The 1,153,433-nt window shown below is 45.7% G+C and overlaps 9 protein-coding genes, 2 long non-coding RNA genes and 1 other non-coding gene across 19 annotated transcripts in view; 5 read left to right on the plus strand and 7 right to left on the minus strand.

Annotated features, from left to right (window-relative positions):
* Positions 1-3,201: 3,201 nt before the first annotated feature.
* LOC132438773 (uncharacterized) lies at positions 3,202-36,473 on the minus strand. Of its 2 annotated transcripts, none has more exons than XR_009522220.1 (4): positions 36,337-36,473; positions 35,818-35,989; positions 24,839-24,952; positions 3,202-3,660 (listed from the first exon to the last, which is right to left on the minus strand). It is a non-coding gene; the product is annotated as an uncharacterized lncRNA (long non-coding RNA). The 2 variants fall into 2 exon arrangements; XR_009522219.1 differs by lacking the exon at positions 3,202-3,660 and adding an exon at positions 21,365-23,094.
* Positions 36,474-36,639: 166 nt separating this feature from the next.
* Positions 36,640-47,162, plus strand: SNN (stannin). The gene is made up of 2 exons (XM_060031757.1): positions 36,640-36,790; positions 43,934-47,162. The coding sequence occupies exon 2, from the start codon at positions 44,024-44,026 to the stop codon at positions 44,285-44,287; it is 264 nt and encodes an 87-aa protein (XP_059887740.1). The 5' UTR covers positions 36,640-36,790; positions 43,934-44,023; the 3' UTR covers positions 44,288-47,162.
* A 40-nt stretch (positions 47,163-47,202) lies between these two features.
* On the minus strand, positions 47,203-113,308 carry TXNDC11 (thioredoxin domain containing 11). Of its 5 annotated transcripts, XM_060031756.2 has the most exons (13): positions 112,961-113,308; positions 112,485-112,588; positions 105,590-105,806; positions 102,314-102,411; positions 98,776-98,905; positions 87,736-87,829; positions 68,216-68,328; positions 65,941-66,141; positions 59,257-60,049; positions 56,822-56,964; positions 55,767-55,876; positions 51,851-51,931; positions 47,203-47,845 (listed from the first exon to the last, which is right to left on the minus strand). In XM_060031756.2, exons 1-13 carry the CDS (start codon positions 113,192-113,194, stop codon positions 47,203-47,205), a joined length of 2,961 nt encoding a protein of 986 aa, XP_059887739.1. In that variant the 5' UTR covers positions 113,195-113,308. The 5 variants fall into 5 exon arrangements, with proteins under 5 accessions (XP_059887739.1, XP_059887734.1, XP_059887735.1 ...); XM_060031751.1 differs by lacking the exon at positions 112,485-112,588; XM_060031752.1 differs by lacking the exons at positions 51,851-51,931; positions 112,485-112,588.
* A 6,027-nt stretch (positions 113,309-119,335) lies between these two features.
* ZC3H7A (zinc finger CCCH-type containing 7A) lies at positions 119,336-154,187 on the minus strand. Of its 2 annotated transcripts, XM_060031758.1 has the most exons (23): positions 153,901-154,187; positions 142,443-142,544; positions 141,388-141,427; positions 139,564-139,761; positions 138,223-138,381; positions 137,905-137,985; positions 137,771-137,809; positions 137,089-137,122; positions 136,322-136,602; positions 134,754-134,958; positions 133,587-133,651; positions 132,837-133,023; positions 132,019-132,180; positions 130,507-130,703; positions 130,124-130,224; positions 129,513-129,694; positions 129,025-129,101; positions 127,769-127,902; positions 127,252-127,357; positions 124,585-124,693; positions 122,801-122,934; positions 121,046-121,209; positions 119,336-120,239 (listed from the first exon to the last, which is right to left on the minus strand). In XM_060031758.1, the coding sequence occupies exons 2-23, from the start codon at positions 142,508-142,510 to the stop codon at positions 120,050-120,052; spliced, it is 2,913 nt and encodes a 970-aa protein (XP_059887741.1). In that variant the 5' UTR covers positions 142,511-142,544; positions 153,901-154,187; the 3' UTR covers positions 119,336-120,049. The 2 variants fall into 2 exon arrangements, with proteins under 2 accessions (XP_059887741.1, XP_059887742.1); XM_060031759.1 differs by lacking the exons at positions 119,336-120,239; positions 121,046-121,209 and having other exon boundaries at positions 122,806-122,934; positions 127,314-127,357.
* Positions 154,188-204,900: 50,713 nt separating this feature from the next.
* Positions 204,901-218,033, minus strand: RSL1D1 (ribosomal L1 domain containing 1). The gene is made up of 9 exons (XM_060031760.1): positions 217,876-218,033; positions 216,905-217,044; positions 214,981-215,119; positions 213,760-213,908; positions 213,571-213,672; positions 212,193-212,286; positions 211,982-212,107; positions 209,294-209,566; positions 204,901-207,135 (listed from the first exon to the last, which is right to left on the minus strand). The coding sequence occupies exons 1-9, from the start codon at positions 217,972-217,974 to the stop codon at positions 206,809-206,811; spliced, it is 1,449 nt and encodes a 482-aa protein (XP_059887743.1). The 5' UTR covers positions 217,975-218,033; the 3' UTR covers positions 204,901-206,808.
* A 9,952-nt stretch (positions 218,034-227,985) lies between these two features.
* Positions 227,986-263,988, minus strand: GSPT1 (G1 to S phase transition 1). 2 transcript variants are annotated; one of them, XM_060031761.1, is made up of 15 exons: positions 263,363-263,987; positions 250,340-250,384; positions 250,180-250,221; positions 248,990-249,217; positions 247,492-247,525; positions 245,777-245,854; positions 244,503-244,683; positions 243,425-243,579; positions 243,105-243,245; positions 241,969-242,062; positions 241,043-241,123; positions 235,889-236,062; positions 234,972-235,061; positions 234,653-234,821; positions 227,986-232,742 (listed from the first exon to the last, which is right to left on the minus strand). In XM_060031761.1, exons 1-15 carry the CDS (start codon positions 263,709-263,711, stop codon positions 232,690-232,692), a joined length of 1,914 nt encoding a protein of 637 aa, XP_059887744.1. In that variant the 5' UTR covers positions 263,712-263,987; the 3' UTR covers positions 227,986-232,689. The 2 variants fall into 2 exon arrangements, with proteins under 2 accessions (XP_059887744.1, XP_059887745.1); XM_060031762.1 differs by lacking the exon at positions 241,043-241,123 and having other exon boundaries at positions 263,363-263,988.
* A 268-nt stretch (positions 263,989-264,256) lies between these two features.
* Positions 264,257-274,418, plus strand: LOC132438774 (uncharacterized). The gene is made up of 4 exons (XR_009522221.1): positions 264,257-264,390; positions 265,714-265,952; positions 273,695-273,743; positions 274,284-274,418. It is a non-coding gene; the product is annotated as an uncharacterized lncRNA (long non-coding RNA).
* A 63,332-nt stretch (positions 274,419-337,750) lies between these two features.
* Positions 337,751-340,531, plus strand: TNFRSF17 (TNF receptor superfamily member 17). The gene is made up of 3 exons (XM_060033051.1): positions 337,751-338,045; positions 338,400-338,531; positions 340,036-340,531. Exons 1-3 carry the CDS (start codon positions 337,751-337,753, stop codon positions 340,323-340,325), a joined length of 717 nt encoding a protein of 238 aa, XP_059889034.1. The 3' UTR covers positions 340,326-340,531.
* A 3,394-nt stretch (positions 340,532-343,925) lies between these two features.
* SNX29 (sorting nexin 29) lies at positions 343,926-892,732 on the plus strand. Its single transcript, XM_060031763.1, has 21 exons — positions 343,926-343,993; positions 361,588-361,652; positions 363,718-363,770; positions 386,878-387,002; positions 405,945-406,125; positions 409,194-409,264; positions 410,444-410,692; positions 412,840-413,215; positions 419,987-420,105; positions 426,128-426,203; positions 427,920-428,002; positions 473,381-473,444; positions 475,593-475,721; positions 546,569-546,651; positions 617,767-617,873; positions 688,916-689,032; positions 715,812-715,867; positions 718,876-718,957; positions 804,849-804,989; positions 838,115-838,254; positions 890,529-892,732. Exons 1-21 carry the CDS (start codon positions 343,987-343,989, stop codon positions 890,656-890,658), a joined length of 2,454 nt encoding a protein of 817 aa, XP_059887746.1. The 5' UTR covers positions 343,926-343,986; the 3' UTR covers positions 890,659-892,732.
* TRNAG-CCC (transfer RNA glycine (anticodon CCC)) lies at positions 383,857-383,929 on the minus strand. Its single transcript has one exon. It is a non-coding gene; the product is annotated as a tRNA-Gly (tRNA).
* A 74,252-nt stretch (positions 892,733-966,984) lies between the features above and the next one.
* On the minus strand, positions 966,985-1,081,192 carry CPPED1 (calcineurin like phosphoesterase domain containing 1). Its single transcript, XM_060031765.1, has 4 exons — positions 1,080,988-1,081,192; positions 1,057,018-1,057,236; positions 1,006,383-1,006,805; positions 966,985-967,319 (listed from the first exon to the last, which is right to left on the minus strand). The coding sequence occupies exons 1-4, from the start codon at positions 1,081,055-1,081,057 to the stop codon at positions 967,090-967,092; spliced, it is 942 nt and encodes a 313-aa protein (XP_059887748.1). The 5' UTR covers positions 1,081,058-1,081,192; the 3' UTR covers positions 966,985-967,089.
* A 65,973-nt stretch (positions 1,081,193-1,147,165) lies between these two features.
* Positions 1,147,166-1,153,433, plus strand: part of SHISA9 (shisa family member 9) — a 293,858-nt gene continuing 287,590 nt past the window's right edge. The window contains exon 1 of the mRNA XM_060033052.1: positions 1,147,166-1,147,743. Within this exon, the coding sequence (XP_059889035.1) occupies positions 1,147,181-1,147,743 (563 nt within the window). The 5' untranslated portion in view covers positions 1,147,166-1,147,180. The remainder of the gene's footprint in view (positions 1,147,744-1,153,433) is intronic.

Raw genomic sequence — 1,153,433 nt, forward strand, 5'->3', positions numbered from 1 at the left:
CTGGACCCTTGTCCCTTGTGGAGGGAGAGAACCAGGTCATGATACCCAGAAGAGCCAGGCCCACTAGGTGCCTATAGTGCTGAGTCCTCACCTCCACCCTCATGAAATGGGCAGAACTGTCTTATCTCCACAGATGCAGAAACAGGGCTCAGAGAGGTTGAGGGCTCTGCCCAGGGTCACACAGCTGGCCAGAATTACCTCGGGGCTGGAACTCCAGAGCCTTACACGCAGCGTTCCAGCTGATCGCAATCCACACTCCACCACGTGCCAAGTGTTTAGAACACATCACAGCCTTTAGTTTTTTTTACAACAAACCTATGAGCTACGTGCTATTGTTAGCCCTGTTTTACAGAGGAGGAAACTGAGGCTTGGATAAGGGAGGCCATTTGCCCAGAGTCCACAGTCGGGGGCTGACAGGGGTAGGATTTGAACCCAGTGCATCTCCAGGGCGCATGAGCTTCCCTCTGCACCCGACCTCCTCCTTCATCATCGACTCTTGGCTTCCGCACAGTTGGGCAGGAGCAGGCGGGCTGACCCACACTGTGACCTCTGGGCCAAGGACACGGGTCTGCAACCACCTTCCTGCCCCAGGACTGCTCTCCCAGGCCTCCGGCTCTCCTAGCATTTGTGTAACTGGTCATTTTATTCACTTGTATGGCCTCCTGCCTTGGCCCTGCCTGATCCCCCATCCCCAGGAGCCCCTTTGAAAGAGTAAACGGAGCTGGAATGAGGGACTGACGCTGACGGATGGACAGATAGCCAGACAGCCTGGAGGCAGATGAGGACACAGCCGAGGGACCCAGACGGCTACGGTGAGTGTGAGAAAGCAGGTGATATACACGTGAAATGCTGGCGACAGATGTGAGCAAGGCAGATAAAGGAACCTGGGTCACTGCAGAGCAGAACAGAAATAAAAATGCTGATTTATCACCAGCTGGACACGGCCCCCTGGAGGCTAAGTGTGTGACTTTTAAAGAAATACCCTGAAAAATGGGTCTGGCTCAGCCGAGAGCCTTGGAATCCTTTTTTTTTCCTAATAGCTGAGATATGATTCACATACCATACAGTTCACCCATTGAGTGTACATTTCAGTGATTTTTAGTATATTCAGAGTCGTGCAACCATCACCCAGTCCACTTTAGGACATTTTCATCACCTCAGAAAGAAGCCCCGTACGTTTTATTATCACCTCCCTGTTCCTTGTGCCCGCTCCCCATAGCCTTAAGCACCCACTAATCTTTTTGTCTCTATAGATTTGCCTATTCTGGACATCTCCTATGAGTGGAATCATGTACTTTGGGGCCTTTTGTGTCTTTAGCATAATGTTGTCAAGGTTCACCCATGTTGTAGCACGTAGCAGTACTTCATTTCTTGGGGAGGGATAAATTAGGATTAACAGATACATACTACTATATATAAAATAGATAACCAACAAGGACCTACTGTATAGCACAGGGAATTCTATTCAATATTTTGTAATAACCTAAAATGGAAAAGAATCTGAAGAAGAATATAGATATATATAAGTATAACTGGATATATATAGAATATATATAGGTCACTTTGCTGTATACCTAAAACTAACACAAAATTGTAAATCAACTATACTTCAATAAAAAAATAAAAATAAAATACTTCATTCCTTTTTATTGACCAGTAACATTTCGTGGTACAGATACACCACATTTTGTTTATCTACTCATCCGACTGACTGACAGGGTTGTTCCCTCCTTTTGGTATTACGAATAATGCCGCTACGAACCTCCCTGTACAAATTTCTGTGTGTTTCTACTTCTCTTGGGTCCACACCTAGGAGTGGAAGTGCTGGTCATATGGGAAAGAACCTTGGAATCTTCTTCCAGATTTAGAGATCCTCCATAAACACATAGGCAAGAAATTCTACAAATAATCCCAGCACATCTTATGCAGGCTTCCTGCATGCCAGGTCCTGTTCTATATTCACTTGTAGAATCTTCACAGCAATATACTGATGAGACACTAGCATTATCTCAATGGTACAGACAAAGAAACTGAGGCACAGCTCTGCCTGGCTCCTGAGAACCTGCTCTTAACACTAGACCAGAACAAGGTTTGTGATGGGTGAGAATAAGACCAAGGGCACCCGTGAGTCACACCCCAAGGACCTGAAGCAGTGGCTTCCCCTCCCTTCCTGGTGTGACCCCAAGGGACAAGCATCTCCCCCGGGGAGGAGCCCACTGAGGGCCCCCAGGCCTAGCCACACCCCTCCATCCTGGCTGAGATTTTTCAAAGGAGGGGAGGGGGTGGGCTGGGGGAGATCTTTCCTCTGCCATCAGCGAATCTGACCACTTCCCTCTCCCCTCTCCCCCACGTCAGGACAATGGTCAAAAACTCAGTCCAAAAGCATTTAGTGAGCACTTACTACATGCCAGGCACTGTGCTGTGCACAGAAGATCCTGCCAGGAGCAAAACAGACACAACCCCTGGAGCTGACACTCTAGGCGGGAGAAAGACAATACACTGCATAATAATAAATATATACGGCCCCCATAGCAGCGGGTTCCTCCTGGCAACCGATACACGCACCCCTCCTCTGTCGCACAACAAAGGACCCCATTTCCTCCCCACAGGGGATGGGTACAGCAGTGGGGTTCGCCAGGTGCCACGTGACGCACGCACACACTTAAGCAGGGCAAAGGGGCACACGTTGGGTCTGAAACAGGAAAGACATCCTCACACAAGGCGATGAGGCTGAGGGGCCTCTTTAGTTCCTGGTAAGGAAGTGTTCTAGGCCCAAGGCCATTCTGTGAGGCCAAGTCCAGGTTAAAAGACTGCACACTCAAGGCCCCTTCTCAGCACAAGGCAATGCAGATCAAACCCAAACATCTACAGCTGGAGGCAAACGCAGAGATGAGCTTAGTCCAGGGTTTCTCAATATCAGCCATACTGACATCTGGGGCTGGAGAACCCTCTGCTGTGGAGGGCTGTCCCATGCACCGCAGGGTGTCGGCAGCATCTCTGCATTCTACCCACTAGATAACGGCAGCGCTCCCCACCCTGCAGCTGCAATAGCCATCCAAGTCTTCGGAGTTACAATCACCACCCCCACCAGTTGAGAACCACTAATCTAGATAAACCGTGTCCGATTACAGATGGGGAAACGGAGGCCGAGAGAGGTTAAAGAATCAGAACAGCTACCACAGACTGGGCACCTACCTGGTGTTGACCCGACGCCAAGGGCTCTAGACGTTATCATCTTGAATCTTTGGCACCATCCTAGGAGGGAGGCGTTACCACCTCCCTTTCACACATGCAGAATCTGAAGCTCAGAGAGGCCAAGGGACTTTCCCCGGGCCACATAGCAGGTGAGTGGCCATCAGAACAGGGCATCCCTGACTTGGGGTCCAAGCAGCCGCCTCCAAGAGCTGAAGGTGAAGTTCACTGAGGGAGTTTTGGTAAACAGGCAACAGCTGCTGGCAAATTCTTTCATTCCATCTGTTGACATGTCTGTCATCAACTGCAAACATCTGTGGGTTTCCACCGGGGTCCGCTTGACTCCTTCCCGTCCCCGTGGTCTGTCAGGCATGCGCAGAATTACAGGTTTCCGAGCTGATGGTCCACCTTTGGCCTGTATTATCCCGGGTCTCAGTGGGCAGGTGGCCCTGGTGAATATGTAACCATCTGTCATAATAAAATCATAAGCTGTCAGAGCTGGATGCAGCCTCAGAACGTACCTGATTCAGCATCTGTGTTCTCCAGGCAGGAACTGGGGGCCCGGGGGTGAGGGGAATACCATGCTCAAGGTTACATAGGGAGCTGGGGCGGGGCCAGAAAGAGGACCAGCTGAGATAGAATGCACATACCATACAATTCACTCTCTCACACGTACAGTTCAATGGCTTTTAGTATATTCCTAGAACTGTGCAACCATTCTCACAATTGAGAACATTCTCATCACCCTTCCCAAAACCATTGGCAATCACCCCACCCCACCCTCATTTTCCTCCCCCAACTCTCCAAGCCCCTGACAACCACTAATTTCTGTCTTTATGGCTTTGCTTATTCTCAATGTTTCATGTAAATGGAATCATACAGTCTCTGGTCTTTGGTGACTAGCTTCTTTCACTTCGCATAATGTTTTCAAGATTCATCCGTGTCTGTAACAGGGCTGCATTCCTCTTTAAGGCTGAATAATATTCCATTGTATGGATAGACCACATTCTATGTGTCTGTTCATCCATTGATGGACATTTCCACTGTTGCCACTAGACTGTTTTCTTGGTAACTTCCATTGATCGAGAGCTTCCTATGTGCCAGCCTGAGCACCTGACTTGCAGACAGATCAAACAGCCCTGGAGGAGGCAAAATTTTTCCCATTTCACAGTCAGGGAAACCAAGGCTCAGAGGAGCCAAGGGACCAGCTCAAGGCTCCAAATCAGAGGTGTTCTCAGAGGCCCCAAACTGGCAGCCTGGGGGCCAACATGAAATGCACTCTGGTTTGGCCTGAAAAGCATTTCATAGTTGCTTGAATTAGCTGCAAACATTTGAAACTTCAGGGTTTTTTGTGTTAAAAAAAAAAAAGGATTTCTAGCTTCTCTTGAAAAAAATAATAAAAAATCACAAGATCTAGCCACACAGGGCCTGTCTTTCCCTTTCCAGGAGTTTAGAGACAGCTGCTGAGAGATGTGCTGTCCCCTCAGGACAGGACTGTGCTCTCTCCCATCCCCCGGCCCACCTGCTGGGTTAGGGTGACCCACCATCCAGCTTGCCCAGGACTGTCCCAGTTTTAAAACTGAAGGTACAGGGCCCAGGAAACCCCTCAGTCCTAGGCAAGCGGGATGGCTGGTCACCCTACTGGCCTGGAAGCCCCATCGCCTTCCAACCCTGCCACCCATCACTCCCCCCAAGACCCTTACACTATAAGTCACACATCAGCTTTGGTCCAGCGTCTGGTGTTCTCAGCTATGGTTTTCTTCTACCATTTCTCCCCCTGCCCACATTCTCCAGGCCCCAACTTCTCATGCGTCCTGGGCAAAATGAGAAATATAAAGAGTCTGAATTCCTCATTAACCTGGACTAACTCCATTTCAACTCTTGTCCATTCTGAGATGGAGGCCTTCCTGCTGTGATGAACCTCCTTTCTTCTATGAAACAATAGGGGAGGGGAGATCGTTGGTGAGGTTTTTAATGTCTTCATTAGGTAAAATAAAAAGTTAGCCATCTCATGTCCAACCTCAATTTTTTAAAATAAACTTTAAATTTGAGAATAGTTTTAGATTTAGAGAAAAATTGTGAAAGGAGCACAGAGAATTCCATCTACTCATATCCAACTTCCCCTGTTATTAACATTGATACATTATTATTTACTAAGGTCTGTGCTTTATTCAGATTTCCTTAGTTTTTTTCCTAAAGTTTTTTTTCTGTTCCAGGATCCCATCCAGGACACCACATTACATGTAGGCTCCTCTGGACTGTGACAGTTTCTCAGACTTTCCTGGCTTTTGATTACCTTGACACTTTTCAGGAATATTTATCAAGTCCCTCAACTGGGATTTGTCTGATGGTTTTCTCATGATTAGAATGGGGTTGTGGGGGCTTCCCTGGTGGCACAGTGGTTAAGAATCCACCTGCCAATGCAGGGGACATGGGTTCGAGCCCTGGTCCGGGAAGATTCCACATGCCGCGGAGCAACTAAGCCCGTGCGCCACAACTACTGAGGCTGTGCTCTAGAGCCCGCGAGCCACAACTACTGAGCCCATGTGCCACAACTATTGAAGCCCGCACGCCTAGAGCCCGTGATCCGCAACAAGAGAAACCACCGCAATGAGAAGCCCACACACCACAACGAAGAGTAGCTCCCGCTCGCCACAACCAGAGAAAGCCCGTGTGCAGCAACGAAGAACCAACACAGCCAAAAATAAATAAATAAATTAATTAAAAAAAAAAAAAAAAAGAATGGGGTTGTGGGACTTCCCTGGCCGACGGACTTCCCTGGCCGTCCAGCGGTTAAGACTCCACTTCTACTGCAGGGGACACAGGTTGGATCCCTGGTCAGGGAACTCAGATCCCGCACGCCGTGCGGGTTGTGTATTTTGGGAGGAAGACCCCAGAGGTGAAAGGCCATTTTCATCACCATCATATCAAGGGTACGTGCCCTGAAGATGACCTATCATGATTGGTGGTGACCTTGATCACCTGGCTGATCGAGGTAAATAATTTGGAAATCTTTTGTGTGGGAAATTCATCTCTCCTCCAAATTAAAAAAACTTATATATATATATATATATATATATATATATATATATATATATGATATATATATATTTTTTAACTTTCTATCAGCAAAGCCCTAATCCTGGCTTCACCACTGCAGGCTCCAGCTGGCCATATGGGATTTGCCAGAGAGAGACAGAGCCCCCTCTGTGTGCCAGGCCTATGTGGGGTATTTTTATTTCACATAAAAGGGTGCTTTCTGGCAAAATGGGGCTCAGCCTCCCCAATTTACAGAAGAGGCTCAGAGAGGCGAATGGAGCCCCAGGTCACACGCTGTGAGTGGCAGCTGCTGGGTTTGAACCCCCTTCTCACCTCCCTCCCCAGCCACCCCTGAGCTGGCTTGCTAAAGATAACTGCTAGCAGCAGGAAGACACCCAGGCCACGGAGGCGGGGAAATTATACCAGCCTGGATCCTCCGCTCTCAACCCACGGGGTCCCACCCACCCGCACGGAGACATCCCACGGCGCGGACCTTCAGCTGCTGCTGCTCCGGAAACCTGGAGTTAGAAAATGGAAAAGGTCTGGAGATGAACCGCAGGACGCCCCAGCCAGAAGGGCGCCACCTGGCGTCGCCCCTCCCCCAGCGCCCTTTATACGGGGCCTGGTGGGCGCCCACCCATTGGGAGAAGCCTGAACATGTCTTTAAGGGAGTCTTGGCTTACTCCCCGGACCACATCCTGAGGCTCATCTTCATCATCCCCCTGCCTCCAGCGGGGCTGGGCTGGGCAGTGGTGAAACCCGGGGGGCTACTCCTGAAGGAAAGTCTGGGAGTCCTGGACCCCACTCTTGACCTCTAAGGTTCCCCTGGTGCCCTGGGAAATGCAGCTCAGGTTCCCCGGCAGGAGCACTGGACTGGGGGGGTATCCTGAGAGGCTGATCTACCCCTTGGGAGAGCCCTTCCTGCTCTGTGGGCCTGGGGGTTCTCCTCTGTAAACTGGGGGTAAGAGCTGACTCCCCGGGAACTGCCCAGTCCCCTGCTTCCAACCCCGACGCAGCTGGCCCAGCCGCCTCTGACGGGGTCCTCTCGGCCTCCGTGGCGCGTCCCCTGCTCTCTGCCACCCCCTGCAGGTCATGTATGGAAGGGCAACTTGGCTGAAAGCACCCAGAAGGAGACTGAGAACTAGGTTTCTAGACCGGCATTCCTGGGTTCCCATCCCGGCTCTACCACCTGCTAATGGAACCTCAAGTGTGCCACTGAACCCCTCAAAACTTAACCCAATGCTTTGTCATTTATAAAATGCATATAAACAGGTGAGGAGGACATCTACGCATCTCTGTGGTAACATTTGCCCAGGAAATTATTGCCTGCAGCCTTGTCCACTCTGCATCCTCAATGCTGTTGTGTCCACCCACCCACCTCTGCCCGGGCTGGGCCTTCATCCTCTCTCCCGAATCACTGCCTAGACCTTCAAGTGGCCTCCAGTCTCCACTTTAATCCACCCTCCTAACTCCACCCAGGGTTCTCTTTCTAAAACACAGATCTCATGAGTAACTCTCCTGCATGCAATACTCAGTGGTCCTCTATCGATAAAGTCACACCCTTCACAACATTCAAAACCTTTCCCCTCAAAGCTGTCAGAATGGCTATTATCAAAAAGACAAGAGAAAAAAAAAAAGACAAGAGATAACAAGGGCTGGCGAGGATGTGGAGGAAAGCGAACTCTAGTGCATAGCTGGCGGGAATGCAACTTGGCTCAGCCACTATGGAAAACAGTATGGAGTCTCCTCAAAAAATTAAAAATCTAAATACCATATGGTCCAGCAATTCCAGTCCTGGGTATATATCCTAAGGAAATTAAACCACTATCTCGAAAAGATATCTGCATGTTCACTGCAGCGTTACTTACAGTAGCCAAGACATGGAAACCACTGAAGTGTCCATCGGATGAATGGATAAAGAAGATGTGGTATACATATACAATGGAATAGTACTCAGCTATAAAAAAGAACGAGATCTTGCCATTTGTTACAACATGGATGGATCTTGAGGGCATTATGCTGAGTGAAATAAGTCAAAGAAAGAAAACTACTGTATGATCTCACTTTATAGGTGCCATCTAAAAAAGCTGAATGATACAGAAAACAGATTGGTGATTGCCAGAGGCCAGGGGGGCAGGTAGGACTGGGGAGGCATGAAATGGGTGAAGGGGGTCAAAAGGTACAAACTTCCAGTTATAAGATAAATAAGTTCTGGGAATATAACATACAGCATGGTGATTATAGTTAACAATAATGTATTGTATAGTTGAAAGCTGCTAAGAGAGGAGATCTTAAAAGTTCTCATCACAAGAAAAAAAAATGTAACTATGCGAGGCGATGAATGTTAACTAAACTTATTGTGGTGTCATTTTACAATATATACATATATCAAATCATTACGTTGTATGCCTGGAACTAATACAATATTACATGTCAAATGTATCACAAAAAAACCCCAAAAAACAAAAAACCTGTTAGACTGGGGCCTTGTCTTGTCTCTGATCCAATCATTTACCATTTCTTTTTCCATCCTGGGCTCCTGCATATGAATCCACTGGCACCCTCTGCACCCCCTCACCCTATGGTGATTCCCAAATCTGGGCCTTTGCATGTGCTATTCCTGCTGCTGGAAGACATTGCCTGTATCTCTGTCCACTATTTGTCATTCAGGATACAGCTCAAATGTCCCCACTGCTGAAAAGCCTTCTTTCCTTCCCACTCCCTGCCCTGCCCTGCCCAGAGAAGAGTGGGTCCCTCCTTTGACTTGTCCTTCAGGCATCTGCTCGGGATCCACCTCCTCCAGGAAGCCATCCCTGACCACCCCATACCCCCAAGGTCTTGAGTTGGGATAGTGTGCCTTTGGTCTGTCTGACCTTGGGTACTGAGCGCTGTGAGGTCAGGGGCTGTGTCTGAGTACTCGGGCATCCCTGACCCAACCACGGCTCGGCATGGAGGAAGAAGTCAGTTGGGGTTTGGTGGATGGGTGAATAAATAAATGAATGAATGAACGAAAGAATTTGGACAAGCAAGTTAGAACTGGTGATCACAGGAAGGGTTCTTGAGTGCTACTTGGAGGACCCCTTGGCTTCATGGGAGGTAGAAAAGGCTTTGCTCTGACAGAGATCATGGCTCCTTTGACCCCATCTAAGCCTGTTTCTCCACAGGCAAACTTGGGAAAATATTAAGCCATTGCCCAGGTGGTTATAAGGATTGACTGGGATCACACTGCTATTGGTTTATAGCCTGGAACCCGAAAGCCTTATGTCAAAGCTCACGGGACCTTTAGGTGTTTAGGCTTCATGATGGGATTCTAGGAGGGAGTGTCCAGGACACACAGTGCCCAAAGTCTCCAGTGCCCACCCTCCACCCCTTCCACCCACCACTGGGCCCTCTGTGCCTAACACTGGCCACCAGTCTGCTCTTCCAGCTGAGCCCCAGGCAGGCTTTTCCAGGGTCTGGGCTTTAGCCTCTCTCGGCCCCTCAGTCTCTGCAATCCTCCCTGCATCCCAGCTCCCCCGGGACATCCATCAGCGTCTGGCCAGCTGCTGTCCAGAGCAGCCACTTCCGACCGGCCCCCCCATCCATCACCGCAGCCCAGGGGACTTCAGCCCAGCTGCAGCCATCAGCCCCAGCACCCACCCAGGGGCTGGGGTTCCCGGCAGCCTCTCTGCTTAACCCCAATTCTGGAAATGGACAGCAGCTGGGTGGGGGCGGGTAGGGAAGACCCTCCACTCCAGCTGTTAGGAGGGGACACCCCTACAGCTGACCTGCTGACAGAGGCCTTTTGCAGGCCACCCAGTCAAAGGGAATAGGAGCCTGATTTTCACAGCATCAATGACAGCTGACCTCTATTGAGTGTTTACTGTGTGGTCCGATCCTCCGCCAAGCATATTCCCTGCCTCTGCTAATTCAATTGTCAAAACAAAACAAAACAAAGACAACCCATGAGGGGGAACTTCCCTGGCAGTCCAGTGGTTAAGACATTGCCTTCTAATGCAGGGGGTGCAGGTTCGACCCCTGGTCGGGGAGCTAAGATCCCACATGTCTCGCAGCCAAAAACCCAAAACATAAAACAGAAGCAATACTGTAACAAATTCGATAAAGACTTTAAAAACGGTCCACATCAAACAAACAAACAAACAAAAACAACCCATGAGGTTGGTTCTGTTATCATCCCATTTCATAGGTGGGGAGACAGAGGTTCAGAGAGATGCTGTGACTTGCCCACAGTCACGCGGCGGGGAAGTGCCACAGCTGGGATTCAGACCCAGACTGAACGATTCTGGAATCCACGCTCCTTCTACCCTACACAGATGCCTGAGTGGAAGTACATGGAAGACAGAGGGAAATAAGGACCAGGGTGGAGGGGAAAGAGGGATTCCTGCTCAGAGAGGCATTCCTTGGGAGCTTTGAGAGATGGGCAAGATGTGGGTGGGCAGAGGACTGATGGGGATGTGTGCTTAGCAGGGGAGCACCTTGAGCAAAGGCATGGAGGTGGGAGCCTGAACCACCATCAGTGCAAAAGAGCGAGAGTCAGCGAGATACACAAGACACACACACAGTGTGAGGCTCGTAGGTGATGTGGATGTGTGTGAATGACTGCATTTGTTAGTGATTGTGACTGTGTGTGTGTGTGTGTGTGTGTGTGTGTGTGTGTAAAATTTTGAAAGGCTTTGAAATGGGCAAAAAAGATGACTGGTGTCTTGCCTAGTGCACCCTTCTGGGTTATCTTGGCCTTTCATCATCTTCAAGGTATTTCACACAATGTAGAAAAGCGACTGTAATGCAAATTATTCTCCTCCATAGAAATGCAAATTACTCGCATCCGGTAGAGACACAATTGATTTCTGCCCTGGCACACTGACCAGTTTTGCACCTATTTGTAAGTTCATTTCAGCACTCCTAATTGCCTGCGTTTGTGTGTGCGTGCGCTTTTTAATCCTCCTTTGAATTGGCTGTAACATCTTACTAGTTCCCTCATAAATTCATGAGTCAAATAAAATCTTTGACATATGTTCAAAGATTTTATATTTGTATGAGAGCCCTGAGTTTCCTTTCTTAAAAATATGTTCCTTTACCAGGGCCTATGTGCCTGCCTGCTCAGGGGCTGCAAAGCCTGCACACCCCCTGCCCCCTGCCCTGGTGCCCCTCAGCTGGCCTGTCCAGCTGACCACAGACAGTATGCCCCCCTGTGGGATGCCCAGACCAATCATGGTTCTTGTGACATTAGTCAGCACTTACTACATGCCCAGCACTGGACTGAGCAAATTAAATGTCTGAGATCGATTCTTTCTCCCAACACTGCTGTGAGGCAGGTGGTCTCATCACCCCCATTTGACAGATGGGGAAACTGAGGATCAGAGAGGTGAAAAAGTCAGCTAGAGAGAAAATGCCAAGGCCAGGATTTGAACCTCAGCCATCTGACTCCCGTGCCCATGGGTTCCTCCACTATCTACAAGTGAGTGGGTTTCTCTAGCTGCTCCAGCTCAGAGAAGGTAGGAACAAGGGCTCCCAAAGGCCAAGCCCCAGCCCTCCCACAGAGCAGTAGGGGAGGCTGTTCTTCAGTGGGGAGCACCTACTATGTGCCAGGCCCCAGCCAGGCACTTCACATGCACACTCCCACAGTGTCCTCACCAGAGTGAGGCAGGTCCTGCCTCATCCCCATTGGACAGAGGAGGAAACAGGCTCAGAGAGGTTAAGCAACTTGTCCAAGGTCACAAAGCAGAGCTGGGATTTGAACCCAGGTCAGTGTGTCTCCCAAGTCTGGTGCAGGTTCAGTCTGCCTTCCCCTGGTCTGCAGGGGGATCACTTATCCCAGCTGGGGTTCAGAGGGGACTGCAGTCAGCAGTGGTGGACATTGGTCCCCTCCCCGACCTGCTTCCTGCCTGGGAGATACAGACAGTCCCTTCAGAAGGAGCTGGAGTTCGGAGTGCCAGGTGTGCCAGACCCACCCTGCCCCCTTGTCCAAGAACGGTCTGGGGCCTCCCAATCAGATGAGACTGGGGCTTCGCTGCTGTCTGCGTGCTCCTCCATGCCTCAGCCTCAGTTCCCACACCCGGAATCCTGCTCCCGCCACCGTGCACAAGGCCTAGCTCACTTGTTAAACCACATAGCACAAGGTTAAAAGGGGCCCGCCGGTGCTTCCTGTCTCAGTAAGTGGCACCTCCACCCACACACGAGCACAGCTGTTATGCATGCCCATAGCACCGTGAACTCCTGGGTAACATGTATCACAGTTATGACTGAAAATCCCACGAGGTCCTCTCAGTTTCGCTGTGAACCTGAAACTGCTTCAAAAAATTAAAGTCTTAAGAGACAGTTTTTTTTTTTTTAATCCCATGAGAGTATCTACAAATCTGTCCCCGAAATACAAATCCATGTATGCACAAGGTTTTGTTGTTGCCATTGCAGCACTAATAGTATCAGCAAAGACTGGAAACAATACCAACATGTACCAAGAGGAAACTGGTTGAATAAAATGGACATCCACAGAAGAGAGCGCTACACAGCTGTGAAAAGGAACAAAGATGCTCTTTTTTTTTTTTTTTTTTTTTTTACGGTACGCGGGCCTCTCACTGTTGTGGCCGCTCCCGTTGCGGAGCACAGGCTCCGGATGCGCAGGCTCAGCGGCCATGGTTCACGGGCCCAGCCGCTCCGCGGTATGTGGGATCTTCCCGGACTGGGGCACGAACCCGTGTCCCCTGCATCAGCAGGCGGACTCTCAACCACTGCGCCACCAGGGAAGCCCCCCAAAGATGCTGTCTTAATCCTGCACTGGAGTGATCTCCAGGATGTATGATTAAGTGAAAAAAGCAAAAATAGAATCCAAGGAGCAGAACTGTATATGCAAAGTATTCTATCTTCTGAATATGTGTGGGGTGTGTATACATTTGCTTATATTTTCAAAAAGAAACAATGGAAAGATAAAGCAGAAGCTAACAAAAGTTGTTACCTATGTGGAGAGAGGTAATTAGCCAAAGGGAAAGATGTGGAAGCTGGATTTCACTGAGTGTATCTGGTTTTAGAGTAGTTTGTAAATGCAAACTTACAAAACTGTAAAGCCAAGACAAAAAAAGCAATCCCTTAAAATAAAAATACCCAACAGAAATGAGTAAACCTGACTAAATGTCAACTTGGCAAACACACTAAGAAGGATTATTGGAAGTGACTTTAAAACAGCATTTTGATTGTACATCCCTAATGGGCTTTAACCTAAGGACCACAGAATCACAAAGAAACAGAAGCACAACGAAATCTTCAACAGCGCTCAGTTATCTTACAGGTAGTGATTATATCGGTATTATTAGGTTGAAACTGTCTGCTTTATAATATAGGATAAAGAAGATAAGAAATTGGATTAATATTGTTAGGAACAAAGATTTTCTGTGTAAAAATAAAAAAAGAGATACATAAAATCAAATAAGTTAACTGAAAACCTTGTAACCTTAAATGTGAATGATAATTATCATTGCCTCCAGCTTTAAGCCTAGATGCAGTGATAACCCAGTGGCAATGAACATCCCTAATGTCTAGATTGTGATTCCTAACTCCCATTTATTGCCAAAAGGAACAGGGCTCCTCTGAGAAACAGCTGAGTCCAGGTAGAAAATGCATGAGATGAATCTGGGACATGTCATCCATAAATCAAGAAAACTGTCAAAGACTACAGAGGTCATGTCGAAAAGAAGCAGGGTGCAGGGGGAAGAGACTCCCATTTACTTGTGCTGCGTACGGTTCTAAGCACTTTACAAGTATTAACTCACCCTTAGGAAAATTACTTAACATCATTTAATCCTCACAATAAGCTTGTTATGAGATTTGTATGATTATGCTCGTTTTACAGATGAGCAAACTGAGTCCCAGATGATGAAGGAAATTGCCTAAGATCACGCAGCAGTTAGACGGCTGAGTGAGAATTTGAATCCATGCCCTTAGCCATCTTCTAAGCTGTGTCTTCATTAATGCAGGATGATTAGCATCGAAGTAGAAAAATAAAGAAAATGGCCCAAGGCTTGGTACAGGCCAGTCTGGGGATTGTTTAGAACCACAGAGAGTACCCCCAGTCTCTCCTTGTTGGGCCACCTGTGCCAGGGTGCTCAGAGGCTGACCCCAGTGGGGATCAAGGACCAGTTGTGATGTGCTCGGCCCCATACCCTGGTCAGCTGCAGACCACGCTCCCATAATGCTCAGCCTCCCTACAGCCACGCCTCACATCCTCCTGACTCTCTTGGGGCCACGTGGGCTCTCTTCCTCAAGACCACCACTCAGAGCAGCTCACCATTTACTTCCTCACAATGCCCAGCCAGGTGGGAATGGGCATTCCCATTGCTCAGATGGGGAAACTAAGGCTCGGAGAGGTATTGAGCTTTCCAAGCTCATGGCGCTTGGGAAGAGGCTGATTCTGGCATCCGTGCCCTTGTCCCACCCTCTCTCTTTCCTCTGTTGGCTCGTTCTCTTTGGAAGGCTGAGCATGGGGTGCTGGTGGTCCATGCTGAGGAGTGAGTTACCCTCATTTTGGTGTGTGTCATCTCCCCAGCTTCAGCTGGGAGCTTGGAGGAGGGGTCTGCGTACATGAGCTTGAGGCAAGAAGGCTGCTTTCCCCAAAGAGAAAGGAGCCTGCCATCCAAAGCACCCTGGACATCTCCTGCCCTCCGTGTCCATACAGCCACTGCACCCAACCAGTCCTACCTCCAGAACACTCCTGGAATCTGTTCCCTCTTCACCTAAAGCCACCACCCTGGCCCAGGCCACCAGCAGCTCTCACCTGGACTGTGGAAGCCTCCCACCCAGCACCCCCCTCCCCGCTTCCTCCCTCATATCCTCCAATCCACTGCAAGAGAGAAAGGGCAGATTCCAGACGTGTTTTGAAGGTGGGATTGACAGCATTTGTGACAAATGGGAAAATGAATATATTTCGTTTCTGCCATCATCAATGTGCCTCCCTTTTCTACCTAGGCCTGATTTTATTTCTTTTTAGGTAACCAGTAAGGTGGAAATACCAGGCTCTCCACAAGGCCTGGAGGCTGGGCCAAGCCCCCACCATTCCCTGCCCGCTCTACCCCCCAGCCCAGCCCTCCACTTTCTGCTGAAGGCTGTTTAAGAGGCAGCAAATCAATGCTTAGGAGCAAGGATCTCACACTCTCTGCAGTGACTAAAAGGCAAGGAAGTAAAAGAGAGAATCGTTATAGCTTACAAGGGATTTAAGAGAAATACCAGCCAAATGCAATGTACAGACTTTGTCTCTTGATTTGAACCATTAAACACATTTAGAAAACAAACGGGGTCGGGTGGGAAGATGGGATTTGAGAGGATATTACAGAACCATGAACTTCTTGTAGGTGTGATGTGAAAGTGGTGATTAAAAGAAAATGTAGTTATTTCAGAAAGCTCACATCACAGAGATACATTCTGAAGAATTTATGAATGAAATGCTTAGATGATATGATTTGTGATGGAAGAATCCAGCGGGGAAATGGGTGGGGGCAGAGCTGCAACCAGATGATTTAGAGGAAGGTGCACCTTTCTCAAAAGATATGGAGGCTCCTTAAAAAACTAAAACTAGAGCTACCATATGATCCTGCAATGCCACTCCTGGCTGAAAGTCATAATTTGAAAAGATACATGCACCCCTATGTTCACTGCAGCACTATTCACAATAGCCAAGACATGGAAGCAACCTAAACGTCCACTGACAGATGAATGGATAAAGATGTGGTACATTTATAAGATGGAATACTACTCAGCCATGAAAAAGAATGAAATATGCCATTTGCAGCAACATGGATGGACCTAGAGATTATTATACTAAGTTAAGTAAGTCAGACAGAGAAAGACAAATATATGATATTGCTTATATGTGGAATCTAAATAAATTTGATACAAATGAACTTATATACAAAACAGGAATAAACCCACAGACAAAGAATACAAACTTATGGTTACCAAAGGGGAAAGGGGTCGGGGGGAGAGATAAATTAAAAGTTTGGGATTAACACATACACACTACTACATATAAAATAAATAAACAAGGACCTATTGTGTAGCACAGGGAACTACATTCAGTATTTTGTAATAACCTATAAGGGAAAAGAATCTGAAAAAAATAGATATATATGTAGGTATAACTGAATTACTTTGCTGTACACCTGGAACTAACACAACATTGTAAATCAAATATACTTCAATTAAAAAATAATTAGATATATACAACACTATGTATAAAATAGATAACTAATGAGAACCTACTGTATAGCACAGGGAACTCTACTCAATGATCTGGGAAGGAAATCCAAAAAAGGGGATATGTATACGTGTAACTGATTCAATTTACTGTACAGCAGAAACTAACACAACACTGTAAAGCAACTATGTTCCAATAAAAATCTTTCTAAAAATCATTAGAAAAAGATATACTTCACATGATTCCAGTAGAAGCATGGTGTCTAGAACTAGAGCAGCCTGTGGTTTACCGATGCTGAACATGGTGGGAGCACTCTTGGGCTGGGGACACTTATTGATTAAACTCTTATCCTGTTTACTCTTGTCTAAATCAGGGACGGATGTGAGGATATTGGAGCTAGACTGTGGAGTTCAAACCTTGCTCTGACACTTCTTTGCGTGTGACCTTGGCCAGGCACAGTGCCACTGTGTGCCTCAGTTTCCCCATCTGTCAAGGGGGGTGTAATAATGTCTGCCTGACAGAATTGTGGTGAGAGTCACAGGAGTTAACCAGCATGTCACCAGCACTAAAGAAACGTTAGCTCTGATTATTGCTATCAGGTATTATTTGAGTGTTCCCATGGTTTTTTTTTCACATTTCATTTGTCTGAGCCGATCTGGACCCCCTGGGGAAGACACAGAACACCTGGCTTTGTTGTTCTTGTTTTAAATAGATATACTGAGCTATAATTCACATACCATGCAATTCCCCCACTTAAAGAGTAAAGTTCAGTGGGTTTTTCTTGTGTCATCCATCACCATAATCGGTTTTAGAACGTTGCCCCCAAAGAGGCCACTGCTTCAAGGAAAGGGTGGGGTAGTGACTCTGAGCCCCCTGTGACTTCTCTTCTAGCAGAAGGGGTGGGCTGTGGGGACCACCACCTCCCCACAGCTCCTCTGGGGTGGGAGCAGCCAGCCCGTCCTGCAGTGTTCTTTAGGGACACCAGGGACCAGCCAGCCGGCCTGGGCTCCAGACCCACTGCATTTACTGCAATCATGCGAAGTACCTCTTTAGAGAAAGGTGACTGCAGACCTCCGTGCGGCTCTCTCTAGGTCGATGATAACCTGCCACAATTTAATTTCCTCCTTTTTTCTCAGGAGGGAGGGAGAGAGAACCGCTAGCCAGATATGCTGGGTGTTAAAGGTGCAACAAGGCCCGTCAAGGGGCATTTAATGACCGGCCCCTGGAAAAGGGGGGCAGCCAAGGGATCAGAATGGCTCTGGGGTGTCTGGCCCAGCAACTGGGGAGCTGGTGGCGACATTTACCGAATGAAGGGAGGCAAGCAGGAAAGGGGGGGAAGAATCTGGATCTCCCACCATCACGAAACTCTCACGAGGCTTGAATAGGATTTGACAAACCTTCCAGATGAGACTGAGCTGGGCTCAAATCTTGGCTCCTGCCTTCGGGCCACATGGCCTGGGGCAAGTCACACTGCATCTGGTCTCCTGGTCTGTAAAATGGGCTGTAAAACCTGAAGGGTTCGTGTGAGGGGCCAGGTCAGAGCACGCCCAGCATGAGGCATGGCTCACGGTAGGAGGTCCATGCACAGTGGCCTTGACAATGATGGGTGTTAGTTCCCCTCCCTAGCTGCACATCTTGGGGAAATTCCAGCCCAGGGAGTACTTGTAATGGGGGTGAAGGAAGCAGAGGGGCTAGAAAGGGCTAAAATAGGGAACTACGGGTAAGGGGGTTTCCAGGCTGAGCAAGAAGGGAGATTCTGGTAGGTCAGGGGCATGGAGCCCATCACCCCTGCCTGAAACCCGCCAGGCCTCCCCAGTGCCATGCTCACAAGTGCCGTCCAGGACTGGTCCACCCCTCGGTCCCCTTCTCCCACCACTTCTTTTCCTCCCAGACGCCCTGGCCTCTTTGGTCCCCCTTCAAGCCTTTGCCTTGACTGTTCTCCCCACTCCCCCGCCAAACAATGCATTTCCATGACTGTCTTCTTTGCATCCTCAGATGAGGCATCACCCTGACCCCCTCTCTCACGTAGCCCCCACCCCAACCTCCCCGAGTCTCTATCACATCACTGGTTAGAGCATTTATCTGTTTCTGAAGTTATATTGCATGATGTATTTATCAATGTGTTTTCATGCTCCTGGCCTCCCCCTCTAGACTGTCAGGCCCCTGCGGGCAGGGATCTTGTCTCCTTTTTCACGTTCTCTCCCCAGAACTTGGCATGTGCATCCTGAGTGGTCTAACGGACATTCCCAGGGGTGGGGCTGCGCTGAGCCTGGGTGGGGACTTCCTGGGAGGAGACCTCTAGGAGCCCTTGATCCCCAAGGAAGGGAATGAGCCTCTGGCTCTCAGCCAGCAAGGCAGGCAAGGCTCCAGCGCAGAGATGGTCACTCAGCAGCTCCAGGGCAGGGCGGGGCTCAAAGGAGGTAGAAGACTCTTGTCTCCTGGAATGGCAGGGGCAGCGCTCCTTGTGTCCCCAGGCCCATGGCTCTGGCCAGGGGGCTCTTGGCGGGTTGGTGGCCAGTGGGTAGCCAGGGCCCTGGAGGCTCGTCAGACCCTCCTCCTGAGAACAGGCTGCTCCCAGCTGGCCCGGCCCTGCTTAGGGCATGACACCAGGCCTCACCCTGAATCCCCGCTTTGCTCTCTCTGCAGGCTCCCCACGGCTGGGCCTGCCGGCTGGCTCTTTGCTAAAAATCCTCCACACCTGACCGTCCCTGCCTCAGTCCAAGTCCTTCATGGGCTGCAGGGGCCTCCTCCCTGCTCTCCCGGGCCCTCTGATCTGTTCTCCAGGAGGCAGACACAGCCAGCTCTTTAAAATTTAATCTGGGTCCCACCCATCTTCCCAGGGAGGATGAAACCCTTTAAAGTCCTTGCATTGCTTTGCGGATAAAGCTCAGCCACCCTCCCCGCTACCTGACCTTTCCACCCTGACCTCGACCTCCGTGGCCAGCAGCGTCTCACACATTACTCCCCTCTGGGTGTTTCTTGACCGCTGGGCCTTTGCACATGTGGTTCCCCCTGCCTGGAAAGATCTTTCTGCCTCTCTGCTCAGTTAGTTGTCCTCGCTCAGCTTTCAGATCAGGCCTCAAACATCACATCTTCCAGGAAACCTCAGGTCCCTGTCAAGGTCGCATCCCTCTACACAGTCTCACAGCACCGTATTTGCCCTCGGGGATTGTTCAGGGTGACTGTATAGTTACGTTTAATGTCTGCCTCCCCTTAGACTGAAATGTGCTGAGACTGGGAACCTTCTCTTACCTGCCTCTCTCAGCACTGCACCTGGTGCATCAAAGTCTGGATGCAGCAGAGACATGCACGTTCCTTCGTGCATTTGCTCTCCATAAGCATTTGCTGAGAATCCACTGTCTCTGGGCTACCAAGTTGGCACAGACCTGATCCTGGCCCTCAGGGGGCTCAGCCTGCTGGGGATCACACACTACAGTGAGACCCGGGCTGGGCAGCGGCCACAGAGCAGGACCTCAGGGAGGGCTTCTCAAGACTTGAACAGCGAGTGGAAATCTGAGAAAAGAGGGGGAAGGGAACCCCAGTCGTGGGAACAGCCTGTGCAAAGGTCCTGAGACAGGAGGAGACAGGAGGCATCAGGGAACTGTAGTGGCTGAGCATGGCTGCAGTGCAGGGAGGGAGGAAGGGGTGGAGGATACAAGGGCTGATGGAGATGCTCAGGACCCTGAGCTACCTTCCTGCCTCACTCCCCTGTGGTCTCCCCCCAGGACAGGTCAGAACCTGCCAGAATCACGCTCACCAGCTCCAACTCCCTCCCTCTGGGGCCAGAGCAGCAGGGACAGGGTTTGGTAGGGGCAAGGTTTGGCAGGAGCCGGGTTTGGCAGGGGTCGAGGGCAGTGTGGGAGGATTTTCCTCCATGCATTGGGAACCAGGGAGCCCCAGGAGGCACCAGCTCTGTTCAGAAATGATTCTCATTTTCTTGCACAACCCTCGCTCTCAGCCAGTTCTCACCAAGCGCTCAGCTGCCTGTGTACCATGTCCATGCTACAGATAGAGAAACCGAGGCTCGGAAACTGGGGTCTTGGAGCTGAGATGAGTCAGAGCCGGGCTTGAACCCACAGGCTGTGTGACTCAGAGCCCAGAACGTGTTCCTTGCAGAGCCTGTTCCACGTGGGGCAGTCTGGTTCCAGCACAGCGCCCATCAGGCTCAGGACTATCAAAATAGCATCAGTTCCCTGTCTGAGGGGATTGCTGGCTCTGTTCCGAGGCAGGTCCTATGGCTGCACACCGCATCAGCCCGTTCCAGAGTTACAGGCGTTCTCTGTCAGGCAGGCACACTGCCTGGAATCCCAGTCTTTGCAGAGGCCCTGAGGATGCCCTGACAGAGCTGCTGGTGCAGGACCCCCATAAACAGGAGGGAGCACCTTGCCGGGTGCAGAGGGTTCTGGGGCTCAGAGGGTGGGTTGTGGCCTTTGCCCACCTCTCACCTCACATGGGGAGGCTGGCAGGCAGGTTCCATCTTACTTCCTGGTACCACTTTTCCTTCTGGAAGCTTCTCCTCGATTGGAGTGAGATCCAAGGGGGCAGAGTCCTGCCTGCACCCCTGGACCCCAGGGCCCCATCCACAACCTCATCCCCAAGCACAGCCCCAGGGCCAGCCCTGAGCCTGCGGGCTCCAGGCTCAATTTGTGCGTGAGCAACCTCTCAGCTCTTCCTGGCTTTGTTGTTTTCCCAGTATTTTCTCTCAATTATTTCTTTTCCTCTAAATATTACTGTGTAGATTTTGTTATAGATATATTAACTATTTTCAATAAATTGCATATCTATTTTCATTATATATTAATATAATAGGTTAATATATTATGTTAAGATATTCCTATATATTATAATGATAATGCATATTAATGTAACAATAACACTACACATTAGAATTTTATTATTCTGTTAACTTCAACAGGAAGATCTCTCAGACCCTATCATTTGTTAGTACTGTAATCTGGGACTTAAAATTTCTCTGAAGTCAGTAGTTGTTATTATCCACCTGTTTATAAAAGCTGCCCATGAACTGAAATTCTTTTCTGGAAACAGCACCCACCTTACGAGGTTGTGGGGAGGGTCAGATGAGGTGACTGGCGCTAAGGACAGTCAGCGCTCAACAAACACCAGCTTGTCATTCTGGCTCAGCAGAACTGTGTCTTCATATGTTTCAAATTATCCTTTAAAATCAGTAAATCAAAAAGAATAAGGCACGTCTATGTGTGATGATAAGGAGTGAATTTCAAGCTATATTTTCAAGTGAGAAAAGCAAAGAATAGAATACCATGTATAGAATATTACCATCTGTGCTTTTAAAATAGGGATATATCTTTATCCATCCATCCATTCATCCATCCATCCATCCATCTCCTGCGTTCAAACAGGATAGCTCTGGAAGAGAAGAGAAGATGGAGCATGCACACCTGGACCCCCACCTCCTCCCCTTTTCCTCTGGTTTTCTCCAAACGTGTATGGTACGTGATGCATGATACTTCTGTATTTACTGTCCATCCCCTCCAGTAGAATGGAAGCCCCATGAGGGCAGGGATGTCCGCCTGTTGTGTTTGCTGTTGTGACTCCCACACCCAGAACTTTGCTGTCCAACGGGTCAATCACCAGCCACATGTGTTGCTTGAGCCCTTGACACTGGGCTGGTTGGAACTGAGATGTGATATGTGAATCAAATCCACATTGGGTTTTGAAGACTCAGTGTGTCATGGACTGAATTGTGTCCCCCCTTCCAAATTTATATGTTGAAGAACTAAGCCCCATTTCCTCAGAATACGACTGTGTTTGGAGACAGGGCATTTAAAGAGGTAATTAAGGTAAAATGAGGCTATTAGGGTGGGCCCTAATCTAACCTGACTGGTGTCTTTACAAGAAGAGGAGATTAGGACACTGAGAGAAACCAGGGACCACACACACAGAGAAAAGACCATGTGAGGACACAGCAAGAAGGCAGCTGTCTGCAAACCAAGGAGAGAGGCCTTCCTCAGAAGAAACCAACCCTGCCAGCACCTTGATCTTGGACTACCAGCCTCCAGAACTGTGAGAAAATAAATTTCTGTTATTTATGCCACCCCACCTGTGGTATTTTGTTATTGCAGCCTGAGCTAACTAATACACCATGAAAAGATCATTAAAATTTCATTAATAATTTTTGTATTGATTCCATATACTAGGTTTGGATATACTGGGTTAAAGAAATATATTATTATTTCAAGAAAATTAATTTCACCTGTTTCTTTTGACTTTTTAAATGTGGCTCTTGGAAAATTTTAAATTTCATGGGCAGCTCTCACTGGTGGCTGACATCATACTTTCTGATACCATAGCCTGGCACAGTGCCTGGCACATAGTATGTGCTCAATAAGTATCTGTTGAATAGATCAATTAAAATAGCTGTCTTTGGGAAGTGACTGGAAGATGGGAGGAAGGGTGACTGGCTTTGCACTGTATTCCCTTTGAGTTTACCATGAGCAAGTATCTTCTTAAAAAAAGAGAGAGTGGGCTTCCCTGGTGGCGCAGTGGTTGAGAGTCCGCCTGACGATGCAGGGGACACAGGTTCGCGCCCTGGTCCGGGAAGATCCCACATGCCGCGAAGCGGCTGGGCCCGTGAGCCACGGTCACTGAGCCTGCGCGTCCGGAGCCTGTGCTCCGCAAAGGGAGAGGCCACAACAGTGAGAGTCCTGCGTACCGCAAAAAAAAAAAAAGAGAGAGAGAGAACGAGAGATCTAAAATAAAATACGATGAAACACTCCCTTTGTGATGACTTAATATATTAAGACAAAATAAGAGTTGCCCTCATACAATTAAAAGTGCCTCTTGGACTTCCCTGGTGGCGCAGTGGTTAAGAATCCGCCTGCCAATGCAGGGGACACGGGGTTCGATCCCTGGTCCGGGAAGATCCCACATGTCGCAGAGTAACTAAGCCCGTGTGCCACAACTACTGAGCCTGTGCTCTAGAGCCCACGAGCCACAACTACTGAGCCTGTGTGCCACAAGTACTGAAGCCCATGCGCCTAGAGCCTGTGCTCCACAAGAGAAGCCACCGCAATGAGAAGCCCGTGCACTGCAACGAAGAGTAGTCCCCGCTCACCGCAACTAGAGAAAGCCTGCGCGCAGCAACAAAGACCCAGCACAGCCAAAAATAAATAAATAAATAAATAAAATAAAAGCTGCCTCTCGCAGGTATGCACATAATAGTCAGCCACCAGGTGCCCTCAGACGGATGAGTGTGTCAGCCACGAACTGCCGGAAAGCTGAGTCTCGGATGATGGGGGAGATTCCTCTCCACACCCCAGGCTCAGGCAGGGAAGCAGGTCCCAGAGTCTCCTGCACAAGCCCCCTCCCCAGGATGAACAAAACACAGGGCTGGGCCCAGGGACAGCCCCCCAGTGTCAACAACCTAAGGTGCCCCCTGAGTCCCTCCAATCCTCCTGCCTGGGGTTTGCTTTGTCCCTCTATACAATGGGCACATTGGACTCACTCCATTTTTCAAACTTTTTTTTTCGGCCACACCGCAGGACATGCAAGATCTTAGTTCCCCAAACAGGGATCGAACCCACACCCCCTGCAGTGGAAGCACAGCGTCCTAACCACTGGACAGCCAGGGAATTCCCATTTTTCAAACTTTTTACCATGGAAAATTTCAAACATATACAAAAACACAGAGAATAGTAAAGAGAGCCTCCAAGCACTGTCCCCTCCCCTCCCCAACCGTCAACTCATCATTTTCTTTCACATTTACCCCCTCCCCACCCTGACTATTTTAAAGCAATTCCCCAACAGAGTATCACTTCATCTGTAACTAGTCCAATATGTTTCTCCAAAAGACAAAGCCTCTTTTTCAAAACATAACCACAGAACCACTATCACACCAAATAAAAGTGAACAATAACAGCTTAATATCATCCAGGATCCCCTTGGTGGTCACATCCCCTAAATATCAACTTAAAACAAAACAGTTAATATGTTCAGTCAGGATCCAAACAAGGTCTGCACATTGAAATCAGTTTATGTTTCTTAAACCTCTTTTATTGTAGACTTTATTTTGTTGTGGTGGTGGTTCTCCTATTTTATTTTTTTATTTTAAAATTTTTACTGGGGTAGAGTTGATTTACGATGTTGTGTTAGTTGCAGGTGTACAGCAAAATGAATCTGTTATCCATATACATTAAAGTAGACTTTAGATTACTCCAGTATATCCTTCTATTCCCTCCCACGGCCCATCTCTCCCCTTCCTGCCAATATCCACCATATTAGTTATCTATCTGCTGCATAATGAATTTCCACAGAACGTAGCACTTAAAACAACAAACATTAATTATCCCATAGTTTTTGTTGGGCAGGAATCTGGGTGTGACTTCCTCCAGTGAGAACCCTTAAGAGTTTCTCCCTGCAATCTAAGTGTCGGTGGGGCTATGGTCTCACCTGCAGGCATGACTGGGCAAGGATCCAGCTTCCAAGCTCCCTCAGTACACGTTGGCAGCATTCAGTTCCTTTCCATGTGGGGCCCTCCAACGTGGCAGCTCACAACATGGCAACCTGTGTCATCAAAGTGAGCAAAGGAGAGGGAGCAGTGGGTCTCACACTTGTGTATGTGCCAGACTCTCCCAGAGGACCTGTTAAAACACAACTCACTAGGCTCCACCCCCAGAGCTCCTGATCCAGCAGGCTTGGGTGGGGCCCAAGGATGTGCATTTTTTAAAAATTAACATTTATTTATTTATTTTATTTCGGCTGCGCCAGGTCTTAGTTGCGGCACGCAGGATCTTTGTTGGGGGAAGCACAATCTTTTAGGTGCGGTATGCGGGCTTCTTAGTTGCAGCATGCGGACTCTTAGTTGCGGCATTCAAACTCTTCAGTTGCGGCATGCACATGGGCTCTAGTTCCCCGACCAGAGGTCTAGCCCAGGTCCCCTGCCCTGGGAGTACAGAGTCCTACCCACTGGACCATCAGGAAAGTCCCAGGATGTGCATTTCTAACAAGCTCCCAGGTGATGCTGGGGACCACACGTTGAGAGCTACAGAATTATAGGTACCCCCCTCTATAATTTTTTATTTCTTCATTGCATTTTATCTGTTGAGGGGCCACTCTTAAGAAGTCCAAGGTGAAGACAATGGTTTCAATCCTGGATGCAAATGAGAATTACTTGGTGAAAAACTAAAAATACAGTTGCCATATGATCCAGCAATCCCACTCCTGTGCATCTATCCAAACAAAACTGTAATTCAAAAAGATACATGCACCCCTACATTCACAGCAGCACTAGTCACAATAGCCTTTTGGCTATTGTGAAACAACCTAAATAGCCATTGACAGATGAATGCATAAAGAAGATGTGGTACATATACACACACATACACACCTACATATAATGGAATACTACTCAGCCAGAAAAAGGAAATAATGCCATTTACAGCAACATGGATGGACCCAGAGATTATCACACTAAGCAAAGGAAGTCAGAAAGAGAAAGACAGATACCATACGATATCACTTAAATGTGGAATCTAAAATGCAACACAGGGCTTCCCTGGTGGCGCAGTGGTTGAGAATCTGCCTGCCAATGCAGGGGACACGGGTTCGAGCCCTGGTCTGGGAAGATCCCACATGCTGCGGAGCAACTAGGCCCGTGAGCCACAACTACTGAGCCTGTGCGTCTGGAGCCTGTGCTTCACAACAAGAGAGGCCACGACGGTGAGAAGGCCCGTGCACTGCGATGAAGAGTGGCCCCCGCTCACCACAACTAGAGAAAGCCCTCGCACAGAAACGAAGACCCAACAACACACCCAAAAATAAATAAATAAATTTATTAATAAATAAATAAATAAAATGCAACACAAATGAACCTATCTACAAAACAGAAACAGACTCACAGACATAGAGAACAGACTTGTGATTGCCAAGGCAGAAGGGGGTGGGGGAGGGAAGAATTGGGAGCTGGGGATTACCAGATGCAAACTATTATATATAGGATGGATAAACAACAAGGTCCTACTGTATAGCACAAGGAACTATATTCAATATCCTGTGATAAACCATAACGGAAAAGAATATGAAAAAGAACATATACATAATTGAATCACTTTGCTATAGAGCAGAAATTAACACAACATTGTAAATCAAGTACACACCAATAAAATTGAAAAAAAATTACTTGGTGAACTTTAAAGGGTCACACCATCTCCACATCCCCAGCAGGGCCTGGGAGACAATCACTGAAAAAGCAAATGTCACAATAGCAACTCTGATGCTCAAGCCCAGCTATGGGCCACTCATGCATCTAGCTGTAGATTATTTCTAAATCTTTTAGCAAAGTGGGGCCAGTTATTCCCATTTTACAGATAAGGAAATTGAGGCCCCAAGAAGGTAACAGGAAAGTGGCAGAGCTGGGCTCAAACACAGCCCCAAGTGCTTTGTCTGTCAGTGGGTCGCAGGCCTGTAACTCATGCTGGAGTCTCCGTCCCCTCTTGATGGAAAGTCCTCTCCCCTCAGATCTAGAGAAGAAAGTTGCTTGTGGTCAGGCTCAGCTGTGGATAAAAGCGCCTAAGAGCTGGGCCTTGGGAATAATTCCTGCCTGACCCCAAAGCAGCCCCAGGCCCGGGATGGCAGCTGTGAATAATGGATGACACCGGGGAGAACACTGTGGCCTGTGATTCATCTCCACTGTGATGGACAACTACCTCTGGGGATGGGGAAGATAGATGGACTTCCCCAGCAGGAGGCCCCGCCTCTCCCCTCCATCCCCAGCCTCTCTCCAGCCTCAGAGTCAAAGGTAGGGGCCACCGGGGAATCAGGGGTCAACCCCACTGCCTATTACTTCCTCATTTCAACCTCTAGACCCTTCCTCCTGTAGAAGCAGGGCCCAGAGACTAGATTCTGGAGGGTGAGGGAGGGAGGGAGGGAATGGCTTTGATGTGTGGTGGTGACAGATGAGGGCTCTGTAGCCAGACTGCCAGGGTTCAAGTCCTCTGACATATGCTAGCATTGTGCTCTTGGGGGACTCACTCATCCTATCTGAGACTCAGTTTCCTCATCTGTAAAGTGTGGAAAATACCATCAACTTCATGGAGTTGTCAGGGGTTAAGTGAGTAAATAACACATGTAAAGTGCTTGGCATCACCTGGCACATGGTAAGTACTCAATAAATGCTAGTTAGTGTTCTTATGCTGTGTACCCGGCAATGTGGGAAGCTTCCTGTGTAATTTGTCTTATGCAATCCTTATGGCAACCAAGGGCAGTATCTGCTATAATTCTCATTTTACAGATGAGAAAACCGAGGTCACGGAGATGAAGTATAAGATCGCAAAGGCAGTCAATGGGAGGAGCAGAATTTGAACTCAACATCCAGTGAACAATTCCCAGTACACTCAAGAGTCCCAGTCAAACATCCTGCCCCACTGTCCCCAAAATACACTTGTCACCTTACAAAAGCTCCTAAGATTATACGACCCATCCCTCCTTAGACAAAAATCAACTCCAGATTAAGGGCTTAAATGCCAAAAACAAACAAACAAATAAAAACCACTTTAAAATTTTTAGTAGGAATTAGAGGTAAATATCCTTTGGAACTTAATGATGGAAAGGTGATAGATTATGGACTTAAAATGTCAAAACCAAAGCTTCAGAACCCTTAGTAGGAAATATAGGTGAATATATTTTAGACCTGTGTTGACAAAGATGTTCAGCATCATTAGTGATCAAGAAATGCAAATCGGGCTTCCCTGGTGGCGCAGTGGTTGAGAGTCCACCTCCCGATGCAGGGAACACGGGTTCGTGCCCCAGTTCGGGAAGATCCCACATGCCGGCGAAGCGGCTGGGCCCGTGAGCCATGGCCGCTGAGCCTGCGCGTCCGGAGCCTGTGCTCCGCAGCGGGAGAGGCCACAACAGTGAGAGGCCCGCGTACCGCAAAAAAAAAAAAAAAAAAAAAAAAAGACATGCAAATCAAGATCTCAGCTGGCAACAATTTCACACTCAACTGGAAAACATTTTTAAATCTAATAATACCAAGTGTCGGAGAGGATGTGGATCATACATGCTGCTGGTGGGAGCGTAATTAGTGCAACTGCTACATAAAGTACCTTGTTATCATCTCCTGAAGTGAAACATTCACGTATTCTGAGTCCCAGTGATTCCATTTCTGGGTAAACATCCCAGAGAAACTCTTGCACGCGCACCAAGAGCCACTTATGAGAATGCCCAAACAGCACTGTAAATTAGCAGACACCTGGACACTACCCAGAAGGCCACCCACAGGACAGCAGATGGGTCAGCCATGGTACACAGACCTAGTGGATATATGACACAACAGTCAAAACAAGTGAACCTCAATATGGGCCAATCTTAGCTATACGTAGACTATTAAAGAAATTAAGCCCCATAAGAGTCAGACAGCTTGATACTCTTTTTTAGGTTATCTGGATTCCCTTTGTTATGGGTTGAATTGTGTCCCTGAAGAGAAACACTGAAGTCCTAATCCCTGGTACCTGGAAATGTGACCTTACTTGGAAATAGGGTCTTTGCAGACGTGATTAGTTAAGTTTAGATGAGGTCCTATGGGTTACAATGGGCCCTAAATCCAATGAATGGTGTCCTTATAAGAAGAAGAGGAGGTCCTAGTCGTAACAATCAGGCAAACAAAAGAAATAAAAGGCATCCATATTGGAAAGGAAGAAGTAAAATTATCTGTTCGCAGATGATATGATCTTATGTATAGAAAACCCTAAAGACTCCACCCAAAAGCTATGAGAACTAATAAATGAATTCAGTAAAGTTGCAGGATACAAAATCAACATATGAAAATCATTTGTGTTTCTATATACTAACAATGAACTATCTGAAAGAGAAATTAAGAAAGCAATCCCATTTACAATAGCATCAAAAAACGATAAAATACTTAGGAATAAATTTAACCAAGGAGGTGAAAGACCTGTACACTAAAAACTATAACACAAAACAAACAAACAAACAAAACCCTGATGAAAGAAACTGAAGAAGACACAAATAAATGGAAAGCTCTCTCGTGTTCTCGGACCGGAAGAATTAATACTGTGAAAATGTGCAAACTATCTAATGTGATCTATAGATTCAATGCAATCCCTATCAAAATTCCCATGGCATTTTTCACAGAAATTTACAAAACTACCCTAAAATTTGTATGGAACCACAAAAGTCAAATAGTCAAAGCAATCTTAAGAAAGAAGAACAAAGCTAAGGCATCACACTTCCTGATTTCAAGCTACGTCACAAAGCTATAATAAAACATACTGGCATAAAACTAGGTGCAGAGACCAGTAAAAATGAATAGAGAGCCTAGACATAAATCCACATATACTGTATGTCATACAGTTGACATACAGTCAACTGATTTTTGACAAGGTGATAAGAACATACAATGTTTGAGGAAGGACAGTCTCTTCAATAAATGGTGCTGGGAAAACTGGATATCCACATGCCAAACAATGAAACTGGACCCCAGTCTTCCACCACTCACAAAAATTAACTCAAAATGGATCAAAGGCTTAAATGTAAGACTTGAAACCATAAAACTCCTAGAAGAAAATATACGGAAAAAGCTCTTTGACATTGGTCTTGGCAATGATTTCCTGGATAAGACCCAAAAGCACAGGCAATAAAAACTAAAATAAACAAGTGGGATTACATCAAACTAAAGAGCTTCTGCACAGCAAAGGAAACAATCAACAAAATGAAAGGCAGCCTACAGAATGGGAGAAAATATTTGCAAACCATATATCTGACAAGGCGTTGATATCCAAAATATACAAAGAACTCACACAGCTCAATAGCAAAAAAAAAAAAAAAAAAGTAAATAATACGATTTTTAAAATGGGCAAAGGACCCGAATAGACATTTTTCCAAAGACATTCAAATGGTCGATAGGTACATGAAAAGGTGCTCAACATCACTAATCATCAGGGAAAAGCAAATCAAAATCTCAATGACATATCACCTCACACCTGTTAGGATGGATATCATCAAAAAGACAAAAGATAACAAATGTTGGGGAGGGTGCGGAGAACAGGGAACCCTCTTGCGCTGTTTGTGGGGATGTAAATTGGTGCAGCCACTGTGGAAAACATTACGGAGGCTCCTCAAAAAATTAAAAATAGAACTACCATATGATCCAGCAATCTCACTCCTGGGTATATATCCAAAGGAAATGAAACCAGTATCTTGAAGAGATATCTGAATTCCCATGTTTACTGCAGTATTATTCATGATAGCCAAGATATGGAAACAACCTAAATGTCCTTCAGTGGATGAATGAATAAAGAAAATGTAGCATATATATACATACACATATATATATGTATATATGTGTATGTGTGTATATATATATATATATATATATATATATATATATACACACACACATACACACTGTAATATTATTCCACCAGATGTTACGTGAAATAAGTCAGACAGAGAAAGACAAATACTGTATGGTTATCACTTATATGTGGAGAAGAAAGAGAGAAAGAGGGAAAGAGAGATAGAAGGAAAGAGAAAGAAAGAGAGAAAGCTGATTTCATAGAAACAGAAAATAGAACGGTGGTTGCCAGGGGCTGGGGGAAGGGGGAAATGAGGAGATGTAGGTCAAAGGGTACAAGAATAAGTTACAAGAATAAGTTCTGAGGATCTAAGGTACAGCGTGGTGACTATAGTTAATAATTCATTATTGTATACTTGAAAGTTGCTGAGAGTAGATCTTAAACATTCTCACCACGTGCACACAGGTGTGCGTGCGCACACACACACACACACACACAAGGAGTTAACTATGTGAAGTGACAAATAGGTTAATTATATTGATCTGGGTAGTCATTCTGCAACGTGTATTATATCAAAGTATCACACTGTATACTTTAAATCATATTTGGCAATTATTCCTCAATAATGTTGGGGGAAAAAAGAAGAGGTGATGACACATAGAGGAGAAGGCATGTGAAGACAGAGGCAGGGGCTGGAGTGATGCACCTACAAGCCAAGCATTGCCACGGATTGCTGGCAACCACCAGAAGCCAGGAGAGAAGCATGGAGCAGATCCTTCCCTAAAGCCTGCAGAGGGAACATGGCTCTGCCAGCACCTTGATTTTGAACTTTTCGCCTCCAGAACTGTGAGAGAATAAATTTCTATTGTTTTAAGCCATCCAGTTTGTGGGAATTGCTTCCAGCAGCCAGGGGAAGCTAATATAGCCTTTTAATAAAGTTAGTAAGAAGAAACTAACATAAAAAAATATACTTTGAGGGACTTCCTTGGTGGTGCAGTGGTTAAGAATCTGCCTGCCAATGCAGGGGACACGGGTTCGAGCCCTGGTCCGGGAAGATCCCACATGCCTCAGAGCAACTAAGCCCATGGGCCACAACTACTGAGTCCTTGCGCCACAACTACTGGAGACCGCGCGCCCAGGGCCCGGGCTCCGCGACAAGAGAAGCCACTGCAATAAGCCCGTGCACCGCAACGAAGAGTAGCCCCTGTTTGCCACTGCTAGAGAAAGGCTGCGCGCAGAAACAAAGACCCAACGCAGCCAAAACTAAATAAATAGATTTTAAAAAAACCCTATATATATACATATATATACACACACACACTGAGGATAAAACCATACAAGAAGGAAAGCAGGGAGTAATGAAGACAGGACCCAAGGTGATGGGGACCACAGGGTGGGGGATGGGATGGGGAACCTCAAGACTGGACTTGGGCCATTGTTAGGGTTCTGGCTTTTGATAAATGGGTGACTTGGTGCGTATCACGTGAGTAAAATAACTGTGGAAATTTTTAAGAAAAGCAGGTCATGTAAGACCAAAGAGAATACGCCATGATCTGGATTATGATCAGTCCATCATTCTCTGCACCTGAAGTTTCATTAGAAAATTACTTAAAATCAAAATAAAAGGGATCCCTGCTCAGCTCGCTGTCTGCCTGCTTCCACGTCTGTGAGATTCTCTGGTGCCAGGACGAGGCTGCATCCTCCCAGTTCAGGGCACACCTTCTCAGAGAGCCCCTGCCACCACACCTCTCACCTTGCTGTCTTTCCGTTTTTCCCTAGCGCATACACTGTCTGATAACCCCTATAGTGTACTCAGTTCTGTGTTTATCATCTGTCTTCCCCCAGGAGACTGTGAACCCCGTGAGAGCTGAGTTTCCCATCTGATTCATGCCTGTCTCCCTGGGAACTAGCACAGTGCTTGGCACAGAGGAGGTCCTCCATAAAGATTGGCTGAATGAATGAAAAAGTGAGTGAATAAATGAATGATTCAGTGAATGGGTGATTAAGGGGCGCCAGTGCCCAGGTGTACGTGTGTGTTTCGGGGGGTGGGTACCGCACGTGGGAATGCAGGGCAGGCTCAGGGCAGGGAGCACCTCAGGACAGCCCTGCCTTCCCCCCTCCCCAAGTCTGCCCCTCATCACGCTGATAACACAGACTACAGGAATGAAGACCGGAGCCAACCCCGGCCGCCCTCAACCCATGACAACCCAGCTGGACTCTTCCGGTCAACACAGGAGCCCATGGGATATCTCCGTCCCGGTGAGGGGCTCTGTCTGGTCCTGCAGTAAGAGGACTGGGCTGCGAGCGGCTGTGGGGTTCACCTCTGGCAGGTTCCCCACTTCAGCCATCCGTCTTCCACTGTACTCACTGCTTCCATACCCCCGTACCATCTCCAGTTACTTCTATTACATTTTGCTTTAAATTAACTCACTTAGTTTTTTCCCCTGAATAGACTGAATTAAAAAGGAATAGGGGGGAACTCCCTGGCACGCCAGTGGTTAGGACTTGGTGCTGTCACTGCTGTGGTTCTGGGTTCAATCCCTAGTAGGGGAACTAAGATCCCGCAAGCCATGCGGAGTGGCCAAAAAAAAAATTTTTTTTTAATAAATAAATAAAAAGAAATGGGTATGTCACTATCAAAAATGGAAAAGCAGTATCTGCGCCCAAAATAGAAAGTAACATAAACTGCAGAAAAACAACACGTTGTTAAATTCTAGATCAAGACTGTGGATTGCCCAAGACTGTCAGCCCAAGGTCTGCTCCCTCCTGGTTATAAGGGAGCCAAGCCAGTGCTAGAGAGATGCTAGAGAGATCTTAAAGCCACCCACCAGCAAGGGAGGATTTCTCTCCTTGACCAGGATTGCTGTGTGATTCAGAACAAGATGGCGCCCTCTCTGTGTCCCATCTAACCTCGCCCTGCAGAACTCACCAGCGGCTCATTTCTCTCCCTTTGGGGAACTTCCCTCTGGCCAAGCAGTTTTCATTTCATTTTTAGGCCTGGAACCCTAAGAGCTGTGGGCTTGGCAAGGAGGCCCCACTGGAGTCTCCCTGGAGGCTGGCTGAGGCCTCTCTACTCCCCAGCAAACCCCTCCCTTGTCCCAGTCCCTCCAGTGCCCCAAGGGAAGCAGGCACAGGGCCAGCCTGGCACAGGGCAGGCCCGGCTGGGCCCCGGCAAGCCCCAGGGAGCCAGGGTGATCTCAGCCCTTGCCCTTAATTATCTTCCTGGCTAATGAGCATCTGAAAACCTCCATGTCATCTACAGGAGGACCCCTGGGATGCTGGGGGCAGGGAGATTCTACGGGCCAGATGTCACCCATGGAGGGAGGTGGTAGGGGCCCCAAGAGAGGAAATGGGCTTGGGGAGGAGAACTATACTTCCTGCCTCTTTGTAGGGGAGAAAGCTAGGGCTGGGGCAGGCACTTACGGTGGCGGTTAAGTGCAGGACTCGGCAGCCTACTATGCGGGCTCAGATCCAGGCTTGTTGTGCACCACCTGTGACCTTCAGCAAATGCATTAGCCCCTTGCTGCTCAAAGTGTGGTCCCCAAACCATCAGTACCACCTGGGAGCTTGTGAGAAATGCAGAAGCTCGGGCCCCGACCTACTGAGTAAGTATCTACATTTTAACAAGACCCCCAGGTGATTTCTGTGCACATGTGCCACTCTGTGCCTCAGTTTCCCCATCTGTAAAATGGGGATTAAAATGAATTTATGCATACGTAGTGTTTAGAACAGGGTTTGCTGCTATTATTATTCATTCATTGTTATTATTATCGAAGCAACTCACTCTGGGCAAGAGGGATGGCTGGACCCAGGTGGGCTATTCCCAGTCCCCCACCTCTCAGGGGCCCAGAGATGGGTTGTCACTGTGAAGACCAGGAGCCTGAGGCTCACAGAAATGCAGTGATTTGCCCAAGATCCAAATGGGGGAGCCCAGGTTCAACCCCATTACTGTTCAACCCTATTACTAATGTTAAGAGTGAGTGAAATTGTTTCCTCTGCACAAGCACTTGTGGTGCTCACAACCGCCCTGTGAGGTCAACTTACTGTCACCCACATTTTTCAGATGATGAAACTGAGGGACAGAGAGATTAGGGTGCTTTTCTAAAACTACCCAGCAGGAAAGGCTGCACTGCAGCCGGGCAGTCTGACGCTCACCTTCTATGCTATGCTGCATTCCCCCTCTGCTTTTTTCCTCCCAGAACCTGTTCCCCCAAAGTGTCCCTGCTTCCCCTGTCATTTCTTTGACAACCCTAGCTCTGGGGCTCCGAGCCTGCTCCTCCCAAGTGCTCACCACTAATGAGGTCTTTGGCTACTTGAGGCTGGAACCGCAGAGGCCGCTGAAACTGTCTCTGTGGGAAGAACCTGCTTCCTTTCACCCTGGGCTCCCAGGTGTGGCTAATGAGGCAGGAGCCCTTGAAGGCCGCGCTGCCCAGACTCAGGAGCAGGACTTGTTCTGGGCTGTCTGACTCTGGTGTCTGCGGACCTGGCCTGGAGCTGGAAGCTCCTCTGCCTCTCTGTCCCCTCTTACTTTCCTCTCTTACAGCTCCCATCCTGGGCCTGGCCTCTTGGCTAGGGCACAGCAGGGCCAGACCTGGACGTCTGCAGTCTGCCCATTCATTCATTTACTCGACTGGCACGCATCATACTCTTGCAAACGTACAATTTTGAAATGCACAGGCGGGAAAATAACAAAGGGACCGCGCTAGGTGGAGATCAGGGAGGGCCCTCTGAAAGACAGGAGTGGAAGAATGTTTCAGTTGAAGGAAACAGCACAGGCAAAGGCCCAGAGGTGGGAAACAGCTTGGCACATTTGAAGCAGGAAGGAGAGACCAGCGACAGCGTGGCGACTATGGCCTTGAGAGCTGGGCCCTCCATCTTCTCCCAGAGGCCTCTGCTTGAGGCTGGCAAAGACATTTCCAGACAAGACTCCCAGCTTCCAGGATGAGGGGCACCACCTCCCCCCTCCTGCCTTCCAAGCCAGAGGTGGCGATAAAGGGAACTTGGGCCACAGAGGCCTTGAAGTACCCACCCTTGCCCCTCTTATGGGCCCCGGCTGGCCACAAGGGGGAGTGTCCTCCTGCTGGACCCCCTTCTTGGGTGGACAAGTGGACTAACCGGCAGTAACTCCCAGGCAGACAGGCGTGGCCTCCAATCCTGTCTTCATTATATGCGGGCTGTGGTACTTCAGCACTTCGGAGCGTCTGGAAAATGAGTAGCTCTTCCTTTCCCCGTTGTCTCCATGAAATGTGTTGAGAGCTGAGTACAAGGCATAGCTCTTGGTGAGGGCCTAATCGCGGGGTTATTAAATTAAATAACCATGATTATAAGAGGCCAAGAGGCTGCAAATTCCCCACAGCTTCAGCCCGCAGCAAAATGAGTGCTCTGTGACGGCAGAGTCCTTATTTGTCTTGTTCGTGGCTGTACCCGCGACCACTGGTGTACCCGGCACATGGTCGGTGTTCCATAAATATTGAATGAATGGACAGATGGATGATGAATTAATGAACTAATAAACGAGTGAACAACCAGCTCCCTCCCCACGGAAGGACATTTAACTTAGGGGTCCTGCCTATCTTTTGCTCCTGCCCGGGATGCTGCCGCTCCCTGCTTCCGGGCAGCGTGCCACACTCTTACCTGCTGTGCGCCTCAGTTTTCCCCTCCGTAAGCTGGCGGGAGTAAGGTGAGCCTCTGGGGGGGTTGGAGGCAGGGCCCCCAGCCCGGGCCTCGCACCCACCCGCGCCCAATCGGCGCGCTAGGAGGTCGAACCCGCGCCCCGCCCCCAGTTCTGCCAGCTGCGCTCAGCCCCCGCCCCGCGCGCACGTGACCCCGCCCCGGCCCGCCCCGCCCAGCCGTCCCAGCGCGGACTCCCATTGGCTGTTCTAGGAGAGCCCTGCCCCCGTCCGGAGCGGAGCCGGAGATACCCCGCCCGCCGCAGAGAGGGGCTCCTGCGTCCGGACTGTTCGCTGCGGCCGGACCGGGCTGGCTGGCTGGCTGGCGGCTGGCTGGCTGGCGGGCGGGCGGGCGGAGCCGGGCCCGCGGGGCTGCGGGACGATCGGGGAGATCGGGCCGGGCTGCGGGCGGCGCCATGGTGAGAGGGGTCGGGCGGGCCGGGCGCTCGGGCCCGGCGGGGGCCTGCAGGAGGGGAAGGGGCCGCCCCGGATGGGGTGGGGGCGCGCGGTGGGGGGGGGGGTCTCTGCGGCGGGGGAGGGGCAGCCCGGGCGGGGGCGCGGCTTCGGGGGGAGGGTCTGTTCCGGGGGGCCGCGCCCGCGGGCGGGGGTTCTTTGTCCGCTGCGCTGCGGCGAGATCGGGACAAAGGAGGCGGCGGGGGGCGGCGGCGGCTTTGCAGGGAGCTGGTGTCCCCCCAACCCAGTGCATGCCCCTCACCGCGGCCCGCAGTTCTGCGCCCCAGGCTGGCCGCGGGTCTCCTCCGGACACTTAGGGATTTTTAAAAATAACAGAAGGCGGGGATCCTGGCAACCTCCAGAGTGGTCAGGAGAGCTGCAGAGGTTAGGGGTGGGGGTTCTGGCGACGTCTGGCGCCCATTTCGCAGGTGGGGAAACTGAGGACGGGCCGCGGCGTTTGGTGCCCGGTTCCGTCGGTGGTGACTGTGCGGCGTGGGCATGACTGAGTCTCGTAGTCCCCCGTCCCCTAAGCTTCCCCCGCGCCAAGTCAAGCCGACTGGAGTTGCCTCTCCAGCTGTCGTTTCCCCTCCAGCTGTCGCCCCCTGGGCCGAGCTCCCTCCACCCTCCAGCCTCGCTTAGCTCTTTGGTAGAGTCGGGGAGACAACGGAGTCGCCTGGCAGGGTTAAATGAGAGGGTGCGTGGAGCGCGCCTGGCACTGCGCCTGCACGTCGCCCGCGCTTGGCACGCGGGAGCTGCCAGGGCGCTTATCATCCCTGTGTCCCCAGCATAGAGCCGTCCACCCCAGTCACCCAGACTCTTTGGGTGGGGGCGGACTGGGGTTCACTTGTCCCCCTCGTCCCCTCAGGCAAGGGAGCGGGGAGGCGGGGGTCAAATAATATGACATTTTAGTGTCAGAGTTGAAATCCCGGATTCTGGATCCAGGCTGCCTGGGTTTGAATCCCTGCGCAGTTACTTTCGGGCTGTGTGACCTTGGGCAATTGGTTTAACTTCTCTGAGCCACAGATTCTTTATCTGCAAAGCGGGCATAGTAATAAATCTAGGGTTGTTTTGATGCTGAAAGGAGATTATCTGTGTGAAGTGTTCAGCCCAGTGTCTGGCACATAGTAATTATTGCCAACTTTTGCCAGGCGTCTACTGTTATTACCAAAGTTGTTTGGCAAGTGAGCTGAGCCTAGGGCAGCCTGTGAGAATAGCCAGTGGCTGATTCACAGGGTGGGGGCACAGGAGACTCGGACTGACCTTGGGGCAGTCCCTGGGGTTCTCTGCCTGTGCCAGCTTCCTCTTCTGCACAGGGGAACCTGGGGGGTGCTGGTGCGAGTTTCCTCTCCGGGAGGACCGTGGTGTAATGGGAGGCTGGTGGAGGGTGAGGTGACACTGGCTGCAGAGCTGGGCACAGCCCAGTGATTGTCAGTCTCCCATCCGCATCCCCACTGTTCCTGCCCAGGCTTTTGGAGGGCAGGGGCCTGTGTGATGCTTCCTTGGGTTCCAGTGCCTGCTCAGGCCTGGCACAGAGCAGATATGCCACCTGCCCCCTTGTCATGCCCCGTCCTCCCCACAGTCCTATGTTTCTAATCAGAAACTGGGCAGGAAATGTTTCCGGTTTGTGAAGTGGGGTCCCCCGAAGAGACAGAGCCTGGTTTGCTGGCATACCTGATGGCTTTGTTGGGGGAAGGGGCATGGCTTCACCCCTGCGGAGGTGGTGCGTCCCTGTAAGCAGGGCAGCCCCAGAAGGTGGAGGCTGCAGGGGGGGAGGGGTGGCAAGCTGGTGTCCAGCTGGGCTGGGTGACACTCATGATGTGCCCAGTTAAGCGAGAAGAAGGTAGCAGCGGCGTGTCCCTGAGGAAGGCGCTATTTGTGGCACTGGGCCTGGACCAGGCCCTGTACCCTCCTGGGAGCAGGTCCTTTCGGGGGGAGTGAGGGGCGACCCTGTAACACCCAGGAAGGTGTGGTACCTGGTGACACACAAACCCGGTGGCCCCATAGCCCTTCTGTTTTCACATTTCTTATCACTTCTCAGCCTCCCCACAACCTGGCTGCTGAGGTCAAGGCCTCTTTCCCATTTTGCAGGCTGAGAAACTGAGGCCATTAGGAGCAGCTTGCTTGGCTGCGTCACAACAGCTAATTATAGTGAGTGGAGGGATGGTGTGGGTCAAAGGAGGGGACTCTAATCTGCTCTGCTGCTGGCTGGGCTCCACTGGGCCTTGAGTGTGAGAAGGGACCTGTGGAGTGGGGTTAAGGCTTCATTTTGGGGTCCCCTGAAGAGGCAGGGGTAACTAGAACCCAACCCAACATTGGAGAAGACCTAAGCCGTGGGCCTCCGCGGGCAGCAGGACAGTGGGGGACGCCTGCGCTCAGCTTGCTGGTGGCTGATGCAGGGTCTGTCCTTTGAACCCATCGTGGTTGGGGGTGGGGCACGGGGAGAGGTCAGAGGGGTGGTGTCCACAGACGCTGGGCTTTAGAAAGCTTGTTGAGATCCATCTGAGGGAGGTGGGAGCGGGAGGGTGGAAGGAGGGTGGAGGGTTGGCACTGTGTGTTTGGGGGATCCAGATGGCCTTGGGCTTCCAGTGCCAGCTTTCGTCCTGAGGGAGCTGGCAAGGAGATGCTACAGAGGTTGGGGGGAGCATGGCCCGTCGCCCACCCCTAGAGTGCCCGGAGACTACAGTCCTCGGCTGTGCTCTGGCTCCCAGGCTGGCCTGACCCTCTGCACTTAGAAGACCCCTCCCTTTATTCTGCTGGGCCCCACTTCTGGGTCCCATCCTCCTTTATTCTGTCCAAGTTCACTCTTGGATGATCCATTCAAGCTCTCCACGCCTTAGTTTCCTCACCTGTGAAACTTGGATGGTAGCAGTGAGCAGCGCTAGCCACGGGCTTGTTGGGAGGAGTAGATGATGGTATGGAATAAGTGTTAACTGCTTTGGTGATTGTTCTAAGGGGGTCCAGGTTTCCCATGTGCCATCCTGGGCGTCTACCCAGCCCAAGCTGTGGTCCTCCGCGTCCTGCCCTGTGTGCTTTCCTGGATCAGGGTGAGGGGTCAGCTGACTTGCAGGAGACATCTTAGCTCGGAAGGGTAGGAGGGAGGCCCTGAAGAGATGAAGCAAGGGGTGGGGTCCAGCCCAGGCCAAGAGGGTTCAGAGGGAACTGGCCGGCCGCCCTCATGCTTCAGGTTCCTCTGGGATCTGCATCACAGTGGCATCTTCCCTCCCCTCCCCTCCCCACAGCTCGTGCAGGGACAGCTGCCCCTCCGTGGGCTTGGGCCAGGCCTGCCTGGGACCCACTTGCACACGTGGCTCCTACCCCCATGCTCAGCCTGCAGTCTGTCCTTCCACGCAGGCTGCCAGCTCCCTTGAGGGGACCCGTGGTGGCTTCAAGATTCGGGGGCATTCGGGGTGGGGGCTGCTGACCGTGATCCCCATGCAAGCAAGGTCTCCTCTGATTACTGCCTCCCCGGGCTTGGAGTGGTCGGTCAGCAGACATTTATTGAGCACCTGCTGTGTGCTGGTAATAGGGCTGGGGATCCAGCAGTGGGCAAGATGGACAGTGTCCTCCTACAGCCTCAGAGTCCACTGCGGGAAGGAGACGGCAGCCAGGGAAACACCTTCCCTCACCCAAGAGAATTTCAGGTGGCAGAGCGCCAGGAAATAAGAGGAAGTAGTACGAGACGATGGCCAGTGGGGGTGGGCTGTGTCTGGCTCCTGGGTGATCTGGGAAGGCAGCCCCCAAGAGGCACCTTCTGAGAAAGTCCCGTCTGATGGGAAGGAACCAGTCACGGGACACTCAGGGAAGAACACTCCAGGCAGAAGGAACAGAACGTGCAGAGGCCTTGAGGTATGAGGCAGAAGGGTGTGAAGAAGCTGGGGAAGTAGAGAATTTGGATTCTCTGCTGGTACCAGGGAGGGTTCTGAGCAGGGGATGACATGATCAGATTTTTTAACAGATAGGTTCTCAGGAAATACTTGCTGAGTGAAGGAACAAACACATTCAAGGGAGGGCCAGGGACTGCAGGCAAGGCATGACTGTGGCCTGGTCACCTGGCTCTACCCGCTCCTCCTGACCTGGGGCAGGGGCAGCAGACAGGGTTTTGAGGTCACCACTCCTCTCAGAGGGTCCTTGGAGCTGGGGCTACCTCTGCCTCAGTTTGCTGGTTGGTGGTTGGTCGTTGGTCCCGGGACCGCTTGTCCCCCACCCCCAGGACTCAGAGGCACTTCCTGGGCTCCTCAGCTGGTTTGGCCCCTGGGGTCCCCCCTCCCCAGGTCTTGCTGCCATTGTTTGATTTCCCACTTCCTGTCCCTGAACCACCCCCCTCCTCCCCAAACATACACACTTCCCCTTCTGAATTGATACTGACTTGCCTTCCTGTCCAGGAACCCAGGGGGAGGGCAGGCACCCCAGCAGGCGCTGGGCACAAGGGCCAGTGGAGAGGGTGAGGCGGGGAGGGACAGGCAGCTAGGTGTGCTCCCGAGCGGGACGAGAGCACAGGGGTTGGGGCAGGTTCACCCAGCTGCAGCCAGCAGGCTCTCTGGGGGTTGGGGGCATCACCTGCTCCATGCGGAGGCCCAAGAGGACAGGCTGAGCAGAGTTGTGGGAGCTGATGGTAGCCCTGATGGTGGCAGGGGAGAGGCCAGCAGGACCTGTGCACTGGGTGGGCACAGAAGTGTGCAGGGCCACTCACGGAGCACACAGCCCAACAGGGGAGGCAGGTGCCAACCCGATGGCCCTGACACAGACGCCAGGGTTGCACGTTGAGGCTGGTGCCCTGGAGGGAGGGAAGGAGTGAGTGCAGCCACAGGACGAAGAGGACTTCCTGGACCATGGGGTCAGGAAGGCTCCCCGCCTGAGCTGGAGTTAACCAGGGCAGCCTCCACATGTTGATGTTTGTCTGGGGTCTTTGGGGAGCTGTCCCATGCCATGTGAGAGGTTTACCAGCATCCCTGGTCTCCATCCACTTGATACCAGTAGCACCTACACACACACCAGCTGTTATAATCAAAAATGTCTCCAGACGTTGCCACATGTCCCCTGGGGGGCACGGTTGCCCCCACTTGAGAACCACTGCACAAGTGTAAGGGGAGCAGAGCATTTGGGCAGAGGGACCTGGCTGGGCAAAGGTCTGCAGGTAGGAAGGAGCATGGGGTCAGCAGGAGAGGAGCAGGGGTGGAGATGCTTCATCAGGTCCCGTAGGTGACTGTAGGGACTTGGGATCTTTCCTCTGAGTGACAGGGGCACTGGCTGCAATGGCCCCCACAGGTGGACCAGGGAGCCTGTTGAGAGTGATGGCAGCGGCTTGACCCTGGGGGCAGTAAGAAGGGGGAAGACTCCAGGGATGTCGCCCCCCCCCCCCGACTAGGACCCCTCTGCACAGGTGGGCGTGGGAGCAGGGCAGTTCTGGGGGTCTTTAGGGTTTTCTCAGGGCCCGGTCCCCGGACAGACTCAGGGGTGTTGACTTAGCTGCCTTTGACCTTCAGGCGAACCTGGCCTTGGGGTGGGGGTGGAGGGCTCCCTGGTGTGGATAAGAATCATTTCTAATTAAGGCTGTCATTGCTCAAGGAGGGCAGGTTCCATCCTGTCTGGAGGGAAAACCTTCCGCTTCCAATGATGTCTACCTGCACTGATGTCTGTCTTCTCCAGAAAAACCAGATTCAGACAGCTGAGCATCGACTCTGCCCACCCTGTGCCCAGGTGTTGCAGGCATCCTCGTAACCACCTGGGTGTTAGTTACTATTATTTGCTCCGTTTACGGTCAGGCAGGAGAAATTTTAAAAGTGCAAGGTCTTGGCACCCAGGGGTGCCACCACCTCCAACCTCAGTGGGTTGTTGCTGTCTGGGCCTTGGGGCATGTACACCCCTCCCCGCCGCCACCCAAACCAGCTGATCTCCAGCTGCAGCCACTCCTCGCACTTGCCAGTGGGCCCTCCTGTCTTCAGAGCCTTAGCAGACAGTGTTCCCCTGCCGGGAAGCTCTTCAGGGTCTGGCTTTCCCGCACATCTCGGCATCAGCATCACCTCCCTGAGTTTTGCCTGCCCCGCCCAGTTTAGCATCAAGGCATCTGGTCCCCTATGTTCCCAGCATTACATTCCTGCATTTGTAGCGACAGGTGTTTGGCATATTGATCCGTTTGCGGTCTGGCTCCTGCACCAAGACGCCGGCAGCGGCTGGTCTGTCCCACTCTCCCCTGCCCTCCCCTAAGTTTTTCCAGAGCCAGGTCAGCTACAGCTTCTTTGTGGGCAAAGACTGTTGTCGGCTGCACTCTCTCACAGGTGCTCCTGAAGACTCGTTGAGCTATGTATGTCCCGTTGTCCCGTTCACGAGAGGGGCTGATGTCATTTCCCTGCTTTTGAATCCCTCATCTCTGGCCGTCTTGAAGCACTTTATTATTATTATTTTAATTTATTTATTTTTGGCTGCATTGGGTCTTCGTTGCTGCGCACAGGCTTTCGCTAGTTGTGGCGAGCGGGGGCTACTCTTCGGTGCGGTACGCGGGCTTCTCATCGCGGTGGCTTCTCATGTTGCGGAGCATGGGCTGTAGGCGCACGGGCTTCAGTATTTGTGGCTCGCGGGCTTAGTTGCTCTGCGGCATGTGGGATCTTCCCAGACCAGGGCTCGAACCCGTGTCCCCGCATTGGCAGGTGGATTCTTAACCACTGCGCCACCAGGGAAGTCCTTGAAGCACTTTCAAGCTGTGAGCAGTTACTGAACACCTAGTGGTGCTGGACTTCTAGAACATTCACCTTAAACAGACCCTCTTTCAGCCTCTGCTGCAGTGGTGATGGAGGTCTCGGGTGCCCCCTCTCAGGTTCCTGAGAAGCCTGTCAGGTTCCTGGCTGAGCGAGGATGACTGCCTGTCTGGTAGCAGAGGCACTGAAGGTATTAAATGGAAGTGGCTGGGTTGAGTGAGGAGAACGCTGGTAGCATCGTAAACAAAAACACCCAGCAAATGCCAACCAGTCTGTTTCTCACTAGGATGCGGGCAGGATGGTCAGGCTTAAGAACTGATTAAAAATAGACCCCATGGAAGAGCAGGCCCGAGCGTGTGAGCTGTCAGGGTCCCCAGCGGAGTCCCCAGTGTAGCCTCATCTTGCTCTTTCTTTCAGGGCTCTCGTGTCCAGCCTGGGTTCCAGCCTCACTGAGCCGTCCCCACCAAGACCTTCCTGCAGAGGGCCCCCCCCGCTCAAGCGCTAACCATGTCCATCATGGACCACAGCCCCACCACCGGTGTGGTCACGGTTATTGTCATCCTCATCGCCATCGCTGCCCTGGGGGCCTTGATCCTGGGCTGCTGGTGCTACCTGCGGCTGCAGCGCATCAGCCAGTCAGAGGACGAGGAGAGCATCGTGGGGGATGGCGAGACCAAGGAGCCCTTCCTGCTAGTGCAGTACTCGGCCAAGGGACCGTGCGTGGAGAGGAAGGCCAAGCTGACCCCCAACGGCCCTGAAGTCCACGGCTGAGCCGGGATGCGGAGGCTCCTGGACCTGTCTGCCGCCAGCCAAGAGGCGCAGTAGGGGCGAAACCACAGACGTGCTACCATCTGAGAGGAAGGGTTGACGCTTGCTGGCATGGCCTCACCGGACTTCGTCATCGCATGCACCGACTCCTGGGGTCCCGGCGGTCCTGAGCCAGGGCTCAGTGGCACTGGGCAACCCCTCAGCCTCCTGGTAGGACTGCCCATTGCAGGCAGTGGGCAGGCCTGACCTTGCTGGGGCTCATGGCCCCACAGCGCTTTTGTTACTTGAATGTTTAGCTGAGCCTGTTTTTGATGGAGCTACTACTGTAACGCGTGAGCTCACAAGCCTGTGAACTGTAAATAGGCCCCAAAAGCACGTGCTTAAGCCTCTCTTGCTGATTTTTTAAAAAATATAGAGCACATGGGACTGTCCGTACTAACGCTGAGCTGAGTCAAGGCGGGAGGGGGGGTCTTAGACTTGTAAGGCCCACATTGCACTTGGCGGGGGCCTCAGATACACGTGTGTATGTAGAGAACGTGACACGTCGGCTTTAAGTCTCGCAGCTAACCTGTTGGGGTGCTTTGGCGATTTCTGCTTTGTGAGCAATGAATGGGAGCAGCAGCACGTCCCGCCCTCTCCTGCTCTAGGTAGATGAGGTTGTAAATGCCAGTTCCTGTTGCTAGTGGAGTGATTGCAAGGAAGCTACTGCAGCTGCTTGGGAGCCGGTGAAGGACGAGTCAGGGCCCGAGGCCCGAGTCCCAAGGCTGCCAGGCGTCCTAGTGGCCGAGCAGTTTCTGGCCCCCGTGGTCTTGAGCATGCTGAGCACCCTGCCCCCCACCCAGCTTTACTGAGCACAGGCTTCGCTAGAAACACCAGAGCCGCGGTGGCTACCTGAATCCCAAACTCAGTTGGCCCAGGAAGGACAGAACATTGTGGTTTTTGTTTGTTGTTGTATTTAATATCTTCTGCACTGGAGGGGGTGGTGGGGGGTGCTTGGTTTCTTCCCCCTGCCCTTTTCACAAATTCGCTTCCTTTCCTCCCAGATTCCCACCCACCTGCTGGGTCCTGGATTTCATTTTCCACCTCCTAGGTGGGCCACCTAGGAGGGTACCCTGACCTTACTCTGAGAGCGCCAAGTGTCACCCTTGTGTGCCTGTACACACAGGAGCCCCCAGCAGCCTGTGCTTAGTGGGCACCCAGGGGAGGGGGCTGGGGGAAGAGGGAGTTTCAGGTTCAGGATTTGGTTTTCGAAAAGGTGAGGAGTTTGGTGGCTCTTGGTCAGGCCAGTGATTCCCACCCTGCCCCTCCGAGATGTCCCTTGTGTATACTTCAGTGAACTTGCTTAGGTTTTTAATCCCACCACTGTAAGCACACCCTAAACTATCATGATTAAAATGTGATTTGTGTCTGCATCCTCGGGAATAAACTGGAGGCCAGCTCTGGGTGAGCTGGGGAGCGCTGGCCCTCAGCACTTGAGCTGCCTTGCCAGCAGCATGGGCAGGGAGCTCCCAGGTCGCCAGGGGCTGCCCCCTATTCCCAGCTCCCCCTCAAAGCTCTGGCCTCCTGGTCGGGCGGAAGGCGGCTCCTCTGGCCTCATCCAAATCTCCTCTAAAAAGCATGTTGAACTAATCAACTTTCTAGAACCCCTAGTAGGGAGCTTAAGGAACACTCCTTTTAGCGGCGTACCCCTAAATTAACGGTCAAACATTAAGGTGTATAGCTTGGGGGGAGGGGAGGAGTAGCTAGTTAGGCCATTTGAGCTGAAGGCAGGATTGAGACAGCACAGGTGGGCTACTAAGGAATCCTTAGGAGGCAGCCGGGCTTTAGTACAGGGGAGGAAATGCCTTTGGCCCCCACCTGGGGATGGCCAAGCATGAGTCAGGTTGGAGACTAGCAGAAGGCCCTGTAAGCAGCACACAGGGTGTGGGCGGGAGGAGGGGTCAGAAGTTCTAAAGGGGTCAACTGGAAGGTCAGGGAGAAGGTGTGTTTCCTAATGAAGGACATAAGAAAAATGGGGCAGGTGTAGGGGTGTTCGATCCATTCCCCTCACATTTCAGAACTTCAGGCTTTCTACCTCTACTTTCTGCAGCCGGCAGCCTGCACCTAAGGCTGTCTGTCCTTTACCCAAGTAACCGAGGAGCTCCCGGGCCTTGCATTTTCAGTCCCTGAGCCTGACCCTGAAAATGACCATTGCTTGACTGTCAAACTCACCCTGAGCTTCTTACCATGGCCGGTGCAGTTTCGGTTTTGAAAAGATGAGGCATCACTTTCTCCTCAGTTTCAGTCCTGGAGGTTCCTTATCCCACGACATCTGTGCCATTTGCATCAGGCCCATCAGCACGGTGTCAGTGCCAGGTGAGGGTCAAGGGCATGGTGGGGCACTAGTGGGGTCTCTGGAGGCAAGTGGAAGTGCCTGCAGAACTGGTGACCAACCACATAACACCTCTCACTGTTCTTGGTCAACAGCTACTTTTTTTTAGCATAGACACCAGAGCCACACACTCAAATGGCTTAGTTAAGTTATGACCTCTCATTGAATTCTTTCTGAATAGCCCAACTGTTGTGTCCAAGTTTTCTGACTAGTCAGTCAGGACATTAGCCTTTCATTCTGCATGTCATCGCAGAAGCAACAGCAGGGGGATGGGGAGGGAACGCCGACGCTGAGCCACTAAAATATGGACTAACTTTTCAGACAAATCTTCAAGTGGACTGTGCTACTGTTTTTGTCTCAAAGCTACCAAGTTTGTGCAATAAGTGGAGGGGATGTCATCCCTGTTCAATAAAAGCTGAATGACATTCAAGCTGATTTTCTAGACCACTGAGAAAATCTTTATTTACAATAAATTTCAATAAAATTTGCATAAATATATTCGCAATGTATAGTCTTCACCTCTGATTTCTTCATGTTATTTTCAAAGTTAGTCTGTCCTGTTCTCAGTGCTCCTTTCGGAGGCCAGCGTGGAGCTGACGTTGGAAGGCGGAGGGGTGCTGGCTGGTAGCCGGGGGGTGCCCGAGGGCTTGTGGTAGTCCAATCGCACCTCATCCAGGGGAGCACGGTCTTCGGCCCCGTCCCTGCCCTCCAGTTTCTGCTCCATGGTGGCCACCAGGATCTTGAGCCACGTGTTCTCGGTGAGGAGGTTCTCCGAGGCGTCGGCCAGCTCCTGGAGCTTGCGGGCCACCTCCTCAAGCTCCCGGGTTTTCTGCTCGTACAGGGCCTGCAGCTGCTCGCTGTGCAGCTGGAGCAGGCTGTGCTGCCTCTCCAGCGTGTGCTGCTGCCGCCGCAGCTGCTGCTCATCCCTACGCGCGCTCGAGAGCCGGGCCTCCACCTGCCCCTGCGCCTGCTGCAGGGCGCTGATCTCCGCCCTCAGCTTCTGGATCTCTCTCTCCAGATGGGAGATGTGCCCCTGCTGCAGGACGGCCTCTCTCTGAAGACACTCTTTGGTAGGAGGGTTAACCAAGTTCTGGGGGGCAGAAGCAGGGTCTGAGTGATGCAAAATGAACCTCAGCAGATTTGGAAGGGTGATGGGAAGGTCTTCGGGGTATTTCACACTTAGGTCCTTTCTGGAGAGAAAGGGAAAGGAGTCAAAGATAAGAGAGTCACACCAACATTCTTAGTCCAAAACCAGACTGCCGCCGAAGGTCAAGCTGCTTATTTCCTACCAAAAGGAAGTCAGCATGGAAAATGTCATCTGGCAAAAAAATTTCTACAAAGCTGAGGATGTCCCATATGCTGCTTCTGTAATTAAGGTGGTTTATCTCAAAGGTGTGTCTGTTCCTGAGGACAAAGAGCTCAGTTTCTGTTCACAACCTTCCAAGAAAGATAAGAACTCGGGGCAGAGCGGCCTCCCTGTGCTCTCAGACGCCCAGTGGCGCGTCAGGAAGGGTGTCCGGGGGCAGGACTGCCACCCATGTCACTATTGTGGCCATCGACAATGCTTGACGAGATAGGAAAAACCTCCAACACTCAGCCTGGCTCTTCAGCAAGCATTTATTACACATTATCCGAGGCAAGAGTTCTCAACTGGGGTAACTGTACCCTCCCTTCCCCAGGGGACACTGGGCAACATCTGGAGACACATTTTATTGTCACGATGGTGGAGGTGCTACTGGAGCCCCACCCTTGACAAACAGACCAAGGGGCTCTGAGGAATTAAGGTTGCCGGGCCCTGAGAGCAGAGAATAAGGAAGGAGGGTGACATATGAAGGGGATTTTCCCCAAAGCTTTGCTGCAAGTCCTGATGTACAAATTTCCTTTTTAGAACTTGTCATCCAATTGTCTGATGACCAAAATTTCTACCACAGATACATTTACCTGTGTATACACCACCTGGCTGCAATAAATCCAAACCAGCAGCTTTAGCATGAGGGGGGCAGACACCATCCAGTGTTAAAGGAGTGGAGGTGAAGGGCACGACTCCGGGGCCCACCCGCCTCTGGGGCCTCACAGGACTCCTCTGTGGCCTGCACTGCCTTGTCTGTAAAGGGGGGAATATGAGTCTCATCTACCTCAGAGGACTGCTGTAAGGACTGCATGAGTTACCTGAAGGCTCAGGGAATGTTAGCTTGAAAAAAAAAAAAACCAACCACATTGTTCCTTAGAGAAACTGACCAGAAATCCCTCATTAAGAGCTTGCACACCCTCTCCACACACAAAGCCAGTGGCCAAACACCTAAGAAAAGACAAAAGGTGTTCTATCAAAGAGTAGCCCTTTCCCTATGAAATAAAAATCACAGGGAAATTAAAGTCAGGTATGTCCCATTTTATATGTTTATGGAAACTTTCAGGTAAATGGAACAATTTTTAAACTTTGGGGGTAAGTATATAACCACGTTTTCCTTTAAAGCATCGTTTTCTTAACATGTACGCTTTCTCCAAGTGGGGCCTCCCAGTCATTCAACTGACAACTAAGAACATCCTGGCCCCTGTGAAGTGTGGGTGAGGATGGACAAGCAGAGGCTGGATCCACCCCTAAGTTCTGCAACACAACCTGGTCTTCTAGGACAGAGCAAATGTGAATCATCCCCAGCAAAGAGCTTAGTGCGTGTATCTGGAGACATTTATAGGACAGAAAACGATACTGGTAAACATGCTATTTTAGAGTTTCTGGAGCAATCTCCATGAACCTACCTGATGGGTGTGCTAAAATGCTTTCAAACTTCTTAGAAGTAGCAAGGATACAGAGCGTCAACAAACTGCTTCCAAAATGGTAATCATTTTGAAAGTGTAGTGGTAAAAGGTCCCACTGTTTATTTGACTCTGGTCTAAGTTCACCAGGAGTATGTGTACGCACCTCTAGCGTGTAAAAGGCTAAATACAAGTTGACCAATGGGGTATAAGTTATCTGCTCCAAAGAGGGGCTATAATACTGAGGGAGGGTGGGCTGCTCCTCTAAAGAAGTGAGGTTCTTCCCCAGGGGACACATCAGAATGAACCCCCCACCCACTTCTGATCTCCTGGCCCAGGGCCGGGCCAGAGCACCTGCATTTTGGAACGTCACACAGAGTGGGAGAAGAAGAGTGGTTCTAAGGTGCCCCTGCACAAGAAGGCAGCCTTGCTGGGAGCAGGAGGTAGTCCAGGCTGTGCACTGTGGCAGAGGACAAGCTCCTTCCTATGGTTTCTTTCATGATCATAAAATACAAACAACGTGCTCACTGAGTACAATTTGCAAAGGATATAAAAAGCATACAAGAGGCAACCCTGTGACCATTGGTAACCTTCACTCCTCCAAAATTATCGTCAAAATCTTGACACCTTCCCTTCTGCACACATTTTAACCCAGTGCATGTGTAAATTTATATTTTACCAAAACGCATATATACTTTTATATTCTTTTCACTAAAAATAAGCATGTGCCCTGTGAAGAAGGTCTTACTGCTCGTTATCAGTTTTTCGTTTCCTCTTTTGTGAGCTGTCAGCTTTTTGCCCTTTACCTTCTGAGTGAACTGAACACTCACTTTAGACCAGTTAATGAAGAGCTTGCTTCACTTCTGATTACCATTTATTTTTAGGAAATAAGAAAAATTCCATTCCAAAGCAGTAAGGCTTTGGTTTACCAAGTTCTCTGCATTAGAATGGAACTGGACAGTCTACTATTCAGTATTTACTTTCTTGACTTTTCAATACAAGGGAACTAGGAAGAGGCTGTAGCAGCGACCTTCCTGCAGGGCATGGAAAATGAGCTCATCTCTATGCTGACTCCATCAGGCAACCTCAGAATGAAAGGCACTCAACCCAAACGCGAAACAATTCCAGCTGCTGAGAACCTCTTTGTGCAAAGGCATGTGCTGGGTGTTACGACGTCAATGTTTTTTCCAACTATGATTGAAATTTGAAAATTATGGTGTGTTAAACTTCATGCCCCACCTCTGTCCCACACACAATGAAATTACTTGTGTTATTGTCCACGGTTCCTGGACCGTGTGGCACCTGCCTGAGACACTTCTTAAAAAGAAAAAGGCTCGTCACAATACAGTCCGCAGTAGAACTGGGTGAGTCACACTCTGTTTTTAGTGTGTGATTTGACAAGACCCTACTACCACAGGAAGTATTCCAGCAAAAATTCTTTGAGATAAGGGGGAAAAACCAAGGAAATGATTCAGTACACATGAAGGAAGCACTCTCCTAGAGAAGCATGAAGAGCATGGCAGTGGCTGCAATAAACGGTAAAAGCGAGCGCCAGAGAATAAAAGACATGTGAGTTAGGGAACGTCACTAAAATCATCCTGCAAATGCTTTTCCCTATAAAGATATTGTCAAAGCCATGTGACTGGGTCCCTGAGGACCCATCCTTTTAAAAACAAACAGGAATCTGTACCAAGAGAACATCTGGTTTATCAGGCTTTAAAAGGCCAAGAGTTAATTTCCCTTCTACCAAAACATCTGGATCCACATTCGCTAACTGCCAGGTCACATCCCCTTGCTAACGGCCCATCCCTGCTCGCTGGGCTTTCAGGGAAGCTGCCCTGATCACTCACCTTGGAGCACCACTTAGACAAATGTGAAGAGATCAAGGTGACAGCCCCGTCAGGTGACATTCACAGAAGTCTGCACACCTGGGGAGAAGGCTTCTTGAGCCCCAGTATGCGGGTGCAGTGGGTAGAAGGGCCTCTGTTTCCTCCTTGTACCAGGGGGCCGAGGTGGCCATCCGCAGGGCTCAATGACAAATGACTCATGTAGAAGCGGGCAGGCCGGGCCTGACTCCCTGTGAGGCCCAACAGTAAGCTGTTGTTTTGCCCCACGTGAACCTGGGGCTCTTTGCTGTCAATCTCAGCACTCACTGTGTGCTCATAAGGCCAAGAAGGTGAACAAGTTCCAGTGGCCACATTCATACTCGTGTAAAACACACTCTGGGAGGGGGCAAACTTAAAAAAACTTCCACACCTGACATCATGACACCAAAGTCCTTTTACCCTTGGTTCCCAGTGGCACATTTTTTGAACATTTTATTCTAAATACTTTAGTAATAAGTAATGATGTACACTTCACTTCTGTGAAGTACCTTAAACCCATTTCATGTTCAGCAAAAGAATCTCATCTGCCCAAATATTGAAAAACTTCAGCTTTACCTGTTACAGGGAAAAAATAAGACAGTAGGAAGACGGTCAACCATAAATTCCCAAGGAAGATCATTCTGAGATACATCAATCCTGGCAAAGGGAAAGAACAGAAAAAGCAAAAGATCAGCCCAAGAAACTCCAACTTGAAAGGATCTTCTCAAATAACTGAAGAACCCAGGGCACTGTCTGCGCCCACACAAGACTGGCCCCTGGCAGTGAGTGCACCACTGGGTATAAGGCAGGCACAGCTTGTGGGAGAAGCAGCGAGACTTCCAGGACGTGCAACTGTCCACCTAACTCACTGAGGGAAATGTCATGTCTTGAAAGTAAATGTAGAATCCCCCCTCAAAAAAGCCTCGCTGACACCTCAGGAGTAGCCCACGCACCTGACCAAATCTGGGCAAGTACCTTAACCGTTGGATCAGCTCTGGAAAAAGGAAATCATTGAGCAAAACACATTGAGCCTCTGAAAACGTAAGAAAACAAGATAAGGAAGATTATATTCTATATTCTGTTAAGTCTAGACAGAGGCCAAGAAAGTTGTATTTTCTTAGCAGATTTTAGATGAATTTTCTAATACAGCAAATGACATCTGTGCTAAATGAGCCAACCTGTGCTTAATTACCACTGAACTAGGTGGGGGCCCCTCCTGCAGTCCGCACTAAGCTGGGCCTGCAGGAATGTCTCCCCACCTGCCCCCAGGGGCTGCTCAGTTGCAGCAAAAGGAACATCCCAGGAGGAAGCGAAGCAGCAGGGCTGCTAAGCCAGGTGTCAATATTCACAAATAGTGCATAAAAAAGGTGGAAATGTTTTGAATCATTAACTTGACAGGAGTCTTCAGAGAAGTATAATTGGGGGCAGAGTGGGGAGGGGGGGAAATCAGTGCCTTGAGTTTGTCCAAAAGGATGAAATACACTTTAAAAAAAAACTGACATAACCATGGCTTCCCTGGTGGCGCAGTGGTTGAGAGTCCGCCTGCCGATGCAGGGGACACAGGTTCATGCCCCAGTCTGGGAGGATCCCACGTGCCGCGCAGCGGCTAGGCCCATGAGCCATGGCCGCTAAGCCTGTGCGTCCGGAGCCTGTGCTCCGCAACGGGAGAGACCACAACAGTGAGAGGCCCACGTACCGCAAAAAAAAAAAAAAAAAAAATGACATAGGGCTTCCCTGGTGGCGCAGTGGTTGAGAGTCTGCCTGCTGATGCAGGGGACATGGGTTCGTGCGCCGGTCAGGGAAGATCCCACATGCCACGGAGCGGGCTCGCTGAGCCTAGGCTCTGCAATGGGAGAGGCCACAACAGTGAGAGGCCCACGTACTGCAAAAAAAAAAAAAAAAAAAAAAAAAAAAAATGACATAACCAAATCATAATGGTTTTAAATAGCTTCATTAACAGAACAGTACTCCTGCCTCTCTGTCTGTGAAAGCCTACCTAGAACATCAGAGTTTCTATTTTATTTATTTATTTATTTTTTTGCCATATGCGGGCCTCTCACTGTTGTGGCCTCTCCCGTTGCGGAGCACAGGCTCTGGACGCGCAGGCTCAGCGGCCATGGCTCACGGGCCCAGCTGCTCTGCAGCATGTGGGATCTTCCCGACTGGGCCACGAACCTGTGTCCCCTGCATCGGCAGGCGGACTCTCAACCACTGCACCACCAGGGAAGCCCAGAGTTTCTATTTTTTAAACAAATGGTGTTGAACAGTTTATTCTATAATCAAGTGTTTCTTTCTCCTGATTTTTACTTCAAAGAAAAACCAAACTGTAAAATTAAAAGAAAAACATTTGTAAACATCCACTCAGAATCCCATTGTGCTGATCGGGACCTTCTTTCTGGGATTCTCATTCAGGATTTGGTGTATATGCCTACATACTGATAAGAGCAGAAATCATATTTCATACTCTATTCTTTTCAGTTAATTGTATGAAAAGCATTGTCCTAACGAAGGGGTAAAAATCCCATCAAATGCCCAACCATAATTTACTTAACCATTTTTCTACTGTTGGACATAAATAATGCTGCAATGACCAGCACATGCTTCTCTGCAAGTCCTACTTCCTTAATTCCCCAAAGTGAAATTAGCTGGATCAAAAATGTATAACCATTTTTGCTAAAATGTTGTTAAAATGCTTTCCAAAAAGTTTATGCCAATTTACTTATTCTGTTAGCTACATCTGACTGTGCCAATTTTATTTTATCAACACAAGATTCTACCACTTAAGAGTATTCCTTAATTTAATAAGTATAAATGACACTTTGTTATTGTTTTGATTTACATTTACTAGATTATAATTTCCCCACTTGTTTATTTACTCTCTTCTCTTACATGAAAAGCTGTTCATGACCTTTCTTCACATGGCAGTCCTCAGCTGTTTCTCCCTCCATCCCCCATTTTTTAAAATTGTGGTGAAATATACATAACATTTACCATCTCAGCCATTTCTAAGTGTACAGTGCAGTGGTATTAAGTACATTCATAATGCTGTGCACCCATCACCACCATCCATCTCCAGAGCTCTTTCATCTTGCAAAACTGAAACTGACCCCATTAAACAACTCCTCCCCCTTCTCCCCTCCCCCCATCTCTTGGCAACCACCATTCTGCTGTCTCTATGAATCTGACTACTCTTGGTGCCTCATATAAGGGAAACCATACAGTGCTTGTCCTTTTGTGACTCATTTCACTCAGCATTAATATCCTCAAGGTTCACTCATGTTGCAGCATGTGTCAGAATTTCCTTCCTAATTTTTAGGGTGGAATAATATTCCATTATATGTACAAACCACATTTTGCTCTCAGCAGTTTTCTTAAACCATTTTAATTTCTCAGGGTCTGGAGCATGAACACCTGATTCTGAATCCTGCTCCCTCATTTACAGGTTGTGTAACTCTGGGCAAGCTGCCTAATCCTTTTGAGCCTCAGTTTCCTCCTCAGTAGAAAGAGAGTGGTAATCATACCTGCTCCACTGAATGCTCTAAGGATTAAGTCAGATAATATGTATATACAAAAATCTCGCAGCATAGTAACTGCTCAAGTGTGGCTCTAATCATTACTTACAGCATACACAAAAGGTAAGACATATACGCTGTAAAATACAGCTATCGTCCTTTTGTCAGTTTTATTTTCGTTGCACATTTTTCTAGTGAAATCTGTTCATCTTTCTTGCATTATTTTTTCAACTGCTTCATTTTGGCAAGTTTTCACCTCTCAAAGGAACTAGCAAATCCAATATTCTAGCTTCTGTTATTTTTTTCTATGATTTGATCTTTTATATTTAAATTCTATCTGAAGGTTTTTTTTTTTTTTTGGGTGGTGGGGAGAAGATATAGCTTAAATCTAAATAATTTTCATCTCAGACTGCCTACTACCTGATCCAAAAACTCTTTGAGCCTTGTTTTTACAAAACAATGGTTTAACATTTTTTTGTTTGCTACACATACACATACAGTACCAAGGAATCACAAAACTAGAACATGCAGGTATCAGCCAATCTTGCCTCTTACTTTTAGGAATGAGGAGGGAAAGGAGACCTGGTGGGGAGATTTGCTCCAGGTCCCAGGGCTGGTTGGCAGCACACCAGGGACTGGCCCCCTTTTGCTGGGCCAAGGCCCCAGTGCCATGTATTCCAGAAAGCTGGCCACTTGGGGGGCTATCCGAGCAACCAGGTCAGCACTAATCCCTCAGAACTGCACTCACCCTCCTATGAACTCAATCAGGACTAAATACACTCAACATCATGGAAGAAACACTTAGCATTCATCAGGAAAACTTTGGCTCCAATGAGGTTTTGCTCACAGCTTTAAGCTGACAATCAACCAAATCTTACCCAAGGTCAACAGAAAATGGGCAGACCCTTGCAGGCCATAATGGCTAAGCTGTAAGGAGGAGTGAAGGCAGGCACACAGCGCTGCAGCACGGGCTTCCTTACCTTGCCACAGTGAATGTATCTGCAGGCAGGAGCCGAGCTAGCTGGATAAAGATGTGATTGAGGGCTGGACAGAAGCCGCACCACTGTGCATAATAAAGCAGCAACACGTCCTATGGGAAGAGGAAGACGGCTGTTACTGGGCTGCTCAGGTCCTCACTGTGCTTAGAACCGGGCAGGCATTCAATGAATGTTGCTCATGCACAAATTACAGTGAAAATTTAATCTTCAGGTATTTTCAATTATGTGATTTTTAAAAAAATAAATTTATTTATTTATATTTTTGGATGCATTGGGTCTTCGTTGCTGCACGCGGGCTTTCTCTAGTTTCGGCGAGCAGGGGCTACTCTTCGATGCAGTGCGCGAGCTTCTCACTGCGGTGGCGTCTCTTGTTGCGGAGCACAGGCTCTAGGCACCCGGGTTTCAGTGGTTGTGGCGTGCGGGCTCAGTTGCTCTGTGGTATGTGGGATCTTCCCAGACAAGGGCTCGAACCTGTGTCCCCTGCATTGGCAGGCAGATCCTTAACCACTGCGCCACCAGGGAAGCCCTATGTGCTTTCTTAAGGACGTTTTACAATCACAAAACCACCATGTAACTCACATGTTCTGCAGTAAGACTGTCATGTGGTCAATCTTTTGTACATCAAAACCAACCACCCCCTGGTGGTGCAGTGGTTAAGAATCCGCCTGCCAATGCAGGGAACACGGGTTTAAGCCCTGGTCTGGGAAGATCCCACATACCGCGCAGCAGGTAAGCCCACAAGCCACAGCTACTGAATGAAGCCTGCGTGCCTAAAGCTTGTGCTCTGCAACAAGAGAAGCCACCGCAATGAGAACCCTGCGCACCGCAATGAAGAGTAGCCCCTGCTCGCCGCAACTAAAGAAAGCCCACGCGCAGCAACAAAGACCCAACACAGACAAAAATAAATAAATTAATTAATTAATTTAAAAAACAAGCAAACCAAAAAAACCCAACTGCTCACCCCGATGACTGCAGCTTTGGAAATTATTATAATAGGGACAGATGGCTTGATTTTTGCCTCGCTCATGATTCTATACCTGTTTTTGAAGGACTACTTCCCAAAAGGTATCCGTTGTCACTTCAGTGATTAAACGCTGAGATGGGAACTGTGAAGAGTCACTTCCAATAAGATGCCTTTTCAAGGGACTGTAGAGAACGCTGAAGTTTTGAATGAAAGACTCTGAAAATAAGGAGAAAATGAGATCAGTTCTTCTCTCAGTACAAGGAGAGTAGTTGGCCTACTTTAAACTCCACATCTAAAAAATTGGGCTGGCTTCGCAGGCCCACATTTTTAACACTTCACCTACAGGCAAAACCCTGAACGAAGCCACCCGGGGGGACAGGGGGTAGCTTTGGCAGTAGTAACTCAGCAGACAGCACTTTAGCTAACAAAGCACCACTCGGTGTCCCGTGTTCTACTATGCAGGGACTAGGAATTCGATGCTCCTTTTAAAAACAACACTGGTCCACAAATGGACACCTGAGCCTGTATAAGTCATCAACACGCCACCATGGAGATTTCAACTGTACCAAGACCTTTAAGCATAACTACCGATGCAGTAATTGCACAAGCTACTGTAATGGGGAAGGTGTTTAAATACTCATTAATTTAAAGATAAGGAGCTATGGTTTTTGTTTCCTTTATTAAAGTCCTTCAAGTTTCTTTCTTAAAAGGTTAAGAAAAATAAACTCAATTATATTTAGTGGAAAAACACATAAATAAAACCCATAAATAATCCCAAACCCTAACCTGAAGCAACAGTTTTACCCTCCCCACCAACTCTACTATCTTCAGATTCCTTTGTATCATCTGAAGCAGCACTAATCTGAGTTTCACTTCTTTTTTTCTTCTTTTTTCTCTCCATTGCGAGGCCCTAGTGAACAATGATATGTTCTGTGGAGGGTGGAGGAAAGGAGGAAGGTCTTGTGAAGAGAATCCGTCATCAACACCTGACTGATACTTAGTTGGCTAGGTTTTTGAAACATAAAACCAAGAATTATTTACTAATCTGAATGAAGCCTAAATTCTGAAACTGACCCAGAGACAGCTGACTTAAGAGTCAACTCTCCAAAACAACAACGATGCACAGTGAATGTTTTTGGATGAGGACCCTGACAAATTTTGTCACCAACCACAGCACAAAGAACAACGGAGCTAGATGTTTCAGAGGAGATAAGAGAAGATGAAAAGAAATCGGAAGAAGGCTTTTTTCAGATTACCATTAAATTCAGGATGCACACATCACAAGCTAGCTCACTGAATGCTTGAGTATTAGAACAGAATGCAGGAAAATCCAATAAACACTTACGTTAAAAATACAGGCTTATTTCATTTTCAGAAAACTCAGTACAGTAAAATGTAACTAGGAAACATGAATTAGGAGCAATTTGTAGTATCAAAAGAGTACACACTTCATAAAGTGACTGATCACAGGGTTCCTCTAAGCACTCAGGAGGCTTTGTGTTTATAACATAAAGCCTTTTATTAACATAAGCCTTTTAACGTGTCTAACATAAGAAACGAGCTTCACCTGGACTTAAAGGACGGCAGCTAAAATGACTATCATTTAGGGGCTTTGAGTTTACTCTTGCTTTCATACTCTCCAAAACTTGAAAATAAAAGGTTTCCCTCCCCACCAAATTCCTCCTGTCTCCATTTGGCAAATGCTAACTTTCCCCCATGTTTCCAACGAGGCTGAACTAACACGGCTTTTGAATTCTCACTTCCTTGTGTGCACATCAAGGATGGCAGCAAAGCCCTGGGAAAAGGACAGCATCGGTTAGTTCACTGCTGCTGCCAAGCCTAAGGGCAAGCTCTCGGATGCACTCCCATAATGGGGACTTACCCGCCACCCCCCCCCAAAAAAGTGGGTTTTGCTGGTTTGCAACCTGAGACGTATTGCACTTGACACTTGTTTGTTACAATCTAGGCACCCAAGGTCAGAGCAGCATTTCTCAACTTGTTATGAAAGAGCAGCAGAACAAACTAGGTCTGGTGGCCTTGATGCCTAGACAGCTAAACCTGTGAGACAAAAAGGGGGGCCAGGTGGTTCTATCGTTTCACTGCTTTCTGTTTAAGTACCTTTCGAATGAAGCCGCTGTTGGGGCTCACGTTCATCAGTCCCTGGGGAGTTACCACCCGACCCACTCTCCACCACCCTGTCCGTCACAGAGGCCAGGTTCCCCCCCGGCCGCAGCTCGTGCCACCATGGAAATGCGGCAGGCGCTGCCGATCAGGAACGCTGGACTCTTAGCCCCCAAGGGCTAAGTGAAAAACTTATCCAAAATTTGGAGTTAGGAAGTTTCTGTTCCATTTAATATACAAAATTAGCTTCTTTTAAAATTATGACCAGCTGCAGTCTAAAGATTTCAAATGCGCTAAGAGCCAACCGTAATGAGATCCCTAAATAAAAGTTACCTATGTTAAGTTAAGCAAAGCATTAGGTTTGGGGAAGGAAACTGCCCACAGTACCTAGGGTGAACTTCATAAGAGCTTGTTTTGGATCCAGGACATAATGAGACTCTTCTTTCACGTCAACAATTGCAGCAAATCCTTTCACCCGAGCAGTGCTCGGAGCACCCAGCCTCTCTGCATACAACCAAAATAAATTGGAATCCAAAAGGTAGATGTTCAGGGTCTTGTTGGTTCTGCAGCTCAGGCCTATGAAGCTTGCGTTATCCACGTCCAGTTCAGGAAAGAGATACCTGTTCTCCTCAATGTGAGGAACGGAGCTTGGGGTATCAACCTCACATTTCTTCTCAAGGGAAGAAAATGCAATGGTCGGGGTTTCAAAGACATCTTGTTCAGAATCAATGAAGCCTGTCACGCCCCTGTTTATGGTCCTGCAACATGCAGTGTAGTAGCTGAAAGGGCTATAGAAACTTAGAAAATTCCTGCATTCTATGCTGTCTGATGCCACATGATAAAAGGTCTGCTCCTTGAGGTAGAAAGAATCCAGAGCTGCTGCCATCTCAAAAAAGCTGCACTGGGGCATGCCGACCGAGCTTGGCCTGAGGCCGCCGGCAGTCTGGTTGACACACAGTTCACACACGTTGTGGGTCCTGGAGATGGAGTGCCACTGGGGCAGCACCACGGTGTTGCAGCAGGGGGACTCCGTTATCAGCGGCGGGTCCGGCAGCTGGGCTGGGGGCTCAGGCGCCAGAGACTTGAACACCGGGGCGTCCACTCGCCGCAGGTGCTGAAGGAGCCGCTCCACCACCTGGTCCCCGTGACAGTTGTTGTACTCCAAGGCCACTTCGGTGATCTGAAACACAGGGCAGAGCTCATGAGAGGTGTGGGGGTGACTGAGGGACAGACCCCGTGGCTCTTAGACCTGGAAAGCATCTTGTCTGATTCACAAGAAGGAACCCTGGCTGGAAACACAGCACCAAACAGGAAGCTGTCACACCAAAAGCTATTAATAAAGAGGTTTGGGTTATTTTTCAGATCCTGTCACTCTGTTAACAAATACTGAACCGCCTGTTCAGAGACGGAAGGGGTCTTAGAGGGAGATGTCAGTCTACCCCGTGATGGGGTGAAGTGGCTCACGCCACAACACACATCGAAGAACCAGGAACAGAATTTAAATCTCAACGCCCAGTTGAGTGCACTTTCCTTTACATCCTTAAAACTCCTCGAGACGATGTCTTCTTTCTTCATCTTAAGTAAGTCTAAAAATTTCCCAAATATTTGATCCACTTGTTGATCCACCTAACAAGTGGATCAAATATTTCACAGCATATGTTTCCAAATAAATTCATGCCTCACAGGAGGCTACGAATTCAGCCTCTTCCAAACCATACTCAACCATCTCGCCTTCCTCCCCCTGTACCACCCTTTCTAGAAAATGGCATCAACAAACTGGAAAAATCAGCTAACCCTCAATTTCTCCTCTGCATCACCCAAGCCTCCAATCCAGCCAGCTCTGACTTCAGCATCACGAAGCGGCCCCCCTTTGCACCCTCACAGTCACTGCCTCAACTCAGGCTCTCATGTGTCACAGAGTGCCCCCGTTTTCTCTCCCCTGCCTTAACTGAGCCTCCACACTGCCAACACTTATTTTTAAAAATACACCCTAAGCAGGAGACTCCTCTGCTAAATGACATTCGACGGCTCCCTATTACCTGGAGGGTAACCCTAACATAATCTGACCTGAGTCTGCCTTTCCGGTGTCACCCCACCACCTTTACACCAGCCAGGCCCTTCCACAATGCCTTGCCTTCAGAGGCCTGGCCGGGGCCTCCTCCATCTGACAAACCTCAACACTCTCCCCAAGACCCTGCACCAGGATGGCTGCTCCAACAAAGCTAACACCCCCACCCTCCCCCATGAAGAGTCTACATCTTCAGGGTTACTCCCAGAAGCCCTTCCCAGACAGTCTCCCAACTGTCTGTCAAGACATCCCTCTTTCCCACAGGCTTAAGGATCCTCAAGGGCAGGGACCATGTTTGATTTATCCTGCTATCCCCGCAGCCTAGCTCAGAGCCTGAAACATAACAAATGGTCGATAAACAGCTGGTGAACGAAGGGCATCTCAGGATAAGTACATGCTCCCGCTTCTCGGGGAGATGAACCCCTTTGCGCTCAGACCAGTGTTAGCCATTTAGATTCACATTTCATTCCAAGGCTCTTCCATTTCCGAACTGAGTACCTTTCACCACCCAACAGCCACCCCAGGTCAATGAAAAAGATGAGCAAGTCATCATAATCCAAAGGCATTTATACTCCCTAAAATAGAACTGTGTGCTAACTTAAATCCCACCAAGGTTAGTTAAAAGGTGTCAAGTCACTCAGGATTTTGTTTCATTAAAGAGTGTGGAGGGGGGACTTCCCTGGTGGCGCAGTGGTTGGGAGTCTGCCTGCCGATGCAGGGGACACGGGTTCGTGCCCCGGTCCGGGAAGATCCCACATGCCGTGGAGTGGCTGGGCCCGTGAGCCATGGCCGCTGAGCCTGTGCGTCCGGAGCTTGTACTCCGCAACGGGAGAGGCCACAACAGTGAGAGGCCCGTGTACCGCAAAAAAAAAAAAAAAAAGAGTGTTTGTGTGTGAGAAAACCATTTAATAAGTGCTTTTCCAATTTCAAAGAAAACCCAAATTTTATAACATATGATACTTATAGACAGAGTTAATTTAAGACATATGCGTTTGTACAGAAAAACAGATTGTTTGAATAGTTCTTCAGCATAAAAATGGTTACTTCAGATGATAAACCAGTGTTTTGGTTTTTTGCCCCCACACAAAAACATCTCAGCCCTTTTTAAAGGATAAGGCTCTGACAGCACATTACGCTAAAAAGGTCAAGCCCGTGTGATTCATAAATAGCCCAGCTGCCCTCATGCCCCATCCTGGTACTACTTTATATTCAAAGACATAATAGATTACCACCCCCAGTCCCCCCCACCAAAACCCACAAAAATTCAAGTACAGTCACCCCTCCATATCCTCAGGTTCTGTATCTGCAATTCAAACAACCATGGATCGAAAATATTCAGGGGGAAAAATGCCAGAAAAGAAAGCTTGAATTTGCTGCACATAGGCAACTATTTACATACCATTTATATTATATCAGGTATCATAAGTAATCTTAGAGACGATTTAAAATATACGGAAGATGTGCATAGGTTATATACAAATACTATGCTATTTTACACATGGAACTTGAGTATGTTGGATTTTGGTACCTGCAGGGGGCCTGGAACCAACCCCACTGTGGATACCAGGGGACGTCTGTATTTGCCATGGATTTTTATGAAAAGTCCAAGTAGGAGTACACTGAGGAGAGCAAAACTCCTTACGGGGTCTTCCTTCCTCATCTCTTTCATTCTTAATGTCTCTCACAAACAAAGCAGCCGTGTAAAGGATATTCTTAAGTGAAGAAAATATTTTATACAGTAATGCCCCTGAAAAGTGAGGAGTTCTTAGTTTTCTCCTATAAACTGAACCAGTTTTTACTGTTATATTCCGTTTTCATAACAGGCAGTTTTGAAAAGGCACTCCAGTTACATCCCGTATATGAATCACTTGATGTCACATTTAATTGCATGTGAATAAGGAAAATTTGGCAAAAAACTTTAAATGTTTGCACTATAAATGCTTCCTTCCATTTTCGTTAATCGGAGAAATCTGTAAGTCTGGACAAGGTGCCTTTGTCCCCTAGACTCGTACGCAGTGGACGCCTCAGAGCAGCGCTGTGAAAGCTAAGAACCCGGGACTTCCCTGGTGGCTCAGTGGTTAAGAATCCACCTGCCAATGCAGGGGACACGGGTTCGAGCCCTGGTCCGGGAAGATCCCACATGCCGCAGAGCAGCTAAGCCTGTGCGCCACAACTACTGAGCCTGCGCTCTAGAGCCTGCGTGCCGCAACTATTGAAGCCCGTGCGCCCAGAGCCTGTGCTCCGCAACAAGAGAAGCCACCGCAGTAAGAAGCCCACTCGCTGCAACTTGAGAAAGCCCCTGTACAGTAACGAAGACCCAATGCAGCCGAAAATAAAATTAATTAATAATAAAAATAATTCAAAAAAACAAGCTAAGAACCCACACAGAGTCTCTTCTGGCTGCGCTAAGAATTTCTTTTGATAAGCACACTGAGATGTCTCATGAGCTCTCCGGGACTCTCTGGAGACGCTGGGGTCAGGGGCCTGACTCCGTGCGCGGTGCAGGCTGTGCTCTCCCGGGGGCAGGGTGGGGCACATGTGTGGAAGAGCAGCTGCCTGGTGCTGGCCTGGGCCTCACAGGGCAGTCCCCACATGGCCGTCCCTTACTGACTGACTCCCCTGCCCCGACTCTACAATGACCACTCTCTTCTCGACAAGGCAGGCCTCCTCCATCGCCTGCCCAAAGTTGGGCCTAAAAGCATAAATGGAAAAATAAGGCTTAAGGCTTAAATTCTTTTGGGGTCAAGGAGCCTTTGAGTTTAGAACTCACCCTCATGTAAGGGAGGTGTTCACCCCTCCCACCCTGCCCAACCCCAAGGATGACTTCCTTACTTCTAGTCACTGTGTCACACTTTCCATGGTCACACCCCCACTTCCCATCCCCAACACCACTGTCCAAGTTCAGCATCTTCCTACTTCTCACTTTTCTGGAACACGGCTGCTAGGAAAACTTTAATAATGGTAACACAGCTCTGCTGACAGCGCTCCATTATCAGACTTTGACGGCTACGATTAATCCTGGAGTCCTCAAAGAAGCACCCAAAAGCCTCTCCTCCAGCGTTTTTTTTCTGGGTCTTCTTCAATCAGTTCTTTATGGAGACCATACAACCTGTCCTATTTCCTAATATCTAAACCCGTCGCCCCCTGCCCACCCCCGTGCCTTTGCTCAGGCTATTCCTTCCCTTAAGTTGCTCTCAGCCCATCACAATTCTAGCCACCCCTGAAGGCCTGTCTCAAACACTCATCCCTCCCACAGCCCCCTCCTGCCTCCCTCCTGCCCAGCCCCCAGCTTCCCAGGACAGCACCCACTCTCTTCCAGTTCCTCCTGGGGCTGAGCACACTCTGCCTTGAATTACAAGCAGGTTCTTGCTCCCCTACCAGACAGGCCTCTGAGACCATGAGACCAAGGCTCTGCCTTCTCCATCTTTCTCCACCGTGGCTCCCGGGCACAGTGCTCCATAAACGTTTGCTAAAGGGGCCTGAAATGAACAGGGAAATAATCCATAGTGTTATGAGTAATCCATAACACTAAGATGCCGCCTGGTTTAACCACAGGCTGCGATTAAGGGACTCTCTTCAGCTCACAGGGACACTAAGAGCCTGGAGGAAAGGAGCTGTGGGCAAAACCTTGATAAACAAAGACAGAGGAGTACAGGGAGATGGGGGAGACACTCACCCAGAAACAAAGAGTTGGAAAGCAAGTGTCTCCCACCAGGTGTCTAAATCCAAGCACAACCCCCCAGAGAAACTGGGCTCCAGTCACAAAATACCACACAACCCAGAACCCCGACATGCCCAGACAAGACAGAATTCTCCAGGAGGAAACTTTAAAAGTTAAAGTAAAAATCCACAACCATGGCTAATACCTTGGTTGAAAACCCCACCTTTCCTACAAAGAGCTTTAAGGGCTCTTAATACTAGAGTGCCTTAGTTCATAAAATAACTGTGTAGTGAAGATTTTCTAAAGAAATTAAGTCTTATTACTTCAAGTCCTCCCTAATCAGAGAAAAAACAAAGCTATTTCACCTTCTCTCCTTTCCCCCTCTAAGCCATGGGAGCAGCGCTCACTCAGAAGGCCCCCAGCAGGGATACTAACTGCAACAAAGAGGCTCCAGAGCAGCCAAGTGAGGGTCTGGCCTGGCCTCCCGGCTCCCTCAGGAAAGGAGAATCCTGCCTCCCGGCTCCCTCAGGAAAGCAGGCCATCAGGCTCATGTGGAGGGCTTGGGAGAGGCCGCATCTAGGCAGCCTGGCCAGTGATTCACTGGCTGTCTGAAATTGGTTTGGGCCAATTAAGGGATCCTTGAGGGAAGGAAAAAATAAAACTCCCAGTAAATCCAATTTAGCAATCCCAGGCGTTCTCGGCTGATTGTTATTGCTCTAAGTGCCTCGAACAATCCCATGTATAAAATAAACTCACACCCAGAGACAGTGAATGCACCAGATGAAGCAGAAAAGGCAGCAGGGAGGGGCTGACTCCTGATGGCGGTTGTCTCCGAAAACTGCTCTGTGAGACATGCAAGGTTTAGAAAAACATGGGATCCCAAGGTCACCACCACTGCTGCTGGCTGCTGGGCTGAGAGTGGCCAGGGCCAACAGTCTGATCAAACCCCCGCGACAACAGAATCCCAAAGGCCACACTAAACCCTGCCACACTAAACCCTACCATCCCCTCTGCCCCTCTCCCGGGCATCCATCACCGCAGGAAGAGAGCCATCTGGTCCTTTTCCAGAGAGGCACAGTTTGCCTTCCCTGTCCCCTCCGACTCAGCAGACCTGAGCAGCTGTCAGTAATGTGGCCAGAGAGGCTGTGGTGAGTCCTACCCAAGGCACGGGCTCTCCTGCTCACTTACAGGAGAAAGAAGTAACGCCACAGAAACGCAGCAGCTGCTCCTGGCGGCCGCTCGGCGGCTAGGGGAAACTACTCTGATCGCGGAATGAGAAAAGGCTAAGTTAATGAGTTTCTCCGACTCCTTATGAGACACCTTTTACCATTATGACTCTTACCTCATCTATTAAAGGATGACTTTCGGCTAAGGGATTAAAAGGTATAAATACAAAAAGTGCTGGTCCCTTCTTCAGTTCATTGTTCAGCAGGAGACTCTTGCCGCCGTGGGGCCGCAGCCATCGAAGGAGCATCTCTCGGTTTTCTAAGGCCCACTTATAGATGTTCTCAGCTGTGTAGTTGATGACCTCCCTGGGAAAGACCTGGGAAGGACAAACGCACAGAGGATAAAAGGCAGGGCAGGATCAAAGCACATCCTCAGCCCCGTCCTCAACCCCACACTTCACAGGTGAGGAAAATGAGGCTCAGAGCAGTGACACGACCTGTCCCTGCCTGTGCAGCTAAACCCTGGCTCTACTTCTCCAGACAGAGCGCTTCCTCACAAGCAGCTCGGAAAAGCAAAAGCAGCTGTAAGAGGTGACTTGCATATCATGTGGTTCATCTTTTTCCCTTTAGACAGACTCGTCTATCAACAAATAAGCCTCCTTGCCTGCTGCTGGCAACAATGACCTCTACCACCCTGCGCAAGGGGAGCTCTAAGGGAACAGAAATGATGGAGTCAAGGATAATTTTTACCTTGGTAAAATCATGTTTAACTTGGTCCCTGGGGACCCTCTGTTAGGGCAGAAGTTTGGATCTGCCTTGCTCACATGTACCCCCAGTGACCAGAACACCTGGCACAGAGCGGGAACTCAACAAATATTTGCATGAATCCATGAGTAACCTAGAACTTGTACAAGGCCACGGGTCACATTTTATGTGTACAGAATGAAGGAGAGATACACCTAGATTTTTTGCTTTGTTTTCCTATAATAATCAAGAGTACGTCAACATAAAATTATTTTTGAAATTCCAGTGATATAAATCACTGGGTTTCAAACAAAACTCCCCACAGAATGCTTTGGAGAGTTCCACAAAATGAGGTATTTTACACTCCCCAAAATACAGGTTTAAATTGGCTTACAACAAAGATGTCTACTGCTTTTATTTTTTAAAAATACTGGTATCCCAGTATTATTTCATTTGCTAAAAGGAATTCTGCTGCTACACCAACCAACCAACCTTAAAAAGTATGGAACTGATGCAGTAAACCCAATATCTTTTTCAGTATCATTCTCAGTCCTACCTTCTTTTCTCCGTCTATTTTAAATTTCTTCCTGAGTACCCTTTACTATACATAAACATGATATATGTTGGTTGTATAGCATGCTATAAAGGAAGGATGAAGGAAAAGGATAGCAAAGGCAGATGAAGTCAAAAGAAGCTTAGACAGAGAAACAAGGAGAGTGGGTGGGTGGTCAGAGAAACCATCACAGCAGTGATTCCCAAAGTGGGATGGCAGGAGTCTGAAAAAACATAATCAACATTTCTATCTGGAAAACACAGAAATACATTTGACTTTGGGAATATAAACTGCGAGAAGTAAAGCCATCTGGGATACAGAGATATGCAGAAGCCAGGGTGACTGGCACTGAGGGCGCCCCACAGGAGGGTCTAACAGCATGAGGTCTGCACACTGAGCCGAGGGGAGTGTGGGATTAAAGGGCTGGGCACACTGGGTACGGGAGATCTGGTCTTCACTCGACCTGTAAGTCACTGACACCATCAATGAAGTCAGAGAGAGAAAATACTGAAGAAAAATAAACTCAGTGCTGAGACTGAGGAAGTAGCAATAAACAGAGCAGAAGCACAGCACTAAGCAGGATACAGGTCAAAAGCTCAGAAATAGCTGAGTTGGGGCTGGTCCACCAGAAAGCAAATAAAATCAGGGAACAAAGACAACAATGGAAAACGAGGCTCTCTGGGGCGGAAAGCCAACAACTTCTCACTGTGACTTGACAAGAACTTCAAAATCCATTTCATCAGCTAAAGGAGAAAAGCATGTCACATTACTACTCTTGATAAATGGAACAAATGAAGAAAGAACATTGCCCAAAGGAAGCTTAACCTCTGAGAACATGGGCCCAGAGTAACACTTCTCCAACAGAGTAGCTGCAATTTCATCCAAGAAGGAAAACTAACAAGGCTGTATCAAAATCTAAGAATATAAACAGAATTTCTAGATGTTAAATCCAAGAGCCCTCTAATGCATGAGTTCTAAACCAGGGGCATGGGCTCTACAGAGGGGCTGTAGGGACTCTCAGTTTGCAATATAAAATCATGTGCACTCCCCTAGAGAGAGTATCCATAGATTTTATCCAATTCTCAAAGAAGTCTGTGATCCAAACAAGGTTTAGAACCACTGCGCTAATATAAACGTGATTTCAAAATACTTACAAGTGATGTGTTGAAATGTCTATGTAAATACACACTTCCAGAGTGTACTAAGGATACCAGTTTCGCAAGATGTTTATTTGTGATAACCCCAAATCGTACTGTTCCTAGGTAATCTGAAACAGAAAATTTTCCTTTATTAAAAAGAAAAAGCCTATGCCTTAAAACAACCACAAAACCCAGTGATCAAATCCTGACGCACAAATTCCCCAGAGCAAAGCTCTTTTTGGGCACCTAGCCTAGACAGAAAAGGAGAAGCCGAAGAAACAACCTCCTGAAACAGACCTCATGTCTACTCCTGTGCACCTGTCTCTGACAAGCACTTGCACTGTGTCCGTCCGTGTCCCCCCGACTCACTAGCCCCACCTGGAAGCCCAGGCACATGCTGTTCTGTCTGGACACTTCCACGGCCAATTCCTTCTCATCATTCAGATCTCAGCTCTGACCCCACCTTCTCTGAGAAGCCCTCCCTGACCACCCGCCTCTGGGAAAACACTCAGAGGATGGTCTGGAAGGGGAAACTGGGGCTCCCTCCTGACTCAGGTCCTCTCTCTACCATTACTCTAATTTTTTTTGTTGTTGTTGTGGTACGCGGGCCTCTCACTGTTGTGGCCTCTCCCGCTGCAGAGCACAGGCTCTGGACGCGCAGGCTCAGTGGCCATGGCTCACGGGCCCAGCCACTCCGCAGCATGTGGGATCTTCCCGGACCGGGGCACGAACCCGTGTCCCCTGCATCGGCAGGTGGACTCCCAACCACTGCGCCACCAGGGAAGCCCTACTCTAATTTTTTAATAGCACTTATTAACTGGTACATAATCCTACTGATTTATTTAGATTTTCTTTGGTCTAACTTCCTCTTAAGTTCTGTGAAATTAGAAACCTTGTTTATTGCTGTTACCCCAGCACCTAAAGCAGTGTCTGGGCATCTGCATATTGACCTCTTGATTAATAAATATTAGTTAAATGAATCAATCTAGCATATATAGTAACTCATATAAATTAGTAAGAAAAAGAAAGCAGTTAAAAATGGTCAAATCACAGAAAAAGAAATATAAAAGGCTAAAAATACACTCAACCTCACTATTTCAGAGGAAAGCAAATGAGAACAAAATGCCACTTTTCACCTTCAAAATGCCCAAAATTTGAGACACAGGAAATATCAAATATTGATGACCAGCAGAGAAACGAGTACTCTGATGCAAAGCTGGTGGAAAGGGTAAAATGGCAGCCGCTTGGGAGAGCATCTGCTGTAGTGACCACAGTGGGACAGGGACACAGCCTGCAGCCCCACAGCTCCACTTCTTAGTGTCTACACATGTGCACCAAGAGACAAGCAAGGACAGTCACCAAGAAGTACTCTGCAGCTGTTAAAAACAGTGGGGCAGGGCTATCTATACAACATGAATAGATTTTCTAAGACACATACAAGAAAAAAAGCAAGCTGAAGAAAGATAAAGTACACCTTTTATGTGGAAAAAAGCGTCACATAAAATGTTTTCCCCTTCAGGCATGTATGTTTAGAAATGTATACAGAATCTGAAAGGATAATAAAAATTGCTTCGTGTTGGGGGATGGAGATCAAAGGGGACTTTATCCTTAGGTGTGAAGCTTTCTTTTCCCCCCCCAAGGAGTATATTTAATGTAATATTTGTGTGATTAAGAACTGACTAAAATATCTAGTATTAAAGGAGGTGGATAAGACAGTGTAGGAAAAGGTGCATTCTTTCCTATCCCCTTTCTGCTTTATTAGCAAACATTAAATAAAATATCAGTTAAACTTTAAATGCTACCAACTGATATCTAAGTAGTTAAAATATGTAGGTGCTAAACACACGAAGTTTCTAGCTTAACCACACGGCCCATCTTCCAGCAGTGGCGGCATCTTCCTCTCAGAGGAGGAGTGGCTGTTGAGGATGAGGTGAGAGTGACTGTGTCCCTAACAGCGGCTGGACAATCTAGCACAAACCTGATGAGTTTAAAATGGCACAAAACCAAAGAAACACAAGAAGAGGAAATCAGAAATGGGGCTTCCCTGGTGGCACAGTGGCTAAGACTCCACGCTCCCAATGCAGGGGGCCCGGGTTCAATCCCTGATCGGGGAACTGGATCTCGCGTGCCGCAACAAAGATCCCGTGCATCACAATTGTAAGACCTGGCACAGCCAAATAAAAATAAGTAAATAAATAAATATTAAAGAAAAAAAAGAATAAACCAGAAATGACGGAAATGGCTTACTTACAGGGTGGGTGGCAAAGGGGGGGGTGGGTAATGGGAACTGGAGAACAGGGGTGAGGCAGCCTGACCTTCCTCTGAGTATCAGAACCACGGCAAAGCTCACAGCCTTCACACACGCAAAAACTAAAATCATGATACCAACCAGCATGTGTGGGGATCCAGTGGGGAACACAAGCACTAACAAACCAACCTAGCTGTACTGCAAATGCATCACACCTCAGTGAAGGGGTGGTGAGTGGGGAGAAAGAACTGAACCAGAAGAGAACAGCAAACGGTATCTTGACTGAATACTGTAAAACTAAAGACGATGAGAGCCAGGCTTCTCAGGGCAGGAGAAAAGTTACATACGAAGAGGGGAAATCTAAAATAAACTCTGTGGTGTTAAACTGGAATCAGAAAAAATTAGTATAAACTTATGAACTTTTGTATAACCTTACGACTTATGACACAGATAACAGATATAGAACTATGGAGGCATGCATGTGTGTGGGTATAAATACATATATGTCCTAGCTCTTTCTGCTGAAAGGGCCTAGAAGTAATGACACCTAATACTGAAGAGCATATCTTGTACCCAGATCTGGGTTTCTAAATGTCACTCTCCAATAAAAAGAAACCAGGGCTTATTGGAGAAGAGGCTGATCCCAGAGCTGGGGCAAAGGAAGTACAAGATGAGCCTGAAACATCTTGTCAAGTCAGAACGAAAGATGTGCTCATAAAAGGAGGGGGATATGTTCAAAGGACACAGGCGCCAACCTAAGATGCTCCTAATGGCCAAAGTCAGAACAATTTGAGCAACAAAATAAACAACCAGTATTTTTCAAAAGTGTCAATATCATGAAAGACAAGGAAAGAGTGAGGAATTGTTATAGGAGGAGACTAATTAAATGTGATGTAGGATCCCAGATCAGATCCTGGAACAGAAAACAGTCATTAGTGAAAACACTGGCAAAATTCAATAACGTCTGCAGTTTAGTTAATAATCCTGCACCAATGTTAATTTCTTAGTTTTGGCAAAAGCACCCTAACAAATGGTTAAATAATATGTTAACAATGGGGGAAGCTAAGTGAAGGCAGGACGTTAGGAAACTCCCTGTTCTATTCTTCCAACTTTTCTGCAAGCATAAAATTAGTTCAAAATTTAAATTTAAAAAAATGGCATAGGGCTTCCCTGGTGGCACAGTGGTTGAGAGTCCACCTGCCGATGCAGGGGACACGGATTCGTGCCCCGGTCCGGGAAGATCCCACATGCCGCGGAGCAGCTGGGCTCGTGAGCCATGGCCGCTGAGCCTGCGCGTCCAGAGCCTGTGCTCCGCAACGGGAGAGGCCACAACAGTGAGAGGCCTGCATACCGAAAAAAAAAAAAAAAAAAAAAAGGCATAACATATAAGTTCAGATTCCAAAGCTGTCAGAAGAAAAAGCAGGACCCAAGAGAGGATATGAATTGGTAGAAGCAAAGACACCACTCTTCAGGAGAGGGCTGAATTTTGGTAGACTGGCATCAATAAAGAGAGGAGTGAAGGAAAAGCAGCCAGTAGGAAACTCATTTGATAGTCCGCCAAAGTCACCAACATGATTTATTGGAGCAGAGGAATAAGTAGTGACAGCTTGACTCAAAAGTTGAAAGGGTTCATTCAAAAACCTGTTTAACTGCATTAATAAGAATGGACAGGGCTTCCCTGGTGGGCGCAGTGGTTGAGAGTCCACCTGCCGATGTAGAGGACGCAGGTTCGTGCCCCAGTCCGGGAAGATCCCACATGCCGCAGAGCAGCTGGGCCCGTGAGCCATGGTCGCTGAGCCTGCACGTCCGGAGCCCGTGCTGTGCAGCGGGAGAGGCCACAACAGTGAGAGGCCCGTGTACCGCAAAAAAAAAAAAAAAAGAATGGACAGCCGCCTGCAAAGAGCAGATTCTAACATGCCCAAACATGTTATAATTTCAAAATTTTATTTTTTACAGAGAAATTTACAAAAATCACACATTTTTAAAGTTCCTGCATACAGTGGAAATCTTGCTGGAAGAAGCAGCTTAAGTTTGCAGTCCCATGTGTACAAGGAGTACATGAATTAGCAGAGAAAGTTTACAGTGTCAAAATGACACAAGAAAGTAAAACTTCTCATCTCCATATCCAGAACATTCTGTTAAGCAGGGCTCCAGGGCTTTCTACAATAGGGGCTTTTGTCATTTATAAAATGAGTAATTTTGTCCTAAAATGAATGAAGCTTTAATACTTTAATTAAGGTCTTTGAATGTGTTAATAATTAAAAATAAATTCAGAATCATGCTCTCCCCTCCCCCAACAATGGTCCAACACAATAGCATGATCCTATTCAGTTAATAATAATAATAATATGGGCTTCCCTGGTGGCGCAGTGGTTGAGAGTCTGCCTGGAGATGCAGGGGACATGGGTTCATGCCCCGGTCCAGGAAGATCCCACATGCCGTGGAGCAGGCTAGGCCCATGAGCCATGGCCACTGAGCCTGCGCGTCCGGAGCCTGTTCTCCGCAACAGGAGAGGCCACAACAGTGAGAGGCCCGCGTACCACAAAAAATAATAATAAATCAATAAAATAATAATAAAATTTCCAAACTTGCACAAGTCTCTTAGATAGCCTCATCCACCACAGTACAGACAGCAGAAGAACTACAATCCTGCAGCCTGTGGAACAAAAACCACATTTACAGAAAGATAGACAAGATGAAAAGGCAGAGGGCTATGTACCAGATGAAGGAACAAGATAAAACCCCAGAAAAACAACTTAATGAAGTAGAGATAGGCAACCTTCCAGAAAAATAATTCAGAATAATGACAGTAAAGATGATCCAGGACCTCGGAAAAAGAATGGAGGCAAATATCGAGAAGATGCAAGAAATGTTTAACAAAGATCTAGAAGAATTAAAAAACAAACAAACAGAGATAAACAATACAATAACTGAAATGAAAACTACACTAGAAGAAATCAATAGCAGAATAACAGGCAGAAGAACGGATAAGTGACCTGGAAGACAGAATGGTGGAATTCACTGCTGCAGAACAGAATAAAGAAAAAAGAATGAAAAGAAATGAAGACAGCCTAAGAGACCCCTGGGACAACATTAAACGCAAAAACATTCGCATTATAGGGGTCCCAGAAGGAGAAGAAAGGACCCAAGAAAATATTTGAAGAGATTATAGTCGAAAAGTTCCCTAACATGGGAAAGGAAATCCAGGAAGTGTAGAGAGTCCCATACAGGATAAACCCAAGGAGAAACATGCCGAGACACTCAGTAATCAAACTGGCAAAAATTAAAGACAAAGAAACATTACTGAAAGCAGCAAGGGAAAAATGGCAAATAACATACAAGGGAACTCCCATAAGGTTAACAGCTGTTTTCTCAGCAGAAACTCTACAAGCCAGAAGGGAGTGGCATGATATACTTAAAGTGATGAAAGGGAAGAACCTACAACCAAGATTACTCCACCCTGCAAGGATCTCATTCAGATTCGATGGAGAAATCAAAAGCTTTACAGACAAGCGAAAGCTAAGAGAGTTCAGCACCACCAAAACAGCTCTACAACAAGTGCTAAAGGAACCTCTCTAAGTGGGAAACAAGAGAAGAAAAGGACCTACAAAAACAAACCCAAAACATTTAAGAAAATGGTCATAGGAATATACATATCAATAATTACCTTAAACATGTATGGATTAAATCCTCCAACCAAAAGACACAGGCTTTCTGAATGGATACAAAAACAAGACCCATATATATGCTGTCTACAAGAGACGCACTTCAGACCTAGGGGCACATACAGACTGAAAGTGAGGGGATGGAAAAAGATATTCCATGCAAATGGCAATCAAAAGAAAGCTGGAGTAGCAATACTCATACCCGATAAAATACTTTAAAATAAAGAATGTTACAAGAGACAAGGGAGGACACTACATAATGATCAAGGGATCAATCCAAGAAGAAGATATAACAATTATAAATATATATGCCCCCAACATAGGCGCACTTCAATACATAAGGCAACTGCTAACAGCTATAAAAGAGGAAATCCACAGTAACACAATACTAGTGGGGGACTTTAATAACACCTCAGTTACACCAATGGACAGATCATCCAAACAGAAAATTAACAAGGAAAGACAAGATTTAAATGACACAATAGACCCGATAGATTTAATTGATATTTATAGGACATTCCATCCAAAAACAGTAGATTACACTTTCTTCTCAAGTGCACACGGAACATTCTCCAGGATAGATCACATCTTGGGTCACAAATCAAGCCTCAGTAAATTTAAGAAAACTGAAATCATATCAAGCATCTTTTCTGACCACAATGCTATGAGACTAGAAGTGAATTACAGGGAAAAAAACGTTAAAAACAAACACATGGAGGCTAAACAATACGTTACTAAATAACCAAGAGATCACTGAAGAAATCAAAAAATACCTAGAGACAAATGACAATGGAGACACGACGACCCAAAACCTATGGGATGCAGCAAAAGCAGTTCTAAGAGGGAAGTTTATAGCAATACAAGCCTACCTCAAGAAACAAAAAAATCTCAAATAAACAATCTAACCTTGCACCTAAAGGAACTAGAGAAAGAAGAACAAACAAAACCCAAAGTTAGCAAAAGGAAAGAAATCATAAAGATCAGAGCAGAAATAAATGAAATAGAAACAAAGAAAACAATAGCAAAGATCAATAAAACTAAAAGTTGGTTCTTTGAGAAGATAAACAAAATTGATAAACCATTAGCCAGACTCATCAAGGAGGAGAAGACTCAAATCAATAAAATTAGAAATGAAAAAGGAGAAGTTACAACAGACACCACAGAAAAACAAAGCATCCTAAGAGACTACTACAAGCAACTCTATGCCAATAAAATGGACAACCTGGAAGAAATGGACAAATTCTTAGAAAGGTAGAACCTTCCAAGACTGAACCAGGAAAAAATAGAATATATGAACAGACCAATCATAAGTAATGAAATTGAAACTGTGATAAAAAATCTTCCAACAAACAAAAGTCCAGGACCAGATGGCTTCACAGGTGAATTCTATCAAACATTTAGAGAAGAGCTAACACCCATCCTTCTCAAACTCTTCCAAAAAACTGCAGAGGAAGGAACACTCCCAAACTCATTCTATGAGGCCACCATCACCCTGATACCAAAGCCAGACAAAGATACTACAAAAAAAGAAAATTACAGACCAATATCACTGATGAATATAGATGCAAAAATCCTCAACAAAATACTAGCAAACAAAATCCAACAACATACTAAAAGATCATACACCATGATCAAGTGGGATTTATCCAGGGATGCAAGGACTCTTCAATATATGCAAATCAATCAATGTGATAAACCATATTAACAAATTGAAGAACAAAAACCATATGATCATCTCAATAGATGCAGAAAAAGCTTTTGACAAAATTCAACACCCATTTATGATAAAAATTCTCCAGAAAGTGGGCAAAGAGGAAACCTACCTCAACATAATAAAGAAAAAAAAAAATCTCAATAAACTGTTAGCCAGGTAACTGGCCAGTTATAGTCTCTATTAACCATCCAGTGCAAGGTGTCAGAAAGACACCTGCAAGATGTAACAACATCTTGAAAGAACACCTGGGTGAAGGCAGTAGTTACTGAGCAGTTTCTGTAGCAGGTCACATAGACACTAAGTAGGTCAAGGTGACCACAGCATGAAGACTGCTGCCTGCTACAAAAGGTGCTGAGTCCTTGGCCCTGTGTCCCTCAGCTACAAGGCAACCCACTGCACACACAGCCACCACTAGGCTCCCCATGAGACGTGGGGTGAGCAGAATGAATACTATCATGCTGATTCGCTGTCTGTGTGCTTTGAGTAACAAACAGCCTTTCTTTGATCCATTAAACATTGTCTACTTTTAGCATGTATTGTAGGTTTACCCTTTGCTATCTTTTATGAGACTAGGGTTCTTTTCTGCCACTAACAGAATGCTCTACCCCTGCTTCCCACGCCCCCATAGGTGGAGCTTCCGCTGACCTTCTTGTACCTTCGACACGCCACTGTCACCATTTACCTCATGGCAACCACCAAGGATGCATCGAGAATGGAAAGATCTGAAATTCCATCTGGTTTCCATTCAGATTCATCTGGCTCACTTGTGACCTTTCTGGTGTGCATTCAGGTTTTTTGTTTTTGGCCACTGCCTAATGTTTTAATATCAGACTACTTCATTTTGCTGAAAACCACTGCTTTAAATTCAATTTTTAATATTAAAACTTCAGTTCAGTATTAAGGTAAAGCAAACACATTCTGAGGCAAGACCTCAGTGAGGCAAAATATTAAAATTCTCAAACATTCCAGAAAGAACAAGAATTCGTTTCTTCTGTTAGCAAAAGAGAATAGTTTTTTCTTTTTATTGAAGTACAGTTGATTTACAATATTGTATGTTTCAAGTGTATAGCAAAGTGATTCAGATATGTACATATGTATATATATATTTATTTCAGATTATTTTCTACTAATCTATTTTTAACTGTGCTTTAAAGTTAATAATAAAGCGTCCTGCCAGAAGCAAAGCTACACAATTCGCACTCAGCAACTACCAGATTACCAAGACTACCAGGAGGACACTCTGAAGCATTAACTCAAGGATGTGCCTGCAGGAAGGAGACTCAGTATCTTAGGAAATAACTGTTTTCCCCAGGATACTTGGATAATGAGGCCTAGGCCCTGAGTGCACTGTCCTATGTCATAGCCACTAACCATATGTGGCTAATGAGCACTTGAAATATGAGCAACCGAGGGACTAAATTTTAACTTTGATTTTAATTAATTTAATTTAAAAGTGATACTCAATTCAGTTATCAGAAAATGTTTAAGTATGTTTAAGACAACATGGGTATGTAACCTGAAGCTAATATAATATTGTAAATCAACTATATTTCAATAAAATAAGTAAAATGAAACAATATAAATATTTGGTATATAAATCACTTTTTCAACTGTAAATTTTATGAACTCTAAATACAGATCAAGTATGTCCAATGAACATTTAGCAGCTGAATTGAGATGGGGCTGTTAAGTATAAAAGACTTGGTTCAAAAAAAAAAAAGTTAAATATCTCAATAGTTTTTATGCTGATTACATGTTGAAATGCTAATAATTTGGGTACACTGGGTTAAATAAAATATAAATTATTAAATTAATTTTACCTATTTCTTCTTAAATTTTAACACAGCCACCAGGAAATTTTTAAATACCTCCATCGTTCATCTTATAGTTCTACTGGACTGTGCCAAGGTGGCAATGATGAAAAAGCAAGATTCATGTAACTCAGGAAGAAGATTAGGCTAAGATAATAAGCCCATTAGCCAGTAAATCTTAATAATGGACAATTATCTGGGAAGGAAACATAAGACAAAGATTTTTTCGTGAATGATTATTTTAAAGAATGTGTCCCACTCTCTCCTTCGGAAAGGAAAAGGTGGGACTCTAAACCTTGTGACTCTGGGTATAAACTGCCGAGCTTCTGAAATTAATTCTCTCTCAGAGGGCTAGAGTAAACAGCACTTGGTGTCCTACAAAGTAAGGTACCCAAGGATACAATGAAATAATGAGCAGAAATGCTGGAACTGAACAACATGGAAATTTTTACATCAGGAATGGCCATCTGCTCTCCAGGAGGCTTTCATGTGAGCTAATCTCTCAGGGATCATAGGACAAAATGGAATATCAGGTCAAGAAAAATACTGATAAAGGAAACTGCTAACAAATAAACCATGAAATACTTCAAAACTGAATACCACTGGGTTAAGTCACATGGCTTTTAATCTACATGGCTAAGTTATTTACTCCCTGGGAAAAATTCTCTCACTTCTTTTTTTTTTTTTTTTTTTTTTGCGGTACGCGGGCCTCTCACTGTTGTGGCCTCTCCTGTTGCGGAGCACAGGCTCCGGACGCGCAGGCTCAGTGGCCATGGCTCACGGGCCCAGCCGCTCCGTGGCATGTGGGATCCTCCCGGACCGGGGCACAAACCCGTGTCCCCTGCATCGGCAGGCGGACTCTCAACCACTGCGCCACCAGGGAAGCCCTCTCTCACTTCTTTACTCTGGGAAGTAGTGACACCCCCAAAGGCAAACCTGTATTGTGGTACCTTCCACCCTGGCAACGATTCTCATTTTACTCTATACTCTGCCATTTTTATTAACTTCTGCTTTCCCACTCTTCTTTACAAGGTTTTGGACAAGGAAGAAAAAGGAAAACGACAGGATTATATAAGAAGGAATAACAACAGCCCCTCCAAGATTACTCAGCATTTACATGGTGATTCATCATCATTCGCTAGATGATTTCACACACTTTAAATACATTCATTAAAATGAAAAAATCTTCAAAGAAATGCAGTAGTTTATAGAAATGTTTGTTTTCAATGTATGAACTATAGCTATTGCTTGCATTTTTTCCCACAGAAATCTGACTGAGATTTGTATACTGTCAAAATTCTCTTTTCTTTTTTCTATTTTTGGCTGCGCCACATGCCTTGTAGGATCTCAGTTCCCCAACCAGGGATTGAACCCGGGCCACAGCAGTGAAAGCACTGAATCCTGACCACCAGACCACCAGGGAACTCCCTCAAAATTCTTAATATAAAGCACAAAGCAATTATCTAGAAAAAAAACTCTGGCATATGGGCACCAGAGATACAATATGCACATTCTGGTACATGCCAAAATACTGCTAAACTCTAAGTAAACATTTAACTCCTTAGCTGTGATTTTTCTTTCTTGTGAGTTAGAGAGGAGGGCAAGAAAAATATAGTTCCAAATACATCATTTTAGGGGAACATAAACTATAGAAATATGCACTGTTCTATATACTGACATGACAGTAAACTTAACACCCTCACACCATTGTTCTCATTTAACCAGAGCATAATATTAAAATGATCAATTCAAATATGTCCCTTGTGTGTATTTCAATTAAATTCCTTTTTAAAAAAAAAAAACAAAAAACCCTCAGGGAGGCAAAGACTTCACAAAAGAAACACATCTGCTTAGAAATCCCTCCTCCATCCCCTCTTATGCTGCTCTTAGGGTCTAGCATAGGTGTCACATATTCTTCTTTTTTAAATAACTCTTTACAAATATAAAAACAATTCTTAGCTCCCAGGTCTAAAAAAAAAACAGGCCAAGGGCCAATGCATTTTCAAGCTGAAGTTTCCTTTAGAGGCAACTGGGGCAAAGTTCCCTTATCCTGCAGATGGGGAACCTGAAGACCAGTGAGAAGGGGTGACTGGTGAGCTGTGGTCACACAGGACAGCTGCCACTAACATGACTGATCAGGACAGTCAGTTTCTGCCTACTTGTTAGGAAGATACTACTAAAGTCTAAGGGAAAATCAGAAAACAACGTTGGTTGCTAAGTGGGAGACACAGCCAACGAGTGCAACAGGAGTTCCAAGAAGGGAGCCAGTGGATGGAAATCTCCACTTGATGTCCACAGTGTGCCAGACATCATGCTGGCTGGGCAATATTTACAAATCCCAGAGGACTTCAGTTAGGCCTTGAAAAATTAGGAAGGCAGATAATAACTAGGGCAAGGCATTGCATTTTAAGCAGTATCATGGGCAAAGACCAGGAGGTAGGAATCACCATATTGTGCCACCTGTCCCACCTCCGGAGATTACAGAGGCAGATGGAGTGATGTGGTCCTGGATTCCTATCTCACTCCTCATTTACTGGTACGTGACTATATCAAGTTGCTATTTCTGCTGTAACAAATTACCACTAACTTAGTAGTTTAAAAAAACATAAATTTATCTTACAGTTCTGGAGGTCGAAGTCCAAAATGGGCCTCATTGGGCTAAAATCAAGGTACAGCAGGTAATGTTCCTTCTGGAGGCTCTAGGGGAGAATGCATCTCCTTGCCTTTCCTACCATTTAGAGGCTACCTGCATTCCTTGGCTTGAGGCTACCTGCATTGGCTTATGGCCCTTTCCGTTTCAAAACCAGTAATGGCCGGACAAGTCCTTCTCATACTGCATCACTCTGACAATATTCTTTGCCTCTCAATGCCACTTTTAAGAATCGTTCTGATTACACTGGGCCTACTCAGATAATCCAGGATAATCTCCCTTTCTCAATGTCAGCTGATTAGCAACCCAAATCCATAGGCAACCTCAATTTTCTCTTGCCATGTAATGTAACATATTCATAGGTCCTGGGGATTAGAATGTGGACATCTCTGGGGAGCCACTGTTCTGCCTCACAGCGTCCTGGATTCTGTTAACAACCTCCTCCAAGCCTCAGCTTCCTCACCTGAGACAGTAACACTGAGATAATAACAGTTTCTACTTCAAAGAGTGGCACTGAAGACTGGATCATCCAGGTAAAGCCCTCCGTCCAGTATCAGCTTATCACGCTCAGTGTTACATAACAAGTGGTCAAGTGGAGACCAGAACGGGGTTTGTCTGCACCGAGTCGAGTCGTTTCACTATAAGTTTGTGACTTTATTATAGAAGGTGATCCCTGAGAGGTTTCTAAGATTTTAGTGTTTTTGGTTCTTTGTCTAGGAGTCTCATTTCAGCTTAAACAAAACAAAAAAACCAAAACCCCCCAAAAACCTTGAAGAAATAGGATCAAAAATCAAAACACACACATACACACTACTAAAACAGGACACCTTTAAAAAGGTAGAAAATACCACAAGACAATCAGAAAGTAAAGATGGTGTAATTTTTCAAATACACGGGTTCAAGGAATCAAAGTTTCTACAAATGGGCACTAAATTTAGTTCTGAGCTCTCCGCACTCCTTTTGCTCTTCTCAACACCGCCTATCTTCCACTCTCCCGTTTCTTACACACTTACCTGAAGGCTGACCCCTCATTCTCCTGGGAAATCCTCCCCACCTCCAGTCTTCCCTGAACTGATCCGGACGCCCTACCTCCGTGCTCCGACGAAGCCTGTCACAGACGTGTCACTACACTCACATTGTGGGTAAGCCCACCTGTTGGCCACACTAGCTAGTGGCACCCCGATGGTGAGGAACAAGTTTTACTCCTCTTTACAGCTGTAGCACAAAGTGGATCCTCAAATGTTTGTTGAATTAATAAGTCATGCTTCTGAAGCTAATTCAAAGTGCGGGGATGTCTGGTTTTGGCCTTAGTGCTTATCTAGCAGCACTTACAAGGCTTAAGAGATGTCATAATAGGAATAAAGGCATTTCCTATGAAATATGATCACATCCTTGCTAAAATAATAGCAACATAATTAAAAAGTCAATTTTAGGTATGGGAACAAAAGGTATGGAATTTCTAATGTGTATTAATCAGCACCCAGAGGGCCTCAGAACACAGGCAGCTAGTTAGAAAAAGATTTCCCTCTTTAAGCGAGTACAGTGACAACAAATGAGATTATGTGGGAAAACCAGTGACCTAGAACCTGTTTCATTCACGGAGAATTGTTAAACCCAATGCTTGGTCCAAACTCCCAAGAGTGAGACCCAGGAACCTGAGAAAATAAAGCAATTTCAGAGTCAACCTTGCCTAAGAAGTCAATCCCTTGTCTTTCCAATGACTTTAAGAATGTCACTTTCAGGATAAGAAAATCCTACTTTTCAGACCTCTTGATGTTGTACAAAGTTTCACAATCTAACAGAAAAGTGCTCCAAAAAAGCTTTATTTGTGAAAAAGGATATGGAGGAGGGAGCTTCTTGTGCCCTGACTCAATTCTACCAGCAAATCACAGCACCATCAGACGCCACCTAGTGGAGTAGAGGGACCCTACACTGGAATTACTTCTTCCTCTAAAAAATTCATTACAACAGTATTTTCCAAAGGTGTTCCTTAGAAAACTAATGCCACAAGGTTCCCTGTCAACTATGTTTAGGAATTCCTAAAGGTGAATGAAGGGAGTGGAAACGATGTCTTTAGTTAACAGTTTAGTGTATTTTGAAGATGACATTTAAGTATCATGTGAATTTCAATTCAATCCATGAGAACTCTAGTGTCGGGATGGCGAGAAGCCAAGAAAAAAGAGTAAGGAGAATGAGCCAGGCAGGGACTCCATCTAGTCCAGTGGGAGTGATTCCTGCACACTGGTCTATGGAACCTGAAAGGCCAGGCATGAGGAGAGGTGGTGGTGGGAGGGGATCCAAAATGACTCAACATCCCTCTGCCAAAATCACTCCAACCTGAGCAATTTCAAGGTAAAGTATCATTTAACTAGTCATTCATTCAAACTTTTAGCTAAATTGTTAAGAGTTGTAGGAGAAAGACAATAAAACCTTGGCCTCAAGGCGCTCAATAAATACTGTCTGAACAAACCAGCTCAAATTTTGGTGGGACAGATGTGCAGTCAGTTCCACAGCAAGAACACCATGCAGTACTGTCATCCCTTGGTGTCCACAGGGAATTGGTTCCAGCCCCCCATTCCCCTTGGATACCAAAATCCATGGATGTTCAAGTCCCTTATATAAAATGGCATAGTGGGCTTCCCTGGTGGCGCAGTGTTTGAGAGTCTGCCTGCTGATGCAGGGGACACGGGTTCGTGCCCCGGTCCGGGAAGATCCCACATGCCGCGGAGCGGCTGGGCCCATGAGCCATGGCTGCTGAGCCTGTGCTCCGCAACGGGAGAGGCCACAACAGTGAGAGGCCCGCGTACAGCAAAAAAAAAAAAAAAAGGCATAGTATTTGCATGTAACCTATACACGTCCTCTGGTATACTTTAAATCACCTCTACATTACTTATAACAACTAACAGACTATAAATGCTAAGCAAACAGTTGTAATTACAACATAATGCTATGGAAGTAGTTGCCAGGTACATGATACATTCAATTTTTGCTTTTTGGAGCTTTCTGGAATTTTCTTTTCCCTAATATTTTCGATCCAGGATTGGCTGGATCCAAAAGTAAAGAACCTGTGGATACGGAGGGCCAACTACACAAAAAACAGCAGATACAGAGTGCTCCAGGAAAAGGGAAGAGGAAGACCTGTGTCTGCTAGTCGGTCAAGGTACATACTATCTGGTGTAGATGCTTTTAAGAAAACAGACACAGTACTTACTTCAGGTGCTTTCAGCCAAAGGCTTTCTCATTAAACTGCTACAGATTTTCAGACTATTACTTTATTCACACACAACATACTTCACACATGATGTGGCCTTGTAAAACAAGCATTTACCCTTACCTCCACCCTCTCCAATTTTACAGACAGAGAAACTCAAACACAGAAAAGTTAAATGTTTTGTTCAAGTTTATAACCCTGCCAGGGGTAGACAAAGGCTAAGGACCAGATACTGCCAGATTCCAGGCCACTGCTTGTCCCCCAGGCGGCACTGCATTCCTTTTGAACAAAATTTGTTGCAAATTTTCTCTTTTAAAAGGTCACTGGGGCTTCCCTGGTGGCGCAGTGGTTGAGAGTCCACCTGCCGATGCAGGGGACACGGGTTCGCGCCCCGGCCCGGGAGGATCCCACATGCCGCAGAGCGGCTGGGCCCGTGAGCCATGGCCGCTGAGCCTGTGCATCCGGAGCCTGTGCTCCGCAACGGGAGAGGCCACAACAGTGAGAGGCCCGCGTACCGCAAAAAAAAAAAAAAAAAAAAGTCACTGAATCATAACAGAATATAACATTTTACCAGAACACATTTTTACAGTAAATAATGAAATAATCATAAGATGGAAGAAAATCAAGTAAGCAACTTAAAAATATCAACCCCTCTACCAAATTTTCTTTAGGCCTGTCTGCCAAGATCAAAGGTGGAAAGGCTCCAAGAAGAACAGGCTCTGCAGTCTGGGAAGAGTGAAGAAGTACAGAGATGGGCTTCCCCAGGATCCTGAAACACACAGACTGCCAGCCCACAGTTAATCATTCAGCACTTTAAAAGGATTAACCATTAATGAGGGATGTGTAAGACCTTTTACAAAAAATTGAAAGGAAGGTTTGAATAAATTAATATCATGCTGTGATCCTAGAAAGGGAAGCTAAGTTTTATGAACATGTCAATTACCTCTAAGTCAACTTAAACATTTAACAAAATTCCAACCCAAATTCAGCCAAATGCATAGATGGATATAAAAGAATATTCCATAAAACACCAGAACTAGAGGACACTGAGTCCAGAGTTCACCAGGTAATTACTTAAACAACGTAAAAAATGAAATTATATTTACTCATATAAAAAGAGGGATCTAGACCAAGAGAAAACACAGAAATAGACCCAATTACATATTAGAAAATATTTTGTGATAAAACAGGCATCATCAAGATGAAGGATAAAGAAAGCATTATTTTGTGAATGGTGCTAATTGATTAGCCAATAAGAAGGGAGGAAAATCAACTGTGTTCTGTATTTTAAGCCAAAGTAAATCCAGGCAGCATAAAGTGCCAAATAACTTTAAAATTCAAAACGAAGTGAACTAATTAGTGACCAGATTTTTCTTAAAAAAATAAATCAAGAAAAAGAACCACAGATTTAACTACATGAAAATATAGAACTGCTAAATAAAAAATGATAAAGGTAAAATGGCTAGGAAAATAATGGACAGAAATATAACAAAAGGGTTACTGCCCACACCACCTAAGAGGAGGGCCGACATCAACTGACATATCAGCACCAAGTTGGAGAGCAATAGGTAAAGGACACAGGTAACTGAGATGTCCCCTCTCAGCAACCCCACAGCACCCAGGCAGGATGCTTCATATATGGTACCTTCTCCAAATATCTGTAGACTGATGGCCAGCTAGCTTCAAGAAACGAATGTTAGAGAGTATCCTGGCTATTTCTAAGGCAATTAAAAAAAAAAAATTTAGGCAATCGAAAGATGTGTATTTTATATATGCTTGTGGCTTGGTGAACCAGGATATCTGCTTTCTACCACAACAGACTAAACACTTCGTCAGTTAAGCTCTCTATAACCAAATGTTAAGTTGTGTCAAATGTTCCTCAGGCCTCAATTTGTGTAAACAATAGAAACACAACAATGACCTAGAACTTACATTCCAAACTGTCCCATTAAAAAAAAAATGTGCACATGTTTCTCTTACTTAACACTGGTTATTAATAATAAGTAAAATACCATTTGACTCCAGGGTGGGAGAAAGAAAAGGGGAAAAAAACCCAGATGCTCAAGGCAAGATTTATTTTAGGTAATCCTTCCAAATTTGTCTTTTTCTTCTAAAAATGGTTCATTAAGCTCAAGTGGGAGTTTACCCAAAAAAATGGGGTATAAATTATTAATTAGAATGAACTCAGTTCTTGCAAAGTTCATATGCAGCAGGATTTTATAAGACCCAACCAGAATCACAAGAGAGTGAAGAAATGTAGTACAGGTAAATTGAGCTAGATTTATTCTGAGAAGAAATTTCATGTAATCATTTGTCAAAATTAGTGATTTGACCAAAAGGTTCATTTTGTACCTTCAAGTAGTTTTTATCCATTTATTACCTTCCTTGCTTAAAAAAAAAGAAAAAAACAAGGGTAAGTCAACTATACTTTAAAAAAAAAAAAGGGAGGAAAAAAGGCTACTATCTTATACTTAGAAAGGTTTTTCCAAAAAGAAGCAAAATTTTGGAAACCTCTGAATGAAAAAGATGAATCATAAACACACAATATAAGCCAACTGGATAACAAAACATCCTTCCAAATCTTGAAATAGCTTCTCTAACTCAAGTACTTGAATGCTGTCATCATTTTAGTGACTGACTCTAGGCTACCCTTTTATACATAATCTTCGAAGGACTTCATTTAGTTTTCTAAGAAGATTTTTGAACATCTATCTGCTTAAGCTTATTTAAGTTGATAGTACTTTGTTTTCAAAATTCAAACTCTGACTCACTGAGCCTTCTTAGTCACCTGAAGCTGTGCAGCTCAAAGTCTTTCAGGTGGACAGAAGACACACCTAATGTGACAGCTTCAGTTCCTCTCCCAGAGTCCCCTGCATGAAAAGCATGAATACAGTAGATTCTCTATGTATAAAACCTTAAGACAATGGACATATTAAAATAGCCAGTAGTATAATTATTTGATGTATTAATAGTATACTATTATAATACCCCCCCAAAATATTGAAGCAATGTAATATCCAGTAATAGGAGGATGACTACATATTTTTGGCTGACCTACTGAGGGAAAGATGACATGGCCATCAATCTGATCACTCATTTGGCAAATAGTGATTGAGCCCCTGCTATGTGCCAGATGCTGGAGAAAGAACACTAAACTGAAGACAGACAATCCCCACCCTCAGAAATCTCTCAGCCCAGGGAAGACAGACAGTAAACAAATCATCTCATAACTATACACATATTGGGTGGGCCAAAAAGTTCATTCAGGCTTTTCCGTAAGATGTTATGGAAAAACCCGAACGAACATTTTGGCTAACACAATAAATACAAACTATGTTGAATGCTGTGAAAGAAAACAACAAATCTCTCTCCAGGGGGGTAGACTGTGGATGTGATATTTGAGCTGGAATCTGAAGGATGAATAGGGGTTTGACAAGTGGACAGCTGGGCCCTGGGGAATGGGGAGGGAGAGGGCACATTTCAGGAAGAAGGACTAGCACAAAGGCCCTAGTGTGAGGAAGGAGGGGCGAGACTGGATACCAGTTAAGTGCCCACTGGCCTAGGGTAGGGGTGGGAAAGGGGCTTGGACCAGAGTGGTAACAAGGAGATGAGGAGCAGATCAAAGTATCTAGAAGAGAACTGACGTAAGGTCATGGCTGATACAGAGAAACAACATGGAGCAACACGAAAAAATGGGCACATGAAAAATGTTTAATTTAAAAAGTAGGACACTCAAATAATACATGATTTAGCTAAGTAAAAAAATATATATGGATTTGAGAATAGTGAACCTGGCAGTAGGCTTATCCTGTAATGTGACATGACTTTCATCCTTATAGAAATACTTCTTGAAGAAAATGTATTCCTAAATTATGATACATCCAACTGACAATACAACCACTGAAAACTTTGACCAAAATTTGTAACGCCACACAAAAAAAGAGATTATGATATAATAAAATTTGAAGTGCAAAATATATCATTGCAGATGCTGTGTGATCAAGCTACATTTAAAAAAATAATAGTCTCTAAACATTTAAGAGGCTATACTTGAAATAGCACAAAATTTTGTTTGCCAGTGAACCATAAAATAATGTAATTATTTAACACAAATACAGAGAAAAAGAATCAAGAAAACTAAAATATATAATCATAAAGATAACATATTTAACAGAAAATATCAATATACAAACATTTCTGTTCAAGTACTAATGTCTTAATATGAATCATGTTTACCTTTCTTTAATGAATGTAACGCTGAAGTGAAGAAGGTCAAATAACCAGGAGGCTGGGGTGAGCCACTGAACTCAAAGTACCCGAGTACTCCAGGCTGCAGAACAAGAGCAGAATTAGTTGCCTGGGGTATCATTGGTCACTGCGTAAAGGGAAATATTTCAAAACAAGAAAGACATGCCATTATAATTTAACAAATTCAATTTGTTGCATTTCGTTTTTTAATAAGGCTTTGAAAAAAGTTGCCGGTTAGGGCTGACCTTTCCCTTCATTTAGACAACAAACAGGGCAGCTTTTACAGAGGCAATTCAGAGCTGAAACTTCCTAAGCAGGTCTTTCCACCCTCTGTGGACAGTTCTCCTACATCCCTGGTTTGAAACCTCACTGTCAAGTTCAAGCACTCACTTGCTTTTGTTTAGCAACTCCAGGCAAACTAGGTCAATGATCTGTAACCTTTCTTACATTTCTTCCTCAACCTCTTCCCCGCCTCACTCCAAACACACCTTCACACTTACTGGAAATCAGGCTACCTCTGACTGGCTCCACTGGTGCTCAAGGTCATCCTTTAAGGGGCTCCTTCTTCCCCACCACACGCAGAACCCAGCATTCCACAATGGCACCCCTCCTCTCTTGTCAGGTCAGTCTGCTGAGAGCCCTCTAGCTCCTCCACCCCAATTTCCACCTGCTCATTCCATTTCTCTAAGCTTAGCACAGAATACCCCACCATTCTGCCAAACCAATTAACTGTCCTCACCAGACACATTCTGCCTTCTTGTGCAGAATAATTTCTTCCTTATTAGAAGGCCTTGTGGGCACTCGTTCTGTCTGGTTTTGTTCTATATGTTTTAAAAGCCCAACTGTGAGATTCTTGAGGAAAGAGTGCTGGGCTTGGAGTCAGAAGACCTAAGCTCAAGTCTGACAGTTAAATGATCTGGAGTGAATGCTTCAATGTGAAGCTCAGTTTCCTCATCTGGCAAATGGGGACCATTCATCATGGGGTTACTGAGAAGAATGAGCTTGATGAACTATAAAGCACTTGGCAAATGTAAAGGGTTCTTTCTAGCCCTAAAACACACAGCACTATGTTTTTAATAAATAATTTTGGAGCTGATTTGATCATTGGGACAACGTCAGATCCAAAAAGTACAACAGAAATTTAACCTGTTGGTAAAGTTTAAAATTGGTATGTTGTATAAAAGTGGAAATTTCTGATTGTAGTGGAATATACTATACTATCTTTCAAATCTAAATCACCTGTTAATTCTAGTAAGATTCCATTTTAAATAGATCAATTGGTTTTCACTCTGGTAGAAACTGAGATAGTCAGAATGTTTAATCTTAACATCTAAAAAAATCTAGCAAATAACTAATTTCTCAAACAACTGAGGAAATCAGAAAGTAGTCATTGAAACAGGATTTTCTTTTTTTCTTTTTTTTTTTTTTTTGCGGTACGCAGGCCTCTCACTGTTGTGGCCTCTCCCGTGGCGGAGCACAGGCTCCGGATGCGCAGGCTCAGCAGCCATGGCTCATGGGCCCAGCCGCTCCACGGCATGTGGGATCTTCCTGGACCGGGGCACGAACCTGTGTCCCCTGCATCGGCAGGTGGACTCTCAACCACTGCGCCACCAGGGAAGCCCCGAAACAGGATTTTCTTTTGCTAAACTCCTTAAAATGTTTTCAACAAGCTGATCCAGAATTGGCTCAATGTAGAATTATACAGTGTTTGGGTTCTTAAGGTTTCAAACCCAGGCTATGATGGTGTATAAGCCTTTCTACCATGAACAAAGGAAGATAAGATCTTCAGAAATTTTAGTCACTTAGTTAATACTGGATACAAGATAGAAATGAAAAGTAACAGAAAGAAAATAGACTCATTAGTTTCTTTCAATTCTGACCAATCTCCTAAACGAAATGGAATAAATTGGTTCTAAATATTAAGAAATGTTTCATGGCTAATAATTAAATGAGGTGAGTTTCAACCTCTTCTCCCATCATGTTATCTCAGGCGGCTTCACAGGAGGAGACATATGGCCCATAAACATGTATCTCTCTACATGCATGTATGCAACTACATATGTGTTTATGTAAATACACATCAATGGAAGTAAAAACGATGTGAATTCCAAGTCTTCATGAGAAACCCAGATTAAACATTTAAAAATGAATAAAGGTTAGACCATTTGCAGGGGTCCTTTACGGACCTTTCTACAGTGTAAGGGTTTATTCTTGTTGATGGCACCACTGCTACAGTTTTCCAAGGGGCTACATAGCTTCTATGAAAGAGCCTGTATCCTCAGAAGACCTCGTACTAAAATTTCCAAGTAGTTTGACCAAAGAAATTCCACAAACAATACAAACAACCCCATAAGTAAAATTATTTTTACTTTTCATTGCCAAAGAAATGAAATGAAGATCATAAGATTAAACAACTATATGAGAGGATTAAAGGTTGTATAAATTATAAAATACTAGCTCTTTGAAAAACAAGACGGGTTTCCCGGGTGGCGCAGTGGTTAAGAATCCGCCTGCCAATGCAGGGAACACGGGTTCGAACCCTGGCCCGGGAAGATCCCACATGCCGTGGAGCAACTAAGCCCATGTGCCACAACTACTGAGCCCGTGCTCTACAGCCTGCAAGCCGCAGCTACTGAAGCCTGCACGCCTAGAGCTCGTGCTCCGCAACAAGATAAACCACTGCAATGAGAAGCCCGCGCACCACAATGAAGAGTAGCCCTTACTCTCCACAACTAGACAAAGCCCAAGCCCACGTGCAACAACGAAGACCCAATGCAGCCAAAAATAAATAAATTAATTTAAAAAAAATATATATATATAAAATAAAACACAAGAAACAGGCAAAGTATATTTTAGGTACTATTTTTCAAATATTCACAATACTGTGAGTCTGTATTAAATTTTGAAAAGTGGCATGTTTAAGGATATAACTTAAAATTAACATTTCAAAATAATAAAAAGAGGAAATAACGTGAAGTGATAGTTATCTGTTTATTTCTATTGCAAATTATCATTTAAAAGTTATTAAACTGGCTCTGGTTACACTTTAGGTAAAATAAATTTTGCAATCATTTCCCCAAAGTTTCAGTGTCTCTCCAGGCAAAGCTGTATTTGAGAAATGATTACACATTTCAGAGTTCCCTCCATAGTTCTTTCTTAAATCTGGAAAAAGGGAAGTTTGGGGAACAAAACACATGTATATTCACATAGGTCTACACCCCTTGTTTGCTGGGTTGCAAATAAACCCAGGGGCTGGTTCAAAGCAGACACCTTGGCCCCTGCCTCTTACTTTTGAGGTTCTCTTTCAGATGAGCAGGCCAAGCACGTGAGCCAGCCTGACCCTGGGCTGAGGTTGGAGTGGAAGGCTGCTGGCACGCAGGCTGTCCCTCTTCACTCTGATGCTCACCAACATGTAAAGATGGTCCAACCGCAGGTTCCAGCTGCAGTGTTTCCATCAGTCCCTCCCAAATGCCTGGATGGCTGCCAGGTGAATAGAACAGCCACAGGAACCTAACTGCCAGCATTCCTCTTTCCTTCATTTGCCCAACAAATCAAAGGTGTAATCAGGACACACCACAGTCACAAGACACCTCCGTGCCCTCATCTCCTACCGCTCTCCTCTCTGCTCCGCACCCCCCATCCTGTTCCTCCCTCAGGACCTTTGCACTTACTGCTCCTGCTTCCTGGAGGGCTTTCCCCAAATTTCCTCAGGGATGGATCATAGCACACAGGCTTCACTCTAAGTATCTGTTCAAATGTCATGTCCTCAGAGAGGTCTTCTCTGTCTTCTAAAATAGTTATGCCCACCCTCCCTGCTCTCATATCTATCTTATCACCCGTCTTTATTTCTCTTTGTAGCACTTATTACCTAATATTACCTTGTATGTTGTTTCCTAGGGCTGCCATAACAAATTATCACAAACTTGGTGGCTTAAAACAACAGAAATTTATTCTCACAGTTCTGGAGGCTAGCAGCCCCAAATCAAGGTTGCAGCAGGACTGTGCTCTCTCTGGAGGCTCTAGGGAAGAATCCTTCCTTGCCTCTTTCCTAGCTTTTGGTGGCTCCAGGCATTCCTTGGTTTAAGGCTGCATCACTCTGGTCCCTGACTTCATGTTCACAGGGCCTTCTTCCCTGTGGATTTAGGACCCATTCTAAATCCAGGATGATTTCATCTTGAGATCCTTAATTAATGACATCTGTACAGACACTATTTCCAAATAAGGCCACATTCTGAGCTTCTGGGTGGACACAAATTTTGGGGGGATACTACTCATCCCCCTACATCTTGTTTATTTATTTTCCTGTTTGTTGTCTATCTCCACATTTTTTTTCTTTTTTTTGGTGCACTGCGCAGCACGTGGGATCTTAGTTCCCCGACTGGGATCAAGCCTGCGCCCCCTGCATTGGAAGTGCAGAGTCTTAACCGCTGGATTGCCAGGAAAGTCCCCTATCTCCATATTTTAACTCCATGAAACACAAGCTCTCACTTGTTCATCACTACATTTGCAGCTCAGACAGTGCCTGGCACAAAGCAGGCACAAAATAAACATTTGTTAAAGATTGAATGGGGATAAAAAGATAAATAAGACAAAGCTCCTCCTCACCGAGTTTACAATTTAGTGAAGAACAAAACATGAGTACCAGATTATAACTTGACCCAGTCTGTGTGTTTCAACTCCATTTAATGATGTACAGTATATTCAGTACCTCCTATAATGAGGAGGCTGGAAATAGGCTATTTATAGGAGGCCAGCACATCCTCACCAGTATAAAATATTTATTTTCCTAAGTGAGCACCATTTGCAGTATGGCATAAATTTCAGCAGATGGTGTACATGCCCTCTAGTGGCCAAGAGAATAGTTACCTCAGTGTGTTTTTTTCCTCAGTGGCAACTGAAATATTTCTGCATTAATGTTAACTCACACTTAGAAAATTTAAAGCTACTTAATTCACAGTCGTATAGAACTATGAGTTAACAGAAACAGTATCAAGTTATGTGTGCAACATTCAGGGTACAAACAACCCTCTTACTAACAAACAACAGGATAACAGCAGGTACCAGGCAGTCTACTAGGTTTTTCTCCGAAGTGCTCAGGTTTCTGTCACCTGGCAATTTACCCAATGCCCTGCTTCTCCCTCCAAACAATCCCCAAGCCTTCTCCTATCTCACTTAAAACAACTTGGTTTACCAAAACTGCTAAGAACAAATGAATGGATGTGTGCTAAATCACTGCTCTTAAATAAATTATAGAAATTCATGAAAAGATTTCAAAAATATTTTGGCTACAGATATAAGAGTTCTAAATAATACTGTTGGCATTTGGTGGGTAGATTATAAGGTACAAATCAGATAATTCTGTCACATTCTTTAAAATATAAAAAAGAAAGCATTATTGATGTAGAAGCTACCCACATTTAAGGCAAGTATGTCTAAAAAATACTGACAAATGAGCCCTAAAACTGTGACCGTGAAAGTGACATTACCATATTTGGTTCTATCCCCTTTCCAATCAACTTAATGTCTATCCAAAATAAAAATGACACTGGGTTATGTTTGCCTATGTTGTCCACAAGTAATAAATTAAATTGTCCTGTCTGTATCTTAAATATGCAGAAGAACTTTCAAGGAAGAGGAATTCTACAACTGGAGTAAATGAAAGAAGCAGAATTTCTTAACATGGTTTGCAACAAGATGACTTAAAGTTCCTGATCTCCCTCTGCGGTGTCCACCAGAAAGTCCATTTAGTTTTTAGCTACATTCATTATTTATAAGGCAGGTATGATTTTAGTGTATATCTGGGAAGAAAATTCTGGACTCTACCCAGCCTCAATACTGTGATTATCATACATAGAACACTCCCAGTTCTGCAGAATAAATGCTAATGACCCAATTAATAACAGGAAATGGTAAAACTCTACTGCTTTAACAGTAAGTCAATAGCCACGGCCCATCCTTTATCACTAATTATTCTTAGAACCATTCCTAAAGATGAAGGAAAAAAGTTACAGTCAAATTAAGAAGCTGACTTTCAAAAGTTTTCTTTCATGAAAAAGGAAGATTCAAAAATGACATTAAATAATTAAATATTCAAAGTTTTAACCTCTAGATACATAGTGAAGTTTCAAGTCAGAGACCTTAAACATTCCTTTGTGTACAAGGAAGAATTTTGGGAGCCAGAAGACCTAGGCTACAGTCCAGTCTCCACTTAGGGTACATCACACCCAGTCTGTACCTTATCTTCTTAATCTGTTGAAAGGATCTACAATTTCCATCTATCTCACATGGCTGTTGGGAAGATTAGAAGTAAAAGCACTTGAAAACTGAAGGGCACTTACCAATGAATAGTCTATTCATTTTTTATTTGCTAATAATGTCTAAAGTATTTTGGAATCTACAGAATAAAGTATTTGAACCATCACTCTTTTTTTTTTTTTTTTTTTTGCGGTACGCAGGCCTCTCACTGTTGTGGCCTCTCCCGTTGCGGAGCACAGGCTCCGGACGCGCAGGCCCAGCAGCCATAGCTCACAGGCCCAGCCGCTCTGCAGCATGTGGGATCCTCCCGTACCAGGGCACAAACCCGTGTCCCCTGCATCGGCAAGCAGACTCTCAACCACTGCGCCACCAGGGAAGCCCATAATCATCACTCTTTTAATGTCTTTCTACAATGTTCAGTAAATTAAAGGCAAAATTGTTTTCCTAAAAATTACATCTCGGGGAACTAAGATCCCACCTGCTGTGGGGCAACTAAGCCTGTGTGCCACAACTAGAGAGCCTGTGCACCAGAACTACTGAGCCCGCTCACTCTAGAGCCCCCGCGCCACAACTAGAGAGAAACCCGTGCACCACAACAAAGAGCCCGTGTGCTGCAATGAAAGATCCCGCATGCTGCAACGAAGATCCCACGTGCCGCAACTAAGACCCGATGCAGCCAAATAAATTAAAAAAAAAAAATTGCATCTGGTTTCAGTGTCATATTTTATAAACATAAAAGTATGGAGAATGATGCGTAATCTGATTTGGGTAGGTTTGAGATATCTAAGTCAAATAAAATATTTTCCATTGGTTAAAAACTTCTACTCTTCTAGGTAATTCATTATCAAATCATCTGAAACAGGCTTTTAAAAGGATTCATCTGTAGGACTTATAAAAATTCAAACCAAGCTAGAATTAGAGCATTCCTGTTTATAATAGCAATAGAAGCGTATGTGAATAGAGTTCAGTATACGTATAATAAAAGTTTATGTCAATATGGGAAGTTGTTAATTTCAGGGTATCATCACTTCCCAAGTAATAAACCCTAACTACACAATCTTATGATGATCCAAACTGTTCGCAAATATCTGGATTAGAGACAAACTTATGAGTAATCAATGTGTGTTTTTAAAATGAGGGGAAATTTATCAAATGCACTCCTATAAGACGTCACAAACACATCTAGAGATAGAAGCAAAAAACAAAGCCATCCTAACAAACCTTAGAAGTGCCACAGAAACATTAAATAATTATTTCAGCCCAATTTTGGTATACCTAAATTTAAACACATTTGATATTGAAATCTATATAAAAATATAAATTAGGAGACAAGGCTCTTGATCAAAACAAGTATCTTTCATACTAAGACTTCTTTAAATCATCAAGACCCTTAACACATTTAGGATGCATACTTTTTAGGGGGGTGATTGTGGTACAGACAAACAATTTGAGTAGAAAGTTGAATATCAGGGACATCTATTGATGACAACATAACTCACTCCTGGCTCTAGCTCCCCACAGGTAACACTCCAGAATTTTCTAGTTAAGGCACTGCTTAATTTTCATCTTCTTTCTACTGATACGTTATAAGCAGATAAACTTGCAACAATTAGATTGTGGTATTCTGTGTGCTACATGAAAAAACGTGTTTATACTAGGACCTGTGGGGCATCCTTAAGGCCTTATTTGGGGAAACAATAATTGAGAGCAGTGGCTCTCAACTGAGGTGATTTTGCCCCCCTAAGGGGCATTTGACAATGCCTGGATATTTTTGGTTGTCACAAGTAAGAGGGGGGTGCTACTGGTAACTAGTAGGTGGAGGCCAAGGATGCTGCTAAACATCCTGCAAAGCACAGGACAGCCCCCAACAACACAGAATTATCTGATTCCAAATGTCAATAATGCTGAGGTTGAGAAACCTTAACTTAGAGGAATGTCTGAAAGTATATTATGCTCCAGAGTGGGGCCTCCCAAAATTCCTTTATCTTTCCTATTTATTTAACTATCAAAAACCATGACAGTGGTTTCATTTCTGGATCTGGAATTTTGTCTTTATGTTATCTTACAGAGAGTAAATGAAATTGATATCACTTCTTCCTAGGCAGTATTTGGTATGTTTCACAAGATAAATGGCTTCACATTTGAAACCACGCTGGGCATGACTCCCGAGTTCTTTCACAATTAATCAAATACTGCCTCTTGCCAACCCAACAATTTCATCTCCGTGAAAAGAAGCCCAGCAAAGATGATTCTAACGTGATAAAAGCCATCTACAGCTTTCGGGAGGCACTTGAAAGGCTGACAGAAGCTATACAGCGTCCCAGCTTGGCAGCACTCTCTTGGGTCTCATCTTAAAGGCAGTCTCATCATTGCTGTACATCTTCTAATTAAGTGGGCTGCCAAAAAACAACCTTGAGTAATGTTGTATGGACTCAATGTCAGACTTGGAGCATAATCTCTGAAAGTGCTGCTGGAAAGCAGGTACAAAGAATGCAACTGCTCAAGGTCAGGAATCATCCTGGCTGCTCAGTCATAACCATGCACTTGTCTCCCCTGCAGATCCAACTACAAAGACACTACAAACATCTTAGAGGCAATAAATAAAAAAGGAGTAGAAAGATCTCTGATACAGATGCTCAAAGGCATTGTGTCAAAAATACTTTCCCAACCACAAATGATGAAACTTCTTCTGTCTGCCTCTTTCCAGCCTCTAAACTTCACCAAAGCCAGCAGTCAGGAGGGATTATGAGCCAACTCCCTTATTTCAGAGATGAGAAATCTGCATAAAATGCAGAAATCACAGATTTCTGTCAGGGCCAAAACCCAAGCGTCCAGAGTGCTAGCTGAGTCCGTCTTATCACATGACCTCTGCTAAGAACTGTCTCAGAACTCTCTGGATACAAATCTCTGATAGAGCTGGATATAATAATAAAGCCACCTCTCTGTGCTCTTTTAAGGCTAAGCAATCTCAATTTTTTCCACACTCTTTTGGTGTAGGGTAAGTACATGCTGTATGCTATTTGATGTTCCACAGCTCTTCTCCCATTTCTTTATTTTTTAGAAGATACTGACTGAAAATTTAAAGAAAAAACCAGAGGGTACCAATCTGGGCATGGTGTTCTATAAAAGTCCCAACAGAAGCTAAGCTGGAGGAAGAACTCTTGGCCCTTAAAGGTCATTTTTTATCACCTTAATTACAAAACAAACAAAAGGTGTTTATATCAATATAAGTTGGGAATTCCGGCAGGTGCTGTGCACATTTTGAGCTCTCTCAGTAGTGCTAAATATCCAGGATTTTTCCACAATGTCATTTTCACTGATAAAATTTCATTTATTAGGACTACATCCTAGCAGGCATTTCCTTTTTTTTTTTTAATTTCATCCCTGTTTTACAGATGAGGAAATGGAGGCATAAAGAGGTTAAGTATAATACCAGCCGGAGGCCACACAGCTAATAAGGTGGAGATGAGTTTGGATTCAAGTCTGTCCAAGTCCTGATTCTTCACCATTTTGCTGGACCACCTCCAGTGACTGCTTGTCATCTGGTGCAAATCTATGTGAAAACCCACATCATGCAATCATTGCACCTAAAAGTTAAAAGGAATCTCAAGAAAACCCTGTTCCCGGGCCCTGACGCCTGACAGATGAGTGACCTGCCCCAAGTCACAGACCCAGTTAGTGCTGCCAAAGGGACTAGGCCCAGGCGCCCTGCCTCCTACTATAGCTCCTGCCCAAGTGCCTCCCAGGCAAAACGGGAGCAAGCCCATGAGGGGCACAGAAACCCACCCTTTATAAGAGTCAGGAAGCATTCACCCTAATGCACATCTGACAACTACAAGCAGAATAACTAGATAGTAACACTGCTGCTTAGAGAATCTGCTAATAGTTAACATAAAGTGTTCCTAACATAATTGAAAAAAGCTGTAAATGATGTTCTAGGGAAAGAAATTCACATCCTACCTACATAAAATATACATAGTGTAAAAGGTAAACTTCAACCAAGTGGTAATTGTTAAATTCTGAATTACTGAGGTGTGGATTCATATGGTTTTTATCTCTGTCAGGTACTTATGGTCTTGATTTTGTTGTAGCTAAGTATCATTTTTACTTGTGCCCCAGTATGATTTTATACTTGATCCAATGAATTTTTTTGTGGAACTATTTTTATAATTTACTGAGATTGTTTTAAGCTTTATACTGGCCTCTCAATAAGCTGTCCTGAACACACACTGAGGATCCTACCAAAATAATCCATCAGGGGTTGACTGGCAATGGGAAAGCAGTAGAGAAGCCATGTTAGGAAACTTTCTGTTAATGAACCTTGAAATTGTTATGCACTTAATAAAACAGAAAGGAACATATTCCTAGTTTTGTTTTGCTTTTTTAAAGCTAAACTACAACTGACAAGAAAAACCATGGATCTGAGTAAAATGCTGTAAGCAACAAATAAAATTTTTGGAAATCTGTAGCTGCATAAAAATTATAAGTTAATTTTTACATACTCTAACTTAATTGTGAGACAAACTGAAAGTTTGTTAAAAATTCCTGAATAAAAAATAGATAAGGTTTTGCAAGTATTTTACTCTCTAAAAACTCACTTGGCCAAACTATCCCTATAATCAAGTATCTCAAAAAGCATTTAATTGGGGCTTATCTCTAATGTGATCTTTTAATTGCTACAAATCAGGAGGTATAAAGACTCTTCTAATATAAACAATCCAATGCAACCCAGTGAAGCCTGGGGGAATGGGAGAAGATAGGAAAGATAGGTACCTCATAGTTTGAGAGAAAATCTAGTAATTCTGATTGAGATGGGATGTAGAGAAGTGGTTTCATCACACGGCGGACAAACTTCTCAATGTAAACAGCACTCATGGGGCCTTTGTATTCGATTGGTCCAAAACTAGTACCAAAAAAATAAAAATTAAAAATAATACACCACGCATTAAACCTGTAATATATACCTGAAATCATCAACATCACAAAATGAAAAAGTCTTGCTTCAGGATCCCAACTGTTTCATATGTAAGTAGCCTTCCTTGTCTCAGGAGGTAACTGGAGGGCCAATTAAGAACAAGCATTTTATGTAAGGGGGGGTACAAGGGGCCGTTACATTTTATATGAGCATAATTCTGCAAACTGAATTTCAGATCAAAGAACATTCATTCTAGTCTCTGAAAAAAATTAATTCTCACTATATTTCTTTAAAAAACAAAACAAAACAAAACAGACAGACGACCCTGGAAACTGACCAAATGCCAAAGGACTCCAGGATCTTAACTACACAATTCAATTGGGGGTGGGGGGGACGTAGGGGCAGACTTTCCAAGTCACTCCAAAATAAGGAACAAATTGAATAGTTGGTCCTTGGCCTACTAAAAAGTAGTTATTAAATATTCTTAGATGCACTTACACAAAGGATCACTAAATGAAACTTAAACCTATTTAAAGCTTTATTACAACAACAAAAAATTATATGAAGGTATGAAATCAAGGACCTATACAAATGATCTTCCTTATTTTCCCCTCCAGTTGTGCTTGGGAATGCACAGGAATTTGATTTAGTATTGCTAAGCAATGCTTCCAACATTCAGGTATCCTAAGCTAATCAGAATCCTCACATGGCTTTCTTCAATCTTGCACAAAAGAGACATTGCTCAAATATAATTGGATGGTATGTGGTGGGGGTGAGGGAGTATGGTGAAATTCACCAATTCCATAACCATTCTTCTCTCTAAATAGAAATTGACATTAAGCTTACCTTTAATAGCAACAATAGAGCACAGTAAAGAAATGTATAAATGGTGATCACATAACTATAATATATGGTTACAGAAATTAACACACACATATAATGTGATGAGATAAACACAATTCTTCGGTGTGCACTGCAGAATATGATACCAGACAGAGGAATAGTAGCATGAAAAAAGTAAAAATAGCATTCTACATGCACAGCTGAGAGACTGGGTGAACAATTCTGTCAATTCAAGACTTACTACAACTCATTTGTTAACTAATTCAAGTTTTAAAATTACTACCACCACCAACCCCATCAACCATCACCAATTTTTAATTTAAAGGAAGAAATCAAAAAAATCATCTGATAACCTATTTTGTTGAGCAAAAAGGAGGCAAGTGATCTGGAAACCTCGTTACTCAAGCAAACAGGCTCTGCTGAGGTTCCCTGGTACCGTGTTACAAGGGTCCCAGTGACTCGTAATGAGACGATCCCAGGATGCAGGATGTAGGACACGTTTTGCCAACACACTATAGCCATTGCCTTAGGACAAGCTGATCTAGGGCAGCTGAACTCTGCACAGAGTGTTTTGAGAAAACTACTTCCTGCTTCAGAGCCTTTTATAAACTGCCTTTGTAACTGGCATCAATACAAGCCAAAAAATGGAATCTACTTTCACAAAACAGAAAAGCCTGTTAATTTCTGTAAGCAGCTACTACTAGTTAAGCCATTACACAAACAGTAGCAGCAAGAACACACACAAACAGCAGCGGTCTGTCCAGTGATGAGACTCAAGGGCCATATTTGCAACCACCATTAGCCAAAAGAACCTCAAGACTACCAAATGCTCACAAGAGAGTTTAGTTGAAGGAACACATTCATTCATATGTGTATGTATAAAACAGAGGACTTGAAGATTCTTAAATAGAATATGAAAAGGCTACCTTTTGGGTACCTCTGCGCCTTAGCACTTTCTTCTATTTTTGGAACATCGGGAATGGTAGATGTTGAAACAGGTATTAATGGGTCTGAACTGACTTAAACAAGTAAAAGTTTAACAGGCAAAGATGAGGGGCAAGCACTTCAAGGCAAGTACCAGCCTCAAATTCCTCATGTGTAAAATGAGACGGTTGGACTAAGTATTTCTAAAGTTCCTTTCGTGTCCTTCCAATCTTTCTATAAAACTAAGAAAACAAATAGTGCAAGACAATGTTACACACCCACATATCCCAAAATGACATCTGTATTCAATTCAAGGGAACTCTTGTTATTTTAATGTCACATCAAGTTAAGTCTACCTCTGGGCAGCTGGCTTGGTTACATACAGTTGCACGACCTATACTCCCTGCTAGCCATCTGTGCCATATTTCCTATTTCGAAAAAAAGAAGCGCAGGGATCTCTCCAGGGGAAGCTTATCGCCCATTACACAGCACTGACTTTGAGATCCTTCAAGTATAACACCTTATACTTACCTTCCGGAAAACAAAAAAAGGTAACCATCAGAAAGTCACTCTGAGAAACTGTTCTTATACCCAGAGGAAAATTTGAGGGTGGAGATAGGGTAGGAAAGCATGTTTTTGCCCAAATACTATTTAATAGCTCCTGAGAAACAATACTCTGTTCCACACACAGTTTATGTTAGAGACATGGGAATGAGCTGAAAGATGACAGATAATCCACAAATGATAGTCTGTTGATGTTTGTAATAAATCCCCATTGATTAAGGCCCAGGAATTTTAGAGGGAGGAAATAAAGCCTAAAAAAGTAAAGCTCTTACTGGTGAACTCTTCTTAAACCATTTTACAGTAACAAACTTTAAGCCAATTATACTACACAGAGTCCAGAATCCCATCTCCTGTCTCCAAAATCCTTCAAGTCAGATTTTAGACATAACTTAACACCCACAGCAAGGTCTGGGCAGTTCTCCAAAATGACACACCAGTATTTCTGCAGCAAAATGAGTACAGTGGCACCTGATGTGGTATAAAGACTATAGGTGGCCCCTTGCTACTTCAGGCCAGATGAATGCATTTGGGGACAAAGTTCATGGAAGTCTTTCAGGTTTTAAAAGCTCTCTGGATTTCAGAATGATAGATTATAGGATTGCGGACTTGTAGTCTTTTTCTTCCCAATTTGAAAAGATGTTAGATACCCTCTTGACTATGCTATGCTGCCAGGTAATGGGATAAGGACTTCTGTATATTTTTATACCATAAAATACTTTTCAAACATTTGAAATGTTCAGCCACACAATGGAGTAACTGGTATAATAAAAACAATGCTATCGAATATGTAATGACATGAAAAAGTGTTCACAAAATAAAGAAAAAGCAGTTGAAGAGATAGTATTACTACATGATCCCATTTTTTAATTTAAAAAAGGGGGGGGTGGATATGTATATTCACAGGAGGATATAAATCAAAACACACAGTGATTATGAATGGCTAATAAAATCACAGATCCTTTTATTTATTTTTGCTTATCTGTATTTTCTCAATTTTCTACAGTGAATATAACAAAAATCACTTTGAAACTGATAAACTTAATTGGAATTAGAATCGCTTCTTACCTCCGATGATACAGATATATTACAGGAAAATAAAAGAAGTGTTTCTGTTTTCTGCATTTCCCCTGATTCCACCAACAGTTAACTGCAACAAACAACACCTGCAAGCCAAAGAAGGTTTCAAATAACTATAAACAGCAACTGAAAAATTGCCAAGATTTAAAAGATAAAATTATAGAAATGGAACAATTCCTCTCTGAAACAGAAAGTATTAAAAAAATTGTTTTTTGAGTGTTCAAAGAAGGTCATCATTTACCACGACAAGGACAAACAAAGACACCTGTCCATAGTGTCCAGCTAGGACTCTGAATATTTTGGAGTCTGGCCCAAGAGGAGAATGATTTCCTTCAAATTCTGAAGTGAATGACACCAGCAAACTTTTTCTAAGCATGGTTACACTAAAACTCAGTAGTAGGATGTGTCTTTTGTTAGTCAAACTGAGCATCTGAGAAGGAAAAAAATCTTACCTACAGATGAAATATCACAGATTTCAAAGGACCATTTTCAATTTTTTAATAACTATATTAAAAATGAATAAATAGATGACTAGAGCTATGCTCTAAAATGTACCATTAGATAGCAAAATATGGATTAAGTATGTGTTTATAGGTAAATGCTAAAGTATTTAAGGAGGAGTATCCCAATGTCCACAATTTACTTTGAAATGTACCCAAAATAAGATGGATTAACAGTTAGATTGTAGCAGAGTGTCTCACCTTTGCTACTACTGACATTTTGGGCTTGAATTGTTACAGGGTTTTTTGTTGATGTTATGTTTGTTTTTGTTGGGGGTGGGGTGAGGGGAGGCTCTTCCACACGCTGGATGCAGCATGGTGTAGGATCCCTGGCTTTTACTCCTTAGATGCCAGTAGCATCCCCCTCAAGTAGTGACAACCAAAGACCTCTCCACAGTCCCAAAGGTCCCCTGAGAGACAAAACTGCCTCTAGTTGAGAACCACTGATTAGAGGGATGGTAAGATGAACAAACACATTATAAAACAAGTGTAATAAAATGGTGATAGAATTTAAGTGGCAGGTATATGACCTTTGCTATATATTTTAAATTTTTTATAATAAAATATTGAAAACATATGAAGACTACAAATGAAAAGTCACTTTCAGATGCCTTATATTTAGATAGCAATATTGCTCAAAACTTAGTGGAAACTCACAAGAGCTCCTTTTCTAGTCTATCTATTAGAAAGAAGAGCAACAATATCTTTACTAAGGTTGACATCTCAAAAATAGGGCACAATCTACCGTGTATGCTAATTTTATTAAGTAATGTGGCACAAAAAATTTTTGCCTGTTTCCAAAAATAAACCCAGTCCTTTTCCCTACTGAGAACATAGAACAATAAGCTCTCAATTTAGAAGAAGCTGAAAAAATTTTTTGAAAAAAGCAGAGCCCATCAGCTGTGGACAGCACTGTAACCTCTACCATTTGTCCCGTGACCTTTAACAAACCACTCTGCCCTCTAAACCTGAGGTCCTGCTTCAGAGGAACCAGGCTACCAGCATCAGCTTGCAGGGCTGTCCTGAGGAACAGCACGGGCCTGCACACCAGCACACCATCCCTATAGTCACTCTGAAGGATATATTCCCTAAGCTGACAGTAAAATAACAAGTAATTGACACTTACCCTAAAATGAAACAGATTCTCCCCTTTTCCCCCACAAGTTCTCTAAATTTAGAAAACTTGGGGAGTGACTTACAAAGTGGTGATTTCCTTTAAGCTTACCTCCTAGTGCTCCCTTAGAGTCCTTTCCTCCCTGCAAGTGCTGGCTTGGTTACTATCAGCCATTTTTAAGGGGGGTGAGAGAGAGGGGTAAAGGGAAGACAAGGAATAGATCAATTCCATGGGTCCAAAGCTGGAACACAAAATCACAGCCCCCTCAGAATCAATGTTATACGGAATGAAGAGTTCTATTTAAATACTACTTGGTACTACACATTCAGGGATATAAAACAGTTAAAAAGGCTTTGGCAGGCTGGGCAGGAAGCCTAGTCACCATTTATAACATTGTTTCTAAGAAAAACCAACTGAGAGTTCCAAATGAACTTCTGGAACTCAGCTGCACCACAAGTTACCCCAGATCAGTGGGTGTCAGTAGCAGCCTCTTAGAAATCTACGGGATGCTTTTCTGCTGGTTGCAATGACTGGAGGAACTATAGGGCATGTAGTGGGCAGAGGCTGTGGTACATATCCTGCAATGTTCAAAACTGCTCTGCACAGGGAATAGTCATCCGCATCACCCAGAGCAGTTTTAAATGTCCTGCCAAATACTAATGTTGAGGGAAACCTGTTTGTTATTATTCAAGCTCAGAACCTAACTCCATTTTATATGTGAATCCAAAGCATGGCTTTTGTGTTCACTGAATTTCTTGGAAGACAACTTCTGTTTAATTGAAGGCAGAAAGTACTTTGTTTGGTTCAGAACTTACCAAGAGCTGTTCACCATTTAGAAAAATCAAATCACTGAGAGCAATGCCCTCATAGCACCTAAGTTGTCAACACATCCTACTTTTATGGGCCTGCATTTGTAACTGTCCCATTCACAGTGGTTCTACATAAAGGTACAGCACTTACATACTGAAACAACATGTGATTTAATTATACACCACTTTTCTTTTTCCCCCATCTTTGTGTTACAATTAGCACATTAGATTGGCTATTTTGAAATTATATGTATAGGGAAGTTTTATCATCTATGAATTCCTTTTGAGGACAGAAAAAGGGACATCATAAAATACATACATAAGGACAATGGGGATCCACTGGATTAAAAACCACTGCCAGACCGAAGGCATATATATCAATTGCCTATATATCCCTCTTATCTAACACAAAGGTGGCATTCATTAAATATTTGTTGAACATAGTTCTGGTCCCGGGATTTAAAAGGTCTGCCTAGTTACACTGTACTCATGACACATAAATTTCTCTTACATAAAATAACTAATCAGCAAATATCAAATGTATATTCAATGAGGATTTTCAGTCTTCCCACCGAAGCCAAACAGCATGGCACCCTGAGATAAGCACTGGCCTGCATCACAAGGAATTGCAGAATCTCCTCCCTCTCCTGCCTCTGACCAACTATGACCGTCACAGTCAGAAATTCTATTTCTTTATAGAAGGCTTTACAATTTACGAAGAAAGGCTCCTGGCCTTCACCCTGGCAAAATCAGCCATCTGGGTAAGGTGTCTCTATGGGGATAACCAGCCCTGCACAGGAACTGACGGTCATTTGATTCTCAGGCTGAATGTCAGCATTACCTGGTCTGAAAGCTGACTCGCTACTTGTTCAATTTCTGCCCTGGCGGCGATGGACTGTCCACACCACGGAGCGTAGAAGAACAGGAGCACCACCTCCGAATCCTGGCGAATGTGCTCTGCGTAGTCCAGCTGCCCCTGGAAGAGGTCAAGAACCGGAGACCTCGAGGAGAAAAAGCTGACCGGTGGCTTTGCTGGAATTATCACATCTTTTGCTCGACTAAAAAAAAGAGCAAACACAAACAAGATTGTTTAGTTTATCTTCTTCTAACAACAGCTCTGTGTGGAAGAAGAATGAAGCTTAAAAGAAAAGTCTTCTTTTGAAAAAGAAAATGAAGTTCCCAAAACACTGACCTGGAGTACAAAAGTAATATTTTGTGCTAAGTTAAGGCAACACTTGGCTGAGAGAATGCAAGATATGAATAACACGCTAAAACAATTCTTGGACTTCCCCAGTGGCGCAGTGGTTAAGAATCCGCCTGCCAATGCAGGGGACACGCATTTGATCCCTGGACCGGGAAGATACCATGCCTCGGAGCGACTAAGCCCGTGCACCACAACTATTGAGCCTGCACTCTAGAGCCTGCGAGCCACAACTACTGAGCCTGCGTGCCTAAAGCCTGTGCTCCGCAACAAGAAAAGCCACAGCAATGAGAAGCCTGCGCACCACAACGAAGAGAAGCCCCCACTTGCCGCCACCAGAGAAAGCCCGCACACGGCAACGGAAACCCAGTGCAGCCAAAAATTAAAAAACAAATATATAAATAACAAAAATGATTTTTTAAAAATTTATTTTATTTATTTATTTTTGGCTGTGTTGGGTCTTTGTTGCTGTGCGCGGGCTTTCTCTAGTGGTGGTGAGCGGAGCTACTCTTCTTTGTGATGCGCGGGCTTCTCACTGCGGTGGCTTCTCTTGTTGCGGAGCACGGGCTCTAGGCTCATGGGTTTCAGTAGCTGTGGCACGCGGGCTCAGTAGTTGTGGCACATGGGCTTAGTTGCTCCGCGGCATGTGGGATCTTCCTGGATCAGGGCTTGAACCTGTGTCCCCTGCATTGGCAGGCGGATTCTTAACCACTGCACCACCAGGGAAGTCCACAAAAACGATTCTTAACAATGTCTGCCCAGGTATGGGGTGGGAGGGCAGTGGAGAGCAGAAGAGAAGGGTGTCTTTGAGAGAGCGCCAAATCCTAACCACCAGACCACCAGGAAGAGTTGAGAAGGGTGTCTCTGAATAATCCAGATCCTTTCCTCCCCCACCCAAAAGACTCCATCCTCATCTCTCTGCAGCCTTGCTCTCCACAAAAGCCACTGATCTCCAGGGTTTCAGAGCCACCAGTGAGTCACTCAGAATTAAGGGGAGGGAGCACACGTGGCACCACTAACAGGCATCGGAAATGCTTACTATCAACTCACGTTAAGTTTATTGGCTGGAGCTGGCCTGTAGTTACCCAGGGCACTGAGGCAAAAGTAATAATTATATAATAATGTATATTTCTCCAGATATATGTTATGATCCGAAGGTTAATAACGATGAATAACAAAGCAACAGCCCATTTTACTGGAAAACAGGTTCCCTAAGTATGTATTTGAGATTCCCAGAAGGTCAGGAGGAGAAAGAAAATAAAACTAAACAAGTAGTCAGAAGTCACAGAGCTGCCACTATTTCCCCATCAAGACAAAAAGGTCTCGGCTCAAGCTGCATCCCACCAAGTTAAATAGTCCTAGTAAATGCCTTGAGCTGTCCACATTATCTGCATTAAAATAGTATAAAACCATTATAGCAGCTTAGCTAAGAAACCAATAGAGGAAATAAAAATGGAACCCTAAAAAATATTCAATTAACCCAAAAGAGGTAATTCCCTGGCAGTCCAGTGGTTGGGACTCTGTGCTTTCACTGCCGAGGGCCTGGGTTCAGTCCCTGGTTGGGGGACTAAGATCCCGCACGCCCCAAGGTGCAGGGGGGGAAAAAAATGCAGAAAAGGACCAAGAAAGGAACAAAAACCAGAAGGTACGAATGGAAAACAAATAGCCAGATGGTAGACATAAACCCAACCATATCAATAATTACATTAAATATGAAAGGACTAAACCACCCAATTAAGAGGAAGAGATTGCCAGGTTGGATAATGAAGCAAAACCCAACCATATGCCATCTAAAAGCATTTTGAACATAAAGACATAAGGATGGGAAAAGATAAACCACATGAATAGTAAGCATAAAAAAGCTGTAGTAACTCACTAGGTGAAAGGATAAATAAACTGGGGTGTATTCTTACAATTAAATGTTACTCGGCAATATAAAAAAAGAACTGATACACACTATAACTGGATGAGTTTCAAAATAACTATACTGAATGAAAGAAGTCAGACACTAAAGAATACATATGAGTGCATTTATATGAAATTCCAAAACAGGCAAAACCAATCTATAATGAAATAAATCACATCAGTGGTTGTCTAGAGCTGGGAGTGGGGCAGTAAGGCTAACCGCAGAGGGGTACTGAGGAAATTTTCTGGGGACAAGGACATCTTCTATATCTTGACTAAGAGAATGGAGGTGGTTACATTTGCCAAAAGTCATGGACCTATACATGTAAAATGTGTGAATTTTACTGAATGTAAATTATACTACAATGAAGTTGAGTAGCAAAAAGCTTTGCTGGTGTGTCACCTCCTTGGTGAGGATTGCTCTGATGAGTCTACCAGAAGCAGGCGGCTCTCAAATTTTTTTATCTCAGCTTCCCGTTGAGAAGTTGCTTTCATAGCCCTCACCATAATCTGTAACTTACTTATTTTACCTGTTTATTAACTCCATGAGGGCAGGGATCCTGGCTCCCTTTTTCACTGTTATATCCTCACTGTTTGGCAGTCCCCAGTACTCTGAAGTTCAGTAATTTGTGAAATGAACAAACCTACCCTACACCTTACTTGAACCTTTGTGAAAGCAAATTAAACATAAATCCATACAGACGTATATTATATTATTAAGGACAATCTGAAAGAATCAAAATGTCAAGGACTTCCCTGGTGGTCCAGTGGTTAAGAATCTGCCTGCCAATGCAGGGGACATGGGTTTGAGCCCTGGTCCGGGAAGATCCCACATGCCACAGAGCAACTAAGCCCGTGAGCCACAACTACTGAGCCTGCGCTCTGGAGCCCGCGAGCCACAACTACTGAGCCCACATGCCACAGCTACTGAAGCCCACGCACCTAGAGCCCGTGCTCCGCAACAAGAGAAGCCACCGCACTGCAAAGAGTAGCCCCCGCTCGCCACAACTAGAGAAAGCCCACACGTAGCAACACAGACCCAACACAGCCAAAAATAAGTAAATAAATAAATACAAATGTCAGAAGGTCCATTTGCCTTACTAGGGGTGATTCTAAGGAACACCTAATTGTGTTCTAATTTTACACGTGTGCAAATGAACTTGCTAATCTGGTTTCTCAGAATATAGCAAAGTAGAAAGGAGGAGGAACAGGAAGGAATGTGCTGCTAGCTCTGAGATACGCAGCAGACAGCCAGATATTTAGAATCAAAAGAGAAATCACACAAATACCCAAGACCTAAGCTACTCTAAGAGCCTTGGGTCACTTAGTTTGAGGAAGAGAGTCCACCCCCTTCTCTACATCTAGAAGGTGTCAGCTTCCTGAGTTAAGCCGGTTTTAAATATATTGCTTCCCCATTTTAACCAAAAATTATTAACATCATAAAGTAATGCTGTTAAAGGTTGCTATTAAATGCAAATCTCCTATTTATGCACTCACACTAACATTTTAACTCTGCAATCAGGGAGGTCTGTCTATGTAAAATATCTTCACAACCTGAAAACCAGTCACTTACACAATAATTCAAAAAAAAAAAGTTCAGTAAGCAAATGCTACTGTGCTTCAGGCACTGCTCTACAGGAACCAAGGCTATAGGAGGGAACACATGTTCTCAAGGGGCTTCCTTTCTCAGGAAGGGAGACAGGCAAACAACCAAACGTGTAAACAAACATAAAACCACACAAAATGATCATGTTCTGTGGAGAATTTAACACAGTGATGAGACAGGAAACCTAGAAGCTCCTCAATGGGGTGGTGGGCAGGGTGGCATCTGTTTTTATAAATTTATTTATTTGGCTGTGTTGGGTCTTCATTTCTGTGTGCGGGCTTTCTCTAGTTGCGGCGAGCAGGGGCCAGTCTTCATCGCGGTGCGCGGGCCTCTCACTGTCGTGGTCTCTCTTGTTGTGGAGCACAGGCTCCAGACGCGCAGGCTCAGTAGCTGTGGCTCCCTGGCCCAGTTGCTCCGCGGCATGTGGGATCTTGCCGGACCAGGGCTCGAACCCGTGTCCCCTGCACTGGCAGGCAGATTCTCAACCACTGTGCCACCAGGGAAGCCCAGGGTGGCATCTTTTAAGCTAAGACCTGAGTGACAAGAAGACAGTCACGCAGAAGGGAAGGAGGTCTTGCAGTGAATAAGTGACACATTTCTCAGCAAGTCCAAAATGCTCCTGTTTGGAGGTTATTATTTTTGTACTATTCAAATTTCGTCTTAAAAGTCAGATACCCAATCTGAGGGAAAATGTAGGTCTGTGACAATCAAACAGAGGATAATCATCAACTTAGTACCGTTGCTCTGCATGTTCAGAGCAGCTCCTCAAGTAAATGAGCCAGATAAACCCATGGCCCGTCAAAAACCAAACATTAACCAGGGCAGAGAAAACATATGCCTCTGCCCCAACAGAAACATTCATGCGTTTCCATTTAACTCCTAAATTTGCTCTCGTTTTTGAGAAACTACACCTAGATCAAAGATTTCCTGCAGCTTTGAAGTGTAAATCTCAGGCACCAAAAACTCAAGAGATGGTTGCAAACAAGGAAGGCCTGTTGCAACTCCCAATTTTTGTATGAGACTCATACTCTACACTTCCTCCCAAAGGATCTAAAGCGGCTTTGAGCTTACAAAACGAAATAAAGCAAAATGAATATATAAAGCAAAATACATATAGAGGTAATAGAGACAAACACACAAACACTCACAATTTTTTTCCCCACAAAAAAACACACCCACAAATCAGGGTAAAAGGAAAGTGAGGATGAAGTCATGGAGATTCAATGCACAGAAAAGCAGGTAGCACAGAGATTTAAGTTCCCAGAAATGCACAATTATTCATAGTGTTTCAACCCCAAATCAACCTTTTCTTAATGTTATCTGATTTGAACTCAGCTAAGCAGCAAGACAGTGAAGAGGGCTGTCACCTATTTCAGGCCTGGAGCTATTAATAAAAATTAATTTAAAAAATTCTACTCTCCTTTAAGCCTCTGTCCTCATTAACACAAAGATCTTAAAAGTAAAATAGGAAAAGAGTGGCAGAAATGTTAGAGTCAGTTGTAGAGCGATAAAGTAGTATCATGACACCATTCCATCAAAGAAGACTCTAAAAAAATCAATCTGAGTCTATTAAAAGACTGAAATTCGCCAGTGGCACACAAAGAAGCTGGACAGGCAAGCAGCCTGTTCACTGGTTCACTCTCCTTGCCTGAAGTAGGTGGGGACCCTGCTCAGTCTGCTCTAGTAATTGGGTTTACACTCTTCCATCTTCCTGAAATCTCAAAGCACTTTCATATCTATCAAGCCCTGTTCTCTCAGAGCGAACACCGCACGTTATTACTATAGATGGACAAAGTGATGCAAGTAAGCCCCCCAACCCTTACAGGAGAGAAAACCTCTCCTCCTAATTTGAATCCAAATACTACCTTGCAATATTCTACCTTGTAAAATACTTTAATTTCCTTGTGCAGGACGTGATAAAGAACAAGGTAAAGAGACTAATTCCTGACAATAAAGGATTCAAATTCCAGTTCAGCCACTTATTAGGTGGATGTGATTTGGGGCAAGTTTTGCATCACGACCAAAGCTCCACTCCTTCGTGTGTAAATTGGAAGGGGAAGAGTATGTATATCCAGACTTCACTGGATTGAGACTTAAGTGATCCATATTAGGCTCTCAGATCATGTGTTAAGTGAATAAATGCATTCATGTAATCGGTAGTTCTCAAATAGGCGATTCTGTTCCCCAGAGGGCATTTGGTACTGTCTGGAGACACTTCTGGTTGTCACACTGGGGTGGAGGGGTAGGAGCAGGTAGTAGGTACTGGCATGTAGTAGACAGAGGCCAGGGATGCCGCTAAACATCCCATAATGTACAGGACAGCCCGCCACAACAAGGATTATCTGACCCAAGATATCAACAGTACCAAGGCTGAGAAACCCCGCTGGTAGTATAGCACCTGGCACATAGCAAATGCTCAATGATAGTTATTATAATTTTCTTTCCACTACAATCCCCAATCCTTTGCCATCTCTTTGACAACAGGGGCCACATATTGTCTTCAACAGACTCAATAAAAATGTTCCAAGTTGAAATCTTCCTCGTGGCCAATATGCCAGTCAGTGGCACCACAGATTTATAAATTGGAGTCCCAGGAGATACACTGTGGATTTGGGAGCCCAAAAGTACTCTTGAAATTTAAAGTAAATTTTCTATTTGTGTCCTTTCCCAAAGAGAGACATTAACTTTCACTCTTCCTGCTCACTACACTCCAGCCTACTCAGGCCTTCCTTCCAGTTCCAGGAAAACACCAGCCTTGTCCAGCCTCAGGTCAAAGGACCTTTGCACTTGCTCTTTCCCCTCCCCTGGACGCTTCCCCCAGATCTCCCCAATGCTGGCCCCTTCCCCTTCGTGGGTGCCTTTCCTACCTAGCTCCCTTAGGAAGGCCTTTCTGCCCCACGCTCTTCGCTTCTATTCCCTGCACAGCACTTACTGAAGCTCTTTAAAATTATATTAAGTTTTCTTATTTACTGTCTGTACCACCCCCTGGAATGGAGAACAGGGATTTTTATCTTCATCGCTCACCTGGATGAGCGCTCCGCACACAAGAGGTGCGGATAAATAATCGCTATATCGATGAGTGCACGAATTGTCAACATGTGGGACGCTAAAGGTTGTCTACGCCTAGCCTAGGCATAAGGGAAACAAAATGGGTGATAAATGAGGGTCCTGCAGCCTGGGCAGAAGTGACAGGGGCACCCCCAAGAAACCCCAACAGCTGACAAGCAGCTCGGAACCTGGCCCGCCTTCCTCGGTATTAAAATGGGAGGAAGGGGCGCCGGGCAGCACCCCAAAACCTCGCCTTAGTGCTCGCTGGCCGGAGAGAAGGAACGCGGCGGGCATGGCCGCATGCTGGAGGAGGGTCAAGTCCATCGCTCCAGGCAAAGTCAGGCCCGACTTCCCCGGAGGCCGCTACGACCCTCGACCCCGAGGCCCAAGACAGCTACGCGCCGCCCACCGGGCCGAGGGGGCGCCGGGCCCGGGGGTGCGGGCCGCCTCACCTGCAGGTGAATTTGAGTGCGAGGAGCAGCGCGCAGCCGAGCGCCACGGCCCCGCAGAGCAGCTCGGGCCGCCGGCGCGCCATGAGAGAGGCGCCGCGCAGCCCGCGGCGGAGCCGGCCCTCTGAGGAAGCAGCCGGGGCCGGGCTGAGGGAGCCGGAGCCCGCGGGGCCGCCGCCACCGCCACCCTCGTCTTCGGCGTCGTCGCTGCTTCTGCCGCCGCCGCGGCCTCCGCATTCCGACATTACATGCTCCCCGTCGCCGGCTTTATACCGCCGCCGCCGCCGCCAAGGGCCCGAAGGCCCGGCCCGGCCCGTCGCTCCCCAATCCCGCAACTCGCCGGGCCAGCTAACCCGTACGGTCCACGTCAGCCTCGCCGCAGCCGCGGCGCCCGCCCCCGCGCAGACGGCTCCGCCCCCACCCGAAAGGCTGCGTGGACACCACCCATCAGCCCCGCCCCCATAGAGCCACGCCCCCTCGCTTACGGAGTCTGCGCGGATCCGTTCTCCGCTGGCGGCGGGGCAGCCGCGGCGTAATCCAACAGGCCCCGCCCCCGTCCCTGACGTACGCGCCGAAGCCGCCGTAGCCACTTGCTCGCTCCGGTACCCAGTCCGCTGAGTCTGCGTAGGCGCCGGCGCCTAGCGTCCGGCCACTCCTATCCCTGCATACAGCCAGCGCAGACCTCGGCAGACCCGGGCTACGGGGAGTCTCCGCTTGGCTCCTTGAGTTTAAAGAGCCGTGATGGTGACAGCAGTCGTGTCTGCAAATATCACTACAGGCTCCAGAGGATGTAGGTGCCATTTATTGTCCCCGCTTAATGAAAGGAAAACACGTACAGAGGCGAGAAGTGCCCGGGGATCCAGGAGTGAGGCGGGAGAGGTTACGGCCTCCGTTTACACATCTGTAAAATGGGGGTGATATCAGTACCACCCTCACAGAACTGCTTTGAGGATTTTTTTTTATATATTTATTTTATTTATTTGTGGCTGTGTTGGGTCTTCGTTACTGTGCACAGGTTTTCTCTAGTTGCGGCAAGCGGAGGCTACTCTTTGTTGCAGTGCGTGGGCTTCTCATTGCAGTGGCTTCTCGTTGCGGAGTACGGGCTCTTTCTAGGTGAGCGGGCTTCAGTACTTGTGGCACACGGGCTCAGTAGTTGTGGCTCGTGGGCCCTAGAGTGCAGACTCAGTAGTTGTGGCACATGGGCTCAGTTGCTCCACGGCATGAGGGAACTTCCCGCACCAGGGCTCAAACCCGTGTCCCCTGAATTGGCAGGCGAATTCATAACCACTGCGCCACCAGGGAAGCCTTGCTTTGAGAATTAAATGAGGTCATTGATGGAAACTGCCGGGCCCATAGTGAGTACTCAAATTTTAGTGACTGTTGTCTCCCAGTGTCCATTTCCTGCACCAGTGAAGTGCTGTGCGCCTGAGCACCACGTCCCTACATCACACCCCTGGGAGGAGGGTCTGTACAGCCTGTGCTCACTTCACAGATGGGAAAACCGAGGTTTGGAAAAGCCACGTGACTGCGGCCACAAAGCTAGTAGGTGAGGAATTCAGGCTCAAAGGCAAGGTTAACAAGTCGCTCCAGCGACCCACTGTCGACTCTAAATCCTCTGTGACTCTAAATGTTAGGTCCTTTCTAAGTAAGTGGTTTTTTTTTTTAAATTTATTTTTGGCCGCGTTGAGTCTTTGTTGCTGCGCGGGCTTTCTCTAGTTCTGGCAAGTGGGGGCTACTCTTCGTTGTCGTGCGCGGGCTTCTCATTGTGGTGGTTTCTCTTGTTGCGGAGCATGGGCTTTGGGCATGCGGCTTCAGTAGTTGTGGCACACGGGCTCAGTAGTTGTGGCGCACGGGCTTAGCTGCTCTGTGGCATGTGGGATCTTCCTGGATCAGGACTCGAACCCATGTCCCCTGCAGTGGCAGGCAGAGTCTTAACCACTGCGCCACCAGGGAAGTCCCTCTAAATAAGTTTTTGTGATTAAAAACAAGTCGGAGAAGGATGAAATATGAGTTGAGAGTGACAGGAAGGGATTGTTTCCCTGGGACAAGTGTACCTGGAGCTAAGACAATGTCCGTAATTACCAAATTGCTGGGGCCACAGATCTAGACTCGACTTCTGTTGTCAATAACTACAAACCAGGCAGATAAAACTCGGAGGGAACTAAGGCAGTTCCCTTAGTTCCACGCAAAAAAACACGCAAAAAAACAGGAGATGAGACCCTACCTGTGCCGCAAGCCAGCTGCATGACCCCGGTGCAGATTTTCCAGGGATGTAAAATGTGCTATGAATGGTCACCTTCGTAGGTGACCCAGAGCGTTAAGTGTGTTAACTGCAGAGGTCCAACATGGTAGCTCATATTCACCTGCCATTTTGCTCTTTGGTTTCTACATCTCTTTGTTCTTTACTTCCTTCTTTTGTATTAAGTGGATCTTTTCTAAAACATTATTAATTCCTTTAATGATTTAAAACTTTTTTTTTTAGTTACTTCAGATTTATACTAACTTAATTTCAGTAAGATAGGGAAACTGCTCCAGTACAGCTTCGTTTCCTCCTCCCTTTTTTATGCTATTATTACTCTTTTTTTAATCTACTACAAACTGAATAATATAGTGTTACATTATTGTTTTATATAATCTTATTGGAAGAAGCTAGAAGAGAAAAAATGTATTTCTAGTTTTTAAAATAATATTAACCTTATTTACCGTTTCTAGTTCTCTTGATTTCTTTGTGTAGATTTGAGTTACATAGTATATTACTAACAAAAACAAATATGGTCTGAAGTCACCAGTACCCATTCACTGTAGGTTGCTAGAACAGAATCCACACTACTCTTCCGTAAGACACCTGTCGTTTGCACAGGCCTTTATAAGGTTCAAAGTACTTTTGCTGCCTGTGGGTTATCTCATGAGACCCACAATATCTTATGGCAATGCAGGGCGGCGTCTTACAGGCCAGGAAACCGCCCTGGATCAATAAAAGGATGTTTCCTTTACTATTCTCTTTCTAGACATCCGGCTGCTGCTCTGGCCCTAGGTGTTCTCCTGAAACAATGATAAATTCATTTCGGATTACACCAGGCCATCTGGGTCAGGCTGCACTGCTCTTCAAGGCTATGTCAGCCCTAACAAGTCCACATCAACCAATATCTGAGCTTTCATAGCCACCACTTTTTATACCATGATCAAGGTGGTGGCATTTGAGTAGGGGGCAGGGGGAAGATTACATATATTTCTCCCAGGTATTAATCCTTTTCTTAGAATCGGAGAGAAATAATGCTTGTTAATTTTTTTTTTAATCAGAGTTTTTTTCCTTTCGTGTGCTAATAATCATTTTTCCCCTGCCCCAAATTTTGTAATTCTGTCTTGTTAACTGTCTCATTACTATTGTGTCCAAGCCAAATTTGGTTATTTTTAAAGTGAGTTACTATGGTAACTCAGTATCACTTGCTTCAAATATTTTATTCTACTTTGTCCTTTCAGCAGTTTCCTTTTTTTAGATATATAAATTTATTTATTTATTATTTTTGGCTGCGTTGGATCTTTGTTGCCGCGTGTGGGCTTTCTCTAGTTGCGGCGAGCGGGGACTACCCTTCATTGTGGTGCGCAGGTTTCTCATTGCGGTGGCTTCTCTTCTTGTGGATCACGGGCTCTAGAGCGCAGGCTCAGTAGTTGTGGTACACGGGCTTAGTTGCTCTGTGGCATGTGGGATCTTCGCGGACCAGGGGTCGAACCCATGTCCTCTGCATTGGCAGGTGGATTCTTAACCGCTGCGCCACCAGGGAAGTCACTCACCAGTTTCCTTAAATCTGAGTCTCTGGTTTGGTATTGTCAGTGTTTCTTACACAAGAAAACCCGCATTTTACATTCTGTAGTTTCAACTAAATTTTTTAAAAGTTGAAGTACAGTTGATTTACAGTATTGTGTTAGTTTCAGGTGTACAGCATAGTGTTTTTTTGCAGATTATGTTCCATTATAGGTTATTACAAGATATTGGGTAATTCCCTGTGCTATATACAAGGTATAGTAAATCCTTGTTGCTTATCTATTTTATGTATAGTAGTTTGTATCTGTTGATCCCATACTCCTAATTGTTCCTTCCCTCCCTCCCTCTCTCCTTTGGTAACCATAAGTTTGTTTTCTGTGTCTGTCTGTTTCTGTTTTGTATATAGATTCATTTGTATTATATTTTTAGGTTCCACATATAATGGATATTATATAGTATCTATCTTTCTCTGACTTAGTTCTCTAAGCATAATATCCTGTGGCCCATCCATGTTGCTGCAAATGGCAATATTTCATTTTTTTATGGCTAATATTCCATTGTACGTATATATACATATATATAGCATATATATGTATAAAACATCTAATGCTTGTTTTTTTTTTTTAGTTTTATTTTTTGGTTGCGTTGGGTCTTTGTTGCTGCATATGGGCTTTCTCTAGTTGTGGCGAGCGGGGGCTACTCTTCGTTGTGGTGTGCGGGCTTCTTATTGCGGTGGCTTCTCTTGTGGAGCAGTGCTCTAGGCGCACGGGCTTCAGTAGTTGTGGCACGTGGGCTCATTAGTTGTGCCTCAATGCAGTTGAGCAGTTGCCCACAGCTTGAAAAGCAAGGGGAGTGGGTAGACTAGGGTGTGGGTTTGGTTTGGTTTGGTTTCAGGTAATGAAATACTCTAAAATTCATAGTGGTGATTATAGCACATTTGGAATCTACTAAAACCATGGATTTGTACTTCAAAATGGTAAAACTTTTGTTATAAAAATTGTATCTCAATTTGTTAAATGTTGAAAAAAGTCCACCCTGGAGGAGATAAGGAGATAAACATGTCCAAGTAGACATGCCAGTTATTAGTTTCGTCTGCTGTTAATATTTGGGTTTTGCTCTTTCATACTTTTTTTTCTTGCCCTTTCCCCCCCCCCCACACCTCATTCTCCTCTTCGCTTCGCTTCTAGGGTGGAGGTGTGACTTCACCGTGGAATAATTAGCATTGACTTCCTGATGCTGAGACTAAGGCTGTGGCCAGGGGGGTTCTTAGCCGAAATGAGGCAAAAAACTGGATGATTTAGGCAGAAATGGAATTTACTGAAAGGATAGTTCAGAGCACAGAGAACTACAAGAAAGCCCAGGCACAGAGAATTTGAGGTGGGGATGTGGGTGTGGAAAACAAACAATTCTCGTCTTGACCGGTCAAACTTTAAGTTTCTAGCCTAGATTCCAAAGGTTAAGACAACCAACTTGTTAAACTGCAAGCTAAAACAGAGCACCAGAGACAGCTTTTTAACATCTATGCTCCCTGGAAAAAAAGGATAAAAGGAGCTGGGAAGGATGGAGAAGAAAAACATCATAAAGGCCATCAGACTAGGGAGACCCAGCAGAATGATAACACTGCCAGTCTGCTCTATAGAAACAGATTACTTATTTGGCAAATAAGATACACTGCTAACGCACCTGCCAAATAAAACTGGTCCCAACTGCCTTCCATTCATGGAGGGAAACCAGTCTCCTGCGGTCTTCAAGGAGTCCCCTGGGCTTGCCTTTCACTCTGCAGCCTCTGGTTCTGCTGAAGGCACTGCTTCTCTCTCATCTCTCTACTTGCAGCCATGCTCCCCCCACCCAGGCTGGACTTGCACTGAACAAAGACCCTTTTCTGTTTGCCCCAAACCCCACTGACTCAAGGTTGTCATGAAGAAGTGACTTTCGAGTCCATCAGCCCTTCCTTCTGACTCCCACCCCCAACAGGGACTCTGCACTGGCAGTGTCCTCATGAGGTGGCGGCCCCCAAACCCTGACAGTGACTCTTCTCCCTAGCTCGCCAGGTCAGGAGTAGATCTGGGTCTCAGGACAGCTCAGCCCTTTCCTTGTCTCTGCCAGCCCGTCCTGACCACACCTTCAGTGGTCTTTCAACAACCAAAATGGCCCTATAGAAGGCGCTGTGCTAAACAGTCGTGTCTGTGGAATCCCACAGCCCACGTCTTAGCTGACCGTGTGTCCCCTTGCTGGGCATTCATCTGAATGAGACACAGAAGAGCCCCCAGAGGGGTTAGCATGTCAGTCAATAAGAGAAGCCTCTTAGCAACCTGAATCGGAGGAGAGCGGGACAGAGTGAAAGTTGCTGCCATGTCTCTCTAATTTGCCTTCTGTCATTAATTGCTTAAATGAAAGTGTTTTTTAAAAAAATCTAGGGAATTCCCTGGCAGTCCAGTGCGTAGGAGTCCACGCTTTCACGGCTGAGGGCCCAGGTTCGATCCCTGGTCGTCGGGGAACTGGCATCCCGCAAGCCGAGCGGTGCGGCCAAAAAAAACAAACCTTGTGTTTTTAGTACCCAGTTTTAACAATTCTTTAAGGAACTGGCAAGGACCACACCAAAAAAATGAAAGACATCTATATATAAAATCTTTATTACGGGCAGTATTGGTCCATACACTACACAATACCAACAGTATAAGTTTAATCTTTCAAAATCATCATTTAAACAGCAAAAGACCAAGAAATAAAATTTGAGTCAACGGATTATTTTTCAAAATATTCTCAATGCACATTATCCTCAATTCCCTTATTATAGTGAAACATACAAATACAGAAAAATACCCCATTTAACATATACTAGTGTTAAATGGTTATTTGGCTTAAAATCTGAGTTAAGAAAATCCTTTTTAGCAACCTACATACAGATAAGTAGCAAACTTTATTATATTAGACAAATTTATTCCTCTTAAAACATGTGAAGAACTTCATCCATCATGTGTTCTGATCCTAGTACAGTGTTTCTCTCTCACCATCGTGATTCTTATCTGAAGGACCAACTCAAGAAGTCATCCTCAACATAACCTTATCCTCTTCCCCAACACAAGTCATCCAAAAGTCTGTTCAACAGATGGCAACCAGTAGCGGTCACTTTGCTATTTGATGCCGTGAGAGCCTGGCCAGACCTGTCAAACAGCCCGTTTTCCTACCTACTGTGGGTTGCTGCTCAGGAGGGACGAGAGACGCCAATACAAGCAGAAAATCTGCAGCTCCTCTGCTACGTGCCTTACAACACTTTCAATTTTTCTGGTCAATGCTCTGATTAGGTAACATACATAAAAGCCAGCATATTAGTTTAAATCTTTAAACAAAAAACTATATTTTCCAAAGTCATTATCATTGGGGGCAATTAAGTGATCTTTTCGTGCTTTGTTGAGCTTCATCTTTAGGGCATCTCTTCTCTCTTCCCATTCATGAAGTTCAGCATTGCCATGTGCAAATTTACAGCTGCTTCCTTCCGTGCAGGTACCATTCATATACCTGTTAGGACAAGTCAGCTTGGTAAGCGTCCACCAGCTTGGTAAGCGTCCACCAGTTGTTTATAAAAATCTTTAAAATGTGCTCTTCACTACCTTTATGGTTTGCATTAAACTTTTAGCTCGAAATCTTAATCCTAGAAAAATGAATATTTTATTGCCTTGACATCTACAATAATTAGTACTTTAAGCTATTTAAATGCACTATTTAATGAAAAATACAGATTGCTGGGGAAAAAAAGACTATGCTCCTTCTTGATGCAGTGGAAAGAAATCAGAAGGGGCAGGAAGTAAAAAATATCTTCAATAATTCTCTGTATCACATGGCTCTAAGTCTGGAAGTCAAATAGAAACAGCAACAACAAAATGAGGAGCAATTCAAAATGATCTAGCTTTTCACTGAAAAATTTTCTAAGTAAACTTAAAATACTAATGTTTTCCTTTGACCTGAGAAAGTTCCAGATTTATACTTGGAATATAATTCAAAGGCAGTTTCAAAACTGATGAACATCTACTACGAGAAAGATTATTGTGAAGGGTCAGAGAATCTCCACTGCCATCTCAGAGATCGTTTGGGCAAGACTGAATGAACTTATTTCCCTATTTGGTTGTCTTTAAGACTTTCACACCAGTACCGGCAGACTAGTGAATCTTTTCATGTAACGCAGAAGAGTGAAGAAATGTTCAAGGAGCAACTAAACTTTAAGTTCAAATCCTAGCATCCAGGATTAGAAGATTTTATCACCCAGATACTCTGTCTACTCACAAGGTCAGCAGTTTTCATGTGGGAAACTGAAGAGACCCACGTACCTATCGCAAATACTAAAATATCCTGTTGGAAAGCGGTGCTGCCAGCAGTACTGGTCATCTTCAGTGTGGAAAACCTTCTCCTTGTGCTTCTCTGAGGAGATGTGGCCCTGCCACTGCTTCTCACTGTTACAGTTCTTCCCACACATCCAGCAGTGGAAGTCCACCTAGAGTGCACGGAAGACACGCATCCCATCAGTGGCTGCTGTCTGTGTGGCCCCTGACGGGTCACATGTGTTCAGGCACCAGAACAACTAGAAACGACTCCACCTAAGACCCAGACTCTACTCTTGGGGAGCCCGTCCAGTGGGGGAAGCTGGGTGAGAACATAAAACTCAAAGTCAAAAGCAGGACCAAGGAGAGGGTGGCCAGCACACAGGAAACAGAGAGCAGGGGCGATGGACTGGGCCAGGGGTCCAGGCAGTCTCTGGCAAGGAGCTGGTGTGCAAACAAGGGAGTCTGTGGGCAGGACAAGGGGCCAGGTTCAAAAAAATTCCGGGGAGGATTAATACCACGAGGGAAAGCAGAGAGGATGTGAAAACCCGGGACTCGCCCACTGCAGAAGGATGAGCAACTCGATCCCTGCACATGAACTGAGCCCCTACTATGGGCCAGGACTTGTGCCAGGGGCCAGGGAAGTACACGTGCTGGGAAGACACCACCCTGGGGGCAGAGACTCACACATTAGGAACCCTGTGCTCCCACATATGCAAGCATGCAGTAGTATTTGAGTAGTATTGACTATTTCCCAAATGCCCTGTAACACTGGGTAAGGACAGGTTCGCAGAGACAGGTCAACCTCATGACCCAGCAAGTTGGGGTGACCCTGGCTCTGGAAACCCTGGTAGTACTTAAGAAAAGGTGGTGAGGGGATCAGTGCTGAGCCTTGGCAGAGAAAGCAGAGTTCACAGGGCGTATCATGCACAAAGACGTGTCCATGACCCGCATCTGAATGACTCAATATGGAGAGGGGACAAAAAACAAAACAAGAAACAAGGAGCAGAGTAACGCATACGCCTGTTAGTTTAAAAACAACATGGCAGGCAGAGCAATAGGTTAGGAATAAACAGTCCAAGATATGTAAACATGGCCTGGAAAAATATACACTGGATCTGGTCCCTCTGGGAAAGGGGGACAACCGGGGTTCCAACTTTATCTGTGACATTTTATTTACTTTACAGAAGCAAACACAACAAACTAACATCGGTTCACCTGGGATGGTGGGTTCAAGACAGTCATTATACTACCCCCTTCACTGTTTTGAAACATTTAAAAGACAGACAAAACAGTAAAAGACCACAGGTGACTAAATGTCTCTGTAGAACCCAGAGGCAGAGGCCAGACTGCAGGACGGTGATAAGAGAACAAGAGGACTTGGGGGAGGGGGGATCCCACATTTCCTGAGCACTTTCCGTGGCCCAGCACTGGGATAAACCCGCAGGCTCATCACACTTCGTGGCTCCATCACAAGCAGCCCCCTCAGAGACGTTCAGTAACCTGCCCAGTGTCACAGGCTAGTAAGGAGAGGGAAGCAGGACTCAGACTCACAATTTCCTGGCTCCAGAGTTGGAAAGAAGATCCAGGAAAGCCATTTTTAGGATGAAGAGACTTAAAGTAACAGTGGAGAGCCAGCACGGAGAGAAGATGGAGATAAGGGGGAGGGCAGAGCGGGGGCGAGGGAGCCAGATTTTGGAGAAGGTGGGAAAGAAAAGAAAGGCCTGGAAGCAAAGGTGAGGGGCACCAACCTGGGGTACTTACAGTGACTTCTGCGTAATCGGTCGGCATGTGAATTTGTTTTCCATTTTCTTTGTTTGACTGACTGGCTACATCATCGCTTTTCTCATTTTTTTGGCTCTTTAGCCAGAGTTCATAAAACTGCTCCATATCTTGTACTAAAGAAAAATGAACTCCTTTCAGCAGCAAATATTTAAATATGCCATTTAAATACACACAAGAACACGCGCTCTTTCTGTATCAGTCGGTGCAATTTTCAAAAGAAACCTGAGAGGGCTCAACGGAAACTGATCGTATTTAGACACGGAGAGACAGTCCATTTCCAGACTCTCAGGGGTAAGAACCAAGTTCAGGACTGTCAGACCACAAAAGTTAGTTTTCTTTTTTTTTTTAATAGTTAGTTTTCAAGATTAACTCCCCCCTGCATTTGCAAGACACTATGCGGGTGTTTAAAATTCAGAAACCATTTCAAGGGCATTGCTGAAAAGGAAGGCCTCGGCACCGCTTCACGATGCCCCATGTTAAACACTTGCTACCGCTGCTGTAACCACACTGGCTACTTACACAGCTCCTCACTGTCTACTGAGAAACCTACTGTAAGGACCGAGATTCTGACCCTGATGGGAGCCTGTCAGTTGAGCCACAGTCCCAGAAGACCGACATGCTGAGGTGCAACTTACAACAACACAGCCATGACCAGGTGCTGGGCAGTGGCTGCAAGCTACTGGAACAAGTGTAGCTGGCATTACCGTCAAGCGATAAAACCACGGTTTCTCAACCTCAGCACTGCCAACGTTCTGAGCCAGAAAACTCTTCACTGTCGGTGGCAACCTTGTGCGTGTAGGATGTTTAACAACACCCCTAGCCTCTACCCACTAGCTGCCAGTAGCACAGCCCTACAAGTCATGACAATGTCCAGACGTTGCCAAGTGTCCCCAAGGGGAGAGAGGTGAGTGTGTGGCAAAATTCATCCCCAGTCGAGAGCCACTGAGTTTAAAACAAAATCTGGTAATGAGGATCTGGTCAAAACTCGGCTTTACTGCCTGCCTAAGTGTTTCTAAGATTAGAGGTAAACTAGGAAATTCTTCTTCCTTCAGACCAGTGGTAACAGGAATCACTGCAAGAGCCCTGATTTGCAAGGACACCTTCAGTAAGGCCCAACTCTATGTCCCCACTCCAAGCAAGAAGGAGTCCTGTCCACACAAGTCACTGCATTTTTACATGGTTGAAATACGGTAGGTGACATGCTTAAATCAGATGGCTTCTTGTAATCCAGAGATCACAGATCTTAAGCAGTCGGTAAATTTCCATCAGTTTACTTAAGACTGAAGAAAAATAATCCTGGTAGCAAAACCTTTCCTGGTTGGAAGTGAAAGTTTGTCTGAGGCTCCTCTCAAAGGCTCTCACAATAAACCTGACGTTTGACCAAGACAAACATTCTCTCCTCGGGCCTTCGAATCTGGGCCTGTTCTACCAGGAAGGGCTCCTTGAAGAGACCTCCAGTTATAACCTGATTAATTCAGGGGTGACTGTTCACAAAAGGAGCTCACGGAAGGACGGAACTTCCCCAGACCATGAATCACGCCTATGACATCAGAGGATGCTGACCTATGTATTTGTATCTGAATCTGACCTAAGCAAACATGATCGGAGGTCAGACTCTGCTTCACTGATAAAATGGTATAATGGTTTAGAACGCAGACTGCTTTCTGTGTGCACAGTAAGTTGGCCTATTTACAGAGAGGAAAGAGACTTTCAGGCAAGCTAGATTTCATGGGTGTCAAGGCCACGGTTAATCATCAACTTACTCCCGTTCTCTTTCATGTAGGTCCACACTTCTCGTTCCTCAGGACTGTGAGCAAAGGAACAGTTTCCAACATACTGACATTTTTTCCCAGAAGCAATATGATTGCACAGCTGTATTAGAAAAATAAGAACATGCTTTAAGACAGAGTACCCTTAGTAAAACTGCCTAATTTTTACATTTAAGCAAAATAAATATTATTATCCATGCTGATGCCGAGAACATAATTTTAAAAGATTAATTTGCTTCTATTCAAATTGACTATAAGCCCCCAATACATGAGATGATATTAAGCTTTCTGTCTCAAAACTTTTCAAAAGAAAATTTCCAAAAGAAAGTTAAGTATGAAACTGGAATATGGAGCATTTTCTTACAAGGAAGTGTCAACAAACTCATTGATTCAGAGTATCTGCTTTTAACACAGCAGAACATTTTATCTCTGCAATGCAAGTCTCTGGCCCCCTCAGTCTGAAGGATCCTACTCTCCCCTACCTGACACCCAGGATGCCTCCCTGTCAGCGCTTGGGAAGCGATAAAGAAACCGCAGACTCCTCCAAAGGTACTAAACAGTGTCAGAAAAAATCTCTCGGACATTTACTTATCACCAATACTGGCAGCTAATCTTGGCCATCATTCACTAGCTATGCGTTGTTCAAAGACAATTATTCCACTAACCAGGCCATCCAGTTATACAGCGTTCAAATAATACCTCTTCTGGTTATTTGCATTTTTATTTTACAGAGTAAATACAGTGTACTGGTAGGAAAATAAAGTGAGAGCAATCAGCAGAACACAGACTCCCCTAAGACCCATGACTATTAAGAACTAGGAAAACCACTGTCACCAAGAGCTCAGTCTTAGGTATCATCAATGTACTTGTCTCTATAGAGCATAAACCCTAGTATAATTAATTGTTAGCCTATTTTAATTTATCCGTGTTTCAACAGGAGCTGGCCCTATATACTAGTTTACATAATAGTAGATGCTTAGCATTGACTTTCACTAAAAATCAAGAAGTAGTCAACACTTAACACTGCTCCTTTCCTCCCTCGGACCAACGTCAGGGACCCCCACCCCTGCAACCCTTACAATTTTCTGCATGAAGTCAATAGTCAACAAAACATTCTTGTGATAGACTGTATTATATTCTTTTCCCAGTCAATCCCCATTAAGTACTTAGGTATTACTAGGTAGACATTTACCATCGTCTTTCAAAACTCAACGATAAGGAGCAGGGAGAAGAGAAAATAAAGGAGAAGGCCGCTCTGTGCTGGGTTTGTACACAACACCATCTCCTGTATCTTCCCTAGGATGCAATTATTCTCATTTACAGATGAGCAAACTGAGGCTGAGTAACTTGCCCTTCGGGCAGACTCTGAAGCACATGCTCTCTCCACCTCACCACACTGTCTACGCACATACAAACAGAGTACTATTTCTTCTTTTAGAAAAAAGATCCCTTAGCAATACCTAGTATGGTAGGAAAAAGAGGAAATAAGCTCCTGTAACATTGCAAGGTAGAACACCACGTCCAAGATGAGAGAATAATCAGTGGTCCTAGGCAGCTGCCTCATGAGCTAGAATTGTTCCCAGTCGTCTTAGCAAAGTTTTGAGGAATACGCCCATAATCTCCACTATCTTTTGAAGCACAAGATATCAATGGTTCCAATAAACCTTCCTCCCCTCCTACATAACCCACGGATTAAATCACCCAAATCTGGGGCTGAAACCACTGTGGATAAACACAAACACACCACCTCCTTCAAAGACTGTCCTTATAACTTGTATAAGTTTTACAAAAAGCAAGGTACCCTGGGTGATGGGAAATTAACCCTCCTCTTCCTCAACTCTCTGGCAATTGGGAGAGGGAGCCTCATTACATGGGGATTCTGCAATCCACCTGCACTGCTTCTCTGGGCAAAAGGCTCTCTCCATACTTCCTCCTCTGCGGCAGAAAATTTCCGCCCTATCAGCTCCAAGTGTCCCTTGCACAGTGAAATCCCTCCAGACCCTCTCTCTTGTGAAGAGGCAAGCTGGGCCAGCTCCAGGGCTTTGCCCAGACAATCATCTTTAAGACCGCGTAAGGCACCAGGGGGACCAAGTTGAAACGTGCTACCTAGTGAGTGAAATGCTACCCACACATTAACACCACACATTGGTGTTTTCATTCTAAGGGCTTTTGAGGAACATATTGCTCTAACATGGAGCATTTTTCCTTTGGGTTACTTCAAGAAAATCCTATAATGTTGGGCATCCTTTAGCGAGCATCCATTGCTTCAGTGAAAGAAACAGGCGTGATAAAAATAACTCATCAACAGCATCCATAATAATACGGAAGGCCCTGGGTTTGACGGCAAAGTTGAGGAATCAAATTTAAATGAAATTCTCTCCCGTTTGCTCCCAAAGTAATTCATCTGGAATATAAGCTGAGCCTTTTCTCTAGTTCATTGTCTACTTACTTTTCCTCAGTAACTCATACGATTCCAATCAATCTAAAGACTGTCCCAGAACCACATATTCAAAAGGGGAAGGAAAACGAAAGGACCACTTCGATTTCATTAACATGATGAGCATTATTTAAAGGGTACCAGTTTCCATCTGAATTACTACTACTTTCTAATGATTTGAAATGCCTAATAAAAAAAAAGTGGCTTAAAAATTACGTATGTACATCAAACTGTAAAGGCATTTGTTTCTTTGTGGGGAGAGGACGGATGTTCATCCACTTCTTACGTTCAATAGACATCACTCTCATCGCACGACGATCTTTGGTCCACCTAAAAAAAATGGAGTTCAGAAAAAACAAAAACACACTGGCAAAGGCATAATATAAAGGGGCAGGTACAAAGTTTGTACCTAAAGGACCAGAGATTTTTTTCCTCAACCCTTCTAAAAGAAATGCCTTATGATTCTGTCATTTCATTTCCTGTCAATAATTATAAACAAACATTCCCTACGAATCCTACACACGGAAATGATGAAATACAGGCAAAACACTTGAACTGTGTGCAGAATTCTTAGCTACTAAATTCTAAAAATCTCTTCCCTTTTGCTTTGCAATTATTCCTAAATTGTCTACTTTCCTTTGCTCTCTTCAAAGTCTTAATCTTTTTTCTTATATGCATGATTTTACACCCATGAAACAGATCATGATGATCAGGCACTATTTCCACACACACACTACTTACGAATGCCTTGCTTTTGCACTACAATATTTTCTGTTTTTGTCTGGTTCAATGACTTGACCATTTCTCAGACACTGAGCACATACAAATTTTATCTTCATGTTAAGGGATCCAGGCATTATTTGATTGCCAAGTACCTTAAATAATTAAAAGATTAGTTTTAATTTAACAGAAAACCAGTTTTCTGAGAACACAATCACCATGCATTTTTTTCCATAAAAGCATACAATTTCCGTTTTTGTCTGGTTTGATGATTTGACCACTATATATATATGATCTGATACCTAAAATCTCCAGTTCTCCACCCAAATGCAAGAGAATATGATAAAAGCAGATTACAGATGCCAAACCTCAATTTATGAAAGTCAGCTTTGGAGTTAACGACTAGGATTTTTGGCAGGTAGGGGAAGGAGGGTAGTTGGGTAAAGCAGTTTGGCTGGCCGGTAAGCAAAACTACAAACACAATCCACCTTCCTTATTCCAAGGATCCCCATAGTGCGAGACCCCAACTGTTTTGCCAATTAAGCTGAATAAGAAAACTGTATCCTACAGTCTTTTTTTGGCCATGGCGCTCGGCTTGCAGGATCTTAGTTCCCCAACCAGGGATCGAAACCGTGCCCCCTGCAGTGGAAGCACAGAGTCCTAACCGCTGGACCTCCGGGGAATTCCCTATCCTACATGCTTGGTGGGTATTATGGGATGCCTTTTTTTCTTTTATATGATCAACTAAAATTCAGAATTTCTTTTTCACATTAAGAATTACTCAACTGGGGCTTCCCTGATGGCACAGTGGTTAAGAATCCGACTGCCAATGCAGGGGACACAGGTTCGAGCCCTGGTCCGGGAAGATCCCACATGCCACAGAGCAACTAAGCCCGTGCGCCACAACTACTGAGCCTGTGCTCTAGAGCCCGCGAATCACAACTACTGAGCCCACATGCCACAACTACTGAGCCTGTGCGCCTACAGCCCATGCTCTGCAACAAGAGAAGCCACTGCGATGAGAAGCCCGTGTACTGCAACGAAGAGTAGCCCCCTGCTCGCCGCAACTTGAGAAAGCCCGCGCGCAGCAACGAAGACCCAATGCAGCCAAAAATAAATTAATTAATTAATTAATTTTTAAAAAATTAATCAACTCAATAAACTTTAAGAAAGTAACTGGACTGTATGTAAGTTTTAACTGCATCTGCCGACAACTAACATCAATTAGGCCGTTCCAGAAAGGATCCCAAATGCAGAAAGTACACAGGAAAAAATACCTGAGCTCCGGGTACGTTTGCTTCCAAATTTTGCCAATATCGTTTAGATTCCTGGGCAATAGCATCATGTGAGATACCTGGGAAACACAGAAGCCTTTTTTTAGGTCCTCTACACAATAACAGGCCACCAATCTAGGCACAGTCAGACTCAATTCTTTAATTAACCCCACTTGGCATAATCTGTTGCCAAGAATGAACATCACATTATTCCTTCAAAATGGAATATTTACAAATATAGCTCTTGGTGTCTTCCGAGGAATATTTCTTCCTCACAATTCCATACTTCATACATGAACTTGTATCAGCAATTACTTATACAAGACCACACTCAAAATAGGCCACTCTAAAGATGAAGTGACTACATGGTTTAAAGCTCAGGATAAAATCAACAGTGTTGCCACACCAAGTTGTTGGAGAAGGGTCTCCAATACCACTTCATAAACCCTGACGCTCTTGGGGAGACATTTCTCAATCACACACAAACCTACTTGTTTCATTTTGCAATATCCAGACTTTCAATTCTACAAGACTGTGTGCATAAAAGCACTCGTCTTCCCTTAAACAGCCATATCGAACCTCATGTCGGCATAAATCAAGCTGACATTGACCATGGAAAGAACGTATTTTGGAGTATTTTACTGTTGTCTCTCGCAAAATGTGGACAAGGCACCTAAGAGGAAAAGGGAGTGACACTTTACTATTGTTCTGCCATAGCTTTAAAAGAAACGTACATACACATATAAAATGTAAAGCTCTAGACTGAAAACACATGTTAAATCTTTATCAGAAAAAATAAATCACTGTGTGCAATTATTTTACTGGGGAGGGGAGGGGATAATTATATGTTAAGCTATAAAATACCTAAATCCATGTCATGAGAAGCTATAAATCAGTATTGCTTTTCTATATTAAATTTCAATTAAATAATTCATTTTAAAATTCTCAGCAAAACCTATCAGCCATTTAAAAATAGTCACCATCTTTCAAAACAACAACAAAAGGAGAGGGGGAATGCCTGAGCGGATACTACTCTGGTTTTATTTGGATCTAAAAAGAGACTCTGTGTTGTCACTATAAAAATTAGAAACTACCAACATACTTATTGTCTTCAAACTCATGCTTTGTAACCGGATGAGAACAAGAAGTAGAATTATCTTTGTTTCTTTTACTTATCATTCTAGGCTTATGATCAAAACATTTCTGAAACAGAGAAGAAGAATTATCATGAAAACATAATATGAGATAGAACTTCCGTGCCATGCTTATGATGTACATACCTATACATTACAATGCTTACACCAAATAACACTCAGTAAGTACGAAGTCTTAACAGTATTCTTTTGGATAACAGCAGTAGCTACCATTGCTGAGCAGATGCTTTATCATATGGCAGGACAAGAGCTAAGTACTTGATACTTCTGGGCTTGCGGGTAGGAAGCTACCACCAGTTTCACGGCAGAAAGTAAGGTATGGAGAAAGTACCTCACAAAGGAATATAAATTCTCCAAGATGCTCTTGGAGCAGTTTGAACACGCTAAGGTTGATCTTTCCGTTGCCACCAAAGAAAGCCTCCCTGCTGAATGCTCCCTTTCGCTCTAGCGTCCAGACATCTATCTCTTCCTGGCAATAAGCGAATGTGCAGTGGCCCAAATATCTACATTCCTCCTCGGCAGCAACATCTAGAAAGACAGGGAATTAAAAGACATTTAAAACACAGACCGTTGTTTTTTCAAAGCCAATGAATATTAAACACGCTTAGGGAGACTTCCCTGGTGGAGCAGTGGTTAAGAATCCGCCTGCCAGGGCTTCCCTGGTGGCGCGGTGGTTGAGAGTCCGCCTGCCGATGCAGGGGACGCGGGTTCGTGCCCCAGTCCGGGAAGATCCCACATGCCACAGAGTGGCTGGGCCCGTGTGCCATGGCCGTTGAGCCTGCGCGCCCGGAGCCTGTGCTCCCCAACGGGAGAGGCCACAACAGTGAGAGGCCCGTGTACCGCAAAAAAAAAACAAAAAACAAAAAGCAAGAATCCGCCTGCCAATGCAGGGGACACAGGTTCGAAACCTGGTCCGGGAAGATCCCACATGCCGCGGAGCAACTAAGCCCGTGTGCCACAACTACTAAGCCTGCGCTCTAGAGCCCACGAGCCACAACTACTGAAGCCCACGTGCCACAACTACTGAAGCCCACGCACCTAGAGCCCGTGTTCTGCAACGAGGAGCTATCGCAATGAGAAGCCCGCGCACCTCAACAAAGAGGAGCCCCCGCTCGCCGCAACTAGAGAAGGCCCGCACGCAGCAACAAAGACCCAACGCAGCCAAAAATAAATAAATAAATAAATAAATTTATGACAACAACAACAAAATATCAGAAAAGTTTTTTTTTTTAAAAAAAACAACACGCTTAGGGCATCACTTGAATTTTTATAACAATTCATGGATAGCTTCAAACCATGATACGCATATTACAATGTAGGGATGGTATTAACTCTTAAAAAAGAAACCAAAAAACCAGCACCACAATTCTAAATTATTTTTATTTCAGACGGAAAAAAAGCCTTGATACCCGGATGTACGCCACCTAAGTTTGAAAAGTCATTTAGGTACATTCAAAGCTCGTTCAGGTGAAGTGGTCTGATAAAAATGAAAATACGAAGTTCTCTCAAAAACAACTTAAAAGAGCAACATTTTCAAAGCCTTAGTTCAGTGTTCTGATTCTGTTTAGACCATGTCAGAGAACCCAAAGTTTGAGACAGTTTTCTGTTTAAAACCTGGGGAAATCCCCATTTCCATAAATAACTATAAAACACCCACAAGACAGCAAGTTAAAAACAAAGGTAAAAATGATATAAAAAATACTAATGTCTCAATCCAAGGAACTTTCTGTTAACTCTATCTAAAACACTTCTAGTTACAGTAATACTGGAACCATTATAACAAATGTAGCAAATCATTTCCCGCTTAGGCGATGTACACCAATTAAGTAATTATAGCATATACCTTTACATATGTAATAAGGTCCTTCGTAATTTGTTTTTGTTGGTCTTGGACGTATTTTTTTCCATGATTTATCTTCAACATTCTTTATCCTACCAATTAAAATATCTTTCTTACATTTATGATCTATATTAGCATGGTAAGTGAAATCCATTAACTTAGGGCCTGAAAAAGATGTAAAAAGGATTGCTCATATGCACAAAAAGTATCATTTCATTTTACAGGCACATTTATAAGCAGATGTGAGCAGATGGATTATGATTATTAAATTCCCATTAAAAAATCCCATCTTCATAACCCCCAAATGTAAACAAGCTATGGCAGTAACTTTTGCCTTTCGTGCTGTTTGTCAGACAAAACAAAGATCAGGACAAAACACCAGTCTTCCCAAAACATAACCCTTATTTAACTATTAGCATAGGAGTTTTGACGGCTTTTAAAGGTAAAGAACGCATTTAAATAAGCAACTAAGAAAGAAAATTAACTTGGGTCGAGTTTAGAATAAATTGTGTTCGTATCACTTGACTTAGGGGTAAAGATATGAAATAATCCAACAGAAAGTACTTTAATTTTCACAAACATTATGGTCAGGTAAATATTCTATTCCATATGATTCTATACATAAAATTTTATCAAAGGAGAGCAGCGGCCTATCCTATTAGACTCCAAAGGTCCCTAATCAATAACTGCTGCTTCTTTAGAAAGAACTCAGAGATTGAAGAATCACAAGGGCTGGTGTTTCCACAGGTATCTACAAATTCCTAAGAACTCTCAGGTTACTGACTGCTTTAATCCTGTCTGCTCCTTTGTTTGGTCCTGACCTGATTTTACGAAACAGATCTGGCAAGCTTGTCTCAGTTCATGGGTTCCTTCAAGGGGATGTCTTGGGGTCACTGAAGAAGGTGGTTTAGTTACTGCACTTCCAAAAAAGTTTCCGAAGTCATTCCTAGGGTGACTTGACATTCCCAGGAAACTCTCAGAAGCAAACAAACTGCCTGGTCCATTCATCTGCAAGAAGAATTAAGAAAACAAAAAACAAAAAACAAAAAAAACAAAAAACAGCCAACAAATATTGCACTATCACTAAAGAAGGAAACAGATGCATCTGAAAAATAAGACATTCTGCACAGACTGAAGTTGGGACTATTCTGTCCTTACTGCGTTTCTATTTAAAAACCATTTCCTTCTACATTTTCCTCTTTTGGGTCTCTAGGCCCCTCCCCCACTTTTTTGGATGCTCTATGAGTTGTTATAAGTGACGGGTAGTTGTTCTGCTTCATCAGCCAACACGTTTTTCACGCCCTGATTTTGTATTTCCTTGTCGTTCAAGCTGTGCTAAAGCCTCTTACACTGCCTGCGACTGTGATTAATTTGCTATGACAGATCCAGCCTTAAACACAAAGCATTTATTACTGGATGTTCCAGAAGAGTCTTATTTTAGCACTCTTTCCCACAGCACACACAAAACTTCAGGGAGATTGGTCACGTTCATTCAAATAACTCAGTTACTTAAGTAAAAGACCTATTTGCAATTTAAGCGACGTATTTACAAAAGAGGAAGTGGCACTTACAAGTAAAAGGGAAGAATTACTGTTGTTAAGCGGTGTTCCCTCTCTAGAAGTTGAGGTGGACAGATCTAAAATAATAAAAAAACTTCAACAGACCTTTTCATTCTAATCATGTAATAAGAACATCAGGGCTTAGTAGCTAACTGTGGCTTCCCACGTTATTTTCCCATCCCAATTCCAAGAAGCTTTCTTGCTCATGATTGACACCAAAGAGGGCTATGGAGTCTTTCCTTTCCTCTAGAAACCAAGGGCATAAATAACCCTTAGACAAACAAATTTAGATAAAAAGTGATTTTCAGAGACATAAGCTAAGGCAGGGCCTACCAAGTGGGACTGTTAAAAAGACTAAGAAAATAATTCGTATTCAAAATGGGAAAGGAGCCTCTCCTTTTGAAAATAATGAAGCAGGAATTCATCATAACATTAAGAAAATCAATAAAGTTCAATTACTTTCTTTTTCTTAGTCTACCACTCAGTTACCTTCTCTCTGCCCTTCTGTCTCCCACAAATTTTAGTTTCTTCAGTTGTCAATCTTTAAATCAATTATTTTGATTTTTATCCCTTTAACCATAACAAAGCCTCACCCAAATATGAAGATTTTTATTGTTATTGTTTAAAGTATATATTAAGCCTAGGATTACAGAAACAGGAGTCAGGCCAAAACCTCAGCAATCCCTTGCAAAACTAAGGCACCAGGCATACTTTGCTGAGCTCAATGGATGAAGCCTAAAATAGATGGACCTATTATCATTTTAAACACTGATTTTAAATTAGTCTTAACTAAGTATTTGCCTAGTTCAGAATTTAAAAGGATAACCTGTCTTTAAGACCCTTTAGATGGGGTATCCCTTTTTTAGAGAACACATTAAAAGTCATTTCACCCCCCAAAACAATAGACACCCAGCTTAACAAACTATCCTACAAAAAAAAAACCAGTGCCACATACATTCCTACTCTCAGGGCTTTGATTCTTGATCTCCACAATGGCACAGTTAAGTCCAGGTGAATTTAAAACAGGAGGGTTTAGATTTTAGACCTACAATGTATTTTCAGCTACAATAAAAATAATTCAAGTACCAACTATCTGGAGTCAGTTAAACAACAGTCAAACCAAACTGTCTTTTTTAGAAAATGAACTGTAACTGTTTATATAAGTGGCTCGAGTCTTACCTCGTTTGGATTCGCTCATTGAAAATGAATTTAGAGAAGAACAGAAATCTTCTAAGGATGAAGTCAAAGGCGGATACAGCTCCGAGAAGGAGGGTGCAGGCGCGTACCTCGCACCGATGGGCAAGGCGCCCAAAAGAGACGCTGAGAAGGGGATGCTCGGAGCGACGCTGGCTGTTGGGAGGGGGCCTCTGACTAAGGCTGATGGCTGGAGAGGAAACAAGACCGGATTAAAGTCCATGAAACTCAGTTCCAAGCGGGCCAAACTGCTTTTAATATCAGCGTATAAAAACGATTTACTTCACTGGGTGATTTTGTTACATAACAAAGTTGAAATCAGTATCAAGACTCAGTGGCAGAATCCAAGCTACAGAGCTGATTTCTTCTCAAGCCTACTTTTTAAAAAGGATGGAGATGTGATGTCTAATATTGCTGTCATCCAAATAAGACGTTCATGGTTCATTTTCAAAACTTCCTTAGGATTCCCTACGTGAGAGCTGGCTTCATCAAAGAGGAACTGTGAGGATGTGTGTGGGGCTGGAGTGGAAGGAAGGGTCCTGAAGAGAAGGGAGCTGGAGCAGCCTGGAAAAGTGGGGACCATCTTTCTGGAGATGTGAATGTACAACCTCACAAGAACAAATGGAACACTACCTTGCCCCTCCCCCACACAGCGAGGATTTTTGGAGAGCTTCCATGTGCCTTATACTATGATAAATCATATACCATCTATTTAATCCTCCTAACCCTCTGAGATGTATCCTACTAGGGCTGCCACGGTACAGATGAGAAAACAGAGGGACTGAAAGGTGAAATAACCTGCCCAAGATCAAAGTGGTAGGAACCAACCCCCCATCTGTCTGCCTTTTACATCTTCTCTCTGTCAGCTCCACAGGGACATCGCTGGTTTCACCAACCCTGGAAACCAGCTCTGAGTTTCCCCCCCCATCATCATCCTACTGCTGCCACTATTTTAATATACTTCATGGCAGGAGTCAGTGAACTTTTCTATAAAGGGCTGGATATTAATATTGTAGGCTTTGTGGACTACACGGTCTCTGTTACAACTAGTCAACTCTGTTACTACAGTGTCATGAAATATTTTCATGTGTCTTCAAATATTATTATTATTTTTTTTTCTTTCAACCATGTAAAAATCTAAAAGCCATTCTTAGTCCGTGGGCCATACAAAACAGGCAGCAGGCCAGATCAGGCCTGTGGACCAAAGTCTGCTGACACTTGCTTTATGATACATGGTTACAGGAGAATTATCCTTAAGGAATGAGAAGTCCTTAATCCATGAATTCATTTTGCCTTACATGTCAAATGCCTATTCTTTGTCAGAAAGTTAAATTTACCGTTCCTACCGTTCCTAAATTCCTAGCATGCTTCCCTTTTTTATTTAAAGAAATGACCAAATTAACCAGTTACCACTGGAAAATGACAAAAGTAATTTTCAAGAAACCCAAAGCTTACTCTATAGTCAATACTAAAAATATCTAGCAGGTTATACTACGATTAAAAAAAAAAAAAAAAGCCTGCCTTCAGAAGAAAGGAGTCACACTGAAATTTACCATAACAGTTTCATTAGTTTCAGGTGCAGAATCAAGGAGGTCATCTATTTCATCTCCAAGGACCATATCTCCATCATCTAAAAATGCTTCCGGCATACTGTAGGGGATCTTTCCTCCATTTGCCAACACTGTCGATGGCAGAGACTCTTCCACTTGCAGTGGCAAAATAGAAGTTAAGGGCATAATGGGAACTGAGGCCAGCTCATTTCCAACTTGGTGAGAAAAACTGGATGCAGGTATAGAAACAACAGGAACAGCTTCTTGCCTCGGAGTTAATAAATCTGTAACGTGGATGGACATGTACTCACTTATTTTCAGTGTATCTATGTAATACTAGTGTTAATAGACAACAACAGAAAAAATGAAGAGCTAGGTGAAAATATGAAAGCAATTATAAAAATAAATAGATACAACAGTGAAAGCAATTCAAATAAAAGAGTACAAGTAATCCTAAAAATAATTTGTTTTGCACAGGAATAGATATATTGACTTGTGAAAACTTCTCCTTCTTTCTCAAAACTCCTAGGCCCCTTTTGGATGGAGCTACTAGAGGGTGGTGAAGCCACAGCGGGTATCGAACGACTGCTCACTGACATCCAGTACTGTCACTCACTCACTGGCACATCCAGAGGCACAGAGGTGGTTTCTGAAGTTACTCTTGTTTTAATACTAATAACCACACAGCAATCTTATTTGACAACACTATAATGTACATAACGTCTAAGGCTGGCACTTTTCAGATTAAGAGGATGTGTGTGAAAACGTACCTGGCTCAATATCTTCCACAGAACAGTTCAAAGCCTAGAAATTAAACCAAATAATAGATCATAGTATTTTCAGGACTCTAAACCATAAAGCAAGCTATAAAACTCACTCTAAGAGAGCAATGCAGGTTCTCACATTTGACTTCCTTCCAATTAAGACAGAAATAAACAAAACATGTAAACCTTTGTAATACATGGCGTTAAACGGTGCTGGCCTACTGGCACTTGCTTCTTGTGGCCCAGTATTTCTCAAAGGATAGTCAGGAGGCTTCTAGTTCCAGAGGGACTAGTCTAGCCACCACTCTCTCCCCAACTCACAGTGGCATAGTCGCAGCTCTAAGAACACTTACCTTTAAAAAACAACTTGTTAATTATGTTTAACCCAATGACTCCTAAAATTAGTATGTGGCCCTGACCCACTTTTTCTAATAAAACCTAACATCTATTAAAATCCTGTAAAATGCTCCATTGGCCTTCAGGAAATGCTGATGGAGAGTAACAGATATTACTTGAGTTGTTTGTTTTCTTTTTCTAGGGCAGGAAGCTCTGGCCACTTTTGCGTTTGAGGAATAAAAAGGTCTCAAAATAGACACAAACCAAAAATATTAGAAACAAAACTACTAATGCTTCTATCTTTTCTTCTTTTTTTTTTTTATTACGATTCTTACAAGAGTAATAACCTTACCTTTGTAGCCCCATCCCCAGGAACTGTTTTTAGTGAGAGCTGAAAGAAAATTAAGAAGCTAATTTAAAACCAGAACTGACTCCAAGCTACAAAACAAAACAAAAAAATACCTTATGGAGAGAACTCCACCTTACCTCAGTTCTAACATATGCTTTTCTTATTTTAAATCCCAATTTCTGAGCTAGTTCTTGAGTTAGTTTTATTACATGTTCATCCTGAAAAAAGTGAGAATATATGATTAGTGGAGGGCTATATTTACTAACTGTAAGGACGAAGAGGCAAAACAGTTCTAACTTATACTCTGTCAAGACACTTGTTTTATGGGCAATTATTCCCAACTGCAGCAGGTGGGTGGCTGGCTGGAAGATGTAACTTGTTAAGGCCATTTCTCTACACAGAATCAATAAAATGGTTATGATGTAAATGAATGAACTAAAACATGAATTCCATACCTGAGGCACTGCCAAGGAGCACTTTGCCACAGCGTCATAAGCCTCTTTGTACCTTCCTAAATCACTTAGAGCCTTAGATTTCCGATAGAGAGCTTTGCAGTTACTGGCATTTAAACTGAGGACTGTATCACAGTCTTCTAATACTTTATCATGGAAACCCTGGTGAGGAAGACCAAATAAAGTTAGCAATCAAACAGTTCACGTCTTGTGATGATGTCTCCTTGCAAATGGAAACAAATTCAGACTCTTCCTTTAAATTGAAAGTTAGTGGTATTATTTGTCTTTTGAAAAATTATTTTCATTATGAAATTTCAAATACACAAAAGTAGAAGGAATATCGTGGCTACCCATGTAACCACCACCCAGACATCTGGCCATAAAATACCCCAGATCTTCGAGAAATAAAACTTTCCAGGTATGGCTGAGGCCCCCATGTGTCACTCGCCTGTCCTATTTTCCTCCCAGTTGTAGCTACCCCCTTTTTGGAGCTCATTAAAATGTTAAATGGAAATGTAACTCCCAAGCAGCTAGTTGAGGAGGAATATACTATAGAAAACAAATCATCAATGAATGCTTGTTAGCAAAGGACTAGGTGACAACATGGATACTTTTCTTAAATTCATGGTTAAATTTTACTGAATGTCTATAGTGAAAATTATAAGCACATCAAAATATTGCTTTCTAAGTTCAGACATGTGAAGAGCTTGTGTTAATTCTTTTGAAGGCTAACTACTGTTTTGTGCTATAAAAAAAAAAGCTCCTAAGAGAATCTTGACTAAGAAGCAAACTGTCAGCAGAGATACCTGATGGGTACCCTGTACCCATCTGTGAACACCTGTATCTTCCTAGGCTGATTTTTTTATGAGCAGACACCCCCCCACCAAAAGCCATACTCAAAAGGGAATCTCCAAGGACCAGTATCTAAGAAACAAATTATTTTTAAATCCCTAAGCATTTGGCCAAAGCTGGTTTTTCAAAGCTTGAGGCCACTCTAAAAGCAGTTAATACATCTTTCTTATAAACTGAAACTAGGAAACTGACTTTCACCAGTATACTATGTTATTGAAAACCTTTTTTCTCTCTAGAAACATTGCTTTAAAAATCACACCTCGGGCTTCCCTGGTGGCACAGTGGTTGAGAGTCCACCTGTCGATGCAGGGGACACGGGTTCATGCCCCGGTCCAGGAAGATCCCACATACCACGGAGTGGCTGGGCCCGTGAGCCATGGCTGCTGAGCCTGTGCGTCCGGAGCCTGTGCTCCGCAACGGGAGAGGCCACAACAGTGAGACGCCCGCGTACCGCCAAAAAAAAAAAACAACAACAAAAAACCCACAACTCACCATATTAGAATAGCAAGCAATACGATTTATATATAGTTTTTCAATGATTTCTTTAGGGATTAAAATTTCTTCAGACTTTGCATAATCAGCTATACTCAAAGCTTCTGAATATTGGCTCATAGAGTTGTTCCAATCACGTTCCCGATAAACATCATTTCCTTCGTTAAAAAGATTTCTCACAAGAGCACGTAAATATACCTAAGAAAAAGAAAGTTACCACTTGAAACCCTTAAAGGAACAAGTCAGAGTGTAAGCAAATTTTAATTTTCGTATCTAAAACTTCAGAGGAAATAATTTGACAGAGCAAGAAGCACTGTTGTAAGAAATGATCAAATCCAGGCCAAGTCATTGCTATTTCAGCTAGTGTTTCATCTTGCTTGCTTTTTCCAAGAAAAAATTCAATGTCTCATTATTAAGAGAAGTGCTGCAAAAGCACCTTGTCAATATTTGCTGACATTGCCAACTCTGTGCCTGGGTTAAATTCCTACAAGTGGAACGAGGATTTTAAGGCTTCTGACTAGTATTTCTAAATTGTCTTCCAAAAAGGCAACAACAATGAATACTTATAGCGGCTTGCTTCAGAGCACCTCCACCAACACGTGTGCACACGTGCGTGAGCATGCACACATAAAATCTACACATTTCTAGGTGAGAAACGGTATCCTTTTTTATTTGCGTATCTGATTACCAGCGAGGTTGAACTTCTCCACATTTTTATGGACCATTTGTGTTTCTTCTTTTGTAAATGTTCCGGTCATTTACTGATTTATGGGGAGGGGATGGCAAACCTTTTTCTTACTGTGTAAGTATACACACTCTTCTGGTGGGGGCAGATGTTCTTACGTCTCCTTCAGGACTTCTATCATTGCTTTAAGATTTTAAAAGTCCTTTCCTATCAAAGTCCTATTCAGCTCTTCTTTGTCTCATTTTACGAATTCACGTCTAAGCTGATAAAAGTAATAAAGAAAACTGTCCAGATCAACCTTTAACAGCTGAGGTGACTTGAGAGACAGGCCGTTTCACCTCCCTGGACCCCAACTGCACGTTTGTAAAGTGAAAGGATTGCTCCATGTGATTGCTAGTCCTCATACTTTACAGTTCTACGTCTGTTTGGAGAAAAGGAAGGAAGGAAGGGAGAGACTGAAATGAACGGAGAGGGAGGGAGGGAGGCAGAGAGAAAGGAGTGACATTCAGTAGCACCAAAACCCACAGAGATGCAAAGCCACAGGGGAACTAACAGTCTGCAGAACTGAGGGCCTTTGGTCCAAGACCCAGTCAGCTGGGCTTTCTCTCTAACTAACTAGATTCCTCTCTAGCTCTTTCCCCTAAATATCCAGTTACCTCTTTACTTCTGTTACAACTTCTCTTCTAAGGAAGAACAGAAGATACTCTGCACTCTCCCTCTCAGCATATTCTGTCCCCCTCATTTTCGATGAAATGAAAGCCTAAATGTAATTGTCAAGGGGCTCAAAAGAAATTAATTCAAAACTACACTAATAGAGAAAAGAAAAAATAGGACAACTGTCCAAGTACGCCGGAAAAAAACAACGTTGTCTTATATACACACGGGTCAGCAAACTTTTTCTGTAAAGGCCCAGATAGTAGGGATTTGAGGCTTTGTGAGCCATAAGGTCTCTGTCTCAACCACCATGTCGTGAAAGCAGCCACAGATAACACATTGACAAATGGGTGTGGCTGTGTTCCAATAAAACTTTATTTATGAAACAGACAGGGGGCCACATCTGAGTTTGCCAACCCAGGCTACATGTGGCAGTTCACAGGCTACTTGTGGAGTTCTCAAGCAGACCTTCCCTGAGTCCTTACCGCATACTGTTCCTGTGTTCCTGGATACGACAGCGGTGACCTAAGAAGAAGAAACAAATCAATTCTGATGATCAGGTTCTTATCAGGATTTGTTCACCCAGGAGTCATCTTAAAACTGAGGTTCTCGGGCTTCCCTGGTGGCGCAGTGGTTGAGAGTCCGCCTGCCGATGCAGGGGACACGGGTTCGTGCCCCGGTCCGGGAAGATCCCACATGCCGCGGAGTGGCTGGGCCCGTGAGCCGTGGCCGCTGAGCCTGCGCGTCCAGAGCCTGTGCTCCGCAACGGGAGAGGCCACAACAGTGAGAGGCCCGCATACCACAAAATAAACAAACAAACAAACAAAAAAACTGAGGTTCTCATGAGCTCACCACTGGTTCAAAGCACATTTTAAACCTACTTCTCCTTTATGACCATTATTCACATATAACCGTAGTCATGAAAAAAAAATCTAAAACTATTCCTTTGTATTTTCTTAAGTATAACATTTTCCCTGCAAATCTACTCCTAATTAAAGACAGCCTAATTCTTCAAATGCCAAAAAAGTTTTAAAATAGCATAGAACCACTAGTACTATTTGATTCAATTTACTATAGAACAGAGGGGAAGAATGTCCCCTTCCCAGGAGGGACAAAGAGGCCTTTCTGCCTGGACATGGCCACCCGGGCTGTGGTCCTGTCACTGACGTGCTTCATGAAGGCCAGTTAGAGACCGAGCTTCTTAACAGAAAGAGTGTGATCACAAAAGCCCTGTGTGCTGACAGATGTTGATTTTCACTCATCAGAACTGTTCTTATGAGATTAGGTTCAAATTCCTCAGTCTAACATTTTAGAGGATACTTAAGGATTTCAGCCCTAAAAATCAGCGACAGCAAGATCCAGTTCCGAACACAAAGAAATCAATGTCCAAGAGCAGAAAATACTGCTGGAACAAAAATATCTAATTTCTAACCCAAAAGAACAGGACTTCTGAAACATAACTAAAGGTTTCCTAATCCCTGCTACGTGCAGAGCCACACCAAAAGGTGACGAGAACATGAGGCACGCAATGAGCCCTTACTGTATAAACTGTAGTCCTTCCTTAATGTTCTGCTGCCTTTTTCTTCTCTCCTCGGACACACTGGACATGTTATCCCACACATCCACTTTCTAAAGGAGAAATCTGGAAAGAAACAGGCAAGAAATTACACAAGGCACGGGGCTCCTGGACCCCAGTTAAAACACCCATAATCTAGGTCTTGTCGCACGATTAGCTGTGGACACGTCCATCTCCACCGCCTTGACTAGGGTCCTGGACGCCGAGGACACCACCTGAGTTGTGTCTGTGGTCCCCACCGTCTCGTGCGCCGCGAGCAGAGGGCTTCCACACTCTGCTCTCTCCACTTAACAGCCGCGCAGACGCTGTAGGCCCCTCCTGAACAATCCCCACGCTAAAGTCATCTCTCTCTCCCCATTTCACCTTCCTTCCTTCGACGACAGGTTTTGTTCCCAGTCTGTCTCTACGCACACGGAAGCAGCCACGAGAACAGTCCTGGCCTTGTTTTGCTTCTGGAAGCTTTCCAGAAGCAAAATGGTTTCACGTCCGCTTGCCTCTGAGGGGTTTTGACTTCCTTGTGAGCACAGTCTAAACATTATCTGTGTTTTTTGAAACAATCCTTCTTCGTACAACTGATAGAATAAGGATCTAAGTGAAGTTACTTTAATTGGAATTTTCTGGAAGGTAAGGGTTTACCTTCGATGTAACACTGGCAAATGTCCACACTGTGAGTATTTAACCTGACTAGTCGACGTTCATTAAGCAGTTCTCAGAAAGCAACGGGAGAACCACAGAGAAGAGATCTCGGATAAAACATTGTCTCCCAATGTCCTAAACTAGGGTTTCTCAACCTCAGCCATTCAGGCCAAATAGTTCTCTGGTACGGAGGGCTGTCCTGTGCCCTGCAGGATGCTGACAGCATCCTGGCCTCTACCCACTGGATGCCAGTGGAGGAGGTAGAGCACCTCCTCCCCTCAGTTGTGACAAACTAGTGTCTCCAGATATTGTTAAATGTCCCTTGGCGGGGGTGGGGAGGGGCTGGGGGGTCCACACAGTCACTCCTGGATGAGGACTACTGAGAGCTAATGCTGAGAGGACATCGTGTCACATAAACCATGTACTTGGACCCACGTGACAGGGAAATGGCACCCATGTTTCAAGTACGGAGCTGAAATGTTTTCGTTTCATTATTGCTTACCATTTGTAAGCAAGTTTTATTTTTAAGTCTACCTTTTTTCAAAGTGTAGAGTGGGAAGGGAGGCTGGAATACCCTGGAGGCTCATAACTGGTGCTAATACTTTTTGTCCTTTATTTTTTCTCCTTCCAGTTTTATTGAGATTATCATTGAAATACAGCACTGTATAAGCTTAAGGTGTAAAACATAATGATTTGACTTACATACATCATGAAATGATGACCATAATAGGTTTAGTGAACATCCATCTTCTCATATAAATACAAAATTAAAGAAATAGAAAAAAAAATTTTTTCCCTTGTGATGAGAACTCATCTACTCTCTCAACAACTTTCATATATATCAACAGTGTTAATTATATTTATCACATGGTACATTATAACCCTAGCACTTGTTTATCTGATAACTAGAAGTTTGTAGCTTTTGCTTTTTGTCTTTTAAATATTTGTCAGTTCTAAATATTTTGATCTTGTATCTAAAAGTTGGTTACTTTACTGAAGTATTACTGTTTACATGTGTACCTGGTATTTGCCTTAAAATACTGTGTTTGAAATTATCCAGAATTAAAAGTTTAAAAAGCCCATTATACTGAAGTAAAACAGCATTGTTTCTGGAATTTGTTTTTAAGATAGTCTAGCTTAAAGGGGGGTAAATGGGTGAGCATGAAACAAGAGTAGCAAAAACATGGGACACTGCTCCAGCTGGATGAGGGGAGGGTATGTGGGGTTCATTCTTCTACTTGAACATGTCTGGCCATTTCCATAATAAAAAATTGTTTAATTCATACGTATGAATATTTACAAGGTTCTTTAAAGAGGCACTATTTCTAAGAGAAAAAAGATGGGAAATTAACTCAATGCCTGTCAAAAAGGAAATGGTTGAATAAACTGTGCTGGAGGGAAAAAAAGGCAAAGTGCAAGTGTCCACAGTAAGACCCTGTTCTGTTATTTTAAAAGGGGGAATGGGTATATGTTCATATTTGTTTGTGTATACACAAAATAGCTCCAGATGGGATCACAGAAAGCTACAGCAGTGAGAGAAACCCAGGGGTTCAGGGAAAGGGGTGGGACAGTGTCTTTTCACTGCAAACCTTTAAAACTTTTTTTTTTTTTTTAACCTTGTAAACAAATGATCTCTGGGAAAAGAAATAAAGTATTAAAAGAAGTCTACAGGCCCTCCCTGGTGGTGCAGTGATTGAGAATTTGCCTGCTAATGCAGGGGACACAGGTTTGAGCCCTGGTCTGGGAAGATCCCACATGCCGCGGAGCAACTGGGCCCATGAGACACAACTACTGAGCCTGTGCGTCTGGAGCCTGTGCTCCGCAACAAGAGAGGATGCGATAGTGAGAGGCCCGCGCACCGCGATGAAGAGTGGTCCCTGCTTGCCACAACTAGAGAAAGCCCTCGCACAGAAACGAAGACCCAACGCAGCCAAAAATATAAATAAACAAATGTGGGGTTTAAAAAAAAAAAAGAATATTAAAAAAAAAAAAAAGAACTCTACGTAGCTTCTGAGCCCTTCCTTAGAAAGATGACTTACCGGGTCACCCAGCCTTTTTCTTCCATTTTACTTAAAACAGAGTCAGAACCTTAGAACTCAAAGGCACCCAGAGCTGCACTTGGGGGTCCAGGGCGGTCAGGCCAGAGGGACTGGGAGAAAAGAAGTGAAGCCAAAGACAAGAAGCATCCCCTCTCCTTCCGTGAGGGACACATGTCTCCCAACCCCTGTCTGGTGGGGTGGGGAATCAGTTTGAGGTTCACTCAAAAAGTAAATCTGTTGGCTCAGAAGGAACTCCGGGGTAACGATAATCCGCCAAGTTAAGAGCCTTAGAGCTATTCCCCCAGAAAGTGCTCGAAAAGCCTTGAACCTTGCCCTCTTAAGGACAAAGGGCAGGTGGAAGAGAGCTGACAACTCAAGCAAGTGATTAAGAGAAAATAAGACACAGATTCTTAGCAGCATGAAATACCATGCCTCCTTTAAATGTTTAAAGATTTGAGGACATAACATCAGGTGATGTCTAAACATAATATGGCAGGGCATTTCATGTTCTGTAGATTTCCCCCCTAAATTTTATTATGAAGAATTTTACACACAAATTTTTTTTACAATGAACAACATATATCTCTATACTACCTATATCCTACAATCAATATTTTGCTATATTTATTACATCTGCCCACACTTCCGTCCATCTACCAACCCAATTTTGGTAAACTGCAAACTGAGTAGCAGACATCAATTATAATTTACCACTAAACACTTCAGCATACATATCATTACCTGGGGTTCCACATTTATTTACAGTTTTTTAAGGTAAAATGCACACAATTTAAGGCAACTTTTAACAAACTATACACTCATGTAACCCAGACCCCGGTGGTGAGACACACCATCACTGTCACTCCAGAAAGTTCCCCCAGGCCCCTTCTCTAGCCAATCCTTGCCCCACCCCCAGCCCAGGAATCATTGTTCTGATTTTTTTCCACCATACATTAGTTTTACCTGTGAAATAAAGCCTCCCCACCCCCCATCTCATTTTAAAAGAAAACAATAAAGGCTTTATATACCATCTTATTTTCAGATCCAGTCAACAAAATCTGGCCTCAGTTTTCAAGTGAGAAAGTATTTGATAAAGTTAATCCAACAATCACTTTCCTTCTTCAAACTCAGCAGCACATGACAGGTGTCCACTGTCTCCTCAAAACAGGGGCTTCATCTCCAGCTGACCTCTAAACGTGAGGGCCCTGGGGTGTCATCAGACCCCCCTCCCCCAGGCACCCTCTCCCCTCAGGGACCTCCTGCTCTGCCCAGATGTTAAATACACTCATCTAGGGTCCGACAACTCCCGACATCTGTCCCCTGGCAGAGCTTGCTAGATACCCTCTACCTGGTAGTTCTACTTGGGTGTCCAGACATCATACACTGTTCGGAGAGCAGGAGTTTAAATATTATGACAGTGAAAAGGAATGTCGCCTTCCCAACCCTGTCATTCAACCATCCATTTGCCCTGTGAAGGCAATCAGTCAATACCATTGTCACCAATCTGTTTTTGTGTCCTGACAAAGACACTGTGTGAACCAAGCTGTATCTTGATTGTAATGGTAGTTACATGAATCTATACATGGGATAAAACTGCATAGATACACACACACACACACACACACACACAGGCGCGCGCGCGCACATACACACACGAGTCAATGTAAAACTGAGTCAGGTCTGTAGTCTGGTTAACAGTATTATGTGAATGTCACTTTCCTGACGTTGCTATTGCACTACGGTTAGGTAAGATGGCACCACTGGGGGAAGCAGATGAAGGGTTCATGGGATTCTATATACGACTTTTGCAATTTCCTGTGAGTCTATAATTATTTCAAAATAAAAAGTTAAAAATATCCTGTGCATACGTTATTTTTTATACAAACTGGGGCTCCTAACGCGTTCTGCACCTTGCTTTTCTCGATTGGTACCTCGTATCTTAAAGGTCAGTCCATATCAGCACGTATCAAGCTGCATTACCTTTAACAGCCGTGCAATGTGCTCCGTGATATGGCTGCCCCATAACATCACCAGCCCCCTAGTCACAGACATTCCGGTTGTTTCCAATCTTTAAAAGTTCACCAGGTACACAGAACATTTCATACATGCATATCCTCAAAGAATTTCCGTAGGAGGAAGGGTATGTACATTTCTTTATTTTGCCAGCTACTGCCAAGCTTTACCAGATGACCCTACCCACCACCAGTGCACGAGGGTTCCTATTTTACCCCTTCACCAAGAAATTATCAGATGTTTCCATCACTGTCAGGGAGACGAGAAACAGTGTGACAACTGTGGTTGGGGTCCTGCTTGTTCTAGTCTATCATTAGTGAGGCCGAACACCTCCTCAGATTTAAGAGCTGTTTGCACTTCCTTTTCCATGAACTGTTTCATTTCCTTCACCCATTTTTCTTCCAGGTTGGGCTTTTCTTACTTATGGAAGTTCTTTATGTGTTGAGGAAAGCAGTCCTTTGTGATGTTATTATTATTTTCTCCAATGTGATGTCAATCTTTTGACATTGGTTATGGTAATATATATATACATTTTTGGCTGCATTGGGTCTTTGCTGCTGCACACAGGCTTTCTCTAGTTGCAGCAAGCAGGGGCTACTCTTCATTGTGGTGCGCGGGCTTCTCACTGCGGTGGCTTCTCTTGCTGCGGAGCACGGGCTCTAGGTGCGCGGGCTTCAGTAGTTGTGTCACGTGGGCTCAGCAGTTGTGGCTCACGGGCTCTAGAGCGCAGGCTCAGTAGTTGTGGTGCACGGGCTTAGCTGCTCCGCAGCATGTGGGATCTTCCCCGATCAGGGATGGAACCCGTATCCCCTGCATTGGCAGGAGGATTCTTAACCACTGCGCCACCAGGGAAGTCCCAGTTTTGGTACTTTTTGATAGCAAAAGTTTTATTTTTAAGTAGCTGAGTTTATCAATACTTATTTTTATGGCTTCTGGATTTTGACATACTCAGAAATGCCTGCACCACTCTGAGATCATAAAATAATTCTCCACGTTTTCTTCTACTATTCTCACTGTTCCATTAAAAAATTTTTTTTCATAAACTGGATATGTGTGTGTGTGTGTGTGTGTGTGTGTGTGTGTGTGTGTATGTATTTCCCTCCCAGATAGCTACCAGTTGCCCAAACACCATTTACAAAAAGGCCTTCTATCCTACACTGATATGCATAAGGCGCATACAAAATTCTGGGTCAGTTTGTGACCTTTACTCACCGTTTTTAACTAGAATGCCCCCTAATCCTATGCCCTCCTCCCAAGACTAACCTTTTGCCCAAACTTACCTTCTTAGCACTAAAACCACCTTCTGGCCAATTGCTCAAACCGGAAACCATTCTCTCACCACATCCAGTCAATCCACCGACAAAGGCTCCATCAGTGATACCGTCAAAATACATGCGGGACACCCCAAATCTGTCAGTTCTCAAGCCTCCTCTGCCACCTCCGCCTGAGCCGCAGGTGGATGTCGAAATACTCTCCTCTCCCACCTCTGCTCTCAGCTCCCTATCCTCTCCACTGTCCCCTCCCCCATGCAGTTCCCACACAAAACTGAAAGGAATGCTCTTTAAAAGCACAAATTGGTTATTGCAGCCCTGCTTAAAATTCTCTGCTGGCGTCCCCTGGGCACCCAGAATCAAATCTAGACTCCTGCCTGTGACGCCGCCCTCACCCAGCCCGTCGCACTGGCCTTCTTCCTGTGGGTTCCTGGGATGAGTCAAGGGCTCTGTGCTTCTGGGACCTCGTGCCTGCTGTTCCCTCTGGCCACGACACTCTCCCCAGATCTGCAAGGGCCTTTCACCCCAGAGTCTTGGCTTCAGTGTCAGCTTTAAAGGCCGTCCCTCCCCCCCAACTCTGTCGCCACACCCCACTCTCACCCCATCATTCCCTTCCAGGGGCCCCCTATCTTTCTTAGTCCTGATCACCTTACACTCTCTGGGTCCAAGTCAATGAAAACTTGAATGAAGAATGAATGAAGTGGCCAAGCGTAAAGACGACGCTCCGTATAAAGTACCTGGTACAGCTGTTCACTCAAGGCAAGCGTGACAAACCAAAGGACGGGGCCAAGAGGATGTGACCAGAGGCCAGCAGGGCCGGCTGAGGTGGACCCCACCTCCTTAGGGAGCAAAGCAGGGAGTAAATCAATAGGGTGGGAATCAACCAGAGACAGTGACAGAGAAAAACCTGAAACCGTAAGCAGCTCAAGGAGTGCGGCGAAGGGTTTCATTCATTGCCAACAGGGGAAAAGCAAGTCAGCCACACCTTCTTCTCCTTAAACAAAAAGGAAAAGAGATGGGGGTGGGAGCTTTGAACAGTAAAAATAAATAAATAAAATATGCCAGAAACTCAGATAGGAATTTCATTCAATTAACTAAACTCTTGCAAGCTGGAACATTTATCACCTTTCTGGAACCAGCTGATTTTAAGTTCCTTACTCACTCTGAAGCTTTACAGGAGCAAAGGTCCCCTGGTTCTCCAGTATAATTCCTTACATATTTATTCCATACTTGTTAGGTGGAACCCATTATAGTGAAGTCCAGTACAAAGCTATCACTAAACCATGAAATGCTAAACTGTGAAATTTTGGCCTTACATGGTAACTTCATAAACTAGCTCCCCTTATCAGAAAACACCAAGGAAACAAAATGACTACAATATCCGGTAGACATGGAAATAATAGCTAACACTGAAGCCTCTTAGTGGACACCGGGTATTGTTCGAAGTTCTTTACACATATTAAATCATCTAATCCTCCTAAGAACCCTGCGAGGTAGGTACTTAAGAGGAAACGGAAGCACAGAGAAGTGGCGCACAGTCCAGGATCACACAGCCTGGAAGTGGCCGAGCCGGCCACGCTGGCTCCGAGCCTGAATTCCTATCCACAGAGCAATTCCGCACCGCGCATGCCAGGAGGTTGAGCACAGCTACGCTGGCCCTGGGCTGGGCTCTGAAAAACACATGCAGCTGCGACAGACAGGTGGGCACGTCAAAGCCACTCGAGAGGAACAGGACAAACACACGCCTCTGCACACGCAGGCACACACAATGACGTGTGCAAGGGACATGATTTAAAGCAACTCAGACAAGCAGAGGGTGTCCACGGTGTGGACACAGAGAGTTAGGATAGCACTCCGGGGCCAGAGCTTTGAATGGAAATATGCTCCGCCCACAACATCACGTGTGTAGATGCAAGGAATAAATATTAAACAGCCTTACTTCCGAGATATCTTCACACAGAACCAGAGAAGGTGACCCAGGGAATGCGGCACAGTGCCTGTATTTTTGCCTAAAAAGGTATTCCTAAGTTTCAAGTGAAAAATTATAATTTCCAGTCTGTATTCAATGCTACCCCCAGACTCAAGCCTGTCATGGTAATGGCATAAACAAACACGCACGCAAAGTAGTTAAAGTTCCTGTCACCCCAGCTTGCAGCAGTGTTCGTGCACTCTGGTAATACTTACAAAAGCGCATGGATATATTACATCCCTCAGTGACCGCAAACCCAGGGAGGGAAACATTATTACAGATGTTCTATCACTTTCTTGGAACACTCAAACTCCTACTGGATACTTTATGAGACAGTTTTCCCCTTTCACTGAAAACAAAACTCCCATGAGGAAGGCTGTGCTAAACGACATCAAGACGGAAATTTCATATTTTTGCCACACTCCCACCCCTGCCCCCGAGCTATCCATTTTGAACTTGCTGTCAGATATAGTAACATGTGCCAGGTGCCCATTATAGGGCCCAGCCCTCCTAAGGCCCAGGGAACATCTCACCTCATACAGGAACCCTGTATGGGAGGAATGAACAAGAAAGATGTGAAATCTTCCAAACAGCTTGCCCAGGGGCGCCCAGTGACACGTCCAGGACTGCAGAGGAGGTATTCTGAAGTGCCAGATTACTCTCCTGCTCCAGACTCAGGTATTCTAATAAAATACAAAGGTTCCACTTCCTTATTTGTGAAACAGAAAAATTTCTGCCTCTCTCTTACTGCATCCATTACCTGGTTCCCAAAGCTTTGAAAGATATGTGAAATTAATAGTAATCGATTAACTAAAAACACATCGTTAAACTCATAATAAAATTAAAAAGCAAATTTCTTGTTGGGGCAAAACCTGGTAAGGACAGGTGGCCTTGTTTCTTTATATCAAAGAAAATTTTCACCTCCACTTAATATGCTTCATGTGTGTATGAATTAAAACAAACGTATTGGGACTTCCCTGGTGGCAGAGTCGTTAAGAATCCACCTGCCAATGCAGGGGACATGGGTTCAAGCCCTGGTCCGGGAAGATCCCACATGCCGCGGAGCAACTAAGCTCGTGCGCCACAACTACTGAGCCTGCGCTCCAGAGCCCGCGAGCCACAACTACTGAGACCGCATGCCTAGAGCCCCGTGCTCCGCAACGAGAGAAGCCATTGCAAGGAGAAGCCCGCACCCTGCAAGGAAGAGTAGCCCCCGCTCCATGCAACTAGAGGAAGCCCGTGTGCAGCAACGAAGACCCAATACAGCCAAAAATAAATTAAAAAAATAAAATTTAAAATAAAAATAAAACAGATGTATTGTCACAAGCATAAACTTTTAAACTTCTGGATTAATGTTTTACTATTTCTTCCCCCTAAAAATACTATCTAAAGTTTTCCTCTTGATTTGTAAACACATCACACTTTGGAGAAAACAAATTTCACTTCCAACCCTAAGATTCCGGAGAAAAAGTATTTTCATTTAAAAACAAACCAAAAAAAACCACCTCAAGATATTATCTGGAAGTCGTCTCCACACATCATACTTTCTCTGGAAAGCCCTTCTAGAGTAACCAAGGCAACAGAATACAGACATATTGTTTCTACCTTGTCCTTTATTGGAATGCTCACAACTTTCCAAAAGTCACTCTCACCATTCCTAAAGTTGAGGATTTATAGGAATTGATTCTCTCCCACTTAACATTGATTTAACCCTCCCAAACTGGCAAGTTTTATAGTTAATCAAAATTAAGAATTAGGGGACAATATGGTTGACAACCACCATATTTATTGGCAAAAACTGACAGCATCTGAGGGCTGGGAAGGGAAAAGAGTGTAGGTCAGGGTATGACAAGCGCCCAAGAAAAAGCCACAGTAACTTGGAGGAAGGCATTTAGGTGGCAGAGGCCCTGAAAATTAACATGCTCTTTGCATCACACACTCAAATATTGAAAATATTCAGCTTTGATAGCTCATGATCTGATTCTGAGACGAATCTTACACAACTATTTCCAGACTACAATACACAGTATACAGACATTTTTTTCAACAAAGAAAGTTCTGTCCACTAATTTAAATTATTCTGCAAATTAGAACAAGATCCTCATTAAGCAATCAGCTCGACAGTTCAGTTGAGGGTGAGAAGGAAGAAGCAGGGGGTTCCTTGACAGGCTAAGAGAGAGGAGGCCACATGCCATCAGAAAAGCAGTTAAAAATAAGCAGATGCCATAGGCTCCCAGCTACCCCTGCCCCCATTCCGATGCTCTGGCTGAACACTGTCCAATAGAAATATAATGCGAGTCATATATCTAATTTTAAATTTTCAAGTAGCCATGTTAAAAAAAAGAGTAAACTGAAACCAGTGACATTAATTTTAATAATATATTTGCATTAACCCAATATGTTGAAAACATTATCATATCAACCTGTACGATTTAAGTAGAAAAAAAATTACGAATGAGGTATTTTACTTTTTTTTCCATACTGTGTTTAAAATCAGGTGTGTCTTTTTCACTGGGAGCGCATCTCCATTGGGTCTAGCCACATTCCAAGAGCTCAAGAGTCCCTTGCTATCAGTGGCCACCTTCCTGGGCAGCTCACATCGCCTTTAGGCAGACCCTTGGTTCTTAAATACCTAACTACATATGCGGGGACGGGGAAAGTACCCGACTCCAGAAAAATTCACCCAATCAGGGTGCAGACACAACCTCTCGGGACCAGCCGGAGCTTTCCAGCTGACCACACCCCTGCAATGACCGTCCCCAACAGGAAATTCACCCTAATGAGACCTGACAGGTCTTCATTCTTTAAGGGTGGGGAAAAGAAACCTAAAGCCCGGCCGTCTCCGTATCCACAATATAAGACAGGAAACCATTCGCCGCGCGTCCTAGACGTGCGCCCCGGGCAAAAAAAAAAAGGGGGGGTGGTGGTGGGGAGTAACCCGAAATAAACGAGCCAAGAGCCCCGCGAGCATCCTTCCCGCCCCCAAACCCAAGGTACTGAATTAGGGGTCCTAGATCACCGAATCAGATACAAAAAATAGGAAAAAAGAATCTTTTTTTTTTTTTTTTTTTAGTTAACCAGGGAGGAGGTATTCTGCCAACGGAAACACATGCTGGGACGGAGGGAGCGGCAGCCCTCTGCACCCCACTTGGCGGAGACGCGCCCCCAGGGTGAGCCCCGCACCGCCCCCAGGGAGGGAGGGGACCGGGACCCGCCCGCCTCCGTCGACTCGCCCGCCGGGCCCGGGCGGCGGCGCGCGCTCGGACCGCCCCTCCGCCGGGGCCGCGCGCCCTTTGTGGCCGAGCCCTCCGCCCCTAGGGCCGCCGCTTCGCCGCGGGGGGCCAAGCGCGCTGCCCCTCCCCCGCCCGGCGTCCGTTACCGACCGCGCGCGAGCACGAGGCGGCGGCGGGCGCGCGCCGGGCGGGGGCGCTGGACGGGGAATCAGGGCGGCGCGCGGGCCAGGCGGGCGGCGGGGCCCAGTGGCGCCCACCTACCTGCGGAGACGGCCGCGCCGACGGGCAGGCAGTGGCGCGCGGTGAGCGGGCAACGGCGGCGGCGGCGGCCTGGGCGCTTGCTTGCAGCTTCCCTTTGCGACCGGTGGTGGCGGTGGCTCCACTGCCCCCGCGCGGCGCCCTCTGGCGGCCGGAGGCCGCGCCCGCCGCTCGGGAGAGGCCGCCATTGGCTACGCCCGCGAGCGTCGGCACCGGGGGCGGTGGCGGCGCCACGTCGGGCCGGGCGGCGGCGACCCTCGGCTCTGGGCTCCGGGGCCGCCCTTGAAGCGGGCGCGCGGTCCCCGCCGGGCTGGGGCCGCGGGGTGGAGCCAATAAAGGGCCAAGCGGTTCCGGGACGCACCCATCCTGAGAACTGATTGGGGCGGAGATGCAATTCAAATTAATGGGCGCCTTGGGTGTTTTTTCTGGGCAGCGGCCCCGGGGCAGAAGAGCAGGGAGTTAGAACAGCGTCTAACATGGAACTGACCTAGTTTCGGGTGTCGGGAGGCCTCCCCTGAGATACTGTTTATTTAGCAAATCCTTATCCGGTACTTCCTACTTTCCTAGTTGTAACTCTGTGGAGCCTCTGGGCAACCATTGTTGTCCCCTTTCCCGCAGATGAGGAAGGGGAGCACGGAGCTCCGCGGCAGCTCTGTGATGGACCCTAGAGGGCCTGGCCCCCTGTCCTTCAGACCCGCCGCCCCCCAAATGCCACCTCATACACCTGTATTTTCAACAACCAGCTGTGCTCGGGGCTCAACAGCGGGCAAGGCAGAGTCCCTGCCCCATAAGGGGATGGGGGGTGGCAGTGGGAACCCACAAGGATGCAAAAAAAAAAAAACAGTTTCGGGCAGTGAAAACCAAGGAGACTAGATCAGGGTAATGAGACCATGATGGGAGGGCTCCACTTAAGGTGGGATGAGTGAGGGCGGGGTGGAGATCTGAGAAGATGACAGCCGTGCAGAGACGGGGAATGTGCTCCAGGAAGAGGGAAGGTCAAGTGCAAAGACCCTGAGGCTGGAGCTTGGTGCCTGGGGAACAGGAGGGGCCTCTTTGGTGGGTGTTTTTGAGGGTAGAAAGGTCTGAGTGACCGAGGGGCCACAATTTGGAATTTGGAGTTTCTTCTGTGTGGTGCTAATGAGTCTGAATTGGGAGTGACACAATGTGATCTACATTTCAGGAAGTTCTCTCTGACTACTGTGCAGAGACTGGGCGGTAGGAGGGACAAGAGATGAAGCCGAGGCTGGGAGACTAGCTGGTGGCTCTGACAGTCGTCTGGCTGACGTAGGTTTACAAACCAGATGTACTAGCTCAGGCCGCTATAACAAAATACCACAGACCTGGAGGCTTAAAGAAGAATTCATTTTCACACCGTTCTGGAGGCTGGAAGTCCAAGATCAGGGTGTTGTGTTGGCAGGGTTGGTTTCTGATAAGAACTCTTTCCTTGGCCTGCAGGTGGCCACCTTCTCACTGTGTCCTCACATGGCCTTTCCTCTGTGCACAAGCATTTCTCTTCCTATAAGGACACCTGTCATTTTGGATTGGGGCTGCACTCGTATGACTCCATGTAACCTTAGTTACCTCCACAAAGGCCCCATCTCCAGATACAGTCACTTTAGTGCTTCGGGTTTCAACATATGAATTTGGAGAGGACACAGTTCAGTCCATAAGACCAGGTAAGCACTGTGACAGAAACATTCAAGGAGAGCTGATAGGAAGTGGCTTTAGGGGAGGCCCTCTGAGGAAGGAGTTCTGCTCATCACTCAGGTCTCAGCTCAGACATCTTCTCTTGGAGAGGCCTTCCCGGACAGCCACCTAAAATTGCCCGTTAACTCAGCACCCTGTTTGGTCATCACTCTCTGGAATGACCTTGTTTAATCATTTGGGTGCTTATTTGTGGTCTTCCTCCACCCCTCCTAGGACAGCAGAGACCCTTCCTGCTTTGTTCTCTATTCCCAGCCCCTAGAATAGTGCCTAGAACTCTATAAACATTTCTCAAATGGATGTCCCTGTGAAACTTGGAGCTAAGATCTGCAGGATGAACAAGAGATAATGAGCTGCAGGGGTGCGTGGAGAGAGAGGAAACATTTTAAGTCAGAAGATGCTGAAAGGCCAGATTGGCTGGATCACAGAGAGCTGGGTAGGGTCCCAGGGAGGTGAGACAGGAGATGAGCAAGGGCCAGGCCCTGAAGGCTACTGTAAAGCTACATGAAGCTGGACATCATTCTGCCAGTACAAGGAAAAACTCTATGGGACTGTATAAGTTTCCTATGGCTGCTGTTACAAATCACCACATACTTAGTGGCTTAAGACAACACATATTTATTATCTTACCTTTCTGGAGGTCTGACGTCTGAAATGGTTCTCACTGGGCTAAAGTCAAGGTACGGGCAGGGCTGGTTCCTTCTGGAAGCTCTAGGAAAGACTCTATTCTCTTGTCTTTCCCAGCTTCTAGGGGCTGCCTGCCTTCCTTGGCTCATGGTCCTTCCATCATCTTCAAAGCCAGAAACGATTGGTCAAGCCTGTCTCAGGCTGCATCTCTCCGATTCAGCTTCTGATGTCACATCTCCTCTGACGCTCCCTCTTTCTTCTTTCCCTTATAAGTACCCTTGTGATTATACTGAGCCCATCCAAATAATCCAGGATGATCTCCATATGTATATATGGAAGAGTTCTTATGAACAGAACATATGTATTCTAAAGAAGAGAAGGCAAACAAGGCCTGTTCTTTTTAGATAGGTTTTGTTTTTGCTAAGGTACGTTGAATTAGTTTGTGATCCCATTCTTCCTACTCACCTTGGATTCTCTACTCCTCTGTAGGTTGTTCTGTCAATTCTTAACTGTTTAAGGAGTCAACATATAAGTCTATCTTTTGTTGCCTTGGTTTTCCTTTCAGCTGGGCACCAAATTAGGAATCTTAGTTTAAGAACCTCATCTCCTAGCACTCATCTGGAAATACGGGAGTGAGTTCTTGGGCCGTGGACATCTCTGGACAGCAGCTCTTGTTACTATCCAGGCAGTAACAGCAGTGGTAGTTCTGTGTCATGTATAAAGTTCCCCAAGATTCTCAGCTGAAGCTGGCATGCACACTTGACAAAAGTGGTTTTTGTTTTATACATTCACATCCTAAGTCCCTGCCAAAGGAAAAATGAAGTGTTTATATCATTATAAACACCATTCTCTCTCATCCAAGCTCCTCCAAATAAACATAAAGTGAATGTTCTAGAATGAATGTTTGTGTCCCCTCTCCCAAATCCATATATTAGAAATCCTAACCCCCAATGTGATGATATTAGGAGATGGGCCTTTGGGAGGTGATTAGGTCTTGAGGGTGGAGCCCTTATAAATGAGATTAGTGCCCTTATAAAAGAGGCACAAAGGAGATGATTTCTCTCCCCATCATGTGAGGACACAAAGAGAAGACAGCCTCCTGCAAGCCAGGAAGAGGGTCTCACCAGACATCAGATCAGCTGGCACCTTGATCTTAGACTTCCCAGCTGTCATATCTGTGAGAAATAAATGTCTCTTGTTTAAGCCACCCAGTCTATGGTATTTTGTGAGAGCAGCAGTTACGAACTAAGACAGTGAACATCTAAGATACAAGCATCTGGTCAGTATGGGGTAGCACAGTGGTGGAAGGAGAGGGACTTTGGAGTTTGGGAAACAAGGGCTAAATCCCAACTTGCTCCTTACCCATCTGGACGGCCCTGGGCCAGTTTCTTACATCTGTCTTGAGCTCATCATCTTTTTTTTCTTTTCTTTCTTTTTTTTTTTTGGCTGTGTTAGGTCTTTGTTGCTGCGCGTGGGCTTTCTCTACTTGCGGCGAGCGGGGGCTACTCTTCCTTGTGGTGCACGGGCTTCTCATTGCCGTGGCTTCTCTCGTTGTGGAGCACGGGCTCTAGGGCGTGTGGGCTTCAGCAGTTGTGGCACACAGGCTTAGTTGCTCCGCAGCATGTGGGATCTTCCCAGACCAGGGATTGAGCCCGTGTCCCATCCCCTGCATTGGCAGGTGTATTCTTAACCACTGCTCCACCAGGGAAGTCCCCACAGCATCTGGGCAGGGTGCACTTGCACCCCACCCCACGCCCAGACACTGTGAGGCATGCTCCCCAGTACCCCTGGGAGCTACTGCATTTGGAGAAACTATTCTTGAGGGGCGTGACGGAAGGGTGAGAGATCTCTTAGGTATCCTGCGGTGGCAAAATGCTTGAGAGTCACTGGCTTAAAAATGGAACCTCAGAGATATACCCACAACTTGAGGCCACTATCATGGTATTATCTACGGAAATGGATTGACCACAGGGCCAACCTCAAATAAGAATGAAAATAAAAACGATCCATTTTCAAATATTACACACCTGCACCAGAAAAGGAAAACCTTCAATTTTATAGCAACTCAGAACACGAAAGGCATGTGTTAAAATATTTGCCAAATGACCCCATGATACTGTGATAAGCCACATGTACTGAATTTTGTCAGCACTCATATGGAAATCTGTTCTGGAACCTACATGTGCAGCATAAAAAAATGTTTATATTATTACATTCCTTCTTGAATAAGCAAGTAAATTGATTAATCACTGCGAATCACCTGGGCTACATTTCTTCCACATTCTGCTTTGATGAAATGCTGAAGTATAAGAAAGATACAAAAATTATTGACTGGATTCTTTTATTTGGGTTTTTAGGGTGTATATGGATTAGGCGTTTGCTTCCTCTCCACTTTCTCTTGGTATTTACCTTGCGTTATTCAGCCTTGAAGATGGCTTGCTAAAACCCCTGCCCATGGGCTGGTTGCATGGACATCAACTTACATGTGTAACTAACTGCAAGCAGGCTCCTAAACATTGTATAAGGCAGGAGAGCCCTAATTATCCAAGGGAAAAAAAAAAGGAGCATATACATAAATAATCGGGGGAATAATGAGATAGACTTTATGTTTTACTTGTCAGCACTTTTTCCAGGAATCCTTTGGAGCTCCCCTCCCCCGCATACTAAGTTTAGTGCCACAATGTATAGCATAGTTCCTTGCTTTTATTTGAGGAGACATATTTGACATTCAGAAAAAGAGTTGATCCAACTCCTAGTCGCTTCTGGGGATAGAGGAGCATGAGAAATCAGGAGTGCTGCCTTCCCAGTAGGAATTCTTTCCAATTTTTTCCCCAACTTCTTTCTGCCCCAAGTTGGGAATACAGGAGTCCCTTTTCCATGCATTCTATCTTCCACTCCATACCTGTTCCCAGCTGGCTTTTCCTCCCCCATCCTCTGATTAATCTTGCCCATAATTTCTACTGCCTCCAGCCTCTGGGACTCAAGCCACCTGGAACTGGTCCTTTTGGAATGGTGGATGGGATCCAGGGAGCTCCGTTCATCTGTTCAACAAATATAAGTGCCAGCTACATTCAGGGCACTTTGCTGAATTCCAAAACCTACAAGTCACGGTTCCTACACTCAAGATACTTAAAATTAAACTTGCTGTTTGATCCCCCAAGAGGTGGGCTTGGGAAATAGAAAATTAGAACAGGAAAGCACAGGGACCACTATGATGAACCAGAAACACAGGTTAAGGGAACCTGATCTGTAGGATGTAGGGTCCAAGATCTTTGTCCTTTAACATGTGAGATTCTCAGGACATGTGTAAATGAGGAGAATTAACATGAAATCAGAAGAAAACTTACCACCGACACTGCAGTTTAAAAGGTACTTTCTGCCTCAATTAAAGGAAACTGCTGTCAGGCTCCTTTAATCCAACTAATCTACAATAGAGTGTTTTTTTTTTTTAAACATGTTGAAGGATCAAATTTTACTCAGTCTTTTATAGCCTTTGGCAGGGTGCCAAGACTTATTAGGAAATTGCAGAAAACATAAATATAAAAAATGTACAAGTTCTCCCTTGAATAACCACACGAATGTTTCCAAAAACATGTCCAAAGCCATTTTTCCCTTCTGTGAAGTTGTTATAAAATGTACTTAGCACAGACCTACATCTGCTGCTCTAGACTGATTTATAGCAAAATTTAAATGAATGTATTTTAAAGACATTTGCAAAAAGGAATAAATGTGAATAAATTCTAAATCTGAATCATGGTCATCTGGTTGTGCTGTAAATTTTAAATATCAAAACAAAACAAGGGCTTCCCTGGTGGCGCAGTGGTTGAGAGTCCGCCTGCCGATGCAGGGGACACGGGTTCGTGCCCCGGTCCGGGAAGATCCCACATACCGCGGAGCAGCTGGGCCCGTGAGCCATGGTCGCTGAGCCTGCGCGTCCGGAGCCTGTGCTCCGCAACGGGAGAGGCCACAACAGTGAGAGGCCTGCGTACCACAAAAAAAAAAAAAAACCTGAGCCAGCTCTTCTCCCTAACATTCAGCATCCATCCTTCAGGCATGATATTTAAGGCATGTGTCTTCATTAGGAGAGATGTTTCTAGGAGCATGCGTGTGTGTGTATGTCGCAACCAAAAAAATTCATATAGGGACTTTCCTGGCGGTCCAGTGGCTAAGGCTCCACGCTCCCAATGCAGGGGGCACGAGTGTGATCCCTGGTCGGGAAACTAAGATCCCGCATGCTGCACCATGTGGCCTAATTAATTAATTATATTCCTATGGAAATACAAAAAAAACTTTCATGTATTTCACACAAATTTATTATAGGATGGACTTAAATCTCTTGTTTCTTTTCTAGAATAAACATATCTAACGAGGTTGGTTTTTTTTTTTGGCTGCATTGGGTCTTCGTTGCTGCACACAGGCTTCTTATTGTGGTGGCTTCTCTTGTTGTGGAGCATGGGCTCTAGGTGCACAGGCTTCAGTAGTTGTGGCACACAGGCTTAGCTGCTCCACAGCACATGGGATCTTCCTGGACCAGGGCTTGAACCCGTGCTCCCTAAATTGGCAGGCAGATTCTTAACCACTGCACCACCAGGGAAGTGCAACATATCTAACTAGGTTTTAAATATTATTGGGTTCAACGTAACTTTGTAAGAGCTTTCTTTGATTCTCAATTCAAATGTTAATTTTCTTCACCTCATCTACAGTATGCACAAAGTCTGTCTTGCTTTTCTTCAGCTTTGATCAGGGGAATTGGTTTCAAGTCTGCTAGTTTATCTCTAGGGAACATTAGAGTAGTGTGGCACCTTTCTTTTTGGGAGGACATCAAATTCTAGCAAAGAAGTCCCTCTAATCAAGGGGACCCAAAATCTTAGTGATTCAGTTACCTTTTGGGGGGCGAGTTCCTTCTCCAGCAAAATATTTTACTGGTATTTTCTTTCTTTCTTTCTTTCTTTTTTTTTTTTCTGGCCGAGCCATGCGGCTTGCAGGATGTTAGTTCCCAGACCAGGGATTGAACCCGGGCCCCCGGCAGTGGAAGCTTGGAGTTCTAACCACTGGACCGCCGGGAAATTCCTTACTGGTGTTTTCTTTAAAGAAGTTCATGAATGGGTATGTCAAGAATTTTTTAGTAGCAATGATCTTTAACTAGTGAATCCTGCTTACCCTAGATTAAGGCAGAAAACAAATTTATAAGCACATGTAACTTAATCATCCAGGTAAAGCCAGCTTCGATGTCAAGAAAACCTAGTCTTTCTCCATCTGTCAACTCTGCTTTTCATTCTCAGGCAGGTCCTCCGCTTGTGGGGGCGTTCCAGGCTTATGGGGCATATTCTCAGCAACCGCCACAAGTCCCGCAAATATCCAAGGCCTGACTCTCATTGGCCAGAACTGGGTCATACGACCATCTGGAATCAATCACTGAGACCAGGGGGATGTTATACAATTGTGTTGTTATACACTTACATTGTATACAATTGTGGTAGACAGCGATGACTTGGGCTTCAACCATATACTCACCCCTGGAACTGGGGATGGTGTCAACCCCACCAAGAAACGGAGAAGGATAGTTCCTGCAAGGAAGAGTGCTAGTACCTAAAGAAGGTTATGAGTGGATAGTACCTATGTCCAAAACAGGGACTCTATTTCTAGTAAGATAATAAACTGATATAGGTCTTGTCTGTTCCAATTCTCTACTCTCCTAGGCAATCTCATTCACGGCTCTGGCTTCCACTGTCATTTATGTGCTGATGGCTTTTCCAACTACATCTCTAGCCCAGATCAGTCCTCTGAACCCATACACAAAATATAGTCCAACTGCCTACTTAGGATCTCTTCTTGGATATCTCAGAAGCATTTCCAACACAGCATCTCAGAAGCTGAACTCATGGCCTCCTCCACCCCATGTGACACTTTCTCAGGGATACCTTCCCTAACTTTCCCAGATAGATCAAATCTGCCCAGCAGAGGCATTCAGCGTACCATGTACCTCCCTCCGCTTGTAACTGGATACAAGTGCAAGGTTACATTTGTTTGTATATTATTTGATTCATGTTTGTCTCCCTCACTAGACTGTAAGCCCCATAGGGTAGGGACTGTATCTTTTTTCCTCAACATCATATCCCATAGAGACCGGAACACAGATATTCAGTAAATATTTAATTGACTACATTAGTATTTATTGATGTATAGCTATTTACTGAGAAACATGTCCCACTGCTACATAAATACTCTCTAAAAAAGACAGTTTGCTAGTAAGAAATTAATCCAAAGTACAGCAGATCAGATGGGTGGTGGTAGATAGAAAGACATTGGTTATGAATACATGCTCCTAGACACCCACTGCTCTGAAACACAGAGATCCTAAGGGGAATTTAAAAGGCCACCTTGAGGGACTTTCCTGGTGGTCTGGTGGTTAAGACGCTGCAGTTCCACTGCAGGAGGTGCAGGTTCGATCCCTGGTCAGGGAAATAAGATCCCTCATGCCACGCGGCCAAAAAAGAATACAAATTAAAGTAAAAGGCCACCTTGAAAGATTTCCATGAGCATGAAGGCTCTTGGAAGACATGCAAGTCAAAAAGGATACATGCAACATTTTATATATATTTTTTTAAATTGCATATGCATACACTTATATATTCTAATATTTTCTATTTCTATTCAATATTAAAGTATATCTATTTATTCAAATATATTCAAATATATTCAAATATATCTATTTGGGTTCCTTTATTTTTTTTTGCGGTACGTGGGCCTCTCGCTGTTGTGGTCTCTCCCGTTGCGGAACACAGGCTCCGGACGCGCAAGCTCAGCGGCCATGGCTCACGGGCCCAGCCGTTCCGCAGCATGTGGGATCTTCCCCGCTCGGGGCACAAACCCGTGTCGCCTGCATTGGCAGGCGGACTCTCAACCACTGCGCCACCAGGGAAGCCCTACATTTGGGTTCCTTTAAAGTGTATATGGCATTAATATTTTTCTCTAAGGTTTTATATAGAGTTTTTGTTACAATTAAAAGGCTATAACTTTTCATTAAGTTTTCTAAGCTATTAAAAAAATTTTATTGAATGATTCTTTAAATTCTATAATGTTTTATAATTTTCAAAAGTTTCACACACGATTTCATATAATCCCATAATAACCCTTTATCTCCCCACTCCTATATTGCCCCTCACCACTTCCCTCTCCCCACTCGTTTTTTTTTTTTTTTTTTTTTTTTTTTCGGTATGTGGGCCTCTCACTGTTGTGGCCTTTCCCGTTGCGGAGCACAGGCTCCGGACGCGCAGGCTCAGCGGCCGTGGCTCACGGGCCCAGCAGCTCCGCGGCATGTGGGATCTTCCCAGACCGGGACACGAACCCGTGTCCCCTGCATCGGCAGGCGGACTCTCAACCACTGCACCACCAGGGAAGCCCTCCCCACTTGTTTGTTCTCTGTTTCTGTGAGTCTGCTTCTTTTTTGTTTTATTCACTAGTTAGTTGTATTTTTTAGATTCCACATATAAGTGATATCATAAACTATTTGTCTTTCTCTGTCTGACTTATTTCACTTAGTATAATGTCCTCCAAGTTCATCCATGTGGCTGCAAATGGCAAAATTACATTCTTTTGTACAGCTAAGTAGTATTCCATTGTATATGTATATACCACATCTTCTTTATCCATTCATCTGTTGATGGCCACTTATGTTGCTTCCATACCTTGACAATTGTAAATAACGCTACTATGAGTTAGGGTGCATATATCTTTTTGAATTAGTATTTTGTAACATTTTATATTTAGTTATGAAAATCAAGCAATTATTAAATAACATTCTATCCATCGTGACTGAGATGTCCCTGTGATAGAAGTCATCCTCCCAGGAGGAAATAAAGCACAAACTGATAAGATCAGAGAACAGGTCAGGCAACAAAATGCAAAGACAAGGAAGGAAAAGTCAACAATAAGAAGTGGTCAGCCAGGGAGCAAACTGGGAGCAAACTGTCCTTCAAAGAAGCCAATTCTGTGACAAAGTTCAACATGTTTAATAAACAAAAGTAGCCGTTCTGGTGGAAATTTTTGTGTTATGTGCTTTTTACCAAAAAAAATTTTTTTCAAAGTAGAAGCTCTGGAAATTATTTACTTCATAAAAGCAATTAAGTAAATTCCTAAAAGGCTGTGAAGTAAAATAGCTTTTAAAAAGTGAGGAACTGTTAACTGTATAGATAAAAGCCATTCATATACTAAAAATCCATTTTGGAAGGCAAAAGACCCCAGAGGAATACTAGAATATTATAGGTCAAATGCAAAAGTTAAGAGAAAGGAGATGGGAAAAGTGAACAGCATTCACGAACTGCAGGAAGAAAATAAGGTGGATCTAAACAACCACAATATCAAGAAATTAAAAAGTAAAAGTGCTAGGGAAAAAAAAGTAAAATGTTTCCCCATTAAACCCTGAAAGCTTTACTTCAGAATATTCTGAGAACATCCTGGTAACATTTGAAACTACCTGCTTTTAGGCATTTCAGCAACTCCAATCTAAAGAGAGAAGGTGACACCAGGTATCTTCTTGGAATTCAGTAATTATTAAATGATCATAGAGAGGACTTCCCTGGCGGTCCAGTGGTTAAGACTTCGCCTTCCAATGCAGGGGGTGTGGATTTGATCCCTGGTTGGGGAACTAAGATCCCACATGCCTCACAGCCAAAAAGCCAAAACATAAAACAGAAACAATAGTGTAACAAATTCTATAAAGACTTTAAAAATGGTCCACATCAAAAAAAATCTTTAAATGATCATAGAATATATCATTTTATTTAAAAAATCAACAGGTTAGTTTAAACCATTATTGATGTTTCGGTCTAAGTTTCTAAAACGAGCTATCACTAAACTTTTTTTTGCAAGATCAGACCAAAGTTTGACGTATAATAAACATGGAATATAATTTACATATTTTATGTGTATACACATATATGTGCAAACATATTTTGTGGGTATAATTAAGCATTTTGCATGAACCATCAACTTGTAATATTTAATCGAATCCAGGTTAACATTATAATTCTGATTTAGTGAGCTCCAAATTAGGACTTTTTTTTTTTTTTTTTGGCTGAGTTGGGTCTCCGTTGCTGCTCATGGGCTTTCTCTAGTTGCGGCGAGCAGGGGCTACTCTTCGTTGTGGTGCACAGGCTTCTCATGGCGGTGGCTTCTCTTGTTGCAGAGCATGGGCTCTAGGCACACAGGCTTCAGTAGTTGTGGCACATGAGCTCAGTAGTTGTGGCTCATGGGCTCTAGGGCGCAGGCTCAGTAGTTGTGGCGCACGGGCTTAGTTGCTCCGCGGCATGTGGAGTCTTCCTGGACCAGGGCTCAAACCCGTGTCCCCTGCATTGGCAGGCAGACTCTTAACCACTGCGCCACCAGGGAAGTCCCAGGACGGTTTTATTGTATTGGCAGCAGCTGGTATTTTCCAGGCCTCCATTTATTTTCTTTGGTCCCTTCTAGATTTTTACTACCCAAAGTGTAGTCGGTGGACCAGCATCATTGACACTTTGAGCTTGTTAGGAATCTAATTCAGTACACCTGGGGTAGGGCCTGAGGTTTTTTTTTTTTTTTTTTTTTTTTTTTTTTGGACATCTTACAAATTCTTAGGCCATGCCAGCACTACTGGTCCATGGACCGCACTTTTGGGAAGTGAAATTCCTCTAGAGACTGCCCCATTTGCTTTCTTTAAACTCTATTCCTTTTCTTAGGGGTTTCCGTGTTTTCACCTTAAAAAAGAGTGGGATATTGGGATTTCCCAGTGCTCCCAGTCAGAAAAAACTATGTTTGAATATGGCAGTTTTATATTCTTTATTCTTTAAGTGGCCAGTTGGATGAAGGTGGTCAAAAGGTACAAACGTCAAGTCATAGGATAATAAGTACCAGAGACTTAATGTACAACATGATAAATATAATTAACACTGCTGTATGTTATATTGGAAAGAAAGTAAATCCTAAGATTTCTCACCACTGAGGAAACAATTTTTTATATGTCTTTAATTTGTATGTATATGAGGTGATGGATTCTCACTAAACTTATTATGATAACTGTTTAATGAGGTATGTAAGCCAAATCATTACACTGTACACATTAAAGTTATACAGTACTGTATGCCAATTATATCTCAATAAAAGGAAAAACAAAAAAAAAAAAAAAGAAATTGTAAACTCCCCCCCCCCCACACAAAATAAAAGCAAGTCCTTTTCTTCCTGAATAACATCTTGTATAGAGAGAGGGGGGAAAAAATTTCAGAGGGCTATGGCAGACCACTAGTGACACCCTGTGGCCAATTCTTATAATTACAGTAGCATTTCGGGAGTTTCTTTCCAATGTAAAATTAGACAACCTGACCTTGGGTTTTTAAATGTCAATAGTCTGTGTTTTAATATTACTTAATTTTTTAACTTATTACTTTGAAATAATTATAGATTCAAAGGAGGTTGCTAAAAAATGTATAGGGAAGTCCCGTGTGCTCTTCCCCAGCCTCTCCCAGGGTTAGTGTATTATACTATCAAAACCGAGACAGACATTGACCGGATTTCACCAGTTATACATGGACTCATTTGTGACAATAGCAATTGACATGTCAAAGAAACCACAACAGGCCTATAAGATTATTTTATTTTGGTGCTTAAATAATATTAAATGCAATGACCAACTGGAAATCCTACTTTAGCATTGTAACAACGTAAAAAGAATCTTGTATTCTAAAACACACAATTTTATTGAGTCAAATATTGCAAAAAATGTGAGATAGTGAAATAAGCACTGGACTGAGAACCAGAAAGCTCAGGTTTGACTTTTTGACTGAAGAGAGCTGAAAAACCTTGGGCAGAGTGTGTAATCTCCCTGCATCTCCTATCTCAATAAAAAGCTTTTATTTGTTGGTTTCAGGACTTGTTTCTGTGAGGTTTCTTGAGAAAGAGTACATGTCAAGCCAGTGTTTCTGACCTTGCATGTCTGAAAACATCTCTCTTCTAACCTCACATTTGATTGATAATTTTGCTAGGTATAGCTTTTTGAGGTAGGAATTTATTTTCTGTTGGAAATTGGAAGGCATCCTGCATTGTTTTTGTTCTTTCCTAGTTCCATTTTTTCTTCTTGTTTGGGTGGCTCGTTCATAGTAGGGCTTTCTTCAGATGTCTGTAATTCTTTGCTTCCTGTATTAAGAATAAAGCATCGAAGAGCCAATCAGGAGCTCTGCGAACAGCCTTGTCAACTGGTGAACTTTACAGAAGAAGCATAAAGAGGCCAACCAACTTTTCACTGAGTGAGCCTAGGTCTCTTCTTTTTAAGGTGGTAAGTCTCCTTAGAAAGGAATCTCCCAATCTCCCATGAGAAGTTGGGGGCTGGTAAGAAGGATGGACAAGAAGCCTGATGCCCAGTTGTCATGGATGAACTTGATTTTAGATCAATACGAGTCAGTTAAAGCATAATGTTTAGCTGCCTCAGTACAGACACCTAAGAAATAAATTCTTATATTGACCAAGTTTCATATATTTTAGGAAGCAAGTGGAGGGGGAGAGATAAGGAGAGTTGGAGGGTATTTGAAAGGGAGCGATGATGGTGGGATATGGGGTCTCAGTTAGATGAGGGGGGACATGAAGACACTAGAAGATTCATGGAAAGTGAGAAAATTGGGAGTTTTTGAGTTGGAGGTCTCATGAGAAAAGAATTTCAACAGTGGGAACAATAGTACAAAGGACCTAAGATATTGGAATGACTAAAAGTGAGAATTCAGGGCACTGTGTTATGGGTGATAAGGTCTGGACAAGCCAAAAGGTCATTGGATAGAGAGAGAGCCAAAAACCAAGCCATGGGACTTCCATGGTGGCTCAGTGGTTAAGAATCCGCCTGCCAATGCAGGGGACACGGGTTCGAGCCCTGGTCCGGGAAGATCCCACATGCCGCGGAGCAGCTGAGCCCATGGGCCACAACTACTAAGCCTGCGCTCTAGAGCCCACGAGCCACAACTACTGAAGCCTGCGCACCTAGAGCCCAAGATTGGCAACAAGAGAAGCCACTGGAGTAAGAAGCCCGCGCACTGTGAGGAAGAGTAGCCCCTGCTCGCCGCAACTAGAGAAAGCCCACGTGCAGCAATGAAGATCCAACACAGCCAATAAATAAATAAATAAATAAATTATTTTTTAAAGAGCAAAGAAAACAAAAGGTATACATATTCTTTGGAGGTGCAGTCCTGAAAAGTTTTCTCTGCATGTTTAATAACAAATTTATAATATGTTTTTCTCAGTCCATTGGAGCTGCTATAACAAAATACCACAGAAATGGCTTATAAACAGCAGAAATGTAGTGATCACAGTCTAGGGGCCGCAACTCCGAGATCAGGGTGCTAACATACACCGGTGAGAACCTTCTCCTGGGTTGCAGATTTTTCCTTTTATCACCACTTTGGGGAAGGGGTGAGGGAGGCCTGTGGGATTTTTTTTTTTTAATAAATTTATTTATTTATTTATTTGTGGCCGCGTTGGGTCTTCGTTGCTGTGCATGGGCTTTCTCTAGTTGCGGCGAGCGGGGGCTACTCTTCGTTACGGTGCGCAGGCTTCTCATTGCAGTGGTTCCTCTTGTTGCGGAGCACGGGCTCTAGATGCGCGGGTTTCAGTAGTTGTGGCACGCAGCCTCAGTAGTTGTGATGCACGGGTTTAGCTGCTTTGCTGCATATGGGATCTTCCCAGACCAGGGCTGGAACCCGTGTCCCCTGCATTGGCAGGCAGATTCTTAACCACTGCGCCACCAGGGAAGTCCCTGTGGGATCTTTTCTAAGAGCATTAATCCCACTCATTAGATCTCAGTCGTTATGACCTAATCACCTACCAAGAGCCCCACCTCCTAATACTATCACCTTGGGGGGCGAGTAGGATTTCAACATATGAATTTGGGGGAGACACATTCAGACCATAGCAATGTTGTTTTGATCACATGTATACTAATCGTAATTGTAAACTAGTTCAGAAAAAGTTTTACTGTTAGAACATCATGGTCAGAAGAATTTGCCTTAAATCCAAGTTTATCTATACGGATATACCTTTGTTGTAGGGAACAATGATATAGGTGATCAAAAAGGACTTGAAAACAACATTAAGATACATTTCAGGAGAGATTGAATGGAATGGAAGAACAGATTAAAGAAAAGGAAATGAAGAAAAACTTCAGACTGTTAAAGAAGAATTTGTTTATGTGTATTTCAAATGCATGATGGTGAAGATTCAAATTTATATATACATTTAAAAGTAGTATTAAGGGGACTTCTCTGGTGGTCCAGTGGTTTAGAATCTGCCTTCCAATGCAGGGGACGTGGGTTCGATCCCTGGTCGGGGAACTAAGATCCCACATGCTGTACCCACGCCACAACTAGAGAGGCTGCGTGCTGCAACTACGGAGCCCATAGTTGCAGCTAGAGAGAAGCCCAAGCACCGCAACGAAAGATCCCACATGCCATGATGAAGATCCCACGTGCTGCAACTAAGACCTGATGCAGCCAAATAAATAAATAAATATTTTTAAAAAGGTTAAAGTGGTAAATTAAATAAATAAATAAATAAAAATAGTATTCAAATGGAGCAGGACCCTGTGGTCCTTCCCTCCCATATCCTCAGCCTGCCTTTTGTCTGTGGAAAAACTTTAGACAAAGAATAAGTTTAATCAGAGAAGTGAGAAAATGCAGAAACAAAGGAAAATAGTCCAACAAGACTAAATAATAATAGTTTAGTCATTAAGCATAGTCAAGGACCTTTAGTTCCTCTTCGAGGGCTATAGATAATATTCTGAGCCTTATCCTGTGAGCTGTCTTATAGATACTGAAACCTCCACCAGGTGGAAGAAGTTAATTACGTGATGGCCAGACTGTAGCCATGATATAAGCTGCCGCAGTTCCAAGAACTGGCCTCAAGAAATGGAAACAAACCGACCCTGGAACTGAAGATTAACTGTACTTAAAACCATCAAGATGACACTGGTCAGACCACCGATGACCAATTTCAAGATGACTGTCAGAGCTGACTGTGCTCTTTCTGCATGTAGCCCCCTCCATTCACCTATAAAAGCTCTTGCCCCATGACTGTTGGGGGGAGGGGGGAGCCGGCCTTTGGACAGGTTGCCCACATCCAAAATAAAGCAAGCTTTCCTTTCCACCAACCTTGCCTCTTTATCGGCTTTTAAGCAGCGAGCAGCCGGACCCGACGTTCAGTTACAGTATAACAGTTATTTTGAAGGGTCAGCATTTACAAAATTCCAGAGAGTGCATTCTTTGTGACTACTTAACGTGATGGAAACCTTTAGAAGTGCAACTTAATGTACAAGTAACTATGGAGTTGTCTCCAAAAATATTATGATGCATGAGATCAAAGAAATTGAAGAGCTCAAACGCGAGGAGAATATAATTGAAAACTGCTTCGCTTCATAGATTACCTTTAGAGCAAATGCTTTGGTTATTTCACCATTTCTTACATTCTTTGCTGTTAGCAGATTCTCTTTTTTAGAATCAGCATCTCCTTTCTTCTTTGAGAATTTGTCATAAGAAATTGCTAGGGAATTTTGCCAAATGCATTTTCAGCACTTGTTGGTAAATGTAAGTTTCTGCTTTCCTTTATTAATATGATGAGGTTTATCAATTTTCCTCATTTAGACCTATCCTTGTGTTCTTGAAATAAATACTCATGGCCATCTTTGTTAAATGGTACAAGTAATTTTATTAATCAAGGTGGTCTCCAGTTTTCGTAGGAGAATGCCTTCTTCACAGGAGAGGCAGGTTCAAGCATTTAGGCATGCAATTCGTAAAGTCTGCCACTGATTCTCAAGTGATTCGGCAAACCATAATAATAGCAATAATAATAATAATAGCAACAAATGATGTGAACATGTACCAAAGTTACAACAAAATGTTAATTTGTTGATATTAAGGAAGGTAGATGGGTGTTCATTGTGTTTTAACATTTTACACAACAAGATGTTAATTTGTTGATATTAAGGAGGGTAGATGAGTGTTCATTGTGTTTTAACATTTTACACACTTGGAAATTGAGATTAAATGTTTTTAAAAGGTAAGATTTTATTTGCTCACTAGGTTAGGAACTTTACAATGTAGGTTTTTGAGTTAGACGATGCCCCAGTTTCATCATGGAGATTTTTATGGGTGCTGGGGCTGAGGTAACATTACCTTTGGAAAAAGGTGCCTTTGGAAAGCTTCTAGAGCGCAAAGCAATAGGCGCTCAGGCTCTTTAGGTGGTGGTGTGAATACATTTCTCATATCTTCTAGAGTGATTTATATGTCTGCTGCAACTTTCTGTCGCTTCTTGAATCCATTTTGGTAACTTTTCAAGGAAACCATCCCTTTAACCTAAATTATCAGGTATTTTGATATGAAGTTGTACATTACCTTTTTTTATAATTCTTTTTACCTGACTATATTTCTTGTATTGTTCACCAAATACTTTTTTTTTTTATTGTTTTGACAGAGTTGATCTATTTGTCACCATTTACAAGAGCAAGCTTTTAGTTTTACCCATCAGGCGTGGTATTGTACTTGATTTTAATCTAGGCTTTTAAATTTCCTCCTTTATTTCCATTGATTTTATTTATTCTAGTTTCTTAGACTGAATGCATATTTTCAGTCTTGCTAAGTAAGGAAAGCACTTATGCTTTACTCAAAAAATGAAATAGAGATGCCTTAAAAGAAAAAAAAAATCTCTTGGTGGGCATGACATCACAAAGTTATGGTAAGTGACCAATTAAGAGAATATATTTTACACACATAGAGGATAAAGAGTTAATATCCTTCATAAACAAAGAACATCAACAAATTAAGGAAAAAGAAAAACAGACAAAGGACGTAACAGGGAACTCACATCTGAGGAACTGCAATGATCAATGAATCTAAAAACACATCCCTGACCTCATCTAGTAATGATAAAAAGAGCATCCTACAATGATTTCCAAGCACACCACACAGTTATATGCAAAAAATTGTAGGTTCCTTTACCTGGTATGAAACACAGCTCTTGAACCACCAAAAAAGTCAAACTCCTTTCAAGATGAAACACCAAGCACAGCTCTTTGTGTTTCTTTTATGGGTGACAGCATCTTGATTGGATAATTGCAATAACATGAATTCTATGGAGAGAATCTATTGTTTTTCACCCATCTGCTTAGCTTTCTCCCAATTCATCCAATGATGTAAGATGCTGGGGGGGGGGGGGGGGGGGCTGAGAATGTTCCTTAAAGGAGAACCTGGTAACAAACCCTTGTTATATAGTGGTTAAGGATCATGTACTTGTGTGAAACGCTAGGAAATCATAGGTTTGTTTTTCCCTGTCTGTTGATGGTGGTGGTTTCATTTGTCTTCACCTGATAATGGTTTGGTCAAGATGAGGGAAATCTCCTTCTCTTCTACCACCCACTTTATACCAGGGTTTCCCAATTGCCCTGAGCTTGAGAATCCCGGGACCCTTGTTGAAAGCACAATTCATCTGGTGCTCCATGGAGGACTCAGCAGCAGAACCAGGTGTGTGGACTTTCCACGGCACCAGGGGCTTCTTAATATCAGCCAAGGTTGGGGAAACACGGCTTAAAATCATTCACTCTATGCTTCTTTATTCACAGCTTCATGAATGTACAAATGAGGTGCAAAAAGCAGCACATATTTAAAGCGTACAGTTCATTGAATTTCGGCATGTACGAACCCGTGACAGCATCAGCTTAATTAAGATGAAATAAACATACCCATCACCCCGAGTTGGCTTGTGCTTCTTTGCAATTTGTACCTCCCTCCTTCCCACTCGCAGACAACCACCAATCTGCTTTCTGTCATTAGAAATGATTTTTCATTTTATATAAATATAAAATATAAACATCATCCAGCATGTACTCTTCTCTGTCTGGCTTGCTCCCTCAGAATAATTATTTTGAGATTCATTCATGTTGTCCTGGGTATCAACAGATTGTTTTCATGTTGAGTAGTAGTCCACTATATGGACTACTATAGTAGTCCATAGTTTGTTTATCAAACTATGATAAACATAGTTTATGTTTAAAACATAAATCATAGTTTGTTTATCCATTCCCTCTGTAGATGAATATTTAGGTTGTCTCCAGTTGAGACTATTAAAAGTAATTCTAGATAATTCAAGAGGTACAATGAAAGAGAAATGACTTTTCCCTTTTCATTTGAAAAATTTCGCTAGGAAAAAGTTGAATATGACGGATGGTAATAAAGAAGAGAAAAGAAACACCCTATGCACATGGAGAAAAAGACTGTCAGAAAATGCACCATCCTTATGTTTGGGAGGTGGGGACTTGAATATTAGTTTCTCACAGATTTTCAATCTCAAAAGTGTAAGACACTTCAGGGCTTCCCTGGTGGCGCAGTGGTTGAGAATCCGCCTGACGATGCAGGGGACACGGGTTCGTGCCCCGGTCCGGGAGGATCCTGCGTGCCGCGGAGCGACTGGGCCCGTGAGCCATGGCCGCTGGGCCTGCGCGTCCGGAGCCTGTGCTCCGCAACGGGAGAGGCCACAACAGTGAGAGGCCCGCATACCGCAAAAAAAAAAAAAAAAAAAAAAAAAGTGTAAGACACTTCAAAAACATCTAGGTGATGTATTGGTAGTTCAATGGTGAAAAATTCAAGGAAAAAATTTATAGCTGTTTAAAAAAAATGTAGCAAATATGAGAGATTGTCACAACAGCTGGCATCCATACAGCCGGCTCTCCCTCCCTGCTTCTGGACAGCACAGGAATTCTCCCTTTTGGAAATGTACTTTCGTGTCCTGTATCCTTTAACCAGGTCACCTGGATACTGATATATATATATATATATATATATATATATATATATATATATATATATATAATAGAAATTTTATTTTTTAACATTTTGTTTTGATTGCAGAGTCCTGGGAAATTTGGGAAAATAAAATATCCAAGTACAAAGAGGGTCATTAGTTATTCCATCTCCCAGAAACAATCACCATTAATGATGGTTTCCTTTTTTGTTTCTATCTTTTTCACATCAGTTAGGGATGGTAAGATATTTCATTGTCTAGTTCTATTGTATCAAGATTTTGAACAATTCTCCATTGTTGGACATTGTTTTCAGTTTTCCCCAATTGTAAATGGTTGTCCTTGAATATATCTCTTTACATTTATCATACATAACTTTTTTAGATTTTTAAGTTCTGCTCTCATTTTTTTAAGATTTTTTTTGATGTGGACCATTTTTAAAGTCTTTATTGAATTTATTACAATATTGCTTCTGTTTTTTTATGTTTTGGTTTTTTGGTCACGAGGCATGTGGGATCTTAGCTCCCTGACCAGGGATCAAACCCGCACCCCCCCCCTCTCCATTGGAAGGCGAAGTCTTAACCACTGGACTGCCAGGGAAGTCCCTGCTCTCATTTTTAATTCAAGAGCTCCTGCTTTTTTCTTACGGATCCCTTATAGCACCCTATCGTTGTTTCTATTATGCAGTATGTTCTAAGCGTCTGAAAATGTCAATTACATAGTTGAAAGATATTTCTGTTTACTGCTCCCCGCACTCTCTGTGCCTTCTAAAGTCTTTTGAGTTTGCAAGTCATCGCAGAGGCATTCCCAAAGGGTCCTAGTTTCTGGGCTTTCCCTTCTCATTTCAGAGAGAGGACTTCAGGGCTGTTGAGTGGGGCTTGTTGAATGGCAGGATTTCCATGGTGAGTAGGTTGAGCCACTGTTTTCATTACGGGATCCCTACATGTTAGGGGAGAAGGAACAGTTTTTCTTTGGCCAGTTAACTTAGGAAAGATTCTTGCGATCTCCCGCCTGAACTGTAGGACTGGGGACACATAAGAAAAGCAGGACAGCAGTGGTGATTCCCCTTTGGTGAATGATCATGATTGAAAGGAAGCAGTCGCCTTTACTGAGTGATTACCTCCTTGGATTCATGTACACAGGGGGATAGCTTGGTTCAATTAAGTTCATGTGTCACCAGGCATGTATAGTTATAAGGGGAGGAAAAGGTAATTCCAAGAGGAAGCCCAACAGAGACAAGAAGTCGAGGCACTGTGGGAGAGTAAGGAGACCTCAGCATCAGAAAGGTGGACGACACCATCACATTGGGGAATGGTCGGGTGAGGGATGCTAGGGAAATTGACCAAGGATGATAGGGGCTGTGTGGTGCAAGAAAGGGATGTCTGAAGGGATGTTCTGGGGACTCACAGGTAACAGTGATGAAAAGTCACAGGACAGGACCATGGACAAGATCGGGGCATTGCAAGTGAGGAGGGCCATGAGCTGGGCACCTGTGGTCTTGGGTGGGTCAACTGTGTGCACATGAAAATCTGCAGGAGTTTCGTGGAAAGCCAGAGCGAGAGGCAGCAGGTGGATCTTCAGTGATCGTTGGAAGCGAGCTGAGGAAACAGGGAAGAGAAAATTGGTTCATTTATCTGGTGCAAACTTGAAAGAACAGGAGCTTCTGCAAGAAGATTTCAAAGAGGCAATAGGGAACAGAAACATTCCAAAATCAAATAAGCTTTTTAAAAGCCAGAGTTTATTTTTATTTAAATCTTTAAATTGTCCCAAGTCCCAAGGATTTCCAGGTTTAAGATAATATTACAATCAGGTGATAACTGTTGGTTCCTCCATTTCTAAAGCCTCACAAGGATCCCGAACACTTCTACTCCTTGAAAATTTTTCGTGTATGAAAGCTGATATCTTGTTAGCTTCATGCAAGTACATCAGTCCAGTGAGGAAGAAAAACACAATGCCTGTAACAATCACTGTCTTTACAAGGGAGAAAGGGGTATGGCCAGAGAACAAAGTGATCAAAACACCGCCGAGTAACAATATTATTGTTGCAGCATAGAACAAATAGAAGCATATCCAGAATCTATGTGAAAACTCTTCTTGCGTTATTCTTTGAAACCAGGTCCACTGGCGATTAGCTTGAAAAGATGGGATCATGATGAGTTTTAGCTGCAGGGATTAGAGGAAGAAAAAAGTTAAGTTCAGATAAATCAAAAGGTTGACCGTGTGGTTTTGCTTTTATTTTAGATGAAGTTTCAAATTCCATTCATCCTAAGTTAAAGTGTCCTGGTGATATAATACAAAGGGCTAGTGATTAAGACAACCTGGGAGTTGGCTTCCAAGGAACGTTGCTAGAAAATCAGGGATGATTGGTATTTAATCCTTATTTATTTTAAATATTTCTTTCAATATCTTCATGAACTTATTTATCACAAAATTCTGGATCCTTTTCAGAGAGACCACTAGTGAATTGGTTATATCATGTAGTCCTGAGGTTTGCTAGCAGGTATGTAAAGACTCGGAACACACGTTGCATGTTATGGGAATATCAACATTACTTGGCGGTATACCTGAGATTGTTAATCAGATACAGATGAAATGGAGCACAAAGCAAGAGCCCCATTATTCAATTTAGACACAGATGGAATAGAATGGAATGGAATACGTGCTAAAAGCAACATGCACTCCAGATAAAACATAACAAGGGAATTTTGACCTGCAGCACAGGGACCTGTGTTTTCCTCTCCTCTGCCAGTAGGAGGACCTGAGTGCAATGTTCAACCTGCAAGACTGAAGGAAGCTTCCAGGTGTTTCCCACTGATGCTCTTGTCCTTGCCTGAGTGAATTGAAGAGGAGTCTTGAGTTCACCAGACTTCCAAAGGGCCACTTGGGAGGGGCAGAGTTAAGGAAAGAGTCAGTAGGTAACTCTTGCCTTGATTGGCATTTTAACAGACAGATGGACTGCCTGCTGTCTCTGGACCATGCAGGACCCACCTGATGATGGACATGATTTCTAACTGATGTGGTTAAGAGCCACGATCTCAACTGAATCAAGGGGTTTACTTCTCCCCATCATTATGTTATTATTATTAATCATTTTTAAAAGATTTTTTTTGATGGCCATTTTTAAAGTCTTTAATGAATTTGTTACAATATTGCTTCTGTTTTATGTTTTGGTTTTTTGGCCACGAGGCATGTGGGATCTTAGCTCCCCGACCAGGGATCGAACCCCAACCCCCTGCATTGGAAGGCAAAGTCTTAACCGCTGGACCACCTGGGAAGTCCCTTATTATTAATCTTTAGTTTCTGAGGTATATAGTCCACTTGATCAACAAATCCTGGTACTGGCACATTTTGTTACATTTCAAGAAACACTTAAGAGGCATACCCAACCTCAAGATTATAAAGCGTTACATTTTAATAACTATGGTATTCATTTTAATCCATGGAAAATTTTTGTACTTTTGCATGTAAAGGAACTCTATATTCCCCCCTAAATGAATAGCCAAGTAGTCCTCTACCATTTATGGAATATTTCATCCTTGCACATTATTTTGAAATCCTGCTACCCCTATCATATTAAATAACTCTATACTACAAGATGTGTTTTGACACCCTATCTTCCTTTTACATCTAGTCTTTTGCCAGTCCCAAATTGTACTGATTTAGATCCCATTTTGTGATCTCGTTGAAAGTATTCCTCAACAACCTGTCTGTTAGACTTCTCCTGGCACAGGAAGAAAAGTCAGGGCTTATAACTGAAATTGTGACAGAAACAATTTCTTAGAAAGATATTATGTTGTATAAGAAGTCTTCCTTTTCAGGAAGGGCCCCTACTGAGTTCATCTTTCTAGTCCTCATTACTGTTTTATGCGCATTTCTTATTTAATATTTATGCTCCTGTGTATAACACAACTACATAATTATATCAAATGACGTGATTAACTTTATATAATGATCGAGAATTTTATCCGTTCTATTTCTAACTGGCAATTACTGCCATAAAAGAAAACTACTGAAGTTGTATACCATTGCTTATCACCAGCCATTGAAATTTGTTGCTCTAATTCTAAAACTCTTCACTTGAATCCTGGATTCTCCAGGTATACAGTCATAGGAGTCATTTTTACTATTTACATTTTACTATTTGTTTTTCCTATTTTATTACATTGTCTAGAACAGTGGTCTTCAAATGAACCCACGTGTACCCTCAAGGGACACAAAGACCATCCATTCATGTTTGGAAAGCTCCGTCAAGCTCCACATTCTCAGTCCCCTGTTGTCCTTCCTACAGCTGCTCTGCCTGCAATCAGGGCATCCCTTTGGCAGGTGCCCTTCTCCCTCTTCAGAGGAGAATCATCCCTCTCATATTTATCTTGCTGTGGTGCATTGCATCAGGGTAGGTATTAAAAAAATATGCAGGGCACCAAATGTAGGCACAATTCAAAATATGGACATCTATCTTAATAAATGACTAATAACTGGGTAACAGATAGTTTTACAAGCAGAAGTCACTTTTTTTTTTTTCTGTTAAAAACTGGAGGAATCAATGAAGTTTTCAGCTCAGGAAAAACAACTCGATAAAAGATCATTTTGTGATTTCTGCATGTAACCTTGAAGGAGTCCAAAATATCAAGTGACATCACTATACCTTCCCATCTCTCTATATGTGTGAACAAGTTTCTTTCGTTTGTCTGTGAAAAAATAAAAGCAAGAAGTGTAATGATGCTGAAATTGGTCTCATCCTAGCAGTGAGAATTCTCTATGTAAACGTGAATTTTAAAAAGGGAAAAGAAAAAAAGAAAGAACATGTTAAAGAAAGAACATATTAGGGACTTCCCTGGTGGTCCAGTGGTTAAGAATCCGCCTTCCAATGCAGGGGATGCAGGTTTGATCCCTGGTCAGGGAACTAAGATCCCACATGCCACGGGGCAACTAAGTCCATACACCACATACTGAGCACGCGGGCCACAACTAGAGACAAGCCTGTGTGCTGCAACAGGGAATCCCACGTGCCGCAACGAAGATCTGACGCAGCCAAAAACAAACAAATAAATATTAAAAAAAAGAAAGAACATATTATTACATCATTGAAAATGAAGCCCTTACCAAGTGTCCTTTTCATGTTAATAACACGATTTGTAGTACATTGTTTTGATCACATGTATACTAATTGTATTTGTAACTTAGAAGAAACTTAACACCTAGAGTCTTACAGTCAAAAAAATTTTAAATTTAGGCTTACATACACACTCTTACTGCAGAGAACTATGATATGTTGATCAAAAAAGATTTAAGGCATAACGTATTACATTAGGACACAGCTCTAGGTGGGAGTGCATGGAATAAAAAACAAGTTGAAGAAAAAGGAATGATGTGAAGTTTCAGATTGTTGATGAAGAGCTCAGTTCATGTATATTTCAAACAGTTGATGGAGTTAAAGATTAAAATTCAATGCATTCATTTGAAAGTGGTGTAGCAGTTACTTTGAAACATCAACATTTATAATATGTCAAAGCATCCATTGTGAACAATTTAATTTATGATGAACTTTAGAAGTCAACTTAATATATAATGAAAGACAGAGTTGTCCTCCAAAAATGTTATGGTTCTTGAGATCAAAGAAATTGAAGATCTCAAACACAGTGGCGAATAAGAACACTGGAAACCATAGAACTGTGTATATTACATTTCTCGGAAACCCTCTGTTCATTTCTCATGCTCTTGATTCTCTTTCGCACATTTAGAGAACATTTCTATTCTTCCTTGACAAACTGTGATGAAAATTTCTAGGGAATTTTTTCAAATACATTCTCAGCATTTGCTGATAAATGGGACTTTCTGCTTTTTTTTTATTAGTACAATGACATTTGATGACTTTCCCAATTTGGATTCACCTCTGTTCCTGAAAAAAACCCTCATAGGCATCCTGATTATATTAAAACTATTCAATAATTGTAGGAGAATGCTCTTATATGTAGAAGATGTAAGTTCAAGTGTTTAAGGGTGAAATGTTATGAAGTCTACAACTTTCAAATCATTCAAATAATAATAATTATGTACACATGTACCACAGTTATGACCAAATAATTTGTTGCATCTAAATAAAGTGTGGGTAAGCAATCTTTTTATTATTTAAACTTTTGTGAATGAAAACTATTATGACTAAGTTTTTTTTTAAAAGGTAGGAATTTATTTACTTGTTAGGAATTTTTACATGTATGTTTTAAACTTAAACAAGGCCCCAGTTTTGTCGTGGGGATTTTTATGTGTGCTGAGACTAGGGTAAATCTACCTTTGTAAAATAATTGAAAAGCTTTCCAGCACCTCAAAGGAATCAGCTCCTTAGGCCATCCCTAGGTGAATGTGTGACCAACTTTTAAAATTCTTTGAAGAAAATGGGCTGTTTGGAGTTTCTGTTCTTTCTAAATTTAATTTTGGTAACGTCTGTTTTCCAGAAAATTATTCATGTAAGCTAACATGTCAAGTATATAGGTATGAAGTTGTTCATTATCTTTTTAATAATTTTTTGTACAATATTTCTTGTCTTATTCATAATAACTAAGTTTTTTATTGACTCGACAGTGTTCACCTATTTCCAAATAGAATAATTTCCTTTTCCAAAAACCAGCTTTTAGTTGTATCCATTAACCATAGTGTTTGCTTTCCAATTGGTTAATTTTAGATCTTTCCATATTAAATTCCTCCTCCATTTCCAATGTTTAAAAAGCTTTTTTTTCAATTCCTAGGTTGAATGCATGTTTTGTGTAATTTCAATCTTGCTAAATAAAGAAAAACGTTCGAGTTTTTACTGAAAAAAATTAGCACAGCTGCCATAAAGAAAAAAAAAACAAAAAACACTAGAGATGAAGTTAAAGTGACAGGATGGGATGAATCTATTTTCAACGTGGAGAAGACAGAGTTAAAATCCATTACATACAAAGAATACCACAAATTAAGAAAAAACTAGAAAAATTGAGAAAGGGCATGACAGAAAACCTACATCTGAGGAATTGCAATGCTCTGTGAATCTCAAAAGATATCCCTGACCTTACCTAGTCAGAAGAAAAAGAGCATTCTTAATGACTTCCAATCACATCACTACTTCTATATAAATATTTAAAAAATTGTAGCGTGCTTTCCCTGGCATTAAATGCAGCTCTTTCACGACAGAAACCAGCAAACACCCTTCAAGGTGAAATGCTAAGCACAGCTCTTTGTGTTTCTTCTCTAGGAGACAGGATCTGGACTGGATAATTGCAATAACACGGATTCTACGGAGAGCCATTTTCACCTATCAGCTTAGCTTTCTCCCAATTCATCCAATGATAGAAGATGCTGGGGGACTGAGAAACTTCTTAAAGGAGAGACTGGCGACAAACACCTGTTATACGGTGGTTAAGGATAATGTGTCATGAATAAAGCCTAGGAAACGGTCGTTTTGTCCCCTGAGCTGTTAATGGTGGTGGTTTCATTCGGCTTCACCTGATGATAGTTTGGTCAAGATGAGGGAAGCCTCCTTCTCAGCTGCCATCCAATTTGTACCAGGGTTTCCCAGCTGCCCTGAGCCTGAGAATTCCCGGGACCCTTGTTGAAAGCACAATTCACCTGGTGCTTCATGGAGGTTCCGGCAGTGGGACAAGGAGCATGGACTTTCCACGGCACCAGGGGCTTCTTCATATCAGCAAAGGTTGCGGAAACACAGCTTAAAATCATTTACTCTGGGCTTCCCTGGTGGCGCAGTGGTTGGGCGTCCGCCTGCCGATATAGGAGACACGGGTTCGTGCCCCGGTCCGGGAGGATCCTGCATGCCGCGGGGCGGCTGGGCGCGTGAGCCATGGCCGCTGGGCCTGCGTGTCCGGAGCCTGTGCTCCGCAATGGGAGAGGCCACAACAGTGAGAGGCCCGCGTATGGCTAAAAATAAAAAATAAAAACTGATTTACTCTGTGCTTATTTATTCACAGCTTCATGGAAGTATAAATGAGGTTTAAAAAACAGCACAAATTTAAAGTGTAAAGTTCAATGAGTTTTGACATATGTGTATATCTGTGAAAGCATCAGCACAAGTAAGATAGACATATCCATTGCCCCCCAAAGTTTCCTTATGTCCCCTTGTAATCCATGCCTCCCTCCCTCCTATATTCAAGCAACAGCTAGATCTGCTTTCTGTTTCTAAAAATCACTTTGCGTTTTATGTAAACAGTATCAAGTATGTAATCTTTTCTGTTTTGTTTTTTTCACTTAGGATGATTATTTTGAGATTCATCCGTATTGTTTTGAGTATCTGTAACTTGTTCCTTTTTGAGAAATATTGCAAGGTATGGATATATCACTGTTGGTTTATCCATTTTCTTACTTATATCAGGTTGTTTCCAGTTTGGGGCCACGACAAATCATTTAGGAAATTAAAGAGATAGGATAAATGCCAGTTTACTATGTTTTACTGAAAAGGAAATTTTATTGACAAAAACTTGAATACACATAGACTGGAAATATAGATTAAAAAATTTAAATCCTATATATTTGAGAAAAAGATGATCAGAAAACCAATCATCCTTATGTTCGGGAGTTGCTGGGCTTTGAATATATTTTCTTACAGAACTTCCATTCCAGAAGTACAAGATATTTCAGAAATATCATGGGGATGTTTCCCCATTTCAGTGGTGGAAAAGCCAAGACAAAAAGTTTATGGTTGTGTTTAAAACAATACCAAGGAATGGTCTGTATGCGATGTCAGCAGAAAAGCTGGGTACCATCTTCTAGCTCCTTACCACTTTTGGGGGGAGTATATTTTCATTTCCTGTAATGTTTCACTGAGCAGCTGAGATAGATCAATCTATCTATATATGTATGTATGTATATATATGTACATACATATATGCAATTTTATTTTTTAAACCATTTAGGTTTTTTTTACTACCACGTAATAAAAAAGCCTTAGTGAAACTTTGGGAAAATCCAAAAAAATTCAACTAGAAACAAAGTTCATTACTTACCGCACCACTCAGAAACAATCACCTTAACGTCAGTTTCCTATTATGTTTACTTCTTTTTGACATCAGTTCAGGGATGGTAAAATGTTTCTTTATCTTATTCTATTGCATCTTTAAAAAAAATTATTGGACTTGTTTCCAGTATTTTTCATTGTAAATGATTCTTCTTCACTTTATCCCCTCACCTGTATGATACAAAAGTATTGGATTTTGAATTTTTGCCCTAATTTTTGATTTCCAAGAGCTCTTTTTTTTTTAGTGATGCTTTATAACACTCTATACTTACTCCATTTATACACTGTGTTTCCTACATGTCCAAAATGTTAAATGCAAGTTGAAAGATATATTTTCTGTGTGCTGCTCTCTGCACTGTTTCTACATCCTCCAAAATCCTTCGAGTTTGCCGATCATGCCAGAAATATTCCTCAATGGTCCTAGTTTCTGGGATCTCCCTTCATATTCCAGAGTGAGGCACTCAGGGTTGTCGGGTAGGGCTGGTGCACTGGGGAGATTTGTAGGGTGATTAAGTGAGTAGGTGGCATAAGTCATCATTTCATTGTGGGAACCCCACACATCTGTTGAGGGAGAAAAAACTTCTCTTTGGTCAGTTATATTAACAAGATTTCACTCTCCATTAGGGCTGAAGGAGTGGGAGACACCTCAAAAAGGTGGAACAGAAGTGGGCAGTGCCCTCTGAGGCAGTGATCGTGATTTTAAAAGAAGCCAGTCAATGTTTTGGCACGACTTGCTCTACTCTATAGAGTCACGTACACAGGGGGTAGCTTAAGTGGAGTTCCGATGTCCCCAGGCCTGGAGGGTTAGAAGGGACAAAAAATTAGGGGTATTCCTAATGACAAAGTGTCTCTCCTTGACCAAAAGCTCCTCTGAGTCCTCTTCCCAACCAGGACTCGAATTCTGCATTTCTGTGTTGGTCTTTGCATCACCCAATTTGAGTAGGACTCTTGCTAAGTCAGTTTAGTGAGAAACCGCCACCCTTGACGGCTGATCAAATTCCTCCTCTCCCTACCCCCCACCCCCAGGTGATGTCTGATCACCTTGGCCTGCCTTCTGCAGGAATCCTGTTAGGTCGGTTTAGCCAGAATCACCGCCCCCCCAAACACACACACACCTAGTGTTTCCTCAGTAATTTTCTATCCAGTGACCACCACCCCCCCACCCTTCTCCTGGGCTATAAATCCCCACTTGACCATGTCGTATTCAGAATTGAGCCCAGCTCCATGCTGAGGTCTCTTCTCTCTCCCCTGTTGCAGTAGTTCCTGAGTAAACACTGATCTTACTGCTTTAACTAATTCCTGGCTCTGGTTTTCTTGGACATCAAGAAGCAGCCCAGGACTTCCCTGGCGGTCCAGTGGTTAAGACTCTGTGCTTCCACCACAGAGGGGACGGGTTCCATCCCTGGTCGGGGAAGATCCTGCATGCCGCACGGCACAGCCAAAAGAAAAAAAAAGAAGCCCAAATGGGACAAGAAGAAGGTGAAGGCACTGTGAGTGAGGAGACCTAAGCAAAGGGTGGGAGAGCTCCATCACAGTCAAGAGTTGTCATGTGAAGGGAAGGAGAGAAATCAGGAATGGTAGGTGAGGTATGTGTGGTGAGGAGGGATGTGTGGTGAGGGAACGAGGTGCCTGCAGTGATGTTTTAGGGGTCTCACAGGTAGCACTTATGACAAGATACCCACCTCCATGGTCATGTTTTGCATCTGGTGGGGGAAGAACAGGACATGGCATGTGAGGAGGGCTGTGAGCCGGGCACCTGTGGTCTTGGAGGGGTCAACTCTGTACTTGTTAAAATCTGGAGTTGACAGTGAAGACCCAGATGACAGGCAGCGGATGGACCTTCATTGATAGTAGGAAGAGAACCAGAAGGTTGGGAGCTGCAGAAACAAGCAGGACAAAACTAATTCCAACAAGAATGAGAGAGAGAAGACTTCTGCAGGAAGGAAGATTCCATACAGGCAAGAAAGAACAAGCACATTCCAAACTCCAATAACAAAACCTTTTAGAAGCCAGAGTTTATTTCTGCTTTAACAATACTCAAGGGACTTTCAGAAGGTTAAAAGACCCAGTGATATCTGGGTTTAATATAATATCATAGCCAGGTGCTGATTGTTGCTGCCTCTGTTTCAAAATCCTCAGGATGACCCTGGGCAGTTCGATGCCTCACTGATTCTTCTGGTCGAAGAGGGGCGTATTCTGAGTTTCGGCATAATCTGTACAAAACCATCCCTCCAGAAATGAGGACAAAAACAATGCCTGAAGCAATCATTGTCATTGAGAGGGAGAAAGGTAAATGATCAGCAAAAAAGGCCACCACAGCAATTTCAAGGAGCAAAATTATTAATCCAGTATAGAACAAACAGATGCGCTTGTGGAATTCTTGCGTTATTCTCTGAAACCAAGTCCACTGACTACGAGCTTGAGTTGCTAGGATCATGATGAGTCTTATCTGCAGGATGAGGGGTAGGAAAAAGTTAGGGTTAGATAATTCGAAAGGTTGACAGGAACCTGTCTCCCCATTTGGCATGACAGTGCTTTCGGATCAAATTTTCAATTATATTCACTGAGTTGCCAAGTATCCTGATGGTATAAAACAAAGGGCTACCTCCTGGACAACCCGGGAATTGACTTCCAAAGAAGACTGACAGAAAATCCAGGAGGATGAGTACATATTCTTAATTTTCTTTAACTATTTCTTTCAGTAACCTTCATGAAGCCATCTATCACAAACTTCTAGATTATATCCAGAGAACACTATGGAATTGGAGCATGACCCATAGACCTGAGGTTTGCTAGAAGACTCAGGTTGCATTTTATTGAACTATCAGCCTAAGATGATAGTCATATTCGAGGATTATTATATAAATTAGATATAAATTAAATGGAACACAAAGAAAGTTTAGACACAGATGTAATGTAATACATGTTAAAAGCAACGTGCACTCCAGACAAAACATAACAAGGGAATTTTGACCTGCAGCACAGGGACCAGTGTTTTCCTCTCCTCTGCCAGTAGGAGGAGCCGGGTGCAACGTTTGACCTGCAAGAGAGCAGAAAACTTCCAGATGTTCCCCACAGATGCTCTTGTCCTTGCCTGAGTGAACTGAAGGGAAGTCTTGAGTTCTCCAGACTTCCAAGGGCCGCTTGGGAGGGGCAGAGTTAAGGAAAGAGTCAGTAGGTAACTCTTGCCTTGATTGGCATTTTAACAGACAGATGGGCTGCCTGCTGTCTCTGGACCATGCAGGACCCACCTGATGATGGACATGGTTTCTAACTAATGTGTTTAAGAGCCATTATCTCAACTAAGTCAAGGGAGTTTCCTCTCCCTTTTATTTATTATTATTATTTATCTTGGTTTCTTAAGCATAATGTCCTTTGACAACTGAATCCTGGTGCTGGGCATGTTTTGTTACATTTTAAGAAACATTTAACTATATTCAATATCTTATAATAACCTATAATGAAAAGAACAGGAAAAAAATATATGTATAAGTGAATCACTTTGCTATACACCAGAAACGTTGTAAATCAACTATCCTTCAATTAAAAAAAAAAAGAAAAACATTTAAGAGGTAATGCCTAACTTCAAGATTATGAAGTCTTATATATGTTCCTTATTCATTTTCATCCATTGGTAATTTTTGTACATTGCTTGAACGAGAATCTATATTTTCCCTCAAAGGAAGAGAAAAGTATATGTAAACCATTTGTGGAATATTTAATCCTCCCCTATTACTTAGAAATGCCACCTTAATCATATGGACTAACTATATATCCTTGGACATGGTTTGCCACATGCTGAGATTTTCTAGTCCTTTGCTACTTCCAAATTGTAGTGATTTAGATCCTGTTTTATGATCTGGTTGGAGTGTTTCCCTATCAACCAGCAGATTGACTGGGGTTTTGATTGTATTATAGCAAAATGATTTCTTAGGAAAAAGTTACATTTCCATCGTCTTCCTCCTTAAAGGGCTCTACTGATTGAATTCATCCTTATAGCCTTCATTATGATGTTATGCTTATTTCCTGCTTAACATTTTACTTCAGCTCAACTCATTTCTGTATGTATGCATGTACGTGTATAAACACACTTTTTTTTTTTTTTTTTTTTTTTTGTAGTACGCGGGCCTTTCACTGCTGCGGCCTCTCCCGCTGCGGAGCACAGGCTCCGGACGCGCAGGCTCAGCGGCCATGGCTCACGGGCCCAGCCGCTCCGCGGCACGTGGGATCCTCCCGGATCCGGGCACGACCCCGCGTCCCCTGCATCGGCAGGCGGACTCTCAACCACTGTGCCACCAGGGAAGCCCAACACACATATTTTTTAAGTGGAATTTTTATCAATTCTCTAACTGCTAATTATACCCGTAAAGGAAAACTGCTGAGTTTTTGTACCATTACTTTTAGCTAGCCATTTAAATTTGTGGCAAGAATTTTAAAACTCTGCATTTTAAACCTGGATGTGGGGACTTCCCTGGTGGTCCAGTGGTTAAGACTCCTCACTCCCAAAGCAGGGGGCCCAGGTTCGATGTCTGGTCAGGGAACTAGATCCCGCATGCCTCAGCCAAATAAATAAATAACAAAATATTATTAAAATAAATAAACCTGGATGTGCTTGCTATATGGTCATCTCCATAAAGAATCATTTTCCCGGGACTTCTCTGGTGGCACAGTGAGTTAAGACTCCGAGCTCCCAATGTAGGGGGTCCAGATTCAATCCCTGGTCAGGGAACTAGATCCCACATGCATGCCACAACTAAGGAGCTGGCGAGCTGCAGCTAAGGAGCCCGTGAGCAGCAACCAAGACCCAGTGCAACCAAATAAATAAATAAAATAAATATTTAAAAAAAGAATTATTTTCCTGACATATGCCATTTAATTTTCCTATTTTATTATGTTACCTAGAACACTGGTCTACAAAGTGATATACTACACATGTACCCTCAAGGGACACAAAGACCATCAGCGTGGCTCATTGTCAGGGAGCTTCCTCAGACTCCACAACCTCAGCTTCCTGGGATCCTTCCTACAACTGCCCTGCCTGCAGTCAGGGCATCCCTTTGGCAAGTGCCCTTCTCCCTCTTCACAGAAGCAAAGCATCTCATTCATATTTATCTTGCTGCGGTGCAATGCATAGGGTATTAAAAATATCTGGGGCACCAAATATAGGCACAATTCAAAATGTAGGTGTTTATGTTAAGAAAGTGAATGCTTAATGATTGGGTAACTAACACTTTTGCAAGTAGGTGTCTCTTATTCTTACCTATTACCAAAAAAATGGAAGAATTAATGAAGTTGCCAGCTCAGTAAGAAAAGCTGCCTGGATGATTATGTGATTTTTTTGCACATAACCTTGGCAAAATTCAAAGAATTTAGTGACACAGCTATAATCAGACTCTTTCCATTCTTATCGTTTTATGTATGTGAACAAGATTGCTTTTGCTTCTGTTTATGAAAAATAAAAGTAACAAGAGAATGGATCCCGAACCTGGTCTCATTCTAGCAGTAAGTTACATGCAAACAGGTACTAAAAAATGACAAGAGAGCAAAGAAAAGAAAAAGTGTATATATTGTGTGACTAGAGTTGCAGCTCTTAAGCAAATTTCCCTTTTTACATTTAAGACCATAGTTTGTAATATGTTGTTTTGATCACCTATATATTATTATAGTTGTAACCCAGTTCAGAAGAAATTTTACATTAAGAACCTTATGGTCAGAAAAAATTTTAAATTAAATCTATATACATAATTTTGTCCCAGAGAACTAACTATATATTGTGATGTTTTTTAAAAGACTTTAAAGCATAACATTACATTAGGACACAATTCTGGAGGCAGTGAATGAAACGGAAAACAAGTTAAAGAAGGAAAAGAAATGAAGCAAAGTTTCAGAGTGTTAATGAAGAGCTTGTGTATGTGTATTTCACATGGATGCTGAAGGTGAAGGTTTAGATTCAATGCATACTTTTAAAAGTGGTGTAGCGATCAGAAGTATCAGCACTTTAAAAATGCCAGATATTACATCCATCGTGACTAATTTATGCTGAACACCGGAAGAAGTCAATATATGGGAAATAAGAGTTGTTCCCCCAAAATATCATGGTCCTTGGGATCAAAGAGGTTGAAGATCTCAAACACAGTGGAGAACGCAGAAACCACGGAGTTTTGTACGTTGCCTTCAACAGAAACGTTTTAACGATTTCTTATGCTGCTTGTCATTTGCTGTTCTCTTTTGAATATTTTATTTCTATTCTTCATTAAGAAATTTTAATCAGGAATTGCTAGGGAATTTTTTCCAATACCTCTTCAGCATTTGCTGATAAATAGGGCTTTCTGCTTTCTTTTGTTACTATGATGAAGTTCATTGATTTTCCTAATACAGAACCATCCTTGTGTTCCTGAAATAAACCATCATCAACATTCCTTATTATAGTAAACCATACAGGTAATCTCCTTGTGCAAAGGTGATATTGAGATTTGTAGGGGACTGTCCCTAGCTGTAGGAGATGCATGTTCAAGAATTCAGGAGTGCAATGTCATGGTGTCTGCAACTTATTCTCAGATGATTCAGCAAATAATAAATTATATACAACTGTACCAGTTACATCAAAATATTAACAATGTGTTGCACCTAAGTGGAGAGTAGGGAGTGTTCATTGTGCCTTTTTAAAACTTTTCTAAGTGTTTGAAAATTATTATGATTAAAGATTTTTAAAAGACATGATTTGCTTGCGTTGCTAAGAATTTTTACATTATATTTTTAGTTTTGTCGGGAGGATTTCTATGGGTGCTGAGGTTAGGGTAACACTGCTTTTGTAAGATGACTGGGAAGCTTTTAGAATTAAAAGCCCTTGTCCTTTCAGGCCAACTTAGGTGGATGCGTGACCACCTCTCTCATTTCTTCTAAAAAGGTTGGTTTGTTCTGATGTTTCCATCTCTCCTTGATTCAATGTTGGTAACTTTTGGTAACACTCTTTGGTAACTTATTTAAGAAAACCATACATTTTAGGGTATTAGGCTAAGTGAAATAAGTCAGACAAAGACAAACACTGCATGGTCTCACTTAAATGTGGAATCTAAAAAAATAAAACAAACAAAATGAAAACAGACTCAAGGATACACAGAACAAAGGGATGGTTGCCAGAAGGGAGGGAGGTGGGAAGTGGGTGGGTGAAAAAGGTGAAGGGGATTAAAGGCACAAACCTCCAGTTATAAAATAAGCCACAGGGATGTAATGTACAGCATGAGAAATATGGTCAATAATATTCTAATAACTTTGTATTGGGATAGATGGTTCCTAGACTTATTGTGGTGTTCGTTTCATAATGTATGCAAATATCAACAGTACACCTGAAACTAACATAATAGTATTGCATGTCAATTATATTTCAATTTTAAAAACTCTAAAATATGGCCAGACACAGATTTAATGTATTAGCATTTGTTTAAATAAAGGCTAAGAAAAAAAATAGAAAGAAAACCATACGTTTTGCCTAAAATGCCAAGTATTACAATGATCTTTTTATCTGACTATATTTCTTGCCTCATTCATAAAATGCTAAATGTTTTGGCTTGCCAGGTTTAACAACTTGTCACCTTCCTCAAGAACTAACTTTGAAACTAACACAACATTGTAAAGCAATTATACTCCAATAAAGATGTATAAAAAAACAAAACATTATGCTAAGTGGAAAAAAGCCAGACACACACAAAGAACTAATTTTGAGTTTTATCTATCAAGCATGGTTTCAGTTTTCCAATTTATTTTGTTTCCTTATTAAATCCCTCCTCCATTTCTATTGGTTTTATTACTTTTTTTCCCCAGAGCCTTAGGTTGAAGACATGTTTTATTTTGAGTCTTGCTAAATAAATAAACTCTTTCAAGCTTTTCTTGGAAAAAGTGAAAGAGATGCTTTAAAGGAAAAAAAATTCCTTGAATAGCAAGAGACATTACAGACAAGTTATGGTAAATGACCAACTGGAGGAATACATTTTACACACATAGAAAATAAAGAGTTAAGATCCTATATACAAAGAACATCAACAAATAAGGAAAACCAGACAAAAGGCAAAACAGGAAACGCATCTGAGGAATTGCAATAGTCAGTGAACTTTTTTAAACATACTTGAGTTCACCGAGTAATAAGAAAAAAGACATCTTTAGTGACTTTCAAACATTCCACAACATATATTTTTAAAAACGTAGTTTCTTTTACCTGATTAAATGAATCTCCTTAACAGCACAGAGGCAAACACCCTTCAAGATGAAACGTCGATCAGAGCTATTTCACTGCGTTTCTTTTCTAGGAGACAGGATCTTGATTGGATAATTGCAATAACATGAATTCACCCATCAGCTTTCATCCCAATTAATCCAATGATAGAAGATGCTGAGGGGCTGAGAAACTTCTTACAGGGGAGATGGGTAGGACACGTATTATATGTGATTAAGTATCAGGCACTTATGTGAAACACTAGGAAATCATACGTTTGTTTCCCCTTGGCTGTTGATGGTGGTGGTTTCATTTGTCTTCACCCGATGATGGTTTGGTCAAGATGAGGGAAACCTCCTTCTCAGCTACCACCCAATTTGTACCAGGGTTTCCCAATTGCCCTGAGCTTGAGAATCCCGGGACCCTTGTTGAAAGCACAATTCACCTGGTGCTTCATGGAGGTTCCGGCAGTGGGACAAGGAGCATGGACTTTCCACGGCACCAGGAGATTCTTAATATCGGCAAAGGTTGTAGAAACACTGCTTAAAATTATTCACCCTATGCTTCTTTATTCACAGCTTCATGGAGGTATAAAAAACAGCACACATTTAAAGTGTGCAATTCAATGAGTTTTGACATATGTTATATACAATGAAAGCATCAGCACAAATAAGATCATAAACACATCCATTGCCCCCCAAAGTTTCTTTGTGCCCCTTTGTAATTCACATCTCCTTCCCTCCCATCCCCAGGCAACCACTGATCTGCTTTTTGTTACTATAGATTACTTATCATTTTATATATATGACATCATTCAGTATGTATTCTGTCTTGTTTCTTTCACTTAGGATAATTATTTTGACATTCATCCTTTTGCTTTGTGTATCAATAGCTTCTCCCTTTTTATGTAGTATTCCACTGTTGGGTATAGTATATCCCAATGAATTCATTCCCCCACTAATGGATATTGAGGTTGTTTTCATTCTGGGACCATTACAAATAATTGTAGATAATGAAAGAAGTACAGTTAAGAAGAGATAACTTTCTTTTCATTAGAAGAAAAATTTTATTAACAAAACTTGAAAAATATAAATGGTAAAAAAGAAGGAAGTGAAAAACTCTATACATATGAAACAGAGACAGAAAATACACCATCATGCTTGGGAAGTGGGGCTTTGGATATTACTTTTCTTACAAATCTTCAGTCATTTCAAAAACATGTATTCCTATTTCAGGGATGGAGAGGCCAAAGCAAGGAGTTTATAGTTAATATTAAAATAATACCGAGGAATTGCCTGTATGACAGATCGGCAGAACTGCTGGGCACCCACATATTATCTCCTAGCTCCTTGCTGCTGGACGGCACAGAAACATTCTCTACTTTTGGGAATGTATTTTTATTTCCTATAACCTTTCCCAGGTCAGTGGGATACTGACACAGATAAAGGCAATTTCATTTTGTAAAAAAAAAAAAATTTTTTTTTTTACGAATACTTATACATTGGGGAAATTTTGAAAAATATAAAATGATTCAAGTAGAAATAAAGATTATTACTTACCCCACTACCCAGAAATGACCACTGTTAATGATTTCCTGTTGCGTTTCCTTTTTTTAATTTTTATTTATTTATTTTTTGCTCTGCGTTGGGTCTTCATTGCTGCGTGCGGGCTTTCTCTAGTTGAGGCGAGTGGGAGGCTACTCTTCGTTGTGATGCGCAGGCTTCTCATTGCGGTGGCTTCTCTTGCTGTGGAGCACAGGCTCTAGGCACGTGGGCTTCAGCAGTTGTGGCGCACAGGCTCAGTTGCTCCGCGGAGAAAATTATTAGGTCTGAGTACTAAGAATGCTACTTTAGTAAAACAAACTGGGAAACTTCGATTTACAATGCACGATATGATGTTGATGGTGATGATGACGATGATAGATCTCACGACCTTTATTCTCCAACTTTTTAGGTTTTTGTCTCTACATTCAGTTTTGATAATTAATATGTTCCCAAAATATTCATTCCGTCTAGATTTTCAAATGTGTTGGTAGGAAGTCAACCATAATTCCCTTTGATTTTTTTTCCAGCCTATTTTTCCCGTCTTGGTTATTAAATAGTGAACGTTTATTTTGTTTGGCTGTACAGGGGTTTATTGATCTGTCACCTTTTTCTAGAAAGAGCTTTCGGTTTTACCTGTTCATTTGTTATTTTTAGCTTCCTTCTTTTAAAGCCTTTCCTGCATTTTATTAGTTTCCTCCCAATTCCTTAAGTTGAATGCATATATGATTTTCAGTTTTTGTTCAAAAAATAATTGCAAGTTTACTTAGAAAAGTGAAACCCAGAACCATAAAGGAAAAAAGTATTTTAGTATGCAAGATTCCATTAATTAAAATAGGGTAACTGTTATATTTGGATTATTAACACACACACACGTATATAACACATGTAGACAAGAGACATATAAAACATATGTAGATCCCTAAAATACAAAGAACTGCAAATCAAGGACAAAAATCCAATAGCCTAATAGAAAAGTAGTCAAGGCGTAAGAATAGGAGACCCACCTCTGAAGAAATGCAAATGTAAGTTAATACACATAAAAAGATATGCAGCTCAACCAACAATAATATTATAAGAAGCACCTTTAAGTGACTTTCAACACACTAAGCAAAAATCAAGCTACTCATTTTATAGAAGAAATGATAGTTTCTCACACCTGGTCCAATAGGCAACTGTTTAAATTTTTTTTTTGAATATAAGAAATAATTTCCCCCAAACAGCCAGTTACCTTTCAAGCGAAATATCTTTAGATGAAAAGAGAGTCAACATGGTTCTGTGTTTCTTTTTTATGATTTAGGCTCTTGACTGGATAATTGAAATAACATGGGTTCTCATGGGGAGCAATTTTCACACATCAGATTATTTTTTTTTCTGGTTTAATCCGATAACGTAAATACCTTGATTCTATAGATTTGAAGGAAATTCCTAGCAGTGAGAGACTAGGGCCAAATGCATATAGTTCATTCAAATGTCCAATGTAAAAAAATAATAAGAGGAAGTAAAAACTCGTTTACTCTGTCTTTTACTTGGCTGTTTCATTTGATTTCACCTGCTGAGGATTTGGTAAAGATGTAGTGGAAGCAACTTTTTACTACCAGGTTCATTATACCAGTGTTTCCCTACCTCGCTGAGCATAGGACTCATCTGGCCTCTTGTTAAAAATACAGATTCCTGAAACTTCCCTGGTGGTCCAGTGGTTAAGACTCTGCGATTCCACAGCATGGAGCATGGGTTTGATCCCTGATCGGGGAACTAAGATCCCGCATGCCACTCAGCACAGCCAAAACCCAAAAAAATACACAGATTCCTATGTCCCACCGTGTGTAATTCCAGTGATTAAGTAGGCCTGCAATGGAACCAGGAGTGTGCACTTTTCAAAAGTGCCACCCCTCACCCCCAAGAATTTCCTATTTCCTCTGTGCTGTCAGTGATAGACATTTAAGGGAGTAAAGTACAGGAGTACTGGCGTTTGTCCACTGCAAAATAATTTCAGTAAAGAAATGTTAGAAAATATAGTTTAGAAGAAAAATACTTATGCATAGGAAAAATATTGTAAGAAAATATATCAAAATATTAAAACATGAACTGTGCTTATGTTTGAGAGGTGAAATTATGGGTATTATTTACAGATTTTCAGACTAAAGACTGCAGAGCGCACTAAAAATAGTTCATGGCAGTATTCCCATTTCAGAGATGGAAAAAACAAGCACAAATATTTATGGTTGTTTCAAAACAGGATACCTCAAGAGAATGAGAAGACAAGCCACAGACTGGGAGAAAATATTTGCAAAAGACACATCTGATAAAGGACTGCTATCCCCCAATATACAAAGAATCCTTACAACTCAACAATAAGGAAACGACCTGATTTTTAAAATGAGCCAAAGCTCTTAATAGACACCTCACCAAAGAAGATGTACAGATGGCAGATAAGGACATGAAAAGATGTTCCACATCATATGTCATCACGGAAATGTAAATTAAAACAATGAGATGCAACTACACACCCATTACAATGGCCAAAATCCGGAACACTGACAACACCACTGACGAGGATCTCTCATTTACTGCTGATGGGAATACAAAATGGTGCAACTAATTTGGAAGACAGTTTGGCAGCTCCTTACAAAACTAAACATACTCTAATGATACGATAAAGCAATCACACTCCTTGGTATTTACCTAGAGGAGTTGAAAACTTACGTCCTCACAAATAGCTGCACATGAATGTTGATAGCAGCGTTATTCACAATTGCCAAAAACTTGGCATACAATAATGCTAATATTCCGGGCAATGGAATATTATTCAGCACTAAAAAGAAATGTGCTATCATCAAACCATGAGAAGACACGGAGGAATCTTAAGCACCTACTACTAAGCGAAAGAAGCCAGTCTGAAAATCTACCAACTGTATGATTCCAACTCTATGACATTTTGGAAAAGGCAAAACTATGGAGACAATAAAAAGATCAATGGTTGCCAGGGGTTCTGGTGCGGGGAGGGGAGAAGGACGACTAGGCGGAGCACAGGTGATTTTTAGGGCAGGGAAAATACTGTGTGTGATACCATAATGGTGGCTACATATTATCAACATTTATCCAAACCCATAGAATATACAACATCAACAGTGAACCCTAAAATAAACTACGGACTTTGGCTGATAATGACGTGTCCGTGTAGGTTCATCTGTTGTAACAAATGCGCCACTCTGGTGGGGATGTTGGTGATGGGGGAAGGCTATGCATGGTGGGCATGGGGGTGGAGGTGTATGAGAAATCTCTGTACATTCTGCTCAATGTTGCTGTGAACCTAAAACTGCTCTAAAAAAATTGTCTTAAAAACAACCACCACCAACACAGAAGACTTACATGCATACACGTAAGAACTGCTGATATGTAAGATTCATGAGGAATGACCACGTGGTACTCTGAGATGGAAAAACTAGATGTCTTTGCTCTACTCTCTAGCTCTTTGTCATGAGGGTTGAGGGGTGTCTTTTGACAAGTTTCACTTCTTGTAACTTTTCAGTAAGTCATGAGAATAAGGAGAGAAACTCAGTAATTTTCCTTTTATTTTTTAAACACTTTTTTCTGATTATAAAACTAATTCCTGTGCCTTTTGGAAAATTTAGAAATTATAGAAACACAGAATAAAAACAACCTATAATTCACCACCCAGAGATAACCGTTATTAGCATTTTGTGGAAATTAGCTTTTCCAAGTCTTTTGGTGCACATATTAACTTTAAGACAGAACTGGAAAGAGATTGTATATCATGTAACTTTCTCTGTGCCATTAATAATAAATAGTAAACACCCACGTTTATTAATTTAAACATCGAATTTAAATATTTCTTAGCATACTTTTCTATAACATTTGTAATGATTGCATAGGTTTTCAATGAATTGCTCTGTGTCCAAACCATAAGGATTTAACCAAATCCTTATTGTAATACTATATTAAATTTGTTTTCTGTTATTTTTCCCATATTAAAAATCAGTACACATTACATATAGACCATGGCATGCAACTTTGATTGTTCCACTAAAATAATTATCTATTCCTAACAGTTTAATTGCTGTGTCAATGTGTCAATTGCTGGGTATGAACACTTGAAAGCTAAAGCCATTCTAGAATGCAGGCTTAAGGCTTCATTGCAGGCTCTAAAGGGGAACGTCAGTTATACTTGTCATCAAAATAGATATGACTTATTAAGCACCTACTACATGCCACTTTTTTTCAACTTTGCTTACCTTTATTTATTTATTTACTTAATAGATATTTATTGGAATATAATTGCTTCACAATACCGTGTTAGTTTCTGTTGCACAACAAAGTGAATCAGCCATATGCATACACATGTCCCCATATCCCCTGCCTCTTGAGCCTCCCAGCCATCCTCCCTCTCCCACCACTCTTGGTCATGGCAAAGTATCGAGCCAATCTCCCTGTGCTATGCTGCTGCTTCCCACCAGCCAACTATTTTACATTCAGTAGTGCATATATGTCGGTGCTACTCTCACTTCGCCCGAGCTTCGCCCTCCCACCCCATGTCATCAACTCCACTCTCTATGTCTACCTCTTTATTCTTGCCCTGCAACTAGGTTCATCAGTACCTTTTTTTTTTTTTTTAAGATTCCATATATATGCATTAGCATACGGTATTTGTTTTTCTCTTTCTGACTTACTTCACTCTGTATGACAGACTCTAGGTCCATCCACCTCACTGCAAATAACTCAATTTCATTTCTTTTTATGGCTGAGTAATACTCCATTGTATATATGTGCCACAATCTTCTTTATCCATTCATCTGTCGATGGACACTTAGGTTGCTTCCATATCTTGGCTATTGTAAATAGTGCTGTAGTGAACATTGTGGTGCATGTCTCTTTTTGAATTATGGTTTTCTCAGGGTATATGCCCAGTAGTGGGATTGCTTGGTCATATGGTAGTTCTATTTTTATTTTATTTTTATTTTTTTTGCTGAACGCGGGCCTCTCACTGTTGTGGCCTCTCCCGTTGCAGAGCACAGGCTCCGGACGCACAGGCTCAGCGGCCATGGCTCACGGGCCCAGCCGCTCCGCGGCATGTGGGATCCTCCCAGACCAGGGCACGAACCCGTGTCCCCTGCATCGGCAGGCGGACTCCCAACCACTGCGCCACCAGGGAAGCCCTGGTAGTTCTATTTTTAGTTTTTTAAGGAACCTCCATACTGTTTTCCATAGTGGTTGTATCAATTTACATTCCCACCAACAGTGTAGGAGGCTATCCTTTTCACCACACCCTTTCCAGCGTTTATTGTTTCTAGTTTTTTTGATAATGGCCATTCCAACCGGTGGGAGGTGATATCTCATTGTAGTTTTGATTTGCATTTCTCTAATAATTAGTGATGTTGAGCAGCTTTTCATGTTCCTCTTGGCCATCTGTATGTCTTCCTTGGTGAAGTGTCTATTTAGGTCTTCTGCCCATTTTTTAACTGGATTGTTTGTTTTTTTGATATTGAGCTCCATGAGCTTTTTCTATATTTTGGAGATTAATCCTTTGTCTGTTTGTTGTTTCATTTGCAAATGTTTTCTCCCATTCTGAGGGTTGTCTCTCTTTTTTTTTTTTTTTTTTTTTGGCCACGTTGGGTCTTTGTTGCTGCACACAGGTTTTTCTTTAGTTACAGAGAAGCCGTGTGGTGCACGGGCTTCTCGTTGCAGTGGCTTTCTCTTTTTGCCAAGCATGGGCTCTAGGCGCATGGGCTTCAGTAGTTGTGGCACGCAGGCTCAGTAGTTGTGGCTCACGGGCTCTAGAGCACAGGCTCGGTAGTTGTGGTGCATGGGCTCAGTTACTCCGCAGCATGTAGGATCTTCCCAGACCAGGGCTCGAACCTGTGTCCCCTGCATTGGCAGACGGATTCCTAACCACTGTGCCACCAGGGAAGCCCCTGTCTTTTTGTCTTGCTTATGGTTTCCTTTGCTGTGCAAAAGCTTTTAAGTTTAATTAAGTCCCATTTGTTTATTTTTATTTTTATTTCTGTTACTCTAGGAGGTGGGTCAAAAAAGATCTTGCTGTGGTTTATGTCAAAGAGTGTTTTTCCTGTTTTCCTCTAAAAGCTTTATAGTGTCTGGTCTTGCATTTAAGCCTTTAATCCATTTTGAGTTTATTTTTGTGGATGGTGTTAGGGAGTGTTCTAATTTCATTGTTTTACATGTAGCTATCCAGTTTTCCCAGCACCACTTATTGAAGAGGCTGTCTTTTCTCCATTGGACGTTTTTGTCTCCTTTGTCATAAATTAGGTGCCCATATGTGCATGGGTTTATCTCTGGGCATTCTATCCTGTACCATTGATCTATATTTCTGTTTTTGTGCCAGTACCATACTGTCTTAATTACTGTAGCTTTGTGGTATAGTTTGAAGTCAGGGAGCCTGATTCCTCCAACTCCATTTTTCTTTCTCAAGATTGCTTTGGCTATTCAAGGTCTTTTGTGTTTCCATACGAATTGTAAGATTTTTTGTTCTAATTCTGTGAAGAATGCCATTGGTAGTTTGATAGGGATTGCACTTATTCTGTAGATTGTTTTGGGTAGTATAGTCATTTTCACAGTATTGATTCTTCCAATCCAAGAACATGGTATATTTCTCCATCTGTTTATGTCATCTTTGATTTCTTTCATCAGTGTTTTATAGTTTTCTGAGTACAAGTCTTCACCTCCTTAGGCAGGTTTATTCCTAGGTATTTTTGTTGTTGTTGTTGCAATGGTAAATGGGAGTGTTTCCTTAATTTCTCTTTCTGATTTTTCATTGTTGGTGTATGGAATATCTTTTTCCATCCCTTCACCTTCAGTATATATGTTTCCCTAGGTCAGAAGTGGGTCTCTTGTAGACAATATATATATGGGTCTTGTTTTTGTAACCATTGAGCCAGTCTGTGTCTTTGGTTGGGGCATTTAACCCATTTACATTCAAGGTTATTATTGATATGTATGTTCCTACCATTTTCTTAATTGTTTTGGGTTTGTTTTTGTGGGTCTTTTTCTTCTCTGTGTTTCCTGCTTAGAGAAGTTTCTTTAGCATTTGTTGTAAAGGTAGGTTATTGGTGCTGAATTCTCTTAGCTTCTGTTTGTCTGAAAAGCTTTTAAGTTCTCCATCAAGTCTGAATGAGATCCTTGCTGGGCAGAGTAATCTTGGTTGTAGGTTTTTCTCTTTCATCACTTTAAGTGTATCCTGCCACTCCCTTCTGGCCTACAGGGTTTCCACTGAAAAATCAGCTGATAAACTTATGGGGATTCCTTTGTATGTTACTTTTTGTTTTTCTCTTGCTGCTTTTAATATTTTTTCTCTGAATTTAATTTTTGTTAGTTTGATTAATATGTGTCTTGGTGTGTTTTTCCTAGGGTTTATCCTGTATGGGAGTCTCTTTGCTTCCTGGACTTGGGTGACTATTTCCTTTCCCATGTTAGGGAAGTTTTTGAGTATAATCTCTTCAGATATTTTCTCAGACCCTTTCTTTTTCTCTTCTTCTTCTGGGACTCCTATAATTCGAATGTTGGTGAGTTTAGTGTTGTCCCAGAGGTCTATGAGATTGTCTTCAATTCTTTTCATTCTTTTTTCTTTATTCTGCTCCTTGGCAGTTATTTCCAGCATTTTGTCTTCCAGCTCACTCATTCGTTCTTCTGCCTCCGTTATTCTGTTATTGATTCCTTCCAGTGTATTTTTCATTTCAGTTGTTGTGTTGTTCACCTCTGTTTGTTTGTTCTTTAGTTCTTCTAGATTTTTGTTAAACATTTCTTGTATTTTCTCAATCCATGCGTCCATTCTATTTCTGAGATTCTGGATCATCTTCACTATCATCACTCTGAATTCTTTTTCAGGTGAATTGACTATTTCCTCTTCCTTTATTTGGTCTTGTAGGTTTTTACCTTGCTCCTTCATTTGTGACATTTTTTGCTGCCTCTCTCTCTATATTTTTTTTTTTAATGAGTGGGATTGTGTTCCTGTTTTACTGGTCTTTTGGCCTGAGGCTTCTAACACTGGAGTTTGTAGGCTATTGGGTGGAGCTGGGTCTTGGTGCTGAGATGAGGAACTCTGTGAGACCTCACTCCAGTGAATATTCCCTGGGGTCTGAGCTTCTCTATTAGTCCAATGGTTTGGAGCTCCCACCGCAGGAGCCTCCGCCTGACCCCGGGCTGGTGAATCAAGATCCCCCAATCTGCGTGGGGTGGCAAAAAAAAAAAAGAGAATAATAACAAAGTAAAAAATAAAATTAGACTAGGAAACTAACAGATATGTTAGAAAGAATATAAAAATAAAATATAGATGAATCAACCATCAGAAGGTACATCAGTTCCACAATAGTAAAAAAGAGGAGGGAAAAGAGAAAACAAACAAAAAAAACGGGGAAAAGGCCTTGGTTGTGGGGGGCGGGGCTTAAGCAAGGGCGAGGTTTGGGTGGTGGGCGGGGCCTATGCGCAGGACCCACAGGGCTGGAAAAGGTCCTGGGGGGGTGGGGGGTGGGGCTTAGGCTCCAGGAACAGAAGGGGGCCAGGTGAACCCCCCACCCCTGGTCTCAGAGGGTGGGGGACCTCACCTGGGAGCCCAGCAGGCTTCCTGGGCTCGAGTGGGTGGGGCAAACACCCTCTGCTCCTCTCCCTTTCCTCCCGGAGGGCCCCTCCCGCCTGCCTCTCTTGATCTCCCTGGCCTCAGGGGTGCCGATCTTGTCTGGCCTCCACTTTTTCCTCCCCCCCTCAGTCCCCCTACATCCTACCAGTTCACTCTGGGGTTCCTCCTGTCTCCTTGGGGGTCAAAGTCCCCCAGCAGCGGCTGGCGGGTGTCCTAGTTGTGGGGAGACGCTAACTCCGCATCTTCCCACAGCACCATCTTGACTCCTCCCCTCTACATGCCACTTTTATAACTCTAAATCTTGTGAGTACCCTCTACAGTAAGTACATTAATTCGCATTTTATAAATTAGAAATCTGAGGCTCAGAGAGGTTAGGGTTGAGTGGTGGTGCAGAAACAACAGAATTAGGATTGAAACTCAACTCCATCTGGCTCTAGAATTATTCCCTTTCTGCTAACCCAGTAGATACATAGTTTCCTCACGTTAGGGCGTACTTGGAACATGTCAGTATCTGTGTGGTACACAGAGAGAAACTGGAAGGGATTTAGAGGCATCCATACGAGATTTGTGGGGAAAATGCAAAACATTCTTTACATTCTAGAATTATATTAAAATAAAATATACCCTGTTAGGTGATATTAAATATTGAATAAAACTCCCAAATGTTTTTATATTTGTAAATGAGAAGTTTGAACTTGCTTCTGTGAACATAAATTTTTCTTATCAAAGCTGTGTTGAGATATAATTCATGTAACATGAAATTTACCCTTTGCAAGTGTACAATTCAGTGGTTTTTAGTATTTTCACAGAACTTTACAACCATCACCTCTAATTCCAGGACATTTTCATCATCCCAGAGAGAAACCCTGTACCCATTAGTGGTCACTTACCATCCCCTCCCTGCCCCTGACCTTGGCAACCAATAATCTACTTTCTGTCTCTATGGCCTTGCCTATTCTAGACATTTTATATAAATGAAATCTTACAATATATGGTTTTTGTGTCTGGTTTCTTTTACTTACCATAGTGTTTTCAAGGTCCATCCATGTTGCAGCATGTATCAGTAAGTCATTCCTTTTTGTGACTGAATAATATTCCATTGAATGGATATGTTACATTTTCTTTATCCATTCATCAGCTGGTGGACATTGGGTTGTTTTCACTTCCTGTCTACTAAGAATAGTGCAGCTATAAACATTCAGGTGCAAGTCTTTTTGTGGACCTATGTTCTTAATGCTCTTGCGTGTATACAAAGGAATGGATACAGTAACTCTACGTATTAAACCCTTTCAGAAAATGACAGACTTTCCCAAAGCAGCCACACCATTTCATATTCCCACCTACAATGCAATAAGGGTTGCAATTTCTCCACATCTATCTTGTTATTGTCTTTTGGATTACAGCCATCCTAGTGGTGTGAAGTGGCACCTCATTGTGGTTTTGATTGGCATTTTCCTGATGACTAACAATGATCATCTTTTCACGTGCTTGTTGGCCATTTGTATACCTTCTTTAGGCAAATGTCCATTCTGATCCTTTCCTCATTTTAAAAATTGGATCGTCTTTTTATTACTGAATTATAAGTTTATGTATTCTAAATACACATTCCTTCTCAAGTACGTATTTCCTTTCATTCTGTAGGTTGCCTTTTCACTTTTTTAAAAAAAAATTTTCTTTATTTTTGGCTGTGTTGGGTCTTCACCACTTCGCGCGGGCGTTCTCTAGTTGTGGCGAGCAGGGACCACTCTTCATTGTGGTGCGCGGGCCTCTCATTGCGGTGGCTTCCTATTGCAGAGCACGGGCTCTAGGCACGCGGGCTTAGTAGTTGTGGCTCACGGGCTCTAGAGCACAGGCTCAGCAGTTGTGGGACACGGGCCTAGCTGCTCCACGGCATGTGGGATCCTCCCAGACCAGGGATCGAACCCATGTCCCCTGCACTGGCAGGCTGATTCTCAACCACTGCGCCACCAGGGAAGCCCCACCTTGTCACTTTTTTGATGGTGTTTTTTAAGGCACAGAAATTTTAAATTTGGATGCAGTCCAATTTTTCAACTTTTCTTTTAGCACTTGTGTCTTAGGTAGCATAGCTAAGAAACTACTGCCTTACCTAAGGTCATGAGGATTTACTCCTGTGTTTTCTTTTAAGCATTTACATTTAGGTGTAGGATCCCATTTTATCTTCCATTAGTTGAAGACTGTCTTTTCCCACTGAATTGTCTTGGCACCCTTGTCAAAAATCAGCTGAGGGCTTCCTTGGTGGCGCAGTGGTTGAGAGTCCGCCTGCCGATGCAGGGGACGCGGGTTCGTGCCCCGGTCCGGGAGGATCCCACATGCCGTGGAGCGGCTGGGCCCGTGAGCCACGGCCACTGAGCCTGCGCGTCCGGAGCCTGTGCTCCGCAACGGGAGAGGCCACAACAGTGAGAGGCCCGCGTACCACAAAAAAAAAAAAAAAAAAAAAAAAATCAGCTGAGCTTAAACGCAAGGGTTTATTTCTGGATTCTCTATTCCATTCCATTGGTCTATATGTCTGGTTCTTTTTCTAGTCCCTTCCTACGATCTCCACTAGCACTTCCTTCTAAAAGCATATTCTACATTTAAAACATTTGACAGACATCAAGAGAAGTTCCCTAACCCCTGGGCCCACCTCCTTGCAGCCAAACTGTGCCCCTGTATCAAAATTCTGAGGATGCCACTCCACTAACTAGACTAGGGCATCTCTTGAAGGGCAAAGCTGTGTTTTGTGTATTAGTTTTTCAAATCTAGTACCTTGGCAGTTTGTAGAAACTTAATGGTTAAAGGGTATGTGGGTAAGTGGCTGGCTGAGCGAATGAAATAAAAACTTGGTAGCTCAACAGCTGAGCTCAACAGTTTTTGAGACTGTTAAGGTTGAGTACACTGGAGGAATAGATTTTGAGGGAAATCTGTAATGAAAAGTTGATTGTTTGATTCACATAAGCTAACATCTTTTAGATAGCTAAGAGACATCTTTTTAGGTGAGTCAAAATCATACACATGCCCTATTTCCTGTAGCTTCTAGTATAGAAAATGCCCCAGGTTATACAAACAAGGATTAATCCTTTCAAGATAGTGTTAACTAAGATGTAGAATCTGGGATTAAACATATCCACCTAAATAATTTGCCATTTTCTCTCCAGGACCATTATACAGAAATCACTATAAGCAAAATTTTATTTGTGGTCTTTTATCACATGCATTCATTCCTTTAAGATCCAAGCACCGATGAGGGCTTCTCGCATTTCTTAAAGTCCTAATTGGGAATCTTGGCACTGCGACTACTAACACACTAATTGCAGGCAAGGAAAACATAGCAAATTTAAGAGATAAAAATGCACGTAGTGCAGAACCTTCAAATATTTAATTAAATGACAAAAGACTTCTTTGCTAATTAAACCCTAAACATCCATGAACTGAATGAAGTACATAAAGTGTTTTTGGTCTGGTGACAAGACAAAATGACTTAGCAATTTCTTTGCATTCAAATATTTCTCAAGACCATGAATAAAATGTAACCTTTATTAAACACTTGGACAGTCTTAAATACATTCAAGGCATTTAAAATATTAAAATTTCCATGCTTATTACAGTTCCTAAAAAACAAATTAACTAAGATTCAATTACTTCTTCAGAACAAAAACATGGCAAATTTCTCCCACCAGATCTGGTTTTGTCCATTAAATCTCTACGGCATGGAGGATGAATCCAGAAAACCCAGTGCTGACTTCCACTGAAACATAAGCCACATACTCGACCTCTTATCCGACAAAACAATGTAATTTACTGCACAGATTTCCAGTACTCCTCTTGGCCCCTGGATAGGCCATTATTGGCTCCCAGCCCTCGCAGCCATGAGGTAAGGTGCCTCCCAAACTTAAGCCTTGGAAATCTAGCACCATGATGTGAACATTTTCATTACAATTCAGAATTATCTCTAACTCAACTGTGGCCTTCAATTGTCAAAAAACTATCATCCTGCTCAAGAAACTTAAGTAAATCTGCTCTTTTCAACATAGAGAGCTATGAGAATTTCTACAGAGGGAAACTAGACGCACAGTGGAATAGGAAGGTAAACATCTGCTTCGTATTCAACAGGGACTAAGCTACAGGCCAAAGAACCACTGGGTGTTGCAAAATCTTTAGCTGGCTAGAGGATGGGATTAAAAAAACATACAGCTAACCCCAGAAAACTGTCATGGAGAGCACAGACTATATGATTAGGTAGGTAAGTTTGCCCTAAGCAAAGCAGTAGACTTAAATCTTCATCTTTGACTAAGTTAAGTTTCTATGGTAAACAAATCAATTACACTAAAACCCTACATTAAATGTAGTATACTCACTTTTACAGGCCTAAAAGGACAGTAGAATGAAAAACAAATTATTTTGTATTTCAGAGGTTTTCATGATTTAAAAAGCTGTCTCAACTCCTTGACTTGCTGGAGAACCATCTGAAGCTTTGATTCCTTTAGTCGTTATGTTCATGAACCCTATTACCTTTGAAAGCATGCCTCACTGGCCTTTCCTATACTACACTGACTATGTCACTCACTATTAGAGATGTGTACCCCAATTCAAATGCAGGGAAAGGCCGAGTACCTGAAAAGTCACGTACTGCCTCAGGATATATTTGACAATGACCCGAAGTTTAAGAGTCTACTCTCCCAAGCTTCCTACCCTAGAGCTGTCACATAAAAATAGGTCTGTTTAGGGTGAGGAGGAATCTGGAGGAAGATGGAAAGGCTTATGGAAGACAAATATTTTCTTGCCTCCAGCGTTCAGGATTCGATCCAGTGCCTCTGTGAATGACTGCATGTTAATCTCCCCCAACAAATGTATGCTAACTCAGTGATCTGCAACCTTGGCTCATCACCATCTGGGTCCTGGAATCCATTATTTTAATTTCGATTCCAAGGCCTTTTCTAAGACCCATCTCAGCATGAGGGCCACGGCTGACTTGGACGCAGTGAGCCCATCAGTGGCCTGCAAACAAGCTTTGGATGTGTCTGCACAGATTACTGTGATGGAGCTGTCATGTGAACAAATGGCTTAAAGCAGATGAGGAAAAGGGTCACATCATAGGCATTCAAGTGAAACCAACAAGACATGGGATGCCAATTTTATACTGAGAAACAAATGTTTACTTTAATAATAAAAAAACACAACCACAGAGAAGCACTGTATTTTCCCTCTACTGCATTAGCAAATACAAAGAGCAATGAAATAAATGGATTTACTTCAAACTACTGGTTCTTACACCCATGAACATGTATGAGAATTACTTGTGGAGGTTTTAAAAACTATTTAAGTCTAGGCCTCACTCAGCGGTTCCAACAGGGGTCAGGACCCAGGTATTTTTTACAGGCTCTTTAGATAGCTCTGATGAGTAGCCTGCTGGTTGAGTCTCTGATTTTAGGTTGACTGGGGTACTTTGGGATTTTTGGGCCACTGTTTGGGGGTACGGGGAGCTTTTTTCGCAGATTTACTAGCACTAGTGAAGAACTTGGCCTCTGGCTTTTTAGGAGTCTGTCTTGGGTCTTTTTTCCCCAGCGAAGAGGTTCTTTCTTTCTCCAACTCTTCTTTGATTCTTGCCTTCTTCCCTGGGCCTTTACCTGGGGTCTTGGACTCCAGAGCTGTTGGGGTCTCCAAAGCTGGGGAGGCCTTTCTCTTCTTCCCATGAGGTGTGTTGGGACCAGGACTCTTCTTTGGAGACTTCTTTCCTGCAGCACCTTTTTGTGTCTAAGAAAAAGCAAAAAGTGGGTGTGGTGTGGGACAGACAACTGATGATGTAACTCTAAGAGTCACTGTTTTTAAAATTTAGGGAACCCCTAAGAGGGAAACTGCAGCACGATGAATGAGGAATGGCTTTTTCCTCCTGCCTCAAAATCATTTTGAAAGGCAGCTGTACTCCACTATTAATGACTGTAAAAAGGACCCTGGCACCTCCCTGGTCTAACCATCTTTCCTTATGGCTGCGGCTAAGGACTCCTAGAAGCACTGGGAGCACAGTGGGAAGACCTGTGACCTAAATACTGACTCTTCTTCACCTCCAGTTGTAAATTCCTCGCATGTGGGTTACGGCAGGGGGTTCCGTAACAGTGTATGTGAAAACCAACTGGGGTGCCCGTTAGCAAAAGGGAGGACCGTGTTCCAGACTGGAAATCCTGGATTTTCCAAGCACCCCAGATGATGTGGCTGATGATCCAAGGACAACATTCCAGCAATGGACTCTGTCCCACACAGAAGGAGGTTATATAGACAAAACAACCAACAAAACTTTGTTTTTGAGTTAACATAAAACAGATGGAAAATTTGAAAAACATTGAAAATATAAAAAACAAAACTCTCTAATAACTTTACCACACAATATTAATATTATTTTCCCCATGAAAATAATATTATTTTCCCCTTTTCCCCATGAGTATGTATTTAAAAGCCAAGTATTATGCTCTTTCCCCAACTATCTCATTAGTATTTCCTAAGCACTATAAACTCGTACTAAACGTTATCTTGAATAACTTTATAAAAACTACTGCAAGGGTACATAGCATTTTCTCACTTTTGCTTCTACAGTGAACAATGCTGAAACTTTCATATCTTTCCCCTCGTCAAATTCCCTAGATGGGTTCAAAGGGCATATACACTTCCACACTCTTTTTTAGGCCTCGCCTCGTCGCTTGTGGTATCTTAGTTCCCTGACCAGGGATCGAACCCCGGCCCCTGGCAGTGAAAGCGCTGAGTCCTAACCACTGGACTGCCAGGGAACACCCAACACTTCTACACTCTCGATGCGTATCACCCACTCAGGAAGCTATGCTCTCCACTCTTTAATTTCCAACACATTACCTGCCAGTCCCATTATAACAAATATAGCTTACTTTTTCTAGAAACAATTATACTGCCTACAGTTAATATACTGATCAACATTAATTTCAAATATTTTTTAAAAAAACCTCACTAGCAGCTTGGGGACACTGTAAAAGGAATATTTCACTAGCAGAGGAAAATTATAACTCCGTTGAAGATGTTAAGGATTACTGTGAGGAAAAAATACCTAATAGGTAAAGTGCAGTAACAGCCCTGGGTTGACTCTAATGGGCTGTGCCGAGGGGCCATGTGTCTCATGCGCACATGGTGAGGGCAGCCCTCTACTCTCTTAGGGACCCATTTCTCTCCTTATTTTCAAGAGGTCTCCCCCCAATATTTGGATAGATACTATGAGTATGAGCAAAAACATTATCAAAATGGGAATTCCCTGGCTGTCCAGTGGTTAGGACTCAGCGCTTTCACTGCCATGGGAACGCGGTCGATCCCTGGTTGGGGAACTAAGATCCCGCAAGCCTCGTGGTGCGGCCAAACAAAACAAAAACAAAAACACATTATCAAAGCACCCCAAAACAAAAAAACTCAGTTCCTTTAAATCACCTCCTCTGAAACCCATGAAGTCAGATTTCTGTAAGAACCATGCAGGGTGGGGTGTTTGAAAGGTTTCAGAGGCAGACTCCAGCACCCAAGTTTCCCTTGGCAAATTTTCTGAAACTAATTATGCGGTGACTGAGGACTCACCTTCAGAAACTGAACCTGCTTTTCAAAACCACAGGCAATGTTTTTTAGAATTATTAATATGGCCGAGTCTCCCTTGATTCCAAGGTACACAAAAGGCTGTGCTGACTACACATCGCTTCACTATTTAGGAGGGGGACAGAGTCAGTCGGGGTTCTTGGGATTTACCCTAGTATTTTTCATCCATGACTTCACATCTGTTCTCTGGCAGAACAGATTTTTATAAACGATGCCTCCCAGCTGCGTAGCACTTCCCGTCCCTCACCAAGTGCCTGCCTGGCACACGGAGCCCTGGAATCCGTCCATGATGGATATTAAATATTAATGAAAATACCTCTATGCTTCTTGCAGCTGGAGTTTCCTTCACTGGTACCAGCAGTGGGATTTCATCTTCAGACTCGTCTTGAGCTTTAGCGGGGGTGCTCACCCCACCGGTCTCCTTCTGGGGTCCAGGGTCCTGGGCTGGAGCACCACCAGTTTTGGGGGCCGGTGCATCTGTAGTCGGGGCTGGTGCAGCCTTTCCAGCCTGTTTCATAAGCTTCTTGTTTCCTTTCTTTTCCTGCTGTCTTTTAAGACGTTCTTTCTTCTTTTGGCTTTTCTTTGATACCTACCAAAAAAAAAAAAAAACAAGCATAATTTTAATGGGGGACTCTTTTGTTGGTAAATAAATGGCACAGACTTAGCACGCGCAGTCAGGTCATCCATAAGATCCCTGAAAGGGCCTTGACCTGTACAAGATCCAAGCACATGAGTCCCATCGCCAGCACTTGAACCCCAACTCTGCTTTGCCTGAGTCCCAGCCAAAGATGCATTTTATGTGGTAAATTATATTCAGAATCTGGGTATCTGAAGTGTGCAGTCACCAGCTGTGTGGAAGTCAACCTCATTTACAGGCGAGTTACGAATAATCCAGAATTGTATGGTATGTGATGTGTTGAACTTCCATATATGCAGGTTCCACATCTGCAGATTCAACCAAATGTGAATCAAAAGTATTCAAGGGGGCTTCCCTGGTGGTGCAGTGGTTGAGAGTCCGCCTGCCAATGCAGGGGACACGGGTTTGTGCCCCGGTCCGGGAAGATCCCACATGCTGTGGAGCGGCTAGGCCCGTGAGCCATGGCCGCTGAGCCTGCACGTCTGGAGCCTGTGCTCCGCAACGGGAGAGGCCACTACAGTGAGAGGCCCGCGTACCACAAAAAAAAAAAAAAAATTCAAGGGAAAAAAAAAATTCCAAAAAGTTCCAAAAAGCGAAACTTAAATTTGCTGCACTCTGACAACTATTTACATAGCACTCACATTGTATCAGTCATAAGTAATCTAAAGATGATTTAAAGGGCGTCCAGTGATTAATACTCCGTGCTCCTGGGAGTGCTGGGGGCCCGGGTTTGATCCCTGGTTGGGGAACTAGATCCCGGATGCTGCAACTAAAGATCCCGCATGAGGCAGCGGAGATCCTGCGTGCCGCAATTAAGACCCGGCACAGCTAGATAGCTAGCTGGCTAAATACACAGATAGATAAATAAATATTAAGAAAAAAAAAGATTATTTAAAGGATGCCAGAGGATGTGGTGTAGTTTATGTGCAAATACTATGCTGCCTTATATAAGGGACTTTAGCACCCACAAATTTTGGCATCCTTGCGGGGGATCCTGGAACTAATCCCCCCATGTATGAGATGGGTGACTGTACATCTCCGTGAAGCTGCTACAAAAACAAAAAACCCTGATATTTTTTTCCTGCCTGAGTTTGTGGTTGAGAGTTAACACAGTAGCAAGTTTACATAGCTAGAGGTCCATTATCCTTACCACAGAGTACTGTTAGATAACATCTATAACTGTGACAAAATTCCATTTTAACCAGCAATTCCAACATTGTCACCAAGCCCTCAACTGAATCTGACAAACAGCAAAAAATTCAGACTTCTTGTTTCCAGTAACAGCAGTTTATGTTATTTTGGATTATGAAAACAAGTAAAAAGTAGGGTAAAATATTAACAACTTTTTTCATAAAAGCACTGATGAGCTGATTACACTGTAAGAAATGTTTGCCCCGAGAGTATTTGCTGATCCCTAACTTTTAACAGCTGTTATGACTGGGCACAGGAGGGCAGGGGTGTGAAGTGGAGAAATCAAATCCTAATGTCCATACCAGGCAGGGATTCTAAGTAAAAACCTCATTACAATAAGCTGGGACCCCAATGAGTCGGACCCTCAGGATAGAGATGAACAGGGGGCAGAGTCGTGAGGATCTGTCACTGTGGGTGGATTTGAATCATTCAGGGAACCTCGAGCCTTGAGTGTGCTTCTAGGTGGTTCTGGGTTGAGAGTGCCCCAAGGTGGCTGGCTGCCATAAGTCTAAATCCTCTCGGGAAAGATCTTCATCCCACCCCTCAGGTTACTTCTACAAATAATTTTCCAAATGGACTATCCACGATACAGTCCACAATAACTAAGTACACAGGAACCAGCAGGTAGCGACAACCCGCTACATCACCAATATGGCTAATGGTCTGAATTATCAGACAATAAAACAACTATGCTTAATGGGTTCTAAGAATTAAGACAAACTGGAAGACTATTTAGATAACAGAAAACCAAAAAAAGGTAACGATAATTTGAAAAAGAACAAAACACAGAACTTCTAGAAGACAAAAAATTAAAAGACTGAGTCTAAAAACTCATTGGACAGATCGATGAACATGGCTGGAGAAGGACCAAATGAACTAGGAGATTGGTCCAGCCAATAGCAAAAAGTTCCACTTTCTCTCATGCGGCTTTCTGCAATATTACCAGCAGCACTGAAAACCTACAAACCAAAACCAAGAGGTATGCCAGCCTCATACGATCTTGAATTTCGCCCATAAATAACCACGTATGAATACTGAATAGACTCGATTTCGGTTTTCCTCTTCCTCTCAGCTCCTCCTGACACTGCACAGGCCCCTTCTGAGCCTTTGTTCTCTCTTCCTGGGCTGCGCTTACAGCCTTGATTACACCTGCCTGGGATGTGAACTTCTACTAACCTTTTTCTTCTGACTTTGTATGCGTAGTCCCCTGGCTTCACCACGACTGCTGACAAATGAAGAAAAGACAGGCAAGGAAACCGATCTCTCAGTCTTCACGTACAAGAGCTTCACGCTCTCCCACTTCTGAAACAGAGAGAAGAGTAACATCATTTGTAGGTGTTTTGTTCCTTTAAACGAACGGCCAGTGGAAGCATCTGCGAGACCGTACCTCCGGCAGTTTCTGTGAAAGCCTTCTTGTGACAGCAACAACGTTTTCCACGATGTGCTGAACTTGCATCCCAGTGTGACCAATGCGGATGGTACTGAAATTTAATAAAGCATTAGACACAGAGAGCTGAAAAAATAACTTGGTTTTCAAAATAAAGCATAAGCAGGTATGTGAGAAATACACAATCCTAAAAAAAATTTTTTTTAATGTAAAATCATTGAAATCTTTAGGTTCTCAATTTATTTTAAAGGAAGCTGATCATCCTTCATGTTCTAGAAGTGCCCTCGTCCTGAAGTATGCCCTACCATCAAGAGGTGACTGAGGAGCTGGCACCTAACCATGTGAGGCTGGGAGGGGCAGCGGGGAGGGCCAAAGGGAATTCCACCTTCATTCTGGAAAACACAGGTCACTGAGTCAGCCCTCAAGCTTTCCTGAGGGCAATTACCCCCTGCAGCGGCTGTTCTGAAAAGGACCACCCCCAGGAGGACTGCTTGCTACCTTTATAGCTCCACTGACCTGACACAGCGGCCACCTCTAAAATGAACAGTTGCTCGTGTAATAGCATCTTCTGGCCAAGAGCAAAACCATCCCCTCAGCTGAAGCAGAGGGCAGCCGCAAGCCAACGGGGAAGCCCAGAAATGCCCACTGCTCAGCCACTGGGTCCGCTGGTCCTGGCAGCCCCCACTCTCCCCACCATGGGAGCTAAAAGGCAGGCTGGCTGTCGGCAGGATGAGTGCAGAATGAGGATGAGACAGGCTGATGCTCCTACCTCCCCCCAGACAAAGACGGGGCTCTGCCCATTCTGTGCGCCCACTGTCACTGACCTGCACGTACACCCTGAACCAGGCTTATTCTCCTGTTTTCCTAAACATCTAAAGGTGCCCTGTACAGGGACTTCCCTGGTGGTCCAGTGGTTAAGACTCCATGCTCACAATGCAGGGGGTGCGGGTTCAATCCCTGGTTGGGGACCTAAGATCCCACACGCTGCATGGCACATCCAAAAAATTAAAAAAAAAAAAAAAGGGTGCCCATCCAGTACAGTAAAAATCAGCAGACGTGCCTTTTAAAATTTAAGTTAGTTAAAATCAGGTAAAGTTAGAAGTTCAGATCCTCAGCTGTGGAAGCCATGTTTCAAGTGCTCAGCAGCCATCTGTGGCTCATTCTTCTGCATGAGACTACACAGCTATAGACCATCTCCACCACTTTGGAAAGTTCTAGGGGGCAGCACTGTTCTAGAGAATTGAATACTTCTAAAGAATGAATTTTAGTTTTAACAGAAGAGTCTGGTTTCATTAATACTATCTTATTTTAAAAAGTTTATAAAATCATTATTAAATATAAAATGAAACAGAGGCACACCTTAATGCCTTTTACCTACCTGCAAGAACCACTTTTAGAGATGTTTAAGACAGTTCCCCCTACACAGTCACTGATCTCTCTGGATAAATTCTTGGCCTGAAGGTTTACAGGTACTGGAACTCTAAAACAATACAAAGGCGTTTACAGCAGCACATACACACCCATAAATTTCACGCTACTAAAGTCCAGTCATTGCTGAGAAACTTACTTCTTTCTGTTGTAGAAATGTCTCCCGAGGTGTGAGGGTAAGAGCCGCCTGATTCTGGCGTCTGTGATGAAGAAGTCGAAACTACCCAAGAGGCGGAGCTTAGCTTCATAGGCTTTGTATTCCTTTTTTAAAGTTCGGAGGGGGATAATCTAGAAAATGTAAAAACATGAATCTATATACAAAACAGAAACAGACTCACAGACACAGAAAACAAACTTATGGTTACCAAAGGGAGGGCAGGGACAAATTAGGAGTTTGGGATCAACAGATACAAACTGCTATACATAAAATAGATAAGCAACATGGATTTACTGTATAGCACAGGAAACTATACCCAATATCTTATAATAACCTATAATATAATCTGCAAAATAAACAAACAAAAAACCCTGAATCACTATGCTGTACACCTGAAGCTAACAATATTGTAGACCAACTATACTTCGATAAAAAAGAGAGAGAGAGGAAAAAAAAGGTATAAAAACAAAAAATTAAGAACCTGAACAACAAGAAGAAGAAATACCGGGGCAATTTGTATTTGGATTTTAAAATGCCCTGGGGTCACAGTTTAGTGAACATGTGAGTATCTAAAACAGCACAGGCACAGGGGCAAATGAGTCGGGACCTCAGCTAAAGAAACCGAACCAATGACTACAAAACGGGGGAGGGGTGCCAAGTCAGAGGCAAACCCAGGATGCTCTGGAAGGAGAGAGAAGTGACACAATGGAGCAGCGTTCTATAAAATCTTCAAGATATAATCATTACTGATGCACGTGTTGAGCTTTTAGGTCAACATACCTCAACAGCCCATCTGTCACAGGGAAGAGGGAATATGCCCTACCTAAAGCCAATGAGAATTAAATTAAAAAGAGAAAATTAAGTTAAAAATTAAATTCCTAGGAGAGAAACATGTACCAGGAATGTCACTTTAATTGAATCCAATCTTTTAGTTGTCTTGAAAATATTAACCTGCTCCCTACCTGAGAAATGTGCTTTTTTCCCATAACATATTTTATTGAACACAACAGATCTAAAATACCATGTTTAACTGTAATTTACAGAAATTATTTTATATTCTTTTTCCATGTTAAGTCCTTAAGATCCAGTATTTGTGTTACATCTTAATTCTGACTAGCCACGTATCAAGTGCTTAATGCCATGTGTGGCTAGGTGCTACCATGATGGACAGCTTAGCATTGGTCAGTTACAGCTATTCATTACCTGAGAAATGATTTTAACTCCATGCTTGTTCAAAAGCTTCTTATAAAAACGTTCTGTCTGTTCGGGAGTTAAATTAGGTTCATCTTTGGTAAATAAACAGATATCTGCTAAATCTGATCGAATACCATGAGGCAAGGACCTGCAAAATACATGAGAACGAACCAAGGAATAAAGCATTATAACTGATAACATGTATGTTTATATGCCACAGAATACACAATAAATTCACTGTCATCTCAATAAACTTCATTCATGCTTTTAAAGCAAATACACTACTGAGAACATTTAAAAATATATCTAGGGCTTCCCTGGTGGTGCAGTGGTTGAGAGTCCACCTGCCGATGCAGGGGACACGGGTTTGTGCCCTGGTCCGGGAAGATCCCACATGCCGCGGAGCGGCTGGGCCCGTAAGCCATGGCCGCTGAGCCTGCGCGTCTGGAGCCTGTGCTCCACAACGGGAGAGGCCACAACAGTGAGAGGCCTGCGTACCGCAAAATAAATAAATAAATAATCTAGTTTTCAGTGGTACAGAGGAGAGATTTAACATTCAAATACTAAATCACCACAAATATCTGCAGGCCAAAACATCAACTAATATTTGGGATACAATTAAGACTTAAAATATAATCAACGATACTCAAAGTAGTGCACATGTAATTATTATTATTTTACGTGTTGCTATATAAGCATACGTACTACCATGTGCTAGAATAATCTAGTTTCATCAGGACAGTTCTGATTCAGAACTCTACCTTGCAGAAACCCCTGGGCTCCATAAACATAACTCTCAAGACCAGAAACAGAAAACGGAGCAAACCTACAGGGACCAGCAAACATGAATTATGTTGAGTCTCAAAAAGGTTTAGCTCACTTTCTAGGCCTACATGTTCTGAGGAAACATTTCCTCAGTTTAAAAAGAGAGCAATCCGCAGTAGCAGGACTTGGCAAACGAGATGGCAAGTGGCAGAAATCACCAAGAGGTGAGCAGTTGGAAAAACACCGCGGAGAAAGTAAGGGCTTTCCAGAAGCAAAAACCCGCCTGGGCAGAGGTATGGAATAAAGAACGCACCCAGATACATAAAGCAATAACTAAGGCAATCTGGCTGGTGCGGTTTGTGAGAATGAGTTAAGAGAGAGTCTGAGGGTCAAAAGGGTCTTTCCAATTTGTAGTCATTCTTAACCCCTATCACCCATCTTTATGGGGAAAAGAAAAAGAAGTTATCCCACACACTGCTTTCTATAGCACAGCTGGCTTTTTAACACCCAAGAAATGAGAGACTCCACAGAGAGGCAGGGTTACCAGACAGAATATAGGACATCCAGTTAAATCTGAACCATTTTTTAAGTATAATTATGTCCCCAACATTACATGGGACCTACTTATCTAAAAAATTGCTTGTATTTTTATTTGCTAAATCTGGCAACTCTGCAGAGAGGGCATCTCTCACCTACGAGTCCTAGCAATAAGAATGTGCTATCACCATGGGTTTTTTTCTCTTAGGAAATCACGGCCAAATTTTTAATTGTCTGTATAAAGGAGTGAGTTCAGGACCTCAGGGATTTTAGCTTGCAACTAACTTGACGTGGAAAGATAACAGATCCTATGAAAATATGAAAGCTGTTGCATTTATTCTAACCTCTGTCCTCTCAAAAACCAGGTTTTCAGATTCAATAGAACAGCTTAGGTCAAACTGTCCACCAAACATCCAGAAAACTGGTGACATTTCTAGAAAACTTAAGCACATCTGAAATCCTAGAAAACTTAAGAATGTCTGAAGACCTATGTTTTTGGGGGGCACAATTATTTCAACTCAAGATATCCTGAGTTTGCAAAGTTTCCACCAGAAACTAAGCTGCCGTTTGTTAAAGTTCCACGGAATGGCCAAGCCGATAAAAAGAGCAAAGGTAGAAAATCAGAACTTACAATCTGACCCTCAGTTCTTTACTTGGAATTTTCCATAATACCACCATTAAAAAGAAATTTTCATTCTCATTCAAAAGCAATCCATTTGCGTTTTTCCTGGATCTGGAATGTGCCAACAGAGCTTCTACTGCCTTTTTAATCTGCAAGGTGGAGATACACAAATAAATTACATCTCAATCGAATTTAAAACTTGCCCCCGCCCCAGAATTTGTCCCTGATAAATTTCTATTTTAGCAGGTAACCTCCACAACCGTATCCATTAGGATCCTGCAATTTGTAATCAGAGGAATGTAGCCACCTAAGTATCCGCTAATAGCATCGTCTACAGAAACGAGCCTCTTCTAAATGTAACATCGAGACAGAGAGAACGTGCTTCCCCTGCCCTGGATGATGAAGGCAGTAATACCAATAAAAACGCAATACACCTGCATCTAGTATTTCCTGAGCGCTTATTATGTGCCAGGCTCCCTGGGTACCGCGCTTTAGGTGCATCACCTCCTCTCAGAGACCATTTTAAATGCGAAGTTACTGAGGCTGGTAAAAATCAAGCGACTTGGCCAAAGTCAAAGGCAGGGACGCACAGCCAGGTGGACCTCACCCCAGGATCCCAAGTTATACCTGCAATCCAACTCAAGATAAGAGACTTCCCTGGTGGTCCAGTGGTTAGGACTCCGCGCTTCCACCGCAGGGGACACAGGTTCGATCCCTGGTCGGGGAACTAGAATCCCGCAGGCCGCGCGGAGCAGCCAAAACAAAAAAATCCAACTCAAGAGAGCCAGGCCGCAGGGCTGGAGGAGGCGGGCGTCTACCCGCGAGTACAAAGCAGCGGGCGAGCCGAGGGCACCGCGAACGAACGACCCTCCCAAAGCTCCGGAGGCGCCCACACCGGCCCGGAGCCCGCATTCCGCACCCGCGCCGCCCAAGGCCACGGCCATCCCGCTTCCGAACGCCCCTCCCCAGAGGCCACTCACCTGCTCTTCGTCCAGCTGCTCCAGGCCGGCCGGGGTCGCTGGAGTCGAAGCTGAAGTTGCGGTTGAGGTTGACGGTGGGGTAGAAGCCGAGGCCTCCATTTCGCGTTCACCTCGTGGAGACGCGCATCCGGATCCCAGGAGCTGGTTCCTGAGGCGCACGCGCGAAACCAGGCCCGTAGCCGGAAGTCGGGGGGCGGGGACTAGGCCCTCGAGTCACTTCCGGGAGCGCGGGGTCGAGTCTCTTGGCGTTGCGGCGACAGAGTTTGGCGGGCGAAAGCAAACAGAGGTAGGTATTCGCCCCGCCTGTGGTCTGTCACTTCCCAGAGGGATTACTTCTCTTTCTCTTCTGTTCCCGGTGTCTGTGAGGCGCGGGGAGCAGCCTGGTGACATCTCGCTCTCACTCTTCCACCGAAGAAATCGAGCGCCCGGAGGCGGGAGATGAGGCCTGTCCGCCCACCCCGTGGGGCCACCTGCTGTCAGTGGACTCCCCCCGCCCTCGACTTTAGGCTGGCGGCGTGGGGCGTGGGGAGCGCGGGGAGTGCGGCCTCATCACTCACCTGCCCGGTGACCTTGGGCGAACCTAGCCACAGTCCCCGCCATGGCCAGGGTGGCGGGCCCCTCCCCGCTGACTGGTGAGGATTCCGTGGCCTCGTGCGCGGGAAACACCAGGCGCGTCGTTAAGCGGTGTGGAGCCCGAGCGGTGAGCCGGAGCCAGTCTCCTGAGCTTCGGGGCTCACAGAGGGGGGAGGTAAGAGCATGTACACGTAAAGGTGCAGGCTGGAGAACGGGAGGAAGCCTCCCTTCCTCCCCATGGCCCCAGAGGTGACCACTGTTACCTGTTTCTCCTGGAACCTTCCAGGGATGTGCTAGGCATGTTTAGGAAATACTTACACTTTTTTCTCTTTAGCGATGGCTGGGTTTCAATTTTCTTTTCTTTTCTTTTTTAAACACAAGTAGTAGCCTGTACGCCCATTGTTCTGTACGTTGTAGAACATATAATATGTTGGAGGTTGTCCAAGTCAGTACCTAAGGCTATGCCTCTTTTTTAACAGCCGTATGGCCTTTCACCATGTAAATAAAGAAGAGGTAATTTAGGAACTTTTTGATGGATATTCAGGATGGTTATTTTTGCAATTAGCTACAGAAGATTTTGAGAGATCAAAGAATGGGAGTAGGATGCTTTCCGTGTCAGTTGCTTCCAAAGAAATGCTCCTTCCATATTGCCAAAGCTGGAGGGAGGGGTGTTTTGCTGCTGATCTGTAATACTGGCTTTGTCTTTTTTTTTTTAATTTTAATTGGGGTATAGCTGATTACCAGTGTTACGTCTGGCTTTGTCTTTTTATTTTAATTAATTAATTAATTAATTTTTGGCTGCATTGTGTCTTCCTTGCAGTGCGCGGGCTTCTCATTGTGGTGGCTTCTCTTGCTGCAGATCACGGGCTCTAGGCGCACGGGCTCAGTAGCTGTGGCCCATGGGCTTAGTTGCTCTGCAGCATGTGGGATCTTCCCGGACCAGGGCTTGAACCCATGTCCCCTGCATTGGCAGGTGGATTCTTAACCACTGTGCCACCTGGGAAGTCCTGTCTGGCTTTGTCTTTAACCAGAAACTTGTAGGAGAAGTGTTCTAAACCTTTGGCACCTACTCGCACTTGTCTGTTTTAGAATCTAGTATAAGATGGAATTCGTTTTAGCATGATATTATGAATTGTCACGTTAGGCTTCATGTATCTGTGTTTCCTAGTATTCTGAAGAGAGCATCGGGGCTGTCACATGTTGTGTCACCTGAATTCAAGTTTGAGAACCAGACTTTCGGGCCAGGGGAACAGCATGAATTCAGGTGAAAGAGGATGGTGGTGTTTGGAAGTAGTAAGTGGCTGGAGTAGGGATGGCAGAGGAAAGAAATGGGAGATGAGGCTAGAGTGGGGAGGTTAAGGAATTTATTATCAAGCTGAAGGTTTATATTTTGGAGAAATCATACAGATACAAGGTTTTTGAACTGGTACTAGGGAAGAAGAGGAGGTGATGAATTATGCTTTAGGAAAGCTAATATTGCTGTGGTATTGTAGTGGTTAAAAAAAAATGTCATATGCCCACAAATTCTTTGAAACTTAAGTGATGGAGTTTCGTTCCCCTCCCCTTGAGTATGGGCTGGACTGAGTAGACTTGCTTCTAGCAAATAGAATAGAGCAGAAGTGATGGGATGTCACTTTGGAGATTAGATTATAAAAAGACTATAGTTTCCACCTTAAGTGTTCTTTTCCCCTCCATCTTCCCCCCCACCTCTCCCTCCGTCTTTCCTTTGTTCAAAATTACTTTCTCTGGGTGAAGCCAGCTACCAAGTCCTGAGACTACTCAGGCAACCTGCCAGCAAGTGAGCTTGGAAGTGGATCCTCCTCCAATCGATCCTGCAAAGTTTTTTTTTTTTTTTTTTTTTTGTTTATTTATTTTTGGCTGCGCTGCGTTTTCATTGCTGCATGCGGGCTTTCTCTAGTTGCGGCGAGCGGGGGCTACTCTTCATTGCAGTGCATGGGCTTCTCATTGCGGTGGCTTCTCTTGTCGCAGAGCATGGGCTCTAGGCGCACGGGCTTCCGTAGTTGTGGTTTGCAGGCTCTAGAGCACAGGCTTAGTAGTTACGGCGCACGGGCTTTGTTGCTCCGCGGCATGTGGGATCTTCCCAGACCAGAGCTCGAACCCGTGTTCCCTGCATTGGCAGGCGGATTCTTAACCACTGCGCCACCAGGGAAGCGGATCCTGCAAAGTTTTGAGAGATCCTGAGCCAGAACCATCTAAGCTATGCTGCTTCCAGATTCCTGACCCACACACATAAACTATGAGATAATAAATGTTTGTTATTTTAAGCCACTAAATTTGGGCTTGGTAATTTGTTATCCAAAAATAGATAACTAGTGGAAATGTGTAGCCCTCCCATCTTCAGACCCATCAGCTGTGTTGATGTAAAAGTCCTGTTAGGACCTCACACCCAAACCAAATTCCACCATGAACTCATTATCTTCCTCTCAAACCTGCTCTTCGTATGTTTTCTGTCTCAGTTCATGGCACCACAAACTCACTGCCTAGTTGCCCAAGCCAGAATATGGGAATCCTCAATTCTTTTCTCCTCATCCTCCATATATGGTCAATAACAAAGTCCTGTTGTTTATTTCTTCTAAATATTTCTTGCATTCATCCAATCCTTTTTATCCCTTCCAGCTTGTGATGCAAACTATCATTACTTTTTTTCCTAGACTACTGTACCAGCCTCCTAAGTTGTCCTCCTACCTCCAGTTTTGCATATTATAGTCCATTCTTTGCCCTTCGGTGGGAGTGATCTTTGTAAAGGGTAGATGTGGTCCTATCAAACCTGATCATGCTTAACCAACTTCCTTGCAATATCATTGTCATTAGGATGAAATACAGATTCCTTAATTTGCCTTCTACATATCCAAGTGTGCATTTGTTTTCTTGTGTCCCATCTGGTTTAGAATTTGTCCTGGAAAAAAGTGTCCCAGTTTGAAAAATAAATTTTATGGTCAACCTCAACATATTAGGCACTCTTCATCTGCTGCCTCCCTTATTACCTCCCTGACTTCATACCCTGCCTCTCACCCCTTCAGTCTTTAGATCCTGGTTTCAACTCTGCAGTTCCCACTTGTCTTCATACCTTCTAACATGCTGTAACTTCTTCCTGGAGCACTACCACCTGCAATGTCGTCCTACCATAATTGGCTGTCCCCTGCTTGAGAATAAGCTCTGAGAGGGCAGGGGAGAGCCAATTAATGGTAGGAAAACTATAAATGATATCTTCACCATTGTATCCTTAGCACCTAGCCCATATATAACATAATGAATATTCACTTGAAGAATGAGTAATGCATTGTAATGGCCTGAGACAGGGCTTAGGTTGACAAGAATAGGAAACTATTGTGGTTTTCTAGGTATTGATCTAATAGCGTGATAGCAGTGAGGACAAAGTATAAGACTTGAACAAAAATTGGATAAACAAGAAGGGAAATTCAGATTATTCCCAAATTCTGAATAACTGGGCAAATCGGTGGTTTTGTTAATAGAGCTTGGGAAGGCAGGAGGAGCAGTAGATTTGGAAAGAAAAATATGATATTCTTTTTCAATATTGAGTTTGAAGTTCCAGGGGTACATCTATGTGGATCTGGAACGTGGAGGAGAAGGTTCCTGAACTTAAATAGGAAATGTGAAAGTCATGGAAATGATGGTTAAAATTGTGGAGAGACTTCCCTGGCGGTCCAGTGGTTAAGACTCCACACTTCCACTGCAGGGGGCACTGGTTCGATTTCTGGTTGGGGAACTAAGATCCCGCATGCCATGTGGTGCAGCAGAAAAAAAAAAGCTTTGGAAATAGATGAGATAGCAAAGAGAAGAAGCATAGAGTCAGAATAGGGCTATGGAGAAACCCTCAGTAGGGGACAGGAGGAAAAAGAGCCTGTAAAAGAGAACTAGTTGATGTAAAAGAGGGTGCTTAGGAATGGAGAAGAGAGGATGTGTTAATACCGTCAAATACTGAAGAACTTCTAAAAGGCCAATTTGTTGGGCAGTTAGGTCATGCCGACCTTACAGAAAGCAATTTCAGTAAAGGATTATGAGGAATGTGAGTGAGAGAGGAAAACTGGAACATTGGTATATTTTAAACTTTTACCATTAAGGCAAATGAAGTGAAAATATTTTTGTGTCCCAGGGAATTCTTTATATTGACAATTCTCTTTACTATCAACGATAACGTATATAATAGCACTTGCCCATCTCTCTATATGGCATTTATTTTTAAAATTTTATTTATTTATTTATGGCTGTGTTGGGTCTTCGTCGCTGCGCACGGGCTTTCTCTAGTTGGGGCGAGCAGGGGCTACTCTTCGTTGTGGTGTGCGGGCTTCTCATTGCGGTGGTTTCTCTTGTTGTGGGGCATGGGCTCTAGGCATGCGAGCTTCAGTAGTTGTGGCACACGAGCTTAGTTGCTCCGTGGCATGTGGGATCTTCCCGGACCAGGGCTCGAACCTGTGTCCCCTGCATTGGCAGGCGGATTCTTAACCACTGCACCACCAGGGAAGTCCCTATATGGCATTTATTGAGTTGTTAGCATTTTTGATTTCTCCAAAGTTTGAACGTCTGTGGCCTTATCCTATTCACTTTCAATCCATAGGGCCCAACTCATGTGTAGGTGCTTACCACCAGTGAGCTTACAACTTAACAGGGCAAAATAAGGCATACGAGGCAGGAAGTGATAAATGCTGAAAGTGGTATAAGATGCCACATGAACTCAGATTACTTAAAAACTGAAAGAATAGCAGTAGGAAGAAGAGTTCTTAAAATTAGTGTTTCACCTGCTTTGATAATAACTGTTGCTTAGTTTGTTTTCTCTATGTACTAGATTGAATCTTTGAGGACCAGAACTAGAGTTTAGTTATTTTGGTACACACAGGGTATGCCTGGCCTGAGGTGAGCAGACACTGCGTCTGTGAATCCCTTTCTGCTGCCTTAAGGCTTTACTCTTAATTTTCCTCTTCCTGTTCTGTTTTCTTCATTTTCCCCTTCTCCAGTAGCTGTCTTTGTTTCATGTGTGTTATTAAGAGGTAGTGTCATGCTACTTCTCCTTTTTTCCCTCTACGTTTTTTTTGTCCTTTTGTAGTCAAGTGGTTTCTCCTGACCCCTTGGTTTCAATCACACTATTCCTATTCCCTTTAAAGTCACCAGTGACCTTTTAAGTCAAATAATTTTAAAAAAATCCTTGTTCTTCTTGACCTGTTGTATTTGAAACCATTCTAATGTACACTGAAATTTCTCAAGGAATTTTATCCCTTCCTAAATATCCGTGCCTGCTGTTTATTAAGACCTGGGTTAGCCATTAGTGAGCACTAGTTTTAAATCTGAAATGTACTCAATTTTTTCTGTGTAAGTATAGTTGCCGTAATATGTTATTTAACTTTGGGATTTATGTTGGAAAATATTTTACTCCACCAGTTCGTCTTTTATTTTTATTTATTTATTTTTGGCCACACCATGCGGCATGCGGGATCTTATTTCTCCCACCAGGGATTGAACCCAGGCCCTCTGCAGTGGAAGCGTGGATTCTTAACCACTGGACCACCAGGGAAATCCCCCAAATGGTCCTTTAAAACAAGCTAATCTGAAAAACTAATCCATATTATTTTATCAAATTTCACTCAATAGCCTGAGGGTAGATAGTTCATTAATAAATTAAATAACTTAAAATTTTCTTAAACTGCTGTCAGTTCTACCTTTTCATTTTAAGGCTTTTCAAACTCAAGATACTGCAGAGCACACACAAGATTAATACTATGTAAACTCTCTCTATCCAGACTCCACATATTAAATTACATTATTTATGCCTGTCTATCCTTTACCCCCTAAAAATAATGAATTTTTAAAAGAATTAAATATGGTAATTGCCAGCCAAAATGAACATAGTATTGTACTTGTAAAGGAATACTATAGGTAGTCCTAATAATGGAGATTGAGTTAAAGGAAAACTAAATGTAATTAAGTATCCTGAACCATGTATGTGAATTACTTTTTAAAAATTAATACATACATTAACATCTGGGAAGAAATGAAAGTAATTAGCATGTACATTTCTAATGGAACAATTACTAAGTTTTGTGGTATGATTTCTTTTTATAGTAAACATACATTAAGGAAGAGACATTCAATATTTTGAGTACCCAGGTCTCACTGAATACCATTAAGTTGTTTCTCTGAAGGTACTGAAAGAGGTTTCTGTTTAAACTTCTTGAAATTTTTTTTTTTTTTTTTTGCGGTACGTGGGCCTTTCACTGTTGTGGCCTCTCCCGTTGTGGAGCACAGGCTCCAGATGCGCAGGCTCAGCGGCCATGGCTCACGGGCCTAGCCACTCTGCGGCATGTGAGATCTTCCCGGACCGGGGCACGAACCCACGTCCCCTGCATCGGCAGGCTGACTCCCAACCACTGCGCCACCAGGGAAGCCCTGAAATTTTTTTTTTAGTAGTTGCAAAATCTGCCTGCTTAACAAAATGGCATTAACTGTATGCAAAGTAGTATAAATCATAGTGCAACTACCTGCAAAGAATGTATGAAGATGTTGCTAGACGGTAAACAAAGTTTAAGAAACAGCAAACTTAATAATGGAGCTCAAATTCCAGTTATTTGAAAATAAATATTTGCTAGAATCAACTAGTAAATCTAAACAACCCTGCAAAATTAGAATAATTACAAATGACAGAACAACAACAAACAAGCCATATAATTATCCATGTCTGTGTTATCTAAAAGCAATTTTAAAAATCTTAGTGTCCTCAAGATACTCATCCTGGTATTGAAATCTGCTAGGAGATATTAACCTAGACGTAGTAGAATTAAGAGGTGAAACAATATTGCTCAAATACAGAATGTGACATTTTAAGGAAGGTAGGAAGAGCATGGTCTTTTTGGTCAGAAAGATCTGAGTCTGAATCCCAACTCAGCGATATACTAGTTATTTAGCTTTGGACAAGTTAGCTAATCTCCCAAGCCTCAGTTTCTTTATCTGTAAAATGAAGCTAGTTCTCCATTGGAATTGTAAGAGATTAAATGAGATATCATATATATCAACATAGTACCTGGCACATACATAATAGCACAGGGCCCTTTGCTGAAAATAATCATTAAATGGATTAGAAAGTGAAATGTGCATCTTAGGGCCTGAAAGAGGGGAGGCCTGTACCTAAACTCAAGCAGGGAAGAAGAGGCTGGTAAGTCAAGAAATTTTTATTAGATTCTAATTTAAAAAAAAAAAAAAAAAAATGGGGAGGGCCCTAGGGAAGGAGAAGCAAGAGAACAATGAGATCACCAGAAAGGAGAGAAGAAAATGAAAAGGTTTTCAGTAGAGAAACTTTATCAACCTGTTTGCTGTTCCTCTTTAGCTCTCTTCTTGTACCTATATAGCTGTGTGGGTACCTTGAGCACCTCTTGTTGCTCAGTCTCATGATGTACACCAACCCTTCCTTGTACACCATTTAGGTAGACAACTTTTTAATCCAGTCAGTCTCAATTTAGAGGAATTATATTCCTTGAGAAATGTTATTAAGGCTATTAAAAAAAAAATCTTATTTATCTGGCTGTGCCGGGTCTTAGTTGTGAGATGCGGGATCTTTAGTTGTGGCATGTGGTATCTAGTTCCCTGACCAGGTATTGACCCGGGCCCACTGCATTAGGAGCGTGGAGTCTTAGCCACTGGATCACCGGGAAGTCCCATTAAGGCTATTTTAAAAAGTGACCTCTAGGCTTTAAAAAGAAAAAGCCTTTTCAGTACCACTGATCATCTTTTATCTTTGAAGATAAGCAGCTGACAACTTCTTGGAGGACTGTGTTCTTTTAACCATACCAGTATATAACTGGTGAATGTTACTGACAGTTCAAAGTGCATCTTTACTCAAATTAGGAAGGTTTTCAATAGCCACTGAAAGTATTATGCTAGGTCATCAATAAGGGATCAATAAAAGAACTTCTAAAAGTTATTCATACATGTAATTTAATAAAATAAATCTACCAAAAAAGAAAACAAGGACTTAGCCCTGAGGTTTAAAAGAGTTAATCAGTAGAGGTACAAGTCAGGTGAATTTGCCTCTAGCAACATGAAAGTGTGATAGGGACAATCCAGTTTTATAATTGACAGGGCACATCAAAGGGAACAGAGTGAAGCAAGCACTCAAGACTGATAGGGAGATCAGAAGGGAGCTCACGTTTTTTCACCTTTGGGGAGGCTAAATAGTCTGTTTCTGTTTGGTAACAGCTTTACAAAAGCAGATAAAGGGAGAAGAAGTAAAGCTTTTCTCTCTGGTTTATTTACTCATTTGCATTTCTAATGATAAATTCAAACGAGGCTGTTTGTATTTGCAACCAACAGGAGAAAAAATCCTAATTGGAAAACAAAATTAAAATTTTCAAGGACGGACAAAAATTTATGGGATATACATCAAATAAAATTATTACCCAGCAAATATAAAGAGAATAAACTGTTAAGACATGTGGGTTAATCTCTAAAACATGCTTAAAAAAAAGACAATTGGGTGCATAATATGATTCCATTTATGTGGAGTTCATAAATGGGCAAAACTGGGACTTCCCCAGTGGTCCAGTGGTTAAAACTCTGCTCTTCCACTGCAGGGGGTGCTGGTTCCATCCCTGGTCGGGGAAGAACTAAGATCCCACATGCCACAAGGTGAGGCCAAAAAAAACAACCAGGCAAAACTAATCTCTGGCAGAACCGTGATTGCCTTGGCAGGAGGAAGGGATGGATTGGAAACAGGCAGAAAGAAACTTCCTGTAGTGATGAAAATGTTCTATATGTTGATGGGGGTGTTTACATAATTGTATACACTTGACAGACTCGTTGTAAACTTGAGATCTGTGCATTTCACTGTATGCAAGCTTTATCTTAATTAAAAAACACTCTTGTGTACACCTTCTGTTTGCTGGACCTTCTTTAAAACAGTAATTACTCCTACGAACCTAATCCTTTCAAAATTGCTTTCTCACCCTAAAACTTAGTGTATTTGCCAGGGAAATAGCAAAGATGGTGGAGATTGCTTTTGTTCTAAGTAACTTGTGTAGTTTGGAAGCAAACAAAGTCCTTTAGGAGGATTGTACTACTCAATTCAGAGGGGTGAAATCTCAACCTAAATATAATCACAAATAAGGGTGCAAAGCAAGTTCAGTATATGTTTTCTTCCATTATGCCCTCTCTAGCTAATCTATTTTGCCAGTAGACATATTATCAGTAGCCTCACTCTTCTCTAAACTCAAAGAATACAACTTATTTCATTGTAATTTGGCCATCATTTATTCTAGACTGGGAGATACAGTTCTTCACTACAAAGCTACAACATCCAGGGTACTGATGCTATTTTTCTGCTTTAAGATACATTGATAGAGAGAACTTGTGTATCTGAAACTGGTTCCACAGGCCATGAAGTGTAAAATCTTGTACACACTGCAGTACCATGCCTATGTGTGGTCTGATGCCCAAACACGACATTGAGCATTGTAGAGAAAACAGGTTCACTCAGTGTATGATACGATACAGGTGATATAAAGAGACAAATCCTTCAAAAGGGAAGATGACAATTTTTATTGTTATTACAAAAGCAAATTTTTTTTAACATCTTTATTGGGGTATAATTGCTTTACAATGGTGTGTTAGTTTCTGCTTTATAAAAAGCAAATTTTTTTAACTTCAGTCATTTGAATAATTGCAAGAGCAGACTAAGGGCTTAATCCTCACACAGGCACCAAGTCAGGCACAGTAGGTAGCTACAAATCATAAGAAGAAGGTTTCTTTACCTTGGATTCCTGTAATTCCTACCTAGAGCATTCTGCCATGCTTTGGAATTAGTTAAAAACCCAGCAAACCTAATCAGTTCCCTTTAATTCTGCTTTTTAAAAAATGAGAGCTAGGTATTAACCTGCTGTCTAGTGAAAACTAGTCACTAAATCCTGGCCTGAGAGAGAGCCACATTTGTTTTAGAGCAAAGAGAAGAAAGTAGTTAACTAAGAGGTGTGTCAATTTCTGAGAGCCCCATGTGAGTCCTTAAGATATAGACCTTCTGGACTCAGACCTCAGTTTCACCTAATGCATGTGGATGGTCACCTGAGGAGTGCAGGAGCTCCAGCTCCAGCACAGACACTCTTTCCGGGGAAGCAGGAAAGGAGGTAGCAGGGACTTGGGCTGACATCTGAAGCACTAAGGTAATGTGCCTGGCAGAGGGTAGCCTCAGGAAGCACAAAATGTAATTCTACCTTTGCTGTCCACAAACCTGAGGTTTAAAGGGCACAGTGGCATGTGTGGCAAGGCAGAAAAGACAATTACCATTCTGAGAATTGATGAAGAAATCCTGCCTAATTTTCTGCCTAATCAGACATGGTGCCTATCTGCTTCTCCCTTATTTTGGAGAACACTCCCAACACTCCCACACCTCCAGGCCCTTAAAACATTTCTTAGTAAACAACTCAGCTAGCATATTACTGTTTCAAGGAAGCATAGGATTAGAGGTATGTGAAAAGTGTATTTACTGAAAGGAAGACTCAATATGTTCTAGCATATTGAAAATTAAGAATATCCTAGAGCCAAAACCATCACAAGTTGAACCATATTTACCCTACCTGAAATTTGGCAGTAAACTGGTTCAAATGGAATCCACTGAACTACAGGAAAATAACACTTCCTATTCCATTTACCATGAAATCTAATATAACCAACTGACTGCTAAAGTTAAACCTACTAGGTTTTTGAACTCAAAGTTGTGCATGTGTAATTACATTTATATAACAAGTTGCTGCCATGGCAAGATTTCTAGAGAAAGAAACAAGATCATAAATGTATTAGATAGCATCTGCTATAATCACTGAAAAATTAGCTGGAGGAAATATAAGCCATATTATTTGGAGACAGAAAATCGTCCCCTAAATTCTGTTGATTGCTATCTACCTTAAGTGTATATGTCTGTGAGAGGATTAATGGCACAGTTTATTCTGATAAGATAGGCCAACGCTGAAAATTTAGTCATCCTACAGTCAGAGCTATAGTGCTGTTACCAGAATTTTCACAAAGGGTTTTTAAAAGCTGAAAGTTGCGTGACGTTAAGAGCTACAATAAAAACTGTCCCTTGACTACCTTAAATTCCTACCCAAAGCAGTGAAGCTGTCATCCACGAAGCAGCGGTCCACAAGGAAGTCCATGCCAATGAGGAAAGGTGCTAGAGTGCTGTCATGTGGAACAGCCATCAAAGACCACAGAGTAATTACAGTCGTAACTAGTGTTTTCTGAAGATTGCCAGGGAGTTTAGTTGATTTTTTTCAAAAATTCATCATGGAAGCAGTTTTCGACCATAAGTTCACCTTTTTCCTGGGTTGCAAAACTGCGGCTGGTTGAAAGTATGACCCAGAGTATCTGCAGTACTTCAGCTGAGGATGCCTGTAACTGTTCAGTTGCATCACGTTCAAAGTCCATCCCATATTGTAAAAGCAGTTCTTGTAGTTTATGTAACTAGCAGACAAGTATGAATTACCTCGTTACAGTGAACAACCTGTATCCTTTTATAATTTACAAAATTTTTACATTCAATTATCACATTTCAATTCAAAACAAATATACATGGGCTTATTTACCCAAGAACACTTTACTATTTGTCACTTAGTTTCGTGGCATTATATACTCAGTCCATCTCTTTTGGTTTGATTTTACATAATTTTCATTGGATGAGTTGTTTGCAAATTAAAAACAAGAAGCAAATGCTGTATTTCTCCTTCTCCCACAGTAAGAAATAGGATTTAAAATGGCCATTACTTAGATGTTTATTTCAGTATCTTTCTTAAATTCATTTCATTAATTTAAAAAACTATAATTAAATAATATATCATGAAAGCTGTATAAAGAACATCATTAATGCAAAGAAAATTGTGATTCTAACATATCTATGCTAAAGAGGAAAAAAATGTTTAGGTCTGTAATATCCTAAGTCTACAGCCAATTACCCTATTTTTGCCTTGTCAACAATGTAAACACGTTTGTACTTACAGAAGACAAAATGACAGCGTAGGAATCTGTATTGCTTTTTAAAGGTCCAACATCTCCACACACTCCCAGTTCACTTCAGACATTATATTTGCCCATCCAAGTAACCAGGCAGTGTAATGAGTTTAAAATGCATCAAGTTTAAGTGAGCATTCTTCCCAAAGAACTTAAAAGCCCATAAAAATGTATGGTGTTGGTTAACAATGAGGTTTCTTCTAAATAATCTTATTTGCATAAATATACAAGAATCCATTGAATTTTATTTCATAATTATCCTTTTTTTTTTTTTTTTTTTAGAGGTAGGCCCTTCACAGTTGATATCCATGTCATTTTACTTGAGTCTTGGCAACATACACATAATATCCTAAAAGTGTAAATGTTTTAATAGCAAACATAACTGTTTTTTAAAAAATGTGTTCAGTTTAAAAATGGAAATCTATCTCTGGAATTAATTTCAATGACTCTTGAGCTTTTAAAGATTCATTAAAATCCAAGCAATTGCTAGTATTTTGTTCTTAATAACTTGGAAGTAGAAAAAGAGTTACTATGCACTGATTAAAGCTCCCACATATCCCAGAAAAATAAAAGCCCAGAGATTTGCAGACATAATAAATTTTATTTAAATTTCATGCAGTTTTAATAGCCATGAGTATAGTTATAGGAAGCTGGAGGACAGTAACTATGCTCTGTCCATAAGATGTAGCCTCATTCATGAAATGAATGGGAATTTTACAGTTAAGAAAACAGGATTAGATTAATTTTTATGTTTTGTGACTGGAAATACAGTCTGACTAGGCTTTTCTTTTCTGAGGCAGATGATTACATGGAAGGGACATGTCATTAAATACACAATTACAAAGTATCTTATTTAGAGATAAACCAATCTAAAAGAGGCCAAGTCTTTGATAAAGGGGGCATCCAATAAACCCAGAAAGTGTCCCCTCCATTTCCCATTTATTCTCATTAAAAAATTTCAAAGTTGTGACACAGTTTTAACAGAAAGTCAGCCTTTGATCTAAAATCCACAATGCTGCATTGCGGTTCATCCAAATCATAATTTAGCAAATTTCAAGAAAACAGTCAATTTCGAAAAATTGAGAAAAACTTACACTGTGCTTGATTCTATTTATCACTGTTAACTTTAGTCTGTGCAGATTCTGATGGTTCTAAAAATATGTTCATTTAGTTGCTGGATGAGATTTAGCTTTAATCAGCAAGAATCATCCAGCCTTTAAAATTACTAATACAAACAATAAACTGAGTAATTTGTAGAACTGGCACTTGCAGTTGATACAGTTTTCATATTAGATGCATGCAGCTCTTATAAATACTAATGGAGGCATTTCTGCCACGTCTCAACATGCTGTCTTTATTGTAAATTCCATTAATTTAACAAGTTAATGGAATTTTTCGTAGGGGTACAATTTTATTATGCTTTATACTTATAAAAACTACAGTATGCTGTTCTTGTATTTTAAAACCACTTACTGTGTTTAAGAAATCATGTTAAAATATAAATTGGCAGAAACTGGTAGACCTAATAAAGCAGTGTCACAGTTGCATAAAGATACTGTATGTATGCATTAACCATCAAAAGAATGGGGTCAAACTAATTCTTTCTTTTAATACAAACTTGAACATTGTTTGTAAATGCCTCATTTAAAGTAGTGGATAAGGAAAGTTTAGAAAAGTCCAAGTAATAAAATGTACTCAATTACTTGGTAAAGTTAAAAAGCTAATGCAACAATGTTACATCCAGATAAAAAACATTATTCAAAAGCAATTCAAATACCGAAAAGGGTTTCAAATTGAATATTTTATTAACATGGTAGTTGTCTTTGTAACATGTGCACACACACTCGCACACTCAGAATGATCTGCCTGGGGGAAAAAAAGACTAAGTATGCCTAAGGGAAATGAAAAATTAAAAAATTCCTGGTAGGTTTTCATTATTGTAGGCAATTATGTCCACATCACTTACAAAGCTATTGCCAAATCTGTCCAAGGAAGCAGAGTTTGAGAGGGGAAGAAAAAAATCTTGGGAAAAATTCAACAGTGGCATAGCAGAGCTCTCAATATGAGAAAGCTGACATAATGTGGACTTTTGCTGTGAATTTTTGTCTTTGCAAAACATGGGGAGAGGTTTGTCAATGGGCAGAAAATAAGAGTAGGCGGTGTGAAGTAGGCTTTTGCAGTCAGTTTTCCTCACAGTATTGTGCAGGGTCATCAAGAAAATGCTTAGTCTTTCTCTGGAACCAGTTTCAGAACTTTTCCAATTGCAATGGTCTTACCTAGAAATGAAATTTTTAAAAAACCTTTTCAGTAGTTAACAGCAAGGCTATGTAAGATATTAAAATTTATTATTTTAAATCATATTTTAAATCATTATTTTACAATGTAAATGACTAATTAACTGGCTTTACCATCAAAGACATGATTTCTGATTAATGGAGGGGAACTGAAGATACGATTTTCTTTCAAAAATCTATGCTTGGAGAAGTAAAATGTGGATATCCGTACAATGGAATACTATTTGGCAATAAAAAGGAATGAATTACATACAGTACAAGCCATAACATGACTGAAGCTCAAAAACATGCCGAGTAAAATAAACTAGACACTAAAGGCCACAAACTATATGATTCTATTTTATATGTCGTGTCCCAAAAAAGGCAAACAGAGAGAAAAAGTAGGTTTATGGTTGCCTAAGGCTAGGGGTGGGAATAGGTGGTGACTTTGTAAACAGGTATTAGGGTTCCATTCTAGATGTTATAAAATTAGAATGCGGGGATGACTGTACAACTCTGTAAACATATAATTCACTGAATTGTATACTTAAAACAGGTCAATTTCATGGTATGTAAATTATCTCATTAAAAGCTGTTAAACAGGGCTCTCAGTCCTATTATAAGAGATAGAAAACCCATGTACATCTTGTGAAAAACCTAAAAGCCAACTATTCTTTAGAAAGAAAAAAAATTCTGGGGTTAAAAATTCTTGCTACATTAATTTCTTCTGCCTGATTTTATCAGGTAACTAAAATTCTCGTTTTGTTATATTAATGGGACAAACCCAGTAACCAGTTTCACCAAGAAGAGTTTTAAGATAATGACTTCAAATGGATACCACCTTTACACAGATTTCTCCAAAATAAGGCTCAGGGACCATATTCATCATATTCCCAGTGCTTGGCATGGCTCCTGCCATGCAGTAGATATACAGTAAAGTTACTGCTGAATGAAACTGGAACTAATATGTGAACTGACTATTCTATATTTCAAGTGAACCATGAAGTTTTATGTAAAGTTTTCCATAGTCTTAAAAGTTATCTAAGTTAATATAATAATCTATAGAGAAATGTCATTTTGTTTCCATAATACCAGAGTTTCATGGCTGTGAGATAAGAAAATTACAGCTGTTCCAATCCACTCAGATAGGCAGAAATGGACACACACACAAAAGAACATGAATATTAAACTTCTGAAATATTAGGTGTTAAGACTATCAATCTATGTACCCCTTTTATCTCCCCCCATTTCGATGTGGTTAATGTTTATCATATTTGATTTTAAAATGATTTCTTCTGAGCATAAAAAAAGATGTCTACCTCAGAGGCTTGCTTAGTAAAAATTTTCTCTACAGGATAGAGTCCTTCAAGATGAGGTTTTTTTTTTTTTTTTTTTTTTTGCGGTATGCGGGCCTCGCACTGCTGTGGCCTCTCCTGTTGCGGAGCACAGGCTCCAGACGCGCAGGCTCAGCAGCCATGGCTCACGGGCCCAGCCACTCCGCGGCATGTGGGATCCTCCCGGACCGGGGCACGAACCCGTGTCCCCTGCATCGGCAGGCGGACTCTCAACCACTGCGCCACCAGGGAAGCCCCAAGATGAGTTTTAATCACACATATTACAGAGGATTTCATCATAGAAATGTCTTATTTAGTAATAAATAAAATGACTCTCAAAATCCACTGCTTGCAAAATATTAAAATTAAGATTATTCATCTAGAGCATCACTACTAAGATGTGTTGTCAAGTCTGTCTGCTGTTCAACTCATTCAACTCATAAAACATTTATTATATGAATATATTATAAAACAAGTATCCAAGTTTCCTATGAACTTGCAATGTGCGCTGCACTCAGATGAAGATTACCAAAGCTAAGCATCTTAGATATAACACTAGACATCAATTTAAAGGCTTACCCTCATCTCTTAAAGTAAAACGACCCATCTGAGGGAAGTCTTTAAAGGTCTCAAGGCAGATGGTTCCTGCTGTTCTCAAGCGGGCAATGCATACTTGATCTTGTTTCACAAAGCGGGGTCGAGTCTTACTTTTTTCTCCTGATTTTTTGTCTACCAAGCAGATTAAGGCCTATCCAAGAAAAAAGGATGAGATTGGAATAATGTCAAATAAAAATCTTTAATACTAGAAGTGCAAATAAGAATACATCACTGTTGCTGATCAAAAATTATCAAGATGAAATGGTCTTAAAACAAAAACCTCAGTTATCTTAAAACTCACTGTTATTTCGACTTCTTCAATACAGGTATGGATATGCAGCACCGCATTATAACCTGGGCAGATGATGGATTTGTGCTCTATAATCACTATCTGTCAAACAAAAAAATTCACATCTTTATCCCTAGGTAAAAAAGAATTGAATGTGTAACTCACAATCTCAGTAGGGCACCAACTTATTTTTGTGTTGGATCAGGTTGCCTTACCTCCAAGCATGAACTTTGTATCCTTACCTCACTGATCTTCTTGGCAAGCACACAAACTTTAAAGACACAGGCAGACTTTCTTCTCTGGGAAGGCTTTCCTCTATACTCCCCACCAAGGAATTAATCATTGCTGCTCACATGCTAGGTTTTTTCCTCCTAGATGTGAACTTATAGTTTTATCCGTTTCCCAGTATCCAAGGTCCAAAGTTAACAACCTTGTATCTGACATCAAAATCTAACTTGATTAGTCATCGTATCTTAGAACTCAAAAATTCTGCGAGCTGTACCAATCACTTACTCTTTCATTGTCCTGGGGAGGTCAGGTTGCTAATAACATCGAGAAATTATGTGTGTTTTTCTGTCTGGAAAGTTATTTGCTCTGAATGAACAGACAAACCATGACTTCCACAGCAACTACTCTCTACTTAAAGTGAAAAACACCTTGAGCAAAATGTAAGTATCAATATATATTATCAACAGGAAATAAATAGGGAACTTACAAAGCATACTACCTACCCAGTACTTGTACCATCTTAAAGACTTTATGTGTATGAGATATACATCACAGTTGTGATCTCTATATATGGTTTATTCTATTTTAGTTCCCCTTCTGCACACAATGGCATGTCACCAATAATCAGGACAAAGGAGATTTAAATTCTAGTTTCATTTAGACAGGGAACATCATCATAATAATTACAACAATTGGTTTACCTGGGCATCAAATGTGCGACCAGAATGACAAAGATTATTAGGATCACAAAGTATGAACCCTGGAAGAATCTCCTCCTCTTCAATTCCTTTCAGTCTGATTTTGAGGTTTTCACCTGGGGCTACAGAATCAGTTTCTACATCATCAGAAAGGATTCCAAGAACTTCCACGTTGTGCTTAAAAAGAAACCAAGATTGGAGATTTTTTGACACATTCACTGCATTATAGAACAGAAAATTATCTGTTTGCTGAAGACTTGCAAGTCACATTTTTCTGTGGTTGTTGATTAGCCAAAATAATTCTTTGAGTGTGAAACTTTGTAACATTTGTATGACACGAACTTAACGAAAAAAATCATATCCTAGAAGTACAAACTGCCAATTAGAAGATTTATCTGTCACATCCTAATAATTTCCAAATAGAACAAGTATAAAGTAACATTTGTCTTTTTCAAAATTACAACATTAAATCTAAAATTTGGATTTTAATTTTATGGATGTAATTATTATTATTATTATTGTTAAATTCCCGGAGTTAACAGACATAGTTTCCATTACCTATCAATCCCCCAAACATCCAAAGAATGTACTTTTCTAAGGTTATTTGAACAGCTAAGCTTTAAAGCACATTGACTGTTTAATAGGTAGTTTCCTTTTGGGGTGATGAAAATGTTCTGGAACTAGACAGTGGTGACGGCTGCACAAAACTGTGAATGTACCTAAATGTCATTAAATGGTAAAATTTATATGTCTTTTACCACAATAATTTTTTTTTTTAAAGAGCATATAGATGGGGAAAAAAATGTTAAAAGCAATACTCACTAGTATTCCCTCATTTTATTCCACTTCTGCCCTTAGAAGTAATTCATATTTTTAAAACACATGGCAGAAAACAAACAAAATAAAGCCTTCAGGACAAAAATGAACTTTCTCATGATGGTGGACATACAGTAGAGAATCCAGAATCACTATATTCCATACGAGAATTCTACAAACTGTCACTTGCTAAACTCTAGTAGTTTCCCCATACACACACATACACAAATAATGGCTTTCTTTCCCAAAAGGCAGCTTATACCTTACTGATACCTGTCTGTTGAAATTCATTCCAAGAACTGGTAATATAGCCATATTTGCTAGCAAATTCTTTACAGTAATGGGATAAAGGGGTAGAAACTAGCAGTTCCACCATACACAACTAAACAAGTATTGTTTAATACTTTTTGCCCAAATAATCCAGCATAATTAATTCCTCTCCCCAAATAAGGACTTTTATAGCTAGACAAAATAGAGCAAGTCTAATCTCTAATCCATACTTATGAAAAATTAAGACCAACAAATTCTTAGTTTATGAAAGGTATTAAGGATTTTACCTACTCTAAGTACCTCACATAAGTGGAGTCATACATGATTTATCTTTTTGTGTCTGGCATATTTCACTTAGTATAATGCCCTCCAGGTTCATCCATGTTGTAGCCTATGTTAGAATTTCCTTCCTTTTTAAGCTGAGGTAGTATTCTGTTGTACGTATACACCACATTTTGTTTGCTTATTCATCCATCAATGGACACTACAGGTTGCTTCCACATTTTGGCTATTATGAATAATGCTGCTATGAACATCAGTTCTTTTAAAATTTATTTTTGGCTGCGTTGGATCTTTGTTGCTGTGCGCTGGCTTTCTCTAGTTGCGGCGAGTTGGGGCTACTCTTCATTGCAGTGCGCGAGCTTCTTGTTGTGGAACACGGGCTCTAGGTGCACGGGCTCTAGAGCGCAGGCTCAGTAGTTGTGGTGCACGGACTTAGTTGCTCCGCAGCATGTGGGATTTTCCTGGACCAGGGCTCGAACCCGTGTCCCTTGCATTGGCAGGCGGATTATTAACCACTGCGCCACCAGGGAAGTCCCTGAACATCAGTTATTCAAGGTCTGCTTCCAGTTCTTTAGGGTATATACCCAGATGTGGAACTGCTGGATCATGATTATTCTATTTTTAATTTTTTTGAAGAAATGCCATTATGTTTTCCACAGCAGCTGCACAATTTTACATTCTTGCCAACACTGCACAAAGGTTCCAATTTCTCCACATCCTCACCGGCATTTGTTATTTTCTGGGGTTTTTGATAGTAGCCATCCAGATGGGTATGAGGTCTCACTGTGGCTTTGATTTGCATTTTCCTAATGATTAGTGACGTTAAGTATCTTTTCATGTGCTTTTTGGCCACTGTACATCTTCGTAGAAACGTCTATTTAAGTTCTTCGCTCATTTTTTAGTCAGCTTGTTTTTTTTTTTTTTTTTTTTTGCGGTACATGGGCCTCTCACTGTTGTGGCCTCTCCCTTTGCGGAGCACAGGCTCCGGACGCGCAGGCCCAGCGGCCATGGCTCATGGGCCTAGCCTGCTCCGCGGCATGTGGGATCTTCCCAAACCGGGGCACGAACCCGTGTCTCCGGCATCGGCAGGCGGACTCTCAACCACTGCGCCACCAGGGAAGCCCAGCTTGTTTTCTTTTTGTTGTTGAGTTGTAGGAGTTCTTGATATATTATGGATAGTAACCCCATATCAGATTTATGATATACAATTTTTTACCCACATTCTGTAGGGTGCCTACCTATTAATTTTTAAATGTAAAATAGCCTGGCATCTACATCTTTTAAAACATTTCATTCTATTCCACTGAGACTCAGGGGACTAGTGAACTCAGTGAACAGAGTTTTTAAGGCTTGATTAACAACTGTAAGATATGCTACATTGACCTGCTTAGTCATTAGTATAAAGGGACAGCTTCTACAAGAACTAGTATATTAAGGCCCTTTACCTTTAGCTATAGCCCAGCTCTAGGTTCACTTGCCCATAATAAGTACTTTTCTTTTCTTTATTGTGATAAAATACTCATAAAATTTACCTTTTTAAACCATTTTACATTGTACAATTCAGTGGCATGTACGTTCACAATGGTGTACAACCATCACCAGTATCTGGCTCCAAAACACCTTCATCACCCCAAAAGAAAACTCTATACGCATTAAGCAATCACTCCCCATTCTTCTTCCCCAAGCCCCTTGCTTCCATCTCCACAAGCAAACTCAACTTCTGTGACTGCTGAACAAAATAGAGCAAGGATTCAAACTGACCATTATTTCCATTCATTTATCATTGACCTTCAAGTTGCAGAGGTAATTACCTTAGAAAAAAGATTCTATGATAGGATACTCTGATCTCCAAGGCATCAAGAAACCCCAAAGTAGGGCTTCCCTGGTGGCGCAGTGGTTGGGAGTCCACCTGCCGATGCGGGGGACACGGGTTCGTGCCCCGGTCTGGGAAGACCCCACATGCCACGGAGTGGCTGGGCCCGTAAGCCGTGGCCGCTGAGCCTGTGCGTCCGGAGCCTGTGCTCCACAACGGGAGAGGCCACAGCAGTGAGAGGCTCGCGTACAGCAAAAAAAAAAAAGAAACCCCAATTATACCTAAACAGTACATTGACAATTACATTTTGTAATTCACTGTGCCTGGAATAAGCATGGTAAAGAAATTCTCGGGACCTCCCTGGTGGCACAGTGGTTAAGAATCCGCCTGCCAATGCAGGTTCAAGCCCTGGTCCAGGAAGATCCCACATGCCGCAGAGCAACTAAGCCCATGTGCCACAACTATTCAGCCTGCGCTCTAGAGCCCACGAGCCACAAATACTGAAGCCCATGTGGCTGGAGTCCGTGCTCCACAACAAAAGAAGCCACCATAATGAGAAGCCTGCACACCGCAACAAAGAGTAGCCCCCGCTCGCCACAACTAGAGAAAGCCTGTGCGCAGCAGCAAAGACCCAACACAGCCAAAAATAAATAAATTTATGAAAAAAAAAAAGAAAAAGAAATTCTCAGTTAAACCTTAACAAAGTCTCTATTTGGAAGTTCTGATGATTCAGGCCTGTTTTCCTACATAACTAATACCTCTAGATTGTTAGAGAAGTCCTCTGGAAAACAGGTAACAGTTTCTTAGTAACACGTCATGTGCAATTATCAGCAACTGAGCAGTCAGAAATAACACAAAGGAATAGCTTGAGATTTTTGCATGTTACTTAATGAAACCCTCTCCAATAATGAAGAAATTACAATAAGGTAGAAAGAAAGAGTTAGGAACAGACCCATTTATGATAAAGGCAAATCTTCTTCTCCCAAAATAAATCAGGAACATAGGTTAGACACATTATTTTATAGTACCCAACATAACAACGTACAAAAAATAAAAGGAAGCTAATTATATCATGATTAAAGCTGAGTTTTCATCCCTGGCTCACTTACTAATCCAGTGTGTTAACAGAAGCAAGTCACTTAATCACTTCAGATTTCTATTTACTTCCTGTAAAATAATGGAGTTGGGCTTCCCTGGTGGCACAGTGGTTAAGAATCCGCCTGCCAATGCAGGGGACACGGGTTCAAGCCCTGGTCAAGGAAGATCCCACATGCCGCGGAGCAACTAAGCCTGTGTGCCACAACTACTGAGCATGTGCTCTAGAGCCCGCGCACCGCAACTACTGAGCCCACGTGCTACAACTACTGAAGCCCATGTGCCTAGAGCCCGTGCTCCACAACAAGAGAAGCCACTGCAATGAGAAGCCTGCTCACTGCAACTAAGAGTAGCCCCTGCACGCAGCAACGAAGACCCAATGCATTCAAGAATAAATAAATAAATAAACAAAAACGGAGTTGAAGCTTTCATGATGATGAACCTTTTTTTTTTTCTTTGCGGTACGCAGGCCTCTCACTACTGTGGCCTCTCCCGTTGCAGAGCACAGGCTCCGGACGCACAGGCTTAGCGGCCGTGGCTCACGGGCCCAGCCACTCCGCGGCATGTGGGATCTTCCCAGACCGGGGCACGAACCCGTGGTCCCCTGCATCGGCAGGCGGACTCTCAACCACTGTGCCACCAGGGAAGCCAGATGGTGCACCTTTTAACTCTAACATGGAGCTAATACTGTCCCTTCTCCATTTGTCAATAAATAACATCACATATTCTTGATTAAATTTTGTACTTGACATTAATAAAACATAATCCTGGATTTAGAAAGTTGTTTCTTTTAATGAAATCCCTAAGACCGAAAAGTTCTGGCTCCTTGCTAATATTTTCAAGAGAAAATTTAAATGAGCAAGAGCATTACTAATTCTTACCTTGTTTGGCATCATAACAAGCTGCTGACCTTTACAAATAGATCCTGATTCTAGCTTTCCCAGGACCACAGTGCCCATATCCTGTTTAAATTTAAAATGAAAAACCAAATGTCAGACTTCTATTACTACTCTACAGCAGTTCAACAACCCAAAGTGAAATCTTGCAGGGCTTACTCATAAAAGAAAATCTTTAGCTCAAGTGGTAGAATGCTTAGGATTAATCTCAAACACAGGTAAATACTCTATATCTGTGTCATAAGCATATGTATAATTATAATACTGAAAAAAAGGAGGCTTAGGATTTAAAAAGAAAGCACACTGCAGGAGACAGGGCAGAATTTTGTTTGAAGATCTGAATTATTTGTTCAAATTCAGGTTCTCTCAAAAATATCTGAGACTTTTCTCTCTTTTATAAAATTGGAAAAATACTTGTTCAAGAAATTTAACATGAAGCTAATCAAAGAATGAAGTGTTTGAGAAGGGCAAAATATTACATATTGATAGTGCAATACTTAAAAACCTAGTTAAAAATAGTGAAGCTTATTTTTTTAAAGATTAACATCCAGTTGGTTGGTGAGGCTATGGGAAAACTAGCACTCATATACTGCTTGCTGGTGGTCATGTAAGTTAGCACTGTATTCTGGAAGGCTGTTTGTCAGTATCCATCAACGTTAATACACAAACCCTTCCAGCAGTTTTACTTATAGGAGTCTCTCTCTAAAACTGATCATTGGCTCACTGGAAAATAGCTGAAATAAACTAAGTTTGTTGATTAAATTATGGTCTATCTATATCACTGAATAATATATAACCATTAAAAAAGAGACATCTATGTTATGTTGTTAATTATTAAAGTTATTTCATAATTTAAAACAAAACAATTTATCACCTCCCATAAAACCCAAGTTCTTGAACATTTTGGGTACCTTGTACTTATCCACAATTGGCAGCCTGATTGGTCCATCAACTGATCTACTGAAGTTTGGCAAATTATCCAGATATGGAATAAATGGTAATCCACTGAGAACATAACAATATCCATTAAAGAGAGTCAACATAAATGTTAAAGTTTTAAGAAATTACATGACTCTAACTTTATACAAAAAAAAGTGGTTATAACAATATTTCCATTCTACCCATGTAGTCTTCTCATTCAACCTTTTTATTATCCAGTTCATTTCACTTATTCCTCAGAAAAATTAAAAAAAATAACAAAATAGCTCAATATAATGAAAAAGCTTCCCCATAAACTTATTTTATTAAAATTGAGAAAACTATTTTATGGCAAATAGCCCACATGTAATAAAATGACTCCACTCTATTACTTAATTTTTATGGAGTTTTCCAGCTCTGAAATCAGGATTCTATAAAATATTAATAGTTTCCCCTTTAAAACTACAGTATATGGATTGGGAGGCTTAATATTGCCAAGATCGCAATGCTCCCCCCAAACCAATCTACAAATTCAATGAAATCCTTAGTAAAATCCCAGCTGCCTTTTGGCAGAAATTGATGAGCTGATCCTAATATTCATATGGAAATTCAAGGGACCCAGAACAGCCAAAATAATTTTGGGGGAAAAAATAACAAAATTCAAAGACTCACACTTCCCAATTTAAACACTCATGAAGCTAAAGTAATCAAGATGTTACCTTACAAAAAATTAATCCAAAATGAAACACTCCCCTAAGAGCTTCAATAGGCTTAAATGAAAATAACAGGGCTCACTCTTTATGACCGGATTAGGCAACACTTCCCTAGGCATGACACCAAAAGCACAATTAAGAAAAAAAATAAACTAGACTTCATCAAAATTAAGACCTTTTGTGCTTCAAAGGACACCATCAAGAAAGTAAAAAGCCCACAGAATGGGAGAAAATACTTGTAAATCGCATATCTGATAAGGGACTTGTATCAGGTGAGTAAAGTACCCTTAACAACTCAATAACAAAAAGACAACCCAATTAAAAGACAAAGGTCATGGTATTTTTAACGCCAAGGTTACAGTCAATATTTTCTTAAATTACTTACTAAGACACAAACTTTTAAAAAGGTTACTTACATGTACCAAGGACAGAAATCTGATTGCTCTTTAAGATTTGCTCCAGTCAGTCCTGAGCAGGGCATGAAGTGAATGTCCTTTTTGGGATTGAAGCCAACTTTTTTCAAAAACGGCACTAGTTTCTCTTTACATTCTTCATATCTATTAATATTTATAAATAACTCAATTATAATGTAAAGCAACTGAACTCTAGTTTCAACACTACACAAATTAAGGTTTAGAAAAACCCCAGGGGAAAAAAAGCATACAGTAACAAAACCATCCTTTATTCCACTAACATGTCTATTAAAAAAAAAAAACAGTAAGACATCCAAACTTACCTCTCATTGCTCCAATTTACTGTTGGATCATCCATCTTATTAATAAGCACAATTAAGTGTTTTACACCTGCTGTCTTTGCCAACATTGCATGTTCTCTCGTCTGTCCTCCTTTTTCAAATCCAGTTTCGAACTCTCCTTTCCTGGCAGAGATTACCTATTCCAAGAAATTAAACAGTTTATTCTTACACATTCAGGTACACTCTTCTAGCAATAAAACATCTTTCCTTTCAGTTTTATTAGAAGCTTCTTCCAAGAAAATGTAAGTAAATTAGTTCTAACATACATACTTTTGAACATCACAATGTCTAAATGCTTTAAGATTTTGGTAAATGTTTCTTGATTCCCAATTTTCCAAAATCTAGTACGCCTTTATATTTTAAAATTCTATGTATGTGATTTAGTGCTAGTACACTGACCACCCCCGCCAAAAAAAATTGCAAAATGACTGAAGACCTTAAAACGGATAATTTCTTATTCATTTTTGTACCCACAGTACATTTATGGACTACAAAATGGATTAGGCTTGGCAGTCAGTGGACACTAATTTCTGGCACAGTAAGAGGTAATAAAGGGCAGAGAAAAACTGGAACATTTTCATGAGTAAATCAAATTATGAAGATTTATTGGGCAAATTAGAGAGACAAAAGTGAAAATTGTGACTATGTATATATTATAGTTCACTGTAACCTAAATTCTAGCTTTTAGAAGGTAAGTTCAAATGTTTACATTTTAGGATTTCCCTGGTGGCGCAGTGGTTAAGAATCCGCCTGCCAATGCAGGGGACACAGGTTCAAGCCCTAGTCCGGGAAGATCCCACATGCCACGGAGCAACTAAGCCTGTGTGCCACAACTACTGAGCCTGCTCTCTAGAGCCCGCGAGCCACAACTACTGAGCCAATGTACCTAGAGCCCGTGCTCCTCAACAAGAGAAGCCACCGCAATGAGAAGCCCACGCACCGCAACTAGAGAAAGCCTGCGTGCAGCAACGAAGGCCCAACGCAGCCAAAAAAGAAAAATTTACATTTTAAGTTGGGCTGTTAACAAATACACAGATGAATTGGAAATGTCTTCCCTTACCAGTACAGCCAAATCTGCTTGAGAAGCACCACCAATCATATTTGGGACAAAACTCTTGTGGCCAGGGGCATCTAGAATTGTAAAATGCTTCTTCTCCGTTTCAAAATAGGCACGACCCACTTCTACTGTTTTACCCTTGTCTCGTTCTTCCTGATTTGTGTCTAAGGCCCAAGATAAGTACCTGAAATAATTTTAAAATAAGAATAATACTGGTAAGTACATGAAAGTTTTAAAAACATTCTTCTACCAACATTTAAATCATGAACAAGACTGGGTAGAAATAAAAATTAAATGACTAAAACTTGTATTCTTGTGACTCAAACACTCAGTGCTTTTATATATATCCAGTGTCAATTATATATTCTATAAGCAAACATTATGTATGAGAACAAGCTGACAACAAAGAAAGATTATTTAGTACCAATGCCAATATCACCATGAGTTAAGTAATAAGTTCCTTTATATTTCATTTTAAAAATCATCTAGCACAAAGTATAATACAAATAGGGCTGTCTAAGGGTATCTTTCAAAAGTAAAGGCCACTAATCCACCATTTGGGAGCAATGGTTACTTGCTAAAAATTATTTTGATATTTCTTCGCTATATAAGAATTACTTATATAAATTTAAACCATCTCTAACAGTAGGTGTTAATTTAGATGACATCATCTGTATTTCATAGTAAGTAATCCATTTTTTAGTATTATACTGATTAGGATTTTTTCCCTGAACACAGAAATACGATTAAAAAAAAAAAAGACCATCAATGTCCTATTTAGATAAAGCTTGTTAACTTAAATAAGGTTAGAAAGAAGAAAAAAGCTGACCCTTTCTCTCACCATGCAAAGGCAACCACTGTCAATAATTCCATCTATTCTTTTTTCATTATTCACATAATGATCATACCCTAAAGTACTATTATGTTACCTGCTTTCTCCCCAAATTCCACTGTAACATCAGTTCTATTCCTGGTTCCTATAAATTCTATAAATGAAATTTTAGTGGCCAGATAATGACTTAATTAAATAGATATTTTATAATTTATCCCACAAGCCTCCTATTATTATCCTGGATGTTTGGATATTTCCAGATTTTCTCTGGGTAAAGTTATGAAGTCATCAGGAACTGATCTACTAGGTAGTATGAGGGGAAGGGAAACTTTTCCTTTGTTATGACACCATTTTAGACCTCATGAACTTACATCTTAGTAGACTACAAAAGCATTAAGTAGGCAGAGTTTCCTTAAAAGTAATTTATAGTGTCATAAAAGTTTACCAAGTTTCTCTGTTTTTTTCTTTAGCTTCTCTTTCATATTTCTCAAGTGTCCTCTTGTCAACCATTCCAGTCAAATACCTGAAAATGTTGAAAGAAAAGAGAACATTTAGTTACTCGCAAATTATTCAGTTGTGAAGTGAGGAAGCCTTTAAACCTCTTTTGAGTGGAATTTGAACTCCACAAAAAGCTACTTTAAAGTACAAGTACCACTGGGATAGATGCTGAATTAACGTTTCAGTGGAAAAGATATTTACAGTCTCAAATTACTTCCCCCAAGATAATGGGGAAAAAAATAACTTTCCAGTGGAGAATTCTGGCAGACAACACCTTAACTAAGTAGTCATGGCTATTATCACCAGTAATAAATAAAACATACTGAATATTGCTATTTTGTGCGCCCTGATAGGATGCTCTGTTAAGAGCACAACATACCTTCTGTGACATTCTTATCCAAAATGCATACCCTCTATCTAATTGTTAACATCAGTCAAACCCAAATTGAGGAACATCTCATAAAATAACCAAATAACACTCTTCAAATTATGAAGGTCATGAAAGACAAGACTGAGAAAATGTCACAAGTTGGAGGAGACTAAGGAGACGTAACAATTAAATGCAATGTGGAACTCCAGAACAGAAAAAAATGACACTGGTGGAAAAACTGGTAAAATTCAAGTAAGATCTGTAGTTTAGTAAACAGTATTGTGCCAGTGTTAACTCCCTAGTTGTGATGATTGTACTATGGTTATTTAATATGGTAAAATTAGTTGTATAGCAACTCTGTACTGTTTTTGCAACCTTTCTGTTAAGTCTAAAATTATTTCAGAATAAAAGTTTAAAAAAGCAAATGTAAATACTGTATAAAATAATTCCAACTGTTGTCCAAGCAATTATGTCTTACTAATACATTTCAATATTTAATATTTTAAAAATATTAGTCAAAATGAGATTATAAATTTTTAAATAATTCTTTAGTAATACCTAACTGCTTCCCTTGACTCAATCCAAATCAAATCCTGTTCTTAGCTTTAGTCTCTATGTGTTGTTCTCTGCAGAGTCATCTACAGTGCATACTTCTAACCATTTTGGTATAGAATCTTGGTGAAATGCCAATGAAAATTCCAGCCCATAAGCAAAAAATATACACTCTCCTAAAACACAACATCAACTGGGCCTGTCACTTCCTTCCACAGAGCCTTAGGTAATAAGGATTCCTGTGTAAGGGCCTGCTTTAGGGTCTGTTGTGGAAATTTTCGAAAGTAATTGGCAAGATTACTGATTAAGATTACTTAACAAGGCAAGAAGACAATGAAGATATGCCCTCTGGATCCTCTGATGACACAGTTTAAAGAAATGAGTCTAATTTAGGAGATTAAAAAGACATTTTAATTATTTTTCAATTCTAGAACACATCACTAAAAGTCAACCATGGCATTGTCATACCTAGATACCTTCTGTATGTGTGATAAAAAAAACTATTCAGCATGTTAGCCAGACTGTCTGATTAAATCCACATATATTCAAGGAGTTGATGAATGAGGAAAAACCAGTTCCCCAGATTCATTATTCCCAAGAAAATCATATTTAAAGCAGACTAAGATTTCTTATAATCTAGGGTTCTATATTTTTATACACAAATCTAAAAGACAGCTATTAGAAATACATTTAATTAATGTTCCATGAGTCTTAAGATATTTAACAAAATATATACTTACATTATTTGTCCTCCAATGGTTGACTTGCCAGCATCTAAAAAGTAACAACATCATCAACAATAGGCAAACCACAGGTGTAATAAAAACAAAACAAAACACCATCACTATATAGGAATACAACTAAAGTGGTTTAACATCATAATTACAGCTTGAAAAAGCAACTGCAATGATAGGAATTTGGGTCATAAGCTCTGGTTAGTCACCTTCTCCCTTTGAAGCTAAGACCCCCTGCAGCTCTACAGTGACTTAGCGCTACTTTACTGATAAAGAAAGAAAGACTTTAACAGATTGCTCCTTGACCTTCTGCAGCAGCAACAGAATATGAATTACCCAAGAGGAGCCTCGAAGGAGAAAAAAAGTAGCCAAAGACCCATGAACTACATTTAGGTAGTCTGCTTTTTCACTTTTAGCCAGTATAGATGTTCCTTTACAAATTTCAAAGGAGTTCTTGCTACTAAAAAAAAGTAGAACGGTGTATCGTCAGGTCAAGGCAGAGATAAGATAAAGGGAAGAAAAAGGGGCACATAATTCCCTTATTTTCTTCTCACTTCACTCTGGCAAGTGAGATTGGCAGAGAATATCTGAATAAATGAAATAGGGTTTTGTTTTGTGTGCTAAACCAACAAGCTGACAACATCCAGAAGTTACTCCAAATTATTCATTTTTTGCACACACAAAATTAAACTACCTAGTAAAGTTAATACCGCAAAATCAACTGAAGTTCACACAAAAAATATAGGTACATTTTCTATATTAATTAACAGATGTCGTAATATGTTGAGCCATCATCAGTGGTCTATAGACCAGTTACTCATTACATACAAATATACTGAAGCTTATTTTCTTCCAGCTTCCATGCCATCACAACCTTCAAAAATAAAGCACTGGCAATGTCTTGCCAGCTAAAAAAAAAATCTATTGAGGGCTTCCCTGGTGGCGCAGTGGTTGAGAGTCCGCCTGCCGATGCAGGGGACACAGGTTCGTGCCCCGGTCCGGGAAGATCCCACATGCTGCGGAACGGCTGGGCCCGTGAGCCATGGCCGCTAAGCCTGCGCGTCTGGAGCCTGTGCTCCCTAACGGGAGAGGCCACAGCAGTGAGAGGCCCGCGTACCGCAAAAAAAAAAAAAAATCTATTGAGTTAAAAATCAAGACATTTTAGGGCTTCCCTTGGTGGCGTCGTGGTTGAGAGTCTGCCTCCCGATGCAGGGGACTCGGGTTCGTGCCCCGGTCCGGGAAGATCCCACATGCCACGGAGCAGCTGGGCCTGTGAGCCATGGCCGCTGAGCCTGTGCATCCGGAGCCTGTGCTCCGCAACAGGAGAGGCCGCAACAGTGAGAGGCCCGCGTAACACCAAAAAAAAAAAAAATAAAATCAAGACATTTTAGATTAATTTAGTTCAGTTTCACGAAACACTTCCAAGTAGCTAAATAAGATGTTCTATGTTTGACGTACCCAATAACTTTGGTCATTTCTTATCACTGCTATGAGTACAACTTACCTACATGCCCAATGAATACTACATTTACGTGTTCTTTCTTAGGAGCACCTGGTGGTGCAACCACAGATTTAGGTTTTGGTATTTCCTCTTCCTCCTCCATCATTTCCTGGGCACTTTCCTCTGTGGGCCTTCCATCTCCCAAAGAACCACCCCCCGGCTCTGCTTCACTTATTTCTTCTTTGTGCTCCCATGATTCTTCTGGGGACATTTCTGTCTCCCCGTTTTCTACTGAAATAAGACATTTTAGCTTAGTATTCCGAAAAACGTTTATCATCTGTACTTTAAAACACAGATGCTTTCAAATAACAAATAGAACTTAACATATTCAGTTCCATTTCCTAACCTCTAGTGACACACAAGCAAGAAAATCTCTTTCACAACAGAAACGGACAAGCTAGCCTCCTCACTGCTGACATCAGAGCTCTGACTCAGAGACTAGAAGAGACTATTTTAACGTAGCATCTTCATAAGGACAAACAAAACATGAACAGCAGATCCAACATTCCTAACAGCCCAGTTATTCCATCGTCAAGATGTCCTGACAGTAGAAGAAAGGGGAAGTTCCAAATCAGAATACAAAAAAGTGTGAAAAGATTTAGATCTTTTCTTTCTCCTCTGCAAGTAACAGAACTTTGATATCGACGTTATTAATCACCTTGGGAATATGAAACCCTTAAGGGTAAGAACATTACAAAAAAGAAGAAAATTTTCACAAAGTAAATGGATCAAGTACAACTATTCAAACTGACTTTTGCATTTCCTCCATTCAATTCTTTTATATTTGCTATCAATAAATTTATCATGGGGCTTCCCTGGTGGCGCAGTGGTTGAGAGTCCGCCTGCCGATGCAGGGGACACGGGTTCGTGTCCCGGTCCGGGAAGATCCCACATGCCCCAGTAGGGGCTGGGCCCGTGAGCCATGGCCGCTGAGCCTGCGCATCCGGAGCCTGTGCTCCGCAATGGGAGAGGCCGCAACAGTGAGAGGCCCGCGTACCGCAAAAAAAAATAAATAAATAAATTTATCATGGCAGTATTAATGCCCAATTAGTTCTGTTTTCTAAATCCTAACAGCAAAGATTCAGTTTTAAATGTAGGCATTATAATAAGCATAACACTTACATTTGTACCTTAAATCTTGAGAGTGAAAGAGTTTCATATTACTGTATTAATATGGTCAGAAATTTTCTTACCAACAGGTTCTGAAAGTTCCATGCTAACAGCTGAATTTGAACCTAGACAAGAAATTGAGATATAATATATATTTACAAAATAGTATCTAGCTTTACACACCACAGACAACTTAATGTTTTCTGAATTAGATGTTCAAAGAGTCACATCATAGAAAATTACCTTCACACAACAACGACTGTTCCTCTTGAGAAGGTTCCACAGGTGCTGTTTAATAGAAATACCTTCTATTAAAAATTGAGACCTATACATCCATTTTACTTATCTTTTAAAATACAGGAAAAATAGAAGTTCAATAACAAAACAAAAACCTCAATAATTCAGAACAATGGCAACTAATTTAGGCTTTCAAATTAGAAGCCTCTGTTTAACTTATTAAAAAATCTACCCATCACAGCCAATTTTAAAACATTTTCAGTAACTAAAATGTATTCACAAAACCATGTTTATTCTCTGAATTTGCTTCATAAACTTTTCCTTTACAGATATTATAAAAGTAATCTACAGCCCAGCACAGATCAAATAAGTAAGATTCTGCTCAACAAATACACATTACTTCTCTAGATTCTCCCTTGGTAGCTCTAGCCCAAGAAGGCAATGATCAGTCCTTTTTAAGATTCTATAATCATATGTATTATCAAGAACCTTGAATAAATTCTATTCAATACCAATAAAATTAAAAGGACATTCATATAGTCTCTGAAATGCATATAGGCCCTTACATCATCTCATAAAAAGTGACTACAATGATGCCAGTTTTGTCATATATTAGAATTCTAAGGTCAAGCAACAATCCAGTTTCCACAAGTGTCATACTGCAAATCTTATGACATCACTGGAAGAGATGTATGTGAAATATACTCTAATACCCCAATACATAAGTTTATTTTTTATATCTGATAAACCTAAATGATACTCCAATATCTAAGTACTCTTGCTTTAAAGAATACACAAGGGCTTCCCTGGTGGCGCAGTGGTTGAGAGTCCACCTGCCGATGCGGGGGACGCGGGTTCATGCCCCGGTCCGGGAAGATCCCACATGCTGCGGAGCGGCTGGGCCCGTGAACCATGGCCGCTGAGCCTGCGCGTCTGGAGCCTGTGCTCCGCAAAGGGAGAGGCCACAACAGTGAGAGGCCTGCGTACCGCCAAAAAAAAAAAAAAAAAAAACACAAGATGCACAAAGACATCAAAGAATTTGAAGTCACATGAATCCTGCACACCAATAAAGAATAACCTGCAAAACTCACATTTAAAATCATTGCTCAGAGGACACGGTGGGGGGGAAGGGTAAGCCGGGACTAAGTGAGAGAATGGCATGGACATATATACTCTACCAAATGTAAAACTTATAGCTAGTGGGAAGCAGCCGCATAGCACAGGGAGATCAGCTCGGTGCTTTGTGACCACCTAGAGGGGTGGGATAGGGAGGGTGGGAGGGAGATGCAAGAGGGAGGAGATATGGGGATAGATGTATACGTACAGCTGATTCACTTTGTTATAAAGCAGAAACTAACAAAAAAATTAAAAATTTTTAAAAATAAAATCAACACTAATATTGTATTATGGAATAGAATCTGGAATTCTACAGCTGCAATTTTATTAGATCTAAAATAACTGAAATACATTGTTGATTTGTGTGAAAAAAATAAAATCAATGCCCAGAAAGTATTAACACCCATAAGTCAACAAAATTTTGGGCCCAATCTTCAATAACATGAAGTGCTGAAGAAAGTAATTCCTGGGAGTTCCCTGGTGGTCTAGTAGTTAGGATTCCAGGCTTTCACTGCCATGGCCCTGGGTTCAATCCCTGGTCAGGGAACTGGGATTTTGCAAGCCAGCACGGCATGGCCAAAAAAGAAGAAAAAAAAAAATGTAATTCCTATCCCTGAAAGGTAAAGGGCAACCAATTTTTTGAGGAAAGAAGTGACATACCAGCCAAGTGTTACTTAGGAGGATCATTCTATGGTAGTGCATAGATGAACCAGAGAGGTAAAGACTACAAGGCAGAAAGACCAAAAACACTACTTATAAAAAGTATGCCATCAGGACAAGTAAGCAGTACAGTTAGAGGAGGTGTTAAGTGCAAAGATAATGGGAGCAATATCTGACAGGAGTAGGAAGAAAGGAAGTATGCAAAGTCTAAGATGACCCCAACTTATGTGGTTAAGCAGGGTATTTTAACAGAAACTGGGGGGAAAAAAATCCTTTGAACTCGGTTTGGAAGGTAACAGGAATTGTACTTCAGACGTAATATACTTATTTTGTTTTCCTATTTAAAAAGTTTATAGGTAAGATAAGGAAAAACTACTCAATTTTCAGAGAAAGCCAGGCAGTGCTATAAATGAATCAAGTTCACATACCACCCTAGGGATGGAGGAGGTGGCACAGGGTAGTAGCAAGAGGGCAGAACTGAGCTGACTCCTGGCTTTAAATCCTGGCTTGTCATTTATAAATTATGAGATACAATTATTTCACTGGAATCATGGAAATGGCATGCCATCTGCCAGACAAGATTAAATGAGAGAATACATTTGTATAGTATCAATTAAATAACTTGTGGCACCTAGTAGATATTCAACAAATATGAGTCTCCACCTCCAAACATGACTGAGTATCAATTCAATTCTATCAGCTAACATGCACTGAGTGTCTATTATGGGCTAGACAAGGATAAGAAGCACTCACCAATCCATGCAGTGCTGGAGATAGGGGTGAAGTTGGTGGCAAATTACCCTAACTCCAGTTAATTTTTATTGAGCCCTTATGTGCTAACTGCTATCTCATTTAATTTCCCTGAAGACCCTATGAAATAGATAACTACTATCTAACATATCAGACTCAACTGGGCTTTTCCAAGTTATGTAAGTGTCATCTTGCCCTTCCTCAGACAGCCCCTGTTGAAAATCACTCAGAAAAAGTAAACCGAGGGCTTCCCTGATGGTGCAGTGGTTGAGAGTTTGCCTGCCGATGCAGGGGACACAGGTTCGTGCCTCGGTCCGGGAGGATCCCACATGCCACGGAGCGGCTGGGCCCGTGAGCCATGGCCGCTCAGCCAGCGCGTCCGGAGCCTGTGCTCCGCAACGGGAGAGGCCACAGCAGTGAGAAGCCCGCGTACCGCAAAAAAAAAAAAAAAAAAAAAGAAAAGAAAGAAAAAGTAAACAGAGTAAGTGATGATGTACAAATATTTTAAGGCAGGAAAAGACTGAGATGACTGGTATGGTGGTCTCTCCTGTCACTTATTAAGATGACCCAAACTGCAAGTGAGCAATGAAGTAGTACATACACCTGATCACCTAGTTCTAGAACCAACTCTTAAATTTACAAGTATACAATACATGCATTAGGCTGTAAGGCACTTCTCATGACAGTGACATCAGTCATGAAATCACCCCCATGGATGCATAATGCAAAATCTGGTCATGGTTTTTCAAAATATCTTAACTTTTATAGTATGTTTGTTTTAAGTTTATAAAGCTTACAGAGTCAAGTACCAAAAGCAATTAAATGCTTAATATACACCTCATGATATTATTAAAGGGGCCCCAAATAAGAAGTTGACCATAGTTTTCCCATAGTGGAAAAAAGCTTTCCATGCATTCAGACCACGGATAACATTATAAACTTAATAGCAATGCTAGAGACATCTGCAAAGTGATGGATGTTTTTGGAATAATGAACCAGAAAAATCACAGATATAATAATAAGATGTTCCCTAAATTTAAGCTTCTCAGTATGGCTGTACCCAGTCTCCACACACACACACACACACATGCAACCCCTTCTTGTTCATTCTACTCTGGTCTTACTCAAAGTGCATATCACATCCAGATTTACTGGCTACTATTGATCCTGGACTTAGAATTCTACTAGGCCCAAAGTCATTTGTTTATGGTTAGCAAACAGGTGACTATTAGTGCTTGATTTCTCAAGTCCTGCATGGTTCATATCTGTTAGTGAAAGAGAAGTAAACCTCCCAAGGAATGAAATTATGGTTTCATATTTTCCAATGGTATCTCCATGTTCAGAAACATAACCTTATCAAGTGTTCAAAGGAATAATTCTAATTAAGTAGGAAAGTTATCAGTGTATGAGTGAATAAAACTGCCACACCCTAAGTTAAAAAGAGAAGTAACTGTGGTAAAATTATTACCACAATTTTTAAAACAAGAAAAGATTTTACCAAAAAACAGTCGGGCAACAGTACTGACTGTGGTTTAACACAGATGATAATCTGGGTCTTAAAATTGCTAGTTAAATTTGACCATGGTGAAATAAGCCAGTCACAAAAGGTCACATGTTATACCATTCCATTTACAAGAAATATTCAGAATAGGTAAATCCAGAGAGGCAGAAAGCAGATTGGTGGTTGCCAGAAGCTGGAAGGAAAGGGGAATGGGAAGTAACTGCTTAATGGGTACAGGTTTCCTTTTGGGGTGATGAAAATATTTTTAAACTAGACAGAGGTGGGGACTTCCCTGGTGGCGCAGTGGCTAAGAATCCGCCTGCCAACGCAGGGGACACGGGTTCGAGCCCTGGTCCAGGAAGATCCCACAAGCCGCGGAGCAACTAAGCCCATGCGCCACAATTATGGAGCCTGCGCTCTAGAGCCCGTGAGCCACAACTACTGAGCCCATGTGCCACAACTACTGAAGCCCATGGGCCTAGAGCCCATGCTCCACAGCAAGAGAAGCCACCGCAATGAGAAGCCCACACACTGCAACGAAGAGTAGCCCCCGCTCGCCGCAACTAGAGAAAGCCCGCGTGAAGCAACAAAGACCCAACGCAGCCAAAAATAAATAAAATAAATTTATATATTAAAAAAAAAACTAGACAGAGGTGATGGTTTTTACAACACTGAATGTCACTGAATTGTTCACTTTAAAATGGTTAATTTTATGTTATATGGATTTCAGCTCGATTTTTTTAAAGAATATAAAAGTTTTTAAAGATTTGATCATGGATCAAAGGACTTCAACATGGAGACTCCTATTTTGCCAGTTCACAGTACAGGTTAGTCAAGAACATACATGTGTCAGGTAATGAAAACCATGTTTTAATTCCGGCTACATGTTTTAAACACAAACGTATGGCCAATTCTTTTTTTTTTTTTGCGGTACGTGGGCCTCTCACTGTTGTGGCCTCTCCCATTGCGGAGATCAGGCTCCGGACGCGCAGGCTCAGCGGCCATGGCTCACGGGCCCAGCCACTCGGCAGCATGTGGGATCTTCCCAGACCGGGGCACGAACCTGTGTCCCCCCCTGCATCGGCAGGCAGACTCTCAACCACTGCGCCACTAGGGAAGCCCCAAACGTATGGCCATATATTTCATATATGGGCTTAATCCATATATTTCATAAATAAGCAATTTAAATCTGCACTGCTTTAGATATAAAACCAATCTCTAATCCTCTTTACACACTAAATACAGATATTTAAAATAGCCATCCTAACTAAAATATCTTACGCCTGTTAGCTAAATGGTGTGTTCATTAAAGAAAAAAATAAAAACTTCAGTGTTGTCACAGAAGTCACAAATGTCCTACACTGCATGGAAGTGAGAAACAGTGTGACAATTCTGTCCAATACGAGTTTCTACAATGGTGGAAATGTGCTATATCTGTGCTGTGATGATAGTCACTAGCCACATGTGGCTATTAAAGCACTTGCAAGGTAGCTACTGTGACCGAGGAACTGAATTTTAGATTTTATTTAATTTTAAAATTAAATAGCCACATGTACACAGTTCTAGTTCCTCTGAAGGAGTAGTCTCCTCAATTGCGGTAGGAACTTGCCTTATCTGGTTTTCCACTTCTATCCCATTCCCGGTCCACCCCACCACCCCGAAGGGCTAATGAGCTCTCTTCTGAACTCCTCTAGGATATGACCCTTCTTTCAATTATAGACCCACCTACACACATAGCTTAGTTCTTGTTCCCTAGGAGATTATGGACTGCCAGAATGACTGGTTTTCTGAAATATGGAGGCTTTTTTGTCTCTACTCTTGTAATCTCCACAGGTTGGCACAGTGTACTGTATAGAATAAATATACAGTTAATTTTTACTGAATTAACTCAAGCAGTTTCCGTTAGGGTTCAGTAGAGTAAAAACAATTTTATATGTGCCAATTTTCTAAGAAAGGAGCTAGAGAAACAATACCCAAGAGGTGTTAAAGTACAGCTTGAATAAAAAACTAAAATTCTCTAGCACACAGGTGACCATATAGTCTTACCAAAACTGCACGTTGAGGCATTTTTCTCCCACAGACAACACTGTTAAATAGTAAAGGCAGACATCAGAAAGAAAAGCCCACAGAACATATACAAGTGTCCCTGGTTTTGCCTTAACTACCTAACACTCTAAAAATAAAAACACACAATGTTACAGACAGTGGTGAACAGAGCTGTTTAAAGTATTCTACATGATTTCCTAAAATGTATGAAGAAGTAATTTCAAAATATTACTTTAAATTAGAGCATTGCCTACTTATGACAATGTCACCCAGCTACTACTGAGAAAGAACATAGAGACGGTGCCATAGTGCACAAACTCATAGGCCCAGTTTCTGAAAAAGTGTCTCAGCCAAAAAGGTCTTTTGATATCCAATCACAAGGAAACTAGGAGTTCCTATTACTAGGAATAAGCTTTGAAATCAGACCTAGATTCTAATCCTAACTCCTCCATTTATTCATGGATGTCACCTCACCTGTTTATTTAGCTTCTCTGAACCTTAATTTTCTAATCCGTAAAAATGGGTCAACAGTACCTATACCTCAAGAGGTTGTTGTGAAGATAAGGGCATATTAACCACATGGTAACTGCTCAATAAATTTATTATTACGAGGGCTTCCCTGGTGGCGCAGTGGTTGAGAGTCCGCCTGCCGATGCAGGGGACATGGGTTCGTGCCCCGGTCCGGGAAGATCCCACATGCCGCAGAGCGGCTGGGCCCGTGAACCATGGCCGCTGAGCCTGCGCGTCCGGAGCCTGTGCTCCGCAACGGGCGAGGCCACAACAGTGAGAGGCCCGCGTACCACAAAAAAAAAAAAAAAAAAAAAAATATTATTACAAGCATTTCAAAGCCCCGTAATAATTACAAAAACTTTTAAGAATGAAATAAAGAAAAGCAAATTCCAGGGCCACTCTCTCAGAAAATCCATGCAGGTTGTAGTAATTAGCTCTAGGCATGCCCTTTTTCCCCATTATTAAACAGCATGGTGTGGCAGTGAGAGCACTAAATGAGCGCTGGCAAATTTGGATTCTAGACTCAACTGTGTCCTTAAATCTGTGAGTGACCTTAGGCATTCACTCAGCATCTGTAGGGTTCAGTTTCTTCATCTGAAAATGAGGCTGTATTACTGCCAGGTCATTTCTAGCCCTAACATTCTAAGAACCTATTTACTCAGTCACTAAAGCAATGCCACATATCAACCTGATTAGGCTTTTCTGTAGAGTAACTAAAATTCCCCTCTTTTAAAACAAACCTAAAAGATAGTCTTATTTATGATTTATATCCTATCTACTGCAAAAACAATGAGATATTTAATTTCAGATACCACAAAAAAGTACAAAGGAAACAGAAAAACACCCATGTGCAACCAAACTCTGCAAAGAAGATGGACACAGACTACTTAGCAGTACAGTAACCCACTGGAGTTCTATAGAACTAGTCAACTGGGAATTTTCCCCAGTGACATCCTAAGGTACGCACTTTTTTTTTTAATTGAGGTAGAGTTGATACACAATATTACATAAGTTTCAGGTGTACAACACAGTGATTCACAATTTTTAAAGGTTATACTCCATTTATAGTTGTTATAAAATACTGGCTATATTCCCTGTGCTGTACAATATATCCTTGTAGTTTATTTATTTTATACATAGTAGTTTGCTAAGGTATGCTTTTTTTGTTTCAAGTGAAGTGACATACAATTACTTTTTCAGAATGTGGTCTGGAATTTGGTGTGACCACTCTCAAGCTAGGCTAGTGAAAGATGCTCAAAAAATCCTTGCTAAGTGTTTCTCTCACCTAGGAAGTAGAGTATAATGGGCACTGGTTTAACTTAGAGTACTGTAATGACTAGGTTTCCTTAGAACAAAGTGATTTATGGAAAAAACCAACTACATATCTGTAGTCCAGCCACGCTTTGTTAAAATCTACTGAAAACAAGGACACACCTTTTAAGAAGCTTTGGTATGAATCAGCAACTGACAGCTAAAAAAGGAGTCTGAGGACGGCAGAAAGATCAAGGACCTTCAACTAGTAGCCAAATTCTTGCTTCCCCAACATTTCTAAGAACTGTGAATAGAATGATGAAATTCTAAATTAACATGCCCAATAGACAGCCAGAATCACAGTAACTCACTCCTGTTTGATATGAAATAAACAAGCTTCTACTTACAAGTAGTGTAAAGATGACTGATGCTCTACTTTAGCAAATTTCTAACAAACTTAAAGGATGAATTTTATATGTTAATTATAGCTCAAAAAACTCACCCCCAATCTTATGGTATTCACAAAGAACACTTAGTAGAAAACAGATCTTTGGTTTTAAGATTTCACGACTGAATATATACAAGGGTACCTGTGAACAATTCTTCTCAGCTTTGAAAGCCCTCTACACCCTGTACCTGGCCCTCTTACCAAGAAGTGTCTTCCATTAGAGTAAACTGGGTATCTGATTCCCTTTTAGACTCCTTGAGAAACAGTTCTCCATTTTGGTGGTACCACTTCAAGTGCCTAGCACAGCATCCTGCCTTCTGTAGGCAGGCAAATGTCTGTTCACTAATTGCTATACATATATCTGAGCAAAACCAGAGATTCATATCTCAAAAAATTTCATTCTAATACTGCTAACTCACCCCAAAAGTTTATCAAATCTCTTCTTCCTTCCTTTCTCTCCAATCAGAAAGACAACGCTATTTTAACTTTCCTCCCCAGCAAAAAAAACAAGGCTAAAATCTGTTCTCTACAATATTTCCCTAACTCGCTGTGATATGTTTTAATTGTTATCTTTTCATGCAGTACAATTCCAGAAAAGGTGAAAAATAAACAAAGGACACACACACACACAGAAGCAAAAAGCACTGAATAAAACCTGCTCTAAAGAAGGTTTATTCCCATGGGATTTCCCTGGCGGTCCAGTGGTTATGACTCTGCTCTTCCACTGCAGGGGGCACGGGTTCCATCCCTGGTCAGGGAACTAAGATCCCACATGCAGTGACATGGCCAAAAAAATAAATAAATAAAAAATAAAGAAGGTTTATTCCCAATCAAAATTTCTAACAGTTTAAACAGCTGCTCAACATGGCATAGCACTAGCGGATGCCCTCACTTGTTCCCTATATCCTCACACCTGAGCCGTTCCAACATGTAAAATCATGAAACAAGAGCCAAAACCGAATGATCTCTAATAATCAGTAAGTCAAGGTAGGAAAAGAAATAATACTCCAGGAACAATACTTTCTCTAATCTCCTCAACCCACGTATCCCATTCACTGTCCCATCTGAAAAATCCTTTCTATTAGAATTGTTATTGCAGGCATTTCAGTCACATAAGAAAAGAAAAACAAGTGTCAAGTGGAGAACCATATCTATCATCTATGTAAACTTAACTATCAGTCAGCTGGTGTTCTTTAACATAAAGTGTAAGAGCCCTTCTGGACAAAACAACCATTACTTTGACTCTGGATCTTCTCTACTCTGGTGGCCCTGAGGAGGTCACCTTTGGGAAAATTCAGTGATTAACAAGCATCCACCAAGTGGGGACAGTAGCACAACTTTGTGAATATACTAAAAAACCGCTGAACTTTTAAAAGGTGAATTTTATGGTATGTGAATCGTAACAACCATCAAAAAAAAGTCCCTTCTCCACAAGGCATTCAGCAAAAACCAAACACTACAAAACAGAACATTTCTCTTTAAAATTCAATATAATTCGTTATATTTGGGAGATAAGCCCCCTCTAAGGGCTCACTGGGGACTGCTACTTTTATTCTATACCCATTTTACAACCGCAGAGTTTTGAGAGGCATTGAGGGTGGGATGACAGAAAGAACTGTACGAACTCTACACCATTACTTTAGAAGCTCTGGCAGTGTCTAAAAGTCCAGATTCTATGGCCTGAATGTTTTGCGTTCCTCCCAAAATTCGTATGTTGAAATCCTAATGCCCAAAGTGATGGTATTAGGTGGGGCCTTTGGGAGGCCTTAGGTCATGAGGGCAGAGCCCTCATGAATGGGATTAGTGCCTTTCTAAAAGAAGCCCCAGAGAGCTCCTTTGCCTCTTCAGCCCTGTGAGGACACAGAAAGAAGTCAGTATGCATTCTGTTATCCAGAAGAGGAAAGAGGGCCCTCACCCATCCAGCCTGGCACCCTGATCTCAGACTTCCAGGCTTCAGAACTGTGAGCAATAGATTTCTGTTGCTGACAAGCTACCAAGTCTACAGTATTTTGTTATAGCAGCCCAAACAGACCAAGACACCAAGTAACCCTGATTAACATTGCTGAACCTGTTTCTCATTTCAAAAGACAGAGCAAGACTGAACTTGGTGCAAATTGAAACTGAAAATAAGTACATTCGATCACAGAAAATGTTTGTTCTAGCACACACAACCCTTGTCTACATTTTCATTCATTTCAGGGATTCTAAACGACCATCACTTAGCCACTTTACTTGCATCTGTAGAGAACTGCTCTTAAGTGAATTATACTTAATTACACTTACATGAGTTCTACTTAATCATTTCTCTGGAAACCTATATTAAAAATTTTCAAAGGGATCCAAGGTCAACACTGAATCCCAAGTTCTGACTCGAGATAGCTGGATATAAGCATTAACCAGCAGCCTGCCAGTGAAAGTGAATGACGCTTTGTGCCAAAGCATCTTCCTCTACCTGCTGCTCAAAGCACCACTGAAATAATTTAAAAAAAAAAAAAGAAAGAAAGAAAAAAGAAAGGAAGAGAGAAAAAGAGAAAACTAGCCCTCTTTCCAGAGAATGACAGATATTCATACTAGACACATACATTTTAAAAGTCATTCATTCATTTTAAAAGTCATTCATTCTAGTGCTCTACCTCTAGACTCCTTCAAGAGCTCCCCTGGTATCTAGTTTAAAAACACACCCACCACCAATTTCAGCTATGGGTTAACAACAGAAGAAAACATGCTAGCCCTACAGTCCGTTTCCTCAGTATAAAAAACTTGCAAACTTTATGGTTTCCCCTTTGTAAATTTCAGCCTAAGTGCTATTTCCAATTTTTTCCCTGCTTCTTCCATAGTTCTCTGCTCTGATGCTGGTAATTTATGGACCTGAATGAGCTGGAACATGCAATCCAACGGTGCCACATTAACTCTGGACCTCAATTTAGAAAATCCATTCTTTTCCAAACAGACATCCTACAGAGGATGGGTGGTTGTTGTTGCTGTTGTTGTTTTAACATTAACTGGCATTTTGCAGAAGCAGCTGATAGAGTCAGTAACACCAAGATAGGTTTCTGATTAAAAAAAGAAAAAACTGACCACAATGTAGGGACCATAAGGTAGGGACAACCACTTTCCTATACATTCTTACATCTCCAATTTCTAGCAGTGTCACAGAGCAAAGGATTAAAACTGCAAATTGGCAAATACCGGGAAGAGAAAAGACAGTCCTTCTACATAAGAGGTAATGCCTACTTACTCAAGAATGACCACCATTCCAGACCACTGCTCTAAGGACGATGGTCCCTTGATGACTGGCAACTCCAGAGTTAGGAGGGAGGGCCAAAAAATAAAATGGCTGGATAAAAGCAAACTTCATGATAAGGTTTGGGGAAAGAGGCACTTTTAGGAGTTAGTAAGCGAACTAGTTTATGTGGCCCAAAGGACTTGGTCTAAGCAAAGCTAAGCTTCCTTATTCAAAGGGCAAACTTCAACGGCTTCACACAGTAAAAGAAATACCAGTCAATAAAACAAGCAAATCCGAACTGTGTGCTCACAGACATACTTCCCAGAAACATTTCCCCAAACTCGCTTTTTGCCTCTAGAGAGAAAACTGTAGCCAAAGTCTCTGAAGAAACTAAACTCCTAGAGCACTTTTACAATGTCTACTTGTCCAAGAAGTGCTACAATATAGAACTTTAAAGAGAAATCAAGTTCACTCATTTGACATTCCTACAAAATCAGTACCTGAAAGCATGCCATCACTTAGGCAGCCCCTAAATACTCAGAGTTTTGAAGACAACTTAACTTGAAACCACAGAAAGCCTATCTACTCGCTATGGTCAAAACGACGTGTGACACCTAATAAGTTTGAACAGACTAATTCCTGACACAGGAGCACAGAGAGAGAGTTACACCAAGCAACCTTAATAAGGCAAACGATTTTAACGCAATAAAAATTCTAAACGTGTCACCAACTAAGGAGAAGAGTCCAAATCCCACTTATAAAAAGGGCACACAAATCAGCGTAGTCTCCTACACACTTTAATGTTAAGTGAGGAACTCTAACTTTGGGACACTGTGAACTTCACAAGCTTACAAAATGCTAAGGGTGAAAAAGATCTATAGATAGCCAACAGTTTCTGCCCCATCGCAAGACTGCAATGCATCCTGGGATTCCTTCAGGACGGTTCGGTGCCGTAGATCTGTTAAATGTAATTACAGTTTCAGTAATAGAAATTGCAGCGAGAGACGCTCTCTCGCCTAGGCCCAAGGTGAAGGGAAAACTCGACCAGTCGTCCTCCCCAACTCCTCATCTCTCTCAACGCCCATCCGGCCGACTCCTCCTGGCTCCATCTGTCCTCACTTCTAGGCCTCGTGGCACTGACCCGCGGCCGTCCCCCTCTCCGTCCCATACTGTTCCCACTTCCAGCGGGGAACTGCGGCCCCGGGGGGGAGGAGCGGACACCAGGCCCCTCCGGTGTGCCCGGCACCCTGCTCCCGCCCCGACCGGCCCTCCGCCGCGGTCAGCCTACGCAGTCCGCCTCCCCGGACCGGGGCCGCCCCACCCAGGACAGCGGGCGCCGCTGTCAGCACCCCACGTGCCGCCCAGCCCCACGGCCACGCGTCCCCGGCCCGGCGAGGCGCGCCCTCGACCCCATCCCGGGCCCCATCCCAGGTGAGCTCCGGCCCCCAGGCCGGCTGCTCCCGCTCTCGCAGCCCGGCTACCTCCCGCGTCCCGGGGCTGCCCCGCGTCCCGGCCCTTTACCCGAAGGGCCTCCCGCGCCGCTGCCGGCTCCGTGGTTGTTGGCGGCGACGCCAGGTGGGGGTGCCGGCGACTGGGCCGGGCCCCGCAGGAAGGACGGCACGAACTCGGCGGCGTGGACGTTGGGCACGAAGGGCTTGGCGTTGACGTTGAGTTGCCGGCTGAAGGCCGCGCTGAGGTGCTCACGCTGGGCCTCGGCCGCCGCCGCCAAGAGACCGCCGGCGCCGCCGCACGAGCCTGGCCCGGGGGCTTCCATGTCTGCCTGGTCCCAGCAGTCCGGTGCTGAGTCGCTGCTGCTGCTGCTCCCGCCGCCGCCACCGCCACCACCGCCGCCACCACTGCCAGGATCCATGATCGGGGGGGCCGTGTGTGTGGTAAAGCGAGGGCGGGAAATGGAGGCGGGGGCTATGGGCCGGGGAGGAGCAGGCCGCGCTGACCCAGGGAAGCGGCGAGGCAGAAAGCCCGGGGGCTAGCGGCACAATTCCCGGCGTCGTCGCGGCAGCAGCTCCAGTCCCGACTCCGCACTCGCGACGACAACGGCAGCAGCGGCTCAACCCTCCTCGTGTGTGCGAGCGGATCTCCTCCCACCCAGCCCCAACCACCTCCGACCGTCTCAGCGCCAACCCCACGCCCGGAGCAGATTGACCCCTCGCCGCTACCCGTACCTTCGCCTCGGTAGTTCTCGGCCCCGGTCAACCCCGTTTCCACCTATGAAGCGCGGCAGAAGGCGGAACTACGAGTTCCGACAGGACCCGCGCGACGCCTCTGCGGTTTTCCCGGGGGCCGACGGGAGTCGGAGTTCGGGGCCCGGAGCAACCGGAAGCGGCGCCGGCTCCCGGCATGCAGCGCGAGGAGGCGGAGGTCTGGTCGAAGCTCGGCTGCCCCACCTGTCACCGGGTGGGGGCAGGGGTGAGAGCGAGCCCTGGTGCGATTCGGCGCGGGGCGGCGGACCGTGAGTCTCTCAGCTCGCGGGGGTGGCCCGCTCCGTCCTGTTCTACACAGGACGCGGGAAAACGAACAGCAGTTCTAAGGTGGAGAAAAAAGCTTTCAACTCCTGAAAATTCCTTCTTTCTCTTTTCATCAGCCCTCTGCGTTCCCTGCCTTACAGTCTCCGTACAGTGTTCTCTTTCTTTCCACCTTCCTCCTCCCCGCCCCAGCCAGAGTTTGCCCTACATTTCAAAGGCGACGCAGGGCGTCCTTCATTTTCTGTATTCATTTGGTGGAAGAGACAATAAAACCGTGACCCATTACCACTAAAACTGCAAAGTGGCTCATAAAGCGCTCTGGCCCAGGTTCTACCCCGGCAGAGGGGATTATTAACTGGAAACTTACAATGACTCACTGTCTGTATGACTAGTCATTTAAAGCCTTCACTCAAACTTTTCCGTCCCTTCCTCCTCCCGGCCAAGGGCTTTGCAAACTAAACAGAAGTTTGCCATATTCCATGATGTAGCCAGCTGGACCCAACTGACAGGGTTATTTTTGTGCGTCCAGCGTCGTTATACACCTTCAGGTGAAGTGGTTTTCTTTTGAATGGTCGGATTTGCTCAGGTTTTCCCGAAATACTTGATTGACTGCATCTCACGCTGCCAGGTTGCGGTTCCGTAAACATGGGAAAAGAAAAAAAGCGAAAGACAAATACGTAGACCCAACTGCTCGAAGTAGGAAAGTACCTGTTAAGTTTTCTTTTAATTCACCCTCGTGGAGCCCAAGACAGAGAAAAACATATTGTTGATATTTTTCTGCAAGAAGTCTAGACAGAGTGCAACTAACCTGTTAGCTAGAAATAACAGAGTACGGGGGGGAACACAGAAAGAATGTTTCTTAACAGCCTTATGTTAAGGTCCAAAATCTAGATCTAGGTATTAATTTTAAACATCTATTTTAAAGGTAAAAGAGGACTCAGCCTAATGAGACAAATCAAAAACAAAGCTGTCAGTTACCTTTGAAAACCAGTCCTAAGTGGTTTGAAATTGTGTTTAATATTAAATTAGCAAATTTGATGGATGCTTTGTTTCTTTAACACATAACACTTGGGAAATTGAGCTCTATAAATGTAAAGAAACCAGCGACCTCCATTACCACAAGGCTGGCTTTGAGCTTCTCGACAGCTCTGTGGCTCATGCTCCCTGAAATCTTCTGGACATGGACATTTTTTTCCTCCCCACAACAGAGGATTTATTCCTTTGATTAATACAAAAATCTGCTTACAGCCTATTAATATAGTTCTCTGAAGACCCCACTGGATCTTTCTTATGTGACCTGCTTTAAAGTCGGTATTAAGTGATTGCCCTCAGGTTTACAGAGAATTTACCGATGATTGATATAAAAATCAGACCTTCTTCCATATATAGGAGACCTGCCTTGCTATTGACTCAGAGTCACAAGAAGAAGAAAACACAATGTGTCAGAAATAAAGTGCCTAAAGTGACTTCTGACTCAAGATTTGCTCTCCCCAACCTACTCCTAAGAAAGTGTCAACACAAGCAACTGACTCAGATGGTGAACCACACTGTCCTTCTTCAACCCTTGTCATCAGATACCATACTTCAAGAGGAATCACCCGGAGGGCACTGGGTGATCACTCTGATAGGTTAGTTCTTCACATCTAATTAAATTAGCAGAGTTTCTTTTGGTGCTTTTTGTAGGGACAAAGAAACTGCTAAGACTGCAGCTTAGAAAAGTTGATGTCATTAACTGTCCCTGAATAGGATAATTATTCAGGAAAGAATCCACTCTGTTTGTTTTCAAAAGCTTTGACCTGCCTGAGTAGAGACACTGTTCCAAGCAGGAAAGGGAGAAGCTCTTTCTTTTTTCCCACGTTTTTCTTTTTTTTAAAAAAATTGAAATATAGTTGATTTACAATGTCTTGGTAATTACTGTTGTGTTAAGACTGGGCAACTTGAGGTCAGAATCTTTTATTCATCTTCTTTATATTTGTAATGCCCAGTATAATGCCTGGCATAAAAAACATTCTTAATAAATTTTGAATGCAGGAATCAGTAGGGAGTCTGGGACGATACTGCCCTTTTACATTCATCTGGGGCTGTTGAGACACAGGATTGTCAACTTTAAGAGATAGTTTTCCAAGGACGTCCTGCTATTCCCTGTGATACACACACAGGGTTAGCTTGACAACAGCTTAACTTTGCAAAGCTATGCTTGTTCAAGTCTGAGCCATTTTACCACAGATATTCCCATCTTCCAATGCAAATCCCCCCTGCTGGCATTCCTAGTCTCAGTCTCTCTCTCTCTCTCCCTCTCTCTCTCTCTCTCTCTCTCCCCCTCTCTCTCTCTCTCTCTCTCTCTCTCTCTCTCTCTCTCTCTCTCTCTCATTCTCTGTGGTCATCCAAGCCCCCCGCTTAGTTATTCTGCCTTTAAATCAGGGTCACAGCATTAGCACCTTTAATCAAATACACAGTAGTTTGTTTTGTTTTTTTAACCTAAGAGTTTATCTTTTATACTTCTGAACATGAGACTGATATGAAAAGTCAAAGCTGTCCCGGGCTTTTAGTGGGTGAAAATGTGTGCACACAAATGGACACTGATGTAGCAGTCCCACTCCACGAGATGTTTTCTACAGAAATATGAACACAAGTGTGAAAAGCTGTTCTTTCCAGCATTTTTTGCAGTAGCTCCAAACTGGAAACAACCTGAATGTCCATCAACAGGGAAATGGTTAAGTGATGGTGTATCAATATTATGGAATAACATGCAGCTATTAAAAAGAGTGAGAGGCCAACATGGAAATACATGTATAATATATGGCAAAGTAGGGGAAAAGCAAGATATCTAACATGTGTACATTGTACCTAGTGGATCAATGTACCTAGTGGATCAATGTACCTAGTACACTCCTATTTCTGTAAAGATATCTAGCTTTTTTTCCTCTCCCTTGAATGCTCTTTCCCTAGATCTTCACTTCTCTAGCTTGTTGTCATTCAGCTCACATGTTGTGTCCTCAGCTCAGAGACCTCTCCTAGCCACCCTGGCCCTCCGCCAACCATCACTCTCTACCATCTTATCTACTTTTAGTTTTTCACATTTTTTCACAATCTGAAATTCATATTCATTCCCATGCTTACTGCCCACCTCTTACTAGAAAATTAATTCCATCAGTCTGTCTTATTCACCATGGAGTTTCCCATCAGGTACAACATTGCCTGCCTGACATGGATAAAGTGCTCAGTAAACATTCAGGAGAGAAGGAAACATATGTATCTCTCTGTATGTTATAAAGCTTTTTAAAACATGGGCTGTTACCTATTAAGCAGTTAAGGGAAGGTGTATTTGTGCGGTGGGATTGGATGTGGAGAGGCGAGCAGCTGGGAGAAGAAAAAATTGTCAATTTTTGCTCATACTTTTATGTTTGGACTTCTCTACAACAAGCAAATTGCTTTTAAAATGTTTTTATTGAGATGAAATTCAAATAACATAAAACTGACCATTTCAAAGTGAACAATCCAGTGGTATTTAGTGCATTTACAGTGTTGTGCAACTACCACCTCTATATAGTTCCAAAACATTTTCATCATGGCATAAGGAAACCCGTAACTGTTGTGGTAACGGTTCCCATTCCCATGGGAACATGCTCCCCATCTCCTCTCCCCAATGCTGCTGAAAACCACCAATCTCCTTTCTATCTCTAGGATTTACCTAATCTGGTCATTTCATATAAATGGAATCATACAATATATAACCTTTTGTATCTGGCTTCTTTCACTTAGCAAAATGTTTTCAAAATGTTGTAGTATGTATCAGTACTTCATTCCTTTTTATGGTGGAGAAATATTCCCTTGTATGGATGTACCACTTCTTGTTTATCCATTAATTCGTTGATGAGCAAATTGTTTTTATAACTTAAAGACATTAAAGGGAGTTCCCTGGTGGTCTAATGGTTAGGATTCCGCGCTTTCAGCTTTTACTGCTGTGGCCCAGGTTCAACCCTGGTTGGGGAATTGAGATCCTGCAGGCTGTGCAGTGCAACCAAACAGGTGAAGTCCCAGTAAGGTATAGAATCTACTTAATTGTATTGTGGCAATGTCGATTTCCTTGTTTTGATAGTGTACTATAGTTATGTAAGATGTTACCATGGGGAAAGCTGGGTAGTGGGGACATAGGACCTCTTGTAATATCTTTGCAAATTCTTATGAGCCTCTAATTACCTCAAAATAAAAAGTTAAAAGGTTAAAAACTCTCATACTAACAAAAAGCCATGTTTTCTGAACTCTTAGAGCCCACTTGTAATTATACAGACGTTAGCCTCAGTTCCCAAGTCTTTACCAAAAGAATGTTTTTTTTTCTGCCTTTCTTAATTAAATTTGTTTGGGCCAGGGGTAGCATTGGGGGAGGGAGATTTTTTTCCACCTTTGAGGATTTTATAAATATAGAATGTACAAAGAATCACAAACACTCACATAGCTACATACAAGCGCAGGATTGTCAATTTCTTTTTCACTTTTTATTTTGTGTTGGAGTATAGTTGATTAACAGTGTTCTGTTAGTTTCAGGTGTACAGCAGAATAATTCAGTTATACATATACATGTATCCTTTTTCAAATTCTTTTCCCATTTAGGTTGTTACATAATACTGAGCAGAGTTCCCAGTGCTAAAAGTAGGTCGATGTTAGTTATCCATTTTAAATATAGCAGCGTGTGCATGTCAGGATTGTCAATTTTTTTTTAATCCTTCTTCCTTCCTTCCTTCCCTCCTCTCTCCCACCACCCTCCCTCCCTCTGTCCCTCCCTTCCTGTGTTGGGTCTTTGTTGCAGCGCACAGGCTTTTCTCTAATTGCGTTGAGCAGGGTCTACTCTTCATTGTGGTGTGCAGGCTTCTCATTGTGGTGGCTTCTCTTGTTGTGGAGCACGGGCTCAAGGCATGCGGGCTTCAGTAGTTGTGGCATGCGGATTCCAGTAGTTGTGGCTCACAGACTCTAGAGCGCAGGTTCAGTAGTTGTGGCACATGGGCTTTGTCGCTCCGCGGCATGTGGGATCTTCCTGGACCACGGCTCGAAACCGTGTCCCTTGCGTTGGCAGGCGGATTCTTAACCGCTGCACCACCAGGGAAGTCCAGGATTGTCAATTTTTAACATTATCTTGATTCATGTTTTAAGATCAGAAATAGAACAATTTCAGTGCACAGGCCACCTCTTTACACCCAACCCTGTCCTATTCTACCCCCTCAAAAAAGGCAACCACTCATATATTTAATGTGATCCATTGAATCTATTTAAAGACATATTTATATACATATAACATACAAATCAATGAAAGATACACTATGTTGTTTTAAGATTTACATATAGTATACAAAATCTCTTTTATGTGTTTATCTTTTAACTGCTATACAATAACTCCATCTATTTATACATTTTTTTTTTTTTACCCATTTCCCTATTGATAGACTTTTAGGTTATTGCCAGTTTTTTGTTACACTGACAGTACTTGTACACTGACAGTACTTGTACACACTTGTACATACTTGTCAGGATCCTTGCAGAAGCAAGTTACAGAAATTTCAATTCAAACTAGATTTAACCATGAGCAATGTATTATCTTACATAACTATAAACCCTAAGGTAGGACTGACTTCTTAGTCCATTTGTTTGGGAGCTTAATGACATCACCAATGACCTACATCTTTCCATCTGTCTGCTGCTCTGGGTGTTGGCTTCATCCTCAGGCTGGTCCCAAGATGGCTGCAGGACTCCAGATAAGAGTTCCAGATGCCATGTCCAGAGAAGCAAGAGAGAGCATATCATCCTGCAGCCCTCTTCTAGGAATGAGGAAACTTTTCCCAGAAGGCCTCTATGAGGTATCTCCTCTCATGTCATTGGCCAGAATTTGATCACCTTCGCATTCTTTTTTTTAAAAATAAATAAATTTATTTATTTATTTTTAGCTCCATTGGGTCTTCGTTTCTGCGCGAGGGCTTTCTCTAGTTGCAGCGAGCGGGGGCTACTCTTCGTTGCGGTGCGCAGGCTTCTCAGTGCGGTGGCTTCTCTTGTTGCGGAGCACGGGCTGTAGGCGCACGGGCTCGGTAGTTGTGGTGTGCGGGCTCAGGAGTTGTGGTGCACGGGCTTAGTTGCTCCGCGGCATGTGGGATCTTCCTGGACCAGGGCTCAAACCCGTGTCCCCTGCATTGGCAGGCAGATTCTTAACCACTGTGCCACCAGGGAAGTCCCCACTTTACCATTCTTGAAAAGAATATATATATATTCTTTTTCAGTTTCTTTTCCCTTATGGGTTATTACAAAATACTGAGTATAGTTCCCAGTGCTATACAGTAGGTCCTTATTGATTATCTATTTTACATATAGTAGTGTGTATATGTTAACGCTAAACTCCTAATTTATCCCTCCCTGCCCCGCCAGAGTTTTTGTTCTTGCTAAATGTAGCCAACTCTGAATTATTCATAGAAATTTGGAACCAGAGGGGCATGCCAGCCCAGATAGCAATAATGAATAGAAAGTACACTGCTTGCTGCTTGATTTCCTCACCCAGCAAACATTTTGTTGAAATTGGCAACAAATACTGTGGTAAATTGACTGGTTCTGCATTTTGGCTAGACTTTCTCATTTTGTGTGGTTTGTTTGTTTTTAACAGCTTATTGAGATTTAATTTGCATGCCATACAATTTGCCTATTTAAAGGGTACAACTCAGGACTTCTCTGGTGGCACAGTGGTTAAGACTCCATGCTCCCAGTGCAGGGGGCCTGGATTCGATCCCTGGTGAGGGAACGAGATCCCACATGCATGCTGCAACTAAGAGTTTGCATGCCACAACTAAGGAGCCAGCAAGCTGCAACTAAGGAGACCGCGAGCTGCAACTAAGATCCAGCGCAACCAAATAAATAAATAAAATAAATATTTAAAAATTAACAATAAAGGGTACAACTCAGTGGTTTTTAGTATAGTCACAGGTGTGACACCATCACCAAACTTCGTGGTATTTGTTTGGTTTTTATTTATTTATTTTTAAATATTTATTTATTTATTTGGCTGCGTCGGGTCTTTGTTGTGGCATGGAGGCTTCTCTCTAGTTGTGGCCTGTGGGTTTTCTCTCTCTAGTTGTGGCGCGGGCTGCAGAGCACGTAGGGTCTGTAGTTTGCGGCACATGGGCTCTCTAGTTGAGGCACACGAGTTCAATAGTTGTGGCGCACAAGCTTAATTGCCGCATGGCACGTGGGATCCTAGTTCCCTAACAAGGGATCGAACCCACGTTGGCAGGCGGATTCTTTACCACTAGACCACCAGGGAAGTCCCTGTTTGTTTTTTAAGTCTAGATTAATGGAAATGCAGTTTGAAATGAAATGACCTAAGAGGTGACATCAAAAGGGGTCTCAATGAGTCACAAATGCATAAACAATTCTTCACAAAGAAGACTGCATTGTAAAAGATTTAAAAGGTAAGGGAAAAGGGCTTTCCTGGTGGCGCAGTGGTTAAGAATCTGCCTGCCAACAGAGGGGACACGGGTTCGAGCCCTGGTCCGGGAAGATCCCACATGGTGCGGGGCAACTAAGCCTGTGTGCCACAACTACTGAGCCTGCGCTCTAGACCCGCAAGCCACAACTACTGAGCCCGCGTGCTGCAACTACTGAAACCCACGCTCCTAGAGCCGGTGCTCTGCAACAAGCCACTGCAATGAGAAGCCCGCGCACCACAAGGAAGAGTAGCCCCTGCTCGCCGCAACTAGAGAAAAGCCCGCGTGCAGCAACAAAGACCCAACACAGCCAAAAATAAAATAAATAAAATAAATAAATTAAAAAAAAAAAGGTAAGGGACTGAATTGATAGCAGATGACGATGATGATGATGACAGTGATATTGTTACCTGAAAAACTCGATTCTCCTCTGGGTGGGTGTCCAGCCAAAAGACACAACCAAGCCAAAGAGCAGGGAAAGGAAGGATTTATCATCTGCAGCAAGTATAGAAAACACCGGGGATCTTTCCCAAAGCAGTGTCTCCCTGAACAGCAAAATTGGGGAGGTTTTAAGCTAAGGGTACATGCATATTCATGAAGGAGCTTGCGCAGAGGAGAAGTCAGCATAGAATTGGGGCCAAGGTCAACAGAGTCCAATCTTCAGTTGATTGAAGTCACGAGGGTCAACATCATTCTGTCCTCCACCTGAGTTCCTGCAGAACTCAAAGACGGTATTAGATTGTGATGTGTATCCCTTGAGAAGGAACTAGGACTCTGTTTTATCGCTGAACTATTGTTTCTTGACTGTTTTTCCTTTGTTCCTGCATTCCCTCACTTCTCTTAAGATCACTAATTACTGAGACCTGTTCAAGGGCAATCCTTGTGGCCAGGCTTAGATCACAAAATGGCTTAGACCCAAAATGCCTTCTTTTATGTCAAGACAGCCATGCCTGTTTCTGTTTCTCTGGGGACCCTACCCTATCTACTTACAATGTTGTTAAAACTTGGTGATGCCAACAAGATCACAATGACTTTGAGCCTGAGAACTCCGTCTTGGTTAATCAACTGGTTTTTGTCCTGAAATTGGCTTCCTCACCGGCTCCTGTGTGTTAACCACCTTCCCAATGAACTGCTAGGAAAACTCGTTGTTCTGGTTTCCCCAGGAATCAGAGATGCTTCTGTGAGTAAATCTTTTACGTCACTTTGTCCATTCATCTGAAGGAAATGCTTCTATTCAGAGATCTTAGCCAAGGTAATCCCAGTGCCCTCCGTGGCCAAAATCCAAGAAGTTTAATGATCGCGGACCTCCTGGGGTTCCCTGTAAATGGGTTTGTCCCCCTGAAGCAGAATGAAACTACCAGGACCACCCTAAGAGCTGCCTGTTTCCTCAGCCGGCATGGCCCAACTCTCTCCCTGGGTTAGCAGAGGTTGGCCATTAAAAGGTGTCTAGGGCTTCCCTGGTGGCGCAGTGGTTGAGAGTCCGCCTGCCGATGCAGGGGACACGGGTTCGTGAAGATCCCACATGCCGCGGAGCGGCTGGGCCCGTGAGCCATGGCCGCTGAGCCTGCGCGTCCGGAGCCTGTGCTCCGCAACGGGAGAGGCCACAGCAGTGAGAGGCCCGCGTACCGCAAAAAAAAAAAAAAAAAGGTGTCTAAATAGCAGCAGTCCCCAGGTTCCACGGGCTTATTGATTTACATTTGAAATAGCTGTCTGAGGGCTAATGATTATCTCATTACATTCCCTTTGTGAACGTAAAAGACCCATAACAGAGAGCACAGAGAAAGTCTGATAGTAATCAGCTGACTCAGATGAAAAGTTGATTCATTCTGCAGAAATCAGCGTTCGTTATTCCTGAGGTATTACCGTAGTGCTTGTGATGTTTTACACCTAAGAGCCTGCACCTTTCTTTCCAGGGTCCCCGCACGTTTCTACAGACCCCTTGCTGAGAAAGGTCTGGTACAGGTAAGACGAGGAAAACTCCGACTAGGTTCAGTAGTTTTAAGCTGCACAGCTAGCCTACAAATCATGTATATATTATACAAATATGTAATGACAGCAATTATAATTTATTAACAAAAATAACTATCTTTATTATCTTTAATTTTTTATTTTTAAAGAATTGGGGTAAAATATACCTAACAAAAATTTACCATTTTAATCACTTTTAGTTCAGTGGCATTAAGTACATCCATACTGTTCTGCAACCCTCACCACCATCCATCTCCAGAACTTTTTCATCATCCCTAACAGAAACTTTGTAAACCATAACTCCCTTCCCCCAGCCCCCGATAACCTCTATTTTATTTTCTGTCTCTATTAATTTGCCTATGCTAGGCACCTCATACGTAGAATCATACAGTATTTGTCCCTTTGTGTCTGGTGAATTTCACTTAGCATGTTTTCAAGGTTCATCCATGTTGTATCAGAATCTGATTCCTTTGTGAGGCTGAATAATATTCCATTGTAGGTTTATACCACATTTTGTTTATCCATTTGTTGCAGGAAGGGGGACGCCTTCCAGGGCCCCAGAGTGGGCTCTTGTCTAACACTTGGAAATGAATTGTCCGAGGAGACACACGTGCTGATAAAGCAAGAGACTTTATTGGGAAGGAGCGCCTGGGAGGAGAGCAGCGGGGTAAGGGAACCCGGGAGAACTGCTCTGCCATGTGGCTCGCAGTCTCGGGTTTTATGGTGATGGGGTTAGTTTCCAGGTTGTCTCTGGCCAATCATTCTGACTCAGGGTCCTTCCTGGTGGCGCACACATCGCTCAGCCAAGACGGATTCCAGTAAGAAGGATTCTGGGAGGTTGGTAGGACATATGGACTAGAGTCTCTCCTTTTGACCTTTCCCGAATTCTTGGTGGTAGCTTGTTAGTTCCGCTTTCCTTACCAGGACCTGCTGTTGTAAGATAACTCATGCAAGTGGCTACTATCTTGCCTGGCCAGGGTTTCAGTTAGTGTTTCCCCTAACACTTTCACCTGTTGATGGACACTCGGTGGTTTCCACCTTTTGGCTACTGTGAATAATGCTGCTGTGAACATTGGTATACAAGTATCTTTGAGTCCTGGCTCTCGATTCTTTTGGGTATATACCCAGAAGTGGAATTGCTGGCTCTTACGGTTATTATCTTTACTGTAACTTCAAAATTTATTTATCTTTAGTGTCACAGCAGCCCTGAAGGGTCATATCTCCGTTGTCAAAGGGAGAAAATTCAACTTCAGAGAAATTGAATGACTTGAACCCGGATCTGTCAGACTGCAAAGCTGGGGCTCATCCTCCACATCTTCACACATAATGCTAACATCACTCGTGTGTCTTGCATAGGGACTCAATCAGAAACTGCACAAACTAGCTCCTGTAAAGAATCTTTTAAAGCTTTGCTTTAACAAATAAGCTGTTTTCTGATCAGTTGGATTAAAAACAAATCTGTGGTTTTAAAACCGTCACTGATTCCAACAGGATGGCCGCACATTCTAAAAATGTCACTGATTCGAAACCCTATCAATTTCCAAAGATTGGAAGCATTTTACAATAAAACAGTAGGGACAATAATGCCAAAAAGCATGAAACAAGAGAAAAGTCAGAAACCAAGATATAAAAAGGGGAGAAGGGAGAAAGGATATCAAGATTTGTTGATTGAGGAAGGCTGCATGGACTTATCACAATATTTAGGTCCAATTACTCAGCACAGGGAAATGATCCTCAATATAAACTCTGCATAATATGCATAATTCATAGAGACCTTGGGGAAGTGTATGGTCCAATAATTCTATAGCAGAATAAGTTTTATTTATTGAAAATGACCTAATTATTGAAGGGTAGCAGAATGTCCACCCAACGTGGACACAGCATGACAAATGCCAGGGCATGGCTACTGCCTGACAAATGCCACGTCATTTGTCCCCTCAGCCAAACTAGCAGAATGTGATCCTTCCTGGTTTGTCATTCATTTAACAAATGTTATTTCACATCTACTATTTTCAGGATTTAAATAATATTAATATGCTGTCGGTTATACACTGAACCGACTCTTGCTGATTACAAACTTTGCAAATAAGAATAAGCCGTAGAGACTGACTCTATTTATTTATTTATATTGGAATATAGTTGATTTACAATGTTGTGTTAGTTTCAGGTATACAGCAAAGTGATTTAGTTATATATATATTTTTTATATTCTCTTATATTATAGGTTATTACAAGATATTGAGTATAGTTCCCTGTGCTATACAGTAGGTCCTTGTTGGTTATCTGTTTTGTATATAGTAGTGTGTATAGAGACTGACTCTTGATTCAACCTGTACAGGGCAAGGTATGGGGAACAAGAAAAGCCACCTAGTTGTTTATATATAGATAAATCAGGTTATTGTGACCATCCATAAAGAGAAGTGTTGAGAGTCTGTACGTTTGAGAAGAGCCAGGGGAGGGAAGTAGAACATAACAGAAAGAGTTCAGCTTGGAGTTAGATAGAACTGGGTCTGAATCTTCCTGCAGCATTTAGCTGTGTGACTTTTGACAAGTTACTTAACCTCTCTGAGCCTTTCCCCTTAAAGCTCTTAGCATATTGCTTGTGCTCAGAAAGTGCTAATTGTAATATGTTAAGGAATTGTAATATATTAAGGATGGTGATGGTAACTCCCCTATAGTGTTACTTAAGACAACAGAAAATGGATTTGAATTGTTGCAACACTGATTTAGGTTATACATAAGAAAGAACTTCCTACTTGTTAGCATGCCCAAGGTAGAGAGAGAGCAGGGTCTGGGCTGCCAGGGGGAGCCAGCCAGGGCTACTTGGGAGGGTCTATCAGAGGTAGGAGCTGAGGGTAGGACCATGGGGGTGGCCAGAAAGGAGCCCCTTGTCTAGAGGAAGATCTGAGTTTTATATAGGTGATGGGCCAGGATCTATGTGGGCTTGAGGACCAACCCACCCCAACCTCACTTCTGCAACTTCATCTCCTGCCTCTCTCCCCATCACGGGCTACTCTCTACACTTCAGCTGCTCCTTTCTGATTCCCCGACTCGCCAAGCTTTTTTCTTTCTCCCGTCCTGTACTCTTGCTGCTCCTTCTGCCTGGCACACTGTGTCCCCTGAACCTCACATGACTGGCTTCATCTCATCATTCAAGTTTCAGCTGAGATGTTACCTCTTCCTCAGAGAGATTCCCCATTGAAAATTGAAACCTCCTCCTCCTCACTCTCTATCACATCACACTAATTTACAGTTAGTCCTCATTATTTGCAGATTTGATATTGCGAATACGTCTGCTCACTAGAATTTATTTGTAACCCCCAAATCAATACTCGAAACACTTTCTTGGTCATTCTTGGACACGTGTAGAGTGACAAAAAATTTCTGTCATCTGACATGCACATTCCCCGCTGAGCTAGGGAAAAGCTGTCTTCTGCCTTCTTGTTTCTGCTCTCACATTGTAAGCAAGTGTCCTTTTCAGGAGGAGATCAGGGCACAAACTATCTGAAAGTGTTCCATGTCTGTGTCTTCTTGTTGATTACTGCTCATCTGCATTCATCCGCAGTGGAGGTGCTCTGAGAGCTGCGGCTTGGCTTCCACGGTCAGTGCTGTCTCCCCTGTGCCTGACAGGCGCTTAATAAGTACGTGTCCCATTAATGAAGAAATGAATGGAAAGATCGGGCTGTCTGCACTCAGGAGGGAAAGTCAGGAGCTGGGAGAGTCCACTGATGGATAACCATGGAAGAGATGAAGGCAGAGAGCATCCAGGCGTGCCAGTGTGGGGCTCATGCAGAAACAGCCTTTTCTGTGTTGCTTATGTGGCCAGGGATGGACCCTTGTGGGGGCAGACTCCTCAGTCTGGAAAGCAAACACAGCTTGTGGTCCAGAGTTAGGCGGGGCAATAGTCATACCAAAAGTATCCATTGAGTGGGCTGCTTTTATGAGTCTCATACCTTGCTCGGTGATGCGCTTCCATATTTAATCCATGCAACTACTCCCTAGGGAATGGATTATCCCCTCAAACAAGTGAAATAACTGGCCCAGGATCCCAGAGCTACCAAGTGGCACAGCCAAAATTCAAACCTAGGCCATTCTTTTTTGTTTTTTTTTTTTACATCTTTATTGGAGTATAATTGCTTTACAATGGTGTGTTAGTTTCTGCTGTATAACAAAGTAAATCAGCTATACGTATACATATATCCCCATATCCCCTCCCTCTTGCGTCTCCCTCCCACCCTCCCTATCCCATCCCTCTAGGGGGACACAAAGCACCGAGCTGATATCCCTGTGCTATTGCATCTGACCCCAAACCAGGACCCCAGCTTCAGTCTTCACATTTTTGCCATCTGTGCTTACCATCTGTACTATTATTTACTTAATGCTTTTTTCTTTAAATGGACACCCTTTCTTCACCAAGTTTATTTTAAAAGGAAACTTTATTTACTATAGTAAATAGAAAACAAGCCTCCCGTACCATGAAAAAAAGATAATTTAAAAACTACATACAAATGAAACAAAATATTATTACATTTTGGCCAGATACTGTTACCTGCTTGAGTTCCACTTTCTCTGTGTTCAAGGTGGAGGTTAGCAGGCCTTGGAGATGCATTAAAAACAGGGTAGAATTCACCAGGGACTGTCTTCTAGAACTGATCAAAGGGTAATTGAATGGAGAATAATTGTCACACTGTGTGACTTAATGTTATTTAATAGCATGCCTCTTTATCATACAGTCTTCTCATATTCCTCCTAAATCATTTCATGTACCATGCCAGGCTTCTGGAAATAGCAACTGACCTTTGTGGCCTGAGACCCTGATGATCTTTCACTCCTGAACAGTGTGAGTAGGCAAAGTTTATGTTATGGAAAGTTGTAGAGGGAATTTAAGGAGGTAGAAATGCAACTCCTTGAGCTGACATCTGATTCAGCCCCAGAGAACAGTCCAAGGGATCAGTAGCCCCAGACAATGAGTACTCTGCTGTGTTTGCTTTCTAGGGATGCATCCAGGTCATGATGTATGGCTTTGAGAATGTTGATAAGGGTCATCAGAGGACATCAAAATTCATACTAAGGGCACAGCAGGGGACTGGTAATTGTGGAGTGGCACACAGTCAGTCCGTAATAGGTGGAGAGTCAGTTTAGAAGATCTACAAAATATCTCTGTTTCCCACTCTGAGTCTTCCTCTGCAGACCTGGAAAACAAGTCAGTTATTTGATGTGCAAAGAGGAAGTGAAGTCACACCCAAATGAACAAAAGCAGAGAGGAGGGGGCGTCATGTGAAGCTGGAAAGGCTACAGGATTCCTCGTGGAGTCTTTTTTTTTTTTAAATTAATTAATTTATTTTTGGCTACATTGGGTCTTTGTTGCTGTGCCTGGGCTTCCTCTAGTTGCAGCGAGCTGGGGCTACTCTTCTTTGAGGTGCGCGGTTTCTCATTGCGGTGGCTTCTCCTGTTGCAGAGCACGGGCTCTAGGCGCATGGGCTTCAGTAGTTGTAGCATGTGGGCTCAGTCGTTGTGGCTTGTGGGCTCTAGAGCACAGGCTCAGTAGTTGTGGCGCATGGGCTTAGTTGCTCCGTGGCATGTGGGATCTTCCTGGACCAGGGATCGAATCTGTGTCCCCTGCATTGGCAGGTGGATTCTTAACCATTGTGCCAGGGAAGTACCCCCTCATGGAGTCTTAAGTTACAGAGCCTGATGTGAGATGTGTTATCAGAGAATAAGATGCCTTTGTGGTAATTCATGTGAGACTGGGGTTTAAGTCAAGGGTGATCTTGCGACATCTCAGTACTGGGAGATAGCTTGGATGGTTGAGGGGAGAGGTTGCTAGAAAGGTTTTGCGGAGAGAAGAAGGGGTGTATTTGTCTTCTACTCCTCTCGCTCATACTCCTCACCCTTAGTCATTTTATAATGACCGCGCCATCAGTTAAAATGTGAGATAAGGAGATCCGAGGCACCTCTATCTGTGTTCCATTATAATTTAATTGTTCAGCACATAATATCATTCAGAGGTTATTAGACTCAAAGACTGACTCATAATTACGAAAATCTTAAGAACCTGATATAGAAAGAAATATGTCAGTTCATTACTGTACCTAGAAAAATGTCACTGCTGAGGCGATTGGAATCCTGTGCTGGTTTGATCAGCAGATCTCTGCTCTACAGAAAAGGGTACATGGGAGTCATAAAGTATTTACCTTTTTTGTGTTTGGCTTATTTCACTTAGCAGAATGTCCTCTAGGTTCATCCATGTTGTAGCGAGTCCCTGCTTTCAGTTCTTTTGCGTATATACCCAGAAGTGGAAATGCAGAATCATATAGTACTTCTAAGTTAAAATTTTGGAGGAATCACCATACCGTTTCCCACAGTGGCTGCACCCTGTTATATTCCCACCAATAGCGCATAAGTGTTCCAACTTCTCCACATCCTCATCAACACTTGTTTTCTGTTTTGGTTTTTCTTTTTTTTTTAATAGTAGCCATCCTAGTGGGTGTGAAATGGTGTCTCATTGCAGTTTTGATTGGCATTTCTGTAATGATTAGTGATGTTGAACATTTTTAAAGTGTTTGTTACCATTTGCAGATCTTCTTTGAAAAAAAAGTCTCTTCTTTATGCGTCAGCGTATCTAGTTCTGTAGCATCTTTTTTCACAGCTACATAGTACTCCATTGTATAGATGCTCTATACAGTTGATTAAACCAATTTCTCACAGTTTTAAACAACATGATGATGAACATTCTTGTAACCAAATCTTTGACGGCTTCCTTAATTCTATAAAATAAATTCCTGGATGTGAACTTCTGGGTCAAAGAATATATATTTTTTCAGACCCTTTCAACCCACATTCCCTAATGCCTCGTGGAGCAGTTGCGCTGCTTACACTGCTGCCCACAGTGTAAATTATAATTATGTCCTGTTTCTTTGGGGTTTCAATTGCCTTTGTCAGATTAGCCCAGCTGGCGGGTGCTAATCCTCGAGGCTCTTACTAAACACTATTAATGTCACCAAGCTAATAACAGCAGCAGGGACTTCCCCGGTGGCACAGTGGATAAGGATCCACCTGCCAATGCAGGGGACACGGGTTGAATTCCTGGTCCGGGAAGATCTCACATGCTGCGGAGCAACTAAACCCGTGCGCCACAACTACTGAGCCCGTGTGCCACCACTACTGAAGCCTGTGCACCTAGAGCCTGTGCTCCGCAACAAGAGAAACCACCACAATGAGAAGCCCACGCACCGCAACGAAGAGTGGCCCCCGCTCGCCGCAACTAGAGAAAGCCCGCATGCAGCAACAAAGACCCAACACAGCCAAAATAAGTAAATAAATACATAAAATTAAAAATCTTAAAAAAAAAAAGAATAACAGCAGCAGTATTCGACTCAGCAAGCTTGCATCTCACTTCCAGACAGGCGATTAGAGTCTGTTTATAATTGCTTGGTGGAAAGACTGGCTGATTTCCAGTTAGCAAACCAAACTGTTCATTTGAAAGGTTTGTTTGTGTATAATAAACTGAGTGTTTCCATAATTCAGTTTCTAATTAAACATAAAATCAGAGAATGATAATTTGCCTGATATTTTCTGATACTTCCTGGATAAATATTTGTACCCTTGTTATTGAATATTTTTTTCTGAAGATGCATTTGGTTTTTGTCTCCACTTGCCCATAGTTTTTCAGCCTTGAAGTGTTAGATGTAGCAGGGATACAAAAGACTTGTGCAGATCTGGGCAGTGATATTCAAATGAAAATGGCTTTGTCTTTGTGACAGTGAACCGGCTTCCCACTTTTCTTGTATCTACATGACATTTATTTTATTCTTTTGCATCAGCTGTCATGAATGGATGGTCCAGTTCTAGGAAGATAGCATAAAAAATAGGGGTCTACAGTCAATTAAGATTCTGGTTGAATTCTGAGGTTGAACCCAAACTTCAGTGTGTGCCTAATGTTTGTTTATTTTGTAACATGTCCTATGCCACTAATATATTATGTACATTATAAAACATACACAACAATTTTAAATTAGGGACTTCCCTGGCAGTCCAGTGGTTAAGACTCCATGCTTCCAACTCAGGGGGCATGGGTTCAATCCCTGGTTGGAGAACTAAGATCCCGCATGCCAGCGAAGCGTGGCCTAAATAAATAAATAAATGAATGAAAGGATTTAAAAAAAAAAAAGCTCCAATCTGATCCTGTCACTCCCCTACTAAAAAAAAATTTTTTTAATTAAAGCATAAGATAGAGAAAAAAAAATAATGGTCTAAAGCCCTAGACTCAGAGAGATTTTGTTCTACCGTGTACCAGCCTGAATAAGTAATCAAATCTCTGTGTGCATCAGGTTCATCTGTAAAGAGACACAATAATAATCATAATCATAGCCTCCCTTTAATGAGAAAACGAATGTAAAAATGCCTAGTAGGCATCAGGGATATAAGACTAATCCCTCTGTAAATATTAGCTATTATTATTGTTGCCATTATTATCATCATTGTTGTCAGTGCCTTCGGGATCTTCCTGCAGAAATTTGCAGTAGAACATCTGAGAAGGAAATAGTACAACAGGAACTGTATTCATGGTGATACAGTTTGCTTCAGGTCTGTTAATGCTTTCTTGGGTGCTAGCGTCCCTGGACCAGAGACATTTGAACCTGTTTTGAACACAATCAAGGCTCTCAGTTCCTGTGAGGGATGTACCTTATCAACTCATAGTCTTTATGTGGGTTAAGTAGAATAGCTGAACCATTGGCACTGAGTTTAAACTCTGGTGCATTCACAGAGTAGGTGCTCGATAAAAACCTGTTGAATGTTGTGCAGGGATTTAGTCATTGGCGCTTTGGGGCACACCATCATCATTATCTCTCTCTTCCTCCCTGTTTTGGGTGACTTTCTTCTTCTTCTTTAATCTTTTGACCGTGCCCCACGGCATGGCATGCGGGAACTTAGTTCCCCCGACCAGGGATCAAACCCGCGGCCCCTGCAGTGGAAGTGCAAAGTCTTAACCACTGGACCACCAGGGAAGTCCCAACTTCCTCCTTCTTTGGAAGTACCCACAATATGCTTTCAAAAGGGGTGCCCCTAGATGGTTGTGTTTGTACTAGTTATTCCACCTACTTACCACGGATGGTTGGACTAAGGATGGTTGGACTTGGCTCAGAAGCTGCCATTCTTCTAAGGAAGAATCCTTCCTTGCCTCTGCTAGCTTCTGGGGATGGCTGGCAACTCTTAGCCTTCCTTGGCTTGTAGAAGCATTACTCCAATCTCTGCCTCTGTTTCCACAGGGCCTGCTCTCTGTGTGACTATGTCCAAATTTCCCTCTTCTTATAAGGACACCAGTATTGGATTAGGGGCCCCCTAATGACCTTATGTTAACCTGATTATATCAGTAAAGACCCCACTTCCAAATAAGGTCACATCACAGGTACTGGGAATTAGGGCTTCAATATATCTTATTCTAGGGGGACACAATTCAACCCATAACGAGGGGGGTGCATACTGCTCTTTTGGGTTGGGTGCTCTGTGGGGGGACAATTGACAGAGACCAGGGAAGGAGGGCTCCAAGAACAGATTGAGTATAGGACAGGGCCTCTGTCCTTTGTTGGAAAGGAGCGGGGTATGTCTGAGCAAAAGCCTAGAGGACAATGTGGCAGGAACAGAGTTCAAGAAGGAACTGAGTTCAAACAGGTTGAGGGGTGAGGGACCCAGAGGGTGGGGCTCAGGCCTCCGCTAATGGTGCAGACCCTTCCCCCTGCCATGGGGTAGTCCTGGCCCAGGACTACCAAAGTGCCCACATTTTTAAGAGAGGCTAGAAATCTAGATATTTAAAGTGTGCAACCTCTCAATTTTTAAGTGTTAATAACAAAATTCGTTTGAGGCTGGCAGTTTGCAGGATGGAATTGGAGGAGGGGAGGGAGTCAGGAAAGGCATCTCAGAGAAGGTTTGGGATGGTGAATTGGAATGAAAAATAAAGGACAAGTCAAAATGTGGAATGGGTTGGCTCTCTCCTCCATCCCCTCCCCCACCAGTGGCCTTTTCCCTTTTCCTTTCTCCTTTGAAAGTCTGGCGTCATCTTTTCAAGTATCCCCACTTGCCAGCTCTGTGATCATGGTTAAGTCATCTAACCTTGCTGTACCTCAGTTTCCTCATCTGTGAAATGGGGCAAGTCCTTTAACTTCTTTGGGCTTCAGTTTCTGCTCCAAGAAATGAACTAGAGTGAGAGGAGGAGTGGAGGGCGGGGCAGCAGTTGTGAGGATTTAGTAAGATTCGGGTGGTTAATAAAAGCCAGTTCTTGTGGTCTTCTGCCCCTTCCTCTTTACACCACCCCTCACCGGCCCAGCTGTGGAAGGTTCATCAGCCTCCCAGGCCCCTGAATGGAGGGCAGCTGTCTTCCAGCTCTGCCCTCCCCCAGAGGCATTTAGGTACAACCATGGAGACCTGGCAGAGGCTGGTGGAGAGATTTCTTGGCTGTTTCCAGCCGTTTGCCGTGTTTTCCTAGAGAACTGGCAGTGGTCCCAGCATCTCTGCCTAGTGGGCAAACGCATAACCAACCAGCCGTTCCTGGTTGGGGAGGAAGGTGGGATTGAAGATTGGATGCCCAGGTACTCCTGTTGCTCTGCCTGGATGACTCTCCGGCCATCAGGTACTCTTGGCTCTAATGCTTTTGAAAGCTTTATCTCCGTGATGGTTAATTTTATGTATCAACTCAAGTGGGCACAGGGTGCCCAGATATTTGGTTCAAGCTTATTCTGAATGTGTCTGTGAGAGTATTTCTTTTTCTTTTTTTAAATTTTATTTGCTTATTTATTTATTTATTTTTGGCTGCGTTGGGTCTTTGTTGCTGTGTGCAGGCTTTCTCTAGTTTCCGCGAGCGGGGGCTACTCTTCGTTGCAGTGCGCAGGCTTCTCATTGTGGTGGCTTCTCTTGTTGCGGAGCATGGGCTCTAGGTGTGCGGGCTTCAGTAGTTGTGGGACGCGGGCTCAGTAGTTGTGGCACACAAGCTTAGTTGCTCCATGGCATGTGGGATCTTCCCAGACCAGGGCTTGAACCCATGTCCCCTGCATTGGCAGGCAGATTCTTAACCACTGTGCCACCAGGGAAGCCCTGTGAGAGTATTTCTGAAGGAGATTCACATTTGAATCCATAGCCTGAGTAAATTGGATTGCCCTTCCCAGTGTGAGGGGCCTCATCCAATTCTTTGGAGAACTACTCAGTTCTCCAGACTGAGAACTGGATAAGTAAGGGAGAATTCATGCTCTCTGCCTGGCTGTTTTCAAGCCAGGACATCTGTCTCTTCCTGCCTTGGGACTCAGGACTCACGCTGGAACTTACAACCATCGCCTCTCCTGGGTTTCCAACCCACCAGCTGTAGACATTGAGACTTCTCAACCTCTGAGATCATGTGAGCCAATTCCTTAAAATAAACCTATGTGTGTGTGGGGGGCATTTTTATTATTATTTCAGGCATACCTTGTTTTATTGCATTTCACAGATACTGCGTTTGGTGGGAGCGGGTTGTTTTTTGATAAGCCTTTTTTTTTTTTTTTAAATATATGTCTCCTATTGGTTCTATTTTTCTGGAGAACCCTGACTAATGCAACCACTTTCACTTACTTCACAACCACTTACTTGAGGCTTTTTTCCTTTCTCCCTGTCATGATCCATAGAGAAATCTTCCAAATGAAATGAGTCTGTGGCTGGTTTGGTTTGGGGACTGGAGCTCATTCTTTCATCCATTTATTTGACAGATCTGTATTGATTGAGTGCCTACTGATAGAGTTCCCTATGTTGTGCACTTCTTGGGGGATGGGGTGCAATTCACAGAGGATGCAAAGTACATGGTGCCCCTGGGTTGTACAGCTTGGCAGCCTCATGCCGTGTGCTGGGTTCTGAGGACATAGCAGTGAGCAAAACCGCTTCCTGCCCTCCCAAGCTCACCTTGACCTGTGGAAAATTGCTGGAAACCAGACCAGTTCACTGGTCCCAGATGCTTCTGGCCTAAACATAAGGAAAATTACTAGTTTTGATCACAAGCAGAAGGCTTGCAATTTCAGGAGCCTGTAGGTAAACATTTTCTGACCCTCTTTATTCCCCCAGTCTGAGTTGGATGCCCCCTCTCTTTGCTCCCGTCTCAGTCTCTGCTTCCCTGATCACAGCACTTACCTTCCTGTTTGAATTTGCAGACAGAGAGACCAGTTAACAGAACCCAGAAAAAAGAGCTATAGATGTACAACAGGGCTGCCTGGCAAGAGCTGTGGCTTTTGGTAGAGGAATGCAGCCAACATGCTGTGTCTTGGCAGGGAAGGAGCTAAGGATATTAATACCCCAGCCTCTTTCCTCCTGTGGGCTATTCTCCTGCCAATGTCTTCAACTGGCTGAACCCAACTCTGAGCAAGAGAGCAAGGATTAACTACTGTTGATGTGGTCCACACTTCTCAGCATCCTGGGGCAGAAAGCAGGGTAAAGGAGGTAGAAGGTGAATCTGGATGGGTAAATGGAAACCATTCAGCACAGGAAGCAGCTCCAAATGTCCTCAGCAACAAGGTAGAACTTCCCAATCGTCCAAAAGATGGAACAGGCCACCTGATGGAAGAGAATGGTGTTATAGACAACCTAGTAGGATCAAACATCAGCTGGGAGATTGGGCTACATGACAAAGTCCTTATCAAGGACTTTATGAGATTAAATGATTCTGTGAAAGCTATTGCCACCAGCTGCCCTCCCGCTTTATCCTTAGATGGGACAACAGTAATAGTAATAACAACAACAACAATGACTGCTAACATGTAATTAACATGTAATGGATGCATAGTATGTGAGGCACTGTGCTAAGCCATTTGCATGCATCACCATATTTATTCCTCATGACAACCCTATTAGGTAGCTGTAAACTGAAGCAGTAAACTGAAGCTTAGAAGATCAGTAACTTGCTGGAGGTCACACAGCTAGTAACTAACTGTCAGAGCTGGGATTTGAACCCAGGTTTCCACGATGGATAGAGATAGCCTGAAAGCCAGCAAACAGTAGTGGTCTTGCAGCGAGAGTGGGGAAGATGTGTGGAGTTCCTCTGAACAGAATGAACCCCACAGGCATAGGCATCTCTAAGAGTGGGACCCAGGGTTTGCTGTGGTCTCTCTCCAGCGTATGGATGCAGGGGCTTCACTGCCTTCATCTAGTCCAGATATGTGTGTGTCACTCAGACACCAGCTGGGGACCTTCCTGCCACAGTAGAGCTAGATGAAATATGAAATTGTCTTAGAAACACCTTCCATCCTACACCCCAAGGCATGTGGAAACCCAAAGTCCTCCTCTTGATTTCTGCTTCTTCCCAGGAGGTTTACATTTTCCTGGTGTCCGCTGTCTCTTGGGGTTCTGGTTTGTTTATGTGCTGTCTCTTTCCCGCACCATGTCAAACCCAATGTGAATTCAACTTCTTCAGTTTCCACAACAGCCAATCAAGCAGAGATTTTAGGGGAAATTGTAGAGAGTGGCCCCATCATATCGTGCATAGCTTCCTACCATCTTACTGGCTTTGTATCTCCTCTCCCCTTCCTGTCTCTGCCCCCCATCCTCTCCCTCTAGGATTCCCCTGGGGAGTCTAGCTTCTTCTCTTTCTCTTCTTTTGGGTAGTTTCCACTTCCTCTGAAGCCTTGGTACCTAAGGCCTGAGAAAAAAGAGGAGACTCACTTTCTAACCCAAGCACTTATCTAGTCATCTTTACCAACCAAGACAGTTCCCTCCCTAGAAGGGATTCTTAATTTGCTGTTAAAGTCATATAATTTTCTCCATCTTATTTTATCTATGCAACTATTGGGTATTAATTATCCAACATCTAACCAATATTGGGGCTTTTGGGACTTTATTAAGATGAGAAAAGGATAAATAGAGAATGACTGAACCCATACTATGGAATGAAAACTGTATAACTTAAATAGAAAGGCACGCAGTGGATTATGTGTTCTATAGAATGGGATTCATTCTGATATTTCTTGTATTTTCTCACGAAGGACCTTTACGCATTTCTTAGCTTGGGCTAAAATAATATTCTGGTTGTGGTTCAGTTTAGTGTTCTTTTCTTCAGCTTCCCACTTATAGCTCATTCTCTTCTCTTACCTTCCTTTATTCTTATTCCTTGATCTCTCTGCTAGAAGCAGTTGCTTCCCTATGTCAAGTCCTTTGTGCTATTTGCATTGAATCCTTTGTCCTCACCTCAGCACGCATGCAAAGTTCACTCCAAATGCTTGGTCTTTGCTTCAGAATTGATAAGGAGGCCTGGGTGAGCCAGAGCCTCCGAATCAGCGGCTCCTTTAACCCCGTCCTGTCTGAGCAAAGAACAGACGCCCTCCGGCGACCTACACGCACAGGAGGGGCCAAATCCAAAGCTGAGCCCCTGGGAACTGTGAGAACAAAGAAGAGAAAGGGAAATCTCTCCCAGCAGCCTCAGAAGCAGCGGATTAAAGCTCCACAATCAACTTGATATACCCTGCATCTGTGGAATACCTGAATAGACAACGAATCATCCCAAATTAAGGAGCCCTGTGGATGAAAGGCTCTTGGTGCTGCAGCCAGGAGTCAGTGCTGTGCCTCTGAGGTGGGAGAGCCAACTTCAGGACACTGGTCCACAAGAGGCCTCCCAGCTGCACATAATATCAAACAGCAAAAATCTCCGAGAGATCTCCATCTCAACGCCAACACCCAGCTTCACTCAACGACCAGCAAGCTACAGTGCTGGACATCCTATGCCAAACAACTAGCAGGACAGGAACACAACCCCACCCATTAGCAGAGAGGCTGCCCAAAATCATAATAAGTCTACAGACACCCCAAAACACACCACCAGACGTGGACCTGCCCACCAGAAAGACAAGATCCAGCCTCATCCACCAGAACACAGGCACTAGTACCCTCCACCAGGAAGCCTACACAACCCACTGAACCAACCTTAGCCACTGGGGACAGACACAAAAAACAACAGGAACTACGAACCTTCAGCCTGCAAAAAAGGAGACCCCAAACACAGTAAGATAAGCAAAATGAAAAGACAGAAAAACACACAGCAGATGAAGGAGCAAGATAAAAACCCACCAGACCTAACAAATGAAGAGGAAATAGGCAGTCTACCTGAAAACGAATTCAGAATAATGATAGTAAGGTTGATCCGAAATCTTGGAGATAGAATGGACAATAGAATGGACAAATTGCAAGAATCAGTTAACAAGGACCTAGAAGAACTAAAGATGAAACAAGCAACGATGAACAACACAATAAATGAAATTAAAAGTACTCTAGGTGGGATCAATAGCAGAATAACTGAGGCAGAAGAATGGATAAGTGACCTGGAAGATAAAATAGTGGAAATAACTAATGTAGAGCAGAATAAAGAAAAAAGAATGAAAAGAACTGAGGACAGTCTCAGAGACCTCTGGGACAACATTAAACGCACCAACATTCGAATTATAGGGGTTCCAGAAGAAGAAGAGAAAAAGAAAGGGACTGAGAAAATATTTGAAGAGATTATAGTTGAAAACTTCCCTAATATGGGAAAGGAAATAGTTAATCAAGTCCAGGAAGCACAGAGAGTCCCATACAGGATAAATCCAAGGAGAAATACGCCAAGACACATATTAATCAAACTGTCAAAAATTAAATACAAAGAAAACATATTAAAAGCAGCAAGGGAAAAACAACAAATAACACACAAGGGAATCCCCATAAGGTTAACAGCTGATCTTTCAGCAGAAACTCTGCAAGACAGAAGGGAGTGGCAGGACATATTGAAAGTGTTGAAGGAGAAAAACCTGCAACTAAGATTATTCTACCCAGCAAGGATCTCATTCAGATTTGATGGAGAAATTAAAACCTTTACAGACAAGCAAAACCTGAGAGACTTCAGCACCACCAAACCAGCTCTACAACAACTGCTAAAGGAACTTCTCTAGGCAAGAAACACAAAAGAAGGAAAGGACCTACAATAATGAACCCAAAACAATTAAGAAAATGGGAATAGGAACACACATATTGATAATTACCTTAAATGTAAATGGACTAAATGCTCCCACCAAAAGACACAGATTGGCTGAATGGACACAAAAACAAGACCCATATATTTGCTGTCTACAAGAGACCCACTTCAGACCTAGAGACACATACAGACTGAAGGTAAGGGGATGGAAAAAGGTATTTCATGCAAATGGAAATCAAAAGAAAGCTGGAGTAGCAATTCTCATATCAGACAAAATAGACTTTAAAACAAAGACTATTAGAAGAGACAAAGAAGGACACTACATAATGATCAAGGGATCGATCCAAGAGGAAGATATAACAATTGTAAATATTTATGCACCCAACATAGGTGCACCTCAATACATAAGGCAAATACTGACAACCATAAAAGGGGAAATCGACAGTAACACATTCATAGTAGGGGACTTTAACACCCCACTTTCACCAATGGACAGATCATCCAAAATGAAAATAAATAAGGAAACACAAGCTTTAAATGATACATTAAACGAGATGGAGTTAATTGATATTTATAGGACATTCCATCCAAAAACAACAGAATACACATTTTTCTCAAGTGCTCATGGAACATTCTCCAGGATAGATCATATCTTGGGTCACAAATCAAGCCTTGGTAAATTTAAGAAAATTGAAATTGTATCAAGTATCTTTTCTGACCACAACGCCATGAGACTAGATATCACTTACAGAAAAAGATCTGTAAAAAATACAAACACATGGAGGCTAAACAATACACTACTTAATAATGAAGTGATCACTGAAGAAATCAAAGAGGAAATCAAAAAATACCTAGAAACAAATGACAATGGAGACACAACGACCCAAAACCTGTGGGATGCAGCAAAAGCAGTTCTAAGGGGGAAGTTTATAGCAATACAAGCCCACCTTAAGAAGCAGGAAACATCTCGAATAAACAACCTAACCTTGCACCTCAAGCAATTAGAGAAAGAAGAACAAAAAAAACCCAAAGCTAGCAGAAGGAAAGAAATCATAAAAATCAGATCAGAAATAAATGAAAAAGAAATGAAGGAAACAATAGCAAAGATCAATAAAACTAAAAGCTGGTTTTTTGAGAAGATAAACAAAATAGATAAACCACTAGCCAGACTGATCAAGAAAAAAAGGGAGAAGACTCGAATCAATAGAATTAGAAATGAAAAAGGAGAGGTAACAACTGACACTGCAGAAATAAAAGAGATCATGAGAGATTACTACAAGCAACTCTAGGCCAATAAAATGGACAATCTGGAAGAAATGGACAAATTCTTAGAAATGCACAACCTGCCAAGACTGAATCAGGAAGAAATAGAAAATATGAACAGACCAATCACAAGCACTGAAATTGAAACTGTGATTAAAAATCTTCCAACAAAGAAAAGCCCAGGACCAGATGGCTTCACAGGCGAATTCTATCAAACATTTAGAGAAGAGCTAACACCTATCCTTCTCAAACTCTTCCAAAATATAGCAGAGGGAGGAACACTCCCAAACTCCTTCTACGAGGCCACCATCACCTTGATACCAAAACCAGACAAGGATGTCACAAAGAAAGAAAACTACAGGCCAGTATCACTGATGAACATAGATGCAAAAATCCTCAACAAAATACTAGCAAACAGAATCCAAGAGCACATTAAAAGGATCATACACCATGATCAAGTGGGGTTTATTCCAGGAATGCAAGGATTCTTCAATATACGCAAATCTATCAATGTGATAAACCATATCAACAAACTGAAGGAGAAAAACCATATGATCATCTCAATAGATGCAGAGAAAGCTTTTGACAAAATTCAACACCCATTTATGATAAAAACCCTGCAGAAAGTAGGCATAGAGGGAACTTTCCTCAACATAATAAAGGCCATATATGACAAGCCCACAGCAAACATCATCCTCAATGGTGAAAAACTGAAAGCATTTCCACTAAGATCAGGAACAAGACAAGGTTGCCCACTCTCACCACTCTTATTCAACATAGTTTTGGAAGTTTTAGCCACAGCAATCAGAGAAGAAAAGGAAATAAAAGGAATCCAAATCGGAAAAGAAGAAGTAAAGCTGTCACTGTTTGCAGATGACATGATCCTATACATAGAGAACCCTAAAGATGCTACCAGAAAACTACTAGAGCTAATCAATGAATTTGGTAAAGTGGCAGGATACAAAATTAATGCACAGAAATCTCTGGCATTCCTATATACTAATGATGAAAAATCTGAAAGTGAAATCAAGAAAACACTCCCATTTACCATTGCAACAAAAAGAATAAAATATCTAGGAATAAACCTACCTAAGGAGACAAAAGATCTGTATGCAGAAAATTATAAGACACTGATGAATGAAATTAAAGATGATACAAATAGATGGAGAGATATACCATGTTCTTGGATTGGAAGAATCAACATTGTGAAAATGACTCTACTACCCAAAGCAATCTATAGATTCAATGCAATCCCTATCAAACTACCACTGGCATTTTTCACAGAACTAGAACAAAAAATTTTGCAATTTGTATGGAAACACAAAAGACCCCGAATAGCCAAAGCAATCTTGAGAACGAAAGAAGGAACTGGAGGAATCAGGCTCCCTGACTTCAGACTATACTACAAAGCTACAGTTATCAAGATGGTATGGTACTGGCACAAAAACAGAAAGATAGATCAATGGAACAGGATAGAAAGCCCAGAGATAAACCCACGCACATATGGTCACCTTATCTTTGACAAAGGAGGCAGAAATGTACAGTGGAGAAAGGACAGCCTATTCAATAAGTGGTGCTGGGAAAACTGGACAGGTACATGTCAAAGTATGAGATTAGATCACTCCCTAACACCATACACAAAAATAAGCTCAAAATGGATTAAAGACCTAAATGTAAGGCCAGAAACTATCAAACTCTTAGAGGAAAACATGGGCAGAACACTCTATGACATAAATCACAGCAAGGTCCTTTTTGACCCACCTCCTAGAGAAATGGAAATAAAAACAAAAGTAAACAAATGGGACCTAATGAAACTTAAAAGCTTTTGCGCAGCAAAGGGAACCATAAAGAAGACCAAAAGACAACCCTCAGAATGGGAGAAAATATTTGCAAATGAAGCAACTGACAAAGGATTAATCTCCAAAATTTATAAGCAGCTCATGCAGCTTAATAACAGAAAAACAAACAACCCAATCCAAAAATGGGCAGAAGACCTAAATAGACATTTCTCCAAAGAAGATATACAGAGTGCCAACAAACACATGAAAGAATGCTCAACATCACTAATCATTAGAGAAATGCAAATCAAAACTACAATGAGATATCATCTCACACCAGTCAGAATGGCCATCACCAAAAAATCTAGAAACAATACATGCTGGAGAGGGTGTGGAGAAAAGGGAACACTTTTGCACTGCTGGTGGGAATGTGAATTGGTACAGCCACTATGGAGAACAGTATGGAGGTTCCTTAAAAAACTACAAATAGAACTACTATATGACCCAGCAATCCCACTACTGGGCATATACCCTGAGAAAACCATAATTCAAAAAGAGTCATGTACCAAAATGTTCATTGCAGCTCTATTTACAATAGCCCAGAGATGGAAACAACCTAAATGTCCATCATCGGATGAATGGATAAAGAAGATGTGGCACATATATACAATGGAATATTACTCAGCCATAAAAAGAGACGAAATTGAGCTATTTGTAATGAGGTGGATAGACCTAGAGTCTGTCATACAGAGTGAAGTAAGTCAGAAAGAGAGAGACAAATACCGTATGCTAACACATATATATGGAATTAAAAAAAAAATGTCATGAAAAACCTAGGGGTGAAACAGGAATAAAGACACAGACTTACTAGAGAATGGACTTGAGACTATGGGGAGGGGGAAGGGTAAACGGTGACAAAGCGATAAAGAGGCATGGACGTATATACACTACCAAACGTAAGGTAGATAGCTAGTGGGAAGCAGCCGCATAGCACAGGGAGATCAGCTCGGTGCTTTGTGACTGCCTGGAGGGGTGGGATAGGGAGGGTGGGAGGGAGGGAGACGCAAGCGGGAAGAGATATGGGAATATATATATATATATAACTGATTCATTTTGTTGTGAAGCTGAAACTAACATACCATTGTAAAGCAATTATACTCCAATAAAGATGTTAAAAAAAATAAAAATAAAAAAATAAAAAAAAATAAAAAAAAAAAGAAAGGACCTTTCAGATTCAGAAGGAAAGACCTTCTCAATAAATTGTCATCTAATAATATCATAATCCCTACCCATCGCTGATTTATCAGTCCCCAAGCACCTCTCACCTTGTAAGTACCGAATTTGTCTTGCTTATTGCCTGTCTCCTCAGTAAGAAAGTAAGCCCCAGAAGGGCAGGGATTTGGTTTTGCTCTCGTTTTTTTTTGTCTTGTTCTCTGCCTGGCACATAATGAATAATCCATAAATATTTGTTGAATGAATAAATGTGTGTGTATTAGGGTCACCACATCAGCCAGTGAAGGACATTTAATCGCTTGCATTTTGCAGACTAGGAAACCAGAGTTCAGGCACTGACTTGCCTAAGGGTGACCCAGCTAGAGAATGACAGAGCCCGGATTCTGATTCAGGACTCCTCAGTCACGGCACCTGTACACACCAGTCGGGCAAGAGATGCCCAATAAAGGCACACGGCAGGTCAGGAGGTGAGGGTCACTGAGAGCCACCCTAAAAAAAAAAAAAAAAAAAAAAAGAATTGATAAGGAAATGTGCCTTTCTCTACTCTACTCAATAAAATGCAAGTTGAAGAAAATCCATCTCAAGCTGGCTTAAACAATACGAAGGATTTCTTGGCTCCTGTGACTGAAGGAGTCTGGAGGTTGGATGGACTTTGAGTACTGTTTCATCAGTGCTCTGAAACTGTTCCTCTGCGTCACTTGGTCCTAGAATAATGGGAAGGTCACGGACCCCACATCTGTTTAGAAGAAACAAGGCTGCTCTTTCTTCATGCCTTGCTCTTAAGAGTGAGGATGTGCTTTATGAAAAGATGCTAAACAACATTCAGCCTTACAGAAATGCAAATTAAAACCACGAGATACCACTGCATATCTACCAGGATGGCTATAATCAAAAAGACGGAATTAACAGATGGTGAGTGTGTGGAGAAACAGGAACGCTCGTACGTTTCCGGTAGGAATGTAGAATGGCGCAGCCACTTCAGAACACAGTTTGGCAGTCTATTAAAAACGTCAACATAAATGTACCGTATGATCAATCAATTTCCTAGGTATTTATAATTGAGAGAAATAAAAACATATGTCCCCATAAAGACTTGTACAGAATGTTCACAGCAGCATTACTCATAATAGCCAGAAAATCAAAACAACCCATCAACTAATGAATGGATAAACAAAATGTGATACATCCTTATGATGAAATATTATTTGGTCATCAGAAGGAGTGAAGTACTGATACCTGCTACAATGTGGAGAAACTTCAAAAATATGCTAAGTAAAAGAAGTCAGTCACAAAAGACCGTGCACTGTATGATTCTATTTGTATGAAATGTTCAGGAGAGGCAAATCCATAGAGACAGAACATAGATTGGTGGTTGCCTGGGGCTTGGAGTGGGACTAGAGTTGACTATAAATGAGCATGAGGGATCTTACTGGGGTGATGAAAATGTTCTAAAGCTGTATTGTGGTGATTGTTGCACAGCTAAGTAAATTTACTAAATATCATTCAATTGTGTGCTTGAAATGGTTCATAGTATGTTGGAAAAAAAAGAGAGAGAATGTTTTCCCAATGCCCCTAGCAAACCACTTCTTGGGATTCACTGGCCCAAGCTGTGGCTTGGGGAATGGCATGTACTTACTGGTCTGGGCCTTGGTTCTGGAAAGGGAAAGCCCATCCCTGGAGCTGGGGCTGTGGTCAGCTCTTCTGAAGCACTGGGGATGTGAGTAGAGATCACTACCTAGACAAAAATCAGGGTATCGCAAGGAAGGTAGAAATGAAGCTGAGTGGGCAGCCACTGTGTCAACCACACCCAAGACTGGCTGCTTAATACAGCGGCCCTACCCCTGTATTCTCTGATCTGTTACCCACATTTGGTCTCTGAGTTCTCTGCCCAGTATGGCAAAGGGAAGGAGGGGGTCATGGGAAGAATCACTTCTTGAGAACATGGAACCTCAGCTAGGGTGACCAACTGACCTGGTTTCCTTGGAACGGAGTGGTTTCCTGGGATGCAGGACTCAAGGTAATAACACTGGGGAAGTCCCAGGCAAACCAGGAGAAGCTGGTCACCCGATGACCTCACCAAATAGAACTATAGAAGCAGTCCTAATGAATTGGTGGATCTTGGCATCAGTGGCTTCTAACACCACAGAAAGACAGTCAGTCATTGTGTGCCTGTGATGAACACACTCAGCACCATTTCTGAAATAATTTTTTGGCAAAAACCTTGAACCTAAATATAAAGAAGGCTATAGATCTAACTTTCAGTTAATAGGAAATACAGAGGACCATGGGGGATATGAAATGACTCCACGTAGGCACTCTATAGGGCAAATGACAGATGACCTCATTCTTCAACAAGTAAATTGGAAGGGGCAAAAAAAAAAGAGACAGAGGGAGGACCTGTAGATTAAAAGACACTTAAGAAGCATATCAACCAGTTGCAATGTGCGGATCCTATTTGGATCCTGATTTGAAGAGACTAAGAGAAAGAGAGAGGGAATGTGTGTGTCAGGAATGTCTAATAAGATATTTGATGATATTAAGAAATTATCGGTATATATAAAATAGATAAACAACAAGGGTTTACTGTAGAGCACAGCAAACTATATTCAACATCTTGTAATAACCTATAATGGAAAAGAATTGTGAAAAAATTTATATGTATAACTGAATCACTTTGTACACCTGAAACTAACACAATATTGTAAATCAAATATACTTCAATTTTAAAATTTATTGGTATAATACTATATTTTGGCTAGGTTTTCTCAAAAAGAGTCCTTACCTTTTAGACATACATTCTGAAATATTTACAGTCGAAATGATATGATATCTGGGCACTGCTTGAAAATAATCCAGGTGGGGGTAAAAATAAAGACAGCTTGGCCCGTCGTGGATAATTTTTGAAGCCAGGTGATGGTCTATGAAGGTTTGTTACACTGTCCTCTTTACTTTTTGAAGGGTTGACGTGTTCCTTCATCAGGACAATTAAAGCAGCAGTGCGGTGCTCTTATCCTGCCTGTGTAACCCTCCCTGCTTGGGGGCTGCTCGTAGTCACAAGTAGGTCAGGGTCTCCCCAGAATTTAGAATTTCACAGATCCGTGAATTTTCCAAAAACTTGGATAAAGGACAAAGTCAACTTTTCCTTATGCCAAATTAAAACAAAAGAAAACCAAACAAAACTTTAAAACTCCCATCTACTCCATCATCATTTCATAAAAGGAAGATCATATAAACATCAATAACATCTTTTCAGAAAAGTCCAGCCTTTCAACTGGGCACAATTAGCCTTATGGACAAACTTGTTCCATGTCCCTCTTTTGTCAGTTCACCCTGAAACTGGTGACACAAACACCCTGGGGAGAGGAAGGAAGACTTGAGGGCTGACTGCTCTCACTTCCCTTCCTGCTAATGAGGGAAGGACTTGTATGCTGCTGTCATTACAATGTGCAGGGCTCTCAAACCATCAGCCTCTCAAAGAGTGCAGGTGAGGATCCCCCTAAACCAGGAACTCATGGATGCACTTCCCTTTCATCTAATCCTAGTGATGTGTCCCCGGTGGGGGAAGGGAGCTGCAGACTCAGGGAGGGCTTTCCTGCTGGATGAAATGCTTTGTACTTGAATGGAAAATAACAGCTGGGCCCAAGGCAGCAAGGGCCCTCTGTCTGTGCTCAGCTGGTGGTGAGGGCCCCTTTGAGACCTCAGGAGAGCAGAGCCAGCCTTGCGGGTGGCATCAGTTGGCTGCATGGCTGTGCTCCTGAGACTTAAGCTACCACCTGATACACTGTGACTTGCTCCTCTTTCCTTCGCTTCCTCCTCTCTCTTGCACCCCACCTACCAAGGGGTTCTGGTTTATTTCTTAAGGCAATAAATTTCAGGATCAGATATGAGCGTCCTTTTCCTTGAAACTCAGGCACATGGAAGACAGATTTTTTGGGGTGGAGAAATGTTCTGGAGGTAGATAGTGGTGACAGTTGCACGCACAATGTTATAAATGTACGAAATGCTACTAATGGTAAATTATATGTTATGTGTATTTTACCACAATTAAAAAAATAAACAGACTGTTGGGGGGCAAAGTGTCACCAGGGAAGACACGTGTTCAGCAGCTGCCGTGTTGCCCGGATCGTACTTCCTCCATGTTTCATACTACTTGGGGTCATTCTCCCTTTCTGCTAGCCAGAGTCTCTTTCTGCTGTTTGCAACCAAAAAAACAAAAACAAAAACAAAACCTTCCAGTATGTAATCTCCCTGAGCCTCAGTTTCTTCACCTGTAAGATAGGGGTAATAATAGTACCTTCCATTTATTCATTTTAACAAAGATTATATCAGTAAACTCAATCAGTGTTCACCAAGATAATGACGAACAAGAGGAGGAAGATGGTACCATGTGTATTTCCTGTTGCTGCTGTAACAAATCACCATAAACTTAATGGCTTAAAACAACCAAATTTATTCTCTTATAGCTCCGGAGATCAGAAGTCCAAGTTGGGTCAGCAGGGCGGCCTTCCTTCTGGAAGCTCTAGAGGAGAATCCATTTCCTCACCTTCTCTAGCTTCTAAAGGCCGCCCGCATTCCTTGTCTCGTAGTCCTCCATCACTCCAACCTCTGCTCCGGCTGTCACCTCTCCTTCTCTGACTCTGACCCTCATGGCTTTCTCTTATAAGGACCCTTGTGACGGCATTGAGCCCATAGTCCATGATAACCTCCCTATCACAAGATCCGTAACTCAATCTGCAGACTCATTTGCCAAGTGCCTTTTACCATGTAAGGTAACACTCACAGGTTCTGGGGTTAGGATGTGGATTTCTTTGGGGGATTTCTTTGGGGGGCTTTTATTCAGCCTACCACTCCATGTGTCCAAAGTTTTGATTTATAACTATTTATGTGGTTATGTGGAAGATTCCAAGGAAAATAAGTTATCTTCCCTGGCTTCAATGCTTAGAATACTGTTGGGGAAACAAAATATTTACCAGGTCCACAGAGCCCCAGGCGGTGTGGTGGATGCTACTTTGGGAGGTGAAGTGATGTTTTGAGGATATGAAGATGAGTGCAGGGATCCTTTGTTTCCGCTCTGAGGAGAGGTATCTCCTCTCTTTAGAGCTGTGTAGGCTGTGCCTGCTCAAATCGGGGCGCCACTTTTCCAGGAACAATGATCTGAATGTTGTCTCCTGGAGGTGTGTGACACAGCATTCCTGCCTTCTCCTCACAGGAAGTGGGAGCTTTTGGACAGGCAAGGTGGAATCTCTTCACTAGATCAGCAGACATCTTTGCTTTCTACTTTTATAGATTCCTATGGTCTGAGTGTTTGTGTTTCTCCCAAATTCATATGTTGAAATCCTAACCCTAAATAAGATGGTATCAGGAGGTGGGGTGTTTGGGAGGTGCTTAAGTCATGAGGGCCAAGCCCGTGTGAATGGGATTAGTGCCCTTTTAAAAGAGGCGCCAGGGAGCTCCTTTGTCCCCTTTTGTCTTGTGGGGACACAGGGAGAACTCTGTACCACCTTACCTGATCATGCTGGTCCCATGATCTCGGACTTCCAGCCTCCAGAACTGTGAGCAATACATTTCTGTTGTTTATAAAGCAGCCAGTCTATGGTATTTTGTTATAGCAGCCCAAACAGACTAAGACACTGATGATTTGCTAAATTTCATTTGGACCCTAGGGAGGGTTAATTTTAATGTTAGCCTTAATTTTGGCTTAAGGTCTGACAGGTAAGTTGATGGTGAAAAGGGGTGAGGGGCAAGGGAGAAGGCATGTCCCCCTCCTCCAGCTTTCCAGAGTCCTGGAGAAATTGTATCAGTTAGAAACAGGACAGGATGGTCCAAAGAATAAGAAATCAGCTGCTAGATCATCTGCTGTGATACAGTTGCTGGAAAGCATGAACCATGCCCATCTTTCATCAAGAGAGTAAACCGCCACTGAACAGCAATAAAGACAGTCTGTAAGCAATTTAATTGAGGTATCTAGAAGGGAGACGTACCACTACGTGTCCAACTAGGCTTTGCCCAGCCCCCAGCCCTCAGGTAGCTGACTCTGGGTCTGGCATGTTACTAGAATGAGTTGGGTCATTTGCTGGTGAGTTCTTAGTTTTTCAACTGGTGTCTGTCCTGGGACCTGGCCCATGAACTCTGCTTTCCCAGAGTAAAAATTGTGACATGTGTCTCAGTAAGGATTACTTGATGTGTGTGAACTATGTGACAAATACAAAGGTCTTAAAATTTACTTATACACTGAAACTTTTTTTAAAAAGAGATTTATTCACGTACCATACAATTCACACATTTAAAGTGAACAATTCAATTTTTTTGTGTATTCAGAGTTGGGCAACCATCAGTACAACCAATTTTAGAACATTTTCTTCATCTTCTTAATAATTAGCAGTCACTCCCCATTTCCGCCCAACATCTACTCCTCAGTCCCTGGCAACCGCTAATCTACTTTGTCTCTATGAGTTTGCCTGTTCTGGACATTTTGTATAAATGGAATCATAAAATGTGTGGTCCTTTGTGACTGACTTCTTTCACTGAACATAATGTTTTCATAGTCCATCCATGTTATAGTATGTATCAGTATTTCATTCCTTTTTATGGCTGAATAATATTCCATTGTGTTGATATACATATATACATGTATACATATATACATACACTATTTTGTTTATCCATTCATCAATGGATGGATATTTGGATTATTTCACTTTTGGGCTATGAACAGAGAGTAAGGGTAGTATATTCATGTACAAGTTTTTGTGTGGACATATGTTTTCGATTCTCTTGAGTATACACCTGGTATACTGGGTCATATGTAACTCTATGTCAATTCTCTCGAGTATACACCTGGAAGTGCTGGGTCATAGAGTAACTCTATGTTTAACCTTTTGAGTAACTACCAGCTTGTCTTGCAAGCTGGCTGTACCATTTGACATTCCCATCAGCAAGGTATGGGGGTTCAAATTTTTCCAAATCCTCACCGACACTTGTTATTTTCCATGTTTGTTGTTGTCCGTGTTGCCTGTTTGTTTTTATGGTCATCTTAGTGGATCTGAAGTGGTATATCATTGTTTTGATTTGCAGTTCCCCAATGGCTAATGATGTTGGGCAGTTGGCCATCTTTTCATGTGCTTACTGACTATTTACTGGCTATTTTATCTTCCTTGGAGAAATGTCTATTCAGATCCTTTGCCTCTTTTTTTTGGCCTGCACAGCATGAAGGATCTTAGTTCCCGACCAGGGATGGAACCAGTGGAAGTGTGGAGTCTTAACCACTGGACCACCAGGGAAGTCCCTGGGTACATTTAATCTTGAATGGCCTCCTAAACAATTTCATACAGGAGCCACTATAGAATAGTGATTCACTATGGGAGCTCTCAGGTTGATAGCCTGGATTTGAATCCTAACTTGGCTGTATATTAGTACACGACCATGACCATTCCCTACAGACCTCAGTTTTCCCCAACTACACAATGAGGATAGAAATATTAGTGACTTCATAGGGTTGTTGTAAGGATTTTAAAAGGCAGCACATGTCAAAGGCTTAGTAAAGACTCAGTAAGTGTTACCCATAATAGTAACAACATCAACACTTACCAAGCCATTTCTATTTTATGTGCACATAGGAATCTCATTTAATCTACACAGCAATCTTGCAAAATAGGTATCATCATCTCCATTTTACGAGTGAGAAAAGTGAAGCTCAGGGAGATGAAGGAATGTGTCCCGGGCTACCCAGATGTTAAGAGACAGAGTAGAGATTCCTACCTGCATCTGGATGACTGCAGGGCCCTCCGCAAATGTGTCTCAGGAGAGTTTTTAGGCTTCTGCTGTTCAAATGCAACTGTAATTAAGCAAATGCTACAAGAAAGGAATCAGAGAAGAACCCAGTAATGAAATCGTCACCCGCTTATTCAGGCAGAGAGAAGCCATAGCACCCCTGCCCCCTCCACCAAGGATGTGTTCATTTCGCTTTGAGTGGGTTTTTGAGTCGGAGGGTCTTTTCACACAGCCCTGGCAAGCTCTCCCTGTTTAGCACGGCCTCCCTGAGAACCTCATGGAGTTAACTGAAAAACGAAGAAAGGCAAGCATCCAGTAAGGCTCCCTCTTCTGGAACCATCGTTTAGGATTTCTTTGTAGTTCCCCATAGCGACATTGGGTGTCACCTTCGAGTTGACTGAAGCCAGTCTCCCAGAAATTGTCAAAATGCGACGTTTTGTTCCAAGAGTTTCTGCCTCTCTAAGATCCAGTTTGGAGGCATTCATTACCAGCACTCCTGGCCCCAAGTCAGGCTGGATAATCTGGTTCTCATTTACAGAGCCAAGCGATGTTCTTAAAGAAGAGGGCGCCCAGCAGCTGGATAAGCTTTGAGTTTGAAAATGAGCTCCATGGCCATGACTTTTGCAACTGACTTCTCTTCTGTTGAAAGGGAGGTGATGACACAAGGATGAGAGACAGTTTATGCAAAGATCCTACTAACTCGGAGTCCTTTTCTCCCAGAGTTCTTTGCGCTGCCCTGTCTCATCTGCTCACACCTGTATCTACACTATGCTGTGAGCAACTGTGGGCGATGAGTGGGCTGGGACTCTCCCTCTCTCTCTTCCTCCCTCCCTTCCTTTCCTTCCTTCCTTCCTTCCTTCCTTCCTTCTTTCCTTCCTTCCTTCCACCCTCCCTCCCTCCTTTCCTTCCTTCCTTCCTTCCTCCCTCCCTTCCTTTCTTCCTTTTTTCCTTCCTTCCATGCCATACATATTAATTGAGTATATATTATGTGCCAGACACTGGAGCTAAAATAGAAACAAAACAGCAAATTCCTCTTCCTTCATGGAATTGACATTCTAATTCCTTATTTATCTGTATGTTCTCGGCACCTAGCACATAGTAGGCACTTAATAACTGCTTTAATGGATTGGTGTATACTCTTCTCTTCCAATTTTTTCCTATGCATATACTAACACAATACATGATATTTAAATTTTAGATAGAAATGAGAGCATGAATTAATACTATTCTGTAACCTTTCCCCCAACTTAATAGTGTCTCACGGCCGTCTTTCCATGTTAGAACATAAAAGTCGACTTCAGGGTTTACATGTCCCGAAGTGCTATCTGGAATCACTCTGCCCCTTGGAGTCTAGAAAAGACTGGCTTGAGCCCAAATCCATTCCCTGTGAATTCTCAGGGTCAGGTTAGGATTGTGAATGGACCAGGGTGCTCACGTTCTCATGGTCACTTCTGGTCACTGTTTATGCTTCTGCTGAATTAATTTCATCCCAATTTATTTAACCAGTCTCCTATTGTTGGACATTTAGGTTGTTTCCAGTCTTCCTATCACAAACAGTGCTGTAGTGAAAAAGCTTGTTCATCCTTTGTTTTATGCAAATTGAATAAATTGCTAGAAGTGGTATTGCTGGGTAAATTTAGCAATAAGTATTGCTATAGACACAGATATTGCAATATCTGTGGATACTGCTAAATTTTCTCCACAGAGTTTGTACTAATTCTCATTCCCAATAAGATGTGTTACCAAATTGTGATCTTTGCTTATCTGTACAAATACACATAACACACACATTTCCTTTTCATAGTCTTTGCCTTTTTTTTTTTTTGGTGAATTGTTGATCTGCAGGAGCTTTTTCATATGTTAGGGAAATTATCCCTTTGTAACTTAAAATACAAATATGTTTTCTTAATTTTTATTTGTTTCTCATCATCTTTTTCTTTAAACAGCTGCCTAGTATTCCATAAGTATTCTTTAAACAGTTTCTTGTTGCTAGACATCTTGGTTGTTTTCAGTTTTTTGCTGTTATAAACTACACAGCTCTTTCCGCTAATCTGCACTGCATCTTTATGCTAAATTCCTAAAAGTGGAATTTCTTGTTTAAAGGATATTGACTTTAAAAAGCCTTTTCATACATGTTGGGTATTGAATATTATATTTAAAAAACCTTTTTATTATTTAAAAAGAAACATTTAGTAATTTAAAGAAATGCCCCCCACATCCCAATCGTGCATCCACTCAGACTGACTAGTCTAATCTATCCTTCCACCCGCTTCCACTTGCTCTGTATTACTTTGAAGCAAATAATCTCATCTATAAAGATTTAAGGATGTAGAGAGATGCTGTCTTTGGATGGGAGATTCACCATCTCTCCCCCTCGTTCTTCTAGGTAGCGGCAATGGAAAGTTACCCAACAATGCTGTTTAGCAGCCTTCCTCTTGGAGGCTGCTGGGGGGCAAACGTTTAATCACATTCGTGTGCCCCTTCTCTGGAGCTCTGCTCTTGTTTTGCAGACAGGACAAAACGTTCACCCACATGGATGACTCAGCCAGCCCCAGGCCTCTTTGGTCCACGGCAGAATCTCCACAGACCCAAAAGCTTTGCTTCAACCATAAGTTTTCACTTATTTTCTATTCATCCCAAGAGGCAGGCAGGAAATTGCCCTTGGTCCATGAATCTCACAGGAATCTTTCCTCTGCCCTTTCCCATTTGGATGTTGCTTCCTTGAACAATACCCAGGTGGATGGGCACTTTCTCCATGCGAACTTATCTTGATGCGCACTGACATCTGGCTGGTGGGGGGCTCTGTCTTTCACGCTGAGCCCCTGCGACTCAAGAGTGTTGCCTATGGCCTACCCAGGACTCTCCCAGGATCCTGCAGGCCGTATTCTGAGAACTCCCCTTGCTCCTGACAGGCTTCCAGTTTCCATCCTTAGTTGGCTTCACCCTGGGGGTACCGGGCACTGAGGGGGTCAGGGTGGGCACTGCCAGCCAGGCCCTGCTTTCTCATTTATGCAGCACCAATTATTGCCAAGATACCCTTGGGATTTGGGAAGCAGAGAACCCATAGGGGTGCAGCAATATCTAGAGTGGCTGCTGGCAGCCTGGCTCTCTCCACACAAATGACTTGACCCTGTGCTGGCCTCCATGGTGCTGGGGCCTTACCCACCTAGCTCACTGAACCCTCCAGCGCCCTGCAGATGGGGATTTCATTATTCTTATTTTACCCAAGAGGAATAGGAGGCTCTCAGAGAGACTAAGGGACTCAATGAAAGTTACATAACTTGAGCAAGTCCCAGTACTGAGATTTTGAATCCAGGTCCTCGAGCTGGAGTTTTGACCCTAAGGCCATCGTTCTTACCTTTTGATTCATTTTTAAGAACAAATATATCAGGTAGAGGTCATAGCAGAAAGGCTGCCCAATCAAATCCCCTTCTGAGGCCCAAGCTGGGAAATCCAAGGGAAGTAAGATCACATTGGGGTTGGCATGAATACTGGCTAATCACACTTTTCCAGGCATAAAGTAGATTCCAGGCAATGGAGGCTTCTACAGGGAAAGTCTGCTTGTCAGTAACAGCTTCTGGCCTCTTTGGGCTGCTATCTGTTTTACCGAGTTCAAGCTCGTCCTGTTTGCCACACGACAGGCCAATAAAATAGAGAGATGAATTGTTGGGGCAAGGAATAGCAACTTTATTCAGAAAACCAGCAAACTGAGAAGATGGTGGACTAGTGTCCCAAAGAACCATTTTCCCTGAGTTAGAATTCAGGTTTCTTTTATACTAAAAGGGGAGAGGGTAAAGTCCTGGTTCCAGTCAGACTCCAGAGGGGATGTGCTAATTTCTTTCCTGCAGCCATTCACAGGTGGGCCTGGTCAGGAGGTTTCCTATGAGCTAAATAAAGGTACTTTAGCTTAACGTTCTTTATGTGGGAGGCAGGGTTCCCAGAGATGGGCCATTATGTATGATTTAAGCTTATAGGCAACATCCCTTTCGAGATCAACTTGTAGCAAAAGCAATAGAATACAAAGGTTAAAGTAAAAGAAATAGATCCAATATGGAGTCAGATTTGTTCTTCCCTATTGGATCTAGAAATGAGAAGGGGATTTCCTAGTTCACTGATGGGCAGCACTGGTGGCTTTGGAATGTTCTCCATCCCACCGAATGGACAGCCCTGTACATCCACGCAGAGTCGAGTACTTTGCCCAAGTGGGGGTGCTGGGGCTGTGGTCTTCTCTGCCACCAGGACTCTGTGCCACCAGGGGAACTATGGAATGTCAATGGGGTAGAAAGAAATTTGCCCTCCTGAGTGTTAAATGCTGGATAATGACCAGAGACTGGATTTCATTGTTCCCGCTCAGACCCATTAAATAGAGGCACCTGATGGGCAGATTTCCAAATGGGAGCTTCCACGTGTGTCAGGGCTCAGTCATCATTCTGCACTGAAGCCCTCCTTCCCCAACCCCAGGCCCTTTGGTGAGTTTGATATCACCCTTCATCCGGGCTCTCAAATGACAAACTCACGCCGCTAACCTTCACCACCTCCCCTGTAGCCAAGCACTCACCACTGACCTCTCCATTCTCTCTACATTGTTTCAAAACTTTCAGGAAATCCTATTGGTGTTTCCTTGAAAACACACCTCACATCTTTTGACTCTTCTGCATGTCTATCTTACACCACCCTGGAGGCTCTTGCTCAGGGTCAGGGGCAACAGTCCCCTCATAACTGTCTGCAGCTTCCCCCTTTTTCCCCACTGCAGTCTGTTCTCACAACACAGGCAGAATGAGCTCTTGTCAGTCTTCTGCTTAAAATCCTTCAATGGCTGTCTTCCCATTGCATGTAAGAAAAATCCAAACTCCTTCCCTCGGCCTCTAAGACCCTGCCTGGAACTGGTCCCTGCCTGCCTACCAGGACTTTGTTGCAGACATGCTGGCTTTCTTTTAATTCCCACCTGTTAGCACAGTTTATCCAGCCCCAGGGCATTTGCACTTGCAGCTTCCTCTGCCTGGGCTGCTACGAGTCTGGCCCTTCCTATTTATTTATTTACTATTTAAAACTTTAATTGAAGTATAGCTGATTTATAATGTTATATTAGTTTCAGGTATACCATATAGTGATTCAATATTTTTATAGATTATACTCCATTTAAAGTTATTACAAAACAACGGCTATATTTCCCTGTGCTGTACAATATATCCTTGTTGTTTATCTATTTTATACATGCAGTTTGTACCTCTTAATCCCCTACCCCTAACCTGCCCCTCCCCACTTCCCTCTCCCCATTGGTAACCACTAGCTTGTTCTTTATATCTGTGTCTGTTTCTGTTTAGTTATATACATTTGTTTTATTTTTTAGATTCTGCATATAAGTGATAACAGAGTACTTGTCTTTGACTCATTTTACTAAGCATAATACTCTCTAGGTCCACACATATTATTGCAAATGGCAGAATTTTATTCTTTTTGCTGAGTAATATTCCATTATATATTATATACACCACATCTCTTCATCCATTTATCTGGACACTTAGGTTGCTTCCATATTTTGGAAAATTTATATGGAACCACAAAAGACCCTGAAATGCCAAAGCAATCTTGAGAAAAAAGGACAAAGCTGCAGGTATCCCGCTCCTCGACTTCAGGCTATTCTACAAAGCTACAGTACAGTAAGCCCTCTACATATGAACCTTCAAGCTGCAAACTTACAAAGATGTGAACGTGTGTTCGCATGTCCAGTCACGTAAGTTAGTTCACGTGTCTGATGTATGTTGTTATGTGTGTGCTTTGTGTCCCATGGTTGTGCTTTTGTGTACTTTACAATACTGTATAGAGTACAATAGTACAGTATCTTTATAGATAGAATTGAATCCAGCAGGGAACCAGAACCTGTGCCATCAGCATCAGGCGTGAGTGAAACTGCAGCTTGCCCTCCGCCTCCTATTGCTGACCATCCTTCAGCTCTACCATCTCCCACCTCCTCTCCCTCCTCCGGTCAGTAACTCTTCTTGCCTGTTCACTCGATGATGCCAGCCCCCGTATGCCAGCTGTACTACTGTACTTTTCAAGGTACTGTACTGTAAGATTAAAAATGTTTTCTTCATTTTTTGTGTATGTTTGTTTTTTATGTATTATTTATGTAAAAGTAGTATAAACCTATTACAGTACAGTACTATATAGCCGATTGTGTTAGTTGGGTACCTAGGCTAACTTTGTTGGACTGACGAACAAATTGGACTTACAAACGTGCTCTTGGAATGGAATTTGTTTGTATGTAGGGGGCTTACTATAATCAAAACAGTATGGTACTGGCACAAAAACAGACACATAGATAAATGGAACAGAATAGAGAGCCCAGAAATAAACCCACACACCTGTGGTCAATTAATCTATGAGGGGGGGCAAGAATATATTGGGTTGGCCAAAAAGTTCGTTCGGGGTTTTTCTGCAAGATGTTATGGAAAAATCTGAATGAACTTTTCAGCCAACCCAATATAATAGCAAAAAGACAGTCTCTTCAATAAGTAGCCCTTCTTATCTTTTGGTTCTGCTTAAGTGTTAGTCCCACAGAGAAGCCTTCCCTGATTATCTAAGCAGGTCTCCCTCCTTTTAAAGTAATAGCATCCCTTTCATCTCCTCCCCATAATTTATCACTGGGTTAAATTACGTGCTCTAAAAAGATATGTCCACGTCCTAACCCCCAGTACCTGTGAATGTGGCCTTATTTGGATATAGGCTCTTTGCAGATGTAATCAAGTTAAGATGAGGTCATACTGGATCAGGGTGGGCACTAATCCAATGACCAGGGGCCTTATAAGAAGAGGGAAATTTGCACATGGAAGAATACCTCTCAAAACAGAGGCAGAGATTGGACCCAAGGAATGCCAAGGGTGGCTGGCAGCCCCCAGAAGGTGGAAGGAGTGAGGAAGGATTCTCTCCAGAGTCTCCAGAAGAGCCAACCCTGCCAACACCTTGTTTTCAGACTGCTGGCTTCCAGAACTGTGAGAAAAGAAATTTCTGTTGATTAAGCCACCCAGCTGTGCAAGTTGTTACCTAGGAAACAAATACAGTTGGTTAATTACTTTGTTTGCTTATTTGTTTATTTTTGTTTATTTTTTGTTTATTTTTGTTTATTTTTTAAATTTTTCTTCCACTTGACAAGCCTTTTATTTCTTTATTCTCTCTTGTATCCCTAGTGCCCAGCTGTGGGTCTAACACAGAAAGAACTCACCAAATATTTCTGGATGAATCAATTCCCCCACATAATCAGCCATAACATCAACTGTAGCTTGTCTTGTGTTCATTGCTCTGTATCATGTCCATCCCTCCCACTTTTGGTCGTCATTTCTCTCTGAATTTTTGCAAGAGCCTTCCATCTGGTCTATGCGCTGCTTAACTTTTCCTCCCCTTTTTAACAGAAATCCGATCTTCTCACTTTTCCACTTTAAACCCTTTATTCTTTCCCCATTGTCCTATACTAGCTATTGGACCTTGGGCAGTTGCCATAAACTGTCAGCCTCAGCCTCAGTCTCCTCATCTGTGGAATGGGAGTAGTAATTGCACCTACCTCACCAGGTTGATGTGAAGATTAGCTGAGAATCAATGCAAAGCACAAAGCACAATGCCCAGCGCATCACAGGAGCCCTGTGAATGCTGGCTTTCACTATTATGGTTAGCATTTCTGTTGGATTGAGGCTAGAGACCCGAGGCTTTATAAAATGAATCCTTTGTTAAGATGGAGAAAAGCATTTTTTCCATCTTGTTTAGTGATTGGATCCTTAAACTAGCAGCATGCATAACTTAGAATTTTTTCTAAGTTATCTAAAAATCACACATTCAAAGTTGGCTTGCCCAACAAAGTGATTAAAAAGCAGAGTTTGCCTAGCCTTTTGGCCTGTTGAAGTTTGGAAAAGACATCTATTTTGAAAGCGTGAGTTTGCATATCATTAAACACACAATGAAAATACACTAAGTGAAAAACTTAATGTAGGCTCACATTTATATTAAAATTATATCATTTGTACCATAGACATAATCTTAAATGTAGAAATAAAGGAATTCATTTTAATCATGGCTCAGAACTTACGACCTCCATTTCTGAAAACCTCTTAATCAGGAAATTTCCGAAAGAAAAAAATTGTTTAAAATACATGGTAACACATTTCAGAGCAATTCCAAAATTTAATGTGTGCAAATTATTCATATATTCATAATTTCATTATAACACATCAGATTTGGGGAGTCAAGCACAGGGTGAAGGGAATATCCATTAACTGCTAAAAAAGGCCCATAAGTGAAATGAATTTAAATATTACAACTACCTTCTTATCGACCCAGAGATCTCACTAAAGCACCAGCTATTTAATAAGATAGGAAGGGCTCGTTGATTTGAAAGGCTAAATTGGTGAGAACCTCTCTTTTTAAAAAAGCTTTCTTTCAAAAAGTCAGGCTTTCTGTAGAAATGAACAGTACTGTGATGTGGTCCACTGCTCTTCTGAAGCTGCTTTTGTTTGATATGGCAAGTTTTAAAAATAGTGCCAGCAGGGAAGGTAGTAAATGATTGAAAATGGAAATATGAACATGGCTTGATAGTATTATTATTTACTATTTATTTATTTATTTTTATTTTTATTTTTTTTGCTGTACGCGGGCCTCTCACTGCTGTGGCCTCTCCTGCTGCGGAGCACAGGCTCCGGACGCACAGGCTCAGCGGCCATGGCCCACGGGCCCAGCAGCTTCGCGGCATGTGGGATCCTCCCGGACCGGGGCACGAACCCGCGTCCCCTGCATCGGCAGGCAGACTCTCAACCACTGCGCCACCAGGGAAGCCCTACTATTTATTAAAATTAGAAATTCTCTTAAAAGTTAATAGGAGAGACAGAGAGGCTTTTGGCCAAAGGACAGCAGCCTGGGAGGGCACCCTCGTGTGTGTGTGCATGTGTGTGTGTAATGACCTTTCTGCCTTGTGATATATCTATTTCTGGACCCATCCCAGCAGTCATTGTGGGTCCTTGGGTTCCTAGAATCACTGAGAGGAGGTAGAGACTGTTTGACAGGAAGACTAGAGATTTTACTAACACTTGGGAACATACCAGGCCATGAGAATTGAACCATGACCTGGGCCACGCCCAGTAGGAAAGGAGAACTCTCTCCACTGTCTTACTTTATTAAAAAGTAAAATCTTCTAAAATGGTCTTTGGTTGCACAAATATATCTTCACTTTGTATACGATAAAAATAATACGGATAAAATGAGTGTTCCTTGACCCTCTTACTCTCCCGTAACCCTCTCAACTTGGGACCCTAGTTCCTCTCATTCCAAGTTCAGCAGGCTTCAGTGTTACTTCAGTGTTACCACTTCCATGCATCTCCTCCCAGATATTTTCTATACATTTGTAAACATACATATGCATAGAGAAACAGACGGTTTGTGCACTATTTCTAATTTACATTAAAAAAAATTCTAAGTTATACATGCTGCTAGTTTAAGGATCCAATCACTAAACAAATTCTGCAGGAAGAACAGCAGGCCCCTCCCCATTCCTAGCTCCCTGTTCACACTGCCCTAAGGTAAACACTTTCAACTTGTTCCTGAACCCTCTCTAATTCTCAATAATGTGCTTAGACTTCTACTTCAGATTTTTTCATCTTCAGGCATTGTCTTTTGACTTCCCAGGATGGAAGACCAGGCTTTAGACTTCAGTTTTATGCCACCGCCAGCATCCCCCCTACTTTTGTCCTCCTGTCATCGTGGTACCAAAATCTTGGTTAGGTCAATATTTGCATTGTTATAAATATGGATGTGCCTTTCACAGCTGAGCCATGTTGAATACCATGGAGTTTTGGGGCCCATTTTTTAATTTACTTTCTTGACATTAGTAATTGTTAAGTTTTCCCATGTGTGTCATGTTCTGCATACTTACCACTAATTAAGCTGTAAGCTCTCTCTCCCAGCTGTCCCCACCGCCTCTCCTCACCGCCATGTGCATTAGGTTTTCCATAGCCTCATCTTGGAGTGACTCTCCAGGAGCCTTTTGACCTGCTCCACTTGGGACTGTCTTCTCTCTAAGCCCAGTGCACAGACGTTATCCTGGGAACTTTCTTCTCATCACCCCGAGATTCCTTCCTCTTTCTCTTGAGTTCGGTTTCCTGTTGCCTGGGTCCCATATCTTCCTCTTTTTTGGTTTGTTTATTTATTACCCCCTCCAGTAGATTTCTGAGAAAGGATACACGGGTAGGGTGTGTGCTTTTTCTGTAAGTGGGATCTTATTAGACAATTGTTCTGTATTCTTCCTTTTTTCCCTTAACCTCGTGTTTTGACAATCTTTCTCCATTGGTGTGAAAAATTTCCCTCTTATTTTAATGGTTGAGTAGATCATAGAAACCCTGTTAACTGAAACAATTGGCAGTCTCCACTGAATACTTAATTGAAAGTTAGGATCGTAAGAAAGACACAATATGGCAAAGAGTAGCTCAAAGCTCACCAATTCCATCTCCTCACAAGAAGGCTGTGGGTCCCAGGCTCCCTTGCAGTTAGGTTAGGGGCCAGGTACCAGGGAGTGACCAAAGCTATGTGAAATATGTAGATGTGTGTATTAGGGTTCTCCAGAGGAACAGAACCAATAGGATATATAGAGAGAGATTTATTGTAAGGAATTGATCATGCGATTATGGAGGCTGAGAAGTCCCAAGATCTGTTGTCAGCCAGCTGGACACCCAGGAAAGCCAATGGTTTAGTTCTAGTCCAGGTATGAAGACTGATATCCCAGCTCCAAGACAGTCAGGCACAGGGCGGGTGGGATGAATTGGGAGATGGCGATTGACATATATACATTATTGATACTATGTATAAAATAGATAACTAATAAGAACCTACTGTATAGCACAGGGAACTCTACTCAATGCTCTGTGGTGACCTAAATGGGAAGGAAATACAAAAAAGAGGGGATGTATGTATACGTAGAGCTGATTCACTTTGTTCTACAGTAGAAATTAACACAACACTGTAAAGTAACTATACTCCAATAAAAATTAAAAAAAAAAAGACAGGCACAGAGAGAAAATTCTCCCTTCCGGGTTTTCGGTGGATTGGATGAGGCCAACCCACATTGGGAAGGGCAATCTGCTTTACCCAGTCTGCCAACTCAAATGCTCATCTCATTCAGAAACACCCTCACAGACACATTCAGAAAAATGTTTGGCCAATATCTGGGCACCTGGTGGCCCAGTCAAGCTGACACATAAAATTTATCATCACAGTGTGACAGGTCACTTGCAGACCTAGCCCTAATGTCCCCTGTGTACTCTTCTGTGTAGTCTTTCTTTCCTCCCTGTGGTGCCTGTGGAGGCCACATGTTAGAGGTGGTGGAGTCAGATGGAAGGTGCCTGGAGCCTTGGTTCACCATTTGTCCATAATGATATTAACAAATAAATGAATGAATAACTGGGTAAGCAGGGAAAGCTCTTCCTTACAGAACAATGCCAACTTATACATGTGCAAGGAACGATGGAATTAGAAAGTCACCATCTGGCAGCCACCACAGTGATGAGTGTTTCAGGCAAAAACCTTCAGTGGGTGCTAAAATTAGTAGGTGAAAGATTGACGAGAAACTGGATATTTGCATAGTTTCAAAGTAAATCCGAGCAAGATATTTATAAATCGGGAAGGTTAAAAAGTAATAACTTTAGAGTGGAGAAACCTGGCTGAGACCATCTTAACCAATAATCCAAATTAACATCACCAGCGATGTGGCAAATATACATCCTGTGCCTTTGATATAATGCACTGAGAAGCACCAATATCAGATGTGTGGTATTCTGACCATACGCGCTTAACCTGAATCTAATCAAGGGAAAAAACATCGGACATTCTAAAAAATAATGGGCCTGTGCTCTTTGATTATTTATTTATTTATTTATAGGCCATGCAGCTTGTGGGATCTTAGTTCCCCATCAGGGATCGAACCCGGGCCCTCGGCAGTGAGAGCATGGAGTCCTAACCACTGGACCACCAGAGAATTCCCAGGAAGAAATTTTACGTTATTTTTTTTAATAGATCTTTATTGGAGTATAATTGCTTCACAATACTGTGTTAGTTTCTGTTGTATGCCGAAGTGAATCAGCCATATGCATATACCTGTCCCCATATCCCCTCCCTCTTGAGACTCCCTCCCATCCTCCCTATCCCACCGCTCTAGGTGGTCACAAAGCACCGAGCTGGTCTCCCCGTGCTATGCTGCTGCTTCCACTGGCTAATTATTTTACATTTGGTAGTGTAAATATGTCGATGTTACTCTCACTTCACCCCAGCTTCCCCCTCCCACCCCATGTCCTCAAGTCCATTCTCTATGTCTACACCTTTATTCCTGCCCTGCAACTAGGTTCATCAGGTACCATTTTTGGTTTTTTTTTTTTTAGATTCCATATATATGTGTTAGAATACGGTATTTTATTTTCTCTTTCTGACTTACTTCACTCTGTATGACAGACTCTAGGTCCATCCACTTCATTGCATATAACTCAATTTCATTTCTTTTTTTTTAACATCTTTCTTGGAGTATAATTGCTTTACATTGTTGTGTTAGTTACTGCTGTATAACAAAGTGAATCAGCTATAGTATACATATATCCCTATATCCGCTCCCTCTTGCGTCTCCCTCCCACCCTCCCTACCCTCCCCTCTAGGTGGTTACAGAGCATCGAGCTGATCTCCCTGTGCTATGCGGCTGCATCCCACTAGCTATCTGTTTTACATTTGATAGGGTATATATGTCAGTGTTACTCTCTCAGTTTGTCCCAGCTTACCCTTCCCCCTCCCCGTGTTCTCAAGTCCATTCTCTACATCTGCATCTTTATTCCTGTCCAGCCCCTAGGTTCTTCAGAACCTTTTTTTTTCTTAGATTCCACATATATGTGTTAGCATACGGTACTTATTTTTCTCTTTCTGACTTACTTCACTCTGTATGACAGACTCTAGGCCCATCCACTTCACTACAAATAACTCAATTTCATTTCTTTTTATGGCTGAGTAATATTCCATTGTATATATGTGCCACATCTTCTTTATCCATTCATCTGTCGATGGACATTTAGGTGGGTTCCATGTCCTGGCTATTGTGAATAGTGCTGCAATGAACATTGTGGTATGTGTCTCTATTTGAATTATGGTTTTCTCAGGGTATATGCCCAGTAGTGGGATTGCTGGGTCATATGATAGTTCTATGTTTAGTTTTATTTTATTTATTTATTTATTTTTTGGTGGTACGTGGGCCTCTGACTGCTGTGGCCTCTCCCATTGCGGAGCACAGGCTCCGGACACGCAGGCTCAGCGGCCATGGCTCACGGGCCCAGCCGCTCTGCGGCATGTGGGATCTTTCCGGACCGGGGCATGAACCTGCGTCCCCTGCATCGGCAGGCGGGGGGAAGCCCACTGCGCCACGAGGGAAGCCCTATGTTTAGTTTTTTTAAGGAACCTCCATACTGTTTTCCATAGTGGTTGTATCAATTTACATTCCCACCAACAGTGCAGGAGTGTTCCCTTTTCACCACACCCTTTCCAGCATTTATTGTTTCTAGATTTTTTTGATAATAGCCATTCTGACCGGTGTGAGGTGATACCTCATGGTAGTTTTGATTTGCATTTCTCTAATGATTAGTGATATTGAGCATCTTTTCATGTGCCTCTTGGCCATCTGTATGTCTTCCTTGGTAAAATGTCTATTTAGGTCTTCTGCCCATTTTTTAATTGGATTGTTTGTTTTTTTGATGTTGAGCTCCATGAGCTGTTTGTATATTTTGGAGATTAATCCTTTGTCTGTTGTTGCATTTGCAAATATTTTCTCCCATTCTGAGGGTTGCCTTTTTGTCTTGTTTATGGTTTCCTTGCTGTGCAAAAGCTTTTGTTTAATTAAGTCCCATTTGTTTGTTTTTATTTCACTAGGAGAAACTCTAGGAGGTGGGTCAAAAAAGATCTTGCTGTGGTTTATGTCAAAGAGTGTTTTTTCTATGTTTTCCTCTGAGAGTTTTATAGTGTCTGATCTTACATTTAGGTCTTTAGTCCATTTTGAGTTTATTTTTGTGTATGGTGTTAGGTGGTGTTCTAATTTCATTCTTTTACATGTAGCTGTCCAGTTTTCCCAGCACCACTTATTGAATAGGCTGTCCTTTCTCCATTGTATGTTCTTGCCTCCTTTGTCGTAAATTAGGTGCCCATATGTGCGTGGGTTTATCTCTGGGCATTCTATCCTGTACCATTGATCTATATTTCTGTTTTTGTGCCAGTACCATACTGTCTTGATTACTGGAGCTTTGTGGTATAGTTTGACATCGGGAGCCTGATTCCTCCAACACTGTTTTTCTTTCCCAAGATTGCTTTGGCTATTTGGGGTCTTTTATGTTTCTATATGGATTGTAAAATTTTTTGTTCTAATTCTGTGAAGAATGCCATTGGTAGTTTGATAGGGATTGCATTGAATCTGTAGACTGCTTTGGGTAATATAGTCACTTTCACAATATTGATTTTTCCAATCCAAGAACATGGTATATTTCTCCATCTGGTTATGTCATCTTTGATTTCTTTCATCAGTGTTTTATAGTTTTCTGAGTCAAGTCTTTCACATCCTTAGGCAGGTTTATTCCTAGGTTTTTTATTCTTTTTGTTGTGATGGTAAATGAGATTGTTTCTTTAATTTCTCTTTCTGATTTTCTATTGTTGGTGTATAGGAATGCCAGAGATTTCTGTGCATTAATTTTGTATCCTGCAACCTTACCAAATTCATTGATTAGTTCTAGTAGTTTTCTGGTGGCATATTTAGGATTTTCTATGTATAGTATCATGTCATCTGCAAACAGTGACAGTTTTACTTCTTCTTTTCCAATTTGTATTTCTTTTTCTTCTCTGATTGCCGTGGCTAGGACTTCCAAAACTATGTTGAATAAGAGTGGCGAGATTGGATATCCTTGTCTTGTTCCTGATCTTAGTGGAAATGCTTTCAGTTTTTCACCATTGAGTATGATGCTTGCTGTGGGTTTGTCATATATGGCCTTTATTATGTTGAGGTAGGTTCCCTCCATGCCCATTTTCTGGAGAGTTTTTATCATAAATGGGTGTTGAATTTTGTCAAAAGCTTTTTCTGCATCTATTGAGATGATCATATGGTTTTTACTCCTTAATTTGTTAATTTGGTGTATCACATTGATTGATTTGCATGTATTGAAGAACCATTGCATACCTGGGATAAATTCCACTTGATCATGGTGTATGATCCTTTTAATGTGTTGTTGGATTCTGTTTGCTAGTATTTTGTTCAGGATTTTTGCATCTATGTTCATCAGCTATATTGGTCTATAATTTTCTTTTTTTGTGTGATATCTTTTTCTGGTTTTGGTATCAGTGTGGTGGTGGCTTTGTAGAATGAATTTGGGAGTGTTTCTCCCTCTACAATTTTTTGGAAGAGTTTGAGAAGAATTGGTGTTAGCTCTTCTCTAAATGTTTGATAGAATTCACCTGTGAAGCCATCTGATCCTGGACTTTTGTTTGTTGGAAGACTTTTAATTATGATTTCAATTTCATTAGTTGTGATAGGTCTGTTTATTTTTTCTATTTCTTCCTGGTTCAGTCTTGGAAAATTGTACCTTTCCAAGAATTTGTCCATTTCTTTGTGGTTGTCAATTTTATTGGCATATAGTTGTTCGTAGTAGTCTCTTATAATCCTTTGTATTTCTGCGGTGTCAGTTGTGATTTCTCTTTTTTCATTTCTAATTTTATTGACTTGCGTCCTCTCCCTTTTTTTCTTGATGAGTCTTGCTAAGGGTTTATCAGTTTTGTTTATCTTCTCAAAGAACCAGCTTTTAGTTTTATTGATCTTTGCTTTTGTTTTCTTCATTTCTATTTCATTTATTTCTGCTCTGATTTTTATGATTTCTTTCCTTCTACTGACTTTGGGTTTTCTTTGTTCTTCTTTCTGTAGTTGTTTTAAGTGTAGGGTTAGGTTGTTTATTTGAGATTTTTCTTGTTTCTCGAGGTGAGATTGAATTGCTATAAACTTCCCTCTCAGAACTGCTTTTGCTGCGTCCCGTAGGTTTTGGGTCGTGTATTTGTTGTCATTTGTTTCTATGTATTTTTTAATTTCTTCTTTGATTTGTTCAGTGATCTCTTGGTTATTTAGTAGTGGACTGTTTAGCCTCCGTGCATTTGTGTTTTTTACATTTTTTTTTCCTGTAATTGATTTCCAATCTCATAGCGTTGTGGTCAGAAAAAATGCTTGATACGATTTCAATTTTCTTAAATTTTCCAAGGCTTGCTTTGTGACCCAAGATGTGATCTATCCTGGAGAATGTTCCATGTGCACTTGAGAAGGAACTGTATTCTGCTACTTTTGGGTGGAATGTTCTATAAATATCAATTAAATCTATCTAGTCTATTGTGTCATTTAAAGCTTGTGTTTCCTTATTTATTTTCTGTTTGGATGATCTGTCCATTGGTGTAAGTGGCGTGTTAATTCCCCTACTATTATTGTGTTACTGTCGTTTTCTCCTTTCATGGTTGTTAGCATTTGCCTTTTGTATTGAGGCGCTCCTATGCTGGGTGCATAAATGTTTATAATTGTTATATCTTCTTCTTGGATTGATCCTTTGATCATTATGTAGTGTCTCTTGTAAGAGTCTTTATTTTAATGTCTATTTTATCGGATATGAGTATTGCTACTCCAGCTTTCTTTTGATTTCCATCTGCATGGAATATCTTTTTCCATCCCTTCACCTTCAGTATGTATGTGTCCCTAGGTCTGAAGTGGGTCTCTTGTAGACAGCATGTATATGGGTCTTGGTTTTGTAACCATTGAGCCAGTCTGTGTCTTTTGGTTGGGGCATTTAACCCATTTACATTCAAGGTTATTATTGATATGTATGTTCCTATTACCATTTTCTTAATTGTTTTGAGTTTGTTTTTGTGGGTCTTTTTCTTCTCTTGTGTTTCCTGCCTAGAGAAGTTTCTTTAGCATTTGTTGTAAAGCTGGTTTGGTGGTGCTGAATTCACTTAGCCTTAGCTTGTCTGAAAAGCTTTTGATTTCTCCATCGAATCTCAATGAGATCCTTGCTGGGTAGAGTAATCTTGGTTGTAGGTTTTTCTCTTTCATCCCTTTAAGTATAGCCTGCCACTCCCTTCTGGCCTGCAAAGCGTCCACTGAAAAATCAGCTGATAACCTTATGGGGATTCCTCTATATGTTATTTTTTCTTTTTCCCTTGCTGCTTTTAATATTTTTTCTTTGAATTTAATTTTGGTAGTTTGATTAATATGTGTCTTGATGTGTTTTTCCTAGGGTTTATCATGTATGGGAGTCTCTTTGCTTCCTGGACTTGGGTGACTATTTCCTTTCCCATGTTAGGGAAGTTTTTGAGTATAATCTCTTCAGATATTTTCTCAGACCCTTTCTTTTTCTCTTCTTCTTCTGGGACCCCTATAATTCGAATGTTGGTGAGTTTAGTGTTGTCCCAGAGGTCTATGAGATTGTCTTCGATTCTTTTCATTCTTTTTTCTTTATTCTGCTCCTTGGCAGTTATTTCCACCATTTTGTCTTCCAGTTCACTTATTCGTTCTTCTGCCTCAGTTATTCTGTTAATGATTCCTTATAGTGTATTTTTCATTTCAGTTATTGTGTTGTTCATCTCTGTTTGTTTGTTCTCTAGTTCTTCTAGATCTTTGTTAAACATTTCTTGTGTTTTCTCAATCCATGCCTCCATTCTATTTCTGAGATTCTGGATCATCTTTGCTATCATTACTCTGAATTCTTTTTTGGGTAGATTGCCTATTTCCTCTTCATTTATTTGGTCTTATATGTTTTTACCTTCCTCCTTTATCTGTGACATATTTTTTTGCCATCTCATTTTTTTTTTTTTTTTTTTTTTTAATGAGTGGGATTGTGTTCCTGTCTTACTTGTTTGGCCTGAGGCTTCCAACACTGGAGTTTGTAGGCTGTTGGGCAGAGATAGGTCTTGGTGCTGAGATGAGGACCTCTGTGATACTTCACTGTAGTGAATATTTCCTGGGGTCTGAGGCTCTCTGTTAGTTCAGTGGTTCTGACATGCAGCTCCCACTGCAGGAGCTTCGGCCTGATCCCCGACTCCCGAACCAAGATCCCACAAGCCATGTGGGGTAGCAAAAAAAAAAGAAAGAAAAAAAAAAGAACAGTAACAAAGTAAAAAATAAAATTAGACTAGGAAACTAAGAGATATGTTAGGAAGAATATAAAAATAAAAATATAGATGAATCAACGACTGGAAGGTACAACAGTACCACAATAGTAAAAAAGAGGAGGAGGGAAAAGAGAAAACAAAACAAACAAAAAAAACGGGGAAAAGGCCTTGGCTGTGGAGGGCGGGGTCTAAGCAAGGGCGAGGTTTGGGGGTGGTGGACGGGGCCTATGCTCAGGACCCACAGGGCTGGAAAAGGCCCTAGGGGTGTGGGGTGTGGGGCTTAGGCTCCAGGAACAGAAGGGGCCCAGGTGAGCCCTCAACCCCTGGTCTCAGAGGGCGGGGGACCTCACCTAGGAGCCCAGCAGGCTTCCTGGGCTCGAGTGGGTGGGGCAAACACCCTCCTCTCCTCTCTTCCTCCTCTGGTCTGGGGTCTGGGAGGGCCCCTCCCACCTGCCTATCCTGTTCTCCCCTCTGCCTTCTTCTTATGCTCCCAGGACCAATGTGGCCAGGGGGCGTGATGACCTTGGAGGGCAGGGAACCGGCCTGGGTGTTCAGCAGGCTCCCCGGGCCTGAGTGGGCAGAGCAAGCACCCTCCGCTCCTCTCTTGCTCCTCCCAGAGGACCCCTCCCACCTGCCTCTCCCTGATCTCCCTCCTATGACCGCCAAGGACCTACAAGGCCTGGAGGGGGCTTTGGAGGGCAGGGGACCCGCCTGAGAGCTCAGCAGGCTCCACGGCTCGAGTGGGCCAGGCGATCGCCCTCTGCTCCTCTCCCTCACCTCCTGGAGGGACTTTCCTGCCTGCCTCTCCTGATCTCCCCTCGGCCTCCTTCCTATGCCCCCAGGACAAATGTGGCCAGCAGAGGCAGGGGGGCCTTGGAGGGCAGGGGATCGGCCTGGGGGCTCAGCAGGCTCCCTGGGCCGAGTGCACCGAGTGGGCTGGTCGATCACCCTCCGCTCCTCTCCCCTCCTCCTGGAGGGCCCCTCCTGCCTACGTCTCCTGATCTCCCCTGTCTCAGGGGCACCGATCCTGTCTGGCCTCCACTTCTCCTTCCCCCTCTGTCCCCCAACGTCCTACCAGTTCACTTGGGGGTTCCTCCTTTCTCCTTGGGCATCAGGGTCCCCCACCAGTGGCTGGCAGGTGCCCTAGTTGTGGGGAGATGCTAACTTGGTGTCTTCCCACACTGCCAACTTGACTCCACCCCTGTGTTATTTAAAAAACATTTTTTTTTCTGTTTTTTGGCCTCACAGCACGGCATACTGGATCTTAGTTCCCCAGCCAGGGATGGAACCCGTGCCCCTGCAGTGGAAGTGCGGTGTCTTAAACACTGGACTGCCAGGGAAGTCCCAAGGGCCTGGGCTCTTTGAGAAATGCCCAGATTGTGAAAGACAAAGACAGAGGCAGAGTTCCAGATTCAAGGAGACCAGTTCCAGGATAGGATTCTGGACCAGGAAAGTTTTTTTTTCCTTTTGCTGTAGACATTAGTGGGAAATTGGTGAAATCTGAATAAGGTCTTAGATGATAGTATCAGTATTAATTATTATCAATATTAATTTCCTGATTTTGACAATCATACTGTACCTATGTGATAGAATGCCTGTTTGTAGGGAAGACACATTGAAGTATTTAAGGGTGAAGGAGTATCATGTCTGAAAGTTGCTTCTTAAATCGTTGATAAAAATGACAATAATTATGCATATAAATAGAGAGCATGCTCTAGCGAGAGGAAGGTTACAGAGCAAGTGTAAAATGTTAACATTTCTATAAGTATGAAATTATGTCAAAACATAAAGTTAAGGGAATGCCCTGGTGGTCCAGTAGTTAGGACTCAGCGCTTTCACTGCCAAGGGCCTGGTTTCAATCCCTGTTCGGGGAACTAAGATCCCACAAGCTGTGTGGTACGGCCAAAAAAAAACCCCCAAAACAAAAAACAAAACAAAAACAAAACAAGAAAAACGCACATAAAGTTAAAAACAAAACAGCATAGATAGGGAAAAGTCTGCCATCATAAATTCAATGTTGATTTCACTACAGTGAGTTTTCTGAAAAGTATTTTTCAGGTAAGATGTACTTTTTAATCACATAATGACAATTATCATTGTATTTTCTTTATTCTGTGAAGGGATGCATTAATTAAACATTTCTGCTAACGTTAACTGTGTCAAAGAAAATATATAGCAAGTTGCTTTTTTCAAATGCCTAATGCATTTAGGCATTTTTGTGCATATTTTGGGTGGTATACTTGTTTCCACTCAGCCTGAGAGGTTTGGGTTTATGGGGCTTACAAAATATCCCACGATACTGATAGAAACAAAAAATTTATGAAACTAGGAAAACTCAAGAATTGGTTTCTACCAAGAGAGAATATTTAACTAAATAAAAATTGATGTGCTTTTATCAAGTCTTTCCAAAGCAACCAACTTAGTTTTCATATACACACTAACTCTTCTTATTTTTCACATTTTCACTGGTTTATGTGATATTTACACAAACAATTATAAGAACAAGTACAAATGTAAATAGGTTTGGAAACACAGACAGTTAACTTTTGGGATAAGCATAGAGCTCAACTAATAGGAACAAACGTTCACCTACGTGTGATAGCTCAGTATCTCCTCCCATTCTTGCTGTGGGCATCACAGTGACTGGTGAGAGCTGATTAATCCAGCTAGAAAGGTAATTGTAGATCATTAAAGAAAATTCATGTTTTATTAAATAGTATGCATTTACTGTACTTTGATTAATCATTCTCCTACTGATGGGCATTTCACCAATATACTCTAGGCCCTGATAACACAGTGTGTTGTAGTTATGACCCATCTCTACGGCAAAACAGCTAACAAGAGGGGAAAGGGAAGTGGTCCCTGATGCTATCTCATTCAGGGGTTTTCAATGCTCCAAGGTTGGCAAATTCAGCATGATTATTTAAAGAGCCTGTTGGTAACATTTTCAGTTGATTGGATTGATTGTCTATCAGAGAAAGCCAGAAATAGCTCAATTGTATTGGTAGGACTCTTTAAGGTGCAAGAGACAGAAAAGAAACTCACATGTATTTAAAGGAAAAGGAATTTATTGGCCTATATATCTGAAAAGTCTGTGACTTTAGGCACTGCCACCTCCAGGAGTTCAAATTGGTAAACATTTCCATTAAATGTATCTCTTCCCCCCAAATACTGAGATTCATTAAAGGGAGTGAATCATTTACTGGCTGGAGAAATAACACTGATTAGTCACAAATGCCTGTACATTTTAGCCTATGGTGTGTACATCTCTAACAGCATTTCCCAAAATGGGTTCCTTAGGACATCAGTTCTGTTAATGGATGTTCTGTGAAAAGGGGTCCATGATCACCTATGTTTGGGAAACACTGAGCTCCGCAGTATTCTCTATGCAGAATATTCACAGAATATTTAATATATTGTCGATGAAAAGTTAATCATCCAATATAAGAAAGAAATGGAAAATCTTATTCGAGCCAAATTTGAGGATTATAACCCAGGAAAAGCATCTCAGAAAGCTCTGAGAACTGTTCCACCTGTTAGAAGTGAAAGCACAGTTATGTTAGTTTTTTGAGACAGGGGGCTGTACATCAAATCACATATTATTGACAGTTTACATAATCCAGATCTAAGCATCATTGTGATGGGTCATGTGACCCCTCACAAGCTCAAGAGGAATGTCATCTTTTAAGTTGTCTCGGTGATGCTGGGAGCATGTTGCTCTTTATGGCTGAGCAGGTATTGCTGCTGATGGGGAGGTCTGGTCAATGCATAATGCAGAGACACAGTGCACAGTAGAAGGGAGAGAGGTGGCCGAAGGGCAGGCAAGAATGTTTTATGTTTAAATTTTTCTTGTCTTGGCATAAAATATGAATTTTATTTCACAATGTACATTTGCATTATAAGTCTACAATATGTGGCATACGTCCTTTTCTTACACTTTTTTGAATGTGAGATCTATTTCTCATGGAACATCTTTTGGGACTTAGTGTTCCTTAAAAGCCATTTCAGGAAACACTGGTCTCTGGCTATGGATATGATACCCTTGGAGGTGAGGTAGTTGTGGAAACAAGGAATTGTTGACTAAGATGAAAACCATGGTGAATAATTAAATAAAATGATGGCAGTTCAAAAAGTTAAGCATAGGGACTTCCCTGGCAGTCCAGCGTTAAGGCTCTGCACTTCCAATGCAAGGGGCGCAGGTTTGACACCCGGTCGGAGAACTAAGATCCCACATGCCAAAAAAAAAAAGTTGTATGTAGAGTTACCATTTAGCCCAGAATTCTACTCCTATGTATACACCCATGAGAACTGAAAATCTATGTCCACATAAAGACTTGCACATGAATGCTCATAAGCATTATTCGTAATACCTAAGAAGTGGAAACAACCCAAATGTCCATGAACTGATGAATGGAGAAAGAAAATGGGTCTCGGGTGGATCAACAGAACATTATTCAGCCATCAAGAGGAAAGACATACTAACACCTGCTACAACACACATGAACCTTGAAAGCATTATGCTAAGTGAAAGAAGCCAGACGCAAAAGGCCATATGTTGTATGATTCCATTTGTATGAAATGTCCAGAATAGGCAAGTCCATAGAGACAGAAAGCAAATTAGTGGTTGCCAGAGAATGGAGAGTGACTGCTAATGGGTAGGAGGTTTTTTAGAGGGTGATGTAAATGTTCCGGAATAAGATAATGGTGATTGATGTGTAACTCTGTGAATATACTAAAAACCACCAAACTGCACACTTTAAGAGAATGGACTTTATGGTATGTGAACTCTATCTCCATAGAACAGTCGTTAAAATAAAATAAGGTAAAACAATGACATGAACTGAAATTAAATTGAAATTTGTTTTCTTTTTTGGCCACGCCACATGTCTTGAGGGATCTTAGTTCCGCGACCAGGGATTGAACCTGGGCCCTGGCAGCGAAAGTGCCAAGTCCTAACCACTGGACTGCCAGGGAATTCCCTAAATTGAACTTCTAAATGACTGCCATCTATTGAGTCCATACTGAGTGCCAGGTACTGAGTTTCAGTGGTGTCCCAAGACAATTCCAAACAATATCAGTGATTGAATACTTTCCCTCTGGGTGGACCATTCCCACCTCACAGTCGCATCCCTGGTGTCCTAAGTATTTTCTCATTTAATCTTCACGACAACTCACGTGTCAGGTGATTTCATTATTGTTTCTTTTTTACAGAATGTGAAATAAAATTCATATTTTATGGCAAGACAAGAAAAATTTAAACTTTTTTGGGAACCCATGTGTGCCTCCTCCCTCTCCTTTAGTGTATATTGTGCATCTGCATTAACCAGACCTCCTTAGGAGATAACCTTCCTTCTTAATCTTGTAAGGGGCCCTGATGACCCATGACCTACCACTCAGTGCTTTATATGTGAGGTCTGGATTGTGTAAACTGTCAATAAGACGTTATTTGATTCTAACCCTTTGTCTCAAAAACTTATATAATTGTGCTTTGACCTCTAACGGGCGGAAGAGTCCTCAGAGCTTTCTGAAAGACTGTCTCCCTGATTACAATTCTTAGGTTGGCTCAAATAAGATTTTCTATTTCTTTCTTAGTTGGACTATTGATTAATTTTTTTCGTTGACACAGAGTAAGTAGCCAAATCTCCAAAGCTCCAACAAGTTAAAGAAATTTGACAAAGCCACGTGACTAGTAACAGGTGCTTTGCCAGGATCCTAAATCAGGATGTCTGACTCCATGATGTGGTAATTCTATGCAGGAACGTTCCCTGTGGTTTGAAGTCGCTCTTGCATCTAAACGGGAGCAAAGGTCAGGAAAAGAAAGTACTATGTATTAAAAAGGTGAATCAAAAGAAGATGCATGACAGGCACCTTTGCAGTCTGTGTCCTAGAGAGAGGGACAGTCACCTTGAGTCATGGTCATGGCAGGGATTCACTCTTCTCCCTCCCTCCCTCCCTCCCTCCCTCCCTTCCTTCCTTCCTTCCTTCCTTCCTTCCTTCCTTCCTCTATTTATACATACTTTTTGCCGGCCAGGGATTGAACCCACGGCCCCTGCGGTGGAAGCGCGGAGTTTTAACGGCTGGATCACCAGGGAAGTACCCACTCTACATTTAATCAGAGGCATCTGTTCTGGGGCTTTCTACACCCCTGAGAGGAAACATTACGGAAGATGATTGTGATTAAATGGCAGTGCATATGTATCACAGAACACAACCACTGCTTGGGGCTTGGGATTCCTTCTCAAAGTCAATTTCCTCAGTGCATTTTTTTTTGGTTTTTTTTGGCTGTGTTGGGTCTTTGTTGTGGTGCGTGGGCTTATCGTCGTGGCTTCTCTTGTTGCAGAGCATGGGATCTAGGCACTCAGGCTTCAGCAGTTGTGGCACGTGGGCTCAGCAATTGTGGCCCGAGGGCTCTAGAGTGCAGGCTCAGTAGTTGTGGCGCACAGGCTTAGTTGCTCCACAGCATGTGGGATCTTCCCGAACCAGGGCTTGAACCCATGTCCCCTGCATCAGCAGGCGGATTCTTAACCACTGCGCCACCAGGGAAGCCCCCTCAGTGCGTTTTGTACCCAAATCTCCTTCATGAAGAAACTGAAGTGGAGCAGTTGTGAAACACACACTTTTGCTTTAGATATTTGAATGACTTCACAACAGGAATGGAGGAAAGCCCAGTCTCACTCTGCTAATTAATTCATCGAATCACAAATGTGTAGGTTTTAAAATTATTTATAGCTTAAGAAAGAGTATTTTCCCAAAAGTACAGGAGAGAACGTAAAAGTTCTTGAACTTGACGGGAGAGAGAAACAACCATAAAATAATTATGCCATCTCTTTTTCTAAGCCATAGGATATTTATAAATAATTTTCTTGGCATGTTAACTGATACTCTTAATCTTTTTGAGGTACAATATGTCTAGGTTATTAGACTCCATGTAATACCATTAAATATTTGTAGGTGATCATTGATTGGTGACAAGGTACAAATTGTATTAACAATGATTCTGATATTCACCCAGGTGATGTGGAAGTTGTAGATTATGGAACTACTCAAACTTCAAAAATATTTATCAAATAACATGTATGACGAGCCACTTAGAGATTATTTCTATGCTCTAGGCCCTGTAATAATTGTATTATATAGATTGCTTTGCAATAGTCTTACAACAGCCTTATGGGGTAGATGTTGGCCCCTTTGCAGAGGCGAAGAAATTTGCTCAGGTCAGACATCTAAAAGGTGACAACAGCTGGAATGTAACCAGGCCTGCCCGATTCTAAATACTATGATCTTCACCTGTATACCACACTGACTTTATTCTATATGTCATTGGTTAAGATTTTAAATAAGGGACTTCCCTGGTGGTGCAGTGGATAAGACTCCGTGCTCCCAATGCAGGGGGCTGGGGTTCAATCCCTGGTGAGGGAACTAGATCCCACATGCATGCCACAACCAAGAGTTCGCATGCCACAACTGGGGAGCCTGAGAGCCGCAACTAAGGAGCCCGCCTGCTGCAACAAAGACCTGCTGCAACCAAATAAATAAATATTTAAAAAGATATTAAATAATTTTTATTTGAAATAACATGGTATATAGATGGATTTTGTTGGATTTAAACCTAAGGTATCTCAAATTGTGTGCTACTAATAAATACTATTACTGTTCCAAGTACTTTACACTTAAAAAAAATCACTTGAAAATGCCTATTTAAAATTTTATAATTAAAATAACTTTTTTATTATTGTAAAAGTAATATATATTTATTGGGAAAAATTAATTAATACAGACAAAAATAAGAATCACCCATAAAAGGATACTCAGAGATATGCTTTCTTAATACCTTGGAATAAAGTCTTTCATATACTTTTTTTTTTTTTAAATACATGGACTCCCGTATTTTTTTTTTAATTTATTTTTATTTATTTATTTTTGTTTGTGTTGGGTCTTCATTTCTGTGCGAGGGCTTTCTCTAGTTGCGGCAAGCAGGGGACACTCTTCATCGCGGCATATACTTTTTTTTTTTTTGTGGTACACGGGACTCTCACTGTTGTGGCCTCTCCCGTTGCGGAGCACAGGCTCCGGATGCGCAGGCTCAGTGGCCATGGCTCAAGGGCCCAGCAGCTCCACGGCATGTGGGATCTTCCTGGACCGGGGCACAAACCCGTGTCCCCTGCATCGGCAGGCGGACTCTCAACCACTGCGCCACCAGGGAAGCCCCGGCATATACTTTTAAACTAAAATTTTAAATTTCATAGTATAAAACTTTCATAACATATGCAAAATAGAAAAGATATTATAATGAACCCTAGATACCCATTATCCAATTCAAAAAGCAGTTTCCCCTCATAAGAAAGGCCCTTGGAAATCATGCAGGGCTGCTCCCCAAACAATCCTGTAGGCTGATGGCCGTGTCGGTGACCCCTGGGAGCCTGCCTGCCTGACTATTCCAGCTGCTACTGCTCACCACTGCTTTCCCACTGAGACTTGGCTTCCCCGGGCTGCCCCCAGCCAGGCCCGAGCACGGCCAGGGGACTAGTGCATTGGGCCCATTCCTGTGAGACCCAGGACTCCTCCATGAGCAACTTTGGCTCAAGAACTACCCCCCCACCCCCACCCCAAATCAGCGTGACCTTGCCCTGCAGCCTGAGACACTTGCTACCCAAGTCCCTTCCTTGCCCTTCTCCTTCAGTGGTGTTAGACCTGCATTATGGTCTGAAGGTTCTTCCCCCTTCTCTGGCTCCCTCCCTGTGTTCTTCACAAGTGTTTCCCCCCCCTCAAAACCTGTCGCAATCTAATTCCATCTTGGTGACTGCTTCTCAGAGGGCCCCCGACTAACAGAGGAGTTTCTTTCCCCTGTACCCTCCACCCTCACTCACCTCCTTTCAGGCTCCCTCAGCACCGTGCTTTTTCCTTAATAGCACTTTCACAATTGTAGGTACTTTATTTATTAGTTTCTTTTTTTTTTTCTGTGTCCCCCATCAGACTGTAAACCCCGTTAGGGCAGGAACCACATCTAAAATGAACTCACTGGTGTACCTCGGTGCCTGGCATAGTGCGTAGTACATAGTGGGCACACAATCAATATTTATGGAATGGGAGGATTTGTTTCTGCTTCTCAAGTCATCTAATGATGCAGGCAGCACTATCAGCAGGCTGTGTCCTGTGGTTTTTGGTATTTACAGTGGAGACAAAAAGTGTCACGAGGAGAAGTCAGTGGTTGAAAAACAAGAAATCAAACTTCCCTGATATGACGAGTCTTAGAATTGCAAACAGTCAGGACGCCCTGGAAATCAGTGAACCCACTTTGAAAAGTTCTAAAGAGCTGTCATTTCTGATAGGGCTGAGGGATGGCAGGAGTTCAGAGGAGCAGGTCTTCAAAGGGAATCTTCTTGGAAGACTAACAGACGGCCTTGAGACTTGGCCCCATATCAAATTAGCCTTTTCATGTCCATGAGCAGACAGGCTTCTGAGGGATGTGCAGAGATCTGAGTATGAGGGAGAGATGGGAGGCGAAGGTCTTTGCATTGGAATCTGCCATCGCAGGATTCGCCCAGCAGGAATGCTTCCTTAGAACCTGGCTCTGAGCTGTTTCATCTCCTCCACCTCCCCTTAGCACAAGCCCAGACTCCCCCAGGCTCTGTTTCAAGTTGAATAAGAAACCAAATCATTGGCAGTTTGTGAGTACACCAGAGGGCCAATGTTTCTGCCTTAATGTTCGCTGTTACTTTGTGTCCTTGTTAGTTTTGTGTTCTTTTGAGGTTTCTTTCATTTTGGACTGCAGTACACTAGCAGAAGTTTGTTTGGAAATATTTAGTGCTCATAAAGAAGTTTTCAGTGGTAGTGAAGAGGCAGTGCTGCACCACGGTTAGTACCATGGCTCTGGACTCTGTTTCAGTCAGGATAGACGAGGTTGTGTTGCAGTAACAAACATCACCCAGATCTCATTCATGCAACGTGTCTCAGGAGGCATGGGTTGCTATCACAAAATATCATAGGCTGGGTGGATTAAACAACAGAAATTTATTTCTCACCATTCTGGAGTCTGGAAAGTCCAAGATCAGGGTGTCAGCAGATTTGGTGTCTGATGAGAGCTCCCTTCCTGGGTTGCAGTTGGCTGCCTTCTCCCTGTGTCCACCTATGACACTCGAGTGCTCGAGAAAGTTCTCTGGTGTCTATAAGGCATTGATTTCATCATAAGGGCCTCCTCTCTCATGACCTCATCTAAACTTAATCATCTCCTAAAGGCCTCACCTCCAAATACCATCATTTTGGGAGTTAGGGCTTCACCAAATGAATTTGGGGGCACAAACATTCAGCCCATAACCTCCCACTGGGTCAGCTGGGGCTGTGCTTCTATTATCCTCCCATTGGAACCCAGGCCCACGGAGCTGTCACCGGCTGGGGCATTGCTCTTCAACATGGCAGAGAGAAAGAGAATGTGGTTGAATTAAACACTGGCCTCTGTCTTCAAGTGACACATGTCCCTTCTGCTCACATTCAAAAACAAGTTACTCATCTATGTGTAACTTCAAAGAGGGGCATGGAAAGTACAATCCTCCCTTGTGCTCAGAAGGAGAGAACTGTATTCTTAGGAACAGCTCCCATGATCACCAGAGTTACACAGTCTAGGTGTTGTTGTGAAGATATTTTCTAGACACGACTCACATTCAAACCAGTGGACTTTGAATAAAGCAGATTACCCTCCATAAAGTGGGTGGGCCTCATCCAATCAGTTGAAGGCCTTAAGAGCAAAGACTGAGGTTTACTCTCCCTCCAAAAAGTTTTGGCCTCAAGCCTGCAACATAGAAACCCTAGAATTTCCAGCCTGCCTTGCTTGCTGCCTGGATTTTGGACTCAATACTGTAACATCAACGCTTCCCTGCATTTTTTGCCTTCTGGGTTCTGCCCTGTGATTTTTGGACTTGCCAGCTCCCACAGCTGCATGAGCCAATTCCTTGAAATTCCTCTCTCTCTCTCTCCCTCTCATCTCTTTATCTATCGTCCTTTCTGTCTCCTATGGGTTCTGCTTCTCTGGAAAACCTTGACTAATACATAGTTATACCCCAATTATAGAGTTAACCCCACAACCAGTCAACATCCAGTCCAGAGCTAAGCCTGTTTCGTTGCACCGGCTCCCGAATCACCTAATCCAAATCCAGATCCTGTAATAAGAACTGTCTAACCTTCTCTAATTAAAGGAAGCACTAAATAATGATTCTCAAAATAATGTGTCATAGTAAATAGCATGTACATCCACCAAAGTAAATGACATTAAAACATCTAGATGTTGATGCAGTATTGCAATGATATTTGAATTTCTGGAAGCTATTTTTCTACTTTGGGAAAAGGTAAGGGTTTTGGACTGCACTTGTAGATTTCCTATAGGCCACTATGCCTGCTCTGTGCTACACATCAGACATCCTGTAAAAAGAGAATGCTACTTTTGCCTGCTACTCATTACCTTAGTACTAACCCCTTGCCTTAACCCATCTCTCAAACTTAAACACATTCTGCCTTCCACCCTTGCAGTGCCCCTTTGCTTCATCATCCCTTGAAATTCTAGCATTTTAATTAATTTGTTTGAAATTCCAGCAATTAATGCATAATATTGGTTTCCTGACTTTGGTTTGGGGATGATCCCATTTATGTGGGGTCTCCCCCCGGTTATACTGCTCTAACTAAACTTGGGCAAACAACCTTCCCAGAGGTTGAATGGCTCTGAGCTTCCTGTTAATGATAACAAAATCACTAAAGTTTGCTGAGCACTTCCTCTGGTCTAGGAACTGTGCTCATAAATTATTTGCACACAAATTTATTATTTTTTAAAATAAATTTATTTATTTATTTTTGGCTGTGTTGGGTCTTCGTTGCTGCACGCAGGCTTTCTCTAGTTACAGCAAGTGAGGGCTACGCTTTGTTGCGGTGCGCGGACTTCTCATGGTGGTGGCTTCTCTTGTTGCGGAGCACAGGCTCTAGGCGCGTGGGCTTCAGTAGTTGTGGCACGTGGGCTCAGTAGTAGTGGCTTGCAGGCTCTAGAGCGCAGGCTCAGTAGTTGTGGTGCACGGGCTTAGTTGCTCCGCAGCATGTGGGATCTTCCCAGACTGGGGCTTGAACCCATGCCCCCTGCATCAGCAGGTGGATTCTTAACCACTGCATCACCAGGGAAGTCCTGCACATAAACTTATGAGTTCTAGAGATCATCTTACTTAATCCTGGCAACAATCCCAGGAAGTTGATATATTATCAAGGACATTGTTACAGATAAGGAAACTGAGGCTCAGAGAGGTTAGACCACTTGCCCAAGGCCACACAGGATCCACTGTGGTGAAGCTGGGCTTCAGATTTTTCTGGCTCCAAAACTTCTGTCTTAATCATAATGCTGTGCCACTCTGCGGTCAGGATCTGGACAGTTCTTAGTGAATCATTTCAACTGTAGGTTCAAGACAACAAGATTAAAGAGGTGTATCAGTCAAGGATGGTCAGGGGAGCTGAGCCACCATGAGTGGTGCCGTGTAAGGGACATATTGTAGGAATCAGACCTTCCACAATTGTGAGAGGAGCTGGGGAGGTGAGGACCAGTGGAATCACTGACCAGTTGATCTGAGAAGTCAGGAACATCCAGTTGCTAACAGAGGGCCGTGAGGGAGAGCTTGTACAGTTGTGTGTGGCCCCCGCCTCTGTGAATCAGCAGGTAAGCTGATGGCAAGATGGTGGGGCTGGGGCTGCTGTTGTTCAGCAGGGCCAGCAGGTGGGAAGAAGAGCTGGATGTAGAGCAAAGGAGAATGAGGATGTACCTGAACCCATTAGGCATCTTTGTGACCATCCGTCACTGCATGTGACTGTGATGTCCTTCGGAGAACAGTGGCTGCTGCTTCCCATCCGCTTTCCCAGTCTCATTCATGTTCCTCTGTTGGCCAGCTCTATCCTGGAGCCGTGCAGGGATGGGGATTCTGGGAGACACAGCTCCCACAGTAACCAGGTAGCACAGCATAACACAGAGGTTATTCAAGGAGGTCAACAGAAGGCAAGGATTGGATGTGTAGTCAAGGGCCTTGTGATGGTTAATTTTATGTGTCAGTTTGATGGGGCCCAGATATTTGGGCAAAGATTATTCTGGGTGTGTCTGTGTGGGTGTTTTTGGATGTGATTAGCATTTGAATGAGTACACTGAGTAAAAGTAGACTGCCCTCATGCAGAGAGTTGAAGATCTGCCTGACTATTGAGCTGGGACACCAGCCTTTTCCTGTCTTCAGACATTGAAACATCAGCTCTTTTTGTGTCTCGAGCTTGCTGGCTCTTGGACTGGAACTCACACCATTGGCTCTTGAGCTGGAACTTCAGACTTGGACTGAAACTACACCATCGCTGTTGACTTTCCTGGGTCTCCAGCTTGCCAACTGCACATTTTAGGACTTCTCAGCCTCCATAATTGTGTGAACCAGTTTCTTAGAGGAAATCTCTTTCTCTCTATATGTACATTCTGTTGGTTCTGTTTCTCTGGAGAACCCGGACTAATGCAGGTCTAGATTTCCCTCTCCAAGTGAAAAATCTACTAAAGTCCTGGGAAGAACTTGTGTACTGTTGGTTTAGAGTTAAGAGCTAAAAGGTCAAAGTGTTCTGGTGTGAAAGCTTGCTGGTAGTTTAGTAATTTGGATAAAGGATCTTTTAAATGGATGGAATTTTCCTTGCAGAACACGCTAATGGCTTTGGAAGTTTGAGGCAGCGTCTCTTCGCTTCTTTAGAGCGTTGAGTGACTGCTGAAGCTTGATGCTGACTTGGGGATTGGTTTTCCTCCCTGTTCTTTCTGTGTAGAGCGAGGTCAGACCCAGCACTCTTTTGGTGATGTTATCATATCAACAAACTTTATCACGAAACTTAAAAAAAAAAATCCTTGCTTTAAAACCATGCTCCTTCTGTTTTACTGTCACTATGCTAAATCCCCAAATCACAGCCTTTGAGAACTGGAGGAAATTGTGGAGATAATCTGGTCTGATTTTTCCCAAATTATGTTCCATAAAACATATATTCCTAGATGTTCATAGGTGGCCCTTGAAAAAAGGAATTCAATGACCAAGTAGGTTTGAAAAGACTGCATACATTCTTTCCCTTTTGAAGAATCCAAATGCACTTTGATAAAGTTTGAGATGCCTCTTAGACTTGAAACGGATGTACCAAGTAGGCAGTTGGTAGATAGGTTTGGATTTCAGGGCCAAGGTTGGAGTTGGATATATAGATTTGGAAGGTAACACGTTTCAAACCATGGGAGCAGGGAATTCCCTGGTGGCCCAACTCTGCGCTTCCACTGCAGGGGGCATGGGTTTAATCCCTGGTTGGGGAACTAAGATCCCGCAAGCCACATGGCATGGCCAAAAAACCAAAAACGAAAACAAAACAAAAAACAAAAATCAAGCAAACAGTAAAACATGGGAGCAGATGAGATGATGAGGGAGAGTTTAGAAGGAATTAGTGTGTGAGGGCTGCAAGTGCTGCAGCTCTCTTGTGACCATGAGGAATATACCTGGGAATGGAGCCAAGACCCAGAAGATGGCATTGCTGAGGCAAGTGACAGAGAGAAACTTGGACAAAAGTCGAGCTACTAAAGCTGATTTTACCATTGGACTTTTCAGCAATAATACCAGTAAATTCTTTTTGAACTTCAGTGTTTATGTCATTTCTTATGGAAAGAGTCCTGACTAGTATGACATCTCCCAAATCCTTTTGTACACTTATCTCTATCTGTCTGTGTTTCCCCACCTCCTTCCCTGTCATGGAGGAGAAGCAGCTGAGCCTAAGATGCCAGAATTCACCAGTCACCCCTATCCTGAGGAGCAAAGGGGAAGGCCCTCAATCAGTGTCTATTGTTGACATTTCAGGCAAGAGTGGAGGAATTAGTTAAGAATGGGATAAAACGGTTAAGGATTTTATTTTTATTTTTGGATTGTTAGCAACCAACCCAAACTGACTCTGGCTAACTTAAGCCAAAATGGGATTTTATTGGAAGGATCACAGGTTTTCCTCACAGAATCAAAGAGAGAGCTGAACAAGCTGAACAGCAAACCTGGGGAAGGGGAGGGACCAGAGCTACCCTGGGGAGTCTCAGCAGGATGGCATCACCATCCTCTCTGGGCCGCCCATCCATTGATGTGGTACAGCTCCAAGGCCTGTGCTCTCTGGTTCAAGCTTGAAACAACTGGGGGAGAGGAGGTGCTTGTGGGGAGAGAGCCTGAGGCAAGATGAAGCCTCCCAGCCTGATCCCTGGAAGCCCACCCAGCACATCTGAGAGGCTTGGCAACATGCCAGGAGATGTCTCAGGTGACCTCTCTGAGGATGGAGCCATTCCTGGGCTTCTTCAAGATGCCCGAGGCCTACAAGGGATTAAGAGCAACCTCACTGCTCGTAAGGCTCAGTGAGGGTGCCGGGGAAGGGCTTCCTTGGTGCTTTGGCTTTCAGGCCTCACACTGTCTCAGACTTTGCCCATCACTGGTTTCTCTGACTTCTTTAATCTTTACTCTTCCCCCCTTAGCCTATGCTCTTCATCTTTGGGAAACTTTTCTTTCACTCTGCTCTTTTCCCTCCTCCAAGCTCCCCAGTTGCTGTGGACTGAATGTTTGTGCCCCCCGACCCCAAATTCTTACATTGAAACCTAATCCCCAGTGTGATGGCATTTGGAGGTCTTTGGGAGATTATTAGGTTATGAGGGTGGAGCCCTCATGAATGGGATTAGTGTCCTTATAAAAGAGACTCTAGGGAGATCTCCTGCCCCCTCCACCATGAGAGTTTATAGTGAAAAGACAGCTAGCTCTCTGTGGGCTCTCACCAGACATCAAATCTGCTGACACCTTGATCTTGGACTTCCCAGCCTCCAGAACCGTGAGAAATATATTTTTATTGTTTGTAAGCCACCCAGTCTATGGTATTTTGTATGCAGCCTGAATGGACTAAGACACCACCCTTTAAAAACATGATTCTTATTAAAAAAATAATCATTATTATTAAAAAAGTTATTCAAGCAGTACCAAAGATTTTTCAGTGAAAAGTAAGTTTTTAACATTTTCTTCCACCCTGGACTTTATGTCTCTTGCCAGAGGCAGTGATTATTATCAGTCTCCTGAGTATCTTTCCAGATGTAGCGTATGTTTATATCTCTATATATAGACCCTACATATTTTATTTTGTAAACACAGGAGAGAAGATTATAAACACACTGTTCAGTACCTTGAATGTTCCACTTGGTGATGTAGTGTTCATATCAGAGCACATTGGTCTCATTCTTTTTGATGGCTGTGTCATATTTTACAGTGGATTCCCCACTGATGGACAGGATCTTGTGAATACAAATGATGTTGCAGTGAACGTCCTTCTACATGGGACTGCAGGCACCTGAGCCAGTACATCTGTCAGAAACAGTAGTGCTTTCTTTTCCAAGAGATATCAAAGCTCAGTTCTGGTTTCCACCAGACTTCCCAGGCGTGGCCCACCTTGGCTACCTCCTCTTTCTCTCCACTCCTTAAATACCTACAATATGCCCACTGACATACTCAAAGGCCACCAATGACCCCCTTCCTTAGTGCACCACCTCTGACTCTTCTGCAGAATTTGACCCTACTTCCTACCTTTCCTGAAGCTCTCCTTGCTTGGCTGATAGGAGGGGTAATCTTTGTCCTCACCTATCTCTCATCATGCTTTTCCTGTGTCCTTTCCTGTCTCCCAAAGGTCACCATTTGGCAGGAGCGTGAGGGCGTGGGACCTGCTGGGCCAGCCCTTTCAGCCCCTGGTTGTCCCACCCAGGGTGTCACACCCACCCGTTGACCTCACTGCCTGGACCCTAGAGGAATGTAAGATTTTGATTTATTTTTCAGTATGGTTAGAAACAAACGCATGTGATTCCATTTATGTAAAAAGGAAAATGCACCTCCCTATATATCTATCTATTTATCTGTCTATCTATCCCTCCATCCACCTACAGAGATCCTCCCAGGAGTTGGCCAAATAGAACACATTGGCAATAGCACAGAGAACGCTACTCAATACTCTGTAATAACCTTTACGGGAAAAGAATCTGAAAAAGAATAGATACAAGTATATGTATAACTAAATCACTTTGCTGTACACCTGAAACCAACACAACATTGTAAATCAACTATACTGTAATATAAAATAAAATTAAAATTAAAAAAAAAACACACTGGCAGGCCTGTTTGCAAACTCTGTGTGATACACCAAATACTAACAGCGATTATTTCTGGATGCTATGATTGTGGATAATTTTTCTACATGCTCAACTGTTTTTTTGTAAAATTTCAACAATGGAACATAGATATTAATAATATATTAATATTCATATATTATTATTATGTCCCAAACCTATCTTCCCCCCAACCCTCCTGCCAATTTAACTTTTACCCTAGAAATTCCTATTTGTCAGAATTCTGGGACTCTTCCTAGGTTTAAAACCTGGTAGGCATGCTTCGTATTCCTTCCCTCTCATATTCTATCTTCCTACTACACTTTGTGGTTATTCGAGTGAATTTCTATCTCCTCTGTTAGATTTTTAGTTCTTAAGGGACACAGACCTTGTCTTATCTCTCTCCCTGGGGCCCATCACACAGCACAGCTCACAAACAGATGCTCCCAAAATGGTTACTGAACCTTCTGCTTGATGCCTCAGGCTTGTTGACATCCTGCAACTGTCACCTGCCTGAGAAATTTCCTCTATAAATAAGCAGTTTCTGTTTCAGGTATAAACCATAGTCCTTGCTACATATGCCCCATCTCTTACCCCACCCAGGCCTCAAACTTAGAAACTGGAATTAGTGTTGGTATTCAAATCCTTAGCCATGGTACCAAGAGTCAGCCCCCATAAGAACCAAGTCATTGATGTGAAGTTCTTTTTTTCCCTCGACATTCTAGCAGCTGTCATTACATTTGCTGGGGAATTCTCGACGAGATTTTACTTGTCCTCCCATGCTGTTCTTTCTGTGGTTTCCTTGTTTCTTTTTGCGATCCGGTTCCAGATGGCTCAACAGTGCTTCCAAAATGAATATTTTGACAGATTGCTGAATGCTTGCAAACCGTGTCACCTTCGATGCCCTAATACCCCTCCTCTAATATGTCAGCGTTATTGTAATACAAGTAAGTAATACTGCTCGAACAATTCCTCATTGGTGTGAAGTCTTCTCTCTGTATTGACTTTATTCAAAGAAGAAATATTACGGGGAAGGTGGTGATATTTTCTGGATCAAAAAGAGGAAGAAAATTAGGCAATCATTTAAATGCCAACAGGAACGAACAATTATTCAGAACTGAACTCAATTTTATTCTGCAATGTTAACAGCAGAGATTTTTTATCAGCTCTCCTAATTAAGTATGGTTTAGAATTTAAAAGTCAGTGCTGAGGAATGAGGGGAATTGGACGGCAAATAATCTTTACTTGATGTGGTTATGATGTTATCAGTTCATTATTTCTCTGACATTCTTTTAATTCAGTGAAAGGAACAAATGCAATTCTCTGGACCTGTTTGGGCCTCAGCTTGATCGTTTCTTTGACAGTTTTCGTGTTGATGTTCTTGCTCAGGAAGATGAGCTCCGAGCCATTAAAGGACGAATTTAAAAACACAGGTTGGTTTGATGGTTGATCTTTGAAATCTGTCTCCAAGAGGTGGCTATGGTGAATTTCAGTTCCTTTTCTTTTTTCATGTTGAGTATCTCGTCCGGTAAGGGCCCTTTTGAGTGTGTTAGATGACAGGTTAAAAGAACTCTTGGAAGAAGCGAGCTTTCTTTTCGAATTTTACACCTTCTTTGCTGATGTCCTACAATGTCAGCCTTCCCCAACATTTTTTCTAATTACTCTTTTGAAGTACTGAGGCTTCCTTGGGAAACATCCATCTCTTTGACAAAGTTAGCACATTGATTAAACGTCATGCTATCAGAAACAGCTAGCCAGGTTTGGTACTATTGGGAAAAGTATATTTGGCAAGATCCGTGGCCATATTTTCATACAAATATAAGTGTTGTTTGCTTGAGTGAACATTTTACTGCGAAAAATGCTAGAAATGAATACCAGTTGCTCCTGGATTATTTAAACAATCATCTCAAAGATTTTTATCTTTATTAAGCAGTAGAGAACCAGTTCCAGAGAAGTGGATGTTCTACTTAAAGGCTTTGTAAGATAAAAATATTTCAGCACCTTTGCCCATGATCTAATTCCCGAACACTTTGCAGCCATTGCCCTATTTCTTTATGCGTGTATTTTCCATGCATAATCTGTAAAGCATCCACCTTATTTGCTTTCTAGTGCAGTAAAGGGAGGGAGATGGCTCTTCCATATGATTGACTCATTTCTCGTTTTTTGCCTGGGGTCTGAGAGACAGGTGGGGAGTGACTTTAGTGTGACGTTTTGGAAGATGGAGTTACACTGCAGAAGGTTGAGGAAGTAGTAAACGTGCCTTCATAGACACATATGGGGATGTAGTGGAGACTCCTTCCTTCTGTGATCATGACAGATTCATTTTAAAAAAAAAGTAATCTGCCACAAAATGCTCTGCAAGAGAAGCATCTTTACTGTGAATTCTAAAGTGTCACCCAAGACTGATTTTGGTGTGCTGTAACATATGGTAATTTGTCATTTCACATGTGTAAAAAGGCTCAGTACCTTAATGCATCCAAGGGCCAAGTGTGTGAGAAATGAACGTAGTGGGCTGCTTGAGGCTTCGGCGATAGGGGAGCCCATGCCCTGCTTGAAGGAGACAGGTGCTATCGACTCCCAATTGTTTCCATGTAGGAATGTTGGCTCCTAGTGGCCACATTTTGTTTTCTTAAAAAAAAAAAAAAGAGGCCAGTTGTCTAGATTTGTATGTAAAGTCTCTTGCTTTTCAAATGTGGGCCAATGTAAAACAGACAAGCAAACACTTAAAAACACTGTACGCCCTAAACCAAGCATGTCTTTGAACCCAATGTGGCCCACGGTCTGTCAGTTCATGACTTCTAGTGTAGGACCCACTTATTGGTTCTGTGGGAAGAGACACATCTCACGTTGCTTTGATCCCGGATGTGTGCTGTTAAGTCTGGCACAACCACGCGCCCTGAAAAGTTTAGGTTAACAGTTCTGTTTCTGCATAATCAGGACCGGCTCTCCAGAAGGATGCGAACGCAGACCTGTATGAGAGCGACGATGGCGGGACTGGTGCGGAAACTCTTCTTTCGAGAGGCCTCGGGTACACAGTGGAAGAATGTACGTGTGAAGACTGTGTCAGGAGCAAACCAAAGGTCGACTCTGACCATTTCTTTCCACTCCCAGCCATGGAGGAAGGTGCAACCATTCTTGTCACCACAAAAACAAACGACTACTGCAACAGCCTGCTAGCTGCCTCGAGTGTCACGGGGATGGAGAAATCAGTTTTCCCAGCTAATTAACCATTTCAATGGTATAGAGCTACTTGGAAAACCTTTTGTCAGAAGAAAAGGATGATGTGTCGGATCTGTTTAGGATGATTGTACTTATCAGTGGATGATATGGCTTTTTGTTCTCTAATTCTGGAAAATCTTTGTTAGATATATTTTTCTACCTTACTGTTGGGAGCTTAGCTGTGGAAACTTCCTTGGTTTCATGATTAAATTGACTCACTGAAAAAAAAAAAGCACTGCAATGTGTGGATTCCATAGTCACACGTTTCTGTGGCTAGACCACTTCTCTCCTATACGTGTACACACACATTTCACGACAGACTGGATTTCTTTTTATTGTTAAAGGAAAGCAAGGTTATCCTATGTACTTTCTATCTACAGGAGAAGCCTAGAGCCAGCCACACTAATTCAGTGTGCAGTGCATGGCCAGTTCCTGACCTTGTGAGCTTTCAGCTTCATGGAGGCATCAGGCATTATTACAATCATATAAATAAACGTGTAGTTGCAAACTGTGATAAATGGGTACTAGGTATCGTTCTTGCATCTACACGCAGGTAATAAGGATAGCTAGCACTTATTTACCCTTACTAATGTGCTAGGGGTCGTTCCAAGTGTTTTACCTGTACTAACTCATTTAATATATACAACAAACCACAAGGTAGGTGGATCATTATTATCTGCCTGTTACAGATGATGACAGAAACAGAATCAGAGCAAGATCACATAGCCGGTAAATGGCAGGGCCAGATTTAAACCCAGACATTCTGATCTATTCCCTTTTTTCTCTTCACATCAATTTAATTCCATTTCTGAGTTTCCTCATCTCTTTGGGCTACAATCTTAGTCATTATTGGGAGAGGGCGGCCTTCCTTGGGTTGTGCAAAGGTCCTGAGCTGCTATGGAAAGGGCTGTGCAATAGGCAGTGCCCTCTGGTAATCTGTTGACTTTGATCATTGTTAAGATGCCCACTGGCACCACAGCAGAGACCCTCAAGGTCTTGGGGCTTTGTGGCTTTTGTGTCAGGTTTGGGGTATGGGGAAACTTGGTGGGAACTTTTTACCCACTCAGGGCCCATTATGGCTCCATTCCAGGCCTTTGAGGGCCATAGGAGACAACGCAGTATAGTGGTGAAGGCACTGGCTCTTTGAGTTTGACTCCAGACTCTATTACTAGGAAGTTATAGACATTGGGTAACTGTGAGAGTTACTTAACCACTCTAGGCCTCAGTTTCCCCATCTGTAAAATGGGGATAATTATAGTATCTATTTATAACGTTGTTTTAAGGATTAAATGAAAATATACACACACATACATTTATTATTCATTTATTCCCATGAAAAGTTTCTGGTTCATGTTAAGTACTTTGTGTTAGTTACGTTGCCATCATGGTTTTTATTAGTGCTTTGAGGTCTAGTCTCTTTGAGGGCAGGCACACACTCCTTTTCTGTTATATGGCCTGGGAATATTCCTCCTAGTTTCTCACAAGCCTTCTTCCTTCTCCCCTCACCCCCCTCAATGAGTTTAGATTTTTTTCAAAAGCCCAGAAGAGCTGCTGACCTTAGGCTTTTGATTCTTGGTCCTCCAGTACCAGGCTAAATCTCAGGAGGAAGGAATTACAATACTTAAAGGAGGGTGGCTGGTGGTGGAAAATGTAAAGCACCCTCTACAAGTTCAATAACCTATCCCATCTCAAGTGCCATGAAGAAAGGGTACAGGGCGCTAGGAGAAGGTATAACACGTATCCTCATGACAATTCCATGAAGCAAGTATGTGATGTCTCACCAAAAGTTACAGAGGCAGACAGACCTAAACTAGGCTTTCTGCGGGGGAGAGGAGGGATTCAGACACACTGACTCTTTAACTAGAATAACAAATTAGCAAAAACTACAAAGTACAATGTTGAAAATGGGGAAAACAACCCCCCAACCAAACACACAAGTATTTTCATTTTTACATTCTATCATAGTCCCTGCACATGGCTGTATTTTGACTTTGACACATGTAATCATGGTGTACAGACCATTTTGCATGGGGCTTTGTGTTTTTTTTTTTTTTTTTTTGCCAAACCGTGTGGCATGTGGGATCTTACCAGTTCCCTGACCAGGGATCAAACCCATGCTCTCTGCAGTGGAAGCATGTAGGCTTAACCACTGGACCACGGGGAAGTTCCCTGCATGGGGCTTTTTTAAACTTATTCTATTATCACTGGCCTTTCCTCGCATTTCCATAACCTTTATAATTAGCACTTTAAACTACGAGATTCTTTGTGAGGTGGGCCATGATTTGCTTAGCTATTCTTCTGTAACCTGGCTTTGGTGCTTTTCATTTTTTCTCTATTATAAATAATGCTGCAGAGCATCCTTCTCCAAAGATCTCTTGATTTCTGCTGAATCCAAAAGGTAAATTTCCAGGGGCCAGAGAGTATGTGTTGAGAGGCAATGTAGTAGGAAGACCATGGGGATGTGGGTCACGCAGAACTCGGCTGGAATTCTGGCTCCATTTCCCCGTGGGGGCCTCAATTCAGTGTTTTGTGGATCAAGACTTAGGAGTGGATCAATCGTCTCAGTCAGCATTGAAAAAAAGAAAAGGCGAAGAGAATACATTACCTACAGAATTGTTTTGTTAAACAGCTTCTTAAATGTATGTATTTGTGTACTGGGTTGTGGTGTAAAATGCATTTTCTTTTACTCTGGGTTGTGGGCAAAACAAGTTGGGAAAACACTCCTTTAACCTTTCTGAGTCCCCTTTCCCTTATCTGTAAAACGGGGCAGTAACCTGACCTTCTTTCAAACACGACCCATCTACGTTCACACCACTGCCACCACCCTAGCCCCAGGCACTAGTATCTCTTGCCAGACAATTGCGGTGGCCGCCTAACCAGCTGACCCTTCTCCACCCTGCCCCACTACAATTCATTCTCAACCCAGGAAGAGGAATCACCTTAAAATTCACATTGCATCACTCCCCTACTTAAATTCTATAAAGATTTCGCATTCTCTTATCTCCTTAGAGTAAGGCAGGAAGTCCAACCCATTCACCATGGTCTGCAGGGCCCTCCACCTACCTCTTCAGTCTCCTCTCTCACACCCTTTTCTCGCTCACCCTTTCACTCCAGTCAACCCCTCCTTCTGGAACACCCTTCCCGTCGATCTTCCCGGGCCGTCTCCCTCTTACCATCCAGGTCTCTGGTCTCTAAAGTCGTCTCCAGAGAGTGGCCCCCCGGGACTGCCCACTTCCCCTGTCCCCACGCTTTGGCTCATTCCTCTTTTAAAATTTCCCCGTTCCGCTCCTAGCGCTCTCTGGAACCGCGTTGTCTCATTTCTCGTGGCCACCGTCCCGTCTGGCTCGCCGACAGAGGTGTGAGCCCAGGATGGCGGGGAGGCGTCCCGTCCGGTCCCCGCCTTGCGGATCGCGAGGCGTCGCTGCGGGGGTCTCCGGTCTGCCTCGGGCGCCCAGCAGCCTCGGCTCGTGTAGCATCGCCCCAACTCTGCCGCCCGGCACGGGTGTTTACGTTCCGGGTCGGGGGCGGGGCCGCGCCGGCTGGGCTGTACTTCCGGGGCGGGGCGGCAGGCAGGGCGGGGCGCGCCGTCTCCTGGCCTGTCTGGAGGGCGGCAGCGGCAGTGGCGGCAGTGGCGGCGGCACGGCAGGCACCGGCCCGGGGAGCGGCACCATGAGCGGTGAGTGGAGGCCTGGCCGCTGTCACCCGCCCAAGCCGCCCCGGCTCCCGCCGCACCGGCTGCACACTCCGGCCCCCGAGTCCCCGCGTCCCGCTCGCTCGCGGACCCCGTCCCATCGCTCCCAGTTTCCTGACCCCCATGTACGCCCAGTTCCTGGCTTCTGGTCACCTGCACTTTTCTGGCGTCCCCGGTCCAGGCACTCCTAGTCCCTTGACTCCTGTCCATCACTTACAACCAGCTCCTGGACACCTGTCCCCCAGATCCCCCAGTCCCTCCCAATCCTCCGACCCCCCAGTCCAGTTACCGACCCCCAGTTCTCAGACCTCCTGTGTCTCAGTCCCTCCTAACTCCTAGACTCCCTGAGTCCCAGTTCCAGTTACTGATCCCCCTGCTCCCCAGTCATTCCCACTACCCAGGCCCCTGGTCCCAGTCACTCCGATCTACACACAGGCAAAGAGTGTCTCATTCTTAGTTTGCTGCCCCCTGAGCCTTGTGTCCCCCGCTAGCTCTCGGTTTCAGAGGACGCTTGGTTCTCCTCATTTTCCCTCTCTGGTTCTGCTTCTTGTATTTTGGTTATTTTTTCATACTCCAGCTCCTTCCATTTCTTTTCCTAGCTCATTTGAGGTCTCCCTAGTCCTGCCCGGCAGCCCTTCCCCTCTTGTCCAATGCTGAGCTCATTTGGGGACCTCTGCCCTTCCCAGTCTGACCCTGTCCCTCCCACTGGGGAGTGGGGTGGTTTTGGTGGGAGGCTTGAGTTATGTGTGGACAGCTTGCCTTCAGTGTTTCTGAAGTTTAGTCCCTAGACTTGGATGCGTGTTCTCAGCCCTTTCCACTCATGAGGTCCGTTGGTGTTTTGGTGCTAAGTCATTCCTGGGTGTAGTATGTAGAGATGGGAGTGACTCAGGGAAGCCTCGCAGCTGCCCTGACTGGGATCTGGATTTACTTAGGAAGACCCGCCTACCCTCCTTCTGCCTGTTTTCCCCTCACCATGGAATAGCCTCTACAGAATCCTTGCAACCAGCCCAGCTGGCCCTGGCCTCGGACTCAGGCATTTCTGGAGGTTGAGGCAGGGCAAGGTGAAGGCCATGTGTCTCTCTTCATCTTTAACTTCTAAGTTAACTCTGTGGATCACTTTCCATAACTTAGGTGCCTTTTGTTTTGCTATTCATGAGCAAGATTTGTGAAATTGATGGTCCTGATGCGGGAGCTGGGGAGGGGGGTTTTCCTGGGAGATGGTCCAGCTTCTGTTGTCAGATGATTTTTGGCCGCACTAGAGTTTCTGGTCCTTGAACATTAGTGATACCACAACAAAGATGCAATGAACTCGTTTCCACCCAGGAGGTAATACAGCCTGGAATAAGTGCAGACCTTGGGGGCAGACAGTTTGGGTTCAAATACTTGCTCTTCCACATAAACCTGTGTGATTTAGAGCAAGTTGCTCTGCCGTTCTGAAGTCTCAGCAAAATGAGGATAAATAATAGTACCTGTATCCTAGGCTTGTTGCAATGACTAACGTTACTCACGTAAAGCGATTGGTACTGTGCTCCTTACATGGTATGTAGTCAGGAACTTGAGAGCTGCTATTGTTGTTTCTGTAAGGACCCCTGTGGGGTTCAGGTGGGGTTGTTTTCTGGCCCAGCTCTGGGACAAGGGCTGGGGTAAGAACACCCTGAGAAACTCTTCTTTTTAATGTGACCATGGAGTCTGCCTTGAGCTCACAGTTCTGGACCATTCTCTCTACTGTCTTCACTGGGAGCAAGTGAAATTGACAAGCCAAGGGAGACGGACCAATGTATACTTTAAGGAGCAACTTAATATCAAAACTAAGGAAGTTTTAAAATTCAGTTAAAAAACTCATTAGGTCTAAGGTTAAACAAATTACAGAAGGAAACCAACACATGGCTCTTTTAGGAAAAACCATGAAGGATGAAAGACTTCTTTTGGAAAGATTGTAATTGAGGGAGAAAAAGTGGTTGCTGAGGATTGGAAGGGGAAGTCCAAGGTATTTTCCATCTATGGGATTAATAATTGGCACATAAAATAATGTGGCATGGAAATATTTACTCTCTTTTGCTTTTTTTTTTTTAAAGAGAATTTCAAGCAAAAAAGAAAAGTGGAGAGAATAGTTTAATGAACAATTACCAACTCATGACACTTCACCCATATACCTGTGTACTTCCTACCTCTCTCCCCAGTTTATTTTGAAGCAAATCCTAGACACCCAGAAAATCCTATCATTTCTTCTTCTTTTTTTTTTGGCTGCGTTGGGTCTTCGTTGCTGTGCGCGGGCTGTAGTTGCGGTGAGCGGGCTTTAGTTGCGGTGAGCGGGGGCTACTTTTCGTTGCGGTTTGCGGGCTTCTCGTTGCGGTGGCTTCTCTTGTGGAGCATGGGCTCTAGGCCCTCAGGCTTCAGTAGTTGCAGCACATGGGCTCAGTAGTTGCAGCACGCAGACTTCAGTAGTTGTGCGTGGGGTCAGTAGTTGTGGTGCACGGGTTCTAGGGCACAGGGGCTTCAGTAATTGTGGCGCACGGGCTCAGTAGTTGTGGCTTGCGGGCCCTAGAGCTCAGGCTCAGTACTTGTGGTGCATGGGCTTAGTTGCTCTGCAGCATGTGGAATCTCCCCAGACCAGGGATTGAACCCATGTCCCCTGCAGTGGCAGGTGGATTCTTAACCATTGTGCCACCAGGGAAGTCCTATATCATTTCATCTGTAAAGTTTTTAAAAAATATTTCTCTCTGAGATATAGGGACTCCTTTTTAAAAAAGCATAACTCAATTCCATTATACGTATAGGAAATGAGCAGTAATTCATTAATATCAGATATTCAATGTTAAATTTCCATGATTGCCTTATAATTTTATTTTATAGTGTATTTTTTTTTTTGGCCACGCTGCGTGGCTTGCAGGATCTTAGTTCCCTGACCAGGGATTGGACCCAGGCCCTGGCAGTGAAAGCACTGAGTCCTAACAACTGGACTGCCAGGGAATTCCCTATAGTGTATTTTTAAAAGTCAGGGTCTAAATATGGTTTAAACAATGCAAATTGGTTTGTCTTTTAATTTTTTTAGGTCTCTTTCTCTCTTTTTAAGGTTTTTTTTTAATGTTTAACATATTTACAGAATTGTACAAACATCACCATAATAAATTTTAGAACATTTTCATTACTCCAAAAAAAGAAACTTCATACCCATTAATAGCTGTTCTTCATTTTCTGTTCCTTCAGCCCCAGGCAACTACTAATCTACTTTCTCTCTCTATGGATTTGCCTATTCCGGATATTTCATATAAATCAAATCATACAATATGTGACCTTTTGTGTCTCTTTTCACTAAGTATCATGTTTTTAAGATTCATCATGTTGTAACATATCTGTACTTCATTCCTTTTTGTGACTGAATAATATTCTGTTGTATGGACATTCCACATTTTGTTTATCCATTCATCATTTGACAGACATTGACTTGCTTCCACTTTTTGGCTATCATGAATAATGCTGCTGTGAACATTCATGTACAAGTTTTTGTGTGGATAATATGTTTTCATTTCTCTTGGATAGATATCTAAGAGCAGAATTGCTGAGTGTGTTTGAAGAACTGTCAGACTGTTTTCCAAAGCAGCTGCATCATTTTGCATTCCTGCATCATTTACAGTACTGTAAAAAGGTTCTGGTTTCTTCCCGTCCTCACCAATAGTCTTTTTGATAATAACCATTCTAGTGAGTGTAAAGTGGTATCTCTTTGTGGCTTTGATTTGCATTTCCCTAATGAGTAATAATATTGAGCATTTTTTCATGTGCTTGTTGGCCATCTGTATATTTTATCTGGAGAAATGTCTGTTCAGTTTCTTTGTCCATTTTTTTTTTAAATTGGGTTGTTTTTATTGTTGAGCTGTAAGAATGCTATATAATTTCTGGCTACAAGTCCCTTATCAGATATCTTTACAAAAAATTTTCTCCTGTTCTGTGGGTTGTTTTTCACTTTCTTGATGGTATCCTTTGAAGCACAAAGTCTTTTTTTAAACTATGGGTTCCCCTTTCTTTCATCTCCCTCGTTTTTTTTGCCCCCTTGACATTTTTTTTTGAAGGAAACAGTTTATCCTGTTAGGTTTCTTTGTGGGATTTTGCTGATGGAATCCTTTTGGTGTACTTTGACATGTTTCTCAGTTTCTCGCGTAGCCTATAAATTGGCAATTAGAGTCTGTTGTGTCTTGCAGCTGAAAATATTAGAGTGGAGGCAGAGGTAAGATGGGTACAAGGCCAAATACATTAAGTGCAAATAACCAGGAAGTGGAATGGTTAGGTAATGCATGCACAAGATAAATGGGCATCATGGGGCCAGGAACAACTAAGATGACCGTTAATAGGGGAGTGGACAAATATATGCGGTATGGTCACATGATGGAAAACCTCAAAGACGTTAAAAGGAATAAATTAGATTTATACACATCACTGTGGCTATATCTCAACATTAATGTTCTCTAAAAATAAGCAAGGTACAGAATTATATTTAAAATATATACCTTGATGCACATCAAAACATGCACATAAAACAATGTTTATGGATTCACGTATGTGTGTAGAAGTACACAAATTGCTAGGAGGATGGATACCTGCCGGATGCGGTGGTTGTGTCAGTGTGATAGTGTGATGATTTACTTGTTTCTCTTTAAAGAATCTAGTAGGTGGGAATACTTGATGATCAGCCTCTACTAGCTAAGGAATTCTGATTTTCAGATAATGCTTTTGCTCTTACTGGGGAAAATAGGACTTGTAGAGTCAGAAAGTCATTATGATTCTCAGGCACTGTCTTTGGTAAGACTTTACAGTTGAAGCTACTTGATGCTCATTTCCATCAATAATTACTCTGTCACAAATCCTTCTTAAGTTAGAAAGACCCTGAAACCCCCATTTCAAGGCCTGGGGAAAGCCAGACCCAGAGAGGTCAAATAATGAGTGAAGCAGACAAGCTGTAAGGGCCTGAAACACCAGAGTTGGGGGCTTAGTGGGTAATTTACTGCTGTGTCTTGTCTGATGTTTAGGTTCATTTTGGCAGCTTTTTTCTTATTCTTCTGGAATGTTGAAGGTCATGATTTTTTCTTTGGCATTGACTGCGTCATCTCCAGCAGTGGCTTGTATTTGGAGTAAAGGATCAGCTGATGGTGGAGGGGGAGATAAATTAGGAGTTTGGGAATAACATATACACTAATATATATAAAACAGGTAAACAACAAGGACCTACTGCATAGCACAGAGAAGTATATTCAATATCTTATAATAACCTATAATGGAAAAGAATCTGAAAAGGAATATATATATATATATATATATATATATGCCAAATCACTTTGCTGTACACCTGAAACACAACGCCGTAAATTAACTATCCTTCAATTTAGAAAATGGTTAAAAAAGAATCAGCTGAAATGAGTGAACGGAAAAAAGAATAGCTGTGGTCATTCAAAGCAGAAAAAGTGATGATATCACCATTTTCTCCCCCAATGAAGGCACTGGGCTGATCTGTTACGGCAGATTGTAAGAAGAAACTGTTCCACTGTCAGCAAACATTTGACTGCCCGCCTCTCTTGTGAGCCAGTGGCAGTGGACTCAGTCCCACGGATCTCCACTCTCCCACTTCCCGGTTGCATGGCTCTGCCCGGGTGACCAACAGGAAGTCAGATGCTCAGAGGTCTTGAATTTTGGAACTAAATTCTCTAAATTCTGGCAATGTGAACATAATCCCGGATAAAGCACCTCCTGTCCTGCTACCGTCTTGCCTGCACACAGGCCATGCACTCTCAACGGGGTGATATCACCCCTGTGGGGGAGAAACATCTATTCTTGTGTCTGAAGCACAGATATGCATGATGTATGATATATCTGTGGTATTAAAATTTCATGGCGGGGGTGATTAAGGAAAAAATGTCTAAAAAGCATCCTGATGGAGAATGAGAAAAAGCTGGAGAAATGTTGACATAGGCTGAAGTAATTTTATCACTATCATGTAAATTCACATTTTGCTTTTACCCTTAACATTTCTGGATAAAACTTTATCATATTGCTACATGGTCTTCATCTTGGTCACTTTTATGGACTTCATAATCCATCAGTAATCCATCATTACACATATGGCATAACTTTTAAATTACTGACTTTACTTGTGGAAACTTATCCCCCCCCTTTTTTTCCTTTTTGTTCCTATTATACATAATGATGCAGTGAACATTTTTGTTCAAGGTAGTTTTTCTTCCTTTTGATGATGTCTTTGGGATGATTTCCCTGAAGTAGTGTTAACATGAAAGTGTTGATGGTTCTTGATTGCTCTTTCCGCCAAAGCAATAGCACCTGTTTAAAACGCTACCAGTGAGGGGCTTCCCTGGTGGCACAGTCGTTAAGAACCCGCCTGCCAATACAGGGGACACGGGTTTGATCCCTGGTCCGGGAAGATCCCACATGCCGCGGAGCAACTAAGCCCGTGCACCACAGCTACTGAGCCTGCATGCCACAGCTACTGAAGCCCGCGTGCCTAGAGCCCATGCTCCGCAACAAGAGAAGCCACTGCATTGAGAAGCCTGCGCACTGCAGTGAAGAGTAGCCCCTGCTTGCCGCAACTAGAGAAAGCCCTCGCGCGCGAAGCAACGAAGACCCAACACAAAAAATGCTGCCAGTGAGAGTGAGGCACTGGTAGCAGCAGAGCCTGGCCAGAAATTCAGGGTTCAACATTCAGCAGTCATTTGTTGGATGACAGTTGGGTGCATCTTCTTAGCAGAGGGCTGTACTGTCAGTGTTTGTTGAAGGGAATTGAAAGAATGTACCCAAAATGTTAGAGTAATGGGTACGTTAACCAGGACTCTTCCTCCCACACACCCGGCCGTGCCACGCAGCCTGTGGGACCTTAGTTTCCCGACCAGGGATCAAACCCGGGCCCCAGCAGTGAAAGCACCGAGTCCTAACGACTGGATCGCCAGGGAATTCCCCAGGACTCTTTTTTCAATTACATGTGGTGGAAGCTGATTCCAGCACAATAGGAGTTTAAAGCATCTTGTGCTGGAAAGGTCTAGGGATAGCCTGGCTTCAGCCTCAGCTGGTGCTTAGAGAGTCATCAGGATCACCTTTCTGTCCGGCTCGCAACTCTCAATACTTTCCTCTCTGTTGGCTTCACCCTCAGGCAGCCTCCCCTCCATGGAGGCAAGACGGCCACTAGCAGCTCTTGGGTCACATCCTACAATGTAGCAACACCCAAGTGGGCAGGCCTTTTCCAGTTGCTCCGGCAGAAGTCCTGGGGCTGACTCATAGTGGTCTGGCTGGCCTCGCGGCCATCCTGGAACCAACCCATCACCGTGGCTCTGGCTGCCTATGCCTGGATCATATGCCCAGTCCAGAGCCCAAGGGTGGCGTCTGTCCCACTTGTTGTCTGGATGGAGGATGAACTGAAGGGGGAGGGTGGCGTCTGTCTCACTTGTTGTCTGGATGGAGGATGAACTGAAGGGGGAGGGAGGGCTCTTGTCATTTGGTGGGGGAGGTGGTCAAGGAAGACCTTGCAGGGAAGGTGATGTCTCAGCAGAGACCCGAGGGAGGCGAGGGTGACTCCTGAGCAGCTGGACAGGTGAGGATGCCTTTTGCTGAGGTGGGAAAGGCTGTGGGAGGAGCAGCCTGAGGCCTCCAGGGGGAGTGAGGACCCTTTCCCAGCCCTGACTTCTGCTCACCCATCCAGAAGCCCTCAGAGGCCTGTGCTCCCCGGCTTCCCACGACGGGGGAAACTTGCCCACTGGCACCCCGTTTCTCCTTGCCTGTGACTGCATAGTTTGGAATCTGCTCTTTCCTCCTCCACCTTAAAAAAAAAAAAAAGCAAAACCCCCAAATGACATTAAAGACTATTGTGAAAACAATATACCTATAACTATACCTTTCTAACATATTAAATATTCAGATTTTTAGGTATTCCACTTCTATGTTCAAAGCATATGCATTTTACCTAATTGCATTGAGTCTACATTTGAATTAGCGTTTTCACTTATTATAGCATTTACCCATGTTCCTTCTCTTCACAATTATTTAAAAATGCTACGTAACGTTCCACTAAATTGACATGCTGCAGTTATTTAACCTTTCTCTCATTGTAGGAAAAGAAAGTAAATTCCGTTTATGATGTTCTAGGATGGAGTTGGCAAGCGTTTTCTGTAAAGGGCCAGATAGTAAATATTTTCTGCTTTGTGGGCCATGTAGCCTCCATCCCAACTACTCATCCCTGTTGTATAAAAGCAGCACTCACTTTCACTTCCATTTTCTGATGAGGGAATTAAGAGTCGGAGAAGTTCAACAACTTGCTCTGGTTCTGTTTTGTAAATAAGTTCATTTGTATAATTTTGTTTTTAGATTCCACATATAAGTGATAACATATATTTGTCTTTCTTTGTCTGATTTATTTCACTTAGTATGATAATCTCTAAATTTATCCATGTTGCTGCAAATGCCAATATTTCATTCTTCTTTATGGCTGAGTTGTATTCCATTGTGTATATGTGCCACATCTTCTTTATTCACTCATCTGTCGATGGACATTTAGGCTGCTTGCATGTCTTGGCTATTGTAAATAGTGCTACTGTGAACATGGGGTGCATGTATCTTTTCGGATTAGAGTTTTCTCCAAATATGTGCCTAGGAGTGGGCTTGCTGGATCATATGGCAACTCCATTTTTAGTTTTTTAGGGACCCTCCATACTGTTCTCCATAGTGGCTGTATCAATTTACATTCCCACTGACAGTGCAAGAGGGTTCCTTTTTCTTCACACCCTCTCCAGCATTTGTTATTTGTAGACTTTTTGATGATGGCCATTCTGACCGTTGTGTTTCCCCGGAGCTTTGCCAGCAATGAGGAATTTCAGTTTAAATGTTTCTTGGTGAACTTAGTAGTCATACAGTGGTAACATGTGGTGGTTGATTTGGTAAGCTTATAATTTGCATTTCTCCAACCATGAGGGAAGATACACTTTCTCTTCAAAGTATTTGCACACTGCAGTTATTCTTTTTATTTTCTGCAGCAAGGATTGGGAAACTGGGCTGGCCACCTGTTTTGTAAATAAAGCTTTATTGGAACCCAGCCACGCCCATTCTTGCTGTTGTCTCTGGCTGCTTTTGCACTCTGATTGAGTAGCTGTGACAGGGACCATCTGGCTTGAAAAGCCAAAAGTATTTACCATTTTGCTCTTTACAGAAAATATTTGCCGACCTCTGCTCTAGAGGGAATTCTTTGCCCATTTATGAGTCCACTGTTGACCCAGTCTTTGTTTTTATGCATCACAAGTCCACTTGGGTGGCCCGAGCCCATCTGCCTCCAAGCAGAGTCTGCCTCTTTCCATTGTGTGGTGAAGGAAGGTCTGTCCTTTTGTCCTCCTCCAGCTGTGCCACTTTACCCCACAATGCTGGGACCCAGTGCCCTGCCTTTGGGGGTGAATGATTGTCCATTTTATCTGTTCATGTGCTAATGCAGACAAAACTAGTGCTTCACTCATGCAATATGCGTTGCATGCACGAGGGCATTCTGGTCCTCTCCATTTAAAGCAGCCGCTTGAGGGACTACAGAACCGAACCCCGGAGTCTTGATCCAACAGTTGTCGAGTTCCTTCTGTGAGGAGGGGAACCAGAAACACAAATCATCTGAGACAATGCTCCACATGCTTACAGGGCTCCATAGAAATGCCACGTTAATTGCAGTTTTGCAGGGTGCATTGAACAAATCATATAATATCATTGAATGTATCATGTGTTTGTTATATAATGTCAGTAAGTCATTTGTTGTGTTCCAGATGTTATGGCCCCTGTGTAGATAATTCGGTGCAGGAGGAGATGGGAACAAAAGGGCCTTTGGCCAGAGCTGGGAACAGCCATTGTGGAAGGGGTGGCCCTCACAGAGGGCCTGGCTGCTCTCGTGAAGGAAGAGCTGTGCTGGACAGGGCAGCAGAGAAATGAACTGGAGGCTGGAGCGGCACGTGGGAGCAAGGCACGGCTTTTATTAAACTTGGGGGAGGTATTATGACATCCCCGTATGCTGTAGGGATTGCATAGATGATAAGAAAGAATTGACGATGTGGGAAAAAGAGGGACCGTTGCTGGAGTATGTCCTTGAGCAGGTGAGAGGAGATGGGGTTCAGAGCACAAGTAGAGGTTTAAGTTTTTTAACTTCTCGGAGCCTCAGTTTCATCATCTGTGAAATGGGACAATCAAACTTAAGTTAGGGCAGAATTTCCCAATTGTGGCACTGTTGACATTCGGGCTGGATGATTGTCACGTGGGGCTGTCCTGTACACTGTAGTAGATGCCAGGAGCAGCCCCCTAGTTGTGCCAAAAATGTCTCTAGACATTGCCAAATGCCCTTTTTTTGTGGGGGCGGGGACATGAAATCCTGGTTGAGAATCGCTTCTCGCCACCACTTCTCTGTAAGGCCCTTTTAAGTAAACCTCCTTGAAGTCTCCTTATTTGAGAGTGCCTGCTGTTTCCTGTTAGGTGCCTGAGTGATGCAGAAGTTAAGGACTTACTAGCCTCAAACAGACACTCCCGTCAGTGTAATCAGAAACATGAGAGAGAAGTGAGCTTGGCTTTTCTTCCCTGTGTTTCAGTGGGGGTCTGGGCACTACCTGAAGTCTTGTCCCACCCCTAGGGGACTCTGCTGTGGTGGCTTCTTTGGCTTAGAATGTGCTCTAATCTACCTGTTGCAGTCCTTTCCATACAGTATTTTCTTACGGAGGTGAATTTCAGATAATGTGAAACCATGTATGCTTTTAATACAATTAGAACAATTAACAACTGTTAAGTTAGAAATTTAACAGTTATAAAAACAATTAACCATTTAAAAGTGAACAGTTCAGTGGCAACTTAGTACCTTTGTAGTGTGCAACCACCATGTCTATCTAGTTACAAAGCACTCTCGTCACCCCCAGAGGACACCCTGTACCTATTAAGTAGTAGCCTTCTATCTTTATGGGTTTACCTACTCTGTATTCTAGTTCTTCCTGTTTTTTTAAGCGCAGTTCAAGTTCCCGCTTTTTCAGTCAGGCTTCCCTGGCCCCCAGAAGGCCAGCAGTGTGCTGTGGAAGAGGTGAGGCAGATCAGGGTCTCAGCACTGCTTTGCTGCCTGACCTCGGGCAGAATTCCTGGCCTGCAGTGGGCACCCAAAGAACCTTACCATCTTTTTCTTTTCTCCATTATGCCCGCTGAGTGCACTGCAAGGATTGGCCTTCGAGCAGAGAAATGACTTTCCCTCTGCCACTGCATAGAGAGGCAGGGAAATACCGTTGTGTGTGTGTGTGCAGCCTTGCCCAAGTGACCTAACTCCCTCTGTGGATGGGCACCATGATTACCTTGACCTCCTGGGTTGTGACAGGGATTGGAGAAGGATATATGTAGAGTGCCTTGGGGGCATCTTGCTGGTTTTCCCCTCCCCACATGGCAGAGAAGCTTTTTCACCTTTATACTCCCCCAGGGCAGTGAACACAGAGGCCAGGATTGGATTGCTTTGCCTGTGCTCTGGAGAGAAGGAAGCCTGATGAAAGGACTTGTTAGAGCCAGAGGTATAGGATTGCCCACAGCAACAGCAATAAGAGTTAATATGTATAAAGTGTTTGGTGTATACCAGGCACTGTTCTAGGTGCATGGTATCCATTCACTCATTAATAGCTGTAGGAGGGGACTTCCCTGGTGGTGCAGTGGTTAAGAACCCATCTGCCAATGCAGGGGACATGGGTTTGAACCCACACTGTGCGCCACAACTACTGAGCCTGCACTCTAGGGCCCACGAGCCACAACTACTGAAGCCCATGTGCCGGGAGCCCATGCTCCGCAACAAGAGAAGCCGCCGCAATGAGAAGCCTGCGCGCCACAACTAGAGAAAGCCCACGCACAGCAACAAATACCCAATGCAGCAAAAAAAAAAAAAAAAAAGCTGTAGGAGGTGCAGAGGGGTTAAGTAACTTGTCCTTGGTCACATAGCTGATGATGTAGGATTCAAACCTGCCCTGTCCTACTCTGAATCCCCGCTCTCTCTCCCCAGGAGGTCACTGAAGGCTAGAGATTTGTGGGAAAAAATAGTGTAGGATCTTAAGGATTCTAAACATGAAAGACAACAGCGATGCACCTGAACCAGATGACTGACTTTCAAACGCAGGTGATTTCTAAGTTAGAGCCTCAGGAGATCACTGCATTTCTCTGACAGGTTTGTGGACCCTGGGTGTATTCCCCGGGGTGCCTTTCTGTTTTCATTTTGATGGTGCTCTATTTTCATTTTGATGGAGCCTGTTCTGTGAATCACTTTGCTGTATACCTGAAACTAACACAATATTGTAAATCAACTATACTCCAATTAAAAAAAAAAAAAGAAGCCTATTCTGGCTCATCTGGTTGATAGTGTTGACTCAGGGCTATCCTGACAGAAGGGAGGAAGCAGAAAGGCTGGGGTTTCATAGAGAAATCATTCCTGAACTGGCAGTGGGGCTGTCACTGCAGGTTTGTTACAGGGGTTGAGGGTGAGCAGGATTTCACAGATGGCTGAGCCAGTGGACTTGAAATTGAATCCTTCCTTAAGCACTTCCATGGGTGAAGGTCTTTTCCTCTCAGCCCCAGTGCTCTGTTGAGTGGAGCCACCTTTCCTTCTTTGTCAAGGATTAGATGCCAGTCAGTTAATGGCTTAGCCCACAGTTGAGGCTCAGTAGGTGGGCACTGGCTCCCTACTCCTCTTGAGTGGTTGCAGCCATTGAGGCTGGAAGATTCTTCTTGCCCTGGGAGGGGTCCTGTATTCTCCTCTTGGTCCCTGGGAGAAGGTAGGAAAGAGCCCGCTAGCATCGATTGCTCTGCCTGCCTGTCTCCACAGACACCCCACACTCGCAGACTGCAGAGCTAGGAGGGTGTGATCTCATGCAGAAACCAGTGCCCCGAGAAGGGAAGTGACTGTCCGTGTCACGTGTCCAGCAAGCAGCCCGGCCGGGATGAGAACTCCCGATGCCTTGTGACTTCCCACTAGCACTCCTTCCACTGTTCCTCAGGGCCATGGGCCTCCTGGGCACCCCTGCCGTCGGTGAATGCTCCCAAGGCCACCCGTACTCCCTCTGCCCTACGAGACCCGCTTCTCTTCATCCCTGTTCAGGCCTGGGATGGCCACAGGTGCCTTTTCAGGGGTCAGGACTGTCTTTTTCAAGTGCACTTCTTTTTTTTTTTTTTAACAGTTTCCCCAAAGGAATGTGTCTTGCTTATTACTGACATTTCGTATGTTTCATTCATTGGAATATTTCTTTTTTTTTTAAATTTTATTTATTTTATTTATTTATTTTTGGCTGCGTTGGGTCTTCGTTGCTGCATGCGGGCTTTCTCTAGTTGTGTCGACGGGCTTCTCACTGCGGTGGCTTCTCTTGTTGTGGAGCACGGGCTCTAGGCGTGCAGGCTTAAGTGTTGTGGTGCATGTGGGCTCAGTAGCTGTGGCTTGCGGGCCCTAGAGAGCAGGCTCAGTAGTTGCAGCGCCCGGGCCTAGCTGCTCTGCAGCGTGTGGGATCTTCCCGGACCAGGGCTCGAACCCGTGTCCCCTGCATTGGCAGGCGGATTCTTAACCGCTGCGCCACCAGGGAAGCCCCAAGTGCACTTCTTGTCTGGGGAGAGATCGCGTCAGCGAGGGTGGGTGTGTGGTGGATCGAGACCTGCACCACCTCAGGCTGTTTCTCTCTAGAGAACAGGCTTTCTTCCCACGGTGGAGAGGCTTTGCAGGGTGAGGCAGAGGAGGCTGCTGACCTTTCTAGAAAAAGCAGTGGAACAGTTCCATCACAGAGATCTGGGATCATCATGCATGTCACTAGGGGTAGCTGCTGTATCCTTGCTCTTCACGGTGGGTCAGGCACCAGCAGCAGCAGCAGCATCATCTGGGACCTTGTGAGAGATACCGAATCCCAGGCCCCGCCCAGCCCTTCTGAATTAGAACCTGCTTGGAGATGCGTGTGCCTGTGAAAGCGTGAGAGTCACTGCGCTAACAATTACCAGTAGTGAGATGATGGAGATTTTTATTTTCTTTGTTTATTTCCCCCTGACTTGTCATTATTGTATTTTTTCACATGAATTACTCTTTTTTTTTAAATTGTGGTAAAATACACGTAACATAAAGTTTGCCATCTTAACCATTTTTAAGTGTAGTTTGGTGGTATTAAATACCTTCACATTGCTGTGCAGCATCCCCACCATCCGTCCCCATGACTCTTCATCTTGTTAAACTGCAGATGTGTAGCTATGAAACCCTAACCGCCATTCTCTCCCCTCCCCTCCCCCTGACAGCCACCATTCTACTTTCTCTCTCTATGATTTTGATTGCTCTTAGTACCTCATATAAGTGGAGTCATGTGGTATTTATCTCTTTGTGTCTGGTGTGTTTCACTTAGCATAAGGTCCTTAAGGCTCATCTGTGTTGTAGCATATTGCAGAGTTTCCTTCCTTTTTAAGGCTGAATCATATCTATTGTATGTATATGCATACATATTTTGCTTATCCATTCATCTGTCGGTGTACACTTGGGTTGCTTCCACATTTTAGCTACTGAGAATAATGCTGCTGTGAACATAAGCATACAAGTATCTCTTCAAGACCCTGTTTTCAATTCTTTTGTGTATATACCCAGAACTGCTGGGTTATATGATAGTTCTATCACATGAATTACTTTTATGATCAGAAAGAATAGCAAAAGCACTTCAGGGGGGAAAACCTTGTCGAGTTTCCAGTTGGCGTTGCCCAAGGGCAAGTAGAGTTGTTGGGTGCAGTACTTGGAAAAAGGAGGAAAGCAAGCCTGACTTCCCAATTCTGGTGTTAGAGAAGAGCTGAAACTAGACCTGCTGCTAAACGAAGAGCAGGGTGTTTTGATAGACACAGGTGTCAAGAGCAATGTTTGAGGGCCTAGGGTCGGTGGGGTCTCTAGCCATCCTGAATGACGCTTCAAGATGGCCTCTGGTCTGGTGGGAAGGATGCGTGAGCTATCCTTTCTCAAGACCTCTTCCAGAAAAAATAGCAGTGGCAGAGCTTGGGAAGTCAGCTGTATTACTGTGTGTCCATGGAGAGTCGACTGACTGGTTTGATCTCCGGGCCTGGGGTGAGGCAGGAGCCCGTGTGGTAGTCCTAACAACGCTTGAGGGGCACGATCTCCAGTCGGGGTCACCATTCCACCTATTTTTTTTGATGTGTTTTTTTAAAAAATTAATTAATTAACTAATTTTTGGCGGCATTGGGTCTTCATTGCTGTGCGCAGGCTTTCTCTAGTTGCGGTGAGCGGGGGCTACTCTTCATTGCGGTGCGTTGGCTTCTCATTGCGGTGGCTTCTCTTGTTGCAGAGCACGGGCTCTAGGCTCGCAGGCTTCAGTAGTTGCAGCATGCGGGCTCAGTAGTTGTGGCTTGCAGATCTAGAGCGCAGGCTCAGTAGTTGTGGCACACGGGCTTAGTTGCTCCGCAGTGTGGGATCTTCCCGGACCAGGGCTTGAACCGGTGTCCCCTGCATGGGCAGGTGGATTCATAACCACTGTACCACCAGGGATGTCCAACGGTTCCAACTATTAGTATTCAAATACAGAACAAAACCTAAACCCATTATCATGGTCTACAAGACCTTTGTTACTGGCCCCTGCCTGTCTGTCTTTGCCTCCCCTTTTCTTTTCTTTTTCCCCTTTTCTGCTTTTTGCTCAAGTCATAAGAGGCTTCCTTTGGGTCCTGGAAGACCAGAAGCCAAACTGTTCTTTCCTCTCTTCCCTGGCCGTTTGCTCTGCCTGGATTGCTGGTCTTCTATATCTTTCCATGGCTGCTCCTTCTTGTTACAAAGGGCTCAGCTCAGATACTACGTGTGCAGAGAGGCCTTCCCTGACTGCCCTGGCTGACGTGGCCCTCTTGCTTCCTCCCTGTCCCATCACCCCATTTTGTTTTTCTTTCTAGTATGACTCTCTAACATCATCTTTATTAGTTTACTTAGGAGCTATTTGTTTCTTCCTAAGAGAATTTTCGCTCCATGAGAAGATGGTTCTTTTATACCATTTAACTCCTGTGTCCCCAGCACGTAGAACATTGCCTGGCACACAGTAGAAGTTAAATAATTACCGAGTGGGTCAATGCATGTAATTGCTTGTCTTCTCTGAGCTTCAGTTTCCCCATCTGCGACTCAGGGATCCTACTACCTGGCTGGTAGGGTGGTCGTGAAAATTACAGGGCACAATGCATTCAGAGGACTCAGTTTTGTGCCTGGCATGCAGGAAGTGCTCACCACACAGTTACAATTGTTAGCAACCGGGTGGCCCTGGCGTGACTTACATGAATCACTGACCATCTCTAAGGTGATGCCCTGCTGGTACTCCCTGGTGAAGCCCAGGCTGAGTTGCCCAAGAGAGAAGCAGCTCAGTGGCAATTCAAGGCCTGCAGTATGGAGCATCTGCCCTTGTACAAACTCTAAATTTGGGTCTCCTTTGAAACAGTTGTGTTCTGTGTCTGGTGCATCACAATATGTAGCTGTGGCTCTGTTGATTGGAGTCACTGGATCTCTTGTGGAGCATCATATGTGGTTCTGACAGTGGTCTGCCTGGGGCTTTGAAGTGTCCTTGCCCCACACCCTCTTAAATGGGAGTTTGGTGTATGCCATGTGTATCAGTTGAGAATGCTTTTGGCTGTAAGTAACAGCCCAATCAACGTACAATGCTTGAACAAACGGAACTGTTTGTTGTGTGAGAAGTATGAGATTTCTAGTATTGGTTCAGCAGCAAAATGACATCGGGGCTGGTGTCTCTGTGATTCTCTTGGCCTTCGCTGCAGGCTTGTTGCCTCAAGGTAGCAAGATGCTGCTCTGGCTCCACCCGATGTGTTTATGATTAAGGCATGAAGGATGGAAGAAGGAACGAAGCCCTTAACATCTGTTCTTTTATAAGGATGGCATAATTTCCCCAGATCCCTCCCAGTGCTCTCTGCTTACGTGTCATTAGCTAGAACTTCTTACGGGCAGCCTTACAAGAGAGGCTGAGAACAGGAGTAATTAGGTTTTTCATGGAAAAATAATATTGGAGATGATGGTGAGGTCAGCCAACAAGCAGTGCCTGCAGTACTAGGAAACTTACATTTTAAGTTAGACTATTGGTTCTCAACTGGGGGCAATTGTGTTCCCCAGAGGACATTTGGCAGTATCTGAAGACATTTTTGTTGCCACAGCTAGGGTGTGTGTGTGTGTCTGTGTCTGTGTGTGCACACGCTAATGGTGTCTAGTGGGTAGAGGCCAGAGATGCTGACAGACATCTTAACAATTCACAGGGCAGCCACAGAGAATTATCTGGTCCAAATGTCAGTGACACCAAGGTCGAGAAACCCTGAGTTAGACAATTCCAGTAACATCATCCAAATTTGGGGAACACAGTTTAGCTGCTTTCCTGAGTTGCAGTAACAGGAAAGTGGTCCAACTTCATTGTAATGATGTAGATTATTGATACCTGGTCTTGTTATTGATTTTACTAAAGAGAAGGCTGATGCTACTTGGGCACAGCCGTACACTACATGTCAGAGGGTCTTAACAGAAAGCGAATGTCAAACAAAACTAATTAAGCCTCATTGCATTTTAGGATCACAGAACAATGACATGAAAAGACAATTTCTGCTGGAGCGACTGCTGGATGCAGTGAAACAGGTAAGAAGAAAGCTGACGTTTGACTTTGTGGTCAGGTCATAGTGTCAGATGATCAATGAAGAAGTCATTTCCGCCCTTCTATCTACACAGACTTCCTCCGGCTTTGTATCTGGGAACGGTGAGGCCAATCATTTTCCCCAGCAAATGATAGTGATCAGTGGTAGGGACAAAGGAGCTCCTGCGTCCTGACTTCCTGGAGACCCCTGGAGGACCCGCCCCATCCTTCACAGATGTCCCCTTGAGAAGGGCATTGAGTGGGTTTCAAGCCTCATTTCTAAGCAGTTGTGTTTTAGGGCAACTCCTAAGGGTGCTGCAGTCGTGGTTGGAGTTAGGACCCCGTGAGCACAAGAACAGAAGTGAGGCTGTGCTCAGGACTGTGTGGATCCCGCGGGTGGGCTCTGCTTGCTTCGGCTGATGCTATTTTCGATGCCTGGCTCTTGGCTGGGCGTGGAAGCGAGCTTTGACACGAGGCTGGCGTCACTTCGCTTGCTTGCAGCTACCAGACAGGCATCATTTCTTGCACATTCATTGCGTGCCTGATTCTCTGCTAAGTGCTTTACATCTAATCCTTCCAACCACCCCGTGAGATAGTTCTTGCAAATATTGCCATTTTACAGATGAAGAAACTGAAGAACTGAAGCTCAGGTCTGATAACTTGCTGCCGACGTCATAGTTAATAAGCAGCAGAGCTAGGATCCAGCCCTAGGAATTCACATTTTGGAAGGGGCGACTGGCGATTATCTGCGTGTAATCACGATATAGGGAGATAAATATGTACTTTAATGGAAATGTCTGTTAAGTGTCGATATGAGTCCAGAGAATTTAGCATCTGCCCAAGCCTCGAGGCGTCCAGGTGTGGTGGGAAGGACACAGATTCAGGTGTAGCTGAGGTTGAAGGCCAGCTTCATCTCTTCACAGCTGTGTGTGCTGGGGCAACTCATCCAGCCTCTCTGAGCATCCTTCTCTTTAATTGGGTTACCGATCTCTATAGGGCTGTTGATGGAATTGCATTTGTTAAAGTGGGTAAAGGGCCATGGCCAGCGCCTGTTCCACAATAAATGCACAACCCACATTATTAGTTTCTTCTTTCTTTGCTCCAGAAATGGAAAGTAAAATAAGAAGATGAAGGGTTAAGTCAAGCCACGTCAAATGTAGCAGTTAAGCAGAAATAACTTGGATCTTCTGCCTAGAGCTGCTATTATTATTTTGGGGGTGAAAGTGTTGTATATATGCCTTTTAAAAATCAACTTTATTGTGGTGTAATTTGCATACAATAAAATATACCAAATTTAAGTGTGCAGTTCCATGAGTTTTGACAAAAGTATCATTTAAATGTCTACACACACACACACACACACACACACACACACACACGATAATAAGGAATCTTGCGAACGTGCTACCACAGTGGAGATTCTACACTTTTGAAGGAGTAGTGGAGAGGGGTGATGGTTGCACAGTATTGTGAAGTGAATTGAATTGCATAACTAAAAATGGTTAAAACGGTACATTTTATATTGTCTATATTTCAGCACAGTTAAAAAAAAAAAAGAACAGTTTGCTTTTGTTTCCACCCTCCCTGGGTGAATTGTGGTTCAGCACAACCAGATGACTTGTTTGAAGCTCGATTTATGCTGTCATAACTTTATAGCCAGCCGTAACAACTTTGGGCCCTGTCAGAAGGGACCCATCTTCACAGATTTGTGGAATTTTTTATTGCTGCCTGTTAAGAGCTCTGTGTTATTGACAGTCAGCTGCTGACAGATAGAAGAAGCTTCCTAGATAATCTGCAGGAAGCCGTGTGCTTCTGTTTTCCTCTCAGCGTTGTCTTTGCACAAGGCTCACTCCTCTGCAAGCTGGAGATAAGGGCTTCCTTCAAGTGGTGGCTGGAAGGCTGGAGTGCCCGCCGTCTTAGGTCTTGGGCTGACACCCAGGGCGTGGGGACACCCTGACTTGGCACCCAGAGTTCCTGGCCTTGTGTCCCTCTTGACCCTGAAGGCCTGTGGGGGAGGTTTTGTATGTCCCATCCCAACAGCTGATCTCAGCAGCTTCTTTTTCCGTGCAGTGCCAGATCCGCTTTGGAGGGAGAAAGGAGATCGCCTCAGATTCTGACAGCAGGTAAATATGTAGCTTTTGAAACCCTTTACCATCAAAGACCAAAAAGGTGGCCAGAGATTGACCAGCTTCTATAGTCTGCCGCTGCAGCCAGGTGGTGCAGTGATTGCATTTGGGGGATCTGTAGATCATCTCTGCAGTGACTACTTGTCTAAAGTATTTCCAGCTTCCTGTCATCCTCCTTCTAGGAAACTACTCTGAGTGAATTCCTTGAAATGACTTTCCGCATGAAGTTATTTTCACGGTAATTTAATAATGATGAAAACTCAGAAATCTGAATGCTCAACAATTGGGAAATGGTGAATAAACTACAGTGCATCGGTAGAATGGAGTGTTATAGAGCCATTACGTTGATGTCCGTACAGAATTTGTTTTAAGCAGAAAAATGCAAATGTAGTGATTTAAAAATAATGTATTTAGTAAAAATAAAAAGAGCAGGATACAGAGTTAATATGGATTCAGAGTGATGCTTGCTATGTTAAACAACAACTCTGGCAAAAAACATACCAAAATGTGAATAGAGGTCATGTTGAGGTTAAGACTTGGGAATCTTTATACTTTCTGATATTTTTTTCATATTTTATACTGTGATCGTGTGTCCCTTCTATAATTTAAAAAAAAAAGTCCTAAAAATGGACATTGACCTTCATGACCCTTCATGACCTGACATGACTGCATAAGCTTATAACACCGCCTAGGAGGAGAAGCAAATGTTTTGGCAAAGGTAAGAGACACAGGCATTTGCTGGAAATGCCCAGTGAAGTCGTTCAGGGGTAATTCATGCTCTGCAGCCTTGGAGGGGCAGGAGGAACATTCCCGCAAAGGAAGGGGAGGGAAGGGAACTCACTTGCTCAGCATTCACCTCATCCTGGAGACTGCAGGTGTTCCCCACCCTCTGACCCTGACCCACCCAGCCCAGCCAGTTCCCTTCTCTGTCCTTCCAGAACCTTTCTCTTTGTGACACTTTACCAGCCATGAGCAGCGTGTGTAGTGCTACATTTTAATCGCGCTATGGGGACTATTTGAAACTGTTGCAGATTTACAGTTCTATTCCCCACCCTTACACTCTCTGCTTCTTCTTTCTCAGTTTTTCTCCATAACACCAACTAACAACTGTCCACTATGCTTTTTAATTTTGTTTCTTTCTGTCGCCCATACCATAACAGCGGGCAGGGATGTTTGGCTGTCTTGTTCGCGGGTGTATCCCCAGTGCCTAGAAGCATCTAGAAGGTGCTCAGGGAGATTCGTTGTCTGGTTGAGTGTGTGCGTGGCTTTGTACCGCACATGGTCAAGTGTTTTTTAATTTTTAAATATTTATTTATTTGGCTGCCTCGGGTCTTAGTTGCAGCATGTGGGATCTTCGTTGCAGCACGTGGGATCTTCGTTGCAGCATGTGGGAGCTTTCATTGTGGCGCGTGAGCTCTTTGTTGTGGTTTGTGGGCTCCAGGGTGCATGGGTTCAGTAGTTGTGGCACACAGGCTACCTAGTTGTGGCGCACGGGCTCTAGGGTGCGCGGGCTCAGTAATTGCAGCACGTGGGCTTAGTTGCCCCGTGGCATGTGGGATCTTATTTACCCGACCAGGGATTGAACCCGAGTCCCCTGCATTGGAAGGCAGATTCTTAACCACTGCACCACCAGGGAAGCCCCGTGGCATGTAGGATCTTATTTCCCCGACCAGGGATCGAACCCGAGTCCCCTGCATTGGAAGGCAGATTCTTAACTACTGCACCACCGGGGAAGTCCCTGGTCCAGTGTTTAAAGAGGTTGTGAGCTTGGAGGGCAGAGGGGCAGCTTCTCTATTTTTTTCTTTCTCAGTGTTTTGCACAGACATTCTGTGCCCATCACACATTAGGTTCTCTGTATGTTTGTGGCATTAGATCATTAAACTGAATTTTTGCTTCAGTTCTTGCTGAGAGCCTACTATGGGGCCTGGCCTCCGTCAGCACAGGGGTTCTCATTTTGGAACCCAAGGTCCACCTGTGTGAGAATGAGAGGCTTATTAATTAATCATGCAATTCTGTAGCCCATCCTAGATCTCCTGAACCAGGAGGTGTGTATGTGCGAGTGTGTGCGTGCATGTGTGTGTGTATGGGTGTGTGCGTGTGTGGGTGTATGTAGTCAGGAGTTCTTTATCACTTTTCTTCATAATTATTCTTTTCATTTCCTGAGAGAGAGAACCCATTTCTGAATGTTAGGTTAACATGTTGTTATATAATAGAGCTTACTATTACGACTTTTATTATGTAAACTATTGTGTTTTATAGTAGAATTAACAAAGTTAATTCCTTCCATGGTAACTGGTTTCCGGCTAAAAGGAATATCCTGCTTAATAATGATAATGATAGTTACTGTCTCTTACTGTTCCAGCTGCCCTTTGTTTGTGTCGACTCTTAGTCTCAGTGCAGCCTCAGGAGAAGCAGCGGTGTAATTCTTTACAGATAGGAAAACAGAGGCTCAGAGAGGGCAAGTCAGACAGCCTAGGTGAGTCATCTCGGGAATGTTAGAGTTGGAGGTTGGACCCTAGTTTCTTGGGCTCCAAAGTATATTCTTCCAATGTTATATCACCGTTAGCGATTATATCGGTTTTGAAGCTGGGTTTAAAAATTTTTTTTGTTTTCTCCCCCCTAGAGGGTTCCTTCTCAATATCAGAGTCTTGGTCTCATCTTGCAATGTGTTTGGCTAAAGGTGGCATCACCTTCACGTAGGAAAGGTCACATCATCCTTATTCTGTGAGAAAGTTTAACCTCAAGAGGGAAAGTCAGTGAATATTTTAAAACAACTGTCGTGAAGTCTGAAAAGAAAGATAAGTCACCTCTCTCCTCACCCCTGACAAACGGCCTGGCACCAGAATGGATCTCAAATCCATTCGCTTCTCTCCAGCTCTGCAGCCATTGCCCTGTCCCAGTCACCACATGGCTCACAGGACAGTTGCTGTAGACCCACTACCGTCTTCCTTCTTGTCCTGCCTCCTGTGCATTGAGAGGGTTCTGCAGAACGCAGATTCCCACCTGTCACTCCCCCATGGAAAACCTTCCACTGGCTTCTCTTTGCTTTGGGAAAAAGACCCACATCCTTAGCAGCCTGGAGGGCCCAATACCTCTCCCCTGGCTCTTTGCTCCTGCCACCCTGCCCTGGCCTTTCTGTTTTTTTTTGTTTTTTGTTCTTAAAGCCTTTCAGTAATTTTTCAGGGGAACCTTCCAGACCCCTGATATGAATCCTCCACACTCCTCTCCAGCCCTGGCCATCTGGACCTGTTTTCCTTGCTCTGTACCATGGACTGGCAAACTCTTTCTGTTAAGGCCTGGATTTGGCCTCAGGCTGTATTTTGCTGACCCCTGCTCTGTACTGTTAGATTCTATAAACCTCTGTTTCTCATTACAACACGTCTGTGTGATGAATCGATTACATCTGTCTGCTCCACTGGATGACCAGCTGGAGAGAAGCCTGTTTTGCTCACACTACGTCCACAGCGCCTGACACATAGTTAGTGCTTAGTAAGTACTTAGTGGATTACTCATTTGTTTAACAGTTAGTCACAGACTACTTGGTGTCACAGATACTGGGGCTTTCCAAATATTTCAGACAGATTTCTACCCCTCAGGTGGCTTCGTGTCCACCTGGGAAGATAGTCCAGTGAGGCAGTGATCACAACATGCGGTGCCGAGGGCCATATCCAGGGGGCTGTCAGATGCCCTGGGCAGGCTGGTGTGAAGGTTCATGGGCTCTCAAGGCCTGAATCTGGCGCTTCCCCTTTCCAGCTGCATCACTAACTTTTCTAAGCCCAAGAATTAGGTCTACTGTGATACTGTGACTTATAATAAGAAATACACATGATTGTTCTTTGCCCCATTCCTGGTACTGACCTCCTAAAACCCCTGGAATTTCTGAAGTGGTGATAGCCAGAAAGGTGTCTTTTGTTATGTTAATGTAGTGATTTCTGGAAAACACCAGAAGTTGGAGGCTGGTTGCCAGGAGAACCAACCACGTGATTAGAGGGTTGGAACTTTCAGTCCCATCTCACCACCACTAGGGAGGGGAGAGGGGCTGGAGATGGAGTTCAGTTGCTGATGGTCAATGATTTAATCAAGCCTATATAATGAAGCTTCCATAAACACCCAGGAGGATGGGGTTCAGAGAGCATCTGGGTCGGTGAATACTTGGAAGTGCGAGGAGAGTGGTGTGCTGGGAGAGGGCCTGGAAGCTCTGTGCTCTTTTCCCATACCTTTCTTCCATCTGGCTGTTCCTGAGTTATATCCTTTTTCTTTCTTTTTTTTTTTTTAACATCTTTATTGCAGTATAATTCCTTTACAATGGTGTGTTAGTTTCTGCTTTATAACAAAGTGAATCAGCTATATATATACATATGTTCCCATATCTCCTTCCTCTTGCGTCTCCCTCCCACCCTCCCTATCCCACAACTCTAGGTGATCACAGAGAACGGAGCTGATCTCCCTGTGCTATGCAGCTGCTTCCCACTAGGTATTTGTTTTACATTTGGTAGTGTATATATGTCCATGCCACTCTCTCACTTCATCCAGCTTAACCTTCCCCCTCCCCATGTCCTCAAGTCCATTCTCTACGTCTGCATCTTTATTCCTGTCCGGCCCCTACATTCTTCAGAACCTTTTTTTTTTAGATTCCATATATATGTGTTAGCATACGGTATTTGTTTTTCTCTTTCTGATTTACTTCATGCTGTGTGACAGCCTCTAGGTCCATCCGCCTCACTACAAATAACTCAATTTCATTTCTTTTTGTGGCTGAGTAATATTCCATTGCATATATGTGCCACATCTTCTTTATCCATTCATCTGTCAATGGACACTTAGGTTGCTTCCATGTCCTGGCTATTGTAAATAGAGCTGCAATGAACATGGTGGTACGTGACTCTTTTTGAATTATGGTTTTCTCAGGGTATATGCCCAGGAGGGATTGCTGGATCATATGGTAATTCTATGTTTAGTTTTTTAAGGAACCTCCATACTGTTCTCCATAGTGGCTGTATCAGTTTACATTCCCACCAACAGTGCAAGAGGGTTCCCTTTTCTCCACACCCTCTCCAGCATTTATTGTTTCTAGATTTTTTGATGATGGCCATTCTAACTGGTGTGAGGTGATACCTTATTGTAGTTTTGATTTGCATTTCTCTAATGATCAGTGATGTTGAGCATCCTTTCATGTGTTTGTTGGCAATCTGTATATCTTCTTTGGAGAAATGTCTATTTAGGTCTTCTGCCCATTTTTGGATTGGGTTGTTTGTTTTTTTGTTATTGAGCTGCATGAGCTGCTTGTATATTTTGGAGATTAATCCTTTGTCAGTTGCTTCATTTGCAAATATTTTCTCCCATTCTGAGGGTTGTCTTTTGGTCTTGTTTATGGTTTCCTTTGCTGTGCAAAAGCTTTTAAGTTTCATTAGGTCTCATTTGTTTATTTTTATTTCCATTTCTGTAGGAGTTGGGTCAAAAAGGATCTTGCTGTGATTTATGTCATAGAGTGTTCTGCCTATGTTTTCCTCTAAGAGTTTTATAGTGTCTGGCTCAGCGGCCATGGCTCACGGGCCCAGCCGCTCCGCGGCATGTGGGATCTTCCCGGACTGGGGCACGAACCCGTGTCTCCTGCATCGACAGGCGGACTCTCAACCACTGCGCCACCAGGGAAGCCCATTTTGAGTTTATTTTTGTGTATGGTGTTAGGGAATTTTCTAATTTCATTCTTTTACATGTAGCTGTCCAGTTTTCCAAGCACCACTTATTGAAGAAGCTGTCTTTTCTCCATTGTATATTCTTGCCTCCTTTATCAAAAATAAGGTGACCGTATGTGCGTGGGTTTATCCCTGGGTTTTCTATCCTGTTCCATTGATCTGTATTTCTGTTTTTGTGCCAGTACCATACTGTCTTGATTACTGTAGCTTTGTAGTATAGTTTGAAGTCAGGGAGCCTGATTCCTCTAGTTCCATTTTTGTTTCTCAAGATTGCTTTGGCTATTGGGGGTCTTTTGTGTTTCCATACAAATTGTGAAATTTTTTGTTCTAGTTCTGTGAAAAATGCCATTGGTAGTTTGATAGGGATTGCATTGAATCTGTAGATTGCTTTGGCTAGTATAGTCATTTTCACAATGTTGATTCTTCCAATCCAAGAACATGGTATATCTCTCCATCTGTTTGTATCATCTTTAATTTCTTTCATCAGTGTCTTATAGTTTTCTGCATACAGGTCTTTTGTCTCCTTAGGTAGGTTTATTTCTAGGTATTTTATTCTTTTTGTTGCAGTGGTAAATGTTTCCTTAATTTCTCTTTCAGAATTTCTCTTTCAGATTTTGTTGCAGTGGTAAATGTTTCCTTAATTTCTCTTTCAGATTTTTCATCATTAGTGTATAGGAATGCAAGAGATTTGTGTGCATTAATTTTGTATCCTGCTACTTTACCAAATTCATTGATTAGCTCTAGTAGTTTTCTGGTAGCATCTTTAGGATTCTCTATGTATAGTATCATGTCATCTGCAAACAATGACAGCTTTACTTCTTTTCTGATTTGGATTCCTTTTATTTCTTTTTCTTCTCTGATTGCTGTGGCTAAAACTTCCAAAACTATGTTGAATAATAGTGGTGAGAATGGGCAACCTTGTCTTGTTCCTGATCTTAGAGGAAATGGTTTCAGTTTTTCACCATTGAGAACAATGTTGGCTGTGGGTTTGTCATATATGGTCTTTATTATGTTGAGGTAAGTTCCCTCTCTGCTTACTTTCTATGCCTACCCATCATAAATGGGTGTTGAATTTTGTCGAAAGCTTTTTGTGCATCTATTGAGATGATCATATGGTTTTTCTCCTACAATTTGTTAACATGGTATATCACATTGGTTGATTTGCATATGTTGAAGAATCCTTGCATTCCTGGGATAAACCCCACTTGATCATGGTGTATGATCCTTTTAATGTGCTCTTGGATTCTGTTTGCTAGTATTTTGTTGAAGATTTTTTTTTTTTTTTGCGGTACGCGGGCCTCTCACCGTTGCGGCCTCTCCCGTTGTGGAGCACAGGCTCCGGATGCGCAGGCTCAGCAGCCATGGCTCACGGGCCCAGCTACTCCGTGGCATGTGGGATCTTCCCGGACCGGGGCACGAACCCGTGTCCCCTGCATCGGCAGGTGGACTCCCAACCACTGTACCACCAGGGAAGCCCTGTTGAAGATTTTTGCATCTATGCTCATCAGTGATATTGGCCTGTAGTTTTCTTTCTTTGTGACATCCTTGTGTGGTTTTGGTATCAGGGTGATGGGGGCCTCATAGAATGAGTTTGGGAGTGTTCTTCCCTCGCTGTATTTGAGAAGGATAGATGTTAGCTCTTCTCTAAATGTTTGATAGAATTTGCTGGTGAAGCCATCTGGTCCTGGGCTTTTGTTTGTTGGAAGATTTTTAATCACAGTCTCAATTTCAATGCTTGTGATGGGTCTGTTTATATTTTCTATTTCTTCCTGGTTTGGTCTCGGAAGGTTGTGCCTTTCTAAGAATTTGTCCATTTCTTCCAGGTTGTCCATTTTATTGGCATAGAGTGGCCTGTAGTAATTTCTCATGATCCTTTGTATTTCTGCAGTATCAGTTGTTACTTTTCCTTTTTCATTTCTAATCTGGATGCCATTTTAAATTTACCATCTTAGGAAAAGTTCTAGGCAGGACTGTGAGGGATTGGCTTCTGGTTGCAGCTGGTGAGTCTAGCTGGTTGGATGAATATCAGTAGGAACCTTGGAAAGGATGGTGCACTGGTGTATCTGCCAGGGCTCTTTGGTAAGAGGCAACAGAAATTTACTCCAGTTGAGGATATTGTGAGGATATTGTCATCATGGAATTGATGACAGGTCAGGTTTGGAAACAGGAAGGAGTCAAAGCAGCTTTGGAAGTCTCCTAACCTGGAAGCAGGGTCCACTAAATGGTCTCCTAGCAGGAATGGTCCAGTTAAGGCCCTGCTGCAGGAGTGGACACCAGCTGTTTTCTGACTCGCTCTCATTCTGCCCAAGGTTGGCGTTCCAGGGAGGAGGCACCTGAGTGACCAGTCTCAGGTCATGTGGCTGCCTCCTGGCCACCAGCAGAAGGATTGGCTGATGGAGCTTCCTGGGACCCTGTTGACTTACATAGTGCGACGTTGTCTACTTGGGTTCATCATCATCCCCCCAAGACAGTGTCCAGTAAGGAAGAAATAACCCTCCAAAATGAAATCTGGGTGCTGTTATGAAGGTGGAGTGAATATAGGGTGGCCAAATGCACAGCAGTTATCCCTGTCACTGCCATATTATAATCTTTCCCATGACAGTTCTGTGTGGTTTGAAAATACCTTTAGGCAGTGGAATGGGGCTGGAGCACAGACTGCATATTTTCCCAGCTTGGTCCTCACTCTCTACCACATCCCTTCTTGTTTTCCCAGCACAGAGTTTCCCCAAATGAGAGATTTGTGTCATTGCAGGTACTTAACATTATTTTAAGTGTTAAATATCACAGCATTACATTCTTTTCAATTGCCCAGTGGCTCAGTTATTCTCCTTTCAGTTCCTTTTAAATTGCAGTGATATTGGGGGAAAGACTTGGTTTGGTATTAATATTAAGCTGAATTAAATTAAATTGCCAATATTTGATCATTTTTTGACATACCAGGATAGTAGTATCATACAGTTGAAAACAGTATCTCAAACACCCCCTGCCTCTCTGTAAACAGAGCTTACAGGTTTCAAGCACAGTCCTCCCCTGACAGCAGCAGAGACAGGATTTTATACTTTATTTGGATGGTATTTACTTTTAGGGCTACTCTGTTGAGGGCCCACAATGTTGGCTTTACATTTGCAACTGCGATAGAGTTTTTCCTTTTAAAACAGGTTTATACAAGTCGAAAAAGTGAGTCGGACTCAAGACAAGTAAGTAATAGAAATATCGTCACGAGTGACAGAAGTGGCCGAGGTGTCTGTGGACAGCAGACGTTGAGGAAAGAAAAAGCGGGCTGGACCGCAGTTGTTGGGTATGGGGGCCTACGTGATATACAGTACTATTCTGTGAAAATCCCAAATGTGAGTATGCTCGTGTGTGAGTGTGCCTGCCCGAGTGTGTGAGTGCTTGCGTGCCTGAGAGATTTGTTGGTCTTGCGAGATTACCCGGCAAGATGCAACAGTCCCCACGTGAAGTATAAAACAACATTGACAGGAAGAGAAGTGACAGGCAGCGCTTGTTTTTTCCCATCAGATTTTGTCCTCAGAAACTGGCGGAAGTGGTGGCAGTCATGATGCAAGGGCTCCTTGTCCCATTCTGTTGGCCTTGTTCTCCTGCTTTGTTTTCCCCTAAGGACGACCCGTTCTTGTGCTTCGTTAAAATTATTCCTCATTCTATCAGTCAGACTGGCCTGTGGGGAGGCTGTCTTGTATCTTCTGAATAGTTTGCCTTCTAGAAAGAATGGCCCAAGAGCCCAGCAGGCACTGGAAGTTACCTCTAGATATGCTAGTGCTCCACAGATGCTGCTTCTTCCCATGTGGAATTACAGAACATGCTGAGTTTTCCCGTTGAGTTAGAAAGAGCAACCCAAACTGTGGGGCAGCAGAGTGAGCGTGGGATTTGGAGCTCAGAGTTTGAATCCTGGTGTTGCCAGTTCCCGGTGTTGGACTGCGGGCAAGCTTCTGACTTGCTTGTGCCTCAGTGTTCTTGTATGTAAATGGGGAGAGTAGTGATAATATTCACTTCCTAGAGTTGTGAGTTAGTTCATGTGCAGCCCTTAGAACAGTGCCTGGCAGCTAGTAAGTTTCTAGAAATTGTTAGCTGTTGTTACTGCCATTATAATTTTGTGTGAAGTGTCTTGACACTCTGCCATTATGGGTGGCAGTGAGTTGGCTTTGGGTGTTTGCCTCATTTAGAAATTGTAAATTTTTGTTACTCGTTCAGGTGACTATGTCAGAAGAAATCAGAGAGGAGAATTTCTTCTCCTTCCAAAACATGCCAGGGAAGAGAGCTTTGTTTTGGTGATTTTTCTTTACCTGTTAAGGAATTCAAAACAGTTTTGAACTTTTTAGGAAGCTAAACAACAAACAGCTGCTCTTTGCTGTTCCCTAACGTTGTTTCTTAGAACAGTTGAAGACTGTCCTGTGTATTCCTCTGGACGCTTATGAAACTGAATGGCTTTTTCAGACATTCCTTTTCCTCTTTTAAATGTCTCTAGATTTCATCACGTGATTTTTTAATCTTCAGTTTGTCACAGGTTTCTCACCAGCCTCTTAGTGGTTTGAGGTGTTGACTGGATGTTCTAATTCTTCTCATCCTGGCAAAAAGCCCTGGGGTTCATTAATTGGATTTCTTATCTCCCCAGCCCTGTGCACTTGGTTTCCACTTTGAGGCTCTGTGGTAGATAATTCCACATTGCATATTCTTTCATTTTACTTTATTGATCAAATGAATTGATTTCTTTTTGAAAAAGATAATTTTTAGCAAATGGGGAGCCCTAGGGCATTTAGCAAATCTGAGCACATTTCCATGTGAATTTTAATATTTATATTGTTTATATTGATAGCTGCTTAGAGCAGTGCTTGGCCCATAGGAAATCATATGTAAGCACGGTCATCATCAGCATCACCCCTATCCTGGTGTGGAGAGAGGCCTTGAGCATGGAGTATGAGCTTTGGAGTCAGGCGTACTTATCTTCATGCCCACTCGGTCCACAAATCACCAGTTACCAGCTGTGTAATTTAGGACTTGCTCAGCTTCTCTAGGCCTCTCTTGCACGATCTGTAAAATTAGATGACGATCGTGGTACCCACTTCCTAGGGTTGAAGTGAGGATTAGATGTAATATTATTTGCTTGATACACCCAGTGAGAACTTAGTAAGCGCAATACACTTTCTTCTATGACTAGACATACCAGTGTTTTGGCTAATTTGGAAACTAAAGGCTGGAATGATTGCTCATTAATTCCTTCATTTAGCAGATACTTGTTTATCGGTCACTGGGTTGGCACTGGGGCTGCAAGCTGGATGAGATGATTGCTGTTCTCAAGGAACTCAGAATTGAGCCTGGGCAATGGACATGTAAATTGCAGACAGGCATGGTGGCCCGTGGTAATAATTACATAGTATAGACGTGAGAGGCGAGTACAGGGTCTTTAGTGGTCAAATGGGCAGGATGGGACTTCCAGGCAGCAGGAGTGGCAAATGTGAAGATGCAGGGGTGTGTGAGAAAGTAGTGGAATCACGGATGATGTGCTGTATGTGTTGGGAGATGGGCTGGAAGGTCAGTAGGTTCTTGGCTTGCTGTCATGGGGAAGTGTTTGAACCTTATCCACTAGGGTGTGATTTCTTAAACTATGGCTATGTGTATACTCTTTTCACAATTTTTGCCGTTTCCGTATACCATCTGAGCCAGAGATTGGCTTGAGGTGAATTCAAGGCCTTGTCTACTCTGGTCTTGTCATAAGCCGTCAGTGAAATCAAAGATTGATGGCTACTTCTATTTTTTTCTTTTTTTTTGGTACAGAGGCCTCTCACTGTTGCGGCCTCTCCCGTTGCGGAGCACAGGCTCCGGACGCGCAGGCTCAGCGGCCATGGCTCACGGGCCCAGCCGCTCTGCGGCATGTGGGATCTTCCCGGACTGGGGCACGAACTCGTGTCCCCTGCATTGGCAGGCGGACTCTCAACCACTGCGCCACCAGGGAAGCCCTCTATTTTTTTCTTGACATAGTAAAATGATTAACCTAAAAATGTGTATTTATGGTCCCCCTAAAATTATGTCATGTACCATATACCCATAGTAAACTGTGGTAAGAAAGATAATGACGTTGTCAGATTTGCATTTCAGGAGAGTAGCTGCTGATCAGCATGCCAGGGGGCTGGGCAGGTGAGATGGGACCTGGGGTTGGAGCCAGAGGCCGTGGCTCTGTGCAGTAGGCAAGGAAGCTGAGTGGAGGTGGTGGTATTGGGAGAAGGGACGGAAGGCTTAGGACCGAGGCTTGGTAAGATTGACTGACATGGGGGATAAGACATAAATGCTCTGGCTCTAAGAGATGACCAGAAATCAGAACAAATGTATATTGTTTTAAATTTTGTTTGTTTTATTTATTTTTATATTTTTGGCTCTAGTAACAGGCTGTACATTTTATTATGAGTGGCCTTTGCTTTTTCAAAGGTACATCTCTCCTTCAGAGTTGCCTGCATCTTATTTGTTTTTGTTTTTTTAACTGGAGTGTGGATGATTTACAACGTTGTGTTAGTTTTTGCTGTACAGCAAAGTGAATCAGTTACACATATGGATACATCCACTGTTTTTTAGATTCTTTTCCCATATATGTCATTACAGAGTATTGAATAGAGTTCCCTATGCTATACAGTAGGTCCTTATTAGTTATCTGTTTTATATATGGTAGTGTGTATGTCAATCCCAGTCTCCCAATTTATCCCTCCCCACCACCCGTAACCATACGTTTGTTTTCTACATCTGTGACTCTATTGTTTGTTTAAAGGAGGCTTTTGGTGTGGAGTTTTCTTTCTCCTGGGCTATGGACTCTGACCAAACTTGAAGATCCCTTGGCCACTGACTTTGGTTTTTTTTTTTGACCACACTGCGCAGCATGCGGGATCTTAGTTCCCCAACCAGGGATCGAACCTGTGCCCCTGCAGTGGAAGCTTGGAGTCTTAACCACTGGACCACCTTGGCCACTGACTTGATACACATTAACCGTTTCCTCACCGCTTCTGCATCGAGGGGCTCTTACTTTTCCCCATCCTCTTTTTTCCTTTTGATTTACCAGCTTCTTCAGCTGACTCCTTCTCAGCTGCCATCTCCTGTTCCTGACTTTGAAGCCCCTCATCTGCCAAAAGCATCCCAAGCGGTGTTTGTGTCTAGACCAGAGCTGGAGGGTCTGTCCACCCCAGAGAAGACAGTTACTGTGTTTATATTAGTAACTTTAAAAAATGGTCAGAAATGATGATTTAACCCGTTTAAAAGTTGGTTATTTTTCTAATTTCTGGTTCCTCTGGTAGAACATTCATTTGACTTCATTTTACATGCCTGCCTGCCATCCTCAGGCCTTCACACGAACAGTATCTTTTTTTTTTTAATCAATTTTTATTGGAGTATAGTTGCTTTACACACACTGATAGTATCTTGAAAACTACTGCCTTGTGAGTTTTCACTGTTACCAAGCTTGCATTTTTTCTGGTTCTTTGTCAACTGTTTTTTTCCCCCTCTTTTTTCTCTACCATATCCTCTTCTCCCTCCCTCTGGGTAACTTATGTTAATGATCAAGAATCGTTTGTTCTGTGTGTTTCTCCACATTCATTTAACCTTTTACAATTAAAATACATGTGTATACATACACACGCACGCAGGTTTTATTGCCATTGTCTTACAAAAATTGAATTATATATAATGTTCTGCATCTGTATTTTCTCTCTTGGCACTACCCTGACAAAACCTTTCCAAGCTAGAGTTCTAAAAATTCTTTTTAAAAGCCTGCATTATATTGCATGATGCAGATATACCAACAGTTGCCTATGAAGTAATACTGACTTTGTTTCCAATTTTTACTACTATGGACAGTGAAACAACAGACATCCTTGAGCATGTTTTCTTATGTACTAAGGATTTTTTTGGGCAGAGATTTCCAGGTTGGGTTGCTGGGCCAAAGAGAATGTGTTTATTTTTAATAGTTGTGGTCAGGTATCTTTCTAAAAATGTCTACTGGCAGTGCATGAAACTACCCTTTTCTTCCTTCCTAATAATAGTTTTGAGTGTTGTTTTGAAGTTTTCAGTCTGATGGTTGAAAAGTGGTGGCTCACTGTCATTTTAATTTGCATGTTGATTGCTAGTGAATTTCAGTTGTTTTTTTTTTTTTTTTTTAATATTTGTGAGCTATTTGGCTTTGCTCTCTTGTGCAAAGCTGCTTCATATTGTTTGTCCAATTTCTTGTTGGATTATTTGTCTCCTTGTCAGTTCGTGAGAGCTCTTTGTATATTATAGTAATTAATTAACCTTTCGTCTGTTTCCTGCATTGCAAATATTTTTTTTCAAATCTGTCCATTATCTTTGTAGGCACAGGTAATAGTATCTATTACAATACTACATTTAAAAATTTTTACATGGTTAAATGTCTTTTTACTGATTCCATATACCAACCTACCAGTTTCTGTGTTTTCAGTGTTTTAAGATCTTCCTCAATGTTAGAGTATGCATGTGGTCTTTTACATTGACTTACAAGATTTTTCATGTGTACAGTTAAGCCTTTGATCCATCTGGAATTTATCTTTGTAGGGTTTCTGAGATAAACTAAAACCAATTTTGGTTTCTTCTAGGTGGCTGCCACCTTTCTCAGAGATCTTTTTGGCTCATTATCTCTGGGCTGCAATTTACTTTCGTTCCATTTACTTAGCACAGAGAGAGGGTGCTCTAGGCCAAAGCACGGAGGACTAATTGAGAGCCCTGCGCTGATCTGATGCACTGGTCCCAGCACCCCTGGCACAGCAAGGAGTGGGAGAGAGCCTTGTACGCTGGTGCCGTCAGGCTGAGGAGGAGGAGCCCAGCTTAACCCCAGCCCTCATTATCCTTGCTCTAGATGAGTTTGCCTGAATTTTCAAGGATGCTTGAAAATTCTACCCATCTGATGGTAGATGATGCAAATAATTGAGAGGACAGGCTTATGGAAGCCCAGTGCTCTTCCTCTTTCTCTCCCTCCTCCTTCAAATGGGAATCATACCATTTATATGACACTGTAACTTGCTTTTTTTTTTTTTTTTTAAATAACTTGGCCATGTATTATGGACATTGTTTCAGGTCCCTAGGTAACATAATGGTGCAGCCTACCATCCATGGCTTCTTTATGTGTAATTAAGAAAGAAAAACTAGTGCCAGTTTTAATTGGATAATTTCATCAATTATGAGGCACGCTTGGATTTCCGAGACCTTAAAATGTGGGGAAGAAAGGTGCTTCTAGGTTGTTTAGGTTTGGCATCTCATTCTTTTAAAATTTCTACATAATATTTTGTAGTGTGGAGGTGCCGTAACTTATTTACTGTTTTCCTGTTAATGGACGTTCAGGTTGTGTCTAGTTTTGTTTCTGCTTTTACTATTATAACAATGCCGCAATAAAAATATTTGTGTACATGTATGTCTTTGCCTACTAATGCTTTTATATTTAATTGTTTATTTCAACTTTAAAAAAAATAAATTTATTTTATTTATTTTTGGCTGCATTGGGTCTTTGTTGCAGTGCGTGGGCTTCTCATTGTGGTGGCTTCTCTTGCTGTGGAGCATGGGCTCTAGGTGCGCAGGCTTCAGTAGTTGTAACACGTGGGCTCAGTAGTTGTGGCTCGCAGGCTGTAGAGCGCAGGCTCAGTAGTTGTGGTGCACGGGCTTACTTGCTCTGTGGCATGTGGGATCTTCCTGGACCAGGGCTCGAACCCATGTCCCCTGCATTAGCAGGTGGATTCTTAACCACTGTGCCACCAGGGAAGCCCTATTTCAACTTTTAATTTTGAGATAATTATAGATTCACATGCAGTTGTAAGAAATAATGTAGAAAGATCCCATTTACCATTTACCCAGTTTTCCCCAGTGGTCACATCTTGTAAAATTCTAGGCCGGCATTTCAAATTTCGCTAGTTTTACTTATACTTATTTGTGTGTGTGTGTGTTTAGTTCTGTGCAGTTTTATCACTCTGTAGGTTCATGTGTCCCCCACCACAGTCAAGATACAGAATGGTTTCATCACCACAGGGTTCCTCCTGTTGCTTTTTTATAACTATACCCACCTCCCTCCTGTCCGCTCCCTCCCCATGCCTAACTCCTGGCAACTACCAATCTGTTCTCCATTTCTATAATTTCATCATTCCAAGAATGTTATGTAAATGGAATCATACAGTGTGTAATTTTTGGGATTGGGTTTTTTTTTTCCCTCAGGGTAATTTCCTTGAGAGTCATCCAGATTGTTGTATGTATCCGTAGCGTGTTTCTTTTTATTGCTGAGTAGTATTCCGTGGTCTGGATATACCACAATCTGTTTATTCATTGAAGAATATCTGTGTTGTTTTCAGTTTTTGGCTACTGGAAATAATGCTGCTATAAACATTTATGTACAGGTTGTTTGTGTGAACATAAGTTTTCATTTCTCTGAGATAAGTACTCAAGAGTACAATTGCTGGGTTGTATGATATTTGCATATTTAGTTTTATAAGAAACTGCCGACTGTTTTCCAGACTGGCTGTACCATTTACATTCCCACCAGCAACGTGTGAGTGATCCAGTTTCTCTGCATTCTTGTCAGCATTTAGTACTCTCATGATTTTCTATTTTGGCCATCCCTATAGGTGTGTAGACATATCTCACTGTAGTGTTAATGTGCATTTCCCCAATGGCTAATGATGTTGAATGTATTTTCCTGTTCTTATACGTGTGTATCCTCTGGTGAAATATCTGTTCATGGTTTTTGCTCATTTTCTAATTAGTAGTGCTTTTATTTTTATAGGATAAATTCCTAGACCTAGGATTGCTGGGTCAAAGTGTACAGGCATTTGAAAAAATTGTACTGCCTGGTCTCTTTGCAGAAGGATGTAGGAATTCACGTTTATATTCCAATCAGCAGTACCCATTTACATGCACTCTTGCTACGTCTGTGACTGGTTTGAAATTGATAGTCCTAAGTTGATATCTTAGTATCTGTGACACTTTCCTGGTCACTAGTGAGACTGGATATCTTTTCCTATGTTTATTGGCCAACTGTATTTCCTCCCTTCATGGTTTGTTGGTTCACCTTCTTTAATAATAGTCTTTTAATTTTTTGAGTTGCATGGCTTTTTTTTGTCCATTTGTGGAAGCTCTTCGTGTACTATGGCCCTTAATTTTTTTCAGTTGTGTGCTGTACATATTTTCTCCGGTCTATCATTTATTGTTTTACCATATTTATATCTTTTGCCGTGTTGAAATTTAAACATTTTATGTGGTTAATTCTATGAATCTTTAATAAAATTTTGCTTTGAGAGTATTCTGTCCTGAGGTTCTTCTGTATTTTTCTCTATCATTTTTTCTCCACTTATATATATTTTTTATCTTAACCCATCTGGAATTTAGCTCTGTGATGGTTTGAGACAGAAGTTTATTTTTATTTTCTTTCAGCCCTATAACCACTTGGGTCAGTGCCGCTGGTTAAATAGCCCATTCTTGCCCATCTGAGTTGAAGTGCTACCATTATTATATATAAAATATTTCCATATTCATTTGGACTTTTGGAGGACGGTTCTCTATACTGCTTCATCAATTTGTTTATCTCTGTACCCAAAACCACACTAGGCCAAGTCCTTCCTGTGATTAGTATTGGAATTGTATTAAATCTATACATTAATTTGGGAAGAATTAACATTTTTATTTTAATAAATCTTCCCATTTAGGAAAATAATATTTCTATTTATTTTGAGCTTTACACCTTTTAAGAATGTTTTTCTTCATATAGGACGTGTCTTTCTTATTAAAAATATGATTTATTTTACTGTTGTTACTGTTGTGAATGTAGTGTGCCTCCACCATTTTGTTGACTTAAAAAAATCAACTTTTAATGTTAGTTTCTTTTATTGCAATATTTTAAATTTGTGGGTTAGAAACTTTTTTATATCTTTTTGTAGATATGCTTTTTTTCACTTAACATTATAATCCGAGCTTTAAAAAAAAATGCCATTTCAAGTTTCCAGTAAGCCTTTTAATAGTTGCATGTTTTTTTTCTCACCATAACTTTTTCTTTCCCCTTTTTTTTTTTTTTGCGGTACGTGGGCCTCTCACTGTTGTGGCCTCTCCCGCTGCGGAGCACAGGCTTCAGACGTGCAGGCTTAGCGGCCATGGCTCACGGGGCTAGCCGCTCTGCAGCATGTGGGATCTTCCTGGACCAGGGCACGAACCCGTGTCCCCTGCATTGGCAGGCGGACTCTCAACCACTGCACCACCAGGGAAGCCCTCTCACCATAACCTTGATGCCATATTTTTTGATTCTTTTTAGCTCAAGGTAGCAATATTTCTGGTTCTTGAGACATGAATACTTTTTAAATGCTTGTTTTAGAAAAAAAAGCTAAGTCAGAAAAGCATAGAGGCAAGAAAGACATCAACAGTAATTATTTTACCAAGTTGCTCTTAATTTTTCACATAATCCCCTTCAGATTTTTTTGTGTTTTTTTAGCATAGTTGAAAACATACTTAATATACAGTTTTGTACCCTGCTTATTTTTCATTTTATGTAATAAACCTGTTGGCTTATCATTATAAGCTCTTGGTAAATAAGGGCTAAATGGCATTCGATTTTGTGTTGTATTATCGTTTAACCAATTCCCCAAGTGTCAAATCTTTGTGTTTTTAACTTTCCACAGTTGTAAATAATGTTTTGAATATTTTCATTCTTAAATCTTTATCTGACTTGCAGATTACAACTGAGGATTGATTTCTGCCAGTAGAATTCAGCAGTTAAAGGATGTGAACCTTTCTGAAATTTATAACACATAAATGTAGGGCATGGCCCATTTCAAATGACTGTCATGTGATGGCCTTGCTGTAGTTGATGATTGTACTGTCTTAAATCTGAGGTATGGCTAATGCTGTTAATGGCCCGTTTTTATGGGTACAGTCGACTCCGTTCTAGGTGACATGGGAGCTTTCCACACGAGGATGATCCAATCCATTTTCATGATTGTACTTTTCACCAAAAGGTTCTAGTAAAGCTGTAACATAGTGAAAGGATCAATTTGAAATTATGCTGTTAGGAGGTTAATTTGATGCAGTTCTTAAAATGCAGTTTTCATTGCTGATCCTTTCTGTCTCGCATTTGCCATAAATGTCTAACATTTGCCATAAAAAAGTACAGGATTCTTAGGATTCTTATTATAGATTAATGTGGCAGGTTAAGCGGTCTTGAAATTTAGGACACAGCTGAGGAAAACCAGTGCTTGCAGAATTTTAGCAGCAAACCAGTTAAGCTCGTGCAATATTCAGCTGTGCCGGCCGCCGTGAGAGAGTTTTAAAGTCAGCAGGAGGAGGTTATTTCATTTTCCACTCGTTAACTCCTTCAGCAAGCTTTTCCCGGGACCTCGAGGGCAGGTTTTTTTAAAACAGCTTAACTGAAGTCTAATTTACTTACCATAAAAATCTACTCCTTGTACATGTACAATGCAGTGATTTTTTTTAAAGTAAATTTATAGAGTTATGTAACCATCACCACAATTCAGGTTCAGAACATTTTCATTGCCCCAGAGAGTTCCCTTGTGCCAATTTACAGTTAATTCCTGATTTCAGCCTTAGGCGACGCTAATCTACTTGCAGTTTCTATGTATTTACCTTTTCTCGACATTTCATGGAATCATACAACGTATGGCTTTTGGGTGTGACGTCTTTCCCTTAGCATGATATTTTCAAGGCTCATCCTTGTGTCAGTACTTTATTCCTTTTTATTGCTGAATAGTAGTCCATTGTATCGATATACCACATTTTATTTATCCATTCATCTGGTAAACAGCTATATGCATAAAAACTTGAAGTGATTTTCTTGGCTGGTGCTTTTTAAAAAAATTAAAACATTCACTGTTAAGTGCCCTGCTTAAATTAAGAACATGGCCAATTCATTAACTGATAGTAGAAGTTAGATGTGAGAAAATGCCGTGGAGGCAGCCAATCCTCCCACCGCCTCTCCTCCCCTGCCGCGTGTCAGAGAGCACTCAGCAGAGAGCATTCTGGGAAACAGGAGAGACTGAGCTGAGAAAATAATGAGCTCCATGAAAGCAGGTGCCCCTTTCATTTTTGCAGAAAGTATCATATGCCTGAGTCAAGGTGAGAAGAAATGGAAAATCTTCAGGTGACATGATTATAAATCAGTGCCCAGAGCGTGCTCACTACAAGCTGAAGGGCTTAGATTCATGTAGTTGGACCAGTGTGTTCTCCTTGGTTCCCTAGTCTTTTTAAAAAAAATTTTATTTATTATTATTATTAATTAATTAATTAATTTTGGCAGCACCAGGTCTTAGTTGCAGCATGCAGGATCTTTTAGTTGCGGCATGTGGACTTCTTAGTTGCAGCATGTGGACTCCTAGTTGTGGCATGCATGTGGGATCTAGTTCCCTGACCAGGGATTGAACCTGGGCCCCCTGCATTGGGAGCGCAGAGTCCTACCCACTGGACCACCAGGGAAGTCCCTTGGTTCCCTAGTCTTAACTGACCTGGATTTGGATTCCAGATTATACAAGATCTCCTGAGATGCATCTCTCACCTAAGTATACATAAAGTCCATGTTCTGAGTTCTTCGAGGGGAGGGACCATATTGGTCACATATACCACAGATGGCAGGCATTGTGCTAGGTGCTGTCGCCACTAAGGTGAATGAGGCGTGATTCTTGCTCTCTGGAAACTCAAGTTAGCAAGAGGAGACAGCTGTGGAAAGCAGATTATTAACAGAGGTTGACCAAGTGTTGCAGCAGAAGGAAGCTCAGCATGAGGAAGCACTCAGGAAGGCTTCCTGGAGGAGGGGACCCTTGAGCTAAGTCTTGAATGACCTGTAAATATAAGCTCAGGTCAAATGGGGAGGTGAAAAGGGGACATGGAAAGGGTGTTAAGTAGAATGGCCTTCAGCAAGGCAGGCATCATAATAAACTAATTATAGGACTAACGCCCACCTGGGTTTTCTGCTGTGTTGGGTTGATTGTGACCTATGTGCGTCTAGAAGGGAATGCTGCTGATGTAAGCAAACCTTGGGGACTGGGTTTGTGTTGTTCACCTGTATTCCATTCCCCTTAGGGGCCAGATGTTATTATAGAGTTGGTGGGGCAGTTACTGACTTGTGCACTGGAGCCAAACAAACCGATGGGGATTGTTGGGTTAATCATTCTATTTGCAGATGATTCGTTTAAAGATGTGGTTTATTATGGAGAACTCTAAACACAGACCAAGGTTTTTGCCCTCCTCCCCACCCCACCCTGAAACAGGGCCCTGGTCAGGCTCCGTTTTGCTATGCCTTGCTTTTGGTTCCTGTGGGATTTAGATAGTTTTGGCGGGTGTCCCAGCTTTCAGGGAGCCCTCAGATGTGTGCCTGTGTGGATATGCAGAGAGACTAGCATATGCACATCTAATATTTAAGAGTGACATCTGCCACAGCAAAAAGGGTTGTATCAATGTGAGGGAGTATTCTGGGACCCAGGGTTCAACGTTAATCACCTTTATACCTATCCACTGAAAAAGCATTTACGGAGCACACACTGTGTTCCAGGCACTGAGTGAGCTAGGTGCAGGGGAGCCAGGAGGACAAGGTAGGAGTTGGAAACCAAATAGTGTAGTTGAGGACGAGTTCAGTTTGGGATGCCAGGTAGGGCTCCTTCCTGTGGAGGACGAACTTTTTTTAAAAAAGTTTTTATTTTATATTGGGGTATAACCGATTAACAATGTGATAGTTTCAGGTGCACAGCAAAGTGACTCAGCCATACATATACATGTATCCATTCTCCCCCAAACTCCTGGAGGGCTAACTTTGATTATTGGCAGTAGTAGCCTAGAATTCTGGGATGGATTAGTGATGTCTGTGATGGGCACAGACTAGAGGATAAATATTCATGTGCTGTGTATTTGCTGATGCTGGGTTAGCGTTTTCTGGTGTAGACAGAAGACTTGAGTAAAGGTGGCATATGGGAGGGAGTTGACTTTTGTCTTAGAATAAAGCATGTTTGTCTTGGTGGCATGGGGTGTAGTGGAAACTACCTTGGATCAGCATGGGGGTGGGTAGGGCTGGAGTACCCATGTTGCTGCTAATTATGTACTTACTAGGTACTGTCTCTTAAATGTCTCTAAGCCTCAGTTTCTTGACGTGTAAAATGGAGATAATAATACCTGCCTCAACCATATCATAATGTTGATGGGAGGAGCTAGTGAGATCATGGATGTGAAGATGTTTTACCACCCACAGAGTGATAGACACTTGTAGTATTATAACTACAGGTGTGGGGGTGGGTGGAGCAGGAAATGCCTGCAGTTACGCAAGGATGAGCCAGATGGTGGTGGCTGCAGGGTCTTTGCACTGGGTCTGTCTGCCCAGCCTGCTGCCTCTTGTCATATCCAGGTCATAAGGTTACCTCCATTCGGGCCACAGAATCTAAGCCTGTTCTTGCCCTGGCTCCACCTGCCACCTCATCCTGTTTTATTTTCTTCAAAGATCTCATCAACTGATATGGTCTGGTTAGCTTATTTGTTTGTGTATCTTCCCCTGCTAGAACCATGGAAATGTGGTGAGGCAGAGACCTTTTCTGTCTCACTCCCACCTTCATATCCTCAGAGCCTAGAACAGTGCCTGGCACATAGGAGAAGTTCAGGATTTCTTAACATTTGTTGCATGAATGATTGGAAGGGTCTTTGAAGTCCACAGACCCAGTTGGGCTGGGGGCCCAGGATCCCTGTGAGGATTGTTAAGAATTGAGTGTAGTTGCTGTGACCTCCTCTCTCTGTGAACATGTTCCTGAATCTCCCATTTCTTTGGTTACTGATAAATCAATTCAGTTAAATGCACAGTAATTGTAACGTAATTGACAATTCCATCAACTCCGGATCTGACTTCACAATGTAATCTCTTACAACAAAATAAAGGACAGGAATCAGAATTCATATTATTTTTTAGGATATGTAACAGGCCATGAAATTACACAGTGTTTCCAATTTGGCAGGCTGGTGAATTCAATCTCTTAAAAGATAATCTTGTTTCATAAAGGACATGATATGAATGAGAGTTGAAACTTGTGAATTGGATACAATTAACACCCAACCCCTCCCCACACAGAACTGATTTGTTTTTAAATTGGCTTTTTTTTTTTTTCTTTTCCCCTGCTGGCTGGCACCAGTTCCATTTCCCCTTGTTTCTTGTGAATTGTTACTGTGCTTTCACCAGTCTGATGAACTTGGCTAGACTGTGCCGGGCTTCCCTAAGTTATGTGAAATGAACATGAATGGAGGTGGGTGTGGAGTCAGTTACATGTCAGTTACCTGTCTGTAAATCCAGGTGTCTAGTGTGTACCCTCACCAGCTCCCTGGAGATGCCAGGGCCGCCCTGTTGTTTCTCTGCCTTCACAGGGTGGATTGATGAATCATTGGTTCTCTCGCAGGGTAACCTGTCTGTGTGCCCAGTTTGAGGCCGTCCTGCAGCATGGCTTGAAGAGGAGTCGAGGATTAGCACTAACAGCAGCCGCGATCAAACAGGCAGCAGGCTTCTCCAGCAAAACCGAAACAGGTACTGCTCGGCCTGATGCATCCCGGAGGATGTTCCTTTCTCTTGTTCTTTTAATTTGTGTTTATTTTTTAATAGCGGGCAAGGCAATCATCGTGCGGGACTGGTGGGGGCCAGTGGCACGTGGTGGTGCAGAAATCCGTGGTAAGGATGTCTTACTTGCAGTCAGTTAGGGTGTTGTCTGGTTTCTTAATTTAAATGAAGTCAGCCTTTGTGCAGAATTCTCAGAGCCATGTGTTGTGGTCTCCGAGGGGCTTGGGGGACCTGCAGCTAAGGTGCTTATCTCACCGACATGGTGTGGCAATTGCTGTGAAACTAATAATCTGTTCTAACTTCATGCACAAGGATAGCACAGCATTTCATAATTAAATCTGTCTTCAATAACAGCAGCAGAAACCAGGCAGGTCTCTGAGCTTATAGTTCCGCTGCCATCCATTTTAACATTGTCACAGCATTTCCCTTGTCCTGTGCTGCTGTGTCTCTGATGACAGGGATAATGCTACTAATAATAATTCAACACTCATGGGTACTGGTGCTAGCCTAGCACTTTGTTAGTCTTTTATATAAATTAACTCGCTCAGTTCACACAGTAGCCCTGTGAGTGGTGGGGACCTTCATCTCTCTTCTCTGTGGTACAGATGTGATCTGTCTGAAGCGGTTTGCTTTGGATCTGAACTTTGAAGTGTGTCATGTCATATAAACAACATCCTGTGTTCCACCCCACTCGCACATTTAAAAGAGCAGGTTCTTTCAGACCCTGCTTGTGGCTGCCGCCCTGAATTCCCAAATCCTTCTTGTTACTGTGACATCAGTGTCACTGCTGAGTAAAATATGTCACCTTTTGCTAGTTCACCTCCTTTCACAGCAGAAAATCAGTGCTCACCGTGTTTGGTAGAGGTGTTTGTGGAAATTCTCTGCCCACTGAAGCGAACCCTTTGCCTTTCCCTCTCATGTTGGCGTGTCTCCTTTCCCTTTTCTCTCACCCCTTCAGCAGATCTTTCATCCCTGTTCATCTCACCGGCTTTTCATTTTCAGAAATGAATGTGGGTCCTGTTGGGGTCAGGGGATGGCTGCAAGAGGGATTCCTGTCATCGTTGATTTCTCTTCTGTGTTCCCAGGTCCCTTCCTTAGAAGTCAGGGACATAGGGGGCCAGTTCAGAGAAGAGCCGGTGTCAAGGGCCTCAGTCCTCGTAGAAACCACAGCCAGCTGCCTTGGCCACCTCGGATGTCAGCCTCAGTCGTCTCGGTGACATTTTATGTACAGGATGCTTCCCTGAGCCTCTGTGTGGGGATGCCGTAGGGCTGGTTGATGGCTGTTTGAGGACATGGCTTTTCCGAGAGTCCTCCTTGGCTTGCTGGGCCCTTGTGTTTCTTCTCATTTCCTTCTTACCTGTCTGTGGGGCAGCTACCTCAGAGGAACTGGTGTGGAATAGACCACCAGGCTCTGGGCAGCTCCTGGGCATGGCAGAGGCAGCCTGGCTTTGGAGTCAGACTCTGAGGGTAAGTCTGGCATGACCCTGGGAAAGTGCCCCTCTGTGCCCTCATTGTTTGCACCTGTAAAGGCAGAGCATCTGGTCTCCCTGCCAGGCTGTCAGGAGGCTTCAGTGAGACTCTCATGTGAAGCACCTGCTTCAGTTCATAGACCCGCCCCCCCAATAAATGTTTAACCAGCTACCCTCTTCTCCCAAACACCCTTTAAACTTTTAATCTCTTTCTCCACCTCACCCCCTCTTGAGGCTCTGACCTTTTTTTTTTTTTTTTTGCGGTACGTGGGCCTCTCACTGTTGTGGCCTCTTCCGTTGCGGAGCACAGGCTCCGGACGTGCAGGTCCAGCGGCCATGGCTCACGGGCCCAGCTGCTCCACGGCATGTGGGATCTTCCCGGATCGGGGCACGAACCCGTGTCCCCTGTATCGGCAGGCGGACTCTCAACCACTGCACCACCAGGGAAGCCCGAGGCTCTGACCTTTTAACCATGAAGAATGGCTCTACCTATTCCCATCCAGACTAGAATTCTTATCTTTTTGTTACTTGGCCCTGATAATCACAGAAGCACCTACACGTTCGCAAGACATCGCCAGCCTTCACCTTCTTGCTGTCTCCCTGCATCTTAGCATGATTTCTACACTTGCATCCTGAAGAGACTGATGAGCAGTCTCTGGCTTTGCTTTTGTCGAGGAGGGTGTGCTGGGCAGCTTCCTGGCCAATTAGAAGCGAAGGAAAGACCAAACTAGCTTAGCTCTGGAGTAGTTGCCGAGGGCTTGTGTCATCATTGTTGGCAGCGTTCATTAACCATTCCCGGGTGTAGGATGGTCCTTGGCTGATTAAAACCTCTTTCCTGCCCTTGAATGTTTGATTAAAAACCTCATGAGAGAAGGGGCAGGTGTTTCTTCAGCTGCTCAGAGTTGGAAAAGATAAGATCAATGACTTCTTATGGTTGTTCTTAAAGCCATTGGAATGACCTTGCCATGCAGAATGAATAAAATGAAGTCTGAAGAGAAGGATCCGACGGGAATGAGCGTTGCTCTGCTCCCTTGTCTCTGCTGGCTGCTGGGCTGGGCCCTCTATGTAGCTTGGCGATCGGACGGCAGGGTTGAAATCCCCGCTCAGCGACTTGTCACACATGAGCTCTCTGGGACACCTCCTCTCTGAGCTTCTGTTTCCTCGTGTGTAAACTAAGGGTGATAACGGGATCCGCCTCACAGGGTTGTGGTGGGGGCTTGAGGCCTTGGTACTGGGCTGCCCGAGCTGGTGCGTGATGTTAACATGCCAATAACATTCCAGCATAGGTGATGGTGTCTTTACTTTTCAGATGATGACACTGAGCCTCAAGTAAGTTAATACGTGGCCCAAGTTCCCATGGCTGGTAAATGGGCAGAGCTGAGGATTCCAACCCAGGTCAGACTGATGTCAAGAAGTTCCTGGCTCTTCCCCGCTTCCCACCTCCCCTGGCAGCAGGTCTGATGCCCATTATTGCCCCTCTGTAGACCACTCTAACTCAGTGAACTGAATTGAAAGTGACAGGAGAGAATGAATAACGGTGAATTAATCCACAAGCCTGTTTCATTAGCTCTGTTTCTAGATGAAGAGAGAAAAGCTGAACTTCAGAGTAATGACTGAAAAAAATGACATTGTTGAAAATCACAATACAGTAGATAATACTGAGAGTCTGCCGGGGCATGACTGCATTTGGTTGTCTGCGGTTAGGGAGCCTGTAGGACTGAGTTTGGAAACTGGTGCCCTTGCACAGCGTATTAAAAAAACTTTTTTTTCAAGTTGCCAACATTTAAAAATTATGAGATTTTATGTTGAAATATAGATTTCTAGATTTTCTTAAACTTGAGGGTCTGTGACTCTGGGCCTACGTTTACTGTTGACTTTGTTTGGAGCCCAGCACCCCTGCCCTTTGTAGATGGGGCAAAAGTACTCCAGGTCACCACAGTCTCCACCCCTCCCTATCGCCCCGACACTTGAGACAGAATGTCGGTTGCCATTTATTGTTGTACCGTCATTATTGTTCCCACTATTCTAATGGGAAATTCAGCAGTTTTCAAGGGTAAACACCTCTCAAGTTGTAAGCCTTTGAAGCCAGTTTCTGGAGTGCTAAAACCGTTGTTTTTGTCAGTTTTGTTCAGTTTTATAGTTGCTTTTTGGGGAGAGGATTTGTTAACCTTCTCACTGGCCTGTAGCCAAAAGTCCCTTATTTCTTGTTTTTGTTTTGATTTTGAATACATTCTTGTCTTCGCATGTATCTGGTATTTTCGACTGAATGCCAGATGTTGTGTATGAAGAATCGTAGAGATAATTTGAAGTTTGGAATGATGGTATCTTTTTACAGAGATGATTTACTGTTGCTTCCAGACAGTTAGGGTAGAGGGAGATCAGTTTAATCCAGTCACGGGATCAAGCCAGTTCACACCTGGCCTTTAGCATTTGTGATGCCTGATGTATTTCTAGGATGTAGTTCTTCGGGGTTTCCAGCTTATACCAGTTTCCTGGAGTTGCCATAGCAAATTTGCACACCCCGGGTGGCTTAAAACAACAGAGAGAAATTGACTTTTTCACAGTCTGGAGGCCAGGAGTCCAAAATCTAGGTGTCGGCAGAGTTGGTTCCTTCTGGAAGGCTCTGAGGGGAGGGTGTGTTCCTAGCTTCTGGTGCTTGTTAGCCATTCCTTGGCTTGTAGCTTTATCACTCTAGTCTTGGCCCCTCTCTTCACATGGCCTTCTTTCCTCTGTGTCCCCGTCTCTCTGTGTCCCCTCCTCTCCTTAGAAGGACACCAGTTGTGTTAGATTAGGTCCAGTATGACCTCATCTCAATAAATTACACCTGCAAAGAGGCTTTCCCCAAATAAAGTCTCATTCTGGGGTTCCAGGTGGACACGAATTTTGGGGGGCACTATTCAGTCCAGTACACAGCTGAATCCCTGAGGTGTTTTCCAGTGCCCTTCCTCATCTGCAGGTCCCGAACTCTAATTTTTTTTTTTTAAAGACCCTGTGGGAATTCTGAAAGCTCCACTTAACTTCTCATCAGAGAAGCTCTGTAGTTGGGAAAAGCCTTAGGGCAAAATAAGGCCCTATAGACAGAAGTCATGTCTGTCGACTTCCCTTCTCTTTGGGATCTGAGTTCCTCCTGTCTTTCTTGCCTTTGCAGAGCTCCTAGTCCTTCACTTTTGCTTTAATTAAAAAAAAAAAAAAAGGCTGGCATTTTCAGTTGCTGTTTTTTTCGTGGGGGAGTTGGTCTGGTTCAAGCTAATCTTTCACAGCCGACAGTGGACCCTTAGAGTGATGCTTTCAGCTTGTGCCTTTTCCGGTGGCCAGATGTGCCCCCTCTGTGCATGACCATCTTCTGTTACTTTTCTATAAATCAGGTACCAGCTTTTCCTTCTGAGGTCAACTGTAGCCTGGGAAAGGGAGTTTGCAGGCAGTTTTCCTTCAGTTTTGTGATGATTTTAATCAGTACCCACATACATCCCCCATTCCCTAGTTTGCTGTCTATTAGGTGGTTTTGTATTGTTTGTTTTTGATTTTAGCTTGGTATTCAGGTTTCTTTTTTTGTGTGTGTGTTACGCGGCCTCTCACTGTTGTGGCCTCTCCCGTTGCAGAGCACAGGCTCCGGACGCACAGGCTCAGCAGCCATGGCTCACGGGCCTAGCCGCTCCGCGGCATGTGGGATCTTCCCGGACCAGGGCACGAACCTGTGTCCCCTGCATCGGCAGGCGGACTCTCAACCACTGCGCCACCAGGGAAGCCCCTCTTTTTGTTTTTGACTTGGGAGGTTTTTACCCAAACATCCCTGACCTGTGAAATGTTGGTGAGGTAAAACATCATTCTAAGCAGTTATGCTGCCAGCTCAGCAGTTATGCCGTCTTGGCGGGCATGGGAAACAGTGTCCATCCCAAACTGCAATCCCTTTGAATAGATCGTCCAGTTAGTTGAGTTACACAGGAGCCAGAGAAGTTTAGAATAAGATCACCTGGTGTGTCTTCTTTAGAATTCAGACCCCAGAAGTGAGAGCCTACTGTGCCCGGTAGAGCCGTTTCCTCTGACTTTTGACAAGTGACTGGATTTATCTGCACAGTTGATTTGCCGGTGGTGAGGTGGGAGCCTGCATTTTCCGAGCCTGTCCTGCAGTTTGTTTAACCTTTCCATTCCAGTTATGCAAGGTAGCGTGAATCATTACAGCTGACACTGGTTATTCCCCACCCAGCAGTTCTGTCCCGTCTTTCTTGCTAATAGAACTCTGGTTTTGTTCTGATGCTGGGTGGCCATGAGCTTCAGGCCTGAGGCTAACCACAGGAGGAGTAAATCTGGATCAGATCAGGCCAGCCATAATAATTTCCAGCCTGCCAGTAGTTGGTTTAGGAATAGACATGTGATGCAATTCTGACCAAAAGGAAAGGTCTGCTGAGGGGCTTCTGAGAAAGCTTCTTGCTGTTTAAACAGAGACACAAGAAGTCTTATTTTATGGCCTTCGGTTGTTTTGTGAGACTGTGATATTTGGAGCTATGGCAGTGATGTTGTGACCATGAGGCGGGACCAAGTCTGAAGATGAAAGCTGGTACATTCAGGATGGCAGCTCAGAAAGATGGAAAGTACTTGGACCCTGATAATGTCACTGAGCTACTGAATTAACCAACTCTGGAACTGCCCTACCTCTGGACTTAATGTTATGTGAGATAATTAGTTCCCTAATATTTTAAGGCATTTTGAGTTGGATTTCTTTTTACTTGCATCCAAAATCATCCTAACTTAAACAATAGAGAAAAGCAAGACAACTTAAAAAAAGAAAGAGACCTATGCTCCAGAAATGGGAGGAACAATGTGATTAGCACATTCATCCTGGAAATGACACTTGGGTGTTTTCTGCTCTTTTCAGTGAACCACAGGTTTGGCTTTCTTAGTGTTTGCTACTGACTCATATTGAGCAGCTCTTGTGACCCAGGGGATTCGTTAGACCATTCACACCCACTGTTCCACTTTACTGCTAAAATGATTATGCATAGTCAGTAACAGTGTTCCCATTTTACAGGTGAAGAAAATGAGGCTCAAAGAAATGAAATAATTTCCTTAATGTTCCAGAGTTAAAAAGTGGCAGAGCTGGGATTTCTACTCAGGCAGGCCTACATGATTGTGATTCTGAAGCTCCTACTCTTATTTATAATGGCATATTGTTTCCAGAAAGAGGGCTGTCTGAAAGATTGTGACCCCCTTCCCCCATTTGAACTCATGAGTAAATTAAGCAGCATTTTATTATTTATTTATTTTGGCTGTGCCGGGTCTTAGTTGCTTCATGTGGACTCTTAGTTGTGGCATGCGGACTTCTTAGTTGTGGCATGTGGGATCTTTAGTTGTGGCATGAAGACTCTTAGTTGCGACATGCATGCGGGATCTAGTTCCCCAACCAAGGATCGAACCCGGGCCCCCTGCATTGGGAGCACGGAGTCTTACCCACTGGACCACCAGGGAAGTCCAAGCCACACGTGTTGAGTAAGTTAGGAGCACTCAGAGCAGAGCTCAGCAAACTATGTCCTACCACCTGTTTTGTAAATAAAGTTTTATTGGAACACAGCCACAAACATTCATCTACTTAGTGCCTAGGGCTGCTTTTAGGCAGAGTTGTGACTGAGACTGTCTGGCCTCCTGACTTTCTAGCTCCTAGCATAGTGTCTAGAAGTATATGGGTTCTTCAGTAAAAATATGTTCAATAAATACCTTCTGGTTGGAAGGAAGGGCATCATCCAATGTGCATAGTACTATATTTCATGATTCCCGAGGTACCTGAAACCAGGATCACTCCAGAGTACTTCCTTTTCCTGGTTCATAACCTGTGCCTTCTTGCTGTGTCTTCACACGGTGGAAGGAGCCTCTTTTATCAGGGCACTAATCCCGTTCATGAGGGCTCCACCCTCATCACCTAAGGGTCCACCCAAAGGCCCCATCTACTAATACTATCATCTTTGTGGGTTAGAATTTCAAGAGATGAATTTTGAGGGGACACATTCCAATTATAGAAGTGGCATTTCAATGGCATAACCTTGGAGTTTGATGTTCTTGTTAATCACTAAAATATCATCATCAGGTTATGTGTCAGCAGTCTATTACAAGGTGATAGGCATGATTCAGAACATACCAGAGGCACATTTATTATTGAGGTGCCTGTCTTGTAAAATTTAACTGTAACTTTCCTTATCTGTTCAGCAGCCTTTTGGCACCTCTGACCTTGACACTTTGTCTCCCCCTCTCTTCTGTGTTGCCACAACCTCTGGGCATACTTTCTACTTCTTTGCAGATCCTTCCTGGCATATCCCTTCTACACCCTCAAACATTAAATATTATTTATCCTCAGATTCTGTTGTTGACTCCTGTTTCTACACATCCTGTCTGAATTCCTCGGTGAAAATCGCTCTCTGTGTGTCGATTACTCTTAGTTACACCTCCCGCAGATCACTCCTGGTCTTCCTCTTGAGTGTCGCTGTTTGGATGTACCATGGGCTTGTCAAGGTCTGCATGACTGAATTCTCATCCCTATCGCACCCCCACGTTTGCTCCTGTGTTCCTTGCTTAGTGAATGGCTCTGCCCTTCACCCAGGTCCCCTGACCAGCCTCGGGCTTCCTCTCAGCCACCTCCTCCTCCTTCCCCCACAACCGCTCAAACTTCTATTTTTTTCTCCCTCTCTTTTAAAAATTGTCATAAAGTATACATAACATAAAAATGACCATTTTAACCATTTTCAAATGTACACTTCAAAGGGATAAAAGTACATTCACATTGTACAACCGTCATACCATCCATCTCCAGAACCTTTTCATTTTCCCAAATAGAAACCCTGCCCCCATTAAATAATAACGCCCCATTTTCTCCTCCCACTAGCCCCTGACAACCACCACTCTGCTTTATGTCTCTATAAATTTGATTACTTTAGGTACTTCATATAAGTAGAATCATACAATATTTGTCCTCTTGTATTTGGCTTATTTCATTTAGCATAATTTCTTCAAGTTTCATGCATCCTTTTTAAGGTTGGATACTATTCCATTGTATGGATAGACCACCTTTGTTTATCCACTCATCTGTCGATGGACACCTGGGTTGCTTCCACTTATTGGCTATCGTGAAAAGTGCGGCTACGAACATGGGTGTACAAATAACTGTTCGAGTCCCTGCTTTCAATTCTTCTGGTTACATACTCAGAAGTGGAATTTTTGGATCATACAGTAATTCTATGTTTAATTCTTTGAAGAACCACCATATAGTTTCCTGTACTGGGTGCTCCATTTTATTTTATTTTTAATTTTTTTAAAATTTATTTATTTATTTTTGGCTGTGTTGGGTCTTTGTTGCTGTGTGCAGGCTTTCTCTAGTTGTGGTGAGTGGGGGCTACTCTTCGTTGCTGTGCTCAGGCTTCTCATTGCGGTGGCTTCTCTTGTTGCCGAGCATAGGCTCTAGGCACGCGGGGTTCAGTAGTTGTGGCTTGCAGGCTCTAGAGCGCAGGCTCGGTAGTTGTGGCGCCCGGACTTAGTTGCTCCGTGGCATGTGGGATCTTCCCAGACCAGGGCTCGAACCCGTGTCCCCTGCATTGGCAGGCGGATTCTTAACCACTGCACCACTAGGGAAGCCCGGGGTGCTCCATTTTAAATTCCCACCAGCAATGCACAAGGGTTCCAATTTCTCCACATCCTCACCAACACTTGTAATTTTTTGTGTTTTTGATAATAGCTACTCAAATGGGTGTGAAGTGGTGTCTCATCCTGTTTTTTGTTTTGTTTTTTGTTTTGTTTGCGGTACACGGGCCTCTCACTGTTGTAGCCTCTCCTGCTGTGGAGCACAGGCTCCGGACGCGCAGGCTCAGCGGCCATGGCTCACGGGCCCAGCCGCTCCGCAGCATGTGGGATCTTCCCGGACCGGGGCACGGACCCGTGTCCCCTGCATCAGCATGCGGACTCTCAACCACTGCGCCACCAGGGAAGCCCTCATCCTGGTTTTGATCTATTGTCTCTTGAAGTTTCAGATTTCTCTCTAAAGTCATTTCATGAGCTCCCTACCAGTTCAGCTGGATGGTGCCCCTCCGATTGGTGATGACCCTCCCCCACCTTGCAATGGTCCTGAGTCCTCTTCTCACCAGACCTCTGTGTGGCACCACCGTTTTCTTGTCTCCCTCTCTCGGTGGTCAGGGACTGGGTCCATCCTTGCTCACATTTGTAGCTCCAGTGTATTGCAAGGAGCCTGCAACTACATTCAGAATAATGACTCGAGGACCCAGATGTCAGGTCATGCTGCTCGTTCTCCTGGGATGCCAAACCCCGCCCCCTTCCGTCTGTACATCCTCACAGTTGAAAGCATGTGGTATTAGTATTAATATAGCCCCAACTGTAAAATTAGAGAAACCTACTTCCTTGATCCTCAGGGGGGATTTTTGAAAGTGGTTGATTGCATTTAACTGAAATTGGAATTTATATTTTGCTTCACCGGGGTACCTTGGGTAACAGTTTCATTTCTGTAGAAAATTGATTGCAGAGGAAGCTGCATGTGCCAGGAGAACCCCAGGCCCATCCTTTTGATCGTGAGGGGAAGTCCACTCCCTCACCCTCCCATCCCTATCATGTTTTCAGTTCCCTCTTTGTGTTTCTCTATTGAATTCGCTAACTTGAAAATCAGCTAGTTCTGGTGAAAGAGAGTTGGGAGGATGTCTGCCAAAGGGGCAGAGAAGATGTCCAGGGTGGCGATAAAAATGTTCAGCAGCTGGTGGGGAAGTGCTGGTCTTAGGGAGGGAGCCAGGGCCAGAGCGCTGTCCCCCACGGGCGAGGTGTTAACCCATGAGTCACTGGATTCGGGCAATGTCCATAGGGTCCTGGGAGGGTTCTTGACTGCTGGAGTGGCTGAGGGCTTGGGCCAGTGGCCATTTATTAAGGGGGATGAAAATGTGCCGGCATATTAGGATTTGTTGTAGCCAGACTGATGCCTCTTGGCCGAAGGGGACCTCTGGCTGTTTCAGAGGTATTTAATCTTTTTTTTTTTTTTAAATGAATGAATTTATTTTTGGCTGCGTTGGTTTTTTTGTTGTTGTTACTGTGTGTGGGCTTCCTCTAGCTGCGGTGAGCGGAAGCTACTCTTTGTTCGGTGCAAGGATTTCTCATTGCGGTGGCTTGTCTTTGTTGCATTGCAGAGGCTCTAGGTGCGCGGGCTTCAGTAGTAGTTGTGGCTCACAGGCTCTAGAGCGCAGGCTCGGTAGTTGTGACGCACGGGCTTAGTTGCTCCGCGGCATGTGGGATCTTCCCGGACCAGGGCTTGAACCCGTGTCCCCTGCATTGGCAGGCGGATTCTTAACCACTGTGCCACCAGGAAAGTCCCAGGTATTTAATCTTGATGTCCTGTAAGTTAAGACTCAGACCTGGCTTCGGCGTTGTCAGTTTTGAGTTATCATCCAGCCTGTTGGTGTCATGGGTACTTTGCTTCGCTTCTGTCAGCATGAAAATGGCTCTTGCGCAGAGGATGGAGTACACGCCTAAAAGGAAACAGGGCACAGGTTTTAGAATGGTGGAGAAAGTTCCCACTTGTTCATAAAGGAGGCACCATAGGCCCTTGTGTCACGTGGGTAAAGGCCAGGTGCGCTCTGTTGAGGTGTTAGAGCTGGGAACTCAGCCTTCAGACGATCACAGGGGCCAGACAGCTGACAGAGATGCGTGAATCGGGCTGGTGAAGGATGCCAGGGAGTAGTGGCACCTGAGAGTCACCTGGCCCCTGCAGAGCAGGCTGGGATGTGTAGTCAGTCTGCAGATTCAGGTGGAAGAGAGGATAAATTTGGATGAGCAGCTAGCAGTCCACCACGGTGGAGCTTTTCCCCTTCTCTGTAGAGTGGTCAGAGACACCTCTTCACGGGGACATTTGAAGAGAGACCTAAGGAAGCGAAGGAATTAGCCATCCTGTTATTGGGGGAAGGAATCCCAGGCGGTTCAACAGGTTCAAAAGCGTGTAGCAGTCAGTCTCTTGTTTGCTCTCAAGTTGACTCCCTGCCCTTGCCCTGCAAACTCTATTTCCCGGGTCCCCTTGCCCATCATTTCAGTGGGAGGTGGTGATACGGTCAGCAGGTGAGAGGAAGAAGGGAGCTGGTATATTTCTTCCTCTCAGCCCTGCTTCAGGGGGCGTCTCTAGCCGTGGCTGTGCTTCCTTCCTGGTCCTTGGAGGTCCCCCGTGGCTGCCAGTCAGGCCTTCCTCGTCCCCCCACTTTCCTCCCAGGTGCCTCTGCACAGTCCAGCTGTTGCCTGCAACCCTGGTTACACCGCCTGGAACACCTTTTGTTCCTCTGGCATTAGGGGTGGACTAGCCTTCTGACGTCCGTTATCTCTGGGTGCCCTCATTATCTCCTGTTTGGCTTTCTGGCTCTTCCAAAAGCTCTGTAACAGATGTCCTGTTTGAAATTCCTTCAGTGGCCTAGCTGGTGTGGTTTCTGTTCTCACGGCTGGGTGGGCCCTGAGGTACAGCAGGCTTGGCTGGTTGGAGGAGCAGCCAGGACACCAGTGAGGCTGTTGCAGGGTGAGTGGCAGGGAGAGTGGGACGAGGTGAAGTGGAGAGGTAGTGGGGAGCCCAGTCACGTCCGGGCAGTAAGTGGTAATGTATTCTCCTTTTCTTGCTTTTTTTTTTGTGATCTCCTTTCACCTCTACCAAGATAATTGGCACTTGTTCTGTAGAGTCAGTAGGGGAGTAGGGGTTTAAATCTACTGAAGTCTTCCAAAGCAATCCAGCATCTCAGATCATGGTGCATTTATTCATTCTTTTTTAAAAAATTTTTTATTGGGGTATAGTTGATTTACAATGCTGCTTTAGTTTCAGGTGTACAGCAAAATGGATCTATATTCATTCTTTAAAAATGTATCATGTTCCGGGACTTCGCTGGTGGTCCAGTGGCTAAGACTCCGCGCTCCCAGTGCGGGGGGCAAAGGTTCGATCCCTAGTTGGGGAGCTACATCCCACATGCCACAACTAAAAGATCCTGCATGCTGCAACTAAACGTCCTGCAAGCAGCAATGAAGATCCTGTGTGCCACAACTAAGACCCAATGCAGCTAAATAAATAAATATTTAAAAAAGGTATCAAGTTCTGAATTGTACACTTTAAAATGGTGAATTTTATATTAAGTGAATTTTACTACAATTAAAAAAAAACTGGAAGTGGCTAAGTTACCTTTAACTGGCAAGTTTTAGTTTTTTTCTGAGTGAAGGGAGTTTAAAAACTAACTGGAAGGAAATTTAATAGCAGAGTTAATTTCAGTTGCAGAGAAATAAAGACAATTCCATCTTTACTCAAAAAAAAAGTATCAATGTAAAATGATACAGCTGCTGTGGAAAATAATTTGATGGTTTATCAAAAAGTTAAACATAGAATTACCAAACGATCCAGCAATTCCACTCCTAGATGCATACCTAAAAAAATTGAAAGCAGGGACTCAGAAACTTGCACACAAATATTCATAGCAGCATTATTCACAAGAGCCAGAAGGTAGAAACAACTCAAATGTCTATCAGCAGATGAATGGATAACAAAGTGTGGTATATACTATATATAATGGAATATTATTCAGCCATAAAGAGAAATGAAGTACTGCTACCTACTATAACATGGATGAACCTTAAAAACATGCTAAGTGAAATTCGCCAGTCACAAAAGGTCACGTGTTGTGTGATTCCACTTATACGTAGAATCTAGAATAGTCACATTTGTAGAGACAGAAAGTATGTGGAACAGAGGTTACCAGGGGGTGTGGGAGGGGAGGATGGGGGGATTAGTGTTTAATGGGTATGAAGTTTCTGTTTGGGATGATGAAAAGTTTCTGGAAACGGATAGTGGTGATAGTTGCACGACCTTGTGAATGTACTTCATGTCGCTGAATTAGACACTGAAAAATGGTTAAAGTGGTAAATTTTATTATGTATGTTTTACTGCAATTGAAGAAAGCGAAAAAAAAGTCCCAAGTTTACATACTTCATACAAGTCTTAATTATATGTTCTTCACAGTTAAAGCACAGCCCCTGTGTTCTAGTTCCAGGAGGCGTCTTGTAGCTGGTTGGGCGATGGCCACGTGACAGAGCCACAGCCCCTCATTGGAAACTCTGCTTTGCCCCTGCGTTTGTTTCTTGTAGTCAGGCTCCTGCAGATTGGGGTGTGACTGGGATCTGGGGGCACCTCTGCTCACCCAGGTCTCAGGCTGGAATATGGAAGCACTTGGTTTTGCCTTTGGTTCCTGGAATGGTTGATACGATGTATGGCTGACTCTGTTAGCTTCCTGCCTAGAATCCTCTCCCCTTTTCTACTTTGGCTTAACAGAACCTTGATTTTGCTTCCGGCTGTGGGATGTCCTTCTCTAGGTCATGGCTCATGAGTGATTTAGCCAGTCTTGACATGTTCTCCACTCCCTTGTGCTTTTCTGGGGTAACTTATCCTTGCCTGAAAAGAGGGAGTGATAGAGCTGGCTTTATCTTCTTTTTTTTTTTAAATTATTTATTTATTTTTGACTGCACTGCAGCATGCGGGATCTTAGTTCCCCAACCAGGGGACGAACCTGTGCCCCCTGCAGTGGAAGTGCGGAGTCCTAACCGCTGGACAACCATGGAATTCCCAAGAACTGACTTGTATCTTAACCTCTTTCTTCTGCTCCAATTGTGAATGTGAGACCCAGAGTGTAGACAGTCCTCAGAGACAGCGAGGGTAGAGGGTAGAGATTCTGCCCATGACAGAGCCTTTGAACCAGCTGTCTACCTCCAGACTAAGTAATTAAGAAAAGTAAGCCTTTCTTTGTTTACAAGGAGCCTAGCTCCTTGTAGTTGGGTTTTCTGTTTATTGCTGAGCGATGCTTTTGTATGTGTGTTTATTTTTGAGGGATGCCATCACCCCTTGAATGTGTGCATGCATTGCTCAGGGCCTGCCATGTTCTCGGCCCCCAAAATGATTGTCAGATGGTTGAAGAACCTGCCCTAGCTCCCTGCATTAGGCTTCTTCTGGCTGCAGGTGACAGCCAAAGGGCACTTACTGACTGAAGTACCCAAGAAAACTAGGGGTTGAGCTGGGTCCAGTGGAGTAGCATCCCCTACATCTGTCCCTTGGTCTCTCCCAGTTCCGCTTCTGTGTGGGTTGGCATCTTTCCCAGGTGGGCCACTCTACCTGACAGGGGAAATGGACCCAGGAAGCGCCAGATTTACATGACAGTTATAGTTCCTACTTCTAGAACGGAGGTTGGCAAATTTCCTTAAGGGATCAGATAGTAAGTATTTTGTGGGCCATAAGTTTCTGTAGCAACGTCCCAGCTCTGCCTTTGTAGCAGGAAAGCAGCCACAGGTGACTTGTAAACAAATGGACGTGACTGTGTTCCAGTAAAACTTTATTTACAGGGCTTCCCTGGTGGCACAGTGGTTAAGAATCTGCCTGGCAATGCAGGGGACACAGGTTCTAGCCCTGGTCCGGGAAGATCCCACGTGCCGCGGAGCAACTAAGCCCGTGTGCCACAACGACTGAGCCTGTGCTCTAGAGCCCGCGAGCCACAACTGCTGAGCCTGTGTGCCACACAGCTGAAGCCCGTGTGCCTAGAGCCCGTGCTCCACAACAAGAGAAGCCACCGCCATGAGAAGCCCCCACTCGCCCCAACTAGAGAAAGGCCGTGCAGCAGCGAAGACCCAACACAGCCAAAAATAAATTTAAAAAAACACAAAAACTTTATTTACAAAAAGAGGGGTGGGGTTGCTGAATTTGGCCCTTGGGCCTTTGTTTGCTGACTTCAGTTCTGGAGGGAGACAAGGCTTCTCTTCTAGCATTTCAGGCAGAAGTTGTGGGGAGGGCCCCGTGGTCCAGGGTGAGGCCAGTGAAGCACTCACTTCAGCCACAGAATTTAAGGGAACACCAAAAGCTCAGCGATCAAGATAAATAATATTTTCATGCAATATTTAAAAAAAATCAAAGTTAATACAGAAAATAATCCATCCTGCAAAGGTCACGCAAAAGTCCCACAAAATATCAAACAGGACCGGGATGAGGGGCTGCTGAGTGAGGCACGTTGAGGCGCCCGCCCTGCTGTGGCCAGGTGGTTGACCAGCTTGGGTTACCTGCCCACCCCTGTGGGAGGGAGAGTTTGGTAGTGCTAAAAGCAACTTCACAGGGAACCAAATGGAACACGGTTCCCCTAGGAAAGAGGGGTGCAGCTGCCAGAAGAAAGGGAAAGGGATGCCGTTTGCCTGCCTTGGTTCTAAGCACTTCATATCATGCTTTGTTGTCTCATTTTTTTTTCCCTCTTAGCAAACCTCAAAGGCAGGTAGTTCTCCCCATTTTACAGATGAGGAAAATGAAGGACAAACTATGTTGCCGAAGGTCACGCAATGCCTGAAGTAGAATTCGCGCCAGGGATTTTGCCCTCAAAGTATGCATTCTTGAATTCTTGGCATCGATTAAAGTTGAGGCCTGTTAGAAGCTTTGCCAAAGGCCCCGTGCTTTCATCATCCTCTGTCAGCAGGTGCCCCTAGGTAGCTCTCCTCAGTGCCCCTTTCTTGGCTCTTGTTCTTGTCGGCAGATGGCTTTAAGGAGTTGGGGGAACCAGAAGCCCTCACCCACTTTTGGAATCAGCCTCCTGTGTAAAGCAACAAGAGATAAGTGTATATTCCCAAAGTAAATTATGGACACTGCAAGTGTTAAGTGGCAGGTGAGCTGTGCTTTAAATAGACCACAGTAATTCTGGCAGTGGAAGCGGAGCCCTGCTGGGATAATAATGATCGTCAGCACATCACCCAGGCAGGCTTTAGAAGGATTCTGTATCGGTAAGCAGTTTGCGAAATTGAAAGGTGAAAACACACTTTGAGGTGTGTCATGTGTACTCAGGTCAGAGGGAAGTGACTGCAGTTTTAAGGAAAGACAATGCAGGTGAGAGTCACTTGATTGGAATCGTGACGGATGTACTGGTGGTTGTCTGGTGGGTTACAAAACAAGTTTTTGGCTGGTCAGCTGGCCGGCCCAGAGTGGTACTCTTACCAAATTCCAAGAGAGGCTTCCAGTAGAAAGAAGGCTGTTTGCACTTGTGCGGTTTGGGCTGATCTAATGGGTTTCGGAAGGGGATTAGTTTGGCTTTTAAGGATTGAGACAGAAGGTATTCTGAGTAAACTGCCCTGCTGGTGGTTTTACCAGTCGTTCCTGAGATGTTTATTCTAAATGATTTCAGAGGTTGACTTGATACACAGATGCACACACACTCATAAGTACATACACATTTACATGCTGTTAACAGAAAAAGGAAAAGAGGAAACAACATGAATGCTCTTGGATAAAAAGATAATTATTTAGCAAACAGTGGTTCGTCATCATGGGCTGGACGTCATGCTCCGTGTTCTACCCCCCTTTTCTCCAGTTACCCCAGTAACCCTAGGTGATTCTGCACTTTGGGGCTTACTTTAAGGGAGAGGAGTCTGAAGCTTAGCATGGTTGAGGGGACCTGCCCAGGGTCCTTCCGCTGAAGACCTCCTCGCCTGTTGTCCTGCCTGCTAGACTGGAAGCTTGTTAGGAACGAGTCCTTCTTGTCTACCTGGCGGCCCATAGCCTCGCCCAGCTTGTGGCTACTGGGAAGAATACAGCCTGTGCTACTTGAGCCGAACTGCAATCTTAGAGTGAGCTTATTAACTTGCTGTCCCGCTTATGGAGATGTGTGTATTCACATCCTTCTGGAAGGAAGGTTCAAAGCTCTTGTCACCTTCTCAGAGGGGTCCGAGCCTGTTTAGCTCCTGGATTAGAATCCCCATCTGGCAGCAGAGACTCAGCAGTTTCCCCCTCGGGATATCGAGCAGTTGTGAACATGATCCTTTTCAAGGAGGCAGAGCGCCCCTCACTTTGCAAGGCAGTGTGATGAAGTGGTTTTCAGGGAGACAGCTCTGAGGTCCCTTTCTGCTGTACCACTTATAACCGTGTGTCACTGGGCCAGTTACTTCACTTGTCTGGGCCTCAGCCTTGTCTTTGACATGGAGATGGCCTTGGTGGTTGTGAGGACTGAGGTCGGATGGAAAGTGTTGGGTGCAATGGCTGGCACGTAGTTAATGCTCAATAAGTAGTAGCCGCCATCGCTGTTGTTGCCGTTATTATTGGCAGCATTGAAAAGTGTTGATGACTGTCCTTAAGTAAAGAAGGTTGGTTACAAAATTAGGTATACACTAGAATTACACCTGTGAAAAACATCTGTGCGCATGTAGACAAGAAAAGCAGGATGTGAGGCGACACGATGACTATTTTATGGATAAAAACAAACTTCTTAGCTTTCCTTAAAGCCTTAAATCTGCTCAGACCTATGGAAATCTCCCCTAAGGAACTAGAAACAAGAACAGTGAGTTATGTACAGGGATGTCCAAAGCATTATACAGGGAAAATTGGCATTATATTATGTTCCCAACAGTCCTGAAATAAATTGTGTTTAACTGGGGAGCTATCAAAAATCACGTTCTCAGAGATCTTTACATGTTACAGGAAAATGTTCATGATCTAGACAAGAAAAGAAACAAGTCAGGATACAAAGCTACGTGTGTGTGTATTTATATATACACACATACATACATATACAACACACAATGTGATGGTGTATTAATTTCTTATGGCTGCTCTAACAAATTACCACAAAGTTTGTGGCTTAAAACAGCACAAACTAATTCTCTTATAGAGGGTAGAAGTCCAAAGTCAGTTTCACTGGGCTAAAGTCAAGGTGATGGCAGGGCTGGTTCCTTCTGGAGGCTCCAGGGCAGGGTCCGTTCCTTGCCTTTTCCGGCTTCTGGTGGCTTCTGGCATTCCTTGGCTGTGGCCACATCACTCCAGGCTGTGCTTCCCTGGTCATGGCACTGCCTTCTCTTCTGCATCAGCTTTCCTTCCCCCTTACTCTTTTAAAGACACTTGTGATTATGGCAGGCCCCCAGAGACTACCCAGGATAATCTCCCCGTTTCAAGATCCTTACAGGGGTCATTCTGCTGTAAGGACACACCTGCACACCTGTAATGACATGACCTGTCACATCTGCAAAGTCTCTTTTGCCATAAAAGGTAACATGCACAGGTTCCAGGGACTAGGGTATGGCTATCTTTGGGGGTCATAATTCAGCTCTCACAGATGTCAATTTTGTATAAAAAAGCAAAGTGCAGGCAAAAAGACTGACTTGAAAATGTTAATGTTGGTCGTCACCTCTGGATGGCGGATGGGGGGTTCATTTTTATTTTCAATATACTCTCGGGTATCTTCCTTTTTGGTGCTAAGAAGTAACTCTTTAACAACCCTCAAAACTGCCCATGGACATATATACAATTCTTTTTTTTTTTTTCTTAATGTTCTTCTCCATTGTGGTAAATCAACTATACTTCAATAAAAAAAACAAAACCAAAAACTGCCCAAGGGTGTTCCTCTTCAAACGATGCACGTCCCACAGCGCGGTCCCACTGTCTCCACAGAGCCCGTGTTCTGGTTCTATGTGAAGGAGGTCCTCAGCAAGCATGAGCTGCAGCGCTTCTACGCCTTGCGCCACATCGCCTCGGACGTGGGCCGCGGCCGCGCCTGGCTACGCTGCGCCCTCAACGAACACTCCCTGGAGCGCTACCTACACATGCTCCTGGCCGACCACAGCAGGCTCAGGTACCCCAGAGGGGCTTGGGGAGGGGGTGCGCCGAGGGGTGACCATCGTAGTATCTGCCCGCCTGCATCTGGGGCAGCTGGGTTCCCCTATTCCAGCCCCAGCTTGTCCAGCTGTGCTGTGGGGACAGTCGACCAGAGACTAAATGAGGATGCCTGTAAAGGGCTCCCTCCGCATGACAGCTGCATGCAGCAAGCACTCAATAGATGCTTGTTATTATTAAGGCCTGGGGCGTGGAGAGAGCTGTTGTCTTAGGACACAGCCTGCGCCCCACTTGCTGGAATTTTAATCTGGGTTTCTTTTGGATTCAGAATTTCTTTCTCTTTAGATGTTGGGTGTTCAGTGCCCAGTTTCATGGTGTGTCTCACCTTGCGTGCTGCGTACTGTACAGCTCCTTTTGGTTTTTTTGAGGTTAATCAACCCTAAACTGATGGAAAGAAATAAGGAAGTTTTAAGTTGGGGAGACAAGTCATTTGTTATTATAAAACAACATCTCGTTTTATTTTGTTTTCTTTTTTCTTGATCATAAAGTTCACTCTGTCAGTTCGTATAGGCCAGGTTATGCTATCATAACAAGCATCGTATAAAACTCATTAGCTTGAGACAGCCGAGTTCATTTCTTCCCCCTGCTGCATGTCTGTCATGGGTGGGAGGTCTCATCTCAGGGACCCAGGCTGACAGAGGCTCCGTCTCTACATATGCTTTCTTGATTGCCAAGGCAGGACAAGGGGCTGTGGCTGAGCGAAACTCTGGGGCTCTTAAAGCCTCTGCCCGCTGTGATGCTCACTCCCGCTCATATTTCACTGGCCGGCAAGTTACATGGCCACAGGCAAGCTCAGCAGGGTGGGTGAGGTATGGTTATCCCACAGCCATGGGGAGACGGCATTGAATGTGCATCAGCGACAGTACAGTCAGCCATATTCCCTTCAGAAACATTTGACGATGCTGTAGAACCCTCTGGGACAAAACTTAAATCACTCATAAATTGCACAGACACAACTCTGCTAACATGTTGGTATTTTTTCTGTCATTTTGCTTGTATGCTGGTGTTTGTGACCTTTTTCTCCTCTCCCTGTCTTCCTCTCCCTGTCCCTTTCTCTCTCTCTCTCTCGCTGTTATTTTCCCTCTGAGAAGGGTGGACTAGACATGTTGTTTTGTGTCACCTGATGATGCAAAGGGACAGTGGTCAATTCTGCCCTTGACCCTTGAATAACTTCCACATCAGCCCAGATCCTCAACATTGAAGTGTCAGCTAATTCATTAAGCTGGCGTTTCCTCAGTGCCGTGATGCATTTCCGTGATTTCATATCTTGCTGTGCGTTCCCTGGCTCAAGTCTCCTCTTCTGTTTCTCCTGTTGCTTGTGGTCACCTCTCTACCAGTAGTTTGTTAGGTGTTCTGGGATTGTGCACTAAGGCTGTTAAAGATACCCTTGAAGTTCTCCTATTGATGTTGCTTGTGGTACCTGGTCCGGTTGTGTGTTCAGACCCTGTGGATATGAAATGGTAGGGATGGGGGCCAGAACGACTGGCATCAGCTGTACCTGTGTGCTGCTTAGGGTCTGAGTTGGGAGGCTGCGAATGTCTGTGTGTACATCTGAGCATTAACCAGCTTTCATTAAGGAAAACATACCCATGTTTCTTATAATAGTTTTTGTGTGTGTGTGTGTGTGTGTGTGTGTGTGTGTGTGTGAAGCTCTTAACCGGCAGATCATTTACAAGTGCAGTCTGCCCTCTCTATCCCCAGGTTCTGCATCTGTGGTCTCAGCCATCCGTAGATTGAGTATCGTGTTTAAGATCTGTGGTTGGTGGAATCCGTGGACGCAGAATCTGCAGATTTGGAGAGCCAATTGTACTACACTATTTTATATAAGCATCTGCAAATCTTGGTATCCGAAGCGGGTCCTGGAACCAATCCCCCATGGATACCAAGGGACAGCTGTAGCTCAGAGTTGTGCTCTCATTGTCAAGGTTGAATGTAAGAGTGAGCAGTTGAAGTGAATCAGCTGTTAAGAATCAAAGTTGAACTTACCTGAATCACTAGCCACTCTAACTTGATGTGGGAAAACCAGATTCATTTACATGCATGAAAACTGGCTCCAATTTGCAAAGAATCACGCATTTGGGACTCAGAGGTCTAGTTGCAGTGCCACCTTGAACATGCAGTCTGTGCTTCCGTTGACATTTTTGCCAGGTTGAGTATGTTGAAAATGATGTGTTTCTTTTCTCTTTCTGTTAGTTGTATTCAGTCGCTTCAGCAGTTATGTATCCAGTCTCTTGCTGAACTCCAGGTCACCCGTCACTGACTGTGCTTCAGTGAAATTGGGTTTTGACTCCGTTAGTTTAGGGTTCTCTGACCTGGCGGGGAAGTCTGAGGGGTGAGGGTATTTGCTTGTTATTGCTTAACGGGGGATCAGATAAAGAGCTGGGGAATAAGGCTGGGAGACCTGCTTTGGAGCCCTGGCTGTACCATTTATTGCTGAATGACCTTGAACAATGGACTGACCTGTAGGCCTTTCTGTCCCCCTCCTCCCCCACTGCTGTTTAGATCTGTGGGCCTTTTTAGCCTCCCAGCCCTTTCCAGGGGTAACTTGGGCTTTTGGGCTGCAGCCCAAGCTGGTGTTATATACAAATGCCCTGGTTGATGGAGCCATGGAACTATAATTTCTTACTGAAATTGTCTCTTCTTGTATTAACCCAATCAGGGGGGCCTTGTGGGCCGGCTTGGATTTCCTGTCTGTCTCTTAGAGACATAGCTTGAGTGGAAGTCACCCCTCTGTCTGTCCCCTTCTCCTTTTCTGCTTCAGAAATACCACATGTACATCTCATGCCTATCTCAGTACTTTCAAGCTCAGGGGACTCTGAAGATCTCAGGGGACCAGTGAGGAAGTTGTAGGATATGTGCGCTCAATCCTTTGTTTATAACCAGACGCCTCAGCCCAGCAGAGACCTCGTATATCCACTCTGGGACACCCAGGCGTGGATTTTCCAGGGAACCATGTGTAGGAATTGTTTGGCTGACAGATGCTGAGAACCACTGTTCAGAGTTTTTCCCCTGTTTTCCAATTTGCAGCACTTTTTATGAAGACTGGGCTTTTGTGATGGATGAAGAAAGGTCTAGCATGCTTCCTACCATGGCAGCTGGTAAGCCTGGCCAGGGCCAAGGGCGGGGGCTCCTGTGAAGCTTGGTGAGCAGAAGAGGCTGCCTGGGAGTGAATTTATAACTCCAAGGGATGCTCTGGTTTTCCCTCTCCTCACCGAATTAATAATGAGTCACTTGCCGCTGTCCTTCCTTTAGTGGTGATGAGCAATTGAGTCCATTTATCTAGAATTTGGTGCCCTGGCTGGGAAAGCATGGGGTTGAGGGTGTTTGGCCGTGGCTTTGCAAGTGTAATATAAAGATCCAGGGAACTGGGGGAGGAGACCTGCCTTTGAAGCCTAGCTCTGCCCCTGTCTGGCAGGTGGCCTGGGGCAGATCCTGTGAGCTTTTTTACCTTTACTTTTCTCTTCTGTGACGTGGGAATCCTGATAGCACGGCAGTCACCTGTATAGGGCTGTGAGAGAATGCGATGTGAGAAAGAGTCAAGTACATGATTTGTTACCATGAAAGCCCTGCATTGATGCTAGTTGATGAATTGTTAAATTGTTAAACATTTGACTGTCACTCAAAGGGTAAAGTGGGTAACTTGTTTCTTTCTTCCACATCCTTTGTTGCCTCCTTTTTCTCTCTTCCCTCAAAGTTTGCACTGAGTCCCACCTACTGAGAGTTATGTTAGGCTTGTCCATTGATGAGGAAAAGTCAGGTGACCATGATGTCCTGTGTGGGCCATAGGAGACCAGGGCAAGTTTTTGCCTAAAGTGATAATGGTAATGATACTGGTACACATTTTTTGATTGCTTACTGAGCTGTTTTCGATGGGTGATGGTCTTTAATACTCTGTAAGGGATGCTGCTGTCCCCCTATTATAGATAAGGAAACTGAAGCTCAGAGGTCATGAATGGCTTGACCCAAGGTCTCAGAGCATGTAAGTGGCAGTGCTGGGATTCAACCCAGGCAGTCCGACCTCAGAACTTACTCCTTAACCTCCCCACGGTTGACTTCTTATTTGCATTTGTCTTCCTGACGGATAGGGAGAGAATTTGGAAAGACTCAACTCCAGTGATAGCGGGTATCTCCTGACCTCAGTTTTGTGGGTGGTTTTTATTGCCATTTGAGACGAGTGTGTACCCTCTTGTGTACTATAACGTCTGCAGCTTGTTTATTGTGTTGGAGTGTGACTGTTGAACAGCAGACACACCAGGCTTTTCCCTTTTTGGGGGCAGGTCTGAACTCCATACTCTTCGCGATTAACATCGACAACAAGGATTTAAACGGGCAGAGTAAGTTTGCTCCCACCGTCTCGGACCTCTTGAAGGAATCCACGCAGAATGTGACCTCCCTGCTGAAGGAATCCACGCAAGGAGTGAGCAGCCTTTTCAGGGAGATCACGGCATCCTCGGCTGTCTCCATCCTCATCAGGCCTGAGCAGGAGACCGATCACCTGCCCGTCGTGTCCAAGCACATCAGTGCCGGTGAGCGAGAACGAGGGGAGGACAGAGGGTCGGGTGAGGATGACAGATTGTGTCATCTGAAAGCGCCAAGGGGAGTGAAATCTGATGCACTCATATTTTCAGTTCATGTTTGTGTTTATCTTTTTAATTTTTTTTTGGCTGCACTGTGTGGCATGCAGGGTCTTAGTTCCCTAGCCAGGGATTGAACCTGTGCCCCCTGCAGTGAAAGCACGGAGTCCTAACCACTGGACTGCCAGGGAAGTCCCCATGTGTTTATCTTTCTTACCCTTATTCACTTGGAAAGGGATCTGAGAGCCTTCCTGAGATGTGAAGATGATAGGGTAACCAAGCCAGCAGCTCAGTCAGAGCAAACTGAAAGGGAGGGTGTGATGGTCACGTGAAGCCAGGGGAAGTTGATCTTCATTCCTTTATCCATTCATTTCTTTAATTATCCTTCTGATAAGTGGGGTGAAAGCCCAGCTCAGGGTGCTGTGGAGAATGTATACCGTTGCGGGGATGACATTTAAGTGGAGGCCGGGGGAAGGAGGGAGTTGGTTAGCTTTGACTCTAGGCTGTGAGGAGGCAAAGAAAGTTGATTCAGTTCTGATCAATTTTGTGAGAAGTTTACAATACCCCTTGAACTTTCTGGGACATCCAGAATATTGCAACAGCAAAACTGGAAATTTTGGGTATAAGAGCTTAATCCTGGTATTCTCAAATCCCTTAAACAAAGCAGTAATCATGGTCATCCCTTTGGAATTATTAATGATGGTGAAGACTCAGAATCCCATGGAGTCTTTGGTACACACTGGCTTTATCTGTCTTGCCCTCTCTTTCTCGAGCAGAGACCCCACGCAAATGACATAGAAACAGGACTGTTGATAACTTTGTGTACCAGAGATGCTGGAATTTGCATACCCAAAGGAGTATCTTGGGACTTCCCTGGCAGTCCAGTAGTTAAGACTCCGTGCTTCCACTGCAGAGGGTGCGGGTTTGATCCCTGGTCAGGGAACTAGGATCCAGCATGCCATGCAGCATGGACAAAACAAATAAACAAGCAAACAAAAACTGGCCAAAGGAGTATCTTTTCTGTCCATTTTGGGAACCTGCTTCTGACACTGTCTCAGAGTTGGGACACACTGTTGAAGCGTCACCATGTCACACCTTGGTTTAGATGGATTTGACTTTATGGAATCGGCTCCAAAGTGCCTCACACCCAAGGTGGATGATTAAGATGGGTGAACAAACCGGCTCGTCTAAGTGCTGGTCACCAAGGCAGTCTTGACTTCTGTTTTAGTTAGCCTTTGCTGTGTAACAAACGCTCCAAAATGTAGTGGCTTAAAACAAACAACCACAACTTATTATTTTTTTATGATTCTGTGGGTTGGCAGGATGGTTCTTCTGGTGGTTTCACCTGGGCTCCCTCATGGGGGTTCATTCAGCTGGTGACTGAGCTGGAAGATTCAAGATGGCCCCACTCATGCACCTGAAGTTGGTGCTGACTCTTGGCTGGGGCATCTCAGTTTTCCCCCACATGGTCTCCCATCCTCCAGTAAGCTAGACCGGCTTCATGGTCATTTCAGGGCAGCATTCCATGGGGGTAATGCCTAGGCTCTAGAACTCACACACTGTTATTTCTGCCACATTCTGTTCTTAAAAGCAGAGCACTAAGTCAGCCTGGATTCCAGAGGGTGGAGAAATAGATAGCACCCTTGATGGGGGACAGCAAAGCCCCACTGTAAAGGGGCATCGTGCTGGGCTGGGAGGAATTGTGGCTGTTAAACTGTCGACTACAATCCCTAAACTGATTTTCTTGGTCTCATCTCCCAGCCATGAGAGTATCTTCCAAAGATACTTCCATTTGCTACAATACAATTCATTTCAATAATGATTCACCCTTTTAATCAAAGTGCTTGGAAGGATTGCTTAGAAGGAATGAATGTAATATATGCTCTAGGGCGTATATGTTCACATCAGAGGTAGAGGCTCACATCCATTTTGCTTGGTCTCCCGTAGACAAATTTTTTTTCCAAGGGTTAAAAGAAATCTGAGTTTATCTCAGATCTAGTTTTTAGTAGAACAGTAGAGATTTTCCACAGTCTAGAGGCAGGATGGCTCCATCATCGCTTTATCTTGCCTGCTTTTTCTTATCTCATATCTTTTGCCAGATGCCAAGTGTAAAAGGGAGAGGAAGAAGAAAAAGAAGGTGACTAACATCATCTCGTTTGATGACGAGGAAGACGAGCAGAGCTCCGGGGATGTTTTTAAGAAGATCCCTGGGGCGGGGGAAAGCTCGGAGGAGAACTCCGACCGCTCCTCGGTCAATATCATGACGGCCTTTGAAAGCCCCTTTGGGCCAAATTCCAACGGAAGTCAGAGCAGCAACTCATGGAAAATCGATTCTCTGTCTTTGAACGGGGAGTTTGGGTACCAGAAGCTCGATGTGAAAAGCATCGATGATGAAGACGTGGACGAGAATGAGGACGACGTGTACGGGAGCACACCTGGAAAGAAGTGCCCGGGCCGCTCGGAGTCGCCGGAGAAGTAAGTTCTGCGTGAGCTTCTGAGGAAGGGTGGCTGGCTCTTTCTATAGTATTGGGTGAAATTAGACTGCAAGTTTTCTGTTTGTGTGGCGCATCATTCATTTTTCAGATCTCGATTTCAGAAGAAGGAGCATGAGTTTGCTCCACTCCTGAGAACTAAGGAGAAGGGAGCATATATACTATTTGAAGGTACCTACTGCAAAGTTGGTGTCAAGATGTAGGCCTTGAAATTCTTGCTTTATGTCTGTGTCTTTCATTTTTGTTGCTTGGATTTTGCTTGCATCCCTTACTTCCCACTAGCCCAGGAAGCTCAGGAGAGAGGCAGGGTATTCTAGAGAATAGTCTCCAGCTGGTAATTTCTGTGTTTATTTGCAGGGGTGTGAACGGCAGTAACTGGCCTGCACTCGCCGCCTTAACACTGGAGCTGCGGTGCATGTGTACCTGCAGGAGGGGCTTGGTGCAAGTGAAGGCGTAAAACAGAAAAGCATAGTTAGGAGCTTGGATCTTAGAATCAAGGCAACCTGGGTTCTCATTTACTAGCTGCGTGGCTTAGGTTAGACTAGGTTGGGGGAGCTTCTTCACCTCCCAGAGCTTCAGGCCTCACGTGAGACCTAGAGAAAAACAGCATCTGCTTTGTAGAGTTGTTGTCCAGTTAATGGGACCCTGCGTGTTGGGCCTTGGGCACGGGTGCTGGCACTTTAAGAAAGAATGCAGGCAGCTGTGGCCGCTGTTATACTGTAACTCGTAATAATTCCTGTGCTTGGTCTTACTCTTAGTGTCGAATAACCTAGGAACCTCTTCACCTGAGCTCTGTAGTGTGCAGTGCAACCCTAGTCACGGCTGGCTTCAAAACCAGCCCGTGAAAGTGTAAAATGAAGACCCCGACACCCCCTGGTGCAGCGGAGGGGCACAGCGTGCCTCTAGCCCGAAGCTTTGCGTGTCCATGTGTTGAACTGGAGTTTTTTTTCTTTCTCATGAGACTTTCCCTGTTTTTGTCTTTGATTTTTACTCTCATCCTCATTCACATGCATATCCATGTTAGTAGCATTACCTTGTCGATCATCTGGGACAGGCCAGATGAGGCAAACTGCAGATTCACGGTATCCCAATACTTAGAGCTGCCCCGGGGGGTTTGCGGTGCCAACCCCACCTGATGGATGAAAGGCGAGTTTCTTTAGTTAAGATTTGTCAAACCAGTGGGAAGAACTGGAATTAAGGTTAGGCTGTGTTCCAAAGCTTATAGTACTGTCAGGTATTTTCCATGTTTCTACACAGCCATGAATCTCGATTGGTTGATACTCTGTCAGATCAACGTCATGATTTGCTAGCGGTTCCCCTGTCGTTGAGTATTTAGGTTGTTGGCATTGTTTTTGTTTTCTGTTACCAGCCATTCTGACATGAACATTTTCGTGCACAAGGCTTTTTTCTCCTACTAAAGTATGTTAGGGTAGCTTCCCTCCAGCATTGTTCTTGCGTACTGTGTACGAATGATTTTGTACCTGCGTCCAGTCTTGTGACCTGCTATATTAGGGTTCTCCAGAAAAACAGAACCAATAGTGTGTGTGTGTGTGTGTGTGTGTGTGTGTGTGTGTGTGTGTGTGTGTGTGTGTGTTTCTCGTATGTATGTATGTATGCATTTATCTAGAGAGATTTATCTTAAGGAATTGGCTCATGTGATTGTGGAACTTGACAAGTCCAAAATCTGCAAGGTAGGCTGGCAGGCTGGAGACCCAGGGAAGAATTGCAATTTGAGTCTGAAGACAGTGTGCTGGCAGAATTTCTTCTTCCTTGGGGGAACCTCAGTCTTTTTCTGTGAAGGCCTTCAACTGATTGGATGAGGCCCACCCAAATTATGGAGGGTGATCTGCATTATTCGAAGTCTCCTGTCTTAAATTTTAATCTCATCAAGACAAATACCTGCACAGAAACATCAAGAATAATGTTTGATCAAATGTCTGGGTACCACGGCCTAGCCAAGTTGACACATAAAGTTAACCATCACACTCGCCTACAGTTCTTCCTCTGGGCCTTTTAGGAAATGCCATTTGCATTCTCTGTCTCTGTAGATGAGTGCACCTCTGAGTTGATTCACTCCACGAATCAGTGTTTTGGCCTCAAACACAGTCATTTCTCTTCCTACTGGACTGGTGACATTGAGGGGAGGCTGGAGCTGGGAGGCCAGCTTGCGAGCCAGGATAGCTGCCAGCATTGTGATGTGTGAAACACAAAACAGTGCAGGGTGACCTTTACAGGGCCTGGGCCCGTTGAGGCCATTGGGCCCCCTATGGGTTATGGACAGCCACTCCCTGGCGTAACGAGGGGCTCTTGAGTCAGCATTCTGCAGAACCTCTTGGGGAAAGAGAGAGAAATGATGAGATGGCCTACTGAGTAATACCTTCGTTTTGCTTCTAAGCTAATATTCACGTGAAAGGTCTAGGATCCTGGAGGGGCCAGAACTTTAAAAGTTTAATAGCACAGCCAGGTTTGTGGGAGGAAAGGGGCCAGGCTGGGAGAAGCACATGGTGGGTTGCAGTGGCCTTTGGCAAAGTCGAATGCTCTGATGGTCTTTTAGATGCTCTGTTGGCCAAAGGTTTACACCTCTACTTGCTGGCAGTTAAACCCCTTCTTTGATGACTGAGGAAAAATGTCCGAGGACTGAGGAAAAATCTTGTCCCTCCTACCTCAGTATTTTATTTTTTTTAACATTGCTTTACAATGGTGTGTTAGTTTCTGCTTTGTAACTAAGTGAATCAGCCATACATATACATATATCTCCATATCTCCTCCCTCTTGCGTCTCCCTCCCACCCTCCCTATCCCACCCCTCTAGGTGGTCACAAAGCACCAAGCTGATCTCCCTGTGCTATGCAGCTGCTTCCCACTAGCCATCTATTTTACATTTGGTAGTGTATATATGTCCATGCCACTCTCTCACTTCGTCCCAGGTTACCCTTCCCCCTCCCCGTGTCCTCAAGTCCATTCTCTACGTCTGTGTCTTTATTCCTGTCCAGCCCCTAGGTTCTTCAGAACCATTATTTTTTGACTCCATATATATGTATTAGCATACAGTATTTATTTTTCCCTTTCTGACTTACTTCACTCTGTATGACAGACTCTAGGTTCATCCACCTCACTATAAATAACTCAAGTGCGTTTCTTTTTATGGCTGAGTAATATTCCATTGTATATATCTGCCACATCTTCTTTATCCATTCATCTGTTGATGGACACTTAGGTTGCTTCCGTGTCCTGGCTGTTGTAAATAGAGCTGCAGTGAACATTGTGGTACATGACTCTTGTTGAATTATGGTTTTCTCAGGGTATATGCCCAGTAGTGGGATTGCTGGTCGTATGGTAGTTCTGTTTTTAGTTTTTTAACTACCTCAGTATTTATAAGTGTTGGCCTTGCTTTTGTTTTTTTCTTAAAGTATTTATTTATTTATTTATTGGCCGCACCAGGTGGCATGCGGGTTCTTAGTTCCCCAACCAGGGATCGAACACGTGCCCCCTGCAGTGGAAGCACAGAGTCTTAACCATTGGACCGCCAGGGAAGTCCCTGTTTTTTCTTAAAAGAGGATATAATATCTTTATTATAGAAAGGGGTTTTCCTGTCACTTTATGTGTGCTCCATGACACCAACAGGAAAGTGGGGTGAAAATATAGTTCAACAAGAATTACAAACATGAAAAACTTTGCACTTCACCAGCAATTAAGCAAACACAAAGTGAAACCAAACACTCTGTTTTGCCCATCATCTTCGTCAAGATTTAAAAAGAGAACTGGGTGGGCTTCCCTGGTGGTGCAGTGGTTGAGAGTCCGCCTGCCGATGCAGGGGACACGGGTTCGTGCCCCAGTGCGGGAAGATCCCACATGCCGCAGAACGGCTAGGCCCGTGACCCATGGCCGCTGAGCCTGCGTGTCCGGAGCCTGTGCTCCGCAACGGGAGGAAAAAAAAAAAAGAACTGGGTGAAAGGCAGCCTTGGGTGAGCGCCCTGCCTGGAAGGCTTGCTCTCAATGTGTCCTCAATGGTTGGAATCTTCCAGACACATAGCAGGCGTTAACTGTGGAATAATGATGAAGTATGGCTGGTGCTAGGGTCATCCTGATAGAGCGCTGGTCATGTCCACAGCCCTTGGGGAAAACAGTTTGACACGATGTCAGGAGCCTTAAAAATGTTTATCCCCCTTGATTTAGTAATTCCACTGCTGGGAAACTACCCTGAGGACCAGCCTCAGGAAAAAGCTTGCTGCGTCTAGATACCAACATGCTAATTTAGAAAAGCTAAGCAGTGAACCTGACGAAAATGTGCAACCACAGAGGAACAGTTAACCGTGGAATATTTTGTAGTCTAAATCTTAATGTTCCGGATCTGAAACATCTTAAATGACATCTAAAAGTATCTAAGTAGTATGAAGATGAAATTATGAGTTAATATCGAATGAAAAAAGCAAAATATAAAAACCTACATCTAGCTTCATTACAACCTCATAAAGGAAAGCACGTGAGGAAAGAAAGAAAAAAAAGACACTATGGAAATCGTGTCTACCTCAGTTGTTTTGGGTAATGGTGCTTTGGGTGTATTTTTCCCCCTCCTCTTTATGGCATTTTGTAGGTTTTAAAATAAGTGTCTTACTTTTCTAATGAAAAGCAACACCGGTTCTGTTTCTAAGCCCAACTCTGACCCCGTATTCTGAATTGGTCTCTGCTTTAGGAATCACTTCAGTGTAACTCCTTTTCTAGGTGGAGGCCTTTGGCCACTTTTACTCGGGTCCGAACCTTAGTTCGTGGGACCTGACTTCACTTTGTGCTCTGCATGTGTTACTGGAAAGTGGCAAGATGTCCCCTTAGAAACAACAGAAAGTCCCACCTGCCTGGAGCTGGTGCAGCGGCCGGGAAAGGCCTGTGGTTTTGCTGCCGTGTCCCGAGGGGCGCCCCTGGCCACCTCTGGGTGTCTGGGAGTCCCCTTGGTTGCCAGCTGCTGGATCAGAGCCCCGGGCGGGCGGTTCTTTACAGATTGTAGAGGCAGAGCCAAGTTCACCCCAGAACCTGGCTCTGCGGCTGGGCACACAGGTCGGGGGCGCTTCCTCTTCTGTGCCGCGTCCTGGGCGTTACCTGCAGGACTAAATGACACAGGTGGCAAAAATCTGTTAGGGTTATTACCTGATGTGTGTCCTGCTCCGTGTCAAACGTGCGACCAAAAGCTCGAGAGTGCTCAAAGGAGAATGTCTACAGACAGGCCTTAAAAGAGGAGTTGACAGGCCTTCCCTGGTGGCGCAGTGGTTGAGAGTCTGCCTGCCAATGCAGGGGACGCGGGTTCGTGCCCCGGTCTGGGAAGGTCCCACATGCCATGGAGCGGCTGGGCCCGTGAGCCATGGCCGCTGAGCCTGTGCGTCCAGAGCCTGTGCTCCGCAACGGGAGAGGGCACAACAGTGAGAGGCCCGCGTACCGCCAAAAAAAAAAAAAAAAAAGAGTAGTTGACAGACTAGCCTGCCGGCCAAATCTGCCCCCAGACGAGAATGGCTGTTACATTTTTTAAAGCGTTGTAAAAAGCAAAAACCAACCAAACAAAAAACCAACAAGGAAGTATACTTATGGCCACAAAGCCTAAAACTGACTATCTGGTCCTTTCCAGAAAAATTTTGTTAATCCCTGCTCTAAATGAAAGAAGAATTATATACATCATGTCAGTGATGGGGCAGTGGCCAGGAGACCTCATTGTAATTGGATCTGGAAGACCTGGGCTGAAGCCTTGATTCTGGCCAAGTGATGAACTTGGACAAGTCGCATGATCTCTTTGAGTTGTCTTCCTACCCCCTCCCTCCCCTCCCTCCCCTTCTCCCTCTCCCTCCCCCTCCTCTTCCTCTTCATCCCTCCCTCCCTCCCTCCCTCCCTCCATTAAGTAGGTATGATTATGATCTGCTTTGGTCTTCTTTACAACTGATTTACTACGTGATTTTATAAACTTTCAAGTACTGCACAGATGCTTCCCGGTATTTGTCAGTGGTGCTTGATTGCCCAGAGGCAGATGCTGCAGTGGGCAAATACTTTCTCAAATTTAACTGGACCAGCCTGGCGTTACAAAGACGGCTCAGGCTAGTTTGGTGCTTGGTGGATAAGGTGGCAGTATAACGGATCATATGAGCCTGGTTAATATTTGAGCTGACCCCCTTTCTTGGAAGGGACCCAGACACCATCCGGTCTGGTTCTGTCCTTTTACTTGTGAGGGTTTGAGAACCAGCGAGGCATAGGGACCCTAGCCCAAGGTCATTTCAGAGCCTGGAGCCCACGGGGCCTCCTCCTGCTTCAGCACCAGAATGTGCTGCCCCCACCTCCCGCCCCCGTGACTCTGGCTCTTCCCTCCGTCCTCACCTCAAACCTCCCTTCTTCAAGGAAGCCTTCCACCACCTTCCCGACCAGCTCCACAGACCTGAGCTGCCATTTCACACCTTCCTGTGGGATTACATGCCTCATGTCTGCTTCCCCCAGTAGACTGTAAGCTCCATGAGGGCAGGATGGACCCTGTTGTCTGGTTCTTTGCCAGCACAGAGTGTGTGCGCACTGCCGGGCAGGTAGGAGGTGCTCAGTAAACACGGGCTGAAGGAGTGAGCACCGGAGGGCTGGCTCCCGACTCCCACCCGGGCCTGCTTCTGTTCTCATCCCCCTCATGGCTTGGCTGGTTCCCAAGAGGGGGTTGTGGAGGCCCATCAGGTGCTGTACTACTCGGGGCCCTTGGGGCTTTCGGCCCTGATGTGCGCTGTGTTCTCCCCCCGCAGGCCGCTAGACGGGGCTGCCTGCCTCTCCCAGATGCACAGCTGGGCTCCACTGCACGTGCTGCATGGCGACGCCGATGTGCTCTTCCCGGTCAGTGGCGTGGGCTCCTACGGCCCTGCAGGTAGGTGTCTCCCGATTCCTCCTTTCCTCCTGTCACAGCTCTGGCTCGAGAAGCAGCAGGAGTGGCTGGGTTACGTCTGCGGGTGGTGGGGTGGGAGAGTGGGAGAGAGAGCACGGAGGCCAGGGCTCAGGGCAGTCGGGGCCTGTTGAGCTCAGGAGCGACAGAGGCTGCTCTCCTTGCTGAGCCTGGGTATTTTGAGGTGCTCTCACCTGAGTGAGTGTTGACAAACCACCAGGGAGCCCTTGGGGCCTGTTTTTCTTCTTGGCAGTGATGTGTTGAACTTGGTCACATGCAAGCTGATCACAAATGGTGACCATTATTTTTGCCTCTTAGGAGAAGGGAGAAGGTCACAGAACCCGTAGCTCTAAAGGTCCTTGTGCTCTTTGCAGCCAAGTGCTTGGGGGTGAGGGAGTAGCTTGCTTAAAAGTGGCTAAGCATTTCTGACCTGTTCCTTGTGGTCGAGCAGGCTTGCCTGTGGTTCGTGATTGTTTTCTTTAGCTAGAGCAGGTCACGGTGGGGGGTATTGGGGGGGTGGGCGGTGAGGCTGGGAGCATGGATGAGCCCGGCTCCCCTGGTGGGGTAGGTGTTTGCAGCGCCTGGCGCAGTGAAGTGCTTGGTCGCCGTCACTGCCTCACAGCACCAGCGTGTCACGGAGGCCTCGGCCCCCTTGTGTAGGTGCCCTTCTCACCCTCCTAGGCCCGGGTTTAGGGAACCGTGGGCCGGGGCCCACCGACTGCCCAGGAAGCTGTTGACATTCTGAACCGGATGATAGACCGTTGTTGTGTCACTGTGTCAGGAACAGAAACCCACTCAAACTAGCTGTGGCACGAGGCAGGGCGGGCACGCTGACTGGCACAGTCTTGGGGCAGGTGGTCAGCTCAGGCCCAGTTCTAGAAGTTGCTGAGGGAGGCACGTGCCCACCCTGTGAGGCAATGTTCCCGGTGTAAATTGAGGCTAATGAGAGTGCGGCTAAGTGACTTACGTCCGCCAGGCTGTTCTCTTCTGGAAAGTATGGATGGCGGTGATGACAGTCCTTGAAGTGAGTCCAGGACTGTCAGGTGATGGATCTGGGTTAGCTCATCCACTCGTGACCACAGCCCGCGAGGGAAGGGCTGGTTATTGTTACACCTCCTCCTTCTGAGACTTGTGGCAACGGTTCCCTGAGTTAATCTGGGACAAGGTGCCGGGCACATGTGAAGTCCCCAGGCAGGCTTCCTGCAGGCATTGCACTAGTGAGGTCGCCTGCGGGCGCCCATGGGCTGGAAACTGGGACTTTGGGATGGAGGGATTCCGGGCCCGGCGAGGTCCTGCTGTCATTCTGGTTCTGTGCCCCACGCTTCCTTGTGGGGATCTGCCCCCACCTCCTCTCCCTCCGGGTCTGTCTCTGCTCCCTCATCATTCTCCGCCCTCTTGTTTGGCCTCTTTGGCTGAGGTGCCAACACTACTGCCTCGGCTGTGTCCTTCCATACCAACTAGAGCTTCTGTCCAGGTGTTGATTGAAACCCCAGAGAGGGACGGTCCGGTGGGCCTAGCTGGTGTCTGCAGGCCAGGCCGGCCCCTGCAGCTGCTTCCGTTCGGGTGACCAGCCTTGGTCTGAGCCACTGCGCGTTGGAGGTCTGGCCACCTCGCCCTTGCCCGTTCAGCAGCAGTGCAGACGCGAGCAGAATGTCTGAGAAGGCGGGGGGTGGGGTGGTGGCTGGCAGAGAGTAGGTGGTCCCACGTTCGTCTGTGGGACCGCTGGAGGCTTTCCAGTGCTTGTTCGGGCATCTGAGTCGGGGTCCGGTTCCCCGTTCCCCTTGCCCTGCTCCCCACGGGCGGCCTTTTGTTTGGGTCATGAGCTGTTGCTCGTTGCCGCGTCAGGCTGCTCCTGGGGCTTGGCGGTGTGCCCTTCGCATCAGGGGTTTAGTCACGGAACGCAGCATTCTGGCCGGCCTCCAGGATCCTCGCCAGGAGCCACCCCTCCCCCCACAGATTTCCCACCCTCCCTCCTCGGGCCGTCAGCCTCGCAGACCCAGAGGCTCACCTAGTCACTGTGATGGGAGCCCAGCTCCAGCTGGTCTCGACTGTCCTCACCAGAGGCGCTGCATGTGGGCTGGTCTGCCAGCTTTTAAACTTACTGTTAACAAAGCTGCCAGGAGTCATGGAAGCTTGTGACCGCCTGAGGGGCAAACTCATCATGGTGAGAACACTGCACGGGAAGGCGCGTTATTCTAGGGCTGCCGGAAGATACTAGAATCAGCTGGGGGAAGCCGTGTCCTGGCTGGAGTGCCGAAGCGCATCGAGTCCCTCCTGGCCTGACGCCCCATGTCCGTGGAGGTGTGCGGGCTGGTGGTGCTGAGGCTGGCCTGGCTGCCGGCCCGGCCTCTCCACGGGCAACCCTGGGCGTGCACGGCCAGATTTCTCCCCAAGATTCCTTCTCTTTCACTCCATTTGACTAGTGTCCCTTCTGATTGACACTTGCCTACTTTAGTGACGTTCAGATCTCCTTTCTCTTTCTGGCCTGGGAGTCATTTCATGTCTTTACCTTGGGGGTTATTTAGAGAAAGAGGGAGGGGATAAAAAAAAGGGAGAGAGGCCTGTGGCGGGGAAGTTTGGATGTTTTAGTAGCTAAGTCTGGGGAGGGAGAAGGCGGCAGAGAAGGGGACCCTGAACACAGGATCATTATCCTTCTGAACCTTGGGAGAGGCGCCTCTGTGGTTTGGGGGGCCATGCCTTGGGCTGCATTTTTGGGGTTAGGGAGGGGCTCAGAGAAGGGAGACACCAGCCCAGGGTCACCGAGACCCTGACAGGCAGATGGAGGATTAGATCCAGTCATTCCTCCGGGCATGTCATTACCTAGAGCAGAGCAAAGCACATTTACCAACATCTGTTTGAAGCTGCCAGGGAGAAAAAGTCCCCGAAGTTTCTTTCAACTGAGAATCATAAATTGAGGGGGACAGAACACCCATTCCTGCTGACTATGTACGTGGAAGTGTTACTGCTCCTTGCTGAGGGCCTGTGCTTGGAGTTGGGTTTTGGCAAATGCGGAGCTGGTTCACTGGACAGCTTGGGTCCTCGGCCCCTTCCTCTCCCCATCAGGTCCAATGTTCCCCGACTTCTCCCAGTCCTGCCATTGGGTCTGGGGTTGGGGCGCTGCCAGGCTTTGGGGGATCTAAAGGCGAGTCCCCTGGGAGTGCCACAAGGCAGGGAGGGGACAGCGACATCATTTTAATCCTCCGACGTAGAGGAGGAGGAATGAATGGTCGAAGTGTCCTCTGAATGCTTCCACCACCCTCTTCTAACTCATCCTTCTCTCACTGGGCTCGTACAAAATAGCCTCTCAACAGCTCTCTATCCCTGTCTGCCATCCATCCATCCTTCTTTCAGCAGCCAGAGTGATTTTTTAGAATGTACATCAGATTGCCTCATTCTCCTGCTCCAAATCCGGAACCCTCACTGTGCCCACCCGGCCCCCACTCACCCCGCAGCCTCACCTCCTCCCGTTTCCCCTCTGCCTGCTGCCCTGGCCATACCAGCCAGCTTTCACTTCCTCCTCCCCTCGAGCTCCTCCTGCCTTTAGGCTGCGGCCCAAGGGCTGCTGCGTTAGAGAACACCGTGGCCCGGCCGCCCACCACACCGCACGCGGCGCGGGCCTTGGTTTCACTCTATTGTAACCCTAGGTGTCTCCACTTCTCCGACCTCGGTGTACCACCTGAAATTGTGTATTTGTGTAATTACCTGATAACGCCTGTCCCCGAACCCCTACCTGCACTAGCCTTTGAGGTACGTGAGGGCAGGACCATGTCTGTTTTGCTTCCAGTGTGACCCTGACCCTAGTCAGAGCCAGGCCCGCAGCTGGGATTCAGGGGAGCACATCAGTGCCGGGGTGGGGTGTGGGCATGCTGAAGGGAGTGGACGTCTGGCAGTTGGAAAAATGACGTCTGGCTGGGGGCAGAGGGAGAGGGGCCTCGACAGTGTCTGCGATCGCTCTGTGGCCCCAGTGCATCAGGCCCGCTGCAGCTGGCACAGGGTCAGGGTCGTGTATTATGACGGGAAATCCACTTGGGCCGGGTAGGCGTGGTGTCCGGAATCCTGGTGGGTGATGCTGGTCTTTACTCCACCCGTGGATTTGCGTTGTGTAGTTGGAGTCCTGTCTTTGCTTCAGGGAGTGGAATCTGACGGCTGTGTGTGAGTTAGATTGGAGGCTGAAGCAGAGCTGAGGGGACCTGCTGCAGAAGAGCCCAGGGAGGGCCTGGAGCCCTCGAACTGGGGGGTGGGGGAAGTGGCTGGAGAGCAGGGAGTGGGAGGTGACTGGGTGGGACTGCCTGGTCTTGGGCACCGACCAGCTCTGGGATGGGAGGGAGGGTGGTACCACCATCTTCTGAGGTGGGAGCGGTTTTGAAGGTCATGATCAGTTGGGGGGCCAGTATGGTATCCCAGTAGAGCTTTCTGGCGGGCGGTTATAAACGTGGGTTTAGTTATTGAAGATTGAGGGCCTAGCCAGAGGTGAGGGCTCGAGAGCTGTCACCTTCACGGAGCCGAGAGCTGGAGCCAGGACCTTTGCTGGGTTTGCCAAGGGCGTCAGAGGCCACGGAGCCGTGATCCAGCGACACCTTCACGCAGGAATCAGAGAAAGAGACAGTGAGGGGAGGAGGACCACTGTGTTCTGAAGGCTGAGAGCAGAGAGCTCCTAGGAGGACGAGGGGAGGGGTCTTGGTTTCAGGGCGAGCTGATACCAGCCCCCGCTCACTGCACGCTCTCACCGAAATGTATGTGTAATAAAATGTGAAATTAAATTATGTGGCGGGCGTTATTAAAATGTATGAAAAGGGGGCATATATGTATACGTATAGCTGATTCACTTTGCTGTGCAGTATAAACTAACACAATGTTGTAAAGCAACTATACTCCAGTAAAAAAAAAAAAAGCATGGTTGGCACTAGTGTCAGCCCATTTCAGAGAGGAGGCAGCCGAGTCACAAAGAGGCTGGGTAACTTGCTGGATTGAAGTTGGGGAGCAAGGACTTGAACCCAGGCCAGTGGGCGGAGCCTGTACCCTGACCTCACCACGATGCTGGGGAGCGAGAAATAGGAGGCAGAGAGGTGGACACTTTCTCTTCCCTCTGTGAACTTCTTAAAAGAGGTAGCAGTGAGTGGAATAGTTTGGTGGGGACAGCGGGGTAGAAGGAAAGGTGAGAAAACCCCTTAAGGTTCCCTTAGGTCAACCTCTTAAGAGCTGGGGAATCTTGAGCAGGACCAGACCAGGTGTAAGCAGAGGAGGAGGTCACACGACAGATGACTTAGGGCAACGAGACGTGCGTCCTTCCGTGACTTGAACAGCAGCTAATGCACCTATGAAAGTCTTTAGTGCCTCTTGCCTGTTGTTTCTAGAGATGACATAACGGCCTCACTTCTTCCAAATGCCTTTCCTACTTGATGCAGGGCAAGTGGCGCTGTAGAAAGCAGCAGTCAGTGGGCTGTGCTGCCCTCGTGTGTCCATCTTCAGACACTGCAGGTGGGAGCGGATCTAGCAGCTCATTTATTATTCCCTGGTTCTGAGGTTGGCTCTGGATATGGACTTCATGCATAATTCCAGGTGGCTCCAGATCAAAGAGGTTAATAAGTATGTCATGGGATGTAACGTACAGCGTAGGGAATATAGTCCATAATATTGTAATAACTTTGTCGGTGACAGATAAGACTACATTTATCCTGGTGATTAATTTGTAGTGTATATAAATGTTGAATCACTATGCTATACACCTGAAACGGATATTATTGTATGTCAGCTATACTCAGTGAAAAAAAAAAGGTTAAGTGGGAAAATAGGGCCTCCGGTCAGGGACTGATACCAAGTCTGAGATTACGGCCCAAAGAGATGAAACAGGGAGCAGATGAAAATCCAGTGTGCCAGACGGGTAAACATTTGTAAGTAAACTGATTTAGCAGGTGAGCCAGTGTCTGCACTGTGTCCTTGTCTCATGGGGAAAATGAAACGAGAACAGAACCCTGACTTTCTCTCTGTGGTTGCTGTGTGTGCGCAGATACCCCCCTCGGGAGCCTGGAGAACGGGACAGGACCCGATGACCACGTCCTTCCAGAGCCTGGACCTCGGTACAGGTGAGTATTCAGACCCCAAGCTGCCTCTGGGGTTGAACTGTCCTCTTTACAACTCTGCCTTCTATTCTTTTTTAAAGATGGGTGGGCGCCTGCTGGGACTGAAGGGCAAGGCCTCACTTCACGTTAATTTAGTTTAGGTTTGGTCTAACGTCCCAGAGTGCGAAGTGCCCAGGGGTCTCAGGCCCGAGACTTGGTATGTGTCAACTTTCACTTGCATACCACGTTTACTTTTTCCACTTTGGGAACCATATCTGGGTACCTCTACCATCACAATTTGCTTGATTTTACTATTTGATAATGATAACAATATTACAATTTATAATTGTAATATTACATAATATTTAAACCACTTTGATATTATGTATCTGTGAAGTGCTTAGTCTGCCATTCAGTAGCAAGCACCACGTTGGTTTTCTTTTTTTCCACATGAAAGTATCTCAAGGGAAAGCTGAGTTGTCCAGAGTCACTGGACATTTGGTGGCAGAGCTGAGGTGGACACTGAGGGCTCCCTGATGCCACCGCGATCCTTGTTGCTCTTACAGCTTTTTCCTTCTTCTCTCCATGGGTTTAAATTGGTGTCCCCAGGGTGTAGCATCTGCATTTTCAACCTTGGCTCCAGAGTGGGGTCATTGTTTACCTCCACCCATGCTTGGTGTTCCAGTCTTGCCCTGTGCTCTGAGAATGGCACTCCCTGTAGGAGGCTCGTCCGGATTAGTACGATACCAGGAAGGGTTGGTGTCGCCAGATGCATCCAGGACGCTGAGTCCTTTCTGATGTTTATTTTAGAAAATTTGGAAAATGCAGCAGTACAGGAAACTACATCACTCTTAACCCCACCTCCATTTCATCGGTGATGTTTTTGGTCCTTTTCCTCCTGGTGTGTGGGTGTGGCTGTGGTAACCGGATTATGGTCTTGCCATTTTCATGACAGATGTGAAGTGCTGTTTTTCCACGTTGCAAATTCTTTGTAACTACACAGTCAACTCTCGTTATTTGTGGTGGTCGTGTTCTGTCAAGGTGGAACCATTGCTCCTAGGTTCCTGGGAGTGTCTGGTCACAACATTTTTGTCAACAGATCAACAGATCTGTCAACAGATCAGTACATACCTATGTTTTATGCCAGTTCCTGTTTAAAGACACCTTATTTAACTGTATGTTGTTGATGCACTTACAGTGAACTCGAGGCCAACAGCCCTATCCTTAGGCCTGAACAAGGGCCACCTCACACGTGTATTTTCTCCTCAGGCACTTCGCAGTCTTGCCTTCAGGAACACCAGGCAGCACTTCAGCACTAGCTTGGGGCCATTTTAGATGCAAAATCAGCAACAAAAAGCACAAGAATGTGAACAATGTGGTGCTGAATAGCTCGCCAGAAGGACAGAACGATAGTTGAAAGAAGGCAGAGCTTGCCTTGTTTGGCCTGAGGTGGGAGCACGCACGTCCATGACTCAGCCTTTTGACCGCTCTGTGCGTGTTCACGGGTGACCATGTTATACCTGAGAGCTGGGAGTTTTGGGGTTACAAATAAACTGCAGGGAGTAGGCGAATTTGCAGCTGTGGAACCCACAAATGAGGACCGACTATAATTTCAAAGGGCATCCTTCCCTTCCTTCTAGTTCGTAAACCTGAACAAGCGTAATGCCTGCTGGTTTTTGAATGGTGAGGAGGTGTGTTTTAAGTGGCCGACTATAACTTCTCTCTGCCTGCCTTTCCCAGTGTGGAAGCCAGTCCTCCAGGCCAAGGAAGTCCTCTGAGCAGCCTGTTACCTTCTGCCTCGGTGCCAGAGTCCATGACAATTAGTAAGTACTTTCTGAGCAGCTTCTGCCGATGCCAGGATGACTCTTAGGCCTGCACATCGAGGCAGTGCCTTTGTGCTTGCTCCTGTGTGACCGTGGACTTTACAGAGTGTGGGATGAAGTCAGGTGTGTGTGTGCCTGGTCGTGGACTTGGAGTGTGGTGCGTGGTCGTAAACTCCCTGAGCTGTAAAACTTGATACTTGGGTGTGTGAATGCTCTAAAGGACGTGCTTCAGAGGTGGAGCAGGATTGAGGCAGAGGGAAACTTCTGTCGTTCACGGTTTCCGGGTTTGTCTCCTGCAAGGCCGTCAGCTACAGAGGAACTTTCTAGTTGGGTTTCCTTTGTAGCTCTGGAGGAATCACTTTTGTAGGTAAGGGAGAGAGTGTCTCTCAAAGATGAATGAAGGTTGCTAATGATCAGGTTCAAACTGTTTGCAACCTCACCACTCAGTAAAAGTATTAGCGATACAGCAATTACGGTTAGGTTTTAATTTATTTTATTTTTTTTTTTTGCGGTACGCGGGCCTCTCACTGCCGTGGCCTCTCCCGCTGCGGAGCACAGGCTCCGGACGCGCAGGCTCAGTGGCCGTGGCTCAGGGGCCCAGCCGCTCTGCGGCATGTGGGATCTTCCCGGACCGGGGCACGAACCCGTGTCCCCTGCATCGGCAGGCAGACTCTCAACCACTGTGCCACCAGGGAAGCCCTACGGTTAGGTTTGAGTGGCTTTATGTAATAAAGAATGAACCAGCAAACTGTGGCTTAATGTGATAGGAATTCATCGCTCTGTCCAGAGGTAGGAAGGCTGGGCCGGTATGTAGCTCCATGGTCATTGGAGACCAGGGCTCCTTCTATCTTGCCTCATAGTCCAAAATGGCTGTTTTAGCTCCAGCCATCCCATTCTCATCCCAGGTACCAGGAAGGAGGAGGGGGCAAAGGAGAGACTTCTTCCATTTCCACAGGTAGGATTCAGGGGTCTGAACTTGCACAGGGGAAGAAATGATGACTTTTTTCTCTAACCTCTGACTGAAATTTAGTATTTATTTTTTATTGTTTTACTTGATTTTTCAATTGAAGTGTAGTTGTTTACAATATTATTAGTTTCAGGTGTACAACATAGTGATTCAAAATTTTCATAGATTATACTTCATATAAGTTATTGTAATACATTGGCTATAGTCTCTGTGCTGTACAATATGTCCTTGTAGTTTATTTTATCCATAGAAGTTTGTACCGCTTACCCCTCCCCCCATCTTGCCCCTCCCCCTTTCCTCTCCCCACTGGTAACCACTAGTTTGTTCTCTGTATCTATGTCTGTTTCTGTTTTGTTATATTAATTTGTTTGTTTTATTTTTAAGATTCCACATATAAGTGATATCATACAGTATTTGTCTTTTTCTGTCTGACTTATTTCACTAAGCATAGTACCCTCCAGGTCCACCTGTGTTGCTGCAATGGCAAAATTTCATTCTTTTTTATGGCTGAGTAATATTCCATTGTGTGTGTGTGTGTGTGTGTGTGTGTGTGTGTGTGTGTATACCACATCTTCTTTATCCACTTATCTGTCCATGAACAGTTAGGTTGCATTTTCTTTAATTATGAAAGTAGCAGCAAACCATAGGAACCTTAGTAGCCTTGGCAAAATGGGTGACTTGGTCACTGATAGAAGTCACAGGCACCTGTAACAACAGTGATATGGAAAAATCTCACAATGTCATTTCTGCTTGAAAATACAGTAGTTTTTTAATGTGATAAAAAAATCCTGTATATTAGTGTGTCACTTTTCCTTTTTACATTTTAATAATTCTATTTCAATTTAATCAGTTTCCTTTGTAATCTTGGGTGTTTTATTTTATGTATTTTAAAACATTTTTCTGAGAAGAGGCCCATGGGCTTCATCACCAGACTGCGGAATGGGTCTGTGACACAAAAAAGATAAACTTCTCCCCTCCCCCAAGCTGTAAGGACCCTTCCTAGAAGGTGCACACAGGTTCCTACTTGTGTGGCCAACAGCCATCCCGAGGCCTCCCCTGGCTGCTAAGGAGGCAGTGTGTCCTATCCGTCCACCTGCCCACCCCCAGCCAAAAAAAAAACCACCCATGGCTAAGGAAGGAAGAGGGCTTCGGGGGGCAACCAGCATTCTGATTCAAGGGTGAGGAAGGAAATGAGTAGGCGCTGTGAGGTTGGGGTGTGGGGATTGGGTGGTCTCACTGTGTAACCAAGGCATGTGGTTTACGCTGGTACCTCTCAGCTTCGGGTTGAGCTGAGCAGATATTTCTGTATCTGCCAGTGTGTGGGACACACGGGCCAGAAGAGCACTAAGGTCACTGGTTTTCAAATTTCAGTTATTTTTTTACCTCTGTACTATTACCTACCCTGCCATTTTTTAAGAATGGGTGCCCCTAAAAACCTGAATGTCTTTATTTAAAAATAGACTTTTATATGCTTACTGTGAACAGAGAGCCACTCTTAGTTGACCTAAATAGCAGGGAACTGTGAAAGTAAAGACAAGAAAAGGCGCCAGTGTTAATAATTCGGCCTGGATGTGGTTGCCTGTCTAAGCATGAGAAGATATCAGTGCTAATCCGCTCAGGTGTTTTCCTGCCATCATCGGAAGGAGTGGGAAGGGAAGAGGAATTCTCTCTGCGGCGCACGGTTAGTTGATGCCTTGTCCTTCTAGCACCTGCAGTGCTGCCTCTTCACGTGGGTCACACCTTGACCTAGAGGGGTGAGACTTTACCCTGGCCCTGAAGTGCATCTACTCTAAAGACCCCGAAATCGAGGATGTGGAGGCCAGGCTTCATGGGCACCTCATCCTAGGCACCACTTGTAGGGATACAGGCATCTCCACACCGCCACTTCCCCCCACCCTGTGGTACCTAGCACTGTGCTTCCGCATAGGTCTCCTGCACCCTGGCATGAGGTCCCGCCATCTCAGACACAATTCTCTTTGTCAGCTGCTCTTGGGGTCGACAGAGATCGTGGTCTGTAGGTCTCCCTCAGCCATCTTCTGACCTTGAGGAGGGTGCTGGCCCTGCTTGTGTGTTTTCACTAAGGACATGCCTCTGAGCACACTGGAGTGATGTTGATGGCAAGGATTTAGACTGTTTTTCTTGTTTTTAGTCGTACACTTTTCTAAAAATGTAAATCCGGTGTTCTTATTTGGTATCTTGGCAAACAGAGGCATACCCAGACTCTACAACCTGCATCTCTGAAGAAAAATGTCACTACATCCACATTTTGACCCTCGACACCCTGTAGCGGTGTGGTTTGTGGGTGATAAGTGTGTATGGCGGGAGGGGGTTCTGTTTTCTGCGGTGGCTGTAAATTTCAGGGAACCTTCAGGGGACAGCACTGTTGTCTGTCCTGTGGGTGTTCCAGACGAGAGATCAGAATCCTGAGAAATTTTGAGCAGTGGGTGGTTTTGACTTGTACCCTCCCCATCCTGCCCCTGCCTCCTGTGTCATCGCAAAAAAATAAGAAGAGCAAGTCTGTCTGGGTATCCAGGGTGTGCTCCTTTGCTAGGGTTGTTGTAACAAAATACCACAGACTGGTGGCTTAGACAACAGGAATTTATTTCTCATAGTTCCGGAGGCTGGAAGTCCCCCAAGATCAAGGCGCCGGCAGTCTTGGTTTCTGGCGAGGCCTCTCTCCCTGGCTTGATGACCTTCTCTCTGTGAGCAAGCATCCCTGGTGTCTCTTCCTCTTATAAGGATGCTTTAATTACCTCTTTAAAGGTCCTACCTCCAAATACGGTCAAAACATATGAATTTGGGAGGGATGCAATTCAGTCCATAACAGCGGGTGTCCCAGGAGTGGTGTCCCAAGAGATCTCCAAGTTCAGGATGAGAATTGCATCCCAGCATGTGAAGCATCTAGGATTGCACTGCAGAGGAGATGCCCGACTCTCAAACCCCAGAAGAGCTTGGCAGAGGAACCCCAACTCTGTTCCCTGGAGCGGAGAGTGTTTCCCTCATGTCCCACCAAGTGGATCCCGGCCTGCACTGAATAATCGGGCCAGGTGGCTGTCTCGGCCCTGTCATCGAGCTGGAGCTTGTGTACTTAACCCTTGGTGCTGCGGGTAATTGACAAGTCCTCTGCCAAGCAGCCTCCCCGCCTTGCATGTCCCTGAAACGGCAAGGGGTTTTGTCCCAGGCTTTTGGGGCATATATTATTGTTATTTAGTGCCCAAGAGAAGATGTGTGATCCCACCCCCATTACTGCTCTCTCTTCAGGCTCTTTGGTACTTAGGAAAACACAAAAGCCTGTTATGAAAAACTAGTTATTGAGGGGAGTAGTAAAGACAGTTACGAGTAAACCCAGACACCCGTAATTCTGCCTCAGGGGTCCTTTCCATTCCTGCAGGTGAATTTGCGATCCTGGATTTGGGGCGTGCAGAGTTGTAGCTGGTTGGAATACAGCATGCCTGTTGCTTTAGGAGGACATGCTCTGAAACCAGGCTGCCCAGGTTCAAGTTCTTAAACCTCCCAGGCTCTTGTTTCCTTGTCTAAACATAAGGATTCGATGAATACTTGTCTCGTATGGTCTGGTCGTTGTGAAGGTTAACCGTGCTGTGCTTAGAGAAGTACTTAGATCACAGAGTTAAGAGCCATGAATGTTAGCTGTTGTGGATGTGCTTATTTTGTATTCAGCTCTTAACGTATATCACAGTTGCCCTTTTTTCCCTCATCTCCCCGTTGTCCTGTTGAATGTGTTGACTGAAGAAAAACGCACAACCTAAAAGTTGTGAGTTGTTTTATTCGGATATGTTACTGAGGACTCTAGCCCAGGACGCAGCCTCTCAGGTCGCTCCGAGAAACTGCTCAGAAGGGGTAAGGGAGGAGTTAGGATATATAGGAGTTTTCTGCTGGAAAAAAAAGCATGTAGTTGAACATCAGGAGACTACTGCTAATCGCAAGAACCAAACATCTCAAGTTAATGATTCTAGTGCTTTTCTATGCATGGGAAGATGCAAGCGTCTGGCCTCCTCGAAATGATCCCTTAGATATGCATCTTATCTAGGGCCAGTATCCAAAGCACAGAATTCTTCCTGTTTTTCTCCATCCTGGATTGTCCTCAGGGTAGCATTCCACTGCAGGGTCGGCTGCAGTTGCCAATGGCTTGACCCTTGTAGAACTAGACTGGCGGGCAGCAGTCTCTGTTCACAGATGGCTGCATGATATTCCATCACTTGATTTATTACGATTTGCTAGGTTATTTTTTGGGAGGATCACCAGCCAGAGTGTTTTTCTCCCCAGTGAGTTTCTTCATTCATTGCAAGGAAGAATTGAAGAGTGCTATTAGTAAGTGCACTCTGAGAATATTGGCTATTATTTTTTCTGCTTAAGCATTTCTTTGTGGTAAATTTGTGGGATAGGAGGGCAAGGTTGGGCCATATTTATGGGCTAGTTCTCAATAGCCACTTGTGTTCTGAGTTAGTGTGTTGCCAGGAGTATGAAAGCTGCATTTCTTTACCCTCTGCCAACGCTAGGTGCTAACATGGTAATGCATTTTTTCTACTTGGAAAATTATCCTTTGTGGTTGGGTGGCTTTGCATTCCCTCCAGGGCAGCCTCTCTTCCCACTTTTGCTTAACATTTGTATCCCCGGTGTGAGTTGTTGGCTTGGGGCGTGGTCCCCCGTTGGGTGTTCTGCCTGACTTGGGAGGGCAAAGGAGAAAAGGGGGGATGGGACTCCAACAGTCCATCCTGGCTGCTCTTGGAGCTGGTGGCTCGGGGAGGAGGTCGAAAGGAGGGGCCAACAGTCATATTGTGTAAGAATGTGACCTAGTTAAATAATAACATGCTTTAGTAGATCTACGGTGTGCCAAGCATTGTGCCTAAGCGTTTAAAATGCTGTTTTCTCATTTAATCCCTCAGCAGCCTCCTGCAGATAACATCACTCTTCTTGTTTAAGAAAACAGGCTGAGTGAGGTTAAATAACTTGTCGAGGGCTTACAGCTAGGATATCATTCAATTTATTGAGCATCTACTGTGTGCAGGGTGTGGTTGCTAGGACGAGTAAGTGGTGAAGCTGGTGATGGACCCAGGCTTCCTGACTCCCAAGTCCAGATGACCTAAAGAGTGTTCTACCATCACCCAGCCAGGGCATGCAGTGCTGCCAGTAATGGGGTGGGCATCTAGGTCTGAGAGCCTTAAATTATTTTCATCATTATTTTTTTAATAGAGCAAGGGATTCCTGGGTGAGGACACTAGGTTTTTAGGATGAGCATACCAGACTTGTTTATTTTCAGGGGCACTTTTCACTCTGAGTACTGGAGTCTGAATGTGTCCCCTCCCCAAGTTTATATTTTGAAATCCTAATGTCCAATGTGATGATATTAAGAGATGGGGGCCTTTGAGGTGTGATTAGGTCCCGAGGGCAGAACCCTCACAAAAGAGGTGCCAGAGAGCTCCCTTGTCCCCTTCTGCCGTGTGAGGACACAGCGAGGAGTCCGCAGCCCTCACCTGACCACGCTGGCGCTCTGACCTCCGTCTGCCGGCCTCCGGAAACCGTGAGCAACACATTCCTGTTGTTTGTAAGCCACCCGGTCTGCTGTGTTTTGTTACTGCAGCCCGAGTGGACTGAGACACTGAGGGTTAGTGGGGCCGTGACGCTGGGACTGCTGACCTCTCATCCATTACCAGCCACTCTTTGCAAGTTGCTGCTTCTCCGCCTTCCAGTTCACCCCTTTCCACTAACACCCCAGACGCCCCAGGTGACGACTAAGTTGTCCAGGTTATTGTGCCACCTAGTGGATGGTCCAGGAACTAGCCCTGTAGTTTCTCTTCCCCATCACCACCTTTTCCTCCTCAGAACACATGACCTTTGCAACTCTTGGTGTGCTTCTCCTTGTAGATGGTTTAGGGAATTTCACTAGAGGTTATCATTTTCACATCTACCTGAAATAATAAATGGTGATGATTGTTATTCAAATCCTTTAAACTCCCTTTCCCTTTCTTATTTCTCCACCTTTATCTCAAAAATCTTTGTCTCTCTTTTATGGGATCAAAAATATGACCTTATTTTATTTTATTTTTTTAAAGAAGATGTTGGGGGTAGGAGTTAATTAATTAATTTTTAAATTTTTAATTATTTTTTATTTTTTTATTTTGGCTGTGTTGGGTCTTCGTTTCTGTGCGAGGGCTTTGTCTAGTTGTGGCAAGCGGGGGCCACTCTTCATCGCGGTGCACGGGCCCCTCACTATCGCGGCCTCTCTTGTTGCGGAGCACAGGCTCCAGACGCGCAGGCTCGGTAGCTGTGGCTCACGGGCCTAGTTGCTCTGTGGCATGTGGGATTCTCCCAGACCAGGGCTTGAACCCGTGTTCCCTGCATTAGCAGGTAGATTCTCAACCACTGTGCCACCAGGGAAGCCCAATATGACCTTATTTTTAATGGGTACATAGAAAAGCAGTTTGCCTAATATACTGAAATGGAAGCAAAAGAAAGTCGTGTACTTTTGAAGTGAAATTAGACACAAGAAATCCGTGTTGTCAACCTCTAATGCCTTTAAAAATACCCAGCAGGCCTTCTCATACCATCTTGGAATTGGCACAGAATAGCTTTCCACCTTGTCATCATTTGCTGTTTAAGATGACTTACTCAAGACACCAAATTTTATCATGAATAAAATTCCATTTTCTATTTTGCAGTTCCATTTAACTTTTGGCATTCTTTTAAACTCAATTTGTGGTAACAATGTTTCAACAGAGTTTTGGATTAAATAGTCCTAGGGTCCTAATCTGGGGTCCAAGAGGGTGCAGATGGGGGTCGTGGGCAAGAGAGAAGCTATGTGAGCTGTCGTGATGGAGACTGACCCAGACCCAGAGCCATGAGTCTTTTGGAATAACAGGTGTCTCTGCTTTTGGCCGGGAGTGCTTTAGTCTGTGTGATAACAAGCAGAATAGCTAATACTGAGGACTCATAGGCAAATGTGGTTCATGGGGATGGCATAGGAGGGGCTCTTGGTGGTCAGTAATAATTATGATAATGATTAATACTCATTAAATGATATCACCACAGTCTATGCCATAAACATATCCATCACCTCCCAAAGATTCCTCCCACTCTATTGATCAATTGATTGAATGATTAAGAACACTTAACACCTGATCTGCCCTCGTAGCAAATTTTTGGGGAGTGCTTGTCCTGACGAAGAAAAAAGTGCACTTTCTTTCTTTTTATCCTTTTTTTCTTTCTTTCTTTCTTTCTTTCCCTTTCTTTCCTTCCTTCTCTCTCTTTCTCTGTTAGATTTTTTTTTTTTTTTTTTTTTTGCGGTACGTGGGCCTCTCACTGCCGTGGCCTCTCCCGTTGCGGAGCACAGGCTCCGGACGCGCAGGCTCAGCGGCCATGGCTCACGGGTCCAGCTGCTCCACGGCATGTGGGATCTTCCCGGACCGGGGCACGAACCCGTGTCCCCTGCATTGGCAGGCAGACTCTCAACCACTGCACCACCAGGGAAGCCCTGTTAGATGTTTTTTCATCCATTCCAAAACTCTTTGTGCCCGTGCTGACCAGATGACAGACACTGTGCTGCTCCTGGCCTGTGAACTGCTGAGCAAGAGGCCAGAGTCCTGCCCTGGGGACTCGCCACACCAGTGGGAGGACAGACACATGTGGGGGGCTGTTTTAACGTGGGTTACCAGGGAAGCTCTCTCTTGGGAGACAGTGGGACTGAGGCTGCGCGATGAGGGGACTGGGCCGGGTTTGGTGGCTTCTGGGCAGAGGTGAGGGGGGAGAGCCGAGCAGGAGGATGCTGGATTTTATTCCAAGTGCAGCAGGCAGCCGGCAGAGGGCCTGAAGCAGGCGTGACGTGACTCTCCCACTTGGCCTTGCAAAGGGCAGGCTGTTCACTTGTGTGCCTTCCTTCCCCCTTTCTGATGGCCCTTCCTCGCCTGAGTGGTTGTTGGAGGGCCTCCCTTGTGCCTCACAGGGTGGGGACTCCTGGGTTGACCTGGGTGTCCTAACTCTCTCACGCTGCTGACAGTCCCTAGTGGGTGCCCCAAGTGTGGTGTGCTGACACCCGTAATTCAGAGAGACGTGCTAAGGGCTGCAGGGGAGCAGAGTGGGGGAGCTTTGGGGGGCGTGATCTGGAGCCCCTACCCTGGGGTCAAGCGCCAGCTGCAGTACTTCCCAGCTAGGTTGCTCTTCCTTTATCCCCAGATGCTCTGGGCCCTGTTTCCTCATTTGTAAAATGAAGACACTTAACTCTGGCTTTTCAGGGCCGTTTGGAGGGTTAAATGCACTAATGCCGGAAGGCACAAAACCTGAGCCCCCAACCAGGTGTTGTACGGTAGGTCTTGTATCGAGAAGCTTCCACAGGTGGTGAGCATTGCCATTCTAGTTCTTCAGAGTCAGGTCATTGCCTGGGGAGGCCAAGGACCCAGGTCGGTGAGAGAATCAGCGCCGTGTCCAGCGTCATCTCACCATGTGTGGGTGTCAGCCGGTGGCATCCCTCCAGGGAGGCCAGCTCTTCCTGAAAGCTTTTCTGGAGACCCCCTTTGGAGACCAGTTCTGAACCTGTTCAGTAGCCCCAAGGGTCCACGCTGTAAACCCTAGTCAGAGCCAAACCCCCAGGATTCTGGAGTCTTCACGTTTCCATGCTGGTTCTTTCCAGATGACATTTGGCAGGCTTCAGATATCAGATCCAGCTGCAAGTTCATACCTATTTCTGGGGCAATTCCAGATCTTCTTTCAGGGAGTGCCTGGAAAATATTAATAATATGGATAGCTCCTCATTTATTTTCCTCCTGTGAGTCAGGCTATACCTCTACTATCACTCAGTTTTCACAGCATCCCTGCAAAGTGGGAGTGTTGGCTTCATTTTATAATTGGAGAAGCAGAAGCCGAGAGAGGCTGCAGTGAAGGTCCCACTGTGAGCGTGTAGGGGAGCTGGGGTTCACCCCCACCCCCCTGCTGTTCCTGGACACCCTCAGCTTCTGGAATTCTCTGCCCTCAGAGGGAAGCATTCAGGTCTGTTGAAATGACCCTGTTGCAGAGGCTTCCCTTCCCTGACTGCCCGTCTGCTTCCATCACCCACGCCTTATCACCCACTTTGTGTCTGAGGGCGCCAGGCTTCCGAAGCCCCTGTGGCCTGAGTGTACTGTTTGTTTCCTTTCCCACCCCTGGAAGGTGAGCTCCTCCAGGGCAGGCGCCTGGCCAGCTTGTTCACTGCGAGGCCCCGGTGCCTGAAACCCTGCCTGCCATGGACTTGCTGCTCAAGACACTTTAGTTGAAGGCGCGAGGAAGGAAGGAATGAATGTTTATTCTAGTTCTAACACACAGGAAAAATTTACAAAGGCTTCTGTAGGAATGAATTGAAAGTGAGTTCCCCGAAGGTGGGCCCACGTCTGTTTTCATCACCTTTGCATCTCTAGCTTGGTCCGCGGTAAAAACCTAGAACTGTGAGCTGCCCGCGGAGTGAAGGAGTGAGTGAATGTTCCGCCTTTCCCCCTGTTGCGTCAGGGAGTGGGCAGCTGGGGTGGAAGGAGCACCAGCCTGGGTTTCGGGAACACTTGGCTCTGATTCCGGCCCTTATAGTAGTGGGTCCCTGCACCTCCCTGGGCCTCAGTTTCCCCAACTGTAAAGTGGAGGAGGCCACCCTCCAGGATTCCTTGCGCTTCTAGCCGTCTGTTCTGAGAAGAGTCATGATACTCACATCTTCCTTCTGCAACCATTCCAGGACCAGGTTGTGGAAGTCTGGATATTTCTAGGGTCGTGCCTGGCCTTGTTGGCTGTCCCAGTAGCAAGGCAGGCGTCTTCATTTCCCTCTTGCTGACTGTCTCCTTTGCAAATGTGTTGACTGTTGCCTTGACTTTGAGTGACCTTCGGCAGGGCGAGCGGGTATCCATAAACATACTGGCTCTGACATTTGGCCTGTAACTTCTTCTACTCTGGGCCAGGTGTTGTTCGATGTAGGAAGCGTGACAGGTTGGAGAGACAGGATGGTATCTGTGTGCGGGTCCAGGCTCCTCTCCTGGGGACTGCTTTGAAACGACGTTGTTTTCCAGAACGTGTAAAGGAGAATAGTCTTTGCGAAAGCAAATGTCACCTTCAGGTTTTCATTCTGCGAGGCCAGCAGCCCTTATATCGTCACTGCCAAATTTCTGTCATCAGTGCTGCTAGATCAGACGTGTAAATCCTTTCTGTCCTTTGCACATCCTTCATTTCTGTAGTGCCCTGGAGTGGGGTCGTGGACGAATTGAGTTGTGAAGGCAGCCTTTTGAGGAGGAAGGAATGCTGGAGTCAGGCAGACCACAGTGCTGCTGTTCCAGAGCTGTGTGACCTTGGGCAAAGGCCTTAACCTCTCTGAGCTCAGTTTCCCAATCCATGCAATGGAGGTCGTATTACCTGCTTGCAGGACTCTTCTGAAGTCTATGTTGTGTCTAGCACAGAGCCTAGAATATATTGTCTGGGTGCTTCCCGGGAGGCCCATAGATAGTTTGGGAGACTTCAGAAGCCTCTTGCACTTGTGTGCAAAATTATGTTTGTGTGTTTGTGCTCATATGTGGATTTTCCTGGGGAGAAGGTCCTTTGCTTTCATCACTCTCCTTCAAAGGATTGCAGACTTTAGGAAAAAAAAAAAAGAAACACTTTGTGATAATTGCACCTAGTATCTGCCGCAGCCCTAATAATTGCGATATCATTATTCTCGCTGTTGCCATTCTGCTCTCTGACGATCTTTCCAGCTAGACTGGCTGTGTTTTTAGCCACCTCCACTCACAGATTAGCAGTGGGAAGTTATTTAACCTGTCCATGCCTCAGTGTTCTCCTCTATGTAAAATGAGTCTGCTAATAGTACACATCTGACAGGGTTGTGAGGATTAAATGAATGACTACATGAGAAATGCTCAAGATAGTTTGTATAAATTACGCCTCGATAGGAAAAATGGAAAAGAACGTGAACATGCAGTGTGCCTGGCATAGTAAATGCTCACTGACTGGTAGGTGCTATTTTATTGTTAACGTCCTCAAAGGGTACACTGCTGGCTAGTCATCCCGAAAACAGTATCTGGGCCTTCTTGTTGAACCTGCAGGTGGATAGATCCGATTTCCTGTTTTAGTGACACCATCCCTCCTGCAGAGGCCCCTCAAGGTGCCTTCCCGTGGCATCTCCTCCTTAACTTCCCTCTCCTCTAGAGGAGATGAAGCTGTACACACTTTCTGTGAGGCCGGTGGTCTCGAGAATGGAAGTGTGATCAGATAGGACAGTGATTCTCAGCCAGGGGCGATTTCAACCCCCAGGGGGCATTTGGCAGTGTCTGGGGACGTTGTTGGTTGTCACCACTGGGGTAGGGATGCTACGGCATCTAATGGGTGAGCCCAGGGACGCTGCCATACATCCTACAGCACACGGGACAGGCCTCACACTGGAAAACTATCCAGCCCCAAATGTCAGTGCCAAGGATGAGAAACCCTGAACAGGCAATGGGGCTATTTTCCAGGAATCATAGTTTATTTTATGCATTTTTTTTTTAACCACTTGACTCCTCCTGCATGGTTCAGGGAATGAAACAGGATAAAAACGAACCTGAATGAAATGACAGATCCCAGAAAGCGTTGGTTCAGTGTGTACTTGGGAGCTGTTTAGTTCCATCACCCCTGCACTGAAGGTGATTTAGGGGGGCTGAAGGGCACATAAGGATAAACACCTGTAGAAGCTACCAGAATAAATGATCCCAGCCCGATAGCTGTAGTCACCCTCAGCATGTGCAGCTCATTGGTGCTATTTTATTGGAACTTATTGAAAATTCCTTCAGTTGATATTTATTGGCGTTCCTGTCAGCCTTACATTCCTTCACTTCCTCTTTAGAAAATGAGTTTCTACTCTCAAATTAATTTCTTTGAATATATCAATATGATGACCTGGGAGCTGGAAGTTGCAAGAAAGTGGCTCAGTGTGCATCTCTGCCTGTTGCAGGAAGAGCAGCACGGAGCCACCAGGGGGCGCCCTGACCCTTTCTCTGCCTCCCCCTCCCCGCTTTCCTTCTGGGGATTGTTGCTGGCTCAATTTTTGATGTCCAGCGCTGGTGCCCTGTTTTAACGGTGAGGGGGTGGGGGGGAACGATGGTCTTTTCTAGGTGAAAACATCACCCACACACAGACCATCCTACTCGCCATTAGCACAGCTATCGCCGTACATTGCCAGTGGCTTTCTGAAGGGGAGGTTTAGGTGTCTGGTCCTGTTTTGAAATGGAATATACAGTTAATTAGAAAATAGTTCTCCTTTGTAATTGCTTTTCATGAGATATAATTGATTATCCAGGGATATTTATTCAGCACTTGAATCCTAATCATTGCCTTCTTTTTCCGATTTGGGGTGTGTGCAGTGATAGGTAGTGGAGAGAGTTAAGCCCAGATAATCAGCCTGATTGTTCCCTTTTGTTTTTGTTTTGGTTTGTTTTTTATTTATTTTATTTTTGGCTGCGTTGGGTCTTCATTGCTGCGCGTGGGCTTTTCTCTAGTTGTGGCGAGTGGGGGCTACTCTTTCTTGCGGTGCGCGGGCTTCTTATTGCAGTGGCTTCTCTTGTTGCGGAGCACGGGCTCTAGGTGTGCGGGCTTTAGTAGTTGTGGCACATGGGCTCAGTAGTTGTGGCTCGTGGGCTGTAGAGCGCAGGCTTAGTAGTTGTGGTGCATGGGTTCTGTTGCTCCTTGGCATGTGGGATCTTCCCGGAACGGGGGCTGAACCCATGTCCCCTGCATTGGCAGGCAGATTCTTAACCGCTGCGCCACCAGGGAAGCTCGTGATTGTTCTCTTTTGATTTCTCCCCACTTTTGATCTTGAGCCAGGGCAGAGGGGGCAAGAAAAACATCCTCAGTTGTCAGTAGGCCTTGTTCTTCTCCCGGCTGTTGTTGGAAGGGATTCTCAATACTAGTGAGGAGGTCTGGCTTGTCGCCTGGCAACGCAGTTCCAAACACTCGGCAGCTTGGAGAGTGCTGTAGTAAGTGTTCCCAGGGAGATGGCGAGGTCCCCAGCCTCCGCCTTCCTGGCTGAGGGTTTCATGATGCAGGTTAGGAGGAGGTGGTGGGGCAGCAGCCGTCACATTGGTTGTGCTCGAGCCCTCTGGCCCTGAACCACAAGGAGGGAAGCTAGTTGGTGCAACCAACCCAAAGCCTCGTGTTGGGCAAGTTTCTTGAAAGGGGAAACGTCCCACTGAATTTTACCTACTAGATCTTCAGCGACTGATTTGGTAATTGGAACGTTCCAGCTGGAATTTAGACATGTCTCAATTCTTTATTGATCTATTATTCAGCCCACAAACATTTACTGAGTCTCTGTCACATGCCACACCCTGGGGAGTCAAGGTGAAGGTGATCCAGCTCTGCACTCAGAAGCTCTGTGCTTGAGTTTCACCATCATTCAGATGCGGATTGTAAGAGAGTCAGCATCAGCGTTCTGAGGACCAGACGAGTTAACACAGATAAAGCGCTTATGCCAGCGCGCTCGCTCCCTAGTTGATGGGAGCTCTTACTGCGCAGACCCTGCCCACAAGGAGTTTAAAATCTAGGGGAAATAACCGTGGTCATAAAATACAGAAGCCAAGAGCCATTGGATGGGGGAAAAGGAAGGCAGTTGGGGCCCTCGGGGGTGATGGGTTCTTTGTCACCTGTGGGCACTGCGTGACCTCCCTGGTGACCTTCCCCCACCCTCACCCTGAATGAGTCCCCCAGAAGTGGGAAATCCTAATCTGAGTTTCAGATCAGTAGTACAGCTTCAGCCCCTTACCTGGAACCCCAGAGGCCTCGAACCTACTGCCGGTGCCGATTGTAAGCAACACAGGCTTTGTTTCCTTGCTCCGCAAGCAGCAAGGGGGAAACCGGTGACAGTCAAGAGGGTGAGGGTACCAAGGATGTGGCCTGGCTGAGGAGAGGATGGTGGAGGAGGAAAGGGCTCGGGTGGCTGCCGGGCAGTGAAGGAAGCTTGACAAGGGGGGGAGGGTGCTCCCCAGGGAGGGGCAGCCTGTTCAGAGGCCCCACGACAGAGTAACTCTGCAGGACGCCCAGCCGGTCTGGAGGGGCTTTTCCCATCTCCAGAAGAGATGGGGATGCTGCTGCTTCGTCCCTTGCCATGTTCACTTGCCCTCCACAGTGATCCCAGGGGAGGGGCTGCTGGTACCCATGTTACAGAGGGGTGAAGGGGCTTGTCCGGGAAGGCCGTGTAGCCTTGCCTGGAGCCCCTGCCCAGCCTGCTCCCTTGGGCGTTTCCATGAGCTTCTCTTGCAGGGCGACTGCCTGCTTTAGGGGGTGTCACTGCCCTTGCGAAACTCTCCCCCGACTGCAGTTAAGCAGGCTGTGAGCTCCCCTCATCTCAGCATCGTGTCTGTGCTCGTGGTTCTTTTTTGAGCCAAACATGATTTTTTATTTTTTCCTTTTGAATTTCATCCTTCCAGTCGGGGTCTCTTGCATTCCTGCTGACCCCCTTAGCAACTCAGACTCCTAATTTGTTTGCACACGTTGCAGTGAGGGCGCTCGTGACCCCTAAGCCAGGATGACTTTGGACTTGAGCCCTCCCATTCTCTGTCTCTCTCAGCTGGGCTGGTAGCAGCTTATGTAATGGCTTGATGCAGTTCAGAGCGGATCCAAAACAGGCTTCTTGCTCAGCGGATGAGTTATTAGTCACACTTGTTTGAAGTGTCAGCTTTGTTTGAGACATGCCACCAGAAGAACCAGGGTAGCTCGCTTTGTAGAGTTGCGAGAGGAGGGCAGTTACGAGGCTTGACTTGGGGGTGGGAGTCTCCTGGCTGGGCATCGGTGGAACTGGTGACACCGGCCTGTGTTATGAAAGTGGGGGGCAGTGAGAACGCCCCAGCTCCCACAGCCCTGGCCCTGCTGTCTGCTGCGCTCATTCCTTACCCTCCCTGGACCCCCTTTTCCTTATTTCTAAAAGGAGGTAGTAACACCCACCCGTGAAGAGCAGCAGCTCGGCTCAGGGGGCCTGATCTCAGCAATGGAAGGGGGCGCTTGTGTGTCACTCCGGCCCCATTCTTCCCCCTCCCCCTCCTTCAGCCCCCCTTCCTCCGCCTCCCCCTCCTCCCCTGGATCTTAAATATTAACTTTAAAAATTACTATTAACATTTTTGTATGGTATATCAATACATTTACTTGGGGAAAAGCCTCAACAGATACTGCTGGGCACAGTGAAGTTTCCCTTCCTGCCTCGTCTCAGCCCCAGCTCCCCCTGCAGGGCTCTGACCTTTGCGGTTCAACATCTGGAAGAGCACAGCTGCCAGACCGAATAGGCAGCCAGACGGACAGAGCTGGCACTTGCCTTGGGCCATCCCCATGCCCTTTGCTGGAAGCCACGATGTCTCAGCAGGTCTAAGCTGCTCCAGGTCTCTGCAGCTATCAGATTCATGTGCTCGCGACTCTGTCCGTGCTAGTCTGTATGCCCGGGGCACGCTTCCCACTCTCCCTTTTGTGTCGTGCTTCTTCATCCTTTAAGACTCAGCTTAGATGTCGCCTCTTCTAGACAGACAGAAAGATGCAGATCAAAATGGTAGCTTTGGTATTAACTAAGCAGACTGGGAAACAGAGCTTTAAGCCTGTGGGCAGGCAGGCACGCACGCAGAAACGCCATCCCTGAGTTCACTGGTCAGGTGGGCACCCCCCAGGGCAGCTCCTGAGCATACACCATGGTGGGTGGACAGCGGCTGGGCCCTGAGAGAGAGAGAACCCACAGGGGGCTGAGCTGAGCCCGCCCAGTTCCTCCTCCCAGGCTCCTGATTGGGACCAGTCACCCTCCCTCCTGGGAGCAGTAAGTGAGGGGCAGAGAGATGGGGTGGGGAAGGGGGGGCACTTGTTCCATGTGGAAATGGAAAGTCAGGGACTTGGCAGTTCCCCTCCAAGCTCCTTGCTTGGGAAGAGACATTGAGATTTCAAGCCTGTTTTTTTTTTTTTTTTGCGGTACGCGGGCCTCTCACTGCAGTGGCCTGTCCCGTTGCGGAGCACAGGCTCCGGACGCACAGGCTCAGCGGCCATGGCTCACGGGCCCAGCCGCCCCGCGGCATGTGGGATCTTCCCAGACCGGGGCACGAATCTGCGTCCCCTGCATCGGCAGGCGGACTCAACCACTGCGCCACCAGGGAAGCCCTCAAGGCTGTTTTTTAGGTAGGTGATCGAGGGTCAGTGACTTTCCTGAGGCTCTGTTTTCTCTTCTGCAAAATGGAATCGCTAACCCATCCCTCCCAGATTTGCTGGGAACGTTTGGTAAAATAAAGCACGTAAAGCATGGTGTCTGGATCTGCGAGGTGGGCGGCTGTGTGTTCAGTCCTTGTCGTCGAGAGCTTGGCTCCATGTTCTCATGCCACCCTTCTCCCTGACCTTTCTTGAAACCCAAGTCTCATCCTCTCCCTGGAAGCGCAGCTGCTGCCTGGGGTGCGTATCTAGTAGGGAGCAGGGTTCAGTTGAGGAAGGGCCAGCGAGCTGGTGCTGCGTGGCCGGGGCACTAGGTGGCAGCCTGTGGCTTAGCGTGTGGCGGCCCTGACGTGGTCCTCCTGGGTGCGGGTGTTTGGGGAGGCCACGGCCGGGGCAGGTTTTGACCCACACGTCCACACTCCCCAGCTGAGTTTTCTGACTTTATTTAGCCAAGAATTCAGAACTTAGTGGGAACAAGGAGGCCGCAGGGAACGGGAACAGGTGCAACCTGTCCGAGGGCGGCTTTCCCTGGCCCCGGGGTTCCCTCCACAGCGCTCTGCCGGCCTTGATTACCAGTGCGGGGACATCCTGCCAGCTTGAGAAGGCAGCCGGTCTGGCCTGGGCCATGGCCCTCTTGTCCAGACTTCCATCGGATTTCGGGAGAAGCTGCACCGGCCTTCTGGGCACTTTTGATTCAGGGGAGGCTCCTCAGTGGGGCTTTCCTGGGGGAGAAAGCCGGGTTCCCAGGTGTGCCTGTGTCCCCAGGAAGCTGGCCTGCCCGCCCCCTGCCGGCCACCCCCTCTCTGTGATTTAGTACCCTGGCACCTGGCTGATTCAGATGCAGGCTTTGATCTGAGGCCCCCCGACACACACCCATTCCTCCGGGCGGCATTACGAACAGTAAATGCCAGGTGTAAGGGACTCGTAACAAGTGATAGTAGGTACCTGATGTGCACTGTGGGCCAGGCACCGTTCTGAGGCCGTTATGTTTATTCCTTATCTAACCTCACGCCAGCTCCACGAGGTGGCTCTGTTGTCACCCGTCTTATTGATGAGCAGAAGCTGAGGCTCGGTGATGAGGGGGCTTGCCCAGCATCACATGGGGAGTCCTCGACAGGAGCATGTGGGACCTCATCGCCCAGGCTCCCAAACCTGGCGCCCTGCTGCTCCAGCTCGTCAGTGTTCACGCAGGCATCCGTGCAACAAATATTTACTGAGGACCTCCCGTGTGCCAGGCACCGGGTGGGTCTCTAGGGCAGGAATCTCAGCCTCGGCACTGTTGCCTTTGGGTTGGGTTATTCTCTGTCTTGGGGCTGTCGTGCACTGTAGAACGTTTACCAGCATCCCTGGTCTCTTCCCACTTGATGCCAGTACCCTCCTCCCCTCAAGCGGTGACACCTGAAACTGTCTCCAGCATTGCCAAATGTTCCTTGGGGGAAAGGTTTTCACCACCCAGGTGAAAACCACCATTCTAGTAGGTAACATGGAGCTTATGTTCCAGTGGGGGAGCATGGAGACCACAAACATATATCAAGTGAGGGTCTGTCTGAAGCAAAATGAAGCCAAACAAGAGCATAGATGGAGAGTGGCCAGAGGGGCTGCTGGGTCCTGCTGTCTGTGAAGGCCCATCTGAGAAGGTGACTTCCAAGTAGAGGCCCAGAGGAGTGAGGAAGGGTGTTCCCAGTAGAGGGGGCAGCCAGTGCAAAGGCCCTGGGGTAGGAGGCTGCTGGGCGTGGCTTAAGCAGAATAAGCCTCGGACAGTAGGAGGTAAGGGTAGGGCAGGTGGGGTGGCTTTAGGTTTTACTCTAAATGAGATGGGAACCTATTGGGGACTTCAGAGCAGAGGAGGGACTCCATCTGACCTGTGTCCACTGAGTGGAGAGTTGACTGCGGGGAGTGGCTGGAGGGCCAGGGAGATGGCAGGGGGAGCAGCTGGTCCAGGCAGCAGATGTTGGCCACTTGGAGGCGGGTCTAGGACTCTCTGTGTAAGAGGATGACCTATGGGGCTTTTTCCAAATTCAGATAATCAATGCAATACAAGACCATGGTTGAAGGACTTGGCCCACTTCTTCTCTATCCTAGCCCTGTTCCTCCCAGGATTAAGAGAACCTCTTCATCTTTTAGTTGTTACTTCTGCAGGTCAGCAGTCTTCTCGAACCCCCATTTCTTGAGTGAGCACTTTTCAGCTTTGTATCACTTAGCTTCCCACTAGGTTGGAGAGGGACCGCGCTTCCTGATTTGAGCCCTTTCTGGGCTGAAGGAGGCAGCCTCTTTTGTTCTCCTTGCTCAAGGCTCTGCTGTTTTTTCCTCATCTAAATTGAGGCAGCCTAAGGTAGCTTTCTGCCCGATTTTGCCTTTCAGAACCTTTAGTTTCTCTCTCATTGTATTCCTCCCTCTAATGAACAGCTGACCCCTAATTAATTTTAATAATTTTACATTGGCAACTTTAGTTAGTCACAGCTGTCCCTTGATGTCTTTTTAATGCATTCTTGTTTCCATTTGTCATCTCTCCACGATGTTCTTGTAATCATTAATTTATTCATTCATTCCTAGAGACCTAACTGTGTGATTACGGCCCTTCTAACGTTTACTGGTAAAAAGATGAAATATACTTGAAAAAAATGACTTCTCCTCACTTCCGTTTCCTGGAATTGGAAACCCATGCCTGGAGACTAAGGCTCTCACTCCAGAGGAGGCAACCCCAGATCAGAATTTGTTTCCTTGAAACTGTGGCTACTCCTTGATCCCAGACCATCTGACAGTTAGGAGCCTCGTTTGAAAATCAAGGTGTCCTTTGATGCTTGTGGGCACTTAGGTGCCAGGAGAATCTTCTCAACGGACACCGGACACAAACATCACCCTTGCCGGAGGTCTCTGAGGCCAGCGCTTTTGGCAAAGTTCTTGCCACCTGAGTTGCCTGGCCGTGTGGCTTCATCCAGGATTACTCCGGGCTTAGCTTTGGGTTTGGGCATCATTTTCATGCACTGTATTTGGGAACGTTCTTTGTAGCAGACGGAATAGGTGACACACCGATCACCGTGAAAATCGGTTACCTTTTCTGTGAAAATCATTGATAACAATAGTTGGTGACCCTTAGCTTTATTGCTGTATATCATAGAACCTTCTTTGCCTTGCAGAGGTAGGTCCCAAAGACAGATTATGCCGAGGAGAGGGACTTGGAAAGGATGCCAAAGGCTTGCACCACATCCAGTGTCTGCCGGGAACGTGGGGTTGGTCTGACTCCTGCAGGCGTGTCTGGTTGGCTCCAAACTCAGACCTGCTTGCATTTTATCAACGTTTCTTTTTGCCTGTTCCTGGCCATTCAACCCAGGGAGAAGATGGAGGCTTACACTGAGTTTCTGGGAAGTCAGCCTCCATCCTCAGAATGTGAGAAGCACAGCAAACAATTGTCTTCACAGTTAGAGCCACAGTTAACCCAAGTATGAAGCCAGACTGTAATAAGAATCCAATTTTAAAAGAGTATTTTGGAAAAAAATCCACCAACAAATTTTTGATGAAGTTTGACCCTTGAGTCTAAGTTAGATTTTTCTTTCCTCTTCTGAGTAGCACTGATCACTTAACACAGCAGGTGTCTCTTTTCAGGTAATAAGTTAGCAATAGAAAACTCAAAAAATGGTGACAAGTGCCGTCTGTGTTTCCAGGGATTCCTGTTCCCCTCCCTTCCCCAGATTCATCATCTGGTCCTGTCGCGGTCCTTGAAGTGGAGCAATCAGTCTGCAGAGGCGAGTTGGCAGAGTTCTCTTTGTGTGGATAGTTTGTTTGTTTGTTTGTTTATAAATTTATTTATTTATTTATTTTTTGGCTGAGTTGGGTCTTCGTTGCTGTGCGCGGGCTTTCTCTAGTTGTGGCAAGTGGGGGCTACTCTTTGTTGCGGTGCGCGGGCTTCTCATTGCGGTGGCTTCTCTTTGTTGCGGAGCATGGGCTCTAGGCACGCAGGCTGCAGTAGTGGCTCGCGGGCTCTAGAGCGCAGGCTCAGTAGTTGTGGCGCACGGGCTTAGTTGCTCCGCAGCACGTGGGATCTTCCTGGGCCAGGGCTCGTACCTGTGTCCCCTGCATCGGCAGGCGGATTCTTAACCACTGTGCCACCAGGGAAGTCCCCTCTTTGTGTGGATATTAAGTTGAGGCGACTGAGCTGAGAAGTTGGGACCAAGGGACCCCGACCGTACGTATTTAATGCTTTTTGGTCTGTGTGGGAGGAGATAGAGTGACTGCTTTCCGGAGGGGAGCCTCCATATCTGCCTTCGCTGAGACGGCCCCTCCGCGGGGACAGCGCGTCTCCACCTAAATCACACGGGGCAGGCGGCAGAGGCACTGAGGCGAGCTCACAGCTTAATACAAGATGCCTCCACCCGGGACCCGAGAGGCTTGGCCTCTGTAAATTTCCCCTGCTCTTCCTGGCTCCCGTGGGCTGAGGGATGGGACTGGACAGTCACTCTGCTAACACATCGGTCACTTCGTCAGGAGATGCATATGTTAGCATATCGGGCAGGAGGTCGCTCCATGACAAGGACCCGGTGTAACACTGGTTTAAACGGGACAGAATTTTATTTCTTCTCACATAGCCAGTTGGGACCCGGTGTCCTTTCATGTGGTTGCTCCGTCGTTTATCTCATGTTGCCCTTGTCCTTGTTGACATTTCCGCCGGAGAGGAGGCCTGGCCCCTTCTCCTGAGGGCACAACACCAGGCTTCCAACATCGCTGCCACCCACCTCACTTCACCTGGTGGTAGTTAGAGGGTCACATCCAGCTGCAAGAGAAGGTGGGAGATGTTTTTATTCCAAATGGTCGTGCGGCCACCTGTGCAAGAGAAGCATGGCCCCTGCTCCAGATGGAGGACAACACGGTCGATCTGACCAGCACACTTTTTTGGGGTGTATGTATATATGTATGTGTGTATACATACACGTGAACGTATGTACACATGTATGTATCCTCCCAAATTGTGTGTATACACACACACACACACACACACACACACACACATATATAAAACTTTCTATTTTGAAAGACTTTAAGCCTCACAAGCATTTATAAATTGTAGTAGAGAATGTCCATGTGCCATTCCCCAGGCTACCCCCGATAACATCTTACAGAACCATAGCACATTGGTAAAACCAGGGAACTGACACTGCTACAGACCTTCTCTGGATTCTGCCGTTCTCATGTGAGCTGTTGCACATGTGTGCACGCATGTGTAGCAGTGAGAGGTGTTATCACTGGTGTAGGTCCACGTGGCCAGCACCGTAGGTGGCACTTCTGAAAATCCCTCTGGAGGCAGCCCATACTCGGGGATCGAGTCTGGGACCTTCCGTGAGCAGCCCCTGCCTCGTCTCCCACCATTCCGTGTTCTTGGCCCTCATGTAAACAGCTGGCCGTTCTCTGGCGCTTACTGTGTGGTCCCCTCACTTTCCGCATTCCCTTATGCCCATAGGGGCCAAACTGGTGGTCTGCAGAGGGGTTTCGTCTGGGCTGCGCGGTGTTGAAAACGTTTTTAGAAATTTAGTTGCCAACACTGAATCATTGGGAGATTTTCATGTTAAAAACAACATCAATAAACCAGTACATCTGACCTCAGTGGAAAAATCAGACCGTCTGTGGTCCCTGGGCATGTTTGCATAGCACCATCACGGTCGCCGGAGAGTGGCTGCCCCCTGTAGCAGGCCGTTGCCGGTTCCTCGCAGCCCCACCCGCTGGCCCCAGGGAGTTGAGTGTGTACTTCCTGACAGAAGCAGTTTCCTCTGTTATGGGGGTCTTACCCAATTTGGGGGTAACTGCTGCTCACCCTCCAAGCCTTTGTGTGGCATCTTTCCTCTGAGGAAGGATTTCTTGGCCCTCCCCAGCGCACAGGCTTTTGGCGGCCTCTGCCGTCTTTGCTGGTCTCCATCACTCCACTCCACTCCACGCTTACTGTTTGCCTGGCAGCCGCCTCAGCAAGTCTGCAAGCTCTTTAAGGGCGGGGTGGGGGGGAGCTCAGAGGTTGAGTCTCATCTCTCTTCTCTCATCCACTGTGGGTGGGCAACGTCGTGCCTGGTGCCCCTCGCAAGTGATGCATCATTGTTGGTCTAGTGAACAGAACAGAATCAAGGTGATGAATAGGCAATCAGTAGGTGTCAGTGTGTTGACTGCCCACCTCTGGCCAGACTCTGCCTTCGCATCCTTGCTTATCCTCCCCATGATCCTGTGGGAAGGTGTTCTTTTGTCCATCTTGTGTGTGAAAAAGTGCAGCCTGGAGAGATTACAGAGCTTGTTTTCAGTGATAGAATGAGGTACTGGTGAAGCTATGACATGACTTTGGCCATGGGCTTTTCTTTTTTTAAAGGCCAAGGATTGACTGACAGCCCTGGAATGAGACATAAACATAGAAATGTATTAGGAATTGCTAGAAAAGCATAGGAAATAGGGAAAGGTCAGTGTTAAGCCACAGAGATTTCCTGTTGATGCATCGTGCTGTTTGCAGTCCCAGAGAGGATAACGATGCCACTGCAGCTGAGATGGCAGACAGGCTTGGCATGGAAGGTCAGGCTCTTCCTGGACGATCCTCAGGGCATGAGAAGCCCTCCTGGTGGCACAGGAAGTTGACTTTTCCTGACCTTCCCTGACACTCTTGAGAAGCCCTGATGGAAATGAGGAAGGGGCTGCGGTGAGGCTGGGGAGAACGCCACCTGGCTGTTAGGGCTAGCGTGCTGGTCCAGGTGCCTGTTTAGGGGAAGTGCAAGGCCAGGCCCTGGGAAGACTTGGTCGGTGACTTCTGTAAAGCAGGGTGACCTGACCACGGAGACCACGGCAGCAGGTGCTCTGGGAGCACCTGGATGCTGGTTCTGGCTCCGCCCCTTAACCCTTTGGGTCTTGGAGGTGTCGTGTCCTCTCGTCTTTAAGGAGAGGGTTAGAGGTGTCCAGGCTTGTGGGGCACCTGCTGTGGGGCAGAAGCTTTTGTAGCCTGTAATTTATCTCAATCCCCTCGGCAACCCCGTGAGTTGGGTGATCGTATCCCTGTGCCCAGATGACACCGCTGGGGACCAGGGAGGTCGGTTTGCTACTCAGAGTTACACAGCTGGTACTTGCTGGAGCAAGGATTGAACCCAGGCTCAACCCTGAAGCCTCCGCTCCGTTCAGCACCTGCTTCATGGTCCTAACCGCGTACGCGGGGCCCTGTGCACGCGCTGTGGAGCTGCACTGCCTGGAACACGGAGAGGACACGGAGGCAGGAAGCTGTCCAGCTGAGAAGCCCGGCCCTGGCTCCAGGAAGTTCTCACGAGAGAGACGTGGACATCCTTACAGACCCCAGGGCTAGCCTCTTTAGCTTCCAATTTCCTCACCTTGAAAATGGAGTGATCTCATCTGCCTGCTCTCCGCACAGGGCAGAGTGAGTGTGGGGTTTGCAGGTGTGCTGGAAGCCTGGAAGGGGCTGTGGGCCGTGAGCCGGAGCTGGTGGGGACTTCTCAGCCGCGGCTTGTTGGTCTCAAGCTAAAGACGGTCTCAGGTGACTCTCTTCCCATGTCCCTGCTCGGGGACATGCTCCCCCCCCACAAGGTTCCCAAGGCAGGATAGAGGTGGAAATATTATTTGTTTACTTCTGCTCAGCCAGTCCCGGCCCTAATGGGGTCCACCCTCCCCAGTTTAATATCTCTTGCCGCCCACCACGGTGCCTGTGTATTCGTCTGATTAAAGACTAATTTTCTAGCTTTCAAGGTAGAACTTGGCCCAGATTTTCTTCTCTCCAGATGAGTGGGTTTTACACAGATGCCTCAGACCATAGGCTGTGAGGAAGCCAGAAGCAAGCCTCCAGGGCCCCCTCCTGGCCTGCTGAGCCCCGCCACGGGGACCATGGGGACCACGAGGGCCCCGAGGACGGGAGGGCGTCGCCCTGAGGGGGGCAGGTGTGAGGGGTTGGCTGCTTAACCCCCTGGTCTCCAGAAGGCTTTTGAAGACACACAGTCCGCCGTCACTTCCCACCAGACCTGTGCCTAAAACCACCTCTGGGGTCTGTAGGCCCCGGGCCCCTGGAGGACGGGCGGGCGGCCTGGGGGAGCAAACCTGATTATTAACGGAAAAGGGTATTTTCCCCTCGGGTACCAGGATTTTAATAAATGGAACGTGTACAAGGACACTTAGAAAGAGGTACTGAAGACTTGTCTGCTGCACACCTGTCCTCGGCGGGAGGGCGGTTTACCAGGCCAGATGGGATGCGGACACATGAACTCCCGCCCTTCCCTGCTCTGATCCCTGCAGTGGCCTTTTTCTGCATGTGGGGCAAAATCTGAATTCCTGCCACGGACTTTAAAACCTGTCTGCCCTTTCTCATCCCTGTCCCCTGTGCTTGTCACTCACTGTCCTACCACACTGGCCTCTGGGCGGTTCTCAGACTCGCCAGGCCCTTCCCTCTGCTTGGATGCTCTCCTCCCCCCACCCCCTCTGCCCATCTGAGGACTCTTGCTTCATCACCTCCAATTTTCACTTTCATTTTCCTCAGCCTGGCCCGGCCACGCCCCCTCACGTGGTTCACGCCCCCTCACGTGGTTCTCGCTCCCTAGTCTTTCCCTTCCCGGCAGCAGTTTGTGACGGTTTCTTTCTGTGTTTAAAGCCTGCTTCCCCTGCTGGTCTGAAGCTCAGAGAGGGCCTGGTTTCTGCTCCTGCCTCTCCTCGCCTCTCCTCTCCCCTCCCCTCCCTTCCCGTGGTTTTAGGAGCAGCCTGGGCAGATGGACTGTGGCCGGAGTGAGGAGGGCGCCTGCTCTGGGCTCAGGCCTAGCACACTTCTCTTTGTGGCCTTCGGGGACCCCTACCTTGAGGGGTGCCCGCCTCTTGCCTGCTGCTCCTTCTAGCGCCTGGGCCCTTCCTTGTGTGTTCTCATTGGGAGGCCTGCCAGCTGACAGTCTGTGGCCTCCACCTTGCACCCTCCTCCCTCCTTCGGGTTTCATTGGGGGTTTGGAGTCTCACTGTGAGGAATCGATGCAGCCCGGGAGTCGTAACTCTCAACACGAAGAGCGCCCAAAGAACACCATCATTCCTCATGCCGCCTCCAGGCTGGCCTCCAGGTATGAGTCCCAGGCCTGCTGCACCATCCGAAAGCAGGATGGCCTGCCTCTGTGGCCTTTTTTTTTCTTTCTGCGGTACGCGGGCCTCTCACTGTTATGGCCTCTCCCGTTGCGGAGCACAGGCTCCGGACGCGCAGGCTCAGCGGCCATGGCTCACGGGCCCAGCCGCTCCACGGCATGTGGGATCTTCCCGGACCGGGGCGCGAACCCGTGTCCCCTGCATCTGCAGGCGGACTCTCAACCACTGCGCCACCAGGGAAGCCCTCTGCAGCCTTTTAAGTCTTGGGGACAGGGACTCAGCATGAAAGAAGGGAGCTCATTCTCTCGGGCTGCTTTCTGTTAGGTGCAAATCCCCAGCTGAGTCGAGGGTGACCATTTCCACCAGGAGGAGGTTTTCAGCCTGTTCACCCGGGGCAATGCTTTTCCTTCCTGACCTTGTCCAATGTTGGGGAAAGGGAGCCGGAAGGAACTTAGCTGCACAAACTTGGCTGCTCTGAGGCGAGGATTTGCTGTTGTTACTGAACCAGACTTGGGTCCGCTTGCGCACATGCGGTAAAGCCAATCTACTGGCGCCGGGTTGTGCTGAAGGGAGGTGCAGGGTGTACTGTAGGCACCAGGCAGGGAGTCCAAGCAGCTAGTGCTCGAAAGGCCTGAGCTCCCGGATGGCTTTCAGGGTGGGAGACGGGGGTTGTGGGCTATGTGATCAGCTCCTGGACATTCTTCTGACTGGTTGGTGGTGGGGTTCAATTAGGTTCGACATCATCAACTTCTGGTTGCAACCTGGCTGGAGTCTAGGAGCTGGCGGTCAGCATGCAGTTAACTTCTTCCACCTGGTGAGAGTTTCAGTCTCTGCAAAACAGCGCAAAGGATTTGGCTCAGAACATTATCTGTAGCCCTTGAGGAGGAACTAAAGGTCTTTGACTTTGTTTAACGGCTAAACTATTATTATTTTGTCCTGCTTGGCTGTTTTCCATTTTTCACTTCTCTGATTAAGTTTATTCTTTGGAACCTGGGGAAGGCCTAGGAGGCTAAAGTTTTTCTGCAAGCAAGAGGCAGGCAGAGGACATGGTGGTGGTGGAGGTCTGTCTGGGAAGGCCCCACAGGGTCCTGCTTGGTTATACTGTGAGGTGATTCTGCCCTGGAGTGGGGGGTGTGAATAGGATGGAGAGAGGGGATGGGCCTTCCGGCTCCTACTGGTGCCCGATGCCTTCTACTTATTCTCCTCTAATTCCCACAGTAGCCGAAGGAGGTGAGTTTGATCTCCCCATTTTACAGGTGAGGAAATGGCTTCAGAGAGGTTAATTCATCTGCCTGAGGTAGAACAGCAGGTACTGACAGAGCCAGGTGTTTCAAACCTAAGCCCATCTGAGCACCAAGCTGGAGTGTGTTTTGGCTGTGCTGTCTCCCAGGGAGTCAGGGAATGTTGAGGCCCTGCTGTGTGCAGATTGTCACACCCCATCAAGTATTTTATCTCGTTTACTCCCCAGGGCCAATCCGTGGCATAGGGAGTGTCACCCCATTGTAACAGGGGACACTGAGGCTCAGGGAGGACAGGTAGCTCAGCTCCCAGTGGGATCTGGGCTCCGTGTGCGGCTGGTCCCAGAGAGGCCTTCAGAGGCAAAGAGGTAGACCCAGGTGGGGTGCTGCGTGGAGGCTGTTAAGTCAGTGAGGAATGCTTTCAGCTGCAAGTAGTTGAAAATCCACTAACAGTGGCTTAAGCAGGCATTTATCTTCCTCCTAGAATGGGAAGTGTGGGCGTCAGAGGTTGCCGGCCTGCTTCAGCAGCTCAGTGCTGCCAGGGAAGCAGGTTCTTTCTGCCCGAACCCCTTTGGTTGTTAGTTTTCATCCTAATGTTGGTCGCCTCATGTTTGCAAGGTGGTTGCTGCGCTTCCGGCAGCCATACCCATTTTTGAGCAGGAAGCAAGGGAGAAGGGGTAGCCCTGGCTATTTCTTCCCTTTATCAGCAAAATAGAAGCCTTCCCACAAGCCCACTTGGCAGACTTCTCTTTACGTCTCTGCAAGCAGAACCGAGCCACACGGCCCCTCCACTTTTGAGAACTGTCAGGCAAAGCAGCAGGCCGGGCGTGGAGGGAGTCAGAGGTGACAGGCTTACTCCTCCTCCCACAGAATTTGCCACATAGCAGGGGAGGTGGTGAAAGGTCAAGCTGAGGCCCTGGGCCGCCCCAGCGGCTGAGTTGGGTTTTCAAGGTGCAATAGGAGTGAAGTGTTACATCCGTGAATGTGAAAGGCCACTGCTGGGTCGGTTTCCAGTGATGCTCTTCCTCCAGCGGGGTGGCTCTGAACACCCTCCTGATCTGAGCTTGGGAGTCTCTGTTACCTGTGCTGAGGGCAGCTTGACCTGTGACTCCCGTACCCTGCCCGGTGTTAGAGGTCGCCTCTGCTCCTGAGTCACTGGGACGCTCGGGGGAGTGTGCGTGGCGTTGGGCAGTGGCGAAGGAAAACAGGACGCCCAGGGACAGCGTGGTGGACTCGGCCTCGGGAGAGCCCAGCTGTTTGCATGGTTTCTCGGCCACTTGTGTCCTGGGTGTGTCTCGGGTGTCACTCCACCTTTCTGGGCCTCACTTGCCTCAACTGTAAGACGCGGGAGCATCGTTCTGCCTCGCTTCCCTGTGTTCATGGCTTGAGGGGTGACAGCTCGGCAGACATCAGCTCACCTTTGGCTGCCTGAGCTCCGCGTGCCTCGTCTCCCTCTGTAACCTTGGAGGAGGATGAGGTACCATCATGCCCACTTCCGAGGAGGGGAAGCAGGTTCAGAGAGGGCAGGTGACACGCCCATGGCTGCACAGGATGTAAGTGGCAGAGCTGAGCCTGGAACCCGGTCCATCTTGGCGACAGGGAGCTTGTGTTCTGTGTAGCAGACATCAAAGCGTCCAAGCGTGGAGCAGGACGGTGTAGCGTTGGTGTGACTCCGTCTGGCGTGAGGTCTGCCTGTGCCCGCTCAGTAGCCACGTGCTTCTAATTAATTGCAGATTACGTGTGTGGGTCTGTTTGACAGTTGCCTACACATATGATGCCACAGCCTGAGGGTGGACGGAAGCTGTGCAGCTGATGTCCTGATTATTTATGGGTATTTCACATGCAATTAGTCTTCCTTGCCGTCAGTTAACCCCACCACCCTGCTGTGTGTGAGGCCAGTCTCAGCAGGTGCTGGTGTTGCTGCCCCCGGGGCAGACCCGGGGCTTTAGCCAGGTCTGCTGGTTGCACTTGACAGTCCAGCCAAGTGCAGGCAGCCAGCGGGTAGAGCAGATGAGGGGGTTGCCTGGTGCTTCCCGTTTGCTTATTGGAGCCAGAAGCTAGGGAGGCTCATCTGCTACCCATGATGATCACAGCCTCCCAGAGCCAGGAGGGTTCCAGAGGGTCAGCTTGTCTAACCTCCTCACCTTATAGATTAACATCTCAGACCCAAAGTGGGTGTGACATACTTAAAGCACAGCTGGACCAACTGTGGACCTGGCATCCTTACCTGTTCTCGTTGTCACATTGCACACCTTTTCCTGTCCTCTGTGTCTCAGCTTGCTGGCCACACTGACTCCAGTGCCACCTCATGTACGTTCCAAGGTGCAGCATGTGAGGGATGATTCATTTGGTCACAGGTGCCAGAAACCAGCTTGAACCTGCTTAAATAAATTGAGGGAACGTGATTGCCCTCAGACCTCCAGCATCCAGGGGGCATCTTGCGTTTAGGCAGCACTGGATCCCCAGGCTCAGTTGGTCTCCAGGGCTCCTCCTGAGGGCTGTTAATGGAGTGATGAGGAGAAGCTGGGGCAAGCACGTCCACGACCTCTGGCCAAGCTGACTCTGCCCAGAATCTGCCGAGGCTTGGTTCTTCTCAAGATGAAAATCTTGAGAATGTTGATTTTTGGGGATAGAATACAGGGCTGGCAGGAGCACTGGCCTCCTGTCTCTGAGATCCCCTGGTGGGGTTGGGAGGAGAGTATCACATGGTAGTTATGGTTGTGGGTCCCAGTGTCAAATGGCTTATGTTCTGATCTCTGTGTCTGTTTCCTTATTTATTTATTTATTTTTATAAATTCATTTATTATTTGTTTTTGGCTGCGTTGGGTCTTTGTTGCTGCGCGCAGGCTTTCTCTAGTTGCGGCGAGCGGCGGCTACTCTTTGTTGCAGTGCGTGGGCTCCTCCTTGCGGTGGCTTCTCTTGTTGCAGAGCACGGGCTCTAGGCGCGCAGGCTTCAGTAGTTGTGGCACATGGGCTCAGTAGTTGTGGTGCACGGGCTTTGTTGCTCCACAGCACGTGGGATCTTCTGGACCAGGGCTCGAACCCGTGTCCCCTGCATTGGCAGGCAGATTCTTAACCAGTGTGCCACCAGGGAAGTCCCTGTTTCCTTATTTATAAAATGGATTTGATTTGAGCACCTACTTTGTGGGGCCGTTTGGAGGGTTTAATGATACAATTTACGCACAGAGTTTCACCCAGTGTCTGGCACGTGGCATGTGCCCTGCTAGCAGCTGCTATTAGGAAGGTCATTTAATGTCTTGGTTTTCCCACCTGTAAAACAGGGGCTTGGACACCACCCGTTTCTATGAAATAAGGAACTTGGCTCCTTTAATACAGCCAAGCCCAGACCTATGCTTCAAGGTTGGTAGTGGATGAAAAATTGCCATGTGCAAAGGGGCAGCTAGACCCTGAGGCCCTGTCTCTCCTCTCCATCGACTTTTCCCTTTTGGGTGCTCCTGTCACACTGAAACCCCATGCCTTCTCTTGGGGGCACTCTGTCGCCTTTAACAGTCTCGCGGTGCCTTGGACGGAGGCCAGGCTGGAATAGTTAATAGGGCTTGTCTGAATGTTGGGGTATAGGTGTCAGCCCCCTTTCTGCAAACAGTTCCCCAGAGAAACCACTGTGATTGTTCAGGACCAAGGACAGAGGCCTCTGTAGCTGGCTCTGCTGCCTAGTGGTGAGGAACAGGCGCTAGGCCTAGCAGGTGCCCTAGCTTCCTAGCTGTGTGTCCCTGAGAAGATTGTTTGACCTCTCTGAACCTTGGTTTGCGCATCTGAAAAATAGGAACTGAGACAGCATGTGCTTGTTCGGAGTATTGATGGAAGTAATGTCTGTAAAGTTCTCTGGATGTCGCCTGGCCCACAGTAGGCGATTTTGAACGTTACCTGCTGCCACTGCTGCCATGCTGAGTCATCTTCAGCTTGGGGTCTCCTGCAGCCCTGCTTCCCAGCCGTGACTGCACACTGGAATCAGTGAGGAGCTTTGCACAAAAACACTGCTGCCTGGGTCTCACCCCAATTCTGGATTAGCTGGTCTGTGGTACAATCAGAGGTTTGGTTTTTGGTTGTTGTTGTTGTTTATTAGCTTCCTAAGTGGTTCTAACATGCAGCCCAGCGTGGCTGGAGAACCATTTCACTAATGTCTGCCATCTGCTCCATCCCGACATGGCCAAGGCCACCTTCCCCCCCCCGCCCCGGCACCGCCCCACGTGGGTGCTCCCGTACCCACTCTAGGCTCTGCCAGGTCCAGACCCTGGAGAGAGAGATCTGGGGGAGAGAGAGGCTTTCCTTTTCCCAGAGCCTGAAGCCTGGAAAGTCACCTCTTTCAATGGAGACTTCATTCTCTGTACCTGTAATCCAGCACCCTGGACAAAGCTTCTGCACCCATGAAGGAGCTGCAGCAGGCAGAATGGGGTGGGTTGCCCTCTTGTCTCGTGATTAAGGAGGTCCATGGACGTCAGGGATGCTGACAGGATCTTGTCAGCCTTGAGAGACCATTCTCTGGGGAGGAACTACTTCTGATTGACTAATACATACCTGAAGTGGTGGGGCCAGAGGATTCTGCCGGTGGACTCTTTGAACTAGTGGGGAAGGGCAATGCTACCAGCATTGTTTTCCTCTTGGTTGGGAATCCTGTCCTATGATAGGGATTGGAGTCTCCTCCACACCCCAAAGGAAGAAGGTGGCTCCCCGGTTTACCCAGGGATTATAGACCTGCCTGGCTTCAGGAGCGGGTGGAGGAGACCGGCACGGGTGGGACCCAGCTGGATAGGACATGCTCTGTCCAAAGAGATGAGTTTTTGCTGACCCCTACTGCACGGCACAGATCGTGTGGGGGGGGGGGGGGGAGGGGGGAGGGGGGCGGGGGATGTTACTGAGTGGACTCATGCTGTTATAGCAATAGGATGGCCTGAGTTCTTCAGTAGTGCCCACGTGAACACCTGTGTAGGATGTACCGTCTCTCTCTGGGTGCCTGCTGATTGAGCCCCTTTGTAATACAGAGCAGGTAAGCCCTGCTTTCATGGCTTCATATTTATCTAATACTATCTAGTTAACACCGGTATTCCACTTGTCACCTTAACCCAGACACTTCACTGCTTCTGCTACGTGTTTCTCACTGGGTCTTTCTCATAAAATACTTTTGCACATAACTAGCATCTCCTTGCCTGTTGGTGAAGGAGAAGAGGGCGACCTTGGTGTATGACGGCCGAGTGCACACCCTGCTGCCCCTGCAGTAGCACCTCACCCGGGTGAGCAGCTGGCTTCTACCCCTTTCCTCCCAACCCCCTCCATAATTTATTTTTCAACTATATCTGTAATGTCTTGTTAAAAAATATTTGAAGAGAATATGGCAAAATAATAAGAACTGGCCATGCTGGGTGGTGAGGACGAAGACATTCACCATACAGATTTCTGAACTGTTCCATGAGACGTAGTGATTTTAAGCCACGATGCCTGCTCACTGTGGAAAAGTTTGGCAGTTCTTCAGAAAGTGAGATAGAATCACCACTTGTCCCCAGAATTTCACTCGCAAGCAGAGACCCAAAAGAATTGAAAATGGGGACTCCAGTACATGTACACAGATGTTCACGGGGGCGCTATTCACAACAGCCCAAAGGTAGGAACAGCCCAGATGTCCATCAGTGGTTGAGTGGACGGACAAAATGTCTCTCCGTACGACGGAACATTATTCAGCCATTTAAAGGAATAAAGTGCTGACACCTGCTACGTGGATGAACCTTGAAAACATTATGCTCAGTGAGAGAAGCCAGGTACAAAAGGTTACATGTTGTAGGATGCAGTTTATGTGAAGTAGCTGGGATAGGAAATTCCACAGAGCCGGGAAGCAGATTAGTGGCTGTCCGGGTTTGGGGAGGGGGACACATGTGGGAGAAGCCGCTTCGTGGGGGAGGGGTTTTACTTTGGGGTGCTGGAGGTGTGTCAGGACTACACAGAAGTGGCGATTGCACAAAACTCTGAGTGTACTAAAATGCCACCGAATTGTTCACTTTCAAATGGTTAATTTTATGTTATGTGACTTTTACCTCAGTACATTATTTAAAAAAACCGCAGTTATCCCCCCACCTCCACCCCACCCGCTTCTTACTGCCCACAAAACTCACTCGGTTCCATTTCTTCTCCTTGAAGCAACTTCACCTTAACAATTGTTTCTGATTTTAGTTCTTCTGGTGGATACCTCTTTAAAGCTGAATGATGTACTGATCCTTTTTTTTTCTTTTTAATTTTTAGAGAATGAATGTAGGCTCTTGACTCCTTGATATGCCGAAAAGCATGAAATTAAGACCCCCCCCCCATTTACCCCTTCTAACCTTCTGACGATTTCGTGTGTTCTCAGGTGCTCTCTTTTCTAGGCCTTTCTGAGTGGGGCAGGGCAGGGGTGCTCAGACCCTTTTTGGTCCCTGAGTTAATCGCTTTGGGGTTCTTGGGCAGCTGCCCTGGAGGGTCCAGCCCCTGCCCTTCTCCCCATCTCCTGGGGGTCTCTGCCCCCAGTAGAGCCCCACTCGGGCCCCGTCCAGCTCTACACTTTTGACATTCTCTGACGTGGAACAGAAAGCTGATTTTTCAGAAGTGGCTCTGTGTTGTTGTGTGCCACTTACCTTGACGTTTTCAAAATAATTGGCTGTCAGGAACTCAAACTTCAGGGCAGAGGGTCTCAGATGGGGGCCTGGAGCCATGATGTGTTGGGCCAGCCTGGTAAAAACCTTTGTTAACAGCCTTTAAAATCAGATTTGTGTAGAAACGTGGGTGTTGGCTTCTCAGAGCAGGGCTGCGTCCCTGTGTGGGACAGTGGACTGGAGGCAGGAGTGCTGCCTTTGCTGGGCACATCTGCCCCTCTTCCCACTGTCCCCACGTCCCTTGGAGCACATTACTGCATTCACTAGCATTACTTTTTGGTCCTGTCTGCATTTGCTGTGGGGACACCTGCCTTAACATTTGTATTACAAGTCATTATAAACAAACACTGTACGTGTGTGCGTGTGCACCTATGTGTGTGAGAGAGTGCACACACACCAATGAGTAAGAAAACCCACAATTACACACATGGAAAAGTTCACAAAGATTTAGAACTTTCTCAAGATATTGAAAGAGATGTTTCTTATCCGTTGTGATTTTCTCATTTCTCATTCTGTTTCCATGGGTTCCTCAAACCTTTCCTCTCCTTTCCAGATTATGTAGAAACAATTGTTTTACAGTGGGAGTGGGGTATTGGAGGGGCAGAATTTAATCAGATTCCTGATTTTCCTGGAGGGCAGAGAAAGGTTGGGAAAGTTGTTGGAGGCCATGCACCAGGAGCTGGTTGAGTCTCTAGGGCGTGTGCTCCATTCCAGTGGACTGCTAGGCATGGTGCCGTGGCTCGGGGACAGGCTTTCGAGGGAACCTGAGCAGGCTGGGTCCTTGCCCAGCCACCTCCTGGTTGTGTGGCGCGGGACAAGTCCCTTCCCTTCTCTGAGCCTCTTTCCTGATTCATATAATGGGTGTAGTAAACTTTGCTCCTCGGGGATGTTGTGAGAATCCAGTGAGATTGTGTATTTCAAGGGCTTTTCGCCTTGCTGGGCGTACAGAAAACAATGCATAGCAGCCACTGGGCATGTGTCCTGGGGTATTTTAATTTTTTCATTATAACAAATTGCAAGACAGAAACTCTTGGTGGGCAGGGGAAAAGGGGAGGCAGGAAAGAGAAACAGGACAAAAAGCTAGACTGGGCCCGAGAGCGATTTAAAAAGTTATGTTTTGGGCTCAATATAGTTCATCCTTTCTTTTAGAGATAAAAGGAAAGGGAGTGGGTAGGCAGAAAAAGATATAAAAAGCAGTATAAGTTTGGAAAACAGCGGTGTAGGTTAAGTATATATCCACAGAAGAACGCTGTTTATTTCTGTGCATGTGCCCTCGTGAGCCCTCTCTTTAAATATAACTGAGTACGGGCCCCAAGGGAGTGTTTGTAAAGGCTCTCTGAGGTCTTTGCAAAAAGATGCTATATAAAGCCAAAGAATTATTACACAGATCTATGAATATGGGAGAGAGCGCGTGCGTATGCTTGCACATGCCCGCACGTGCCCAGATATCTAGTTACAGTCGTCGAGTTTTCTCCCTTTAATCTTGAAAAGGGAGTTGAAGATCAATTGATCTCAAGATGATTTCCCTCCTGGAGGGCCTTTGATGGCTGGAGATGGGAAGGCTCCTACCTCCACCCTCGATGTCACTTTCAGTACTTTATGTAGCGACCTCTGACGCCCATTCTCATTGTGAGAATAGAGCGTTCTCTGTAGTGTGTGTCTTTGTTTCCGTTTGGGTCCTTGGCCAGTGGAGGTTGGCCGCTGCTGCTCTGCTGATCTTGGGACTCGTGTGGTTGGATTCGTGTGCCAAGGGGGAGGGAATGGTTTTGCAGGCTTGCCCCGTTTTAGGTCATGGTCGTGAAATATAAGAATTCGTCCCTTCCCTCCCATGTGTATCCATTCATGAGACACATATTGGAAAAAGCTCAATCTGAGCCTGAAATCCTGTCACTGGGGCAGGAACTTACAGCTGTGAACTGGTGGTTAGGTCCTCTGGCGAGGCCGTGAATTTATTATTAAACGCACTAGATATTTCTGCCTGGCCCATCCCATGCTCAGTTCCTGGAGGTGAGGGGCAGATTTTAGCGGCGGGTGTCAGTCATTCACTCGTTTATTAATCTATCTATTCATCCGCCCCTTGACTCATTCTGCTGGTCTTGTGGGTACTGTGCCCAGGGACCGTGCCGGTCCCCGGGGTCCCCGCTGGCAGGGGCTCACAGGCTTGGGGGTGGGGCTCTGGTAGCCACAACTGCAGAAGAACAAGTCCACCCCGAGGGACAGAGCTTTCATGGGACTCAGGGAAGGAGGGGTCCATTGAGCTCTCCTTGGCTTGATGGGCTGGAGCTCAGAATCTTCTCAGGTTAGCACAGCAGGGTGGAGGATGTGAGGGCTCACGGGGGCCTGGGTTCTGGGTCCCGGCGTGCCTGCCTCATTCCTAGGGCCGCTCCGTCTCTGCTCTCAGAGAGCTGTCTTGGTGGTACCAGTACAGCAAGAGACCGAGCCAGCCAGTGGCGAGTTTACTGAAGCAACAGGGATCCTTTTCAGAGTCTGGGATCCCCTGTGGCTTTGCCCCATTATCAGGCTGAGGGCTCTGTGGCTCATGCCTGGCATTTCAGATGCTAGCCACTTGGCTAAACTCAGCTTCTCTCTGCATTGAGTGGACTCGTCATCCCGGAGGGGCTTTATTGGCTCTTCTCTTGGGTGGGCTTCCTCCTGGTGCCTGCGTCTCATGTTTCCCTGGCCAGGCCTCTGCACCTGGCAACAGAAGCTCAGCAAACCGTCCCTGGCTAAGCTCTCAGCAGGTGGATCTTGGTGGAGCGACTTAGAACTGTTTGCTCTTGGGCCAGACGCCTCTGCTCCCATCCTCCTTTGTCGGACACTGTGGCCCATCCCAAACTTCTGGAAGTCTCTCTCAGGGTCAGCCAGCCACCCTCGGTCTCAGCACCACCTCACCCTACAGACGCCTGAAGCTCCAGCCCCTGTGCAGTGCGGGCCCTCGGCTGGCTCGCCTCTGGGGAACCAGTGAGGGTAGAAGAAGATGATCTAGGGCAGGAGGCTGAGCAGGGACAGCTGGAGGGACAGAGGCAAAGCTGAGGGACCTTTGACGAGGCAGGAGGGATCCGCAGTGTCTGAGGCAGCAGCTGCTCCAGTGCTGTGTCGCATTTATTAAAGCTGGGCCCCCAGCCCCTTGGGTTCCAGTCATGGGGCCCCACCGTCGGCACCGGTGCCTGGCAGGCCGCACACCTAACCGCAGAGGGCCCGCAGTGGAGAAGGCTGGCATGGGGAGCGGGGGCAAGAGCTTCTGCATGTTCCCCTAACTTTTGCTTGAAGGACCAGCTGGTAAATGTTTTGGGCCGTGCGGCCCCTCGGTCTCTGTCACAGTAGCTCAGATCTGCCTCAGTAGCATGATAGCAGCGTAGACAATATGTAAACAGACAGTGGGGCTGTGTTCCAGTAAAACTGGTGCCGAGCCCTGCCCTGTCCGGGGAGGTCGGTGATATTAGCACCATTTTTGCAGCTGAGGGGACGAGAGGCGAGGAAGGACCGAGAGCTGAGACCTGTGGGATCTGGGATTTGATTAGAAGACCTGTGTTCTTTCCACTCTGCCTGTTCGCTGCCCCGAAGAGCTTAGGAGCTTGGTTTCCACAGTGGACCAGTGTTTTGTTAGATTGGCCCTCAGTGTGCAAAAGCTTTTTTTTTAAAAAAAGCAAAACTATCATTTCCTTAATGGACTTGTTCTTTGCTTGCATGTTAAGATGGGCTTGTGCTGCTACATATGGCATAAATGTTTGTTCCCATATTTATATTGTTTTTATTGCTGCATTGCACATTTAAATTTTTCTGTCTGAACTTTATTTCCATATGTAGTAGCTGCAGAGATTTAAGTCTAGTTTCTTGCTCCCAAAATGGTACCTTGCCTTGGCAACATTTATGGACAAATCCACCCTTTCTGCAGTGATTCAAAATGCTCTGTATCCCAGACTGATTTCCTCCGGTTAACGTTCTCCTGTGTTCTTGACTGGATTTGCTGTTCAGTTCTCTGAAGCCGGGCCACGAGCGGATTTCGAGATGGATCGTTCTTTGCCTTTCAGCCTTAGGAGAGGGAGACCCCCGATTCAGCCGGGCTCTGCAGAGACTGCAGTACAGAAAGGCTGCCCTGTTTCCCTCGAAATGTGTGCTGAGGCAGGTAATAAAGAGGAAGGAAATCACAATGATAGAGACTAGCAAATAATGGGATGCGCGGTGCCGGGGAGAGGAAAGAAAATTACAAGTTAGGGAGCGCCTCTGCCAGTGTGTGTCCCTGGAGCTTGGAGAAGTAGAATGTTTATGGGATGTATGGAAATCAATCCCAGCATTACCTATGCAAGGAGAGTCAGCAGAGCGACTGCATAGAAAGTTAAAGCCTGTCAAAAGGGTGATTTTTTTTTTTTTTTTAACGGCGGTGCGCGGATACCAGCTCTCAGGCCGTTGCCTTTTTCACCGTTAACCATGAATATTCTGTGATGGTAACTTGGGGAAGGCGGAGAGGACAGTCTGACAGCGATGGATTTTTTTTTTTTTTTTTTTTTTTTAAAGATTTGAGGTATCAGAGTACTGCTTTACCTGTATTTGTGTCCTCAGTCATTTTGATGTCCAAGAGGCTGGAGAGGCACAGCGTGTGGGACGGGGGAAGGAAGGGTTATGACAGGATGATGGTGTGCATCAGTCAGCGATGGCCATCCCCCTGCTTCTGTGGCTTCTGTGCAGTGTGATTGTGGCCCCTTCAAGGTGAACTTGTGGCCAAGACGTCTCATCGCAGCTACTCGTGGCTGTTCTTTGCCCAAAGAGCATTCATACCTTTTCTGGGTCCTCCTGGGAAACACTTCCTCCTCCAAGTTTTCTTTCCCCTATGGACTGTACGCTTTTCAGCTGCAAAAGCCTGGGTGGTGATGTTTGGGATCCCTGCGTGCTGTGCCTAAAAGTCCAGAACCTGACCTGACACTTGCAGTCTCCTCCAGTTGGCACCTCACTCTTTGGGTCTGATTTCCCACACTGCCCATGCCGAGCTGGTTTGATGGTTCATAAAATTCTATTGTCTAGTCTGCTGCTCTAGGGCATAGACCACTTAAAAACATTCCTTTTTATTTCCCAAGGTTGAGGTACACAGGAGCTCAGTAAATCCTGTAACTCCTGAAAATGTGACCAGTGGAACCCACTTGTGCTTGGATGGTCACTGCTGGCGCCCCCGCCCCGTCTTTCCGGCCCATACCATTGAAGGGAAAGGCACTAATTATGGTGATCAGTAACATTTGTTGAATGCTTTCTATGTGCTGGGGGTTGAATCCTTAACAATGTTTCTGTGAAAAACAAAAATGCTTCTGTGAGATAGAGACTGTAAAGATCCCATTTATAGATAAGGGAGTCAGGTGCTCAGAGAGGGTGGGTAACTTGCCCAAGGTTACCCAGCTGCAGAGGCAGGATTCGAACCCGAGTCCTGACTCTAGAGATCATGCTCTGAAATACAGGACCCTGAAACCTGCATTCGCTGCAGTGTGAACACCACCGGCAACTTCAGTTTCCTCTTTCAGCATCCCACAGGAAACGTGGCTTTATCCCCTTTTGTATTTTGCTGAGGCGGAAACCTGCGCGAGGTTAACAGGCAGTAGGTGGCTGAGCTGGGGCTTGAACACAGATCTCCCCAGCCCTGGGACCTGTTGGTAGCAACCTTCCATGGGTCCTGCTCCTGTCTTTGGAATGGAAGCTACTGGAACCCACACCTGACCTTCTTCTTGCCCCTGGCAGGTCCCCGCTGAAGCACTTTATTTTTCTCCAGCTCTTGGACCTGCTCAGGGCAATTTCCACAATTTTTGGCCTTAGAGAGGGTTTGGAAGGTGACTTGGGGCCCCGCGGGCAGCTTGGCTTGTCCCAGTGTGGGTTCCTGCACTTTGTTTTTGAGTGTCCTCATTAGGTGGTCGTGAGAATTGAAACGAGGCTTTGGTGCTGACGTGTTACTAGACACGGAAGTACCCACCACGTGACAGCTGGTACGTTTGCCCTCCATTTTAGTTGTGTTGTACTCAGATAGGAATCGTCTCTCTGCATCACTTATTTTCCGTAGACCTTGACCAAGCTCCTGGCATGTGGGAGCTCTGGGGACCCCAGATGCATGGCATGCTGTGCGCCTTTAAGGAGTTGTGAGATGATTGCAGGAGACAGAGGCAGTTAGCTACTGCACACTCTGCAGCTTGCTGAGGGGTAGGAGAATCACGGAGGGCTTCCCAGAAGAGGTGCCTTTTCATCTGGCCTGAGTAGATGGGTTTTATCATATTGGGTTGGAAGGGATTGGTGAACACAAGGAAATCCATGAAACAACAGTGTGTTGGAATATCATTCAGCCTTAAAAAGGAAGGAATTCCTGCCATAGGTGACAACATGGATGAACCCGGAGTACATTATGTTAAGTAAAATAAGCTGGACCCAGAAGGACAAACACCGCCTAATTCCACTTATATGAGGAATCTAAAATAGTCGAACTCTGAGTTGCAGAGAGTGGAAGGGGGGTTGCCGGGGGCTGGGGCAGGAGGGAATGGGAGATGCTGTTCACCAGGTATAAAGCTTCAGGCAAGCAAGACAGGTCAGCTCTAGAGACCTGCTGTATAGCATTGTGCCCGGGCATAGCCATTAACATATATGAAGAGGAGAGAGCTCGTGTGAAATGTTTGCACCATAATGAAAAACTCTGTTGGGTTTATTCAGGGAGAGGCGCTCACATTTGTGGGGAGGGACCAAATAGTACAGTCACATCACTCGGGGAAAGTCCCTCGAGAAGGCTCTGTTACAGGCTCCTGGCCCAGGTGGATTGCTGTTTGCAGTAGAGGCCAGGTAAAGGGGTTGGTGACGTCTGGTGACGCCAGGAGAGGGCATGACACCAACTTCTCAGCATAAGGATCCTGTTCGTGGGCAGTGAGCTGCTCCCTCCAGGACAGGCTCGGCACAGCCACGGGACTGAGGGCCCTGGAGCACGACCCTCCTGTCCTGTCGGGTCCAGGGTACCCGGTGCCAAGCGCCCTGGTGGTGGGTGTGCGTGTGCTGGGCACATGTGCTCTGCCGAGCGCTCATCCCACTTACATCCAGTGCACGTGGCTCATTAGTGTAAATCAGGCACGCGTGTGCCATGCGCTGCAGAACAGAAGGCTGGCATGATTCCCTTGATTAAGAGGAGATTTCACCAGGGGTTAGTGGCGAGGGAGGATGAGCAGGCAGAGCACAGAGGATTTTTAGGGCAGTGAAACTATTCTGTATGATACTGTCATGGGGGATACATGTTGTCACATAGTTTTCCAAACTCGTGGAATATGCAACACCAAGAGCGAAGCCTGACGTGACTGTGGGGGATTATGATGGGTCAGCATGGGTTCATCAGTTGCAGCAAATGTCCCACTCTGGTGGGGGGTTATTGATAATGAGGGAGGCTGTGCGTGTGTAGGGGCTGCTGGTAGACGAAAAAACCTCTGTACCTTCCTCCCGATTTTGCTGGGAACCTAAAACCGCTTTACAAAATAGTCTATGTTAAAAAAAAAAAAAAAATCACTTCTTCTAGCCTCGTGTTGCAATGATGACTATCCAGTCCTTTGCTCCCATAAGAAGTTTGGGCCAGTTGAGAACTCCAGAAGAAGTCCTCGTTAGAAGATTCAGATTTCAAACAGGCCTTGGAGTAAAGGAGCATTTCCTGAGGCTGCGTCTCCAGTACCGGCCTGCAGCCTTGCCACCTGCTCTGGGTTTCTTGAAGCTAAGAATGAAAGAGACACTACCTGGCCTGCCTTCAATGATATATTGTCTTGAATTTTTGTTTTTTTCCCCCATGGCTGTGGTGTCATGGGATTAAATTACTGGCTGTTTTCTGTTTTTACAGATTTATCAGTGTTTTTAGTTAGAAATGTGAAATCTAGCATTACGTTGAGTTCTTCTAGATTATCAGTGCTCCCCACTGCCGTCCACGACAGGCAGTGCCCTGACTTAGTTAGTGCTGTCCTGTCTGGTCTCTCCTCTGAACCTTACAGCATCCCAGGGAGGTGGGAAGGTGGGTGCGTTCACCCCTTGTGCCTGCCAGGAAGGCTCAGAGAGGCTGAGAACCGGGGCCCTCATTACCTGGTCATGTTCAGAATGCAAAGTCAGACAGACTCTGTCTCCTCGTAGGCACACGTGAATGTGTGTGGTTTTCCTCCATTAAGAAATCCTCTGTCAAGGACTCCTTCCTAAGGTAAGTCGGGAGCCTGGCTCTCCCCTTGGGAAGGTGCCTTGTAGCCAGTAGTTAGGTGCTCAGTAGATGTTTACTAATGAATGAATGTGTGAGCTGGGGGGGCCGTTGTAACCCCAGGCAGCCCGTGGCCGGGCAGGTAGCACATGGGGACTTTATCTGTGTCTCTGTCAGCTCCCTTCCCCCCTGGACTGAAGGGCAGCGGCTCGGCCTCTTTCCTATCTCTTTAGGCTGATAAACTCTGCTGAGGATAAAATAGATGACTAGTAAGGGCCTACTGTAGAGAACAGGGAGTCTTCTCAGTACTCTGTAATGAAGTATATGGGAAAGAACCTGAAAAAGAGTAGATATACGTATATGTATAACTGATTAACTTTGCTCCGCATCTGAAACTAAAACAACATTGTAAATCAACTCTACTCCAATAAAAATTAAAAAACAAAACAAAACAAAAATCTCTGCTGAGGGCCTAACCCTCCTTCCCTCTGTTCTTCCTAGTCTCGCCCTCTCTGCTCTTTCTAACCTTTAGTAGTATCTTGTCTGGAAACGCTTTTTCTGCCCATTGTTTCCCTTTTGCAAATTTTCAGACCTTGCGAAAAGTGCAAAGGACCCTGTGTGGCTCTAGTCCTACAACCTGTGCCAGGAACTGAGCCCCAGGGGTCCTGTTTGCAGCCTTGTTACCTGGCCCCGTGCCACTCAGCAGCCTCGGTTCTGGACACAGCACACACATCCCACGGGCCAGTTGGAGGCCTCGGTTTCCCTCCTGGCTCTGACATGTAAAGGTGTGTGGTTGTGTAGCTTATTTAATTACCTCTCAGGTTCGTTCTTCTGACTTAATGTCACTGTGCGCTGTCGATGAAATTGTAGCTCTTACGTCCCTGCATGTGAGTGGTGGTAATTATCGCTGTTTCCTGGGGTCGAGTGCAGAGGTTGGAATTGGACAGATTTGGACTCAGATTCCAGTTGTGTCTTTACACTTCCTCCCCCTGAGCCTGTTAGCAGACCTGTGAAAGGGACTCAGAGATAGCTTCCATAGAGTTGCCCTGCGGCACCAAGGAGACAGTGTACCCCGAGTGCTTAGCTGGTGGGTGTTAGAAGCTCCCTGAGGGCAGGGCCACGTGGGCCTCCCCGCCTTCCTTGGGTCACCCTGCCCTCCTCATGTGACCAAGCTCACGCCTGTCCCTGCGCCTTTGCACGTGCCGTGTGCCTTGTGGAGTGTTTCCCTCCACAGAGCAGCACGCTGGTTCCCTCCCTTCCTCGGGCCTGTGCTGTCATGTCTTCCCCCAGAGAGGCCTTCCCGGAGCACCCAGGAAGTGGCACCCTCCCACCACCCATCTGTGTACCGCACCAGGCTTTCCTCCTGGCATGTCTTGTCGCCACGACTGCTCCATGCTGCTTTGCTTGTCCCCCTTCAGGGGAGGAGGCCTGCCTGCTGCAGGTAGAGACTTTGATCTCCTCTGTTCACCCTCTGCCCACAGTGCCGAGAGCAGGGCTTGGACTTTGTAGGTGCTCAGTAAGTTCGCATCGACCCAATGAATTTTGAATCTTCCTTGGTGACACCAGGAGAGGGACACCTCAGACACGCCTCCTCATCAGCACCTTAGGAGGCCCAGTTTCTCACTGTGTGACCTGCAGGTTTCATGCTGTCACAGGTGCGATGGGGAAGCCAGGGCCTGGACCTCCTAGTCGTGTCCTTGTGATGCCCACGTGGCTGCTCTGGGTCAGAAAAGCCAGGGAGGGTCTATTTTTTGTCCCATCTCTTCTGAACAGAGTGGCTTCTGGTGTCTGACCCAGAAGCTGAGGAGGAGCCCCCATGATTCCCCTCCTTCTCTTTCTTCCCCTGGGGCCTGGGCTGTGGGCTTTTATCTCCTCTGTAGCAGCCTGAGGGCAGCATGGGTCCTGGGACCTATTTCTTGCCTCAGGGTCTTTGGTGGGCCTCTTTGTGCCTGGGCATCCTGAGTATAAGGGGACCGAGGGACCTGCCTATTTATCTGTGTCCTCTTCCTCCCCCATTTCCCCCTTCTTTCCAATTTATTTGTACCCCAACAGTGTGGGGTAGTGTTTCTTAGGTGTGTGTAAAGGACTAAACAAGATAGCGCCAGTATGGGCTTTGAACAGAGCTTGGCAAGTAGAAGCGTTCAAATTTTAGCTAAAAAAAAAAAAGAAACCAAAAACCATACTTCTTCCCAAAAGAGGACTTGAAGCAGCATATTAAAACAGATTGAAAAAAATAGAGTGAGATGGGTTATATGTAAATTGGCACCAGGTGGAAATACAGGTTGGCGATCAGAGGGGAGGGTTGGGACATGTCGTGGTGGCCACAGGGCCACGTGCACTCACTGGACTTGTAACTTCGGCTGTCTTCCTCACAGCCAGTCCCAAGAGGGACATAAAGTTCACAGGGTTCCTTAGGGAAAAAAATAAAACAAAACTGGCTCTCCAGGAGAAATTCACAAGTTCCTGGTCTTGAGATCTGAGTGTTACGGTAAACAGTCCACCGTGGGTGGACAGTGACAAGTTTTTGATGTAGATAGGAAACGTGGGCGCTTACTGATTTTAAAGGGGGTGATTTTCTGTCAGTGAATGCTTTCCAACGTTGAAGATGTCGGGAGAGTCACTCCTATAGGTAATTATGGACTGTGCATTGGAGAGGCCCCACCCCCCTTCAGAGTCTATGGGAGTCAGCGCAGGAAAACCAGATCTCTTAGTGAACTTGAGAATTTCTGTGTCGGTATGGAGTCAGTTGTCATGTGATCTGCTGTCTGATCTGCGGTTGATAAACAGCTGTAACTGGGAACATACTCTTGTTCAAAACAGTTGCTGTCCGGTAGCAGAGACTTGGAAAAGTGCTTAGAAATTACCAGCCTGTTTCTTCTGCAGCGGCTGATTATATTCGCTAAGGAAACGCCTCCACAGTTATTCTCATCCTGCTCTGCCTTTGGGTTTTGTGTGGCTAATGAGAGTGATTGACTGAGCCCACTGGATCTCTTAGACTGTATAGGAATTATTTTTGAAAGGGAAAAGGGAACTTGTCTAGACAAGTGGCCCTAAATAGCACATAATCCAGACCCGTGTGGGGCGGTGTAGCAGGCGGGATCTGCCGGTTAATTTGGACTTGGCTTTCTTCCTTAGGTGAACTGCGACAGGCCATCGTGGCCATGATGACCAGGAAGGATGAGCTGGAAGAAGAGAACAGGTATCGAGAGCTCCGTGCTTGAGGGGCAGTCTGCCGTGGACATTCTACATCTGGGGCAGAGAGAATATCACCGTGAAGGAAGTTTTGCTTTATTGGCAGAGTTGTGACCAGTGATTTCTTATTTTTTGGTCAGATATACCACTTTAGCATATATATTGTGGCTTGAGTGTTAGCAAGGAATGAAAACCGTATGATCCTCGCACTATCTTAGAACAAACTGAGAATTTGTAAAGCCATCTTTTTTATTTTTTAATTCTTTTTTTAAAAAAAACAGCCTTTGAGATAGAATTCACATATCATTCACCTATTTAAAGTACTCAACTCAATGGGTTTTAGCATATTCACAGATATGTGCGACCATCACCAGAATTTTAGAACATTTTCACTACCTCAGAAAGAAGCTCCATCCCCATAGCCGTCACCGTGCGACCCTCCTTAAGTAGTGGGTGACCTTTAATTCAGGGTCTACCCGTCATGTTCCAAGCACTAGAATACTTAAAATTTTCTCAAGTCAGGGACACATAGGGCAAAATGGCATTTGGAGTCTTTTGACTTCCCCAAAAGCCTAGTTGCAGGCACCGAGAGGCCAAAGGGTCTTATTCATTTTGATTCCCTGTTGAAACCAGGGCTAGATACCAGCCAGGTATTAGCCATGCTGCTCCTGCTCGGCTGCCCAGACGTGAGCTGCTCCACTGCCAGAACCTCGTCTTGGCCACAGGGTGCTCAGTAGAGGGGTTTGCATGCAGTTATCTGCCGAGGCTCTGCGAGCATGACGGGCTGCCTCCCTGCGGGCCAGGGGACGGGTGTGTGTGTGCGTGTGTGTGTGTACGCTCGTGTCACCCTCTTATTCTTGTGCTCAGAGCAGGAATTGTGTCCCTAGTGACATGCAGTCGTGATTCTCCTTTTGAAGCCTCGATCTGGGCCCCGCTTGACAAGCTTCTCCCTCATCCTTTATGGAAACATATGAAAGCAAATAAGCGTGATTTGGAAAACAAAAGAGTTTTTTAAAAAAGGAATCTTCAGACAGTGCTATTTTGCAATGAAAATAAATTCCAGTGACAGGCTGTAGACAATGTAGGATGCTTTTTCCTTGATCCAGCTGGGGCCATTATCCTGGAAAAAGCCATAGGTTTTGTCTTACCTTGTAAAGAACAGTCATCACTGTCTGGTAATTTCTTCTTCCCAGCGAGAGAAAAAAATCACACTGTGTTTGTGTTGGGGGGTTTCCAGGCCCCAAGAGGGGAATTTTCTCAAAACTTTCCAGGAACACACGTCTTGGCGTGGGGGTGGGGTTCAGTGAGCAGTGAGGGTGGGCAGGTTCAGACACTTTTGCTTATGTGCTGATGTCACGTGGCAAGTGTCCTCTAGATTTAGGATGTAGCTGCACCAGAGTTAGTAAATGTTCTATAGAAATAGCCATCTGAGGTCCAGCGACGTAGATGGTCAGAAGAACCCTGCTTGGCTCATTTCTAGGTGGTAACTTGTGATTATTTCTGGAAGAGCTTCTGTCTTCTCTGCTGTTTAAGACCAAGGATGACAGATACGCAAGTGAATGTGTTCTGGAGGTTAACACACTCCAAATATAATATAAAACACATTCTATGCAATGTCAGATCGTATAGCTCCATGAGATACTCTGTATGCTTGTTTAACCTGGAGGTGGCGATGGAGCAGGGGTAAGGTGCGCTTTGTGGCAGGAGAAATGAGACTCCCGTTGTCTGTCAGATAACCGGAGCCTGTCTTCTGCTTTTGTGGTTTAGGTGGTTCTTTTGGCCTGTCCTGGCATCCTTTCCTTTGTTGAATCTCCTGCGCCGTGCGGCTGTGACAGGATGTCTCGGTTGAATGGGCTGCACCTCTGCGTGGGATGTCTTGAAGGGGGCTTGCCTGGGATTGGCTCAGCTCATTGTTTTCCCTTGATTTAAGCTGCCCACAGGCTCTCAGGGCCACAGAGCCAGGCCACAGATGGTTCCCGGGGACTCATCCTAATTTTGCTTCAGAGGCTCTTGAGCAGAGTTTGGTATCTCCTCAAATCAGTTTATATGAGATGGACTTGAACTGCAGTTTATGCAGAGCCTTGTGGAAGATGAATGAACTAAGATTTGACTTCATGGACTCTGGGTTGACAGCAGGTGGGCCTCCTCTCCCCAGGTCACTGCGGAACCTGCTTGACGGTGAGATGGAGCACTCGGCCGTGCTCCGCCAAGAGGTCGACACCTTGAAACGGAAGGTGGCCGAACAGGAGGAGCGGCACGTCACAAAGATCCAGGCGTTGGCAAGGTAGGGGAGGGCAGAGGGACTGGGGGGGAGGCTTTGTTCAAACCCCAAGCACACCTTTCATCAATATTTTTTAACTAAAAAAAAAAGTGACCAATGGAAATAAAATTTATGCATCTGAAATTTAACTTACTACATTAAATATTGAATAGTATGTATGCACGTGGTTCAATATCCAAAAGATACAAATGGTTAAACTCCGCCACCACCAGCTACCTGGTTCGCCCCTGGAGGTGGGCAGTGTTGCCGTCCCAGAGATGCTCTGTGCATTCCGTGAGCAGATGCGTACATTCGGACGCACAAACTTTCTTCCTTTCACTTCCCTCCCTTCCTTCCTTTCTGCCTTGGTACAAGTGGTCATGTATCCTACACCCCACTCCCTCCACAGCTTAGAGATTGTTCTGCGCTGGGTACACGGAGCTGCCATCTTTCTAACAGCCCGCGATACCTCATTGCCCGCCTGCACCAGGATTCATTTGGCTGGCACGCCAACAGCCAGGCACCCCGGTTGTTTCTAGCCGTTCGCCTCTTCTAATAATAATAACCTTCGCATTTGTTATTTTGTCCCAATATGACTCTGCTTGCCAGAGAAATTCCTGGAAGTAGAATTGCTGGGTCAAAGCGCAGTGCCTTTCTGAGTTGGATAGAGGTTGTCAAGCTGCCCTCCAGGGAGGCTGGGCCTCACCCAGCACAGCCCTGCGCCCTGGGGCGGATCCGACTTTGGGGTCTTTGATAAAATCACAGGTGAAAGCAGCGCTGGCAGAATATTTTTCACTTGCATTCCCCTAATTCAGAGTACGGTTGAACCTCTTTTTTTTTTTTTTTGGGGGGGTAGGAGTTTATTAATTTATTTATTTTTGTTGTGTTGGGTCTTCGCTTCTGTGCGAGGGCCTTGTCTAGTTGTGGCAAGCGGGGGCCACTCTTCATCGTGATGCGTGGGCCTCTCATTATCGCGGCCTCTCCCGTTGCGGAGCACAGGCTCCAGACGCGCAGGCTCAGCAGCTGTGGCTCACGGGCCCAGTTGCTCCGCGGCACGTGGGATCCTCCCAGACCAGGGCTCGAACCCGTGTCCCCTGCGTTAGCAGGCAGATTCTCAACCACTGCGCCACCAGGGAAGCCCCTGAACCTCTTTTTATCTGAGCCATCTTATTATATTTCCTTGCCTGTGACTTTGTTTATATCTTATTAATGATGAGAACTGTAAAGCAACCGCCCCCCGCCAAGCTCCAGCTCCCATAATAACATGCATTGTTACTGAATTTGTTCACATGCAAACGTATCTTTATGTACTGTACTTAAAATCTGCAGCCTGTCACTCCTCAGGCCACCTCCCTCCACCACTGAAGCTTCATGGTCACCATTTCTATATGCCTGGATGTGGCATTTCATTGAGTTAACGCACCATATTAAAGTCAGCATTTCTGATTGCTGGACACTGGAGTTCCAGTTTTTTTTCCCCATTTTAGGTAAAATAAGCAGTTTATCAGGTCATTCTTTAAAACTACTTTAAAATTAGACCAGGAGATAAACCTGACCTGTGGATGTGCAGGGGATGTGCAGGGGAGCCCAGGGTTAAGTAAACCGACAGAAGCAGCGTTTACCATCCTCGTGCTGTCAGCACGTGAGTGGCACTAATGTAATTGCTATATACATGTAACTGAAAGTTGGCACCGTGATCCCATATTTAATTTTGATTTGAACTTCTCTCCTTTGTTCACATTTGAAAAGGACATCTCAAGAGCATCACAGTCCGTTAAATGACTATGATAAATACAGTCCCAGGTGCCTAACTTGGCATTTTCTCAACCAGACCCGCATCTTACCTGGCCATGCTAGGGTTCTGTGTTGTAATTGCGTTTTACGTTGTCATAAAGACTGAAGTCTGTGGAGTCTTGGGTTCTGAATCATCGAAGAAAGACAGACTTCTGTCACCTGTCATTTTTATTGTGTTAGGAGCCAGCTCAGCCTTGAGTCCCTGCTCCATTGCTTGCAAATTGTGCGTTTTGGGTGAACTGCTTCACTGCCACAAGCATGCGCTTCCTCGTTTATGAAGCGGAGAGGATGATCTTATCCCCCTGCGCGGGCCCAATGAGGAGGAGTGTGTGTGAAAGCACATAAGGCGCTGGGCAGCGATGTGCTATTGGAGTGTGTTTTACAGTAAATGTATTTTGAGTATATGATAATTTTTGGGTAAATTTTATTTAGCCCATGAATGGAATAGAAAAAAAGAACTTCTTAACTGAGCAGGTTTGTAATCTGAAGCCTCCCCATTTAAGCAGTGGGTAGCTGAGCTTTTAAGGTGCCTGGAAGTTTGCAGTTTGCAGGTAGAAGGAACATGTATAAAGCAGGCAGACACTTTAGAAGGAGAAAACAAGAAGAAAGCAAACGGAGCAGTGGGATGTGTAAGTTTTGAAAAACTCAACTGCTGACGTGTTGCAGACAGACTTGACCTCTGCCAACTGTCAGAACTTTCTCCGGGCTTCTGGCTGCAGGAGGAGCAGCTGTCAGTGTTGTCAGGTGGTGGACCTGCTTGGTCAGTTGTGGCTTGGGGGCTGGGGGGTGCTGTCACCGAAGGGACACAGGCAGGATGTGCAGGGTCACAGGCTGGAGGCGAGGCCCACATGCATGCACCAGGGCTGCTCTGTTCTAGGTCCCCGTGTGTCCAAGTGGCAGGTTTCATAATGCGGGTGGTTTAGCCTAGTGGTTGGTGGCACGGATTCTGGCGTTGGATCCTGCGGGTCCGATCATGGCTCTGCTGCTTAGTAGCTGTGGGACCTCGAGCAGGTTACTTAACTTCTCTGTCTCTGTTTCCTTGGCTATGAAATGAGGATAAGAGAAGTCTCCACCTCGTAGAGTGGTTAAATGATAAAAGGACAGACCATATGTCGGCTCCATGAATGTGCTTCATAAATGCTCAAAAATGTTAACTATCATTATCATTTTTCTCTAGTATAATAATTATATTACTAAGAAACCTTGCCTAATCAATAGTTGTATTTTAACGTCAGTGGTGCAGAAAGAATTAAGAATTAGGCTATTTCCGACTCAAGAAAGTGAAATTATTTCTGCCGTGAGTATGCTAATGCTAAGAAGCGTGTTTGGGTGTATGTGGGGCTTACTGGCTCTGAGTGTAGAATTGTAAAAATGGGAACATCCCTGAGCAAACCTAGCGTTTTAGTACACGTTCATTTTGCTCAAAATTAATGGCTTTCCTTTTGTGCTATCATGGCTCAACAAAGAGCAAGGTCATATAACCAGCCCAGTGCCTTTGTGGCGCCAAGCAGCTGCTCCTTGCTGGGCGGAGGCATTGTAATCAGTTGCTGTTCAGGGTCGGTAAGTCTCATTCCTTGAATAATTGATTGCCTTATTTCCTGTGGAATTAAGAATACTCAAACTAAACAGCAAGGTCCTATGGTATAAGCACAGGGAGCTATATTCAATATCCTGTGATAAACAGGCTATGAAATGGAAAAGAATATGAAAAAGAATATATATATATGTATAACTGAATCACTTTGCTGTTTAGCAGAAACTAACACAACATTGTAAGTCAACTATATATACTTCAAAAAAAAAAAAAAAAAGCAAGCTCAAGCTATGAGACAGGTGTTAGCAGAAAGAAAACACACATTTACCTGAGCAGAAGTACCTCTGAGGGAAGCAAGTGGACAGGGTTGTGGGGTTATTGCAGGGACATTTTCTGCTTCTGCTCTTTGTATTATTTACCCCTGGCTGTGTAACAAATTATCTCCAAACTTGACAGCTTAAAACGGTGAACGTTGAGGATCCTCTACGGTTTCTGTGAGTGAAGAATGTGTGAATGGTGCAGAGTTTCTCATAAGGTTGCGGTCAAGCTGTTGGCCAGAGCTGTGGTCATCTGAAGGCTTGACTGGGGCTGGAGGGTCCACTTTCCAGCTCCCTCACGTGGCTGTTGGCGGGAGGCCTCAGTTTCCTGCCATGTGGGCCGCTCTACAGGGCTGCTCACAGCCTAGCGGCTGGCTTTCCAGAGTGAGTAACCCAAGAGCAAGGGAACACACCCAACATGGAAGCCACCACAGTGGCTTTTGTATCCAATCTCAGAAATGACACATGATCACATCTGCCATATTCTGTTGTCACACAGCTCAGCCTGGTTCAGTGTGGGAGGGGTCTGCACATGGTTGGAATACCAAGAAGCAGGGGTCATTGGGGGCCACCTTGGAGGCTGCCTATCACACCCACCCTGGGACAAACACTACCCCAGTCTTCCTTGGCTGGTTTATCCTTCTCCCCATTCTGTCCCTGTGGTTTGGCAGGAATGACCCCACCACTGCCCCACCTGCACTCCAGAGCAGGACGGATGATGCCGGCCTGGTCAGTCAGCTTGTTCCATCCCTTGGCCACGATGATTGGGTCACAGGATGGTGTGTGGCCAAGCTGATCTGGTAAGAGCCAATTCTAGCATTCTTGGGAGCATATGATGGAAGCCAGGGGTTGCTGGCAGCTGTCCTTGCTGCCGTGCAGGAAGATCCTGACCCCACATGGTGACAACACACTTGTGGAGGGAGGGAGGAACCAACAGGTCCTAATGATACTGTTTGAGCTCCTGGATCCCGTCCTCCCTGAATCTGCTTTTCCTCTGGACTTGTCAGTTATGTGAGTCGATAAATTCCTTTTGTTACTTGAGCCAGGTTGTTACTTGAGCCAGGTTGTGACTGGTCTCTCTGTCGCAGTCCTGAGTCCCGACTAACCAGGCTGCCTTGTGTGGTTATTAGGGGATCAGAGCGAGTTGCTCTCTCTGTGCATGAGTAAAATCGCTCCCTCAGTTACCAACTTGCCAGGGCCGTGATGCAACCTCCTTGTTGTGATTACCGAGGAGGTGAGGGAGGTGTCTCGAGGAGAACCCGCTGGATCATTCCACAGAGCACTGCTCAGGGCCTCTCCTGCCTGTGTCTCATGTCGGAACCAGCCTTCCGAGCGCCCTTTTGTCACGGCTTTTCTCCTCCTGAGGCGTTCTACTAGATGTGTGACTGGGGTCATTCCCTCCCCCTTCTGAGACTCTGGTTCTTCCTCTTTAAATGTTTGAAGGGGTAGTGGGTGTGGGGCCCTGTCCACACCTCATGTGCAGAGACGTTAAGCAAGATGCTGTGCATGTGTCTTGGTCACTGCTGGTGTGGAAGGGCCATGTCTCATCCTCAGCAGGGGAAGCAGCACAGACTCCTGGCTCTGCCACTCACTAATTTCTCAAATCTCCGGTTACAACCGGGGCATAATAATCTTAACTAATATTCATGCTTTTGATGGCAGAAACCCAAACCAAATTAGCTCGGGTCCGCAGGGGAATTTTGTGTTGCTGGAACTGGTCCCGGGACCTGGGTGCTCCCGTGAGGTCAGTGCTCTTCCCCCCTGCTCTTGGCTCCGTGTTAATGTCGGTCTTAGTGCCTCTGCACTCAGCAGCAAAGATGACCTGTGTGACACCAAGCCCCCTGCAGGATCCAGAGAGAAGAGACTCTTTCTCCAATGTCCATATGTAACATTTCAGGAAGACTCTTCCTTGGGCGTGTCGTGGCCAGGAGTGAGCAGAGGCCATGACTGACAGCCTTGCCAGGTCCCCAGGGCAGGTGAGGGGGCAGATGAATCCTGTCTGTTATGCTTCCTCGTAGGATCTTGGGGAAGATGACACGAGCTCATGCTCCTAAAGCACTCAGCGCAGCTCGAAAATTATCACAAGTGCTCAGTGGGCGTTCCCTGATTTCTTCTTCCTAGCTGCTGCCTTGGCCAGGCATGGCGAGGGGTGCTGAGCCTTGGCCAGAACCTCGTGGGTCCTTCACTTGACCCATTTTCCCCTGCAACGAGCATCTTGGAGCCTTTGACTACTGGCCTTCATTTACCTTCAGGCCTCCTGGTGTTATTTTTCCAGCCCTGCCGGCCCAGCATGTGTCCCTTTGTTTATTTGTCCCTGTTGGGCTGCCGAGCAGTGATCTGATGTGACAGCGTTCTGCATGTGAGACAGAACTGGTCTGCACGATCTGTAAGTGAGGCTGGACCAAGGAGCTTGGGAGCCCTGCTCGTACCACTCCGTCCAGCCCCCTGGGAGGCCTTTATTGGCTTTCTATGAAGGTTTTAAATCTCTGTTTCTGCCCTAAGGCTCAGTCTCTTGTCTTTTTTTTTTTTTTAATTATTGGAGAAAGATGAAGACTGCTTTTTGTGAAAAAGAACAATAAACATCTTGTGTCCATCTAAAGACATTGATTATGTTTTTAATCGAAAGAGGCAAATGGTCAAAGTTGAGAAAGTCAAACATGGAGGATACTGGCTTGAATTCTGAGCCTGTCGTGGGTTAGGGATGGCATTTGGAACCAAGAGTTGGTTCTTTTCATCGCCAGCTCCCAGTTGGAATACATTCTGTGACAGGGAAAGCCAATAGTAGGTTTCATCCTGTTGCCAACTCTGGGAGTGGCCGACTGGGGTTTTGGGTTGAGAAGGATTCTGGGGTCTCATCTGGGCTCAACAGGAGGGAGTGCTGAATTGGTGATGTCTGTCATGGACAAGAATTTGCCATCCCTACACTAGTGCTGGTATAAAGTCCCGAAGCCAAGAGGGCAGAGTCATACATGAGACTGAAAAAGGAAGAATCTGTCATTCTTTTATGATGTCCTGTTGTTCAGTTCTGTCTCATGAAAGAAACATGCTCTGGAGGACTGTTTCAAACCCATTACGTAAAACAAAGCAAAACTGTAGCCAGGGTGAGTAGAGATCAGAAATAAGGTCCAATTTTTGTCTATATATATTTCAGAAAATTAGCACTTGGTTTGTTGTCTGATTCTAAAAGCCCATGGTTGAGAACTGAGAGTTGGGAAGGCAACTGAGAGTGGGGTTCTTTCACGAGAAGAAGAGTTGCTATAGTGGACATTGTATTGTTTCCTGAAAAGCCCTCCCCTGCATTTTTCCCACACTGGAGAATCATCCATGGCTTGGTTTTTCAATTCTTTTCCTCTTGGTTGGTGGTAGGGGTTGAACTCTCCCAGACACCAAGGGTCAGCCCTGATTTGTCTAATCTGGTCAAGATAATTCCATCTCCTTTCTGAAATGATTGGTTCAGGTAACCATGGCTTGACCCAGCTAGGTGTGGTGATTGGACTTGGTTCAGGAAATGGGCACGTGATCTAATTCTGGAGATGTGGTTGAGGTTTGCTAGGGCTTTGGAAGAAGGTGGTCCCTTGGTTGTTGGATGGCTGGAGTGGCTCCCTTTAGAACGTGTGCTGTGAGGGTGTAGAGGCTGGAACTGCTGTAGCCATTTTGCCACCACGAGGGAGACAGCCTGAGGGTGAAGCTTATGCTACAGCTTGGAATGGAGAGGAGGGGCGAGAGAACTGGTTCTTCCTTATAGTATCAAAGGGCTGTTAGATCAACCTCCCCTGGAAGCCAGATTTTCCCCTTGTGTTGCCCAGTAAATCCCATTTGCTAGTTAAGCCATTTTGATTCAGGTTTTCTGTTTCTTGCTTCATCAGGAACACTCACCGACACAGAAGGCTTTGTCCACCATCTCCTGCCCCACCACTGGCTAGGTCACATCCCTCTGTGGCTGTCCTTCCATGGGAACCAGTGTCCCGCTATAGTTGTATTAGTGTCAGTTGTGTCTCTGTATTGTGTTTGCTTTTAGGCTGTAAGCTCCACGAGGTCAAGGACCATATGCCTCTGTGCTTTACCTTGTTTGTCTTCCTTGTCTCTGGCATCACACCTGGCACACAGTAGGTGCTCTGTAATAGTGGTTAAATGAGGGAGGGCAGGGACCATGGGACCAGTGACAGCGCCACTTGGTCCGAGTCTCACTGAGGAACGTCAGCTCTTTGGTCACCTGACAGTTCTCCTCCTGTTAGTGCCTTCCCTCAGCACAGAACTGTCGCACTGAGCTTAGCTTCAGATCTGTCGATGGTTGTCATTTGCCCCACGGTGATGTTCTGGTCAAGCTTGGTGACTTGTGGCTTTCTGGAAACCCCTCAGCCGTCTACTTAAATCTTATCGATTAAGATAGGTAGGTAGTGTGAGATCTCTCAGTATGAAGTGATGGAAACCCGCTGAAAACTGGTGCTGTTGATTGGCTTGTATAACTGAAAATTTCGGAGAAGAGCTAGCTCTCCGCCCAGCTGGACCCAGGGCCTTGGGGGGGGGGTGCCTGTGGGACCTGCTTCCTTCCGTGTCTCCCCTTTCTTTCCTTCGCTCACAGCTTCATTCTCAGGCCTGCTCTTCTCTCGTGGTGACAAGAGGGCCCCCCGGCCGCACTAGGCATAAATCCCGTCGGCTTGGTACCCAGTGGAAGGAGAGCATGTCTTCCCGAAAGCTGGGGAGAAAGTCCCGGGATTCACTCTCAGTTCCCCAGCGGGATGTGTTACTTTTGCTGCCGGGCCTGGGTCACGTGCCCACTGGAGCCAGGAGGCGGCTCGCTTTTCCTCACCTAGCCACGCGGAGCAAGAACAAGCGACAGAAGCGTTTCCTCAAGAGGACAGCCGGGGAGCATGTCCCATCAGGTGGGGGTGGGTGGTGGGGAGGCAGAGCGTGGGTGACCCCTGCGGTGGGCGCAGCTCCTCGTCACATTTGCAGACTGTAGGTTTCCTGCAGTAGAGGTATTGTCGTTCTTGAGCCAGCCCTCCCGTGAGTGATGGTGAAATCTGGGCTTCAGGTCATCCCAGCGTCTCTGCGTGTCTCTCCTTGGTGGGATGTTTACGTCTGATATAATTTGGCCTCGTTAGCAAGCACCTAGTCCAGCCACTTTGGCATGGTTAGACATACAGTTCACAATTTTAGCCCAGTATCCCTTAAAAAAAACCCACCCCCTTTACTATCCTGAAATGAAGTTCATAGCTAACATACCCTACCTGCACAAATAATTTAAAAAATCAGTATAACACCCTAACTCTAATATGAAGGAGAAATAATAGGAAAGTAATTTATAATATTAATACAAAGTATATTACAATATATATTAGCTGGGCATGAGCTTTGCTAGAAAATAATGATGCAGTTAAGTGCTCATACCTACTTAAAATGCATGTTTGGATTTAAAGGCGGTAAGATCAGAAGTCACTCTTTAGAAGAAGTACAGAAAATGAAAGAGCAGAGCATGGGTGGACCCCAGGGTAAAAACTGGTTTATTCAGTGTATAGTTAATGAATTCAAGGACAGGCTGAGATTACAAACAAGCTTTGCACCCACGTAATGGGCCATCGGGACCACTGAAAGCATGGCAGGATGTGGTTTGCTCTTGGTTGTGTGCAACTGTCTTGTCTTTCAGGACAGTTCGTAGCCTTAGTGCTCCCAGTGCTGGTAGCACATTATCCTTGTGGTGACCGAAAGCATCTCGACACTCTGGCCTTGCTTAGGCTTCGCTATGCTTTACAGTCACCCGGGGAGCTTTACAACTGTGTCCACGCCCAGTGAGAATCACCGCTTTAGCCCTTGCTGCAGTGTTCTCATCTTCAAGTTTGTAAACGTACCTTCAGAATTGTGTGTTCAAGAGCCTTGTGGTCCATGTTCACGTGGCCCCTCTTTTGGACCGAACCCTGACCACACGGAATTATCCGTTGAGCTCCTGGTGTCCTGGCCCACCTGCCCCTCCTGTCCTTCACTTTTCCTTGGGTACAAAGCGGCCTTCCCCAAGGTTGCTGGCGCTCGCGCTCCGCTGAGTCTCACTAGCTGAGTGAGTTGTGCTCTTCGTCATTCTCCCGCACGTCCTTGTCAGCAGCTGACAGGTCCTTGGTGACTCACACCAGAGCAGCCAAGGAGAGCGGAGTGCGTGGGGGCGGGACTGGCGTGTGGGGACAGGGGTGAGGACAAGACGCGCCTGTCAGGGCAGGAGACACCATGGCACAGGAGGAGGAGCTGGTTTCCTGAGGTTTAATGCTGCCGGGATCCAGGGAAAGATGGTTGGTTAGTTAATACTCATTTGTTCATTGGTTGATTCACTTGTCAAACACCTATTCTGTGTGAAGCTGGATCAGTCAGAGAAACCAGAGACAGCTGACTAACCTCTAGGTGCTGAAAATCAGGGGAGGACTATATAAACACAGACTTTAACCTTTTGGCCAGTAATTCCCTGTGCTCCAGTTGAGGTGGCCATTCTTGGAAGGAAGTACTGGGCAAGCCTGGACTTGAGTCCAGCTTCTGAAGGCCGGGACTAGAGTAAGGTGGGTGAGGCCCCTAGCGTGCAAAAAAAGGGAGGCGCTCGCTCTGAGGGGCCTGCGAGCGCTCCTTCCACTTCCAGATGTGTGATCTCAGCTGGTCATTTCACCCCTGGTGCTTCTCATCTAGAAAACTGCAGCATAGTAGTCTCTCTCTTCCAGGTACTATCAATACACAAAAGATAACGCACGAGAAGAGCTCCGCACAGCGAGCACCCTTCATAAGTACTTAGTAAAAGCCAGCTGTGACTGTTATTACCGGTTTTGCGCAAGTAAATTATCCCTCCATTCAAGGCTGCAAAGAGCCACTTTTGGCAGTTAATCTAGCCCGCCGTTGCTCGGATGTAACTATCTAATAAAGAATTCTCTGGGCTGAGGAGCTAAACGCCTTATTTAGACTTGGCTGTAGATACATTGCAGTCACCAGGGGAGCTTTTTTAAAAAAATTGTTTATTATTTATTTTTGGCTGCGTTGGGTATTTGTTGCTGCGCACGGGCTCTCTCTAGTTGTGGCGAGTGGGAGCTCCTCTTTGTTGTGGTGCGCGGGCTTCTCATTGCAGTGGCTTCTCTTGTTGCGGAGCACAGGCTCTAGGCACGTGGGATTCAGTAGTTGTGGCACGTGGGCTCAGTAGTTGTGGCTCGCGGGCTCTAGAGTGCAGGCTCAGTAGTTGTGGCGCACGGGCTTAGTTGCTCCGCGGCATGTGAGATCCTCCCAGACCAGGGCTCGAAGCGTGTCCCCTGCATTGGCAGGCAGATTCTTAATCAGTGTGGCACCAGGGAAGTCCCAGGGGAGCTTTTAAAACTGCTACAACCAGGCCGCTGTCCAGACCAATTACATCAGAATCTCTGGAGGCAAGACCCAGACTGCTCAGGTGCGGCCGAAGTTGACAGCCCGTGGCTCAGAGCAGCGCATCTCAAACCGTAACGTGTCCACCAGGCACCTGTGGGTCATGGTGGACCTCGGACTCCTATTCCGCAGGCCTGGGCGGGGCCTGAGAGCGAGTATTTGTAACAAGCTCCCGGGTGGTACTGATGCTGCCCGAGGCCACATGCCGCTATGAGTGTCCAGGGCTCACACAGATGCTGGTGATGATCTGAAAGGGAAATTTCAGTGGTTCGAAACCCCTGGGCTCTTAGAACGATGTGAAGGCACTTGTGATTTTTTAAAAATCTCAGAACCAAGTTTGGAGTTAGTTTTTGTTTGTTGGCTTGTTTGAAGAAGGCAAAGCATGCTATGGTCCACTATAAGAATTAGCACTATTAACATTTGTCATGTTTGCTTTTCATTTTATTTTTAACTGAACTATAAACAACATGCAGGCTTGCTTTTTGTGGGTTTTGGAGGATCTGCATGTGGGCTTTTAACACGAGCCCATCATTCTGCAGCTTGCCTTGCTTGCCCACCGTCAGGTTGAATGCTTTTTGGTTAAGATGCCCACAAGGGGGATTCTGGGATGGAATTCAGTCATGACTGGCCAGTGTGAGATTTCTTGAGAAAGATCTTGTTTCTGTGCTTAGAAAAATTACTTTTGGGACTTCCCTGGTGGTGCAGTGGTTAAGAATCCGCCTGCCAATGCAGGGGACATGGGTTTGATCCCTGGTCCGGGAAGATCCCACCTGCTGTGGAGCAACTAAGCCCGTGCGCCACAACTACTGAGCCTGCGCTCTAGAGCCCGCGAACCACAGCTACTGAAGCCTGCGTGCCTAGAGCCCGTGGTCGGAAACGAGAAGCCACCGCAATGAGCAGCCCGCGCATGGCAACAGAGACCCAACGCAGCCAAAAATAAATACATTAATTAATTTAAAAAAAGTTGGAAAAGATAACTTAAAAAAAGTTACTTTTAAGTTGTAAAAGCAACATAACAACTTGAAATGAAAAAAAAAAAGAGTCCCAAATCTCACGACCCTAGCATGACAGTTATTTCTTAGTTCATTTAAGTACAATTTTTACATAGTTATACCACCATTAGTGTGGCCATGCAATTTTTTTTTTTATAGAAGCATAGTTGATTTACAGTGTTGTGTTAGTTTCTGGTGTACAGCAAAGTGATAAATTTTATGTATGCATATATATATATATATAGACACAAACAGAACACGTATATGTATATTCTTTTTCAGATTCTTTTCCATTATACCTTATAACAAGATATTGAATATAGTAGGACCTTGTTATTTATCTATTTTATATGTAGTGGTCTGTATCTGTTAATCCCAAGCTCCTAGTTTATCCCCCACCCCGCTCCCACTTTCCCCTTTGGTAACCATAAGTTTGTTTTCTATGTCTGTGAGTCTGTTTCTGTTTCATAAATAAGTTCATTCATGCCTTATTTAATTTAATTAATTTATTTTTGGGCACATCATGCAGCATGCGGGATCTTAGTTCTCCGACCAGGGATTGAACCTGTGCCCCCTGCAGTGGAAGCGTGGAGTCTTAACCACTGGACCGCCAGGGAAGTCCCTCTGTCATATTTCAGATTCCACATAAAAGTGATATCATATGATATTTGTCTTTCTCTGACTCACTTCACTTAGTATGATAATCTCTAGGTCCATCCACTGTTGCTGCAAATGGCATTATTTCATTCTTTTCGTATGACTAAGTAATATTCTATTGTGTATATATACCACATCGTTATCCATTCATCTGTCGATGGACACTTAGGTTGCTTCCATGTCTTGGCTATTGTAAATAGTGCTGCAGTGAACATTAGGGTGCATGTATCTTTTCAAATTAGAGTTTTCTTCAGATATATGCCCAGGAGTGGGATTACTGGATCATATGGTATCTCTATTTTTAGTTTTTTAAGGAACCTCCATACTGTTTTCCATAGTGGCTACACCAGTTTACATCCCCACCAACAGTGTAGGAGGGTTTATACAGGCAATTTTTATTTTGTTTATAATATTTTCTTGTGTTTCCCTGTAGACTTCAAACTATGTTTAAGTAGAGATTTTTACCCTTAGAATATAAAAGAAATGCACAAATTACAATCCTTAAGTCTGGGAAGAACAGAAAAGTTTAAAGAAGAAAATCACTTGGACACAGTTACTGTTAATGTGTTTTATTCCAGTTTATTTTATGTGTACATTCACTTTACATAATTCAGATCATTCTGAATCCATAAATTGATGGTCTGCTTTGAAAACCAGTAAAGTATAAGTAAATGTAAGTAGAATATCCCTATGCTGTTCGCTTACGTGGATGTTACTGTTGACGGCCGTGTAGAATTACATGTTGGGTTATGTCCTTGTTTCTCACACCATTTCCTTTTCTAACCATTTCCCCCTTCCCCTCTTTTTAGAGTTAGTATTTTCATGAACATATTTTTTTGTCCACTCCTTCTTTTATTTAAAAAAAAAATCTTGAGCTGGATTTCTGGAAGTGGAATTCTCATTTTAGAAAGTATGAGTATCTGTAAAGACTCTTATTTTTTTTATAGTAATCTTTTATTTATTTATTTATTTTTATATTTTTATTTTTGGCTGTGTTGGGTCTTCGTTTCTGTGTGAGGGCTTTCTCTAGTTGCTGCAAGCGCGGGCCACTCTTCATCGCGGTGCACGGGTCTCTTCATTATCGCGGCCTCTCTTGTTGTGGAGCACAGGCTCCAGGTGCGCAGGCTCAGCAGTCGTGGCTCACGGGCCCAGTTGCTCCGCGGCACGTGGGATCTTCCCAGACCAGGGCTCGAAACCGTGTCTTCTGCATTAGCAGGCAGATTCTCAACCACTGCGCCACCAGGGAAGCCCTGTAAAGACTCTTGATTCCTATTGCCAAAATCCTTTCCAAGAAGAGGCGACTTGATCCCCCCTCCCCCATCAGCCTGTGGAGGTCCTGCTTCCTTGGCATTTTTAATGGCTGTGTAGCACACCACAGTTTACTTCGCAGTTTTCGCGTGGGTTAGTGTTTAGGCTGCTTCTAGTTTTCTGAGATTGTAGATAAAGGCTCGGATGATATCCCCTTGTCTGTAGCTCGTTCTGCCTCTGTCAGTTTCTTTCCTCAGGCTGTATTCCAGGACTGAGGTCATGGGGCAAAGGATACTAAGGCTTTAATGGCACAAGTTATGTGGTTCTGGCTCCAGGGTGAGGCAGGAGGACCCACCCACTAGAGCTTTAGCTGGTTCCATCATCATTCGTCACCACTAGGCTTCTGCTTTTGGGCTGTGGAAGGTGCAGGTATCCTTGGCATGAGTGATTTCCCAGCTGATTTTTCTTTTGGGAGCAGAGCCGTGGGAATCCCTCACAGGCCAGAGAATGGAAATGCCAAATGCATTCATGTCTGAACTTAGAACCATGAACGCTGCTGGAGAGCCGTATACATTCCTTCGTGACCCTTTCAGAAGTTTGTGACCTGTGTCAGTTTCCTAGATACTTTTTCCAAATGAAAATGATGGGCAGGAACAGACAGAGGAACAGGAGCCCTGTACCATCTCTTAAAGCAATCGCGCGCAAGGGAGAAAGCCACGTGCTTGTTTATTTTCTCTAATGCTTCTCGAATCCAATCAAAGACTCAGGTTTTGTTGACGAACTAAAATTTTTAGGGAGTAAGCAGCAAGGTATATTTGCACGCACATCTGCATTTTGAAGCACGTGCCACCGTGGAATGGTTCAGTGTCAGAGCCGTTAGTAGTCGGCGCCAGATGTTCCCCACAAAATGTGCACCAGACACGGAATTGGGTGGTTCATCAAGATGCAAAAAACAGGCAGCTGTTAAGGGAAAAGGGAGGTGGTTGTGTCTGAAATGTTTCTTAAGCCCATCACTTTTCCCCATCAAAGCACAGAAGCAGGAGGAGATAAAAAATTACCCAAACCAATCAATGTAATAGAACTTTCATTAAAAGGTTATGATAATTGTCTGCTGGGGAGGGAAATGTGTTTGCCATTCATCAATGCTCCATTTGCTGTCTTTTTTTTTTTTTTTTTTTTTTTCAATACGCGGGCCTCTCACTGCTGTGGCCTCTCCCGTTGCGGAGCACGGGCTCCGGACGCGCAGGCTCAGCGGCCATGGCTCACGGGCCCAGCCGCTCTGCGGCACGTGGGCTCCTCCCGGACTGGTGCACGAACCTGCGTCCCATGCATTGGCAGGCGGACTCTCAACCACCGCGCCACCAGGGAAGCCCCTATTTGCTGTCTTTTCTAATGAGAGGTAGGTAGAAAAGTCTAGAGGAGTAAACACAAATAACAGAATGGCTTTGAGGGATAACAGAAGAGCCCAGGAAAGGAGACCAACGGGGGGAGAGATGATGCTACCAAGCAGACGTCGGTGTTCGTGTTACTTGAGAGAAATGGTTGAAATTAAACAGCTAGACCTCACTGATCCCGGGAGCTGGGGCCCTTTGCTCAGTTTAACGCCCTGGCTTCTTCCTCTTTGCCTTGGAAGAGGCAGAGTTGGTAAGCTGGTTCTCCGTAGAAAATAATTTTTCAAACCTTGCCTTTCCGGTACGATTCACAAGGTGGCAATTTCCATGTCACTGAACATGAAGTCTGGGTCTTAAATATAGCCAGCATGTGAATGCCCTGCAGGCGGTGACAGTGGCAATGACATCACTGCTAAGCAACTTCTTGTTATTTTGGAGCCGGGGAGGGGAGCAGCAGGAAGCTCAGTGGAGGGGAGATATTCTTGGCAGCAGCAGTAATGCACTTTAAAGAGAGACAACTGTCAAGTCTAGTGGCTCTGGAAGTTTGCAAAGTTTATTTGTTCCGCGAGCAAACAAAAGTTCACCGAGTTTGTCCCGGGTGCCAAACGCAGACAAGGCACAGACACAGACATGTGAGATGCTCACCTACCATCACGCGGCTCACACCAAACAGCCATCACAAAGATGTTTTATTTTAAGCAGAACTGTTTCTTCAAATGCAGTCTTTCTTGGGAGCTCCGAATGTAACCTTGCTGAGAGCTGAGCTGCACGGTTGGAGTGGAGGGCGGGGGTCCTGGAATACCACCTGCTGAACTACTAAACCCCCATGTGAGCCGCACCGAAAAGGCAATTCACAAATGATCAGCTAGTGTGGAACAGGTTTTCCTTTGAGTTCGTTTCTCTCGTTTCTGGTAACGTGGAATAAGGAGTTGTTAGGGCTGAACTAAACCCGCAGATGGTCCCTGCAGCTCTTCTCCATCTTGTGAGGCTGTTTCGTTTCTCAAGGTGGTTTCGCTAGGAGTGGAGTTAACTGTGTCTTATGAAATATTCTTGTTTTCCTCCTCATTTAGTCATTGGTCTGTCAAATCTTATAGTGCAATCTCTCCCCTTCCCCTCATTCTTTTTTCTTTTTCTTTTTGTAGCATTTATCATCTTCTGATACGTTACTTATTACAGTCAGGTGTTACTGCATTTTTCTCTTACGCTGTAGGCCTTGTGGGGGCAGGGAGCTTTGTCCCATCTGTTCACAGATGGATCTATCTTGGGGGCCTGTGCAATGCCTGGCACATAATAGAGCTCAGAAATTTGTCAGATGAACAAATGAGTATTTGTCAATTACTTCTCTGTTGTTGCTCTGCTGTGTTTCTGGCTTAAGTTTCTAAGGTCCTTTATGGTCTAAGATGGCTGCTAGAGCACTAGCCATTACATCTACATTCTCAGCAGCAGGAAGGGTGAAGCAGGGGAAGGGTAAAAAGAGTGTGTGCCAACTGCTTTTAAGGAGGTTACGTGCAAGTCACTCAATATAGTTTCTCCTACATTTCAGTGGCCTGTACTTATTCTGTTAGGGATGCTGAGAAATGTTTTTTTGTTTTTTAATAGGATACATTGTCACCCTAAATAAAACAGAGGAAGGGAAGAACAGGTATTTTGGAAGGTGCATAGCGGTCTGTGTTCAGTGCCTTGCACACTGTAAGCTCTCACAGAACTAAACTAAACATAGAAAACCCCACTTCTGTTGTTACATAGAGTGACGAGGTAGCTTAAGTTCTGTTCTGTGGTCATCAGTATATCAGATTGACCCCGTGGTGATTAACAAAACAGCTTTTGAGTCAGAAGGACCTTGGCTCAAATCCCTGTATGAGCTGTGTGACCTTTGGCAAGTTACTTTAGCTCTCTGAGCCTCAATTTAAAAAAATCTATAAGATGGGGATAATATAAAACTTCCTCAAGGGTGATAGAGAGGATTAAGTGATATAATGCAGGTAAAGAAACGTGGCCTGGTGTCTGAAGCCTGGAAAGTTAATAAATGGAGGTTGTTATATGTCATCCCAAGACTTTTATCACTGTCCTCAGTCAGGTGTGTTTTCTAGATGTCATCCACAGATGACAAAGACATGATCTCTGTGTTCCAGAAGCTCACAGCAGGGCATTCCAGGAAGAGAGAACCGTTTGTGCAAAGGGAGAGAGGCAGGAAGCAGGAGGACATGCTGAGAAAGCTTCAGGTAGCTGCAGCGCAGCATCCTGGAGTCTGGGGTACACGTGGGGAATGACTAAGGAAGGGTCTTGAAAGGCAACCTGGGGACAGAGTCCAGAGGTCCCAGTGAAGCGTTTGGTCAGTGGGGAACTAAGGAAGCCTTTAAGGAGGAGGGTAATGCATCAGATCTGTTCTGTGGACAGTTCCCCCTCCTGGGCTCCACAGAGAAGTGGATGGAAGAAGGCCAGCCTTGGAGGGGAGAGTCTGGGCTCCAGGTGCTTTGAGCCATTCAAGCAAGAGACGATGCTGGTCACATCTAAGCCGGGCCAGCAATTCCAGAGAGAAGATGTGGTGGGTGAGACAGAGGGTGGCATCAGCACTGGCTGGTGTGATGCTAGTTGTCCCTTTCTTGGCTTAGAGTCTGTTTTCCCAGTCGACGTTGTTACGTGGGGGTGAAGGGAGGATAAACAGGATGTAAACGAAGTACTTCACATGCCCAGCGTAGCTTCTCGAGGTAGCAGACTAGCTCCAAGCCAGGTCCTTGCTGGCACCAGTATGTTTACTGCAGACGTTTACTTCATTCCTGAACCTGTACATCTTTGTTAACCTGAAGCCGTTAAGTGGCAAGTCCTTTGAAGAGCGAGTCAGCATTGCAACTTTAAAAACCTGCATCCGGTGCCCAGGAACGACCGCTAATGAGCTAATTATTGCCCATCAATCATGTCTTGAGATCGTGTGTGCAAACTGCATCCCTTTGTGATTACCACGGTCACAGGGTCAGCTGGCCCCAAACTTTCGAGAAGGAGGTTGTCCCTGGGTCACCAGTGGGGGTCAGACTGTGATTTTGGTTCATTTGTGCAGATTGGGGCTAATTTGTTTCGGCTGCTTTATCTGAAATAGAAATTGCTCAGCAGAGACGAGAGATGTGGTCATTTAACAAACAGATGTGCTGGGATGGGGAGCATGAGGTGGGATGTGACCTGGGTTTTCCTCCAGGTTCATTGCTGAGGGGGATATGACCTTGGCTTTGAGAGGACCTTAACCAGGCCAAGATGCCTTTTCCCCCTCTGCCACATGGCCATAGAGTGAAACATTTAATAACGGATTGCTTATGTTGCTTATTTAACCTTTTTTAAGGCATCTTTCAAATACATACTAAAGTAGACGGAAGAGTGTGACAAACCCCCATGCACCCGTCACCCAGCCTTTGCACTTACCCACATTCTATCACTTGTTTCCACCCCATCCCACTGTCTGCTTTGTTTTCTGCTAGAGTACTTCAAAGCAAATCCTAGATATTATGTCACCAGTAAATGATTCATTACATAGGAGTCTCTAACAGATACGGATTTAAAAAACATAACCACATAGAACGCTATTATCACACTTACTAAAATGAGCACCAATCCCTTGGTATCATCTAGTGTGTAAGTTCAGAGGTCCTCGGGTTGTCTCAAAGTTTTACAGCAGCTTCGTCTGAATTAATTCTGAATTCACTTTCTAAAGTGTAAATCAGCTCCTGTCATTCCCATGCTTAAGACCCTGTGTTGCACACAGAAGAAAAAATCCACACTCCTTCCTGTGGCTGAAGCCCCGCGCCCTCTGACCTGCACCTCCCACTTCCTGCCGAGGAGCTCTCCTGTTGCTCCCGGAGCACCATCCCCCCCAGGTCTTTGTGTGGCTGCCCCTGCCCCTCATCTCTGAAGAGAGGGCCTCCCCCTTCCTCCCCCAGGCATCTTCTCTTACCCTATTCCTCACACTAACTGTTGTCGTCCATTTCTCTGTGTTTTTGTTGGGTACAGACCTTCCGCTCATGGGTGCCGGTTCCCCAAGCTTGGCCACCGCTGTTCCCCCAGTGCCTGGCACCCAGGAGCTGCCCAGCCAGAGTTTGTGAAGTGAGTGGACGATGTACAGCACAGCCCCCTCTGCAGTGTGTGACCTGGAAGCCTGCAGCACTCACCTCTTGGGGAAAAGTACTAAAAAGGGAGTTTCTCCTCCATTCCTGTTCCTCTTCTTTTCTTTCTGTTTTGTAATGGCAGTGTTGGCAAGGGCGGTTCAGGCTCTCAGAAGCTGTGCCCGTGGTGGTGGTGGTGGTTCACATGAATAAGACACTCTAGACACCACGTCATAGAATCCTTGGTTTCAAGAACTTTTTCCTTTTAAGAGGAGGTCCCAAACCCGCCCTTGAATCATCACTTCCCACATCCTGGACAGGAAAGTTCTTTACAGGTTGGGAAGCCAGCGTACCTCCAGGCGGTCATTTCAAGGTTCTGCCTCAGGTGGCATCTGGAGAGGAGTCACTTGCCTTCCCTGAACCTCCTGTTGCTCGTGCATAAGTGGGGCGAGCCATCACCCCCAAACCAGCAGGCGGCCAGGCCTTCCTCGGGCTCCTTCTGTGCATCCTGCACAGAGAGACCAGTTTGTTTTAATTGGTGACCGTGTCAGGCCAAGAGATGAAAGCAGCACAGGCCCCACAGGTCCCTGGAACAGATGCTGCCCATTAATTATGGGCAAAATGTATTTAAAATTAAAAAAAAAATTTTATACAGTTTTTTAAAGGTAACTTTCCATTTACAGTTGTTATGAAATATTGGCTCTATTCCCCATGTTGTACAATATGTCCTTGAGCCTGTCTTACACCCAAGAATTTGTACCTCCCACTCCCCCACCCCTATACTGCCCCTCCCCACCATCCCCACTGGTAACCACTAGTTCTCTATATCCACGCGTCTGCTGCTTTTATGGCAAAGCATATTGTGATAGCTAGCTTTTCAGTGTTTTCTGTGCATCAGGGATTGTTCTGTCTCATATACATCTGCTCAGTTAATCCGCACAGCAGTCGAAGCTGAGTACTGGGGTTTTCTCAGGACCGATGAAGCAGCTTGCCTGAGGTCACACGCACGGTGGCAGGGCTGGGGCTTGAACCTCTGTCTGCCTCCAGACCCTGTTGTCAGGCCCCCTTGACATCCACTCTTCCTGGTCATCAGATGGTTTTTGTCCTGTGCAACTGTCACTTGTGACAAGTGTCTCTTGTCATGTCTCTTTCTGTAGGGTTTCTTGGTCCCAGCCCTGGCTGTTTTTAGTCAATGAGAATGATGGTTTAAAAGGGGCCACGTCCTTCATTTTCAGCTGCAGGGAGGGACATTTCATCTTCCAAAATTGCCTGATTCTGAACCTTCTATCTTGTTCCCCTTTCTAAACTACTCGGCCAGGCTCATGCCAGGTTACAACGTGGGCCAAAAACTTGCCCACATTTTGCCTTTCCCTGAATCTTTATGGCGAATGCATGTTCTTCAGAAAGTTTTATGTAGCGAGACATTGTGATAAGAAGACCAGTTGTTGAGCTTTAAATTGAAGAAAAACAGAAGGCAATTTGTCCGATGTGTTCCAGTTCTGTTCTTCTGCCTTCTTCGAGTTTGAGTCATGATTTCCTTTCACTTTGAAGGTTAAGCTGCTGGGAGGTGGTTTCTCGGGGGAATGTTCTGTTAAAGCATTAAGAACAATTACATGTAAAGTCCTTTTTCTATTTCTACGCATTTTGACATGTAAATAATTGGAAGTGTGGTTCTCTTTTGCTCTTCCTTAGAAGACTTCTAAAAGCACTGGAATGAAATGTGTTTTAGGGGGCACTGGGCGCAGGCTGACCGTAGTTGCCCAGAGAGAGAAAAAACATACTTATTTTTGGAGGTTGAAGCTGATGGCCTAGGCCCGAGTGGTCTTGATATAGGGCAGGCCGTCCCCTCCCCTCAGAGGCCCCTGAGTCGGAGCAGGCTGTTCTCCTCCTCCTTGCCTCACTCTGGTTTATGATTGCGTATTTGTGTGCATCTGTGATGAGAGTGCGTCTCCTCTGCAAGACTCGGAGTCCCGTGAGGGAGGGGGTCCTGGCTCTTCCCCTCATCTCTGGCTCTTCATCCTCAGGCCTGAACCTAACGCATAGCGGCTGATTGGCGTCTTTGGAATTTGGAGGATGATCGATTAGGCTTTCCCTCTTACTCCCCACCCCCTTGCCCTTCCACCAGCGATTCTTCCTGCTGGATGCCCTCGTTCTGGCTTTTCACCTGTCCACTTCCTGTTGGTGCTGGCTGGCTCTCCCTTCCCCACCCCAGGCCGCGCCGGTGCTTGTTGCCATTGTGCTGATCAGAAGCGAAAACTCCATCCCAGAGGATACGGATTCCGTTGGGAGCTTGGAAATATTCTGTGTGTGATGTTTGTAGAAAAACATTGTATTAAGTCAGGGAATGCAGAACACGTACAATTTATCGAGCCTTTGGGAGGAACAGCTGATATTAAGAGTTTATCTTCTTGAGAGCCCAGGGGTGGGGCGAGCCAAGGATATAGCCACTAACAAGTGGAGGAAAGGGTCTGGCTTGGGTGGAAGTACCCCAGACCCCTCAATGGCCTGGTACAGGCCCACTTCTCCAGTGAAAGGCGGCCTCGCTTGGGTTTGAGTAGAGGTTGGTGCCGCGCTTCGATGGAAGATAAAAGGGTGGCCTGAGCTGGGTGGCTTGGAGCGCCTTGGGCCCGGAACTTTCTCTGGTTTATCCTGCTTGAGTGGCCACACCAGCCACCAGGCACGATGCGATATGTGCTTCACAGTCAGGCTGACCTGGGTGGAGTCCTGACCCCTCACTTCCAGCTGTGTGACCCTGGGCACCTTTGAGCCTGGTCCTTCGTGTGTAAAATGGGGGTGTGAGGATGAAACGAAATGGAGCCCGTAGCCCTGTGCTCAGACCTGGTTATTGGCCCTGAAACGTAGACCCTGCCCCACTTTCCCCAGTTTGTGCTCAGGGAATTGTTAACTTCATCCCAACTCAAAGCGAAATCTTTTTGTTCTGTGGGGTTAAGTTGTTTCCCTCATCATGGTGGGTGGATTCAGAATGGGATGTGTTCAGTCCTCCTGTCAGGAAAACTCTGGAATTTATATGGCGTGGGTGTTGGTAGAGAGCACATCTTGTTCATTATCTTAGCAATTAGCCCAAACGGTGGTTCCAGGTGACCCCTGATGAGGACACCAGTCCAACAAAGGGCTTTTTTGGTTCCAGCAATGGCTGGCTTCTCTACAAGGGCGTGAGGATTCCCTGCCAAGTTAGTCCGCAGCTCTGCCTAGTCCCCAGTTGCAGGCAGAGGCTGCAGAGTATTACTGGGAGTTGGCTGCGTTCCCCACCCCTCCGTTCTTTCAGAGCTGGTGACTCAGAGCGCTGTGTGTTTGGCTGCTTCTCTGAACAGAGGCAAGGCCTGAGCTCTAGTAATCAGAGAGCCCAGCACTGAGCAGATGCAGGAGGATCTGGAGAATTCTCACTATTTCACTTGCTAGGCTTTGGCTTCAGATGCCTTGGACTAAACTTTTCCCTCCGAAGATGGAGAAATTTCACCAAATGTGTTGATGAACACATCATCACATTTGTGATGTAGGCCCCCTGGATCACATCTCTTTGGAGACAGAGTGGTGTATTAATTAGAGGAGTTTATCTCACCAGTAGGAGAATAGAAATCTCCACTGACTAGGAGAACTCACGCCTTGTAGATATGGGACTCCTTGCCCCTGGTGAAGACCTGGAGGAGGGATGGAAATACAAGGTCATTTGCTGCTACTGCTGCATCCCATGCCCGTGGCAGACACGGTTAATCAATCTCTGCTCTCTGCCACAGCCCCAGAATCCAGTATCCCTAGTATCTAGTATCCCCAGAATCTAGTATCCCTAGCATCTAAGTGCTCCAGTAACTAGGTAGTCACTTCTGATCAGAGTTAGTTCTTCAGTGAAAATCTATTCTTTGTCTTTCCTATCTCTGTGAACCCTTAGAAGGGCCCTCTCTGGAAAGGGCAGAATAGACAAACATCTCAAACAAACAGTTCTGAGACCGTGTGGGGATGACGAGGCTCACCACAGCTAGGGGCGCCGAGATCGTGATGATGGGCGGGTGTGGTCATGATGCCAGTGAGACTGCGTGTCCCCAGTTGGTTCTATTCCCAGTTCTGTGGGCCCCCAAGAACTGCCTCCATGCCACTTCCTCTCCGTATTTGCACTGCAGGTGGCCATCACAGGAATAAGTGTCAAGTTTACAGTGAAGAATCTCTTGTCTGGGTGGAGAATGCTGGGCCTCCATTTGGTTTGGGTCCATCCTCTCAGTCCTCTAAGCTGGGCTCCTGGGTTACATAGTGTATGTGCTCTGCTGACCAGCCCACCAGCTTTGAAAGGTCACAGCCAGAAAGATGGTTGGAACGAAGCAGTTAAGAATCACGTGATGGCCAGAACAGGCAGATTTACTGGGATGGAAGGATGACTGGTTGTCAGGCGCTGGGAGTGGGGTGGGGCAGCTGGGAATGACTGCTGACAGATACGAGTTTCTTCAGGGGTGATGAAAATGCTCTGGAATTAGCGGTGATGGTTGTAGAACCTTGGGAATATACTAAAGACGACTGAATTGTGCTTTTTAAAAGAGTGAATTGTGAATTGTGTATATCTCCATAAAGTAGAAAAAAGTCCATGGGGATTTTAAGCTAAACAAAATCAAATGTTCATAACAGCTACCATTAGTCAAACCCTTAAAAAATAACTTTGCACAAGGGTTAGTGCCATTCCCTGTTTCTTGATGACATTAGAACGTCAACCTGGGCATGGTGGCTTTCTCTTTTGGGTCCGAAGCAGTAGAGACTTGATTGCTTTCATCTCTGGCCCTGTGCTGGGAACAGTTAATGTGTGTGTGATTTTAAGATACACAGTCATCCTTTTCTTGCTTTCCTAATTCCACTCAGGAATGCTGACGTGTTATAAGTGATCAGAGCACATGCCAATTATATTTTTGACAGAGATGCAGTAATAACAATGTCATCTTTCATTTACTTAATACTTTTCCTCCGAAGAGTGTGTCTGTCTGGTACATCACAACAATCTTGGGGTTGATATGATTAACCCCGCTGACGGCCCTTGAAGTGACGCCGACCTATTTTCTGACCTTGATGTACAAAGGGTGCCACATAGACAGTGTTTTTCCCTCTCAATTTACTGTCCACTCTTTACCTTGTTCTGAGCCCCAGGAAGTGCACCTTGATGGGCTGGGTCCCTGGGCTCCCTTGCCCCCAGCTTCCGGTGGTGCTCGGGTGCTTTTGGTCCAGTGGGAGGCGCTGGCAGGAGGAAGACAAGGTTGGGGCATTTGTTCCTCCAGCTCCCTGCCTGCCAGACCGTGGGTTGTGTTCCTGTCCTGGGGGCCGCAGCTCCTCACATGTCTGCCCGTGTGCTGCTGGGGTCTGGGAACCGCTTCCTCCTGCCCCTTCAGGCCTGGCAGAGTATGGGGGAGGGGTTTCCACCATCGCCGGCCCCTGAGTCCCTCCCCATCCCATGCTGGTTTCCCTTCACCTTGCCCCTTGGTAAAGAGTCTCTTCATTAAGTCCCATGACCTCCCCCTTTGTGCCATCTGTTTTCTGCTGGGCTGTGACTGAAACGCCAGGCCTGGTCTAACTTCATGACTTTGCACTTGGCTGTTCCCCTCCAGGAACACTCTTTTCCCAGATCTTGGCATGGTTGGGTCCTTCTCAGGGTCCCCAGGCTCAGTGCAGCTGCCACCGCCTCAGAGGGGCCTTGTCTGTCTGCCCTCCCAGTCCCTCTGTCCTAGTCCCAAGACTTCCTTTCTTTACAGTACTTTGACCTTGGAATCATCTTTGACTTGTTGGGCTGGCTGGCCTCATCCAGGGCGTCCTCCTGAGTTGACCAGGGGTCAGCAGACATTTTCTGTAAAAGGCCAGAGAATAAATATTTTCAGCTTTGCAGGAACACTGTCTCTGTCGCAGCCACTGAAGTCTGCCTTAATAGTAAGAAAGTGACCGCAGACAGGATATGAGCGAATGGGTGTATCTGTGTTCCAGTAAAACTATATTTACAAAAACAGGCAGAGCAGAAATTTGTGGTAGGTAAATTTCATCTCAATAAAGCTATTAGTGAACAGCAACAAAATCAGCAGTGCATTTGGCCTGTGGGTCATAGTTTGAGAAGCCTGAACTAGACCGAGAACTCTGTGAGCATTGAGACCTTATTGTTTTACTCACTTTGGGCCCCGGACTATGAATGGGGCCTGTCCCATGGCAGGTGTGTGATAAATGGTCCCTGAATGCACACACTTACGGAATGCCTCTGTGTAGGTCATTGTGCTGGGCCGTGGCAGCAATGGAAAAATCAGACAAAACCCCTTGACTTTGCAGCCCTGGAAGACACCCAAGTGTGTGTTTATCGCACAGCACAGCTGTTGGTTCTGATGACAGAAGTGCCGTGCGGGAGCTCACAGCTGGATTGACTCATCTGCTGGGGAAATCAGGGACCGGTCTTCAAGGGGAGGATCCTTGAGCTGCATCTTGAAGGATGATCGGGGGTTTGGCAGGTGGACGGCGGGGGAGGGCAGGGAGGAAGGCTTTTCGAGAAGGGTGGGAGGGTGTGGTATGTTCAAGGAACTGGACTCTGCAACCCAGCGTGACAGAGTGACCAAGAGGAACATACTGGACAGAGGCCAGGTTGTGAAGAGTCCTGTGTACTGTGCTTCGGGGTTTGGTGGTCGTTGTCCTGTGGGCAGTGGAGGGCACTGAAGGAGGCTGGGCTGCAGTACCATGATTAGCGAAGCATTGTCATCAGGGGTGGTATGGAGGGAGGCCTGGGAGGGGTGGTAGCAGCGGGAGACAGACCGTCTAGAAGTTTCTTGCCCAAGAGTGGGGTCCTGGTCTGGAGTGGGGTCTTGGGACGATGTATAGTTCTTAAAGCTGAACTTTATGTGCAGCCGGGACCAGGGACTGTTCCCTCCCTTGAACTTAGTGTGGAAGAGAATGGACCGGAGGCTGATGCAGATTCCATTTCTGCCTTGATGGATGGCAGTACTCTTGGTGCAGAAGGGTGAGCAGGTGTGGGTGAGCAGTGTTCAGGTCTGGACTTTCTAGTGGGGTGGGGAGGGGAGGAGAGGCAGTAACAAGTACTGTTGACCCTTGAACAATGCGTGTTTGAACCGCATGGGTCCACTTACACGCAGATAGTTTTCAGTAGTAAATACTACAGTACTACACGGTCCATGGTTGGTTGATCCCACAGATGCAGAGGGACCGTGGATACAGAGGACTGACTATAAATTATATGCATATTAACCCCTGCGTTGGTCAAGGGTCAGCTGTACCTGAAAAATCGCAGAGTGCAATTGTGAGTACTGAGAAGACAGTAAGAGATGGTTGATGGGAAACTGATGGGGTCATATGGGAGCAGCTGCTTTCTAGTTAGGGAAAGGCTTTTTGCAGGGGAGGTTCGGGCACAGGGGAGCTGGGACTGGGAAGGTGAGAAGGAGCCAGCTTTCCCAAGATTGGGGGCAGACTGGTCCAGGTGGAGGGAAGGGCACACACAAAGGCCCTCAGGTAAGAGTGAGCGTGAGGTGTGTAAGGAATGCAAAGAAGGCCAGTGTGACCAGAGCAGAACCCTTAAAGGGGAGTGAGGTACAGAATTAGGCTGGTGACGCTCCAGGAGCCCCATCCTGGAGGCCGCCATAAGAAGTCTGGGAGAGAGAATTTCCAGTTAATTGCGATTTCTAGTGAATAGGATGCTAGTTAGGCCAGTTTAAGAAAGCTGGTACAATCGTGAATTGCTGCATAATGGGGATTTGTAAGATGTACTTGGGAATCCTTGATTGTGTAGGTTGGAGGCTTTCAGAAGTTGAGCCGCGGGACTTCCCTGGTGGTGCAGTGGTTACAAATCCGCCTGCCAATGCAGGGGGCACAGGTTCGAGCCGTGGTCTGGGAAGATCCCACGTGCCGTGGAGCAAATAAGCCTGTGCACCGCAACTACTGAGCCTGTGCTGTAGAGCCCACGAGCCACAAGTACTGAAGCCCACGCGCCTAGAGCCTGTGCTCCGCAACGAGAGAAGCCACCGCAATGAGAAGCCTGAGCACCACAACGAAGAGTAGCCCCCGCTCGCCGCAACTAGAGAAAGCTCATGGGCAGCAACGAAGACCCAGTGCAGCCAAAAATAAATGAAGGAAGGAAGAAAGGAAGGACGGAAGAAAGAAAAGAAAGGGAGGGAAGGGAAGGGAAGGGAGGAAGGAAAGGAAGGAAAGAAAGAAGACGTTGAGCTACTGCGTTTTTCCTTCTGGCCTAGCGTTACAACTTTGAGAAGATCTAGTACTGTTTACAAGTGTGTTCCTTTTTGGTTGTTAATATTTTTTTAAACTTCTCACTTTGAAATGGGCTGGCAATCGAAAGCTCTGTGAGCAGTCTGAGCATTTGGCTTGTTTTTAATCCTGGAATTTTCTTATTTGGGGCAGTGAAATTCACATGGAGTGTGTTTATTCATGCTTTCTTGACTCACTTCTCCCACGGCTGTTCTTGAATTTGCATTGCCACCATATGAATGAATCAAGAATCCATCAGGTTCAGTCTTTTGAGGATCAGATAAGGAGCATTTATCAGAACTTTTGGAGAGGCATTGACTTATTAAGTGGAAAATACATCGTTTCACACGGGAGTGAGTGTAAATAGAGTAGGCCTGTGTTTCTGCTTTGGAGTCATCATCACTCAGTCTGCCTTGCAGAACATGCTTTTTCTGGGTAATTGTCCTAAAGCATAGAGTAGCTTGAGCGACACCGCATCTGCAAACACCTTTTTCCTATCGCACTGCACTTTCTAGTTATGAGGTGGCACATATATGGCTTGTCAAGCCGTTCAGCCTTTTAATGGCATGAAAAGGTAACTTGCTGTCATTTTTTGTCTCAGGTCAACTCACTTATGCCTAAGGAAAGGGGAAGAATGATCTATGAGTCAAAATTGTCCTTTAGTTCCTGAATGCTTATTCAGCTAAACATTTTTTTGTAGGCCTATTTTTATCATTCAAATATTAAAAGTAAACGTTGATTCCCTGAGCACTTCTGGAGGGCCTGTGTGTCATTTAGGGCTCATGACGGTGTCGAAAAATCCAATGCAAATTGACAGAAGCAGAAACGGGATTCATGGGCTCCCATGACCCAGTTAGATTTTGGCTTCAGGCACAGATGGATCCAGGGTCCACCTCTGTTCTCTGTCTGGGCCTCGTTTCTAGAGAGTTTCCACTCTCCACGTCTTCCAGGCATGAGATGGCCGCAGGAGCTCCAGACCTCCCTTTTTCTCAGTGTTATGTCCAATGGGCAAGACAGAGCTCCTGGACTCACTCTGAGCAGTCATCAAAAGTCTCGGGCTTGACTCTCATTGGCTCATATTAGGGCCAAATGTAGGCCCATCCCTGAGTTGGTCCCTATTGCTGGGGAGAGTGGAGGCCTGATTAGCCAGCTCCGAATTCTACACCCACCCCTGGAGGTGAGGCGGGTGGAGGGGTCAGCTCCCAGGTGAGCATCCTGGGGGAAAACCGGGCATAGAGGTAATGTTCCTGTTGAGAGCAGAACAGGAGCTGCCCCCTAAGATGTATCCTGTTCACGTGTGTATCCCTCCTTGCGCCCCACAAGTGCCCAGTGCAGTGCCTCACCTGTACTGGTTAGATTCAGTAAATGACCTCAGAACCTGATTACACGCCCCATGAGAAGGTGCAAGTGAGGCTGTGCTGGCCTGAGGGGGCGCTGTGGTGCTGGGCTGTGTTCCTGAGTTTGCAAACTAGGATGGTTTCTCTTGCTATATGGATGAATATTTAAGTTTTAGAAAATAGAATATAACCTGTCAAATCTGTGACTTTTCAGATTCCATTGCTTAGGGCAAGGTGATGTCAAAAAGTGGGTCAATTAGAAAAATATTAAGGAAATGTTAGTGTGGTTTCCATAGGATATGGTAAAAAGCTTGAGAGTGACTGACGTGTATTCAAGCCGGGCTCACTGGCAGGTAAGGGGTGGGTCTTGAGCCAGACTGCCCAGAGTCCCCCAGCTCTGCGCACACGGGCTGTGTGACCTTGGACTCCTTGCCTCACCTCTCTGGGCCGTTCCGCCTGTGAAGTGGGGCTTCCATGGAGGGTGGTTGGGAGAATTGTATGACGTGCTTACGATAGTTCTGATCACATGGTGCATGTTTAGTTAGTATCGGGTATCAGTAATAGTGGTAGTGCTCGTAGTACTAGTAGTAGTAGTATAGATGTGGCTCAAGGTTAAAAATGCGGTTTGGAGGGTCAGTGAAGTACATGCGTTAGTTCATTAATGAAACAGGTGTTCACCAAGCCTCTGCCATGTGCCAGGCACTGAGCAGGGCACTGGGGATGCGGAGGTGAGCGGGCAGGGCTCCTGTTCCTGGAGGGCAGCCATCCAGTGGGAGAGACAATGCGGAGGCCACGATAGGAGTGCAGGGCGGCGGGTCTTGGAGGGTGTTGAGAGGAGGGAGCTGTGGGAGCAAGAGGAAGAAGCCTCCGGAGCTGAGCCTCGACGCCGGAGGAGCCAGCGGGTGCAAAGGCACGGGGCACCCACCGCTAAGTCTCCTGGGTGCGGGCGGGATTCAAGCGCCTGGAGCTGAGGAGTGGGGCACGCATTTTGGTTGGAGATGATTATGTCATTTGGGTCATTTCATCATCACATCCGTTCCCCAAATCCACGACTCATGGAAAGTGTGAAAACCCTGGGTGTCTTTCCTCCCTCTGAGGCTCTCTTTTTGTTTGAGACTGCCACCAGTCAAACATCAGAGTGTGTGTGTGTGTGTTTTAAAAATCAGGAGGACATGTTATACTTTTATTAAATGATTCCAGAGACTCTCTGGTCTAACTTAATGCTGTGAATTTCGTAAACTGTAACTCATTATGTAACTTACATCCAAACTCTGTTTGGACCTTTTATTTATGTTTATTTTGAAAAACAAAATTAACTTTGGACTGCTGCATGGACCTCCCCTTTGGAGGGGTCTGCCAGTGGTCAGTGATGGCGGTCAACCGGGGACATTCTGTTAGGACTCCCCACGTGGTTCATTAGCTTGATGCCTGTCTCTTTTGCATCCAGAGGAATGTTTGACTTTATGGGGAACCCTGTAATGAAGTCTTAGCTTTGCTGGCTGAACCAGAAAGACTGACTTCCTGGCCAGCTCTCAGCAGGTGAGGCCCTTGTCCTCATTTGGGAATTGAAGTGCCGTGTCATTTCCCTGGTCTCCCTGCCTCTTGAGAAACCTGACTTCAGTGACCTATGACTGTACCAGCTGGTTGGGCGGCCCAGAGCTGGAGTCACCCGATGGTCCTTGTCTGAGCTCTGCCAGGGAAGCAGGTGAGTCAGCTGAGAGAGGTGACTGGAGGGCCACCTGTCTGGCCATGTATCAGATGTCATAGAGCCTCTGTGCGCCCCAGAAGAGTTCTTGACATCTCTCATTCCTCCCCTGGGCTCGCCTGGTTGCCTCTCTCTCTGTCAGGGTTGGCTTCATCCTCCTCTGCTTCATCAGTGTGGTCACCGTTATGGCAGCCACCACTGACTACGTGCCTGGGGTCGGGAGGTGCAGTCGTTGATCCTCTTATCCCACCATCATTAATTAAGACTTTAATGATTACGGCAGCTCACGTTTATTGAGTGCTTACTGTGTTCCAGCTATTGTTTAATCCTCCCAAAGCCCAGTCTGATTTGACTGATGAGACTGAGGCACAAAGACCTTAAGCCACTTGTCCAAGGTATTGATACCGTTGCTGGGGTGCAGCTTAGCCCGGATTCGAACTCACATACCGTGACTCTAGAGCAGGAGGTGTCACGCTGTGGCCTGTGGGGCCACCATCTGTTTTTGTAAAGAAAGTGTTACTGTAACTCAGCCACGCCCACCTGTTTATGAATTGTCTCTGGTGGCTTTTGCTTTGCAGCAGCAGAATTGAGTGGTTGTAAGAGAGACCTCTGGCTCTTTTCTGAAAATGTTTGTCAACCCCTGCTCGGACCCCAAGCTCTCGGCCACCATGCTATGCTGACTCTCAATGAAAAATAAAAGCACAGAGTTCCTACAGCGTGCCCAGCACTGTGCCAGGCCCTGGGAGCCAGTGATGAACCGGTGAACACGTGTCACATTCTGGTGGGGGGGCAGATGGTAGTCAGGTACTCACCCTAGTAAATATATGTTTATAAACAGAAGTGCTGTGAAAGGAGAGTGTAGGCTGTATGAAAGCAGAAAAGAGACTCTTAATGCTGGAACATACATGGTGGAGGGCGGGAGTCAAGGAAGGTTCTCTCATGGAAGTGATACTTGAGCAGATAAAGTTTGAGGGAGGAACCCTCAGGGAGAAGCAACAGGATGTGCAAAGGCCTGGGGGTGAGCAACAGGGAGTAGGAGAGGACAGCTCTCCTTCCCGGTGAGGAAAGTGAGGCTCAGAAGCTGAAGAAACCCTTGTCCCAGGTCACATGGCAAAGGTCATGCAGAGAACTGAACCCAGGTTTGATTCTCGACCCCATATTGTTCCTCCTGTTCTGTTCCTCTACTCACAGTGTCCACCTCCTTACATACAGTGTCCCAGCTGGAACCATCTTCTCATAGTGGGCAGGCCCGTGTCCTTGGGACACAGCCTGGACTCTGGGTGGGCAGTAGCACCGGTGAACCAGGGCCTTGAGAGCCAGGTGTGCCTTTTGGAACCTGACCCACTTTGCGTTCCTTGTTTCTTCCTTGAGAGCGACTTCTTTTCATCCCTCATCACAAGGAGGCAATTCGAGCTCAGGAAGTCATTCCTGAGTTCACCTTTGCTGCTAGAATTTTTTAATGGTAACATCTTGAGTTATTATTAGATGGTTACATAAATTCCTGTTCATGCACTTTGGTAGCTTGCCCTCTGAAGTGATCCCTTAGAGGGTAAAAGAAATTCACAGGAGAATGACGTGAGAGAGTTAAAGTTGCTTGTGTGTTGGTTTCCTCTTGCGTGGAAGCATCTCGAGAAAGGGCTGAGCAGTTGGCACCTGGGGGTCAGGTGGGGAGGGGGCTGCCCCACTTCTGAACAGTACCCACTGGGGAGAACAGTCACAAGAAAGGGTTTCCCCTCCTCAAGATCATGGCTGTAACTGAGGGATGACTTTGGAGGTGACCTCAAAACTTCAGCTCACTGCTAAGGGCTGCGGGTTTTGGAGGGATGAAATGTTCTAAAATGGATCGTGGTGCTGTTTGCATTAGGACTGACATAAATACACTACCGTGTGTAAAATAGGTAGCTAGTGGGAACCTGCAGTATAGCACAGGGAGCTCAGCTCGGTGCTCTGTGACGACCTAGATGGGTGGGATGGGGGTGGGTGGGAGGGAGGTCCAAGAGGGAGGGGATATATGTATACATACAGCTGATTCACTTCATTGTACAACGGAAACTGACACACATTGTAAAGCAATTATACTCCCAAGAAAAAAAAATTAAATTATACACTTGAAATGGGTGCACTGTATGGTATGTGAATTATATCTTCATAAAACTGTTATTTAAAAAAGAGACTAGAGGGGAGGGAAAACCACTTCAGCTCATTCAGGCTTGATGAACTAGAGGGTGTATGAGGGGCAGGCTGGGGATTTGTTAGTTTAACGGGTTTCCAGGGCGCTAGTTGTGGAGGTGGCGGGAATCGGGCCCTGGTTTTAGAGAGGGCACCTCTGATGCTCTCTGGAAGCAGGGCAGCACCCGTAGGCTCAAAGCACAAGCAAGGCCAGCTGCGCACGGGCCCCCAGAGCCACGCTCTGACATCGCATAAGCCAGAATGCGCCTATGGTGTGCGGAGCTGTCATGGAATTTCTTCCCAGAAACAATCCCATGAGGCTATGTAGGGCTTGTCGATGGGGCAGGCTGGGGGGAGTCTGGGCCTGGCTGGGGTCTGCCTCTGCGGCCCTCACCTGAGGGACCTTGGTGAAGTGGCTTCACCTTTGGGTGGGACACATGTGGACGTGCTTTGTGAAGGGGAGAGCTTGGTGGGCATTTAGAGGAATTTGTTCATTTAAAAAATATGCGAACGCCCACTGCACAGGGGCACTGGAAGAAACGGGAGAGGAGACAAATGGGACCTCTCCCCCGGGGCTTACGGTCTAGAGCAGGGTTTCCCAGCCACAGCCCTCCTGACTTCTGGGGTTGTGATTCTGTGTCATAGGCTGTCCTGTGCAGTGTAGGAGTCGGTCAGCATCTCTGGCCTCCACCCGCTGGATGCCAGTAGCGCCCCCAACCCCATTCATGACAGTCAGATGTCTTCAGACATGGCCCAGCGTCCTCTGGGCTTGAAATTGTCCCCGATCGAGCCGCAGCGCTCTCGATGGCAGAGCAGCCACGTCACGTGGCGGAGGAGCCCTGGTGACCACGTGGGTATGAGAGGGGCCGCGAGGGTGACGGCAGGTGGGCGCAGAGGACCCGGGCAGGTGTGTGGCCGTGGAGAGCTGCGGCGGGAAGTCACGGGCAGAGCCTGGTCCGCTTGTCCTCGTGACCCTGGGTGGGGGTCACTTCCCTCTGTGGAACCCCTCACGAGAATGTGGGCTTAGAAAGTGCCACCGAGCTCTGTGGGGTGAGAGGCCAGGTACCGAGGGTGGCACTCAGTGGCCTCTGCCCCACACCTAGCACTTCCACCACGTCCACGCCGAGACTGCCGCGTGGGGTGTGGGGCAGCACGTACTGTGCCCAGGGCTTGGGGAGGTCTCAGGAGGATGCGATGTCTGATTGGTTGGAGCACCAGGGGGTGACGGGAGTCATGGGGAGAAGGTGGCTGGTGGGAGGGCGTGGTGGGCACTTGTGTGCCCGTGTGTGGGCCTGTGCCCCTGGGCCTTGGGTAGTCGTGTGTGGGTATGTACTCGTGTGGGAGTGTGCCCTTGCGTGCAGGTGTGTGCGTGTATGCACGCCTGCTCGGTAGCAGCGAGGGACGTCTTCTCAGGCACTCCGGTTGTATGACGAGTGCCTGGAGACCAGAGAGCTGGTGGCACGTTCCGGCAGCTGCTTACGGTTCAGTCCAGCGTGTACGAGGCGGGCCTTTGTCCGTGGGGACGACGGCAGTGCTGTGTGGGAGAACGGCCGCGGTGGCCCCGGGGTGGGGCGGGGAGGGGAGGCCAGTGAGGAGAGGTGGCCGTGATCCAGGAGGTCAGGTGGGCTGTCCCTGAGGGGCGCTGGGGGGTGGAGGAGGGCACCCAGAGGGGAGATGGGAGGCGGGCTCCGTGATGTGGGTTGGTTACGAAGCGGGAGCTGTGGAGGGTGATGGCCGGGCTTCTCCGGAAGGTGAGCGTGCACGCGGGTGTGTGTGTGCACGTGTGTTTTGATGGTGACAACAGCTGAGGACTCGACTGTTTGTGGTGCCCCTGAGACGTCCAGGAGCGCTGATGCCCAGGTAGACAGTGGTAGGAGTTATTTATGGCTCTGGAGCCCGGGATAAAAACCAGGGCTGGTACTGTTGGGGTCTTGGGGAAGTGACGTGATTTTATATCTTAGGTTACTCTGGCAGCTTGGAGGAGAGCCGGGGAGACCTTTCACGAGGGCCGCGGGTGCCTGCTGGTGGCCTGAATTCCTTCTCCAGTCCCTGATGGACCCCAGAGGAGGGCTCTGACCCTCCTCCCGGTTGGCAGAGGCTCTTGGATGATCTGAGGGGGTTCCTGCAGAATTGCATCACTCCTGCGGTTAATGGGGGGTTTCACACAGCTGCCCGCATCATCTGCACGTGACAACTGAGGGCACCCGAGTGAACCCGGCTCTGGGATCTGCTGTTGCATAAGCCTTTCCAAAAGGCTGAAGTTTATAAAAAGGGGGGCGGGCAGTCCCTCCCAGTCATTTCCATCTGGTGATGAGCCCGGGTCAGGTAGCAGTAACGGTCTGGTCTAGGTGCGTCTTTCTCAGAGCGTGGGTTTGATGGGTGGAATCGGTGGCCTCTCTCATCTTGAGTCTGTGCCGTTGCAGAGAGACTGCGAGAGAGGGTGGGAGCCCCCGGCTCTGGCTGTAGCGTGTTCCAGAGTCCATGTGGTGGTGGTTCTTTGCTGAGGAGGGTGTAGTTCAGGGCTGTAGCCGTCCTCTGTTGTCTGTGGGTGTTCGTTCTCTCGAGGAACGGTGACTGTAGGGGAAACAATGCGTGTGAGGATTCCGGGTTGTAAATCAAATGAGTTTATATAAAACACAGAACCAAAAACCAAGGAACGTGCCAGGTTAATATAATTGGGAACATCCAAAGAGATGGTGTAGGCGTCCCAGAGATCTGGATCCAGAGCAGTGCTGACGTCACCGGCCTCTGAGTCTTTCCCCTCCGCTTGTTTTCTGGGCTGACGTCATGCTCAGGTGGGCTTTCTCCAGAGGTGGCAAATGTAGCCTTTGGCAGAGCCAGGCTTCCGTTCTTCTTGTTAGGTCAGGGTCTCAGCGAGGCGAGCACATGTGTCCCTCCCCAGAAGGACTCCGGCTACCTCTGTATGGGTCATAGGGCCTCCCCAGCTTGGCTCAGTCTTCAGTTCCAGAGGGGTGGGCCAGCCAGGGTCAGATGCCCACCCCTGGTAGGCTGTGTGATTGACAGGCCCACTAGAGTCTCATGAGGGGCAGTTCCCAGAAGGAAGAGGAATGGGATGACCCCAAAGTAGAAGAGTTCCCTCCACCTTGGCAAGTGCCAGCAGCCACAGGATCCCAGATTGCAGGTTTATGAAGCAAAGAATAGAGGAATACCGTCTGGCTAAAATGGTAGGGAGCCTTGTTTTTAGGCATAATGCAGCGTTTGGATCAAATTCATATTTCTCCAATGGTGGTTATAAGTACACTTTCGAGATGTCTCCTGTGTTCACAGCTCAGGGCATGGTGGGTGGCCCAGCTGTTAAATTTGGTCGAGGACTTAATTTTATTTAATTTAATTTATTTTTATTTAATTAATTAATTAATTTTTGGCTGTGTTGGGCCTTCGTTGCTGTGCACGGGCTCTCTCTAGTTGCGGCGAACGGGGGCTACTCTTTGTTGCGGTGTGTGGGCTTCTCTTGTTGCAGAGGAAGGGCTCTAGGTGCGCGGGCTTTAGTAGTTGTGGCTCACGGGCTCTAGAGCGCAGGCTCAGTAGTTGTGGTGCATGGGCTTAGTTGCTTCGTGGCATCTGGGATCTTCCCGGACCAGGGCTTGAACCTGTGTCCCCTGCGTTGACAAGAGGATTCTTAACTGCTATGCCACCAGGGAAGCCACCGAGGACTTAATTTTAATCCTCAGCTCTGCTCCTTGCTGGCTCTGTGCCTTCAGGCAAGTCTCTTGACCTCTCTGGGCCTTGGTTCCAATGAACACCAAGCCTGCCAACCTCTCACAGTGCTTTTGTGAGGATCACATGAGAATCCTGACTTTGTAAACTGTGCAGTTCGTAGCAGACATCCCTGCTGCTACTTACTGGTGTAATCATTCTGGGACACGTGTGCTTTTTCTTTTTTTGAAATTGCATCAGAAACTTTGAATCTTTATTCTGGAAGTGTTCCTCGCTCTGATTTTAAAATGTTTTGTTTTTTGTTTTTTTACCTACTTCACAGTGTGAAGTGTTGCATACGAATGAAATGCAGATCAGCACCTGAGGCTTTGCTCACCAGCTGAGGACACAAGATGGCAAACTCTTCTTGGCAACTTAAATGGGGAGGGAGTAGAAGGAAGGAGAGGGACAGGGCTGGAGGGAAAGCGTGGAGGCAGGCCAGGGGGTGCCATGTGGGGCTAAGATCTGTCACTTCAGTGCTCTGGTGGTCAACAGCTCCAGCTCCCGAATCCCCAGGACCTGAAGGAGCAGGGGGTGGTGGATTGGTTAGGAGCTGGGATTGAACCCCAGCTCCACTGTTGACTAGAGGTGTCATCTCTGTGTCCTCATCTATAAAATGGATTCATAATATTACCTTCTTCAAAGTGTTGTAAGGATTAAATAAAATAATCCAGGCAAAGTGCTCAGAATCTTGTCTGGCAGATATCATGGGCTCAAAGACTTGTCATCATCATTAGTATGATGTTTTAATGAATGAATTTGATTTTTATAACCCTTTGAGATACACAGGACGGATGGTTATGCACTTCTTATTTTAAGGATAATGGACACAGATTCAAAGATATAAAATAACTTATGTGAGGTGTCACGTCTGGTCCACGGACTTTGTCTGTAAAGGGCCAGATAGTAAATATTTTCAGGTTTGTGGGCCATCTGGTCTCTGTTGCAGTGACTCAACTCTGCCGTTATAGCAGCAGCCACAGATGACATATCAACTAATGGTCATGACTCTGTACCAATAAAACTTTATTTACAAGAACAGGTGGTAGCTGGATTTGGTCTGTGGGCTGCAGTTTGCCGACCCCTGATGGAGCTGGTAAGTGGACAGATGCTGAGTTAGGTCTCGAGTCTGGGTTTTCTGGCTTGGAATTCTAGCCCTGTCCCCTGTGACGTACAGCTTCCTCCACATTTGGGTCAGGAGAGGTTTGTCCTCCAACTAGGAGCCAAACTCCTGCTTCTGGAGCCAATTAGATAGAGCCTTTGGGAGAAGGGAAGGCTTCATCTTCCAGCCTGTGAGATGCCTGCAGAGACATTTCCTATCTTATGACTTAATGTGTTGTGAGTTCCTCGATGCTCGGGTGGGTGTTGCTGCCCCTCTGCTGCTTGTTGACAGTTCAGCAAACGTGAACCCTAGGAGCTCGGAGTCTTAACCTGGGCCAGCAGGCCCATCTCAGAGTGCAGGGCAGGTCAGCGGCCTCCCTGCCCACTGCTACTGTGCAGCCACCAGTGATGGCATCTCCTGGGAGGCAGCTGGGCATCTCTGTGCTCCTGAGCTGCTGGGATAACCACATGGGAGGGATGGTGGAGTGAAACGCATCAAAGAGAGCAAGCGGCCCACAGCTATCCTGTGGCCACTCTGACTGATGAAAGTAAGGGCAAGGAGAAGAAGTCCCATCTTGGCAAGAGGAGTCATTGGAGACTTTCAGCCTTGACCTCTCTGTTCAAAGGAAAGGGCGGACCCACTCGGTTGTTGCTGCCATTGTCAGCTCCCGGCAGATAGGAGGCAGAGAGGTTTGTCGTTGGATTTTAGCCAACCCCGCAGCAGCCTTAGCACTGGTTGGCCTCGGCTGGGCTGGGAGAGGACTTAACGGTGACAGACCAGCTTGCATGGCAGTCACCAACTTTCAAGGCGGCATTTGAACCAGCACAAAAGAATTCACAAAGCTCATTTAAAAACCAGAGGAATAGGTTTATTTTCCACACGACAACTCTGTTGGTGCTTTTATACATAACAATAAAAAGATCAGGAGGCTGTAGAATAACATGAAAATGGAGTCTGTGCTGGGTGGCTTGTTTGAAAGTTGCTGTGTTCTCCCTCCTCTTAGTAATAAACAGTATGTTTAAGGAGATTTTGTGTTTGGTGGTTTTGCTGTTTGGATTTTGTGGGGGAGGAAAATGGTTCTGTAAATTGAAAGTATTGCTAATATTTCAAAAATCTCAATCCTTTTGTCCCTGAGGTGGGAGGGTTAATACATGGCTTAGTGTCCTCTCTTGAGAAGCCTAATAAAAAACGTTCATTATATTTCATTTACCGCTTAGGTAGTTTCTAAAGGGAGATTGGCTTGGGAATAGTTATTTGGGGATTATTCTGTTTTTAGGGTTGTTGTAGAAGGGTTACCTAAATTGTTCCTAATCTATTTCTAGACTGCGTTCTACTCACTGCCTCAGTTATAACATTTGCAGCAGGCTTTGGCCCCCTATTGGAAGTGGGTCACTATTTGCTGTGGACTGCATTGTATCCTCCCAGAATTCATATGGTGAAGCTCTAACCCCCAACGTGACTGTATTTGGAGATAGGGTGTTTAAGGAGGTGATTAAAGTTAAATGAGGTCATGAGGGTGGGACCCTACTCCAACATGACAGGTGTTTTTATTAGAGGAAGAGCTGCCAGGAGTGTGCACACACAGGAACGACCGCGTGAAGACACTGAGAGGAGGCGGCCGTCTGCAAGCCTGGTAGAGAGACCTCAGGAGAATCCAAACCTCCCATACTGTGGTCTTGGGCTTCGGGTGTGCAGAGCTGTGAGAAATAAATATCTATTGTTGAGCCACTCAGTCTGTGGCGTTTCGTTATGGCAACCCTAGGAGATGAACACACTCTTTTTTAAAAAAGTAAATTTATTTATTTATTATGGGCTGCGTTGGGTCTTCGCTGCTGCGCGCGGGCTTTCTCTAGTTGCGGTGAATGGGGGCTCGCTGCTGCACGCAGGCTTTCTCTAGTTGCGGTGAATGGGGGCTACTCTTTGTGGTGCGCGGGCTTCTCATTGTGGTTGCTTCTCTTGTTGTGAAGCACGGGCTCTAGGCGCGTGGGCTTCAGTAGTTGTGGTGCATGGGTCTAGAGCGCAGGCTCAGTAGTTGTGGTGCAGGGGCTTAGGTGCTCTGCGGCATGTGGGATCTTCCTGGACCAGGGATCAAACCCGTGCCCCCTGTACTGGCAGGCGGATTCTTAACCACTGCACCACCAGGGAGGTCCCATGAACACACTCTTAACTGCTGTCTCTTCTCCCAGTTTTTGACAGGTACAGGTTCATCCTGGGCCCAGTGCTTACCAGCTGTGAGTACTTGGGGCAAGCTGAGTAATCTCTCTGAGCTTCACTTTTCCTTTCTGTAAAATAGGGACTGTGTCCCAGAAATTAGGTGTTATGTGTATATGTGTTGTTTTAGAATTGCAAAAGGGGTTGACTCCAGCTGAGCCTTGCTGTGTCAGGGTAATCCACATTCTGAGGTCCAGTGTCCCTGTGGGATCCTTATATGTTTCCAGTGACTCACATTTGTCCCTGCTGGAGGCAAGCACCTCACTAGGATAGATGACCAAGGCGTTGTGGTATGGGGGGAAGTGTGCTGGTTCTGGGGTCAGGCTGCTTGGGTGTTCATCTCAGTTCTGCTTCTCTGTTGGCTGTGGCCATTGGCTAGCTGTGGTCCTACTCACAGCCTCAGTGTACTCAGCTGAGAAATGGAGGTGGGCCTGGAGTTGGGCTGGGTCACTAGCATTCTTTTTTTTTTTTTGCGGTACGCAGGCCTCTCACTGTTGTGGCCTCTCCCGTTGCGGAGCACAGGCTCTGGACGCTGAGGCTCAGCGGCCATGGTTCACGGGCCCAGCCGCTCCACGGCATGTGGGATCTTCCCGGACCGGGGCACGAACCTGTGTCCCCTGCATCGGCAGGCGGACTCTCAACTACTACGCCACCAGGGAAGCCCACTAGCATTCTTGTATATGAAACAAACTCTGATTTTATGACTCCATTTTAATAACCCAAGCATGACTAGGCCCCTCATAACTGTCCTTGTGGTTTTTCTTCCCTCGTGTAGGTATTAGTCTGTATAGGGTCTTAAATGAAAGCCATATTGATCTTCTCAAGAGGCAGACCTTGTTGGTTATATTCTCTCACATCCCTGTGTTTGTCTCAGTGTCTGGTATATAGCAGATGCTCAATTACATTTTTGTTTTTAAACAGCTTTATTGAGATACAGTTTGTACATTATACAATTTATCCACCTAAAGAATGCAATTCAGTGATACTTTTAGTATGCATACAGTGCTCAATTATTTTCTTTTCTCGGTTTTTTAAAATGAATGAATGCTTTATCTGTTGCTTCATATGTAGTGTTCCTTCTTTCATTCATTCATTCAGTGTTTGCTGGGTGCCTGCTGATTGTAAGGTAAGGTGCTAGTTGCAACACTGGGAATGCAGCAGTCTCCCAGTCAGATGAAATTCCTTGCCTTCATGGGGCTCACATTCTTGTCAGGAGGACACTGTGAGCCAAGAGTTGGTAGCATTGACTTTGCTTCTCTCACTAGAGTAGCTTCTCTCTAGCTATTGAGCAGACCTGCCTCACAGTAACCCACAGTCTCTACCCTGTCTTAGACTTCCTTGTCCCTGCCACTCCCCAGCTTGCCAGTATAGGCTCTATGTCATCGTATTAATAGTTTTCATCTGATCAGTATTCGCTGGAGATGGGGAGGGGCCCAAGGGCAGGAATATGAGGCTGGCGCTTACATGACTCTGTGAGCTCCAGAGGGTGAGACGTAACGACCTCTCAGGAGGAGCAACTTTTGGTGATAGGGCGTGGCTGCGCTGGGGGGGGTCAACTCCTCTAGTCTTTTCTGAACCTGTTCCCTTCCCTTTGCCGTGATCTGTGAATGGTTCTTGTGCTGGAAGGGGCTGGTGTAAGCTGTTACTACTGTGGGCAGAGGTGGGAGGTCGAGTCGTGCTCATTAGAGACAGGCATTGCTTTGGTCCCATGGAGCACAGCCCTCAATCCGGACATCAACCAGATCTCAAGGTTCCACAAACCAGCTTGGCTTTCATCCTCTTTTAAGTCAACCCGGGATCACAAAGGGCCAGACCTCCTTCAGAAAAAGGCCTTGTGCTCCTGCAAACAATATGGAACCTGGAATAATCAGGAAGCTCGTTTAATAGGCCTTTTGGTCTTTATTTTGGAGAGGAGAATGGTAGGTGATTGGATTCACCAAAGATGAAACAAAACATAATTTTCCAGTGTATACCATGGGGTCCTCTCCTTTTTACCTTCTCCTTTGCTTTGCAACAGTGATCATCTGTCTTTGTGGACCCAGAGATAATGTCCAAGTCATCACCATTTGTACAGTTCAGACTAACTTGGATGGTGTTTGGTTTTCTTTGTACAATTGTGTAATTGCATAGACATGTGTAACTTGGATGTAGCATATTTGGCTAAATGGACACATAGACTTCTTGAGTCTCTACGCTGGTAGTATTGTTATTCTGAGACTGCTGTGTATCTATAGTGGTATAAAGCATACAACTTATGATGGTATATCTTAATTCTGTTATCCTGTGCATCCTTGGTATACATACTTTGAAGAGAAAAAGATACACAATTGTAATATAAAAGAGGTTAAGTAAAAAACTCATCAAATTAGAATTGGAAATACTATGAATAATGAGGTATTTTATCTTAAATAGGTTTGTGTATCTGTGTATATATTCCTATGTATAGCTCATCTGTAAAGTCTCAGAATATAACACAATGTAATTGCTGAGAACAGATAAAAAATTTTGCATACGCTTTCTCCATTCTCCTCCATTCTTAAAAAATATTCATTCTATATCTACATTATCTGAGTGCATAGCCAACACATACTTTACTCTTTCCCTTTCATCCTTGTTTAGTCTTAGTTCTGTAAGTTTTCCCACCAGTTCTGTTGCTACCCTGCTAATGGTTTTGTCTATCTTAAGCTCATCCTCTGATAGATTCTGAGGAGAGGGCTTACCGGACCAGTATTCCCAGAGTTCTTACATGTTGTTACTTGTTTGTACTTGAAAATCAATTTGGTGGCTCTAAAATCCTCAGGGTGCCTCTTCTTGAGACCCTTAAATATGTAACTACATTTGGGGAAGCATTGTTGTCGAAGTTGGATGATAATCGAATTTTTCTTTCCCTTAGAAGTCAGTTGCCCAAAGGAGTTCTTCCCTTTGTTTAAAGTTCAGTAGTTTTACTAGGATGCCTCTTTGTATTAGTCACTCGGAATTAGCACTCTCAGGTACCTGGTGGGCTCTTCCCATACATGATTTCAAATCTCTTTATTTCAACAAAGTTGGCTTGAATCACAGTTTACTCTCTGTTCCTTCCCTTTGCTTTTCCTCCCCGTTGGTTTTCTGTATGTTGGATCCTGTCTTTAATGTTTGTCACTTTCTCTCCGGTCTTTATTCTTTTCTTCACTTCCTTTTAGTCTTTTCTTTTCACCTTCTAGGTGTTCCTTCTAGCTTGGTCTTCATTTCTGAAAATTTTCCTTTAACTTCCTGAGCTTTGTCACCTCATGATTGAGTTTTTCTAATTCTGGTTCGTGTTGTTCTTTCATGTCTCTTACCGTTTCCGTGTTGTCTTTTAGCTTGGATTGAAATAGAAGGCTGCAGTTACGTGGATATTTCTGGCGTGCCTTCATTGTCTGTAGAATTGTTCTACTTCTTCCTCTCTTTTTTCTTACAGCTTCTGAATGGGATTTTCTCTGGCCACTTCTTTGTTGCTCTTCTTTTTTTGTAGTCAAGAAACTAAACTTTTAGAGGGGAGTGAGGTTGAGGGCAGCTTTTCGTACCTTCCCTTGTGTTCATGGAGGAGCCAGGTGTGTCGCAGCTCTGAGACCTCCTGGTTCTTTTCTCCCTGACTTTTATCTAGATCTTGTCTTCCCTTTGCCTCCAGCATCTCTGTATTGCCCAATTATGATTCCACTCGAGTAGTTTTTCTTTTTTTCCCCCTCATTGTGCGGCCCTGTCCTGGAACCGAATCCATGGGGGCCAGTTTGGAGAACGAGTAGAGGCCTGCCTGAGGTATCCCCTTGGACTTCACCTTATGTCCCTTGCACTCCCCTGCTATTGGGAGAAGGGAAATCCCTTCCAGTTTTATTGTAGTTCTCAACTTGATCCAGCATGCTTTCCTTTCCAGAAATACTAGTTGGTAATTTTGGGGTTCTTTTCTCAGGGTGTCTCATCAGATGCCCTGTTGCTGCTTCCCTCTGCATCCTCCTACACAGATGCTGATGCCCTGCAGGCTTTGTGGCTGTGGGTTTGGCCTTACCTGCTTATATTTTGGGGTTTCAGGGCTTCCTTGTCACGTAGCTTTTTTTGTATTACCCATAGATTTTTGATTTTGCTATATATATTTAGAGAGATTAAAAATTAGTCTGCCATCATGCCTGTCTTCCCAGAATCCCATTCTAAATAGACTTTTAAAATAATACAAATAAACACTCCCTTGATATTGATCCCACCAGACAGGGCATGAAAAGAGGAAGCTGCCCTGAGGGTGAAATTGCAGGTGAACAGTCAGCTGGTAATAGGATGATTGATTACAGGGTATCAGAACTGATTTTGCTTCACAAAAGTGGTTACCCTTCTGGCTCCTAACAACCTTGGTTCATTCAGAGCAGAGCTTCCCAGCCAGGGTGCTGCAGAGGCTCATGGGGCCGAGATCACGATGCCTTCGGCCCCCAGTACTGTCAGAGGGACCCAGGCGGCAGGACCCCTGCCAGTTCCTCCAGCCTGAGTGGCTTCATCTGTTCATCCTCAGTGGGGTACAGAAATATCATTCCGAGCCTTGCTTATGGATATATTTATTCATCAAATATTTCTTATTTTTTAAAAATTCCCTTAACGTTTAATTTTGAAAAATTTCAAACTTACAGAAAAGGTGCAAGACTGGCGCAATGAACTTGGGTACAGACACCCTTTACCTAGATTCACCAGTTGTTAATATTTTGCACATTCATCTTTATTTTCACTTTTTCTTAATAAACAAATGAATAAATGTGTGTATACCTATATATTTATACATATGTATTTTTTTCTGTACTGTTGAAAATAGAAGTTGTTTCAGACATTGTGATTCTTTACTCCTCAATCCTTCTACATTTCTCTCCCAAGAACAAGGATAGTCTACCATATTATCATAATATCATTATCCTACCCAAGGAGATTCACAATAACTCCATAATCTCTAATATGCTGTCCATAGTCACAATTCCCTAATTGTTCCTAAGGTGTATTTTCTAGCTGTGTCCCCCCTAGACTCAGGATCCAAAAAGGTTTATGCATCACCTTTGGTTGTCACGTCGTCAGACTGCAGCCCGAATCCTGTGCCATGTTCTGTGCCGGATGTTGGGGATACAGGAGTTAGGTAGACCCCAGCGCCTGCTTTTAAGGAGCTCGTGGTCTGGAAGCAGCCAGGTTAAAGTAAGAGCAGGACAGATTTGGACTTCCTAGGATCTTCGTGCTGGTAGCTATAATCCTAAGAGTTTCAATTCACCTTTGTCACCAATGGCGTCCGGTTCCCACCTGGTCTTCAAGCCCGCTGTGCCTGGTCAGCTTCCTGGAATCCTTGGGAATGCATTCATGTTTGACACTGACATGTATAAAGCCATCTTAAGAGCCTTTCGGGCACATTGTCTTGACCCTCTTGAATATTCTGCCGGGAGCCTGGAGGCCAGAGAACAGACCCTCCTTACTTACGTTTAGTAATGTCTTCTATAGCTTTTCGATAATTTATCACCGGGCTTCCCTGGTGGCGCAGTGGTTGAGAGTCCGCCTGCCAATGCAGGGGACAGGGGTTCGTGCCCCGGTCCAGGAAGATCCCACATGCCGCGGAGCGGCTTGGGCCCGTGAGCCATGGCCGCTGAGCCTGAGCGTCCGGAGCCTGTGCTCCGCAACGGGAGAGGCCACAACAGTGAGAGGCCCTCGTACCACAAAAAAAATAAAATAAAATAAAATAATTTATCACCAAGGTGTGCAGTGGAATTGAACACATTGAAATGTTTTAATCAAGTGAAGGCAAGCAGCAGTGACAGACAGGTTGAAGGAGCCTCATTTTCTTTTTTGCTTTGTCAACTTGCAGTCGCTAGCTGTTGACAGGGAAATGATTGTGTTTTCTCAGAAACACGCTTTAGTTGGCTAGATCTTTTGGGACTCGTTTTGCATCAAGGCAGAAGTGCCCGTTTGAGCAGGCCAAAGGCAGTTCGCCGTAGTCGCCGAACCATAAGCTACCACACTGGGAGGGCTATTTGTGTGAATCTGGACTTAGAACACGGTGGTGGCCTAACTCATCTATCATGTTCATGTTTTGACCCTGCAATCCCCATCCCACAGCTGCCTCTGGAATTTGTCGAAGTGCAGTGTTCATGTGCACTGCGGGGCAGGGGCGGGGGCGTGTCTCAAACAGGAATTCCTACAAAGGGCCAGGTGGGTAATGGCAGTGGATAGGAATGGAAGCAGGCCACATGTGAGAGGATGAGGCATGGAGCCCTGGAAAGCACTTGTGCTGTCTGAAGAAGCAGCAGTGCCAGCCACAAGTGGCCTCAAGGGCATGTGGGTTTATGTGGTCAGACACTTGGATTTTTCAAGATAAGGTGGAAACATAGATCTTTTTTTTTTTTTAGAAGATATTGGGGGTAGGAGTTTATTAATTAATTTATTTATTTTTGCTGTGTTGGGTCTTCGTTTCTGTGCGAGGGCTTTCTCTAGTTGTGGCAAGCGGGGGCCACTCTTGCGGTGCATGGGCCTCTCACTGTCGCGGCCTCTCCCGCTGCGGAGCACAGGCTCCAGATGCGCAGGCTCAGTAGTTGTGGCTCACGGGCCCAGCTGCTCCGCGGCATGCAAGATCCTCCCAGACCAGGGCCCGAACCCGTGTCCCCTGCACTAGCAGGCAGACTCTTAACCACTGCGCCACCAGGGAAGCCCGGAAACATAGATCTTTATGGGAAATATCTTGATTTTTAATTATTTACACCTAATTAAAAAACCACGTCAGATGCGCGCGCGCGCGCGCACACACACACACACACACACACTCTCGCATATGCTCTGAGGGGCAACAGAGCATGTCTACAAGCCAGATGATCCTTGGGGCTGGGATGAGCAGTAATATCCACCCTCCTTAGGTAACCTTGGTCTTTCTCTCTTTCTCTGCTGCTCGGCCTCCATTGCTGTATTTTGTTGTTACCTTTTTATTTTTGCTTCATTCACAGTCCCTGTTTGCTGCCTGTGGTCTCGAGAGGCTGGGATTTGGTGAGACTATTGTGACTTGTTCAAGAGCCAGTTGAGTTTTGCACTTGGTAGTCAGATGCCGGACGTCTGTCTGTCCAAATGCTGTGTCAGTAACAACAGCTCCTCTGTGGCTGATCAGATCTCCAGACACCATGCTGCCTCGTGGAAAGAGAGAGGCCCGTTCTTGGCCTTTACCCCCCTTTCCTGATGTGCGGGTTGTGAGATAATAATAGTGATTGAACACCCCTATTCCCGAACGCGGCACAAAGTGTCTTCTAGGTTCTAAGTGGTCCTGCCAGCGCTGCCACAAAGGAGGTGGGTGGATTTCGTGAGCTGCACCCGTCTGAGCCACAGTATTTATCAAAGTAATAATAGTGGCTGGGCCTTGTTATTCGCACATGCTCTGTAATATCTAATGTGCTGTATTTATATTTACCAAGCAAATTTTCTTGGCTTTTCAGTGCCAGTTACAGGCTATTCACTTAACCCTTGCAACCCTACTGCGTGGGCTGTTATGATAAGCCCACGTTTTATTGGTTGGGAGTCTTTCTTTTTCAAGAGTTTCTTTTTAAAAAACGTATTATTTTCAAATAATCTTAAATTTGCTGAAGAATTGCAAGAATTGTAGAAGAATTCCCATGTATCCTTTACCTAGATTAACTAGTTAATATGTTGCCGTACCTGAGATAGATTTATCTAGCATCTGTATCTGCATTTAGCCCTGTAAGCTTTTCTCCTGACCCATTTAAGAGTTAGTTGTGAACATGATGACCTTTTACCTTTAAGTACTTGTATTTCCTAAGAACAAGGGCACTTTCTTACATCACTACAGTGTGATGATAAAAATTCAGGAAATTTAACATTGATGCAATATTATTATGTAAAGTACAGGCCATATTTGTTTTTCTCCAGTTGGGCCAAAATTGCCTTTTATGGCCATTTTCTTTGCCTGATCCAGGCACTGGTCCAGAACCAGCCATTGCTTTGAATTGTCCCTTCTCTTTAATCTCCTTTAATCTGGAACACTTCCACAGCTTCTTCGTTTTTCATGGCCTTGACATTTTTTCATTCCTCTTCTGGCCAGTTGCTTTGTAGGACATCCCTCAATTTGGGTTTGTCAGCTGTTTCCTCATGATTAGATTTGGGTTATGCACTTTTGATAGGATCTCAAGAGTTTTAAATCCATTTCCTCTTGGCCTAAGAAAGGAACACAAGCTGGGAGTAGACTTCTGGTCTTATAGTTCGCAAAGCTTGATACCAAGAGGTCAAAGTCAAGGGCAGAGGTAGCACGTGGTGGCCCCAGGTGGAATTTAGCTCACAGATGTGCTCTCCTTGGCATATGAGATTTTTAAAAAATGTGAATTAGTGTCTTAAGACTTCTAAACTTCACAGAGAAATCCAGATTTCCAGCTATTCTTGAAGAGTTTGACGACCTGGCAACATTGGGGCCACCCTCCCATGTGCCTGTGTTGAGCTGTGGATGTGCCCTTCATACAGGCATGTGCTCTTTACTGTGACCTTCACCCCTTACACGATGCCTGCCATGCATTGCTCCCAGCCTGATTCACTCCTTTATGTTACTTGCCTGCCTCCTGTAGGTCCATAACTCGGAAACCTTTGAGATAGTTGTGTGCTCTCTGTATTCTGCTCTTATACGCCGTATACATTCTTCTTGGGGCCCATTAGCCAAACAATTTGCCGTTTCATATCTACTCCTCTTACCTATTCTTCCCTCTTTTGGGGAGGTTGGTTTATTTGAATATCCATTCTTATGCAGTGACACTGTTTGCATTCACTCTTCCCCAAGGGAGATTGTCACATGGGGGACCTTCGGGTACTCCAAACTGGCTCCCGTAGAAGCCCAATGCAGTGAGAGGCTCCTTTAGCTTCCAGTTAATGTGGGAAATGTCACATCCCTAGAGGGACCTATACCAGTCTGGGAAATCAGACAAGTATTTTTGAGGAAGTGAGGTTGAATTGGTAATGCATTGAGTCAGCCGGGCGACAGGCTGCAGGAAGAGGACTCAGTATGGATGCCTGACCTGGAAATCCTTCTAGGGACAACTTAAACATCACTCTAGGTCTTCCCTAGCCCTTAGCTTCCATGGGGAAAACAGACCTCTTTGGGTTAGAATATAGTGACAGTGGAGCACTAGTTTACAATTTATGCCTAATGATAATAATAACAGTAGTAATGAAAATAACAGCTAACATTTATTTAGTACTTATTAGTGCCAGATACTTCTGTCAACTTTAATAAAGCCAGTTATTTTACCATCAGAAGGAAGTTTATTTGGGAGTAGCCAGATGAATTGGAATTTGGGATATGTAAACTATGGTGGACCATAGGCAGATCTGAAGAACTTGCTTTTATGGGGAGACGGGGGAGAGTTGGGAGGGCCTCTAATAATCAAAGAGCCCATTGAAGGAATTTAGGAGTCCAAAGTATGGAGGCTTCTTATTGGTTGGGCTACTGCAGTCTCTGATTGGCTGGGCTGTCATTGGGTGGAGAGAAGTTTTCTTCTTCCTGCTGGATAGTGAAATAGGCAGCACCTTTCTGTTTGGAGTAATTGATGATGCATGGTGGATGTGAGAGCTTCCCCTACAGGCCTGTCCTGACTCTAATTTTAGCTGAGGTTTCTTAAATTAATTCCACATTTCCCCCTTTTGATCAAGATCTTTTTTCAAAAGCATTGCTGATGAAGAGTCAGGATCTCCACATGTAGTGGTTTGTCCCTCGGTGCCAGGAGGGGCCTTCTCTGGTTGTCATGTCCCATATTGGAGGGAAAGTACACAAACCAGAACCCCCGTGAGGCCACATTTGAGTAAGAAGGCAAGGTGGTAGGGAGAACTTTCATATTTGGAGTCTGCTTCATCAGTGTTGTAAGCACTAGAAATTATCTTGAAATGCTGAGCTAGCATTACCTTGTTAGGCATCTCATTTTTACAAAAGTTCAACAAACAATATGTGCAGAACTTAACAATAAGTATACGTAGCAAAATTTAAAACAACATTCCAGGGACTTCCTGGTGGTGCAGTGGTTAAGAATCCACCTGCCAATGCAGGGGGCACAGGTTTGGGCCCTGGTCCGGGAAGATCCCATATGCTGCGGAGCACCTAAGCCCATGTGCCACAGCTACTGAGCCTGTGCTTCAGAGCCTGTGAGCCACAACTACTGAGCCCACATGCCACAGCTACTGAAGCCTGCATGCCTAGAGCCCTGCTCCGCAACAAGAGAAGCCACTGCAATGAGAAGCCTGTGCACCGCAATGAAGAGTAGCCCCTGATCGCCACAACTAGAGAAAGCCCACACAAAGCAATGAAGACCCAACGCAGCCAAAAATAAATAAATAAACTTATTTAGAAAAAAAAAACCAAAAAACCCATTCCAAACCTAGTTAGCAAGATGGTTCCAAACCAGGAGCCCAGATCTTAAGGAAGCCAGCTGAATAAATCAAAAGACGGTGGATTGTCAGGTGAAATTTGCTGTAACCAATGTGCTTATTCTTTAATTTTACGTAACTGCGTCTCTACCTGCCAAAAGGCATTTTTCTACCTCCAAGAGGTGTTTGCTATTACACAGACACTTCCTTGCTCAGCAAGTAGACAATCAAGGGGTCTGCCATTATCCAATGAGTTGAGTGGCCATTGCTGAGCTGGAACTGTGTTGGCTGTGGAGTCAGCTAACTCTCCTAATGTCAGAGAGAGATTTCTGCTTATTTGTCGGTGCACACTTCTATTTGTGGGAAGAAAGCTCTCCCTGCAGAGGCAAAGCCAGTATCACATAAGCTCTCACTTAAGGTAGTTATAGAGGTTTAATGGGATGAACCAATCTGAGGCTTCTGTCTGGTTGTGTAGGGAGAACAGGACGGTGAATACAGCAAGGGCACCCTGTCCTTGTATTCTCCAGCTGTCAAGGCTATGAGTGGCTTAAGCATAAAGGCCATTCCCCGAACTTCTGCACATGAAGTTGTGACCGGGGGTGCACAGAAAGCCCTTGCATACAGTGGTGGTATCTGATGGACTCATTCATTGGCATAGAGGCGTTCGCATTATTTAACCAAGCCTCAGACTTTATGTTGTTATACCCTGAGCAGTTATCTAGATATGTAGATATGTCAGCCAGTTTACGAATGACCTCACTTGCACTGCCAACTCCACAGAACCTTTCATACCAGTATTCACCCAGGGCTGGGTAAAACTGAAGCAAAGAATAATTGCAGGCAGGCTCAGCACCCTGACACTATAAAATGGGCCTGTGGAACAATTTGGAGAGAAAAGAATATCTTGAACCTCAGTGAAATTACCTGTAGGATGAACCAAAGGGTCACTGCTGTCTTGCACAGACTGAGCTTTCTGATGGCAAATCCAGTGATCAGAGAGTTTTCTCCCTTTTGTAAGGGATTGGGAAATATGGATGAGGGCATTTCTCATGGAAAAGTGGCAGAAAGCAAGGTAAGAGACAATATTGCAAGAAAGGTATACAGGCCTGGTCCGGACATCTTGGGAAAGCTGTCAGCTTAAGGTTACTGGATGGTGTGCAGGTCCAGTAGGGTTCGGTGCTTTCTTTAGGTGTGACATATGGATCTAGGAGTCTACTCCCTGGAGTTTGGCAGCACAAGGGTTAGTCAACAGGACCTGATAGGGGCCCTTCTAGTAAGGCTGGAGAGAGAGTCCTTTTGGAGGTGCTTTTTCAGTATACAAAATCTCTAGGTTGTAGGGTATGACATCTGGGATCTTTGTCTTCCAGGAACACGCTGCAAAAAGAGTGCTCTACCAGAGCATGGTTATGTTTAATAGAAGCAATTAGGCCTTTACAATGTAGAATACATGCTTTCCTTTGTTAGTTGTGGATCAAAAGAATCAGGAGCTAAATACATTGGGCATCCTGTGATTATTTCAAAGGGTGAGAGTTTACGATTCCTGAAGCGGGCTAGGCCTAAGAGTCAGAAGGACTAGTGGCAGTGCTTTTGGCCAGGGTATCTGGAGAGCCTCTGCAGACTTCACCAGTTTATTCTTTTTTTTTTAATTTTATTTTTTTATATTTTATTTATTTATTTTTGGCCGTGTTGGGTCTTCATTGCTGCACGCAGGCTTCAGTAGTTGTGGCACGCAGCTCCGTAGTTGTGGCTCACGGGCTCTAGAGCGCAGGCTCAGTAGTTGTGGCACATGGGCTTAGTTGCTCCACGGCATGTGGGATCTTCCCGGACCAGGGCTCGAACCCATGTCCCCTGCATTGGCAGGCAGATTCTTAACCTCTGCGCCACCAGGGAAGTCCCTTCACCAGTTTATTCTTAATGATGCCATTAGTATGTGTGACTAGCCCAGAGGATTGAGGATGATAAGCACAGTGAAAGTGGTGCAGAACTGGCCAAACAGCACAGACCTGCTGTAGTATTTGGCCGGGGTACTGAGTTCCCTGATTACTGAAGTTCAGAAGGGGTTCCCCAGGTAAGAATGAGCTTTTCCAGCAGGACTTAAGCCACAGCAAAGACAGTAGCTTGTCTGCAAGGGAAGGCTTCAGTCCAGTGAGTAAACATACAACCCATGGCCAGAACGTATTTATATCCATAAGATGGGGGAAGCTGGATAAAAGCCAGTTACCAAAACTTGAATGGTCCATTGGGTAATTTAAAATGTAGGAACAGGAATGACAGGTTTCCCCGAATTGTGTATTGGACAGGTAGGGCAAGCAAAATAAATGCTTTCTACAGGTTTATTGATATTTCCCCACCATCGTTGATGCATAAAAGTTAGCCTTTATTGGTGGACCAGTGATTTCAGGGCATGTACAGTGGGCAGAAATGGGAACTTGAAAGTCTCTGGTAGGACCGAGTGGTTATTTGGTCTGAACCAGAGCTGCTTTTTTTGGTCAAACCGGCAGTTTTTGAATTTTTGATCTTGTTTTTCTTTTTCTGAAGCAAATTGTTGGGTTTACATAGTCAGTTTTTCTAAGCTTTCATTCAGAAAAACTTCCCTTTGGACCATGACAGAGGTTTGGCTGCAGTTGGCTCCTTTTTTGCTGAAATGTCAAGAGATGGTTTCTCTTAGTCTCCAGGGAGTCAAGTTTAGAATGTCCTGGCATCTGAATAATAGCCAAAGTAGCAGGTAAGATTATGACGTCCAGTAGTTCCTGAACGTAAGGACTGTTCTTGACTTTATCTCCACTGGAAGTGAGGAAACCACTTTGCTTCCAGAGCATCCCAGAGTCACGGGCTTCTCTGAAAGCATACCTGCTATTGATATAAATGTTGGCAGCCTCGCCCCCTGGCTAGTGTACAGGCTTGAGTAAGTGCGTATAATTGGCCTCTTGGGCCCAAGTAGCCAAGGGCAAGGGTGTCACTTCAGTGACATATATATATATACTGCACATCCAGCACAATATTTGCCACTGTCACATTTTAAATAAGAACCAACAGAACACCGTGAGATGCCAGCATTACTCAGAGGAGTTTCTTGTAGGTCCTGGTAGGGGATGGTGGTGGTGTTCAGAAGGTGATTCATCCAGGTTAAGCAGTTGTGAGCGATTTCGTTGGTAATGGGAGAAGAGTAGCAGGGTTAAGGTTATTACAGTGGGAGTTATATGAGGAGTGGTTAATAAGAGAATCTCATAAGAGGTGAGATGGCTAGCAGAAAGATGCTGTGTGTGGTGAGAATTTAGAAGGGTTTCTACTACATGCGGTACAAAAATGGTCAAAGGAGATCCTACAACTATTTCTTCAGTGGCCTTAACCAAAAGGGCAGTGCGGGGATGGCTCTAAGGCAGGGAGGGTATCCTTGTGCTACAGGGTGTAGTTGTTGGCTGTAGCACCTTCTGGGCCAATGGTGTTCTCTGTGCTTTTGAGTGAGTATCCCAAGAGCATCCCCTTCTTTCTCACACATGAAAAGGAAAGGTGGAAGCTGATATGTGGGATGTCTAAGTATCAGGAGTGTTCATTAAACTTTCTTTTAAGGCTATAAAGGCTGTGTCATCCCGTTCTCCCCATAGAATCGAGTTGGGATGGTCATTTTTTTAGTAAAAGGGTACAGGGATTTTGCTGTAAGAGAAAAATTTGGAATCCAATTCGGACAACAGCTAGCCAGCCCGAGAAAACCTCTTAACGGGCATTTAGTTTTGGGTTTTGAGAAGCTCAGGACGCTATGAACCCGGTCTGGATCTAGGTGTAGCCTTTGTTCTGGTATCAGGTGACCCAAACACCAAACCTGGGTTTGGACAAACTGCAATTTCTTTTGGTGACCTTGTGTCCTTTTAGGACTAAAAGTCTTGGTAAATGGATGCTGTCTTCCTGGGAGGGAGAACAAAGAAGTAAGTTGTCTAAATGTTGTGACAAAGTAGAGCCTCTGGGAAACCTTACATCATCCAGGCCAACCTTCAGGACTTGTGAAACGTAAGAAGGACTTTCAGTAAAGCCCTGAGGCATTGCTGTCCAGGTAAATTGTTTCCCCCCCACCCCAAGTGAAAGCCAAAAGGTACTACTGGAAGCCTTCATCAACCAGAATGCAAAAGAAGGCACTGCATAAATGAACTATTGTGAAGAATTTGCTTCCAGCTGGGTGGATCCCAGTAATGTACAAGGGTTAGGAACAACGAGGATGGCCATGATATTTATCACTTGCAGGTCCTGGACAAATCTCCATCTTCGGCCATTGGATTTCTTTATGGGTAAAATAGGGATGTTGTAGGGACTAGTGCAGGGTGCAGTAAGGCCTTGGGCCTTCCATTTCTCCATTGTCAGCTTAATGCTCTAGAGGGCCTCTTCATTTATAGGGTACTGGTTAATTTTGGGGAGAGGCTTTCCGGGATCTCTTTGGATTTTGATAGGAGGTGCACTGTGGAGTCTGCCAGTATCTGTTGCAGACTTTGCCTACGAGGAGGGCGGCAAGTGATCTAACAGGGACGAATGACTAGTGTTCGAGTTACTTTTGCTAACAGAACAGATAAAAGATGTTTTAGGATCATTTAATTTACCCAAGTGACTATTTTGGTTGTTGCTGTCACTGCTGTTATCAGACTCTGGGATTATTTCCCCCTTTTGGGAGAAAGCAGTACCAGCATGGTATTTTTCTAGGAAATCTCAGCCCAACAAGTGAACAGGAGCAGAGGGACTAAGAAGAAAAGGGTGGGTATCTCTCAAAGGGCCCAAACAAAAAGGAATGGGTGTAGAAACAAGGATTGTTGAGGTTTGTTTGAGACTCACCTGTCTGAACTGTTTAGTGCTCCAAGGCAGGGCTGTTGAGTGGCAGTGGGGTTGAGTACCGGTACCTCCATGGACAGGTAAAAAGGTTCAAAGATTCATTCTCAGTCTGGAGAGGGGTTTCCCTGAGCTGATTAACGGGAAGGATTGGGACAAGCTTTGGTTCCCGGGAGCCTCGTCATTGGGGGTTAGGTTGGTTAGAGGGCTGAAGGCATAGTCCTTAAGCTTGTAACAGTGCTTTTTTCCAGTGTGCTGGCGTCTTGTAATAATGGCAGAGACTAGGAAGGTTTTGATTTTGTTTAAGGGTGTCCATTTGGTGTAGTCGAAAATTTGTGTATATTGCCATTTGTGTATGCACTTATTTTCATTCTTTCTAGTTTTTTTTAATTAGTTTTTATCAGAGTACAGTTAACTTACAATGTTGTGTTAGTTTCTGCTGTACAGCAAAGTGAATCAGTTATACATATACATATATCCACTCTTTGTTAGATTCTTTTCCCATATAGTTCATTACAGAGTATTGAATGGAGTTCCCTGTGCTATACAGTAGGTTCTTATTAGTTATCTGTTTTATATAGAGTAGTGTGTATATGTCAATCCCACTTCCCAATTTATCCCTCCCCCTTGGTAACTGTAAGTTTGTTTTCTACATCTGTGACTCTCTTTCTGTTTTGTAAATAAGTTCATTTGTACCATTTTTTTAGGTTCCACATATAAGCAATATCATACGGTATTTGTCTTTCTGTGTCTGTCTGACTTCATTCAGTATGATAATCTCTAGGTCCATCCATGTCGCTGCAAATGGCATTATTTCATTCTTTTTTATGGGCTAGTTTCTGAAGTAGGTACTTTCTGATCACCCCATTTTATAGTTGCTAAAACCAGGATGAGAGAGGTCAGGTGACTTACCCAAGATCACACAGAGGCAGAGCCAGCATTCATATTTAGGCCTGTCTGACCTCAAAGCAAACACTTTTTTTTTTTTTTTTTGCGGTATGCGGGCCTCTCACTGTTGTGGCCTCTCCCATTGCAGAGCACGGGCTCCGGACGCGCAGGCTCAGCAGCCATGGCTCACGGGCCCAGCCTCTCTGCGGCATGTGGGATCCTCCCGGACTGGGGCACGAACCCATGTCCCCTGCATCGGCAGGCGGACTCTCAACCACTGCGCCATCAGGGAAGCCCAAAGCAAACACTTTTAATGGCACAGAGGACTGAAGTGAGCAGTGAGCTGCCTGCTTGATATATAAATGCACCAAGAAGTAACTTTGGAAACACTTTTGAGTGAAATGACAGTCAAATATGATTCCGGCTGTTAAGTTTGGAACCCTGTGATTTTCCCGTTGTACTCAGGATATTTTGGGTGTGTGTCATCTGCAATTAATTACCTTCATGAGTTGCTGGAGTTATTTGGGCTCTTTCCCTGGCTCTGGATATGAAATGTGGGGGCCAGTGTGCCATTCTGAGGGGAATTTACCAGGTGGCTAATGAGATGGGGCTTATCAAAGAAATAGTGAAATGATGGGAACAGGGGAGCGAGCACTAAAAACCAAACAAGCTTTTTACGGCTCCCCAACTCTCTCCAGCTGGCAGATGAGATGCCGCACAGCCCAAGTGAGAGAACAGTCAAGGAGAAATGCAGACTTCCTGGAATTCGAGTTCCCTGGCAGCCCTGGCCCTTGTCCTTTTACTGAATACAGTTGCAAAGAAAGGAGAAGTAGTCAGATATCTTGTGAGTGAGAGGAGACCACTGTTTTCTGCAGACTGTTAGAGGCAGGATCATTGTCCTTGTCTGGGTTCTCATTCTGATCAGGATATGGCAGGAGAGCACAGGGCAGCATGTGGTTCTTGGGCTCAAGCGTGGCCCAGAAGTGTCCTGGAGGCTGGTTAAAATGCAGATTCCAGGCCCACCCCAGAGCATGTGACTGCTGACAGCAGAGCCTGGAAGTCTGCTTTCTACTTTCCACTTTTTTTAAACCACAGAATATTAGGGTGCGTTTCCTACAAACAGAATGTTCTCCTTCATAATTGCACACACCAATCGAAACCAGGAAATCCACAGCAATATGTTTTTACCATTGATTCCTCCCCTTCCATTCAGCTCTCACCAGTTGTCCCAGTAACGCCTGTTCTGGCAAAATGATCGAGTCCAGACTGACTTGTGGCCTGTAATTGTCAGGTTTCTTCTGTCTGGAACAGTTTCTCTCCTTCCCTGCCTTTCGTGACCTTGACGTCTTTGACGATTACAGGCCAGTTTATTTTGCAGACTGTTGCTCAGTTTGCTTTGTTCATTGTTTCCTCAGGATGAGATCCAGTTTCTGCGTCTGTGGTATTAATATCACAGAGGTGATGCGTGTTCTTCATAGAGCATCCTGGCGGGTGGTGCCTGGCTTCAGTTTGTTCCTACGATCATGCTAACTTTGATCTCCTGATTAAGGTTGTGTCTGCCCCCTTTCTCCACTGTGAAGTTACTCTTTTCCCCTTTGCAGTATTAGTATTTTGTGGGGCGGTAGTTGGAGCCTGTGTAAACATCTCATTATACATTAAACGCTGCATTTATTCATTTTTGGATTCCTGGGTTCCTGTTTCATTCAGTAGGTCATAATCTATTACCATCACTGTTTGGCTGTTCAAATTGCCCCAGATTTGTCCAGTGGGAACACTTCTGAACTGGCTTCCAGGTGCTTCTGAAATGATCCCGTGAGTTTACACCAACACCTTGAATTCCAATCCAGCACCACGGTGTTGACTCCTGGTTTTCTCCCTGTACATGTGTGTTACTCCCTCCTCTGACAGCATTGTCTGCAGTGTATTGAGGTATTTGCCCACTCTTCTCATATCTGCAGCAGCCTTCAGTGAACAGTTCAGGAAGGGACCAGCAGGCCTTGCAGAGACCTACTTTCTGAATAAGCTTCTCCAACTGATTCCACTGTAGGAGAACCTCCTTCCTCTGACCCCACTGCAAGAACCCTGGCTGAGTGCTTGAGGGTGTGGACTTTGAAGTTGCCCAGATGCCAATTCCAACTCCTCTCCTGAGTGACCTTAGCCTGTCACCAACCCCCCTGAGCCTCTGTTTCCTGTTTGGTCAAGTGTGGACAATGGTGATACCTACTCCATGGTTTCAGAGGCTAAAACGAGTAGATAAGGTCCAGCTTCTCTCCTCCAGGTCTCACAGCCTAGCTGAGGGAGATGAGCACAGGCCAGGGCTATTAAAGTCTTAGACTTGAGCGCGGAGCTTGTCTGGGGTGAGGTGGGGGCAGAAGAGGGAGTGGTCGCAACCCCAGATGGTGGACCTAGAGTTAGCCAGAAGGGCTTCGGAGAGAAGACGGCCTCCGAAGAGACTCTTGCAAAAGTCATAGGCGTTCACCAGGGAGCTGGGGCAGATAGGAGAGTCGGGTCAGCCTTGGCGAGAGCCCAGCTGGTGTGGGCGCCGGTGAGGAGCTGATGGCCATGTCCCAGGGTCGGGGTAGCTTCTGTGTTAGCCCATCACCTGAGCTGCCAAGCTACTTCCGGAGCCCTGGGAGCTGCGAGAGGAGGGGTCCAGCCTGAAGTGCACTGTGTGTTGGGGTGGGGAGCAGTAGCCTGTGGGAAAGCCTGGGCCAGGCTCCCCACTGCGACCTGGACGTGGCGCTCTGAAGGGCATCTTTTGCTTCCTACCCTGACCCTCACTGCCTGGATGCTGACTGGCGGCCTGGGTTTTATTGCTCCAAACCTCTTGTGATGGGTTCCTGTTTCACAAAGGGAGTAGAGAGGAGTGGTCGGGTTCTCACTCCGGAGTCACACTGCCCGGCTTAGAATCCTAGCTCTGCCTCTTGCCTGCTTGTCACTGCCCAGAGAATTACCGAGTCTCCCTGGAGGTGTCTGTGTCTGGAGGTGGCTGAGAGCCTGCCTGACCCGCTTCCGCCTCTCCTCCGCAGTCAGTGCTGGACAAGTGTTAGCTTCCAGTCACTGTTGTGGGGAAGACGGTGTGAATGCAGAAGTGTCCTGTGAAAGACGTTGCAGAAATACATGTGCTTATTTTAGCAACAGGCGTGAGAGGTTATATGCTCCCCAAAAGGAGGTGGGGCTGGAGTTGGGGGTCTGAAGACACTAATGGGAACGCACACAGTTTTGGGAAAATGGCTTTTCCACTCTGTGTTGTTTTGCAGTGAAATTGGTGGTGACTGTGAACACCTCAGAGCCGGGGGATTTATGCCTCCCTTTCTGTCTTTTGTTGGTGGCAGCTTGGGACAGTCATTTTTTGGATCACTTGGTCACCTAGCCACATTCTTCTAGTAATCAGGTGTGGTTATGGTTAGTGCCTACTTGGTACCCACCAGACCGTTGCTTTGAGTGGGGTACCCTCGTGCCAGTGTCTGGCGGGGGAAGGCAGAATACCTGTAGGTGTGTTTCACTGCAATGTTTCGATGCCTGCAAATTACCAAAGGCGCTTCACAGGTTCCTCGGTTCTGTTTTGAGTAATTATCCTTTGAGCAGTGCTGTCTGGGGTTGCCGGTTGTTTGTTCTGACAGTGGGGCAGGCATGATTGCTTTGACTTACAAACATTAATTATTGCCGTCACTGGAAGCGGTTTGAGAGGTACTTGCCACCTCCCAATGATTTGCTTCCTTTCCTGATGCTTTTAAAGAAAACTGCAGGGTGGCCAACAGGCGTATTTGAGGCTGGGGGTGGGAGCCGGCAAGGCTTTCTGGAATCCTCGAGTTGAGATCTGAATAGTCTCTCTGTCTCCACTGCCACGACCCCAGTCCTCCCGGTCCTGGCCGTCATCATTTCTTGCCTGGATGGATGGTCACAGTAGCTTCCTTCTGGTCTGACACTTGTCCTGTTTCCAGCCCACTCTTTGTTTTCCCACACAGCCTGCCATTCCCCTGCTTAACACCTTTTATCGGCTGCCCTTTAAGCTTAGACTAAAGTTCACACTTTGGGGTCCCACATGATTCCTCCCTGTTCCAGCCTCCTTGGCCTCCCTGAGTTCCAGGAACAGGCCTGGCACTGTTGGGGCTTTTCCCTGACTTGTTCCTTGTGGTCCAGGGTCCGGTGATATTGGCATCCCCAGAGGGCCTGGTAGGAGTGCAGTCTCAGGCTCCACCCAGACAAGCTGAGTCAGGATCCGCATTTTTGCAAGGTCTCCGGTCGCCCCCTTCCCCACTGTCACACAGTCCGCTTCCTTTAGGTCTTGCCTCTTTGTCACCTTTCAGAAAGGCCTTCTCAGATGACCCTACCTAAAATACTCTTTACTGTGCATCTTTTTCTCTTGCTTCATTTATTTATTTATTTTTAAAATAAATTTATTTATTTTTGACTGCGTTAGGTCTTTGTTGCTGAGCGCAGGCTTTTCTCTACTTGTGGTGAGCGGGGGCTACTCTTCGTTGTGGTGCACGGGCTTCTCATTGCAGTGGCTTCTCTCGTTGCGGAGCACGGGCTCTAGGCGTGCGGGCTTTAGTCGTTGCGGCACGCGGGCTTCAGTAGTTGTGGCTTGCAGGCTCTCGAGCACAGGCTCAGTAGTTGTGGTGCACGGGCTTAGTTGTTCCGCGGCATGTGGGATCTTCCCGGACCAGGGCTCGACCCCATATCCCCTGCATTGGCAGGCGGATTCTTAACCACTGCGCCACCAGGGAAGCCCCCATTTATTTATTTTGAAATTAATAGACTTTTGGGGGAGCAGCTTTAAACGTGAACAGAAAGTCCAGAGTTGCCGTGTACATCACTCCCACCCTCCCCAGTTTCCCCTGTATCAGCATCTTGCGTTGGTGTGCTGCATTTGCTGCAGTTGATGAACAACATGGATCCATTATTATTAACCAAAGTCCCTGTTTACATTAGGGTTCACTCTTGGTGGTGGACATTCTGTGGGTTTGGACAGGTGGGTGACATGTGTCTACCATTAGAGTATCTTACAGACTGATTTCCTTGCCCTGAAAGTCCTCTGTGCTCCACCTATTCACCCCTGTCTCCTAACCCCTGGCAACCCCTGATCTTTTTACCGTCTCCATAGTTTTGCCTTTCCCAGAATGTCATGTAGTTGGAATCATAAAGTTAGTAACCTTTCAGATGGGCTTCTTTCACTTAGTATGCATTTCCTCCATGTCTTTTCATAACTTGGTAGCTCATTTCTTTTCATCGCTGAATAATATTCCATTGTCTGGATGTACCACAGTTTGTTTATCCATTCACCTATCAGAGGACATCTTGATTGCCTCCAAGTTTTGGCAATTAGAATAAAACTGCTAAATATTGTGTGCAGGGTTTTGTGGGGTTATGTGTTCTCAACTCCTATGGGTAAACACCATGTGATAAGGGTATTTTAGTTTTGTAAGAAGCTGCCAGACTGTCTTCCAAAGCGGCAGTACCATTTTGCATTCCCACCAGCAGTGAATGAGAGTTCCTGTTGCTCCACAGCTTCGCCAGCATTTGGAGTTCAGTGTTCTGGGATTTAGCTGTTCTTACACGTGTGGCTTTGGCTTTTATAGTCCTCACTGTTATCTGAAGCCTGTTCCTTGACTGGTTTGACCACCTCCCCTTTGTGAGTGTCACTTCGTGAGTGTAGAGACTTAGTCTTTCTTGTTCCCCCCTCCCTTTCTGTGTTCTAAACAATACCTGGTACATAGTGGGTTTAGGAGGGCCTTTGTTGAATAAATTACATACTTTCTGCAACAATCCTGTGAGGCCTCAGTGTTCTTCCATTGTTTGGGGGAGTAGCCGGAGCTGCAGAGAAGGACGTCCACCTTGTGCACGGTTGGCTAGATGTGAAATCACTCAGGCTGCAGGACTTTGACAGATGAGGGAGTCGAGGGTCAGGAATGAGTTGCCTTCGGCATGTTATTTGTCCTCTTTGTCATTCTTACCTCTCTGTTCCTTGGCCCAAAATTGAGGATCAAAGTACCTCACAGAATAGTTGTAAGGATTAAATGAATTAAGGTATGTAGAACTATATTAGTTATCAACTGTGTAACAAATTACCCCCAAATTCAGCAGATTAAAAGAACATATTTATTATCTCAGAGTTTCTGTGTGTCAGGAATCTGGACACGGCTTAGCTGGTGCCTCTGGCTCAGGGTCTCTCGTGAGGTTGTAGTCAGGACATTGGGTGGAGCTGCGGTCATTTCAGGGCTCTGCTGGGCTTGGAAAATTTGCTTCTAAGTTCACTCACTGCTGGCAGACCTCATCCCTCACTGTGTGGGCCTCTTTCAGCCTGCCCAGGTGTCCTCAAGACAGGGCAGCTGGTGACCAGAGAAAGGAGGAAGAGGGACGAGCCTGAGAGCATCCCAAGTAGATGTCATAGTCTTTTTATAACTGATCTCAGAAGTGACAGCTCATCCCTGCTGTTAGAAACAAATAGTGAGACCAATCCGAACTCAAGTCAAGGGGCGGGCATTTGAGTTGTTTCCAGTTTTTGGTGATTATGAATAATGCTGCTGTAAACATTCATGTAGAGATTCTTGTGTGAACAATAAAATTCATTTCTCCAGGAAAGATAGAAGTGAGTTTCTGGGTCATATGACAGGTGTCTGTTTAACTTTATAAAAAGCTGCTCTGCTGTTTTCCAGGGTCACCGAGCTGTTGTGCATTCCTGCCAGCAGTGTTAAGAGGGTTTCAGTTGCTCCAGATTCCCCCGGCACTTGATACTGTCATTAAAAGTTTTTAAAGCTATTTTACTAGGTTTGTAGTGCTGTTTCACCGATTTTGATTTGTATTTACCTAATGACTAATGATGATTAGCATCTTTTCATGTGCTTATTTACTGTCTATCTTCTTTGGTGAATTGTCTGTTCAGATCTTTTGCCCTTCCCCCCCTTTTATTGGGTAGTTATGTTTTGTTTGTTTGTTTTGAGAGTTCTTTATTTCAGATACAAGTCCTTTATTGTTTGTCCGATTTGTTAGTATCTCCTCCCCATCTGTAGCTTGTCTTCTGCTCTTAACAGGGTCTTTCACAGAGCAAATCCAGTTTAACTTTTTTTTTTTTTTCTATTCTGGCTCATGCTTTTGGTGTTAAATCTAAGAACGCTTTGCCTAACCCCAGGTTAGGCATGAAGACTTCCTCAGGTTTTATAGTTTTATATGTCTTCCAGTTCGAGTTAATGTTTGTATAAGATGTGAAGTATTAGTTGAAGTTTACTTTTTGGCGTATGCATGTCCAGCTGTTCCCAAACTGTCTGTTGAAAAGACCATCCTTTTTCCTGAATCGCCTTTGTACCTTGGTTAAAAATTATTTGGCCATATTTGTATGAGTCTATTTCTGGACTCTTCTTTCTATTGGTTCTAGAGCTATCATTTGCCTCTACTACATTCCTTGATTGCTGTCGCTTTATAGAAAGTCATAAAATTGGGTAGTGTGCATCCTTCACATTTTGCTTCTATTTCACGATGACTTTGGCCACTGTACTTTGTTTTTTGGCCTTTCCATATGAATTTTAGAATCAGGTAGTGTATATGTATAAAATACCCTGCTGGGATTTTTACTGGACTTGCATTCAACCTATAGATCAGCGTGCTGACATCTTAACTATTTTGAGTCTTACAGTCTGTGAACCTGGCATTTACATCGACGTACTTCTGTTTTGATTTCTTGCATCAGTGTTTTACAGTTTTCAGCGTACAGATCCTGCATGTGTTTTGTTGGATTTACACCTGTGTATTTCATCTTTTGGAACTACGATGAATGATTCTTTTTATAATATTGCTTTCTAATTGTCCATTGTTAATATATAGAAATACAATTAATTTCCATATTTGACCTGGAAAAAGTCACTTATTCTAGGATTTTTTTTGGTAGATTCTTGGAATTTTCTCTGAAGAAATCAGGTCATCTGCCAGTGGGGACAGTTTTAGTTTTCCCTTCATTCTGCATGCCCTTTGAAAAGAAACCTCATTTCACTGGTTAGAACCTCCAGTAGTGTGCTGAATAGGAGAGAGAGGCAAGAGAGACTTCCTAGCTTGCTCTCAGTCCCATGGGGAAACATTCGGTCTTTCACCACTAAGTATATGTTAAGCTGTAGGGTTGCTTTTGTTTTCTGTAAGTCTGACCTTACTCTTCATACCTTGTTTTTTCTAGTGTGCTAGTAAAGTGTGTTGACAGCATATTAAATTCTTTTCTCCTAATTTCATCGTTCAGAAATAAGCCCTGTTAACATTGTGGTATATATATATTTCTAACGCAAACATATACCAATAAATATACATGAGGGGTTACAGAGTTCTTTGTACTCTGCCACATTCATGTAATGGTGTATTGTAAATGTTCATCTATGTTAATTAACATGCATATTCATCACAACTTCAGCAGCTTCATAGTGTCCTATTACTGGTGGATACACCATAATTTATCTCTTCACTCCCCCCGTGTCAGACATTTAATTTGTAACCAGTTTCTTTCTGATATAACATTCACAACATCCTCATGTGTATTTTTTTTTTTTTTCTTTTTTTTTGCGGTACGCGGGCCTCTCACTGCTGTGGCCTCTCCCATTGCAGAGCACAGGCTCCGGACGCACAGGCTCAGCGGCCATGGCTCACGGGCCCAGCCGCTCCGCGGCATGCGGGATCTTCCCGGACCGGGGCACAAACCCGAGTCCTCTTCATCGGCAGGTGGACTCTCAACCACTGTGCCACCAGGGAAGCCCTCATGTTTATGTTTTGAGCCTTTTGCTCCTTCTTATTTCCTGGGCATAGTTTTCTCGAAGTGGAGTTGTTGGGTCAAAAGGTGTACAGTTCTTGAGGCTGTTGATTCATATTTGGAGAAAGCTCACCTCGGACCAACTGCTTCCATTTGTGAGATGTCTGCTGATGGGCAGCAGAGGCTGTGTAACCCTAGGACAGTTCCTTAACCTCTGAACAAAGCTTGCTGATCAGGAGAATCGCGTTCACATTTGCACAGCAGTCTGACCAGCCGAGAGATTCTGCAGACCCATGCTTATCCGCCCTCATTTCCCAGTGGACTCTTTCAAGGCTTTAAGTTTTCAACTTTATCCAGTTCATTTAATTCCCTAAATTTATATGAGCGCAGCGAGAGACTTTGGAGTTATAGGACATGGGTTGGAATCCCAGGTGTGTGTGTATGTTGTTTCACTCTGCGGGCCTCAGCTTTCCTATCTGCAAAATGAGCCCAGTTAAAACCAACCTTGTGAGGCGCTGTTGATGATCCACTGAGACCAAGTATGTGGCGGGGAGGAGGAAGGAGGCACGGGCTTGGAGATGCTGAAGTGCACGTTGTGGCCGTGCCTTGTATAGCTGCGTGAATTCGTTGATCGACCGCTGAGCCTCTCTGAGCATCAGTTCCTTCATCTGTATAATGAGAGTAATAACTCTCGCAGAGTTGCCATGCAGGTTGAACGAGAGCACGTTGTGTCTGCAACATCTTGAACATTCAGAGCCCCACTCGGAGGCAGATACTCTCGTGTTATGGGTAGAAAAGCGTATTTCCTATTACACGTGTAGGGAGGTTTTGAATGAGGCCCCAGTTTTACCCGTAGGAGGTCTTGGCACTGAACTGCTTCTCACTTCTTAACTCACACAGAGGGATTTCAAGGAGGTATAAACATCTCAAATGCCCACCTCTGCCACAGTCCACGTGGGCAGTGTTTTTCTAACATAGATGTGGTTCTTTTCCACCGAGATTTCTCTCCCGCTCATAGAGAGCTGTGCCCAAGGTGAAAATGCAGCATTTCACAAACTGTGAGGTTTGAGGAGTTAGTAGGTGGTCAGTGTACATAAATATATTAAAGGCTTGAGGAGCCCTGGGGAGGAGGGGGAGGGAGAGGGAACTTTCCTAATGTTGATTAGCGCCATCGTTTCCTAAACATACTTAACTCTACTCTCCCGTCCCTGCCTGAGAGCCGTTTGTCATCCCCGGGAATACAGTGTGGGAAGTACACTGTAAGAAAATATCTTCTCCTTATAACCTTATTTTATGTAAAGCAAAGATTCTCTTCCTCAGATCTGTCGCTGTGCAGTGCCTTCACGTGTACCGTCTTCGTGTGTACCGCCCATGTTACTCATTCCTTAATATTTGTCTTTCAGTCCACTCACTTTTGAAAGCCTTCACATTTCTTTCCAAAGGATTCTTTTTTTTTTTTTTTTTTTTTTGCGGTACGCCGGCCTTTCACTGTTGTGGCCTCTCGCGTTGCGGAGCACAGGCTCAGGACGCGCAGGCTCAGCGGCCATGGCTCACGGGCCCAGCCGCTCCGCGGCATGTGGGATCTTCCCGGACCGGGGCACGAACCCGTGTCCCCTGCATCGGCAGGCGGACTCTCAACCACTGCGCCACCAGGGAAGCCCCTCCAAAGGATTCTTTATATCACTACCATTAATGGAAAATCGGTTTTTAAAAAACATACTGGAAGAAATGCTTAAGTGTTAAAATAGAAAAAGTTTTGTGAACCCCTTAAATGATCTCGAGCATGTACCACGTTTGGGAGATTCTGTTTTAGTTCATTCTCTTGGCGTTTTTTCTCCTTTCATTGAACTGCGAGGAAGTTGGATCCCACTGCCCTTCAGAGTTGAAAGAACTGGATGATAACTAAAGAGGCGGCGGGGAGGGGTGTTTCTGCAGGGTTATCTTCCCTAGTGGGGTTGGATTCCCACGCAGTTGCCTGGGCCACGAAATAAAGACTGGACCCCATCCCCATCCCCCCTCGCCCCATGGCTTTCTCATCTTCAGCCTTGTAAAGCAGTCGCTGAGGGCATCCCCCATCCACATCCTCCTTTGAGGCAGATGTGGAAATTGCAGCTGAAAGGCTAAATCCTTGGGGAGAGCCCAGCTGTTCTGAGCACTGACACTTCCTTTTCAACAAAGCACTCCTTCCCCCAGCTTTTCTAGATGGTTTTCCAGATGGAGTGTTAGGATTTGATTAAAAGACTCTGTTGGTTGCAGAAGGAGCCAGGTGTCGTGGGTGATCACCTGGGCTGTGTACTCCGAGAGCCGGGGAGGGGGGCACCGCGTGCAGTGGAGAAGAGAGAGTTGCCCTAAGATCTGGCCCACGGGGCTGCAGCCACCTGTGCTGCCTCCCGCAGAGGTCTCATCCTCCCAGGCTCGTGGAGGTGGACGGTGCCTCCCCCCAGAGGGGGAGCAGGTGGAGGGGGGCCCTGCCCCATAGCAGCCTCATCATCACTCTTAGCAATGAAAAGTTCTAGGCAATGGAAGTGTTCTTTTGTTTTCAAACATTATTTTGTTATGGACAACTAGAGAACATAGCTGAACAACAGCAACCAAAAAAGTTAAAAGTCAGAGCCCTGTGACTGCACTCAGAGATGAGTCTGGTCAATCCCACCTGTGTGCGTAGCCTCCCGGGCTCTGTGGCCCTCACTTTACCACACATGTGTGTGCTCACGTACACACACACACACACACACACACACACACACACACACACACACACACACACACACACACACACACACGATAGGCACCCAGGCTCTGAAGCCGGACTCCCTGGGCCTGTGGTGGGTGCTGATGCCTCGGGGCCCTGGGCAGAGTTTGGTCCGCTGTGCTCACCTTGCCTCTGGCCTGTTCAGACCGACGGGCACCCGTGATGTGACTTGTGCTGGGTTGAAGACCCCTGTTGGGATGAGCGTCAGCCACAATCCCGATCTCGTTCGCACACTCGGAGGGTTTCTGAGGCCTTTCACAGTCAGGATGCTCTTAACTCTTGACGCATCCTGTTGTATCATGAGGTGGCAAATAAAATGGCATTCTTACTTGATCGCCAGGAATGGTACTTGCTATACGGTCCTCTGTCTACAAATTAAAGTCCTGTTGCTGGTTGCAAATTAGTCGTTCAGAGCCTGGGAATTATTTTCTTGGGCCATTAACATGTTACGTTTTTAAAAAATACCTTTTGGTGGGACCACAACTCTCTGGTTGGCCACAGCTCCCACCCCTTAGACCCTCTTGTCTTATGGCTGGTTTGCGTTCCTCATGGTCCTCATCTCTCTGCCTGCTTTGGTCATCTGAGTCTGTATCCCATCGCAGATTGTTATGACCATCAGTTAAAATACCAGGCTGGATAGAACTACACACACGATGTGACCGTGTCGGAGTCCTGGATTTGCCATCGGACTGTAGTTATGGAAGATGTAACCATTGGGGGAGGCTGGGCCAAGGGTATACAGGATCTCTCAGTAATATCTTTCCAACTTTCTGAATCTATAATTACTTCAAAATAAAAATTAAAACATAAAAGGCCTCATCTTGCCTGGGGTCAGGAGCTAGTTGCCTCTCTGGGGCGGTCAGTGTACCCTCCAGGTGTTTGAGTCAGGAGCAGTTCTACTGACCTGAAAGTTCATTTCCCATAAAAGGCAAACAAGTTCATTGGCACAAAGTTGGCTGGGATGAATTTATGTTCCTAACGATGTCCGTCCATGGTATATTCTCCATGACGTCCCGTCATTTCGTTGGAAGTTGGATTTGTATTAAAGTTTTTGGTCTTTATCTGTTAGGTCTGATGTTTAGAAAGTCGTAAGATCCTATTAAAAGATGGCTCCACACCAGAAGAAAAGCAGCCACTTGACTACCTTAGTGCTGGCTACAGAGTTGAAGGTGAACTAGGCAGCTAGGGTGGGCCTGGATGGTGTGAGCAAACGAGCTGAGACCTGGCAGCCAGACACGGACACGACCCACCTGTCAGTCTGCCTGAATGATCCTGCCTCTTCTGCCTCTCGGACAACATTCTGCATGAACCGTTGTTAAATTAGGCCATACAGAAATGCACATCAGTTGCTTTCTCTCCCTTGTTTTAAGGTACTATGTGCCTGGAATTCACATGTGGGGATTAGCAGTAGGTTGGGATGAATGACAAGATCCGGCTTACGGGATCCAAGAAAACCAGCTGTACCAGCACGTCCATCAGGGAGTGTTTTCCCTCCCACAAACCTTCTCAAGACTTGTTAGTTGTTTGGCTTCAGACGTTCACTCTTCGTATCACAGAGAAAGTGCGGCCACGGATAGAAACACCTGTGACAGGCTATCTAGGAGGAGGGCGATAATTAAGGGACTCCATGTTTTACTTTCTCTCCAGCTTCTGAGATGAATGCACAGATCTCAGGCGACACCTAAGTATATGGTAGTGTCTGCAGTCGGTACTTACGTTCTTTCTGACAAATACAGGGCAGAAAAGCAAAATACAAACAAAGTGCTGTCTCTGTGGGCTGAGGTATAGTCAGGTGCATCGAAGACAGAGAGAACCTGTGATGGGCAGTCTGCAGTTTTTCCACTGAGCAAATGTGTGGCATATTCGTACCAAGGAATGGCATCTCCATCCATAAATAGACGGAGTCAGAAGCTTACCGTGGTGAATTGTTAAATGAGACAAGCCAGTAGCAGAAAAATTTATAATAGGGTCTGGTTTCATAAAGTAAACTCTGTTTAAGTGTACCAGGTTTGTAGTGACTATGTGAGCATGGAGGAGGCGTGAAATGTGTGTACCAGGTTTTTAACGTTGGTTACCATGGGGAAGGATGAGTGTGACAGTAAACAAAGGAGAAAAGACTTCAAACAAAAAAATTTAGAAGAGTGTGAAAGGTGTTTCATCTGTGAATAATTATATACAGTGTGTGTGTATGTGTGTGCATGCCTGGAGAGGGAGCTGATAGGACAGATAGAAAAATGATAGTGGGGTTTATTTCAAGGTGTTGAATTTTTAGTGGATTTTTTACATTTCTTCTTAAATGTTTTCTGATGGTTTGAGTATTTTGCAATGAGCGTTTTATTTTTTATAGTCATAAAAGACACCCAATCTTAAAGCTCTTTTCTTTGTGAGGAAATATTCCAGCATGTGTAAGAGCACACAGGCTCAAGACCTTGTTGGGGGAGGAGCAGGAAGAGAAGATGTGGAAGAGGCACCTGTCTCTGGGGTAGCCAGTGAGAAACCAGTTCTGAATCCCAAAAGAGACAGGGAAGGCAGAGAGACCTGGGCTTGTGTCCGGGCCGTGAGCCTTACGTATGACCTTGGCATTGGCCATGTGCCCTTTTCCATGCCCCAGTTCCTCTCCTGCAAAATGAGGAGAATTCTACAGGGTCATTGTGCCTGACATATCATTAGGTACTTAACATTATTCAGTGTTACCATCGAATGAAGAATGGGTGAATGAATACACGTGTGCTTGATTCAGTGAGGTCACATGTGTAAAGTCTGAGCTATGTGGGTAAATACTCAACAAATGGTAGTTTTCTCTCTGACCCTCATGTCCTGTTCTGCAGCTGGGGTACCTGGGGAGTGAATTTAGTAGAGTGGGGTCTTGTCATCACCTGAGTTCCACGTTTCATTCTGCAGTCTTACATGGGGTGCTGCTGGAGTTGGTCAGCTGCTTCTCATTATACCTCACTTTCCTCATCTGTAAAGTGGGTGTTGTGATAATATATATCTTGGAAGGATTAAATGAGATACATAAAGACTTCACGTGATGCCTGGCGAATAGGAAGTTTTCAGTACATGTAGTAGTTAATAAAAATACTGAGTGTTCCCCAAGTAAACAGTACCTATTATGTGCTTCTGTAAATGGAGAGGATGCTACAGAGTGCCTGGCACAGAACAGGCCTCTAACAGATTGATTCAAATAGCCTGAGGGCAACACATGTCAGCATCCTGAATCTGTGGGCACCGCAACCAATTAATGCTTATTTCCATCACGAATGAACAGTTCTCGAAGGCATTCTGCAAACGTGCCTTTGCTAACGTAGTCTTTTCCAGCGATGATCTCTAAAACAGAATATATTAATATTTATAAGATGCACATTGTGTATTTTTCTTTACACAGATTCTCCTCCTTCCTTGGGTCTAAGTTGCCAATTTTTAAATATATTTTTCTAACGTTCTTGTACCTGCAGAGAAAACGAGGTGCTCAAAGTCCAACTGAAGAAATACGTGGGAGCTGTCCAGATGCTGAAAAGAGAAGGTCAAACAGCTGAAGGTGAGGGGCAGACGGAGCCTGGGTGGGGAGGGGGCCACACCTTTTCATCTTCATCGCCCCTGTGCCTGGCATAGCAGACACTCAGCATGGGATGAGTGCACGTGCAGATGAATTAGAAGAACGGGGCTGGCTAGGGTTCCAGAAAATCAATTAAATGGAAAACCCTGCTCTGTATTCTTGCTAAATGCATAATATTATAAGACTTACTTGCCAGATTATTAGCAATACTGTATGAGTTTGTGTACTTAGGGAGTTTTATGTCTAGAGTCTTGAAACATTTGCAAGGTAGTGAACCTTCAGCACGATTGAGTCACATCAGGCCAGGGGTGAAAGCAACAGAACGCCAGAGTGGCGGAGAATCAGAGCTATGGACTTAGGCTGATCAGGCGCCAACCCCAGCTCTGGTTAAATTTCTTAATCTCTGTGTACCTCAGTTTTCTCATCTGTAGAATGAGGTTAGTTGACAGTGCCTACCTCATGAGGCAGTCCATGTAGACATCTTAGCATAATGCCTACTTAGAGTGAGTACTGAGTAGATTTTAGCTATTATTATTAATACTCTTAATCAGAAATACAGGTAGATAGAAAAATGATCGTTTGACCAAGATCTCACTGAATAAAGTAGTGCTATATGCTTCCTCCCTGTGCGTTTTGCCTGCACTTTAACTGTCATGCCTCTACTAAAATGTTTCTCAGGTCAGCCTGAAGAAGGGATAGTTAATTACCTTTGGCTCGAGGGTCTTGCAAACTTCAACCAACTGACCATTACAAGATTTTCTTAAAAATGAGCTCTCAGAGTGTGGACATTTTAACAGAGAGGTGGATGCTCCACGCTCACAGGTCTTGGGAGTCAACCAGACCTGGATTTGACTTCCGGTGCACCCTCCATGACTTGACCTCTTGGAGTTACTTTGCCATCTGGAAGAGGAAACGCCACACTAGTGTAAGAGGAAATGACACCAATGTCACGAGGGCTGTTGTGGGATTTTCGAAAACAATGACTGCAAAGCTTCTAGTATGGCACCCGGTGTATAGTTGGTGCTCAGTCAATGGTAGTTATTTTTCTGTGTCAGAGAGAGAGAGATAAGATCGGAGTCTGGATTTGGCTTGCGTAGCAATATCATAAAGACTTGAATTTTCTTTGGAGCTTTTGTGCTCGATCAGGTTCAACATGTTGATTTTTTGGATAACATACCTCGCCTCATTCTTGCTAGGTCTGTAACAGTTACCGGTCTGGGGGTTTCCATTGCAGAGTTAATCGTGTCTTGATGTGAGGGCTCATCCCCCTCTTCATACAGATACTGCTCGTGTCTCCCGGAACCCATCTCATTACGTGGAGTTACGTCTGCCCTGACCTTCTGCCTCTTCACTTCTTCTCAGCTTTGTTCCCCCAGCACCTGGCTTTTACAGTCATTCATTCCATTCACTGTATGTTTCAAATGAATAGTATATGTTTAGCCCTTTACCCTTTCCAAGCAAGTTCAAGTATATTCACATTTGATTCAGTAGCGCTGTGATGAGTAGGTATGTTCCCTCTATTAAAAAAAATTCATTATTGGAGGCTCAGGAGAGCTTAAGGGGGCTTGTCCATGGATCTGGGGTGGAAATGAACTTGGGTTATTTTCTTCCAAATCCCTCTTCTTTGCCTTATGAAGTTCTTAAACTAGCGTGCAGAGGCTTTTCCTGGGGCGCCTGTTAAATATGCTTCTCAGGAGATCTGGGTTGAGGCTCTAGATTCGCATGTCTAGATACGTGACTCTCCTGCAGCTGATCCATGGACCACGCCATCACCTCTTGAGAAATCTACACTCTACCCACACAGAGCTTTGATTTGATGCAGTAAGAAAATTAAACCAGAGGGTGTGGGAAGCACCACTGGGCTTGCATTTGGTTTAAAAACCACAATACTATAAAGTACATTTCTGAGTAGGAGCATTTTTGGAATGAGTCCCCCCAAAACGGGTACACAGAACCTACAGCGTACAGAATGGTTTCTCACGGCAGCCAGAGTCCCTTTTCCTAAGACCCAGCCTGAATGCTCTGAGCCAAAGCTAGGTATGAGATAGCCCTTAAATGGAACAGAGCAGAGATAATGAAGCACATTTTGCTATTTCTTTGCTGTCCCTTACCCCTCGGTTTCTTACTGGGTCGTTTAGGACCATTTACCTTATCTGTGAGTCATCCTTAGTGGGAGGTCTTTATGAAAGCCCTCAGATGCAGGCACATACTGGCCGATGCCCTGCGTTTGCTTGTTTAAGTCCTGCAGTTTATTCCTTCTTCCACTTAAGTAATATTCGTGAGCACCAGCTGTATGCCAGACACTAGGAAGCAGCCTCATTAAAAGGCATGCTTTCAAAAATTGCACTCTGGCCTTTCCAGAGCTTTCACCTAATTTTTAAGTGTGTCATCTACTACTCAAAGGAATTGGGGCTCATTCCTCAACCCCAGCCAGATGCTGACTCAGTTTGTTGAGAACTATTGAGTATGTGCCCTGGCCAGGTTGGGGTGCCTTGGGGTGCCCTCGTCAGGCTTTGGTAGCTTGGGGTGTCCTGGCCAGGCTAGGGGGGGCTTGGGGTTTCTGGGGAGTTGGAGGAGCAGGGGCAGGGAGAGGTTGGAGAGGGAGAGTCCTTTCTTTCTGATGTAGGATTTCCTTGGCTCCTGACGTTAGGTGGACATAGAGATGTGTACTAGCTTCCCAGATTCAGGTGGGAATTCAGAATGCATTTTCCACGAAAGAAACCTTTTAGTTTGAGGATAAAAATTTTTCTGTCTTTTGGATGACAGATGGTTTATGAAACTGAGCTCATCAGTAGGGGAAAGAGTGAAGAGTCATTTAAGCCCCAAATGCCTTCAGGGCTGAATAGATGGCTGAGGGCTATATTGGGATCATTATATTCATAGTTGTTGTGGGAAGTGCCTTCAGGATTAAGAAAAAAAAATCAGCTTAAAATGGACCTTTAGAATAGACTGTTGACAAACTTTAAGAGGTTAGTAGGTAACTTTGTTTCAGTTCTGAGGTTATAATTAATCATGGCTATTCTTTCCCCCCAAATTCTCTATGAAACACCGATGTAGGAATCAGACAAAAAGTGATCAAAATAACATTTTTTTAAAAGAATTGTGTTTATTTATTTTTGGCTGTGTTGGGTCTTCGTTTCTGTGCGAGGGCTTTCTCTAGTTGCAGCGAGCGGGGGCCACTCTTCATCGCGGTGTGCGGGCCTCTCACTATCGTGGCCTCTCTTGTTGCGGAGCACAAGCTCCAGACGCGCAGGCTCAGTAGTTGTGGCTCATGGGCCTAGTTGCTCCGCGGCATGTGGGATCTTCCCAGACTAGGGCTTGAACCCGCGTCCCCCGCATCGGCAGGCAGACTCTCAACCACTGCGCCACCAGGGAAGCCCCCAAAATAACATTTTTATTACTGTCAGTTGATTGGAAACTCCAGCTTGACCTGAAGCCAGAATCACACTCCCCAATACATTGCCTCCCAGGTGTAGACCCAGGGCCCCCCACTGTGAGGCATTGTTGGATCTGCAGAATTACACTCACCCAGCGGGGACCAAGAGGGAAGACAGTCCGTGGAGCTGTTTCCCTTTTTAATACATCATCTCCATTTGATTCAGGATCTCACCAGTCGGGTGGGAGGTGGGGAGTGAGGCCCAGAGCATATTATGATGGATGTCTCCCCGTGGAAACATGGGCCAAGGTGGCGGCCCTTCGCTAAGAGCTGTGATGACCGCAGCTGCTGGTGCCTCCTGAGGGAGAGGCCAGGGCAGTGGGGCTGGGGCAGGAGTGTGGGTCAGTGAGTGGACACCTCCTCCATTACACCTGTCCATCTGGAGAAAGGCTGTGTCAGTGGAAGGAAGGCTTATTTCACCTGTAGCTGCGACTGTTCTCCAAGGGGGTCACTTCATCCTATTCCGTGTACATGTCTCCATGAAAAAGGTAGTCACGGCCAAAACGTTTGGGAAACACTGTGCATTCTACACTCTTCTTGCACGTCATGATGAATGTTAGTGAATGAATGACCTCTGTGCCAAAGACACTGAGCACTGCCCAGGGCTACTGACTTAGAGGCCATGTAACTTTCTGTGCCCCAGTTTCTTTCTCTGTAAAAGGGGAATTGAAATAGTACCTTCCTTATAGGGTTTTGGGGGAAGATGAGATAGATGAGTACATGGAAAGCCTTTAGAATAATGTCTGATATGTAGTAGCCACTCAATAAATGTTATAATTATTATTATTACTATTTTTACTATCTCACTTTACCTCTCCTGGCCCCTTTGAACAATTGTAAAATTAGGATTTATTAAAATAGTATATACTTTATAGCTTGTTGTTGTTGTGGGGATTAGCTGTTAAGAGGTGTAATTCAGATAACATGCTGGGATCTAGAAAATGCTGTGGTGGACAGAATGTTGGTCCTCCAAAGATGTCCATGTCGTGATCCCCAGAATCTGTGAATATACCCCCTTACATGGCAAAAGGGACTTTTCGGATGTGATTAAGAATCTTGACATGGAGAGATTATCCTGGTTTATCCACATGGCCCCAGTGTAATCACAAGGGCCCTTCTAAGAGAAGGGCAGGAGGGTTGGAGAGGGAGAAGGAGTGACAACAGGAGCAGAGGTAGGAGTGATGCACTTTGAAGATAAAGGAGGGGCCACAAGCCAGGGAATGCGGGCATCCTCCAGGAACTGGAAAAGACAAGGAAACAGGTTCTCCCCTAGAGCCTCTTGAAGGAATGCAGTCCTGCTGACACCTTGAGTCTAGCTTATAGGACCCATTTGAGCCTTCTGACTCCCTGAACTTCAAGATAGTAAATCTGTGTTATTTTAAGCCACTAAGTTTATGGTAACTTGTTACAGCAGCCATAGGGAGCTCATATAAATATTCAGTTAAGTTGAGGTATTGCCTGGATGGACATGGGGATCATCTAATCATCTTATGGAGCTTGTGGTGGGAGGTTGATGTCTTAAAGGTTGGTTTTCTTGGTCAAAGGTCACCTGGTGGACAAACTTGGGACCTCAAGGGAGAGCTGTGGTCTTTGATTTGCAGCCACATCTGGGACAGGAAAGCACACCACCCCTCTGCCACACCCCTTTGTGCAAGGTGTGTTTGGCCAAGACAGGGAAGTCCTTGTCCCAGGTCACACTCACCCCACCCCGGGGGTCACTTGTGTCAGCCCTGGTGGATGATTCCTGTCACCAGCCAGCTCTGGACATTGGAGACGAAGCCTCCAGAGCTGTATGGTTGTGGCCTTACTGTCCGGTGGACCCTTGGTGTTACTGTTTGGGTGTGGTCATTGTTGCGTGTGCAGCTGGGGAGTCTGGGTTCTCTGAGTGTCCCGCGGCGGGGGTGGGGCTATTCTCATGAATGCTTTGCTGCATGTTGGGCTTCTCCCAGGCTCTCCCAAGGAGCATTAGCCTGTGAGTTGGAGCTTGCTCTCTGTATTAAGGAAGAGGTTCTCCTACCAGGGGCAGCTGAACGTGGGATTCCGGAAGTGCATGAGTCTGCCCTTGTCACACGGCTCCGGTTGCCTCTCCTGTCTGCCTGTGCACGGTGGACATCTGCGGCCTCACGGTGTCAGGTCCCACGTGCTCCAGTTTTCATCAGACCAGCGTCCTCGCTCAGGGTCAGCCCAGTGAGGTAGGTGAGGCTCCACCCTCCGTTCTGCACTTGACCTCAGCTGACTGGCTCCAGCCGGGTCTCGGGACTCTACTAGGCTGTCAAGAGTTCTTTCTTTCCTGTTGGGCCTGGAAGGCTGGGGCCACTGTGGTTACCTTGTCTCCAGGTGGAGCCTGGGCATGAGGCCGTCACACGGAGAGAGAAGCTGGGCTGAGAGGCAGAGAGGAATCAGGGGCTGATCGTGTCCTTCGAGCCCCTGAATCCAGCAGTGCCTGGCGTGACTGTTCAGCCCCGAACGTACTATTAACAGGAGCAGTAATTCACCAACCTCCCCTGCCCCTGTTTTTGAGCTTGAGTTGGGTTAACAAAGCTCGTATGCTCCACGGCAAAAAATTAGCTCTTTACTGGGTGCAGAGTCCATTCTGTCTTCATGAAGCACTGTTATTTCTCTGGAGTCTTTCCCAATCCACAGTGTCTGTCTCTGTGGTGTGAGGCCCTTCCTCCCGGCCGCCCTCTGTCTCATTAGGTCCACTCCACTGGCATCACCTGTCCCGGCCACCGCAGTCCTGTTCCGTGGTGATGGATTTTAACACCGCAAGTGCTTGTCGGCATCGCCATTTAATTCACCTGCCGTAGGCTCAGGGGCAGAGGGAGAAGAAATGGCCTGTTGCTGGTGGCAATCAGAGTAATTGGCAGTGAGGGTAGGAGATCCAGTGGGAGGAACTTGACAGATGAGGGAGGCTTGGGAACAGTTTTTAAAATTTAAGAAAAAAAAGAAACAAAAAAAGGAAGTCATCAGCCTGTCTCCCGTGTCATGTCTCTGCCTGCGTGTGTCATGCCCACTGATGCCCACTCCACTGCTGCCTCTGCTTCATGCCCTCCCTGGGGTCTCAGTTTCCCTGGGCTCCCAGAAAGTGGGGAGGGACAGTTGAGAAGCCTAATGCTGTGAAGATGGACGGTCATGGGCGAGAGGATTCCTGGAGCTCGCATGTTTCAAGGGTGCGTGCCGTGCTGTGTACCCTTTTGTCCTTCAGTTTCAGTCACCGCAGGTGTTGGCGCCTCCCCTTGGGTGGCCGCACGTTCTTGCCTGCTGTGTGCACGGAGGTAGAGATGTCTTTGTTTGAGGCAGGCTACTTTGGTTGCAAGGAAAGCAAGGTCATGAGTCTTGTGTGTATGTGTCTGTGTCTGGTTCTAGTGGGATAAGCGTGGGACCTCGTGGAAACACTGTTAAGGTCTCATCACTCTGCTGTTTAAAACTCAGTCCAGACTTTCTGACCATGGCTTGCGGTACTTGGTGTGATCTGGCTCTTCCCTACTTTCCAGCCCCACCTCCCCTCACCCTCTTGTTCCCTCTCTCGGCCCCGGCCACACCGGGCTTGACTAAGTAATACATCAGGGCCTTTGCACTTGCTGTCCTTCTGCTGGAAAGCTTCTCCCTCAATCTCTGAATGGCTGATTCTGCCTTGTGAGGCAGTTTCCATTCAGATGTCAACTCCTCTGACCTCCCTGCCTCTCCTTCTTTCTTTGTTCCATTACTTCCTTTATCTTCATCACAGCAGCTTTATCAGTACCTCACAGTATCTGGTTGTTTATTCCCTTCCTTGTTCACTGTCTGTGTTCCACCCTGCAGTGTACAGTCCACAGGAGCAGGGACCTTACCTGTTGTTCTTCCCGGCTGTGTTCACAGTGCCTTGCACAGTGCTTGACCCAAGGGATGTGCTCCATTAAAGTTTATAACATGGGGCTTCCCTGGTGGTGCAGTGATTGAGAGTCCGCCTGCCGATGCAGGGGACACGGGTTCGTGCCCCGGTCCGGGAAGATCCCACATGCCGCGGAGCGGCTGGGCCCGTGAGCCATGGCCGCTGAGCCTGCGCGTCCGGAGCCTGTGCTCTGCAACGGGAGAGGCCACAACAGTGAGACCGCAAAAAAAAAAAAAAAAAAAAAAAAAATGTATAACATGAATGAACAGAAATCCAAGAGGAGCTATTGTAGGACCTGGCCTCCTGGCATTTAGGTGATTGAAAACCCACGGCAGCCAGGGAGAGCTCAGCAGTGGGCGAGGTCACGGGTCTTCATTCTAGGGCTACAGATAATGTGCTGTACCCTGTGTAACCGCTTCCTTCAGTTGTGCCTCCAACCAGATTCTTCTGATCACATACAGTTTTGGCTCCTTGTGACTACAGTTAGCACATGACTTTGACTCTTCCAGGGTTTCATCATTCAGAGATGTTTTGACTACAAGAGTCATAAAGTCCAATTCAATGTTTTTTAAATGAAAACAATGGAAGTCCAGGAGTGCCTGTCTTCAGGAATGGCTTGATCCAGGGCCTCAAACAATATCATTAGGAGGATTTTTTGGTTTTGATTTTTTTCATTTCTCGACTCTGTCTCCCTTCCCGCTCGCCCACAAATATTGGCAGTGTGGTGCTGGTGAATGTTTAACAGCTAGCTCTCTAAGGGAAGAAGGCTCTGATTTAAAGTGCTTGCTGATGTCCATGGTGGCGGTGCTCCATTGTGGCTGATTTCAAGCTGTCAACACGATGTCACTGAACGCAGAATTGGGAAGAGGTACATGCACTGGGCTCCTGTGAGCTGGTGTGCCCCAGCTTTACACCCGCCCCCCATGTGTTGGCTCCATTTTCAGGCAGGTGTTCTTATGCTGGCAGAAAGCTGCCAGCAGCTCTTGGTTTAATCTTCCCAGCAACCCAACTGAAGAGAGAGCTCTTCCCCACTAGTTTCCTTATAAACCACTCTCCCATCTTCCCCCAGGAGGAGCAGTGCTTCTCAATCTTGGCTCCATATTCAGTCACCTGGGGAGTTCTAAAAAATCCCAGTGCTTGGCCACTTGGAACCACTGCCTTCAGATTGATGAAGTGATGTGTGCTAATGTGTTTCAAATGTGTCAGTACTCCTTGATTCTTGGCCTGTGGTAGATACCTTGAATCTCATTGACACAAGAAATTAATCGTTACAGTCATCCACCTCTAAAGTGGCTGAGCCAAAATTCCTACCCAGATGTAAGCCAAGTGCACGCTTCCCCCAGTGCCCTGAGTTGATTCTCCCGGAAATGTTCTAGGTGATGAGATACGCTGCATCCCTCTGGGCCTCAGAGGTGGTGTATGGCAGGTGACCGAGAGGTGCTTGGTAGGGGCAGCCTCTGCCTGGGATGCCTGGCTTGATTGGTTCGACTCTACCCCTTAACTTCATCCTGAGAAAAACCCACTCTGTGCCCCTGTCTTTGGTGGGTGACCGAAACCCAGTCATGGACCACATGAGGAGCCGGGTCAGAGCATGAGGTGCTTGGAACTGGACATCAGCTGGGGACAAACAGAAGCGCTGGCTCACCGCTTCTCAGTAGCAGTGGTGTGTGTGGACCAGGCGTGCTGTAGACGTTTTCTTCTTCCTCAATGAAGGCTCCTCCTTCCACGGTAAAGAGAAGCCTTTGCCTTGAGAAGGAGCATGGAGAAGGCGATAGCAGGGCTTGGAGGCAAAAGGCAGGCACACGTTTTCCAGTTGGGGGGAATCTGGGTTGAACCTCAGCCCTATCATCTACCAGCTCCGAAGTCTTGGAATGAGTTTTAATCTCAGAGCTTCAGTGTTTTCATTTGAACAGAGAGATAATAATGTTGACTTCCTAGCATATTTTGAAGTATAAAAGAGATGACATATATGAAGTACCAGGCAATTGTTGACATTATTTTGGGTTGGAGATGCAGTTTGAGGGGCATCCAGGCTGTGGAAGGTCAGGGACCGTTAGCAGAACACCTGTACATTAATTTCTGAAAGTGGGTGAATAATTATGGTGATAATTGTAGAGTAAATCTCTTTGAAAGCTTTGTAGTCCGTTATGCTGGTAGAACAATATTTGTGTGATTAGCCAGTTTCCTCACCTTTAAATAAAAATCCGAACAGGTAGCCCCAGTACCTGGCCCTTGCTAAGCACTCGGTACTGCCAGCACCAGGAAGATGCTCCAGGGACAGTGACCAAAGCTTTGATATTTTAAAATCAGGACTTGCTGGAGAAGTCCAGGAAGTAAGGTACCCATCACCCAATGTACTCACCACCCAGGTATAACACATACATTTCCATATTGATTGCAGATTAATGAAAAGACTTAAAAGTTGCAAATGCAGTTGAGGGTGTCCTTACTGACTGCACGCACAGATGTTTCCAGATTAATTCTGATGGCCCAGCTTGGGTGGCAGGCCTCACTTAAACGAATTCTGGGGACTTGAGTGGCATGGGCGGGTGGGGGGAGAGTTAGAACTCTGATAGGCCTAGCCATGGTCACATGCCCTTTCCTGGAAGGGAGGACGTAAGGTGGGAGCAGCCCCATCCAAACATTCTGAATTGAGAATGCAGAGGGGCAGGTCCCCAGAAATAAGAGATGAATTCTGACAAGAGAGGGTTTGGGGAGCAAAAACAGATGATCTTGCATCTGGAGTGATGTGGGAAGTGGAGGTAACACCAGAATTTTTATGTAGGAGGGGTTTGGTGGTTTTGTTGGAAGGGGGTTGGAGGCATTGTCTTGCTCTGTTTTTATGGAATTTGTAGGTTTCCTTGGGATAGTGTCTCAGGTAGAACTAGACTTGGCTGCATAAAGAAAAGAAACCTAGACAAGACTGACTTCCATAACGTTTTTCTCTTATCCCACACAAGTCTAGAAGTAAGCAGTCTAGTCCAAGGCTAGTGTGATGATTCCATAGCAGTTGGGAGCTCAGGCTGCTGTTTTCTTTTTGCTCTGCCATCCTCAGTACACGGCTTCTTGTCTTCATGATTGCCTCATGGTATCTATCAACGTATTGCGGCTAGTGCTCCAGCCATCACATCTGTATTTCAGGCAGATAGATGCAGAAGGGGGAAGGGAAGAGAGTGCATTTCACAGCTGAATTCTATAAGGATGTAAAACTTTAAGGATCATAAGCTTTCTTTAAGCAGCTTTCGCCCCAAATGACTTCTGCTTAATGCTGTTGGGCCTCCCCTACTTGTGGGGAAAGCTGGGAAACGTGGTTGCTTAACTGGCACATAGGGAAGGAGGGACAGTGGATATCGGGTAGGCAGCCCGCAGTCCTTGCCCCAGGTGGCTTTGAGGAAGGTGAGGCTGATGACAATTTTGCCGGGGTGGGTGGAGGAGGATGTTTCTAAAGTCCCCCCAAGCCACCCCTTACTAGCCATCACTACTGGGAAAAGCTTCATCAGCGATACAGGGTCATAGCTGCAAGAGGATCCATTCCCTGGTTCTAAAAGTGGCCCATGTCTCTCTGGAGACCTCCATACGAGATAATGTTTTATTTGCTCCACCTGATTTTATCCCCTGCAGGATGCTTTCCTCTCATAAGTCATTGCAAAGACAATTGCCTGAAAACGCCAAGTATCGATTCATGAGTTTTGTTCATTTCCTTTTTATTGTTCGGTAGGAAACAAAGGCCCAGAAACAGAACAGGAGTACTTGGAGTGCTTCAGCTCCCTCCTTAGAGGACTAGGCCAGACATAACACTTATCGTTGTCATTGTCACTTTTTAGGGCTGTCTCGGCGTTGTGATTCTCGTCCTGCAGTTTTTCAATCAGTGTCTCCGTTGGTGTTCAGCTCCTCCCCTTCCTGGAAGCTGACAGGTGGCTTGTTTTGTTAAATGCCACTTTGGTTCTGAAAACTGCTCTGTTTTAAGTTTCTAATTACAGTTTTCATCAGGCAACTTGGTCATTTTGCTTTGCTTGAGTGGGTAATGATGCTTCTACCTCGGCGGAGAGTGACTTGTCTAAATGTTTTCTTTTTTCTTGGACTGAATAGAAAAATAGACATCCTAGAAAGAGATAAAGCCCACCTCTTGGTCTGGGGTTATTTCACTGGTTTATGGCCTCAATTTCATTCTTTGTGTTTCAGGAGAAATACACTCCTTCCTCCCCCCTCTCTGCGGAATGCCTTCTCACCCTCGTACCTTCTGTTCATTCAGTATAGAATCTTCCTTCTGCCCAGTATACCTCCTAGTCACAGTCGGATATCATTGCTCCAGGAAGCCTAAATGATGTCCCCACCATCATTTCCCCTAGTTGGTCACTCCCAGATCTATAGTATTGCTGCGTAATTTGTGCTTTAAAATTTTAATTTCTTCCTTTCTTTAGTGACATATTCCATAAACATTTACCAGGATATAAGCTCTGTGACAGTGGGGACTGACTTGGTTTTGATACTGTTGTACACTCAGCTTCTGAAACAGATTCCGTACACCTGGTAAGTGATCAGTAGCTGTTTGATGAGTGATGGACTGACTGACTTACTGAGTTTAAATACTAATAATAACTAACGTGGGTTAAGCGCCACATGCCAGGCCCTGTGCTAACTGCTTAAGAGGCCACGTTCCTGTGAGGCGGGTTCTCTTTATCATCCGCACTTTACAGGTGGGGAAACTGAGCTCAAGAAAGGTCAGAGAGAGTATAGGGGAGTCCAACTGTCTACATTAAAGTCCTTTCCATGTACTGTGTTAGATTGTTGTTATTACCACCGTCATGGTCAAGTGCTCTGCCCAAGGCACACAGCTGGTGGGTGGGGGGCCGGATCATTGAGGCCCCGAAACAGAAGTGAATGACCTCTGGAGGTCACAGCTGGGGGTGAATGGGTGGGTCCAGTAACCTGGGCTCCAGCAGAGGGGGGTGCCTGGTCTTTCCAGTCCCAGTTTTCTCCCAGGCAGCCAAGCCGGTGGGCAGAGCAGGCGAGGATGTGGATGCCGAGCCGTGTGAGGTGCTGCTTGGATGCCCTTGACCCGAGTTCCTGGGAGGCATTCTGGGTCCGTGCTGCACTCCCCATTACCTTTCCATTTCTGACTTAGAGTCTGTTTCTGAGACCCAGTCCCTCCAAAACAAAACAAAACCAAAACAAAACGCCCTCCTCTACCAGGTGGAGCCAATTAGGCCAAGCTCGGCTCTACCTTTAATTACTTTTGCCCTCATTTGCATCTGGTTTGTCTCATTATAATGCCATTAGCAGGGTGGCGACCAGCAATGGTGCGCACGCAGTTTTGAGGCCTTGCTTCTGTGGTCTTGGCTTCCTTCTGAGTAAAATGAAGGATTTGGAATAGACACAAGCACACATACGCCCCTGGGCCGGAAGCAGCCTGCTGAACTCACCTGGCTTGCCTGAAAATTGTCTTTAGCAACTTGATTGTGGAATAACAATTTGTGTTTTCTTTCCTTGTTAAAAAATGAAGCCATATTCATTGTAGAGAATTTAAAAAGACAAGCAAAGAAGGAGAAAATAAAAATCACAAACCCTCAAGCGTTGTTAATATTTTGGAGTATATCCTTCCAGACGAGTATAGCACTATGCTGTGAACACTCTTGGGATAAACACATCTTGCCTGAAAAGTTTGGGCATCCCTCACCCCCCTAATTGACACATGGACTTCATGGGCTAAGAAGAAAACTGATGGCATTAAAAAAAAACACACCAATAACAAATAATTGGTAGGGATTTTAACAGTAAAATCAGGCAGTGATATAAAATGACTGTAAATTATGCCAAGGTCCTGTCAGTAACCAGTCACATGTGTGCCAAGATGACAGGAAGTGGGGTTTGATGGGCATGCAAACTGGTTATTGCTGTCTTGCCTCCTTCCTTACCCCTTTTCCAGAGGAAAGCAGGACAGCATTCATGAAGGCTGCCCATCCTGTGTTAGAGCATGAAGGTGTAGTCCATGGGTTTGGCCTGGAAGGTTCTAGCTCTGCCCCTTGCCAGCGGTGTTACCTTGGGCAGATAACCTGGCCTTTTTTGTGTGTTTTATCTTTTTCCTTTCTGTATGTTTTTTGTTTTGTTTTGTTTTTGTGTGTGTGGTACGCGGGCCTCTCACTATTGTGGCCTCTACCGTTGCAGAGCACAGGCTCCCGTCGCACAGGCTCAGCGGCCATGGCTCACGGGCCCAGCTGCTCCGCGGCATGTGGGATCTTCCCGGACCGGGGCACGAACCCGTGTCCCCTGCATCAGCAGGCGGACTCTCAACCACTTGCACCACCAGGGAAGCCCCTGTATGTTTATTTTTTGGATAGTTTCTGTTGCTAAGCCTTGAAGTACACTAATCTTTCTTTGCATTTAGCTCATGACACTTTACGGTGGCCGTACCTGGCTGCAAGGGATGCTGGGAAACATAGTCTCTTAGTTTTGTGCCCAGATGTCCAAGTGCCCAGCAAAAATTGGTGTTTTTCTTACTACATAAGAAACACTGGCTATTAGGGGATACTTGTCATTTTTGCCACACATGTGAATTAATTGCTACTCTGCTTTTGATGAGCAAGTGGGCGCAAAGTGCTAGCTTTCTGGGCAATGGCAGCGATGGGGTCAGTTTCAGTGGAGAAATGGGGAGAGGTAAAATGTGAAAGATGGTCTCCGCTCAGCACTTGGAAGCTCTCCCCCTGTTTGGGTGAAACAGGAGTCATCCTCCTCTTCATGTTTAAGAAGTAAGGTAGCCAGTTGCTTTGTGTCCCATGCCTGTTTCCCCTGTGAATCTCGGGTGCCCTTCTGGCATGAAGGATTAGATTTACCATGATCCTACTGATCAGCTGGGTCAGTGCCGAGAGAATTTGATTAAACTAGAATTGAGACCCAGGTCCAAATCTTGGCTGAATGCTCTTGATGCTCATGTTATTTTCAGATGGCATAAACTCACTTGCGCCATCTGTAAGGCACGGATAGTAACTGCCTGGCTCAGTTAACAGTGGATCCCAGGTTTACGAGATCAAGTTTTAAACTGCTCTTTCTATATCGTTTAGTCTCCCATAGGGAGAGGAAAATAAACTTTACAGTATTTTCTTGGTTTCCCATGACTTGTTCTCATACTTTCTACCTTCCTTGGGTAATTTCTGTCTGGAGAGTACGACAGTTGGCATTCAGTTAAATATGAATTACAGAAGGTCTCTTCTGTTATTTGCAGTGATAAAAAATATTGGTTTAATATATTAGAGTTGATGTCAGTGAAAGCAATCACTTCATAGCTTGTTTTTCATAATTGAGTATTTTACTGGAATTTAAAAAATGAGTTATATGTGTTTTTTTAATAACAATCCCAATAATACAGAGACGTATAAAGGAGTTAATCTCCCTTAATGCTCCTCACGTTAGAAAACCAGGGTAAATTGATGTATGTGAACTTAGGCAAATCTATACTCTGCAAACGTAAGTATACCTGTTCTACCTATTCCAGTTTTCTCCCCTCTAAAATAGGATTACAGTCTCTATCAGGGGTTGGCAAACTATGGCCCATGGGCATGCCATCTGTTTTTGTAAATAAAGTTTTATTGGAACACAGCCACATCTATTTGTTATGTACTGTCTGTGTGCTTTGTCTATACAATGGAGGAGTTGAGTGGTTCCAACAGAGACACATGGCCTGAAAAACTGAAAACCATCTAACCCTTTACAGAAAGTTTGCTGACCCCCGATCTGACCTACTTCGGCTTTCTCAGGTAACAGCATATCACTGAACAGTCATGAATCTTCCTCCAGATCAATAGATACAGATCTAAGTCATTCTTTTTAATATCTGCATATCAGAGTTGATCATGTGACTGTCCTGTGATTGTTAAAATCATTCCCCCATAGATGGTATTTAGTTTGATTCCAGGTTTTTGCCATCACAAACAGTGCTTCATCAACCCCTGTATACATGTATTTTTTATTTTATTTTATTTTATTATTTATTTATTTTTGGCTGTGTTGGGTCTTCGTTTCTGTCCGAGGGCTTTCTCTAGTTGCAGCGAGCGGGGGCCACTCTTCATTGCGGTGCGCGGGCCCCTCACTGTCGCAGCCTCTCTTGTTGCGGAGCACAAGCTCCAGATGCTCAGGCAGTAGTTGTGGTTCACGGGCCTAGTTGCTCCGCGGCGTGTTGGACCTTTCCAGACCAGGGCTCGAACCCGTGTCCCCTGCATTGGCAGGCAGATTCTCAACCACTGTGCCACCAGGGAAGCCCTACATGTATTCTTGTATCCTGGGCTGCTGCTTTTATGTGGGAAAGATTTACAGAAGTACGGTCGCTGAGGGAAAGCATGGGTTCTGTGCCCATCAGTTCCCTTTTGGTTTGAAACCAACATGTCATGTCATCAAATGTTCTCCCTGATCTGACACCATTTTTTTTGGATCTGACATCTTTTTTTGGGATCTGACATTTTTTAAAAAAGTGATTTTCAATCTCTTTTGACTCTGGCTCACAGTAAGAAATAGGCTTTTGAAGTACACACTTTCAAGTGTGTATATAATTGAGACACAACCTTCCTGGAATAATACTTAACCTTCACTACGGGCAAAACATTCTCATGTTTTGTATCCTGTTCTATTCCATGTTGACAAACATCAACTGTGACTCACTGAATTATTTTCACCACCCTACAAAAGGGACACAACCTGTGGTTTGAGAAACACCATTTTCTAGAAAGGGGTAATATTCTGGAATCTTGTAATCTAGTTAAGTTTGATATTTTATCTGTTGACCAAGGCCATTCCTCCTCCTTCCCTTCCTTATTTAAGGTAAAAACATTCTTCTTCTTAATGAAAATTCATATATATTTTAATGCATAATGTCTTTATAGTGCAAGGTGGGATACAGACCAGTTTCCTTCGGAAATGGGAGTTGTGCTTTGGTTTTCATGTGTTTCCTGGGAGAGACTGAATACTGGGGCTTTGCCACCATGCAGTGTGGACATACCTGTTAGCCAAGCCACCTCACAGGTGATTTGTCCTCTCTCAGGTCTAGCCCAGTTGCTCATACGTTGATCCTGACCACCCCCGACCGCAGTGTTCACACACGTCACCACCCCCCGCTCAGCCTTAACTCCCACTCTGTCCTCTGCTGAGTGCTCTGCAGACTTTGGCCTTGACCAGCCGTGAAAACTATTCCCTCTGGATCTGTTGAGGCCTGCAGCCTTATTTTAGTAATAGAACTTTTCCCCCCTTTGGCAAACAAGGAAGCCAACTGAAGCCAACAAGAAAGGGTATTATCTCACAGAACTTCTTCGGGTGCAGGTCTGGCTGGATCCAGGTGCACAGGCAGTTTACCAGGAAGATTTATCTCTCTTCCCCTTTGTCCTGCTTCAGGTTCTGGTAGGTTTGTTTCATTTTCAGACAGCTTATCTTTCCTGGAGAGAGGAAGAGGTAAGATAGAAGCTGGAGAGACAGGGAAGGGTCAGAGCAAGGATCATTCCATGTGACCTGCAGAGAGGCTTGGGTTTTACCCACAGGCTTGGGAAGCTGGTGAAAAATTTAAAGTGGGAAGTGACATGAGTCAATTTGCATGTTTCCTCCCCTCACACGAAGATCTGCCCCATGTGTCGTATTGTTCTCTGTACGTCAGAAGCTGGTTTCTGCCTTTAGAGGGATGGTTACTTTCAGACGCCTAAAATATTTTTTTCCTTTTTTTCTCCTTTTTTTGAAATTTCTGACATTGTTTGAATTTAATGATTCATATTACGAATTATTCATGAAAATGATCTTTTAAGCTTCTTATAATAGCTGAAATTATCCTTCATTAGATACTGACAGTTCCTGTGATGGGTGTAATTATAAAAAAAATATTCTTAGGCTAGTTATATTCTGCAGTGTTAAAATTACGCAAATGAGCAAGGGATAAGAATAGAAGCTGAGTAGGATGGTCAGATTTTATGGGAGAAGGGGGGGTGGCAGCATTGCAGATTTTCTCAAAATGAATAAATATGTGCTGTACACATTAAATACGTTTTTATTACAGTCTGCCTTGATGTTCACCCTTTCCTCATTGGCAGGGGAGCACATTAATTTTAGCGCCCTGAATTGTTTGTAGCTCTTGCCCATGTATGAATCGCATAAAGGAGAAATTTTCTTTTTTTTTCTTTCCTCCTTCGTTCCACTCAGCATTTTCTGCAAGGCAGGCTGTAGTAATCTCTGATAGCTCTGCAGAATGTCAGGCTTATTGCTAATACAGAGAAAGCTGAGCAGGGAGTGGGGAGGCTCGAGGGTGGGGGCAGTGAGCCGGGTCCAGTGAGCCAGGGTGGGTCTCTGGGTAATTAGCCTGAGAAATCAGGACCGCATCTTGTTCATGTCCCAAGGATGGCCAAGTGGGATGTTCATGGCTAATAGGGGCCAACCTACTTCTTGGGATTAACCTTGGCAACTTTGTGGGGAAGCACTGGGACGAGAAGAATTGAGGGGCCTTACAAACCACAATGGGCAGGGCCCCACGTGACCTGCCCCTGCCTGCCTCTCCAGGGTCTGTTAATAATGCCCCTTTCTGCCTCTTCCTCACGTGGTCCCATCCCTTCCTGGGGGCTCTACAGAACCCCCAAGAGAGCAGTTGGTGAATAGAGCACCATCACTGGCTCTACAATCTAAGATCAACCACAAGTAAAGCAGATAGAGTGAATTCTCCCATCTCCCTGTCTTTGAACTGGACCAGTTAGCGAAATGTGAGGTAGAGGGTGATTTTAAAAAGGAAGCAAAAGGCTAACATTTAAGTGGTGTTTTGCGTTTGAAGAACTGTCCATGTACTCATTTAATCCTCACATCAATCCGATATGCTAGATGCTTTACGATCTTCAGTCTGCAAGTGAGAAAGCATAAACAGAGAGCTTAAGTCACTCGCTCAAGATCACACAGCAAATTAGGAAGGTGAAACAATGCTGGTAAATTTCCAGTGATTGGTGACAGCACGGGGTGGGGGTCCAATCTGCCCACCCAAGAGGTTTTCAAACAAGCTTGGGTTTGTTCAAGCAGGCATGTCTTCCAGAACTCTCCTTTCACTTTTACCTCTTGGGACCTCTACCCATTTCCCGTCAGGTTCTGGGTGCCCACCGAGCTGCCTGCTTCTTTGCCCAGTTTGGCATGTACTGCCACCCCTCGTGTAGTATCATATGTCGCTGCACGGTGGGCATGGTTCGGTGTCTTTCTCGCTTGCATCTGGGCAGCCCTCCGCCTTGGTGTTTGGTTTTCTTCCAAAATGTGCACAAACCTCATTATGCCTTCAGATGACAAGCAGCAGATACTTACTTTGCATTATATCTTAGAGACCAGAGGTTGGCAAATATTTATTTTTTTGTAAAGGCCCAGAAGTAAGTATTTTATGCATTGTGGTTGGTCTCTCTCCTCATCCTCTTCTCCTCCTCTTCCTCTCCCTTTTTTCATCCCCTCCCCTCCCCCCTCCCCTAAAATGTACAGTTTTTACAGTAAAATAGACCACAGGCTGGATTTCACCCAGGGGGTATAGTTTGCCAACCCGTCTTGCAGTCATTTGTTGGTATTAAACTGCCTCTCTTAAAAAGTTGAACTGTCCTTGTTCTTGTGGGTCTGATTTTTGGTTCAGGTGGTTCTTCTTGCACTTGTTATGTCTGCTTGTTTCTGAAGTGCCCTGGACCCACTTGTATACTTTCTTCCATTCCCTGTTAATCTCTTGCCACTCTTGCCTGTTCTGGTTTTGCTCCAGCCACCCTGGTGCCCTGGAACTTTCTCAGAGATGCAGAGCTAGTGGAGGTAAGGGTGATGGTTATTTGCTTCTTCAGACTTTTCTTTCCACAGTTTCCACGGAAAAACGCTCACTTGATAAAAGGTAACCACCAGCCTGTGTGTTTGCACCTGAGTGTTCCTTTGGAGCGGCTTCTCCCTGAGTGTCTGATGTTGCAGGAGGGGGCATGGGGAGGAAGCTTTGGGGTTTGCAGACGCCGTCCACTTAGCCATCCTTTGCCAGCCTTCTGAGGTCACTAGTGTAGATCCTTCTTCTCACTTTTTAAGTGAGAAAACTGAGGCTCAGTGTGGGGTTCTGCACGCAGCATGTGGCAGAGCTGGAGAGTCTGTTTAGGTCTGTAAAGTCCAAATTTGGGACTCTCGCTGGTACCTCCTTTGAACATGAGTAATTCTGGAATGCTTCTCCTCCGTGTGCTCGTGGTTCAGAGTGGGGTTTCTGGAGCCAGACCATGTGGGGGTGAGCCCAGTTCTACCCTTCAGCAGCTGTGTGACCTTGGGCAAGTTACCTACCCTCTCTGGACCCCAGCTTTCTTACGTGTAAAACTGAGATAGGGGTATCGCCCTCATGGGTTGTAATGACTGTAGAATGAAACCAATGACATCATGCTCGGGAAACATTAACTATCATTGCTTTTTCTTTTTTAATCAACTTTATCTTTAATCGTAAAATACACATAGCGAAATGTATCGCCTTAACCGTTTGTAAGTGTGCACTTCGATACCGTGAAGTACATTCACATGGTTACGCAGCTGATCCCTGGAACTCTTGTCGTCTGGAGATCTAAAGCTCGGTCCCCAGCTCCTTGCTTTGCTTTTTAAAGGATCAGGCGAGAGCAGCAGGCACTTGACTGAGTTGAAAACAGCACCTGCAGTCTGCAGACAGCTGTTGTGCTTTGCCCTGTGGGTGGCCCGGCTCCTGGGCCACGGGGAGGCATTTAGACTTGGGGTCTGTCTCCCTCCCCAGCCATGACACCTACCGTTTATTGCCTGCTTTCTCCTCATGGGCTCTTGACTGAGCACTTCACGGTCAGCATCTCTCGGAATGCCTGCCACAGTACTTTCCGGCATGTTCTCGTGGTTCCCCTATTTTACGTAAGAAGAAACTGAGTCTCAGAGAGGCTCAGCAGCTTATGTCCGCCCACGTGGCTCAGAGAGGGCAGAGCCAGGCTCTTACCCTCATCCAGGGGCTGGCTCTGCATCTGCTAGCCTTGCCCCCCTACCCAGTTTCTTGCTATTGGACGGCTGTGGTGACATTTTTTTTTTCAATGTTTTCCTCAGCATGTGAAATACTAATCCTTTTGAGTAGTAGGTTATCTGAGCACCTGCTTCTGGCTTCAAGAATGGAATAGATGTGGCAAATTATACATCTCCTCCCCTACTGCTCCTTTCTCCTTTCTTTTCCTTTCCTTCCCTTCCTTTTCTTTCCTCCCTCCCTCCCTCCCTCCCTTCTTTCCTTCCTTCCTCCCTTCTTTCCTTCCTTCCATCCATCCATCATTCCTTCCTTCCTCCCTCCCTCTCCTGCCTTCACTGCTTTCTCTGACACATCTTTATAGAGGGCCTGCCATGGACCAGGCCCAGTACCTGATGCCCAGAATGCAGACACGAGACAAAGTCACTGCCCTCAGAGCTCGTGGATGAGAAGGACAGAGAGATGAGTAGGAAGAAGTTACAGGTCAGCGTGATAGGCTCCCTAACATGGCACTGAGGGGAGTCTGGGTGCGACAAGAGTATGGCGGAGAGCCTGGCCCGCCCTGCTCTGGGGAGAACATCGGGCTCTTAGAGAAAGTACCATCTGATTTGAGGGTTGAAAGTTGAGTGGGAATTCTCCGGGTCAAAAAAGGGAGGATGAGATGGTCAAAGCTTTCTGAAGGATTCTAAAGAAACCATCTGTGCAAAAGCAGGGTAGGTCATTGAATTTGATCTTTCTCTAGTCAAAAAAAATTTTTTTAATAGCAAGCAAGCACAAAACCCGGTGACCCACTGAGACAAGCTTGCTGGGGTCCCAGCTCTGTGTCCTTTTGGATGCTTCCATAGCATCTCATGGAAGAGCCCAAGGCAGATGTGACAGTATCCCAGGGCAGGATTGGTTAAGGTTAACTGGGATTCCGATTGGTGGCTGCACGCAAGACCAGGTTAGAATCCAGCCTGGGTACCTCCCAAGGGGGGAAGGCTGTTGGGCTTCCTGGATGTTATACTTTATCCAAGCAAGGACAGAGTTTGGATAGACATTTCTAGGTAATCTGTAAATCTCGACCTCCCTTTACTTCACTGAAAAATCATTTCTAACACCCATTATTCTACTGAACAAAGCCTTTGGTGGTGATCAGAGACAAAGATGGCTGAAGTCTTAATATAACCTATTGTATCTTTAAAAGGTATCTTACATACTTGGGCCTGGGTATGTTGTAAAGTTTGCAGTAGGCATCTGGGTCAGCCGAGGTCCAGGGTGCAGGGTTAGAAGCAGCACGGAAAGTTTAAGGTCCTTTCCTGAATTGTTTGAAGAGTCGAGGAGCTGAGGGGGAGGGGGTCTGACCAGATCTCAGCAAAGCCTAAACAGCCATAGTTGTGAACTCAGCAAGCCTTCCTCTCTTTGTTAAAAAATTCATTGACTTTCCAGCCTGCAGCCCCATGTTTACTTTGCCATCCTCATTGTAGTTAAGTCCACAGTAATACACTGGAGTTAATGGAGAGGCCCGCTTGCCTTTACACGAACCCCAGTTAGACAGATGAAGCAATTGAAGTCTGTTTTACCAGGCAGCGTTCAGCCCTCATCTGCCGGCATTCCAGCAAGAAGCGAATTCATCCGAGGTGTGAAATCCCTCACGTACAAATGACTTCTTTGCTGTGCCACTCCTTCCTCACAATTAATCCTGGTGATGATTAATCTTTTTGCTCTTACTTTATCTAAAGAACAGTCTTGTTCAACATTCTGGAGACCTGAAAAGCGCTGTGTGTGTTCAATATTAATATGCAACCACTCAGAAAGGTGCAGAATAAATTGAATTAATATAGTCTGGGAGTTTGGGATGCTGTAACCAGCAGAGGCCTGAAATTGAGGTGTATGCTAGTAGAAAGCATGAATCGAGAGAGGGGGGAGATGGCGGAAGAGTAAGAGGTGGAGATCACCTTCCTCCCCACAGATACATCAGAAATACATCTACACGTGGAACAACTCCTACAGAACACCTTCTGAACACTGGCAGAAGACCTCAGACCTCCCAAAAGGCAGGGAACTCCCCATGTACCTGGGTAGGGCAAAAGAGAAAAGAATAAACAGAGACAAAAGGATAGGGACGGCACCTGCACCAGTGGGAGGGAGCTGTGAAGGAGGAAAGGTTTCCACACACTAGGAAGCCCCTTCGCGGGCGGAGACTGCGGGTGGTGGGGGGGGAAGCTTCGGAGTCGTGGAGGAGAGCGCAGCCACAGGGGTGTGGAGGTCAAAGCGGAGAGATTCCCGCACAAAGGATCGGTGCCGACCGGCACTCACCAGCCCGAGAGGCTTGTTTGCTCACCCGCTGGGGCGGGCAGGGCTGGGAGCGGAGGCTCAGGCTTCGGTCGGAGCGCAGGGAGAGGACTGGCGGCGTGAACACAGCCAGAAGGGGTTAGTGCACCACGGCCAGCCGGGAGGGAGTCCGGGGAAAAGTCTGGACCTGCCGAAGAGGCAAGAGACTTTTTCTTCCCTCTTTGTTTCCTGGTGCGCGAGGAGAGGGGATTTAGAGCGCTGCTTAAAGGAGCTCCAGCGACGGGCGCGAGCCGCGGCTAACAGCGCGAACCCCAGAGACGGGCATGAGACGCTAAGGCAGCTGCTGCCGCCACCAAGAAGCCTGTGTGCGAGCACAGGTCACTCTCCACACCTCCCTTCCGGGGAGCCTGTGCAGCCTGCCACTGCCAGGGTCCCGGCATCCAGGGACAACTTCCCCAGGAGAACGCACGGCGCGCCTCAGGCTGGTGCAACGTCACGCTGGCCTCTGCCGCCGCAGGCTCACCCCGCACTCCGTGCCCCTCCCTCCCCCCGGCCTGAGTGAGCCAGAGCCCCCAAATCAGCGACTCCTTTAACCCAGTCCTGTTTGAGCGAAGAACAGACGCCCTCCGGTGACCTACACACAGAGGCGGGGCCAAATCCAAAGCTGAGCCCCGGGAGCTGTGCAAACAAAGAAGAGAAAGGGAAATCTCTCCCAGCAGCCTCAGAAGCAGCGGATTAAAGCTCCACAGTCAACTTGATGTACCCTGCATCTGTGGAATACATGAATAGACAACGAATCATCCCAAATTGAGGAGGTGGACTTTGAGAGCAAGATTTATGATTTTTTCCCCTTTTTCTCTTTTTGTGAGTGTGTATGTGTATGCTTCTGTGTGAGGTTTTTGTCTGTATAGCTTTGCTTTCACCATTTGTCCTAGGGTTTTATTTGTCCGTTTTTGTTTTACTTTAAAAAAATTTTTTTCGTAATAATTATTTTTTTATTTTAATAACTTTATTTTATTTTACCTTTATTTTATCCTCTTTCTTTCTTTCTTTCTGTCCCTTTTATTCTGAGCTGTGTGGATGAAGGGCTCTTGGTGCTGCAGCCAGGAGTCAGTGCTGTGCCTCTGAGGTTGGGAGAGCCAACTTCAGGACACTGGTCCACAAGAGACCTCCCAGCTCCACATAATATCAAATGGCGAAAATCTCCCAGAGATCTTCATGTCAACACCAACACCCAGCTTCACTCAACGACCAGCAAGCTACAGTGCTGGACACCCTGTGCCAAACAACTAGCAAGCCAGGAACACAACCCCACCCATTAGCAGAGAGGCTGCCTAAAATCATAATAAGGCCACAGACACCCCAAAACACACCACCAGACGTGGACCTGCCCACCAGAGAGACAAGATCCAGCCTCATCCACCAGAACACAGGCGCTAGTCCCCTCCACCAGGAAGCCTACACAACCCACTGAACCAACTTTAGCCACTGGGGACAGACACCAAAAACAACGGGAACTACGAACCTGCAGCCTGCAAAAAGGAGACCCCAAACACAGTAAGATAAGCAAAATGAGAAGACAGAAAAACACACAGCAGATGAAGGAGCAAGATAAAAACCCACCAGACCTAACAAATGAAGAGGAAATAGGCAGTCTACCTGAAAAAGAATTCAGAATAATGATCGTAAAGATGATACAAAATCTTGGAAATAGACAAAATGCAAGAAACATTTAACAAGGACCTAGAAGAATTAAAGATGAAACAAGCAACGATGAACAACACAATAAATGAAATTAAAAATACTCTAGGGCTCCCCTGGTGGCACAGTGGTTGAGAGTCCGCCTGCCGATGCAGGGGATACGGGGTCGTGCCCCGGTCCGGGAAGATCCCACATGCCGCGGAGTGGCTGGCTTGTGAGCTGTGGCTGCTGAGCCTGTGCATCCGGAGCCTGTACTCCGCAACGGGAGAGGCCACAACAGTGAGAGGCCCACACACCGCAAGAAAAAAAAAAAAAATACTCTAGAAGGGATCGATAGCAGAATAACTGAGGCAGAAGTACGGATAAGTGACCTGGAAGATAAAATAGTGGAAATAACTACTGCAGAGCAGAATAAAGAATGAACTGAGGACAGTCTCAGAGACCTCTGGGACAACATTAAACGCACCAACATTCGAATTATAGGGGTTCCAGAAGAAGAAGAGAAAAAGAAAGGGACTGAGAAAATATTTGAAGAGATTATAGTTGAAAACTTCCCTAATATGGGAAAGGAAATAGTTAATCAAGTCCAGGAAGCACAGAGAGTCCCATACAGGATAAATCCAAGGAGAAATACGCCAAGACACATATTAATCAAACTGTCAACAATTAAATACAAAGAAAACATATTAAAAGCAGCAAGGGAAAAACAACAAATAACACACAAGAGAATCCGCATAAGGTTAACAGCTGATCTTTCAGCAGAAACTCTGCAAGCCAGAAGGGAGTGGCAGGACATACTGAAAGTGATGAAGGAGAAAAACCTGCAACCAAGATTACTCTACCCAGCAAGGATCTCATTCAGATTTGATGGAGAAATTAAAACCTTTACAGACAAGCAAAAGCTGAGAAAGTTCAGCACCACCAAACCAGCTTTACAACAAATGTTAAAGGAACTTCTCTAGGCAAGAAACACGAGAGAAGGAAAAGACTTATAATAACAAACCCAAAACAGTTAAGAAAATGGGAATGGGAACATACATATCGATAATTACCTTAAATGAAAATGGATTAAATGCTCCCACCAAAGGACACAGACTGGCTGAATGTATACAAGAACAAGACCCATATATATGCTGTCTACAAGAGACCCACTTCAGACCTAGAGACACATACAGACAGAAAGTGAGGGGATGGAAAAAGATATTCCATGCAAATGGAAACCAAAAGAAAGCTGGAGTAGCAATTCTCATATCAGACAAAATAGACTTTAAAATAAAGACTATTAGAAGAGACAAATAATGATCAAGGGATCGATCCAAGAAGAAGATATAACAAGTGTAAATATTTATGCACCTAACATAGGAGCACCTCAATACATAAGGCAAATACTAACAGCCATAAAAGGGGAAATCGACAGTAACACATTGATAGTAGGGGACTTTAACACCCCACTTTCACCAATGGACAGATCATCCAAAATGAAAATAAATAAGGAAACACAAGCTTTAAATGATACATTAAACAAGGTGGACTTAATTGATATTTATAGGACATTCCATCCAAAAACAACAGAATACACATTTTTCTCAAGTGCTCATGGAACATTCTCCAGGATAGATCGTATCTTGGGTCACAAATCAAGCCTTGGTAAATTTTTTTTTTTTTGCAGTAGGTGGGCCTCTCACTGTTGTGGCCTCTCTCGTTGCAGAGCACAGGCTCTGGATGCACAGGCTCAGCGGCCATGGCTCATGGGCCCAGCCGCTCTGCGGCATGTGGGATCTTCCCGGACCAGGGCACGAACCCATGTCCCCTGCATCGGCAGGCGGACTCTCAACCACTGTGCCACCAGGGAAGCCCAAGCCTTGGTAAATTTAAGAAAATTGAAATTGTATCAAGTATCTTTTCCGACCACAATGCTATGAGACTAGATATCAATTACAGGAAAAGATCTTCAAAAAATACAAACCCATGGAGGCTAAACAATACACTACTTAATAATGAAGTGATCACTGAAGAAATCAAAGAGGAAATCAAAAAATACCTAGAAACAAATGACAATGGAGACAGGATGACCCAAAACCTATGGGATGCAGCAAAAGCAGTTCCAAGAGGGAAGTTTATAGCAATACAATCCTACCTTAAGAAACAGGAAACATCTCGAACAAACAACCTAACCTTGCACCTAAAGCAATTAGAGAAAGAAGAATAAAAAACCCCAAAGTTAGCAGAAGGAAAGAAATCATAAAGATTAGATCAGAAACAAATGAAAAAGAAATGAAGGAAATGATAGCAAAGATCAATAAAACTAAAAGCTGTTTCTTTGAGAAGGTAAACAAAATTGATAAACCATTAGCCAGACTCATCAAGAAAAAAAGGGAGAAGACTCAAATCAATAGAATTAGAAATGAAAAAGGGGAAGTAACAACTGACACTGCAGAAATACAAAAGATCATGAGAGTTTACTGCAAGCAACTCTATGCCAATAATATGGACAACCTGGAAGAAATGGACAAATTCTTAGAAATGCACAACCTGCCAAGACTGATCAGGAAGAAATAGAAAATATGAACAGACCAATCACAATCACTGAAATTGAAACTGTGATTAAAAATCTTCCAACAAACAAAAGCCCAGGACTAGATGGCTTCACAGGTGAATTCTATCAAACATTTAGAGAAGAGCTAACACCTATCCTTCTCAAACTCTTTCAAAATATAGCAGAGGGAGGAACACTCCCAAACTCATTCTATGAGGCCACCATCACCCTGATACCAAAACCAGACAAGGATGTCACAAAGAAAGAAACTACGGGCCAATATCACTGATGAACATAGACGCAAAAATCCTCAACAGAATACTAGCAAACAGAATCCAAGAGCACATTAAAAGGATCATACACCATGATCAAGTGGGGTTTATTCCAGGAATGCAAGGATTCTTCAATATACGCAAATCAATCAATGTGATACACCATATTAACAAATTGGAGGAGAAAAACCATATGGTCATCTCAGTAGATGCAGAGAAAGCTTTCGACAGAATTCAACACCCACTTATGATAAAAACCCTCGAGAAAGTAGGCATAGAGGGAACTTTCCTCAACATAATAAAGGCCATATATGACAAACCCACAACCAACATCGTCCTCAATGGTGAAAAAGTGAAAGCATTTCCACTAAGATCAGGAACAAGACAAGGTTGCCCACTCTTACCACTATTATTCAACATAGTTTTGGAAGTTTTAGACACAGCAATCAGAGAAGAAAAGGAAATAAAAGGAATCCAAATCGGAAAAGAAGAAGTAAAGCTGTCACTGTTTGCAGATGATATGGTACTATACATAGAGAATCCTAAAGATGCTACCAGAAAACTACTAGAGCTAATCAATGAATTTGGTAAAGTAGCAGGATACAAAATTAATGCACAGAAATCTCTTGCATTCCTATACACTAATGATGAAAAATCTGAAAGTGAAATCAAGAAAACTCTCCCATTTACCATTGCAACAAAAAGAATAAAATATCTAGGAATAAACCTACCTAAGGAGACAAAAGATCTGTATGCAGAAAATTATAAGACACTGATGAATGAAATTAAAGATGATACAAATAGAGGGAGAGATATACCATGTTCTTGGATTGGAAGAATCAACACTGTGAAAATGACTCTACTACCCAAAGCAATCTACAGATTCAATGCAATCTCTATCAAACTACCACTGGCATTTTTCACAGAACTAGAGCAAACAATTTCACAATTTGTATGGAAACACAAAAGACCCCAAATAGCCAAAGCAATCTTGAGAACGAAAAACGGAGCTGGAGGAATCCGGCTCCCTGACTTCAGACTATACTACAAAGCTACAGTAATCAAGACAGTATGGTATTGGCACAAAAACAAATATAGATCGATGGAACAGGATAGAAAGCCCAGAGATAAACCCATGCACATATGGTCACCTTATCTTTGATAAAGGAGGCAGGAATGTACAGTGGAGAAAGGACAGCCTATTCAATAAGTGGTGCTGGGAAAACTGGACAGGTACATGTAAAAGTATGAGATTAGATCACTCCCTAACACCATACACAAAAATAAGCTCAAAATGGATTAAAGACCTAAATGTAAGGCCAGAAACTATCAAACTCTTAGAGGAAAACATAGGCAGAACACTCTATGATATAAATCACAGCAAGATCCTTTTTGACCCACCTCCTAGAGTAATGGAAATAAAAACAAACAAATGGGACCTAATGAAACTGCAAAGCTTTTGCACAGCAAAGGGAACCATAAACAAGACCAAAAGACAACCCTCAGAATGGGAAAAAATATTTGCAAATGAAGCAACTGACAAAGGATTAATCTCCAAAATTTACAAGCAGCTCATGCAGCTCCATAACAAAAAAACAAACAACCCAATCCAAAAATGGGCAGAAGACCTAAATAGACATTTCTCCAAAGAAGATACACAGATTGCCAACAAACACATGAAAGAATGCTCAACATCATTAATCATTAGAGAAATGCAAATCAAAACTACAATGAGATATCATCTCACACCAGTCAGAATGGCCATCATCAAAAAATCTAGAAACAATAAATGCTGGAGAGGGTGTGGAGAAAAGGGAACAATCTTGCACTGCTGGTCAGAATGTGAATTGGTACAGCCACTATGGAGAACAGTATGGAGGTTCCTTAAAAAAGTACAAATAGAACTACCATATGACCCAGCAATCCCGCTACTGGGCATATACCCTGAGAAAACCATAATTCAAAAAGAGTCATGTACCAAAATGTTCATTGCAGCTCTATTTACAATAGCCAGGAGATGGAAACAACCTAAGTGTCCATCATCGGATGAATGGATAAAGAATATGTGGCACATATATACAATGGAATATTACTCAGCCATAAAAAGAAATGAAATTGAGTTATTTGTAGTGAGGTGGATGGACCTAGAGTCTGTCATACAGAGTGAAGTAAGTCAGAAAGAGAAAGACAAATACCATATGCTAACACATATATATGGAATTTAAGAAAAAAATAAGTCATGAAGAACCTAGGGGTAAGAAGGGAATAAAGACACAGACCTACTAGAGAATGGACTTGAGGATATGGGGAGCGGGAAGGGTAAGCTGTGACAAAGTGAGAGTGGCATGGACATATATACACTACCAAACGTAAGGTAGATAGCTAGTGCGAAGCAGCCGCATAGCACAGGGAGATCAGCTTGGTGCTTTGTGACCACCTAGACGGGTGGGATAGGGAGGGTGGGAGGGAGGGAAGGAGGGAGATGCAAGAGGGAAGAGATATGGGAACATATGTATATGTATAACTGATTCACTTTGTTATAAAGCAGAAACTAACACACCATTGTAAAGCAATTATACTCCAATAAAGATGTAAAAAAAAGAAAAAAAGCATGAATCACCTCCTTGCAACAGGAGAATGTTCTCATGATTTTTTAATGGCCCCCTGAAAATGAATGTGTGCTATTAAGGTAAACTCTTTAAAAATTAAGGCTTTTGTAATTCTGTGAGTTTAAAAGAGAGAGAGAGAGAGACAAGAATATATAGACCGTGTAATTCAGAGGAGGCAGCTCCTGGGACTGACTGGGCTGCCTGGAGCTCTAGGGCCTCTGTTCATTGTAAAAATGAGACTTTGGTTTCCAGGGCAGCTGAATGCCTTGAAGTGAACCTTCAGGTTTGGGGAACATTTATTTAATACCCAGTCCACTGGCCAGCTGGTCCCATCTGCAGACAGCAGGGTTTGGCTACAATCCTTGATTTAGAGCTGATTTGCATCTGACTTTGGGAGGGAAATTTGGACTCGGCCAGTTCTCATATTATCAATAGTTGTAGTTGGGATTATGGACCAGGAGTGTGGTGGAGTCCAGACACAGGATGCAAACTCCCTTTTGGGGCTTTTTGTTAAGAGCCAGCCTTGCTGTCATGCAGCGCCGCTGGGGGTCCAGCAGGGGGCACGGTGCTGCCCTTCTGGGGACCCAGCTGCAGCTCTTTCTTTCCTTACCGTATTTCCCAATCATTCCACAGAGCTTAGAGTTCAAATAATAACCCCGTGGTTAGAATCAGCCCGGTTAAGCAGATTTCTAGCTTTTGCATTTTCATTGCATTTTCATCTCTTCTTACCCTTACCCTCACCCAAATGATCTTCAGCTCAGTAAGAATGAGGTACAGGTCCACAGACGATGTGTAATACATATGTGTGATGTTATTGGTGATATTCTAGGGTGATGCTTTTTATGGCTAACTACCTGGAATTTTTCAGTTCTTTTTATTTCAGTTGAGGGCTGGAAGACACACACGTGCAAAACAAAACAAAACAAAACCCCCAAAACCAAACCAAAACAAAACAAAAAGACCCCCAACTTGGCCCAGTCAGCATTTGTTGAGAGTCCTTTTGTGACGAGCCCTGGGAGCTGGTGTTCATCCTGTGCAAATCTGGGGGGGGAAGAAAAGAGTATAAGCTCCAGACCTGTGCTGTTCAAAGTGACCTCTCTGGACCAGCAGTTTGGCATCATCACCCTGAAATATGATTGAAATGCAGAATCTCAGGCCCACCCTGGCCCCACCGTTTCAGAATCTGTAGTTTAAAGATCTGCAGGTGAGTTGTCACACATTATAGTGTGAGTAGCACTGCTTGAAGTTTCTGTAGACGGAGGATATATATTGACATCTGTTGCTGTTATTCCCTCTCCTGCGCCTGTGGCGGTCATCACTAGCCAGATACTTTTTTCCCACTGAACCCTGTCTAAGCTTCATAATCCTTCTCAACGCAGTGGTCCCGGTAGCCACTTTCAGTTGTTCAGAGCAGGTGCTCAAGGTCAAGTTCAGTCGCTGTACCCCACCTCCGTCGAGTCCATGATTATCTCTTACCTGGAAAACAGTGACATTCTGCTTCACCTTCCTTTCTTACCCCACTGTTTTCCTGTTCTCTATAACACAGTCTTTTTTTTTTTTTTTTTTTTTTTCTTTGCAGTATGCGGGCCTCTCACTGTTGTGGCCTCTCCCGTTGTGGAGCACAGGCTCTGGACGCGCAGGCTCAGCGGCCATGGCTCACAGGCCTAGTTGCTCCGCGGCATGCGGGATCCTCCCAGACTGGGGCACGAACTCGTGTCCCCTGCATTGGCAGGCGGACTCTCAACCACTGTGCCACCAGGAAGGCCCTAACACAGTCATTTTTTAAAAGTGAAAAAGTTCCCTGCTTCAAACCCTTTAGTGACTTTCCATCGCAATTTAAATAAATCCGAATTCCTTACCATGACTTGGGAGTCCCTGCCTGACTGGACCCTGCTCACCCTCACGCCCTGTCATGTGCCTCCCTCCCCCTTTACCTGGTGTTCTCTGCCCCTCTGGCCTTGTACCAGGTCCTGGAGCATGTCATGCCCTTCCCGCTTCAAGAGTGGGACACACCTAAGTCACCATCTCCCCGTTGTCCCTGTGCAAAAGCAGAGGAGCACAGAGGTTTGGTCTGTCTGAAGCCTTATGAACAGTCAGAACTGGAGCAAGTTCATTTCAGAGCCCGAGATGCTGGTGTAGCTACCCCCCCCCCACCCCCCCAGTGCTCTGTCTCTGGAGAAGACAGTAACCTCCAGGATTCCTTTCTGAGTTACTGGCCCCACACCCAAAGCACCAACAGCGTGCCTGGCACATAGAAATAGGTGTTCGGTAAATACAGTCTGAACATATGCACGAATGGGTGATGAAAGTGCAGGACAGTCCTCAAATTTTCGGCCGGATTTGGACCCAAGAGCACATCTAACCAGCCTGTACTTTGTACATAGGGTGACACGGAGAAAGAGAGGTTTGACCTGCCCGAGGCCAAGCAGCCAATCAGATCCATAGGGATTTTGTTTAACTGCACGGATGCTTCTTAAAGTTACTGCATCACATAGCCCCAAATATTCTTTATACCATTTTTATCTTTTCTTATTCCCTTTGAAGAATGGTGTTTTTTAAGACTATCAAGTGACCTTTTCCTCAGTCAAGTAAGATCCTTTCTGCGTTCTGCAGAGATCTTCCATCAACAGGATTTACCTAGAATTTGAATTGGAGAGTTGCTTTTCTTGGGTGGATAGTCTCCACGGGATAGGGTCCGTGAGCTGAATCAGAAGGGATGAACTGTGCTGGCTTGGAGTCCCATCTATGGTCCTATGTCTTGTGCCAAGATCTCTACAAGTAGCTCAGTTCCCGCCGTCTCATGCATGTCTGCTTGGACCCATGAGGTGACTTGAATTGCCTTCATTTTTTCTAGGACAGAGGTCAGCAAACTTTTTCTCTAAAGGGCCAGATAGTAAATATTTCTGGCTTTGTTAGCCAGAGGAGTCTTTGTCACAGCTACTCAACTCTGCTGTTGTAGTACAGAAGCAGCCCTAGACATTATGTAAATGTGTAGGCACTGTTGAGTACCAATAAAACTTTATTTACAAAAACTGATGTTAGCCCAGATTTGGCCTGAGGGCCATAGCTTGAGGCCTTTGTTCTAAGATGTCCAAATTAAAAACCAAAACCAAAACACTTTAAATGTTAGACAGCTTTCATTTCTTGTCAAATTTGTTTGCAAAGTGCCTTGGAAGACAGATTTGAAGCTGTTCTTTGGACTCAGGAACTGGCTCTTAAACTTGAGAAGCATCATTGTTTTTGGCTTCCCATTTGGGCAGAGAGTCAAGCAGTGATTTCTCAGTTGCAAAAAATACTTTTCACTTTTCAAATAAACAATCTCATTCTCTTCATTAGTCACCCTTCTGCTGGGCCCTCTGCGGTACTGAGGAAAGATTCCTTCGTAAACAGCAGGATCTCATTGTCCAAACTAACCCTGTTTCTTTAGTGGTAGATCTTTTGTGGAAACTGGGCTCTTCTGCCCGTGGGTGCGTCATCCTTGCCCAGATGCTGGGAGGGCCCATTCAGCATTAGTGGAAATGCCAGTATACTTCCAGATCGATCAAACAAAACTGCACGTGGACAAGTTTCAGCATTTGTTTTTTGACCAACCAACAGTTGATAGGCCTTGAATGTCCCAAACGTTTATCTTTGAGTTAGGTTGGAAAAAAATGCAAAACCAAATCCGAAGTGAGAATTAATGCTACTGTACCACCTAGAAATGATTTGGGCTGCAAGTAACAGTTGTGGCTTTCAAGAATAAGAGTTTGTTTTCCTTTGTAACGAGTCACTTAAAGGTAGGCTAATGAAGAAATTGAGTCTCTGGTTGGTTAAGTAGGGTGCACAGTTCACTCTCCTGGGCTCTGAAGCTTGGTCTCTTTCCACCACACTGAGCCCCTTCACTAGAGAAAATTAGGAAAACAGGACTTCCTTCAAAAGATTTTTCTTCTCTTCAGACACCTTTGAAAAATATTACTGAACTCACGCCGTACATCCAATTTTGTATCTTGCTTCTTCCCCTGAATTGTCTGTCTCAAGGGTTTTTCTATCGTTGTATAGACTGCATAACTCCAGTCTGTAACAACTGTTTAATGGTCCATTTAGAGGATGGCCAGAGTTTATTTAGTCCATTTCCTATACTTGGGTTTTTTTTCTTTTAAACTGTTATTTTACTGAACATTGCTGCAGGGAATGTCTTTTGTATCCAAAAATTTCCCACGTTTCCAGTTAATTTGGGGGATGTGGTACCATAAACCAAATGGATGGATGAAATGCTGTGTTTTTTTCTGAATTTTGTTACGGATTTCCGTGTTGCTCCCCAGAAGGACTGTGTCCATTTGAATGTGTCACCTGACCACAGGGCCTTGTGGCCACTCTCTCCAGCATTAGTGGATGGTTACCATTTGAATTCTAGTAGGCAAAAATATAGCTGGTTGTATTTGTACTTCCTGAGTTGCTATGGAGATGGAATACTTTTTTTTCTGTATTTATAAATTGAATTTCCTTTTGGTGAATTATCAGCTCATTTCCTTGGTGTTTATGTCTTAAGGATTTTTTCTGTGGGTTATATGAGGGCTTGGCCTCCATAAAGATGCTGGCTCTTTGTTCTAATGGGTTCACAGTTCTAAGGTCTAGAAATAGTCAGAAATCGTCCTCTCCTTTTAGTGTCCCCCAGTCTAGGTTTTCAGCAGATGGCTTGGTTAAGGCACCTCAACAGGCTGTATTTCGAGAATGAAACCTTCAAGCCTTTGTTTGAAGGTATTTATAGGGGCTTATGGTCATCAAGGGGGAGAAAGCATCAGGCAGACGCATTGAAATCCCCCGCCATCTTTCCCGTGGTATAATTACCTCGGTAGTGGATGTGTCTAAAAGCTTGAAACCTGGGCTTACTTTTCCTTTGGGAAACAAAAGAACAGCTCTGGTTTGTAATCTCCCTCGGAGCCTCACGGTGGGGTAGCTGAAACTTGAGGAAATCTGGCTACTCACAAGAGTGTAATTTTCCCCAAAGCTTCAAGGACTTAGATACCGAGTACTGCGTGCAGCCCGTTGCTGTCAGAACCAGGCAGGGCTTTGGAGACAGCTGGTGTAGAAGGAGTGCTGATGGCCGGCCGTGTTTGAGCCCTTGCTCTGTGCTGAGCCCTGGAGGCGTGGCAGAGAGAGGCTGGCTGCAGGGTGGGTCCTGGCCAGACCCTTTTTTGAGCTGCATGCCTTGACAAGCTGCTTCTCTGAGCTTTATATTCCTTATCTGCAAAATGGATGTGGTAACAGTTTCCTGGCTACTGTCCTGAGATGGAGCCAGTCCAAGCCCGGTCCAATCCTCCGGTGCAGGAAGGACTCTGATGAACAGTTTTCTTCCATCTCACATTGGTGTGCCTAGAGTTAATAAAGTGCTTTCATATCTGTTACCTCTATTTTTATCTTGAAAATAACTTCATGGGTTCTGGTCTCTGAAACGTGCGTATTGAATTAGACCATCGTGTCACTGCTAAAGAGCCTTCCTTGGTCCCTCGTTGCTCTTGGAGGTCAGCTCTCGTCAGCATTTCCTGGACTGAGATCTCCCCACGTCATCCCCTCATCCCCAGCCCACTCCCCCCATGCATGTACCTCTTCCCCCTTAGCTCTCTGCGCTAGCGACACAGGTCTCTATATTCCTCTAGTTTCCAGGAGGTGTGTTCTTTTTCCTCTTAAGACCTGTGCACTGACCATTTTCTTCTTTGCTTGAACCCCCTCCAGGAAAAAAAAATAGCCACTCCTTCCCCTTTCTGACAGGCCAACGCCTGCATCCTTTAGGCCTTGGCCAAAGGTATGAGGCCTACGGAGTTCAGGGGCTGGGCAGTCAGGAGGTGCGGGGACGGGCAGCTCCAGCACTGGAGTTGCCTGCTGGTTCCCCTTAGTCCAGCGGCACTTATGTCATCATCTGTGTACTTCCGCACTCCAGTTCTGGCTGCCCCACTGGAAGCAGCCGCTCCCAACCCTCCTCCCTCCAGCCCCTGGCAACCACTCATCTACTCTCTGTCTCTAGAGATTTCCCTATTCTGGACATTTTAGATAGACAGAATGATGTAATATGTGACCTTGTGTGTCTAGCTTCTTTCATTCAGCACAGTGTTTTCAAGATTCGTCGACATGGTAGCAAGTATCAGTACTTCATGCCTTTTTATGACTGAATTATGTTCCATTATAAACTCCACATCTTAGTTTATCCGTTCACAGTTCATGGACATTTGGGCTCTTCCCACTTTATGGCTCTTGTGAATAATATTGCTGTGAATGTTCACGTACAGGCTGTTGTAGGGACGTGTTCTTTCATTCATTTGTCTCGGGTACATACTTAGGAGTGGCCTTGCTGGTCAGATGGTGACTGTGTTTAACTTTTGGAGGAACTGCCACACTGTTTTCCAAAGTGACTGTACCTCTCACCAGCAGTGAATGAGGGTTCCAGTGATTCCACATCCTTGCCAACATCGGTTACCATCTGTCTTTTTATTACTGGCATCCTAGTAGGTGGGAAGCGGTGTCTCATTGTGGTTTTGATTTGCATTTCCCTGATGGCGAGCGATGCTGAGCATCTCCTCCTGTGCTTACTGGCCATCTGCGTATCTTCTTTAGGGAGATGTCTCTTCAGATCCTTTGCCCATTGTTCGATTCAGCGGTCTTCTTTACTGTTGAGTTGTGAAAGTTATTTGTACATTCTGGACACAAGACCCTTATCAGATATATGATGTGCAAATGTTTTCTCCCATTTTGTGGGTTGTCTTTTCATTTTCTTGATGGTGTCCTTGAAGCATCCATGTTTTTAATTTTGATGAAGTTCATCTGTTTTTTTCTTGTTATTGGTATTTTTGGTGTCATACCAAATTTAGTTTGTTTTTAAATCATTGTTTCTGTCAATTAATTTTATGTCTCAAGATGAGTTGATATTTAGAGAGTTGAGTACCCTTTAGCGCTGGCCCAGTGGTTTTGGGGTATCTTGAATGGAGAGCTGTCCGTTCCCTCTTTGGACTCACCATCATGCTGCATTTACACACCTCTGTTACCGTCACCAAGCACCCAGGACTGCAGTTATTGAGGGTAGAGCTGTTTTCCTGCTGAGCATTGTAGTAGGTGCTCAGAAAATATCTGCTGAGTGGATGGTGGAACAACGGACTTCCCATTCGGGCAGGTATCACCCATGCTTTCTTTGTTTCTCTGATGCTGTTTTTCTTCTCCATTATCTCTCTGTGTCTCTGAGTGTGTGTATGCATGTATGTGTGTGTATGTATGCATGTATGTATGTGTGTGTGCGTGTGTGTGTATGTGTGTGTATGCATGTGTGTGTGTGTGTGTGTGTGTGTGTATGTCTCTGTCAGCACTCCCTGTCCTCCTCCTCTCACCCCCTCCTTTTTTTTTTTGGTTCTCTCTCTTCTCTTTCTCTCACTCTTTCTGTCTCTCGCTCTCTCCGTCTCTCTTTAGATCCCTCTGGCTTGGTCTTTGTTTCCTCAGAATCTCTCTGTCTCCTGCTCTCTGTCTTTTTTCATTCTTCTTTCACTTTTTCTTCTAGGCAGTTTACCCCGTCAGATGATCTTTGCAAGTGATTGGAAGCAGACCTGCTCTTCCTCCCCGCATTTCCTTCCTTTCCTGTCTCTTTGATTATCTTTGGTGTTTAATGAGTTTAGGGATGTTGTACACAAACTGTTGATCCCTCTTCGCTCATTGACCCAGGTTGGCAGAAGTCGCTCGGGAACCAGTGGTCCCTGGGCTGCAGCGTTCAGGTTTCCAGCTTGCTGTCTGCGAGTCTGTCCCCCCAGGCCTGCAGTACTTAATTTGAAATTTGGTTTGAAAGCCGCAATGATACGTTTTCACATTCTGAGGCACATTTTTGGTCTGTCGGATGGGAGCAGTGCAGGCATATTTTTCCCTGTGTGTTACTGCTGGTGTTTGTCAGGAGCTCTATTATGGAAATCAACGTTTCTGCCTTTCCATTTTCCCAGGTTACTCTCCTAGACTGATATATTTTCACCTGTGCAATGTTGGGCTGTATTTCAGGGTTCTTGCTTTCTGATTCAGTGGCAAGATTCAAAATAACACAGAGGAAAGAAATGGAAAAACCTTTGGGTAAAAAAGATTTGCACGCCATACTTCTTTTATTGAAAGGAAAATTAATCAGTGTTTTGAACAGAAAACATAAATGCAATAAAAGGTGGATGAAAACATAGGTTGTAAATTTGATCTGTGTGTCCGTGTATGTTTGGAGCACAGATTCTGATTTATAATCACGGTTCTTTTTGGCAGTATACAGAAACCTGAGGGAACTGAATAGTAACAGGTAAGGATTCAGGAATAAATAACAATTTAGGGGTTATTGGGAAAGTACAATACTCTGTTCCTGTAGGACTTGTTTCCACCTGGGGGGGGGCGGGAATGTGTGTGACTTTGATCTCTCTCTTTTTAATATATGCTGCCTCTGCTTGCACAGATAACCCAGAACTGATTTACATATTTATGTCCCAATACTATAGGTTTGGACTTTGTATCTCTGGTTTCTTCATATCAATCTGACACAAATCTCATTAAATAAGTGTTCATCAGCTCTGTTGCAACAGTTAATACATCGTGTTGGTTGACCCAAAAGACGGGATTGGAGGAAGGAAGGCGGTCGCTTTCAAGTTTTGAGTATTTGTTTTTAAAAGTCTTCACTTGAACGCATGTCTGCGGGAGAAAGCAGAAGACAGAAAGGGCTCACGGTTGCCGTCCGTCCATCAGTGAAGGGGCTTTCTCGGGAGTCCTGTCTGACAACTTGGTTTCTGTCTCACTGGCCAGACCTAGTGGCACCACCTGGATATAAGGGAGGTGTGAAGTGTGGTCTCTCGGCTTAGTGCATGGCCTTCTTGAATAACACTGGGCTTCTGCCAGGAAGGAAGAAGGAGGGGAGGGATGCCAGGCAGGCTACCCTGCCCTGCTTGTAGAGGTAGTGCCGTCAGCAGCCAGTGTTCATTGAGCGATTACTGTGTGCCAAGAAGTACACTAAACACGGTACATGTATTAGAGGTGGCGTGAGGGTAACCAGATGGTGCCTACACCTGCCCTAGCATCTAGCATTTGGTTGTCCAGGAGATTTTTAAATTGTCAACACCATTTCTTTGGTTGTATCTAGCTCACTGGACTGCAGACCCCTTGAGAACAGGGAGTACTTGCTTTTGTCCCTCAAAGTACCTAGCTCAGTGCTGTGTACCTAGGAAATGTCCACCGCATCTTGACTTACTAAACCAAGGCCATCTCTGCTGAAGTGTGTGTATACTTGTGTGTTTTCTGATTACAAAGAGCTGTACATTTATTAGAGAAAAATTTTAAAACAGGGACGAGGACAAAAAGGAATCACTTTTAATCCCATCGCCCAGAAGTAGCCATGGTTAAGATCTTTCAAGTACCTATTTGTGATCTTTTTTCTTTGTTTTTATATGTGTCTGTGTAACACAAATTTGGATCATTCTACATATATCGTTTTGTGTCCTCACATTTCACTTGGGATTATATCATGCGCATTTTTACAGGTGATTAAATGTTTTTCTAACAGTCTTAATGGTCGCATAGTGTCTCATACTCCCTTTGGCTGGGTGTTGTTTTCATTGTTCTTACTGCTGTTGGGACTATGTTTAAGCACACATTTTAGTTTATGGTTCCTCTAGGGTCAGCTCCTATGAAGAGAATCACTAGGTCATTTAAGGCTCTTGACAAAGATTGCCAACATGCTTTCCAGAGAGAGGATTTGATGCCAGCTGTGTGCGTGTGCGTGTGCCCACGCCTGGTTGCCTCTCACTGGTATTCTTAGTATTTTAACTCTTTGCTAATTTGATGGTGAATTTTGTTTTATCTTATATTTCTACAGTGGTTGGGTTTTTTCAAGTGTGCTGACCATTAGTTGTTTGTTTTTTTGCTATGAAGAGTCAATTTACCGTCAATCTTTCTTTTTTCCGCATCTGATTTTTAGGTTCTCTGTTTTTGATTTGGGCGTCCTTCTTGTTTATATGAATAACATTGGCCTTTTGTGGCAAATGCTTGTTTTCTGTTCATTTTTCTGTGTAATGTTTTTTGACATATAATGGTTTTTAATATTTACCAAATCAAATCTGTTGACTTTTCTTTGTGATTTCTTTAATTGATTTAGAAACAACTTACAGGTACTAAGCACTAGTGTTTTCCTTATTTGGCTTACTTTAAACTTTTAAATCTCTTTAGTACATGTGGAATTTATTTTAGTGAAAGGTGTAGGGAGAGGGTCTGCCTTGTTCCTGCCCTCACCCCCTAATTAAGCAACTATTGTGTTCTGCATCATTTAGTAATGATTCTTCTCCTTCAGTGATTTGTGATACTGCCTTTCTGTCTTTGTTATAACTCTTAAAAAAAAAAAAAAGATTCTAGGGCCTGTGTCTGGTTGTCTTTTCTGTTGCTGTGAATCTATTGGTGGATACCTGTACTTTATTATGTTAATTATTATAACCTTGTAGGATGTGTAAGTGTTGGGCAAATCTCAATTTACTGTTCTGGAAAAAGTAACTGTTTATTTGATTATTTTCTAGATGAGCTTTAAAATTTAGTAGATTAAAAAAAATTAATTAGGATTCCAATATTAATCTCATAAAGATGCCTAGGTGGCTTTTAAGAGGATTAATGCTTATTGTCTAGCTTGGCCTGGTGGTCCCTTAGAAGTCATTGTTGTAAACACAGGAAGATAGTTGACTTAGTATTGAGGCAAGGAAACCCTGAAAATGACTAATCCTGTTTTATATTAAAAGGGAGTTTATTGATTTACATAACAAAAGTTTTCTGGCTTCAGGCAATGCTTGTTCGAGGACTTGGTGTTACCAGGACCTAGTCTGTCTCTAGGTCTGTCTGTCTCTGCTTGTGTGCATTTGTCTGTTAGTACCTCTCTTTGTCTCTATTTCCTTCCTTGTCTGTCTTTCTCTTGCTCTCTCTCTCTTTCAATTTTGCTCTAGCCCAGGTTGGCTCCGTCATCAGACAGGTCAGTCTCCCCGCGTGACTGTAAGATGATTAAAGCAGCTCCAGGACTTGGATCCTTTGGTCGGTAATGATTTCTTGTGAGTGGCAGATTATTCACAAGAAATGCACCTTGGGAGAGCGAGGGGCAGGAAGGGGACTGTTGGAGGAAGCTACCCAGTGCCCTGACTTTTTCAGGAGGGGGAGTTACATTCTGTCCTGATCTCGAATCCTGCGAGTGTTGATGTTTCTAGCCCTCTTCCTTTTTGTCTTTTCTTTTTAAAATTTTTTTAAAAATTTATTTATCGATTGATTTTTGGCTGTGTTGGGTCTTCGTTGCTGTGTGCGGGCTTTCTCTAGTTGCGGCAATCAGGGGCTACTCTTCGTTCCGGTGCGCGGGTTTCTCATTACGGTGGCTTCTCTTGTTGCGGAGCACGGGCTCTAGGCGTACAGGCTTCAGTAGCTGCAGCACGCAGGCTCCGTAGTTGTGGCTCACGGGCTCTAGATCGCAGGCTCAGTAGTTGTGGCACACAGGCTTAGTTGCTCCGTGGCATGTGGGATCTTCCCAGACCAGGGATTGAACCCATGTCCCCTGCATTGGCAGGCGGATTCTTAACCACTGCGCCACCAAGGAGGTCCCTTCTTTTTTATCTTGAAAGCAGCCAACTTTCAAGGAGTGCTAGGCTACTAAATTTCAGGGGGAAGGGCGCCAATCCCAGGAGTTCAGTTTTGTCTGCTGTGGCTGGCTTTCATTACTACCAGAGAATCTAAATCATACGTCATCCACCAGAAAATGAAGACACTCTTGCCAGTGTTTTACCTCTTACAGCTGACTTCTTGTAGGATGAAGCAAAGCAGACAGTAATGGTGTGAACATTGCTGCGAAGCAAGTTGATGGTAGTGGTCCACCAGGAAGTCACGCTGGGGCTCTGTGGGTTAGGGATGGATGCAAGGGGAGGAAGATGGGTGCTTTGAAGAAGGCAGTACGTACAGGTTAAAGCAACAGGTTTAAGGAAAGTATGTTCCACTATCAAAAAGCACAATTAATCTCCAAGTTTTTTCTCGTCATTTGTGTTTCTCCAACACATTGTTGTGTGGCCTTGGGTGGCATTTCAGTGTTCCTGTGAGAGGTGTGCCAAGCTTCAAAGTAAGTGGACTTTTGATTGAGTCATTAGTGGCCTCCAGAGACACCTCTAGTCTCTCCAGGAAGGCTGATAGCTTATTTAGGCCTTCATCCTGGCCCAGAAACTTGTGGGGCATTTAATTGGGTTGAACAGTTGTTTGGTTGGGTTTCAGATCCATCCACTTAGAAGACTCCGAAGGCTTTGACTGCAGGCCTGGTTCTGACCTCATGGGATCTTGGTGACTGTCAGCATCCCTGAGTACCACGTTGTCCCTCTGCTCAAACAGAAGAACTGCTGTCGCTCCTGCATTAGTAGGTCATGTGGATTAAGGAGGATACTGCCTACGTAGACTCTGTGTCATTATGAATGTCCATTCATTCAGCACACCCGTGTCCATTGTCACGTCACAGAGTCCTTTGTGGCTCTTGTAGAGGTTTGCTTCTCACCAGCATGGATGGTGACATTCACCAGTAATTAGAATTACTCTGGAAAATCCCTTAGGAAGGTACCATTTTGGAGATGCTCCTTCTTCCAGCAATGGAACAGATTGTTGTTTCTGAAGTCAAACACCAGATGAAGTGGATGGTGGGTATTTAAGGGCATTTAAGAAGTAGGTTATTTTATAAACACACACACACACACTCACACACTCTTTGTTAAACCCTACAACCTCTCTCTTCAGCAGGAGCCTCGTACTGGGAGAAGCACTTGGCTGCTGCCTCCTGGGGAGTGGCCATTCCCACAGCTGCCCTGAGGGTGTCCTGACACACAGGCTGGAGGAGCGGAGCTGTCGGGCAGCACTGACTTTATTTCTCTGCTTTTCCTCTCGATATGTATATTTCAGTGCAGGTCCGGCATCTCTCTCACGTACACGTGGATCCGTGAACATAGTTGATCATGAATAAACTAAGTGTGCATTTGATGTCACTCTAGGGCACGTGCTGGACACAGCCAGGCGTCATGCATTGCGTGTGACCAAGCCCTGGTCCCTGTCTGGGCTGTCCCACGGCTTGTGTGAATACTGGGGCAGGTTTCCCAGCGGCCCTCGCTGACCTCTGAGCTTCTCTCTTTCTGCCACCCGGCTGTTTGTCTCAGACTCCTGGCATCTCCTTTCACAGTTGGTAATACCATCTGATGCCTTGTAATGAGTTTGCTGATGGTTAAATAAGAACACTTTGGGCCGAGGCTGTTGTGGGATGTGAGGTTGTTGGGTAACTTTAACTGGATCCTGGTTAGCATTCCTGCCCCCTCAGGGTCATAAAGTGGCGTCTAGAATCCTGAGAATGGAAGATACGATTCTGTTTTTTCATTCATATAATCCAGTAAGTGACATGTGTTCAATGGAGGGTTTCTTGTGCTTCCTAGAAGCAAAGACATCTTCTCAATACTGATTTGGGCCCAGTATGATCTAAATAAACGGAAGGTGGTTTCCATCTTTGAGGAACTGTTGCACATCTCTGAGAAGCCGGGGCTGGAGGGATGGTGCAGGTGGGTTAACAGGAGGCTCACTGGTTAATGTTCAGATGCAGGTGTGCATCGCCCCCGGAGTCACGTTTCTCACCATTTGTTACTGTTACTTAATTTGAAATGACAGTTTTGTGTTCTCAAAAGAACAGTCACGTTTCTCCTTCCAGATTTGTTGTGGCAACGTATTAGTGGATCTGATTATAATGTTTGTTCCCTGAGGCCTCAGGTTGGCCCCATCTAAGTGGTTATAGCACTGCTTTAAAAACAAGTCCGAAAGGGCATGTTTTCCTTATAATGATAGAGAACATTGATTTTATTTTTCTTCCCCCTACAAAAATCACTAAGCGGTAAACTTAAATTGAGAACTGATGTCTCCCTTTTTTGCTGGATTCCGTATGTGGTGGTTGAGAGCTCGGGCCCTGGAGTTGGTCAGTCTCCTGCAGAATCCTGACATGGCTCCTGATTAGCTGCATGACTATGGCCGAGTTGTGTGATGTGGCCCAGCCTCAGTTTCACCTTTGACAAATGGGGTCATGACAGTATGCCCTCATGAGGTTGATGGGATGCATACAGGTCTATGATGTGCTGTGACAGTGCGTGTCAAGCACTTAGTGGGATGACTCCCTCTCTAGAAACAGCCCAATACACGTGACTGCTGTTATGATTACTTTTAATTATTATCATCTGCTTGGGTTTTGATTTATAGTGACAGCTTCTTAAGTTTCCTCTAGCATGGGAGATGCTGACTCTTCCTATTTACGTTTGAGGGGCAAGTTCTCTTAAACATGTTTAAACGTATAGTGCTTAAAGACATTTAATTTTGTTCTTTTTCTCCCCTTTGTGACCAGACTAAAACCCTGTGGTTGCCATTTATTATATCACTGCCCACCCCTGACCCCCAAGTTATGGCAGTACTCACAGGCCTCGGTCAATGAATTCTGAAACAGAAGTTGTTTGCTGCTGAAGCATCATCTGTTTCTTTGGCTGGAAACACGCTTGTGTTGGCTGCTCCGGGGTTAGGCTGGTTTTGTGGTTGATAGTGTGTTGCGGAGAGGTGAGTTGGGTGCGGGAAGTCTTGCAGTGGAAGGGTTACATGTTTGGACTTACCAGCCCTTTGACCTTGGGTTAATACAGTAGGTCCCCTATATACGAAACTTCCGGTTGTGAACTTTCAAAGATGAGAACGAGTGTTCGCATGTCCAATCACATGTTAGTTCACGTGTCTGGCGTACATCATCACGTGCGTGCATCCTCTGCAGGTGGTTGTGCTTTTGTGTATTGTACTGTGTAGAGTACAGTAGTGCAGTGTCTTTATTTGAAGCCCAGGATGTCCGGAAGCAAGCGTAAAGCAGTGGTGATGTAGCTGGTACTACTGTACTTTTCCAGGTACTGTACTGTAAGATTAAAAGTGTTTTCTTTATTTTTTTGTGTTTGTTTTTTATGTATTATTTGTGTGAAAAGTATTATAAACCTATTATAGTGCAGTACCATATAGCTGATTGTGTTAGTTGGGTACCTAGGCTAACTTTGTTGGACTTACGAACAAACTGTACTTAACGAACGTGCTCTCGAAATGGAAGTCGTTCATATGTAGGGGACTTACTGTAATTTCCTTAAGCCTTATTTTTCTCATCTGTGGAATAGGGGTATTAACAGTGGTTACTTTGTAGAGTCTTTGTATAGATTAAAAGAGTCCATGAAAGGTAACTAACACAGTGCCTGGCATGTAGTAAGCACGCCATAAATGTTAGCTGTTGGGTTTTTATTTTGTTATTACTTTCCTTGTAAAGCACTAATGATGACCCAGAGGGTGTCTACATACGTCGACCCTCTCCTTGGAGTCTGTAATTTGGACTGATATATATTAATACTGAAATAAGTTCAGTTATTGGTGAGATAAGGTGATACCCTTATTTCAGAGATGGGCATATCTCTTGATGGCTCTAAGAGCATGTAGCTTGCAGAAGTTTTGACATAGAACTTTGGATGGTCTGAGGAAGGGAGAGGATGCTGGGGGGGAGGCAGAAGTAATAGTAGTTAGTTACAGCTAATAATCCCTCCTCCTTTTTGGGTGGGTCACAGCTGGGGTAAGTCTTTGGATCAAAAACAGCGCTAAGCTTGAGCCTTAATAATTGAGTCCTAGAGTCAAAGAGTAGCCTTTATGTATGACCAGCACAGAAGGGGCAATTTGTGGTGTGCTGAGAACAGTGACCCCAGGCCCAGCAGTCACCGTCCAAAGCAGCAGCTTCAGGGCATCTGCTCAGGTCTGGGGCTTGGGGGTTTGTATGGGTCATAGACAGCTTCTTGGAGGAAGAGATGGGGGAGCTCAGATCTGAAAGGAGGAGGGTGTTCACCTTTCCTCACCAGGTTTAAGGCCTGAAGAAGGAGGGGAGCAAGGTGTCAGAGGAGCTGAGGAGAGGCTGGTATGTTGGAGCTCGGAGCTCAAGGGGAGTGGTGTGGGGCCCAGAGCACCACAGACCCCATAGGTCCCAGGAAAGGGTTTGATGTTTATTCTAAGAAAAATGAAAAGCCTTTGAAGAGTCATGAATAGAAGACTGACAGAGTCAGATCTGCATGTTAAATTTATCACATTCCGCACACTGTGGAGAGAGAATTGAAGAAGCAGAGGCCAGTGGGTGGGGTGACCAGTGGGCCGCTCAGCAGTCATCCAGCCAGGTGTGGTGGTTGACACTTAGGGTGGAGATGATGGGAATTAAAAGAAGATCAAAGGATCCAGGAGAGATGTGGGAAATAAAATGTATAGGACCAGGAATCCGTGTCTTGTGTTTTTTGATAGAACTCTTTCTTATCGGACTATATTCTTTCGTTAGTCTTTCTTCCTGTACTTAATTTTCCTATGGCCTGCACAGTCTGTTTCCTTTTGCTTTTCCCTGAAAATGATTCTATGGGTAAAAATAAATATCTTCCAACTTAGAGCAGCTCCTCTTCCACATGAAGCAAATAAATGAGTGCCTGAAATGAACAGTGATTTGTAATGAGAAAGGAGCCAGCGGTCTGTGATTGACACAGGTGCAGTGTTTCCTCCCAGAGAGCCGTTGGGTCCACGTTCCATTTACAAAACGCACAGCAGGGCCTGCATTTGGTAGTGGTGTTATCCAGCAGGGCATTATAATATTGTGTAGTTTATTTTCAGCCTCGATTAAGGTTGAAAAGTCCCATTTCCAAGCAGTCTTCAGACTAGGGTTGCTTTTTCTTTTGGTTGATTTCCTTACATGGCATGCTCAGGAGGTGCTATTGGAGCGAGTCTTAAAAAAAGACAACCAGCTGTGTGGCGGCCACATGTGTTTCCTGTTCCAACCCTGAAGTTGTATAAGAATGGCAATCAAGCGCATTTTTATCCCAGAGAAGGGCAGGTCAGCCCCTGGGTGTTGCTGACCAGCGTGGGGTTACCATGGGAACAAGGATAAGGGGAGCATCTCTCAGCCCTCCCACCTCCTAGCCCAAGTCATCATCATATGCCTCCTTGCTGGTCTCTCTGCTTCCTCTGTGGCCAGCCTGCCCCTTCTCTGCTGCCAGGGTGATGATTTGAGAAGAGACATCAAGTCTGTCACTCCCTAGCCTCTGTCTCTCAGGCTTCCCTTCATCCTGAGGACGCAGTCAGGCCCTGAGCACGGCCCTCCGAGCCCCACGCAGCCTGGCCCTGCCCTCCTTTTCCTCTTTGCCTCCTACCACCATCCTGCCCTAGACGCCTCCCCCTCCTTCCTCTCCGGCGTGGCTCAGTCTCAGGGCCCTTGCTCTTGCTGTCCCTGTGGCCTGGAATGTTTTCCTGCCAGATCTCTGTATGGCCTGCCCTCTTCCTTCAGGTCTCCGCTTAAATATCACATGATCAAGAGGCCGTCCTATCTAGAATAGCACCCCTGACATGGCTCTGTTTTTCTCTGGAGCTCTTGGCACACTGCTTGGCATAAAAATGATTTTATCTGTGGGCTCGTCTGACTCCCTACGAGAATGGAGGCTCTTCGAGGGCAGGGGCTTTGTCTCTTCCGTTCTCTGCCGAATCCTGGGCCCAGGCGGTGACGAGTGCACAGTGCGCTCTGTGACTGTTGTTGAATGAATGAGTATGTGCTTGAGAAGCTCCCCACTGGGTCGGCCTGATCCTGCCTGTGAAAGTTATCACAGAAAGCACTGCTATTTTTTGCTTCACAAAAAATATTGCTTCACAAATCAGCTCAAAACTCAGTTACTTAAAACCACGACCGTAGCATTTGCTCACTTTTCTGTGAGGCAGGAACCCATCCAGGGCGTAGCTGGATGGCTCAGTGCTTCTGCATGTTGTCTGAGGCCTCAGCTCACTGGCTCGAAGGACTGCAGGCTGCGCCCCGGCTCAGCTAAGGCCTCTGTGTCAGGGCCTCCGTTCTGGCTGTTGGCGGAGGCCCAGTTCTCCTTCCCATGTTCTCCACAAGCCTGGTCCACACCCCAGTGGTCTCAGAGTTCTGGGGGCGCGTTTCCAAAGGACAAGGCCACGTTTAAGGCTTGTCAAGCCTCTGCTTGTCCCACACTTGCTAATGTCCCATTGGCTGGAGCACGTCTCCAGGCCACGTTAGGGCCGATGTGGGAAGTGACTGCACAGAGGCGGGGATACCAGGAGGGGTGGTTCGTTTGGGGCCACTGGTATAACTGGCTGCCATTGGCAGGGTAATATGTAGTTGAAGGGATGGATTTTAGAACCAGCCTGCTGGGTTTGAATCTTTACTCAGCCACCCTCCGGTGGTATGACTTTAGGTGAGTTTTCTGATTTTCCTGTGCCTCTATTTTTTCTCATCTGAAGAATGGGGCAGAGGCTACATCCTAGGGTTCTTATTGAGTTTGGTGAGAAATATATGTGAAAGTTCTTAGACTGCTTGCTGGTGCGTAGTGAACACTGTATAAACTGTAGGGTGACCATTAACCGTCTGTGTACTGGGCTGTCCTGTCACCCATTTCCCCATTCATTTCTTTGCTCACTGTTCATTCATTTCATTTCTCAAATATTTATTTATTATAAATTTATTTATTTATTTTTGGCTGTGTTGGGTCTTTGTTGCTGCACATGGGCTTTCTCTAGTTGCGGCGAGCGGGGGCTGCTCTTCCTTTTGGTGCGCAGGCTTCTCATTGCGGTGGCTCTCTTGTTGCGGAGCATGGGCTCTGGGCACGTGGGCTTCAGTAGTTGTGGCTCGCAGGCTCTAGAGCTCAGGCTCAGTAGTTGTGGCGCACGGGCTTAGTTGCTCCGCGGCATGTGGGATCTTCCTGGACCAGGGCTCAAACCTGTGTCCCCTGCATTGGCAGGTGGATTCTTAACCACTGAGCCACCAGGGAAGTCTCTCAAATACTTATTAACCACCTGCTGGGCACGTGCCCTGTGCTGGGCTCTGGGATACAGGAGGGTCCCCCCATGGAGCTGGCAGGGGTTGGGGAAGGCAGACCAAGCAGTCAGGATGCAGTCTCAGTGGAGTGTGAAGTGAACGGGCTTGGGGAGCCCCAGTGGGAGTCCTCTCTTGGGGCTGTGGCAGGAGTGGGCCGGAAAGGCTTCCTGCAGGGAAAAACAGCCCTGGAAGGACACGATGGACTCAAGGGGGCAGAAGGTTCCAGGTAAGTGGAAGAGCGTGTGCAAAGGCCCAGAAACGAGAGAAAGCCTGGTTGATGGAGGACCCGAAAGAGTTAATGGGGGGACGGCCCATGCCCTGCTCCCGCGGAGAGACGGACTAGTGGTCTGCTTACTCCTCAGTCTGGGGAGGCGAGGTGCCTGAGGAAGAGCCCCAGGACGGAGGGCCACCGGTGGGAGCTGGGCAGGTGGCCAGTTGGTCCTCAAGCGGAAGAGCCTGGCAGAGAGAAGAGGGTTTCCAGAAGGAATGAAAGTAGACGTCAGTTGGCCAAGAGCCGGCCTGAAGTGCACATGGTCGGAGTGGGTGGGTGGGGTGCCTGTCCTGCAGGCTGGGTCCCCCGGGAGTGCTGTGTGTGCGCTCTCTGCTCACCTGCTTCCCTGGGTGCAGGCTCTTGAAGGAACAACACAGGGCCTCACACACGTCCTTGGGTAGAGTTTTGGGAAGATTATTATTTCTGTCCGTTCTTTACGCACTCACTTTTGTGCCGGAGCTGGAAAGCAGATGGCTCTGTGCACAGATGGGTGAAGCACTGGGAGGTAATTGACCCAGTTGCAGCACATGTGAGATGGGGAGGGCATACAGAGCTGGGCTGTAAGGGTGGCCCAGGGCAGGCTTCTGGGAGGAGGTGACGTCTGAGCTCAGTGCAGAAAGACAAACAGGGATTTTCTGAAAGAGCCCTGTGGGCATCCAGGGATACTGCCAGTGGTTTGGTTCTCTTCCAAGAGGAGTCAGGGTCGCTCCCAGCCAGCGTGGGGCTGGAGTGCAGACCACTGACCCAGGAGACTGCCGTTACTTACGGAGACTGTGGGGTGCTGGGAAAATGGCACAACGAAGGGCTGCCCGCTGCTCCTTCTCAGAGCTCCCTGAGAGTCCCTTTCTGGCCTCCAGGGCCCTGCATTTTGGGCCACAGGCTATTGTTATGGTTATGCGTGGCCAGGAGCACAGTCAGAAGTCAGACTGCCTGGGCTGGAGTCTTGGCTTTGCCACTACTAGCTTCCTGACCTCACGTAAACTACCTTTGCCTCAGTTTGCCCACCTGTGAAGTGGGGGCAATATTAGTTCCTGTTTCATAGAGCTTTTCTGAGGTTTAAACGAGATGATGTGTCCTCAACATCGCTAATTAATAGAGAAATGCAAATCAAAACTACAATGAGGTACTACCTCACACCAGTCAGAATGGCCATCACCAAAGAGTCTACAAATAATAAATGCTGGAGAGGGTGTGGTGAAAGGGAACCCTTCTACATTGTTGGTGAGAATGTAAATTGGTGCAGCCACTCTGGAGAACAGTATGGAGGTTCCTTAAAAAACTAAAAATAGAGCTACCGTATGACCCAGCCATCCCACTCCTGAGCATATATCCAGAAAAGACAAAAACTGTAATTCGAAAAGATACATGAACCCCAATGTTCATAGCAACGCTGTTTACAATAGCCAAGACATGGAAGCAACCTAAGTGTCCACCACAGGTGAATGGATAAAGATGTAGTACGTATATACAAAGGAATATTACTCAACCATAAAAAAGAAAAATAATGCCATTTGCAGCAACATGGATGGACCTAGAGATTATCATACTAAGTGAAGTAAGTCAGACAGAGAAAGACAAATATCATATGATATCACTTATATGTGGACTCTAAAAAAAATACTAACGAACTTATTTACAAAACAGAAACAGACTCACAGACATAGAAAACAAACTTTCCCCTAACCAAAGGGGAAAAGGGGGAGCGATGAATTGGGAATTTGGGATTAACAGATACACACTACTATATACAAAATAGATCAACAACAGGGTCCTCCTGTATAGCACAGGGAACTATATTTAATGTCTTGTAATAACCTATAATGGAAAAGAATCTGTAAAAGAATATATATATACATCATATATTTGTACGTGTGTATATATAACTGAATCAGTTTGCTGTAACCCGAGACACTGTAAATCAACTATACTTCAGTAAAAAAAATAAATAAATGAGGTAATGTGTGGCAGACACTTAGAACTGAGGTAAGAACTCAATAAACATAGTTATTTTGGCTCTTACTATTATCGATCCTCAATGGATGCTATCTAGGGTTTTTAATGACCTAAACTTTATGATGCAGAAGCCATTAATCTGAAAGAAAATTGCAGCCCAGGCCCTACTCATTGTGACAAATAATCTCTTCTCCTGCCCTTACCAGGCTTCCCCCAGTCCATACAGATTTTGGGAAGCAAAGTAAATGACAAGACTGTTCACAAACCCACATCTTCAAACCTCAAAGTGACAGATTTAAAGGAAACCTTACTCCTCTCCCCGGTACAAAAGCATGTGAACTCCCTCCCCAGCTTATAGCTGGAAAGCCCGAAGCTGCCAGGCTCCCCACCTGGCGACTCCCCCGCCCAGAGCCCCTCTCTACCAACTGGCTTCTTGACCTCGTGGGAATTCACTTCTTGTAGCTCCAAAATGGAGGAATCCATGTGCTTCACAGCATTGATGAGGTAATTCAGTGAGGTTGTGCGCGGGGCTCAGATCATAGTACGTGCTCAGTCAGTGCTGGCTGAAACAACAGTAATCTGACCGTCAGCCTGTTGTTTCTGACCATTAACTCTCTGTGGACAGGTGCTCATTTCTTGGTCCCATGGGTGCCTTTGTGTCTCACTCCTTCCGTGAAGGGTGCCCTCCCCACACCTGCCTCCTGCTGTTGCTGGCAGCTTGCCTCAGCCCCGAGGCGTCACAGGGAAGCTCTCCTCCTCGGGTCGTACCCCTAAGAGGCAGCAGCGCCTCGAGGGGCTCTGGGCGCCCAGCCACGCGGAGCCTCAGTGGGCCGCCAGCTGCCTCTCCAAGTGGTGCGGCGCCCACGGTGAGGGAGCAGCTGTCTCTTCCAGCTGTCTAATTGCTCAGCAGATCCACTTGAGCACCAGTTTAACAAATCTTACTCCTCACCCCAAGACATCTTTTCCGTGATCTGCCTGCCAGCTCAGGATCGGAGTCGGGGAGGAGTGTTCCGTTGGGTGGGAGGAGTGTTCAGGCCCAGATGGAGAAGCTGGTGGTGTTTGGGTCTCTGGGTCATCTCTGTGGGCCCGGCGATCCCAAAGGACTGGTTACTTTTGCTCACTCAGCAGAAGTCCTCTAACCCCCTACCACGTGCCAGGCAGATCTCGAGATGAGAGAGAAAAAGATGGAGAGACACAGTCATCTGGGCCATAACCCCCTGGTGACTGGGCACTCGCCTGCATGTAGTCATTCATTCGTCGTCCGTTCATTCATTCGTTATTTTAATAAATATTAAGTGCCTGTCGTGGGCTGGACACCCTTCTGGGCATCTGGGCAAACAGAGCAGGTGAAGATTCCTGCCCTTGTGGAGTAATGTTCCAGCTAGGGGGAGGTGGATGACAGTCACCAAGTGTGATATGTAATGTGTGGCCGGTTGGAAGGTGACGGTAGCTGTGGAAGAAGGGTAAGAACAGAGCAGGCTGAGGGGCTCAGGAGCGTGGGAGGTGATGGCTTCCCACGTGTGAGGGTGGGCTTCACTGAGAAGGTGATGTGTGAGCACAGACTTGAAGGGGGGGAGGAGTGGCCATCAGTCAGGAGAATGTTCCAGGCAGAGGGGATGGCCCCGTGACAGCCTGGGGAGGGAGTGTGCCCGGCGTGTCTCAGGACCATCAAGCAGGCGGTGAGGGGGAGAGTAGGAGCAGGTGAAGTCACAGAAGCTTCCAGCAGGTCACATCCTGCAGGGCCCTGTGAACTGCTGTGAGGAGGTTATGTTTTTCTCTGTGTGAAATGAGAAGCCCCTGCAGGATTTTGAGAGAGACTGACTTAACGTTTTCAAGCACTGCTTTGGCTGCTGTCTGGAAACTATAGTGTAGGGGGCAGAGGTGGAAGCTGTGGGCTAGGCTGAGTTTGGCTTTGGGCAGAGCAGGCTTTTTCGGGGCGGGGATCGGGGGGCGGCGATCAGGATTTCCGGTGTGGATGCGCTGGGTCTGAAATATGTGGACATCTGGAGGGAGACAGGCAGAGTTTAGAGGAGGTGCTGGGGCTACTACAGACTTGGAAGGTGTGGACATATCAAGGTATTTAAAGCCCTAAGACAGGAAGAGCTCCCCGAGAGGGCACGTGTAGATGGACCAGGACTGAGCCCTAGGACCTCCCACAGGAGGAGGATGCAGGAGGGGAGGAGGCACCAGCAAAGGAGATGGAGAGGGAGTGCCTGGGGAGGAAGCGGGGCAGCCAAGGGGGCGTGGGGGCCCGGAAGCCAGACGGAGAGCCTGCTTGAAGGACAGGTGAGCAGCTGCGCCAGGTGCTGCTGGTGGCCAAACAAAACGGGGACAGGTGACCTTTGGGACCATCTAGTGGTGAGCATTTAGGGTGACATCTACAAGAGCAGGTTGGTAGACTGGTGGGGTGATTGGAGAGCGCTGAAGACAGGATAGGAGAAGAGGAGTTGGGAACAGCAGGTGTAGACAGCTCTTTCCAGGAGGCTGGCTGCAAAGGAGAGCGAGGAAACGTGGCAGTGAATGGCAGGGATGTACAGTGAGACTCTTTTTTTAAAGAGAGGACCATCAACATTCATTCAACAGTTGTTTATGAAGCACCTGCTGTGTGCCGGGTACTGTGCTCCTGTCTGACTTACCTAGGTCCTGAGTATGTGGGACTTAAAGTCTGCCAGGGATAATGGTGGGAGAGGCAGGTGTGACCGCTGACCTCCCCACTTCGCTCCAGATGTGCATCTTTTTGGTGACAGGCCCCCATCCAGGAGCCCTCCCCACAAGCATCGCCTCCTTAGAACAGAAGACACTTCTCTCACCCGGGAAATTCCAGGGGATTTAGGAGCTTTGTGTCAGGAAGCAGGTCAAAGACCTATATATATTTCTTATTATTTAACAATTTCTGTCTCTACCTTATTAGCTTAGAGGAAGAAATACTTTCCATCTGCACATATCTCGCGGGACTAGTAAAGGTGTGGGAGTTGGTTCCCGAATTTGATGTCTCCTCAGTCAGAGGTGCCAAGTGTGGAAAGAGTGGTTATTTTTTACCTAATATACAATCAGACACCCTCAAGGACTTCCAGCCTCCCTTGGGAAATTTCCTGGAATCTCAGTAGGAGGAGGACCTCTGTCTTGTGTCATTAGCTGACTGTAATAGTCAAGTGCAAAGAGACATTCTACCAGCAGACAAGAGACATCCCATCAGCGCAGAGGCAGAGAGGTGGATTCAGCCCTCCGGCTTGGAATGTTCCAGTTCCTTCCCCAGGTTCCTCCTCCCCTCTCTCTTCTGTCCTCTGCTTCCTCCAGACTCTTTCTTGCTTTGGGTTCTTAGACATAATTAAGGTTTTCTGGGAAGTTGTCAGAGCTGCAGAACATCTCTGTGAGCTTTTCAAAATGGCCTCTGGTTTGTTGTTGATTACCATGTTGTTCCAAATACGTCAAGGTCTCTTTCTCACGTGGGAAAGACACACACTCAGCTTCCAGGCGTCAGATCGCAGAGTGCTCAGTGGACCAGGCCGCTGTGTCCTTCAGCCCCATCTTTGGCAGGAGGCAGCGTGGTCTCGCTGGCTGGTGTGGGACCCTCCCTCTTTCTGCCCACCCCTGCAGCTCTGTCAAGCCCTAATTATGCTGGGAATGGGGAGTGCTGAGGGTGTGTCTGCCTTCCCTCCCCCCTCAGGGGAGCATTGAGGAGTGGGATTGGGGCCAGCCCTGGAAGAGAAGAAACCTTGGATGTGATTGTTCTCCCATCTCCTAGTCTCTGTAAGACATTTTCTCATTGCCTTAGTGCTCTGGTTCTCACACTTAGTGTGTGCATAGAAATCACCCTGGAATTTATTAAAAATGCAGATTCCTGGCCCTTCCCTCAGACCCATTAAATTCATTTCTGGGAGTGGGGGCCCAGGAACCTGCCTTTGAACAACTTCCTACTCGCATCCCATCCCTCTCCAAGCGATTCTGATGAGGGTGGCCTACAGTTCAACCTTAGAGCCACGCCAGCCTAGTGGACCCCTCTACCGGGGTCCCCAGCACGCCCGCGAGCCCCCTGCCCCGAGTCCCCACGTCAGCAGCCTCCTGCCCCGGCCCCGCGCATGAGGCCCTCCGACCTTTGCTCCTCTCCACGAGTCTCCGCTTCTCGTCGTCTTCTCTTCTGTCCCCTTAGGAGGCAGCTGCCATGTCGGGACTTCTCCTGTGCTTCTCTGTGACCCCTTTTTCCTTTGCATTGTGACCTGAATTCATGAGGTGTGAGCTTTCAGCATGATTTCTTTCTAAACCCATCTCTTCTCACCCCTTGAAACATTAGACTTCCCTGTGACCTTGAGTGTCAGGGATGATGATTTTTCTTTTCCTGCCTGTGTTCTGGGCGTCCCTTGACACTGTTCTCTTGCGGGTCCCTGGAGCAGGAACAGTTTTAGAATTTTCAGCATTAATTGTGTGAGCTTTTTTTTTTCTTAACCCCTCCTCCTGATGAAATCCTCTTCCTTGCCTTCTGCAGTGAGGCTTTCCTTGGCTGGCTTTGTCAGTCGGGCTTCCGATGGGTGAGCGTCCTCGAGGTACTTGCTGGTGTTCCCTGTGGGCAGAGTAAACCGCCCCACGGAGCCCAGGCCCGTGGCCTCCACGGTGCAGGCTGTCCGTGCCCTGCAGCCTGCCAGGCCCTGGGGGACCTGAGATCCTACCCTGGTGCATTTCAGCCTCATGCTGTCTGTCTGCACACTTTCTCCAGCCCCACGTGACTTTGTCATGCTGCCCCTGGGTCTTAAGGTTTAAACAATGAATATTCGAACCAAAATTGACCAGAAAGTCTTCTGCTTGATTCCATCAGTGAGGGTGTTGAGGCCCATGGAAGTGAGGTCATTGTGCAGGGTCACAGGACACTCTGTGGGAATCTGGGGGTTGGGGAGAATTCGTCAGCTCTCAAAATTTAAAGTGCACACCCCTCGACCCAGCAGCTGCATTTTGAGGAATTCATTGCGAAGAAAGCTTTACACGCGTGAGCAAGAAGATGGGTATGAGACTGCGGATGTGGCATTATTTGAATCGGGATCAATAAAAGATGGGTGAAATGTAGATCATGGCTCCTTCCAGACATGCAGCGGCGGTAAAGAATGAGGCTGGTCTGTCTGTGCCATGGGGTGCAGTTGTCAGCGCTGGTTGTGGAGGGAAAGGTAACTATGCCACGTGTGCCACTTATGGTTTACGAAGATCAAAACCTGCACGAGTACACCAGTGTGTGTATCTGTATATATAAATACACAGGAAACTATACAGCCTGGAAGAAGAATCCTGTGACAATAATGGGAGCAGTGGGATTTTGGGGGAAGGAGGGTGAGCCTTGGTAAAGGATGCCCTGGACCTTCTATGCTCTGTACTGAGGTATTTCAATTTTTTGTTGAGATATTATTTGTATATCATACGATTCGCCTGTTTTAAGTGCACAATTCAGTGTTTTTTAAAGTGTATTCACGAAGTTGTGCAGCCATCACTGCTTTATCGCTCCGTTTTCATCGCACTGAAGAGAAACCCTGTACCTGTTAGCAGTCAGTCCCCAGCCCCTTTTCCCCAGCCTACGGCAACTAAGAAATTACTTTCTGTTTCTATTGATTTCCCTCTTCCGGCATTTCATATAAATGGAATAACACTACGTGTCCTTTTGCATCTGGGTTCTTTTACTTAGTATAACGTTTTCAAGATTCATCCACGTGTGGCATCTGTCAGCACTTCGTTCTTTAAAAAAGATTAAAACATTTTTTTAATTGTGGTAAAATATATATAACATATAATTGACCATCTGTTTTGAAATGTACAGTTTGGTGGTATTAAGCACATTCATACTGCTGTGTAACCATCACCACCATCCATCTCCAGAGCTCTTTCCATCTTACAAAACTGAAACTCTTCCGTTAAACAGTAACTCCCCATTCCTCCCTCCCCTCAGCCCCTGGCAACCACCATTCTCCCTTCTGTCTCTATGAGTTTGACTAATCTAGGTACTTCATATAAGTGGATTCATACGGTGTTTGCCCTTTTGTGACGGGCTTACTTCACATAGCATAATATCCTCAAGGTTCCTCCATGTTGTAGCATGGGTCAGAATTTCCTGCCCTTTGAAGGCCAAATGACTATTCACTGTATGTACAGACCACGTTGTGTTTATTCATTCAGCCCTGGACACTAGGGCTGCTTCCTTCCACCTTTTGAACATTTGGAGACAAGTTTTTTTGTATATTTTCAGTTCTCTTGGGTTGAATTTTTTTAAACTATGAACTTGTGCTGATGTATTGCTTTTGAATTTGTAATGAAATGGGGAAGAGAAAATAAGTCACATCCACGATTTCAAGGTTTCCTGCGTTTTTTTTTTCTGGGACGTGGCGCCACGTGGGGGGAAAAAACCCCAACATCCTGGAGAAGAACAAACCCAAGTTGTCTGAGGCTGGCTCAGGCTCTGCCTCTGGAATCCTGACTCCTGTGTGTCTGTGCCAGGCCAGAGCTCCCACGCTGCAGCTCCTGGGCAGAGGTTGTAGCATCGTGGTTCAGATAGCAGCCTCAGAATGCGAAGGCGGGTGCTATGTGCCAGTGCACGTGAGGTGCTTACTGTAGTGCCAGTGCCTGGGAAGCATCCAATAAGTATTAACTGTCGTTATTATTGTCTTCTGCTCTTGGCCAGTCGCCCAATTCCTGAAGAGTTACACAGGCCAAGTGAGAGAGTGAGTGGGTACACACCTTGGCGAGAGTGCAAACTGTCTAGAAATGTAATGGCGTATCTATGACTTGTCGGCTGGGTTGGATTTATACCCTGTTAATGGCCCAGTGGTATGGTGTATGTACAACAGGGGCATGAAAATATTAAGATGGATTATTTTTCCTGCAGTGAACATGTGTTACTTTTATAATTTGAGAAAATAAACTTGTGAAAGGAACAAAGAGAAAACATAACCACAAGTTCCGAGAACCATGCTAGACGAGCCTCGTCAGCTGGACGGCATCTGCAGTAAGAGTGGCAGATCTCTGCTGACTGATTTTCTTGGTACGTTGATACATTCAGACTCAAAGAGGTGTCTGTCAGCCCGGAATTATCGAGAATCTGATTTATGCCTCATTGGATTCTGGATGTTTTGTGGGTTCAGAGAAACAGGATGGAGCCTTTGCCTTTTAGGAGCTTCTAGTCTGGGTAGACGGTCAAGGTCACCATCTCACGTTCTGTTAATTACCTGACAGCTCCCACCACCATCGCCATGTATGCAGCATGTTTTCTGCACCAGGCCTCTGCTAGCCGCTTCATCTCTTTTCTCTGGGAATCCTCCATTGTTGCCCTGCAGGATGGGTGTGATTATCCCCTCTTTACCAAGCAGGAGACTGGGCTCAGGGCAGCTGAGGACCTTGCAGAAAGGGGCCCAGCTGGCATTCGAACCCAGGTCAAGCTCTGTGCCTTTTGCACTGTTGTGTCCTTCTCATTCTGTTGACACATTTCCTTTTTTTTTAAACTGCACCACATTTGCCTGTGGGATGGTGCAGAGTCCTAGGGACCGAGGCAGTTCAGAGAAATCTTCCACGTGGGCTTTTGAAATTCCAAGAGCCTCTTCTTAAGGGCAGGTTGTACAGTGATTTCCTAAGGAAGGTTTAATGCCCGTAAACCCAGGGCTTACAGATGAACAATTCCTGCCTCTGATAAATGTGGCATTGCTGCTGTAAGAATGAATTGCAGAAGTCACACGTGCTTGTTGTTCCGAATAAAATGATTCAGAGCTTTAGAATGAAAACACTGATTGTTATCTACTGCTCTCCATACCCAGGTGACCGGGGTTAATAGTTCGGGTTGGCCCTGTGACCAGGTAGACGTCCAGCTCGTGCCTTTCCTCCTACCTCCCTCCCCTCTCCCTCCCACCCAAATGGAACCACGTTACACACATTTCTGCTACTAGTGGAATTCTTGAACCTAGATATATCTGTTTTGGAATGAACAGTTTTGTAAACAACATTTGAAGCCGTCCGTGTCATCTTGTCCCGTTGCTGACAAGCTGACCCTCGTGGGTCTGTAGAGTGTGGTCAGGTCCAGAGTTCTGTTCAGCAAACACTTTTGCACCACTTAGATCACGGCAAGAAATCGCTCCGTCTGGCATGCCCAGCTGCTTGTTTTATTCCAGCAACAGAGTGGTTTTCACTCTCAAACTGCTTTTCACTTAGGGGGAGAAAGACATCTCTCAAGTTTCCATCAGAGCCTCTGCTAGGCTGCATCACATGAGCAGGTGAAAATGTGGTTGGCGAAGGGTGTGATGACAGTTCTGGTTTTATGCACCAGCCATTCCCAGCTGTCCCTGTGCATGTGTTATATATTTAGATGATCCCTTGGAAGAGAGATGTGGCATCTACACAGGCGAGCAGATTTCTCTGGAAGGGCCTAGAGGAGATGGAAACTTCTAATGAAAAGACTTTCTGATTTCAAAAAGAAGGCAGGCTCTCACTTTATATTTGCTTTTAAAAAATTGTCATATCTTTAGTGCTTGGAGCGAGAATATAAAGTAGCTTGTATTCTTTTGTTTAATCCTCACAAGAGGTATTATTATCCCCTTTTACAGATGAGGAAACTGAGGCTCAGAGACTTGAAGTCATGTGCCTACGATCTCACTCTGCTTAGTGACAGAGCTAAGATTTGAATCCAGGGATGCACTTGTGTCTCTGTCCACACTTCTGTATTTCTGATCATGTATATAATTCTTTGTCTGTTAGAAAAACAGTAACCCTCTCGATCCCATGGTTCCCGGTCCTGTTCTTGAGGGATACAGACGAGCGTGCACCCCTTGGATAGATGTTGTTGGTGTGAATGTCACGTGTTAAGACATTGTTGGGTAACATTTTCTTAGCTTGGCTATCACGTGTCCCCTGATTTTAACCAGAGAATCGTCTATCTGTGAGGTGACAGGGTGTATATCAAGTTTTTGGAGAATCAGGTTTCAGCTTTCTGGAGAGTTTGAAATTTATAGTTACCTGTGAGCAGGCAACCAAAAATGTGCGCGTGTGTGTGTGTGTGTTTGATGCATGTAGGGAAGTAGGTTTCCTCTGAGCTTTCAGCCTGTGGCCTGGGAAGTCTGTCACAGGTGGAAATTGGTGACACAGTGGCCAGTAGGCTCAAGAGGTAGGGAGGCAGTGTGGTGAGTTGGGGAGAGCATGGGGCTTTGAAGTCAGGCAGACTGGGGTTTGTAGTACAGTGTTGTAAAAGAACCCACACCTCCGTTTCCTCATCGTTGCAGTGGAGATACCACACAGTGGTATTTCGAGCCGGATATGAAATGATATAAATCATCGGCTCATCGGGCTCCGTAAACAGTAGCTTTTCCCCTTTATTGCTGCCTGTAGATGTTCTGTCTGTGCTGCAGCCTCAGACCATAGCAGGGAGGTGGAAACTTTTCCGGCTCCAGTTGGGAGCGGCCATTCCTTTTCCACGCCACGATCTCTTGTCTGTTCACCACCTTCTTCCCCAAGTACTATCGCCTGGCTTCTCATGGGAAACTCTAGGTTGAATCAAGATTTCTCAGTTTGGGGGGACTCCCTTCCCCAAGGTCGAAATTAGCTGGCTAGCAGCCAAAGTTCATTGGTTGCCCCATCCCTAAAAAGCCTGGACATGTTCAGCGATAGCTCAGAAAGCCCTGGCAGAAGCTCTTCTGAGAGACGCCGGAAACTTGCTGCCCTGGTGACACCTGGTTCTGTGACGCTGGAGCCGTGCGGGGCTGGTGGCAGTGTTGGGTTCCCTCTGTCTGCTATGTAACCTTGGGGCAGGGAGAGAAACCCCTCAACCTCTCCTTAGCGTTTGGGCCTCATGAATGCCTGCTGGACAAAGGTCTGAACCAGAGAGTGAACGAGTCTCCCTTAGTTACTCAGCTGCTGACGGGGCTGGGGCGGGAGCGTGCTGTGGGGGAAGGAACACGGGCTTGGGTTTCGTCCTGAACCTCCCCTTTGGTACCTGTGTGACCTTGGGCTAGCCCCTTAACGCCTTGGAAACTCATTTTCCTGGGCTAATAACATCTACCGTGCAGGTTTATTGTGAGAACAATACATGATATAATAATGTGCTAGCAGCGTGCCTGGCGAGGCAGAAGCCGGTAGAAGGACGACCCCAGCAGTAGCATCATCTGTGCTCCTGGCTGCACACGGTGCTGAGTGCTTCGCCTGCATGGTGGTGTTTCATCCTGTGGTTCTTTGCGGTTGGGGCTGTTACTGTGACTATTTTGCAACAGGAGGAAACTCAGCTTTCAAAGGTGGGGTGGTCTCACCTAATTCTATGGTTCTTATCCGGATGCTCTTGTCTCCTAATTTTGTGTCTCCAACCCTGACCTCTCCCCTAAACTCTAGACTCATGTGCTACTGCATTTTTGATATTACCTCTTAGACATGCTTGTATCAAACCTAGCTTGTCTGAAAACCAAACTCCTGGCGGTCACTCGCCCTGCTCTTTCCCCAGTCTCCCCGGCTCAGTCAGATGATGGTTCCATTCTGCAGGTTCTGGAGGCCAGAAATCTTGGTGTTACATTGACTCCTGTCTTCACCCAACCCCACATCAAATCTGACTTTTCTTTCTCGACCTCTTCTGCTCCTTGTCACACCCGTTGCTGTCACCATGGTCCAGGCCAGCATCACCACCCCCTGCCTGGACCACTGCCGTAGCGCCCTAACCAGCTCTGTGCCCTGGATTCTCTCGGAAGAAGATGCTGCTACAAAGTTAGGAGCACGGGAGATGCCCTGGGGGATAATGCCTCTGAAATAGAAAGGGGACAGGCAGCACCGGGCCGGGAGAGCCTCCGGTTTGGATGCAGATTTAACAGAGTTTTGCCCACCCACCTTGTTGGGGAGCTCTGTGCAAAGACTGCTCATTAGAGGGGTCCCACATTGCCCCGAGGTACCTCTCTGTGCTCAGCCACCGGCTAGGGCTGCCCTGAAGGAGTAGCACATCTGGAAGGGACTGCAGCTGGTGGTTGTCAGCTCACTTCACTCCTTGCTACTGGTAGAGCAGTGAGTTCTCCCGTGAAGGGAAACCTGAGCTGGGTACATCCCCAGCCACTACACCTCCTCTCCCAGCTTCCACAGTTGCCCCTTCATAGAGCCAGTAGAATGATCTTTAAAAAAAATAGGTCTGATCATACCACCTTGTGTTCGCTCTTCCAGGGGCTTCCTGTTTAGCTCAGAATAAAATACTATAGCCTGCAAACCCCTGCCATCTCCTCTGTGGTCTCATTTCCTGTCAATCTCTTCCTCATGCATTATCCTTAAGCCACACTGGCCTTCCTACTGTTCCTGGAACACATTAGGCCTGTGCCTACCTCAGGGCCTTTGCACTTGCCATTCTCAGGAATGCTCTCCCCCCCCCCCCAGGGCTTTGCATGGCTCACTCCCCCACTTTATTCTGGTCTATGCTCAGATGGTACCTCCATGGTGAGGCCTTTCCTTATACTTTATATAATTAGTATTTCTCCACCACCATGCTTTAACCCTCCCAAAGCACGTCTTACAGCCTGACATATTAAAGAGTTATTTTCTGACTCCTCCCACTAGAGTGTAAGCTTCATACTGGCATTCCCCACCGCCCCCCTCCCCGCCCCCATACATCCCTGTATTAAGTATCTAGTGTCTAGTGCCTGGCATGTAATGAATCTTAAGTAGCCAGTTGTTGAGTGAAAGGATGAAACACTTGCCCAAGGTCACTCACTGGTGAGTGGTGGGGCCAGACTTTGCACCTGGTATCTGTCTGATTGCAGAGCTCACGCTGCCTCATTCGCTGTGCTCTCCCCCTGCCTCAGCGAGTGCTTGGAGGACGGTAGATGCTGTTATTGTTGAAGCCTGTTTCCTTTGCTAGAACAAATGTGGGTACCTGCTGTTTTGTAAGGATCACTGTCACCTTACCCAGGAGGAACTGTTCTCCTTTGGAACCTGCACGTGTCCCAGATTCCCATCACACCACACCCAGCCCCCTGTTATAGGACCCGGCACACCTCCTTTTGTGCATTAGAATGTTCAAGGGAACCATCTCTGAGTTTTAAATTGTTCTTTATCCTCCTTCACCACCAGCATTGCATACTGTTTGCATCCAGGTCAGGCTAAGCTTGTTCAAATTGAAAGCAGAACAGTAACCTTATCATACTGTTTGCCATGCTGCTTTCCATGGTATCTGAAGTTTTGCTTAAAATAATTGAGGCAAAACCCCCCGTGTGTTCTCTGGTGCTTTGACCGCCAGTGAGACCAGCATAGCGTCTGCTTATTTCAGGTGACTTATCACAGACACCTCGGCAGGCAGCAAGGAGGTGAAGAACTGTGTCATGTTCCCTAAGTTTAAATGACCTGCTAGCAGTGCTAACAAACCCGCAGCTTTCCTGGAACATGACAGATAGTTCTGATTTACAGTCAGTGTCTTTGTGCTTCTATCAAACACAGTTTCAGTGTCTATTTGGATTTAAAGAGAGAAGGCTTATTATTTTTGCCAAATTTTTTCCATTTGGAGTCTAACTTCGATAATTATACCATCAAGGAAATAGCAGAGAAAACTGCTGACTACTCAGAGTATGTGCAAGTGAATGAAGTGTAGATGTTCCTGTGAATAATGTGGCTATTCGCTAGGTTGCTTGGGTTATGGGGCATTCTGTGCTAGACAGATAATGTAGATAGCTTCACCTTTGGCACAAGCCTCAGCTGGCCAGACTGAGTTCTACATGGAGGCTCCAAAGTGCTGTGTAAGATGAAGCAATATCATTGTTTTATTTATATGAGAGCCCATTGTGTATGGATGTAGCTTTCAAATTTCGTTTAGCAAATTAAATACAGCCCTTACCCTGTTTTGCTTTTGGACCTGTGTTTATGTTTTGGTCTTTTCAACACAGTCCCCTCCCCGCCCATCCTCCCGGGATAGGTTCCAAGAGCCCAGGGGATGCCTGAAACTGCCCATAGTACCACATCCCATATATGCTGTTTTTTTCCTGTACTAATGGGCAGGTCGTATATACAGCATTGGATACTCTGCCCAAAGAGGTGAGTCACGTCCTGGACAGGACAGAGCAGGGTAGTGCAAGGTCTCACCATGCTACTGAGAATGGTGCATGATTTGAAACTTACAAATTATTTATTTCTGGAATTTTCCATTTAATATTTTTTGGACCACGGTTGACCACAGGTAACTGAAACCGGGGGGAAGTAAACTTGTAGATAAGGTGGGGGGTGACTACTATACGGCTTAAGTTTCTTATCCACAGTTGAAATATCTAACCATGTTGGTGAAAGTTTCTTTCTGTCCTGTTGGGGACCAGCAGCTGCCGTCTTCGTGCAGTGCTTGAGCAGGGCAGAAGGTCAAGTTCTGAACACTGTCAAAGTAACTCAAAATATGGACCGAGATTGTTAATGAAAATATTTTAGGTTTACGATGGCATAGTCTTGTACTCTGGAATTCAGAGTGAGCTGTTTTGGAAACGAGTAGAGTTTCCTCCTGGGCTGTTAAATTGTCTGTCTCTCTGTTCCAAGACTAATGGATCACTCTCAGGAAATAGGTATCTTAAAAGAACAACAACAGACTTGAAGTGTGATCAGTCACAAATGTTTGTATTGGTTGTTCAGATTTGACTTGCAGAATTCAATCACAGTTGATCCTCTCCAAGTTGATTGGTTTACTGGAGGATGTGCAGAGTGTGTGAAATGGGCTGTAAGCTGCCATTTTTGGCTCTCATGACTTGGCGTTACTCACACTTTTATTATGCTGTCTTCCTTGAACGCCTGAATGTTCTCTTGCTCCCGAAGCAGATGAAATCTTCTTGACTTGAAAATACACAAATCAGATGGTGGTGCTTGTACAAACTTCAGCTAAAGGGACAACTAACTTCTGGTGCCTCGCCACAGCTCACCTTGCCAGTAGAGAGGCGGGGAGTGTCTAACCGATGAGATGGCTCCCCTCACTTCCCTGATATTAATCTATAAGCTATAGAGATACGTCTTTATCCATTCATATGTTGATGGACACTTAGGTTGCTTCCATATCTTGACAATTGTAAATAATGCTCCTGTGAACACCGGGGTGTTTGTATCTTTTCAAATTAGTGTTTTCATTTTCTTCAGATATATACCCAGTAATGGAATTGCTGGATCATATGGTAGTTCTATTTTTAGTTGTTTTGAGGAACCTCCATACTGTTTTTCACAGAGGCTGCAGCAATATATATTCTTGCCGACATTTGTTATTTGTGGTCTCTTGATGATAGCCATTTTGATAGGTGTGAGGTGATGCTGCATTGTGGTTTTGATTTGCATTTCAGTGATGATTAGGAACGTTGAACATCTTTTTGTGTGCCTGTTTGCCATCTGTATATCTCTTTTTGAAAAATGTCTATTCAGGTCTTCTGACCATTTTAAAGTTGGGTGGTGGTTGTTGTTTGGTATTGAGTTGTATGAGCTGTTTATATATTTTGGATATTAGCCCCCTTTTGCTTATATTATTTGCAAATATTTTCTCCTATTCAGTAGGTTGTCTTTTTTGCTGTTGTTTATGGTTTCCTTTGCTGTGCAAAAGCTTTTAAGTTTAATTAGGTCCCATTTGCTTATTTTTGCTTTTGTTTCCTTCACCTTAGGAGACGGATCCAAAAAAAATACCACTACAATTTATGTCAAACAGTGTTCTGCCTATGTTTTCTTTTAGGAGTTTTATAGTTTCTGGTCTTACATTTAGTTCTTTAACTCATTTTGAATTTATTTTTGTATATGGTGTGAGAAATGTTCTGATTTCATTCTTTTACATGTATCTGTCCAGTTTTCCCAGTACCAGTAATTGAAAAGACTGTCTTTTCCCCATTATATATTCTTGCCTCCTTTGTTGTAGATTAATTGACCAAAAGTGCATGGGTTTATTTCTGGGCTCTCTCTTCTCCTCTATTGATCTATATGCCTGTTTTTATGCCAGTACTATACTGTTTTGATTGCTGTAGCTTTGTAGTCTTGTCTGAAATCAAGGAGTGTGATGCCTCCAGCTCTGTTCTTTCTCCAGATTGTTTTGGTTAAATGGGGTCTTTTGTGTTTCCATACAAATTTTAGAAGTATTCGAGTTCTGTGAAGAATGCCATTGGTATTTTGATAGGGATTGCATTGACTCTGTAGATTGCCTTGGGTATTATGGTCATTTTAACAGTACTACTTTTTTCAATCCATGAACACAGTGTATCTTTCTGTCTGTTTGTGTTGTCTTCAGTTTCTTTCATCAGTGTCTTAAAGTTTTCTGAGTACAGGTCTTTTACCTCCTTGGTTAGATTTATTCCTAGGTATTTTATTCTTTTTGATGTGATGGTAAATGGGATTGTTTTTTAAATTTGTCTTTCTTTATAGTTCATTATTAATGTAGAGAAATGCAACAGATTTCTGAATATTATTTTTATATCCTGTAACTTTACTGAGTTCATTAATGCACTCTAGTCGTTTTTTTGGTGGTATCTTCAGGATTTTCTATGTATAGTATCATGTCATCAGCAAACAGTGCCGGTTTTACTTCTTCCTTTCCAATTTAGACTCCTTTTATTTCTTGTCTGATTGCCGTGGCTAGGACTTCCAACACTGTGCTGAATAAATGTGGCGAGAGTGGGCTTTATCTTATTCCTGATCTTAGAGGAAATGCTTTCAGCCTTTCAGCTTTTTATTTAAAAATTAAAAAAAATTTATTTCACCAAATGAAATTGAGTTTAGTTTTTTAAAAAATTGAGCTTTTGTACATAGCCTTGTGGTAAAAGACCTGATACTTTAGCAACCATCTTTCCCCATTTCCCACTCCTCACAAGCAACTGCTTCAGACTTTTTAACTGATTGTTTTAGTAGTTACCTTCATATCTCTGAATAATGTGTGTCTATTGCCATTTGTTGATTTTTTAGTTGTAGGTGTTGTTTATTGATTTCTCACTGTGGAAGATGAAGGGTAGCATTCTCTGATCCTCCACGCCCTTGAACTGTGTACACACACAGACAGACATATACACGCACACACCCTCCAGCTGTCATATAATCTAGCACAGTCATGTGCTCATTTTGGTTAGATCCATGATCCACGATTACATTATCATGACTCTGAAAATGCTCTCTACAGTTGAGCCATGAGATACATGATTAGTATTTTTGGACAACTTGTAAATTTCTTTGAAGTTAATACTTATCTGTTTTTTGTTTTTTAAATTTTATTGGTATTCTGCATACTTATCACTAATTCAACTTCAAAATTTCCCTCAGTTATATAAATCTCAATGTTTTCAAACACTTGAGTCATCAGTGGCATCCTGAGGCAGTCTCTCCTGGGGTCCTCTGACCTGTAGCTGGAAGAAGCCTGACTACTCTGTGGGCCTGTACTCTCCAATTCACTCCTCCTTTATTGAGATATAATTCATATATTATACAGTTCACCCCTTTAAAGTGCACAGTTCAGTGGTTTTGGTATATTCACAAGGTTGTGCAACCATCATTTTCTGTTTCCAGAACATTTTTTATCACCCTAGAAAGAAACCTGATACTCATTAGCAATCACTCCCCATCACTCCTTCCTCCCAGCCCTTGGAAATCAATACCACTCTGGACATTTCATGGAATCATGCAGTATGAGGCCTTTCACTTAACATCACGTGTGGCTTTTTTCACTTAACATCATGTTTTCAAGGTTCATCCATGTTGTGGCCTGTGTCAGTACTTCATTCCTTTTTAAAGCTGAATAGTAACCCGTTGTATGGGCATACCACACTTTGTTTATCCGTTTATCCATGATGGCCTGCAGGTTCTTCCCACTTTGGTTATCATTAAGAATTTTCTCAAACTCAGTTTTGTGTTGGATCTCCTATATCTTGGCATCTCTGTCTTCCTCTTCCTGGATTTCTTCTCTTCTTTGGGTGGGAGGTAACATTTTTGAGAGGTTGCATGTCTGTGAATGCCTTTACCCGCTTCTCACATGGTTTGGCTTTGTAGATCATTCCAGGTTGGAAATAATTCCGCTCAGGACATTGAAGATTCATTGTTTTCTAGCTTACAGTGATGCTGTTCAGAAATCCTGTGCCATTTCTGATTTTTTTTATCCTTTGTAAAACTTCTGCTTCCACTCCAGGAGTTTGTACCCTCTCCTCTTTGTCTCCTGTGTTGTGGAATTTCACTGTGAGCACGTGAGCATCGCTTATCATCAAGCTTATCCTCAGTAGAGCTCTTTAGCTTCAACACTCATGTCTGGTGGTTCTGGGACATTTCTTGAATTGTATCTTTGACTTCCTCCTCTCTGAGTTATTTTTTCTTTCTTGAGCGCTTCTCATTTGGTAATTCTTGATTTCCTTTTTTGTTCTCCATTTTGTCATCCTCTGGCTCTATTCTCTAGAAATTTCTTTACCGTCTATCCCTTATACGTGGTATTCCATTTTTGCTGTCATAGTTTTGCTTTCCAAAGGGCTTTTATACATTCTGTGTGTTCTTTTCAAGTGTCTCCCTCTTCCCGTTTCTCAACTGCACCTTCTCCTCTCTCTCTGGGAGTATTACCGGTAGTTTGCTTTTGAAACGTTCTTCTCACTTAATAATTTTTCTTTCCTACATGTTGATTTCTCTATTTGTTTATTCTGGTCCCTGTCTTTCATCTTAGGTGCTTGCCTCAAATGTAAGGTGATTTCTGGCTGTCTTCTCAGATGTAGGAGTGGGGCACTAAAACACTGATGGAGGGGCTGTGCCATTTTCCCGGAAAACCCCCCACATTGAGCCCTTTCCTCTTTGGCTGGTAGATTCCTAGGAAATTACTTTCTGTTCCCTTGCTTAGAGGTATATGCCTGATGCCTGCTGCTCTGGGAGTGGGGAGGGAAGAAGAATGGCAAAACTTCAAAAGTTCAGTGTGTATTGTTTTTACCTCTGTTTACCCCTAGTCTTCTGCTAGTTGCTTCTTAAGGCAGACTTTTATCCCTTCTTTGGACTTTTAGCTGGTGTTCACTTCCGCTTCTAGAAGTGTCTCGTGTTAGCAGTTTATGCAAGTTGTTCACTTTAATCAGATTGTGTTTTGCAGTTGCCCACTTGTAGCTGAGAATGAAATTTTCTCAGGTCTGTCAGGTTCCTCACCAGTTACCTACCTTCTTCTCAGCTTCTAAAATTTTGTTGTGTTGTTTTCTCTCTCATTCTCTTTTTCTTTAAGGGTGGTGCCTTTAGAAGGAATTATTTTTAATTGGTATTTTAATGAGATTTTGAGAGGTTGTGAATGTAAATTAACATGTTCAATCTGTCAACTTAAACAGGTTGTTACTGAGTCACTCCTTGCAGTAGTGGCTGGAGCTATAGTCACTGCTGGGATGGAAACCACTTAGGGTTTTATTCCAGTATATTCTGTGTCGTCACTCAGGGGCCTTGCTACGTCCGGGGCCCTGACCAGCCGTGGCCTGATGGAGGCTCCGTGAAGGGCTGAAGGTGGAGCCACTGGTCAGTTCAGGCCCAGCAGCGAGTCCCATTGTTGCTCAGCTTTTCCCCGTGTTGACTTCTCCCTCAGTGCCTGACCAGAGCCCGTGTCTCTCGAATCCCAGTCGCTGGGGGGCTCACCTTAGCTTCCTGTTCTGCCTCATTGCCGTCTCATCACCCTTGATGGGGCATCCAGGAATCTCATCTCAGGACACACAGGCATCTACATCTGCATCCCTGATGCTCGTTTTCAGACGTGGGGTGAATCCATAGTCACACTACTGGGTCTTAACTGCTCATGCAGGAGTTCTCCACTGCTCTCCTTCTACTTATCTTGGAATTATCTGGCTCTTTCCCTGTTTTTATCTTTTTACTCTTCTCTACAAAGTGAGCATATGTGGGTATATACCTGATAGTAGAAACAATGCCCATGGGCATCTACTGTGCTCTTTTTTTTTTTTGAAGTATAGTTGATTTACAATGTTGTGTTAGCTTCAAGTGTACAGCAAAGTGATTCAGTTATACATATATATATATTTTTTCAGATTCTTTTCCATAATAGGTTATTACAGTTCCTTGTGCTATACAGTAGGTCCTTGTTGGTTACCTGTTTTATATAAAGTAGTGTGTATCTGTTAAACCCAAATTCCCAATTTATCCTTCCCCTCCTTTCCCCTTTGGTAACAATAAATTGGTTTTCTTTGTCTGTGAGTCTATTTCTGTTTTGTAAATAAGTTCATTTGTATCACTTTTTAAGATTCCATACGTAAGTGATATCATATGGTATTTGTCTTTCTCTGTCTGATTTACTTTACTTAGTATGATAATGTCTAGGTCCATCCATGTTGCTGCAAATGGCATTATTTCATTCTTTTTTATGGCTGAGTAGTATTCCATTATGTATATGTACCACATCTTCTTTATCCATTCATCTGTCAGTGGACACTTAGGTTGCTTCCATGTTTTGGCTATTGTAAATCATGCTGCTATGAACATGGGGGTGCATGTATCTTTTCAAATTAAAGTTTTCTCCAGATATATGTAACTCATGTTTTTGGCTCATACAGCTTAATATAAAAAAAACAAACAACCCAATCAAAAAATGGGCAGAAGACCTAAATAGACATTTCTCTGAAGAAGACATATAGATGGTCAACAGGCATGTGAAAAGATGCTCAATATCACTAATTATTAGAGAAATGCAAATCAAAACTACAATGAGGTATCACTTCACACCAGTCAAAATGGCCATCATTAAAAAGTCTACAAGCAATAAATGCTGGAGAGGGTGTGGAGAAAAGGGAAGCCTCCTCCACCGTTGGTGGGAATGTAAATTGGTGCAGCCACTATGGAAAAGGGTATGGAGGTTCCTTAAAATACTGTGCTAATTCTTGTGCTGACCTGAGAGTCAGTATCTCATGAAGATGTCTTTGCATTGTCATTGTGCATTGGTTTTAGAGTTTTTCCAGAAGATTCCTTGGTTCTAAATATAATCTGAGCCCCATTGCCATTTCACTTCAGGCTCTAGGCAGGCACTATCTCCTGGAAAACATTTTTGATGGAGAAAAAGAAATTTGACCAGTATAAAAGATGTAAGTGTAGGCTCTTATATTTGCCAAAACACTGTCTGTTTTCCCCTGAAATGGAAAGTAGCTATAGGATTGTTCCCCAGACTCCTGTGCATCTGTCTCTAGGACAGTTATTGCTGTTCTTAAATACAGCTTATCATTTGATTTACTGTACTTCTGTGAAAATGATGCAATGCTGAAGTAATTAGTAATTGTGATCTTTTTTTTCTCCTTTAACAAGAGCTTTCTCTCTGGAGAAGCCATTTGCAAAAGAAGAATTTTTTTTTTTCCAAATGGGAGAATTATTTTTGATTACTGTTAAAATACTTACGGAATGTCTTTCTTTTCCTAAAGTTGTACCAAATCTTTGGAATGTTGATGGAGAAGTTACAGTTACGGACCAGAAGCCGGGAGAAGTTGCCGAGGAACTAGCCAGCTCCTATGAAAGGAAGCTCATTGAGGTAAGGGCGGCAGAGTCCGCGTTTACTCCCGACATCAGCTGCTTTGGAGATATTTCAGACCGAGGCCCAGCCAGTTAAACAGATGTCAGCAAAACAAGCAGTCACACACTCCGCCTCCCACAAACAAAACACAAAATGGTAAAACCATTGCAGTTGACAGAGAAAAGTAAGAAAGACGTGGTTCTTTGAAAAATATCATTTAATTAGAAACCTGTGGCAAGGAGATAAGAGAGAAAACGTGAAAAATAAGAAAACAGCTGTACCCTTGGGTTTGGAGAATATTCAAAACAGAAGAGAATATCACATACAACTTTGTGCTGAGAAATGGGGAAATAGGGATGAGATGGACTGTTTTCTAGGCTCGCATTCAGTATCAAAATTCATTGAAGATGAGGCAGGCTACCTGAAGGGACCAAAAAAATCTGTGGAAGAAAGTTATAAAAGTTAAGAAAGAGCTGTGTCCCAAGAAGGCAGCAAGCCTGGATGGTTCTATGGTGATTTTCAGGGCACCCTTCAAGGTGTATACAAAAAGCCCTTCACTATTTATATTTTCTTAGAGCATTTTTTATCTATATCTGTACCTTGGTTCAAGTGTGTATCACTCCAGTATAAAAAATCTGACAGAGATAGCAGAAACAAGAAAAGTATAGACTGGTAGCGTTTGTGCATGGATACATAACAATTCCAGAAAGGTATCGCTCTGTCAAATTTAGTCATATATTAAAGGAACAACATATATAAAAAGTTAAAATGTATTTAGGACTTCTAGGATGGTTTAACATTAGGAAATTCATCCATCAAGTCCACCCATTAATAAATCAAAGGAGAAAAACCGGATATTTATCTTGATAGGTACCAAAATGTCCATTTGGTAACACTCATCATCGATATCTGATAAAATATTCTCGGTAAATGAAGAATAAAGGTCCTTTTTTGGTATGATCAAATGCTTTTGTCAGAAACCATTAATTATCACCATACTCAATGGTAAAGCTGGGAGAGTAAGTTTTTGATTAGGTAACTAATATATACAGGTGTGTGTGTGTGTCGTGGTGATCCAGTGGTGGTAGTATTTATTACAAGTCATGTGTGTTTGTGTACATACACACATAAAAGTATACACCTATACTTAGTACTTTCTAAATCTTCTACGGTGAGTAAGTTTTATTTTTGGAATCAGAAAAACACCCACAGCTGCCGTGGAGACGTGCCTGACCTGGGGTGGGCTTCAGGGGTAAGGCCTTTGAGGAGCAGCCCCTGAGCTCATTCTGGTTCAGGCTGCCATCCTTGTGGTCTGTTTCCTCTGTCTCTGAATGACCTCGAAAGAAGGGAGCTGACTTTAGAAGCAACTTGAGTTCTAACTCAGGTGAGCTCAAGGGAAAGCAAGCCAAGGTCTCAGCCAAACAGGCGACTGGGTGAGGAGTTAAAAACCGGGATGGGAGGGCCTGGGCACGGGGAGGTGGTCCCTGCAGCGTCTCTGCCCATCCGTGGACCTTCATTCAGAGGGATCATGAGACCAGAGTTGGCTGTGGCAGAAAGCCTGGGTGGAGAGGGGAGCGGGCCCCTTACCCTCAGAACTGTGACAATCCTAGTGGACTCCGGGTCTCTGGATGGCAGAGACTCTTTCATCACTGTATTCTCAGTGACTGTTGACAGGCGGTGAATTTAGCTAAGTAGCCCTTGAGTGAAAGTATTTGAAATTCTCCTGGGACAGGGGTGGCTCTGGTTTGCTGAATGAAGGAAGGGCTGCTGAGCTAGGAAGGGTGAAGGGTTCTTACCAGAGTGAAAGGGGGTTGGGAGCTTCTGTCCCTTCAGGAGAACCAGGGCAAGGTGTCCACTTGTAAGGATGTGGTCAGACCCACACAGCTTAGAGACCAGTGCTCGTGTCCCTGGATTCCTTTGGGTGCCGGGCCTGGGGCAGCGATCTGGGGGATTGACATGCTCGTCAGAAACTCGGAGGGGCTTGACCCGCTGAGGAAACACTGTAGTTCATTCTTGGGCCGGCTGCTTGGTTGGTTGGTTGGTTCATTCAGCGTTGGTTGGGTGCCCTGTCAGCACCAACTTTTTTTTTGTTTTTTTGCGGTACACGGGCCTCTCACTGTTGTGGCCTCTCCCATTGTGGAGCACAGGCTCCAGACGCGCAGGCTCAGCGGCCATGGCTCACGGGCCCAGCCGCTCTGTGGCATGTGGGATCTTCCCGGACCAGGGCACGAACCCGTGTCCCCTGCATCGGCAGGCGGACTCTCAACCACTGCGCCACCAGGGAAGCCCCCCACCACCCATTTTGACCATGAGAAAGCCTCACCACCTCACTGCACTCCAGCTGCGGTGTGCGGGGAAGATCCAGGTGTGATGTGAAGTTACTGTCGGATCCCCTTGCATCGTTGCTCTTGTTGCCTGCAAGAGAGGTAGGTGTTGAACTCCCACATCAGGGCAAAAGACTCTCTTGCCAGCCTTAAGCCTTCTTCCACGTCCTTCTGTGATCCTCTTACGCTGGGAGCAGTGGAGTCGATGGCTGTAGTCAGCAAGCTGGGAGAGAGGTGAGGTTGAAGCAGAGATGGTCCTCCAGTGGCATTTACTACGCCGCACTGATTTTTCATTCTGTTTTTGTTTGCAAAGTGAGATCCTGTCAGTGATCTCTCATCTCTGAATAACATTAGTGTTTCATTTCACCACGACTTTTGCCGAGCCCTCTTTGTTGGCATTAATCAAACCCATTCTTCGTGATGCTCGGCTGTCATTTTATTAATGGGTTGGTTTTTACCAAGAAAGAGTTGTAAACGTGTGTTGGAGTGGAGTAGTAAAAGGATGAGGGGGAAGAGTTGAGGCATTGCTCTTCCCATTTCGAAAGGGCAAAGGAAGAAAAAATATATCACTTTAAATAATATGACTATTTAAAATACCCCAACAATTGAATAACTCTTCTGTGATTCATCCCAATGAAAAGGGAGTTCCTGAACCTTCTTTCTCTAGGTGTCTTTCAAAGCATTAAAACCATTCCACCTCCCTGCACACATACACAGCACGCTGCATGGACAGCTCAGAACCCAAAGCAACACCGTATGTAGTAGCTGGTGAGAATCAGGGGCCCAGGACAGGAAAGATTGTGCAAAGATTGTTCCTGACACCCTGTGGTGGTCAACTTTTGAAAACAAGAGGGAAAAGAGAATTCTGGCAGGTGTAGGTTAATCTGGCAGGGAAAGAACACTGCTATCAAAACACTCATTATATAAGAGCCGCTGTAATACAGCAACTAGCCGTCAGCGCATACTTTCAATTCTGGTTACTGTGCTAAGGCTTTTTTTTTTTTTTTTTTTTTTTAATTTTTTTTTTTTTTTTGATGATGATGATGATTTTTTATTTTATTTTTTTTTGCGGTGCGGGCCACTGTTGTGGCCTCTCCCGTTGTGGAGCACAGGCTCCGGACGCGCAGGCTCAGCGGCCATGGCTCACGGGCCCAGCCGCTTTGCGGCATGTGGGATCTTCCCGGACCGGGGCACGAACCCGTGTGCCCTGCGTCGGCAGGCGGACTCTCAACCACTGCGCCACCAGGGAAGCCCTGTGCTAAGTCTTTACGTCGATGAACTCTTGCAATCCTCAGCAGGGTTCCTTGAGGGAAGGTACTGTTGACAGATGGGGTTTTGAGAAGTGAAGTAGCTTGTCTAAGATTTCTCAGCTGGTAAGAAGCAGAACTGGGTCCGAATCCCTCAGGCCATCTAGCACCAGAGCCCAAGCCCATCGTCCTGCTGTGTTCTGGAAGGCCAGGCTCAGTGAGAAAAAGAGACACCTAAGAGAAGGGCCAGTCACTCGTCCCATTTGAGAGAATACGTGGAGGGAGGTGAGGGTTGCCAGCAGTAGCTGACAGAAACATGGCACGTCGGCCGTTTGGCATGGTGCTGGCGGGGCCTCGTCCCACACCCTCAGTTACTGCAGGAGGAGGGAACGCCTCCCACCCGTGCTCGGACCTACTCGATTCTGAAGCCGCTTGCAGTAGAATGCCAGGCTAGGACGTTATCTTTTTTTACTGTGTGTTCATTGCCTCATTCGGCTCCAGCATACAGTAGGAGCTCTGTAAGTATCGAAGGGGATGACAGTCCGTCAAGTGGATTCGGCTGTTCCGGGTCATGTTTAAAGAGTGATGGATGGACTTCTCTCCACTCTCAGGTGGAGAGTGGGTTGTGCAAGGCACCCCTGTAACTCAGCCTCCTGGCAGAAGGGACTCCGTATCTAATAAGAGGAAGCACGGCTCTTTGGGGGAGGCACACGTTTTCCTGGCCGTCAGTTTTAGGGGGAATTTGAGCTTGGAGAGTCTGGAGGGGATCTTGAGAGAAAGATGGGCGCTACCAGCTCATGTAGCACATATTTACTGACTACCTCCTACGGGTCCGGCCTTCAACTCCCTTTCTCTACCCTCAGTGGCGTCCCCTACCCTGGGAGCAGTAGAGTTGATGATTCTAGGAGATGAGCCACGAGAGATGTGAGTCTGAAGCTGAGACGTTCCTCAAGTGGCGTTTTCTTCCCTAGACTGAGTTTGTCCTCTTTTTTTGATTGTAAAGTTATTGATGCTTCACCCGTGGGTAGCATCTGTGTAACCAAGGCTTGTCGTAGGTTACAAAGACGAACAAGACACATTACCTGCCTCTGGGGAAGCTCCAGGCCTGGGGGGTGAGGCAGACACGTCCGTTATGGTAATTAGGAAACAGGGTTGACATGCCAGAAGTGCAGACGTAGAGTGACGCCCGCCTCATGGGCTCCTAGAGCTGTGTCTTTAACAGCAGTCTTGCAGAGCTTGGGCACCTAACTGGAGCTTCTAGAACATTCCTCCCCTTTTCTTTGGGGTTGTTAGTTATGACACTCGGAAATTTCTTTTGTCCACTTCCCATCCCTCCTGAAGAGCTACACATTAGAGGAAATGGATTTGTTCTCACCAGGGATTTTGAGGATAAAAGATACTGGACACGTCCCAGATAGATCTGCTCTAAGGTTCCTCTTTACCTCCCGCAAGTGCAATCCTTTTGGTTTGGATTCGTCTCCGGAGATTTTTCCATTCCTTTCTAGCAGTTGCCATCAAGAAAAGTGTAGAATTGTTGGCGGCATTTGGACTTTGGTCCTGCGTCGCCTCCTGCAGCCCGATGGCTTGGAGAGCACAGGTGTCCCATGTCAGACTCAGTTCAGATTGGTCCCTCACCGCCATGCATTCGTTCCTGGGCAGGCCACCTGACCTCTCTAAGCCTCAGTTTCTCTGTCAGTAAAGTTGAGCTGGTAATACCTACTGGTAGGGTTACTTTGAGGATTAAATATAAAGAATCAGGTTCAGTACCCGTAGTGGACAGGAGTGCTTTCTTTTCTTCCTTCTGTCCTGATTTCCTTTGGAGGAATGATGACCCCACCGTGTCTTGCGGTCTTGCTAGGAGAGTAGATCTTAGGTACTTTGCCCTGCTTTGTCCCCAGGGCAGGCATGTGACCTGAGCCAGGGCAGTTGGGGCTTTAACTCCTAAATTAAACAAGAACGGCGAGAATGCTTCAGAGGCCGCTTATTCAGTAACTGGGTCCTGATGACCCTCCATTTGTTCCTGTGTGAACTGGCCAGAGCCGTTCTGGTTTCAGGTCCTTCTCTGGGCCAGGTTCTCCTAACTTCCTGACTGTTTACAGTAATTCCTTTGTAGCTCAGGTTAGAATCTGTCTCTGTTACTTACCTCCGAAATACCTTAGTTCATGTGAAGTTTTGTAACTGTCTACAATCCATAGGTGCTGTTTCCTCTTCCTGTCCTTCGGGGCTCCTTTGTTCTGCCTTTTTCATGCTGTACTAGGTCTTGATCACAGCCCTGCTTCCCCATTGTTTGCTCGCCTCTGTGCTGTGTACAGTACTGCCAGTCCATCCTCAGCAAACGGATCTTTACTTCCTCCTGTGGTGGAGGGACTCAGCTAGCTGTTGACTGATTTTTCAAATTATAAGATGCTTGTCATTTACTGTGTGGGTGTAGTTAGCCCCTGAATTTTTGTTCATGGGTGAAATAAATGTGTAAGCGGCATTTGTTCCCATTATAATGGCAGAGTTACTATTAATGGAAAAGTTAGCTTAAGCATCAAGCTGGTGAAAAATACATTCATAATCACACGCTGTGGAAAACTCTGAATGTGACCATCATTTTAATAAAATGGAAAAGTTCCTGAAGCAGCCAGGACCTTGGGGGCAGTTATACCACCAGCCCTGGCTTCATAAATTGGCACCAGTGGGTTCCAACACTCTTGATATATCTGGGAGTCATTTTTATGCAAAAGAAAACAAGCTTTTAAATAAAAGACTGGATTCTGTGTAAGGACTCAGGATACAGAACTCTGAGCTGACATCTCCATTAAACTGCTGCTCAAAACGAAGAGTTGGATGTGAATTTGTTTTTGTTTTTTAATATCTCATGATACTGAGCAGATTGAGACCGGGCTCTCACCTTGTCAGGGGAAAAAAGTTTGCTCACCATGCAAAACTGGGTGTTGAAGCAAAATTGTTATGTATGAATGAAAATTGGTAAGGAGTTCTCCCTTCTGGAGGGATAGGGGTAATTCCCACTAAAGTGTGAATGACTAACAAGGCCAAATCTCCAAGGAATTCTTAAAGGCTTTTTATTATGGAAAAGATACAAAAATGGAAAATTTAGAGGTTTAATCAGCCTCTAAATACCCATCATCATGCTTCAACCGTTAATAACTCCTGGTCAATTTTGCATCATCTCTGTCCCATCCTACTCCCAGTCTCTTGTGGTATTTTGAAGCAAACCTGAGTTTTCATATCATTCCACACCTATTTCAAGGCTGTATCTGTAAAATATAAGAGCTCTTAACAAAACAAAACAAAACCACAATACCATTAAAAAATCTTCTAAAGGAGGCCCATGCCAGTCCTAGCGAATCTCAGATTGGAATATCAGAGAGAAAGAGAGAGACTGACTGACTGACTTCTTTTAACAGAGCACCTTTTAGGGGGCCTGAAAAATGGTTCCTCACCCAATTCCAGAGAGAGAGAGAGAGAGAGAGAGAGAGAGAGAGGGAGTGTGTGTGTGTGTGTGTGTGTGTGTGTGTGTGTGTGTAGGCTTTCCCACACCAGCGGAGTGTCTGAGAATTCAGCTGAATTCTGACACTATCTACCCAGAGATAGCATCAGATTCTACAGGTAAGAGGCCAGTCCCACAAGATCACCCTCCACTTCAGACACCAGTTAGTTGTGAGCCCAGATTGTTACCTGTGCTTCTGACCGACTGGCTATAAATCAGAGGTTCCCAAGACGATGAATTTGCTAGAGCGTCTCACAGAACTCAGAATTTTACTCACTAGATTACTGGTATATTGTAGAAGGATATAAGTCAGGAAGAGCCAGGTGGAAGAGATACATAGGACCAGGTATGGGGAAAGGGCACCGGGCGTCCATGCCCTCTCTAGCCACGCCACTCTCCCCAGATCCCCATGTGTTCACCACCCTGGAAGCTTTTGGAACCCTGTCCTATCCATAAAAATAGAAGCTTCATTACAGAGGCAGGAATGATGAAATCATTGACCATTGGTGATTTTTTTTTTTAACATCTTTATTGGAGTATAATTGCTTTACAAAGGTGTGTTAGTTTCTGCTATATAACAAACTGAATCAGCTATACATATACATATATCCCCATATCTCCTCCCTCTTGCGTCTCCCTCTCACCCTCCCTATCCCACCCCTCTAGGTGGACACAAAGCACTGAGCTGATCTCCCTGTGCTATGTGGCTGCTTCCCGCTAGCTATCTATTTTACATTTGGTAGTGTATATATGTCCATGCCACTCTCTCACTTTGTCACAGCTTACCCTTCCCCCTCCCCATATCCTCAAGTCCATTCTCTAGTAGGTCTGTGTCTTTATTCCCATCTTACCCCTAGGTTCTTCATGACATTTTTTTTTCTTAGATTCCATATATATGTGTTAGCATATGGTATTTGTCTTTCTCTTTCTGACTGACTTCACTCTGTATGACAGACTCTAGGTCCATCCACCTCACTACAAATAACTCAATTTCATTTCTTTTTATGGCTGAGTAATATTCCATTGTATATATGTGCCACATCTTCTTTATGCATTCATCTGTCGATGGACACTTAGGTTGCTTCCGTGTCCTGCCTATTGTAAATAGAGCTGCAATGAACATGGTGGTACATGACTCTTCTTGAATTATGGTTTTCTCAGGGTATATGCCCAGGAGTGGGATTGCTGGGTCTTAGACCATTGGTGATTGACTCAATCTCCAGCGCCTCTCCCCTCCCTGGAGGCCAGGGGGTAGGACCAAAAGTTCTAACCTTCTAATCACAGGATTGGTTCTCCTGGCACCCAGCCCCCATCCTTAGGTGCTTCTAAAAGTCATCTTATTAGCATAACAAAAGACACCTTCATCATTCTCAACACTTAGGAAATTCCAAGAGTTTTGGGAGCTGTGAGCTGAGAACTGCGGCCCACAGTAAATCACAGTATTGCAGGACCCCTTGCTTCCTGTTCCTCCCCCTCAGTTTGCTGAGGAAGGAATCTTAGCACCTAATTCCTGTGAGATGGCCAAGCCGAGGTCTTCCTCCCCTTTGCTTGGCTTTCTGTGTTAATTCCGGTTAATATCAGCCATAGCCCTGTCACCAGCATGGCTGCCCTGACTCTTGGAAATGGAACAGGTTGGAGACAAGGAGGTGTTGATTTCGGATCCAGGCAGCAGTAAGCGGCAGCGAGCAGTAGCTGGAAGCAAGATCTCAGTGTCCAGACTGGGAGTCTTAACCACTAGACCACAGGGGCCAGCAGCTAGGGCCTGGATCCCTAGTTCTTGCCTGTCTTGTCAAGAATGAATTCAGGTGAGGAGGCAGAAGGTAAAGAGAAAAGTAAAAAGTTTATTGGAAAGACAAAGTACATGCAGAAAGATGCAGGGGTGAACTCAGAGAGAGTCGCGCCTCTGGGAAGTTTGAACCCTTTATAAGGGCACAGTTTTCCGGGTCTTTGTCTTACTTCCAGCCAATCATCTTGTTTTGTCCCCCCCTGGCTAATTTGTCTCAGGACCCTCCCCTTAGGGGTGCAGGCACCTCTCAGCCAAGATGGGTCGCGACATGAAGGCATCTGGGAGAAGCAAGAGTCACCATGGCCTGGAGTTGTCCCCTGACTTTTGACCCCCAAGGAGCCTTTCTGCGCATGTGTGGTGTCTCCCTTGCCCCAAGGAGGGCGGAAGCGGAGATCCCTTGATCCTTTACTCAAACAAGGTTTTGCCCCTGTTCCTGCCATGACTGTTATCTTAGGACATCCACAAGAGACAAAGCCTGGCTGTTTACCGTGTCTCTGTCATTGCTTCCATTTTGGAGAACAAACAGGAGGCTGATTTTAAATGTCTAACCTCAAGCCCACCTATCTCCTGTCTCAGGAAATGCAAACAGGAGGCTAGTTGTAAGTGTCCAGCCCGAAACCCACTTTTTCCTGCCGTCTGAAGTGTAAACAGGACGCTAGTTGTACATGTCTAACTCGGGGCCCATCTGCCTCCTGCTTCAGTGTCACCACGGCTTGCAGGTTTCCCAGGCCTCTGCTGTGCCCTTGTGCGTGAATGAACTAGTTCCCTAATGAAGAGCACAGGCAGTCCAGTACTTTATTCAAAATATTTTGTGTGTGTTTTCTCTTCTTATTTTTAATATTCTATTTTTAAAATTTGAAGTATAGTTGATTTACAATATTGTGTTAGTTTCAGGTGTACAACATAGCGATTCAGTTGTACATGTGTGTATGTGTACGTATATATATACACATGTGTTCTTCACATTCTCTTTCCTTATTCAAAATATATTTTTATTATGGAAAGTTTGAATGTAAGAATAGCCTGAAGAATATAATGAGCTTTCAGGTACCCATCACCCAACTGCAATGGTGGCCAAGTCATGGCTAATCTCGCTTTGTCCACACATCTTCCTGCTTCCCCAGCTTCTCATAGATACGCTGAAGCAAGTTCAAAGCACAGCGTTGTTTCCTCCTAAAGTATTGTGAAATATATCTCTAATACAACATAAGGGTCCTCCTATTTTTTAAAAGAAAAAAAATCCTGTAATATCACACCTAAATAAAAATTAGCAGTAATTTCTTAACATCATCAAATATCTGGTGAGTGTTCAAATTTTCATTTCAAACAAATGTTTGAATAAGTTTCCAGATAGGGTCCATCCACACATTGTAATCGGTTAATAGACCTCTTAAATCTCTCTGAATCTGCAGGTTTCCCATCTGTATCTTCCCTTCTCTCCCTTTCTTCTTTACTTGAAATTTATTAGTTAAAGAAATTAGATTGTTGATCCTAGAGAATGTCTCCCACCAGTGTTTTTTGAGAGTCTGTCATGTGCTTGGTACTCTGTGATCTCTTAGGCTTTTGGTGACATTTACTTAGAGAAAAGCAACCCCCAAACATCAATGACAGCGATGGTAGTAGCAGTTAGCATAAGTTGAGGGCTTATTCTACTTTTAGTCCCTGTGCTAATAGCATCACATTGGATTGTCTAATCTAATGTTTGCTACATCCTTACAGATGAGGAATCTAAGGCTTGGAGATGACAAGTCACCGGCCCGAGGTCACAGGGCTTCACGTGTAGACCTAGGATGGAACCCTGGCTGGCTGACTCCAGAGTTAATGCTCTTCCCCTCACGCTTAGCTAGAAACACGAACTGTTGCCAACTCTTGGCTCCCTGTGCACCCATGCCGAATAAAAATACCGAGACAGAGATTTGGAAGATAAGAAATACAGAGGCTTTTTACTTTCTTTGCCAGGCAAAGGGAAGACACAGTAGGCTAGGGCCTCAAGAACTGTGCGCCCACTCTGCTGAATTACAGGGATTCTTACAGGGGAGTTCACAGTCCAAAGTGAGTGATAAAGATCAAAACAGTGAATGTCTTGCATTCTTCTTCTTGCATTGTTTCAAAATAGTCACTGCTGGCAGTCAGGAAACCCAGTCATGGGGTCCATTAGTCTCTGGGTTATCAGTGTGGGAGCTCCCTTCTGGAAAGCAAACAGCTACAAGGGGTGATTTGCTACAAGAGATCACAGGGGGAGCAAATACCAGGTGCAGAATGTAAATTACACAGGATTAGGGGTGACAGGTTAGCTTTGTGAAGGACAAATCTAACAACAGACACTATAGATTAGTAACAGTTAAAATAAAACTAGGATTGATTAACTCTTTCAGGCCAGGTTATGTTTCTTCTCTAGCCTGGCACCGTTCCCTTTATTTTCCTTGTTCTCAGGAGAGGGAAAACATTTCTATTTCTGCTGCAACAGAACCAGGCCTTGCTGGCTGGCTGGCTCTAACTTTTAACTCTAAGGGGAGCCGCGGTGATGAAAGCAGCGACGAGCGTGCTGGCTCTGAGCTTGTCACACCCAAGGGAGTTATTGAAGGATGAGGAGGGATAATGGGAAGGAATTCTGGCTGACAGACAATCGCTGCCGTAAGCTGTATTGACACACACAAGCCCAGGCACTGGCTCAGATGGCAGGGCTCTTCTGATGCCTCTTTTATTTCAATTAATTTTTAGTGGAGTATAGTTGATTTACAGCGTTGTGTTAGTTTCTGCTGCCGATGGCTCTTGTGCCCGTCACGTGTCCCCAGCCTGTTCCTGTGTGCTCAGGTGGCCTGCCCAGTGTAGCAGAGGGAAAGGTTCCACTTTGGGCGGTGTGCCGTTCTCGCTGGACGGGCCTTCTGTCTCTCCTGCACGTCCCCAGGCCTTTCATCACTCTTTGCACTTGGCAGGTGTGTGGAGTGGCAGGTGACACCCGGCTCCTGTGGCAGACACGCCCACACTCCAGGCTCGTTAGGTTCGCTCGTCCCTGCCTATCTCCTGGTTTCTCTCATAGATCTTTGGGCGTCTCTTCTCCCATCTCATGGTGGGGTCAGCACCCTCCATCGACGAGGATACCACAGGCCCTGCCGTTTGCTCGGTGTCTCCACCCTGGGTGTTCTTCGGCTGCCGTTCCTGTTACAGCCTCATTTCTGTTTGCGTTTCTGGAGTCTGGAGCACGTGAGATTGAACAGATGAACTTCCTTAGAGACACTTGGAAGATGATCCGCTCCTCCTTTTTGGGTGATGGATAAAAATACTTGTCATTGTGGTGGCTGCTTTTCAGCTTTTCAGACCCACACTATTTTGGGCTTGTTTTATATTTGCTTTCCTTCTTGAGGCGGGAAGTGGCTCCTTGAAGCTGCTTCTTGGGCTCCCAGAGGTTGTGTGGTCTCAGTTGGGGAGGGGGGGGATAGGTGGCACTGTCCCATCGAGGTCAGTGTTGAGGATGCGCCAGGTGAAGGGACATGGCTGTCACGTGTGGTGAGCCCAGCCCACCAGGAACATCTAGGGATTGTCCCCAGCAATGTGGAACCATAGCAGTTGGAGGTGTGGGGGGCAGATGCAGAGACAGGGAGGAAGGAGGTGGTGAGTTTAATGCACGTGGGCGGAATAATGAAAAACTACCCCAGGCCCAGTTGGCTTGGGCCATTTTCCTGCTTAAGACTCCAGTGGCTCCTCTTTGCCCGTGGAGTCATTAAAATGTAACCCCTTTTTTATGTGTTATCGTAAGACCCTGTGTGCCGTGGCTCTCATCTTCCCCTGCAGCCATGTTGCTCACCTCACTGTGAGCTTGTGTCACCTTTGTACCCATTGGTTTCTTACCTGGAACCCATCCCTTCTCTGTGTCCCCTTGCCTCCCCATTTTCCTGGGCTGACTCTCTGAGCTTTCAGATCTCGCCCTAGAGCCCTTCCCCTACCAGCCCTCTGCGCTCCCGAAAGCTAAGTTCCGTTACCTCAGGTGTCTTGTTGCTACCTACCTCTCCCGCATCCCCACTCCTCGTCCTGAAGGTGCCGTGTGTGTGTTTGCCTATCTTGTGGGTTCTTGTTTCCCTCATTCTTTGCCCCACCTCTCACTGTGCTGTGGGTTCCATGATGACAGTTCTCACGTCCTGTTCACTGTTGTGGTCCCGGCATATATCATTTTGGAGTCTTTTGGTTGCAGGTGATAGAAAGTGTGGCTGATTCTGTTGTGGCAGAGACTGTGCTGTGTGTTCATCAGGCCTGTCTCACTTGTCTCTCCCTGGAAAAGCAGGACTGGTGCATTTCCCAGTCTCCCTTAGGTTAGACTGGGACCATGTGACTCATTCTGGCCAGTGGGCTATAAGTAGAAGTGATGAGCGTCCTCCAAGGCTGAAGCGTGGAAGAGCTGGTGTGAATTTTCTTTGATCTCGTTGTGCTTGCCGTGATGACCCTGGGAGCCATGTGTTCCGTGTGGCATAGCTACAGGGTGATGCTAGCCTGGATCCCTGCATCACCGCCTGGAAGGGATTGGCCCTGTTGTGCTGCTGGGCCCACTGCAGACTTTGTGAGAGCAGGAATAGACCGTATCTGTTCAGCCACTGAGATATCAGGGTTTGCTTGTTATTACAGCCAGAGCATAGCTTACCCTGATTATGCCTAGAAAGAGAATTTCTTGATTGAAGGGAGAATTGGGCTTTAGGTGTGGCTGAATCTTGGGGTGTGAGCTCTGTCACCAGGCTCCTGTCTCTCTCTCTCTCTGGCCCTTACTTCTACCATGTCTGGGTTGACATCATTTGGGTGGGTTTAATCCCTCCTGATCACAGCTGGCTGTGATAACCCCTGGGCAGATAGTTTTTCTTCCAGGTTCACATTCAGGGGAAGAAGCAAGAGTCTCTTTCTTGATTCCTGGGAGGAGCCTTGAGTTCCCTCTGATAGAGCCAGCTTAGGTCCCTTCTCCCTCTTCACCCAATCACAGGATCCCTCTCGTGTGCCGAGGCCAAGGGAAGAACCCCCCCGTTCAGACGTGGAGAATGAGGGCTGGGGAGAGGGGTGGATCCCCCAGTGAACACGGAGACTGTTGCTGGACAGGAAACGGGTGCCATAGGGACAGGTGACCAAGGCCCACTTCAGTGCTCAGTGAAGGTTTGAGTGCATGTGTACATGAACGGACAGATGAATGAATGAGCGCCAGATTAGTGGGTACACTGGTGAATCAACCTCTCTCTTGCCCCAGGGGGCTCGCAGCCTGATAGGGGAGTTAGCGTCATAAAGCAGTAGCCAGTAGCAGCAAGTGATCAGTAAACCAAAAGAAGTAATGCAAGGAAGAGGGGAATTGGCCAGATCTAGTAGTGGAGGGGCATGGTTTGGGGTGTCTCAGAGAAGATATTGCAGAACTGTTCATTTCTAAGTTGGGTTTTGAGGGTAGAATAGGAGTTTGCCAGAGAGACAGGGAAGGGCAGGGTAATCCAGGTTGCAGAATCAGCACGAGCAAAGGCTCGACCAAGTTCCCAGGAGGCGACTGACTGATACATAATAGGGTGAGACAGAGGCAGACGCCTTCAGATTTTCTTTTTATTAGCACTATCCATTTATCATTCCTATTAGAGTTTTCTGTTTCAGGTCCTACAGTTAATGGTTATTTTTTGGCACACGGTAGAATTGGAAAGCTTTCTCTTTCCTTTGCCTTTTCCTGTCTGTCTGATTCACCCTGACACAGGCACACGCAAACTGCCACACCTGCCACCCCCTCTCCGCTCTCGGCCTTTGGAAAGAAATACCCTTCTAAAGCCCAGGCAGCCATTTCTGACCTTTTCAAGAAGGTGTAGTTTTGTGGGTCAAGCCGGTGGTGCTGAGAGACTTCTGTTTCTTAAAAGGCTCTGCAGTTTGGTCCTCAGGGAGGGAACCTGAAGGCTTCCAGCTTGAAGATTTGTAGCAGTTTTGCTTGGGTATGGTTGGGGCACATCTTGTGAAAAGTGTTGCCTGAGGGTGCCTGTCGTTTTAGAAGTGGCCCTTCATTAGACTTGGGACTTTGCCTCCAATAGCTTGATGCTCTTGTTTGTTTTATTTAAAGGATCTAAAACTTTCCATCACCTGCCTGTTCTCTTGCACCACGAGGCTGACACACAACACGGTGGCTCTGGTAATAGGTTTGCAAAAGCCAGGGTTCCACTAACTCTGTCCAAGCTCGTATGTAAACATTGCTGCTACCATCTATTACGTGCAATAAGTCGAAATTTTCCCCAAAGTGGCTCACTCACCTGGAAATGAATGAATAATTGTTAAGTACAAATTAATACAATTGATACCATTTAATAAGTGCCTACTGTGTGTCAAACACTAAACAGGGGCATCACCTGCATCCTCTCATTTAATTCTTACACCAAGAGGTCAGGAAACAGGTTCAGAAAGGGTGAGTATAATATCCTGAGTCACACAGCAAAGAACTGGTAGAACCGTGTTTTTTTGTTTTGTTTTGATTTTTGTTTTTTTAGATTGAAGTATAGTTAATTTACAGTGTTGTGTTCATTTCTGGTGTACAGCAAAGTGATTCAGTTTTTCATATATGTATTAAAAAAAAGTGCTGTTGTTGTTTACCTATTTTTATATATAGTAGTGTGTATATATTGACCCCAAGCTCCTAGTTTATCTCTCCCTGCCACCCCCTGCAGAACGGATATTTTTTTTTTTGAGCCAGTTCTGGTGGCTGCAGGGGCTGAGATCCTGCCACCCTGCTGTTCAGACTGTGCCTTTGATTACAGAGGTGTCACTGTGAGATGTGACGGCCCTCCTTGGAGGCTAAGCGCACCATTTCTATTTCCTGGCACACTTTATGACTGTCTTCTAGCGGAATACTCTTCCAGGTCTCGAAATGGACTCGAAGTTGGACTTGCAGTGACTTTGGGGTTTTGCCGTTTCTACTGGCTCACTGCGTGCAGATGAATCAAGTGAATTATGTAGCTCAGGTAATAACTTGCCTTGATGCCATAGCTCTGTAGAAAAGAATGAGTTGAACGTTTTTATTTAATCCACTTTGGGGGCATGTTTGAGTGGATTAAAAAAATAAAAAGCACAAAGAATCCTTTTTACCAGTTAATTGTGAGCCATTCTGTTCTTTTGGGGGCAGGTGTCTTTCTCAGAAACGGTCCAGATCCTCGTCAGGCTGCCTGCCTTACATCTGTTCCGTGCTTATTGCGTGCCAGGCATTTTTCTGAGCACTTTATCTCACTTTATCCTTAGAATCACTCATGTGATGAGGCGTGGTGAGATGACTGATGTTTCAGGTCACACAGATGGCAGAGCTGGGAGTGAAATTCCAGGCCCGAAGCTCATAACTACTCCCTGTTGAAAAGAACCTTAAATCTGAACTACAGGAGCTTGTAGAGGTGGTTTGTCCCCACGTTGGCCAGAGTGTGAGAGTCCCAGTGATGGCCTTGGGTGTGTTCCCTGGCCCTGTTACCCAGCCTCTGTGAGCCTCAGTTGTCCTCATCTGTAGCCTGGGAGTATTGATTTCTGATGTGCACTGCTGACAGATCAGTCAGGGAATCGCCCGCATTGCTTCCTGGCACCCCTCTTCTCCTTGGGTGGCTTGTGTGCTGTGGGGAAGGACTCTCTTGTCTTATTTACCTGCTGCGGGACAGACAGTGGCACTCCTGAGTTGAATGACCCCTGAGCTCCCCAGTCACAGAGCAGCCCCATGTCTCGTCGTAGCTTGGGCCTCCCTCCCCTGGTGGGCCGAGAATGGCCTGGCGAGGGCACTCAGGAAGATGCCTCCTCGGGGAGAGTGAGTCAGTCCCAGTTTCCGAGGACACGCCCCTTCGACCCAAGGTCAGGGAAGTCCATGGTCATCACCCCTCTGCCGTCTACGCAGGAACTTGGGCAGCTTCGGGCTGCTGCTGCCACTGCTACAGCAGAAAGCATTGTCTGTGCTGCATGATAGCTGGGCCTGTCTGCCTGCATGACCCTCTTCTTAGACCTTAGCACACGCTTCCTCTCTGGGGTAAGTTCAGGCCCTTCCACAGCCTGGCTCCCCAGGCTGGCTCCCCACCTCTCCCTGGCTTGCCGTCACATGGCTGAGGATGGCTTGTTTCACCACTGGAGCTGCTCTGGACCACTATGGGGCTGAACCACTCTGGGTCTGGACTACTGCTCCCAGTGTAGTTGGAGCCCCAGGGAGAGGATGTCTCTCTAGCCCCCGTCCTTGGTTCTCCACTCTGCCTGTCCGGGGATTGACTTGACCAGGATGAGGAACAGTGGCTTCATCGGTTCTCTTTAGGGAACCCCACACCCCACTACAGGGCAGTGAGGCCTGCCTCCCGCCTTCCTCGGAATCCACTGTTTCACTTTCTGAGTGTCATCCCCAGTCTTGTTCGGAAAGGCTGCTGGGATCCCTGGCCTTCCTCCCGCTCCTGCCAGCCTCAGAGCTTTCCCTTGCCAAGCTGCCCACAGCTCTCTTAGTTTTGTTTTTCAGAAAACAACTCTGTCTCACAACATCCTTTGTGGCTGATTTTTCCCCATCAGCGTCCTGCTTTTTCCGCCGCTTCTGTTAACGCAGGTGAATTTTACCTCTGTACCTGGTGAAGCACAGTCCTGAATACACTGTTTACTCACCTCCTCGATGTGACTCACAGGCTCCATTTCAGTACCGAAAACTCAGCTTCGCCTGGGCAAGCTGTTAGCCTCTTTTATACGGTGACAAGTACTTCTTAAAAATTTCTTTCCCCTTCACGGAACCTTTAAAATGCCCCAGTTCATTTACTTCTCTGGGTCATGCAGGCAACTCTGTGGCCTGCTTTGGGCAAAGAATGATAACTTCTTTTTTAGCAAAGGAGATTGAAATTGGGTTCTCTTGATTTTTTTTTTTTTCCACGCCCTCCAGGTGGTTTTAAAACAAGATCCATTTTTAACAGTGTAGAGATAGAGAAGGGAGACCAGTCTTACAAAAACTTGGAAATTTTTCTCCTACAAAGACCAGCTTCTGTGCTCCAGCTCTTTCATTTCCAGGTACCTGAGATTAATGCTTCTGAAAATGAGTCTTTTCAATTCCGTTCCTCCCCTCTAAATGAAATGTGTTCCCAATTCCTACTACGCAGAAATTATTTTCCTCTTGTGAAGAAAACTGGATTTAAATGCAAAAATATTGCCTTTTTGTCTTCCTGAAAAATCTTTTCTGCTTTGTAGTTAAAAGCTTTTAAAATTAATGGAAAAATTCCTCCGTCCCTTCGCTGTAGCTCAGGAGGAGAGCAAGGTGGTCGGTTTCTCTGTAAGTAACATAACAACTGCCTTCCTGAGGTTTGAGGTTTGAGCTGCTTGATGGCGTGTATTTTAAAGCAAAGTGGTGGCCAGTTTGGATGTAAAGTGATAAAATTGAGTGGATTAAATTGGCCGTCAGCAGTTAAAATACCATTTTGCATCCAAAACTTTGTGCCAACAGCTTTTACGTATGTGGGAAAAGGAAAGTAAGTTTCCTACAATTCTTTTTTGACACATCAAAATTATAACTTTCTTTTGGTATAGCACTTGGCGGTTTTTAGATCATGCGTCAGCAAACTTTTTTCTATCAAGTGGTAAGTATTTTAGGCATTGCAGGCCACCTAGTATCCGTTGCAGCTACTGACCCCTGCCACTGTAGCGAGAAAGCAGCCTCAGATGATGTGTAAACAAATGGACGTGGTTGTGTTCCAATAAAACTTTACTTATCAAATCAGGCAGCGGGCGGGATTTGGCCAGCAGGTGGTAGTGTGCCAGCTCCTGATCTAGAGGGTTCTCCTGCTTGATGATGATGATGGTGGTAGTGATGGGAGGTCATCACGCGCTCAGAGTCAGTGCCTGTCACGGGCCAGGCAGGTTACATATTTGGTGCTCATAACATTTGAGTGAAGGGTAAGTATGATTATTGCCACTTCACAGAGGAATCGAGGCTCAGTTGTGTGCTCCTAAAACTTTATTTATGAAAACTTAATTTCCAAAAAATAAAAGCAACTTACACAGTTAAAAGGAGACCTACTTTTCTCTCTCTCTCTCTCTCTATATATATATATATTTTTTTGCACTGATACTATAATTTTCTGTTTATCGTTGTTGATTGTATTATCTGCTCTTCTGTCATTTTGGAAGCTTTCTGCTAAGTAGTACCTTTTACAAAGCACAGTGGACTATCTTGGGGCCACATTTTAGGGTGAATACCTTTTGAAAGAAATCTCACTATTTTCTCAAAGCTTTTCTGATTCATGAGCGTCCATTCTGGGCTCTTTAGGAGCACGGCCATTGCAAATCAAGGTAATTTGATTAGTCACATGCCCGCGTCACTAGGAATAAAAGTAACATAGGATCATTGAAAAAATTACAGATAAGTAAAACTTAAAAAAATCACTTGCAAGTCATCTCAGAGATGATCACGCACGACACTTTGGGGTCTGTTATGAATTTTTTTCCCCATAATTACCATATAAATATAGGTGTTATCTGTCACATACTGTATACTTATTTTTGACTGGAATGTATTGAATTTTTCAAACTTGACATCGTACTCTCTGCAGCGTTTTGTAACTTATATCATTGAAGTCAGATTCCCACTCTGGACGCATTGTCAGTAGTGGGTGGTTTAGTAGTGCCATTTCTAGTGCACAGTGTGACCTACTAACAGGTGGTCAGATTTCCAACCCCACAGCCCTTGAAAGGGTAGGGATCGGCCCTTGGTCAGTAGCGTGTATGTCTTCCCTCTGGGTTTGTGTGAGTATAAGGTCACACTTTGTTCCTTCCAAAAGCCTCCAAAAGCTTATTTTTAAGAAATGATATTCACAAACACTTGCCTGAAGGTCAGATGGTCTGTCCATGTAAGGCCCTTTTGACCTTGAATGAAGCTAGTTAGTGGCAGGAGCACATGTAGCATGAGTCGTCTTCCTCCTTAGAGAATTATTCTTTCGCAATTTACCATGAAGCTGTCTGCCTGTGTTGCGGGCTGCAGACCAGCAGCTGATAGACAGCATCTAGCCCACGGGTGCGTTTTCCTTGCACGTGTACAGTTGATCCAAATGTTCTTTTTAGTTGAAGTTAATTTGGCCAATATTAAAGTCTAGATTTGAGCCCCACCCTAGAGAAATACTTGCCCACAGGCACCAGGAGAGACACAGCCAGCCCTGTCCATAGCGTTGCTCATAATGACAGAACATTCAGTGCAACTCTAACATCCATCAACGAGAGAGATTTTAAAAAATAGTGGCGTGGCATAGTGATCAGTACAGCAGTGACACTGGACGAACCTCAGCTGTGCACATCTACATGGGTGGGTCTCAGGAATATTATGTGGCAAATTACAGAACACATTTACATAAAGATGAGAAAAATGTAGAATGGAACTGGAGGTAGGTTAGGAAGTCACCTATGTGGTAAACCATCCAGAAAACCAAAGGGATTACAAATATAAAAATCAGGGTAGTGCTAACAGGGGAGAGGTTCTCAAAAGTTCTGGAAGGTTCTGTATCATAAATGATACAGGCAGTGAGTGGGTACACAGCTATTTATTACTGTTGTTATTTATTTCCTCCGTGTATGTATGATATTTCTTCTTTCGTTTGGTTGAAATATTTCACAATTTACAAAATTGGATTGTCTGGATGCATTGGGCCCATATTCCTGCACAGCAGCAGTCGGGTGGAGCTGAGTTCCAGCTGCCTCCTTCAGATGCTTTGCAAACTTTCCAGCTCATTACAGTCCTCAACTACCTATTGTTCCCTAGTGTTCCCCCAGCCCAGCCTACCTTGCGTGTTTTCAGTGGCATTTGAGTTTTTGTCCTCCATCCTTGGGGTGTTTGGAGATACAGCCTGCAAAAAATCGTTGTTGTGTTTTCTGCAAGCATGTAGGTAAGGATGTTGGCGATTACTCACGTTGTATGTAACATGAGTAATTTCTATGTTAGAGAAATTTCTCATAGTTATAAGTCCCAGGAATGATTCTCTTGAGTAAGTAGGCAAGTCTTTTGGATGCTGTGAATGTTGTCACTGATCGTGTTTTCTTCTTCGCCTTGCCTGCTCAGAAGCTCAGAGGCAAGTGTGGGCTCGTCATTAGCTAAAGTGGAGGCATTGTAGCCTGTGTGTTATATTCTAACCTTGCTGTTGGCTTCATCTGTTCTCCTGCCTCTCCTCCCTCCTTTATTTCCTCATTTAATTTTAAAATACTATTCCATGATATGCCTGTTTATAAGTGGCCATATTATTTTTGGAAAAAGAGGATGTAAATTATCAATTCTCATTTACCTAGAATGATGGCAGAATACGGGTTTGTGAGAACATTCTGGAAATCTGAGCTTTATCCAGAATGTTTTATTCACAAAGCTGCCTTGGTCATGTATTTCAGCCATGTGGGTTACTAATTTCCCAAGAATGAGAATATAATTAAAATACACTTAACGCTAAAATGCAACTGAAGATAATTTGATCTTCGATAATTTAGAAGGCAGTTAAGGAGCTTGCCTTTCCTCAAGGCCATAATTACGAACATCAGTTATCATAGTGTGACACTATAAAAAATCTGGTTATTTCAGCCTTCTGATTATTTGAAATCTGTAGGAACTAGAATTTAGAGTCAGTGCGTGCAGTGTATATAATGGTCTTTCAACCCACCCCCCCTCCCCATACGAATAGTTCATACATGATTTCATAGCTGATGAGTGTCAGAAAAGGACAGGCAGGTAGTAGGAAGAGTTCAGTTCTCCAAACGTTTGCCAGATAGTTCCTGCCAGGTGCTGAGTGCTGGAAAAGTCTTTGCTTTTTGGTTCGATGCAAAATTCAGGAGTGTAAGTAGATATATATATATTTTAAGTGTTGAATGCCGTGGCAACACAGATTGGTCTCTTACCTGGACATGAAGTGGGTAGTGAAGGAGTCACTGTGCCAGGAAGTAGCACATCCATTGGGAAGCAGAGTGTAAGTGGATTGGGGCGTGGAAAGATCCAAGAAGGCACAGAACAGCCTGGTTTGTTTAAGGAGCTTATCTCTTTTTTCATCCTTACCCTCATGGTGATAGGGGAGGTGATGGAGAAGGTGGTATTATTGTTGGAGGAGGAGGTGGTGGTGGTGGAGGAGAAGGAGAAGGAGAAGGTGTTATTGATAGAGGTGGTGTTGGTGGAGAAGGTGGTGTCATTGATGGAGGATGTGATGGTGGTGGGGGTGTTATCGATGGAGGTAGAGGTGGTGGTGATGGACATGTTATTGATGGAGGAGGAGGTGGTGATGGAGGTGTTATTGATGGAGGAGGTGGTGGGAAGGGTGATGTTATTGATGGAAGATGGTGATGGAGGTAGAGGTGGTGGTGGAGGCGTTACTGATGGAGGAGGTGGTGGTAATTGAGGCGTTACTGACGGAGGAGGTGGTGGAAAGGGTGATCTTATTGATGGAAGATGTTGATGGTGATGGAGGTAGAGGTGTTGGTAGAGGCATTATTGACGGAGGAGGTGGTGGTGGTGGAGGCGTTACTGACGGAGGAGGTGGTGGAAAAGGTGATGTTATTGATGGAAGATGTTGATGGTGATGGAGGTAGAGGTGGTGGAGGCATTATTGATGGAGGAGGTGATGGCGGAGGCGTTACTGACAGAGGAGGTGGTGGTGATGGAGGCGTTATTGATGGAGGAGGTGGTGGTGATGGAGGCGTTATTGATGGAGGTAGAGAGGGTGGTGGATGTGATGGTGTCGGAGATGGGGATGCTGGTTTCAGCACTTATTGAGCACTTCCGTGCCAGGCACTATGCTATACACCCTTTACACACACTATTTCATTCATCCTCATAGCAACCCTCTGAGGGTAGGTATTTTTTGTATTTTCCATTTTTTAGATGAGGAAGCTGAGGCACGAGGAAGTTAAGTACATTCCTCAAGAGATGGGAGTGAGAAGGGGTGCTGTAGGCCTGGATATGGGCTCACCCCCTCACCTCCATCAGGTCTTTACTCAGATACCCACTTCTTAGAGGCCCCTCCCTGACCACCCTGTTTTCCCCCAGCTTAACTGAGAGATTACTGACACAAAATCTATGTAAGTTTAAGAGGCGTACAATGTGGTGATTCAATACACATCTATATTGTGAAACGATTACCACAATAAGGTTAGTTAACATCTCCATCCCCTCACAAAATTTCCTTGTTTGTGTGTGTGTGGTTCAGAACATCTAGGATCTACTCTCTTAACAGCTTTCAAGCATACAATACAGTGTTATTTTTTTTTAAGATTTATTATTTATTTAATTTATTTTTGGCTGTGTCGGGTCTTAGTTGTGGCATGCGATATCTTTGTTGTGGCCTGTGGGCTTCTCTCTAGCTGTGGCGTGCGGGTTTTTCTCTTCTCTAGTTGTGGCGCGCAGGCCTCAGGGCGCATGGGCTCTGTAGTTTGCGCCACGCAGGCTCTCTAGTTGAGGCGCGCGAGCTCAGTAGTTGTGGTGCGTGGGCTTAGTTGCCCCGTGGCATGTGGGATCTTAGTTCCCTGACCAGGGATCAAACCCGCGTCCCCTGCATTAGAAGGCGGATTCTTTACCACTAGACCACCAGGGAAGTCCCCAATACAGTGTTATTAACTGCAGTCCCCATGCGGTACATTAGACCCTCAGAACTTACTCATCTTGTAACTTGTGCCCTTTAAACAGCATCTCCCCATTTCCCCCAGCCCTCGGCAACCATCGCTCTACTCTCTGCTCTGATGAGTTCAGCTCTTTTTGATTCCACGTATAAGTGAGACCACGTGGTATTTGTTTTTCTCTGACTCCTTTCACTTAGCACAATGCCCCCTGAGGTCCATCCGTGTTGTCACAAATGGCAGATTTCCTTCTTTTTCTGACCACCCTGTTTAAAACGGCTCCCCTCTCCCCTACAGGTAACTATTCGGATCTCCTCTACCAGCTTTTGCTTTTTTTTCATCTTAATTATCTTTTGATTTACTTTATTTCACCTATTCTGTCCATCATGTGTCCCACTGGAATGTAAACTCCACGAGAGCAGGTATTTTGGTCACTTTTGTCCACTGCTGTGTCCCCAGTACCTTGAACATCGCCCCGCACATGGTGGGACTGGTGCTGGCCAGAGAGCTTGTGCTTTCTCCACCCCCTCATGGGAAAGTGGGCCCAGTGTTGCCAAAACATTTCTCTGTTAAGAGAAGTCACACATCTCCTTTTTTTCTAAAGTCTTAATTTCAGAATGCTCACAACTGATTTTAACCATAAACACCCGGGGAGTCCAATGAAATACATTGCACTCTGAATTCAACTTGCTGGTTTCCACCAGCCTCCCCTCTCTGGATGTGGGAGGAGCACCTGACCACAACCAGAGAGCTGTGCCCGCCCAGGTTAGATGGACACTTGGTGAAGATCACCTGGCAGCAGTGACATCCAGACTGGAGTGGGGGCGGGTGGGGAGGACAGTGCAGTGACCCCACCCAAGGTGGCAGGGATCCCGAGAGCACAGAGCAGAGGGGGCCTCGAGACCTGGACGTTTTAGTTCCCAGTGACATTGTGACAATGGCAAGTCGTTTTGCTTTTGTGGGCATGTTTAATCATCTTCAGAAAGAGCAGCAGTGCGGAGCCCAGTCTCATCACAGCCTGAGGCTAAAGGAGAAATCAGTACTACTCATCCCGTCTTTATGGGAAGTTTTGCTGTTTTGTTCATTATAGGTTTTTTACATTATTTTGATTTTTCAAAATATTGCACAAAAACGTGATGCCTGATTTTTTTGGCACCCTCTTAAATTTTGCACATGGCCCCTAGTCACCCCAGTCCCACCCTGAAAAGCAGATTGCTGTTGACATTGGGGCCCATCCGGGCTCTGAAAACCTCAGACACGGCAATTACAGTTTCCTAATTATGCTTCGCTGGGCTTTGAATAGGAAAAGAGAGTGTTCCCATTTAGAATTTGGTCAAATTATTTGCCTGTTTTACATGGCAGGGTGGAGTACTAGCAAGCTATAACCTGTCCAGATTTACAACAGGCCTTTAAATACATCTTGAGATTTCTTGAAATAGCAGAATCTTTGGCTGGAGAATTCAAATATTACAGAGCTTTTGAAGTCTTCGTCCTGTTCTGGCCAAGGCTAGCGTGTAAATGTCTTTGAACGCATGTTTCGCCCTCTTTACAACCACACTCCCCTTAGTCGAAATCGAAGGGAACTTGTGTTTAGTGGTGACGGCTCAAAGGAGCGCACCGCTGATGGCACAGCTGCCGCTGCAGTGGCCTGGCCTTCGGGGATAATGGCAAGATGTTTGATCCCGCTTCCCCAGCACTTTGGAATAACTCTTCAAGAGTTATTAGGGGTCTGACAGCAAAGGCCAGACTTGTCCGCTGAGCTGTCCCGTTGAGTTCACTGGGAGCACCCGCGTCCAGAGGAGGCAGAGTGTTGTTCTTGGTGGGGGGTGGGGAGAATTGCTGCTCTTCAAGGCTTTGTCTTAAGACGCAGAGCATTGGGGTCGTGGGAGCGTGGCCCCCTGAGTGCCTGCGCCCCTCTGCACCTCAGTTTCCTTGTCTTTAAATAGTCAATGAAGCGTGGATATCAGAAGAGAGCTCCAGAAACCGTGATGGATTTGATAACAGAAAGATACAGGTTCAGATTCGGGGTGCTCAGAGCTGTCGCAAGTCTAAATTTTCTCCTCCATCAAATGGGGTCATGATGCCAACTGCATGTTGTCGTGAGGATGAATGATTATACATGTCAGGTGCATGGCAGACCGAGGGTGTGGGATTAATGGGGTGCAGTGGCAGTAAGGGGACGGAGAGAACTGTCTGCTCTCGCTGCAGTGAGAATGCTGTGATGTCATGAACGCAAGGAGCGGTGTCAGTGCACGTGGAAATGTCGCCACACACGTGCCTCATGAGCAGGGGAGCCAGATGCAGGAGGTCCCTGACTCACGAGGGCTGGCTGGGGCCCCTTTCCTCCCATTTCATCCCGTGTGTCTGGCACAGCACCGGGCAGCCTAGCGTCTGTAGGCATTTGCTGGAGGCACGTCTAGGCCAGGAAGAGGCAGGAAGCCGTCAACGTAGCATCCGTGGGGGCCCCTCGGGCTCCTGAGCGGTCTGGCATGTGTCACAGCCCAAGTGGCTCTGGGAATGCGGGAGGCCTGTCCGCCCAGAGGGCAGTGCCTGGCCGCCTTCTGTCAGGGCTTGGATTTAGCACCGAGGCGGCCGGGCTGGTCATTAAAATGGTCAAATACGCCCCCACCTCTCGCCAAAGTGCTGCCACTGACTCCCCGTGTCGTCCTTCACCTCCCCAGTGACCCTGACCCTCCAGACTCTCAGACCACCAGCCACCACTGCTCTGAGTATGTTTTACAACCAGCAGCAGAGGTGATACCTCGCTGGACCCTGGCAGGCAAATACCTGCGGTTCGTTTTCCCCCACCAGAGGGCGCTCCACCTGGTCCCCTCTCCTGGTGGCTTCTGGGACCTGCAGCCTCTGCTCCGTCTGTACTGACTGTTCGGTACTGTGACCATTTACCCGCAGGGCCTGGGGTGGTCCCGGACTTGATTTGGGCCTCAGGTTCACTCGGCGAGTGCTGGGCCACAGCACCACATGGGCCCGACAGGTACTGTTCTCGGGCCTCAGCACGCCTGCCCGGTGGTACTGTCATCATCTCCCCTTATGTGTGTTGACTTATTCTCCAGATACGTACTGAGTACCTACTACGTGCCAGTCACTGTTCTGGGTGCCAGGGATAAACAGTGAACAAAACAAAAAAATCCTTGACTTCGTAGGTACAGAGCCGATGGCTGCAATGCATGTGTGATATTCACTATTGCTGTTTACACATAAATGATTCTAGACAGGTGCAAATTGAAGACAGTTCATCAGTTAGTTTCTCAGCTGGAGAGTCTTGACAACACGTTAGGATTTATTTATCTAGCGAGCCAAAGCGACATGGTACGGCGATTATAAGTGTGATTATGTAAGCTGTCAGTTATGTCCACACCCATTAGAAGACCATTAACCTGCTGTGTGTAGAAAAGAGAAGAGTGAGTCAGGGAAATGCAGGTCACGGCTGGCTGGGGATAAGGGGACAAACACGAGTGGTTACGGCAGAGACCGTGTGAAAGGCGGCCTCACTAGGATGGAAAGGCTGTCTCTCTTTGGGGCATTAGTGTCAACAGAAACTGCTCCACGGTAAGGTTTCCTACCAGGTGTGCTTGGGAATGATTTTAGTTTTCAAGGCCCCGCTCTGATTTCTATGTACCCCGAGAAAGGGGAGGGAAGTGGTGGGTTTCCCTGAGAGTTCTGGGTCCGCTGGAGTTGTGCTCAGCTCATAAGACCTTTGGTATAGACAGCGCTTGTTAGCCACTGAGCAGAGATCCTCGTCCTGTCCCCGAGGTGGTCGAGTAGAGAGATGTACAGGTACACCTCCAACTAGCCGTCCCCACACCCCTGCCTGTGCCTGTAGCTGATAATATAACAATAGCCAACAGCCTGCTAGCGTTCACTGCCCTGAAGGTTACATGGTCTCTGCTCAGAGATCTGCCCCTCAGGAAGTCCTTCCTGCCTGATCCTTGGCTTCAAAGTACCTGCCTCCTCCCACGGTGCTCTGTGCTCCCCCCCGGCTTTATTTTCTTCCCAGCACCTGCACGTAGGCTGATGTCTGTCCCGTCTGACTTGGTAAGCTTGCTCATCCGCTCCATGAGAGCAGAGACTGCTCTGTGCACTGTGGTATCCCAGAGCCTCCATGGTTCCTGGCATGTAGCAGGTCCTTTGTAGGATGTGCGTTGAATGAAGGACCACTCACGAGGACTCGGGAGGAGGGCACCATCGTCCTCACTCTGCAGCTCCCGCCCTGGGAATGACGATGAGGCCGGGCACACTCACAGCTTTAAATCACCCATGTCAGTGACTCCCAGGCTGGAGGTGTGGTGTGGTTTGGAGAAACTGGAAGAGTTTCCTTTAGAAAAGGCAGTGGAGTTGAAGGCTCCAACGTGGGTGTCACGTTGCCTTTGATCATCCCTCGCCCTTGGCCTGAAATCCATGTGCATCCCTCTCAACTGCACAGCTTACGTCCCAGCTCAGTGCTGGGTCATATTTTGTCTTCATATCTCTAAAGTCAAGTATGCAGCAGTTCGAGTTCCATAAAGGAAGCAGAACCACCAAGAGATCTGTACACACGTGTGTTGAAGAATTTGGTCCGGGAACTTGGCCTTACACAAGTGCAGGAGCAGGTTGAGCCTCTGTAGGGCTGTTGTTTTCACGTCTGATGCTAGAGCTTGAAGTCCTCAGGGAGGCCACCAGGAACGGGGGGGGCAGGTGTGAAGAGCAGGCTGGCCCCACGCTCAAGCCAAAGCCACGTGCGTTCTTGCTCCTTCACTGGGGTGCTGTGGGTGCCCCGAAGCAGCTGGGCCCTTCATCACGGAGGTAAGCCCACAGCCCCGCCCAGGAGAGGGTGACCCTGAGGAGGACCGGGGAGGATGGAGGAGTTTCAGGCCCAGCTGTTGCTTCACCGAGAGACGCGAGTGAGCGGGTGAGCAAGAAGGTGCGTGAGCTGCGAAAGGGCTGCTTGCTTCACTGCTGCCCCCCAGATCTCACGGGAATCTCTTCATGGACCACCCTAACCGGAAGCTTGCAGGAAAGGGAATTCTGGAACATGTAGTTCAGGCTAGCCAAGTCGACAAGTGACAAAGCACCGCAAAATGCCTGCTATTAAAATACATTGAAGCACTCTGAGGCAGGTTAGCATACTGGTTAAGAACGTGGACTCAGGAGCCGCACTGCCTGGGTTAGGATCCCGCCTCCACGTGGACCTGCTGGGTTGGTCCCCCGGGGCAGGTTACCTCTGCAGCCTCACCCTTGGTTGTCTTGTCTGCAAAGTGGTGATGAAGATAACCCTCGCTTCCTAAGGCTTTGGGAGGATTCATTTAGTTACTAACTGGAAAGTGTTTATCACAGCCTGGGATGTATATTAAGTGCTCAAAATGTTAATAGTAATAATACAATAACAATGTTTACCTCGGCACCACTTCTAGTTCTCTCATATCAGAGATCATCCATGCATTTGGAGAGACTCATCTCAACACTGATCCCCACATTTGAACCTGAAAAGAGAGAAACACCGAACGGAGAATACTCCACCTTCAGAGGCAAGGTTGTCACTCCACTCCCAGGTTTTTAGCAGGAGAAGGAAATGCCCGTCCACACAGAGATCTCTGCGTGAACGTTCGGAGCATCTTTATTTGTAATAGCCCTAAACTGGAAAAACCCAAATGGCTACCGACAGTGAAGAGATATACAAATTGTAGAATGTCCATCCATTAAACAGGAATGAACCACTGGTACACGCAACAGCATGGATGAATCTCACAGTGATTATGCGGAGTCAATAAAGTCAGACCAAAAATGAATATTATGCCGTATAATTCCATTTACAGAAACTTCTAGAAAATACAAACTCCCCTACAGAGACAGAAAGCAGATCAGTGGTCTCTTGGGGATGGGGGGTGGGGAGGTCAAGAAGGAGGGGAGTTACCAGAGGGCCTGAGGAGACTTTGGAGGTGATGGAGATGTTCAGTGTTGATTGTGGTGATGGTTTCACACAGGTAAACGTACATCAGAACTTACCAAATTACATGCCTTAAGTATGTGCAGTTTATTGTATGTCAATTAAACCTCAATAAAGTTGCTTTAAAAAAAAAAATAAAGAGCATGACCAGAACTGCCTAGGACATCTGGCGCGCTCAGGAGCAGCGCCCCACCACAGGAGAGACTCACTCAAAATCCACCAGTTCGGAGAAGGATAATTGTGAGCAAGCAGCGCATCCCCCAGAGGGGAAGTTTGTTGTTTCTTCAGTAACCACCATGGAAGGAGGGAAGGAGGCATATAATGAGATGAGGCTTCCCTGAGAGGACCATCACCTAGTTATAAATTGTGGTGAAAATAGAGTAAATAAGGCTTCGTTTAAGAGGAAAGTTATGTTAGGCCTGGTCACCTGTAATCAGCTCTACAGAGCAAGGGTGCATCACTAAAAAATCAAGCTCTTTGTTTGAAACTCTGCCAGGGGCTCAGAGGAGTCGCTTTCTGGTTTTCTGAGATCCCCCTGAGCTAGGAACTTCTCTTTCCAACCCTTCAGTGCTTCCCCTTCCAGAGGTTGCTGGACATGTGTCCAGGGGTCTTCCAGCAGGTTCCATCACAAAGGGGACAGACGGGAACTGAAGGCTCGAGGGGCAGCCTCCTGAGCCCCATCTGTTGTACGGTTCCCTCTGATGGAAGCACACACTCCCTACGTGGATATCATTTGAGATCCTGCCCAGGTCGTGTTTCCTTCAGGCAGAGCTCCTGGGCTTCTCTCGCTGGGTTAGGTGCCTTCCTCCATCCTCATTTCTGGTTTCATTCTCCTCTCTCCTCACTGGACAGCCCTGCACTGGCCTCCTTGCACATCTCCCCAAAGCCTACGGGCTGCTGTACTTGCAGTTCCCTCTGCCTGGAATATTCTCCCCAAGGCCAGCGGCTCTTCAGCATTCAGGTCTGAGCTCTCACTTCCTAGGGAGGGTGTTTCTGAACATGCATGCTCGTATAGATTAATCTCAAACCCTTCATCTTCCATCCTTCGGAGCAACACAGTCTGAATTGTTTCTTGTCTGCCTGCAGTTAGGATGTGAGCCCTGTGGAGCAGAGACTTTGGCTGTCACTGCTGTGTCTCTGGCACCTAGAACAGGTGGGCAGCATAGGTGGGGCTTGTTATAATGAGCTTAACACAGATTATCATTGCATTAAACAAAATGAAGAATTACTTCTCTCTTACATGAAAGTCTGAGCTGGTAAGTGGTTGTGCAGGTAGGCAGCTCTTCTCCAGGAGATGATTTAGGGACGCAGGACGTAGGTTCCTTCTATCTCATTGCTTTCCTGGCCCTCGGGAAGGAGAACAGGGAAGGGAGAGCCAGCACCTTGGCTGTGGGACCCAGAAGTTGCCCACATCACTCCTTCACATTCCACTGGGCAGAACTTAGTCCCGTGGCCACGCTGAGCTGCAAGGGATGCCGGGAAATGTAGCCTTTCTCTGGCAGCCATGTGTCCAGCACAATTTCCTGGCTTTTATTACCATAAAGCAAAAAGGATATTGAGGGATAGTTAGCAGTCTCTCTTACAGTGCTTGATCAGTGTTTGTTGAATGAATGAATGGATGAATGAATGAGAGAATGCTCCCCCCATCCCAGCCCCTTGAGCTTCCTTCTAGCCCAGCACTTACCGCACTGTAATTTATTTATGGCTTATCCATCTCAATTCCCAGAGTTTGGCCAGGTTCTGGTGCAGAATAGATGCCTAGCGCAGGTTGAATGGAAAGCCAGCACCTGGGCTGTAAAGGGTTTTCCTTAGCTCTGCGCCATTTGGTGGGAGTTAGGGTCTGTGTATGAGAAAGCTCTGTCTGTGAGCCCGAAGAGCTTTTCTTGTAAATGCAGCTGAAAATGAAGTGTCCCACTGAGGCAGGTTTTGCCAGAAAAAAAGCCCCAGGAGCCAGAGGCAGGGGTGAGGTGTGCAGGGCAGGGGAGCCCAGGGTCTCATGTTTCTTCGGAGCCTAGGATCTGGTGCCTCATCTCCCCTTCCTCAGGAACCCCCTTTGCTGCTTGGCTTGAGCACCGGGGGGGTGGGGGGGTGGGGGATGCTTTCATATGGTTCTATTGTTTAAAAAATTTATAGACCAAATAACTTCCACGTTAAGGGTGAAAACGTTTTTCTAGATGTTATCCACTCTTAGAAGATGGAGACAGAAGAGCTTTCATAGTTTCCTCTGAGACATTCTTATGGGTATCCAAAGAAAAAGAAAACCAGTTATGCCTGATATGTGTATTGGCTTTGAAAGCCTTTCACAGACAGAAGGATATATTGCCCATTAGGGACAGGATGGCCTTCGAAATCAGGAAGATCTGGCTTTTGGGATTCCGGCGTTGTAATGTAGGAGCTTTGGGACCCTGAGTCTTAATCTTTCAGAAGCTCAGTTGATGCCTCTGTGAAATAAGGATAATTACACCTCCCTCATGGTCTCTGCCAGGGTAAATGGTGGTGCCCAACCACAGGCTGAGCTCAGGACCTTTGCACATGCCCTTCTCTCTTCTGGGAAAGCCCCTGCCACCATGACCTGGTAAATTCCCACCAGATGAGGAGGGCCCTTCCATGACCCACCAGAATAAACTAGGACAGTTCCCATCATACTCCTTGTGGTATCCTGTTTTTTTCCCTTGCTGCATTATCTCTGGTCTTAATCTGTGGTTATTTGTGTGAGCATTTGTTTTATGTCTGTTTCACCACTTGACTGCAAGCCCCTTGAAGGCAGGGTGGTGTCAGTTTTGATCACCGTTGTATCCCTTGCAACTCACCCAGTGCTGGGTATGGACTAACTGCCTCATTGATACTGGTTCAGAGAATGATTCCATAAGTAATAGATTTTCAGTAAATTGAATCCTGCAACAATGGTTTCCTATAATGTAGAGAGTGTTTATGATCTTAGCTCTTTGGTATCTAAGCTAATCATTCGTTCTTTCAGACTTCACTGCTATATATATTCCTAGAACTATATGGAATATTATAGCATTTGTGGATGACTGGGTCACAAACGTGACCTATCCACATTGCTCACACCTCAAAGGGAAGAAATACAGAGTGATGGTTGGGGGCAGACTCTGGAGCGGGACAGCATGGGTTGCAATTTTGGCCCTGTGGCTTCCTAGCTATGTGACCTTGGTTGAGCTACTTAGCTTTTCTGAGTCTCTGTTTCCTCATCTGTACAATGAGGATCATAATATTCCCCCAACACACATCCCATCAGTTTGTCATAAGGACTAAATGAGTTAAATGAGATGAAAAAGTTAGAGCAGTGTCTGGGACATGGGAAGCAGTAGTTAAGATTTGTTTCAAAACAACTAAAATTGGGTCCTCAGCATCTTCTTCCCTGTGAGCTTTTGAAACTGAGGTTCTTTGACTGTAATTGAAATTGTGGTTGAACAGAAAGAAAAAAACCCCAGGAGGAACAGAAGAAGCCAGGCATGTCTGGGGCCCTTGATAGCTCTTGGTGGATAAAAAGTGACACCTCTGGCATCACTCCGTCTCATCGCAGAAGGCCTGAACACCAAATTCCTCTGTCCTCTGAACAGTCGTTGAGTGGTTTCTAAATTATGATGGAGGTGCTGTTAGCAAACTGTGTATCCTACAGATTGCTGTGGGGCTGGCATTTGACAGGTAATTCTCTTCCCTCATTTCCTGGATGTATCTTAATTATGGCTTTTGGGCGTGGGCTTTTAATCTCTGGTTTAATACTCTGCAATCATGGGTGCCTCAGGAGCTGACCCAGGGGAGTGACAAAACTACTGGTAATTGTGAAGTAAAAGAAAATGTCCCGGTGCTTTGCGCTGGGCTTCTCTGGGATCTTTTAATGGTAAACGCAGCGGGAGCCTTGCTCTAGACCAGGAGTCAGCAAACTTCTGTGAAGGGCTAGATAGGAAATGTTTCCTGCTGTGCAGAGCTGCTGGTCTGGGTCACAACTACTCAACTCTGCCGCTGGAGCATGGAAGCAGCCAGAGGCCACATGTCAACCACGGGTGTGGCTGTGTTCTGTTATGTACTGAATTGTGTCCCCGTGCCCACCCCAAATTCCTGTGTTGAAGCCCTAACCCCCCGGTGCAACTGTAGTGGACATGGGGCCTGTAAGGAGGTAATTAAGGTTAAATGAGGTCATAAGAGTGGGGCCCCAAGCTGCCAATAGGACTGATGTCCTCATAAGGAGAGGAAATTTGGACACATAAAGAGACACCAGGGCTGTGCACTCACAGAGGAAAGGCCACATGAGGTCACAGCGAGAAGGTGCTCATCTGCAGGCCAACGAGAGAGGCCTCAGACGAAACAAACCCGCTGACACCTTGATCTTGGACTTCCAGCCTCCAGAGCTGTGAGCACTAAATTTCTGTTCCTTAAGCCACCCAGTCTGTAGTATGCTGTTATGGCAGCCCTACGAGATGGATACAGTGCCAATAAAACTTCATTGACAAAAGCAGACAGTGAAGGGCCGTCCGTGCGAAAGAAATCAGTAGAAGTTTTTGATCATGTACTCTGGACCAGGCGCCGGGGATCTAAGGGGCACATGAGGCACAAGTTCTCTGCTGGAATGGAGGTGACATTCTTGTGGGGGAGACAGTCAACAAAGGCACGAATACAGAGCCACGCTGATTTCAGGTGGAGCCGCCTATCCCGCAGAGAATGGGGTGATGCGATTGGGGGACTGCTGGGTGGCGGCTGGGGAGAACGGTCAGGGGGTCCTCTGAGGAGGTGATGCTTGAGGTGCAAGGTGTAGGAGTGCAGGGTCCCGGGCAGACAGAGTCAAAGGCCAGAGGCAGGGGAAAGCTTGGTAGGGTGGAGGGCCTGGCGGTAGCCTCAGGGGTGGAAGAATTTGGGGCACATGCCCCAGGGATGCGGCTGACTTGTATCTCGACTAGTGTCACTTGTGAAAGTCCCCTTTAGCGGAATCAGGGTCTTATTCTCTGTTGCCTCAAGGACCAGTGCTGAGGTACTCCCTCCATTCCCACTGCTGTCCCCACCTCGCCCCCACGGGCTCAGAGCGGGCGCATCCCCTTCTCTAACTTCTGCTCCTTCCTTCTCCCCGTTTCTCTGCAATGCTTCTCCTCCTTGGCATTTCCTGCAGCCTCCGTGTGGATAGAATGATAAGGACGGGGCCGCTGCCTGGTGAGCTCGGAAGACGGCAGGAAGTGAGAGCTTCCAAGGCCACTTGGAAAGTCATTGGAGGGTTCTGAGCAGAAGCAGGGTTTAAAAGGCCCCTTCTGGCTGTTGGGTTGAAAATAGACCATGGAGTGGTGGCTAGGGCAGAAGCCCCATGTCCCCAGGGCTTAGACGCATCACACTTGATTGTTTTATTAAATGAGATTTGACTTGTACTCTTGCCCAGCTTGCTTCCTGCCTGCTCTGCTTGGAGGAGATCTAATCACAGCCGTATTTTGTTTTTCTTTTTCCCCAGTCGTTTCTCTTTCCACCTTGATGTTCTGTAAGAGCCCAGGGTTTCTCCAGGGAAACAACTGGTGGGCGCTCTTCTGGTCCGCAGGGCACAGAGACGGCCGCTCCCAGGGCTCCACTCACAGGCCATAGGCAGGCAGGGGCCACACTTGGCCACAGGCCCGGACACGTGATGCTCCCCGCTTCCTCATCTCGGGTCCTGCCCCCTGAGCGGGTGGTTCCCTTTCTCCATCACCTCCTCATCCCTTCCTCTGCTTTCTGTTGTGGCTGTTTCCCACAGTCCTCACAAACAACCCGTCCTTTCTTTTCCCGTCCCTTTCTTTTATGATGGGGCTTAGTGACTCATCTAGAGGTGCTAGGGAGTTTGGGCAGCTGGGGCCCAGACCATTGAACCACTCGAGAACCTGCTGGCCTTTCCTAGGTTCTGTCTGGAGACCCACAGTAGCAGCCACCCTTCCACCCCCCAGAGATGGGAGGCACTGCTTGTGAAGCCACAGAGAACAGCTCACATGGTTTAACTTTCCATGTCCTGTGCTTTGACAGTCTCACTTCCTTTCTTTGTGAGCAAATCAGTGTACATTTGTTTAATATCTGACACCGTCTGTGAAGGCAGGGACTAAGTGTGTATTATGCACCATTGTATACATGGTGGCTTGCATACAGTGGACACTTAATAAATGAGGAATGAATGTGAAATGAATCAAACAAGCATTATTACAGATGACCCTGAACGTGTTTCTTAAACTCTCTAAGCCTCAGCCGCTTCATCTGCAAAATGGTGATGATTATATGCGCTCTGTGTGCTGGGAAGTCGAAATGAGCTAATGCACATGAAGCACGTGAAGCGTCAGTCAGGACCTGCCAGCATCTATCATTTCCTAGTATTTATAGCTGCTTGGGGATGGGGGGCGGGGACCTGGCTTGGGTCAGGTGATAGCAGTGGCCGGGCCAGCAGTGGAAATCACAGTGCCATCATCCTGTGTATGGAGGAGTTCCGACCTGCATTGGGCTCTGTGCTGGCCGTTTGCACTCCTGGCTTGCAGTGATTCTGTGATTGGGGCATTGCTGGCCCATTTTACGGATGAGTCCGTGGGGCTCGGAGAGGGTGTGCACTAAGTGTGACCGGAAGCCAGTCCCATGTGGCAGAGCTGGGATTGAAATTCACGTCTCTCTCAGAGCACGCACATACTTGGGAACCTTCGCGTTCTGCCCAGAGTCAGGAGGTGCTTATTGGACCATGAGCAGCAGCCTTGGGCCCGGCTGGGTTTTCTGCCCTGAGGTTCCTTGGACGTTGTTACCCTTGGTTTTCTCTGGATGACAGGAGGCCCCGTGAGCACTGTATTTTGCGTCATCTGCTCAGGATGGATGGGAACAGCAGGTGGAGAGTGAGGCTTTCTGCCTCAGGTGGGAGATGCACGTGTGTCTTGGATACAGACTCTGCCTGGAGGGAGGAGAGGTGCAGAGAGAAGATTGAGTTGGGAGGGCAGAACCATGCAGCTTTCAGCTTTGTTCATGTTATTTCTTAGGGAGAGAAGAGTGTGGAACCCAGCAGTTAGAACCTCATTTCTAAGGAGGTGTAGTCTCTTCTAGGGAAGCAGTCATGGAAGTTTAAAAATTTCAAGCTCCCATCCCACCGCTGCAGAGGGATCCTCATAGAAGTCAAGACATTTCCAGCTGCCATTTGATGAGGGCTGTTGTCTTGAGAGCATGAGCGACAGATTATCTGTGATGCTGCGTTCACTCATCCCAGGAACTGAGCAAGGTAGTGATCATTAGTACCCATTTTACAGATGGGAAGACTGATACCCCAGGAGGAGAGGAAATAGTATTGGCAGCAACCACAGGAAGTATCTGCTCTGCGCTCGACATGTGTTGGCTCACCTTAACCGCCCTGGGAGGGAGGGTTCCTGCTTGCTTTGTGACTGTGGAGGCATTTAATCAGGAAGAAGGAAAGAACAAACATTCTTTCTCTTAGAAATTTCCTGGACGACAAGGACTGCTTGGGCTCAGCCCTAATGAGTTTGTCGGTGGCAGGTTTCTTTAACCTCCCACCAGGAGGAAATCAGGGTATAGTGTTGAAATGCCCCTCCTGCCAGCTCCAGGCTTCCCTCTTCACCATCTTCTCCTGCTCTCCAGGAGTGGCTGCCTTTCCGTAGCTGAGCCCAATGCACTAGACATGGCCACGTCCAACAGTTAGGAAAACCAGTGGCTCCAGCCCGACCTGTTGGTGGTAAAACCATTCTTTTATTCAGTGACATATTGAGAGATTGATTAGTGAGTAAGCAGATGGGGCAGACACAGAGGACAAGTGTTTGTCCCAGTGTTCCCAGCAGAGGACCTGAGGAGGAGCCCGTAGGCCCTGACTACGCTGGTGGTGGCAGTGGGGAGGGTTCCCCAACTGGCTAACATCATCATATGTTCCACCCTGGAGCCAGGAGAGGAGCCTCTTGTCCAGAATTACATGGGGTCCCCAGTGGAAATCAGAGGCCAGCACAGGAAGGGCAGGGAATGGATGCTGGGGGCCTGGGGGTGCGCCTAGTGATCACTGCGGCTCTTGTGGGATTCTGCCCCATGGGAAAGTGCAAGGAGTCTAGTCCTGGGTAGACAAGCTTCTTTGATCGAATATGCCAGTCGATAAAAAGAATCTGCAGTGTACATCTTTGTTTGCAATATACATAGCTAGATTATTTGTAACATACAGAGCAAAAACCTGAGACCTTTAAAGATGACAGGTAAAAATGGATCTAAGTCGGAGCAGTTCTTTTGGTGTCCCAGTGGATGGTCTCCAGCGCCCTGCTCTGACGGCCCCCATTGTGATGCAGTTACCTGAGGCTGAGTCATCCCCATCGCCTTGTCCTAATGCCATTACCTCGAGTTGAGTCCTTCCTATTCTACTGTCATGATTTTTGCCATATCTGCCCACCAGTACTGATTTAATATTTTCTTTCAATTGGCTCTCATTTTTTGCTAAAGTAAATTTATTTATAAAGAAAACCAGGATACTTTGCCATCAGGAGAAAATAACTGCGAAAGTACCATGATGAATACGAAACAACTGTTAGTTTCTGGCCAGAAACTGTGGCCTGCCCACAGGTAAAAAGGGAGATGAGTACCAAACTGAATCTTCAGACAGACTGAGAATGTATTAAGGGAAGAACTTTGTCTTTGGGGTGTCAGTGTTGCTCTCTCTGGTGTCCAGGCACTGCAGAAAACGATCCCGGGTTCCGAGTTCCCTGCCTGGGGAAACACCAGTGGGGTGGTTAAGAGTTTGGCCTCTCACGAGGGATGGACGTGAGTTTGAGTACTGACTTTATCACTTCACTCCTGTGCCTCAGTTTCTCCATCTGTAATATGAGCCTACCTCACAGGGTTTCTGGGATTAGATGGAATCCTATTTTAAGTCTCTTCACATAGCATGCAGTTGCTAGATGCAAGCTTTTATTATTAGTGGTTGGTTATTTGAGCTGTCCCATGTTTTTTCATGACTCAGTCCCCTTTCTCAGCATTCCCTGGGCTCTTAGGGGACCCTTTAGTTTTGAGGATCATATCCTTGGAGCCTCAGAAATCAGAGCAGCTCATCACCAACTGGTCCCTGGATGCTGTAAAGGCAGGCCTCACCAACAGAGACGCCAGCGAGGTCCAGGCTGGGGGCATTGGTGAGGGATGGAGGCCACGGGAGGACTGTGAAGAAGACAGGAGCGTCCAAAGAGGATGGCCTTCGGTCAGTGCCAGCTGATTCTTGCCCCAGGGGAATGCTTTTGGCATTTAAATGTCGGCCCCTGGCTAATGTTTTCCTTCTGTAGGTTACACAGGGTGAGCAAAACCTATTTGTAATCCCTGGCCCGTGTGCATCTGTTTAACTAATTCCATCCACTGCTTTTGCCCCCACATAGTTGACCTGGAAGTTTAATAAGTCTAGGTTCTTTGGTTATCTCATAGCCCCTTTGATGGTAACCAGTGCCGTGAACAAAACTCGAGCCGACAAACGGTCCTCCTGACCCAGCAATCCATTTCTCTGGGAAATTCCTGAAACCTCCCAAGCTGCCTAGACATCCTTTTTGTTTTGTTTTTTTAACATCTTTATTGGAGTATAACTGCTTTACAATGGTGTGTTAGTTTCTGCTTAGACATCCGTTTTTAAAGCCCCAGTAACTCCATCAGGTAATGAGAGATATCGAGGGAAATTAGAGCAGCAGAGAAAATAACAGCAAACTTTCACCCAGGACGCAAGCTCTGAGGGACTTCACCCAGAAGGCTGTTCCTCTCCCTCTGGCCCTTTACATAATCCTCTGTAATGGTAGGTATGTTACAGCAGTATTGCAAAGCGACTGCCTTGTGAAAGGCGCAGAAAACACATGACGATGCCCAACTTTTAACTGATTTTCCTTTGCAAAATTTTGCCCTCACCAGCACTTTATCCTATTTCTGCAGTTCTGAGGCCCCTTCCTAATGGGAAAAGCGAATCAGAATCTAAAAATGCCTACATTTTGACTGTTGCCCTTCCAGTCGGCCCCTATGAAAGGCATTTGTAAGGACGGCAGCATTGTTAGAATGTCACAGGCATTTATTTGCATGGTATCGGAGGAGATTTTAATTTGCCAAGGAGGAATCTGCCGAAAGAGGAAGGAATGGAAAGCCAGCACGAGGTGACTTGGAAAAGGTTTGCTTTGTAAAAATTAGTTAAATGCATCCCGGCAGCTCTTCTTTTAAGGTTAATTGTGATACTGACTGTTAGGAAAAACCTAATTAATAATAACAGGGAAAAAAAAGCTACATTTAAGTAATATTAAGGTTGTGACAAGCACTTTATAAAACCAAGAATTCAGCATTAAGGTTTAGACTTGATCTTCCAACCTGTGGCCCATTGTTCCTAGGTGGCGAAGCAGATAAAATGCATTAATTAAATATTGGGAAGCGCTTTGCTGGTTCTTCTTATTTATTATCTTGTGCGAGGCTGACATCTTGGCAATTTCTGAGAACAAAAGAATCTGCAGAGAATTTGGTCTGCTCTTTATTTTATCAGGAGGATTATATTTAAATACAATTTTTTTCTCTCTCCTTTTTTCTTTTTCTTCTATCAGGGTATGAGGGGCAGCCAGAGTTTCGGAGAGTCCTGGAAGGGTCGAGTGGGGTGGGTGTGGTGTGAGGCCAAGAGTTTACAGCAAGGTTGGCAAACCTGCTGTAAAGGACCAGATAACAAGTTCAGCTTGATGGCCGTGTGGTCACTGTTGCATCTACTCTACCGTGTGGACAACACAGAAAGGAATGGGCAGGGCTGTGTTCCAATAAGCCTTGATGTACAGCAGGGCTGGGCTTGGCCCACGGGCTATAGTTTGCCAACCCCAGCTGGCGTCTGACGTCAGAGGACCTGGGTTTGAATCCGGGTCACTCCCAAGTCTGCGACCCTGGACACATGCGTTAGGTTTCTTGGAGTAAAATGGGGGTAATAATAGTACCCAGTCTCAGAGGTGACAGTGAAGGGGCCCAGGGGCCGGAAGCAGTGTGTGTATGGGGGGTGCAGCGATTGTACCTGGTGGCCGGGGTCAGTGGCGGTGGCCGCATTTGGCTGGAGCAGGTGCCGTTTACTGCTGTGGGCCATTGTCCATGTGGGAAACAATGGACTGGGGGTGGAGGCAGCTGCTAAGAAGGGAGAGAAATACTTGAGCCTTCCTGTTGAGCAGGTGGAGTTCTGGGCTGTTCTGTTAGGAAACTGGAGGGGTGGTCCTGTAAGGCTCAGGATTTCGTGTCTTTTGTGTGGGTCACGTGGGCGGTCAGTGTTGGTGCTGTAACAGCCCCTGGACAGCTTTATTTGTAGATGATTGGGGTCTTATTAAGGTTCTGAGCCTTCAGCCTTTGCAGCAGGTGGGGAACTCCTCTAATTTGAGGATATTGGATGGAATATTAGTTGGCTCAGGCCACCGTGACAAAGTACCACAGACTGGGTGGCTTAAATGATAGGTGTTTATTTTCCACCAATCCTGGAGGCTGGGAAGGCTGAGAGCAGGGTCTCAGCAGAGTTGGTTTCCTCTGAGGCCTCTCTCCTTGGCTTGCAGACAGCCACCTTCCCCACATGGGCTTCCCTCTGTGCACGTCTGTGTCCTGATCGCCTCTTCTAAGAACATCAGTTGTATTGGCCTAGGGCCCATCCTAGTGACCTCATTTTACCTTAATTACTGCTTTAAAGACGCTGTCTCCAAATACAGTCACGTTCTGATATCCTGGGGGTTAGGATTTCAGCATGTGAATTTGGTGGGAACACAATTCAGCCCCTAACAAATGGAGTCTCTAGGCACATAAAAATGGAGTGTGTAAGTGAGAGAAGGTGTGCAGAAATGAGAGAATGTGGGGCACTGGTGTGTGCGGGGAGGAAGCGGAGGTGGGCGCTGCATTGGGCCGCGTGCTGGGCTTGCTCCAGTGAGGGGGCCATCTTGGATGAGGTCCCAGCACCATGTTACGGAGTGCCAGGCGGGCAGGGCCTTTTGTGCCACCGGCCTGGGTCGTGATCCTCTCGATTTCCGCAAGACCTTTCCCTTGGAGCTCAAACCCACTCAGGGGCCATACTCAGACAGCATCACGGGGGCAAGAGCAGACCGGCCTGGCTATCCAAAATCGTCGCGGCCGCTGTGCGCCCCTGGGCAGATCCCTACTTTCCTGAGCCTCAGTCTGCTCACCTGGAAACAGAGGTACACATACCTATCTTAGAGTATCGGGAAGATACTGTGAGAACCTGCATGTCAAGCGTTTAGCTCAAGCCTTCCATACAATATGCGTCCGTGAACTTTAGCTGTCCTTTTATTACAGTTACAGTCATACCTGGCTTTACTGCGCTTCGCTGATACTGTGTTTTTACAAACTGAATGTTGGTGGCAACCCTGCATGGAACAACTCTGCAAACAACTCTTGGCGCCATTTTCCAACAGCGTTTGCTCACTTCCCATCTCTGGGTCACATTTTGGTAATTCTCACAATATTTCAAACTCGCATCATTATTATATTTGTTATGGTGATCTGTGATCACTTATCTTTGATGTTACTATTGCAAAAAACATATGACTCACTTAAGGCTCAGATGACGGTTAGCATTTTTTAGCAATCAAGTATTTTTAAATTAAGATATGCACGTTGTCTTTTTTTTTTTTTTAGACACAATGCTATTGCGTTCTTGATAGATTACAGTACAGTGTGAGCGTAACTCTTATAGGCACTGGGAAACCAAAAGCCTTGTGTGCCTCACTTTATTGTAATATTCGCTTTATCGTGGTGTTTTGGAACCAAACCTGCAATATGCGAGGTCTGCCTATATTGCTTTTGCTGTTTTACTGCTACAGTTGTTAGTACCCTCAGCCAAAGATGTTTCAAGCTTGTTGGTATCCCTTGGTCTTCGGATAAAGATTGTTTCTTCAAGCAGCTAATTCTCAAACAGACTCAGTGGTGGTTTCAAGAATCTTAGAGCTAAATGTAAAGAAAATTCTTCCACAAGCTCAATAGCAAGGCCTGGGCTGCCTCACACCCCCCCAGTGATGGTATTTTTCGTGCTGGCAAACAACTCTTAGGACACAGAAGAACAGGCTGTGGCCCTGGCCTCGAAGCAGCGACTCTTGGCCGGGGTAAGGCTGCAGATGGCAAGGCTTCCTGGAGCTGCCCGATTCCTGGGTGCCCGGGGTCTGTGGGTCTCTGTCCCCAGAGGACCTACCTCTCTGACTGATCAGTCACCTTCCTTTATCTCACCACGGTCAAGCCTTTTCTTGAAGACGAATCATCCATCCCTTCCCCCGCGCATCCTGTAATCGGAGTACATTTCTATCACAGCTCTGCCGACTGGTCTGGTGTCTTATACTTTACGTGTGTCTCACTTGTTAAGCTTCCTTTCGTTATGATTGCCAGAAACCCATCTTAAAACGATTCAAGCATCGTTAAGCAGAGTTTACTGGCTCATGTAACAGACTGTTCTAAGAGCGGTGGTGGCTCCAGGTCTGGCTGGGTTGGGGTGCGGACGTGTTGCCGTCAGGCCAAGCTCTCCCTGCTGTCTCAGCTGCCTTTCCTCGCTTGGCTGCATCCTCAGGGCACTCGTCACACGTAGGGGCAGAATAAGCACCGCAGCTCCAGGCTTCCATCCTAGCAGCCCAGCAACCCCAGCTGAAGACCTGGGATGGAGTCTCGGTGGCCACTTGGAGGGGGACTCAGTTGACTGGCCAGACCCGGACACTTGCGCCAACCCCTGGTGCCATGCGCCCTGGAGATGGTCAAGTCAGGGTTTCCCAAAACAAAATGTGGTGCTGTCACCAGTAGACGGGAGGAGATGCCGGACTGCCACCAACAGCAGACGTCCCCTCAAGCCCCATAGGGCAGGGAACTCTGGCTTCCTGGGGTTTGTTGTCTCAGGCCCTTGCAGAACGCGTGGCGAATAAATGCCAGGCGTTGAACCAAGTTGTCCCATGAAGATAATTTGGATCCTCACTTGGACTCTCCTGTTGGCTTTGGCGATTGTGTCTTTCAATGGCGTAAATGATCTGAGAGTGACTGGTCCCCTGCACAGCCCTGTTCGGTAAACAGGAGACAGGCCCCACGGCAACGAATTATCTGGCCCCAAATGCCAGCAGTGCCGAGGCTGGGGACCCTGGGCTAGTCTTACCCCTGTGGCATATGCGAAGAAGCTGAGTGCAGAACGGTTACTAGGTCTCCGCAGGTCACACAGTGAGGGTGGCAGAACCCCAGCTGGAACCAAGGCTGGCCTGGTGGCCGAGTTTCTGCTCTTCCTCGCTGTGCTGTCCTGTGTGTAATGGTAACGATGATGGAGGTGATGGTAACGGCCACCACCTATGGAGCCTTGTCTTCCAACCGTTACTCTAAGCCAGAGGTTGACAAACTTTCTCTATAATGAGCCAAAGAATAAGTATTTTAGGCTTTGTGGGCTTACAGTCTGTCATCGTACCGTAAAGCAGCCACAGACGGTGTGTAAACACAGGGTCATGGCTGTGTTCCAGTGAATCTTTGTTTAGAAAACAGGCCGTGGGCTGGCTTTGGTCTGCAGGCTGGTTCTATGTGGTTTACATGGCGTTTCTCATTTTGGGGCTGTTCGTTAGTCAGAGAGCATGTGATAGAGTCAAAAGAATGTAGGTTCTGTCTTTTCGAAGATCCAGATGTGAATTTTGTTCTGTCACTTACTGTCTTGTGACCGTGCCACGAAACCTCTCAGGCCCTGGTCTGCGCCTGTAAAAGGCGGACAGCGGCGCTGACCTCACGGTGCTGGTGGGAGACTTGGGAAGCGTGTGGCACAGAGATGTTGCTCAGGGAACAGTGGCCCCCTCGTGGCACGGAGCAAGTGACGTAACCTCTCGGAGCCTCGGTTGCCTCACCTCTGAGATGGGCTTGATGCTTATGTAATAGCTAACGCTTGTGTGGTCCATCTTTGAGCCAGGCTTTCTGAGGGAAGCGAGCCATTCAGTCCTTCCAGCAGCTCTATGAGGGAAGCAGGCACTGCTGTCACTGTTCTACAGAATGTGGAAACTGAGTTCTGGAGAGTTTAAATAGTAGCCCGAGGTGACATCCTGGCAGGTGGTTGAGTGGGCAGCCGAGTCCCAGAGGCTGGTTCTTACCCAGTGCAGGACCCGGGCCTCAGTGCCTCCACCTGTGCAAGTTCCAGAGCTGATATTGGCATCCTGGCTCAGGAAGTCACAGCAAATATTTTTAGCCGTGGAGTCTAATTTCTCCCTCAGCCCATTGTGATCCACTGCCGGAGCAGTTCCATGTTTCGTGTCTTCCCTGCATTTGCTTCCTGAGCTCCTGGGGCAGAGCCCTGGATACAGGACACATTGTCCACTCCATTCCTGATTCCTTTCCTCACTTACATGTGACTAGAGGATTCCTCAACCCCCCTCCACGTACTGGGAACAGTTCAGTGTCTCATGTTCATTTCCTCCTTGCTCCACAGCCTGTACCTGTGTCTGGCAGGCGGCTGTGGCTTCACCCCACAGGCTCCCACTCTGGATCCTGGGCTGGTGTGAGTTGGGCAGGGGCCAGGCCCAGATGCCCAGGCCTGCCTGGTCTTTCTCCAGAAAGAGCATCTTGGCCTCAGCTGCTCTGGCCCAACTTCCAGGCTGCTGGACTTGGCCACACTTCACTCCCAGAACCTCCTGCCTGGAGATTCTGAGATTATAGGACAGAGGAGAGACCAACACCTTCTCTGTGTGCTCCAGGTGGGTCCCCTTAGCACGAATTTCCGGGGCCTAGCTGTACCAAAAAATGGTTGCAGAGGCTGCCTCAAACTTGATTTTTTAAATTTATTTGTACCCTGTCTTGTTCCAAAAGGCACTTGAAACAGCATATCTTCCATATAGGTGCTGGGACCGTGGGCAGTGGCATCAGATACACTGTATGATCATGGATGTGTTCCTTAATCTCGCTGAGCCTCAGTTTCCCCCATCTGTGAAATGGGGACAACAGAAGACCTGTTGCATCGTGTTGTTTGGAGAATTAAATAATTTACAGCATAAGCATTAGTTACTTTTGTTGTTGTTAACTGCTGCTGTTACTATTACACTCACCTTAGAAAGGAATTGGTGATCAGGGGAGATGGGCTTTTAGTCCGGCTCAGAACCAGGGGTGTTTGTGCGCTTGTGTGTAATGTGTGTCCTGACCTCATTGCCAAAGGATTGCATCTAGTTTTCCCCTGCATGCAATGCCACCGTTTTCCATGGATTCTGAGCAAATTAACATTTGCTTCTCGCCGCGATGGCTCATTAGTGTCACGCCTGTTAGGAATGTCTTGTTAAAGCAGTTTTATTGGTGATATTTTAAAAATGGGTTACTCTCTGTGTATCCGTTTTGCCTGTTGGATGATGCCTTCCAGTCCTCCCCCATCCTGATCTCATTTAAGGCCATGATCAAAAAGCTCGAGAAGGACCTGGTGCTTGGTGGGGTGGCCGTGGGCTCCCCTGGGGCCCTTTGGCAGATGCTCTGGCTCGTGAGAACTCCATCTTTAGGCCCACCTGCCGGGTTTGCCTGCATCTCCAGCTCCTGGATGGACACCTGTCTCTGCATTTTCCTCCCAGCCTGATCTGTGTCGCTTCCCTGCTCCAACCGTTGATTCTGCAGACTCTGCTCTCCTCCTCTGTCCTCACAGACCTTTCTGCTTTTCTGCTCTTTCCTCTTGGCTTCGTCTGCCCTCCTTCCTCCTCACGACATCTGCCCCATCCTTCAAGCCTCAACTCCAAGCCAGCTCCTCCCCTGGACCAACTTCCAGGCCCCCGTGTTGGCCCTGCTCTTGTTGTTGGCATGTGCTCATACGAGTCAGGAGATGGAAGGACAGAGGAAGGGAGGGTGGAGAGTGAATATTAACACCTGTGCTGTGCTGGGCGCCATGTTTTATGGTCACTGGACAGTGATGATGGTTTTCCTGTTTGAGAGATAAGAAACCTGAAGGTCAGAGACATTCACTAATTTGACCAATGACTTGTGATGATGAAGTGTTGAATTCAGACTTTGTTGATTTATTCATTCAGTCCGCAGTTTTTCATCAAGCACCTGTGAGGAACCCGGCGCCTTTGCAGATGCTGGGCCGGTAGCCGTGAACAAGAGGTTCTCACCTTTTGGGGCTCACATTCCAGGCTCAGATCCCCTTCTGTCTGACTCCAGGGGCTCTGTTCTTTTTGTGGCACCTCATCACCCATAACAGTTTCTTCCCAAGCAGGTGATCAGGTCCTCCTTGGACCACCATCTCCATCCCCCACAGAGCCTGCATTTGGGGGCCTGGCTGGGAAGGGAGAGCTCCCATAGTGTTGAGTGACTCATTCAGAAAAGAGTGCGTTTGGCCAAGTCCAGTCTGCTGTCCTCAGAGGCCCGATCAAGAGCGGCAGGGGCAGCTGCTGACCCCAATGCACGCAGCCTTTCTGCGGCCCGTGTTTATCGCTGTCATTTCACTACACTGGGTGCAGCCTCACTGAATGCTTACTGTTTCCTTCCGAAGCTGATGGGTCTCTTTGTTAAATATCTGGGTTTTTAAATTTTTGGATAGCCTTTTAGGGGGAAAAAAATGCTGGATCATCCCTTTCAGCTAAAAGGAAACAAGCAGGAAACCACACTTCAAAGACAGGGTCCCTTCTGAAGCGTCCCCTCCAGATTTTCAAGTTTTGACTGAGGACAAGTGCAGTGAAATGGTGAATGTTGATTCAAACCCGTAGGCAGTCTGGAGAGCCTTTGGATGGGATGTTTTAAAAGGAAGCACAAGGGCTTCCCTGGTGGCGCAGTGGTTGAGAGTCCGCCTGCCGATGCAGGGGACACGGGTTTGTGCCCCGGTCTGGGAAGATCCCACATGCTGTGGGGTGGCTGGGCCCGTGAGCCATGGCCTCTGAGCCTGCGCGTCCGGAGCCTGTGCTCCGCAACGGGAGAGGACACAACAGTGAGAGGCCTGTGCACCGGAAAAAAAAAAAAGAAAGAAGCACAACACAGATGAACCCTTTTAGATCGGAGCAGCTTCCACCACAACTGCTTGTTGATGCGCCTTTTGATGGAGAAACTCTAGAGTCAGAGGTCTGGGGCTTGGCTTTTGTGAGGCTCCCCCTTCCCCTGTAGGTGGTCCCGCTTTCGGGAAAAATAATACTGAGCCACATTTGAACATTACCATATGCGAGGCACTGCGTAAAGCACTTGACATGATTATCTCATTTAACCTTGATTTGTAAAGCAGGTGGCTGAAGCGGACGTGGTTCTGATGACAAAGGATTCTTCCCCTCAAAGGTGAACTCATTTGCGGGACTCCTTTAAACCAGAGATCCTTCAATCCACGTCAGGCCCAAAGATCTGTTTCATTTGGCTAATGCCATTTTAAAAATTGAACTTATTGACAATATTGAACAACCCATTGTTGAATTTCCCATAAAATCTTCGATTTCTAATTTTCTTGAAAACATGCAACGATCCAACAGCAGTGGGTCTGTGCTCGCTCGGGGCCGAGCAGGTGCTGCCCTGTATCCAGGAGGCAGTCCTGGCTACATCCCTAGCCCACCCAGCCTGATTTTGCCTGCCTGGTCCCTCGAGGCATTCGCATTGGCCCCCTCTGCTTTACATTGTCAGCCTTCCTAGTCTTTTTTTTTAAAGCTTTAAAGCAATAGTTTCTCCAATTTGATTTCATATACAGAGTTTCAGACGTGTCATTCATTCAGCATATCTGTGCCAGAAGATGAAATCTGCCAAGATGCCTAAGAGGTTGGTTGACTATCGCTTCTCGACTTTTTCTGTGGGAAGTGACTTCAGTTGCAACAGGGGAGAGGCAGCTGGGTCTGTCAGCAGCACTTGCCACAGGGGTGCCCGTGAAGGCCTGGCTTCTTTGGAGATCCGCGTGGTCAGTCACGTCTTAGATGGCCAGGTTATAGATACGCGAGGACTTGGGAATCCAGGTGTGTGTGTGTGGCAGGGGCGGGGGTGTTCTTCCCAACGTGGAAAGCAGTCTTTAATTGTACCTGAAACTGTGGCTGCAGCGTGGAGTATGAGAATTCAGTTCATCCATCAGAAAAGGCTCCAAGCAGTGCTGTCCAATAGTAATCATAATAGCAGCTAATGCTGTTTGCATTCTCATTGTATGCTAGACGGTGTGCCGGGCGCCTCACCCAGATTATTTCATTTATTTCTTACAGCAGCCCCATAAGATGGGCACCACGATCATGCCTGTTTTACTGATGAAGAAGTTAAGGCCCAGCAAGGGTTAGTTCGAGCTCATATAGCTCTCAGCTGGCAGGATCAGGATTGAACCCAAGCAGTCGAACCCACCACCTCCACCCTCTCCAGCCTCCTGTAGGTTGAGACACAGCCACGAAGACAGTCTGTCTGGGTCTGAGTTGTAACGGTGGCCAGGGCACTTTCTGTCTTCATTAAGCCATCATCATATTTGAAGAAGAAATGGGTTGGCCTCGAGGGAGGTAGAAAAACGTGATATTTACATTTTAAATCAAATTAAATTAAACCATCGCCAGAGACCCAGAGGCACTGACTGTTCCCAGAGTAGCTAACAGAAGGTTGAAATGACTTAATAGTATGGTCTTTCAGCTTTTACGGAGAAAGTTTTGGTTTGGAACTCAGTGCAGCACAGGTAGAGATGGTGTTCAAAATAGAGTCTCTGCTTAGCATCTCAAGATGGCACGGGAGCCATAAATAAATCTGACTGCAGAGAAGTTCTTGGCAGGAATTTAAAAAAAAAACCTTTAAGCAGGTGGCACTGTGACATGACGTGAAGAAACTGTGTGCACTGCCCTGTGTGTGTCACGACGCTGCCTGGCTTGGCCCAGGCGTGCTGGCACTTTTCACCGGCTGCTCTTTGTGCTGTGGTGACTCTAATACCTTAAAGTTCTGTCCTCTTAGAGAAAAGATACGGGGAGACTGTGTTTTTCTCTATCCAGGGTTTGCATCTTAACGGGTGACATTTGTGCTGCCTTGTGTATTCCAAAGGGACACGTCACCTGTTGCCCCATGGTCGACGTGGACCATCAAGGTACGGGGAAGCCTGCAGCCGTCCCCCGAGGCTGGTACTGGAGGAGGCCGCAGAAGGCAAAGGGGCTGGGTATTCATTCAGTACCAGCCTTGGCCAGGCCCTGGAGAATCTTTTTCGATTTTATCTTCTTAACCAGCCTAGGCAGCTCCTTATTGGTTATCTCTTTTAAATATAGCAGTGTGTACATGTCAATCTCAAACTCCCAGTCTATGGGATGCAAATCTAGATTTGTCTTCTCTCCCGTTCATGTCACAGTGCCGCATCGCTCCCAAAGCTGTGAGATGGGGATCATTTATTTATTTATTTATTTATTTTTGGCTGTGTTGGGTCTTCGTTTCTGTGCGCGGGCTTTCTCTAGGTGCGGCAAGCGGGGGCCACTCTTCATCGCGGTGCGCGGGCCTCTCTTGTTGCGGAGCACAGACTCCAGACGCGCAGGCTCAGTAGTCGTGGCTCACGGGCCTAGTTGCTCCGCGGCATGTGGGATCTTCCCAGACCAGGGCTCGAACCCGTGTCCCCTGCATTGGCAGGCAGATTCTCAACCACTGCGCCACCAGGGAAGCCCGAGATGTGGATCTTTTAAAGCACCCGCCAAGGCTTCACTTTCCGGCAGGGCCCCAGTTTGACTATTGGCCTTGATCCCCGAGCTGCCTTTCCAAAACGTCCTGAAGAAGGCAGCGGCAGGTGCGGCATGGTCCAGCAAGATGGAAGCAGTCACGAAGGACTAAAGTCCTCCCCCCGCCCCCGCCCCTGCTTCCGAGGCGTGCACCTCTGTCTCCCCACACACCTCCTGACTGTCTCCAGAGCCCCCAGCCCCTGGTCACAGCACCCAGAGGAGGCAGCCAACTTCTCTTTCCAGAAGCTTCCACAAACGTCTCCCTTCTCCTAGACTCCTGATGGTGCCATCCCTGAGCCAGTCCCTCGGGATGGGGGCGAGCTCGATCCTCCCGAAAGCCTGTGGTGGAGAAAGGGTGGGGGCCCTCCGACTCGGTCATTTGTGAGAGCTCTTTGTCATCCGTATTCTAGAAATATTTTCCTTAGATCTGTCATTTGTCTAGTGCGGGGCTGGCTGCATAATTTGCAGGGCCCAGTGCAAAATGAAAGTACTGGTCTTTGTTCAAAAATTAGGGTAAAAACGTCTTCCTTCCTTCTGTAGTCTGTCTCTTGACCTGTTGGGGTGTTTTTTAAAAATTTTATTTGCTATTTAATGTCACCCTTCCTTGGACGTGGGGGTACTTGCAGGGCAAGTGCAGACCCTCCCAGGCACCTGGGGCCCTGCCTGGGACCTGACACATGGGGGCACGTGTCCACAGCAGGCCCGTGTTAGGGTGGCGATGGAGCGTGGCAGCGCTTGCTCTGGGAGGGTGGGGAAGCAGACGGCCAAGAACCCGTGTCCTCTGCTCATACACACGCTCCATGGTCCCATCAGACTTCACGTACAAATCGGCAATTCAGAGATCAAGTGACTAAGAATTTCAAGATGGTGAACACAGAGCATTAGGCCCCAAGTGCAGGCTCCTCCCCCTCTTTGAAGCTCAGACCCCGTGTGAGTGCGCTGGCCACAGGCCCAGGAGGCTGGTCCTAGCCTATGGCCTTTATGCCATGCCAAAGTGTTAACTTTACATCTAGTGAGACATCTCTCTGTGTTTTGTTTTTTTCTGCGGTACGCGGGCCTCTCACTGTTGTGGCCTCTCCCGTTGCGGAGCACAGGCTCCGGACGCGCAGGCTCAGCGGCCATGGCTCACGGGCCCAGCCGCTCCGCGGCATGTGAGATCCTCCCGGACCGGGGCACGAACCCGCGTCCCCTGCATCGGCAGGCGGACTCTCAACCACTGCACTACCAGGGAAGCCCTCTCTGTGTTATTTTAGCTCAGGTTTTGCAAAGGCAAGTCCAGGTTCTATTGCAAGAAAGAGGAGTAAGAGCTGGGCAGTAAACGCCCATTACAAGGAGCTGCTGATGGAAGGCTGGAGGCCACGTGTGTGTGTATGTGTGTGTGTGTGTGTTGGTTGGTGGGTGTTGTCAAGGACTGGATGAGACATAGGGATATGGGGGTGACCTTCAAGTTATTTTTCGATGTAGTAAACCTGTTGCCACCATATGAGCTCAGACGTGCCTGTCAGTTGAACAGCATCCCCTCGAGGGCTCTGTCCTTGGTACAGGCAGGGTTTTCTTTGACTACAGGCGGCTCCTTCCAGCCGCCATCCTGTCCATTGGGAGCTGCTCATACCTTCCTTGGCAACTGAGGAAATGGACGCTAGCGTGGTGCCACACGTTCCCTGACGAGCAAAACACCTTCCCTGCAGGGAGGAGCCGCGTTGGAAAGTGGAGAACAGCGTTCCATCCCCCCTCCCTCACCCACCCAGCCCGTGCAGCCCCCAGAGTGTGGGGCGGAGGTGGGAGCCTCTGAAGTGACATCCCCCCACCCGCCCCGCCCAAGTCTCTTCTTTGGATGAAGCCTTTTTTCAAAACAGCAAGTTGTGTTTGAAAGGCCTGTTCATTTCTGGCTAAATTTACAAAGCAAGTCGTGTCGATATTACTCTGTCGGTACGAAAATCACATATCAGTTCCTTCCCCGGAGTAAACTGGTCACAGAGGGGGCGTCTGCAGAGTCGCTGCGACTCTCCCAGCCTCCTTTTGCCGGTGCAGTGATTTGAGGTTCGGTGTTGTGAAGTGAGTAGCTCCCCACTTTGGGAATCAGGCAGACCAGGCTTTGAACCTGACTCTAGCAGGGTGGCTTGGGCCAGTTCCTTTGGCTCTGCGGGTCTCATTTTCCTCATCTTAAAGAGGGAGGTTGATGTGGAAGGTTGAGGTGAGGCAGCTCATGTAAAGGGCTTGGCACATGTGGGCAGATGGCAGCTGTCCCCCCTTGCCCATCATTTCTGAGTGTCCTCTCCCATGTGCGCAGCCCCACAGAAGAGCTTCCCAGGAGGCTCTCCCAGGAAGGCATTTCCAAGTGTGGCTGAGGTCACAGACTCCTAATACCAAAGACCTTCTGACCTCACCTGCTGACTCCCATGGAAATTGTGTCGATGCCACTTTTGCATGTCACAAATATTTATCGAGAGCCTTCGTCAAGCACTGGGGTGTGTGTGTGTGTGTGTGTGTGTGTGTGTGTGTGTGTGTGTGTGTGTGCGCGCACGCACAAAACAGACTTGGTCTTGCCTTTATGGAGTTTATATTCTAGCAAATCAAATAGAGTGCAAACAAGTCATCAACAAGTAAGTTAATCTATTTCTATGTAACATTTACTCTCAAACTTAGTAGTTTAAAAGAATGTGTTACTTATTGTTGACTTGTGGCTAAATTTGCTATCCAGCACATGTATGTACCAGTCCGTCAGTACCAGATCACGTGCCCCTTCCCTTTTGGGCTTCAGGTTCTGATGCTCAGGACAGCTGACGTAGCTGAGCATCCCATCGTAGGGAGCGGTGACGAGCAGCTGTGAGGGTGACGGCAGGAGGGAAGTCAGCCTTTGTAACCCCATCTTAGCAGTAGCATCTCAATGCCGTTCCGTCTTCTGTTCTTTGAGAAGCAAGTCACTGGGTCCAGCCACCCTCACGGGAAGGGGATTCCGTGCAGGCGTGAGGTGAACAGAACCCATGCTGAGAAGAGCCACTGCACACAGCGTGGCCTCTCTGCAGAGGCGACCTTTGAACTGAGTCTCCAGTGGTGAGAAAGAGAGAAAGGAAGAGTAGAAAGCAGAAGAAACAGCAGATGGAGTCTCTGGAATGGGGAAGGGCTCCTTGGAGAGCTGGGAGACCACTGTGTTGGGCCATAGCGAGTTAACCAAAAAAAAAAGTGTGGAATTGTGCTGGGAAGGTTGGCAGGGACCAGCCTTTGCTCAGGATCCCCTGGTGGCAGGGAGCTCACCTCGTGTCCCGCTGAGGGTTAACAGTCGTTGTTGGGAATTTTCTGTTGAGCTGGAACTGTCCTCTCGCACTGGCTACAGGGCCCCCGGGCCTGGTTTTCTGCACTTGGAGTCGTGAAACTTACTGGACACATGGGCCTCCAGTGTGCCACGTGCTGGGCTGAGCGTCACAGGGTTTGTGCTGTGGGGACGCAGCGGCATTCCTGACCTCAGGGAGCTCACAGGGCTGAAGAGAAGGGCACAGCACAGAATGGAGGGTCCGTGACACACGGCAGACTGATGCCATCCAGCTGGGCGAGGTACATGGACGTTTCTGGAGGAGAGAACGTGGAAGGATGTGGCACATGGGGCTGCCTGGTGGGAGGAACAGAACGTGTGACCTCAGAGGAGCCGGGCACTGGCCGCTGTGAAGAGGGCGATGGAGGTGGTCCAGGTGGGGGTCCTGGGATGACCGGGGGGAGATTTCTCAGCGGTGGGGAGTGGCTCAGAGATGATGTCATATGTGGAAATTCACTGTTGCCTCTGTTGCAAAGGCCCCAGGGCATCCTCTAACTTCAGAACTAGCCTTCCTCCCTGCGGTGGACGTTCCGGAGGCCGGGAGCCAGTGTCCAGGGATGTGCGTCATCTGTGTGTTTTCCTCCGCTCTCTTCCTCACTCCCCTGCACTGCACGCTTGCTGTGTTCTCGGCACTGTCCCTGGGGCTTTATGTACACGGTGTATTGGGTTGATTCTTCGCACCCACTCCCCCAGTGAGGTAGGCACCGTCACCCTGTTTTAGTGTGGGAGCTGAGGCCCCCCCTCATGGGGGGATGATGGAGGCTGTCCTCCCTGAGGCCCCCTTGCCTCTGAAGCCTGTCCCTATCCAGCGCCCACACGCCTTCTTGTCTCTTCCATTTCAAACCTCTTGGGTCAGAACATCATTGGTGTTTGTTTAAAAATCCCTCAAAGAAATTTCCAGAAACCCCTAGGGCAGGAGTTGAGAGGGTCTTGTATTTATGTGGAAGAACATCCTTCAAGCAGATGGGAGTGGGGGTAGGCGTTGCCGTCCCTTCTTCTCGGTGTCAGAGCCCCTGGGCTGCCTGCAGGGACCGACAGGCCATTCATCGGTGGGCTTTGAGGACAGATCGCTGTGTTTTGACCCAGAGACAGAGCAGTGAGCCCAAGTGCAGCCCTTGCCTGGATGGCAACACCTCCAGTCCAGGGGCGGGAGATGCCGATGTGCAAAAAGCAAGTTAAAGTCGTTTGCTAAGTACTGTGCTCGGGAAGGGAGAGGCGGCCACCTTCTGCTTTCCTGCTGGTGATTCGGTGACCTGAGCTGGGCTGACAGGGTTGTGCAAGCAGGACCTGGGAGCCCTAGGACATGGGCTGGGCCTGTGGCAGCCTGGTCAACAAGACAGGCCCTGCTTGCCTGCAGGGAAGCACCACCAGGCCTTGGCCCTGGCCGGAGGCTTGTGGTCCCCACCTTGCCGGATCCTCCCGCGTCACCTTTCTCTTCTTTCCGCAAGCAGAGGAGAGCCGCTGAGTGAGGCGTCTTAGTCCGTTCAGGGTGCAGGAACAACATGCCACAGACGGGGCGCCTTACAAACAACAGGCAGTGATTCCTCACGGTTCGGGGGCTGGAAGTCCGAGATCAGGGCACCAGCACGTCCGGTTCTTGGGAAAGGGTCAGCTTCCTGGTTTGCAGATGAGCATCTTCTCGTGTCCTCGCGTGGTGGAGATCAAGCTTTCTTGTCTCTTCTTAAAGGGCACTGCTGTGGTGTGAATGTTCGTGGTCCCCCTGCCCCAATCCATACGATGAAAACCTAACGCCCAAGGTGATGGTACTAGGAGGTGGGGCTCATGGGAGGTGCTGAGGTCATGAGGACAGAGCCCTCAGGAGTGAGCTTATAGAAGAGGCCTGGAGAGAGCCACCTTGCTCCTTCTACCACGTGAGGACACAGTGAGGAGTCGGCCGTCTGCACCCTAGGAGAGGGCCTTCACCCCACAAAGCTGGCACCCCAATCTTGGACTTCAGCTTCCAGAACTATAAGAAATAAGTGTCTGTTCATCATCTGCCCAGTCTGTGGCATTTTGTTATAGCAGCCCGAATGGGCTACGACTGGCACTAACCCCATTCACGAGGGCTCCACCCTCATGACCTAATCACCTCCCAGAGGTCTCGTCTCCTCACACCGTCACATTGGGGGTTAGACTTTGACACATGAATTGTGGTCGGGGGACACACATGTTCATTCTATAGCACTAACTTCATTGCAGGCAGAGGTCATTCACTGTGGATATAAGCCCTGGAGTTCTAACGTGGTTGAATGTTTTTTAACATACAAAAACACTCGTGGGTAATTTCTGTTCCTCTCTGCCCATATGCTACACACACTTACTGCACGCTTCCTGTGTGTCAGGCACTGTTCCAGGCCCTGGGGGACAGCAGTACACACATGCCCAGAGATCGCTGCCTTCCTTTGCTTCTCCCTTGTGAGGATCAAGTGAGTTTGAAGAAATAGTAGTCAGATGGGAGTGAGGGCCGCATAAAAATCAGAACAAGCGCAGGGAGTGATGGGGCTGGGAGGACTAGTTTATACAGGGTGGACTTGGAAAGCCATGCTGGCCAGGTAGTCTTGGAGTAAAGGCCCAAGGGTGGAGGAGTGAATGTGCCTGGTGGTTAGTTACCTGGGAGAGGGAATTCCTCTGCAAAGGCAACAGCAGGTGCAAAGGCCCTGGTGTTTCAGAAACAGACATGAGGCTGGTGAAGAAGGGAGGGGCCGTAGGATCCGAGGTCAGAGATGTATGGGCTGGATGGACCGGCTTTGACCTGAGTGACATGGGGAGCCACTGGTGAGTTTCTTTTTTTTTTTTTGGCTGCATTGGGTCTTTGTTGTGGCATGCGGGATCCTCGTTGAGGCATTCAGGATCTTTCGTTGTAGCATGACAGCTTCTCTCTAGTTGTGGCATGCGGGTTTTTCCCCTCTCTAGTTGTGGCACTTGGGCTCTGTAGTTTGCGGCACGTAGGCTCTCTAGTTGAGGCGCACAAGCTCAGTAGTTGTGACACACGGGCTTAGTTGCCCTGCAGCATGTGGGATCTTAGTTCCCAGACCAGGGATCGAACCCACGTCCCCTGCATGGGAAGGCAGATTCTTTACCACTGGACCACCAGGGAAGTCCCCACTGGTGAGTTTTTGAGCAGAGCGACAGTGGCCAGTCTGTTGAAAGCAGATGGATGGTAGCCAGGGGCCTCTTGCCGGGGTCCAGGTGAGACGGCCTGGTGGCTGGGCCCGGTGTGCTGACAGAGGAAGTAGTGAGAGGTGGCTGGATTCTAGATCTGCTCTGAAAGGAAAGCCATCAGAACTTGCTGTGGACTGCATGTGGGCTATGCGAGAAAGAAGAGTCCGGGGTGGCTCCAAAGTTTCTGGCCTGAGCAGACGGAAGGAAGCTGGGAATTGTCAAGTGGGAGGAGGCTTGAGGGGGGAAATCAAGAGTTGGCTTTTCAGGCCATTTCCTTTGAAGTATGGGATGCCGATTGCATATGCAAGTGAAGGGAATTCCCTGGCAGTCCAGTGCTTAGGACTCCGTGCTTCAACTGCAGGGGGCACAGGTTTGATCCCTGGCTGAGGAACTAAGATTCCACAAGCTGCACGGCCAGAAAAATAAAAGATAAAATGGTTAAAATGGTAAATTAAACAAATATTCCAAGTGGGGCTGCTGAATGAGCAGTTGAATGTATGAGTCTGGGGGTCCCAGTGGGGGATGTGTATTTAGCAGTCATCAGGGTGCAGGTGCTATCTAAAACCATGGGACTGGCTGAGGTCATCTAAGGAGGTTTTCAAAAATCTTGCTTTGAAGAAGAAAGCTTGTGACCATCTCCCAGATGGTCACATCCAGATGCTTAGTTGGAGATGAGAAGGATTGTCCTACTGTGCAGTGAGGGTGGTCTGCCCCGCAGTGCAAGGGCGACAGCCTCCTGGAAGAACCTGTGAACTGGCAGTCCTGACCCAGCAGCTGCCACTCATCCCAGGTCTGGGACAGTCCAGCTCAGGTTCTAGGAATACAAGCACCAAGGAAGCAGACATCTTGCCACGAAACTGGTGCAAAGTGAAAGTTTCCGGGGTTGAGTCACCGTGGCGTGACACCTCCAGGGCCCTTCCTCGGCTGCTTCAACCTGATGTGCTGCATCCTTGAGCCAGACTCGTGTTCTCTCTGCAGCAGCTTCCAGAGGAGCCCCGGAGGCCTCTGCAGGTGGAGCGTATTCAGCGTGTGGTGCAATTGGGTGTATGATGCACTTTCTTTCTTGGCATAAATAGATTTCTACCTGAATGTCTCATCGGTGTTTTGGGGGCTGAGTCATTATGAACGTGGGAGGCCAATCAACTTTTTAGGCCAGGCATGGCCTGTTGAGCTCGCTGAAGGCAAGACCTTTGTTTCTTTGTCAAGGAACCTGTTGGAGAGCAGTCCACGTCCTTCACCGTATGGAGGTGCTCCAAGTTCATCCTCCAGTACCCGCCCACACTACACACTTGTACTTCAGCAGCACTGTCCTTCTGTCCAGCTGTCTGTGTCCACAGTTCACTGCTCAGCATGACTGTGTCCACCCTGGAGAAGCAAGGTGGTCGTTACCTGAAGGGGGCTCCTCTCAGCTTTAAGCCAGTGCTGTTTGGTATGAGAAAGAGACCATCCAGGGAGAGAAACATTTTTCGATGCTCATAAAATTTAATGTTTTTCATTTGCTGTCTTTCTTTCAAAACGTGGGCATAATTTATTGAGCCGTGTTTAAAATATTCAGGAGGGCTCTATGTATTCCTTCCGAAGGAATATGATTAAAAATGCACCGGCCTCCCCTGATTCCTGGAAGACATTAGAATGTGACAAAGAGCCACATAATTCCAGGATTTACATCTTTATATGAAATCCTGTGCTTTCCAGCACCTGCACAATAAACTTAAAAACAGCACTTCAGGGTGATACATCTTCTGGAGAAACCTCTGAATTGGGGAGCGAGTGGTAGATCTGTGATATTATGTAACTTCCTAGGTGTGGCGTCCAGTTCTCAAGAATGAGAAGAAGCTGTCCCAGGGTGAGCCCCTCCTGTGTACCAGCCTGGGGCTCTGAGGTCAGCTCTTGTCCCATCTGGGTCTCCCACCAGCCCTGCCCGCTCAGCACGATGGGTCCCCACTGTATAGCACAGGAGGCTGAGGGGCACAGGAATGCTGCGGCTCAGACGCGGCTGGGCCTGGGTGTGACCTGGTTCTCCTGCCTCCTGCTGGCTAACCTCCTCCCGCCCCGCCAGCCTCGCCTTGTGTACAGTCTCCTGGACCCCTCCCCTGGCCCCCGGGACCCCACTGTGTCCTGGCTGGGACACTGGCTGTGCTGTGTGGGGACTGTCAGTGTCTGAATCCCTCGGGGGCAGGGAGCTCCCTGAGGTCACCACTGATGCCAGAACCTGGAGAGAAGGTGGCATATCCACCAGCTCCACTATTGGTAAGGGTGAGCTCCCAGTGAGAACCCAGGACAGCGCCTGGCACACCAGCGAATGACTGCATAGGCGAACGAAGTCATTCCAGAAGTGGCTGCAGACAGGAGGAACTTTATAAATGAACCACCCCAGGGCCAAGAGATGGTCCCTCGTGGTGGTGGTGAGCGTGGGCTCCAAGTTCAGAGCCCAAGGCCTCAGCTCGTTAGTCTTGACGAGGACTGAACCTCCGTGCACCTCCGTCTCCTCGTCGGGGTAGGGCGGTGTCGCTGCTGGAATGGAGAAACCACCAAGGCAGGGATTTTTCTCTTTCATTTGCTACTATGTCTGTAGTACTTGATAGATGTACAGGGCTTGGTAGATGCAAATAGAAATTTGTTGAATGAATGAATCTCTGAGAATTTTCGGATACTGAAGATGAATTTCCAAAGAAGAGACAGTGCCGTGGCTGGGCCCCAAAGGTTGTCTGTGGATGAGCTCACAGAGGGACGATGCTGGGAGCTGGGGCCGGCCCAGGGTGTGCGCTCAGCAGATGTTTGCTCTTGCTGATGATGGCCTCTCCCCTTCCTCCTTCCACCTCCCCACCCCGCCACCAGCAGGCTGGAGAAAGCTTTCTGTGCTGGGGAGACAGACAAGGCCAGCACCGAGCTGCCTTCCAAGCCCAGGATCCCTGGGAATCGATAGCTGTCCTCTGTGAACAAGCCTGTAACGGCAGTTGACAGTTGAAAGGAGAGGGCAGCAAAGCCATTTTTTAGGACTTTTAAAAAGAAATAAATTGATTGATTGTTGCGTTGGGTCTTCATTGCTGCATGCGGGCTTTCTCTAGTTACGGAGAGCCAGGGCTACTCTTCGTTGCAGTGCACAGGCTTCTCGTTGCGGTGCGCAGGCTTCTCATTGCGGTGGCTTCTCTTGTTGCGGAACACGGGCTCTAGGCACACGGGCTTCAATAGTTGTGGCTCGCGGGCTCAGTAGTTGTGGCTTGCGGGCTCTAGAGCGCAGGCTCAGTAGTTGTGGCGCACAGGCTTAGTTGTTCCGCGGCATGTGGGATCTTCTTGGACCAGGGCTTGAACCCGTGTTCCCTGCATCGGCAGGCTGATTCTTAACCACTGTGCCACCAGGGACACCTAGCAAAGCCTTTTAAAGTAATTCTTGGGCTTCACTGGTGGCACACTGGTTGAGAGTCCGCCTGCCGATGCAGGGGACACGGGTTCGTGCCCCGGTCCGGGAGGATCCCACATGCCGCGGAGCGGCTGGGCCCGTGAGCCATGGCCGCTGAGCCTGCGCGTCTGGAGCCTGTGCTCCGCAACGGGAGAGGCCACAACAGTGAGAGGCCCGCGTACCGCAAAAAAGAAAAAAAAAGAAAGAAAGAAGAAAGTAATTCTTGACCCATTTTCACAAGCCCAGCTGAGCACAGTGTTTTGTACTTGTAATGGGTTATAATTACAACCGTTGTTTGATGACAGGTAAATGACAGTATCTGCTGTGTTAACAGAAAGGAGCCTTCACCGCCTTCTCCTCTGTTGCCCCCCACCCTTCACTGATCCAGCAGAAATAAGCTCTGGAAGTGTCTGGTGGTGTCAGTGGCTTTGGCCGCCACCCCTAGGAAGACATGTGGAGTCGGGTGAGGTCTTGCGTTCCATGACAGGCCTGGGAGGCGGCACGGTATGCTGGGGTGCACGGAGGCTGGCCACGCAGGGCCACACCTCCTCCTGTGGGTACCTTGTGTAAGAAAAGGAGCGTGGGTCTGGCGTCACCTAGTGCCCTCATCTCTGTGTGACCATGGGCGAATGTTCTAGCTGCTTTGGGCCTCAGTTTCCTCCCCTGTAAGATGGGAGAAGCAGGGCACCTAGCGAAGTGTCTAAGGCCTCTGTGTGTCGTTGTGCAGGTTGTACACTGCGCGAGGGCATGAGGCTGTCAGGACCAGTGGGAGCTGCGTCAGCCCGTGCGCCACTCACTGAGCCCCTGCGGGGCTGTGGCTGCTCAGGGACACACCTTTTCTTACAAAAGAGCCTTTTTCTGTGGCCCTGAAAGTGCTTGACATGTAGTAAGTGCTCAGAAGACAGTAACTGCTCTTACACTCTTGAGGAATCATGTATGGAGAACATGGATAAACGTGTCAAAGGATCTGGGGAGTAAGGTAAACTGAGATATGAATTCATCTTTGAAGGATGGATAGCATTCTAGGAGATGTGCACAGAGGGAAGTGTGGGGCAGGATGAATTCTCATATGATCAGTGTCGGTTTTTCCCTTGAAATATTTCTTTCTCTCCCCTCCCTTCCCCACCTTGCCCCTCCTCCCATCGCTTGTACGCCATGCCAGGGAAATTCGTGGAAAGCCATTGAAAGATATTTTTTTTTTGAAAGATATTTTTAAACTTTGGATTATGGAGAAATTTAATGTAGGCAGAATAGTGTATCGTACCCCCTGTACCCATCACACAATCTCGTCTGGCTCCAGCTGCCAAGGCCAGTCCTACTCCATGCCTAACCCTCCATTGCCTTCACCTCCATATTCTTCTGAAGCAAATTGCAGACCTCTTGTCATTTCTTCATCAACATCAGTGAAATGTTTTAAGCAGAGAAGGAATGTGATAGGGTTTGGGTCACAGGGAGGCCATTTGAGCGCCACCTTGGGGGTGGGGCAGAGGACAAGGGGGCAGCGGGGTGGCAGCTGGAGACTGTTGTGTTTGTCCAGGTGGGAGATGGGGGGCTTCTCAACCAAGGCTTGGGTGACAGAGATGGAAGAGTGGGGACAGACCTGAAGGTGGTTAAGGCTGTAGATTCTGTGGGACCAGTGACACCGGGTGTTTTTCTGGAGGCCGGTTTAATGGCATAATAATGGCCAACAGTTACGGAGCGCTCAGTGCCTGTGGGCTCCTAGCTGAGCACCTCTTGCGTGTATATCACCTTGCTCAGATCTCACAAAAACCCTGTGAAATCTGCACTGTTAACCTCATTTTATGAATGAGAAACTGAGACCCAGGTTGGTGAAAGCTTCTTCCCGGAAGTCACAGCTAGAAGGGGGGGAAATCCCAGGTCGCTGGGCTCTGGAGTTGGTGCCTTGAACACCAGGCTGTGCGACCCCTCTGGTAATGCTGCCAGGATGGGTGACCAGGTTTTGTTTTTCAGCCGTGCTGCGCGGCACGCTGGATCTTAGTTCCCTGACCAGGGATCAAACCCGTGCCCCCCGCAGTGGAAGCACGGATTCTTAACCACTGGACCGCCAGGGAAGTCCCAGGATGGGTGACGGCTGATGGAACCTGTTTAAAAACCTCCACGGATGCCTGATGCCTCTTGTGTTATTCTTCTGATAGGAGCGTGTCTTTCAGCAGAGCTGGGGCTCAGGGTTTTGTTTTTGCTTTTCTTCCCCTGTCCTTGCTCATTTGTCTCAAACGACCACCAGGAAGGTGTTGGCTGCTCTTTTATTATTGCCATTTCTGTATATTCTGCCTTTGCTCTTTAAGGGCCATTAGTGGAAAGCAGGAAAGGAAAGGTGTTATCTGGGTGGGTAGCAGCTGCTGCCGTGTGTGACCTTTCGCAACAGCTTGCCCGGTGTATTCTCTGAATGGTTGGGTGTCGGGAGAAATGAGGGCAAACGTCGGGGACAGGGACCCGGCAGCTCTGTGGCTGGGCTTTAGCAGTTACATAACATCTGTTTCTCAGAGGCGTCCCGTAGTTAAGTAGTTCTGGGTGTTTCCTCCTCCCCCATTAGACCATAATACCAGCAAATGTTTTTAAGCATCCCTTCTCTCAAGCCCGGCGTTCTGAGCACAGAACGGCTCGTTACAGAGGAGGTGAAGAAGTCTCTCTTCCACAGAAACTTATCCCTCGGCCTGCTTGCAGGCTTCTGCTTATCTCAGTGGTGCTGCGGATGGAGCCCAAGTGGGGCTGTCTCAGTGGACTTGAGGATGGAGCTGCTCCCTGGGCTCCTGGTGAACCTGTCACTTGGCAGCTTGACAGTGATCCAGGAGGATCAGTCCCGAGATCCCAGAGCTCTGCCTCGTCAGGGCGAGCCTGCACGCCTTCCCGGGGTCAGCCCCACACAGCACAATCAGATCGCAAGGTGGGCTGGAAGGCACAAGGAAACAGGAGACTCGGGAGATGCAGGGCCCCGAGCTCCGCAGTCACACCGGCTCCCTCTTGCAGACTGGTTTTGGGCAATGCTTTACCTTGCTGAGGCTTGCTTTCCTCATCTGTAAAATGGGCATAAAGCTCGACCTCCCAGGCTGTGATGCCTGCTCCTGTAAAGCACCTGGGACACTGCCGGACCTGAGGAGGCGCTCCGTTACGATAAATCAAGGATCACTCACTGTGGCAGGCACTGGGCGCTCCCCAAACTCTGTCATCCCTTTGTTCCTCATGACAGATCCCTCATGTTCCTCATGACAATAGGGAACAATACCCCCATTTTGTAAAGAAGGTACCAAGAGTCAGAGGTGTGAAGTAATTTACTCCAGGTCACACGGCAGTGAAGAGACAGGACCTGGGTTTGACCTTCACGCCCCTCGTTTTTCTACACCTGATTCGAGGCCCTGCCTAGAGGGCTCGTTGATGCCAAACATCTCCAAGCATTCCTGACAGTGCCCTGGAATGTCTTCATGTTGGGATTTTCATTTACACACTGGTTTGCACAATGCCTTCATATGAAGCAATGACCACTTTGAAGAAGGCTCGTCTTGGCTGCTGGCCAAGTTTCTGGGTTTCTCCTTGGACCCTGAGTTTCACAGTAGCTCCTGCCTTTGCTAAGGTTCTTGTTTACTCTGGGCGCTCCTTCCCTTACTGTCAGGGTCCCCCTGAGGGGGGCTGGTTGCAGACCGGTCTGTGATAAGCCAGACTGGGCCTCGGGAGCAGCCAGAGACGGTGCCTTTTCCCGGAGTGTGCGCGTGTGTGCGCATGCTTGTGTGTGATGGTGCCCCTTATCTGGGTAATGCTCTCTGTACTTGATCCCAGGTTTATCACCTCCTCCAGGTCCTCTGGTATCTTGAGATGCTAGCTCAGCATCCTGGTCATGGTATATGCAGAGAAGCAGGCTGGAAAGTCCAAAACATGGACTCGGAAATTTGAACACCAGTTCTGCTGCTTGCCTCCTGTGTGGCCTCGGGCGAGGTGTCTACCTTCTTTGTGCCTCTGTTTTGGTTTGCAGCTCGGTTCCTGAGCCTCTCCTTCCTCCTCTGGGAGATGGGCATGATCAGGCACCTGCGGGCAAGGCCCACCCTCAGTCTCAAAGAGAGCGATGGCAGCTGTAATTTTTTTTTGAAGACATCTGTGACCTTGGCTAGATCTGGACGTGTGTTGTTTCAGCTAACGTTCCTGATTTTCTTAGTCTTCAAGCCTAAATTGACTCTGTACAAGGAAACAGGGTATATACATCTAAAAGACCAACAGATGTTGATAACATTGGTTCTTACTTTTCTTTTCAGTTCTCTTCACAAATTTTATCCAAAAATGGTCGTATTTTGGCTTTTTTCATTGTTATTATTAGTCATCGTTTCTAATAATTATTAATGCAAAACGTTGTTTCAAGTATAGCATCTGTGTTGTTGGTAGGTGCTTCTCAAACTTTCTGTGCTGAAGAGCCAGTTTTTTTGGTTTTGGTTTTGTTTTTTTTGCGGTACGCGGGCCTCTCGCTGCCGTGGCCTCTCCCGTTGCGGAGCACAGGCTCCGGACGCGCAGGCTCAGCGGCCATGGCTCACGGGCGCAGCTGCTCCGCGGCATGTGGGATCCTCCCAGACCAGGGCACGAACCCGTGTCCCGTGCATCGGCAGGCGGACTCCCAACCACTGTGCCACCAGGGAAGCCCTGGTTTTGTTTGTTTTTAAGTATTTCCAATTCATTGCAAACTGGTACTTGTGTAAAATACAAAAACAAAAAAAAACCAACTAGAAAAATTCCAGAATTCCTGGATTTCATACCAATATGAAATTGCTTCAGATGTTTCGAAATGCTTATTGTGAATTTCTGTGCTTGCCTCAGGTGGGTAGCAGACAGCTCACATCCCTGCCCCAGTTCACGGCCCCCTCGGTTGCAGACTTAACTCTGCCATCGCAGGAGTAACAGCGCTGCGCGTGGTGGTTGCTGCCGTCTGGTGCTGGCCGGCAGGCTTGATGCGGTTTTTCTCTGGCTGTGCCTTTGTTCACCTCCTTGAGAATCTGGAAGTTGAGAGCTGACAAGTGGAGGAGCTTCCGTGACCTCCCAATTTTACAAATGATGAACTGAAAAACCTAGGTTTCTAAAACTAGGGAGTGGCCCCACTGCAATTCACACCTGAGTGTGTGACATCCTTCCCCTTTGTCTTTGACAGTGGTTCCCAAGTCTGATTGATCATCACAGTCACTGGGGTCTTTAAAAAGTATTGCTCTGGGACTTCGCTGGTGGCGCAGTGGTTGAGAGTCCACCTGCCAATGCAGGGGACACAGGTTCATGCCTCGGTCCGGGAAAATCCCACATGCCACGGAGCGGCTGGGCCCGTGAGCCATGGCCGCTGAGCCTGCGTGTCCGGAGCCTGTGCTCCGCAACAGGAGAGGCCATAACAGCGAGAAGCCCATGTACAGCTTAAAAAAAAAAAAAAAAGTATTGCTCTGGACTCCTGCACATTGAATCAGCATTTCTGGGAGTGAAGCCCAGAAATCTGCATTTCTCAGAAGCCCTCCGAGCAACTAATGATCAGCTTGCTTTGAGAGCCACTGGTCCACACTGTGCTGCTTCCCTCTGCTCTGCAGGACTGACTCATCTCCTTAACCCCTGAAGGGCTCCTGTGCCCCAGGGTGGAGGGCAGGGAACACAGACAGTGGCTCAGACTCTGATGCCTTCGGCTCACAGCCTGACCTCTCTGAGCCTCGAGGCCCCATCCATAGGAGGCCCTGCCCACCTTACAGGAGGGTGGCAAGGGTCACATGAGCTGATGGATATAATAGTTGGTGTTTAAAAGTATGTTAAGGCAAGTGGGCACTGGGGCTAGGACTTTGTCTTTACCTAGGCGGGTGCAGTGTCTTCACCGCAAAGGGAGGTTCTAGATCCCTGCCCATGGCCAGTGTCACTGGGACCCACAAACAGTTTGTGTGTTTTATAAAACTGAGGTAGATTCTGAGGCATCAAGTGAACATTCTCAGAGAGTTTGAGCATGTGACCAAACGAGTCTCAGTTGCTGTTAAAATTTGGGGGTATCTTGGTCTAATAAATCAGGAAGTGTCTAATTTGGTATGATAGCCAAAGGAGGGGTGAAGCAAGATTTACTGGAATGTGATTAGATAGAACATTCTGATATAAAAGGAAGTGCCAGGGGCTGTTTTTTTAATTTATAATCTTTTCATGATTTGGCAGGTAATTATGATAATTCCTGGGATTTTCACAGACTTAAAAGCTTTTTCACAGACACATTATTTTTGGAGATCATCTTCCCTGATGCTTCAGCTGGAAGGGATTGCTCAGTCTCTCGAAGCTCCAAAGGCATCATCTTACAATCCCCAACTCATATGTCACTTTGATGATGCCTTTCCCCATCAATGATGACCCTTTATGCCAGGGATACTAGATAAGTGTCATCGCGTAGGCCAACACACTGATCAGTTGGTTAGGGCTGACTGGGTATCTTCTTGAGGAAGGTAGCAGTGATTGACTAGTGATGTCTGCCAAGTGGCAGGCAGTGGGAGAGAGCAGTGGAACCTGATAGATCGCACCAGTTCCCTGTGGTTGGGCATTTAGGTGGGTTCCAGCCATTTGGAGCTAAACTTCTGCTTGAGCACATGTGCAAGTAGAGGCACAGGCTACTCCACAGCAGGGGTTTGCTAAGCCACAGGCGAGTGATTTCAAAAGTTCGACAGATGTTGCCAAACAGCCTAGTGACTTAAACCTCTTTAGTCTTTCTACCGTCTTCTCTCCAGCCTAAACGACAAAACCCAAATATTGACTGACAAGCATTCACACCTTGTTAGCTCATGAGCTGTGCACCTGCCAGATATAACTTGGGAACCGTACCTGCTGCCATCCGCGTGTTCCCTTGCGCCTTTCAGAGAATCGGGGCTCAGTTCCCAGTGCTGTGGCCCATGTTGGGCTCTGTTGGAAGCTGCATCAGCTGTGGTCAGTGTATCTCCACCTGGCATTTGCCTCTGACTCTGTCACCGTCATTAGTGTTGTCCAGTGGCACCTCCCCCTTAACCGCCTTCCAATTAGTTTTCGAGGAAATACACCTGCTGAGAGTAGTAAGAAACACGGCAGACTTCCAAAGTGGCCCTGAGCACAGTGAGTGCCCGGCTCTGACTTAGGGCCTGGGTCGGCCGCAGGAGGCTGCCTGGCACGTGTCAAGGCCGATTCGAGAAGTGACGCCTGAGTCTTGTCTCCGGGCGAGGCCTTTCCCGATCGCCCATCTTCCAAGTCCTCCTCTCTCTCTGAGCTCTAGTCCAGTTTGTCTGACCTCTAGGATGTGAACCCCATGACTTTCCTGCACCCCAGCACCGAGAACACTGCCTGGCAGACGGTTAGCAATTCTCTTGGTGACATTCCTGCTTTGGAGACGGTGAGCCGTCTGAGCCACTTGTTATGGAACATGTGGCCCTTTTCCATGCGGCTTCCGGAGACCTGCCTCTCCTCCTCCTCCCCTTTCATGTCCCTTTCACGTGATCACCCACCATGTAAAATGAGCTTTCATTCACTGAGCATTTGCCACGTGCAGACATGGTGCCAAGCCTGCTAAGGGCGGCAGCTCATTTCATCCACACGGCAGCCCCGTGAAGTGAGCACTTTTGTTTGTTTTTTTTGTTTGTTTTGTTTTTAACATCTTTATTGGAGTATAATTGTTTACAGTGTTGTGTTATTTCTGCTGTATAACAAAGTGAATCAGCTATACGTATACATATATCCCCATATCCCCTCCCTCTTGCGTCTCCCTCCCACCCTCCCTATCCCACCCCTCTAGGTGGTCACAAAGCACCCAGCTGATCTCCCTGTGCTATGCGGCTGCTTCCCACTAGCTATCTATTTTACATTTGGTAGTGTATATAAGTCCATGCCACTCTCTCACTTCATCCCAGCTTCCCCCTCCCACCCCATGTCCTCAAGTCCATTCTCTATGTCTGTGTCTTTATTCCTGTCCTGCCCCTAGGTTCATGAGAACCTTTTTTTTTTTTTTTTTTAGATTCCATATATATGTGTTAACATACGGTATTTGTTTTTCTCTTTCTGACTTACTTCACTCTGTATGACAGACTCTAGGTCCGTCCACCTCACTGCAAATAACTCAATTTTGTTCTTTTTTATGGCTGAGTAATATTCCATTGTGTATACGTGCCGCATCTTCTTTATCCATTCATCTGTCGATGGACACTTAGGTTGCTGCCATGTCCTGGTGAGCGTGGTTTTTAATCCCCCTTTTGTAGGTGACAGGCCTCAGGCTCACAGAAGTTAAGTGACTCATACAGGAGCACACTGTTAAGTAATCCAGCCAAGACCAGTCTTGCACTGGAGTCTGAGCCCTTAACTGCCTCTCTCAGCTACCTCCCTGCCAACCTCTGGACCTTTGCACCTGCTGTTTTCTCTGCTGGTTGTGTCTTTCTCCTCTTTGTCCACAGGATGACCTCCTAGAGCTCAGCACGTTTATGGAACGTAGAAGACCCGTGGGGCTGAGTGACATTAGGGAGAGTTGTTGGGAGGAAAGGGGCAGGAGATGGTGTTAGGGAGAGAGGCCAGGGCCGGGGCCGGACCTGGAAGGAGGGTGGATTTTTATCCTTAGGGCAGTTAGAAGCATTGAAGGTTTTAAACAGCAGGTGACAACATCAGCTGTTGCTTTGGGAAGATCACTCTTGCTGCTTGGTGGAGAAAGGATTGGAGGGCCCCTGTCTCTCTCTCTATCTTATTCCCTGCAGCTATTGAGAATAATGAAAGAAGGTCAGGTGAAACCTGTAAATGCCCTCAGAGCCTCATAGAAATTCTGGTAGGCAGTGGTTGTGCCTTTTATTTTGATGATAATGGGAACCATTTGTGATCTCACATTTCTCTTCTGAGGCTCTCTCTGAGTCTTGAATTCATTTCTAGTTATACTAGAGTTTGGAAAGAGTTGTTTGAGGAATAGTAAGCTCAGTATGGTTTATGTAAGATGAAAGCTGTTTATATCAGTAAGTGTTTGTAGGGATATGTAATGGAGAAATTCAGGTTTCAGAGCTTCGCCTAGTAACAATGAGCATTGCCATTTTAATGACTACAGGAAATTATTTCATCAAATTTTGTCTCCTCAGTTCCATAGGATCCCCCCCTCCCCCCATTCCCTAGTGAAATGAAAGCTTTGTCTGATGTGGTCAAGTTACTCTCTGGCTGCAAAAGAGAACCAGCGTTTTGACAGCTCATGATAAACACCGCTTGAAGCTGGGATGTGTCAGTGTTTTATGCACTTAGGGAAAATTGTTTTAACACTCTGGTTTCCACTGCCAAACAAAACAAAACAAAAACAAAGCAAAACCCTGCCTTGCTTTAGAAATGACAGTGGCCCTTATTTAAAGCTTGCATGTTGTGGGGGCATATTAGCAGGTGTTTAGCAGTGATATTGGCAGTTGTGTATGTTTCCTGCTTGCTGTGTGGTAAATGGATTCTCAGCCCTGAGAAAGCTCGTGGAGGGTTTATGTGATTTCTGTGCGTAGGAGTCGAAGTCATTATTAGTGATGTTGTATTTGTTTGTGAAAGGCCAAAAGATCATCTTAAGCTTTTTTTATACAAAAGGAATAAGGCAACCGGGGAATATTAACTTCAGGTCTGTATGACCAAAAAAAGTCGTTAAAAGACTCAGTGACTTATTCTCCGTTTGTTAATCGCATGGCTACTGCAGTGTCTTTTATGCCATTTTCACTTTGTATTTCACACTGGTTTGAAAAAGGTGAGCATCTGAGGGACAGAGAGGGGATGACATCTGAGTGGAGATTCCCAGAGCAAATTAATGGATGCATCAGAATTATGGTTGGGAACCTGATACATTTCATGTTGATTACACCTGGCTCCCCTTACTTTCAGGTGAAAAATTTTAATTCTTCTAAAGAGGCTAAGTGGTTGTTCTCTCTGATAAATTATTAGGAAACTAAAAAGTAAAGAAAAGTAGAAAGAATGGAAAGAAGAATACCCCTTGACTCATGTTCATGTCTTCATTTATTTCCTCCTATGCCTTTTACCCTTTATATAACATCCAAAAAATAAAAAGGAGGGCTTCCCTGTATTCCTCCTGAAGCATCGAGATTCAGGTTACTCTTTTTTCCCCACAGAGCTGCTCCTTACATCCTTTCTTTATTCTGACAGTATGTTTTATATTTCACATAGAATACTTATTATAAATGGTCTGATACTATTTATGTGTTATATAGAATGTAGTAAGTACCTGGCTGAAGTCTGGGGTGTAGGAGGGGTGATCTGAGAAGGGCAGAGGGACAGGGGCTAGTGGGGGTCTGCCTGACCTCTGCATTCTGGGGGGCTTCTCTGTAAGATGCTTGCCAGATTCTTCCTTCAGGGTTCCTGATGAGCATGGCAAGATTACATTCTCACATTTCTCTAAAACATTTAAATAAATTACAGTTGAATTTGATTTTAAGCCCCAGTAAGATCACTCTTGTAATCAGAGAAATTACTGTATGTTTTGACCATATGGGATATCTTTGTTCTGTTTGTAAGTTACAGCTCGAAAGATCTGTTATTGATTCTGGACATCAGTCATGGGCTATCTTATCGCAACCTCCATTTTTATTTATTTGGGGTCAGCCAAGTGTATTGAAACGTGGATACATTCGCAGGCTCTTGGCAGGCCTGAACGGGCTAAAGAGTGGAGCGGCAGGATTGTGGAGTGTGGCCCAGTGGTCAAGAGCCAGGGCTGCGGAGTCAGCCCTTTATTAGCTATGTGACTGTGGCCCGGCTCCTTAAACACCTCTGACATTGTTGCTCTTTCTGTGAGGTAGGAGCAGTAATATCTTCCTCACGTATTTTCCTGGCATAGAATGAGCAGTGACCATAGGGCAGCTGTGCTGCTGCAGGTGTGTCTGTCACCCTCACTGTCACCATCCTCAACAAGGCTCCGGTACTGTTTTCTGGGTTTTCAGAACCAAGGCCCTGATGAACAGAAATGGCAGTCATTCTACTTGTACCATTAGCGGAGAAGTTCTTAACAGGCACAACTCGGATGAGAAAGAAAGCCTTTGCCAGAAAATTATTCATTTATTAAGAACAAAAGCCTAAGGTCCAAAGATGACATGATACAGTCATATTGTGACCATAAACTGGGGACCGTTGAGTCCATAATGTTAAAATCAACCAAGTCAAAAACGTATTCAACTTCTGAGTGGATTGCATAGCTAATCCGTAAGTATAAGCAGTGTTACTGTTTCCAGCCTGACAACCTCCTGATGCCTTGCTGACAAGTGATGGGCTCGGAGAGAGTGGGGCGAATCGTGGGGAGGGTCTGCCCTCCGAGCCTCACTACATGGTGCTTGTGTGTTGCAGGTGGCAGAGATGCACGGGGAGCTGATCGAGTTCAATGAGCGCCTGCACCGGGCCCTGGTGGCCAAGGAAGCCCTCGTGTCCCAGATGAGGCAGGAGCTCATCGACCTTCGGGGGCCGGTGAGTGTTCCCACCCAGCAAGGCCCTGGCCTTGCCATTCTGCCCACACTGTCTGTCAGTCCACCCAGCCTCTGCTGCTCACAACCATGCTGTTATGTTTGTTCAATGTCAAGGGTATGGAAAAATACAGAGACTAAAAGAGGGAGCATCCAGGTACCCACCATCTAGATCTTACGTGCGTTAGCCTTTGCTTTCCTTTGGGTGGGAGGGGGTAAAGTAAATAAAATGCTGCAAACTCTGTCAAAGTCCCCTTGGCACCATTTCATGCCCTGTACCCATAATCGATACTCTGAAATTGGCATATAGCCTTCTCCTCCCTGTTTTTATAGTTACTACATGGATAAATTTCCATAGAAATAAATAGTTTCAGTTTTGTGTAACTTTTACCTACATGGTATACTTGTACATATCTGTTTGCCTCGTGTGTATGTGTGTTTATGTTTATTTAGTATTATGGTTTGAGGACCATCCCACATAGATCTAATAGAGGATTTTAAACTGCAGCACTCTTGATACTTTGAGCCATTTAATTCTTTGTGGGGTGGCTGTCCTGCGCATTGTAGGACGTTTAACAGCATCCCTGATTCCTACTCACTAGAGGCCAGTAGCACCCCACCCAATCCTGGCAACCAAAGATGTCTCCAGACATTGTCAAAATATCCCCTGGGGGACAGAATCACCCCTGGTTGAGAGCTGCTGACCTAGTTTGTTCACTTTCTTGATTCTTTAATTCTCTATTGAATGAAATACTACAATATTTTAAATCTGGTTGTGTTCATAAACATTTAGGTTGTTTCCAGTATTTTGCTACTGCAAATCATATTGCTGAGAGCATCTTGTCCTTTTTGCACATTTATAATAGCTTCTTCTTTGCTTTAAAACTTTCTTATGATGTCAAATGTTAAACACCTGAAGGTCGGCGGATGTGCGATGCACTCTCAGGTAACCATTGTTCAAATGAGCTATTGTCAGTCATGGTCAATCTTATTTCGAGTTACCAGTACCTGCTTTTCCCCTCCATATTGGTTTGACTCAAACACCAGGCAGTTTCATCTGTAGACTTTTCAGTGTGTAGCTGTAAAAATGAAGAAAACAAATAGAATATCATGGTCAGGCCTCCATTATCAATAATTCGTCTATACCAATGAATATCGGTGTTCAAATTTCTTCTTGTCTCATAATTTTTTTAATAGTTTTTTTGAGTCATGGTGAGGAGTGACAGATCTAGATCTGTCTGCTGTGAAAGACTGAATTTTTTTTTTAAACGATTGAAAATTGTCAAAATTTGGGCTCTTGACAAACCTTGTTGCACCTATCCATGCTAAACAGCGAAGAAGTATAAAAGGGTATGTTCAGTGAAAAATAAATCTCCTTCCTATCCGGGCCCTTTACTGTCCTGCCCAGAGGCAATAACAGTGATCCGTCCTGGGTTTCTCTTTACAGAGTTGAGCGCTGCTTGAGTAAGCTGCGCGCACACACCTACACGTTTAACAACCAGTAGCGGCTCTATCCCCTGTTCTCTATATTACTTTCCTTTCACCTATCTATGTACTTTAGACATCATTTTATTGTACTTCACGTATAGGCCTGCATCCTTCTTTTAAAGAGCTGCATTGTATTCCTTTGAACTGATAATACCAAGGTTTATCTAACCAGGCCCCCATTGATGGATATTGAGTTGTTTCCCATTTTTATTTTTACACCAGAGCTGTCAATAACATCCTTGTGAAATCCACATTTAGAATAGAAGGTTGTCTGGCAGCTCATGGGGCTACACTTGGCTGGGTGTAGACCCAGAGATCTCGTCTTGCAAGGTTTCAGGGCACTAGGAGGACTAGCATCTTCTTCCATCCTCCTCCATCTGTTGCAGGAAAACCCTTCCTGAGCGCCAGCGTCCGTCAGGAACTCCCGGTTGTCAGAGTTCCGACGGTGTGTCAGGCACACATGGGTCTTCACCTTCATTCTCTCATTGGATTTTGAAGACGAGCCTGTGAGTCGAGTGGGATTAGCATCCTCTTCAATAAACATGGCAGTTGAGATGCAGAAGGGTTCAGGGCCCCGCTGGGCTTCTCATTATATTCCACCGCGGTGCTGGGCCCCCAGCCCATCAGCTTTCTTCTGCTCCGGGTCCCTTGCTTCCTCCTGCTGTCCCCTCTGCCTGGAATAAGGCTCTGGCCTCAGGTAACTCACCCCTCAGTATCTACTCATCGCCTCCTCAGGAAACCTGACCAGGTCAGATTTTCCGTGTTGAATGTGATGCTTATATGTATCTCTCCCTTCTTCTCTTGCTGTGATTTTACATTCATCTCTCACTAATCAGTCTCTCCATGAGGGGCCCCTCCTTGAGGGCAAGTTCCATGTCTCTTTCTGCTCCCTTTGAATCCCATTGATTCACATAGTAGGTGCTCAATAAATATAAGTTGACTTATTGAGTGAATGAATGAGTGAATGAGGGAATGTCACAGGTAGTAAGTGGTGGAGTCCAGATTTTCCCTGGGCGCCTCTGACATGAAAGCCCATCTTCTCTCCTCCTGCCAGGCTCCCTCTTGCTTCCAGTCTGATTGCCCTTCAAGGCAGTGACATCCCTTTACCCAGAGGCGCTCGAACCGTCATCAGATCCTTTCCTGCGGGCAGGTTGTGATGGCCAGAAGTGAGGAGGGAGTAAAGCGGTCCTGAAGGCTGTTGGGAAGAGCTGGCCATTTGGGCATTGGCCCCAGGGGGACATCTTGACCTTGTTGTTACTGCCTCAGGCCCGCTCCAGTCATCTGCCCAGAGCCAGACAGACGGGGCAGAGGAGGGAGGCAGCCGCAAACTCAGCTTCAGTTCTGGAGCCCGTGAGAGGCCTCTCTTGTGGGAGGCTGCCCTACCCCTTCGTTTCCACTCTCTGCTGACCCCGGACTAGACTTCCTCCCAGACCGCCAGAGTATCTGAGGGCCTCACGGTCAGGACCGGGTCTGCCTTATTCGGAAACCCCGGTTTCCTCTTCCATCAAGTGGAGAGTAACGTGGCACTAGCCGCTTGGGCGGCTCCACGAGATGCTGCCGGTAAAGGTGCTTGGTGTCGGGCACGTGGTAGGGGCCCCGTTTTCATCTCTGAGTCCCCAGTGCCCAGCACCCTGCCTGGCACATCGTAGGTGCTCCGTAAATGTTTGCTAAGTGAGAACTTCATTTTCATAGAGCAGAGGATGACTCCATGCACCAAATAATAAATTTTTTAAAAGATAGGTGCAGGGACACGGTTTCTTCTCAGTGTTATCTTTTCATGATATTATAGACTTGTAAGAAGTCACTTATTTTAAGGAGAAGGGTTAAATTCTTATTTTAAGGATTAAGGGTTGAATTTTTTCCTTTTCTTTTTTTGAATGTAAGTATTTTTAGGACTCTCTCCTCGTTATACACCCCCTGCCCCCAGTATAACATGTGAATGAATGCTGTAGTTTTTTTTGTTTGTTTTTGTTTTTACCTTTTAGCAGGATTTGATTACAGCCCTGAAAGTTCTCTGGGAGAACAGCTCCTATTTTGAATAATAAATGGAGACAGAGAAATAGAACCTTGTAAGATGACGGGATGTAGAGGTCAATTACAGTCACAGCACAGGGAAAGCCGAAGGCAAAACAACTCATTAAGTGCAAGTTTGTTCCCACAGGGGAAGCAAACTTGGTCTCACTTTATGTAATTGAAGTTGGATTCCTCTCTCTCCTGCCCCTTCTGTGGGTCTCTATTTCTTTGTCCTAAGTACTGTTTAAGTGGGTCACCTCCACTTAAGCAGAAAAGACACCCTGCCTGGTGTGGCTTGAGGTCTGTAGAATCGCTTCCCTGATTCAAAGCACCAGCCCTGTTGGTTTGTCCTCCTGTCACCAGTCTCTCACCTGTCCCCTCCCTTGTCTGTTTGGTGAGGGCCATGTACTGTGTGCTTGGTGTTGGCGTGCATTTTTATCCTTTCCCCTCAGAACAACCCTGTATAGTATATAATGGACCTAATAAGGTCCATTTTTCAGCTTAGCAAACTGAGGCACAGAGAGGTCTCAGGACTCACCGTGAGGCACACAGCTCCGCAGTTGCACCAGATTGCAGATCCAGGACCATCTCATTCTTCAACACCATGCTGTTTACTCTTCTGTGTTCTTTCCTTTTTTCATTTCAAGCAAAATTTAGTGTCTGTTGTGCTCCAAGCACAACCCTCCTGGGGATTTTAAAGATTCAGATCCCTCTTTGGTGAAGCTCTCGCACATTCCACTCCCTGACTGCATCTCCCCCTTCCTTGTCTCCCCCTCTCGCTTTGTACATCAAAGTTGGTTGGTTTTCTTTTTTTTTTTCTTACTGATCACTTAATCTTGATATCAGACAGGCTCTTTGGAAATTTGGAATCTGGAGAAGGCAGAGTTTCGAAAGAGTGGAATAATAATTCAAAGGGTGCAGGCAGGTGGTGCATATAAAAAAGGAGGGGGTGCTGTGATAAATCATCTTGAAGAAGGATGGTCAGTAGGCTGCTTTGCTGTAGCACTTTCTGCCAGGTTGCCTCATGGCCGTCCATGAACGGGAGCTCCGGCATGCTTTGTAGGCATTATTTCCCCAGGGACCATCTTTTCTAAGATATTTTTCAAGGGATGCATTTAGGAAAGTTAGGGCCGAGTTACGTATCATGTTCTTTACCCCACATGCCAGTTGCGGGGAGGTCCCGGCAGCGCGGGTTGTCCCATGAACCTGCCCTGGCCTGGGCTTCACAGGGCCCGGAGGGGAGGAGGTGGCATTGCCTGGCCGTGGGGCGCACTGGGCCTGCACCCGCTCTACCCGGAGTGAGTCGCTGGCCAGGCGTTCAGTCTTGGGTCCCACTGGCCTTCTACTGACTCCCCAGCTGGCCAGGGTCTCAGTCATCTGAACCCCAGGCACTTTGGGCCTCCTCCACACTGGCTCCCAGACAGCGGACTGTGCGGTTCTCTTGGATTCTCTATGCTCTCTTTTGCTGTCTCTGTTTTTTAATCTCTGTTTCTTCTTCTGTCTCTTTGTGTCTCTCTCTCCCTGCTCCTCTTGGTTTCTCACTCTCTGCTCCTTTCTTGGTCTGCCTCTGCTTCTCTTTCCCTGTCCCCCTCTTTCAACCCCTGTGTGCGTGTTGGTTTCTCCACCTCTGTCTGTCTTTCTCTCCCCGGTTCTGAGTCTCTCTCTGCCACTGTCTCAGGCTCTGTCTCTCCCCTCCCCCTTCCCTTCCCATTGTCTCTAGTTTCATAGACATTTACATTGCTCTGTGGCATGATGACAATGCTGTTCGTTGCAATTGCCTTGAAAAACTGCAAATCCTTTGCGTTTCGGGCTCCCTGAAGTGGCTTACAGTAGAATCAGCTTCCACGGAAGTCTTTGCAGCCTCTCCCTTCTTGCTTGCATCCCTCCTGAGCTCCTGCCTGGCCCTTAATCTGTTTCAGTGGCCCTTCGTGCGCCAGCATCTGTCACTCTGTATTACCACTTTGTGTTGAATTTTCTTTTTTTAACCAGTGGCTAGATAGCCACCCTGTGACAGGGGCCGTGTTTATTTTCCTCTTCTCGGAGGCTGGCACACAGTCACTCAGGGAGCAGATGCTGTCTGAGTCGGGCCACGCACCTGCAGTATCTGTGGAAACACTGTTAACCACAGTATCTGATCATCCAGAAAGGTGCTGTCCTGGAGGCTGCTGGATGCCAGAGACTTCCCATTAATCCTCGCTGCAAGCTGCATGGTGTTTCCATGGGCCACCTTCCCTCCGTTATTGAAATGACTGAGCTGGTGGGAGAGAAAGACGAGGAATTTAAATCTCAGGGGTGAGACAGATGGACAAAGCTTATCTCAAGTTTTGTGATAAGGTCCTACTTTGAAATAAAACGCTTCCTGGGACTTTCTTGGTGTCTTTAAAACCTTCCGAGGGAGGGATCTCATTTGAGGGCTGATGCTATTTAAGTCCAGAGCTTAAAAGAAATATATTTTCCAGCCGGTGGCACTTCCGAATGTCTAATGATCAAGTACCAAATTGTCTGCGGCCCCACAGCAGCTCTCAACAGCGCATTCCAAATTATAAGAGGCTTTTTAATTCGGCACTTGGACATCCGTGTTCTAATCGTCTACCGTCTTGAAGGAGATTATTTTTAAAAGTGCCATTTAAGAGAGGCTGCTAAAAATATGTCTCACATAGAGGCTTAAGTCAGAAATATTAGTTTTTGTTACAAAATCATCCGGAAAGATGCTTGCAGAACCCACTTTAAACAGCTCAGTGCCAGAGAATCAAAGCCCCTCTTTGAGTCCAGTCACCCTTTTCTGTCAATGGGCAAATTGCCCACCTGATCCCACGCCCCTCGGCATTCATGCTGGACTCACGGGTCTGTCTGCCCCCATGTGCCCAGGTCTTGCCCCTGGTTTATGCCTGGTTCACTCATGGCTGTGGGTAGTTGGGTTCCTTTGGGGAGCCCTGAGGGGCTACAGTTTAGCCTTTGGGTAGACAGAGCCTGGCTACCCAAGGCTTACGGGTGTGGAACTTTGAAATTACATTTCCAGTAAGATCAGAGTTTTGTGTCAGTTGACAAATGCAGCGCGTGCAAGCTTTGCCCCAAGGCTGATCCCTTCCTGATGCAAGTAGGAAGCACTGGCAAGGTACAGAGTCATCAGGACATGTGCACATCGGGCTCCCTAATGACTTCAGCTGTGGGTTCAGGGAGGCATTTGCTGCCTGTCCGTCACTCGTGTTTTGTGAGGCTGTTTTTACACAGAGTGTGGAGCATGCTGCAGGGTTGTGGAGGACATGGGCTCCGCCCCTGAGAAGGTCAAGAGCAGAATATGTTTTGCCTGACTTGCGTCTCTCTGGTTTGACTGCATTGTGACTTGGCGCGGAGATAACTCAGAGACCTTTCCTGCCACCGACCCTGAAGAGATAGAAGCCAGGTTTACAAAGCAACTCTTGCTCCCCTTTTTGCCTGCTTGCTCACGTGGCCATGTGATCACTCGGCTTAAGTTTGCTGCTCACGGCCCCACCAGCAGGAAAAATGACAGTCAGGGAGCTCTCGGGGCTCCCAGGCCCTGTGCTCCCCTTCTTTAACCATGCGTCCTTCCTGACAGCAGCTCGCTCTTTCTTCTTTTGTTTTCACCTGACCCAGGAACTCGGATGAATTGAAATCCTGAGCTCGTGACCCACACCCACCTATTATAGGTGCAAACAAGGCCTACTCTTCTTTATTTAATACGGTAGCCCTGATCTCACTCTCTGCCTTCTATGGAAGCTGCTCCCAGACTCTACCCTCACCGCTCCTGCGGGTTCAACCTCAAGACTTCGGGTTGCTTGGCTCCTAACCTCTGTGTATTTTATTGGCATGTAGGTGTCTCAGTCTTATGTTGTTGGCCTGGAAAAGCTGTTCTTGAGGGTCAAGCAGCCATGTGGCCTGGGCTTGGACCTCTGTCCCGTGCTGTCAGACTGTGGTGCTGTCCTTGACTCATGTCATTTTTGTCATCCTCAAAATGTAGACTCCCCAGCCTCTTCCATCCTGTCTCCACTGTGCCTTGTCAATCCTACTGACTAAGACATGTCCATCTAAATCCTAATTTAATTGATTCTATTTCTGCTAAATTAACACACACTGTATTTCCAAGGATACGTAATAGCCACGTGATTCTACTTGTATAAACCCTCTAAATATATTTTATGTGCTTATTTCTTAATAAATATCTTTCTCCAGGATAACAGAGTTCCCATCTGATTAGTCCTCCTCCCCCACCAATTGCATGTGACTCACATATTTTTTTTTAAAGATTTCTTCCTATTTTTTATAATATTTTTTAAAAAAAAGGCTCATCTCTTCTTTTTTCTCTCCTGGTCCATCATTAACTTGGGGCTGCCGAAGTGGAGAGTGGCATCTGGGCATCAGAGGGATCTTACGGTTTGTTCTGGAAGCGTTCCCAATCTCCTTGAAGTGGATTTATGTAATCTTCCCGTGGAAATAAATGCTGTTTTTACTGTATGTGTCATGGAGGTTGATTCCCTGGTCAGCTGGTTTGTGGGATCCAGAGCCAATTGTGCCTAGATCTGTTGTCGTCTTTTCTGGGAAACCGAGCCAAACCACTGGCTGCCTGTTCTTTTGAAAACGACCCCTTCCTGAGGGACGGGTACCATCTTGGAATTGCCTGTGGGGTCTGCAGAGCTTCTGCTCCTGTTTCTGAGGAAAAGGATTTTGCTGACCAGGGTTCAAGCTGTGTTTTCCCAGATACACAGAACCTCTGGGCCTCATCCACACCAAAGTGGGTGGCCGTGTTTTGAGATGTGATGGATGTTGCCAGCCAGGCATTTGAGATCTGACTTTGACAAGGCTTTTGATAAAGTCAGAAAAACCTTGTGTCCATTCAGATTTTTTTTTTTCTGTCCCAGGGTGTCATGGCCTTTGCCAGCATGAGAGCATGTGTCTCCAATGAGAATCACCTCCTTCCCCTGTTACAGTGAGACTCACAGCCAGCTGTGGCTCCCAGTGCCTCCGTACATGCAGATCTTTTTTGGGCCTTTTTTTTTTTCTATTGAAGTAGAGTTGATTTACAGTGTTGTGTTAGTTTCAGGTGTACAGCAATGTGATTCAGTTGTATATATTCTTTTTCAGATTCTTTTCCACTGTAGGTTATTACAGGGTATTGAGTAGAGTTCCCTGTGCTGTGTAGTAGGTCCTTGTTGTTTATCTATTTTATATATAGTATTAGCCTTGTTTTAGAAAGAATCTGGCAGGTGCTGCAGCAGGACCTGACTCTGGCCTTGTCCTTGCCTCTCGCTCTTGGGCCACGGAGTCCTGCCCCTCACCTTTGCTCGTGCCCTTCTACTTGCATTGCCTTGCTTCTCTGCCTTTTGTCTTCCAGAAGACATGCTTTAAATTTTTTTTTTTATTAAATTACACAAATAATATAAGAATCTATTTTTGAAAGAAATGAAGTGCTATACAACTGAAGAGAGTATAAAATACAAGTGTCCCTCTCCCAGAGATCCTTACTCTAAGAGTTTGGGTATGTGTTGCCTTCTCCTTTCTTCCCACCCTTACAGATCTTCCCCACCCTTCAAAATCTAGCTCATTCTAAAGCCCTCAGTGGCCTGGTCAGTACTGAGTTGTTTTTATTTTTAACTTCTTCTGAATTCCTGTCATCCTCTTCCCCCTCTGAACCACCCATTTTGTCTACTTTTCTTATGTTGTCCTTTGTTTACTTATTAATGAATTTGTTCTGTGGACTTAGACCCAGTTGATTTTTTTCTGCCACTGGACAGAAGTTTGTTATCCAGTGGAGGACACACAGAGACATGTTACCACGTAGTTGCAGTGGAGTATGAGGAGGGGCTGGCAGAGGGCAGGCTCTTGATACGTATTTGTTGAATGACTGAAGTAACCAACAAATAAGAGAATTATGTACAATCAGGTGTAATGGTGGCACAGTGTTGGGTTAATTAACTGCTGGGATTGTCCTGGAAGGCTTCAGAGAGGAAAGGTTTGACTTGGGTTTTGAAGGATGAGTAGAACTTGGTCGGGAAGATGGGCCTATCAGGCGGGGGGACGGGTGGTGTAAATCAATATGGTGCGTTCGTGGATATTGTCGTCCACTAGCTTCATGGGTGTATCCTTTGGCTTCTCCATCAGATAATGAAGTCCTTAAAAGTGGGAGTGACATTTACACTCCTACCTTCAACAGGAAGCTGCTCCCAGGCTTTTTATATACCAAATCTTTCCCCAAGTGTTTTACATGTAGCAGCAAGCCCATGAGGTGGATATTACTGATTCCATTTTAGAGATAAGGAAACTAAGGCACAAGTAAGATAGCTAATGTCCCCAAGTTCTTAGGACTAGTAAGCGTGGAGCTGGTAGGTCTTAACTTTTTGAGTCTTCATGTCCCCATCCCTAAATGGGGTGATGCCCACAAGAGAGAGTTGTATGAGGTTTGAATTAAATGAGATAATACCTGTAAATCACCCAAAGTGGGGCCAAATATCAGTTGATCATAACCTTGAATAAAGTAGCACCTCCACCGCCTGCTTTATTTTTCTTCATGGCATTTATCACTGCTTGGCATAGAGCTGTTGATTTGCTGTCTCCCTTTGTCTGTTGTATACTTGACTGTGTCCCCAGTACCTGGTAAAGAGTATTAAATATTTGTGGCATGAATGAATGAATATTAGTTCTCACTTCCCACCATAGCATCCTGACTATGGATGCTCAGAAAATACTTGCTGGGGCTTCCCTGCTGGTGCAGTGGTTAAGAATCCGCCTGCTAGTGCAGGGGACACGGGTTCGAGCCCTGGTCTGGGAAGGTCCCACATGCCATGGAGCAACTAAGCCCGTGCGCCACAACTACTGAGCCTGTGCTCTAGAGCCCGCAAGCCACAACTACTGAGCCTGCGTGCCAAAGCTACTGAAGCCCACACGTCTAGAGCCCGTGCTCCACAACAAGAGAAGCCACCACAATGAGATGCCCGTGTACCGCAACAAAGAGTAGCCCCCGCTCGCCGCAACTAGAGAAAGCCTGCGTGCAGCAATGAAGACCCAACACAGCCAAAAATAAATAAATAAAATAAATAAATTTATTAAAGAAAAATACTTGATGAATTTGACTGAAGCAAAACATTCTATGCCAGTTCCCTACACCTACAAGGGACCATGGATTTATATGTCATGAGATGATCAACATTGCTGTTTTCATTTTTTATTTGCTGTCATGTTCAGGGGACTATCATGTCTCCCACCCCGATTTTCGTGATCTCTCAGTTTAAGCGTTTCCAATTTGAGTATGAAATTATCCATCAGTCACAGAGAGAATTTGTGTTGTCCTAACTGGGGAAACTGTTGATGGAAGAGCGAGGGCTGGCTGGAGGAGGCTTGCCCCCTCTGCTCCGGGCCCCCATCAGGCATATCACTTCTACCCCTGGACAGCGGTCCGATCTTGCCCATCCCCAGGATCCAGGATGATACCTCGTTTATTTATTCACTGCACACACAGTAGCATCCTCCATGTGTCGGGGGCTGACCTGGGCACCAGTGATGCAGAGAATGGACTGTTCCCTGGGCCCTCCTGGTCAGTAGTGTGGTGGAGGAGACACTCACGTGAGCTGAGCTGAGATGATGGCATCCAGGCCCTCGCCAGAGCCCATACGCTACGAGTATCTATTCTCGGGTATCTAGACCCCAGCTCAGCAGAAGGAGAATCTCTGCAGTGGGGTCGGCGCACCCTCCTCATTGCCTTGGGTGATTCTAACGCAGATGGTATTGAGAACCACTGGCACCTAGAATTTAATAGAGTTTTGGTTTCATTGGATTCAGTTTGCCTTCTCTATATAGCAAGTGTAGTTGGTTTTCTATTTGCTAGAGTGATTTCCTTTTGAGTAAATTTTATAACTAAAAAAGGTGAGTTGATTTTAAAAATAACATTAATAAACAGTAGTGCAGGTAGTACACAAATGTGGCAAACGTCACGACGGTGCCTCGTGATGGGCTGATGTGTGGGAAGTACTTCTCTTTGTTTTATCACAGGATCAAAGTTTTAGGTCCCCTTATTTTGGTTCCCGTAGCATCACTGGGACGGATTGGGCAGTATGCCACCGATTCATGAAGGGGTAACCCAGAAACAGTGAACAAAACTCATCATTATACTTGTTTAGGGACTGTGCTAGTTGTCTGTTTCTGCATAACAAATTGTCCCAAAACGTAGAGGCAGAAACAACATTTTGAAATAGCAACACTTACGATCTTATGGTTTCAGGAATCCATGTGGTTTAGTTGGTTCTTTCTCTGGGTCCAGGCCACAGACATCTCAGGCCTGATGGGGGAAGGGTCTGTTTCCATACTCACCCGTGTGCTTGTTGGCAGGACTCAGTTTCTCAGGGGCTCTTAGACTGAGGGCCTTAGTTCCTCCTGGGCTGTTGGCTGGAGGCCGTCTCTCACCACCCTGGTTCATCATAGCCACTTGCTTCACTGCAGTGAGCGAGCCAGGAAAACATGAGAGAGAACGGCAAGATGGAAGTCGCGGTCTTTTATAACCTCGGAACTGGTTTCCCATCGCTTCTGCCTTCATCTGTTGGTTAGAAGTGAGTCAGTAGGGCCCACCCACCCTCAGGGAAAGGGATGACACAGGGCACGAATACCAGGACGGGGGCCACCGGCCCGTATGTTAGGAGGCTGCCTAGCATGGGACTACGCTGAAGACACCCACTAATTCACATCCCTGTCACCTTGAGGGGCACCCATGGGAGGGCGTTCTCGCAGGTCCTAAGGCCAGGAGAAGCTGTCTTCCTCTCAGCATTCAGTGTTTGTTGTTTGTTTGTTTGTTTTGTGGACACAGTGAATCTTGTAGCTAGTTTTGTTTCACTCTTTGGTCAAGAGGTATTTGAGTCAAAATTAGTGCTGCTTTTTGATTATAGAGAAATGATTGTATAGAAATTTATGATCTGGAAATTCTATGGCAGGACTTTGTGCATACTGACGTTCTCTGGTCTGGTCTTCCATAGTGGTTCTATTTTATTTCTTTCATCGCTCTCCTCCATGCTTTTTGTATTATTATACTGAATTGTATATATTCTTACATGTCTCTACTTTCACATGTCTTGGGCTTTGGGGAACTTGGTATTTGTCAGTTTTGCTGTTTCAGGGTGGACTCTTGGTTTCTGAGGTACAGAGGGACCAACACCTCTGTTTTCCTAGTGCCCGGGGTTTCCAACCAAGAGTGTGTGGGCAAGGCTGGCAGTGAAAGCCCTAAGTCACCTGGTTGCGGGGTGGGGGTGGATCACAACTCCTCAGAACTTGACCAACAATGGCCAAGTCTGTGTTCTCCAGGCCTACACGTGCCTCTCTGCTTCAGTAACAGCATGGTTTGGCACAAGGCCCTTCACCTCTTTGAGCCTCAGTTTTCCCGTCTGTAAAATGGGGTGTGGTATATTAGGGTGGGCTGGGTTATGCTGCAGTAACAAAGAACTCCAAAATGCCATTATAGAAAACAATGGTTTCTGTCTCATCCATGTTGCATGTCCTTCACCGGTTTGCTGGCCCTCTGCTGCATCTTGTCATCATTCTCACACCCAGACCCAGGCTGTGGTAGGGGGACAAAACAGCCTGGCCGAGCACACACTCTATCTTCCACCTGGATATGAGACACATCACTTTTCTCTTATTTCATTGGCAAAGCAAGTCCCCTGGACACAGGTCACTGCAGGTAAGTGAGGACACACAGTCCTACCAGGCACCTAGAAGGAGCAGAGTTATTTGTGACTGGCCCTGGTGACTTTCAGAGGCGGCATCTTACTTGCCTCCTAGGGTGGTGATGGGACCTCAGTCAGATAATCTCTGCAGAGCTTTTGGTGCCTGGCACCTGGGTAGCACTCACTGAACCGTGATACTGGTGATACTTATGGTGGCTCTGATGGCGATGCTCATTAGAGAAGTAAAGCTTATCTAGGGGCCCACAGTTTGCAGACCTCCGTCTGATTGATGTATCCATTCACTCCACGTGTGTTGAGTTTCTCAGTTTCCCGAGTTCCACGTACTGTGCTTTGAACTGGAGATCAGAGACAAGATTGACATGGCCCGTGTCCTGAAGGAGCTCCAGTCTCTCCTTGGCAGCAGGGATTGAAGGCTTTCCTTTGGGTTTTTCTTTTGAGGGCTTGACCTTCCTAGGAAAACATGGAATAAAATAAAATGAATGCCAGACCTGGAAGGGATCATCGTTTCTGCATCAGTTAGGATGCTTTCAGTGGCAGAAACAGAGGACCCAAGCCAAAGTGGCATCAGCAGAACAAGGAATTTGTTACATTAGGCAACTGAAAAGTTCAGAGCCGGATGAGCCGTGGTCCCATCTTCTCAGTAATCATCAAGGGAAAGAACGAGACTGTCCACCGTAGCCAGCAAACTCCCCAGGCTTCACTCTGATTGAGCCAGCTTGAACCAGTCACTGTGGCCACAAGGACGGGATATGCTGACTGATCTGTGTTGTTTGGTGCTCACCCTTGGATCAAGGCTGGGTAGGGTTTGTTCTGCACAAATCTCATGGTGGGGTGATTTCCCAGGAGGGGAGTGGATGCCGGGCAGCAAAGAGCCACAGTCCACCCCTTTATCCTGCCTTTTCCTTTCCTGGGGGAGGAAATGGAAGCTCAGAGCAGGGAAATGGCTTGCCTGCTGCCACTCAGCATGTTAGAAACAGAGCAGGGACCAGGCTGTGGGTCTAGGACTGTATTCTTGCTGCTTTGACTCGGTTCCAAAAACATCTTCTTGGGAAGTCATCAATTTCAAAGGGGATTGGGGACACGTCGCACTTTGGGAGATGTAATTATAAAACAGATGTTAAATTGCACCGTCCCTGGCATCTTTGATGAGCAGAACTTCATTATTTATTGCTTGTTGATAAAAGACAGATCGAAAATTAGCCAGATTTCTCCGTGGCAGGACTGCTTGTCGTGTCTGATCTCTGCGGGGAGAGGTCTGGGGCTCTAACTGAGGGTGTTGGTGACCCGCTTCCTAAGTAAGCAGTGGCAGCAAGTGGTGGCCGCCCAACCATGATGAGGCCATTGTTTAGCTGGTTTGGGAGGCGCTGGTGTGTGTGTGTGGCAGGGCTGCTAACTTTGACATGTGAGTATTTCTGGAAGGTGCTGTTTTGGAGTTACTGCTGGTGTTCATCACTGAACATCCCACAGCAACTCGTCTGGGTGCTGGTTCAGGAATGGGCCTTTTTAGCGTTTGAGGACAGGAGCTCAGCTTGAAGAATTCTTTCTCCCTCTCTGCCATCAGTGCCATCACCTTTTGCTCTTGCACAGCGGAACCCCTAAGGCTGACCAACTGCCCGAGCTGTTCTGTGGAATAGATGAACTCATCCATCCATCCTCCCACCCATCTGGTGTTTCCGAGAGCCGATAGCATAGTGGATTGGGTTGGGTGAGTGAGTGTAGGAAATAGTTTGCACCTGTAGTCAGCACGTTCCTCATGGAAGATCATGTCTTCCAGCCATTTCCTACCCCCGGCCTCTGACATGACCATCCCTGCCTGTGAGTAGCACCCTGACCCGACCCTATTCATGCCTTCAGGAGATGCTAGCTGAGTGCCTTCTCCGTGCCCGGCCCTGGGATACAGTACAGCAGACTCTGTTGGCATTATTTCACTTAATGCATAATAAGCCTAGCAGGGAAGTATTACTTGCCTGCTTTATACCTTAGGAGAGTGAGGCTGGGAGAGGTCGGGGGCCTCGGTTGGGATGGCACAGTAAGCGTGCAAGCCTAGACCTGTCGAATCCCAAAGCCATGTTCTTCCACTGCGTGTTACAGCCCAGAGTGGACTCTCCACGCCACACCTGAGTCCACTCCTGGCTCTGGCACTTACAGCCCTGTGCCCTTGAGCAGGTTAAGTCAACTCTCTGAGTGTCTGTTTCCTCATCTAGAAAATAAGGATGATAGTAGTATCAACCCGTCAGGGTAATGACGCATTTAAAATGTATAACCCAGGGCCTGGCACCTGGCACAAGATCAATAAATGTAACAAGTCACCACAAGCTGGGGGCTTAAAACAACACGCATTTATTCCCTCACGGTTGTGGAGGCCAGAAGTCTGAAATCAGAGTGTGAACACCGGCAGGGCCAGGTGTTACCTGGAGATTCCAGGGGAAGAGCCTTCCTGCCTCTTCTAGCTTCTCGGGGGCCTGAGCATTCCTTGGCTTGTGGCCACCTCATTCCAATCTCTGCCTCTGTCTTCACACGGCCTTCTCCTGCTTCTCTCTGTGTGTCTCTTCTAAGGACACTTGTCATTGGGTTTTAGGGCCCACCCAGATAATCCAGGATGATCTCATCTCGAGATCTTTAACCTAGTTACATCTGCAAAATTGTTTTTCCAAATAAAGTCACATTTACTGGTCCTGGGCCTTAAGACATGGACATACCACTTGCGGGGGGCCACCATTCAAGTCATTACAGCTGCTATTATTTTTTATTTTTATTTTTTATTTATTTATTTTTTTGCGGTACGCGGGCCTCTTACTGTTGCGGCCTCTCCCCTTGCGGAGCACAGGCTCCGGACACGCAGGCTCAGCGGCCATGGCTCACGGGCCCAGCCGCTCCGTGGTATGTGGGATCTTCCCGGACCGGGGCACGAACCCGTGTCCCCTGCATCAGCAGGCGGACTCTCAACCACTGCGCCACCAGGGAAGCCCCTACAGCTGCTATTATTTTTAAAAAATGTTTTGGAAGGCACATGTATTACATGAATACATTCTGAATGTAAATATTCAGACATTATGTTAAAATCTCTTTGTCAATCACCCTCAGTTCCATTCCCGTCCCCAGAGACCACCATCCTGATGAGTTTGGTGCTTATCCTTCCAGACCTTTCTGTTAGGGTAGAAAGATGGATGTCATCACGGATTATTACCCTGTTGCCAGGCCCCATGGTAGGTCCCGGGTGTCTGAGGTGGGTGAAAGCACAGCCTGGTGCCCGGTCAGCTTGCAGGTGTCTAGGGAAGTAGGGAGTAAACCAGTGATCTCCATGCACGTGGGAGGGGCCGTAACAGCCACACGTACAAAGTGCCGTGGGGACACCACGGGGCAGCCTTCAGCTCTCTTTGTAAAAGAGGAACGTCAGGTTCTGAAGGCTTTGCTGAGTGCAGCACCTCAGCCTTGTAGGGTTTGAAAGATGCCAACCTTGAAAGGCACAAGTCTGGGGAATTGGGTGAGGAAGGAACCTGGAGTGGACATGGCCGGCGGAAGGAGTGAATCCAGAGCTCCTGGAGGTTGTGCTTGGGGATTGTCCTCCTCAGGGAACTGGAGGTTTTCTCCAGGGTGATGGGTTTCAAGCTGTGTCCCACGGGGCTCCAGGCCTCTGAGAAGAGGACACAGGGGCTGGGGTGGGTGGGAGGAGGGCAGAGCCCTGGGCTCTCACCCAGCTTGGCTCCAGAAGCCCCTCTCCCTGCTGAGTGACGTGCATGGGAGCTGTGCCCAGTGGCCTGTGGTCCCCTCCCAGCATGGTCTCCAGCTGCCCCAAACCTCAGGAGCAAACACGCAAACGAAGGAAAAGCCATGTGCTTTGGCTGACTGCCGTGTTGACAAATGGTGATAATAGGTCTAGATGGACAAAAAAGACAAGATGAGATGCCCCTGGGTGACTTTTCAAAGTCACCTTTCTGGGCTTTCTCATGTAGAGGACACAGATGGTATCCATCGTGCTGGGAAGTGAGGCAGCCAGATGGACCGTGTTCTCCAGGACTGACGGGAGACCCAGCAGCCCAGACCCAAGCCTCGCCAGCCCCTGAGCCTCTGTGGGTGTGCTGAGTGAGAGGCGCTCAGACCTTCTAGAAGCGTAAGATCCGCCTCCACGCCCAGCCCAGTGTACTTGGCCTTGCGAGGACTCCCGCTGGGCCTTCGTGTGCTGGGCTGCGCTGGGTGATGCAGCCAGGGCTGCACTTGGACCCCGGCTCCCGGGCACTCTTGCCTGCACTTGACATCAACTGTCTCACTTCTTTGTCAGGACAACCCTGCGAGGGAGGTGGAATTGCTGTATTTATTCTACAGTGAAGGAAATAGAGGCAGAGAGGTCGAGCCACTTGCCAGGCTCACAGCACTGGAAAGAGGACCCCCAGGCGCTGGGCTCTGGCGTCCGTGCCCTGCGCTCTCGCTGCTCTGCTCTCCACCGCGTCCCCCAACCCGCGGCCTCCAGGGTGATGCCCTGCAGAGCAGCCAGGGCACTGCCGCTAACGCTGGCCCTCTTGGCAAAACGTCAATCAAAAAAAGTGGTTTGCTTACCAAAAGAATCGAAATCTTGAAAGTACAGGGAAGGGAAAACTCACAGGTGTGGTTTCAGCCTGGGCCATATTCACAGACATGTGGAAATACAAGCTCAGTCTTAATAAGAGGGGAGTTGAAGGGTCAGAAATAAAACAGGAAGCTTTCTGTTCCAGCAGAGTGGACAGATCCAATAAAAGAGAGTAGCATCTAGGTTTCTGTTGCCGATGTGTGGAAACCAAGTTGGCCGTTCGGTTTTCAGTGCCTTAGCCCCGACTGGGAGGGACACTGGACTACATCAGTTCTCTTTGCTCCTTGTGGCACAGCTGGACGGGGCTAGAAATGCTGGGCTGAGGAGGACGCGGACAGCCTGCTCGAGTGCACGTTCTTGCTGCTGGGGCCGGTGCTGCTCTGCTCGGCGCAGGTGGTGGGAGGCCCTGTGCTGCCCCGGAGACAGATCAGGAGACATGGTGAATTCTCAGTGTGGGAAATGGGCTCTGACTTTAAAAAAAACACCCGAGCTGAAGGCAAGATTGCTAAAGTCTGGAGCTGGCCCGAGTTCCCCTTCTTGTTTTGTCCTCTTCCCGCAGGGAGGTGACAGGGAAGGTAAGAAATGGCAGCTGAGGACAATGTACTGTAACCGCACAGGCAGCCTGCTGGGCAGCTTATAAACAGGACGCTGCAGAGGTTGGGGTGGGTGAGTGCTGGCCCCGCTTTACAGAAGAGGAAACTGGGGCATAGGTTTCACGGTTAGTAACTGGCAAAGCCCAGGTCTCCCTGACCTTTAGACACCAGACCCTCCCTGCGTGTTTCCCGAGGACCTGGGCAGCCAAAGGGATTCACTAAAGAACTTCCTGAGAAACTCACCCCTCCAACCCACCTCACGCACCTGAAGCAGCCTCTAGGGTGTGCCTCTCTTATTTGGAAGGGGTAGAAATTAAATCACCAGAAAGAACCCTAGGAGGAAACATTCCAGAGTCATTTTGCTTTTATCTGCAAGTCGGCAGCGCCTGCTCATCTGCTTATGTAATCATCACACTTGTAATGGCAGAAATACAGTCCAGACGTGTCAGTAGCCGCAGGGAGCCCAGGTGTATACATGCTCTGACTGCCCGAGTGTCTTCATTTCCCGTTACAAGGAACAGATTCCTTCCTTCAGGGATTAGCCTGGATTCTCGTTTTGCACCCTTGTTTCTTTGCGGGGAGGCGGCAGGTGTAGTAAAAAGAGCACAGCTCCGATTTCAGTCACACTTGTAGAACATGGGACACGAAATCCTCATGTTAAAAGGTTGCTGTGAGGATGATGTAAATGAATGTAAATAAGGGCCTGGATCCTTAAACGTCATTTCTTATCCCTCTCCCTCCATCCAGATCTGGGGCCTCTCCTTACTCTCAAGTGCTGAAAGTCGTTTCACGAAGCTGTGGAGCGCAAACATTTGTTCCTCCCCACCGAGAAGAAGGAAGTGTTTCCTTGAAATTACTGCTGATTTTTCTACATCTGTTCAGCCATCAGTGACAGCAGAAATTGGCCAACTTTTCCCGTAAATGCCCAGAGAGTAAATATTTTAGGTGCTGTGGGTTGTACTATCTCTGTCACACGGACTGAACTTTGGGGATAGAGTGTGACAGCGGCCATAGGTGATACACACATGTCATACCAGCGTCACTGTGTTCCAATGAAAATTTATTTACAAACGCAGGCTGGATTTGGCCTGTGGGCTATAGTTTGCCAACTGTTGATTTTGGTTCTGGGGAGGTACTGGGTTTGGGGACCAGGAATGTAAAAATGAACAAGCCCCCCCTGTGCCCTGGAGGCTTTCCCCCAGCAGCACAACTGCCTGTGCGAGCTCATGAGGGCTGTTCTGTTTGCAGGAAGACAGCATTTGGGGTAACAGGCCTGGAGAGGGCCTTCTGTTGTCCTTCCAGCCTAGTGTCTCCAGCGCATCACCAGATCGACTCAGATCCGCTCCTGTCTGCAGTAATGAACTCCGCAGACATGCCGCTTAAACCTCCTTGATACATCTTAATGCTGTTAAGTGCTGCTTGGTGGTCCCTGGCTAATTTCTAAGTGACAGTTTCAGTTGTGTTTGCTGTGTATTTAAGGAAATCCTACATTCACTCTCCACTTACACTGCAATCCTGGTGAGAGCGGTTTTGGATTCTAGAGTTTGCACAGTTCTGCTTCTCCTTGGCATCTTCTGGTTGCTCTGTGCCTCCATTTCTCTGGCTGTTGAATGGGAGTTAAAGGTGAAATGATGCAGTTTGTTGAGTGTTTTCTAAACTTCTTTCTTCTTAAGTAAATCATGCTTGTGTACCCTTTTCTTTAAAAGGAGCTCTGCCTTGGAAACTCGATGTGGGAAATGGGTCAAAGTATAATAGAAGCTGCTCTTTTTTTTTTGGCTGCGTGGCGTGCAGGATCTTAGTTCCCCAGCCAGGGATCGAACCTGCGCCCCCAGCAGTGGAAGTGCAGAGTCTTAACCACTGGGCAGCCCGGGAAGTCCCTAGAAGCTGCTCTTGCTGAAGAAGGGCATTGGGGGAGGGGAGGCTCTGGCCACTAAGCCCTTGCAGCACCTACTAGAAACTTTGGAGATCTGTCAGGAGCAGGCATGACCCCCGCTGTGGTGCGGGGCCAGAAAAACCTGCAGGGGGGGGGCACCCAGCCACTCCTCAGCCCTGGGTGTCCTCATGTGTAGCAGGAGAGGGTTTAGATGAGTCGAATGCTCTCAGCTCCTTCTTAAGAGGCCGAAGTCTTTCGCTAGAGATTGGCTGAGAATTCATAACTGACGAATAGTTTTCTATTAGTAATTAAGCCTAGAGAAACTGGAGACATTTGTGGATTTGTACTTTCTTTACAGGTGAGGCTTAAAAAAAATGTGATGCTGAAAAGGCAATGGGCAGACGCTGGCAAATGATCTGGTGTGCCAAGTTGAGATGGCATCTGCGTGTGTGTGTGTGTGTGTGTGTGTGTATGGGTGTGTGTGTGCGTATGGATGTGTGTGTATGGGTGTGTGTGTGCATGTGGGTGTGTGTGTGCGTATGGGGGTGTGTGTGTGCATATGGGTTTGTGTGCATGTGCATGTGGATGTGTGCTTGTGCGTATGAGTGTGTGTGTGTGTGTGTGTGTATGGGTGTGCACGTTCGCTCAGCAGCCTCCTGGCTGTTCCCTCTTGCCTGCTGCCCAGAGTGACTTTTCAAACGGGGACTTGCCCAGTCTCTCCCTTGCTTAAATCCTTTTGGAGGCTTCCCTCTACCTGAGCAAAGGCCAGAGCCACGCCGTCCTCCCTCAGGCCTCCAGCGCCGGTCCCTCCAAACCTCTTTCCCGAATTGCCTTCCCAGACACTTAGTTATCTTGATTCTTCTCCATGGACTTTTCACACTGTCATTGTGCTATCAGTTATTTCTAGACTGTCTCCCTGGATGGATTGGGTGCTCCATGGGCCCCCAGCATTCATCTCCCCTGCTCCCTGCTGCCTCTCTGGTACCCAGAGTGTCTGGCCCATAAGAGGAACCTAGTACGGATTTGCAGACTAAGTGTCTGAGTAACGGTGTGTGCATCTGTGGTGGAGCAGCTGGCCCTTCACTCGTGCGTGGGGACTGCTGGGCCCCAAACGCCTGTTCTGTTCTGTCCAACATCCTTGAACTCTTTCCCTGAGAAATGAGAGTAACTGCCAGTTAGCCCTTTGTACGTATGTTGTCCATGCATCTTAATTGCTTGGAAGGAAACTAGATGTCCATTCTTAGTAAATTAGATAATTTTCTCACACCCCCTCCCTTCTCATCCCTGCCCTCCTCCAACCATCCCGTCCCCCATCTGTCTGTTTGTTCATCTGTACATCTATCCATCCATGGGGAACATGCTCTGAGCAATCAGTATGTGCCTGATACCATCTGGGGCTCTGAGAATATTGTTCCCGAGACCCTCAGAGTCTTTTTGGGAAAAACAGACGCATCAAAAACTAATTCACAGAAGTGTGGTAGCCTGCCTTCATGCAAGCTTCCAGGGCTACTCAGAGGATTGAATTAAAGACTCTTTAAAGCTCTTATTTGCCAGTTCTTTACTCCCAGTAGAGAGTCTCAGGCCTCAGCTGATGCCTCTAATTGTATATTTGTAAAACAAAGAACAAATTAACAGATAACACACAGCCCTGAAAGTGGTGCAGACCTGGCAGCAGCCTCCCTGAGGGGAGGAAAGCCCAGGCCTGCTTTGTGTTCACAGCAGCAGCCCTGAGCCTGTTTGTCCTCTGGCCCGGCGACCAAGCTGGAGACAGAGCCGTGCATTTCACATGTTGTTCCTTCTTAAAAAGTGAGAAGAGAAAGCAAGGTGTTGGTCGGATGGGAAATAGCTGTCGTTTCTGGCAGTGCAAAGTGAGAGCTAATTGCTGAAGGGAAGGCTATGTGAAAAGAGGGATGTGCGAGAAAGTGACTGGAAAACATAAATTACGGGTGTTTTTTCCTGATCGGGGCAAAGATTTGTTGTCCTGTATTGTCTGCCTTTTTGCCTTGTCTTTTGAGCAGTGAATCCGAGAGCCCTGTAATTAGAAGACAAGGAATATGGTTCTCTTCCTTTGGTTCCTCTTATCTCCAAACTAACTCATCCTTCTCATGCATGATAATTTCGAATTTGCTCCAGAGCAGTTTAAAACTTGATTGACACTTGCGTGGAAATGGAGCTTCCCTCATCATTCGCTTGTCTGCTCAGTCACAAGTGCTCAGTCAGTGCCCACAACATGCCAGGGCCTGTGTGAATGACCTTTCGTGCAAGCTGCTGACCCAGGCTCGCAGGGAGGGACCAGTACAGGGTGTGGAGTAATTGCAGCCTGAGCACCGGGAATGGTAGAGGGTGGCAGTGTGGAATCTGCGTATTTCTGGTGATCAGGGAAGGTATCTCATAGGACGTCATCTTTTAGCTGAATCTGAAAAGATGTGAAAAGAGCCAGCCATGCAAAGAGGCTGGGGCAAGAAAGGAGGGAAGCATGACTTGCGATAATACATCCTTCACTGTATTTATTTGAGGATTAATAATGTGCAAATACATTGGCGCGCATAGTAGATGTTCAACGCACGTTGGACCCCTCTGCCCTCCATCTTTGTTGCTTTCTAGCAGGACCTTCAGAGAACCATGTGACTCCTTTCATGATCAGTGGAGGCTGACTTGTGTACCCAGAGATGGAAAAGGATTCTGATTGTGGGTCTCGCCTGTCCCTCCACATCCTTGTGTATGCAGCGCCTGGGGTGTTTGCTACAGAAAGACCCAGAAATCCTGGCTGCTCTGTTTCTCCAGCCATGGGCTCTGCCTTCCTCTGCACTCACATACTGACCCCCGAACCCCCAGACCACAGGCCAGATGATGAGCCGCCTTCTCTGCAGGGACAGGGAGAAGCAAATGAGGACAACCACACTTACTTGTGCTCCATGTTGGAGGGAATCAAAAAGAAGCCTCCATGGCAGAGATGTGTCCTCCAGGACTTCCCAGGGCTTCAGGAAGGCACGAGGGATGTTTGTGGCCAGCATCAATAGAAAGTTGATTTTTCTTAACAAAATCTCTACCCCGCAAGCCTTTCACTGCCAGGATATGAAGTCAAATCAGCTTTCTGGATGCTTACTGTAAACCCCAGATGCTATCTAGCTCCAATCTGGGTAGACAGAATGAAAAGAGAGCATGTTAAGATGTTTAATAAGCTTGGCCATCAATTGTCATACTGCAGTTGCTGTAGAGCCTGGCCTGATTTTTAAGATCTATTCCACCAAGGTCAGAAGGTTCATGGACTCTTTTTCCAGCCAGCCTCCCTGAACTCAGGCAGACACATAAATGTCTCCTGGCTTGCTGATGCCAATAATGCCAATAATCAGAAGAAAAACTCCTGGGGGCTCCCCGGGTGGCACAGCGGTTAAGAATCTGCCTACCAGTGCAAGGGAAACGGGTTTGAGCCCTTGTCCAGAAAGATGCCACGTGCCGCGGAGCAGTTAAGCCCGTGAGCCACAACTACTGAGCCTGCGCTCTAGAGCCTGCAAGCCACAACTACTGAGCCCACGTGCCACAACTACTGAAGCCCGTGTGCCTAGAGCCCGTGCTCTGCAACAAGAGAAGCCACCGCAATGAGAAGCCTGCACACCACAACGAAGAGTAGCCCCTGCTTGCTGCAGCTAGAGAAAAGCCCGCACACAGCGCCAAAGACCCAATGCAGCCAAAAATAAAAATAAATAAATAAAATTTTAAAAAGAATTTTTTTAAAAAGGAAAAATTTTTTTAAAAAAGAAGAAAAACTCCTGAGTTGGGAGGATTTAACAACTCCCAGATACTTAACATCCATTGTCCAAGAGGGTCCCCCTACAAATAAACATCCCTGAAGGGAAATTTATCTGTCAGGAAGAAACTTTCTTTTAAAAATTGATTATTTTCAGAAGCTCTTTGTTAATATCATTGTAGAGTGACATCTGTCCTTAAAAACCTCACCTTATCTTTTGCTTCTGGTCACCCTTCCCCACTGGACCACCGGGGAATTCCCCATAGCGGCTTTTTACTAAACAGAGACCAGGAGCTTTTTTTTCTATGCCATTAGAAATTTATCAAAAGCACTCTTTTGGTGGGATAATGCATTCTAATTTACATTTTTAATTGTTAACATTAGATTATTTCGAAACTCGAACTATACAAAAGAGTGTTGACTAAATAGCCTCCTCCCCCCCCCCACCCCCCCCCACCCCCCACCCCCCCCACCCCCCACCCCCCCCACCCCCCGCTGCCTGGGCCCCACCCCCGCCCCTGGCGCCCACAGGCTGGTGCCCCTTTGATTGGTGCCTTGAACTTCACTTCTCTACCTTCTTGATGCAAAAACAAACAAATACAACCTGATATTCTTCATTCTCTGTTTTCTCACCCAAGGTGGTGTATGAGACCCACCGTCTCTACCCTACTTTGCTTTCACGTGATGATCCATCTTGGAGGTGTTTTCATAACTGCACGTGGAATGCTATCTCATTCTTCAAAAGCACATTTAAATTCTTTTAAAGCAATTCACTCAAAAGATAAATTTTTTTAATCTTCCAGAACGATAGCAAATGAAAAATAAGTATCATTTCTCTCCCCAGTCCCACTCATAATCTATTATCAACGATAGCCACTGTTATTTTCTTAGATCCTTTTCCAGAATTATTTTTGTGCTCGTACCTTCATGAGTGTGTGTGTGTGTGTAACTCGTTTCTTTTTAAACCAGGCATCTCAAACGGACATGTCATAATTTCTTGAATCATTCCTCTCTAGTTGGACCTTTAGATCCTTTAGATCCTTTTGGTTGGCGTCTTTGTTTCCTCTGGATAACAGAGGACTGTGATTTCTGGGTCAAAGGATGTAGGTGTCTTTAGGGATCTCAGTACACACAGCCTCGTGGCTTCCCCTGATAGGTTGTACCAGCTCTCACCACAGCCGCCCAGAGGAAAATAACAGTCCCTCTAACAGCAGGGCCACCCCGACCCCCAGCCCAGGGAGTTCCTGATCTTTTGAAACTGATGTTCTCTCAAGCGGTTAGGCGGGTTTCTCCTTGTTGGGCTTGAAAGAATCTCTCAACAGCAGCTCCTTAACAAAGGCTGCAGCCTGGAGCCCAATTGAATTGCTTAGTTCCAGGGACCTGGAAAGGGCTCAGCTTAGGCCATTCTCCCTCAGGGCTGCCATGTATGGGGTGAGACACCCCCAGGTGGTGGGCAGATTCGTGTATGGTGTCAAGGATAACAGACAGCTTCTCAATAGTTGTCATATTATTATAGCGCACAGGTCAGTCAAGGAGACCCTTCTACCTGCCTGGCACTGTTCCACATGCTCTACACGTATCAACTCCTCTTGTTCTAAGAACAACCCTGTGCGTATTAGTATTATACGTACCCATTTTACAGACAAGGACAGTGTGATGCAGAGAAGTCAAGTGACGCTCGCGGCCACACAGGAGCTCAGGATTGGATCCTGAGCCGTGTGGTCCCAGAGCCCAGGCTGCATAACCACTGCGTCCTCCTGCCTCCAAAAGGAGCCTGCTCTTTCTCTACGGACTACCTTCTAGTGTCTTCTTATCCTCTGTACAGGCAAGACTTTGCCAAGTCTCACCTTCTCCTATCACCCTTGAGCTGGCTTTTCCTCTGTTTGCTAAGGGTTTGTTGCAGAAAAGCCTGGACAGACCTGGATTCGTATCCCTTTCCTACATGTGTGGCCTTGGACGAGTTCAGCCCCTGTGATCCTCAGTTCCCTCATCTGGGGGGCAGGGAGCATTGCCCACCCCCCAGATCCTTATCACGATTGATGAAGGTTGAGGATAAGGAGAATGCCCTGACAGGTGCACAGTGTGAAACTTTCCCTCGTCACCCCGCACCCTTCTCTATCCCTCTTGGTTCTTCTTAGTTTTGATCCACAGTCTTAAGTTCTCTCCAGTTCAAATTCGATCCTATTACAAAAGGAAGCTCATTCCCAGGGTCCGATAACATCACGATTTATTGAGCATCTACAAGTGCTGGCCATTCGCTGTCTGCTCTGGATGAGAATTGCCATCCCACCAGGCGTTATAGTTTCCTGCACCCAATCCTGTTCTCATGGGTCCCTTCTGAGTCAGAAGAGAAAGTCATGTTCGGCTGCCTTAAATTTCTCACACATGTGAGGGGAAAGGATAGAGCCATTTGGGGGACAGACATTTCCCTTTGTGTTTACACACCACGTGTGTCTGTGCGTGATGATGCGTATTTTTGCCTTTGCACATTTGATACCTTGCCTCTCAGCCCCTAATTAGGCCTCTGTAGCTCCAAAATTACATGCTTTTACACACCCATGATGATCTCGGTAGGATTAACAGTCCTTTTTTTCTGTGAAGGTAATTGAGGTCTTTCATGGTGGCATAGTTTTATTACTGTAACTCCGTCTTTAACCATCCTTCCGTAAAATCTCTTATTGTTTTCCAGTAACTGCTTCTTCACCTCATTCTGAACAGGAAATGCTCAGGGGTCATTGAGAAGCAGAATTTCCTGTGATTATGCAAACCATGGTAACCATGCTGCATTTTCTCTCTCCCCTTCCCCCTCTCCCTATGGCAGGTGCCTGGAGATTTGAGTCAAACATCCGAAGACCAGAGTTTGTCGGATTTTGAAACGTAAGTCCACAGCATGTGCTCATGAGGGGCCCTTTAGAAGCAAGACTCTGTTACTTGGCTTGCGTCCCAGGAGACCATAGAGGGAACCAGCAAGCACTGCTGAAATCTGCGTGACGGATTTGGTTATTGTAGAGGTGGGGAGTTGTTTGCCCGCAGCCTGAGTCTGGCCTTCAGATGTGTTTTTAGCTCCCTCTTTGGGTATTGAAAAACAATTTTTTTTTTTTGGTTGACATTTAAGAGTTGGAAGGTATCTCATGAAAATTTAAATTTCTCCATTTTCTTTAAAAGAAGAAATCCCAGCAAGGCCACCATCCGCTAGAGCTGAGCAGCAGCTGCTTCTTCCATCCAGGGCGCGTGCTTGCCAGCTTGCCGCAGTCCCCACTTCTCCCTTTTGTCTGACTGTGGCCAACTCCACTCATTCCACTGTCTGGGTGTCTCCCGTTCAAATTTTGAGTTTGCAACTCCTGGGCTATTGGAAATGACAGTGGTTCAGTACCTTGGTCTGATTTTTGATTGGATTGAATTCTGTCCGGCGCCTCTGCTGTTAACCCCTAAGGAATTTAGTTGGTCTTCAGACGGACTCTTTCTGATCAAGTTGCCTCACCTTTTGGACCTGTAATCCCCTGGGGCTGGGGAAGAGAGGAGTGAGTCCTGAGTTAAGGACAAGCAGAACCTCCCTAGTTGTGCTGAGTAGAGGAAGGTTCAGCTTCCCCAGGAGAGAGGGCGGGGCATCGGAAGAGCATTTTGTTAGAGCCAGGCTGAGCCAAGTTGAAATCTTAACTGCAGGACTCATGCTGGTGTGACCTTGGGCGAGCCACTTAACCTCTCTGAGCCTGAGTTTCCTCATTCATAAGGCGCAGATCACAAGAGTGGGGTTTTGAAAAGCATGGAGGGGATCAAGAGGCCCCGCAGTGCTTGGTAGCGGCGGTAGAGGTGGAGGTGCCTGTTAGATTGGTGAGGGGGGTCGTGGAAGTTTAGAGGTGAAGGATGAAAATCAAAGACGAGTTTGCTTCGCATGGGCCTTTGGGGGGCGGGGTGGAGGGGAGTACATAGTGAAGAGGATCATGGGATGGTGGCCTGGCGGAGGGAAAGGGGGGACCAGCTGGGGAGAGAGGTGAAAGCGCAGAGGGGACCCCAGAGATGAGCCACTCGTGAGGCGCAAGGAACTCATTCATAAAGCAAGAATTTATCACGTGCCTGCTGCGGGGAGGGGTCGTGCCAGGTCATCGGTGGAGGGGATGAATCAGCCACGGTCCCTGCTCTCAGGCAACCTCTGCCGGGTCCAGCCACCTCATCTCTTCTCCTCCCCCGCAGGTTGATCATCTCCACTAGAGCCAGAGGGAAGCACCATTTCCCTCTCCCTCTTCTCTTGCAGAGAAGGCCCTGGCTGACCTCAGCTCCACCCCCAGCCTCCCCCGGCCCTCCCTTCATACCAACTGCCCTGGTAGATTTGACTCCTCCAGCTTATTTGGTCTTCCATACTCGGGATCATTATTTTATTCCCTTAACTCACACTTCTGCGTCTAGGAGAGAGAGGACAATCAATTCTAATACAGCGAGCTATGTGCTCTGAAAGGGAGAGCATGTTTGGGGGGACCTGGGGGACCTCCTGGAGCCCTGGGAGGTGGTCCAGCCCTCACCAATCCTGGGAGGTTAATGAAAACCAGAGTGTCAGTTACACTTCTACACCCCTCCCACTCCCGACAGAAATGAAAGGGGAGCACTCTAGTCACTAGCACAGTTTTGGGGACCTTTCCAGGAGGGGTGTCATTAGATATCCAAATCAGTTTGGTGCCTCAGGATGGCAGCTTGTACTTGGAGCCCTGGGGAGGTGATCAATAGGGTGTATTTTGCCGCATGAAGGCGGTCAGCACCTGGGCTCAAAGCTTAGAAGAAATGCTGCTTCAGGAGAGAAGCATTTCTTTGTGAAAATGAAATGCTCTTTACTGTGGAGATTGTGAGGCTGTTGAGTCATGGACTCTTCCATCATCAGTGTCTCAAACTGTGTTCTAAGCACAGGAGGCTGGCGAATTTTTAAGAGCTGCTCTTCAGAGATAAGGAGAGCTCCAGGAAAAGCGCTTAGCCCTGGAGCAACTCCTAGCAGAAACAGGGGCCAGGACCTCCCAGCCCTTCCAGAATTGCACAGCACTGCTGTGAGAGCTGTTAATGATTGATCTGGAAGTTTCAGTGACAGTTAACTTATCAGCTTCACTTGGTGTAGATGCAGCTGGTGGAAGAGTGGTGGTGGTGGGTGTGTGCGCCCAGTGACTCAGAGTTAGGTTCAAGTCATCTCGCAAGGCGGGACTGTCACATAACTGAAAGAACCCTTGAAGTTCTCTCAAATAGCCGCGAGGATCAGCCGAGATAATCTAGGTGACAGCACGGAGCCGTGCAGTGTCTGTGCTCAGCAAGTGATTCTGCTCTATTCGAGCCACACACAGTGCTTTTGGAAAAGTTGCAAGAGCGGTTATTGGTGCCTGGCTTCCTGGAATCCCCTCTCCCCACCCCAAAGAGCTGTCTCTTGCATCGCGTGAGTGTTGGTCTCCTGAGCTCTTCGTGGAGCCTGACCTTAAAGTGGGGCTCAGGGTCTAAAGTGGGCACGGTGAGGAGGCAGCGTGCCGCCTCCACACGCTCCAGAAGCCCTGTGGGCGTGCTCTTGACCCTCCCCCGCCTCGTGGGGGCTTCCGGTGATCGTGCCCCTCTTCAGATGAGCAAACTGAGGTTCAGATAAACTATGGGCCATGGTCACTCAGTTAGTAAGGACTGAAGGGCAGCTCTTTCTCATTCCAGAATACAAACTGCATATATAAATTTAATATATATTTTTTAAACTAAGTCCCTGAAAGATAATCTTGGGGGACCAGGTAATGAGATGGAAGCTGATGCTTTAGCTTACAGTTAAGCGCAATAGATGTTGCCGTACATCGTGTGCCTCTTAGGGGAGAAAATAGCTTCCTCCCTTTTTCTGGCAAATTGAAATGACCACTCTGCATCTTTCTTTTGTTCAGATCAAACCGAGCGCTGATCAACGTCTGGATCCCGTCAGTGTTTCTCCGGGGCAAGGCCGCCAATGCGTTCCACGTGTATCAGGTAATCACCTGGTTTTCAGTTAGATGTCACCGCTGGGGTGGGGACACACTTGTTTGTTACTCTCTGGTGCTTTTGCGTCTTGGCGATGGAGTGCCATACGGAGAAGCCACAGCCTCCAGATGCCAGCATCCACCTGCCCAGCCTCCCCGAGGAAATGATCCTTCCGTCAGACAGAAGGAGGCAGGGTGGAGCTTTCTCGTGCTGTCGGGCCTCCTAGCGTGGCCATGACCGCTCAGCTCGGACTGCTTGAGCAGAAATGGGATTCGTTGGCTCGTGTTGCAACTGAAACGTCCAGGCGTGGGTCTGGCCTCAGACCTGCCTGGACCTGTGGTCAGACATCTGCTCCCATTTCCCCTGGTTTCCTCTGCTTGGGCGTCCTTTTCAGGCTGGCGCCCTCTGTGGGTGGACCAGGCAGCTCCCAGCAGCACCAGACTCTCAGCCTGTCCGGGCATCTCTCAGGAGTCTGTCTTGGATCCCAAGCCCATCCCTAAACCCCAGTGTTGGGAGATGGACTCCTGTGATGGGCCAGCTTCGAATCATGTGACCCCCACTGGCACTGGGGTTGGAGTTGCCCTCATCTGACCATGTGACTGAGAGAGGGGTGAGGGGGCCCCGCAGATGAAAACCGGGCCACTCTTTGCCAAAGAAGGGGCAACAGCCACTTGGCAAGTGGACACTGCAGATGTGCCCTCTGCTTGCTTGAGGTAGAGCTGATCACCCCCTCCCCGGCTGAGGATTGAGTGTCTGAAACCAGGGGACCTTTGTTTTGGAGGTGATTTTGCCCCAACAGTTGGGACCCCAGTTGTCCATCTTTTCTCTGATTTTCTGATGCCTCTTCCAGCCCTGCCTACCTACCCTCTTCTTTGCTTTCTTGTTTCTTACCTGATCTGCAGCTGTTGGCGTTCACTTGTCCTGGGACTGTTTTGTTTTCAGCTTTGACTCTTAGCCACTTCTGCTTCTGCTGTTGAATTATCACAACAGCTTTCACTACACTTTGTTCTGATTCCCCATGAGCTCCGTGAAGAGCCTTGAGTTCTGTTGCCATTTCTCTTAGTGGGGAATTGACCATTGAAGAAGTCTTCTCAGCTATTAGGATAGTTTCCCCAGAGACTGGGGTGGTGCAAAAAGGACCTTGAACCTGAGGCTAGAAGCCCTGGTTTCAGTTTTGTGGCCTTAGGTAAATCTCAGTTTCCTTATCTGTAAAACAGAAATAATAATAATGCTTACTTTGCAAAGCTGTTGTTATTGGGATTAGAAATACATGGTGTCCAGTAGGCACTTGGTATTCGTTTCTCATCTTCCAAAATGATCGCCGTGTTTAGTCTTTGATGGCAGGACTGGCAGTGGGCATGGGTTATATAATGGGCTTAAGCATGATACACGCCTCTTACCTGAAATCTTACGGACAAATGAGCTAGAGTTTGGCAAGGAAGTTTGCACTGGAAAGTTATCCTAGTTTACTTGTTCAGCTGGGCGACAGTAGCACTTTAAGAAGAGAATCTGAGTGTTCCTGATGCTCTCAGCTCTGGCTTGAAAAGAGAATTAGATATGACAGATTTCCGAATATCCTTTTCTCCTTTTATCCCAAACCAAACCCCCGCCCCCCCCCCCAATCTCTTATTTGAGCATCCTTCAAGTTCTGCTTTGCGGTCATCAGAAAGCTGGGAGGTGTTGCCTGGAGAATGAAAAAAGTGAAGCAGACAGCTTTATTTTAGAGCAAAATTAAAATGCGAGATCGCTTGAGAGGTTTCCTTGACCTTTCATTTTTCACTCCTCTCCCTCCCCTCACCCCAGGAAGCAAGGGCCGTTTTTAGCTCCTGAAAGCCAGTTAAGGAATGAGATGGACACAGCAAATATGCAGTTGCCTGGGAGATTGTTTCCACAGTGGCCACCGTGGGATTCGAGCCACACTCTCCCCATCCTTGACCATTTCCAGAGCTTTCCTGGGTGTGGTCCAGCCAGTGCGTGGAGGATAAGGCCTGGATTTCATGGAGCCATGAGGCTGACAGCTCCCACATCACGTAGAGCAGCTGCGTCCCACACTGTGGGCTGTCTGAAATCTCTCCTGATCTTGGAGTGTGTTGAATGCAACTGTTTTTCTCCTTTTAGCTAACAACGCTTCTGGTTGGTACCTAAGAGCAAACTCTGAGCATGTGTTTGGAAGCATTTTAGAAAGTCTTCATTACAGTGTGATTTTTTTGGGTTTTGTTGTTTTTTAAATGATAAATGATAAATGATAAACTGTAAAATACTGCTACTGTTGGACATTATTTTTATTCGTTAAAAAATGCATTTTATATAATTCCACAAAAGATTTGAGATAATTTCTAGAGAAACTCAGAAAAGAGTGATAAAATAGAAGTAAGAAATAAAATATCAAGAGTCAGAGAAGATGTAAACTAAGAGTGTTTCCATTAAGGGAACAGTGGAAATCACATATATACATACATACATATATATGAGATCCTATGTGGTTGCTCTCATTGGTTTGTAAGTTTCCTTTGAGCTTCCTGGCAACCAGTGTGAAAATGGAAATGTGGCTATTTTGGATAATTCCATTGCTAATGAGAAGAAAATATATCAGTTCCTCAAAGGGAGTTCTAAAAGAAATGTCCTCACAGAACTTTAGATGAAGCAATAATAAAGAATGTGGTAGACGATGCCCTGTTACATCCCTAGGACAAATCAGTGTCAGGTTTCCTTAAGATCTCCCTCCAAGGAAGCCAAGGGCATAACCTCAAAATGAACCATAGTTCATTTGAAGAGCCCAGACAAAAGGATCAGCACATGTAGCTTTCTCAGTAGATCTGCACTGTCCAGTCCGACAGCCACTAGCCACGTGTGGTCATTTAAATGTTTTTTTTTTTTTTTTTTTGGGTGTGTTGGGTCTTTGCTGCTGCACGTGGGCTTTCTCTAGTTGCTGCAAGCAGGAGATACTCTTTGTTGTGGAATATGGACTCTAGGTGCACGGGCTTCAGTAGTTGTGGCGCACGGGCTTAGTTGCTCTGCGGCATGTGGGATCTTCCTGGACCAGGGCTCAAACCTGTGTCCCCTGCATTGGCAGGAGGATTCTTAACCACTGTGCCACGATTGGTGGCATCATTTAAATTTAACTTAATCAAAATGGGAAGAAATTAAACTCTAGTTCCTCAGGCACACCAGCCACATTTCAAGTACTTCTTAGCCACACGTGGCTGGTGGCTGCCGTATTGGACAACGTGGATACAGCACATTTCCATCATCTCAGGAAGCTCTGTTGGATGGTGATGATGTAGAACAGTCTCTCCCAGAGTGGCGGAAAGCAAGATGATCTGTGTGCTTAGTGAGGTTTTAGAGAGACAGAGATTGGACGTCCAATAAATAGTTCTGCGGGGAGAAGGCCACTCGCTTTTCAGCTCTTCCATCACTGACAATGACCTGAAAGAGAAAGTCTCCACGTGGCCATTAGGCCTTTAACGCCCTCTAATCATGCATCTTAGCAAAGACAGAGGAAGGCCCAGGATCCACGCCTTTGGCAGGCAACAGACTCCAGCTCTGTTAACTACATTGTTTTCTTCCATTGTATTTGTTTTTACATCTGCCTTCTACTATTTTTCCATTTACCACAGTGATGTACAGTTTCCTTTTAAAATAAATTTAAGCAGAAAGAAAGTGAGTCAGCTTAAAGAAAAATACTAAATGTATGATAATGAAAACAGCAAGAAGTTTAGGACAGCGCTATGGGAATGAATAATATTTGGGAAACGCCACCTCTCAATGGTCTGTGTATGTTACATAAAATAGCTCATTCAATCCTCACAACAACCCAGTGAGGTAACAAATGCTTATTATCCCCATTTTATAGATGAGAAAACAAAGACACAGAGAAGCAGCTCATTCAGTAACATGACTCTCAGCCCCCAAAGCATTTTCTGACAAGGTGCCGGTTTGCACAGATTCTGTGAATGTGGGCAGAGTCCAGATTTAAAAATCCGAGAAGCGGATGGGGCAGTTGCCTTGGAAGGGCCCAGCCTGACCAAGAACTTGCCTTTGTGGATGGCCCCCTGCATCCCTGAGGCCATGGGCCAAGGGCCCCCCTGCCTCCAAGCCAGGGTTTTTCTGTCCATCTGTTCCAGGCCCCCTGCAGTACTCACATCAGAGCCCTGCAAAACCCAGAGCCAAGCTGTGCACAAGTTTGCTTTGGAAAGTTGTTAAAGCAGGGCCTGTTGGCCATGACTGCTCTGGCCACAGAAGAGTTTCAGGGACGCTTCCTCAGAAGCCCTTGTTTGAGCAGTGGCAGGGTCCCCAGAGCCTGCCCTGGGACGCTTGGGAACTGTGGCACTTCTGACTGCAGAGGAACTCAGCTAGGTCACCTGCTGCCCGGTGTTGCTGGGCTCTCACCACTTGTCTTGTGGGAGAGGTCTGGGTGTATGTTTTGCACAAAGGATCCTGGCCAGAAGTGCTGTCCCTTGACTGGATTGAATGCAAGTTATTAAAAATAGTTTGTATCTCCAAACACCGTGGTTTCCACACTCTACTCCCAGGTCCCAAGGTGGGTGCTGAGGTGTGTTCTGGCATCAAAGTAAGAAAAGGCAGCCTTTGACCAGTTTTCAGAGCAAAAGTAAAATTGATGTCCAGAACTTTCCCAATTTCAATTTTTCTTCCACAAATGTTTCTCACTTCTGGCCTCTGCCAGCTAATGCTTGGCTGCCAGCAGACACTAGCCAGAGACGAAATGACTAAATAGCAACAAACAGAATGGAAAAAAACCAAAGCAAAACCCTGTTTACTAACTGGTCTTGCTCAGTTTCTCTCTCTCTCTCTCTCTCTCTCTCTCTCTCTCTCTCTCTCTCTCTCTCTCTCTCTCTCTCTCTCTCTCTCTCTCTCTTTCTCTCTCTCTCTCTGTGTGTGTGTTAATACACAGTTGTCGTGGTGGGTCTGACTTTCTGTCCCTTCCACATGACGTAGTGATTAATTCCTACTTTATACCTTTGCAAATGTTTTCTCTTATTTCCCCAATACCCCAACTTCCAAACCAGTTTGACGTCCACTGTCTTAATATCCTACTGTAGTGTTGATAAAGGCATGTTAGGCCTTAAAACAACCTACTTATTTTTTTTCCTTATGCAAATATTACAGCCGCTAAATCGGCATGAAATAATACATCAATACACTTACTCTCTGAACCCTTAGGTCTTTCCCTTTGAAAAGCACTGTTAGCGTAAGTACAGCTGGAATCAGTCCTCTACGTGGGAGTTTATTTCAGCCTCTGAGTTTCGCCACCAGAAACACTGGCTACAGTGCAATATTCCATTTGCCCAGCACAACTAATTAGGTCTCCTTTGTAAAGAAAGTTGCTTTGTTTCAGCAAAGTTTTTTCCTTCTAGAATAAGTCCCCTTTCCTTGGGACCACAGGAGGCTGTCTTGACTTAGAGTAAAGGCGGTACCCCAGGAAGACTCCTTCAGTGTTGGAGGTTCCCCCACCCTCAAAAGGTTATTGTGTAGCCTGGGCAGGTGTTTTCAAGGTTTATTCTAGGGGAGCATATTTATATATGCAGTGCAGGGAAAGCCCATGATTTTTCGTATTAATAGTAGATCACAGGGTCTGGCGGGCTGCATGGGGCCGCAGGTGGTTTGGAGGATGGTCACGTTTTTGCACCTCAGGCTTCGGGTGCTTCAGCCCTTTTCATCTCTGTCCTAAGGTGGTTTACTCTTCAGGCCCTCAAGTTTGCTATTACCTACGGTTCCATCTATGCATACTTAGTGTGTAGCTGTGCGAGAGGGAGGGATTCATCAAGTAGAGACGGATGAGATGTTTGAGCCACGCACAGAAATGGGAATGGCAGCTGCAGTGACATGGGCTGATCAGAAGCCTCCGCCCTAGCGGTTACCATTCCAGGTGTGGGGACATAGGGACCAGTTCTGAGGCCGAAGGGATTGTCTCTCGTTCACGTCAGGTCCTTCCCACCACACCTGCTGTGAACCAGGCAGGCGGGAAAGGCAGCTGCAGATCGTTTGATTTCTGAGTTTCGTTCCAGCCAGGTTGGCTTCTGTGCTGCACGATAAGCGAAACTGGGGGTTTGCCTTTGTTCTCGCTCTCTCCTTCCTTGAGGACTTTCCATCCCACAAAGTCAAGCACCTCCGCACCTCTGAGGATTACAGCACATTAACCTCCAGGTGTTCTTGGGATGCTCAAGGCTTCTGGGAAAGCCTGATACAGGTGAAAACAAAAAGCCAAACGGAAAAAGCCTGTTTGCCTCCCCCTGGACGTACGTGTCATTATTATTCTGTTACTGCCTTTATCTTTTCAAACAGGAGGAACTTTTTTTTCCCCTTTCATAGTATAATTCCTTTATTTATCCCAAAGCTGTGGATTGAGGGCTGACTAGATGCCAGACATGTGCTAAACGCTGCAGAGCCTGGGGTGAGCAAGACGTGACATTGCACTTACCCTCCCAACCTCACAGTCTAGAGGGGGACAGTTGCTCTCGAGTAAACAGGACAGTCTCGCGAGATAAGGGCTGCAGAGAGAGGTACGGGTGGGAGGGACAGAACACCACTCACCTTGCAAAGTGACAACAGACGATAGATGGATAACGTGGTTGGCACAGCGCCTGGCAGACAGCTACCGTGCAGACACTACCTTTAGTGACCTAAGGACCACTTGACTTGTGATAAGCAATTAGACCTGAAAGTAAACATAAAAGAGTTACCCCCTGTTGAACTGAATGTGTCTGGGAACGTTTGCGTGTTCAAAAAAGCCTTTAGCGTCTACTTGATCAAGGGTTCCACATCAGCCTCCTTAGGGACGGCAACGAGCAAGATACCTTTGTCCTCAAGGTGTCTGGGTCTGGTGAGGGGACGGAGCCCCATCAAGCAGCTGAAATGCAAGGGTCGTGTCGAGCGGCTCCATGGAGGCTTAGCGGAGGGGTGAGCTCTGCTGGAGGGAGAGACCTGGGCTCAGAGGTGAAACCTAGGGTCATAGTTCACTTTCCCAATGGGACTCCCTGGAAGCCTGAAAGCATTAATGCCCAGGCCCCAGTACACTATAGTTTCACCAGCCCAGAGCTGCCCAGTTGGTGCTAGGTTTAGTCTTGTTCTGAATTCAAGTACAGTCCTTACTTATTGAGTACTGGGTTGCACCAGTGACATTATTCACCAGCGTCTCCAAGGTGCCTGTACGTGATCCCACAGCGTCATCACCCTCTTGGCCTCCTCCAAGGAGGTTTCCCAAGATGGTACTCCAGTTTAATGCTGCCTCTTTGTGTGGAGCCATAGGCACAGCTGGCGTGTAAATCTGGATGAGCTAAACACATATATGTTCTCGGTTTCTGTTGCTGGAATACAGTTAGGGTGGCCTCAAGGAGGTACCACCCCCAGTTCTGATGTACTACTGGCCGTCTTCTTCACAGGGCACTGCAGCTGGCTTTGGTTATTGTTGATCATTGTCAAGGACGTCTTCTCCTTTGAGATCTGCTTTGTAAAATCCCTAATCTTTGCTAATTAAGGCAATCTGAATTGGCCATAATTCTTATATTGGATTTTCAGGACATCTCCATTTCTGATTTGGTGTAGAAATGGACTCTAGTAAAATTATTGAGTATTAAACATTATATTAGGAACGCTTTTTGCTGTAAGTAACATATTATCTCACTCAAAGTGACTTAACCAATAGGAGTTGATGTACGTAACAAAAAGTTGGGGACTCAGGTATTCAATAGCTTAATCACATCAGTGGCTTCCAGAGCTGTTAGCACTTCCTCTTTACAAGACAGTGTCCAAGTGGGAAGAAGAGAGGTTTTTACTCACACATTATTTTTTTAATCAAAAAGAAAAATCTTTGCCTAAAGCCCCCCTGTGGACTTCCCTTAGGTCCCATTGACCCCAGATGAGGTCACATAGCCATGGTTTCGCTGAAAGCAAAGCTGGGAAAATGAGCATCTCCCTGTCTCAGTCCCTGAGCAGGTGGAGAACTCTGCCAGTAGGTGAGACAGGCAGGGAGCTGGCCATTGGGTAGGCAGCCGGGCGTCTGCCACAGGCACTGTAATGTACATTGTGTTGACAGAAATTAATCAGTTGAGGGACTTCCCTGGTGGCTCAGTGGTTAAGAATCTGCCTGCCAATGCAGGGGAACACAGGTTCGAGCCCTGGTCTGGGAAGATACCACATGCCGTGGAGCAACTAAGACCATGCGCCACAACTACTGAGCCTGCGCTCTAGAGCCTGTGAGCCACAACTACTGAGCCTGCGTGCCACAACTACTGAGCCCTGTGCTGCAACTACTGAAGCCCGTGTGCCTAGAGCCTGTGCTCCTCAACAAGAGAAGCCACTGCAATGAGAAGCCCATGCACTGCAACAAAGAGTAGCCCCCACTCGCCGCAACTAGAGAAAGCCTGCTCACAGCAGCGAAGACCCAATGCAGCCAAAAATTAATTAATTAATTAATTAATTAATTAAAAAGAAATCAGTCAATCTAAGAAAGAAATGGAAAATTTTATTCGAGTCAAATTGAGGATTATAACCTGGAAACAGCATCTCAGAAAGCTCTGAGAACCATTCCACCCATTAGAAGTCAAAGCACGGTTATATAAGTTTTTTCAAGACAGAGGGCTGTACCTGAAATGATGCATTACTGACAGTTGACACAATCCAGATGTGCAAGTACAAAGTGGTGGGTCATCATGACCCCTTAAGAGATGAAGAAGGGGAGAGGAGCTTCAACATGGAGGAAGAGTAAGACGTGGAGATCACCTTCCTCCCCACAAACACATCAGAAATACATCTACATGTGGAACAACTCCTACAGAACACCTACTGAATGCTGACAGAAGACCTCAGACCTCCCAAAAGGCAAGAAACTCCCCACGTACCTGGGTAGGGCAAAAGAGAAAAGAAAAAACAGAGACAAAAGAATAGGGACGGGACCTGCACCAGTGGGAGGGATCCGTGAAGGAGGAAAGGTTTCCACACACTAGGAAGCCCCTTCGCTGGTGGAGACTGCGGGTGGCGGAGGGGGGAAGCTTCGGAGCCACAGAGGAGAGCACAGCAACGGTGAGGAGGGCAAAGCGGAGAGGTTCCCGCACAGAGGAGCCGTGCCGACCAGCACTCACCAGCCCAAGAGGTTTGTCTGCTCACCCAGTGGGGTGGGTGGGGGCTGGGAGCTGAGGCTCGGGCTTCAGTCAGATCACAGGGAGAGGACTGGTGCTGGCGGCGTGAACACAGCCTGAAGGGGGCTAGTGCACCATGGCTAGCCGGGAGGGAGTCTGGGAAAAGGTCTAGAGCTGCAGAAGACGCAAGAGACGTTTTCTTCCCTCTTTGTTTCCTGGTGTGCGAGTAGAGGGGATTAAGAGCGCCGCTTAAAGGAGCTCCAGAGACAGGCGTGAGCCGTGGCTATCAGCGTGGACCCCAGAGACGGGCATGAGACACTAAGGCTGCTGCTGCCGCCACCAAGAAGCATGTGTGCGAGCACAGGTCACTCTCCACACCTCCCCTCCTGGGAGCCTGTGTGGCCCGCCACTGCCAGGGTCCCGTGATCCAGGGACAACTTCCCCAGGAGAACACACGGGACGCCTCAGGCGGTGCAATGTCACGCTGGCCTCTGCCACCGCAGGCTCACCCCGCATCTGTACCCTTCCTCCCCCCGGCCTGAGTGAGCCAGAGCCCCCGAATCAGCTGCTCCTTTAACCCCGTCCTGTCAGGGCAGGGAACAGATGCCTTCAGGAAACCTACATGCAGAGGCGGGGCCAAATCCAAAGCTGAACCCCAGGAGGTGTGCGAACAAAGAGGAGAAAGGGAAATCTCTCCCATCAGCCTCAGGAGCAGCGAATTAAATCTCCACAGTCAACTTGATGTACGCTGCATCTGTGGAATACCTGAATAGACAAAGAATCATCCCAAATTGAGGAGGTGGACTTTGGGAGCAATGATATATATATTTTTTCCCCCTTTTTTTCTTTTTGTGAGTGTGTATGTGTATGCTTCTGTGTGTGACTTTGCCTGTATAGCTTTGCTTTTACCATTTGTCCTAGGGTTCTGTCTGTCCGTTTTTTCTTTTCTTTTTTTTTTAGTATAGTTTTTAGCGCTTTTTATCATTGGTGGATTTGTTTTTTGTTTTGGTTGCTCTCTCTTTCTTTCTTTTTTTATTTTTATTAAAAAAATTTTTTTAATAATTATTTTTTATTTTAGTAACTTTTTATTTTATTTTATCTTCTTCTTTCTTTCTTTCATTCTTTTCTCCCTTTTATTCTGAGCCATGTGGATGACAGGCTCTTGGTGCTCCAGCCAGGTATCAGGGCTGTGCCTCTGAAGTGGGAGAGCCAAGTTCAGGATATTGGTCCACAAGAGACCTCCCAGCTCCACGTAATATCAAACGGTGAAAATCTCCTAGAGATCTCCAGCTCAGTGCCAAGACCCAGCTCCACTCTACAACCAGCAAACTACAGTGCAGGACACCCTATGCCAAACAACTAGCAAGACAGGAACACAACCCCACCCATTAGCAGAGAGGCTGCCTAAAAAACATAATAAGGCCACAGACACCCCAAAACACACCACCAGACTCTGGTGGACCTGCCCACCAGAAAGACAAGATCCAGCCTCATTCACCAGAACACTGGCACTAGTCCCCTACACCAGGAAGCCTACACAACCCACTGAACCAACCTTAGCCACTGGGGGCAGACACCAAAAACAAAGGGAACTGAGAACTTGCAGCCTGCGAAAAGGAGACCCCAAACACAGTAAGTTAAGCAAAATGAGAAGACAGACAAACACACAGCAGATGAAGGAGCAAGGTAAAAACCCACCAGACCTAACAAATGAAGAGGAAATAGGCAGTCTACCTGAAAAAGCATTCAGAGTAATGATAGTAAAGATGATCCAAAATTTTGGAAATAGAATGGAGAAAATACAAGAAACGTTTAACAAGGACCTGAAAGAACTAAAGAGCAAACAAACAGTGATGAACAACATAATAAATGAAATTAAAAATTCTCTAGAAGGGATCAATAGCAGAATAACTGAGGCAGAAGAACGGATAAGTGACCTGGAAGATAAAATAGTGGAAATAACTACTGCAGAGCAGAATAAAGAAAAAAGAATGAAAAGAACTGAGGACAGTCTCAGAGACGTCTGGGACAACATTAAATGCACCAACATTCGAATTATAGAGGGTCCCAGAAGAAGAAGAGAAAAAGAAAGGGACTGAGGGCTTCCCTGGTGGCGCAGTGGTTGAGAGTCCGCCTGCGGATGCAGGGGACACGGGTTCGTGCCCCGGTCTGGGAAGATCCCACATGCCGCGGAGCGGCTGGGCCCGTGAGCCATGGCCGCTGAGCCTGCGCGTCCGGAGCCTGTGGTCCGCAACGGGAGAGGCCACAACAGTGAGAGGCCCGCATACCGCAAAAAAAAAAAAAAAGAAAGGGACTGAGAAAATATTTGAAGAGATTGTAGTTGAAAACTTCCCTAATATGGGAAAGGAAATAGTTAATCAAGTCCAGGAAACACAGAGAGTCCCATACAGGATAAATCCAAGGAGAAACACACCAAGACACATATTAATCAAACTATCAAAAATTAAATACAAAGATAAAATATTAAAAGCAGCAAGGGAAAAACAACAAATAACACACAAGGGAATCCCTATAAGGTTAACAGTTGATCTTTCAGCAGAAGCTCTGCAAGCCAGAAGGGACTGGCAGGACATATTTAAAGTAATGAAAGGAAAAAACCTACAACCAAGATTACTCTACCCAGCAAGGATCTCATTCAGATTTGACGGAGAAATTAAAACCTTTACAGACAAGCAAAAGCTGAGAAAGTTCAGCACCACCAAACCAGCTTTACAACAAATGCTAAAGGAACTTCTCTAGGCAGGAAACACAAAAGAAGGAAAAGACCTACAATAACAAACCCAAAACAATTAAGAAAATGGTAATAGGAACGTACATATCGACAATCACCTTAAATGTAAATGGATTAATTGCTCCAGCCAAAAGACATAGACTGGCTGAATGGTTACAAAAACAAGACCCATATATATGCTGTCTACAAGAGACCCACTTCAGACCTAGGGACAAATACAGACTGAAAGTGAGGGGATGGAAAAAGATATTCCATGCAAATGGAAATCAAAAGAAAGCTGGAGTAGCAATTCTCATATCAGAAAAAATAGACTTAAAAGACAATTATGAGGGCTTCCCTGGTGGCGCAGCGGTTGAGAGTTCGCCTGCCGATGCAGGGGACACGGGTTCGTGCCCCGGTCCGGGAAGATCCCACATGCCGCGGAGCAGCTGGGCCCGTGAGCCATGGCCGCTGAGCCTGCGCGTCCGGAGCCTGTGCTCCGCAACGGGCGAGGCCACAACAGTGAGAGGCCCGCGTACCGTGAAAAAAAAAAAAAAAGACAATTATGAGAGACAAATAAGGACACTACATAATGATCAAGGGATCAATCTAAGAAGAAGATATAACAATTGTAAATATTTATGCACCCAGCATAGGAGCACCTCAATACATAAGGCATATACTAACAGCCATAAAAGGGGAAATCGACAGTAACACAATCATAGTAGGGGACTTTAACACCCCACTTTCACCAATGGGCAGATCAAACAAAATGAAAATAAATAAGGAAACACAAGCTTTAAATGATACATTAAACAAGATGGACTTAATTGATATTTATAGGACATTCCATCCAAAAACAACAGAATACACTTTCTTCTCAAGTGCTCATGGAACATTCACCAGGATAGATCACATCTTGGGTCACAAATAACGCCTTGGTAAATTGAAGAAAATTGAAATCATATCAAGTATCTTTTCTGACCATAATGCTATGAGACTAGATATCAATTACAGGAAAAAATCTGTAAAAAAAGTACGAACACATGGAGGCTAAACAATACATTACTTATAACCAAGAGATCACTGAAAAATTCAAAGAGGAAATCAAAAATTATCTAGAAACAAACGACAGTGAAAACACAATGACCCAAAAACGTATGGGATGCAGCAAAAGCAGTTCTAAGAGGGAAGTTTATAGCAATACAGTCCTACCTCAAGAAACAAGAAACATCTCAAATAAAAGACCTAACCTTACACCTAAAGCAGTTAGAGAAAGAAGAAGAAAAAAACCCCAAAGTTAGCAGAAGAAAAGAAATCATAAAGATCAGATCACAAATAAATGAAAAAGAAATGAAGGAAACAATAGCAAAGATAAATAAAACTAAAAGCTGATTCTTGGAGAAGATAAACAAAATTGATAAACCATTAGCCAGAGTCATCAAGAAAAAAAGGGAGAAACTCAAATCAATAGAATTACAAAATGAAAAAGGAGAAGTAACAACTGATGTTGCAGAAATAAAAAGGATCATGAGAGATTACTACAAGCAACTATATGCCAATAAAAGAGACAATCTGGAAGAAATGGACAAATTCTTAGAAATGCACAACCTTCCTAGACTGAACCAGGAAGAAATAGAAAATATGAACAGATCAATCCCAAGCACTGAAATTGAGACTGTGATGAAAACTCTTCCAACAAACAAAAGCCGAGGACCAGATGGCTTCACGGATGAATTCTATCAAACATTTAGAGAAGAGCTATCCTTCTCAAACTCTTCCAAATCTAGCAAGGGGAGGAACACTCCGAAACTCATTCTACGAGGCCACCATCACCCTGATACCAAAACCAGACAAAGATGTCACAAAGAAAGAAAACTACAGGCCAAAATCACTGATGAACATAGATGCAAAAATCCTCAACAAAATACTAGCAAACAGAATCCAACAACACATTAAAAGGATCATACACCATGATCAAGTGGGGTTTATCCCAGGAATGCAAGGATTCTTCAGTATATGCAAATCAATCAATGTGATACACCATATTAACAAATTGAAGGAGAAGAACCATATGATCATCTCAATAGATGCAGAGAAATCTTTTGACAAAATTGAACACCCATTTATGATAAAAACCCTCGGGAAATTAGGCATAGAGGGAACTTACCTCAACATAATAAAGGCCATATATGACAAACCCACAGCCAACATCATCCTCAATGGTGAAAAGTGAAAGCATTTCCACTAAGATCAGGAACAAGACAAGGTTGCCCACTCTCACCACTCTTATTCAACATAGTTTTGGAAGTTTGAGCCACAGCAATCAGAGAAGAAAAAGAAATAAAAGGAATCCAAATCGGAAAAGAAGTAAAGCTCTCACTGTTTGCAGATGACATGATACTATACATAGAAAATCCTAAAAATGCTACCAGAAAACTACTAGAGCTAATCAGTGAATTTGGTAAAGTAGCAGGACACACAATTAATGCACAGAATTCTCTTACATTCCTATACACTAATGATGAAAAATCTGAAAGTGAAATTAAGAAAACACTCCCATTTACCATTGCAACAAAAAGAATAAAATATCTAGGAATAAACCTACCTAAGGAGACAAAAGACCTGTATGCAGAAAATTATAAGACACTGATGAAAGAAATTAAAGATGATACAAATAGATGGAGAGATATACCATGTTCTTGGATTGGAAGAATCAACATTGTGAAAATGACTCTACTACCCAAAGCAATCTACAGATTCAGTGCAATCCCTATCAAACTACCACTGGCATTTTTCAAAGACCTAGAACAAAAAATTTCACAATTTGTATGGAAACACAAAAGACCCCGAATAGCCAAAGCAATCTTGAGAAAGAAAAACGGAGCTGGAGGGTTCAGGCCCCGGACTTCAGACCATACTACAAAGCTGCAGTAATCAAGACAGTATGGTACTGGCACAAAAACAGAAATACAGATCAAGAAACAGGATAGAAAGCCCAGAGATAAACCCATGCACATATGGTCACCTTATCTTTGATAAAGGAGGCAGGAATATACAATGGAGAAAAGACAGCCTCTTCAATAAGTGATGCTGGGAATACTGGACAGCTACATGGAAAAGAATGAAATTAGAACACTCCCTAACACCATTCACAAAAATAAACTCAAAATGGATTAAAGACCTAAATGTAAGGCCAGACACTATAAAACTCTTAGAGGAAAACATAGGCAGAACACTCTATGACATAAATCACAGCAAGGTCCTTCTTGACCCACCTCCTAGAGAAATGGAAATAAAAACAAAAATAAACAAATGGGACCTAATGAAACTTAAAATCTTTTGCACAGCAAAGGAAACCATAAACAAGATGAAAAGCCAACCCTCACAATGGGAGAAAATATTTGCAAATGAAGCAACTGACAAAGGATTAATCTCCAAAATTTACAAGCAGCTCACGCAGCTCTTTATCAAAAAGATGAACAACCCAATCCAAAAATGGGCAGAAGACCTAAATAGACATTTCTCCAAAGAAGATATACAGATTGCCAACAAACACATGAAAGAATGCTCAACATCATTAATCATTAGAGAAATGCAAATCAAAACTACAATGAGATACCACCTCACACCAGTCAGAATGGCCATCATCAAAAAAATCTACAAACAATAAATGCTGGAGAGGGTGTGGTGGGAAGGGAACCCTCCTGCACCCTTTTTGGGAATGTAAATTGATACAGCCATTATAGAGAACAGTATGGAGTTTCCTTAAAAAAGTACAAATAGAACTACCATACAACCCAGGAATCCCACTACTGGGCATACACCCTGAGAAAAACATAATTCAAAAAGAGTCATGTGTCACAATGTTCATTGCAGCTCTACTTACAATAGCCAGGACATGGAAGCAACCTAAGTGTCCATCGACAGATGAATGGATAAAGAAGATGTGGCACATGTATACAATGGAATATTACTCAGCCATAAAAAGAAACGAAATTGAGTTATTTGTAGTGAGGTGGATGGACCTAGAGTCTGTCGCACAGAGTGAAGTAAGTCAGAAAGAGAAAAACAAATACCGTATGCTAACACATATATATGGAGTCCAAAAAAAAAAATAATAATGGTCATGAAGAACCTAGGGGCAAGACGGGAAAAAAAGATGCAGACCTACTAGAGAATGGACTTGAGGATACGGGGAGGGGGAAGGGTAAGCTGGAACAAAGTGAGAGAGTGGCATGGACGTATATACACTGCCAAATGTAAAATAGGTAGCTAGTGGGAAGCAGCTGCATAGCACAGGGAGGTCAGCTCAGTGCTTTGTGACCACCTAGAGGGGTGGGATAGGGAGGGTGGGAGGGAGGGAGACGCAAGAGGGAAGAGATATGGGGATATATGTATATATATAGCTGATTCACTTTGTTATAAAGCAGAAACTAATACACCTTTGTAAAGTAATTATACTCCAATAAAGATGTTAAAAAAAAAAAGAGAGATCAAGAAGGAAGGTTATCTTCTAGGAAGTTGTCTTGTTGATGCTGGGAGAATGTCACTCTTTATGGTTGAGCAGGCATTTCTGCTGATGGGGGCGGTTTGGTCGATGCCTAATGCAGATACACAACGCATAGTAGAGGGAAGAGAGGAGGCCTAAGGGCAGAGAAATTTTTTTATGTTTAAAGTTTTCTCGTCTTGCTGTAAAACATGAATTCCATTTTACAGTTGTCATTTAATCCTTTTGGCCACCTTCTGTTATAGGCAGTAGTATCATCTGCCCTGTTTTTATAGATGAGGAAGCTGTGACTCCATGGGTTAAGTAACTTCCTCTGGGTCACACAAGATCCTGCCTGTTCCTCTTGTTATCCCCCCCATGTGGCCCACTATCTGCCCCATAGGCACGTGCCCTAAGCGTATGTTTCAGTGAAACGAACCCATTTCCATCACCCGTTTCCTCCAAGGAATTCTCCCCGCAGTTTCATTGACCCATCGCTCGTTGTCACAACTGCCACGGGCAGCTGGTATTGGTGACAAGGTAATATCCTCACAGGGTGGAGAGAACAGTGAAGACCAGTGTGTGGAATTTGTGGGTCCCTCGGAATTTGAGAGATTCATTAAGGCAGAGATTTTCAGCCTAAATGTATAAAGTCATAGAATATTAGGGTTTGAATAAAATGGAGAGCTCACCTTTGTGTGTGCACGTGTGTGTGTACGTGCATTTTGAAATATGTATTCAGTACTATAATTTAATATTTGAAAAGCTGGGGGAAAAAAAGACAGACATGGGCTTTGTGAATCAGGTGAGGTGGATATACCATCTTGGCGGGTGGGATGTCCGGTTTTGACCCGCCCTCGTTTATATTTCTTTCTTTTTTTTTTTTTTTTTTTTTCTTTCGGTATGCGGGCCTCTCACTGTTGTGGCCTCTCCCATTGCGGAGCACAGGCTCTGGACGCGCAGGCTCAGCGGCCATGGCTCACGGGCCCAGCCGCTCCGCGGCATGTGGGATCTTCCCGGTCCGGGGCACGAACCCGTGTCCCCTGCATCGGCAGGTGGACTTCCAACCACTGCGCCACCAGGGAAGCCCTATATTTCTTTCTTATATGAGGAAACCAAAAGCAGTGACTTGTAGAAGAACATGCTGCCAGCAGCACAGATGTGTTGCCTGGAGCCCTTTGTCTTCCTGTTGTGTCGCAAGACCCCTTCCTGGCTACTGTGCCCCCAAACAGCCCCAGTTTTATCTAGAGCTGCTCGGGGCATTTATCAGGTGGTGACTTGGAAGGTTAGTCGTGGGGCTGATAACTTTGATCATCATGGAGATCTGCAGCTTTTGTTTCTTCTCTGTTCTGCTGTCGCTGTCGTCACCTACGGAAAACAGGTTTCCCCCTCTATCAGAAAGCAGAGCGTTCCTGTGAGATCTATGTAAGTTGAGATGGCATCAAGTGAAGAAGCAGTTAGTGTTTTTTGTAAAAGCGAGAATCCTTTTCGGATTTCTTTCAGTTATCGAAAACACGTGCTAATGTAGGTCTTTAGTGAAAGCGAAGTGGCATAAAGCAAACTTTCAGAAAGCTAGGGATGCCAGTGTCTGGTTTTAGTTGGGAAGGGAGGATGGGCTGGGCGAGGTACACTTGTGATTGAAAGAGCCAAGTTCTAATGGGGGAGGTGGATGTTAATCATTATAAACATGGAGAATGTTTCAGACAGGGAGGTACAAAAGCAAAGCATGTGGCCACGCCACTCTTGCTGATGTGGTGATGGTGCCTCCTAAGGGCAGGCAGACGACCCAAGTGATATTAACTGTCATCCCTGGAAACGAAGAGGCGGGGGCAGGGCAGGGATGGTGTCCAGGGAGGGCCCTGGGAGTGGAGAGCAGAGAGCCTGACTTAATCTTGGCGACCAGAGCTCAGCGATCTCTGCGGGGACACCTGAGGCTGGGGAGGCGGCAGGAAGAGCATCTCAGGAGAGTGCAGTGGGATGCAAGGAGCCAGCGGAGCCAGCAGAGAGGCCCTGTGGAAGAGAGAAGGGAGGGAGGAGTGAAGGAGAACCCAGCCGAGGCCTGGCAGCAGGGCCAGGGTTTCAGGTGTCCCCTGAATGTTTAGCCTCCTGATCTCAGGAAGGCGCACTGCGTAGGGACTCTGGAGCCCTGGCTTCCAGGCCTGCCCCGCCGCTGTGTGTCTTGGCCAACTCCTCCCCCCGCCCCCCACTGGCCTCCAGTCTGATGAGATGGCCTCTGAGGCCCCTGAGCTCAAAGCCGTGGATCCCTTGCCCCAGCTGGAGCCGAGACTCCCCAGGCCCCCAGGAAGCCCGCCTGGCCTCCCCGCTCCCCCAGTCTTCTAGCTCCTCCTTCGATGAAGAACCAGGGGAGGAAGGGACCGTGGCACCTCTGAGGCAGAGAAGGATGTGCAGTTTTGCTCCTCAAGGCATCAGAAACAGCCTCGTGCCTCCTAATTGAGGGCCCCCGGCCCTCGCTTCCTGCATCGGCCCAGGGCCTTCAGAGCTGCCTGGCCCAGAGTCACCTCCTTCACGTACTGTTTTTAGATGGTGGTGTCACCTTTTCTAAGCCCACCTTAAAGCTTTTTTCCAAATGAGTCAGGATGTAAGTAATTACATAAAAAAGGAAGAGAGGTGTTCGGAAGTCCTTTCCTTTTCCTGTAGTGCATTGGCACAGCTGAATGGACCTGTGTCAGCTTGGTCCCTGTATCCCACCTTCACCCCCACCACTAGAGAAACAAAACCTAAGAAAAAATAACTTGGCTAAGATGTGAATCTGTTTCCCTCCAGTAATTAATTCCCTTTTCCAGGTTCCTCAGTCACACCCAGCTGGTCCTTTTCTGCTCCCTTGTCTGAAGGGAGATTTCTGGTGAAAATCGAAGTCCCAACAAAGCTGCTTTCCTTCCAGGCTGTTGCTTTCAAAAGCCTGAAGTTTGTTTCTTTTTACAGAGAGACTCCTTTGCATTTTTGTTGGCCTCCTGAGGAGGCAGGTGAGGGTTCATGGGGAATGTGCTGAAGCTCCCAGTGGCTGGGCCCCCGGACAGGTGAGACCTCCAAGAGAGGGTGGGGTCCCAGCATGGGCAGAAACTCTCCCCTGCCTTGAGTGGTGCGGGAGCAGAAACCAGGACCCCGCAGGCTGGCAGCAAGCATGCCAGTCCCTGCAGGTCCCGTCTGCGTGGTCTGGGTACCACACAAGTGCCCACGGTGTCCGGTAGGCGGGGGATGGGGGCAGGACCCCCGGAACGGCTGAGATGGCCTTCCCTGCCGACTCAGCAGGACTGTTTCAGAGTCTTGATTGAAGTGCAATCAACAGTTACTTCTGGAAACCTTGATTTTTCATACCCACTCCAAGCACCATGAAGTCTTGTAATTACACAGGAAGAACAGGTTGTTTCTTCTCCCTACCCCGCCGTTTCCTGAACAAAAACTAAAAATATAAAAATTCCACCATGAGTTATTTCAGCCGCGTAGGTCTCCTGGCAGGAGGATTAATACTTGTGTCTCAGGATGCCGTGCAGTCCAGGGCCTGGAGTCGGCATCCATCAACCTTTCCATCCACCTGACACAGGGCTGGTGGGTCATCACGTACAGCAGGGGGAATGAGGTGCCCCACCTCCCAGGATGTGATCTCGCGCAGTCAGGGCATGAAGTAAGGCTGGCAGAGTGACCTGGTCCAGGGTGATGGGTAGAAAGATCCTTCTCACCCAGGCCGCGTGCCCCGTGCTCCCTGACCCAGGCCAGGAACGCCTACTCTTCCATTTTATACACCTGGAAGGTTTTGATTTTGATTTTTTTTTTTTTTTAAATGAGGTGGTGAAAAGCGATGGCCATTAAATTCACATCTCCCCTGCAGAGGAGCTCTTGGGCTAGAGGACGAGAGAGAAAACCGTCCCAGTAAAGCTTCTCTGCGAGCCTGGGTGGTGGGGTGAGCAGCATCTTCCCAGACTGTGGCCAGAGCCCACCCCCCTCTCTCTCCTGTCCGCTGTCTTGGCAGGTGGGCTCAGGGGACACGGAGAGATGTGGCTTCGTCCTCAGCTCTGTGAGACTCAAGCAGCCCCTTCACGTTAGCCTGGGGGAGATGAGAAATCCAGAACTGGTCGTGTTCTGCTCAGATTCTGAACCAGTAAGGCCACTGATGGTCCCCCGTCTCCTTCAGCTCTTCTTAAACTTTCCCCTCCAGTCCACTTAGTGCAGAGGCAGAGAAAGCCCAGGAGTTTAGGGTCACAGCGCAGTATGTATTCATTCAATGAACATTTGCTGAGCCCCTCCTGGGGTGGCAGGAGGGACAGAACAGTCTTCCCTCCCAGCCTCCATCCAGCGGGAACTGCAGCCTCCCGGTCCACATGAGGCAGTCGTGGGCACGGTTCGTGCTATGCCGCATGCATCCAGGTTTTGTCATTTAGACAGTTTTGTGTTTCCCCCAGTTCATCCACGGTGAAAATGCTCCAGGTTTCGTGTGTTTAACCAGACTTCGTTGCCCCCGTGGCATACCCCTTATACTCAGCCTCTAGAGGGCCCTCGTTCCAGAAGGAGCTTCCACGGGAGTCACCTCTTGCCAGTCACCACTTGCTACTTTGGGGCTGTCTGGCTCTTCTGTCTCCAGGCATGTGTCATGAGGGCCGGGCAATGGTGACCTCCCTGCGGGACGTGGAACAGAAAAAGTGCTAAAGTGTCAGCGTGGGGGTCTTCGAGCTTCTGTCCTTTCTCTCCACTCAGCCCCATGATTTCTCTCCCTTTCTCCCCCTCTTGTCCCTCCTTTTCTACTTTACTCTTTCTTATTTTGCTTCCCTCTTCTCCCCCTCCCCCCATCTCCCTCCTTCCTCCTCCTCTCCTCTCTCCCTTTCTCTTTGGGGCTTCTCTCTCTCTCTCTCTCTCTCTCCCTCTCTCTCTCTCTCTCTCTCTCCCTCTCTCTCTCTCTCTCTCTCTCTCTCTCTTCCCCCCACTTCTTGGCTTCCCAGCCTTCTCTCTTCTTCCCCGTTCTTAATCCTCGACCCAGAGAGCAAACTCCTAACTCCCGGTATCCACCCATCTTTCTTCTGCCCTGGGAAGAAAAGTTCTGCAAACCACGGATCCGTGCGTGTTTTCTGCCTTCAGTCTTTGGATGGCTTCTTGTTGTGCACCCCATTCTCTCCATTTGGCTGCAGCCTTTCTTCTCTAAGCTTTTGGGAAGAGGGAAGGGAAGGAATCAGGATAAAGTGCAGGGGGCACTTTTTCTCCTGGAAGCCCGGATCGCACGCAGACGTGACAGCCCCAGGCTGCCTGCCTGTGGCAGTTGTTGGAAATCAGAGGATCCCTGCCTGCTGGGAAAATGTTTTCTGGCACGATTACCTCGTCACTCCTAATACTATCCACCTGCAGCTTTTTAATGACCAGTGATTGTTCTGTTACAGGGTTAAAATGGTACAGAGTTGATTGGTTGGTGATATGTTTATTCTTAAAAACTTTACTGCTCTTCATCAATATCTGTAAAACCATATGCCGGTGCCCCCTAAATTAACCCGATCAGGAAAGAAAACAGCCCCGTTCACCATACAGATCACATATAGAGTGTTCGTGTTGACAGTGAGGATTTTTTTTTTTTTTTTTTTTGCCAGAAAGTTGTTTTCCAAGTGGAGTGAGTAAGAAAGGGAAAGGGCACCTGTTTTGTCTGGTTGTGGTCTCGGATTTCTGGACATGGTTTGGTCCTCTGCACCAGTTTCTGTCCTGCTGTGTTTCTGGGGTTTTTCCCACATGCCACATGCCGGGTAACAACTCTGGTCCCAAGGCCTGGGGACTGTCCTACTCAAAATCAACTCAGATGTCTCTTCTTTCTTCCCACCCCCAGGAGCACTTGTTTTCTGTTTCTCTTGCCAGACCACGCGGGGGCGGGGTGTTCGGGTTGCTGCCCAACCTGCTACACCACAGCCCATTGTTGAGGCGGGGACGCCCCCATGACAGTGATCTGACCCCGAGCATCAACAGTGTCACAGCTGGAAACCCCTGGTCTCCCTGTGCTCGGTCCCTCGTGGGCAGGTTTCCGTGGGGAGTCATGTCTCGGCGCGCGGGCTGCAGGTGGAGGGGGATCTGAGTAGAGTCCCTGGTCACCTGGACAACAGGGCATCTGATGCAGCCACCTCCTCGTCAGGGCCCAGCCTGATCCTGCGATGTGATCCCCCTTCACATCCAGGCCAGGGATCCTCCAGTTGGGACAGTGTGGACTACTAGCTGATCAGCTGATTCTTCTGTTCAGGGTGCTAATTCCCTATCTATACCTGCACTGTCTTCCTTGTAGGAGAAGGAAACCCAGCTCAATCCAGTGTAAGAAATGGAGGACATTCATTGACTGCCTAATGGAAAAGACCAAGGGCATGCGTAGCTTGAATTTCAGGAGCTCAAGGTTATGAGGACTCCGTCTCCAGTCTTTGGAGAGGGTTGTTTTGCTCTCTGGGCTGGCTCCGTTCACGGCCAGGCTGTGGTGGCGGCATGTCTGTGGGCACCTCCAGGCTTGTATCCCCTCAGCTCAGCTGCCCCCACTGGAAAGGCCTCTGTTTCTCCCAGTGCTGACAAGGACCCTGGATCTGAGCCTTGCTTCCTCTTGGTGGTGGAGGCCATGCCCCTTGTCTGGTAATCTCTGTGTTCGCCAGGGTGCTGTACTTGCATACCTCCTCCTAAAGCTACAGACCAGTGGGAGCAGGGTGCTCCCCCAAAGGAAAATGAGGGTGCTCTTACCAGCAGAAGGGGGGGGTCAGACTGGCCAAAAGAGCATATGGCCCCCAGAGCCTGCAGGCTGCTCGTAGCCTGGGGTTGTCTCGGGAGCCAGTTTGGTGACATTTAAGTATCTCTACACCAGGGTTTCTCAACTGTAGCACAGTTGACATTTGGGGCCAGATAATTCTTTGTTATGGGGCCTCACCTGTGCATTGTAGGACGTTGAGCAGCATCCCTGGCTTTACCTGGTCCCACCTCTCCCTCCTCCCCAGTTGTGATGACACGAGATGTCTGCAGACATGGCCCGTGTCCCCGGGACATGGAACTTCTGCTCTACATGGAGCCGTTGAATGCTGCTGTGGTTTTATCAGACATTTATTGGCCTTCCTCTTCTTGGGCATAAATGGGATATGATACATGCCCTCCTCCTCTTTAAATAGACCTCTCTTCTCCTTACTCTTTTTAAGCTTCTGCTTAGTATTTTCTAATATGAAGGACTTGCCCCTAACCCAGGGTGACCCAGAGCAAGGAGTGTGCCCCAGCCTCTTGTTCCATGTCACAGTGGTTCAGCAAAAGCCACTTAGGTTGATGCCACGGTTCTCATGTAGTCAGCATGGCCATGGCTACCACATTTATAGCTCTAGCCTGGGCCTGGCTCCTGAGGTCTAGACCTGGCCCATGGTGTGCCACAATATACAGGCTGTGACCTGCTGCTCACCCAGTAGGTCAGGTCCACAGAGGCACAGCTGAGTATCAGTTCTGTTCACTGCAGTATCCCCAGTCTCTAGAACAGGGGAGGCAAGCTCATTGTATATTAGACAAATGGATGGGTGGGTGGGTGGGTGGATGGATGGGTGGGTGGATGGATGGATGGGTGGGTGGATGGATGGATGGATGGATGAACAAACCAATACATGAATCTACAGATGAACGTTTCTAGTGGGAGGGCTGTGGTCTGCCATCTTGACTCCAGTTCTCCAGCTGCATGTATCCTGATAGGCCCCTCTCATCAGAGTTCTCATGTTGCATTTCTTATCAAACTGCTCCCTAAATGACCAGTTCCTCCTGGGTCATTCCCCTTGTCATTGAGGTTCAGCCTCTGCCTCCATTTTCTCACTGATTCAAACAGTTTTCCTCACTGCTTATAACTGGCCCAGCCTTGGTTCAGAAAGTTTTACCTGCCCAGGTATTATGCTGTCTTGGGTTTAGTAGTAGTTTAGTTTCTCTAGAATTCAATCGTCAAGGGTAGCCCATGCCTTCATCTGTAATCCCCAAACTTTCCCATGATCCCCTTTACACACTCAAGGACCAGTCCCAGCACCTGCCCCAACACCTTAGGTACTGGGAGTAAGAGTTCAGGAGGGGCTTTTTATGAAGGTCAGACAGTGAGGATTCATTGAGCCACTCATGTGAGTCAGGCACTGTGCTGGGTCCTGAGGATATATCAGTTAGTGTTGTAGACATGATCCCCCTGTCCCAATGGAGCTTGCAGTCTTATCAGAGAAGAGACTTTAAACATATTAATGTGAAAATTATATATGAAGGGATAAATAATTACAAACTGTACGTGCTGTGAAGGAGTCATACACAGGGTTCCAGAGATTACAGAAAGGGGCCCACGTAACTGGGGGCAAGGAAGTGATCCTCAGAGGACATCTGCTCATTCCTGAAAGGTGATTTAGAGTTAACTAAGTAAGCAGAAGAGGAATATTCTAGGCAGAAGGAACAATATGTACATAGCCCTTGAGACAGGAAGGGGCTTGGTTCACGAGAGGAACTGGAAGGCTGGTATGGCTGGGGCAGAGGGAAGTGGGGCTCAGGGCACTGCAGCCAGCTGGGTCTGTCTGTCCATCTGGCCGCCCACCCACACAGAGCGGCCATGGAGAGGAGAGCAGGTGATGTGCCAGAGGTACACATCCATCAGGATTCCTGGGCAGCTGAGATGGTGGCCCAGATGTGGACTCTGCAGTCAGCCCAGGTGTGAACCCAGATCTGCCACTTGGTTCATAGTTGGGTGACCTTTTAGAACAGAATCTCTATTATCCTGTCCAAGTCACAAATTTCTCACCTTTAAAAATAGGGCTGCTGCTTCCTTCATGGGGCCGTCGTGGGTTGGAAGCTGTGTGTGGCGGGGGTCTTGACACCCACACATTTGCACTCGTAGGCACACGGCGGCCCCCAATCCTAGAAATAGCTTCCTCTCTAGCAGGGAGTCCAGAACCCAGGTTACGCCATCCTTCATTCCAGTTGATGGAGTATTTATGCACAAGTGTCTGCCTGTCCCTCCTGGGCGTTAAGGTTTAGTTGTGGCCAGAAGACCCAGACCACGGTCTGGAGCCTCTGAACTGCATGATGCTGAGCTGCAGTTTGCTCATCTGAAGATCCCGCTCCGGCCCGATGCTCACTCGAGGTGAAGGGAGACAGATGTAGAAACAGTTTGTCAGCCATTAGGCAGCTGTTCAAATGTCGGCTGTCATGATTTATGTTTATGTGATGGATGTTTTCCCAAGGCCTGCGGCACAGGAATAATTATTTCATTCCTGTGTTTAAAAAAAACAACCCTGTGCATTGGTGAGTAGATGCCTGTCCTAGCTTGGGTGAGTCCTCTTATGATCTTTAGAACTTGAACTGTACTGGCATTAGGAGGGCTTTTGCGTCACCTTGGTAAGCATTCATCTGAACCGATGAACTTCAGCCATGAAGGCTGTTGTGTTTCTGTTTTGTTTTTGTTTTTGCCTCCCTGGTCTGGGCTTGGAGAAGCCTCGGTCTCCTAAGGAAGTCAGTTGCGCGGGGGAAGAGGGGCTGTTGCTTTGTTTGGGATCTTTTTTTCTACCCCTTCCAGATACAGAAAAGCATTTTGAGTCCAACCTTTAAAGGTTATCTCCTCGTGCCGCCGGCAAACTCATCCTGAGAGACTGTGAATTCCAGCGCCGTGCCAGACTTCCCCGCCAGACTGCTCCGGCTGCCTAGAGCTGGAGGAGGCAGCTCAAGGCGGCGGCCACGTGGGGGCCGCTTTTTTCCGGGGCCAACGGAGAGCGGAACGTGAGAAAGGTGCCGGGTGCTTGACTGGGGGCCTCGGGAGGTCCCGAAGGACAGTGTGATGGCTGTCACACAGGGCGGTGCATGCGGGGAAGAGGAATCTCACCTCTGCGGTTGTGATGCTGCTAGCCTGCTATGGCCCGGACAACAGGAGACAGCCTGGAGCCGGGGAAGACTGAGAGGGAAACGAGCTTTGAACACTTCAATTATTAGAAGACGCAGAAAGGAAAACAAAGTGCATTTTGCAGCACGTGATTTAAAGGAAGCTCCTTGCTGGACTGTGGAAGTAAATAACTGAGTCATGTTACCAAGTCTGCCCTGACCCTGCCCATTTTTATGTGAAAAAGGGACGTGGGAAAGAGAGACACAGGCCACTGTTCATTGGAAGCACTTACACTTATTGAGCCTTTGATTCCATAATTCTGATTCCCTGACACCACCCCGTGAGGGGAAGTATTTTCCTCTCTGTTTACAGGTGGATAAACGGAGGTCAGAGAAGTATAGTAACCTGCCCAAGGTAACACAGCTGGTGAGTAGCAGGGATGACGTGTAAACCTAGGTCTAAATGACCTTCCAGCTCTATGTTCTTTAAGAGATAAATGCTGCCTCTTTTTTAACTGAGTTTCCCTAAGAAAGGAAGGAGAGAGATGTGGAATACAGATGAGGAGGGGTAGGATGGTAGATGAGGAGGAGGAGGAGGATAGTTGATGGTGATGATTGATGAGGATGTAGATGGTGGTGGGGGGGGGATGAGGATGGTTGATGATGATTGATGAGGATGTAGATGATGGTGGTGGTGGTGGTAGTGGGGGGGATGAGGATGGTCGATGATGATGAGGAGGATGAAGGTGAGGATGGTGGTGGTGGTTGATGACGATGACTGAGGATGGTGATGGTTGCTGGTGGGAGCACCTGTGTTTCCGGAGCACTTCTCATGTACCAGACGTTGCGCCAAGTTCTCACCACGTTTAATCTCCTTAAACTCACACAGCAGTCCAATGGGAAAGTTCTAATTACAGCTGCAGAAATAAGAAGAGGCCCATGCTCCCTTTGAATACCCCATCATATCAGGAAAGGTCTGGGACTCTGTTCACTGTTAAGGTTTTCTGCACGTCACAGCTGGTTTTCAGGCATTCGCAGTTAAGGACCCAGCAGAGCCTGGGGAACAGAAAGCCCTGTTTAGGCCTCATGCCTCCCTTGGGACCCTAGCGAGTACTCTCTACCTGACTAGATCTTTGCCTAGACTTGCTAAAAGCACAAACTAGCTGCTTTTCATTTCCGCCACCCCGGCCCTGGCTTTTAGGAGTGGTGCCCATCACTTTGTACCTCTGGCTCTTTTCATGAAAAATAAAGAAGTGTGGCCAGCTTGGCTTCTGCTAGTTGGGTTTTTGTGGTTTTTTTTCTTTTAACACCTTGGGCTTGGGATCAGGAAGCAAAGCCAACCTCTGTTTTTTACCGGCTGTTTGTATTTACCAGATGTGTCCCTCATCTGCAAAATGTAGCTACCGGCCACCTCACATGTAGGACTGATGCAAGAATTAAGTGAGATATATAAGAAAAGTGCCAAGCATGGTGCCGGGCACAGAGTAGACACTTAATAGACCCGTGTCTCCTCCGTGCGCCCATCTTGCCGTCACGCTGCAGCACTTAGCTTTCGTTTATTTATGGGTTTGCTTGCTTGTCGTCTGTCTCTCACACTTTCTCCACAAGTGCTGTCTTATTTTTCTGCTGTATCCTGCTGCCTAACCCAATGGCTGTCGACAGATATTTATTAAACGAATTTTTAACAAGAATTTGCATGAAGAGTCAAGGCACGTGGGCTAAAAGATGAAGCTAGTGAGGTGGGCAAGGGCCTCGTGTCCAGGCTATTCAACCTTTTCACCACAGAGCATGAGCTCCATGGAGTGAAGTTGTAAGTTCGTCTTCTGAACTGGTTGGTCAGAGGGGATCAGGACCACAGGTGACCTCACCTGTGCCTGTGTCTGAGCTAGAGCCTCACGGGTAGGATTGAAAAGACTCCGTTTTAAAAGGATGATGTGTACTATACAAATCCCAGAAGCCAATTTCTGTTCCCACGTGACATGCTGTGACTTCCCCTTGTCAACCTCATTGCAGGTAAAAGGAAGAGCCCGTCCAGAGTGGAGGGTGGGGTGTGGCTGCTGACCTGTGAGCCCTGCCCAGGAGGCCCCCTTATCACTTTCTGTTCTCCACCTTGTGCAGGACTTTTGTGTTTGCTGTTTGCTTTTTTTTTTTTCTACCAGTGCATATTTTACAAAGATAATTGAATTGTGAGTGGTTTTCTCTCTTGAATGTGCTGACAACATGAAGATGATAATATTCTGTCTTAGGGCCCCTCCCCAGGCAACTGGAATCTTGGTAAGGAGCTTTTTTTTGGGAGCCAGAGACTTCTGGTAGCTACAAATGTTTACTAATAACACTGAAATATCTTTATTGGCAGTAAGAGTCAGGAATCCCATAAGAGCCTAGGGACTTAGTTTAATGTGAAATATGCAAGGAGAGAAGGAGCTTACAGCAAGCAGGAATTAGGAAATTGTTTAACTGGATTGTTGAAACAGACCTTGTATCAGGGGGTGAGGTCCTGTCTTTGGACATCCTGGTAACATGTGTTCCCTTCCTGTCTACTTGCCTCCTTCCCCCTCTCCCTTCTTTCCTGCCTTTCCTCCTGTTATGGATCAGGGGCTGTATTTAGGATTGGATTACAGTAATGAGAAAGTATAAAGCAGGTTCTTCTCATCACGGAGTTACAGTCTAGCGAGGGGAAAACAACTATTAATCAACCACATAAATAAAAGCAAAATAACAACTGTGACATGCCCAGCCACAGAAAACGGATAAATAATCTGTGACACATTCACACATTAGAGCACCAGACAGCAAGGAGAATGAAGATCTATAACGGCATCCAGCAATATGAATGAGTCTTACAAACAATGCTGAATGGAAAGGTAGAAAAATACACACCAGATGATTGCATCTGTAAATACAAAAGCAGGCAAGACTAATCCACGTTGTTTGAGGTGCCCATTGTGGTTAACAGGAGAAACAAGTTTGACCACTACACCATCATCGAGTTCCCTCTGACCGCCCAGTCAGCCGTGAAGAAAGTGGAAGGTACCAGCACACTTGTGTTCACTATGGAGGTCAAGGCCAACAAGCACCAGGTCAGACAGGCCGTGAAGAAGCTCCATGACATTGACATGGCCAAGGTCAATGTCCTGATCAGGCCTGATGGAGACAAGAAGCATATGTTCAACTGGTTTCTGTCTATGGTCCTTTGGATGTTGCCAACAAAATTGGGATCATCTAAACTTGAGTCCCAGCCAGCTTATTCTAAATATACATTTTTTCACCATAAAAAAATTCCCCCCTCAACCAAGCCCTCTGGGAGCCTGGGGATGAGGTGTGGCTGATGTGGGTTGCTTAGGCTAGCAGGGCTTAGGGTGACAGTGGAGGGGCCGGAAGAGAGGAGAAAACTAGGTCACCAAGCACATGTTGAGAAACCAGGATCAAAACCCAGGCATGGCTGATCTCAGAGCGTTCTTACTCAAAGAGCACGTGTCCCCGTGTATACACGAACCACACGGGTGTCGGGGCTCTGCTCCTCCCGTGGTCACTCTTCATTTCTAAGTTCCTTTCGTACTGTGAGCATCTTGCTGCTTAAAGCTACCTGGTTTCTGTACTGCTTTCTTCTCCTTTTGGATGCCACTGACACAAATAACCACCTCTGTCTCAGCCCTGAAAGTTGGTGTGTTTCCATATGGACCCTCCTGTCCTGGATCCAGCAGGTGCACGGAGCCACTGTCCCCAGCCACATCCTGCCAGACCTTCATGGCCAGGCTTGGGCACTGGCCAGAGACCTTTTAAGATGGTTTTATTCAGTTTTTTAGTTATTTTATTTCTAAAAAGTTCTAATGCTTTAGTATATTGATCAGCTGAGGCTAAATTATGCTGTTGTAACAAACACTCCCCAAATCTTGGCAGTGGGCAACGTTAAGTTTATCATGTGTCTGTTTCCAACTCGTGCCACACGTCCATCCCGGGTCAGCTGCGTTTATGCGCCATGTCGTCTGCATGCCAGGATCTAAAGCAAAGAAGCAGCCCTAAGCCGGGGCATCCTGCTCTCATGGCAGAAGAGAAGACGGCAGATCACGCTTGCTTCTGAAAGCTCGTGCTCAGAAGTAACACGTATCACTTCCACAAGACACATGGTCAAGCCTGATGGTTACGGACCAGGAAGAATAATCCTCTTACAGGGAGGATTGCGAGAGGGGGCCCTGCAGAGAGGGGAACTGGACTATCTGGTGGAGTAATAATACGATATACCTCAAAAAGTAATGCTTATTCTTGGAAAAATCAGCCAAGATAGATAAGTATTCTATAGCCATTAAACATGATGATGTAGCTCTTATATCAGCTTGTTGCCGGGAGGGGGACTCCTTCCAGGGCCCGAGAGCGGGCTCGTGTCTAACACTCGGAAATGAAGTGTCCAAGGAGACACACCTACTGACAAAGTATATAAAAGACTTTGTTGAAAAGGGCACTCGAGCGGAGAGCAGTAGGGTAAGAGAACAGGACCGCTCTGCCTCGTGGCTCGCAGTCTCAGGGTTTATGGAGGTGGGGTCAGTTTCCAGCTTGTCTCTGGCCAGTGATCTTGCTTGACCCATATTTGGCCCGACTCAGGGCCCTTCCTGGTGGTGTGCACCTCCCTCAGTCAAGACAGATTCCAGCACAGGGGTTTCTGGCAGGTTGGCAGAACATACTATGAGCTGGCGTCTCCTCCCTCTTTTTGGCCCCTCCCGAATTCTTCTGGTTGATTTTGGTGGCAGCTTGTCAGTTCTGTGTTCCTTGTTTGGGACCTCCTGTTTTGAGACAACTTATACAAGTGCCCAAGGTGAGCAGTTTCGGTCCACAGTTCCCTAGCAAGCTTGGAAGGTTCTTCCTTCCTCCCTCACTCCCTCCCTTCCTTTTTTTTTTAAAATTAATTAATTTATTTGTTTTATTTTTGGCTGCGTTGAGTCTTTGTTGCTGCACGCCGGCTTCCTCTACTTGTGGCGAGTGGCGCTACTCTTTGTTGTGGTGCGCGGGCTTCTCATCGCGGTGGCTTCTCATGTTGCGGAGCACGGGCTCTAGGCACGCAGGCTTCAGTCGTCGTGGCTCGCGGGCTCTAGAGCGCAGGCTCAGTAGTTGTGGCACGGGCTTAGTTGCTCCGTGGCATATGGGATCTTCCCGGACCAGGGCTCGAACCCATGTCCCCTGCATTGGCAGGTGTATTCTTAACCACTGTGCCACCAGGGAAGCCCTGGAAGGTTATTTCTTGTATATGACAAAACGGGAAAATAGGTAACCTAAATAGAATATATCATTTAATCCCATTTAAAAAAATAACCTAAACATTTTAAAATGTGTACATTAGCATAAGGAAAATGAAATGGAAAGTTTTAGACCAGCTGTGGTAAACCTCGATGTCCACAGAGCCCAGGCAAGAAATGACTCAGGTCAGCTACTTCTCAGTGCCAGCCGATTGTCACCATGCAGGAATTTGGGCTCTGTGTCCTCTGATCTTTCAGGCCTTTTATTTTAAATGGAAATCTGGATTTAAACACTAAAATCTCTTATTTTTAACTGTTGGCAAGTAATGAAAAGTTTTAACCTGCACGGGCTGCGAGGTTTGCGGTCTTTGATATGAACCAAAGATGATTTTCTCTGGGCAGTGAGATTTTGTATGTTTTCTTCCTTTTTCCTTATCTTTTTTCTAACTTTATCTCAAAAATGGCCATTTCTTTGTGACAAATAATGGGGAAAGCAAACAAGAATATCACTCAAAAAAGGAAAAATGTGTTTTAGCTGCAGGAATCACTCTTGACTTTGTAACTTCTATTCAGTTGCCAATTGGTAGTTAATCAAAAACCTAAAGAATGAGCCATATTTGGAGCTGCCTGATGTTACTAAAACTGCCGAACACCCAGGTCTGTGATCAGGAAAGGCCAGACCCCTGGGGGAGATTGCGGGGAAGAGAGCCCAGGGGTCCTTTTCAGTGTCTTGGTGGCTTCAAGCAGTGGGATTCTCTTGTGCTGAAAATGATGCCGAGACAAGAGGAAGCCAGCTCTCTTAGGCAGGAGAAAGGAGAACCATTCTGAGGGCAAGCTCCCAGGGCAGTTTGCTTAAAGAAAATCAGATGAAACACGTGGACCCCAGCTGCATTTACCAAATGCACCTTTCGCTTTTGAGGACGTGGGAGATTGTGTGGAGGGGAAAGAAACTGTGTTGGGTTTGAATGTGGATGCAGGAGTAGGCTTTACATTAAAGACATGCTGTTGAATATTCAGGGTTTCTTTTTCCATTTCTTTTTATCCCCAACTGTAATTCCCTGCCTCATCACCCATCATGCAAATGTGATTCTTACACATTTTCTGATGTTACTCTTTCCCTAAACAAGTAATCAAAACAAGGTTTTGAGCTGTATTTGAGCTGCAAATAAGTTTAGTAGAAAATGCAATTATTCGCCTCCCAAAATCAACAGAGACAATTTGGATATTTCAAAGGCTTGAATTACCCTTAATCAGAACTCAGAATGGCGTCCATTTCAAGGATTAAAATAAGCTAAGGCTCAGCCCTAGTACATAATAGCCATTTGCTTAAAAAAAAAAAAAACTTTAAAAAATGCTATAAGTAGCATATGCTCATTATAGAAAATTTGGAAAATAAAAGAAAGTTAGAACAAAGGAAAACAAATGACTCAGTCCCACTACATAGGTACAGTTACCATTAATATCTCCTTCCAGACTTTTCTCTGTGTGTGTTTTCTCTGTGTGTTTTTTCTCTAGATGGAATCACCCCATGGATGACCTTTTGTGTCCTCCTTTTAATTTCACATAATTGTTGCCATGTCACTCTGTACTTTGTGTCAGAATCATCTTTCACAGCTGTCTAATGTTCTAACATAGCAGTTTAATTTCTTTGGTCATTCTGATAAAAAATAAACTGACTCATGTTAAATTTTTCAAGAGTTTATTTGAACAAACATCGATGCCAATCAAGCAGCACCAAACCGGAAGTGGTTCTCAGCATCCCACCAACAGGAGCTGGGCGGGGTTTTCAGGGAGAGGATGTGGCAGTGAAGCAAGGAAACTGTTTGATTGGCTGTAGCTTGAGTGGTGGCATTATTTGGGACAGGCTTGCTGGCTGTTTGTGACGGGTTTTTCTCAGCCTTGAGGCCATTACAGGGACTGACGGTGGCTTAGGTGTCGCTTCGCTTACGTAGGCTGCCAAAGCACTAAGGCCACCACAGTCTCCGGTTTCCCTGTTTGATTAATTTAACAATGTCTATTGTTCAACATTTAGGTTTTTTCCAGTTTCTCACCGTCCTGAATAATTACAGAGAACCACAGTATCCTTCAGGCCTATGCTGTATTTTAGATTCTTTTTCTAAATACGTCTGTGGTTGGAGAAGGGGGCAGCAGTGTGATATAGTAGGAAAGGCCTGGATTTCTGGAGTAGATGAATACAAGTTCAAGTCAGACCCTCCTGTTTTCTTGCTCTGTGACCACAGGCACCTTATTAAATTGCCCGTGCCTTGCTTTCTGCATCTACGCTTTGGGGGCAGTATCACCCAACTTTCAGGTGGTGGTGAAGTTTAGAATAATGACTGTGAAGTCCCCAGCCTCCAGGGGACACATAGATAACTTGGCATGCTGTTGGCTGCAGGGCACAGAGGACCAGATCAGCAATGACCTTGACATCAGACACACCACTTTGGAATCAGGTCATCACACCTCTGCCCTGAGAGGGCTGTAACCTTGGGTGAGTTTTATAACACCCCCAAGGCTCAGTTCATTCATTTATAACATGGGAATGGTGGTACAAAGCTCACAAAGGGGTCATGAGGAGTAAATGAAATTAATGAAATGAGATTACATGTACACCACTTCGTTATAGTGCCTGGGCTACGTATAGTTCATATTTGGTACATGATGGTCGTTACTGTATCACTCCTATCCTCGTCATTAGTGTCAGTGCCGTAAGTGAGCTCTGCAGAAGCTGCTGTGGGAGAATAAGGAGAGACCCTCACTCTCTTTGCCAGTGGTGGTGAGAGGTCATGGAAGCTTCCAGGAGGCAGTGGCACCTGAACCAGCCTTTAATGCTGAGCCGGGATGAGCCAGGCAGGCAAGAGAGGCAGAGGGTCCTGTGGGCTCCCAAGCCCCCAGAGATGAGAGCAAACTGAGGGAGGAATGGCCACACCCCCTGCAGGTGTCGCATGGGTGCAGACCCGGATGGTGTCACCCTGTTAACTGAGCCATGGGGGTCTGGGAGGAGGAGAATATGAAAGTCCTCCTTGCTGTCTCATTCTCAGGGGCTGGCGCGCCTTCCTTTTGTTCTTACACTGCTGTGATCGATCCGCGGCGCGAGAGTGATGCTCTCTGGCTCTGCGCTGGAATGAAAAACCCAACTCTGACAGAACACGTCAGACAGTGAAACATTCATTCCTCCTTAAAAAAAAAAAAAAAAAAAATCTGACCTTTTGCAGAGTTTCAGAAAATGAGTCCTTCTGTGTTATGTAAAATGCTTTCATTTTCTCCCTGAGTCAAACAAAGTCAAGAAATAACGAAGTAGACGTTTTCTGCTTCAGAGTGTTAAGAATTCAGTGATGCTGCTCTCGTGGCCAGTGTCTTCTGAGCTGTTACCCATGCCCTTAGCTGGCACTGTTCGGTCGGGTAATGCTCACAGTGCAGGGATGGGTGGCTCACAAGCTTCTTTCTGGTAGTTTATTTTTTCATTCGTTCATTCATTCATTCTTTGAACCAACCAAACAAGGACCCCACCAACAAATGTTTATTGAGTACCTTCTGTGCCAGACTTTCTTCTGTGCCCTGGGGGTGTACTCATGATCACAAATGGATACAATCCCTCTTCCCACGGAGCATACATTCTAGTGCAGAGGCTCCATAAACACATAAACAAGCGCTGTGGTTTTATTCAAGTTAGTGCTGGGAAGACAATAAAATGAGTGATGTGGTGGAGGGCACTGGGGTGTGTTCCTGTAGAGCTGCTTCCAGCGGGGTCATCGGGGAAGACCTTTCTTCACTGGTCAGCCTGGGAGTAAGTCCTGGGGCTTACTGGCAACCGGACTGGGTGAATCCTCTTCCCCATTCACACGTTCAACAGGCTGGTATTGTTGCTTAACAGCTCTTTGTACTTCTTTGTATTCTGAGACTTGACCCTTGTCCTCAGGGAACGTTATGGTCTGGTGGAGGTAACGGATGCTTTTGGGGGGTAAATGCTGTCATTGTAATACCCCGTGGTCAGTGTAGAAGGACAGGGTTTGGGCACTTAGCTCAGGCCCGGGTAGGGGGGTGTTCAATCAAGACTCCTTCTGGAGAAGAGATGCTTGGGCTGATGGAAGGGCGATCAGGCAAAGATCACCCTGATCTTTGGGCAGGGCGTCCCCGAGTGGAGGGAAGGCCCCAAATAGGAGCCCCGAAACAAGACACGAGGCACGAAACAACATCACTGCGCTCACAGCTGCAACTCACACGATATAGGCCCTGAGTCAGGCCCTCTGTTTAACCCATAAAGTCCAGGTACAGGGCCATCTTAGTCTGGATCATTCACATATCAATGACAAGAGCTTGGTTAGCTTAAACGTTTAAAAAAAAAAAGGTGGGCGAGAGAGCTATCACTTTACACAGAAGAATACCGTGGAAACTCACAGAACACAGAGCAGCAGCAGGCGTCTGATCCCTGAGGCCAAGAAGCTGGACTCATCACCTCCATCTCCACGTGTCACTGTGAGCCTCCCGCGCTTCCTGCGTGATCTGCGTTCTTCCAGGGGAGCAAGGCCGGTGGGCGGAGAACTCTCTCCAGTGTTGTGACGGTGTATTAGTCTTAGGGAAGAGCTTTGACGGGGCTCCCGTCGGGCGGACTTTGGCCAGCTGTGGGCACGGGGCATGGGGTGCTGGCGTCGGCCAGGCGTCATGGGGGCGGGTTCCGGGGCCGCCAGCCTGGAACAGGTCTGGTTGGCTCCCAGAGGAGGGCGCACTGCGCAGCCGCTCTGGCCACACTCTTCTGAAAAGCGTGCTCGCCCGCTGCCTTAGGGCCTTTGCAGGGGCCTGCTCCCCCCGGCCCCCCGCCGTGGGTAATTACCGCTGTCACTGTGTGGTGCGCCACAGTTCCCGGCAGCTTTTGTCAGTTAAAAAAAAAAAATGTGGGATAGGGGAATGTCTTGAGAGAAAATGATAGTCAACATAATAAGCCTCCTTCCTCTGCTCTAATGTCCACTAATTGGAATACTCTCTTTAGTAAGTCTCCTAACAGGAAAATAATGAGAACTGTAGGATCAAAGGCTCCAGTTCAGCTTTCGGGTGTTTGCATGAAAATGCTTCCAGATCCCAGAACTGTTACAGAAGCCGGAAATCAGCAACTCTGCCCACCGCCCTCTCTCATTCCAGCCGAGCTGCCTTGGTGTCTGAAGTTCGGCCCCTCTGCTTGACTCCGCCTGCCAGAGGGTGTGTCCTCTGCCCCCAGTGCTGAGGCCCTCAAGCGGGGTGTCCCTTTTAATTCCTCCCAGACTCCTTCCCTAGATCAGGGGGGTTAGGGGATAGGTGAGTTTACCAGATGCCATTGATTTCTGGGCCTTTGAGGCGCTGGGGCAGCAGGAGTGTGGGCTCGAGTCAAGCCCCATCCCACCGACTCCTTTGCGGCCGCTCCAGGCCTCTGTATACCGGGGATGATAACAGGGACAGCTTGGAAGATGAGGTAAAGGGTTGGGCAGAGTGTCTGCAATGTAGGAAGCGCTCAGTGACTGCTCTTGCTTCTCTGTTTGCCCCGAATAGGGAGTGGCTGGTCAGTGAGCCCCAAGAATGGAGACCTGGGCCCCGGGGACAGCCCTGCACCCCGAGAATGGCGGGGCAGTGTGTCTGGAGGCGAGAGGGGAGGGGTGCTGCCCTTCGTTCATCCTTCCCTCTGTGCCCCATCTCAGAGCTACAGCTGGGTGCCCAGAAGTGCCCCCCGGCCCCCAAGGCCTTGTGATGACCCCACAAAGCCAGCCCCTTCGAGTGCTGGGGCCGGGCTGGTCTCCGGGCTTCAGGTCGGCCTCGCTCGTGGGGCCGCTGCTAGGATCGGACAAGAGAGGGGCCCATGGCTCGGTCAGGGCCACGCTCAACCCCAGAGCTTTGTATTGAGACGCAGCATCTGTCCAGGTTGATTTCCCAGAGGCTAAAGCCATTTTCTAGGGATGCCCTACAGCCCTGAGTGCTCCCCCACGGGCCCGCGACAGAAGGCGGTGAGTTCAGGAGCTCACAGACAGCCGTTGCTGTTTGGAGAGAAGGGAAGGAATGAAGGCAGGAACACGGCACCGTTTTTAGCACGAGGAGACGCAACAGCTTGGCGTTAGCACGAGGCGTGACACCTCCGTGTGTAAGGTGTGTGCTGCCTGGTGGGGTGGGGAGCCGGCACCTGACTGCTTGCCTCCTGCCAGATGCCTTTCCAGGAAGACGCCTGCATTGCTCAGACAGGCATTCGCGGCCCCGACTGCTCAGGCGCCAGCCGTGCTCAGGGTGTGGGGCGGCTGAACAGACTCTCTGAGCCCCAGTTGTGCCTGGAAGGGCGATGCTGGGTCCCTGGCCCCCAGTCAGCGGTGACATGGCCATCCCTCCAGGGCACTGTCTGCCTGGGTGGTGGGTGACCTTGGCTGTGCCCTTTCACTTCCGGGAGCCGTGCTTCCCTCATCTGTGAACTTGAGGGTTAGGGTTAGAGCAGGCTGACATCTCTTAGTGTATGAAAGGAGGGTATCAGACCTGAGATTCTGGAAGACCTTTTGTGTTCCAGCTGAGAGTGAGACACAGGCAGACAGCATGGCCGCAAAGACCTGTTATTTTTTGGTAAAATGTTACTGAACTCCTATATTGTTTCACCATAACCAAAATGAATCTGATGTATTTCTTTCTCCCTCCTTCTCTTCTTATTCTTTCTTTCTCTTTTTCTTTTCTCCTTTCCTCCTTTCTCTCCATTTATTCACTCACTCATTCATTCATTCTCTTTAACCTCCACATACTGGTGGGACCGATACTGTGCACAGTGCTAGGGATGGAACGGAGAGGACCAAGGCCCTGCTGCACTATATTCCTGGTCTCACTGGGAAAAGAATCACGTGTTTCAGGCCACCATGATGCCAGAGATCAGGTGTGGAGAGAGAAGGGTCCCTGGGGTGGTGGGTGTGCAGAGGCCTTCTTGGAGGTCAGGTGTCACCTGAGCGGAGTCTTGGGTCACATGTCTGAAAGAGTTTGACACAGAAAATGAGGGGAAGGGTGGGGCTAGCAGTTAGGACACCACCTCTTCTCACACTTAACCCCTGGGAACCAGTCATCTGCTTTCTTTCTCTGGGGGTTTCTGTATAGCTTGCCTTTTTATGACATTTCACATAAATGAAATCATACAGATCTTACAGTATGTGGCTTCTTGTGTCTGACTTCTTTCACTTAGCATAGTGCTTTCAAGGTTCACCTATCTTGTAGCAGGTGTCAAAGCTTCATTCCTTTTTATGGGTGAATAATATTCCACTGTATAGATGGATCACATTTTGTGTCCCCCTTCATCCAATGATGGACATTTGGGTTGTTTCTACTTTTTGCCTGTTATGAATAATGCTGCTGTGAGTATCATGTACCAGTTTTGTGTGGGCATTTGCTTTCAGTTCCCTTTGCTATACACCTAAGAGTGGAACTGCTGGGTCCTACATCAGTTTTATTGATTATAGCCATCCTGTTGGTATGAAGTAGTATCTCATTGTGGTTTTAATTTTCATTTCCCTAATGGCTAATGATGTTGAGCATCCTCTCATGTGCTTATTAGCTTTTTGTATATCTTCTTTGAGGAATGTCTGTTTAAATCCTTTGCCCATTTTTCAATTGGGTTATTATTTTATTTTATTTTTGAGTTCTAAGCGTTGTATATTCTGGACACAAGTCCCTTATCAGATTTGCAAGTATTTTCTCCCGTCCTGTGGTTGTCTTTTCATTTTGTTGATGGTGTCCTGTGATGCATGAAAGTTTTTAGTTTTGATGACTTCCAATGTATCTGTTTCTTTTGTTCCTCATGCTTTGGGTATGATATCTGAGAATCCTTTACCTAACCCAAGGGCATGAAAGTTTAGTCTTGTTTTGCTTCTAGGAGTTTTATAGTTTTAGCTCTTACGTTTAGGTCTTGATCCATTTTGACTTAATTTTTGTACATGGTGTAAAGAAGGGATCTTTCTTTTGCCAGTGGATCCACTTGTCCTGACACCGTTTGTTGAAAAGACTGTTCTTTCTCCATTGAAAGGTCTTGGCACTCCTGTCAAAAACCAACGTAACCTAGATGAATAGGTTTATTTTCAGACTCTCAGTTCTGTTCCGTAGCTCTATATGCCTGTGCTTAGGACAGCATCACACTGTCTTGATGCCTGTGGCTTTTCATAAGTTTTGAAACCAGGAAGTATACCCCATCCCTCCCATTTATTGTCCTTGTCTCTGTTCTTCCTTCCTCTCCTTTATGTTTTTGTGTATTCTTTAGAGCAAATGCTCACAAATGTTTTCAGTAAAAGGCCAGACAGTAAATATTTCAGGCTCTGCAGGCGATGTGGTCTCTGTCTCCAGGACTCAACTCTGTTCTTGTCATCAAGGACTCAAAGCGCTCATAGTCTGTATATATAATGAATGGGCGTGGCTGTGTTCTAATAAAAATTTATGTTTTGTTTTCACTGAAATTTGAATTGCACATACTTTTTGCATGACAAGGAATATCATTCTTCTTTTGATTTTTTTTTTTTCCCCAGCCATTTAAAAATTCAAAAACCATTTTTAGTTTGTGGGTCACACAAAAACAAGCAGCAGGCCAGACTGAGCCTGCAGGCCCAGGGTTGCCAATCCCCATTTGAGAAGAATGAACCTGGAGGGAGGTTTCAGAGGAAGGCTGAGTATTCCCCTTAATCATGTGTGGCCCCAGGCCAAGCTGGGTTTTCTCTGCTAGCCCTCCTCCGCACAGAACCCACTCTTTCTTGTAGAAGAGCTCAGGGGATCTTGTGGGGACATGGCAATACAGATCTTCCTCAGCTTATGGTGGGGATGCATCCCAGTAAACCCCTTGTAAGTCGAAAATAATGTAAGTCAAAAGTGCTTTTAATTCACCTGACCTACTGACCATCATAGCTGAGCCTAGCCTACCTGGAACACTTACATTAGTCTACAGTTGAGCAAAAACATCTCACACATCGCCTATTTCTGTTATGAAGTGTTGAATATCTCACATAATTTACTGAAGACTGTGCTGAAAGTGACAAACAGGATGGTTGTCTGGGTCCAGAGTGGTTGGAAGTGTACTGGTTGTCTCCCCTCATGATGGCGGGGCTGACCGGGAGCTGCGGTTGCTGCTGCTACCCAGCATCACAAGAGAGGATCACACTGCATGTCGCTAGCCTGGGGAATGATCAAAGTTCAAAATTTGAAGTACGGTTTCTGCTAAACCTGTATCCCTTTCACGCCATCATAATGTCAGAGTCCTAAGTTGAACCATCGTAAGTCAGGGAACGTCTGTGCTGCCCTGAGATGTCAGGGCACTGTGTTCTGTGCAGCCAGGGGGAGCTGCACTGCTGGATGGCTCTGTGAGGAAGGAAAAGAACTTTCTTCTGCCCTTGCAGGTTCTTCTGGCCGGTCTAAGAATTAAATTGACATGAGACAGGGTTAACAGAAGAAAAACAGAAGTTTAATGACATGTATACATGGGAGAGACCCAGGAAAAGTGAGTCACCCACCAAAATGGCCTAAGCCCTCACCTTAAATAGCACCTTCAGCTAAAGACAAAAGAGGATGTCGGGGGGGGGGGGGGGGGGGCTGGGGGTTTGGGAATTCAGAAGGGAGGAAGGCAATTCACATGGAGATGGAAAAATAAATGTTTGGTAAGCAAATGTTTGCTGAGCCGGGCAGAGACAGTGGGACACAGAGTGGACTCTGATCTCTAGGCCCTGCCGAGTTCCCTCCACTCACCTTGTCCATATTCTTTGCAGACATCTTTAGTGATTAGTTCTCATCCTGGACCAGGCTCTTTATCCAAATTCCTTTAGGCTGCTAAGGAAGAGGTAAAAAGAAAGACTTCCTGAGTCTTCTGTTTCTTAACAATAATCAGCCTAAAATAATCCTCACGCCTAAGAGACACGTTTGGAGGTGGCAAATTTTGCTTTCCTGCAGTCTCACCTTTGAAATGTCTCCAAAGAAGTTTCACAGTCCAGAAGTTGAGTTTGTAGGTTGTTCCATCTCTCTGAACCAGTCTCTTAGTTCTGACAATACATCAGTCCAGTTAAACTCATTTCAGGAGGCGGTGATGCAGGTGGGCTCCCTAAGTTACGCCTTTGGTGCAAGCAACCAGGTTGGCTAATAAGAGGCACTTCTATGGAAGCAAAAGAAAAACAGTGGCTAATGATGGGAGCAAACCATAATCCCGGTTTCTCAGTTTTGAAGGCAGCCAGTCGAGAAGATTTTTAGCTGTCCTCCTGGAAGCATCTTCAGATGGAGTGAGGTCAGCTAGTGACAGACGGACAGATCTTCCTAGTTTGCTGTACAGATGTCTCTGGTGATCTTTCCTGAGTGGCCCAGTACAGCAACAGGCCAAAGGTTGTCTGTATATGAGCTGTTGTGGTGATTTCTCTGAAGTTTATATCAAGTTGTCTAGCTTCAGTTTGTAGGGCTTCAGGAAAAAGGGCAGCTTTAGCTCTTAATGATTCCACGTCAAAAGGATGGGAGAAGTTAGAAACGTTAGCTTGGAGAGTTGTAGCCAGATATAAAGAAACTATAAGAATTCAGGATCTAGTCCAGTTTATTGGTAGATAACAAACCTCAAAGACAAAGGATAGTATTAGAATCTAATAACCACAAAGGTGTATTACTGAAACAATTTTCCTCTCTAAAATGACCCTCATTTCTACCAAAGTAGCTAACTGAAGACTAATTTGTTTGCAAAATAAGTTTAGTTTCATTAAACTTGGTCCAGTTATTGATGTTTACATAAGTACAGCAAGAATAGTGATTGATCGTATAGGCTCTTTTAAATATGCTTTGCTAGAACTTTTCATAAGGAGTCTCCAGACTGAACTTCTAAATGTCTCTCAAGGCCTGAAAGTCAAGCCAAAGACTTGCTATTAGACTGACCTGTAATACCTGTAGATTTGGGTGAATTCTTCTCTTCTCGAGGTCCCCAAAATATCCTGAGATTCCTGCACCTGCCAGGAAGTGACTTTCCTCACTTACCTGATGAAGCTGCTGGGAACCCTGTAGTCAAAGTACCAGACTTTTTTTTTCCCCAAAGGACTTTATTGGCTCCATAAAGTCAACCTTAGTTCTTTAAAGCTGTCTGGTCATATCTGAATCTATGCATGTCTCTCTCAAATATGGCATTCCAGTCAAAGTCCAGTTTCCAAATTGTGTCCTGGTATGATGAGAACAGATTCTTATTGAACTTATGTAAATATAACTATATTGCCAAGAGAAAAAGGGTATTCACTAGGAGTTTCCAAATTCTGGAGGGATCATGTAGAGAGAAAAAGGTAAGTGTTTCAATTCTGCTTACAAAGGTATAATTTACCAAATTGCTTTAGTCATAGCGTAAGAGGAAAGATTTCCTTATATCTGGAAAACAAAGATTAAAAAAGCCAGTAATATTTCAGACAAAAAGTCATAAAATTATAATCATATTCCTCAGTTTATTCAGTCCTGTGTAACTAATTCTTGTTGATCTTGACCTTTTGTTAGTGGTTTTATAAAGTCATCCATTTTTCCATTAGAGTTCTGTAATTTCTTACCCAGTTCAGTGATATAACTTGAAAGGTATCAGAAACTTGTTTAGAAAGCAGAAACTAGCACACCATTGTAAAGCAATTATACTCCAATAAAGATGTTAAAAAGACAAAAAAGAAACTTGTATTTTAGAGTACTTGTTAGATTCCTTTACATGAATTTTTCTGAAAATAAAATACACTTGCAGGAAGCTTTTGTAAAAGCATCTGAGTAGAACAATTAACTGTCTGTAAATGAGAAAAAAAAGACTTAAAAAATGGCCGTTCCATTGTTGGAGTTCATTGGATAAGGAAGTATAGTTATTTTTGTGATGTACAATGTTTTAAGATAACAGTTGAAATTATGATGACAACATTATATCGGGGTATATCAGAATTTTAGGGATTTCATAAGTTTTCTGGAACATTTATAATATATACCTATACAGAGACAGAATAAAGAAGGCTTAGTATTACTAATTTAACATTGCTTCCCATGTAATTTAACATGTCAAATAAGCCTAATTAGTTTAATATCTCCCTTTTATAAGGAGAGAGAACAAATCCTTTGAAATGTTCCAGGGGCCCTCTGAAAACCTCAAAATTGGTTTCATGTTGGGGAAAAAAAAAGATTTCATATAGGATTTGATTTGGAGGTAGTTTGTGAAAAATATTAGAAGACTTTAAACACTTGATTAAATAAGATCATAGGTCATTGTGAAACAATATTTAGTTGCTCATTTAACCATGGTGACAAAGACTTTGCAGGCAAATATAGAAACTTAAATAGTTGTAAAAAGCCTTAGCTCTTTTAATATTGAAAAGACTCAGTTTTTTTTCTTCTAAGTAATTGGAGACCTGATAAAGACAAAACATAGAATCTTTGTTTTTTCTAGACAGATTACATTAAAGGTAAAGAAGAACCTTTGTTTACAGTTTCTCATTAAGAGCAGACCAATAATAAAACTTCGTCTCTCTAAAGGAGAAAAAACAGATTCTAATTTTGCATCAGTGTACCTTTGATAATGAAATTCATTCACTTGATTAAATTTATTCCTATCTTAGCCAGTGTGATCACATGTAAAATTCATTTTCCAAGATTACTTTTTCCCAAACCTTCTACAACTTTCTGTGTCCATTTTTTTTCCCCCTCGTTCTCTTTCCCATTTAGAAATAATCAGCTGTAGGGCAAAATTCACTTTCATTCCCTCAATAAAAATGCATCTCCATATCTCATACCTTTTCTTAGCCCAAAATACCTTTTACTTTACTTGCATACAGAATTGTTTTCCTTATTATTTCTAGTAACATTAATCACATATATTAACTAGAAACCTTAATTTCTTGTGAAAATAAAGAAGCAAGTAATTGTGAACTATTATTAGCAGTTTTTGGCTTGGCATATTTATAAATACCTTTTATAATTTCTGTAAACATGTACCCATTTAAATAGTGTAATCTTTCAATGTGGCATGAGACATGGTTACTAACAGACCCTAACTTTTCTTTAGTTTCTCTATAATAGGAAGCCAGAAGTAGACAGACTTACGTTCAGTAACTAATGTTTTATTTTTTGTCTTCTTTGGAAATGGTCTAGATATTCAGTGAATTTAACTTAACTCATCATTTAACTCAGCTTAGCAAAACTTTGAGGATTCTAGTAACCAAAAAGATTTTGAAAGCTGTTTTTAAGTATACATATACCATAACACATAATTACTGTTAAAAGATTTACCTAAAAACTTTTTATCCTGCTTACATCTATTTAATTTTACTTGTTACTAACAAATATGTTCAGATTACCTGCGAAAACTTTCATGAGATATTAGACAAAGTCAGTTATCATCTCAAGCTATATATATTTTTTTCTGAAAAAATTTAGAACAGAGATAACATGAACTTATTTGATTGATAACGCAGGTAGAATAAAAGCTGCATGTCTGTGTTATAGCCAGTGCTGGTAACTCTGAAGACATGCTTGTTTTAATTAAGCCACAAACTTAAATAAGCTTTCGTTTACCAAGGATTCTTTTATACCATGTGAACTTGAAAAAAAAATTTTTGGTTAGTTTCTATTATATTTTTGAGAATTTTTATGTAAGTACTTGCTTGTTTAAGCTGTTTAAATGGACCTCTTTTACAAACTAATTTTGGCAGTACCATCAGGGGGAGGGAGAATGACACATCTATGCACATATAGACAGACACGTGAGCATGCAGACAAAGATCTTAAAGCTTTCATTAAATTTTTTTTTAATCATGAGACGGGTACAATGGTACAGAACTTACTCGTTTGTAAAAGAATAGTTGGATCCACGTTTTGTTCTGGCAGCTTGAGAAAGTTAATCTGTTCAGATGGCTAAAGCCTTTTTACTATTTGTGGAGAGAGCTTTTAAGACTTGTATTTGACAGGTAATCTCAAGGAGGCTGTGGTCTAGAGTTTGGGCAAAAGAACTTTTACTGTAGGTTGTATTTTTAAAAAAGGATTCTTTCCCTCTTTATACCTCCCCCACTTTGGTTTCATGTTCTACTGTTTGAATTAACCCAGCTCAGTCTCAGGAAATTGTGGGTTATGTAGAGATTTGCAAGAGAAAGACAGTTGTTTCTGTTAGCCCTTGGACATTGGCTTCCTGCTTATACCATACCTCACCCTGTGTGGGCTCAGGCGGCCCTACTGGCTCCCTTTAGCACTTTTGTTTAAAGTTGCCCCGAGGGTGGATTTATATGCGCTGTTTTACAATACCAGGCAGGGGAGACCTTCCCCAGTGAGACGCAGTGCCCATCCCCACTCTACAGTCAGGCAAAAGAGACGCAACCCTTCTACATAAAGCCCACCAGTGTGCCTACAAACTTTCACCTCAGTTCTGTTAACTTTTTTTTAAATTAAAGTATAATTGATTTACAATGTTATGTTAGTTTCTGCTGTACAGCAAAGTAATTCTTTGATGAATGGGTAAGAAGTGGTATATATATGTACACTGGAATATTACTCAGCCATAAAAAAGCATGAAATAATGCCATTTGCAGCAACGTGGATGGACCTAGAGATGATCATACTAAATGAAGTAAGTCAGACAGAGAAAGACAAATAGCATATGATATTGCTTATATGTGGAATCTAAAATATGACACAAATGAACTTACCTTGAAACAGACTCACAGACACAGCGAACAAACTTATGGTTTCCATGAACTCTTATACCTCTAAACAGGTACATTTCACTAGGACCCTATCAACCAGTCTCTGTCTTACAATTTTGGGTAAAGGAAGCATTCCTGGCCTGACCCAGCATCCATTCCTATAAAACACTAGGCAGTGCTGACACACCCTCTGCACATAACACCCACTCAGACAATCCAACCTTTATGATCAATCCTTGCATTTTTACGTTTTCTCACTCTAACTGTAGCCCAAGTTGGGGCCCCTACAGTGGGTTTTGGTGTCACACCTTAGGGGTCCCACATCAAGGAGTCCTGGAAACTTCTCTCTACCCGATAGCCACTTTACCCATTTCTGTGCAAAAGGCCTTGGCTCCCAAGTGAGGGGTCCAGCCAAGGGTCCTGGGCCCTTCTGCCAGTCTTAATCTTGATTAATCAGCCCAATCTGTTGCCCAGAAAGATTGCTGGTCAGGTTTCTCAGTGTAATTTTTGCCTTCCAGCCTTTTAAATTTCTCCAAACTGATATAAATAGAGCAGACTTCTTTGGGGCCTTTTAATGTTGGGGGAATGGATAGGAGGTCCCTTTGACCCATGCTACCTTAGGTAGTGCTGTATTAAAACCTTTGTTTTAACCTCATCAATGTCTGTTTTATTTACCCCATTTCTTTCTCTTTTTTGAATTTTATGTATTTATTTTATACAGCAGGTTCTTATTACTTATCTATTTTATGCATATTAGTGTATACATGTCAATCCCAATCGCCCAATTCATCCCACCCCCACCCCCGCTTTCCCCCCTTGGTGTCCGTACATTTGTTCTTTACATCTGTGTTTCTATTTCTGCCTTGCAAATCAGTTCATCTGTACCATTTTTCTAGGTTCCACATACATGCATTAATATACGATATTTGTTTTTCTCTTTCTGACTTACTTCACTCTGTATGACAGTCTCTAGGTCCATCTACATCTCTACAAATGACCCAATTTCATTCCTTTTTATGGCTGAGTAATATTCCATTGTATACATGTACCACATCTTCTTTATCCATTTGTCTGTCAATGGGCATTTAGGTTGCTTCCATGACCTGGCTATTGTAAATAGTGCTGCAACGTTGGGGCGCATGTGTCTTCTTGAATTATGGTTTTCTCTGGGTATATGCCCAGTAGTGGGATTGCTATGTCATACGGTAATTCTATTTTTAGTTTTTTAAGGAACCTCCATACTGTTCTTCATAGTGGCTGTATCAATTCACATTCCCACCAACAGTGCAAGAGGGTTCCCTTTTCTCCACACCCTCTCCAGCATTTATTGTTTGTAGATTATTTGATGATGGTCATTCTGACTGGTGTGAGGTGATACCTCGTTGTAGTTTTGATTTGCATTTCTCTAATAATTAGTGATGTTGAGCAGCTTTTCATGTGCCTCTTGGACATCTGTATGTCTTCTTTGGAGAAATGTCTATTTAGGTTTTCTGCCCATTTTTTAATTAGGTTGTTTGTTTTTTTAATATTGAGCTGCATGAACTGTTTATATATTTTGGAGATCAATCCTTTGTCCATTGATTCATTTGCAAATATTTTCTCCCAGTCTGAGAGTTGTCTTTTCATCTTGTTTATAGTTTCATTTGCTGTGCAAAAGCTTTTGTTTCATTAGGTCACATTTGTTCATATTTGTTTTTATTTCCATTACTCTAGAAGGTGGGTCAAAAAAGATCGTGCTGTGATTTATGTCAAAGAGAATTCTTCCTATGTTTTCCTCTAAGAGTTTTATAGTGTCCAGTCTTACATTTAGGTCGTTGATCCATTTTGAGTTTATTTTTGTGTATGGTGTTAGGGAGTGTTCTAATTTCATTCTTTTACATGTAGCTTTCCAGTTTTCCCAGCACCATTGATTGAAGAGACTGTATTTTCTCTATTGTATATCCTTAGGTGCGTAGGTTTATCTCTGGGCTTTCTATCCTGTTCCATTGATCTATATTTCTGTTTTTGTGCCAGTACCATATTGTCTTGATTACTGTAGCTTTGTAGTATAGTCTGAAGTCGGGGAGTCTGATTCCTCCAGCTCCGTTTTTTTCCCTCAAGATTGCTTTGGCTATTTGGGGTCTTTTGTGTCTTCACACAAATTTTAAGATTTTTTTTTTGTTCTAGTCTTGTAAAAAATGTCATTGGTAATTTGATATGGATTGCAATGAATCTGTAGATTGCTTTGGGTAGTAGAGTCATTTTCACAATGTTGATTCTTCCAATCCAAGAACATGGTGTATCTCTCCATCTGTTTGTGTCATCTTTGATTTCTTTCATCAGTGTCTTATAGTTTTCTGAGTACAGGTCTTTTAACTCCTTAGGTAGGTTTATTCCTAGGTATTTTTTTCTTTTTGCTGCAGTGGTAAATGGGATTTTTTCCTTAAATTCTCTTTCTGATCTTTCATTGTTAGTGTATAGGAATGCAAGAGATTTCTGTGCATTAATTTTGTATCCTGCAACTTTACCAAATTCATCGATCAGCTCTAGTAGTTTTCTGTAGGCATCCTTAGGATTCTCTATGTATAGTATCATGTCATCTGCAAACAGTGACAGTCTTACTTCTTTTCCAAGTTGGATTCCTTTTATTTCTTTTTCTTCTCTGATTGCCGTGGCTAAAACTTCCTAAACTATGTTGAATAATAGTGGTGAGAGTGGGCACCCTTGTCTTGTTCCTGATCTTAGTGGAAATGATTTTAGTTTTTCACCATTGAGAATGATATTTGCTGTGGGTTTGTTGTATATGGCCTTTATTATGTTGAGGTAGGTTCCCTCTATGCCCACTTTCTGGAGAGTTTTTTTTTTTTACCATAAATGGGTGTTGAATTTTGTCAAAAGCTTTTTCTGCATCTATTGAGATGATTATATAATTTTTATTCTTCAGTTTGTTAATATGGTGTATCACATTGATTGATTTGCATATATTGAAGAATCCTTGCATCCCTGGGGTAAATCCCACTTGATCATGGTGTATGATCCTTTTAATGTGTTGTTGGATTCTGTTTGCTAGTATTTTGTTGAGGATTTTTACGTCTATATTCATCAGTGATATTGGTCTGTAATTTTCTTTTTTTGTAGTATCTTTGTCTGGTTTTGGTTTCAGGGTGATGGTGGCCTCGGAGAATGAGTTTGGGAGTGTTCCTTCCTCTGCAGTTTTTTGGAACAGTTTGAGAAGGATGGGTGTTAGCTGTTCTCTAAATGTTTGATAGAATTCACCTGTTAAGTCCATCTGTTCCTGGACTTTTGTTTGTTGGAAGATCTTTAATCACAGTTACCATTTCATTACTTGTGATTGGTCTGTTCATATTTTCTCTTTCTTCCTGGGTGAGTCTTGGAAGGTTATACCTTTCTAAGAATTTGTCCCTTTCTTCTAGGTTGTCCATTTTACTGGCATAGAGTTGTTTGTAGTAGTCTTTTATGATGCTTGATACTTCTGCCATGTCCATTGTAACTTCTCCTTTTTCATTTCTAATTCTATTGATTTGTGTCTTCTCTCTCTTTTTCTTGGAGAGTCTGGCTAAATATTTATCAATTTTGTTTATCTTCTCAAAGAACCAGCTTTTAGTTTTATTGATCTTTGCTATTGTTTTCATTGTTTCTATTTTATTTCTGCTCTGATCTTTATGATTTCTTTCCTTCTGCTAACTTTGGGCTTTGTTTTTTCTTCTTTCCCTAGTTCCTTTAAGCGTAAGGTTAGATTGTTTATTTGAGATTTTTCTTGTTTCTTGAGGTAGGATTGTATTGCTATAAACTTCCCTCTTAGAACTGCTTTTGCTGCATCCCATAGGTTTTAGATCGTCGTGTTTTCATTGTCACTTTTCTCTAGGTATTTTTTGATTTCCTCTTTGATTTCTTCAGTGATCTCTTGGTTATTTAGTACCATATTGTTTAGCCTCCATGTGTTTGTGTTTTTTACATTTTTTTTCCCTGTAATTTGTTTCTAATCTCATAGCACTGTGTTCGGAAAAGATGCTTGATATGATTTCAGTGTTCTTAAATTTACCAAGGCTTGATTTGTGACCCAAGATGTGATCTGTCCTAGAGAATGTTCCATGCGCACTGAGAAGAAAGTGTAATCTGCTGTTTTTGAATGGAATGTCTTGTAAATGTCAATTATCTATCTGGTCTATTGTGTCATTTAAAGCTTGTGTTTCCTTATTCATTTTCTGTTTGGATGATCTGTCCATTGGTGTAAGTGAGGTGTTAAAGTCTCCCACTATTATTGTGTTACTGTCGATGTCCTCTTTTTTTTTTTTTTTTTTTGTGGTACGCGGGCCTCTCACTGCTGCGGCCTCTCCCTATGCGGAGCACAGGCTCCGGACGCGCAGGCTCAGCGGCCATGGCTCATGGGCCCAGCCGCTCCGCGGCATGTGGGATCCTCCCAGACCGGGGCACGAACCCATGTCCCCTGCATTGGCAGGCGGACTCTCAACCACTGCACCACCAGGGAAGCCCCAATTTCCTCTTTTATAGCTGTTAGCATTTGCCTTATATATTGGAGTGCCTCTATGTTGGGTGCATATATATTTATAATTGTTATATTTTCTTCTTGGATTGATCCCTTGATCATTATGTAGTGTCCTTCCTTGTCTCTTGTGACATTCTTTATTTTAAAGTCTATTTTATCTGATATGAGAATTGCTACTCCAGCTTTCTTTTCATTTCCATTTGCATGGAATATCTTTTTCCATCCCCTCACTTTCAGTCTGTATGTGCCCCTAGGTCTGAAGTGTGTCTCTTGTAGACAGCATATATATGGGTCTTGTTTATGTATCCATTTAACAAGCCTGTGTCTTTTGGTTGGAGCATTTAATCCATTTATGTTTAAGGTAATTATTGATATGGATGTTCCTATGACCATTTTCTTAATCGTTTGGGCTTTGTTTTTGTAGGTGCTTTACTTCTCTTGTGTTTCCCACTTAGGGAAGTTCCTTTAGCATTTGTTGTAGAGCTGGTTTGGTGGTGCTGAACTCTCTTAGCTTTTGCTTGTCTGTAAAGCTTTTGATTTCTCCATTGAATCTGAATGAGATCCTTGCCAGGTAGAGTAATCTTGGTTGTAGGTTCTTCCCTTTCATCACTTTAAATATATTGTGCCACTCCCTTCTGGCTTATAGAGTTTCTGCTGAGAAATCAGCTGTTAACCTTATGGGAGTTCTCTTGTATGTTATTTGTCGTTTTTCACCTGTTGCTTTTAATATTTTTTCTTTGTCTTTAATTTTTGTCCATTTGATTACTATGTGTCTTGGTGTGTTTCTCCTTGGGTTTATCCTGCCTGAGACTCTCTGTGCTTCCTGGACTTGGGTGGCTATTTCCTTTCCCATGTTAGGGAAGTTTTCAACTCTAATCTCTTCAGATATTTTCTCAGGTCCCTTCTCTCTGTCTTCTTCTTCTGGGACCCCTATAATGCGAATGTTGGTGTGCTGTTCTGCGGCAGTGAATTCCACCATTCTGTCTTCCAGGTCACTTATCCATTTTTCTGCCTCAGTTATTCTGCTATTGATTCCTTCTAGTGTATTTTTCATTTCAGTTATTGTATTGTTCATCTCTGTTTATTTGTTCTTTAATTCTTCTAGGTCTTTGTTAAACATTTCTTGCATCTTCTGGATCTTTGCCTCCATTCTTTTTCCAAGGTCCTGTATCATTTTCACTATCATTACTCTGAATTCTTTTTCTGGAATGTTGCCTATCTCCACTTCATTTAGTTGTTTTTCTGGGGTTTATCTTGTTCCTTCATCTGGTGCAAAGTCCTCTGCCTTTTCATTTTGTCTGTCTTTCTGTGAATTTGGTTTTCCTTCCGCAGGCTACAGGATTGTAGTTCTTCTTGTTTCTGCTGTCTGCCCTCTGGTGGATGAGGCTATCTAAGAGGCTTATGCAAGCTTCCTGATGGGAGGGACTGGTGGTTGGTAGAGTTGCTCTGGTGGGCAGAGCTCAGTAAAACTTTAATGTGCTTGTCTGCTGATGTGGGTGGGGCTGAGTTCCCTCCCTGTTTGTTGTTTGGCCTGAGGTGACCCAGCACTGGAGCCTAGAGGCTCTTTGGTGGGGCTAATGGTGGACTCCTGGAGGGATCATGCCAAAGAGTACTTCCCAGAACTTCTGCTGCCAGTGTCCTTGTCCCTGCAGTAACCCACAGCCGCCCCCCACCTCTGTAGGAGACCCTGGAACACGAATAGGTAGGTCTGTTTCAGTCTCCTGTGGGGTCAGTGCTCCTTCCCCGTGGGTCCTGATGAGCACACTACTTTGTGCATGCTCTCCAAGCCTGGAGTCTCTGTTTCCCCCAGTCCTGTCGAAGTCCTGCAGTCACATCCCGCATCCCGCTAGCCTTCAAAGTCTGATTCTCTGGGAATTCCTCCTCCTGTTGCCAGACCCCCAGGTTGGGAGGCCTGACGTGGGGCTCAGAACTTTCACTCCAGTGGGTGGACTTCTGTGGTATAATTGTTCTCCAGTTTGTGAGTCAGCCACCCAGCGGTTATGGGATTTGATTTTATTGTGATTGCCCCTCCTACCGTCTAATTGTGGCTCCTGCTTTGTCTTTGGATGTGGGGTATCTTTTTTGGTGAGTTCCAGTGTCTTCCTTCGGTCCACCTTCCTTGCAGTGCCCATGCAGCCTGAGCTCACGGCCTTTACCAGGCCAATTCCTACCCCATTTCTTAATAACCATCTAAAGACTTCCATCCTGCTGAGACCAGTCCTCTGACTCCTCCCTTTCTGATTCTTCTTTGTTCCACCTCTTTCAATATTTGCTTTGTTTACCTTATTTCTTAACAACCAATTAAAAATTTCCACCTTGTTGGGAAGAGTCGCTTGACTCTCCCCTTGACCTCTTCCCATTCTCTGGTTAATTAAACTAATGTTTTTTGGGGGTTTTTTTCTGTTTAAAATTTAATTTTAAAAAGTTTATTGTGGTAGTTGATTTACAATATTATATAAGTTTCAGGTCTACAAAATAGTAATACACAATTTTTAAAGGTTATACTTTTTGTGTGTGTGTGGTATGTGGGCCTCCCACTGTTGTGGCCTCTCCCGTTGCGGAGCACAGGCTCCGGACGCGCAGGCTCAGCAGCCATGGCTCACGGGCCCACCCAGCCGCTCTGCGGCATGTGGGATCTTCCCAGACCGGGGCACGAACCCGTGTCCTCTGCATCGGCAGGCGGACTCTCAACCACTGTGCCACCAGGGAAGCCCCTATACTTCATTTATAGTATTATAAAATATTGCCCATATTCCCTGTGCTGTTCAGTATATCCTCATAGCTTATTATATAGTATGTACCTCTTAATCCCCTACCCCTGTCTTGCCCCTGACTCTTCCCTCTCCCCACTGGTAACCACTTATTTGTTCTCTGTATCTGTGAGTTTGTTTCTTTTGTGTTATATTCACTAGTTTGTTTTAAGATTCTGTGTATAAGTGACAACGTAGAGTACTTGTCTATCTCTGTCTGACTTATTTCACTGAGCATACTACCCTCCAAGTCCATCCACGTTGTTGCAAATGTCAAATTTTCATTCTTTTTATGGCTGAGTAGTATTCCACTGTGTATGTATGCCACATCTTCTGTATCCATTCATCTGTTGATGGACATTTAGGTTGCTTCCATATCTTGCCTTTTGTAAATAGAGCTACTATTAACATTGGGGTGCATTTATCTTTTTGAATTAGCGTTTTTGGTTTCTTTTCAGATATATTCCCAGGAGTGGAATTGATGTATCCTATGGTAGCTTTATTCTTAGTTTTTTGAGGAATTTTCATACTGTTTTCCACAGTGGCTGCACCAATTTACATTCCCACCAGCAGTGCACAGGGTTCCCTTTTTGCCACATCCTCGCCAACATTAGTTATTTGTGGTGTTTTTGATGATAGCCCATCTGACAGGTGTGAGGTGATATCTCATTGTGCATTTTGCATTTCTCCGACGGTTAGTGATGTTGAGCATCTTTTCATGTGCTTGTGGGCCAACTGCATGTCCTCTTTGGAAAAATGTCTATTCAGGTCTTCTGCCCATTTTTAAAAAAGGTTGTTTGTTTAATATTGAGTTGTAGTAACCTAATGTTTTTGTTAGCATCTGTAAGACCCATGAGGGGAAGCTGACACCATAAATTTTCAAGTTCAATACATCTTCTTGAACTCAAACTGTTTTTGTTTTTTTTTTTAAACATCGTTATTTGAGTATAATTGCTTCACAATGGTGTGTTAGTTTCTGCTTTATAACAAAGTATATCAGCTATATGTATACGTATATCCCCATATCTCCTCCCTCTTGCATCTCCCTCCCACCCTCCCTATCCCACCCCTCTAGGTGGTCACAAAGCACCAAGCTGATCTCCCTGTGCTATGCGGCTACTCAAACTGTTTTTTGTTCTGTTTTAATTAAGGGAGCTCTTAAGGCTAGCCATTATATTTCTTTGTATCCACCTTTTGATTTGATCTTTCCATAGGTACCAATAAAACAGGTGTTTACAACGAGAGCTTTCTAAAAATTTACCAATTTAGAGGTTTTTCCAATTCAGAAGGTCCATCATCTGGCCATTGATAAGGAGGATCGTCATAGCGACTCGAACCAATAAGCCTCTTTATAGCTTAACCAGGGCTGCAAGACGTATCCCCAAAGGAGACTTCAAAAAGATGCAGGGCTTCCCTGGTGGCGCAGTGGTTGAGAGTCCGCCTGCCGAGGCAGGGGACGCGGGTTCGTGCCCCAGTCTGGGAAGATCCCACATGCCGCGGAGCGGCTGGGCCGGTGAGCCACGGCCGCTGAGCCTGCGCGTCCGGAGCCTGTGCTCCGCAGTGGGAGAGGCCACAACAGTGAGAGGCCTGTGTACCGCAAAAAAAAAAAAAAAAAAAAAAAAAGATGCAGCTCTCGTAAGATCCATAAAGTTCACTCCTCAAAACAGTCTAAGAAAGCAGAGACCTTGGTTGCACAGGTGTTAAGGATGGTATAGGGCCACAGCACTAACAAAACAATGAAGGTTGAAATGACATAGGTCCCTTAGGGACCGGGACCCCTGATGACGAATTCCCCTGCGATCTGGCTCCGCTGGACAAAGAGGTGTTACCAGTGCTTCTGACCAACTGGCTGTAACTGCTGAGAATCCCAGTCTATCTGACTGACTGCCAGATGCACACCAGTACACGCACCTTCCAGGTGGTGGAGACCAGAGAGAATGTTCTCACTGGTCATAAAACTAAGCTCTCAGGACACAGAACAGGACCAAAGGAAAAACCTCCTCTGGTTTTTCTCATGTACACACTAACAGCTAAGCCTTGCATCTCTTGGAACCAAACTAATACCTTGGAGGGATGTGCCTTGGGATTGAGGGTTGTATGTTGCTTTACAGTGTACCTCGATGCGTGGAGATTTTCTTGAGGTTGACAGGTGACCTAGGGTCTATCTAACCCGTTCCGTGACCACCTTATCCTATCACGGGTGCCTCCTTGAGGTGGTGAGCGCCCCAATGGCGCATTATGAGCGCTTAATGCTCAGCTTATGCCCACCAAGTTTTGCAACTTTGACTTCTGAGATTTCCCTTAGCAGTAGCTTTTACCTCATGTGTGTGTTAACCTACAGCAAAATTTGTCAAAACAGACACCATTCTGGTGAAACCTGCAAACTCACCAGCCTGTCGGGCTGGTCTGGGGAGCAGGCTTATAGGGCCTAAGCTTGTATCCTATACTATGGAATTTCCTTCTTATGACAACACAGTAGACAAGTCAAAGAAAAACAGTGAAATAAAGGAAGGAGGAAATAAAGCCTAGAATACTCTATAAAAAGTTTATCAGAATCGTTAAACCCACAGAACTTGTTCCACAAATATTTTCTCCTACTAATCTAAATTTAGAAAAGAGAAAAAGGGCTCTTGCCACTCTCGCTTCCGGTAGATCTTGTAGGCAGAGATCTGGGAGACTGACATGGTAAGAATGCTTTAATTTTTATTTTTTAATTTATTTAATTTTTTTTGACTGCATTGGGTCTTTGTTGCTGCATGTGGGCTTTCTCTAGTTGTGGCTAGCGGGGGCTACTCTTCATTGTGGTGCGCAGGCTTCTCATTGCGGTGGCTTCTTTTGTTGCAGAGCACGGGCTCTAGGGTGCGCGGGCTTCAGTAGCTGTGGCGTGCGGGCTCTAGGGTGCACGGGCTTCAGTAGTTGTGGCACGTGGGCTCAGTAGTTGTGGCTCGCGGGCTCTAGAGTGCAGGCTCAGTAGTTGTGGCACACAGGCTTAGTTGCTGCGCGGCATGTGGGATCTTCCCAGACCGGGGCTCGAACCCATGTCCCCTGCATTGGCAGGCAAGTTCTTAACCACTGCGCCACCAGGGAAGTCCCATGGTAAGAATTCTTTCCTTCTGCCAGTGCTTGTCAGATGTCCTGGGATCTCTCAGCTTCAGCAGCCTCGGAGGGAGCAGAGTCCAGCCAGGGACATTAGCCTGTCAAGTATGCCAACTGTGGGGAAAGAGAAAAAAACTTTCCTCTGCCCTTCCAGGTTCTTCTGGCTGTCTAAGAATTAAATTGATATGAGACAGGTTAACAGGAGAAAAACAAACAAAAGTTTAATAACATGTATACCTTGGAGGGACCCAGGAAAACTGAGTAACTTGCCCAAATGGCCAAAACCCTCACCTTAAATACCATCTTCAGCTAAAGATGAAAGAGGACATTGGGGTAGGGGTTTGGGACTTTAAACAGGAGGAAGGCTGTTCGCTTGGAGATGGAAAAGCAAATGTTTGGTAAACAAATGTTTGCTGGGCCAGGCAGAGGCAGTGGGATGCAGGTGGACTCTGATCTCCAGGCCCTACTGAGGACCCCCTCACCTAGCCCATATCTTTGCAGGCGTCTCTACTGACAGTTCTCTCCCTGAACCAGACCCTTTATCCACATTCTTTAGGCAGCCAAGGAAGAAGTGAAAAGAAAGACTTCCTGAGTCTTCTGTTTCTTAAAAATGATCAGCCTGAAATAATCCTCATGCCAGAAAGACACGTTAGGGCCTGGCACACATGCTTCCTGCAACTTCCTTCCTCCCTGACTACTTCATGAAGCCCTGACCCAGGGAACAGAGAGCCTCCCTGCAGAGACTTGGACAAACCAAGCAGGAATGAATACGGGAACAGCTTGTCCCTTTTCATCTGGAAAAACCCTGCTACCCATTGCATCCCAATTGATGAGCTCTACATCTCGCTCAGGAGGGCATGAATTTCCGAGCCAGTGCAGACCCGGCTGGATGCCATCCTGTGTGACTTTGGTTGGATCAGTGAGCCTGCGGGAGCCCCAGTTTCCTCACTTGTTTAAAGGGGGTGATGATAGTACCTCCTCACTGGGTAGTTGTGAGCTTTCAGTTCTTAACACAGCACCTAGTATACAGCAGGCACTTAATAAAGCTAGTTGCCCCTTTGCTGTTGTTTGTTACCGCTGCATCCCCCATTGTGATGGGTGGCAAAGCGGGTAAAGGTGGCTGAGTCCAGCACGTGGCAGATCCCTGAGCCCGTTTCCTCATCTGTGACATGTGAGTAGACCCAGATATCAAGCACTAGCCGTGGATCCTGGGATGGAGCAGGTGTTGGCTTCTCCTCTTTGGTCTGAGCTGGATCAGGTGGTCTGGGGGAGTTCTCATCCACACCCGAGTTACTATTTAAGGCCCGCCCTGGCACGGGTATTGGAACAGTTCTCCTGGACCTGTTGAGTGAGAGGGAACATTTTTCTCCCCTGCCTCCAAACCTGACTCCCCAGGTCACAGGCCTTCTCTTGTCTCTTTCTCTTCCCCGCAGCCCTGGCCCCATGCTGCAGGTCTTGTGCATCATATCTAGGTTACTGTAGATCAAGGGTCGGCAGACTATGGCCTGTGACTATATTGGCCCCATGACAGTTTTTGCAAATAAAGCTTTATTGGAACACGGTCAGACCCATTCACTTACGTATGATCTATGGCTACTTTTATGCTACAGTGGCTGAGTTGAGTCTTTGCAACAGAGCCCATATAGTCCACAAAGCCTAAAATGTTTACTGGCTGGCCCTTTACAGAAAGTCTTTGCCACCCCTGCTCTAGATGTCCCCCTTCAGGGCTCTCTCTCATCCATGGGGGCGTCCTCCGTTTTGCACCGTTTGTGCTGTGCGGTGATGGGCTGTTCCTGCCATTGTCTCTCCATCAGATGGGAGCTCCTTGCGGGCAGTGGCTCTTATCCTGGACCCTCGTCCCTCTCACAGCACAGACACATAGTAGATGATTAGTACCTATGAGATGGATAGACAGCTGATTGGCTGGCTGGCTGAACGAATGAAGCAAGCACACTAAATAGTTGGCTAAGATAGTCCTTCCTGGGTGAACCTAAGCTAAGCTTCTTCACCTGCAGAAATGTGGCCTCAGTGTCGAGCTGGTCCAGAAATTCTGTCTGCAACCCCTCAGGTCCCTCCCCAATCCTCACAGTGAGGAGGTGTCACTGTGAATGTGGCTGATATTCAACATGGCACCTGCTGTGTGCCAGCCTCTTGCACTAAGTGCTTTAGGGATATTAGCCAATTCCAGCCTCAGGACCACCCTAGGAGGGAGGTACCATTACTACTTCCATTCTCCAGATGAGAAAATCGAATATTGGCGGGGGCTCGGTGGCTTTCCCGGGACACCCAGCTGGTAAGCGTGCATGTGTATGGACGGTGGGGTGGGGCTGCGTTCACACCTGTGCAGCTGAGCTCCAGAGTAATGCCCCTCCCAGGGCACACGCTGCTTCGCTGCAGCCCCGGTCGTTCGGTGCAATTACAGCAGCAGCTTCCTGTTCCATTTGCTTTAAGACAAGGAAACTCCTTTTAGCTTCCCTGCTTCAAATCCTAAAAGCACAGCACAGTCAGTAATTGTGCTTTATCATCTGGTGGCATATTTAATGCATTAACCTCCTTTAACTGAATGGGTAATTTAGGATTGATCTTGCGCTCCAAGAGGCACCCATTGTGCACTCGATGAGCAGAGAAGAGAGTCGAAAGAGCTTGTCAAGAACGTCTCAGAATAGGAGCCAGCAGTAAATGTCTCCGTTCAGAAGAGCTGGCCCTGTGGAGGGGTCACCTCACGAGGCATCACGGCCATGGAGCTCTGGTTTCTCCTGCTGGAGGTGGAGCAGGTCGACTTAACGCAGGACCCTTAGGGGAAAATCAGGATGCTGGGCCCATAGAACAGGGTGTGGACATACTGGGAAGAAAAGGAAAAATACCAAAGCCAACAAGAAAAATGGCTCCTGCCATCACTGGCACAGGTGCAATTAGATTGTGGTGTTTAAAGCGGGTAATGAGACTTGTTTCTGGCACTTTCACTGGGCAGTGGCAGAAAAGTCAACCCAAACCAGCCTAAATGAAACGGGGAATTGTTATTCCTTATAACTGACTGGTCCTGGGGGTAGCGCTGGCTTCAGGCACAGGTTGATCAGGGGCTCACACGAGGTCCACCTGCTCTCAACATCTCCATCCTCTGTTCTCTGTGGACACATTCTCAGACAGGCTTTCTTGTGGGTCAAGTCAACTAACTGTGGCAGCTCTGAATATGATCAACTGTAAGTCAGTGGGAAAAGAGTAAGAATCGCTTTCCCAGTAATCCCAGCAAAAGCCCCACCACATCACAGGAGGTCATGTGCCTATTCTTGAACCATTGTCTGTGGCCAAGGGAGTGAGGGAGTGAGCGGATTGGCTCAGGCCTGGGTCACAGATGGCATCCCGAGCAGCCACAGGAAACAGAGGGCATCATTTTTCCAGGTGGCCCAAAGCAGCCCACGTTCAGTACAGACTGGTGAAGCGGACTTTGCTGTGCCGGGAGCTTGGGCATTGCCCGGAACGCGAGGGGTGATCTGGGCCAGTCATTGTGGCAGTGAGGAAGGTGAGGTTGGTTGGGTGGCCCTTGGGGGTCCTGGCAAGAGCTGATGAAGGACTGAGCTCGGAAGTGAAGAAGAGGGAACAAACCCAGGACACACGAGGAGGCAGACGCGGCCAGACTTGATGGTTCCTTTGCCGAGTGAGGGACGTGATTTGCACTGTGCAGAGCGTTCAAGTCAGGAACCTAGTCCTGGGGAGTAACTGGGCTTTCACCCATGATTTTTCTTTTTTTTTAATCCATGATTTTAAACTGAATGCTTACCTTCCACAAGCAAGGGGGAAAGTCCATTTATTACCAAAACAGTAGCCACTTTTACCCTTGAATAGGGCTCCAGGAGTACTTACTGCTATTTTTATTTATTCAACAACCCACTCACTACCCAGTGGCCCCCGGACTCTTGAGATGTATGTCCTCATTCCTCCTCACCACATTCCCCTAAGTACACATTAGCTACATAAACACAATTTCAGGGCTGTGAGGAACTGGAGATGCGCTGTAATAGAAAATGAGCTTCCCTGCCAGCCGCACCGGGTTCAGGTTTCCTTTCCTTTGACGGTGGTGTTCTTGGTGTGGGGGGAGAGGAGCCCTCGGGTTGGGGGTCCTAGTGACTAGCCGCTGAGTGGTAGCTGCCACCTGTCACCTGTCATGTAACCATCTGGTGGTGGCCTAGTGTGTAGGATGACCTGTGACCCCCTCTGTTTTCTTTACCAGCAAAACATACCCCATGTAGCAGCCTTTTGGCACTAAAATAAATATGAAAGGCCACACGCTGTGATGGCATTGCTTCAAGAAACAGATGCTTTAAAACCAACTGGCCTTGCTGGGCCCCTCCCACTCTTCCTGTCCTAGACTAAGCGGGGGACCGTACACCAGCAGCTTAGCCATATGGGCCTCTGGATTCAGTTCTAGGAAAGGGCAGTTCCCAGCTGTTTGACTTTCGGAAAGTTCTTGAGTCTCTCTGAACCTCTGTTTTGTTATCTGTAGGACAGGGGTAGCTGTACCCACTCCATTGGACTACAGTGGGGCTGAGATGAGATATGAGAACAGCTGGAAGGTGCCTAATTAGCACAGGAATCAGCTGTGTGGCCCTGGGCAAGGTGCTGGGCTTCTCAGAGATGTTGTCCTTCAGCGGTTCTCAACCAGGAGTGACTCTGCCCCTAAAAGGGGACCTTTGGCAATGCCTGGGGGCATTTTGGTTGTCACAACTGGGGGGCGGGGGCTGCTGCTGGCATCTAGTTAGTAGAGGCCGTGGTTGCTGCGAAACATCCTACAGTGCACAGGGCAGCCCCACAGCAGAGAGTTGTCTGGCCCAGGATGTCAGTGGGGCTGAGGTTGAGAAGCTCTGCTGTACAGAAAATACATACTACAATGCGTGGCTCTGTGTGCTCTCATAGAGGGCAGCCACCAACGGTAGGTGCCGTGTGCCAGGGACTGGGCTCAGCTTAGAGCCAGAGATCGAGACAGACGTGCACGGGCTGCTGGTGGTAAAAGTACTGGAGTTCAGAGGAAAGTCACCTAACCAAGCCTGGGAGGTGGGATGGGACCCTTCTTGGAGGACGGGGCTCCTGAGCTGAGTTTGGCCGGGTTGATGTGAGAGGAGGGGCACCAGCCCTGGGGACCTGTGGTGTGGAGAAAGGGGGCCTGCCCGTGTGACTCCTGAACCCCTCTGAGCGTCGGTCGCATGGGCCTGTGGGAGGGAGAGGAGGAGCCAGGCGGCCAGGGTGCTGGCAGGGACAGTGCTTCAGGACAGGACCTGTCACCTCTGCTCCAGTCCAAGATTGTGGCTCTGTCCTTTTAAAGTTGGGTTTTCAAATAAAATTGTACCTTGTTCTGACTATAGCTGTCACTTCTTTTGTTACTTTTGAGGCCATTTGTTAGTAAAAGGAATAACTTGAGGCTTAGAGGTGGCCTTCATCTTAGAAAGTTGCTAAGCTCCCACTTTGTGAAAGCATGGGAGCCCGACAGGGTTCTTAGTAGCACACCTGGGGCTGTCTCACCTAGTGGCAGCGTGTGCCTCCCCTCCCACCCTCTGTGCAGACGTAGACATCAGAGTGCAAATGCAGCATTTCCGTAGACAAAATGACCACCGGAAGTCTTGAATGCAGGACTGTGAAATACATGGCACTCGTGCCACAGCTCCCCATTACCATGTCCCTGGCAGACATAGCGAATCAATCACCACCTTTCTCAGTGACCTCAGACCCATTCTCAGAATCCTCCTCCACACAGCCACCACCTTCCCTAGGCAGCCACCACTAATGGACTAGAGCAGGCAGGCAACTCTAGCCTTGGCAGATCTGCCATCCTTGTTCTAAATCGTCACTGGCTATGTGGCCCTGGGCACATCAAACATAACCCTTCCCAGTTTCTTTCTTCTGCAAAACGGGGATAATAACACCTCCTTTGAATGGTTGTTATGAACACTAAGAGGTAAAAACACAGTATACAGTAAGTGCTCAATAATTAATTGCCTTCTTATTTGCATAGAACTTACCCTGCCAAGAGTGCGCCCTGCACCATGACCTGTGATCCATTTTATTCCTGCCTGATATTGTCATTTATCTCTTCAGTTGCATTTGTCTTAGTCTTCAGTCAGATTGTGGGCACTTAGAGACAGGGATGGTGTCTTTGGATTCTTTCTGTCTGCTGGCCTTCCATCAAAATGTAGTTCTTGGGTATATAAGAATGTGGCAGAATCTGCTAGTTGCTTGCCCAAAATATCTATTTTTCACTTATCTTTTAGTGACAGAGCAATGTGCCCAAGGGGAAAACACTAAATTTCTCAGCTTCCCTTGTACCTACATATGGCTGTGTGACTAAAATCTGGCCAGCGAGATATAGGTGGACATGTGGGCATGGCCTCCCAGGGGGGCTGCTAAAGGAGGGTACTTCATCTGGGTGGTACATGCTTTGCCCTTCTCGTTTTTCTCCTTCCTGTTGTCTAGAATTCAGACATGATAGCTGGAGCTCCAGCAGCCGTCTTGGCCCTTGAGGATGGCAGCCAAAGACTAAGGATGACAGAGCAGAAAGATGGACAGTTCTTGGTCCCTGATGATTTTGTGGAGTAGCTGTACTAATCCTGGATTGCCTCCTTCCAGAGTCTAAAACAGGAGAAAAGAAACCCCAAATGATTAGGTCCCTGCTGTTTTGGAGCCACATGCAGTTCTTAACTGCTACAATACAACAAGTCCTTTGAAAAAGAGTTAAGAGAATTGCTTTCCCAGAACCCTAGAAGCGATACAGCACATAGCATTTAAGGAGCTTGGAGTTCGGTTCATTTTTTCACCAGCTATTTATCGGTTCCCACACAGGTCAGGTGCTGCTAGGCTGTACAGCTCATTGCTGGGTTCTTAAATAGCCCAGAGCAAATAGCCAGACAAGAATCCGAGGAGAGAGATGGGCGAGGGAAGATCCTGCTGTGCCCTTTAAGCCATGTCCAGATTAAGATGAGACTTGAGCTCCATGGAGCGCCATTAAAGGGCTTTGATTCGTGCTTCGGAACCGTCGCTCTGTCTGTGGCATGCAGAAGGGGTGGGAAGGGAGAGAACTGCCTTCATCTATCCTGCCCAGGGTTCTTCTTCCTCCTACAATATCTGAGCCTGTCAGCCAGCTCTAAGACTGCCTTTTCCACAGTAGAGCCCCAAGTCTAACTTGGGCGGCCAGTCAGACCTTGGTACATGTCTGGCGTTTTCTAAAGCACCCACAGCTGTTGACATTCTGGGCTGGGCCTTCTAGACCCTTGGTCTGCTCCTATCAAAAGCCGTTTAATTGAGAACTTCTATTCCTGGTCAGCCACATGCCAGGCAAACAATGGAAGAGTTTGGCCAGCATCCGCTGTGTCTGTAACTGACCTCTAGGTGGCGGTGGCTGCCCACTGCCGCTCTGGCTCTTGGCGCCGTGGCAATTGGAAGTCTTTCCTCCACAGGAGCCGGTGTTCCTTGTCTCTTTCCTCCCTGCAGTTTGGACCCAGGTACCCACCTCCTTCTCTCTCTTTTATGCTGCCCCTCTGACTTCCAAGTTTCCACTGCTGTGGGTATCATGGGTCATCTTTAGAAAATCTTTATTCGCACAGAAGGCTAGACGGGGTATCATGCATAGAAGTCTACATGTGTACACCTTAGTCATACCTGACATACACACACTGTCAAAGACATCAGTCCATTGCTCACTGTTAGGTAGTCACCAGTGCGTCACTTTTTACCTGGAGGTAGAATTGCAGAGGGGTAACAGGCATTGAATGAGTTGAGTCTTGGGAAATGTGTGGGCTTCTGCTTGGCAGACTGGAGGTAGAAAGGCCTTGCAGGCAGAGGGCCTGGTGTGAACAGAGGCCACATGGGCTGGAGCATCTGCATGGAGGAAGGAAGATTCGGGGGGGTCTCTGGACAGCTCAGCATGTGTGTGGTCCAGGCCACCAGATGGAATGAGAGGGGGTGGGGCTGCCGAGGCAGGCAGGGAGGAGATCGGGAGGGGCCTCAAGTGCTTGATCAAGGAGTGTGGACTTGATCTTCCAATCTGGGGTCTTCCAGACTTGGGATTGTGATGACCTAACACTCCACTGAGGTGCCTCAGATCCACCCTAGCTAGCAAGGGACAGGTGGGGCCCTAACCTCCTCCTTGCTTTTACCAGAGCTGCTCTAGGTCTAACACCTAGGATTTGGTTTGAAAAAGGGGTTTGGCTGCTAAAAGGGATGCTTGAAAACTAGGAGTGAGAATGGGGAGAGTGGGGGGAGATTTTTTGTTGAGCTATTTATTAGCCCGGTGGGCTTTTGTTGTCAGATCTGGCTCTTGGGGGCTCAGTTTATTCATCTGTAAGGTAGGGATAAACAATAGCACCTGCCTCTTGGGGTTTTTATGAGGATTAAACATGGTATAGAGTAAGATGCTTAGCACCAGTGCTCGTTACACAGTTGGTGCTTAGTAAATGGTGGTGGTTGTTATAATTAGTATTAGTTCTCATGTCTTTTGTTTTTCCTACTTCTTCTCCATTGCTTAGCATAGTTCTGATACACAGTCAGCACTCACAAAATTAATATTAGTTGTCATTTCTTCTCCTTCCAGCCCAGATCCCATGGCAATAGAGCTCGTCCCCTGGTTCCTCTTTCACAACCAACAAAATGGAAGCTAGAGGAAAGACAGTGTAACACGGTAGCTAAAAAGCTCAGGCTCTGAAGGGTCAGACAGGCCGAGGTAGAATCTTTGCTCTGCAACTTTCTACTGTGTGAGTTTGAGCAAGTCATGTAACTCTTCTGAGCCTTAGTTTCCCAATCTGTAAAATGCTTAGGATAATTAAATAAGATGTGTAGAAAGCAGTTAGGACAATGGAAAGCAGTGACCACATCGTAAGCGCTCAGCAGAGTAGCTTCATATGCATTGGTCTTATCCGGTTTCACCTATTCCAACCAAGTGTATCAGTCAGCTACTGCCACAGTAATATGGTATAACAAACAGCCCCCAAACTCAGTGGCTTAAAATAATTCTTGCTCACATGTCTGTGGATTATTTGGGGGTTGGCTAATCTAGGCTGGGCTTGGCTCCAAGCTGCAGTTGGTCCACTCTCATGTCTCTCATCGTTCTCAAACTGGCAGACTGACTAGGGTGTGCCCTCCTGGTGGAGGCAGAGGTGCAAAAACCAGCCAAACCATGCATGTGCAGAAGCCTCTGCCTGAGTTACATGTGCTGATTTTCTGTTGGCCAAAGCAAGTAACACAGCCAAGCCCAAAGTCAAAGGAAGTACAACCTGCCTCTAGTAGAACGACCTGCAAAGTCACATGCAAATGACTTGGAATATGTGTGGGGGGCGGGGAGGGGATGAAGGACTTGGCCAGTAATTCAGTGGCCCCACAGTAGGCAAAAAAAAAAAAGGGAGAAAAAATTTCAATCATGTAACCAGCCTACTTTTCTCTCATTAAGTATCCTCAAAGAAGCATAATAGAGGAGACAATCTGCTGGCCCTTTTCTTGGTCTTCAATGTAAAGTTGCTTCCAGAGTGTAGTGTTTAAAGAGCTGCCTCTTTTATATAATCAAAAATCTTATAAAATTACATTTTGTGCATAGCCTTTACTTAGTATATAATACTCTGTGCAATTATACGGTTATATAGCCAAATTACCACTCAGGGTTGTGCACCAAACCGAGTTCACTGTACTTTATGGGCAATTTAAGACCTCTCCAGGTGGTAATTTTAAACAAGCTCACTTTTTACCTCTGGGCTGACTTTAAAACATAAAGTTCAACTTCCTTTAAATGGACTCTTCTATTAAAGGTCCGTAACCCATTATTCAAAATTCTTTTGAGATCAACACAATTCAAGAATACAGGTTTTCATTTTTCTTTTCTTTTTGAATTTTAGAAAGGAATAAGGAGGGCATAATAAGCGGGTCTGGGGCAGCACCTATAATAAGACATTTCAGTGTTTCTACAGTGAAACCGTTACATTCATACTAAGTGGGATGGGTCGAGTTTATAAACACCCTCATTTCAATTCAGTCAAGTTTCACTGCCAAATGAGTTTGCACTAAACTTAGTAAGAGCCTTGTGATTTTCAGAGCTTTTCGGCTTTGGGAGTTGAGGATGGGGGTTGTGGCTGAGGGGTTGGGCCCCTGTTAGCGTTGCTGTTGTTGACATGCCCCCCAGTGACACAGGCCAGTTGGTCCTGGGCTCTAGGAGCAGCCCGCCGCTCCAGGGCCGCTTGAGGGCATGTTTTCGCCCAAGTCCATTGACTTGGGTCAGCAGGTACCAGATGTGTGGTTTTCACAGTTCCTTTCTGTAGAGAAAGCTGAGCTGCCAGCTGCTGTGGGCTCAGACACATCTCAGGAGGACCCGGAGAAGTCTTCGGTGCTCAGCCACTAGATCACACCCGGCTGTCGGGCCATCCTCTGGGGTTAGGGCACAGGCCTTCCCTCCTGCTCCCCCTCCGTGCATAGAGGAGGGCTTGGGTGGGCAGCTAGGACCTGGAGCGTGAGGATTTCCTAGAAGCAGGGCTGTAGGTGTCCTCGGGCAGCTGTAGGGCCTTATTTGGACCCTTTTGGAGCCAGAAGTGCCCACTCATCTCTCGGAGGTTGTGTGTCCCCCTTTCTAAAGCAGAGATGCCATGGCCTGCAGGGTTGCTGCAAGGAGTGAATGAGTGAATGAGTGAATGAGTGAATGCCCTGAGCTGGCCCACAGGAGCAGGATGGGGGATGCTCGGGAATTCCAGTTCTTAGATCTGACCGGCGGTGACTTCCTCACTGTGGTGTCTGGATGGGCCCCAACTTTGTTGAATGGTCTGAGATGATTTGTAAAAGTGTATGTACCTGATGGGGCGTGTGTGTGTGTGTGTGTGTGTGTGTGTGTGTGTGTGTGTGTGTGTGTGTGTGTGTGTGTGTGTGTGTGTGTGTATGCACGTGTGCACCTAGTGGAATGTGTGTATAATTGTCTTTTTTCAGGAAAGAATCCCCAGGCTTTATGAGTTATTTCAGGGAGTTTGTGACCCAGGAAAGGGGGAAGGAGTCCGAATCCTAGCTGCAGGGAGACGTGGCTGAGCAGATAAGAACTGCTCGAGGCTTCCCTGCATATACACTCCTAGAAGGCAGGGGACCTTCATCGTCTTTCCACCAAAGACCTCTAGAGAAAATGCTTTGTGCATCTTGGTGCCAAAGGGATGTTTGAATCAGATTGCCAGAGTTGATTGTGACAGCTCCTCTGCCGTCGTGCCACCCTCTTTAGTGGGCAGTACGCTGAGCTGTCAGGCAAGGCCTTTCCCCTCTTTTCTTTCCCTTACCAAGTAGCAGCACATCCTGGTATTCCCAAATGCTCATCCCAGCCCCATCTTGAACATCAGAAACTTTTAAAAAAATGCTATCTTGTTGACATCATTATGAGGAAGAAATGAGTACATGGACCAAATTAACTGTATTACCATATTTGTGGCCTGCAAGCAGGCAAAATTTGCTTGTGTAGGGAGATAAAAGAGGGTTCTTCCTAATGACTAATATGCCTCTTTAAGCGAACATTAGAGAGGGGTGCACAGGGTTCTCATCTGAAATGTTCTATTGTTCTGTTTGTTTTTTCATTACTCTGAAATGATTAGTGCAAAAATTCTTAAATTGGATGCTTTTCAAAGAGGAAGATTAAAGACCGTAAGCACAGGCTCACAGCTGTGTAAAAAAGAACATGCATCTGGGTTGCTTTGGGGAGGGCTGCAGCGGCTTCACCTTGGGCTCTGGATAGCACGTGAAGGAACTTTCAGGCCTGTCGGGGGTGCATCTGCCACGCTCCCTCCGTGAGTCTGTGTGGAGCCGAGTTGGCAGCTGGTAGCGTTTCTGCCCGAGCTCGACGCCATCTTTCTCACGTTATTTAACTAAAGCCTCCGAAGTGCATTTCAGCGAGGGATCGGTTTCCATAACACCAAGACACGGATGCTGAGGCATTCTGGAGAAACCCAGACAGAGACCTTGAATGAATGCACAGGAGGAAGAGAAACCTGGTCTTGACATGCTCACCAAAATACTTTGCAGTGACTGCCTGGGAGTTCGTAGCCATGTGATTAAGGATCATTTCTAATTGGAGAGTCCTATATTTATTATCCACATTTTTTTTGTTAGGCAGTCACCACTTTCCTGTTTCTAGACTGAGGGAGTAAGTATTTGTACTCTTGCCTTGGCTCCAAGGTTATCCCAGCCAGTACTTGCCTGAGTCACTGCAAAGGGCACCAGAAGAAGCTTTGTGTTGTGTGAATAAACTAAAGGCCTCCAAGGAGGAGGGATCCTTGGAGGCGCTTTCCCAATCTTCTACTTCTCTGGGAATTGCCCCCTCCTCCCACATACACACTGCACAGATACCCCAATCTTCTTCTACTTCTCTGGGAATTGCCCCCCCACCCCACATACACACTGCACAGATACACAGAGGCAGGCACTTGCCAAGGCTACTTGGCCCAGAGTGGACACCCACCCAGGGGAAAACTATACAGATACTGGTAATCACATTCTCTTTTGGTTTGAGTTCTTTTGATTGCAAATAGCAAAAAATGTTGTCTTAAAACAGAATTTGTTGGCTTAAGTGACTAACGAGTTCAGGTGTGGCTTGATCCAGGGGCTCAGTCACTCTCCCTCCCTTAACTTTTCTCCATCCTCCTCCTCCTTACCCTCCCTCCCTCCCTTTCTCTTATGGCTTTATTTTCTAGTAGATTCCCTTTCTTGTGGTGTCTCCAGCAGCTCTGAGCTTACATCCTCATAGGCCAAATATAACTACAACACCCCTCACCCCTTTCCCGGTCATGCAGGCTCCCAATTGGCTTGGCTTAGGTGACGTGCCCTTCCTGTGGTGCCCCCAGGGTTCTGATTGGCCACACCTTGATCTCATGCCTGCCTCTAGGGTCAGAGCCGGAGCGGGGTCCACAGGAAGCCCAGGGACTGAGGTTGGGTAGAGAATGGGTCCCTAGAGGAACATTGAGGTGCTGCTGCCAGAAGGAGGGGACATGGGTGCTCAGCAGAGAGAAACGCCCAGTGTTCTCTGGCGGAACTGTGGAGGCTCTCTCCTGGAACATTTGGGATTGGGCAAGCCATGAATGGGTCAGTCTGAACGTATATGGGCCTGGGTTTGAGGGGTGTCGTGTTTGGACCATGCGCTCAAAAAGTAGGGAAAGCAAGCATGCAGACAGAATGAGCAGAGTGTGGGACGCACAGCACCCTACCCTGGTTCTGGACGGCTTTCTGGCTCCCGGTCCAGCCCCTCGGAGGGCCCAGTAGCACATCTAGCTCTTGGTTGTCTGAGATACCCTTATATCTTTCCAGTAAGTCCCCATTTCCCTGAAGCCGTCGTACATTGGCTTTTTCTTTCTGGCAGTCAAATGGTCCATGACTGGGAAGAGAAAAATCAGGGACAGCGCTAGACTAGCTCACAGGGTTTCCCTCCAGGAGAGACGCGCCCATCTCCTGCGGGGGATCGATGTGCCCGGCGCAGAAGCAGCACGCGAAGGAGCCGCGCCTGGTATGGATGGAATTGTGCACGTCGAGAGCAGATTCCAGTCCCTTAAAGGACAATTAGCAGGAGGAGGATCACTTAATCACATTAGAAAGTGACACTCACGGCTCTCCTTGCTGAATTCCTGCCTCCCTAGCCCATCGTTTACACGAGAACGGCTGGCTTGAAAGATGCTTGATCACACAGCCCGAGGCTTTGGAGGCCAGATGTGGCTGAATAGTCCTGATGTGTCTGAAACTCTTCATTCAGAAGGGGAAACCCTAAAACCATCTTTTGGGGGTAGCCATTTCTTTGGTATCTTCAGAGTTGAGTGTAGTGCTTGTTCAGATACCAAATTCTTTTATAACGATTTCATTTTCACTGTTTCTCTATTCTCAGGAACATTTGATTTGGAAAGGTCTCTGTGTAATCAAGCAAAGTAGAAAACTCTGGCAGCTTTGACCTGGACTGTCCTCTTCCCTCCTTCCCCTCACCCTTCAAGGCTTTGCTTAGACATCACCTCCTCCAGGAAGCTTTCCTTGATGGACTCCACACTGCATTGCATGCTGCTTCTCCTTATCTCCTGGCCTTCTGTGCTTCCCTCTGTTGTAGCACTGATTCCACCAGACGGTAGTTTTTGTCTGTTTATTTGTCTGTCCGCCTCACTAATGTGTGACCTTTAGAGCAGGCCAGAGCTTTGGGGAGTAAGAGCCAACCTTTATTAAATACTTACATGCCAAGCAAAGTAGTCGATCTTAAACACAATCCTAGAAGGTGGGTGCTAAACTTGCCCTCATTTTTACATTAAGAAGTTAAGGCACGTGGAGAGGTTTAGCAAATTACTAAAGTTCACAGCTAATAAAGACGGTGAAACCAAGATGGGAACCCAGGCAGCACTAGTTCCAAACTATTGGTCCACCTCTGTCTCCTTGCAGCCAGCACAGGTCCTGGCACTTAGTAGGTGCTCAGTATACGTTGGGTGAGCTGAAGTAGGTTGAATACCTGCGTATGTGCAGCTCAGCTTAGAAGGTCATTGTCAGGTGGTTTTGCTTCTTTTATCGGTGAGACGAGAGTTAGAGGCAGGATTGGTTTTCCTACTGAAGCAGAGTTTTGCAGCCGGAGAGCAAGTTCTCACCAGGACCCTTATCTCTGAGGCAAAGGGACTTACTCTATTTTTAAAACCTATTTCCCTCACCAGCAGCCTTCTCCAAGGCTTTAGCTCTGGGAATACAGAGTGACAAATAACTTCCCATCTGTCACAGCAATATCACAGCTGTTTGGGGCTGGGAAGCAATTGGGAACATCAGATCTTCCAAGAGCGTTTTCCTTTCAATTTCGTTATATTGACAGAATATATGGAGATCAATATCGCAGATATCCTGGGCCCCGGTTCTGCCTTCACACCCATGCCCAGCTTGGCCTCTTGCCATGGGCAGGGCTGCCTGATCCTTGGGCCCAGGCGACCTCTCACACCCTGGCCCTGGAGCCCAGGCCTGGACCCTGCTTCCCCACCCCGTTCACTCGTGCAGGTTTCTTCCTAAATGACAGAGATGATTGTTTTGTTTTTGCATCTGTGGCCATGCGTTTCAAAACAACTAACATTTATCCAGTGGCATTTGGAGAGAAGAGGGAGGGTGAGCTCTTCACTGTCTTCTCAGAGCCCACCAGATGTCCCACTTACTTGGAATATATCATTTAATTTTTCTATCATCGAAGGCAGTATTCAGTAGAAACAAGAAGTTTGAGAAACTGGGGAAACCATAATGATAATAAAAATTGACCAACATTCCAAAATAACCACTGTTAATGTTTTGATTCGAATCCTGCTGGTTATTTTCAGTGATGTAATTGCACACATACACACATGTGATTGGAATCATACTTGTCATATCATAAGTGGTCTCTAAATGAAATTATTTCAGAGTAAACAGATGTCCAGCTTCTGCTTCCCCCTTTCCCCTACACCCCAGAAGACTTGGCTGTATTTATATCCGTGAAGAGAGAAGCAGAAGACTTCACTGCTTTTTCAGTGAGTCTAAAACCCCGTTTGTAATTTCAGCGCTACAGAGTAGCCAGCTTTTAGAAATAAATGTCTGTTACCGTGCACGTGGCCCAGGGGTATGAGGTGCATGACTCAGATATCCAGACCGCAGTGTGTGACTGCAAGATGAAGTCATATTTCCTTTTAAAATTTCCCAAACGTGATCATTGGAGCCCCCGGCAGCTTGATTGCTGAAAATGAGCTCCCATCACAATGGCTCCAGCTATTTCTGAGTTTCCTGGGAACTGTCTCACGTGCACGCGGGGAACTGTCCCTTGTGGTTTTCTCTGTGGCCCCTGGTGTTACTACCCGTGCTGAAGATGACCCTCATAGATGGCTGGGCTCCTGGGCACCTGGCCCACCTGTGGTCACCTTTGCTCTAGCTTGGGGTGCGGGAGGGTGGTACGGTGCTTTCTCTAATTTTGCTATTGAAACCCCAAAAGACAGCTGGCCCTGCTCCCTGTGTCCCCTCCGCACAACTGAGACCAGGCTAGAACTTTAAATAAAATTGGGCCAACAGTGTAGGGATCATGGCAGAGAAATACAGCACAGGGGAGAACTCACAGTTGCGGCTGTTGGATGCAGCTGCCCTCAAGTCCAGGGGTCTCGGAAGGGTGACTCTGCCTTCCTTCTGCTCTCCAACTCCCTTGAAAGGGCAGGTGACGGCCCCAGGCAGGGAGGGTTCTGCCCCAGCACGGGGTCAGAGCCATGAAGCCCAGAGCACAGGCAGTTTCACGCTTGTCTTCTCCTCTGGCCGAGGCTGGTGTTAGCAGTGATCGGGACCGAGGGGGCCGCGGTGGGCGTCCGGCGGAGCAGGGGGTCCTAGGTGGGCCTCGGTGGGCCCTAGGCAGTTGGAAGGTCCATTAACAGCAGACGTGACGTAACGTGGACACTGTCCTCATGGATCCTCTGTGAGAATCCGTCTGTATCTGACCTTCACTGGAAGTAGTCCTGCCCATGACTTATCTAGTCAGAGACTTTATTTTAGAGGCAGAGGGTAGGCTCCAGGGTCAGGAACTCAGCGAGTCAAAGGGACCAGAGTCCCCACTTTTGTCACCAGCTTAGTGGGTGGGAACGGGAAGACACAGGCCCCGGAGTCAGGCGGACCTGGTGCCATTGTTTACTCCCCTTCTGACTAGCTCGTGTTGGACCAGTGGCTCAGCCTCCCTAAGATAAGATGGCAAATGAAAGTACAGTTGAACGGGCCAGCCATGGTTCATGGGCTGTAGTGTTTAAAAAAAGTTCCTCTCCTCTTAGATACTTACGTCTGTGTTCTCCCTCCAATAATCTAAAAGTAGTATAAGAGCCCTCACTTTTATGTAAATTGCCGTTGTTCACTGCAGTGGAGGTCTGTGCTCTCATTATCCCCCCTCCAGATCTGTTAGATCAAGATGATAGTCCTGTGCTCTGAGCAGCCCCTGCTTCGTGCACTGGACGCAGAGCCATCAAGGACACACATGGACACAGGAGGGGACAGACATCCTACTCTCACCGACATCTGAGCACAGCACCTGCGTCCAGTCGGACCTGTCCTTCCATCCATCCACCCATTCCATTCTTTTTAAAAATTTATTTCTGTCAGTGGATGTATACTGAGGGCCTCCTTGGCCTGGGGCGGTGGGTACAACAGTGGGTAAAATCAATCCCTGCCCTCATGGAGCGTCCCCTCTGGCTCAGAGAGCCAAACGACAAGCAGATGAAGAGGTGGGTGCCTAGTGTGCCGGTGCTGGTTGGTGCTGGGGGGCAGCAGGGACAGCTGATGCAGAAGCCTCCGGGAGTGAGGGAGCAGGCACTCCAGGCAGAGGGAGCAGCAAAAGCAAAGGCCCTGAGGCTCCAGCCGCTTTGCTAATCTATGACACCTGAAACCCAGCTCTACCCACCTCCAGCATCTTTTTTTTTTTTTCTGGTATGCGGGCCTCTCACCGCTGTGGCCTCTCCCATTGCGGAGCACAGGCTCCGGACGCGCAGGTCCAGCGGCCATGGCTCATGGGCCCAGCCGCTCTGTGGCATGTGGGATCTTCCCAGACCGGGGCACGAACCCGTGTCCCCTGCATCGGCAGGCGGACTCTCAACCACTGCGCCACCAGGGAAGCCCAGCCAGCATCTTTTCACATCCATCTTGTTCTCCTGCCCGGCTGCCTTGGCCTCCTTTTACTTCTCCTTCTGCCAGATGTTGGCATCTGAACGTTCCCCGCCCTTTGCCCCAGAGCCGTTTCCCTTCCATGACTGGTCCATTCTGACTCGTTGCTTTTTGTCCCAGGTCAAAACCTCCCTGCTTGGCTAACCTAACCCCATTCCCAGGCCTAGCATAGCTGCAAGAACCATGACATGCTTTGTCCGTGTGAAATATGTTCGTATGTGTGATTATTTGCATAAGGGCAGCTGTCTTCCCTGGCCAACTTCCCTGGCTCCAGGAGGGCAGGATTATGCCTGGTTTTATTCTCCGTGATACCCCTGGAGCCCAGCCCTGAGCTTGGTACGTAAGAGGCACCAGTGGTTACTCTGAGGAGGGAATGCCCAGTTCTGATTAGGGGCCATGGGGGTTGGGGGAAGAAGACAACTGCCCTGAGCAGGGTCTGGAAGAAAAAGTCGATGCCCTGATCCCAGTGTCTAGCTCTCATCACTTCCGAAACCAAGCCAGGTGCCATCTGCTGCAAAGGGTGGCCTTTGGGTCCTCCTGGCCATGCGTGAGACTGGGGACATGTCCAGAGACAGTAGAGCTCAGGCTGGAACATGGCGTGTACACCGTGACGCAGTCCCTGAAACGAAGTGTCTGCCCCTCAGCCGGCGTCAGTCATCACCGTAGCGTCGCTGTTCCAGGTGGGGTAGAGACTGGGCGGGGTCTGTTCCACTTCTAAGCTGCTAATTCTCTATCCTTCTTTAAAAGGAATGTGGGGTGATGTTGGTGATTCTTAGTAAATAATGCATTTTCGCCTTTACAAGTCTGCCTCATCTACATAACCCAGTGAACCAAAAAGTCGGTATTTTTCTGGCTAAGTTATTCATCTTATTCTCGGCATTTGGCTGCAATAATATCACTCCATCAGCGTGGTCATACGGTAATTCAGGCATTTTGTTCTAGCAACAAGGACACTTATAGTTAATAACACATGAAGCCATTTCACTAAGAGGAAAGTTTTGTTCGGATCCATTAACACAGGCCGCCAACCAAAACGCAAATCATTTCCTTCCTTGGATATTAAGGAAGCAAAATGAATCAGGAACCTAAAGCCATTTTTAAAAGAGTCTTTCTTATCCTCATGTCGTCTGACTCTTGGCATTTAACAATCCTCCTAAAGGGCGTCTGAGTTTAGAGTTTATAGTGCTTGCTTTTCTCTGGGGCGGAGACCATGCGACATAGGCTTGGGTGTAGCGGCAATGTAAGGCCCAGTTCTGGTTCTTCTCCTTGCTTCCTGGCTCGTTTTGGGCACGATGCTTAGTTACTCCAAGACTCCATTTTTTTAGGCATATAAAATTTCAGGACTTTGGTGAAAATTGTAAGTAAAATGTCTGGCCCACGATTGGCACTACTAAATGGTACATCATCTTCTCTAAGTCTGAGGACGCTCACGTAAGTTAGCTTTCACTCTTGACTATCACAATACACGTAAAAAAAGCATTTGGTTCTAAGGTGGAGAAGTGTGGATAACGAGAAGTCACCTGAAGCTGCAAACAGAGAGGCGGGCATTGGATCTATGACGAAGGAAGTTTCCAAACAAGCAGTGTGTAAATGAACATTTATTTCAGGGTTCTTGCTGCGTTCACATCAGCAGGTTTTTCTGCAGAGGTTAGTAGCATCCATCATGAGGTCCCTGTCCTAAAATAGCAACTTGTCTGGGAACCTTGGTGCTTGTGTCACAGGGGCTGTATAGGTGCCTGTGCACCGAGCTCGTCTTGAGTCAGAAGCCCCAGCAGCACTTCCCAGGTTTTGTTTGCATACTTGAAAACCCGCCCCAGAAAGTCGTTTACTGAACTCCACTGTTGCTGTTGACAGTTTTTTGGAAGCAGAGGGGATGCTTAACTGCCCAGCCCACAGACTGTGCGTTATGTTTGTTTCCTCACCTGCCCAGCATTTGACAATTCATTAGGCATGGTAATTACCTGCTTTAATTTCATGATTGCACACCCTGTAATTACCCCTAATTCTGTAATAGCGAAGTTCATGTACACAAAGGCAGACGATGATGAAGGTGATGGGGTTACCATATTAACAGCCGCCATTGCTGCCTGCCTACCAGGCACAGCATCTCACAACCTCCCGACATGATTGGTCTTGGCCCCATTTTACAGATTGAGAAGCTGAGGCTTGAGGTGGAATATTTGAATCCAGGCCTCCCTCCTTGTATAGCCCATGCCCTTTCTCTGTGCTCTTCTGCCTTGCAGGACAGGCCTCAGACGTGCCTAACATCCAGCATGCTGCTGGCTAAAGAGCCTGTGCTCGGCAGACCCTTGAAGCAGATCTGGGATTTCAGTCCACTGAGAACAAGCTCTTCAATCTTCATTCTCCCTCTCCCCTTCTTCCTTCTCTGCCTGCTCCCTCCCTTCTTCATATATATACATATATATAGAGAGAGAGAGAGAGAGAGAGAGAGAGACGGAGAGAGAGAGAGAGAGAGAATGAGAATTGAGGCTTGAAGAGGTGAATTAACCTACCTGGGATGGCTTGGCTAACAAGAGGTGGAACTGGGATTCAGACTCAGGTCTCCCTGAGGCCAGAGTCCCATCCCTGGGCACCCCTCAGCACTGGCATCTGACTGTATGTCAGGTCTACATGGCTGCTCACAGACTAGCTTAGATGTCCTACCATCATAAGTTAGGGTAAGACTCACTCTCCTGAGGATAGTGTAGGCATGGCTTTTTTTGACTTTCGCTTTTACATCCAGGTTTAATATAAATACCATCAGATGCATAAATTTTTTTTACTGAAGTCTAGTTGATTTACAATGTTGTGCCCATCTCTGCTGTACAGCAAAGTGACTCAGTTATGCACATAGAGACATTCTTTTTTTATATTCTTTTCCGTTGTGGTTTATCACAGGGTATTGAATATAGTTCCCTGTGCTGTACATTAGGACCTTGTCGTTTATCCATAGATGCATAAATCTTAAATTTATAGTTCAGTTAACTTTTACTTCTGTGTATATCCATGTAACCACTGCCCAGAGATATAGGACATTTCCAGCACCCAGAATTGTGCCCTTCTGAGCTGTGAGCAGGAATCCTTACCCATCCCCAAGGTCATGAAGATATCCTTCGAGGTTGTTATCCTGGTAGCTTTCTGATTTTACCTTTCACATTTAGATCTATGATCCCAAAAGAAATGAGTGCAAAAGCCAAGTGCGTCAATGCCCAGAGCTGCCTTGCCCATAACAGCCCCAACTGGAAACAACCCAAATGCCCATCCCAGCACAGCGGGTGTATGAGCTGTGGGGTATCCATACCGTGGATAGGCGGTGAGCAGGAACACGTGAGTGCTCTCCACACCACATAGAAACATCCCATAAGCACAGTATGGAGTGAAAGGAACCAGACACCAAGGAGCACACTCTGTGGGAGTCCATTTAGATGAAGTACAAAAGCAGGTGAAAGAAGCTGGGGAGAGCGCCCCGCAGAGCGGATGGGTGGTGCTGACGGGTGAGGGGCACAGGGGGCTGATGGGAATGCCCCAGCCCGGCAGACGGTCTTCGTCTTCTCAGTGAGTGTCTCCCAGAGGGACTGTCTACACAAGAGTTTGTTCTGGATTCAGCTCATCCAGGCCGAGGTTTTTGCCTCCTCCCCCACTTAACCTCTCTTCCCCCCACAGGATTATTACAGGCATCTTGGGGTCCTTCTTCCCAATGGAAAAGAAACCTCAAGATTCCAAGTTTCTCTTAAAAGAGAAAAGAGAATTTGCCCCGATTCCTGATTACAGATATCACCCTCCTATTTTATTTTTCTTTTGCTGAGTCGAGGAGATTGGACTTGAAGTGTCTCTTTATTGCTTATTTTAAAAGGGAACTTGGTTTTGCTAGAAGAGGTCAACTCTTTTTATTCCTCCAAGGATTTGGTATCCTTACGGCTCAAGCAGCTGGAATTGGGGCCCATCGAACCTAATTTAGAGGGGGTGAGCCCTTTAAAAAAACAAAACAAAGCAAGAACAAAAACCTGGTAATTTTGGACATAAGCCCTGTGAATTCTTCAGCGAAATAAGTGCACAGTTTGGTTAAGTATAATTCAAGGACAACTTAACTTGCAGAGAAAGTTTCCCCTTTTCAGATGCTTAAAAGCATGGCTGCTGAGGGTGGATAGTTCAGGTAATTCTGGGCGATTTTAATGGCATTAGATTCCTGGAGGGCGAGGCATGAGTGAGGAAGCACAATTGAAGCATCTGGTACCAAGGAGACTCTTGTGAGGACACATGATCTGCCCAGGCGAGGGGCATTTGGGCCTCAGACCTGTTGAGCAGGGACCTTCCTTGCCAGTTGCCAGCGTTGATGGCTTGGGGTCCCTGGGGTCCTCAGGAGCCTGGGTTCTGCAGCAATGTGCTGTAATAGAAAGGGCCGGGCCTTAGACATCGGGCAGACCTGGGTTCAGTCCTCCATTTCCCCACCTCCCCTGCACAAGTGATACACCCCCTCTGAGCCCACGTCTTCATCTGGAGAAGGGGCAAGTTCACACCGTGCCTTGCAGACTCATGTGAGGATAAGAGGTGAGGCGTGCGGAGTGCCCAGCACATAGTAGTTGCTTCATAAATGGCAAGTGTTAGCGTTGAAGGTATTTATCTTATTGGAATTCTGAAAAACACTGTTTTACTCTCTTGGGTCTGTCAGTGTACTTGACTCTTGCTGGGTTTCTCACTGAGCTTCATAACGTTGACTGCTAACCGGAGAGATCAGGATTTGATTGACATCCAGACAACAGCAGAAGCTGAGAACAGGGGGTGCTTGACTGGAAGGGTATTGCTGGTCTCCACGGGCTCCGTGACTAGCTCCCCTCCCCTCGCTATCAAATGGCCTCCAGCTGGAACAGAGGCAGGTGCCAGAAATGCCCACTGGCCACTTTTCACCTCTGAGAGGGACTCAGTCTAATGATGCTAGCAGAGGCAGGACAGTCTAAACTTGACGGAAGCACCTGGAACCCTCTCTGCCCCTGGTTCTCCCTTGGGCATCAGTTCTCCCCACCCAGTGTTCCCAGGAGGCTGCTCTTCTGCTTGTCAGGGAGACCCAAACAGCTGAGCTTTCAAGAAAGAGGCTCCGGGGATGGTACTGCTGTTGCCTTTCCCGTTGAGTATGAATCCTCCTAACTCAAGCCTGAGGTCAGACCTCCTGCCTGATACCATGAACACCTTGGTCTCCGCAATGAAACGGGAGTGAATGTGGGTGGAAGAGGCCCAGTGAAGTCCATGGGGTTTATGAATCACCTGAGGACTCAGAGGACCAGAACTGGGGGCATGTGAAGGGACCTAAGGCCGTCTAGTTCGACCCCTGCATTTTATGCAGGAGGAAGCGAGGCCCGGGAGAAGCAGGTGTCCTCCCAGGAGCACACACAGTGGCTAGAGGGGCCATGCCATCCAGTCTCAGGGCCAGAGCTGCTTTCACGTACTCCTGAGAAATGTGTTTGGGGATTTACGTTTGTGGAGCTTTTTAGGGGTGGGGCATGATAATTTGTATTTTTATTTAAAGTTTTTAATGACCCACAGCATGATTTGTTCAAAGCTCTTGGTCTAAGGCTCAGCAGTAACCTGCATACTTGTCCTTTATTAAGCCGAGCTCCTGTGGTGGAGATCGTAACGCTTAGACAGGTGTGACTTCAGTGGCAGTGCTTCCTCCGCTTTGCAGAACTTCATGCTTTTGATGATGGTGGTGGTAACAATAACAGTAATAATAATAGTAGCAACAGCAGTTAACCCTTACGGCATTTTTATGGATGCTTTCAGGCATGGTTTTTCCTTGGATTATATCCATTTCTCAGATGAGTAAACTGAGACTCAGAAGCAATTTGCCTGACATCACATAACTGGTAGGTGGTGGAGATGGTGAGTTTCTGGGATCCCCCTACAGTTCATGAGCCAGCCAGTTCCCGTCAGTCAAACCATTGGAGGGGATGAATGTTAACGCTGACCACCAAGATCAGAGACTTACGAAATCCAAATCTTCGTCAATTCCCAGCGTCAATCTAACCAATAGGTTACATTTTAAATTATTTATCAAACACTTACATGGCATCTTCTATGTACCAGGCCCTGTTCTAAGCCCATTATACGTGTGAATCCATTTAATCCTCCCAAGACCCAACGAGGGAGGTAATATCCTCATTTCTCAGAGGAGGAAGTGGAGGCACAGGGAAGTGAAGTGACTTCCTCAGGGCACACAGTTAGTGCACCAGCAGAGCCAGGGTTTGAATTCGGGAGTTTGGCTGCAGAGTCTGTGCTCTTAGCCACCTCCATGCATTGCGTCTCCTTACTGATCACACTCTGATGACGTCAGATCCCCTCCTGTCCACCACCAGGATCTTGCTCCCCTCCCTGCCCTGGTCATCATGCCTGTGACCTTCCCTGTCTCCGGAGTGTTTATTCAAATCCTCAGTCCAGGTGGCTTTCCCCAAGCCATTGGCCCTCTGGAGCCAGACATCAAGGAGGATATGGGATGAGGAGAGAGTATTTGTCACAGCAGTCCTATGACTTGTGAAAGGAAGGGTTGAACTAATGGTTTCTGAGGTCCTTTCTAATCCTGGCGTTCTGAAATTCTGAGTTCTTGAATGCCTGCTGTCCCCCGGAGCAGGGGGTACAATTCGGAGAGAGTTGGAAGGCAAGGGATGATGCTATTTCTAGGACAGGATATTTGCTCTGATCTGAACATTTTTAAGGATGTTTTAAAGAATGCAAGCAAATTGGCACCATCCTGGTTGTAAAGAAACTTTTAAGGATTTAAGAAATTAAAGGATTTTTTTTTAATTTTAAGAATTAAAGAATTTTAAGAAAATGCAGGCAAGTTGGCATGATCCTGGTTTGCCAGAGTGAAGGGTGGGGCCTGAAGTAAGATGACTGTAATGACGCAAGAGCCTTCCAAGCCCACTGTACCTACCCCCGAACCCAGTCTCTGGCACGAGTGTTCTTCACGGACAGTCACTGAAGGAGTTTGAACAGGGAGGTGAAAATGAATTGAATGGGAAAACAAGGGAGGCCAGAAGAGCAACTGGAAGCCTGCTGTAGTGGTCCAGGCAGGGGCGGGGCTCACTCTGGAGGTGGGCTTGGCAGGCCCTGCTGTTCAGTACTTGGCCGTGGAGGTGAAGAGCAGCGCTGGTCAATGCTGATGCCCAGATTTCTGAGTCAGGCAACTCGGTGGTCCGTTCGCCAAGAGAGCAAGGTGCAGGTCCCGAGTGCAGACGTAGACACGAAGAGCTTTATCAAGTCTGAGTCTGGAGTGTACATCAGAGGTCCAGACTAGAGACAAAAATTTGAGCGTCATTGAGCTAAGAGTGAAATGTACAGGCGTGGGAGTGGACCACTTGTGGAGGGCAGAGGAGGGCCTTGGGAAAATCTCCACGTTTAAGGCATGGGCAGAAGAGGTGTCCACATGGAAAGCCAGGGACGGGCCGTCAGAGAAGCAGGAAGGACTCAACGCTTTCACAGAGTGAAGCATTTGGCTCTTGAATGTGTTATAAAATGTAGAATCACAATTTATAACCCACAGTGGAGCTGCCAATTTTTATCGTTACGTGAGAGGTTTTTAAGATGTGTATCGACATTCACTGATGGCAGATTATAAGAGCTATTTATCACTATTTTACTGTCTGGGCTGTGCTTAACTCATGTAATTTTTTAAATGCATTGATCTCTCTCCTACTGTTTTCCCTTGCGATGTAGTTGCTGGGTGTCCCTAGAAGGTACGAGGGCCTGGAAAAAGCTGATGAAACAGCCCTCGTATGTTGTACCCCCAGAGTGTTCTCTTGATTAAAGACAAGACATTTTATGCCCCAGTTATGCTTATCCCATCTGGATGTGACTTTCCGTCCAGTTGGGCTGATCTCAAGTCTGGCCTCTCCCTCTTTCCCCAAATCAGTTTGCTGGTCTTTGTGGTGCTTGCGTAGCTGTGTGTCCTGTATACCTGAAGAGTCTCCATACTGCCTCGCAAGCAGGCACTGTTAATCAGCTCCATTTTATAGACATGGAAACACATAGAGAGGAGGAGTGGTCTGTGCGTTACCTCAGGGGTTCCCCAAATTGCCCATTGTCTAGTCCAGTTGCGCTGCTGTAACAACTATAGACCACAGTTTTGGAGGCTGGGAAGTCCAAGATCAAGGCACCAGCAGATGTAGTGTCTGCTGAGAACCTGCCTCCTAGTTCATAGACAGCTGTCTTCTCACTGTCCTCACGTGGCAGAAGAGGCAAGGGATCGCTCTGGGACCTGTTTCATAAGGGCGCTAATCCTATTCATGAGGACTCCACGCTCATGACCTAATCACCTCCCGATGCCCCACCACACTGGGGGTTAGGATTTCAACATGTACAGGTGGGGCACAAACATTCAGACTGTAACACCCACTCATCAGAATCACCGGGAAAGCTTTGGAACACTATTCTTGGTTCCCAGATGGTTAATGTGGCCCACCCAAGGGCTGGTAATATTTGGAAAGCACTGCCCCTCTCCACGCTAGATTTGGATATGTTGGTAGAAAAATAACAATAATGAGGACTTTCTGAGTATCTAAATCAGGGATCAGAAAAGTTACTTTGTAAAGGGCCAGAAAGTAAATATTTTCAGCTTTGCAGGCCACATGGTCTTTGTTGCAGCTGCTCAACTCTGCCATTGTATTGCGAAAGCAGCTGTGAACAATAGCTAAACAAGTAGATATGGCTGGATTTGAACCACAGGGCCATAGTTTACCTCCTCTGATCTAGATAATTAGTTTTGTGCATGATGATCAGATAAGCAATTGAATTTGCCACTCTCCAGGGCATATTTGAACTTGTGTAAGAATATACTACAGGCAGATACAGTCCATTCAAGATGTATCAGAGCACAATTGTATCCAGCCACTTGTACAAAGACCTCTAAGACATTAGCTTGAACAAATTAGAGGTGAATATGTCTCTTTTGTTTAAAAAAAAACAAGTTTTGAATCAATAGTCTAGGATTTGGTGTGGTGACTCCATAATGCCATCAGAGACCCATGGTCCTTCTAGCGTCTACCTCCATTCTCAAGATCGCCTCATGATCAAAAAATGACTGCTGGAGCTCCCGTCTTCACATCTGCGTTTGAGAAAGAAAGAAAAAGAGAGAAGAGTAAAAAGACACTTGTCAGCTGAGTCAGCTCTCTCCTAAGAGCTTTCTTACATCTCATTAGCCACTCTTATCTGCAAGGGACACAGGAAAACGCAGTTAAATTTTTTTTTGCTTTCTGAACACATTGCTATCCCCAGAAATACTGGGGGGAAATGGATACTGAGTGGGCAACTGGCACTTGCTGTGACGTGGGAGGACCCAAAGAATGCCCCAAATGAGCTGCATTAAAGTCCCGTGAGCTCTGCTGCGTTTATTTGCTAACTGATCCATCATGTCTCAGTCTCTGGAGGTTGAATGCCTGAAGTCCCTCTTCTCCACAACTAGCCAGGCCTTTCCAGATACTTCTGGGGTCTAATGTATCCTTCACTGTTGTCAAGCAAATCCTTGCAGAATTGTGTTAGCAGTCCTATTAGTCGTCATACTACTGCTTGAACACCTAGTGCCAAGAAACCTTTGGAGACATACCTTTTCCTCTCTGGGCAGCTTTGGCTGCCACAAAGTTCTTTCCTAATGAAATTTGTCTTTCTCTAGTTTCTATCTGCTGGAAGTTTGTCTCCTGGAATCATCCAGGACACATCATCTTGGTCTTTCCTCTTCCTCATTATAGCCTTCCCAGGAATTCAGAGATCTCTACTTTCTCCACCTTGACACTCAGGGTATCATTCTCCAGTGTCTTCCATCTTCCTTCTGATAATTTGTTTGCAAATCAGCTCCTAGGACCTGTGCTTCTAAACTTTAAAGTGTGTATGAACCACTGGGGGTTCTGCTTAAAATGCAGATTCTGAATCAGTGCACCTGGGTGGAGCCTGAGGTGTAGCATTTCTACCATCTGACCACGTGATGCCGATGCTTCTGGTCTGTGGACCACACTGAGTAGCAAGTGATCTGGGCCTTTCTGAACCTACTTCAGTTCATCTTTTAACAGGTGGCAACCAAAACCTAACTAAGTTGGTGTGGTCGATTTAGAATAGAGCAAGACTTGTCAACCTCTTTATTCTAGAAGTTAAACTGTACCTTTTAATGAGGTCTAAATAGTACATAGGCTTTTTTGGTGGCCCTTTCACATTATTCACTTAGCTTGAATTTACTAAAATCCATAAGTCTTTGTCCCACAGGCCATTGCTGTGCCGTATCTCCCCCACCTTATACTTACAGTGTTGGCTTTTTGGATTATATTGTAAAATCTGACACTGATCTTTTAAAATTTCATCATGTTGCATTAAACTCGTTCCTTAGGCCAGTTGAGATCACTTGATGTCTGTCATTCAGTGTATTTACTGTCTGTTTGTTAGAAGCTTGGGGGCTTCTAACAAACTTGACAGGCCTCTGTTTCTCCATCTAATTCCACCGGCAACTTCCATCCATTGATTGGAATTCTTTGGTTTAAATTATCCTTCCTTCATCATGTTCACAAGAATATTGTGAGAGACGTTGATGGTTGCCTTACCAAAGTTCAAATACATGATGTCTGCATTTGGGGATACAGGGTGGTTTTTATGTAGAGGCAGAATTTATCATTCATATTAGAGATGCCTACTTCTATGGTTAAAGAGATTTTAAGATGTGTATTGACATTCGCTGATTGCAGATTACAATAGCTGTTTATCATCAGAGACTTCACTCTCTGGGTTATTCCTTTTTTTTTTTTTTTTTTTTGCTGTACGTGGGCCTCTCACTGTTGTGGCCTCTCCCGTTGCGGAGCACAGGCTCCGGACGCGCAGGCTCAGCGGCCATGGCTCACAGGCCCAGCTGCTCCGCGGCATGTGGGATCTTCCCGGACCGGGGCACGAACCCGTGTCCCCTGCATCGGCAGGCGGAGTCTCAACCACTGCGCCACCAGGGAAGCCCTCTCTGGGTTATTCTTAACTCACATAATTTTTTAAAAATGCATTGATCTCTCTCTCAGTTCTCTGTTTTGCCTTGAGACGTAGCTGCTGTGTGTCCCTGGAAGGTGTGAGGGCCTGTAGAAAAAAAAAAGCAGGTGAAATAGCCCTTACATTTTATATCCCTAGAATGTTCTCTTGAGAGTCACATCTTGATTATAATAAAGAAGTTTCATGCCCCAAGTGTGTTCATCCATCTTGATGTGACCTTCCATCCAGTTGGGCTGATCTCAGTTCTGGCTCCCTCCCTCCCTCCCTCCCTCCCTCCCTCCTTCCTTCCTTCCTTCCTTCCTTCCCTCCCTCCCTCCCTCCCTCCTTCCTTCCTTCCTTCCTTTCCTCCTTCCCTCCTTCCCTCCCTCCCTCCCTCCTTCCTTCCTTCCTTCCTTCCTTCCTTCCTTCCCTCCCGAGATTGATACCGCCCCCTCTGCGTGCTAGTCTGTGTGATCCCAGGCACAGCTGCATGGCTTCTATGTCTGACTGTTCTCTGCACCACCTTGGGAGGAGGTGCTGTTAGCTCCATTTTACAGAAGAGGAAACACATGGCCAGCGAGGATGAATGGTCTCTCCCCCGCAATCCGTCACCATTACAATATGCATGTGACAAAAGTATGAAAAATGTGTCTCTAAGATTCATTGGGCTGCGGATTTCTGCTGATACTGGGAAACTGATGTTCATGAATATGCAGCCTGCCTGATGGAGTCATTCTCTCGTGTACCCATTGGTACACTCAGTACACTGAGTCCCTCCTCCGTGCCGGCGCTGGGACTCCAGTGACACGGGAGGTGGGCTGTGGCCCTGCTCTTGCAGAGCTGGTTTTCCTGAGGGGAGCGTTGCCAGAATCCCACCCCTTTGTAATGAGAGCTTTAAGAGACATTTACATTTTCTTGCTCTTTCCTTTTCTCGAAAGGTCTACATCCGGATAAAAGACAATGAGTGGAACGTCTATCGGCGGTACACGGAGTTCAGGAGTTTGCACCACAAGTTACAGGACAAGTACCCTCAAGTGAGGGCCTACAACTTCCCACCCAAAAAGGCCATTGGAAACAAGGTAGGTACCGTCACTGCCCAGGGCCAGGCAACTCTCCAACTGGTGCCTCTGTCTTCTCCTTCCATTGGTGATTTAAACGTATGTGCTCCTTTATTTAACTCAAAAAGTTGGCTAATATGAGAAAAAATAGGAATGAAGAAAACAGTTACCCATCATTCCGCCCGCCTAAAGACAATCGCATTATGTTTCGTCTGTGTCCGTCCTCTCATTTCTCTAAGGCAGGGGCTGTTCTGTTAAAGGGCCAGAGAGTAAATATTCTGGCTTTGCGCACCGTACCATCAGCCAAAACTACCCAGCTCCGCCCTCGCGGCAGCAGCTGCAGACAGCATGGGTGCACGTGGGTGCGTCTGTGTGCCAGTGAAACTTTACTTTTAAGAAGAGGTGGCAGCTGGACCTGGCCCGTGGGGCATAGTTTGCCAGCTCCTATTCTGGACCAAAAAAAAAAAGTTTTCTAGTTTTTATCCATGGTTGTCATGATATTTACTTGGACTTAAGAATATGGAGTTATTTCCCAGGCAGGGCTTTCTCAGAGGAGCTCCTTTTATTATTACTGCCTCATGAAGTTTAGTCATTGATAATGACGTAATTTGTTTCTATGTATTCTCCAAGTACCCTGGAGAAAGGAGGCGCTTGCCCCGCGCATGCTTGCTGGTCGATTAGCGTTCATTCATTCATCCAGCCGGCATTTATTGAGCACCAGTTAAGTGTCACAGCGCAAGGGGCACCGAAGATGACAGCCGAGCCAGGCGTCGGGCCCCATTGTGTTGTCTGCCTCAGCCGGTCAGCATCGTTCTGTCCTCCATCACGTTTGCAGCCGTTCTCCATCCTGGCTGTGCTTTGGATCACTTGGGAAGCTTTAAAACCTCTGAGACCTGCCCACCCCCCAGCCCCATCCCGAGTTCATTGGTCTGGAGTGAGGACTGGGCGCTGAGGGATTTAAAAGCTCTCCAGGTGGCTCCTGGATGCGGCCAAGCCGGAGAACCCCTGGCTTCCTGTCAAGTAGGAGACAGAGACATTTCATCAATTGCAGTGTATTAACTAGCTCGGCGGGGCAGTCGAATCAGAGGAGGTAACGTGGACCCTTCTCAGGGCCTGGGAGGAAACGGGCCTTGGATAGGAGGCATTCCTCTCCTCCTGTGGTTCTCAGAGTGTGGCTCCTGGTCAGCAGCGTGGGCCTCACCTGGAGCTTGTTAGCAATACAGATTCTCAGGCTCCATCCTGCACCTGCTGGAATACAGGCTCTGGGGCTGGGGCCCAGCAGGGTGGGTTAACAAGCTCTCCGGGTGGTGCTGAAGCATAGGAAGTGTGGGGACCAAGCACCATCACATTGACAAAGCTTGTGCAGATTCCATTAGCCGTGAATTTCCTAGTTTGTCTCTGGAGGAGGCGCCCTGCCTAGGATTTCCTACAGTCTTTATCATAGAAAACCCAGAGCAAGAGTTTCCATAACCCACTCCCCACACTTGGGAATTCCAGAGAGAAAACTGTTATTGACCGTTACGTTTACATCTTCAGCGATTTCTGTGTTTAAACCAGATTAGAAACCTGATCACATCAGGGTGTGCTGGAGCATAATTTAAACAGTTATGAAGCAGGTTTATCTCAGGCCCAGAATAAACCTGTTGTTCTTTTTTTTTTTCTGTTGAAGGAAAGTAGAGTTGAGCCCATAAAAACGGAAGACTTAGAAATTCTATACTTGTTCATAGCAAGGAGTACAATAATTCTTAATGAAAAGAGGTGGGGGGACTATATACTGATTTAATCTCATGACTTGCAGGCTCATACAAATCTTGGGACCCATCCAGAATGTCTTAAAATGTCACAGAACAAAATTCTACATAACCAGCATATTATCCCTGTAAGATGTTCTCATTTGCAGAGAGCATTACACGGAAGCAGCCCTTCCACGATACCTGCAGGGAATGCGGTATTGCTGAGAGAATTATACAAGGCTGAACTGGGGACATGTCTGTCTTTCACTGTGTTTTCACTTCCTATGGCTGCTGTAACAAATTCCCACACATCTAGTGGTCTAAAGCAGTTCAGGTTTATTATCTAAAACTAGTCTCTCTGGGCTCCAGTTAAGGCACGGGCAGGGCTGCGCTCCTTCTGGAGGCTCCAGAGGAGTCTTGCCTTTTGCAACTTCTAGAGGCCCTTGGCTTGTGGCCCCCTTTGTCTTCAAAGCCGCAATCACATCACTCTGGTCTCTGCTTCTGTCTAGATAGTAGTCACATCTCCTTCTCTGACTCCTCTTCCTCTAATAAGGACCTTTGTGACCACAGTGCCCTCCCAGCCCCCCGCCCCCGATAATCTACGATCATCTCCTACCTCACGTTCTGCAAAGTCCCTTTTGCCATGTAAGGTAAGATGCTCTCAGGCTCTGGGATTAGGATGTGGACGCCTTTGGGACCCACACTTGCTGAATGATTTCTCTGCAGCCCAAAGGGACGCCCTCCCCACTCCATGTCTCCTCAAGCCTTATAGTTAGGCAACACTTACAAGGCAGAGTTGCCAAGAACAACACCAGTCCTAAGTACATTGGTGTTCGAGGCTCGGGTCTAGTGAGAGGAAGCGTAGGCCTGAGGGGTAGGAGGGGCTTTCCGGAGTTCCGTGACTTAGAAAGAGTGTGAAGCAGTCCTGTCTCTGCTGTGCCGGGAGCAGGGACCACGAGGGAGTTTCCCCTCTGAGGTGGGTCACCTGCAGCCCTGCCCCCCGCCCTCCCGTCCCTGTCAATCCGGAACTGACCTACAGCAGCAGTGGCCTTTTCGCCTGTGAAATCTGTATCAATAGGGCACCCAGGACAGCCCTATTTGCAAATAAATGAGCTTGGCATTAAGGTACCATCTTGGTGGGTTTGGCGCAGTGATGACCGGCTCATACACAGGCACTGGCTGGTTCTTAACTAGGTCTTTGGTCCTGCCCCGCATGGTCAGGGGTGGATCTGACAGTTTCCTCTCTTACTCAGGAATCTGACAGCTCAGAGCTGTCCTGGGGTCTCAGCCTCTTTTCTCGTCTGTGCGACCCTTTAGCTTTTAATTGGCTGGTCAGGGTCCGACTGTAGTTTGATTCCCTCCACTCGCCCACACCCCATCCCCCACCAGAGTACACTTGGGCTGATGCCAGGACAGATCTCAGGATCTGATTTCCAAGGGCAGAATGAGTCAGGATCCAGGACTTGAGTGCCCGAGAGAGGCCGACGACGAACTCTTCTTTAGAGACCAAGCTTGCGCGGCCACAACTGGGTCTGACTGCTCAGTGTACCTGCTTTGGTACCCTGAGGGCAAATTTTCTAGAGAGCTTTGATTCTAAATTGACCCAGAAAAATGTACTACATCAAAATCTTTTCTTTGATTGGATCACTTCACCAGTGAAACGCTTGCCCACTTGGACCATTAAGGCACGTTGACACAACATCCTTGGGTGGATTGAGTTCCATGCACCTTGTTGCTCTAAGCCTTGGACCCATTAAATGACTGACTCTGGAATCCACAGTCCTGGACTGTATTCAAGGACATATTAAACATAGTGTAGCCTTTTAAAATTCATCAGATGAGTATCTTTCTAGCCTGAATTTCTAGATATTTCCCCAGCTTTAGAAGTAAAATGTGATCTTAACCCCAGTTTGAACTTTTAAAAAATGGATTAAATTTACACATTTTATAGTTTCTGGCTGCGAAATTTGTCTTCGCCAAATCATTTCTTTTACCTCCATATGCCACGTATGTGTTTAGTTATAAATGGGCAGGGTGCCCAGAGCACTTGCTAAAGATATTTCCATTCTTGCCCTGCCTACAGTCCCTTTCCCTCACTGTAGCCAGAGTGAGGTTTGTATAACGTCAGTCAGATTGTATCACTGTTGATTAAAACCCACCAGCGGCACCAGTTAAATTCAGGACTCTTTGCTGTGGCCTGTGAGGTGTCCCCCAGTAGGTCCCCCACTTCCTCCCCTACCTTATCTCGTGCCCCCCTCCTCTCCCACTACAGACCCAGCCACTCTGACCTCCTAAGACTTCCATGGCATTCTCTGGCCTTTGCACCTGCTGTTCCCTCTGCCTGGAACGGCTTTTCCCCATCTCTGCACGGACAGCTCCTCCAACTTGTGAGGTCTCAGGTCAATTCCACTCCTCAGAGAGAAGCCTTTCCCAGCACCTTTGTCAATGCCACTCTCTAGCCCGTTACTCTGTTTTCATTTTCTTCCAGCCTCTCCTGGCACATACCATGAGTGGAAATGATTTCTTTGTGTACTTGAGTAGCGTCCATCTCTCTGCCCTGGAATGGAACCTCAGGAAACAGGGCCTGGGTCTGTTTCTGTTCACTGCTCTCTCCAGCTCCTAGTATAGAATCTGACACACCAGAGACACTCGTGGCCTGAATGAATGAATAAATGAACAGAAATTAAATGGAAGTTTCCCTTTTATTTTCTTCTTTACTTCACTGGGTCTTGGCACAAATTCAAAAAAAATCTGAATTCCAAAAGTGAGTAGAATAACTTTCAGGGTATCTTTGGAGGTTGTTCCCACTCCACTTTTGGCTGAATATTTCTTGCAGAATGAGCAAGAGCCTGGCAAGCCTTTGCAGACAGGAGAGTGGGCTGCCTAGCAACCTGAGGATGTGGACTGGAGCTCGCTGTCCAAAAGGATTTCGCTGGCGTGAGGGCTTAGGTGGAGGATGTGTTTTTGATGTTGCTACTAAAAGTCTACATTATTGCTCAGTGAGCAAATGAGAATTGAGGGACTATCGTTCCTTCCTAGGATAATGGAGTCGGTCTCTGAAAGTTCATTTGGCACTAAGGCAAGGCAAATCGCTTTCCCCCGGGCTGCAGATAATTCAACTTGTTGGAGAAATTATGCGTTAAAATTCTCATTAAAAACACATACGCCAGTGTGCGGTGGAGGAATCGAGGGGCACTCGCTGAGCTATGGAAAGCGCCTTTGCAGCTCCCGAGAGGCATAGATTGCAATGCAGCCCCAGGGATGATGGCAGGACCCCAGCCAGCAGTGGGAATGAGCAGGCATCTGGAGGAATGCGGAGGCTGATGAATTCTTCCACTTGGCAAACATGTTACAAGTGCAGGGGTGTTCTGCTAGGTGTGGGGAGTCGAAGATGATTTAAAGTATGGTCTCTGCCTTCACAAACTTCAGGTTCTTGTAGGGAGAAAAAGTAGTGAATCCTGTGGGCTGGCGGAGGGTTCCAGTGCACTTGGAGAAGAGCAAGGAGGGGAAGCAGAGCTTGCTTGCAGCAGGAGGGAAAATGCTCGAAGGGCCAGCAGGGGTCCCGATGCTGAATCTCACATGAGGGAGCAGGTGGGGACGCAGGCAGTTCAGGGGACGTCCTTCCCATCCTTGTGCCCATTTCCTCCGTGCATCTGCATTAGGCTCCTATGGCTGCCTTAACAAATACCACAGACCTGGTGGCTTAGAGCAACACACATGTATTGTCTTGTAGTTCAGGAGGTCCGAAGTCTGACACAGGTCTCACTGGGCTAAAGTCAAGGTGTTGGCCAGGTCGGTTCCTTCTGGGGGCTCCAGGGAAGAATCTGTTTCCTGGCCTTTTTGCAGCTTCTAGAGGCTTCCTGCATTCCTTGGCTTGTGGCCCCTTCTGCCGTCTTCCACGCTGCATCTCTCTGACCATTCTTCCATAGTCACATCTTCCATATCTTCAACCTTTCCTGACCACAGCAGGGAAAGGTTCTCCACTTTTGAGATTAGATGTGGTCCAGCCAGATAACCCAGGATCATCTCCCCATCTCAAGGTCCCTAGTCACACCTTGCAAAGTCTCTTTTGCCATGTAAGATAATGTAGTCACAGGTCCTGGAGATTAGGGTGAGAACATCTCTGGGGGAGGCATTATTTTGCCTACGTCGTGCCTCTTTCCTTGCCTGGAGTAAAAGAACATTACTAGTACCTCACTTTACAACTGGGGAAATGGAGACACAGAGAGGTAAAGTGACTTGTCCAAGGTCATCTCGCTCGGCAATGTCAAGGCTGATGTGTGTGCCCAGGCAGACAGTCTGCAGAGCCCTAAGCCTTCACCCTCTCACCACAGATCTGCTGCAGAGGACCCTGGAGGGTGGGTGAGTAGATTATTTAGCCATTGCCTGGTTGGTAGATATTTACATTGATTCCATAATTCAGTTTCTTAACCTCATTGGTGTAGAAATCAGGGAGCAGGTGACACCGGGGCCCCCGGTTGCCTCTCCCTTCTGCTGAACCACCCAGGCCTCACTTAGGGACCATTTTTAGAGCCAGGAGCTGCTGCCTTCATAGTTGACCCTAAGTGTATGGAGAGTCAGTCATTCATTCCTTTGTGTATGTATTCATTCTGCAGGACTTTGCCAACCCTGAGAGTTAAAAAAAAAAAAAAAAAGATTCTTGCTGGTTCACTAGCTGTGTGGCCTTGGGCAAGTTATCTGACCTCTCTGTGCCGCACTTTCCCTTCTGTGTAACGGATGGTCATGGCACTTCCCTCCTAGTGATGTTATGAGGATTTAAGGTGGTAACGTTTCTAAAGTGCTCACAACTGTGCTTGCGTGTGATAAGTACTACGTATGGGCTTGTTAAAGGGGCACACGGTCTGGTTGTGAGATGGAGCAAGCAGACACATAAGCGCGTACATACTGTAGAGGATGCTGGGACTCTGAGCCTGAGCAGTGGACGAGCCTGACATAGGTGGTCCGTCCAGAACCTCCACACCGTGTGTTTCTGTGTACAGTAATGCCAGCCATCCTGTGCCCGGCTTGTCATATATACTGGAAGCTCTGTATTCATTTTCTCATCGTGCAGTTGTTGCTAAGCCCTGTAGAAAAATGTCTTCTAGGTGAGGAAACCGGGCTCGGATGCTGTAAACACACCGCCCAAGGTCCTGTGGCTCCTGTTAGGGATTGAGTCAGACTCATTCTAATGGCACTGTGCCTCCTGGTCCAGAAGCCTCTAAACCCACACCCAAATCCAGGAGCTGGTACTGCAGGAAGTCACTGTTACCAGAGGTTTCTCTGTGGAGATACCACATCTCACGGGATTCTGCCAGAAACAGCCTCATGTGGAAGAAGATCCAGAAGACAGTGCAGATACCGGCACCCAACTGGAACGGAGACACAAGGAGCTCAGACACCATCCCCTGAAGCTGAAGTTTTTCCAAGAGAAGTTTAGGAGAGAAAAGAAACTCCAGCCGAATGAAGCCATAAACGCAAGGTTGTTTCTTATTTGACACTCTGCCAACCACCGTGTAAATAGTCCCAGTACTTAATGTATTAAACAAGAAGAAAAAAGAAATTGGGCTCATTATACATCACACATTTGTGTTTCTCTTTAATACAGTAAAGGCCTCTTAAGATGTTCCAGGAGAGCAGTTGCCGAAGTCATCTTGCCAGAAAAATTGTCTCAGGAGAGAGACAGGGCTGAGCCCTAGACCTGGACTATGTATAAGTGTACATATGCAGATATGGATATATATTTAATGAGCGGGGAATTCTTGGGAGGACTTTTCTATAACATCAAATTAAAATCCAATTTTAAAAATCAAGGTCAGGGCTTCCCTAGCGGCGCAGTGGTTAAGAATCTGCCTGCCAATGCAGGGGACACGGGTTCGAACCCTGGTCCGGGAAGATCCCACATGCCGCGGAGCAACTAATCATTACCCTGCACCACAACTACTGAGCCTGCACTCTAGAGCCCGCGAGCCACAACTACTGAGCCCGCATGACACAACTACTGAAGCCCACGCGCCTAGAGCCCGTGCTCTGCAACAAAGACAAGACACCGCAATGAGACGCCCGCACGACTGCAACAAAGAGTAGCCCCCACTCGCCACAACTAGAGAAAGCCCGCGCGCAGCAACAAAGACCCAATGCAGCCAAAAATAGATAAATAAAATAAATTTATTTTAAACAAAATCAAGGTCATCTTATAAACGAATAATCCAGAGCCAGAAGCTAGAGGTGTATTTGCTGCTCTGGTCCCATGCCCCGTGTTTTCTGCATGTGGCATATGCAGAGTTGGATTCCAAGAGAATCATCTTGGCAGTCTCAGGTCACAGACCTTGCAGGTCCCACCTCCTCCAGGAAGCCTTACCTGAACTCAGAGTGTTAGCTGTCCTTCCTCTGGGTTCCTTTCCCATGCTGCCTCTGGGCTGCCTGATGCACAGCCCTTTCCCCCACCCCCCACCCCCATTAGCCATGGAATTAGCAGAAACCAGGCCTGATGAGTCTTTGTCTCCTCAACATCGCTACCTGAGAAGTCTAAGGGTTCTTGTCAGAAAGGCCCTTAAAATAAAACAAATAAATGGAAGCTTCGTTAATTTCCAGATAAACATTCTTTCACTCTTTCATTTCACAAATCTTTATTGCGTATCTATGGTACACCAAGTCTTATGGCTCCTGAGATGAATGAGATGTGTTTCTTGCCCTCAGGGAGCTCACAGTTTCGTAGGGCAATTGGTAGAACACCCCGTCCCCAGTAAGTGCTATGGGGAAGGTTAAATCCAGGGTTTTGTGGGCGCCAAGGGGAGAGTATATCATCTAGGATGCTTTTCCCTGCAAGTGATAAAAACCAAAATCAAACTATTTTTAGTTTAAAAAGAGGTCTCATTGGCTTCCGTGACTGAGAAGTTGAGGTCTGACTTCAGGAATGGCTGGATTCGGGAGCTCAGGGACATCATCAGAGGTCAGTATTTTGGCCAGTCATTTTCTCTTTTGCTGTCTTGCTTCTTATCTGTCTGCCTATCTCTTTCTCTTGCTTCTTATCTGTCTGCCTATCTGTTTCTCTCTCCATCTGCTTTTTTTCTGAGTTGGCTGCATTTTCAGGCAGGCTCCCCTCTCATGGCAAAGGTAGTCACACACCTCTAGGCTTTCTCTCCATCACCTTAGCAGCTCAGGCAGAAAGAGTAAATCTCTTTTCAGTGTTCTGGTCTCAACACTGATGCTCATTGGCCCAGTGAGTGCCACTGGGGACTCACTGAGTCCTGTGCCTATTCCAGGGTCAATTATAATGACTGTGATTGGCCAGGTCATGTGCTCAGCCTTGAGTCAAGGAGTGGAATCAATCCCATCCCAACCCCATGATCTGAGAGTGGGAAAAGGTTGATCTCCCAGGGGAAGATTATAGCACTGCCAGCAGGAGAAAAGGGCATGGGTGGTGTGTGTAGGCAAAACAGCAAGGGGGGGCCAGCCTGGGGGAGAAGGGAAAGAGGGAGATCAGAGAAGTTGCAGAACAGAGCCTTGAAGGAAGAGCCTTGAAGGATGAGCAGGATCCAGCTGTTGAGTGAGATGGGGAATTCCAGGCAAAGGAAGCGGCACTTTGGGAGGTGGAGTTCGCGGAGCAGCTTGGCTTCTCAGGCTTCTTGGGAAGCAGTGTGGAGGATGAATAGCAGGAGACACTGGCCCAGAGAACTGCACAGAGGTCTACAGACTTATTGAGAGGAGCATCATGCATTCACTCATTCATTCAACAGCTCTTTCTTGAGCACCTACTATGTGCCAACCACTGAGGCCAAACAGTTAAGAGCCCTGCTTGCATAGGGCTTAACAATTCGGGGGGTGGGGAGAAGGGGATGAAGAGGGAAGACAGATGACGTACACTTAAACAAACATACAGATAATTTCTGATGATCTCTGAATAACATACTCAGTAGAAGAGATTTAACACTAGAACTGTCCTGGAATGGTTACCCAGGTCATAGGAGATATTAAGTTATGAACTGAACAGTATGGAATTTCTTTGGCCTGCAACTAAAAAACAAACAAACAAAGAAATAAAATTTTTTGCCCACTGCTGCCAACCACAGTAAAATTACTCAGCTCCCTTTGAAAGACAAGGGTAAAAATAGAGAGGTAGTAGGTTTTCAGCTAGCAATGGACTGTCATTTGGGCTTGACCTTCTGCTGCTTGATGTTCAAAGCAGCTCAGTGCACTGGGTAATGGATCCGTAGTTCGTTTTAGACAGGTGCATAAATCTTTGGGGGAAGCTAGAAAAATGAGCCAGCCAGGCAGCCCTGGCATTCTGCTTAATCCTCATTTCCGCCTTTTATCCTCTCCCCTCGTCCTCTGTTGATTCCGCCCTCTTACAGTGGGGAATCCCCACGGAAAGTGCAGACTGGAGTTTCACACAGGCATTCTTCAAACTAGAGCATCAAATAAGGAATGGTTCTGCTGTCTGGGGCCTTTCCCTCAGTAATACCATTAGTGTTCAGGCAGGTCTGGAGAGCTGTAAATCATGTCTTTCACCATTGCTTCGGGGACTGTTGCAGATGCCTCAAATGCATTGATTTTGGAAATAATTGGGCATAACTGTTTTTCCCTTTTCCCTTGGATTGGGCGTCACTGCTGTGCACCAGATGACCGATGGTGTGCCAGTAAAGCTGGTAACCAAGCAGGGCAAAAGATGGCTGCATCTTTTCAGATTCTCAAACAAAGTGGGAAATTATTGCCTCCCAGCGATCCCCCGAGTCTGTGTTTAGTCCACTTTGCGTGGCACTGGTCAGCACCATGGAGAGTTCCACCGTGGTTGTCATTTGTCTGATGATTTCCCTCTCTGGATGGGTATGTGAATCATTGGGTTTAAACAGATTCAGATGCTCAGACCTACTGAATTAGAATCTCTAAGGGTGAAGCCCTAGAATCTGTATTTTTGAAAAATCCTTGGAAAGTGCTGACACAGCTGGTCTGCAGATCAGTGATGGGGGTACCACTGGCCAGAGGCCCAGGAATAGGAAATAAGTTGCTCGAGGTAACATGACGACGTATTCAGAGAGCCAGGACTGGAACTTCCGATGAGTCCATTTCCCCTCTGTGGCTTCAGCAGGCTCGCTTATTCTCAACCTTGTGTCTCTGTGCCAGCGTTTCCAGCCAATATCTGGCTTGAGATTAACGATATCAAATAGGACCTCAAAGGATGGTTTCAAATTCTGTCTCATATCTATTTTTTCTAAAGATCTTGCCACTTAAAGTGTGATTTTTGCACCATCGACATCACCTCACCTGGGAGCCTGTTAAAAATGTGGAAACCCAGCCCCCCCTCCCAGGTCCAATTGACTCAGAATCTGCATGTTTAACAGGCTTGCCAGGTGAGCTGATACACACCAAAGTTCGAGAAGCAATGTTCCAGGGTTTTTGCTGTTCACTGTCTGACCTGGATGCTTCCAGCAGGGCTCTTCACCACTCCTTCCTTTTCCCCTCCAGGGGGAAGATCTCTGCTCAAGCTGTCAGGTGGGCAGGCTCTGAGCCACACCTGTCAGCGGGCAGAGTCACCGTGTGTTAAGCTGGTGCATCAGGTTGTACCTGTGTCCAGCCCCAACCTCCCTGGTTGAAACAGGAAGCTCCCTAGAAGCAGGCCGGCTTAGTCCCTTGCTGCTTTTCCTTCTTTGTATGTGATATTCATTCGTATGCATTAAGTAATTGTGTTTAAGTCAGTAGGGAAAGACGTGGTCCCTGCCCTTGTGGAACTTTTAGTTTAGCAGAGGCAGACGTTAACAAACAAACCTATAAAGAGAGATACTTTCAAGTGCTTTTAATGAGCTTTTATGTAGGAACAGTGCAGAGAGCTATAACAGAGAAGATCTGATTTAGTCAAGGGGTCCGGGTAGGAACATTTAAAGTGAAATAAAGGGGGCCGTGTAGCAGTTAGCTAGGAAACAACCCAGAAAGCCCACTCCAGGCAGAGGCAGCGGCAGACGCAGGCCTGCAGGCAGCTCTATCCTGGGGACTGGGTCAGAGTCTCTTCTCTTCTAAGCTCATTTGGCTTTTTCCTCTCTTTGGGCTGGACAGATTTTAGTTCTTGGTGAAAACTTAGGGTCTCTGTTGTCTCCAGGCTCAGGACTGCCTCACCCGGGCTGAAAATATGTTCCATATAGACATGCAAGGTTTGCAACCAAGGCCTCAAGCTCGAAATCAAGTCCGGCTCAGCCTTTGAGCCTTTATCTCCCTTGGGTCTCTGGGGTGGTGGGAGTGAGAGGAGCTTGGGTCTCTGGGGTGGTGAAGGAGAGCATGGGTCTGGGGTCCCCTGAGTTTGGACTTGAGTCTGAACCCTGATATACTGGTGTAAACCAGCACATCACCTCGCTGTGCCTTGGTGTCCTCAAGTACTGGCATCTCCCTCCTGAGGTTGCTGCCAGGGTTAAGGGAGGTAACAGGACAGGCTTAGAACACGCCTGGCCCACAGTGAGCTCAGAAACTGCTGGTGGTGGTTGGTACTAGGCCGTCTCCTGGGTCCCCTGGCCACACTGCCTTCTTAATGCCATTCCCCTATACCCCCCCCCACCCCGCACAGTGGGCAGGGCACCGTTCCCAGCCCCATTTTACAGAGGGGAAACCGGCTCAGAGTGGCCTGCTCGAGGGCTCAGCCTGATTTAGCCCAGGAGTTCCTATCCTAGTGTCTGAGGATACAATCCAGGTGATCAGTGAACAAGGATCACACTCCATTTTCACCACTGTCTCACTGACATGTGAACTTAGGCCACAAGCTGTACCAGTGGTTGTGGCATCTGCGACTCTGTCCCCAATAGAAATCAGTTACGTGGATTTCCCTCTCGTGACAGTTGCTGCAGAGGGCTCACCATCCTAAAGCTCGTTAGCACTTTGAAGGCGGTGATTAGACCTGCCATTAGATCTTGTTATCAGTGCCCCAGCAGAGAAACACTTGCACTGGTTTATCACGGTTGTGATAGCTGTGCTTAAAATATAAAAGCCGAGCTTTTCTGTCTAATTCTATGTATCTTGTTTCGGGAATTTAAAAACACGTTTCTGACAAAGGGACGGCGGGCTTCACCAAGGCCATACAGAGAGCCCTGCCAGCGCCCCTCCCTCGCGTCCCCAGGGCCCTGGCGGAGGGCTACCACCCACCTCGGCTGTTTCCAGCTGCCTTGCTCTTTCCAGGCTCTTCTCCCTATTCCTTCCCCTCCAAGTTCCTTTTTTGTACAAGCAGGTGCTGGATAAATAATTAATAGGGTGGGAAAACTTGTTGGAAATAGTACAGCCCATGTTTATTTTTAAGCAGCTGAGATATAGAGCTCTGGTCTAGGTGCAGTCTAGGTGGGGAAAACGTCTTTGGCTAAAAAGAGGTGCTGTGAGGTTGATGAGGGCTGCTGTGAGCAGGAGACAGAGGATTTTTGGATGAGCCTGGGCGCTGGGAGGCTTGAGGGCTTGGGTGGGAAGCCCAGGGAAGGAGAGTTCTGTGACCTGAATGGTGAGTGAAGGATGTCAGGGGAGAGCCACAGTTTCAATGAGGACCTGAGCAAAAACCCTCCCAGACTGGCAAAGGCGTGAGAGGAATTTGATTTACGTGATTGAAAAGAGCAGGAATGGATTGCAGCTTCAGACACAGCTGGTCCAGGGCTCACAGGATCCCATCAGAACCTTGTCTCTCCCTCCCGCTTTCCCTCCTTCCCTCCCTCCTGTGCTTTCTCTGTGCTGGCTTCGTTCTCAGACAAGCTTTCTCCAAGATGGACTCTCTGGCAGTTCTAGGCTTATATCACCCCGACAGCAACCCCAGAAGGAAGAGTTTCTTTTCTGGTAGTTCCAGCAAAAATCCTGGAATTAGACTTCATTTATCTGCCTGGACGTTGTGCTCTTTCTTTTTTTTTTTTTAACAGCTTTAATCTACTTTTTTATCTACAGATTTGCCTATTCTGGAAATGTTATATGAATGGAGTCACATACGACGTGGTCTTTTGTGACTTCACAGAAGCATGTTTTCAGGGTTCATCGGTGCTGTGATATGTAAGCACTTCATTCCTTATTGCCAAGTACTGTTCCACTGAATGGACACAGCACATTGTATTTATCCATGCATCAGTTGATAAGCATTTGGGTTTCCACTTTGGGGCTATGATGAATAACTCTGCTATGGACCGTTGCGTCTAAGTGTTTGTGTGGGCATATGTTTTCCTTTCTCTTTCGTTTCATTCTTTGGTTTCATTTCATTCCACCTAGGAGTGGAATTGCTGGGTCATGGGGTGAGTCTTCGTTACACATTTTGAAGAACTGTCTGTTTTCCAGAATGGCTGCACCATTTTATATTCCCATCAGCAACGTATGAGGGTTCTAATTCCTCCACATTCTTACCAGCACTTATTATTATCTGCTTTTTTTTTTTTTTTTAGCGCCACCCTGGTGGGTGTGAAGTAGTGTCACCTTGTGGTTTCAATTTGTGTTTCCCTAATGACTAATGATATTGATCATCTTTTCATGTCCTTATATATATTTTTGTATATCTTCTTTGGAGAAGTATCTATTCACATCCTTTGCATTTTAAAATTGGGTTACTTGTCTTTTTATTGTTGAGTTGCAATAGTTCTTTATGTGTTTTAGATACAAGTCCCTTATCAGATAGATGATTTACAAATATTTTCTTTCATTCTGAGTTGTCTTTTCACTTTCTTGATGATATCCTTTGCAACACAGAAGTTCTTAATATTGATGAAATCCAATGTACTTACTCTTTCTTTTGTTCCTTGTGCTTTTTGTTGTCATATATAAGGAAGCTTTGCCTAACCCCACAAAAATTTATTCCTGATTTCTTCTAACAGTTTTACAGTTTTAGTGCTTTCATTTAGTTTTGTGATTTGTTTGGAGGTAATTCCTGTGTATGGTGTAAAGAAGAGGTCTAACTTCTTTCTTTTGCATGTGGATATCCAGTTGTCCCAGCACCATTTGTTGAAAAGATAGTTCTTTCCCCCATTAAGTTGTCTTGTCATCCTTGTGGAAGATCAACTGACTCTAAATGTGAGAGCTTATTTCTGGACTTTCAGTTCTTTTCCATTGATCTAAATATCTGTCCTCATGGGAGTACCACACTGTCTTGATTACTGAAGTTTTTGTAGTAAGTTCTGGAATTGGGAAACGAGTCCTCCAGCTTTGTTCTTTTTTTCAAGACAGTTTGACTCTTCTGGGTCCCTTAAATTTCCATATGAATTTTAGGATAAGCTTGTCAGTTCTGTGAAAAAGGCACCTGGGATTTTGATAAGGGATTATGTTGAACCTGTAGATCAATGTGAGGGCTATTGTCATCTTTATAATATTACGTCTTCCTTTTTATGAACATGAGATGTTTTTCATTTATTTAGGTCTTCTTTGATTTCATTCAACAATGTTTTGTAGTTGTTGGAATACAAGTTTTGTACTTCTGTCGTTTCTGTGCTCATCCGTGAGCCAATCTCTGTGGCCAGAGGGAATATTGCAGTAGCTGGACCTGTCTCATGTGCCTGCTTCTGCAGCTGGAGTGGGGAGGGCAGCCCTTCCCCAACTACGTGAACTGAAAGTGAGGAACAGGAGATCTTTGAAAGGGTTATTATAGTCCTCTAAACAGAGGCGTGGAGGGGATGATTGCTGGGCAGGCAAAAATAAGAAAGAAGAAAAATTGGCTGTTATAAATTCTTACAATCACAGCCTCAGTGAAGGCATCTAAAGGGATACAGAGGCAATGGAGCCAGGATTTCAAAGGCCATTGTCCACTAGATTACCCCAGAAAAGAAGAGATGAAAGGAAATCACTGACATCTCCAGCATCTTAGGGTACAGAAGGGATTGTTTTCGGAATCTGACGTTCAGCAAAGACCTAAGACATCAAGGCTTCATCAAGGGCTTAAGACAAGGCCAGTTTAAGAGGATAGTAACAAAGAGTTAGCTGGGGAGGTGAGATCTCCTGCCTGGAAAACTTATACTAACCACACCTCCCTCCAACCAACCCACCAAATCTAGTTGAAACCTGCTCATTCTTTGATCCCTTTCCTGGGACTTGTCAACACAACACACTATCTTCCTTCTAATTATCACTCAATTTTGCATTCATTTCTCTGACTAGAGCGTGAAGACCACGTCTATTGTGCTTATCAGTCACTGGGGATAATTATCATACTGAACGCATAGGTTATTGTGAAAATTAAATGGCCCAACAAAGAAGATAGTAATGATGGTAACAGGTAGCCCCACTGAGTGCTTGCTTCGTGCCAGGCACTGCAACTACTACTCTTATCCCTCTTTCAGAGATTATAAAACTGTAGTAACTTTTCCAAGGCCACAGATCTAGGGAGCAGTAGAGCTGGGCTTCAAACCCGGGTGGTCAGACCCCCCATCTCAGGTTCTTCACCACCAATTCGAAGCACTAACACAGGGCCTGGCACAGAGCTAGCCCTCAATACGGGTCGGCTGCTGTGTGTAGTCAGAGAAGGAGAATCTTTACTACTGTGCAGAGTCGCTGATGTTTGTGCACTGGCCCCATTGTCCCAGGGCTGGACCCTCAGTGACCAGGGTAGCAAGGAGCCCTCTACCTCATCCCTTCCTCCACACGTATTAGTGGGGGCAGAGCCAGCTGCTGTGGCGAATTTAAACCCCAGACTCTCAGTTTGTTCCTTGTTGACGTTATTGTCCCACGTTTGTGGTCAGAAGTGGCTTGTGCCTGGGCCCAAGGTCTTTCCATCCTGAGCCTTCATTATGCCCTGGGGCAGGGCTCAGCAAACTTCTTCAGTAAAGAGCTTTGACAGTAAATATTTTCGCCTTTGTAGACCCGATGGTCTGAGCAGCAACTACTCAGTCCTGTTGTTGTAGCATGAAAGCAGCTACAGACAGTGCAGAAACAAACCGGTGGACTGTGTTCCAATAACCTTTATCCGCAGAAACAGGCAGCGGGCCGGATTTGGCCCATGAGCTCTCCTTTGCTGACCCTTAGGGCCTTGGAACACTTCACCAGGGGTAGAGAAGGGAGGAGAGAGTGTGAAAAAGACACATCCACTTGTGCCTCGGCCCAAGAGTGGAGCATTGCTTCTCCTTACATTTGATTGGCAGGAGCTAGTCCCTCGGCCTCACGTAGATGCAGAAGGGGCTGGGGAGCGGAGCCTCTGGCTGGGTCACTGCTTTCCAGAAACAAGTCTCCCTCTTGGAGGAGGAGCATGCATTTGGGGGTCAGCCAGCTGGAGTCGCTACCCCATGCCCCTGAGGCACCTCCCCATGCTGCAGTGAGTAAACTGGGGGCGTCATGGGCCCCCAGTTTGAGATACATTTGCCTGTTTATTAAGTAGACAGGCCAGGGTTGGACTTCTGGTTCCTATTGTCCAATGGATGTTTGACCTTGGACAAGTTCTTCACCTCAGTGCCTCCATTTCCCCATCTGTCAAATGGGTCTAATAATAGTGCCTGCCACCCAGGATGTGAGGATTAAACAAGGTAATATATGAAAACTGTTTACCCTTGAGCCTGGCACAGAGCTGTCAGTCCATGGCAGCAGCCGTTGTTGTCACCGCCATCACCATCTGCAATTCTCTAAGCAGACACCAGGGGAGCTGACACCCAAGACACTCCCAGGAACCCTTCAGGAACCTCCTTTGAAGACCCCTGAACTCCATGAGATCAGAAGGCCCTTTGATTCTCGGGGACTCTGAGTCTAGGAGTCTGGGTTAAATCTTCGCTGCCAGGCAGGTCTGTGCTTCAGTGGCCCCATCTGTGCAGTGGGGTTGGCAACAGCTCTTCTGCCATCAGCACGTCAGCTGAGGCTGGAGGGGAGAAGGGCGGAGCACGTTTTGAAGGAGCGTTGAAGAGAAAGAGGAGGAGGGCAAAGTAATGGCCCCCAGGTCACTGCAGCACCCCCTGCAGACAGAGGTGGGAGAGACACCAGCCCTGAGCCGCCACCTCCCAGTACCGGTAGGGACCACTTCTGTTCACCGCCCGTTGGCCAGAACTGGTCCTGGGACCCCGCCTCACTGCAGAGGTTACTGAGAAATGGAACAGAGCATATAGAGTTTTTGTGAGCACCAACTTCCTATGCTGTAGTCTTAGCCACCACTGGACCTCAGCCCCTGGCACAGTGCCTGGCACGTCGTGTTGGTTGAATAAATGCATGGTGACAGCACCCACTCTCATTTTACAGCTAAAGATGCTAAGACCTCGAGTTGGGACATGTCTTGACATGTGGCTCCTTATTGGACCCTGACTTTATTTTTACTTTGCTTCGGAGAGGAAAGCTCCAGAGGCCCTGTCCAGGGTAAATCAAGTTCCCAAGTAAAACTTTAAAATAATCCCTTTATCCTCCCAACTTCATCTTATCCGCTTGGTTTTATGATATTGTGATATAATAAGAAACGCACATTTGCTCTTTGTCCCTGGTTCCCGGCAGAGAGCTCATAAAACCCTTGCAATCTCCTGAGTGATAGGGGTGAAAGGAGCATCTTTTGGTACAATATTTGGGCTGACACAAGAGCTTCTAAGACCCTTAGAAACCCTGGAGTGATAAGAGTGGGTTTTTAGTATGCTAATGAAATGACTAGTGGCTGGAGCTCCAGATAGCTTCAGGATGGGTTCTGGTCCCCGGAAGGACAATGGCATGATTAGAAGGTTGGAACCGTTAGCCTCTGGGGTGGGAGAAGAGCTGGAGATTGAGTTATCACCAGTGGCCAATCATTTAATCAGTCACTGCTGTGTAATGGAATCTCCATAAAAATCCTAAACTCTGACGTTTGGAGAGCTTCTGAGTTGGTGAACACATGGAGGTGCTGGGTGGGAGGTGCACCCAGAGGGGGCATGGAAGCCCCATTTCCCCCCCGCCCAATACCTTGCCCTATGCATCTGTTCCATTTGGCTGTTCTTGAGTTGCATCCTTCATAGTAAACCAGTAATAGTATGTAAGCTGTTTTCCTGAGTTCTCTGATCCATTCTAGCAAATTATCGAACCTGACAAGGGGGTCGTGGGAACCACTGATTTATAACCAGTTGGTTAGATGTCCCAGTGGCTCAGGCTTGCACTTGGCCTCCGAAGCGAGGGCAGTCTCATGGGGCTGAGCCCTTAGCTTGTGAGATCTGACGCTAATTTCAGGTAGTTAGTGTCAGAATTAAGTCGAATCGGTGGATACCCAGTTGGTATCCAGAAAGTTTGAGAATTGGTTGTTGGTGTGAAAAAAAACCTCCACACGTGTGGTGTCAGAAGCACTGACACCAGTAGATAAGTAGATAAAACAGTTGAGGTTTGTGTTCAACTCAGATGGCCTGAGCAGTAGGACCCTGCCCTCTACCTTCTCATACCTCCAGCGTCCACGGTGGCACCAGGCACACGGTAGAGGCTCAGTGAAAGTTTTGGAAATGGATGGATTTTTTTTTTTTTAGATTTTTTTTGATGTGGACCATTTTTAAAGTCTTTATTGAATTTGTGACAATACTGCTTCTGTTTTATGTTTTGGTTTTTTTGGCCCTGAGGCATGTAGGATCTTAGCTCCCCGACCAGGGATCGAACCCGCGCCCCCTGCGTTGGAAGGTGAAGTCTCAACCACTGCACCGCCAGGGAAGTCCCTGGATGGATTTTTTGTAAACTTCCCCTGTGTAAACAAAGGAACAGCGTGGAACAGCAGAGTCGCTGGGCCTGGAAGTTGTCTGGACCTGGGTTAAAATTCTAGCTCTGACCATTCTAGCGTGACCATGGACAAGTTAACTCATCTCTGTGAGTCTCAATGCCCTTACCTGTAAAGTGGAGAGACCACCACCTTCCTGAGAAATGTGTTTGGAGAGTTAAGAAAGATTCTGTGTTCTGAATGTCTAGCCCCAGGCGGGTGTTCAGTCTCTAGGAGTACAAGCAAGGGTAGAAGTCCCGAGGAGCAGGCCGTCGTGTATAGTCCCAGCCCTGCTCTGCAGGGTGGGCTGGGCCTCGCCCCTTCCCAGGTGTCTGGGTTGTTTCTGTAGAAAGATGCTGGGCCCTTGGAAGCATGGAACCATCCCCACCCCGCCTCAGTAGCACAGCTTGGGGGGACTGAGTTTGCAGAGATCTGTTTTTGAAGACCTAATGATTTTATTCTCTTGCTTCTGATGGCCTGTGGACGTATGTTGTTTCGTCTGCACCATCATATTCAAGCATGTGAGGTAGCTGCCAACTGATCTGAGAATCGAGAGATTTCACCTCACAGTCCAGATTTGCCGCTTCCCTTAAAAAGCGGGGAGCGGCTCTGCAGGCCCCCGTCCCCCCGTTGCAGTGGTCTGCGGGAGCCTTCTGCGCCAGCATTGCTGTCGCTCTTGTGTCTCACGCATCAGGCCTTGGCCCTGGCCCTGCTTGTGCCCCTGGCCGCTGAAGTGTGGGTGTGGCTGGCGGGTGTTGGCCTCTGTCCGCCTGCTCTCGGGAGGGACGCAGCTGCCTCACCGCCTTCTCTTCCTTGGCTTTGAAGCCTGCTTGTCCCTCGCAGCCGTGTCCCACCTGAAGGGCCTCCCTGGAGGGCGTGATGGCTGAGCAGAGCTGAGGAAGATGGGCTCTCGAGTCAGTTCCTGTCCTGGCGCTGCTGCTCCTCAGCTGTGTGGTCCTGGCCACAGTGCTTAACGTCTGTGAGCCTCATTATGAAACGCAGTTGGAGTCAGCAATGATATTCATAAGCGTCTCCACTCAAGTCCTGGCATTGGACACGCACCGGCTGGTATTAACGTTTTGGCTCCATTTATGCCTCTCTTTGCCCAAGCAGCCGTATCAGCCTGTGGCATCAGCAGTTAAGGATTTATACTGATCGTAGAGGCTACACCTAAGACAGAGATGGCCCCACGTAATGCCGCTGCTGCTGCCGCCAAAACCTTCTCTAAACCAGACCCTGTGTGACCATCGCACTTTCAGCAGGCTGTGAAAGGGTCCCGGGCGTTGTGGGGGGACTCTCTTGGTGATAACGAGGAAGTGGCTCTGTGGGTGCCATCTGTCTGCCCAGCGATCACCGCGTGGTCGGGAGCCAGCCCAGGCAAAACAATTGCATGAGGAGAGAGAGGGGCCCCGTGGAGCCCGCAGGAAAGACTGGACATAAAATACATGCGAGCACTCTGCATTTCTGGTTGGGCTTTTACAGCTCGGTCTCAGCCTCTGGAATTGTTGGACTTGGAGATTTTCAGAGCAGGGCACATCTGAACCCAGGATCCCGCTGGGGTCTTTGGAGGGAGGTCCTGGCAGTAAACAGGTGCAGACAGGAAAATACCACATCTCTCCTTTTTGATTTTCCTCTTTGGACCTCACGTACAAAACAGCAAGTTCATGCTATCGCCCAGCTCCTGATACGTGGATCTCACCGTCCACTCTGAAACCTTAAGCCTCAAGTTCATCATCCCTTATCCCGTCAGCCTCCTGCTCTTCTCGCTGCCACAAGTAGCTGCTCCGGTGTGTTTGGCTCAAGCTATAAATTTGTGTGTTTCCTTCTAGAATATGTTGCATTATTCATGTTCTTAATTGATTTACGTGGCATTGTGCTAGAGTCTTCATTCTTTCACTGTTTTCACCCAGCATCCTGTTTACGCTCTGCTCGTGTGGCCGTGTATGCCTGTGCTTTGCTTCCGTAACTGTTCAGTATGTTTGGGGGAGTGTATCCACCACAGTCCGCTTGTCCTTTACTCCAGAGATGCTGCCAAGTGGCTCCTGATTCCTCCCCACTCAGACCCAGCGCGGCAGCCAGTCTCCTTGTATGTGATCCTTTGGTCCATGTGAGAATTTCTCTGGGATAGATACTCAGGGCTGGAATTGCTGGGCCGCGTAGTGTACCTTTTTTTTTTTTTTTTTTAATTTTATTGAAGTATCGTTGATTTACAGTGGGTCATGTAGTGTAGTATATTTAATTTGACCAAATACTGCCAGACTAAAGAATATGGTAGTTTTAAAGTCAGAGGAACCTGAATTGTGCCTGCTTCTACAAAGGAAATCACGCGTGCTTGAGTGTCCTGGGAACACGTTAACTCATTTGATCACACAGTAATCCTCTGGGACAGGCACTATTAACATGTGTGTTGCACAGGTGGAGAAATTGAGGTCCAGAGAGGTGGAGTGACTTGCTCAGGGTCACCCAGCTAGACAGCCGCTGGGGCTGAGCCTGACTCCGAGTGATTCTTGTGGACATACCATGCTGCTTTCCTAAAGAATCCCAGGTCCTAGGCCTGGCTTCCGTAAATTTGTAGAAAGCGTTCTAAGTTAAGGAGCATCTAATTAGATCAGACGTCTGAAATTGGTGGCTTTGTGTGGCCTACACTCTTGTTTTGTTTGATCCACCTGGTCTTTAAATCTTTTATAATTTTCAGTATTTAAAAATCTGGGATTTCACAGAAAAATCGAGGCGACCTGGCAACAGTGGGCCCACTTTCCCATGAGGCAGCAGTTGCTGGGATTAAAGTCGTGGCTGCATCTTTCCAGGTGACCCTGTCCCCACCGGCCCCTCCTGGCCCTGGAGCTCGCAGTTCTGGGAAGAGGCGTTTTTGCACGAGGGCAAGGACTTTATTTTCCACTCTTGAGTTCTTCCCAGTAAGTGCATGAACCAGCCTTTCGCCCGTCCCCGACTCAGCTGTCCAGCCTGCAGTTTCCCTTGGCTGCAAAGTCAATAACAGAAAAAAATAGGCTTTAGCTGTGACAGAGCCTGCTGCTCTCCTGCCAGGAGATCATTTGTTGTGTCCTGTCTGGGACCCAGCCTGTGCCAGGCACCACGGAGGGTGGAAGAGACATTGCAGATGGACTCCCACCTGTGGCGGACAGGCCACCGTATCCAGCCCATCTTGAGCAACAGAGGCTGCTATGAAGCTTCTGTCCGTAACCCCCCCTCCCACAGAAGGTGGGGTTCCGATGGTAGGAAGACGAGACTTCATCCAGACACAAATACGTAGCTCTGTGCTAAGAGGAGAGTTTTTAGAGCCATGGTGTTTGGTTCACCCCATGTGAACTGAAGGACTACTTTGTTTTTTTAATTCCTGTTTTTAACAGAGCTGTAGGGCTCCTGCTGTTGTGAACACATTGACCCTAAGAGCCAGGACAGCATCCTGCTTATGGGCTGAACTCAAGACAGACATGGCTCTAAATCCCAGCTCTATTCCTCCCTAGCTGGGTCACCTTACTTCTTGGAGCCTCAGTTTCTTCATCTGCAAAATGGGAATATTAGTATCTACTATACAGAGCTGTAACAGGGGTACATTGAAATAATTCAGGTAGACACTCCACATAGTGCTCAGCACGTAGTAAACTGGCAATAAAGGGTATTACTATTATTATTATCGTCACTTTGAGAAGCACATGGGCGGAGAATGTCAATGTACCTTGAGCCCTGGAGGTGGGGGTGGGGGCGTGGGGGCGTGTTCCTTTTCTGAAATAGAGGCTTGCTTTCTTTCCTGTGTTTGCAGTCAAGGTATGGAATGGGCATACCTTCATTGCAGGTGGGGGTCAGGACCTATCTTCTGTTCTGACATTTAGCGTAATTCACTGACATCACGCAAGTGCTGTTTTACAGTCCCGAAGCTCTGTCACACATTGTGTTCCCTCCTGGAGCTGCCCAGCCCTGAGGGTCTGATCTGTTTCCCCCATTTTAGAGTAAGGTATCGTGAGCAATGGGGCTTGTCCGTAGCCTCACTCGGGGCTTTTTGAGCAGAGGAGGAGGGTCTCTTGGGTCAGCGGGAAGCACAAGCTTGGATTTGGTGTGGCACTAAGCCCCTGGCCTTTCTCGTGAAGCAAGTGTGGAGAGGACTTTGGGGTCCGTGGTGTCCCCTTGAGTCTGCCCTTTCTCTTCCTGTCACAGGCAGCGTCTCACCCAGAGGCCATCAGAGCCTTGGGCCTGCCGACAGGGTCGTACAGCTTCCTGTGTGTCGTATGGGAAGTCCTGTTTCAGATATGATGGGGGAGGTAGAGGCAGTTAGGTCTTCAGTAGCCCCTTGCCCTTCCCACGGGACCATTAGCATATGCCATTGATGGAGCCAGAGGACCTGGCTCCCTAATTTTCCAGATCCATGGGCTTGGGCAAGGCTCTTCCTTTCTCTGCACCTCTGATTCCTCATCTATGACACGGGGGTGATAGTAGAACCTACCTTGGAAAGTCGTTTTGTGGATGAAACCAGATGGATAGGTGTAAAGGACTTAGTAGGCACTCAAAAGTCAGCCGCTGCTGCTGCCGCTGTTATTGTTGTTCTTGCTGTCGTTCTTTATGCATCTATTGTGAGGATGTGTTTAGCTTCTTGGGAGTTCCTGTTACCCGTTAGAAAGCGGTGGTGGGGGGGGCGGTGTTCATGGTTTTCTTTGCCTTCCCCACACACAGTGTTCCGCACAAAATAGGTGGTGGCGATTTAACAAGTCAGTGCAAAAACAGGAGTAGGGTTTGGATCAGAAAGTCCACAGTTTGAATTCTGGCCCTTCCCCTTTCTGTATGGCCTTGCAGAGGGTGAGTAGCCTCTTCGACTGTCTGTCACCGCCTCCCTCCCCCACCCCGTCCCTGTGCAGCAGGGATGAGCCTGCCTGGGGTGCTCAGTGGTTTAGGGGGTTATATGCACTCCCAGCTGTAAATGTGCCTCCTGGCTGTAAAAAGGTCACTGCCTTTAAGAAATGTTGATCTTCTCTTTTAAGTAAATATTATTGAAAGTGTTACCAGGTGAATAGGAGCAAGGGCTCTGATGTTGAACCACCTCAGCTCAAATCCCAGCCCCATCACGTTCTCCTTGTTGGCTTTGGGCTTTGAAGGCATGTAACATCTCTGAGCCTCGGTTTTCCCAGCTGCAAAATGGGGATAATAATTCCAGCCTCACTGGAGGCCACAGGAGTAAATAGCCAAACTCATGGAAAGCACATAGAGGGATCCATGTTACATGGCAGGCATCAAATCGTCAACTCCTTTCTATTCCTGCCCTGAGTCTTCATCTCCGGGCCTCCTGAACCCCCAGCGTGTGCACCTGGTCTCTCTCCCAGACCCTCTGCACTGACTTCATGACTTACCACCTGCCTCTTTCCAAAGCCTGGCTGCTTCAGTCCGTACGCTGCCCCCCACCCACTGAGAAGATTTCACCCCACACCCTGAGCCCAGGCTCTCCTCACTCCCTTCAGTCGCTCCGTCTGGATGCCTTTCCTCCCGTCACCGTCTGCTGAAATCTCACCCACCCCTCCAGACCCAGGCCGGAAGTGCCTGCTGATTCCCAGCAGCCCAGCTCAGAGGGAGCACCCCCCCGGCCCCAGGAGCTCTCCTCCTGTCTGCCACAGTTTTGTCACTGGCCTCCCGGCCTGTTGTCCACCACTGGCCCATGAGCTGACACCAGGACGTGTCATCTCGTTTCAGGGCCCCCAGCACAGGGCCTGGCCTGTCCCTGTTGGAAGAAGGAAGGGGCTCTCGGTTGCGACCTCCGTGAGGGCATCTGTCCTGCTCACCTTCTCTCGCACCTGCTCATCACAGGCCCTGGCGTGGGGTGGGCGCCCGGGGCAGGCGTGGATGGGCAAGTGGAACCTCCTCTACTCTGGTGTCTGGTAGATGCTGGAACATATGAATGAGTGAGATGCCATTCATGCCTTTAGGGCAAGAACTGGGTGTTTTTTCATCCCAACTAACTGGGCCTGGCAGGAGAGGTGTCAAATAAATGTTTGCTTGGATGGATAACTGTGTAATATCTCCGGGACTCAGTAAATGTTCCAAGCAGGAGACGCTGAGCTCCCCAGGGCGAGGCCTGTTTCCTGTCTTTGTCTGTCCATCCCAGCCCGTTACCAAGCTACTTGCTTGGTAAATGGTGGCCCAGCTGAGTCGCCGGGGGTAAAGTAATTCAATTAACAGGACTTTGCTTCCCTGTCCCTGCAGGAGGGGCAGTGACTCTGGCCTCTAAATTAGTGGGTATCTGTTGAGGTTTAGGGCCTGAATTTCTCACCAAGGGTGCCTTAGAGACACATGGGCCTTCCTTTCCCCTCCTCTGCCATCCCCTCCCCGAAACCGCTCCAGAGAAAGCCCTCCTCCTTCCCCTCTCATTCACACCTGGTACCATCCAGCTGCTGATTACTTGGAAAAGAACTTGTTAAACAAAACTTGTTTAAAGCAGCCAGGCTGCTCCCCATCTGTTTGACCCAGACGAGAACATCAGGACCTCCATCCTGACCCCTTGGAGTCCACTCTCAGCGTAAAGGTTAGGAGGAGACTTCCCTTTTTTAAGTTCACGATTTTATTATTTCTGAGTTAAGCAAGTGAAGATATTTGGTGTAGTTTTGCTAAAATCACCCAATCAGACGCTTATCAGAGGGGCTCAGTGATGTTTGGGAAGCTGCTACGAGGGTCCTTCGTGCCCGGCCATTCATTGCTCTCAGAGGTCTCCGTCCAGAGTGTTTAGAGTGGCAACAGCAGTCATTGTCTCTTTTCAGGTTCCCGTTAACAAGTGCATGACGGTCACCCTAGAAACAACCCTCAGGTGTCAGTGTTGGGAACCCAGGCATCACCCTTGTAACAAAGCCGAGTTCATGGGTTGCAGCATTTGCCCCAGGATGACAGGATTGGGCCTGCGGTTCAGATGAGCTGCCTCCACACCTCACAGCCGACCCACACTTGAAAGAGGAAGGGCAGATTTCAGCATTCCAGGGACAGAATAGAGTGACCGGGACAAAAGAGGGCCTTTTAAAACTGAAGCATCTTCTTTCCATTCTCATGGAAGGAAGAGCTGATTGTCACTCTCTTGCTTAAAATACCCGTGGCCCTGAGGGTAGAGTCCAGATTCTCTAAAGTGACTTCCCAGGTCTGCCCCTGCCCTCCCGCAGCTCCCTCTCTCTCGGTGCCCCCTCTGATCCTCAGTCCCATGGTTCCTTCTGGCTGTGGTCTTTGGAATCTCCGGGTGGTTCTCTCCCTCTGTCTTAGAGCAGAGCACAGGCTTACTGGGGCCGAGTCCTGTCTGCACTCCTCAGTCGTTAGTGTCTGGGCATTGGCCCTTACCCGCTCTGAGTCTCATCTTCTCTCTCTGACATGGGAATACTAAAAAGTACCTATCTCAGTGGGCCTCTGAGAATTCAATAAAATAACATATAAGTGTGATCAGCCCAGTGCCCGGCAGAGAAAATGCTTGGTAAAAGTTAATAGTAACACTTTCTCCCCCTCCTGCTGCTGCTGCTATTATGATAGCTATTACATCACACGATCCCTGGGGAGGGCCCACGTGCCCGTGTGCTCCCTACACACCCCCGCAGCAGACCTTGTGCGCACCTTTATCCTGTGTTGCTGGCTTTATAGCGCTGTTTTGTAATGATCTGTCTGTCTTTTCCATCGACTGTAAGCTCTATGAAGGCAGGATCCGAGTTGCATTTATTCCTTCACTCACAGCACCTGGCTCACAGGGGGCCCCCGAGGAGTATCTGTCACATGAATGAGTGCATTGAATAAACGAATGCAGGATTCCAACCCATCAGCATGTCCCACCTGGGTCGTTGACTCTAAACTAGAACTCGAAGTCATTCGCTAATGCTGGGCTCCTTGGGAAGCTAGTCATCGTTCTGGAATTCTCGAGCCATTGAGGTGCCCTGAGATCAGCTGATTCTGCAGCAGCCTTTCTCGACAGGGCCCTGAGCTGCCTGCTGTTCCTGATGGACAGGACCTTCCGTTTATTTTATAAAACACCATGATAGGGCTTCCCTGGTGGCGCAGTGGTTGAGAGTCTACCTGCCAATGCAGGGGACACAGGTTCGTGCCCTGGTCTGGGAGGATCCCACATGCCACGGAGCGGCTGGGCGCATGAGCCGTGGCTGCTGAGCCTGTGCGTCCGGAGCCTGTGCTCCGCAACGGAAGAGGCCACAGCAGTGAGAGGCCCGCGTACCACAAAAACAAAACAAAACAAAAAACACCATGATATCCTTAGATGAAAATAAAAAGGAACTCTGGAAGTGCAGAATCGTGGGGAAGGTCCCCTTCAAGAGGCAGAATGTGGTCTAGAAAGCACTGTTGTCAGGAACGGCCCAGGAAGGAAAATGTCACAAAGCACAGGGGGCAGGGGGTCTGAGCATCAGTTCCAGGAACTGTAGCTCGTCATCTTGTTCACAACATTCCATCATTTTAAAAATAGCTCTTATTCATTTGATGGCGTCTTTATCTTGTTGAAGCTCAAAATAAAACTAACCTTTTCTGGAGGGAAAAAAAACCACTCCCATGAAAATAGTCCCGAATGGTCTTTTTTATTTTTTATTTTATTTTTTTTTTTTGCGGTACGCGGGCCTCTCACTGTTGTGGCCTCTCCCATTGCAGAGCACAGGCTCCGGACGCGCAGGCTCCGCGGCCACAGCTCACGGGCCAAGCCGCTCCACGGCATGTGGGATCTTCCCGGACCGGGGCACAAACCTGTGTCCCCTGCATCGGCAGGCGGACTCTCAACCACTGCGCCACCAGGGAAGCCCCTGAATGTTCTTTTTTTAAAGCGAGGACAAACTCCCAGTTCTATTATTAGTCCTCAACCATAATTGACAATACTATTATGATAGGAGTGCCTCACAAGACGACAGCAGGGCCATGGGCAGCGAGGACTCATTAAGCGGCCACCAGAGGCGTCTGGCAGATTCCATGAGCTGGGCTTCGGTCCAGCCCATCGCTTCTAATGCTGCGTTTTGGCTGCCGCCTTAGGAGCGCAACCAAAAAGCTCACAAACGTTCCTTGGCCCTTTAAGTGCTGGCCCCTGCCCAGCGGGGCAGGCCCTATGGGGATGCTCATGTCCTCCCAGGGGTCCTGGGTGACACACGGGGTCCCTGCAGGACCAGCTCCCTGTCTTTGCTCACTCGTTACCCGTTGTCTGCCCTTTACTCCCTGCCCACGGGGAGCTGGGAGCCAGGGGGCGCGCTTGCAGCTGCTTCTGTCCATCCTCCTCCCGGGTCAGGGGGCTTTGTCGTCTCTGTTCTGGCCTTGCTCTCCCCGGCAGCCTGCCTTGCTGCTCCTCAGTCCACCTCCCGCATTTCTAAGTTCCTGCAACAAATGCTGATGGGGCTGCTGTGATCTCCAGGACGCGGGGCGTGTTGCTGGGGGGTGCGGCCGTGAAGGGAAGTGGTCGGCAGGACACGCTGGAGCCACGTGGAGAAGGTTCCTGCGAGCCACGCTAAGGGTTTAGATGTGCGTGTTGGGAGGGGGCAGAGTTCATGGGACGCCACTGAGGAATTCCAAGCAGGGCAGTGGCGTGGAAGATCCCTCTGCCTTAGGCTGCTGTGGCTCATTCCCCACCAACAGTCTTTCCAAATGCACCCCCTGGGTCCCACCCCCATCAGCTTCTTTCTTGGTCCACGAGGCTGTGCGTGATCCTGCTGCTGCTCCAGCTCCAGCCCTGGGGAACCGCTAAGCCTAGCCACGGGGCCTGCCTTCCGCTGCTCCCGTAAGCTACACTCCTTCTGCCTTCGGCCTTTGCATTTGCTGTTCCCTCCGCCTGGCATGCCCTTCCCCCACTGAGGGCACCCACCTGACACAGACACCCCTGACAGGTGTCTGTCCTCCAAGAGCTGCTGGAGCAGCACCTTCAGGAGGCCTCCCCTGAGTGAAACGCTCTCTCCGTTCCTCGTGCAAACCTCCGGCGCGCTTCCCTGATCACACATGGATGGCAACGTCCCAGCACTTGCCCCTGCCTGGCTCCCCACTGTCTGTCTGCCTGCCTGTCTCCACCCCGTCGTACACATAGAAACTCTCTGAGGAAAGCTTCCTGGCTGAACGTCCAGAATCATCAGCTTCTGTCGCAGAGCCTGGCGGGCGATGCTGGCTACCGGGCGCTTAGCCTCGGCTGCCGTGAATGACGTAGGCACCATCCTAATCCCCAGTTTACAGGTTAGAAACCCCAGCTCTGCGTGGTTTAGCTGCCAGACCGCAGAGCTGGCCAATGGCAGTGCAGGCCGTTCTTCTGCCTGAGGGAACATCACCTGGAACGTGGTCACCTGGAACGTGATCGTCTCACGGGGTGGCTCTTGGATGGCTCTGTAGGGCCTCAGGCAATCCAGGTGGTACAAATTCGGGGTCCCACAGAGCCAGGCCGGGGACGGGACTGAGGGGAGGAGGCTGGGTGGGATGGTAGCCCTGTGCTTCCAGTAATGAGGGCCATTTCTCAAGGGAGGCCAGAAACCTGGATCTGAGGCAGATACACCTTGGTTTTTAATGTTTTTAGGCCATTCAAGCTGTTAGCAGCTTGTGGTGAAAAAGGCACCGCCATCTTCACCTTTTGGTCAGAACCCACCTGATCCCCGAGGGGGAATCTGATCTGAACGAGGCTGCGTTCAACCTGCTGGAGAACTGCCAGCTTCATTCTGGGGTGGAGTCCGCCCCTTTTTAAGAAATCCCAGAAGCAGTAGGCACATTTGAAAATTCGAACGTTCACACACCGACCAGGTATGAGGTAACACCAACAAATTATCGTTCATTTTGTTAGAGGTGATCATGGTATTGTGGTTCAATCGGAAAATGTTCTTAGTATTTTAGAAATACACCTTGAAGTGTTGAGGGGTAAAATGTCACGATGGCTGTAATTTACTTTAAAACACCTTCGCAAAAAGGTAAAAATGATGTAACGTGGAAGAGGGTTAAGACTTTATTAGATAAAGGGTCATGGGGGTTCATTATACCATTCGCTCTGCTTTTTGCCCTCATTTGAAATTTTCATAGTAAAAAATGAAATGACAGTAATGGGAAAGAATATAGGCTTCCTTGAGTTGTTCTGAGATCTTCCCGGCCCCACTGCGTCCTGCCAAGTTGTGTGCAGCCACTCGAGGTGTCCATACCTCCAGGATCATATTGAGCCCCAAAGGCAGGACATCTAGGCAGAGGCTGGCCATCAGCACGCCCATCCCCTCAGTGACTCGCTTCCTTCTGCTACAGCTGACGGGCAGGTGCAAGTTCTGTGAACTGCATCTTGGCTGGGAGATACCTGCAGTTTAGAGGACCTGTAGATTTTTCTTATGTAAATTGGAGAGTGTCTTCTGGATTGAGGGCAGCTCTCACTGCTCACCCATTGATGACCTGGGACCCTGCTCAGCCACCTGCAGGTCTTGAGCCCTGGGGCAAGTTTCTTACCCTCCCTGAGCCTCCGCTGTGCTGTAAAGATGCAGTGCTAGGAAAGTGCTGAGCGCAGAACGTGAATAAAGACTCCACAAATACCATCGCTTGTTCTGAACAGCTCAGGTAGAAATTGCTCGGCTGTCAAACTCAGATTACTGCCATGTTGGGTTTTCTCAGGAGCTGGCTGGGGTTTCCAGGGACTGCCTAGCTTGAGGAATCAGTAGGATTTGTGATTCCTCCAGGGTGATAACCTTTCTGCCAAGTCCCTGTTGGCCCTGGGACCTGGGCGAGAAGAGGCCCAGGTGAAAATGGGCAGATTCGACTCCTGGGTAGGATCCTCTGACCTTCACTTTGGGGGATCCTCACCTTCCTAGGACCCCATAGCCCAGCCCAGCCCCACAAGCAGCACAGGGAGCCATCCCCAGCCTTCCCTTGGTGCTTAGAGAGTTTTGAGCGTCCTCCCCCCGAAAAAGGAGAAATCCCCACGAGTTCTTCCAGGGATGACTAGCCCCTTTCTTGCCTTCCTGCAGCAAAGCCTCTCGAGCCATCCTTGAGGGTATCTTGTGCAGATTGAAAACCAGGCCCGATTAGCTCCTTTGGGCACTAACCTGGCATATTGACCACCTTCCCAAGGAGGAGCGTCTAATTGCTTAACGATGGGTTGAAACTTGGAGACCGTGGAGCGGACTCTGGTATCAGATGGGTGAGAGGAGCCGGAGTGGCTGAGCTCCAGCTGAAGACCACGGCTCTCCTAGCCTGGTGCCTTCACTCCCCGCACTCAGCGCCCTTCCAGCCAAGCTGCAGGAGATTTCAGCCCCAGACGGGGACTGCGCTGGCGGTCAAGTTGGAGCGGCCAGCAGCAGTGTTTGAGCGCTGTCCCCCTCTGGAGAAACATCTGGCTGAGGCAGTGCACCAGGGGGTGGTTTCGGGTGAGAGGACCTTGATGTGACCTTGAAGTGGCCCCCAGGGATCAGCGGCTGCTCTGTGTTCCTTCCTCCCCCCGGTACTCGGAGGAGGATTGCCAGATGAAAGACAGGATACCCCGTGAAATCTGAATTTCAGATAAACAATGGATAATTTCTTAGTGTAAGTGTATCCCAAATATTACACGGAAAGGGTTTATTGTACAGGCCATACTTGAACCCTGAAAAGTATTGAGTCATGAATAGTGAGAAATTCATTGTTTATCTGAAATTCAGATTTCACGGGGCATCCTGGCTTTTTATTTGCTAAATCTGACAACACTTAAGAGGGACTCTCCCTGCTGTGCTCCGGCCCTCGGCAGAGCCTCGTGGGGAGGGCATGTCCTCAGACGTCTCTGAGCACATGGGCTCATTCTGCACACTGTTCCCAAGCCCCAGGCTGGTGGAGAGGGGGGATGACTGCACTGCTCCATCTCTGGGGCCTCGTGGGCGAGCGGCCCGGCCCCGCTCTGGGCTACAGTTTCCTCGTGTGTCCTGTGAGGCTTCTCGTGTCCCTGTGAAGCCGAGTGACCCTGTTCCTTCTGCCGCCCTCGCTCTGCTCTCCCCTATTCACCCCACTCAGCCTTCAGTCTGGAAGGAGCGTCACTTCCTCAGAGAAAGCCTTTCCTGCCCCACACCAGCCCTGGTTTCCTGGTTCTAAGCCAGGCCCCCAGGGCAGCTGCACATGAGCAGGACAGGCTCCAGGCTCTGTGGGTCCCAGGGCAGCAGGCAGATGTGAGGTCCCTCGTGCCAAAATGATTGAGTTTCCACATGAGGACAGCAGATCACCACCCAGGTTGAGTTCTGACCCTGAGGGACTGACCAGAGCACACGCCTAGGAGCTGGCCCTGCCGACGAGGGCCAGGCAGGGGCCCTGTGCCTGCCCCGGGGCGCACTGAGCAGCCCCGGCCCGGAGTAGCCCTGGGGGTGGGACTGCGCTGCTACCTCTCCTAGTTTTTCAGAGAAAATGGAATTTGTTTATTAATGAAATCTTTCTTAAATAGTGGCAACTGATTCATATTTCAGAAAATTCCCATGAAGGCAAAGTTAAGCATCCTCTCTGGAGGGTGGCATTGAGTGTGATGAATAGTTATATGCTGACCTGTGTGGCCACTGGATTTATCGGTGTCTCCCCCACTGGCCCCGTGACCTCCACCAGGGCCACAGCAGTGACCCTCTGTGTTTATGGTCTGTCCCGGGTCCCAGCACCATACTCGGCACGTTGCAGGTGCTGAGACTTCATTCATTCCTGGGAACACACTGCAGGAAGTTTCGTGGACCTGCCTTCCCCCACTTAACAATAATACTATCACGAGCATCTCCCATTATTAAACATGATCATACGTGTAAAGCCTGAGGCACCCCTTGCACTCGCTCTGGGTGGTGATGATTGATGGTTGCGTGTTCTCCGGGTCGTCCATCTCCGAGTGGGTGAGGAAAGCATAGCTGAGCACACCTGTCTGTCCGTCTTCCCAGGACGCCAAGTTTGTGGAGGAACGCAGGAAGCAGCTCCAGAACTACCTGCGCAGCGTCATGAACAAAGTCATCCAGGTGGTCCCCGAGTTTGCCGCCAGCCCCCAGAAAGAGACCCTGGTCCAGCTGATGCCCTTCTTTATGTGAGTACCGGCTGCGTTCATGTGCTCCGCCCCACACCTCCTTCCTTCTCTCTCCGGCGGTTGCATGTGTCTGCGTCCTGGACACCCCAGGACCCGGCTGTGCCCCAGAGCCTGCGAGGTGCTGATGTGGAGACTTGGGTCAAGGCATCTGGGGGTTTAAAGGGCTCACGAGAGAATGAGCCCACGAGTGAGCATTGTCGATTTGAGGCTCGCGAAAAACGCAGGGCTCTGTGGTTTTATACTTTGGTACATTTTGATCAAAGGAAAGCTTGCAGCTCACAGGTGTTCCAGAGCTAAAGTGGTCTCTGTCAGGCGTTCTTCAGCATGTGGGCAGTGAACCCAAGGAAACTTCTCGCAGACTCCCACTGGTGCCGACTTAGATTACTTTCATGTTAATGTTACCTAAGTATGAACCAACTTAAAACTAGGTATAAATTCCTTGTTCTTGTATGTCTTATAAAAGTAAAAAAAAAAAAGAAAATTAAAGAAGTTTACATGTTAAGCACTTACAAAATCATTGCAATTCAGAATCAGCAGTTAACAGAGCGAATGCTACTTTTTCTGAAACCAAATCTTTGCTCACGACAGTGTGCAGCAGCTTCTCCTGACCTCACCACATGCCGTGTACCGCGCCGGTGGTCCGCCTGCTGACCACACCTCCCCCGCCATGACTTTCCTTGGGTCACGTCGCTGGGAAACATGTGTTTGGGCCTCACCTTGGGGGCAGGTGGGCCTCACTGGTGTCACTACGTTATCACTGATCAGTTCCCTCTGTTCTCATAAGTCTCTCGTCACACCGCGACATTTATACCCTTGGATTCAGGGAACCCAAATGATGAAGCATCCTTAGTTTTTATAAAGTCTTCAGATGCCAGAGAATATAATTACACTCGACCCTTGAACAATACAGGGGTTAGAGGTGCCAACCCCCCATGTAGTTGAAAATCTGTGTATAACTTTTGACTCCCTCAAAACTTAAATACTTATAGCCTACTGCTGACCTTACCAATGACATAAGCAGTCAGTTAACATATAGTTTGTATGTTACTTGTATCTCTACATTGTATTTGATGCATTCGTGACATACCTAGCTTTTGCTTAATTTTTTCAATATTTCTAGGCTATGCAGTTTATCTGCGAGTTTTTTTCAAATTGTTGCAAATCTCCAAAATTTTTTCCAATATATTTATTGAAAAATATCTGTGTGTAAGTGAACCTGTGTAACTCATACCCATGTTGTCCAAGGGTCAACTGTATATTATTTCTAAAACGTTACCATCATGGTGGGAATGATCGATGTAAGAATCCATATAGCTAACCTGTGGGCCTCTGAAAGTGGGTTGGGACTTGTCACTTGAAAAACACTGATTTGCTGGGATGAAGCAAGAGTTTCCTTTCCCCAGAGCTCTTTTAAATGGTGTGCTGAGGGTTTGGGGATCTGTTTTGTCCTAACGGTGATGCTATGACTCAAGCCGGGGCTCATTTCTGCGTCTCTCTGTGGGGGGAACGGTGTGCCTTTGGCATCACACTTTCCAGAATTTCCAAGTTGAACTTGCAACCGGACAGACATCGGCAGGGCTGCCCCTCTTACCTGCTTAGGGCTTTGAAATTGCAGTGAAGCCACTCGCTTATGTCTTTCTAATTGTTTCAGGACCTTTATGAGAAGGTATAATTGTACTGTGCTATCTGTGATAAAAAGATGCCTTTTTTCCCCCCCAAACAAAATATACCATATGGAAAGCTGAATTTTTCTTTTTCTCAGTTATTTGTGATGCTAGGGCCTTGATCTTGCTGTTTTGAAAATGCCACTATAGTTCATGAGAGGAGGTCCCCTTCATCTTTTAAAGGCAGCCCCCTGGCCTGTGATGAGTGTTGGAAATCAACCTGTCACTGAGTCAGGTGTGTTTTGGCCAAATTTCCTGATGAAAATTGAATCCGAGTGGTAGTCCTGAGACCCCAGTACTAAGAAAGGTTGCCCACCTCACGTGTGAGAAGAGGCTGCCTCGTACGGGAGAGCTGGTGCCCCTACTGCCAGGGCAGGTGGTCCAGGCAGCTCTGGTGGAGAGTGTACCAAACATCAGCCCGCCGAATTGTGACAATTGCACTTTAACTCAAGTGTCTCGGCGTGCTGTGAAGTCCCAGCCACTCTGGTTGCCATTGATGAGAGCTGAGGGAGAAAGCGTTGTGCCTAATTAGCAGAGAGAATGTGAGGTTCAATTTCATGGGCTTTAAAAAGTACAAAGCATTTTGGTAGGAGATTGTGGCAAGAGACACAATATTGACACGAGACTCTGGACTCAACATGGGTCTCGACCCCGGTTGAAGTTAAACAGCTTGCCCTTCGGCTTTCCTTGCAGTTCCACAGTTAGCTGCCCTCTCCTCCTTTGTCTTTTTTGAGTGAGATGGGATTTCAGGTTGGAGCTTGCAGATTGTGTCATTTGGGGGTGCTGGAAGGTGAGCTGCAGCCCAGTTTGTCCATGCTGGTGAGCCTCCACGTGATACCTTCCTGTCTGTGCAGCCCCAGAAAACAGCAGGTCTGGTGTCACAGCTCAGAATCTCACCCTGAGAGATTCCTACTTAAAAAAACATCTCTCTCAACTAAGGAAATAAACTCCCCGAAGTGTGATTATTCTAATCTTGACAGATTTCCTCAGGTCTTTCAAATGCTGATTCAGGGCCCTAAGGATCCCTTTCAACTACTGAACATGAGTGGACTTGTTGACTAAGGATGGCCTTGCCCGGCTTCCTCCCCTCGCTTATTGAGCATTTACTATAAGCTCTGGCTGTAGGTTTCACCTCATCCAGTCTTCCTGAGAGCCTGTTAATTAGGTGGACACCATATCTTCATTTTATTACATGGAGCCTTACAAAGTTGCCAATGAAAGGGCAATTTCATAAGGTTCCACCTAATACTGACAAGGAAAATGAGGCCAGAGAGGTTACCTTGTGACCCCATGGTTACCTACCAGCACATGGGGGGCCCGGGCTGTTTGGTGCCAGAACCCATGGCTTGAGGACATGGGTGACAAACCCGCAGCCTGTGGATGGAGCTTGACCCTCCAACCTCTTTTATTTGACTATTCCGGTGGGGTTTTGTTATTTGTTGTTGTTGTTTTTCTTTTTTTAATATCTATTTTATATATAGTAGTATGTATCTGTTAATCATGGACTCCTAACTTATCCCACACTTCACCTTTCCCCTTTGGTAACCATAAGTTTGTTTTCTATGTCTGTGAGTCTGTTCCTGTTTTGTAAATAAGTTCATTTGTATCATTTTTTTAGATTCTGCATGCAAGTGATATCATATGATATTTGTCTTTTGCTGTCTGACTTACTTCACTTCGTAGCGTAATCTCTAGGTCCATATTATTGCTTTTTCTTTTTTTTTTTTTTTTTTTTTTGCGGTACGCGGGCCCCTCACTGTTGTGGCCTCTCCCGTTGTGGAACACAGGCTCCAGGCGCACAGGCTCAGCAGCCATGGCTCACGGGCCTAGCCGCTCCATGGCATGTGGGATCTTCCCGGACCAGGGCACGAACCCATGTCCCCTGCATTTGCAGGCGGACTCTTAACCACTGCGCCACCAGGGAAGCCCTATTACTTTTTCTTAATTAAAGTGTTGCCAACATCAAAAAATTAGAAGGTATCATATTTTTTTAAAAAATCATATATCAGCCTTCTCTGGAAAACTCAGAATTGGTCACACCCTATTATGGACTGAATGTTTGTGCCCCCCCGCCCAAATTCATATGTTGAAGTCCTAATCCCCAGTGTGGTGGAATTTGGAGATGGGGCCTTTGGGAGGTGATTAGGGTTAGATGAGGTTATAAGGGTGGGTCCCCATGATGGGATTAGTGTCCTTAGAAGAAGGGGAAGAGACACCAGAGTTCTCTCCTCTGCCACATGAGGTCACAGTGAAAAAGCAGCCATCTGCAGGCCAAGAGGAGAGCCTTCACCCAGAACTGAATCTGCTGGCACCTTGATCACGGACTTCCCAGCCTCCAGAACTGTGAGAAATAACTGTCTGCTGCTGAAGCTGCCCGGTCCGTGGTATTTTGTTATGGCGGCCAGAGCAGGCACATACCCACCTGCATTCCCACTGGACCACACTTGGCTACAGTCAGACTGTGCTGCCCTCTCCGCACTGAGCCCGCCACTCTGCTGCCTCCTGCGCACTGAGCCGAGCCTTGCCTGCCATTCGCTGTTAGCGTTTGGCTGTTTCTCTCCCATAGTCACTCGCATTACCTGCCTGGCCCCCGGAGACACTTGAGTTTGTGGTGCTGGCTCTTACCTGCTGCTCAGCAATATAGGCTTTGACTGTGAGGCACCCATGATGCACTGCTCACACTCTGTGCTCCAAAGTGTGTTCAACAAGCTCATCCGCTGCTGAGCGTCACTCAAGGTGGTGCCTTTCCCATATGGGGCGGGAGACGGAAGGTGTACAGGGGATTAAACCTAGTGGGTAGAATTTGCTCGTTTTTCTTCACCAAAACCCTTAAAACCTTCAGGCTCAGGCAGCCTGGAATCCGGTATTCCATGGCACCTGCTTTGACACACACGTCTCCATTTCGTCTTTCCTTTTCACTGTGTCAGTATTTCACTGTGTTCTGCAAGGGGCAGCATGACTTCCAAGGATTCTGCCATCTGCACAAATCTGAGAGTTGAAGAATCAGCAGGTTCAATTTTTTTCTCCAGATCTCTCTGCCGCCCATTGCCTTCCTTGCTAATGCCAGCAGCAGTCTGAATTAGAAAGTAGGACAGTAGGAAGTGGGCCATTTCTTTCCCATTTTGAACCCTGTGTATGTCTGGCCCACGTGGGGACCAGAACCTGCCTCCAAACTAGTGAGCAGACACCACCCCCTAATGCCCTCTTCCTCTGGGGGCCCCATGTTGTTTTCATCCTCCTGGCGTGTTGGAGGGAAAGGCGAGAACCCCAAGATGTGACACATGGCAGATGTAAGCAGTTACTTAGGGAAATGTCAGGTGCTCCTTTGAAGGTGCATTATCGAAGGGAGACCAGGATTCCAAGAATTCATTCTGCGGAACTGGACTGCAGATCGGTGAAGACTTAAGTGATTTGTGGTGCTGTCATTTAGCACGTTATTAAAACGTATTTCTGCAGAGTCATTCATCCTTGAGAAATGCATCGTGCTCTGCCATTCCGTGAGGGGAAAAGTTCCGGGGGTGGAAGCCAGAGTAATGTAGGTCACAGCACAAATTCTCCACCGGATTCTCAGCAGAAAACACAGTCGATGTTTTCCCCACTCCCCACCCCCATCTGCTGCCATATTTACTCTCAAAGCTGTTAAATATATTTTTGCTGAAATAGGAGCTGCCATGTTCTCCCAGCGAGCGGGGCTTTGGCGTGGGGTTGAGACGCTTCAGCCTGGGCAACACCAGGATCACGTGGACCCCGGCGGACACGCTGCTTTGCCAGGGGCGCTCACAGGAGTCACGTGGTTCCTTCCTAGGACCCTAGACCCATGTTGCTTTTGTGGCTGATCCACACCTCCAGGTTCCAGAATGGTCTACGGCGGCCAGAAAGGGGTGCAGATCCTGTTCAGAAAATCTCAGTTGTGTGGCCAGACTGGCAGACTGGTTAGGTGTGGGCTGTGCTTTAAAATAAAACACCAATGTGAGTGACTGTTGATGGGAGGAGTGCGCCCCAGCTGGCGCCTCACCCGCCGCTCCCTCTCATGTCGCCCCTGGACCTGCTTCGCTGACGTACCTCAGCTTCCTGGCCCTCGAAGGCAAATGAGCCTGAGACCCCTGGTGTCCAAATGGAATGCATGGGAATTTGGGAGTCAGCGCTGTTCCACACTACCTCTGCCACGAAGGAGGAGGGTGATCTCGGGCAAGGATCCAGCCTTTCTGGGTCTTAGTTTCCTTATGTGTAAAATGGGAAGATAAGTATTTGACATCACTGTTCTGCTGGGATGTTAGGTGAGGATTCTGTGTGAGAGCAGGATACAGCAGCTTCTCCGTGTCAGTGGCCATTGATAACGAAACTCGTGAGAAAGACCAGGAGAGAAGCCCCACAAAAACCCTACAGACATTTCTCCATCTGTCTCTTCATCCATCCATCCGTCCATCCATCCATCCATCCATCCATCCATCCATCCATCTATCCATCCATCCATCCGTGTCTACAGGTGAAAAACTGGAGTGCCAGGAAATTTAAGTGGGTTGCCTAAGGTCCTTGTGAGAGTAAATGGCAGGCCAGGGCAAGAGTCCACTGTGCTTCCCTGAGATACAGGGCACATAGTAGGTGCTCATGAAATGCTGATTTATAACATGAATTATTCTGAAAGTCAGTTTTTCCCTTCCTCCTTCCCCTGTGGGGATCTCTCATCTAGATGGAGCGACTCAGGGCCTGCCCCAGGGAAACTGGGTGCGACAGCTAGGCTCTGGCCTTTCTGGGAGCCCAAGAGCTCAGCCGGGCCTAGATGGCAGTGCTCCCCACTAGGGGCCAGGCCTCCCCTGCAGGAGGATGCCCACTCCTCAGAAGCTCGTTACCTGGAGGCCCCTCCCCAGGGAGACCTGCCACCTTGTCGCCTGGAGAGATGATATGTAAAATGGCACTTAATCACCTCCATCTGCCGGCCTGGCTATTTCAGGGGCTGTGTTAAGGGATGCAGAGAAAGTGCAGTCCCCAGGGTACTGGTCTTCCACGCCCTCAGTGCTCCCACCCACAGCGATCAGAATGAATCACTCTTTCTGAAAATGACCAGGGCGACAGCTACGCTTCTCTGATACGGAGATGGCCTCCCTAGCCCCTGTGCATCCCACCGGTCACAGTAATTATGGTCTACTCCTGCCATTTCTTTTCTGTTTGGTGGTGAAGTGGGGAGAGGTCAGCTCTACAAAGAGGAGGAGAAGAGGACGATCGTGCAGCTTTTACGAGTCCCAGAGAAAGTGGGGGAGCCTGGAGCATCTCCAGGGCAGAAACGCTGCTGAGCGGATGCACGGAAAGCCTCTGTCAAAGGGGCTTGTGTTCAGCAAACACCTCTTTCATCCAGTCAGTGTTTAGTGAGCACCTTACTAAGGACTCAGCAAGCACTGGGGATGTAACAGAGAACAAAACAGAAAAGAGAGGATAAACCACCTTTATGGAGTCGGGGAAACGGAAAATAAACGTATAATACACTGCTAAACAAGGTCTTTGAAGAAAAGTAATGCGTAGTTAGAGGCTAGAGAGTCACAGTCGCATGGGCAGTGTTTCCACCAAATGGTCAGGAAAGACGTCTCTGAGAGAAGACCTTGTGAATTTCTGGGGGAAGGGTGTTCAGATAGAGGGAACAGTAAGTGCAAAGGCCCTGAAGCAGGAGCAAGCTTGGTGTGTCAGGTAAGGCCAGTTTGGCCAGAACAGAGAGAACAGGGGAATGAGGCTGGAAACATCACCAGGGCCGCATCACATAGGGCCTCGGAGGCTGTAACAATGACTTTGGGATTTACTCCAGACTGATGAGTTTGGAGCAGAAATGTGGCATAACCTGGTTTGTGTTTTTAAAACCTCACTCTGGATGTGGGGTAGAGAATGGAGTCGGCGGGGCCGGGTGGGGAGGCTTTTGTAGGGCCCAGCAGGAGGAGGGCGGTGGCTTGGCCAGGGTGATTGGACCCTGGACATATTTAGGACTGGTTGTCGGGAGTGAGAGAAGAGAGTTATGACACACCCGGGGTCCTGACAGACCAGGCAGATATAGAGGTGCACCAAGTTATTCCATACGGACGGCCCTGTATTCAAGTCAACAAATGTCTCCTGAGCAGCTGCTCCATGGAGGCCCCTGGGGTAGTGGGGAGGTTGGTGGGGGTGTTATTACACATAAGACTAAGACAGCGCCCCAGCCCTCAGGGTCAGCAGGTGTGTGGGTCATGTTATCATTCCATGGCAGCATTTCTTTCCCTCATTCCTGTTTTCATTCACTAGGAATTTGCAGAGTGCCTAGACAGGTGTCATACTGCCCTGTTCGTAGCCCAGCTCTGCTATGGACTAGCTGTGTGGCCTCGAGCAACTAACTTAAGCCCTCTCGTGCCTCAGAGTCTTCCTCTGTACAGTGGAGATGTTGCCAGCATCCCTTCCTGGGGCTGCCGAGAGGGTTCCACGAGCGCATGCATGTCAAGCTCGTAGAACAGCGCCTCGCATATAGTAAGCTCTGTATGTGCGTAACTATTTTCTACCAGCAGAAAGGGAGCACGGGAAAAGGAGAGTCTGGGGAGCAGACGTTTTGGAGGAAGTGATAAAATCATGGTATTAAAAAAAAAAACCTGAAACGCAACAGAAAGATATAAGAAGGAGAAGTAAACATCACACCCCACTCTGCTATGCATCGTGCCCCCCACCCCTGTGATCGCTGTCAAGTTTCTTATGTAACTTTGCAGAAATCGTCAATACTTATGTAAGCCAAAGCCAGGCTCTACCCAGCCCTCTGTAGTTTGCCTTTTTAATTTAATAAAGCTGGCTCATTCCCTTTGAAAGCTACAGAGTACTCACTGCAGTGGCTGTTTCATAATTTATTTCACCATCGCTCCATCTGAACACTTAGGAGGTTTCCAGATTTTTCTCCCTCAAACAGTATTGCCAGGGATGTTTCAAATAGATGTACTGGATGTACAGTTTGGCAGGTAGGTCTGTAGAGTTTATTTTTAGAAGCGGTTCTGGCTCGGGGGACAGGTACATGTTTAAATTTTGACAGATATCACTGACCCCTACCCTCTCATGCCAATTTGATACTCACCATTTTGTTACGCATGAAGGGGGAGATGTTCTGTCCAGATATGCAGAACAGCTGCAAAGCTCGGGGGGCCCTCTTCTCCACTGGCGTAGAGCACACGCTGCCCTTGTGGCCAGGACGCCCTGGAAAGCAGGGCTGGGAGCTGGGGGTGGAAGGTCTTGGAAACCAATACCATCTTGGTCTCTGGGAAGGGAGCCCTCGCAGGTCTCTGAGCTCAGGTCCATGCCTTAGGAGCATCCCACTGGCAGCTGGGAGGGGGGGGAGTGAGAGTGGTGGGGAGATGGGGCAGGGTGCTTTCGTAAGCGTCGAGAGAAAGGGTGGGAGGGCCTGAGCCAGACGATGCCAAGATTTTGAGGCTAAATATCTGGGCAAAGGGGACGGAGGGGAAACTGGTTTGGGAGCAGCGAGGTGAGCATGAGGCGTGGGATTTAGAAACCACTCTCTGGGGGGTCCCGAAGGCAGGAGAGAGAGCTGAGCGTCTCCTAGCATTGCAGCCTGTGGCTTGGCATCGGGTGTGAATTCCTGACTCCGTTTCTCAGGAAACATAAGTTTTTCCGGGTCTCAAGAAAGATCAGTTAGGAAATCAGGAAAAAGTATTGTCATTCTCCTGTGAAAATTAAAGTGTAACAGTCCCTGGTTTGAAGGAATCCACGCCGATGAGGTAAAAGCGAGAGCAGGAAGTGCCACGCATGGAGTTGAAGGCAAAGGTCGACGGTTCCAGGAACCGGGACAGGAGCTCGTAGGAGAGGAACGGTCATGATCTACCGACTTAGTCTTGCTTTAGCTGATGCCATGTCATAAGTAGTGTGTTCATGGCTCTGTCTGCTGCAAACAATGAATCATTCTTGCAAATAAAATAAATACTAATAAGTTTATGTACATAGTATACCGCTGTGAGTGGCATTCCAAGAAATACGTTTTGGAAGCACAAAAAGTCCTTAAACCGGCAATTTCGACACAGGAGATTCGCATGTTGCATTATTATCCGAACGTGACCCAATAGTGTTCGCTAGCATTTCCCAGCATTTGAATACTTGCTCTAGGCTACGATTCTTTGTGAAATACCACTGAACTTAATATTTCTTATTTATTAAGCAGATCATGTTAGAGTTCCACAATAATGAATAAATAGTATGAAGAATGTTGGGACTATTTTTAAGAATAACGTATGAGTTGGGGAATTTCCGAGAAAACACCCAGGAATTCTGACTTTTGCTTTCCATTCCCAAAGAGTCACGTCCTTCAGGATTTTGGAAACACTCCTTGGGAGACAGTTCCCTAATATGAACTGGGGAATGGGTGTCACAGGTGGGAAAGGGCGCCCAGAGAAACAGGAGGAGGTGACAGGGTGGAAGCTGGGACAGAGTAGGCCAGGAGCCAGCACAGCAGAGGGGAGGGGAGGCAGAAACTTGGAGAAAGCTGGGTCAGGGTTGTGAGGGGAGAGAGCGTTTCCCAAAGAAGGCTTCCTCTGTGTGAAGGAGCCGCCAAATTAACACCTAGTCCCAGAGCAGTAAGAATAGCAAGCTGTCCTCCTTCCTCGCCGCCAAGCTGGCTGAGGAGCACGGAGCGGGTGGCGCAGCGCAACTGTGGTGGCATCCCTGCCACCGAGAACAAGTCATCGAGGGCGGCAGGGGGAGGCGCCTGCTAGAGCCCCCAGCTGCCTGTCGGGCCTCCTGGTGGGGGGCGGGTCAGCTCCACGGCCCTGCTTAGAAATGTGTGCCTTCCACGGGCAGGCCTCGCTCTGCAGGGACCCGTTCGGGACCTGGCAGCTGTCCGAGGTCCTGAAGGACCGCTGGCCTTGTCTCGCAGGATGGGGCAGTTTAGTCTGGTGTGGAGCACTTTGCACAGGTCAAAGCTTCCTCCTGGGGAGTCAGCTCTGGTGGCTTCGGGGCTGGTACCTGGCCTCCCCTTTCAGGAACCATGACACTTTAGGGGTCCTGGAATAACTCACATCAGATAGAGGTCAGCTGGGATTACAGACTCTTTGACTCCTTTTCTGACGTGTTGGTGCTTTGTTTGCGTTCTATGGGGGCAAAGCACTGATGTCTCACCCCCAGCTCAGAGGGGGAGCATGAACAGACTTGGATAAATTGTACAAGTCTTTTTTTCCATTTCAGCCTTTGTCATTGTCTCTTAGCTTCCACCTCTTACCTGCATGATTAGTCAGGTGATTATTGGGAAAGGAGGCACCTCACCACCAGGACTGCCACCCTAAATGGGACACATATGCCCCGGTGGGAGGCTGCCTTCTGACTTATTTCTGTGATCTTTTAGCATCTTGCTTATCTGGGTTTGGCACCTTCCCAGCATCCAGGGTCAACAGAGCAGACAAGTACCCCAAATGTATCCCTCTTGACTGGAGGACCATGGCAAACTCAGATGGCTGTAGGGTCCAGGCAGGTCATGTAAGTGAATAAAGCCAGTGAGCTGGGACGATAGAGAGGGGTGTGGAGTGGAGCTCAGAGACCGCGTCTAAGAGTTGACCACTACTCAGCCTAGTTGATTATCATCACGTGAGACTGCAGCTTGCCGATCTGTGGATTTTCCAAGAGATGGCAGAAGCCCACATCTTGATATAAAATCTGACTTTTAGATTAGTTGGCAACTAGTTTGTCTGTGGGCCAAACACAACAGCTGTGGGCTGCACGTGGCCCATTGGATATCACACGCCTTCTAGAGCCCAAAGGGCCTGCGTTAGATGAATCTGTCTCACACCTGAAGAAATGCAGGGCAGAAGCAGGCAGTGATCCACTCAGTTCCAGAGGACAGTGATGACAAGATATCTGCCAGGGTAGCTCTGACCCCAGGCACTCAGGACTGAGGTTCTGACCAAGGCCTGAGGAGTGACGGGTCCACCAGCACAGGCCACGGGTGGTAGACGTCAGCTCAGCATCCAAGTGCATGCAGCCCATCAGTCCTGCCCTCTCCCTCTGTATGGAAGGTACCGTGTTCCCAGAGAGGGGCCCTTGGCCAGCCAGATGTTCAGCTCCTCCAGGCAAAGCGCCCGCCTGAGTCTCCCACGTCTTCTCTAGGGTGGTTCTTTTGTTTCTTGTCATCTTTGTGTAACCATAGGCCGTGCTTGTTTACCTGTAAAAAGAACGCAGCCAGTAATTATGTGGTTTTCGTCTTAGTAAGAGGAACGTGGGTCCTTGGAGGACAGTCATGTCTATTCCAGGAAATTGGGCACAGGTTGTCAGAGTTGAAAAGGAAGTCTGGTAATCTCACCTGTTAAGTTCAAGGAACAAATTCTGTTCTTGAGGGCAATTTACCTGAAGGGGTTTTGTGCAGAGCAGCTGTTGTGGGACATTTTCTTATTAGTTTGTTCGTGTCGCTCATTTTTCTCACTCACTGCTCCTGCCCTGCTAACCCCTGTTGGGTCTCCTTGTGCCTCTGACTTTATAGTGGCATTATTACCTTCTTCCCCAACCCCAGGGACAGTTGGCAATGAATGGAGACATTTTTGGTTATCACAGCTGTGGGTGGAGGCCAGGGATGCCGCTCAACATCCCACAGTGCACAGGACAGCCTCCCACCACAGAAAGCCACCTGACCCAAATGTCAGTCGTGCCAAGGTTGAGAAACCCTGATCCAGCCCAAGAAGCTGGTATATCATTGGATCTTGTAGAACCAGCTGCAAACCCTTGTGGTTCCATTGCCAAGAAAGAGATAAGAAGGATACATCAGGAAATGGGCAAGGAGCTGTTCTTTCATTAAGTCCCCACATCTACCCTCTGAGGTTGGTGTTATTATTGGTTGAGGTTGGTCCCTTTTATTCAGAGGAGGAGACTTGAGCCTCTGACAGTGGCGTGACCTGCCGTAGTCTCACAGCTGGAGGCGGTGCATTGGGGAGCGTAAGCTGCGTTGGTATGGTTTGGCCGCCTCCACTCTGTGTCGCCATTACGTCAAAATGAAGCACATGATACAGCATTCCTAAGTATCTTCTGATGGCCTGTTTCCAAGTTCAGGATTCTAATTGTGGGTCCTCCACGCCCCTAGGAAAGGAAGCCTGGCTTTGTCACACTTGTCTTTGGCCACCTGCCTCTCCTCTGGAGGGTCTCTGGCATGGGCTACGGCCACTGGTTTAAACCTATCCCCACCGTGGCCTCTTACTGTGCACAGCTGTTGCAGGGCCGCTGCTTGTCTAAGGTCCTACCCTTCTCCGCCTCTTTGGGATTAACTCCCGAAGTAAATGTTGCAGAAAGGAAGGGAAATGGGGCTGAGGCGGTTCAGGAACTCATGAGGGCTCTGACCCGGTTGAGAAGAGCCGCCTTAGATACCTGTTCCTCATACGCTTTCCACCCCACTCCCCATTCTGAACCGGTTTGCTCACAAGCCTAGGTCCCTTCTTGTTCTTCATGAATCTAATAGTGGCTGTTTTTACTGGACCAGAAAGGAGAACCGAAGTCCTGCTTGGGCCCTGGGAACACTCTCCTTTGAACACGTCATCTGCTGGCTTAGCAAGCATCACTCAGAAGATAAAGCGGGTCACGGGCTGACTGTGATCCCTTGTTTTTATTTTTCTTTTTCACACATGAGAACTTAATGTGACAGAGTTGTGGATGTTCTCCTCACTAGCTTGTTCTGGGAAGGCAGGTTGAGAAATTACTAATGTGACAGGAAGCAAGCCATTCTGTCAGGGTCTGGGATGCGGCGTGTTTTATGACTTCCACATTAAAGGTACAAGCTAACGGCATCATCGTTAAGAGAAAGAGATGCAGTCACGCAGGCCTGGGTTCCACTCGAGGCCATGCTATTTACTAGCTCGGTAATCTCGGATCAGACCCTTTAAGGGCTTTGTGCCTTGACTTCCCCATCTGTAAAATGGGACTGAGAATAGGCCCTCCCTCAGAAGGCTGATTCAGAGCGTTGACAAGACAGTGCTGAAGCGCTTACACCAGGCACGTAGCAAGCACTTAATGGGTTAGCTGCGGCTGCGGGAGTAAAATGATTGCTTTTGTTGTTAGCAGGATACACAGCTCATTTCTGGCTCCTTAGAATCAGGGCAGACCTTGGAGCTACGGCCTGATGGCCAGAGGAACACACAGCAAGCACACTCGTTGAGGATGTGTGGGAGACAGTATAGATTTCTCTGTGACTCTCCCAGCCGTGGTCCCTTTCTCCCCAAATATCAGTCAAGTTGATGTGGGAGGCTGAGGCTCTGTGACCATGGTAGTGTAAAGATGGCAGCCCCATGGCCAAGCCCTAAACTGCCGAGCCCAGTGAGCAGGCAGCAAAGTGCCAGGTTCCTCTGAAGTAGCAGACCTTCTGTTCACCCCCGTAATGTTCAGTATGATGGATAGGTAGCATGATAACAGATGAGCCAGAGCTCTGTTATTAATTTCTTACAGAATTTAAGCAGCAGCTTGGTATCTAACTGAAAGAGCAGTATTTTTTTATTTAAATTGAAGTATAGTTGATTTACAATGTGTGTCAATTTCTGCTGTACAGCAAAGTGATTCAGTTATACACAGATATACGTTTTTTATATTTAAAAAGAGCAAGACTTGGAGTCAGACAGATCTGGGCTCAAGGTCAACTGCACTACCTAGTGGCCTGTGCCCTTGGCCTCTGTGTGCCTCAGTGTCCCCATCTGTAAAACAGGACCAGTAGCACAGAACTTGCTGCCTTGCTACGAGGATTACATGAAGTATCACCTACTAGGAGCTTCTCCAAGGGGAGCTGTTTCAGCTGCAGTCACGTTTCACTTACTTCCTTGTTCAGGCTCTCACTTCAGTCTCAAAATGATTTGAGTTGGCAGCTTCGAGATTATTACAATCGCTTGCCCTACTTCAGGTCTTTTATTCTTAGACATTGGAGCATCTGAAAATTCAGTTTGGAGCAAGGGAAGCCGATTATGTTATCTTTGGCACCATAACCTCCATCCGATTTGGTGTTAGTAAAAAATAATAATAATAAAAGTTTTCTAATATCAGGGGGTGAGACCACAACACACGAGAAGTTGATTGCTCGTTGTAGACAGAATTATTCTATTCCACTACATTATAATCAACCTCGGTAACAGCTTTCTTCTCAGCGGGTCAGACAATTTCACAGCTTTCTGCATTTCCCCTTGCACTTTTCAAATGATATCTCTGAGTGGTAACTGAGAATGGTTACTTAATTGGGTGATATATCAGTTACCTACTGCCACGTTAATACTGTGTAATAAACAACCTTGACACCTTGGTGGCGTACCATAATAATAACGTATTGCTCACGTATTAGGTGATGGGCCAGGAGGCTCAGCTGATCTTGGCTACATTTGCTTCCATGTCTGGGGGGATCAGCTGGCTGTCAGCTGGTCCAGGATGGCCTTGACTGGGAATAATGGGGCAGCTGGGACCAGCGGCCCAGCCTGAGAATGTACGGCAGACAGTGAGAACAGGGAAAACCCAAACACTGCAGCACCTTCCAAGCTCTGACTGTGTCACGTTGGCTAACATCCCATGTCGGGCAAGACACGTCCACAGCAGAGACCAGAGTCAGAGCAGGAGAGCTCTGCAGAGTCATGGGCAAAGGACAAGACACAGGAGGGTAAATAATGGGGGCCATTTGTTCAACTACCACAGATGAATAACTTGTTCTAGGTAGAAGGTGAAAGGGTGTGGGGGAAACACAGCTGTAAAGTTCTACGACAAATAATATTTCAACTAGTAAGAAGATGGAAGGGAGACCAGTGATTAGAGCCCCAAGAGCCCATAAATCAACAATGGGGCTCAGAGAGGGGTCATCCACTGCATTCTGGGCAAGGGCCAAGTTAGTATCTTTCATATATTGACCAGAGTCCTGCTGGCCTTGACTTTTTTTAAAAAACTTCTTTTTAAAATCAGCATACAGGGAATTCCCTGGTGGTCCAGTGGTTAGGACTCGGCGCTTTCACTGCCGGGACCCGGGTTCAGTCCCTGGTCAGGGAACTAAGATTCTGCAAGCTGCGTGGCACAGCCAAAAAAAAAAAAAAATCTGCATATAGTAAAATGGAATTTTTTTTGGTATTCAGTTCTATGAATTTTAACACATATATAGATTTGAGTAGCCACCATCACAATCAGGATAAAGAACAGTCCCATCACCCCCCAAAAGCTGTCTTCTGCTGTCCCTTTATGGTCACACACTCCCCCATCCCTAAGCCCTGGCCACCGCTGCTCTGTTCTTATCACTAGTTTTGTCTTTCCGAGAATGTCATCTAAATGGAATCACATAGTATCTAAGCTCTTGAGACTGGATTCTCTCACTTGGCACAGCTCCTTTGAGATTCACCCAGGTTGGCAGGTATATCAGTTGTCTGACCCTTTTTATTGCTGAGTGGTGTTCCATCATGTGGATATTCCATAGTTTATCTGTTCACAAAAGACACTTGTGTTCTTTCCAGTTGTCAACAACTTTGAATGGAGCAAATATAAACATTCGTGTGTAGCTTTTTATGTGAACTTAAGTTTTCATTTCTCTAGGGTAATACCTAAGAGTGGGGTGCCTGTGTTATATGGTAAATGTAAAAACTGCCCAACTGTGTCTCCGAGTAGCTGTGCCATTGTGCATTCGCACAATCAGTGTGTGAGAGTGTCAGATGCTCTGCACCCTCGTCAGTGTTTGGTGTTGTCACAGCTTTTATTTTAGCCACTTGAAAGGATCCATTGTGGTATCTTGTCATGGTCTTCATTGGCATTTCCCTAGTGACTAATGATATGGAGTATCTCTTCATGTGCATATGTTTCTTTGCTGTGTCCTCTTTGGGGACGTATCTATTCAAGTCTTGTGCCCATTTTTAAAAATTGGGTTGTTTGTTGTTTTACTGTTGAGTTTTTCTTAAGTATATTTGATTTATATAATTTACATGCTGTAATGTTTTATTAGTTTCAGGCGTACAACATAGTGATTTGCTATTTTTATAGATTATGCTCCAGTTAAAGTTGTTATAAAATATTGGTTATATTCCCTGCATTGTACATTGCATCCTTATATCTTATTTATTTTATATTTATTTATTTATTTGGTTGCGCCAGGTCTTAGTTGCAGCAGGCGGTCTCCTTAGTTGCGGCACGTGGGCTCCTTAATTGTGGCATGCATGTGGGATCTGGTTCCCTGACCAGGAATCGAACCTGGGCCCCCTGCATTGGGAGCGCAGAGTCTTAACCACTGCACCACCAGGGAAATCCCTATCTGATTTATTTTAGACCTAGTCGTTTGTACCTCTCAATCCCCTTCCTGTATCTGGCCCCTCCCCCCACCCCTCTCCCCACTGGTAACCACTAGTTCTCTGTATCTGTGAATCGGTTTCTGTTTTGTTATGTTCATTTGTTTGCTTTATTTTTTACATTCCACATGTAAGTGAAAACATATAGTATTTGTCTTTGTCTGACTTATTTCACTTAGTATAATATCCTCCAGGTTCATACATGTTGTTACCAATGGCAAATTTTCATTCTTTTTTATGGCTGAGTAGTATTCCATTGTATGTATATGCCACAACTTCCTTATCCATTCGTCTGTTGATGGACACTTAGGTTGCTTCCATATCTTGGCTATTGTAAATAATGCTGCTGTGAACACTGAGGTGCATATATCTTTTTGAATTAGTGTTTTTGTCCTCTTGATATACACCAAGAAGTAGAATTGCTGGGTCATGTGGTAGTTCTATTTTTAATTTTTTGAGGAACCTCCATACTGTTTTCCACAGTGGCTGTACTGATTTACATTCCCACCAACAGTGAACGAGGGTTCCCTTTTTCCACATCCTCACCAACATTTGTTATTTGTGGGGTTTTTTGACAATAGCCATTCTGACAGTTGTGGGGTGATGTCTCATTGTGGTTCTGATTTGCATTTCCCTAATGAGTAGTGATGTTGAGCATCTTTCCATGAGCCTCTTGGCCATCTGTATGTCTTCCTTGGAAAAATGTCTATTCAGGTCTTCTGCCCATGTTTTAATAAGGTTTTTTTTGATATTGAGTTGTATGAGCTCTTTATATATTTTGGATATGTTGCGTTTTGATGGTTCTTTATATATTCTGTATACAAGTTCTTTGTCAGTAGGTAATTTGCAAACATTTTCTCCCTGTCCGTAGCTTGTCTTCTCATTTTCAAAAGTGTTTTTTGCTTTACAAAGCTTCTAAATTTTGCTGAAATTGTTTCTTAATTTTTTCTATTGCAAGTTATGCTTTTGGTGTCACGTCTAAGAACTCTTTGCCTAAACCAAGGTCACAAAGGTTTTCTCCTAGGCTTTCTGCTAAAAGTTTTATAATTTTATATTTAGGTCTGCGATTCATTTCAAGTTAACTTTTGGATAAGGTGTGAGGATTGGGTTAAGGTTCACATACCTCCCATGACTGTATCCGTGTCCAGGGCCAAGTGCAGGAGGACAGAGAGATAAAAAGCACTGAGGGTTTGTCCTGCCCTTGTGGGACCACAGCTCTTTCATTTGAAGAATATTTCCCCCATATTAGTTTCCTATGTCCACTGTAACAAACCTACCGCTAACTTAGTGACTTAAGACAGCTCAAGTGTATTGCCTTCGAGTTCTAGAGGTCACACAGGACTGAAGTCAAGACGTCAGCAGGGCTGGTTTCTTCTGGAGGTTCTAGGACAGAATCTGTTTGCTTGCACTTTCCAACTTCTAGAAGCTGTCCGTGCTGTGGCACCTTCCTTGCATCACTCAGCCTCTGCTGCCATCAGCTGCTCTGTGACTCTGACCTCCAGTCTCCTTATGAGAACCTTGTAATCACACTGGGCCCACCCAGATAATCCAGGATCATCTCCTCATCTCAAAGCCTTAAACTGCAAAGACCCTTTCATCATATAAAGTAACAGGGATTAATACAGGACATCTTTAGGGAACTGTTATTCATCTTACCTCACCCTTCCTCAGAGTTCTAGGTGCTTCAGGCCCAGACTGAGGCATGAGAGCATAGAGGAAGGAGAGAAAAGAAACACAGGGGACTTCCCTAGTGGCACAGTGGTTAAGAATCCGCCTGCCAGTGCAGGGGACACGGGTTCAATCCCTGGTCCGGGAAGATCCCCATGCTGTGGAGCAACTAAGCCTGTGTGCCACAACTATTGAGCCTGTGCTCTAGAGCCTGCAAGCCACAACTACTGAGCCCGAGCACCGCAACTACTGAAGCCTGCGCACCTAGAGCCCGTGCTCCACAACAAGAGAAGCCACCGCAGTGAGAAGCCCGTGCACCGCAATGAAGAGTAGCCCCCACTCGCCGCAACTACAGAAAGCCTGCACGCAGCAACCAAGACCCAACATGGCCAAAAATAAAAAAACAAGAAAAGAAACACGGGTGTCCCCTACTCTTTCTGACCATTAGGAACCCCCTTGAGTAGAACCAGAGGGCTCGCCCAGAGCGCTCTCTGTCCACACCCTCCCCACTCTCAGGTGTCCGGCTCCCTTGAGTCCAGGCTGAAGGATTCCAGACGTTAACAATGGTGAACTCACTTGAGGTTTAATGGTTCATCAAATTCTGGTCACCTTCCTCAGTCCACCTGCTACTATGACTTTTCAGGCTCCTGGAATAGCTGCCTCGCGCATTCTCTCCAGGTTTTATAGCCACGTTTGGTGGGAGGCCCAGGGTGGGGTGAGATTACTCTATCTTCCCCAGATCTGGACGCCTTCTTTTACATTTTCTGCACCAAATATCATGGAATAGTTGTGCATGCAAAGAAGAGTATGCTATGTAAACATGTATTGTGTCAGGGAGTGAATGCTCAGTGCTGGGGAATGTTACTAGGAATTATGTTAGTCAGCATTTATCAAGCACTTTCTGTCTGCCAGAATTCTCTCTGTCTGCTTGAATTATCTTGCTTAATTTTTGTAATACTCCCTCTGAGGGCAGATACCATGTTTAGGCCCATTTTACAGAAGAATAAACTGAGGCTCAGAGAGGCTAATGAACTTGCCAAAGGATCCATCCATAGTAATGGGGACAGCATCTCGGACTCAGATGTGTGTGACTCCAGGGTCCCAGGTCGTAACCGCTCTGTCATGTGGTTTTTAACCACCCTGCCCTAGCACGGACTGCCAAACCTCTCTCCACGGCCCGGTCTCTCTCCCGAGTTCATACCTTGGCCACGTCTCCATCTGGCCCTGTCAAGTCTTCCTTTAGCTGTCCTGATACCCTGTTACCACCACCATCAGGCAGGGGTGGCGGGGCCCTCTCCTGATTCCCATCACCTCGTGTGCTTCCCTCCGTCGAGGCCACTAGCGCCTCGTGCTGACCTGCCACGTGGACGTGTGTCTCTCACCCGCTCCAGTGTAACCATCCAGAGGGCAGGAACCCCCCTCGCCTTTTATCTCTGCTGTGGAGCACAGGGCTGGGCAATGGCCAGTGCTCAGTGAATGTTTATTGTAATGAACCAAAAGCTACTTTCCATTGATTCCCCACAGTGGGGACCTCCCCAGACGAGAGGTCCATTTAAGGAGACTTATCTGATAAATCCAGAAGGGTTCCTGTGTGGGACACTGCCTCTCTCTGTTTTCTTTTTCTTTCTTTTTTTTTTTTTTTCAAATTAGTATAGCAGAGATAGACCTAATGACCAGTTAGCTCAAATTCTGCAATATTGTCTCTTCCCAGGCCGATTGATCCCTGAAAGGAGCCACCATTTCAGATTCAGCCACGTCACCCGGTGCTCCTTCCGTGTGTCAGGCCTTGTGTTACACATTTTACAGGCAGGACCTCACTTCATCTGCCGTTCTAAGAGAGGTGGGACCCATCCTTATTCCCAGTCTGTAGATGAGGAAGTTGAGGCCTAGAGTGATTGAAGGACTTGCCCAAGATGACGCAGCTGGCAGGTTTCAGAGCCGGCATTGAACTTGGGTCTAACTCCTCAGCTTGTGCTGCTCGAAGGCAAAGTATTAGGAGCATGGACTTTGGTCCGAGGCAGGTTTTGATCCCTGGCCTCTGACTCGAAGGTCATTCATGCATGGAAACACTATATTCTCACTGCTTTTTACAAAAATAAATTATTAGCTAAGTGGAAAAATGAGGTAAAGGCCTCTCGTCAGGTTATCTGGACCCATGACAGGCATTCAAAATGCTAAATATCTGAGTCTCTGAAGGCCCCAGAATCATGATATATGTCATGAGGGACTCTGGTTTGTAAAATTTAAGAAACCTACTTTGAATTATCCTCAGCTGAAAAGAAGTACTTTTTAGTTCACGTAACTATAAAGCCCAGGGATAGTGGTGGCTTCAAAGGCTGGATCCAAAGTTTCATATAATGTCAACAGGACACTGTGTTGGCTCCATTTTCAAGCAGGTTTTCTCTATCAGATGGAAGATGGCCCCTGGCAGCTACAGGCTCTTATGGACCCTACAGATGCAGGCCCTGAAGAATAAGTATCCTATTCACTGGCTTCTGCTGAAGTCCCAGGGAAGATTCTGATTGGCCGAGCTTTGGGTCATTGGCTCGTCTCCAAGCCAGTCACTGTGGCCCAGGGAATGCAGTGCCTTGATTAGCTGAATCCGGGCCAAAGGGGAGGGGCATTCAGCCACCTTGACTCATGGACTGAGCATGATGGTTACAGAAGGAGGGAGGGTGGTTTCCTGAAGGAAGAGAAACATATGTGGACAAACATATGTTCGTTCGGTAGGTCTGTTGCAAAGCCACAGCCAACTACTGTGGTAAATTTTTGTGTAAGAAGCTTGTGACAGCTCTGGGCCAGCCTTCCACGCCCACTGAGTCACGAGATCAGACTTCTGCACAGGAATCTTCTGCATGGCCCCAGCTTATCACTCCTCGTGGAGTGGGAAGTGTGCCTTACCGCTACCAGCAGGCATCGTCTCTCTTTAGACACGCTTCCAGCTGTGTTGGTAGGGCATTCTGAGTGTAACATGTTCACCAGGATGGGTTAGTGGATTTGGGGGTTGCATGGGTTTGATTGGGACTGTAGAGTAGATTTCCCAGGTCGTTTCCTCCCAGCCCCTGGGGTGGAGGTGTGAGGGAATCTCTCTGTGTTTGGAGGAGGGCAGTCTAGGCTGAAAGGTCTCTTACCACGCTACAGGAACCCTCGTGTCCCTTTGCCCTGGGTCACAAAGGTAGGATCCGGTGCCGTCTTGTTGCAGATGAGGAACAGAGACGGTGAGAGAGGTGGGGGACAGGAGGGAAGGGGCTCAGGCAAGGTCACACCACAGCTCAGCTGCAGAGGCCCTGGACTCCAGGCCTCCAGCTCTGACTTGTCACATCCCGAAGCCACAGGAATTCCTGTTGCTCACGTCAGCAGGGGCAAAGGTCTTTCAGCAGGTTTGGGTGCTGAAGGCTGTTGTGAAAAATAAGTCCACAGTCCTAGATTTTAAAATAAGGTTTCGTCGTTGAGAACACATGGCCGGAGGGAGGGGGAGGCGTGAGCATCAACCGGGAACTAGACACCTGGTTCCTTAGCCCCCAGGGCACAGCTCAGGGTGTTAGACTGTCCCTGAGAACTGCCTCAGGGCTCCCAGGGACAGGTGTCCCCTGACACTCAGGCAGGGTCGGGGAGGCAGACCCTGTAGTCTCGGGGCAGCAAACGTCAAGAGTGTTAGAAAAGGGGAGCTGATGTTGGAAGGGGTCCTGGGGCTTGTCTGCTGAAACTCAAAGTCTCTCATCTGTGGAGACTCAACTTCCTTTCTAGCCTTTGTCTTCTGAAGAGGCGGGTCCCTTATTGGGGCCTGGATGGAATGTTTATGTGCGCACTGCGTGGACCAGGGCCGTTCTCCCAGGATACTCCATTAAGTGGCTCATTTGTCCTGCAGGTGTTTATTAGTCAGTGCCATTCCTTATTCTCTGTCAGACCCTGGGATTGATGGGTTCGTGGGAGATCCCATTTATTTCTCCCTACAGCCCTTGAGAGAGCTACTACTCGAATTATCTTCACTTACCATCCTTTCCATAGGGGCAGGAAAATTAAGCCCAGAGATGTGGTCACTTGCTGTGGGTCAAACAGCTGGTGAACAGCAGAGCTGAGATTCCGAAGCTCAAGCTCTTAACCCTTCCAGGGCCTCGTGCCAGGGAATTCAGCAAGATGTCCTCGGTGGGATGCCCAGAGCTTCCGAGGGAAGGATGATAAACTAACTCATTTATATTCAAGTTGAAGGATTTTGGAGCTGCACGAATTCCAGAGGGTAGGTGTGGCAAGGGCTGTAGATCAGGCTCAGAAATCCAGGAAGTGGGGAAGGTCACTCACAGCTAGTTCCTCAGAGAAGAACCCTGACCATCAAGGCGATAACACGCCACCTGTGTGTGGACTGCCCCTTGCCCGTGGTGGGGGGCCCAGTAATCAGCAGCTGTTAGATATTATCCTCACCAGTCTCTGTGCACATTATTTCCAGATGAGGAAGCTGAGGCTCACAGAAGTTAAGCAACTTGCCCAGGCTCACACCGCCAGGAAGCGGCAGAACTGGGCTTTCATAGCCATTCTGTGAGGCTCCACAGCCCAGGCCTGCTCTTCCCACTCTACTAGCATAGTTACCAAGTGCACACACTCTGCTGGCCCCCAGAGAAGTAGGAATGATTAGGAAAAAGGGTGGGGGGGGGGCAAGGAGAAAGCCCCTGGTCCCAAATAGCTCCACAGAGTTTTGATGAGTAGCTGGCTTGCCATGTGGACCTGTTTAAACATGGAGGCCCTGCAGCCCCAAGGAGGGGGCGACATTGCCTTCCAGTGCACACGGACGCACCTCGCTGCCCGATACCAGATACACAGTCACCTTCACAGCCCGCCCCCGCCTGGCTCCACCCCCGGGACTATTTCTGTCTGGCTCATGGGCTGATATAATACCACTTCGCTGGCTCTAGGGCCTGCAGCCTCGAGCAGGACTTTGCCCTCCTGTAGACGGTGTGTCTTGAGAGAGCAGCGTTCGGCTCCCAGTGGGAGCTAGTGATGAGGGCCTCTGCCAGCAGGGGCTTTTTGGAAAGAGCTACTTGGAAACAGACCGAGGAGCCTGTTTCCTCCAGAATCTGTACATTCAGAAAACAAAGGTCTGGCTGTTTTCTTGTGTTCTCTGAGCCCAGACTGTGGCCCTTCTCTGGCCTGTGGCTTCCAAATAAAGGAGAGTGGATGGTTCAAAATTGGCCCCATTATTGCTTAAACTAGGGGTCCACAGACAAAACCCCAGGGCCAGGTCCCCCTTGCTGCTTGTTTTCATAGATCGAGTTTTATTGGAACGCAGCCACGCCCATCTGTTATGTACAGTCTGTGGCTGCTTTCACACTGCAATGGCAGAGGTGAGCGGTTCAGAGACTGTGTGACTCTCACAGCCTAAAATATTTACTATCTGGCCCTTCACAAAAGCTTGACGACCTCTGCGCTACACAGTTCCCAGCAGTGATCTCAGGTGTGGTTAATCCTGGGAAGGATGACCTTATAATTCAGAGTGCAAGTTAAAGAGGGAGGTTGGTTCCCACCTCAGCAGACAGTATAGGACAGTGACCAAGAGCATGGGCCTGGGAGCCAGGTCTGGGTTCCAGCCTGGACCCTGCCCCCAACTAGCCATCAGACCTTGATCAAGTTACTTCACGTCTCCGGGTCTCAGATTCCTTGTCTGTAAAATGGAGTTAACAGTAGCACCCGGCTTGCTGGCTTGTAGTGAGGATTGCACCTGGAACAGCGCCTGGAACAGTGCCTGGCCCTCGGTAAGCGTGATACATGCTTTTGCCATCTCCACTGCTGCTGCTGCTGCTGCTGTGATTGTTCTTATCAGGAGCATGGACATGATGTCAAAGCATGGACCAAGTCTTCTGTTGTTTGATAGCTGTGTGAATCTGGGTGAGTCACTTAACCTCACTGGGCCTCAGTTATCACCTTTACAGAATGGGCACAATTGTAGTTCCTCCCTCTTGGGGTTGCTAAGAGGACTGAGACTCATGCATTTAAAGTCCTTGCTGCACAGTCAGGCCCAGGGTTGTGCTCCAGAAGTTAAGGGTGCAAGGGTGTTTTTATTGTGAAAGAGTGTCAAATTTTGTCAAATACTTTCTCTGCGCCAATTGAGATGATCTTTTTTTCTCCTTCATACTGTTAGTGTGGTGTGTTACATTGATCAGTTTTTGTATGTTGAGCTATCCTTGCATTCCGAGAATAAATCTTACTTGGTCATGGTATGTAATCCTTTTACTATGCTGCTGAATTTGGTTTGCTAGTCTTTTGTTGAAGGTTTTTGCATCAATATTCTTCAGGGATTTGAGTCTGTAGTGTCTTTGTCTGGCTTTGTGCCAGGGCAATGCTGGCCTCATAGATGAGTTAGGAAGTGTTCCCTCCTCTTCCATTTTTTGGAAAAGCTTGAAAAGTATTGGCATTCGTTCTTTAAATGTTTGGCAGAATTCACCAGTGAGGCTATCAGGTCCAGTCCTTTCCTTTGTCAGGAAATGTTTAATTACTGATTTATTCTCGTTACTAGTCATACATCTATTTGGATTTCTTATTTCTTTCATGCATTCAGTCTTGGTAGGTTTTTTGTTTCTAAGAATTTGTCGTAGGTTGTCCTAAGAATGTCACCTAGGTTGTCCAATTTGTTGGCATACAGTATGTCACAGCACTCTTATAATCCTTTTTATTTCTGTAGAATCAGTAATAATGTCCATATTTTCATCTCTGATTTCAGTAATTTGAGTCTTTTATCTTTTTTTTCGTAGTCCGTCTAGCTAAACGTTTGTCAATTTTGTTGATCTTTACAAAGAACCAACTTTTGGTTTCATTAATTTTCTCTACTGCTTTTCTGTTCTCTATTTTGTTTTTCTCTGCTCTCATCCTTATTTTCTTCCTCCTGCTAACTTTGAGTTTAGTTTGCTCTGTTTCCAGTTCCTGAAGTCATAAAATTAGAGTTCTGATTTTACGTCTTTTTAATATAAGCATTTATAGCTATAAATTTCCCCCTTAGCACTGCTTTCACTGCATCCCATAGGTTTTGGTATATTGGGATTTTGTTTTCACTCCTCTTGAATTATTTTCTAATTTCCCTTGTGATTTCTTCTTTGATCCAATTGTTGTTTAAGAGTGTGTTTAATTTCCACAACAATTTGTGAATTTTCCAGTTTTCCTTCTGTTATTGATTTCTAACTTCATCCTCTTGTGGTCGAAGAAGATACTTTGTATGAAATCCATCTTTTAAAAATCTGTTTAGACTTGGTTTGGGGCTTAACATATGGTTTATCCTGGGTAATGTCCCTTGTGGCCTTGAGAAGCATGTGCGTGTGGTGGTTGGGTGAGTGTTCTGTGTGCGTCTGTTATCTCCAGTTGGCTTCTCATATTATGTCTTCTGTTTCCTTACTTATCTTCCCTCTGGTGGTTCTTGTCCACTGTTGGGAGGCGGGGTATTGAAGTCTCCTCCTGTAACTGTAGAGCTGTCTATTTCTCCCTTTGATCCTGTCCATTTTGGCTTCATATTTTTGATGGTCTGTTGGGGGGAAAATGTTTATAATTTGTTTCCTTTATAATTATTTCTTCTTGCTGTATTGAGCCTTTTGTTAATCTATAATGTCCTTCTCTTTGTAACCTTTGATTTAAAGTCTATTTTGTCAGATATCAGTGTGGCCATATCAAGGGTGCAGGGGTGAAAAGGAGACTTGCAGTCCCCCCGCCTTGAGATTAATTCCTTTATTTAAAGCTACATGTTGAGCCCCCTCTGCCCCTCCCAGGCCCCAGGCACCATGCTGGGCGTAGGGAAGACACAACCAACAGTCTGTGGTCAGGGAGCTTTGGGTCAGCCTGGAGGCTCAGCTGGGGGCCAGGAGGCACAGTCGGTGGCGGGGTCTGTCTGACTTGTGCTTTACACCACTGGGGATGGGTGTTATGAGGGTGGCCCCTTGGCACTGGCACCCTTAGAGCAAGCCATGACCCCCTTACCCAGGGAAGGGTTAAAGGGGTCAGTTACACCTGTAGGTGCCGCACAGGACCCACATGCGGTGCCCTAAAACATGACATGGGAGCCTCGGCTGGTCTGGGGTCAGGGAGGTGTTTGCTGAATGGGGAGGATGACGGGAGTCAGGCAGCCAAAGAGGGCGGAGGGAGAGAGGAGTGAGGAGTGAGGCTGGAGGGTGAGGGCCGTGAGCCAGGGCCGGCAGGTGGAGGAGACGAGGGCAGTGTCCAGGCCAGGGCTTCAGGGCTCACGGTGCGGCCTTTCGATTCCAGCCTGAGACCCAGGGGCAGCCTTTGAAAACCAGCTCCCTCTCCTTCGCTGGGCACGTGGGCGCTCTGGGTGGCTTCCTCATCAGGCCCTGAGCGCCCGCTGTACAGGCTGCCGGGGGCGGGGAGGGACCACCCTCGGCCGAGCCGGTGAGGTCTTGCAGGCACCAGGCCTGGGCTCCTCCCGCTGTGGCCGGCTGCCTCCGCCAGTTTTCCAGATCTGTACTTCGCGGCCTTCCAGCCTCAGCGGGACACAGGGCAGCATCAGCGTGCTGCTGAGCGAGGCCGGCGCCCCTCATCACAGGGGCCCTGTGGTCTGGCTCTCGAGATGTCCCCACCCCTCCCCCGCAGGGCTGCCTGGGGGCGGAGGGAGGGGGCGTGACACCTTTAGGTGTGGGAAACCCTTCTGAGAGAAGAAATTCGGGCACACCTCATTTTATTGAGCTTCACAAGTATTGCTTTTTTTTTTTTTTTAACCAACTGAAGGTTTGTGGCAATCCTACATCAAGCAAGTCTGTTGGCCCCATTTTCCAACAGCATTTGCTCACTTCACGTCTCTGTCACATTTTGGTAGTTCTCACAATATTTCAAACTTGTTCATGACTATAACTGTTATGGTGATCTGTGATCTTTCATGTTACTGTTGCAAAAAGATTACAGCTCACTGAAGGCTCAGATGATGGTTAGCATTTTTTAGCAATGAAGTATTTTTTAATTAAGGTATGTACATTTTTTAAAGACATAATGCTATTGCACACTTCATAGACTACAGTATAGTGTAAACCTAACTTTTATAAGCACCGGGAAACCAAAAAATTTGTGTGATTTGCTTTACTGCAATATTCACTTTATTGCGGTGGTTTGGACCACTGCACCCACGGTATCTCCAGGGCGTGCCTCTATCAGGAAGGGATGAATCTCGGAGGGGAGCCTGAGCAACCCAGATATCTGGGGGTATTTATTTATTTATTCTTTACTTCGGTGGGGACTGTAGTTTGAATATCTGAATATCAGTAAAATACAACTGGAAAGAGTGGGGCAGTCCTGGGTTCAGGTCCCCAGCCTGTCACTTAGTTACGTGACCTTAGGCAATTTATTCTCTTCTATGCACCTCATATTTCTTCATCCATAAAATGGAGCCTCATAGCATGGCGGTGGGTGCTGATGCAGTGAACATGAAGCATCCAGGCATGTAGCAGGTGCTGTCTGCCATAAAGTATCGATAAAACGTAATTTCCCTTCTCCACCCTTTGTTCAACCCAAGAAGGATGATACGCGTTGAGTATAAACACTAACTTGATCGATCGATAATTAAATGATATAGGACAAAGGGGGAACAACTTTATTTCCTAATACATATAGAACCACTGTGATTAAAGCTGCTGTTTTCACTGGAAAACTAAGAAAACATGATGAGAAAATTACAGAGACATTTGAGCAGCTACCTTCTACACAGGTACATTTATTACAGGAGATTTTAAATATAAACAATTAGGACTGCTTTCAAAATACGTAAAAATAAAGAGATTAAAATTAGTCTAAACACTAAAAGGTACGCTCAGGCTATCTTGGTTCTCCCCAGGATCTGTCAGAGTTCCAGGGAGGAAGAATCACAGCTGCTTCAGCCTCGGCTGGGACAGGAGGGGGACTGAAGTCATGGTGGGATTGGAGCAGGGATGATGCAGAGGAAAATCCCTCAGTCCATCTACCCCACCCAGCAAATATTTATTGTGCACCTACTGCGTGCACCATTTCAGATACTGATAGTTCAACAGTGACTAAAACAAAGTCTGCCCTCATGGACCTTAAATGAACACGTAAACATATATATGTCAGATGGTAATTACTATGGAGAAGAATAAAACAGGAAAGGGCACCCTGGGGGTGTGTAAGGGAAGAGGCCTGCTGGGGGTGTGTCCCATATGGTTGGAGGAAGGCCACAAGGATAGTTTGACAACGTGGAGACCTGAGGGACTGATTCAGGCGGCAGAAACAGCAAGTGCAAAGGCCCTGAGGCAGAGCCTGTTCAGCCTGCTTGAAAAACAGCAGGGAAGCCAGTATAGCAGGAGCAGAGTGAATGAGGGGGAGAGTGTCAGAGGCGAGGTCAGGGAGGCGATGAGGACAGTCGAGGGAGCACTCTGGCTGCCATCTGGGGTGAAATGGGAGCCATCAGAGGGGATCAGAAGAGAAGCAGGCAGGCCAAGCAGGGGACGATGTGGTCACCGTGGAGAGGAGGTGGTGGCTGGGTCCAGCCGGGAGGGGCCGTGGTGCGAGCAGCAGTTAGCTTCTGGATGAGTCCTGAAAGTAGAGCAGACACGATTTGCCTGTGGGTCAATGTGGGCTTCAGGGAAAGAGAGCAGTCAGGCTGGCCCCAAGGCTGCTGGTGTGAGGACCTGGAAGAAGAGAGTTGCCATTTACAAAGTGGAGATGGCCAAAGGTAGCGGGGGAATCAAGAGGTGGCCTTGGACTTGTTGGGTTTGCCATACTTGTCAGACATCTGGGTGGCGACTGAGTCTAAGAGCCTGGAGTTCAGGATGAAGGGCTGGACTGGGGATGGAATCTTAGGAGTCATCTCACACAGGTGGCACCTAAGGCCACCAGCCTGGGGGAGGTTGCCTAGAGAGGGAGGATGGAGCCCTGCCGGCCCACCTTATAGAGGGTGGTACCTGAGAGGGACCAGCCGAGAAGATGGAGAAGCCTGGGAGTTCTGAGCGGGATCCAACTGGAGAGCAAAGGAGCATGAGCACAGGCAGGGGGGCAGACACAGCGAGGGCCGGGCTCTTTCCCCCGGGAACACCCTGTGACCTTTGTCCAGGAGGCTGCCATGAGTAGGAAGAGCCGCCTTTGGGAGTCAGGCAGCCTGAGCCTGAGATGCAGTCGCACGCTTGCCAGCCACTTGGGCGCTGCAGCAGCGACCCTCTCTGGAGCCTCGTCTGTAACAGGACGCTAACGTCCATTTCTAAATTAGTTTCTTGACCCTCTTGGTCCACACCCCAGAGCTGCTGTTCCCCGTTACACCGTTCAGGTGACCAGTCTTTGATCCTCGAGAGTAACCAGCAGCCTCCAGACGCTGCTTGGAGCATTTGGAGAGAAGCGTGGTGGGATGGACGAGGTTGTTGAGGCCCTCGGCCAAGCCGGGCAGGGCTCTTCCCACAAAGCTGCGAGCATCTTCTCTCTGTCACCTATGTGAGGCGCTTTCTCTGCTTCAGCCTGGGGTCTACCCCATCATCTTTTTTTTTTTTTATTGAGGTGTAGTTGATTTACAATGTTGTGTTAATTACTGCTGTACAGCAGTGATTCCGTTGTACATATATATACATTCTTTTTTAAATATTCTTTTCTATTATGGTTTATCATAGGATACGGCATATAGTTCTCTGTGCTATACAGTAGGACCCTGTGGTCTCTCCATCCTTTATATAAAAGCACCTGCTAACCCCGACCTCCCACTCCATCCCTCTCCCACCCCACCCCCACCCTTGGCAACCCTCAGTCTGTTCTGTCTGTGATTCTGTTTCTGTTTCATAGATAGGTTCATTTGTGTCATATTTTAGATTCCACATATAAGTGACATATGGTATTTGTCTTTCTCTTTCTGACTTACTTCACTGTATGACATTCTCTAGGTCCATCCACCTCACTACAAATAACTCAATTTCGTTCCTTTTTATGGCTAATATTCCATTGTATATATGTACACATCTTCTTTATCCATTCATCTGTCGATGGTAGGTTGTTTCCACGTGTTGCCTATTGTGAATAGTGCTGCTGTGAACATAGGGGTGCCAGGTACCTTTTTGAATTAGAGTTTTGTCTAGATATATGCCCTGCTCCATCACCGTCATTCTCTTCCAAACAGTACCCTTGACTTGGGAAAGCAGCAGTGACATCAACAAGAGTATGCTCTCCTGGGGCCACGTTCTACCTCTTCAGCTTCCAAATTAGTAAAGATCCCTTCTGAAGCCAGGAAATGGCCAAGGGCGTCTGATGTCAGGCAAGGAGCCCAGGCAGGGGCAGGAAGAAGGTCCACTGGGCAGAGGAGGTGCTGGACGTGTCCTTAAAGAGCTGGAGGGAACCCTTTGATGCCTCACGTCCCTCCCCTCTCTGAGCCTCAGCTCCTGGCTTCTAAAATGGGTATATTGCACTAAGGGCATTAAGACTCTCCCTCTCCTATGCCCACCTTGAGCAGGTTTTGCAGAGGATGAGAATTAGCAGGGTCTTCCTTGACTCAGAGGAAATACAGCCACGTACAGGCTGATGTATCAGAGCCCAGCAGGCTCCTTGGAGGAGGTGGCTTCAATCCCAAAGCGGCTTTACCTCGGCCGTGTTGAGTCGGCACCCAGGATGCTCGTCCATTTGGGTCCAGCTGTGGACCACTGTCCCAAGCACGCTGGTACGCGCCATCCCAGGCTGACGCCGCTGGCGACGCACAGCCTCTCTCTGGCTGAGCCCAGGTGGCATCAGCATGCTTGTCAAGACCGTACTCAGGGCAGCCGGTACTAGTGGAGCAGGGCTGGGGCCAGAGATGAAACTGATTCGTGGTTTTTATAAAACGATAGCAGTAGTAATAATAATAACGGTAGCTGTCATTCACGGCGAGCCCCTTGTCTCTGAGACTGTGAGAGACACTCGATAGGCCTTTTCTGTTCTCATCCTCAACCCTGTGACGTAGCTACCATTGTTGCCATTTTACAGGTGAGCAAGCTGAGTGACTTGCCTGAGACTCCAAAGCAGACCCTGCTGACTCCAGAGTCCAGGCCTTCCCATTCCCTGCCGCAGCCCCTCTTCAGAGGGTCACCCCCAAAAGTACACGAGGGCTGTGTGTTGCATCGCAGCTAAAAGCAGCATCGGGGCTGTTATGCCTGCTGTGTATATAGGAAGAGGGTGGCAGAGAAATCCTAACAGAGAGAAGTCGCTCCTTGCATGCCTGACCTAGAAAGTTCACTGCTATTAGGGCTCCAGTGCAGAAAGCGTGGGAGCTGCACCTTGGTTTGCCTTTTTCCAGCTGCGAGCGGCCGTCAGCTGCTGCTGTGCCCTTACTGTGGGCTGGTCACGGGCCAGTTGCTCTAATTACTTTCTCAGTTCTGCTTCACGAGACGCTCGCTACTTCTCGCCGTGGGTCTTCTCTGACACTGAGTGTCCTCGTCTATAAGATGGGCTTCTTATTACCCTCCCTCAAAGGGAGGTAACAACTCACCTGAGCGTCCCTGCACCAGAGCCTGCGCTGAGCACCTTACGTGTACTCACTCATTTGACCCTTTCGACTTCAGGGCCATCGTGGTCCCAGCCTCACCTCACAGAGGACAGCACAGCAGCGAGGCGAGGAGCCCACCCCAGGCCCTCAGCCTCTCTGTGAGAGCAGGGATGTGAAGCCAGGCCATTTGCTTCAGATCCTCTCACTCAGTTAGACATGATGCTCCAGGAGCCTGGCATGTTACTAGGCAAACAGCAGGTGCTCAATGTACGTTAGTTTTCTTCTCTTCAGTGAGCGCTCTAAAGAAATTCCTAAAGGCTACCACGGGAGGGCTGGGCAGCCTGTCCGCTGCCCAGGTTGATCTTGAGGAGAGTCTGTTCCCCTGGCACTGCTGTCCCTCTGAGTCTGTCCAGAGCTTCTCCATGGCCTTGGGCTGGACCAGCCAGGCTGAAAGCCGCTTGAGTGGCACAGTGAGTGGGGGCCAGGCCGCGGGCAGCCACCCAGCTAACGCATCAGGCCTGCATTCTCCACAGAACCTTATTTTCCTGGCTTCCTCCCCACAACCACGGCCTCAGCCCAGCATCCTGCACCCCGTGGGGCTCAGCGGGCAGCCTCCCCAGGCCAGGCGGGTCAGAGCACTGACGGGCTCCCCACAGGCAGGGCCTGCAGCCATGAGGTATGGGGTCTCTCCTGCAGCTCCCATCTTCTGGTCAAGGGGACTGACATGCCGCCCCGTTAGTGGAGGCCTCCCTTACACCGTGCTGGGCTCACCCCTGCAGGTGTCTGAGAAGTGGGTACATTGGTTTCCCAGAGGGCTGAGCTCTTACTCCCTGCAGAGGAGCCAGACCGAGTCGGGCTGGATCCCAGGCGGGATGTCATCAGCCTGAAGCAAGTCCCTGAGCTGGACGCTCTCAGCCGCTGCTCGCTGAGGCCCCTTCTCCCTCAGAGGAGAAGGTTCTCGCTTTTGTTTTTCCTACTCCTAGCACCTCTGGGAGGCCGGGCTCCCCCTGAAGGAGGAGAGAGGGTGGGGAAGGGGTGTGCAGAGTGCCCCTATTTGACACAGGCTGGGTTTAGGGGAACATGAAATCAAGGACCCACCTGGGAACTGGGGCACCCGTGTCCTAACCTTGACTCTGCACGCTTCACTTTCCTCGTGCACAAGGCCAAAGGCTGGACTTAGAGCCGGGCTGTCCTGACAAGGAGCTTCCTCGTGCAGCGGCCAGTGAGCCCCTTCCTTGTGCCAGAAACGGAGCAATAATCCAGGCACCCTTGGTCCCCGCTCTCCCAGAACTCAGGATAAGTGCAGTGAAAGGGTGGGGTGTCCGGAGTCCAGAGACCACCCCCAGGTCCAGTGATTCACTAGGAGAACTCAAAGACCCAGCATAGACTTGCACTCATGGCTCTGATTTATTCTGCTGAACGGAAGGTGAGCAAACAGGAAAGGCGCAGGGGCTGGAGTCCAAGGAGGGCCAGGTGCAAGCTTGGGACTGTGGGTAAAGTGTCGAGAACATAGTAGGTGGTGAATGAATGGTGGTTGCTGTTAAACTGAATTACCCACCTGTGGTGAGTGGAAGAGTATCCCTCTACAGATGTCCCTGTCTTAATCCCCAGAACCTGTGAATATGTTATGCGGTAAAGGACAATCGAGGTTGCTAGTCAGCTGACCTTAACATGAAGAGATGATCCTGAGGTTCCTGGGTGGGCCCAGCGTAATCACAAAGGTCCTGGAAAGTGGAAGAGAGAGGCAGAAGTGCAGCCAGTGTCAGAGTGATGCGATGTGGCAGGGACCTGTCCTGCCCTTTCTGGCTTTGGAGATGGAAGCGGCCCCTAGAAGCTGGAAAAGGCAAGATAACAGATTCTCCCCCAGAAGTTCCAGGAGGAACACAGCCCTGCGAACACTATTACAGAACCTGGGGTCCATACACCTGCATGCAATAAAGCCAGTCTACTGGCTTTATGGATTGTGGTGAAGGAGAAAGTGATGTGGTGAGGGAAAGCACAGCGTTTATTGCAGGGCACCAAGCAAGGAGAATGGGCAGCTCGTGCTCAAAAGACCCAAACTCCCCAGTGGCTTTCCAGAAAGGGGTTTTAACGGCAGTGTGAGGGAGGGAGCTGCAGTTGCATAATCAGCTCATGCACAACTCTCTGACCGGTTGGCATCAAGGTGAAGTTTCGAGCATCATCAATCTTCTGGCTTCAACCGGCCTGGGATCTACCTGCTTGCAGTCAGCATTTTCCATCTGGTGACGGTCTGCTTCTTGGAAAAACAACTGAGGACTGTGTGTCAGGCCTTTATATCCTTCAGGGAACTGGGACTTCAGTGATTCTATACAGATAGTTTACAGTCTAAATTGCTACCAGTTTCCTGGCCCTACAGCTATTCTTTGTTTCTGCACCTTCACATTCCTTAATCATTACCTCTTGAGCCAGCAGCCCTTTGAGACGCAGGGGAGGTCCAGGAGACTAAAGCAAAAGCCTTTTACTTCAAAGGACAGGGACACTGGGGTTTATATATGGTTTTAATCCCCCCTTTTCTTTGATACTCCTCAACCTTCACAGGAATAGGTTTGGGTCAAGAAAGGGAATAAAATTTTGGATAGAGAAGTTAATCATAAACTCAGCAGAGGAACTCAGTATCACCACCTGGGTTTTAGCCCAGTGAGACCCATCTGGAACTTTGGATCCCCAGAATTCTAAGAGAATAAATACACCTGTGTTGTTGGAAGGGAGTGTGTGTTAGGGTCGTACGGCTGCTGTAACGAGCTACCTAATACACCACTGTTTCCCCTCTGTCCTAGATCCTGCTGTCTCCCCTGCCTGATCCCCTTTTGCAATCCCCTACCTTCCGAGGCCCAGTTCAGATGTCACCTTCTATGTGACCGGCCCCACCTGCCCTTCCTGCTGAATTTCTGTGGCAGGTGAGGCACTTTTCTCCAACAGCACTGTCATCGTCTGGCTCATACTGGAATGTAGGGACAGTTGGTAACAGTTTGTGTCTCCTCTGACCCGTGTGCCTTGAGGGTGAGGCCCTCTGGGAATTACCTCTGTCTGGTGCCTTCTGTCGGCTCTCGATAAAGTTGGCCTGAATCAGTCTCTTCCCTTTAAGCCCCATGAACTCGCCAGGCCAGTGTGCTCTGCCCGGGCCCCCATCTGGTCCCGGCACAGCAGGGTGTCAGTGTGAGTCCTGCTCTCCAGCCAGACCTTTGGGAGCTCGGAGTCAGAGGATGGCCCTGGCCAGCTCTCAGTTCCTTGAGTCTCCAGCCAGGGTCCTGGGTGTGTGTCCCGCAGATACCTGCATTCATTCTAGCAGCTGATGTCTTCCAGGGACCTGCGATGGGCCAGGTGACCGGGAAACCACAGAAAATATGATAGCTGAGTGCCCGCTCTCCTGGTGTTTTTGGTCTGCTGAGGGCAGCAAAAAAAAAATTGAACAGGTGATTGTAACTACAGGCCAAGGGGTCAGAGCAGAGATGTCCAAAGAAGGGACAGCTGGTCACATCAGGACATCTGGGCAGGCATTCCAACATGAAGCAAAGAGCGGGGGGCAAAAGTGAACAGGTCCTGGAATGTCCTGAAACTTAATGGCCACACTTGTAGCTGGCTGTTCATTGTAGCATCTGGGTTTGTGTTAAATGATGTCGTTTCTTGGGGAAATGGTAGATGGAAAATCCTGGGGTCGAATTTCGGCCTTTTTTTTTTTGACCTTTGATTCAACAACTTTCTTCCTCATCCTCATATTGCTGTCTATTGAGCATCTACAGGCCAGGGCCCCTCCAGATGCTTTGCATTAGTCTCATTTTTGATTCTCCCACACGGCTGGGAAGGGTTGGAATGGGGCTCAGACCTTGCCCCAGGACCCAGTCCTGAAGCCCAGGCCTCTCCTACCCCAGGCCTTCCGCAGTCTCAGTGCTTTCGACTCTGCACGCTTCTCTGAAAAGAAAACAGAGCTGCTTAAACCAACTCGAGACAGTCCCTGTGCCTGACATTTTGGCGTCCTGGATACTGTTCAGGGGGCCAGCGGAGTCGCCAAGCAAAATCTTTTCCACATTTAGCTTGAAGCGTGTTGGGTGATAAACAGATGGCCGATTTCTGTTTGCAGTCAAGTGCTCGTAGAACAGAGAAAGACCCATTCCTGGTCCTGCCCCCTCGGTGCTGTGCAGCCGTTGATGGATGGGTCCAGCTGTGCTCAGACAGCCACGGAGAGTTTAGAACAGGGGTCAGTAAACTGTGGCCCATGAGCCGACTCCCACCCACTGCCTGTTTTTGCAAATAGAGATTTGGAACACATTCCCTCCCATTTATTCAGACTGTCTGTGGTGCTTTTGTGCTACAAGGGCAGAGCTGGGTAGGTACAACAGAGACCAGAGGGCCCGCGAAGCCTGAGATGTTTACTCTCAGACCCTTTAGAGAAGAAGTTGGCCCACCCCTGAGCTAGAACGTTGGGGCTGATGTATAGGTAGTGATATGGAAGATCTCCAGGATACATCTTTAAGAGGAAACAGCAAGATGGAGCACAGTGCACGCATTTCCATTGTTAGAAATAGCAAACAAGAAATGTATGTATGCATAGTGTGTGTGTGTGTGTGTGTGTGTGTGTGTGTGTGTGTGTGTGTACACATGCACACCTGTGTACATGCTCTGTATGTGATGGGTAGCTCTAGAAAGATGCATTAAAAAGTCACCATGGGGCTTCCCTGGTGGCGCAGTGGTTGGGAGTCCGCCTGCTGATGCAGGGGACACAGGTTCGTGCCCCAGTCCGGGAAGATCCCACATGCCGTGGAGCGGCTGGGCCTGTGGGCCGTGGCTGCTGAGCCCGCGCGTCTGGAGCCTGTGCCCCGCAACGGGAGAGGCCACAACAGCGAGAGGCCCGCGTACCGCAAAAAAAAAAAAAAAAAAAAAAAAAATCACCATGGTTGCCTGGAGGATGGGGGTGGGGAGACTCAGTTTTTATACATTTCCTCTGCATGCCTTTTCATTTTACACCGCTTTATATGTTCCTTATTCAAAACAAAAGAAATAATTTTGTTCCAAGGTACATTGAGGCCAAAGAGTTGAGATAAGGAAGGTGCAGGAAGGAATATCTCTTGCCTTATTTTCTTTAACTTTTTTGGGAAGATGGAGCTACTACGTTTTTTGGTTTTTTGGGTTTTTTTTAACGGGACTTTTTTTTATTTGAATGGTATTTTCATAACAGACTCCTTTTGGGAAGAAGCCGGCAAGAGAAACTCAGAATTGTCAGTTATATTGAAATAGAAATAAATCTCCAGTTGACCCACAGAAGTAGAAGGTGTTTCTCCATCTCATGCAAACTGATCTGTGCTCCTCAGCGGGTGCGTCCTGGTACAAGGAGCAGAGCATCTTCATCTTCTAGTGACGAGGCCTGAATTGGTGTGGAGTGATGAAACCAGGGCCCACAGCTGCTGGGAAAATATTGGAAAGCCCTCGGTACTGTCCATGAGCCGCTCCCACCGGCAAAGGTCCATGCACCGTGCTCAGACCTGCCCTCTTCCAAGGATGGTTCAAATTGTTTCTCCAGAGAGTTCTGACACTATCAAATGTTCTACCAGTTTGCCAACCCACCAGAAACCCACCTTTGACTTCAGAGATAAAGGGGATCATTCTCTTTTTAGCTGGTCTTTCCATTTGCGGCTCTCAGCCCTGGCCTGCACAGCGGATGGCCTGGCGCACTTCCGGATGATACAGAGGCCCTGTCCGGTGCTGTGCAGCCCTGGTGGGGGGAGTGTGGCCTTGGCAGCAGGCTGTAAGGAGTGTGGGGTTTATTCAGAGCGCAGCAGGCAGCCTCGGAAGGGCTATCGTCAGGGGAGTGTGCTGTGATCAGCCTTCTGTCTTAAGTTATCTAAGGGACTTCCCTGGTGGCGCAGTGGGAAAGAATCCATCTGCCAACGCAGAGGACACGGGTTCGAGCCCTGGTCCGGGAAGATCCTGCATGCCGAGGGGCAACTAAGCCCATACGCCTAGAGCCTGTGCTCCACAGCAAGAGAAGCCACCGCAATGAGAAGCCCGTGCACCACAATGAAGAGTAGCCCCCGCTCGCCGCAGCTAGAGAAAGCCCGCGCGCAGCAACGAAGACCCAGCGCAGCCAAAAAAAAAGCCTAGTTAGAGGTGATCATTCTGATGCCATTAGCCGACTCTTATCAGAACTGCCCCATTGTGTGGGTTGTGCCTTGGGTTGCAAGCTGGGGCAGTCGCGGGCATCTGGCCCTGGGGTTCTTTGAATCCTTAGTCAGTGCCCAGCTGCACTTCTTTCTAGGGGCAATGCTAGAGGATGGGGACTCAGGAAAATGGAGGGAGACTCTTCAAGATCACCGTTGCCTGGAGGTACCCAGGCTGTGCAGAAAGGCAAAATCGAGAGAGTGGGGCAAACACGGATGGAAACACAACACGGCTGGAAACTCAGCAACAAAGGAAGCAGAGAAGACGCAGTCTTCCCAGAGCTTGCTGGGGACGGTGGTATATTGAACTGAAAAACAGCTTAGGCACAGAGACACTCCTGCTGGTTGAGGCCACCCCAGGCCCACTCAGGCTCTGAATGGCTTCAGCCTGGCGCAACTGCCCATGCTCGCCATCCCCGTACAGAAAAATGGAACCCAGTGAAGCTGGGGATCTCCAGGCAGCAGCTCAGATGCTCTTCCATGCAATGTTTTGGGTTTTATTGTGTTATTTATTTACTAACTTATTTTTTTTTGTTTTTTGTTTTTATTTCGCTACGTGGGCCTCTCACTGTTGTGGCCTCTCCTGTTGCGGAGCACAGGCTCCAGACGTGCAGGCTCAGCGGCCATGGCTCACGGGCCCAGCCGCTGTGCAGCATGTGGGATCTTCCCAGACCGGGGCACAAACCTGTGTCCCCTGCATCGGCAGGCGGACTCTCAACCACTGCACCACCAGGGAAGCCCCTAACTTATTGGGTTTTTTTTGGCCACGTTGGGTCTTCATTGCTGCGTGCAGGCTTTCTCTAGCTGCAGCGAGCAGGGGCTATTCTTTGTTGCGGCGTGCAGGCTTCAGTAGTTGTGGCTCGCGGGCTCCAGAGCGCAGGCTCACTAGTCGTGGCACACAGGCTTAGGTGCTTCATGGCATGTGGGATCTTCCCAGATCAGGGTTTGAACCCGTGCCCCCTCATTGGCAGGAGGATTCTTAACCCCTGCACCACCAGGGAAGTCCCCTATTATGTTTTTATTAAATGAGTAATGTATTCTAGTTGAAAAAGTTTAAACAAAGTGAATATACAGGAAAAACACAAGTATGGCCTTTCACCCCCATCCTTCTGGTCTCTGCATTTAGACGCATGTTTATGTGCACATGCATTTTGAGGTTTTTTAAAAATAAAAATAGGATCCTATCCTACACTGTCTTGTTCTGAAACCTGTTTTCACGTAATTGTACCTTGAAGATGTTTTCTTGTCCGGGCGCGTTGGTGTGTTGCGTCCTCTGTGATGGCAGCGTTGCTATTTACCCATGTGCCGTCGTGCATTTACTGCGTCTCCTGCCTCCGGGCAGGCAGGTTATTTCCACGCTTCCTCGTTAGAAACCACGCTGTCTTGAACACCCTTGCACACACAAGTGTGTCCGTAGGAGAGACGCCTAGAAGTAGTGTTCCTTAGAGGGTTTGCACGTGTATATTTGTGTGTGTAAACACGTACACGCATGCACACACAGCTCCCTCAGCTTTCCTAAAAGCTTTCACCTGTTTGTACGTTTGCAACTGCATGACCACCCGCTTCCCAGCGTCCCCAGCAAGGCTTGGTCATGGCTCTCTCCCCTTTGGCCGGTTCGCATTCTCCTGATGACTAAATGAGCGGGACTCTCTCTGGGTGTGTTGGGTCCTTCTCTAGGACTCGTTCATTCCACAAATCATCCTTGAGCACTACTGTGTCATTGTCTCTACATGCTGGGTTACAGCCACGAACCAGACCCACATCAACATAACACGCCAAGTGACAGTGCAGAGTAGCGGGGGAGAGGTGGGAGGTGGGCGGTGGCAAGGAAGGCAGCACCGAGCGCGTCCCAGAAGAGGGAAGACCTGGAGGAGGAGGGCGAGAACCCGGCAGGAGATCCCTGCCGGCTTTGGGGTGAAGAGACAGTAACTGCAAAGGCCCCGGGACAGGCATTCGCCCAGCCCCCGCTGCGGAGCCCAAGGCAGGGAATGGAGTGAGGAAGGGGACGCCCAGTCGGGCATGGCCCGGGACAGCACTGTAACCATTTTACTCGGCGGTAGGTGAAAGCCTGGAGATTTTGGAGCGAAAGAGTGCCACAGTCGGGCTTGTTTTGTTAGCTGGGTTGCTCAGCGCTTGAGGACGGTAGCAGCAGGCTGGACACGGGAGGGCAGGTAGGGGGATTCAGGCGAGAGAAGACGGCGCCTGGGGTCACGAGGCCACCTCCCCAAGAGCAGGGGCTCTGTCTGCTACGTGGCACACAGTGTGGCTTGCACAAATAGCAGAATTACTGAGAAACCTAAAACCTGTTTCTGTTTCTTCTGTCACGTGCTCACTGTATCCCTTCCCTGTGTGCTGTTGGGCCGTAGCCGCTTTCTCGTGCGTTTGTAGGAGCCCTGCACACACGCTGGACATTTCATTCCCCGCCCCTCCCAGTCTGTCTGTCATGTAAGGGAGTCACATTTCGCAGTCTTTTCCTTAACGTATTTCTGCAGATGGTATTAGGATGGAATTTTATGCCACTTTAATGTTCTCTTTGCACCCCTACTGTCATAACCACTGTAGCTTTTGCCTGATGGGACGAGCCTGGGTGATGCTTTGGACGCAGCTATTTTTCTTATTGCCAATGTCATAAAAGTAATATTACCTCCACTTTCTATGAGAGAAGTGAATATGGACTATTACTCCTGTTTTTTCGAATTGAATCACAGAGGCATTCAACGGCTTTCTCACAGTCACATGCTGGTACTTTATAGAGTCAGGTATCAACCTGGGGCTTCCTGATTCTGAGGCCTCCTCCTCGGAGTTGGGTGAGGACAAGGTCTGGTGGGGATGAGCTTGGCGTTGGCAGGCCACTTTGACCTCACCCAAAAGGTTAAGTGGACCAGGCCCAATTCTAGGCACTGGGGTTAGGTTGGTAAAGATGACACTTCAGAGAGTGACAGGTACTGTAAAGAAACTAAAACAGTGACGCATGACTGGCGGTGACTTGAGTGAGACTTGAAGGAGGACTTGCGAGCAATCCAGGCGGTCTCAGTACAGCTGGAGGAGGTGAGGGTGAGGTGTAGCCCTGGTAAGGATTTGACTGAATGCAGAGGGAAGCCATGGAGGTGGGGAAATAATGGGATAACTTTGACGAGTTGCAGAGGAATCAAGTGGAAGCAGGGAGAACACATGGGAATGTGTCACGAGAGTCCAGGCAAGAGGTGATGGTGGCCAGACCTAGGACGGTCACAGTGGAGTGGAGAGAAGTGGAGTATCGAGCACATGTCTACAGGTAGAACCCAAAGGGTACATGGATGGATTAGGTGTGGAATGTAAGGGAAAGGGAGAAACCAGGGTGATGTGTTCGGTCCTGGTTTGAGCAGTGGGGTAGGGAATTGCACCATTTACAAAAGTGAAGACCAGAGAAGGAACAGAAGTTGGACAGGGAAATCAGAATTCCCATTTTGGCCACATTCAAGGTAGGAATGCCTGTCAAACATCCAAGTGGAAATGCCAGAAAGTCCAAGGGGTCCATTGACTCTGGAGCTTGCGGGCAGTCGGGGCTGAAGCGTAAATATGGGAATCCTTGGCATTCAGACGTATGTGATGCCGTGGGTCTGGACGAGATCCCACCTAGGCACTGTAGACAGAGACGAGGAGAGAAGCGAGGCCTTGGGACCCTCCACAGTTTAGTGGCCAAGCAGCAGAGTCCGGAGGAGCATCAGAAGAGGATGGAGATGCTGCTGGGGGGTCAGGGTGACCGCTGGCTTTGACAATGTGGAGGTAGCCAGAGGGGCTCGAGGCCAAGGAGGGCTTTAAGCTGAGAGATACCAGGACATGGTGACATTTGAAGGGACGGTGCAGGAGGGGGCAGGACAGGGCAGGGCCAAGTCCTTGAGAAAGTCCTGAGGGAACTGCCCCTGGGCCCTATGGAGGGCTTGGCCTCAAGTAGGAGCAGGGATAGGTGATCCTGTGTCACAGGGAGGAGAGGAGCCCCCCGGCTGCTTTCTGGGTGCCCTGCCAGGCAGAGCGTCCAGGATGGAGATGGTCTGAGAAGAGGGAAGGAATAAAATAGTCACTTCAGCGAGAGAGGGAGGGGCCAGGTGGGGAACTGGGGCAGGATGGTTGGGGCCTGCAGGGTTAGCCGTGAACCGAATATGCAGCCGGCCAGCCAGCCCCGTCGTGGGCTTTTCCTCTCTGGTCTGCTGCTCGTCTTAACCAGGGCAGGGCTTGGCCAGGCTTTGTGACCGGGGAGAGCAATGCGAGGGGGCGGGCAGGGATTAGCATGGAGATGTGATGAGGGCTGACCTGTGTGAAGGGGACTGAGAAGGGGTCAGCGGCAGGATTCAGAGAGGGGGTGTTGAGGAGGGCCTGGCAGAGGAGGTACTAGGGGGAGCGAGCAGGAGAACGATCCAGCCCCTTTGCAGAAGAGCCTTTCAGGTGCTGGTCCCCAACCTAGGACATGATGTACAGACCTCCTGAAATGTCAGCCGAGTCAGCTCAGGAGCCCCGGAAGCCCCACTCCGGGGAACAAGGAGCTGTAACTGAAGAGGCTCCCGGCCAGGCACCCGGTGCAGCCCCGTTAGCATCACGGCCATCTGTAACGATCAGAATCTCATCTTTCACGGTTTGTAGCCATGAGGTAATGAAAGCTGATGTGTCTGGGCTCACAGGCAGGCAGTGCAGTGTTTGTATGGACTTGTGCGATCTTCCTGGCAAAAAGGTAAAACGTATCTTTACTTTTTTAAATAGCATAATTTATCCCAGAGATACACATGCCCCCATCCACCTGTCACTTTCTGTACCTTCCCCCACAAGCTCGGCCACTCCCTGTAATCCAGGTTCCAAACACAAATGAAACCTGCTCTCGCTTCCCCCCTCTGATCGGTCATGGAGCCCTCGGCATGCTCTCTCTGCAACACCTTTGGATCATCATCCCACCCCTGCTGCGCTGCCCCTGCCCCATCTCGGGTCTGTCCTCAGGCTCTTTCTCCCAGAGGGGCTACACCAGCCCACAAGGCTCCCTGTCTCTGGGGCTCATCTCTGTCCTATGGCTCCCGGCCCCGTCAGGAGATCTTTAGAAGCGGTACCTTCAGATGCGGCCCGCAGTGAACGGACCTGTTATAATTACACATCGTCACTGTCACCACTGTTTTCCAGGCCACATCACCAACATCTGTGGCATTCCATGAACAGAATGCCTTGATTTAAAGGAACATCAGATTTCAAAGCAGGTTTATTTAGGAAGTAACCATTTTCATATTGAAAGATCCACTGTAAGAAATGCACATAGAAAATGACCTGAAAAATCTACACTCCTGCACTAACAGCGGTCGTCCGCGGAGGGCAGGATTACAGGCTAGCTCTGTTCCCTTCTTCACACCTGCGTGTATTGGTTCCATTTCCTCCCCTACCATGAGCCTGTGTCACTACTCTTTAACGTCTGTTAATGATGAGAGGGTTCTCTACATCCTCTGCTTCCCTGTTTACCATCATTTAACTTGTGCGTATTCAACTACCAGGCCAGAGCTTGGAGTAGAAAAATTTAAAGCTAAAATATTAAAAATCCGTCAGCAGAGAGCAGCAGTTACATCAGAGCACTATTGAAAGCACGTGCGAAGGATCTTGAGCATATAATACGGGATTTACTGAAATGGGGTTTGTGGTCACCTGGGGACAGATGCGCCCTCCGTAGTTCCAATTGTTTCCAAAGGTCAGACGGTCTGTGCTGAAGGCACAGCCTCTCAGATGAGTACCAGCGGCCCCAGCCTGACTGCGTGGTCTCTTGTGTCATCTAGTTGTGGGCTCTGGGGACAGACTGCATGTTCAAGACCAGCTTCTGCTCCTCGCTTGCTCAGGGGACCGCGGACAAGTGGCTTCTGCGCTTTGATGTCCCCAGCTGTGAAACCAGACTGGCGTGCACATTACATGAGAATTGGTATAATTTTTAGCCCAGGACCTGACAAGCAGTGGTCCCCTTTAATCTATCCAAAAGGGTTAAATCAGCAAGTGCTTTATTGGGGTCAGGAACTGTGAGGACCCAAAGAAGAACCAGACCAAGTCCTGCCTTCAGGGAACCCTTGGTACTGCCACGGCCATTTCTGGGTCACATCCAGATGGTGACACTCTTTAGACCCAGGTCAAACTGAGGGACAGGAAACAGGAAATGCCACAGAGGCCTCCTTCCTCAAATCCACAGGGTACAGCTCACAGAGAGAAATCTTCGTGGATGTTAGCAGAGTGACGGAGTGCGTGGGTAGAGGTGGGTCCCCATCGTGTGGTCCTGAGCCTGAAGATGTGCCTACGAGCCAAGTCAAAGGCTGACTAGCCTGGCGCACCTTGACTGATGGGGGGGGGGAGGGCAAGGCCTCCCCTCCCATCCCACAGACCGGAGGGCACGAGATGCAGGGTGTGCACATCCCGGAGGCAGTTCTCCCAACTCCTGCAAACACAGGCTTTGTCAGGGAGCCGGGTACAGGAGGATGGCAGCCACATCTTCTATAGAAGGCCGCTCAGTCCCAGCTGTGTTCCAGGGTCCAGCCCAGCAGCAGGCGTGGCCCCTGCAAAGCCACCCTCCCAGCTGCAGAAGGCAGCTCCCAGCAAATGGAATATTGACCGGCCCTTGAAAGCCACTTTACAAGTGAAATGAACAGCACATCTCTCCTCATGGTCATTTTCACTGAGGAGTGGTTGAGACCGGCGGATCAATTTCACCGGTGTGCTGGGGACGGAGACGCCATGGCAGCGTGCCCCAGAGGCTTATTAATAAAGGAACTGTCCCCCCGAGGCTCCTGGCAGGGGCCACCTCCACAGACACGGACTCCCCTGGCACCTTGATGGTAGCCAGCAGTGGGGAGAGAGTGTTTCTGAATGTGTCTGAGGAACGGAAGACCTGACAGGAGGAGGGGCTCCAAACATCCCTGCCAAATACCCGTCTCTCTTCCATCTCTATAGACTTTTAGGGCACCTGTTCCAGAAAGCCTAGTATGGTCTCTTCAGAGAAGGTTCCTTCCTCTGCCTTCCAGCCTCCTGCCCCCAGGTCAGACAGATGGAAGACTTGAGTTATGCTGCGGAAAGGAACGGGAGGTTTTGAGGTATATTTCTGTAGTTTTTAAAATCTTTGTAAAAGCCTCTATCCACTTCCCTTGATATATTGATGCCTCGGCCATCAAAGTTCTTAAGATTTTGGTGGCCAGACTCTGCCTGTGCCTCTGTTATTTCCGTGATCTAGGGGCCTTGAAAGAGCCAACTCTATTCCTATTTGTAACAGACTCAATAAATATGTGTTGAATGATACATGAGCAGTAGAAAGGACCGATATTATGCCCATTTCACAGATCAGAAAACTGAGTCTTGGGGAGGTTACAGATCTTCCTCAAAGGTCCTAAGGTGTCTAACTGAAGGCACAGAGGTTTTCTGACTTTGAATATGGAGCTTCTATTACTCCACACGGCCTCTGGAAGTCTATTTTTATGGTGGAAGTGGGGCCTTTCTTGCTCTCCACACTTCCCTTTTCTTGTCTGCAAAACTGGGGTAGACATACCTCCTGCATTAAAACAGAATCGGGTGGATCAGGAACGTAATTTTACCTTGCTCAGTGGTTCTGCTCCTGCCCAGATCCAGAGCCACCAGCCTGCTTTATTATAAAAACACAGGCCGGAGGAAAGAAGAGCTTCTCCGTGGCCTGATTCCTATCAATGGGGCTGGGTAAGAAACGGCACTATTCTCCTTTAAATCTCACTAGTGCACGAGGCCAACAAAGGCTGTGAGCAATGAGAATTTCAGCCTGAGGACACAGAAATGTGATGGCATGCGCGGTGGCAGCTGCAGTGAGCTTTGGTGTAAAAAAAATCAGTGGTCCTTATTTAAGGCTCTCCTTGCAACTGTGAGACCTTCCTGCTTCCCTGGAGCTGCATGTGCACAGCCCTGGGCTCTGCTGATGGACCTCAGTCCTGGGGTGCATGTGGCCTTGGCCCTGGCTCTCTCCTAGAGGGAAGGGACCGGGGAGAATCCCAGCTCTCTTTCCCATTCAGAGCAGGCCGCCATCCTTTTCTCCATCCACCCCGGACCCCTGTCACCTCCCAGTTTATACTTACCAACAATCCCATGCCTTCAGATACTACTGTCAAACCATGTGAAATTGCCGATACTAGACTTATTTTTTGTTGTTGTTTTTGTGGCAAGAGGATTTAACCTGAGACCTTCCGCCTTCACAAATTTTAAGTGTACAATACAGGACTGTTGACTGTAGGTACAGTGCTGTACAGCAGGTCTCTAGAGCTTATTCCTCTCTCTTTTAAATTTAAATTTTATATTGGAGTACAGTTGATTTACAATGTTGTGTTAGTTTCAGGTGTACAGCAAAGTGATTCAGTTATACATATAGCCATTCTTTTTCAGATTCTTTTCCCTTATTACAAAATATCGAGGATAGTTCCCTATGCTATACAGTAGGTCCTCGTTGATTATTTTATGTATATTGGGTTGGCCAAAAAGTACCTTCGGTTTTTTAGTAAAAATAAGACATTTTTCATTTTCACCAAGAACGTTATTGAGCAACGTATTCACCCTTTTGTTCTACTACTATCTGCCGTTTTTCAGGCAACTTCATAATTCCATCTTCCCAAAACTTTTTATCTTTTTGAGCAAAGAACTGTGCCAGGTGCCTTTTACAGTCTTCCAGGAAATTGAATTTTTTTCCATTAAGAGAATTTTGGAAAGGTGGAAATAAATGGAAGTTCGACGGTGCAATGTCTGGTGAATACGGCAGATGAATCAGAACTTCCCAGCCAAGCTGTAACAGTTTTTTGCCTGGTCATCAAAGAAACATGCGGTCTTGCGTTATCCTGATGGAAGATTATGCGTTTTCTGTTGACTAATTCCGGATGCCTTTCGTCGAGTGCTGCTTTCAGTTGGTTTAATTGGGAGCAGTACTTGTTGGAATTAATCGTTTGGTTTTCTGAAGGGAGGTCACAATAGAGGACTCCCTTCTAATCCTACCATATACATAGCATCACCTTCTTTGGATGAAGATCGGCCTTTGGTGTGGTTGGTGGTGGTTCATTTCACTTGCCCCACGATCTCTTCCGTTCCACATTATTGTACAGTATCCACTTTTCATCGCCTGTCACAATTTGTTTTAAAAATGGAACGTCTTTACGTTTCAGTAGAGAATTGCTTGTGGAAATATGTCAAGAAGGTTTTTTTTCACTGAACTTACGTGGAACCCAAACATCAAAGCGATTAACATAACCAAGCTGGTGCAGATGATTTTCAACGCTTGATTTGGGTATTTTGAGTATGTTGGCCATCTCTTGCGTGGTATAACGTTGATTGTTCTCAATTAGTGTCTTGATGTGATCACTATCAACTTCAACTGGTCTACCCAACCGTGGCGCATCATCCAGTGAGAAATCTCCAGCACAAAACTTCGCAGCCCACTTCTGACATGTTTCATCAGTCACAGCACCTTCTCCATACACTGCACAGATCTATTTTTGCATTTCAGTTGCGTTTTAACCTTTCTTGAGATAAAGCATAATATGCTGAAAATGATGTTTTCTTCCACCTTCAATATTAAAATGGCTACACAAAAATTCACCAATTTTGATAAGTGTTCATTTTTAAGTGCACGCTGATATGACAGCTGTCACACACAATCTCACAAAATTGTTTTGAATGAAGTTAAAGACAACTAAGCGCTACTAGAGCCATCTTACGGAAAAAAACCGAAGGAACCTTTTGGCCAACCCAATAGTCGTGTGTATCTGCTAATCCCAACCTCCTAATTTATCCCTCCCCCCAACATTTCCCCTTTGGTAACCAAAGTTTGTTTTCCAAGTCTGTGAGTCTGTTTCTGTTGTAAATAAGTTCATTTGTATCATTTCTTTTAGATTCCACATATAAGTGATATCATATGATATTTGTCTTTCTCTGTCTTACTTCACTTAGTATGATAATCTCCAGGTCCATCCATGTTGCTGCAAATGGCATTATTTCGTTCTTTTCTATGGCTAATATTCCATTGTGTATATATACCACATCTTCTTTAAACATTCCTCTGTCGATGGACATTTAGGTTGCTTCCATGTCTTGGCTATTGTAAATAGTGCTGCAGTGAACATTGGGGTGCGCGTGTCTTTTTGAATTATGGCTTTCTCTGGATATATGCCCAGGAGTGGGATTGCTGGATCATATGGTAGTTCTGTTTTTAGTTTTTTAAGGAACATCCATACTGTCCTCCATTGTGGTTGTACCAGTTTACATTCCCACCAACAGTGTAGGAGGGTCTCCAGCATTTATCGTTTGTAGGCTTTTTGGTGATGGCCGTTCTGACCAGTGCGAGGTGATACCTCATTGTAGTTTTGAATTGCATTTCTCTAATCATTAGCATTGCTGAGCCTCTTTTCATGTGCTTTTTGGCCATCTGTATATCTTCTTTGGAGAAATGTCTGTTTAGGTCTTCTGCCCATTTTTTGATTGGGTTTTTGTTTTTTGACAGAGTTGCATGAGCTAGCTGTTTGTAAATTTTGGAGATTAATCCTTTGTTGGTTGCTTCATTTTGTAGATATTTCCTCCCATTCTGTGGGTTGTCTTTTCATTTTGTTTATGGTTTCCTTTGCTGTGCAAAAGCTTTGAAGTTTAATTAGGTCCCAGTTGTTTGTTTTTATTTTGATTATTCTAGGAGGTGGATCCCAAAAGATACTGCTGCGATTTATGTCAAAGACTGTTCTGCCTATGTTTTCCTCTAGGAGGTTTATAGTATCCAGTCTTACATTTAGGTCCTTAATCCATTTTGAGTTTAGAACTTATTCATCTTACTCAACTGCAACATTATGCCTGTCAGTTAGTAACTCCCTACTTGCCCCTCCCCCTGCCTCTACTAACCACCATTCCAGGCTTTGGTTCTCCAAGTTTGACTCTTTCAGATGCCTCATATAAGTGGAATCATACAGTAGCTGTCCTTGTAACTGGCTTATTTCACCTAGCGTAGTGTCCTCAGCATTCATCCATGTTTTCACATATGTCAGAATTTCCTCTTTTTTTTAAAGGCTTGAATATTCCATTGTATGGATGGACCACATTTTTTATCCATTCACGGAGATTAGGTTATTTGCACATCTTCCCTGTTGTGAAGAGTGCTGCGGTGAACGTGAGGGTGCAGAGAGATTTCTTCCAGATCCTGATTTCCGTTCTTTTGGATACTTATTCTACCCTAGAAGCCTTGGCTCAAAGCCAGCAAGACACTTGCCTAAGGAAACGCAGCTGGTTAGTAGCTCCACGTGGGGTGAACTCTCCCGCCGTTGCCACAGCGCTGTGAGGGCCAAGCAATCATCATCCCCGTGTGGCAGGCAGTCCAGGGCACGAGGCTCAAGGGCAGCGAGCAGAGCCCGTTGGCGGGGGACCCGAGGGTGTCCTGGCTCAGAGGCCCCGCCCTCACCCGCTGCGCTGCTACCCACACAGGTGCCTTTGGTGAAACGAAATAAAATGCCAGGATCCTGGCCCCGCTGTCTCGTAACTGTCCCCTCGCGCCAGCCAGCCTCCCGCCTCTCCCGGGCCCTCCCAGGAGCCAGCTCTGGGGACCACGGGCTCTGGTCACTGTGGGCAGAGGTCCTCCTGGCCTCACACATCATGCCCAGTGATGACAGCAGCCACGGGCACAGGGGCAACTGGCTGGACCCCTGACCCCGGACAGTGTGAGGGGAGGCCAGCGGTTTACAATGACCTTTACACCTGAGCCCACCTGCACACTTGTAATCAACAGCCCCTCACAGGGGGGCAAAGATTCCTTCCAGCATCGTCTGCCCATCCTCTAAGCGGTGTTCGGGGATAGAGAGGCTTTTGGTAATGTGTTTGGGAAGAAGAGAGGGCCGTGGCGGCTTTGGGCCCATGGCCAGTGTCGTTCTGAAGGATGTACCCAGAGGACAAGGTCAGATGCTTCTCTTTCCTCCATGTACAGAAGATAAGCACACCCTGGCTCCCATGGGAGAAGGTGGTAATTAGAAGGATTTTTCACTTTATTACCTTACTGAGATGTCGTCCCAAATGGGAAATGAGGGACATCTCACTGAGCACAGTGTCTGGGTCCCTGAAAAGGCGTGAAGTGGCCATTTCAGGGCCCTCTGCGGGGACCATTCCTCTTTGGATATGATCCATTCCTTTGCTTATCTGGACTGGGCCTGGAGACAGCTGGTGGTGATCCTGGATCTGCCACTTACTAGCTGGTGGCTGTGTTCTCCCTGAGCCTCGGGGCTCAGCTCTAGCTGGGCTCTGTCTTCCCTTGCAGAGTCCTCTAGGACTTGCGCCCGGAAAGCCCTTGGCACAGAGCCTGATGCCACAGAGACAGTCAGGATGTGCGAACAACCTTTAACCTTTGTTTTTTAAAAGCACTTTAACCTTTGTTTTTTAAAAGCATTTTGTATCAGTGAGATATAATCAACGTTTTCTCTTATTTCTCTTTTATATTTTCTGTCAGCTGTGATCTCACCATTTAGAGGCAGTTATTATTCCATTACCAAGTCGTGTTGATTCTACTTTCTATTCAAATTTCAGTCTGTGGTAGACAAAATGACACCCCCCCCAAATTCTGCACCCTAACCCCTGGAACCTATAAATGTGTCCCCTTACATGGCAAAGGGGACTCAGTAGATTTAAGGATTGGGGCAGAGGGAAGATATCCAGGTGGGTCCGATGTGATCACAAAGGTCTTTATAAGAAGGAGGCAGGAGGGTCAGAGGGAAAGAGAGTTGAAGATGCTGCCCTGTTGGCTTTGAAGATGGAGGCAGAGGCCACGAGCCGAGGCAAGCAGGTGGCCTGCAGGGGCTGGGAAGGGCCAGGAAGGATTCTCCCTTAGAGCGTCCAGGAGGTACACCTTGAATGTAGCCTCATAAGACCATTTGGGACTTCTGGCCTCCAGAACTGTAAGGCAGCACAGCATGTTGTTTTGAGCCACCGAGTGTGTGGTAATGTGTTACAGCATCCGTGGGAAGTAAGACAAAGTCCACCACCTCTGCACTCACAGCCCCAACCCAGGCTTCTGCACGTGCCTGGAGCAGCAGCCTTGGCATCGGGACTTACAAGTGCAACCAGATCGTGGAGCCCCCGCCACCGAGAGCCCTCCAGCAGATGCCCTTCACCCTCCAGCTGCTCCCTCCCTGCCTCCCCCCGTGCTCCAGGTGCCCAGAGCCTCCTGGCCCCAAGCTTCACCCAGGCTGGCCCCCTACGCCCACTCTCGGGCACTTCCTGCCATGCCCCAGGCTCCCTGCTCAGGGAGGCTCTGGTGGCATTTGTAACCTAAGTCTTTGAACGTGTGATGTTTTTAACCCTCCTTCCGACTATGAGCTCCACGGGTCCTGGGAGAACCCGTTTTGTTCACCATTTATCCCAGTACCTTGCGCAGTGCTCGGCCCACATGGTTGCGCCAGGATTCACGGAGTAAACAAACGTACCCTGCAGGTGTGTTCTGTACACGGCGGGGTTACAGCCTCCCTACTGTGCTTTAACCTGTGTTGGAATCACACGTCCTCACGGGCTCATAAACGCACTCCCGTGCCCCTGTGCGTACTGGCTGCTGCTGTCTCGCGGTTACAGGTGTTTTTTCACCAGTATATCCAGTATCGGTGATGCTTGCGTTGGACGCACAAGTTGTTCCGTATTTTTGACTCTTTTACATACTGCTGTCGTAAACGCCCTTACAATTGGACCCTGGCAGACATAATTCCCTCTCCTGTGTTTGTGCATCTTTTATGACTTTAAGTGCAGTGTTCTCCCAAGCATTTTCTTTCTTGGACTTTGAAATGTGCCTTTGCTGGAAGATCAATGAAGACAGTGAGAAGACAGCCGGGGCCAGAACCGTCTTTCGTTGACTTAAAAGCGGGTCCAGAGCTGCGGCCCCAGAGCTGTGCTGGGCGCTGTTGACGGACAGGAAGTTCACACGACAACGTGGACGCCCCTCCCCATTTCTCCACGCCGCTCTTGCCACCCAGCCAGGCAGCAGCCATGCCCCGGAGGCCACTCCCACCGTCCACCCCACCCCCAGCCGCCCTGCCTGTAGCTATTTGCACTTGGAACCCTGACTTAACCTGATTCTCCCCGCTCTGTCTTACAGTGACGTCACCCCTCCCGGAGAACCGCTGACCAAGAACAGCCGGCCCAAAGTGGCTTCCCGCTTCCCCAAGCTGTCCCGAGGTCACCCCAGGGAGACACGCAACGTGGAGCCCCAGAGCGGCGACCTCTGACCTCGATGGCCACCCAGACTCGGGCCCTACGTGCTGCGCCAGCTGCCTCCACCCAGGCCACGGCAGCTGGCCCCTTCCACCTCGGAGGGACAACCCTGTCCCCCCGGTGAACCCCAGAGAGCACACCTTCCCCGCCGGTCCCGTGACACCCTGATTAAACTGGGCCGTGTGAGAGCAGGGCAGCTCCTCGCTGGACAGACGCAGACATGTGGGCCCTGCTCTCCCCGGGCCCTGCCCTGGGCCATGAGGGCCAGCTGTTCCCCTCCCTCCAGCTCAGGGGCCAGCAGGAGGGTTCATTGAGAAACTCCCTCTTAACTCTTGCCCACGTGGGAATTCGAATGACTGATTTGGGGTTTTTTTCCCCTGTTTAACGTAATTGCCTGCTACAACCTATGGACGTGAAGGGTTTGGGTGGAGGCTAGTTCCTTACTATGCACTCCCCACCAGTGGTCAGTAGACACCCTAGTTCTTGCCACCGTGCTCCAGGGAGACAGTCCCGTGGCCTTCGTGTGAAGGAGCCATTAGAGGGATGTGGAACTGTGGTTCTTGGAGAACTTCCCTACCTCCTTATGGTTGGTTCTGGAAGGACCAGCCCCTTTAGGAAACCTGAGGTCCCCTAGGCCCATGTGCACCTGGTCAGGCCAGCCAGCAGCAGCAACCCAGTGACCTGTATTGGAGAGCTCTGGGCTATCCAGGAGTCGGTGGCCTTGGCCTCGAAAGCCTAGAGGAGAGCCCTCAGGCTGTTAGAGACTCAGCTCCGGGAAGCATTCCAGAAGGTTCTGTGGACCTCGGGCTTTCAGACCTGGCCCCGGGGCTCCCAGGCACTCAGCGTGGCTCTCTGTGAACTTGGACACAAGTGTCCACTCTGCACAGATCATGATCATCCCCTAAAGACGAGGGTGTGCAACACAGCCTCTGTCAGCCAGCATGTTCTCAGCGGGAGCAGGGCCCTGTGTGCCCAAGACCAATCCCTCTGCCCCTCCCATTCAGAGCGGGGCCCCCTGGCAGCTCGCCCCATGGGACCAGAGCCATTTAGCCAGCTTTAACATCCAGAATCACGGAACTCTCTCCCACCCTGGGCAAGAGCCATCCTCAGCTGCTGATACAAAGAGAGGCGTTTTCTGGGGACAATAGCCGGTATAAATGTGTGTGAAAGGTGGTCGGTAGAAGGCTGACCACTCGTCAGCTTACAACTGGGTGAGCGGTGTGGGTAATCACTGAGCCTTTCCTAGATAGCGGAAAACTCAGGAAGGAATGGCCTGGAAGGTTTGTGTTGCGTGTTCCTCCCATCAGCCAAAAGGAATCATCAGAGCTGTTAAGCAGAGCTGAGATCATCTACGCACAGCCCTCCAGAGACTCGGAGGAGGCCCGAGTGACTTCTGAGGGAACATTCTGCCAGGTGAGCCAGGTCCAGGTGAGCGAAACAAGCCGGCTGTTCTCCGCAGATGGAGTGGGGAGTGTCTGGGGGCCCTGCTGTCAGCTCGTGGGGGTCAGAGGACCCGAGGGACCCTGTGTCCTAGAAAGGCAACATGGTTTCTCCCTTCCGCGTGTGTGCCGACGGAGCCACTGCACGTGCACTTTGTTGGAATCCCGAGTCCCACAGCGCTGCCTTCAACACAGAGCCCTCCTCGACCAGATCCTCCAGGACTGTCTGGAAGCTCCAGCTGCCCCAGACCCCAGCCCCCCGCATTTGGATCCCTCCACAGCAGTCAGTTTGACGCCAGCTGACAGGCTGCACAACCGGATCTGTTCCCAAGGTGTCTCCTCTCCGGTTGTACTAGACCCAGAATGGAACCGCTGCCCCGACACCCCCCAGGGCCAAGGGTTCCGATCAGCCAGCCTTTTCTGGCGCCTGACCCGAAACACATCTGAGTGCGAGTCTGGTCTCGCCTTCTCCAGCCACCCCACCAGGAGCCAGCTTTGACATTCTGTGCACGGAGTTTAAAAAAAAGAGCCAAAAACAAACAAAAAAAGGCATCCAATAGCTACGGCGGACAGATGCTGAGCTGGGAGATACAAATGCACTCGCAACCCGTATTTAAAAAGGAGAAACTCTGCCTCCCCATTTTTTTTTTTTTTTCTGTACGCGGGCCTCTCACTGTTGTGGCCTCTCCCGCCGCGGAGCACAGGCTCCGGATGCACAGGCTCAGCGGCCATGGCTCACGGGCCCAGCCGCTCCGCGGCATGTGGGATCTTCCCGGACTGGGGCACGAACCCGTGTCCCCTGCATCAGCAGGCGGACTCTCAACCACTGCGCCACCAGGGAAGCCCTGCCTCCCCATTTTTTAAAGCTTAATTATTCATGGAAAACTTGCCCTGTTCTCCCAAAATGTGGATTGTAAAAAGCATGTTCCTGGGGGCCCCACGGGGACCCTCCAGGCTGCTTGCTCTCTGTACCTCCATTTTCGTGATCCTGCAGAAACCCTGATCTTCAGTTGCTTTGATTTCAGCTCAGACATGCATGTGACATGCACATTACAGCACCTCCTCAAAGCCTTAACTTTGGAATCACATGGAATGTTCTGCAGTGATTAGTCCATCCAGCTGCTCAGAATACTCCTGCCCTGCTCTCCAGGGTGGTGGGATGGACTTAGAAGGGGCAGACTCCCCAGCTCCTAGAGAAGGAATAAAACACCGAGGTCCAGGCTGAGATCCGGGACAAATGCCAGCCCCTGAGGATGTGTCGTCATCTGCCCGTCAATCCACCTCCAATTCAGAGGGTGGGAAATGCCCTGGGACCCATTGGGGGGAAAGACAGCCTTTCAGAAAGGAGCAGTTGGCGTTGCTTCTCTCTCCTTGATCAAATTAGAAGATTGTTTGGAGCCTCCAAAGTCGGCGTCTGAGAGAGGAAGCCACCCCCCATTCTGAAAGGAACTGAAGGGCCCGTCTCTCAAGACGGCCTTGACCCTCTTGTACCCCACCTGTACGGGGAGGGAGAGGCCCCTCCAGGTCCCCTCTGCAAAGCCAGGCTGTCTGCTCAGGGGCGGCTTCAGCCAGAACGGGCCACAGCATCAACCGGGTCCATCTCTGCCATCTTGTTTGCTCCCTCCTTTTCCCCCAGATAAAGGAGACCCAGGAAAAGCAGGGCTGGGTAGAGACATCTCTCCTTAATAGAGAAAACCAAAGCTCCCAGAAGGGCGGTCCGAGGCTGGTGGAAACCTCGCCCAGAAGCAAGCTTTCCCAGCTCCTGCTGCAGCTGGTCTGGAATCCTGGCTTGAAACAGCCCAGCCTCTCTCCACAGGCCCTGGGCGAGGCGGCGGCTTTCCTGGAAAAGGCTGTTAAACCCCACGGTGGTCGCCTTTAACACCAGGCCCATCCAGGGGCTTCCTGGCTACAAAAGGCATCACCTGATTGACCTGTAGAGACAGTACCATCTTGGGAGACCTGGCAAGGGCGTGAAGGGTGAGGCGGAGGGACAGTGTTTGTGGACAAGGTCTGGTCACACAGCATGGGGCCTACTGAGCTGTGTTCTTTGATAACCGCTGGATTTTACGGGCTGTGCTGTGCCTTTAAAACAACAGAGGCAATCAGAGCTGTTTAAGTCTGTCCGTGGGACTGATAACACAGATGCAGCTACTGCCCAGAGGCAGCAGGCACCGGAGGCCCAAGAATTAATCCCCAGGTTCTGGGCTCAGAATCAGGAAACAGGAATGAAGACCCACCCGCCAGCCCAGCTGATCCGAAGCACTCCTAACACCTGAACTAGGGCTCTGCGGCCCGGGCGAGCCGGTGGCCTGCCCTCCTCTTTTTCTCCTGTTTCCTCAGGACACAGTTTGCCCACTGGAGGACCAGGTCACAGGGTTTCAGGCCTTGGTCCCCCACACCGCCTGCTCACCCTCACAGGGGGTGCCACCAGCTGGCCCCCTCACCTGGAGGCCAGGCCCTGACCTCGGGCCCCGGCAGACCTCCCCTAACCGGTCACGCCTGGCATCCTTCCTTCATCCCTCAGCCTGAAGTTGGTACCAGCGCCCATTCATGGGAGGTGCTCTCCCCCAAAGGGGGCACCTCGCCTGGCGTGTCACTGACAGTAAAGAACAGGCTGGATTCTCAGCCTCAAGCTGCGTGGGCATCCCCCAGGACCTGCAGAGAGGACCCTGCCTGGGAGCCTCAGATCGGCTAAGAGGCACCCTAGAAGGAGCACGCCCTGCTCGAGCTTCAACCCCAAAGGCAATAACTATCTTGACCCTGTCTCGGTGTTTCCCTCGGGACACTGCCACCCACACTGGACCTTCCCCCAGGCTGGGCGCTCCTGGCACGCAGGCATCTGCTCACGAGCAAGGCCTTTTGCAACGATCATTTTTCACAATATTGTGTATTGTTTCATTAAAGCTAACATTAAATGTTTGCTGTTCAGATTGGCTTCTGTGCTAATTTTGCACAGCTGTAGCACTGTATATTTTATCTAACATTCCCATGCCAAAAAATTCATTTTTCATGTTTCCCTAACACGTGGTCTTGATTACGTTTCCAAAATAAAACTTCGGCTACTGGATCGATAGAAGTGAGGGTGGAGCCTTGCCGATCTCCGTGCTCTGAGCAGAGCAGCTGTCGGCTCATCCCACAGTGACTGAAATGCCCCTGCCCAGTTCGTGGCGGGATTTCTGACCTTCCCTTCCGCCATGCCCATTGCCTGGATGGGTAGTTCTCAAGTCTGTTAAGGAGCCCTTACTTTCATCTCTGAATCCTAATAACCGCATTAAATGGGTTTCCTTATCTACCCAATCAGTTTAGGAAGAGAAGTGGAAAGAAAAATCTGGTTTCTCTAAAAGATGGTTGAGGCTATAGCAAGGATGAGCGACCCCACTCTAAGGACAAGCTGGACCCATGAGTGTTTCGAGGTCCAGGGATTCAGTTCTTACCGGCACATAAATGTTTTGCCATCATCACTGAAAACCACTAGCTGACCCGCCCAGGCTCCCCGTCTGCCCTCGAATCCCATCAGGTCTGCCTCCTGCTTTCATGAACCGCAAGGGAAGAAGCCATGCACCTCCAACGATTCTTTCCACCATCACCTGAGACCATACAAGGGGACGCCCTTGCAAAAACTGGGACTGAGGACATGGAAGGTTACAAAATGGGGGATCACACGTTTGCACCCAGAGTTGCTAGCCCCTCCAGAGAAGAGCTGGAGAACAGGCACAGCCAGGAGTGAGGGGGGGGTGGATTTTTTATTATCTAGGATTCATCCTAGAAAGAATGTCTCTGCCTCTGCAGCCTTAGTGGCACCATCCCTGGCATCGCCATTTGGTAGAACACTTTGCTTAACTCATCAGATGCTGACTTCTTGGAGGAGGGAGTCTTTTGACTACACGTGCCATGGTGACCCAGCCGGAGTCACCCCACGATCGGGTCCCAGTGAGCCGTCTGTCGCAGGGAACAAGGCGACAAATCTAGAGTCTAGTGTCTGGATGTGAGGCCTAGAAGCCCGCGGATTCGCTCTGAAACACATAGTATTATCTTAACTACCCTGTTCTGTTAAGGTTTACACGATAGAATTTTTAAACAAATGTGTTTAATTTTCTAAAATCTCTTGTATTAAAATTTTCTTTTGGAATAAGCTGTGGTAATTTTGTTACAAGCTGGTTAAGACACACCTCTTTACAACTGACAACATTAAAACAGTGACATTTTCTAAATTAGATACTCGGTTTATGGTCTCTCTGATTCTTTGTGTCCATTCTTTTTTCAGCAGTTGGGGATTAGGTGAACTTCCAATATACATGTTATAAAAACCTCCAGAAAGGTCCTTCACCATTGCACATGTTATCCTGAACAACAGGATCTGATTGGACGAACATCACTTGTATTTGAAGTGGAGCAAAATCCTATTTTGAGTTATTAGGCAGGTCTGTATTCATTGGAGATGCAGAATCAAAATTCTCTACAGAAGAAAAAAAGCCCCTCCTATTCATTCACTCAGAAACAGATAGTTATTGGGCACCTACTATATACCATCATGCGAGGCACTGGGCATGCAGCAGTGACCAAGACAGAAAAGACCCCTGCCATTTTGGACTCACATTCCAAGTAAGGCAGATGGACAATTACATGTATATTTCTTCCTATCTATCTCTCCATCCACCTGTCTGTCTGTACACACACACACTTCTTAAAGTCAGCCGTCCGGATAATTACAGACCACAGTAAGTACCATGAAGGAATAAGCAGGGCTTGGAGAAAGGATCTCCTGTGAACAGTCCAGGCCAGGCTTTCTCACCCTCGGCACTGCTGACATCTGGGGCTGGACAATTCTGTGTCAAGGGAACTGTCCTGTCACTGTAAGATGGTCAGCAGCCCTGGCCTCTAACACCAAATGCCCCTAGAACCCTTTCCGTACTGACAACCAGAAATGCCTCCAGGTTCGACCACACGTCCCGGAGTGAGGAATGGTCCCCCCTTGAGAACCATGAGGCTAGACCAAGGGGTTCTCTTGGCAGGTGTGACATGTAAGCTGTGACCTAAAGGATAAGAAAGAAATACTACACTGTCCCCTGCTCCCTACCCCAAATTTACATTGGCTTAAAAATCCATACCCTATAGCAAGGTACTTAACCTTTTTAAGCAGGATGATGAGAGCCTAGGCATAAGGTCAGTACATAAAAGTCATACCCGCAAATCCCAGGGAGATTCTGCTCAGGGCCCCACGAAGGGTGCACTGCAGACTGCTGAGCCCAGTGCTGTGGAAAGGGCACCCCAGGGCTGATGAAACAGGAGAAGGGGTGGGGCCAACTCTGGACTTTGAGGGCACATTCATGGATCGCACTGCGTCCTGTGCCCTACAGCCTCCAGGTTACTTAACCCTGTGCCAACCCAGTGTATCCTGTATTTGAACATACGAGAAAACTACACACAGGTTGAGGGCTGGCCCGAGGTCCCCCAGCCTCAAGGTAGAAAAGAAACAGAGGACCCCAATAAAGATGTTAAAAAAAAAGAAAAGAAACAGAGGACTGTTTCCACCGTGCCCACAGCCTGGACCGTCTTGGCCACACTCTAATCTGTTCTGGTCTCCCCTCCCTCGCTCCCAGTACGGAACAAACTCCCCGATAATCCTCAACCTCTCCTCCCAGCTTCCCAGCCATCTCCAAGCATGGCTATCTCCCAAGGGCCCTATTCACTCGAGCTCCCCCAAGGAAGCTGTTTTATTCTCCCTCAATCCATATTCCCAATTCTCAATTTCCCTGCTTCAAACCACTTTGCCTCCTTAAAAACATCAGTTCCTTTGACGCTCATGCCATTCACCTGTAACACTCTCTATGCCTACGCTTGGACTTGTATATTGACCTCCAAGCTGCTCACTCACTGATGATTAATGCCTCACTCATCAGGGGCCCCTCCATCCCCTCCAGCCACACCCCACATCTCGCTTCTCTGAGCTGCTTCCTCTCCAGAGGCTATTCCTCTGTGCCACTTGCAGCCCTTCTAGGCCAACGCGGCGTCCATCACTGCACCACCTCTGTAATCTTGACGTCAGATTCTCTGCTCTGATCCACTCTGTCCCCCCAGCACTTTGCTCTAGTGCCCTCACAGCAACAACTGTTCAAATTTTTCAGGCCTGCAATCTGTCATTTTTAAAAACCTGTCCTCCTCACATACTCTTGCCAAGCACCCCATCCCAGCGCTGGTTCTGTGGGCCATGACGATCATCGCTCCCTTCGGGGACATCCGTGAGTCCCCTGCCCCTCTTTCACACTTGCTTGGCAAAAACCCAGCCCTAGTCAAGCCCAACTGACAAGCTAGTCTAAAAGCCGGTATTACTTGTAACTTTGGTTTGTAACTCCACATTTTGTTTTCTTCATAATTTAAGAAACTAATGCATTTTAAAAAATTATTTATGTTTGGGAGCACACAATGTACAAAGATGTATAAAGGGGTGGGGATGGAGCTGTAAAGGAGCAGGGATTTTTTTGTTACTAAAGTTAAGCTGATGTAAACTCAAATCATTATTCAAAGTAACTTTAGGTTGTTAAATGTAATCCTCATGGTAATCACAAAGAAAACAGCTATAGAGTATACACAGAAGGAGATGGAAAGGAACAGTTCATGCGAAAAACTAAACACCAAAGACAGCAATGCATGGAATAAGGGACAAAAAAGCTAGAAGGCATATAGAAAATGAATAGCAATGACAGAATAAGTCCCTCCTTATCAGTAATTAAATTTAAATGGATTAAACCAAGACAAAGATTGGGAGAATGAATAAAAACACATGATTCAACTATATTTTGTCTAAAAGAGATTCACTTTAGATCTAAAACCACAAATAGATTTAAAGTGAAAGTATGGAAAAAGATATTCCATGCAAGTAGTAACCAAAAGAGGAGTGGCTATACGATATCAGACAAAATAGATTTTAATGAAAGTTTCAATACAGGAAGAAGATATAACAGTTATAAACATTTATGCACCTAATAATAATTATCAAAAAATAGAAAGCAAAAACTTACAGAATTGAACAGAGAAACAGACAGTTCTACAATTATAGCTGGTGACCTCGATAACCCACTCTCAATAATGGACAGAACGACCAGACAGAAGATAAGCAAGGAAACAGAGGATTTAACACAATAAGCCAACTAAATCTAACAGACATACACAGAGCACTCTACCCAATAGTAGCAGCATTTACATGCTTCTGAAGTGCACATGGGACATTTTCCAGGACAGACCATATGTTAGGCCACAAGTCTCAACAGATTCTAAAAGATAGATTTCATACAAAGTGTCCTCTCCAACCTGATGGGATAAAATTAGAAATCAATAACAGAAGGAAAATGGAAAAATCACAGATTTGTGAAAAACAGTACAAACAACCAATGGATCAAAGAAATCACAAGGGAAATTAGAAAATACTACAAGACAAATGAAAATGAAAACACGACATACCAAAACCTATGGGATGCAGCAAAAGCAATGCCAAAGGAGAAATTTATAGCTATAAATGCCTATATTAAAAAACTGGAAAGACCTAAATCAGCACTGTAATCTTACAACTTCAGGAACTAGAAAAAGAACAAACTAAACTCAAAGTTAACGGAAGGAAGGAAATAATAAAATTAGAGCAGAAATAAAACAGAGAGTGGAAAAGCAACAGAGAAAATTAATGAAAGTTGTTGAAATGTATCAACAAAATTGAAAAACTTTAGCTAGATGGACCAACGAAAAAAGAAGTTGTTTCGATTTACTAAAATCAGAAATGAAAATGGGGACACTACTACTGATTCTATAGAAATAAAAGGATTATGAGTACCATGAACAATTTTATGCCAACAAGTTGGATAACCTAGGTGAAATGGACAAATTTCTAGAAACACAAAACCTACCAAGACTGGATCAAAGAAATAGAAAATCTGAATAAACTTATGTATAACTAGTAAGAAGGTTGAATTAGTAATCAGTCTCTGCAGAAAGGAAAGTTCTGGACCTGATGACTTCACTGGTGAATTCTGCCAAACATTTAAAGAACTAATGCCAATCCTCAAACTTTTCCAAAAAATTGAAGAAGAGGGACTTCTCACTCATTCTATGAGGGCAGTATTACTCTGATACAAAGGCAGACAAAACAACTACAAAATAAAACTACAAACAATATCCCTGGTGAACACTGATGCAAAAATCCTCAACAAAACACTAACAAAGAATTCAGAAGCATATTAAAAATATTATACACCATGACCAAGTGGGATTTATTCCTGGAATGCAAAGATGGTTCAGCAGGTGAAAATTGATTAATATGCCACACAAACAGAATGAAAGGGGAAAAAACCCACTTGATCATCTCAATAGATGCAGAAAAGGCATTTGACAAAATTCAACACCCTTTCATAACAAAAACACTCAACAAACTAGGAATAGAAGGAACATACCTCAACATAATAAAAACCATATATTAAAAAAAAACCACAGCAAACACCACATATATTCAGCAGTGAAAGACTGAAAACATTTCCTCTAAGAACAGGAACAAGATGAGGGTGTCCACTTTTGCCACTTCTATTCAAACATAGTACTGGAAGTTCTAACCAGAGCAATTAGGCAAGAAATAAAAAGCATGCAAATTGAAAAGGAAGAAGTAAAATCCTCTCTATTCATAGATGATAGGATCTTATATATAGAAAACCTTAAAGATTCTGCAAAACAAAACAAACAAAGACCCCACAACTGTTAGAGATAATAAACAATTTCAGCAAAGTAGCAGGGTACAAAGTCAGCACACAAAAATCAGTTGCATTTCTGTACATTAACAATGAATAAACTGAAAGGAAAATTATGAAAACAGTTCAACTCACAATAGCATCAAAAAGAATACTTAGGTATTAACCAAAGAGGTAAAAGACTTGTACAATAAACTATAAAACATTGCTGAAAGAAATTAGATAAGACATAAATAAATGGAAACACATACCATGTGTAATCTTCATGGATTAGAAGGTTTAATATTGTTAAGATGTCACTACCCAAAGTGATTGACTAATGAATGCAATCCCTATCAAAATCCCAATCATCTTTTTTTTTTTTTCCAGAAATAGAAAAAATCCATTTTAAAATTCATATGGAAGCTCAGGGGACCCAAAATAGCTAAAACAATCTTGAAAAGGAAGAACAAGTCTGGAAGACTCATTTCTTGATTTCAAAACTTTTAACAAAGGTACGGTCATCAAAACAGTGTGGCAGTGGGAATTTCCTGGCAATCCAGTGGTTAAGACTTTGCCTTCCAACGTGGGAGGTGCAGGTTCAACCCTTGGTTGGGGAGCTAGGATCCCACATGTTCACAGCCAAAGGGCCAAAACATAAAACAGAAGCAATATTGTAACAAATTCAATAAAGACTTTAAAAATGGTCCACATCAAAAAAAAGTCTTAAAAAAAAAAAAACAGTGTGGTAGTGGCATGAAGAAAGACACACAGACACAGAGAATAGAATAGAGAACCCAGAAATAAACCCTTGCATATATGGCCAAATGATTCATTGATAAGGGTATCAAGAGCATTTGATGGGGAAAGGACAGTCTTTTAACAAATGGGAAAACTGGTTGTCCATGTAGAAAAGGAAGTTGGGGCCTTACATAACACCGTATACTAAAATTATCTCAAAAGGGATCAAAAACCTAAATAAATGTATAAAACTCTTAGAAGAAAACACAGGGGGAAGGCTTCACAACACTGGATTTGACAGTGATTTCTTGAATATGACACCAAAGGCACAAGCAACAAAAGAAAAGATAGATTCAATTTATCAGAAATTTTTAAATTTTGGACATCATAAGACAGTATCAACAGAGTAAAAAAGCAGCTCAGAGGATGGAAGAAAATACTGGCAAATAAAATTTGTGATAAGGGATTAATACCCAGAATATGTAGAGAACTCAAAACTCAACAACAACAACAAAAAAACCCAATTCGAAAATGGTCAAAGGACTTGAATAGACAGTTATCCTAAGATATACAAAGAGCATGTGACCAAAAGCACATGAAAAGATGCTCAACACCGGTAATCATTACAGAAATGCAAATCAAAACTGTAATGAGATAACACCTCATACGCATTTGGATGGCTACCATTTTATTTTATTTTTTAAATTTTTTTAATTTTTAAATTTTATTTATTTTTGGTTGCATTGGGTCTTCATTGCTGCATGCAGGCTTTCTCTAGTTGCAGCGAGCAGGGGCTACTCTTCGTTGTGGTGCACGGGCTTCTCATTGCAGTGGCTTCTCTTGTTGCGAAGCACAGGCTCTAGGCACGTGGGCTTCAGTAGTTGCGGCACATGGGCTCAGTAGTTGTGAAGGCTCTAGAGCACAGGCTCAGTAGTTGTGGTGCACGGGCTTAGTTGCTCCGCAGCATGTGGGATATTTCTGGACCAGGGGTCGAACCCGTGTCCCCTGCATCGGCAGGCGGGTTCTTAACCACTGTGCCACCAGGGAAGTCCTGCCGGGTGTACACTTGTTTCTCATTTTCTCTGCTCTGACCCCACTGCTCTGCCAAGACGCCCCTGGCACGTTTCAGGAGCAAGAACGTTTTGTAAAGCAAGTGCACTAGCACATCTCCACATCCGCCACCTTAACTTATTTAAAATCCTCACAATCCCACGAGGTGGAGATAACAGATCATCCCCATTCTACCCCGTGGGGAAGGGAAGCGCTTTGCAAACCCAAACACTCTGAAGAAGCTCAACAAAGATCCTGGAAGGACAGGGATTGAGACGCAGGCAGATGCTCACCCCTCTGCAGCCTCAGTCTACCTGTCAGGTGGGAACAATCTTGTTCACCTCACAAGGTGGACGGGAGAACCCAGAGAGAGGACAGTTACAGAGCATGAGCGTACAGCAGGTGCTCAATAAATGGTCCTCACCCCCCCTTGCTGTGGAGACTGGGTAGCCCCATTACAGCCTCCCATGGAGGAAACAGGCCCAGAGAGGTATGGCAACGTGCCCAAGGCCGCACAGCACTGAAGGCCAACTTAAACAGAAGCACAATATGCTTGTGGGGGAGGGGCTGCTGTGCCCAAGCCTCTCCTTTGCCTGGACTCCCTCCCCGAGGATTGTGGGCGTGTGGAAATGAGCAGATCCACCTCGATGTGTCTTTTCCAGAAAAAATAATAATAATAATAATTTCCTCTCATGTCACACCGCTATTCTGTGACCGTTCTGGCTTCTGCATCATCTGTCCCCCTGCCGTGTCCCCTGCTCTGTTTCCTTTCTCTTGCTGTTTCCTAGGCACAGTATTTATCATGTCGTGTTCCTTGTCTTCATGTAATCAGTTTTCCGGGAAACAGCTAAGTGATGGATCCAGTAGAGGTCCGGTGTGCGCAGGTTTTGTAATTTGCACAACCCCCGGGGTGGCCTGACTAGCTGTCACCTGGGACACTGGCTGGGGCTGAGGTTCAGAGAGGCCACCTTCCGCCTCAGGGACGTCCACATCGTCCCCATCACTCTGGGGGACGGGGCACCTTTTGTGATGAGAACGGGGCCACCCGAGGCCGACAGCCCCGGGGGGCCGGATCCTGGCCCCTCCAGTCCACGACGGGCTTCTTGCACTAAGCGTGATGCTTTCAAGGTTCATCTCTATTGTGGCGCGTGTCAGTACTTCATTCCCTTTTATGTCTGAATAGTATTTCATTGTATGGATAAACCACATTTTATTTACCTACTGTTACTTTTTGTGGCTTTGTGGGCTCTTCAGTGCTGCCAGCGTCTGGCCCTCAGCTCCTGGTTCCCCGTGAGTGATGCTCCGACACCCCCCGCCCTCAGTATCCTAGTGGGTCTCACATTTGATGGTACATTGCCATCACACAGATGTTAAAACCCAGTCGCTGGGCCACCCCCAGAACTGCTGCTGCTGGACGGCTGGCTAAGGCTTGAGAACGTGCATTTCTAATGGGCTCCCAGGCAACGCCCCTTCCCCCAGTCTGGGGACCACCCTGGAGGACCTGGGCAGCAGAGGTCACAGCAGCGGTGACAGGCAAAGAAGTATTAGGCGCAAACAGCTACTGAATGACTGCGAGATTCTGGGCCCTGAATGGAGTCCTTCACATAAATATCTCATCACTCCTCACCCCAACCTTATAAGGCAGGCGCTGTTACTAGCCCCATCTCACAGATGAGCAAACCGAGGCCCAGGGAGATTAAATGGCCTTGCTGCCGAGTCTAGGAATATCTGTACTGGGGACTTCACAGCCTTCCCAAACCAGTGGGGAGGCAGGCATCTGGGTAGAAGGGCACTCATGGCTCCTCCCACAAGGGCAAATGTTCCAAGACAATGGGCCGCAGGTCACCCCACTGGTGAGAGCCTAGGGCAGGACTGAAACCCAGGCCTGGAGTCTCCGAAGGTTGTGTTTGTATCTGGAGACGTAAGGATAGTCCCACGAATCCTCTCTGTGCCTCATCCTCTCCCCACCTCCCCTCATCCCTTCTACTCCTCTCCATCCACCTTCTTCATTGTCCCATGGCTCAAGCGTGCTAAGCCCTTACCTACCCCAGTCCCTTTGCACATGCTGGTCCCCCCCGCCTGGATTGCTCTTCCTGCCTTTTCTGCCTGGCTCACTCATTCTTTGGGTCCAACTTGAACATCACTTCCCCAGAGAAGCCTTTCCTGACCTCCTGGTCTACCATTATTTCCAGTCTCTCATAAACTGTGTAGTATATATCAATACTTAAACATTTATTTGTGAGTTTGCTTACTTATGATAGCAGCTGCCCCTGCTCTAGAGGGAATGGACCATGTTGGTTTTATGCACCATTGCACCCCCGTTGCTGGAACGTAGTAGACACTCAGATATTTGTTCAGTCAATGAAGAGTGAAGTGAAGGATCACTCACTTTTAGGACTCTTCTCCGTATCTCCTGGTTACAAGGAACAATTATCTACCTTCATCTATGAGACTTCTCTGAAAAGCCGGCCAAGATGCTGAGTGGACCTTGGCCCTAACTGTAATAGCCCAGAGAGTAAAGGCTCGGACTTAAGCCTTATCGATCACTGCATCCCAGCTCATGCCAGGCCCCCAAGCAGATGCTCTGCGAATGGGGGTGATGTGTTGGTCTTCTCAGGTTCACCCATCTTTAAACACCCCACCCAGATGGCTATGAACCCTGAACTAGGGACGGGGTGCATGTGGGCCCCAAACACATCACTGGGACCATGAGACATCAGTCTACCCTCATCCCCGAGGGGCACTCCACAGACTTTCTCCAAGGATGGGGCTCCCTGTATTCTGTGCTGGGGGATCCTGTGTCTGCCAGAGAGCAGGTCTCTTGAAAATTTTTTTGTGGTTCCCTAACACTGACTAGGAAGAGGAATGCAAAACCTGGATCACCCAGAGGCCGACAATTTTCTGATGCTGAATATTGTAAGAGCTTTTTCATTCTTTACAAAACAGAAGTGTTTCCCTGTCCCACTTGAAATGAATTAGGTGAATTTGAGTGGGTTGTTTTGTCAAGTTACATCAACACGTGGACAATAATTCTGACTTATCTCTGCAGTACAACTACAATGTCTTAAAGCCCACCTTTTTGTTGTTATTACAATAACTTGCATTTCTGTGTCTGTTTGAAGATTCACAAATGCTGCTGGGACTTCCGTCTCTACATTTTGAAACCTCTCAGCATTAAGACTCAAGAATGGGTACTGGCTTCCTCTTTTCTGAGGATGTTACCCATTGCTTACTGTCTCTACACTCACGATACCCCAGTTTACATTCAGGTCCCACGGGAACGTCTAATGGGCATCTCCAACTAAATATGCCCCAAATGGAACTCCTGAGGCCTCCCCAAACTTGCCCCTTCTCCTTTCCCCTGTGTAGGTGAAGGGCGCCTCTCCCCGGGCTGTTCAACCTGCAACTTGAATCACGCGACTTCTCTTCCGTCACCCTCTTCCCACTACATTCGATCCATCAGCAAGTCCCTTCTACTCTGCCTTCAAATTCTATTCATACTGGTTGTTTCATGTCCGCCCCAAATTCATGTCTACCTGAATCTCAGAATGTGGCCTTACTTGGAAATGGGCTCTTCACAGATGTAATTAGTTATTAAGATGAGGTTACTGAAGTCGGGTATCCTAACTCCAATGACTAGTGTCCTTATAAAAAGAAGAGAAGACACACAGAGACAAAGCCTGTGTGAAGATGGATGAAGAGATTGGAGTGATGCAGCTACAGGCCAGGGAACACCAAGGATGGATGGCCACCACCAGAAGCTGGAGGACGCAGGAAAGGACCCTTCCCTAGAGCCTTCAGCTGGAGCGTGGCCCTGCCAGAACCTTGATTTGGGACTTGCAGCCTCTAGGATTATTGGAAAATAAGTTTCTGTTATTTTAAGCCATAAAGTTTGTAGTAATTTGTTACAGCAGTCACAGGAAAGTAACACACTACCCAAATCTATCTGCTTCTGCCATCACTCCCTCCAGGTTACCATCACCCTCACCTGGAGACCCAGCAGCCTGCCAGCTGGTCTCTGTTCTATTCCCACATGCATATGTACATATGTATACACACATATACACGTACATATATATACACACAATACATACAAATTATATATAAGTAGGTATGTATATGCCATGTGTGTAATATACACTAGCGTATCACGTGTATATTACACCTGATAAGATAGAGTATTTCCTTCTTCCCAGAAAGTTCTCTCCTATGGATGCAACTAGAGATTATCATACTAAGTGAAATAAGTCAGAAAGAGAAAGGCAAATACCATATGATATCACTTACATGTGGAATCTAAAACATGGCACAAATGAACCTATCTAGGAAACGGAAACAGACTCACTGACGGAGAACAGACTTGTGGTTGTCAAGGGGGAGGGGGGAGGGGAAGGGATGGACTGGGAGTTTGGGGTTGGTAGCTGCAAACTATTATATATACAACGATGAACAACAAGGTCCTACTGTACAGCACAAGGAACTATATCCAATCTCCTGGGATAAACCATAATGGAAAAGAATATAAAAAAGAATGTACATGTGTGCATAACTGAGTCACTTTGCTGTACAGCAGAAATTAACACAACATTGTAAATCAACTATATATTAATTTTTTTTAAAAGTCTAAAAAAAAAAGGAAGTTCTCTCCTGCCCCTTTCCAGTTAATTCCCGCCCTAACCCGCCAAGCACCCAGTTTCTGGTTTCTATCACCGTAGATTAGTTTGCCTATTACTTGGCATCATATAAATCAAATCGTATAGTATGTACTCATTGTATCCGGCTTCTTTTACTTGGCATAATCTTTGGGAGACGCATCCATGGTTCTGTGGATATCAATAATTTAGTCTCTTATTGCTGAGTTATTCCACTGGATCAAATAATGTTTTAAGAATACAATCAGATGTCATCCCTGTGTTTAAAACTCACTCACAGCTCTCCGTGGGCTTAGGTTGAAATGCAATCCCTGACTGTGGCCCTGAGTCCCGCTGACCACGCTGATCCTATGACTTGGCATGACCTGCCCTGTGGCCTCCTTCCTCTACCTCAGATATGCCCACCTCACCCTGGACTCTTAGTCTGATGCTCACATCTCTGAATCTTTCTCATTCTCTGTTCTCAAGTCATGTGTCTTCTTCTCAGAGCAGCCATCCCTGGCCATCCTGTTGCAAAACAGCATCACACATACCCCCCACCATGTTCTATTTTATTCTGAATTATCTTACCATTTGCTTGTACGTGACTAGTCCACCCCTACTCCACAAGCTCAGCCTTGCTCACCATTACAATCTCAGCCCCTAGAGTAACTCCCCAGCATAGTGGGATATTATTCAATATTTGTTGAATAAATGAAGTGATTTGCAAGAAAGTTCACATAGAGGTTATGTTTTCTGTTATTCATTAGAGCTATTCATTGATATCCCTGGTTCCCTTCTTCTGGACACTCTTTGATGTTAGGCATAGCCGTGTGACTTGCTTTGGCCTGTGAAATTTGAAAGGAAGTGATACGTGTCTATTCCAGGTAGAAGCTTGCATGGTTGGTGCATGATTCCCCTCCCTTCCCTCTGTGATGGTGCAAATTTGTGTTGAGAGAGACCCTCTACTGGCCTGGGCAACAGGGTAGCTCCAATGACCAGCACCCTCTTGCTGACCTCTACTGAACACATATTATGAACAAGAAATAAACTTGTATGAAGACAATGACATTGGGGGATGTTTGTTACTGCAGCATAACCTAACCTGTCGTATCCTGACTTGCTCTCTTCTCCAATGCGTTCTCCACATTCCTCTCCTCCCACTCACTCTTTTTTTCTTTTTAGAAACAGGTTTTGTTTTTTTTTTTTAAAACAAGTTCTTTATTTATTTATTTATTTTCGGCTGCATTGGGTCTTCGTTGCTGTGTGCAGTCTTTCTCTAGTTGCAGCAAGCAGGGGCTACTCTTCGTTGTGGTATGTGGGCTTCTCATTGCAGAGCATGGGCTCTAGGCACACCGGCTTCAGTAGTTGTGGCATGTGGGCTCAGTAGTTGTGGCTCACGGGCTCTAGAGCACAGGCTCAGTAGTTGTGGCGCATGGGCTTAGTTGCTCTGCAGCATGTGGGATCTTCCCGGACCAGGGATTGAACCCGTGCCCCCTGCATTGGCAGGAGGATTCTTAACCACTGCACCACCAGGGAAGCCCCCCACTCACTCTTGAGCCCCTCTGATCTAGCATTTCTCGGCCTCTGACCTCAAATGACTCTGTTAAGATTGCCAATGACCTCCCCATGGTGAAACCCGATGGTCAAATCTTGGTTCTCATGTGACTTGACCATTACAGCATCTGATCATTCTCTCCTTGTAACCTTTTCTTCACTTGGGAGACAGGATGCCACACCTTCCTGGCTTCCACCCTACTTCTCTGGATACTCTCGTCCGTTCTCTCTTGCTGGTTCCTCCTCATCCCCCCCCCCCACTTCTTCCTACAGAGCACCCCAGGGCTTGGTCCCAGACCTCTCCCCGCCACTTATGAGTGACTGCATCAGTCTCCTGGCTGCCCCACACTGATGACCCCCAGATGTATGTCTGTCATCCATGCTGCTCCCTGATCCCCAGCCTGTATTTTCACCTGCTCACTTGACAGCTCCACGTGGCATCTCATCAACATCTCAAACTTAACACGTCCAAACAGAGCTCCTGACCATCCCCGCGAGCCTGCTGCATCCCTAACTGTTCCTTCCCAGGGTCCCTGAATAACTACAATGAGCAGGCCAGAAACTCTGGACTCATCTTTCAGTCCCTTTTTCCCCCCCACGCCTCACACATCCTGTTTATTAGCAATTCCTGTCAAAATATATCCAGGGTCCTACCTCTTCCCACAACCTCCTTGGCTACCACCTTGCTTCAAGCCACCTGCCCCTCTCACCTGGATTATTGCGTTAGCCTCATAACTGCCCCGGCTCTCACCCTTGCCCCCATACTGATGATTCTCAACCCAACAGCCTAAAAAAATCCATCAGAAAATGTCACTTTTTCTTACATCCCTCCAGTTTCTCCCCATTTCTCTCACAATAAAACCTACCCTGTTCTAGAATCACAGATGTAGAAAACAAACTTATGGTTACCAGGGAGAAAGGGGGAGTAGAGGGGTAAATTGGGAGCTTGGGATGGACATATACACACTACTGTATCTAAAATAGATAACTAATAAGGACCCACTGTATAGCCCAGGGAACTCTACTCAATACTCTGTAACGACCTATATGGGAAAAGAATCTAAAAAAAGAGTGGATATATGTATACATATCACTGATTCACACCTGAAACTAATCCAACATTGTAAATCAACTATACTCCAATAAAAATTAATTCTAAAAAATCCCTACCATGTTTAACAATGGCCTATAAGGCACTAACCATACAGCCCCGAACACCCTCCTCCCCGGCCCCAGCCTTCCCTCCCAAGACCCTCCCTCAGTTTCTCCAGCCACCATGACCTCCTGGGGTATCACGCTCCCCCTTCAGAGCCTTGCAGTTGCTATACCTTCTGCTCAGGACACGTTGTCCCTAGATCCTTGCTCAAACGTCACCTTCTCAGTAAGGCCCTCTCTGATCAGTCTATTTAAATTCTTGGTGGGCAGGATTCTAAGTCCCCAGTGACCATCTAGAGGGGCTGAAACCTATGAAATGATGGGATGTCAGTCCAGTGATTACATTATCTACACAGGGACAAAAGTGGTTTTGAAGATATAATTAAGGTTACTAATCAGTTGACTTTGAGTTAATTGAAAGGGAGAGCATCTTGTGGGCCTGACCTAATCACAAGGGCCCTTTAAATCTGGCTCTAGAGATGAGAGAGAGGAGGCCAGAAGCCCAAAGCATGAGAAAAATCTGGCACCTGTTGCTGCCTTTGCAGATGGAGAGGACCACATGGGAGCAGCTCCCAGCTGACAGCCAGCAAGGAAACGACCTCAGTCCTACAGACAGAAGGGACTGAATTTGCCAATAACAAGGATGAGCTTGGAAGTGGATTTTCCCCATATCTTCTAGAAGAAAACTCAGCCCTGCTGATACCCTGATTTAGCTTGTGATGCCCTGAGCAGAAAACCTAGCCAAACTCTGCTAGACTTCCAATCTACGGATGTGAACTGATACACGTGTGCTGTGTATCAGCAGCTATGTTTGAGGTAATTTTCTACGCAGCAACAGAAAACTAAAACAAATAACAACCTTCAAACCCCTAGAGTGGGAGAATATATTCGCAATCAACATAACCCACAAACAGCTCAGATCCAGGAGATAAAGAACTCCTACCGAACAATAAGAAAAAGACAGGCAACCCAATAGAAAAATGAGCAAAACACCTGCTCAGATGTTTCATGAAACAGGGTACTCAAGTGGCTGATAAAACATATGAAAAAGTATTAAATGTCATCAGTCATTAAGGAAACATAAATTAAAACTGCATATGTCACGCTTCCCTGGTGGCGCAGTGGTTGAGAGTCCGCCTGCCGATGCAGGGGACACGGGTTCGTGCCCCGGTCCGGGAAGATCCCACATGCCGCGGAGCGGCTGGGCCCGTGAGCCATGGCTGCTAAGCCTGCACGTCGGAGCCTGTGCTCCGCAACGGGAGAGGCCACGACAGTGAGAGGCCTGCATACCACAAAAAACAACAACAAAAAAAAAACTGCATATGTCTGGAGAAAACCATGCTTCAAATAGATACATGCACCCCAGTGTTCACAGCAGCACTATTTACAATAGCCAAGACATGGAAGCAACCTAAATGTCCATTGACAGGTGAATGGATAAAGAAGATGTGGTACATATATACATTGGAATATTACTCAGCCATAAAAAAGAACGAAATAATGCCATTTGCAGCAACATGGATGGATCTAGAAATTATCATACTAAGTGAAGTAAGTCAAAGACAAATATCATGTGATATCACTTATATGTAGAATCTAAAAAAATGATACAGATGAACTTATTTACAAAACAGACTCACAGACATAGAAAAGAAACTTATAGTTACCAAAGGGAAAAGGTTCGGGGGAGGGATAAGTTAGGAGTTTGGGATTAACATATACACGCTACTATATATAAAATAGATAAACAAGAAGGACCTACTGTATAGCACAGGGAACTATACTCAATACTCTGTAATAACTTATATGGAAAAAGAATCTGAAAAAGAATAGATATACAACTATGTATAAGTGAATCATTTTGCTGTACACCTGAAACACAACATTGCAAATCAACTATACTCCAATACAAAATAATAAATTAAAAAAAAAAAACTGAAATGAGACAGCATTCCACAACTACCAAAATCCTAAAATGGAAAAAGACAGGAAATACCAAGTGTTGGCCAGGATGTGGTACAGAATTTTCATCCTGTTGGTGGGAGGACGAATCACTAGAAACATTTTGGAAGACTGACATATCTATCGAGGTTGAACATATGCATCCCCAAGACCCAGTAATTCTGCTCCTGGGTATACACCCAACAGAAATTAGTACACATGTCCAATACAAGTCAGGCATAAGAATATTCATACATGCATTATTCATAGTGACTTACAATGGCCAGGCTCTCCGAGGCCTCTCTGACCTCACCTCCCCCTCTACTCTCCCCCTTGCTCCCTCTGCTCCATCCTCGTTGGCTTCCTCGCTATTTCTAGAACACAGCAGGAACTCTCCTCCCTGAGCCCTTTGCACTTGCTGTTCTGTCTGCATGGGAATCTCTTGCCTCGGAGCAGTAGTCTGCAATTGGGGTGTGATGTGGCCCCCAGGGGACATTTGGGATGTCTGGAGATGGCTTTGATGAGCACACCTGGGGGGCTGCTACTGGTATCTGGTGGGTAGAGGCTAGGGACGCTGCTAAACATCCTACAGAGCACAGGACGGCCTCCACAACGGAGAATTCCCCAGTTTAGAATGCCCAAGGTGCTGAGGTTGAGAAAGTCCCCAACTCCCTTCAAGTCTTTGCTGGAATGAATGTCACTCCCCCAGTGAGGCCTTCCCAAACCACCCTGCTGAAAATTGTAAATGACCCTTGAACAGGACACTCCTTCCACACAGCCCTGTCTTTGCTTCTCCATAACAGTCATCACACCATATATTTTACCTATGAATTTATTAGCATCTCTCTCCACTCATGGAAGGTACGCTTTTACAAGGCAGTGATTCTGGTTTGCCCTCTGCATTCCTAGCCCCTAGAAGAGGTGCTCCATAAACATTTGTTGGATGGATACCACACTAAACGAGAGGAAAAATAACCAAACTTTACTACTGTGCCCAGCAATTTTATTTACTCTCCTACACTGACAGCAAAGATTGCACTGAAAGGTAGGAGACTATGGTTGAGAAAGCAGCAATAAGCAACAACTGAAAAGGAAGGCTTCTCATCTGCCTATGTGTTACTTGTTACAGTTTGCTTTCAAGGTCTAGTGTTTTGCTATTGAAATTGGACTTTGTTCAAGGCAGCTGGCCATCATTGTCAATAAAACAAACTCGGGGGTGGAAAAGGGAAAAGCAGAGGCAAGGATCACTCATGTTCAGAGATCAGATCATGACACTATCTGGATATAAAACCTCTGACGGCCAGAGGATACTCTGTGCTGGATGGTGTGATTCCACTAGACAAATGCTTTCCTTTCTAATGCCATTCATCCCACTCCCTGAGCAGAAGGAGTTGAATTAGCACCACTTTAACTTTACTGTGGAAGATAAACACACCCCCTGACCCCCACCGCCCATGGTTCTGATGCGAGAGTTTTAGGTAAAGGGACTCAGAACCTGGGCTGGTTCTGACGGACAGCAGGAGCAGAAGGAGGGGCCTGTGAGGGGCCCTACAATGACATCCACTTCTCTTTGGTGTGTGCTTCCAAAACCCTTGATCATGTGACCTTGTCTGCAAATTTCTGAGCATGAACTCACAACAGTTTTTTTAATTTAGAAATTATGAAATGTGTTCAAATATGCTGTTTATAATACATACAACCTCCAAAGAAAAGTTTTCAAAGAATGAGATTTTCAAAAGTGAAACTTTTAGGTTTCTACTACTCCCCAGTGAACTGTCTTAACTGTCCTCTGGGGCATGTGTACTCTGTCTTGGCAACAACTATGTTAAGTGCAGTTTCTAAGACTCTTCTCAACTGGCTCCATTACAGCAATCACAGCAAATGAATTGGAGGCCCAGCAGCAGAAAGTTTTGTCCCAAGAGGGCCGTTAACCTCACAGCTGTCAGCAGCCACATTCATCATGATAAGAGGCTTTGGAACTAAGAACAAGAGAACAGGGCTAAAGACATCTGAGACCATTTCCAGCCTTTCTTTTCTTCTATACATCCTTCACCTTTTCTTCCACCCCCTTCTAGAGCTTCCTATGTAAGACTACTGAATGTGGCTGGGCCAAATTCAAATTCATCCAAATTGGATGGGCTGAGGAAACATGACGGGCCACCTGCACATAGAGGTCAAGGGCCCCTCCCCAATGGCCAGCCAGTGTGTTTCTGGAGGCTACTGTGGCAGAGACTTGAAATGCCTCAATATCCATTCTTCCCTCCTTCTATAATGACAGAACACCCAATTTTTATGGGACACCTGCCCACCCACCCAGGATATAAACTGTATTTCTTAGACTCTTTGAAGTTAAGTGGGGCCATGTGGCCAAGTTCTGGCCAAGAGAATGTAAGCAGAAGTGAAATGTGTAATTTCTTTAAAAAGAAAGATGTTTGTCCTCCCTCTCTTCCTTCCTGCTGGCTAAAGTGTGGCCATGAAGGGGGGCCATCATCTTGGGCCATGTGGACAAGGGCAACGTCTTAGGGGTGGCAGAGCAACAAGATGGAAGGAGCCTGGGCCCTCGACAACTTTGCAGAGCAGAACCATCTCTGTCTTGTTCAGGCTGCAGGTATTCTGAGTCTCTTGTTTGCAGCTGAGACTATGTAACACAGATAATGACAAACTAGATAAAATCCAGGAAGAGTTCACCATATAATGAGGGGTCTGGGTCTTATGTCTTAAAAATCAACGTTTGAAGGCCTAAAAGCTGTTTTAGCCCAGAAAGAGAAGGTTGAATCGAAACATGGCAACTGTCCTCAAACACCTGAAAGGCTGTCCCCAGCAACAGAAAAGGGTGGCCTCCTCTGTGTAACTCCAAAATATTTGTTGAATTGGTTAATGAATTATTGAGATTTGATGTGTGGCTGTTTCAGTGGGGCATATGTTGGTTCCAAAAGAAAAACCCCTTTTAAACAATTATGATTAACAGAGAAGAAAGGGAAGAAAAGTCACGTTTGAGGACCTGCTGTATTCCAGGCAAGGTGTTAAGTGCTCAGCATCCTTCATACGATGTCACTGCACTCTGACCTGCCCTCCGGTGTGAATTTCCAAAGCACAAATTCATTTATGGTGTACACTTTAACCCAAAGTCCTCAGTTTCTCCAAAGTTGACAAACGGCCAATAAGCACACGAAAAATACTCAACATCATTAATCTCTAGGGAAATGCAAACTGAAACCACAATGAGATACCACTCTACACTTACTAGGATGGTCATAATTTAAAAGACAGACAATAGCAAGTGCTGACAAGGATTTGGGGAGGTAGGAATGCTCAAGCATTGCTGGTGGGAATGTTAAAGGTGCAGCTGCCTGGAAAACAGCCTGGCAGTTCCTCAAAAGCTTAAACATGGTTACTATACAACCCGGTACTTGTTCTCCTAGGTATGTATCCAAGAGAACTGAAATGTGTTCACACAAAAGTCTGTACACAAACATAGTAGCATAATCATAACAGCCAAAAAGGTAGAAACAATTAACATTAAACAAAAGTTAGAAAGTTAGAAACAACCTAACTGTCCGTCAGCTGATGAATGTATAAAAGAATGTGGTCTGGGCTTCCCTGGTGGCGAAGTGGTTAAGAATCCGCCTGCAAATGCAGGGGACATGGGTTCAAGCCATGGTCCGGGAAGATCCCACATGCCACGGAGCAACTAAGTCTGTGCACCACAACTACTGAGCCTGCACTCTAGAGCCCGCGAGCCACAACTGCTGAGCCCACATGCCACAACTACTGAAGCCCGTGCACCTAGAGCCCATGCTCCACAACAAGAGAAGCCACGACAATGAGAAGCCTGCGCACTGCAACGAAGAGTGGCCCCTGCTCACCGCAACTAAAGAAAGCCCGCCTGCAGCAACGAAGACCCAACACGGCCACAAATAAATAAGTAATAAAATAAAAATTAAAAAAAAAAAAGAATGTGGTCTATCCATACAATGGAATAACAGTTGGCTATATAATAGGGAATAGAGTACCAATCTCCATTACAACATGGATATGCCTTGAAAACATTATGTGACAAAACCCAGACACAACAGGACAAATATTGTCTGAGTCCATTGATATGAAATGTCCATAACAGGCAAATTCAGAGACACAGAAAACAGACTGCTGGTTACCAGGGGCTGCGGGGAGGAAGGGAAGGGGAGTGATGATCAATGGGTGTATCAGCTTTCTTTTTGGGGTGATGAAAATATTGTAAAATTAAATAGTGATGACGGTTGCAGCATCCCTGTGAACATACTAAGAATGGCCTGCTTTAAAGGAGTAAACCGTGTGTTATGTGAGCTCTCTCTCAATGACGCTGTTTCTAAAAACTCCTTTGGCAGCTCTCTGTTGCCTTATGCTATATCCACATGCACCATTATTTATTTAATATTTTCCTTTAAAGCCACTCATTTTTTTTTACTGAATATTTCTTTTAAAAAGAAAAGTGTTTATTACTCTCTTAAATGAAAGGCTAATATCACTTGAGAGAAATAAGGGAACTATTGACAAGCTCAATCTGTTCCGACTGGTCAGCGTCCATGCCACCCGTTACGAAATATTTTGAATTTAAGTAAATAAAACCCATGACTAACTTCTAAGGTGCGTTGTCTGAAGCCTGCTCTCAATTTGTTAAAGAAAAGAAAAAGGTGCGGGGGTGGGGGTGGGGAGTGGGGGGAGGGGGATTAGTATTAGGTGTTGAAGACAAATTAGCACCTACATGAGAGTTTCTCCTTGGTGTGATCAGGCTAGAAAGGGACAGGAAAAAGGAATAATTTCCTCTTTATGTGATTTGATCATTTAATGTGGCCGCCGTGATGTCTACCTGAAGGATATATACCAACCCTTTTGGAGACACTGACCTTGATGAGAAAGGCTAGCGTCCAGCCCTAAATACATTTAAACTCCTTGGGTGTTGTGACAGTGTCTCATTCATCCCTGGATCCCCCCTGTGCCTAGAATCCTTTAGGGGACACGCTTAGCACTAAACATACTCTAGTTGTTGCTGTCAGTCCTCCCAGGGGTCTCCTATGGATTTGTGTTACTCTAAAGGCTGTGGTTTCAAATTTATGGTTACCAAACTCTACTCAATACCTCGTAACAACATACAGTGGAAATGAATCTGAAAAAGAATGTGTGTGTGTGTGTGTGTGTGTGTGTGTGTGTGTGTGTGTATAACTGAGTTACTTTGCTGTACACCTGAAACTAACACAACACTGTAAATTAACTACGCTTCGATTTAAAAACAGGTCTTGAAGAAAGATAAAGGCTGTGGTTTCTCTCAATCAGGGTTGAGTTTTCCATGAAGAAACTCTTTTCATGTAGAGGTGAGACATCATCTGTCAGAAATATGCAATGGACTCCTGGTACAGGAGCGCCTGTGATCTTGGACAAGCCCAAAGACTCTTCCAAGACTAAGAAGAATGAATATACATGAAACCACCCACGTGGAAAGAGCGGAAAGCAGCAGAAAGAGCACAGCCTCTGCAGGCAAGGAGCTGTGCTGAGTGCTGTTAGCTTAGCCATCTCCCCCAGACTCAGTTGTTCCATCTGTGAAATGGGGACACCATGCCTAGCTTTCAGGGCCATTTTAAGGATTAGCTATATAACTGAAAGGTGGAGAATTCAGGGGGAAAAAGGACAATAGGAAGGCTCTGAATTGTGGCCAAACCAGGTTTCAAGCATCACCCTGGTCCTGAGGACAAGAAGGGAAAACAGAAAAAGCAGACCCAGGAGCCTAGTGTCCTCACTGTGTTTCTTCGAGGTAGAGGTGAGCTAAGGTTTTGGCTCCATCTTCACTTCTCTTATCAACAAGTACTTCACCTCATCAGGCTGTCCAGAAGTGGGACTACTGCCCTCTCTTCCACCTCCAGCCACGATGGGATAACTGGGACCCAAATAACCCTCCTCCGTAAACAACTATAATACTGGCAAAATATATGAAATAACTGTGCCCAGACTTCATGCAGCTGACTGTGCTGGACTGTGATCCCTGAGACACCGGGAACAAGGGAGTGCCCAGCTCTCTGCCTGAGATCCCTTCTGTTCACAGCAAAGGAAGGCAGAATCCAAACAGAGCAAGGAGAGAGACTAGAGATTGGAGGAGCTGAACTGGCTGGAATCTGTGGGGAAGGGTCCTGGAGAGAAGGGGCTGCAGAGATCAGCAACGAGTCCCTTGAGTATTTGACTGAGCACGAGGCTGTGAACGCAAAGGCCAGTCCTCCATGACGATGGCAGTGAGCACCTGCTGGGGAAAGAACTACCCAAGAAATAAATGTACTAGGGAGCTGTGAGCTGAACAAACAGCACAGCTCAGAGGTCTAGGAAGCATTCGTGTTCCAGCCATCCAGAGTGGAGGCCCCACTGAAGACATGGAGCTTTCAGGAGAGACCCCAGGGAGGCTGCACGTAGGAGTAGGGCTAATCTAGGCTTAGAGCAAAGGCTAGTCGAGATGCACACTAACAAATTTCTAAAGGATCGAGCTCATTCGCGAGTAAGTAACTGCCTGCTGAAAGGCCAGAGAATCCAGACACTCAGCAACACAGAATCCATCGTGTCCAACATACAATGAAACACGCACTACATACGAAAAAGCAGGAAAAGGTAGCCATAACCCAGAGGATCATCAGTCAATAGAAACACATCCAGAAGTAAGACGGGATGGAATTAGCAGACGGGGACTTTAAAACACCTGTGATCAATAGATTCCGGGATTTAAAGGGAAATAAGAGCACGAAGAGGGGATAGGGAATCTCGATACAGAAATGAAAATATTACAAATAATAAATGATGGAGAGGGTGTGGAGAAAAAGGAACCCTCTTACACTGTTGGTGGGAATGAAAATTGGTGCAGCCCCTGTGGAAAACAGTATGGAGGGTCCTTAACAAACTAAAAATAGTGTTGCCATATGATCCTGCAAACCCACTCCTGGGCACATATCAGGAGAAAACTCTAATTCAAAAGCATATGTGCACCCCAGCGTTCACAGCACCCCTATTCACAATAGCCAGGACATGGAAACAACCTAAGCGTCCATCGACAGATGAATGGATAAAGAAGATGTGGTAATACATATACAACGGAATATTACTCAGCCATAAGAAAGAACAGAATAAAGCCACCTGCAGCCCCATGGATGGACCTAGAGATTATCATACTAAGTGAAATAAGTCAGACAGAGAAAGACAGATACCATATCACTATACATGTAATCTAAACAAATGAGATGAGTGAACTTATTTACAAAACAGAAATAGACTCACAGACATAGAAAACAAACTATGGTTACCAGAGGAGATAGTGGGGGGGAGGGAGGGAGATAACTTAGGAGTTTGGGATTAACATATACACAAATATACATATACATATATATATCTGAATCACTTTGCTGTACACCTGAAGCTAACACAACATTGTAAATTAACTATATTTCAATTTTAAAAATGGTTTGAAAAAAATGTTTTTAAATTAGAAATTTTAGAAATGAAAACTACGATATCTGGGCTTCCCTGGTGGCGCAGCGGTTCAGAGTCCGCCTGCCGATGCAGGGGACGCGGATTCGTGCCCCAGTCTGGGAAGATCCCACATGCCGCGGAGCGGCTGGGCCCGTGAGCCATGGCCGCTGGGCCTGCGTGTCCAGAGCCTGTGCTCCGCAACGGGAGAGCCCACAGCAGTGAGAGGCCCGCGTACCGAAAAAAAAAAGAAAAAAGAAAACTACGATATCTAAAGTGGAGATTTTTCCAGAGATAGAATTAAAAAATGATCAGACATTGCGTGGAAAGAAAGATTAATGAACTTGAAAATAGAGCAATAGAAATTATCCAAACTGAAGCAGAGAAGGGAATAAAAGAAACCAGAGCCTTGGGGACCTGTGGGAGAAAAATCAAGGAGTCTAACTTGTGTCGGAGGAGAAGAAAGATTGGGGCAGGGTTTCGATTGTTACAGCAGTGCTTAGATGGAATGTATAGCTCTAAAAGGAGAAGTCTGTGAAACCAGTGATTCAGGTCTCTATCTTAAGACATTAGAAAAAGAAGCATAAATTAAACCCAGAGCTAGCAGAAGGAAGGAAGCGATAGAAAATGAGAATCAATGAAAGAGAAAACATAAAATAGAACTTCAATTAAAAAAAAGAGACATGGGGAGGGGGAACTGTAATCTGGGACAAAGTGAGAGAGTGGCATGTACATATATACACTACCAAATGTAGAATAGATAGCTAGTGGGAAGCAGCTGCATAGCACAGGGAGATCAGCTCGGTGCTTTGTGACCACCTAGAGGGGTGGGATAGGGAGGGTGGGAGGGAGATGCAACAGGAAGGGGATATGGGGATATATGTATATGTATAGCTGATTCACTTTGTTATAAAGCAAAAACTAACATAACATTGTAAAGCAATTATACTCCAGTAAAGATGTTAAAAAAAAAAAGAGTTGAGGAGGTATCTGATTGCAGTTTTGATTTACATTTCCCTGATGATCAGTGACGTTGAGTACCTTTTCATAAGTTACAAGGATGTAATGTACAGTAGAGGGAATAGAGTCAACCTTTTATAAATTTGGATGGAGTATAATCTATAAAAATATTGAATTACTATTTGAACCCCTGAAACTAATATTGTAGGTCAACTATACTTTTTTTTAAAAAAAAAGCTGGAAAAAAAGTTGATTCTTGGAAAACAGTGATAAAACTGATATGCCACTAGGCTAGACTGATTAAGATATAAAAAGAATAAAATTAATTAATCAACATTAGGAGAAAAAGAAGGACATTGCTACAATCTTAGAGATGTTAAAAGGACAGCAAGAGAATTTTATGAACAATTATTTCAATAAATTTGACAACTTAAATTAAAAAACCAATCAATTCCCTGAATGAAACAAATTACCGGAACTGACCAGGAATAGAAAATCTAAATAGCTCTATTAAACTATTCAAATTCGTAATTAAAATGCATCCCACAAAGAAAACTTCAGGCCCAGAGGGCTTCAGTGGTGAATGTTATCAAACATTTAAGGAATTTTGTCAAACCATATGAATGCTATAGAGATCTCTCTCTCTCTAGACGCACGGGCTTCAGTAGTTGTGGCACGTGGGCTCAGTAGTTGTGGCTCACAGGCTTAGTTGCTCGGCAGCATGTGGGATCTTCCCGGACCAGGGCTTGAACCCATGTCCCCTGCATTGGCAGGTGGATTCTTAACCACTGTGCCACCAGGGAAACCCGGAAATGCAATTTTAAATCAATAAGATACCACTGCACACGCATCAGAATGGCTAAAATTGAAGATCATCAACCTCATGTTGGCAAGAACGTAGAGCCACTCAACTCCCACACACAGTGGAGGTGTGTAAAATGGTACAACCAGAATGACCGTTTCTCATAACATCAAACATAAACCTTCTCCATGATCCAGAAATTTCACTCATAAAATAAATGAAAATACAAATCCAAAAGAAGCCTTGTACAACAATGGTCAAAGCAACTTTATTCATTGTAGCCCAAACCCAAGAATTACCCAAATGCTCAACAACAGGTGAATAGATAAAGGATGCTACATTCATACAGTGGAACACTGTTTAGCAAGAAAAGAATGGACTGCTGATAAAACTCACACCATGGAAGGACCCAAAAACAGGCTGCATGAAAAAGGCTGGACTCAAAAAGAGGACACACTGTATGATTCTGTTACATGAAGTCCTAGAAGAGGCAAAACTAGTCCACAGCAAAAGAAATCGGAATAATGGTAGCCACTCAGCTGGGGGTGGGAGTTGACTGGGAAAGGACATGAACCATCTTCTCGGGGATGAAAACATTCTATATCTTGTTAAGTGTGTGGGTTACACAGATGTGTGAATCTGTCATTGGACTGTATGCTTAAGATCTGTGCAGTTTCCTGTATCTCAATCTTAAAAAGCTTTAAAAATTAAAAACAAAAACAAAAAACACTTCTGCCAGTCCTGAAGTTTCTAGTTCCCTTGAGCCAAGGTTCCAGTGCAGAGAAAGCCATATTGTAGATTTCTCGTTTCCATGACCATCATAGCAGCCCCCGTTTATTGAGCACTTACTATGCACCGGGCACTCTTCTAAGTGCGTTATGCAGATTAAGTTCCCAATATTCACAAACGGTCTTCGTGATATTAATCATTTTCAGTTTATAGATGGGAAAGAAGACCTACACATTCCCACTGGCAGCCTCACCTGGGAGACCTTCACAGATTTCAGTTAACGATGGGGGCAGCACCACATCCTGGGGTGACCTGGCTTTGCCACTGGCAAGGTGATGTCACACTCTGTGTTTACTTAAATCAAGTTCATGGGTGAAGGTTGTAGTCCTAAGAAACAAAGCTAATCAAGACAAGACTGAAATACAGGTTCTCTGGAGCACATGATGCACTGGTCCCCTGAGGAAAAGGACTATTTGGGAGGCGGAGGCTGCTGAGGAAGGGTACTTACTGCCTGGGGGCCCTGGGGGCCATGTACGGGTCATGCTAGGTCCTCCCATCCAATCTTTTACATCCTACATGCAACCCCACCCAGACCATGAGGGACAAACCCAACAGGGCAGGCTGCCATGGAGGGACTTCAGGAGAACCCCAAAGTCCCATGATGTCAATTTGTAAATTTACCATTTACCTTGGGAAACAGCAGAGTTATAAATGGAGTCCTTTATTTTTAAGCACACCAATAACTGTGTGTCCATTGCTACATGTGGCCAAAAAGTAAGAAAAGTGCTTTAGGGTCCCTGCTTGCTTTCCAGGTATCTGTTGGACATTGGGGGAAAACTTGCCCCTCACTACCCCAAATACATTAAGAGAGCTCTGGTTGCCTGCAACATGCACTTGTGCAAATGAAAAAGACATGTGCCTCCCCCTGGGCAGATGCAGCCCCACGCTCAAATGCACACACTTGGCAAGTGGGTAACGGGTTGGGTTTCACCTCCCATTTACCCCACCATGGGACATCCTGGGGTTATGTACGGACCTGCCCAGTTACACCCAGCAGCCCTTAACGGAGGTCTAGGATATTTCCATCCAAGGGTAGGTAGAAAAAGGGATCAGAACCCCAAACGGTTGCTGTCTCTTACCCACACAGCTTACCTACGGTAAGTGAACCTCTTAGTAACCACACCTCAAACAAGAGCCCTGCTTAGACAGTGAAGAATCCACCTTTGGCTGATGGCAAAGGGCTGGCTGCTGTGTGGATAATTATGAGCCTTACTGGTCAGTCTCCTGATACCACAAAACTTTATCCCTTCACAGTGAGAAGAATCAAGGCAAAACCAAGCCTACAGAGACAGGCTAGCTGGTGTTTTATTGGGTTCCCAGATCCTGGATTCCTTTGCTCGGGGAACCTCTGTCTTCTTCTCATTCTCACCCAACAGATCCCAACTTGATCCTGTTCATCTCACCTGGTTTAAGTAAAAGTCATTGGGTTTTGTTTTGTTTTTTAATTAATTTAAAAACCACTCTGTACGCTGAGAAATGAGACCCAGAGAGGAAAGGTGTGTCCGCAGTCACACAGCCGATAGAGTCACAGCCAAATTTAGGCTCAGGGCTAAACTCCAAATTCAGTGGTCTTCCCCTGTGTCCATCTCACTTGGGGTCCAGACCAGGAAGGCACCCCCAAATATCAATATTAATGACACTTAAGAAAACGGTGTTGATGCCTCTAAGCCCAAAACATGCATCAAGTGAATCCAAATTAAACCCATAATGATCCATCATTTTACACAGGCCAGGCTGGCAAAAATTAAAGTCTAATAAATTGTGGCAGGCGGCAAAATGGCCCCAGAGACGTCCATGTCCCAATCCCTGGAACATACGAGTATGTTCTGTTACATGGCAAGGGCGAGTTAAAGGTGCAGATGGAAAGAAGGATGCTTGTCAGTTGATCTGAGATGGGGAGATTATCCGGGTGGGCCCAGCATCGTCACGGGGTCCTTCAGAATGGAAGAGAGAGACAGAAAAGGGCAGAGAGATGTGATGTGAGAGGATTCTACCTGCTGTCACTGGCATTGAAGGAGGCGGGAGGGGCAACAGGCCAAGGAGTGCAGGTGGCCTCTAGAAGCAGGGAAGGGCAAGGAAAAGCGTTCTCCCAGAGAGCCAGAAGGAATGTGGCCTTGCTGACACCTTGATTTTTAGCCCAGTAAGACCCATTTGAGACTCCTGAACTACAGAACTGTAAGATGATAACTTTGTGTTGTTAAGCCACTAACTTAGTAATAATTTGTTACAGCAGCAATGGGACGCCAAACACCCAGCATCTTTCCCGGCACGTAGTAGGTGCTGGGTGCTATGGGAATATAAGATCACCAAACCCAGTCCTGGGGGAGAAGAAAGGGGTAGAATGAAGGGGAATTTCTAGTGGAGGCAATGTCTGAGCTAAAGCTTGAGGTTCAAGCCACAGAAGGAAGGGGCTGTGGTTTTCACAGAGATCTCTGTGGAAGGGCGAGCTAGGAGGAGGTGCCCAGGGAATTACAAGCCGTTGGTTCTCTGCACGGGAGGATGGAGCGGACACTGAACGTGGATGTGGATGGTGGCCACATTCAGGGTCATGGACTTTATCCCCAATGCAGCGGGGACCCTGCAGGGGATTTTAGTTGGGTCGTGCTTGGCCTCATCAAATTTGCCTTTTACGTAGCCCACCCTGGCTGTGTAGGGTAGATGGGAAAGTGGGACTGGAGGCAGGCCGACCACACGAAAGGCCACTACAGCATCCAAGCAGACGGCGACGAAGGCCTGGACCAGGTGCTGGTTCAGGTTCATGTGTTCATGGCGGCGGCTCGCCTGGACCTGGGAGGGGTGGAGGAGCTACGTGGAAGTCTTGTTTTAGGTTCTTGGAACGCCCCTTCCACATCCTTTCCACCACAGCCTACCTTGCGTCTCCAAAAGCCGCCCTGTGCTCCTTGAAGCCACCGCAAGCTCCTTCCCTGTCCCCAGAGAAACGTTTGACGCGGAACATGGGCTGTCATTTACCATCTGCTGAGAGAGGCCCCAGCGAAGGACGAGGCATGTTAATTAGAAGAGGGGCAGAGGAGAGTGAAAGAAAATGACCGCCATCTGCTCTGGTGCTTTGGGGGAAGGGGCGGGACTAGGATGGGGAGACGGAATTGGTGACCCCAATTTAGTTAAAAGTACAGAGGTCTCGAGGTCTGAGCTAGAGGGACCCAGATGTCCTTGGCAGTGCCCTTAGCAGACAGACAGACTTTCCTACCTAGAAAGTGGCTCTGGGCCTTCTCAAACAGAGCAGGGTAACTGGGTAGGGTCTGTCCACACAGTGAGGTCAGGGGGCGGGGGGGTGGTCCATGGAAGGGCACCTGGGCAGGAACCACAACCAGGTAAATGTATGGTAGTGGGATGATGAGTCTGTTGGCGACAGAAGATGCTATGTACAGGGAAGAGGAGAAAGGAAGGGTGGGAAGCTGGCTCCAGGACAAACAGATTCAGGGTCATTCTAAGAAGGAAGGACACCATTTTCCAGGCAAAGTTGGGAAAAGGGTAAGAGATTATTTTATCCTAAATACAGTGTGAGTTAAGAATTAAAAAAAAATAACTCATTTAGTCTTTACAACAATCATACGGAGGGAAGGGGTGAGTTCTATTACTATGACCATTTGATAGATGGGCAAACTGAGGCCCAGACAGATTAAAATGTCGAAGCTAGTCAGTGCACAAGACTGAAGGTCTGGTCTGCGGCTCGCACGTACTTTATCTACAAAGTGGACCGTAAGCTTCCTGAGAGCAAGGCCATGTGTGTTGATCCTGTGACCCCCTCTCCAAACACTGGGCCCATAGCAATTACCCTTACTGGCTGACTTGGCCCATCGAATGAACCTTTGCTAGCTCTGATTACACAAGTTGATAACAGTGTAAATCCCAGCTCAGGAAGAATTTGTTGCTCTAAGCCCGGGGTTGGCAAACATTTTCCTTAAAGGGCGAGTTAGTATTTTAGGCATTGCAGGATGTTAAACCTTCATTTCAACTACTCAACTTGGATGCCTGGGCATGGCCATGTTCAAATAAAAGTCTATAAAATGGGAGGACTGGCTGGATTTCGCCCACAGGCCCACACACTATAAGCAATTTACTAAAAAGCCAGCTGTGGGGATGGGGGCAGATATTAGATCTCAAATAATGAGGCTCGTGTTCTTTCTTCGTCCCTTCTGTAAGAAAATGAGCAAAATCTGCACTGAAGACAGGAGAATAATGACATTTACCCATAATTTGGTGTCTCCTGCCTGTCTGGTGCCTTATAGGCATTTGTTGTAATCCTCAAAATCATTCTGAGGAAGAAGGGTTTAGCTCCATTTTCCAGATAAATGAAGATGCTCAGAAAAGTTAAGGAAGTTGCCAAAGATCACACAGCTAGGAAGGGGTAGAGTCAGGATTCCAACACAAAAGCCTCCTCTCTTCCCACTATACCCTGCTGGCTCTCATCCGGTCCTGGCCTCAGTCCCCCTACATGTGGAGTGGCTTCATGATAGCCACTGATGACCCTGAAAGGTCACTGCTGGGCGTTCAGGGCACAGCAGACACAAAAGCTACAGGAGGAGAAAAAATAAGAACCACAGTGCTTTTGTGTGTGCTGTGCCTTGAACGCCCAGCAGGCTGTGTGCTGACCACTTCAACCCAGATAAGAACTTGATGGAAGCATAAAATCAAAGAGGTCGTAATGAGGTCATAAGAAACCTCTAGGGATTTGGGGAAATTTCGGAGGGTACTTGTTTTGTTGTTTTTTTTAGTATTTATTTATGTATTTGGCTGTGCCGGGTCTTCAGTTGTGGCGCATAGGTGCTTTAGTTGCAGTGTGCGGGCTCTTAGTTGCAGCATGCAGGCTCTAGTTCCCTGACCAGGGCTCGAACCCAGGCCCCCTGCATTGGGAGTGCAGAGTCTTAACTGCTGGACCACCAGGGAAGTCCCTTGGAGGGTACTTTGAATTTCCCCAAATCCATGGAATAGTGGGTTTAAATCAGTCTTACCTAGATCTTAAGGGGCTAGGAGACTCCCCAGCTGACTTTGGGGCTTCATACCAAAATATGTGTAAAATTAATGAAGGGGGCTGCTCTGGTTGAAATAGGAGGTGACAGACTCGGGAAGCTGTCTGCTGCATTTCCCCCTCCTCCCCTGCACAGACCAGGAGATGACCATCACTTGTTAGCCAGAAAACACTTGGGTTTTTCTGCCGTTGAACTCGAGGACTGTGAGATGGATTCTTGCTCATTTCCTTCCCACACCCTGCACCACCCCATTGGTTCACAAGCAACCTTCCAACGGCCACAGGGTCTGGGGTAAGCTATCCAAGAAGAGACTTAAAAAAAAAATAGTGCCTTCATGAAAAGACGCTCACCATCACTAATCATTAGAGAAATGCAAATCAAAAGCACAATGAGGTACCGCTTCACACCAGTCAGAATGGCCAGCATCAAAAAGTCTACAAATAAGAAATGCTGGAGAGGGTGTGGAGAAAAGGGAACCCTCTCACACTGTTGGTGGGAATGTAAATTGGTGCAGCCACTACGGAGAACAGTATGGAGGTTCCTCAAGAAACTAAAAATAGTTGCCATATGATCCAGCAATCCCACTCCTGGGCATATACCCAGACAAATCTATAATTCAAAAAGATACGTGCACCCCTATGTTCACAGCAGCACTATTCACAATAGCTAAGACATGGAAACAACTTAAATGTCCATCAACAGATGAATGGATAAGGAAGATACGGTGTGTATGCACACACACACACACACACACACACACACACACACACAGGAATATTACTCAGCCATTAAAAATAATGAAATAATGCCATTTACAGCAACATGGATGGACCTAGAGATTGTCATCCTGAGTGAAGTAAGTCAGAAAGACAAATACCATATGATATCACTTATATGTGGATTCTAAAATATGACATTGGGAATTCCCTGGCTGTCCAATGGTTAGGACTTAGTGCTTTCACTGTCGGGGTCTGGGTTCAATCCTAAGGTCCCACAAACCACAAGGCATGGCCAAAAAAAAAAAGTGACATAAATGAACATATCTACGAAACAGAAACAGACTCACAGACATAAAAAACAGATCTGTGGTTGCCAAGAGGGAGGGGGTTAGGGGAAGGAAGGATTGGGAATTTGGGATTAGCAGATGCTAACTCTTATATATAGGAAGGATAAACAACAAGGTCCTACCGTTTAGCACAGGGAACTATATTCAGTATCCTGTCATAAACCATAATGGAAAAGAATATCTATATATCTCTATCTATCTACATATATATATATCTGAGTCACTTTGCTGTACAACAGAACTTAACACAGTATTATAAATCAACTATACTTCAACAAAATTTTTATTTAAATGGTGCCTCAGGATGAAAGCTGCAGTCATGCATACTTGCTTCTCTTTTTGGGTGCACGTGCTAGTTTTTGACAACGTTGTGCAGCATCAGTCTGTCACCTGAAATCAGCAAGAACCCCGATTCTGAAATGTAATGAGTGCTTAACTGCATGTACTAATCTCTTGATATGTGAGCCCCAGATTTCTCATGGACACAGCTCATATTTCATGGCCAGCCAACTTTGTTTACCTCAGGGCAAAAAAACTATAGATGACCATGCTGTTAGTTTAGCAACGTCTATGCTATCTAAGAAAACAAGAGTAACTTTACACATCTATGTGGATATGACTCAACAGGAAATACTCAATGAAGAGGAAGGAAAGAGCTGGCAAAAGAGGTAAAGGGTCTAATGGAAGCAACCTAAGTGTCCATCGACAGATGAATGGATAAAGAAGATACGGTACATATATACAATGGAATATTACTCAGCCATAAAAAGAAACGAAATTGAGTTATTTGTAGTGAGGTGGATGGACCTAGAGTCTGTCATACAGAGTGAAGTAAGTCAGAAAGAGAAAAACAAATACCATATGCTAACACAGATATATGGAATCTAAAAAAAAGGTTCTGAAGAACCTAGGGACAGGACAGAAATAAAGATACAGACGTAGAGAATGGACTTGAGGACACAGGGAGGGGGAAGGGTAAGCTGGGACGAAGTGAGAGAGTGGCATGGACATATATACACTACCAAATGTAAAACAGATAGCTGGTGGGAAGCAGCTGCATGGCACAGGGAGATCAGCTCGGTGCTTTGCGTCCACCTAGAGGGGTGGGTTAGGGACCGTGGGAGGGAGACGCAAGAGGGAGGCGGTATGGGGATATATGTATAGCTGATTCACTTTGTTATACAGCAGAAACTAACACACCATTGTAAAGCAATTATGCTCCAATAAAGATGTTTAAAAAAAAAAGAGGTAAAGGGTCTACATGTGATTTGTCTATTTCCATCCTAAGAGATTATGGAACACTAAGGATGATAGCTATGATAATAATACCAACTAGAAAAAGCCAAAATGTATTGAGCGCTTTCAGTGTGCTAGGGATTGTGATTTATGAGGTGTCTGCTGGGGACACCGTAACAAAGTACCTCAGGCAGGGCGGCTTAAACAACAGAAATTTGTTCTCTCACAGTTCTGGAGGCTGGAAGTCCAAGGTCAAGGTGTCTGCAGGGTTGGTTTCTTCTGAGGCCTCTCTTCTTGCCTTGTAGACAGCCTCCTTCTCCCCATGTCCTCGTGTGGCCCTTCCTTTGTGTGCACACAGTTTTGGTGTCTCTTCCTCTTCTATTGGATGAGAGCTCCACCCTCATGACCTCATTTAACCTTAATTGCCTCCTGAAATGTCCCATCTCCATAGATTCTTTTTTTTCTCTTTTTTTGGCCATGCCATGCAGCCTGTGGGATCTTAGCTGCCCGATCAGGGATGGAACCCGGGCCCCCTGCAGTGGAAGCACAGAGTCCTAACCACTGGACCACCAGGGAAGTCCTTCCAAATACAGTCACATGGGCAGTTAGGGCTTCCATATATGAATGGGGGGTGGAGGTGGGGAGACACAACTCAACCCGTAACACATGGATTATCTTAACGCTCACCACTGTCCCACAGGTAGGTACTATTACTGTCCATTTGACGTTTCACAGCTATAGTAACTGCGGCTTTATGTACACAGTGGGCAACCTGAGATTTAAACTACGCACTATGAGTCTAGAGCCTATACTCCTGACCACCGGGCGGTCCTGCCTTTCACAGGCCCTAGCATGCACCTCCTATCTGTCAAGAATACTTTTAGGAAGGTACCTGGGCAATTCAATGATCAGCTAATTTGAGGACCAGGAGTTAAGAAACGCAGGCTCTGCCTTCACCAGTGGGTTGTGACGTGAGTAGCTACAGAACAGCCTTAGGTCACGTCATCTGCACATATGGGGTACGGACCCCTCCAGTGCATGACTGTGGCAATCAAATCAGATGGCGTGTATCAGAGCACTCAATCAGAAGAGATATGCAGAAGATTCCATTGTTATTCTCAGTCTTAGTATAAGAGTTCTTGGTGATGAAAAAGACCTTAAGAAATCATTTGTGTCTACATAGAGCCATGCCCAAAGAGTCCCTTTTTATAGAAGAGATGAAGAAGTTGAACCAGTGACTCAACAGCATTGGAGGTAACGAGCAGAACTGACCCATCAGACGATTCATTTGCCCCACAAAGCAGAAGAAAGGCCAGAAAGCAAAGGAGAAGATAATGATGAGGGAGGAGAAAAAAAGAAGAGTGACCTTTAAAACTGTTGGTTTTCCCAAGAAATTAAAACAGAAAGAATAAACAAAGACATAGTTGAGGAAATTATTTGGCCCTGAAGAACATCCTTAAGGTTTTTATTATGAGGAAATAAATTCTGAAAATATCCAGGAAGATAAAATAAAGGTTAACCCACAACAGGCCAGAAATTTTTCTGAAAAAAAAAAACAAACCAGAATACAATAGAAAGAAATCTAAAGGATTTTGAGAGGAAAAGCCATGATGTAGCAATTTAATGCCCAACCAAGCTGTTGTTGGTTCTTAAAGCTGAGAAAAAGACATTATCAGAAGAATAAAAAGGCAACATTAAAGAAAAAATGAATAATAATTGGTGGTGACTAAGCCATCCATATATTAAAACAATATAAAGCTGCAATACGTAGAGCAGTGTCATACTAGTTTAAGAATTAATTCTCCCATCAATGGAACTGAATCAATAACCTTAAAATGGATCCCAGTATAATTTTGTAAAAGTTAGAGACAATGCAAAGATTCATGCTATCTTTCTGCTACTTTTCAAAACTGTACTGGAAGTTGTAGTCTATGTAAGAGGAATAAGAACTTTTAACATAGAAAGGGAGATACAAAGCTAATTATTTACAAAAGATATAATAGAAAATATTCCCTAGAAAATTCTAAGGGAACAAATTGACAAACCCTTTACAAGTAAGAGAGCAAACTGGTCAGATATTAGACAAACATAAAGACAAATAGAAGATTAAAAAAATGGAAAGCTAAAATCTAAAAAACAAAGTAGAAGATGCAATAGGAAATTTTTAAAAATTTGAATAATAACAAAACTTTAAGAAATAAGATCTTTATCGAGACAATGCTAGATCTTTACTGAAAAAGAGAATTCTAAGTGGGGTGATATACCGTGTTCATGAATAAGAAGACACATAAAAATGTTAGTCAATTCTTCCCAAATTATTTTACAATTTTAATGCAGTCCCAAAGTCCCAATAAGACTTTTCATAGAATTTGACAAGCTTATTCTGAAATTCAAAAGAACAGCCAAGAGAATTTGGAGGAGAAAAGACCAACGAGAACCTTCTCCTGCCAGATATCAAAAATATATGTATTATAAAGCTATGTGATACAAGCTACTGTGATACACAAACCAATGAAGAGAATACAAACCCAAGTAGAAACGAAGGTTAATATGTTAAAAGGAGGTATTTCTCATGAGCAGAGAAAGACAGACGCTTCAATAATCTGTGTTGAGACAACTGGCTGGGCATTTAGAAAAAATATAAGCTGGATCCCTATCTCATACGACACATGAAAATAAATTTTAGTAAAAACCAAAGCTATTAAAATATTACAATAAAATATGAGCAAATATTTGACTTTGCGGTTTTTAAGGCCTGTAGAGATAAGATGTTTTGAAAGCCATAAAAAACCGATAAATTTGACCATATTAAAATGTTAAGGTTATGCGTAACAAAATATAAACAAAGTGAAAAGGCAAGCAACACTGAAGATATCTGTAACAATAATTATTACCTAGAGAATATACATACATACATATATATATAAATAAAATTTGGAGGGGAGAGAGCCCTTTTACACTGGTTCAAATAAATCAAAAGGGAAAATTTGAGCAGTGGTTATGAATGACCAATTTGCAGAAGATGATCATATGAAATGATCATATGAAAAGACATCCAACCTCATTAGCAATCAGAGAAATAAAAATTTAAACAATGAAATAACCTATTAAATTGCCCAAAACTTAAATATGATGATTACTTTCATACATTGCTGGTGGTAAATTGCTATAACCCTTTGAGAATATTTTGGCAGTAAAATAAGTGCATACCCTAGGTAGGTTTAACTACCTCCCCCTGGAAAAGCATTTGCCCATGTTAACAAGAAAGCCTTAACAAGTGTGTCCATCACATCGTGTGTAACAGCAAAGTCAGAAGACCATCCAAATGCCCAGCACTGGGTGAATGACTAGACAGACTGATGTATCTGTACCATAATACACCATACAGCAGTTAGAAAGAAAGAAGGTTAAGTATATTGATATCATTTTGAGATATAAATGGTGAACAAAGCATGTTGAAGAACAATACATACATCATATATGCATACTGTTGACACCAGACAAGAATAGATCCTAAGGGTATGGATATTAACACGTAGGAAAAGGTCTGGAAAGGCACACTCTAAACCAATGACAGAGATCACACCAGAGGAGGGAAAGGAGGGGAGACCTTGGATCATGGCTAGTGGTCCAAGACGACTTTAGTCTTTTACGCCACCCTTTAAAACATCCAGGTTGTGATGAATGTAATTCTCTGAAAGGACTGAGAAAACCTCACAAGTGGTCAATATGTTTAAAGTCTTGCAAAGGATCTTGAGAAATAGCTGCTTGAATCCTAAGAAAATAGGCAATGGATGTGAGTGGGAGACCAGGCTCAGGTGTGTGAGGGCGGGTCTACTTAACTCGAGGAAACAAATTTTAGGAGTAAGATGTTCTGCTTAAGTTCCTGGAGAATCAACCCAATGACCTAAGAAAGTAGTATTTCTTCCGGTCCCCAGTGACTCAGCACAAATCCAGTTACAAAAATCAGAATTCCCGTATTCAAGTGCCAACTCCATCACTTCTAAACTGGCAATCTCTGGGCAAGTCTATGATTTCTATATGCATAGAATGGGATAACGTGGCATGCCCCATCTACCTTCCTGGGCTATGTTGAATCTTACATGAGATAATACAAGCAAAAGTGTTACGGAAGGTGATAAAACTATAAAGACATAAAATATGACACCCCCCCCAAAAAAACCCCAAATACAACAAGATAAAGTATGCACATACTGAGTAATTAAAAATATTTTAAAATGGCTGTTTTTCCTTCAGAATTTCTCATCAGTTCAATATCTCACACCATATTCTTTTAAAAAGGCCCAGATGAAATAATCAAATAGTAAAAATGAAACCATAAAAAAACCCCAACAATATGGTTTTTGAACACACAGGAAATATTTGACCACGTAAAAACTTTAAACTCCTTTACATCAAATTATAGAAGCAAAAAATAAACGGCAGACAACAAACTTCGCAAGCAATAGATACCACATTTACAATCGCCCACGATCCAATGAAAAACACAAATTCTCTAATAGCAAAGTGGACATAAACAATTTCCAGAATTATAAGCTTATAAACACAAGAGAACATCTCACCTCAGGAAAGAAAAATCGAAAACAAATGAGATACTATTTTTTGGCTACGAAATTGTTCAAAATTTAAAATACCATTAATACTTAATGTTGCCAAAAATAAAGTGGGATGGACCTTCTACAGAAGGGCTGTCCAAGGAAATATATGTAAACCATATACATAATTTAATACTTTCCAGGATCCAGGTTAAAAATAAAAATAGGTGAATTTAATTTTAATAATATATTTAACCCAATATATTGAAACTGTTATTTTAACTTGCTATAATATTAACGAGACACCTGCATTCTTGTTTGGAGGGGCACTAATTCTTTGATAGTATGAACTTTATACTTTCAGCATCTTAATCCAGATGCTAATTATTATTGGAAATATATTTTAAATTTTGTAACATTTTCAGTTGAAAACGGAGATTCACGTACCCAAGTTGCTCCAAACATACTTTAAAATTTTTTCCAGTAACTGGAGTATCAGGTTTTAAAATTTATCCTAAATTAAAATTAAACCTCAGTTTCTCAGTCCCACTAGCCTGAAAGTCACATGTGCTGCTTTCTGACCAACATCCATGAATATTTTGAGACCTACCTTCCTCCTCGATGGGTGGATCCATCCGGACATTGTCTTCCATTCCTGCTGTGACTCCTCCCATGAGGCCCACAGCCCAGGCCATCACCGGCACACCTTGAGTTCTCAGGTTCTACATGGTAAAGAACAATGCGAATTAAGAATAAGAATAAGAATAAAGCACAATGGGTTCTATCTGTTGAGCAGACCATGGTGTCAAACGCTTTCCATTCTTTATCAATAACCCATACCCCTCCCATTTACAGACAGGAAACTGAGGCTTAGAAAAGGAACATGTTAGGGTTAGGCTATCAGTAAGTGGCAGAGCCTCTCACTGCTGGAACCAGAGCTGACTGTCCCTAGCCCCTGCCCTCCCCTTCCCCAGGTTGTTCTGTTTGCGTGTTAAGGCTCCCTCCCCCACCCCCATGAAGTCACCCACAGGGGCCCCCAACCCTCCTTGGGGGATCCGGGGCGTTGGGATCCCACCCACGGCATTGCTGCTTCTCAGAGTGTCATTAGGCCAAGTGGAAGGAGCCACCATGTGAGATCCTTACTGGGTGGCAGGCCCTTTGCAATAGGAACCATCACTTCTCCCACTTTATAGAGAACAACCGACTTGCCTAAGAGCAAACAGCTAGGAAGTGGGGTGGGGGTGGGCTGAGATTTCATTGTCGAATCAGTGTTCCGTGTGACTGGTGACGCAGGGTGTTTCCCCCCTGCCTCAGTCTCCACCTCTGAGTTTATATAACCCCCTCTGGGGATCTGTGGTCATAACTGAGTATCATAACCCATAATGTGTCAGGCAAAGGTATTCTTAATGATTGCTGTGTGTCTACATACGAGGAACCATTTCAAAGGTGTGTTGGGGTGGATCACTGAGCACCTACCGTGCCCTTCCCCTGCACTAAGCATGTACACGCATCTTCATGCCTAAGTCTCGTTAACAGCCCTGTAGGCTGGGTGCCGTCCACTGCATTTCACAGATTAGAAAACTAAGGCTACAAACACTGGGGTGCATCTAAGGTCACAAAGCAAGTGTGCAAATTGCAGAGTCAGGGTACAAAGCCCCATCCGGAAGCATGAGTTCACCTTTCAGGCTCATTCCTTCAGGCAAACAGCACTTTTTGGCACCTACCATGGGTCTGGCTCTGACTAGGCAGGCAGGATACAGGAATAAGACAGACATGACCCCCAGTCGCAGGATGTCGGTCCCTAGCAGGTGGCTGTGCTGACAACAGGTACCGACACCAGGTCTCCGTGTGCTGCCTCCCTCACTTGCCAGGCCCTGGCCCCACTGCAGCTGGGTGTGTGGGACCCTGTGATTGGGTCCAGCCTACAAGCTCTAAGTGGCAGTGAGGTGAGGCTGTCAGCTCCGGGTTGACCCACTTAGGAGTTGAGGCAGGACCCTCAGCTCTCCTCACAGACCGAGTACTGCGCAGGTGGAGCCAGCCTGGAGCCTGAGTCACCACGTGGAGCACAGCTGAGTGTCTTCACATGAGAGCAAGGCCTCGGTGTGTGAAGCCAGTAAGATGAAGGGCTTGCTTGCTACAGCAGCAGAGCTTAACACATCTGGAGAAGCACAGTGAAACAGACATTCAAATAGTTCACAAATAATTACAACTTACATAAGAAGGGCACAAGGAGAGATTTTTAACAAGGAGACTGATTTGGTCTTGCAGGGAAGACAAGGGTTGGGAAGGGGAGGATGGAGCTGAGACTTGCAGGTAATAATGATGGCAGGTGACAGTCACTGAACATATGTGCCAGGCACTGTGCTGAGTCCTTCACAAACATCCAAGCAAAAGCCATTCCCGGGAAGAGACTAAAGCCTGGGGGACTTGCAAGTCAGCCCTCCGAGTGTGGTTTCTCTCCCCTTTATCTGTCAGGCACTGAGCAGCTGTTATGTGCCAGGCAAAGCCAAGCCTCTGCTTTCACATCTCACACCCTGGAAGGTGTGAAGGGGGAAAACAAGGATGACATGTCAGGAGGTAATAAGTGCTACGAGGGTAGAGAACAAGGTAGGGGGCCCGTGGTGACCCAGGCTAGTTGAGATGGAACATAAAAGAAAGCCTCTCTGCAGAGGTGACGATGGAGCTGAGGGTTGGAGGGGAACCGTGAGCCCTGGGCACGGGCATCTGGAGAAGGACATTCTCAAGGGAACTGTAGGTGCAAACGGGGTGCCTGGTGGGTTTGGGAACCAGCAAGGGGGCGATGGCGGCTGGAAGAGTGAAGCGGGGGAAGATGACGTCAGACACAGGGCTCTGGATGCAACTGCAAGTGATACAGAAAGCTCTGGAGGGTTCTGAGCAGACGAGGACCATTGTGTACTTCATGCTTCAGGAGGAGGCGCAGTGGTTCTCAACCAGGGGACATTTGGCCATTTCTGGAGACTTGTCACAAACAAGGGGTTGCTACCAGACTCTAGTGGGTCAAGGCAGGGATGCTAAATGTCCCCAGTGCACAGGACGCCCCGTCCCCCCAGCAAAGGATGATCCAGCCTCACATGTCAATAGAGTCAAGGTTGAGAAATCCTACTGTCAGGGCTTGATAGCAAAGAGACCGTAGCGGGGGAAGTGGATGCCAGGAACCCATTTAGGCTACTTGAATAGTCCAGACAAGAAGCAGTGGTGATGGACGGACCTAGAGACTATCATACTAAATGAAGTCAGACAGAGAAAGACAGATACCATATGATATCATTTATATGTGGAATCTAAGAAAAACGATAAAAGTAAACTTATTTACGGAACAGAAATAGACTCACAGACATAGAAAACAAACTTATGGTTACCAAAGGGGATAGTGGAGTGGGGTGTGGGGGAGGGAGATTAGATTGGGATTAACACATGCACGCTACTGTATGTAAAACAGGTAACCAACAAGGACCTGCTGTAGAGTACAGGGAACTCTACTCAGTATCTCGTAATAACCTATAACGGAAAAGAATCTGAAAAATATACATGACTTAGTCGCTTTTCTGTACAGTTGAAACTAACACAACATTGTAAATTAACTATACCTCAATAATGATAATAAAAAAAGAAACAGTGGTGGTTTGGACCAGGGTGGCCGGAAGTTATCAGACTGGGAATGCACTTTGAAGGAACAGTTCTGGATGCTACTCAGAGTTTACTGAAGCCATGGCACTAAAATATGGGAGAAAGGGGGATTCCAGGGCAATGTCAATGTCTGCAATCAGAGCAAGGAGAGAAGAGAGGCACTTAACATGCCAACAGTGTAGCTGAGGACCTCCTGTGAACCAGACACCGTTAGGTGCCAAGGACACAGGAAGAAGAAAACAAAATCACTGCCCTCCTTGGCACTTAGACTTGAAGGGGGAAGGAAACTGACAGATAAGCCAACAGATTAGTAAGTCATTTCGGATCACAAGAAGCCCTCTGAAGAAAATAAAAAAGGGGTGATTCGATAGAGAGGGGGTTACTTGGTACAGGGTAGTCGGGAGTTTCTCTGAAAAGCTGACATCTGAACGACTAAAGGTCTGGGGTGAAGGCACACCAGGCAGAGGGCACTGGAGGCGCAGAGGCCTGGAGGCGGAACGTGCACGGCATGTTTGCGCACGGCATGTTTACAGAACTGCAGGCAGACCAGTGCGGCTGGAGCGACAGGGCGCTGGACGGGCAGGTTGGGGTGCAAACTCGGAAGGTCCTCTGGCCACACAAGAGTTCAGATTTCACGTCCAGGGCAGTTGGCTGCCATTCGTGGTTTTAGGCAAAGAACAGTATCAGCTGACCTTTGGACATCTTCCAAGGATGTCTCTTGGCTGCCACGGGGGAAGGGACCATGGGGGCATCAGGGATAGTGGGGAAACCCCAGGGAGGCTGTGCAGGTATCAGGAGAGGGGATTCCCTCTCAGGACCTGGGAGTCAGATGGGCTTGCATGATATAAAGAAGAAAATGCCGCCAGCCGGGCTGGGGCCTCCTCCGCGCCCTTGCTGGGTTCCCGTGGGTGTGTTCAGGCAGTGACCAGGCCCCGCTACAAGGTTTCTCGCTCCAGGCGGGCTCACTGGGAGCAGTGGCTCAGAAGCCCATGGCCTGGGGGTCGGCCCTGCCCTGTCCACCAGACCCCGGTCAGTCCTGTGAGTTGCAACAGCCATGGCGCAGTGGTGGGGTATCCCCAGAGCTGTGATCAGGCAGACTCAGATTAGGGTCCTGATCCCGCCAGCCACACGCTCCAGCTCCCTCCCCTGTAATAATGGAAATAGGACCTGCCTCAGGGAGCCCAGCGTCTGCAAAGTACTCAGCCCAGAGCAAGTGCCCAGGAAATTACAGCGATGATCATCTGTGTGGTGCTGAGATTCGGCCTATGATGTATGTGTGCTGCCCACCCTCTTTCAGTTAAGAAACACGAGGCCGGCAGAAGAAGGGGGCAGACGGGAAGGATAGACGATGGATGGGTCTGTGTCCCTAGAGCCAGGATGCCTGGGTTGGGACCTGACTGAGGGCTCTTACGCAGCTCATTTGAAATTGATGAACCTCAGTTTTCTCATCTGCAAAGTGGGAATAACACGGCAACTACAGTCATACCTCATCTTACTGCACTTCACAGATATTACGTTTGCTGAGACAAATTGAAGAACAGTGGCAGCCCTGCATCTAGCAAGTCCATCGGTGCTACAATCGGTGCCATGTTTAGCAACAGCATTTGATCACTTCGTGTCTGTGTCACATTTTGGTAATTCTCGCAATATTTCAAACTTTCATTGTTATTATTATTATCATTGTTATTTCATTATTATTGCTTGCCATGGTGACACGTGGTCAGTGATCTTTGATGTTACTATTGCAAAAAGATTACAGCTTACTGAAGACTCAGGTAATGGTTAGCATTCTTTAACAAATAAAGTCCTTTTAAATTAAGGTATGAACACTGTCTTTTCGGACACACTGCTGCACACTAACTAGACTATAGGATAGTGTAAACACAACTTTTACATGTGCTGGGAAACCACAAAATTCGTGTGACTCGCTTTATCGTGACACTTGCTTTATTGCAGTGGTCTGGAACCAAACCTGCAATATCTGAGGTCTGCCTGTACTTCCAGGGTTGATGAGAGCCCTTCATGAGGGGATGCACAAAAGGTGCTTAGCACCGCACCTGGCCATTAATAAAAAAAATTATGAGGATGAAAGGCAATGATACTCTGTAAACTGTAGAGTCCTAATCCACACATTGGAATATACTGGAATATGCTATTTCCAGAAATACTGTTCTTATTTTTCTTATTCTGGACACTAAGACAGTACTCTAAGGGCAAGCCCCAAACTGACAGCATCAGCATCACCTGGGAGGCAGCGCCGGCTTCACAGACGTGCTTATGCAGTCATCCAGGCCCTACGCTCCGAAGGGCCCCCTGCTTGGTTTCATGTCCTGCTGTCACCATCTTGAGACTCTTAATTTAAACAAGGCACCCTGTACACTGTGTAGCTGGGCCCGCCTGGAAGCTAGAGAGGCAAACTCTCGTTCCCACTCCAGACCTACTGAATCAAACCCTGGGCGGGGCCCCGCCAGCCGTGTTTAATAAGCATGACGTGCCTCCCCATCTGTGGTAAGCAAGCAACAAGGCATCTTCCTGACCGTCTACGTAAGCCACGCAGAATTTCTCCACCGGGGCAAAACCACGGGCCAACTGGTGGGTTAAAGGGTCCTGTGCTTTCTGCTTCCAGCATCTACCTTCCCTCTGCCGACACTGAGAGCTGTCCATCCAGAGGCAAGCTTAAGACGAGGCTAATGATGTTTCAGCTTCCCTCACTGGCAAGGGCCCCTTCCGAAACCCAGTAACAGATTTTGCATCTATGATTCCGCAATCTTTTCTTACAGAGGCCCAAATCGTACGAGCTTCAGGCCCTGGAGCACCCAGACCTGCTGCGGTCTAGACAGGCAGGTGGGATCATCTGAGCTGTGACATTTCAGTTGCTAAGTAACGAGGTGACACTGCTTCTCAGACGTCCTGGGCATCAGCATCACCTGGAGGGTTCGTTAAAATCCAGAGGGTTGGGCCCCACCCTCAGTTTGTCAGGAGGCCTGGGTGGGGCCCGAGAATGTGCATTTCTAACAATCTCCAGGGCGATGCTGCGACTGCTGATCCGGGGACCACACTTTGAGAATCCGCATCTTTGAGGATTCTTCCCACGTCCACCTTGATTTCTGCCTCCGAGGGGCCAACCCCTGCTTGTCTACCCCCCTCCAGGAAACCCTCCCTGACCTCCCAGGCTGGGCTTGGGGTGCCTTCTTTGGGCAGCTCTAGCCCTTTTCTCTCAAGCTATCTTGGGATGGTCAGTTGCCACCACCAGACCATGAAAATCTGTCCTTTAACTGGATTCTCTGTGCCCACCTCCACGCCTGCAGATGAACAGGAAGGCCACTCTTGGACTTATGATACCCACTCCCTGCCCAGGGCCCTGCTCCATCCCCAGCTAGGCTGCTGCACGAAGCCTCAGGCTCCTCCTGGGAGGACCTCCCAGTCAAGGAGAGAGAGGGGAGCCAGGTGGAGACACAGGTGCTGCAGGAGCTAGGGACGTAGAAACTGTGTCCCCCAGGCTGAGTTATTACCTGGGAGGGGGCAGCTGCTCCCAGCACAGCAATCTCAGCTGCTTCCTAATTAGGTCGCAGCCAGTGCAGGGGACAAAGGGACAGGGCTGCTGCTCTCTTTTCCGCGCACCCCTCCTCTCTCTCTAACAACAGGGCCCAGGGCAGAGCTTACTGTTTAAAAAGCCTTCATATCCAGCATGGGGCCTCCGGTCCCTCCTCCCTCTCCCAGCAATTCTGTCCCTGCCTGTCCCTGCAGTGTCACAGGTGCCAGGGGTTCTCCTCCGCTTGCCCGTCACCAGCACAGGCTAGCCTTTGTCCCCTCGGCCACCCCACCACACCCGCCTTCCCCTCTCCTCCCTACCCTCCAGCAGTGAGTTGCGTCCGGAAGTTGAGTGAAAGCTCCCAAGGCCGGGTCCCCGGGGTCACAGACACACGTCTGAGGTCCACGGAGCTGCCCCAGCCCCACCCCGTGTGCCCCTGTGGATGGAGGGAGGGGGTACTCACCTCTCTGGCTTCCAGGGACATCCTCCAGGGCCTGCGGGAGATCCGGAAGGCCCAGCCACAACCGGCTGGGGTCACGTGGGCTTTAAGCCAAGCGGGGTAATATGGCCCACACCTGGCGGAGCCCCGGGCCGACCCTCGGGCCAACTCGCGGCTGGCCCCTCAAGCCCCAGGGCCCGATCTCCATCACCTGGGTCAGATTCACCCGATTCCCGGCCACGCCCCCGCCCCCACCCCCACCCCAGACCCACCGAGTCACGGCCGCGGCTGGTGGGGACTGGGGGCCCGCACTGTCACAAGCAACCCGACACCCTCAGGGAACTCAGGACCCCTGCTCTGAGATCTCCAGCGTTAGCTGCATGTTTTCAGGCTCTTCACTACCGGGCCATCTGAGGGGCCCCGGCTGTGAGGGGTGGGGGTGGGGGGGGGGTTTCTTCTTTCTTCAGGTTTTATTTATTTGCATTGTCTTAATGAGCAAAGGTGGGGAATGGTCATCAGCTCTTACCAGGAGCCAGGGATTCACAGACAAGGAAGCAAAGCTTTATTATTACAAACCACCCCTTTTAAAAATAGTGGTTCCCTCTGTTTATTCAAGTTTTGCACGTCTTGCAAATTACATCAAATTATAAAAATAAAATGATGGTCACCTATAATCCCACTAGCTACAGATACCAACATCATTTTGATTTATTTCCATCCAGTATTTTTCCTAATGCCTGTATTTTACCATAATGGAGAGTTTACCAAATACCATTTTTCTTAAAAAAAAAAAAGCTCGATCAAGGTATAATTAACATATAATAAACTGCACATATTTAATGTGTATAATTTAAAATGTTTTCACATGTGTATACACTCGTGGAACCACCACCACGAAGAAGATAATGAACAGATCCAACACTCCCAATTTTTTAAATGGAGTTTTTATTTTGGAATTCTTTTAGATTTACAGAAAAGTTGCTAAGATAGTATAGAGAGTTCCGGTATAGCCCAGACCCAGTTCCCCCTAATATTAATATCCTACATACCATGATACATTTATTAAAACCAAGAATTTAATATTGGTACACAGTTATTAACTCAACTACAGACTTTATCTGAATTTCACCAGCTCTTCCACTGACATCCTTTTTCTGTTCTAGGATCCAAGTTAGGATACCAAATTGCATTTAGCCAAATGTAGCTTGATACCTTAGCTTTCATTACTTAGCATTCGGTGGTGAAAATCTCTTGAAAAACTTGCTTTAAATGAATGCCTCATATTTCTTGATATCAATTTACTATAGTGCTTGACTTTCCAATTTTGCTCTTATTAACAATGTTGCCATGAAAATCTTTGTACCCAAATCTTTGTTCACATCTTATATTGCTTCCTTGAGATATTTTCCCTTTTTCTCCCCCAGCTTTATTGAGATATAATTGACATACAACACGATTTTCCTTGAAATATAACTAGTAGGTCAAGGACTTCCCTGGTGGCGCAGTGGTTAAGTATCAGCCTGCCAATGCAGGGGATACTGGTTTGAGCCCTGGTCCGGGAAGATCCCACATGCCGCGGAGCAACTAAGCCCGTGTGCCACAACTACTGAAGCCTGCGCTCTAGAGCCTGCAAGCCACAACTACTGAGCCCGCACGCCAAAACAACTGAAGCCCCTGCGCCCTAAGGCCCGCGTGCCGCAACAACTGCACCTGTGTGCTGCAACTACTGAAGCCTGCGCCACCTAGAGCCCACGCTCCGCAGCAAGAGAAGCCACCGCAATGAGAGGCCCACGCACTGCAACGAATAGTAGGCCCTGCTCACTGCAACTAGAGAAAGCCCATGCGCAGCTACAAAGACCCAATGCAGTCAAAATAAATAAATAAATTTGTTAAAGAAAATAACTAGTAGGTCAAGTCCTTTGATATATACTTGCTTTTAATCCTTTCAACAATGAGGTAAGATTTGGCAACCATCATAATACTTGTTTCAGTGGAGAACTGTCAGTGGAAGCTAAAATGAAAGAGTGAAAGTTTGATAAGGAAAAGGATAGTCATATGGTCTCAAAATAACTCCCCACAGATTCCTGGTTGGTTACAAAGGCAGGAGTAGCCCGCTCGACGGTGGAGAAAACCAGCAGGCACCACCTAAATTGGGCGATCAAAGTTAAGGACATCAGGATGAGACGAGCCACACCGTGAGTCTCCTCCTCTGACCTGCAAAGAAAAACACAAGATCAGGTTGGGGCATTCCTGCCAAAGCTGCATTACCTGAATCTAACAATGAGAAAACGTCAGGCAAACCCAAATCAAGGAACATTCTACACGATAATTGGCTTGTACTCTGCAAAATGTCAGGGTCCTGAAAAGCAAAGAAAGGCTGAGGAACATTCTAGATGAAAGGCGATTAAAGAGACATGACCACCAAATGCAATATATAATCCTGGGTTGGATCCTGAATGAGAAAATACACTTTAAAAATTTGTATGTAGGGCTTCCCTGGTGGTGCAGTGGTTGAGAGTCCGCCTGCCGATGCAGGAGACGCGGGTTCGTGCCCCGGTCCAGGAAGATCCCACATGCCGCGGAGCGGCTGGGCCCGTGAGCCATGGCCGCTGAGCCTGCGCATCCGGAGCCTGTGCTCCGCAACGGGAGAGGCCACAGCAGTGAGAGGCCCGCGTACCGCAAAAAAACAACAGAAAAATTTTGTATGTAAAAGACATTATTGGGAAAATTGATCCATGGATTGGATAATGGTACCACATCAATGTTAATTTCCTGACTTTGATAAATATTTTTTATGGCAGAAGATTCATGGGCTTCCGTCAATAAGGTATTCCAGAAAGACCCAATATGAGACTTTTTTTTTTTAAGTATGGAGGCATATTATGATGCTTTAGAATTCAAGCTACAGAAAAGCTTTATTATCTCACCAAGGTGATGGTGAGATGCTTCCATACAGTCTTGGAGCTTTCAACTTACATAAAAGTTGCACAATTATAACAAAGAACTCCCATACGCCTCTCACCCTTTATGCACGTTTTGATAATCGCCCCGATGATGTTCTTTACGACAAACCCATCCAATCCAGGATCAGGTATTATAACCAAGTTTCACACCCTTCTAGTCTTCTTCAATCTAGGATGAATCAGGAAGGAAAGAAATAGTGGAGGGAGGGAGAAAAGGTGGGGACAGATTTCTAGAGCATCCTTTTATTTTCTGAACATCAGAGTTTCTGAGTTGGAAAATTTGGAAAACACAGCAAAGCGCCGAGAAGAAACTAGCTCAGACTCACTCCACCCAGAGATAAGCATTGTTCACTCTTTGATGAACCCCATTTTTTGTTCTTTGATCATATTTGAGATAATAGTGGATATATAACATTTTAAGAATGTACAGCATCTCTTGGTGAGCTTGTTAAAAATACAGATTTTTCCCCTGGCCCTATCCCAAGTCTACTGAGTCAGGACCTGTAGGGCTGGGGTCCTGATGTCTGTATTTTTAACTAGATCCCAGGGATGCTGATACAGACCCGAGTTTAAGAATCACTGTTGGCATTCTATATTTGCTATTTACTATCATGTTGTAAACATGTCCCTTCACTGTTAGGAGGTCTATTCAATCACTTATATGAGCATGCATTATTTATATTATCCAAATGATATTTTAAAAAAATCTTTTAAAGGCCAGCCTGCCTCATAATCCTGGTTAATAACTTGTGTTAGAGGATCTAGGTAGAGGTGGACGCCTAGCAGGGGCTGAGGGAACGTTTGTGGAATCTCAAAGAGACAAGCTGGACCCACATATTAGGAAATGGAGTGAAGTGGATCCTGCCCCAGAGACTCTCACACATTTTGGGGAAAGAGTGAGTTGGTGACATTGCATTGGGTGGTGATATCTACTGAAATTAAAAATACACTTAGCCATTGACCCAGCATTTCCATGACTAGGAATTGGTTTCCTATGGATATTCTGACATCAGTCAAAGACGGATGATCTAAAGAGCTCATTGAAGAATCACTTGTAATAACAAATGATCGGGCATAACATAAATATCATCAGATGACCTGGAAATCAAGACGTCATGGGGTGCTGGGCAGCCATGAAAAGAATGTAACAGTTCGTCATGTGGTGTTATTCGGAGATGTCCAAAATGCCTTATGAACTGGGAAAAATTGTGTGTATGTGGTTTTGTTTTTTTTTTTTCGTTACACCAGGTCTTAGTTGCAGCACTCGGGCTCCTTAGTTGCGGCAGGCGGGCTCCTGTGTATATGTTTTTAAAAATTGGAGACAATAACATTTGCACATTTGTGTATGCATAAGACATTTCTGGAAGGACACACAAGAAACTTAAAATAGCCATGGTTGGGAGGAGGTGGCCTCAGAGGTCTGGCGTGAAAGGGGGATCTACTTTTTGTCGTATATCTTCTTGTGCTGTTTGACAATTTTACCATGTGGCTGCTTGATTCAAAAAAATTACAGGGAACTATATTCAAAATCTTGTAATAACTTATAATGGAAATGAATCTGAAAAAGAATATATATATATAACTGAGTCACTTTGCTGTACACCTGAAGCTAACACAACATTGTAAATCAACTACACTTCAATAAAAAAATAAAAATGATTAATACTTAAAAAAATACTAGCAATAAAGGAATGAATGCATGAATGAATAAATGTTGATGAAACACTAGCTGGGGTGGGAAGGCAGAGTTCTGGAGTGTGCGCAGGTGCTGGTCCCAGCATGGAATTCCCAGGTGATCCTAATGGGTCTTGACACCTCCTCCTAATTAAAGTGGGTGAGCAAGGGGTGTCTGCTGGGTCGCGCTGCATCTGTCACCAGCCCCCATTGCAGGGGGCGGTTTGCGTGATGAGCGTGTCGAAGGCAGAGCCCCTGCCCTGCCAACTCGGAAGCGCAGGTCCAATCCGGAAGTTTCCCGATCAGCTCCCAGATCACTTGGCTTCTTCCCGCCACCTCCACGTAGCCCACTTGTCCTTTCAAACTCTTGACTCCTCCTCCTGGTTTAGGAAGTCGCTCCCGTGCCTTGAAGCCGACCCCGTGTCCAGTCTAATGTGGTGGTTATAGGTATAAGCACAGAGGGCAGAGACAGCAGGGTTTAAGGCCTGCTTCCACCACTTACTGTATGACTTTGGGAAAGTGACCCAGCTTCTCTGAGCCTTCCTTTCCTCATCTGTAAGATGGCATTAATACTAATATCTATCTGAGTTCCCTGGTGGCCTAGTGGTTAGGATTTGGCGCTTTCACTGCCGTGGCCCAGGTTCAATCCCTGATCGGGGAACTGAGATCCTGCTAGCCACTAGGCGTGGCCAATAAAAGAAAAAAATTATAATATCTATCTGTCTTAAGGGGCTGTAAGTATTAAATGAGATAATCTCTAATAAGAGCTCACCAAATATCAACTATTTATTTCATTAACAAACATTTATCAAGCACCCTAGCCTGTGCCAAATCCTTTGCTAAGAACTGGGGATTAAAACAATTCTTAAGGTGAAGTGCTCTTTGCTCACAGTTTAACAGGAACAGGGTCATACATAATTTTTAATAGCTTTTTTTTTCTTCAAAATGCTTCCAGATTTATCTTCTTTAATTTTGATTACAATCCTATGAGGTAGCTCTGATTATTTATATTTTATGGATGAGGAAATGAAGGTTCAGAGAGGACCCGAGCAGTGGGCTGGGATGAAGAGGAGGCTTCTGGGAAAAGCACTGCTGCGTTTCTCCCCTGCTCCCTCACTGCTACCACATTTTGCTTCTAACACCAGATGTGTGGGTTTTTCACGTATCAGGCAATTCTCTGCAACACCAGCTAGGTATGCTACAATCCACTTCTGACACTACTCAGAGTTAGTGCAGACCCTACAGATTAAAGGATCCATCCCACACGACTGTCCCCAACAACTTCAGACAACGATCAAAAGTAGTACGTCCCCAGGTTACCCACAAAGTCTGTCCGACTTGGCTGCAAATAGGAGGTTCCCATGACCCCTTCCTTGGGTTCCATCATTTGCTAGAATAGTTCACAAAACTCAAACAACAGATCACAGGTGGCATCACAGGAACACAGCTCGTTTGCAGGCTAAGAGATGCTGCAGTGTGTAGGGGCCAGGTACACGTGACCCTATGATCTCGCAAAGCTTCCTCTCTGCCTGGACCAAGTTCTGAGTCATGGGCTTTTCTGAGTGGGAGGGCTGCTGAGGGCATTGGCTTGGTAGTCAGGCACCCAGCTGTTTGTTTCCCCTTGGCCAGTCCTCCAGTTCTCTTCTGAAAAAACAGTGCAATACTTTTGGGCTGCAAGTAACAGAATGCCTGGCTAAAAGTGTCCCAAACAACAAAGACATTTATTCTGTCCTTGAATGAGCAGCCTGGGGGTAGGTGGTTCCAAAGTGCTTCATTCAGCCCTTTGACGATATCCACATGGACTCTGGGGTAGTTTCCCTGCAATTTTTGTTTTGTTTTGTTTTACCTCCCTCCGAGGATTGCACAAACGCCACAACCTCATGATGCCCAAAAGCGGGCAGGGAGGGAGGGGTTCCCTTGGAACACATCCTTCCTTTTAACCAAGGAGGAAACTCTTTCCCCAGAGCCCCTGCAGAATTCACCTTACATCTCATTGGCCAGAACTGGGTCACATGCCCCAGGCCTCAAAATTTCACCCTAAGCTTCTTTGCTGTAGACATCTTTGCCTCAACCATTTTTGCTGCAAACGTTTCACCACATAACTAAATGGCCATCAGGCAATTTTGCCACCAAAGGTAAAATAACTGGTTGACAGTGTGTTTTGACAGTTTGGTTTTCAACTGGTTGAAATGTTTTAGCACTTCTTCCATCAGTGACGTTATTGGTGGCGTTACTGAGCTGACTGATGAGGAGGATTTGCCCAAGAGTTGGTTTCTTATTTTGAAATACACACATCAAAGGAGAAAGAGACCGAGGGCCTTTGAAGGACCAGAGTTGAACCCGCATGTCCCACAGAACTATGGAATGTCTATCGATGAATATATGACCATACGCCAAGAACACAAACAGTGTAGAAGGTTTTTGTGTTGCATTACAAATATGCATCCTAGTATTGGGAAACTGATACTTCTCAATGAAGGAAGAAATTTTAGCAAAAATGCATGATGCTGCATAAGGAAACAAATCAACAAGCAAAAAACAACAAAAAAAAGCATAATATTATGAACAAAAGACTTGGAAGACAGCTGCTTTGGTACAACCCACAAAATAAAATCAGTTTTTTTGCACACTACTGCCATGAATCCACGCACATTTTAAATGTATTCAAATATTTTGTAGTTCATGATAAAGTCTTTTTAATTTTGTTAATCATTTCTCATGTTTCATCATGTCCTCTTTAATGTCCCTCTTTTATTTTTCATTATTTTATCTCTTACAGCAAAATTGCCTTACAGCCAATTGCTTACTCGGCAAAAATGTTTATGGAAAAATTGCTGCAGCAAAGGTGTCTATGGCAAAGATGCTTATGGCCAAAGTATCTAGAACCCACATGCCCGTGCCTGGACCAATCACTGGGTGCTGCCCACCTCATCAAATGCCACTATCCCCATGGTGTTCCTTGCATGACATGGTTCCCTCCTGCTATAGAACCTCCACAGTCCCTGTGTTTGGAGTGGTCTCCCCTGTTAATACCAATGCACCCTTCATATCACAATTAAGTTTTTCAAGGAATTTACTGAACCTCTCTATGCCTCACTTTCCTCCTCAGTAAAATGCATTCCCATTATTTGCTTATCTGTGGGGAGGCTGTGCTCAGCTGGGTGGTTCTTCAGCTGCTCTCACCTGGTCTCATGCAGTTGCAGTGCAATGGCAGCTATGGTGGTTCTGACAAGATGACCTCACTCGCGCGTGTGGTGCCTTGGAGGGGACAGCTGGAGGGCTGGCACTCTTCTCTCTCTCCTCATGTGGTCTTTTTCATATGACTTGGGCTTCTTGGATCCAGAACTGGCATGCTGTTACTTCTGCCATATTTCACGCGGTTAAAATGAGTCACAGGACCACCCCTGGTAGGAGTAAATGTCTGGCACAGGTGTGAGAGGGGAGATGATGGAAAGAGTGCCCCTTACTGGCCATTGCTAGACTAGATTTTCTTACAGGGTCTTCCTTGCTCTAACATTCCAGAATTATACATTCTTCCCTAAACCTTCAGTAGAACTTAGTGCCCACTTAATGATCTAACTCACGATGCAATGGAAATATTTGTCTCTGGTCTCTGTGTTCCTTTTAAAACCTTGTACCGTCTACTTCTTTCCTGATAAATGTAGAGACTATTGACTACAGGGATTAACTTTAAAGCATTTACCCACATCTACGTGCATTTGTCCCGAAACTAATGATTTCAGGCTTGTGAGATGTGAGTCACCTTCTCTTCTTCTCCGGAAGGACACCGAAAAGCCACCTCTTGAGAGGCAGGGGGTCATTACCAACGGGAAAGGGAAGGACCCCTTCTGTTTAATGTGTGGATAAAAGTGGGATGCTGGAAATAGCTTTTTAATATGTGACTGCAGAGGTGGGACAGGCTGTCACAGGCTTCAGCTGTCTTGGAGAGGAAGCCAAAGGTGCCACTGTGGGGAAGGGAAGGAGGGTGTGGAGTAGCATCCTCCCCAGAGCACCAGGAAGGCTGACAGCTCTTCCCCAGCTCTCCCCCAGTGTCCCTGCCGGGAATGGAGGGACGGGTCATGGGGCTGACCCCGGCTGCCATTTCTGACAGCTTTATAATTACACCATCTGTTTGTTAAATTACTGGTAACCTTTTGATCCTCTCACTGGGGAGCCTGTGTGTTTTTGATGTGTCTTTTATCTTAGTCTGATAGTCTAATCATTGTTTTCTTTTTCTTTTTTTTCCCTCTCTTATCTTCTTTATCATGTGGACCACAACACTGGATTCTCAGGGCCCACTTGGCTTCTCTTTCCTTCTGCTTTTTCCTATTGTTGAATTACCTTGAATAAGCCTCATCACCTCTCTGAAGTCAGTTTCCCGTTAATGAAATAAAATATTTTGATTGGATCATAAGAATTGGTGACATAGAACATCTGACTCGGCCTGCCATGTCTCTGTCCAAGTCCTCATCCTCTGTCATAGGCGGGACCATTGTCCAAACATCCCCAGATGGCATCCCCATGGACATTTGAGCTCCGCCCCGCCCCCCCGAATCCAGTCTCCACCCTGAGCCAGAGTGATCTTTTCAAACTGCAAATTGGATCATTTCAATCTCCCACACCATCCTCATACTTTCCAAGACCAACCTCCCTAACGTGTTCTCGGAGGCCCCACGTGGTCCAGCATCTGCCCACCTCTCCTACCTATTCCATGTCACTTCCTCTCTGTCCTCCAGCCATCCCAGCCTTTCAGGTCCCCTATCCTAGAACAGGGGTTCTCAAACGTGGCTGAACATTACAATCGATATGGAAAGTTAAAAAAAAAATCCCGATGCCCAGGCTTCACTTCCAAAGACCTTTTAGAGTCTTTGGAGCTACATTCTTGGCATCAGTATTTTTAACATCTCCTAAGATGACTCCAGTGAGCAGCCAAGATAGAGAATGAATGGTCTGAGGCACCTGTTTCCTTTCCCCATTTCTCTTACTAATCATCTCCTGCCATCCCAGAGGCCGTTGTCCAAGTGCCACCCCTGACCCCCACCTATGTCTGAGTTAGACCTCATGTTATTCCTTTCACAAAACCAGGGTCTGTACTTTCAAAGCACATACCTCAGTTTTCAATTGTATATTCATTAGTGTGATATTTGATTACTGTCACCACGACTGTGGTGGCCAGCCTCCAAGACAGCCTCCAATACTCTCAACTTCCTGGTATTCACACCTTGTGGGGTCTATTCCCACAAGGTACCAGGATTGGATTCTGTGACCAATAGCATATGGCAGAAGTGATGGTAGGCCACCTTCAAGATTAGGTTTTAAAAGACTAAGGCTTCCCTCTTGGGGATTCTCTTTCTCTTGGGTCACTTACTTTGGGGGGTGCCAGCCACCCTGTCAAAAGGACCCTCCAGACAGCCTATGGAGAGACCCATGTGTTGAGGACTAGGGCCTCTGATCAACAGCCAGCAAAAAGTTGAGGCCTGGTGCTTCCCTGGTGGTGCAGTGGCTAAGAATCCGCCTGCCAATGCAGGGGACATAGGTTCGAGCCCTCGTCCGGGAAGATCCCACATGCTACGGAGTAGCTAAGCCCATGCACCACAGCTACTGAGTCTGCGCTCTAGAGTCCGCGAGCCACAGCTACTGAAGCCCGTGTGCCACAGCTACTGAAGCCCACATGCCTAGAGCCCAGGCTCCGCAACAATAGAAGCCACTGCAATGAGAAGCCCATGCACCACAACCAAGAGTAGCCCCCACTCGCCGCAACTAGAGAAAGCCCATGCGTAGCAACGAAGATCCAGCGCAGCCAAAAATTTTAAAATAAATAAATAAATTTGTAAAAAAAAGTTGAGGCTTGCCAAGAGCCACATGAGTGAGCTTGGAAGTAAATTCCACAGCTTTCAGATAATTGCTGTCCCAGACAACAGCTTGACAACAACCTCATGACAGACTGAGCCAGAACCACTCAGCAGGGGACTTCCCTGGCGGTCCAGTGGTTAAGAATCCACCTTCCAATGCAGGGGACAAGGTTTCAATCCCTGGACAAGGAACTAAGATCCCACATGCCACGGGGCAACTAAGCCCACACGCCACAACTACTGAGCCCACGCACTCCGGAGCCTGCACACCACAACTGGAGAGGAGCCCATATGCCACAAGTAGAGAGAAGCCTGCACACCGCAACTAAGAGCCCGTGTGCAGCAACGAAAAGATCCCACGTGCTGCAACTAAGACCCGATGCAGCCAAAAATAAAATAAATAAATATTAAAAGAAGAAAAGGAACCACTCAGCAGAGCTGCTCCTATATCCCCAACCTTCAGAAAATGTGAGATAATAAATGTTTATTGCTTTGAGCTGGTAAGTTTTGGGGTGATTTGTTACACAGCAGTAAATTACTAACACATTCTGATAGTTCTGTGAGCATGGAGACCACGGCTGTGACTACTCACCACTCTAACTCCAGAGTCTGTAGGAAGGCTCAACAAATATTTTTTGGAATTTTTCAATCAACAAACACTTCTTGAGCACCTACTCTGGGCAGGTGCTGGTCTAGGCAAAGGAGATACAGTGGAGAAGGGGACAGTGTCCTGTCCTCAGGGAACTTACATTCCAGGGGGATTTGATGAGTAGGAAGGGGAAACGGAGCAAGGGTGGGGAAGTTTGGAACACAGAGATGTGTGGTGGAGTAGAGGGAATTCAGTCATGAGCAAAGGGGTTTGGGGCTTCTCAGGCCCACGGACGGGCCTCAGGGAGGCCATGAACCCATTAGTCTTGTGTGTAAAATGATGTGCAGATGTGCCTTGGAAGATGGAGGGATTCTACATGGCATCAAATTCTCGAAAGGAAGGCTAAGAACAACTGGCCTAGATGAATGTTACAGGTGAGTGCTGTGGACTGAATGTTTGTGTCTCCGCCACCCTTGCAAATCCCTATGTTGAAGTCCTAACCCCCAAGGTGATGGTATTTGATGATGGGGCCATTGGGAGGTGATTAGATCACAAGGGTGGAGCCCTCATGATTGAGATTAGTGCCCTTATAAAGAGATAGGAGAGAGCCTGCTTCCTCTCTCTGCTCTCTGCCATGTGAGGACACAACGAAAAGGTAGCCATCCACAAACTAGCAAGCGGTCCGTCATCAGACACCAGATCTGCCAGCACCTTGATCTTAGACTTTCCAGCCTCCAGAACTATGAGAACTAAATGTCTGTTGTTTAAGCCACCCAGTCAGTGGTAACTGGTTACAGCAGCCAAAACTAAGACAGCGAGGCAGGTGGTGACCTTCCAGTGCAGCCAGTTCCCATTCTTATTGTGGGCAGAAGAACAGAATGGGGAGAAAACTGGACTTTAAATATTTGCTCTGACATCCACCATCTGCAGACTCTGGACAAGTTATCATCTAAAGCCTCGGTTTCTGCACCTGTAAGCTGAGTATAAGAGCAATGGCTTCATAAGGTTCTTATGAAAATGAAATAGGATGTGTATGTAAAGTCAGAGCCCAGAGCCTGCTGTCTAGCAAATGCTTTCTGACAGCTGTTAAGTTCCTTAATGGGGTGAAAGAGATTTGGGTTCTGATACCTTTTTTCTCAATATTTTTAAATGAAAAATTTTCAAATATATCTTCTTTATCCATTCATCTGTCGATGGACATTTAGGTTGTTTCCATGTCCCGGCTATTATAAATACTGCTGCAATGAATATTAATCAGCCATAAAAAGAAATGAAATTGGGTCATTTGTAGAGACGTGGATGGACCTAGAGTCTGTCATACAGGGTGAAGTAAGTCAGAAAGAGAAAAACAAATACTGTATATTAATGCATATATGTGGAATCTAGAAAAATGCTACAGATGAACCTATCTGCAGGATAGGAATACAAAGGCAGACATAGAGAATGGACATGTGGACCCGGGGGGTAGAGGAGGGTGGGATGAACTGGGAGATTAGGATTGACATAAATACACTACCATGTGTAAAATAGATAGCTAGTGGGAACCTGCTGTATAGCACAGGGAACTCAGCTCAGTGCTCTGTGATGACCTAGATGTGGGGGATGGAAGGTGAGGTCCAAGAAGGAGGGCGTGTGGGTATGTGTATGGCTGATTCACTTCGCTGTGCGGCAGAAACTAACACAACATTGTAAAGAAATTATACTCCAATAAAAAAAATTTTCAAATATAATGAAATGTTGTAAAGGTCTTGCAGTGAACATGAATATACCCACCACCTAGGTTCTACCATTAAAGTTTTGCTGTATTTGCTTTATTCCATATCTATCCACTGCTGTCTAGCAGACAGTGCTATTGCCAGACTGATGCTCTCAGACTGTAGTGAACTTTGATAAAAATCCTTACTCCTTCAAAACTCAACGGAACCCTGCCACAGGGGAATTCAAATGAGTCCCCTGCTCTTTTTCCTTTTCAAAGAAAAGCACATTGTGAAATTTATCAGTATCAATTACTATTTGTATATGCTCTAATCCTTTAGGTGTTGGACGGGTTTCCTTTCTGCTGGGTTCAATTTCATGACGATAAATGGTACCCAGGGGCACGATGACTGCATTGGTGGTTTGATCCGAATTTCTGATGCTTGGCAAAATTCACCCCAAAGCAGACAACTGGTGTTAGAGCCCGTGAAGGACCCAACCTGAGCCAAGATCGGTGAGGTGTCCAGGACAGAGAAGCAGAGATGAGCTCCTAATTTCTAGTTCTCCAGGATCTGGTGTTATCACCTTCAGAAAAACACATCATGCACTGAAAGGGTGTTACAATTAGCAGCCCTGTTGGGGAGATGATGCTGAACTGTCTACACAACATCAAAAAGCTTGTTTTCTTCAATGATAATTAGAGCATCTCCATAGGAGAGCTAGTTCATAAAGACGTTCCCTATGACATTGCTCCCTGCACACAAACAAGCCAGATGGGAAACTGCGACCAGGAGGGCAGAGGCCGCCACTAATTAGTCGTGACATCAGCATTTAGACTGTGCTGGCCAATTACGTCGGGAGAAGTGAATAAAGCTAATGAAACTTTCATGTGCGCCAGGAGCTGCAGTGCCTCCATAGGCGAGTGGGGTTGGCCCAGAAACCCCCTCTGCTGGAGATCTTTGGGGGAATGTGTGACCTTATTGCTAGAATTTGTTGGAGAGAGGAAAAAAATACCTAACTAAATCAAACAGTTAAATGGATAAACTTGGTTCCATGTGTCAGAGGAGACATACTTTTAGCATGGGAAGAATTTGCTTTCCAGGCTGACTCCAAGATAAGCAGAAGGACTTGCACATCCGAGGACAGGCTGGGGTCCTGTTTGGTAACACGGTCCTCCTTCCACTGCAGGGGGCTGGAGGCTTGCCCCCCCTGCCAGCCCCCGGAGGACCACTTTGAGACCTGGGACAGTGTAGGGGTCATGGGTTCCGGAAACACACGGCTGGGTTTTGGTTCCCAGCTCCGCCACTTATGAGCTGTGTGATCCTGGGCAAGTTCCTTAACGTTTCTGTGCTTTCACTTCCTTTTCTGTAAAATGGGGATAATAAAAGTACTTACTTTAGTAGGGTTGCTTCCAGCATTCAGTGAGCTCAGGCACATGAAGCGATTAGAAGAGTGTTAGAAGAGTGATGGGCCACTTAGCTGGCGTCCCCCTGCCTCGGCCCCCCCTCTCCCCTACCGACCAGAGGGCGCTTTCTTTTTTCCTTTCGAGGCTGAATTGTAAAAACACCGACTGCTGCTCTGCTAGTCATTGCTCTTGCCTTCCGTCTGCCCTTCCTCAGTACCATGTCCATCCTCACTGCCTGTTGTAATGATCACCAACGATGTTATCCTGGGAATTCAGGAATATAAATCTATTTTTATTTTATTTATTATTACTTTTAAAATTTACTTATTTTATTGGTTTATTTTTGGCTGCGTTGGGTCTTTGTTGCTGCGCGCGGGCCGTCTCTAGTTGCAGTGAGAGGGGGCTACTGTTCGTTGCTGTGCGCAGGCTTCTCATTGCGGTGGCTTCTCTTGTTGCAGAGCACGGGCTCTAGGCGTGTGAGCTTCACTAGTTGTGGCTCAAGTGCTCTACAGCGCAGCTCAGTAGTTGTGGCACGCGGGCTTAGTGGCTCCACAGCATGTGGGATCTTCCCGGACCAGGGATTGGACCCGTGTCCCCTGCATTGGCAGGTGGATTCTTAACCACTGCGCCACCAGGGAAGCCCCTATAACTCTATTTTTAAGCAGTCACTCTAGGCGGCTCAGCACAGGAGGGGTTGGGGTGGTGTGGGCCCTTCGTGATGCACTACTGGGCTGTATGCTGGGGTCGGGGTGGGGAGTCAAACTGTGAAGTTTGATGATGGTTAGCACGGTTACTCTCTCCAGGCGCACATTCTGCATCTAACAGGCTAACACATTAAAGAATAAGCTCATTTCATCTTTATGGGGAAGGTATTATATTGTACCCATTTTAAAGATAAAGGAACTAAGTTCCCCAAACAGGACCTTACCTGCCCAAGGCCACGGAGAGTGAGTAGCAGAGCCAGGACTCAAGCCCAGATGCGCTGACTCTGTCCCATTAACACGTTTTCCTCCCTGGCCTGGAAAGACATACTGGAGGCAGGGAGATGGGCTGGGAGGCTGCGGCAATGGTTCAGTGACCCGGATGGAAGCCGTGGCTATGGGGATGCCATTCACTGAATGCCCACTGTGTGCCTGCCACGAGCTTGACATGCACTGTTTCACTTAATCCTCATCCCCATACCATTATTATCCTACAGATAAGGATGTGAAGGTTTGCAGGGGCTTAAAACACCCAAAGGTGGGCAACCACTAGTGGCCCAGATGGGATTTGGGTTCAAAGTCTGCCTTCGGGGCTGTCAACCACTGCGCCGAGGATCTGGGGGGGCACTGGGGTGTTAGGAGTCGTGAGAGATTGGACACAGGGCAGGTGGAGAGGGAGAAGCTGGGTTCCTGATTCACGGCAGAGGGTGGGGGTGGGGGGTGGGGGTGTTGGCGCCTGTCAAAACAGGGAACAACAGAAGAGAAAGTGGTTTCAGAAAGGAGATGGATTCAGTTCTGGAGATGGCGTGCCTGAGCCCTCTCTGGGTCTCTGTTATGCTGTCTGCTTGGCATTTGGAGGATGTGACTCATGGGCTTAGAAGTCGTCTCATCTTAGAAATGGCTTATGTGGGAATTGTCATCACAAAAGTGGCAACTGATGCTATTGGTGCTTATGCTTCCCAAGGACAGAAGGGAGCAGAGAGGGCTGCCCGGGATGCAGGAAACATCAATATTTAAATTGTCTCACTGCTCTCCATTCAGCGGACAACAAGAGGCCATCCTGTCCCCAGGGGCTCATTATCTTTTCTGACAAACGAGGGATACCAGCAAGGTGCAGGTCTACATGGTGAGTACCGTACAATGTCATTTACATGGCTTTTCAGGTAATCTGTGACAGCGAAAATAGGTGGTTTAGGGATACAATGTTCCAGTTTGGTAGTTTCCACAAAAAGCAAATCCAGTCTTTCGAAGACATTCTGTAAGAGATGAAATGGATGAATTTCTCCATGAAATCTTGAAAGAACATCTTCAGAGCCCAAGGGGAGACTTTGATAGGCCCGGGAGTAAGCCACACCCTGAAAGTGCTCTCCTTCAATGTCTAAAACACATCCCATAGGATCTACCCAGGGCAGAGATCCTGTGAAAGCCAGATGGTCACCAGTCTATGCAGACGGTGGTCCTTGCCTGACAAGACAGAGAGGTGAACTGAGCATAAATCCAGAAAGTCTCACCTCTTCACAGTGAAGCACAAGCACAGAGCACCTCCGAGAAACGCATTCTCGGGGCACAGAATATGCCTGTCAATCAACCAACCAACCAGTCCATCAACCAACCAACCCCAAGGCTCCTCCACTCTTAGGGTCACCACCCTCTCCATCCTCCTCCCTCCTGTCTCACGGCCAAGGCTGTGCTCCTCTTCCAATGAATATCCCTGTTCCATCAGTAATTTCCTTTCCCATGTCCATCTTCACCCTCCTTCTCTTGACTGCTGCTTCCTCTGTTAACATGCTCAACTCACACTTTCTCCACTTTGCTCTCAGTCTACTCCCCTCCCGAGGTCCCTGGAATAACTGGTCTTTGTGGATTCCCTTTTCTTTCTCACTATTCATTTTTTCAGCAACTTGTGGTGTGGCATCCATGTACTCAGTGAGGCGAGCGTTGATAGTCACCAACGGTCCTTATCCTCCCCGTATTTTTTGTGATCAGCGACGGCTGTTGGGTTGTATTGTTGGCATTTCTGGTTCTGGCCAAGGGGACCTATGGAGACTTTGTTGGGGTCTCCAGGAGATACTTTCCTCTCAGATAGAAAAAAGCAACTCTGTAGGTAAAGACCCACCCCACCAGCCCTGTCTTCCTATCTTTGAACACAGTTCTATAAGGATGTGATGCTTGGAGCTGGGCAGCCACCTTGTCAATAGGAGTCACGACGGCATCCTCGATACACAGACCTGACAGGTTGAGCTGATGGAACATCTCAAAACCACCGACTTCAGTCCCCTTTTAATGCTGAATAGTATCCCATCGTAGGAATGTACCACATTTTACTCATTCATTCAGTTATTGATGGACATTTGGGTTGTTTCTAGTTTGGGCTTATTATTACAAATAAGCTGCCATGGACAAATTTTTGGTGGAAATAGCCTACATTCTTCCTGGGTCGATACCTAGGAGTGGAACTGCTGGGTCATATGGTGGACTTTCATTTTTAAGAAACTGTCAAACGCTTTTCTAACGTGGTTGTACCATTTAATATTCTTGCCAAGAATGTATATGAGTTAGTGGATGGGAAAAAGGCTGGTTTTTCTTTACTCACCATTCACGGAATACTTCACTTCTGGTATTTAGGCTCACCATACGCGTGGGTTTCTTTTCCCCACACCAAGCAATTCTGCAACACGGGCTGGGTGTACCACAATGTACCTCAACTCTGAGATTATCTACCTAGAGCTCACATCAGATCCCAAAGGTTAAGGGTTCAGTCCCACAAGACTGCCCCATGCCCCACTTTAGATGCAAGTCCAGGTTGTCATGTGTGCTTCTGACTCCTCAGCTCTAAAGTGGAGGTTCCCACAATGCCCTTGTAGGGTTAAATGAATTTGCTAGAGAGCTCACAGAACTCAGGGAAACATTTTACTTACTAGATCATCGGTTTATTACAAAAGGATATAACTCAGGAACAGCCAGATGAAGAGATGCATAGGGCAATCTACAGCTATACTACCCTGAACCCGCCTAATCTCATCTGATCTTGGAATTTACAAAAGGTCAGGCTGGTTAGTACTTGGATGAGAGATGCACAGGGCATGGTGTGTGGGAAGGGGCAGAGCGTCCATGCTCTCTCCAGATGTGCCACTTCCAGCACCATCACCCTGGAAGCTCCAGGAATCCCATCCTTCGGGTTTTTATGGAAACTTTGTCACGTGGCATGATTGCTTAAATCATCATTTGCTGGTGATTAATTCAATTTCCAGCCTCTTGGCCCTCCCCTGAGGATGGGCAATGGGCCTGAAAGTTCCAACCCTCTAATCTGCTTCCATTAACGTAAATTCAGGTGTGGTAGAAAGGGGTTTCTTAGGAATAACAAAAGGCATCCTCATCTCTCTTAGCGTTTAGGAAATTCCAAGGGTTTTAAGAACTCTGCCAGGGACAGGGATGAGACCAAATCCATATTTCTTATTATGAATCGCAATATCACAGAGTTGTACCGAATTCTCACTAACATTTGGTATTAATCTTTTCCATTTGGGTGAGTGACAGATGGCATCTCATTGTAGTTTTAATTTGTGCTTGCATGTTGGCTGTGATGATGAGCATTTTTCATGTGTTTTTTGGCCATTCATGTATTTTCTTTTGCTAAGTGTCTGTTCAAATATTTTCCCCAGCTTTTTCATTAGCGTTTTAAAAATTGAGCTGTAAGAGTTCTTTACATACTCTGGACACAAGCCTTTTATGTGATAAATGTGCTGTCAATATACCCTTCCCGCCTGTGGCTTGCCTACCATTTTCTTAGCGATGTCTTTTGAAGAGCAGAAGCTTTTATAAAGTCCAATTTGGCAATATTTTATGGCTCATGTTTTCTGTGTTTGCTGAGCAGCTGGAATTTGTAAACTTTTGTCTTTTACCAAATATGGGAAGTTGTTGGCTTTAGTTTCTCCACATAATTTTCTGCTCCATGATTCCTTTCTTTTGGGGGACTCATACTAGCTGTATATTAGACATTTTGACATTGTCCCACAGGCCCCTGAGGCTTAATTTTTTCCAACCCTTTTTCTCTTTCTCTTTAAACTGGTTGGTGTCTATTCATCTATCTTCATGTTCACCCATCCCCACTGTGATATTAAACCCATCCAGGGAATTTTTCAATTTCACATATTGTATTTTTTCAGTTCTGAAATTTCCATTTGATTGTTATTATTATTATTTTGTGTTTTTTTTTTTTTTTGCGGTACGCGGGCCTCTCACTGTTGTGGCCTCTCCCGTTGTGGAGCACAGGCTCTGGACACGCAGGCTCAGCGGCCATGGCTCACGGGCCCAGCCGCTCCGCGGCATGTGGGATCTTCCCGGACCGGGGCACGAACCCGCGTCCCCTGCATCGGCAGGCGGACTCTCAACCACTGCACTACCAAGGAGGCCCATCCATTTGATTATTTTTATACATTCTATTTCTCATGTGAGATATCCTTTATATTCATTCATTTAAAGCATGTTTTTTAACTTTATTTCATTGAGCATTGTTATCATAGCTGCTTTACTACCCTAGTGTGATAATTCCAACATCTGGGGTATCTTGAGGTTGACTGCCTTTTCCTTTGTGAGTGAATCAAATTTTCTTGTTTTGTTTTTTTTGTACATCAAGTGATTTGGGTTGTATCCTGGGAATCGTGCACGTCATATTGTGGAGAATTGGAATTCTGTTATATTCCCCTGAATGTTGAGGTTTTTGCTTTAGCAGGAAGTTAACTTGATTACTTAAGTTGTAAGTTCTCTGTTGCTTGCCTTAAGCAGTAGTTCAAATCCCAGTTCCATTCTTTAAGCTTTTGCTGCTCTATCCTGCTCATGTACACTTAGAGGTAAGCCAGAGATTTGTGTGAAGTTCACATAGAAAATCAGGGGATTTCCATTCCCACCTCTCTGGGATTCCTCACTCTCCAGTGACCTGGGCTTCTTCCCTGGCTTCTCTGGGCAAAGAGATGGTGGGTTTTGGGGAAACACTTTATCCATCCCAGTTGTGTTGCTCTACAACTGTGGTTTGCTCTCAGGACAAAGTGGAACAGGGAGAGGGCAAGTTTTGAGCTCCTGGTTTTTGTTCACTCTCCAAATCACCAAGTAGGCTTTTTGAGTCTATAGTTGTCTGCAGCAGTGCTGGTCTGCAGGGGAAAAGCACTCAGCTCCGAGTGGAGCCCATTCCTTTTTCTGTTTACTCAGTGTGCACCAGTCTCAACTTTTCAGAAAGATTCCCCTTCACTCCTTCCGTGGCTTCCATCTTTCTCTTCTCGTGCTGAAACGAAGATGTTCCCTAAAGGTCTGTTTTAAGGTTCTGTCCTTAGGTCTCTTCCAGTGCTGCTAAATTTTCTCAGGAATCTCATCCATTCACATAGTCTCTCTGGGTATCACTTCCAAGGTGTATTGTTCACTTCCGAGTCCCACACTTGTACTTCCAGCCACCTCCTTCATATATTCCCATACAACCTTTAGTCTAAGATCAGTCCCTTCTCTGGGCTCACCTGCTTTGGTTACTGGCACAGCATTCATTCAGCGAGCAGGGCTTGGAATTACTAAGAGTCAAGAACACTTCTCTCTTTATCCCCAATTTCTTCACTGTGAGCGGAGAACCAAAGATAACACTGCTGCTGTTATTCACTGACCTGTTGACAATACCTAACTTTGAGGACGATTCCCAAAGAACTACCACAAGGCTTAGGAATGTGGCCTCTTTCCCTTCCCTGTATTGTGTTAATGTTGATAATTAGTACTGCTATCTATCTTTACTTATTTATTCCACATTCATGGTATAAGTATTCATTGAGCAGCTCCTCTGTCCCAGGCAGGGTTCTAGGCATTGGGAAGAATGGCCGATGAGACAGACAAGGTCCCTGCTGTTCCGAAGCTTGCATTCGGGGGTGGGCGTGGGGGGGGGGGATATAAAGATCAAGAAAAACAAGCAAATTTCTTAGTGACGTGCTAGGAAGAAAGTAAACAAGGGAGTGGGGAGGTGATGCCTGGGGCTGAGGAACATAACCGCAGACAGGTGGGGAAGGAAGGATACTCTGAGGACTTCTGAGCTGAGGTCAAAATAATAGGAAGCCAATTCCCATCAGAGGAAACAGGAAGTGCACAGGGCAGTGGGACGGTCAGCAAGGGCAGGGTGGCAGAGCCGACGCTGAGAGATACGGGCGGGGCTGGGGCAGAGTGGGAGGGGCCTGGGAAGTCGTAGGAAGGAGTCTGGACTTTGTTGTAAGTGAGATGCAAAGCCCTATTAATGAAGAAAATCACTTTTTAAAGACAAATATCAGAACAGAATAATAAAAGGTAACTTGTGAATATTCACATTCAATACAATTTATTTACATAGGTTTTTTACTTACATTGTTGTTTTAGGTGTTATCTAAAGAAAAAAACCAATCTGTATATATTTGTGTGTATGGGTATAGTCACTAACATTAAAATAAAAAAAAGGAAATAAAATCCATTGAAGGCAAAAGATAATTTAGTCAGTAAAATGTTTTCTAGAAAGATGCTAGAAATCATTTATTATTCCAAGAAAAAAATCCTCCATTGTGCCTATATATGAATATACCTACGAGCTCTCCAATGGTGGAAGACAGTATTTTATGAAATTATTAAAACAACCAGTATCACCTGTCAAGTACTATCTCTTGCATGTGCAACCAAAACTGCTAAGGTTATCTGAACAAGAAATCCCTGGTGTCTATTACAGAGAGCTTTTAATAGAACTTGCCTTGACAATTTATTCCTAAATCTTTTTTCCCCTTAGCTCAATACTATATTGTTACTTAATTTCATGACTGCACAAAACTGTTTTAGACGCTACTTGGGGAATAAGTATTAAGAGTTCAAGTAAATGCAAATGATGTTTTTGCTACCTGTTCTCAAAAGATTTCACATTAGAAGACAGACTATAATATTAAACTGTATTATGTGTATATAGATTCTACAGTTATATGTAACTCAGTATCTTTTGCAGGTACATAAGGTAAATGGTCCTAGTGTTTTTTGTATTTTTTATAGTGCTATGAACATAGGGGTGCATGTACCTTTTTTGTTTTTAATAGATCTTTACTGGAGTATAATTGTTTCACTATACTGTGTTAGTTTCTGTTGCACAAGGCTTATCAGCCACATGCATACACATGTCCCCATATCCCCTCCCTCTTGTGTCTACCTCCCACCCTCCCTATCCCACCCCTCTAGGTCATCACAAAGCACCGAGCTGATCTCCCTGTGCTGTGCTGCTGCTTCCCACCAGCCAACTATTTTACATTCGGTAGTGCATATATGTCGATGCTACTCTCACTTCACCCCAGCTTCGCCCTCCCACCCCATGTCCTCGAGTCCATTTTCTATGTCTACCTCCTTATTCCTGCCCTGCAACTACGTTCATCAGTACCTTTTTTTTTTTTAGATTCCATATATATATATATGCTTTTAATAGAACTGTTAGCATACGGTATTTGTTTTTCTCTTTCTGACTTACTTCACTCTGTGTGACAGACTCTAGGTCCATCCACCACACTACAAGTAACTCAATTTCGTTTCTTTTTATGGCTGAGTAATATTCCATTGTATATATGTGCCACATCTTCTTTATCCATTCATGCAATGATGGACATTTAGGTTGCTTCCATGTCCTGGCTATTGCAAATAGTGCTTCAATGAACATTGTGGTACATGACTCTTTTTGAATTATGGTTTTCTCAGGGTATGTGCCCAGTAGTGGGATTGCTGGGTCATATGGTAGTTCTATTTTTAGTTTTTTAAGGAACCTCCATACTGTAATTTTTATCGGAGTATAGTTGATTTACAATGTTGTGTTAGTTTCTGCTGTACAGCAAAGTGAATCAGTTATATATATACATATATGTCCACTCTCTTTTAGATTCTTTTCCCAGTCCTAGTGTCATTAGTCAGGCTTAAAACTAGTGTTTGCCTCATAACCCCCTATTAGGGACTGACTAACTAGCAATGCTGAAAAATCAGGATATTATGAAATGTTCTGTTTGTTAGTGCCATGAAGTTTACTACATTTTTTCCCCCTGTTCTCCAACTTGGGGGTAAACATGACTGAAGACTTGAGATAAACTTACTTATTGTAAAAACCAAATGCAGTTAGATGATCATCTCCCCACCTGCTACTCACAAACCCACCCTTGAGTCCTGACAGTCCAGTTCTAGATCACTTTAAATAAGCTTCCTCCATTAGCAGCCCCTTATTTTTTTCCCAATTAAAATGATTAATTGGAGGGGGGGAGCATTAGGTGGCCCTCTCTGCCCTGAGAGAGATGCTGGCTTCCTACCCGCTGGGGTAAAAACTATAAACAAGAAGGGAAGCTTCATCTGATGAAGTGTTTACTGTTGTGGCCAGAGCTGTGTCCTGTGGCCCATTACGGTTCAATTCAGCTTTTCAATCTCCTCCAGTGAAAATTCTCTGCCTGGAACGACCTGCTCCTTGGACAGGCTTTTGCCACCCTGAACCTGGTGTCAGAGAAGGGGCTTCTGGGCCTTGCCTAGGCTTTACAAACGCTGGGATGAAGTCCCAGGGCCTCCAGCTAACTGGGTGCCGTGTTGCCAAGAGCGGGTACGAACCTCTCACCTGTGAAAAACGTTTTCCGGGAAAGAGGATAATGTCAGGGAGCGTAGGCTCAACAGCTGGACTGTTTGTATCTCAATCCTTCGCTCCCCACTGGTGAGGTGAGTGACCTTGGCCAACCGGCCCCACCTCTCTGAGCCAAAGGACTTAAAACAGTACTTAGCACCTAATAAACATTCGAAACCATAGCACTTATGATCATGGTGTGTTTTATTGTTTATCCCAGTATAAGGCACTTAAAAAATATATGTCTTTTTTTTTTTTAAAGAAAAAGGACTCATAAGTGAACGCATTGGTAATTATTATCAGAATGATACACGATCATTTCCTAACTGCTTTCTGAACCTATCACCACTGGGGAATACTGCTGTTTGGTTACTTTAAAAATGGTGAGAATTTCATAGGATTCCCTATTCGTAGCATATTCTTGCTGTGTTTTGAATCAATTATCTTCCTTATTAGGTTTTTGGAGAAGGAGATTTAGAAGTTTCATTTCAATTACTTTTAATTATTCCCATATCCTTCCCAAACCCAAGTGCCACAGTCTAGAGCATTTTGCACAGGTGACGTGACTAAGAGAGCTCCAGTCCGTGGTGATTAAATTCTCCCCGTTTCCCCCAGGAGACCCACATCCACACTGATGGTCCTGGTTCACATTGCTCACGTCCGATTCTGAAGTTACCACATCCCAGGCCTCAAACGCATGGCTTATTCGTTACGCCTCTTACTGAATTCCCCTTCTTGATCTCTTCTATCCCCATCTGTTGTAAAGAAAGACAAATGCGAAGCAAGAATGCAGCAGAACTCTAAAACAGGAGCATTCTAATTTTGAAAATTTTTAATTTCTTGCCACATAACAATGAGCTATGGTGTGTCACCGATCTGTAGTAAAATTAACTTCTTGTCTTTTGTTCCTTATGAATTTATTTATCCAGTTATCTTTCTATTTAATTTCACATGGTTTTGCTACACTGACTGAAGCTTTTTAACATGAAAGTCTTTTAATTTAATGGACTTTGCAGTTCATTTGCAACCAGTTTTTTGTGTTTTTGTTTTGTTAGAATGACTGAATGCTACTGCATAACGCTGTGAAGTTTTCCTGGCAGGATGGCGAGTACCCAGGCTCCCTGTCCACCAGGATGACTGCTGGAAAAGGCGGCATGGATAAAATTACGCAGTGGTCAGGAGCCGCAGAGAAGCAGCAGCGAGGTAGATTAAACAAAGACAATGCTGATTTTAACCCATCCACGCTCCTTGGTCAAGGGATCCTGCATCAGCACATCTAATCAAAATTGGTGCCAATTTAGATAACGTGGCTGAAAGCACTGTTTTTGCCCCACAGGAATTTCTGCTTGGTTTCTGAAGAACTCTGCATCAATTCCCATGTTTTCTGTCAAAGAAGACAGAGCTAAGAGTCTCACAAACGGAGGATGATTCCGATCACACGAGAACATCCACCTGCGGAGGGAGTTACTGCAGCAGTGAATGCGAACGTGAGTGAATAAGACGTGCTGCCCATGACTGCAGAGGCGGCCTTTTAGGGCTTCGGTTCTAGTCTCCGGGATGAGGTTTTTGAATATGGACGATTTATGTGCAAAGGTGACTTTTCAGGCCGCCATGAAGGTAAACTCGAGCTTTGACTTGTATCCGCTTCATCATCGGCCATAACAGATGCCCGAGACTTTAAGAGTAAATGTCGGCTACTCAGCTCCTCAGCCAGATGAGTTTCTGGCTCTGGTAACGGAACACAATTATTTGTTTTGTTAGGAAGGAAAGGAGATGATCTTCGTTTTGCCTAGCATTTGGGGAGTTGTGACCACGGTTTACTATAATCAGATGACTTTTGTTCAAAGAATCATCAGAGATCACACTTGGATATCAGGGTGTGACTGAGATCGATAGGTTGACATTTACCATATGATGCCAGAAAACCATCTAATTCAGAGCAGAGTTGAGAGACACATCATTAGGAGAACTTATTCAATCACCCATGCAGAGAGATTCTAATAATATCATTTATTCTTTCATTCCCAGGCTCCTCCCCTCTCTTTTGCATAGGGAGGGCAGTTCTATTTTAAATATCATTTACGACAGGACCTAGCTCTCTCATTGAAGCGAAAGGACATAAATTCACAAATCTGCCTGGTACACTTTTTTATTTCAATATGGGGTTGTGTGCAGCTGCTGTTTCTTCCAAAATGAAAAACCAGTAGAAGTGAAAAGTGAATAAATCATAATCGGCAATCATTTTTTCTTCAACAAATCCATCAGATCGTCTTCTATTCCCTTCTCACTCAGCTCATCTAAACTGTAGTATCGATGGACGATCTTCTCAGCGGTGACCACCACGACTCGGAGCCCGTGGGTGTCTTTGCCCAGCTGGCATCCAATGGCAGATGATACCACCATGTCGAGGTCCTGGTAGGTGCCCCCGGCATTTCTGTGGTAGTGGCCTGAGAACACAGCTTTGATACCTGCAGGGAAGGGAAAAAACATTAGGGGGCCAAGGATTTCCATTTAGGTAACTTGGGGGCTCCAGTGGTTTCTTCTGCGAACAACACATATTATTATAGTAAATGCATAATATTATTCAGCATATGATAAATAAGAAGGCAGCATATGTGACATCCACAATCTTTTCAAGGATAACTCATATATATATAATACATTATTAACCTGTTTCTTGTAACTCATACAGGAAAGTACTAGGGGACAAGAGAAGGGAGAAAAGGTGAATGACCTTGGGAGAGATGAAGGAAATATTTTGAGGCCTATATAACAGCCATAGAGTAGAAGGTACATGTCTATGAAAAATAATGTTTATCAGAAAGATAGATCAACGGAACAGGATAGAAAGCCCAGAGATAAACCCACACACATAAGGTCACCTTATCTTTGATAAAGGAGGCAAGAATATACAATGGAGAAAAGATAGCCTCTTCAATAAGTGGTGCTGGGAAAACTGGACAGCTACGTGTAAAAGAATGAAATTAGAACACTCCCTAATACCACACACAAAAATAAACTCAAAATGGATTAAAGACCTAAATGTAAGGCCAGACACTATAAAACTCTTAGAGGAAAACATAGGCAGACCACTCTATGACATAAATCACAGCAAGATCCTTTTTGACCCACCTCCTGGAGAAATGGAAATAAAAACAAAAATAAACAAATGGGACCTAATGAAACTTAAAAGCCTTTTGCACAGCAAAGGAAACCATAAACAAGACAAAAAGACAATCCTGAGAATGGGAGAAAATATCTGCAAACGAAGAAACTGACAAAGGATTAATCTCAAAAATAAACAAGCAGCTCAATATCAAAACAACAAACAACCCAATCCAAAAATGGGCAGAAGACCTAAATAGACATTTCTCCAGAGAAGATATACAGATTGCCAACAAACACATGAAAGGATGCTCAACATCACTAATCATCAGCAAAATGCAAATCAAAACTACAGTGAAGTATCACCTCACACCAGTCAGAACAGCATCATCAAAAAGTCTACAAATAATAAATGCTGGAGAGGGTGTGGAGAAAAGGGAACCCTCTTGCACTGCTGGTGGGGATGTAAACTGATACAACCACTATGGAGAACAGTATGGAGGTTCCTTAAAAGACTAAAAATAGAACTACCATATGATCCAGCAATCTCACTGCTGGGCACATACCTAGAGAAAACCATAATTCAAAAAGAGTCATGTACCATAATGTTCATTGCAGCTCTATTTACAATAGTCAGGGCATGGAAGCAACCTAAGTGTCCATCGACAGATGAATGGATAAAGAAGATGTGGCACATATATACAATGGAATATTACTCAGCCATAAAAAGAAATGAAATGGAGTTATTTGTAGTGAGGCGGATGGACCTAGAGTCTGTCATACAGAGGGAAGTAAGTCAGAAAGATAAAAACAAATACCGTATGCTAACAAATATATATAGAATCTAAAAAGAAAAACGTTCTTAAGAACCTAGGGTCAGGACAGCAATAAAGACACAGACACAGAGAATGGACTTGAGGACACGGGGAGGGGGAAGGGTAAGCTGGGATGAAGTGAGAGAGTGGCATGGACATATATACACTACCAAATGTAAAACTGATAGCTAGTGGGAAGCAGCCGCATAGCACAGGGAGATCAGCTCGGTGCTTTGTGTCCACCTAGAGGGGTGGGATAGAGAGGGTGGGAGGGAGATGCAAGAGGGAGGGGATATGGGAACGTATGTATACGTATAGCTGATTCACATTGTGATACAGCAGACACTAACACACCATTGTGAAGCAATTATACTCCAGTAAAGACGTTAAAAAAATAAATAAAGGAACAGCTGGATGGAAGGAGAAAAAGGTTTGAAATAGGAGAAGGGATAAGGAGGTGGACTTGTCCCTCTCTTTTAAACAGATACCTTTTACTCATTAATTCCTTCATATTTCTCAGGAATCTCTGAGTCCAGGAGCCAAAGATAGGGCCAGTGAAATAACAAAACGTGAAGACATGTATGCAGCAAGGAGAAGGTACACGTTCCACACCACGAGAGAACAAGCTATTTACAAGCACTCCTTCAAATCTCTATAATTGACACCCAATTCAAATGCCCACTGTTATTCATTGTTCACAGGATACAGCTTTATTTTGGAAGCTGCAGTGTTCTCATTGTGAAAACGGAGATGGGATTTAGTAGGTAACATCTTCTCTGGTTTAAATGTCCTTCTGGTATTTTGTATGTGCAAAGCTGTCCTTACCCCCAGCCAGGAATCCTGACTCTAGGAAAAGCTGTTTTAACTTATCATTGGTTGCTTAGTGCCGCAGAGATCAGCCACCCAGGACTGGACTTGCTGGTTAGCCAACGGGCATCTAAGGACTTCTGGTGTATCTTATTCATCTTAGGACGTGGAGAGTACACCTCTAAGAATTTTTAAAAGCGTAAATCATATACTATGGTATATGTAATCATTTGTTGTCTAGCATCAAGATTACTGACAGCTATATTAAAATCTTTTTGAAAAAAAATAATGTTTATGGAGTTCTAATCAAGATAGCACAGCATGGTCAACATTTAATGTACCTCCTCCTCTCCAAACTTAGATCTATGATGGATAAAATATTTTTAAAAAAACCAAAGGACAGAGATAGCTTCAATACCAAAATAAATAGCTCTATGGACCAGAAAAAAAGCAGGAAGGCAGAGTAATGAGTGGGAGTTGAGCTCTTACAAGATAATCAAGATTGAAAGCACTTTCTCTGAGATGAGGCAATAAAGGCTGGCTCCCGGCTGGAAACAGGGGTGGTGTTAATAATACCTCCGTTTATGGAAGGAGACTGAAGAAAACCACCGCTGCCCTGTTCCAGGGTGGTGGTGGGCTGGTACACCCTGGTACAAGCACTCCAGAAAAAAAAAAAAAAGGACCTGATTTGTAATGTTTACTCATTTCCATGGAGTTAACATTCTCACGATGGCCGATTTCAAATGACCAACGTGATGTCACTGAACCAGAGTGGTCAAGAGATGCCCAGGAGCACACCCACCACCACGGAGTGTTCCCAACACATATACGAGAGCTGTCCGCAGCCAAAGAGCAGGGGTGAGAATAATACGGAGCAAGATAATTAGAAAATGGTTAAATGTCGAGTATGAGCATTTATTACCCTTGCGTCTTAATATAATTTACTTAATGATGAGTTTGTATAATTAAATTCTAACAATGGCTGTTTAACAACCAACTCACACAATTCTCTAACACTTAATCATTGGTTTTCATGTGTTGGTAGGAGCTGTCTCCAGCACAGCACGGGGTGAAGGCTTATAGCAACCCACGGGTCTAGGGAGGAAGGACAGACACAGGTTCAAGTCAAGAAACCGAAACACGGTTTCGCAGGATGACTGGAGGGCCAGGACTCTAAAGCACTATCGTGAGGCCTGGTCCCCGATGGGGGCCGAAACCCCTGCACAGGGAGAAGTCGGTCAAGAGGAAAAGTGAGGGAAAAACCACCGCCTCCCCCGCTGCAAATACCCCTTACCCAAACTGAACCTGAAATAAAAAATTCCACCATCCGTGAAAATTTCATGCTAAGTAAGACAGTCTTCAAACTCTTCAATCGGGAATATGAATTCACTTCAGGGGAAATCAATGATATAAACTGTCTGAGAAATACTTAAAATAAATGTTTAGGATATCAAACGTACTCAATAAAGGACAAATATCCATTAAAAAGAACAAGATGTTGTGAAACGAAACGGGCATGAATTGAATGAGAAGGGTTGGTAATGGAAATTTAGAAATGGTGGACATAAAACATATGAATTAAAATTTTAAAACAAAACCCTCAATAAATGGGATAAATTCTAGACACGAATCAGACAGGGAATTAGTGAATGAAAAGGTAGAAATGTGGAGCTGAATCAGAAAACAACACAGACACCCAGACATAAGCAATAAGAATGAGAAGTTCAAAGAACCCAAAGGATGGGTTATTTGGAATTTTCCAGAAAGGAGGAACATATGGGTCTTCAAATGAAAAGTAATAATAGGATAAATAAAAATCAATTTATACTGACATATGCCGTGGTAAAATTATGTAGCATCAGAAAGAAAAGTCTTAAAAAGATATCATGGTGGGACTTCCCTGGTGGTGCAGTGGTTAAGAATCTGCCTGCCAATGCAGGGGACACGGGTTCGAGCCCTGGTCCGGGAGGATCCCACATGCCGCAGAGCAGCTGGGCCCGTGAGCCACAGCTGCTGAGCCTGCGTTCCAGAGCCCATGAGCCACAGCTGCTGAGCACGTGTGCCACAACTGCTGAGGCCCGTGCGCCTAGAACCCGTGCTCCGCAGCAGGAGAAGCCACAGCAATGAGAAGCCCGCGCACTGCAACGAAGACCCAACACAGCCAAAAAAAAAAAAAAAAAAAAGATATCATGGCAAAAGTACTATAAAGGGATGACAATTAGACAGGTAGCAGGCATCTCAGCCATAAAAGAATCAGGGAGTAATACTTTCAAAATGCTGAAGGCAAGTACTGTGAACCTCAAATTTTGTACCTAGTTAAACCATCATTCAAGTTTAAGGGCAAAACAGATACATGTTTGGACATATAAAGACTAAGAGTTTACCACTTCTCAAAACATTATGCCGAGTTAAAGAAGTCAGATGCAGAAGGCCACATATTGTATGACTCCATTGATAAGAAATGTCCCGAATGGGCAAATCCACAGCGAAAGAAAGTATATTAGTGGTTGCTGGGTGAAGAGGGGAAAGAGGGAGTGGGAATGACTGCTAACGAGCACAGGGTTTCTTTGCAGAATGGTAAAAATGGTCTGGAATTAGACAGCGGCAATGGTTGCACAGTCTTGTGAATATATTAAAGCCACTGAATTTTGGAGTAAATGGTACGGTATGTGAATTATACAGCTCAATAAAAAAAGATTGTTTTTTTTTTTAAACCCATATGGGAAGGGGAGGAGGCTAGAATGATCCATGTGGTAATGGATTAGAGTTGGAGACATCAGTATGAACTTGTGTTTACCTTAACGTGTAAACCCTGCTGACATCTGGAAATATATATAGATGTGTATGTACACAGGTTAGTAGAGAGACACACATTTCTTGCTCTGTCAGGTGCAAGTGCCTAGGAGCAAGGACACATGCTAGCAGGGAGCACACGTAGCAGCCACATCTTGGTTTCTACTTCTATTCTCCAACAAAAGGAACTATGGATCCTTGGAGAAATGGGTGTCTGTAAGACTGGGGCAGGAAATTTATTTAAAAAGCCACGAGTCTATACTAATACAAATAACTGACTGAATAAATGTGGGGAAAAGAGACAAACATCCCATACAGAAGACTAACAGATAATTTATGTGGAAATTCCTCCTTTAAGGAGGTGGAGTATAACTCCCTACCCCTTAGGTATGGGCTGTGCATAGCGACTTCCTTCAAAGAGTAAAGTATAAAGAGGGTTTTTTTTTTTTTTAAAAAGTAACTTTACAGTGGAGAAACTGACGAACATCAACAGTGATGATACGTCAGGTTGATGGTATGTACCTTGATATGACTGGGATTAAAACACTAATTGACCTGTGTGGTCTTCCTCCCTTAAACCCATAATTCTGGCATGAAAAAGACATCAGACAGATCCCAATAGACATTCTATAGAATACCCGACCAGTACTTCTCAAAACTGTAAAGGTCATCAAAAATAAGCAAAGTCTAAGAAATGGTCACAGTCAAGAGGCACCCACACCAATGGAATACTACTCAGCAATAAAAAGGAATCAACTATTGACACAGGCCACGTCTTGAGTGGATATCAAGGAGATTATGCTGATTTTAAAAAGCCAACTCAAAAGGTTCCATACAGTATGATTCCACTTACATAACATTCTTAAAGTGACAAAAATTATAGATATAGTTGCTTAGGAGTTAGGGACAGGGATGAAGGGGGCTGGGAGTGGGTGTGGCTACAGGAGGGACCCTCGTGGTGAGAGAACTGTTCTGCATTTGACAATGATTCAAAAAAGGTATGAAGGAAATACGATCAAATTGTTTAACCCTTCTTGTTAGTAGGGTTCTGGGAGACTTTGAACAGAGCTCTGGAGACTACAGCCACTCTCCAGCAGCAAGAACTGAGACCCACCTGCGGGCAGGTGTGGGTCTGCCAGCCCTGGACCATGGCTAGGGATGGAAAGGAAGATGACCCAGGTTTCCCTACTTAAAACAGCCAAGGGTGGAGAGAAACAGCTATTTCCATTGACTGTTATTAGGATGCAAACAGATACAACTCATTTCAGAGGGTAATTAGGTGCTATTAGGTTCTGACATTTTGCTGTGCATTCCCCTTGACCCAACACCACGATTTTCATATAAATTTATCCTTCAGAGATACCCAGAGAAGAGCCCACAGATGTAGGTGTGTTTGTGGGGACAAATAAACAGTGCTCACAGAGGCACTGTTTGTAATATTCGTTTATGGGAGACTGGATAAATTATAGTGTGTGTATTTTAAAAAAAAAAAAAGGAGGTTGATTTACATGTACCGGCACTGAAAGGCACCAAATATATTATTAAGTATGAACAGCAAGATGTAAAAAGAAGTGTTGTGTGATCCTGTTTTTGTAAAATAAAGATAACGCCCGTATAAGAGGGTGTGTGCTTGAGTTTGTACCCCCAGCTGAATGGGGGGAGAAACAGACACTAAACTCACACAGGTGATTTCACCACCAGGGTGGTGGGGTGGGATTAGCAAGGGCGGGCATCACTTTCTACGTTTTTATTACTATAATGTTTGCAGTGATCATGCATTGATTTGGCGATCACAAACAAACATCAAGGTGACGTGCACTGGGAAAGAATGACGACAGGAGGGACGGAGGTGCTGCCACACCAGGGCCAGAGCTGTGTGGCTAAAAGCTGCAGCTGGAACCGCTGGGTTGGGTGCATCGCCGTTAAGTTGGGGAAGTGAACAGCTCCTGATCACTCAGGCTGGAGGGCCGTGAAAATGACTGCTTCCTCCACTGCCTTCCTGGGGTTTCCGAGCCTTACGGCCTGTGCCGTCAGACGCCCAAATGGGAGAGTGTGCGATTAGACCCACCTCGGGGAGCTGCTAACGGCCGGTCGGAAAGCACTTAGTATTATTATTTGGTTGTATGCTAAATTATGTTTATGAAATTTGGCTCTTTAGGCCTAATTCATAGTTGCAAAATGTACTATTCTGGAAGGAATGTTTGGCAATTTTGAAAGTTGCTCGCATTAGCCGTAATTAGCTGTGAAAACTCATTTATGTTTAGACTTCACGCCGTTATTCGTTGGCATTCGCAGAGACAGGAGTGTTAACGGGGACTGTGCCAGTGACCGGCAGACCTTTCAGAAGGGGTCTCGGTGGACTGTGGAGAGCCGGGCTTCTCTGCCATCAGCGTGGCCCATCCATTTCCCGTCCCAGGTCCCCGGGGGCTCATCATTTACTGATAATGTCCCAAGTCACAGAAATGTGACCAGATGAGGATTTTTAGATGAGCAAAGAAGCCTAAAGCGGACTAGAAATAAAGATGAAAGAGCTGTCGGCAAGCAGAGCTGCTGTGTTCAGAATTTTCTTGCTTCTGGTAAAAGAGATCCCCCCCTCCCCCCTGCCCAGTACAATGAAGAACTTGACATTTCGGAGTCCTGAACAGGAAATCAGGCAATGACCATGTGATAAACTTACAACGGGATGGTCAGGCAGGAGGCTAAAGTCTGTCTCAAAGTAGGGACGTATGAAAGACTCTCCACTCTCCTGGGTTCTGGTGCAGAGTTCAAGGCTCTGAGATATTCCCAGTTGGCCCAGGGAAAAGCAAAACACAGGGATGAGACTCAGGTGGGAAGTGAGGGAGCCTCCTCTTGGGTTGGAACCGGACCCAGGAGCCTGGTATTTGGTAGTGGGAGTTTCTACTTCGCACCTCCTGGGAAGTCCAGGAGTTCTGAACCCCAAAAATGTCTACTGATTCTGTCCCAAAGAAGGGCAAACACTGAGGCAGAGTGGGTCGAGGGCAGCAGCAGCAGGATCCTAAGAATTTTTTATTTTATTTTTTTTGCAGTACGCGGGCCTCTCACTGCTGTGGCCTCTCCCGTTGTGGAGCACGGGCTCCGGACGTGCAGGCTCAGCGGCCATGGCTCACGGGCCCAGCCGCTCCACGGCATGTGGGATCCTCCCGGATGGGGGCACGAACCCGTGTCCCCTGCATCGGCAGGCGGACTCTCAACCACTGCGCCACCAGGGAAGCCCCCTAAGGACTTTTTAATCCACCATCTCCTGAATCCTCCCAGTAGACCTTTGTCCTAGGGACACAGGACTCATCTCCATTTTACAGATGAGAAGACTAGGCACGGAGAAGTTAAGGAACCAAGGCAAAGCTACTCAGTTAGAAATCAGGGCAGCCGGGATCAGAACCATGGTACTCGGATGTAAGAGCTCAGGTTCTTGCAGACTCAGGTTCTGCCCTCTGGGACCTTGGGCAGGTTACTGACCTTTGTGAACCTCGACTTCCTCATTTGTAAGACAATAATAATACCTGTCTCACGGGTGGCAGAGAGGTTTGGATGACAGCTCGGATGCTGGCAACGTGTGCCCAGTAAACAGCAGGTGCTCATCATGCCCCGAGGCTCCCCTGCTGGAGTGGGACGCAGACATGACCAGCTGGTCTTGCAACGTTCAGGCCCTGCCACCAGGACCTGCAAGAAGTTTTACTTATGTTGGTTTTCTACTAGCTTTTTAAAATATAATTAATTAATTTCATTTTTGGCTCTGTTGGGTCTTCGTTGCTGCGCGTGAGTTTTCTCTAGTTGCAGCGAGTGGGGGCTACTCTTCGTTGCGGTGCGCGGGCTTCTCATTGCGGTGGCTTCTCTTGTTGTGGAGCACGGGCTCTAGGCACACGGGCTTCAGTAGTTGTGACACGCGGACTCAGTAGTTGTGGCTTGCGGACTCGGTAGTTGTGGCTCACAGCCTCTAGAGCACAGGCTCAGTAGTTGTGGCGCACAGGCTTAGTTGCTCCGCGGCACATGGGATCTTCCCGGACCAGGGCTCGAACCTGTGTCCCTTGCATTGGCAGGCGGATTCTTAACCACTGCGCCACAAGGGAAGTCCTCTACTTGGGGACGCATTGATTCACAACTCGATAGCGGTAGAGAATATATTAATAAATCATGGTTTTCCTGATGGGGGATTGATTTTAGTGGTGTTTAGTGGTGTTTTCAAGAGTTGTGCAGAATTTCCATTCGGACTGTTTATCAGTCATCTGTGGCTGACATGCCTCTATGGTGCCTTGAGTATCACGTATAGATTGTTTTTAAATTATGAACTGCTGTAAGGAGTTCTTACAAGCATCTCCTTAAATTACCACCAGGAAAATCCGCAGCAGAGACAGCCCCTGCATCAAGAGTACGCCCTCCGTGGCATTAGCTTCATATTTATTTCTCCATGGTATCAAGTCATAAAAATGCTATAAAAGCAATTTTTAAGCTGTCCTGATTCTAATTCATTTCAAATCAATCAGAGGATTGGGATACAATCTCCATATAATTTAATATTCTAATATCAGAAATGTGCCTCAAATCAACCAGGAAATCGGGATGCACCCCGGTACAATTTGGGGCTTAAAAACTGATGTCCTTAATGTCTTTAGTGTTACTTAGGCTTGGAAAGTGTGAACAGATTCTAATTGGGCAGTTTTTTCTTTTATCCTGAGTATACACTTATGAAAATGCTTGGCATCTTTACATTGCCAGCTGTAGCAGTGAAACTTGTGTCACAAATCATTAGTCACACTCAATTTATTCTGTCTCAGTGGTAAGGAAAAATATGGGACTCATAAAAGAAAAAAAGAAAAGGAAAATTTTAAAAAGGAAAAGGTTGGTGTGAACACACAGAAAGCAGGCATAAATAATCCCTCCTGCAGGTAAGGAATTTCCTCAGCAGGCAGCCAAGAGGCAGGCCTGGAGACGGTGATCCCTGCTGGCGGCCAGTGGCCTGGGATGGCTGTGAGGCAAAGGGGGAGAAGCAGATGTTTCTTAGGCAGGGCTGGAACGTCAGCTGCTGATCCAATATCGGGGTTAAGGCCCACCTGACTCATTCAGTATGACATTCTTCATATTAAATTACAATTTTGAGTTGCCAATTTGGGAGTTATAGATTCCAGTATAATCACGCTCAGCATTTTCCTGGCAGGTATCTTTCCAGATGCCTAAGTGTCCATGGCCCATGGCTGCCAGGGACTGTGGAGAAAGGCAACGGCCTGCTCCCCGTTCTTCGGCTGAGGCAGGATGTTGTTTCTTCAGCCAATTCGAGGCAATAAACATTTGCAGAGCTCCCTCTCGATGCCAGGTGTTGGTGGAGCCTAGCGGGGCACCCAGATCAACCATTCCTAGCAATCAAGAGCTTAAAGTCTACAGCTGGGTAGTACTGGAAAGTGCTTTCATAATAAAATGCAGAAAGTAAAAATAACACGGTTTAGCGGTGTTTTATTTACAGAATATCTGCTCTGAGCTGAGCACTTTGCACGTGCATCATCTCAGGTAAGCCTCATAAGGACCCCCCACGAGGAAGATACTGTCCCCTTTTACAGATGATGGGATCAGGCACAGAGAGGTTAAGTAACTTGTCCAGGGTCACACAGCTAGGATTTGTTACCTAGATCAGACTGACTCAGAAGTAGATGCTCTGTCTACCACCCTGGAGGTCCAAAGTGCCACGGATCACGGATGATGCTGGGGCCCAGTAAGAAGGCTTCCTGGAGAGGGTGGCTTCGACCTAAACACGCCCTCAGCTTCTTCCAGTTCTTTGCTTGTGCCTGACCTGGGACTTGAAGGGAGGTCATGATTAGGGTAGTAATAATAATAACAAGAAGCAGCAGCAGCAGCAGCATTACTTATGGAATGTGCACCATCTGCCAGACATTGTTCTGAGCTACTTTACATGTTTTTTTAATTTTAATTTTTATTTTTTTTTGCGGTACGTGGGCCTCTCACTGTTGTGGCCTCTCCCGGAGGCCACAGGCTCCGGACGTGCAGGTTCAGCGGCCATGGCTCACGGGCCCAGCCGCTCGGTGGCATGTGGGATCTTCCCGGACCGGGACACGAACCTGTGTCCCCTGCATCGGCAGGCGGACTCTCAACCACTGCGCCACCAGGGAAGCCCCATGGACCTCCTTTTGAGGATCACCTGTAACTTAATTGACCCGGGGTCTGCCAACCTTTTCCGTAAAGGGCCAGATAGTAAATATTTTAGGCTATTCAGTCTCTGTCGCAACTACTCAACTCTGCCTTCCTTTGTGACATGGAAGCAGCCGTAGAAAGTGTGTGAACACATGTGTGTGATCCAATAAAACTTTATTTACAAAACTAGAAGGAGGGCCACCCCCAGTAATGGGGGAAAAGTATACCAACTTAAAAAATACATTTGGGTGATCAAAGGTCAGTCACGATTTCTTGATTCTTCAAAAATTGGAAGCTTCTGTGCTTCTCCCAGATAAAGTAAACAACAAAGGACAAAGTAATTTGTAGTTTAGTTTATAAAACTATGGATGCCATTCCAACCAGAAGACACCAGCATATTTGCCCAAGAGAACACTGCTTTAAAGAACACAAAACTGGTCAATTATTCTATAAACAGGAGCACCTGTCCTGATGGTCAGAGACTTCTGTATCTACCTTAAACTAAGAGTGTTCACATCCTTCCATCTAAAAAAGTAATCCAGACCTGAAATATGGAAAAAATTGTTTGCTGACAATTTTTGCTTGAAATTAAGTAGCTAATGGACTTACAGAGTAAACAAATGCACCAATAAGGGAAACTATAAAATTTAACCAGCATACATTTTACACTCAATAAATATAAATATACACTGTTGAATTAACCTCCTAGTTGTCTCTCACACAGACAACGTGATGTGGAAAGAGCTCTGAGGTGGCACTGGTCAAAAAGAAATGTAATGTGAGCCTCACGTGTAATTTTTGAATTTTCTAGCAACTCCATTAAAAAAAGTAAAGAAATAACAGGTGAAATTAATTTTAGTTATGTATTTTATTTAACCCAATGTATCTAAAATATTATCATTTCAACATCTATTCAGTATATAAAATATTACTAATTTTACATCCTTACTTCCACACTAAGTTCTTGAAAATTCAGTGTGTATTTTACACTTAGAGCCTATATTGAACAGTGTGGGGCAGATGTGGAAATCCAATTCCAGCATTGGTACTTTTTAACTGAATGGCCTTAGTTTCATCATCTATAAAATGGGGATAATAACAGCTACTCTGCAAAGCTGCTATTGTGAGAAACAGCTCTGCTGTGCCTGGCACACAGTAGGCACCAAATGAATGAAAGCCATTTTTATATTAATTAATTAAAGCACTGAGTATTTCTTTAATAGAAGTTCTTAATTATGAATATCATACAACAAGGCACAAATACAACAAGGCACTTTTGCAGAGCAAAAATGATAACTACACCACATGTACAAGTAGACAAAAAAGGCTGGCTCCAGGGTCATCAGTTTCCAAAGTTTACAAGGAGGTTGAACTGCTGGGTCAAAACACACCTCCCCCTTTTGGGTACAGCTTAAGGTATAACTGAAGAACCATAAACTGTGCATATTGGATCAGTTTTAACATATGTACACTCCTGGAAACCATCACCAAGATCAAGGTCATGAATGCACCCATCACTGTCAGTTTCCTGGTGCTCCTCTGGAGTCACTCCCTCCCTCCATCCCTGTCCCAGGCAACCACCAACTTGATTTTTGTTTCTATAGATTAATTTGGATTTTATATAAATGTAATCGCACAGTATGCACCTTTCGGGGAGGGTGGTTCTGGTGTCTTTCATCCAGCATGCTTTTTAAAGATTTCATGCAAGAATCATGGAAGCATTAATTTTGAAAGATTCATCCATGTATCAATAGTTCATCTTTTCATTGCTGAGAACTATTCCATTGTATAGATACCCCATAATTTGTTTACCCATTCAACTGTTGATGGACACTGGAAGTTGTTTCCAGAACTGCCTCAGCACTTTTGATGAAAATTGATTAACCATATAAATTTGGGTCTATTTCTGAACTCCCTTTTCTGTTCCACTGATCCATTTATCTTTTAATACCAAATGCCTAACAGTCTTGATCACTGTAGGTTCATAGTTAATCTTGAAGTCAGATAGGATAGGTCTTTCAACTTTGTTCTTCTTTTTCAAAACTGTTCTTCTATTATAGGTACTTTGCATTTCCATAGAAATTTTAGAATCTGCTTGTGGATTTCTACCCAAAATAAAACTGCAGGAATTCTGATTGGTATTATGTTGACTCTATAGATCAATTTGGGGAAAATGCCATATTAACAAGTCTTCTGATCTATGAACGTGGTCTATCTTTTCATTTAATTAGGTCTTTAATTACTCTCTGGAATGTTTTATAATTTTTAGGGTAGAGAACTTAAGATATTTTTTGTTATTCCCAGGCATTTTATGGTTTTTGGTGCTACTGTAAATAGAATTATTTTTACAATTTCACTTGACAATTGTTTGCTGCTAGTATATATTGTACATAACTGTATTAAGAATACAATTGATTTTTGTCTATTAAGTTTATATCTGGGGACCTTGTTAAATTCATTTTTTAGTTCTAGAGATTGTTTTGTAGATTCCTACGATTTTCTAAGTAAACAATCATATCACCTGCAAATAGGGACAGCTTTACTTCTTCTTTTGAACCTTATGCTTTTTCTTGCTTTTTGTAATGGCTGGAACCTCCAATAAGATGTAAAACAGGAGTCCTGATCTTAGGGGAATCATTTAGTCTTTCATATTCCCATAGTTTAGGCTTTTGAAATAACTGTCAAATGATCCTTCAGAAAATGAACCAATTAAAATTCCCACCAAGGGTGTGAGAGTTTGGTCACCGAGATTCCATTCCCTGCTTGATCTTTCGAGGAAGAGCCTTGAAGAAGTTAAAAAGGGACCCTGCCCAGGACAACATACGTTTCTGTTTACCCAGAACTTCTGAGTAACTGCTGCTGTTATTCTATTATGCTGGGTAATCCCTTTCATTTCACTCTTAACGAAGCCCATTCACACGATTTACTCTGCGGGACTCCAATGGCGTCCCCACTAGGCTCCTTCACAGGCTGGTGTGTCCGTCCGCCAGCTGCTGGGCAGGTTGGCTGCTAATGGCTCACAGCTGCCCTTCTCTGGAGACCTGAATGACTGAACCGAAGCCACGGCACGCAAGTGGTGACCTCCCCTTGAGGGCTGGGGGTGGGGGAGGGGCACAGCCCACGACGGAACAACAGGAGCGTGCAAAAGGCCAGCCCCCAAACCATATATAGTACGACTCCATTTACACGACATGTCCAGAACCGGCACATCTATAGAGGCAGAAAGTAGATTTCTAGGGCAGGGAGGGAGGAAGGGGTTGGGGAGGAAATGGGGCAGTGACCGCTAATGGGATAGGATTTCTTTATAGGGTCATGAAAATGTTTTAAGATTGACTCTGGTGGTGGATGCACAACTCTGTGAATATACTAAAAACCACTGAACTGGACATCTTAAATAAGTGGATTGTATGTTAATGGTATGGTATGTCAATAAAGCTGTCATGAAAAAAATAAAAGGAAAAAAGGGAAGAATGACTATAATAGTATTAGCTATCATTTGCTGAAGATCTCCTACAGGCCAAGCACCAGGAACAAGACCCATTATATGCATTAATTCGAACTCTTCAACATTCTCAAAGTACATTACCGTATATGGGGGATGGGGGAGTCCCCCACCACCTCCACTCAAGGTGGGACCACCTCTGGTGAGATCCCTGCTCTGGAGCTCCTGCAGGATCAGGCTGAAGTCCGACTCCAGCTGAGCACATATCCTTCTTAGCTCTGTCGCCTGCCCTGTCCCGTTGTTACTTCCTTGTTCCCTCACGTGTCCTCCAATCCCAGTCTCAGGCTCTGCCTCCAGAGACCGCGACCTAAGAGAGTTACTTCGTGTGGACCCCTTGCCATCACTATCGCTCTATTTGTGAAGCTCAAGGGCTCACCAGCCACCTGGCTTCTCCCGTGGTCCCACCCACTTTATTTATTTTTTTTTTTTTGCGGTACGCGGGCCTCTCACTGCCGCGGCCCCTCCCGCCGCGGAGCACAGGCTCCGGACGCGCAGGCCCAGCGGCCATGGCTCACGGACCCAGCCGCTCCGCAGCATGCGGGATCCTCCCAGACCGGGGCACGAACCCGCGTTCCCTGCATCGGCAGGCGGACCCCCAACCACTGCGCCACCAGGGAAGCCCCCCACCCACTTTAAAAACGACAGACTTTCTATCAGAGCCTCAGCTTGCTCTCTTCAGTGGTTTTAAATTTTCCATTTCACTAGTTATGTTTTTCTGCTTTCAAAAGTAATGCATGCCTGGGCTTCCCTGGTGGCGCAGTGGTTGAGAATCTGCCTGCTAATGCAGGGGACACGGGTTCGAGCCCTGGTCTGGGAGGATCCCACATGCCGCGGAGCAACTAGGCCCGTGAGCCACAACTACTGAGCCTGCGCGTCTGGAGCCTGTGCTCCGCAACAAGAGAGGCCGCGATAGTGAGAGGCCTGCACACCGCGATGAAGAGTGGCCCCAGCTTGCCACAGCTAGAGAAAGCCCTCGCACAGAAACGAAGACCCAACACAGCAAAAATAAATAAACTAATTAAAAGTAATGCATGCCTTAGGAGAGCAGTTGAATAAACTGTGGTACACTCACAGTTGTAAACAAACAAACCGAGGAAGATCTCCATAAACTGATACTGAATGATTGCAAAGAAAAATGTGAATAATGTGCAGGAAAGCATATATAGGAGCCTACCTTTTGTGTAAGGAAGGGAAAATAAAACACACATTGATGCATGCAACATACCCTATGCAAATAGATCAGAAAAACAGACCAGAAAAATATACTTGCAATATCTATTGCAAACAATAAAAAAATCAAGCAATTGGGGTAAAATGCCAGATAAATCCGGGTAAAGGGTATATAGGTGTTCTTTTTACTTGCAACTTTTCTGTAAGTTTGAAAATATTTCCGGACAAAAAGGTTTTTTTCAAAAAACAAGGCATGCTTGCTAAAAATAAAATCAAATATTATAAAAATACAAGGCACTTTAAAAAAGGAGGAGGGAAATCTCTTGAAATCTCTCTTTCCATTTTAGGAGTTCCGTGTGCCTTGTCCAGATAATTTGAATGGCTGTACTAATAAAAAACAGATGTAAGATATAGGTCTATAGAAATACACACATACACAAATACATATAATTTCACAAAAATGGGAGATGCTATCTGTGAATTTGATCCTTGCTTTTATTCACTCAACAATCTGTCTTTTAATTGTTCCCCTCAGGACATACGGCTCTATCTCAGAGCTGCCGTATAAAACCCTGAAAACTGTATCTGTAGTGTGTACAATCTAGGCTGTCAGATGATCATTCTATACTTTAAACTGGGAGGTCGGGACATTCAGAGTCTTCCAGCCCTCCAGGGACTGTTCAGGTACTTGGGGACACCCAGTGCAGCTTCTCAGAGAGCCTTGGGGGCCCTGCGGCAGTGACTCCGCAGGGAGGAAGGTGTCCATTTGCCCAGCCCCAATGGCCAGCTCCCCAGGGAGGGGCCCATCCATTCCTGTTTGCTGCAGGATCAACAGCGCAAGAAAAGACTCTCTCAGGTTAAAAAGCACCCAAGCCAGGCAGCCCTGCCTCTGTACCACTCGACCTGGGGTAGGGGTTTGGGGGGTTAGCTGCTACGGGAGTTGAACCCCAATCTTCTGAAGGGCGTGAGCAGCCATAGAAGGCTGGAGATGACTTCACTGCCAGGGGGTCAGGTGCTCCCGGGCTGGGCCTCCGCTGGAAGCCTGGGTGGGGTTCATGCCACCCTTTCTTTTGTGGGTGCTATGAACACACGAACATCTGGCCACCTCAGGCATTTGCTCAGATGTCTGGTCCACATGCTGCGGGAAGCATCTGGCTTGTCCTGAGGCTTCATAGCCTCCTCTTGGGATTTCTCCTCTCTCTCTTTTTTGTTTTGCTTGCGTTGAAAGTAATGGCCCAGCTATTGAAATGACCCTTCACCCGAGGCCAAGAGATTTCTTTTCTCTATAGAGTAGGAGCTGGTGTCAGGCGAAGAGATTTCTTTTGTTTTAAATTTTCTCCCCCGTTTCGTCTCCTAAAAAAATAGCCATGTAAATTCCACTTTTACCTCCCCTAGATAATCATCAACAAAATGATACTCTTCCCTTCCCAAGGCTCCTACAAGAAGGTGGGAGGGTGGGGGGATGAAACCACAATTCTCAGTGGCAGAGAAGTAGCTCAGAGAACACCGAGGGGCTGTGCATTTCCAGCTCAATCAGGAAGGGAGTGGTTTTGCTGAAAAAGTTCCCAAGAAGCGCGGGTGGAGAGAGATCCACTGATCCGTCATCACGCCCACACGGGAGGCGGTGGGGAGGGCCCCGCTCCTGTTTGTCACACGCATCTCCACCTTCACCACCACACCCCCTCACGAATGTCAAGGCCTGCACTCCCGCCTTGGGAGGACGTGAGCTCCCAGTCCCGGGCACAGAGCGGTGCTGCTGGGACATAATTCCGCTCGGGGGCCGGAGATGCCTGGCTGCCCTCATGCGTGCAAAGCCTCCAGGGTCTGCAGTGAAGCATCGCTTCTCCACCTGGAGTTGAGGATTAATTATGCTCCTACCACCTTCAGACTCACTCCCCTTTATTCTTCTTCTACATGGGAAGTATGAACAACTTTTTAATTTTCCCCTTTCCTGATGACCTGGAAATTCAAAACCTGTGTGTAGTACACAAGAGGAGAGCTGTATTTTCTTAATATTAATATTTGGTGGCTAGAAAAGCAGTGGCAGCTTGGGGCAAGGGCTCAGGAGATGAAGGCTTGAACCCCAGCCTGCCACTGCCAAGCTGTGAGCGTGGCATGTGCGTCCACCTCTCTGAGCCTCCGTTTCCCCCACTTGGAAGGTAGGACTAATGCCAACCACCCCCAGGTTCAGAACTGTGCCCAAGGTCACACGGCAGGAAGCTGCATGTGACATACTCAGGCGACGCTCAATAATTATACCTTCCTCTCATCCTTCTCTAAGATTCTGATCAGAAGATCTTTTTTTTCATTTGCACAAATTACATCTTTTTCGCTATCCACAATTTCCTCTTTATTTTTAAAAGAAGATGGCAGGCTTGTGTGTGAGCTGGAGCGTGGGGCACACAGTAAGGTTTCAATCCAGAATGGACAATTTTCTAGATTTCCATTACCCAGTTTCCATGCCCTATCTTAAACACAGCTGTCAGGACAAGAGGCTCATTAAAAAAGATTGTTTTGACTGACGGCATGCTCATGTATCAAATTGGAAATCCGTCCAAAAATACTGGAGGGAGGTAGACAGAGGTAGCAGCAAGCCACGGAAGGGAGATGTTGAGCAGCGTGGCTGAAGATGAAACTTACTGGGGAAAAGGGGCTCTAGCTCGGACCAGGTAGGTCCACGAGGGGAGCTCTGCGCCATCGAAATATCAGGACCTTGGGAGAGTCAGCTTCTGTTTTAATAACCGGGGAAAGAAAGATTCCAATCAGGCAGAGATGCCTTAAAGAACACAGCATCTGCCTAATTAGCGTGCTTTTCCATGAGCCCTTTAGATAGCAGCCTTCCCTGGGCTCTGCCCATGCCCTTCTCTGCTCACTGGATGACCACAGCCTGTCGTGACCTCAGTCACCCCACCTGCTGACGACTCCGAATCATTTCCCGGCCCAGACTTAGTTCTCCCACTGCTCGGAGGACCTCTCTTCCTGATGTCCCTGCAAGTACTGCCAACTCACTCTTTCCGCCCCATGCCTGCTCCTCCTTGTGGGCTTCCCTGGGCCAGCACACAGCCACCTGCTCCAGGGATGTGGGCTGTGCATCCCATTGGTTTTTCTGCCTGAACATGCTCACAGCCCTTTCTGTTCTCCATCCTCAGGGCGGTCTTTGTGGCCACCTGCTCTTCCCTCCTTTCTGCCCCCAGGTGTGTCAGGATGACATTCAGCTGTCAGCGGCTTAAACAAGCAAAGGATGTGCTTGTATTTACCTCTGATCTGTCCATCAGACAGGAGGTGGGCAGTCAGGGTGGGTGCAGCTGCTCAACAATTTCACTAAGAATCCAGGCTCCTTCTGTCCTGCTCTGCCATCCCCAGCTTGTGGCTTTGTCCTCAAGACTGCAAGATGGCTGCAGGGCTTCCAGGCATTATGTCCAAGTTCCAAGCAGGAAGAAGAGGGAAGGGCCAATGAACGCTTTCCAGGAAGCCCCACCTGCTAAATTCCAGGACTGGGACATGTAGCCACACTAGGTGTAAGGAGGGCTATAGGTGTTTCCAGCCTGTCATACGGTGCCCTGAATAAAACCAGGGAAAGAAGGAAGAAAAATGCATCCTGGACAGACCGGGCAAGGTTGACTTTCTCAAATGCAAAACCCGATTGTGCCACTTCTCCACCTAAAACCCTTCCATGCTTCTCCATCACCTTGGGGCCGGATCCGGCTCCTGTTCCGTGTCATCCAACACCTGAGCCACACTCTGGTCACCAAGCAGCTCCAGTGCCAGGCCCAGTACATGCCCGGCTGTTCTGTGGCTCCGGCCTCAGCTCATGCTCTGCCCTGTGTCTTGAGTGCCCACTTCCTGCCCACATCTGCCTGCTGAACTCTCACTCGTCCTTTATGACCTGCTCCTCTTCGCGGGGAAAACATCCCTGGCCAAGGCGGACTGGGCTGATTCTCCTTCCTCCCGTGCTTTGCACATTCCTCTACTTTTGTCCTGAGGTTTCTTGCTCCCATCCTGGTGTCCCCTGCTGGCCTGTGAGGACAGAGACCAAGGCTATCTAACTAAATATCCATCCCTAGAATGAAGATAACAGGGCTGCTGCTCTATAAATGACTGTTGAAGGATGGATGGATGGATAGAGAATGAATATATCAAATTTGTGGCAACTCATAAGCTACATTTTAGTAGGTGTCCTGGAGGAGAAACTCAAATCTCCCCTCTGCCAATATTATCTAAGGAAAAGCAGAGTACCAGTATTTACTGATATTAAAAAGAATTGCCATGTTCCTTATAAACGTCCGCTTCCCCAATTTTAAAAAGGGAGTGTTAACAGATCCCTCACAGAGTTGCTGTGAGTTTCAGAGATGATGTGTTTGAGCCCCAGCGCGGGCTCACTAACGCGCCCTGCGGACACAACACTTTTCGGTCCTGTTTCTGAAATAAAGTGTAAATGTGGGTCCTTCCTTCCTTGCTGTGCGAAGCAGTGCTGGTTGCCTCCCGATATTCATGCCCTTCCTTTTCCTCTTTGCTAAGAGGATCCTGATTCTGCTCTGGCAGGTCATGGGCTGCGTCCGCAGAACCAGGATGGAGGCAGTTCTCTTCCTACGACCACCCACGGGGCTAGGAAAGGGTCTGTGGCCAGGTCTCGGTATGCGCTGTGGGAGGATACCTGCTGAGGGTCCATCCTGGGAAAGGTGTTGCTTCTTTTATTTTTAAAGCCCACTTTTCTGCCTCTTGGGGGTTGTCAAGTCTGAACGTTATGCCCAGAACTACAGCAGCCATCTGAGAAGGTCCAAACTAAAGAGAGGGCCACACTGGGTGTGTGTGTGCAACGGGGGCGGTGGCGGGGACAGGACAGCAGAATCACAGTAAGATCCTGGTCCCTAAGTTAGGCTTGTCTGAGAGCCTGAACCACACGAGATAATAAACTTCCTTATTCTCTGAGCTGGGCAGGTTGGAGTTTCCGATTACGTACAGCCAAAAGGAGCGAATACTATCCTATCCTTTTTAGAGCAGTTAACTCGTCTTTTGGAGTGACCAGTGATCTGCTTTTAGACACGACATAAGTTGGCCTTTGGAAGCTCTTACAAGATAATACAAAACGTCCCAGGATGTTTCCTTCATAGGGTGGGGTTCAACAGGACTCCAGCAGAGTGTTGTCTTGTCAGGGATCTTCTTTTTTTTTTTTAATAAATTTATTTATTTATTTATTTATGGCTGCATTGGGTCTTCGTTGCTACTTGTGGGCTTTCTCTGGTTGCGGCGAGCGGGGGCTACTCTTCATTTTGGTACACGGTCTTCTCATTGCGGTGGCTTCTCTTGTTGTGGAGCACGGGCTCTAGGCACGCAGGCTTCAGTAGTTGTGGCACGTGGGCTCAGAAGTTGTGGCTCGCAGGCTCTAGAGCACAAGCTCAGTAGTTGCGGCACACAGGCTTAGTTGCTCCGCGGCACGTGGGATCTTCCCGGACCAGGGCTCGAACACTTGTCCCCTGCATTAGCAGGTGGATTCTTAACCACTGCGCCACCAGGGAAGCCCCTGTCAGGGATCTGCTTGACATGCTTTCTAAGCCTTGTGAAATTGCTTTCTCAAGCATCAAGCACTCAACAGGACCCAAGGCACAGACCCAAGGCAGTGCCTGGCACAGAGGAGGGGGCAGGGCTCTGGGTAACCTTCGGCCATGTCTATATGACAACTTGGAGGCAATTTGGAAGTGAGAAACAGACAACACACCACAGAGTCAGAGTGTGCTATTATTAAAAGACCCAAAACACAGTCAGCTATAAAGAACATCTCCTCCTCCCTTAGATTTTAGTCTTTCACTTGTGGGTAGAAGATATGAAGTGTGGAAAATGCTAAGCGGCATAATCTTTTGAAAATAATTGATGGCTCTGTAACTATTATCCTTAAATACAAGTGTCAGTGGAGACTGATCTTAAGTTTCCAGACCAGGGGCTGGGAAACCACAGCTCATTGTCTATTAGCTTCTAAGGGGTGCGAACTAAGAACGCTTCCCATATTTTTAAATGGCTCCATTTAGGTTTATATAAGCCCCTCTGTATTCTCTTCAGTTTTGCCTCTTGGCCCACAAGGCCTAAGATATTTACTATCTGGCCCTTTACAGAAACAGTCTGCCAACCCCTGACCCTGACTTCATTACAGGGATTCTTTTATTATTCTTTTTTCATTTTTTGAGAAACTTAGAAGATTCAGATGAGGAAAAAAAATAATGTAACATTTATATTCTCACCACCCACAAATAATAAATATTAACATCTTGTAAGATCTCCTTTTACAGTTTTTAAGAAAAAAAATTATAATTATATAACTTGTATAAAATTATAACCCATGTCCCCTTTGACCAGCCCCTGCTGTCCCAGAGGCACCTGGCTTCACCTCTAAGGAATGGGCACCTTTGGCCAGAGGGTCAGTAGCTTCAACAAGGTTGAGAGCAGCTGTCCTATAACCTTGATCAGAAGATAGGAAACAGGGACACTAGTCACAATGCTTCTGGGCGTTGACGTATCGATCACACAGAAAGGTTTCTTTTCCTTGAAAGCACTCTTTGCCATGATACGCGGGCTCAGCACAGGGTAGGCAAACTCCAACCTACTGGATTAACTGAATGAGTGCCCCCAAAGCAAACATTTCATGGAGCAACTTCATGAAGACACAGCCCTGAAGTAAAGGTTGTTATGAATTAAAGTAAAGGAAGGAAGCGGGGCGGGGGCAGGCAATGAAGGAAGAAGGAGAAAGGAAATGCAATGCAGCTCACACAATCTTAAGGGAAACCACGCCCCTATCAAATAGGTAGCAAGCAAAGTACATACATATCTTTAAATGTGACTTATGGAGAGAAGAATTTAAATATTAAAAGCAAATCTCTCATGTGTCAGGAAGTACCCACTCTAAGGCTTCCACATTGGTTGTAATTCTCTGGTTCCCTCCTGACTTTGCCCCTAGGATTGAGCTTAAGCTTAAGCTAGGATTGATCTTCTTGAGGGTAAGACCAAAGCTTACTCATCTTTGTTCCCCTAGTTTCCACATGCAGAGAACATGTGCAGTGTGTTCAAAAGGCAAAGATGAATGTGACCACAAGCAGCACGCGATGCCAGGGTCAAGAGCTCCATAACTCTTCCAGTCAGAGTGTCGAACCTCTTCAGGAAAACATGACTCCAGGTCACGCCTGGCCTTACCATGACCAATTTCAGGCATTCATTTCATAAATAAAAAACATGTAAGCGCACTTATTTTAAGATTTGGGCCTGTTTGTGCACAAAGAACTTCATAACAGTAGTATTTATCACAGAGAAAAGTCAAACATAACTTAAGTGTCCAATAGTGGCAAAAGAGTTCAATGAACATGGTATGTCTACATGGTATAAAACATCTGTGGTTTGGAGAATATTTTTAATGACACGAGATAATGCTCTGTATGACATAATCTTATGCTTCTAAAATGCTATGATCTTAGCTGTATGAAAAGAGAACTTCTCAGTAACAAGAAAACATTAATGAATGGATTACTTATAAACCAAGCCCCTACTAAACCCCACCCCCCAACCTGTAGAACCAGGCAGAGGAAGCTTTCTGTTAAACCACAAAGACACAGGATTTTATATAAAGCCAATGAAAAGTGACACCAGGGAACTGCCTGAATCACAGGGGGAAGTCATTAACAAACAAGGCTCCGGCAGAATACACACACACACACACACACACACACACTCACACTCATGCACACACTCACACTCATCCCAGAGAAGGGCAATGATTGGACTACTGACAGATTCAGAAAAAGACCCTTGAGAAAACTGACAAAACCTGAAAATATTTTTCCTCTTATAAAAATGACCCTCAATTATGCTATTGCCAATGTCAAATGCAGGATGCTGTCAAACAATTATTTCAGACAATTTAGGCCAAGGAAACCAAATTGCCACTTGATTCATTCTTTGTTCATCCTAAGAGTTGGTGCATATTTGCAATGACAACCAACATTTTATCAAATACAAGTTGAAATAAACTGATTGCCATAATTTGTCTCTTTTCTCAAGATAGTATCTCAAACCAACCTTTATTTTTATTTTATCACTATTTTCTATGAGCTACAGCTGCCATTTTTAAAATAAGCTTTTTCTGGTGCCCATAATCCTCTGATAGGAGCCCACTTGCACTTGTATCCCAGGGGAGCCAGTCAGAGTCTGCGAGGGGTTGGGGGGGGGTAGGGCGGGGTGTACAGATCCCTTCCTGTTTCAAGCAGCATCTCTGTCTGCAGAAGGCACAGTCTACCCACTCTAGATGAGAGGATGAGGTGAGGGGCTTACTCTGAAAAAAGACTGCTGCTTGCTGAGGCCAGAGAGGAATTCCACACCCTGAGTGGACTCCCTGGACCCTCACCCAGCAGGACCCCTTCAGATGTTGTGATTCTAAGCCTCCATGGCTGGCTGGACCAGCTCCTTCCCCGGGGCAGCCCATGAAGGAGCGCAGGTAGAGAGAGGAAGTGGTTTGCAAGCAGGTGGGAATCGTCCCAACACAAGCTGGCCTGGCTCTTCTCACCTTGCCCGAAGTGCATTCTACTCATTACCCCGAAAGCATGATTAACAGGCCAGGGGTCAGAGCCAGAGCCCTGGGACTGGAGCCGAGCTGTGTGAAGCTGGGTAAGCTGAGGTGTCTCTCTGTGCCTCAGTTTCCCTATCTATAAAATCAGAGCAATAGTACCTGTAGCATAGTATTTAGTAAGTGGGAAATATTATTAGTATGTGAAGCTAAAGTTAATTGTGTTTTAAATGGCTTATAAAGTAAAACTGATAGTCAAGGAAGTTGGTTACCCTGGGGTCTTTAGCACCCACAGGTGGCACATGGTGGGGCTGACTCAGGGACGTGGGACCCTGGTGTGGTGGGCAGAGAAGTAGAAGGAACAGTGTCAGAAAGACTTGGGTTCCAACTTTGGCAACACTCTAGCCACCAGCAGTGGGTGAGAGGTGTGAACTTGTGCAAGGGAGAAAACAGGTTCCTTACACATCAATTTCTCTGATGTTAAGTCACCTAAAATATTTTTATGATAATAATGAAAACGATGATAGTAAGATGGATAATACTAAGAGCACCATCATCATTGAACACTTAACAGGAACCAGATACTGTGTCAAGGTACTGGATTATCTTATCTGATGCGCACAAAAAACAGAGATATTCTATCCCTGCTTCTTAGCTTTGTGACCTGAAGAAGTGATTCAGCCTCCAGGACTTTGCTTGTCAGTAAAATGGCAAGAACGCCAACACCCTGAGGGGCGCTGTGTAGGCTACAGTGACAATGTGAGCAGCCGCTGACAATAATGTGAGGAATAAAAAAACTGAATATTGGGTTTCCCTGGTGGTGCAGTGGATAAGAATCCGCCTGCCAATGCGGGGGACACGGATTCGAGCCCTGGTCCGGGAAGATCCCACATGCTGCGGAGCAAGTAAGTCCGTGTGCCACAACTACTGAGCCTGTGCTCTAGAGCCCACGAGCCACAACGACTGAAGTCCGTGAGCCTAGAGCCCGTGCTCTGAAACAAGATAAACCACTGCAATGAGAAGCCCGCACACTGCGATGAAGAGTAGCCCCCACTCACCGCAACTAGAGAAGGCCCGCACACAGCAACGAAGACCCAACACAGCCAAAAATAAATTAATTAATAAAACAAAACAAAACAAAACAAAAAACTGAATATTAGCCATGGTTCTCAATAAGCTTGTTCATCTTCTGCCTTTTTCAGGAGGAAAAAACTGCTCTATTAGGTGCCTTCAGTGGCATCCCGGAGGAAGTGAGGTTAGGAAGTGAGGTTACAGTCCCCCAAGGGAGAGGGACCACAAGGCCCCACCCAGCAGGTGGCCCGGCAGGAGGCTGGTGGCTGAGGCAGCATCACACCGGTCAGGACTCGGCCCCTTCCACCTAGGCAGCGGTGCTGCAGGGACTCCTCACCTGCACTTCCACCAGTGCGTAGGGGAGGGCCTTGCGTATAGGAGACATATAAGAGAAGTTCTTTTCCTTCCTCTCGTGTGTCTGTAATTTAAATCTGAAATGGACTCAGGTTTCTCACTGCTGTGTGCTCAGGTTCCTCACCTGGACTGCAGACACCTGTACTCACAGGACCCTGGGTTGTGACGACAGGGCACATAGAAGGCTTTATCCAAATGGGTGCCGTTCTTTTACTTCCAAATGAGTCATCAATATGCAAACATTTCTGTTAAGTAAAATTGTAAAACAAAACTAAAGCAATTTCCAGCTTATTTTACGTAGCAATATTCTAAATTTTCATGTACAGTGTTAACCATAGTCGGGGCAAGTGCCTTTTAAGTGACGGCAAGTCCAGTAAATAAAAAAATACTTGAATTAGTATAGGAAGTAAGAGTGTTTAGCACCAGAGGGCAGATAGCAGAAGAAAGAAGAACTACGATCCTGCAGCCTGTGGAACAAAAAACACATTCACAGAAAGAGAGACAAGATGAAAAGGCAGAGAGCTATATACCAGATGAAGGAACAAGATAAAATCCCAGAAAAACAACTAAATGAAGTGGAGATAGGCGACCTTCCAGAAAAAGAATTCAGAATAATGATAGTGAAGATGATCCAGGACCTCGGAAAAAGAATGGAGGCAAAGGTCGAGAAGATGCAAGAAATGTTTAACAAAGACCTAAGAGAATTAAAGAACAAACAAACAGAGATGAACAATACAATAACTGAAATGAAAACTACACTAGAAGGCATCAATAGCAGAATAACTGAGGCAGAGGAACGGATAAGTGACCTGGAAGACAGAATGGTGGAACTCACTGCTGCAGAACAGAATAAAGCAAAAAGAATGAAAAGAAATGAAGACAGCCTAAGAGACCCCTGGGACAACATTAAACGCAAAAACATTCGCATTATAGGGGTCCCAGAAGGAGAAGAGAGAAAGGACCAGAGAAAATATCTGAAGAGATTATAGTCGAAAACTTCCCTAACATGGGAAAGGAAATAGCCACCCAAGTCCAGGAAGCGCAGAGAGTCCCATACAGGATAAATCCAAGGAGAAACATGCCGAGACACATAGTAATCAAATTGGCAAAAATTAAAGACAAAGGAAAATTATTGAAAGCAGCAAGGGAAAAACGACAAATAACATACAAGGGAACTCCCATAAGGTTAACAGTTGATTTCTAGGCAGAAACTCTACAAGCCAGAAGGGAGTGGCATGATATACTTAAAGTGATGAAAGGGAAGAACCTACAACCAACATTACTCTACCCGGCAAGGATCTCATTCAGATTCAATGGAGAAATCAAAAGCTTTACAGACAAGCGAAAGCTAAGAGAATTCAGCACCACCAAACCAGCTGTACAACAAATGCTAAAGGAACTTCTCTTAAACAATTACCTTAAATATAAATGGATTAAATGCTCCAACCAAAAGACACAGGCTCGCTGAGTGGATACAAAAACAAGACCCATATATATGCTGTCTACAAGAGACCCACTTCAGACCTAGGGACACATACAGACTGAAAGTGAGGGGATGGAAAAAGATATTGCATGCAAATGGAAATCAAAAGAAAGCTGGAGTAGCTATACTCATATCAGATAAAACAGACTTTAAAATAAAGAATGTTACAAGAGACAAGGAAGGGCACTACATAATGATCAAGGGATCAATCCAAGAAGAAGATATAACAATTATAAATATATATGCACCCAACATAGGAGCACCTCAATACATAAGACAACTGCTAACAGCTATAAAAGAGGATATCGACAGTAACACAATAATAGTGGGGGACATTAACACCTCATTTACACCAATGGACAGATCATCCAAAATGAAAATAAATAAACAGAAGCTTTAAATGACACAATAGACCAGATAGATTTAATTGATATTTATAGGACATTCCATCCAAAAACAGCAGATTACACTTTCTTCTCAAGTGCGCACGGAACATTCTCCAGGGTAGATCACATCTTGGGTCACAAATAAAGCCTCAGAAAATTTAAGAAAACTGAAATCATATCAAGCATCTCTTCTGACCACAACACTATGAGATTAGAAATGAATTACAGGGAAAAAAATCTAAAAAACACAAACACATGGAGGCTAAAGAATATGTGACTAAATAACCAAGAGATCACTGAAGAAATCAAAGAGGAAATCAAAAAATACCTAGAGACAAATGATAATGAAAACACGACGATCCAAAACCTATGGGAAGCAGCAAAAGCAGTTCTAAGAGGAAAGTTTATAGCTATACAAGCCTACCTCAAGAAACAAGAAAAATCTCAAGTAAACAATCTAACCTTACAACTAAAGGAACTAGAGAAAGAAGAACAAACAAAACCCAAAGTTAGTAGAAGGAAAGAAATCATAAAGATCAGAGCAGAAATAAATGAAATAGAAAAAAGGAAAACAATAGCAAAGATCAATAAAACTAAAAGCTGGTTCTTTGAGAAGATAAACAAAACTGATACACCATTAGCCAGACACATCAAGAAGAAGAGGGAGAGGACTCAAACCAATAAAATTAGAAATGAAAAAGGAGAAGTTACAACAGACACCGTAGAAATACAATGCATCCTAAGAGACTACTACAAGCAACTCTATGCCAATAAAATGGACAACCTGGAAGAAATGGACAAATTCTTAGAAAGGTATAACCTTCCAAGGCTGAACCAGGAAGAAACAGAATATATGAACAGACCAATCAAAAGTAATGAATTTGAAACTGTGATTAAATATCTTCCAACAAACAAAAATCCAGGACCAGATGGCTTCACAGGTGAATTCTATCAAACATTTAGAGAGGAGCTAACATCCATCCTTCTCAAACTCTTCCAAAAAATTGCAGAGGAAGGAACACTCCCAAACTCATTCTACGAGGCCACCATCACCCTGACACCAAAACCAGACAAAGATACTATAAAAAAAGAAAATTACAGACCAGTATCACTGATGAATATAGATGCAATAATCCTCAACAAAATACTAGCAAACAGAATCCAACAGCACATTAAAAGGATCATACACCATGATCAAGTGGGATTTACCCCAGGGGTGTAAGGATTCTTCAATATATGCATATCAATCAATGTGATACACCATATTAACAAACTGAAGGATAAAACCATATGATCATCTCAACAGATGCAGAAAAAGCTTTTGACAAAATTCAACACCCATTTATGATAAAAACTCTCCAGAAAGTGGGCACAGAGGGAACCTACCTCAACATAATAAAGGCCATATACGACAAATCCACAGCAAACATCATTCTCAATGTTGAAAAGCTGAAAGCATTTCCTCAAAGATCAGGAACGAGACAAGGATGTCCACTCTCACCACTATTATTCAACATAGTTTTGGAAGTCCTAGCCATGGCAATCAGAGAAGAAAAAGAAATAAAAGGAATACAAGTTGGAAAAGAAGAAGTAAAACTGTCACTGTTTGCAGATGACATGATACTATACATAGAGAATCCTAAAAATGTCACCAGAAAACTCCTAGAGCTAATCAATGAATTTTGTAAAGTAGCAGGATACAAAATTAATGCATGGCAATCTCTTGCACTCCTATACACTAATGATGAAAAATCTGAAAGAGAAATTATGGAAACACTCCCATTTACCACTGCAACAAAAAGAATAAAATACCTAGGAATAAACCTACCTAGGGAAACAAAAGATCTGTATGCAGAAAACTATAAGCCACTGATGAAAGAAATTGAAGATGATACCAACAGCTGGAGAGATATACCTTGTTCTTGGATTGGAAGAAACAATGAAATGTGAAAATGACTATACTACCCAGAGCAATCTACAGATTCAATGCAATCCCTATCAAATTACCAATGGCATTTTTACGGAACTAGAACAAATCATCTTAAAATCTGTATGGAGACACAAAAGACCCCGAATAGCCAAAGCAATCTTGAGGGAAAAAAATGGAGCTGAAGGAATCAGACTCCCTGACCTCAGACTATACTACAAAGCTACAGTAATCAAGACAATATGGTACTGGCACAAAAACAGAAACGTAGATCAATGGAACAAGATAGAAAGCCCAGAGATAAACCCACGCACCTATGGTCAACTAATCTATGACAAAGGAGGCAAAGATATACAATGGAGAAAAGACAGTCTCTTCAATAAGTGGTGCTGGGAAAACTGGACAGCTACATGTAAAAGAATGAAATCAGAACATTCCCTAACACCATACACAAAAGTAAACTCAAAATGGATTCGAGACCTAAATGTAAGACCGGACACTATAAAACTCTTAGAGGAAAACATAGGAAGAACACTCTTTGACATAAATCATAGCAAGATCTTTTTTGATCCACCTCCTAGAGTAATGGAAATAAAAACAAAAATAAACAAATGGGACCTAATGAAACTTCAAAGTTTTTGCACAGCAAAGGAAACCATATACAAGAGGAAAAGACAACCCTCAGATGGGAGAAAATACTTGCAAATGAATCAACGGACAAAGGATTAATCTCCAAAATATATAAACAGCTCATGCAGCTCAATATTAAAGCAGCAAACAACCCAATCCAAAAATGGGCAGAAGACCTAAATAGACATTTCTCCAAAGAAGATATACAGATTGCCAACAAACACATGAAAGGATGCTCAACATCACTAATCATTAGAGAAATGCAAATCAAAACTACAATGAGGTATCACCTCACACCAGTTAGAATGGGCATCATTAGAAAATCTACAAACAACAAATGCTGGAGAGGGTGTGGAGAAAAGGGAACCCTCTTGCACTGTTAGTGGGAATGTAAATTGATACAGCCACTATGGAGAACAGTATGAAGGTTCCTTAAAAAACTAAAAATAGAACTACCATACGACCCAGCAATCCCACTACTGGGCATATACCCAGAGAAAACCATAATTCAAAAAGACACATGCACCCCAATGTTCATTGCAGCACTATTTACAATAGCCAGGTCATGGAAGCAATCTAAATGCCCATCGACAGATGAATGGATAAAGAGGTTGTGGTACATATATACAATGGAATATTACTCAGCCATAAAAAGGAATGAAATTGACTCATTTGTTGAGACGTGGATGGATCTAGAGACTGTCATACAGAGTGAAGTAAGTCAGAAAGAGAAAAACAAATATCGTATATTAATGCATGTATGTGGAGCCTAGAAAAATGGTACAGATGAACCGGTTTGCAGGGCAGAAGCTGAGACACAGATGTAGAGAACAAATGTATGGACACCAAGGGGGGGAAACTGCGGTGGGGTGGGGATGGTGGTGTGATGAATTGGGCGATTGGGATTGACATGTATACACTGATGTGTATAAAACTGATGACTAATAAGAACCTGCAGTATAAAAAAGACAAAAAGAAAAAAAGAAAAAACAAACACACACAAAAAAAGAGTGTTTAGCTAAGCGAGGGATATTTCAATTTTACAAAGGAATCCCACTGCTCATTTGAAAATGACACTAATTGCTATTTTTAAAACGTGACCTAGAAAGAAAAGATATAATATTTTGACTTCACACGCTTAAACAGACATTGCTGTTTCCCATGTACTTGTGGCTCCTTTTTGAAATGCTGCAATGGGATTTTTCAACAAGATTTTGAGTTTTTAGTTTGCGGGTGACCTACAATACTCTGTTTTGTGTGTTGCTGCCCTGGGTGCCCAGCACAGGGCCCAGGCTATTTGTTGAATGGATAAATGCTGACTTAACTTTGGGAACAGGCAGCACACAGATACACATGCCAGATTCTCAATTTATAAATAGTTACTATCAGGACTTGATTTTAACTTTAATTAGCCCAACTGTTAAGGATACGTCCAAAGTGAGAAATGTAATCCACCACCTCGCACCAGATGTAGCTTCCGTAGTTGGTCTTTTATCTTGGTTTACAGTGAATGAAACACAGACATAAAATGACTAAAGCATGATGTTTTATGGTGAACTGATTGAAACATACAGCAGACCAAACCTGGAAGATGAATTCAAGACCAAATGTAAATTAAAGAGGGTAGAATTCCTCAAGCTGACATGCCCCCAGAAACTCTGAATTCTGCAGATGCTCAAAAAAAGGACTGTTTGTTGAGTTCTCACTTGGAAGTCAGTTAAAAAAAGAACCAATGAGACAGATTTTTTAGTGCATTTTAAACAGAGAGCATTGGGACTTCCCTGGCAGTCCCTATGCGCTTCCACTGCAGGGGGCGCGGGTTCCATCCCTGGTCAGGGAACTAAGATTCCCACATTGCCCTGTGGCCAAAAACAAACAAACAAACAAAGGGTGTTGTCTGATCACAGCCACTGCCTTGTGGACCCACTTGCTGGATTCAGAAAAATCTGACTATGAGATTACGCATTCCAAAGTGTGTTTATTAGCATATTAATTGGTGAGGTGTGTGCTTTAAAAAAGTAAATGCAGAGTCAAATCCTCTCACTAAGTTCCATAGGAATTTTCCATCTAGTTCAATGTTTCCCAACCTTTTAAACTAATACCCCTTTCGACAAAACTGAAAATAGTGTACATTCCTCATTCACCCCGAAAAACCTCAGACTCTGAGGCACAGCCTATCTTCCCGCATAGCCCAGAAGCCAAGAGGTTTCTTGTCTAGCTTCACTTCCTTAGTTTGTATTCTAAAAAGAATTGCTAATTCCTCTCCCTTTTTCAATATATAAAGTTATGTTAGCAAACTGCAGGCACATCCCCAGACTCGACGTGCCTCTCCGTGCTTTGTGCCCCCTCACGTACACCCTCCCAAGAAGACGCGGCCTGCTCCGGGCAGCACCAGGAGTGAGAAGTGCTGCTCTCATGAAAGGAAGAAGCCAGACCCCGGGTAAAGCTAACTTGCCAGCTGTGGGCTCGCACCACGGTCCAGGGCCAGGTGACGACAAACCACCCTTCATCAAGCACGTGTCACGTCCCAGGCATGGGGCTAAGTGCTCTTATACACGCCTCCCTTTACTTGATTCTCACACCAACACTATGAGGTTGGGACGAGTACCCTCCTTTAACAAGTGAGTAAACTAAGGCAGAAAGATGTTCAGCAGATTACAGGAAGCCGCTTCACCGGGGAGTAGCACCAAAGGATTTGAATCCAGGTCTGTCTGAAGCCAAGCCCACCCGCTGACCTGTGGCCTTAAACGGTCTTACAGCCCACCCTCATGAGCACGGCACCCCTTGTACCGCCATCACAAGTTCGGCCTTACCCGCACACTACCCACGCTACCTGTCATTTATTATTTTTCTTTCACTTGATGAGCTAGTTATCGTTTTTTTTCTAACACATGTTAAACACCCAAGCGTTTGATTTTCAGTGCCCCGGGAGCCCTCCCACCTTCACCACATCATGGGCCTCCAGTGGGATGAGCTGCACCCAGGCATGCTCTCCACTGAGGAGCCCGGGGCCCCTTCTGGGCAGACCTTCGGTGAGTCGGCAGTTGTGACAGGGGGGGTCATCAGAAGCAGCCTGGAATTAGACGCGTGCATGTTGTCTCACAGGAGAGAAAGAGCCTCCCGCTGTATCAGGAACGTCTTTTTAAGTCAAGGATGGGAAAACTATGGCCTGCAGGCCCACCACCTGTTAGTGTAAAGTTTTACCAGAACCCAGTCACACCCACTTGCTTACGTACCGTTTGTGGCTATTTTCATGCTACAGAGGCCAAGCTGAGTAGTCGCTACAGAGACCACAGCCCAAAACGTTCACTGTCTGACCCTTTGCAGGGAAAGTTTGCTGACCCCTGCTCTAGGTGATGCATTTCCCATCCAAAAGTCAGCTGGTAAATACCAATCCAGAGGTAACATGGACATTACCTGTGATTCTGCTGATTAGTAGATATGAATCAAGTTTAACTCAATTCCACATTTATTTATTGAGAGGCTACTATGTGATAGTCTAGGCTAGGGGCTGGGTTTGTAGAGGTGAACAAAGCTGGGACTCCATTTCCTGGAGGAATCAGGATGGAAACAAATAATTTCAATACAACTCAATATTAGATGTCAGAGTAGGATTTGATGTTTCATTATTCCTGTGAAGTAGACCCTGGAAACCTGACCTTTTTGTTCTTTAAAACTTTGAAATTCTAAAACCATAACAGTACACGGGCTAAGATCTCTTTCTAGTTTTTTTTTTTTAAAAGCATAAATAGAGGTGAAACTATAATTCTGTGAAATTACTCATTAGCTTTTACAGGAAAGATCAACTTGCTGGAATTTTTCATAATTGCCCAATTCCCTCTGGGCTTTCTACTACACAGTTCTCATCTCTATGTTGAGAATGGAAAAAAGAAAAGGTATCGAGACATCAAGGGAAACAGGGTCAGTTAAAGAGCTAGACTTTTGTTTTTTAAGATTGAGTTTTTAAATTGAAATCTGTATTAACTGGGTCACATATTAACCTTCTGCTGAAAAAGGCGTGAGGGATACAGACAATGGCCAGGAGGTTCGACCAAGATTTCATTATCTACTGTCTTTGTAACTCCAACTAGGTATCAGGTGAATTAAGGGGAAAACCAATTTCTACATCCCGTGGATGTGATGAAATTGATTATCCTCAGGCAGAGCAAAGAAGACGGAAAATAACTGTGCCGCTTCACATCTGTGCATCTGTCCTGCCCCGATAACTGTTTATTTGTACTGGCTATTGACAACATTTTCGCATCATACAGAGAAGGTTTTTTTTATTGAGCTTCAAAAGGAGAAACAGAATGCATCTGTTTCTAGGGAAACCTGAGCTCGGAGGCTGGAGGCTTTGATTCAAAGAACGCATCCCTACACACATGGTGGCCCATTGTATAGTAACAGCCCTCCTCCTCATTTACCTCATCCCGTTTAGAAAATTAATGCCACAATGTGAGATGATTGTTGATGCTCATTATTAAATCATTTATTCATCCCACACAATGATTCAGAATTATTCATTAAGCTTGCTGGAAGGAAGCGGGGTGTTACCTCCATGGGAGTTTGAGGAGGGATGTGCTCTTTAAAAGGATATTTTATAACAACACAATTATCATAATTAAAAGCTACCCTGATATTCTGATAAGTTTTTGACATATTTTTGAGTACTGGCATTTTAGCACAAGGAGATAAATGAGACTGAAATAGTATTAGGGAATAATATTGCTGTGGGGAGAAAAAGCTGGAGGCAGTATTAAATACCATCTGTCATCATCACCCCCAATTTGATCACGGTCTTTAAGTTAATGAATTTCACAGAATGTCACCTGAACTTCCGGCTTTCCAAAATGAGTTCAAGAACGACATGGCTGTGACCTGAGCGAGCTCCGGCATTACTGAGTCGTGGGGGCCTGCATTCCCCATGACAGCCCACCTACCTGTGCTCCCAAACCAAGCTGGCCCCTCAGGCTGCCACGGAGCTGTGGCTGCATCTCATCCCGATACCTTCCCAACGCTGCCGATGCTTTGTTCTGAGTTTGAAAGGCCATTAAGCAAAGGGCCTGGTTTGGGAAGCCGCTCAAACTGACAGGTGACTGCAGGAAGGGCACTCTTCTCTCTGCTTTTGCCTGGTCAATCAGGTCTAAGGGAAGGTCCTAAGGCCAGTGACCAAGAAGAGCACACCTGCCTCTAAGTGAAGGTGGTACCTGATGGGAACAGCAGGGGACCACTTGGGAAGAGAGTAACTGACTGCTGGGTGAGCCTGGAAAGTCAGCATGTGGGTCAGAGCAGAGTCACACGCATGGCCTGACCCAAAACCGAAGGACCAGGAGGCTGCATGATGTGTGCCTGACACCGGGAACACACCACGCAGAGGCTGTGCCCAGGAGTTCCACCGAGTGGGACCTGGTCTGCTCTGTGCCAGGTGCACAGTGGGTGCTAAACAGAGAAATGAGCTGGGCTGGTTGGCCACCGAGGGAAGGAGCCTGCATCAGAGGTTCATCCTTCACTCATTCCACAAACACTGATGAAGCATTTATTACAGGCTAAGACCCGAGCCAGGCCTCCCCTGCACTCAAGGAGCTGAGAGTCTAGAGGGGCTTCAGACAGGCTGACACTTTCAAATGCACTGGGAGCAAGGGAAGCTGAGGAAGAACCTGGCGGGGCAGGGCTGGGGGCACCTCATACAGGAAGTTGAGGCGGCGTTGGCCAGATGAAATGGAAGAGGCAGAGACAGTGACAAAGGGTGAGGACAGCCTTACCCTATGTATGAAGGGGCCTCAGAAGGGTAGATGCTGTTGGGCTACATACTCCTCTGGATGTAGCGGAGAATGGACCAGAATGGGGCAAGAGTGGGGCGGGGGACCAAGTGAAAGCTGTTGCCACCACCCAGCTGAGAGGCAATGGTGGCCTAAAGAAGTGGACAGGCTGGAGAGCTATTAAAGAGGCAGAATTAAAGGCACATGAAGTATCAATCTTCCTGGGCAAGGAGGCCCTACTGGAGAAGAATCCATCAGAGTTCCAGAACCAGAGGCCATTAAGAGCTGATAAGATTATTTACAGTAGCCAAGACATGGAAGCAACTCAAGTGCCCATCAATAGACAACTGGATTAAGAAGATGTGATACACACACACACACACACACACACACACACACACACACACACACACAGGAATATTACTCAGCCATGAAAAAGGAATACTGCCATATGCAGCAACACGGATGGACCTAAAGACTATTATGCCCAGTGACATATGTCAGACAGAGAAAGACAAATACTATATGGTATCACTTATATGTGGAATCTAAAAAATAATACCAATGAATGTATATGCAAAACAGAAACAGACTTACAGACATAGAAAACAAACTTGTGGTTATCAAAGGGGAGAGGGAAGGGAGAAGGGACAAATTAGGGGTATGGAATTAACAGATACCAACCACTATATATAAAATACATAAGTAACAAGGATGTACTGTACAACACAGGGAATTATACCCAATATCTTGTAATAATTTATAATGGAGCATAATCTGCAAAAATACTGAATCACTATGTTGTATACTTGAAACTAACACAGTATTGTAAATCAATTATACTTCTGTTGAAAAATAAAGAGCAGATAAGAAAACTAGTCCCTCTGCTCTGTCTCATGCTCGGCAAGCAGCCTCCTGATTATAACTGGGCCTTCCATGCTGTTCTGCCTACGGGAAGAGACTGCACTGCTAGGGTTAAGGGGAGGATTTCAGCCTTGCTCTAAATTAATAAAATGTAAAATAGATAGCCAACGGGAAGCAGCCGCACAGCAGAGCGAGATCAGCCTGGTACTTGGTGACTACCTAGGGGGTGGGATAGGGAGGGTGGGAGGGAGATGCGAGAGGGAGGAGATATGGGGATATATGTATACGTACAGCTGATTCACTTTGTTATAAAGCAGAAACTAACACACCAATGTAAAGCAATTATACTCCAATAAAGATGTTTAAAAAAAATTTTTTTTAAATTAATAAAATGCCATTCTGGTGGTAGATATCAGTCTCTGTGAGCTGGGACAATTGGAGCCCACCTCCGAGACACAGACCAGCTCTGGGGGTGCCGACAAATCCTCCCTGCGCTTACAGGGCTGCAGGCCTGACGGGGGAGGTGGCTGGTGCATCCCAGATGCGATGTCACCCTCTGGGGTTCCTGGTGGGTGGGCAGCAGGATTCCCCCGAGGATGCGCTGTTAGAGCTGGGATCGCCCTCTTTATAAACGTCTCCAGGTCTCAGTATCTGGGGCTGCTCCCGGACCGCATGTGCTCCGTCCTACAGTGGGACACCCAGAACCCCATGCCACTCAAGGATGTGGCTGACAGCAAAGGGCAGCCATGGGGACGGCACTTGCATCATTTAACATTTGATATAAAAGGAATCATTTCAGTGGCACTAAGTGTTCTCTCCGGCATTATTCTCTGTTACAAAATAGTCTCCGTGGTGGTGCTGATGCCATCTTGACACTTCATTTCCTTGTCAACAAAAACAAAAAAAGTTGGTTTTCTGCACCAACTCAAGCATGGCATAAAATTTCAAAGGCTTTGATAGAAGTTTTCCAACTTCATCTCCATGGAACAGTTGGAAAACGTCTCCAATTATGCAAGCTTTTTGTAAAATGTCTCGAAAATACAGAAGGGCCTATTGTACTTTTCACAAGTAAATGTGAACACATTTAATGCTCAAAGGTGAAAAGAGTGCCAGGATTTTTTTTTAATGAATGCTTGCTACTTATTGGGTCAGGCCCTCTCCCTCTCCCTACCCCCTAACAAATAAAAGAATGCATTTATATTTCAGAGGCGCCCGATGAAGTACACTCTGGAAAGATCTGAAAGGAGGCATTAGGACCCAAACAAGAGACACAGCAGCCGTCAAAACTGGCATCCTGCCAAGGCAGTGGTAACGCAGGGAACCGGCCGAGAACGCACCATTTCTCGTGAGAGGAAAGCTGCAGGTGCTCCCAGGAGGAGGAATGAGGTGTGTGGGCTGGCGGTGCACACAGCGCCACCGGAACTGAGATCTCTAGAAACGGAGTGTCCTCACTGTGTGTGTGTGTGTGTGTGTGTGTGTGCTCACGTATGTGTCAGGTGTATGATTAGCTTAAAATTCACAGCAGGGTTAAGATCAGACTAAACAGATTTCTCCTCTTACTTCTGGAGGAGAACTCAGTCCACCTCGAGGACTAAAGGAACACTGATGAGGCTCCAGGACCTGCCCTATGGCCACATTCCAGGATTTCCCAGGTTACATCTAATACTGGTAGGGTTTGGCTCTTAAATATCATCTGCCCTTGGGCAAGTTCCTGCTTCCCAGAGAAATGAGAAAAGATACTCCTGGCGTCTTCCTTTGCCTGGGGCACATACAGCCACACTCAGACCAGACCCGCCCGGCCCCCCCCACCCCCCAATAGCCCCCAACCTGCAGGGTCCCCATCCTCAGCTGTGAGCAGCTATGACTTCAGTACTCAGCTTGGGGCTGTTCTAATCCCATCCAGGCCCCTTCTCACTGAATCCTCACAGCCACCCCACGAGAGAGCTGCTTCTGCTACTCCTACTTTACAGACGAGGAAGCTGAGGCTCGGAGGGCAAGGCAGCTCATCTAAGGCCACACAGCCACGAGTGCCAGAGCTGGGATGAGAATCCAGTCCTGCCCAAAGCCCCATTCTCCCTCCCCTTTGCCAGGCCGCAGAGGGGCAGCAGAAGGATCTGGACACCTCCTCTCCAGATCACCCGGACACCTGGGGCCCCAGGCCTACCTGCTCGGGAGAACTTGTCTGCCATCTCCTTCCGCACCAGCTTGGTGAGGTTGAAGTAGCTGTCGTCCTCGTCGACGCTCTGCAGGAACAGCGGGATGTGCTGGAAGATGATGGCGTGCTGGCACTTCCGCTGCCCTGCGATGCTCAGCTGCTGGTCCAGCCACTGGTCCTGGGCCTGCTTCAAGGCAGGGCACATGGAGGCATCGTATAAGAACTGGGAGTTGAGGACGAGGAACAGGACGCCCCCAACCCAGAAGCTGAAATAGTCATCTCCCCAAGTCTGCTGGAACTCCGCGATGGTCTCGGGGGTGGGGACATTGCCCACGTCATGGTTGCCGCTGACAAGGACCAGTGGGATCTCGCTGTCCACGGTCCTGAGCACCCGCTGCAGGTCCTCCGTCTGCTCCTTCCGCCAGGGCGTCCCTGGAAGAGTGAGGGTCATGTCCTGAAACGGCTGAGGCCGCTTGTGCCTTTATAATATCGAATTAGAGAATAATCTAGAAATCCACGCAACTGGACACATGGAAACTGCAAAAAGCAGTCGTATGTTAAAAACAAATCAACAAGCGAGATGGGAACTTCTGTCCTCCTTCCCCTGGAAATTCAGTGTCTAACTGGCCATCTGACCCAAAACTGCTGATTGAGCGATGGTGTAGAGTCATTCTAATTGTAAATATTAGTGAAGCTGAATTTCTATCTTTTATTTAGAAAATAAATATAAATAGTTGTGACTTTTCTGCCCTGTTTCAAGGGGTCATCAAATGCACCCCTGAGGTGTATGGACCCAGCTCTGAACGCTAACCTCAAACGACAGCTATTTAAGATTTTCTTACCATACACACGACCGTGCAGACTGTGTGACCACTTTTATGGGAAAAACTCTTAGAGTCCAAACGGCTACATCAACTGGCATGTGTATCTTGCCAAACCTTCCCCATACAGCGGAAGAGGCATTTTATATTCTACTAGCAGTGTGTTAGAGAGCAGGGGCTCAATGCCTTAACATGAAGCACATCTCCCCTGGCACTCAGGAGTCAGTGTGGAGATGATTACTTGGACAAACAGTGGGTTCCCTCCTCCCTCAGATTCCTGGCTTCCACGCTTCCTGTAATAATGTGTTAAAACCTTAATAAATGGGCTTTGAGATGACCAATTTAATTCCAGATCTGGTTTTTTTTTTGGTGCTAATTTATTCAACAAATATTTATCGAGTACTGACTATGTATAAGGTACTGATTTAGCTACCAGGGTCAGCTGTGAGTCAAAGAGACGCAAACCGTTCCTTTCAAACTAGTGAGTCAGACAATCTGTCAAGTAAATTATAGAAGCACACCCATCTGTATCAGATGTTATTAAGCATGATTGAGAAAAGCAAAGCGGGGAAAGGACATGATTCCTGATAGTCCTGCGGAATAAGCTCAGCATCCTGCAAAGACAGCATATGAAAAATGATGAAAGAGAGAAGCCCACCTTCACGAGGGATGATAAAATTTCACCTGAAAAATGCTGCCATGAGCCGATGAAAATTAGACCCCACATTTCATTTCCATCATGAATTAAAAAGAAAGCAGCAAAGTCTTTACAAAGCAATTACAGCTAAGAAAGAAGAACATAAAGCAGAAATAAAGGAATTCAGTTTAGATGGTCAGAAAATAGGCAGATGTGAAATAGGAAGTGGTAGAACTAACTCAGGAAAGAAAGAGAGGGAAATGACAAAGCCACTTCAGAAATTACAACCACAAGATTAGCAGTGAGATTTCCTTTACAGCAAGTATATGCCTGCTTTTCTAAACATCCCATGAGAGTGTGTACAGAATGTGCACTCTCTGTTGAATACAGAATCCCTCATATTTCCACTCAACCAAACTTGTTAATGGGGTGATTCAAACCTCCTATGTCATTATTCTTTGCTTTTGGCCTATTGATCTGTATCAGTTTCTGAAAGACCTGGTTAGGTCATCACTCTAATTATGGATCGATCGATTTCTCTTGGTAATTCTGCCAAGTTTGGTGTTCACTTACTTTTAGCTATGTTGTTAAGACACTTAAGAGTTCAGAACACCCATATCTCACTGAAATATTTTTATTATTATTTTTATTATTATTAATAAAATAAATAAATGAAGAGAAAATAAAGAGGTAGATCTGCACGGATGTTCTGGAAAGATCTGTAATATATATTAAATTAAAAAGGTAAGACATGGAGGAGCAAAAATCACACACAAATTTTAAAAAGGCTTACACATATTCATATATTATGGATAGAACTTCTCCAAAGATACAAAGGAAACTATCAACTCTGGTTAAATCTGGGAAACAGAAGCGGGGAGTGAAGGAGACGTTCACATTTGGTTGAAAACCTTTTATACTATATTTTTAAAGTTCCTTCCTTTCTTCCTCACTTTTTCCAAGCTTATGTATCAGTTTCATTTTTAAAAAGAATTAAACTTTAAAAAGCTTATGTATTATTTTCATTTTTAAAAAAAGAATTAAAAAAAATCCTTAGCCTCAGGATCCAAGGATTAAAGAAGATTGAGGGGAGGCCAGTCAGGCGGCTGCATTTCCAGTAGACCCCAATCTCGGGGGTGAGTGGAATCTACTGGGGAAAGGCTGGCTGGTCCCCACAGAAAGAGCTCAGGCGAGGGGAGAAGCAGGTCCTGCCTAGCACTGGGGACCAGGAGCCTCTCCCTCGGTGGTGCTGGGGATTTGCCTACAGACAGCATCTGCTTCCTCACTGGTCTGGGCTGGCCCTGGGGCTCCTGGTTTGAAGAGGCCATTGACTGATGTTGCTTCCTTAGCTGAACTTGGACTGTGGGTATCTGTGTTGACTCTAAACCCCTCTGAGACCCCACTGGTCTGTTCTTTTCCCATTGGAGAACCTGAACTTGGTGCTTCGGCTCAGAGTGCTGCCTCTCATTACAGTGTCCTGGTCACAGTGTATTATGAAGTCCTGATCCACAAGACAAGGACTTTATAATACACCGGGGTGCAGAGTGTCTCCCATTCTTGATTTTCAAAAGACATTTCATCACAATACTTCATACACTGGCTGAGGAAGACACAAAGAATGTTCAAGTAGCTAATGACCATACACAGAAAAGTTAAAAATGAGCACCTCAAAAGACAGACTTAGGGCCTTCCCTGGTGGCGCAGTGGTTGAGAGCCCGCCTGCCGATGCAGGGGACACGGGTTCGTGCCCCGGTCCGGGAAGATCCCACATGCCACGGAGCGGCTGGGCCCGTGAGCCATGGCCGCTGAGCCTGTGCGTCTGGAGCCTGTGCTCCGCAACCGGAGAGGCCACAGCAGTGAGACGCCCGCGTACCGCAAAAAAAAAAAAAAAAAAAAAAAAGACAGACTTATTCAAACCTTGGAAAGGAGACCCTGTCTACAAAGCAATCTACAGTGAAGAGCTGTGAATTATACACAACAGGATGTTTGTTTGTTTCCAAACTTCAGAGGGATGCTGCTCTTGGAGAAATCACAAATAATCCCCAGTAACCTGTTAAAAACCATGAAGCCCATCTTCCCTGGATCCCTTCAATCAAAGATAAGCCTCTCTTGCGCAGCTTTTCCAGGACTTTCTATACCCACCCCCCATCTGGCAAGGTGTGGATGGGGAGTCTGTGACACATGGGTTTGGACCTTGGCTCTTGCCCTTCACAAGCTGTGTGGCCTTGAATGAGTCACCTGGGTCCTCTGAGCCTTGGCCTCAGTATGTGTGAAATGAGAATGATAACCCCACAATTCAGAGGGCAGCGGTAAGGATTCATACCAAGATAATTTCCAGAATTTGGTACAAACAGGTATAGAAAAGGTGATCTGTCTTCCCTCCACCCCACACCTGAATGTAGTAATTCTTCCCTCTTTATCAGTAACCCAACCATGTACACAGAGCAATCAGTGTATCATTTCTGGGGACTTCCCTGGCGGTCCAGTGGTTAGGACTCCGCATTTCCACTGCAGGGGCATGGGTTCGATCCCTGGTCAGGGAGCTAAGATCCTGCAAGCTGTGAGGTGCAACCAAAAAAAAAAAAAAAAAAAATCATTTCTAAAGGAATGAAAACATTCTCCAGGGATATAAATAATTTTTAGGTGAGAATTTCAAAGTGAAGGAGTAAATTCTAGATGGTAAAAAGCCAAGTTTAATGAAAACATCTGCATTACATTCAACTCATTTGTGTATATCAGAATTTTTTGGCGGGGGGGGCTTCCCTGGTGGTGCAGTGGTTGAGAGTCCACCTGCCAATGCAGGGGACACGGGTTCGTGCCCCGGTCCAGGAAGATCCCACATGCCGCTCAGCGGCTGGGCCCGTGAGCCATGGCCGCTGAGCCTGTGCGTCCGGAGCCTGTGCTCCGCAACGGGAGAGGCCACAACAGTGAGAGGCCCGCGTACCGCAAAAAAATAAATAAATAACTAAAAAATAAACACATATAACTAACTGCATGTATATTAATTACACATACATCACACTGCGTGTACGCACACACACACGTTTATGTTTCTAATCAGAAAGTCATTAGAACTGAACTAAACTGGATGACTTTACATAGATGCTGGACAAGCCCAGACGTCTCTGCAAGGCTCGTCATCTTCAGGGGACGTGCAGTAGGTTTGGTGAGTACCTGGCATCATTATTCTCCCCAGGGGATGGCACCCCAGAGAGACTGCTCAGAGCAGTGTGGGACCAGGCTTTTCTCATCTGTGGCTTTTTCCACTGTGGAGAAGGAAGCCTGTGCCCTTAAAAAACAAATATTGGATTCTCTTCCGTATTCTTCTTAACTGTCCCTGATATCAGACCCCTGTGTGTGGCTTGGCTTCAGCTGCTAGCAAGCCTTTCTCAAAGAGGTGTTCAGGGTCTGTGTTCTCAGCGTTCTCTCCCAGGGATTTGTGTCGCAGCTGAAGAACCTTCTTCTTCTCGGAACTTCTGACATTAACTTGGGTTTTCAATTTTATGCAGGTCTACCAAAGCTTAGTTTACAGCTCAACATGATTAAACAAAATTATATGTTGTTACTAGGATAAAACTCCCACGCCCGGTTCATTTATTCCACAATTAAACTCTTGCGGGCATGGCACATTAAAAGTAAATATCAGAATGTACCTGGGATGGCTATTCGTGGAATATTGCCATAATATTTCAGAAGCAATGGTAAAACCCTTGCAAGGATGAGATGAACTCTTGGCCATGTAGCTTTTCTTAGGATTGTAACGCACTGCAATTTATTGTTTATTGAGAACCCAAGTGGTTACTTCATTTCCAAGAACAGAGGTGTCCATGTTATTGCCATTTTCCACCCCCAGACTAGGGCTCCAACTCCTGAAGGGAAAATAACCACCACGCGTCACTTAAAGTATATCTCAACCAGAAGTGCAGGCAGCTACTGCAGAAATTTTTGTGCGTACCTGCCAAGCACAAAACATCATGATAATACACATTTGTTTCCCCCTTTGGGAGTAAAGGAAAACAGAAGCTGCTGCAAAGCACCGGAGAATATAGCCTGGTTACAGAAAAGATAGAACAAGAAACAAGCATTGAACTCACGTGCTCCCATTTCCCTTGAACCACCCACCCCAGCCAGCAACACACAGTGATGCAAAATCCCACCAGCAGATTACTTATAAGAACCATCCACCTCTGAGACCTTCACAGCATTTTCTCTCCTCTGTGGAGGTCGTCTGAAGAAGAGATACTGCGAAATGATTTCAACAGGGTTATTAATCTATTCACTGTTTTAGTAAGAAGATTTTCTTCCTTTTTAAAATACAAACAAGGAAACCAACGTTCTCTGCAGCAAAGCGACAGGAAAGGATGCTGCTTAGTAAATGAAAATAAGACCTCTATATTCCCCAGTCCCTGAAGGCACAAGAACTCAAACGAGAACTGATGATAACACACTCAACCACTGGCAGGAAGAGTTAAATGAAATAGTGGAAGAGTAGAGAAACAGTCAGGTGAGGTAATGGGCTACTCATTCAGGGGGATCTAGAGTGGACTTCCCAGTTCAATACCAGCAGCAGCGAAAAGAACAACAAAATCAAGGCGGCCCTCGAGTAAGCCCATGCTGAGCAGTTACTTGCAAACCAAACGACTTCTCCAGCTGAGGCCGGCGCAGGGGAGGCAGGTGACTCAGCCTGTGATGGGGAAGGATTTCCTGGCAGAGAGACCGCTGCTGCTGCACTCTGTCAAATCCTTTCACACCCACAGAGCCTCCTGCCTGCCCCAGCTCCTAGGTGTACCCTCCCACCTGGGACCTCACACAGACCCTGGCTTCCCACGGCACCCTCAGGCTGGGCTGTTAAGTGATGGGTGGTCTCCATCAGCATGTTCTTTGCACAGTGAAGATGCTTGGTAGATATGTGGATGGATTTGGTCTAATTTGACTGAATACAGAAATTAATAGGAGGGACTTCCCTAGAGGTCCAGTGGTTAAGACTTAGCCTTCCAACGCAGGGGGTGCGGCTTCGACCCCTGGTGGGGGAGCTAAGATCCCACATGCCTCAGGGCCGAAGAATCAAAACATAAAACAGAAGGAATACTGTAACAAATTCAGTAAAGACTTAAGAAAGAAATGGTGGACATCAAAAAATCTTAAAAAAAAGAGAAATTAACAGGAAGATACTGGGATATGCATGGAACACCATTTCTCATCCCTCCTCTTCCTAATTTCAGCAGCAGGTTATCGGCGGGGCAGCCTTAGAACCCTTGCTCCTCAGTCCAGGCCTTCTGACAAGAACAGAAGTCCAGCAGCTTCTCCACCCAGTTGCAAACCAACTTCTACACACACACACTGTTCCTGTGGTCTTCTAAAGTCTCTTTTCCTAACAGAGTTGTGGCCAATTTTTAGGCAACTGAAGGCAAGACGTATGGCTTCTTGCAATCTGCGAAGCTGTAAACAGGTAGCAGCATCTGCCTCCTATGGACTGAATTGCTCCCACACCCCCAAAATTCATACACTGTAATCCTAACCCCTGTCCAGGAAAGCTAACCCTTTCTCCTCTACTTAAATTCCTCTCTACCCATCCTTTCCACATCCTAGAACCGGCAAGACCATGTCTCCTCTCCCCTGGTTATAGCTCACTGCCCAGAGGACCGCAATACCCTCCTGACTGGCCCATCTGCCACGAGCACCCCTGGACAAGCTGTTCTCACACAGCCATCGGCATGAGTTCTTTTTTTCAGCCAGGCCACCAGTGTGTTGAATCATTCACCTCTCCCGATCACAAACTATTCAAAGTTTCATAAACTTAATCTCATCTTCTTATACTTTATCCCATCTGATCCTCACCTTGTCCCTTTGGTGGCCCAATGGATGGCCTTGTGGCACCTTACGCAAGAGACATCTTCTGAAAACCTTGCCCAATTCACAACTTGCATATTTCCAGACTATGCCTGAAACAGAATGGTACTTCTTACCAGCTGAAGTGTCCCTGCCACTTTGCAAAAGCAACCAAGAGTTTTGTACTTACAGTAAGTCCCCTACATATGAACCTTCAAGTTGTGAACTTTCAAACATGCTAACATGTGTTCGCATGTCCAATCACATAAGTTAGCTCACGTGTCTGGCGCACATTGTCACGAGCGTGTATCCTCTACGAGTGGTTGTGCTTTTGTGTACTTTACTGTCTAGCAGTGTATAGAGTATAGTAGTACAGTATCTTTATTTCAAGTCCAAGATGTCCAGAAGCAAGCGTAAAAGCAGTGGTGATGTAGCTGGTACTGCTAAGAAGTGCCAAGCAATAACGATGGAAGCAAAAGTGAAATTAATTGAGGGAGTGGAGTGACAAGAGGAAAAGGAAGTAACTGCAGCACTGAAGAGATTCACGACGCAGGAAATGGCAAGGGGACTTTCTTTATTTGAGGAGGCACTGTTAGTTTTTGAGGCACAGGACCCCAACACAGAACGGTACATGAAGGTGGCAGCAGCCGTTCAGAATGCAATCCAGTGCTACCGTGTCATCTGTGAGGAGAAAAAAAGAGCTACGACCCAGACATCACTGGATCGTTTCTTCAAGAGAGTCAATAGAACTGAATCCACCAAGGGACCAGACCTGTGCCATCCACGTCAGGCGTGAGTGGAACTGCAGCTCGCCCTCGTCTCCTACTGCTGACCATCCTTCAGCTCTACCACCCCCCACCTCCTCTCCCTCCTCCAGTCAGTGGCTCTTCTTGCCTGTTCACTCGATGCCAGCCCCTGTGTGCCAGCTGTACTACTGTACTTTTCAAGGTGCTATACTATAAAATTTAAAATGCCTTTATTTTTTGTTTGTTTTTCATGTATTTGTGTGAAAAGTTTTATAAACTTATTACAGTACAGCACTAAATAGCCGATTGTGTTAGGCTCACTTTGTTCGACTCACGAACAAACTGGACTTAACGGACGCGCTCTTGGAATGGAACTCGTTCGTATGCAGGGGACTTACTGTACTCATCAATAGCTTCACCAGCTCTAAAATGGCACGGTTCTTGACAAAGGTTTGATTTGAAGGGATTTGTATTACTTCAAAGCTAAAGCATAAAGAGAGGCTTTTTTTTTTTTTTGGTATCACACTATTTGGGGTTCACATAGCATCCATCCCATTGTTCTGTTACCACTGTTTACAGGCAAGCAAACCAAGGCTTACTGCAGTCACAGGGGGAGGGGACGGGGCGTGAGGACTCAGAGCTGAGCTACGTGGAGCCCAGGGCTCAGCCATGGAGGACTGGCCTGGGAATGGGACCATCAGTGGGGCTCACTGCTGGGGACTCAGGGAGTGGGAAGACTCGGTTCTAAATCTCACTCTGTGACCAACTGGCTGTGCTCTTTTGGCAACAATCAATCATAAACATGGCCTGTGCTATCATCAGTGAGGGTTTCTATCTGCCAGGGCACCAAGGAAAGCACTTCACACATAATATTTCATCATGACAACAGTCCTGTCACCATGACACCACTTCTTACTTAACTGTGTGCTGCCCTCATTTCTCCACATGTAAAGTAGCAATAGGAAACTTGCTGTATCTACTTTCAATGAATGGAAAAAAACAAAAAACAAAGACATGGGACTTCCCTGGCAATCCAGTGGTTAAGACTTCGCACTTCCACTGCAAGGGGCACGGGTGCGATCCCTGGTTGGGGAACAAGATCCTGTATGACGAGCAGTGTGGCCAAAAAACGCACACAAAAAAACCGATGACATAATGTGTACACAGCTAGGTGGCCTGGATAGTGTGAGGAATGAGATGGACACAGTCCCTTTCCTCATGAAGCTCAGCGTGTGTACACGAGGCTATGCTGGAGCCGTCAGGAGGAGGACACGTCTTCCACTTGGTGCTGAGGACCATCCTCGTAGCACCGATCAAGGAACCATCGATTCAGTAACAACAAAGAACAAATAGCCTTCAGGCTTCCAGCCATAAACAACTTGACCCCTGGGTTTATGAGGTATGGTTAGTACATCCAAATGTGTGCCAGATATAGGGGGATTCTAGACATTCTTGAAATATATCCATTTAATCTGTTTAATCATTCAGACAGGCACTGCAGGTCGTGGTAATAGGGAATATAGAGTAGCAAATCCTTTGACCAAAGCATCAAATCTGCCAAAGGGAGGTCGCTGGAATTGTAGGGGAGATTCTGGGTATCAAAACCAGTCTTTTTAAGCATTCCATTCTGATGGAGTAATGTCATTTCTCCAAATAAAGATGAGGCGCTACAGTTTCTGAATTCATCATAATTCTGCACTTATGAACATTATAGTATGGATTTACTAACTTGCAAAGTTTATAAATTATCCCCTTTGTAGCATCCAGCAGTATTAAAAGAAAAGGGGAAGACACTAGAATTATAAAACTTTTTTTTTTTTTGCGGTACGCAGGCCTCTCACTGTCGTGGCCTCTCCCGTTGCGGAGCACAGGCTCCAGACGCGCAGGCTCAGCGGCCATGGCTCACAGGCCCAGCCGCTCCGCGGCATGTGGGATCCTCCCGGACCGGGGCATGAACCCATGTCCCCTGCATCAGCAGGCGGACTCTCAACCACTGCGCCACCAGGGAAGCCCTATAAAACTTTTTTTAACCTCTTAGAGTGGTCTTCATTTTAAAAATGTACTGTGGGGGGACTTCCCTGGTGGCACAGTGGTTAAGACTCTGCACTCCCAATGCAGGGGGCCCAGGTTTGTTCCCTGGTCAGGGAACTAGATCCTACATGCACACCGCAACGAAGAGTTTGCATGCCACAACTAAAGAGCCCACATGCCGCAACTAAGGAGGCTGCCTGACACAACTAAGACCCAGCACAACCAAATAAATAAATTAAATAAATAAATATATATTTTTAAAATGTACTTTGGGGACTTCCCTGGTGGCGCGGTGGTTAAGACTCTGCAGTCCCAATGCAGGGGCCCAGGTTCGATCCCTGGTCCGGGAACTAGATCCCACAGGCATGCCACAACTAAGAGTTCGCATGCCACAACTAAGGAGCCCACCAGCCACAACTAAGACTGGGAGCAACCAAATAAATAAATAAAATAAACAAAATAAGTATTAAAGAAAAATGTATTGTATGCAGAAGTTCGCTCATAAACTGGCTGTTTGAAATATAACTAGAGTTTGTCACAGAAATAACACTGTAATTGGTGATTAGATCTCAGGCCAAATCACAAAAACCTAGTTTTTTTCATCACAACACGGATGAATGTATTAATTCAACTACATAAGAGTTATAATCAAGCTTTTCTCCCTAGCCACTCTGTTTACTTTCTAGTAAAACATTTGAGATTTCTGTTTTTGTTGCCAGATTCTGTGTCTTTTCTTCCCTTCAAAATTCTCTTACCAGCTAGCATAGGAAACTAACCACTATTTATACCCATAGGTAACAATGATCATAAGGGAATTTAATATACTAGACGAGAGAAATGTATTATGTAAGGTAGTAAGTATATTAAATGCATCTGATTAGAGGGTCGATAAAGGTATAATCGTGGTTATTTATACTTCGAAATATTATTTGTTACATTAGAAGTAAGCTGTATGAAATTAGTGGTGTTGGGATAACACATCTCTGATATATGATGAAGCAAGGAAGATAAAGATAAAGGGTCTTCAGGCTGATTATATTCTGAAGAAAGAGTCAGGTAAGCCAAGGTCACTATTTGAGTTTGACCAAGTGAAGCATATAACTCTCCTGGTTACTCAAAAGCTCACTCTATAAGAAGCAATAACAAACATAATATCAGCTCTCATTCATAGAATTCTAACCATGTGCTAATTAGCACCTGCATGACTGCACCCTGACAAGCCTGTTACTTTACTACAACACGCGACACATCTGGTTGACCAGCTGACTGGGGCCCCTCCTCATGCTAATACTATTCTAATGAGTAAAACCATATCAGATGAAGTGAACTGTAACCAGGGGATAAGAAACATGGTCGTGCCAGTTCTGTGATGCAGGAGGGATGGATAAAGAGGAATTTAAGCACAGGACAAAGGGTTAGCTCTCCTGAGGAAGAGCCTGAGTGGTAAATGGACGGGGACATCCAGAGTCTGGGAGCTTGGGAGCACCTCAGGCACTGAGGGTGCCTGTCACCTTGTCTGCCTCATGGTCACCACCACTGTCAGCAAAGATGTCTGGGACTCCTTGCTGCCATCCTGCCCTGCCAGTTGCCATCTCTGCATAGGAAGGAGGCCCCACAGGGGGCCCAGAGGGTCAGTGGGGGTCAACATACACCACTGGTTCTTTGGGAAAACATGATCTGACTCCCAATTCACGGCTCTAGGAGTTCCACTGTGCCTCCTGGTCCTGGTGTGCAAACCAAAATGGTGAAGAAGTTTCAAGGGCAACGGGAACACCTGGGACACACGCTTGGGATATTACAAGATTAAATGTTGGGATGCTACAAGGTTAAATGTTGGGATGCTACAAGGTTAAATGTTGGGATGCTACAAGGTTAAATGTTGGGATGCTGCAAGGTTAAACGCTGTGATACTACAAGGTTAATGTTCGGATACCACAAAGTTAAATGTTGGGATGTTACAAGGTTAAATGTTGGGTTATTGCAAGGTTAAATACTGGGATACTGCAAGGTTAAATGTTAGGATGCTACAAGGTTAAATTCTGGGATGCTACAGGTTAAATGTTGGGATATTACGAGATTAAATATTGGGATATTACAAGGTTGAATGTTATAGTATTCGGATTTGCCTGGACTTGGACATTATTTGATCAGCTTAAAAATCCTAAATACAGTAGTATACTCAGAGTTTTACAAACTGAAGAAAAAAATTTAAGGGAAAGAATCCTAACAGACTATACCTTCAGTTTGTGTTCGTTATTAATCACTATATATGATAAAGACATGGAATCATAATGATCTTATTATTGTGTTCACAATGCAGAATGCAGAAAATAATGTCTACAGTAGCTGTGAAAGGCTGAGAGTCACAAAACCACGTTTTTATAAAACCATTAAGCAGAAATGACTCAGAAAAAACACAGGGATAATTATGTTTGGTGAGACTGAGAGAGCTAAAAGCCATCTTAAAATCACAACAGAGGGGCTTCCCTCGTGGCACAGTGGTTAAGAATCTTCCTGCCAATGCAGGGGACATGGGTTCGATCCCTGGTCCGGGAAGATCCCACACGCCGAGGAGCAGATAAGCCCGTGCACCAAAACTACTGAGCCTAAGCTCTAGAGCCCACGAACCACAACTACTGAAGCCCACGTGCCTAGAGCCCGTGTTCCGCAACGAGAAGCCACCGCAATGAGAAGCCCGCGCACCGCAAGGAAGAGTAACGCCTGCTCGCCGCAACTAGACAAAGCCCATGCGCAGTAACGAAGACCCAACGCAGCCAAAAATAAATAAAATAAATTTTTAAAAATTAAAAAAAAAAAATCACAACAGAGGCTTCCAGTTAAAGATGGTGGATTGAAAACACACACTTAGCTCTGTTCCTTACTGCAAAGACAGTAAATTTCCCAGGACAGAGATAACAGGGGAAGAGAAAACAGCCACAGATATTTGGAAACCAGAAAGCAGATGGACAAGTGGTAATGGGCTTAGCCGATTTACAAAGTTAAATATTCATCTGGCAGTGGGAAAAGTCAAGAAGCAAATGGCTTGGTACAACCACTTTGGAAAACACTTTGGTGGTATTTACCAAAGCTAAACCTACATCTTCCTGATGGCCCAGCAATTCCACTCCCATGAATACACTCAAAGAAAATGAGTGCACAGGTCTATTAAAAGACATAAACAAGAATGTTTATGGCAGCTTTATTCATAGAAGTCCCAAAAGAGAAATGACCCAGATAACCGTATCAACAGTGGAATGAGTAAATAAGCTATGATATAATAACTAGATGGATACTATATAGCAATAACAAAGAACTAATTGCTGCTACATGCAATAACATGGATGAATCTTCAACATTATGTACAGTAGAAGCCAGAAGAGTACATACTGTATGGTTCTGTTTTTATTAAGTTCAAGAACAGGCAAAACCAACTGATAGTGACAGAAAGGTTACTGATAGAGAAGAGACACGAGGGAGGATTCTGGCGTGTGGCAAATGTTCTCCATCTCTGAGTGGTGGCTAAGGGTGGACTCACATTTTCAAGCTCTTCACTTCGCATTGATTGCATTTCACTTTATTTATACTAAATCTCAATTTTTTAAAAAAAGTAAAGAAAATGAATGAAAAGAAAAAACTTTGCTTTGGGATGTCCCTGGTGGCGCAGTGGTTAAGAATCCGCCTGCCAATGCAGGGGACACGGGTTCGAACCCTGGTCCGGGAAGATCCCACATGCCGTCAAGCAATTAAGCCTGTGTGCCACAACTACTGAGCCTGCATTCTAGAGCCTGCAAGCCACAACTACTGAAGCCCGTGCGCCCTAGAGCCCACACACCTCAACTACTGAGCCTACACACCACAACTACTGAAGCTCACACGCTCTAGGGCCTGTGAGCCACAACTATTGAGCCTGCGTGCTGCAACTACTGAAGCCCACACGCCTAGAGCCCATGCTCCAAAACAAGAGAAGCCACTGCAATGAGAAGCCCGCGCACCGCAACGAAGAGCAACCCCCCGCTCGCTGCAACCAGAAAAAGCCCGCATGCAGCAATGAAGACCCAATGTAGCCAAAAAAAAAAGAAAAGAAAAAAAGGCAATAAAGTTAATCAGCCCCTAATACCTTGGTGCACTGATGAGGAGGACACAAGGTAATTATAAAAACAAAACAAAGAAAAACAAACAAAAGAACTCTGCTTTACATTACAGAATCCTCACAGGCCCAGGAATTTGTGGTGACAGGTATCCTTGGAAATGGGAGTAAAAGAGCCAAAAAAGAAAGACCTACAGACACCGATACTGGGGACAGGGGGAGCCTTCACTATGGTGAAGATCATGGAATACAAGCCCTCCTACAAAAAGGGTCCAATCAGCTTTCTAGTGCTGCACTGGTTTTGTGTGTGTGCTACACCCTTAAACTAGCAGGCGGCCAGGTCAACAAGACACCTAAGGAAAGTGTACAACAAACAACCAAAATGGGAGGAAACAGACTATTTGGAGAAAAAATAAAACTATCATTAATATTCTCAGAGAGGGAAAAGAAGATATTGCCTCCACTAAACAATGGTAGGATGCTTGTACGCGGGCCTCTCACTGTTGTGGCCTCTCCCCTTGCGGAGCACAGGCTCCGGATGCGCAGGCTCAGCGGCCATGGCTCACGGGCCCAGCCACTTCGCCGGCATGTGGGATCTTCCCAGACCGGGGCACGAACCCCTGTCCCCTGCATCAGCAGGCAGACTCTCAACCACTGTGCCACCAGGGAAGCCCCATAGGATGCTATTTTTAAAAGGCATTTAATGACCAAAAAAGCTCTTGGAAATAAAAACTATGGTAGCAGAAATGAAAATCTCAGTAGAAAGCTTAAAAGATAAAGTTGAGGAAATATCTCAGAAAGTACAATATGCAAGGAAATGGAAAAACAGGAAATAATATTTGAGGACAAGTATAGGAAGTGCAGCATCCGAAGAATCCAAGTACCAGAGACTATAGAAAAAAATCACAGAGGGAAAATCATCAATGAAATAATTGAAAAAGATTTCAGAACCAAAGGCATGACTTTAAACAGATTAAGCAGATTCACACAAGGTACATCACAGCGTTATTTTAGAATCCTGGATACAAAGAGAAGATCCTACATGTTGCCAATGCCACATAAAGGATCAAGAATCAGAACAGAATCAAACATCTTAATATGCATACTGAGCGAGCAAAGGCAAGGAAGCAGAGCTTCTGAAATTCTGAGAGAACGATGACTCCTTACCTAACATTCTATACCCAGCCTAACTACCAAACTATCAATTTAATGTGAGGGTAGATTGAAGATATTTTCAGATATAATTTCTTCTCCAGAAGCTGCAAGAGGATATAATCCATCTACAAAGGAAAGAAAAGAGGATCCAACATGAGAGAGAGGTAGTCAGTCCCTCGAATACGAATGGAAATCCTAAGATGACAGCTGTTAGAGAATAACCGGTGAGGAAACAGAGGGCTTTAGGAGAAATTTCTTCAAGAAGCTGAAACTGATGGAATGCCTAATATTTTTTTAATGTATTGACATATCTTCCAAAGGTATGTGCACTTAAACCTTTTGAAGGAGAGACTGAGGTTGATCCAGTACATTTAAAAAACTAAGAAATTTTATTTTAAAAATGCAAATAAAATCTGCAGGAGAAATAATCATGGCTTATTAAATGGCTCAGCTGTGAGTAGTGTTTAAAATACTGTATATATAGATGAACTATTAGAAACACTAAATACCAATATAACCAAAATTAGGATTTAGCGAAGATGCAAATTCAATAAGCAACAATAAGGAGATCCAGAAATAGCAGCATAAGCATGTTATTTAGAATTATGTCTGTGATTGTAAACAAAATTAGCTAAAATCATTGGTAGTGGTGGCCTCTGGGAAGTGACCAATGGGCAGGTGAGAAGTCGTAAGCTATGCTTCTCACCACATCCTGTGTACGATCTGACTCATTAATCTGTGTGCATATATAACACTGACAAAGATGGAAAACTAAATCAATAAAAGCAAAACTTTCTATTATAACTCTATTTTTGTTTTCTATAAAATAGCAAGTCTATAACCTATATAAACCACTACACAATAATTTTTATAATTAAAAAAATCACTTTCCTGTCCCTGAAGGCATGTAAATGTCTGGCTCCACAAGGTAGTTCAACTCCCCGAAGTGTCTGTAGGGTCCCCATGACCCCTCATCAGAGCAGGTGAGGAAAGCGGCGGAAGCTGAACACAGAGGGTCACAAATCACAGTGGGCACCCCGTGAAGACCACAAAGCACGTGAGCCTCTGGGCAAACAGAGATCAGCCAGGGCCTGAGATGAAAGGGCTCCTGTCTTACCTGTGCTCAACCACTCTCCCGCACCCAGCACCAGACTTCAGAGAGCAGTCAAGGCAGGGAAATGCAGGATGTGGGGTGAGCCCTGCCAACAGGCAGAGAAGTGGGGTCTTCTGAATGTCTGAAGACTAGAGTCACTGCCATCACAGGTATACAGATGTCCGGGAGACCCTGGGTACAACTCCTTTTCATGGGCCTGAAAATCTGCTTCTCTGACGCACTCCATGGAACGATGATTATTTTTCCCTTTTCATCTCTAGGGAAAAGAGAGGGGATGAGCAGCCTATGACCATAAAGCAATTTGCACCGAGATCCAGGTGCCCCTTCCCCAAAGATAAATTACACGCAGTGTAGCAGTATGTCTAATTATACTGCCTGCTTTATAGGACTGTTATGAAGACGAAGTGAGTTCATCCTTGCAAAGCACTTAGAACAATGCCTGGCACCTAGCAAGCTGTATAAATGTTAGTTATATAAATAAAATAAATGAGGGAAGAGAACATGGCGTGTTTGCAAAGGTGTTATGAGAAGTCTCCATCCACAGGCTGATGAAGTGTTTCTATAAGAGTTTAAACAGGGCCTGCCCCCTCAGGGCCCCAGTGAGGAGAGAAAGTTATACTTGGATTAAACCAAATGGTGGAAGAGAGGTAGGCCTGGATAACATTATGGGCCACCGTTTCAGCCCTAGGGGGAGGTATAAGTACAGCAGACCACTTCCCAGCTTCGAAACAAGAGCCCCTGGGCCCTTGGTGCCTGACTGAAGACTTCTGTGTTCTGACTTTGTTGCACTGAGGTAGGCATGGGAGAGTGGGGGCTGGGAGGGGGCCCCTACGTCCAGGGTGGCTTTGACCTTCAGAGAACCATCTTCCCAATCAGTGGGCTACATATCCCAATATTGCTTAGCACTGTCCACAGGTGAGGGGAAGCCTTAAATACCTTTGGATTCTGGCTCTTGTGGTCTAGAAACTTCCAGTGTTTAAAAGAATCAAAGTAAATGCCCAGAGAGAAGACTACATACAAAGAAAATGGAGGAGTGACTTAGATTTAATACTCCCCCATCAGCTTAATAAAAATTTACTAAACGACTACTCTGGACCCAGCACTATGCTAGGCCCAAAAACAGAGATGAAAACAGAACAAAGAAAAATTCTTGCCCTCTTGGAACTTACACAGTAGTGGGGAGAGAGAGAGACTATCAGTGCAGTTAATAGGGACTTCCCTGGTGGCACAGTGGTTAAGAATCCGCCTACCAATGCAGGGGTCTGGGAAGATCCCACATGCCGTGGAGCAACTAAGCCCATGCACCTGCACTCTAGAGCCCACATGCCACAACTACTGAAGCCCATGCTTCGCAACAAAAGAAGCAACTGCAATGAGAAGCCCGCGCACCGCAACGAAGAGTAGCCCCCGGCCCCGCTCGCTGCAACCAGAAAGCCCACGTGCAGCAATAAAGACCCAATGCAGCTCCCCCAAAAATTAATTAATTAATCTTTAAAAAAGTATGCTTAATAAGTAAAAAAAATGTAGGATGTTAGATGGTACTAACTGTTATGGAAAAAAATCAGGCAGGGTAGGTGTTAAGGAGAGCCGGTGGGGATGGGAAGAATTATAATTTTAAAATCAGAGACAATCTCAACGAAAAGGTGACATGAGAATAAAGACTTGAGGGTAAGACAACAAATAACCAGAGGATCGGCAGGAGTTCAGGTACCGGAAGAAGGGAAAGGAGGAAGATGGAACAGTTTTCAGGAAGAGGGAACAGTATGTGTGAGAACAGAATGTCAAAGGAACACGGCCCAGTGAGGAAGCGAAAAGCAGTTGGTATGGCTGGAGGCCAGAGTGCTCAGGGGAGAGGGACAGGAGGTGCACAGGCAGGGCCAGATCAGGCAGAGCCTTGTGGCCCACCTTAGGGACCTGGCTGGATTCCAAGAGCAATGGGCAGCCCCCGAAGGGTCTTAAGCAGGGATGGGCATGTTCAGGACTGAGGTTTCAAATAAAAAAGAACTAAATAATGCCATCTGTAGCAACAGGGATGGACCTAGACATTATCATACTAAGTGAACTAAATCAGACAGAGAAAGACAAATACGTGGTATCATACATATGTGGAATCTAATTTTAAAAATGATACAAATGAAACTGCTGTGGCCTCTCCCGTCGCGGAGCACAGGCTCCAGACGCGCAGGCCCAGCGGCCATGCTCATGGGGGCAGCCGCTCCGCGGCATGTGGGATCCTCCCGGACCGGGGCAGGAACCCGCGTCCCCTGCATCGGCAGGTGGACTCTCAACGACTGCGCCACCAGGGAAGCCCCAGACTCACAGATTTTGAAAACAAACTTATGGTTACCAAAGGAGAAAGGGTGGGGGAGGGATAAATTAGGAGCTTGGGATTAACATACACACACTACTACATATAAAATAGATAATCAACAAGGACCTACTGTAGAGCACAGGGAACTCTACTCAATATTCTGTAATAACCTATATGGGTAAAAATCTGAAAAACAATGAACATATGTATATGTATAACTGAATCACAATGCTGTACACCTGAAACTAACACAACATTGTAAATCAACTCTACTCCAATAAAATTAAAAACAAACAAAACTCTCCAGCTGCAATGCTCTTGCTGCCCACAACTTTTCTGAAGAATGAAAAGTTAACAGAGGGTCTAAGTTTACCGTTGCCTTACCAAAGGATTCTGTTAACCATGTGAGGCTGCAGGGACCAGAGGGGCCGGCTGAGCCACAAGAAGAAAAGGGACACTGGAGATGGGTGGCAATGGAGCTCGAAGCCACCAGATGGAGACCAGATAGGAAACAGCGGAAGGGAACAGCTGGAGGAAACACGTGAGGAATTTTCTGACTCCTTGGTATTCATCCTCTTGGTGTCAGGGGACACCTGCCTGCAAGACTGAAGGATCTGGCTGGTTTTTTAAATATAAAAATTACCAAGGAAAAGTCATCATGACAATAAGAATGACTGATGCTCATCTGTGATAAATTGTTAACATGGTATTTGATGCAGTAGAGGGCCTGTTAGCAGATGTGTCAGGATGTAGGTTATTCTTCCTTTGGAAAACGTTAGCAATTCAAGGCTCACATCACAACATCCATGAGATAATCCAAACATGTATCAATAAAGGAGGGTATGTTTGGGGAGTGGAGGGTGAAGAGGAGTTCCTTAAGCTATGGATATGGAATGGCAGGCATCCTTCCGTTATAAATAATTTTCTATAAAGAGCCAGATGGGGTGCCAAAGGCAGGAATAAAGGAATGCACAATTCAAAGGCTGTGCTCACTTTCGGTAAAGACAGCCTCAGACCACTCTCTGCTCACCATCGAGCCACCCTCTGTAGCACCCGAGCCTGTAGTCACACTATTCTCTAAGAGACCAGTTGCCTGGAAAAGCCCAGGCATGCCCACACGACAGAGCAAAACAGGGAAGGATCTTGAAGTTCTTTTCAATGCTTGGTTAGTAACAGGCCCGGGAACTGGACTCCCATGTACAAAGCCGCTGGAAGACTGGCAGGCTTTCTGCTAATGAACATGTGAGTTATCTGCAGAGAAATCATCAGACTCAAGTCTCTATAAGGCAGCAATTATTTCTGTGTTGGAAACAACCACTTGCAAACTCCAGAAACACTTTAGGCTATTTGACAATAGTGATGCAATCATATGCAGGTTCATATAGGCAGAGAGAAAGAACATGAAAGGTCCCAGGCAAGAGCTCGGAACTGGAAGAAAAACACAAGGTACCAGTTCTTAATTCTTCTTCATAACACAGGGCTGGGATACACCCTGCAGATTTGTTGCTAAAAAAAATCACTCCTCAAATTACACATTCCACGTAGGAGGAAATGATGTCTTTTGAAGGAAACAGATGACATTTTTTTCTAAAAATTAAAAAAATCGCTCATCTGATGGGTTCTCATAGTTGTAGCACCCATCATACCACAGAGTAGAATACATTATTTGCCAGGGCTTGAACTGCAAAACCAAAACAAACATAACCAAAAATATTTTCTCCATACTAACTTTAGCATCAGCCCCGGCCGCGGAAATTACAGTATCCCTCCCCAGACACGCGCTGCACTTACTCAGAATCCTAGTAGCTGTCAGTTTGGTACTCTGCAGCTCTGAGGGCCCTGGTTCAGGTGTTTGTGAGTCACCCTATTTGGAGGTAATTTGAACAGAAATGTTGGGAAGAGGAAAGGAGGAATGAGGATGGCCAAGCAGAGGGTGCATTTTCCCACTGCTGTCTTGGTAAATTTGGACTTGAGGTCAGCACCCTAGTGCCTGCTGGGCAGGAGGAAATCAAGACATATAAAACGGGCCAAGAAGACAGGAAGCAATCACAGTGAACCATAAAATGAGGAAGACACCGAACATTCAGAAAGAGAACAAACATTGCTGGAGTAAAGGGGACACTGGCAAAGAGAGGACGATACCTACCTTAGTATGAACCACCACAGAACACACTTTTACCAAACCTTCTTAAAATGAAAAGGCAGATACTGAAGCATATCTAATCAAGAAAATGCTTCTATTTTGAAGTATAAAAAATACTATTGAAAATATTTTTACTTAAGGGGATCTACCATTGTTAGTGAGCATTTAAATAAAAATTATGAATGATGGTGTGTTCTTAATGAAGAAACATTATGCAGCCATTCACAATGATGCTTATAATAACAAGGAGGTTTGTTTATGTTCCATGAAAAATCGCGGCACGTAAAACTGCAAATAATGTATGAACTCAGCTGTGCCAAAAAGATTTAAGAAAATATTAGGAAGGACATATGCCAAAAATGTTAATAGTTACTGTCTCTGGGTAGTATAGAATTATGGGTGATTTTTCTCATTATTCTTCTTCCCAAATTTCTTTCAACTGAGCATCTATTACTTTTATAATCACAAAAACCACACACATTAAAAAACATGTTTGCAGGGATGAAACGTCTCTACATATTTTAGTTCACAAATGCATAACTGTAAGCTGTGAACATGAATATAGATGATCCTTGTTTCATTTATCCTGAAATAAGAATGCTGGGGTTTTCCAGAATAATAAAGGGCAGAAGCTCCTGGCAAAGTGCCTTACCTACTTAACAGGAAAAGATTATGAAAATTACTTAGTCTTAAAAGAGTATGGACTAACCATGGGGTAAATGCTTATTAACTAGCCTACCATACAAGGCCTTGTACTAAAAATTATAACCCTGCTCATAGAATGAATGTCACCTCATTAGACCCCAAATTTCAAATTACAGCTGCAATATTATTAGTGACCTGTTTTTGCCAAAACATTTTTAATGTAGAAGCTTAACTCTGTCAGGCTAACAATCATTGCGCCCTGGTAGAAAAAAAATCAAATGCAGGAGTCTTCATGGGATCAGCTGTAATCATCCTAGAGGCAGTGTAGCATCGTGGAAGGTGAGATCCGGAGGGATGGAGGGAGGGAGTGAGGGAGGTTCGGGTTTGAGCCTTGGTTCTGCCACTTACAGAGCTTCATAACCTTAGGCCAGTCATTTATTCTTCCTGAGATTCCATTTCTAATTGCAAAATAAGTATAATAATGTCTACCTTGCCAGAACTGCCATGAGAATAAGAAAAATGTATCTGAGAGTGGCTAACGGCTGGCTCACACTGAACAGTGGATGAGTGAACAAAAGAACAAATAACCAAAGCAGGTGGGTTTTTCCTACTCATCCACTAACACCAAAGTACTTGTTCTGGTAAATACTGGGGCAACCGGGGTGGGGCAGAGCACTCCTTGTGGGCTAGCCTAACTCCCATTTCTTCCCTTTTTCTCCCTGTTCACTTCCAGTAGAGAGGCTGGAAAAGCTACACACATGGTTTCCAGACTCCTTTCTAGCTAGAAATGGCCAAGTAACAAGGTGACATAAACAGAGAGTAGCTGTCTCCCTACCTTCTCTCTTCTCTTAAATATGGAGGAGATGGCTGGGCTACAGCAGCCATCTTGCAACCAGGAAGAAAGTAACAAGAACATGGCAGAGACCCCATCATGACAGTGTTAAGCAACTTAATCAATGCCAGGAGCTGCCTATCTTTAGGCTTGTTATTATGTAAGAAAAATAAGCCCTACCTTATTTAAGCTACTTAAAAAAAGAAAGAAAAAAAAAAACAACCCTGCAACCAAAGCATTCTTAAATATAGAAATCATGAGTACAATGGTGCTTGCTCTCATGGATCTTATTGTCTACTGAGGATAAGGAAAATAAAAAGGGCTCACAAATAAATATAAAATTAGAATGTACAGTCAGCCCTCAAAATCTACAAGTTCTAAATGTATGGATTCAATCAACTGCAGATGGAAAATATTTGGGAAAAAAATTCTAGAATGTTCCAAAAAGGAAAACTTGAATTTGCTGTGCTGGCAACTATTTACATAGCATTTACATTGTATTTACAACTATTTTGATAGCATTTACATCATATTAGGTATTATAAGTAATCTAGAGATGACCGAAAGTATACTGGAGGATGTTAGCAGGTTATATGCAAATACTACATCATTTTACAGAAGGAAATTGAGAATCCACAGATTTGAGCATCTGAAGTGGGGAGGGGTCCTGGACCAAATCCCCCGTGGATAACGAGGGCTGACTATATTATTAGTGTTTGAAGAAGGGGGGGTGCTTGAAACTCTCTCCTTGATATATGAGGGCATTTGAACCTGCTGAGGTGGTCAGGGGCAACTTCCTCGACTGGGTCATGACGATGTTGAGGAAGGAGCGGGTAAAGGACAGGATTCTCAGCAGAGTGAAGAGCAGGTGCAAGGCCCTGTGGCAGGAAGGAGAGTACAAAGTATGAGGATCTTAAAAAAGGACTGTGGGCTGGTGCACAGAGAGCATGGAGAAGTACAGTACAAGATCAGACCGTGGAGACGGGCAGGGTCAGACCTCTTTGGACCTTGTATTTATTTTAAGTATTTAGTGTTTTGGGTTTTTTGTTTTTCTGTATTTTTTTATTCCCTAAAAGCAAGGGAAGCTATGTGAGTCTCGCAGAGGGGTGACGTGTTCAGATTTGATTCTAGTGGTTGTATGATATCTATCTGCGGGTGTGGTGTGGTATATGAGAGAAAGAGAGAGATTGAGAATACATATCTGTGGCCAACACTAACACCTGTGTACCCAGTAGCCATCCTCCGTCCTCCCTTGCCAACAGAAACGCAATTTTGTTGAGGGCAACCATGTGCTGGGCCCAGCTAAAGAGCAATGATGGGTCCACACCGATAGGCACATTCCTCTTTCCAGCTTTCCAAGACTCCCTGGGGGTCCATGAATGGCCAAGTGACCCCGATCTGCCTGGTGAGACCTCAGCAGAAGTCTGCCAAGCACTGGGGGTGGGGTGAGGGTAGAGGTGTGTGCAAAGGGCATAGTTCTAGGGAAGCTATAAAAGGGGACCCATATGTGGCCAATACAGCCAACTTGAGACAAGGTAAGAAGCAGGAATTTGAAAGCCAGCATGCTAAGGATGATGGCGCTTAAAGTTAGAAATACTCTGGGTCCCTGAGGGCACTGCGTGGGCTGCTGAACTGCAGACCCCTATTTGTTTAGGCTGCCAATACTTGGGTGGTCTATTAATTGCAGCCAAACACTTTCCTAAGTGATATACCAGCTTTCCTCACCTAACTGAAGGAGAAAAGGCTAAGGGTCCACACTTATTCAACATGCTTGAAAGTAATTTGCTTAATAGCTCTAAGGAGCCAGCACTGCACTAGGTAACATTCCCATTTTGAAACCAGGAAAACTGCCTGACACAGCAATATAACAAGACCCAATTGTGACAAAATACAACAATAACTTCAGGTCAACTAGCTGGATGATAATTATAATATAGCGGGCAGAACAGAAGAGTAAGTCATCAGAAAGAACTATCCTGCCTCATAAATGGCACCAGAGATGCTCAGAATGGTTTTATATCAGACTTTTTAAAAATGGGCAGAAAAAAATAAATCCTCCTTTGGATGTTTTTCTGTAGGATAAGTGAATTGAGACAGACCTGTTTCTAGAAACCTGCAGAGAATCACATGTGATCAGAGAGACATGGCAGTCGTTCAGAGTGATGAAGAGACTCCGTTCGCTGTCGGTGTGATTTAAGGCATTAAGCTCAATTCAGAGCAGTTTCTGAAACGGGCATGATTATTTGCTTCCCCTCATTAGGGGAAGAAATTAGTTGGGCACTAGTGATCTCTTCATACAAGCCACCAGGGAGAATCACTATCAAAAAGCAGGTTGGGCGTGTGAATTCCTATGAGACAAAATACACTAAATGGACAAATAAGACATCTCTTGGAATTTTATGAGGGTTCACAGTTAACCGTGCTGCAACTTACAATTTCTGGTATGTAATGCCAATCACTGTACGTGTGTTTACCTCACATCTGTGGTCAAACAAAGTCAACAGTATTTAAAACATGACAGAATAGAGATGTTCTTATAAACACATGAAGAGAAACATGTAGAGATGACCATAATACTTGTAGAAAACATATTTTAAATAACTGTAGACATGTCTTTCAAAACACGTTAATGAAATCGCTTAACTAATAATGAACTACTACCTACAGAAACATTACATGAATAAAAGCAGCTGGTTGGATGAACAGCTGGCTTGCTATGTTAGAAATATAGAGACAAGTCGTAGCTCAGCTACGGGTTGCCAGCCTGGCCGGGTTCTGGTGAGAAACCTCTTGCAGGTTGCTAACTTCTGGCAATGTCCTCACATGGCGGAAAGAGGAGTAAGAGAGCTCTCTGGGGTCTCTTTTATAAGAACGCTAAGCCCAATTATGAGGGCTCCACGCTCATGACCCACCTCCTAATATTATCACATTGGGGGTTAGGAATTCATCCTGTGAATTTGGGGGACACACACACATTCAGTCCATAGCTGTACACAAAGGCAGAAATGTGAAGCATGTTGAATAATAGGATTTTAAATTCTCAGACAAGGTTAAGAAGATAGAAAATTCCTAACTTGGGATATTACAGGAACTATAAATGTTCCAAGATGATAAAAAATAATTATGATTGCTAACCTTAAATAGATATGGGAAAATTTATTTCACTAATTGCAAAAACATAAAATACGCCCATCTGAAAGATTTACAGCTGAATATTTAACCTTTCTCAAACTACCATAGCACTTTACCTATTCCTTTCTTACGGTTATTAATGATCATTTATTGAGTGATAAACACCTGAAAGCGAAGGGGGGCTTAGATGCTTAGATAAAGAAACGAATGTTTAACAGTAGTTAAGAACACTGCCCAATATCTGCTTCTCAGGATTATTTTAACATCAGCAGGGAAAGGATAGTGTGTTGAAGGTCCTCAGGACCACCCCCGGGTTTGATGACTCGGGAGGAGGACTTACAGGACTCAGCACCTAGTACTCACGGTGTGATTCATCCCAGCAAAAGCATACAGAGCAAGAGTAGCAAAGGGATCAGGTGCGTGGGGTGACGTGTGCAGGAAGTTAGGTGCCAGGTCCCGAGACTCCTCTCCCAATGGACTCACAGAGGATGTGCTCACCTCCTCCAGCAATGAGCTGTGACAGCACATGTGACATGTTTGTATCAAGGAAGCTCATTAGAGACCCTGCGCCCAGGCTTCTCACTGGGGGCTGGTCACGTAGGAGCCTCTGCCTGGCACAGACCAACATTCCAGACTCGCAGAAGGAAAGGGGGTGTTCAGCATAAACCACGTTGTTCGTGCAATCCAGGCACAGTGAGGCCCTCTTATCAGGTCTGGGAATGGTGGGAACCCTCCCAAAATCCAGGTTCCCAGACGCCAGCCAAGGGCCTAACTTGTGAACAGGCCTTTCATATGGGAAGTCTCAGGCCTGCCGGGCTAAGTCTTTTCTGCACAGATAGACTATTCATTAAACAGTGATGGAGCAACTGGTAATCCCAACTGGAAAAAAATAGAATAAATTGGGTCTCTATCCCTATCACACACAAAAATCAGTTCCAAATGAATTAAAGACGTAAATACACAAAAACTTTCAAGCTTTCAGAAGAAAATATTAGTAGAATATCTGAATAACTTCAGGGTTAAGCATTTCCTAACTAAAATAAAACAAAATGCACTGACCTTATTAAAGGAAACTGACAAACTGGACTATATTAAAACTTTAAACTTCTGTTCATCAAAAAACAATATAATTTTTAAAATGAAAAGATAATTAAATCTAAGAAAAGTTAGCAACAACCAATTTAAGCTGACAAAAGATTAATCTGTAAAATATATAAAGAACTATTCCAAGTTACTAGAAAAAGACATATATATTTCAATGGAAAAAAACAGGCTGAGATGAACATGTGGTCAGAAAACATGTGAAAAGATGCTTAATCTCTCCAGTAATTACAAAAAGGAAATTAAAACCACAATGAGGACTCACTTCTGCTTCCATCCAAGGAGGAGGAACAGACACCAGGTTTACCTTTCTGCCTGGAACTATTAAAACAACGGACAAACTATACGACCTGATGGCACTCAAGACAGTGAACTGGGCCATGGCCCTCAGGGACCATAAGAGACAAGAAGCAAGTGAGGTGAGCCCTACAACTGCCCAGATACTGCATGGACAGTTTCCAGGCCATGCTGCAGGGAAGGGAGACCCAAGTAGACCCAGTCTCCCTAAGTTAAGAAAACAGAGCTGGGAGTCCAGGCGTCAAGAGTTGCAGGGCAGAGAACAAGCAAGGAGAGTCTCAATGACAAAGAACCCCAGATATCTGCTGAGTGTCCCCACTTGAGCCTTCGGTGAGAACTGATCAAGGCAGGTGAGGAAACTATCCCAGGCCAAGGAAAGAAACACTTGAAAGGACTAGTGGGAACAATCCCCAGTGCTCACACAGGGCCAGAAACAACTCCCATTCCCACCCGTCAGAAGGGAAAACCTCATAATTCATGGGCAATCGGGCAGAAGACCTGAAGAGGTTTGCTTTAGTAGTGGGGGCAAAATTAGTCCCAAACCAAACTCTGCGCTGGTCCTGCATAACAAACTTAAAAGCAAGACTGAAAGGATTAGCTGTTTCCAAATAACTTAACTGTGTCTTATAACTCCTCAAAAATATTTATAGGGACTTCCCTGGTGGCGCAGTGGTTAAGAATCTGCCTGCCAATGCAGGGGACACGGGTTCGAGCCCTGGTCCGGAAAGATCCCACATGCCACGGAGCCACTACGCCTGTACATCACAACTACTGAGCCTGCGCTCTAGAGTCCATGAGCCACAACTACTGAGTCCATGTGCCACAACTACTGAAGCCAGTGCGCCTAAGAGCCCATGCTCTGCAACGAGAAGCCACCGCAATGAGAAGCCTGCGCACCTTAACGAAGAGTAGCCCCCGCTCACCGCAACTAGAGAAAGCCCGAACGCAGCAATGAAGACCCAACGCAGCCAAAATAAATAAATAAATAAATAAATAAATTTATTTATTTATTTTTAAAAATTTATAGGAAGATAAAAATATCTAGCATCCAACCAGGTAAAATTCACTATGTCTGGAATCCAACTAAAAATTACCAGAATTGCAAAGAAGTATGAAAACAACACCCATAGCAAGGAGACAAATCAATCAACTAATTGATTAATAGAATAGAAGAGAATAAATATAGTAGCAAAAAGGTGAAAACATCTTACATGTCCAACAACAACATAATGGATAATGGTAAATTATGGTACAGTCATATACTGGAATACTCTACAGCAGTAAAAAGTAAATGAACCAGAATGATCATGTGAATGTGGATGACTTTAACATACAGCTGAATGAGGGAAAAAAGCAAGTTGTGGAAGAACATATACAGGATGCAATACCATTTACATGAAGTTTAAAAACATGTAAAATAAGCCTATATACTTCTGAGGGATACATACACATACAGCAAAAATATAAAGAGACAATTTTTTGAAAACCTCTTAATTTAGGATAGTGTTTACCTCTCAAGGAGAAGCTGCCAGCTGCCTACCTAATAACCCTTCTTTTCTTACCAGCAGAACCTACACTTTGATGGCAGTGAAAATGATCGCTGCTGATAATTACTATTTCCAGTACAATTCTGGTCTCTGGGATGAAAGTCATTGGATGGGCCTTCCTGAAAAGCCCTTTTGCCAGCAGTGTTTCCTCCTTCATGGAACTCGAATGTGATGGCTGTAGCTCCAGCAGCCATTCTATAAAGCATGGAAACGAGGGCCACAGCCTAAAGATGAAGGAGCACAAAGCTAGAACAGCCTGGGTCCCAGGAATGCCTGCCCCGAAACTTATTACCCGAGAGGAAAATATATACTTGCCACTTCTTTTGGATTTTCTGTCACATGCCCTTTATCTCTAACTGAACCTGGCACACAGCGGGCTTCAACAGCGTTGTTAATGTTTTATTTTGTAAGCTGGCTGGTAGATACATGCGTATGCATTATATTAATCTCTAGGCTATTTTTGGTGTTCTTTATGCTTTTTCGTTTTTCAGTCTTTCTAAAATGCTCAAATTTTTAAATGCTCATTTAAAACTCTTAGCCCAATACTTAATCCTCAGTAAGATTTTGAAGACTCGATGATAAAATATATGAGAAATGCCTACAGTAGGCAACTCAATGAATAAACTGCATCGGAAATAAAAAGAAAGCTTCCTAGAGTCACCAAGCTAGTAGACGGTGGTGCCAGAATTCAAACCCAGTTTTATCTGACCTCCAGTTCCAAGCAATTCCCAATACACCCTAAGTTAATGAGTAAACACAACTTTGCCTTGAAGATAAAAGTGTCTCATAATAAACTAGTTCTGGTTTATAAAACTCAACAGGAATAGAGCAGAGGTTAAAGTGCTATTTTAAAATGAAAAGGCTCATTCTTTCTTTAAGAAAATCTATTCAAAGAACATCACGGGCTGTAACTGGATTTTGGCAAAAAACATTCTTTGGATCTTAAAAAGCCGACTTGATGTTAGTCTATAACATAAACGTGGCACCTGAATTGCTGTTCGGGTTTTAATGAGCTGGCATGCAGGATAAGAAACTCTCATGTTGTGTATTACTCGACCACACAAACAGGGAAGCTTTGTTTAATCTTGACAGCTCCCACTTAATTCTCCCTAACTGCCTTCTGTTCAACCACCCTTGTCTTCTGATTGGTGGGAATAAATCAATTTGCGTCAGCTTGAGTAGATCAAATTTATTAAACTCTGAAAACCAGTTACTTGAGGGCTACCCTGGCAGGTAAACAAATGAATAAACAGAGAGAGACTGTTTGGAATGGTATGAAAAATTATCTATATATTTTATTCTGCCTGGGTGGCAATACCAACTTCAAACTCTCTTGCCTTTCAGATTTACAAGCTGAAGACAGCAAAATGAAGCTTCCCAAGCAAATCTGAACTGTCTGAACTACCATAAATTCAGTACAGTGTGAGTTTATCTTTAATCTTTTTTTCTTATTTTCCTATTACTTTATCAAACACCAAAAATATTTCTCTGAAAAATTACTGGATTTCTTAGCATGCTGTTATGGACTGAATGTTTATGTCCCCCGCCAAATTCCTGTGTTGAAATTCTAACCCCCAATGTGATGGAATTAGGAGACTGGGGGTGGGGGGCTTGGGAGATAATTAGATCATAAGGGTAGAGGTCTCATGAATGGGATTAGTGCCCTGACAAGAACTGACCCGAGACAGCGTGTTTCCTCTCTGCTCTCCACATGTGGGAATTTAACGAGAAGGCGGCTGTCTGCAAACCAAGAGAAGGGCCCTCACCAGACCCCAGATCAGAACAACGCATAAGCAGAGGCACCTGGACAGCAGTGCTGTGGAGAGAGCTTCCATTAAGCTCTGCTTCCCAGCTCCCCAGAGCTGGTCAGTTCCTTCTGCTTTCCAGATGCCTATTTTTCAGCTTTTCCTTCAATCCTGTGAACCACCTCTTATTCTTTCCATTAATTGCTTTTATTTTTTTCTTCTTAAATTGGCCACCGGGTTTCTGGTGCTTTGCAGCCAAAGAACCTTGAGCAACAAACTGAAATGCCCTCCTCCCTCCTCTAAGCAGATTCCTGGGATACCTTCTGGTAGATGACACCAGCCCATTCCCGCCTTCCCGCCTCCACCTGCACACATTTATGGGGACAAGTGCCTGTCGCCCATGTCTATACAGCATGAACTTAAGCACCTGGCAGTGGCTGGGTGGTGTTGGGAGACATCTGACCCCAGCTGAGCCAATCACACGTTCTCTTCTGGGAGTCTGAAATTGGACCTTTTGATATCGATGCACCTCAATGAAGAGCTGAGATGTGAAATAACGTGAAGGCAGACGGGGATCATCCTGTACGTGCACCCAAGCCAAGAAAGCTGTCTTCCACAAAGCAGAGGCCAGGTAGACGCAGGGATGCACAAGTCACTGACGGATGCCCTTCCTGTCTCTGTCCCCACACTTCCTTGCCTTCCACGGTCTCAATGCACTCCTGCCCTTGGATTCCATGAAATCCTCCTGAGATCCAACCCCCTGCCACCCCTACCCTCAGTGCTTATTTTTTTCTCAAGCTAGTCTGAGTGGGCTTCTCTTTCTTATAACAGAATCACCTCTCTTCCACATCCTCATAAACTCCCTCTTTCTCCAAAATCGCCTACGCCCACCCCACCATCCTGTCCCCACTACACAGGCTGATTTGAACATAGGCCCTATTTTCTACGTGGAGCCTGTGCTTGCTTTGCCTGGATCACACGCCCTGTGGGAGCCCCTCACCCCCATATGGTTAGAGTCTAGCCTTTGGGAAATCGAACCCTATTTAGTGACTGATCCAGGAAAAGAGGAAATGCGGATGCTCCTCCAGTGTGGAACAGGTTCTCATGGAGAACCTGGACAAGAATGAACCAAAACAGCCAAGAACGAGGCAGGCTCTGCGTCACTGGAAAGTTTAATTGTGGTCATTTCTTTTATAATGCATGCAACCTCCCTGGGGTTCTTGACCCCTTTCCTCTCTGGCTGTAGGTTCTTTAAGGCTCTGATTCTTTCTTTCTTTGTGTGGCACTCTTTGTCAGATAGAAGAAAACAGAGAGATATTTGGTCCTCAAATTGCATCTCAATAACGGAGAGCCACTCCCAGGTACACTGTGCCCTTTGAATTCAGTCATTTGAGGTTTCATAGTCTCAGTGTTGACGACAGATGAAATAGTAAATATAGGTCTGAAAACCTGCTTTGTCTCTAGATCATTTTGACAGGATGCTTTCAAGCCAAACCAAAACCAGATTGAAGCCCTCTTAGTTCAAGGCAGCTTTCACGAGCAACTGCTTGTTGGTTTCGGGGGGAGGGAGATGGGTTCCTCCTCCTATGAGAAGCCTCCCCCCACACCAACTAACAGCAGTCATAGTCAATACACTGTTGGGGGGAGCACAATTTCTAAATCTGATTAAACAAACTGAGGGGATGGGTGCACAGTACAAGTGCATTCTTGGCCTTAGAAAAGGATAAAGTGCAGAGGCCCTCTGAGATCCTCTGCTGCATTCTATTTATACTATAAATAGAGTTTTCACAGGTACTTCTCTACTGCCTGTGAGGAAGAGGCCCAGAGGGAGAATACCAGCTCTTCTTTGACCTCACAGTAGATCAAATTAAAGAAAGTATTAAAGTACAGCAGGAAAAGGTGGGGTCAGACTCGCTGTAAAACTTCTGCATGCTGGAAGTGGTGGGGCAGGAGCCATATTCCAGACTAAGATGAACAGTTTTCTCTCTCTTTCTCTCTCTCTCTCTCTCTCTCAGGCATGAGGCAGCAAAAATGGGGTCAAACGGTGTCCAGTGGGTGTCTTTTGGCATTGAAGTTGCATCATTTTCATGACTACTATCACAGTGACCCTCATGGATTAACCTCTGAAATTCTCTCAGGGTGACCCTCTTTTTATATACCTACCAGCTATGCAGTTAGATCACTTTGGGAATGGGTATAAATACTTTTGAGAAGGTTCATATCCATACAGTAAAATTAATTCCCTCTCTGTTGCTTTATCATATGAAAATGGCTAGACACATTCAGCAAATTTGGAAGATATGTTTCAGACAGTATGACATAATACCCAGGTTAAGTGGCATATTTGAAATTTGCACTAGGGGCTCTGCCAGGTGCCTCGAAGAAGCAGAAGTGGGTTCAGATGCAGACCCTCTGAAGTAGGTACAATGATACATGTGTAGAACAGGCGATTGGGAAGGCATGCTGTCCATACTGAGAAGTGGACGCAGGCAGCTGTGGTTTTAAATAAGAGCCCCAAACGGAAAGTCACAAGGGCAAAGGCGGCAAATGAGAGGATCAATTTGCAACAGAGCTGCGTCTGTGCAAACTGCTCCGGGTGAAGCAGCAGCAGAGACGTATTTATTTAACAACAGCTAGTGATCCTCCCGAGAAATGCCAGGAAAGCCAGCCATCGACAAAATAAATCAGACAAAAGTAAGCAATTAAAGGGTATTATGGGAAGCTTAGGGTACAACTTTAACCCTTGAGATGGAAGTTATAGACCTCAACTACGCTGCTCTCCCAAAATATATCCCTGATGGGTTCTTTTCCCTATAGAGTGGTGAACATTTATATTAAATGCATGGATCAACCATTTTCCAGGTCTCACTTCTGAAGTTTTTAGTTACAATGCCCTGAAAAATGTTTTTCTTCACAAACTACCATCTAGGTCTGGGAGAACCCTACTGTCACACATCGAGGATGACCACCCATCTCAGCTTGCCCAGAACTGAGGGGTTTCTCAGGATGGGAGATTTTTCGGTACTATTACTGGGATAGTCCCCATCAAACGAGGCTGGCTGCCTGGCTGGCTGCCCTAAATTGGAGCAATACAGAACTCTAAAGTACAACTACAAACATCACCACGGATGCTAAAAGAGCATCATATTTTGCAGTCTGCCTATAGGGTTTGCCTACCTGAATGGTACAGAAGGACCTTAACACGCTTGAAAACAAAAACTCGTAAAGAATTCTCGGGAATGTAATGTACAGCATGGTGATTATAGTTAATAATGCTGCACTGCATATTAGAAAGTTGTTAGAAGAGTCGATCTTAAAAGTTCTCACCACAAGAAAAAAAACTGTGTGACTATGTGTGGGGACAGATGTTAACTAGACGTATTGTGGGGATCACTTCACGATACATGCAAGTATCAAATCATTATGTTGTATGCCTAAAACGAATATAACATTACATGCAAGTATACCTCAATTTAAAAAAAATATTCAAATTCAAAAATGAAAACAAAAAAGAAAATAAAGGCCCACATGACTTAATGCCTTGGGTTATTTTATAGATGGAGCCTCGGACCCCAGGCACTGATATTCCACATGGGGGTCTTAGCAGCAGAGATGTCGTGAAGGAATAACAGTTTACACTGGTGACGAGCTGCATTCCATCCGGATCAAACCAGTCCTAGTGATCAACCAAACCAGTCCTAATGGCAACCTTTTAAAAAGTCCTCCTAGCATGCTGTCAGATGACGCCAGATGAAAACACTGTGTCATCATTTACAGGAGATGGTGGTGTGTCAGAGCATTTGGCTGAAAAGACCATGTTTCCAGATAAATTTGGTAGCTTGCTAGGGCTGCTTCAAAGCACAGCAAAATCTATGGCAAGGAAAGGCAGAAGAGGAACTAGTCATTTGGGCTAATCATGTGATCAAATACCCAGTTTTCATCACAGGGCTCTCTTGGCTGTTGTTTTTCCACGTAAGCTTTCAGAATATTCTGAATAAGAGCTGCAAGGTCAAAGAAAGAAAAAAACAAAGCCCCTTTCTATTTCTCACATTTCCACTTCCTGCAGGAAAAAGGACGGGGTACTACTGCATGGTCCAGCATGGCATCAAGTGAGGATAAAGGAAAACAAGCGAGGACATCACTCTCTTACTGCTGCCACCAAGGTCTGTCACAGACCCTGTAATTAACAATCTTGTTTGATCCTCCAAACAACCCAGAAACATAGATACCATCTCCTCTGGCTTCCAGATAAGGAAGCAGACGCTCAGTGAAGTCTGCGACCTTGCCCACAGCCAAATAGCTCTTAAATGACACCTAGTCATTTTTTTTTTAATTGGAGTATAATTGCTTTACAATGTTGTGTTAGTTTCTGCTGTACAATGAAGTGAATCAGCTCTATGTACACCTATATCCCCTCCCTCTTGGACCTCCCTCCCAACCCCTACATCCCATCCATCTAGGTCGTCACAAAGCACCAAGCTGAGGTTCCTGTGCTTTACAGCAGGTTCCCACTAGCTATCTATTTTACGCATGGTTGTGTACATATGTCAATCCTAATCTCCCAATTCATCCCAGCCTCCCCTTCCCCCACCCCACATCATGTCCACATGTCCGTTCTCTACATAAATGACACTTAGTTTTTTGGTTTTGTTTTTTTTGCGGTACGCGGGCCTCTCACTGTTGTGGCCTCTCCCGTTGCGGAGCACAGGCTCAGGACGCGCAGGCTCAGCGGCCATGGCTCACGGGCCCAGCCGCTCCGCGGCATGTGGGATCTTCCCGGACCGGGGCACGAACCCGTGTCCCCTGCATCGGCAGGCGGACTCTCAACCACTCTCAACCACTGCGCCACCAGGGAAGCCCAATGACACTTAGTTTTAACCCAGGTCTCCCTCCTTCCAAAAAGCTTATATGCTTTGAGCACCTGCCATGTGTCAGATACTGTGATAGGTTCTGGGATACAAATGGATAAATGGCAGAGAACCTGTCTTCAAGAGGTTCACAAGCTGGGAGAAAATACAAGAAGAAGCACCATAACAGTCATTACAATGACGGAGTGCTTATAAGGTGCCAGATACTGTGCGAAATGTTTCCCAGTCAGTATTTCAGTTAATCCTCCCACCTGTTCATAGATACAGCTATCACTTTGCATGTTTTACAGAGTCTGAGGCTTAGACAGTTGAGTAACTAACCCAAAGTCACAGTGTGAATTAGTCACATCTTCTGACTCCAAAACCCAGACTCTTCATGGGACGGCACATCAGACAGATGCAGAGGATGGTCTGAGCTTAAAACCACATCAGTGAAGCAGACCACCGAGTTTAAGGCAGAAAGAATCACTAAAAAACTGGTACTTCTAAGATAGGAAGTGGAGCTGAATCTCAAAAGAAGGTGTGATGATGAGGATGGCAATGACGGCAGCATAATGAAGACCGAGGGTAATGCGGGGGGTGGTTCAGCCACTGTTTATTCAATGCCTCTGTTGTGCCAGCCCTTGTATCAATACGTCCATCATCTCGCCTCATCTCCACAACTAGCCTCTCAAGTGGGTGCCACTGTCAGTCTCATTTAACAGAGGAGGAGGCCAAGGTCACATGGCCTGTGCTCTTGACCAGCACCTCTGCGGACACAAGGTGAAAGGAACAAGGGAAACACACTCCACCTCCGGATGGGAGAGCTGCGAAGGCATGCTGCAGGGTGGGGTGCAGGACTGAGGCCATTTTGTGGTAAGAACACTACAAGGGTGATGAGGCTGAGTATATGACACAGAAGAGGTGGAACAGGTGGGCAATGAATGGGACCATTTGATGAGGGGCCACACTGTAGAGAGCGCACAAGGAGGCAGCTGCACGAGTCCTGGCGTGAGTGTCTGGGGCTGACAGGACAGAGGGGGAGCAGGGCTATAGGGGGACTGGGCAGGACTGGGCAAGAGTTGGGTGCGGAGGGAAAGATGGCTCAAGGGACTTCCCTGGTGGTCCAGTGGTTAAGACTCCGCACTCCCAATGCAGGGGGCCCAGGTTCGATCCCTGGTCAGAGAACTAGATCCCACACTCCTTAACGAAAAGAGCCCACACGCCACAACTAAAGATCCCACATGCCACAACGAAGACCAGGAACAGCCAAGTAAGTAAATTTTTTTTTTTTTTTAAAAGAAGAATGAATTCAAAAAGGTCACATCCTTATGACTGAGGGAACAATGAGAAGGAAGCTCTAAGAAGAGAGTAGGTTCGGTTTTCACATGATGACACTGAGGGGGAGAAGCACAGAGCAGAATCTGCCCCAGGGTGCTAACTGGGCAGCACTAGAAGAAGGTGCCGTGGAAGCTTCCATCAGTCAGGTTCTTTGTTGCACACAACTGACTCTGGCTAGTCTGAATAGAGAAGCAATTTATAAAGGATATCAGGTAGCTGGGAGTCTTACAGAGAGCTGGAAAACCAGGTCTCGAGGCTAAGAAGGCAGCACCTCCAATCACATTCAAAAATGCCTCCAGGAAAAAAAAAAAAAAAAATGCTTCCAGGGAGAAGCGCTGGTCTGGGCACAGACGCTCCCAGGCTGCCCGCTGACACAGCTGATGGTGATGCTGGATGCGAATAATGCTGGGACCCCGCCCACTGCTGCCCCCTGAAGGTAGACGCAGCTGCCAACCCCTTCACCGGGACAGATCCTGCCCCCTCTGTGTCAACAGCTGAAGATTCAAAATCTGCTTCAGGGGGGTCTGGGTGGTTGGGACGGGGTCACAAGCCTGAGTCCTAGCTGCACGGGAGGCTGGAAAGAGCAACAGGGCACCTGGCTTCAGTCACAGCAGGTGGTTTCTGCCTCCCTCCAAGACACACACCGGAGGGAAAGTGCGGTTCAAAGTAGTGGAAGGTCAAGACAAAGGACAAATGTCCATTGCAAGTGCCTTGTTCTGTCTTTTCTAAATAACTGATGGTTACATTTGCCTTTCACAGGTAGAAACATTTTCTATGTTTCGGAATGAACAAAGAGTTTAAGATGGCAATGCTAAGATTTGGGACCTGATGGCAACGTTCATCTTCAGAGGAGTCTGGGGGCTGCTGTAATGATATGGTCTGTTTTTCTGCTGTTGGGGGCCCAGTGGCCCCGGGGCAGCAGACCTGGTCACTGAGAATAACAAAACTGTGTTCTGCTCAGAAGTGTTGCGAAGCTCCCACAGCATGTGCCAGTGTTTGGAGATCCCTGGATTAGGGACTCTGGGGACTACTTTTAATTTACCGACAAGGAGAATTTTAAAATGTGACATCTTTGAGTACCGCTGCCCTGGTCTATTAAACAAAGAGGAGCAATTCTCATGGCAGCATCGTCCTAGTAACCTAAAGCTGATAGTGCTGCGGTGGCCAAGGGCCGGCAGGATGGCCTCGACTGTGACTAAGTGGCACTTGTTTCCACTCACAGAAACATGGCTCCACCCTTACTACAGAGTTGCATCTGGAATATGGAGACGGACCATCTTAGATTTTGTAGTTTTGGCTCCAAAAGCACAGCTAGGGCCGTCATCAGATTCCCCCAAGGAGGGAACACTTGTCCTCCCCCTCCAGCACCTCTCTCCCTAGTTTCATGCGGCCTTGGCCTGTTGGTGGGCAGCAGATAAGGAATTCACTCTAGGACGGCTGTAACTCCTTGAGGGTCCAGTAAAGGGAGTCTAGGCTCAGAGTTACTGAATGGACCTCAGCGCCAGCATCACCTCCCCAGCAGGCGGAGCTGGGAAAGCTGTCTGACCTGACAGTTTGCTCATCTGGAAAAAGGGATAAAAGCACTATTCTTTCATCATAATACAGCTACCTTAGTGGCTCTGCACTACCACGAGCCCTACTCTTTAGAGTACACGCTCTTCCCAATTGCTGGTGGCCACTGAGTTGACCTAACGATAAGGAAGGAATCAAGGAAGACTGTTTTTTGAAGTGATTACATAAGAAATAATAGGCGGCTATAGATACTCAACTAAACTTAGTAAACTTGCTCTTTATTTCCCAAAAGTTTGGGTTTTATTTTCAGACAAAAATATTCTTAATAAAAACTGTGGGGCTTCCCTGGTGGCGCAGTGGTTGAGAGTCTGCCTGCCAATGCAGGGGACATGGGTTCGTGTCCCGGGCCGGGAAGATCCCACATGCCGCAGAGCGGCTGGGCCCGTGAGCCATCGCTGCTGAGCCTGCGCGTCCGGACCCTGTGCTCCACAACGGGAGAGGCTACAACAGTGAGAGGCCTGCGTACCGCAACAACAACAAAAAAAACTGTGAAAAAATGAAGAGTTAAGAATCTTATAAAAAAAAAAATAGGCTCTCAGCTATTTGAGATGGCAAACTGGGGTTTGCCTGAAGGTAGGGAGACGGCCCACTCCCCATCGTCTCCCTTCTACCTAGTGACCAGGGTAGGGATATTATTTAGTAATGGAATAAAAATATTAAAATATAGGGACTTCCCTGGCGGTCCAGTAAGATCCCACAAGCCACGGGTCACAGCCAAAAAATTAAAATTAAAATATATTAGTTGAGGACTTCCCTGGAGGTGCAGTGGTTAAGAATCGCCTGCCAATGCAGGGGACACGGGCTGGAGCCCTGGTCCAGGAAGATTCCACATGCCACGGAGCAACTAAGCCCGTGTGCCACAACTACTGAGCCTGCGCTCTAGAGCCCGCGAGCCACAACTACTGAGCCCACGTGCCACAACTACTAAAGCCCGCGCACCTAGAGCCCATGCTCCACAACAAGAGAAGCCACCGCAATGAGAAGTCGGTGCACCACAACGAAGAGTAGCCCCCGCTCGCCGCAGCTAGGGAAAGCCCGCGCGCAGCAATGAAAACCCGATGCAGCCAAAAATGAATAAATAAATAAAATATATTAGTTGACCATATATTAGGACAAAGGCCTAATTTCCACTTTCCTTAATATTAACATTTGGTTCAACAGTCTATTTCTAAGAATTCATCTCACAGAATAACAACAAAAAGTAAAAGTAGGTAAATGAAATGCAGTCTATCCCTACAATTATTCAGACATAAAAGAGGAATGAAGTACTGACACCTGCTACAATACAGATGAACCCTGAAAACATCATGCTCAATGAAAGAAGCCAGTCACAAAGGATCACATATTATATGATTCCACTTACACAAAATGTCTAGAACAGGCAAATCCATAAACACAAAACGTACATTAGTGGTTGCCTAGGGCTGGGGATGAGGAGGGGGTGGAGGGGTATGGAGAGGAGTGGTTAATAGTATGAAACAAGGCTTCTTTTTGGGTTGATGAAAATGTTCTAAAATTGATGGTGGTGTTGTCTGCACAATGCTGTGAATAAACAAAAAGCCACTGAATTACACATCTTAAATGGGTGAATTACATGATATGGGAATTAGATCTCAATAATGCTTTTATTAAAAACAAAAACAAAACCTAACTAGTGGAAGTAATTGTAGTTACTGGATGGTATTAAACGCCAGACAGTGTTCTGAGCACTTTAAGCTTTATGAGAAGCCTACCAAGTAGTATCATCTTTATCTGCATTTTACAGATAAGGAAACTCAGCTACTGAGAGAGAAGGTAAATTGCCCAAGGTTACCCAGTCAGTAAACAAGGGACCCAGGATGTGAATCTGAGCAAGCTGACTTCAGAGCCACATCCTTAACAGCTGCTTGTGCACACAGAGGTGCACTGGTCACCGCAGAACACAGGGTACAACATAAATGCCCCCCAGTCGGGGGCAGTTCAAACACAGGCTGGTATCTTGTCCACTGAAAAGAGTGACGCATGTCTATACCTCCTGCTATAGAAAGACAACAGAAATGACATAAACAGATGCTGTGTCTTTTTTTCTTCCATTTGTACTTTTTACAAAACACTCTACATGCAAGTGTACACAAGCTTGACAATTTTCTGCCATTTTTCATGAAAAATTAATAACCATGGGTTTCCTCTAAGAATTAGGTCAGTGGTGGCTGGAACGCTGACTTTTATCTTCCTGAATACCTTTTAGTACTGTTTGATTCAATCTGATTTTTTGAACGATGAGCAGGGCAGAGGCTACGTAATATTACTCCGGTTTCAAGGCAGCCTTTGCTAACCCACCCATCAGGGCTGCATCCTGCATCTGCTCACAGCATCACACACCACGCCTGGAATCACTCACTAAGGCTGCTGCTTTATTTCATTTATAGAGATTTTTGCTTCCCTCCTCTCTCCCTAACTGGAAGCTTCCTGAGGACAGGCACTGGGCTTGTTTCTTGCTAAGCAGTGCCAGGCACATAAGCAGACCCTCCACATTTATTTGCTATTATTGACCAGACAAACAAATGAGTAAATGAATTAGGGTCGAATTACCTAACTCCAACTGCCAATAGTCAAGGGCACGAGCAGCGATGATGGAACAGGTGGACATCTGGCTGGAAAACACTAGGGCTAGGGACACAGTGGCACAAGCAGCCTTGAGCGGAACTTAAGAAAATGATTTACTCCTTCAATTGAAAACATTTACTTTCATCTAGTCCCAGAGAATTTATGGAGCCATAATCCTTTCCATCTCAAATCCTTTCCATTATCCTTTCCTAATTAATTGAGGCATGTAACTTCATTTGATCTAAATCTTTGCAAGCATAAACGTTACTCACGTGGTGATTCGGCAGCACATAGCTAGCAGATCAAGCTTAATCTGGTTCTACTGGTTTTTAAATTATACATGATATTAAACAAGATTCATTTAACTTTGATCTAACAGCTACAACTTATTACACTGGCTGCTCCCAGACATTTATAGCAAATCACTGTTGAATCTGTACAGTGAACCAACTTAGGATACAATTAATAAAATAAACTGTTTGACACTATAGGAGCTTTTGGTATGATATAAAATTTAATATTTTTTGGGAAAAAAAAAGATTAAGGAAAGTATATTATCCAAGTGAAACTTCTAAAGCTGCCACCTTACAGGTCAGTACAAAATCTCTTCACAAGAATATTTATGGATTGTGACAGCAGTATTTCACCCAAATAATACATAAAGAAAGGAATAATACATTTTTTATACAACCCAAATAACATATATTGAAAAGAATCTACCATGGTTTTCCAATAAACTGTTTAGGAACTGAAGGGAGTGATACATAATTCCAGACATGCAGCTGAGTGTCTAAATTATGGAAGTTACAAAATAGGCATCCTCAGCAGTTTTGGCCTGAAATATGCTCCCTTTTCTAACCTCTCATTATTTTTTTCATTTCACATTCTGATCACTTGACCAATTAACTGGTAATTGAACTCCTTTGGGATCCTGCTTCTTTTTCCTATTTCATTTAGTTGCAGATAATAGGCCCATTAAGGAAGTGAAATGTCCCAATTCCAGAAAATGAGTATTCAGAGCAAAAACAAGGAAAGGAAAGATGTAACTATTCCAATCAGCTAAGCACAAGCTAGAAAGACGTTGGTTTTGTCTACACTGTATTGGTTTGCCAGGGACTCTGCAAGCTTCTGTAGCATCCCTCTGCCGCCTCCAGGAAACCCCCCAGGATGTGGGGGAGGGTGGAAGTGAGCTCCCTAGCTGTTCTGCTCAGTGGCCTGCGCCACTCAGAGGGCTGGCCGGGGTCGCGGAGCAGACTGCCACAGGTTCTTTGCCTAATGGCCTCTACAATCATGGTCTGCTACAAAGCGAAGAAATGGGGATCCAACCTGAGAGAGGTTGTCAGTCCCTAGAACAGGGATGGAAATGTCAATATGACAGCTGTTAGGCTTAGACAATAATGAGCCAGGAAACAGAGGGCTCTAGGAGAAATTTCTTCAAGATGCTGAAACTGATAGAATGCCTAATAGTTTTAAATGTACTGACAGGAGGGACTTCTCTGGTGGCGCAGTGGTTAACAATCCGCCTACCAATGCAGGGGACAGGTGTTCGAGCCCTGGTCTGGGAAGATCCCACATGCCGCGGAGCAACTAAGCCTGTGCGCCACAACTACTGAGCCTGCGCTCTAGAGCCCGTGAGCCACAACTACTGAGCCCATGTGCCTAGAGCCTGTGCTCCCCAACAATAGAAGCTACCGCAATGAGAAGCCCGCGCACCGCAACGAAGAGTAGCCCCAGCTCACCACTAGAGAAAGCCCGCGCGCAGCAACGAAGACCCAACGCAGCCAAAAATAAATAAATAAAGTAAATAAATTTACAAAAGACAATTGTTAACTAGCTCCTGTTACTCAGCTCATTTCTTTTCAGGGAATAATCAGAGGTCCACATTTTCCTAGCTACAATTAAGAAGCGTTTGAGCCTTTAATTCAAGGTAGAGTTTCTGCCATTGAGTTTATACTGTGGGCAATTATAATATCCATACATTGACTATGAAGAGAAAGCTCTGACTGGTCAAACAAGAGTATATCCACATGTGCACATGGATAAGGGCTCTTAACCTGGAGTCCACGGGGATCTGTGAACCTAGATGGGGAAAAAGCCTACATTTTCACTGACCTATAACTGACATTTAGCATTTCCCTCTACTATGAAGTTGGGCAGAGGTATTCACGCTCCTGTGATTCTGTCCACCAACAGAAATCACGAGGGTTTTTCATATTCCATTACAGTTGTTGCAATACCTCACAAGGTTGCTTAAGCTCAAGCACCACTTTGAAAATACAGTAGTTATTAGCCTTGCTGTTAGACTGTATTATATAACAATAGATCAACAAAGAGGCATGCATTTTACTCTAACAAATAAATTTTAAAATATTTTGATGACTATATTTCAATATAATTGGTTTCTGAGAAACCCCATGCATTTTATTTTATGCATTTAGAAACATTATTATGAGAGGTGGTCCAGAGGCTTCAGCAAGCTGCCACAGGGGTCTGGGCACAGAACAAGCTGAGATGCCCAGCAGCGGGCACAGGGCCTCTGCCATGAGGCCACGTGGCAGATGCTGGCGGGGGCAGGAGGGCGATCACCGCTCCCAGCAGTGCTGCTTCAGACCACACACATCAGAAACAGTGGCATGGACATATATACACTACCAAATGTAAAACAGATAGCTAGTGGGAAGCAGCCGCATAGCACAGGGAGATCAGCTCAGTGCTTTGTGACCACCTAGAGGGGTGGGATAGGGAGGGTGGGAGGGAGATGCAAGAGGGAGGAGATATGGGGATATATGTATACGTATAGCTGATTCACTTTGTTATAAAGCAGAAACTAACACACCATTGTAAAGCAATTATACTCCAATAAAGATGTTAAAAAAAAAAGTCACAAGAAAAATTTGTAACTATGTATTGTGACAGATGGTAACTAGACTTACTGTGATCCTTTCACAGTATATACAAATATTGAATCACTATGTTATACACCTGAAACTAATATAATGTTGTATGTCAACTGTATCTCAATAAATAATCCTCTCTCCATGAACAGCAAGAACAAAAAAGAAACAACTCTGCAAGTAACGCTCAGAGTTCCCTAATTAGTAATATCAGGTAAATTAGTTCAAACCACTTTCAATCAGCCTCAGCAGAAGGGAGACATTGATTGCTCCTGATCGCCTGGATGCTTCAACAGCGCTTATAATGCATGTGAAGGAGCCCGGGAGCCCGGGGCTGGCTGATTGCTCCGGGTCACCACGGCTCAACATTCGGCCCGCACACAACCTGCTGGAAGAGCTGAAGACAGCAGCTCGGCCCAGTCCAGGGCCTGGTGATATTTCAACCAAGGCGGGTCACTTTCTTGCACCCACAGAACCCCCCTTTAACGTTTCTGTATGTTAAGCTGTGTGGTAAATTGTCTTTAAATCATGGCATTTCTTGGAGCCCGGAATATGCACTTAAAAGTAACAATGCAAGGCTAATTATACAGCCAAGGAATTGAACAGGAGTTAACTGAGCTGCTTTTAAAAACAACAACAACAACAGGAACAAATCCTGTTAATAGGGACAAAAGGGTTTCCGTTCAGTGGAAACTTTCTGAGTACGTAGGGTGTGGTGGGCAGTGCAGGCAGAGATGCTGCTGCACAGCAGAGATGGTACAGAAGGAAAGTGCGGCCAGTCCCCGAGAGGGGTCCTCCTGGGAACTGCAGAGCAAACCGCCGGGTGTTCACTCCCTCCAAGTGCTAGAGCAGGTCCCGAACCAGCCAACCCATTTTGACTTCAAGCCTAAAGAAAAGCTGGCCTGAGTACACAAGAAGAACCTCTGCTAGCGGTACTGTTTAGATTATCACTCCTAGTGATGGTGAGGAGAGAGGACTAATCAATTAGGAGATTCCAACCCACGGAACTCACCGCAGTTATTAAAAGCCTGACATAAACCTCTATGTATCAGCGTAAAAGCGTTTTCCAGATGGATGCAAGGGGAAAAGCGAGGCACAGAACAGCGTGCACAGAATGATGACACTTATGTAAGACCAGGTTGCTCACCAACACACATACTTTTAACTATGGTGACCCCAAGGGATGGACCTGGTTGGGGGTTACGGTTTATTCTAGATACAGATTTTAAATCTTTACAAAGAGAACGTATTCACATATTACTCGTATAATTTAAAAAGCTAATAAAATAACAAAACAGATCCATAGCTACACGAGTTTGAATCCTACAAAAGATAAGAATGACAAAAAATAATACTTTCATGTTTCCATGCGTCCCTATTCCTTATTTCTAGGTCAAGCACAGGTTTTGATCTCTTCTATTCACTTATGTAGCACAGGCATCTGGAACAGTGCCTGGCTCAGAGTAAGCACTCAACAGAGATTTGTTAAATAAATGAATTGATTACTCATCTAATCCAGAAATTTGTACTGGGGGCCTACCATGTGCCAGCTACTTGCTAAGGACCCCGGGAAACATAACAGTGATTCACTTGACCTGCATTCACTCACACCGTTCACATGCCCACAGTGCTGGACGCTTGATGTAAACACACACCAACACAGATACACACACACTCGCTGCCCTTTAGGAACTTAGAATTCAGCTTGGGGGAAGGTGAATCATAGAGGCTGGAGGGCAGACGTAAGGCCTTTTCCTGGCCACAGCCTTAATTCTGGCTTTGGTTTTCAAAAGTGTGCCTCTGAGGCTTTGCTTATCATAGTCTGTCTTGTACCAGAATTACGTTCACATGTTTGTGCCTGCCCAGCTGGGGAAAAATAAACACCAACCTTCCTGGATTGTGTGAACACAGAAGGACAAATGGCTTATTCTCTGCCTGAAGCCCAGCGTACCAAAGCATTCCATCTTGCTTTATTTCCCAATTCTACCCATTCATCATAGAATTAGAAATCTAAGTGGGGAAGAGCCTGATGGCCATTTAGCCAGGGCTACTCTTATCTGGACCTTGGCCTAGCCCTTCACATCTAATTTAAGGTGAGGGGCTACCAAACTAGATGAAATAGAACCTTTCAGCTCTCGCTTGGGTCTTGCAGGAAAACCACAATTCAGCAGTTCTGCTTTACATTCCCAGAGCGTCTCCCATCCTAAACACCATGCCACTAATCCCCTTAATCTCCAGCCTTTTGCGGCCATATCTGCAGAAGCCCAGTCCTTCTCTACCCTGAAGTGAAGATTCTTCCACCTAAGTGGATTGATTAGTCTGCACTTATCTGTAGCAAACATCACCTTTGTGTACATACCCTCTCTTGCAATTTGTCAGAATGATTTCTGAACGCAACTCCATTTTCATATTCAGTCACTTTGGTCCCAACAGGAATGGTCCCCAAAATTCAAATATAAGATGCCTGGGAACATTTTTAACTTTGAAACTAAAATGTGGCCACGGTGCAATGGGTGTACACAAGTGAACTTGGGGGTGTGACATTAAATGGGAAGGAAGGAAGAGCCTTCTGCTTCTGGTGATGAAAGGTTTCTTCATCTATAAATTCCAAATGATCAACACGGCAGATTCATGGGTTCTTATCCAAAATGCTTTGGGCCAGATCTGGTTTGAAATCTGGAGTTTTTCAAACTTAAAAATAGCAATACCAGGCAGAGGGCACATATTAAATAATGCCTCCAGCTGGGTCTCAGGCACCACCCCATCATGGAACACGGTAATATTTCACTAGCAAAATATATGAATGTTCTAAGTAGGATAAATAGAGACTATAAATAGCTTCATGTCAGTTCAGGTCAGTTTTGTTGCCAACTGAGTTAGTTCCAAACTTAAGCAAAAAACGTTTAGGTGTTCAGAGCTTTGTGAACTTTGGAATGGCAGATAAGGGACCATGCACACAGACAGGACCCAAAGAACCAGCGCTAGCCCTCCTGACCTTTCTGCATAAAGATACTTTTAAAGCATATAGGTGTGGCTGCTTTCCTGAATATTTCTGTCAGGTTCTGTTTGGGAAGCCCTGCATAGCAGAGGTCATTCGGCTTTAGTTATTCAAACTGTTGTTTAGAAAGCAAAATAAAAACCTGCAAACTTAAAGCATTTCCCTTTGAAGCTGAGCACCATTATCTTTAAGAGCTAAAGTGAATTTTCACAAACCACTTGCACACACACAAAATGGTACGTAGTACACAGAGAAGACAAACACCCAGGCACTGTGCGTATCAGTCTATTAAGTGCTTCTCAGACTTAATTGTCCATAAGATTCATCTGCGGATCTTGTTGAGATGCTGATTATGTCTCATTAGGTCTGGGTGGGGCAGAAATCCTACATTTCAAACAAGCTCCTGGATACAGCTCTGAGGACCAGCCTTTGAGTAGCAAGGCTGCAGCAGAAGTGCATTAAGTTTGGAAACAGACGAACCTGAGTAAGATCCTGACTCCACCACTTACAAGCTAAGTGACCCTGGGAGAATGGAAATAACAATGACACTTTTTCAAGCCCGTAATGAGTGAGCTAGCAGCACAGTTCCTGGCACATAACAGACCCCGAATTCATCCTTTGCCAATCTGTGGTTGGCTGAATAATGGTCCCCCAAAGATGTCCACATACCAGTCCCCCAAATCTATGAATATGTTACCTTACAAGGCAAAAGGGAATTTGCAGATGTGATAAAGTTAAGGATTTTGAGATGAAGAGATTATCCTGGGCTATCTGAACAGGCCAACATGATCACAAGGGTGTTGATAAGAGGGAAGCAGGAGGATAAGAGTAAGAGAATATGAGAGGGTGAATCAAAGATCAGTGAGGCGAGAAGATGCTATGTTGCTGGCTTTGAAGACAGAGGAAGGGGCCTTGACCCAGGACATGTGCACAGCCTCTAGAAGCTGGAACCTCCCAGAAAGGAGGCAGCCCTGCACACCCATTTTATACTCTGTCCTCCAGAACTATAAGAGAATAAATGTGTTGTTTTAGACCACTAAGTCTATAGTAATAGTTTACAGCAGCCATAGGAAACTAATACACCACCTATTGATATAATGCTAACGCAGGCTTACCTCACTTTATGTAACAGAGGACTTCCTGGGGCTGAATCAACTGAAACATCATGTAACAGCTGCTCCAGTGGAGGTCAGTAAACAAAGAACTCTTCAAGGAGACTCTGTATCAAGGGAAGAATTCCTCCCGCTTTATCTGTTTTGTTTGGTTATAGCCCTTGCTACCAAACAGGGACAGACACACCAACCCATTCCAAAGGCTAAAGGGACTCTCCTGCTCTCTAACTGTATCATCACATTCCAGCCTCTCATGTAATTGTCGAAACCTAATAAGGCTCCTGGGGACAGCATCAGTGGGTCGATGCCTCAACATCAGGAGGACTGAAGAAAGTCATCCTGGGCTCAAGAGTGAAGGATTGAAAATCAATGGTCTCAGTATTTGTACAAGTCTTCATTTGCTACTTATAATGTGGTTTATCCCACAGAGACGCTTTATAAAATAAGAAAATACCAAGATAACCCAAAAGACGCCTGCAGAATGAAAACTGCATATGTTTCAAAACTAAATGGGCCTTGTCCTGCATTTCTCAGGCTTTTTCCTGCAGGCCTTGGCACCAACAGCACCCCTTAACCATCCTGGGTTTTACACTTCCCTTACCAGACTCTAAGCTCCGTGGAAGGGCTGGTCTCTCATTTCTAACTATCATATCCACAGCATCTGTAACTGACACTTAGTTTGCACACAATAAATGTTTGTAGATGAACGAATATTATGATGGACATTTATAATAGAAAAGCATATTCGGACTTCCATTAACAAAAGCATTACTTGTAAAGTTCTTTTTCTCCAATTTGAACTTAAAACTACTTGGCCCAAGATATTATTTATGGTGGAATTAAAAGTATGCTCTCCGATTTTATCTGCCTATTAATATATGCATTTGATAATTAACAATGTGCTAAGCAGTCAAAGCAAATAATTACTTTTCTAATGTCTGCCCCTGCATATGAGCTAAATGAGGGGGAAGCCACTAATTGCATATTAAAAAATGCAATTAAATGCAAAAAAAATGGTAACTAGATTCAAAATGTTTTGTTTAAACCTCAGACCACAATATTCAAAACAGTTACAATCCTTTCCCTGGGTCAGTTACAATCCCACAAAACAGTCCAAATCTTCAGAATTCTGTTCAGGTCACAATGAATATAAAACAAGTTCTCAAAAGTTTGCTAGTTCACATTTTCGAGGTCTTCTGACCAACTGGTAGGGTTGATCACAAAAACTCTATCTTTTAATTTACTTATGTTCAGTACACTTTATTTAAGAAGCAGTGTAATCACACGGAATGCTTTAATTTTAAACCTTATTTTGAAATATGACTGAATACATTAACATAATTCAGAACAAGTCAGTAAACATCCACAAGAACATGTTATATAATTCTAGTGAGTCTCATAATATTCTATTTTCAAAGGAAAAAAAAAAAAAACACTGGACAGAAAAGCAGTAAATTTGGAATCTGAGGGTTCTCCCTGCTGGCCATACTCCCTAGACTTCAAGGAGAGCCATTCTGAGCAGCCCCTTCTCCATCCTCACACGTTCACTCTGGGATTGTTCTAGATAGGTAGGTTACCAGACAAGTGAGTCCTGGAGGGGAGGAATTAATGTACCCAGGCTTCCTGCAGAGTGCCTTGTCTTCTAAAGACATTAGAAATCATAGCAGGACTCAAGAGTCTTGGTTTACAAGGTAACGTTAGCCAAAAACAAACACCCATAGCAACTAGAGTGTTTTCTGCAATGGTCTTTGGGTCATCTCTGTCCACTAAGCAGAGACCAAGACACAGACAAGAGTGGTCTTGGGTGCCTGCTCTGCCTCCCAGATGGGCAGGGGCGGTTTCCACTTTCTTATACTTGCTCGCTGGGCTTTATCTTTGCCTGGGAGAGAAGGATATCAAAGGAAAGGGGAATAAATAAAGGAAGCGAGTTCTAAAAAGGACCTGTTATGTTCCCGTTCCTATATCTCACTTTTCTTCAGGGGAACCATCCTGTTCTTCTGACCACTTGGCTGCAGGGGGGCTGACCCCACACCCCGGCTTCATGGGGCTATGTGAGCTGGATGGGTGCTGGTCTGTAACTCTGATTGGACCACTAAGAATAAGGTACTTTCAGGGGCTTCCCTGGTGGTGCAGTGGTTAAGAATCCGCCTGCCAATGCAGGAGACACGGGTTCGAGCCCTGGTCCGGGAAGATCCCACATGCCGCAGAGCAACTAAGCCCGTGGGCCACAGCTACTGAGCCTACACTCTAGAGCCCGCCAGCCACTACTACTGAGCCCGTGTGCCACAACTACTGAAGCCCGCGTGCCTGGAGCCCATGCTCCGCAACAAGAGAAGCCACCACAATGAAAAGCCTGCACACTGCAATGAAGAGTAGCCCCCACTCGCCACAACTAGAGAAAGCCCGTGCACAGCAACAAAGACCCAGTGCAGCCAAAAATAAATTAATTATTTTTTAAAAAAAGAATAAGGCACTTTCTTTCTGTTGTGGTTTCAGTAAGAAGGACATAAACCTAAAGCTCCCTGGAGCCACTACCTGGAAAGAGCCTGCATGAGAATAAATTCAACCCAGAGGAAAGCAAGGCTGAGCGAGGAAGAGAGCAAGCCCTGACAGCAACCTCTGAGCCCCTGGATCCGGCCATACCCGAAGCCCAAATCTGCCCTTGGACTTTACAGTCCCATAGGGTAACACAAACTTTAAAAAAAAATTAATCTAGTTCAAGTTAGATTGTCATCTGAAACTGAAAAGGCACTAACAAATACAGGAGAAATAAAAGCACAAGAAGAAGGGAAACGAAAGGAGAAGATCACGTTTATGGATATGGGATCTGAAAGTAGTTCAAGTTTGCCCCCTGGAAATGAAGAAAGGTGACACATAGGAAACTGTTCCATTTTTCATAGTAAGCTCAGACCATAAGAACTGTAGCTCTGCCTAATTACTGTGATTAATCTTGCCAAATTCTAAAAATAAAATGAGCGTGTATTTTCTGATGTTTGATGATACTGCAACCGTCGTGAAGAGAAAGAATGAGCCGTTACTGAATAGAGTCGTCTTTTAAGACAAATGATTTTCTTCTGGCTGTGGGGAGAAGACAAGGTCACAATGACGACCCCAGTCTTACCGGGCATGGCATGGACGAGGTCCCCGCACAGAACAAAGAACTTGGGCTTGGGGCTCAGCTTGTTGATGGCCTGGACGGCCTGCTCAGTCAGACGGATCTCCTGCTTCCACTCGTCGCCGCCGCTGTCACAGTCCCCAGTGGACCAGGCCTTCATCAGTCCGAACTGTGGGTCTGCACCTTGGATGAAGTAGAACGGGCCTTTCCATTCCCTTTCCTTTTCTTTAATTAAAAAAAAAAAAAAAACAAAATGAATGAAAGGAAGGAAGGGAGGGAGGAAGGAAGAAATATTATAAAATCTGTCAGGGAAAGCACCCAGGTTACCCTGCGAGTGGATACAATATTTTTCTTAAATTAAGTAGGTCATTTTAATAAGCTGCTGTTCAAACACACCATTTTCCTGTCATCAGCCAGAGGATTTTGATTTATACTAATTATGCCTGGACCTGGTGATTCCCAAAGGCCAGGGAAAAACCACATGGGCCGTTAACAGCTATGCAACCAAGCTGTCTGTTTAAAAGCCAGATGGCCAAAATGGAGCACAGAGGCACCACGGCATGCTATATAGAGGCTATTAATGTTCAATAGTTTTTTAATTAGAATTAAAAATACCCCAAATTGAAAGCTGTCAGAAGTATTATGTTTAAACGACGAGGTGAAGCGCTTTCAAATCGTTTACGCCAGGCTTAATGGCACAATCTGCACTGTTTCTGGGGATGTGACAGAAAAACTTGGAGCTCAGAAGCTCCGGCTATCTGGTGGGAAAGGCGGGGCCAGAAATGAAATCTTAATATGGAAAAAAAAAATGATGCTAACATTTCCAAGGCAGCATGATGTGGGCACAGGTGAGGTGTGAGGCTGCAGGGGAGGGCTGGGGGGACGAGATTCTTTCATTCTTTATGTCCTTGGAAAGCACGTGGGTCACCTGAAGGTAAATTATCAGGCTGCTCTTGCTATTGGTTCTGCCAAAGCTTCAAGGGCCACGGGTCTCCACCCTGATCTGCCCAAAACACTGCCACCAGCGTCTGCACTTACAGAGTTGGAATGCCCATCAGTGGGTGCGTGGGTTTCAAACTTTTCTTTGGCCACAGAATCCTTTCTTCAAACAAAACCACAAGTGGCTGACCAGTGTTGAAAACACATAGCCTCCTCTGCCTGAGTGGGTTCTGGGGACAGAGCAGTCTGAACACACCCACTCATCAGCCCAGATTTTATCCTCAGCCCAGAGAGGTGACGTGACTTGCCTCATGGACACCAGCCATCAGCTGCAGGGACAAGATTAACTACCCCACAACCTTGAGACTGTTTTCTTCTCTTTAACAAATGAACGTATTTTGCAGGTGAGCTGAATAACTGGCATTTCCTTTGGAAGTCATGAAGATACTAGAATTTCCCAAAAGCTCCTTGAAGTCATTTCACACCTTTGTGTTCACTTCACTCATTTATTCAGTATTTACCGAAAGCCTACTGTTTGCCGGGCCCCGTGCGAGGTGCTGATGACACACAAGTGGACCAAGACAGGTGAGGTCTTGGCTCTCGGGGGCTTAGTTCTCACAGAGGGAGAGAGAGCAAACAAGGAAATTCGCAGAGAACAGAGCCGAGGGTGCTAAGGGCTCTGCGAGGATTACGGCGAAAGCAATGGTTAATTTAAATTGGATGCACAGGGAAGGCCTCTCTGAGGTGGGGTCATTTAAGCTGAGATCTAGATGTAGCACATAAGCTTTTAAAATTCCACGACCACCCTCCCACCCACCATGCCTAGCTTACTATCATCTCAGAATGGATCTCAGGCTTTAGGCCTCCTTTCCTTAATTCCTCTTCCAGAACTTAAGAAGACAAGCATGTAAACAAACAAAATTACCCATCCGTACTTTCCAGAATAAATTATGTATGTGTGTTAACCTGCCAGTTCTTGAACTACAGCTTAAAATGCTAGCTGTTCCGTCAAATCACAACCTACCTAAACTCACCCTGAACAAGGACTGCAATGAAACCCTGTTGTGTGCATCTCAGTGCCAAGGACAGCGATCCAGCACTGCAACGGATCTGACTCACACTCATTGAGCCCTTACTACATGTGGCAGAAAGACTCCAAAACGCCCCCGAAGACCCCTGAGTCCTGATACTCACATCCTGTGTGATCCCCTCCCCTCGAGTGTGGGCTGGACTGCTTCTAATAAGCAGAATACAGTTATGGGATGTGCCTTCAGAGACTGGCTAGACCAAGATATGGAAACAACCTAAATGTTCCTCAGTGGATGAAGGGATAAAGAAAAGGTGGTATATACATACAACAGATTTAAAAAAAGGAAATCCTGCCATTTGGGACGAAATGGATGAACCTGGGGACACTAAGCTGCCTGCAATAAGCCAGTCGCAGACAGACAAATACTGCCTGATCCTCAGCTTGTATGCAGAATCCAAACAGTCAAACTCATAGAAGCAGACAGTAGAACGATGGTTTCCAGGGGCTGGGGGGTAGGTAGGGGAAATGGGGAGGGGAGGATCAAAGTTTCAATTATGCAAGATAAGCGCTGGAGATCTACTATACAGGATGGTGCCTATAGCTAACAATACTGTATTGGACACTTAAAATTTGCTAAGAAGGTAGATCTTAAGTGTTCCTATCACACACACACACACACACACAACAACAATAAAGGGGGCGGGAAGAAACTTTAGGAGGAGATGGATGTTTATGATAGATGTTGATGGTAGTGATGGTTTCACAGGTCTGTACTTATCCCCAAACTCACTGAGTTGTACACATTATATATGTACAGCATTTCATGTCATCATATCTCAATACAGTGGTTTTGAAAAAAGAGAGAGAGAAGGCTAAAAAAAATACCCTGACTTTCACCTTGCTCACTCTCCCTCACTCTCTCTCGGAGCCCTTCTCCTGGAGGGAACAGGCTGTCATGATGAGTAGCCTCCTGGAAAGGCCAACACGGCAAGGAACTGAGGGAGGGCTCTGGCCAACAGCCTGTGAAGAACAGAGCCCCCCGCCCCCCCATGCAACAACCTGAAAGAAACCAAATTCTGCCAACAAGCATGGGAGTAAACTTGGAAGAGGATTCGCCCTAGGTGAGCTTTTGGATGAGACCACACCCCAGGTGACACCTTGACGGAACCCTCATGAGGCCCTGCAGCAGAAGGACCCAGCTAGGCTGCACCCAGATGCCTGATGGAACTGGGAGATAGATAATGCACATTAGTTTTCTCAAGCTGCCAAGTTTCTGGGTCATTTGTTACACAGATCCGACTTAAAGATAAAGGGCCAGGAAGGAGTCAGCAAAACTTCTTCAAGAGCTCAAGGTTGGTGTCATGAAAAAAACTGAGATTCTGATTTGAGTTTTAAAGTTAATTGTTGGCACTGTTCATTTATTTTACTTTAATAATAACCATTTTGCACTGATGAATGCTTTTAGCTATGTTTCTGAGGCAGTTTGCAAAGCTGTTTAAACTGGCTAAATTAATCAGGGAGATGACTGTCACCCCAAAGTTGGGGCATAAATCAATCTGCTACAACAACCAGAATTTAGAAGGTTTTCTACAGTGAACCTTTTAACAGTTATAGTTGCCTATCACAAATAGTCATAGTCTCGAAAAGTTGTCCTTGGAGGTATTATAAATCTTTCATTTTTACTGGTTTACTAAGTAAAATCTCAGAAAGAATCTCCATTTTATGATGACAAGGTACAAAATAAACAGATTTGACCTAAAATGAATGACAGCTCCATGTCACTGTTCCATCTACCTTATCTATCTAATAAAGGAAACCTGATGACTCAGGGTTCTGCGTTCTCAAAAGCACCTGGAGCCTCTTAAAGTTCCTGCTACAGAAGTCTGTGGTGTTTGGCCTCATCTTAATTTTAATCAAGGCTGAATTTAAGATATTTGAGGCTGGTAAGACTTAGTACTAGATGGAGGGATCTTTTGTAAACTTATACCTCCCCCACCCCTCAGAAGGGCAGACTTTTATATTAGGAAAGCGAATTCTTAAAAACATTTGCATTAAATTATTTCACCGAAGTCCAGAATTACCCCAAGGACAGGGCATAGGCATTAGCTGACTGACACCTACAAGGGCCTGAGAATGCTCACGATGATGCCTCCCTTCCGGGGCAGAGCAAACGTCTGGCCCCAGCTTCTCTCTTTAGACTCCGGAAAGCACTGTGCTGGCAGCTCTAACTGTGGAAGTCTAGATGTGGTAAGGACCATCCCTAAAGCAACCTGATACACAATCAGGGCATTTAAAAACCACTTAAGGGTCTGGTGGTTTATTGCTTGTTGTTTTGTTTTGTTTTTAATTTTCCTAGTCAAAGAGCCTAAAGGTGAGACAGCCTGGTAAATGACTGACAACCCATTTGGAGCAGAAGTACCTGGAAATGGAGGCTGAGGGAGAAGGTGAGGATGACGAGAGAGCAGCATTATGCAGGCCGTACTTGGGCACAGGGGGCTGGGCTGGGCCTCCACCTCCGTCCTCAAGGTGTGGCAACGGACCAGCAACATCACCATCACCTGCGAGCTTAGGAAGCCCGCCCCAGACCTACTGAGTCAGAAGCTGCACTTTAACAAATTCCCAGGTGACTTTATGCAAATCCAAGTGTGAGAAGTACTGGCATGCAACTAATCAAGGACCTGTTTAAATGTGTTTTATATCAAACAGATGTAAAGTGATTGTTTCCCTAAATTGAAACAACGTCTGGGAGGGGTTTTGCTGTTGTTAGTGGCTGTGTTTTTCGTTTCATTTTTTGTTTTGCATATTTTCCTGTTCATTCTGACGTCCTGCCTATGTCCAGCTCAGGTATTTGGTCCTAAACATTTCTTGGTCTTATCCATTACTGTCTAATCAACTCCCTTTAAATCACCTTTCAAAATCAATTCAGTTTTCTTGGTAAGAATTCCAAGATTCCAGGTAAGAACTTACTCAGGGAATTCATTACTAATTAGTGAGTTCTAACACTTTAGATTTTCACATGACATCATGACATACAGTGAAAGCACCTGCTAGCAGCTGTGTGTGTGCAGCATACACAAATGTGTGTTTTCAAAAGCACAACAGAGAGGTAATTTTCCTTTGTCCAAATTTGATACAAGAATGCAGTCAGGGACTCTAATTGACAACTATGATAAGACCAAGGTCAAATTTTTGAGATAAACTAAGTATTTTGAATGAATGGATTAAAGAATAAAGTGAGTTGCTTAAATTAAGATCTCATTTCTGACCCTGATGGTGCTAAAACCAGACTGTAATCTTTTGAAACATTTGACACAAAGCTCTGGATAATGCCTATATGGCTCTTAGTGTTAAGACACAATAATGCATACATTCATTTAACTAAAACACTTCAATCTGCTATGAATAAGAATGTCTACAGTGAATGTAATTTTTTCAATGTTAATTTTTTAAACAAATTCAAAGAGACGGTGTAATAGCCATCTACTGCTATGTGACAAATCACCACGAATGCAGCACCTTGAAACAAGACACATGATTTATCTCACAGTTTCTGTTGGTCAGGAATCTGGGCACAGCTAAGCTGGACCTTCTGCTCAACATCTCTCAAAAGCTGCAATCAAAGTGTTGGCTGGGGCTGGAGTCTCATCTGAAGACTCAGGTCAGGCAGGATGTGCTTCCCCGCTCACTTAGGTGGCTGTGGACTGAGGGACTGAGGGCACCTGTTCCTTCCTGGCTGTCAACCAGAGGCCACCTGTTCCTTGACACATGGGCCTCTCCAACGTGGCAGCTCATAACGTGGAAACTTGTTCATCAGAGGCGGCAAGAAAGAGGGTTTGCTAGGAAACGGAAGTTACGATCTCATGTAACATGATAATAGAAGTGACTGCCCATCACTTTTACCAGGTTCAATTCATTACAACCAAGTCGCTAGGCCAGCCCACGCTCAAAAGCAGGGGCTCATGCAGGGAGGCAGGTCCTGTCTGCCACAGATGATAATATTAACTAACATAATTAACTAATCTCAGGTAACCACAAGTTTAACGTGACCCTCCTGTACTGAGCTGAGTGAGCTCATTTGTTGCAGCCCATCCTATGAAGGCTGAAGGCTCACCTTATACAAGCCCACCTTTTCCCCCTAAAGAACTGGAAATTGTGCCGGAGGGATTCTCAGGGTTACTTTAACCAACACTCTCATTTAACCAAGGAGGGAATACTGAGGCCTGGCTAGGGATCTCAGTCATGGCTCAAGTTCAAGGTTACAGTTTATGAGCAGCAGCCTCTATTGTTCAGCATCTCAGTGCTGCCGGGCTGGCCTGGAGAGGAGAGAGCCATGAAGAAGACGGAATGTTCCCTAGGCTGCCTGCAAGTTGCCCACCTCCATAAAGACATTTTTTGTCTCCAAAAAGTTTCCTTTAAATGGCACATCTTGATGAGTGCGGAGACAGCACACAAAGATAATGCTGACAAGGTGCTCACAGACCCTGCCAACAGCAAAGGGCCCAGGACATCTATTTTCTGTGGGATGCTAACTGGTGATCTCCTCAAGACATTACAAACTTCAGGTCTCTCGATGCCATCTGATTAGCAGGTGTATTCTGTTTGGCACACGCCGTGTTTATAAAATTTTGAATTTGTTGCCAACAATTTAAATGCATGAGTTTCATATATACAACTGGCTTTCTGGATTCTCATGGAAAATCTGGCCACACCAGGCCCAAATGGAGTGTGCCAACGATTGGCTGGGACTGAGCAGTAACTGCCCCTTTACTGGCATGAATGCTCTGGAATTCACTGCGGTCCACACCTGGCCCCATTCACCACCTGGCCCCTGAAGACATCTGGGATGAGAAGCCCTTATCCACGGTAACCCTTCCATTTTGCTTAGAGGTACAGAAGAGGAGACTCACAAGGTCAAGGGTAAATAACTTGATCAAGACTAACAAGGCGTGAGGGGCAGAACCAGGCCAATTACACCACAGAGCCCTGACTTCAGGGCAGGTGATCACACAAGTGAGATTAAAGAGAAGACTCATCGGCTAGGAGTGCCAAGGTCTGCTCAAATGACAAGCTGGAAGAAAACAAGCCCCAAGCTACCAAAATAAATTGTCATAATTTAGTATGTTACCATAGCCTGAATCAAAATTTAAGATTAATTGAAAAATACTTTTTAAAGAAAAAATGGGCCTTAGAAGGAAATCTGACTCATCCGTCATATACAGAGTAACAAGATTTGGCCACTTCCAATTTTCAGCTAATGGATAGAGACTGTCATAGAAACAATCTTTCAAAATCGAGGGATAAAAAGGACACTGGATTTGGTATTAAATCATGATCAGGAAAGGCCTGTGAGTCTCCTTTAAGCATTACTGAGTACAAAGCAACTGTACACAGAAAAGAATCTTAAAAACCTTTTAAAATTCACATGATTCTTTACCATTAAGCCCTCCTATGAGATTCTGTTTATGTGCCAATATCTTGCCTGAAAAACAGACATTCAAATTGCAATTGTTCTTTACAGTTTGCACCTTTAATATCACGAACTAAATGTTTTCTTGAATTTGTCTCTGACGATATATTTCCTCTCACTCATTTTTATTATACCTTTTGGGCACATTTTTCAATTGTTAATGAAAGCTGACTTTTTAATATACACCAAGAATTAGAAATCGCATTGATCCTTTCATTCTTACCAGTTAATCAATAACTAACTATAATGAACGCACCCCCCCACAAAAGCGAATGAATCACTACTTCCATCGCCCAACTAGGAAAAGGCCTACGGGAGTCAGCCATGTCCCTAATCAACACCTAATACTCTAATAATTTATATTTTCATGATGTGCTAAACCTGTCACCTTATAGGCAACCCCAAATAATTCAAGGTGGAATACAACGACAAACAGCTTTCTTCATTTACTTTTTATAAATAAGAGTCTCATTTTCTAAATCTAGTTTGACTTTCGGAAGACAGAATTAAAATCACAAGATAGTGGTTAAGAAGTGTGAGAGCTACAACACGTCACTGCATTGTAAGAATGTTTAAGAATTCAATGTTCTGACTCCTGTTAACGAATCTGACTCAAAATAATACATAAATTGGGACTATAGAGGCCACGTTTCTCCACTGGACTGTAAAGTTAGAGAATTAACTCAGCATTAACTGAGAGCGTCACTGTCTTGGGTCAGGCGTCCACCATCCCCACCTGGAGCTACCAAGACAGCTCCATGCAGGACTCCCTGCTCGGATCCATCTCAGTCCATCACTGCCATCGTGACTCTTTATAAAATGCTCACCCTGGTCATCAAACTCCCTCGCTGAAGGGCCACTACCTTCTAACCTCCATAAGGAAAGGCCCACATTTGCTTTCCCTTTCCAGTATTCTGTCAGCATGTTATCATTTGGTCCCTGGCAGGTGGGAGGCATTCAGTAAACATCTGGTGAAGGGATAAATGAAGATGTCAGTGGACCCTCGCTCATTCCGGCACCTGGTGCTAAAACACAGCCCGAAATTTTCCCAACTGTACCGATTACTGTTCCCACTAGACCAGTGGCTCTAAACCGGGGATGATTTTGATCCCCAGGGCACATCTGATGTCTGGAGACATTTCTGGATATCACACTGGGAGGGGGATGGTGCTTCTGGCGTCCAGTGGACAAAAGCCGGGATGGTGCTAAACATCCCACATTACACAGGGCAGCCCCACAAAAGAATCCAGCCCATGTCAACAGCGAGACTGAAGAACCCTGCACAAGACATACCACAGGATCCCACCACATGGACCCTTCCCTGCTCCTCAAACACGCCCCATGCTTTCCCGCCCCTTCCTCCAGGGGGTGCTCTCCATTGTACCAGCTCCTCCTGCTGAGGTGCTGTCTATCCTTCCGGGCCCAGCTCACATGCCACTTCCTCCTCCCCGGCAAGCGGATGCAGCTCTGACTCTTCCCCTCATTCAGAAAGTTTGTTCTGAGGATGGGTGTCATATTAGTCACCAGACATTCAACTAGTGGGCAAGGCCACAGGTCCCATTCCTTAAGACCTTACAAGGACTTCCCTGGTGGCACAGTGGTTAAGAATCCGCCTGCCAATGCAGCGGACAAGGGTTCGATCCCTGGTGCTGCGGAGCAACTAAGCCCGTGCGCCACAACTACTGAGCCTGCGCTCTAGAGCCCACGAGCCACAACTACTGAGCCCACGCGCCACAGCTACTGAAGCCCACGCACCTAGAGCCCGTGCTCCGCAACAAGAGAAGCCACCGCAATGAGAAGCCCGCACACTGCAACAAAGAGCAGCCCCCACTCGCCGCAACTAGAGAAAGCCCGCACGCAGCAACGAAGACCCAATGCAGCCAAATAATAAATAAAAATAAATTAATTAATTTAAAAGAAAAGACCTTCAGAATGGTGGTGAGACAGACAACAAACAGGTCAACAACTAAGCTCATTACACACTGTGCTCCTTGGTACCGCAGAAGTAATCAGGGTGATCACGGACGGAGCAACTGTTGGGTGGGAGAGCTCTGTGGTAGATGGAGGAGTGAGGCAACACAGGAGATGAGATCTGAGGACGAGACAAAGCCAGGCGGGGGGCTGGGGAGATGCACCCCAGACAGAGGGCACAGCAAGGACCAGACCCTGAGACCAGGGGTAAATATGAATACTGGGGATAAAACAGATCATACCCAGACATGTGGGCTTGGGGAAGGGCTTCAAGCCCCTGTACCACTTTGGGCCTCCATCTCCCAAAGCCCTAACCTTGTCCCAGGACAGCCCAGACTCTGAGGCTTGAGTGCCAGGATCAAATCCCATTTCCACCCTTTACCAACTCTGTGACGTGATGCAAGTTCCTTAACCTCTCAGGGCCTCAGTTTCCTTATCTGTAAAGTAAGAATAACTCACCTACCTCAAAAGGGTTGTTGTGAAGAATTAACTGAGCTAATACATGTGAAGCATTTGGACTTAGCACATACTAAGCAGTCAAGTGTGCGCTTCTACTACCATGACTGTTATCCACGGTAACTCCTACCCTGTCTTAGCAGAAAGCGTTCTCAAAATCTTACCCATTTCTTTGTTTCCCATAGCACATAGTGGGGCTCAGAAAATATCTGATGGTATATATGTGTATATGTGTATGTGTGTGTGTGTGTGTGTGTGTGTGTGTGTGTACGTGTATGTGTGTATGCTTTGGTCTTAACATCTTTTCCTTTATATACTGTGGATATTGCTTTGGTTATAAAATGGCAAAGATGGGTTGCTTTACAGCTGCCCAGAAGCTTTCTAGCTAAAGAGCAAACGCCAACGAAATGCAATTTTTGCAGTTTCTCACAGCAGCAATCTGCACAGTGAATCACAATCTAAATGTCTTCAGCAATGCCCCTCATCTTCTCTGGGGACTAATCTTATTTCAGTGGTTAAAAAACAAAAACACACAACAGTAGCAAAACAATCTTCACCGCTTTGGGACTCTTTCTGGTTTAACAATCCAAATGTCCCAAAGGTAAGACTGCCAGAACTTAATGCAGCAGTTAACAGTGTCTTTCACTAGTGGTTGCCTAGGGCTGGGGGGGATGGGGGTGGGTCGGGGGTGACAACTGAGGAGTGTGGGGTTTCTTTTTGGGGTGGTGAACGTGTTCCAAAATTTGTGGTAATGGTGGTACAGCTCTGTGAATAGACTAAAAGCCACCGAATCGTTCACTTTGAAAGGGTGAATTGCGCGGTATGTGAAGCTGTTTAAAAAAGTAGTGTCCTTCAGGGCCCCTCCGCCCCCAAAATAATTCAGTGCGACAGCAAAATACTCAGTCTCCAAATTACGTTCCCTAAGTACCAAAGGGAATTTACCCAACCTCTTCTCAGCCCACATGCATCCAAAAGGTAGCATTTTGAGATACGCGAAAGCTTCTGAGTCATAGCTTGGCTGCCACACTTGCCGTTTGGGGATGAGGGGCCTGCCAGCATCTTTATCTGCAACCCTTCAGAGAAGTAAGAAGGCAGATGCACCAGGACTACTTGGCCAGGCGGCTTTCAGCATTCCTGGCTTTGGCCAACGCTGTTCTGGACAACGTCTAAGCGGGGAAAAAGACATTTTCCATACCTCTCTCACTTTTCAAAAGCAGAACTCCATTGAGGGTCTCCATGTTTTGGGTGGAGGTTTGCTATGACTTTTGCGCCATTCCCCGTGTTTCACTGCCAAGAGAGCCTGTGGCTGCTGGCCCAGGGGGTGGTGCTTCGGGGAGAACTGGAAGAAGGTGCTCGCTCTGGACAGAGGCAGCCCTGCAGGCACAGGCTGAGCAAACGGAGGCCCTGGATGGGAGGAGAAGGCCACCCTTACTTGGGGCAGATGCAGCTCTGAGAGGGGGCAAGGAGAGGAAGGACCCGCCTGCGAACAAGCACCGGCCCCAGCGGGTGCCTCTGGGTACGGCACCAACTGCCCAGTGGTGCGTGGTTTGCAAGGGTCCTGTTGATTGGCTCAATACCTTGGTTTCTGTTGGTTTTGTCCAGAGAAAACATGATGTGTGTAAGCTGTGGGTTAGGTGGATACACACACATGATCCTGTGGGCATTGTACTCATTTTCATTCATTTATTCACATAATGAAAGGCCACTGAAGGTCCACTACTGCCAGACACCGTCCTAGGCCTGGGCTTCCTGCTCCACCCCCAAGGAATTTATCACCTACGGGCAGGAAAGGACAACAAAGTCAGAGGAGTAAAGACACAACTCTAAGTTGTAACAAGTATCATAAAGGAAAAGAACGGGTGAAGGCGAATGGCAGAGAACCTAACTTAGAATAGGAGAAGCAGCACAGGCCTGAAGAATGAGGAAGAGAGGGAAGAGGAGGGGGACAGAGAAAAGCCACGGCAAGGGCTGACAGACCCAGTTTTTGTTTCAAAGACATGACTCTGGATGCTGTCCAGGGAAGAGACTGGAGGGACAAGAGGGACTCAGAGGCTGCTGGGACTGTCCGGCTGAGAGGCAGGGTAGGTGGGGTGGCCGGGCTCACGGTGGTGGGAGCCGGGAAGCAGCGAAGTAGATGAAGCCCAGGTGTGCCCTGGGGGTGCGTGGATGGGACTGTGGGTGGCCGGGACACGGAGAGCAGGGCGAAGCAGAGGTCAGGAGCGACTCCCAGGCCGCTGGTCGGACAGAGCTAGGGGAGACTGGGAAGGGGCAGACTTGGGGGAAGATGAGGTGCTCCGTCCTGCTCCACTGTATTCTGGGGGCGGGGCCAGAGGGCAGGAAGCCTGAAGAGCTGCGTCCTCCTCTGGATCCTCCCACTTACTAGTTTGGGGCCTGAAATCACCAAAGCATCCCCACATAGATGAAATCAATGCACTTGTCATCCTGGCTGCTCCTTAAGACAGATCTAGCCAACACTCGGCCTCCTTCTTACAAATGAGGACCTGCGCCATTAGCTTGACAAAGAATTTTCTTCTTTTCCTTTAAACAAGGCTACGTGGGGGAGTCTGGACGTTCTTTCGCTCAACAAATATTTCCTGGGTGTCTGACTCCACATTCTATTGGTCCTGAGAGTGGCTGGCAGCAGTTCTGGGGCTTCTGGAGTCTCCAGGTGCCCTGGCCCCGTGTTACTGCCCCTTGCTCGTTGGAGGGTTTGACAAAGTTAAAACTCACACACTGCACAAATATAAAAAGTTGTCAGTTAGTCCCCTCTGTGAAGAAGATACTCTCTTAACAGACGTCCACTAGACCAATGTGAAGGAGTCATCAACACTCTCCATGCCTCCACGAAGGCTCTGACCACGGCCCAGGGCAAGCTGATGGCCTTCCGTGCTCCACGCACCTCTGCCCCGCCCCTCATGGAGTGTCTGTCAGGAGGTGCCCCCGAGTCTGTTCATGCCAGCACTTAGTTTTAAATCGCCTAATTTAATCAAACATGTAAGCCAGAGAAATACAAATGTAAAAAGGGTTGTTTCTAATAAAGCAACGACGGATGCTTTGGGAAGACTCAATAAAAGCAAGCTGGTAAAAATAAAATACTATTGAATCAGGTGTCGGGGAGGCAAGTGTGAAAGATCTGATGAGAAAGTGTAAAGCTAGAAGAATCCTTCGCTCAGACTGCTCTCTAGGTGATTTTTAACTGACTGCTCCACTGGAAAAAAACCCAAACTGGAAAAGATTTGCTATGGGTGTTGTTTATGCAAGAAAGGCTCCCGGGCAGGCCCATCTGTAAACCCATGCTCCAAGACATGACCTTGGCCTGACCTCAAAAGATCAGTAACTGAATTTACATTTATAGTTTACATTAAAATGAAATGTCAAAAATGTGTAATTTTTTTAATGATTCCCCTCTTTAGCTAATTTTTTCTATTCATTGACAAACTACCAGGCTTCTACTGTAGTTAAAAAAAAAAAAAGGAAAACTTCTAATAAGACGCTTACTCCACATCATACGTAAAAATTTATTCAATATGGACCCAGACCTAAATGTAACAGCTCCAACTATAATACTCTTAAAAGAAAACACAGGAGTAAATATTCACAATTTGGGTTTAGGTAAAGATTTCTTAGATATGGCATCGAAAGTACAAGTAATAAAAGAAAAAGTTGATAACTGGGACTTCATCAGAATTAAAAACTTGGGTCCTACAAATGATATCATCAAGAAAGTGAAAAGACAAGCCACAGAATGGGAGAAAATATTTTCAAATCATATATTTGACAAGGGACTTGTACCCAGAACACATAAAGAACTCTTACAACTCAATAATAAAAACATAAATAACTCAGGCAAAGGATCTGAACAGACATTTCTTCAAAGACTACAAATAGCCAACAAGCACATGAAAAGGTGTTCAACATCATTAGGCATTAGGAAAATGCAAATCAAAACCACAATGAGGACTTCCCTGGTGGTGCAGTGGTTAAGAATCTGCCTGCCAATGCAGGGGACAGGGGTTTGATCCCTTGGTCTGGGAAGACCCCACATGCCGCGGAGCAACTAAGCCCGTGCACCACAACTACTGAGCCTGCGCTCTAGAGCCCGCGAGCCACAACTACTGAGCCTGTGCACCTAGAGCCCGTGCTCTGCAACAAGAGAAGACACTGCAGTGAGAAGCCCACGCACCACAACGAAGAGTAGCCCCCGCTCGCCACAACTAGAGAAAGCCTGCGCGTAGCAATAAAGACCCAACGCAGCCAAAAATAAAATAAATTAAATAAATTTATTAAAAAAAAAAACCACAGTGAGATTCCACTTCACACGCATTTGCTTGGTTATAATCAAAAAGACAGACAATATCAAGTGTGAATGAGCATATGGGGAAATTTGAACCTGTATGCACTGCTGCTGGGAATGTAAATGGTGCAGCTGCTTTGGAAAAGTTTGGTGGTTCCTTAAAATGTTAAACACAGTTACTTATACGACCCAGCAACTCCAATCCTAGGTGTCTACCCAAGAGAAATGAAACATATGTCCATACAAAAAGACCTCTAGGGCTTCCCTGGTGGCGCAGTGGTTGAGAGTCTGCCTGCCGATGCAGGGGACACGGGTTCGTGCCCCGGTCCGGGGAGATTCCACATGCCGCGGAGCGGCTGGGCCCTTGAGCCATGGCCGCTGAGCCTGTGCATCCGGAGCCTGTGCTCCGCAACGGGAGAGGCCACAACAGTGAGAGGCCCGTGTACTGCAAAAAAAAAGACCTATAATGTGGATGTTCATAACAGCTTTATTCATGATAGCCAGTGTCCAAATGGGGGAATGTCCATCAATGTCCAAAAAATATCGAAATGTTCACCAACAGGTAAACGGATAACAAAATGTGGTAATCCATACACTGGAATACTGTTCAGTAACAAGGAACAAAGTGCTGATACACACTGCAACATGGCTGAATCTTAAAAAGATTATGTTAAGGGAAAGAAGCCAGTCACAAAAAACCACAGATTATATGATTCCATTTATATGAAACGTCCAGAAAAGGCAAAGCAGGGAGGTAAATTAGTAGCTGACTGTGCTGGGATTGGAAACATAAAGAGACTGAAAATGGACACAAAGTATCCTTTTTGGGGGAGACTGAGAGCTTCTAAAATTCTGATGTTGTACCACTCTGTAAATTTATTAAAAACCAGTGAAACTTGAAATTAGTGAATCCACATACCGCGGAGCAACTAAGCCCATGTGCCACAACTACTGAGCCTGCGCTCTAGAGCCCGCAAGCCACAACTACTGAAGCCCATGCGCCTAGGGCCCATGCTCCGCAACAAGAGAAGCCACCACAATGAGAAGCCCGCGCACCGCAACGAAGAGTAGCCGCCACTCGCTGCAACTAGAGAAAGCCCGTGCGCAGCAACGAAGACCCAACGCAGCCAAAAATAAATTAATTAATTTAAAAAATTAATTAAAAGCATTCATTTCATTTCCTTCATTGATAAGTTTGAATTTTTTACGCCACAATATTTTCAACCCTCTTCAGACTTGAACAAACATTTCCAGGCCTACTGTTTCTAGAGAGGTTCTTAGGTGAGACCTGGAAGGGATGAAGTACATTATTCTTTAGAGATTTCACTTATTCTCTGCGAGACGGTTTCCAGAAGGGACCAAGAAACATTCAGAATCAGTGAATAGAGTTGGCTCCTCTGAAACAGCTGTGGAGGTTTAAAATGTCCAAGGAAATCATCATTTTAGGTAAACCACTGAAGATCCCTGTTCTCTAAGGGGGAAAATATTCCAGTGGTAAAATGAACTGGAAAAACTGATTAGGACCTGAAAACAATTAAAGATAGGTAATTTTGAAAACATATTTTATCTTGATATTTCTCCCTTTGAGAATTTCTTCAAAACTGATGTTGTAAACTTTTCAGAAAGACAATTATTTGTTAGGAGAAAGTAGTCTTAATTAGGATACGTCAAGGAAATATAATTATTAATTTGCCTAATTAAAATGAATATTTGAACATGCCTGAGGATTGTGAGCCTTCTCAGGTGAGACACGTACAACTTACTTTCTATAAACATCTGTTGACAGAGCCTAGCAGGTTGTGTTAACAGGAATGGATGACTGAAGCCAGGCTTCACATACAACACTCCCGGAAGAAGTGCGTGGGAATACTGTTACTCAAAAACTATCGGGGGAAATGGTCTTAAAGTGCTTGCCATGGACTGTTTGTGTCCCCCCAAAATTCTTACATTGAAATCTAACCCCAAATGTGATGATATTTGCAGATGGGGACTTTGGAGGTGATTAAATCCTGCGGGCTTAGTACTGGAATTACTGCCCTTATGAAAGAGACCTAGATCACTCACTCCCGCTTTCCTCCATGGGGGGACACAGCAAGAAGACAGCCATCTACTACAATGATGGTCACATGTTATTATACAGTACATGTACATTGTACATAAAATGTACAACTCTAAGAGTGCACTGTAAGGTAAAGTGTGGACTTTGGGTGATTATGTTGTGTCACTGTATGTTCAGTTGTAACAAACATACCACTCTGGTGGGGGATGCTGATGATGGGCAGGCTGTGCACGTGTGTGGACAGGGGATGTACGAGAACTCTTTGTACCTTCCGCTCAATTTTGCTATGAACCTAAAACTGCTCTAAAAAATAAAGTCTTAAAAAAAAGAAAAAGAAAAAAAAAAAGACAGCCATCTATGCACCAGGAGGAGGGTTCGCCCCAGACACTGAATCTGCAGGTTCCTTGACCTTGGACTTCCAGCCTTCAGAGTGTGAACAATATATTTCTGTTGTTTTTAAGCCATCCAGCCTATGGTGTTCTGTTAGAGCAGCCTGAGCTGGGTAAGACAGCACTCTTTCATTTACTTGACAAGCTTCACTTGAGAAACAAACTGTTTAATTCTGGAGGGGGCTTCCAGGAGGGAGTGTGAGGGTGATCAGGGTTGTGATTTGAGGCACAGTTGCTTGAGTTCACCAAAACCTCTTTGAGAGGCAATGTGTATTTTGGCAAGAGACAGAAAAAGCCAGTTCCTTTCCTTTCTCTTCCAAGCCTGCCCTTGGGGCAGCTCTACCAGCTTACCACCTGCCCACAGAGCCTGAACTGGCAATGGACCCTCCAAGAGGATCGCTCAAAGCCACCAGCAACACTAATAGGGAACTAGGACCCAGGTAAGTCAGTGACAGCAGTAGAGGCAGCTCAGGGGTAGACTAGGTGCTCAACTTCTAGTGAAGGGTTCTGAGCCTGACCCTCCAAGGCTGGGCCTCTAGAAGCCCTGAGCTGTATGACGCATACTGGGCATGCCCACTGGGGCTGCTCAACCCACAGAGACCAAGCGCAGGCCCCACTTCTAGAAGTCCAGGGTCATTTTCCCTCCTCCTATCTCAATTTATCTTCTCAGTCTCTCTCCACCCCCTCCACACCCCACTCTTTTCCAGGTGAGCACCTCTCCTGCTCTCTGGTCCCACGGCAGCCCTGGGGCAGCTCCAGTGGGCTAGGAAGCTTCACACCGCAGCGCCCCCATCACCTCCACCAGAAGCTCCCCACCACCACCACACGCCCCTCCAGCTGCTGGAAGTCAACAAATTCAAAGTGAACAATGTGTGCCTTGGAAATGCTGCTTCAAGACGAGTGGCTGAGCTCCAGCTTCCAATCAGATTGCACCCCAAGTTCCTCGCAAGCAGAGACTCTTCTGTTGTTACTGCTGCAGCCAGACCATTCTTTCCAAAATGGAAATCAGATCATGTGTCCTTGTGTCCTCACACATGCAGCTTAAAGACAAAACCTCCCCAATGACCCCTTCCCCATGCTCCAGTCTCATCCTGCACCACCCAGCTCCAGACTCAGGGGCTTCTTTCTCCTCTCACCCTTCCCTTTCCTGTCCCACCATGTCAGACTTTCACACTTGCTCCACCTGTGGTCTACAACGGTCCTCCCCCTCCCTTCAGAGCCCAGGTACCTCCTACTTATCCTTCAGCAATCAGATGACACACCCCTTCCCCAGGGGAGCCCTCCCTGCAGGGCCTTATTAAGATGCCCCTCACTTCCTGACAAGTGACATTCCTCACTTCCCTGACACTTGCCACAGCTGGGATTTATGATGCTTTGTGTGATTGGCAGGTTAATGGTAGGCTCTCCAAGTAGCTACGTGCCAGAGGTGAGGAACCACATCTGGTTTTCACTCATCACTGCACTCTGGGATCCAGCACAATGCCTGGGACAAGGGAGGTGCTTAGTACATTTGATGAGTGGGCAATGGATGGACAGACAGATGAAAAGATGGACATAGGATGGATGGACCGTCTGGTAGACAGATGGATAGACAGAAAAACAGTTAGATAGAAGGAGGGAGAGATGGTCGAAGAAGAAATTTGTTCCCAGGGCCAACCCCTCTTCTGAGCCCTCAATGCCAGCTTTTCCCATCTCCTCAGATATTGCTCTCCAACAATTATCCTGCCTTTTGCATTTTTCAACCCCAGATCCATCTCAGACCAATCATGTGACCTTGGGCAAGTTGCCTAGCCTTCCTGAGATTGATTTTCTCCCACTGTAAAAAGAGGGTAACCCTAATAGCTAGCTCAACAGCACTACTTTGAAGATTACATGAGATAATCCACACACAGCACAGAGGATAGTGCCTGGCACGCCGTAAACACCTGATAAACGTTAGATGCTCCTGCTGTTCTTATCACCATTAGTACTACCGCAAACCCTTCAGCCCTCCTTCAGCATTGCTCCTCCTTCAAACTGCTACGACCCTATGTCTACCCTGGATCACCAAACGGCTCCAAACAGAATCCTGCCTTCGCTGACTGCACATCCTCAATCTCCACCATTCCTCAAAAGCCATGCACCAGGCTTCCTCCTACAAACTGCACTGAAACTGTCCTGAAGGCGACATAACAAACCTGCCATCCTCTGCTCAGCTAACACTCACCTAGATGTCTGCAGCATCTGAGCCTGCGGACCACCCCGCCTTAAGCCCTCCTCCCCAACTTTGGTACCAAGGCTGGCTCCTGGATTTATCTTCCAAAATTTCTGGTTGTTTCCTGCTCTGAGGCCTTCAGTGTGTCTTTTCCTTCTTCTGACCCCCTAAACGATGGCACATCCTAAGGTTACACACACACACCCCGTCCACTACTCCACACCTTGCCCCTCAGGAACGCCACCGACTCCTACAGCGATATCATCTACTTGCCTCTCTGTGGGTGGCACCCACACCTCCATCCCCAGCTGTGCGCCGCACCCTGCAAGTTGCCTCAGATTTCCTGACCGCAACTCAAAGCCACCACTTCCCAAATTAATCCCATCAAACCTGGCCCTACTCCTTACTCCCTGATTTCAATTAACAGTCTCACCATCACCCAGGACCAATGCTTAAAATCCCGATTCCCAGGCTTCCCTGGTGGTGCAGTGGTTAAGAATCCACCTGCCGATGCAGGGCACACGGGTTCGAGCCCTGGTCCAGGAAGATCCCACATGCCGCGGAGCAACTAAGCCCGTGCGCCACAGCTACTGAACCTGCACTCTAGAGCCCGTGAGCCACAACTACTGAAGCCCGCGCGCCTAGAGTCCGTGCTCTGCAACAAAAGAAGCCACCGCAATGAGAAGCCCGCGCACGGCAACAAAGAGTAGCTCCTGCTCGCCGCAACTGGAGAAAGCCCACGCACAGCAACAAAGACCCAACACAGCCAAAAATAAATAAAATAAAATTAATTAATTAAGGAAAAAAAAGCTTAAAAAAAAATCCCGATTCCCACTGCAGTGGCCTACAGAGCCCACCAGTTGCCAAGAATTATTTTTTGTGCCACAGCTCTGTGCTTAGATTATGAGCCCTTGCCTTCCCCTTGACTTTTTTTTACTCATCACAAGATACTAGAGAGTGCAACAGGAACACAGTAAATACTTCCTGAACTGAAAAGAGACAGTGCAGAGTCACAAGGATCTCTCATAGCCTGCTAGTGGGAGCATAAGTTGGTGCAAACATTCTGGAAGGAGATTTGACAAGATCTAGCAAAGCTGGAAAAGATCATACCCTACAACTCAGAATTTCGCTCCTCTGGGTACATGCCCTGGAGAAATGTCTCCCTGTGTCCACAAGAAGGCTTGTACCAGAATGTTCATAAGAGCACCGTTACCAAGAGTGGAAAACAGAAATAACTGAATGTCCATCATATCAGGATCCCAGCAGGAAATAGCTGGCATACTCAAATCAGGATAACTAAAGGAGCGTTTAATTACTTGGGATGAGTTGAGTATCGAAAAACACCAAAGGACAGTTCAGTAGTCCAACACAGAAAAGCAGAACTACATCTGAAAAGAGTTCCAGCAGAAAGCCTACCTTAAAAGCAGCAGTGAATTTCAGGTAAGGAATACAGTCAGGTTGAGGCAACCCCACAGGGACTAAACCAGGGGAATAAACACGCTGACAATTGTTTTCCCCACCCTCTAATCTCCAGTCAGGACTTCCCACCAGCTGAACCCAACAGCAGGCCAGAGGGCAAGGAGCCCCTGGATGAAGCCCAAAGATGTCAACCTCCTGGGGCATGGCGGAGCAGGGAGAGAGTGGATATGGAGAGGCAAGAAGATCCTCAGCATATCCAGCAATAGAATGTATCAATATATGCTGATACAACGGCTACTGCCCAGCAGGAAAATGAGCAGACTAGAGCTACTTAGACCAATATGGATAAATCCCCAAAACCTCACATTGGTTTGAAAGTGAGTGGGATCCTGTGGTGCCCGCCAGGGCACAAAAGCCCTTCCACGTCTCCCATTTCTTGTTTGCAGAAAAAGGCTTTAGTATCCTAAACCTTCCCTGAGTTCCAAAGGGCAGATTCAAGGGGTTACTAATTAGGGAAGTGAGGAAATGCAGAAACAAAGGAAAAGCAGTCAGCAAACAATAGTTCAGCTATAACAGAGTCTCAGTTCCTAACTGGACAGATACATGTAAAAGAATGAAGTTAGAACACTCCCTAACACCACACAAAATAAACTCAAAATGGATTAAAGATCTAAATGTAAGGCCAGACACTATCAAACTCTTAGAGGAAAATATAGGCAGAACACTCTTATGACATAAATCACAGCAAGATCCTTTTTGATCTACCTCCTAGAGAAATGGAAATTAAAACAAAAATAAACAAATGGGACCTAATGAAACTTAAAAGCTTTGCACAGCAAAGGAAACCATAAACAAGACAAAAATACAGCCCTCAGAATGGGAGAAAATATTTGCAAATGAAGCAACTGACAAAGGATTAATCTCCAAAATTTACAAGCGGCTCATGCAGCTCAATAGCAAAAAGCAAACAACCCAATCCAAAAATGGGCAGAAGACATAAATAGACATTTCTCCAAAGAAGATATACAGATTGCCAACAAACACATGAAAGGATGCTCAACATCACTAAGCATTAGAGAAATGCAAATCAAAACTACAGTGAGGTATCACCTCACACCAGTCAGAACAGCCATCGCCAAAAAATCTACAAACGATAAATGCTGGAGAGGGTGTGGAGAAAAGGGAACCCACATGCACTGTTGGTGGGAATGTAAATTGATACAGCCACTATGGAGAACAGTATGGAGGTTCCTTAAAAAACTAAAAATAGAACTACCATACGACCCAGCAATCCCACTCCTGGGCATATACCCTGAGAAAACCATCACTCAAAAAGAGTCATGTACCACAATGTTCATTGCAGCACTATTTACAATAGCCAGGACATGGAAGCAACCTAAGTGTCCATCGACAGATGAATGGATAAAGAAGTTGTGGCACATATATACAATGGAATATTACTCAGCCATAAAAAGAAACGAAATTGAGTTATTTGTAGTGAGGTGGATAGACCGAGAGATTGTCATACAGGGTGAAGTAAGTCAGAAAGAGAAAAACAAATACCATATGCTAACACATATATATATGGACGCTTAAAAAAAAAAATTGGTTCTGAAGAACCTAGGGGCAGGACAGGAATAAAGACGCAGAAGTAGAGAATGGACGTGAGGACGTGGGGAGGGGGAAGGGTAAGCTGGGAAGAAGTGAGAGAGTGGCATTAACATATACACACTACCAAATGTAAAATAGATAGCTAGTGGGAAGCAGCCGCATAGCACAGGGAGGTCAGCTCAGTGCTTTGTGACCACATAGAGGGGTGGGATAGGGAGGGTGGGAGGGAGACGCAAGAGGGAGGAGATATGGGGATATATGTATATGTATAGCTGACTCACTTTGTTATAAAGCAGAAACTAACACACCACTGTAAAGCAATTATACTCCAATAAAGATGTTTTTTTTTAAAAAAGAGTCGTAATTCTTTAGTCTTACAGTTCCCTCAAGAGATGTGCCTAACAATCTGATACAGTCTTCAAGTTCTGCAGGCCCCCACCCAGGTGAGGGATGGTAAGTACCTGCTGAGACCCCAGACTGGTCAGAACCAGAAGGCTGATGCTTGAGATTCCTGGACCACCATCCTGTTACCTCACCAGCAACCAATCAGAAGAAAGTCATTCACCCTGCAGCTGTCACCCCAAATGTTGCCTTTTAAAACTCTTCCCTGCTTCTCCATTGGGGATTTCCCTGGCAGTCCAGTGGTTAGGACCCTGTGCTTTCACTGTCAGGGCCCGGGTTCAATCCCCGGTCCGGGAACTAAGATCCCACGGGCCACGTAGCGCGGCAAAAACAAAAACCTCTTCCCTGAAAACTACAGGGAGAGCTCGGGTCTTTTGAGTACGAGTTACCTGTTCTCCTAGCTTGGCCCTGCAATAAACCTTTCTCTGCTCCAAACTCTGATATTTTGTTTGTTTGGCCTCACTGTGCACGGGGCGCACAAGCTTGGGTTTGAAAACAGGTTGGAAAAAGGCGTATTAAAATATTTAGAGAATGGTCACCACAACAGACTGTATTTTCTAAAATCCACCTCAGCTAGATTTCTGGCCTTACATGGTCTTCCAGAACCTTGCCACCCCCCACCAACAGCTGCAAAGAAAGAAAAGAATAAGGCTTTCGGACAGGAGTTACAGGAGAAACCCACTTTAGTAAGGGTAGCCAGGGAAAATCTGAGAAAGTGACTGAACTTTAAATAAAGTGTGAAGGTTGAGAAAGTGCTATTAGCTAGGCGAGCAAAGAGCAAGCACAAAAGCCCTACGGAAATAAAGGACTTGGACCTTTAAAATTGAAGTTAAGAAAACCAGTGAAGCAGGAGAACTGGGCAAGGGGAAGAATGGTGAGCATGAAGCAAGAAAGGGGAGTACAAGTCAAATCACGCAGCGTGTCTGGGGTGACTGCCCCGGGGTGACAAAAACTGGAATTTGACCACGCAGCAAAAGACGCAGGGAGGACCAATAAAACGGGCAGCAATGGTCCCTTTTATAGCTCTAGGGCTAACATTCACTTAGCACCTAGCCTATCAGGCACTTGGATACAGAAATCCTTTTAATCTGCTAACCCTCCCCTATGCGGTAAGTATTAACAAACCCATTTTCACAGCGAGGCAGATTATCTAAATCCAAAATCCAAGCATTTAACCCCACACGGCTCTTCTGCCTCCCCTCTCCAGTTCTGATGGGCACTGCTAACATTTTGGCGGATGACTCATATTATAGAAGGTAACCATGATTATGGAGTATAAACTATATCGTGGTGAATGACCATAATAAAAATAACCGCATCTCACGTGCACCCAGCGCTTATCCTGTGCCACACACTACCTCGCTGCGATTATTCCCCTTTTACAGATGAGGAAACTGAGACCAATACTCGCTGAGCAACGTGTCCAAGGCAGGGCTTGGAAACCAAGTCCAACTGCAGAGCCCACGCTATTAACTATGCTTTGCTGCCTCACTCTATCTTTTCTCAGGGAACCTTGGTCAAGGCCAGCGAGGCTCCACGACCGTACCCCTTGCCCAGACACTCTCCTTTCAAAAGCGCCCCTGGAAGCCCCAAGTGCGGGCGGTGCGGCCTCTATTGCGGTCCCCAGCCCCCGGGTGCAGCCCCCGCTGGGGTCCGGCTGGAGGCGCACATCCCGACCGAACGTTCCCGCCGAAGGTTCCGCAGCCCTGAAACCATCACCTTCCCAGGCGAAGGGCAGGCAGTACCTGAGGAAAACGCGTCCAGGGTCCTGCCCCGAGCTCTGAGGAAAACACCTCCCGCCTCCGCAGCCGACATGGCAAGTTTTCCGCCTCGAAGGAGTCCACTGCGTAGGAGGAGCGGCGCGACTCCTAACCGCCCAACTGCCGTTTGGGGCCTGCCCGGCTGGGGGCTGCGCCCTCTGCTCGGGGCGGGGCGGGGCCGGCGGGCGCGCGGGGCTCGGTCGCTCGGGGCGCCACTAGTGCTGCCTGAACGGGGCGGAAGCGTGAGGGGCCCCTCTGGGATCGACTGGGGCTCCTGGCGAGGGAGCCAACTTGCCTGGCGCCTGCGTGAACAGAGTGAGCGCCTTTGGACTCAAGGATTGTGGGGGGGCCAGCCGTTCCCTAAAAGTGGGGTCTGCAGGTTTAACAAATAAGAATACAGGACGCCTAGTTAAATTGGAATTTCAGATAAGCAATAAATGATAAGTATGTGCTATGCAATTTGGGAGATGCTTGTCTAAATTTTTTGTGGTTTATCTGAACTAATTTAAGTGGGGACCTGTATTTTATCTGGGAATCGTACCTTACGGTCCAAAGGACCCGGCCCTGTCCTTGGAGCACTCGACAGGACAGTCCTCCGAGCCACCAGGTGTGATCTCTGTCACAGTTCTGAGGCATATTCAGTTTCCTAGTCATCATCACCATCATTCCATTTCAAACCAAGTCCCCCTAAAACTGAGCTCCCTTACTGAATTATGATTAATCTCACTATGCCAAATTTTATTCTCTTTCTTGTCTGGCCCCTGTTCCCCTCAGGATTGAGGACTGTCAAAGAAAAGGGGAGATGGAAACCAAGCAAGACACTGTAGGGCCTTACCGGGTACAAAAGCCCCACTGTGTCCCCTGTTGCTTTTTTTTTTTTTAAACATTTTTTTAAATTTTATTTTTTCTTCATTTATTTGGCTGCGTTGGGCTTCTCATTGCAGTGGCTTCTCTTGTTGCGGAGCACGGGCTCTAGGCGTGCGGGCTTCAGTAGTTGTGGCTCGCGAGCTCTAGAGCTCAGGCTTACTCAGTAGTTGTGGCACACGAGCTTAGTTGCTCCGCGGCATGTGGGATCTTCCTGGACCAGGCCTTGAACCTGTGTCCCCTGCATTGGCAGGCGGATTCTTAACCACTGTGCCACCAGGGAAGCCCTCCCCTGTTTCTTGTTTGTAGAAAAAAAGGCTTTAGACTCCTATGCCTTTCCTGAGTTCCGAAGAGCAGGCTCAAGCAGTTGATGATTAAGACAATAGAGTCACAGAACTCCTAGTTCCTTCTGGAAGGATATAGATAACAATCTGATGGATTGCAAGACCCCCCACCCAGGTGGAGGGTGGTAACTACAAGCTGACCACAAGCCTCGACTCCAAACTGGTTGGAACCAGAAGGTTGAAATTCCAGAAACATCACCCCGTTACCTCCTCACCAACCAATCAGAAGAAAGTCCACGAGCTGATCACACATCCTACGACCCTCTCCCCTAACACTGTCTTTAAAATCCCTTGCCTGAAAACCATTGGCTAGTTCAGGTCTTCTGGGTATGAGTTCCTTGGTTGGCACCCTGCAAATAAACCGACTTTGCTGCAAACACCTGATGTCAGAGTGTGGCTTTCTGTGCCACGGGCACAGGAGCCCCTGCTTGGTGCCACGGTACTGTCATCATTGCTCCCTAAGCATCAGGCATTGCTCTGAGCACTTTGCACCAGCTCACTTAATCCACTTCACAGCCTTAGAAGACGGTACTACCATTAGCTTCATTTATCAGAAGCGGAAACTGATGCCCAGAGGGGTGAGATTGTGTGCACAAGGTGACACACATCCAGGAAAGTAGTGAAGCAGCCACCCCCCCAAACTGGAATCTGTCCAGCAAAAAGCCATTGAACTAAACTACTAAGCCAGCGTTTGTCAAACTTGCTAAAAATACAAAATCCAGGGTGGACCTACTGAGTCTGAATCTCCAGGAGAAGCTTCTGTTTCTAACTCCTCAGGGAGTTCTTACGACATGCCAACTAGCTGCCTGCATCTGAAGCATTGTTTGGGTGGCTAACATGACCAGGAGAACTGTCCTCTAATCTTAGATAAGAGGCAGTAAATCATAGCGGTTAAGAATATAAGTGCCTAGGAGTTCTGGAGTCAGACTGCTACCACTTGCTTGTTGTATGATCTTGAAAATTACTTAGTTTCTCCATGCCTCAATTTCCCTATCTGTCAAACAAAAACAATGGTAGTATCTTGGTCATAGAGTTGCTGGGAGGCTTAAATGAGTTGGTGCATCAAAGTGCTTAAAACAAAAATGGTACAGATGAACTTACTTGCATAGCAGAAATAGAGTCACAGATGTAGAACACCAACTTATGTTTTCACCCCAAGGTGGGGAGCGGGTGAGATGTATTGGGAGATTGGGATTGACATATATACACTAATATATATAAAAGACAGCTAATGAGAGCCTACTGTATAGCACAGGGAACTCTATTCAATGCTCTGTGGTGACCTAAATGGGAAGGAAATCTAAAGAAGAGTGGATATATGTATATGTATAACTGATTCACTTTGCTGTACAGCAGAAACTAACACAACATTGTAAAGCAACTCTACTCCAATAAATTAAAAAAAAATAAGTGTACTAGAATGAAAAAGTGCTTAAAACAATAGTTCTAATAGCAAATGGTAAGTACTCAATGAATATTGGCCATTATTATTATCATCATTATTAATCACTGTATCCCTACTCACTGCCCATGGCCTGGTCCAGCAGGAAATTCTCAGGAAATGTTCAAGGAAGGAATGAGTAAGTGAGGATCAAAAGTCCTCATGTTGGCCTCTAGGCCCTGCGAGATCCAGCCTGCCTCTCACCCACTAACTTTGCAGTCACTGTCTTCCTTAAACATGTTCCTTAAACATGAAAATCCATTCCCCTCTTTGCCTTTTCGGTTCCTTCTATTGACAGTGTATCTGCTCATTTGAATATCAAGGCCTCTGCTTAACTCATACGTCCACGGAGAGACCTGACCCTACACACTTGCACACGTTCTTCAGAGCTAAACTAGGTCTTCCTCATTCTTTCTGTAGCACTCGGCTCATGACCATCGTAGCCCTTTGCACAGCTGGTTATCATATGTTTACAGATGTAACGATTGGTTTCATGTTGTCTCTCCCAGTTCAAATGTAAGGTTTGTGAGGGCAGTTACTTTGACTGTCTTGCCCATCAAGCAGGGGGCTTAGCGCATAGACACAGATGGCTGTTGCATGAGAAATAAATGGATGATGACTATCTTGGCAAGATAACCCTGTTTTGAACCTGGGCAGTGATGGTGAGTAACGTCAGAGCTGCATGGGTGCCACTTCCTGGTAGTTATGGCCGCAAGTACACTTTGTCCGCCACTGGGACCAGCAAACTCTGAGCCTCATTGCCTGCCACATCCTCCCCTGATCACTGTGCAGCTCAGTGTTTCCACTCTCCCCAACCATGCTCTTTCAGCCCATACACTCTTATTTTCAGCTGTCTGCCTGGAAGGTAAGAGGGGGCAGACAAGCACCATAAGAACGGCATATTCCTGAGCAGCAGGCTGACCTGTTCAGTCCACTTCTCAGCTGTGTGACCTTCGGCATGTCACTTAATCTTTCTGAGCTTCTGATTCTTCATCTAAAAGGAGTTTCCTGGCGGTCCAGTGGTTAGGACTCGGCAATTTCACCATGGATGTGGCCCGGATTCAATCCCTGGTTGTGGATCTAAGATCCCGCAAGCCATTGCTGTGGCCAAATAAAATAAAATAAAATAATATAAATAAATACATAGAGATAATCACAGCACCAGCCTCATATGGTTTTTTGGGGTTTTCTTTAACATCTTTATTGGAGTATAATGGCTTTACAGTGGTGTGTTAGTTTCTGCTTTATAACAAACTGAATCAGCTATACATATACATATATCCCCATATCTCCTCCCTCTTGCGTCTCCCTCTCACCCTCCCTATCCCACCCCTCTAGGTGGTCACAAAGCACCGAGCTGATCTCCCTGTGCTATGCGGCGGCTTCCCACTAGCTATCTGTTTTACATTTGGTAGTGTATATGTCTATGCCACTCTCTCACTTCATCCCAGCTTACCTCATACGGGTTTTGTGAGGAGTAAATGATCCTCTAGGCAGTTTCTGGAGCATACTAAGCGCTTGATACATTTTTGCTGTGCTTGATACATTTTTGCTGTCATTGATACTGTTAATATCGTTGTTGGAATACACTTCAACTCATTTTTTTCTAGTCAAAATTCTACTCTTTCAAGATTCTTTTAGGGAATTCCCTAGTGGTCCAGTGGTTAGGGCTCAGCACTCTCACTGCCAGGGCCCCGGGTTCGGTCCCTGGTCGGGGAACTAAGATCCTGCAAGCCGTATAGCACAGCCAAAAAAAAAAAAAATTCTTTTAATCAATTATACTTCAAGAAAAAATTTAGGGACTTCCCTTGTGGTGCAGTGGTTAATAATCCATCTGGCAATGCAGGGGACACGGGTTCGAGCCCTGGTCCGGGAAGATCCCACATGCCACGGAGCAACCAAGCCCATGCGCCACAACTACTGAAGCCCACGTGCCTAGAGCCCATGCTCCGCAACAAGAGAAGCCACCGCAATGAGAAGCCTGCGCACCGCAATGAAGAGTAGCCCCCGCTCACCGCAACTAGAGAAAGCCTGCGCACAGCAATGAAGACCCAACGCAGCCAAAGATAAATAAATAAAATAAATAAATTTATTTTTTTTAAAAAAGATTCTATTCAGGTGTCACCTCTTACATCAGCCAGGTATCATTTCATTGCAAATAACAAAATCAGTTCAAATTGGTTTGATCAGAAAAAGGAATTCATTGGCATACATAAATGAAAACTCTGCTATGTGTGGCCAACACGGTGGAGTAGGAAGACCGAGCTCACCTCCTCCCACAGGTACACCAAAATTACAACTATTTACACAGCAACCAGAAGACTCAAAGAAAAAGATCCTCTACGACTAAAGATATAAAGACGGAACCACACGAGATGGGTAGGAAGGGTGGAGTTGTGCTATAGTCCAGACCTTCCACCCTCGAGTAGGCAAACCACAAGTGGGAGGATAATCACAATTGCAGAGATTCTCCCCAAGGAGCGAGGAGTCTTAGCTCCACATCAGGTTCCTCAGCCTGGGGGTCTTACACCAAGAAAATCAGCCCCCAGGATGGCTGGCTTTAAAGGCCAGTGGGGCTTGCATACAGGAGAGCTAAAAGGTTGTAGGAAACAGGAACTCCACTCAAAGAGTGCACACAAAATCTCATATGCTTTGAGTCCCAGCCCAGACTAATTTGAAAGGAGTCAGACCTACTTGCTGATCTTGGAGAGCCTCCCAGAGAGGCAGGAGGCAAATGGGACTCCCTCTGGGGACATAGACACGGGTGGCAGCCGTTTGGGGGGAGCTCGTTCTACCATAAGGACACTGGTGCTGGCTACAGCCATTTTGGAATCCTCCCTCTATAGCCTATGGGGGCTTACCCACCCATCAGTGCTCCAGCATTAGTCCAAGGACACCGTGGACCCCACACCCAGCCACTTCCACCAGCAGGCTGGCACCAGCCCCAGGACTCCCTGGGCTGTGCAGCTAGTCATGCCAGGGCTCAGCCCTGCCCACTAGCAGACTGGCAGCTTCCACACAAGGCATGGCCTGGCAGACACCTGGGCCAAGGGCCAGCCTTGCCTACCAGCATGCCCACAGTAACTGGCTCTGCCGCAACAGAAGGGCCCGTGCAGCCCACGTAGGGGGCACCCCTAGAGCATAACGCTCTGCTGACCAGAGGGCAGTGTGCTGCTGGGCAGCATATCAGCTAGTGACGATTATGCCCCCTTCCCCACCCTTTAAAAACTGCCCCTTTTCTTCCATCCTCCCCCTTGTAACAGCTAATCCAAATGTGCTGTAATTTAGAGACTTAGGTATATTACTAAGAACATCAGTTGCTGTGCTGGCCTGTATTACAGCCTCACTCCAGGAAGCAAGCAGAACCGTTTCTCCTAACGCTCAGGGGCCCTATAGGCAGATGAGCTTTTTTCTTTTTTTTTTTTTAACATCTTTATTGGAGTATAATTGCTTTACAATGGTGTGTTAGTTTCTGCTTTATAACAAAGTGAATCAGTTATACATATACATATGTTCCCATATCTCTTCCCTCTTGCGTCTCCCTCCCTCCCACCCTCCCTATCCCACAACCCCTATCCCACAGCCAGGACATGGAAGCAACCTAAGTGTCCATCAACAGATGAATGGATAAAGAAGTTGTGGCACATATATACAATGGAATATTACTCAGCCATAAAAAGAAACGAAATTGAGTTATTTGTAGTGAGGTGGATGGACCTAGAGTCTGTCATACAGAGTGAAGTAAGTCAGAAAGAGAAAAACAGATACCGTATGCTAACACATATATATGGAATCTTAAAAAAAAAAATGTCATGAAGAACCTAGGGGTAAGACGGGAATAAAGACACAGACCTACTAGAGCATGGACTTGAGGATGTGGGGAGGGGGAAGGGTAAGCTGGGACAGATGAGCTTTTATAGATCTTCTCTGTCCTCCTCACTGTCAGGCCGTGAGCTGTCCCTTCTCACTGCTCTGGCATCTGCCTCTAGCGGGTCCTCACACTTTACGTTCTTCCCTCGTTTCTCACCTGCCCAGGTTTGTAAAACCAGACAATAATGGTTGTTAGGATTCTGAGCCAGGTTGGTTTGTGGATTTCAGCCAGTAGGCTTGGCCTAAGAGCCTGAGGCCTCGTTTAGAGAAGAATGCCTGGGCTTTACTTTAATGAGCATGATCATTCCTGGTTAGACTGCGTGATAGTTAATTTTATGTGACAACCTGGCTGCTTCCCCACCCCCACCTTGGATCCAGATATTTGTGCAAACATTATTCTGCATGTTTCTGGTTCTTTTTTTTTTTTTGGCCACGCAGCGTGGCATGCAGGATCTTAATTCCCCGACCGGGGATTGAACCCTTGCCCCCTGCAATGGAAGCGTGGAGTCTTAACCACTGGACAGCCAGGGAAGTCCCCAATGGAATTTATTCACATGAATATTTTTCCATGTTTATACATATATATGGACCTTATTACTCTTAACAGTTGCCTATTATTCTATTGTATGGATGGACCACACTTTATTTAACCATACTTCTTTTTTTTTTTTAACCATACTTCTATATATGAATATTTAGGTTATCCCAGTTTGTCTCTTGAAAAACAAAACTGGAGTAAGTATCAACATACACGTATTTTGAGTCCTGAGTGTCACAGGTACACTTGCGGATACACCCTAGTTTACTTAATTGGACACATGAGCCAATATGTGTCCTACATTTGGACACATTTTCCTACAATTGGACACATGAACCATTTCCAATTTTTTTTATATTTTCCATGCAGTGGTTTTATTGTTAACAACTATTTGTTTGAAACTTTTGGGCTATGTGGGGGTTATTTATTTAAGATAGAGACTCCAACATGGTATTAATGGATCAAAGGGTTTGGGCATCTTCAAGGCTGTTGATGCATGTTGGCATGATTCTATCTTAGAGACTCCTTTTTCAGCAGGAATTCTCCTGGTGTCTGTGGTTGTTCTACACATAGAGAGTGACAGGGATCTGTATTGCCCATCATCAACTATTCCTCCTCAAGGCTATCTAAGGAACCAATCAATCTAGGCATGAAAAACTCAGTTAATACTGATAGACTAATTTTTTATTTAGTAGTTAGCATTTTGCTTATTTTCTTTAGTTTTATTTTCTAGGCATTGATGTATTTCTTTGTTTTTAAACAAAGTTGTTACACTGGACACTTTACACATAAGATTTCACACCTGAATTGGCCTTGAGCCCAGTAGGGCACACCTACTGGGTTTCCCTGATGAGTTCTCTTTCTTACTCTCCAAGACAATAGTCCCTATCTTCTCCCCTCATCTTCCCACTGCCATACCTATCACCTCCCTGCATCCGTACCACTTTCCCTCTATCACCTCCCTGCATCTGTACCACTTTCCCCCTTCCCTCCCTCCAATGATAATGATGGGACAGACTGTGATACCCACAAAAGGAACCCCTTACCTTGTGCACTGCATCCTCTTCCCTCTTCCCTGTTCAGCAGGTAGTAGTTCTTCTTGCTACTCTGTCTTTCACTTCAGCATGCAATGCTGGAGAGATTTTTGTTGTAGCAGAAGTTAAGCTACAAAAGTGCCTGGTCTTCCTCTCTGGAAAGGGAATAAAAAAACAATGCAAAGGGCAACATCTTGTCAGGTTTTCTAACCGAATCAGGACTCCTCTGAAACAATGTGGGCTGCAGCTGTCCCCTCCTGGAGAGTTTGCCTGTGGGACAAACCAGCTGCTGCCTGCATGGCAGGATGTCCCACACAAGCTGTGGATTTCTAACTGCCCGTGGTTACTCTATTCCCAGCCCACAGAGTTTCTGGTATGACATTCAGAATCCCTAGTTTTCATGAGATCCGCAGAGCAGATGAACTGGAAAGATGAAATCCTATTGTCTCACTCTTCACGCAGTACTGTTATAGGCTTTCTCAGTTAAATAAATATGCAGAATTCCAAGATAGGTTGATGGGCATTGAGAGTGTTTCTTCTTTGGGACATTCATTCATTTGTTCTGCAAATACCTATTGCATGTCTACTTTGTTCCAGGCATTGCTTTGGGGGACTTGGGATACATGAGTGAATAAAACAAATACATCTGTCCTCATGGAGCTTACATTCTGTCAGGGGAATTCAGACAATACATATAATAGATGGATGATATAGTGTGATTGAAGATGATATTGATGCTATGGAAAAAGACAAAGTAGAACAAGGCAACGGGGACTGAGCACACTACAGCTGGGGAGAAGGAGGGTTGCATTATTAAATAGGGCGGTCGGGGTGGCCCTCATTGAGAAGGTAGAATTTCAGCAAAGATCTGGAGGAGGTGAGAGAATTAGCCAAGTAGATATCTGTGGGGGAAGAGTGTCCCAATAGAGAGAAAAGCTAGAGCAAAGGCTCCAAGGAGGTGGAAAGGAGCTTGGAACATGCAAGAGCAGCAAGGAGACCCATGTTCCAGGAGCAGATGAACAAGGGGAGAGTAGTAAGAGAAGCAGTCATAGAGGTGATAGGAGTACGTCACATGAAGTTCTTTTATGCCATCATAAGACCTTTGGTTTTACTTTGAGTGAAACAGTGCCACTGCAAAATTTGGAGCAGAGGCATGACATGATACAACTTATATTTTTAAAGGCTCACTCTGTCTGCTGTGTTGAGAGTTGACTAGAGAAAAGGAAAGAAGCTGGGAAGCCTGTTAAGAGGCTATTGCTGGGATCCAGGCAAGAGTTAACGATGTCTCAGAACAGGATGCTAAAGGTGGAGGCAGAGTCAAGTGGTTGCGTCCTGAATGTATTCTGAGAACAAAGTCAACACGATTTTATGAGAGCTTGGATGCCAAGAGAAGACAAGGATGCTTCTGAGATTTTGTCCTGAGCCACTCGAAGGATGGAGTTGTCAGGACGTGAGATGGAAACAATGGTGCAGTTTTTTGGGGGGAAAGATCAGGCGTTCAGTCTGGGGCATGTTGAGTTTGAGATGCCTGCTAGATACCCAAGTAGAGATGCTCATAGACAGTTGGATAAATGCATCTGGGATACAGGGGAAAGGTCTGGGTTGAAGTCTACAAAGCGCACAATTTTTTTTTTCTATTTCTATGAGTCGAAGTTTCTGTTATTCAAAAGCACATTAACCTCCTTTTTTGGTCTGTTTGTCTTCCAAGTGTCTCTCATCAGTAATAATGTGCAGAACACCAAACACAAGACCTATAAACCCCTCAAATACCTTCTGATTCATTGGTGAAATAAAATCAAGTTACGGGGCTTCCCTGGTGGCGCAGTGGTTGAGAGTCCACCTGCCGATGCAGGGGACACGGGTCCGTGCCCCGGTCCGGGAGGATCCCACATGCCGCGGAGCGGCTGGGCCCGTGAGCCATGGCCGCTGAGCCTGCGCGTCCGGAGCCTGTGCTCCGCAATGGGCGAGGCCACAACAGTGAGTGGCCCGCGTACCACAAAAAAAAAAAAAATTCTGAATCCCCAAATCTTCACTGTAAAAGGGGAATAACACCCATCTTGGAGGGATATCAAGGAAAATGCCACACTTGATACTTTATAATCATTGTTTTTGTGATTTACACCTTTCCCATAAGGTGAGTGTCCAATAAACCATCTTATTCCAGCTCCTCCTCTTCCCAGCACCCACAGAATGTCTAGCATATAGTAAGTGTTCAATAAATGCTTATGATTCATGACTCAGATGACCCCCACCCTGTCAGAGGAATCCTCATTTCTCTCTCCATTCTTCTGCTATATATTTGTTTATTTCCCTGCCACCATGTGGCCTGACATGACACACTTACCTGTTTAATCTCTGCCTCACCCATGACATGTAAGCTCCAAGAGGGTAAGAAATTGTATTTATTCAATCCCTATATCTCTAGTGCCTAGGACTGTGTCTGGTACATTGTTGGGGTTCAACAAAAGTTTATGGAATAAATTAGGAGATGAATGAATGATTTCAGCCAACAAACCAGCTCTACCATTTCCTAGACAAAGTGAAACTTCAAGGACCATCAACCAAATCACCTTGAAAAATCCTCTGCCCAGAAAAGGACAGACTGGACATTGTTTCCAGCAGTAAGGGTTTACAAATTAATTGATTTTTCTGACTCAGTGTGGGTTTCAACCATTTATCTGAAAGCGCTGTAATATATTCTTTGAATTACTCTAACAATAAGAGACACAAAAGCTGAAATAATGAGTTAAACACTTAGTTGAGCCATCTCTATTAGCCCCTCATGTTTATTGCCTGTCAGTATCACCTCTGCAGTGCCAGCTTCAATGCACATTTGGTTCTTCTGGGGACAGATGCGTTGAGTTTTCTCCCCATTTCCCTCCCAGCTCGTTTGAGAAAACTGCAGACCTGCCCTTTGGTGACATCACCTGCTCTCAGATCAAGAGCCTTTGGTGGAGGCCTGCCAGACCTTCTGAAGAAGGCTGCTGCCTTGTCCTAGCCCTGGTGTGCCACCCACCCCTGCAGCAGCAATATTTAATAACACAAAGAATACTAAGCCCAGCTGGTGAGTCACTGTTGTGAGTGACCCGCCAAACTGAAATCTCCTTTAATAAAATGGCCTTGAAAGGCAGGAAGAAAAAAAACCACTCCTTTAAGTTCCGCTTTTAATGGGGATGCTATGCATTTCCAGGGACAATGCCTGTGCTTTCTTCTTCCTGGCTGATGTCATAAAATGCCTCCGAATCCACGTTAGGTTCAGAGTTCTTTCTTAACCCAGTGTTCTGCAAACTTCAGGAATGTGCAAACTGTCTTCTGCCACTTTCTTTGCCCTGTCTGCATACCACCTGCATGACTATTTACTTCCTAGTTTTCTTTACTATAACTCACTTTGGTTACTTAAACATCTTCTTTCAAAAGACAAAAATTTCATCTCACTCCTCCTGATTCTGGTAAACCAGTATTTCCTACCAGAAATAGACAGTAAAATTAGAGGGGAAACCAAAATACTATCAATTCTTGTTAAACAGTTTCTGTGGTCTGCTGGGGACTCTGAGGCTGGGATTTGGGATGTCTCTGATAAAGAGGGAGAGTAGAAAGCATTAGGTGTTAAAGATACGGTGACTGCAGATGCAGATGGTCTCATGAAGTGAACTGAGGAGGGAATACAGACGAGGGGCGCCTTTGTGGTAATCCGTTCTGAATCAAGATTGTGGTGGTGGTTACACAAAGCTATGCATGGAATAAAATTGCACAAAGCTGTGCACGCACACACACATATACATGTCAAAAAACTGGTGAAATCTGAATAGGGTCTATAGTGGGGTTAACAATATTGTACCAATGTCAATTTCCTGGCTTTGATATAGAACTTAAGATGTCACCATTTGAGGGCTTCCCTGGTGGCACAGTGGTTAAGAATCCACCTGCCAATGCAGGGGACATGGGTTCGAGCCCTAGTCTGGGAAGATCCCGCATGCCGCGGAGCAACTAAGCCCGTGTGCCACAACTACTGAGCCTGAGCTCTAGAGCCTGCGAGCCACAACTACTGAGCCCGTGTGCCACAAGTACTGAAGCCCACGAGCCTAGAGCCTGTGCTCTGCAACAAAAGAAGCCACCGCAATGAGAAGCCCGCGCACCGCAATGAAGAGCAGCCCCTGCTCGCTGCAACTAGAGAAAGCCCACGCGCAGCAACGAAGACCCAACGCAGCCATAAATAAATAAATAAATTTATTTTTTTAAAAAAAGATGCCACCATTTGAGGCAGCCAGGTGAAGAGTTTGTGGGATTCCATGTATGGTTTTTGCAGCAACTTCCTGTGACCCCACAATTTTTTTTAAGTTGCATATTTTAAAAAAGAGTACTGTCCCCCCATGTGGCTTGATTCTGTGTATCACCTAAAATCTACAAGTGTACTACCAGTGGTATATGTCCCCCTTTGGGCAAAAATTGCTTTATTATTCTTTGGAGGGAAAAATCTAAGAAGAAGATACATTTATCAGACTTTGAAACCCTCAAGTGTAGGATACGGTACTGTAAGAAGCAAGACAGCGTTGTGGTTTAGAAGCTTTGGCTGGGGGGTCCCATCAGAACTAGGGTGAATTGCAGATTCACTCTACCAGTAGTGAGACCTCAGGCCACACTCTTAGCTTCTCAGAGCCTATGTTTCTTTGGTTGAAAATGAGAATAAGAACGTGGTACATTTATCATACGTTTTCTAAGGGGATTGTATGAAATCATTCAGACAAAGCACTTAGGATACTGCATGGCACTTAATAAGGCTCAATAATTATTTGTCTTGTCCTAACTTATCGTCTTTCTCTTATTCTCCTCCTTCCCATCACCACCACCACCACCATCATCTTCACCACCACCATAATCATCACCATCATCATACTCATCATGGACCAAGAGGAACTAGCATTTGGGAAATACTAACTTCATCTCATTTCACAATTAAGAAGGCTAAGGACCAGTGAGAGTAGTTGACTTGTTCTAAGTCATAGCGTGAAACTAACGTCATACCTGGAATTAGAACTCAGTTCTCTCTGATACTCTGTCTTAACAGCAACAAAATAATAATCAATTGTTGAGCCATGGAATTTTAACTGTCAGGGCCTCAGAGCTCATCTAGTCCAAATTCTTCCTGAGGAAACTGAGGCCCAAAGAGAATCGATTTCCCAAAGTCACAAAGTTAGCTGCTGTGGTTTTCTCACACCCACCAAATATACATCCAAATTACCCAGCAATCAAAGAAAAATCGTAGCTGATGCTGCCCCTAGTGGCCAAGCTCTGCAATACAAACCATCACAGCACAGATATTTTTAAAGGTAGATTTCTTAACAAAAATAATAAACCACAGACCACACAGCACATCCGGGGGAAAGTAAGGTTAATTCCTTAATATATTAGATTTAAATTTATGATTACTCTACCTTTGATATGGAACTTTAATCACTGGTGCCCAAATATTTCTTTTAGCTGATTTTATATCTTTTTTTTCTAGGTTAGTACAATATTATTGCACATCCAGAGCTAATAATTTTCTATTAGATTTTAACACACAGTTAAATGTACTTAAAGCAACCAAAAACTAGTGTGTTACTCCCAACAGAACTACTTTAAAATCACTTTCAATACATGTTATACATGTAATGCAGAATTGGGATGTATTTTATATACCTGCATGGCTTATGTGCCAACAAAAATGGTAGTAACACAGAACAACTGTTTTTTAAAAAAATATGTATCTCAATGGGGAATCTTTTGTTTTTTTCTTTAAAATCATCCTGCCTTTAACTTCCTAATCAATACTTATATGAATTTCAGCAAAAAAGTAATTGGCAAACAGGGTACTTAACACACTCCCCCTCCCCAACTCCGACGAGCAATTAATCCAGACATACAGACATGTGATCTACTTTTTGAGGACCACAGGAATAGAATGGGTCTGAGGAGTTGCTTTTCTGGAAAAAATCAGAAAGTCCTCATTATCTCTGGTTCATGTACTTGGCAAATAGCTTTAGAAATTAGCAAGCCCTGGGGACTTCCCTGGTGGTCCAGTGGTTAAGACTCCCTGCTCCCACTGCAGCGGGTGTGGTTCCATCCCTGGTCTGGGAACTAAGATCCCCCATGCTGCGGGTGGTGGGGAAAGGAAATGAGCACAACCCTAACTCTGGTTCTGTCCTCTCAAAAATAGAATTATGATGCTATTAGGTTAAAGGGGAAAAAAGAAGAGTTCATATTGATGTTGCCTTGAATATCTTCCACTAAGAATAGGAAGGCTAAAGGAAACCAATTGTTGTGCTGGATAAGCACTGTAAGTACTTTATCTTTTAAAATTCTAAGAGCATATGTGTGAAAGATGCCAATCTCATTTTTATTTTTATTTATTTTTATATCTTTATTGGACATATAATTGTTTTACAATGTTGTGTTAGTTTCTGCTGTACAACAAAGTGAATCAGCTATATGTATGCATATATCCCAATATCTCCTCCCTCTTGTGTCTCCCTCCCACCCTCCCTATCCCACCCCTCTAGGTGGTCACAAAGCACTGAGCTGATCTCCCTGTGCTATGCAGCAGCTTCCCACTAGACATCCCTTTTAAATTTGGTAGTGTATGTATATCAATGCTACTTTCTCACTTCATCCCAGCTTCCCCTGCCCACCCCCACCCGAGTCCTCAAGTCTGTTCTACATCTGCATCTTTATTCCTGCCCTGCCACTAGGTTCATCAGTACCATTTTTTTTAGATTCCATATATGTGCGTTAGCACACAGTATTTGTTTTTCTCTTTCTGACTTACTTCACTCTGTATGACAGACTCTAGGTCCATCCACCTTATAACAAATAATTTCATTCCTTTTTATGGCTGAGTAATATTCCACTGTATATATGTGCCACATCTTCTTTATCCATTTATCTGTCGATGGACATTTAGGTTGCTTCCATGTCCTGGCTATTATAAATAGTGCTGCAATGAACATTGTGGTATGTGCATTTTTTTTAATTAATTAATTTATTTTTGGCTGCATTTGGTCTTTGTTGCTGCATGCGGGCTTTCTGTAGTTGCGGTGAGCAGGGGCTACGTTTGGTCACAGTGCGCAGGCTTCTCATCGTGGTGGCTTTTCTTGTTGCAGAGCACGAGCTCTACGCACGGAGGCTTCATTAGTTGTCACTCGTGAGCTTCAATAGTTGTCACTTGTGTGCTCTAGAGCACAGGCTCAGTAGTTGTGGCGCACGGGCTTAGTTGCTCCACAGCATGTGGGATCTTCCCAGACCAGGGATCGAACCCTGTTCCCTTGCATGGGCAGGTGGATTCTCAACCACTGCACCACCAGGGAAGCCCCGTACATGTATCTTTTTGAATTATGGTTTTCTCAGGATATATGCCAGTAGTGGGATTGCTGGGTCATACGGTAGTTCTATTTTTAGTTTTTTAGGAACCTCCATACTGTTCTCCGTAGTGGCTGTATCAATTTACATTCCCACCAACAGGACAGAACGGTTCCCTTTTCTCCACACCATCTCCAGCATTTACTGTTTGTAGATTTATTGATGATGGTCATTCTGACCAGTGTGAGGTAATACCTCATTGTGGTTTTGATTTGCATTTCTCTAATGATAGTGATGTTGAGCATCTTTTCATGTGTTTGTTGGCAATCTGTATGTCTTCTTTGGAGAAATGTCTATTTAGGTCTTCCACCCATTTTTGGATTGGGTTGTTTGTGTTTTTGATATTGAGCTGCATGAGCTGCTTGTATATTTTGGAGATTAATCTTTTGTCAGTTGCTTTGTTTGCAAATTTTTTCTTCCATTCTGAGGGTTATCTTTTCGTCTTGTTTATGGCTTCCTTTGCTGTGCAAAAGCTTTTAAGTTTCATTAGGTCCCATTTGTTTATTTTTGCTTTTATTTCCAATACTTGAAGAGGTAGGTCAAAAAGGATCTTGCTGTGTTTTTTTTTTTTTTTTTTTTTTTTTTTTTGGCAGCATTTGGTCTTCGTTGCTGCATGCGGGCTTTCTCTAGTTGTGGTGAGTGGGGCTACTCTTCGTTGCAGTGCACAGGCTTCTCGTTGCGGTAGCTTCTCCTGTTGCAGAGCATGGGCTCTAGGTGCGCAGGCTTCAGTAGTTGTGGCACGCGGGCTCTAGAGCTCAGGCTCAGTACTTGTGGTGCACGGACTTAGTTGCTCCGCAGCATGTGAGATCTTCCTGGACCAGGGCTCAAACCTGTGTCCCCTGCGTCGGCAGGCGGATTCTTAACCCCTGTGCCACCAGGGAAGCCCTTGCTGTAATTTATGTCAGAGTGTTCTGCCTATGTTTTCCTCTAAGAGTTTTATAGTGTCTGGCCTCACATTTAGGTCTTTAATCCATTTTGAGTTTATTTTCCTGTACGGTGTTAGGAAGTGTTCTAATTTCATTCTTTTACATGTAGCTGTCCGGTTTTCCCAGCACCACTTATTAAAGAGGCTGTCTTTTCTCCATATATTCTTGCCTCCTTTGTAAAATATAAGGTGACCATATGTGCGTGGGTTTATCTCTGGGCTTTCTATCCTGTTCCATTGATCTATAGTTCTGTTTTTGTGCCAGTACCGTACTGTCTTGATTACTGTAGCTTTGTAGTATAGTGTGAAGTCAGGAAGTCTGATTCCTCCAGCTCCGTTTTTTTCCGTCAAATTACTGTGGCTATTCGGGGTCTTTTGTGTCTCCATACAAATTTTAAGATTTTTTGTTCTAGTTCTGTAAAAAATGTCACTGGTAATTTCATAGGGATTGCATTGAATCAGCATTGCTTTGGGTAGTATAATCATTTTCACAGTGTTGATTCCAAACAATCCAAACACATGATATATCCAAACACATGATATATCTCTCCATCTGTTTGTGTCATCTTTGATTTCTTTCATCAGTGTCTTATAGTTTTCTGAGTACAGATCTTTTACCTTGTTGGGTAGGTGTATTCCTAGGTATTTTATTCTTTTTGCTGCAATGGTAAATGGGAGTGTTTCCTTAATTTCTATATACTTCCCTCTTAGAACTGCTTTTGCTGCATCCCATAGGTTTTGGATCATCATGTTTTCGTTGTCCTTTGTCTCTAGGTTTTTTTTTTTTTCTAGGTATTTTTTGATTTCCTATTGGATTTCTTCAGTGATCTCTTGGTTATTTAGTAACGTATTGTTTAGTCTCCATATGTTTGTGTTTTTTACGGTTTTTTTCCCTTAATTTGTTTCTAATCTCATAGCACTGTGGTCGAAAAATATGCTTGATATGATTTAAGTTTTGTTAAATTTACTGAGGCTTGATTTGTGACCCAAGCTGTGATCCCTTCTGGAGAATGTTCCATGTGCACTCAAGAAGAAAGTGTATTCTGTTGTTTTTGGATGGAATGTCCTATAAATATCAATTATGTGCATCTGGTCTAATGTGTCATTTAAAGCTTGTGTTTCCTCATTTATTTTTTGTTTGGATGATCTGTCCATTGGTGTAAATTGGGTGCTAAAGTCCTACTATTATTGTGTTACTGTCGATTTCCCCTTTTATAGCTGTTAGCATTTGCCTTATGTATTGAGGTGCTCCTATGTTGGGTGCATATATATTTATAATTGCTATATCTTCTTGGATTGATCCCTTGATCATTAGGTAGTGTCCTTCCTTGTCTCTTGTAACATTCTTTATTTTAAAGTCTATTTTATCTGATATGAGGACTGCTACTCCAGCTTTCTTTTGATTTCCATTTGCATGGAATATCTTTTTCCATCCCCTCACTTTCAGTCTGTATGTGTCCCTAGGTCTGAAGTGGGTGTCTTGTAGACAGCATACAGATGGGTCTTGTTTTTGTATCCATTCAGCAAGCCTGTGTCTTTTGGTTGGAGCATGTAATCCATTCATGTTTAAGGTAATTATCTATATGTATGTTCCTATTACCAATTGTTATGGGTTTGTTTCTGTAGGTCTTTTCCTTCTCTTGTGTTCCTGCCTAGAGAAGTTCCTTTAGCATTTGTTGTAGAGCTGGTTTGGTGGTGCTGAATTTTCTTAACTTTTGTTTGTCTGTAAAGCTTTTGATCTCTCCATCAAATCTGAATGAGATCCTTGCTGGGTAATCTTGGTAGTAGGTTTTCCCTTTTCATCACTTTAAATATATCTTGCCACTCCCATTCTGGCCTGTACAGTTTCTGCCAAAAGATCAGCTGTTAACCTTATGGAGATTCCCTTGTATGTCATTTGTTGCTTTTCCCTTGCTGTTTTTTTTTTTTTGTTTTTTTTTTTTTTTTTTTGCGGTACGCGGGCCTCTCACCGCTGTGGCCTCTCCTGTTGCAGAGCACAGGCTCTGGATGCGCAGGCTCAGCGGCCATGGCTCTCGGGCCCAGCCGCTCCACGGCATGTGGGATCTTCCCAGACTGGGGCACGAACCCGTGTCCCCTGCATCGGCAGACGGACTCTCAACCACTGCGCCACCAGGGAAGCCCTCCCTTGCTGCTTTTAATACTTTTTCTTTGTGTTTAATTTTTGTTCGTTTGATTAATATGTGCCCTGGCATGTTTCTCCTTGGGTTTATCCTGTATGGAACTCTCTGCACTTCCTGGACTTGATTGACTATTTCCTTTCGCATGTTGGGGAAGTTTTCGACTATAATCTCCTCAAATATTTTCTCAGACCCTTTCTTTCTTTCTTCTTCTTCTGGCATGCATATAATTAAAATGCTGGTGCACTAAATGTTGTCCCAGAGGTCTCTGGGTCTGTCCTCCTTTCTTTTCATTCTTGTTTCTGCTCTGCAGCAGTTATTTCCACCATTCTATCTTCCAGCTCACTTATCCGTTCTCCTGCCTCAGTTATTCTGCTATTGATTCCTTCTAGAGTATTTTCAGTTTCAGTTATTGTGTTGTTCATTACTGTTTGTTTGCTCTTTAGTTCTCCTAGTTCCTTGTTAAACGTTTCTTGTATTTTCTGTATTCTGAGATTTCGGATCATCTTTACTATCATTACTCTGAATTCTTTATCAGGTAGTTTGCCTATTTCTTCTTCATTTATTTGGTCTTGTGGGTTTTTATCTTGCTCCTTCGCCTACAAGATATTTCTCTGTCTTCTCATTTTGTCTAATTTACAGTATTTGAGGTCTCCTTTCCCCAGGCTGCAGAGTCATAGTTCCTCTTGCTTCTGTTCTCTGCCCCTGGTGGTGAGGTTGGTCCAGTGGCTTGCATAGGCTTCCTGATGGGAGGGACTTGTGCCTGCGTTCTGGTGGGTGGAGCTGAGTCTTTTCCCTCTGATGAGCAGGGCCATGTCAGGTGGTGTGTTTTGGGGTGTCTGTGAGCTTCGAATCTTTAGGTAGTCTGTGTGCTGATGGGTGGGTTTGTGTTCCTGTCTTCTCTGTTGGTTGGTGTGAGGTGTCCAGTGCTGGGAGCTGATGGTAGTTGGGTGGAGCTGGGTCTTGGATTCAGATAGAGGCCTCTGTGAGAGCTCTTGGCAATTAATCTTCCCTGGGGCCAGGAATTCTCTACTGGTCCAGCGTCCTGGACTTGGTGCTTCCACTCTGGAGCCTCAGGCCTGACTCCTGGTCGAGGAACCAAGACCCTGCAAGTGGCTTCTCCTGGCAATAAAGGGAATTTTAAAAAAAAGACTAACAAAACCCCAGACAGATGGTAAAAAGTAAAATCAAACAAACAACAAGAGAAACAAGGAAACACACACACGTAAAAGAAACAAAAATAGAACCAAATAAATGAAAAAGCACGGGAACAACCAGACAAATGGAAGAACTCAAAAACAAAATCAACCAATTAGGATTAAAGCTAACAAAAACACACAACCCATAAACAAAAGCAAAGCAGTGTGCCAACCGAAGAATAAAGCAAGGAAACAGAATTAACTGATAAAAATGATTAAAAACATAATAATAAAATAAAACAAAATTGGAAAAAACACAGGACAACAGAAAAGCAAAGTAGAAATGGAAATATTAAAAATATATGTTAAAGAAAAAGAAGAAGAAAATAAGGAAAAAGAACAGAGAATAACAGAAAAACAAAGTAAAAATAGAAATAAATTTTTAAAATAAAAATTAAAAATATACTATAAAAGATGGAGATCCCAGGGCTTCCCTGGTGGCACAGTGGTTGAGAGTCTACCTGCCGATGCAGGGGACACAGGTTCGTGCCCCAGTCCGGGAGGATCCCACGTGCCACGGAGCGGCTGGGCCTGTGAGCCATGGCTGCTGAGCCTGCGCGTCTGGAGCCTGTGCTCCACAACAGGAGAGGCCACAACAGTGAGAGGCCTGCGTACCGCAAAAAAAAAAGATGGAGATCCCAAAAGACTAAATAAGAAAAAATGCTAAAACAACAAGAACAAACAAACAAACCAAAAAAATAAGAAAGAAAACCCCTCCCAAAAAAGCCAGAACCAACAACAGAATGAATCAAAACAGAATTAGTAATAATAATTATGTCTCCCTGGAGTCTCTGCTGTAAGTGTCCTTAAACATGCCGTGAGCCTCAGCCAACCTCTGCCTCCCCACGAGGCTCTCCTGCCTCTGGGCTGCTCTCTGGACCTGCTGTGGGCCCTGTGGGGAACTCTCAGACTCTGATGTGGCCAAGTTCCTGCACGTGCTGCCCCCAAAGTCCACAGCTGCCAGAGCTAGACCGTTTTAATTTGTGGGAACATTCATTGTCTACTCAGATATTCCATAGATGCGGTCTACCTATATGATTGTGGGGATTTAATCTGCAGCTTGTACAGCTGTTGGAAAGATTTTTGATCTTCTTCCTTAGTCACCCCATCCCTGGGGTTCAGCTTTGGTTTTTTTTGTTTTTGTTTTTTTGAATTTTATTTATTTTTTTATACAGCATGTTCTTATTAGTTATCCATTTTATACATATTAGTGTATATATGTCAATCCCAATCTCCCAATTCATCACACCACCACCATCAGCTTTGGTTTTATCCCCACCTCTGTGTGTGGTCCACTCACAGGAGTCTGGTCCTGAGGCCACCTTGGAGCTCTTGGGTCTGCCCCAGTGAGGACAGGGCACAGAGGTGGTATGACTGCTTGGATCATGGGAGCCCCGGCGGCACCAAATGTGCAGGGAAGCCTGTGGCCATGGGCACAGGAGATATGGCCCTAGTGAGGGCCTTTTCTGGTGCCCAGCGTAAGGCACGTGAGGGCCAGCCCTGAGGGGGCTTCTCTTATTATCATCAGCAAGCACCCGCGTGTGCAGAGAGAGAGGTTACAATAGTGGCTCCTCCCCCTGCATGTGGTTCAGCAGTAGCGCCTGCTTCCACGGCAGTCTGGCCTTCCTCGTAGGCATTCCCTGCTGTGGATTTCCTCCCTCCCGTCCCCTCAGTCTGTCTCCCCACAGCCAACGGCAGTTCTCGCTCCAAGCCTGTTCTCCAGTCCCCATGCTCCAGCTCCCAGCCCCCTTGCACACCTATGAACATACGTCCCAGTCCGGGCCACACAGGGCTGTGGTATGGACCATCTGTGTATTTCTCACTCTGTACCATCTGCCACAGATCGGCCGCTTCACCCTCTTCCAACAGCCTCAAATGTTTCCCTCCTGTCCCAATCGATTTCCCCGTTGGAGAGGGGGTTTCCCCAAATTCGGGACTCTCTCCTCTGCCTCAGCTCCCCCACCCTGGGATGCAGGTCCCATCCTGCTTCTGCTCCTCCTCCTTCTCCCTTCTTTTTCCATCCTACCCAGTTATGCAGGGATCTTTTTTTTTTTTTTTTTTTTTTTTTGCGGTACGCGGGCCTCTCACTGTTGCGGCCTCTCCAATTGCGGAGCACAGGCTCCGGACGCGCAGGCTCAGCGGCCATGGCTCACGGGCCCAGCCGCTCTGCGGCATGTGGGATCTTCCCAGACCGGGGCACGAACCCGCGTCCCCTGCATCGGCAGGCAGACTCTCAACCACTGTGCCACCAGGGAAGCCCATGCAGGGATCTTTATAGTCCTTTCCAGTGTCCACAGTCTTCTGCTAGTTTTCAGCCGGTGTTCTGTGAGAATTATTGCATCTATAGATGTATTCCTGATGCACCCGTGGAGACAGATGAACTCCACGTCCTCCTATTCCTCTGCCATCTTGAATCCCCACCCACCCCCAATCTCATTTTTAAAATGAGGAAACTGAAGCTGAAAGAGGCTCATCTGTCCTTGGTGTAATGTTGCCAACCAGCATTTATTGAGTCCTTGCTATGTGCCAGGATCAGTACAATTCTTTTACGTGTATTATTCCCTTTCATCTTCAAAATCTGTGTGGCACCATCCATATTTCTCAGAGGAGGAAATTGAGACTAGAAAATATTCAAACTTTTTCAGTCTTAAGGGAGAAATAGATAAGTTTCCCTGGGACAAATTGCAATTCGGGGGACAGGGGTTAGAAACATGGAGATCAAAACACCAAGTGAAAAACCAGAGGCTGAGTGGATGGAGGTCCCCTCCCAACACATCACATGGCCAAGGTCACACAGCTTGTAAGCAGAGAATGTAGAATTCGAACTCTGATCTGCATGCCTCAAAGCCCAGACTCTTATCTACCACTCTGTCCTGTCCTTATTCTTTTTCAGAAAAATATGGGATAAGAAAGACATCCTACAAACACCAGTTTCACCCATGCAAACCTTGGCTACCTACAGGGGATTCTAACTACTGTCATTAACTGGTTAACTAAGGGTTAATGAATACTTTATTTTTTTAAATAATCCTTGGAAAAGAAAAATCTACTGAAAAATGGTCCTCTACCCAAATTAGCAAATATAATCAGGACGCTTAACTGCCAGTAATAGGAGCACAACTTCAACAAACGTAAACTAAAGGGTATGTTTATTAAAAAGGCACTTGAGAGTCAGACAAAGAAAGAAAATGTTCTCAAACTGGGAGAAAGCAGAGATGCTTCTGAGGTTCCATTTGACAGTGACAAGAAGAAAGATCTTCTAGAAAGACTGGCTTCTCCAGCAGCAAGGCATGTATTAGTGTCCTACTGCTGCTGTCACAAGTGACCACAAACTTAGTGGCTTAAGACCACACAAATCTAATATCTTACAGTTCTGGAGGTCAGAAGTCTGCCATAGGTCTCATTAGGCTGAAATGAAGATGTGAATAGGGCTGTGTTCCTTTCTGGAAGCTCTGGGGGAGGGTGTATTTTCTCACCTTTCTCAGTTTCTAGACACCACCTGCAGTGGATGCCCTGGTTGGGAAACTAAGATCCTGCATGCCACGAGGCACGGTGAAAACAAAAGAACAGCTAACTTGAGTGGCCTGACCATACAAGAGGGTAGACACCTGGATTTACCAATCAGGGATTCTGAACACAAAGGGTGAGGGGTAAACTTCCAGAAGGAAGTTGGAGTGTTGGAAGAGGGGGAATAATTTATAAGTGGCCAGAAGTGACAAAAGTCCTCAGTGAATGGGGAGTCATTTCAGAAGACGGAAGGGCTGCTGAGTGAACGTAACTGTAGCTATCTCCTTGGAGCAACATCACCGTACTACAGAGCGAACTCTCTCTTCGATAATTTGTGCTCTCTCAATGTCTCAAGACCAGGCTTATGACTACCGCCAACAGTATGTAGCGCTCAACAAGAAATACCAGGGAAGGGGTTCTGTATTGGCTTGTAAAATACCGACTTAAAAAAAATTCCAGCATAAGTTGTTTTCTTGTTGTTTGTCCTTGTCTTAGAAAAGTGGACTGTAGAATTCATAAAAATGATTATGTGAGGGCACCAGTGCATTGAAATTTTTTTCTGCTGTGTTTAAGACAATACAACTTCTTTAAAATAAATGGTAGTAAGACCTTTCTCTCAATTTAAGGCATAAACATTCTTATCTTTATTCACTCAAACTTGGTGAATTTTCTTGGCCAGATAAAACAATTTGTTTACATTCTGGGCTGCTGGAATCCCCTTATCTCACTCTATTGCCAATAGGTAACTAGATGATTTACAGTTTGGTGTGTGTATTGTTCTAGATCTTTTTCTATTGGATTCATATGTAGAAACATGCAATAAAAAAGTTTGACTAGAATTTTTCTCATGTAACAATGCTCTTTAGAGAACATTGTAGGTCAGGCCAGATAGCTCTACCTTGTTTTTTGAAATAGACCACTGCAAGATCTTCTGAATGTCTTGAGAGGAGCTCTAGATTCAGATATTTATGGGGAAAGTTCTGATTTTTTATATGTTGGCAACTAATTTACAAATGTATAGAAGAGTGTGAAAGCATAACAGAATATGCCTGTGGCGTTGACTCATCCCATCAATGGCCAGTCCGAGACCTCGGAATGGATATGCTCTTCAGTGTAGCCACACATGCATGGTGTTGGTAGAATCTGCTGAGGTCTGGGCGTAAGAGGATGAAGGAGGACAGTACTCTGATGGTTGTAGTTGAGATGATGATCATTCACCAGTGAAGGGAGATTGAACTTCTCAGCCTCCTTGACCTTAGTCAAAGCCATAGGACTAGTTCTGGTGAATAGGTTGTGGGCAGAAGGGACATGTGTGATTGCCAGGCTGTGGTGAAAACCCTTTGCCTGCTCTTCTCCCAGCAATTACAGAAGCACATCCTAAAAAGGAGCCTCCAACATACTGGATCCCTGAGTGGCTATTCTGAGAGGAGCCCTTCTAATAAAACACATCAGACATTTGTGTGAGTGACAGGTAAACCTTGGTTGTTTTATGATTCTGAAAGTCTGTGTTTTTTAAAAATAATTAAAAAATTGTAATATTACTCAGTTTATCCTAATTTGGGGTATATTCATTTTCTATTGCTGTTTGACAAATTACCATAAACTTAGCAGCTTGAAATAACACCCTTTTATTTGCTCAGAGTTCTATAGGTCAGGAGCTGCATTCTAATCTGATGGTTCAACCAGGTAAAGTTTCCCTTCCAAGCTCCCTTGGGTCATTGGCAGAATTCATGTCCTTGTGGTTGTAGTACTGAGGTTCCCACTGTCTTTCTAGTTGTTGATCTGGGACCATTCTCAGCTTCTAGAGGCTCATCTCAGGTTCTTGCTATGTAGCCTCCTCCTTTGACAACCAAGAATCTTCCTGAAATTGAATCCTTTTCATTCTTTGCATTTCCCTGACTTCTCTTTCTATGACCAGCAAGAGGAAACTCTCTGCTTTTTAAAGCCTCGTGGGATTAGATTAGTGTGATTGGGATTATGTCTTTATTCAAGGTCAACTGTACCAAGCAATATAACCTACTCATGGGAATAAAATCCATCATGTTTATAGTCCTGGGAATTAGGCAGGGCAATTTACACCAAAGAGGCAGAAAAGCTTGGGATCCATATTAAGAGTCTGTCTTACACATGGGGAGAAAGTAAGAATGAGAGCAAGTGAGTGAGAAAGAGTATTTGTTGGTCTATTTCTGCCTGGGGAAGAATCTATACACTTATCTCTTTTTTAATGACTCTAATTCATTCCTGAAAATTCTGATGCTAAGTAAAAAGTCATTAAATGGGAAACATTTTTTCCATTACTTTTAATGGGAAAATTATGATGCATTCCATCTCAATCTAAAATACCCTCATGATTTTCAAAGATAGAATATATATCAATTGAACAATGGAAACAAGTTTATATAAGTAATAATTTTTAAATGGAGAGTAAATAAATATAGTTGTTCACAAGATATAATGCAAAGAAGCTTCATTGTACTTGCCAAAAGAGGAAGGTAAAACGTAATTGAAAAATTGGCAAAAGACCTAAATAGACATTTCTCCAAAGAAGATATACAGATGGCCACCAAACACATGAAAGGATGCTCAACATCACTAATCATTAGAGAAATGCAAATCAAAACTACAATGAGGTATCACCTCACACCAGTCAGAATGGCCATCATCAAAAAATCTACAAACAATAAATGCTGGAGAGGGTGTGGAGAAAAGGGAACCCTCTTGCACTGTCGGTGAGAATGTAGATTGTTAAAGTCTCTATGGAGAACAGTATGGAGGTTCCTTAAAAAACTAAAAATAGAACTACCATATGACCCAGCAATCCCACTACTGGGCATATACCCTGAGAAAACCATAATTCAGAAAGAGTCATGTACCACAATGTTCATTGCAGCTCTATTTACAATAGCCAGGACATGGAACCAACCTAAGTGTCCATCAACAGATGAATAGATAAAGAAGATGTGGCACATATATACAATGGAATATTACTCAGCCACAAAAAGAAATGAAAGTGAGTTATTTGTAGTGAGGTGGATGGACCTAGAGTCTGTCATACAGAGTGAAGTAAGTCAGAAAGAGAAAAACAAGTATCATATGCTAACACATATATATGGAATCTAAAAAAAAAAACAAAGGTTCTGAAGAACCTAGGGGCAGGACAGGAATAAAGACGCGGATGTAGAGAATAGACTTGAGGACATGGGGAGGGGGAAGGGTAAGCTGGGACGAAATGAGAGAGTGGCATGGACATATATACACTACCAAATGTAAAATAGCTAGTGAGAAGCAGCCGCATAGCACAGGGAGATCAGCTCGGTGCTTTGTGTCCACCTAGAGGGGTGAGATAGGGAGGGTGGGAGGGAGACGCAAGAGGGAAGAGATATGGGGATATATGTATATGTATAGCTGATTCACTTTGTTATAAAGCAGAAACTAACACACCATCGTAAAGCGATTATATTCCAATAAAGATGTTAAAAAAAAACTTAATTGAGAAGGAAATACACAAGGGAATGGTGCATTTTTCTTTCTGCACTATGTTCTTCAGTAATGTCTGAACAATCTGGGGGCTGATGGGTTGGTTATCTTGTATTCAGATTGTACCAAAAAATTACAGTAGAGCTCAGATAAACACCTTTAGGACAAAACAACACTGAACATGAGAGTGATCATGGAAATAGTACATGTGCCAAGTACACTGGAGAGCTATAGAAGATGCTGCCTTTTTATCCCTCACTGTTGGTGTATATATGCAGGGAAAATCTTCAGAGTTCGTTCCAAACATGGCTTGCAATTCAAATTTGTTCCACTTAGTATTTTCTGACTTGAAACTGTTGTGTTGGGTAAATTGGAAAGTGTGTCTTTGCCGGAAACCGTAGTGTCAAACTATCACTTCTTATAGTATATTTATTTAATGTGTTTTGGGGAAAAAACATTGGTATTAAAAAATAAATAAAAAGAGTGGTTGTCCAAAAAGTAGCATAAATTTTCAAGAGCCATTATGACAGAAATTGATTGAACAGCTATAATGTGATCTAGTAATTAAATCTAGTCCTAGGGTACATAGTTTAGGGACCTTCTGAAATACATAGGCCCATAGTTGGTTTCTATTTGTTAGCTGTCATTGAAAAAAATCCCTCTTCTTTTTCATAGTTACATTGAAAATTAACAACTATCATAAAGAAAAAAATAAGATTAAATCAAGTCAAAATGACCCATTTGGGGGTTCTCACTGATTAGAAATTGCTGGAAGAACCATGCTTCAGAAATAAATGTAGAGCTTAAGGTAGATAGTTATTGGCTTTTATAAATCTTTTAATATTTTAAAAAGGAAATTTCAAAGTTAAATGTCAATTTCATATTTCAGGGTGCTATTTACTGTAGCACAGAAACATGATAATGAAAACACAGTTTTAAAAAGTCAGCACAAAAGCAATAATAATGAAATTCTGTATCTTCCTTTAAAATATTTTAGTAGGAACTGTCCATTTATGTTATAGTATTATACCTCTGTTTTCTAAATGCTAGGTAGGGTAGTTTTTTTGGATTTTGAATGAGATAGAAAAAGGCTGTAAACCTCAGCATTTCTCTTGCTGTTTTTCCAGGTTAGCCTTACTTTAAAAATTCTCGGATATAAGTTTATGTTTACCTAAAATGGACAAAAGAATATTTTTAGTAAAGTCCCTTGACTTTCTCAAGGAGAGAAAATAGAGGTTTTTGTTTTTTTGTTTTTATTTATTTATTTTTGGCTGTGTTGGGTCTTCGTTGCTACATGCGGGCTTTCTCTAGTTGCGGTGAGCGGGGGGCTACTCTTCATTGCCGTGCGCGGGCTTCTCATTGCAGTAGCTCCTTTTGTTGCGGAGCACGGGCTCTAGGCGCGCCGCCTTCAGTAGTTGTGGCACGTGCGCTCAGTAGTTGTGGCACGCGGGCTCTAGAGCACAGGCTCAGTAGTTGTGGCGCACGGGCTTAGTTGCTCTGCAGCATATGGGATCCTCCCTGACCAGGGCTGGAACCTGTGTCCCCTGCATTGGCAGGCGGGTTCTTAACCACTGTGCCACCAGGGAAGCCCAGAAAATACAGTTTTAAGTAAATACTACAGAAATGTAGTATATTTAAAATAATGTTTATAAAAGACGTTTTGTGCATGCCCTCAATACATTTATAATCCCAAACTATTTACTTTGCTTCAATTCTGATCCTTTTTAATAGCCTTATTGAGAACTAGCCCAAGCACTGTACTTATGGAGAAGCAGGTAAAGCACTTTCTCTTGACCTCACTTCCCCACATTCCATCTTAGTTTATTGCTTTGAGGATGAATGCTGAGCAAAGCGAAGGGGAAGTCAATATTTGACTTTGATGTGCACTGAATCTCAGTGTTTAGTGAAACCAGAGATCGACACCAATTGTTTCAGGAAGAATTCCATTATGCATTCCCTTTGAATGAGCTATGTATTTATGTGTATTGCCTTATGCAATCTGATTCCTCCAAGGTTTTCTGGGGTAGTTTTAGGACTTCTTCCTCAAGTGATGACAGATTTGAAGGCATCTTGTTATAGTAATATAATAGAATGAAGTTCAGCTGCAATAAAACCCTAATGATGGTGACTTGAACAATAGAAATGTATTTCTTTTTCCTATAAATGAAGCCTAGAGGCAGGTAGCCTGATGCTGGTATGGCAGCTCCATAGTTCTCAGGGACTCATGCTCATTCTATACAGAACACATGACTTTTACCTCATTGCCCAAGATGGTTGCTGGTGCTCCAGCCAGCAGGAAGAAGAAAGGGCGGAAGAAGAGGCAAAATACACATGGAAGCTATCTTTTAGGAAGCTTTCGTAGAAGCCGCTATAGATTACTATATATTACTATAGATTACTTCCTCTCACACCTAGGATTTAGTTTCATGGCCATACCTAATTACAGGGGAGGCTGGGTAATCTTTGTTCTTGGTGACTATATATTAATAAAATGTGCCTAAGTAAAAATCTGGGATTTTATTCCCACAAGAAAAGGGGAGAAGGCATCTTGGTCTCTGCCACTAGCAGAAAGAACATGGTCTTTGAAGTCAGACACATCTAGATTCACACCTAGCACTGTTTAATTCTGTGACCTTGTGAAAGTGACACAGGTAAGCCTCCATTTTAACACAAGGATGATACCATCTAGCTCTTATGGTTATTATGGTCTTTCTTCCTAACTTCCATGAAGTATTTCTGTACAATAATAAAACTCTGGATCCTGATATGTGCACCTTACATCATAAGTTCTAAAACATTCAAACATCTTTGGAAACAACTCTTTAGGGAATTCCCTGGCAGTACAGTGGTTAGGACTCAGCACTTTCACTGCTGTGGCCTGGGTTCATTCCCTGGTCCGGGAACTAAGATCCTTCATGCTGCAGAAAAAAAAAGAAAAGAAAAAAATTTTTTAATAAATAAATAAATAACTTCAAAGTCACATGAATCTCATTAAATTAGAATACAATGCTTAACACAGAGTGTTTTTATAGTAAATGTGGACTGAAAGAATAGATATATTTGAAGAATTCTCCCATGAACCCTGTTATACAAACTGTATGATAGATATCGACTGGATGAAAATTAAAGAAAAAACAACTACTCAGATTCTTTATTCGGTCAATAGTTTTGAGCAAAATTATGCGGGCTCTGGGTCAGCCCTTCCTTGATTCCATCCTTATTGTGAAGAGAGGGATTTTTTTTTAAATTAATTTTTTATTACAAAAGTCAGGGTTCAGAAACAGAACCAATAAGAGATATTTAGATAGATATAGACCTCTCTCTCTCTCTCTCTCTCTCTCTCTCTATATATATATATATATAAATCTGTATCTATATCTATATCACCTATATCTATTTCTATATCTGTGTCTGTATCTGTGTCTATATGTATATGTATGTCTACATCTAGAACAAGATTTAGGATAAGGAATTAGCTCATGCAGTTATAGAGGCTGAGAATTCTCATGATCTGTCACCTGCAAGCTGGAGACCCAGGAAAGCCAGTGGTTTCATTCAGAGGCCTGAGAGCTAGGAAGTCGGTGGTGTAGAATCCATACCGAGTCTGAAGGCCTGAGAACCAGGAATCCCGAGAGCAGGAGTAGGTGGATGTCCCATCTCAGACAGACAGTGAATCCCCACTTCCCCTCTGCCATTTTGCTCTATGGGACCTTCAACAGACGGGGTGATGCTCACCCACATCCACTTCACTCAGTCCCCCAAGTTAAATGTTAACCTCCGCACAGCCACTCCTGGAAATACCTCACAGACACACCTGGAAATGATGTTTAAGCATATATCTGGATACCCCATGTCCCAGTCAAACTGACACATAAAATTAACCATCTCAGAAAGTAACAAAAAAAATTGGTTGCAAACAATTTGGAGTACAGAAATGTTTAAAATAAACTATTGACGCTCATCACTGTCTTCATCCTTAGCTTCATTCTCCAAAGATAATTGCTGTTTGTAGTGTGGGCTTTTTCCTTTCTGACATTTTTTACTATACATATTCAAAAATAAAAATATAGTGATAATACCGAACACTATTCTGCAACATACTTTTTTTCCTTACAATACATCTTGGACCACTGAGCAACATCTGTGTGTAAAAACTGCCCTCATTGTTTTTTACTGCTGCATACTACTCCATTGTATGGATTTCCCCCTAAATTTCTTAAGTAGTGCCTGAATGTGGATGTTTACACTCTGTCCAGTTTTTCTCTAGGACAAACAATGTTGCCAGGAATATCTTGTACAAATATTTTTGCTTGCATCTATGGCTAAAATTCCTAGAAACTGAGATCACTTGCCTAAGGATGTGTTCATTTGGCACTGAAACATAGAATGACAAAATGCCAGAAGACATTTAGACATCTTTTGATTGCCATTATCTGAGTGGTATCTGGGCTGACAAGAAATTTCCCACTGGACAGAGATATATAGAGTCTTTCGTATTTCTAATGCTCACTTCTCCTTGCCACCTCTTTGCCCCAACAGCCCAGCGGGTTAACCACTTCTTGACCACTATCATGTTGGCAGGAGAAAAACAAGCCTGTTCACTTTGTCCCTAAAGTACTGCTAGCATTTTTTTTAATATGTAATTCAAAAAGACACATGCATACCAGTGTTTATTGCAGCACTATTTACAATAGCCAAGACATGGAAGCAACCTAAGTGTCCAGCGACAGATGAATGGATAAAGATGTGGTATATATTATATACGGTGGAATATTTCTCAGCCATAAAAAAGAATGAAATAATGCCATTTGCAGCAACATGGATGAACCTAGAGATTATCATACTAAGTGAAGTAGGTCAGACAGAGAAAGATAAATATATGATATCACTTATATGTGGAATCTAAAATATGATACAAACAAACCTATCTACAAAACAGAAACAGACTCACAGGCTTTGAAAACAAGCTTTTGGTTACCAAAGGGGAAAGGCTGGGGGAGGGATAAATTAAGAGTTTGTGATTTACACATACACACCACTATATATAAAATAGGTAAACAGCAAGAACCTACTGTATAGCACAGGGAACTACATTCAGTATCTTGTAATGATCTATAAGGGAAAAGAATCTGAAAAAGAACAGACCTATATATGTATAACTGAATCACTTTGCTGTACCCCTGAAACTAACACAATATTTTAAACCAATTATACTTCAATTAAAACATAACTGGGGCTTCCCTGGTGGCGCAGTGGTTGAGAGTCCGCCTGCCGATGCAGGGGACACGGGTTTGTGCCCCGGTCCGGGAAGATCCCACATGCTGCAGAGCGGCTGGGCCCATGAGTCATGGCTGCTGGGCCTGCGCGTCTGGAGCCTGTGCTCCGCAATGGGAGAGACCACAACAGTAAGAGGCCCGTGTACTGCAAAAAAAACCCCAAACAAACAAAAATAAAAACCATAACTGACAGCATTTTTTAAAATTTTATTTATTTGTTTGGCTGAGTTGGGTCTTCATTGCTGTCGCGGGCTTTCTCTAGTTGTGGAGAGTGGGGACTACTCTTCATTGCAGTGCACGGGCTTCTCATTGTAGTGGCTTTTCTTGTTGTGGAGCACGGGCTCTAGGCACGCAGGCTTCAGAAGTTGTGGCACGTGGGCTCAGTAGTTGTGGCTCGTGGGCTCTAGAGTGCAGGCTCAGTAGTTGTGGCGCATGGGCTTCGTTGCTCTGCGGCATGTGGGATCTTCCCAGACCAGGGCTCGAACCCGTGTGGCCTGTATTGGCAGGTGGATTCTTAACCACTGTGCCACCAGGGAAGTCCCTGATAACATTTTTGAAAGCAGAGATGATGCTTCAATTAAACTGTTTTCTTTAGGTCGGGGTGAGCAAACCAAAACCTGTGGGCCAAATCCAGCTACCATTTCTTTTTATACAGTCCATGAGTTAAAAATGGTTTTTACATTTGTAAGTAGTTGGGAAAAAAATTAAAAGATAAATAATATTGGTGATGGGTAAAAATTACATGAAATTCAAATTTCACATCCACACGTGAAGTTTTGTTGGAGCACAGTCATACACACTCATTCACATACTGTCTGTGGCTGCTTTCACAGAACAAGGATGGAGTCCAGTGGTTGCAACAGAAACTCTATGGCCCACAAAGCTGAAAATATTTACTATCTGGCCTTTTACAGAAAATATTTACCAACTGTTCCTTTAGGTCTACAGTGTTATTTTTTCTTGCGTATCTGTCTCATTTTTTTCCTCTAAATTTTTCTCTATAATTCTGTTACTTCTTTTTTTTCTTCAACTCTTCTGCAAAGATTATACTGCAAGTTAGCAAAGCCCATTTTAATAGTGAATTGTACTTTCCTACTTGCCAGGTTTCTGAAGGTAAAATATATTTTAGGGAAAATAAAGAGTAATGGCTTTGACTTTGGTCTAAAATTAATATTGGTCACAATATTAACACAAAGCTAATGAATTTCAGAAGGAAGGGTTTTTTTGGTTTTGTTTTGTTTTTAGTGAATGAAACAATGTAGCTCTGAATCCTTCTAGTTTTATGTTTCTCTAGAGAGAAAGATTTAATCTGAGGGTAGGAGCCAGAGGAACCCCTTCACATTTGGGGTCCACTGAAACAAAAACAAATAATTAACTCTTTCTGAACCAGAGCTGGTCAGAGGCGGAACAGCTGCTAAAGTATCTCTGAAAAATTCTACCTCTCAACTCAGGGATGCAGAGAGGGACTTGGTCTTTTTAGATTCATTCCTTGGCTATCTGGTGATTGTAAGGTGACAGGGTCGCCTTTAGCATCAAAGGAGAGGATGTGAGAAGGCATTCGGGTGGTCTCTTTCCAGGGGGGCTCCCACATTGAGAGGGCTGTATGGGGCAGTGAGAATGGACCATGGTTGATGGCTAGCTAATGGGGCCAGAGCTTGGAAATGAGATGGCTCCCTGAGAATTAGACTATTAAACAGATGGTTCGAAGTGTGTTCCCAGGGACTTCCCCGGCCGTCCAGTGGTTAGGACTCCGCGCTTCCACTGCAGGGGGCTCGGGTTGGATCCCTGGTCAGGGGACTAGGATCCCCTGTGCCAGCGGCATGGCCAAAAAAAGAAAAAACAACAGTGTGTTCCCAGACCCACAGCAGGAGCTTCTCCTGGGACTCCTTACAAATGCAAGTCATCAGACCTATACCCTAGACCAACTGACTCAGAAGCCCTGAGGGCAAGGCCCACCTCTCTGTTTCAACAAGCCTCCAGGTGATGGTGATGCTTGCTTCAACCTAGGAACAGCTGCGTCCAATCCACGCCTAATGGTTCAGAGTGGAGGCGGCTCTCAAGGGACCGCAGCTCCTACACTGTTGGTGGGAATGTAATTTGGGGCAGTCGCTGTGGAAGATGGTACAGAGGTTCCTTAAAAAACTACAAGTAGAATTACCACATGATCCTGAAATCCCACTCTTAGCATATATCTGGAGAAAATGCTATTTCGAAAAGAAACGTGTACCCCAGTGTTCATTGCAACACTATTTACAATAGTCAGGGCATGGAAGCAAACTAAATTTTCATTGACAGATGAATGGATAGAGAAGATATGATATATATCTTATATATATCATTATATATGATATATATCTTGTATATCATATATATGATATATATCTTATATGATATATATCTTATATATATCATTATATATGATATATATCTTATATATCATTTATATATGATATATATGTATAATGTAATATTACTCAACCATAAAGAAGAATGAAATAATGCCATTTGCAGCAAGATGGATAGAGCTAGAGATTATCATACTGAGGTAAGCCAGACAATGACAAATATCATATGATATCACTTATATGTGGAGTCCTAAAAAAAAGATACAAATAAACTTATTTACAAAACAGAAATAAACCTACAGACATAGAAAACAAACTTATGGTTATCAAAGAGGAAGGGGGGAGGGATAAATTAGGAGTTTGACATTAACACATACACACTACCAAATATAAGATAAACGACAAGGACCTACTGTATGGCACAGGGAACTATACTCAATGTTTTGTAATAACCTATAAGGGAAAAGAGTCTGAAGAAGAATATAGATACATATATGTATAACTGAATCACTTTGCTGTGCACCTGAAACAAACACAAAATTGTAACTCAACTATACTTCAATTAAAAAAGAAAAAAGAGAGAGAGAGACTGTATGTCTCCTAGGGCTGTTAAGTTTGAAGTTTTCTGTTTGTTGGTTGGTTGTTTCTAATGACAATGGCAACAGTCTAGCTAGAGCTTAGTGAGTCTCAGGTGCTCTGGTACATTGAAATAATAATAGCTACCACCTACTGAGTGCTTAATGTGCTCCAAAGTGCTTTATCCTACCATCTCACTTGATTTCGAGAATAATTTCATGAGGTAGGTGTTGTCATTACCTCCATAATACAAATGAGAAAACTGGGGTGCAGAGAAGTTATGCCCTTTGGTGAAAGGTAATAAAGGATGTGACCCAGGATGTGAGCCAGGTGGTCAGGCTCCAGAGCCCTCACCTGTGACCACTATGTATTGTCAATGGTGTTCTGAGATGCATTAATGAATTCATTTTATCCTCTCCATATTACTTAGAATGTGAAATTCATTAAACAAATGTTATTTTATTTTAATTGAAGTATAGTTCATTTACAATGTTTCAGGTGTATAGCAAAGCGATTCAGTTAAACACAACTGTTTGTGTGCATATATATATATATATTTTTTTTCAGATTCTCTTCCATTATAGGTTATTACAAGATATTGAATATAGTTCCCTGTGCTACACAGTAGGTCTTTGTTGTCATTAAACAAATTTTATAGTGGAAGAGTCAGAGGAGGTTTAGGAGGAGGTACATTTCCTCATGAAAGGCTCAGCCGGACGGAGAAGCTGTCCTGCCTCCTGTGCTCAGTTGTCTGGTCTATCCCCCATGCTTTCTCCTCACTCTTGCCATTGTGTTGGCACACAGCAGGTCATCGTCGCTGAGTGCTGCCAGCTGTTGATTCAGAGACCGTGTCCCAACCCTGTTTGTGGGCAGCCTGACCTGTTCCTTAGGTCATATAAAGAACAGGTCCTACAATTACCCCCAAACTGAGTACTACCAGAAAGAAGATTCCCCAGGAGCCTCCTTGAAGCTTGCTGTAAAGCAGCAGAGACAAGTCCTGATTCAAGCATGATTCATTTGTACGGTTTTCATTAGTAAATAAATTGGGTGGGGGGAAAGACATCAATTAGAATATGTGGTTAAATAATCAGAAAGATGCAGAAAGTCCTTGTGCCTGGAGGAAATCAGTGTGTTCCATTAACACTAATTAAGAAACACAGAATATCCTTCCAGGCTGCGTGAGGCTCAGGACTCAGGAACACTGCGGTGGTATAGAAAGTCTGGCTGCTTTCAAGTTTGAGAATCTGGTCATTTCAGGGTATCGGGCTCAGATTCTGACCACCCATGTGAGCTGGAGGGTACGGGGTGGGTGGGGAGTGGGGCATGAATCACTTTTCAGAGTTCACCGGGGGCTATCTTGGAGGCTGGCTATTGAAACCGAGCAGGAGCTGGTGGGGCTCCTGGGCACAAATCCTTTCTTCCTCCCTCTTTCTTGTTTATAGGAAATGGGCTTCATTCAGCCTCCTAGACCTTCCCTGAGTTCCAAAGGGCAGATTCAAACAGTTGTTAATCAGGGAAGGGATGCAGAAATAAGGGAGGAGCAGTCAAGAAACAGTAGTGCAGGGCTTCCCTGGTGGCGCAGTGGTTGAGAGTCCGCCTGCCGATGCGGGGAACATGGGTTCGTGCCCTGGTCCGGGAGGATCCCACATGCCGCGGAGCGGCTGGGCCCGTGAGCCATGGCCGCTGAGCCTGCGCGTCCGGAGCCTGTGCTCTGCAGCGGGAGAGGCCACAACAGTGAGAGGCCCGCGTACCGCAAAAAAAAAAAAAAAACAATAGTGCAGCCTTGGGGCAAGGTCCTGTTTCCTCCTCAAGGAACATACAGGGACTTCCCTGGCAGTCCAGTGGTTAGGACTGCACTCTCACTGCCGAAGGCCTGGGTTCAATCCCTGGTTGGGGAACTAAGATCCCACAAGCCGTGTGCGGCACAGCCAAAAACAACAACAACAAAGGAATATGCATAACAGTATCTTTGAGTTCTTCTGCAGAAAATAAGGCCTCCACCCATATGGAGGAGGGTAACTTCAGGCTGAGCACAAGATCCTGGAGCACCGCCATTTACCTCCCCACCAACCAATCAGAAGAAAGTCACACACCCTGCAGTCCTCACCCCAGTTATTGCCTATAAAAATTTCTCCCCCACCAAGCCAACAGAGAGTTCAGGGTTTTTGAGCACGAGCTGCCTGTTCTCCTAGCTGGGCCCTGCAGTAAAACTTTCTCTGCTCCAAACTCCCGACATTTCGGTTTATTTGGTATCACTGTGCGTCAGGCACGCGAACTTGAGTGCAGTAACATCACTACAACGAGCAACTTCTCTGATTCTGACTCCCGGGAACTCACTCTACTCTCATTACACTGACCATCCTGTTTTTCTAACATGCTACACTGGTTCCAAACCCGGGCCCATTGCCAGCTCTTCCTTCCACTTGGATACCCTTTCCTCTGATCTTTGCTTCCTCCTAACATTCAGGTTTTGGCTCAAGACATCCTTAGAGAAGTGTTTCCTAATCATTCGAATACTGCTCTTCCTCATGGCCTCCACCCCAGGCCAATCCACCACAATCAACCTATGTATTCTCTTCACTCTCTGAAATCATCTCAATTACTCATTGGTTCGCTTAGCCTCTGTCTCCCTGCGCTGGACCTCAGCATCCTGAGAGCAGGGCCTCACCATTGGGCACGATCACCACAGCTTCCTCAGCACCTGCAAAGCGCCTGGTACATAGTAACTGAACCACTTGCATTAGCCTGGAGCTTCCCTGGGGGAAAAATTCCAGATTCCTCACATTTCCTCACTCCCTCCTGCTATCGTGGACCTGATCTGAAATCTGATCCTGTGTTGGTATTAAGCATTATTCACGGTGCCGACCCACAAGTCTGCACAGCCCTGCTGTCCCCCTGGGGAGGGGAGGGGAGGGGAGGGTAAGAAGAGCCTGGGTGACTGGCTGAGGAGCTGCCTTGCTTCAGGCTTGTCTGAAACTGGCAGCCTGAGCTCACCCTCCCAGCCCAGAAGGCTTTTTTTTTTCTGATGGTGATTATTTGAATGAGGCACTTTTAACTGCACATCCCCAGCAAGGGCTTCTTGGCAGGGGACCCATTGACACTGGCCTAAATGGGAATCACCTGGAGGGAGTGAAGCCCCAGGGACCACTCAGAAAGCTTTAGTGAGCTGCAGCCTCCTCCTTCACTGCAGTTTCCCCAGGCAATTAAATGGGCAGCAACGAGATTGCTCCCTTAGCATCTCCAGCCTCTGGGGCTCAGAGGCTGCTGGAGATGGTTGGTCCCTGCTGCCTGCAAATCAACCATCTGCCTATCAAACTCCCTTCCACCCTCTCTCCATCCTTCCCTATCCCCTTCCTCCCTCGCTCCCTCCCTCCCTCTCTCCCTCCTTCCCTCCCTCCCTCTCTTCCTTCTTTCCTTTCCTCCCTTCCCAGTCTAAGAAAGTTACAAAGTCTGAATTCTCCAGCTCTCCACCTCTTAGCCCTAGCTGTTGGCTCTACCCACTCCATCCTTTTCTCCTGTATCTCACCTGCCTCTAAAATCTGAAATATCGAGGTGACCTACTTTCGCTTTATAAGTGGAGGCCGTGGAGCTGTGGGCCAGGTGAGTGGGAGAAGTGGGCAGAGGCGTGCAGAGGCGTCCAGCTAGCAAGAAAGTGGGGCCCCAAGGGTTATCCAGCCAGGCTGCTGGTGGCTGCTGGCAGGTGTAGATTTTCAAAGCTTGGCATCTTGGGCAGCATTCATGCACCTGGAGTTCTTGACCTGCAGCATTTTAGGGGCAGCTCTTTTGGTAGCAAATTGAACAGATGCTGGGATTTCTATAGCCAGAGTGCTATGTTGGACCTGGCATTTACTGAGTGTTGCCACCACAGTGCTTAGCAAGGTGATCCAATTAAGAATACTTGTGAGCACTTTATAAGGCAAGAACTTTGCACACACCATCTGGTTTGAATTCTCCCCAAAGGTCCGTGAGATGGGAATGATTAGTGCCCATCTTTCACATGAGGAAACTGAGGTGCCAAGAGGTTAATTTGTACTGTTTCTCAAGTTACCAGAACTCTGGGAGATGAGAATCATAATCTCCATTTTATGCATGAAAATCCTGAGTCTTGAGGGTAAAGGTCACAGGCAGGGCCAGTACGTGGGAAATCTAGCACTCACCAGCAGTCTCCTAGGCATGTTATCCTGAACTGCGGTGCTCAGATAAATCACTACCATTTGCAAAATTTTATTTTTTATTGATTTTTTAATTGGCGTATAACTGCATTACAATGTTGTGTTAGTTTCTGCTGTACAATGAAGTGAGTCAGCTATATGTATACCTATATCCCCTCCCTCTTGGACCTCCCTCCCACGCCCAACCCCAAATCCCATCCATGTAGGTCGTCAGAGAGCACTGAGCCGAGCTCCCTGTGCCATACTGCACGTTCTTACTAGCTATCTATTTCACACATGGTAGTGTATATATGTCAAACCTAATCTCCCAGTTCATCCCACCCTCCCCTTCCCCTGCTGTGTCCACACATCCGTTCTCTACATCTGCGTCTCTATTCCTGACATGCAAATAGGTTCTTCTGTACCATTTTTGTAGATTCCACATATATGTGTTAATATACGATATTTGTTCTTCTCTTTCTGACTTACTTCACTCTGTATGACAGACTCTAGGTCCATCCACATCTCTACAAATGACCCAATTTCTTTCCTTTTCATGGCTGAGTAATATTCCATTGTATATATGTATCACATCTTCTTTATCCATTCATGTAAAATTTTAAAGCTCAGTTGCTAGGAGAATTATTTACTCATTCAGTGAGTATTTTCTGCACACCATTTAGATGTTAAGACCCAGTGGTGGTGAAGTAGATTGCAAACCTGGCTTCTCATGCATCTTTCCTCTTTAGCCCCACCCCTTTGCAACATGACAGAGTGCCAGTCTAGACCTCAGGAGGCCTTGCAGCTCTGCTCTCTCTTGGAACACTATGAGCTCCATGGGAACAGTCCTGGGCTCAGCAGCCAAGGCATGAGAGACAAATGGCCCAGTTACACATGGCACCTTAGCTGGCAGCCAGCAAACCACCCCCGAGAAACAGAGCTGCATGGCTAACCAGCCGCTGATCATAGATGCATAAGTGAGCACAGCCCAGACCAGAAGAACTGCCCTGCTGAGTCCAGCCCAAAGTGCCAACCCACACAATCATGAACTCAGTGATTCTCAGAGTGTATCCTCCAGCCCAGCAGCATCAGCATCACCTGGGAGCCTGTTAGAAATGCAAATTTTCAGACTCATCTAAAACTACTGAATCATAAACTCTAGGAGTGGGCCCAAGTGACCTTTTTAAACAAGCCGTCTGGGTGACTGTGATGCATGCTAAAGTTTAAGAACCACTAAATACGTGGTGTTATTTATTTATTTATTTTTTTGCAGTACGCGGGCCTCTCACTGTTGTGGCCTCTCCCGTTGTGGAGCACAGGCTCCTGACGCACAAGCTCATTGGCCATGGCTCACGGGCCCAGCCGCTCCGTGGCATGTGGGATCTTCCCGAACCGGGGCATGAACCCGTGTCCCCTGCTTAGGCAGGTGACTCTCAACCACTGCGCCACCAGGGAAGCCCTACGTGGTGTTATTTTAAGCCACTAAGTTTTGGGGTGGTTTGTTACCCAGCAGAAGCTAACTAATACAGGTGAGGAAGTGGAGCTCACCAATGCCCTTCAGATGCTCAGAGTTCATCAGGGGAGATAACATATTCTTAAACATAAAAATTCTGTAATGTATAAGGCCAGATATTAAAATTATGAACCACTCTCAAATTGCATAATAATAATAATAATTAATATTTAAATAAGCACTTACTATGTGCCTGGCTGTGAAGTACTTTGCATTCATTATTTCATTTAGTTCTCATAGGAACTTTTTGAGGTCAGTGCTCCTTTTATTTTTTTAATTTTTAAATTTTATTTATTTATTTTTGGCTACATTGGATCTTCATTGATGCACGCAGGTTCTCTCTAACTGTGGCGAGCGGGGGCTACTCTTTGTTGCTGTGCGCGGGCTTCTCATTGTGGTGGCTTCTCTTGTTGTGGAGCATGGGCTCTAGGCATGCAGGCTTCAGTAGTTGCAGCACATGGGCTCAGTAGTCGTGGCTCCTGGGCTCTAGAGTGTAGGCTCAGTAGTTGTGGCTCATGGGCTTAGTTGCTCTGCGGCATGTGGGATCTTCCTGGACTAGGGATCGAACCCATGTCCCCTGCATTGGCAGGCGGATTCCTAACCACTGTGCTACCAGGGAAGCCCCAGTGCTCTCTTTTTTTTTTTTTTTTTCGGTACGCGGGCCTCTCACTGTTGTGGCCTCTCCCGCTGCAGAGCACAGGCTCCGGACGTGCAGGCTCAGCGGCCATGGCTCATGGGCCCAGCCGCTCCGCGGCATGTGGGATCCTCCCGGACCGGGACACGAACCCGCGTCCCCTGCATCCGCAGGCAGACTCTCAACCACTGCGCCACCAGGGAAGCCCCCAGTGCTCTTTTTAATGCCCATCTTATAGATGAAGAAATTGAGGCCTAAAGAAGATAAGAGCTTTGCCGGAGGTCACTTAACCAGCCAGTGGCAGAGCCAGGATTCTGCCCCAGGTGCCTGCCAGACCCTGAAGCCCACACTCTTGTGTGTTGCGGGATCTGCACCCTAAATGTGGTGCAGAAAGTGTGGCCATACAGAGGGAAAACCTCACCATTCCACAGGCGAGTCAGGAGAGTTTTTATGGAAGAGGAAGTCCCTGGGTTGACCTCAAAGGCCAGGCAGTATCGGGACACGTGGCAGCAGAAGAGAAAAAGAGTTTCAGTGGAGGAAACAACTTGAGCAAAGGTGAGGGAGCAAGCAAACCTCAGGAAGAGCAAGTAGCTTCACTGACAGAAGAGAGTGTTCCAAGGAAGGACTGGAGTGGAATTTTAAATTCAGAGCATTACAAAGATCCAGCATTAATCATGTTGTTGGACACGAGGTGTGGAAAGGTTATTTGAAATATTAAATTATTCAACCCAGCATTAACAGAATGTCTTCTGAATTTTGGGTAGTGTGGTCTCTGAATTGATTTCCCTCCATTTGACTAGAAATAGTTTGAAGATGTTTGACTTGAAAGGGTAGCGGAAATATTTTGTTGTCGTTTTAGTTTAATCTCTCACCTGAATTTTTTATTTAGATAGTTTTTTCTTGAATCGTATGGAGCAGGTAAGACCTTCTTCCTTCCGCTTTCCTCTCTTTATACATTAACAATCAAAGGAGGGACTACTTTGGGACTTCCCTGGTGGTCCAGTGGGTAAGACTCCATGCTCCCAATGCAGGGGACCCGGATTCAATCCCTGGTTGGGGAACTAGACCCCGCATGCATGCCGCAACTGAAGAGTTTGCATGCAGCAACTAAGAAGACTGCATGCCACAACTAAAGATCCCGCGTGCCGCAACGAAGATCCTGCATACCACAACTAAGACCTGGAGCAGCCAAAATAAATAAATACATAAATAAATTAATTAAAAAAAGAGGGACTAATTCAGTGAGCCTTGAAGAATGGTGAATGTGGGCAGGATTCTGCCATGTTTACCATAAGTTAAGATGCTTCTCCTGCTCCCAAGGAACTTAGAAATTTAACTGGACCCTAAACTGTCTGGCACAAATTCTAAAGACCATGGACAGTGAGAGAAGAGAAAAACCAGCATAGATTGGAGAAACCAGGAAGACCTTCAGGGAGAAGTTAGTACCGGTGGAGGAGAAAAACATTCAGCTTCACACTGACATTCAGTATGTTAGTGCCATCCTTAGAATCAAGTAGAATATACCCTTATCTAATTTAGAAAAACAAAGAGATGACCCTTTGCCTAAACATTTCTTGGAATCTTTTCAATCTGAAATAGTAAATGTGTTTTACCTGTTGGGTAAATTCTGCTTGGAGTGCTATCTTGAAAAGGATTTTGAGTCTCTGACACTCTCAGGGGAAATGAGTGCTGGAATCAATTAGTGATGTCTGCCACAGGTATGGGAGGAGCAAGGAAGATTATCCTACATGTATGACTTCTCTCTTCCATACTTTTCTCAGCAAATTATAATAACATTTTTGTTTTAATATACCCAACTAGCTGAAATCTTTAACTGGATATCGCATCTTGCTTTTGACTTTTAGGACAGAGACACGTAAGAAAAATTAAACAATTATTCAAAAGGAGAATCTTCCAGTACATTTCTGTTCAGCTAGTTAAATTTTAAACTGATATCCTGCACTTTATTTAGAGGATTGTAAGTTGATTCCTTTATATTCTGAAAGATGACTCGAGGTACAACAAATCCTGGATAATGTAAGGATAAACTATATATCTGTATAAATACCAAGTTGTGTTCTGTTGAAAATATATGTTCTTGGCTGAGAATCTACTTGTATTAAGAAGGGAACACTCATTTAAGGATATAGTTACTTGCCAGAGTGGTATTAGGTGATTCTAAAGTGTTTGATTCTAATTAACTTAAGATAGCAACTCTATGTGCTGGAGGATAGAAATCAGGAAGAGAAGTGGGTCACACGGAGGACATTTTTTCTTGATTAGATAACAACAATAGCAAGAGGCATGGTGGGAGATTAGCAGGGTTGCACACTGCACAACTCTAGGACAGGTTATCTGTAACACAGTCATTTGAGACATACTGAATGGGACTCCCTAGCATTGCACTGTCCAGGGAATTCCCTGGCAGTCCAGAGATTAGAACTCAGTGCTTTCACTGAGGTGGGCCTGGGTTCGAACCCTGGTCAGGGAACTAAGATCCCACAAGCCTCACGGTGAGGCCAAAAAACAAAACAAAACAAATCAAAGCAACCCCCCCAAAAACAAACAAACAAACAAGAAACAAACCAAAAAACCCCCCTCCCCCCAAAAACCAAAACCAAAACCAAACCAAACAAACAAACAAGCAAACAAAAGAACATATTCCATAATAAAAAAGGCAGAGAAAGTAGGAAAAGAAATTTTGGATAACCAACAAGGACCTAGCACAGAGAACTATACTCAATATTCTGTAATAACCAATAAGGGAATAGAATGTGAACAAAAATAGATATATATGTGTATACAACTGAATCACTTTGCTGTACACCTGAAACTAATACATTATAAATCAATGATACTTCAATTAAAGAAAAAAAGGAATTTTGATCACATTAGATAAAATAAAGTAGTAATAGGGGAAAAGGTTAGGGGAGGGAAATTTGGCAATATGCCAGGGCATTTTTCCCCCAGTTTCATTGAGAGAAAACAGATATACATCACTGTATAAGTTTAGGGTATACAGCATGATGGTATGATTTACATGCCAAAGCATTGCTCAAAACTTTGTATCACATTTGTTTATAATGTAACACAGTGATTTATTTTGCTGTCACGCTTTCTTCCTCAAAATTTGTTTCACACACACACACACATATAGAACTGTGGCCTCCATAATGTGACTTAAGTCTAGGTGTGTAGCAATCTCAACTCTTTAAGCTATGCAGAGAAATCTAGACACTACCTGGGGATCGGGGGCAGGCAGCTCCATGAATTCCAAGGCATGGTGCCTAAAACCCTCTCAAAGATTGGTCCTGCAAATTCAAACTTCCAAAGAGATGACAGATTCAGTGCTATAAAAGGAAAACATGTTTATGTTTGCTTAATGTCCCTTGGAAGAGAGGGCAAAATCATCCCCACTTGGGAACCACTGCTCTAGAATAGCTCTGCTCAACAGAAATATTATGTGAGCCACATATGTAATTTTAAGCTTTCTAGTAGCTACACTAAAAAAGGAAAAAGAAGCGGGTGAGATTACTTTTAATAACATATTTTACTTGACCCAATAGCATCAAAATATCATCATTCTGCTATGTAATCAATAGGAAAAACTGACATACCTTATACTCTCTTTTTTCTTTAATACTAAGTCCTAGAAATCCTGTATTCTACATACACAGCACATCTCAGTTGGGACTAACTCCTTTCCAAGTTCTCAACAGCCCATGTGGCTTGTGGCTGCCATACTTGACAGTATAGTTCTAGAACATAAGATCCACGAGGGTCTGTTTTTTTACATGGCTGTATCTTTAGTGCCTAATACCATGTATGCATAAACCATAGCAGACCCTTAATAGATATTTTAAAGTAAATGATGAAGTGCATATCCAATTCTATTTGTAGGGGAGAGGAAGGGCACTCTTGTCTAAAGTAGGGCACTTTATTTATCTTATTTTATTTTTTGGCCGTGCAGCGCTGCATGCCGGATCTTAGTTTCCCGACCAGGGATTGAACCCACGCCCCCAGCAGTGGAAGCGCGGAGTCTTAACCACCAGACTGCCAGGGAAGTCCCTAAAGTAGGGCACTTTAAAAGCAGCAGTGAGGGCAAACCAAAGCAAGTCAGAGTAATAATCCCATCTGGTGAGGGTTTAAATCCTGCACAAGATGAAATTCATAAAACTACTATTAAGGAGGCCAGTTGGCTGTTAGGTGGATGAAGTGTGAGGGTGGAGCGTGTACACACACACACACACACACACACACACACACACACACCCTGATTTCCTGCTATCTCCCACACTGCCCAATAAGATGCTGAGTCGTTCTCTTCTAAGCATCCTCCTGTCACAACCCTCCCCAAAATGTGGTTTTGATATCCAAATCATTGTCTCTTTGCCTCAGATACTGTGTTAAGAACTACAGCTTTCTTCTAGCTGTCTGGTCTAAAAAATATTGGCTTGCTGTACCTGCCTTTGAGATTAAATTTTTTTTAATTGGCTAACACCACGGTCTCCTGTGTATGTGTAGGCAGTTAAGTGTGTTATTAAAATGAGATGGTGTTTTGCTCTTTACATATGACATGCTGATGCAAGCAAATTGACCACAAGAAGATACAACCAGGACCTTCTCTCAGCAACATTTCCACATCTTCTCCCAACGTCTTGATGTACTTTTCAAATTAGACTCCCAAGTCCTTTTGGGTCTTGCCTCAATTTTTTTTTCTTCAGGAATAGGAGCACTGCAATTCTGGGCAAGCCAGTTGCAGAAGATGACACTGGATTTATTTCATGGACTTTTCTTTTTCTGCCCTCCCTGGCATTGATAAACAAGCATATACAAATGGACTAGATTTTTTTTTTCAGTCGAAGACAAAGATTCTCCTCTGTTGACAAATAGCAAGGGAGAAATCTAATTGCACTAACTGAGGTACTACATTTTGCATCAAGAAATCCTCTATATTATATTGGATTTTCCCTTTTCAACAATCTGCCATTTGGCCCTTATTCCTGTCAGCACATCTGGCTGGTAGATGTTACACTAACCTGTTGTCTCCCTGGAGGATGAGGAGACACATTTTTCTAAAGCTGCTTCTAATGCCAACCTTTTTGCTCTCTGTTAAATGGTGACAGTCCAGGCTTGCATTCTCCGGCTAACATGGTTTACAGAAAATTAACCCACAGCTGAACCGGAGAACTCTCCAGTGAGGACAGATCAATGGTTTTGAGATTTTCTGAGTCAATTTAAGGAAAATGCATCCCTGAGGTTTACCACAACTACCCTTGTTCATTTCAGGGGGGAAGAAAAGGCTACTACCTTAAAACCAGATACTCACACAGACACATATACACAAGTTTAGCTATATTAGCACTGAAAAACAAAAACAGACATACGTGACATTCCCTCACTATTGGTAAGAGGCACTTTCCTGCTGACTCATGAGAGCAGCCAGACTCTGGTCCCCAAATGTGGGTGATCAGTAGAATCATTTGGAGGGCTTTTAATGAAGATAGATTCTACTGCTAGTGAACATGAGATCTATTTGTGCAAACAGTCCTCCCCCCTTCTTCTGGCAACAAGCCACTTATTTCTTGGGGGAAACCCATTTACGTGACTTAGGTGGAGTCAACACTGACATCTCTGCCACAGGAATGGACATGTGACTCAAGCTTCACCTATCAGAGCACTATATCCTTCTGGCTACTGATTGGTTAAAAGATGGGCATGTGACCCAAGCTAGACCAATCAGATAGCTCCCAGAGACTTCTGCTGAAACCACCAGAAAAGATATACACTCCTATCTTTATGGATCACTAGCATAAAGACAAGGTGAGACAGAGCTGCTGGTGGCTATCATTTCATCATACGGGGAGCCCATGAATGAAGCCAAATGATAAGATAAAGAGCCAGGAGATAGAGCAGGGGTCCCCAACCCCCAGTCTGTAGACCAATGCTGGTCCATGGCCTATAAGGAACCAGGCCGCACAGCTGGAGGCGAGCAGCAGGCAAACAAGCGAAGCTTCTTCTGCTGCTCCCCATTGCTCCCCATCGCTCGCATTACCACCTGAACCGTCCCCCCCCCCCGCCCCCCACCCCAGTCAATGGAAAAATTGTCTTCCACGAAACCAGTCCCTGGTGCCAGAAAGGTTGGGGACCGCTGAGAGAGAGGAAAGAGAGAATCTTGAAGGCAGCATTTGAGTCCTTGGCTCTAGCCAGGCCTAAACCTAACCTTAGACTTTTCAGTTTTGTGAATAAATCTTCCCAATTCTTTTTTTTCCTTTAGCTTAAGTTAGTTTTACTTGAGTTTCTGTCATTTTCAAAGTCATTCTGATTAACACACTGTGTTCTCATGATCACTCTAGTTGGAAGCCACTGAATGAGAGAGAGCGATTTCTAAACTTTAGAATGCATGCAATTGAGACAGAGGGCTTTACAAAATGCTATTTCTGAGTCTTTCCCAGAGATTCTGATTCAGAAGGATGAAGCCCAGAAATCTGCATTGGCTAAGCACTCCAGGTGATTCTCACATGGGACCGCACTTTGGGAATCACAGAACTAGAATAACCTCATAGGCTATAGCTTCAGAATGTAGGAAGGTGACTAATTGACTGGGTGCTTACCATGAGCCATAACTCTGGACCAGGTTCTGTACTTAACCTCATTTAATCCCTAGAACAACCTAGTGAGGTCCCCCCAAAGAGAAATAAGATCTCTCCCCTTAGACATGCAAAATGATTTTGGATTGAAGTAGAACAGCAATTCTACTCTTTAAACAAGGGCAGACAGATGCAAGAAATAAACGAACCCACTAAATTTTCATTGACTTTCCAGGTGGTGATAATCCCAAGGATACATGTAATTAGGAGAACTTAATTGATTACTTCAATGGAAACTACTGGTCTTATGCACATCGGACAAGAGAAGATAATGCATCTTTCAATAGACAGAATCATTAGCAGGTTAGAGTCTAAGTAGTAGATACAAGAGTTGAAGCTGTGAGAAGCTGTCCTTGTATCAGCCATGATTTGAATCATCCCGTTTTGTGAAAACCTAGAACTGGGTCTTTCTTTCTTTTTTTTTTCCTTTACAATGGTGTGTTAGTTTCTGCTTTATAACAAAGTGAATCAGCTATACATATACATATAACCCCAATATCTCTGCCCTCGTGCATCTCCCTCCCACCCTCCTTATCCCACCCCTCTAGGTGGTCACAAAGCACCGAGCTGATCTCCCTGTGCTATGCGGCTGCTTCTCACTAGCTATCTATTCTACATTTGGTAGTGTATATACGTCCATGTCACTCTCTCACTTCATCCCATCTTACCCTTCCCCCTCCCCGTGTCCTCAAGTCCATTCTGTACGTCTGCGTCTTTATTCCTGTCCTGCCACTAGGTTCTTCAGAACCAATTTTTTTTTAAGATTCCATATATATATGTGTTAGCATACAGTATTTGTTTTTCTCTTTCTGACTTACTTCACTCTGTATGACAGTCTCTTGGTCCATCCACCTCACTACAAATAACTCAGTTTTGCTTCTTTTTATGGCTGAGTAATATTCCATTGTATATATGTGCCACATCTTCTTTATCCATTCATCTGTCGATGGACACTTAGGTTGCTTCCATGTCCTGGCTATTGTAAACAGAGCTGCAGCGAACATTGTGGTACATGACTCTTTTTGAATTATGGTTTTCTCAGGGTATATGCCCAGTAGTGGGATTGCTGGGTCGTATGGTAGTGGAACTGGGTCTTTCTGAAGCTGGTCTTGGATCAATGGTTTTTGTGCTTTTGGTTTCTGATTTTGAGTTTAAAATTATATGAATGATCGCCTGAGGCTGAATTCTACAGAAGATGACCCTGAGGTGAGAATTCATATGTAGTTGTTTTATTAAGGAAGCACTTCCCATAAAGTAAGGACAAGAAGCCAAGCAAAAGTGTGATTGTGGGCAAAGTTCCACAGAGGGTAACTCCAGCCTGATTCTGCAGGGGACTCTGGAGTGTAAGGTATACCTGAGTTTGTTCTGACCCAAGGCAAGAGAGCTGGCATTTCATACTCCTGCACTCATAAGTCCTTGACCAAAGGGAGGTAACCTCTGAGTACTTCTGGTTTGGAACATCCAAGAAAATCCATTCCAGTAGCCTGAGATAGTTTTCCTCCTCTAAAGACTTCCTTGTGCATGGCACCAGGAGCAAAAGCACATCAATGCAGGCAAGGGTCACAAGATATGGCCAACGGGATCCAAGGGGATTTGGGTGGAGCACCAACAGTGCCTGGTCCAATAACACTGATTCTGTTGCTGACTTGACAGATCTAGTAATTTTTATGCATTTTATGAATTCACCAAGGGACAACTAGTAGATGACAGACACTGGGTTTTTTAACATGGCCCTGATCTAATTTAAGAATGCAAGATTAGGAAGTATCCTTCAGGTGGCTATCTCTAAAACATGCCCAGCTTTTAATATTTTTGTGCCCCAAATGTGCATGAGATAAGCACAGACTTTGTTTTTTTTCCATTAATGTTGTTCCATTCAATAAAGTGAGTAATCTAAGTTGAAGAATACACATATTTTCCGTGGGACTCAATAAAGCCATGTTTGATTAAAGAAAACTTGTGGATTTATTAAAGTTACAAAAGTAAGGCATGCCACAAGAAATCAAGTAAGAAATGACAATATTAAATGGAAAAATCTCCCTCTTAAGTAGCACTGCCTAGAGGTAACCAAATTCTAGCAGTCTATCCTATTTATTCTTCCATTTGTTTAGCCAGTTTCCTACGTATGGACATTTGGGTGGTTTCCAATTTTTCACTAATACAATGTTACAATAAACTTTTTTGTCTATAGTCTTGTATACAAGGATAGAAGCATCTTTTGCACAAAGATAGGTTCTTAAAGGAGAATTGTTGATCAAAAAGATACATGTACCCCAATGTTCATAGCTGCACTATTTACAATAGCCAAGATATGGAAGCAACCTAAATAAATGTCCATCCACAGATGAATGGATAAAGAAGATGAATGGAATATTACCATAAAAAAGAATGAAATAATGCCACTTGCAGCAACATGGATGGACCTAGAGATTATCATACTAAGTGAAGGAAGTCAGACAAAGACAAATATCATATGATATCACTTATATGTGGAATTTAAAAAATGATACAAATGAACTTATTTACAAAACAGAAATAGACTCACAGTCATAGAAAACAAATTTATGGTTACCAAAGGGGAAGGGGGGGAGGGATAAATTAGGAGTTTGTGATTAACAGATACACACTACTATATATAAAATAGATAAACAAGGACCTGCTGTATAGCACAGGGAACTATTCAGTATATTGTAATAACCTATAATGGAAAAGAATCTGAAAAAGTGTATTCATATCTGTATCTCATTTTGCTGTATACCTGAAACATTGTAAACCAACTATACTTCAATTTAAAAACTTTATTATTTTTATTTTTTTATTTTTGGCTGCACCATGTGGCTTGTGGGGTCTTAGTTCCCTGACCAGGGATCGAACTTGGGCCCTTGGCAGTGAAAGCGTGAAGTCCTAACCACTGGACCGCCAGAGAACACCCCCCACCCGCCCGCAAAAAAAAGAAAAAAAAAAAAAATTTTTTTTTTTAGAAGGAGAATCCTTGATACCAAAATTCATGCAGTAAATATTCTGGAAGATCGAGTCAAATGTTCAGCACTACCACCCCCCCCACTCAGCACACACCCTGCAAATGACGGTGCTCTCATATACTTTCACCAACAGGGATTTAATGCCCATTTCCTCAGTTATTTTACTCTTAAATGAAGAAAAATTTTAAAAGGTTGTCCATATATATCATTGTATTTATTGAACTGGCCCCGTGTATAAACCAGCTGTCAGGCAGGCCTCAGCCCTGTCAGTATCATCTGCCTTAGAATCCCCCCTTGTTTAAGCTCAAGCTTGAGTCCTTTTTTCCCCAGCTATTTTAAAATGCACAATTCATTGGCTTTTCGTACCTTCACAGTGTTGTACAACAGTCACAGCTCTCTAGTTCCAGAACATTTTCATCACTCCAAAGAGAATCACTGTTAACTAATTTTATGTGGTGCTGAGTGAGCATCTCCTGCTTATTGGATGTTTTGGGGAAGGAACAATGCACATTTTGAGTAGAAAAAGTGACCATTATTGAGATTAGAGTTCTGATGATCTTTCTCCTTCTGTGTTATGGAGTTTCTAAGACTTCATGTGCTCCTTTCAGCAATTGGAGACTTGCCAAATGTGCTACTCTTCTTAAAGAATCCCTATTGCAATAAATGCTGGAGAGGGTGTGGAGAAAAGGGAACCCTCTTGCACTGCTGGTGGGAATGTGAATTGGTTCAGCCACTATGGAGAACAGTATGGAGGTTCCTTAAAAAACTACAAATAGAACTACCATATGACCCAGCAATCCCACTACTGGGCATATACCCTGAGAAAACCGAAATTCAAAAAGAGTCATGTACCAAAATGTTCATCGCAGCTCTATTTACAATAGCCCGGAGATGGAAACAACCTAAGTGCCCATCATCGGATGAATGGATAAAGAAGATGTGGCACATATATACAATGGAATATTACTCAGCCATAAAAAGAAACAAAATTGAGCTATTTGTAATGAGGTGGATAGACCTAGAGTCTGTCATACACAGTGAAGTAAGTCAGAAAGAAAAAGACAAATGCAGTATGCTAACACATATATATGGAATTTAAGAAAAAAAAAAATGTCATGAAGAACCTAGGGGTAAGGCAGGAATAAAGACGCAGACCTCCTAGAGAACGGACTTGAGGTTATGGGGAGGGGGAAGGGTGAGCTGTGACGGGGCGAGAGAGAGTCATGGACATATACACACTAACAAACGTAGTAAGGTAGATAGCTAGTGGGAAGCAGCCGCATGGCACGGGGATATTGGCTCGGTGCTCTGTGACAGCCTGGAGGGGTGGGATAGGGAGGGTGGGAGGGAGGGAGACGCAAGAGGGAAGAGATATGGGAACATATGTATATGTATAACTGATTCACTTTGTTATAAAGCAGAAACTAACACACCATTGTAAAGTAATTATACCCCAATAAAGATGTTAAAAAAAAAAATGTTATATGGGCTATTTCTCACTGTGGTTAGAATGGAATAAAATGCATTTGTCTTCATGTTGCCAGAGGAAAAAAAAAAAAAAAAAAGAATCCCTATTGGCCTGAATAATTTAAAACCCTGGGCTGGGATCTTTCTGAAGAAACACGGTTCACTCTCATAGTTTCCTCTTACCCTTCTAGCCTAGTCTTCCACTTCATTCTACCATGTAGCTCCACTAAGCACCAGTGTTCCTTCGCTCCCTGTCTTTATTTGAAGTGTTCTCTCTGCCCAGAATACACTTTCCCTGGGACATCCTACTCATTCTTCAAAGCCCATCTTCAGGGTTACCTCCTCTGTGAAGTCTTCCTTGATATTGATTCCTTTCTCCCGTTTACACCCATAGGGCATTGTTTAAACCTCCTCTTTCAGATGATCTGCTGTTGGAATGGCTTAACTGTGTGTCTTTCTCCATCTCAATGTGAGCTTCCTGATGGTAGGGACATTGCCCTACTCACCTTTCAGTTGTCCTGTACTTCCTAGCTTAATATGTGTTTTCTGAACTGAATTTGAACCGTGAACATGCTATGAATTTTTTTTCTTTTTAAAATTAATTAATTTATTTTTGGCTCCATTGGGTCTTCATTGCTGCAGGTGGGCTTTTCTCTAGTTGCGGTGAGTGGGGGCTTCTCTTCGTTGCAGTGCGCGGGCTTCTCATTGCGGTGGCTTCTCTTGTTGCAGAGCATGGGTTCTAGGCGTGCGAGCTTCAGTAATTGTGGCACGCAGGCTCAGTAGTGTGGCCTGTGGACTCTAGAGCGCGGGCTCAGTACTTGTGGCTCATGGGCTTAGTTGCTCCATGGCATGTGGAATCTTCCCCATCCAGGGCTCAAACCCATGTCCCCTGCATTGGCAGGTGGATTCTTAACCACTGCGCTACCAGGGAAGTCCTACTATGAATTTTGGTAACATTTAATTTTAAAAAGTTATCTCAGGAAAAAAAAACTGATTCATATAACTGGGGGAAAAAATACTTGCCTTAGGGTTTTTCTGGGTGAAAGAAACCAAAATCTGTTTAGATTAGCTTAGGGGTAAGTGGGTTTTTAAAGAAAGATAAAAATCCCATAAAATTCCAAGAAAAGCTGGAAATCTAGTTCTCAAAAGGAAACGAGCTAGGGTGGTACCAGCGATCTGGAGCAATAAGAATTTATGGACCTTTTGGCTAGTGATTCTTTTTTTCTTTCGACTAATATTTACTGAGCACCTACTGTATGCCAGAATGGTGGCAGACCCCAGGCCTGTAGCAGTGAATGAGACTGTCACGATCTCTGCCCTCATGCTACTTTCAATCTGGTTGCTAAGCATTCACGTAATGGCCCTCTTCACCTGCATCATCCCCCAATCTATGTTTCTTAGTTCAAGTTCTTGAGGGGGAATCTAATTGGCTTTGGGCAGCGTTATAACTGACTGGATCCTTCTGGGTCGGGCATCTGGGGCCATCTCTGACCAGGTTACAGAGGGTAGGAAAGCAGAGACTTCGCTGAAGAGGGTCAAGGACTGGTCAGGCACTCAAAGGTGCCTCTTGTAAAAAAAAAAAAATCATCCTTATTCTACAGGATTTGCAAATATATTATTTATGATTCATTTTCTACCTTTTAAGGCTCCAGATTCCAAAGATGACTCTAATAAAGAAAAGGTCATTTCATATTATGATGGTTCCATCATAGGTGGCTGTGGGAAGCCAGCACAATTACTGCTTTAATTTGAAAGTTCTGCCAGAGCAATTAGCTCTGCTGGTGAATTTTTGGAGTTGGGACCTTGGAGAGCATCAAATTCTGCTGACCTATTTTCCAGAGGAAAAAACCGAGGCCCAAAGAAGGGAAATGATTTGGTCAAGGTCAGGGATCTGTGGTCAGAGAGGCATTAGGAACAGAACTCAGGTGGTTGCTACTGTTGAGATGTTTGATGCTTTTTTTTTTTTTTTGCGGTATGTGGGCCTCTCACTGTTGTGGCCTCTATTGTTGCAGAGCACAGGCTCCGGACACACAGGCTCAGCGGCCATGGCTCATGGGCACAGCCGCTCCGCGGCATGCGGGATCTTCCCAGACCAGGGCACGAACCTGTGTCCCCTGCATCAGCAGGCGGACTCTCAACCACTGCGCCACCAGGGAAGCCCGATGCTCTTTCTTTTCATCTCTCCTCATCCATTCCTCCTCTTTCTTTCCTTTTAACACACTTTGATTACTCTTCTTGAATAGGTAAAGCATACAGATGGTTTAAAACACAGTACACAAAAGTATAAGGAGGAAAGTATAATAATTGTTCCTCCCTTCCAGTTCCTATCCCTAGAGGCCACCACTGTGTCTAGTATATCTTTCCAGAAATGGTCCATATATTCTAACAGTAAGTATGCTTTTATTTTTGCCTTGGTTTTTTTTTTTTTTTTTACTATATCTTGAAAAGTGTGTGTGTGTGTGTGTGTGTGTGTGTGTGTGTGTGTGTGTGTAAATATATATATTTAACATCCTGGGGATCAGTAAGGCAAAACTGTACAAGCAGAAGCAGGAAATCAGAGTCAGAAGAGATTAGGAGAAATATCAATCCCTATTTATCATGGGGCGGGGTGGAGGTGGGGATTAATGCTGGATTTCCCATTGTATGGAGATGGTATTTGAACTATTTTACTCAAATTACAAAGGGCATGGTGGACCTGATAAGCAACAGGATTTGGGGGAGGACATCCAAGGGTTAGTACATGGGTTTCCTAGGCACTTTCCCTGTTCCTTCAGTCCTCCCTGTTTCATCTGTGTCCTGAATAGGTGGCTAAGCTGGTTAGGGCCTCTGAAGATAATATTGGTCATCAGAGTTGGTACAACTGATACTGATGGAGGAGATGTCCCTTTTGCCCTTGGTCAACAGTTGGAGCCCAGGAAGTCCATCACAAACTCCTACTGAGTCCACCTACATATTCAGTTAGTCCTCTGCCATGACCCTGGATTACTGCCTTTCTACTTTTCTTCTGGAATAAAGCAAATGACTGATTTCCATCTCCAGCATTGATTCCCCTGGTCTGTGCTCCAAGGAGGAGGCAGTCATCCTTCAAAAATGTAAATCTTGTCAGGTCACACCTGCTTCTAGGCCACCCCAGTGCCCTTAAAATTCAACCCTCTTACCAAATCCTATTAGATCTGGACCTTGGCTACCTCTCGGCCTTAACCTCCACCCCCTCCCTGCCTTCCTGTCCTTTTGCCTAACTCATTAATGAGTGATACCTATCTGGAACTCAGTGTTGGCATGACTGCCTGTATTAGTTTCCTCTTACTGTTGTAGCAAATTACCACAAATTTAATGTTTTAAAACAGGAAAAATGTATTCTCTTACTTTTCTGAAGGCCAGAAGTCCAAACTGAGTCTGAATGAGCTAGAATAAAGGTTTCAGCCGGACTGATTTGTTCTGGAGGCTCCAGGGGAGAATCTATCCCGTGCCTTTTCAGCTTCAAGTGTCCTTTCTCAGCTTCCCGGGCTTGTGGACCCTTCTTCATCTTCAAAGAGCATCATCCCAATCTCTGTATCAGTCATCACATTTCTTTTTCCTCTTCTGTAGTCAAATCTTCCTCTATCTCCCTTTTATAAGAACACTGGTGATTACATTTAGGGCCCACTTGGATAATCCAGGGTAATTTCTCCATCTCAAGATCCTTAACTTAATCACATCTACAAAGTCCCTTTTGCTAAGTACTGGGTTTCAGCTTCCAGGGATTAGGACTTGGATATCTTTGGGGGCCACTATTCAGTCTACCACCATACCTTCTTGAATCCCAGGATATATTAAATGTATTAAACCCTCCCCTGGCTCCCACAGGATGCTATACTTTTCCAACCACATAACATCTATTACACGTATTACAATGATCTGTTGAGACAAGGACTGGTTATATACTGAGCAATTCTCTTTCTTTCTCTGAGCGCATAGGAAGACTACATTTTCCAGCTTCCTTTGTGCTTAAGTTGGGACCATGTGATCAAGTTCAGCTAATGAGATATGGTGGGAATGATGTATGCCCCATTCAGGCATGGCCATAAATTGCCTCACTCAATCTTTCTGCTCTTTCATCCACATACATGGCTCCACATGGTATCCACATGGCTAAAAGTAAATGATTTCAGAATGGTGGCGCTACATCACGGGAGGGACTTGGATTCCTAAGTCGTCATTTACTATGTTAAGCCCCTGAGATCTTGGGTTTGTGTCTTATAGCAGATGACCTAATCTGACTAATAAATTTGTTTTCTTGCTTCTTTTGTTTACCAAACTATAGGGTCTCTCTTATTTCTTCTTGTACCCGCCTGTTCCTAGCACAGTGCTTGGCACAAAGTGATCATTCAATAAAGGGTTGTTAAGTGAATGAAAGGCAGTTGGATTCAGGACGAGGACATAGGGGGTTAGGTGAAACTAGGGGCAAGTGTAATTGTCACTGTGAGAAGTGATGAGGGCTGAACTGAAGCCGTGACAATGGGGATGAAAGGAGAGGAAGGATCTGATATTTATTTAGGAGGGAGAATTGACAGAACTTGGTGATTAATAGGACATGGAAGTTGAAATAAAAGTTGGTATTAAAGACCTTCCAGTTTACTGGTTTGGACACATGGCTGGGCATTGATGCACTGAACTTTCAAATGTCCAAGGGAACATGTGGGTGAAAACACAGCTCTATGTGACTGTTGCTTATTTGGTTGCAGCACAGTTCATGTATATAAGTTTCTCCTTGAATATTGTTGGTTGGGCAATCTTGGTGATATGGAGATTGTTAAGTCTACTGTGGTTAGTAGTAATGGGATTTGATATATGTGGTAGGTTGATGCTGTGGTCTGAACGTTTGTGTCCCTAACACATTCATATGTTGAGATCCAGCTACCCAATGTGATGTATTAGAAAGTGGGGCCTGTGGGAGGTGCTTAGGTCACGAGCATGAAGCCCTCATAATGGGATTGTTGTTCGTACAAATGAGATCCCCCCACCTCTTCCACCATGTGAGAATATGATGAGAAGGTGCTGGCTATGAACCGGGAAGAGGGCTCTCACCGGAATGTGACCATGCTCCTGCCTTGATCTTAAGAGTCCCCAGCCTCCGGACTGTGAGAAATAACTTTCTGTTGTCTAGAAACCATCTAGTCTAAGGTATTTTGTTATAGCAGCCCAAACAGACTGAGACAGTTGATATAAAAATAGCTGCCGTCATTCACACATCCTTGTAGGCAGGCCCCTTTTCAATGTGACTTTTTGCAGCTTTTCCCATCAAGAGAAGAAGTCTATTTCTCTACACCTTGAATAGGGACTGCATTTTTCTGTTTTTTTTTTTTTGCGGTACGCGGGCCTCTCACTGTTGCGGCCTCTCCCGTGGCGGAGCACAGGCTCCGGACGCGCAGGCTCCGGACGCGCAGGCTCAGCGGCCATGGCTCACGGGCCCAGCCGCTCCGCGGCATGTGGGATCTTCCCGGACCAGGGCACGAACCCGTGTCCCCTGCATCAGCAGGCGGACTCTCAACCACTGCGCCACCAGGGAAGCCCTAGGGACTGGTTTTATGGTTTGCTTTGAGCCAACAGAATGTGGCAGAAGTGATGGTGTGATTGTTCTGACCCGGGTCTCAGTAGGGCTTTCATGCCTTCTCTCAAAAGGAAACCTGCCCAGGCACCGTGTGAAACATCCTGGGCTAGCCTGATGGCACATGAGAACCCTCATGGGATGGAGAGGAACTTTCCCAGCTGAAGGCTGTCCCAGACCAACCAGCACCCTGATGACCTGGCAGCTAATAGCAAATCCATTAGTGAGTCCAGCCAAGACCAGAAGAACCATTGAGTTGAAGCCAATTTAAAAGTTTCCAATTCACAGAACTATTAGTTAAATAAATAGCAGTTGTTTTAAGCCACTAAGTTTCGGGATGATTTGTTACATGTTAAAAACTAACTAATACAATCTGTATTTATAGGTATTTGAGCAGAGAGACAGGGTCTGGGGAGTAAACAGCTGTGGGTTTTTCATCTAGTCTCAGTTGATTCCTAGGGGTAAAGCTAGTTGTTTTAACCCATGTAGCTAGCTGGAAAATTCATGACCCCCAAACCTATTTTGATTTCACAAGTATAGTTGGATGGACTTAAATTATTCAGATAATTGCTTCAACCTACCACTTTACTTGTAAACAGAAGCTACTGTGATGTTTTTAAATTAGTTGTCCCAGCCTCTGGGATTTCATCTATAGTAAAATGACCAAAATTGGGAAGATAGGTTTCCAATTCTTCGCTGGTAAGAAATACTTTAAAAATCACACACACACACACACACACACACACACATACACTATATAAATATGAAACTAACATGGAGTAACTCCAACATTACCTTAGAAAGAAAATTTTAATACAAACAGAATATGTAACAATTAAAAGAGGTGTTTTTGAACACATTTCATCAGCCTTACTTTTTCTCAATTTTCTATGGCTTAGTGAAAACCTCGACACACATTGGTATTGTTCTGTGGACTAGCTTTTGAGAACTACTTTTAAAAAGGGTCTACCAAAATTCTGCCTGCTATGTTTCTGAGAATGCTTACACACATTTAACTTAAATTAACTTAACGTTAACTCAAATGTCACCACCTCTGGGAAGTCCTCCTTTCCTGGGTTGGTGGAGCTAAACATCCTCCTCTAAGTTTCCATAAGCTTGACCTCTGTTTCTGCTGGAGTTGCATTACCTATACACAGGACCGGTTACATAATTGGTGGGACCACGTGTTCAAAAATCATTTGGAATTTCAAGAAGACAACTGTAGAGCATTAAATCAAGCATGGAGCCTTCCGGAGCATGGTTCTCTGTAAGGCTGCACAGATTGCACGCCCAGGAAAATTCTGCCCTGCCTCTATATTCTATCTCAACCTGGAGATGTTGTGATCCTGGAAAGCAAGATCTTGTCTCAGTCATCTGTCTCCTCAGTGTCCAGTGCAGTGCCTGACACATTGTAGACTCTTCAGGTTTACTGTAGTAAGAGTGAGTGTTTCACTGCTAAGTGTGAAACTGAATAATGGAAACCTCATTTAAAATGGAGTCTGGGGCTTCCCTGGTGGCGCAGTGGTTGAGAGTCCGCCTGCCGATGCAGGGGACACGGGTTCGTGCCCCGGTCCGGGAGGATCCCACATGCCTCGGAGCGGCTGGGCCCGTGAGCCATAGCCGCTGAGCCTGCGCGTCCGGAGCTGTGCTCCGCAACAGGAGAGGCCACAGCAGTGAGAGGCCCACGTACCGCAAAACAAAAACAAAAACAAATAAAATGGAGTCTGGAGGCCAGAAGGGGGAACTCTCAGGCACTACCACTCCATTCAGTTACAGACCCCAACAGAAAGAAACATACCTTGCATTCCCAGCCTGAAGGTGTCACTTCTTTCCTACCCCAGCAGGAGGAAGGAAGATTTCTTCCCCCAACCCCAGCAACAAGCCCAGCCAATGGGAACTGTCCAAACTCAGCCAATGGGAAGCCATCACCACCCTGAAATCTCGCGATCCTTCTAGGGGACCTTTGTTCAAAGCACCGAATCCTAACTTCCTCCTTTTCGCTATAAAATAACACTCCTCTCCTTTGTTTGCCGGACTTGCGTAGAGCTTTCGCTTGTATCAAATTGCAGTTCTCTGATATTCCCAAATTAACGCATTTTGCTGGTAAAATAACTGGCTGCTTTACTTTTAAGGTCAACGTAAGGTTACTTTCACTGTGCTGATCTCTCCACACAAGGTATGGAATGTCTGTAATATGCCTGGGGAGAGGCACCATTCTTATCCCCATCTTAAGATGAGGAAACTGAGGCTTAGAGAGCTTAAGTGACTTATTCGAGGTCATAAATCTCATTTGAGAAAGAGCCGGGATTTAAACATAGGCAAGACTCAGTGGTTCTTGATCAGTTTTGACCCCGGGGATGTTTTGTCAACAGTTCTTCGTTGCCAGAACTAGGAGGTGCTGCTGGCACCCAGTGAGTAGAGTCCAGGGATGCTGCTAAACATCCTACAGTGCACAGGACAGCCCCCCAATGGAGAATTAATTAACCGCTCCAAAGTATCAGCAGTGCTGAAGTTGAGAAACCCCGTCCTGTTGCTAAAGCCGAAGCTTCCTAAACTTTGGTTTTCAGTACCAGCCACTTTATATTCTTTATTCGTATTTCACTTCATTAATAAATACTATATTTATTATTTTTAAAAAATTGACTTTAAATTGTTGTACTTGAAAGAATTAACTATACCTTAAACATTTAAGCCATGTGTTTGATGGGTCATTTTTTTCTGATACACATTGAAATAAATGTCAGTGAAAAAATGTTGCCTGCCATGTCAGTAAACAAAGGACGTTGCAGCCATCAAGCCACTACAGACTTCCTGGACAACGAGCCCTGAAGGAACTCAGGATGGAGTAAAATGGGGTGCCCACTGCCAAGCCCTTAGCCACTGCAGTCAACTCAAACGGTGCACCCTGAGGGGATTCAGAGTGGAGAAAAGCAGGATTCCGGCCCCAGATAGCTGAGGAGCATATCAAAAGAATGATTTCAGTGAGCCCAGACTCTTCCATCTTCCCAGACATAGAAAAGCGCTAAATTCATTAACTTGAGATATCTGGTTTTCTTTAATTAACAGTAATTTGTTTTTAATTAATTTTTTGGCTGCGTTGGATTTTCATTGCTGCATGCGGGCTTTTTCTAGTTGTGGTGAGCTGGGGCTACTCCTCGTTGCGGTGCGGGGGCTTCTCACTGATGAGCACGGCCTCTAGGCACGTGGGCTTCAGTAGTTGTGGTGCACGGGCTGTAGAGCGCAGGCTCAGTAGTTGTGGTGCATGGGCTTAATTGCTCTGTGGCATGTGGGATCTTCCCGGACCAGGGCTCGAACCTGTGTCCCCTGCATTGACAGGTGGATTCTTAACCACTGTGCCACCAGGAAAGTCCCCAATTAACAGTAATCTTTTGATGTTCCGACTGCCTGGTCTTTGTTGCAAAAACTCCTGTATATTCTGGCTCCTCCCTTACCTCTTTGGAGCAGTCCCTCAGAGCGGTCTGAGAGTCCTGTCTCCCTGGCTTGAAGTCCTCAGATTGTCCAACCAAATAAAACATAATTCTCAGCTTTTAGGTTGTGCATTTTTTTCCTCAACAAATATAAAACTGTTTAAAAAATCTTTGTTGGGGTACCACCAAAAATCATCTCACACACCACCTCTAGTCTTAGAGAACCTTACTGCAGACCCACTTCACTTCTTTTATAAGGCTTCTCTTATCTTTTCAGAACAAGAGACTAAAATACATCAAATCAGTGTGTTGCTTGAAGCTGGCAAGGTACTAGCTACATTTTGGCTTCTGTTGGGGAAAGTCTTCCAGAGGATGTGACCACCCATTAACCAGAGAGCTGGACCTGGGCAAGCTGAGGCTCCTCTCTCCCTCCTGTCCTTGAAATGTACATTCCACCCACTGTTCCCTCACTAGAAGCTGTTCCAAGGAGGCAAAAGCCTAAATAAACTGTTAAGATTCTGGCAGATGGGTGCAGAGATCTACTCCTCTTGCAGCCGCCCAAGACAAACTCTACTATAAGTTCCCTTGTTTATTAATTCTGCCAATCTGGAGTGGCTGCTTCTTTCTTCCCTCTCTCCTGAGATGGGCCAGTTTCGAATTTCACCCGGGAAGCTCCCTGAGGTTATAAACTAAAGCGTCTGTTTCAACTCTTTTATTTTTTCTCAAGGCTAACAGTTGCTTAGAAACTGCTTTGAAGCCCCAAGGACCACCTGATGGGACAATTAACAAACAGCTCCTTGGAGTGAGGGCCACAGCTGCAAATAATCTAATTTGTTGAGCTGCTTCTGGACATTGATTGCAAGTCCTGGTAAGGGAACATCCTTCGTTGCATTGCTGTCTCCCCTAATTGGGGAGTACAATTGCATTCTCGCTGTTACATGCACTGCAGTCTGACATAATTAAGGCTAGAGCCAATGAGATTCTTCTTTAGATATTAAAAGCCCCTGTGTTGTAAATAATAATGTTATCTCTTTCATAGAAAGCACTTTCATTAAGAGCTACATTTTAAGTTCAACACGTGTGCACGAATTCATTTGGGTAGTGGTAGGGGGTGGCATTTACTAATGATTTTTCATCTTCCATTAACTTGCCAGGTGTTTCAAATGCCCCCCACCCCCCAGCCTCCAAAGCCCTGAAAGAAATATATTCTCAATCACATGTTCCAAATGGGGGCATGTTCCCAATAATCACACATCTAGTACGAAGTAATAAATCTATTTACTGACTTGACATACCCAGAGGAAATCAACTTTTTTCCTTTGAGGAGTAAAAGGAACCAAGATGATTCCTCTCTCTTCTAAATATTTTTCAAATTCTTGGGAAATAGGCTCGGGCAGTATTCCAGGGGGCAGTGACAGCCACGGCTGGCGGGACCAGGAAGGGAATTTGGTTTGGGCAAAGCTCACGGGGCTTCAGGTATGGAATGTGGTAAATAAGCCACGCAGAGTGGATTAGGTCCGCTTCTTTCCAAAGCAAGATCCCTGCACTCTCCCTGTGACAAACAGGGGGCAGTCTCTGTTAATTAAAGCCGGGAGCAGCCGCCAGAGCCAGTCTCCTCTGAGGACCAGACTCAAATGTCCTGGTGACAGGCAATATTTTACAGAGATTGGAGGCAGATTCTGAAATGGACTTTTCTGTCTAGATTTTGTCTCTTTTCGCTAAGATTGTTCTTTTTTAAAAAAATCAAATTTAGAAGGGCCTTCAAACCCCCAACTCTTGCGGGAAGGTGTCTGTGACCTAGCCCTCAGTGGTTCGTTGCCCTCAGCTCTCAGCCGTGATGCTTGCTGGGAAGAGTCACGTGGGGTGCAGTGGGGTAGGATGGCAGGAGACCTGGGATTAGGAGCCCGGCACTCTGCATCCAGCTGTGCATTTCCCATTTGCTGGCCATATGACCTTGGACAAAGCCCTTATTTGAGCCTCAGCTTCCTGGACTGTTGCAAACATGCTGGAGCAGAACTTCCTAATTCTGAATTAGTATGTGGAAATATCCCAACCCCTCTGCATATCTGTCTCAGCCCTAGGTGTTCCTTTCCTCTCTCAGTTTAAGACAGGGTCTTGCATAAAAGGTCTTAGTTCATTAAAACAGCCTGTACATATTTTTCAAGTGTTTCCCGTATCCACATTGTTCTAGATGCTGGGGGACCCTGTGAGAGTCAAGGCCCTTTCTGCCATGGACTTTACATTTCAATGTGGGAAGACAGAAAAAAAAAAACCCATAATGTCAGGTGGATGGAGAGTCTGGAGGCCTATTTTAGGAAGGCACTACCTGCGGTGGTTAGAACATAGGCTCCTGAGTCAAATTTCTTGGGTCAAATGCCAACGGCAGCACTTCCTTGCTGTGCTTCCTTGGGCACCTGGTTTAATTGCTTTGGGCCTCAGTCTCTCCCTCTGTTGTGTGAGCTTGGTAAGATTACCTAAAAGGTAGAGTTAAATGAAGTCAGTCATTCAATGGTTCAGCAAATATTCCCAGATTGTCTGCTAGATGCTAGGCACTGCTCTAAGCATCCTCAAGGAGGTGATTTTAGAACAAGCAAGCTTAGTGGGTATGTTACAAGCATTGAATAAACGTCAGCTGTGGTCAGCTCTCCCACACCAATGCCTGTGTTTGTAGAGACTTACACAGTGCTGGTGTGTGTGGGTGGACAGACAGTCCACACTGTCCTGTTTTGGGGATCCCATTATGATGAATCCGATGAGTTCAGACTACACAATCTCGTGCCTCGTCCTGATGGCTTTAATACATGATACAGCCCATAATTCAGTGAGTCTTCCAGGGCTGCTACACCCCTGGATACATTCTATCAGTACTGCCCTGGTGTGTTTTTGTTGGAATAGGGTCATTCCTGCAAGTCTTTGGGGGAGACAGTAGGTGACCGTTTCTTCAAAGAGAAGGCACAATTAGCTGAACTGCGTCTCATTCTGAGAAAACTTGCAACGGAGTCCCAATAAAACCCCATGCTTTTTCAATTAAGGGGACACCCCCACCCCTGCCGTATGTCATTTTATATGTGGCCCAAGCTCTTGGTTCTTTGAAAATGCACTGAGAAGCCCTTGACTGCAGCCAAATGGAGAGAAGGGTGGTGGAAACATTTCCCTGCAAATCGCCTAGCCTACTGCTAAGTGTATACTTAGTTAATGCAATTAAAAAACAAAACGCAGGGGCGTGTGGGGATCTAAATTTGGTGTAGCAGCTTTGGTACAAATCCTGTTTTAGGGGCTACTGGAGTCAAATTCAAGCCGAGGAGAGGAAGAAGTGGGAGAAATGGGAGAGGGCCGACGGATGGCTGGAATCGGCTGATTTGAGAGAGGGCAGGTTTGGAAACACTGACTGGCGACGGGAGACTGAAAGCCGAGGAGGCAAGGCCCGGCTCGGCAGCTCCCGGTGAGGATATCAAGGGAGGTGGAGGGTCGGTGGGGACAGGGACCAGCCGGCTCCGGGAGACCGATGCGCGCGGGCTCCAGGTCCCGGAGGGCAGCTGAGGCCGGGCGCCAAGGCCTTGCGCTGCACCAGATCTGGGCGCGCAGAGGCGGCGCCTTGGTGTGCCCTCCTGTGGAGCGCAGGGAAGGCGGCGACGGCGAAGAGGGACAGAGTGGCAGGTCTAGGGGCCTGGGAGAGTCCCAAGGAAAGACGTTCTGGGACAGGCCATTGCCTCGGCCTTGGCCGCTTCCTCACCTTACCCCTGCGTTTCTTTGACTTTAGTTCATCCCGAGCCCCTCTCCCGGGGGTGCTTACCCCGGGCCCAGGCGCTTGCCACCGGCCTTCCCAGCTCAACCTTGGTCCTCGCCTGGGCCCCGGGAGTGGAGCCAAAAGGGTGGCGCCTCTGGCTGGAGGGCACAGTCGGGGAAAGGGCAGGGCGGCCCCGCGCCACCTGGGAGGGGTGATCCTGATCAGACTGCGCCCCAGTCTGTCTTGGAGTGGAAGCTACCTGGCCTGTCCCTCAACCCTTCGAGTCACCCCTTCCCTGGCGGGCCGACTCCAGCCGCAGCTGCTGCGCACGCTCCCGGGAAAAAGCCCCGGGCGGAGCCGCCTCTGCGCCCGGAACAGGTCTGAGCCGCGGCTCCCCTCCAGAGAGGGCGCGGGAGGTCCCGCAGCCGTTTCCACCTGCCGGGAAATCCGAGCTGTGCTTCAGCCTCTGCGGCTGCCGGAGCTCCCTCCTCTCCGCCCGCCAACCAGGCTCAGCTCTGCACGCCCCCCAATTGGCGCCCGCCAGCCCGAGTCACCTCTCCCGCGCCCCCGCCCCTCTCCAGCTCGCTCCCGCCCCCTCGCCCCCCCGCGCCTCCTCTGCCCGCCCTCCTCCCCCTCCCCCTTCCCTCCTGCCCTCCCTTCATTCCACAAGTGTTGCTTAGCTCTCTCCGGCGCACTTGGCCAGCTGGAGAGGTGAGAGGGATCCTGCGAGCGGGCGCGGGGCGGCGAGTCCAGAGCCGCCGGCCGAGGGGAGGCGCGGACAGACCGACTCGCCCTTGCTCTCCGGCCCCCGCCTCCCCCTGTGGCCATCCGGACCTGCACCCCGCGCTTGCCCCCGCTCCTCCTCCCCCCGCCCGGCCGGCGCGCTCCTCCCCGACCGGCCCCTCGGCGCGCTGCGCGCTGGAGGCGAACGCGGGCTGAGCCGAGCGCAGTGGCCGCCGACCACCGAGCGCCCCGCGCCGCTCCCTGCATGTGCGGCCCGCGGCGGCTCGCAGCCCCCGGCAGCAGCCTCGGCAGCTTCGGCCGCGCCTCGAGAGGCGGCTGCAGCGGCTCCAGCGGCGGCCGAGCGGCCGAGCCCGGGCTGGGAAACACGATGCGCCGCGTCCTCCGGCTGCTCCTCGGCTGCTTCCTCACCGAGCTGTGCGCCCGCGTGTGCCGGGCGCAGGAGCGAGCGGGGCACGGGCAGCTGGCGCAGCTGGGCGGCGTGGTGGTGCTGGCGGGGGGCAACCGCTCGGGGGCCGCCTCCGGAGAGGTCGGTGAGGGCGTGGGGGTTTCGGACGCACCCCCGACCCGGGCGCCCACGCCGGACTTCTGCCGGGGCTACTTCGATGTCATGGGCCAGTGGGACCCGCCGTTCAACTGCAGCTCGGGCGACTTCATCTTCTGCTGCGGGACTTGTGGCTTCCGGTTCTGCTGCACGTTTAAGAAGCGGCGACTGAACCAGAGCACCTGCACCAACTACGACACTCCACTCTGGCTCAACACCGGCAAGCCCCCAGCGCGCAAGGACGACCCCCTGCACGACCCCACCAAGGACAAGACCAACCTGATCGTTTACATCATCTGCGGGGTGGTGGCCGTCATGGTGCTCGTGGGCATCTTCACCAAGCTGGGGCTGGAGAAAGCGCACCGGCCCCAAAGGGAGCACATGTCCAGGTGGGCTGCCTTCCCCCCCCCTCCTCCGGGCTCTCCCTACTCTCTCCTCTCCACCTTCCTGGAGGCAATGGCGCTCCCCCCGACCCTCGCTTCTCCGCGGGGGTATGTCACCCGGGCAGCCAACTTGGGCTGAGAGCGCAGAGAGGGGACGCTGCGCTCAGCACAGGTGCGGACATGAGCGTGTGTGGGGGTTAGGGGTGTCTTCTCCTCCCCCGCGCTCTTGCCGCCCCCTCCCGCCGAGGCTTGCAGCGGGCTTGAGACACACAGTCCCTGGGAACCCGTGGCTCCGAAGTCTTGGGCTTTGGGGAGGGGGTCAGCCTTCGGATTCCAGATACTAGCCTCTAGGTAAACAGGGGCCAGCGAGCCCGAAAGGGAAGGGGGGCGTGTGTGAGCTCGCGCGCGCGCGTGTGTGCGGGAGGGAGGGAGGGAGGCAAGGAGTGTGTGCCGCCTGCAACTCGTACGACTCGCGAAAATGTGGCGAGGGAGGTGGAGAGTGCGGGGAGGGCGAGAACAAAAGCTGTGCTTGGAGCGGCCGCCTCGCTTTCTCCGAGCTGCCAGGTCCCTGGAATTGGGACCTCGCCACCCCTCCCCTTAACCCCCTCGTCCCGCTCTCCAGTCGCCACCTCTCCCCGCCTGGGGCAGCGACCTCAGCTGCGCGCTGCCCCCCCTTGCCCAGGCTGGCGTGGTCTCCAAGGACCGGAGCCTTCTCCCCGCGTGCCTTCACCCCCCAGATACTCTGATTCGTCAACTTCCCCTTTTGCCTTGTTCATTATGCAAGTCTCAGCACGAGCAGGTCTCAGCAGATGGGAGAAGGCATTTGGGATTAACGGAGCTATTTGCCTTTTGCTTTTTTTTTTTTTTTAAGTATCTAAATCGATTCGCACGACCTAGTAACTTTGAGGCGGAACACGCAGACGCGAGGACGCAGCCCCCGGCCGGGGTGAGGCCTGGGGTTGGTGTGAGGTCCGGGCGGGCGGGGTTGAAGAGCGCCGGGTGGCCTGCGAACAGCTGGATGACTGGGGCGCCAGGTTTATTCTTTTTCCGAATATGGGCAACAGAGTCGCCATGTGTTCCCCCCATGCCCCACCCAACACACACACACTCCGCACCTCCGGGTGCCAGTGTGCCCGCCTAAAAAATCTCAACAAAGAGACCCACCAAAAATAGGCGAAGGAACATCACCACCTCACTAGTAATTATTTTCTACTTATACTCAGATTATCCGATTTTTTTTTTTTCCAGATGGGAAGAATTTGGGGGAAGAGGTGAGGAAGTTCCTCTCGGTTTCGGTCAGTAGGGAGGTGTGGATGGATGTTGAGGTCTGGAGGCACAGAAGTAAGCTCCCAGGGCATTCAAGAAAGCCTGACCTACTAAAAAGAGTCAAGAGCAGGCCCCGCCCACCTCCCCGTAACCCCAAGGTGCCCGATCGCCAACCGCATGGGCCGGGTGGTTTCACTTCCCCCACTGTCCTCGCCAAGGGTCTGTATTAAGGTGAGAGTGAGACACGGAAGCAGGGCTGCGGCAGAGACTGTTGCCTTGGTCGGGAGATTCACCCAGGGATATAGGTAGACTGCCTTGCAGATTTCGGCTTAATTCCTCTGCTGAAATCTCCTTGGAGCCTTTGCCTTGCAAACCAGCTCTTACAGGAGTCCTCCTCCTTGTTTGGTTGGGATGGGGGTGGAGAGGCCTGAAGAGGGAGGTGAGAAGGTGGAGAGGGGAGCTAACCTTTGGGCATCTGTGGGAGAAAGATGCTAGCTTCAGGCCAGCAGGGACTCAACTTCCTGGTCCTGCCCCCTTGCAGCTCTGTTTACTTCAGCCCAGCAGGCTGCAGCCACATTCTTCTGCAGGTATCGGAAGAGGTCTGCTTGGAGGTGAAATCTAGGCGTACCCAGTCCTGGGGTAGCAGAGCCTCAACACAGGCTCTCCTTGCATACATTTTGGGCATTCCAGCATGGAGTGAAAGTATGTACTCCTGAAGAGAAAGGATGGTTGATTCTTACGTGCAACTCCTAAAGTATAGTTTTCAACCTCGGCTGATGTTTAGGGTCACCTGGAGTGCTTTTAAAAGAGTCGTCTTGCTGGGAGCCCCACCCTAGATGGTTCAAATCAGAACCTCTAGGGTGGGGCCTGACCATCCATACTTCTGTGTATCTCTCCAGGCTTTACAGTGTTCAGCCAATCACTGTCCAGGAAAAGGAAGTAACATTTGCTGAGCACAGTTCTGGGTGCCAGGCGCTATACTAGAGGGGTGTGTGTGTGTGTGTGTGTGTAAACATTTTCTCGTTTAGTTTGCACAGCGATGAGACAGGTGCTAATTTAATTCCCACTTACATAGGAGCAAATCATAGCTGAGGTTGGTGGCTTGCTCAAGGTCACACAGAAAGTTGTGCGATCCCTAGTCCCCCGGTTTCAGCTGTGTCTAGGGCAGATGTTTTCAGTTTGAGTGAGCGTCAGAATTTGGGGAGCGTCCTAAAATGCACAGTCTTGAGTTCGATCCAGAGAGATACTAAATCCATCCGTCTGGGCCTCGGAAATCTGCATTTCACCACCTCCCTGAATGGCTCACGTAAAGTGGTCCACACTTGGAGAAACACTGGTCTTGATTCGGGAATATTCTACAGGGTTGAGGATGGATGAATTCATCTAGTGTGACTCTTACTTATTTACATTCTATTGCTGGTTTTCCCCGTGTGTGTAGCCTTTATGTGTATTTCTGTGGTGCTGGGGGCCGCCCCAGGTTCTCACCAAACGCATCCTGCTCTGCTGATGCAGTTAATCATTTCAAGTCCCAGCCATGGCAGTGGCCTCATCCACTTTTGCCTGCACGGGGCCATGGGATGCTTGGGTGGGGCCAGCACACCAAGCTCGGCATCAGAGAGACTATACGGTGGCTTCTAGGTGAAATTAACCTGCTGGCTGCAGCCTCTTCATTTACTTTGTCTGCAGCTGCTAGGGTCACTGAGATGTTCTTACCTCATCCGAAAGTATCTTCTCAAAGACTTAACAGCACGTGCTGCTCCCACGTCACACCCTGACTGGTATTGATGACCAGTGTGCTTGTGTTTGAGGAGGTCAGTTTCTAGGCTCAGAGTCCTGGGCACATCCCACGCTTCCCTTTGGGCTGATTAGGACTGAAAAAACGGAAAGACAGCAGTTCCAGGAGCGTGCATGGACCTTGCTTGTGATGTTGGGAGAACTGTACAGATGCTCATTCAGCAGCTGTAACAGCTGCCACATTCAAGCACAATTTATTGGAAGAAGTGACTGCAAATGGTGGCCAGCTATGGGTACCAAACCATGCAGACCTGTTTTGTTTGGTCTGCAAGGTATTTCTATTTAGGTATTCTTATTTTTAAGTTTTCCTCAATTTGTTATTGTGAAACATTTTAAACATACAAAAAACTTGAAAGAAGAATAAACACGAAGTCCAGTATATCTTTCATCTAGAGCAGGATTTCTTCCCCTTACACTGTTGACATTCGGAGCTGGATAATTCTTTGCTATGGGCGCTGTCCTGAGCATTGCAGCAGCCCTGGACGCTACCCACTAGGTGCAGGTAGCACCCACCCCACGCTTCATTCGGGACAATTAAAAACGTCCTCAGGTGTTGCCAAAAGTCATCCAGGGGCAAAATCACTCCCAGTTAAGAACTACCAATTTAGATTGAACAATTATGAGTATTTTCTCCTGTTTGCTCTCTCTCTCTTCCTTCTTTCCTCCCTTCCTTTTTTCCTTCTTTTCTCCTTCCCTCCCTTCCTCTCTTTTTTTCCTTTGTTTTTTGGCTGAAGCAGTTGAAAATAAGTTGCAGACATGATGCTTCATCCTTGAATACTTCAGTGTGGATCTCCTAAGAACAAGGACATTCTCCCACATAACACAATTCCAGTATCACACCCAAGAAAAAGAACAAAAATTCCGTAACATCGTCAAATAGCCAACTGTATTACTGTTTTCCCAGTCATGTACCAGAAATGTCTTTTAGAGCTTTTAGAGTTTCTCAAACCAGGATCCAGTCAAAGCTCACTGCCTTTGGCTGTGAAATCTCTTTAGTCTCTATTAAGTATGGTGTTTTAAAACCAACTTAGAACCAATTGCCAACATTTAAAAACTGAGAGATTTCACACAGAAATCCAGATTTCTGATTTCTCTTGAGAAATGGATAGGTCTGGTAATATTGGACCTGCATATTCAAACAGCAACTGTTCCCTCTAGGACCCTCTTAGGTTTAATCTCCAGCCCCCGCCCCCCCGCCCCCCCCAGCCCCATTCACTCAGTTATGTTACCTGCAGTCCCCAGAGAGGTCATCAGGCTGATCTTAACAGAAATGGGCTCAAGTCAGATGGCTCCAGATTCAGTCCCAGCTCAGCCACTTAATAGCTGTGTGACTCTGGGAAATTTACGTCACTTCTCTGATTCTCAGGTTCTTGCCTACAAAATGGGATGATGAGGGTTCCTGTAGCATAGGCTTGTGTGAGGATTCACTGAGACTGGGCTTAGAAAGCTCTTAGAGCAGGGCCTGCCATATGGTCACTGCTCAGTGACTATTACCCTTTATCATCATCCTTATTACTGGAATTTTCTAACCCTTATCTACCGAAGTGGGTGAAGTTGTAGTCTGGAACTCTGTGTCTAGCCCTTGCTCTGCTATGACTGTTTAGTTGTGTGACATTGGCCAAGTCTTATAACCTCTCTGGGCTTGCATTTAATTTTAGCAGAAGGAGTGGCAGGTTCACAATAGGAGAGACGATCCATGTATGACAACATTAGATGCATTGCAACATTAGACAACATTAGATGCATGCATGGCCTGGGTGATATTGAAGAACACTTGCTTTTACTATTACTATTTACACTTCATTTTACTATTTTGCCATAAGCTTGTGTGTAAATTCTCATTTAATTTCATGTCCCACCACAAGGAGGTCCGCCTTATGACAGTCTGCCTTTCACAGAGGCACAGATTGCTTTCCAAGAGGATGCACAAGCCCCTAGTGAGTGGAGGAGTTGGACTTCAGGCCCAGACAGTCTGAGGCTGTAGCACGGATCCTTGACTACTAGGCTGCACTGCCTTGGATCACTGAGATGCAGGACTTCAGTCTTTGCAGATCACAGAGAGGTGCTTGATGCCCTGCAAGTAACAGTGCACACATCAGGGCCAGTTCACGGAGCCACTGTGAGATCAAGACTAGGCATGTTTTCTGCATCTGCCCCTGGTAGGGCCAGCCCCTTGGCAAAGGCATCGGTAAGAAATGACCTTGGGGCAGGAAGCTCTCTACACTCGAAGCCAGTAGGGAACACACGTCATTATTTTGCCCACCTTCAGACAGAATCTGAAATCTAAGTGACAAATTATGTAGCACAATGTCCTGTGTGTTTTTCAAACATGCTTCACAAGTATTGGAGTCTCTTGCAAAGAAATGGCATCAAGTGATATATGTCCCTTCTTCCCTTGCCTTTTCTCTCTTATTCCAGCTTCCCTTCCATCTCCCCTTTTTCTTACACATTTATGGTTATCTTGTGGCTTCCACCAGCTCCCCAGGCTGGAGAAGCCCATGAATGCATATACTGTTGGCCATGGAAAAGTCTAAATTATTTTTCTTTGCAGAATATGTTTGCTTCTCTTTGGGTACTGAGTCCTTACATTTGAAAAATCAACTTTAACAACATTGCAAAGCAGTTATACTCCAATA

Source organism: Delphinus delphis, chromosome 15, assembly GCF_949987515.2.
Source record: "Delphinus delphis chromosome 15, mDelDel1.2, whole genome shotgun sequence".
Lineage (NCBI taxonomy): Eukaryota > Metazoa > Chordata > Mammalia > Artiodactyla > Delphinidae > Delphinus > Delphinus delphis.

Coding starts and splice junctions, on each gene's coding strand:
- SNN (XM_060031757.1), top strand. CDS start 44,024: ATGTCCATCATGGACCACAGCCCCACCACCGGTGTGGTCACGGTTATT.
- TXNDC11 (XM_060031756.2), bottom strand. CDS start 113,194: ATGCGGAGGCCGCGGCGGCGGCAGAAGCAGCGACGACGCCGAAGACGA. Junction 66,142..68,215: donor GACATTTCAACACATCACTT/GTAAGTATTTTG, acceptor TGTCCTTCCCAG/GTCTTTCCCAGGGAGGTCAT. Junction 60,050..65,940: donor GTCATCCTTTAATAGATGAG/GTAAGAGTCATA, acceptor CCTGTGTTTCAG/ATCACCGAAGTGGCCTTGGA.
- ZC3H7A (XM_060031758.1), bottom strand. CDS start 142,510: ATGTCCAGTGTGTCCGAGGAGAGAAGAAAAAGGCAGCAGAACATTAAG. Junction 130,704..132,018: donor ACCTTATTACATATGTAAAG/GTATATGCTATA, acceptor CTGTCTTTCTAG/ATGTTGCTGCCGAGGAGGAA. Junction 129,695..130,123: donor CATGAGTTTGAAGACAATAA/GTATGTTGGTAG, acceptor TTTTCCTCTTAG/GTGCCTTGTCCACATTTTGC.
- RSL1D1 (XM_060031760.1), bottom strand. CDS start 217,974: ATGGAGGCCTCGGCTTCTACCCCACCGTCAACCTCAACCGCAACTTCA. Junction 212,108..212,192: donor TTTCACAGAAACTGCCGGAG/GTACGGTCTCGC, acceptor TCTCTGTTTCAG/AAGTGGGAGAGCGTGAAGCT. Junction 209,567..211,981: donor TACAAAGTCAGAAGAAAAAG/GTTAGTAGAAGT, acceptor TTTTTTTGGTAG/GTATCAAAGAAAAGCCAAAA.
- GSPT1 (XM_060031761.1), bottom strand. CDS start 263,711: ATGGATCCTGGCAGTGGTGGCGGCGGTGGTGGCGGTGGCGGCGGCGGG. Junction 245,855..247,491: donor ACCATTGGAGGACAAATAAT/GTAAGTATATAT, acceptor CAACATTTTCAG/GTATTTGACTGGAATGGTTG. Junction 241,124..241,968: donor CAATTGTGGATAAGTACAAG/GTACCCAAAATG, acceptor AAATTTAAACAG/GATATGGGCACTGTGGTCCT.
- TNFRSF17 (XM_060033051.1), top strand. CDS start 337,751: ATGGTACCAAGAGTCAGCCCCCATAAGAACCAAGTCATTGATGTGAAG. Junction 338,046..338,399: donor TCAGCGTTATTGTAATACAA/GTAAGTAATACT, acceptor CTTTTAATTCAG/TGAAAGGAACAAATGCAATT. Junction 338,532..340,035: donor GGACGAATTTAAAAACACAG/GTTGGTTTGATG, acceptor CTGCATAATCAG/GACCGGCTCTCCAGAAGGAT.
- SNX29 (XM_060031763.1), top strand. Junction 409,265..410,443: donor GCTTCCTACCATGGCAGCTG/GTAAGCCTGGCC, acceptor TTTTGGGGGCAG/GTCTGAACTCCATACTCTTC. Junction 413,216..419,986: donor CGCTCGGAGTCGCCGGAGAA/GTAAGTTCTGCG, acceptor CTCCCCCCGCAG/GCCGCTAGACGGGGCTGCCT.
- CPPED1 (XM_060031765.1), bottom strand. CDS start 1,081,057: ATGTCGGCTGCGGAGGCGGGAGGTGTTTTCCTCAGAGCTCGGGGCAGG. Junction 1,006,806..1,057,017: donor CCTCGTCCATGCCATGCCCG/GTAAGACTGGGG, acceptor TCACTCTTCCAG/GGACGCCCTGGCGGAAGGAG. Junction 967,320..1,006,382: donor AGACAAGTTCTCCCGAGCAG/GTAGGCCTGGGG, acceptor CCTTCCCTGCAG/GTATCAAAGCTGTGTTCTCA.